The sequence below is a fragment of the Prionailurus viverrinus genome, chromosome B1, assembly GCF_022837055.1.
Source record: "Prionailurus viverrinus isolate Anna chromosome B1, UM_Priviv_1.0, whole genome shotgun sequence".
NCBI classification, from domain to species: domain Eukaryota; kingdom Metazoa; phylum Chordata; class Mammalia; order Carnivora; family Felidae; genus Prionailurus; species Prionailurus viverrinus.
In genome coordinates this window covers 672709-1826141 of record NC_062564.1, presented here as the reverse complement: position 1 = coordinate 1826141, position 1153433 = coordinate 672709, and the positions used below count along the sequence as shown (strand labels likewise).

At 52.0% G+C, this 1153433-nt stretch overlaps 6 protein-coding genes, 2 long non-coding RNA genes and 1 other non-coding gene across 31 annotated transcripts; 3 read left to right on the top strand and 6 right to left on the bottom strand.

Moving 5' to 3' along the window:
- Window positions 1-11836: 11836 nt before the first annotated feature.
- Window positions 11837-37837, bottom strand: KBTBD11 (kelch repeat and BTB domain containing 11). The gene is made up of 2 exons (XM_047856724.1): window positions 34312-37837; window positions 11837-18642 (listed from the first exon to the last, which is right to left on the bottom strand). The coding sequence occupies exon 2, from the start codon at window positions 17857-17859 to the stop codon at window positions 15805-15807; it is 2055 nt and encodes a 684-aa protein (XP_047712680.1). The 5' UTR covers window positions 17860-18642; window positions 34312-37837; the 3' UTR covers window positions 11837-15804.
- LOC125163767 (basic salivary proline-rich protein 3-like) lies at window positions 25021-38911 on the bottom strand. Its single transcript, XM_047855935.1, has 3 exons — window positions 38726-38911; window positions 37848-38669; window positions 25021-25350 (listed from the first exon to the last, which is right to left on the bottom strand). The coding sequence occupies exons 1-3, from the start codon at window positions 38909-38911 to the stop codon at window positions 25249-25251; spliced, it is 1110 nt and encodes a 369-aa protein (XP_047711891.1). The 3' UTR covers window positions 25021-25248.
- A 368-nt stretch (window positions 38912-39279) lies between these two features.
- Window positions 39280-45738, top strand: LOC125164179 (uncharacterized). Its single transcript, XR_007151666.1, has 3 exons — window positions 39280-39610; window positions 39840-40089; window positions 40225-45738. It is a non-coding gene; the product is annotated as an uncharacterized LOC125164179 (long non-coding RNA).
- An 8211-nt stretch (window positions 45739-53949) lies between these two features.
- Window positions 53950-162900, bottom strand: ARHGEF10 (Rho guanine nucleotide exchange factor 10). 6 transcript variants are annotated; one of them, XM_047856720.1, is made up of 30 exons: window positions 162833-162866; window positions 162420-162511; window positions 142272-142339; window positions 134435-134584; window positions 133572-133859; window positions 131272-131335; window positions 126439-126515; window positions 124336-124392; window positions 116672-116835; window positions 113976-114092; window positions 111276-111390; window positions 107954-108060; window positions 103896-103973; window positions 103488-103667; window positions 101702-101818; window positions 99706-99798; window positions 96416-96586; window positions 94658-94803; window positions 90075-90247; window positions 85185-85300; window positions 84672-84799; window positions 84410-84510; window positions 81847-81968; window positions 79477-79563; window positions 74477-74667; window positions 73817-73974; window positions 69102-69244; window positions 64832-65006; window positions 57932-58054; window positions 53950-55091 (listed from the first exon to the last, which is right to left on the bottom strand). In XM_047856720.1, the coding sequence occupies exons 3-30, from the start codon at window positions 142306-142308 to the stop codon at window positions 54580-54582; spliced, it is 3990 nt and encodes a 1329-aa protein (XP_047712676.1). In that variant the 5' UTR covers window positions 142309-142339; window positions 162420-162511; window positions 162833-162866; the 3' UTR covers window positions 53950-54579. The 6 variants fall into 6 exon arrangements, with proteins under 6 accessions (XP_047712676.1, XP_047712675.1, XP_047712678.1 ...); XM_047856719.1 differs by lacking the exon at window positions 162420-162511 and having other exon boundaries at window positions 162833-162900; XM_047856722.1 differs by lacking the exons at window positions 162420-162511; window positions 162833-162866 and adding an exon at window positions 150775-151146.
- On the bottom strand, window positions 158659-158742 carry TRNAQ-UUG (transfer RNA glutamine (anticodon UUG)). Its single transcript has one exon. It is a non-coding gene; the product is annotated as a tRNA-Gln (tRNA).
- Window positions 162901-193975: 31075 nt separating the features above from the next.
- CLN8 (CLN8 transmembrane ER and ERGIC protein) lies at window positions 193976-215779 on the bottom strand. Of its 5 annotated transcripts, none has more exons than XM_047856725.1 (3): window positions 215643-215779; window positions 202435-203105; window positions 193976-195863 (listed from the first exon to the last, which is right to left on the bottom strand). In XM_047856725.1, exons 2-3 carry the CDS (start codon window positions 202975-202977, stop codon window positions 195540-195542), a joined length of 867 nt encoding a protein of 288 aa, XP_047712681.1. In that variant the 5' UTR covers window positions 202978-203105; window positions 215643-215779; the 3' UTR covers window positions 193976-195539. The 5 variants fall into 5 exon arrangements, with proteins under 5 accessions (XP_047712681.1, XP_047712682.1, XP_047712685.1 ...); XM_047856726.1 differs by lacking the exon at window positions 215643-215779 and adding an exon at window positions 209878-209933; XM_047856729.1 differs by lacking the exon at window positions 215643-215779 and adding an exon at window positions 209687-209790.
- A 935-nt stretch (window positions 215780-216714) lies between these two features.
- On the top strand, window positions 216715-236307 carry LOC125164295 (uncharacterized). 6 transcript variants are annotated; one of them, XR_007151717.1, is made up of 6 exons: window positions 216715-219152; window positions 230126-230487; window positions 233440-233825; window positions 234795-235041; window positions 235162-235491; window positions 235610-236307. It is a non-coding gene; the product is annotated as an uncharacterized LOC125164295 (long non-coding RNA). The 6 variants fall into 6 exon arrangements; XR_007151718.1 differs by having other exon boundaries at window positions 230126-230207; window positions 235162-236307; XR_007151716.1 differs by having other exon boundaries at window positions 230126-230366; window positions 235162-236307.
- A 129-nt stretch (window positions 236308-236436) lies between these two features.
- DLGAP2 (DLG associated protein 2) lies at window positions 236437-854012 on the bottom strand. 5 transcript variants are annotated; one of them, XM_047856904.1, is made up of 15 exons: window positions 853885-854012; window positions 836514-836568; window positions 585219-585251; window positions 406846-406911; window positions 354456-355525; window positions 344424-344635; window positions 303701-303848; window positions 293401-293620; window positions 265845-266194; window positions 264817-264858; window positions 258740-258825; window positions 255851-256266; window positions 246172-246263; window positions 240247-240399; window positions 236437-236817 (listed from the first exon to the last, which is right to left on the bottom strand). In XM_047856904.1, the coding sequence occupies exons 1-15, from the start codon at window positions 853918-853920 to the stop codon at window positions 236599-236601; spliced, it is 3198 nt and encodes a 1065-aa protein (XP_047712860.1). In that variant the 5' UTR covers window positions 853921-854012; the 3' UTR covers window positions 236437-236598. The 5 variants fall into 5 exon arrangements, with proteins under 5 accessions (XP_047712860.1, XP_047712861.1, XP_047712862.1 ...); XM_047856905.1 differs by lacking the exons at window positions 836514-836568; window positions 853885-854012 and adding exons at window positions 659356-659481; window positions 678536-678582; XM_047856906.1 differs by lacking the exon at window positions 264817-264858.
- A 160060-nt stretch (window positions 854013-1014072) lies between these two features.
- ERICH1 (glutamate rich 1) lies at window positions 1014073-1087839 on the top strand. Of its 5 annotated transcripts, XR_007151609.1 has the most exons (8): window positions 1014073-1014078; window positions 1025554-1025615; window positions 1044611-1044757; window positions 1052370-1052522; window positions 1070278-1070844; window positions 1073052-1073246; window positions 1085814-1086072; window positions 1087572-1087839. XR_007151609.1 is itself a non-coding variant. In XM_047856393.1 (7 exons), the coding sequence occupies exons 2-7, from the start codon at window positions 1025594-1025596 to the stop codon at window positions 1085819-1085821; spliced, it is 1092 nt and encodes a 363-aa protein (XP_047712349.1). In that variant the 5' UTR covers window positions 1014073-1014078; window positions 1025554-1025593; the 3' UTR covers window positions 1085822-1086387. The 5 variants fall into 5 exon arrangements, 3 of the variants coding, with proteins under 3 accessions (XP_047712349.1, XP_047712347.1, XP_047712348.1); XR_007151608.1 differs by lacking the exons at window positions 1085814-1086072; window positions 1087572-1087839 and adding an exon at window positions 1074323-1075333 and having other exon boundaries at window positions 1073052-1074200; XM_047856393.1 differs by lacking the exon at window positions 1087572-1087839 and having other exon boundaries at window positions 1085814-1086387.
- The last annotated feature ends 65594 nt before the right edge of the window (window positions 1087840-1153433 follow it).

The following is a 1153433-nucleotide window of genomic DNA, read 5'->3' as shown; positions in this document are numbered from 1 at the left end:
CAGGGGACAAGCTCTGAGAGAGAGAGAGAGAGAGAGAGAGAGAGACAACTGTCTGCCGTGACTGCAGGGGACAAGCTCTGAGAGAGAGAGAGAGAGAGAGAGAGAGAGAGAGAGAGAGACAACTGTCTGCCGTGACTGCAGGGGACAAGCTCTGAGAGAGAGAGAGAGAGAGAGAGAGAGAGACAACTGTCTGCCGTGACTGCAGGGGACAAGCTCTGAGAGAGAGAGAGAGAGAGAGAGAGAGAGAGAGACAACTGTCTGCCGTGACTGCAGGGGACAAGCTTTGATATTTTTTTACTCTTCTACTTTGACTTGTACCTGTTAATTCCTTACAATTGTGTTAACAATGAAAGGGTTTTGCAGGAAGCCTCCCCGCTCGTCCATGCTGGGCCCGGGCCGTCCTCACCCCTGCGCCCTCCCCTCCGCAGCTCGTCCAGGACGCTGTCAGGCTCGGCATCTGTCGAAATGACATCTACTAATGCTTTTAATATCATCTCTTCCTTCCTCGAATCCAAATCTCTGATGCATTCAACCCAAACAGAGAGGCATTTGTATTGCACCAAATAAATGATTAGTGAGCAGGCAGAGAGAGACAGAGACAGAGACCCAGAGACAGAGACACAGAGAGAAACAGAGAGAGACCGAAACAGAAAGAGACAGAGACAGCCAGCAGAGACAGAGACACAGAGGGACAGAGACAGAGACACAGAGACACAAAGAGACAGAAACAGAAAGACAGAGACAAAGACAGAGAGAGAGAGAGAGAGAGAGACGCAGGAGCGGGTAGGGAGGCATCCATCCTTCAGGGCTGGGATCAAAGAACGACTTTCTGTCTCCACTTACCCATCACTCCTACCTTGACCTCTTTTGAAAAGAACGGAGGCAGCAACATCAAAGAAAACTCTGATTGTTAACAAAATGGTACAGAATTAACAAATAAATGTTCTTTTTCTCCACTGCAGTGACCTCCTTAAGCAGCAGAGGCCACTAAGAGTCTTCCCGTTTGTCCCTGGACCCCGTCCCGCCAGAAGGCGGAAACAGTGAGGAGATTCAGGCCAGGGCCCAGAAGAGAAAGGGCCTTTGTTCTCCCCGGAGCCGAATCGCGCTGGCTTTCACACACACACACACAGACACACAGACAACGGACACTTAGCCCTCTGTGTTTCTGGTTCTCAGTATTCACAGACGATGACCCAGGGCAAGCACGACGGAAGGGGAACAGCATCTTGTGTGCAGAACCCGCCCGGAATTCAGTGCCGTCATTTGTAAAAATCCTTCCAGGAAGAGGAAGTGAGGGCCCCAACGGCAGAAAGGCCCACGGGGGGAACAGGTGGAAACCGCCAAGGCAAACGTCCGTCCATGCAGCACCCGAGACGCGAGATTCTGTTCAGCCCCGTGCCGGCCGTGTGTGCGTGCCAGGCCGGTCCCCACCAGTGTTCACAACCCTGCCGTAGGAGGCACCTCCAGGACTCTGCCGTCCTGACCGAAGCTATGCAAACCGGCCTCACGATGGATCGGCCCCCGGTGAGGCACCCTCTCAGATTCTCGAGCAGACGGTGTGCCCCCTGCCCCGCGGGCTGTAAGTCAGACTGAGTCGCCTGTTGAATCCCAAAAACCACCCAACATTTTCAAGAGTAAACATTTCCTAAACAGCAACAGCTGTGGGGCAGCATTTAGCTGAAGCAGGACCCGGGTCCTGACCTCGCAGTTCCCAGGATCGCCGCCTGAAGGGGAACAGCATTGTTAGCCTAACAGACTTTACGTGGAGTTAGTCCTGCGTTATTCCAGACGCGGTTGTCTAAACCCGGGGGAACGTGGCAGCCTCTTGGGGCCTGTGCAATACTATTTAAATGGCTCTACGATGCTGATACCATGGTGGACACGATGTGCATTTTGATAAGCGCAATGGTATCATTACTGCTCAGAGTTTAGAGAGTTTCTGGATTATGCCACTGGAGCAGAAGGAAATGTCTGCGGAATGAACTACCAAGGTGAGCATCGGGTTTGCAGAGACACCAGAGGACCCAGGTCCGGATCTCACTGCTCAATGTGCCCGAGAACTGCAGAACTCCGGGCAGATGGGACTACCCAAACCCGGGCACTGGGACCTGGAGCCTGTGAGGCTGTGTCCTGGGGGAGCGCTGGACCCACCCGCGAGAGTCCCGTAAGAAGCCGGGAGCCTCCAGGAGAATTCACCATCCAGCCAGCGCATGACCCCGCTTAGAGCATTTACTGGAAAGGACTCGGAGCCCTGACTGCTGTCTCTGGGATGTGTACGCCCCTCCCACCCACAGGAGCATCTTGCCCAAGGACCTGAGAGCCGTTCCTTGGAAACGGAATCATCAGGAGGGACCTCCGTGTCCTGGTCCCTGCAGAGAGGGTGGGGTCCCAACTCAGGTCCCGGCCAGCAGGCAGGCACGCCCGTCTCCTCGCATTAACACTGTGCAGCCCTCTGCAGGTGGTCACTGTGCCCACTTCCCCGTCCTTCCTCCCTCAGTGCCCCTTGAAAACACCATCACCTCGCACAAATGCCACTCTGTGCCCTGGCTCCTTCTCTACTGTCTGGAGGGACAACAAAACCTGGTGTCACCACGGTGATGTCCAGCGGTGACGGCCTGACGTGCTTCGGAGGTCAGCAGTTCAGGCACCCACAGCTGCGCCTTTCCTGTGGCAGGTGACCAGGGGCCCCTGCCGTGTCTTCTGGGCTGCGCTGACAACCTGGCTTCACACCCACCCCCCTCACGACAGGGCATCAGCCTCTCTGACTGCTCCTTACGGCACACATCACATCCTTCGTCGTGTTTGTGCAGCTGACTTGAAGGTAGGTTAGACGCTGTATCAAGAGAACGTGTTTCAGTGTGGACTTTCTTAACACAGAATATGCTCGTGGTTCCTTTTATTAAAAGGAACTCGACAACACATTAGCATTTACACATCCTGTACCGCTGCTAACAAATATTAGACACGCCGTTTGTGAAACTGCTAAAGGCTCATCCCCAAATAAGAAACCATCAAGAAAAAAATTAATGGATTTAATTTTTCAAGTTAAAGATTAGTTACTACTCCGTAAAAGATCCCCACCCCCAAAAAAATGCTCACAGGTAGAATGTGAGAGAACACATTTAAAACCCCTAAAATAAGCCAAGGGGCAGTGCCTAAAATCTACGAGAGATTGTAACTCAACAAAGAAAAATGTACAGGGGCGCCTGGGTGGCTCGGTCGGTTAAGCGTCCGACTTCGGCTCAGGTCAGGATCTCACGGTCCGTCAGTTCGAGCCCCGCGTCGGGCTCTGTGCTGACGGCTCAGAGCCTGGAGCCTGCTTCGGATTCGGTGTCTCCCTCTCTTTCTGCCTCTCCCCCACCCTCTCTGTCTCCCTCTCTTTCTCAAAAATAAATAAACACTAAAGAAAAATGTAGAGAAGGTAAACAGGTCACAGGTCGCAGAGTGGGCAGGTGACAGGGACACAAAGGGCCCTCAATCCCGTAACCATCAGAGAAATGCAGATTAAAACAAGAGGGAGCCCTCTCCTGCCCGACGGTCAGACATGGGGAGGCCACACAAAGGCGAGTGCCGGTGAGGATGCAGGTGGGCGCTGGGCGCCCCGTGATGGCAAGACGCGAGCACAGCCATGCAGAAAGGCCCCTCGCTTGAGCAGTATGTTATCACCGTGCACGTGCCCGCAGAGCTGCTGCCTGGGGTGTGGACCGCTGACGAGCAGTCCTGTATCGCGGGGGCACCCGAGGGGCTCATCCCGGGAGGGCCGCTAGGTGAAGGACAGCACGTGCACAGGCTGGGTGGTGTGCCCGGCTCGGGAGGAGACGACGCGTAGAGAGGCACATCCCAGGAGGCGGAGACCAGGCGTGGACGGCAGCCTCGTGCATCCTCCTGGCACCGCGGCCGGGGCAGACCCTCGGGATCAGACAGCAGGCCCCGCGCCACCCGGTCACCAGCCGGCCTCGACGCGGCCTCCTCACTCACGCAGAATCCGTGGACGCACAGGTGCCGCCGGTGGCAGAGCCGGGCTGGCTGCAGGGCGAGGGGGCCACGCCATCCCCCCCCACCCCGACCACCGTGCCTCCCGGGAGGCAAGTCCCTTCACTGCTCCAAGCAGGAGGTGCCGCGGCCTCAGACGTGACAACGGCCACCGCACGCACCACGGAGACGGGCCAGCGGCCAACGGCGGCGGGACAGGTCGACACCAAGCAACTCACGCAGCTTTCTTTTTAAACACGAGAAGACAGACAAGACCCAGTCAGCGTCGGACACGTCTGTGTGTCTGCACACGACAAGGACACGCGTCTGCACGTCAGCGGGCGCTGAGGCCCGTTCACACTCCGAGACCAGCTCATCCCAGGCACAGCAGGACGTGGGACATGTGCCACCAGGACGGCGCATCGGATCCGCCGCTCAGGGCACCCACGCCCCGGGACAGCCACACGCACACACAGGCCGAGGGGCAAAGGGGGAAAGGAAAGGGCAGCCCAGGCAAACGGAAGCCGGGGGCACGTGGGTCTGACCTGATTCGGTTTGGGGGCAGACCCTCCTACAAAAGGACTGGGAGCCCGTCCGCCGAAACAACAAACTCTCGCTGCTCACGGCTTCTTCGGAATTGGCCTGGCGATCGCGCTCCTGGCTGGAAGTTAAGAAACAAAACAAACGTGGGGCGCCTGGGTGGCGCAGTCGGTTGGGCGTCCGACTTCAGCCAGGTCACGATCTCGCGGTCCGGGAGTTCGAGCCCCGCATCAGGCTCTGGGCTGATGGCTCAGAGCCTGGAGCCTGTTTCCGATTCTGTGTCTCCCTCTCTCTCTGCCCCTCCCCTATTCATGCTCTGTCTCTCTCTGTCCCAAAAATAAATAAACGTTGAAAAAAAAAATTTAAAAAAAAAAAAAAAAGAAACAAAACAAACGAGCAAAGGAAAGGGAAAAAGGAAAAAGGGAGAGCGAGGCGAACCCGGAAACAGACTCTTCACGGAGACCACAGACGGTTCCCAGGGGGAGGGGGGGATTCAGAGCGCAATTAGCATAAGGAAGAATAAAATAAAATGATTACAAGATAGAAGTTGCCCTGACACGAATGTTTCTAGAAAGATATAAACGGCCAGTTAAAGGCTGTGTCTCTGATGGCGCGGGGTCTGTGAGCTCCGTCGGGGGAGGGTACTGTGGGCCGCGGCTGTGCTCACGCCTGCCGGTGGGGGAAGGGGGACTCGTGAACGCACCTGCTCCTCGGTGGTCTCGGCAGCCGCACAAACGGGAGCCGGGTGCCCCCCACGGGCCAGGCGCTGGCCGAGGGTCCGGGGACACAGGGGAAGGGCAGCCCACATCTTCGCAGGGCTCGCTCCGGTGGGGACAGCAGACACACAGGTGCTCGGCTGAATAATAACAGTGAAGACGTGACATGCGGGGCATTAATACAGACCAGGCGTCATCCACGTTAGGAGTGAGGACGCGGTGCGAACGGATTAGGAACATGAGGGACGCTGACGGTGAAGTCACGCTTACAGGACAGGACACAGTGGATTATAGTGACACAGACGCCGTCTAACTAGACGCTGATGAAAACCACCCACGAAGGCAAGGCCTTCCCAGCGAAGAGGCAGTGGCCGAGGGGCCCCAGTGCCAGTGCCGCGGGGGGAACAGCGAGGCAGCCAGAACGCCTGGAAAAGAGGAGGGAAAGGCAGGGAGAGGGTGTGGGGGGGGGGGGGGGTAGCGGGATTCTCACACAGAGAGTCGTGACACAGAGGCTTTTTCTTTTCCAGAAGCAACTTTATTCGTGCCGGCCCCGCTCAGGTGGGTTCGTACCCGGAGAACTGAGCCCCGAACACCACGTGGTGTAGTATTTTACGCTTTTTCGATTTCTTTGTCTCCCATACATGGGAACACACAAACATGCAGTGAGTGGTCTCAGTTTACAAGTTCGTGAGGGATGTTGTCACGTAGGCACACAGCCAGGTTACCCTGAAGTTCTCTCCTTTTCTCTCTCCTTAGGGAGGGGACCCCACCACAGTGGGGGTGGACCGAGGAGCCCCTGGGCCGGGGCTGGAGTCTCTACTCCACGCTGAGGCGTCAGCATGCTCCCGGAGAGTCTGAGGGGACGGCGAGGGACGTCCCTCAGACAGACGCTGGGCGTGACAACAGCCGAGGGTGAGGTTCACGTCAGACCCTCTCCACTGATGTTTAAAATCCATGCGAGCCCAGCCTTTCCACTCAGCACCAGTTCGGGTCTGAAGGGGGCAGGAGATCTGGTCCTGGGAGTCGAGCAGGGGGTTCCGAGCCCTCACAAAGGCAGCCAGAGGCCGAGGCCTGAACGTCTAGGCCCAGTGTCCTCTGTGGAGTCGGGCCAGGTGGAGGCTTGGATGGCACCCCCAGAGAGGAGGTGCCTCCAGGCCACCAGAAAGGGGACGGGGGACAGAAGGGCCTCGGACAGGCCAGAGCAGGGAGCAAGAAGGGAATCCTCAGGGACGGGAGGACAAGGGGGTCCTGTGTGGAGCCAGGCCCGGCCCCTGTGTCCTGTCTGCCTCTGGGACCCACGGTTGGCGGGCACTTTGCTCTGTGTTAATGGACCGGCAGCCAGGGCAGCCCAGAGCTTAGGGCCGACCCTCAGAAGATACACAAGTGGTTGCTGAATGACTCACTGGTCGATGAGGCTCCAAAGAGCCCAACCAAAGCCTCACCCGCCCTCACAGCCCAGACAGGACAGCACGACCCTCCCCTCCGTGCTCCTGACTCTCACTGCTTCTGACACAAACAAAAACTCATCACAACCGCTCTTTAAATTTTAGCCTCGCGGTCTGTGAACAGAGTCTGAAACCCCAGCGGTGTCTGTGCACTGAGCCTCTGGCCCGTGGTTCTCGAACAATCCCTGCAGTGGGCCGCTCTGGGGGGCACGACTCCAGGCCACATCCACGTGAGGGGTGAATCACCCCCACCGTGAGGGGCGGGAGGCCGAGGGCACAGGGGGCTGGTGAACGTGCCCACGGCCAGAGGACGGTCGGGCAGCCCTCACGCGCTCTGGCCTCCGCCACACTTACTCAGCCTGTGAGTAATAACCACACGACGGGGAGTGGCGGGGGGGACACTTCCGGTTCACCTGCCGACCCTGCGCGGTGCTGACCGCAGAGAAGGCTTCATAACTGATGCCCGAGGGCATGAGCCCTTGACTGCAGGCGCGGCCGGTCGATGGCCGCTGGGTCACATCCTGGGAAGGAGAGCACGTCGCCCTGTCTGTCTTCAAGACATCGTCAAGGAGGGCTGTGGGGTGCTGGCGGGGTTCACGCTGTGTCCCCACACCTGGAACAGAACCTGGCCCTTACGAGGCGCTCACTCTTGTTGAGGGAGGGCACCGGTCGGTCGACACTTGGAGAAAGTTTCCGGGCACCGGGAAGGAGAGTCCAACCCCGGGGTCGCCTTGGAACCGGTGCACCTGCACGGGGCCCGCATATGAGTGTGGGTTCGCTCACACCTGGGTGGCAGTCCGGGCCACCCCAAGTCAGGACCCGAATCCGGGAGGGCTCTGCTATGCCGGTGGGCAGGCTGTCCTGAGCTCTGGAAAGACCTCGCCGTGCTGAGTGTCACCTTGGGGACCACAAGATACCTACCCCACAAATGTCTGTGAGGCGTGGAGGTGATAATGTGTGCAAAGTGCCCGATGTGGCCTCTGCCTGTGGATGATCCATCAGTGAAAACCGTTCACTTAAACAGTAAAGTATCTGATAGCTGGGTGCTCTTAAATGCTTTATAACTGGTGGTGACTTGCTTTGCAGAGATGGTTTGGTATAAAATGTAAGTGGCTGCTACGTGATCTGGGGAGCGAGGTCGCCCCAAGTTCATTTACAAGGTGGCTCGTGCCCCCTTTTGGCGCGGAATGATTGCGTGTGCCTTTACGGCTACCGAAAATACGACAAAAGGTCATGACTTCCGCCCAAGCCGACAGAGAGAAAGGACTGGGGGAGAAGGCAGGGTTACTGCCGACCGACCAGCAAAGAGCACCCATCTGACCGTGAATTTCACAGCACGCTGCACAAAGGGAAGTTACACGGCTGACAGCATGTGGGACCCAAAATCTGACAAACTGCCGGGTAGAATTTAGGTATTCGTGGCAGGACACAAGCATCCACGCTGTCATTTATCACGCAATTGACCAGAAATCTGGCTGGGAAAGTGCTGTCCTGCCCCCGAGACAGCCGTTATAATTAATCCAGTGTTCCCTACCATCACCCCTGCTGCCTACAGAGCTTCAAACACTGCATCTGTTTTGAGGAATAACCTTTCAAAAATAACTTGCGCAAAAAAAAAAAAAGATCGACACACACAACATCTAGATGGATCTCATAACATCGTGCTGAATGAGGGAAAAGGGACGACAGACAAAAGCAAATGCTCTATGTCTCCATTTCCATGAAACTGAAAAACAGGCAAACGGATCTATAGGGACAAGGGCAGGACAGTGACTGCCCGGAGCCAGGGCGCTGGGGTGTGGGAGCAAAGAGGCACGAGGGAAGCCACGGGTAAGGGACTATTCTGTGTTTTGCCTGTGCTCTAGATCCGTGGACACCTACGTGCATGTATGTATATGTTTTGTCAGAAGTCCTTGGACTGTGTACTGGAAAGGAGTGTATTTTGTGTATCTTTATCTTAATAAAGTTGATCTTGGAGCACCTGGGTGGCTCAGTCGGTTGGGCGACCGGCTTCGGCTCGGGTCATGATCTCGCGGTCCGTGAGTTCGAGCCCCGCATCAGGCTCCGTGCTGAGAGCTCAGAGCCTGGAGCCTGTTTCGGATTCTGTGTCTCCCTCCGTCTCTCTCTTACCCTCCCCTGTTCATGATTTGTCTCTCTCTGTGTCTAAAATGAATAAACGTTAAAAAAAAATTAATAAAAAAAAAAAAAATAAAGTTGATCTTGGGGCGCCTGGGTGGCTCAGTCAGTTAAGCATCCGACTTCGGCTCAGGTCGTGACCTCACGGCTCATGGGTTCGAGCCCCACATCAGGCTCTGTGCTGACAGCTCAGAGCCTAGAACCTGCTTCAGATTTGTGTCTCCTCTCTCTCTCTCTCTGCCCCTCCCCTGCTCGCTCACTGTCTCTCTCAAAAATAAATAAACGTTAAAAAAGAAAAAGCTTACACACACTTTATCCTAATTGCCAAAGCTTAGAGGCAACCAAGGTGTCCTTCAGCAGGCGGATAAATCAGTAAACTGAGGTACGTTCAGATAACGGAATATCGAACGCTAAAAAGAAGTGAGCTATCCAACCATGAAAGCATGCGGGAACCTTAATGCGCATCGCTCAGGGAAAGAAGCCGATCTGGAAAGACTACTTACTGTGTCACTCCAGCTCCAGGACGTCCTGGAAAAGGCAAAACTACGGACACAGTGAGAAGGTGAGAGGCTGACTGCCAGGGGTTGTGGGAGGAGGGAGGACGAACAGGTGGAGCACAGAGGGGCTTGGGGCAGTGAGACTAGGCTGTGTTATTCTATAATGATGGACACGTTTGTCCAGACCCACAGAATGAACACCAAGAGTGACCCCACGTAGACAGACTATGGACTCTGGGCGATGACGATGACGTGTCCGTGCAGGTTCATCAGCGTAACAAATGCACCATCTGGTGGGGGTGCCGGGGGAGCGGGAGGCTGTGCGTGCTGGGGGTGGGGGATTAGGGGCTCCTCGGTTCTGCCAGAGGCGGCACGTATCACACCCACCGGGAAGGTTCACTGGCGTCCCCAGATGCGGCACATTCCCTCTGGTTTCTCAGCCCAGTGTTACTGGACTTTGACATCGCAGGTCTTGGTAGCTGCTTGGGATTCCCTTACTGTGAGTTATAATAAAAAGCTCTTTCTTGGCTCCTTCCTTTACCCACATGTGGTTTGTGGCCAGCACAGGCTCGCACCCCAACGTAACACCACAGGTGGGGTCTGCCGTGGTCGTGAGTGACGAGGGGCAGGCCAGGGAGACGTGCTAGCAGAGAGGACAACCGGCCCGGCACAGCCCTGGGCTCCACGGGACCACCTCACCGTTCAGGCCCCACGTGTGCACACAGCCAGGAGCACCGGAGTTACCTGTGCTGTTTGTTAAAATGTGAATTCCTGGCCCCACCTCAGACATCTTGCCTGGGAATCTCTCATGCTGGGACCCAGGAACTCGTATTTTTAATTAGTTCCCAGAGGGGGGCGCCTGGGTGGCTCTGGCGGTTAAGCCTCTGACTTCGACTCAGGTCATGATCTCAGATTCGTGAGTTCGAGCCCCATGTCAGGTTCCGTGCTGATAGCCCGGAGCCTACTTGGGATTCTCTCTCTCCCTCTCCCTCTGCCCCTCCCCTGCTTGCCTCTCTCAAAATAAACTTACAAAAAAAAAAAATTCCCAGAGCGATACGCCCAGACTCTGGGATTTGAGAAGCCCTGCCCTGGTGGGGCCCTGTGGCAAGTTCTGCACACGCCTGAGCTCGTAAGCACTCGGGGTGGGGGGGGGGGGGGGAGTTACAATCCCGAGTGTGCAAACAAGGACATGTGACGGTTCGCGAAGCAGAGGAGTCTGTCCTGCATGTTCAGCAGGCGGGGGACAGCACTGCAGCTCCAAACGAACTGCAAAGGACCCCCTTTCTGCGTGCTTTTCCCGCCGAGTTGCAACCAGCAGAGAGGACAGCTTCAGGGAGTGAAAAGGCAACCTGCAGTGACCCCTCGCCAACCACGGGTGCCCACCCCCCGAAACACTCCCGTGGCGTGCCGCTAGGGGGAATTCCTTGGGTCATGGGCGAGGGCATCCAACTGCTGCCCTTTGGTTGCTGGAGTGCTTGCAGGCACCTCCCAGGAGCTACCAGACCATTCTAAAGGCAGCGCAGTGCCCAGATCACTGTCGTGTTAGCGCCAAAGGGCAGGAACACCACCACTGGCAAAATGGGTCCCCAAGGAAGGTCCTCAACGGGCCTTTGTGGTCTCTAAAGAGTTGAGTGCAATGGACTCTCCTTTGCAAAAACATTTAATTTGTCAGAAGTGGTTAAAAAAAAAAAACAAAACCACCACCGTCCCTTCTCACTGAGCGAGAATCTTAGACTAATGTGAACTTTTCCCACATCCTTCATCGGCCCCGACTTAGTTACAAGAGTCATCACCTCAGTCTGAAAAGCCCATGGGTGTTGTGGCATTCCGTCTAATTTAAAAGATGCGAAAGGCCAAGAAAATCATTCCAATCCATTATCAAAATCCCAAAACTCAGGGGGAAAAGTTGCAGCTGTGGAAAAGTTCAGATCTAATTCTATTTTTGCAGGGGGAAAAAAAATGCTATGAAGGAAATTACAGACGGCAAGGTCCGGGCGGGGAGCATCTTAGTGAACCCTTGCCTCAGGATGTGCTTGTAGCAACACCGCCCCCTTCCCGTGAAGAAATGTTTTTTAAGAGGAAAAGACATAATTTTTTAAAGAGCCCTTCCACATTAACAATAACACAGGTCCGTGCTCATGGGGAGCACAAACTAGAAAGAAACCTTTGGGTCTATAAACCACATTCCCAGGAGGCTACGGGAGCACGGTGACCCAGCGGTGTGGCTGGCATCTGGACCATGATGAGCCACCACCCGTGGCCAAGGGGACAGGGGAAGGGGAGGGGAGGTGTCTGCACACATCCTGTAAGTAGTAAGAGACCCCGGTACCTGAACCTTGGAGCTGCAAACTCCTCCTTCATGAGACCCCAGCCCCAAGCCTCACAGGCAGGGCTAGAATCTTCCCAGCCCAGGTGACCACGTTTCCCACGGGAGGGTGCCTCACCTGCTGCTCTGCTCTGAGGGGGGAAAAGACGGGCAACTCTATCACCTGCTGCTCTGCTCTGAGCGGGGAAAAGACGGGCAACTCTATCACAGACTTGAGGAGCTGGTTTATTTCATCTCGGCATACGCAGACACATACAAGGTTTTACAGCATTTGTGCCCAGGTGGTGAATACCAAAGCGTTAATAAATACATCAATTGCACGCAAGCATCAGCTGGCCTGAACTGGGCCACGAGCAGGGACGGTGGGTCTCTAATCAACGCCACACTGCAGTTGTTTGCGGCTTGGAAGAGTTTTGGAGGAGCCTCGGTATCACGTGAGAACACATCCAGCCTGCACTTCAGCTCATTGTAAGTGATTCACTGAGCACGCGGAGAGCGGCTGTGCCCGCAGGTGGGGCGTGAGGGCCGGTGGCCGCCGGGCATCTCCCCGTGTGCGGGTCGAGTGCCGACTGCTTACTGACGGGGAGGCGGGCGCCCCCGGACCGGGTGCTCATTGTGAGTGCCACCGTCTTCTTCGTTTCGTTAATGCCCAGATAAAACATTTTGTAAGCCAGGAAAGCATCTGAGATAAGACAACACAACACAGCACCTTTGCTTACACTTCACCCCCACAAGGTGTCACAGCCGGCTGCGTCCAGAAACTACCTTGACTTCAGGAAAAACGGCAAAGGGCCTCCAACACACCCCGTTTCCAAAGCTTGCCCAGGAAGTTACCCGAGAGACCCACAGACGAAGCGGCTGCTACCAGCATTACTAAGGCAACAGCGGACAGCAACAGAAATACAGCAGAGGGCTCCGCTTCTCAGGCGTCTGCGGCAGAACCCACGCTGTAAGATCTTTCACTGGAGCCAAAGCATGTCCACAGCTTCGGCTAGTTCTCTTAGAAAAAAAGAGAGAGGGGCCACCAGAGATGCAGAACTCCAATCAGCAGGTCCCGGACGCAGCTCCAGAAAGCTGCCGAGCCGTCCGCGCCGGTGCTGAGGCTGTTCCCGAGACCAAGAGAAAACCCAGGAAGTGAAGCCCGTGTCTCTGGCTTTCAAATGAACCTCGACGGACAGTACAAAACCATTACTGGTAACCAACCAAAGCATCAAGCTTTCATGTCCACCACAGTTTCCCCTGACGATGCCACCGCTCTCTCAAATCTGTAGAAATGTCAGCGTGCGGGGATGAATTGTATGAGAACTGTGGATGGCTGTCCTCCAGACACTGGCTTCACTTGCCGCTGACAGATCGGTCATCAGGAGCATGTCTGCACCTACGCGGGTAACGAGTAACACCAAGGCATTCCCGCACAGTGCTGGGTACAGACTCGGAACATCACGTGGTACGCGAATAGACCCCTCCTGGCGACAACAGCCCTCAGAGGCCAGTCCCCGCAGGGACTGCCCGCCGCCCCCTCCCCACGCAACCCTCCGCATCGGCGACCCCAGAGGGATGGCTTTTTGGCTCGTGTGACTAGTACAAACCCGTGCGGCTGCACCTGCAAATACCACCCGCCCCCCGAAAGCAAAATCAACTGGTCCTCCTGGCATTCCAGGTCCTGCAGTAATTTTTATGAGGTATTCCTATTTAGAAATAAGACACAGAAGATTCTACAGCCCTCACTCACCCTTAGGCCTCCCCAGATGTCCTCGGGCATTCCACCGGGACGAGCCCCCAGGGCTCCACGGCCAGTTCCCCCTGGAAGCGCCGCAAGGTCTAGGACCAGCACTTCTTTATTAAATCAAGTCACAAAACAAAATACAGAGCTGCAGGTGGGTGTGTGATTGCAAGCCTGTCTGCACCGGACACCCGACGCTCCCCAAGTCCCCCGGTACCCGTTGTGCGGGTGACTCTAGTTCGGAAGTCCCCTTCCGTGGCATTTTGTTTTCGAACAGTAAGCATCACAGGAATGGTTTCTCAAGCAAAATCACAGTGATCATATTTCATGAATTCGATATTTAAGGAAAGAAAATATTAGCCTGGTTCCATGTCATATAAAAGCTTTAGCATAAATATAAGAACGTTCTAGAGAAAAATGTGCTGCGATACATTTCTTTCAACGAACCTTGTGTCCTTTTGCTCTAAATTCTCTTTCTACTACCATTTCTGCATTCTGCTCCTATAAAAAACCGATAAAGTCAGGCAACAGGACGTCTGTCTGTCTTAAGATGCTTAACCAGGCTGCCAAGCAGTCCTCCTGGTTGGTGAGCAGAGTCACGAGCAAGCACACAGATCACCAGAAAGAATAAACTTGTAACCGAAACCATAAACTCCTTTCCTCTGGCACATGCATCAAGATGAAACCGGTCATTTCCAAACATACTTAACCGGTAACTTTCATAACCACAGACTCTAACCGGTTTCCCAATTACCCACTATTGCTACAGAGAGGTCAACCCCCAACACTGGATGAACAAGTAAGGAGCCATAAGGTGTGTATGATTCCATCTAATTACATGCCAGTGACTTTCAATGCAAACTCTTCCCGTCATAATCAAAGAGTGGATTGGGTTCGGAATCCAAATCACTTCGCCTCCATTTGTGAGCATGCATCGTACCCTTAAGTTCTTAGTAAGGAGTAAACTCAGTCTACACCGATCTGGAAAGTAAAATGTTATAACAAATGAGGATTGGCCGATTTGTTTTTAATGCTTGTGATCCCTCAAAGTACTGAGCTCCACGCTAAGTCTACTAGGGTATTTTAGAATTCAATTAGAACTCCCGTAATTACTTACTATTTATGCTTTAAGTAGATGTTATTTTCCCTATGCTAATACGCTTTTTGTCACTCTGCTATGTTTTCTTAGAGTCATGCTTAAAAAATTAATTTCCCTCATCAGAATTACATAACATATATTGGGAACACCGTAAATAACGGGCTCCAAATGTGCCTCCATGTTGGTCTTCGGAAGCATCAAAAGGAGTGGTTTTAACCTTCTTTCTCTGGGAGGGAGAGATAATCAATTCTTTGAGCCCATTATAATACACGAAGGTGGCTGAGAATATTCAGACACTGTCTATCAAAGGCTCCTCTTCCAACAGACAGGCGTCCTTGTCAGTCAGCTTTCCCTACTCACGATCTGCTCTTTGGGAAACACTCATTCACCAAAGATCTCAGATTCAAAAAAGAGCAAATCATTACTATTTCATCAAACATAATCATTAAGATCCTTTAACTTGAAAACATTTAACCGTCAGGGGATGCCTGGCTGGCTCAGTCGTAGAGCGTGTGACTCCTGATTTCTGGGTTGTGAGTTCCGGCCGGACCTTGGGGGTAGGTACCACTTAAAAATAAAATCTCAAAGTATTTAAGCATCCTAAACTGCTCTTGAGAGAGGGGTGCGAGACCCACCCTCTGTGGCATCTGCGGTAGACACGGGAAACGTCTCTGCTGGGTGCTGGACAAGAGACCCCACCTTCTTGCGAAACCTGGAACAAACCCAACCCACACTTGAGCTTATGATGACATGAGCTTTTTAAGTAATTAGAAAAGGTTTAAGAGTTCTACTTATCAGTTATAAGGGGCCCAACGGCAGGGTGGGCCTCTCTCGGTGGCTCACCGATACAGCTCACGGTGGCCGACTTCAGGGATCTCGCGGCAGCCTGGTGGCCCCCGAGCCAGCTACTGCGCAGGCTCACGTCCGGCCAGCTCTCCACTCCGCCCGGGAGCGCACGTGCCCCCGAGGACGCGGGCGCACCCCCGCCCACCCGGGCACGCTGTGTCCCGCCCACTGTACCCCAGGCCTAATCTTCCCAGCCCTTTTCCTTCTCCCTCAGGTATCCCGTGTCATCCTTGTAAGGCTCCCTATTTGCACACAGCTTACACCGTCGACCCCGTTAAGCAAAGCGACGCGAAAAGGAACGCGGAATGGGGCGGCAGACCTTAAGACAGCGCTGCGAAAAATCTTCAAGGCCGCGCGACAAGCTTCCAACTTATAAGCGTTTCAGTGGTCCCCGCGGACAGCGCCCACTCTCTCTCTCCCCGCCCCCCCTCCCCCTCTCCCCACTTGAATCTCGGCCCACGGGGGGCGTCCCTGAGGGAGATGCCCAGGTGGCCCCAGCCCGCCCTACGCGGCGCCCTCCTCGCCTCGGTCCGGCTTCTCGGGCAGGTTGAGCACGAACGGGAAGAGCGCGCCTCGGGCGTCCAAGGGGGCGCGGAGCGGCGCGGGCTCGAAGCTGCCGCCCTCGCCCGCGCCCACGTCCGCGCCGGGCTCGCTGTCCCGCGGGGGCACGAAGCGCCAGGTGCCCGCGCGGCTCACGCAGTAGATGGCGCCGTCCAGCGCGGCGCAGCGGAAGGGCTGCAGGCCGGACGGCGCGCCCGGGGGCCGCAGGTGCGCGGCGCAGCGGCTCCACTGCTTGGCCAGGCAGTGGTAGCGCAGCACGCTGACGCCCCCCGCCGGCGCGGCGGCCGCCTGCGAGTCGCCGCGGCCCCCGCCCAGGTCGAAGCGGTAGATGAAGCCGTCCAGGGCCACCATGGCGGCGGAGCGCTCCCTACTGCTGCTGCACGGGCACTCCTGCCACTCGTCGCGCCGCGGGTCGTACTTGAGCAGGCGGTAGAAGAGGGAGCCCCCGGACACGTAGATCTCGCCGTTGCAGGTGGCGGCCTCGTGCGCCACGGCGAAGGCGCCCCGGGGCAGCGGGGCCACGGCGGCCCAGCGGTCGGCGCGCGGGTCGTAGCGCTCCACGCTGAGCAGGCACTCGCCGCCCACGGCGTACAGGTGGCCGTCCAGGGCCAGCAGCTGCAGCTGCGAGCGCGCCTGGCGCAGAGGCCGCACGGTGCTCCAGCGGTCGGTGGCCGGGTTGTAGCAGAAGACCTGGTCCGAGGGGCGCGCGCGGCCGTCGGGCCCCGCGGGCCCCACGCCGCCCGCCACGAAGAGGTAGTTGTAGAGCACGCACAGCCCGCAGCCCCGCGCCGGCGCGCCCTCGGGCAGCCGCGTCAGCTCGCGCCACTCACCGGCCGCCTCGTGCAGGCAGTAGACGGCGGCGTCGCCGCGGGCCTCGGCGTCCCCCGACGGGCTCTGCGGGCGGCTGCCCGCGCGCTCCCCGGCCGGCCCGAGCGCGGCGGCCAGCAGGCGGGCGCGGCCGGCGCGCAGGCGGCGGCGCAGCAGCAGGTCGCGCTCGGAGCCCGACAGGCGCCCGAACACGGCGGGCTCGCGCAGCACGTCCAGGTAGTGGTCGCTCATGAAGCGGTAGGCCGCCTCGCGGAGCTCCACCAGCCGCTGCCGCTTGGCCGCGCTCAGCACCTCGTAGCAGTTGGCCAGGCTCAGCTGAGGAGCCACGGCGTCGGTGGCGCGCTGCACGGCGCACGGCAGCTGCAGGCGGCGCGCGCCGGCCACCACCTCGGCCACGTTGTCGGGTCGCACGCCCGCCATGCGGCCGCTGTACGCGTAGGCCAGCAGCAGGCGCAGCGCCGCCCAGCCCACGCCCTGCACCCGCAGCACGTCCCGCGACGCGCGCGCGCGGAAGTAGTCGCTGCGCGCCGCCAGCACCGCCTTGTGCGCCCGCAGCCGGCGGCCGGACACCTCGATGACCAGGTCGGGCTCCCCGTGCGCGGGCCCGACGCCGGGGGGCACCGGCGCGGGGTCCCCGGGCTCCTCCGGGGACGCGGGCTCTTCCGGGGTCGCCGGCTCCTCCAGGGACGCGGGCTCCTCCGGGGACGCGGGCTCCTCGGCGGACACGGGCTCCTCCAGGGACGCGGGCTCCTCCGGGGACGCGGGCTCCCCGGGCTCTTCCGGGGACGCGCGCTCCTCGGCGGACGCGGGCTCTTCCGGGGACGCGGAGTCCGCGGGGGACGCGGCGCCCGCGCTGCCGACCTCCCACTGCCTCTCCACCACCCGCTGGCCGCTGCGACGCGAGGGCGGGGGAGTCGCTGCGCCCTCCGCCGCGGAGGCGCGAGACTGCGGCGGGGAGTCGTCCCCGGAGCTGAAGCACAGCGACGCGCTCAGACTGCAGGGTGTCTGCGCGTCCGGTGGCTGCAGGCTGCCCTCTCCCGGAGCCGCGGCAGCGCCGCCCCGGTCCCCGGCCTGGCCGCACGCTCCCTGCGCAAAGGCGTCCCCGGCCTCGGCCCCGCGGCCCTGGTCCTCCCGGGGGTAGAGGGCGCAGGGGGGCACCGGGTTCTCCATGGGCCCGCCTGCGCTCGCCGCCGCCGCGGCCCGACCCCCGCTCAGCAGCCCACCATGACCGCGCCCTGACTCAAGGTCGGCGGTTCCTCTGGGGCTCTAGCTGCGCAGGCTTTTCCTGGCCCGCGATCAGATTTCACTTCTGCATCCACAGCCCCCGTGGCGCTCACACAGCGCTGCCCTCTCCCGCGTGCAGGAGGGGGTCGGCCCTAGATGCACTCTCAGCTGAGCTGCTGAACCGCAGGCACGCTACCGCTCGCTGGCCAGCCGGGCGTCGGGGTCTCCGTGGCTTGGTCCCCAGGCTGCAGCACTGATGCTTTGATGAGGGTCCCGCGCAGGCACCGGCCGGGTATCCGCGGCTCCGTCCCCAAAGCACTGGGCTACTGGGTACGGCTGACCCACCGGGGCATGCCCCCTCCTTCCGAGTCAGTGTTCATCACTCCGGGGTTCCTCACTGGGTCCGAGGACAAACACTACCCAGGCAGGCTGTCTCTAAACTTCAGAAGGGGGACTTGAACTCGGGCTTCGGTAGAGAGCCCCCCCACGGAGCTTTTATTTGTACGACTCCCATTTATATTAGTCTCGCCTCGCAGCATCAGCAGCAGTCCTGATGCGTCTGCGTGCGCACTGTTCACCCCCGGGGGGTGTCCATAATTCACTTGCCCAGGTGTTAGAAAAACACAATTACTGCCCTGAGAGCTGGCCTTCCTCACGGATCCGTCAGGAGCCTCTTCCTTTGTGGAACATCAGGTGTTTCCATATGTTGTCACCACACTCTTCTTGTTCCTGTTTATGGGAGAGAGAGAGAGAGAGATAGGGCGTTTGAATGTGGACTTTTCATTGGGGTTATTCTGTGTCAGTGGGGTCTACTGCGCTGCCCCTGACTTTCAGGTTAGGGGACTCACGTTTGGTGGGAAAGGGGTTTGTGACTTTGGGCTGCTGGAGAGTTTGATGGAGAAGATATACAGAATAATTTAGGGATTTTTGGAAGTGTTCTCTCCCCTGTTCCTGCCCTGACTGTACGGCCCCCGAAGGAGAACCCAATTCAGGCAGAGGGCTTTAAACACATAGGGTTGATCTGAACAAAACTGCTCATTTTGCGGCTAAAAAGCAGTCAAATATCAACAGCTTATTTTCAAAGTAATGAGATGTATATATAAAGAACGGTCAGTGAGAGAGCATAATTGACCTTATTAATTGTATTAATATGAGTTTTCCTACAGTCTTTTCCAGTTGATTCAAATTAAGTGGCGAAAGATACTGGGAGGAAGGACCTGCTCTGGAGCTGGCCTCAGAGGCCTAACTCCGAAATCGGTCTGCACTGCTCATTCTTGGAATCGTGTCTTTAAAACCTCAGGGAAGCAATTCCCCACAAACGGTCCATGCACAGCAAAAGAAAAGCCAAAGCAACAACAACAAAAAAAAAAAAAGAAGAAGAAGAGAAATTAAAAAGGAAGTATGTGGAAGGCAGATGTGAGCACGTGCAGGTGAACCGTAAAGTCATGAAATATCTTTCCCAAGTTGGCAAAGCCTTCTGAGACTCCCCAGCCTGGAAGGATCTTGGCAGTTTTACCACGAACGTAAAGGGACGGCCCGACCGTGTCCCAGCTTTCTGAAGAAGAGAACTTACAGGGAAGGAAACCACATGTAGGATGTGTTAGCCTCTCCACTGAGATCCATGACAATCACCTTCCCTCAACCTCTCCTGGTTTCTACCTCGCCTACCTGGTCCTCATAAACGTTCAGGGTTCAGCATTTACACTTGCCTGCCCTGTTCCTCCTGCTGCTATTACTAAAAAACTATTCCCGGGGCGCCTAGGGGACTCAGTTGATTAAGTGTCCGACTTCGGTTCAGATCATGGTCTCGTGGTTCGTGAGTTCAAGCGCCGTGTCGGGCTCTGTGCTGAAACAGCTCGCGGAGCCTGGAGCCTGCTTTGGATTCCGTGTCTCCCTCTCTCTGCCCCTCCCCTACTCGTTCTCTTTCTCTCTCCCTCAAAAATAAACAAACATTAAGAAAAAAAAACTTTCCCATTATGTTAGCAGTAAATGTCTTCAAGTTGAAAATTCAAGACATTCAATTCTCTCTCTCTCTCTCTCTCCCTCCCTTCCTCTGTCTCTCCTTTCCAGATATCTTTAACAGTAACTTTCAGGGCACGTCCGCTGTGTGCAAAGCAGAGTCCCGGGACACAGGGAAATGCAGAGTAAGCTGAAACCCTGGCCTGCCCCGGGGGCGCGGGTGGTGGAGGAGGCTCTCCTGTTTACTCAGCTGTGGCCCAGCCCCGCTGTGGTGCAGGCTCAGTGCTGTCCATCCCGGCCCGGCGGCCATGCCCCGGCGAGGTGGCCGTGACCGCTGGCCCACAGCGAGGCAGCGTGACAACGAACTGGAAACCTGTACGCACTGTGTAAGCAAAGCTCGTGGTGTCTCCCCAGGGACCCAGTGGTGCTTTCTCATCAGTGAGGTCACTGAAGGGAAGGTCTGAGGTGTACTGACAAATCGTACTCAAACTTCATAGATGCAGAGAACAGACTGGCGGCTGCCAGAGTCAGCGGTGGGGGAAACGGGTAAAAGTATCCACCTGTGAACCTTCACGTCGGGCAGAAAGTCAGAGGGACTGGCTGTGTTCTCTGGCTCGTTCTTCCACACTTCTGCACTCCCCCTAAGACCGTAGACCTCAGAGAACCAAGCTAGTATTTTATTTCTTTTTGTGGCTGAGAAAGGGCCCCAGAACTTCCTGGTTCTTTCTCTGGCTGGACTCGGTTCAAAGAAAACCCTAAGAGTTGTCTTCTTGTAAATCATCACAGACTGAAAGGAACGGCAGAGAACAGGACGCATTTTTAAAGCTTCCACTTGGGGCTCTGTGTTCTGAAAGCCCTACAGGATGAGTGTGAGGCCCAAGAGACTCGGGCTGGGAAGCGTGGGGTATGTTGTAGCTACAATGAAGCACGGGCTCTTGCTCCACGAAGGAACCAACACAATCCAGAGGAGCCTGTGGTGTGGCCCGCCGGGGCCGTCTGCCGGCCGGGGAGAGACAGAACTGGTTCCCGGCCCAGCCACCCAGAGAAAGATGAACAATCCTCTCGAAAATCCTGCCTCTAGAGTTCTAGTGACAATACCACTTCTCCTCGGCACACGTGAAAGTTGTGAAACTGTCCTTTTGAGGGATATTTGCAGCAGAGACGGTTTCATGCTGTTCTGCGGACGCTTGTGCCCGGGCTCCCCGGGCACCCGGCTGGGGTTAGAGCCGGTGGGCAGAGGCCCCCTTGCCTGGATATCAGTGATGCGGCCACGAGAGCCCCTCCCAGCTCAGCCACGTGCCCAGCTGTGCACCCCGGGACCAGGTCAGTCCCTGCTCACGTCCAGCCAGCCAAGGCGATGCCGCACACGGGTGTTACCGGCCGGGCCCCAAGACGGCCTGCCACTCGACGTCAGGCACGGTGATGCCGAGTTAGGAGCCGGGAGGCCAGCCCTCCCCACCCACCCCCCACCGGAAGCTCCTGGCCAGCGCTTCTGGAAGACGGTCCCCAAGCACCACTTCGGGCCTCTTCCGAGTCTCTCCCAAACCTTGAAGAATGGGCGGGTCAGAGTCCACAGGAGAAATGAGGACATTACGCAGAGGGACCACTTCCTTTCCCGAAAGGTGTTAAAGAAGCTCCACAGTAGTAGCTCTGTCTTCCCTCCTCCCTGAATGGCCCGTTGCTGTGATTTTGCCTGAAAATAGATGGGGAGTAGGGACGCTTGGGGGCTCAGTCGATTAAGCGTCTGACTCCTGATCTCGGCTAGGGTCATGATCTCATGGTTCTGGGATCGAGCCCCATGTCGGGCTCTGTGCTGACAGTGCAGAGCCTGCTTGGGGTTCTCTCCCTCTCTCTGCCCTCCCCTGCTTGTGTGCATGCACGCTCCCCCTCTCCCAAAATGAACTTAAAAAAAAACAAACAGATGGGGAAGAGTCAGCCCGTTTTGCATCTAACAGCCCTGAGGCCTCAGCAATCCTGCTGACGAGGTTATCGCCCAATTTCCATGGGCTGGGAGTCACAGTTTTCCCTCCATGTGCTGGTTGGTTCTAGAATCAGAATTCCAGTAAGGGAGTCCTGCAGGACTCTGGGCAGGGTGCCCGTCCTGGCCACATGAAGTAACCGAAACCCCGCACCCGGTCGTGGCATCAGGAAGGACTTCTTTCCCGAGTGATCGCCATCAGGTGTTGCCCTGAACACTGCTTCTGGGGGCTGCTGCGGCAGATGGTGAAAAGGGACGTGTCAGGGTGGATACGTAGGTGACAGTGACAGGCTCCCTTCTTGACTGTAGTCAGAAAGTGTTTCAAGAACAAGTCTTATTTAAATGTCATTTATGTAGCGTTTCCCCCTGAAGGAGTTTCTTCTTCACAGAAACCTAAACCAAAGTTTTACAGTTTCTTTCCATGAATTTCTTCACTATGAACAATGAATATTTTTTAATGATCGTACGATATCCTAATGGGAACATTATTTGTGTCTCTAACGTGGAAATTAGTTGATTTAAAATTAAATATGCTTCATTGTAATATAGGTTGCTAAAAAGAATCCTTTAAATAATTACAGTCAGCTTTTTAAAAAAAAAAAATGTATTTGTCGGGGCGCCTGGGTGGCTCAGCCAGTTGAACGTCCGACTTCGCCTCAGGTCATGATCTTGCAATCTGTGAGTTCGAGCCCCGTGTTGGGCTCTGTGCTGACAGCTCAGAGCCTGGAGCCTGCTTCGGATTCTGGGTCTCCCTCTCTCTCTGCCCCTCCCCCGCTCATGTTCTATTAAAAATAAGTAAACATTAAAAAAATTTAAAAAAAAACTGTATTTGCCAATCGACTTAGGAAGCTTATGTGAGTTTCCGTGACACGTACTGCTTGTAAGGAGCTCCTCCTGGGTGCTGTCCACGTCCTGCCCAGCCTGTTGCTCCATAGACGTCTCCATCCACACCCATCAGGTCCCAGAGGCCCTGGGGACAGCGCCCGTGCTGTCCCCACGTGTGCCTCCCTCAACACCAGAAAGACACCATCCTCCTGGTAAGCAGCCAGCACTCGATGTGAGGTTCATCAACAAAGAAAGCCATAAACAGAACTGTCACACAGTCTTACAAATTCATAGGAAGCTCCAGGAATTTTCCATTGGATTAAAGAATGTGTTGGTTTGCCTCGGCTGTTCACACCAATATTGCTTTTCAAGATGATGTCTTCTTTGGGCCTCAATTAAAACAGCTGGCAGTTTTGGAGGGGGCCTAGAGCTGGTGGGTCAGGAGGGAGCCCAGGCTGTAGATGAACCGATGTTCCGCGAGGCTCTGATCTTCACCCCAATGCCTGGTTGATGTTTCCTCTTCGTAGTACAGAGTGGAGTTTTAGGAGGGCCATCACACTATGTGTGCAGAATTACAAAGTCCAAAGCCAGGCGTGAAGAAGCATCTTGGGATAGATCCCAAGATATCCCAAGATATCTTGGGATAGTGGCTGTCTGGCTACCAAGAGCACGGTGCTGCATGGTGTCGGAAGACGGGAGAAGTGGTCCACACCCAGCGTGTCTGGGAGAGAGCTACGAGGTTTCAAGCATGGAGATACTCAGTGAATAAAAGAAAACTAAAACCAACTTAGGTAACATAGTCTGTGTAGTTTAGAAATGGACAGGGTAGGAGTGCCTGGAGCGGGGGGGGGGGGGGGGTGCGGGGCGCTCAGTCAGTTGAGCGACCGACTTCGGCTCAGGTCATGATCTCACAGTTCATGGGTTCAACCCCCACTTGGGGCTCTGTGCTGACAGCTCGGAGCCTGGAGCCTGCTTAGGATTCTGTCTCCCCCTGTCTCTGTGCCCTTCCATGCTCGCTCACTCTCTCTCTTTCTCTCTCTCAAAAATAAACATTAAAAAAAAAAAGAAAAGGAAACGGACAGGGTGGCTGGTGACATACTTTGGTGAATAATTTGATGAGTAAGTGGTGCCCTTCGGTAGGTCCAGTGACATTGGGGTTTATGTGACCACACTACAATGTATGATTTTTATTTTTTATGAAGGAGATTCCTAAAAGTGCAGATGAACTGTAACACAGGCTGAGCACACGCTAGTAGCGATAAAAACGATGGCTAACATCTCTTGTGCCAGGCGCGGTTCTCCTGTGATAAATCATGCAACCGTGCACAACCCTCACCACCGTCCTGTGAGGCCCTTGCTTTCACTAGCCCCATTTTACAGAAGAGGAAAGGAGATGTGAAGCAATCTCACCCACATCATACAACGAACCAACCACGCGGCTGGTAAGTGGCAGAGCCAGAGTGGAACCAGCACCCTGGCTCAAGTGCACCTGCCCCAGAAGCACCACGCCCAATGCTTCCGCACGCGCTACTGACCGCGCGCGAGGGGACTTCCGTCACAGCCGCGAGCTGGGCGGACTGAAGCCCACACCGTCTCCAAACGCTCTGTCCGTTGCCCAGGGCGTCCCGTCCCGGGTCCTAGTAACTCTGGGTGCCCCACCCAGCTCTGAGAATAAAGCAGTCAGCGGCGTGCGCGCACCTGCTCAGAGCGCTTTGGCGGGAGTCATTTAGGGCAGTTACGATCTTTGTAACTTTAGGGGGTGAATCTTTGGCAGGGCTCACTTGCACCAAGTAAAATTTCAGAGAATTTCCTGAATAACGGGTGTAGGTAACAGCTCTTCCTAAAGTCCCGAGGCCAAGGCTGGTGAAGGAGGCTCTGGCCTATTCCCAGGACGCCTGCGCCCTCGTGCAGGTCTGTATCTTAGATCCTGGGCTGACGGGTTCCTCCTGCCCCGAGCCAGCTTGGTCAGCATTTCAACTACGATCCCCCTCCTTCTTGAGCTCCCGCCCCGTGCACCCCATCCGGTAGAAACCGCTCGCCTCCCTTCCCTGTGAGGTGGTGTGGTCTGTGTTCCCAGAATGTCTTAATTTAGTTCCACCTAGTATCGCCCCCCATCTGCCTGTGCACCACCCTTTTCTAGAAGAACGTGAAATTCGGGACAGAAGATTTCATTAGTCATTCTGTCTTTAGCACAGGGATGGGTTCTCCAAGCACAACCAGTAAACGCTGGAGGGATGGATGGATGGATGGATGGATGGATGGATGGAAGAATGGATGGATGGCGCTAACTAGGTAAACAACAAAAAACAGACTCTGAAAACACATGGAAGTTCGGAAGCTGTACCAAGGATGACACACATTACAGTTTTATCAAGGAGCGAGGATACTGCTGACAAAAAGAGTTCTTGAAAGGGATTGGGGGTTGAAATAAAGATGGGCTTTCTAATCTCCTCCACAACTATGCCGGGTTCTCCATTTCCTAGATAAACGATACTGCTCTGTAATCCTAGAAGATGTGGGTGGGTTTTAATTACAGGGCTGCTCCGGGCCCGGCCCGCTCCTCGGTGCCGGGTTCAGCGGAGCACGGCCTCAAGCCAGGTCTTTTGCGGCAGTGACACATCAGCCTTCCAGTTGATGCAGGAGGAGAAAGGGCCTTGCCTCCGCGGGTCAGGGAGCTGAAATCAAAGGAAAGCTTGTTTTCAGTAGAAGAAAAGGAAGCCAACACACAGAGCAAAACCTAGGAGATGGAAAGAGAGGCCCCTGGACCGAGCCGTGCCCACAGCCAGCCGCACCCCGGGGCTTCTGACGTACGTGAGCTAATAAGTTCCATCTGTAACCTATGCTGACTTGGGTGGGATTCCCGTCCCTGGAAACCGCAGTCAGACTGGCTGAAGACAAGAACCGCCGTGCTGCATCGCCCAGGGGGTTAAGCGGGACGTTTAGAGAGAACCGGGCACAGCACAGCTCCTGCCGGGAAAGCATGCACAGCGAGGTTCCCGCCCCGACAGCAGCACGGAAAGCCTCGAGCGGGACGAAGGAACGCGAGCAGCCCCACCCGTGCACCCAGACGAGCCCCCTCGCGATCCATGCGTGAGGACAAGTGTCGCCACTGTCTTGATTCAGTAAAGGAGAAAATGCCTGAAGCCCAGACACTTCGAGTTCCTAGTCTCAGAAAACCAAAAAAATTAGCAACAGACCCAAACCACGGCCGCCTTCTCTTTTCCCATCTCTGGAGTGTTGACTGCGTAGCCTCAGGAAAATGTTCCCCGGGCTCATTCCATGTGTTCACCAGCGGAGCGGGCCACGGGAGCCACGGGGGCCATAGGGGTGAGCACCCCTGCCGGTCAGCCCGAGGCGTCCTGCTCCAGTGGCTGTGCTCCCGGCTCTGAGGGCAGCTCAACAGTGCTGCGCTAAAGGCCAAGGCATCGCGGGCCCTCTGGGCCCACGTCCTTGGCCGTGCTGGCAGCTCGGAGCCCAGAGCCCGCTTCGGATTCTGTGTCTCCCTCTCTCTCTGCCCCTCCCCTGCTCACGCTCTGTCTCTCTCTCTCAAAAATAAATAAACATCAAAAAACTTAATAAAAAAAAAGAATGCAAACTCAAAATCTGTTGAAATAGAAGCATCTCTCTTTCTTCGTGGGTCAAGATTCAAGAATCATGGATTTGGCCCAACATACAAGTGTGAGCACTAAGGTTAGAGAATCACTGACAGTCTGCAAATTGTAGCTACAAAATGCAGTTCTGAGCAGTATTTGGGTGAACCGGGCCCTTTCCGAGTAAATCTGTTCTGGGCATCCACTGAAATAAAGTGGAGTGTCCCACAGTGACAGAAAGCCGGAAAATAAGAGACTCCCCGTGCCAACTCCATCCCGGTTTTTCTCAGTTGTGCTGTTAACTTCCCATGGATCCCTCAGCACTGATAAATAACGAACAATGTGCATTCGTTGGCTCATTCCTCGTTGATCACGTTGCACACCCCCAATGTAGCAGGAAGTGTACGACGTACCAGGAAGCACCGAGGAACACAACAGGTGTGGCCCCAGGCCCCATGGCCCTCACGGGCTCGTGAGGAAGGTGAACCTAAAGCCGTCACATGAACTCTAATGGAAATACAAACCGTGGCGGGTGCCATGAAGGAAACACACACTTCTGAGAGTTGATGATGGTGGACGGGATTCCTACTCCGGGATGGGGAAAGAGTCCTCCGAGAGTATGGAAGGTAGGCTGACCTCTGAGAGGGGTAGCAGTTAGCAGGGAAGGCGGGAGAGAGCAGCCACGGGGAGGTCCTGGGGTGAAAACAAGCCTGACCGGTTCTAGAAACAGAAAGCGGCTGGCTGTACTGCGGAGGACCAGCCATGTCCACGGAGCCCCTCCGTCTTGGTTACAGTGGGGAGCCACTGATGGTTTGTGAGGAAGTGCAGGGAAGGTGACCTGGCAGCGACCGTGCTCAGTCCTGTGTTTTAGAGAGAATGCTTTGTGTCCTGCTGCACAAATGGAATTCACTAGACTGCTTTTAGACTACTCTCGTGTCTGCCAAAATCACTGTATACGTGAAAATGAGCTAATTTACATGACTGTGAATACATCTCAAAAACACAACTTCGAACTTTTGAGGGTTTGCAGTTGGTACAAAGATACCATGAAATACCGTCCACATCCTGCACATGAAGTAAAATCCTGTAGGTTGTTTACAGGATGTGAAAAGAAGAGGAAGGAATCTGGCATAGAGGTTACTTCCCAAGAAGGAAGGAAGGGGACGTGTTCCCAGCTTGGTATCATTTGGTTTTTCTGGAAATTTAAAGCATCCAAGGCAAAGGATAACTTGTCTATTTCCTTTTACACATCGTTTATGATGTTTGAGATATTTCACAACTTAAGATGTCAGATGTTCCTCTGTTTGTTTAAATGGCTATCAGTCCTTATCAACTCATGAATCTGGCTTCACTGAAAATTAATGGAAGCCATACGACCTTAATCATGAGCAAGCGGATTGAATCAACAGATAGTAACTTACTTCATTCCTAGTGCTGGAGTGCTTGATTAACTTATTCAGGATTCCTAAAATTGTACTGGAATTGAAATATGGTGACATTAAATAAAAACTCACATTTTGTCATTTTCAAAGTTTTAAGCTCTTGGATTTATAAAAGGGAGCCTTGTCCAAGATCAGACCGGATACCTACAGAGTGTAATTAAAACCTGTGCAGAGTCCTGGGAGGTGGGGGGCACCTGGGCGGCTCAGTTGGTTGAGTGTCTGACTTCGGCTCAGGCCGTGATCTCACGGTTAAGTTGGTGGGTTCAAGCCCCGTGTCGGGCTCTGTGCTGACAGAGTGGAGCTTGCTTGGGATTCTCTCTCTCCCTTTCTCTCTCTGCCCCTCCCCTGCTCAAGTTCTCTCCCTCAAAAATAAACATTAAAAAAAATTTTTTTAACCCAACTATGCAGAGTCCTAACCCAGTGCCCTAGCTATCAATGTCATTGTTTATCTACCGTTGTTGATACATATTGAAAATAAGGTAGAAACCGTCCTCTCCAACTTCTGCTCTGGTCTGATTAAGACATAATGCAGTCTTTCCTTCCCACTGCACCTGCATCACCAACACATCCAAAAACATCCTCAAAAAGAGGAGGTTATTTAGCTTGTACTTCCTCCTCGGGCATGGCTGTTCCCAAACAGTGAGTGTGGACTGCCGTGAGTCCAGGGAAAACGCCTGCGGTGTGCTTCAGGTTACGGACGGCCACGCAGAACAGGCTTTCTGCCCAGTGTCCAGGCGGACGTGAAGTGCTAATTGCTCTCACTGATATTTTAGCCGCTACCTTTGAAGCAGAAACCAAGACAAAAGGTCTGACAAGTGTGAGTTCACATGTGTGAGCAACCAGATAGACCAGTGGGCGGTCCAGACACAGCCAGGTGAGTGCAGATGCGGACGCTAAAGGTTCATAGTTCTGGCCTGAGATTGAATCTGAGGAGCCTTTGTGCTATTTGCTGTCTTTGCAAACGCTTTGAACATCGGACTGAATGTGGTTTCTAGATGAAAGTCGCCGTCTCGACATGTCTTCATTTTGTCCCTGGGAGCATGAAGCGAACGCGAAGTGAGTTCAGGGCGAGAGAGGAAACCAGTCTCACGAAGGTGATGATTGTAGAAAAAAACAAACAGTCCCACTTTGCAAATGCAAAATACAGTAAGACATCGGAGTGGAAAAAACCAAACAGTCCCACTTTGCAAATGCAAAATACAGTAAGACATCGGAGTGGCTCTGGGGAGGCTGCGACTTCGGTGTGTGACTGTGAGGCACCGGACAGCGTCCCCCGCAGTGTGTCCAGCGTTTGAAATTCCAGGAGGACGTGGACAGTCGCTGTGTGTCAGGCCTGGACAGAGGCGACGAAACCAGTGGCGATGAGCCTCCCCGTACAGAATCGCAGCACAGCTCGTGTCTCCTCGTGGGGAGGGTCAGCGCTTCCTCGGCAGGCAACCTCTCACAAGGAGCCAAGGCCACACACGGGGCGTTCCTTCCATGGACGCTCGGCCTCTTCTCCCGACACGTAGCCTGTGTTTGCAGCCACCCTTCTATTCGGGGGTCTCTGCAAGCCCCCCGGCCCCTCAGCCCAGCCCCCAGCGACAGGAGCTCCAGAAAAGGGCTTTTGGGTTTTAGAGACGTTTCTGTGGACTCTAGGACAGAGTGTGGACCCCTTCGGAGCAGGAGAACACAGTGCTTTGTCAAACTGCCTTAACCCAGAGTGCACGACCCGCTGAAAGCAGGCGGGGGCGGGGTGCGCCTGGGGGCCCTGGTGCTCACACAGGCTCCCTGTGCAAGGACGTGCTGCTCAGAGACCCGATCACCTCGGGAGACCTGCGCCTGGCATGTCCGAAGCACTCACAACACGGACGGAAGCCCCACTCTGGAAAACCAGAGCTCTGAGGACAAGGACTTCCCACAGCATTCCTATCGGCAAAGCCCTGGGATAACAGACCAGGAATTTTACCAACAAACTCCGTCGTGTTCATAGGCCCTTGTTAAAAGCTACGTTCTCGAAGTTTCCAAGCATTTGTGAAAACGCCTCGACCACAGTGACTCTAGAGACCAAGATCACAAGGCGGCACATGCCACTTACAGAGCAGTATGTGTGTGTGTGTGCACATGTGTACGTGTGTGTGTGTGCATGTGTGTGCACATGTGTATGTGGGTGGGTGCACATGTGTACATGTGTGTGCATACAGCTGTGTGTGTGCACATGTGTACATGTGTGCATGTGTGTGCATGTGTGTGCACGTGTGTGCACATGTGTATGTGTGGTGTGTGCACATGTGTATGTGGGTGGGTGCACATGTGTGCGTGGGTGCACATGTGTACATGTGTGTGCATACATGTGCACATGTGTGTGGTGTGTGCACATGTGTATGTGGGTGGGTGCACGTGTGTGCATGTGTGTGCGTGTGTGCACACGTGTATGTGTGTGCGTGTGTGCGCACATGTGTATGTGGGTGGGTGTGTGCACATGTGTACGTGTGTGTGCGTGTGCATATGTGTATGTGGGTGGGTGTGTGCGTGTGTGCACCCGTGCACATGCACACACAGGACAAACCACAGAAAAACATTGAGAAAAATACCAAAAAGTCTAAAAAGCTTGTTTGTGGCAAGATGATGTGTAACTCCTCTTTTCATAAATTTTGCTGCCCTCAAATTGTCTATCCTCAACAGGTACTACTTTGGGAATCAGAGACATTATTCTACATGCACACACCTCTATGCACAGATGTGCACATAGGCACGCCCGTGTGTGTGTGTGTGTGTGTGTGTGTGTGTGTGTCCGTGCACAAAATAAAACAACACTGACTCCGGAAGGGCCCCAAAAGGAAGGGCCCTCGGTGAAGAATTCAGTGAGATGGCCAGGCTTTCAGGCTTAGGGTCCTGAAAAGAAAACGTCACTTTCAAAAGTCAGATCCTGCTAAATCCGAGACCTCCTGTGGGCTGCAGGTTTGCAGGGAAAACACTCTCACACAGCCTGCTGGATGTCAAAATGTCCAGCTCCAGATCCCGTCCCCAAACCCAGGCCTCTGGGGACTCCGATGGCCTCAGTTCTTCAGGCGCCCTGCCTTTCACTTCAACAGGGGAAACTGAGACCAGACGGGTCAAGTGACTGCTCCAGGCTGACCCGGACTCACGACCCCAGTGTGCCCTGCTTCCTGTGTGGTGTTCTCTCAATTCCAGGAGGCCGGAAGTCTAGGATCCAGCCATTTGTACAGATTCCTACAAAGCCCACGACACCACAGAAGACAGGCCACGCGGCCAGCAGTGCATCACACTGACAGCTCCTAGAGGCTTCGGGGCCGAGGCTGGTGCCTCCAGGAACAGGTGGTAGCAGGACAGCATGAAAAGATGCTACCATGCCCCTGGGCCTCGTCCTGTCTGCCGCCGAATGCCACCTGCTGTAGCAGGGGGACCGGCGGGGGTGGGGGAGAGCTCCACGGGGGGTGGTGGGGGCAAGCGCCTCTCAGTTCACACCCCGTGTCAGCACACCCAAGGCACCCACAAACCACCAGCTAGAGCCACGCCTGAGCAGCATGAGATTTGGGACCACGGTCTCCCCGTGGCCTTGGGGCTGCTCGTGGAGACATACCCCAGGTGCCTGGAGTTCACTCAACATTCCCCCTCGTGGTTCACAACCTTTGGTTCATAAACTGGGCTTCTTTCTCCCATCCCAGTATTTCTCCTTAAAAAACCCAATGGGGTGCCTGGGGGGCTCAGTCGGTGAAGCGTCCGACTTCGGCTCAGGTCGTGATCTCGCGGTCTGTGAGTTCGAGCCCCGTGTCGGGCTCTGTGCTGACAGCTCAGAGCCTGGAGCCTGCCTCTGATTCTGTGTCTCCCTCTCTCTCTCTGCCCCTCCCCCGCTCATGCTCTGTCTCTCTCTTGACAATGAAAAAAACATTTAAAGAGTTAAAAAAAAAATCCAACCTTCACATAAGGTCTCCTTAATAAATAACAAAAGTGCATATAGCGAATCGTGCCGTCTGCCTGCCTTCAGGAAACGAAGAGAACTGTTCTTTACGTCTCGGCTCCGTGATCAAAATGACAACACACGTGGCTAAAATTACCGAACCCGATCTCCACGTTCGGCCAAAGCGGGGTTCCCGCCAGCTCCGGGGGCAGTGACCGTGCAGGTGAGCGCCCCATGCAAAGTGCCAGGACTGATGAATGAGAAGCTATGGCATGAACTAAGGCACAGACTTTGCTTGCCCCGGTCACCACGTTTCACAGCTGCTATCTTGTCCCGGGACAGATTCCACAGCCAGCATCCGTCCTTCCAGGGCAGAGGGCGGGGGAGACCGGCTCTCCCCTGCACCACGAACTCTCCGCCCGCCGAGAACACAATCCTTCTGGCAGAGACACAGCCCACGCACTGTCCAGGGCCCTGACAGGTGGGCTTCCTTCTCTCTAAGTCATGCATTCGTTCGCAAACGCACACTGACCGAAGCCCACGAAATGCCGGGCACAGATGACAGGTAACAGGCCACGAAGAATCCTGGCTCACAGGCTCCCGCTGCAGGGGGGACGCCCAGCCCTCATTCATCAGCCCCCCCAAGCCCACCGGGTGCCACCCCACACAGGGCGGGTACAGGACGGGTTTCCCGGGGCTTCTGGTCCAGGAGGCGAGACAGACCCCCCCCCGCCACCCGTCCCCAGTGACTGAGTGAATGATCACAGATGGGGGGAGCACAGGGACAGACCTCCCCGGCACGTCCAGGGATGCTTCCCAGAGGAAGCCAGGTGTACCTGGGGGCGAACAGGACGAGCGGGACTTGAGAGGAGGACAGGAGGCCTGAAGACGCGGTCCCCGCACACAAGCTGTAAGATGGGCACGGGGGGCACGGAGGGAGCCGCCGGCTGCCGTCAGGAGGAACGGGCCCAAGGAACACACGGCTGGCCCGCCGCCCCCCCCCGCGTCCAGCCCGTCCCATGCTGCCCTCCCCAGGGGATGCTGACCCCCTTAGCATCCTCTGGACCTGAGCGGCCACGGTGCAAACAGCAGCTGCTGGTTCTCGTCCTCGTGACACCCACGCCTGGATTCCCGTGCCCACACGGCGGGGGCGGGGGGGGGGGGTCACTGGAGGGCCCAGCCGGAGGGGCCACCAGAGACAGTGGCAGTGCTCGCCGGCAGGCGCCCCAGCCTGGGTTTTGGAAGGGCGTGTGCACCTGCAGAGGATCTGTTTGCATTTCCCTCAGCTGAGTGAGGCACAGAGGACCGTCCCTGCAGATCCCTGCAGAGTGTGACCAAAATAAACCCTGCTGTTTCGAGCGGGCCCTCTGGAATGACTGGTTGTGCACTCCCCCCCCCCCCCCCCCCCGCCACCCTGGGGCTCTCGGCCAGGCAGGGCGCTGGGTCGGAAGGACGTCCAGCAGCTGAGCAGACGCCTGGCAGCCAGCGGGCCCCCGGGGGCCAGGCCCCTGCCCCGAGCCCCCTGTGACGGGGTGGCAGAGGGGCTGAGGGCACGGCCAGCCTCGCCGAACCAACGGCCTCGGGGCGGTCTCCACGCAGGTCTCAGTGATGCTGCTGAGGTTTTCCTTGGTGGCGCGATGGAACGAGAGGAGACAAGGTCCGGGAAGGAAGCAGTCAGTTCTCAAGTGACGCTGGGACCAAGTAAATATCAAGGAACCGGGCCTTGCTGGGGGCTGGGGTCGAAAAGAAAACGGGCCCGTTTCCCAGCCTCTCCAAGAGCGTCAAACTAAGGAGCTTCAAGTAAGGGTCAAACCCAGATCCTTTGTGGAGGCCTCGTAAATGTCGGACGGGGCGCCTCGGCGTCTCTCAGACAGGAGTCCCCTGAGGCGCTCCTGCCTCGTGGACACTAAACTGCAGCTTTTGGGAATTTCAGGGACTTTTTTTCCGCGCAGCCCTGGCCCAGCGGAGGTCCAAGGTAGACCGAGGACTCACGCCAGCGACACTCGTGACCGCTGCTTCTGTCAAACGGCACGAGTCCCAACAGAGCCACAGGCGGCCCCCCGCGTCTGCAGCACAAACGGGAAGAGGCACGACCGGCCTGGACTCCGTGGGACAGAGACAGCACAAGACGGAAACAGGAAGCAGGCGGAGAAAAGCGTCAGCTGCACACACCAGGCATTTCTTCTGGACAAGAAAGGGTGACTTCCAAGGGAGCGCCACGAATCCAGAAGGCAAGGCCAAGAGCAATGGAAAAATCGTCCTCAGGAATTCGAATCGAGCCCTTTCCAGGAACTGCCAGCTTGGGCCGGACTGCAGCGCAGGACGCACGGGCCAGGCTCTGGGGGCCTCCCACATCCGCTCGGGAACAGGCGGGTGTGACGGGGACGTCCACGTGTCTGCGTGGCTGGGCCCCGGTACCCAGACGCTCCCTCAAGCACCCGTCTGCGTGGCTGGGCAGGCACCGTTTAGAGGGAATGATCGCTTAAGCTGGTGGACTTGGCTAAAGGCAGAACCCCCTCCCTGATGCAGGGGGGCCGCATCCAACAGTCGAAGGCTCGGAGCGGGGGAAGGGCTAAGGTCCCCCAGGAAGAGAGAAGCCTGTACCCGGACGGCCCTCAGGCTCCAGCGGCGGCCCCTTCCCTCCCCGGTCCCCTGCCCGGTGGCCGCCAGCCTCACCGGCCCCACGGCCACAGGAGCCCGTACCTCAGCAGAAACGAGTCTGTCTCTGTCCAAGTACGAACATCCTGCTGGTTCCAGCCCCAGGGCCCGCGGCATCTGTCCCACACACGTCTGCCACTGCATGTCCGGTGTGGGGCAGGTGGCTTGGGGCGTGGGTCCTCACGTGAAGAGCGTGTTCACGAAGCTGCACTCCTGACCAGCAGCCAGGACGGCTCACGCGCACCTGGGCCTGATTTCGGTGACGGGATGCTGGAGTCTGAGCCCGATGCCACGACAGGATGAGGTTGGGGGACCCGATGGGGGGGTCGTGACACTGCACGCGGGAGGAATAGGAAGTTAGTGGCCAGAGAGTGGGCTGAGGCACAGGGTATTTTCCAAAGATGGCCCCACGGACGTTTCCCGTCCAGCACGATCTTCTCACCACGCGAGAGGACACTCGCCACGGGAGGTGAGGTCCACGTTCCCTGCCTTTGAACCTGGGCAGGCCGGGAGCTCCCGTGAGGTGACACGGGGGACTTCCACGCCTAGTCTGGGAAAGGAGGCGCGGACTCCCCCCGGCTCTCCCTCCTCAGGACGCGGTCCTTGGGAACCGAGCCTCGACGTGGACGAGGTCCAGCACACTGAAGCGGCCAAGCTGGGAGAGCACCGGGAGGGGCCGCAGAGAGACAGAGAGGCTCCAGGGGCCCCGCCTGCCTGAACCAGCCCCACCCGGAGCCCAGACAACAGAGCTCAAGGCTGTGCGGGCTCTAAGCCACCACGTACCGCACCGCCCGCCGAGTGGTACCGCACCGCCCGCCGGTGGTCCTCACGCCGCAGATCTGTAAGCAGATTGTTCCCGTGTAAAGCCACCCTGAGTCTGCTGACGTTGCTATACAAAAACATCAGCGACAACAGATACTTATTTCTCACAGTTCTGGAGGCTGGCAAGTCCCAGATCAGGGAGCCAGCATGGCTGGGTGAGGGTCATCTGGGTGGCCGACTTCCCGCTGTCCTCACACGGTTGAGACAGACTCCTGTCTTCTCGCAAGGGCACGAACCCCATTCATGCGGGTTCCATCCTCCCGACCTGCGCACCCCGAGGCCCCACTTCCAAACACTATCGCAGTGGGGGTTAGGGTTTCGCATACAGCGGCGCATGCGGGCGTTTGTGGGACAACCAGAGCCACTGGGGTCTCAGCGCCCATGTGAAGAATTGTGGGGTGCAGCTTTGACAGTGGGAAGCCACTGACGCCCCAACACGGTAAGATCTGTGTTTGTAAATGACTGCTCTGACCACCATGTGACAAACTGACCAGAGGAGACAAGAGGAATGTGCAGAGCCCAGACGGGGGGCTCAGCCACAGTAAAAACGAGAGAAGGCAGTGACTCAAACGTAGCAGGTTCCTCATTCACACACTCGAGGGACCTCACAGCCTAAGACTTCGTAATACAATAGTAATAACAGCATTAACGCTGGCACTGTGCTTACCAGCTTATGAAACGTTTCGTCTACATCATCTTATTTGGTGATTTCCCTGTATGATTCAGTAGATCTCAGCTCTGCAAAATTAACCCATATCCTACTCCATCAAGCCCTAAAGTATGAAGCCCCATCAATTTGCATAAATGAAATATCACAATAACAAAATTATATGAAGTTACAAATTACGACTCTCTGCTCTGGCCTTCCTTCAGTTTTCCAGTGTGCCCTAGTCCTCACCACAGGGCCTTTGCACACGATTCCCCCGAGACCTCACTATACCATCCTCCTTTGCCACTTCTCACCCTTCAGATCTCAACTCAACACTTCCTTGTTATGTGCTTTCATGGTTTAATCCTTTCCTTCAGAATACTTGTCTTGATCTGTTACTACACAAGAATTCACACGGTCACGTTTACTGACTTTTATCTCGTTAGCGTCTAGGCTGCAAGGGATTGGGGGACTGGGTCTACTTCATTCATCACCGCCTCTAGAATTGTGCCTGACCCACGGAAGGTACTCAGTAAATATTTGTGAAAGGAGGAAATTAATTTTTAATTGGTCAAACATTGCATAAGACAGAGAATGGCTTCAATTTCCAAGGCACTGTTTATTTTAATATCGGTTCCAGCAGGAGCCAGGTTCTTGGCAAAAGATAAACTCCTAGAAGTTTTAATTTTATTACGAAAGTTATTGCTGCTCTTTGTGAACTATTTTGCAAATATGTGCTGGGTACCAACACTGTAATTTCAACATAATTACAATAACTGCAAGAGAAAAACTCCAATCAGGGCCACGGTGGAGACAATAATCCCTTGAACTCCAGAGAAGAGCAGATCTTATCCTGAGTCACCAGGGGAAGATGTGTGAAATGACACGGGGGCTTTCTGCCCTGCAAGCGGACGGCGTCGCAGGCGCCTCTGAAGCCCAATGAAGCCACAGTCCTCTCGGGTCACAAAGCTCAGATGTAGGGAGGCTCGGGGGCATTACAGCTGCCTAAGTGATTCCAGATTCTCTGCAAAGCTATTATTACTGAGCAATTTATGCTGTTGGCATTCAGAAAACAACAGAAATATGATTCCAGATGGAGGCGTTCAGAGCTTGGAGAACCTCTGTTTTTCCGGAACAGGAACAAAGACTCCAAAGGTGTATTTTAAGCTAAAAAGAGACCTTTTCCTTCCCACCGCCGTTTGTACCGGGACTTAAGGAGGTGGAAACGGAAGCAGTGGGGACTGTGTGCGAAGACATTCATTGATGAGGCCAGGGCCTCACCACTCTTCCAGATTCTTCTAGAGTCAAGGCTGGGCCTTCCCTGAAGGGATGCCCAGATAGCAAAAAGGCCAGAGGATCGTATACAAAATCTCCCTGCAAGCATGTAGTCTCGGGCAGACATCCGCACTATTTTTTTCTCCCTTCCCAAACCGAGATTGCCTTAAACACAAGCAACATCTTACAATTTTGCTCATTCTGTTCTAATTATATTACCAGCAATATCTGTGCAGTCGACACTAAAAGGTCAAGAGACTTCCTATCTCATTAAAATTTTTGCTTAGTTATCCCCAGAAGAGAGGCTCCCAACGCCAATTACCATAAATTTGCAGGCAAGGGCCATCCCGGGAGCAAATCTGGTGGCAGGGGAAGGCTGGCTTCTGTGGTTTTTGGGGTGTGGAGAGGAGAATTCTAATAATAGGACGCCATTAGCTCAGGATAAAAGGCTCAAGGGCAGCGCTGGCACCCATTAGGAGTTCCTAATTAGAGTCTGAGTAACTGCTATTTAATGAGATGGCGAGAGGTGCCCAGAGAACAGGCCGGGAACAGAGTGAACTCCCCACTCCCTCGGCACTTAAGGGGGAAGGGCAGGGAATTAAGAGCTGATGCTCACGCCTTCAGTGTTGTGCGTACAAATGCAGGTTATCATATTGTGTTTTCTTTTCCCTTAACATAAATGTGGGGGGTGGAGATAGAGAACACGGTTTCGTAGGAAACTAAGAGGTGCTGGAATGACTCAAAACCCTCCTTGTTTAAATGCTCTGGGAGCCTTGGCTCCCGAGCCAGCCCCTCCCCCAGACCTGCCCGGTCCCGCGCAGGGGGTCCCCAGCACCTGTGGGTGCGGACGGGCCGCGCGGCTGGCATTCAAACTCCCCTCCGGACGTCTTCCAGTCGGTGGCGCAGGCAGAGCTGGTTCCGCGCGCCGGGTATTTCGACGCCGCTCCTTGTCATGCCCCCACCCCATCGTGATGTCGGGCACGTTCGCACAGGCCACCGGCGCTGGCACGGGGCTGCCCGGCCCGGCCGGGGGCACAGGCTCCGCGAGAAGGGAGCGCAACCGCGGGCAGCGGCGGCTGAGGGCGACACCCTCGGGGCGGGAGGGCGACCCCGGGGGCGGGGGCCGCGGGGGCGGGGTCTCGAGGTCCCGACCTGCGGCCACAGGGCTCAGAGCGGCCGAGGGAGGAGAGACGGCGGGGCGCGTCCCTCCGCTCTCCCGGGTCCCCAGTCCGGGAGGGACCTCTCGCCTGCTTCCGGGGACCCGCGAGTAGGGCGCCGCGCACAGGCCCTGAGAAAGCGGGGATCCCCGGCCGCGCCGGCAGCAAACGTGGCCACAGCGCACTCCCCCCGCCCTCCACGAGCGCTCCGCGGGGGCGGCGGGCCTCCGGGGAGCCTCGGGCTGGGCCGAGCTGCGTGCGGACACGCGTTGGGCCGCGGCGCTCCCGGGCCTCCGGGGGCCGTCTCCTCGGCGGCAGTCACCGCGGGGACAGCGCGGGGCTCGTCGCCCCCGAGACCCAGCGCGGCCGCCGATTCCCAACCCACTCCCACCGCACGCCCTGCGGGGAGGCGGCCACCCGCTTCCCGGGGGAGTCCCCGCGGATCGGACACCCGCCTCCACGCGGGCGCCCGGGGGCGAGACGGAGGTGCGCCCAGCCCACTGCCCACACCCCCACCGCCAGCAGGGCCACCACGGCCACCTCCCCCCTCGCCCACCTCCCCCGCCTCGGCGGCCACCCCCTTCCCGCCCCTGCTACCCCAGTCCCGCGCCTCCGGGGGCGTCTGGCCACCGCCTTCCTTCGCGGGGCCCACCCCTACCTCGAAGCTCCGCGCCTCGCCCTCCACCCCGGGGCCCACCCGAGCCAGGACGCTGAGCCCCAGTCGGTGGTCTCCGGCGCGCATGCGCGCGGGCCTCTTCCCGCGCACCTGTGAGAGCGCCCGGGGGCGGGGCGGCCGCCTCCCGCGCACCTGTGCGAGCACCCCGCGGGGTCCCAAGCCTCTTCCCGCGCGCCCGGGAACGCCCGGGGGGTCTTCCGGCTCTTCCTGCGCGCCCGGGGGGGGGGGGGTCCTCCGCTCCTTCCCGCGCGCCCGCGAGCGCCCCGGGCCCCTCCGGCTGCTGCCCGCGAGCCCCGAGGCCCTCCGGCGCGGCCGGGCCCGGGCCGGCTAGCCCTCCATCCCCCCGCCCCCCGCCCCCGCCGCTGGTCCCCGGGGAAGCGCGCCCAAGCCCGGCCCCCGCGGGGCGGACAGCGGGGCCCGGCACTCACCCTCGTCCGCGGACGCTCAGCCGCTCCGGGGAGCGCGCCGAGGCTCGGAGCCGCGGGGGCGGGAGCGGCCACAGCCTGGGCCGGGCGCGCGTGCACACGGGCGCGCGGCCTCCGGGCGGGAGCGGGAGCCCGCGCCGCCGCGAGTCCCGGCTCCGGGGAGAGGGTTGCGGCTTGGCGCCGGGGCCTCCTCCGCGCGCCCCGCCCGCCCGCCGCCCGCTTAACCCTTTCCAGGACCCCGGGACTTCCTGCCGAGATGCGGGCTGCAGGCGTGGAGGGCGGCGCCACCTGTCCCCACGACGGCCCCACGGCCGAGGCTGGGGCCCAGCTGCGCCCCGGTGTGAGTGAATCCCCGCAGCCACCCCGCGAGAAGCGGAGAGCAGGTTCCCGCCGGCGCGCTCGGGGTTTCTGCCCCCGTCCACACTCTTTTGTGTCCTGCTTCCCCTCCCCCGCTCCTCCTCTACAAAACCGTGAGATAAAATGTAGTGTTTACATATGTTTGCAAAATTGGGGACGCTGCGTTGTTGGCATATTTAGTGGTTAAAAACCTATTGCCTACCTCCTTACAGATTCCAGGATAAAAGACAAAAACGTTGCGAACGCTCAGAGGAAACTGCTGAACTTTGTTCTTCTGTCTGGAAGTGTGGCCTCAACCATCTCTGGCTCCCTGCAGCTCGGACCTGGCGTAGGGCCACAGGGGGACCCTCTGGACCTCACCGAGAACTTCAAGTGTTAGCTCCACAAAGCCAGTGGACAAGGGAGACACTTCCTCTGACTTCAGCTGCTTTTTAGTCCTACATACAGCTGCTTCCTGCCCAGGTCAGTTCTAATTAAGACTGGACCCCTGATGGCAAATGCTATTTTTAAAAGTTTTGTGCAAAAATTATGATGATTACATTTCCATAGGCCCAGAGGGCCTCAGACTTGACTTTTTTCAAATTTTGCTTTTGACAGACTTTGCCGGTTTCATACACTGCGAGGCTTTTGGATTTCAGCGCCAGAGCTAACACCCTGAGAACATCCTTAAAAAACGTTTTCATTCTGCCAAGTGGAATACTTTACCTCGGGATTTGGATCAAAGGAAGCAGAAACCAAGCAAACTACTGGGATGTATATTTTTAAATTATCAGTTAACTATACCAGAAGCAGATCTTTGGGGGGCTGAACTCATTCCCATCATGCTCCATTTTTGTTTTGTTCTCTTTACTCCAAAAACATTCCAAAATCTACTGGGATCTCTTTTAGCAGATGTTCTGTTCACCTTCACATGGAGACTGTGTGTCACTAGCTCACCCAGCTCCATTGGCTTAAAGATGCCTGGAGTGGAGTTTTAAACTTATTTCCCAGCAATGCCTCCAGCCCTTACCCCCATTCTTTCGGGGGAAACTTTAGGCTGACCCACAGCTTTATAGCCTCACCCACGTCCCCCACCCACTTTTGTGGATTAGGATCCAGTGGCCCCTAAGTTTTCCCCAACCAAAGGTGGAGTACTGGCCTGTCTTCTCTACCGCTCTCCAAACTTCCAGAGATCAGGTACGTCGCATTTAACTTTTCTTCCCGCGGGATCTTACTATGCTTGCCATATACTATAGGTTCTTAGTAAATGTTTATTGAATGAGCGAAAAAGTAAATGAATTAACTTAAAATATTCATCCAACCCATGTGCCATCTGGTAGATAAGGTGTGTGGGGAACCCCATCCATTTTCAGACTTTACATGTTTTATTTTTAAAAACATACTGTGGTCCCAATATGGCCAATGGAAATTGCCAGGGAACGATCCATGCATTTAATTAGGAAGTCATTCAAACTACAGGGACATCCAGAGTCCCTGAAGTCAAACATGGGATCCAACAATACCCAGAAGAAGAAGGACTTGTCATAAACATTAAATAACGTCCATTCCAACAGTATTTCAAGAATATTATTATTTTACTGTTTTAAATTTTCCACTGCTCAGAAAGAGCCTAACCACGCATGGCACACTTGAAGAAGTGTATAAATGAGCCGTGCAGAGCTGTATGAGATATAAATGAAAACGTAAGTGAAACTCAGAATTGCCCTGGGTGAGATGTTGTCCAGCCCCCTAATAAATGCAGGGTCTCCCGGCCTGGGCACCAGGCTTAGGGGACTCTGACCCCCATCTGGAAACTGCATGGGGAGAGCAGAGAGCACAGCTTTGGAATTCAACAGATGGGATTTCAAACACCAATGTCACCATTTCTCCATCTTAAGAAATTTGCACAGAACCCCTGACCTCTCTGTGTTCTTCTGTCCTCTTCTGTCTGACCAAGGTGACACATGCAAGGCATTTAGTGCAGTGGGTCTTAACTCTAGCGGGAGAACAGCCCCACTCGTCACCTGTGACTTTGTCACTGCCCCTCTGGCTGAGTGTCAGCAAATACTTTCTGCGCTCCCAGTTCTGTGCTTCTGCGTGTCGTTTTCATCACACAACACCCAGTACTTACAGAAGATTCAGGCGACTGGGCAGTCCAACATTGGGCCCTGTTTGGGTGCTGGACACTGGTTTTCTACTCGTGCTGATGCCAGAGAGCAGATAGTTTCCCCAAAGCTTAATAGCCCCTAAGAGTTGATGCACTCCTGCCTTCCAATAAAAAGCAATTAAATTCCAGTAGCTGCCAGGAATCGATCCCGTTGCTACATAGTACTTTGAGTCTCTTGGCATGAAAAATTAACCAGAATATCTGTGTGTTGGTGTGGAAACATCAGTCCCTGCGGCCTTGAACAATTCTGCCCGTGTCGTACGAACACGAAGCCATCTCCTACACAGAGCTCCCCGAAATTCCCCTGGCCCCACCGTGACTACCCCCTTCGGCTCTGATGGCTCTGGGTCCGTTTGCCGTGTCGTGTAAGCCATTTCTTCAACATGGTGAATATTCTCCTCAGGCCTGAGTTTTCCCAAGCATCTAATTAGCCCGTGCCTGAGAATGTTACACCCGAAAAAGAGGAATGTAAGTGCCCTGAAATACTGTTGACGATTGGCCATTAACTGGTTGTGTACTGACCGTGTACTTGTGATGTCACTGCACACATTTTCTGTTATGGACAGTCCCGGGTTTAGGAGAATACCTGAGCGGTCCTGATCTGAATAGGACAGTGGAGACCTTTCTTTTTAGCCTCAAGCCCCAGGGCCAGCACTGTGAGCAGATCAAGCTGTGCTCAGTGCTGGTCCAGTCGGTGAGAGGAGGAAGCCTGATTGTGCTGAGTGTCTCCCTCCTGCCGTCCTTCATCACTGTGGGCAGCAGAAGGAGGGGGGTGGGGGGGGCTGGCAGGCCACCAGGAGGCCAACAGTTCCTGTCAAGTGAGTCAGGACTGCAATCCCTAAAGGCCGTGAAGTTTATTAGTGCTGATTCTGGTAAACCTTCTCTTGGAAAAGACATACCAACTGAACAGTTACTTTTAAATACTTTAAAGGCATGTGTTTATCCTGTTAGAGCAAGTTATTTACAATCAAATACGATCTCACATGAATCTTTGCGGTATACCTACACGTAAGCGTGCATGTAACTCCGCAAAATACCCAGGTGTAGATACACGCACTGCCAGAGGGCAGTTTCACAGTTGAGGGAACGAACTCTCTCTCAAAGAGTCCGATGTCACTCTCGTGTCACGTGCGGCCGAGCAGGGATGCTAGTCCTGCCCAACCCCGGGCCCTTCTTCACATTGACAGTGAAACACCTGTCTTTCCAAATGAACGAGTCCGATCTTCCGAGTACAGATCAAGGAGGAGGCACAAAACCATACTTTGTGTAACGGGAATCGATATGTTAAAAATAAAATCGGTTTCCTAGTACATCTCAGTGGCTTCATCCTGCCACACTGATTTCACCCCAAGCCCCAAACACTTTGTGCTGTGAGTGAAGGGTTCGCTTTTCCAGCCGAAGCTGCCCGGTGCGTGAGTCTCCCGAGGCCGGGGCGGGGAGGGAGGGTGTTGGCCTTGCAACCTGGGGGATGGGTCCTTCTCTGCCTTAAAAACCATTCTGCTCAACACTCCTACTTCGCACAGTGGGCCTGCAGGAACTTTCCGGAAGGGAGTCTCCTGCCGCTCGCCCACTGCTCTAGTAGGTTAGGGCCAGGACGGGAGTTCTCTCCTGGACAAGCGGCACTGGGGACGCCCAGTGGTGTGGGTGCAGCAGGAGGGCCCGGTGCCTTTACCGCCACGCCGGGAAGGCGGTCCCCAGAGAGGGGTGCCTGCTGTTCTCAGGTCAGTCTCTTCTACAGCACAGTTCTCTCACTACACAAGGAATGCTCGTGGGGCGTCTGGGTGGCTCGGTCAGTTAAGCAGCAAGGTCAGGATCTTGCGATTCGTGGGTTCGAGCCCCACGTCAGGCTCCTTGCTGATGGCCAGGACCCTGCTTGGGATTCTGTCTCGCTCCTGCTCTCTGCCCCTCCTCTGCTCTCTCTCTCTCAAGATAAATAACTTTAAAAAAAATCCAGTTAAAAAGAAAACAATGTCAGCAATGCCTTAGGTGAGGTGCAAGGTTAAATGAGACAAAAACCAAACTCAAAATGGAAGCACAGTGTTACTGTCTCCCACTGATAACACAGGGACTGCAAAAAAAGTTTTTTTTTCAAGTTTTCACACAGTAAAGGTCTAATTAGGAAATCTCAAAAGTATAAACTAAATAAGGACACCTTATCCAATTAACCCCAACTTAAAGGTTCTTATGGGTTAAGTTGTGTCCCCCCGACCCCCGATAAAGGCATGTTGGAGTCCCAGCCCCTCAGAGCGTGACCTTATTTGGAGATGGGGCAGCCAACTGAAATGAGCCGGTTAGGGCGGGCCCTAACGCAAGGTGAGCGGGTCCTTCCAGAAGGAGACTCCGTCACAGACGTGGATGGGCACAGAGGGAGGCTGAGTGAAGGCAGAGGCAGAGGCTGGAACGATACGGCCACAGCCGAGGACGCTGGCGAGCTCCGGCCCGCAGACGGGGAGGCCGTGACGCAGGGGTGCCAGCCTGGCCTACGGACCGTGGGAGGGCACGTGTCCCCTGCCCCGGCCTCCCGCGGCCCTTCCTTACGGCAGCTCTGGGAAAGCAGGACAGGGGTCTGGGGTCTTCGCCTCTCAGACGGTCTGCTGTGGGGGAGCACGTGGCTGTTTTCCTTGTTTTTAGCCCGCTGAGGACTGGCCTTCTCAAAATACGATACAAATGAATGGGTGGACAAAGGAGAGCTTGGCAAGGATACACAATACTTCCTTGGGAAGCATACAGCCACTTCCTCGGGATGCAGTTAAACGGGCACACGGCATTCTGTCAATATGTCACCCGCGTCTCTGCTCCGCACGCGGCCTGGGGACAGTCGGGGACCCGGCTCTGCTGGAGGATGTGGGTCTGAGGAGCAGCAGGCTGTCTGTCGGCTGGTCCTCGAGAAGCCCCGGGCCACGGCACCCAGGGCGGCACGGCTGGGCTCTCCCGCTCCGTCTGTCCGGACCTCGACTTCCCGTGGGGTTGGGCAATGGGCTCGAGGAAAAGTAGCCGTGGGGTGGGGGAGGGGTGGTCACAAAGGGGCTCTAAACTATTTCCAATAAACATACACAGAATCCGGGGCGCCCGGGGGGGCTCAGTCAGTCAAACACCCGACTCCTGATTTCGGTTCCAGTCAGGAGCTCACGATTGGTGAGCTCGAGCCCCACGTCGGGCTCTGGGCTGACAGCGCGGAGTCTGCCTGGCATTTTCTCTCTCCCTCCCTCTCTGCCCCTCCCCCACCAGCTCTCTCTCAGGATAAACGATTAAAAGTCTGTACGTGGACACGGAACCTGGCGGCCGGCCAGGCGGGCCTCCGCGTCTTCCAGCACACAGCCCCTTTCCCGCCGCTCCGGGGTTCGGCCGGGTGCCCGCCAGAAGAGCGCTCCTGAGGGACATCGAAGCCGGAGGGCCTGTGTGAACCCTGGCCTTTCGGGTGCGCGATGCTCTGGTTTTGTGGTTACAGAGATGCTGGACGCTGCTTCCTCGGCCCCGCTCCTGCGCTCAGCCCCCCAGAAGCAGGGGGCGGCCTCGGCCGGAGGAAGGGCCGCCTGGCGCAGCTGCAGGGGACGGGACCCCGCAGCTCACAGTCGTTCTGTGCCGCCGCAGGAGGCCCGGGGCCACCAAGCCTTCCCAGCTTCCTCTGCCTTCCTCCCGAGAGGCCTCTGCCTCCTGCTGTGTCTCCCCTCCTCGGGCATCTTTGGGGTCCCGCTCGGGAGGGAGCCTCCGTGGGAGGGGACCCCCGGGTAAGCAGATGACGGCACTGAGCTCCTGCGATCATCCGGACCCTTCCAGCAAGGCCGAGCCGGGCGCCTCCGGGAGCCGCCGGACGAGATGGGCGGAAATGTCCACGCAGGAAAGCGGTTGTGTTACGGGAGCCTCCCCGCCGCACCTGTGTCGCACCTGACACGGTGCGCGTCCGGGGGCTGCTCCCAGCTCTGCGTCCAGGCCCGCTCGGGGCCTCTCCGAAGCCTGCCTGCCACCTTTCCCCAGGCCAGGCCCAGACCCCGCTGCCCGGTGGGCGCGAGGTCCCAGAGCCACTGGCTGAGGGTCCGTCCCCGCCCTGCCCGCCAGGTGTCCTGGGCCGGGACCAGCCTGTCATCAGAGACATCCTCGCCTGACGACTTTGTTGTTCGTGCCTTGTATTTCCCCTTGAACGTCTACCGTTTTGCTCTTAGAAAGGAAGAGAAAACATAAATGCGATTACTTTGGACAAGTGTGTTTGGGGAATGAGTTCCACAGAGACTCTGCTGAACCTCCAGTCGCCCCACTGTCCCCTCAGCCCGTCCCCCCTCACGCCCCCTTCTTTCCCACACGTCACCTCTCTTCTGCCAAGCGAGGGGTCTCCCTGCCCGGCCACAAGGTTGGCCTGGGCCTCAGGCCTCCAAGGGGACGGGAGAGGGTTCGAGGAGGCTGCGTTCAGAAGGGACTGTGCCGGCTGCAGGGATTCACTGCCCTCGCCCTGTGGGGCCGTGAGAGTTCACGGGGTCCCCTGCAGAAAAGATGCCATGGGCAGAGCTCCGGGAAGGCCAGGGCACTCGGGAGACGGCTGTGGCCCCAAACCACACCTCAGCCGCCTTGGAGAACAGTAAGGTGTCATTTTCACACGGCCTGGGGCCGCAGGGCCTGCATCTGACTCCTGCCCTGAGTCCTTGGGCACTGGAGGCCCACCAGGCAGCAGGCGTGCTGTGGGAACACCCGGGGGGCTGCAGGTCTCAGAGACCCCGACCACCACCTGCTCCATCCAGGCAGAGCACAATGCAGAAAACAGGAAGTCGGGATGCGGTCCCCACACCTGGAGAGCCCGCTGCAAACCACGTTAAGCCCTGCTGGGTCAGGCGGCACCCGGTGACTCCTGAACAGAGCGCAGCGTGCGGCGGCCCAGGGGAGCTGCTGGGACACGGGGCTGATGGTCACTCCGCGGGTCGGTGCCCCTCCACCCGGCTGCAAGAAGACCTTTCAGACGATCCGCGGTCCGGTCCCACCTTGCCCTTCGCCCCGGAAGGTGTCCCGCAGAAGACGAGAAGCCTCCGCAGGATTCCTCCGGGCCGCCAGCGTGGCCGCCATCTGACGGCACCTCTGCGTGGCCCAGTCCTGCACGAATAAGAACTCAGGTTTTCAATCCACAGGACGGTGCGGGTTCCCTGTGGTCACTGTGACACGTTGCCATAAAATCGGTGGCTTCAGCTTCAAACAATACGCATTTCTTGCTTACGGTTCTGCAGGTGAGAAACCCAACCTGGGTCTCCCCGGGCTAAAGTCGGGATGGTGGCAGGGCCGGTTCCTTCTGGAAACGCCAGGGGAGGCCCCGTTTGCTCGCTTCTCCGGCGCGCACAAGCCCCTTCCTCGGCTTTGCCCCTGTGGCTCTCTCCCTCACCCGTTTCCTTCTCTGACCCGCCCGCCTCTCCCTTGCAAGGACCCTTGTGATGGTGCCCGGGCCCCCATGATCGAGTCTCGTCCCCTCATCCCAAGATCCTTAATTTAGTCACATCTGCTAGGTCCCTTTTGCTGTGTGAGGCAACAGGGGGTCTGGGCACTAGGATGTGGGCATCTGGGGGCCGTCGTTCGGCCCGGCACACGAACTTGCCGAGATGAGCGAGATCTGCTGAGGCGTCTGCACAGCACCGGAGCGGCGTGGCCCCGGGTGGGTGCCCCGGCCTTGGCCCTCCCAACCAGGGCCTGGCCCGCTGCAGGCAAGCAACACATCCTTGTGGAGAGAATGAACGTATCCAATAAGAAGTGAGAAAACCATGGGAAGATCAAAATAATCGTGGCCTGCAGGACGGCGTGGTGGAGACAGGGGTCCAGAGAGAAAGCGCTTTCTGGAGTGACGGCTGCCCGACCACAGGCCAGGCACTGAATCGAGACCTTCATCCCTTATTTTATGTAAATGTTACCAACCTCCTGCATTTTACAGGTGACAGAATTGAGGCTCAAAGAGGTAATTAGCCCGAAGCTGCATGGCCAGCAAACCTAAGTCGCGAAGCACCGTCTGAATGTCAAAGCTTGTGTTCTCAGCCCCCCCCCCCATCTGTATTTCCTGAAAGCTGAAAGAGGTTTCAGGATGCTGGCACAAACCAGGACAGTGGCTTCAAATAATCTTCTGGTCACTAACTTTGGCAGAATGAATGCTCCAGCTGCTCCCGGGGCGGGAAACACAGACACACACAGCAGCCGGCACACGGGTTGCGTATGCTTCCTGGCAATTCAGAGCCCCGATCGCCAACTGTGGCCCCTAGAGATCCACAAACCCCAGGTGGTGGATCCTCGTCTGGAGAAATCCTGTCCTCTGAGGAATTCTGTAGCGGAGTCAGTCGTGAATCTTTGTGCGGAGACCAAAATTACCATTTGTGTAAATCTGGACGTGCGCACATTGAACTTGCCCAGAATAGGGTGCCGAGAATAGCGCCAAAGCCAGGCGGACGCAGCGAGACGACGGGGACATCTGGGGACAGAGCAGGAATCCCGTATTTTCACACCAAAAAAAGAAATCGAGCAAGCGACCTTCCCTGGAGACGGAGAACGTGAAAAATTGGTGTGGCCTCAGCTCTGTCGGCCGGGGGCCGTCTGCGCAAGGGGCGTCCAGCGTCCTCCCTGGCCTCGGCCCGCCTGCCGCCCTGCCTGGATGAGAACCACTGAACTGGACACAGGACACGAGTCCCACACACTTGGCACCACAGGAAAAAGAAAAGCAATAATTTTTTGATGAGCAGAAAAACATAAGAATAACTCCACTACTTACCGACCTAGAGCAAGGCGCACAGGGCTCTCTCTCTGCGTGCGCGCCATGCACCAGCAGCCCTGCACCTCAGAACCTTCTAGAATTCGCCTGTCAGCGGCTGGGACACACTTTCCTGGGTCCCCCAGCTCTGCTCAGACGCTGTACGGGAGCAGACCTACCAGAGCAGGACCCTCGGGGACCCCGCGCCTCCCCCAACCTCAGCTCTGCCCTCCCCCTCGCTCCCCTCCCCCACATTCATCACCGCCTGGCCCTGGGCTCTGCCTCAGCCCTCAAACCGCATTCTAGAACACCGCACGCGGCCTATGTCTGGTCATCCTCCTAGAAGGCGGCTGACTCCGTGACGCTCAGCTGATGCGCTCCGTACCGGGTGGTCTGTGTGAACCAGAACTTCTAGAGACCCTGTGCATCGTAACCGGAGACAGCCTGGTGGGCACGTTCAGCCAGCAAGCCGCTCGTACGGGTGATCCGTGATCTCTGGCGTTGACAACCCAGCCGAGGGAAAAGCCCCTCAATCACGCGGGGCCTCGGGCCTCCGTGGGCACCACTGTGCGGGTACGCTGGCCGCCCTTCTGCCTGTCCGCTCCGTGGCCTGGCTGGGCTCCCGGCAGCCCACCCACACGATCCCGGCCAGCGGGGCCCCAGCCAAGGGTCTGCGCCTCCCCCTTTCTCCCCGCGGTTCCCAGCCTGTCGCCCCAGTGCCCGTAAATTCCGGTCCTGGCCGAAGGCCGACCCAGTCCTGCCGTCTGTCACCAGCGTCCGGCTTCCGCGGCTCTGTGCCCAGTCCCCTCTGGCGGGACGCCCGACCTCTCCCAGCCGCGGCGTCCTCAACCGCCCAACGGGGCACAGACCCCCCACCTCCCACGGCGACTGTCTTTCATAAAACCACAAAGCTGTGCCCACGTGGTGTCTGCCGACAGGAGGCGCGGAGAAACGCTGTTTCAAGAGTCAGACTCGAGAAAGTGTCCTGTACGGCAAGATGGCCTGTGACGCACGGACGGCTGCTCAGTACCCGCGCCAAGTAGGCAGGGGCCACAGCCCTCACGGCACAGGTGAGAAAAAGTCACCTGAGCTTCCCAGGCCGCCCGCTTCCTGCCCTGGCTGGGCACTCCCGCACTGGGGGCCCAGGGCTCGGCACCTTCTCAGGAGGGACAAGGGGTCGTGTCACCGGCTGCAGGTCCGGAGGGCGAGGGACACACCATGCGGACGCCCAGAAGGACCAACGCGGAACTCTCCCCCACCAAGAGGCGGCAGAAGGGTGCCTTCAACCCAACAAAAGCTGTCAGGCACCAAAGAATTCACCAACCTGCTTTTCAAGGGTTAATTCTTTCTGAGGCTCTTTGGAGAGAGCCAGCAGCAGGGAGCAAACTCAAGCCAGACCCAGGCCGAGAGGCTGCCTCTCTCTCTCTCTCCTCTTCCGCCCGAATAAACATTGTGCAGACAGGCTCTCGCAGGCGAGCACAGAGGCGAGTGTGCACGCTGAGTGTGTGTGCGTGCGCGTGCCCAGGGACTGCAGGCGAGGCGTGAAAGAGATGTGGTCTGGAAAGGGGGGAAGCGCTCTGCGCCCCGACGCAGAACCACCACGCTGGGTGTGGGAGGGGTGCTTTCCAACGGTCTCAGGCAGCCGGAAACGGTCCTGAAACTGTGCGGTCGGGGACCCTTCACGGATGGGTGGCTGGCCACCATCAGCAGCACACCTCTCTTCCCTCAATACACCTGCGCCCTGGCGTGGGACAGAACGCACTTCCCCGCACGTAAACCCGAAAGTCACCCGAAAACCATCTGCTCTCTAGGGCTTAAGCTGTGTCCGTTTTATAGGAGAGAAGACCGGCTAGAAACCACCCCACTTTCCTCAGGATCTAGGACACGCGTATCAGATTGAACCCATAAAACACTGACATACAGCAGCTTTGGGACACGATTTAGGAAATCAAATATGAGGACTCCATTTGCAAAATCCCATCTCTATGCAGCCTGTCAGAAATACCCCAGAAAGTGGGGCATCCGGGTGGCTCAGTCGGCTGAGCGTCTGACTTCGGCTCAGGTCATGATCTCACGGTTCGTGAGTTCGAGCCCCGCATCGGGCTCTGTGATGACAGCTCGGAGCCTGGAGCCTGCTTTGGATTCTGTGTCTCCCTCTCTCCCTGCTCCTCGCTTGCTCATGCTGTCTCTCTCACTCTCAAAAATAAACAAACGTTAAAATATTAAAAAAAAAAAAAAGAAAGAAAGAAAAGAAATACCCCAGAAAGTGAAGTGAGTCGCCCGTTCGTGACCAAGGAAACGCTGCTGGAGAGCAGGCCCCGAGCCGCCTGGAAAGCCAGCCAGCAGGCCCCGAGTTCACCACACCAGGAAAAAGTCACTGGAGTCTTGGAAGGAAGCCTATCGCCCAGCTCTTCCCCTGTGTGTCTGCTGGGTTGGTGGCCGGGGGTTCAGAGGGCGGCAGCAGGCCCTGGCCGAGACTGTTAGGACGTTTCCTCTCTCTCTGCTGGAAGGAGGGCCTCTCACGGGCCCGGGGTTTTTAGCACTTCTGCAGGGAACAGGGTTATCTCAGAAGCCAGGCGCCCCCAAAGGCTCAAACTGCGGAAAAGGCTGTGCTCCCAGCCAAAGAGGCAGACGCAGGAGGTGGTGCGGGTAGAGTCCAAATGGATGAGGTCAGAGCTGGGTCCCTGCAGGGGACTCTGGGACATCTGCATGTCAGCTCAGAGAGGGGGGCTGGGAGCCACCAGCCCTGCCCAGCTACCCGGGACGGGGGGTGGGGGTGCAGAGACAGGAGGTGGGGGCGTCCCCCACGGGGTGGGGGAAGGGAGACAGGAGGTGGGGGCAGGAGGAGATGGGGGTTGTCTCCAACCAGGATGGGGGGCAGGAGGTGCCTGTCCCAGCCCCTGTCACACCCCTGTGTCCGTCTCTTACCCTAAGTTTTCCTGGCACGCCATTATCTGCTGAGCTTGTGAGCCGGGCTGGGCCCGGGCTGGGCCAGCTCCTGGAGCTGAGTCCCTCATCAGGTCCAGTCCAGGCTTGGGGCACGGAGACCCCGGGGGCTCCCGGCTGTGCAGGTGGCCGAGTGCCAAGGAGCCTGAGGACAGGACCCCTGGCACCACTTAGATTTGCAGACGTACTTGCCCCCGCCTCCCAGAACACGGAGCCCCCATCCTGCCTTAACTGTTCACAAGAACCAGATGTCCTCACTTCTTGCCCGAAAGTGCACATCAATCCTGCAGGCACACCGGTCAGAGTCAACCCCACAGGACGAGTCCACACTTCCGGGTTGGCTCCTGGTCCCTTCGGGGGAATGACAGCACCCACCTAACACGGGGGCACCCTGGCCGTGATGGAGGGTCTCGCCCCCGCCCCGCCCCGCCCGCACTGACGTCCCTCCCCCTCGGCCAGCACCTCGGCAGGCTCGGTGGGGGGAGCCGGGCCCCATCCCCCACAGCACAGAGCACAAGGGGCCTCCTGGGTGAGCCCTGAGCTCCCGAGGCCCCTGGGCGGCGGGACGGCCGTGCAGGGGCAAGTCTCCGGGTGCCGGGTCGTGGCCCACAGGGGCCCAGCGTGGGGTCGGCTGTCTGGGGAAGGGCCCCCTCTGGAAACGGGGCCAGTACTTCGGCAGCACGTAAGGCTCCAGAGACAAGCACCACCCTGGGGCGGGGGGGGGGGGGGGATACGGGAGTGCCGGCGACTTGGGCTACACTTGACCCCTTGGGGCCGCAAGTCCAGAGCGGAGGCCGGGCAGGGCCGGTGTGCGATGGGGGCTCCCTGGCTCACAGATGGTGTCTTCTGGCTGTCCTCACAGTCCTCACCGGCAGAGGGGCTGGGAGCTCTCCGGGGACCCTCTCCCGTGTGCGTTGATCGCGGCACGGGGCGCCACCCTCGCCACCTCAGCATCGCCCTCCTCCTGACGTCACCACCTTGCGGGGTGAGATTCCAACCTAGGAGTTTGGGGGCACCCATCCACGGCACCGGCCCAAACGCACCCACACCTGGGTCTGACCCTGGCGGTCCCAGGGTGCTGCTGGGGGCCAGGCGCCAACCACACGCGGAGCCGCTGAGGCCGCCGGGCCAGGGGGTGCGAGGGGCCCGAGGGAACTGGGCCTCGCCCCGAGGCAGGGAGGCAGGGAGGCAGGGTGGGGAGCCCCGGTTGGAGGAGCCAGGGCCGTGCCAGGCTCCTCGCGAACCAGGCCCTAACTCTTGGAGCCCAGGAAGAGCTCAGGGGGCCGCAGGTGAATCGGGAGACAACTATGGCCCCAGAGAGAGGCCGCTTAGCGCCCAGAGCCCCTCACAGAGCGGGACCGCTACCACGGGAGCACCCTATGTGGCGTCACACGGGGTTTTTTCTAACGACGTCATCGATGTTACAACCTAAATGCAAACCTCCACCTGTGACCACCTCGTTCTCTCCTTATTTACGCCAGAAGAAAACCTACTGGTTTGGAGTTTTCCGTTCCCTCGGCCCGTGAAAAGACCGAGAACCTTCACGGCTTCTGCCGTACACACGTTACGGAGCTCGGTGGGCTGCAGACGCGGTCTTCGTGTTTTACACGAAATTCATTCAACCTGCGACGTCACTCAAAATGTAAAACAGCAAGTACGTGAGTCTCTTGGAAGTGTCTCAGCTCAGCACCCACCTCAAGTCACAGCGCTGTTTTCCTCTCATGCTGGGACTGTCTCTGGAACTCGTACTAAACTCCCAGGCCGGCAGGTGGCCATCCTGAACTTGAAAGGGCCCCTCAGAACCCCCCACCCCCCCCCGCCAACTGCCCCTTTGTGTTTTATGGGGGAAAAAGGCAATTCGAATACTGTATTTTTAAATAAAAAGACTTTATTTGTGACTTCAGGTAGCAGCTAACAGTTTAAGAAAGCTTGGGGAGAGATTACTTTCGCGTGGGGGTATATGTGCACCTTGGGAAATAATTGGCTAAGGCATAAAATTAGCATTTTTTAGTCATCTGTAAAGTGCTGAGAAGTTGATCTCCGGTGACGCCCGCATTAATGTTCTCAAACCGCTCAGTGAGTACGACACGGAGACGTAAACCCACGCTGCACGGGACGGGGCCCACTGCTCACCCGCACGCCTCGACCGCGCGGGGGCTTTGTGACCTCAGAATGCAAGCCTTCGTGCTTGCAGGAGGCACACTGAGGCAGTGTCCCCGGCCTGTGTCCCACCCCAGCAGGGACACACCCACACTCTCTAGCACCATGAGCAACCTCAGAAGGCATATTCGAAGCAGGCACCGAGGTCCAGGTCAGCAGGCGCGAGAAACACCCTGAAAGAGCTGAGGACACGCTCACTGTGCATCTCCTACGAGAGGGAAACGTGCATTTCTAATGTGGGTATTGATACTCCTTGCGAGGAGGAGGGAAGGATCTTCTGGTGTGGATGCTCGAGTCTAAATGTTGATAAGGTATTGAGCATTTTGGTTCAAAGCCGAACGTTATTTGTGAAACGTTACAGACGATATATTGACTAAAACATTAACTGTTAATCTTTAATAGAAAAAAAAGGCAGTACAAAAATACTACTTTGTTAAAATACACAACACGCACATTATGCCGCTTTGGAAAACCCACTTCACTTCAGAAAGCAAATACCACCACCTGGACGGGGGGGGGGGGGGGGGGGGGGGATGTTAGCTGGCTCTCTTCAGCGTTACGGACTCTGTGCTGGAATTTAAAGATATACAATATAAATAAAAGGAGAGACTCTGAATCGAGTGAGGTTACTCTAGGAATTGTTAATAAGTTTCTCTACGACGGAATAAGCTGTATTTCCCCATAAGTTCTGAGTCCGCGAACTCTCTAAGCAGCAGGGCCCGCGAGTGGGTGCGGAGCGTCTGTGTTTCCGCGTGGTCTGACGCGCTCGCGAAGCACGCGGTCGCCCCCGGACGCCAACACGGCTGCAACCTGGCCTGGTCCTCTGTCCCCTCACGGGCGTCTGTGCTGGCTTCCGCTCCGGAAAACACCACTGCGACGGTATTGCACATTTCTTCCCCCAAGACGTGATTTACCCTCAACCAGTGTAGACACGGCTACAGCCCTCGGGTCGCCCGGCTTGGCCTCAAGGACGCGGCCACCCAGATGGGCCGCGGACTCACGCGTTCAGGAGGGGGATCTGCCAGACCATGATGGAGGCGGCCAGCTCCTCGGGGCGCTGAGGCCGGGCCTTCCTGCTCACCCGCCGGTGGCCCTGGCCCCCACACACCACCAGCACCGAGCTGGCTTTTGCCCTCCTGACCCGCCGCCCTCTGCTCGGCAACATGCTGGGGAGCCGCAGGAGGTCATAGACGACGCTCTCCTCCGCTCTGGGCTCCAGGGAGCCCGAGCCCTGCGATGGGGTCAGGGACCCGGACGACGAGGAGAAATCGCTTCTGTGGGTCACGGAGCCCAGCGAGCCCCCCAGCCAGACGGCGTCTGGGCTGCTCTGACTCAGGCCGGGGCCCGGCCCCTCGCCTGGCAACACATCCTTCTGGTCTCCGTCCTGGGGGTCTGAGCCAGGTGGCGGGCTGCCCGAGGGCTTGTCCTTGTCTGTTTTGAGGGCGGCGGTGGCCATGACCAGGAACTTGACGGGCCCGTTGTGTGCGTGGTAGGAGACCATGCCTCTTCCTGGGGGACGGTGGGGGGGGGAGGGGTCATTCAGCAATCTTCAGCAATCATCGCGTGCGACAGCCCAGAGGGGGTCAACACGCATCTGCCCCCGTCCAAACCACAGAATCCCACACACGACTGGGACACCGACTGACCACTTAACATGAGAACAGCTTCTCGAAACCTCGTGGATTTTTAGTTAAGTCCACGAAATCTTCCAGAATGACGGGCTAGGATACAACCCTGGTTTTCGTCCACAGCAGCTCCGCCCCGACACCCACAGGGGACTTTTCACAGCAGCGAAACAGCTGTTTTCCTGTTCTCTGTATAAATGCCTTCTCACTTGCTCTATAGAAACATGTTTAATTTTTCTAAGTCTTGATTGAAAATTTAAATGCCACGGGGTGCCTGGGTGGCTTAGTCGTTTAACCATCCGACTTTGGCTCAGGTCACAATCTCGTAGTTTGTGGATTTGAGCCCTGTGTTGGGCTCTGTGCTGACAGCCCAGAGCCTGGAACCTCCTTCGGATTCTCTGTCTCCTCCTCTGTGTGCCCCTCCCCCACTCACACTCTGCGTCTTTCAGTAATAAACATTAAAAAAAAAAAATTAAAAAAAAAAAACGAAAATTTAAATGCCAGAAATGTGTCAGTTTTAAGAACAAGATGCCTAAGTAAACGGCCAGTAGCTTCCTGCCATTTTCTGTTACAAAAAGGTTCTAGGAATTACTTCTGTGGTTTTAATTACATTGGGGACTTTTTGATTTAAAAGTGACGTGAATTTAATTTTAAAACATCACCTAAGGGGCGCCTGGGTGGCGCAGTCGGTTAAGCGTCCGACTTCAGCCAGGTCACGATCTCGCGCTCCGTGAGTTCGAGCCCCGCGTCAGGCTCTGGGCTGATGGCTCGGAGCCTGGAGCCTGTTTCCGAGTCTGTGTCTCCCTCTCTCTCTGCCCCTCCCCCGTTCATGCTCTGTCTCTCTCTGTCCCAAAAATAAATAAACGTTGAAAAAAAAGAAAAAAAAAATCACATCACCTAATCCAAGAGCACGTGTCAGAAACTACCTATAGGTCTTTTTCGAAACAAAGTTTATTTCCCCCCTACGTTGTCAGGTAGGAACAGGGTGTCAGCACTTTTTAAGTGGTTCACAGGTGAGGGGACCAGGATGGGAAGCATGTGTCCCTTTGTCACCAGACGCTTTAAGGCTGACACGAGGCCCTAGCCCTCACCTTCACCCCTCCTTGGCCAAAGCAGATTAAATCACAGGATTCTTTAGCCGGTGTGAGTGGCAGTGGCCAACCAGTAGGTGCTGGAGGGAACCTAGAGGGGGCAGGAAGGCTTGACCCCAGCTGGGGAGGTGTGATCTAAAAGTTACAGAGGGACAGACACGTCATATGTTATGAGGCAATTATAGAAAATGGAAAAAAAAACAGCAAAATCACAAGTTTGGTTTTTTCAGGTACAAATTGGCAAAGCTATACAGAAAAATCAACAGAACGAGGGTGTACGACTCAGGAGAATAGTCAGGTATGTTGTGAGGGAGGGGCCCCTGTGCCAGGGGCAGGGGCAGGTGCAGCGTGACCGCTTCATCAGCACGGTCCAACCTGTACGTGTTGGTTACGTGCAATTTCGTGTACGTGCAATACAGAGCTCAGAATAAAAACTGAGATTAAGAAATGAATGACCGGGGCGCCTGGGTCGCTCAGTCAATTAAATGTCTGACTCTTGATTTCGGCTCAGGTCACGATCTCACAGTTTCGGGAGTTCAAGCCCCACATCAGGCTCTGCCCTGACGGCACAGAGCCTGCTTGGGATTCTCTCTCTCTCCCTCTGCCCCTCCCTGCTCGTGCTCTCTTTCAAATAAATAAATAAACTTAAAAAAAAATCAACAAAATTGGAATCCTTAGCACCAACAGGTGGCTCCTGAACTTAGGGAAAGATAAGTCTGTTAAAGCCCGTGGAGAAAAAAAGCTTTTTGTCTGATGTCACATGAAATACTCTAAAGTCGTCAGTAGGAAAAACCTATAGAAACAGAATCTTTATTGACACTTTGGTGAGTTTCCTACAAATCTTTTTCTTCTGAGAGTTTTTCCCACATCGCTGATGTTACATCATCAACGTAAAATTTGAGATCTTGGTTTTACTTATGGAATTGACGTTTTGTGTGTATCATTTAAAGCTCTCCACAAACACCATTTCTACTGGCTACATCATATACCAAAATGGCAGTGCAACCATTTTCTCAACTGTCTCTTTCCCCCTAATTTTAAGTTGTTTCCTATTCCGGGCTACTAAAAATTGAATGCTGTATCGAATATCTTTTTTGCATCTTGTTTTTGTTCACGGACTCGGCTGCTTACCAAGGCAGATTTCTGAACTGAAAAATCCTGAATCCAGACACACAAGCCTTTTCAGGCTTGTGATCTAAAATGCCAAATTGCTTCCTGAAAATCCTGTACCCATTTGAACTCCTAGCAACGTTGTGCAAAAAAGCACACCTCACGTTGTCCAGAGGCTGGGCTTCCTTCTTGGCCACATAAAATATAAAAAGCATCCACTCCCACTGAGCAAAACCACACAAAAACGACAGAAACTAACAGGTGGCAGTAAAGGTAACGTGAAAACGTGTTTGGGGGGAAAGGTTCTCCCTGGGCCACTAACAGAAGCAGCAGAAAAACAAAAGCAGGAATCGATCCCAATTAGCAGACAGTCCAGAGTATGCCAGAAAAGAAGGGAAAAAGGAACCCCAGATAATCTACACGGTTTAAGCAGGCCCTCCCCTCCGGCTGCAAAAGCACAAGGAGGCAGACGGGCTCAGCGAGCTGACGGGATGGGATGGTGCGTGCGTAGGGGTCCACTCACCGGTCACTTTGGGGATCCCCTGCAGACGAGGCACGGGCAGGGCCACCACGAAGCCCAGGCTGGTGCCGACCATGAGCAGGCCGTGGCAGACGAGCAGGCTGGTCACTGACAGGCGCTGGTGCCCTGCAGGGGACAGGGGACGGAGTCCGGTGTCTGCAGCAGGTGGGGGGCGGGGCAGGTGCTCACCCCCACCCCCCCGGAGTGCCCCCCGCCCAGCCAACCCCCTCCCCACCGGCAAGTGGCTCTCCAGCTACACACTGCACTCAGTCCCTGCCCATCCAGGAAGAGGAAGGCCGCGAGCCGAGCATCGTTTCGGCCCTCCCCACCCTGCCCCCTTGAAGGAGCGGCCTCGCCTCACAGGTGACACAGAACACGTGATCTGTGTTCTGTGTTCTACATCATGCGCCCAGCACGACTCCCCTACTAGTGCCCCTCGGCACAGCTCATCAGTGACAGCAGGTGACACGGAGCTAACACGCGATCTGTGCTCTATGTTCTACGTCATGCGCCCAACACGACTCCCCTACAAGCTCATTGGCACAGCTCATCAGTGACGGCAGGTGACACGGAGCTAACGCGCATTCTGTGTTCTATGTTCTACGTCATGCGCCCAGCACAACTCCCCTACAAGTGCCCCGCGGCACAGCTCATCAGTGACAGCAGGTGACACGGAGCTAACACGTGATCTGTGTTCTGTGTTCTACGTCATGTGCCCAGCACGACTCCCCTACAAGTGCTCGTCGGCACAGCTCATCAACGACAGCAGGCCACACCCCAGGCTTCTGTCGGGACGGGGAAGGACGTGGGACATGGTTTGGGAAATGTCATATGGAACGGTGGCACCAGGAAGGCCTTCACGGCATGGCCCTTGGATCAGTTTGGGTTACAGCCACGGCCCTGTGGCCCAGAAGTGCACGGGGCCGCCTGGCTGGTCTCCTGTGGGCCTCTGCCCTGAAGGGTGCCGGGGGTGTCTGCGTGATCACCACCACTCCGCGGGTGGCACCACTCTGAGCGAGACACACGGCGACCCCCGGCCTCTCTCTGCCAGCTCGAAAGCCGGCGCGTGGACCAGACGGCGTTCCTTGTGTGTGAGGCCACGGTGGCACCTCAGCTGACATGACCCCATCCTGCACAGACAAGGTTCCTTCCAACATCTCTGCATCGACCTCAAGTTCACCTCCCGTAAGAAACATGGCAACAAGTGGCCTGGTACCAAGGCCAAAGCTACATTAACACGACCGTTTTTACGAATTTCTTTGCAACGGCAAGAAACAAACAAGAAGGGGCGCCTGGGGGGCTCAGTCGGGTAAGATCTGATCCTTGGTTCCGCTCAGGTCATGATCTGGCGGTTTGAGAGTTCAAGCCCCGCGTCGGGCTGTGCGCCGACAGCACAGAGCCTGCTTGAGATTCTCTGTCTCCCTTTCTGCCCCTCCCCACTGGTGCACACTCTCTCTTCCACTCTCTCTGAAAATAAGTAAATAAGCTTAAAAACACATCTACAACGAACAAAGATTTGGTTTTGCTTCTCAACACAGACTTACATCCTGTTTTACAAGCTCATGATGGTTTACGTTCCCAGGACTTGCAAACGTCTGACTGAGGGACGTCGTTCTGGAGATGGGTGGGTGCTGCGTGAATTCTGTACACACCACAGAGCACAGGTGCACAGGCACCGTCAGACATGATAGGGCCAGCGGACGCGGCCGAGGGATGAGATCCTCAGCACCGTTCACAACTGCCATCAACGGGCGACAAGCTGGGGTGTGTCCACATGCTCGCGGTAGATACTCCAACAGACGCAGGGAGCGGGGGCAGCACAGAGCCTCTAAGAGTGGGACGCAACGCTTCAGCAGGGTCCCTCTCTCTGCACCGGCACCCAGAACATCCCACAGGCAGCGGACAGGGCCCAGCCACTGGCTAACCTGGGATTAGCTGCTGGCTAACCCGAGATTAGCTGCTGGCTAACCCGGGATTAGCTGCTGGCTAACCCGGGATTAGCTGCTGGTTAACCCGGGATTAGCTGCTGGTTAACCCGGGATTAGCTGCTGGCTAACCCAGGACCACTTAATCCACGATGGCAGCAGGAACCAGGATACCAAACCCCATCCTCAGTTTTGCTTCCTAATTCACAAATCATCTTCAGTCTGGTTTAATTTGCTGACTTCCCCTAGGATGTGGTCATTGAGTATTTCTTTTTAAATTATACTGATTTTACTTTTTTTCTAATCCTAATTTGGCCATCATACGTGGCCACGTCCCTCCTGGAAGGCAATGCGTTCGCTCCGTGGGGACACAGAAAGGCTGACTTCACGTGACCTCTCAGAACTTCTCTGTCAAAACAGTCTCCCTGGAATATTCTAGACAAAGCAGCAAAACGTGCCGCTTGCATCGTGGGGTAAGTAACTGAGTGGGAGCCCCAAGGAACAAGGCCCCGTTACACGCTTTCGCTGTAAATTCTACACCAGCAATCTGCTCTCCAAGGTGTGTGTGCTCATCCGGAGGCTGCGTTATCCCGTGTTCGACCGCGTGAGGGCCGATGTGCTGTACGTCACGGAGCCTGGGTGTGATGGTTTTCAGAACAGAGCTCTACCCAGAGGCAGCAGACGTGGCCCACTCAGCACAGCCATGTCCTCCAGGAAAAGCACGCTAGGGCCTCCAAGAATTATTCGGGTTCCATGAAGTTCTGTTAACTCCCAAGACAGGTGTGAATTACCAGTGTATCAATTTTGTGTTTCATTTTTGTTCTTTCTGGCTTGGGCAGTCTTCATCTCCAGAACCTACTGGAATTTCATCGTCCGGTAAGGGCACAAAAGGGTAACTTCACATATTTCTGCCACGTGTACACAGCGAAACCCATGTGGGCAACCCATGAACACGACTCTCGGACGGAGGCTCTGGGTACGGGCCAGCACTGGACGTGCAGGAGTGCGGGAAAGCCGCCGGCAGTCACAGGCACCAGTGTCCAGAGAACGACACAGCCCAGCGACCTCCAATCGGCGCACCTCCGTGCCTATAGCGTGAACACCGAGTCTCCCGAAGCCGAAGCCAACTAACGCTTGTCTCCAGGAAGCACCGGCCTGAGGGTAAGACCACCGGTAAAAGTTCAAGGGAAGACATGGGGCTTGGGCCTTCTCATTCTCTACATCACAAAATGCAACGAGAATCAGACCAATTTGGGGGCACCTGGGTGGCTCAGTCAGTTGATGTGGACTCCGGTCATGTCTCAGGGTCGCGAATTTGAGCCTTTGCATCAGGCTCTGTGCTGATAGCCTGGAGCCTGCCTGGGGTTCGCTCTCTCTCCGCCCCTCCCCTGCTTTAGTGCGCGCCTGCTTGCTCTCTCTCTCTCTCTCTCTCTCTCTCTCTCACTCTCTCTCTCAAAATAAAGAAATAAACTCAAAAATTTTTTTAAACATCAGACCAATTCTGGACCACGTCTTTCTGAGGACTGTACCCCACAGCCACTGAGGAGACGAGACAAAGACAACAACATTCCGAGCGTAGCGGACTTTGCTCTAACCACCCACCCCCCTCCAAGGCCGCTACACAATCTTCACGGAGAGTCTGAGACGCAGGTCAGGCGTAAGATGCCCCCAGACGTTGGTGAAATTCGGCAGAACACGCGTCACCCGAAGGCTCCCACCCCGATCTGGCCTGGAGGCTTGAGGTTCTCCACAGCCTGACAGCGACACGGGAATGAAGACCCACGACCGAGGGGACATGTGCTGTGACCACAAGGACAGAGCCGAGCCCCGTCGGACGTCGGCGTCCGGCCTGCGGAGGGTGAGCTTGGGGAAGCGTCTCACCGCACAGCCTCTCAGTCCCACCAGAGCCCAGGTGGGTCTGTGACAGCACAGGAGAGCCACGCAGAGGGAGGCAAGAGAGTCATTGACTGGTGGGTGAAACCAGTCACGAAAACGCTCGTGAGAAATGAAGGAAACACTCCATGTGTGGGTCTGTAAACGCAGCGTGGACGTGAGGCCAAGTGAGGACAGGGACAGAGCTCAGCCCTACGAGAAGGGGCCCAGCCCGTGGCACTCGTCGGCTAGCCTGTGGGGGGTCTGGAGCCGCCTCGACCTTGAGCAACAAGGGCAAGATGGCAGCAGGTCCGGGGCTCCCCTGGGGCTGCTTGGACAGTGAGGCCAGCAGGGCCGCGGGGTCAGGACTCTGGGGGCACAGAGGGCAGTCCCCCGGACGGGCCGGCCGCTCACGGGCACGATGACAGCCTGCCCGACACACCATCTGATATGACGGATCCAGACTGCACACACCTGCTCCACCAGCTGGTGTGCAAAAGAGAACACACCAGGTCCCCAGGGAAGTGCCCGTAAACCAGCGTTTTCTTATACGCAAGCTCATAAATTGTGTCAATCTGTGCTCCTCGCGAAACAAAAGGGCCCTATGTTACTTAAGAAACGATTTGTACACAGCTCGTCCTATGGATTAAATCTCCCGACCACCACACACGCGTGCACATGTGGAAACCATGAAGTGGAGAATGCATTAGCTTGGTTGTGGCGAGCCCTTCACGATGTGCACACGTGTGCAAGCAACGAGCCACACAGCCGGTGCGGTTTTACGTGCCAGTCACCCCAGTACAGACACGAAACACAACCAGGGAGCAGCTGTCCCTTGCTCGCCGAGCCCCAAACAAACGTGTCTTATCACCATCCCTGCTTCCCACTGTCCTCTCTGCCCCCAGCCGGCCCGCCTTCCAACTGCAGTGTACTTCCCCTGGTCAGAGGCCAGCCTTTCTGGAACCCGAACCCAGACTATTCATTTCTCAATACGTCAACGGTGACCGTTCCTCCAGTACCTTCTGCTCAAGCTACAGACATCTTCAACACTGTCACTGACCCATCTGCCACCAACCCACCAAGTAGCCACCAACCCACTGCCAACTCACCACCAAATCTGCCCTGAGTCTGGAAGATTCTGAGAACTTGTTTCACTACCGACATGAGCAGGGGACCCAGACAACTTCTAAGACCTTTTTTCCACGCATACATACTTGCAGAATTTAAACGTCACCCGACACGTAATCCCGATTAAGAGGCAACTTGATCGGGGTTCTCTAACCTGCTCAGCCTTTCGTGATGAACTTTTCCAAAGTGAATCCTAAATTCAGTGCCTTTACTATCCTGGTTCCCCCTGCTCTGAACACCAGCAGCACAGCTCCTCCTTCACACGTACACACACACATGCACAGGTGTGGTGCACACACAACACCCACACTCACCCACACCCACACTCACATGTGCAAGCACGCTCACGTACACACAACAGCGCTCCAGGTACACACACACTCTCACCGCCTGCGAGCACCCATGCACACAACACCCCCAGGTGCATACAATGCGTGCATACGCACGCACGCTGGCACTCGGGCTGTGCGCGTGGCCGTCCCCCGCCCGGTGCTCCTCTCCTGGCCGCTTGGATATGCACTGCAGGGCTCTCTGCGCTCCTGACGCCCCCTCTGACTCTGCACAACCCTCTCACCTCCTGACGGTGGTACCTGACTCTGTCTGCCCTGTCCCCCTGTCCCTCATCGCTCGCCGGGAGGGCAAAGTCCCACACAGGCCCCTTTCCCGACTCGTCGTCTGCATGCCAGCCCCTCCTTCCAATTTCCCACGGGGCTCCTTTGCTCAGCACCACACATGCTAGCTTCCTCCAAGCCGGCTCTGTGGGACCCAGTGTCGCTGATGACTTCACGTTCTTCCCGAAAACCCAGGCCCCAAATCTCAGGCTTTCTGGCCCTTCCTCTCCCCAGTCGGTCCCGCCGCAGGTGACTCTGCTCACTGCCGCTTGCCGGGGTGCGTCCCTCGGGACCACAGGACGGCCCGCCACCCTCTCGTCCTCTCAGCCCGCTGCCGGGAAGCCCCTTCCACACTCATGACCGCACAACCTTCCCGGCCTCCTCCTTCCCTCTGCCCCTCTGCCCTTGCACAGCAGCCACCTGCTTACACATGTCTGTCACACGCGGACGTGCCCCAGCTACAAGCCCAACACACCAGCGATGCGTTCCGCGTACGACCTACACGCATGCAGGCACCAGGTACGCGCTCACACACACTAGCTGCACGTTCATTTATACGTGACACAGACACACATTAATTACACGCGTATATGTACCAGATATGGGAATACACTCTAGCTCCATGGGTGTCTGTACCAGCTACATGAAATACAAACGTATACATATTGGCTAGAAACTTATACACACTGGCCACACACCGGCAACATGGTCCTCACATGTGCTAGGTGCCTGTTTGCACTTATTGGCTACACGCTTATGTACACACTTGCATGCGTGTTTATGCAGACGTGCATGTGCGTATGCACACTAGGTACGCGTTCACACGTGCCAGCCACGTGCACGCACATACCAGCCACGTGAATCTACCCACATGAGCTACATGCACATGCACACGTGAGCCACACATGTATACACACTCGCCACCCAGACACACACACACACACACAAGCTACTTGCCGCCCCACAGCCGCACCCCTGCACCTTTGCTGGTTTTGTCCCCCGTCCCACCCCACCCACCCCCGCTAGTGGCATCCTTCCTGCTCTGTGCCTGGTGGCCTCCCAGCTGAGAAGCTGCGTCTCTGGCTTCCCTTGGGAGCTGTCCCCGCCCCAGCAGATCTTTTCCTCCTCTCTGTTCTTCAGCTTGCTCCCAGGGTGGAGTCTTACCAGGCTTAACTGGCGCACACGGGCTATGATCAACGGCTCCTGACCTACAAAAGTGGTGCTTGAATACGGTTCCACGCCAGCGCACAGAGTCGCGGTACGCACAGCGCCCTCGCCCGGAAGAGCTGCGCCTGCGCACCACGTCCCCCGCCGTGTCCTCCCTCGGGGGACATCTCCCCGCCCCCCCTGCCCCCAGGTGCAGTTACCTGGCAGCATATGGTGCACAGGCGTGGCTATGTTGATGTCCTGCAGATGCTTGAGCGTCTCCGTGTGGAAGAGGCGGAGCGTGGACCCAGAGGTGAAGGCGATCCAGATCCCCACGCCAGCGACGACCATGTGAGAGACCACCATGCCTTCTTCCTGGTGGGCGTCCAGCTGATTCTGGAGAGATCAAGGAGAAGCGGTGGACGGGGCAGCGGGTGCGCCTGGAGCCCCGCCCACCGCGGAGGCAGACCCGGCAGTCCCCAGGTGGGGGGCGAGAGCAGGCAGGCGGGAGGGACAGAGGGACGGAGTGGGCAGAGGGACGGAAGGCCCGTGAACAGGGAGACACGATGGCCAAAGGAGGCCGGCCAGCGCCCCCGACTTTGGTGGGGAGTCAGCAGCCCTCCCCCAAATCTCGAGCAGGAACGGAGGTCCACACCCCGGCCTTGGGTGGCCCCGAGATGGCCCCGAGATGGCCCCGAGATGGCCTCCCAGCGCTCCCGGGCTGCCCATGGTGTCTGGCTTTGCAGTCGCCCCTGGCTTGCCCACAAAGGCCACCTGCTACTTCTCTGTGTGACCAGGTCCTTCCTCCCGGGCTTCTGGCCAAGCTCTGCCCCATCCACATCTCCATCTGGACAACCCTGCTCTATGGGGACCCACGGGGGCAGATTTTGTGACTTGGTCCCAGCGCGGATGGGCTAGCACTGGGCAGCTGGCGGTGTTGTCTGCTAGGTCTGGAGGAGGGGTGTGAGCCTGGAGACTCCGTGTGAAGACACGGGGTCCTCAGGGCAGACCAAACCCCACACGGTCCTCCAGATGGAAACACTGGAGGCTGAGCCACACGGGAAACAGGTGGGCTTACTTCTCTGACTCAAGGGCTGGTCCCAAAAGTCTAAGCACAGGGGGGGCTGTGTAGAGCCCGCTGAACTGCCCGCCTTCCCCGGCTGCTCCTCTTGGGCTCATGACATGGTGGTCACTACTCCCTGGGGGAGGAAGGCACATCCGGGGGGAGGGTCGTGCATGTTACAGAAGTTCGGGAATCAAGGAGCAAAGCCACGTTCTGTCCTTGCTGCGGACGCTCCAGGAAAGACAAGATAGCACAGGTTGCTGGCCCTCAATCCCGGTTTCTAATTCAGCAGGCTGAGGGGCCCAGAACTAGCATTTCCAGAATGTTCCGAGGGCCCACCGATGCTCCACACCCCCTTTTTTCCACTGCTTTTCGGCAAGTTACTTTATCCATTCACTGCAGTTTGTCCTCCTTTCTGTCCCGAGCCACGTCACATGCGGCCTTGACGTGCTCCCAAGATGCCGCGGGTACATCTCCGGTGCTGCTGGTGCACGCTGTCCGTGACTGCCCACTGACGTGTCTCCTGCACTTCGCGGCCGGTGGCCTGTCCTCCCAGAACCTGCTCGTCCTGCAGGCCTGTGGGTCCTGTGGGCCCCCCGCCCACGTGCGTGGTCTCCAGCAGCACCCCCTTCAGAGGGGCCGGCAAACCGGCCTTCAGAGAGCACGGACTTCCTGACATCGGTGGCTCACCATCCACCCAGCGTGGTGGTATCCCTGCCCCGGCCAGACGTGGCTGCTGTCGTGGGACACCTCCCGCCCAGGCGGCCGTCTGCGATGCTCACAGGGACCGAGGAATAGCCCTAAGCTCATCCGTAATGAACGTGAGGTCCCTTCCGACCCCACCTGTGCCGCCCTCTCTTCCCACCAGGCTCTCAGGCTCCCCCGACCTTTCTTGCACGTGACGGGCCTCCCTCCTCACAGGCTCTACGTCGTCTCCTTCCAGGAATTCTGCTCGGCTGGGACAGCCGGCGGCATAGGGCTCTCGGGCAGAAATAATCCAGCGTTTCTGTCCTGCCCTGTGTGTCCCTGGCATCAAAGCCACGATTCCGCTCTTTCCTGCCAGCTGCCTGGTGCGGCCAGAGCCACCGCTGGCTGACTTTCTGCCAGCTGCAGGAGGTGGGGTCTTGCAGGACGCTGGACTGGCACATCAAGGACAAGCCACAGAAAAGCTAGTTGCGGTCCAACGGAAAGTGCATCGACCTCGAGCCCGTCTGGGACCCAGCGCGTCCAGGTGTGGCACCTGGTGACTTCCCGAAGGCCTGCTGTCCTATGCCGCCCTCGGGGGTCTCGCGCAGTCTAACACCGTCCACCCAGGCCCGCACGGACTCGGTGTTACTCTGACCGCGGTCAGCCCACGCTCTGTGACGTGAAGGAGCTCCTACAACGGGCGGGAGGCTCACGGTCCACCTTCTGACATTACAGAATCTGCCACCAAGCGTGTCCATGAACAGGTTTCACGAACGTCTTGAAATGTGTCTCAATGAGTGCTGGCAAAATGTCTTCAAGCCCCTGTCCTGGCTGAACCGGTGACCCTTCCTAAGGAGAGTCTAGACAAATATTTTTGGAAGTCCATGATGACTAAAGTTGATCACGAGTTTGTGGAAATTGGCAACAGTCATTCCAAAATGCCCTCAGGGCCCTCACGGGGATGACGGGGACCCTCCCCTGAACAGATTCCTTTCTCTACCACCTTGGGTGTGATGCTCAGAGGAATTTTTATCTGTGACAGGATTTGTTTCATTGGCGGAAAAAAAAAACCAAAAAACCTTTGCTATCTGAGTTCATTTAGAGTAGAAGCGAGAAACGGTCACGCGTAGACAGAAAATAATTAGGTACGTGCAACTTTTAATAAAAAAAGAAATATATAAAATGGGCAAAAAATTCAAAGGTATAATAAGTAAAATTCTTTCTCTGTCTCATCCCTGCTACCCTGCTTAGGACGGCTTTTTGTGTGTCTCTGAAAGTACACACACGTGCACGTGTTAAGCAACTGCTAACAACAGGTAATACGTAAAGCGCTCTGCGGGCACCCTCTGTACGTGTATGTTCACACAACAACTCTCTGCAACCTGCCCCTCCCCCGCTTAACTGAACACCTGCCAGCGCTGCCCGCTCTTTCTCTCCTGCCACTGCCAGGTATGACGTTATTTACCTAGTTCCCCCACTGGTGCTCGTTGGGTATTTTCAATTATTCGTGGTATCACACAACGCGGCGATACGTGACCTCACCCACACACGCATGAGCTTATCTAAGGAGCAAACGTCTAGCGGTAGCATTGCCAGGAAAAGGATTGAGCCCTTTGAATGCCAGACGCCAACGCGGGACTGCCTTCCGGAGACGCTGCACAGCGGCCTCCCTCCACTGGCTGAGTCCCGGAGCCCTGGACTTGCCCGGGACCAGCCACCATGCGCCCACAGCTCGCCAACGCTGCAAAGTGAGAACGTTTCACCTTTTGCCCATTTGAAAAATGGCTCCTTGTCACAACAAGCGCTTTCTAGAGATGAGGCTAACGCACGTACGCCTGTACGTATGGGTAAACACGTGTGTGAGTACACTGGCCGGGTGTACGAACACATACCTGTGTGCTGCACGATTCTTAGTTTAGTGCTCTATTCATATTTTTCTCTGAGCTGCCTTATGTCCTCTGAACATTTTTTACTAGCTTGGCTTCTTTCTCTTAAAGTTAATAAGAATTCTCTTTAATAAGAACATTACCTCTCGGCCACAGATGTGGCATATATTTTCTTCATTTTCATTTACAGAAGTTTCTATACAAACACACACTTACTAAATGTGCACAGAAAATGTTCTAAAACCGCACCAAATTTATTTTCTTTATTATGGCAACTTCTAGGCATGTGTCATGCTTGGAAAATCTCTCCCGCTACAAAGTAATGAGAACATTGTACTGCTTTCTATCTAAGTTTATGATTTTGTTTATGTTTTTAAAATTACCTCCATCTGTAAAGTTTACAAGGGAAAAGGCTCGGGGCCAGAGGCACGGCTCCACATTTCCACATGGCCCGTTGTCTCCTGATCCTTTGTTGAATAACCCACGGATTGCACTGATTGGAAAAGGCCACTTCGATCAAATGTCGAGTCTGTCCATGTCCTTGAAGACTCTCTATTATGTTCGTACTGAGCACGTTTTTTAAAGTAACGTGTTTGTGGTCATTAGCAGATAAACAAGCGACAGTTCTTTCTTGGGCGCGTGGCTAGAGGACGGTTAGCTGAGTTATCTACTTAATCTGGTCTTTCCCAGATTTCCCTCCCAAATCTAGGAGGAAATTCTCTCCGTGCAGGGCCACATGCAAGAGGCTGCCAGCATCAGCTACAGGCCAGAGGCCCTCTGACCGCCAGCATCGGAGGCTAACCGGGGCCAGCTCTAAGATGCGTCTCTTCCGTGCCACGCACTCAAGGGGCTTACCTCTATTGTGTGGGTCTCGGCGCTGATCGTAAAAACTTGACCTCCCGAAGCTGCCCATAACGTGTCCTCCGTCATTACGAGACTTCTAACTGGTAGCACGCCTAGTTTTATCACTGTCTGAGGTTCGGGACTCCAGGATCCATCTTGAAAAACAAAAATTTTACTCTCAAATTCAGTTATGTGTACACAGGGAGTAGGGACAGGATCCCAGCTCATTTTAAGTAACAGGCAAAATATCATCGGTAACCGTGACGTTCACACTTGGTGCTGGGCGTCCAGAGTTCCACGAGCACCATTTCCACGAGGCAACTCAGCACGGTGGCAGAGCCCGGAGTGCGCACGACCCCAGCCCGGCCACCTGGCGCGTGTCCCGCACAAACGGCCCGCGAGGTGGCCGTTGACAGTGTGAGGCATGACGAGGTGATCGATCAGCTCAGCAAGGCGCCCGGCGCCCGGGTGTCTCATACGCCCTGTCATCTACAACGCCAATACACGAAATGACCCCGTCGTCAGGAGGAGGGTCCACACCCACACGGTGCGGGCCAACGTCCACACCTCCCGCTGCCTGCTCGCTCTTTTGAGCTTTCCCTTGATACGCATCCTGTATCATCAGGATGGACCGTATCTTCCCTGCATTAGAACAGTAAGTCAGAACTGGGAGGAGAGGCTTTCGCTCGCTCTGGTCCTGAAGCACAGGCCCTGATGAAATATGCCGCTTTGCAAATACTTTCAAGGATCTAAGGATAAGGTCTGTCATACTTCACGTGAAGTAGAGTCAACAAACAACTTGGAGAGCGGTAAAAAATATGTAAAGCAAGACTAGACACACGTCTTCAACGTGACTACATAATTGTCCTGTGAAAGTTTAAAATAAATTTTTCAATTTTCAAAGCAACCACTAATTAAGCCATCATGCCTAAAAACATCTTTAAAAAATTGTTTTTTACATTTATTTATTTTTGAGAGACAGAGAGAAACAGAGCACAGGAGGGGGAAGGGCAGAGAGAGAGGGAGACACAGAATCCCAAGCAGCTCCAGGCTCCGAGCTGTCAGCACAGAGCCCAACGCGGGGCTCGAAGAACCCACGAACCGTGAGATCGTGACCTGAGCTGAAGTCAGACGCTTAACTGACTGAGCCACCCAGGCGCCCCTATGCCTGAAAGCATTTAATGGTTCATCCACCAGTGCCTCTGACTTCCTAATCAAAACAGAGCTTTGCTCAGGGACGAGGGCACAGTCTTGGTTCCGAACCAAGTTCTGGCTTCTGTGTTCTAGATCTGAAGCACTGAACCTTTTAATCCAATCCCTCTTTATGAATAACTTTAGCTGAGGTTGTGCAGCCACCAGGAGGCAACCAGGCAGGCTCTGAATTCCATGGCACACTTTCAAGTTATAATTTGACTTAAATGGAGATGCTTTTATGCTACAATTAAGCCAAAAGATGTTGCAGGACAGTTACTGGTTCCAGTGGACAATGACCTGTAAAATCATTTGTCAAATCCGCACTGGACCCGGAGTATCATCGCGTGGTTACACATGCGTGCACACACAAGCACACGCTCACTAGCAGTCACACGTGCACATACATACACACAGAAGCACACAGGCCTTCTCACCCGGGACTCAGAGCCCTTTGAGACCCCGCAGTCTCCACTTTCGATGGGATCACAGAGGCTCCGAGCTGAGACGCGATTCTCCCCAACACTCGCACGGGACTGAGAGAGCAGGGCTGTGGATCCCTGCTGCCCCTGCCCCTGCCCCACGGGGCCTGCCCCCCCGATGTGGCCACGTCCTCCGAATCAAGACGCCTGCTGCTGTCAAGTTATTTTGGTTCGGGACTAACTTCTAACAATTGAACTTTGTTTTCCGACCACCTAAGTCACTCCTTCTACAGATCCCGTGCACAAGATCCTCTGAGGGCCATGGGGAGGGCACAATGTCGGTCCCTGGGATGCGGGCCTCAGCTCCAGCTGACACGCCACCTGTCTGGGGACAGCCTCTTTCTGCAGTCTTCCCTCCAGACCTGGGTCCTCAACCAGGCTGTCCAACCACAGCTGGGTGCAAACCCATGCCAATGACATTTTGAACCCACACTTAAAAATCTGGAAATTTCCTACAGAACATTCCAGATTTCGAACGCCCTGAAAAGTCAGATGCTTGCAGCAGTGCCCGGCTGAGAAGCAGCCTTTCCCCCTCCGGCTAGGCACATCGTCACCCCTCAGAGAACACGACGGTGGGGAAGAGACACCTCTCCAAAGAAGACATTCAGACGGCGGACAGGTACGTGAACTTGCGGTCAGCACCACGCATCATCAGAGAAATGGAGTGAAAGCACAATGGGCCATCGCTCCACACTTGTGAGAATGACATCATCAAAGACACAAGAAACAACAGGTGTTGGCGAGGATGCGGCGCAAGGGGGACCCTCGTGCACAGCTGGTGGGAATGCAAAATGCAGCCGCTCTGGACAACAGTGTGGAGGCTCCTCAGGAGAGTAGAAACAGAACTACTCTACGACCCAGCCGCCCCACTTCTGGGCTCTTACCCGAAGGACACGCGAACAGTAATTTGAAAAGGCCTGTTCGCCCCATGTTCACACGGCATTATTTACAATCGCCAAGACACGGAGAAGATCCAAGTGTCCCCCAACGTGTGAATGGACAGAGATGTGCTATACATACAACAGAATATCATTCGGCCATAGAAAATGAGCAAATCCTACTGCTTGTAACGTAGGAGACAGGTCAGACAAAGACAGACAAACCCACTAATGGCCCTCGGCCGCCCTCAGGAGGGGCACAGACCCCTGCTCCCCGCCCTTTCTAGCCTACACCCTTCCCGGGATCCCGCAGCGGCCTGGCCCCCTGGCCGAGCTCCACAGGACGGGCACCTCCAGGCTGGCTCCATGGCCTTCCCGCACACGACTCTGGCCCCAGTACCCCCCAGCGCTCTCTGGGTGCCCTGAGAGCTGAGGCTGCCCATCTGCAGCCGCTGGTGACCAGCTCAGGGTCCCCTGAACCAGCCAACACTCAGACTGTCCCTGAGATGGTGACTGACCCCAGTACGGAGCCGGGGGGAGGGGGGTTCCCGAGGTGGACCACAGGCGGGCAGGAGCCAGGGCGGGGGTGGGGGTGAGTTCCCGAGGTGGACCACAGGTGGGCAGGAGCCAGTGGGGGTTCCTGGGGTGGACCACAGGTGGGTAGGAGCTGGGGGGTATTCCCGGGGTGGACCACAGGCGGGCAGGAGCTGGGCGGGGGTGGGGTTCCTGGGGTAGACCACAGGTGGGCAGGAGCCGGTGGTGGGTTCCCAGGGTGGACCACAGGTGGGCAGGAGCCAGGGCGGGGGTGGGGGTGGGTTCCCGGGGTGGACCATAGGTGGGCAGGAGCCGGGGCAGGGGGGGTTCCCGGGGTGGACCACAGGCAGACAGGAGCTGGGCAGGGGTGGGGTTCCTGGGGTAGACCACAGGCGGGCAGGTGCCGGTGGGGGGGGCATTCCCAGGGTGGACCACAGGAGGGCAGGAGCCAGGGTGGGGGTTCCCGGGGTGGACCACAGGCAGGCAGGCAGGTATCAGGAACAGAAAGGAGCCGGGGGGGCCAGGCAGCCCCCATTCCTCAAGGGGCCTCAGCCCTTGGCTTCCCTCACTCAACCCTTCCGATAAATTTGCCATTTTACTTTTCCTCGTCGGGGACCCAACTGGACACGGGGCTGCCCAGTTGCCGTGGAAACCAGCCAGGATGTGCAAACCGCCCGGACTGGGCGGAGGAAGGGTAGGTAGGGCGCTGAGCGCTCACACGTACCGTGTCAGGTGGGGCCCCGTGACAGGATCAGTGCCCTTGCAAGAAGGGGACGCCCCAGAGCGCGTGCTCCGTCCGCCGCGTGAGGACCCTGTTCCGCGGTGGGGAGGCGCCCTCCACAGCAGAAAGCGACTCTCCCCAGGGACCCGCTGCCACACCCTGCTCAGGCCCCGCTCTGTGGCATCTGCTATGGCGCCCGAGCCAGCCAAGACACGACGTCTTAGCGCTGAGGCCCCGGGGCGGCAATCCCACATGTCCATGTAACCCCCGGACGAGAGGTGCAGGGAGGCCTGCCAGCCAGGAGTGGGGTGAGAAGGAGCCCCTGAGAGCAAGAGCCTCCGCAAAGGGGCGACAATCCGTCAGATCAGAACTGGCAGGAGCAGGTGTGGACACAAGGCCCCCTGCCTCTGCCTCTGAGAGCTGCAGCCCGGGGGGCCCCGGGGGCCCCGGGGAAGAGACGCCCACCGGCCCCTCTGCTGTCACCGGAAGCCACTGGAATGCTCAGCCAAGCCTGTGACAAGAGAAGGAGCCTGAGGAGGAGGGACGATGGCCGGGCTGGTGGGCTGGTGACAACCTCGCGTAGCCGCTCATCCGGGTGGCCTGCAGTGCCCCCCCGCCCCCGGGTAAGAGAGCCTTGCGGGGCCGGGGGACAGAATCGTGGCTGCGGGGAGACAGACGCACACAGAGGAAGGTACTTGGCGGCCTGCTAAGGGGTCACCAGGAGACCGTCCTCTGAAACAGCTTCCCGCCTGTGTGGCTGGGGTGCTCCTTTCGGGGCTGGGAAGTCACGTGCCCGGGACAGGTGGGGGTAGGCGCTGGCGGGGATGTGACCCAGAAGCACACAGCTCACTCCACAGCAAACCCCCGGACACGGCCACGAGACCGGCTGCGCAGACACACGCACAGCACAGACGCAATTACCTTCCGCCTTCTGGTAGACGGCCACGGCCCCGTTGACCAGGCCGGCATACAGGCTCTGGGCCGCGCAGGCAAGGCTCATGACCGTGGACTTGTCCGGGGTAAAGAAGTGCTGCAGACGCACCTTCTTGGAGCCTTGGCTGCTCTTGTAAATGGAGATGCTTCGAGAGAAGAACGCAAACCTTGTCAGCGCATTTGCTCGGGAAGGAAGGGCAGCCTCATCTCATCACAAAGTGCTCGTGACGCCCCAGCCCTTCCCGCCTCCTCCCGCCCTGGGCAGAAACGCTGCTGCCTCTCAGCCCCCTTCGCTTCATTTTAAAGGAGAAAGTTTGGGTTACACAGATTTTAAAAAATTACTTCTTTCAATCTATCTTAAAACTTCGTATCCGGAAAACCATGTTAACTTTCCTTTAAAAGGTGTCTGTGTTCAATATGTTTACAGCACAGACTCTGGCCGTGTTTTTTCCAAAACATGAAGAGAAAGGTACTTTTGAAATCAGGGATAAGAAGAAACACGTCAGGGGAAGCGCCAGGCAGCACGGGCGCACTTGCTGGTGGTGTCAAAGGTCAGCGACCCCAGCCACTCTCGCCACGCAGTGTCACCCAACAGGTGGAGCAGGTGACCGTCCGGCTCCTCGTCACGGAGCGGCACGCGGGGCTCACCTCCCCTCCTCAGTGCCCAGGCAGATGGTGGGCACGCCCGGCGCCCTCCCGGCCGCGGCCCCGGGCTCCGCAGGGATGAACACCATGCACAGCGTCCGAGACTCCACGTTGAAGCACTCGATGACTTTGGGGCTGGAGCTTTGAAAGGAGACGATGGCGATCTGGCCCATCTGACTGGTGCAGCTTCCAATCTGAGGCAGGGGTGGGGTGGGGGGTGGAGGGGAGAGAGGAGCAGCTAGGAGCTTCCACAGCAGCTTTGGATCTGAGGCAGGGGTGGGGGGTGAAGAGCCCTGGGAGATTCCAAGGCAGCTTCAGATCTGAGGCAGGGGTTGGGGGGGGAGGAGCACTGGGAGCTTCCACAGCAGCTTCGGATCTGAGGCAGGGGTGGGGGAGAGAGGAGTGGCTGGGAGCTTCCACAGTAGCTTCGGATCTGAGGCAGGGGTGGGGGGAGGAGCACTGGGAGCTTCCACAGCAGCTTCGGATCTGAGGTGGGGGGGGTGGTGAGGTGCACTGGGAGCTTCCACAGCAGCTTTGGATCTGAGGCAGGGGGGTGGGGGGAGGAGCACTGGGTGCTTCCACAGTAGCTTTAGATCTGAGGCAGGGGTGGGGGGGAGGAGCACTGGGAGCTTCCACAGCAGCTTCGGATCTGAGGCAGGGGTGGGGGGGAGGAGCACTGGGAGCTTCCACAGCAGCTTCGGATCTGAGGTGGCGGGGGGGGGGGGGTGAGGTGCACTGGGAGCTTCCACAGCAGCTTCGGATCTGAGGCAGGGGTGGGGGAGAGAGGAGTGGCTGGGAGCTTCCACAGTAGCTTTGGATCTGAGGCAGGGGTGGGGGGGAGGAGCACTGGGAGCTTCCACAGCAGCTTCGGATCTGAGGCAGGGGTGGGGGAGAGAGGAGCGGCTGGGAGCTTCCACAGTAGATTTGGATCTGAGGCAGGGGTGGGGGGGAGGAGCACTGGGAGCTTCCACAGCAGCTTCGGATCTGAGGCAGGGGTGGGGGAGAGAGGAGTGGCTGGGAGCTTCCACAGCAGCTTTGGATCTGAGGCAGGGGTGGGGGGGGGGGAGGAGCACTGGATGCTTCCACAGCAGCTTCGGATCTGAGGCAGGGGTGGGGGGGAGGAGCACTGGGAGCTTCCATAGCAGCTTCGGATCTGAGGCAGGGGTGGGGGAGAGAGGAGTGGCTGGGAGCTTCCACAGTAGCTTTGGATCTGAGGCAGGGGTGGGGGGGAGGAGCACTGGGCGCTTCCACAGTAGCTTCGGATCTGAGGCAGGGGTGGGGGGGAGGAGCACTGGGAGCTTCCACAGCAGCTTCGGATCTGAGGTGGGGGGGGGGGGGTGAGGTGCACTGGGAGCTTCCACAGCAGCTTTGGATCTGAGGCAGGGGTGGGGGGGGGGAGGAGCACTGGATGCTTCCACAGCAGCTTCGGATCTGAGGCAGGGGTGGGGGGGAGGAGCACTGGGAGCTTCCATAGCAGCTTCGGATCTGAGGCAGGGGTGGGGGAGAGAGGAGTGGCTGGGAGCTTCCACAGTAGCTTTGGATCTGAGGCAGGGGTGGGGGGGAGGAGCACTGGGCGCTTCCACAGTAGCTTCGGATCTGAGGCAGGGGTGGGGGGGAGGAGCACTGGGAGCTTCCATAGCAGCTTCGGATCTGAGGCAGGGGTGGGGGAGAGAGGAGTGGCTGGGAGCTTCCACAGTAGCTTTGGATCTGAGGCAGGGGTGGGGGGGAGGAGCACTGGGCGCTTCCACAGTAGCTTCGGATCTGAGGCAGGGGTGGGGGGGAGGAGCACTGGGAGCTTCCACAGCAGCTTCGGAGCTGAGGCGGGGGGGGGGGGGGCGGTGAGGTGCACCGAGAGCTTCCACAGCAGCTTCGGATCTGAGGCAGGGGTGGGGGAGAGAGGAGTGGCTGGGAGCTTCCACAGTAGCTTCGGATCTGAGGTGGGGGGGGTGGTGAGGTGCACTGGGAGCTTCCACAGCAGCTTTGGATCTGAGGTGGGGGGGGTGGTGAGGTGCACTGGGAGCTTCCACAGCAGCTTTGGATCTGAGGCAGGGGGGTGGGGGGAGGAGCACTGGGTGCTTCCACAGTAGCTTTAGATCTGAGGCAGGGGTGGGGGGGAGGAGCACTGGGAGCTTCCACAGCAGCTTCGGATCTGAGGCAGGGGTGGGGGGGAGGAGCACTGGGAGCTTCCACAGCAGCTTCGGATCTGAGGTGGCGGGGGGGGGGGGTGAGGTGCACTGGGAGCTTCCACAGCAGCTTCGGATCTGAGGCAGGGGTGGGGGGGAGGAGCACTGGGAGCTTCCACAGCAGCTTCGGATCTGAGGCAGGGGTGGGGGAGAGAGGAGTGGCTGGGAGCTTCCACAGTAGCTTTGGATCTGAGGCAGGGGTGGGGGGGAGGAGCACTGGGAGCTTCCACAGCAGCTTCGGATCTGAGGCAGGGGTGGGGGAGAGAGGAGCGGCTGGGAGCTTCCACAGTAGATTTGGATCTGAGGCAGGGGTGGGGGGGAGGAGCACTGGGAGCTTCCACAGCAGCTTCGGATCTGAGGCAGGGGTGGGGGAGAGAGGAGTGGCTGGGAGCTTCCACAGCAGCTTTGGATCTGAGGCAGGGGTGGAGGGGGGGGGGAGGAGCACTGGATGCTTCCACAGCAGCTTCGGATCTGAGGCAGGGGTGGGGGGGAGGAGCACTGGGAGCTTCCATAGCAGCTTCGGATCTGAGGCAGGGGTGGGGGAGAGAAGAGTGGCTGGGAGCTTCCACAGTAGCTTTGGATCTGAGGCAGGGGTGGGGGGGAGGAGCACTGGGAGCTTCCACAGCAGCTTCGGATCTGAGGCAGGGGTGGGGGAGAGAGGAGTGGCTGGGAGCTTCCACAGCAGCTTTGGATCTGAGGCAGGGGTGGGGGTGGGGGAGGAGCACTGGATGCTTCCACAGCAGCTTCGGATCTGAGGCAGGGGTGGGGGGGGAGGAGCACTGGGAGCTTCCATAGCAGCTTCGGATCTGAGGCAGGGGTGGGGGAGAGAGGAGTGGCTGGGAGCTTCCACAGTAGCTTTGGATCTGAGGCAGGGGTGGGGGGGAGGAGCACTGGGCGCTTCCACAGTAGCTTCGGATCTGAGGCAGGGGTGGGGGGGAGGAGCACTGGGAGCTTCCACAGCAGCTTCGGATCTGAGGCAGGGGGGGGGGGGGGGGGGCGGTGAGGTGCACCGAGAGCTTCCACAGCAGCTTTGGATCTGAGGCAGGGGTGGGGGGGAGGAGCACCGGGAGCTTCCACAGCAGCTTTGGATCTGAGGCAGGGGTGGGGGGGGAGGAGCACTAGGAGCTTCCACAGCACGCGGAGGCCTGACACTCCACGGCAACGAGAGAACCGACATGCCCACGAGGGCCGGCGCGATTAAGAGGGTCAAGGGCGCCTAAACAATCTGCCGTCAGAGCACATTTCTCTTCAACTCACGGGGCTACTCTTCCCGTTAATTCTCGTAACAGGAGGGGGGTTTCGGCTTTTTACAATTCGTGTTTCCGTCCCTGAAAACCAGCGTCCCCAGCACCACGCAGGTGACGGCCAGCTCAGGCACCACTTGAGTCCTAAGTACATGAATACCGAGTCTCAGCACTTTAACACTAACGCTCACCTAGAAAACCGTGCGCTTGAGACGAGGCAGCGTCAGAACGCCTCCCCAGCGTTTGCGTGCGAGGCCATGTGCGGGCGCCTGTGACACCTGTGTCACCGCGGGGAGGCCCGCGAACCTATCTGCCGGGTCACTGAACACGCTCGGCAAACTTCGTTTCCAATTTGAAGTTAAACTGTTGGTTTACTTATTATTTTTATTTTTGAGAGAGAGAGACGTGCACAGAGTGTGAGTGGGGGAGAGGCAGACAGAGAGGGAGACACCGAATCTGACACAGATTCCAGGCTCCCGATGCGGGGCTCGAACTCCTGAAGCACGAGATCATGACCCGAGCCAGTCGGACGCTGAACCGACTGAGCCACCCGGACGCCCCCAACTTAAATTGTTGTTTAAGCGGGAAAGAGTGGGATCTTGCTCTCGGAAGAACTGACCCCACAGAGCTCGCGAGGTCCTGGAGGGGAAAGTTGGCCGGGTAGGTGGTGTTTAGGCTTCACAGACCCTTTGTCCTTCGCGCCGGCTCTGCAAATGTTGCCACACTCCCCTGGCCCCTCCTGCGGTGTCTCCACGCTCACATAAGCGTCCTGCTCGGACAGCCTTCCAGGCGAACGGTGCCACCAGCTGGCCCTGCTCTGACCGGCAGGGGCGGGGTGCGACCAGGAGAGGGAGTGAGGTACCCATTCCACGTCGGACTGGTGGGAAAACTCTCTTAACGTTCAAAACCCTTAGGGAGATGAGCCCGTCCCACCCTCGGTGGCTGAGTGCACAGAACGAGGCGGCCCCTTCTGCGCACTCAGGGAGGCCACTGACCACACAGAGGCGCTGGCTGGGGGCAGGAGAGGTCGCCTGAGCGCTGGGCACCTCGGAGCTGTAAGACAGCAGGGCGCCCGTCGGGGAGGAGGCCGGGGGAGCGTAGGGAGCGGGGCACAGGAGACCTCAAAACACAGTGCATGGGGACGCACTTTGGGTGCAGGAACCAGAAACCCCGCTTCAACTGCAGCGTAGTCCAAATGCAACACTTCATTTGGAACAAATTAACTACTAAGTTTCCAGTGTAAAGAAGCCAGCAACGGCTTGGACAGGGAAAAAAGAAATCTCGTGCGATTTAACTGAAGAAATATTTAAATTCCTACATTCGTTAAGTTGGTTGAATCTACCCTGGTGAAGTTTTAGATGAGAAAGAAAAGCCAGGGACACTCGCACATCTTTCCCGAAAGTGTTCAGTCCCCTCTCCTGGTCCATGACTTCCGTGTTTATAAACATGGCCCAGGACACGCGGGCAGCGAGCACGCGTTCCAAGTCTGAACCTTTCAAACCTACGGCTTCTCGTCACGCGGCCCATGGACCCTGATTCTTCAGGGACCCGCATTAAAGCACGCAGCGCGTCTTACCCACAGGAAACCGTGCGCTGTGGACGACGAATCCGGCTGAACCTCATTATTCACGCAGGGCTCAGGATTGTAGGCGGCACATTCGATCTAGCGGGAATAAAATCAAATGCCCACATTTAACACAGGACCAGGAGGTGTCCAGACGCCACGGTACCTTGAGCGGATGACAGACTTCTGACACTGAGACACAAAAACCGCAGGTGATTACGTATTAGAGATTAGAATGGGAGGAAAAACAGACTAAAATCGGCTTTTTGGAGGCACCCCTCTAAGGAGCCACATGGGTCATGACTTGGTTATCTTCGGACCCCAGGATGCACCGCAAACGTCTTGGGGAGCACAGGCGGCTGCAGCGTCCCGGATGCTGGTGGCGTGGGCACGCGGACGCGCGGTCCTGCCCTCTGCCTGCCAGCCCGCCTCCCTGGGGAGCCGCAGGGGGCCCCAGGCTCCAGGCCCAGGTGTTGGCCTGAGACCAGGAAGCAGGAATGTCTTTACTTGTTTCTCACGGGAGGACACATCCACATGTCCCCGAAGACACCCGCTGTGGTGCCTCAATAGGCCGCACAGGACCACGAACAAAACAGCCCCTCGACCCAGACTAGCTTCAGCAGTGTGCGACCCTTCAGGCAAATACGAGGCCTCTGATTGTGACCCACTGTCGGAAGTGGATGCCACCCTCTGACTGTGACCCACTGATCGTGACCCACGGTGGGACCTGGAGGCTGCCCTCTGACTATGACCCACTGACAGTGACCCATTTGGGGAACTGGGTGCCACCCTCTGACTGTGACCCACTGACCGTGAACCACTGTGGGAACTGGAGGACGCCCTCTGACTGTGACCCATTTTGGGAACTGGATGCTGCCCTCTGATGGTAACCCACTGACGATGACCCACGGTGGGAATTGGATGCCGCCCTCTGACTGTGACCCACTGTGGGAACGGGAGGCCACCCTCTGTGACCCACTGACAGTGACCCACTGTGGGACCTGGAGGCCACCCTCTGACTGTGACCCACTGACCATGACCCCCTGTGGGAACTGGGTGCCGCCCTCTGACTGTGACCCACTGACCGTGACCCACTGTGGGAAATGGATCCTGCCCTCTGACTGTGACCCACTGTGGGAACTGGAGGCCGCCCTCTGACTGTAATCCACTGACCGTGACCCCCTGTGGGAACTGGGTGTCGCCCTCTGACTGTGACCCACTGACCGTGACCCACTGTGGGAACTGGGTGCCGCCCTCTGACTATGACCCACTGACCGTGACCCACGGCAGGAACTGGATGCCGCCCTCTGACTGTGACCCACTGACCGTGACCCCCTGTGGGAACTGGGTGCTGCCCTCTGACTGTGACCCACTGACCGTGACCCACTGTGGGAAACGGATGCTGCCCTCTGACTGTGACCCACTGTGGGAACTGGACGCCGCCCTCTGTGACCCACTGACCGTGACCCCCTGTGGGAACTGGGTGCCGCCCTCTGACTGTGACCCACTGACCATGACCCACTGTGGGAACTGGGTGCTGCCCTCTGACTGTGACCCACTGACCGTGACCCACGGCGGGAACTGGATGCCGCCCTCTGACTGTGACCCACTGTGAGAACTGGAGGCCTCCCTCTGACTGTGACCCACTGACCGTGACCCACTGTGGGAACTGGAGGCCTCCCTCTGACTATGACCCACTGACCGTGACCCACTGTGGGAACTGGGTGCCGCCCTCTGACTGTGACCCACTGTGGGAAATGGATGCTGCCCTCTGACTGTGACCCACTGTGGGAACTGGAGGCCGCCCTCTGACTGTGACCCACTGACCGTGACCCACTGTGGGAATTGGAGGCCGCCCTCTGACTGTGACCCACTGACCGTGACCCCCTGTGGGAACTGGAGACCATCCTCTGTGACCCACTGACCGTGACCCCCTGTGGGAACTGGGTGCCGCCCTCTGACTGTGACCCACTGACCGTGACTCACTGTGGGAAATGGATGCCGCCCTCTGACTGTGACCCACTGTGGGAACTGGAGGCCGCCCTCTGACTGTGACCCACTGACCGTGACCTACAGTGGGACCTGGATGCCGCCAAGCCAAGGGCAGTTGAGCCCACAGGTCTGAGACGTGTGCCCTGGGAGGACTAAGGGTGCCCTGAAGGCATCAGATGCGCGACAAAGCCCCAGCGCCAGGCCGACGGCTGAGCAGAAAGGCAGGTCTCGCCTTCGTGCTCTAATGATCCTAACTGGCTCCCCGCCACACAGCCACGGAGAAGGGGAAACCGTAGTTGACTTGGGGCGACAACATGGGGCGCTGTCCCCATCCAGACCGAGAGGGCACATAGACAGCGGGCCCTGTCTCCCGGTCCACCCTCCTGTCACCTTGAACTCCTGCTGCTTGGCCACCGTCACTGCCATGTGTCCCACGAGGAGGGGGTGTCTCTCCTTCTTAATCTGATTCCCGTCATCCTCCACGCAGAACCAGCCCATGTGGTTCTCCTCCTCTGTGGTCAGGTCAGAGAGAACGGGGAAGGACAGCTGAGCCATCGGCAGCTTCCTGGGGGCCCTGTGGAGCCCAGGCTCGGGCCACCCTTCCTCCTCAACTTGTGTGCGTGGACCCCAGGCTCGCCACCCCCCTGCCCTACGTGCATAACCCAGGCTCAGCACCCCCACCCCACCCTGCACATGCAGACCCCAGGCTCGGGCCTGCTATCCTGCGTGCAGACCCCAGACTCGGGCCCCCTGCCCTGTGCGCGTGGACCCCAGACTCGGGCCTCCTCTCTTGAGCACGGACTCCAGGCTTGGGCCCCCCTGCCCTGTGCGCATGCACTGCATGCTCAGCGCCCCCCTCCCCCGCACTGAGCGTGCGGACCCCAGGCTCAGGCCTCCTATCCTGAGTGCGGACCCCAGGCTTGGGGCCCCCCACCCTGCATGCACGCACCCCATGCTCAGCACCCCCCTACACACTGAGCGCGCAGACCCAAGGCTCAGGCCTCCTGTCTTGTGCACGCACCCCATGCTCAGCCCCCCACCCCCCGCCCTGCACGCACGCACCCCATGCTCAGCCCCCCCCTCCCCTGCGTGCACGCACCCCATGCTCAGCCCCCCCCCCCGCCCTGTGCGCACGCACCCTGTGCTCAGCCCCCCACCCCCCGCCCTGCGCGCACGCACCCCATGCTCAGCCCCCCCTCCCCTGCGCGCACGCACCCCATGCTCAGCGCCCCCCCCGCCCTGAGCACACGCACCCCATGCTCAGCACACCTCCCCGCCCTGTGCGCACGCACCCCATGCTCAGCCCCACCTCCCCTGCCCTGCGTGCATGCACCCCATGCTCAGCCCCCCCTCCCCTGCCCTGTGCGCACGCACCCCTATGCTCAGCCACCCCCTCCCCCCCCATTGAGCACGCAGATCCAGCCTCAGGCTCCTGCCCTGGGCGCATGGACCCCAGACTCGGGCCTCCTGCCCTGCAGGGGATAGCAGAACTAAACATTCATCTCTGGAAAACAGCACAATCTTTCCTCAAGGGAAAAGCAGTATGTTCGCTGCTTTATCTGAGAAAGCACGTCCGTCCCGCGTTCCGGTGTGCTCCCCGTGACTGCGCTGGCGCAAAGGGCTGAGAGACGTCACTTGTAAAGCACCTAAGGCTGGTTTTCTTGATCCCCTTCTTTTTTAAGCAACGGAAATGTCCAGATTCAAATACCACAGATACAGTGAGAGGGCTTTTGACAACGGGACAACGGTATGGGACCAAAAAAAAGTGGAAACGAGGACATATTTTGCTATAGAGCTAGTTGCCCATCTCAGCTCTGGGCTCTTAATGAAAGCTCTTAAAGACACAGAGAGCTCGTTTCCAGGTTCAGCTCACTCCTCAGGGAGCGGGCCGTTTCCTGGGTTGTGGACTTGCTGAGGAGCCTGGCCTGATGAAGCGTTAGATTATTCAGGAAGAAGGGGGGCTCACGTGGGACGAGGGCGCTTCACTCATCACAGCTCCGGGGGCGAGAGCACCACAAGGGCCCAGTTCCCTTCTGTGTCTAATTTTCATGTAACGACCACATCTCAAAGAGAACTGCACGCACATGTGCACACGCACGCAATATCCAGCGTGAGCTGAGCAACAGACCCGTGTGTATGAGTCACACACATCTCCCTACGCAGGTCCAGAGAGAGAGGTCTGCCCGATACGTGGATGGAAAGACAACAAGGCTTTGGACAAAGGAGGAGGAAAGTAACCATGAGGTCAACTTGTCTCGGATCAAACTACAGGACTTCCTTTTCCTGCTGCAGGATCGTTGAGTGACTACTCGGTGCCACCCTATACTTTCTCCCAGGTTGGGGAGGGGGAACCACGGCTAGACCCAGACCCGACTCCCGACTCCCGGGCCACAGACTCACGGGCCTTTATCTCGAGTGCTGGCAGTCTCAGCTGATGTCAATGTTTTGTTACAATAAAAGGGACGCCTTACTTTTTTCTAGGATCCCTAAATTATAACATAGAGGTCTTAAAAAATCACTCATCCTGGAGCCAATTTTTCCCGTTTAAAAACATTCTTTCAGGGACACCTGTGTGGCTCGGTCGGTTAAGCGCCTGACTTCAACTCAGGTCATGATCTCACGGTTCTGTTCGTGAGTTCGAGCCCCATGTCAGGCTCTGTGCTGACAGCTCAGAGCCTGGAACCCGGTTCAGATTCTGTGTCTCTCTCTCTGCCCCTCCGCCGCTCGTGCTCTGCCTCTCTCTTTCTCTCTCAAAAGTAGATAAACATTAAAAAAAATAAAAAATAAAAACATTCTTTCAGGTGAACGGATGAATCTATCGTCGAGGTCATTCTCGACCTGGTTTTATCCTCTTAGGCACATATTTCACCGTCACGGAGAAAACCAGGGGACCAGCAGACGCAGCCTGGTCGTGCGACCATCCCTCACTTAGCGCCCATCAGCCCAGTCTTACCCAGGGCGAGCTTGGCCATCTTCAAGTTGTTGGTCCAGGACTCTTTGATGGCAGGCGTGAACGTATTGAACACAGCCGTGAAGAACGTGGGCCGCCCGGACCTGCCAGGGACAGAGGAAAGGCATTCGTGTCCCGCAGTGTGCCCCATCCGGGACGCTGCACCCTGCCTGCCTGGCGCCATCACCAGACCACGAAGGCTGGCGTCACGGCAGAGCGGGCTCCCCGGCCGGCCAAGGAGGCCCCTGGCAGGGTCACTACTAACTTGTCCTGCTTCCCGGGAAGCTGTAACTGGAGTCTGCAGCAGTCCGCGGCCCTGATCTCCTCTTCTGTCTTCAAGATGAGCCTTTGTAAACCTGACGTCCAGTCGTGGGCTACTGACTGGTTTAGGTTCTGCCAACGAAACACGTACGCGCGCGTTTTACGTGTGTGAACAAGGTGGGGTCGGCACAAGGAGGACAGCAAGGCGGGACCGGGAAAGTTCAGAGGGGACAGTAACGCTCTGTTGGATTCCAAACACGAACCCGGGGCTCGGGCCGCGTGCCGGTCTGGCTCAGACATGTCTGAGAGGGAAGTGCTACTCGAGGCCACGCGCGGACGGAGGACGGCGACCCTGAAATAGTCCCGCCCCACCCGAAACGGGAGAAAACACGCGGTCGGACTGGTTCTTAAAACCACCGTAATCGTCACGTCTGGTGGGACCCGGAGGCACGGCCATGCTCTGACAAGGACTCACAAGTGACAAAAGAATTCTGAGTCACGCGGCTTCGACCGTTACCTGATAGTTCCCCTTGAGGTTACCGATCAGCTGAGAAATCTGACCGATGACGTTCAGGTCATGTAGGAGGTTCTGCAGATCCTGGTACAGCTGTCCCGGCCCCACGTACACCTGGTCTGCAAAACAAGCAAGCAGCACGCACCTGAAGCGCCGTCTGCACCTACGCTGGCGGGGGGAGAAAGCACTAAAATTAAGATTCCGGTCGACTTGGAATGTTTTTAAAAAGTAGGTACTTCCAAGCACTTGGTGGTTTTTCCTTTTCTAAGTTTTAACTGTGGAATGATTTCAGACGTAGAAGAAAGACGCACAGAGGTCCCCCGCGTACGCCCTTCGCCCTGCGTCCCGGGACGCCGCGATCTCACGGAGCCGCGCGGACACAGCACTGCTAAGTAATCTGCAGCCTCCCCACTCACGTCATCTCGGTGCGCGGTCCCACGCGCGCTTAGCTGCTGTGGTCTCCTTAACTCTCCTCCAGTCTAGGCCCGTTCCTTGGGCGTCTGTCTTTCATGACCTCAACTTTGTGACCCGAGCCAGTGAGCTGTTTCATGGAGCATTTCACGCTCTGGCTCTGACGGACGGTTTACCGCTCTGGGTGTTCTCTAAGCCTTGTAGATGTCATTGCGGTAAGCGGTGTCTACACATGGCACCAGACCCAAACCAAATTTCCTGTAACCAGGGTCATCCGACACCAGAGTGGGCTCCCCAGTGCGCGGTCTCTAATGTGAACAACAGGAACACAGGCAGGACTCTCGTGTGCGGGGGGAGGGCGGAGGGGGGCAGCGTCCCTCCAGGGCCCGCCCCCCCGCTGCCCTGGACTCAGGGCGGCCTGCAGGTCACAGGACGCAGTTCCAAGTATTCTGTCACTTCCCCCCACGGTCACACAGGCAGGATTCGCACACAGAACCACACTCACAGCCCACACTTCGAAGGACGTGCAGTGGTAGCCACACTTCTCTCCCACGTCCACGGAAATATACCGCCTTGCGTCCCCTCGACGGTAACCGCCAACAGGCGGAGCAGGAGCTCCGACCCAGGGACGAGGGGAGGCTCCGCCAGGTGAGCAAGAGGTGTCTCTCGGGGTTCATGTTTCCGCGGCACCAGCTTCGCGGCGTCAGCTTGGGAGCCAGTGGTCAGAGCTGCCCTCAGAGTTCAGCACGAGGCTGTGCCAGGTTGGGCATCGACACTCGGTAAATGAAATTGAGTACGTGTGTTGTTAGCCAAAATTATCTTAAATGACAAACGTACTGTTAGGGAAGAACAGGATGTAAAGTTGACCCATGTGACCACGGGGACGGTTTTTCAGGCGTGGCCCAAAAGAAACCAGGTCTCCTGGTTGGTTCCAGGCTCCACTGACCGTGACTCAGAATCCTTAAGAGTTGTGAACAAGGTGCCCTGTGTTTTCACGGTGCGTGTGGCCCGGCACATGGGGTGGTGGGGGGGACAGAGATCTGAGGCAGGTTCCGAGCTGTCCGTGCAGAGCCCGCCATGGGGCCCCACGAAAATCTGCCACACTCTGGGCAGGTGCCGGTCCCGCCCACCCTGTGTGCCCCCGAGGATGGACAAGTACAGCCATGCTGGTGACTTTCACACTCATCTTCAGGGACGGCGACAGGACGGAATCCTACACAGTCACACGCACTCCCCCACAACATGCTCAGCCTGCACCCATTTCTCCAGACGTCTGAAGACCTTCTCCTCGGGACGTGTTCAAAGAGGCGATGGTGGGTCTCCTCCAGTGAAGACCCCGTCCCCTCCCCGGCCCCCCTTAGCACAGTTCCCTGAAAACTGGGGGTGCCCCAGACGTGCCGGTGACGGACGGAGGCTGTAAGGACCCTGCATGAGGAAAACCCTGGGGCGCCTGGGGGCTGAGTCGGGTAACCTTCTGACTCCTGATCTCAGCTCAGCTCACGACCTCACGGTTCATGAGTTCGAGTCCCGCATCAGGCTCTGCGCTGACAGTGTGGAGCCTGCTCGGGATTCTCTCTCTCCCTCTCTGCCCCTCGCCTGCTGGCGCACGTGAGCTCTCTCTGTCTCTCTCAAAATAAATAAATGAATGTTAAAAAAGAAAGAGAAAACACCTTGTCTCTGGCGCCAGGTGAATTCATTCTCCCGTGAACGCACTCCCAGACAGGCTGTGGCCCCATGCACATAACCCCACCGCTGGGGCGGAGGCGGCAACGGGGGCTCTGAGGTCGCCAGCTCCGACTCACAGTGTCCGTGAAAACTTTTCAGTCACCCCGGAACAAAGCACGGAATTTTGCGAAATAACTTCAAGAGGCCTGTTTTCTGCAACGAAGCCGTGGGGTCGCAGAGGACCCGGCACGCACCCGGGGGCACCGGCCCCCAGCGCAGACGTTAGCGCCAATGAAACGTCACGGGTTGGGGAGGCGAACCCGGCAGCTCTTCTGGGGACGAGGCGTGTGTGCGGCTCCTGGGGCCCACGCGCGGCGGCCACGCCGGCAGCTCCCGACAGTGGTTGCTACGCAGTGACGCCCACACTCCGTCTCCAGCACTGAATAACACACCGAATTTTCCGGGCTGGCTTTCAGAGCACAGCCATCCCAACAGCAGGAGAGTCATGCGGCTATCCACAGAGCACAATCGTTCCTACTTCGCGGCTCGAAATAATCGAGGCATGACAAATCAAGAGAATCAGAAGGAACACAAGCAGTGTGGGTGCATCTGAAGCCGTTCTATAAAAACCCGGAGCCGCTGGGCACAGGCCTGCTGCACCGTGACTCGTGGATGGGCACGGTTCTATCTGCACGAAAACTAAGCCGCTTGCTGGCCGCAGGCCGGTGCGAAGGAGATCAATACTATGGATCGGCTACACAGACTGGGTCACTTTCTGGCCCCAACAGCAGACTGTCCCTCGTTCCTGATGAGTCTGGACCGGGTGGGATGACCCCTGCTGCAGAACTCGCCAGTGACCACGTTCCCAGCCGGCGCCTCTGGAGCACAGGAGCCCAGACCCCCTGCCCGGAAGCCTGAAATTGCCCCGGAGAAGCCCGACTTGAGTTCGGTCTTCTAACGCACACGGAATCCACACGTTTTAATTTGTTAAAAAAAATGATCTTTAACCTGGAAGGCATTTAAACCACCAAACACATTTACTCCACACTGGTCTTTTCAGAGCCCAGAGCTAAAACTGCAATCCACCCTGTGGACAGGGAAACCACGGGACTGATGGCCACACAGCAAAGCTGCACCCCTAAACCTGGAACCCAGCAAACAGATGCCCCACAGACGTCCGTGTGTGGGGACCTCCTGAACTGTAGTCTCGGTGCCCACCGGACCCCCAGCTCTGGGCAGTGTCTGTCCACCGGTCACCGCCAAGGTAACGCCCACTGTCCACGTAAGGTGGGTGAGCCGTACCGTAGGAACACCATGATAAAAACGTTAACGCTGAAACAAGTAACACGTCCAACACAGAACTGACACCGTTAAATGACTGTGTCAGGAAACCGGGACATCAGGGTGGGCAGTGACCCTGCCAAGTGCCCTTCCCAGGACTCCAGGGCCACGAACACTGCTTCCTGGAGCTTCCTTGAGGCCTTTCCATCTGGAAAGCTGCGTCCAGAAAATTCCCAATCAAACCCTTCCATGGCCACAGTCTATTAACGATGGGCGATTCCTCCATGGACGGACAAGCACGTTAACTCTTTCTCCTGGAGAAGCTGGTATCACCTGAACATCACCAGCCACCTTCATTCTGCTCTTTGTTGTTCTGAGAAACAGACAGTTTACCAAGTAACCAGCAGTGATTCAGTTTTCCTTCTCTGACCCAATGCTTCATTCTCCCGGCGTCTGACCGCACGTGTAACAGAAGCCACGAGAGCAAGAGGAACATAGGATGAAACATGGGACAAGGGCCCCTAGGCTCCAAAGCAGCATCTCAGGTCCCCAAGTCCACGCAGCTCCCTTAGAGCCCTTCCTTTCAGACGCGACAATCCCTAGGTTGCCTGGGTGGCTCAGTTGGTTGAGCGTCCGACTTCAGCTCAGGTCATGATCTCACAGTTCGTGGGTTCGAGACCCACGTTGGGCTCTGTGCTGACACCCAGGAGCCTGGAGACGGCTTCAGATTCTGTGTCTCCCTCTCTCTGCCCCTCCCCCGCTCATGTTCTCTCTTTCAAAATAAATACTTCAAAAGCATTAACGGTTAATATAAAGGCTCATTCCATGCATAAAAAGGCTTACTAGAAGTTCCCATTCATAACTCGGGCAGAGGCCAGCAAGTGAGTGAAACTCAGCCAGGTTTTATTTGGATTAAAAGAGAGAGAGGGAAGGAGAAAGTCATGAATACTATGCTATGTCCAAAATCCACAGTCCAAAGACCACAGTAATATTTAGTAATAAATATTACACAACTGTCGAAGCATTGCCAAAGTTATCAGGACACCCTTGGCTCATCTCACCCCGTCAGGCGCACAGCCCAGCACCCCCTCCACGAGGAGCCTGGGGAAGAGAGAAAGGGCTTCCCGGGCTGGTCCATGCAGAGCTGAACCTACAACCCAGATCCACACGCTCAAGGATGTCCTGTGTGGCAACTCAGTGCACACTCAGGAGACAGGAGCCAGAGCCCTAACTGCTTATATGGGAAATGCAGAACAGAACAGAAATCAAACCTGGGGAGACTGAATGCACCCATGTGATGGGGCTTCCCCATAAACCCACAGGATGCACACCAGTGGAGACAAGCTCAAAGATGAGGGTTCAGTCTACACTTGTCAGCCAACATAAAACACAGGCGCCAAAGATGACATCATCCAATGGCTTGACCATCTACCTGGGTCCTTGGATTCATGTTGAGGCCACGGAAACAGGGTCTATCAGGTCAGTGCAGATGCCAGCCCCACGACGCACAAGCACGTTAGTAAAAGTGTCACTTACTTGGCTTAGCGTTGGCAACGACCGCCAGGCTCTCAGGTGGGTACACCGGGGGACACCTGTTTTCTCCAGCACCTTCATTATTGCCGTACTCTATTACTTCTACGTGTCCGAGAGGAACACTCCACTTTAACAAATACCTTTGGCTGGTGGACATCGTGCTGCTGTCCGCGGTGCTGAAACATCGTTAGTTCATGGTTAATTAATTACGTGCGCAAGTCTTGACACTTTTTATATCCCTTAGTCAGGTGAGTAACATCCACCTATTGAAACATCCTGCTCATGACCTTCTTACTAACAGTTACCACTTGGTTCCATAATGAGGCCTCCCCTTAGATGAGAGGGTAGGAATTCTTCACTATCTAATCCAGGAAAACGGGAGAACACGAATACTGATCTCCCAGAAAGCTCTCAGTTTCCCACAAGAGCTTAGAGGGAATGAACTGGAAGACCCCTGATGACTCTTTGAGCAAAGATGCTCGTGGATTCTGGCAAATACTGTTAACAGGGAAACTCTCCTATGTGCACAGAGATATTCTCTGGTCATTTCATTTGAATGAACCTTAAAGTTCCTCGTACTGTCGCTTGTGGTATAAGCATTTTAATAAGATTCAATCAGGTCATCATACTCCATGTTTAAAATACTTATTGACTGTGGGGGCAGCTGGGTGGCTCAGTTAGTGGAGCATCCGACTCTGGCTCAGGTCATGATCTCGCGGTTCGTGGGTTCAAGCCCCGTATCGGACCCTGTGCTGACAGTTCAGAGCCTGGAGCCTGCTTCGGATTCTGTGTCTCCCCCTCTCTCTGCCCCTCCCCTACTTGTGCTCTGTGTGTCTCTTTCTCTCAAAAGTAAACAAATATTAAAAATATTTTTTACTTATTGACTATGTAGAAATTACACACAAAAAAAATCCCATGACCTACACAGACTATTTTCTTCTTTAATGATAAAATGAAGCACGCAGAGAAACATACCAAGCATACTGGTTCAGGTAGGTGGAAAATACCAGAGCAGACACCTGTGTGACCACCCCCCAGTCCAGGCTATAGGGCTGCCAGCACCCTGAGGCCCTCCACGTGACCAGGAAAACCCCACCCCTCTGAAGCAATCAATGTTCTTACTCCTACTGATAATCAGTTTGCTTTCTTTGAGATTTTTTTTTTCCAATCAAAATGTATTTGGGAATAACCAAAACGTCAGACAGCATGCTTTAAACTGAAATCCTTGACCTGATAGGAGTCAGCTGGGACCAAAGCTCCTGGACTCCTCTCTGCTATGAAAGGGTTTGCTTTTCAGCTTGTAGCCCACACGGGAAGGGGGAGAAGGCAGAGTTCAGACGCTGGTAGGAAATGAAAGACTGAGTTCTATGAATTAGATGTGCTTTAAATTTAAAAATGAAGAGGTTTGTGAACTTGACCTTAAATTTCTACCCATCCTATTTGAATCAAAAATCTTTGCTTCTGCAGAAGTTTGGGGTCTCGATGTTCTGAGGTTATCAGGGGGTCTCCTGGGGCTATTTTAACATCTCAGCCAGAGCAAAGTGGGTCCTCCCTTCACCACCTTCCAGGAGAGTCGCTGATAACACATCAGTGGGAACTGAACTGTTCCTCTTTACTCACTTTGTAAAAAGGTGTCAAAACTCGGGATCTATGCCACAGCCCAGGCATTATTTTAAAAAATAGACCTGGCAGCTAACACAGCTACATCCATTTTTAAGGATTCATTCGTTTCTTATTCGGCTTGAAATTTTTAAAATTACATACAAATTTCAAAAGAACCAAATGGACGTGGCTCCTTTGGTGGATCACGCACCTGGGCTGCCCACGAGACGCTGCATGATGCCACGTGCAGGGAGGGTGGCCCTCCCACTACATTCAGACAAGGGTTGCTTACGAACAGCAAGTAAGTTGGGCAAGACACACCCACATCTGCTCTGTGCTGAGCTGTCTACAAAGTCGTCTCACTGTGTGACCTCATCTTTCATGGCGGCACCTCCCGGGCAGGCAGGGGGCGTCTGGGGCAGCCTCGCCCAGAGCCAGTGTGGGGAAAAGGCACTGGCTTCACCTGGAAATGGGGGGTGGAGGCGCTTCCTGGGCAGTTAAGCCTGGGAGCCATGCTGCTAACCACGTGCCATTAACTTCCGTGTTGCAGGAAGCAGCACACGGGCTGGGAAGCCAAGAGCAGAAAGGTCTTGCTAGGGAGACACACCCCGCAAGCCTCCCCGGGCGTCCAGACTCGGCACACACCTCACAACACACGGATGCCACTGGCTGCTCCTTTCTACACGTGGACGAAGGCAGGGACCAGACCACGCCAAACGTGGCTGCTTCCAGAGGTCAAAGTGTGGCCACGGCAAATCGAACGATAAAGGCTGAGCCACTGACAGGGACCAAACAAACAGGATTCTTGGGTGGTCGTTTAAAATCGGCAGATTTCCCAGGGGCTCCCGGGCGGCTCGGTCAGTTAAGCCCCCGACTCTTGGTTTCGGCTCAGGTCACGATCTCACGGTTTCGTGAGTTCAAGCCCCACATCAGCTCTGTGCTGGCAGCACAGAGCCTGCTTGGGATTCTCTCTCTCTCTCTCTCTCTCTCTCTCTCTCTCTCTCTCTCTGCCCCTCCCCCACTCATACTGTCTCTCTCTCAAAATAAATAAATAAACTTTAAAAGAAATAATCGGGGCGCCTGGGTGGCGCAGTAGGTTAAGTGCCCGACTTCAGCCAGGTCACGATCTCGCGGTCCGTGAGTTCGAGCCCCGCGTCGGGCTCTGGGCTGATGGCTCAGAGCCTGGAGCCTGTTTCCGATTCTGTGTCTCCCTCTCTCTCTGCCCCTCCCCCGTTCATGCTCTGTCTCTCTCTGTCCCAAAAATAAATAAACGTTGAAAAAAAAAAATTAAAAAAAATTAAAAAAAAAAAAGAAATAATCAATATAAAATAAAATTGGTAGATTTTCCAGCCTTATCTCGTAGCTGCCTCAGATCAAGTGTGGCCGAGGAGGAGCCCTAACAGAGGTGATGGTTACTGGGCAGGACCGTGCCAGGCGCTGAGCTGAAAGTCTGACGATGGTCCTGGGCTGGACCCTCACAGAGGTCCCAGGGGTGGCTGGCTTCCTCACCATATGAGCACGGGTGTGAGGCTCAGCGAGATGGGGTGGTGCCCAATGTCCTGAGAAGGCCGGGCTGGGACCGGGCTGGGACCGGGCTGGAACCCAGGCTGTGCGGCGTAAGCCCATAGAGACTCTCCCACCCGGCTGCCCGCTGGGGCCCCACTCAGCCTGTGCTGGGGAGGGCCTAATGCCTGGCTTCCGCTGGGAGGGGAAGGCCTCACTGTCTCCCTGGCCAGTCTCCAGGCTGGAAACACACACGGTGGGCGATTTCAAGCAGGCAGTGGTTTGGAAACCGTCTCCCAAGCTCCTGAGCGTGAACAGCAATCCCTCTCAAGCCATGACGAGCTGACTCGGGATGTCAGCGTGTGTGACTTTATAAAGCACCCGGAGCATTCAATTCAGAACGTGCCATTTTACCTCAGTTCCCTTACAATCCACCTCTACGTGTAACTTCTCAGATTTCGTCAACCAGCTACAATATTCTAGGTGTTGGGGAGGTCTTTTTGTAGTCTTTATTTATTTTTCAGAGAAAGAGAGGGCGAGCGAGCGCAGGGGAGGGGCAGAGAGAGAGCGACACACACACAGAATCTGAAGCAGGCTCCAGGCTCTGAGCTGTCAGCAGAGCCCGACACAGGGCTCGAACTCTCAAGCGGTGAAATCGTGACCTGAGCCGAAGTTGGATACTTAACCGACTGAGCTCCCAGGCGCCCTGGGGAGCAGTTCTAATGATAAACAAATTGAAGCGTAGGAGATGCTGAAGCACTATACCCTCGTTTCTTCGGTTTCACAGTGAACATAAATGCCTCCAATATAATTATATAAGATGCACTCGTCAAAAATGTATTCACAGAGAGGCAGCTAAGGGGAAGAATCTGAGTGAGCAATGATAAAACAAGACTGCAGGATGATTTAGGAGGCAAATAAAAGAAACTCAGTGTAGCTTCTGGTTCCAACGTTGGCCTTACGCTCAAAGAGAAATAGACCAAACGTCCCTAATCTCCTCCAGCAGTGACCTGGCGACATAACAATGGACCCCTTTATTATTTTTTTAATTTTTCAAGTGTTTATTCATGCTTTTTAAGAGAGTGACAGAGTGTGAGCAGGGGAGGGGCAGAGAGAGAGAGAAGGAGACAGAATCCAAGGCAGGCTCCAGGCTGTGAGCTGTCAGCACAGAGCCCGACATGGGGCTTGAACCCATTGTCCCTGAGACCATAACCTGAGCTGACGTCGGACGCTTAACGAGCTGAGCCCCCCAGGTACCCCAACATTGCACCCATTTAGCCCTCAGCTTCTTGGAGACCTGACTCTCCGCAAACCCTCGGCTTGATTGGGACCTGGCCCCCCGCAATCCCAGGAGAGGGGACAAAGACGTGCACACAGACCAGCGCAGCACGGACGGGAGCGATCACGGAGTCACCCGCTCAGCCGGGACGTGCCCTGCACGCGAACGTGAAGATACCCCGGTGGCCGCGGCGGACGCTCACCGTGTGCTGACCGTGGCACACACCAACACATCACTCAGCATGAAGATCCGACGCTCCTTGGTTTTCATGATCTCCCCTCTGTCGTTGTACACGGTTTCGATCATATCGTCAGACCGCACGAGGTACCGATTCCCACTGCTGAGAAGCTGAACATTCAAGGTCACGCTCGACACGGTTCCCACAATCAAGTTCATCAAAAGAAGAAAACAGGTGAGCAAAAGTCTTGCAACATATAGGCATATAGAGTGTCAACGTTTACAGATTTTTCCTCACAGAGAGTCCATGTACTTTCAAGGCAAGCACGCTTCATATGTATGCTATTAAGAATTCAGAAAGTGGCTTTTTTTTTTTTTAAGCTAAATAGTTGTATGGCCAGCGTCTGCAGTTATCCTGAACAGCGAGAGGAGACTAACCCTGTCCTCGTAAACACAATGCCTCCGGCAAGGAGGGCTCATTCGTTTCCACCCGGCGCTCATATTCCCTTCTCCTTAGATGACGTGCCCGAGTGCCTGCTCCATTCCTCACACACCGCCGTCCACACCTGGCCACCACTCTGTTCTTTACAACACCGCACAGCCGAAGAGTACATGTGAGTGCAATGCTACTTGGTCTTACTCTTCCCAGGGTAACAATTATGGAAACATCTTTGCTTCTTGTGATTCCCCACATTTTATTTCATTGAGCCAAACACGACACCCTTGGTCTTCGGAGACATGCTTTGTATTAATTAGTAAACTGAAGTAAGTCACACAGAAGTCGGACTTCTTGCAACAATTCAGCCCAAAAGGACATCTGGAACCCTCAGCCCAGATGATCAGTAGCATGTCTGGATTGTAAATCTGCAGCGGCCGAGCTCACCGCCTACCTATTCTTGACGTGCTCACAGGGTAACGGGGCTGTGCGCACAGGTACGGAATCGGTAGTGAGCGACAAGGCTCTGCCTCCTCGTCCGCCTGGGCTCACTCTGTGCCGCACGGGTTTGCAAACGCTGTGACCACAAGCGGGCATGACTCTGAACCACGCAAACTGTCATTTAATGCAATTTTTGGCTCATAGAAATTCCCATACGAATCACTTAGAAAATCAGGAAAACCCGTTCCTTAAAACGTAATACAGTAAAGTTCTCGTAGTTAAGCTACTGTCACTTTGTGCTCAGAAATTACCCCTAATGACAAAAACGAAAGGTGACATTAGCAACGATACATGTGATAGATAACTATCTATCTAACTATCTATCTATTGACAGCTCCTGTCAATAACTTCTTCCGGGGGCCAGAGCCATGCACAGCTATGGAAAAGCCCACCTAAAACCAGCTTAGTGTCGCAGGAAAAGGACTTGTGAACGTAAAGAGGAAACAGAGCTCTGCCCAGGAGCTGCTTTCCTGCCATATTTTGGCCCATTTCCATGATGAACACAGCTTAGGACACAAACAGACGGGTGCAGGTGAGAACGTAAGCAACACTTCCTGATTTTATCGTGACCATCCAAAAGGAAATACTGCATTCTGGCAACAGATTCAGCTACGAGAGCTGATGGGAACCGCCATGGCGGTCCCGGACCCGTCTGCGGGCCTAATGACCGTGGAAGCCCCTTCCCCGAGAAAATGTGTCACGACCCGCCTGACGCTCCCCACCGGCTCTGGGTCACGGCGTCACTGCAAAGCGTCCACGAGATTAGTAGCAAGCAGGTGACATACGGGTGGCTCATTAGTACAAAGCAAACCGAACACCAGCCCAGACCGGGACGCCTCGGGCAACCTTGTTCAGGTATCGCTCATTTATGGCTTTGGCCACGTGCTTGATCTCACAGCGCTGGTCAGCGTCCCTCTTCCTCTCGTTGAGCTTCTCCGCCAACGTCTCCAGCTCCGTCAGCGCCATCTGAAGGGGCAGCCGGTCAGGGTGCCCTTTGGACGTGTTCTTCAGCATGTCCTTGGGGAGAAGAAACACGGTGAACAGGGGGCACGTGCTTGCTGGTGCGGAGGCGCACACGGCTGCACAGGCACGCGTCCGGCCAACACCCGCGTGGCGCACGAGCCGGCAGCGCTCGGGCTACTTGTGGGGAGGAATAGAATGAGCACGGCGGCCAGGATGGTAAGCTAGCTGACTCACGGTTTGGCTGAACACCAGAACGGCTCCTTGTGCAAAAACAAACTCACTCAGTGGCTTTGCTGATGGAGGAAGCCAGCGTTTTCCAATAACAGGCACCATAATCACAGGCACGCCACATCTCAGAAACGTCCCGTGCCCGGCAGCGGTGTTCAAGGTCACGCCTAGACCGTTTCCCTCTGGCGGAGCCGGACCAACGGAGCCCGGCCCCACGCACGGCTCCAGCTGCTGTGTTTCAACAGGTCCGCTCCCGAACGCCAAGTGGGCACGGCTGCTGGGGCGCCTCGGGCCGCAGCCCCAGCTTCCCCGCACACGGCAGGGCCTCGCCCCACCCCGGGCAACCCACCCCTGCCAGAAACCTCTGTCCACGCCTGCAGGGCCGCAAAGGGATGAGCAGGCTGCAGGAAGGATGTGCGGCAGGGAGTGACAACGTGGTCACCAACAGAATGACGTCACGTGGGTCAAACACAGGGGAGGCTCTCAAGAGTAACATCTAAGTGACAGTCCTGACGTCACCACCTCGATTCCACACAGGCCCTACCGCATTCCAGCTGCCACAGATGACGTGCTGACCTCTGCCGCGGGAGGCAGACGCGTGCGGACGCGCCTGGCCCTCCGCCCGGCCTCCCCCTGCTAACACCTGCTTAACCCGAGCTCGAACTCAACGGCACCCTCGTCTTCTAAACCTGCTTTTCGTTCTTTATCGGGAAAAAACAAAGCACCGCACAAATGATGAAATACTTCTGGTCTGAACGAACACTGTATGCTGAGCTGCGATACATCTGCGCCCCCGTGAGTCACATCAAATCCTGGCAAGGGAAGGTGACAGTCTCACGATGGGTTCTGGCTCCACCGTCACCTGCTGGCAGCATCTACCTGCTATCTGGGCGCCATCAGGACAAGTGGGACCCGCCAGATGCCGGGACAGAACCACGTGAGGGAAGAGGGGAGTCCGTCGTTCTCTCCGGACTGTTACTTATTTGGGGACAACGCAGGACAGGAGACAGGAGCGGGATACAGCGAGACGAATTCCAGGAGGACCACGTGTCGGAACCCGCAGGCCCAGGAGAGCCGGGGATCAGCACACAGACAAGGAGGGCAGGGTGCTGACGGCTCACAGGAGGGGAAGGAAGCACGCCAGTCCCCAGGCCGTCCCTCCCCGTGCACTGACAGTTCAGGAGGGAGGGAGGGCACTGTCCTCCAGCTCCTGGGAGCCGGGTCTCCGGGCGCCCCCACGCAGCCCTCTCAGGTGCACAAACTTCACCCCGTCCGACTCCTGCTGTGTGTCTTCCTAAGTAACCCGGACCCTCCCTGAGCCGCCCCCAGAGTGAACCCTGAGGGGCAGAGGGCGGGCCACCAGGGAGCCCACTCACGCATCTGGAGACATCTCGGGTGAGTCTCCCGGGTGCCCAGGTAGGACGGGGAGGGGTGGGGGAGGAACACCACAGCCCCAGGAAACAAGGGCAGGGGGGACAGCAACGTGCCGCCTTTTGGTAAGGGGACTGCTCTTAGACAAAAATCAGAGAAACGTCACCCAGGACCATGTCCTTGCTCTCAAGCAGTACGAGGCTCAGAGCTTGTCCTGAGATGCTTTTGTTCTGTTGCCCACGGCCTTCTCACCCTTCTGGAAAAACTGATTTTGGTAAAGCCCTGGGCCAAAGGTTTGCCGTCGTTTATTAACGGCTAACCAAAAGCCGGAAGGCCAGACTGCAGACTACGTCCGACTTTAATTAACTAAGGACGAAACGCTACTCACGAGCGAGGTGTGACGACCCGACGGTACCTCAGCGCACGCGGTAAACGCGGGCGACCGGCGATCACTTAGCAGCACGTCACTAAGCGCGGTCTGCCCAAGCACTCGAACATACACCACACGGGTTACAAGCGCTTCCGTCTTTGCTCTTGGCGCCTGGGTCGTGACCTACCGACCGCCAGCACCTGTGGCCCGGGAGGCTGGTCCCCGTCTAGCTAAACAAGGAGCTAGCTGGTTTCTGGATGTGACACCTTTCTTCCTCACCACCCTCTGCCACCCTCCACGGTGGACCGACGCAGGCCTGGAGCCTCACATTCGGAGAGCCTGGCAAATACTTGTCAACTGGAGGAATAAAACGCGTTTCCCGGATATTCTGATCTCAGGGGCAAATCATCAGGCTTTTGTTACTAACATCCTGACCCAGGCGTTTGGAAACCAGACACCTGATCTAACGCGTTCGTGTGACTGGACACGCACCGGGAAACACAAGTGGAAAAGGGAGAAAGACGAGAGTAACCACAGAAGCAGCCGATGTTCACGCTTCACGTCTGTACCTTTTTCTCCCTATTTTCGTGACTCCTCTGCGTAAAAGGAGTCGGTGAGCCGGGCAAAGCCGCCTGACGCCCTCGGGAGAGTGACCTGAGGGATCTAAGAGACCCAACGCCGCAGGGGCCAGCGGGACCGTCCTCAGAAATGCCATTTTCAGGCAGTTCCGGGAGGTGGGTGCAGAGCGCCCCCGGTCGCGGGGTCACGGGCTTTGGAGTGGACAAGGGGTACACACGGACAGCGCGGCACACGGGAGCGGGCCGGGCTTCCCGGGACGGTATTTCGTACCCCCGCTCGGAACCAGTCCTGTCGGAAACAACACGCGTACTAGTCTGAATAGCGTTAGTCTGAACAAACGCGGGGTCCGCTGGGAAACCTCTTTTCCGGGGAACCTCCCGCTCCCTGGACCGTCTGTGCACCAAGCTCACAGCCAGCACGGTCAGTCTGAGTCTCCACCCAGGGCACAGAGGATGGGACGTTTTTCCCGCAACCCTGGACCCGACCCTGACTTGGCAGAGGGAGCGCGTTCCTCTCCGCCCCGGGGAGTCCGGCCACCTCCACCCGCGCACAAGAGCGCGGGTGGGGCCTGGGGCCGTGTCCACGCTCGCTCGGGGTCCCTGCCCACGACCCCGCGTGCCCTCACCTGCAGCAGGAGGATGAACTGCGGGAACCTCTGTATGGGCTTCATCATCAGGCTGTAGAGTGTGATGCGGTCAGGGCTGCTTTCCTGGCACTGCTGTGAGGAGAGGCCTCGATGACCCGAGCTGCTCCCGACACGGGGGCCGCCCTCCCACCCGACACAGACGCCTCGGCAGGGCGCACGCCCCGACCTCACGACCCCCCGACGCCTCGCACGCCAGCACAGGCGAGCCCCTGTGCTTTAGGTCTGAGCCGGCCGGCGCTGGATTCCCGGCTGAAATCTCCCGTTTTGTCATCCGGTGTTTTCAGGGCCACCTCTGGGGGCGCCCGGGGGGCTCAGTCGGTTAAGCTCAGGTCATGATGTCACCGTTTTATGAGTTCGAGCCCTGCATCTTTGCTGAGCATACAGCCTGCTTGGGATCCTCTCTCTCTCTCTTCCTGCCCCTCCCCCTCCAAAATAAATAAACTTTAAAAGAATTAAAAAAAAAAAAAAAGAGCCACCTCTGATGCCAGGCAGCATTTATCCGTTTACCAATTCATTTAATCCTCTAAGTGCTGAGTTAGTTTCTGGGACCCTACAATCACCGGAAAAGTGCACTTACAAAAAAAGAAGAAAAGAAAACCACAGAGTCCCAAACGGGAGTCGTGAGGACCCTTAACGGTAGCCCACCACGGGCGCTGGAGCGAGATCTCCGTGGTGGCCACGGACCCCCTGCATTCGGGCCCAACCTCCAAACTCCCTACTTCAGGCTCCAGGTGTGAGAGTCTCAGGGGTGGGGGTGACCCTGGGTCTGTCCTGTCTGAGCTGCCCCAGCTGTGGGCCGCCTGGTCCCTCGACCCGCCTCTCAGCCTGGGACGGACACCCCACCGGGCTGGACCATTGGCAAACCGGGGTGGGGTATCCTGCTCTCTCCAGCTGAGGGAGTTGTGCGGTCTGATGGCAGAGGGAGGGCTCAGCCCCCTCCCCCAACACCGGTTCCCGGGCTTGACCAGGAGGTCATGGGACAGTGGGGGCTGTGGCCGGCTCCCCTGCTGACATCTCAGATACGGTCCCCAAGACAGTTCGGCCTCCTGCAAGGAAGGAACTGTCTGAATGGCCTGTATTTTCTTCCCTAGGAGAAGAAACGCCGTGGTATAGAAAGACCACCGGGCACCGAGGCCACCAAGGCTGGGGGCTGATTTAATCCCTCGGCAAGCCTTGACTGGAGGAGGAGGGGAATAACGCAGCCTTGATCACACTGTGGTCAGCGAAAATAGTTTCCTGTTCGCTCACTGCCAGACAGCCTGAGCTTCAAGAATATGGTTCAAGTAACAGGACCAAACTCTGGCTGGCTCCAGTGTTACAACGGGAACTGGAGCCTCGTGCAACTGAGGTCTGGGCTCGGTGGCTGGCCGCCGTGAGCGTCTACAGGGATCCCGTCAGTTCTATGCGCAGCAGCCCCCGTGGCCGTGAGCTAAATATCCCGGGTCAACGTCCCCCAGCAGGAACCCCATGACGTCCAAGTCAGACAAGCCTGGGGAGGGTAGCCCTCTCCACCTGACATCAGAGCCCCACTGGGGGCCACATCCTTGCGGGTCAGCTCACTGCTCTGACTTGAAGGGGGCCAGAGAGCTCTACCCAGATCCCAAATGTTTGGTCTGCTGCTCCTGATACTATGCTCAAGGACAGGAAGCCAATGGCAGATCCTTGGGGGCCCGACCCTCACATTCTGTCCATCCACGTCTACACACATCCGAGGACCCGATCCTCGCTTTCTGTCTATTCACGTCCACACAAGTCCAAGGATGTGCAAATCAAGGTTGTTTTCAAAGAGCCAAGCCACTGCTGAAAATTCATCTTTATTTCCAGCACTGACCCCACACCTTGGTGCCAAAATCTTTGTAGAGGACGTTACACGTTTAGAGGCAGGGTTTGGTAAAATCTCAGTGTCAAGTGTTTTCACATGGAACCTGTTATCAAAAGGTGTTAAAACCTAAACGAAAAAGCAGCAAGTTCTTACCTTTAGAAATTCAAGGAAAGCAGGTTTCGTGGCACACGTTTTCTTGAGGATTGCCACGGCTGTGCTGAAATTATTCACATACTCACTGTAGGCGTCCAGCACCATGGATTTGGAAAACTGAAAGACCAGAGAACATTGGGAAGCATCAATGATGCACAGAGCCCAGACCCTCCCCCTTCCAGGACGGGATAAAAGGTTTGAAACCTGCCCTAAAAGCCACCTCTCGGGCACCACGATGTCTGCGCAGGACGCACTTCATTATGCCTGGGTGTGATTCCTTTTCCGTCTTTAAACAAACTCGTCAGGAACTGTTTGGACAGCTGATCTTACTCTGCTCCCCCTGGTGCCCGTGCAGGCAACCCGGTTCACATCCCCGGCAAGCTGGCTCTCAGGGAATAAGAGTTCCTGACTACAGGCGTGTGGACATGATCATTTCCGACCCCCTTCTGTAAGCTGCGGCCGATCCTCACTGCGGATTTCCCCTGCGGGAAAGACTGGCACACAGGCCCCAATGTCCCAACGAGCCGGCACTGACTGTCCCCTGGAAACGCCCCCGGGGCAAGAAGAAAATCAATCCCCTCCAGCCCTTGTGGCTGAGGTCAGTGTCCTATCCATCTGTCTGTCCGCCTACTGTCCTGTTTTCCTAGAAACACCAGGAGGCACAACCACCACCCTCCCGCTGGTATTCTTCTAAGATCCGGCAAGTTCTCACGATAAATAGAAATATTCATAGCGGGTATCTGGTGTGACCATCACTTACGGCAAAATGCTTTCACCTAAATTTTATATATATCTTTTTTTTTTAAGTTTTTTTCGTTTTAAAAAAAAGTTTCCAAAGTAAATAAATATTTTAAGAAGAGGAATAGAGTAAACGTTTATGCTAAACCCAGAAAATAGCCAGAAAATGCAAGAACAAAGTAAATATCCACGGTTGCTTTGTTTTGTTTTTCGTAAAGGTCCCCGAAAGGGATCCTACAAATATCTCAGGAAGAGCTCTTGTTTCTGTGTTCAAGGCATCCTGTAATTTATATACATCATTAAGGACACACAGTCGTAGAGAAAAAAGGAAAACGTTTCTTTATCATTACTACAGCGTTCACGTAGCGTTCGAGCACTTGAACCTCCAGCTTTGATGGCATTCTTGTTTTCACGCAGCTAGGGAACCCGTTCTCCTGAGCTACAACCTCCCGCATCCAGAGAGACCGCTCCCTCACGCACGACACACGGTCACAAACGACCGAAGATAAAACCGCTGGGTGAGACCTGAGGCTGGGCTTCCCGGGCAGCGCACGGCTCCCCCTGCCAGGAAAGGCTCATCCTGTGTCAGCGGCCGCCCGGCCACCGCATCCGCACCCCACACCCGGGTCACAGAGGACAAGCTTCAGGGAAACGGGTCAGTATTTTCCCACAGGGCGTTTTCCGCCGCCCCCTGACAGGGACAGGGCTCAGGGCGAAACCCACCTGACGAGGGCGTGAGCGGGACGAGGCGACAACCCTGTCAACAGAGCCGTCGCGTTGGCCACAGGCCACAGAAAGCACGCTCAAATCGCCTGCTGGTGCACAGTCCGCCCAGACCTCCCCCGGTCCGCCCTTGGCCTTCGTGACCCTTCCCCCTCCTGTGCGCTGGGCAGAGCTCCCTGTCCTCACGGTGGCCTCGAGGGGCCCTGCAGGGCACCAGGGCTCCCCGCCGACACCGACACCCCGTGTGACGCAGCCGCGTTCACTGGGACGGGACGCGGCTCCGGAGCCCAGGACAGCGTGGGGCGGCTGGGCCGCCGAGAATTACCGAAGCCACGAAGACGTCCCCGATGGTCTCCACGGAGTCCCACTCGGCCACGCGGCTGGCCAGCGCGATCTGGAACATGCCGTGGCACTGCAGCAGCTCTTTGACCCGGTAGAACACCGTCTTCAGCTTCCTCTCACTCAGGATCTTCGGTTCCATCTCCGACAGTGGCTTCTCGTAGCGCTAAGAAACACACGGGGAGGCGGCGTGCGCCACACACGGGGGGAAAGCCACTCACGACAGCGTTCACCACAAATCGCCGGACTTCACGTCAACATGCAGACACGGCACTTAGGGTCTTCTGAGGGTTCTGCAAGTTTGATTATGTCATGGCTCATACACACGCACACACACGCATGCAAGAAAGGTGAGTAAAACCTGCGTGTACTGTGTGACACGGTGTTTCGGTACCTCCAGAATCCTCTTGAGAGCATCCACGTAGTTCTTCTCACTGTCCACAACTGAACCCAGGATGTATCTTCTTACCACCTGTTGGCAATTTGAAAATACGATGGTAACAGAGCAAGTTCACTTCTTGTTGATTAAAGGAATTGCTTGTTCTGTTTTCTGTCTTCAGAATAGTAGGTAAATGAAACCTTCAAAGGCCCCTGAAATACTTTAAATTGTGCAGTAACTAACGTCACAGGCACGAAACATACTTGCTCCGTGGCTATGATTTTGAAATGTTTTATTTTTTTAATTAAAAAAAAATTTTTTTAACCTATATTCATTTTAGAGAGAGACACACACAGAGAGCATGAGCGGGGGAGGGGCAGAGAGAGAGGGAGACACAGAATCCGAAGCAGGTCTAGGCTCTGAGCTGTCGGCACAGAGCCCGACGCGGGGCTCGAACCCACAACCATGAGATCATGACCTGAGCCGAAGTCGGATGCTTAACCGACTCAGCCCCCCCAGGTGCCCCCCATTATGAAATATTTTAAACCGCAAATTATAAACCGTAAGTACAGCAAGACAAGTGAAATTAGAGCGGTAACAACAAATGCATTCACTTATGCAACAATTGTAAGCTAAATTAATTGCACTTGACGTGTCCTAGGCTGACTTACGTGACACTTCACGTATAAATTGAGTATAAGAAAGCAGTTCTAGTCTTGACTCAAAGAATGCTATTAGCAACATTTATCTCATAAAATTATTATTCCGAAGTCGGAGAAGAAGAAGAAGCTTTTGAAAGATGGAAGAATAGATTTTTCTTTTTGGCCAAGAGGTTCTGACCAAAGACGCACCCACGAGGCGGAGTGCACAGTGGGTGAAGTAACCCTCCACAGTCTGGGACGAGCCACTTCAGACAAGGACGTCACTGTTCTCACTACGCAGGTACATACACGGACAAACGTCTGGCCGCACGATTCTTGGTAACGGCCAACGTTGATGCCTGGCCCTTGCATCAAGCCTACATGTATTCTGGCAAGTTATTTTCTCCAATAAACGGAAAACAGAGCACCAAATTTCAGGAAGGCTGCCTCTCGACCACACACACCCGGAACAGGGGGGGAGCCACCAGCAGGGAGTCAACACTCACCGCAGGAACCACACCGCCACCCAGTGGGTGGACACGGCACCTGCCACAGGGGAAAGCCCTCAGTCCAGAACATTCCAGGGCCACCAAGTCTTCCAAAACATGACTGACGCGGGAGCAATCCTCTGCTCCACAAGAAGGACCGTTCAATTCACAAAATTAAGACGCAGATCAGTGCTTCCAGAACACGTAGAGAACAGAGTGATTACTTCAAGAGCCCAGATGTGTCTGGGATTAAAGCCAGCTCCCACGAGGGCGCCCACCCGCCCAGCCTGGTTGCCCAAATTTCAGATTCCCACACACTTCAAGTCTCCCGAGGCAGAATATTCAGGGTCAAACCCAGGAATTACAAACATTTTTACAAGTCCTGAGAGGATCCTAATGTGTCAGGTCAAAGAATCGGGAGTCGGGCATAAGCTTGGAAATACAAAAATAGAATTAAAAATTCCAGCAGGTTTTGTGGCTCCTACAGGTTGGGTTGGCCCTTCTAGGAAGTTAAATCTAACGAAATGAACAGCGTGCCCCACGTGGACACGGGTGGTGAGGCTGCAGGGTCGTCGGGCTCGTCCTGAGGGCCCAGCACCGTGGCTGCGGACGGGGGAGATCCAGGCCCAAGTGGGCATCTTCACCACGGCCAGGTGGACAGATCAGGAGAAGTGCTGGCCAGGAGGGCGGACAGCACGAGGGCCCAGCTGCTGGGCCCAGGAGACACTCAGTCGGGGCGGGGGGGGCAGAGCCCCATCCCCAGGCAGGGCCCCAGCCCGCAGCATCGATGGCACTTTTCGAGAAACAGCAAGCAACCCATGAAATAAGAGAATTTCTTGTGTTTTTCTTCCCAAACAGGGCGTGAAGAGAATGCTGGATACGTAACATTTTAGTTACGTTACCTCGTTTCGATTTGGGGAGAAAACGATGTGATAAAGAACATGTGCGCCCCGGTCTGACATCTCTCGGGACAAGTCCCACGGAGAACACGCCCGGTCGCCAGAGGGGAAGGGGAGGGGTCCCCGTGAACCACGACCACAGGGAAAGCTGGGGGGACAGAGAGATCCTGAAGACAAACCCTTCCGTAGCCCCCGTCCCGGTGGCCTGTCCCCTGGTGCTGACCTCACTGTGTCCACGTGCACCATGCCCACGTCTGCGTCACTGTCCCAGGAAGAAACGCGCACAGACACGGCATCCCTGTCTCAGAGAGGAGAACGGGCCCGGGTGGAGAGGGGCGACCTCACAGGACTGCCCAGCGAATCCCAGTGCAGGGGCTGGGGCCAGGCCCACGGGACACCATCGTGGAGGCCCTTCCTCAGCACAGACCCCCCGTGGCCAGCACGCTCGTGGCCAGCACGCAGCCTCTACGAGCGCCTGAAACAGACTGGCGGGAGCGTGCATCTAAGACCCTCCCGGCTCAAAACACCTTTCCACTCCTGTCTCCTGACAGACGCTCACAACACCCAGCCTCCACCACCGAGTCCCGGCCTGGACAGTGACGCCCTGTGGCCAATTTCCCCCCCCCGCCCCCGCCCGTCCTCTGTCCTCTGCAGGGCCGTCCCCCTGTTCCATCACAATGTCCCATGCGTGACTGCCACGTTGTCTGGGAGTGCTCTGCGTCACACGTCCCCGACACCACAGCCTCGGACAGGAGGGTCCAAGGCCCAGTCGCCCCACGGCCCCCCAGGACTAGAGAGCACAGGAGCGGGGCAGGAGGCACCCAGGCACAGAGACCCCAGAGGAGCGTCAAGGCTGTTTTCCAACCATCAAGTCCCTTTCTCACACTTCTCTCAGTCTCGTGAGGCTGGAGAACGTGGGGCACGGGTACACGGGGCTACGGCAGAAAGGGCCCAGCCGCACCCCACGGGGTCACGGCCACATCCCCCCGGGAGCACCACACAGCAGAGGATTTACGGCTAATCTAACTGACTTAGATTGGAGGATTTTAGGTTTGGGGATCAGAGACGTGGCTGGAACGTCAGGCCCTTCCCGCCCGTGGCAGGGGCCGCCCCGGCCTCCTCGGAGCCACGGTGTCCTCCCACGGGACGCGTGCACTCACGGAGGGACGTGCGAGGCTTTCCTGACGTCCAGAGCGCTCGTGGGGGTGTCGCGGGGAGCAGACGCAGTGGTGGCTACAGGGCGTCTCTGTCACCTGGTCGAGCGCTCTTTCGCTCCCGACGTGCTCGCGGGCCAACCCCTCGGCCCCGACGCGTTTCCTCATCACCGCAGCCCCCGCTGCTTGGCTCCCCCTTCACCTCGAAGCTCGAAGTTTCCCAGTCTGGCCCGACGATGATGAACAGCCCCGGGCCTCCTCCCGGCTCGGCTCCCATTCCCCAGACTCTAACCTTACCACCCGCACCGGCCGCGTGGGCCCCTCCATCCCGGCCTCCGCTCTGCCCCCCGTACGTGTCCACCTGCCCGCGCCCACAACGTGAGTCACACTGCGCACGCACGCAGCGCCCCCCAGGAGCCCCTGCCCCACTCCCCAGTGTCCTGAGGCTCGTTTCCTCTCACCCAAAGATAACCGAGAGGACACCACCAAATCTCTCTTCCCTCTGCTGCCTACTTCCAGACATCGAGAGACTGCTTTATGCGCGATAGTGACGGTATCAGTTGTTGGAAATCCGTGTTTTCATCTCTGTCAGAGGCACAGTTGACACAAACGCTCGCGGTGTCTCTGTCAGTAAGAACGGGCGTAGACGGCGCCTGCACAGAGGGCAGCTCCACACCCTTCTCACGCTTACTCTGGGGTGGGGACTTGAAGTGCTCGAGGACCAGAGAGCCCGCGTCCAGGCCACAGCCGCCGACCGGGGCCGCCGAGACCCACTGCTGTGCCCGAGGACACGGAGGGGCCGGGAGCGCGCAGGGGGCAGTCACCGGCCGCGCACGCGTTCGGGCACGTCTCCAGCCAGCACGGCCGTGCCGGCCAACAGCCCCGGCCTACCTGCTGCTGAGACAGACCCTCAGGCATCGGCGTCAGGATGGCCTCCGGGTGCCTGCAGTCCACGTCGATAAACAGATTCTGCTCCTCTTCGAGACAAGATCTGTGATCTGAAAAAGGGATGCACTCGCTTGACACCGAGACGGCACGCCCGGAACACTGCAGCGCGGTGAAATAGGCCGTCGAACCGATGCGTCGGGCAGACACCTCCGTTTCCTGTGTTCTCTTCCCGCCTGGCAACGACTAGGTCAAAATTTTAACAAACCCAAGACGATATGCTCTCCACCAGAGGAATACCGTGTCCGTCAAAGTTTGAAAATTCCAATACCTTGGAAGTTTCATTTCAAAAGGCAGAGGGGCGTCATTTGAGTACCCAGTCGGTGAAGCGGAAATAAATACCTCAATTTCCTCGCCTATAAAATACGACACCCGGAGTCAGAGAAGGGCAGGTGAAAACAGCCAAGAACCCACAGTCAGTAATCGACGAAAGCTAAGTGGAGACTCCGTGTATTTCTTGACCTTCTGTGTGTCTTTCTCACTGGAAAAACACAGCTTCCGCCAGATCAAAACATTTAGACCAAATCTAAATTTATTTTTAAAAACTCAGCCGTAGCTAAATAAATGAAAGAATCTGGGGCGCCTGGGTGGTTCAGTCGGTCGGGCCTCTGACTTCAGCTCAGGTCATGATCTCACAGCTTGGGAGTTCGAGCCCCGAGTCGGGCCTGTTTCGGGTTTTGTGTTTCCCCCTCTTCTGCCCCTCCCCCCCGCCCACTCACAATCTGTCTCTCTCAAAAACAAATAAGCATTTAAAAAATTTTAAAAAATACATTAAGAAAAAAAGAAAAAAGAATCCACAAAACGGCTGGAAAACAGAAAAGCAAAGGAATTCTTAGGTAATAGGACCCCAGGGATTATCGAATTTAAATATCCCAAACGCTGGCTGCATAGAAAAATTCCTGAGGAGCTTTTAAAAACCCCCCAGTGTCCGCACACCTATGAGGAGAGGATGGCCAAAACCCAGAGCACCGACCATGCCAAGTGCGCCAAGTGCGCCAAGTGCTAGAGAAAACGTGGAGCAGCAGGGACTCGCGGCCGGTGGTCGTGCACACTGTGCGGCTAGTGTGGTGGTTTCTCTCAAAATGAAACCTGCTCTTTCCCCACAATCCAGCGACGACACTCCTCGACATTTACAAGGAGTTGAGAGCCCGCGTCCACGTATAAGCTGTGACAGACGTTTACGGCACTCTGTTCCCACCTGCCCAACCTTGGAGGCCACCACAGCGCCCTCCAGTAGGTGACGGATAACTGAACCGGTGCGTCCAGACAGCGCAAGATCATTCAGCGCTAAGAAGAAACGAGCCCTCAAGCCACGAACAGACACGGAGGTCTGTTCTTAAACACGTTACTAAGTGAAAGAAACCAGTCTGAAGAGTCTACACCATGGATGATTCCAACTCTGACCTTCTGGGGAAGGCAACACCATGGACACAGCAAGGCGAGAGGCCGCCGGGGCTGGGAGGGATGAACGGTGGGGCCCAGGGGGGTTGACGGCAGTGAAGCTCTTCTGTGTGACGATGGATCCCCGTGGTTGTACTTTTGTCCCAAGCCACGGAATGGGCCACATCAAGACGTGCACTGCGGACCCTGGGTGGTGACAACGTGCCCGGGTGGGTGCGTCAGCTGTCTGTGACAACGTGACAACGGGTGCAGGGGCAGATCTCCTGCTCAGTTTTGTTGTGAATCTAAAATCTATCTTAAATAATAAAGTCTTACAAAGAAATAGGAACAGAACCTTCTGGTGTCCAGACCCCTCCCTCGAGTGTCGCTGACTGGTCCCGGGGTGCTGGGCCCGGGCAAGTGCGTGCACATCCAGGCTGAGGAACCGCGAATTCAGCGTTATCTTCCCATATCACAGCTTAGGACACAAAGGTCGTTGGGCTCAGGGACGTGCCTGACGACCTGCTGTGCCCCCGGGGGACCCCCGTGGGCCTCCTCCCTGCCTAGCTTGGGGCTTCTGGCCCGCCCTGCGTGCTGGGTCACTGGCCTGCAGATCCTAGTTCAAGGCCTGGGGTGGGCCAGAGTCGGCGTTTCTGCCCAGTGTCTGGCATCCAGGGCCCCAAATCCCAGGCTCGGCCCCTCTCATACCCTGCCTCTGCTCTCCAGGGGCAGGTCCCCCACCGTGAAGGTGTTCCTTCTCGAGGTGCCCAGCATACTGCCAGCACCTCATCGGGGCCGTCCCCTTCCCAAGTAACCCACTGGGGCTCCGGACAACCTTTCCTCTGTCTTGTTTCAACGTGAAGATGTTGCTAGCACTAAAATGTATTTAAAAAATCTAGTTTTGACTCCAATGACTTCCCCTTCCAGAAGCGTGGCCTCACTGTCCTTTCCAGGCACCGGGATCAGCAAATGCTACACTCACACCGGCACTGGGTTTGCCTCTTAGAACGTCTGTGCAAACAACAAAGTCCCGTTTTTACAAGAACCGGTCAACGCCCCCTGGGAGCGTGTGCTCTCATCCACACTGCACATACTAGCCAGGCTGCAAGGACACGCCAGTGCATAGACATTTTCTCCGACGTCTGAGAATCCTTGGCCCACCGCCGGGCGTAAGCAGGAATACAGCAGACACAGCCCATCTTCCTGACAGACGGATGGACAGCACAGGCTACACCCCCCCTTGGTGAGAGTCTCAGAAAACCTGAAATTTCTGGAATCATCTCAGAGCTTCCCACGCCAGCAAGAGCGTTCCTAACATCTCTGCTTAGAGCGAGACCTTCTTATAGCTTCGTCCTGGTGGGAAGCACACGTCTGTATGAGGATACACCGCACGCGAGATCACCCGTTACCACGCCTTACTGAGAACAGACTTGCTGAGAATCATGCCTGACTTGAGGTCCCAGGCTACCCGAGGGGGTTTCAGGAGACACAGCAGAGAGTGAAGCCCCCCGGGGCAGTCGGGGGGGAGGGGGTTTCACTAAGGGCCCACGACGTGCTGGGAGGAAACAATAGACAGAGAAGTGATGTCTGCTACCTACGCGAATTCTCTTAACTTTCCGCTGCTTGTCGTGTCTGTGTGTGTGTGTGTGTGTGTGTGTGTGTCCCCGAGCTACTGCACAGGTCCGTGCAGGCCCTCAGCGGAGAGTGCACCCTCGCGCCCATTTGGGAGCTGACACCTAGGCGGCCCGCTGAGTCAAACACCAGCTGAGTCAAACACCACTGTGCTGAGGTTGTGTGTGACGTGCCCGTGGCCGCGCTCCCCACCCCAAAGTGCTGTGTCGGGGGGACCACAGGCTTGGAGCACCTGTCTGCAGGCCGGGCCACTGACCTGGAGCCATGAAGGACTTGGTCCTAATGAGAGAGCGGCCTCTCTTCACAGCAGCCTTGGTCTTCTCAAGCCCGTCTTTAGTGCCCTCCTTCGCAGCCTTCATGAGTTTCTGCATCTGTAAAAAAAAAAAAAAAAAAGGGAGAACCGTGAGAAGCGGACCGTCGGTAAAAATCCACTAGCTGCTTTTATTTTGTTTTAAAAGAATACTGTCAAGTAGCTTGGTCTTAAGACGTCGCCTGAAACTGGCTTTTTGATGTGGGAGCACTTGCTTGCTCGGTGTGTGTGTGTGTATGTAACTTGGGCCACATTTTGTTTGTTTAAAAGAAAAAACGAGGACGAAAAGCAAACTTGAAAGCCAGCCCTTCTTTGACCTGGTTTCCTGCTGCGTGTGAACGGCAGCCTCCACTTTTCTTACGATCACTTACAAACACAGAGCCTGGCGGACATCAGAGGGAGCAAGTTAAACACACGCACGCACACACACGCACACACACGCACGCACACACACACACACACGCACACACACACACACACACACACTCAGGCAGCCGGCCCCAGGTCACAAGGCAAACGCAGGAAACCAGGAAACACAGAGCCCCGGCTGCCTTCCTGAGCTCCCCGGGGGGCCAGGCCAGAGGCTCACAGGGGCCCCACTGCAGGTTAACAGACGAGGAGGCAGACTGGCGGGAGTCAGGAACACCACTCCGCACCGTCACGCCGTGTAGGGAACCTGGCTCACCCACCCCGGAGTCCTGTGGGCACTGCCGTGGGCCATCAGAGCCCAGAGCAGCACGGACCCGCTCTGGCACACCCCTTACGCTGGAAAATTCTAAGGTCTGAGGTGTGGGCTATTGGGCTCCAAGCGATTAGAGAAAACCCAAATGGCCTCCTACAGACAAAGCAGGATCCCGCCAAGGGGACGTCCACGCTGCCTGCTGCCCTGGCCCTCCTGTCCTGGATCCCGCCAAGGGGACGTGCACGCTGCCTGCTGCCCTGCTCCTCCTGCAGACTCCCTCTGGCACGCTCATCTGTCTCTACCTCCCTCCTCAGCCCGCCTTCCCTGCCAGCGTGCCTCAGGATGGGACCATCAGGGCTACCGCCGGCACCGTGCTGCCCGGTTACAGCGGGGGACGCGGCCGTCCACGCTGCACTGTGTCCCCGCGGAGCACACTGGTGTCAGACACGCACCGCGGCCCAGCTGTTTCTGTACGTCCTCTGTCTCCCGCCATCCAGCGGGTGACCCCGAACCACGTCCACGCCACCCAGACGGGGCCCCGCCCCAGCCCCCACGGGCCACGGCCACTGCAGTCTCCCGGGAGACACAGCCACTCCGGGATTCTCTTGCGTCCCTTCCTCCCCATCCCGGGGACGTGCCCTCCACCACACTCGCCACCTCCCCGGCCACGCCTGTGGCCTCCGCCCTGCCCCACGCGCCCAGTGCCTGTCTGCCTGCAAGGCGTCTCGGCTTTGTCTCCTGACCCACACGGCCCTTTCAGACCCCTCCCTTTCTTACCCCACGCCAGACCCCTAAGCCTCGGCGTCAGCCTGACCCCCGTCAGGGCCCCCATCCTCGAGCTGCGATAAAGACCCAGGTTCCGGGGAGCTGAGACGCCCATCCAGGTCACGCGGCAGCCAGGGAACAGCCGGGACTCCTGAACCTCCCTAACGTCTGCTTCTCGCTGGGTGAAGGGTGTCCGTCTGGCCCGGCCCTCACCCACTCACCCCATCTTACTGCTCGCTGCCCCCCAACGCACACTGTTCGCCCTGCCACGCCTTACTATCTGCACTTGATTCCAGACTCCTCCATGGAGCTGGCCTCCTTCACGCTTCCCCCACGGCCAATGACTGAGCTCGGGGCTCCCCAGAAGACCCCATCAGGCCCCAGACACTCCCGCATGGGAACCAGCCAGAGGCTCCATGGAAAGAAGTGACTGCCAGCATTTTGCTCCCACTTTGGGGAGCCCGGGGCCCAAGAACACTCTGGAATTGAGCAGGCGACCATAACGGGAGACACTTATTTCTAAGTGAACGTCTGCTTGCAGGTAGACGCCGTTCAACACACACAAACAAACAACAGAACGTCAGACGGACAGGTGTAACGGGAGTGACAATTACTCGACAGTGTCCTTGTAAAACACATCTCCGAGAACTGCCTGCCACCACATTCAAACCTCGCGGTTCTCCGACCTCCGGTCTCCGGAGCCCTTTGTACCCGGAAAGATGCCAAGGGCCCCAACGAGGTCCGTTTCTCTGGCTTTCACTCATCTACCCTTACTGGATGAAGAATGGAGATTGACAAAAAATATCGAACTTTTACGAATATTCATTTAAAAATACTACTAAGCCCGTGCCGTGTTATCTAAGTAATGCATTCGTGAAAAATTACCGTGTTTTCCCAAACCACAACATAGGCGGTGCTGTTCTGCACGGCTGGCCATCTCTCGCGGCCGGGGCAGCACACGCGCAGTGGAGCCGTGGGGAAACTCCCGTCCGTGCATACGAGGATGAGAGAGAGGAACGCAAACGGTGTCTCGGGATTAATCTGAGCTCGGTGACATCTGGGAGCCCAGGACCACACGCTGAGAACCAGTGTTCACCCAGAAAGGGCCAAACCTAGTTTCCTTGCGCTTCTGTTTAAAGTACGGTCTGTTTCTGAACAAGCATTTTCCACGCAGCTGGTTGAGAAGTGAGCCACACTACCTTCAGTTCATGTTTCTGCTTTAGTTGCTGAATCTCTGTGGCTGCCACCGTGCTTGCCATCAAAGCTCTCATCGTTCTCTCATAGTGCTCCTTGAGACGGGTTAGGTCATGGGAAAGCTACAGCATAAAGAGACACAATCTTCTCACAAAAACGCTCCCTCTGGTACTTTGAGACGATCGTACGTTGCAAGGCCCGGGGGGCGGCGTCTGGGGAAGCCCACGCACCACGGGGAGCCCCCAGCTCTGGCCCACCGACTCCTGAGAGAGAAAAATGGGGCGGCTTCTCAGGAGACGGACTGGAGACTTTTCTGTGCCAGCCCAGGACAAGAAAGTGAACGAAGGGCTGAGGGTTGTCATTCACGTCCACGTGGACAACGTCACAAGGATCAGACGTGTAAATACAATACGTAAAAACTATTCCTTATGTCAGCACCAAGGCACAGGACACCGGGGTTCACGACTGTACTACAGGGCATCAGAATTTGGAAATGGGCGGCACCGATTTTTAAGTCTCCAAACTGACGTGCCTCGGCTGACGGGGAAGGGGCAAAATCTCATAAGACGCTGTCCCCCGTGATCACGCACGCCTCAGACGTGGAAACCCAGCCCTCAAGGCTTCTCGAGACAGCGTCTCCCATGTCAACACAGGCAAAGACACTGTGTGCTGTGAGCAAATTCTGACTAGAGAATGGACCCTTCTTGAGTTGACCTCAACCACTTAGGGTGCTCAGTGGACCGTTCTAACACAAGACTTCAAGGAGACCGCTAGGTCCTTCCCCCCTCCCCCCGCCCTCCCTCATGCTGGCGGTGCTCCCAGCGCCCCCAGGGTGTGGCCAAGCTGGGGCCAAGGCGGTGGGAAGACCCCGCCTGATTATCCCGCACCTTGAGCCACGGTGTGGCACTTCACCTGCTGCCGAGCGGCCTCTCGTGTGGCACTTCAAGGGCCTGCCTGGTAACCCGGGTCCATTTGGAGAGCGAGGAAAGCACGGTTTGTTCAGTGAGCGTGCGAGCGGCTCGTCAGCGGGCACCTGACACCCTACCCGCCCACGGAAGGACACCGGCATGGCCTCGCCTGATACCCTACCCACCCACGGAAGGACACCCTACCCGCCCACGGGAAGGACACCGGCGTGGCATCACCTGATACCCTATCCGCCCACGGAAGGACACCCGCGTGGCCTCACCTGATACCCTATCCGCCCACGGAAGGACACCCGTGTGGCCTCACCTGATACCCTATCCGCCCACGGAAGGACACCCGCGTGGCCTCACTTGATACCCTACCCACCCACGGAAGGACACTCTACCCGCCCACGGAAGGATACCGGCGTGGCCTCACCTAATACCCTACCCACCCACGGGAAGGACACCAGCATGGCCTCACCTGACGCCCTACCCGCCCACAGAAGGACACCGGCGTGGCCTCACCTGATACCCTACCCACCCACGGAAGGACACCCTACCCGCCCACGGAAGGACACCGGCGTGGCCTTGCCTGATACCCTACCCACCCACGGAAGGACACTCTACCCGCCCACGGAAGGACACCGGCGTGGCCTCACCACTCTTCCCGGCACCCGTGCTCGACTCTGCAATCTCAAGCCCAGAGTGTCGGGTGCATAGAGTCAAGCATGACCACAGGATTAAGTGTCCGCTGTGCCAATGCCACTGGCAGAGGGGGTCTAAGGGACGGCTGTAGGACGGGAGGTGCTCGGGCCACCTTCCCAAAGCGGGAGGCTCGTCCTGAGCATCACAAAGCAAGCTCGTGGAGTGCGGGAACTAGGCCCCTGTAACCACCCGCCAGCCGGAGGTTCGTGGGGGCTTCAGCCAAGAACCCGCGCGTCCACGTACTGGGGGCCCACGGCATCTACCCACGCTGTCATGGTGGCGAGGCAGCAACTACAGCCCAGCCTGCACCAACACAGAGTCACGCGGGCCAGGCTCCGTGCGCCTGTGGCCTGATGCTCGGCCTCACACAGAAAGCACGTGACATCTGCAGACACGCGTGGGGATGTCGGTGCACAACAGCCCTTTCACCAGCAGCCGGAGCCCACGGCCAACAGCACGGGCACAGCCACTCGACACTGAAAACCAGAATCTCATTAAGATCATGTGCCTCAACAAAAGCGCTTGTAGGTCCCACGTCTGACAACCACCCAATTCTAGAATTCACACTCCCGATCTGTGAAGTTCCTCCTCCGACCTTCACTTCCGGAGACCCCTCCCCGCCACACACACACCTTCCACTCAGGACAGAGAACGTGGGGCAGCTTAGGAACCCCGGCCCTCAACATCATTTTGTACCATATTCTATCTTTAGACCTTCCTTTTTGTGTAGAAAACGCGGAAGTTCAAAACGCCCCTTAAAGGGAAGCAGGCTTGTGCCGCGTCTCAGAGAGACCTGATTCGGTCCAGTGAGCACAGAAAGCATGCTGTCTACACAACACAAAGAACGAGGGAACAGTCACATAGGACCCCCTGAGGGATTTCATTTATAAGAAGGTAACTTCCCATCCTGCTACGATTACACTTACAACGTGAAATAAAGGAGCCTCCCCTGCGGCCAGCGTCTCACACCCTCCCCACACCCGGTACCAACGTCTTTAAGGGCACTTCGGTATTACGGAACGAAAATTCTGCAGGCCGTGCCAGTGCTAACACGAGACGTGTGTCTCTCACGCGGGTTGAACACATACTTGCTTCCTGTGGTTGCTGCGCAGGAAGGACCTGGGGACCCCATTCTTGCACTCGGAGTCACTCTGCTCCTCGTAACTCTCAAATTCACTGGAGCTCCATCCGTATTCCAAAGAGCTGTTTCCACCTTCATCTCCATTCTCGACGTCGTCATAAATCATTTCATCTGAAGGCCAAAGGGCCAAAAGGAAATAAAAAGAACACAGAAGTCTCTGGTTATGTTTTACCGATCACCGAGAGCTGGGATCTGGAAGCGTGTCGGAAACCCGCAGGGGCAGCGTGGAGCCTCGGGGTCGGCTTCCTATACAGGTGGTGGGGAGCCCCTCCAGGGTGCGGGCAGAGACGTGCGGGGCCGACAGCGCTCCGGTGAACCCCCAGCCCCAGGTGCATCCCGAGGGCTGCTGGTCTAGAAGAATCCACCACGACAATACAAAAGAAGTTGCCGGCCATACAAAGATAAACCCACGGAATATGAACGAGTTATGCAAGTGGGTGATAGAGATGCTCAAATACGAACACACGTGATGCTCACGGGAAACAGTTCTAAGTTTTGCCTTTGTGCGAAAAACCGTCTCATAAATCTCATCTATTACTGTTTTTAAAATATTTTCATCACATGAGTCATGCAGAATTAGTGAAAAACACGTTTATGCCACCAAATACGATGACAGGGGCTCTTTATTTAAAAATTCTGCAGTCTTTAATTCCCGTCTTTTGTCTCACAATCTCTGTTCTGCAAAAGAGAATTCCTGGAGCAAAGCGGCCTTGTGGGCGCCCCCAGGGCAAGGCACACGTCTTACCAACTAGCCCGCTTCCTTTTTGACACACGCAAAGGCCTCAGGTCCCAAGAAAGTAGTTCTGTGAGACTCCCTGACAATTACAGAACAATACTCAGTGGAAGTAGAAAACACACATGGAGTTTTGTGCGCTGGGACTTTCCGAGAACAAAAACATCGTTCCACAAACTTCTGGAACATCAGTGTCTCTCTAAGTTCTCCTGCTTATTAAACACATGAGCATGAAGGGTTATTTCAGCTGGAGTTTCTCAGGTATAAATGATGTGCTAAGAGTGATTTCTGCTTAAACTATCACTGAAGGAGAATACCATGTGAGATAAAGACATTTCCACACCTGGGAATACATTTTTGTTTCTCAATTAAATTTATTCTCTGGGCACCTGGGTGGTCTAGTCAGCTAAGTGTCCTACTTTTATTTGGCTCAGGTCATGATCTCATGGTTCATGAGTTCAAACCCCACGCCAGGCTCTGTGCTGACAGCGTGGAGGCTGCTTGGGATTCCCTCTCTCCCTCTCTCCCTCCCTCTCTCTCTCCCTCTCTCCCTCTCTCCCTCTCCCTCTCTCTCTCTGCCCTTACCCTACTCATGCGTGCACACACGTGCACACTCTTTCTCTTTCGAAATGAACACTTAAAGAATTTATTCCATATGCATCTTCAGTCATCCTCTGTAATAAAACTTACCCTTAAAAATTTTTCAGTAATGAAACTTCGATTAATAGATTCTCTAGGGCCAAGAGCAAGCTTTGTAGGTATAGTGACATTTAGAGGCAAATATTTGCTTTCACTGGAAATGAAAAGTAGATACAAGGTTGTCACTGAGGATCTCAGATTACTTGGCCTCAAGTTCTCTCTCCACCGAATTCAGATTAATTTTGAATATAAAACAGAAATCCAAACTTCTGGTTAAAGGCTCTGAGAGTAAATGTCATCTGGGTAAGAACATGCAACATTTGAAAACGAGCTCATTTTCCAGAAGCCACAGGAGCGTGGGTCAGCCACAGGTCAGTGTATCTGCCCTAGATGACCACCAACTGGGCAACTGGGTCAACAGGGCAGGTGGATTCCAGGGATGTGGCCAGACCCTGACTCAGCTGCCACGCAGGTCAGGGCAGAGAGCCATCCTGATAAAGGCAGGTTGCCATGGGAAGGACCTGGTGACCTCCATGGCCTGGTCGGCAGGAGGCATGCAAATGCAGAAATGTGCCTGTGCACTGTCTCCCGGTGCGGCTCATGAATCCTGAAGCTGCCCGACTAGCACTCCCTCCTCCCTCCATGAACCCCTGTGGACATCAGGCTACTCTTTGTGCGGGAAACGAGTCCGGACGCATAGCCGGGCGGGTGTTGCCCACACCTGCAGAGGGACGTCCAGCCTGTGGGGGCAGAGGCGAGCTGCAGGTACACCCAGGTCAACTGGGCGGCTGGTCCTGGCTCCGGGGAAGACGGCCGAGGGTCCTGCTCTACTGTGAGCCCTGCTCTCAGGCGGGCTGGATGGCTTGTCCATCTTGGGGAGGCAGGAGCTACCAATGCCAGGCACCATGGACCACCTCTAACTCAGGTACATCTCCACTCAGCAGTCAGAACGTGGGAAAATAATGCTTCTCCAAGTTCTGGAAAAGGCAGTAGTATCTGGGCCTCACCCGCACACTGAAACTTTCAAGGACTCTGAAGAGCCTTGTTAAGGACAGATGACTGATGCTTTGTGAATTACAATGCCCTCCTGAGCTCCCAGATGCACAGACTGGTGCTTTCTGAGACCAGACCGAAAAGCAAGCACAGCCCCAGGGCCTGTGTTTCTCCCACAAGGCCAGCGAAGGGAGAACTGGTCTACGTGGCTGGATTTTACTTGGCAGCAACCTTGCTACCTGCCCCGGGCCAGGACGGACCTAAGAAGTGCCACTGCAGTGGCAGTGGCCACACAGTCCTGTGAGTGTGCTTAATGCCACTGAACTGTGCACTCTAAACTGGTTAAAATGCTCAATTTTATGCAGTGGGCACTTTACCACAATGAAAAAAAAAAAAAAACAAAAACAGAAAAAAGTAACCCTGGATGGTCATCATCGTATCTCATAAGAAATTCTTCAGTATCCTGCCAGTATCGTGACAGAACTTGACCCAAAACGACCATATTTTGCACAAAGCACACAGGCCTCCACTCTCCCTCAGACACCTCTGTCTCCCCAAGTTCACCAGCTGCACAGCTGAAGTCCTGAACAGCTGGAGGAACCTCAAAGACCTAGTGCCACCTACTTCACTAAAGAATATAGTTACTTATCAAATATGGAAATGCACCAAAAAGCATACAATAGCAGGCCTGTCTGTAGACCCCGCCCAAACCCTGCTTCAGTGCCCACTCCTGTAAAGGCAGCAGCACAAGGCAACATGCATACAGCCAGAGCTCTGGCCCCTCCGCCAGGCCAGCAAGAATCGTTCTTGGCTTGTGGCTGTCCACTTACCTCTGAGGTGTGGGTTTACCCGAAGGCCACATGCAGCCTACCTCTGTGTCTTGCTTTTTGCTCAACATTGCCTTTGGCTGTATACACACACACAAACACACCATTTATTCATTTTTAACTGCAATATAATGGTCTGTTGTATACATTCATTGCCATATGCTGATCCCTTCCCCGAGTGTGGGGCCACTATGTTCCCCTTCATCTTTGGCTCTTTACAAACGGTGCTGCAGATAAGCATCCCTGCACATGTCTCCCGGATAGTGGGCATGAATTTCTCCAGGAAACACACCTGCAAGGGAACCACTGGTTTGTATCACCATTTACACGTTAGCTAACTCTTACTAAAGTGTTTCTCAAAACAACTGCAGCACCAAGATGCTTAATGAGACAAAGAGCAAAGGGCCACAGAGGGAGCCAGAACCCTTTGTGATCCTAACCAGGGAGGGTCCTGGCTGACGTGGGACTGAAAGCAACTGTGGACGCCCATCAGGGTCAATATACCAAGGGAACTGCGTAAAAGAAACACATTAAGACATCTTTTATGGCCACAAGAGTTTTGAAAGTATTTGTGGGAACCTTGAGCAGACTCTTATGTATTTAACAAATAGAGTACGAGGGAGGTATTCTTTCAGCTGACAGTTCAGTGACTCTTGGCTGAGTCCACACACATCAGGGCCCTGCCGCGCGCTGTCCTTACAGGGACGTGGCTGGCTCTATGCAGAACAGCTGTCACCTTTAGTAGGTAAACTACTGGCAGACCTTTTGCCAGTGTTTTGGATTTAGAGGGGCCAGATCAACGTTCTGTGTTGGCAAAGGCCTACCTGGTAGCATAAATTACCCAAAAATAAAAATTTCAAGCTTGTTTTTACAGAAACCAGTCTTTAAGCCCCACTTTATTTGCAGCATGTATTTAAATAACTACCTAGGAGCACATTTATTGATAAGAACTTCCAGTTCTGTTTATAAAGGGACCCAAATGTCAAGTGTTTGTCTCCCTCAACGTAGGAATCTCAAGGGCAGGGGTGACTCTGTTAGCTGAAACTAAACCGGTGCTCGGTATGTAACAGCGTCCAAAAGCATTTTGGAATGAATAAACTGCCGTGTGCTTTTAACTCTTCATCAGTTAGTACGCTGGATGTGGATTATAAGAATGTATCCTTTTTAGGTCGAAAATGCTTCCTTCTATTATGAGTTTTTAACATTGAATGGCCACTGAACCTTGTCAAGTGCACTTTATGGAAATACTAAGATGAGCCTATGGTTTATGTCCAGAAGTCTGTTCCTGTGGAAAAGGTGGTAAAGGAACCTGCTCATGTTGAAGGGTCTGTCACCCCCTGAGACCAATCTGAAGGGTTCAGGTCGGCTTTTGCTGATTTGTCGGGATATTACCAGATTTGATTTCTTTACATTTTCATCAGGATGCTCAGCGTCACCCCTTTAAGCGAAGGGGGCTCTAAGTTTACACCAACACCCTAAGATGGGTTCCCTGCTCCTGGGTGGCTGGGGTCCGCTGGGACTACACGCAGAGCCGAGGAACTCTGTCCCCTGACGGTTTAGCAATTCTCAGACGAGGACACTGGTCCTAGTGGGCTGCCGGGCAGATGAAACAGTTCATTCTAGATTGTGAATCGTTAGACATTAGCGTGTTCTACTTCAGGTGCAGTCCACGTTTCAACTAGTTGATATCCAGGTGCTTCTAGAATCCCTTCCTGGCGTTTGTCTCTACCACACTTTCTTGTTCCTGATCCATCCTTCGGTTCCCTCTCCTCCCGACAAGATCTTTCCTTCCTAACACTCCCAGGGGCTCGTCTGTTTTTGTATTATTTTTGGAGAACTGCTCTTGGGTTCTGTTGATACTTTCTGTTGTTTCTTTGTCTTCTAACACTTTTGCTGTTATCATTTTTTTGTCCTTCTACTTTTGCTGAGTTTGCTCCGCTCTTCTCTTACGTCACGGAGCAGAGGCTCGGCTCACTGCTCCCCCACCGTCTTTTCTTTTTTCTTTTTTTTTTTTTTTCAACGTTTATTTATTTTTGGGACAGAGAGAGAGAGAGCATGAACGGGGAAGGGGCAGAGAGAGAGGGAGACACAGAATCGGAAGCAGGCTCCAGGCTCCGAGCCATCAGCCCAGAGCCTGACGCGGGGCTCGAACTCACAGACCGCGAGATCGTGACCTGGCTGAAGTCGGACGCTTAACCGACTGCGCCACCCAGGCGCCCCATCCCACCGTCTTTTCTTAACAGGCGCCATCGTGACTGCAACCCTTCATTATTTTAAATCTTCCCCATAATATTTTATGCCATATTTCCATTATTATTCAAGTCATAATATTTCTACTTTCCATTCTGTTTTCACCATTGTCTGTGAGCTAAGTACTAGTATTATTTTTAACTTTCAAGTGTTTCTTCCCATTGATTTTTTCAACTTAGGGAATGAGGCCTAAATGCCAATTGTTAGACATTTCTTAATATTTGCTTTGAGGAATACTATATGGTTTTTATAAATATTCCATGTGCTTGAAAAGAAATTTCAATCTTTAGGTTAATCATATATTATATTCTTCTGCAGTTTACTAATTTTGTATCCAGTATCCAAGACAGTGGAGGGAACGGTCTTAAAATCTCCCACTCTAATTATGTACTTAACTGTTGCTGATTATTTCTCAGTCATATTTTGCTTTCTGTATTTAGAGGCTGTCTTGTTAGGTACACACAAGTTTAGAACTGTTATAATTCTCTCCGGTGAAGGACTCTAAACCTAATGTTTTATGGCCTAAAATTCAATATGTTATAGTAATACTGGCTATATTTTGGTTGGAATGGGCCTTATATTTCTTTTTCCATCCATTTACCTATGAATGTTTTTTTTTTTTTTTTAATTTTTTTTTTCAACGTTTATTTATTTTTGGGACAGAGAGAGACAGAGCATGGACGGGGGAGGGGCAGAGAGAGAGGGAGACACAGAATCGGAAACAGGCTCCAGGCTCCGAGCCATCAGCCCAGAGCCTGACGCGGGGCTCGAACTCGCGGACCACGAGATCGTGACCTGGCTGAAGTCGGACGCTTAACCGACTGCGCCACCCAGGCGCCCCTACCTATGAATGTTTTATATCTTTATACAGCTGTCACAAAAATATGTGGCTAGCTTTGCTACTTCATCCAACCTGAGAATTTTTTTTTTTATGGGCCACTGGATTCAATTTATATTTACCATAAGTAGCAATATATTTGGACTAATTTTGCCATCTTTTTTCATACCATTTGCCATAGTTTCTTACTTTCCATTTTCTTGCTTTCTACCAGACTGAGGTTTTCTCTACTGGTTTGGGAGTTAAATAATCCATTTCTGTTCTTTTAGTGGTTACCCAGAAGATGCAGACCTGACCTATCACAGCCAAAAACACACATCATTATCTACGCTCTTCCTGGAAAACGCACAGACTTTAGATGTTCAGGGTCAGTCCACCCTCCAGCTGACAGTTACCACAGCCTGGGGCTTTGGTCCCACCCTGCAAATGAAACAACACTATTACTGCTATCCTGGTCAATACTCCTTTCGATTCATTCACAAAGTTATTATTTGCTCACTGTCGTGTCTGCTTCTCATTAGGTTCGGTAACCTTTTCCTTGAAATGCAACGTGACAGTTTTTAGAGTCTGAGTGGTAAATCTCCCCAATCTTTATCTAATACTGCCTTTGCTTCCCTCTTTTTAAACACCTGTGTTTTGGTATGAATGGACTGATTTGTGCCCAGCAGTTGTTAAGTGTATGTGCCTAGGTATGGATTCAGACTTAACCCTGCTTTGAACTTGTATTTCTACAATCTGAGAACTTAGATCCTTCCTGAATTCTAGAAAAGTATTGGTACTTCCTTCTTCTACCCTCTCATTCGTATCATTTATCAAATATGTGCTAGTACTTAGCCTCCATATTTCTTACCTTTCCACTTATACACTCCACATCTTTAATTCCCTCTGCTTTACGTGTATCAACTATCCTATTTACAGTTGTAACACAGGGGCGCCTGGGTGACTCAGTCGGTTAAGCATTCAACTTTGGCTCAAGTCATGACCTTCCTGAGATTGAGCCCCACATCGGGCTCTGTACTGACAGCTCAGAGCCTGGAGCCGGCTTCGGATTCTGTGTCTCCCTCTCTCTCTGCCCCTCCCCTGCTCATGCTCTGTCTCTGTGTCTCAAAAATGAATAAATGTTAAAAAAAATAAGGTTGTAATACAGCCACCCACATCTATGTGCTCAAATATTCTACCCCATGGTATCAATGAGGCACTATAAGACATAATAAAATCCATAGGAGCTGTGTACCTAGGGTCTGTGTGCACAGTGACTAGTCATTTTTTACACCCAGTGGGAAAGACTGATAAACTGAACCTTCTAAAACTCAATTGCAGACAATTCAAACCTGGTTCAGAGTCTGAATTTTCTCTTGGCACGTCGTCATAAATGGCTTCTTCTGGATCTGGAATAAAAAGTAGGAAAGTTTCAAAACCAAGTACAATGTCCACTGTTCAGGGCCACAGTCTCACACGACGCTATAATGATGCAGAAAGCTAGTTCCAAAGGGCAGACACATGCACCTTCCCAAAGCAGAAGTTTTCTGGGGACTGAAGGATGACGCTCTACGTGAGCCAGGTATGAGTGGGGAATTGTATGGCTTCTAGGCCACTTTAGTCCATTATTTTGTGTTCACCTGCACGTCTCTATGTGGCTCTTTATAAATATTTTTCAGTTTACGAAGTTAACGTGTTCCAATGTACAAACAATACAGAGGTGCCATACACGGTTTCAGAAACAACGGGACAGCCCAAGAGGTGCTATGGTAACAGGAAACCTAAAATAAGTCTATCATCTATAACATCTTGAACTACTGGATATAAAAACTGGGCACACACAAGGATGAGAATGTTCACCTGTTAGGATAAAGTCTCTCCGACTACACTATGTGGAACGTTCGTGTCCTCTGAGACTGTAACACGTTTTCTTAAGAAAAGGTCGGGATCCTTCCGGGCCAGACTACTGAGCGAATACGGTATGAGAAGGTCGTGTGCGAGAGCAGCAGTGAAGCTAGAAATGCATTTCGGTATTTGTAAGTTTGGGCCTTCGTGGAAATCAACCACGTTATGAGGTCGGTCTTACACACTGAAAACCGTGAAGGTCACCACGACTAAGCAACAACAAGAAGATGAAGTAAGTACTCCCAACTCTGCCTCTGCTCTCAAGCCAGTTACATTCTGGGGAGGGGGAAGGGGGAGGCAGCAAACTCGGGAAAGCCCCTCGTTCTCCTCCTGCCGTCAGGCCCCCGTGTGACAGACACCCCCTTCCTTGTAATAAGATTAACTGCAACCGTGATATGCATTTCCACTCCCGACAACGTGTGGGATGCTCGAATACGCACCCGTGAAAACCACGGCCGTGAAGCCCACGAGTCCGCTTACGTGCAGATCTGATTGTGACACCTGCACGAACCTGTTTGTGATACTTTATTGTAAGAATGCGGTACGTGACACATACACACAATATAATCGACGGTGTATGTGATTGGTAAAGCTTCCAGTCACCAGCAGGCACCGGTAGGAGTCAAAAGTTATACCCAGATTTTTTACTGTGGGGGTGTCAGCACCCCTAACCTGTGTGTTATCCTAATTAACTGCCACTTGTGCAATAAAACAAGTAATGGGAGAAAGTCACACAAATTTTACTCTGGAAATAAAATTGCTAGCGAACAGGAGGAAAATAATTTCATCCCTTAATGATCCCCATTTAGCGGCCCCCTAGCAGAATCCTCTACTTATGCTAGGTTCTTTGTTTGACAATGTCATAATTAAAACCAGAACACGACACATTCCAGGAGATAACTGAACAATCAGGAGACAGTTAAGATGGTTCTTCCTTGTAAGTCAATCATAGAAAATTACACAGAAATTAGCGAGCCAGTAGATAATAAAGGGATAATTGGAAAAGCCATCTTTACTTTTTTTAAAAAATTGAAAGTCAAATCTAGTTAAAAATAGCTCAGCTTTCTAAGCCACATGTGGAACAGAAGGTCTGGTATGCCATCTGGACAGTGGGCTGGCTTAACCAGCCATCCACCCCCTTTCCAAAATGGTAGCCTGAAAAAGCATCTCCGTGAGAATCACAAGAAAATGCCTGGTAACGTCTCCGTGGTAACTTGCTGAGTGTGGGCCCGTGTAAGAGCATCAGTTCCCCGAACACGGGACCATCGTGACAGGACCCAAGGACTGTACTGGGAAGAAACAATCAGGAGGAAACCCGTGTGGGACGGGGGGAGCAGAGATGTTCTGACTGGAAACAAAATAAGGGCTTCAGAGAGCCTGGGGACAGCAGCGACAGGCAGCTCTGGTTGGTCCTTCAGGGAAACGAATGCGGTTCTGAAGGGACGTGGGAATAACCAGCGGAACCCGGCAAACACACATCGACCCCTGGGGCGGCGTCCACGCGGGGCCTGGCGAGGATGAGGGCACGGCGGGAAGGTCAGTGTACTTACTCTCCATCCACGCGGTATTGGCCGGGTCCGCCGCCCACCGGGCGAGGGCACTGTCCTCCTTAGGCGCTCGCTCGTCACTGGGAGAAAACAAACCAGGAGACCACAAGGGTGAGCGTGCTTCCGGTCAGGACGCTGACGAATGTCCCCAAAGGGTACGTGAGCTCCAACGTGTGCACGCTGTCCCCAGATGTTACTCCGGGCGTCCTGTGCTGAGAACGTCTCCTGAGTCGCTGCCTATGCATTTTATGTATGACCCCGCCTCACACCCACAACGCGGACGTGTATGGAAGGATCCACGCCTGTGGTCCCACCACACCTTCCCACTTGGCTTTTTCGGGGCCCCTTTTACAATAAACACTTAGACTTAAGCCCTTGAAAAGTCAGTGACCTCCGCCCTAACCATCTCATTAGGAACCAGTGCCTGACCTCGCTCTGTATCTACGGGGACAGGGGACGCCCTCCCCTGGCCCCCTGCATGCACCCCATTTCTGGGATACGTGAGTAATACACCTGGGGCCTTCCCTTCCCTTGTGCATGGGGGCGGGTGTACCGAGGCCGTGCCTTCAATCCAAACGCCCCGGGGGCTTCACCCCCCAGTGGTCTCTGGGACGCTGAGGGGGCCACCGGCTGACACAGGCAGGGGCTTCCGCCCCCTCACCCAGCAGGTCAGAATCTGCATGTGCTCGTTTTATCAGACCAGCCGCGGCTTCTCAACACAGATGCCAGGTTCAAGCTTTAATTCCCAGCGGTTTGTATGTGCTTCCGAACGCCCGCCACGTGCCCGGCACAGGTGCTCGCACAACAGAAACAGGAGAAACGAGGTCTCTGCTCCAGGGGGCCTGAAGCGTCTTCCAGTTGTTCGCCAGAACTTCTTGCGGGCCTGTTGTGTGCCGCACACGGTACCGGCTGCAGAGACACGCCCGAGTGACAGAGGGGCCTTCTCGCCTCCGGGAAGGGACCTCACGCAGCCAGAAATAAAAAGTGCTCACGACTCAACTGGTGCTGTGCTCTAGTGCGATGGTCCCGGGGGCCAAGTCACAGGGTCACACACAGGGATAGGAATGCTGTCCCGCGGGCTGTGGCAAGCCTCTGGAATGCTTTATTCAGAAGAACGACAAGGTCGGCTTCATTCAACACAGCTGGGACAAGACCAACCTCAGGGGCCCACGGTCTAGGGGAGCTCTGCAAGGAAGAGCCGAGCGCAGTGTGGAGCACTTCACGGGAAGGGAAAGAGGCTGGAACTAGGGTGAGTGCTCAGAGACAACCATGGGGAGCTCGGAAAAACGCACACGGGCAAAGGAGAATCATTCATACGGAGTTAATGCCACACTTCACGGTAAGTGACAGAGATGGCGGGGGTCACTGCAGCGTGGTCTCTTCTATCATCATTTTTGTTAGTTTTCTGAAAGTTCTGATGGTTGAATACAAGATTTAAAGGCCAGGGAAGATGGCAAAGGTCTTAAAAATGTCCAGGTCACAGACACTTTAGCTACGCAAGCATGTGCGACACAATACGCTACACTGTGGATGCGTGTAAGAAAAGAAGCTGAGTCGGTCCCCACACTTAGTTGAGGAACGTGTCACATAAAAAAAAAGTATTCTTGGGGCGCCTGGGTGGCGCAGTCGGTTAAGCGTCCGACTTCAGCCAGGTCACGATCTCGCGGTCTGGGAGTTCGAGCCCCGCGTCGGGCTCTGGGCTGATGGCTCAGAGCCTGGAGCCTGTTTCCGATTCTGTGTCTCCCTCTCTCTCTCTGGCCCTCCCCCGTTCATGCTCTGTCTCTCTCTGTCCCAAAAATAAATAAACGTTGAAAAAAAAATTAAAAAAAAAAAAAGTATTCTCACATTTTCAAGTCTAAAATTACATCAAAGTGAAGTTAAGCAAAAAAACAGAAAATCTAAAGCAAACGTGGATGACATTTAAACTGCTCCTGAGTGTTTCCATAGGTTTAAAAAAGGTCGCTTTCCGTGGATTTAAAAAAGGTCGCGCTTTGGAAGAGAATCTGAGCTTGCCCTCTCACGCCACTTCACGTTCTTTTTGTTCTAAGAAACGATCCTTTCAGCAGACGTGTTTTCCACCGTACGTCTCAGATCACCAGCGATAATGTGCCACCCACTCGTGTCTCGTCACACGCACACTGTGATTCTACTGCGGGGTCTTGGTGGACCTGCTCTGCCACATGTAATGTAAACCAGGTGGAAAGAGCTTGCACATCCCTTTCTGCAAAGACACCAGTCTTTTAGGGACGAGTATGTCTTTCTACGTTCAGAGGCCAGCCTACCACCCCAAAGAAAAAGCCAGGTGAGCGTGAGAACAGCAGGCCAAGGACCCGACACCCGAGTCAGGAGTCCGTTCTCGCTCTCCGTCTCCTCTGCTGGTGCCTGCGCGGATGAAAGGAAACACCGCAAGCCACCATATGGGAGGGAGGGAAGTCCTCGCTGGCGTGCTGAGACCGGTTTACTTCCTCTCGGTCTCTGATGCCGATCACAGGCCAGGCACTCGGTAAAGGCTTGGCGAACTGAGACATAAAAACTAAAAGTGGGTAAACAAACAGAGCCAGCACGCACCAAACACAGGACCAGGCAAGGTGGTGGATATTCCAACGCTGGGTAAAGCCTGATCCTACAAAATGGCCTTTAACTCATAAAAGGTCACAGAAGGCAAAGACGGAGATCATATATTGAATAAAGGTCCAATAGAACAAGAAGATATAACCATTACAAACATACAACTAACAAAGAAGCCCCAAAATAGATGAAGTGAAAATACACGGTACTGAACACAGAAATGGACCATCTCACAGTGACAGCTGGACACGCCAATGTAGCACTGTCAACAGAAGAACTGCCAGGCAGAAGACGCTAAGAGCGCCACAAATCAACTAGACCTAAGAGACATGGCACAACGTGGCACCCACCCACCCTCACGAGTCAAACTACAAAACTCTTAGAAGAAAACAGTGAGAGAGCTTCACGACACTGGATGTGCCAACAACTGACTGGACAGGACACCGAAAGCACAGGCAATATAAAAGAAACAAAACACATAAACTGGATTTCATCAAAATTAAAAACTTTTGTGCAAAGGACACCATCAAGAGAGTGAAAGGACAATCCACAGCATGGGAAGAAATGTTCACAAATCACACATCTGATGAGAGATTAATATTCAGATTATATAAAGAACACCTACAACTCAACAACAACAAATAAGCCCAACTCAAACATGGGGAAGGAACGTGAATGACATTTCTCCAAAGAAGACATACAAATGGGCGATGGGACATGAGGAGGAGCTCAGCATCATTAGTCATCAAGGAAATGCAAATCAAAACCACCAGGAGGTACCATTTCACACTCCCTAGAATGACTACAATCTTTAAAAACTGGAAAATAAATTTGGTGACCGTATTGGAAGGAGTTCATTGCAGGTGGGAATGTGAAATGGCACTGTCTCTGTGGTAAAGAGATGGCTGGTCCTCAAAAAGGGAAATATAGACTCACCATAAGATCCAGTGCTCCGCTCACAGGTACAGAGCCAAAGGGATAGGGAGCAAGGACTTAGATCCTCATACACCTGTGTTCCCAGCAGTGCGATTCACGACAGCCAAGAGGTGGAAACAAAGCAAGTGTCCTTCGAGTGGTGAGTGAGTGAAAAGGTCATATGTGCTTACAAAGGAATATTATGCAGGCTTGAAAAGGAAGGAGATCCGGACGCATCCTACAACACGGGAGAACCTCGCAAACATGATGCAGAGTGAAACAAGCCAGACACAGAAGGACACGAATTACCTAGATCGGGCCAATCCACGGAGACAGGATGCAGAGTAGGGGTTGTTGGGGGCTGGGGGGGGGGGGGGGGCGGTAGATTACCACAGGAGAGTTAGAGCTCCTATCTCAGATGATGAAATATTCTGAAAGGGGAGAGTGGTGACACAGTATATGCACGCGATGCCACTATATGTTACACTGAAAAGGGCTCAAATGGCAAATTTTATGTTGTATATATTTTAACACAGTTTTAATACGGACAACGCAGTGTACCAAAAGCCACAGGACGGTCCATCTTGAACAGGTGTGGATAATGCGTCAGTATGGCTGTACAGCCGCCAAGCAACAAGCATGACGGCATGCTAAGCCTTGGTCAAACCTGCTCTCCCCCTTCACAGGATTCTCAGTCCAGCAGCAGAAAGGGACAGGGGAAGTCACAGTGAGGGTGCACTGTTTTAATCAGTTTTAAAGCCGGTGTGCCCACACAGCTCTGGACGGACACGAGGGAACTTTATAAAACGAGACACTAAGGCAGGGTTTTGAAATGCATGCAGGAGTTTGCCTGGAGGACGGGCTTTTCCTGGGCATCTCAAGGAGGAGAAATAGTGTTTTTGAAGGCAAGTGGCATGAAAGAAAGGTCTACAATCAAATCAGTTTGAAGTACTCTCGCTGAAAGCTGGGTCAGACACACTGAAAAATCCCCTCCGGCCCCACAGGGTTCTGAGACCCTTCCCAAGGCTGAAGTACACACAGAATCTCCAGGGTGGAGGCCGAGGGGGGGCCACCTCTCCGGGGCCTATCTGCATGTGCGTTTGTACGGTCTGTCCTTCTACACAGACAGTATGAACCTCTAGCCGAGTCCTCGTACTCTGACACCCGTCCTGGGAGCCCCTGGGCGAGAGAGCAGACGGATGCAGGACTGGGAGCGGAGGGTCTGGGGCGGGGAGCAGGCGTGCTTGGTCACCACCTCACAGCACTGAGGGCAGGCAGGACAGGTGTCCCACGCTCCACGTTACAGGGAACGGTCATGGACCCAGGGCACGTGTGTAAAATGAAAAAATTTACCTGTTTGCTGGATCCTCAGAACTTAAAGAATTAAATGGGCTGTCTTCTGCTACTTCCTGCGTCTCTGTGAGGAAAGAAACAAAAAGCATATGGTTTCATGCTTAGGGTAAAATTGTAGGAAACGGATTTTTACATTTAAAATGGTTCCCTATTTTCCATTCTTATGAATGATAGGCTTATCTTAGCATAAAAATGATTAACTGATAGATTTAAGGCTTTTTAGGTTAGATTCAAAATAAGATGTTTTCAAAACAGGATTACAGTAAAAAGTGATATCCAAAGGCTCCTGAAACAGCGGGAATTAAACCCAAAGAAAGTAGGCTACAGTAAGAAACAAATTTTCTCCTGTGTCTTAACTTTTTATATACTCACATGCACGTGCACACACGCACACACACACACAGTCTGTCACACATGTCCAGCTGACTGCTGTTCTCCCACCTCTGGGTTTGATTTACCAAGGGGTGATGAGCTCAGGCTTAGCCACGTGCTCAACCAACAACTGGTTAATTGCTACACTGGGAAACTGTCCATAAACACCGTTTTAGAAGGAATTTACTGTGTGCTAGGCAAACGTTCATGACCACTTTCAAAGCGCTCAGCAGTTAACTCAAGGTCCAGGAAGGCTGGGCTTAATGCAATAAGCTTGGAGATCTCACTCATAAAACTGGTCCCCTGATCCCGCTAAACAGTAACAAATACCCCTTACCCGGTGGTGGGATTTGCCTGGCGGTGCACCAGGAATTGTAGAGGCATGAACTCAACAAGTTCTCGAGGCCATGGAAAACCTCGCTGTCTGCCAAGGAGCACATGCCAGGTCAGAGGCAGGGCCATGATCTGAACTCAGACCTGCCCGTTCCAAAGACTTCCCACCACACCACACTCCCCCCAAAAATGGCCCACATGACTTCCTAAAAGACAAAGATACTCGACAAAGTCAACGAAGAAAGGATGTGTACTGGCAGCGAGCACACTTCACACAGTGACTACCTTCCCTGCGGCTGTGTCAGGGGCCCCTCTCACCACCCCTGAATGCACACCGCGTGTGCCTCAATGCACCCCCCCCAACACCTTCCTTCCCGGCGCTCCCCCTTCTGAGAAAGCAGATGCACCCGGAGGTGATGTCTGCTAAAACGAGAACTCTGATGACGGTATGGTGAGCACACTTGAGAGGAAGTTCTCCCGCTGGCCACACACACTGCTCATCTCTCACTGTTCTGGAAGGATCTGGAAGCCCGTGCCACGAGGCAGAGCACCATGAGTCTCTGGCCACTGGAGGACCACTAACGAATGAAAGTGGAGGCTCAGTGTTGGTTCTGGGCAGTGGGGAAGATGACAGGTTCCAGCTGTCCCCGACTCTGAGGCTCGGGTCCCAGGGGAGCCTCTATGTGAGTGAGGGAGCCTCAGCGAGGACGTGCATGCTGACCGAGCCCACAGAGCCAGGCCGCCCTGTGTCCACGAGGGAACCACACGGTGCAAATGGTCCCGTGTGCTCCGGGAAGCCGGCCAGGGCACCACAGGACGTATGTGCACATGCGTGTGCTCATGCAAGAGTGGGGGGAGGGGCAGAGAGAGAGAATCCCAGACAGGCTCTGCACTGTCAGCACCGAGCCTGACGTGGGGCTTGACCTCACGAGCCTCGAGAGCATGACCTAAGCCGACATCGAGAGTCGGATGCTCAACCGACTGAGCCCCCCGGGCGCCCCCCCTTCTCCTCTCAATTCCATAATCTACTTCCTTATTTTCACATTGTTCTTACTTGTCAGAGGCCACAAACCACGAATAGCATTGTTGACCATGGTTAATTTCCAAGATTCCTACCAACTACAAGAAAACATGTGAAAAACCTCAACCCTAAAAACCTGTGGTTTCCAAACAAATTCAAGAGCTTCTTTAACGAAGACTTTTTTTTCCCCTCAATGGTCACAACTGGGAAGGAGAGAATGTGTTTACTGAAATCTCGCACAAGCTCTGATTCCGTGTCCGAGCGGCCTCGCGTCCCTGGGACAGCGCCCGTGCTGCGTCCTCGGATAGGGAGCACACGCAGATCTCGGCGAGAGAACAAACGCTCGGCTGGGCTGCCCCACTGGCCGCACTCGGAACGGAACAGGCCGCCCTCTGCTCAGGGAGGGCCGCACTCGAACGTCCCGCTGCCCTCATGCACGCGGACCCACAGGCACCTGCCAGGGGAAGGTGACCCGGGTCGGCTCCGGCGGCTCTGCCAGAACACGGAGGACTGCGGGACTCACGGACAACAGGCGGTCAGGGCCCACAGTGCGCAGTGAGGAGGAGGACACTACCTTCCTCTTCCAGGGACGCGGCGCGGATGACGACGGGGCTGGAGTAGGCCGGCACGAGCAGCGGGAGGTTGCAGGGCACAGCGTAGCCGCAGGGCACGGGCACCGAGTACCCGCTGGGCACCGGCGGGCTGGCGCTCTCCTCCTCGGCATCCGGGTCGGCGGGCGGGGGCTGCTCCTCCTGGAAGGGCGTGATGTCGATGACGGAGTAGGGGTTCACCCGTGTCGGGACCTCAAGCGTCGGGCCTTCCACCGGGGCCTCCGCGTCCGTTCCCCTCCCGATTTCACCTCCTGGAGGCAAACACACAGTGTGGAGGAGGTGAGGACAAGTGGAGCCATGCCCCCCCAAAGGGCACGCAACACCAGGGCACCCAGGAGACGCCCAGATCTGGGAGTACAGGGCGGAGCATTGCTGGGGTCAGCGTGGGACACCCCAGGGCCTGGCAGCTCCCGGGGTGGCTTCTCTGCTGACAGGCATCAGGTAGAAGCTGCCGGACCAGGGGAGCCACTGACTGTGCGGGGAGCCCTCGCTGTGGACAAGAAACCAGCCCTTGTGGTCGGGACAAAAGCAGCCACCTCCAGGACCCAACACGGACTCCATGCATCTCAAAGAGCGTTAGTTTCAGAAACGTTTCCCACCACGCAGCGACACGGTGCTGAGATGTGGCCGATACCCACCCCCTCCGAGAGGCCGCCAGGGGCCGCCGAGCAGCCTGACGCCCGTGGGAAATGCCAGGGACCAAAGGAGCGCGGCCAAACAGCTCACGTCCCGCTCCAGGACACCGACTTCCCCCCACGTCACTCACCCGCGGTCGGGACGAGCTGGCTGCTGGGCCACGGGCGCTGGGGGCGGCCCGGGGACTCACCTGAGCCAGACGCGGCATCCGTGCCCCCCCCACCGGCCGGGGCGCCCGCGGCTGGCCGATCCGCTTCTGGAATCTCGTCTCCGCTGTCGAAATCGAACTGCTCCCCCTCGTCCTCTTCATTGTTGTTCCTGTCGTATTTCACCTCGTTTTCTAACGGTGAAAAGAACACAGACTCAGCCGCCGCAGGAGCAGAGACGCGCTAGCATTCAGTGCCAGGGACTGCGCGGGTGGCGGAAGCGACGGGCAGAGGATGAGGGAAAGGAAGCACCAGGAAACGAGGGAGGCCACAGACTTCAACGCTAGTGGATTCCGCTCAAGCCCCACGGGGCCCCAGGCCCCTTCGGTTCTGTCCACGCCGATCACCCACAACGTACACGCCACCCAAGGAAGGGGACCTCGCAACCCCTGCCCAGGCCAGGCCCACCCTGCGGTCCCCGTCCTGCACGCGTCCCCGCGTGTGGATGTGTACGGGGCAGGATGGAGGCCACTCAGACCCACAGATGCCGTCCACCATTCCGTGAAGAGGCCACAGCACCCTGGTGACCACGCCCAGGCTAGGGGGCTGGGGCAGGGGACAGCCCAGTGGGGAGGGAGCTTCTGCTGCTCCACGGCACCCCAACACTGGGGCCGGAAGTCAGAACACAGAAAACTCCCAAACCTGACGGCCTTCTCCGCTGGTACACAACTCACTCCTCTGTACCCAGACGGTCTGCGGGCATCTGGTGCTCACACAGATCACGGGAAGTTGGTCATGGGGACCCGTCTCCCAGGACGAGGACCCTGCACACCCACACGGGGACCCTCTCCCAGGATGGGGACCCTGCACCCTTGGGGTGTCCAGGGCGGTTCCCTCGCGAAGGAACCAGTAGGTGAGCACTATGGAGAGGGAGAAATGACACCGAGATGGAACCCAAACCGCTCACTCTGCAAGCAAACCGGGGTGCTGCAGGGTGGGCCAGGGCATCAGGCGTCCCCACGGAGAGAGAGCTCCGGTCCCACTGGGCTGCAGAGGGATCTGCTGAGAGAGGCGCCCAGGGCCCGGAGCGGGTTCCCTCCTCCCTTCCAGAGGGTTCCACCCAGCGGTCACACAGGCCTGAGCGTGGGAATGTGGGATCTGAACCAGTCATCTTAGAGCCAAAGACGCGTGAACACGGGCTGGGAAGCCGGCCACAGGGCGGTGGGGTGACAGAGCCAGCACCCCTGAGCCAGAGCCAGGTGGGTTCTAGGGATGGTGGGGACGGGGGGTGCAGAGAGGCTGGGGAGGAGTCACCTCCCCTGGGTCGGGGTGGGGGTGGGGTGAGTCGGGGCACGGACTGTCCCAGCATGATGGGGGGCGGGGAGGGGGCCTCGGCCCCTCCAGTTCCACTCCCAGCGCCTCTCGCTCCTGGTGCAGGGCCCCGGTCAGCATCGCCCCAGCAGACGCAGATGCTGTGCAGGGGGCGACGTGTGCTCTCCAGGAAGGAAATGTTCCACAGCCACCTGGCGGCTGGGGGGCGGGGCCGGGGTGGGGGAAGTGGAGCCGGGGGAGAGGGGACGGGGGACTGGGGGGTAGGACGTGAGACTCAGGCTTTCAGAGGTGGCCTGGTTTCTAGGGAGAGAAGGTGACAGAGCTGGGGCTACCTGAGCCAGTCTAGGACGGTCTTTCCAGCTGTGGCCTTGTGGGTCCAGATGAACCTTCGATGGTCCAGAAACAACGGTCTTAAATACCAGGTGCTCGTTTTTCCCTTCGGTCTTTGGAACCGGCAACACGTCCTAACAGGTGTTTTGAAGGAAACACCTTACCACAGAGGTCAGGTGGACAGGCTCTGTCGGGGCAGGAGGGAGGGGCCCCTCAGCGGGGACCTAGGGGGAGCGAGACTGCCGGGTCCACAAGCAGCATTCTAGGGCAATTTCTCCCCAGCTGACACGTGCTAAAAGCATAATAGGGGCAAACACCGAAATGGAATCCAGAAAAGGCTTCAGAAAACTGTTCTGGTGAGAGTACGCATTGGCGACTTTGTGGAAGAGAACTCGCCAGCACGTGCCAATGCCGGACAATTCTGTACATCCCTTGTCGCAGAAATCCTACTGCGAAACACTTATCTTAAGGAAATAATCAGAGACCGTCACGATACTCACCTGAATGTCCTTTAGTAGGAAAGAGACTTTACATATTACGCATTTATACAGCCAGACACTCACGAAGCCATGAAAGTTATCTGGTCGAAGCTTATTCGAGAATTTGGAAAGAGGTCTTGACGTATTAAGTTAATAGTCTTTCTAATCGGTCTTTCCACACCCATTTAACAGAAAATAACACACACGGATGAGGGTCTGGAGAAACTGGAACCCCCTGCAGCGCTGGCAGGACCAGAAAACAGAGCGGTCGCCGTGGCAACTGTAAGGCGGCCCCTCACGAAGGAAGCACAGAACCAGAACCACCGAACGACCCCAGGATCCTGCTTCCGAGCCTCACCTGGAGGAATTAAAGCAGGCACACAGATCCCAGCGTGCCCATACAGGTGTGCAACCACACGAGTGTGCCACTGTGTGAGTGTGCAACCATTCAAGCAGGATAATTCACAACAGCCAAGAGACGGAAACAAGGCAAGAGTCCACGGCCGGATGAATGGCCAGATGGACTGTGGTCGACGCACACAACGGGGAGCATTCAGTCCTAGAAAGGACAAATTCTGACACCTGTCACCACACGGACGGACCCTGGGGACATTCTGCGGAGTGAAGGGAGCCAATCACCACGGGACAGACACAGTGTGACAGCACCCGCGGAAGACAGGACGGCAGGTGCGGGGGGCCGGGCAGGGGATGGGGGTCAGTATCTCATGGGGACAGAGCTTCAGTCTGGGAAGATGGAAACTTCTGGAGGCAGAGGGCACTGCTGGTGGTTTTCGTGCTCCCGAGGGGCACTGAAGAATGGTAAATATTACGTATATTTTACCACAATAAAGGGAATCATCTAAAGACTGTTGGTTTTACTAATTTCATCCCCTTCACACACAGACCCAAATATTAACCGTGGCCTCTGCAAACGACTGGTACTTTCTCCACAGTGATTCCCTGCATTCGGCAAACTCCCTACAACACATACGTTTCCTGCCTGCCGTGAGGCTGTGTTCGGGTTCAGACCACATTTCCACTTGGGCTAAACTCCAGGAGCAGGCTAATCCCCTGAGGTCCGTACTTAATAAACACAGACGCACAGCTCACCGCCGCCACCGAGTGAGGACAGCGTCACAAGAAAAAGCAGCAGACACGGTCCGGACCTGGGGGTGGACGCAGCCTGTGTCCGCGGATCAGTCACGCGACGTGCGCTCTCCCACCAAGTCGGGTCTCGGGCCCAACGACAGGGAGGTCGGCGTGTGGGTTCTCAGCGTTACCGTTAGGGAGTCAGTCAGCTTACTCACAGGAGTAACCTGGGGAACACGTTCCAGGGCAATAAATCTCTTCAACAGAGAAAAACCAAAACGCACAGGATGCTTTCCAAATACAACCGTTCCCACGACTGGATTTGTGTCTGCCGGGTGAACATGACAGGGAAACAATACGAGTTAAACACCCAGCCGAAGGTGATGACGGGAGAGCTCGCGTTGTGACCGGGCGACGCGACACATGGAGATCCCGCCACCCACACGTTCCACTGGGCGCAGCAGGGACTCAGAACCACCTGCCTGCTCTCCCTCCATCAACCCTCCTCTCGGAAGTCACAGTTCATCACTGCCGGACTTTAAGAAGTAGATAAAATACACCTGAAAGTGATTTTACGAACATTGCTTCAAACAACAAAGCCTAGAGCGCCTGGGTGGTTCAGTCGGTTAAGCATCTGACTCTGGCTCAGGTCGTGATCTGGTGGTTTGTGGGTTCGAGCCCCACGTCAGGCTCTGTGCTGACAGCTCGGAGCCTGGAGCCTGCTTTGGATTCTGTGTCTTCCTCTGTCTCTGCCCCTCCCCTGTTCACACTCTGTCTCTCTCTCTCAAAACTAAATGAATATTTTTAAAAATTTAAATAACAAAGCCTGACAGGGTCTTCCCCTTAAAGGAAGAAGGTAATTCTTGTTCAGTGCCTTCAGCAAGGAAGATGGGCAGCACGGGGCCAGGCCCCCACGGACAGGCCCAGAGTCCACGGTTTCCGTCCAGTGATGCGCACCGCACGGGTGTGGACAAAGGCACCGTGATGTGTGGCCACCATCACAGCGTCACACACACCAGCCCAGAAACGTCCCCTGCACTCGGCCAGGTCACCTCCCCTGCCACCCCCGGAATGCCTGATGCCTCCCGACCAGCTAGTGATCTGGCTTCATGCGCTATTGGGTGCCTTGTCCCCAGAGCCAATGGCCGTGGTCCTTCCCCGCTGTCCCCTACGGTGACCTCACCGCCCCGTTTAACATGACCATCCTTTGGCATCAATGACACTACAGTCTCCCGGCTCCCTCCCACACACCCAGCTGCTTGTTTCAGTCCCTCTCGAGGACAGAGCCCTGTCCCCCTACACCCTAGGCTGAAGGTCTAACCCCAGGACCTCAGAACCCAGCTACGTGTGGAGACGGGGCCTCAAAGGTGATTCAGGTAGAATGAGGTCGCTAGGGAGGCCCCACTCCAGTACGACGGGTGTCCTCATCAGAAGAGGTCAGGACACACACGCACCGAGGCACGACCACGTGGGGACACGGGGAGGGACGGTGTCTGCACGCCAAGGAGAGAGGCCTCTGAAGGAGGCTGGGGTCCCGGATGTCTGCCTCCAGCCTGTGACAGGTGCAGGCCTGTGGCACCGCCCACCGCACTCAGAACAGCTCCCCAAGCTGACTCTGCTTCCCTCCACGGACCCCCTTGCTTCTGCCCCCAACAGAGAGTTCCAGCGCACCTGACACTCTCCCTACGGGGAGGCCGGGCCTGCTGGAGGCCCTGGTGTCCGTCTGCACAAAACCCCAAGTCTACACCAGACCCCCTGCTAGAGCCCCAGACCCCCATCCAAGGAGCTCTGCTGGGGTTTCCGTGAGGCCCTCCGACCCAGCCCTGCCCCCACCCCCCTGTGTCCCCGCCCACTCCCAACCTGCCCTGCCCCCGCCCCCCTGCGTCAGTCAGTCCCCACCCACTCCCAACTTGCCCTGCCTCCCATATCCCTCTCTGTCCCCGCCCACAAAGCCCTGTGGGTGCCCATCGCTAAGGGTCACAAGAGTCAACTGCCCACAAGGCTGTGCGGATCAGGATCTCGGTTCTTGAACTATGATGTTCTCTGTTGTCAAATAGCGGCCTTCAGTCCACACCAAAGCCAGAAGGCACACCCACAGGCTACCAGCCAGGAAGAAGCCATCCACCCACAGAAATGGGGACACTCTCCCCCCACCCCGTAAGGACGCTGGCCACACGCCCAGAGCTGCCCGGAGGAAATCTTCCAGGGGAACCGAGAACAGGGGTCCATGGGGGGATCCTTTCCACCTCCTGGCTGCCTGCCTCCCAGGGTCAGTTCCCAGCTCGCAGGGCCTGGGGCCTGGCCCACAGACGGCTTGACCGGACGGGCTGTGCCCCACAGTGACAGGCCTCGAGGTCAGCCTGCTTGTCACTCTGAACGTGGAGAACAGGGTGGGTGTGGGCTTGCAGGGAACGCGGGGTGGTTCTGCCCGACGCCCTCGGCAGCCCCCCACCATCCCTGCTCCTGCCTGGCCCTCTTTCACTCCTCCACTGAGACAGAAGTCACAAATAAAAATGTGCACGTTTCAGGAGCACACGGGAGGACTCTGAAATAACCACCCAAATGGGGCTGGTTACCATGCACCCCACGTTCAAGCACCACTTCTCTCCTGGGGAGCACACGTCCGAGCTGCCCCCTCAGCACACTCCCAGAAGACAGCCTTGCTGCCCCCCCTCCCCCCAGCCCCCGGTCACATCACTGCTCTCCACGTATCGGACGTGCTCCCGCCCACCGAAGCCTCGCAGAGCCTGCCCGCGGCCCCCCGATGCCCTGGGCTTCACAGGCCGTGACTCCCCTTCCCAGGTCCCCGGCCCGGCCCACTAGCACAGCCACCCACACCCCGGCCGTGTGGTCAGGGCCCCCCTCCCGTCCCAGACCAAGTGCAGAGGTGCATCTGGGGGTGAAGCCCGTGGGTGGACGGGCGTTCCTGCAGATCCACTCAGTATCACTGCCAAGGCTCCGTCACGCACGGGACCAGCCCCAGCCGGCTGCTGCCAGATGTTGGGACACACGGAACGAGAGAAGGACGGCTTCCGGTTCCTTTGAAAACAGCGGACAAAGCGTGGTGGGAAAAGGCACGCACCGCCATCAGATTTTCAAGTCACAAGTCCCACACACTCTTAACAACTGGTGCGGAAAGGGCTTCTGGGCCTTTTATTTTCTAGTTTTTCCCCAACAAGTGCGGTGAGCCCACCCTGGGAGCACCACTCTGCTCTGCCCTGACCACGCTCCAGACGCGGCCCGGCCCAGCCGCCCGGTGTGCACACCACGGGTATCCCGGGGAGAGCAGTCAGCATGGCCCATGCAGGCCACGGAAACCATTGACACAGGATACAGGGACCGTCCCACGGAAGGCAGCCCACAGGCTCCCTGAAGCTGGGTGTGCCAGCCCCGGGGACACGCCCGGCCATGTGTGTGTAGGCTACACCCAGCTGGTAGGGGAGGAAGCAGTGAGTGGTTCTGGGACCTTCCCAATTATGACAGTCGAGTATGATCCAGCCTGGAGGAGCCTCAGTGCCACCCCAACACACGGCGGACACCTGCACGGGGGCCATCCAGGACCCCCCCCCAACCAAAGCCCGCCGGCCGCAGCCCGAGGAGGGAGCCAGCCCCCCCCCCGGAAGGCGCCCCGCAGAAGGAGCAGGTGCACGGCCTGGCCCGCGGGATTCCTGGGGTGCCCTCCAGCGAGCCACCCTCACCCCGGGGCTCAGGAAACTCTCCAAGGTCGACAGTTGGCTCTTAGGTCACACCCGAGTGCAGACTCTGGCTGAAGGTGTGCAGGGGCCCCTCTGGCCACATAGCCCAGCATCACTGGCTCCTTCTGGACCAGCCTTCCCCACAGGGCTCTCCAGTCGAGCTGAGCCTTCCTGGGGGGCCCAGCGCCCAGCAGCCCAGGCACCCCTCGGCCCGAGCCCTGCTTCCCCACAGGAGCGGCTCCACCTGTGGGCTGCCTTCCTTCTGTTCCAACTGGGAGCCCGAGGCCCAGAGCCACCTGCAGCACAGAGCCGGGCGGGGGCACTTCCCAAGGGCCCACGCCTGCCGGGAGCGGGAGGGCACGGAAGAGCCACGGGCCCCGCGTGGGTTCCTCCCACACTCTCGCAGCTTCACATGCTGAGGGTTCTGCCCTTCAGGCCCTATAGTCTCCAGGTGTGCCAAGGACATGTGAGTCTGTCCACGGGGGCACGTCTGGGGAAGCCTCGGGAACGGGGAGCCCGGAAGGAGGCCCTGCCCCATGAGCGGGGAGTGACACCAAGCCCCCGACGCCCCACCGTGACGAGGGGACAGGACAGGGAAACGTTAACTTGCACCCCTCCCTCACGGTCCTCACAGTGGTGGAGGGAGGCAGATAAAGAACGTGCCCCAGAGCTGGATGGGACGTCTCCCTTCCTCATCATCCTCCAGGCCACCCTCCATGCCGGAGGGCACTGATGGGTCCCCACAGGTAGGGCTCACAGCAGGCTGTGCTGGCCCGTGCCCCGCGGGGGTGCCCAGGGCCGGGGAGGCGCTCAGCCAGGTTACCCCAAAGTGAGGATGGGCCCTGGTGGCCAGGGGATGGGGGGGGGGGGGGCGGCTGAGCTCCACCTCGTCAGTACCTGTGGTCACCCCTCCCCGTCCCCGAGGGGGAAAGGGCCCCCGAAGGACACCCCGTTACCTTCGGGCGCGGGGGCGGGTGGCTCTGGCTGGTCCATCGTGTAGCTGGGACGCTCACTCCTGGGAGCCCTGGGGAAGGAAAGACACCACGGTCACCACAGGCAGAGGCTGCCCTGGGCTGCAGGGGGCTCTCCAGGCCAGGCCAGTGGTCATCCACGGCGGCAGCTACGGGACCAGCCCCTCCCCCACAAGGCCTGCCAAGTGTCCTCTGAGACCACGCCCAGAGCACAGAGCACACAGTCCGGGTGGCCTCACTCCACCCCCCACCCCGGGTCCCCGCCGGGAGCTGCGTCCGTGCCCACGCTTCGGGGACGGCCCCTCCCGCCCTGCAAACGTCTCCCCCTCCCGTTCCCTCCGCTGCAGCCTCGAGTGAAGCCCTCGCCGCCCGGGACCGTGGGCCACGCTCACGATCTCCTCAGCCTTCAGTCTCTGAACCCTGGGTCTAGGCCACATTCCGCACACGTTTTCCTCTCTTTTTTGCAGATCCCGTTCCCCTACATGCGATCAGAGGAAACCCAAGTCTGAGAATGAGCGTGAAACCAGCCAAACGGTGAGGAGGTCAGTCCCTGGGCCGCGAGGCGGCCGTCCCGTAAGCCCCCGCCCTGTTTACGGGGGTTTAGGGTATCAAACACCTGCCCGGCTTCCACCAGAACGAGCCGGTGAAAATGTCCAGGCTCCGGTGCAGCAAGGACAGCAGCAAGGGACAGTGACGACGGTGACAGTGCCCTGGCCGCCATCCGCCCACAGCGCGGAACATGCTGGAGGAACCAGGATGCAGCCCGCTGTCAACCCATGTGGCAGAAGGGACTGCTCGTGTGGGCTCTGGCAGGGCACCACTGGCACTGCCCGCCCAGCCACGCGCTGAGCACACACAGGCCACACACCGGCCCCCACAGCAGCCACGACCTGGCCCCCGCACAGGTCCCACCTGGGCCACGCCCTAGCCACGCACAGGGCCCCACACCAGCCCCACATGGGCCACACACCGGCCCCCACAGCAGCCACGAACTGGCCCCCGCACAGGTCCCACCTGGGCCACACCCTAGCCACGCACAGGGCCCCACACCAGCCCCACACGGGCCACACACCGGCCCCCACAGCAGCCACGAACCGGCCCCCACACAAGTCCCACCTGGGCCACGCCCTAGCCACGCACAGGCCCCACACCAGCCCCGGACATCCCCACACCGGGCCCCACAGCAGCCACGAACCGGCCCCCGCACAGGTCCCACCTGGGCCACGCCCTAGCCACGCACAGGCCCCACACCAGCCCCGGACATCCCCACACCGGGCCCCACAGCAGCCACGAACCGGCCCCCGCACAGGTCCCACCTGGGCTACGCCCTAGCCACGCACAGGCCCCACACCAGCCCCGGACATCCCCACACCGGGCCCCACAGCAGCCACGAACTGGCCCCCGCACAGGTCCCACCTGGGCCACGCCCTAGCCACGCACAGGCCCCACACCAGCCCCGCACAGGCCACACACCGGCCCCCACAGCAGCCACGAACCGGCTCCCGCACAGGTCCCACCTGGGCCATGCCCTAGCCATGCACAGGCCCCACACCAGCCCCGCACGGGCCCCACACCGGCCCCCACAGCAGCCACGAACTGGCCCCCACACGGGTCCCACCTGGGCCATGCCCTAGCCACGCATAGGGCCCCACACTGGTCATGCACGGGCCATGCACCGGTCACACACCAGCCACACATCAGCCACACATCAGCCCTGCACAGGCCACACCCCAGCCCCCGAAGTGGCCCCCACACGGGCCCAAGTGGGCCACGCACCTGCCATGTGCTGGCCTCTCTCGCTTAGCATCTCCCTGCTGTGCACTTGGAAACACCACACCTCCGGAAAACAGGTTCCCTTTATTTTCAAAATGAGAAAACCAAGGCTTGGGGGTCCTGGAGAAACCCACCCACAGGGAGACCCAGGACAGACATGGACGCACACGCTGGGGCTGTGATCTCTGCTCCCTGCGGGCCACCAGGAGCCCCAGAGTGTCCGTTTCTCTGAGCCGAAGCCTCCACCTGGAACGGAGGGATGGTACGGGCCTCGGCGGCCGTGGGGATCAGAACAGGGCCCAGCACGCAGGGGACACTCGGTGAATGGCAGCAGGTGGTGGTCCAGCTACACTGCCATCTGTGCTCTGTGAGACCATGCCCACCCCAGGCCCTCTCCAGAGATCTGATACGACACACACTCAGTGGTGTCAACAGAGGCCACAGCAAAATTTGGCCACAAACCGGAGTTAGGTCTCCAAACAACTCAGACAGACGTGCACGGACCACAGCGAACCCTCGGGAAAATAACGCGGGAGGAAGCACGTCTGGCCAAGAAGCTGCGGCGACCTCAGGTGACCAGCTCCCCAGGGACGGGGACACAGGAACCCAGACGCTAACAGGAACACCACGCCTGCCACGTCAGCAAATGTCCCTGCCACGTCCACCATGGTCAAGGCACCGAAGTTGAGTCTGCAGGAGGTCACGGCCCAGGCGCACACACGCTCTGCTGGCCCAGCTGGCACGGACACCAGAGGGTCCACCTGCTCTGGGGCAGCGGTGCCAGGAGGGGCAGGGTACGTGACAGGCTGCAGGAATCACGCAGGCCTCCGCAGCACGAGGCGGGGGAGGGCCTTCACCCTCAAATGCAGACACATTCCAGAGGTGATCCTGCAAATCTCCCTGGAGTGCGCCAGCCGCGACCCGTCGTGACGTACACGAGGCCGTCGAGGGCGCGGGGGGCTCTCACCGGTGCTGCTCACACAGGGAAACGCCAGGCTGGTCCCAACACTGGACCCGGCCCCTCCCGGTGCACCAAGACCCCGCAGGCACCGGGGGGAACAGGAAAGAAGAGACATCCGCGGGAAGAGGGGCCAACGGATGCCACAGTCATGGGAGGAAGCGAGGAAAAGAAAGGAAACTGGTATTTTTGGCCATCTGAGAGGTGAGTGGACCAGGGCTTCCGGCTCCTAGGCATTCTGTCCACAGACCAGGGACGCACATCCTGCACTCTTAGCTGCAGAGGACGACATTCCCACGTGGCAGAGCCCACGGGAGCCAGAGGGGCTCTTGGGCTTTAGAGCAAAGCACAGCTTTCTACGCGGTATGATCTCTGCACACGCTCTCCTCCCGCGTGAGACGTGCTGGGGGCCGGCCATAAAAAGGTATCCTTCCCGGTGGGGACAGAGTGGTGGCGTGGCTGCTGGGGTCCCTCCTGGGGGAGCTCAGCCACATCGACCAGCCACACCCTCTTTGTCTTAACTCGATTCTCTTCTCTCCATCACACGCCCTACTTGGCTTCCAAACTCTTTAAACCTCGTGCACAAATCTCATTAACGAATCGTTTGTCCTTAAAATACATTAGAACAGAGTCCAGTTGGGCTTGTCCCCACGGGTAACCGCGGCACAACACGAGAACTGCCCGGACGCCCGGCCCGCCGACCAGCACGGCTCACGCCCACAGGGTACCTGCTGCACACAGGACCCGTTCCAAGCAAGCCCGGGGCTCGCTCACCGTGCGCCCGAGCTGGGGCTGGAGCCCGGGCCCCCCGTGATCTGTGCTCCGGTAGCCGGTGAGTGCCAGGCAGATCACAGAGTGCCCGGTGACGGTTTGCCTCCAAGATCAGCGTCCGCAGGAAGCCGTGCTCCTGAGAAGGAAATGTTCTAGGCAGCAAACGCACACGTCGGCTTCCGGAAGTCACAGAGGCACTGACCGTGCCTGCAGCCTGCCCGGGCACCGTGTCTGCACCCCCGGGCCCTCCAGGCCCCCCGCAGCCAAGCAGGTTCTGAAGCCACTTCTCTGCACCATCGGGTGCCTTGCAGTGGACACCCTCCCCGGGTGCCCTCTGGGCTGCCAGACGGCGTTCTGGGGGCTGAGCCGGGCTGCAGCCCACTCTGCCCGAGACCGACCCGGGGACACGGGACAAGAGTCACTTACACGATGCCGTCCTCCGACGGACAGAGCGTGAGATAATTCCAGTCCGGGCTGTGTTACTGCTGTCACTCTCCAATTTCGGCATCCTAATGAGAGATTGCATCGTGCACCCAGATTGCGGTTTTCGACCAAATGATGACGCATCCAGTCACGGCAGCGGCCAGAGGTCAAGCGCTGCAGGAGGATTTTGTGCCACGGGTCTGGAGACCACGTGGCTCCACGTCACAAGATGGTTTCCCAGGCCAGGGAACACCCCAGATCGCTTCCCTTGCCTTCTGCGACATCACGGAAATAGACTTGAACCTTTACTCCCGTGGCATTTTTGTGTGTGTGTCCTGCACGATCCGCGGAGACACGCAAGGTAGCATCTGGGGCCGGTGGGCAGCAGGATGCTGAGGCACAGGGGGCCGGTGCTTCCTGCGGCTCGTACCCTGTGACCGCAGCGACGCTGAGGTCTAGAATCTGAGGACTGCGGCACTCCCGCAACCTAGGCCCCTTCCCCCGAGAAGCAGGTGAATCAGCAGCAGAGGGCTGGGGGCCGGACTCTGCCGACACCCTGCCGTCCTGACCCCTCCCGGCTGGACCAGGCTCTGCTGTTTGCGCCTCGGTGTCCTCAGCTGCGCCGCCCGCCCGAGGGCCACTGGGGGTGAGACGACCCCGTGTCCGCGAGGCTGGGGCAGCGCCCCGGAGGGGACAGGCTCTCGGCACATCGGGCTCAGCTCTGCTAGCGCACGGCAACCCACGCACAGTGCGCTCCGGGCTCGGCTCCCCGACATCCACCCCACGGTCTCCCCACTCTCTGGGTGGGCCTCCACCCGAGCCCGCCGCCACCAATCGTGCCGGAATCAGAGCACCTGCCAGCGTCCCAGACTGAGGGGCTGGCTCGGAACGTCGGCGCAGAGCCCGGCTGGGGCAGGGAGCCCCAGGGCCCCGTCCCTCAGGCCTAGGGGGAGGCGGCCCCGAGGACAGAGCCTGGAGCTGAGGGGCCAGGGGGCTGGACGCTGAGCCATCGGCGTGAGCCAGGAAATCCCGGGGGCTCACAGCAGGTGCGCTCAGTTTGGTACTGGAACCAGGAGCCTCTGGGTCGGCGTCACGTCCGTAAGGCTGTCCCTCAACAGAGACCACGAGGGGAGAAGGGAGAGCACCCGAGAGCTCAGCGAGCACGTCCTGCTGGAATGGCAGGGTCTACATTTAACCAGATTCCACAGCAGACCAAACACGTCAGCCCCCCGTCCTCACGTTTCCAGACTTTTAAGTAGAGATAATGCTCACAAAAAAGGGGAGGGGTGGGGAGGAGAGGGTCTTCTCTGACACCTGGAGGGAACATCGCTGCCACCTGGCACTTCCGTCCCGTGATCGCCTGGATTTTACCGCCGGGGGGACAGCGAGGCATCATCTCGTCAAGGCTACGCGGGGGGCGGGTGTCTGTGCATTTCTGACCGTAAGAAATGTGCCCGTGTCACACTGTCGCCAGCCCTGAGATCTCTTCCCTCCTGCACCCACTGGCCCAAATAGAAGTAAAAGAGAAGCAAATGTACCGGGATCAATGGCTATCAGAGAACCTGAGGCACCAGCCGCTCACCGGCTCTTTCCCACTCGCCCCTGCTCCAGGGAAGGGATGTGAGGTCTCCCCGGAGGGCGTGCGCCCCTAGCCAGAGGCTGGGACCCTGCATCCCATCTGCCGTCCCCAGCTCACGCCAGCCATCTCCACGCAGGCCACCTCCATGCAGCCTCCCCCGGCACTCCCCCTGCAAACTCTGATCCCTCTCTCTGCCCTCCCTCCCACGGCTGCGCCCCTCCTGCGTGGCCTCAGCTCCCAGCCACAAGGAGAGGACACATCTTCTCCCGTGGAAAAAGACAACGCCCAGCCTCAGCATAACGAAGCATCACCACAAGGAAATCCTAATAGGAGCAGCCCACTTGGGGGCCCAAGGACACAGAATCCGGGGCGTCCTAGGAAGGAACGAAGGACAGGGTGGGGACCAGAGGCTGGAGAAGCAGGGCAGACAGCCCAGCCAGGACTGCACTTTGACTGAAAGTGTCCAGGAATGGAGCGCAGCCCACACCCGCGCTGCCCCTCTGCCTGCCCTCCAGGCCCTCCTGCCCTTCCCCCTGGCCCCTGCAGCTCACCAGTTTGTTCGCCTCCCAGGACCTCTGCACCCCTGCCTCCTTCCCCCTCCCAAGACCTCTGCACCCCTGCCTCCTTCCCCCTCCCAGGACCTCTGCACTCCTGCCTCCTTCCCCCTCCCAGAACCTCTGCACCCCTGCCTCCTCCCACCCACCCAGGACCTCTGCACCCCTGCCTCCTTCCCCCTCCCAGGACCTCTGCACCCCTGCCTCCTTCCCCCTCCCAGGACCTCTGCACCCCTGCCTCCTTCCCCCTCCCAGGACCTCTGCACCCCTGCCTCCTTCCCCTTCCCAGGACCTCTGCACCCCTGCCTCCTTCCCCTTCCCAGGACCTCTGCAGCCCTGCCTGCTTCCCCCACCCAAGACGTCTGCACCTCTGCCTCCTTCCCCCTCCCAGGACCTCTGCACTCCTGCCTCCTTCCCCCTCCCAGGACCTCTGCACCCCTGCCTCCTTCCCCTTCCCAGGACCTCTGCACCCCTGCCTCCTTCCCCCTCCCAGGACCTCTGCACCCCTGCCTCCTTCCCCCTCCCAGGACCTCTGCACCCCTGCCTCCTTCCCCCTCCCAGGACCTCTGCACCCCTGCCTCCTTCCCCCTCCCAGGACCTCTGCACCCCTGCCTCCTTCCCCCTCCCAGGACCTCTGCACCCCTGCCTCCTTCCCTTCCCAGGACCTCTGCACCCCTGCCTCCTTCCCCTTCCCAGGACCTCTGCAGCCCTGCCTGCTTCCCCCACCCAAGACGTCTGCACCTCTGCCTCCTTCCCCCTCCCAGGACCTCTGCACTCCTGCCTCCTTCCCCTTCCCAGGACCTCTGCACCCCTGCCTCCTTCCCCTTCCCAGGACCTCTGCACCCCTGCCTCCTTTCCCCTCCCAGGACCTCTGCACTCCTGCCTCCTTCCCCCTCCCAGGACCTCTGCACCCCTGCCTCCTCCCACCCACCCAGGACCTCTGCACCCCTGCCTCCTTCCACCCACCCAGAAACTCTGTACCCCGCCTCTTTCCCCCTCCCAGGACCTCTGCACCCCTGCCTCCTTCCCCCTCCCAAGACCTCTGCACCCCTGCCTCCTTCCCCCTCCCAGGACCTCTGCACCCCTGCCTGCTTCCCCACCCAAGACGTCTGCACCTCTGCCTCCTTCCCCCTCCCAGGACCTCTGCACTCCTGCCTCCTTCCCTCCTCCCAGGACCTCTGCACCCCTGCCTCCTTCCACCCACCCAGAAACTCTGTACCCCGCCTCTTTCCCCCTCCCAGGATCTCTGCACCCCTGCCTCCTTCCCCCTCCCAGGATCTCTGCACCCCTGCCTCCTTCCCCCTCCCAGGACCTCTGCACCCCTGCCTCCTTCCCCCACCCAGGACCTCTGCACCCCTGCCTCCTTCCCCCTCCCAGGACCTCTGCACCCCTGCCTCCTTCCACCCACCCAGAAACTCTGTACCCCGCCTCTTTCCCCCTCCCAGGACCTCTGCACCCCTGCCTCCTTCCCCCTCCCAGGATCTCTGCACCCCTGCCTCCTTCCCCCTCCCAGGATCTCTGCACCCCTGCCTCCTTCCCCTTCCCAGGACCTCTGCAGCCCTGCCTGCTTCCCCCACCCAAGACGTCTGCACCTCTGCCTCCTTCCCCCTCCCAGGATCTCTGCACCCCTGCCTCCTTCCCTCCTCCCAGGACCTCTGCACCCCTGCCTCCTTCCCCCACCCAGGACTTCTGCACCCCTGCCTCCCCCCACCCAAGGCCTCTGCCGTGGCTGAGATGAATTCATGTGCATGTCAACCTTCTTGTTGTTCTCTGAGCCCAGCTCAGGCCCCCAATCTGGAGTCCAGGAGGAAGCACCATCCCCCTCCCCTAGAGAGAGAGAGAGGAGGGAAGGAGCCTTGTCCAGCCCCACCCCACAGGGAGTGCGTGTGGCTCGGGGTGGGACACATCCAGGAGCCCGTCCAGGCAGGCTCCCTCTGGAAGGGCGCAGGCTGCTGAACGCTGGCTCAGAACAAGGAACACACGTAACCTTGGCTGATGCCCAGGCCGTAAGTGCACGTTTGTAGAGCTGGGAAAATACTTTCTTATTTAGGACCTGCTAGTAAGGAACAAACTCCAGAAAGGGGTTTTGTGAGGAGGGAGGAAGTGGAGGGGAAGGGACACAGGAGCTCCTGGTGGGTCACACTGTGGGCAGCTGGAGGCCCAGGTCGAGGGGAACCCCCTCCCCCGGGGGTGGGGTCCACACGGGCTCTGACCACGTCAGTGACATGGCTGTGCCCTCCTGTCCTCTGATGGTCAGTTTACCAAGAGGAGACTCACCACCCAACCGCACGTCCCCCGGAAAGCTCTGGAAGGCCCGTCTGCACTGAATGCACAGACTCGAGTCATCTGAGTCAGAGCAATCCAGACTTTTCTCTAAACCTCAACTTCACCTGCACAAAATCACAACTGCCTCACATGATCAAGACTTACCGAGGAGTAAGTGAGATCTGTCTTTATCAGGCCAAGTCTTTGAGAAATGCTTTCTTTAAATATCAAGCTCGGAAAACAAAATAGCAGAAAGTTGCTCATGGAAGCGAACGGTCTCTAGAGCTGCCTCTGCTCCCAGAGCCCACACCCTGTGCTCCCACCAGCCCTCCTCCCGGAGCCCACACCCTGTGCCCCATCAGCCCACCAGCGGGGGCGCCGCTCTCTCTGATTAATTCTGGGGCCGGGCGCCCTCCGCAGCCTCTCCAGGCCTCCCTGTTCTTTCCCACGCCACACTGTGCCCGACCCAAGGACAGGGCAGAGCATCCCAGGAAAGGGTCAGCTCACAACGTGACCCAGAGTAAAACCACAAGCCCCTCCACTAAGACCCACGTGCCCAGAAGTCTCTGCATAAAGTGAACTCCAACTGTAAGAATCATCCTCAGAGACCAGGACAGGCGGCCTCAGAACGGGGGTCACCTGGGACCCGGGCCAGAGTCTGAGCCCTGCACCCCCAGCAGGACAACCTCCGTGCCCAGGGTGCAGGGCCTCCAAGGGGTGGGGGCCGCCCAGGAAGAGAGTTACTTACGGGAAGCGTAATCGGATGCTCCCACAGAGAAATGTTATCACGTTGGTCAGACCCAGGATAAGAGGCATCCCCCCCAGGGCACAGCAAGCCTCCTTCCTCACACACGTGGGGAGGGGAGTCCGTGAACCTGCTCCGTACCCCGGGACACGGCCCCCAGGGTGCTGGGGTGCCCACACACCCAACACCAGCGGAGCCACACCGTGGACCCTGGGAAGAGGAAGGAGAGGGTGTCCAGAGGGCGCAATCACTGTGCCCACACAGCAGTCCTGGGCAGGGAGGCAGGAGAGCGGGCTAGGACTCTGCCAGCACGGCTGAGGCAGGGCTGCGAAGAGAGTGCTTCCCGGAGGAAGACAGAGGAGGGCAGCACGAGGGGAGGGAGGACCCCACCTGCAGGGGACCCCCCCCCCCCTCCAGGGCAGGGCCTTGTGCTTGGCTCCGAGGGGATCCACGGACGTGTTTGAGCAGGGAACTGATGTGGCCAGAGAGGCCTTTTTAGAAGGTTACTCAGGTATCGGGGTCCACAGGGCACCGGGGAGGAGGGCCAGGTGGATGGAGGGTATCGCCGAGACCACGGGGCAGGAGCAGAGGCTCATGACCATGAGACGATGCTAATTAGGCAAGTGAAGACTCCTTAGCCTGCAGCCCTCCAAAATGGTGGGCATTTCTTTTTTTTAATTTTTTTTAAATGTTTATTTATTTTTGAGAGAGAGAGAAAGATTCAGAGCACAAGCAGGAGAGGGACAGAGAGAGAGAGAGGGAGACACACAGGGAGGGAGACACACAGGGAGGGAGACAGCACAGAGCCCGACGCGGGGCTTGAACTCATGAACCGCGAGATCATGATCTGAACCGAAGTTGGACACCTAACCACTGAGCCAACAAGGCGCCCCCAAAGTGGTGGGCATTTCTCCTTGAACCCCACCAAGTCTTAAAGTACGTGTGACAGGTGGCCAGACAAAATCAAACAGGAAACCCCAGCCTCAAACGGCACATCAGACAAGACGGACTTCACATACAGAGCATTCGTTTCCAAAGCAGAATACACGCTCTTCTCAAGTGCATACAGCACATTCTCCAGGACCGATCACGTGTTAGGTGACAAATCAAATCTCGACAAACTTAACAAGACTGAAACCATATCAAACGTCTCTTGCGATCACACTGGAATGAAACTAGAAACCAATCACAGGAAAATGGGGAAAAACACAAATATGTGGAGACTGAACGACATCCTAGTGAACAACCAGTGAGTCAAACAAGAAACCCAAAGGAAATAAAAAAAAAAAAAAATACCTTGTTTCGTTTGAGACAAACGAAAATGGAAACACAACACTCCAAAATCTATGGAATGCGGCAAAGCTACTCTGAGAGAGAAATCTGTAGCCATAAATGTCTATGTTAAGAAACAAGAGGCTCCTGGGAGCTTGGTCGGTTGGGTGTCCGACCTTGGCCCAGGTCATGATCTCACGGTTCTTGAGTTCGAGCCCTGCATCAGACTCTGTGCTGACAGCTTGGAGCCTGGAGCCTGCTTCGGATTCTGTGTCTCCCTCTCTCTCTCTGCCCCTCCCCTCCCCTCCTTCTCTCTCTCTCTCTCTCTCTCTCTCTCTCTCAAAAATAAATAAACATTAAAAAAAAAAAAAGAAAACAAAGAAACAAGAATGGGGTGCCTGGGTGGTTCTGTCAGTTAAGCATGAAACTCTTGATTTCAGATCAGGTTGTGAGATTGAGTCCCCTGTCGGGCTCCATGCTGGGCATGAAGCTCAAGTAAGACTCTCTTTTTTTCATTTTTTTTTTTTCTTAATTTGAGAGAGAGAGGGAGCACACACACGAGTGGGGGAGAGGGGCAGATGGGGAAGGAGGGAGGGGGACAGAGAGAGAATCATAACCAGGCTGTCCGCTCAGTGTGGAGCCTGATGAGGGGCTCAATCCCACTCTCCCTCTCTTTCCGCCCCTCTCCCACTCATATATGCTGTCTCTCTGTACATAAAAAATAAAAAAGAAACAAGAAAAATCTCAAAGGAACCAGCCCACTCTACATCTCAAGGAAGAAAACAACAAAGATCAGAATGGAAATAAATCGGACAAAAAGCAATAGAAAAAAAATCAATGAAACTACGAGGTTCTGAAAAGATACAGCTGACAAACCTCTCACCAGACCTACTGGGGAAAAAAACCAGAGAGGACTCAAATAAAACCACACGTAGCAGACGAGCCATTTCATCAGACACCAAAGAAACACAAAGGATCATAAGAAACGTAGTACGAACAATTTTAAGCCAACAAACTGTACAACCTACAAGGAATGGAAAATTCCTACAAACACCTGACAAAGACTGAATCAGGAAGAAATAGAAAATCTGAACAGACCCGTTGCTAGTAAGGAGATAGAATCAATCACCAAAAATCTCCCAACAAACAAATATCCAGGGCCAGACAGCTTCACGGACCAGACCTAAAGTTAAAGGTTAGAGTTAAACATTAAAGTTAGAATTAATACCAATCCTTTGGGGCGCCTGGGTGGCGCAGTCGGTTAAGCGTCCGGCTTCAGCCAGGTCACGATCTCGCGGTCCGGGAGTTCGAGCCCCGCGTCGGGCTCTGGGCTGATGGCTCGGAGCCTGGAGCCTGTTTCCGATTCTGTGTCTCCCTCTCTCTCTGCCCCTCCCCCGTTCATGCTCTGTCTCTCTCTGTCCCAAAAATAAATAAACGTTGAAAAAAAAAATTTAAAAAAAAAAAAAAAAAAAAAAAAAAAAGAATTAATACCAATCCTTCCCCATCCTCTTCAAGAAAAACAGAGGAATGGGAAACACTTCCAACTGCATTTTAGGAGGCCAGCATTACCCTGATGCTAAAACAAGACAAAGACAACATAATTAAGGAAAATTACAGTCCCGATGAACAAAGACGTAAAAATCCTCAGTGACATGGTGCTGAACCATAATGAACGCCACACTGAAAGGATCGAACGCCGTGACCAAGTGCGGCTCACCCCAGGAATGCCAGGCTCAACATCGACAAGTCAACGAGAATCACCTACCGACAAAAAGAAAGACAGAGATCACAGGGTTATCACCATCAGTGCGGAAAAACCATTTGACAAAATTCGACATCTGTGTATCGCTTAAGAAAAAAAAACCCTCAACAAGTGGGTATAGAGACAACGTACTTTGACCTAACAAAGGCCCCACGGGGCAAGCCCACAGCTGACATCACACTCAGGGAGGAAAGCAGAAAGCGTCTCCTCTAAGATCAGGAACAAGACAGGGATGTCCTCTACCACCACCTTTCTTCATCATGGTGCTGCAAGTCCCAGCCTCAGCAATTAGGCAAGGAAAGAGACAAAAGGCATCCACACTGGGAAGGCAGAGGTAAAACTGATACTCTCTGCAGACAACATGACACTGCCCATAGAAAACCCCAGAGACTGCACCAAAAGACCGTTAGAAACAAATTCAGCAAAGCCGAAGGACACAAAATCAAAGTAGGCACAAATCGGCTATACTTCTACACAAAGTAACAAGTTACCAGAAACATTAAGAAAATGGGCGCCCGGGTGGCTCGGTCAGTTAAGTGTGCGACTTCGGCTCGGGTCAGGATCTCACGGTTCGTCGGTTCGAGCCCCACATCGGGCTCTGTGCGGACAGCTCGGAGCCTGGAACCTGCTTCGGATTCTGTGTCTCCCTCTCTCTCTGCCCCTCCCTCACTTGCACTTGGTCTCTCTCTCTCTCTCTCTCTCTCTCTCTCTCTCTCTCTCTCAAAAATAAATAAGCATTTAAAAAAAGTGAGGGAGAGGGGCGCCTGGGTGGCTCAGTTCGTTGAGCATCCAACTTCAGCTCAGGTTATATATCCTGGTTCATGAGTTCTAGCCCCACATCGGGCTCTGTGCCGACAGCTCGGAGCCTGGAGCCTGCTTTGGATTCTGTGTCTCCCTCTCTCTCTGCTCCTCCCCCACTTGTACCCTCTTTCTTAAAAATAAATGAATATACATTTTTTAAAAACCGGGCAGAGGATCTGAAAAGACATCTTTCCAAAGAAAACATACAGGTGGCACAAAGGCACATGGAAAGGTGCTCTCACCATCGGGGACCATCAGGGAAATGCAAATCAAAAGCACATTGAGAGATCGCCTCCCGCCTGTCAGGAGGGCTAAAATGGAAAAGACGAAAGGCAAGCAGCGCTGACAAGGATGTGGAGAAAGGGGCCCTGGAGAAGGCACACAGGTTCCTCGAAACATTAACCCTAGAACTCGCCCACGGTTCGGCAATCCCACTTCTGGACAGTCATCCTAAGACGCGTGTAAGCCACCGAAGTGTCCACGGAAGGAAGAACGGGAAGAAACTACGGTGTGATACACACGCCACGCAGAGTACTACCCTGCCGTGGGGACAGAGGTTCTGCTCTCCGCAGCGACACGGACCGGCTGGCCGCGTCACAGTGGCTGAAACAAACGGAGAGAGACAAGTATCAAGTGACCTCGTCTTACGTGGACTGAAAATGAGCTCATAAGCACAAAGAACGGATTGGTGGTTGCCGGACGCAGGGGTGGGGGTGGGAGAAGTGAGGGGAGGGTGTGAGAGATCCAAGATCCCGCCGACAAGATCAGTCGGTCCTGGAACGTTCCACAGGCAGGGACGCTAGCGCTAAGAGCACACTATGGCACGCGGGTCCCCCGCTGTCCGAAAGTACAGCGTTCCGATGAAATCCCTCAGAGCAGAGATAGAAGGAATTATCGTTCATTTCTATGGGAAAATCTGTGACCGTGAACAGACCCCAAAAACTATTCTCTCAGGCTTTTCTTGGGCCACAGGGACACATGCCGCTAACAGACGCCCGAAAGAAACGGAGAAGGCACTGACGGGGACAGGCGGCTGCACGCGGAGCATCCCTCGGACAGAGCCGGGCCGTGCCCCTCTGGCTGGAGGACACACGTCTATTTTCACGGATCGACTGTTTTCACAGAAGCGAAATTCTCCTCGGGCCCTTTGGGCAAGGGAAACCGGGTCCTCACGTGGGTCTTTCCAAGAAGCCAAGTGGCTTAGCGTGACCTTTCAGAAAGCGGGAGACGCTCGTATCTGAAAGTTGCTAAGGGGGTATGCAAAATGTTCTCCCAGAGACATCGCCGGCCCCAGCGGGAGGCACCTTGCTCAGCATATCGAATTGTGAGCACTCCCACCCCCAGAAACCTCCTTCTCGCCCTCGCTCAGGACAGAACTTCAACAGCTGGGAGTTACCCCGACCCCCCTTTCTCCTGTTCCCAGCATATAACCCATTGGGAATCGGGGCACTTCCGTCTTGAAATCATTACCGGAATACGACCAACCACTCCCTCCAAGGCCACCTGTCTGGCCCACACTGGCTCCTGTCTCTTGCCTGAGTTACTGGAAAAGCCTCACAAGTGATCTCCCTTCCCCATCCTCAATCCTCTGTAAACTGTTTTCAAGACTGCAGCCAGGATGGCCCAGTTAAACAGGGGTCACGTGTAGTCGCAGCCCTGCCATGGCTTTCTGTCACCCTCTGTCACTTCCCTGAGGCCAAGTCCTACCTCTGTCTTCCGCAGCCACGGGCCGAACTGCTGTTCCTGGACATGCCTGGTACGCTCCTGCCTCAGGACCTTTGCACGTGCGATTCCTTCTGCTTGGAAAGGTCTCGTGGCCTTATCACTCACCTTCTTTAGATCTTTACTCAAGTATCGCCCTCCTAGCGGTCCTACCTGCTCCCGTGTGAACCGCATCACCCTCTCCTCACCTTCACACCCCCAGCCCTGCCTCCACCTTTACTCTTCCAGAGCATTTATCGTAGTCTCTAGTCCATTTCAGCAGGCCTATCATGTCGGCTTAGTGGTTGAACCCATTCGATTCCTGGTGCGAAGCCCGGGGGGAAAAGGTGCCTGGGGCCCTTCCGCAGCCCAGAGCCAGAGAGCAGGCTCCCCGGCCAACTGCGCCCCCGAGCACCATCAGGAGAATGGGCCTTACTAGGAACACACCTGCGTGTGAAGCCACAGCCGCCTCGGTTACAGGTGAGCACGTGCACGTCCTGTCCCAGCCCGAACGCTGAGCAGGGACCCGTCCCAGGGTGCACGTCTCCCTCTGGCCAGGTCCTGCCTAACAGGGCCATCTCCTCGCTGCCGCGAACACCTGTGCCCGGTTCCCGAATACCCCTGCGGCCGGGCAGAATGGGACACCTGTCACTCCCTCCTGGTAAGTCGCGCAGTGCGCAGGAGGGACAGCAGACCGCCCGGGCTCTGCCTCACTCTCACACATCAGGCCCAGACCGAGGCCCTCACGGAACGCCACTGGCCCCCGCGGTCCTGGGAACCTGGCGGCGGGAGCGGGATCTCAGCTGCAAATGACAAGTGACCCCCTCCCTGCAGCACAGCAGTGGTGGACAGGACAGCCCGGCGTGGCCCCGTCAGAAACACTTGTGCCGCCAGACTCCCCGACACACCCACGACATTCCCGCAGCTCCCGGGAGGCAGGGGGCACGCGGGGCATGAGTAAGCCCAACCCCCCCCCCCGCCCCGCCCCGCGACTGGGCCGCTGCCCCCCGCCCCCCCTCCGCCGAGTCCAGGCTCCAGAGCGGTCTTATCACTGCTGCAGCACAGGGCCGGGGGGGCGGAGCCCAGTCCCTGTCCTTGGGGCGAGCCGAGCGACAGCCCACAGCCTCCCGGCCGCCCGATCCACCCGGCCCGCAGGCCCAGACCTGCTGGCACAAGTGACGAAGAGACACGCAGGATTCTTTCTGCCGGAGCTCAGCACCAGCCTCGGGAGCGCGATCCTCCTGCTCTCCGGGACTCCCCGGGCTGTGTCTACACTGGCCCGCGCAGGCCTCCCATCCAGAAGGCTCAGCAAATGCCCTCGGGGCTCAAGCCACTTCCCAGCCGCTGTTAAAAAGGCAGAGCAGCCAACAACCACAGCTGTGCTGGAAACTCGGACGACAGCCCTCCTGAACACAGCCCTTCCAAGCCCTGGCTTCAAACTTCGCCCGCTGGCCATGGAGGACCACGTCAGCATCAACACCTCTTCCAACACACTCGCCTCTTGGTCCTTAAAGCCAGGAACCAAGTGCAAGTCACTGCTCTCTTCTCCGCTCAGAGAAATGACAATAACAGAATGAAACCCTCAGTGTGCCCAGCACGCTTGTGTCAAGATGTAATGCCCGGGCCTTTCTCACACGGGCACCATTTCTTACTTCAACGTTTATTTATTTTTGAGAGAGAGACAGACAGAGCACAAGAGGGGGAGAGACAGAGAGAGAGGGAGACCCAGAATCCGAAGCAGGCTCCAGGCTCTGAGCTGTCAGCACAGAGCCCGACGTGGGGCTCGAACCCATGACCCTGAGATCAGGACCTGAGCCAAAGTCAGATGCTTAACCGACTGAGCCACCCAGGCACCCTAATGTTTTTGTTTTTATTTATTTTTGAGACAGAGACAGAGAGTGGGTGGGTAGGGGGCAGAGAAAGAGGGAGACACAGAATCCGAAGCAGGCTCCAGGCTTCAAGCTGTCAGCACAGAGCCTGACGCGGGGCTCGAACTCATGAACCATGAAATCACGCCCTGAGCCGAAGTTGGGGGCTTAACAGACTGAGTCACCCAGGCGCCCCGTCCCATGGGCAGCTCTTAATGACCCACACTAACAAGAGAAGCCAGAAGTTCAGAGCTCACGTATATATCTGACATCGTGGTTTTCCTTGTAACATCTGTATCTCAGAGTAAATGTCTACGTTGCCTTCTTAAAATAGTAACGATGATCATGGCACTGTCACGTAAGGGTCTGGAGCTCCACAGCCAAGCCATGTGGCCGTGGCCCGGATAAGAATGAAGACACACCCTCAGCCCACAAAGCAAAGCCCACATCCTCAGGGACCCCGACACGCCTCACACGGGAAGATCCCTTGCTTTGCGAGGTTGTCCGTGTACAGAATACCCAGGCACCCTCCCCCATTCCTTCTGCTTTCTTCATGAATTCTCCAGTTTGGGACTTGTGAGTGGTCACTGGGTCAAGCTTCCGGAGTCTAGGATGGGCCAGCAGGTAAGCAGACCCCTCGGAGCGCCCGCAGAGAGCTAAGAGCCGCTCGATTCCCTGCGGACGTGCAATGCACCACCGCCCCCCGGCTCCTACACAACGTACCCCCCTTCTCCGTGTCTCCCTGTCACAGAGGCCACCCCACACAGTTTTAGCTGAGGCTGTGTTTTACTGTAACCAATTTCTGATACTGGAAGGCGGTTCATGGGAGAGAAAAACATGAACACTACAAAAGATTCAATATTTCAAAACATCTTTTTCACGTGAAAATATGAAATAAAGACACACAGCCCCTCCCACCAGCAGGCATAGATCACTTCAGTGACTCAAAGAAAAGCAGGGGGAAAAGAGTACCAGTTGTTGGGACAACCATTCCTTTTCATGATCGGAGCTTTGACGATTCACGAACAAGCAGCGAAGAGAGTGAGCTGTGTGTGTCAGGGAGGCTGGGGGCGGAGAAGGTCCTGGGTCTGTCACCTGCTGTCAGCCAGGGCCGTCCCTGTCACAGGCGAGGCCCCGCCACAGCCTCCCACAGAGGCACTCAGCTCTCATCTGGGACCCCGGGTCAGACTCACCCAGACCTGGAGCTCCTGTGCCTACCGCACAGCTCCGGGATCTCCCCTGTCCTTCCAAAATTACACTTGCAGGAGGCTTGGGTGAGAAAGGTGTGACGCCACCTAACCGAAGCTTCACACCTACTCTCCCCTTCCGTCTTCTTTCTCTCCACTCCCCTCCTACCCGTGCAGACTAGGAGTAACGTATCAGCTGAACACCAACACGCTCTGAGCACGCTCTGAGACCTTTCTACCACACCCTGTGCAATACAGCAACATCCTACAACTCGGGTTTTTAAACTATTATTTACGGAACAATACAGCCAAAATCCCCCCATTTTCATTTCACTCTGCTGACCATTTTCTGTGTAAAAAGCCTTTCCATAGAAACTGTGTTCCTGCAACTTTGTAAGTGAGTAGACTTGAAACTCTGTGGCATGACCTGACTCACCCCGGGTCAGGTGAGCGCTTCCAGACCTCAACCCAGGGCTCCTGACATCAAGCCCCTTGCTGCAACCGGCCTGCCTCTATCCAGAATTCCCAAACACTTTCCTCTTACCTTCACTGCAAAGAAACTACATAGAAAACACAGCAGATCAAAATATCGAGATGATAAATTCAGTAAAAGTAGAAAGGTCAAAGGTAAAAAGTGGGGCGCCTGGGTGGCTCAGTCGCTTAAGCGTCCAACTTTAGCTCAGGTCATGATCTCACAGTTTGTGACTTTGAGCCCCGCATTGGGCTCTGTGCTGACAGCTCAGAGCCTGGAGCCTGCTTCAGATTCTGTCTCCTTCTCTCTCTGCCCTTTCCCTGCTCGTGCTCTCTGTCTCTCTCAAGAATAAACATAAAAAAAACAAACAAAAAAAATTTTTTTAAGGTAAAAAGCTATTTTAAATAACGCTCAATTTCCCTCTTCCCTGATTGTAACCCCTGGTGGAAGGTTAATCAGTTATGACACAGCACCTTAGACAAATGACAAGGAACCAGGAAATTCTGTATCTGACTACAAACGGACCCCCGTCCCTAACCGTAGACGTTAGCCACTCAGTCATATGCTAGGGCCAATCAAATAAACACTGTTAGTTGTGAAGCAAATTATATTTCAAAAATACAAACACCAAATCTTATCTTTCCTTTCTAATAAAAGTTATTTCCTACGAAACAGATATGCGAAATAGATTTAGTAAGCAGTAAGTGAACAGTGAAAACCTCACCCCTGCGATGTTCCACCCGGCGGGGCACTCAGGCACGCCTGCACCGAATCCGCAATACTGACTGTTTCTTAGGTTGTACTTTCCGGCTCAACCAGAGAGGAGAGAACAGCCCGCGAGGTTTGGAGTTAATGAGAAGTTTCACCTCTAGCAAAAGTGAGTCACTGACATGAATACTGCATTGCGCCAATCTGCTGCTTTCTCTGAACACGGATGCATTGTTTACCCAGATGTTGATGCTCAAAACTGAGGGTCTCACAGAGGCGAAGTGTCGCCAGCTGGGGGTGAGTAGGTGCCTCCTGAGTATGGCCTGCACCCCTGCTTCAGTTTCTGGAGCCGTGATACTCTGAGAGAACGGGGACACATACTTGCTTCCAAGATGTAATTACGTTCATCCTAAAGTAGACCAATGACTTTGTCTTTACAGGAAAAGGGAAATTACTGTCCCAGATAAACACCTCAGTTCCTCCCGTGACTGGAGTGGGGTCTGGTAGAGTCCAGCCTCCAGGCCCTGCCTGGAGGACCCTCCCACACAATCCTGACAGCCCATTACCACTATCCCGTGGGGGAGGACCCCAGGCACCCTGCCGAAGTTGGGGGGCTGCTCGTGGGCTTGCTCCCTCCACATCTGTGCACGGGGTAACAGGAGAAATTCCACCCAACTTGGCGGCCACTCGTGGTCTGTTACCTGTACCCAGGAGTGACAGGGAGCTGGGGGCTGCTCATGGACCCCCTTACACATGAGCTGTATTGTCTGTGCCAGGGGACAGGGGACACCCCACTGGGTGGGGTGCTGCTCACGGTCCATCACCTGCACTGTGGGTGCTCAAGGGTGCAGGGGACACCCCTCTAAAGTTGGGGGGGTTGCATATGAACCACTCCTTGATATCTGTGCTCAGAGGAGACAGAACACTCGTCTGAAGTTGGGTGGCTGCTCATGGGCCTGTTACCTGCACTGTGTGCTGGGCTGAGGGCACAGGGGCACCCCACTAAAGTTGGGAGGCTGCGTTCAGTCCTTTATGTCCACTGTCTGTGCTCAGGGGGAAGGGCATACCCCGAAGTTGTTCAGGGCAAGGGCGGGGGGGGGGGGGGGGGGGGGGGGGGGGAAGGGTGGGGGGAAGGGGTGCTCATGGGCTGGTTAGCTCCACAGTGGTGCTCGGGGTGCCAGGAAGCATCCCGCAGAAGCTGGGTGCTGCCCGTGGTCCATTACTTGCACTGTGTGCTGGGGTGAGGGCACAGCACGCACCCCACTGAAGCTGGGGGCTGCGTGCGGTCCGTTACCTGCACTGTTCCTGGGGAACAAGGCCCCCACCACCAGGGGTCTGCGCCTCCTGTAAGACTCCGGGTGGGCGGGCAGCCCAGAGTTCACGGATCTGTGGGATTTAGCGAGTTTAGGGGGCACTGGACGGAAGAGAGACTTTCAAAGGAAAAAGCAAACTCGTCCGAGACCCGCGATTAACTCGCTGGACGCGCCCTTCAAGGACCCCCGCCTCCCATTCCTGGGCCCGCGCCCTCCCCACCGGAACCCGCCTCTCCCCGCAGGACCCCCAGACTCCTTGCGACCGTCAGTCATCCCTGCCCCCCCCCCACAGACCCCCGGACCCTGCCCTTGGGCCTGCACCGTCCCCCAGGGATCCTCACGTCCCGGCCCGAACTCACCCCCCAAGGACTCTGGCCCTCTAGCTAGCACTCACCCAGGCGGGACCACCGCCAGCCGGCCCTCCGAGCGCCCCTCACCCTGCCCCGCTGCTGCCGCCCTGGGATGCGCCCCGGCCCCGCCCACAGGGAGGCAGCTCCACCCCCACAGTCTGATTGGGCGGCTTCGACGGTGCCGGGAGCCCATTGGATCCTACGCCTGCCCGTCCTCGGCCACGCTCCGCCCACACGCCCGCGCATTCCTGCGGGGCCACGTGGCCGCCCGCGGCCCCTCCTAGGCCCAAAGCCCCGCCTGGCTGCGCACGCGTGGGCGGGGGGCGGGGGCACGGTCCCCCAGACTCCTGGCCCTTCCTGAGGACGCTTAGGCTGTGCACATGTGGGCGGGGGGCATGGGGACGCCACCCCCCACCCAAACGCCAGCACTTGCCGAGGACCCTTAGACTGTGCACGCGTGGGCGGGGGGGAGGCATGGGGACGCCCCATCCAAACGTCAGCTCTTCCCGAGGACCCTTAGACTGTGCACGCGTGGGTGGGGGCAGGACCACCCCCCACTCCCACCCTGCCCCAGATACAGGCCTTTCCCCAAGCACCCATAGACTGTGCACACGTGGGCGGGGTCGTGGGTAGGACCCCCTCCCCCCACCCCCCGACGCCCGACGCCTCCCGAGGACTCTTGGGCTGTGCACGCGGGGGAAGGAATCCCCCTTCCGCCCACTCCCACCCCGCCCCAGACACTTGTCCTCCCCCAAGCACCCATAGACAGTGCACGCGTGGGTCGGGACGTGGGCAGGACCCCTCAAATCACCTGGCCCTTCACGAGGACCCTTGGGCTGTGCACGCGGGTGCGGGGGCAGGACCCCCCCACCCCCGCCCCCATACAGACACACCTGTCCTTTTTGAGGACCCTTGAGCTGTGCCTGGGCAGGGCCCCTGGGCCACAGACCACCCCCCAGAGCACCGCCCCTTCCTTCCAGTACTGGTCCAGCCTGCAGGGCCGTCCTGGCCCCTCAGGAGGTCAGCTGCTCTCAGACCCGCCAGGGCTTGGGCCTTAGGAAATGCAGCGAGTTCACACGTTTCCCAGCCAATTTTCAGAGGCAAGGAGTAGCGCTCTGAGAGACACAGTGCGCCTTCGGCTTCCGCCCCCCAATGCACAGCGCGTCCTAGGCTTTCCAGCCTTCGCAGACTTCGAGTCCATCTGTGGTGGAAAACGGGCGCACGCTGGGTTCCGCGGGGAAGCGTCCAGCCTGGACAGGAAGGTCGCCCCCGTGCTGTTGGGCTTGTTAACCAGCAGCGCCTGTCTCATCATTTACAAAGAAACGCACTATTGTTACCATGACCACCGAAGGGAGGAACCGGGGACCCGGGTGTCTTTAACCAGACTACGAAGAAACCGAACTCACGGCTGGAGGATGTTCCCTGGTACACGGGCCTCACAGGTAGCACGGGTGTTCTTGTTTTTCCAAGACGTGGGCCCCTCCCCTCTCCTGCCCAAATCTCTGAACCCCAGAAGCGATTTAAGGTCGGGATTTTACAGCTGCCAGACATCTCAGAGATCTCTGGCCCCACTCACTTGGCTTAGACAATAAAACCAAGCAGCTAATTGTCATAATTAATTGAAACATTAAGTGCCCCTACAGCTTGGCTGCTCTGTGTAAGTTCATTCGCTGACAGTTTTGACTAATGTAAATCATGGTCCTAACACACAGAGACTGTGGTGATTAGGAAGTAAACAATAGTAGGTCAGGCAATATTTTAGCAATATTTACTTTTTTAATGTTTCTTTATATTTGAGAGAGAGACAGGCTAGGGTGTGAGCGGGAGAGGGGCAGGGAGAGAGGGAGACACAGAATCCCAAGCAGGCTCCAGGCTCCCAGTTGTCAGCACAGAGCCTGACGTGGGGCTCGAACCCACGAACTGTGAGATCATGACCTGAGCTGAAGTCGGAAGCTTAACCGACTGAGCCACCCAGGCGCCCCTAGCAATATTTATTATTAGCATTTGCTGGTTTTGTAGAATAGGCTGAGCTATTTTTAAATCCTATTTCAGACCTATCTTACTGCACGCTCTGAAGATACTGGTGCCTGAATCAATGAAAAAACCTATTTCCTGTCAGTGAATTAATAACAGAAAAATATTATAATGTCTGTATTCCTAGGGTTCTTTCAGGACCTTACTCAAAGGTCTTCTACCCAGACAATTACCTTATTGGTCATGGTGAACAGACGTTAAAAGATGAACTAAATTAGTTCTAGTTTGCCACACAGCAAGAAAATCCTGATGCTTGTTACGTTTCCGGATCAAGAAGGCCAGCAGTAAGGGGGAAATAGTACCATGTATAGAATAAACAAAGGATTTGGAGTCCATTTGGGGGATGCTGTTCTGGTTTCTGACACTGAGAAAATCCTGTGACTTACACAGTCTCTAACCATATAAAAATGTGACTAATAATATCTACATCACAGCTCAGAAGCTTAAAGGGAGACCTTGGGGTGCCAGCGTGGCTCAGTCGGTGAAGTGTCTCTTGATTTCGGCTCGGGTCATGATCCCAGGTGGTGGGATGGAGCCCCGCATTGGGCTCTGTGCTGAGCATGGGGCCAACTTGGGATTCTCTCTCTCTCTCCCTCTGCTCCCCCCCGCCCCTTTCCTTCTCAAAATAAATAAACATTTAAAAGGGGGAACTCTACAAAAAGGCACTGGGATGTCTGGCAAGAGCAGGTGCTCAGTAAGTCATAATAATTGTTTGGGTCTATTTTTTTCCCCAGAAGAATGAAAACATATTGAATCAACATTTCTAATAGATGGCTCACAAGCTTACTTTCAAAAACTTAAGGACAATCACAAAGCTACAATTGTGTCATATTTCGCTCAGAAATTGTGTTCGGGGACCTATGAGGACAATGTAGTAGTCCCGTCGTAACTAGCAGTACGGATTGGAGTTTCCCATTTCCAAATGGTGGTGTTGACACCGTAGCTCGGGGCCGCCAGAAAGGGCATGTGGGGGGGACCACAGGGCAATGTGCCCGGCGGGGCTGGGTCAGGCGGAACTCTGATTTAAGGCTCCAATCCTTCTAGCTCATTCCAGTGTTCCTCACAGATGTATTGCCATTTTCTGTGAGCCCTGATATGGAAAAGGTTGCGAATTTCCACTGAGATTCCTTCTTTGACCTTTAGTATATTTAGAAAACTTCGGTTTAATTTTTAAACATTGAGAGACTTTTTGGTTTTCTTTTCATTATGACTAAGGCTTAACTCCCCTGTGGTCTAAGCATATAATCTATATAATTTCAGTGTTTTCAAGCTTGTAGACTTGCTTCATGGTTCAGCGTATATAGTCTATTTTGGTAAATGCTCTATGAGCACTTGAAAAGAATGTATTCTGCGTGTATTATGTAATGTTCTGTACGTGTCAGTTAGGTCATGTTTGTTACCAATTTCCGGTCTGCTTTTTCTATCAGATATTAAGAAAGGTGTATTGAAATCTTCAAACATGCTATTCTATTCAACATTATATTGGAGAATCTACCCAGTGTTATAAGGTAAGAAAAACAAAAAGTACGAAGAGAGGAAAAACTTGATTATTGACAGATAATATGATTGTTTCCATAGAAAATCCAAAGTAATGTGCAAATAAACTGTTAGAATTAAAAGCGGAATGTAGACATTTGAGTTGGATCATAGCCTTAAAGTATAAAGTTTCCGGGGAAAAATGTAGAAAATACCCATCTTAGGGTAGAACACAAAATGCACTTACCATTTAAAAGGATTCAATGGGACTTCATACAAATGTGACATTTATCTCATGATCATTTTTTTTAAATTTTTTTTCAACGTTTATTTATTTTTTGGGGGACAGAGAGAGAGACAGAGCATGAACGGGGGAGGGGCAGAGAGAGAGGGAGACACAGAATCGGAAACAGGCTCCAGGCTCCGAGCCATCAGCCCAGAGCCTGACGCGGGGCTCGAACTCCCGGACCGCGAGATCGTGACCTGGCTGAAGTCGGACGCTTAACCGACTGCACCACCCAGGTGCCCCTCATGATCATTAAGAAAATGGAAAGGCAATGGGGCGCCTGGGTGGCTCAGTCGGTTGGGCGTCCAGCTTCGTTTCAGGTCATGATGTCACGGTCTGTGAGTTCGAGCCCCGCGTCGGGCTCTGTGCTGACAGCTCAGAGCCTGGAGCCGGCTTCAGAATGTGTGTCTCCCTCCCTCTCTGCCCCTCTGCCACTTGTACTGTGTCTCTCCAAAAAATAAGTAAACAAATAAATATTAGGATCAATTTTAATAAAAAAGAAAATGGAAAGCCACAGCCTGGAAGTTAAGATGTGCAATATACATACTGAATTCCTACACATCAGCAATAAAAAGACAGTCTATTCAAAAATGAATATTTCACAGAAGATTTACTGATGGCCAAGAAGAACCAGAAAGGGTACTCAACATGTGTAACTTTCAGGAAAATCCAAATTAAAACCACAATGAGATACCATCACACCCATGCAAGGACAGCGAAAATCAGACTGACCATAGCAAGTGTCAGTGAGGACAGTGAGCAGTGGGGACAATCGTGTCTGCCGAGTTCTCCAGGGACAGAATAGACGGGAGACACATCTGCAGAGTCAGAGGCTGTCCTCAGGCCAGGGGGCCCCGACAGCTGCCTCACAGCCTGCCCTCGGGACTGCTGACTCCCGGCCATCCTGACACCCCGCCAGCCAAGTGCCTACAGCCAGTCTCTTCGTGTGTCCCCTAGTGCCTGTCCCTGCCCCTGCCTATGGACGGGGTTCCTGGGCATGTTCCTCAACTGAAGTTGGCGGCCACTGCTCTGGGCGGGAGGACAGAGCAGGCTTTGGAACCAGACCGCCCAGGCTCAATCTCTGCTACCTCCCAGCTGGGTGACCTTGACATGTTCTGGACTTCACTAAGCCTCAGTGTTCTCCGTGTACGCAGGCTTATTCTCAGTCCCCAGCGTGGGAGGCCCTTGGGAGTGAAGATTAACTGTGGCCGTGGGCACAGACCTGCCCACACTGCCCAGAGCTAGGAGTTCTAGTGTTTGCTAACGGTTATGTCAGTGGTCAGGGGACAACGTGGTGTGATGGGAGAGTAGTCAACCAGGGGGATCAGAGCCGGTGCCACCGGCAAGGACCTGGAGAAGCCTGGGGGTGGCCGATGTCGCTGCAGGGAGCTTGCTGGGGCAACGCCAGGGTCTGAAGTGGAACAGACGCAGAGGACACACTGCTGGTTTAAGGACAGCTCCCTCCGGCGCCCGGGCTGTGCTCAGCTAACTGAAGTCTTGGGCCACCAGTGCTCCTGTGTGTCTGCTTCTTCCCCTGCAGGCTCTGAGCCACGGGGGTGCTCCCGCTTCTTCTGGGCCTCCCAACACCAAATACAGGGCCAGACAGACGCCACTTGTTCAGTCAGCGTGCGTGCGACAGTATACCGATACCCTGTGTGTCTCACGTTCTGTCCACAGCCCCACCTCCTTCCATCCCCTCCAGCCACCCCTCCTCCCAGGCCGGCCCCTCCCAAGCTGTGTCCCAGGGACACTGCTCCCCACTGTGTTTGTGCCCAGTCCCCCACATGCACTCCGACCCTTGCTAGCCGTGCCTGGCACGTGGTGGGTACGCAGGACCCACTGGGGGACAGTCCGGCCCGTGTGGGCCACCAGAGGAGGCACCGGGCTGATAAGAAGGGGCTGCAGATGAACTTGGGGCAGCCACTCCTGGTGAAGCACATCCCGATCCCTGAGGACAGAGTCGAAGACACATAGTGAGGCGGACCGCTTTGCAAACCATGCACGGTTCCTTTCCAGTCAACTGATGGCTGTGTCTTTATAAAGTTCTGAAAGTTAAACGAAAACAAGCGACTAGGTTAAGACACAGACCCTTCAAGAATCGGCCAGGACTGGCTTCTGGGCGGTCCTAGTGGGGGAGGGAGGTTGTGCTCACTTTCCTGACTGTGGTGATGGTTTCACCAGTGCGCACAGACATCCAAACTCGCTAACTTGTAACTTTGATTACACACGGTTTATCGTACGTCAGCTATCCCTCGACAAAGCTGTTAGACACAGATCAGCGAGAGCCGGGAGCAGCCTGGCCTGAGACCCCTTGGCTTAGGTCTCACACACAGCAGGTGTGCCCTCTCTTGATTTTCCTGGCTGTACTCGTGGGGACTCCAGTTCCTGTGCCCACACGTTGGACGGAGTTGGGTTTTAGGGTCAGATGGTCATAAACGTTTTCCCACTGATGCGGTGGCCCAGAACACCGGGGGGCCGGCCGTGTGGGGTGTCCACAAGCCCTGCCTCAGGACTACACCATGATTGCACAGGTGGCAGGATGGCAGGCGTCCCTGGCCTCCACCTGCTGAACGCCCCACACTCACAACAGGACATTGCCCGCCTAGCTCCAAGGTTCTCTCTAGCGGCCGTTCTCTCCTTGAGTTGGTGTTGGGGAACTTTCTGCTGTTTTTGCTCCGGGAAGCTGCCTCAAGGGCATTTGGAGGTCACTGGTCTTTGCAAATTGGCATTGCATATGTCCATGGCCCACAGAATGTGTTTGCAAAACTTAATTGGAGGAGACAGTGAGGAGACAGAGCCAGATGCAAAAGATGGGCCAGTGGCTAGGTGGCAGGTCTCCCGACGAGGTCCCCAGTGAGGCTGGAGGGGAAAGGCCCGGCACCTGTTTCCCACAGGACAGGGTCTGCCCTCCTAGCTGCAGACCTAGAAGACCTAGAACAAATTCTTTTGCTCAAAACCGTCTGTCCTCCCGTGCACAGATGACCCACGGGGCGCGTGTGTGGACGGGCTAACTGGGCCCGGATCCCGTCAGCTGCGCCACCCATGCACGTTGGCCAGTGGAAGACGGCCGTCAGGAGAGCAGGAGAAGGGAGAGGGTCACGTGGACCCCCCAGCAGGGACATGGCCTTCTCTCCGCATGCCCTTCGCAGTGCTGGCCCGACACAGCGGCACTTCCCACCCCGCCCACCGGTGCCCCCTTGGATGGATGGGGAGCCAAGTGGATGACCTGTGGGGGGAGGGGAGGAGAAAAGGGACAAGAAGGCCAGCGGAGGGTGGAGGGGCCTGGCGAAGCTGGGGGTAACACTGCCCCTCTGTTTCAGATGGGTCGCTAGAATCTCGTGGGGAGAAGGAAGCATTGTTCCAGGCGGGGAACAGGAACGTTTTTGTTCCCAGAGAACTTGCAACAACGACTAAGCTGTTTTCTTGCTTTGCGCTACGTCCAGTGGAGGAGAGGCCGGGGGTGGGGGGTGGGGGGGGCTCTCAGGACAGCAGGCGGCTCCATGTCCAGACCCCTGCAGCACCGGGGAGGGGCCGGTCACATGCCACGCGTCCATCTAAACGCTCCAGGTGGCTCCTGGCTCCTGCGGGGCTGACGCTCGCAGTCCTGAAGCCCATCCGCAGGGCCATGCCCCTCCTCACGCAGTGCGCAGGGACCGCACAAGCTCTTTTCCTCCCTCACGCCCTTCCTCGGCCTCCCTCCCCCACCTCCAGACCAAGCCTCTGGCAGAACAGTTCCAAGCTGGAGGGGCTGGAGCTGGGAAGGAATGTTGAAGAAGGGACAGAAGAAGAAGACTCCTGTGGATGATCTAGAAGGTTCTTTTCTGTTCCGGGGCCATGGTTCTGCCCACAGCAAGCTGCGGTTCTCAGTGCTGCCGAGCGTAGGAGTCATCCGTGCCTAGCGAGACACACGGCCGGGACGGGCCTGCGCCCCAAAGCCGTCCCCTTGGCCTGAGGCCCTCCATTAGTGGGAAGCAGGGCATCTTGTGCCCCGACCATGCGCACTCATACTGATTCTGTGGTCACCCTGGTCCCCGCTGCCGTCTGAGGGCCGTCCGGAGAAGCACAGGGAGAGCGTGGTGCTGTGTGAGCCGGGGCAGAGGAGGCCAGGCCGTGGTGCCCGCCATGGGCTCCGGGAATTCGGTGCCAGGAGGCCGCTGAGCACAGATGAGAGACAGCCGTACCCACGGCAGAGGCTACGGGAAGCGTGGCTGGAGCGATCCCACGCCTCGCAAGAGTGTGCTCCCCGGGTCCCTCGGGTGCAAGCTGCACCACCCATGGATGCAGAGTTTCCTTCTGCCAGGTTCACGGACACTCCCTCCATGGTGACTCCTTCTTCCAGCAACCCCATGGGGCTGACCGGCACCTTCCCTCTCCTCCCATCTTACCCAGGAGTCCTGAGGCTGGGGGGTGACCTCGCTCTGCCCCTTCCTATCCACACGCAGGACATGTAGTCCTTGGCTCTGACCCGGGACAAGGTGCCCCTGCTCCTGCCCAACCCCATCTTGGCGACTCTGTTCCTCAGAGTTCAGCCTTGTAGTCTGGCTTTATTTCAACACACCAAACAGGCCAATCCTCCTGACCCCACTTACCCTCACTCAAACTTGCAGACGCACAGCGAGGGCGGGCGGGGCTGCAGCCCAGCTCCCCAGGGCCCTTCTGGAAGGCAGAACCCAACCTAGGATGTGTTCTCATTCCCAGCTGCCCTGTCTGCTCCCCCACCTTTTCCAACGTGGTTTTTGTTACACTTCTGCGATGTAATTTTTAAAAAGCGTTCATGGGGCGCCTGGGTGGCGCAGTCGGTTAAGCATCCGACTTCAGCCAGGTCACGATCTCGCGGTCCGTGAGTTCGAGCCCCGCGTCGGGCTCTGGGCTGATGGCTCAGAGCCTGGAGCCTGTTTCCGATTCTGTGTCTCCCTCTCTCTCTCTGCCCCTCCCCCGTTCATGCTCTGTCTCTCTCTGTCCCAAAAATAAATAAATGTTGAAAAAAAAATTAAAAAAAAAAAAAAAGCGTTCATGTATCTGCTCCCAATTCCTGACACAGAGCTCCAAAATTCCTTGCACTCTCCTGGGTGGTAGGAACACATTTGTTCCAATGAGGTGACCCGGCATAGCATCGGGGCAGGGGCTGGTCAGCAGCAACACGGGGCCACAATCTGGGCCCTCCAGCCCCACCCCCACATCCCGAGGAGGGGACAGGGGCCCGACACTGGGCTAACGACCATCAAGTCTATGTGAGGAAGCCCCCATAAAATAGTGTCTCCCACTAGTGGGGGGCTCAGGGAGTTTCCGGGTAGGTGTACGTGTTACGTGCTGAGAGGGTGATGCCCTCCCCACCCCCACCCCGGCCACGAGGACAGGAGCTCCCAGGGGCCCTCCCGGACCTCAGCCCACGTGCCTCTTCATCTGGCCATTGGTCAGCACCCTTTGCCATCCAGGTAAGTAGTATCTTTATGACAGAACAAACCAGTGCACACAAGGGGTTCCCTGAGTTCTCGAGCCACTGGGGCAAGTCACTGAAAGCTGAGGCAGGGGGGTGTGAGAACCACGCGGGTCAGAAGCACAGGACAGGATGGAGCCCTTTAGCCTGGGGATGTGACACTGAAAGCCAACAGGCTGTAGGACCCCGGGCTGATGCTGGGAGAACTGGCTGGTACAGGGACTCCACGCGTGTGGTGTCCAAGTTCTGGAGTAGAACGTTGTCCTTTGACATCCCTCTGCCGAAGCATCCCCCAGGGACACCTCGGGGTCCCACGCTCCCCCTCACGGCTTGTCTTCCTCTCTCTACTACAAAGCAATTCTCCCTCTGCCACGGCCACGGCCCTGCGCCCTCCTGAGTCAGGCTTCCCCAGACCTGCCCTCCCCTGCCGCGTGTCCCCCGACCTGGGCGGAGCCTCCGAGATCGCCAGCCCGGGGGTTCCAGGAGCGCCTTCCTTCTGAGCGCGCCCCAGTCCATCCGCACGCGGCCAGCCTTCATGCAGAGCATGCGTGATCTGACCCGACTCCCAGCTACCCACGGGGCTCCCCCTGCTTCCAGCACATTCAAGCCGGGTTCTGCCTCGTAGAGATGCGAGGTTACGGGATTAACAGAGGCTTAGGCAGGAGGGAGGTGGTCTGTTGCTGTTCCCATCTCCAGTTTTTATCCGCAGGCTGGAGACCAAGGGAGATTTGGCTGGGGTAACGCCTCACACTGCGTTTTAGGTATCGCCATTATTCAAAAGCTTGTCCCTAAGGGGCGCCTGGGTGGCGCAGTCGGTTAAGCATCCGACTTCAGCCAGGTCACGATCTCGCGGTCCGTGAGTTCGAGCCCCGCGTCGGGCTCTGGGCTGATGGCTCAGAGCCTGGAGCCTGTTTCCGATTCTGAGTCTCCCTCTCTCTCTGCCCCTCCCCCGTTCATGCTCTGTCTCTCTCTGTCCCCCAAAAAATAAATAAACGTTGAAAAAAAATTTTTAAAAAAAAGCTTGTCCCTAAAAGAGGTATTTCTCGCAGATTTCTGGGATGCGGGTCATTACAGGGCAGCAAGGCGGCGGTTGATGAGACTTTGATCAAACCGACCCAAGGGAGGTTGTGTTCGAGGTGGCCGAACAATCTCACCTGGGCCGATGGCTGCCCCCCATCCCACCTGCTCCAGAAGGTTCAGCTCCTGGGCCAACCCTCCAGCCTGCAGGTGGACAACCCCAACCCACCACCTTCCCAGGACGGCTTCCGCTCCCCCAGAGGGACCCCTGTGGCTGAGGAGTCATTTCCCCAATGACCAGAGGACTCCCTCATTCCCGTGCTCCTCTCTTCACTCTGCTTGTGACCCTCCGGCCCTATTCTAACTTAATTAAAACGAGGTGGGGGCTCCCGGCTGGCTCAGTCCATAGAGCATGCGACTCTTGACTTGTGAGTTCAAGCCCCACATTGGATGTAGAGATTACTTAAATAAATCTTTAAAAAAAAAAGAAATACAATGAGGTGCTCACGCTCCAGATTGAGAATGCGGTGAAGTCTCCAATACTAAGTGCCGACAAGTCCGTGGAGAAGGTAGGATGGTCACACGTGATTACAGGAGCCCAAACAGTCCGTTTAACCCGCAGCACTGGGTGCGGTCTGTCACACCTCACGCCTACACTCACCACCGACCCAGGACTGCCACTCTTGGTGCTTACCCCAGCTAAATAAAAATGTGTGTGCACAAAAGTCTTATAGAAGAATTAGCCTGGAAGCTTTCTTCCAGAGCCCCCGGGTAGAGACAACCCATCCATAGGTGAGCAGATAAACAGGTCTATCTGGTTATATTCAGACAACGGCACGATACTCAGTAATAAAAAAGAACAGTATTGATAAATCTCCAAACATTATGCCAGACGAAAGAGGTCAGACATGCGGGAATGTGTCTTCCCACTGACACGAAGCTCTAAACGGCTGACGTGGCCCGGGGGAGCCGGTGAGTTGTCTGGGGAGACATAAGAAAATCTGGGGTGAAGGCGGTGTTGTCTGTCGTGGTTGGGAGGGCGCATACATGGCATATGCGTTTTTCTCAACTCATCTGGCTGTTAAGTGAAAATGGGTATGTTAATTTTATAGCAGGTAAATTGTACCTCAAGATGGTTCATTTTTTTTTTAAATTTTTTTTAACGTTTATTTATTTTTGAGACAGAGAGAGACAGAGCATGAACGGGGGAGGGTCAGAGAGAGGGAGACACAGAATCCGAAACAGGCTCCAGGCTCTGAGCTGTCAGCACAGAGCCCGATGCGGGGCTTGAACTCATGGACCGCGAGATCATGACCTGAGCCGAAGTCGGCCGCTTAACCGACTGCGCCACCCAGGCACCCCAAGATGGTTCATTTTTAAGTTGAGTGGATGACACGGAAAAGAGGTACAGTTGGAAGAGTTTTACATAAACACTGAGTTTTAAATTGTCTTTCTTTTTCCTGCTTTCAGATTCTCCAAGCATGATCCTTTGTTCCTCTCTAGTTAAACCTACATCTTTTGGGGCATCAACATTTAATGTAAATTTTAAATAATTTTACAGTCAGTTCTATTATTTTCTATCACTTTTTAAAATATTTTTTTAAATGTTTATTTATTTTGAGAGAGAGAGAGAGAGGCAGAGAGGGAGAGGGAGAGAATCCCAAGCAGGCTCCTCCCTGTCAGCAAGGAGCCCAACTGGGGGCTCGAACTCACAAACTGCGAGATCATGACCTAAGCCGAAATCAAGAGGCGGGCGCTTAACCGACTGAGCCACCAACGTAAAAAGTGAGCCGATGCGTCACAAGCCACCTCCACAACAGGGCAGCCAGCGCCCTGGTGACTGCCCACGATCGCCATGCTGCCACCAGGACCATCAGCTTCCCTGCCTTGACCCCGAGTCAGACCTTTCAGTTAACTCTGATCACTTTGGGTTTTTTTTCAGTTTTCATCTAATTGTCCCCCAGATTATTTCTGGCTGTGTTGTTTAACAAGCGGACTACCGGGAAGCTTCTCTGAGACACAAACAGCCCCGCCCTTCCTGGCGCTGAGAGCTGGGCCCTGCAGGGTTAGGTCCGGCCAACATGTGGAGCATTTGTAGATATGACTCAGCGTATGGTCACGACATTGTTGTTTTAATCCCTTTTCTTCCTTCCTTCCCAAGTGATACTTAGACAAGACGGCTATGTTGGGGAAGATAAGCAACAATGACGTCTGAGGGGAAAATGGTACCGTTTTCTAAAATCTCCTAAGCAGTTCTTCTTCTGAAGACAGACAGTATTAATTGAAATAACAGGCCAATTAAACAGCATTCGTAAGAAGCAACATCCCGCGGTAATAAAACATGCATTTGGCTGCAAAGGTGTTCGCCTTTGTCTTAGCCATGCTTCAACTCGCTGGATGACTGTGTAAAACGTTTAACTCCCGGGGTCTGTGGGCTGGGTTACATTACCTCCAAGTCCCCACCCGTCTACAGTAATGGGCAGATCACAGGTTTGATTACACAGAATTCTGCTGTTTTGACCGTCTGCCATTCGTTCCACATTAGGCACCGCGTAGGTTTATTTCTACTAAGAAACAGAACAGATCAGTACCTCCTTTGGGACCCCTTCCCTCCCAGTGGTAACTGAAGTAACCTAATTTTGTATTTGTCATTCCTTTGCTTTAGTTTATTGCTTTTTTTTTAAAACTTTTTAAAATGTTTATTTACTTTTGAAGGTGGGGGGGGGGGAGGCAGAGAGAGAGGGAGACACAGAATCTGAAACAGGATCCAGGCTCCTAGCAGTCAGCACAGAGCCCGACACGGGGCTCAAACTCATGAGCCGTGAGATCATGACCCAAGCTGAAGTCAGACGCTTAACCCACTGAGCCACCCAGGTGCCCCTGAACTCTGTCATACAGTTTAAACACACTGAGATGTTTTCATCACATGGCCGGGCTCAGGATTGCGCAGTATCGTGCTTTTTACATCATTTAATATTGGAAAGAAAGGATAAAACGGTATCTTTCCCATCACAAAGTTGACTGACGCGTTGGTGCTGAGATTTCACAGGGATCAGAGCTGATCCCCAGTCTGGCCTCCCTCACCCCCCACGACTGGGTTTTCCTCGAAGCGCCATCAAGTTCTGATGAGAGGCAAATCACTTAGCCGACATCCTCAATGCGTCCACAACCACAGTATCTGTTATCTTATGAATTATCTGTCAGAAAACAGGGCCTGAGGAACCGAAATACTGGAGGAGAAAGGGAGATTGCCTTGAGCAGAACAGCTCAGTCCTCCAGGCGCTAAGCAGGCCCGCTTTCGGTATAAGGCCGGCAAGAAAGCAGTATGAAGGAGGCAGGCATTTTTTTTAATGTTTCTTTATTTTTGAGAGAGACAGAGACAGAGAGAGAGGGAGACCCAGAATCCGAAGCAGGCTCCAGGCTCTGAGCTGTCAGCACAGACCCTGACGTGGGGCCCGAACCCACGAACCGTGAGATCGTGACCCGAGCCAAAGTGGGCCACTTAACCAACTGAGCCCCCCAGGCGCCCCGTCTTTATTGTTTTAATTACCAGTCCTTCGGGCCCTCTCTCAATCTCTCATATACTGCTTAGATTTGCGTGTTCTAGGTATTGTACACAAACATGTATTTTCCTGAGACTTTCTTTGTTATCCTACACGCAGTTCACTCATTTTCACTACTTTGAAAAAATTAAGTTCTGAATACATCTTACGTGACCCCCAGGGGGTGGGCGTTCTGGACACGCTTCCGCGGACGTTCACGTGCGTGTCTGCCTTCCCTCCGAGGATGGACGCCCAGGACCGGAGATGCTGGCTCACAGGGCACACACGTCTTCAGTGTCACTAGGTGACCCAATTCCTTCGCAAACAGATGCACCAACAGAAACTCCCACCAGCTGTGCTTAGCCTCCTGGGGTAATTTTTTTTTTTTTTTTTCCTATTTCATACAAGTGTAAATGCCTTTTAGCAGATTAAGGAAGTTCACTTTCACCCCCACATGCCGGGCGTTTTTACTATTAATGGGGTTTGAATTTTACGAAGTGTCTTCCCTGTAGTTATTGAACGAGCATGCGGTTTTTCTAGTGGGGATTCAAAAGTAATAGATTTTCGGGGTGCCTGGGTGGCTCAGTCGGTTAAGCGTCTGACTCTTGATTTGGGGTCAGGTCGTGATCTCATGGTTCATGCGTTCCAGCCCCGCGTGGGGCTCCCTGCTGATGGCGCAGAGCCTGATTGGGATTCTCTCCCTCCCTTTCTCTGCCCCTCCCTTGCTCATGCACTCTCTCTCAAAAATAAATAAATAAACTTTAAAAAAAGTAATAGATTTTCTAAATTTTAACAATCTTGGCTTCCTAGGATAAAGGATTGCTAGATTCATTTGCCTGATTGTCTCAGGGATTTTTTTAAATCTAAGTTCATGAGATTGGAATTTCGTTTCTCACACGGTTCTTATCAAGTCTAACCTCATAAAATACATGGATTCTGTCCACTCTCTGGGACAGTTTAAAATTTGAATTCTCCCCAGGGCACCTGGGTGGCTCAGTGGGTTAAGCATCTGACTTCAGCTCAGGTCATGTGAGTTCAAGCCCTGCGTGGGGCTCTGTGCTGACAGCTCAGAGCCTGGAGCCTGCTTTGGATTCTGTGTCTCCCTCTCTCTCTGCTCCTCCTCTGCTTGTGCTCTGTCTCTCAAAAATAAATACATGTAAAAAAAAAAAATTGAATTCTCTCTTCCTTGAATATTTGGTAGAACCAGTCCACGAAACCGACTGGAGCTTCTATTTTCTTGCCGAAAATTTTTACTTACTCAACTTTTTAAATGCCATTTGGACTTTCAGGTCTTGTCAATTTCCTTCAGTCGGTATTGGCAAGTTAGATTTTTTTTTTTTTTGAGGAATGTATCCACTGATTCTAGGACTGTAGAGCTACTTATGATGTGGTCCTGTTATGGTTTTAATCTCTGCCACCTGCACAGGCTTAGCCCCGCTTGTCATGCCCGCGTTGGTCTTCTACTGCTCCTGTGATACAGGATCACACAGTGAGTCTGAAAACAACACAAATTTAGTGCCTTATACCTCTGTGGGTCAGAGTGCAATACAGCTCTCGCAGAGACACGATCAAGATGGTGGAGGGCTGTGTCCCTTCCCGGGGACTCCGGGGACAAGATCTCCCCCTCGCTGTGTACAGCTTTAGAGGTCATCTGCATTCCCCGGCCCGATGCCCTCCCTCCAGCCTCAGAGCCAACGGCAGTGAGCAGGGTCCCCATCACACCGCCTAACTCCAAACACTTCTCCTCCCTCGGCCAAGACTAAGGACGCTGGAGAATACTTTGGGCCAGGATAACATCTCCATCTCAAGGTCCTTGCCTTAATCACACCTGCAAAGTCCCTATTGCCGTGTGACGTCACGGAGTCCCTAGCTCTGGGGATTAGGACATGGACACTTCGGGAGACCCTAATTGTGCTACCACAATGTCTGAGATTATTTATTTATGCCTCCTCCCTGGCTCCCTGGCCCACCTCTCTCTCACTTTTCCTTTGATCAGTTTTGCTGGGGACTTTCATTTTTTTAGTCTCTTTGTGTTCCGTCTCTGTGGTGTTATTATTTTTCACTTTATTAATTTCCACCCTCTCATTTTTCTTTTCTCCCTTCTCTTTACTTTTGGGATGTTCTGTCATTCTATTTCTAATTAGCTAACGTTGTAGAGACAATAATCTTGCCCGCCCCCCTTTCTTTCTAGTTAAAGCACATAAAGGTACACACATCCCTGGAATTACTGCTTTAACTGCATTTCACGCTTTTTAAAACAACTTTTTTTCGATGTTTATTTTTGAGAGACAGAGACAGAGTGTGAATGGAAAAAGGGCACAGAGAGAGGGAGACACAAAATCCGAAGCAGGCTCCAGGCTCTGGGCTGTCAGCAGAGCCCAACACGGGGCTCAAACTCACGAACCACAAAATCATGACCTGAGCTGAAGTCAGACGCTGAGCCCACTGACCCACCGAGGAGGCCTTGTTTTGGTTTGTTTTTTAAGAGAGAGAGAGCGCTCAAGAAGGGGAGGGGCAGGGGTGCCTGGGTGGCTCAGTCGGTTAGGCGTCCAGCTTCAGCTCAGGTCATGATCTCACAGTTCGTGAGTTCGAGCCCTGCGTCAGGCTCTTTGCTGACAGCTCAGAGCCTGGAGCTTGTTTCAGATTCTGTGTCTCCCTCTCTCTCTGACCCTCCCCCATTCATGCTCTGTCTCTGTCTCAAAAATAAACGTTAAAAAAAAATTTTTTTTTTTAAAAGGGGAGGGGCAGAGGGAGAGAGACAGAATCCCAAGCAGGCTCCAAGCTGTCTGTGCAGAGCCCGACTCAGGGCTCGATCCCAGGAGCGGTGAGATCCTGACCTGCTGACATCAAGAGTCAGATGCTCAACCAACCAGCCCCCCAGGCCGCATGCAGGCAGGTGCATGTTCTCACACCATCTCCTCACCCTGCACATTGTTCTCTTGCACACACAGACCTCATGCCCGGTAGACAACACTCAAAAACAGCTCCTGCTCAAGTTGGGGGGCGGGGGCAGCCCCACCCGCAAACACACCCACAGAAGTCACAGCTCAGCCACATGTGGCTCCTGGTGAAGCCAGCACAGGGCGCACCCCTGCAGTACCTGGTCCTGAGGGCCAGGGGGCAGCACACTCCGCCTGCACAGGAGCTCTGCACAGGACTTCAGGCTTCCAGGCCAGAAGACAGCTAACTCCCTGCGGTACACAAAGAGTAGGACAAAATCTCAGAAACTCAGAACTAATCTACACGATAAAGAGTTCAGTTTCTGGAGCAGTGATACTCCGGGAGAAGGGGAAACACGTACGTTTTTAGGTAGTAATGATCTTCATCCTAAAGCAGATCAATTACTTCGTCTTTATAAGAAAGGAGAAATTATTGTTCCAAACACTTCAAAGCATCAATGGCACGTGGCTTGAGCGGGGTCTGGGTGACTCAGGCCTCCAGGCCCTCACCTGGAGGCCCCTCCTGCACAATCCTGACAACACTTACCACTGTCCCTGGGCACCCTGCTCAATTGGGCGGGGGGGGGGGGGGGGGTTGCTGCTCAGGGTCCTATACTTGCACTGTCTGTAGCCAGGGGACAGGGGCGGGATGGGGTGCTGGTCACGGTGCATCACCTGCACTGTGGGTGCCCAAGAGCGCAGGGGACACCCCTCCAATGTTGGGGGGCTGCCTGTGGTCCTTTTCCTGGGTTGTCTGTGCCAGGGGACACCAGCACTTCGCTCCAATGGGGGCCTGCGTGCGGTCCTCTAACTGCGCCGTTCCTGGGGAACAAGCGACACCTGGAGCTCTACACGCCCCGTCCCGCAAATCTTCCGGGGGGCGGGCCGCCCGGAGTTCACGGATCGGTGGGAGTTCTGGGGGCCCGCCCTTCAAGGACCCCGGCCTCCCACCCTGGCCTGCAGTCAGCATGCCGCCTCTCCCCTGGAGCCACAGCATCCCTCTCCCCAGGTACCCCGCCCGCTCCCCCAGCCCGCACTGGCCACCAAACTCGGACCCCGCCCCCTCCGCCTGGGGACCCCAGCCTCCCCACCCCGGGCCCGCATTCATGTCCCCGCCCCAGGACCCCCGCCCCAGTATCCCCCCTTTCCTGGCCCGGAGCCGCACTCACCTGGCAGGTGCCAGAACTTGCCTTCGGTCTGAGAGCCTCTCCCACTGCCCAGCCTCAGCGAGCTAATTGCGCGCCCCGGCCCCGCCCCCAGGGCGGGACCACCTCCACGCCGCGATTGGCCGGCCCAGCCGGGGCCGGGTACCCATTGGCTGACCGCTCTCGCCGCGCCCCGCCCCCGCCTCGGCACCGCCCAGTGGCGGCCTGCTCTGCCCGCGACTACCAGCCCAACGACCTGCCGGCTGCGCACGCGTGAGCGGGGGGACGCGCCGAGGCTCCCCCGAAACCACACCTGTCCTTCCTGAGGGTCCTTGTGCTGCGCAAGCCCAGGCGGGGGCCATGAACGGGACGCCACCCCCCCGGGACACTGGCCCTTCCTGAGGACCCTTGGGCTGTGCACGCGGCGGAAGGACCCCCCCCCTCTTCCTCACTCACCCTCACCCCGCCCTACACACCTGTCCTTCCCCAAGCACCCAAAGACAGTGCACGCGTGGGCCGGGTCGTGGGCAGGACCCCTCAAATCACCTGGCCCTTCACGAGGACCCTTGGGCTGTGCACGCAGGTGCGGGGGCAGGACCCCCCCCACCCCCGCCCCCATACAGACACACCTGTCCTTTTTGAGGACCCTTGAGCTGTGCCTGGGCAGGGCCCCTGGGCCACAGACCACCCCCCAGAGCACCGCCCCTTCCTTCCAGTACTGGTCCAGCCTGCAGGGCCGTCCTGGCCCCTCAGGAGGTCAGCTGCTCTCAGACCCGCCAGGGCTTGGGCCTTAGGAACTGCAGCGAGTTCACACGTTTCCCAGCCAATTTTCAGAGGCAAGGAGTAGCGCTCTGAGAGACACAGTGCGCCTTCGGCTTCCGCCCCCCAATGCACAGCGCGTCCTAGGCTTTCCAGCCTTCGCAGACTTCGAGTCCATCTGTGGTGGAAAACGGGCGCACGCTGGGTTCCGCGGGGAAGCGTCCAGCCTGGACAGGAAGGTCGCCCCCGCGCTGTTGGGCTTGTTAACCAGCGGCGCCTGTCTCATCATTTACAAAGAAACGCACTATTGTTACCATGACCACCGAAGGGAGGAACCGGGGACCCGGGTGTCTTTAACCAGACTACGAAGAAACCGAACTCACGGCTGGAGGATGTTCCCTGGTACACGGGCCTCACAGGTAGCACGGGTGTTCTTGTTTTTCCAAGACGTGGGCCCCTCCCCTCTCCTGCCCAAATCTCTGAACCCCAGAAGCGATTTAAGGTCGGGATTTTACAGCTGCCAGACATCTCAGAGATCTCTGGCCCCACTCACTTGGCTTAGACAATAAAACCAAGCAGCTAATTGTCATAATTAATTGAAACATTAAGTGCCCCTACAGCTTGGCTGCTCTGTGTAAGTTCATTCGCTGACAGTTTTGACTAACGTAAATCACGGTCCTAACACACAGAGACTGTGATGTAAATAATAGTTTGAGGTTATCTTTTAGCAAAGTTTGCTGTTAGCATTTGCTGGTGGAATTGGCTGATCTATTTTTAAATACTATTTCAGACCTTACAGCACACTGACTAGAGTCTGAATCAAAAAAGACAGTTCCTTCTAATGGTTTTAATACAGAAAAATATTGTGGGTGTATTCCTAGGGTTCTTCCAGGACCCTACTCAAAGGACTTCCACTGAGATAATTACCTTAATGGCCACCGTTTAAAAAAAAAAAAAAAAAAGCCGGCTGAATTAGTTCCAGTTTGCCACACCAGAAAATTCTGATCTTTGCTATGCTTCCGGATCAAGAAGACCAGAAATAAGATGGAAATAGTACCAAAGGATAGACTAAACAAGGGATTTGGAATCCATTTGGGGATGCTACTTTGGTTTCTGAGACTTTGAAATCCTGCGTGACTTACACAGTCTGAGCTCCGGTCTAAACATCTGGAAAACGGGACTACTAATATGCACATCACAGCTTAGGAGTTTACAAGGGAGAACTCTCCAAAGAGCCTGCGTGATGTCTGGCAAGAGCATGGGGAGCTTGGGCCCAGAGCAGCCATGCGGGAATATTCTAATATTGTCTGCAGTGGCTGATGCACGTGATGGAAGCCTGCGGTGAACGCTCTGGCCCTCCCAGCGGATACCCCGGGGAGCAAAGTGCAGGTGGCCGGCTCTCCCACACCTGTGGGCATCTGCCTCCAGCCCTAACGCTGTTTTGCGGGAACTGCCCCAGGACTTGCAAGTCGCTGGAAACACGTCTTAGTCCTGTGGAGTCCCCTACATGCTGCTAAAAGGACTAGTCTGCTCGGAACAGGACCCAGCAGGGCTGCTGGAGGTGAGTGCTCGAACCCCGTTCCTCCCTGGGCTGTGCAGCACGACGGAGCGGGGGAGTGGGTGGGGCAGCCCGATGAAGAATGAGATTCAACAGTGAATTGTCTTTCAGGCCTGGAATCAAATTTGTCTTTTAAGACTGTGATTTTTGTGGTTTTAAACTTGCCTGTTTCAGACACGTAAACATCATCAGTGCATAGAAACACTGGTCTCTGGGTACAACGGCCCGCTCAGGGGAAGGGAGGGGATCCACCTCATGAAAGGAAGCTAAATAACCAGAAGCCCCTGTCTAGACACGTCCAGGTACTGCATGATCCGGCACATGGTACTTTTAGGCTACTCAGAAACAGTAATCATAAAAGCTTCTCCTACTGGCCCCAAGATCTCTTGAAAAAATTTCCAAGGAAATCACACTGTACCTTTCCTGCCTCTTCTAGTTTTAAAAACTGACATAGTGTTGTGAAATAAAATATATAGAAAATGCACGAATCGTAAATCGAATGCAAATATAACCAGATAAGAAATTGGAACGTTGGTGGCAGGCAGCACAGACGCATCGGCTCCCACTCTGATCCCAACCTTCTCCCGACTGGGGCATTACTTTCATTTGCAAGCTAACTAACCACAGCCTTGCCTCATGTTCTGACAAAGTCCCAGAGCCAGAGAACACAGATCCGCTCAACTGATTTTATTCATTTATTTTTTTTTAAGTTTATTTTGAGAGAGGGAGAGAGTGTGGGGGAAGGGCAGAAAGAGAGAATCCCAAGCAGGCTCCACACTGTCAGCACGGAGCCCGACAGGGGGCTCCATCCCATGAACCGTGAGATCACATGACCTCAGTCCAAATCAAGAGTTGGACTCTTAACCGACTGAGCCGCCCAGGCGCCCCCCCAGAGGTGACTTTTAAAGCTCATTTGTGTGGTGTTTGGAAAGAAATGTAAAATTAAGTAAAAAGAAAGTGTCAGTTGCCTGACACTAAAAAATATAAAACAGGCAACAGTAAAGGTGAATTCAAGGTATTTCAGAAAAGTTTCCCAATGAATTCAAAGTCATCTTGCCAAGGCCAACCCACAGATGGGTACACCTGTTATATATATAATATTTCATATAATACATAAATAATATATCCATTCAGATTTGCATATGCAATAATGAAATGCGTTTTCTCTTTTTGCTCTATACGGACCTCCTCCGCAAGAGATGATGAAAGGTTAGAGCTGCACTTTTAGAATATAGTAAGAATGTCATGTTCTCTTTTTAAGTTTTTAAAAAATTTTCTTTATTTTGAGTCAGACAGAAAGCATGAGTGGGGGAGGGGCAGAGAGAGAGGGAGACACAGAACCTGAAGCAGGCTCCAGGTTTTGAGCTGTCAGCACAGAGCCCGACGCAGGGCTCGAACCGGCGGACTGTGAGAGCGTGACCTGAGCCAAAGTCGGACGCTTAACCGACTGAGCCCCCCGGGCGTCCTGTCTTATTATCTCATTAGAGTCAAAAGACAATCCCCATTTTAAAAGTAAATGCAAACAGCAAAGCCAGAAAGTTAGATGGAGGGGGTTGCCATTGTTTTCCGGCCTCCGGGGGGGGGAATCTCTCATGTAAGATTACTTTCTCCCGTGACTTTCTAATAGAATTCCATTAAACCCTCTGAAAACACGTTCGTGACTTTGGTTGTGTGGATTTTCAGGCCACTTCATTCCTGACATTCTGATTCTCTGAAGTGCTGGCTGTCACCTTAAACTAAGAGCTAATTTGGGGGAGGGGAGTGGACGTAAAACACTGTCCTCGAGGGCCACACTCCGACCTCGCACACTCATGGCGGGCAATCAGCGTGTCTGGGCTGATGTATTCCTGTAGCCAGTCTCATTTCTAGAACCTAGTTCTGAGTCAAACGGTGGCAGCACCTTCCTCTTGAATTCTGAACTGCCAGAAACTCTCCACGGGATGGGACGCGTCACCGCACGACGGGCCCCCGAATGCTCCATCCTCAGAAAGCCACTGGCAGGAAGGCCAGTCCAGCAGTGTGACCTGCGTCCTGACGCGCTGGGGCTTCCCAGGTGGTCCTCGAGCGCCGCCCAGAACTCAGAGGCAGCTCGGGCTGGCCATCCTCCTTCCTCCCCCTTCCTTCTGGTCCACAGCCCTTCCTGAGTGGGAGGAGGCCGTGGGCGCCCAGGGCACCAGACTAGGCCACTGGCACCGCATGTGGGGATCCAGACCTCTCCTTGGACGGCGAGGAGACAGTGGCCCAGACGGGGACCGTGCAGATACGGGCCAAGTGAGGAGCAGGGTGAAGCCCGCTGGTGCAGCAGAGCATACAGAGGGCAGTCCCAGGGGGCACAGTGAACCCACGACCTGCACCTGACATCACCTGGCCTGAGGGCCCCTCCCTGACACCTGCCACCCGCCCTTCGCTGAGCTTCCTCCTTTGTCTGTCTGTCCCTGCTGGACCACGCAGGTGTCCTAGGGGGCGTGCTCTCTGCTGGGTGCAGAGGGCAGAGGCCACAGAGTTTCTACACCACAGCCACAATGCTAAGGCCGCTGTTCCCTTTCCTGATTCAGATGCTGCTTACAAGAGAGTATCTGCTTTGTAAAAATTCACTATTAGGTCACAATTATTGTCCTTATCGTCCCTGTTTAATGAGAAAGGAAACCAGGGCTGGGGGAGGTTGAATAATTTGCCTGAGGGGGGAAAAAGAAAAAAAACGATGTCACTATTAGAATCATTGCTGTTTACACCTGAAGAGGAGAAGCCTCAGTAAGTCCACGGCCTGGGGCCATGCAGCCAGGAGGGGCCTGAGACCCACACCCAGGCCTCTGCTGAGGTCTGTGCACAACGCCTGACAGGCTCCTAATCTAGGAACAGAGGGTCACGTTCATCCCGGGCTTTCCATACTAAAGAGAGCGTTCGTGGGCTTGACTGGATGGTGAGCGTCTGAGACACGGGACTCCCTTTCCCTAATTGTACACTTTTGAAGAAAGCTGTGGACTTCATATTGAAATGCGTATGCCTGTGGTTTCTATTGTTTTCCAAGCTCTGAGAAAACGGGGCAGCCCTAACATCGGCATAATTGAGTCACCTGTGATGCCTGGCGATTGGGAAGGATGTGCAGACACTACAGAGGTGAGGCCCGATACTGAACGAGGACCCCGCCCTCCCCAGTCCTCGAGTGTGATGACATCTAAAGCTCACGGGACGCTATCCAGCACATGTTGTTTTCACATCCTGGGTAGTGCTGGGCACGGGCTGCCCCTGTGATTGGCGGGACGGGAAAGTAGAGCTTACACTGCAGTCTGGGCCACCACAGCACGGGGCCACACTGTTCTGAAAGGAGGAACAGCGGACAGCACCTGTGAGCACCAGCGCCAGCGTCCCTCGAGGTCGGAGCAGCTGGCTCCTGATTCATCTGCGGGCGGGCTGACGGCCTTACATGGGCCCCTGGTGTCCCCGGGGCCCTGGGAAGTCGGCAGGCAGGGCAAGCAACCGTCAGGCCAGAGGGCAGGCTGCAAACCTGAACGGGAAGGGCCGGCTCCCCGAGCGACCTGGCCCAGGGGAAGGCAATGTTGACAGGGCCTCTGCGAAGAAGCCCCCGGGGTGCAGAGGGCAACCTGGCCTGTGGCACAGGAGGACCCTCCACCAGGGCAGAGGTTTGTGGGGGGAGCAGGGCACGGGATACTGATGCCCAAGGCCGAGGAGGGTGCTGGCTGCGGCGTGGACTTGCTTTTTTTCTTTTCTTTTTTTTTTTTTTTAAGGTTTATGTATTTATTTTGAGAGAGCAAGAGCGGGGGAGGGGCAGAGAGAGAGGGAGAGAGCGAATCCCAGGCAGGTTCCACACTCAGCACAGAGCCCGATGTGGGGCTTGAATTCATGAACCGTGAGATCATGACCTGAGCCGAAACCAGGAGTTGGGCGCTTAATGGACCACGCCACCCAGGCGCCCCTACATTTTACATTTTAAGCATGATTTCATTTATCAGAACTCCTTGGCACACGGGCACCATGGGAGACAAGAAGGAAGATGGTCACCATGGGGTTATACGCACAGCCACAGTTACCCCCAAAGCCCTCTTAAAATTTGAACTCGAGTTTTCTCCTTTGAGTCACTTAAGAAACTTGCCGAGACCTCTATGCAAATGAAGTTGGAAGCTTAGATGAAATGAATACTTTTCTGGAAAAAAAATTTACCAAAATCAACCCCGAAAGAGCTACAAGACTTAAAGGGACCAATTCCATAGAAGAAACTCAGATATTCATCGGGGAGCTACCCCCCAAAAAAGCACCAAGATGGCTTCATGAGAGAGCTCTACCGAACGGTCAGAGGCCAGCTCACCTAACACCTCTCACGGTACAACAACATACATGCCCGTGGTTCTTCATTGACACATCATCTATCATTGCCAGCACACCGGAAACTATCTAAGGCCCGAGCATGGGTGATGACAGAACGGAGGATAATTAACATGTAGGTCTTGTGGAGAAGTGATGCAGGGCTTTCTGGATGTAACGCATCCAGGAAAAGAGTGTCTGTGCAGTAGAAAAGAAGGGACAATAAGAAAACATATGCATGTGCCTACCTCTGAAAAACACCTAAGTGGAGACATTCCTAGGTCATATGTAGAAACATTTCCAATTGTACAACATACTGAAAAGCTACAGTAACGAAGACACTGTGATATTGGTGCATGGGTAGATGTACAGATAAACAACATCCCGGGGACACAGGGTGCCTACTGATGAGTGCGGTCTCTTCTGGGTGATGACAGTGTTGTAAGTGGACTGTGGTGATGGCTTCACAGCCCTGTGAATACCAAAACCCACCAAACTGTACGCTTTAAGATTTTATTTGCTTACGTATTTATTTTGAGAGACAGTGTGTGCGTATGTGCAAATGGGGGAGGGATTGAGAGAGAGAGAATCCCAAACAGGCTCTGAGCTGTCACCACAGAGCCCGACGCAGGGCTCAAACCCATGAACCGTGAGATCATGACCTGAGCTAAAGTCGGACGCTTAACTGACCGAGCCCCCGAGGCGCCCCATCACATCTTGATTTCTAAGTACCAACCCCAGTGAAGAAAACCAGGGTCCTTGGAGAGATGGCTGAATCCAATACAGGGACGATACGAAGAAGGGACATCCTGTTGCAACAGAAAATAAGGACGCACTCAAAAGCAATGATGGGGCAAAGGAAAGGACCCTGGGACCAGTGCGAGGGGCTCCCCCTCACAATCTGGGGCGATCTGAGCATCAGAATGTACACGGAGAACAGTGCATTGTAAATTACTGTGAATAAACTCATAGCACAAAGAAGCCATGAGCCCATGTTGATCATGAACACGAGATGGGAAGAAGGTTAGTCTCTTCTTTGAGACGGATTTCTGGCAAACGACTACAGAAGGAACAATGGCGTCAGGACATTAACAGTCTGCAACCATCACGGTAAAAGTGGACTCGGGAGAGCAAGCATCGCATTGGCATCAGTGGACGGTAAAGCCAGAGCGAGAGGCGGTGCCGTGGAGATACAGGATACACGGCCCCGACCCATCCCCGCACGTCACCTGAGACAAGGAGGGCGAGATACGACGTGTGTGGCGCAGCCCAGACAACACCGTGACCGGGTGACCAAAGTTAACGCTACCAACAAGGGGCCGACCGGTGCCTCCGGACCCGATACGCCAGAAGGACAGCAACATGTAAGTGTTTTCCAGCCAGAAAGGTCTGGTCCAATCCTGACATCAGACCACCCGGCACGGAGGCGTGTCCTGTAACATAAATGCCTGCCGGTCCTCACAAATACCAATGTCGTTAAGGACGGGAGCAGGCCGAGCGGCCAGCAGAGCCGTGTCCCGGGCCGTGTCCCCAGCCAGGAGGGGTGGCGGGAGAGGGCATGTGGGGGCAGCTGGCAGGGCCAGGATGCGAACGGCAGATCCCTCAAATGCATTCACTGTGCTGAGCATCCTGGGGCCTCTACGGCGGTCACTTCAGACCAGACCCCTATTCTGAGGAATATTGCACCCTGCGGCGTGGGGCCGAGGGGTGTGTGGTGAGGCAGGGAGGAGGGACAGCACACAGTGTTTCCCCATCTTGTCTGCAAGTCTGAAATTCGTTCGAATTAGAAAGTTAAAAATAAACACGAACTGAGTAACACACGTGAAACAAAAAAGCTTCTTTCTGGGGCCGTGGCGTCGGGACGAGGGGCTCAGGCCCAGGGCGCCTGCCGTCTCTCCTCCTGTCAACAGGGATGATTTTGAGAAAGGTCTACGGTCTCACACTGGAAATGTCTTCCCGCGAGGGCTGATTACACCTGTTCGCTTGAGCCCCAGATGAAGTCCAGACACACGGGTATGGACACTCTGAAGGTTAACGCGTGAGCAGTGTCCCCTGGCTGACCCGCTCTATCGGGACGGCAGCTCTGGGGCTGACACAGCGTGTCTGTCTCACCTGACATGTGATCCGGACGCAGGTGGCCCGGGGCCGTACAGCAGCGAGAGGCCACAGGGCTGTCTGTCCTGCCGTCCCTGGCCCGCGTGCCTGTCCCCTCTGTGACAAGGGCAGGTGCACCTGTGGGATCATGACTGCACTTGAGGCCAGCAGGAGGCAGGAAAGGGGCGAAGGGCCTCTGCTCTTGGGGCTCGTGTTCACCCGGGAAGGAAATGCCCAGACTGAGGTTCACGGGGACGGAGACAACCCACAGTCTCCATGGCGGACTCTGAAATCAGAATGTAGAAAATCGCTTTTGATGAGTGAGGTATGTTTCTGAGCTTTATTTTTTTTAGGGGACTCCATGTTTTAGATCTGACATACTCAAGCAATCACCAGAAGACATAAAATGGGGGTCCTAGCGTGGTGGGCCTCCAAGTTTCTAACCTTGGCTGTCTACACACAAAGCGCCCCTGGCCCCAACGTTGTGCACTCTGGGTTTGCTCGGCATGGAAATAAAATCTCTGGGGTGGACCAAACGGGCTCAGGAATTTCTTGGGCAAGAACCGAGGGTTATCTTAATATAAACAAGTGAAACTGTGGCTGAAACGGGCCATCTGACGATGCTGGTTTTGCTTTTCATAGGTTTTTGCAAGTGGGCGAGGTAAATACTGAGAAAGTTACAAGGTGCTGTAAACGTTTTCCATGTTATGGGTCAGCAGGCAATTCTGAGATTGAAGGCGTTGACATGGAATAACTGAGGACTCTAACTCTGGCTTAATTTTTTACGTCTCTCGGCTGCTTCGGGGCTGCAGACACGAACCACTAATGTTGACGGGAGGCCCAAGCGTCTAGGTCAGGTCTGGCTGCTGTGACCGATCACTGGGGACCAGGAGGCTGCAGTCCAAGGTCACGGTGCTGGCAGACTCCGTGCCTGCTGGGACCACTGCCTGTCTTCCCCTGTACCCTCACCTGAGGAGAGCGGGGGAGGGTGTCGGAAGGTCTATGGAAAGACGTAACCACTGCCGGGTGACCTGTGAGCTGGGTGCTCGGAGGCTCCTCGCCCTCACCCTTGCCCTTGGATGTGGGTTCTGCTTCCCTCCTGCTCCAGGGACACAGCCTGAGAGAACGACGCGGTGTGGTAACAGCTGCATGGTAGGCATACGTGACCGGACCCACTCAAGGCCCCTCTCGATAGAAACTTAAGACCTGGCTGGAGGGAGCCCGAGTGGCCTGCCTCTGTCCTTGGTCTCTCTTGTGCTCCTCGTACGGGTGGCGGACTTGGGTGGCACCTGGGAGGGTCCCGAGGGAGGCTGGTCTCTTGACTCTTCAATAAGCGTCCTACTCCCATCACGGAGGCTCTGCCCCAGTCACCTCCAAATGCCATCGCATTGGGGGTTCGGGCTTCACGCAGACACGCTCCACAACACGAAGGCTTCCACGGCACGGAGTGAACACCACCCGGTACAAAGCAGCACAGTGCTAATGCGGAGAGCTACACAGTGAGCAGAGGCCTGCACTCCCCTGGCGGGGCTCCCAGGGCGGAGGTGAGGCTCCCACCTCGTCCGACGGTGTCTCCGCGAAGCCAGGCGCCTGTGTTTGGGGCTCCGCGCCGTCCTCAGAAGGAATGGAGTGGCGTCTTTCACCTCCACGCTGGCACTCGGGCAACGCAAAAGGAAGGCTACCAGACCCTGGAGACCTGGGAGTCGGTTCCAGAACATTCTGTGTTCTGAGTCAATAGGAGGAAGAAAACAGAGATTCCCCAATTCCTCCCATCGTTGTATTCTAGTCAAGCTGAAAAGACAGCACACATCACCGTGTGTTTTAGTTCCTGACAAAGGGGAGACTTATTTAAAAGGAGAAATACTGAACCAGCAAGCTTTCCCATTAGAGCAAGACAGATTGAGCAAAGACAGAGGTGAGGTGATTCACCAGAGTCTGGGGACCCTTAACGTGTACTCACTCTTAGGTGGGCGGCACCCTCACTGTTAGAAACCAGTCTGCGGGCGGCAGGCATCGGCCCGCATGTGCCCCCTCCGTGTGCACAGCCGCACCCCCCCCCTGCCAGCACAGGAGCTCCAGGAGTTCGGTGTGGCAGGGACAGAGTAGGGTGAGCGCGCAGTGGGCACCGGGTTCAGGAGCCCTGAGGACGGAGGTGTTCGGATCCCCGACACCAGGGGCGGCCCTCAGACTGGGGGCCGGCCCCACTCACCCCTGCAACCTCCTCCTGGGAGGCTGGGGGGTCACGTGCATCTGAAAGCAGTTCTAACAGGTGCCGCGACCCTGCCTCACTGGGAACGGGAGGCTACGGGGTCAGGAAGGGACCCAGAAGTCCCCAGGACACGTGACGGTGACCTGTAGGTCAGGGCCATCCTGACATCTGACCGCATGAAGGGAGGATGACACAGCTTTCTCCGTTTTGCTGTTGTCTGTTTGAGGGCTCAATGGAATAGGGAAGGTTTTTATCTGCTCGAGGGCTCACACGATGGAATAAGGGAAAGTTTTTCGCCTTGCAAAACACTTAGATTTAACACGATTTCAGTGTGCCGTGAAGCAAGCTGACACAGACGCACTGAAACCAACACCCACGAGGCAGAGAGAAGGCTCGGGGACCCTGACGGGTGCCGCCCCCAGGGCCTCCACGGGCTCCGGGAAGCAGGAGACCCTCTTGCAGCTGAGCCAGCTTTCATGACGGGTTCCCCACCAAGAATGTCCCCTATGGCCACCGGCCTTGCCAGGTACCTCCGAGCTACCTCCCAACCCTGCCTTTCCCACGAAGATCCGCCACGACCCGTCCCGCAAGCTGGTGAGCCCTTCTCATTCACATCGGGCTTTGTCCCCTCCCTGGCTCCCTGTGGCCGAGCGGCTGGCCCACGCCAGGCACCGCGGGAACGTGCAGTCAGCCGTGGACGGACACACACAAGGACAGCGTGAACACGGGACGGGGCTCCATCAGGGGCTGTCCTGTGCTCTGAGCGGACCGCACGTCGACGAGCCTCGGCTCTGACACCAGGGGAGTGAGCCCCAGTACGGGGAAGGCTGCGTCCCAGCCCGTCACCTACCAGCAAGAAGGCAGCCTCCGGGACTCAGGTGCCTGGCGTAAATAGGACCGCCGGCACGGGGTCGTTCGCGCAGGGACAGTGAGAAGCTGCAGGTGACTCGGCACAGCACCCAGCACAGGGCAATGGTTGCCGGCTGCGGGGAGACCCCGGGGTCGGAGGAGAGAGGAAGGGGGCGGGGGCTCGGCCTCCCGGCCTGCGGGGTCCTGGGAACACACACGAGCAGGGCCGGGGCCGTCTTCCTTCCACAGAGAAGACGCTCGCTGGCCCACTGTCCTTCCCTCCCACCACCCCTCGGCCAAGGCCGTTCTGAAGAACACGGCCTGTGCACAGAGAAGTGTGTCTATGCCAAAGCACGGAGTGCGGTGACAGGCGATGATCGATGGTACTTGACCTCCCCACGGCTGGCTCCTGCCTCCGACACCTGCGGCAGGTGAGTCCAGGCTGCTGCGGCCAGATCTTCCCCATTTCTCGAGATTCCAGGATTTCTTTTTTAAGGTTGTTATTTTTTTTATTAAAAAAATTTTTTTTAATGTTTATTCATTTTGAGAGAGAGAGAGAGAGAGACAGACAGAGCGTGAGCAGGGGAGGGGAAGAGAGAGAGGGAGACACAGAATCCGAAGCAAGCTCCGGGCTCTGAGATACCAACACAGAGCCTGATGCGGGGCCTAAACTCACAAACTGTGAATCATGACCTGGGTCCAAACTGGAATCACCCAGGCGCCCCAGTTTTTTATTATTTTTAAAGAATCTTTTACTTATTTTTGAGACACAGGGAGAGAGGGGATGGGGGGGGCACAGAGGGGGGGAGGACAGAGGGTCTGAAGCAGGCTCTGTGCTGACAGCAGAGAGCCCGACGTGGGGCTCGAGCTCACTGACCGTGAGATCGTGACCGGAGCTGAAGCCAGACAGTCAATCGACAGAGCCACCCAGGCGCCCTGAGATTCCAGAATTTCTGGCTGCTACGTGCACTCCCCCTGTCCAGCGCCCACCCGCCCTCTCTGCAGACAGCGTGGGAGTCACACGGGGCTCCCCCGCTGCACGTCCAGCTGCAGATGCCTGTGTCCTGGCAGCCTTGAGCCACGCCACAGCCGGTGCCAGGTGGCCTGGCCTGGCGCAGAGCCCGGAAAGCTCCCTACAACCCGGAAGGCCCTACCAGCCCCTGGGCAATAAAGGTGTGTGGGTCCTGGATCAACAGGGTTCAAAAAGCCTCTTCTACGCACACGCCTGCCTTGCTGCTCATTGTGGGAAGTCCCTGGTCAGAGGGAGCACGAAAGTGTGCACGGGCCAAGCTCTCGTGCTATCTGGTCCTTCCCTCTCCACACACGACTACTGCGTCGTTATAAAGACGTGGGGTGTAAGGGGGGAGCCCTGGGAAGGTCAAATCCTGATGTGGGTCACGTAAAAAGCTAAATATTTCATACGTTAACCTGAAGTGTGAACAGACATGGGTCATCACCCAGTGTCTCCAAGACAAATGACTCACACCGACCAAACAGTATGGAGAGACAAGAACGGACATCCTTTTGGGTCCATAAACATAAGTTACTTTATTAAGCTTCTGTGCCATCGGAAGACACCAGCTACGTCTGTTCCACAAGAAGGGCGGGGGCCGCAGGATCGTGAGTTAGTCGTCTTTGCGGGGACGCGGTTTGCGGGGTACCTTTGAGGCTTCAATCACTCCTTACGAGGAGATAAACGGGTGTTACGGATCTTGACCTAAGCATAAAGCTGAAGCAGCAGTAACCAAGATCGCCGCCGTGAGCGCCCTGTCACTTAAACACGAGTCGGACGTTTCCGTGACCAATAAACACGTGTTTTTTGCAAAGACGTCAAAGAGGCTTTCAAAAAAAAAATAAACCTAATTTTAATTGCACACCCCAGGCCAGAATCAAATGTCTGTACGTGTGTCCCCCACTGCCCACAGTAGGGCGGTCCCCTGAAACCTCTCGTGAGCTGGAATGACCCCCTTTGCAGCACTTTGCTGTTACACAACACCTACTGGGTGCCTGTTCTCGCGGACTAAAGGAAGTCGGGGCGGGGGGACCCTCACTTTCACAGGAGAGGCCGTTACTCGGCGGACACATCTCTGCTAACAGTGGAGGCACGCGCCTAAGTGAGCTTTGGAACCGGGGGGCCCCGGACCTCCCTGCACACGTGCTAGGCTGGTGCCCGCCTTCCCGAGGAGGGGGCAAGTGAAGGCGGCATGCCTGCCTCCCGCAGCTCGCAGGGCAGAGCGCCCGGTGCCCGGCCCTGAAACCCTCAGGAACGCCAGCCACGGAACGAGGGTCTGGTTGGGAAGCACACCGGCAACTCGGTCCGTTGAAAACGGCTCTAAAATCCAGACAGGTCTGATTACCGAACATCTACCTTATTTTACCAAGTGACCAAGAGAGTGTGAATACACGCTTCTGGTTTTACTGGAGATCCCCTGCCGCGCGACCCCACAGCCTGCACTGGAGCGCACGCACCCACAGGCTGGCTCCGTCCCCCAAGGGGGGGAGGGTCACTCCTGCAGGGGCCTGCCCGCGGCTTCGCCACCACATGGCGCGACCGCAGCCAGGCTGGCCTCTCCATCCACGGAGATTCTAACGAGGGGCCCAAACAGGACCCCTTCTGTCCGAGGACAGTGCCCTGCGGCTAAGAAGGTCACCACCGCCAGATAGGACACACAAACTGCTGACCGTGTGACCGGACAGACCGGACGCTGACGGCCACGGCGGCGGGGGAGGGAGGGCGGGGGAGGGTTGCTGATGCCAAGTCACGCCCGGCCCTGGGAGCGCTCCCTCCTCCTGGACAGGTGGCCCGGCCGCCACCGTGACGCCCTCCCTGATGGTCAACAGGGCCGCACACGGTTAGGCGCGCAGGAGCAAACCACAGCAGGCGACAGGGTCGCGACGGCAAAAATGTGTCCCCAGAGGCAAAGCCGGGCTTTGCACATCCTTTGTGGCCACCGGGCAATCAGCACAGTCAGTGTGACTCGGAAAGAGCGCCGGGGACGGCGCGGTCCCTGCCTCACTCCGCGGGAGTCTGCGGCGGAGCCCGTGGACAGCAGCCGCTGCGCCCCGGGGCCCTGGGCTCCGAGCGGCTACTGCCCCTTCTTCTGCGGCACCTGGCCATTGGCCCCCGCGGGCCGCCCGCCTCCGGGCTCCGGCTGCGCGAAGTTCCAGTCCACCGGGGTCAGGAGCTGCTGCGTCTTCTTATGGGTCCAGTAGGGGTTGAGGACGAGCGTGAGCAGACCCAGCCCCACGAGGAACAGCGCCAGGTGCGGAAGGTGCAGGCTGCTGCGCAGGCCGTCCCAGTGCCAGAAGCACACCCACCACATGTGGTAGGTGAGCACCATGCGGCAGTGGAACATGTGGATCATCAGCCACTGGTTCAGCTTCCAGAACAGGGAGTCGGAGCAGCCGGCCTGCGGGACAGAGCACACACGTCAGGACGCGGCCGCCCAGACGTCACGCCCACCACGAATTCACTACCTGGGTGCGCCCAGCCCCTGTGCCCGCAACAGCCGTGTGCCCCCCCCCCTCCCCTGCTCCCCCTCCCGGGGGCATCGCCCCGGAGCAAGGCCACCCGTCCGCGGCCCGTCCGCTCCCGGATTCGTGCTCCCAGGAGCCAAGGCCAGACCTGTTTCCAGTCTCACTTTAGTCTCCTTTCTAACCCTGAGTCACACACACTGGCCGCCAGCAAGCCCTGGGAGAAGGGCCTCTGGGGACAGGGAGGCTGAGGATGATATACACTTACCTCCTGGTTTGATCGTGGGTCCTTTACCCCCGGAGCCCACGGACGCAGGCACAAGTGGACTTTCGTTAAAATTACTCTAACTTTACACTAAAACCAGTTTCTAAGACTTGTAGCCAAAACCGAACAGAGAACTTGAAGATGGACCATCAGATCCTGGACGCGAAGGCGGGACCTGGCCAGCACCAGGCCACTCCGGTGCCAGGACGGTGGGCGCCCAGCCAGGTGACAGAGGACATCCAGCACCCCCGCATCCCTCAGACCTCCCACACACCAGCTTCTCCGACCTCGTCTCCGTTGACCCCAAGCTGCACAATTTCCCTCGGGAGCTCCGGGCCACAGGTGGCCCCTCCCCGGGTGGGGACACTGTGTTGCTTCTGCACAAGGAAAGTCAGCAGTTTGAGGCAGAGAGGCCCCGAGAGCAGGCAGCAGAAACGACCTCAGGAGAGGGATCAGGCTTTACTTGAGCCACGCCTGCCAAACCCTGAGGAGGATGCAAACCAAGTTCCAAGAGTGAGTCTGTTTTTAAAAAACAGGAAAGCAACCCTAACTCTGAGGTCATGAAAGTGTCATCACGGCTCGGACAAAGGAAAAGGAGACTCCCTGGAAGCGACGACTTAGGACAAAGAAAGTGAGAAAGACAAGAAATTTCCTTGCTGTCTGAAACACGGTGAGCTTGGCCCAAAACTAACGCCACAAGAAATGCAAATGGTCTCCTACTTTCAGATCGGACACACCCAGGCACGTTTTCTAGTGCTGCTGAGAGTTAAGTTAGGTGTAAACGGCGCCCAGAGGAACGTTCTATTTATTCCGGCAGAGTTTAAATTTCCTCTAGGTGTAGAGGAAAGCACCTACGGGAAGAGGAGGAGAGAAGAGAATCCGACAGACCGGGAGCCCCGTGGAGGCTCTAACAGACTGTCCGTCTGCAGGCACGCGGGTTCTTGAGGCCGGAGCCTCGGGCCTCCCGCAGACAGCCTCCCTGCCTCAGTCTCTAAGTGGTGAGTCCTCCCTCGCCACTAAAAGCGGTCTTCTTAAATCATGAATAGTCGTATCCCAAACACGAACTCTTCCCCATGGAATAACTAGGTTGTGTTTGGAAAGCTCGAAGCTGGCGGACCGAGCGTTCTTTGGCATTCCTCAGTGTCACGAGGTGACGGAGCTCCGAGAAAAGCCGGGGACAGGAACGACACACACAGAGAGGGCTTTGCGCGGCCCCGGCTCCCGGCGGTGAGCACCGCACAGGACACACGCTCAACAGCGACGGTTTCTACCTCGCCCGCTTTGCGTCATGGGCCGGTGTGTCCTCGATGAACCGTATCACCCAGTGTGCGAGTCCCGTGTGAGTCCAAACCACACTGCGGAATCCCAGCCGAGGGGGAGACGCTAAGAACGGGCCACTGCTTTTGAGATAGAAACCCGTCTTACACGACGGTGACGTTTTTGGTCTTGATTCCCACCCTTCAGTGTGTCATCAAATCAGACCTGGATGGTGGGCAGATTCTTGAACAGGACGCCCAACCGTGCGTGAATTTGGCGACTTTATTAAAAGCTAAAAGGATTTCCACACGTCAGGCGGCACATACATACAGCAGCGTGTGAACTGCAAGGAAACAGCTAGAGTTTCTGACCTAAGCTACCGCGTTTTAGGGCACGGTTCTGTCGCTGGGACCTGCTTGCTCCGTAGAGTCGACACAGTGAATGGTGTTGAGAAGCGACCACACCAAGACCCCCTTCTCCATCCTGCGTACACAGCGCCCGGCAAACCGCAGAGACCGCAGAAAACGGCCCAAACCAGGCCTGTCGCCCGCGCCCCCCCACGGCTGGAGTCTGCCTTCTTCGTGGGGATGCTGGGGACCGGAGGCCAGGCCTCCCGGCACACCTGAGGAGGGAGACACCTGGAACCCCCAGCAGCCCTGCTCCAGGTGGGGCACAAACAGGTCTGGAAAGACACCGTGAAGCCATTCGACACCGACCGCCCGAGCACAGGAAAGAGAAAGATTTCATTTCTTCTTTTTAAGAGCATCCTCCAAAAAATGACAAAAATTTGACGTAACTAATAATCTATCTTCTCGGAACACGCGAATCACAGCCCAAGCTCGCGCATCTTGTGGGTTGTGGTGCCGGTCACCACGGGGCACGGTGTCCCAGCGCACGGACGGACGCGGCTCCTTTTGGGGACGTCCCTTCCCGCCGCAGCCACGTCTGCTGTGAAGCCTGGTGTTCTCACGTGTGAGGGGGCAGAGAAGACAGGACGGCTGGGCCACTGCCTGTCTGACCCGCACACCCTCCGTCCACACCCGGCCACGACGCCACCGGTGCCGTGCTCACAGCCAGAGGGCACAGGGAAGCGTCCGCCCTGCCTTCCATCCTCAGGAGGCCCCGCTCCGTGGGGAGGACACCCACGAGGGCAGCGCCGAAAAGCCACGTGGCATGAGTGGGCGGGTCCCAAGTCACAGCACCTTACCTAAAATGACCCACACCCGGACCAGCGGCTTCCTTGACGGTTCAGAGCTCGGCTGAGTTGAAACGCTCCTTCACTCCATTAACGGTTTCCAGCCTCCCCCCAGATCACTCCTATCCGAGGACCTCACGCCATCCCCAAGCCCCCCATCCACGAGCAGCCGTCCAGGTGCTTAAACCGCCCGGCTGCTGTAGCGCCCCGCGCACCCACCCCGGTTCACCTGCCAGCCCGGCCCTCTGTCCCCCTGCATGGCACCTGCCCCTCTATTGCCACGTCCTCCTGTGGCACCGGGTGGGGCGGCCTTGGGGGACGACGGGACTGCTGGGCACGTGGCCAGGTACGTATGAAAGTCTGCACACTTACACTGCTAATTCACTTCCGGTGTGCGTACAGCATCGACCCCCAAGGACCCTGAAGGCAGTGTGGTGTTTCCTACTTCTCTGTTTTCTCCCAAAGCTTACCACAGTGTGCAGGAGTGACACAACCCATGTGTGCTGACTGCAGACGTTTACAAAACAAAAGCTATATCTCAAGTTTCACGTAAAACAGGCTGTGAACGTGTCATACGAGATGGCCAGAATCTGTGCTACGGTATAATTCTAAGAGTTTAACGTGAACATCTTGATCTCAGAATAAGAATCAAGATGTAGACAGACGACACACATCTTTTAAAAACACGCTTTTAAAAACATAAAAGGAAACAAATACACAGATAACAATTCCAGGTCCTAAACAACCTTATTCAGAAACAAAAACACGAGAAAACCATCCCGATGTGTGACAGCCGCCAGTGAGACGGCGGGCAGGAAGCCTGGATCCGCCCTCCCCACAGACACTGATTTAGCAACCGTTCACACACACAGTCCCTCCGTGAGAAATGCGACACTGATGGAGAGGCCCCTGTGCAGGAGAGCCCACGCTCGCCGCGGCCGGGAGGGGCACTCAGGGCACCCTCCCGCACCACACGATTGGGAAGAGACCCCAGAGGGGGAAGGAGCTGCGGCATGCGCCCAGCACCCCAACTTTTTCAAGGGGCTCCCAGAGGACTGGCCTTGAGCTCGCCGGTCCTGGAGTTCTGACAGTCCAGCAGAGCCCGGCTGCCCATGGGGAGCAGCGGCAATGGCTTGGCTGGTCGACCCCACAGCAGCCTGCTTTGCCCCAGAGCCTGGGGCCAGGCTGACCAGTGGGGTCGTGTCCCGTGTGAGGAGTGTGTGCAGACCTGGAGAGGTGCCCTCCTGGTCTAATGCACAGATAGCAATGGAGCCGGGAGCGGGACCAGGCAAGGGAGCTCTGAACCAAGGAACAAGGAGAACCCTCCAAAAGCACCCCCTGGTGAGACGGGACTGAAGGGTTTACGTGACAGAGAATTACACACAACTGTCACGAAGATGCTCACTGAAGTCACGAGAACAACATGCACGACCACAAGCGAGAATTTCAAGCCAGACAGAAGAATGTTTAAAAACAAGTACCAGACAGAAATCAAGGAGCTGAGAACACGGTGAAGAACAGAAAAGTTCACTAGAAAGTTGACCAAAGTGATCTACAGATGTAACGCCATCCCTACCAGAATCGCGATGCTTTTTTACAGAAACAGAGAAAACAATTCTCAAATTCACAGGAAACCACAAAAGACCGCAAATAGTCATGTCACTCTTGAGAAAGAAGAACAACGATGAAGGCATCACACTTCCTGATTTCAAACTCTATCTCACAGCTAATCAAAGTTGCCCGGCACTGACACGCAGTCCGATGGAACAGAACGCAGAGCCCAGAGAGAAATTCACCAGGTATGGTCAGTCCATTTCTGACAACGGGGCAAGGACAGTACCTTCGACAGGTGCTGCTGGGGAGACCGGACAGCCACGTGCAAAGGAACGAAATGGGACCATGTTCCCACACGAGACACAAAAGGCAAGTCAGAATGGACTCAAGTCTTAAAAATAAGACCCAAAGCTGAGACTCCTGGAAGAAAACATGGGGGAAAAACCTTCATGACGTTGGTCTTGGCAATGATTTCATGGATAGACACCAAGGGCAGGCAACAGATATAAAAACAAACAACTGGGGCTGCATGAAACGAATATCCTGCTTTAAGCAAAGGAAACGCTCACTGGGGTGAAAACACAACCTACAGAGTGGGAGAAAATATCCGTGAACCACATAACTGATAACAGATTAGTCTTCAACATACATAAAGAACCACAACTCGATCGTAAGAAACAAAAAAAATCAGATTCGAAAAATGGCCTAAGGACTTGAACCGTTTTCCAGAGAGGCCAACAGCTGTATGAAAAGATGCTCAGCATCACTCGGAACCTGGACCCAAAGGGAGGAGCCGCCTCGCACCCGTCAGGACGGCTGTCGTCAAGCACACGAGACGAGTGTTGGCAAGGGTGTGGAGAGACAGGGAGCCTGGCAGTGTGGGGAGAGTGAAGATGGGGCAGCCGCTGTGGAAAATGGTTCGGAGGTTTTACTTTCTAACACCGAGCTACCTTATGATCCAGCAAACCCACTGGTATGATCCAGCAAACCCAAACTACTCAGAGTTTTCCAAAATGACCGAAATCACGATCTCGAAGAGCTGTTAGCTCCTTCCCTGTGACGCACAACAGCGAAGACACGCAGACAACCGCACCCCCGCGGCAGGTGCACGGACATGGAAAGTGTGCTGTACACACAGAACGGAAAACTGTTCAGCCTGAAATAAGGAGATTCTTTGATATGCGACGTGGATGAGCCTTGAGGACATGATGCTCAGAGCGGCGAGCCCGTCACAGAGGGACAAACACACATGGTTCCACGATACGAGTTACCTACAATGGTCAAACTCACAGATCAGTATGGAATTCCGGGCGCCCGGGGCTGGAGGAGGGCGGCAGGGAGCTACTTATCACCAGACATGAAGTGTCGGCCACGCAACGGGAGACAAGCTCAAAAGAGCTGCAATAATACCGTTACCTAAAAACGGGTTAAAAGGGTAGATCTCAAGTGTTAACATAAGATGAGATAAACATTTCAGAAAAATGTGTGTGTTCATATATACACTTTTGGACCTTGTTTCAAAAACATTTGAAAGAAAGAAAAACAAAATCACCTTTTCTGGGGCTTACAGAATACGATCAGCTCAGATCCACTGTTTTGTTATGGAGCCAGAAGCTTAAAAAGTTTGTTTAAAATTAGCAGGGGCACCTGGTGACTCAGTTGGTTAAGCATCCGACTTCAGCTTAGGTCATGTCAGAGTTCATGGGTTCAAGCCCCACGTCGGGCTCTGTGCTGACAGCTCGGAGCCCGGAGCCTGCTTTGGATTCTGGATTCTGAGTCTCCCTCTCTCTCTGCCCCTCTCCCACTTGTGCTGTCTCTCTCTCCCTCTCTCAAAAATAAATGGCATTAAAAACATTTTTTTAATAAAATAAAATAAAATTAGTAACACGGAGGGGCGCCCGGTGGCTCAGTCGGTTAAGCGTCTGACTCTTGGTTTCTGCTCGGGTTGTGATCTCACGGTTCATCGGGCTCTGCTCTGACAGCATGGAGCCTGCTTGGGATTCTCTCTCCCTCTCTCTCAAAATAAATAAACGTTAAAAAAATTAGTAGCACGGAATTCAACAAAATGAGAGGTTACTGTGGACGCCATGACCTGGTCTGGCGGGGACCCCGAGCGTGGCGCACAGGGAAGCCGTGGCACGGACGCGAGACGGGAAGGGGGCCCTGCCCGGCTCCCCAGGTCATGCTGACGAGGGCAGAGAGGACAGGTGAGCCCCACGCCCGCGGAAACACTCACCTTCAGGAGCATCCAGGAAACGCAGGTGAAGGGGGTGCTGACCTCCAGGAGCAGCGTGATCATGGCCAGGTAGTGGCCGGCTCTGAGGTTGACCACCGAGCCGAGAAAGCCCAGGAAGGCAAAGAGGTGGTGGACGACCAGAAACCAGTCAAACGTCCGGAAGAGCACGTTGGACACGTGAACCGCGACGTTTTCAAAGAGAAAGAATCCCGTTGCCGTCGCCACGTGAAACCAGCACCAGTTCTGCTGGCCGCGCGCCTTATCGGCCTGGAGCACGGGGTCCGCCAGCAAGGCCCACAGGCCCGCGGCTGTGCTCTGAACGCCAAAGACCGCGCGGGTGGCCGCCAGGTTCCAGAAGACCTTCTCTCTGGCCACCAGGGAGCGGTAGGTGGCATTTAGGGAGGATGACAGCTGGTGGCAGACGACGAAGACGCCCACGTAGAAGACGAAGCCGGCGACCACGAGCGTTGAGCGGATCTTCCAGGACGTGTAGTCCAGGTCGAAAATGCTCCCTGCTGTTCCGCCATCGCTCACATGAGTCATCGTCCTAGGTGCGGAGGATTAAAGGCGTCCCAGGACCAATGCAGGGCTTGGGCGCCCACGCCGCGTCTCGTCCCACGAGGCACCGTCCGTGCAGGTGTGTCTGGGCTCGTCATGTATTCGTCTCCGACCTAAAGAAGGAAGACAGGCTCACATGTGTGGACGGGATGGGGGCCCCCCCACTTCTCTGCTCCTGCAGGACACACACAGTGCTGGGAGAGGGAGTGTCACAAGCCCTCTGTCCTCATGTGCTTGCAGACAGGCAGGCAGGCAGGCATGCGCATGTGCGCGCGCACACGCGCACGCACACACACACACACACACACACACACACACACACACACAGCAGGGAAGCGCCACCGGCAGCACCTGAGGAGGAAAGGAGAGGGCATGGGAGCCGGGAGGTGGGACGGCAGCAGTGGTGAGGCTGATGGCACACACCATCCGGGACTCTGCCGCGGGGACGCCCCGCTCACAGCCTGGGTCACACTCCACAGGGTGAGACACTTAGGCAACCACACCGGGATATGCTTTGTGAAAGCTTCTCACACCCCTGAGGGAGAGCCCTGCCCTGCCCTCTACAGGCTGCACACAGTACTGTGCAGGGTACACGCCCCGGCCGGGCTGCGTGCAGACTTCACACTGTCTGCGCTCGCTCTCCGCACGCAGAAATCACTGTCGGGAGCACAGGAGCAGGGGCGGCTGTGTAGACGGGCTGCAGTGATGTCTGGCACACAGAAGGTGTTTGCAGGACTCAGCACAAGGATTATCATCACCCGTCACGTCAGGGTCCTTATAAACCGGAGGAAAACCCAAGTCCCCAGTTCTAGTCTGTTAACCTGCCTACGGCGTGAAGCCCGTCCACACTTCCATCTGAAGCCGGTGCAGGGCCTGGATGGGAAAGGGACGAGGCCACCCGTGTGTGCCTATCCCCGCCCTGGACACCGGGAAGGACAGCGTGTCCCGCCCAGGCAGGGGGCTATGCCGAGTCCTTGCCGGAGGAAACCCACCTCCCGCCCTGGACCACATCAGCTCTCAAACGCAAGGTGGGAATTCTGATTCCAACCGTGAAAAACATCCCCTACGCTCAGTACGTAAAGACACAAAGGAGGGTGTGGGTATCGCTTACCACCGCCCCGTTTCCAAATCCTTTTCTCCTACACCAGCGGCTGCTACACGCAGAGAAGATATTACGAACATACTTACCCACTCAAACAGTAAGTGTAATTGAAATAACCCAATAATTTCTCCATAACGATGTAAAAACAAAACTTCATTCTTTGCCCAGAAATAAAAAACAAAAAAATATTTCTTCTTTTCACCACCGGCCCATTTGCTGTTGCTGACCTCAAGTCCGGCAGAGTTTGGAGACTAAGAGGAACTTCTGGCTGGATTTCCAATACATTTAAGGACCTTCCCGCCTCCACGTTAGAAGACGGCTGTCGTACGTTTTATACTAGTTAGCGCGACAGACTGCACTGTGGTGACCGCTAGAGGAAGGTCACCAAAACCCGTGCTCCTGCCCTTCACACGCGTCCCCGCAGAGTCTGAGCACCGTGCTCCCAGGACGGGGTCGGGTGGTGGCTCTTGACCTGCCCCCTGCCCCACCCGACGGCCCTCCTGCACAGGCAGCTGTTTGAAAGCCCGTGTCCCTCACCTCTGGGCTCCTGCTGGCGCTGGGTCCTCTAAGAGTCCTTTCCCCACCCGGCCCCACCTGTCAGCCCTTATCCTTCCGATCTCAGCATCAATGCCTTTTCCTCCAGAAGCCCCCTCTGGAAGCCCGGCCTCCACGAGACAAGCAGCTCTCTGTGGGCGGGGCCGGGCCACCTGCCCACCGCTGTGCCCCCACGGCCTGATACGGCGCCCGGCACAGAGGACATGCCCAGGAAACACTTGTTGAATATACGTTCCCATGGTCACATTTACGTAAGTTTGGTCGCGTTGTCTGTGAAACTGCCAAGGCCAGGTTCTTGAGTCCTCAGAACAGGAGGAAGGGACCTCTGAAGCGTTCTGTGTCGGCCTCGCAGCGCAGGACCCCAATGTGCAGGAGGGAACCCCAGGGTCAGGCGCTAGCAAAGTGGCCAGAGTCCCCCCTGGGTCCCCTCCTGCCCACACCCTCCACATCTCACAGCCCTGCAGGGGGCTCACCAGACAGGGCACCTCCTCAGGAGCAGAGGGCTCTCCCACCCACATCTGGGCAGCAAGGAGCAGGGCTGGGCAGGGGCCACGGTGCGTTCCAGCTGTCCATCCTTGCGGAGGTCACCATGTCTGGCTGAACTGTGGGCTGTGAGCCCAGAGCCACAGCTGTCCCTCTGTGACGAGTCGGCGAAAAGAGCTACTCTGCGCAAACAGTCACGGTGACCACTGTTGGGACGTAGGAAGTGCTAGCTCCTTTAACCCAAACCACAGAGGCACCTTGTCTAACTACTGAACTCGTGGATTCGATGACGGTCCTGTAATCAAAGGCAAAGATCATAGAAGCATTTGTCTTCCTACTTCTGAGTGAACCAAGCTCTGTGGCAGGCTGGCTCTTTGTGGGTATGAATCGATTCAGGGAGGAAAGACAAAAGCACACACGTACACACACGTCCCCCCGGGAGTCCCGAGTCTGTGCCATCGCCCGTGCCCATGCCCAGGAGTGCTCTGTATCGGACAGGACTGAAGGCGCTGAGGGGGCTACGCTGGCCGCTTCACAGACTTGTTCTCTGCTCCTGTGATTCACACGCCCCCAAACACACGTACAAGTGCACGTGCACACAGGTCAGTCTAATAGATGACAGGCTGACGAGAGCGCCTGGGCATCTGTGCGCTGGTGTGTCACGTTTATTCCCCCACACACCCCGACATCATAAAAACCTTCCTGGCTGGGCAGCCTGCCCCTCCCGGGTCAGCCCATTCTTGAGAGAGCAAAGCAGGGACCTAACCCATCAGAGCCCTGCCTCCCCATCCAGCCCCTGCACCTGGAGGCACTACTGCTCTGCCTTGACCGTCCCAGGGTCCACCAAAGCCCACCGAAATCGTTCAAGCGAGCCAGTCCTCGTGTTCACGCTGACCTGCTTGCCTTTCCCATGGAAACCCCAACAAAGGCTGCAGCCTAAACCTTGTCCTGTCTCCCGACCGGTACTTCCCCATGGGGCCCAGCATGGGGCAGGCAGGGGCTGTCTCCAGGGCCCACGAGTGTGATAACCCTGGTTCTCCTGAGCCTCTGCTCTGTGTCCGCTGGTGCCCACACCTGTCTCATAAAAGCACACAGAACAATCTGGTTCTGGAGAGTCACCTCCTGACCCCACAAGGGTGGGGGAGGCTGAAGTTTACAGGTGCAGGTCAACTTCCTGCAGAGATTTCCAGGGTTAGGTAGAAAGGAAGCCTCACCTCCAAGCCTCACCCCTGCACAAAACTGTAAACTCTGCTAAACTATGGACTCCCCCGAAGATTTCTTGTACTCTTCCACGAGCCAGTCACGAGGTCCGGGTGACAGTTCCCATTCTGCCACGATTGCGTGAATATGCTCTTAGCCAAGGCTCCCAGCTTCTGTGGCTCCTCTGCTCGGGCCTCTAAGCCTCAGGCTCGCCCACTGGTGAGCCAGGACAGGTGCTGTATCAGGAAGTTTGGGCTCAGGATGGAGGGACCCCAGGGTGACACGGCCAAAGGAATAAGAACGGTGGAATCCGACCGTGGTTCCACTATTTAGGGCCATGCTGGGCCCGTTTCTGACTGTGAGAATAAAAAATCTACATAAATGCGGGAGAGTGGGCAGTGGGTACTAACAGTAGGCACGTACCACATGCCAGGCATGTTCGACTAGGCCGTCTGCAGGAGAGCCCAGGCGTGGTCACCGATTCAGACTGCACTGGCATGTGACCAGACGGCCCTCAGAGCCCCGGCCCGTGGTGCACAACCGATCGCCTGCGGTGTCTCTTCCACACGCGTGGAAGATGCCTGTGTCTGGGCCCACCTCCAGATTCTGCCTTTACGGCCCCGGAGGGACGGCCACGCTTGGGCATTTCCTAAGCACGCGGGTGCCCCGAGGCAGGTGCGGAGCCACTGAACTGGCATGACCTCCGCTCCCCATCTGGTTGTGAAAACCCAGGAAATCTCAGCTGGGGTGGCCCAGTCTCTTCCTTCTTGCAAACAAGGTCAGCGGAACTCAAAGGCAGCACACAGCGGCAGTGGCTTTAAATGTGAGCCACACACAATCAAAGAAAAGCTGATTATCCTGCTGGAAAGAAACGCTCAAAGCAAGCCACTGTGAGTCTCTCTGTTCTACTGCCCCTCCCTTGACGCTCCTGCCCCCCACCAAGCAGCATAGGGACCAGGGGGTCCTGAGGGCCTGGGAGGGGACGGCCTCGGTGTGCCTCCAGGGTGGAGACGTGCACGGTCCCCGGTAAAGGGAACGGAAAAGCGGAGGTTCTGAGACAGGGATCCGCTCACCAAACTCACAGTCCTCTGGAGGATGCTAGAACACAGGCCCGTTCCTGGGTCCACATGTTTCAGAACCACATGCTTGAGTCGCTGACAGTAAGACCACGTGAGGCAAGGACGGAGGCACAGGGCTCCTGAGGAGGCCCAAGTAAGGCGGCCGGGGGCGGGCCAGCTCTTCACGTGGGTGATGGGAAACTGGCTGCCAGGGCTCAGAAATCCGAGAAAAAACACTGTCCTTTAAGGTACACCACGGAGGGGTGCCTGGGGGGGCTCAGTTGGCTAAGCATCGGACACTTGATTTCGGCTCAGGTCACGATCTCACGGTTCACAGGATCGAGCCCCGCGTCTGGCTCTGGGCCGACAGTGCAGAGCCTGCTTGGGATTCTCTCTCTTTGCCCCTCCTCCCCTCACTCTCTTTCTCTCAAAATAAATAAACTTAAAAATTATTTTAAAGTACACCATGGAAAACGTGAGGAGCCTTCTAGACCTTTTTGAGGACAGTATCATATATATACATATAAATATATATCAAAAAATAAAAGCAGCTCCAGACAGTAGAGTCAGACATTGAAACAAAACAGGAGAGCGGAGCTGAGACAGACGGGTGCCAGCAAGGCAGTGCAGACAGGGTGGGGCCGACCTCCAGTTCTCCTGTCTTTCCCTGGCCTGTCACCCTGATCATATCCCTCTGAGACGGCATCGAGGACACTAGGGTCACCACTGTCCCACTGCCACGTGCCCGCCTCCCAGACTGGAGGGCTCCTTTCTGGGGCCTGAAGTCTAGCGGGTGGTCACAGCTGGAAGTCCCTGTTCCCTCTCGGGGACAGCGGAGGCCCAACAGCTCACCTCAGGCTTTGTTTCCATCTGGAAGGCGTCCAAGTCCAGGTGGCTGAAGAGCTGTGGGGGTCGGGGGGGAGGCACTGGTTCCTAGAGAGGGGCCCAGGGTCCCCCACCCAACTCTCTGCAGCTGTTTTCTTTTGGAAAAAAAATCTATCTACAAACCTCGTCTTTCTAAGATTCGCTGGTTTCAATGGATGCATTGCGCTGAACCAGCCATTTTTAAAAAATTTAACAAGCATTAGTTTCAGGGCCACAGTGTGACGTGTCAGCCCTGTCTCCAGGGATGGGACTCCGTGGCCACCAGGACGCTGAGAACTCCATCTGACGCCTACTGAAGAGTTCACAGGGGGCTAAATTGCTAAACTGCCAAATACTAGCAGTTCTGCATTTGGCTACGATAATTGATCCAAAACTTGGAAATGAGGAAGGGTGTATGCTTTCTACATCATGCTGGATGACTGCTTAACAAACCTCGTGAGGATCACTTGACTTGGGAGGTAACTGTCACCCTTTTCTGGGGACGGGCCATTTCAGTCAGAGAAGTTAGAGGTTAAACCATGACACTGATAAGGGGCTATCCTCCCCTTTCGGCCCCAGGAAGAGATAGTGTGCGGTTGTGGTTTCAGTGGGCCGAGACACTCACCACTGCCCTGCCTCACCCGGCATGCCTCTCGGACCCTTTCATTCACTCGTTTTTGAACCGGCTTTTCATCCTGCTGGGTCCATAGTCAAGGAGACCAAAGTCACCTGACACGTGTTCACTGTCTGTGTGAGACCCATGTGTGTATCACTTTGAGAATGATGGTTTGGTCGTGTGTAAAAATGTTTCTTCCAAAATCAAAAGAAATTCAGACTCCAGGAACAGAACAAAATTCAGGAAATCTGACCAAGCATGTAAATACAAAAATAAAACCCTGTAATCCTCCAAGCAGCAAAAGGCCGCATTACTATTTTCGATTCAATCGATTCACTAAATATAAGCTCTTACTAATTTTTCCCCTAAAAAAGGACCGGGGATACATACTGCCTGGCGCCTGCTCCTTTCCCGTCCACAATTCTGCCTGCAAAGCTATGTCTCCCCGGCACGGAGACCACCCCGCAGGGTGCACCGGCCCATCCAGCGCCCCATCAGGCTCCCCGTTTCTCACAGCTCCCCACTGCCAGACAGTGCACGTGGTCCAGGCCACCCGGAGACCCCAGCACAGGCGCAGCTCCAGTGTTTAGGGACAGGAAGCGCTCGGCGATAACGCACAGCGAGCGGGCCCTGGGAGCTGCCTGAGGAATGCTCACAGCCGCGCCCTGCTGCTTCCCGAGCTCCGCGGCTCCCCGGCACAGGGCTCCCCTGCACAAACACAGGGCTGCCCCGCACACGGCTCCCCCGCACAAACACCGGGCTCCCCCGCACAGGGCTCCCCCGCACAAGGCTCCCCTGCACAAGCACAGGGCTCACCTGCAAGCCGGGCGGCCGGAGCCCTGTGCAGCGCATCCCCGCCCCCGTCCAAGCCGGGACCTCGCTCCCGGCCACGCCGTAGGGGAGCGCAGGCCCCGCCCCGACGGAGAGGACGCCCACCCCGTCCACGCGGCCCCCGCCCCTGCCCGTGCGCCCACCCGCCCACCGTCCTCCCTCATCCCGGCACTCACCGCACGGCCGCCGTCACGACCTCGCCGCAAACACGGCTGCGCATGCGCACGTCCGGTGGGCGGGGCCTATCGCGGGGCCGAACGGAACCACGGGCGCGGGGGCGGGGCCTGGCGCGGGACCGAACGGAACCAGGGGCGCGGGGCAGGGCCTAACGCAGACCTAACGGAACCGCGGAGGCGGGGCCACGGGGGCGCGGACCTGGTTCCGACTTGCGGCCCCTGCCCTGCCTGCCCTGTACTCTCGGTTGTGCGCAGACCCTCGCCGCCCTCGTCACGCCCCAGGCTGACCCCGGGAGAGCAGCGGCTGTCCGAGGAAAGGGGCCGTCTGACAGACCCCACCGTCGCGGGGGTGCTGGGTCCCCGCAACGTCTTTGTGCCCACCGCCCACGGTAGGGCCCCGGGGATCGCGCACTGCAGGGACAAGCCCGCGGAGCCCCCCCCCCCACACACACCGGGACCTCACGGAGACCCCACGGAGCCCCCCCCTGAGAATTCACGGAGACCCCACGGAGACCCCATGGAGCTCCCCCCAACCCCGGGGACCCACCGAGTCCCCTCGGACCCCCCACTGAGTCCCCGCGGAGCCACACACCCCCCGGGGACCCCACCGTGACCCCAAGGAGCCCCCCCCCCCGGGATTTCACGGAGACCCCACACAACCCCCACTGGGACCCCTCCCCCGGAGGCCCCCTCCCCTCCCCCGGAAGCCCAGGGATGCAGCTCACAGCTGGGCCGCAGCTGGAGGCCCCAGCTCCACGCCAGCCACACCGGGGTGACTCAGCAATCAGAGGCTTGGAAATGGGGAACATTCAGATAGTTTCACTTCCCAACCGTGGCCTTTGGCAAACAGGGACTTCTCTCGACCCTAGTTTCTGGTCTGCAAAGTCCGTAAGACTGCCCCACTGAGTGGCCTGTCCCGACTGTCACTCCTCCTCTGTGTGTGGTTTTGTGAACCCCTGGAGGCAAAGCTTGGGCACACGGTGTTAATGTCATCCCCTGGGAACTCCTTATCTTCCGGAGAAAGCAGTTGTTTTAGTCTCCCCAGGACCCTGGTTGCTTATGGTGGCTTGTGGTTTCCAGAGCCCCTCTGGGCATGTGATGGATATCCAGCAGGCCCCCTCTCCTGGCGGTGTGCCCCCCACATCACCTCATCACCTGGGCTCCTGGCCCTCAGAATCTGCTTCTGTGAAACGGAAACTAGGACAGCATCCACTCGGAATACTGCCCAGGGAATTAGATGTTATGATGGGAACAGTGGCTGGCATTATATTGGCATTCAGTGCCTGCTGCTTAGTCATACAAAGTCATTAACTGTAGGAACTGCCAACTGGGTGTCAAACTCCCCTGTCCTTATCTTCACCGTCCAGGTGAGGCAGCCTCCAGAACGAAGACTTCCATGGGAAAGGCAAAGCTTGCCGGCCTTGCCTGTGCCCCTAGTTTCTCCCATAGTTCAAGAACCAGCCCACAGAAGACAGAGCCCAGGGGCTTAGAATTGGGGGTTTGGTTTTTGAGTGAAGATGGCCAGGCAGCCTGCCCTTGCGTAAACCCCCTGGCTTTGGACCCAGACAGCCCTGGCCTCCGGGACCACCAGCTTCGAGAAGTTGGCGGGCAGCCTCTCAACCCCTGAGCTCTGTTGGGAAATGTGGGAACAGCACCTGGTAGGGGGCTCTGAGGTCTCCAGGGGCGCTGACTCATCCGGGCACAGCTCCAGGTCAGCATGCAGTAGGGCCCTTGCCCCTGAATATTCCCCTGAAGCCTTTTCTTCCTTAACCACAACTACCACCGCCGGACACTTTGTGTTTTTATGTGTTTGTTTCAATAATTTTTTGTTTTCTGTGTCTTTCAACTAAAATGTGCCCTGCATGAAGAGGGACTTGGCCCTGCTCCCTCTTTTTTTTTTTTTAAAAACCATTTATTTTGAGAGAGTGAGAGTGGGGGAGGGACAGAGAGAGGGAGAGAGAATCCCAAGCAAGCTTTGTGCTGTCAGCAGGAAGCCGGATGTGGGGCTCAGTCTCATGAACCCTGAGATCATGACCTGAGCCCAAATCAAGAGTCAGACGCTTAACCCACTGAGCCAGGCGCCAGGCGCCACCCCACCCCCCACTCCCTAGAACGTCCTCAGTGACCAGTGACTGTCTGCTGACTTGTGAAAAGCCATTTAACCCGCACCCACATGCCTGCACCCATCCAGCCTCCTACATGAGAGGCCCTCAAAAACTTTATTGAACTAAGAATATGACAGATCCTGAGTCACACGCTTTTGTTTTGTTTATTTTCCCTTCCCTGAGATGTGTTGAAGGTAACCACTGCCCATGGACATCTGGGGCCAATGTGGGGATAAAGTAAGGCGTTTTAACTGTGAATGTTCTTTGAAAGTAAGGTATCAGAAAATCAGTCTATACCTTCAGCACATCAGGAAGAAGGTTTCCATTCCCATTCAGGTTTTCAAGTTCAGTGTTTTTTTCTGGTGTGTGCCACCTTGCTTTGGGTGAAATCCTGGTCCTGAGTGTCACATAAAAATGTAGCTATAGGGGCACCTGGTGGCTCAGTGGGTTGAGCATCTGACTTTGGCTCAGGTCATGATCTCATGGTTCGTGTGGTCCAGCCCCGCATCGGGCCCTGTGCTGACAGCTCGGAGCCTGGAGCTGCTTCGCATTCTGTGTCTCCCTCGCTCTCTGCCCCTCCCCTGCCTGTGCTTTGTCTCTCTCTCCCTCAAAAATAAGTAAAGATTAAAAAACTTGTTTTAAATGTAGTTGTAGTGGTGACTGTGCGCTGGTGCGGTGTGCGGCCTCTCGGGGTGCCTCCCTTTCCTCGCCCTCAGTGCCACCTTATGAATGCGGAGCTGAGGCTCATAGAAACCAAGCGACAACTTGCTCAGTCAGTCTCATAGGCAGAAACCGCCTCAGCTAGAATTTAAATGTTCAAGGACTGTGCCTTTCCACTCTGCCCTCTTTGATGCATCGTGGTAAGATCAGTCATTTGGAAAACAATCCAGGGACAACCAGTAATAACCTGGTGCAACTCAGAAGACAGACGGCACTGCAGCCTTATTTCTGCTCACAGGGGACCCGCGGGACTGTCCTCCCCGTGAGGCCACAGGGATCCACGGACTGTCTTCCTACTGAGGCCCCTGTGGGTCCAAGCGGGTCACCGGCCCCTCCCTCCAGCAGATGCCACAACATATCTGCTGTGTGTGACACAGCCTGGCAGGTGCTTTCCGGAAATGGTTCATTCACAACCATTTGGCTGGCCTGGCACGTCCTGGGATGCACGTAGGCATATTCTCACACTTCCTAGGTGAGAAAGCCAGGGCTCCGGTGTGGTAAGGTCAAGGAACCTGTCCCCTCCCCTCAGCTGCTGAAAGATGAGGCTGACTTTTGAAATTTAAGGCCATGAGGTGTTTGGAGGCAATTGAAACTGATTTTTTAGAAGCGGTGGGTAGGACAGTTTTAATATTACCTTTCCTTTCTGATCGTGTAAGCAATAAGGCTCATTGCTTGCTTAAGAACAAGACAAATTTTTTAAAGACATTAATTAGCGGGGGTGGGGTGGGTGCAGTGAGATTTCTCCTCTTCTTTTTTCTTTCCTTTTTTAAATTTTTTATGCTCACTTCTTTTTGCAACAGAGTGCAAGTGGGGGAGGGGCAGAGAGAGAGGGAGACCCAGAAGCTGAAGATGGCTCCAGGCTCTGAGCTGTCAGCACAGAGCCCGACGAGGGGTTCGAACCCACAAACCGTGAGATCATGACCTGAACAGAAGTCGGACGCTTAACCTACTGAGCCACCCAGGTGCCCCTCTGGTTATTTCTCGGTAAGAACCAAGAAATAAGTGGACGGGCTGTCATGGGGGGAGGGGGAGCTTTCCCCTTTTAAATCCCTGTATTTGTTACCAGAGAACACAGTTAGCTGAGGAGGAGAGATATTCCAAACATTTTAGGGGTGCCTGGGTGGCTCAGATGGTTGAGTGTCCCACTTCGGCTCAGGTCATGATCTCACGGTTTGTGGGTTCGAGCCCCTCATCAGGCTCTGTGCTGACAGCTCGGAGCCTGCTTCAGATTCTGGGTCTCTGTCTTTCTCTGCCCCTCCCCTGCTCATAGTCTGTCTCTCTCTCTCTCTCTCTCAAAGCTAAATAAATATTAAAAAAATTTTTAATACATTGGACCCCAGTTCACGATCTGCAGACCACAGATCAGAAACGAACACGGGATTCTCTGGACGCCTGCACTGCCAATGAGGAGGTTCTTGGCCCCACTGTGATGGAGACGCTCCCTGACCTGCTCTCCTGGGGCTCCTCTTACCCTCAAGGCCCCGACCTTGGGTCTCTGCCCTTGCACGCTCCGTCCAGTTGTGGCAAAATCCCTACCCTTGACACATCTCCTCAGCCTGCTTTGGCAAGAATGCTGTTGGGCTGGTCTGGCAGGAATGCCCCGGTGTGAGGCTTCCACCCACCGGCACCCCAACATGCACCCGCCTAGGCTATAACCCACTTTTCCTTGTGGTGGACTTGCCCACTACCCCATCCCCTACGGCAAAGCCCACCGCGGGGACACTGCATCAATGGCGGTAGTTTCCTGAATAATGCCTGTGTCAGCACTCTTCAACAAGTGTCACGGGGAACATTTCTTCAACAATTATGGCAAAATGAAAGCTTCTTAGAAAGAAAAAAAAATGCCAGAGAAGAATGCATTCTTTTGGAATCATTCCTGCCTATATGAGTATTCACTGCATCTGACTCTTTTCTGAAAAGTATGTGTTTGAACCACAAACCATGGTTTTGATGGCTCACATCCAAGATTTTCAGAGGGCCCTGAACTGGGGTCCCTTTGCTTGGGCTGGTGTTGCGACCTGGGAAGGTGTGAGTGACCTTTCTGAGCCACAAACCTACAAGGCTGGAATTCATCTCAAGTGTCTGGGAACATCAAGGCTTCTGCTCCGTGAGTGTCAGCTGAGCCAGGGCGGGGCTCTCTCTGCAGGACAGGATGATCTGGAAGCCGAGGGCTGTGATTATCTTGGCCCAGAAAGAACCATGAGTCTCGGTTGGCCAAACACACAACCAAAACAACCAGCGTTTAAAAAAGTGCCTCGATAAGAGTGTGTTTGTTCAAGGACCAGGAAGCCAGGCTGTTCCAGAGCGGCCCTGCCCAAGCCGAGCCCGGGCTAGCTGACCCCTCCTGGGGGGCACAGGGGGTGCGTGGGACACTTGGGTCTTCGCAACCGGTGAGGGTGGGGCTGAGGCCCTTCCGGGGCGGAGGCTGCTGCACCCACAGACACAGAATAGTGCCCACAACGAAGGCAGGCAGTAATGCAGAGGCTCTGAAACCCTCACCAACTTCGAACTCACAGGAGCCCAGGCTGCGGTGTGCTAAGCGAGCCTTCCCCGCCCCCCCGCAGGTCTGTCCTGTTCCATCCCCTGGAAAGGGGAGGCAGAAGGGGCTCATCTACTGAAGGAAGAGGTGCGGCCTTGAGGAATGTTTAAGTCAGAGCCGCAGAGCCAGGATCCCTGTGATCCCTTGGGATTTTTTTGTTTTACCTCAGGTACTAGTTTGGGAACAGACTTACAGGCTCAAAAGTCACCCTCTCCCCCGCCCTACCCCCCCCCCCCCCACCCCCAGCACAAAGTATAATGCGACGCACAAATCAAATATCTAGGCGCAGAAAAGGAAATGAGAGGCAGTGTGTTTCGACGGTCAGGTCGAACGTGACACGGCAGGCAGATCCCCCCAGCAGGTGGGCCCTTCTCGAACCCGCCGCACAGTGAAGAACTTACCTGAGTGTTCTTTCTGCTCTACCTCCCGGCAGGTGCACATTTACAGGGAGAGGCAGGTGCCGCCAGAAGCCACCGGCAGGAATCAGGAAACACTCCCCCGGTTCTCGTCTCCCTGTAATAAGTCACAGCCCTCGTGAAGGAGCCAGACCCGGGCCTCAGGCTCGCCCCTTCACGTCTGTTTGCAGGCCTCCAGGAACCAGACGACCTTCCGTCTTCTCTGGTGCTGGCTGCTCAGTGGCCCGGCGCACGGCCTCCTCTGACGGTGACAATTACAGGTCTGAGTCACTGTGGGCGGAACATGATGTCTATAGGGCTCCCACTGGCTGGGGCTGTCCACCCTCACCCCTGAGGGAAGCTGGTGCGGGGACCTTGTGCTCACGCCCGAGCCTTCGGGCAAACCTGGCCATCAGGAGCCTACCAGCCAGACCGGCCGCACCAGGGTCTGACCTGAGCCAAAGCGGTGCTCGGCCATGACTCTGGAGTTGGGGGTCACATGTCTCCACCAGGAGTACGGCCGGACCTTCATTTCGGCACACCGGCCAAGAGGGCCGTTTGCTCTTTTCTGCCAATAAATATTACCCGTGGAATCACTTAGCTCTGACTCCCAGGCGTCCGGGAGCCAAATTCTTGCTATTACACAACCTACTGATAGGAGATAACAAAGCGGTACGTGCTGGAGTTTACAGATAGCAGGAAAACAGAGATTACTCTTGGGGCAGTTACTACCTGTAGAAAGCAATACTACCCACATATATAACGCTTTTGTTCATAATGCGTGCTTTATAAACATTATTTTACTGGAGTATGTGCTCAAAGAAGATTAAAGTAAATAAACAAACATGACTGTTTCTCTCCGTCTTGACACATTTCAAAAGGGGCAGAGGCATTGCTCTAAAATAGAATGTGTTTCCGGGGTGCCCAGGGGGGTTCAGTCGGTTAAGCATCTGACTGTTGATTTCCACTCAGGTCACAATGTCACAGTTTATGAGTTTGAGCCCCGTGTCGAGCTCTGTGCTGACAGTGTGGAGCCTGTTTGGGATTCTCTCTCTCTCTCTCTCTTTCTCTCTCTCTCTCTCTCTCTCTCGCTCAAAATAAACAAACAAACAAAAAAAACGTGTTCTCAACTGAGAAACTAAATCTCGGTTTAAATCGTATGTCTGTGTGGTTTGTGTATCAATCCTGTGTTTTCCTTTCTATGTTTAAGGAGGCTTTGATATGTGGGGGCACCCCTGACGTCACGGGGACTGCGTCCCCTACGGTGGTGATGACACCCCATCCACCCGCCTGCTTTCTCCGGCTCTCAGCCGTGGGGCTCTGACCCCCGGGGCAGCCCCTGTACCCAGAGGAACTGAAATTACTCAGACCTGCCAGTCCCCGGTATGGTCAGCTGTCCCCTTGCTGGCTCAGTCCCTCCTATGAAAACCACAGTAAGGCTTCCCCCCTCACTTCTTCTGCCCCTGACCGACCGCCGGGCCTCCAGGGGGGTGGCCCCATGGGACCTGCCCTGCCTCCTGTGTCCAGGAATCTGCGACCTTCAGCTGCTTCCTTCACGACGATCACTTCGTGCCTGCGTGTCTCACGAGGCCTGCGTCCAGCAGATCCCAGGCATACACCCTCCGCTCAGTTGCGTACCTCCATTTTCAGAAGAACCAACAGTTCTTTCAGCCCGGTTGAAAACTAACAAAAAACCAAAGACCAAAAGTCGCCTAAAAACAATGCAGCTGACAGCAGCAGGAACAAAACAGTGAGTTTACAAGGTGTCTGTGTTTAAAATCCTCGTGGGTAAGATGTTGGGAGACCGATGCTGCTTTCTCTACGTGGCGTCGGAGGCTCAGAGCTGAGGGCCCGATGGTTTACGGGGCCCACAGTCTGAGGTGGATAAGAACATCTGAAGTCAGCTCTCCAAGGACTTTGCTAAGAGACAGCAGCCCCCGGACAGGAAGGCATGTGGGCCCGTCCCTCGCCTGCCCTGCGCCCTCTTGGTGTTCCCCGACGTGAAGCCATTCGCTGGCCAACCGAGTCTCCGTCGGTGTAGATGGCACCAGAGGCATCTTTGAATTGCGGGGCCCCGCCCGCCTGCCAGAGAGTCGTCGATGCGGCCGGCCTCGGAGGTGGCCGGTGCCCCAGAGTCGGAAGGGACCCGGCGCGGGTCAGCCGGAAAGACCGCCGCAAGGCTGCCGGGCTCCCTTTCTCTGGCGCTCGGAGGCTGCGACAGACACCTGACCGCGCAGGCCGCCCTGTGACACTGCCCAGTCCTTCCCGCCAGCAATGCCAGACCTGAGGGTGGGCTCTTCCAGGCGGAAACGGGCAAGCTTTGTGTCCGGAACGAGCACTCTCGGGGCATTTAGGTTTGTCTTCTGTGCCGCCGGCCCTGTCCACAGGGACCTGGTCCACACGGGACCTCACTGTCAGCAGGGCCACTAACACTGGACTTTGTCGGCTGAGTGTCTTCCGCTCCACGTTTGCGACCGGCATTAAGGCGCGTGGGGTGCAGGCTGGAGGCTCTCTCCTGTGTCATGCGGTCGGTCACACTGTCACCTGTGAGGTGTCCCGGGCACCGAGGCCCTAGATCAACACCCTGTGTTACAAGAGACGCAGGCCCCAGAGGGACAGTCCCCGGGACACGTTGACCGGAGCCACAGAGAAGCGGCTGGGGCCAGTCGGGAACGTGGGACACTGGGCGGGACAAGCCAGCGAGCCGGGAGCGAGGAAAAGGGGTCCGGCGTCCGTGGAGGTCACAAGGGCCCAGCGTGCTGCGTGAACCCCGGCCTGCCGTGACCAACGCAGAGCGCCCGTCTTCCCGGGACTTCCGCTGATCTTCCTGGGCGGTAGGGGGCGTGGTGAGGTACAGGACCGGTCGCTGACGGGAGAAATGGGCGGAGTCGAGTCGAGAGTCCATAGCGCCTGCGCAAAGGCTCAGCGGCCTGGGCGGGGCGCGAGCGTGGGCACGAGCGTGGCCGCGAGGGCTGCTGGGTGACTAGCCGAGGTGACGACGGCCGGCGGTGTGGAACGTGGGTATTCATCTTCTCATTTAAAATCCTGTTCTGTGCACTTAGCCGCCCTCAGTCGGCGGGAAAACGTACTTGACCGCGAAACCGTTCTCGCAACGGCCGCTCGCAGGGTGCCCCTCGCGCTCCCGAAGACGAGCCAGAGCGGAGGTGACGGAGACTGCGCGGCTCCTCTGTGCGCAGGCTCCGGGCCGGCGCGGGACTTGTCTGCCTCGGTTCCTTTTCCTGGACACGGGGCCGGCGACCTTCCTGCCACTACGCTGCAACCAGGCGGCCCACGGTGCGGCCACTTTGGGTTGCTAAATATCTAGATACTTCCGGCCCGCGTTGCCAGGTCCACTAGGCGTCCCCACCGTCCGGTAATTACCGTCGCGCTGCCTGGCGGCCGAGTCTTCTGCGCGTGGCCCCCCCTCACCTCCCGGCCCCGCCGTGGGATCCGTCAAGCTAGTGCTTTCCACGAGCCAAGCCCTTGGGACGGCGCCTGCCACCGGATGAACACTCGGTAAGCGTTTGCGACTAGTCGTGAGTCTCTCATTTTTCCAGAAGATTCGATGCGCAGTCTCTGTTTGTTTTATGTTAAAAGAGTAGGCAGAAGGTCAATGTGGAAGTAATTAAGTTCTTAACTGAAGTGCGTAATTAAATATTAATTGAAAAGAAGAGTAGACAAGGTCTGTGAGACGTTCAGGTCTCCGTGCCCCGCGCTGACACGTTACTTGCAAATTCAGGGGGAGAAATAGAGTTCTTGGAAAGGGGAGCCTGTGTGCAAATGAGTGTGCAGGTTAATCAGGTGGGCCCGTTGCGGGCCACCTGGGGCTGTCACCGTCTGTTTCAAATCCAGGCACGTAGCTTCTTTTTTTATTTTTTTATTTTTAATTTTTTGCTTTTTTTTTTTAAATTTTTTTTTTCAACGTTTTTTATTTATTTTTGGGACAGAGAGAGACAGAGCATGAACGGGGGAGGGGCAGAGAGAGGGAGACACATAATCAGAAACAGGCTCCAGGCTCTGAGCCATCAGCCCAGAGCCCGACGCGGAGCTCGAACCCACGGACCGCGAGATCGTGACCTGGCTGAAGTCGGACGCTCAACCGACTGCGCCACCCAGGCGCCCCCAGGCACGTAGCTTCTTAATGAGGACTTTGGTGAGAGGCGTTAAATTTTCAGGGGCATTTGCAGGGACCCAGCAGGAGAGTTGTGGAGCCCAGGAGGCCTCCCTGGAGGTGGGGTGCAGCGGGAGAGGCGGCTGGGGGGCCTGGGTGGGGGGGGTCAGGGAAGGCAGGAGGGGCGCCGCGGGGCCCCAGGACAAGGGTCCTTCCTAGTTGAGGCTCATCACTGTGAACTCAGCCCTGTGAGGTAAGCACTGGGGAATTTAAACACTGGATTGTGAACTCTGGGAAGACGTCTTGAGGCCTGAGAACGGACATGGTGGCAGTGGGGGGGGGGGTCCCTAAGGCACCACGTCGCACTGGTGCCTGGGCCCACCTGTATCCATCTAACAGGCACCTCGTTAGGCCGACCCTGGGGTGGAAGTGTGGAATGACCTGGCGTCTCCTTAGCCGCCCGCCCCGCGACGGCTCCCAGTCCAGGAGCAAAAGAGAGGGGTCCCCTCCACCCGTGTTGTCCCAGGGAGGCTTCCAGGGACTGAATGTCTGCATCCTCCCCCAAGGTGACGGGACGGTGCCAGGGGGTGGGGCCCCGGCAGGTGATCAGGCCTGGAGGCGGGGGCCTCATGAGGGGATTAGCGTCCTTAGCTCTCTCCCCGCGTCTGCCGTGCCACGGCCCCGTGGGCACCGGGAGGAGACTTCTCCCCACCCACGGGCTCAGGTGGCACCCGGATGTCCACCTTCTGCCTCCAGAACTGTGAGGCATGCCTGCGGTCTAAGCCCCCGGCTGTGGTTTTCTCTGCTATGGACGCCCGGTCGGACTGAGAAACAGGCGTCCCGGTCACATATGTGCATCTGTTTCTGTAATGACACGGGCGCTGTGCGCGTGACGCATATTTACGGGAGCTCCGAGGAATGACGTGTACAGGCCGCTAGCAAGTGTCGGGGCTGGGCTCTGATGCACAACCTGTGCCTTCCCACGCCCTGGGTCTGGAGGACCTGGCCCCTCATAACTGGGACGCTTGGGACAACAGAAATGTGTTTTCTCGAATCCTGGAGGCTGGACGTCCGAGGTGGGGGTGAGGGCAGGGCCAGTTCCCTCTGGAGGTGCTGGAAGGGTCTGCTCCGGTCACTCTCCCCGGCTTCACGTGCCGGCTCCCCACGTGCGAGCCTGCCGGCTGCGCTGACTCCAGATTCCCCTTCGTACAAGGAGAGCTGGCATCCTCCCCTCGCAGCCACACTGATGGCCTCGTGTTACCTTGACTACCTCTGTGAAGACCCTGTTTCCATAGAAGGTCACATTCTGAGGTCCTGGGGGTCACGACTCCCAACGTACCTGGCTTGGGGGTTGGGCACCTGAAGGGATCCCCCCCTGAATCCACAACCCATCTCTTAATGGCTAATTCCACTAACTCGTCACTAGATGATGCTCGAGGGCAGGTTTCTTATCCAGGAGACTAGCTTTACCAGTGAATTTTCGTAGTTGTAGACATTTGGCAAGTTTTGGAAGCATCATTACTGGGTTTCAGTTGTATGAGTTCACCTCCGAGACGTTTAACTAACACCGTGTCCTTGGGATATACAGAATTTATACAAATTTAGGGAAGTTTCTTTTCTTGGGATTTGTATTTGATATAAAATACACTTTATAAATGCATTTTGATGCACATTGATACCGGTTGTCAGTACGTATCTGGGCAGTACGTGGTACGTGTCCACAGGGCCCCCCCCCCCCTCCATGCACGCTTACTCGGGAATATAGCAACAGCCCCAGGAGGGAGCCAGGCGGGAGGGCAGGGAGGGCCAGTGACTCACAGGTCACAAGGGGGGGTGGAGCAGAGGAGGAGGGGGGCTGAGCACGCCGTCCTCACAGTCACTGTGCCTGTATTTACTGTGGGGGGAGGGGAGGGACTGGCTGGTAATTCCTACAGATTCAGGCAGAAAGCTTTGTAATAAGTCAGAGAAAACGAGATGCATACCAACTTCAGGGAACACAATGAGGGGCTTGTCCTGTCCCCTGCCCCGCTCCCCCCCCCCCCCCAGTTCGCCTTGGCAGCCTGATTCTCTTCTTACTTCTCTTTGTTTGGGGGTGGGGGGGTGGGGAGCAAAAACAAGCAAGTGTAGAAACAGAACCTTCCTGAGAACTCAGGGCGCAGGAGGCAGGGGTCCTGGGGGTCCTTCCCCTCAGGACAGGGGAGGGAACCTCCAGATCCCACATGCTAGGGAGGCCCTGGGGAAACTCAGTGTGGCAAGGGCGCAGCTCGGCATCGGCCAGGCTCAAATTCCGGGGGGAGGCAGGACCCTCCGTCCTGCATAGGCATGCCTCATCCAGCCATCCGGCTCTGGTTGCTGTGACAAATCCCACAGACAGACAGGAAGTCCTTGTGGGGCTCTGCTTAGGACAGCAAGGCACCTGGCGTGGAGAGCAGGGGGTCATGCACGGGCAGAGAGGACACCCCGGAGTTTGGATGATGACAGGTAGGGTGGCCATGGTCACCCTTGCGAAACGTTGGGACCTGGGGAAATCGGGTATGGCTGGCTTTGTCTCCGTGCTGCAAAAGCATTCGGTCGGATGGAGTTGTTTGTAACGTTCTTGCACTGCAAAATGTGAACGATCTGAACCTTAAGATTTAAACATCCTTGGGCTTTCAAAATAAGGACCAGAAGCCACAGACGACACGTGGACTGTCACCTCAGCATTCTGTCGCCCAGCAAACCACCAGAAGTGAACAGACACCAGTTTGAGAACTCGGGGTCTCAGGGTAGAAACTTGCAGCTGTGAGATAAGTCAGCCCTCGGGAGGTGGGGGGCGGGGGCGGCTGAAATTGGGATTCCTCAAGATCCACATGGGAGTGAAAACACGGTATCTTTTTCTGCCTGACTTATATCACCCTCCAGTTCCATCCACGTTGTGGCAAAGGGCAGGATTTCATCTTTCTCGTTGCCAAATAGTATTCCCTGTTTATATAAACCACTCATCGGTGATGGACGTTTGAGAAACTCAACAGAAGACCATGGGGGAAGGGGGAAAAGTAGTTCAAACAGAGGGGGGGGCGGCTAACCATTTAAGAGAATATTGAATACTGAGAACAGACTGAGGGTCGATGGGTGGTGGGGGTGGGTGGGTGATGGGCACTGAGTAGGGCACCTGTGGGGACGAGCACTGGGTGTTGTATGGAAGCGATGAGTCCCGGGAATCTACTCCTGAAGCCAAGAGCACACTGTCTACACTCTGTGTTAGCTAACTTGATGATAAATTCTATGTATAAAAATAAAATAAAATGTAAAAATAAAGTGAAACCGGGGGACGTGAAAATGCATGTGCCCTCAAAAACACAGAACTTACGGATTGAGACGCTGTTTTCCCATAAATGCCTGCTTGACAGGAAACCGAGGTAATACTAGAATTTTCTCAAGTGACCCTAGTGGGGCTGGTGTCACCAGATAAGCTGAATTGAGCTTTTGTTTGTGTGACTGCGGTGGTTTTGTCGGCTGGGGGAGGTTTCTGGGCTGGTCTTCATTTGTTTAGATTTTAACACTCTGGGTGAACTCTCCCCTCTGGACACTCGCTGCCGCTCACGGCCCCAAGTCCCCGTGGCCTCGCCTGCGGCTGGTGTGCTCGTCCAGGTGGCAAGTCCCTGCTGTTCCCAAAGACACTCCTCCTTTTGACAGTTCCGCTCGGTTTGCGTCACTTTCAAGGTCAATTGAGTGTAGTTAGCAATAGTCTATGGTAGTCTTAACATTCACTAAGAGGGAAGACAGAATTTCCCGTCACATGTGACACTTTTGTAGTACCGAACTTACGGTGGCCATCCCGTCACAACTGGGCACGTAGCCAGTCCTTCCGCCTGATATACCCAACCTGCAACGTCACATGTCCACCTCAGCTCGATTAAGAAGAGGAATTCGGGAGACGGAAACTCATCCCTCCCGTTACTGTCTTCATGATGGCTCACCTCTGTGCTTGGATCTCTACCTGGGCAGCCTCGGATTTAAGTATCAGCATCAATGGTTCAACTTGTCTCCATCACTGCTGCCCATCTCAGGACGTGGGTCTTCACGGGGAAGAGAGTTTTCCATCCTGGAAAGAACCTGCGCGTTTCATTTTGTAGGTCACAGAGCCCTCCTGCAGTGTTTACCAAGCACCTTCTGTGTGCCAGGCTGGTGCCCAGTGACCCTGAGGGGCTCTTCCTGAGGATTTTCCTTCCTGGCCCATTAGGGGGACGTGTTCATGCTTGGGGCTTACTTCCCTGGGCAGGGGAAGAGCTGGGCCCCTGGGGGGGAAACCTGAGGCCCTGGGTGGGGGTGGGGAGCTGGGCCTCTGGGGGAGGAGATCTGAGTCCATGGGGAGGAGACCTGAGTCCCTGAGTGGGGAGCTGGGCCCCTGGGGAGGAGACCTGAGTCTCTGGGGGGGTAAGCTGGGCCCCTGGGGGGAGAGACCTGAGTCCCAGGGTGGGAGGAGCTGGGCCCCTGGGGAGGAGACTTGAGTCTCTGGGGGGGTAAGCTGGGCCCCTGGGGGGAGAGACCTGAGTCTCAGGGCAGGGGTGGGGGAAGCTGGGCCCCTGAGGAGGAGACCTGAGTCTCCTGGGAGGGGGAGACCTGAGTTCCTGGGCCCCTGGGGAGGAGACCTGAGTCACTTGGGGGGGGGGTGCTGGGCCCCTGGAGAGGAGACCTGAGTCCCTGTGGGGGGTGCTGGGCTCCTGGGGGGGAGACCTGAGTCCCAGGGTGGGAGGAGCTGGGCCCCTGGGGAGGAGACTTGAGTCTCTGGGGGGGGGGTAAGCTGGGCCCTTGGGGGGAGAGACCTGAGTTCCAGGGTGGGGATAGAGACCTGAGTCCCAGGGTGGGGGGAGCTTGGCCCCTGAGGGGGGGAAGTCCCTGAGTCCTTGAGTGGAGGAAGCCTGGCCCCTTGGGGGGATACCTGAGTCCCTGGGGTGGGAGGAGCTGGGCCCCTGGGGGGGAGACCTGAGTCCCTGAAGGGGAGGAGCTGGGCCTTGGGAGGGAGACCTGAGACCCTGGCGGGGGACAGCTGGGCTTGCCCTCACTCAGCTTTGGCAAGTTTACTTCGAGGTGCTATACGATTCCCTATGAGGTGTATTGTTCCCCTGTCATAAGAACAAAGCAACTGAATGAAACCTAGGATGCTTCATTGACCTCCTGCTTGAGTCCAAGCCCAAGGTGGGGGCCAGTGTGAACCAGATGATGTTTACCGTTTCCATCGTGTGCATGCAGGTAACCAGGTAACTGGCTTCTGCCTCCCTCCCGCGCTTCTCTCCCCCTTCCCTTTCTTTCTCTTGTGTGTAGCACGTTTAAAAGGTGTGAAACAGGAAAGTGGACTGGGAATAATGAAATTGTGGGTTGAAACAAGAATTAAATCTGTAATTATATAACCCACGAGAGCTACTATGGAAAACTCCCCACGCTCCCCATTGGTGCCTGATTGATTGATCCTCGTGGTCTACACCTCCCGACACAGAGCTTCCTGCCAGGGATGCTCGTCATGTCTTGTTGGGCTCATGGCCGTGGAGGAGCGTCCGTGCAGAGGACCCACGTACAGTGACACGCGTCTGTCCACCCCCCAGCGGCAGTTGGCAAGTATTTTGCAAACACAAAAATACCTGGCCGGAGACAGCAATTATTGGTTGACTTTAGGGATTAAAATAAAGAGTCATCACTTCCCGGTCCATTTGTGATGGCAATTTTCTTCCTGAGTCGTACCCTGTGGGTGAGTTCAAAGGAGGATTGCTAGTTACAGAACAGAATAATTGCTCTGTGTTCCCAGGGCCACTGTCATTTTTTGACGGCTTGTGTCAAACTGCTCACAGTTTCAAGTACAGTGTTGTCTGGCCGATTCCTTGAACAAAAATCGATGTGCCCAAACAGCATTGACTCTGTGTATTTGTTAACTTAAAAATCAGTGTTTAACGATGGTACTTATAGTTGTCACCGTCGTCGGCCATAGCCGAGTCTGCGAGGAACCAGCTCCCAAACGCCAACCTCTGTGCCAGGAGCTCAGGGCCCCAGCGGTCTCCACCGCGTGGATTCTGAGGAGTCCAGTTTCTTTTGCCTGAAGCCAAAATGTCCCCGGGCAACTCTAACAAAAGATGTTTTACTTTGGAAACACAGTTGTCGCTCAAGTCTGGCGGCCACCTGCGGCTCCTTGTTAATGCCTGAATCTGCACAACACATTTGCCGCGTGTCCATTACTTACTTCAAATGAAGGCTCCCTGTTCAATTTCTTTTATTCTCTTTTTTTTTTTTTATACTTTTTAAAAAATGTTTATTTTTGAGAGAGAGAGAGACAGAGCATGAGCAGGGGAGGGGCACAGAGAGGGGGAGACACAGAATCTGAAGCAGGCTCCAGGCTCTGAGCCGTCAGCCCAGAGCTCGTTGTGGGGCTCAAACTCACAGACCGCGAGATCATGACCTGGGCTGAAGTCGGCCGCTTAACGGACTGAGCCACCCAGGCGCCCCAATTTCTTCCTGGTTATCATGGTGAGAGCAGGCTGGCACTCTACAACCGGGTGTGTCCAGGGAATTGTTGGCCTCAAAAGCCCAATCTGTATGTCACGCTGGGCCCCTGGAGAGGAGACCTGAGTCTCAGGGCAGGGGTGGGGGAAGCTGGGCCCCTGAGGAGGAGACCTGAGTCTCCTGGGAGGGGGAGACCTGAGTTCCTGGGCCAGTCATGTTTTAAATGAAGAAGGAGTCTCTCAGGGACATTGCTCACTGAAGATCAAGGCAAAAAGCCTCTAGTATTTTGGTTTGTTTGCACTATGTCATGAAACCAACGTTTTCTTTGAATACAATTGAATACAATTGGCCATTTTGGGATATTTCATAAGTTTTTACCAAATTACAGCCAAATCTCATTCGTGAGTATAAGATCACTGGGAAAGGGCAGGGGAGGATTTAGCAGATGCCTGGGAAGATTCATTAGGATTAGATTCCAATGTTAATGAAGGAAAGTCAGCTTGGAGTCTGTCCCCATGGGGGCTCACCAGCTCTGGGCAGGCTGACCTGGGGTGCACCCAGCACCTGGGGTGCCTCCCTCCATGTGGCTGGGGTCACAGCGGCAGGGACAGACCCCGCGCTGGCAGCGAGTGCAGTGAGGAACCACGCAGAGCGCAGGGCTTCGAGGCAGAGACGGGCAGTGTGGAGAGAGGGTGATCTCTCACTGGGCGTGGGCACCTACGGTCTCTGCAGTTTCAGAACAAAATCTCGCAGCTGGCAGGGAAAGACATCCTCTGGGGACTCTTCCCCCTCTGCCCCTGTCTTTGCCAGGTGTGAGAGCCATTTCTCAGGCTGACGCTGGCTGTCGGCAACCCTGAGGAGCAGGTCAGGTCTCCCCCTGGACCAAGAGCAGGCGTCCTTCCTGCTGTCTGTACCGGGGGGCCCCCAAGTGCAGGGATCCCCAGCCGTGCTGCAAACACAGAGCGTGCACGGCCTCGGCCCCCACGGCAGCTCACGGGCCCCTGGGAAGTCGACGGTGTGAAGGTTTTCTGATCCCAGGTTCCTACCTTTGACCAGCATGAATGCAGCAGTAACAGGCCGGCTTGTCAGCTTATACGTAAAATAAGAACATCTATGACCCTTCACAGACCAACGACACTACTGTAGTTGAACATAAGTGTGAAATCACAACTCTCTCAACTGCGGTATCTCCAGCACAGTGCCCAGGACCTAAGTGGTGTTCTACAAATATGTAGTGAGTCAGTGAACGGCGGATAGGGACACAGAAGACTTAGGTCCCTTCGTTCACCCAGATGCTCACCGATAAGTGTGTGTAAGAATACTGTGAGCATGTGGTCACTGTCACATGCTTTTTTGGGAGCGGGAGCCAGAGATGGAGGATGTCAATATATTGCTTGTGTTCAGAAAGCTCACAGTCTGATCTCAGGCCAGTGAACAGGTGCATTCTGCTTATGTGGCATATGATGATGGATTAGATGCAAGGTTGAGCACCGTTTTGGGAAAAGAGAGAAGAAAGTGATCAGCTCACTTGGGAAGCATGAGGGTGGCTGTCCAAGGAGATGGCTGGGGTCACGTGAAAGCGTGGCAGGAGTCTGTTAAGTCCATGGAGGCGAGGTCCCAGGGCAGAGCTGTGACACTGAATGCTGCAAGAATTTGAAACTGCTGGTGATTGTCCCAGCGGGAGCCCTGGAGATGGGAAGGCATTCGATGATGGAGAGTCCCACCAACGTGAAGAGGAGTCTTGGATGTTTCAACCAGGAGCCGCCCTTGGGGGATCTGGATCATAGAGACAGCATTTCGGCAGGTGACAGGGAACAGTCCAGTGGGACACAACGGGAGCATGCGGAGAGGGGGTCCTGGAGGACTGTGTGACTGGTCTGACGAGAGCCAGAGGGAGGGATGCTGGCCACCAGCACTGCAGAGTGGTGCCCCCGGTGCTTCCGGACAGGGGTCTGTGTTGGGAGAGACGGGGAGGCTGGAAGAAGGGGCTGGGGGGCCGCAGGGTCCCGAGGGATCACTGGTGTTTTGCATCCCAGTGGGGTGTCTGTCACAGGGGCTGGGACAGGAAGACCTGCCCGTGGAAACACACACAGAGGTGCGTGTTTCGAGCGTGGCCTGCATGGTCACTGAATCTCGGCTTTGCAAAGTGTGTTGTTTGTGGAAAATTGAATTTTTCACACTCTACGTTGTCAAAGCCCATAGCGGTGTAACGAGATCACGTGCAAATGGACTTTCATCGGCACTGGACTCTGATTGTTCAGAGAAAATCCATCTAGTCCGTTTGAAACCACAGCAGTCCCATGGTGCGTCTCCCAGGAACTCTAGGTGGCGTCATTTGGCGGGATGCCAAAGTTTGAAGTCGTGTCTTCCGAAATCATCACTTCTTTCCTGGTACAACATCTGTGCGATGCTCTTTGCCATAATTGGGAGTCAAGTAACAATTCTCTGAACATACTAAGTGATGCTAACTTAAGAGCTCACGAAACAAAAATAAACAAAAATAAAGAGCAGAAATCTTTCCAATGTCCTGATTTTCAAAAGGCAACTTGTTTAAAATCTCACATAACAGAAAGCAAGTCGAAAACATCCAAATGGTTGCCTCTGACTTTTCCAATCGCCGCTTCTTGTTTTGAGGGGGGTGTTGTTTCTAGTCAGTGGGCCGTTTGGGGGGCGCGTTGCGGCTTCTAGGGAGGCCGAGGGGACCAGCCGAGTTCTCACCATCACCCCACCCGCTTCCCTTCCTTTGTATTGGGCTGACTTCTGGGAAAACAGCATCAAACCACTGTTTAACTGTTAAACGACTCGTGTGGATCGAAGTGCAGTTTTCAGTCTAATGCCAAGTAAGTGAAAACTTTCACCGAAGCATTTTGGGACTAAAACGCATATATATACAGGAAGCCTCCTTTTTGCTCTTGATAAGTGTTACAGAAACAGGGCAAGTGGACAACTGAAGTATTAGGTGTGTGCCTTTCTTTTAGAAATGGCTTCTCTGAACAGAAAACTGCTGTAAATGGTGGCGGTTGCCCAGTGAGTTCCGCGGGAAGGGCCCTGTGTGGAGTCGGCCCCATCTCACCCAGCTCCACGTGCTGCCGCAGGGTTCCTCCACTGATTGTCACACGCACGGGGTTGCGGGGTGGGGGGGGGGGAGGTTTGACTCAGCACCATCACCTCACCTACCAACCTCAGCGACAAGAGCAGGGAGAGGGAAGGAAACGGTGCTGAGCATGGTCCCCAGTGACCCCAGGGGCAGGGGTGCCAAGCTGTCCTTCCCCAGGACCTCCGCTGGTGCTTCCTTGGGGCTCGGAGGGGCAGACTCGAGAAGGAAGCCCAGGCACGTCTGACCACGCAGGTAGAGGGGAACTGGTGCCTGACCAGCGTGGGGGACGGCCCGCTCCACCCCAAGAGACAGAGCACACTGCATCTCTGGCACTGGCTGCTTGGTGGCGGCCAGGGTCTCCTCCTCCAGGCAGGCCTCCGCCATTCCAGGCGGGGCCCCCACTCTTCCGGGGTGGGGGGCTGAGTCACTGCAGACACAGCACCCGGCCTCTCTCATGGAAGCCTGGGTCTGAGACTCAGCATCATGACCTAACAACGTGTCTCCTCTTGTTGCAACTCAAGAGAGTCTAAAACAACCATTAACTAAATACCGTAGTATTTATTAATTTTAAACTCATTTCAATCTGTGCCATTTTTGCATACATATGAAATCTGTAGCCTTAATAAGTGTCCATTTCTTCTTAGTAGATAGAGAAATCGAGGCTAGTTCAACAATGAAATATATAATGGGGGAAGGGTGCCCTTGTCTGTGATAAAACTCTTTGGTCTGTATCATTTTTTTCTGAGTTTAAAGTAACACAAGAATTCAATAAAAAGTAAACATTGCTTTTCTCAAAAAATTTAATTGCAGAACTATTTACAAGAGGTGGACATCAGCAATACAGAGATCAAATGAGAGAGGCCTCATCAGAGGGGAGTCGATGGAGAAAACGGTGGGCACGTTTTCCTTATAATCGGCTGAGCGTGGGGAAAAAAAAGCCACGAACAAAGAGAACTCAAATAATGCAACCTGGTGGCGTCTGAAAGAAATGACCAACATTCTGATACGTTATTAACAAGAAGCAAGACGAGGCGGTGACGGACCGCGGGCCGTACGTTCCCGTCGGGTATTCTGCATGCTACTAAACAGAATTTGTCAAAAGAACCATAAACGCATGAGAGAGAGAAGTACATAAAGAGCTGGGTCCCAGTGAGGTGTAACTTTGCACAGAGGTGAATATTTGGCACTCTGCTCATCCTCGTTGATATGGTTTCATATGTATATATATTTATATATATATATATGTGTATATATATATATTTATATACTTCTTTTTAAAACTTGAACTAAACAGCTAGTTTCCTGGTTCTAACGTTCCTTGAACTTCTATAGGAGGTGTTGAATTTAGTCCTTAGGCCACCCCTGGGTATTTTGGCACGTAACATGGAGGTGGGTATGTGAACTGGTCTCTAGACAGGAAGGACCTGCACAAGAGGAAAGTGGCTTAGCGATCGGAAATCTGAGTTCAAAAGTAGCCTAGGATTGTTTACTACTTGTGGGGGAAACCTTTGAATTCAGCAAACCAGTTATAAGGTGGAGGGAGGGAGACACATGCTGAGCCCTTTTACCGTGATGTGGTCCTAACGCTGGGATGGCAGGGGCGGGGCGTGGGCGTGAGTTGGGGGAAAACCAAAGAATGGTGAGTGGCGTCCATAAAGGACCACAGACAGCCTCTGGGCTCCCTTCACGTGTGTTGGCCGAAGCACAGAGCACACCGTCTACTGGCAAGAGGGAGATTTGTACTTAAATTGGCACAAGAAACCGGGCCGACGTCGTTCGTCATGACCCCTCCCCCACTGAGTACGTGAAAGCTTGGACTCCCAAGCCTTTCAGGTTCGGAATAAGCACCCATGATGAAGAGTCACATAAAATCTAAGAAAGTAGGGCGGTAAGCCTCTGTTACCTTAGTTGGTGTATGTACAAAATCTCTTTAAAAAGTACTGGTGGAGTAGGTAACTAACGTTTCCTCTGCAAAGAAGTCATCTGTCACATGTTTACACTGAAACTTGAAATAATTTCTTCTCACGCTGGATAGAAATGCGAGGGTTAGGGTTAGCAATTCATAAAGTTACGGACACATCGCGATGTTGCAGGGATGAAAAGATGGGTGTTTCTTGGAGCGTTCCCGTGGACCACTTCCGCCTTCTCTGAAGCCTGAGCTAGAACAATCACAAAGAGTTGGAATCAGAGGGGCAGATGTCGCAAACCTTCAGCAGTTTCGGTCAGTCTGTCTGATTCCATTCTTGATGTGCTCCCAAATTGTGTTCCTTCACCCCTTGAACACTGGGCTTGATAGCCATCCATGCATCTAAGATGCCGCTGACCTTAAGTAACGGCGAAGACATTGCCTAATTCTGGGCGGCATCTGGTTCTCTGAGATATTTATGAACGGACCTGACTTTTGCCAGCGTCCCACACCTGGTGGGGAGGACTATTGGCCAGAGGGCCCTGGGCCTCATCTTGAGCGGTAATTCAGGCTTTTGCCACCAGTCCACAAGGAGCTTGGAGGACTTTGGAGCCCATATGACCTTGATTTTCATAATCTGTCTGCGAGTGAGACAAGAGACAGGAGGAAACAGACGTGAAATGAAGTCTGGCTGGTGTATGACTGGGAGCCAGGTTGTTTGATGGGTCAGCTAGTGATTTTCCAAAACATTGTGCGGCCACTCTGTGCTGACGGGCGTGTTGTCGGGCGTGTGGAAGGGCACCTCTCCTCCAACACTCGGTCACCTTCCCTGCCTTACTGCGACCGTCAGCACAGCACAGGGGCCCTGATATAACAGACACGGGAGGGGTTCGGAGTGAAGCAATACGCCCAATGCTCCAGCCAAGCGGTTGAACGTGTTCCCACTCAGCAGCGGACCACATCCCCGATCTCTTCTGCTTGTGGTTTTCTGATCTGTTTTCAAGTTTTGGCATCCTGTATTCAACCCAAACTTTCAAAGGGTAAACAGATACGCAAATGAAAACAAAAGAGAACCCTCGGGAAGTTCCAAGGGCATGTGGCTTGGAGACCACAGTCTGCAACTACCTGATTAGTGTGTTAAATTTGCAGTAGGAAAAAAAAAAAATCAGTGGTCTTGAGAAGAAAGGAGGCGTCTGGGAAAGCAGCAAGGAGTACACAGAAATGTGTCGAATTTGGCTTGAGGCGGGTTTCTGGGGGGACCAGACTCAACACTTGTTGACTTGTTGGCAGGACTGTTCTGGTTTTCAGCAGTGGGGGGTCAGACGCCGCACGCAGGTGCCCTCCCACGTGGGCACACTCAAGTGGGACATGCCACGTTCGTATGCTTCCTGCTGACACCACTGAGATGTCGGGGGGCCTCTCTCACGAACAGCAGCCCAGCCACTCTGTGCAGCCTGGGGACGCGCCAGCTCCCAAGCTGACTCTAAACAGCAGCACCCGACCTCCTGCCTAGTGAAGGTTCTGGTAACACGCTGGCTGCCCTTCCCAGCAAAAACCCAACTCGGTGTGGGCTGGTGGTCCTCTAAGAGGCTCCACGGGCCACACGAGGTCCGGTCTGGCTGTACCAGCCTTCTGGCAAAGACCATGACCCCTCTCACCCCTTCCTACTCGCCAGCAAGAGGTCTGGCCCAGAGCAGACAGCGGTTCCGACGGGCGAACACACAGTCACCACGGGAACCTTGGCCAACGGCTGCCGGGTGACGACTTTCCGGAAAGTCCGTCCTGGGTGGGGCTGGGGCAGGGTGTCTGGCAGGGCTGAAAGTACGCAGCCTGGGGTCTTTTGACTGGCGTGCGGGGACCGTGTTGAGAAAGGCAAACATCTAGAAGACACAACCCCAGAGCAACGATCGCGGCCCGTACGTCTGAGTACCCCCTTCGTTGCCTTCCCGCTCTAAGTCTGGCTTCTCCACGGGAGCCAGTGGGGGGGAGGGGAGTCCCCCCACTGGGGAGGTCACTGACTTCATGGCTATGTCTTTGTGTTTGCTTTTTTAAACAGGGAGCCTTAGATGTGATTATTTTCTCTAACGGTACACTTTTCTATTTAATGCTAGAAGTCTTTAGTATTGATCTTGAGGTGAACACATCAACGTTTCCTTTTAAACAAAAGTGTAAATTTTTGGTATCCTACAACAGTTCCATTCTTTATCCACTGTTCTAGGGCAGTCCTACACGTTTGCGGAGAGGAAGTGGTAACAACCGTTACCGGTGACAACGCAGACGGTGTATGCGACGACGACAAACGAGGATGGGGGAGAGGAGTTATGTGCAAAGTGCTCTTGTTCCCAAGCGACATTCACCTGCTCGGGCTTCGTGGAACTTACGGGTCCTGTTTATCATACTTGTGTTTTGATTTTGAGAGTTAAACTAAAGCCTTCAGTGTGGCGATGCTGCCGTGAGCAAAACGCTGTGTCAGCTCGTGTCTCAACAGTTACGCGGTGTCTTCGGGGAAGAACGCTGTCCGATCTGAGCGTCTCCAGCATACGCAAAATCTCTTACTGAAACTATCTCCATAACGTGGTGAGACGGCCACACTACAGGTCTGTGGTGCGTATCTGCCAGAAGTGCCAGAAATAAGTTGGTTTGATTGACTAACACAAGTATTATAAACAGTTTTATTTTTCGTTACATGTACAATATGTAAACATGGCTTATCTGCATTTCACGGTGGGATGTCGCCTGTGTGAGAAGTGAAAATATTGCACTGAGTCATGGTGGCAGGTGACACTGCCTGGGGGCCGGCGGCAGGCCCTGGCTGCGTGTCACACGACCTTCTTTGGGACTCGGTGGACCGGACAGGGGTTCGTACGCACCCCCCACTGCGAATCGGTGGCCACTGTCACGTTTAGCTACAGGTTAATCTGCTCACCTAGGGGTGGTTCAGGCCAAAACTTTTGGGGGATTTTAAGATAAAAATGAGTATACAAAACATAAAAAAAAAAATCCAAATTCAGTGAACACTTTCATTCAAGTCAGGGTCAGAGAAGCTGGGATCTAGAATAGTTGTTGTCTAATCTTAGAATTTGTCGTTAGACGTTTTGTACAGGCTGCAGGAAATGAGGTAAAATGCATCAGCGGCCAGTAGATTTATATGTGTCAGCAGGTCTGGGCGCATATGTGCATTTTACATTTCCTCTCCCTAAGGGGTCTACGCTGACTTTGCTTTTCTGTGGCTATTTCTAAAGAGCAGTTCATCTTAAATAATACATCATTTTTAAAGTCTAAAATGCCAATACTTGCAAATACATTTGTTTGTAACATAGTATAGTGAGTATAGGAAGAAGTGTCGTTACTGTATACTACTCAGGATTTAAATATTTATTTAGGTAGAAAAAATGCTTTGAATACTCTGGGGAAATAGGATTCATTTATAGAAGAATATTTCAGGGAATTTTTTTTTTTTGCATTTTTCAAGGATATACATTCGTACTGATTTTTGCTTCCAAATATATTTTAAGGCTGTTTGGTAAAATATACCAGATATGAGGCTCAATTTACAGGGTTTTGTTCTTACAGGGAATTCTTAACTACTCAGCTTTAAAAAAGTAAGACTTGGAAGGCCAACATGCTTTAGTATCAACTGTGCTCCAGTGAACCCCATGCTTGGTTGGATGGAGAGTATGAGGAAAAGAAAATACTGCAGGCTGAAGCAGCACCCCCGGGGGATGACCTCACTGGATGTCCTGCTGGTGTCACCAGGCTGCAGGGGGACCTGGGGGCATGACAGTGCCCGTCAAGCTGAGGAAACAAAGTGCCAGAGGAGGTAAGCCAGGGCCGCTCCGCCAGCCGAGTACACGGTACCTCTCCGGGCAGCAGGAAGGCCCGTGTTTGGGGAGGAAACACCTGTCCCCAGGTGCCATCCTGTTTTCACCTTGCGTTACAGTGGGGACTCTGAGTTTGGGATCCGAGGGAGAGATTTGATGGGCTCTTCCTCTGCAGACGCGTCTGGACAGGGACACAGGAAAGCGATGCTGGGATGACGGTCACTGCATCTAAGCATGATTGTACAAGTGGAAAGCCTTTTCATTCGAATCCTTCTTGCTTTGCTCTGGTGCCAGTCAGAATCCTGAAACCTAATTACTTTTCTCAGAGTCCACAGCTGGAAATCACCACATGTGACCTTTTTTTTTTGTCATGTCTAAAACAGGCAAGAAATATATTCTTGACTTTAGCGATACTGCATAGGACAAAAGAATTCTGGAAAAATACAAATGTAAGCTACATTTCTTCTTTACCATTTAAGCTGAGAGATACCACTCACATTCATATTTCTTAAACTTTTTACATCACAACTGTCATTTTAAACAAGCAAACTTTTTTTTTTTTTTAAGGATACCCTGGAAAGTCAACTGATAGAGCAGTTTGAGAATATATATACATCCATAAAAAAAAATCACAGGTACATAAATGGGGACACTTACAGACAAGACTGTGGTAGAAGTTATGAAGGAATAAAACATACGATGACTCTTTCATCGGAATAAGGGCGATTATTTTTCTCTTTACACGCCTGCTACAGGCCAGCCAGCCTTCTGTAAGACTCCAACCCTTTTCATGTGTCACTCCCTTGGGTGAATGAACACTCAGCTTATTTTGGGACTGTTAGATGCTGTGCCAGAGATTTCTATCGGGTTCAGACTTGTGAGCCACCCCTCCCTCCCCCCTCCGGGGGTTTCTGGAGAACCGCATGGCCGGGAGTCGGGTGGCTGGAGAGATGGCTTCTCATAAACTCTGCACAAGGACCCTGGCGACAGGGGCCGGCTAGACTTGGGGGGCAGGGGGAGGTGCCCCCAGGTGACAGGGGGTGGGGGTCTTTCTTGCCTGCACTTCGAGCTGAAGCAGTTTCCACTGGGGTGTCTGGTGAGTGGCAAGATGCACCCGTATCTAGTTATTTGTTAGTCTTGCCTCGAATTGTCACACGCTTTATAAAAATATAAATAACAAAAATGTGAGCTGGGCTCCATCTCGAGAGGTGTTTCCTGTGATCCTCTGAGAACAGAGCGGATCAGGGAGGTGTCCCCACGCCTAGCTGGCACAGCTGACCACGGGTCAGACCATTGGAGGGGAGGGGGAGGAGGAGGAGGAAGAGGAAGGGGAGGGGGAGGGGGAAGGAGGAAGAGGGGGGAAGGGGAAGTGGGGGAGGAGGGAGGAGGAGCTCTGGCCGGGGCTCGGCGCACGGCAGAAATGAACGCATTCCGGTGTGTCTATGGCACAGAGAACACAACAGGGTGTATTCGGTGGAGAAATGAGACTAAAATTAGCGGGTGGGTGAGAAACTGTACACGCATCTTGTTAAAAAGAAAAGAGGGCAAAGGTGCCCCTAGAGCCGCGTCTGGGCCTCCGGGATGTAGATCTCTATGCTGTCTGCGCGCTCCGAGGCCGAATTCTGGCGGAAGGAGGCGGCCCGCTTGGCAGCCATGAGCCGCCTCCGGGCTTCTTGACGCTGTCTGTCCGGCAGGTCCAGGGACTTTTCTCTCGTGACAGGAAATTTCCCTCTGGGGGGCTTCTTTGGTATTGGAGGGGGGACCTTTCTTTCTTCCTGAAAAGGATCACAGGTCAAAATTGGGGACATCAGAGGGGAACGGCGCCAGTCCATGGGCCTGGTCTCTGCGCAGGGTGACTGAAAACTGCCCGGGACACCACCCCAGTGCTTGACCGGCCCGGCCCCACGCCCCCAACAGTGGCCTTGCCGCCTGCCTGCTGGACACCGTGACTTCCCCCACACCCTCCAGGGCAGGGAGAGGGGCTAGGTGGCAGCCTTACACGTAAGGAACCAAGTCCCGCACGGTAACATGGAATGTGTCCTTGGTCTCAGGCTTATTTTCGTGCTGTTGCTAGATTTTTGCCATCTCTGAGCATTGGCAAATATTCACAATTTCAGTTCTTGAGTATCCCAGGTATTTTGGAAGGTGTCACTTGATATCCCTGTCATATGCTACAGACTTTTCAGCAGACTCCGGATTCTAAGGACCTTCATGGAAACCATCTTACATGGGGGAGCTGTTAGCCAAATTTGCTGTTATGGGCCTAAAACCCCTTGACATTGACTAGACAGATGATAGATTAGATAAATAGATACATACATACATACATACATAGATATGCTGGCTGGCTGGCTGGATAGATGGGTGGATGGATGGATAGATAGATGGATAGGCAGATAGATATGCTGGATGGATGGATGGACAGACTAACAGATTTGGTGGATGGATGCATAGGTAGATGATAGATAATAGATTAGATAGATGATAGATAATATAGATAGATATGATGGATGGATAGATACATAGATATGCTGGATGGATGGATGGATAGACAGATATGGATGGACGGACAGATAGATGGATAAGCAGATAGATATGCTGGATGGATAGATACATAGATATGATGGATGAATAGACAGACAGACATGGATAAACAGATATGGATGGACAGATATGGATGGATGGACACATTTGGTGGATGGATGGGTAGATGATAGATAGTAAATTAGATAGATAATAGATACATAGATATGGATGGATGGATAGATATGATAGATGAATAGATATGGATAGATGGACAGATATGATGGATGGACAGATAAATAGATCTGATGGATGAACAGACAGATATGGATGGATGGACGGACAGACAGATTTGGTGGATGGATAGATAGATGATAATAGATTAGATAGATGATAGATAATAGATATATAGATATGGATGGACAGTAGATAGTTAATAGATATGGATGGATGGGTGGACAGACTGACAGATTTGGTGGATGGATGGATAGGTAGATGATAGATAATAGATAGATGGTAGATAATAGATACATAGATATGATGGATGGACAGTAGATAATAGATATGATGGATGGATGGACGGACAGACAGATTTTTCACCTGCTTGGTAAAAACATGCAAGTAATTACTTCTGACCTTTAGCTCATATTCTTAAATAAGTCACAAAAGTAGGTGTAGGCCTTTTCCAGAAGGCTAAATCACATAGTTCTGCAGCAGATATGATATATAATGTTATATTGCGTCTTTACTGTTTTGGTGAAAGGTCTGTGTCCCCAGCCCTGCCGTGTTATTTAACGTGCATCCTAACTGACAAAGCTGGACCCAACATGGACTGCCCTTCCCAGTGGGTGATGACAGGGCCCTGCATAGCCGACTACCTCCTTCCCAGGGAAGGATGCCTGGCAGAAGGCGCTGGAACCTTTCCTTTCCTGGGCAGGGATCCAGTTGTTGGGGGGAAACCGCACCCCTGTGTCTCCCTTCAGCCTCTGCAAACATGCAAATGGGCCAAACGTGCTAGGACATTGTGGGGAAGGCACAGCTTGGGCAGACACGTGTGGCAGAACCCCACCCACTGGTTTTGGCAGGAAGGTTGTTTTGGTGTCTGACACTTTATTCCCATGGCTTATTTTTAAATGGCTTGGCCAGAAGCAACGACTTCTTACTCTTTGGCAGGCATCCACAACAGTAGGGTAATGGGTTTGTTAAAGATTTCATTCAGCTCTTTCAAAAGTTAGTTCCTAAGTTAAGCACATGACTGTATCTACCTCCCTATTATTTTCTCTTTAATTGGTAGCCCCTGAAGTGTGGGGCTATAAGAAATACACAGGGGCAATTCTTGTGGGAGTCTCCTGTTTAAAGGGACTCCTGGCCTCCAGGTGTCCTGTGGTAGGAGAGGGTTGACCAGGTGGTCTTGACGATCGACAGGGTAGAGTGGCTCCTAAGCACACTGCCTGGGGCCTCAGTGGTGTGAAAGAGCAGTTCATGTCTGCAGTGGGGTGTATACCCTCAGCAAGTGGATGGATAGATGGATGGATAGATAGTGTATACCCTCAGCAAAAGGCTGTCTTAATTTTGAGGACCATTCTCTCTGCATACCTTAGGTAGAAGGGGTTGTATTAGTTGTCAGTTACTGAAGAATGAAAAATAGGAGGGATCATCGCAGGTCTCTGGGATGGTTAAATGGGTTCTATTTTTAGTATTTTATTAGAATGGCATTTTCATTGGCGATCTTAGGATCTCCTTCACTACAAAACCAGACCATAGATAGAATTGGCTAATGTACCATTTATGGCTTACAGACAGCCTACACCTTCCCACTCCACTCTGCCCCATTGTCTAGTAAAGAGGGGGTGTGACAGTCACCTGCAGTGGCATCTATGACATCGAGCCCAGAACTCCACCGACACAGTCAGTGGCACCTTTGGAGGAAGATTGAGGATGGCAGTGATGGCTTTTGTTCTAAATATCTATGTAGACATCCTCTGCTATATAGTAACACCACTGCCCTAAAGTGTGTTGGATTAATTTCATCATTTTATTTGAATCGATAATGTCTACCTAGAAATTCAGATTATGATTACTTAGAGCGTCTTTCAAATGTGTTAGGAAATCAATGTATTTGTTGCTGATTCGGACCCACCTGTTAGCCCTACTATGGATGGTATCTGAAGGGGAGAAAGATCACAGGCTCAAATTTAATGGAACCTTTCAGCCTATTTAAGGGCGAAGGCTGAGAGATCTACAGGAAGTCTAAGTAGAGCCCACAGTGTCTTCATCTTCCACTGGAGATAAACCACCAGAAAGTTAATCTGAATCGGTAGTTACTGTAACCAGACCTCACGCCTTCCTTGTGGAGAATCATTTCTGTATAATCCAGACACAGGTTTGATGAAGGCACAGGGTAGGTCCCTGTAAGGAATGAGACTCTCGTCTCCATGTGATTTTCCGTTCGAGTCCCAGAGATACGGCAGAAGGACCTGTTACCTGTACCCCCCGCCGGCGGCGTTCGTCCCACATCAGCTTATCGCCGGCTCCGCGTGCAAGCATCTGCACACCTGATCGTGCGTTGCCGACTGGAGACCATGAGGCACGACACAAAGGAGCACCTGCCGCGTTAGGGTTAGGCCCCGGGGGCCTGCAGGGAGCAGCACGTGGGGGGCGCGCGGCCCGGGCAGGGTTACCTTTCTCTCCGGAGACTCTATTATCTTCCAGTCTTTGAGCTTCAGCTGGTGCAGCTCGTCAAACTTCATGCTGACGTCCTCGACGGAGAGCTGCAGCATGTCCCAGTAGCCCGCCAGGTCCTGGGACGTGGGTCTCGGCATGGCGCTGGGGTCCTGAGAACACACGGGCAGAACTCAGAGCCATGAACACCCCCAGCTGGCCCAGGGCTCGGGGGTGGGGGCCCCGCTCCTTCCTGCAGATGCTTTTCAAGGAACCAGATTGGGGGAAAGCCTGAAAAATTCATGCTCTGACAAAACATTCCAGGAAAGCCCACGAAGGGCCGCCGACAGTTAACGCAAGCATTTGCCGACGGTTAGAGAATGTGCAAAGGCTGCATGATGAGTGACTCCAACTCTGTGACAGTCTGGAAAAGACACTGTGGGGACAGTAAAAAGATCAGTGGTTGCCAGAGGTCCAGGCGGGGGGATGGATGGACAGAGCATAGGACTCTTAGGGCAGTGAAACCACCCTGCGGAATTCCATGATAGTGGCTACATGTCACTCACTATATGTGCGCCCAAACCCAGACCACGCACGACAGCAGAAGTGCCCTGATGTGGACTCTGGATGCTGGGTGATGTGTGTTGACGCGGGGTCACGGATCGTGTGAAATGCACCTGCTGTTGGGATGTTGATGGTGCGTGTGGTGCCACAGGGTGGGTGGGAACTCTGTACCTTCCCCTCAATTTTGCCACAAGCCTAAAACTCCGAAAACATACAGTCTGTTAAAGAAATATACTTGGTGCATTCACTCACTGTTTTGTTTTGAAGAGGCTTTCTTAGACCTTGAAAACGGTGGCAAATATTACAGTTTTCAAATGCTTGGCCATTCCTAAAAGCAATAGGGCTGCTCTGGTTTCCGTCTCCCTGTGGGCTGTTCTGCAGCCGGGTGCCTGGGACAGGGACAGGGAGGTGGCCATGAGGTTGGGCTTGGAGCCAGGTCTGTTTCTGTTCATTCCAATGCCATGTATTTTTATTTTTATTTTTATTTTTTTATGTTTATTTCTGAGAGAGAGAGTGAGCAGGGGAGGGGCAGAGAGAGAGGGAGACACAGAATCTGAAACAGGCTCCAGGCTCTGAGCTGTCAGCGCAGAGCCCGACCTGGGGATCCAACCCACGAACTGTGAGATCACGACCTGAGCCCAAGTCCGACGCTCAACTGACAGAGCCCCCCAGGCCCTCCCCCCCACCGTGCATTTACTTTGCTCCCATGTAGAGGGAGGACGACTTTTATGAAGTCAATTTTACGAAGGTACAGAAAGCTCGCCGACTGGTCCCTGAGCTTAGAAGAGCAGACAATGCCACGGAGCCACAAACTGGCAGTCCGTGAGCTGCGTGTGGCCCAGAGACCTGCTCTGCTCCACACACACGGTGCCCCGCACGCACACGGTTTCTGTGTGTTGCCTACGGTTAAAATCAGGTGACTTCCCAAGGTCTGAGGGCACCTGCCCAGCCCCTTCCCGCACCGCCTGTGGCTGGCGACGGACCGCAGCCCTGGGTCAGACTCTACCGGCCTGGGTCTGCATTCCTGGGGGTGAGCGAATGGGCTTTTCTACGTGTGGTTCCTTTGATGCAGTGTGAGGCCATCTCAGATTAAACAGAGACATTTCTGTGAATTCGCTTAAAATGTGCAGCTTTCAGCCCACTCCGTTGCTCACGTTAAGTGCAACGTGGACTTGTGTTTGGTTTGTTTCAACTCGCTTTAAACCGCGGCTTAGTCTGCCGGGGCTGCTAGATGAGCCCCAGGGACTGGGCGTTTGCTGCTGGCAGCTCTGGAGGCTGGCCTCGCGGCCACGTGCTGGTGGGGGCGCGTTCTGGGCGGCCACTCCTCCAGCTGGGGGGACTCTGGCTGTGTCCTCATGGGGAGGAAGCGGCTGGGGGCTCCCCTGGGTCTCTCTTACAGGGACCCTGACCCCATTTGCCAGGACTCGGCCAGAGGCACCACCTCCTAATGCCATCACGTTGGGGGGTGGGGGGACACACACATGCAGTGGTTTGACATCCACCTCAAAACGATCACTTTGGGGCCCAATCCCACCTGCCGCGTGCGACCAGCTGGTGGCCTGTGCTGAGTGAAGGCCAGAGGGAAGAGAGTCGCTGCCCCCAAAGGATCCGTGTCCATATCTATTCTGTTTCGGGGAGTGGCTCCATCTGGTCCACTAGGCCGTCGGATCCCGGGATACGTTCATGAAATTGTTTCTAAACGTCAGCGGTGAGCACCGCCCCCTCCCCCAGCAAAGTGACACAGTGACATCCCTGGTGAATCACTGCCACTGAGAGTTCACGAGACTTGCTGGCCCGGCCATTGGAGGTCCCCGTGACATGGGCACTGCTCGTCCCAGGCTCTGGGGCAGTGTACTGGGAGGGCTCCAAGGGCTGGGGAGCCCTGGGGGGGGGGCACGGGGGTGGTGGGACTGGCTCCGAGTAGGTGTGAGTGGCACTCAGACCTGGCGATGCGGTGCGGTGGGCCCAGGTGGCCCGTGTGCACCCTCAGGTTCACGGGCAGATCCTCCCATCGCTCTTTGCATCCTTGTTACCCCGTGAGGACCCATAGGTCCTTGCCTTGAGTTCAGTCCACCCGAAACATCTGGATAGGACCCAGCAGGTTCTCTAGGGTCTTCCCTTTGACTTTGAACTGGTTGGGCTGCATCTGAACCTCCCAGCAGCTGCCAAAGCTTCTCTGAGCTGCCAGCACACATACCTGCTTAATCCCAGCACCTCCCTCTGGTCTCAGACACCCCGGCCCCCACTCGCTCCAGCATCTCCCAGGGGCTCAGACACCCCCCCCCACACACACTTCAGCACCTCCCTCAAGTCTCAGACACCCCCCCCTCAATTCTCTCCAGCACCTCTCTCTGGTCTCAGACACACACCCCCACTCTTCACTCCAGCACCTCCCTCCAGTCTCAGACACCCCCCCTCTTCAGTCCAGCACCTCCCTCTGGGCTCATACACCCCACCCCCCTCATTCCAGCACCTCCCTCTGGTCTCAGACCCCCCCCCCCCCCCCCCAGTACTCTCCAGCACCTCTCTCTGGTCTCAGACACCCCCCCCCCCCACTCTTCACTCTAGCACCTCCCTCCAGTCTCAGACAACCCCCCTCTTCATTCCAGCACCTCCCTCTGGTCTTAGCACTCCTCCCCACTCTTCACTCCAGCACCTCCCTCCAGTCTCAGACACTCCCCCCCCTCCTCACTCCAGCACCTCCCTCCAGTCTCAGACCCCCCCCCCCAATTCTCTCCAGCACCTCCCTCTGGTTTCAGACACCCCCCCCCACTTCACTCCAGCACCTCGCTCTGGTCTCAGACACCCCCACACCCCACTGCATTCCAGCACCTCCCTTGGCTCTCAGACACCCTGCCCACCCCACTTCGCTCCAGCACCTCGCTCTGGTCTCAGACACCCCCACACCCCACTGCATTCCAGCACCTCCCTTGGCTCTCAGACACCCTGCCCACCCCACTTCGCTCCAGCACCTCCCTTCGGTCTCAGATACCCCCCCACACTCGCTCTAGCACCTCCCTCTGGTCTCAGACACCCCGCACCCCCAATTCTCTCCAGCACCTCGTCGTCTCAGACACCCCCCCCATTCACTCCAGCACCTCCCTCTGGTCTCAGACACCCCCAACCTACTTCTCTCCAGCACCTCCCTCTGGTCTCAGATACCCCCCTCCATCGCTCTAGCACCTCCCTCTGGTCTCAGACACTCCCCCACCTCTTCAGCACCTCCCTCTGGTCTCAGACAACCCCCCACCCCACTTTGCTCCAGTACCTCCCTCTGGGTCTCAGACCTGCCCCCCCAATTCTCTCCAGCACCTCCTTGTGGTCTCAGACACCCCCCCCCCCCCCCACTTCACTCCATCACCTCCCTCTGGTCTCAGACACTCCCCGCCAACTTCACTCTAGCATCTCCCTCTGGTCTCAGACACCCCGTTCCCCCCCCCCCCCCACTTTGCCTCAACACCTTCCTCTGGCTGGTCTCAGACTCCCCCGCCCCCCGTTCCCCACCCCCCCCTCCGCTGAAACAAAGCCTGCAGATGTTTGTTGTGCTTTTGTCCAGTTCTAGATAGATGCCAAAGAAAAGAAAGCAGCAACACCACATATTTCGAAAGGATTATTCTTACAGTTGGGATAAAGTGCAATCTGACACGTGTAAGAAGCATCAAAAATATTAGGATGGGTCGTTTAAAAATCCAACGTCAGGGGCTTCTGGGAGCGAGGACACAGGCATTGTATAAGCTTGAACAAAATCTGTACGTTTTTACTGCATGTGGCGGGTGCTTTAGATAAGGGGTTCCTAAAGATCGTGACCACCGGTGCTTAACCCGACTCAGTGTGACAGAGGGTAGGGAGCCCTGCAGCGGCCTACATCCACTCCTTCAGGGACAGTAGTCAAAGAGATATGACACAGGAGGCAGGAGCACGCTTGCTCAACATGGTAACTGAGCGTCTCACGGCTCTATGTTCCTTCCAAGCAGCCCTAAACCATTCTGTTCCATTTTTTAAATTAAAAAATGTTTACTTTTGAGAGACAGAGCACGAGCTGGGGAGGGGCAGAGAGAGAGAATGACGCAGGTGCCCCCTTCTGCCAACACAGAGCCCGACTCAGGACTCAAATTCACAAACCTGGAGATCATGACCCGAGCCGAAATCAAGAGTTGGACGCTCAACCAGCTGAGCCCCCAGGCGCCCCTATGTCCCCCTTTTTAAGTGATGGTTATAATTTCATGTCACAGGCGACATGGTGGTCACTTTACACATTTCGTGCTGAACTTCAATGGGGTTAACTGGAAAATATTAGAGAAAACGTACTTTTTAACGACCCTACTTAAAAGGGATGATTTGGCAGCTCTAGTGCTATGCTTCCTCTGATGTGTAAGAACATTCTGTAAATTCACATCTTGTTGCAATTAAAAAACAAAACAAAACAAAGTCAAATCACCAAGCACCATGGTTACCACGGGCCTAGGACCGACTTGCATTTTTTTAAGGTTTACTTATTTATTGTGTGTGTGTGTATGAGAGAAAGAGAGAGAGGGAGAGAGAGAGACAGACAGACAGACAGACAGACTGTAAGGGGGAAGGACAGATTGAGAATTGCAAGCAGGCTCCACACCGTTAGGGCAGAGCTCGACAGGGGACTCGAACTCATGAACCGTGAGATCACGACCTGAGCCGAAATCAAGAGTCAGACACTTAACCGCCTGAGCCACCCAGGTGCCCCCAGACCTACTTGTATTTTAAGGAACTGTTTGCTCTGAAAATGAATGCATGCATTTATAAAAGAGCCTATACAGTAATGTGAATACTCTTTAGTTATTTCTAGAAGTGATATTAAGCAGATGCTTCGTTCAGTCACAAAGGAAAGTGTGCATGTGTCTGTTTGCACAGAGATGCCGCAAATATGCACACCTAAGTATTTACAAACATATGCACAGGCTTTCTTTCTCTTTGATTCCCAGGAAGATCAGAGCCAAGTTTTAATGCCAACTGTGTTACCCGGTGCATTCATTTCGCTGCTACGGAACATGCAGCCCAATTACCCTACACTCCCTGCTGAATCTCTTTAACTGCAGCCGTTTCTGCCTGAGTCAAGCCGCCTCCCACCTCGGCCTGCATCGGTGACACCTGGGTGACACCTGCCGTCACACCTGCTCACCTCCCACCTGCCTCGTAAGCCTGGAGGGGGATGGCCCGGAGCTGCGCCGGTGTCCTACAGGTCGGGGCTATCTTTCCGCAACCCCCTCCCTGGCCCCCGCGCTGTGGCCCCCTCTCTGGGCTGCACCACAGTGACTCCCATTCACTCACTGGGCTGCAAACTCACAGAACGTGAGACGGCCACTGAGCATGCCCTGAGGAACCGGGTTACCTGGGGGTCTGCTCACCATGTTCTGTTGGCACAGCCAATAGAACTGCTGGAATTTCTGGGACATCAGAAGCTGTGCACTCCCCACGGCACTCCGGATCTTCCCGAGAACTGTGAACCAGAAGAAAACCAGCCTGAGACCCGGTCAGTTGAAAAACAGAAGCAGAAGCATTACACGAAGGGAGTAAACTCCAAAAGGTGGGGGCCGCTCCTCCTTTTCCGGAAGATTAAAACCTTGAATTTATTGTGCAGAATATGTCCACTGGTGGAAGTTCTTTTCCAATCTGTTCCGTTTCTTTTTTTTCCTTTTTAAAAAATGCTTATTTATTGGGGCACCTGGGTGGCTCAGTTGGTTAAGCACCTGACTCTTGCTTTCGGCTCAGGTCATGGTCTCACAGTTCATGAATTTGAGCCCCGTGTCAGGCTCTGTGCTGGTGTGGAGCCTGCCTAGGATTCTCTCTCCCTCTCTCTCTCTCTGTCCCTCCCCTGCTTGCTCTCTCACTTTGCACAATAAATAACTAGAGTGAGAGAGCAAGCAGGGGAGGGACAGATGGAGAGAGAGAATCCCAAGCAGGCTCTGTGCTGTCAGCACAGAGCCTGACACGGGGCTCGATCCCACAACCCTGGGATCATGACCTGGGGTGAAATCAAGAGTCTGACGCTCACCCGACTGAGCCACCCAGGCGCCCTGGCCTGTTCCTTTTCTGATTTTTGAGGGAAACTCAAGGAATACTACATAGTATCAACGATTAGGAGATGACTCTTCAGTGTTAGGAAGAACTAACTTTGGAAAGGCGGTCTATACTGCAGGAGGTTTTCCTGTTTGTGGCATCAGGACACTTTTATCATGATGCTCACATGAGCTAGAAGATGACGCAGAAGGATGAATACAAAGACATTAAGTACTTATTTTTTACGGATGCCTGAAGATGAAGGTGTTAATTCCCAATTTCTAGAAAATCACAGTGATATCAGTTATCGCATTCAAGTCCTGAGAACAGTGTTTCAGGACTGCTGGTGGCCCTGGGGTGGTGCTCTGAGAGCATCTCCCACAGGAACGCAGGGGACGTGACGGTCTCCCTGCCTCGTGCTCAGTCCACGGCTCCCGCCACCGGCCGCCACCTGTCACCACAACAGGCTCACATCACGGACGTCCGTGGTGATGATGTCCCTCCCACTCCTGCGCTCCCACCGTGATGTGGCCTGAAGTTGACAAATGATTTATAAGTTGTGGGACTTGAATTAATCAAATGGCACTTTGTAAAAAGGTAAGTGATGATGGTTTTGTCAACGGAAAGGACTCCTATTAGCAAAGGGCAGGAGCGACCACTTGGGACGACAGTCGGCAAACAAAAGACTTGGTGTGTGAAACGGGGGGGCCCTGCCGCAGTCCTGTAACCTCCAGGTGCCTTGCCGGCCCGCCCTCCGCTCTCACACCCAGTCCATGTAGGTGGCAGCACCATCAAGATTTTGGAGATAATAGCTGTGCTAGATCCCGACTCGCAGGCCTCTCAACAGCACTTAGGAGCCCGCTGGAACACGTTTCCCGCTGCTGGGCCTGGGCCCGGGGACCTCTACGTTTCGTTTGCCTGGGAGACGAAAGAGAAGTTATTCCCTCGGTTTACACGGATCCACCCGTCTGGGCCGGAGCAGATCGTTCCCTCCCTCTGGCTTTTGTCGTCTCTCTGGCTCTCTCGCAGACTCACAGGACACGGGCAGCGAGGGGCCGACCAAGGCATCTCCTCGGGCTTTGAAGGGGAAGACAGTGGTGGGAGCTTATATTCGCTGACAGCAGGTGGCAGGTGGCTAGGGAAGGGGGTGTTTCGCCTTAGCCAGAGATTTGCCCATCGGGGAAGAGGAGGAAAGAACCCCCCCCCCCCAACATGTGTTTATGCGGATTTATCTACATCAGGACATTTCTGTGCTGGAGGTTTATCTAAAGAGGGGACCAGCGCTCCAGCCCACAGTGTTGTCCCGACTCAGCTCCTCAGGGGCACCCGGGGTCCCTGGGGCACGCTCCACCATCGGGGCCTCGCAAGTGTCCACAGAGGCGGAAACTGAGGTCCGCGTTCCCACACAGTTTCCCAAACGGTAGTGATTGTAACAGGCGCTTCCAAACCAGCGGCTGTGAGACTCACTCAGTGCGTGCTAGAGACAGGCATCAAAGATTCTGACACCCCGACAGCCAGGCCGCACAGGTGCCGTGTCCCCTTCCCTCGGGCTTGCTCTGGAGGAGACAGTCACAGACCAGAGTTGGGAAGGGCCTCAGTGCCCATGTGACGAAATGCCGTGAGGCTGTGGACACAGATGTCTCACAAGTAAACCCACGGACATGCCCGGGACACGTTGCAGTGTGTGGGTCAGTCAGCTTCGGGGCAGTCGGCGAAGCACAGGGTCCATTTGAAGCACGAGGACCTGGGGTCCTGCACAGCGTGTTCCGACAGTGACTTTCTCCAGGGTAACACGACGAGCCGAAACACTAGTTAGATTTGTCTGACTTTCTCATCTGTGTACAAGGAACTCAGATTGCCGACTGCCGCTCCCCAGGGTTTTGTTGTTAACGATCTCACACATACAGATCTAAAGAAAAGCATCCGCATCACTTAGAGTCAGCGAGTAACAGTTTGTCACGTGCCTATGTTTGCTTTTCTGAGCCATCTGACAATAAGCCATAGCCCGCCTGTCACCTGCCATCGCCCTGGGCAACCACACTCTCCTTATCCTTCCTAAAGAGTAATTCCCTCACACAACTAATTCTGTACTGTTTCCAGAATTTTTTTCTTAAGCAGGCTCCACGTCCAGCATGGAGCCCAACAGGGGGCCTGAACTCAGGACCCCGAGATCAAGACCTGAGCTGAGATCAAGAGTCAGACGCCTAACTGGCTGAGCCACCCAGGTGCCCTTGCTTCTAGGATTTTAAAGGAGTTTAACACATGTGACTTCCCATAGAAGCGAATACATTGGATAACACTTTGGCCTCCCTTCAGACTTAAAAGTATCGTCATGCATCGTGCTACCTGGGCCCACCCGTCTTCTGCAAATCCATTTCCAAGAGGGGCTTGCCCCCTCCCACACCCACCTCCTTGACCTGATCTGCCGGGCAGCACGGGAGGAGGAAGCTGGCACCAGGGAGGGGAGGGTGCCCGGGTACAAGACTGAGTGCCCTGGGGACGGGGTGGGGGGGGGGTGGGCAGGTGTGGGACAAGGCAGGACACAGTGTCTCCCGGGAGGGGTGAGAGCATCCATTCACAGTTGGATCCCCCAAACTGAACACGTCTCTCTGGCTCTGGTCTCACCACCACCAAGTGGAGAAATGATCTTGAAATGTTGAAGTTCCACCTGTGAACCCCTATCACCTGCAGGACCGATGAGAACATTTAAAGAGACTTGTTTTGAGTGAGCTGTGGCCGCAAGAATAGAAAAAAGCGGTGGGTCCGTGTGGTTTCCTGCACTCACTGCTCCCTCGGCGGCTAATTACAAGTCAATCCGTTTCACACAATTTCAAGTTTTAATTCCCAGCTTTCACGGTCTTCTTAAAACGTGATTCAACAGAAGTATTAACATAAAGCACTTCACTGTAGAATCTTTAGCACATCGTGGAGAGATGGGGTCATACCTCGGTGCTGGTTTAGTGTAGTGAAGAGATATTATAAAGGGCGTACGTGGATTCTTGCTCGGGAGAGTTGGCGGACGTCAAAGAGCAGCTCGCGACGTGATTGCTAATGTGCTCATGGCAGGAGCGCCGGGCGCTTCAGTGGGCTGATGCTCTATCCAGTGCCTTTAATGCAAATAGCTTCCCATATGGCAATGAAATTGAAGTGAAAAATTCAATTTATTCTCTTCCTCTGTCCTTCCCTGATGTCCTAGTTTGGACACTTTCTTTCAAGAGCTACCGATAAGGGCTAATGCTCATCAGAATGCAAATTTACAAAGAACCTTGTATGACGATTGCCTCTGACGTGCATGGAAATGTGATGAACTCACTTGCTCCCGTTAAGTTACTTTTCACGTGTCTACTACAATTTCCAATTCTTGCAAATTTTGGTATGACATGCCAGCAGAACATTCACATGATCCTTTTCTTTCAAAATTTGAGGTGGGTTTTTGTAGAATTTGCAGGTAGTTTGAAATGATCATTTGAATATTCATCCCTGATCTCTGGGATCTTCCATGACTGAGGTTGTGGAGTGGGTGTCGGAAAATCACTGCCCCCACAGGTGTGTCCCCTGTAAGGTCTCCGCGTTACTGTGTTCATATTTATTGAGCACTCATTTCTGTTTGTTTTTTTTTTTGAAATCATATACTTAGTATTTAAAAGTTATTTAAAGAACAAATTGATGAATGGAAAAGTATAATCTCCAGATTAACGGTAGATCACAGTCAACTATGAAATCTAGCATCATTCTCTGTGGATTTGAAAACAAGATTTTTCTTTTTCTTTTTTTTAAAATATAATTTATTGTCGGGATGCCTGGGTGGCTCTGTTGGTTCAGTGTCTGACTTCGGCTCAGGTCATGATCTCACAGTTGGTGGGTTCGAGCCCCAGGTCGGGCTCTGTGCTGACAGCTCAGAGCCCAGAGCCTGCTTCAGGTTCTGTCTTTCCCTCTCTCTCTGCCCCTCCCCTGCTTGCAGTCTGCCCCTCTCTCTCTCTCTCTCTCTCAAAAATAAGAATTAAAAAATATATATACCTTATTGTCAAGTTAGCTAACATGCAGTGTATACAGTGTGTTCTTGGCTTCAGAGGTACATTCCCATGATTCATTGCTTTGGAGCGCACGTTTCGTGTCCATCCAGTTTCACGTGGCTGTGTGGCACCTGGGATGTGTGGGACCTCCCTGTAGGCACCTGCCCTTGGCAGCAAGGACCTGGACACCGGTCAGAAGGCCGGGAGCAGCGGCTGTCCACCGAGCTGTATGGTGGGTAGGTCCCCAAGGTGCGTGTGGCATCTGCCCCCCTCAGGGCCATCTCCCTTATAGCTGATACTTGTCTGTTCTCTTCTCTGTGGCTGTGCGGTATCCAGGCAAACTGCGGACTGCAGGGCCCATGTCCTCCTCAGCCCTGTGTCATGCTCTCGTAGGGTAGCTCTGAGCAATCTCTCTTCTTCCCTGTGCCCGCCACACAGTCTACGAGCCAGGCGTTGTCCCATCCAGGGATCACGGCCGGAGTCCTGGGGGTTACCCCCCGTCTTCTGGGGTGGAAAGCAGGTCCTCGAATGAGGAAATCGCTGAAGCCCCACCCGCAGCCCCGGGAGTCTGTGCCTCCACACATCTGACCCAGCGGTGTTTAGATTATCAGCTAATTGGGCAGAGTTGTTTTGGGCAAGAGAACCTGTCAACACCTGTCCGAAGACCCTACCATTGAGTCCCTCGTGTGGCCCATGTCTCTGTGGACCTACTGAATGAAACTTGGTAGCTTTGGAACAATCGCTTTTATTCAAGAAAAACACCTTATTTGCTTTGTTTCACTTTATGCCATTTACCCGTTGTGCTTAATGTAACGGATACAAAAGTCCAAAAACGCTAGCACAGGAATGGTTTACATTCCCTCTGGAACGTATCTTTGAATGATTTAACAACAGGAAGCCTGCCTGAACACGACTTAACTAAACAAGTATTTATTTGGGCTCATGATACTTTTTATTAATCATAGAGGGCTGAACGGATCTAACTTCGCTCAATCGGTTCAGTGAGCTGTGATTATAAAATTACAGTTTTGGGAAGAAATTATTTCGTGTGATGGAAATTTCAATATTTGGAGCTCAGAGTTCTGGCTTAATGAACCACTTAACCTAATCTTTACTTTTTAAAGGGCGCCATCAGCAATAACCCTATACTTGTTCTTAAAATCAGGGCAAGAACCACAGGTTATCTTTCCTGTTACAAATTATTAGGGAAATATCTAAACGTGATTAATAGGGTGCTAGTTTTAGGTGCAAAGTGTACAGAGGAGACACATAATAAATGTGTCCTCTTTGTCCACAAGAAGATCAAGGCGTCTGGGCAACTTCAGTAAAGAAATTAAGAAAACCACAAGAAGCAGATCCAGTGGATCTGTTCTCTGTTCTCTGCGTCCAAGTCCCGCAGCAGAGCAGTCATCTTAAGTCATTACAGAGTCCTGGGAAAACCGCACACAACCCACATTGGTAGACGGTATCTATAGAACCGGGAGCGCCCAGGGCACTCCCAGCCCCTAAGTGCCACCGAGGACCTGGGACTCTAGAGGATCCAGAACTCCAGAGCATTCTAGATGCCATGGTCTTACGAGGTGCGAGGGGGAGCGGGACTGTCCCTGTTTATGAAGACTGCTCCTCTCTTCCTCCGCTCCATCCCCTCTTTCTTCGTCTCCCCTGCAGAGCACATAGGGCTGGGCGCTGCTGGGGGATAATAAACGTATCAGGCATGATCACTGCAGCAGGGCGCCGAAGGCCTCCCATGACAGCAGATGGACAGAGCTTTGGGAAAACACAGGGACCGTCCTGTCCTCCAAGAAGAAACGCTCGTCCCAGGGTGTGGAGGTGACGGAGCAAAGGGGCTCCTTCCCGCAGGCAGGTGCACGGTCCGCGTCAAAGCAAAGGTCTTCTTACAGAGTCTTCGGACAGGGGCTCCTGTGCCACCGCCCTCCCTCTGCCCCCTCTGCTGCTCAGCCAAATCCAACTCCCCCTCGAGGCCCTGCACCATGCCACCTTCTCCACGAAGCATCTTGGAATCTCCCCCCTCGACAGCATCTTATACCTCTGAGTTTCTAACACACCTGCCTGCCTGTCTCCTACTACACGTGATGTTTCCCACTCGCGATAGTCTTGTCCTGGTCTCACTTCTCCATCCGAGGTAACTGCAGTCTGGGTCTACACTGTACCCTGGTCAGTCTCCACTAGCCTACATTCTGTGCGGTGGTGCCGGCTCACAGCACGTATCCGGTAAATATCCGTAGGATGTTTACGTTAACGGCACAGTCCAAGAAGAAGGCCCCAGAGGTTCAAAGCAGGCTTTAAAAAAGGTGTTTAGGAGACGCAATTGAAGGGCAGCAGAAAGTCACCTTCCGCCATAGTTTGCTGGAGAATGTGCTCTCCAACCGAAATTTAAATATTGTGTATCCTGAGATGATGTAATCTTACAGTTGATTCGGGTCATTGCAGGCCATCAAACTGACTTTCGTATATGGTGCCCTTATGGCACTCTTCCCAGAATTTTCTGGAATGTCTCCTAGGACAAGACAGTCATGACTTATTGCGATGCTGTTTCAGTGCTGAAGCCTTTAACTGTCGGATCTTTCGTGTTTAGTTTGAGAAAGAACTTGTGCCCTTTTTTCTTTGCTCTCTTAATCTCCAGTGGCTTATTAAGGATACCCCAGGTCTGTATTTTATCAGCTCAGGAGTTCTCTCTGAGGATAAATGGGTGTCCCGGCCAAAATGGACCAGAATGAAGCAAATGGCCAAGGATGGGACTCAGCACTTTGTAAGACACAGAAGAAGGTGATCCCCGAGAACACAGATGGGAAGGACGCAATGTAGGGAGGAAGTTTCCAGTAAAAGAATCTCGTGATTTAAGAAATTCAGACAGCACAGCCAGCCCTGAAACACAGCTCTTGACAGGAGATGCCCTGACTCTGACACCTCATTCCACCTCTTTACTCTGGGGGGCCTGGGGAAAGAGAGTGACCCCGAGCCTTGGTTTACTTTGATAATGGAGACGATGCCCTCTACCCACCACCCACGGTGAGCCCTTGACGAGGTACGTGAAGAACTTAGCGTAAGATTTGGCACAGGATACGTGCTCGTACGTGCTTGTACGCCTTCGTATGTGCTGGCTTAGAGATTTCTTCCTTTAAAAAATACCCGTTTTAAAGCTGATTCTTGGAAAATAATGACTGGGTTAAAAGGACACACGAAATATGGGAAATTCGGATAAGGGAGCTCTTGTGCTGGACCACCTTACAAACATCAGTGGCTGGCGACCCTGGTTGCTCTGCACACAGAGGGAAGCCAGAACTTCTAGGATGTGTCCTGAGGGTGCAGATTCGGAAGATGACAGGATGAAATTGGCGGACACTCTGTGGAGCTAAGACTGACAACTGTCACCGCTGCGTCTTCCTCCCGTCTCCTCCTCCGCGGTGCTCCGCTGTGGAGCCATGGGACGGTACGGGGGACGTGCGTCCTGACTGACCACCCGGCAGGTCTGTGCGCCCCAGGCCCTGCAAGAACTCACGCCGAGCACACACACACAGTGGGGACAGCAGCCCGGCCCCGATATCCCACCAACGCGCACAATTTTGTTTTCCTGTGTCTTTGGGAGAACGATTGTAAGTCCCTGTGACGAGAAAAACAATTTTGCCAAGCCGACGCACATACCGACGAGTGAGAACAACGTGCGGGAAGTAAGTGAGTTTTCAGCATCACAATTGTGAGCAAGCCCTCCACCGAATGTGCCCCAAGCAGACAACAGATTGGGACAACCGCATGGGGATGGTGCGAGACACCAGCGGCCAGAGCCGGCCAGGGAGCAGGTTCAGATGGCTCACCCTGGCAACGCTTCCTCCAAAATACTCAGGGTCTGATGGCGGCCCAGGGAAACAACATGTGGACTTGGATGACTCAGAGAGAAATGTGGGGGAAGGAATTAGTGATTTAAGGGCAATCTCTCTCTTTCCTCATAGGCTAGCACCATAAGTTCTAACAACTAGAGATCCATACACCAATTATTTTCTTGGCTTCTAGGATCCCAGGGCCATTTTACTCTGTACGTTATGTGAAGTCCATATAATTTCATCACTGCGTTTCCATTTCTAGATTACTGACGCATTCTATTACGGCAGCCATCTAGACATGTAATGCCAGGGCACAATTCCCAAGGATGTCAGCAATCTTTTTGAACTTGAGAATTTGTAGCGACCTAGCAAATGTACCAAGGAATTCATGGAAAGTGAACAACCACTTTAAAGACAGCATGATTTGTCGAGTCAAGACACTCAGAAATGCCTTTGAGAAACTGTACTGTGCTAAAGACCAGGGGTTAGTTCTAAGTACGTTGCAATTATTCTCATGGTAATCTTGTTCTAAAAACAAAGATGGCAGGTACTTGCTTGGAAGTCACATGCAGTGATTTGTAAAGGAGGCCGCTCTGACAATCCTCAAGATAGGGTTCTTCAGGGAAATGGGGAGGAGGTGGGCAAAAAGGGACGCTGTCCCTTCCTGCACAGAGAGGCAGAGACCCATCTGAGCCATTAAGGGTTGGAGCAGATCTGCTCTGCGGACCCTCATTCAGGAAGGTCAGATCTGCGCGCGGCACTGCGATGGGAACGCACCGTCATGGGGCCGGTTCAATCTCCTATTCGTCTCCAACTTCTCTTTGGCATAAAGCCAACTCTACTCCATGTAAACACGGGGCAGGAAGGACTCTAGAAAACACTCAGAGTGCTCCACGTGGAGAAAGCTAGCACGTGGAACACGAGATTAAGGATGCTAACGACACCACAATCAGCACCACCGGGCTCACGATCTAACAAAACCCAGGAGGAGCCCCTGGAACATGTTACCGGTTGCTTTTCTGTTCGTTCTCTTGTCTGTTCTCTTGGAATTGAGTGGGATGCAGTTTCAATTTGCCCAAGTATCAAAGGACATTCCCACATTAATACTGGCACCTGCCCGTTCATGCTACTGCCCAGGGACGGGGTTAAGAAGCCACTGGAGGCTGTGCTCTTACTTTCCTCCGAGAGGTCATTCTCCTCTGCCTCTCTCTCCATGTCCTTACACCAGCCTTCCATCCTCTTGGTCTCCGTGTGTAGCAGCTTCACAAACCACGAGCCGTCCCTGCGGCACGGAGACATCCTCCCGGTGTCTGCCGTCTCGACGCACGGCTCCAGCCAGGGCTCGGGAGGGGGCAGGGTGGCAGTGTCCACGGGCGCCCTGTAGTCCTCTCTGTAACTAAAGACCCCCTGGGTCCGGACAGTCCTGACCGCCCCGTACTGGGTGGGCGTGCTGGGCTCCGAGTGCCGCTGGAAGGCGGGACCAAACTGCAGGCCCTTGTCCTCCATGGTGACGCGTCCCGGGAAGCCCTCCAGCTCCAAGTCTGCTTGGACGGCGGCTGTCACGCTGTTCGAGCGCTTAAAACGTCCATGTCTGCGGAGGCGGGAAGGAAGAAAAACGAAAGGCTTTCTGAGATGACTTTCTGCGGCACACCTACGGCGAGCTCGCACACAGCACTCCTGCGAGGCAGCGAGCCAGCGGCTCAAGGGAAGGTGAGCGTTTTCACCTCTACTGCCGCTGCTCTGGGGTCCCAGCTATGAAAGCACATTGGGTTTCGCTCATAAGCAACCTCTGACATGCACCTACGTCTCAGTGCCTACATAATGCCCACTTAAGACGTAAGTGTACTGGAGGGCACTGTGAGGAGAGCGGCCCGTGAGACCCCCCCCCCCCCCTTGGAACAGTGACCTCCCTTTGCAAATCCGCCACAAGTTTACGAACTCCCGTGTGTGGCATGCAGGTAAAAGTAAGGCCGCGTTGCTTCTTTGATATAAATAACTTCTGTACCCTCTGACTTCTGGGGACACATTTCAGGACGTGAGTTTCTCCTCCTTTCTGAATATCTTAATATCGTCTCCATTAAGTCTTTTATGCAAAATAATGAATCTGAGCTCTGACTTTAGCAGGTGTTTGAAAAACATTTTCATCGTATGTATTTGGAGGCCACCCATGCCTGCACAGCCAATTACTGAAATGATGGGTAGGAAAGGGCTTGTAATTGGAGTCCAGACATTGCTGGGTGAGAACTCTGTGTGTGTGTGTGTGTGGGGGGGTACATCCACACTGTACCCTAACTAAACATTCTGGCTTCTCCCCATTTGAACCTACAGATGGCAATAGCTGTGAGAGCAGCTGGTTAATGAATGTGCCACTTACTTTCTTTGCTGGAGGCAAACAAGAGAGCAAGCCAGGGATGGGACAGAAGGCAGCAAGCCCAGATTCCCCAGTGCAGAAGCCGTCCAGCCTCTGAGAGGTCTATTGGGAGCCTGGGAAGCCATTAGTTTGTGGTCTGAATGTCTCCGCAATCAAAACCTTTATGGGTTGGGTCCTAAAACCCTCCAATGAGAATGTCACCCAGGACCTTACCAGCTAGATGTGAACAGAAGTTGCAGATGTAATGATGCTCTCATTAAAATTCATTTTTATGAAATTTATACGATATGTTATTTTAAATACAAAAGAATCATCCTGTTCTTGTTGCAAAATAACACTATCCTAATAGGCATCTCTTACTCTGTAGTTGAAGTCATGGTGGCTAAGGTCTTAAACATCTTTCCTTATCTCTCTTTCTTTTCCTTTTGACATTATTAGGTGAGAATGCATGCATCTGGTCGACCCTCAGGCTGATGCGCTCTTCCTTTGGGTGAAGAACTTGGCTTTCAGAGCCATCAGATTTCATAGGCAGTAAATTACTTTAGAAAGAATTATTCCCTTGCCTCTTGCAAAAACAAGACACAGGTGGATGCTAATTCATACTTGAACGACATATTGAAAAGTATAAATATATGACCCTATTTCCACGAGAGGCATGAATTATTGATGGTCAGCATGATCTAGGTGTTTGCAGTCAGGTTTCTAACAGATGGTTCCTGCTGGGGAACCTCATACCCCTAACAGATCCTTCCTGCTGGGAACCTCGTATCCCTAAAAGACCGTTCCTGCTGGGGACATCGTATCCCTAACAGATCGTTCCTGCTGGAGACCTCATATCCCTAACAGGTTGTTCCTGCTGGGGACCTCGCATCCCTAACAGATGGTCCCTGCTGGGGACCTCGCATCCCTAACAGATGGTTCCTGCTGGGGACCTCGCATCCCTAACAGATCATTCCTGCTGGGGACCTTGCAACACTAACAGATGGTTTCTGCTGGGGACCTCGTATCCCTAACAGATTGTTCCTGCTGGGGACCTCGTATTCCTAACAGATCACTCCTTCCTGCTGGAGAACCTCGTATCCCTAACAGGTCATTCCTGCTGGGGACCTTGCATCCGTAACAGATGGTTCCTGCTGGGAACCTTGCGTCCCTAACAGATGGTTCCTGCTGGGGACCTCACTTCCCTAACAGATGGTTCCTGCTGGGGACCTCACATCCCTGACAGATCGTTCCTGCTGGGGACCTCGTATTCCTAACAGATCACTGCTTCCTGCTGGGGAACCTCGTATCCCTAACAGATGGTTCCTGCTGGGAACCTCGCATCCCTAACAGATCGTTCCTGCTGGGGACCTTGCAACCCTAACAGATGGTTCCTGCTGGGGACCTCGTATTCCTAACAGATGACTCCTTCCTGCTGGAGAACCTCATATTCCTAACAGGTCGTTCCTGCTGGGGACCTTGCATCCGTAACAGATGGTTCCTGCTGGGAACCTCGCATCCCTAACAGATCGTTCCTGCTGGGGACCTTGCAACCCTAACAGATGGTTCCTGCTGGGGACCTTGTATCCCTAACAGATTGTTCCTGCTGGGGACCTCGTATTCCTAACAGATCACTCCTTCCTGCTGGGGAACCTCGTATCCCTAACAGGTCGTTCCTGCTGAGGACCTTGTATATTTCAAAGGGGCTGATTACCTCTTCTCATCTTCCACCTGGACGCCGACAGAGTGGTATTCCCGCAGGCCTCGGCTCTCCGTGTCCGAATCTGTGGCTGTTTCCACCTAGTATAACACAGAACATCTTATTTTAGAACCACGACAGGGGACCTGGGTGAGGGACTGTTTTTTGTGTGTGTTCATTTGCTGTAATTAATTGCACATATAATTAATACAGAGTTGCACTTGACCCAGTAAAAATCATAGAGAGAGGGAAATGCATTGTACTGGTGTAATTACATTGCTACTGCGTTTCATCAAAGTTTACATAACTCCTTGAACTCAGCGTTGTGCTCTGATCTCTTAAACCTATGCAAATACAACTGCTTAGCTCAGCTAAGGCAAGAAAGAGGCTTTGTTGAGTTGCATTATTATAGGGCTGAAAAGCTCCTATCACACCCTACAGTGGAGAAAGTAAGTACAGCACGAACCAGAGAGAGCTTGCAACAACATAAGCAATTTAATGGAAGTATACTGGTGGCGGTATCCACATACAAAAACACATGGCAAGGACTTTCAGTGTGTACCGGGGACACTGAGGCAACATCTCCGACTGTTCCCACCTGCAGGTGTCTCCTGTTTGCTACCAGGACTGTGTGCAGCAAGGCCATGTCAGAACACAGCAGAGACTGCATTTCCCATGGAGTCCTGATCGTGGTTCTCCTTGCCAAAATCTCTCCCAAACCCAGAAAGCATTTCAGGACCACGAGCAGGGACACACGAGGGAACTCTGAGACACTCCATTTTGTGGAAAACAACAACAACAACAACAACAACAACAACAACCTCTCGGTGCGAAAAGTCTGTGAAACCAAAGGTTAGTTTAATCATAAATATTATCCTGGCTACTCAAACATCCCTTTCCTTTTTCCCAGAAAAGATTACTTACTTTATCAGTAGGATTTTGACCCCAATCTAAAATGCCACAGCTAAGTTGTAAAACACATTTTTTTTCCTTAAAAGTATTAATGATTGCCACAAGGGTAAGATATAACCCATTAAACAAACAATTGTGACATTCTCTTCTGTGATGAGGAGAGACTGTCATTGTAATTTGTGGCTGTCCTATGGCTGAGCTCATACCATCGAGGGCCAACTAAATTTGTGGCAAAGAGAAATGATCTTGATAGCTGATATTTGTTTTAGGCTTACCCCGCACCAGGCACTGTGCTAAGAGCATAGGAAGCATTATTGCATGGAGTGCCCACGATACTCCTGCTGTTACTTCCTGCCACACTGGACAGCTGAGAATCAGAGAAGGTGAGAAACTTGCCCAGGGGTGCAGAGCTCACTAGGGCAGGAGGGTTTACACCTGAGTCTCTCTGACTGTAGCACCGGGCTCTTCCTAATTGTTTGCGGCCGGAATAAATCCGGCCGCGTGAAGACTCTGGCACCCCCAAGAATCACCGAGAACACCCCCTCTTACTGCTGGAGTCCCGAACACGTGCACACAGGTCGCACCTCCTTTGTGTCGCGTGGTTTGACATGGGGTGGCCCCTGGGGGAGGGACACTGTTGAATCAAAATCCTATCCCCGCTGCCGTCTCTCCTTCCCTCTCCAGTTTTAAGGGGGTCATGGCTTTGATGAAGTTCACCTTCCTGGTCGTGGAGACTGTTACCACTATTATCTTACACAAAGGATCACAATAAAAATTAAAGTATTTGGAACGTCGTCCCCGTCAGAGCAAACAGAGCTGCCTTGTGTCTTATCTGCTTGCTATTCCGTTTTATGAACACGACCTAATTTATCTGTAATCAGTCTTCGCTGGAGGGGTAATGTGCTTATTTCTAGTTTTCTGCCATTACTTATGCTGCTGCTGTAGATATGGGTGTGCACGCGTGTGTGTGCTTTTGTGACTATTTTCACAGCACAGGCGACTTCTGGGTCAAAGGTATTACTGTGCTTGACGATTTTGGTCGATGTCGTCGAATGTGATAGACTCATGATATGGGGGAGATCACTGCGTACATATGCTTTTAGAAAGACTTTTGTAATGGAAAGAGCACAGGGTTTTATCACCAAGATGTTCAGAATATTTGCTTCACTTCTACTTTAGGATTTTGGTCTACCAAATTACCTTACTCTGGCAAACGTGTGAGGCGTTCATCGTAGCGGTATGTAGAAGGTGAAACACAGCGGGTAGTCATGGAGGAGAACGGTGACATGGGGTCGGGTATGATTTGCTCAAGACACGGAACGCTATGCAGTTGTGACACGGAAGATGCTTATGGTCCAAGGCACACTAGCAAGTGGCGTGGACGGTGGAGTCGGGAGCTGTGTGCGTACACACGAAACACGCACATATTCACGGGCATGTGAACACGTTGCATAAGTGACTAACGCATACAAGCAGACAATAAGACATTTTCTCCCCTTGTCCCGTCTGCACATCCCCTCCGCTGGACCCCTCTTACGTTCCTAGCAAATGAGGAGAGTACAGCTTCTGGAGTCAGGTTCTGCTACTGCCTGGCCCTGTGACCCTCCGGTGAGTCTCTTAGATTTGGTTGAATCTCTTCTTCCTCGTCTCAAAGATGAGGGGACATCGGACACTTCATTTAATTGTAAAACGCCACAGGAAGCCAGAGTCACGTGTGTCTGTCCACAGCAAGTGTTAACGCTCTGTCTTTGCACCTCAACTGTTAACAGGTGTGTATGATATGGACATTAAATTTGAGGAATTTCACAGATTTACAGTGGTTGTCACGAGTAACTTTCTTGAGGGAAAAACGTAGTTATCCCTATTTTCAGAAGGTAAAGGCTGAGGGGGATGGTAAAATCATGTATCGCCTGGATGAGCTAAATATTTATCCATTTTGGAAATCCTGGGACCAGAGACCCTTGTATAGATGGAAAAAAAAGCAAATTTAGGACACAGGAAAGGAATTACTACTTTACACAGTGGGAAGGAAATGAAAGGAATGTCTTCCCAAGAGGAGACTCTGGCTAGAAGGGTCGAGCGATCTTAAAAGGTTTGAGAACTATAGACCGATGTTCATTTTCACAAGACCAGCCATGGACTAGGCTTCGAGAGGAAAGCTGTATTTTAAGCGAACCTTTTCTGAAGGGCTCCCTGATGCATGGGGACAGACGCCTCCCCAGTCACCGCAGTGGGTGGCGAGTGCCGTCACGGAAGACCGTCCTGGCTCTGCGCACCCCGCAGTGGCTCTCCCTGCGTAAGGCCAGAGCACTTGGAAGCGGAGCCGTGTGCTGTGGGGAGAGGCAGGGAGGGGGCCTTCTAAATACGGTCCATGCTGTTGCGTGCATGTGCATGTGTGACTGTGTCCGTGTGTGTGTGACTGCGCGAGTGTAGTGTGCACGTGCAAGCGTGCACGTGCAAGCGTGCACGTGCATGTGTCTGCGTGTGCATCCACATGCCTGGCTGCACACGGGAGCACACACGTGTACGTGTGACCGTGTGTGCTCCAGCAGGTGCACAGTGAGTCTATGTGAGCACACACGCACGAGCGTGCACACAGCACATGCACGAGCATGCTTGCACATGTGTGTGGGTATGAACACGTGTGAGTGTGCGTGTGTGAGGTGTGAGCCCACGGGTGCGTGCGTGTTGAGCGTGCATGTAGGTGTGTGCAGACACGTAAGCACAGGTGTACACAGGAGTGTGTGTGTGTGAGCGTCCAGGCACACACGTGTGAGCATGTGTATGTCGGGGGGTGAGCTGGACGGGAGGCGGCCCCCGTGCGCCCTGGCCCCCGTCTCCTGCATGTAGGGGTTTGTGGGAAGTCAGCTGACGAGCTGCTGTCTGAGCCTCGCTTCCCCAGGACCCAAGAGAAGGGTCCAGGCAGGCAGCCGGAACCGCCGTGGGCCGCCGCTCCAAAGGCGCGTCTTTGGCGGCTAAACGCAGATCGCTTCCACTCTGCCTTCAAGACCTGGCGCGCGGCTGGGCAGGCGCACGGTGGCTGTGTCTCCCTCGGGGACCTGTTCCACGTCCAAGAGAGAAACGTGATCTGCTGGCCTGCCTGCTGGGAGAGGCTCAGCGCAGCTCTGAGAGCAGGTGGCGGTGGTGGGGGGGGGGGCTTGCGGGGACGTGCGGCGGCTCAGGCTGGCGAGGGAGAAGTCCGCGCCAGCGGGCAGACCCACGCTCGCTCAGCCGGACGTTTGAGTGGAGTAACGAGGGGCCTGCATCGATGCCTCTGTCCAGTCCCACAACCCGGGGCTGCAACAGACCGTCACCGCTCGCGCGTCCGGCCGGGACAGCTGAGGCAGGGGGCCTGCGCGTGGAGCCGAGCCGTGGCGTCCGGGGACAGGAGACGCCTTGCGAGGACTCACAGACACAGACGCAGACGCACAAGCAAAGAAACCCCGTGGTGACGGACCGATCACAGACACGAACAGAAGGGGAACACGAAGGAGAGAGGCACGCGTCACCGTCGAGTGAGGGAAAGGGGGGCAGGGCGTCACGGTACCAACTCTCACGCGGCTAACGCTGAGGAAGGCCTGGGGTCCTTCCCCCAAACCCGCAGAAACAGCGGGAAGATGTCGTGCGGTGTGTGTGGTCTGGTGTCCTCGTGCAGACGAGAGCCCGCCGTGGTTGTGGGAGCGTGGTCGGCGGTCAGGCGGGCCTCCCCCCGGGAGCCGGGCCGAGCGTGTGCGACGCTAGCCACCTTCCTCTACAGGCGACGGGACAGACCGGGGCGGACTGTGCTCGTCCACGCGAGTCGCAGGAACCGAGCCCGGTCAGGCTCGCAGAGGGCACCGTGCGGCCCTTCCCTCGTTTCTCCCGCAAGCCCCCCTCCGTCCTTTGACACTCGCGGCCGTGTACCCGGAGGCAGGTCCCGTACCCCCGAGCCTCAGTCTCCCCGTCGGTAACTTGGATGTGGTAACAACAGCTCCTGGGGGTGTGAGGTGACAACGGGCACGTACTGGGGAGCCAGGGGCACGGCGGTGTCCCGAGCTGCGCCTTCACAGCGCGGCCAGCCGGCCGCTCCTCCGTGCCCTCGGGGGTCTTTGGGGTCTTGCCCTCCGCTTAAGTGGCCCCTCACCCCGTTTCCTCGTGCTTTCCTCTTTGAGTGAGCTGCCTGCACTCCCACCTGTCACTTCTTTGACTTATTTACGCTAAGACGGGTTTCTGTGACGACGTGTCCTCTTGGCTCCTCCGTTCTTTGGTCTGACAACTGCCAGGTTACAGGCTCACAGGATATTGTGCATTTTTTCTGCCACAAAACAGAGCTGAGTCCAGCACACGCGCGCACTCACACTGGTTCTCACGGACCACTCGGCCACCGTCACCCGCGCGCCACTTATCCGACATTTACCGAGCACTTGCTATGTGCCAGGCGCTGTGCTAGGCGCTGGGGTGTGAAGAGGGGGAGGGGCAGCCCTCCCAGACACGCGCTCCGGGGGCAGCTCCAGGAAAGGCTTCTGGGGAGGGGTTTACGCGGGAACCGCAGGAAGCAGTGAGTGGTGGCAGCGGGAGGAAGGACGTTCCCGTAGAGGAAAGGCGTGCTTGCAAGAAGCACAGAGGGCCACGGGGCAAGTAAAAGTGTGGGGGCTTCTGGGGGGGGGGGGTGAGGCGGAGGCAGGAGGGGGCACTGCCGAGCGGCCGGGTGACCGAACGTGACATGTGTTCCTGCTCTTAGCAGACAGTGTCAGAGGCCGACATGCCCCTCCTTGTCCACGGCTGGCGTGGGCAGCCAGTTGGAAGCCGGTGGCAGGGGAGAAGGCCAGAGGGTGCAGGGGCGCCCAGGGGTGTGGAGTCAGCCTCCTTAACTCGGGGACCGCACACGTCTTCCCTGGAGACGTGACTTCAGAGCCAGGACGGCCAGGGACCCCGGAGCCCCACGTCCCACTGCTGTGGCCCCGGCAAGCCCGTCGACTGTGGCGTTACCGGCCTGGTTTGAGCCTCATCTTTGCCCTCATCAAAGTGGCGTTAATTGCACATCACTGGGGAGGCGGTCAGTGGGGAGCACCTAGCATAGCGCCTGGCATATAGAATCAGGACAGAGAGAGGTGACAGAGCGTTTGTATGAATAATCCAAAACAGGGAGAGAAAATAAAAATTCATGCGTACTTGGCTTTGGAGTATATCTTGGTACTTACATCTGACCTTGGGTATGGCTGATGTTCTGGGAATTCAGAATCCTAAACAAAACAATGAAGCCACAGTGTGGAGACCTGGTTCAGACGACCTAGTCGAGCGGGCGGTCTCCCCAGCCTGCTCTCCCGTGTCCCCGGGATGCCCGACACGTCGTGCCCCCTCATGTCAGTGCCTGGCACGCGCGGCCCCCGGTCGGGGCTCTGTTCACCCTCTCCCTGGCGGCCAGGAAGTCCTGATTTTACAACTTCCGGCTGCACACAGGCTGAATGGAGGCGAACCGCGCTTGGAGAGCCTCGCCGTGCGGCAGAATCTTGTGGGGAGAGTCGCTGAGGCAAGACAGGGTCGGCGTGAGGGTGACCTGTGCCCCTGACTGAAAGGGGGCTCCTGGGTCCTCACCACGTGCCTCCCGCCCCCTGCCCGGAGACCGCGGCACCCTGTGCAGGCAGCGCGTCGGGATCTCGGGTGGGAATTGGGGCCTCGGGGTGCCGTGATCCCTCGGTGGTCTGAAACTACGGGCCTGGCTTTGCCTCCCCCTCTACAGGCCCAGAGCGCCCCACGGCCGGCGCACAAGCGCCTTCTGGGGGCCGTGACCTGAGCAGCTGTGGGCTCGCCTCAGTCTTTCTTCCTTTTACCGTTTTATTCCCAGTGCCCTTTCCCCCCACTTAAGTGTTTGGCCAAAAGACTGAAAGGCTTTCAAAATACCAGGGTCCACCAAAAATACCATCCTTCCGCAGCATCAAAATGAGCTGTCTGCACACTCTCTAAGCGGCCGGTGGCCCCTAGAAATTGTCCTGGGGGGTGGGGGGCCCAGGGTGGCAGGGGCGGGTGTGAGGCGGGGGCCCCAGCTGCCCCCCGGGGGGGGGGGGGCGCCTGGCTGCAGACTTGCAGGCTGCGGACAAGCTGGGCCCAGCTCTCGCGTCGGCGGCCCTCAGAGGCCGCGCTCCCCGCCAGGGCCCCAGGGCGGCCGGGCGCCATGTGTTAGCCTACACTATTCGCAGAGCCCGCTGAGCAGGCGGCAGAGAGAGTCTACCTGGATCCCGATGGAGGAGCGCCGGCTCTTGAGGAAGTCCTCCGCCTTGGACACCAGGACAGCCTTGTCGCTGGTCCGCGTGGAGCCGCTCTGGCCCTCGGCAGCGAGGCGCTGGGCCGCGGCCGTCTCCAGGGCGAGGCTCATGGCCTTGTTGCTGTCCAGACTGTCCGTGGAGTTGTAGAGGCCGCGGCCATCCTGGGGCCACGGGGACGCCCTCTGGGCGCGGCTGTCCTGGTAGGCGTCCTGGGTGGACTCCGTGCTACTCTGCGCCGTCACCGAGATCAGGGGCTTGGACGTGGTGCGCGGGGGCACGGGCGGCGGGGTCTTCTTGTAATTCGCGTACGACACGGCTGCGAGGGAAATCAGAGTCCCATCAGCAGAAGCACCTTCCCCTCCCCCGCCCGGAAACCGGGTCCCCTGTCCGCCCCCCTACGACCCGCCGGGCCTTTCGGAACCCGGGGCCTAAGAAGTAGCGCAAACCGTGGCGGGAACCGCGTGCTCACCGAGTCCGCACAGATACACTCGTAACAGAGGAAAAGGGTGAAGCCCCCCAAAATGCAACAATGGCGACCGGACTAAGGGAGTTCCGACTCAGCAGGACAGACGGCGAGCATCGTGGGCAATGCTCGTGTCTTCGCGCCCCGCTAAGAAGCACGACACGCTAAATTATGTCCAGATGAAGGAGGAATGTACTTCAAAGAAAACCTGTGTACGGAAAAAAGGTTAGAAGCACAGAAAACCTTCGCCAGGTCATCACCGAGGGAAAGCGTGGCTGACTGTTGTCTCCTCCGCTTCTGTGTTTGAGGAATGTTTGTGATGAGCAAGTTCTATTCTTCCAACGGGCACGAATGTGATCTGAGAAGCTTGCTCCCTGTAAGGACATGCTTACTGGGAGTAAGGATAGGCGTCGGTGGAGAAGGGACACCGGGATCCCAGATCAACCCCCGGCCCAAGCCTCGCTCGCGTGTGTGCCCCTCGCCAGCCGCCCGTCTCCCCCTGTCCTTCACATCGGGCTTCTCCATCCCCAGCCACAGTCAATCCACCGAAGAATACAGACGCATCTGGACGTGGAGTTAAATTAAATGTCTCTGAACTCATTAGACACCTTTGCCGGGCTCAGCGTGTTACTTATTTTTCAAGTGACGACAAACTAGTCCTTTTTCACATGAATGTGTTTTCCATTACAGCTGACGATTTCCCTTTTTTAATTAAAAAAGAAGCTTAATTTTTGAGAGACAGAGACAGAGTATGAGTAGGGGAGGGGCAGGGAGAGCTGGAGACACAGAATCTGAAGCAGGCTCCAGACTCTAAGCTGTCAGCACGGAGCCTGACGTGGGGCTCAAACTCACGGACCGTGAGACCATGACCTGAGCCGAAGTCGGACGCTCAACCGACTGAGCCACCCAGGCGCCCTGATGATTCTTCTTTATGTGGAAAGAAGAGCCCACAGAAGTGCTTCTGAAACAGACTCCTTCACCACGGTGCAGCGCAAAAATGCACACACGCGGTCCATAGGCAGGTGAGGGCTGCTGTGTGCCCGGCCGCATGTGCATGGGAGCATCTCCTGGGGAGCACTTGGCATCCCCCCCCAGCGGTGAGAAGACTGGGCAAGTTTCACCTACGATTTTCAGAAGCTGTCCCGAGTCACTGTCCTGCTGCGGCACTTGGGAGCACAGGATTTCCCCTGTTCTGTTCCTGAGGATTTCAATGCCCTTCCCTGTTCCCTATCCTCTCCCCCAATTACTGCTTAATCGGTGTTAATGGGTTTTCCTAATAAATAAAACCTCAGATGTCATTCCAAATAAAAGTCGGCAAATGACAAAATAAAGCGAGTTTGTCACGTCAGGATGAACTGAGTTTAAAGGCATCAAAACTGCACGTGAAAATTTATGAAACGGACACATTTTTAAACGAATGCATCAAAAGAGACTCTGGAAGGTAGGGAACAGATGGAGGGAGACAGTTTTTGGAAACACAGGCTTTGAACTCTGTCTACACAGAGGAGCATCTAAAATCACCTTTCTTATTTTAAAGATTTCCCCCCTAATGTGGATCAAGCTCTAAAGGAAGATTATTGAACACGGACCATACTCGAGGCGTTATTCTAGGAGATTCAGACACGCATGCAGTATGGTTCCTGAGCTCAAACACAAACTGCTTGACGTGTTGAATATAAGGGTGCGGGCCTCGGGGGTGGAGGCTGTTGGTGCCTCCTCTGTGCCGCTGGGCACCGTTCCCTGTCCCGGGACATCCCTCTCATCTCGTGTCCTGGGCTCACCTCTGCCGAACCCCTGCCTTCCCCGGAGGGCTTGGACATCCTCCTCCGGGAGTGTCCCGCCCTTGCTGTCAAAGTGGCTGAGGTGGCTAGGTTGGTGGCAGAGGGCTCGGTCTCCATCGGATCTCAGAGAATCACAAGGGCGCTCGCCCCTGCACCTACCCACTGACGTGTGGTGGGTCTGCTTGGGTCTCTGCCTGTGAGACGCTCACTGCAGCCGCCTGCCCTCTCCCGCCCTCCCTGTTCCTTCTCTCTTCCTCTCTGGCTCCCACAGCTTCCCTGTCACTAAACTTCAGAGGCCACCAAGCCCTTGCTCTGCTGGACTTTACCTCCTTCCCTGCTCACCAGCCGCCTCTCAGCCCCACGCTCCTGAACCCTGTGCGGCTCCCTCTCGGGTCTGTAGGGATCCACAGGAGGGTCTCTATGGGACTCACCGCAGGTCAGCGGGCAGGTATCTGCCGAGGGCACCGTGGGCCACGGTGGGGCTGCTGCCGGGGAAATCCACAGAAGTGGGCCCGCTGGCCCCACAGGCTGCGGTGTTCAACCTCAGAGCTGCTAGGAAGCCCCTTCCCTCCCCCCACCCCCGCCCCCAGCTCTGGCCCCGCTCTGCAGTCTCAGCGGAACCCTCTGTGTGCGGGTACCCCCGCCTTGGCTGGCCCTCCCCCCGCTTCCTGGCCACCCTCTTTAGAGGCTTCTGCAACAGGTGGTCGGCGACAGATGCCTGGGTTCGGACCCCAGTGCAGCCTGCTAGCGGTCGGTGGGACATTCGGCAACAGCAATTTCAACAAAATCTCGCGCATCTGCCAAGTGGGGATAAAGCAGCCCCCGTGCTAGGATTTGTTTCGAGGATAAAATATGTGAGCACACTGATGGCACCTGGACCGGCCTGCGCCCATGTGTGCGGTCCTTTGCTGTGTCCCGTCCCTCCTCTGTCCCACAGTGTCTGCCTCCTCCCGGAGCCAGCCTGTGCCCCGCCCTTCTCCGTCCTGACCTTCCGCGACCTAAACTTTTGTTCTTGATCCTTAAACGGCCTACTTGAAAGGGTCCATCTCCCCTTGGGAGATCACATCCAGCCTTTGTCTTTACCGTGTCCTCCTGTGTTGCTGCACCTCCCCGCCCCCTCACCTGCACCATCTCCAGCCCCCTCACCTGCACCTTCCCCACCCACCGCCCCCCTCACCTGTACCTTCCCCACCCCCCTCACTGCTTCAAGGGCCTCCAAGGACAGCATGCAAAGGCCCACTTTCAAGTCCCCAAGCCTGTGACTGTGTTGAGCCCCATTTCCCCTCTCCCATTTACTGTTGGATGACTTCATCCTATTTCTCCAACACGGCGACACATTCCCTTCCGGGCTTCAACTGTTGCCCCCGAGTGGCCCCAAAGTCACACCCTCCTGAGCTGCAGCTCCCATTATGGACGGGGACAGCTTCTGGTCTGCGGCCCAGTTCTCTCAGACTCAGCACTCAACTCTCCCTGTGGCTCATCTTGCGCAAGGGCACCCCTTGGGTTTGTCCTCCAGACGGGACAGTGATCCTCCCTGGCCCCAAGCCAGTCTCGTGCAAGCTTCCTCACTGACGTCTGTGAACGGACTCTGGTCTGCTCCCCTGGCTTCGCGCCCGCGCTCCTGAGTCCTGAGCGCCCCATCCTTCCTCCTCGTGGCTGTTGCTGGCCTCAGTGATCACCACCCTCTCCAGCCCATCGGTCCTCTGGACCACACACGTGGATGCTCCACAGACATCGCTGCGGGTGGCCCACGTGGCGCCTGTCTCTCTCAGGCTCTCGCCTCCTTCCTTTTATTTCCATCTTGTGTCTCATACGGGAGGCCTTCCCTGGGCCTCTCCTGACTCTCGGGCCCAGGAAATCTCCGTCTCGGCCATCCTGGCCCCAGGCCTACATCCATGGCAGCATTTCTTTGGGCGAATGGTAGATACCAGACCCTGAACTTGTTCGCTCCGGGGAGACGTGTGGTACCTGTGATGCCTGGGGCCATGCCTGGCACATAACTGGGCCTGGATGAGCTTATGGAAGAATCCCATAGCTTTAGGACATGGCCATGGTCGCTGGGGAGAAGACATGGCCGAGGCCCCGGGAACTGTGGGGTCCCTCCCCCGTCACCAGGGGCTGCGTGGTTTCAGAACAGGTGAACTGCAACAAGTGAAACGAAAGCTGCGGAAGACCCACCTTCTTCACGAAGCTTATTTTTGGCGATGGAAAAACGAGCTACGGACACGTTGGTGCTTCTCAAACATTAACACAGAGGAAAATAACTTCTGCCGTCGACAAACTTAATTTACACGTACCGTACAGGTGCACGGAGGGGAAACACCAGTGGGTTCTGAGAGGAGCAAGGCCCCAGGGCACAGAGAGGCTTGGCCGGAAATCACTTTGAACATCTGGAGGGAGTTAAGCTGTGAGATGCAGAATCCCCAAAGCTGTGTCGGGCCGGAAATCCCCGCTGACCCCGCTGACCCAGGAGGAGGCATGAGGGGGCCCGAGAGTCAGGGGCGTGAGGGAGGGAAGAGCAGGCAGGACTCCTCCCGCCCAAGGAGCACGGGGTATGAGGAGTGCCTGCGCTCACAGGGCAATCAGAGGGCAGCATTTGGGAGAAGGGCTCCAGGAAGCGGTCCTGGGGCAGGTTTTTAGCACAAGGGCAAAGGGCGGAGGTCTGAGTGGGCAGGAAAGGAAGACACTAGTGAATACACTGGCATTCGGGGCGGGACCCCAGGCCCGGGGGGAAACGGAGAGTCAGAGCAGCTGGACAGCACCCTCAGCAGACGTCTCCATGGGGCTGAGTCCATTTTCTACCTGATGCTGTTGGCGGACGCAGGGCTCAGAGGGGACCCGGTCAGATCTGCTAACGGCCAAGGCCCCTGCAGGGAGACCCTGGGGGAGCCCGGCCACCAGGCCTCGGCAGCTGACGCTTGCTCCGGTCTCTGACGGATCACAGCTCGCTCTGGAGGCCGGCGGCACCCGCTCTCCTCGGGAGAGCGTGCCGTCCTATGTCAGCGAGCCGCTCCACTCTGGCAGCCACAGGGCCCTGGACCAGGGGTACGGATGCATCAGCCCAGGGGAGGCTGGAGAGGGGCCAGGCTGTGCCTGTCTGTCCGTCTGCGCGGAACCGAGGTGCAGCGGAAATGCGCAGAGGCGGGCGCCTCGCCCCGTTCTCGGTTCCGTCCATCACCGTGCGTTCAGCCGCAGCCGCCTGGCAGTGCTCCGCACGGACCACAGGTGCGTGGTGAGCAAGGGCCGTGCCCTGAGGATTCAGATTTGGGGACTCTCAGGTCCCCATGTTAGACACTTCCGTGTGTTAGCCAGGGCGCTCCGCTGGGGCGGCCTGGCCTCCGCTCTCTGCCAGGGACGTGCTTGATGGTGTCACAACTGGGTGGGCACGGGAGGCCTGCTGGCATGTAGCAGGCAGAGGCCAGAAGAGCCCCCCCCCCCCCCCCCAGCTGGGAATGCCATGGTGCTGGGGCTGCAAGTCATCTCCTGCTTCCCAGCGGGTCTCGTGTGCTCGTCCGTGAGATGAAGGGACGCGCGTGTGGGTGGCTCATCAGGCGAGAGCTCGTCATTTCCTTCTACTTGGTTACCCGTGGTGGCAATCCCGCTTCCTCCCAACCTGGATGAGGATTCAGAGTGCACTCCTTGTCCTTGAGGAATCGAGGCGGCCCAGTTAAACATCGGTTTCTCACGAAGCGTCTCTTACTACTACTTCATAATGTTGACGTTTCAGGGTACTAAGTGCGGCATATACACACGAATAAGAGAACTGAGCGGGTGAGAGCGTGAGGAAGGCTCGCTGACGGACCATTTCGTGTGACAACACGGACACTGGGTCATTGCTTCCACGCTCACCTGCCCGGCATCGTCCACCTTCTGCAAGGAGAGTCTGTCTGTAATGCCCTGTCCCCAGACTGCACTGGGCCGGCAGAAGGTAAGCACGGCCCCCGGGGCTCTGCGTGACACTCAAAGCACACAGGTGGCTGTGCTGTGGCTCCCGGGTGCAAATGCTGACTGAAGAATTGTCCTGACCTGGCGGTAGCGGGGGTGACGATGAAGGACAACAGAGAGACACAGGACTGCGGTTAACAGGCGACGTCGGCTGTGACACGGGCACACTTGTCCTCGCCACGCTGGCAGGAGCTGGAAGGTGCTCAAGAAATCCCCAAACTGGCCACGTTCTGCTGCCGTGTCCATCTCGTGGCGTTCAGGGACCGTGACACCCCGGGGCCACGTTCTGATGCCGTGTCCATCTCGTGGAGCTCAAGGACCGTGACACCCCGGGGCCACGTTCTGCTGCCGTGTCCATCTCGTGGCACTCAAGGACTGTGACACCCTGGGGTCAGGCACAGCGGAAAGATCCACCCAGGACATGGGAGCACAGCCACTCCTGGAACCCACTTCCAGCCTGGCCGCTAAATGGTCACAGTCATCCTCAGACATGTCCCTAACCCTACCCCCAGATGACGAGTCTCCCAAACGTATTGAGTGCCATTTGGCAAACCAACTGGACCTCCCGTGTGGGTGGCCTGTAAATAAAAACGAAGTTCCGGAGTGTTTTAATGTATGTCCACGACCACAGGAAAACCTCACGTCGCACCTTCCCACCTCATGATGCTACAGGGGGTGATACGAATTCTCGAACGGGTTTCTGTGTAAAGGTGCGCAGGTGAGCAACACGCTCCGTTGAGACGCTGGCTAAGGCTGGGCAGTTCTTCCCAGCCTGCATAAGGACCGTGGGCTGCACGCAAGAGCGACTTTCTCTGGGTGGCCAGAGAGAGTTTACGCCGTCTTCACGCTGTGTCGTGTGCCCGCACGCGGTCTGAACGGCCGCTGCGGCGGGTGGTTCGGCGCCATCAGCGCGGTGTGTGTGGAGCAGCGGACCGCGGAGCCAGCTCGCTGGCCGCCGGAGAGGCTCTGGATCAGCTTCGGCGAGTCACATTCTGAGCGCGTCTGGGAGACTCACGTTCCTCCGCTCGTCAGCACAGCCGACTACCGGGGTGTTCGTTAGGGCTGCTCTCGTCTCCTAGTAAACACTGAAGGAAGTATGTCCAATCTGACGCTTTTCCTGTTGCTTAAAAAAAATCAACTGCTTCCAAGATAATCACGCATTTTCCCTGTCAGACCACCGAGTTAATTGTGTAACAACAGAGTCAGCTTGGGGTGTTCTATGGATGCTGGGCCCAAGGACACCCCGAAAGCTGGGCCGGGGCAGGGGGTGCAGAGACCTCGCGGCTCCTTCTGTGTGGGCACCGAAGTCACATGCATTCCAGGCATCGTTTGAGCGGCCGTACCGTCAGATTCAAGGTTCCAGTGAACACTGAGCTTGAGCCTAAGACTCTGGCACCTCCTTGCTCACCATCAAATTGAAGGGAACGGCAAAAAGACCACAGTCGGCACCAGAGCCTCTCGGAGGCCTGAGGACAGACTGGCCCCGGGGTGACAGGGAGGGCTTTCCGGAGGAGATGGGCTTGGGTGGGGTCTTGGCGGAAGGACAGAGCGGGCCACGTGGGAAAGGCACAGCAGGTGCGCCCCGAGGGTGCGCGTTCCCCTGCGTGGACTCTCAGTGCTCGATACCGGAAGCCGTGTGGAGTGGAATCAGAATCAGTGGGTCAGGAATTACCGATAACACTGCTCTCATTTAAAAGGTACTCTACGGGGGTGGGGTGGGGAAAATGGGTGATGGGCACCGAGGAGGGCACTTGTTGGGACGAGCACTGGGTGTTGTATGGAAGCGACGAGTCCCGGGAATCTACACTGTCTACGCTGTATGTTAGCCAACTTGACAATAAATTATACTAAAAAATAAATAGATAAATAAAAGGTACTCTACGGTTTACTGTGGCTCTCCCCAGTGGTCTGGAGGCTCTCACTCAGGGGACAAATTGACTAATTACATTAGTTTTCTAGGGATACTATCTTGTTCCTTTTTAAGTGTCAGAGTTTTCTTCGAATTATTTATTTCCAGGGGAAAATATCAAATGGCCATTCTACTGTTCTTGCTTCCCCCAAATGGAAAAAAAAAATGTGCTTTAACATTCACACACTTGCCTTGATGCACTTTAGTATTTTAGCATCTAGACGTAGTAATGCGGTCCTGGCCGGTGATGCTCATAGCTGGGTACCCTAAACTCACGGTGGCCGAGCAGTTACAGAATCTTGGGACTCATAGACGAGGACACACCGGCATCTCTCCCACCAAGATTTCTGCAAAGGGAAATTCCGTTTCTAGCTTCCGTTCCGGTCTACTAGAGCTGAACTAACTCTTCCTTGCTTCCGACATACAGTTGGGTAACCGTGTGATCTTGGACAAGTTAAATTCTCTCGGCCTCAGCCTGCTCATCTGTGAAAGGGACTACTCAGGATGTCTCCTTTTGTGCTGTTGTGGGGATGGAAACACACAGAAGGCACGTGCAGACGAAAGCGGCCAGCAAGGGCAGCCGTTGTTGCGTCCGTGCTCAGCGGACAGAAACAAGTGCTAACAGCCACCGTGAACTGGGTGCCATCCCTGCTTTCTCTGCAGATTGTTACCAAGTGTCCATACGGATATTCAGGAGATCTGACCGGGGGTGTGCGCCCGCGACCAGCCACAGCTGGGGGCTGCAGCAACACCACGCTGAGCACTTCACTTCTCATGCAGGCTTCCGGAAACCTCGCCAGGTAGGCGGCATTTGTATTCCCATCTCCCAGATGAGAACACAGAGGTAGGTTCCAATGGGTTGAATGACTTCCCCGAGGTGAGCCAGGAAGCCGGTGGCAGAACTGGGAGAGAAGCCCCCCTCCAGTTACTGGCGGTAATGAGCCTTTTTTCTTTCTCGGACCACGTACAGAGCTGTCTGATTTCTCACGGCTTGATCTGATTTTATTCCTCCACAGTGCACGGAAGCCCACTGGCACCCTTGCCCGTCGCAAAGGGGACTGGGAGAATCATTTATTGTTTCAGCGAGAATTTCCTCTTAGTCAGTTCTAAATTTTCGAGAAAAAAAAATCAAAATACGTTTGGCATTGGAAGACATTGTAGATTGTCTTCCCACTCTGTGATGCAGATTGTTTGGAGGGACTGTTAACTAATGGGATTAAGACCCAGACAGAGGAAATTAATTGTAATTATCTCTCAATTCTTCAAGTGATGGGAACCAGTGAAAACTATTTTTGGGAAGAAGGCCTCTTGTATTTCCTTCATCGCCTAATGAGAGATTTCCGTGGTTCACGGGAAGTTGGGAGGGGACGCCGAGAACGTTAGAGCATCCACATCACAGTAGCGTTGGGAGCACAGCCACGCAAAGTTCTTTCTGCCCTCCGGCCAGTCACCCTTCTGGCAGAGCACGAAGGTGTGGCCTCCTATTCAGAACTGAGCACGGGGGAGTTTCGCTCCCTGGTCTAGCTGAGTGACAGTGGTGTTTAATGACTGTCCCGTCTCAGCACCGACCGGCCATCTGGATAGAGGGAGACGATGCTGTCACTCTGCTGGCACGTGATTTGCGGTCACAGGGCTGGGACAGCAGGTGCCACTGCCGGCCCAGAGACCCAAGCCCAGCCAGCTCAGACCACAGCGTTCTTTGCTGCTTGAATGTGAATAGGAAAAAAAAAAAAATCCTTGAACGCATATGAAAAGATTTCTGTTTGTACAAAGTTTTTGTGGAAATAGCTCACATTTGATAAACTTTTACTAAGCCTACACAGTATTATTATTTTTGATGTGGATCACTGCGTTTAATCTTCCTGAAGTCCTAGGAAGTGGGAACGGGTTGGCAGCTCTCAGCCCCACAGATAGTCAGTGGATCCCCACGGCCTCGCTGCTGGAGTTTGTGAGCAGCCATAGCGAGGGGGGCGTCTGCCATCCTCTGGGACCTGCTCCGTGAAAGCGCCCATGGTGACTGCCCGCCAGAACATCACTTCCGTCAGGACATCTAGGATGGTTACCGGAGGGCCCGGGGAAGGTTCTGGGGGAATAATTCAGGATCTGAGGAACCCACACCCCCACGCAGAAGAGACACGTGCGCTGCTGGGACATTGTTAAGCCCCTGAGAATACTTATACTTGTCCACGTGATTCCTTTCTAAGGGCCCCATGAGAAACCCAACACAGACTTAATAGAAATAAATGGTACTTAATGTTTTGAGAATAACAAATACCGTATAAATTAATATCATATGAGGAAACAGATTTAGAAATACACATAAAAACTTGCAGGCATCCAGATATCAGACTTATTATCACGTTAGTACGGAAGTCAATGAGATTTGCATTTTAAGGCATAAGATAGGCCTTTCGTGTGCATTTTCAAAGTCCCTACAGCCTCTCCCAGTGGTTCTATACCCATATGCGTGTTCCCCCAGAGGGTCCTGAATGGGAAGTTTAGTATTCAGAACAATAAGTTGCTTTTATATTCCTGGTTAATTGAATGCTTTTTAATTTTAAAAGTTAAAAATTACCTATGAGTCGTGAGCTTTTGGTAAATAAAACTGCAGTACATACAATATGTTAGGTAAAGTAATACTGAGACAGAATTTTTTAAAAACGGAAGTAAATCAGTGTTTTCACTGCTACATCGATCTGCTCTAGTGACAAAGATTTGTTGGTACCTACGATCTTGTGGGCTAGAACCGTGTGTCCTAAATGGTGTGTCGCAGTGAGAATTAGAAGCTTGGAAATATCGTCGAAGATTTAAAATGATCATCGGATCATGTTACTTTACCGTCAAGAATTACAATAAATAATTAAAGAAACAATCTTAGCCACTCAAGAAAAACATTCAGTTATTCAGCTGGATAGTCTGGGGATAATAATTGACTCTGTTCCGTGTGTGGGAATACACAATTAGAATATACTCACCGGAGCTAATAATTATTAATTATGGGCATTGTTACCTATCATTTTCTATATGTATGTCAGGCAAACCTTAAATACAACTGAAAACTGAAAATTTAATTTAGCAATACAATTCTGCTGAATTCTCTGCCAACAGAGAAAGGTTTCCAAACAACCGCAGAAGATTTATTTAAATATAAGTGACCAAGTAAGAATTTTGAAATAAAAATGAAATGATTACTTAACTTTAGTATCTTAAGGTATCTGAAGACCTGACTACTCTATTCTTTTAAAAAATTGAGTTCAGGCATGATGTCCTTTTGTGTTTAAAAGCCTGTCATGGATTTCTTTCACCACGTGCATAACACTCTGAAAATCTGTGGTTGTTGTTCAAGTGGCTTCCTAAGTATAGGGAGAGAGGTCACTATATATGTTTTCTAATCCAATCACCCAGTTATTTGGGTTTTGCTCATGTCCCAGAGATCAGGTGAGTTGGTGAGAGTCACCCCCAGACGCAGGGGGCCGGGGAAGGAGGCTGCCCTGAAGTGCCTCCCCTCCCGAGTACACCGTGCCAACACAGGCCTCTGTGCCACGCGGAAGAGGCTAACCACCTGATTTAATATGGAAGGAGCCATGCACATAATTTCAGTAAAATTCCATTAAATGCAAGTAGTGAGGCCTGATGGAGATTGCCTCAGGTGGACTTGTTCTTCCTGCTTAGAGGTGAATAAACGAGGCGTGTAAAAATGTACTTTCCCAGATACATTTGGGGTTGAGTTAACCTCATTTGGAAACCCTTTCAAAAGGGACTTCCCAGAGCCCTGGGTGTAAACGGCGGTTAGCAGGGAGGAGAGGGCAGCGGCTGCGGTGCTGACCCTGGCAGGTGGGGGGGGGCGTGCCCACCACACCTGTGTCCACAGACTCCTTGCTTCCCTCTCTGGCGGCCACATGAGAAAGGCTGTGTGCCAGCCTGCTGCGTCCAACAGCACAGCCACTAGCCACTTTTAAGTGACCTAACTTCTTAGGGCGCCTGAGTGCCTCAGTCGGTTAAGCATCTGACTTCGGCTCAGGTCATGATCTCAAGGTGCCTGAGTTCAAGCCCCTTGTTGGGCTCTGTGCTGTCCGCTCGGTTACCGGACCCTGTCCCAGACAGCACAGCTTTGGGACATGTACACTGGGCTAGAAGATTTTTGCCCCGCAAAGTCACGTGAGTACGCGTGCAGCCATCTGTTCAACAGGTGACTTGAAGCAAACGAAATCAGTCATCAAGATGTGCCCTCAGGTCTTCAAAGTGTTGGCTTAGCAAATCTCTGGAAGGAGAATCTGGGGAAAACACCTTCCCGTTGAGGTCCGCTCACGAAGGAGATGCCCTACACTGTGGTGTGGCTGCTGAGTCATCTCAAATGTGGATACATCATGACTCCAAACACATGCCTACTGACCCACCCACACCTGGCGTCCCCCACACCATTTCCGAATGCAAGCCAGGCAGGCCATTTGCAAGCCAAAAAGGAAATTTAGAAATTAGCTTTCTATCGTGTAAAGCACAAATACGTAATCAAGATGAAGTATATCCCACACGGCAAGCAGCACCGGTCTGTCCGAACGTAATAGCCACACTTAAACTCACCGCCCTCCGTTAATTAGAGCTTCAAAGATAACAGCATAAAAAGAATCACAGCAATCAACTCCATGAATGTCTAAATGAGAGTCTGGATGTTGGAGAAATTAAACTTTGAAGGCAAAAGATTCAACATAAAAGATGAAAGCTATTTTGACACTTTAATTAACGTCAGTCTCCAAACATAAGTGTAAATCCAACAGGACGCAGAAGCCATATCCACACCCACAGACAGCGGTTTCCCTGAAGTTACCAAAATGATGTGGGCCGCCCAAGTTCTGGGGCAACGTTGATGGGCTGGCAGTGAAGACATCTACTTCAAAAGTGTTAATTGGCAAGAAATTATAGTCTAACCAGCACTTAACGTCTCGTAGACAGGAACATAGTGATGACAGCCGTGTCACTGTCCAAGGCACTTCCTGTGTTCGTTTTAAATATTTAAAATTCACATTACATAATGAGAACTTGGATTTTCCGCAGAAAATGTGTGTGTATTCATTTCCACTTGGGACATTTAATTGTGAAAGCCGTCTACATTAAAGTCGCACCGGCATGACATTTTTTCTGTCAAAATTTGGAGAGCAGGGAGAGATTCTCAGATGGTGTTTTGTTTGACGGTGAAATTGTGGGTTTTCTCACCTGCACGTGGAAACAATGGTGTGTGGCTGACGGCCTATCTCAGTTAATATACCCAGAGGCGCTGCTGTCTCTGTTCAAGGAAAAGAAAACGACCTTCCATGAAAAAGTTACTAAGCCGATAAGGCAAATGCCATCTGCAAGCGTAAAAATAATACCTGACTTGTGACTTGCTCACACTTGTGGGTGCTCAGTGAACACGTGCTAAATAAACACTGCCCGCTTCCCCCCAGAACGGTTCGGTAAGAAAGTCGGAAGGCCCCCACTGCATAGGTAGGGGTGACATACTCACAACCTCAAGGTGACTGTAAGGAAATACGGTCATCCATCCTGAAACACGGGCCAGGCATCGACAAGTGCCTTCTGTGCGCGTCTCATTGACAGTGAACGGTCAGATGGCCGATGTCGGCCGTGCCAATAAACCAGAGCTCCTTGGCCAGTGAGCTTCTTCGTGAGCTTCCCAGCTGCTGAAATCCATCAGCAGCATTGGTGTGAGCTAGCCGAGCACGCACGGCGCGTGCGGCCAGAGAGCTGGCGGGGCACAGGGCACTGAGGGGGATGGTGAGCTCTGTCACCTGAGCCGGACCTCTGTCCGGCGGCTCTGTTCTGGCACTGCCGTCAGGAGCCCAGGTGCTTCAGGGCGTCCCAGTCGCCCGACAGACTCATAGACCCGGTGCAAGGAACACGGACGGTGCAAACACTAGGTTGTGTGCAAGCCGGTCAATGAAATGCCTGCTCCAAATCGGCCCTGGTAACGGTGCCCTGGAGAGCACAACGGAGGTGCCTGGCACAGCCATCTGGCGTCTGCAGGACAGCGCGTCCTCCACGGCCCCTCGGCGAAGGCACATGGAGAGAAAGGCCGGCATGGAAACTGCCGGAGGAGTCGTCAGGGAGCACGACCTCCAGACGAGGGCACGGAAGGGAAGGTGTGCAGGGGCCCGAGTGGCGAGGTGCTGAGCTTTCCGGAAACTGCTCCCAACACTTCCTCCGTTTGCCGGCTGACTCCCGTCCCTGTGTCCCCCTCGTGTGTTATCCTTCACTAAGGAGAATAACCTGACCTTGCCTTCTGGAACTGGAGAAGCAGTGATGCGATTCTGGGGTGAACCCCAGAGACGTCCTCCAGGGGAACCCAGGCAGGGGGCTTCCGTCACGACTGTCCCTGACGTGGACGCGTCACCTGCAACACGCCAGCTGTCAGGACACTACAGAACAGACTGTGTCCCCCCGTCCCTGCTCTCCTGGTGGCTGTGCTCTCCCAGGGGCGGGGGTGATACGCCGAACCAAACCAACATTACAAATATACATTAGATTCTAAGGTCACAGACATGACGTCTCCAGACGGGCTCAAGTGCAACTTCATTAACATGTTGGAAAACACCACACTGTGTATAAAACCTGGCCTAGTTTTCTGCCTAAACTTAGCGTGCAGTTTAATAGTCCATTAGCAATTATTAAAAAAAAAAAATGAGAAGCACAAACGTCTCTAAATTCCACACCTGCCTGTTAATGAATGCAAGGCTAGAAACAAGACCACCTTAATTCTCGAAGGAGGAGGGGAGATGAGCGGGCTAATGGGGCCGGACAAAACACAGCCCCCTGGCCCCGGAGGAGGCCTTTTCGGGGAGACCAGGCTCCCCAAGCGGCCTGTCAACACTGTCTTGCACCAGGTGAGGGGCTGACTGAGCGTGAAACCCAAGCTCTCCCGCAGCCTGACAGCCCCCCAGAGAAGCAGACACGCCCCATACTCTTCCCCTGGGGGCCATGCAACTGTTCGCAGTGAAGAGGGACAGCAGGGCCAGGGCCCCGGGCTGGAGAGGGACAGCTGTGCAGACCACGTTCACGAGGAACTGTGTCCCGCCTGCCACGTGCTGTGGTTCCTGCTGCTTCCACCTTCTGGGCAAGCGTCCCAGCTGGGGCTTCCTGGTCTACACTGTCCCCAGGGCTCTGCCTCTCTGGGGAGGCACTGGAGTCCTGACTGCTGGCCTGGGGGAGCTGGGTTCCCTGACCCAGGGCTTGAGCCGGGCTGAAACTGCCGTTCACACGACACCGAGGGTTCTGGCTCCACTGATGTGGCCACACTCCTCTCTTTTGGACCAGGGGATGCCCATGAAGACGTGCCACACGAGGCTAACGGGCTCCAAGAGTCTCAGCCGCACGCTGGTGCCCTAGGCTCCCAGCCCTTCTGAGAGGGCAGAGGATGGGGATTCGAGTGTCTGCAGAGTCTGATGACCTTCGTAACCCAGAACGTGGACCTCGGGCTGTACACTGGAGATCGTGAATGCCTTTCCACGTTAGCACCGTTCCCCCAAACACCGGCCACGTGATCCCGAAGTCATGCGGAGTGCGGATTTTCCTGCTGGGCATGCGCGTCTGAAGCAGCAGTATCAGTCCCAACATCTGTACGTCCGCCTGCACCTCTGCAGACGGAGACTCCCTGAGGGTCTCTCGAAAGCACACAGTGTCTGCCCCTTTGCAGCCCCAAACGCCAAAGGACCTCATCTTTTTTAAGTGCCATTTGCCAGAAGGTAGGTCTTTTAGGAGTGCCCTTCCAGAGACAACCAAATCTGAGGGTGCAAGAAGTAACAGGAGGGAGCAGGTTCCTGTGTCCTCGCAGTTAGGGTCTAAGATCCAAGCTCGTGCTGCAAATCTTCAGAGAAGCATTCGACTCTTCCATGAATCGTAGAACCTTTTGAGATCACTTAATATTTATCACGAGCAAGGACCGAATGCTGTGCAGCCAGCGTTGGTGGCGAAGTTCTGAACATGATCATTATCCTTCCGTCTGCCCACGAGTCTGGAGTGTCTCGCTCTGCTTCACCTTCTGTCTCCTTGCACCGCACGGAGCGCCTCTCCGGTATGTTGCACAAGTTAGACATGAGGTAAATCCTCGTGGGTTTGATTCAGCTGCTGGTGTGACTGATCGGACGGAAGCCAGCGAATGGCCTCCTGGAACCGGTACGCTGGCCAAGAAAGCACCAGGTCTCCAGTATAGACGGAGACAGTTTCCAGACGACCTGAACACCGGAAATGGAACCCTCTGGGTCTTCTCCGCGTGTGGTTGCTGCTGGGGCCGTCAGCAGCCCTCTAGGTGCCCACGCCAGCCCGGGCCTTCCCCTTGATCCGCTGATGAGTCTTTTCCTTCTAGGTATCTTCCTTACACTCCTGAGAGCACCTGATCCGATCGATCACTTCAAACCTCCTATCTCTTTCCTCCGCAGCATCCAAAACACCACAGTGGAGCAACAGAGGCATAAATATTCCCCGGGATCAATCCTGGGCCTTTCCAGCCCTTCTGTTCATCACTGATGTTTAAGAAGCGCAGCCTGGTCCTAGATCCTCATGGCTGTGTCAGGAGGAAATACGGCAATGTGATGAAACATTGTAAAGGGGAATGCTTTACGCACGGGGGCGTGTTTCCTGTCTTCCGTTCGACGACTTCCTCACCACGTGTATCCACAGAGGCACAAATCTCACGATCCAAGTCCTTAGGCCTAAACCCAGTTCACCGTGTGTGTGTGTCTGTGTGTGTGCAGCACTCTACATTTTCAGCGTCTGAACAACAGTTCACAGAGTAAGCTCAAAAATAATCCACCTCATTCAACCTTTTCCTCCAAACTGGGGACCATTAAAAAGAGCAAACATACCCTCTGTGGCCTAATCCCACTGCTAGAAATAGGTGATAGGCAGCTAACACTTGCAGAGTTTTCAATGGCTCTGCAATCTTCCTGAAGGCAAAAAGAAGTTAGTGATGGAATTCTTTTCTTCACTTAGAAAAAATTTTTGACATATGTGTGTTTCCCTTTTGGCCGTCTGGAACTTTAGAGAAAGGTGGTTCCCTCAAATTCGGTTCACATGCCTGAGTAATTCTTACTGTGCAGGGTCACAGGCAGTGTTCTGTAGTTAGGGGGTCATGGAGGGCCCGTTCTCAGAGGCGTCAGATGTCGTCTGAGGAAGGAGTCACCAGCACGGCTGCCCATCCTGGAGAGGCCTCTGCTTAGGCCTGCTCTGCACAGTAATCTTTAGGGTATAACTTGCTTGTCTCTCTCCTACAGTCCTTCCCACCACAAACCAGCTCGGGGTTCCACTTCTTGGGGGTTTTGCTGGGGGAAGCCAGCTCCAGGGTAACCTTGGCCTGATTTCTGTGACAGCCTCGATTCAACAGGGAGAGTGCCTGGGGGTCTGGGTGGCGAGGCACGAGAGCAGAGGCTCGGAGGAGGGCAGTGGAAGCCGGGGAGAGGCCCCCGTGCGCCTCTGGGCAGCCGCAGTCCTGAAGAGGCCCCGTGAAACCCACGAGACTCGAGGGGCTCCCTCTGCAGGGACACGGGGATCTTGGTCAGCTGGCACCAGGCTCCCGAGGGCCTTGCTGCCTTGTGGGAGCCGTGCCATTGTTTCGGCCCCGGGCTCACCCCAAAATGACGGAGGCTGTGTTTCTTGGTGTGTCAGGTACGAGCGTGAGGCGCTCAGAACTGGGGTTGGATTTATTTAAGAAAATAAATGACCGTGTTACTCCTCGCACGTCTGTGTCGTAGATGGTCGAATCCTATGTCACACAGACCATCTAGAGGATGTGTGGGTGCCTGTCAACTGGGGCTGCCCACAGAAGCAGATCTAAAAGAAAAAGACCCATCTGGATGTTGGAGGTAATAGCCAAGTACATGGGGGGAGGGCTTAAATATTGAATTTAAAATATTAAGTGAGTGCAAACTGTTCGTGTAAATGGATTTAAATATTTTATAAGCTGTAGATTCTTAAGTCCATTATTTATGCATTCAGCAAATATCCATGGAGTCCTGTGCCGCATGGGGGTAGATGAGGAGATTGGGGGGCCCTAAATTCACCCGGACAGTCTCCCCAAGGGCCTCCAGCACAGGCGTGGCCTTCGGTCAGTCCTAGGAAGTACGTTAACTAAAGATAAATGATGGCCTGTAACTGAGTTTGTGACTGCTTCGGGCAGGATGTCCCAGCTCGTCAGTACCAGTGCTGTACTGGTAATAATAATGGGATTTGTGGTTGCCAGCTGGTGTCATTGGAGCTGCTGGGTTGAGCCGGAGACGCCTCTGTGACCAGCTCACCGTGACGCAGCCCCGCCACGAGCAAAGCGTGGGCTTCCCATGCCACGGTGCTTTGCTGCCACACTGGGGGTGATATGACACCTGGGACGAGGCATGTCCTGTGGGACCAGCAGTGTCGGGGGAAGAAACCCACCCCTGGGACTCCTTAGGGTCCATGTTGTTACCCTGGTGTTGGGTGTGACACAGCCGAGGGAAAAGCTATCCCGCGAGGATAACCTGTGTGAGTCCGACAAATCCCTCCAGCCATGGAACATGCAGGCTGATTCTCGTGTGATGCGTGCAAGCCCTTCTACGTGTGGACCCTGTTCTGGATGCTTCTGACAGCACGTCTGACCACTCCTAACAGGTGCCTGCTCTCATAGCCCCTACGTTTAAGTAGCGGAAGACAACACACAAACAAAAAGCTCTGATAGCAATTATCTACAAGAAAACCAACGACTACAAATATGGAAAACTGAGCACATCTGGCCTCGCTGCTGTGGGGAGAGACCCCCCACCGCGACGCCTGGCGGTCAGAGCGCGTCACACCCACTGTGACGCGTGGTGGCCAGAGCAGGGCGCCCGACCTTCCCGCGAGCTCTGACCCCTCAGCAGCGCAGTGCCCACTGACTCCTTCTCAAGATAATGTTTTAACCCCAGAACATAAAATGCAGAGGATTAAAAAGCTTACGCGGAAATACAGTCGTCAGAGTTACCGAACCTTTGCGGTAACGTGCGCACCGGTGCAGTAACGAGACTGGCGTCAGGACTAACAACTGCTGGGATTTCAAAGCCTGATGAACGCAAACGATGTGTTGAGACAGCGCCAAGAACTGAGGGTTGTCGCCGTCTGAGTCCCGTGCTGACCAAGTCACGGGGAGGTGGGTGTGTTGGTGCGTAACCGAGGGGACTCCTCCAGTCAGAGGTTAGTAAAGATAGAGACCGCTATTTAACCCACCTACGTTCACGCAGCCTCGAGTCTTGAATGTATTAGGGACGCTTTGGGCCCTGGCCTCCACGTGGGACATCAGCTCCGGAGCAAGTGGCCGCCGACAGAGCGACAGGGTGCGGCCGCCTTCCTCCTCCCAGTGTGGACGCATCCGGGAGAGCGCGACGGATGCTGCGTCCCTGGGACCACACGCCTTTAACCCCGCAGACCTCTGCAGCCCCGACCGCCCGCACCGGGCGAGCCCCACAAGCCGAGGCTGTGTGCCCTCTGAGCTTCAGGTCACTTCTGAAGCGTGACCTCTCTCTCTCTTCCCTGCGGGCTCATCCAGCACTCACCCCTGCTTCTCCTTTTTAAACTGGAGTTTCCTGTGCCTTCTGGCTCCCTCTGCTCCTGACAGGCCTGGCTGACTAGCTCCCTCTCGTGGCACACAGTCCTGGTGGCCGGGACCCGATCTCAGGCCCCGGTGTGCACAGCCAGGCGGGATTTCCTTGGCTGCTTGGTGCCCACGGCCGCGGGGAGAGTGTGGGCTCTGGAAGGTAGCAAACATTCGCGCCCCGTCCGAGCCTCGGCCAGACTTTCCCACGGGGAGCCCGTCGTCCTGGAGGCCAGCTCCCTGCAGCCGCGTAACACCTGTCACCTGGATATTTCTGAAATTAATGGGGTTTTTAACACTTTTGGATACCTGTTTATGTCACAAATGTAGCTTCTGGACATCCGTGACACCTTTCACTTTATTATTTTATTTTTTACAGTCTATTTATTTATTTCGACAGAGAGTGAGAGGGAGAGAGACAATCCCTGTGCTGTCAGCACAGAGCCCCACTCGGGGCTCGATCCCATGAACCAAGATCACGACCTGAGCCAATATCAAGGGTCGGACACTTAACTGACATAGCTACCCGGGCTCCCTGACACCTTTCATTTTAACGAACCCTCCCCTGTCCCCAGCCATGAGGACAACAGTTTCTGATTTAGCTTTTTAACATCTAAGTCGTGTGCCAGAGTGAAGGGCTGTTGGTGAAAACCCTCTGAGCTACTAGTCTGACCATTTTAACTAGGGAGCCACGGAAGTACGCTGGGAGCCCACTGTATGGGCTGGGGCTGTGTGAGAAGAAGAACCGCAAAGGGAGGTCCATGTACGTTCACCCAGAGATTTGGCGTAAGGAGCCGGCTCACGCAGTACGGGGGCTGACCAGACCCAGGGTGTGCAGGGAGAGTCAGCACGCTGGCGCCCCGGGAGAGTGGGTGCTGCACTGGCCCCAAGCCGGGGGGCCAGAGACCCAGCAACAGTCCACGTATCAGTTCAAGTTTCCAGGGAGCAAAAAGCTGATTCCCCAATTTGAGGACAGTCAGGCAGGAGGAATTCTCTCCTACTCATGGGTGGGTCAGCTTTTCATTCTAGACAGGCCTTCAACTGATTGGATGTGGCCCACCCGGAGGGCCCTCTGCTTTCTCTACAGATTCAAATGTTGACTCAGCAGAAAACAAAAAACGAAAAACAAAAAACACACCCTCACATAATCACCTAGACTAGTGTTTGACTAAATGTCTGGCTCAGTCAAGGTGACACAGAAGGTTAACCGTCAGGTGTCATACTTATAATTTTCCAACATTCCTCAGAACAACTACGCTTTCGTCCTCAACCACCAGCGCAGAGCAAAACTCCACCGGGTGTGCACGACACAGCGGGAGGGCCAGAGTGGCCAGGACGGGCTGGAAGCAAGAAGCCTGATTCTCTTCATACACGGATGATGCTTCAAAGGGTAATTTTTTGAACTACGTTTTATTTTCAACCTAATAGTTAATACAAAGTGCATGTCAAATTTGTAATAATTAGGGGTAAGAAACTTCCATTTAAATTCATTTTTACAAATGGGGCACCTGGGTGGCTCAGTCAGTTAAGCGGCCGACTTCGGCACAGGTCACGATCTCGCGGTCCATGAGTTCGAGCCCCGCGTCGGGCTCTGTGCTGACAGCTCAGAGCCTGGAGCCTGCTTCAGATTCTGTGTCTCCCTCTCTCTCTCTCTGCCCCTCCCCTGTTCTCTCTCTATCTCAAAAATAATTAAAAAAAAATAAAGTGAGCAGTTCTAACTAACGCTGACATCAGTATTGTGATTCAGTTCATCCTTTGCTTGGGTATTTTTTTTTCAAATTTTAATTTAAATTGCAGTTAGTTAACATATAGTTAACTAACCAAAGGATAATTTTTTTTAAAAAAGGCTCATTCTCCAGAATCTAGGAACTCCTAATCAGAAACCATACCATTTTTGAGTAAGTCCAAAATTGTCACATTAAGTTGTCTTAAGTGTCTCTTGGAACCCATAAGCAAAGAAAGGAATCTGAAGTTACAAAAGTAACAAATGAATCATAATTTTTAAAGTGCATTTTAAAGATAGCATATGTGAAATTATTATGTCTGGATAATCATAAACTCAAAGCTATACATAGGACTTTCTGATCAGATTCTTCTCATTTCTAACATTAATTTATATCCTACATCATCGCACAGAAGAAAACTAAATACTGACTTTTGGAGATGTGATTTAAAAGCATTGCATTTCTACAGTATTTTCTTTCCTGAGAGAGGAAAAGTATTTTCTTTTCAACCTTCTCAGGATGTTTTATGAATTTTACGAATTTTTATAACTTGTCTCAATATAATGCTTTTAAAACTAACATGTTATAAGGAATAAAAGCCATAATATCAATGTTTTTCAAATATATTTATGAGATGTTGTAAGTATATGAAATAGTGAATATAACCATAGCCTCAAGTTTTGGGCATCTAATATCTCTACATCTTTAAAAGGAAGTTCATTTGAAAAATAAATGAATGCTGGGATTTCTTGGTTTTAATAAATACTTTTTTGTTGGAACTTGTCTGATCAGGGAGTGGGGAGGAAGGAGTTTATGTGGCACCTAAACTGATTAGGAGAATGAATCACGGAAGGCCTCCTGGAAGCAAGGATTTCACAGTTGCATCTTAAGGCATAGCTAGGAATTACATCGAGAAAGCCAGGGGAGCGAGTTCTGGGCTGGGCAGAGCGTGTGCAAAGCTCGGCAGTGAGAGGGTCTCAGGTGAGTGGGTACCAGCCGAGGTGACGGGGGGCTGTGGGGCGAGCCTGGGTCAGGTCACCCAGGGTCAGACGGCCCCACAGGGGATGGCCCTTCACTCGCTGCTAACAGGAAGCCGAGAGAGAGGGTGCCAGGCGGGTATGTTTGCGTCGGGCTATGATTTATATTGTATTTAACTCCGTTCTATTAATTTGGGGGGGGCGTATTTTTAGAAAGAAGATCGTAGGAGTGTGGAGTGTGGGGTGGGCAGCGGATGGGAAGTCCAAGGGGGGGCAGTTAGAAGGCCATGCAGAGGCTCAGGGAGCACGCTACGGGCGTGCAGCACAGAGGGGTCACGCGGTGGAGCATGTGGCTATTCGCAGGGCACGCGAGGCAGCTTCCGTGGCCCCCACCGTGTGGTTGAATGACTCCCTGGCCCAGCTATCGGCTTACGCACGCAGGCACTTGCTTCCTTGTTCACCCCCGGGTACTCACTTTACGGGGTGTGGAGGGACCAGTTTGGCTGGCTTCCTTCCAAGAAGCTAAACAACTCTTAGAGTAACTAAGGTCGCCGTTGCTGTCGTGACGGCGGCACAGAATTTCCCGCGTGGATCTCTGACTGAACCGCCACCCACCTGTACCCTCCAACCACCCCCCTCCCCGTTTTAGGCAAGGGATGAAGTGAATTGCAGAGAGTCGTAAAGAAGAATCCTGGACCGTGAGTCTGGGGTCTGTGGGTCTAGTGTCAGTCCCACCACGACTCATCCCCTTGACAAGTTTGGACCACACGACGGGGTCGCTCACACTGCTCTCCTTTGTGGGTGAGCGGATGGGTGCATGTGTCTAAGAGGCGAGAAACACTCGAATCGCGGTGCTTTTGGAGGGAAGAGCACATTGCGTTCTTGGGACTTGCCCGCCACCAGCCAGGTAAACTGAGGGCCCCCTCCTCTGTGTCCAGGTGACTGTCTGCACAGTTTCGCTCACTGGTCCTGAGGGTGGAGGCTGTCTTTCGCTCATTGACCCGGAGGTTGTATAGTCCAAGGAATCACAGGCAATTAGAATCGCACAGACTATGTCCCAATGTTTCCGTATCCAGGCGGCGTATCCTGACTTCTGACGTGCAAGTCCACAGGCCAGGGGGAGCCGCCACGTAAGAGCTCTGCAGACACAACTGCTAACCTCCACGGATCTCAGCACCACGGCCAGACCCAGAAAGGATGCGAACGTCCCAGTCTTCATCCCTTGTCCCCGAACCTCAGACGCCACACGTGGCAATGAGGTCAGAGACGTAGCTGTGGCAGGATGTCTGCTTCCAGGAGAGCATGGAGGAGAGCCCTCCACGTCACCTTTCCACAGGTCAGGGGATTCGCGACCCTCCTGGCCGGGAGCCTCGACTGGATTTGGTTTCCCGTCAGCAGGAGGAGCTTGGATTTAGTACACGCCCAGCAGAGCAGTGGGCACCCCATGCATCTGTGTGACTGAGAGGAAGATCTCCTGGCGTGGTTCCAGAGAAGACCCCCTCCATCCATCTGTCCATCCGTCCATCCGTCCATCCGTTCACGCGTGCGCCCAGCCAATATTTACTATAATGATGTGGTAGTCCTGTTAGGGTGGTCTGGATGCCCACGCCCCCAGATGTCCACATCTAATCTCTGGGACCGTAACTACGTCACCTTACACGCCACCCTTGGGTCGTGTGGGGTCCGATGGCATCACAGGCCCTTACGTGAGGGAGGCAAGGGTGCCAGAGTCCGAGAAGGAGACGCGGTGGGTGACGGAAATGGGCCGTGTGGCTGGGGGCGTATTGGGAAGGCAGTCAGACCCTAGAAGCCAGGACATCTTGGAAGCAGATTCTTACATGCCCCCCTGAGGGACAGGTTATTATTGAAATATAAACAACAGGATAAAAATAAATTTATGGCTGTTTCCTCTGTTCATGCTTTGTATGGATTTTCCCTTTGTTTTAATGACTTCTAGAATCAGCTGTGACACTTGTTGAAAGAACTTTTGACCCAGAGAAAAATCATTATAATCTAATGTCATAGCATTTTCCTCCATAATATCAATGACACACTCTCCCTAGAAAAGTTGGGTGAAATGCATATTTAGACAAGTAAATCTTTCTGATAAATCATTTCACTGACGAGAAAGAAACCATGTGTGAAATGAAAGATGTTTTGAAAACCGCTCCGTTTAAGGACAGGACACTAATCGATAGGTGTATTCTTTATAATGAAAGACAGTGCAGGAGAAACGTGGTCCACGCCTATCGGGGGTCCCTGGACAGCACAGGAACGGACTCTGTTTCGGCTGAATCTCCACGTGCCTTTAAGGGCCGAGGGAGAAAACAGGTGACATCCAGTCACTCCTAGCCAGCCACCCATTCCTGGTGGCACCCACCTGTCAGTGTTTCAGATAGAATGTCTGACACATATTTTCACATTCTTAATAAACCTTTCATGCACATATTTGATACTTAATGGCTACTAGATGCATATTAAAATCACACGTTCATCCTTGTTCAAGGGGACACAGCCTCATGACAGCAGCTTCCACTTTTCAAGCCGCAAAAAGAAACATATTTAAATACATATTTAAATACATCTGAGACTTCCAAATAATCACTGTGAATGATTTTGAAAATAGCTTGTTTTGGAATTATTTTCAAGAGAGTTTTAGAACCATAAAAGAAAATCAATTTGTCAAAATAATCTGTCTCTCTCTCTCCACACACACACACACACACACACACACACACACACACACCTACCCATGTAACTATGAAATGTCAACGTTGCTCTACGATCTTCTAACTATTTTAATATAAAACGACTGAGATCACATTTTGCCTCGAAGATTCAGACACGAAGCTCTGAATCAGATCGGAAACTTAGCGGGCGTTTACATCCTGTGCTGTTGGATGGTTTTCCCCCAAACTTTTATATTTCTATGAAGTTGCAGGTAGGGATTTTTCATTCATCTTATTAACCAGACAACTGCTGCACACCCTCCCAATTCTATCTGGGAAGTGAGATTATCAATATACGCAGTGTGGGGCACCTGGGTGGCTCAGTTGGTTGAGTGACCAACTTTGGCTCAGGTTATGATCTCACGGTCTGTGAGTTCAAGCCCCGCGTCGGGCTCTGTGCTGACAGCCGGGAGCCTGGAGCCGGCTTCGGATTCTGTGTCTCCTTCTATCTCTCTGCCCCTCCCCTACTCATGCTCTGTCTCTCTCTGTCTCAGAAATAAATAAACATAAAAAAAATTTAAAAAAATATATGCAGTGCTTAGGGTAAAACTGGAAATGGTGGAATAATGACCCCTTTTCCGTGTCTGCAGAATGAGATTCCCAGCAGGTCACCTGTTTTTCAGACCCTTCCCCAAGTCTGCACCCTGTCCCCTCTGGCCTGGAGGAGATCTTGGCTCAATAACTAGGCCAAGGTCTGGTGGAAACTCTGGAGGGAAGTATGTCTTGGGGCTTATTTGGTGCGTACATTTTGGGAACTCAACAACATATTCGGGAAAATGACACAAATCAGAATTTTAGTGTGAGTTCTGCACGGGTTCTTGCGTGATCTCTATGAAAACTGTCTTATTTTTATTCTCCCATAACGACAAACACGATAAAGTCATTTTCTGCCAGGTAATTATCCTTTCAAAGCATTTCTGAAGACCGTGAAAGGGCCTGTCACTTGCTTATACGAGACATTCAACAAATATTGGCGAGTAGATCAGTAAAGATCTCCAAAAGTGTACTTTTTAAAAGGCAGTGCTTGTGAAGTTCATTACCTCCCTAAGTTCCTAATGTGGCCATTTCCCACAAAGGCCACAGTGTGGGGGGTGGTCCATGACCTCGCTGCAGGGTGTCACGGACTTCCTAAGATACAGGGCACCTAGGAGGAGGCCCGGAGGCTCAGCCCCACCACCCACAGGCCCCATCACAGTGGCACATCTGTGACAGATGTCACACAGGGCATGCCCACGGCACTGCCCTATCATCTCTACAGAGTTGTGCTTTGGGGACGCAGCACCCCACGGTCCTGTGCGCCTCTTCCGAACATCCCAAGGCTTCACGGTCAAGAAGTGTCACCAACCCTCCACTTGGGTGCCCCCGGCCACACAAGAAGATCACTGAGAACCCACACACACATGCCCTTTGATGAATTATTCACAGCTACTTCTGAAATCTGAGAGTCAGCAAGTCGACAAGCCTGAGGTGCTCGAGGGCCAGCATCCTGAAACAAGGCTGGCGTCCAGGCTGTCCTTTCCCGTCTGCTGCTAGCCAACCACGTGCCGTCCTCTCCCGAAGTGGCAGGACGGTGGGGATGCCCCTCCCTGAGCTGCCGCAGCCCTCCCTCCTCCTCACCCTGCTCCTCGTCACCACCACGCCCCCACAGCTCTCTTCTCAGACTGTCCCCTCCCTGCTCCGACAGTGTTCAGATGACCTCGCTCCCCAACTCTGCCCGTTTCTGACTTTCTCCGCTTGGCCTTTATGTGGGGCTCGGCGAACGTTTATTGCTTGCTGTGTTTTATGGTTTCTCCAGGCCATGTATATTCATTATGTTACAGAAACAGTAACAGCGCAGGGAAATACTGGGCCCTGATATTTCGTGTAGGTGGTAAATTTTCAAAGGGGTGGATATGGTTTTCCATAAGAATGGAAGCAAACTGTGACACTGAAGGGGATGATTAGTGAATTTCCATGAAGGAAGGATCTGCTCCAAGTGGTGAATCATATTTATGGATCTGCCCACCAGGCGGCACTCAGACGGGAGGAGAAGGTGAGGGAGCCCCGGAGTCACTGCACGTCTGCTCGAGTTTTACTGCAATCTATTAAACCTTGGTATTTAAAGCACAGTCACTTTCTAAATGTCAGCCCTTAAACTTTTTTTCCTGCAGAAAACTTTACAGAAGTTATACCTGATTATTTGCAAGAACTTTGATACCTAAGAGATTGCATTCTTAGGAAAAGAAAGGTTATCGACAAAAGAAGTGTTTCAAAAGACCGTTGCAAATAGGAAAATGGGACAAATGCAATTTGGGAAAGTTACCAAACGTTTGGAGAATGTATCGCGTGTGCGGCGAAGGTGCGCCTGCTCCTCTCGGATGGAGACCGCACCCCTGCATGGTTCTCACCAGGAAGGCGGAAAGGGCGGCTTTACCTGCTGTGGACCTGACAGTTGGGGTGGTGTTGGAGGGCGTCATCACGGGAATACATTCGTCGTCCTGGGAGTAACCAGCTTGGATGGCTCGGAGGTAACTGTGGCTGCGTGTCCGGAAGCATCCGGGAAGGTCCAGGGCGTCCATGGCCTGGGACTCGACTTCACTGAAGACAGATTCACACACCGACTCGAACTGCCCGTTCATCTCTGCCTCGCTCATCTGGAATAAGAATGCACAGGTGATGGCGAGATGTGGCCAGGTCATGGGAGAAAAAGAAAGAACAAAACTCACCCTGACCTTGAGGTACTGTCTCTTCAGCAGAGTTAATTGGAAATTGGCCTTGGGGCTCCATTAAGCTGAGGGAAGGGCTTTTACTGGGTTATTTCTCACAAACACTAAGAAAAATGTCACTTCTGAGATGTTACTGAAATTCTGAGGGCCCCTGAGGGTGGCTGAAAGGGTGGCCTGCTGGAAACGCCCAGGACAGAAGACAGGACGCAGGTGGAGCTCGGCACCTGGGCGGTCAGTGAGCACACGCCGCTGGTCCCCCCTCTGTCCCGACCCCGGCGCCTCTGTCAACATTCCAGGCTGTCCATGGCCCAGAAACTCTAGGAGCTGAGCCTGCCTCTGTGCATCGTCGTGGAAACCAAGCACACATCTGGCGGGAAGCTCATCTCCTTCTCCCCAGGGGAGCAGCAGGACCGCGGGTCCAGCAGAGAAAGACACGGCCAGCGGGCTGTCCATCGCTTCGTCACCAGCCTGTGCCATGTGCGTCCTGCCTGTGCTGCTGCTTGGCCTGGGATGTTAGGAGACTCACTTCCTTTGACAATGTAGCAGGTGAAGTAATAGTTTTCACGCCTGCGATTTAATTTCCAGGTATAGAGTCACCCTGGGAACCTAAAAGGTCCAAATGTGTTAAGAAAGCATCGAGGCTTTGGACAGGCGCGGGATTGCAGGTGCCGGGCACACAGGGGCACGCCCATCGGGTTGGCTAGAGGGACTTTGCGTGGGGTCAGTGAGCGCTAGCAGGGGACACACTTTTCCTGCCATTTCTGGGTAGTGATCCTTGTGCGTTTCCCGAGAGCCAAACCTACAGGCTTCATCTGGGTGCCCAGTGAAGGGAGGTGCGCAGGAGAGCCAGGGTGAAGAGAACGGGATGCAGAACAGGTGAGACGTTAGGAAAGACAAGCTTAACGGCTTAGCCACTCGTCGGTGAGGACGGGGGGCTCACGGGTCCGCGGGCAGGGCTCTCGGGGTGGGTCACGTGTCAGGCTGAAAGGGACGTTGATAAATGAGCCCTCCCCGGCTACTCCTGTGTTGGGTGCACCCCTCGGGGGAATCACGCGTGGGTTAGCACGTGTGCACAGGCGGGATGCTTGCTGGTGAAGTCCCCGTGCACCGGCCGGGGCTGGGAGGGGAGGCTCAGTGCACAGGGAGGCGGTGAGGGCTGAGGGGGCACCCCGTGGCCTCTGCTGTCCCTCCAGATCGGTCCCCGGCCCGTCCCTCCTGCCCTGGGTGTTGGGAGGGGCCCACGCCGCCCGGGACGTCTGCTCCGCTTCTCAGGTGGCTTCTCCACGCCCAGCACCCCTTGCTGTCATCGTCCTGCCTCTGTCCTGCACCTGCTGTGTCCGCCTCTCACACCCCAATGTCCCAGTGTGCTATCCCACTGCCGGGAAGGCCACCCACGACTTCCAGAACACCCTGCGTGATGCCCACAGATAAAGACACCAGCACAGTACCTGTGCTCTGCCTGTTTGCAGGGTGAAAGCGGGCGAGAGAAGCTGATCTCCCCTCCAACAGGAAGGAAAACCTTCCTTCTTCCAGAATCTCTAACTGCAGACCTGGACGTGGCCCTGCCTGGCACCACGTGGGGCTCCTGACATGCTGGGAAATGGCCCCCTTCACAGAGCGAGCATAACCCTCTCTCGTTCTGGAGATGGCGGAGGAAAGTGTGTGTGTGTGTGTGTGTGTGTGTGTGTGTGTGTGTGTGTGTGTGTGTGTGTCGGGGGGGGAGGAAGGCAGGCCGGCTGCCTGGCCCCCAGTGTGAGGAGGAGAATCTCTGGGTCGCATCGACAGAAAACACCAGAGGAAGGTTTCTGAAGCTGGAGAGGGGTACACAAATCAGGGTCAGGACAAAGCATGACACTCCCATCGTGACAGCCTCACGTTCCCAGTGACGAAGCTTGTGGGACACACACCTGCTGGGTTGAAACATGACATTTCCCGACTACACATTTCTTACACTCTGTTTTCCCTTATGGGGAATTATATCAAGAAGCCTCAGATCACTTCGTGCCATTTATGTCAAAGACCCACATCAGACAGCCTGAAAAGGCCAAACTCTGGGTGATGGCACCAGCGTCCCCAGCACCCTGGCCGCAGGGTTTCGCGGACCCCCTCCTGCAAACCCACCGCGGGCCAGGAGCTCTGTCCTTGAGGCAGGACACCATCACACCTGCTCGTGCATCTTAAAGGCTAAAATCTCAGCGAGGACCACTTGGCTAGTACTCACAGCTACAGAGACACATCCGTGAGGTTCTAGAAATGAAGGTGACTCATTTCTCCCAGACAAACAGAAGTAGTTGAGAAGGATCTCAAGACTTGGTCCAGAGAGGACCTGAAATGCTCTGTCCTCTGAGAGCTGATGTGTTCACCGAGCCTGAGGGGGACTGGGAAAAGTGGGTGTCGTTTTACGTTGGGACTCAAACCACGGCTTGGTCCCCGGGAATCCCAGGAGGGTGCCAAGCCAGTGGGGTAAAAGCTATGGAAAACAATCAGTGTGGCCTGAGGCTTCCTCTGTCTCCCTTCGTGAACCATGAACTCAGAACACAACCGGGCCTGCTTCTGGAAAATGTGGGCACGGAACAGCCAAAGCGGGGCAAGCTGGGGAAGTGGGGGTGACAGGGTGACTGTCCAGTCTGTGGCAGAGCCGGGGGTGGGCTCTGCAGAGGTCATGACAGATGGCGAGCAGACACGGCCCCGCACGTGGCCGCCGTGGAAAACAGAGTGGCGGTTCTTCCAGAGATTAAACGTAGAACCGCTGTGGTCTGGTGAGGCCACTTTGGGATATTTACCCACAGGAACTGAAAGCAGGGACTGGGGAGGACATATACTTGTAAACCCACGCCTGCATGGTGGACTGTTATTGTGATGTGGACGGACCGTGAGGGCACTTGCCGGGGGAAAGAAGCCAGTCATACAAGGAAAGACGCCGGGTGAGTCCGCTGGCTGGAGGTCCAGGGGACTCACGTCCACAGAGACACGGAGGTGGTGGCACCGGGGACACCGGCCAGTGTTTGGTAGGGACAGAGTCTGCATTCTGCCAGATGGAAGAGGTCTGGAGATGGACGGTGAGGGGCACTGAACGAGCATGTGACACCGCTGACCTGCACACTGAAACACGGTCAAGATGGAAAGTTCTGTCACGGATATTTTACCACAATTTTTAAGAATTTCCTTTAAGAAGGAAGCCATCACAGTGCCAGAGGTTTTTAAAGAGGAAGAGAGAAAAGGGGGCCACAAGACCGTAGCGTGGCTGGAAGATGTGGGGAAGGCAAGTGTGCTTCCTCAGCCAGGATGCAGAGGTCCCAGCGATCCCACCACACCGGACCCCAGCACCACCTGCAAGTTCTAGGACACATCGGACCCCCAGCACCACCTGCCAGCTCTCAGATATGCCAGACCCCCAACACCACCTGCCAGCTCCAGGACCCTTCCTCGGCCAGGATGCAGAGGTCCCAGCATCCCCGCCACGCCAGACCCCAGGACCACCTGCAAGTTCTAGGACACGCCGGACCCCCAGGACCACCTGCAAGTTCTAGGACATGCCGGACCCCCAGGACCACCTGCAGTTCTAGGGCACGCCGGACCCCAGCACCACCTGCAAGTTCTAGGACACGCCGGACCCCAGCACCACCTGCAAGTTCTAGGGCACGCCGGACCCCCAGGACCACCTGCAAGTTCTAGGACACGCCGGACCCCCAGGACCACCTGCAAGTTCTAGGACACGCCGGACCCCCAGCACCACCTACAAGTTCTAGGACACGCCGGACCCCCAGGACCACCTGCAAGTTCTAGGACACGCCGGACCCCCAGCACCACCTACAAGTTCTAGGACACGCCGGACCCCCAGGACCACCTGCAAGTTCTAGGACACGCCAGACCCCCAGGACCACCTGCAAGTTCTAGGACACGCCGGAGCCCCAGGACCACCTGCAAGTTCTAGGGCACGCCGGACCCCAGCACCACCTGCAAGTTCTAGGACACGCCGGACCCCAGCACCACCTACAAGTTCTAGGACACGCCGGACCCCCAGGACCACCTGCAAGTTCTAGGACACGCCGGACCCCCAGCACCACCTACAAGTTCTAGGACACGCCAGACCCCCAGCACCACCTGCAAGTTCTAGGACACGCCGGACCCCAGCACCACCTACAAGTTCTAGGACACGCCGGACCCCCAGGACCACCTGCAAGTTCTAGGACACGCCGGACCCCCAGCACCACCTACAAGTTCTAGGACACGTCGGACCCCCAGGACCACCTACAAGTTCTAGGACACGCCGGACCCCCAGGACCACCTGCAAGTTCTAGGGCACGCCGGACCCCAGCACCACCTGCAAGTTCTAGGGCACGCCGGACCCCCAGGACCACCTGCAAGTTCTAGGACATGCCGGAACCCAGCACCACCTACAAGTTCTAGGACACGCCGGACCCCAGCACCACCTACAAGTTCTAGGACATGCCGGACCCCCAGGACCACCTGCAAGTTCTAGGACACGCCGGACCCCCAGGACCACCTGCAAGTTCTCGGACACGCCGGACCCCCAGCACCACCTACAAGTTCTAGGACACGCCGGACCCCCAGCACCACCTACAAGTTCTAGGACACGCCGGACCCCCAGGACCACCTGCAAGTTCTAGGGCACGCCGGACCCCAGCACCACCTGCAAGTTCTAGGACACGCCGGACCCCAGCACCACCTGCAAGTTCTAGGGCACGCCGGACCCCCAGGACCACCTGCAAGTTCTAGGACATGCCGGAACCCAGCACCACCTGCAAGTTCTAGGACACGCCGGACCCCAGCACCACCTGCAAGTTCTAGGGCACGCCGGACCCCCAGGACCACCTGCAAGTTCTAGGACATGCCGGAACCCAGCACCACCTACAAGTTCTAGGACACGCCGGACCCCAGCACCACCTACAAGTTCTAGGACACGCCGGACCCCCAGGACCACCTGCAAGTTCTAGGGCACGCCGGACCCCCAGGACCACCTGCAAGTTCTAGGACACGCCGGACCCCCAGGACCACCTGCAAGTTCTAGGACATGCCGGAACCCAGCACCACCTACAAGTTCTAGGACACGCCGGACCCCAGCACCACCTACAAGTTCTAGGACACGCCGGACCCCCAGCACCACCTGCAAGTTCTAGGACACACCAGACCCCCAGCACCACCTGCAAGCTCTAGGACATGCCGGACCCCCAGCACCACCTGCAAGTTCTAGGACATGCCGGACCCCCAGGACCACCTGCAAGTTCTAGGACACGCCGGACCCCCAGGACCACCTGCAAGTTCTAGGACATGCCGGAACCCAGCACCACCTGCAAGTTCTAGGACATGCCGGACCCCCAGGACCACCTGCAAGTTCTAGGACATGCCGGACCCCCAGCACCACCTGCAAGTTCTAGGACACACCAGACCCCCAGTACCACCTGCAAGCTCTAGGACATGCCGGACCCCCAGCACCACCTGCAAGTTCTAGGACATGCCGGACCCCCAGGACCACCTGCAAGTTCTAGGACATGCCGGACCCCCAGGACCACCTGCAAGTTCTAGGACACCCCAGACCCCCAGCACCACCTGCAAGCTCTAGGACATGCCGAACCCCCAGCACCACCTGCAAGTTCTAGGACATGCCGGACCCCCAGGACCACCTGCAAGTTCTAGGACATGCCGGACCCCTAGCACCACCTGCCAGCTCCAGAACCCTTCCTCGGCCAGGATGCAGAGGTCCCAGCGTCCCTGCCACCCCAGACCCAAGGACCATCTGCCAGCTCTAGGACATGCCGGACCCCCAGCACCACCTGCAAGTTCTAGGACATGCCGGACCCCTAGCACCACCTGCCAGTTCCAAGAAAGAAAATTACCCTGATGGTGGACGCACTGAAACAAAGCAAATGTGCAGCCTGAGCAGTGATGAGCTCAGGAGGCTGGGAGGGCATCAGAGCCGCCCCGAAGGTGAGAACAGCCGGGGGTGGGGGGAGAGTGTGGCAGGTCCCCGCTGGCTGGAGGCTGTGATTTCACTCCCGCTCAGGTGCCCTTCCTGCACCACAGCTCGGCTGTGCCTCCCCACGTGTGCTTTCCATCTGCAGTGAGGGGCCAGGGGGAGGTCTGGGGACCCACTTCACAGCCTGAGGATGAGTAGGGATGTGTCCTTGCAGCTTGCTTGGAGGGGGCTGGGACTCATAAGGAGCGCCTGACCCCAGGAGTGCCAGCATGTGTGGGCAGCGGGCATCTGCATGGCTTTGTGACCCCTCCAGGTGGGACACATGCCTTCCACATGGGGTGTGGGAAGATGACAAGGTGACACAGGAAAGGAGGTTGCTCGGTGTGGTGGGGATAGAGGGGATGGGAGGGTGGCACAGAGCACGGGGCTGGGGTGCCGTCTGCTCGTCTCCATGGGTGGCCGTGGGACATGCCAGGTGTAGACACGAACTCCTGGTCTGCCCTGGCTGTCAGACAGGTGACTGCTGCGAGACCCAGGGCCTCCCTCGCTGCTGTGTGTCCCCAAGTCTCTGTGCAGCCGGGAAGCAGCTCAGTTCATGTGGCTGGGGACTGCGTCTGCCAGGAAACCACAAGGTCGTGCCCTGCTGGGTGGCCCTGGGTGACAGTCACTGGCAGAGCTCATCACACTGATGGGGACCACACCGCCAGCACACTATCATTTACCAGATGGTGGAGGACTAGGTGGTCTTCAAGCCTATCGCTCCCCGTGCGTTTCTGGGAAATGGAGAACGCGGTCATTCTTCCGGGTAAGGTCTAGACCCAGCCGGACAGACATTACATGTGGTGGGGGTACAACCAACAAGCCCACTGTGTTCTCTGAAACCACAGGGATGTCGTGCTGAGAATAAGAACAGCGCTGGGATCCTCTGTCCGATGGGCTGACAAACTGGTGAACCCCAGGGAGATAAGGAAAGGCCAGGGAAGGGTCGGCGCCGAAGCGACGCCCCAGACAGCTCAGGCACACAGTGCGTCTGCACCCAGGTGGCCTGTGTCATGCCGACGCCTCCCGAAACACAACATGTCAATGTGCGTTTCTAGCGTTTTCAGTGCGATTCCTCCAGGTAAGAACTCTCATGGTTAAAAACAAATTCCATCCCTCAAGCTGGTCACTGAGCAGGTGTAACCGCACGTGTACTATTACCGTCCTGGACGCTCACCGCCGGCAACCCCAGGGCATCATCCCAGACCGTCCACACGCCTACGCGGACTCTTCCCCGGTTTGTGAGCTCAGAGAAGCCGGACCTGAATTCAAAGACTCAAGCTCAACTCACAGCATGGCTCAGAGACAAGCAAGTCTCACAGGGGCTCAGTTAGACTTTTAATTTCATGTTTGCTGCTCGAGAGACATTGAGTATTAAAGACGATGGGTGCTTGGCAACCAAGCCAAGTGTCTCAGGGACACGAGGGGTTCACCAGAGGCAGCACCCCAAAGGCATCGTCCTCGGTTACTGGGAGCTGCCTCTTCCTCCCTGACGTGGAGGGCACTGGCCAGGGTCGGACACACAATGACTATAGATCGGTTCCCACGTGTGAAACGGCCCCACCCACCACCAGGGTGCCGGGAGTATCTTAGGGAACTATATGCTTTTTTCAGAATTAAACCTGGAGCGCAGTTTAAAGTCCTATCCTAGAACTCAGCAGTCGGAATCAAAGTCCTCAGAGTCTGTAAAACAACCAAGTGGTCTACTGTTGCTATTATTTACAACGACGAATCTTTTCAGATACAGAAAGGTGTGAGAGTGTGTTTTTTTTTTTTTTTTACTGATGTATTTTTGGAAATCCCAGCTTGGGTTCACCAAAAACACACATACTTGAGAGTAGTACATGGCTTATGTGTCTGGAAAATAATGATGAGGAGCCCCAGGGAAACTGTTTCATAGGAATGTCTGAAGAGGTATGGTGTGCGTTCAACTGGAATCTGTTTGTTGAGAGCAAGTGCAAACAGAGAGAAAGCGGAATCAGACCCATAAACAGGGAGAACAAACGTGGTTGCTGGGGGTGGGGGATGGGGGATGGGGAGGGGGGCTGGGCCAAATGGGTGAAGGGGGCGGCAGGTGCAGGCTTCTGATGGAGCAAATGAGTCACAGGAATAACAAGCATGGTGGGGGGGAGGTCATTACATTGTACCAGCAACGTAACAGGACAGATGGTGAGCTCTGCACAGTGTGTGAGAGTCAAATCACTATGTGTAGCCTGAATCTAAGGTAACATCCTGTTGACTGCACTCCAGAAAGAAAGAAAGGAAGCAAGGAAGGAAGGAAAGAAGGAAGTAAGGAAGGAAGGAGGAAAGAAGGAAGGAAGAAGGAAAGAAGGAAGGAAAGAGAAAGACAAAGCGTCTGCAGTGCAAACCTGGCCCTGCTGCAAAGCTCGTGGGTCGCGTGTGACTCTGAGGCCCTACTTTGGTGACGCCGCTGCTGGAGGCGGAAAGGCTGCTGGCCTGTCAGGACAGGTGTGCGGGCGTGGGGAAGGGTGCCTCAGGGCACAGCCGCTCTCTGTAGCTACCGCCTCCTGCCGTCACCTTGGGCTTTACTCTGAAACGGGGTGTGTCCCCGATCAGGTCGATAATTACAGTAGTCTAGTTGCTGTCCGTCTGCTGTCGTTACTGCTGTTTTCATTATTATTAGCAGGGGCATTTGAGTTGGGACCATGGCGTGACCCTCTGTCCCGGCTCGCCCAGGGTTGGGGTCCGGGGCTAAGGCCGGCACGGCCCCGGTGTGCAGACTCAGGAACGGTCCTTTCCTTGTCATGGGGGGACAAAGGGTCACTGGAATTCTCTCTGCGGCGGATGGAGACCTCATCCTGTGTTTGAGGAGGAATCGCGTCTGAGCTGATTAACGAGTAAGGTCTTTCTTCCTTCGGTTGCGGGACAGGAAAAACCCGGACAGGGTAGGAGAAGAGGTCCGGAGCACGGCTTTCTGACGAGACAACAAACGGCAAGATGAGCAGGCTCTTGCCTTACGAGGCAGCGACAGCCTGGGCAAGAGAGTCTTCGGCTCGCTCGAGCCCCCGGCGAGCTGCCGGAAGCCCGCGCGGCACGATCCGTGAGCAGGAGGGACCGCGTACTTACTGCCACTGCTACCATGACCCTGCGGTGGCACCGAGGGCGCCACTTACTGAGGACTCAGCACGCGCCCCTGTCTGCGCAGCGATGCCCAGCACCCTGCAGCCACCGCCCCGCGCGCTGTGCGAGCCGGACTGCCTCTCCCTACCACCCTGGGTGGCCGCCTTACTCTCCCTGCCGACGGGAGAGAAGTTCGCGATGGTTAAGGGGCTGCACGGGCTACGGGTGTCAGAGGCAGCGGGCCGCCCTCTCGGCGCCCACCCTGCAGTGAGCAGGAGGAGGCACGCGGCGGAGCCCTCAAAAACCGCGGCACCGCTTTGGACGGCAGCTGAAACCAGCAAGCAACCTGTTGAGTCAAAACTCAGAGATGCAATTCCTAGCGATTCTCCAGCACACGGCTCATCTTGCTCTGGCGCGTTCTTCGCACAGCTCAAAGCAGGGCGGGAACGCCTGTGGGGTCCCTGACTCGCCGGCGGCCACACCCGCCGTTCACCCGGGGCCACGGATCCCACGGGGGCCATGTGTGAAGCCGGGCATGGTCCTCTGAGCCCGACAGACAAGACTCTGGGGGCACCAAGCACCCCCCACCACTTTCACCTCTTCTTACTGGACCCCCAGCGTCCGCAGTGGAGGCCAGCACAGACAGCCTGACTGTCACGGCCCTGCCCCACCCGTGTCAGCGGGGAAGCCGCCTGGGGAGAGGACAGTCTGAGCTGAGGCGGCCGAGGCGCCACCCCTTACCCAGAGGAGGCCGGCGTAGGGGGCGTGGAGAACCAGGTCTCACAGGGTCCCCGCGTCTGCAGCCAGACGATGCCAGGCAGGAACGTCACCTGCGCTCGCTGCCTTCCTCTGACACGGGCGGGGCCGCCGTCCCCCGAGCAGGCGACTGCCGTGAGGACGTGGCCTCAGAGACCGGACCCGAGGGAGAGGGGACGGAGAGGGTTCCCAACCTGGCTCACACAGCTGGCCTGACTCAGGGTGCTGACGGCTCTCATGTAGCTCTGGTTCCGGGAGCGGAATTTCGGGGAGTTGTACTTGGCAGAGGGGTCCAGGCTGTGCGCAGCAGACACGTCCCTTGCGGCTTGCAGGTAGCTCTGGCTAAAAGAGAAAAAGAAATGAAGAGAAAGGCGTTCCGTGAGCATGCACCGAAGGGGGAGAGCAGGTGAGGGGCGTTCCAGCCACCGCCGAGCGGCTGTTAGAAAGTTTCCAGCCACGTGTTTGTCTTTTCACGGACAGCTTGGTCTTAGGCGAATACCCGCAGGTTCAGCTACAGAAGTAATGGCGGGGAGGGGGTGGTGCTATTTACAAAGCTTCTTGGAAAGCTGGCTTTTTATGGCCAGGTAGGGAAGTCCAGATCGTTCCACACAAACGAAACAGGGCGCTGGAAAGCACTGGAACCGTTCACACAGCACAACGGCGGACCTGGCTCCTGAATTTAAGCCCAAACCCCGAGAGTCTCATAAAAATCATGTTAGCTTCTGGCAACTTTACGCATTCGGAAAAATAAAGTTAAAAAAGAGGCCAGCCTTCCGTTTTCGCTCGTGCAACGTCGTCCAGGCTCTGGGATGGGAGGACAGAAAGAGCAGACTAAGAAGTCAACTGCGTCTCATTATCCTAACGGTCATCTTCCTCCAAATGCTCCTAAAAATCAATGTTCTCTGATCCCCTTTCTTGCTATTTTCTAAAATGTTAAAAGTAGGGGAAGACCGTGAGGGCATCTGGCAGATGGAAAGGTCGGCTTAGCTTAAACTCCTGGCCAGCTGAATTCCCTTTCTTTCAAGTTCTGTTGACAATCTTTCCATAATAAAAACTCAATTTATCTGAGCAAACACTGGAGTAGTAAGAAGGGAATTAGCCGTTCTTCTTTCCTGTGCTGGGTCACACCGGGACACTCGACAGGGCCAGCACACCTGTCTGCGTGTAAACATGTACCCAAATACTGGATTGCCAGAGTCTGGCTCCGTGGCCGGTTAAAGTAAGCGCCTTGCCGTTCAGAGCAAATTCCAGATGCAATTTGTTTTCTCTCTGATTTACTTCTTTCTTTGAAAATGGGACAGCAGACAAGGGCTTGGGCTCTGTGACACGTGCAGATTAAACAAAGCCCATTTATTACAGATTTGAAGTCGTTATTTCTGCTAAAATCAATAATGCTCATTTATATATAAATAGAATACAATTTATATTACGAATTATTATTATGGTGATGTTTGCTTTAAAACCAGGCGTGTAACATTCCAGCTCCCTTCGCTCAAAACAAAACAAAGACGGAGAAGGAAACTGGCATAAGGTAGGTCTGGTGTGGGCACATGACGGGGACAGCGGCTCCGCCTGGACGCCTCGTGTGACCCCCCTGCTTCAGCCTGGGGATCCACACCCACACCAGGGCGGGCGCCGGGCCTGACCACCAGGAAGACGGGTGAGCAAACCCCCACGTGTGGCCACCCGCTGTGGATGTGGCAGGGAAGTGGCCAGAGTCCGTGGGAGCGGCAAAAAGCCAACAGACGGCAGCCAGGACTGTGTGGGGGCGAGAGGGCCGGGCCCCCTCATCAGTGTTTGTGTGTGTGTGCTGGCCCGCGTCCTGTGTGCGCCTGTGGGCACAGCCTCTGCGCAAACCCCTGACTTAGGCTCCTGGCCTCACTTCTGACTCTGCAAAAACGCAAGCGTTCTGCATTTCTCCCTCCTTCTGTTTCCTTGACATGGCTCATTTCACACCTTGCATTTCTGCCGGTTGGTGCTGATTTCTCACTTTCTTCCTATAGACTAGCTCTCCCCTGTGACTGACACGACCACCTCGCGTGGTGACATCCTCGGGTCTCAGAGCCCCTAAAGAAGGATTGGTGTCTGTCTCTGAATCGGCGCTTTTAGCCCATGCCGGGCACCGTGAGTGAACACGTGTCCTCGGAATGAGAGCAGATGACCCTTTTGGTGGCTTTTGGATGGCACTCACACATGATTTGGTATATGTTGCGATTCTATGTTTCAAACACATTTTCTAACTCCCGTGACCTCTCTCTTCCCAAACCGGGCATGCCACTTAGAGAAAAGCTGTCACTGCAGAACGCTGAACACATTCTTTTTTTTCTTTTGAACAGTGACTCACAATAGTTACCACTGGCTGCATGCTCTTGTGCTGGGATCGTTCCACATTGTAAAAACGGGACACGGCGTGGCTGGGGTAGGCTCACACAGAGCGCATGGCCCAGCCAGACTCTGCGCATGCATCTGGCTCCAGAATTCATGCCTTCAGCCCCAAGATCACAGCTACGGAGTCATAGAAGCAGAGAGCCCCAAGAGCATGGTCCTCCATTACTGGAGGACCAACTTCAGCCTCATTAGGCTTAATAGAATATTTGTAATTTTTTTTAAATTTTTTTAACGTTTATTTATTTTTGAGACAGAGAGAGACAGAGCATGAACGGGGGAGGGTCAGAGAGAGAGGAAGACACAGAATCTGAAACAGGCTCCAGGCTCTGAACTGTCAGCACAGAGAACGATGCAGGGCTCGAACTCACAGACAGTGAGATCGTGACCTGAGCCAAAGTCGGATGCTTAACCAACTGAGCCACCCAGGCGCCCCAATAGAATATTTTTAATTTTTTTCATGTTTATTTATTTTTGACAGAGAGAGAGAGAGGGGGGGGGCAGAGACAGAGCGTGAGTGGGGGAGGGGCAGAGGGAGAGGGAAACACAGAATCCGAAGCAGGCTCCAGGCTCTGGGCTGTCGGCACAGAGCCTGACGTGGGGCTCAAACCCACGAACCGTGAGGTCATGACCCGAACTGAAGTCGGATGCTTATCTGACTGAGCCACCGAGGCGCCCCTTGAATTTTGTTTTTATTGTAATGGTTTAGCATTTTATGATACAGTGTCCCGAGGACCAGCTGTCTTTGTAGATCACAGACCTGGAGGCTGAAAAGCAGGAGTCAAGACGAAGAGGCACAGTTGGGGTTAGAAGCCAGCATCACGTGTCTTCTGCACAGGACATACCAAGATCCCCGGGAACCCTGACTCCAGGACGTTCCCGTTCCTCCCTAGAAACCATCCTCGGGAATCCTACAGCATTTTGAAACCCCCTCGAAGCCCCTTGGTTACTTCCTCAAACCGACGGTTTCCACCTTGGGATGCTCGTTGTCAGGGGTAGAGGTTATTTTCACGCATAGGTTGGCAGCAGCTGAGGAAATGTTGAAAGGAAACCATAAAAAGTTTTCCAGAATAACACGAAGGTATTTGTTCCGGTTCTTTCCCTTCCAAACTACACCCACACGGCACAGTCTTGTGTGCACAGGCACCAGGGAGGCCCGTGTTGGAAGGCTGCGAGAGGGACGGTGACCACACAGCGGGGAGGAGGCTTCTAGAATTCCCACGCCTCCCTTCCTGCCCGCGGCCATTCTGGGCCCATGGGCCGCATCCCAGGCTGACAGGCCTCTTCTGCGACCTCAGGTGCTTGAAACACAGGCTCGCAGAACGAAATACGTGCTAACCAGGCCTCTGCTTTCAGCTGCGTAGATCCATGTAAACAGACTCGAAAATGTAGCCAAAATAAGCCACCCCTTTATGTTGGTCTCCTTAGGAAAGTGGTGAAGACTGATTCAGATCGCATGAGGGAGAAATAGAAGGAAGCCATTTTATCCGTCCTGAACGTGTCCGCTCCACACGCAGAGGGCGTCGCTCCACGCTATGAAGAGCTGCGTGGCGCTTCTGTGGTCGTGGATTCGTTCTCCTGCTTGGGGCACAGTGTCCGCTGATTATTCGTCTGAGGGGCAGAAAGGTGGAATGGGCGTGAGCCCCAAGGCCGGAGGGTGACGCGGAGCAAGGTCACCGGTCACCACAGGGGGGCAGGGATGGAGAGGAAGGGCCACCTGGGCGTCAGGGAGCCGGCGAGGCTGAGGCGAGGGGACCAGGCTCTGGGGGCGGCTCTCGGCACAATCAGGGGTCACAGAGGCCACCGGGGAAACGACTTCGGTGGATTTGGGGCAGAAACTGACCGCAGCAAAGACAAGAAAGTGATAGCGTAAGTGACCATTTCAAACAATTTGTTGGATTTGTCCATACGGAGGACAGCGCCGGGGTCATCTGAGAAAAGTCGCGAGTTCTGGGGGGACGAGTCCATGTGTTTTTGGGAGGTGAGAAGATGCTGTGGGAAGGACACTCGGGCGGGGGGAGGCAAGGGAGGCCCCCGTGTGAACACAGCTCTGCCTGGGAGCTGGGCCCGGGGCGGGGGGCGGGGGTTGGGGGCGGAAGCTGGCCTGTGTTCCCTTTGCTCAACCCCTGCTCCCGCGTCGCCAGAGACGGGCTCCTGCGTCCCCTCAGACAGGCTCCCACATCCCCAGAGATGCTCCCACGTCCCCAAAGACGGGCTCCCAAGTCCCGGGAGACGGGCTCCCACGTCCCCTCAGACGGGCTTCCGTCCGAGTCCTGTCCCCAAGGAGGACAGGCCCCCGTGTCCCTGCGGACGGTCCCTGCTCAGGGAGCGTCTACAAGGTGAGGATCAGGACTTAACGCACAGCGTTCACTCAACAGTGAGGATGTTCTCCACGGTAGGCTGAGAGTGGGGCCCTCACCTGGCGAGCGCTTGGTTAACAGACGTCGCATTGAATCTGTCCCTCAGGAGGCCTCGACGTGGCCAGGGGGGCGCAGAGTGGCAGCTCTCCATTGTCTTCCAGGGAGTCTGGTGAGGGTGTCTCCTGGGGGCGGGGGCAGCTGATGGGGAGGGGCTGCCCGGATGGGACCCCATTTTTCCATGTGAGATTTTGCCTCAAGCAAACATTTCAACTGTTTGAACAGTTCCGACAAGAAGAAAAAGATTTTTTTCCCTCTAAAATGGAAATCGTAGAACAGAAGTAGAAATACCCACTACGTTTTTATTAGTGGAAGCAGAGTCGATACGCAGCAAGACGCACGGGTCTCAAATACAACCTGGGCAAGTTCCGCCTGCCCTCTGTAAGCCATACCCTCACTGGGATCTTGTGTCCTCACCCTTCCTCGTTTAAGCCCCTGTAGCGGCACTGAAGCGCTATCTCACCAAAGCTGTACTTCTCATTCCCACGGTGACCATTTGTGTATCTTCTCTTGCGACGGGACTTTTCAGCATTCCTATTTTAAAAATTGGGTTACTTGGTTCACGTTTTTGTTTTGTGGGGGCTCTTCCTACATCGGGCATTCAGCGCCCTTGTCAGATACGAACGCCAGGCGTTTTCCTTCACTCTGGGGCTGGCCGTGTCGTTTCTTACCGGTGTCTTCGGATGAGCACAGGTCTCACACGTGCCGGTGAGATCCACTCTCCGGCCACACCGATGTAATCTCTTTGGTTCTTAACCGAGGGAGTTTCCCCCTCCCGTGGGACAATGTCTGGGGAAAGTTTGCGTCGCCACCGCTCGGGGGAGGGGCACGTAATGGCAGCAGCCAGAGATGAGGCTGCACGTCCAGCAGGTGCACAGAAGGCTCCCGAGGAAAGAGTCGTCTGGCCCCAAATATCAGTAGTGCTGTGGCTGAGAAATCCTGTTCTACTCTTGCTCCAAATCACACTGTCTTCCAACCAACAACAGCCTCAGCTGCACGTCCCTCAAGTGCACACTGCACAGTCACCACAGTAGACTATACTTGGGGCCACGAAACAACATGAATTCATGCTTAGCCCAATGGAGACGCCAAAATAATTTCGGATGTGTGTGTGGTAGCCCTGCCTGCTAAAAGGGACCAGCAATGAGCCCAGGGAGCGCCTGCCTCTTGGCTTCCAAACCATTCCCTACAAGGGGAGGGGGTCCTTGAAGACGTGCTGTGTTCTGTGTCTGGACTGGGACAAAAAGCCAAGAACATGAGTTGCCCAGCTTTGTTCTTTGTCAACATTGTTTGGCTCTTCCAACCTTGTTTGCATTTTGATGTATATTTGAGAATTTTCCTGTCAGTTTGTCCAGGAGCAGTGTTTGTGGTTTCTTGGGTAGAGATTCGATGACGCTGTTGAGATATTTAAAACCCTTTTACAAATAACAAGTGTTGGCGAGGATGTAGAAAAAAGGAAGACCTTATACATTGCTGGTGGGGACATAAGCTGGTGTGGCTGCTCTGGAAAACAGCATGGAGGCTCTCAGAAAACCAAAATGCAACTACCATAAGATCCCATAATTCCACTACTGGGTATTTACCCAAAGAAACTGAAAACGCGAATTTCAGGAATACATGCTCCTCTGTGTTTACTGCAGTATTATTTACAATAGCCAAGACAAGGAAGCGACCTAAGTGTCCGTCAATAGATGACCAGATAAAGAAGATGCCTCTCTCTCTGCTCTCTCTCTCTCTCTCTCTCTCTCTCTCTCTCTCTCTCTCTCTCACACACACACACACACACACACACACACACACACACAGCCATGAAAAAGTATGAAATCTTGCCACTTAGACAACAGGACTAGGATATTACGTTAAATGAAATAAGGCAGATAGAGAAAGACAACTAGCACATGATTTCCTGCATATGTGGAATCTCAATAAAAAACAAATAAACAAACAAAAAACAGAAATAGACTCTTACACACAGAGAACAGCTGCTTGTTGCCAGAGAGGAGGGTGGCAGGTGAATGAGCAAAATAGGTGAAGAAGATTGCCAAGTACAAATTCTCCAAAACCCCACAAATTTTACATTTCCAATTGTTCATTGAGAAATACGGTTGATTTTTACATTATTTGGCTACTGACCTGGCCTTGGTAAATGCCAATATTTGTTGTAGTATTTGTTTTGTATTTTCCTTAGGTTTTTTGTGTGAATGGTCTTGTCATCTGAGAATAAACAGAATGAAGTTCTTTTTTAGTCTCGATTTTGTTTGTCTTGCTTGCCTTATTACTGGCTGTCCTCCGCTCTAATGTTAAGGACAAATGGTGAGGGTTGATGCCCTATCTTTTACCCAATCTTAGATCATTTTAATATGTATATTGGCTCTCTACCCAACTGGAGAAGTTTCCCTTTTATTCCGGAGTTGCTGAGATTTTTATTTTTTTCCTCATGTCTTGGTTTCTTCTTTATTTCTTCTTTAAAAGGCTTCTTCTTTATTTACTAATATGGTAGATCCCTTCATTGATTTTTAGAGAGAGATTAAGCTAACCATGCATTCCTGGAATAAACCCTATTTGGTCATGAAGAAACTGTACTTGGTTCTCTTTATATATTATTAAATTTGGAATGTTAATATTTTGTTATTTTATTTTTTTTTTATTTTTTTTAATTTTTTTTTCAACGTTTATTTATTTTTGGGACAGAGAGAGAGACAGAGCATGAACGGGGGAGGGGCAGAGAGAGAGGGAGACACAGAATCGGAAACAGGCTCCAGGCTCTGAGCCATCAGCCCAGAGCCTGACGCGGGGCTCGAACTCACGGACCGCGAGATCGTGATCTGGCTGAAGTCGGACGCTTAACCGACTGCGCCACCCAGGCGCCCCAATATTTTGTTATTTCAAAACAATACATTGCTCAGTAAGTGCTTTTTTTGGGTAACACTTTTGGTATCAGAGTTAAGCAGCCTCCATAAAATAAGTTGAGAAGTATCATATTCCTTCACTCTCCAGTTAGTAAGTTTTTACATGATTTGTGTTATTATTTCCTTTAGGATTTAATGGAAATTTACCAGTGAAACTATTGTGGCCAAAAATTTTCTTTGTGGGAATGTTTTTAATAGTGAATTACATCTTTGAAATACATCGTAGAACTATATGGATTTTCTATTTCTTCTTCCGTGGATTTTTCTATTTATATTTCTTTCTATGAAAAACTATGTTTTTGAAGGAATTAGTCCAATTCATATAAGCTGTAGAATTTATTGGCATAAATTTGTTCACAGTTTCCCCTTATTTCCTTTTTTTCTAATGTTTATTTATTTTGAGAGAGAGAGAGAGAGAGAGAGAGAGAGAGAGAGAGAGAGAGAGCATGAGCGAGGGAGGGGCAGAGAGAAAGAGAGGGAGACACAGAATTTGAAGCAGGCTCCAGGCTCTGAGCTGTCAGCACAGAGCTCAACGTGGGGCTTGAACCCACTAATCATGAGATCATGACCCGAGCCAAAGTCAGACGCTTAACCGACTTAGCCATCCAGGCACCTCTGCCCCTTATTTTCCTTTTCGTCTCTGTTGGATCTACAATAATTCCCTTTTATGTTCCTAATATTTATAATATGTGTTTTCTTCCTCTCCCCGTGCCCCCTTTTTTAGGTGGTCAGTCTTGCTAGGGGTTTATCAACTTTTCAAATTACCAAAACTTTTTCCTTCTGCATTCTCAATCTGCCCTTGAGCAGTGAACTTCTCACTCTTCTGTTCCTGAAATGTCAGTTGGTTCTTTCCACAATCTGTTCACTCATCAAGACCATCTTTTCCTTTAAGACCTAGAACCTTATAATAGCTGTGTTTATATTACATAGAAGACCTTATCATAGCTGCTTTAAAGTTCTTCTTGGCTAAGCCCAACATCTGGGTCATCTCAGGTGTTCATTTTTTTTCTTGTTAGCGAGTATCACTTTGCTACAACTTTGCATGTTTTTTTTTTCCTCTTCTTTTTTCTTAGGTATAATGGACACTGTTGACAGAGACTCTGGATCCTGTTATCTTCCTCTGAAGAGTATGGATTTTTGTTCTGGTGGATCCTCCTGAGCTGGTGGGTGTGTGGTTAGACACATTCACAGGATGCATCTGCAGAAAGCTCAAGTATTCGCTGAGTTCAGTGTTCACCGTGTTTAGGTCTCTTGCTATTTTTGAGACACCGTGATTTGCTGGGCTTCAGTCCCTAACTTTTAATCACCTTCAGTGCCAGCAGCTGAAAACTAAACTCAGTTTAGGGGTTACCAGTGTTTACGCAGATTTGGGGGTTCCCTCACTACGGCTCCTTTGCTTCTGTGTTGTCCCTTCACATCCCCCGACCTGTACCTCCTTCCACTCTGGAAGTTCCAAATCCTGTTCCTCAACATCCAAAGTCATGACTGAAGCCCTTTGCTTAAATCCTTACCACCTCATGCCATGAGGACTAGATTCATCTATGTGTGGACTTCACTGAGCGTGCTCCTTTGGGAGTGTTTGAATATTATCCACTTCCTGCCCGCTGTTGTTTGCTGTCCTGTCCTGTTGTTTTTAGTATACATGTTTATATATATTGCATATAAAACAGATAGGTACAGCTGATCCTTGAACAATGCAGGTTCAGGGAACCTAATTGAGAATCCATGTTTTGACCCACCCCAGCCTCTACTAATAACTTAATGTTGACCGGAAGAAAGACTTACTGATAACATAAACAGTTGATCAACACATATGTTATATATTAGATGTATTATATACCATATTCTTTTTTTTTTTTTTTTTTTTTTTTTAAATTTTTTTTTTCAACGTTTATTTATTTTTGGGACAGAGAGAGACAGAGCATGAATGGGGGAGGGGCAGAGAGAGAGGGAGACACAGAATCGGAAACAGGCTCCAGGCTCTGAGCCATCAGCCCAGAGCCTGACGCGGGGCTCGAACTCCCGGACCGAGAGATCGTGACCTGGCTGAAGTCGGACACTTAACTGACTGCGCCACCCAGGCGCCCCTATATACCATATTCTTACAATAAGATAAGCTGGAGAAGAGAAAATGCTGTTTTGAAATTCACAAAGAAGAGAAAATACATTTATAGTACTGTATTTACTTAAAAAAATCTGTGTATAGGGGTGCCTGGGTGGCTCAGTCAGTTAAAAGTGTCCGACTTCGGCTCAGATCATGATCTTGCTGTCCGTGAGTTCGAGCCCCGCGTTGGGCTCTGTGCTGACTGCTCGGAGCCTGGAGCCTGTTTCAGATTCTGTGTCTCCCTCTCTCTGATCCTCCCCCGTTCATGCTCTGTCTCTCTCTGTCCCAAAAATAAACAAACATTAAAAAAAATTTAAAAAAATCAAAAAATAAAAAAACCTGTGTATAGGGGCGCCTGGGTGGCTCAGTCAGTTAAGCGTCCGACTTCGGCTCAGGTCATGATCTCACGGTTCGTGAGTTCGAGCCCCATGTCGGGCTCTGTGCTGACAGCTGGGAATCTGGAGCCTGCTTCGGATTCTGTGTCTCCCACTGTCTGTGCCCCTCCCCTGCTCACACTCTGTCTCTCTCTCTCCCAAAAGTAAAATAAATTAAAAAAAAAAATCTGTGTATTAGGGGATCTGCATGGCTCAAACCCATGTTGTTTCAGGGTCAGCTGTATATATTTGTAGCAGATATGCAACATATTCCAGAATTTAGAACTGCTTTCTGTAGGAGAGCCAGTTCTTGAGAACTCTTACTCATTAAGTCTTATTTTTGAAAATTATGTGGTCATGGTGGCACTTGTCCTTCGTCTGGCTCACTAACATCCCAATTATTTCGTTGTTACTCGTTTAGGGAATTCATGACTGTGACAGGCAGTCTGGCTCCTGTCACGGGACCAAACAGACCCCCTCAGGCCGCGGTGTGGACACACGGCCCACGTTCCTTCAGTGAGATGCGTTTTCCAGAGGCTCGAGGTGACGGCTAGGGGGAGCCCATGCTGTTGATGGCGCACGAGTTTACCGAGCAGCTGTGGCAGCGGTTCACGTCACTGTCCTCGTCCCGCCCAGTGGTGTCAGCTGTGAGGTCTCGCACAAAGGGTTGGAAATGACCGTCTTCACGAAACTACTTGGTGAGGCTCATTCCCCTGGTGCAGAGCCTTGGAGCTGGGCCGCTTGCCCTCTGGAGATTTGCAGAGATGTCCCACACTCTTTTCTGAAACTTCCTTTCTGCTTAGAGCCCACTTTTGGCGTATGTAGGGGGTCCTGCGAGAGTGTGCACACGGTCCTACGAGCACCCCGTGCGACACTGGAGCCTTGCAGCCTGGGCGGTAAGTGCTCAGAGTGACCCCTGAGGCCACACCCACATTTATAGGGAGCGGTGTCTCTAAGGTCTTCTGGGTCTGCCACAAGTCTCCCTCAGGTTCATTTTTACTGAATGACGCTTTAAGTCTTTTTTTTTTTTTTAAATTTTTTAACGTTTATTTATTTTTGAGACAGAGAGAGACAGAGCATGAACAGGGGAGGGTCAGAGAGAGAGGGAGACACAGAATCTGAAAGAGGCTCCAGGCTCTGAGCTCTCAGCACAGAGCCCGACACGGGGCTCGAACTCACGGACCGTGAGATCATGACCTGAGCCGAAGTCGGACGCTCAACCGACGGAGCCACCCAGGCGCCCCCTTTTTGTTTTAATTTTTTGTAACGTTTATTTATTTTTGAGACAGAGTTTAAGTGTTTAAACTGGTCTTACTGCCAATGTTTGTAATAGAAATTGTGGAGTATAGCCAGAATAAAAGGTATCAACTTAATTCCTGGACATTTAACATTTCTGAGGTTATTTTTTAAATTCAATCTGCTGGCGTCCTTCCCTATAATTTACTTTTCTAAAGAGACACAAAATTGAGGCCAGTATTAGTGAACTTCTATAAAGAGTTGACATCAACAGAGAGGAACCCAGAGGCACGGAAGTCAACATCACGGAATGAAGTAAACCCTCTAAAAAGGTTTTCTCCGGCATTAAAATGCTTTCCCCAAATATGTTCATCCATCAAAATGAGTCATTCATCTAACAAACATTCACCGGGCGCCTGTCACAGAAACAAGGTGATTGAATCATTTCCCCCCTGTCCTCAAGGAGCCCAGATGCCACACACAAATTTTAATGGAGTTCGATTTTCTGAAGGATGTATTTAAAGAGACCCGGTGTCCTCCTGAAAATCTTGCCTTTCTCCTACTTAAATTGCTTCAGAGTTCAACTTCGGAAATGTATTTTTAAAAAATGTTTGTTTATTTTTGAGAGAGACAGAGCAGGGGAGGAGCAGAGAGAGAGGGAGACACAGAATCCAAAGCAGGCTCCAGGCTCAGAGCTGTCAGCACAGAGCCTGATGTGGGGCCCAAACTTGTGAACTGTGAGGTCACGACCTGAGCCGAAGTTGGACGCTTAACCGACTGAGCGACCGAGGCGCCCCGGAAATGTATTTTAAAGAAAAAGTGGCGATGTTGTGCAGAGAACTACAAATTAGGTTGCACTCTAAGAAAAGCAGAGAGGTCAAAGAATCAGAGAATGATCAGTCTGAAGGAAAAGCTCCATTAGTCACTTATCTCCCATGTTATGATTATCAATATATCAATATCGACAGATGTGAATGTGTCAAGATAAACGAAAAAAATCTGCTCTTATTACAAAATTATCTGTCTGTAAACTTTCAGAGATTAAAGTAATGAATATAAAAAAGAAAAGTTCTTAAATAAGGGCTCATTTTTACATAACTATGTGAATGATTTATAAGTCTAGTGTAATACGTAATGGGATACATTGAAACTTTGTATCCTGAAATACTGAATGAGATGCAGCCACTTTAAAAATGGTCTGGAAGTTCCTCAACAGGTAAATGCGATTCCACATGTTCCAGCAATTTTAGTTCCAGGCACGTGTCTAAAAGAAGTGAGAACGTGTCCACCCAAAAGCTTGTCCGAGGATTCATAGCAGAATCACTCATAACATCCCTGAGTGGAAGGGAAGCCGACCCAAACGTCCATGATCGACGGACGGGTGCTCACGGCGTGTCTGCACCACGGTCATCACTCAGCCATAAAAGGAGACGAGACACGGACAGACTCTACCTGTTCATATGCGTGAACCTTAAAAACATGATGCTCAGTGCAGGGAGCCAGACACGAAAGGCCACATATCACATGATCACATTTATAGGAAACTCCCAGGCCGGGCAAACCCAGAGGCAGAAAGCCGATGGGCAGTTGTTCGGGGCCGGGCGAGTGACTGCCAGCGGGTACGGGGTTTCCATTTGGTGTGAAGAAACGTTCTAGAATTGATCGGAAGACACACAACTCTGGATATACTGAAAGCTATTGAACTGTGTGCTTTGAACGGAGGAACTGTGAAGTGTATAAATTGTATCTTCATAAAGCTGCTAGAAATCAGATATGAAAAGTACTGTATTAAGTTTCACATAATTTGTAAATTGAAGTGAATCGTGTGTCCATCGTGAGGATGTGGAAGGAATTTGCAAAAACCAACTGAGATCCCACGGGGGCCTTTGGGTCGTAGGCTCTCAGCAGCGCTCAGAGGAGGCGCGGTGCAGTTAGCAGTAAAAAGGAACCTTCCACAAACGCTTCTGCTGTCCTTGATGCTGGATAGGACTCTCCGAGGAAGGTGTGACAACCCACCTTGTTTCATAAAGGCATCTCGATGGAGGGGTGACAGGCTGTCTACAGGTCGCAGAGCTGTGATTCAGCGAGATTCAGGGACAAAGAGCTCAACACCCCCCAAGTATACACATGTTACTTTGTATCATATATAAGCATTTCAAACAGTTGCAAAGGATTGTTACAACCACTTGATAAGTTAACAGCCGAGATGCACAAAAAAGCTGTGGGCGGTCTGTTTCCAGAACAGAGAGCTGCCTCTGTGGGGCTGTCACTGGCTTTGGGGCCTCGTGCACCATCTCCCCGTTAGAAATCAGAACATGAAGTCATCCGGGGCCCTGGGTTTGCAGGGGGAGGGGATGGCCGCTGATACGCGCAGGGCATAAAAGCCTTAAATTGCTAAATAAAAAGTCCTGTACCGAAGGGACATTTTAGGCAGGCAAAGATGGGGAGAGTTTGCAGAGCTAGTGTAAAAAGTATGGGCTGGTCTCAATAGATGGTCAAATTCGGGCATTCGGGAGAAATTCTCGCCGCCGTCCACTTTCGGTCGTGAACAAGGAAAACTCAGGGGAATGTGGCGACAGTCTCGCTTCTCAGGGATGTCCTAAATCCTACCCTCTGAAAGGAACAGTAGTTCACCATCCACGGGGGGGGGGGGGGGGGGGGGGGGGGACAGAAATGCAAATTAAGTGTTTCTACCAGCTTCCCCTTAAGTTATTCAGCTCCCTTAAAGAGGGAGGGGATAGATGTTGAGAAGAGCATATTTGAAGCCGCAAGACCTGGGTCTCAAGTCTGAATTCCATTTGTGTGCGTCCGTGCAGTGGGGGGCCGGGCAGGCCACGAGTGTCCTCCACATAGACTGTCTTCCTTTGGCAATGAGGCCAAGGGTTGCGCCTTACTTCAGGGGCTCGCTTCGAGGGTCCTGTGAATTCGGGCAGGGCAGGTGCCTTCCCCGGGGGAGAGCAGGGAGGCTCGCTGCTGTGTGACACTCTCCTGCCCAGTGCTGTTACTGGGGCTTCTGAAGACACATGTGGCCCCGCGATGCTCGTCCTAACCAGGTCACAAGGCCCCCACGGCAGTGCTGGGCGAATGCTGAGCTCAGGGCCTAAACAGACAACTACTCTGTGCCCAGGTCCTTTCATTGGTGTTCCTTCTTCTTGACCTTCTTCTATGTTTGGGCTTTTCTTTAAAAAAATTTTTTTTAAATGTTTTTATTTATTTTTGAGACAGAGAGAGACAGAGCATGAGCAGGGGAGGGGCAGAGAGAGGGGGAGACACAGAATCCGAAGCGGGCTCCAGGTTCTGAGCTGTTGGCACAGAGCCCGACGCGGGGCTCGAACTCATGACCCACGAGATCATGACTTGAGCCGAAGTCGGACGCTTAACTGACTGAGCCCCCCAGGCGCCCCATGAGATTCTCTTTTTAAACCAAGGAAGTAAGTTTTCTTTTTATAAAAATTTCCGACAGTTAACTGGTTGATATTTAAAGGCTGGTGTCAAGGCAACGAGAACCCATCCATTCAGTGGTTTTGCAAACGTTAACCTACACCAAAGTCCCCTGGGTGCTTGTGATAATGCACATTCCTAGATCACGTTCCCGGAGACGGGTTTAGAATGCCTAATAAACCAACTAGGTGGTTCTGTCGCAGGTGGTCTGTGGACCAGACCACAGTTGAGAAACACACATCTGCTTGGATAGAGAGATAGGGGACCCCACCGAAGCACCTTTTCAAGAATCTGGATTTTTATCCATTTCATCCACAGACAATAAACCCACTCATGAGGCATCTTTCCTGCGGTGTTAGGAGACAGGGTTCGTGTGTGCATCAAGAGCTATGATGCATTTGCAGCAGGTTATAGACCGTGTTTCCTAGAAAAGAAGCCTCCAGACGTAGGCACTGGCCACGGGAGAGTAGAGTCAACAGCGTCTGGAAAAGCACGACCCAAGCTTTAGTTACTCGTCCTCAGGCACGTGTTCCGTGCCCCCTTCGCTGCGGGCACTGAGAACCGGCCGCGCAGCTACGGGGTGGCCGACATCAGTCATGCCGGAGACGTGGATCGGGGGCCGCCCCCGGACGTCCCGAGTCGGGATGGAGAGGCAGGATCGGGAACACTTCTCTCCAGGGGGACCTGCCTCGAGTAATTTGCACTGGACCTCACCAAACATTAAACGGCCGCATACTGAGCAGCAGCATCCTGCCCGGAGAACACTGGGACCCTACAGAGGCTGGCTCAGAAGTGCCCTAAGCCTCCCGCAGGCCGGGTCCCTCCGACAAACAGCCACCAAGACCGGAAACACCGATGCTGGGCTCTGCACCGGGCACGGCGCCCCATCCGAGCGTGGGCACCACTCCCCCCCCCCCCCCCCCGACGTCACTGGGCGCCCCAGGCAGACCTCACTCCGCACAGGCCGGGATGTCAGGGCGAGCCACTCAGAGAGGCCCCTCCCACTCGGGTACTGAATGGGCCGTGCTTTCCAGACACGAGATTTCTGAGTCCCCGCAAGATAACGCAAACGTTCGGAAGGAGCCTGACGGGGAGGACGAAAGGAACAGTGCTGGCCAGGCCGACCGGCTGATGTGGCTTATAAGCAATAATGGCTACACTAGTGATTCACTACAGGAAAACACATCAGTTAATACATTTAATGGATGCATCACCATCAGTTAGCTCGTTGCCCATTTATTTAACTACTACTTACAGAGCAACTACAGTATTGCGTGTCAGTGACCCAGGCACCTGGGAGACAGAGGACGCAGGGCCGGCGCGCGTGGGGCTCACACTCCTGCGGTCAAAGTCAGCTGACCAACAACAAAAGCTAACTGGTTCGGATGTGATGACCACAGAAAAGTTAGAGCCTCAGGCAGGCAGGCCTCCATGATGCAGTGGACAGAAGGCAGTAGGATAGGGCCACCCGGAGGATAACGGAAAATCGGAAGCTCCCTGGTGACGAAAGCACAGCGGCCCGCGGCCTGGGAACCCGGGTCCTTCAGGTTCAGGGTCCCTCTCCGGACACTGGGTTCTGGAATACACAGGGCGGCTCCGGAGAGAGAGCATGGTCACCAGGGCCACGGAGGCCAACGGGCCAGGTGAAGGGAACACATCAGGCCCTGCCGGGACTCAGCTCAGGTTCACGAGCAGGAGCCCCGGGTCCCTAAAAGGTCCCTGGCGTGCCTGGCCAGTCCACAGTCCCTCCTTCCCCGGCCTGTGTCCTCAACCCTCATCTCAGCCTCTCCCTGCTCCGCGTGCCCCGGGCATTTCCCACCGCCCGACCTGAGCTCCCACCCTCCCAGTGAGACCCTGGGTCCTCATCGGGCCAATCCATGAGCAGCTGAGCCCACACCTGCCCCCTGGGAGACGTGGGGACTGGATGCTCTCCTGGGTCTCCCCGCCCACCGCTCCCGCCACCAGGCTCCCCTCTCCATCGGAATCCCCCCTCCTCTCCACCCGCCACCACCCGCTCCCCAGTCTCCTTCCACCAATCACCTCCCGCCCAGTCTCCACTCCCACCTTCCCCGTGGCTGTAAATGACCACTTTTTCTCTTGTCTTGAGAGTTCAGCCCGACCCTCCCTCACAGCAGCACCTACCGCCCGGTCCTCACACCTCCTCTGACGGCCCTTAGCAAAGGCTTCCTCACCATGTGACACGCATCCCAAGTAATTATCCCTCAAACGCTGTTAAAATGGACCCAGATTATGATGCTCTTCTGCTCAAAGCTTTGGGCCTCCCCTGTCCCTGTAAGTCATACGCACTAGAGTTACAACGATGTGACTTTGGGGCTCGCCCTGCTCTCCTTCCCCAGTCTCCTTACCTCCCGTATCCCCACCTCCCCCTCTGGCTGCTGCTTCTCCTGATTCTGAGGTTTGTTGCTGCCCCAGGCCATTGGTTCCCTTTCCCTCTGCCAGGACCTCCCTCCCCCGCAATAGGCATGGCTGGCTCCCTTGTCAGACGCCGCCGCACCCCCCCCACACACGCCCCACGCCGCTCGAGGGCCTGCCTGACCCCCACCTCAGCTCGTGCTTGCCCCACGGCCCACGGCAACTTCTAATGCACCACCCATCCCCCTCTCTCATCGCTGGTTTGCTGTCAAGCCTGCCGCCTGTCTGCCTGGGCTAGAGCCAGAACCAGCAGGGCCGGGGCTCCTGCCCGTTGTGTTCGTGACATTGGAAAGGTGGCTGACACATAACGGGAGTGCACGAGTCATCTGCTCACTGAATGTACGAATCCACACGTTGCTGCCATCAATGGAGAAACGATGTCTCTCTCTACCGCGGTCGCCAAGCTGGACGGCGTCAGCCTGGACTGGCTGGGTGCCGTCCCGCCACGGCCCGGGGACAGTCTGAACGAAGCAACACCGAGCACAGCAGAGAGGACACGCTGAGCTGACAGTGACATTGTCTGAACCTCCGTGGACTCGGGCTTGCCTCCACACCCAGCCCCGGACCTCTGGTCTCACCCACCAGTCAATTCCCTACGTTCCTTGAGGCCTTCGCATTGAAAACCAAGGATTCTGGATAACGTATGACCTCTAAGCGGTGGTTTGCAAACGGATGGCCGAAGTTTTGCAGAAGAGCCCAATTTCAGTGACTTGTGTCAGCCACGCTGTGTCACTAATCCTAAGTGTCAACACGATCTGATGCTTTTTCTAACAAACGGCATTTTGCTCCTTACGCTGCAAAGGGTCACTCGACAGGCACTTACTGAGCGTCTAATGCACGTTAGGAACGGCGCTGGGCATTCAAATTGTGTCTATTCACCGACTCACTTCCTGGTTTATTCACCAAGTATTTATCAAACGCGTCTATGTGGCCCGCATTGTCCCGGGACTGAGGGAAGTGGCAGGACGACCCAGAAGGGCTGGTCAGGGACAGACAGACCATCATCAAACGAGAAAGTAGCCAACAGTGCTAATGACCGAAAAGGCAAGTAAGGTTTCATGCAAAGTGATGGATTTGGGGACGAGGAAAAGTCTCACCAGATACGTGCCAGTAAGCGGATAGCTCAGCACAAATCAGCTACACGGACAGGAGAGGAGCCGTTTCAGCGAAGGACACAGCAGGCAGCAGGTCCACCCACTCTACCTGGGCGTAAGGGTTGCACGTTTGAAGGAATTAGGGACCAGAGTGGCCAGTAGGCAGGGCTTGATAATATGCACATTCGGGTCAAGTCAAAGGCTCTATTTCACCCCGAATGTGGTGAGCCTGGGTTACAGGGCTTTCGGCAGAGCGGTGGTGTGGTCTGACGTGTGTTTAAAAAGACCACTCGCGGCGGTGTGGAGACGGGCTGCAGCTGGTCAAGGTCGGAAGCAGGGAGGCCAGGCAGCTGAGAGGTGCTGCCACGGTCCAGCTCAAAAGCGGGGCTGGGGGAGTGCGCTCTCGGGGGCGGGGAGCGGGCGCTCAGGACCTAGCCCTGGCTGGACGCAGCGGGCAGGGACAGAGCAGCGTCCAGAAGCACTCGGAGGGCCATTCCAAGACTTAAACTGTATTCGTTGCTATACCGGGGGCATTTATTCTTTAGTTTTATTACACTGCAGTCAGAGAATGTGACCCGTATGTTTCTATTTCTTGCAAATGGTTGAGCTAAAAGATAAAAATGTAAGTTTTCTAACTCCTTATTTTGCAACAGTTTAGACCACAAAAAAGCACCACAAATATTGCAGTGTTACCTTATACTCCTTACCAGCTTTCCTTAATGTTAGCATCTTAAGTAATCGTAGTACAATGAGACATGCAGACCGGACTAAAGTTGGCGCAACACGCTTAGCTACACAGCAGACTTGTCAGAACTTTAGATTTTCCCACGGATCTTTCTCTGGTCCAGGGTCCGGTGCAGGATTCCGTGTTGCATTTGGTTGTCCTGGCCTCTTACCACCTCCCACCTGTGACAACTCCCCCGGATTTCATCACCCGGATGCTCTGGAAAAGTACTCGTCACTTATTTTCTAAAATGCCCCTTTGCCGGGCTGTGTGCTGTCTCCCGTGGCCACCTGGAGGTAATGCCTTTTGGGCAAGGATTCCACACGGTGATGTTCGGCTTTCTCACATACGCGGGGTCCACGGCATCACCGAGTCTTAGAGGTTGGATGGGAACCTGCCTAGGTCCAGCAGGGGCCGCCGGGGTTCTCCCCAGTCTACTGCTCCCTTTGCGATGAGCACGCACACAGGATACAGACGCTCTGAGACTATGCGAGCACGCTACTTTTCAGCTCGCTGCGGCTCGTGTGTTGGGAGCTCGCGCTGCGTTAGTTAAACGCACGGTGCGGGCCTAGTGGTGATTTTCGGTCCCCGTTCCTTCTGCCCTAAGTATTGTGCTTCCAGGAAGAAACGCCCAGCTTCCCCAATTGATTAGTCAATAATTTATTAATGTCAGCATGGACTCAATGAGCTGTGGATCACAACTCAGTATCATTAATCCTTGTCTTGCTGCTTAAATTGCCCCGGGCGTGGCCACTGGTGGCTCCCTCCTTTTGACCTGCCCCCACCCTGCATTGAGTGCTCCTTCACTCTCTGAATCCACTTGATAGCCCACCCGACTTCGCATCTTCTCTGTCCAGGACCGGGGTCAAACGTTTCTCCAAAGAACACAGGTTCCTGTTCCTGGAGACTGGTTGTTAGACATCAGGACCTGGGTGCTGGGTGCTGGGTACTCCCCTCTCCAGGCACGTGGCTGCTTCCAGACCCTCAGCTGATGGAACACGGACGGGGAGGGTGTGCACTGAGCCACGGGCAGACACACATGAGCACATACTTCCGTATCTCCCTGGCTGTGTACGTGCAGGAACTAAAAAGTTCATACCACTGTCTCTGATTCCAGTGAAACGCCCCACGCCCGTTTCAAATATTCACCTTTGCTCATTTGTAACCTGGTTCTCTGGCAACGACACACGTACATCTCATCATCCGTCACGTGCTTAGTCATCTGTTCGACCCTAGCACTCACCCACCGTGGCCGGAACCTCTAACCCACGTGCCTGTGGGGAACAAAGGCTCTAAGTGGGTCCGGAATCCGTAGGCTCCTCTGTCTCTAGCCTCACAGCAGGCAGTGAGTCTCTGGCTGGTTCCTGCGTCTCCCCCCCGAGCCATCGGCTTTGTCACTCTTCCACTTCTCATAACCTCATCTGCTTCTGTTTGCATTCCATTCTGGGTCCTTGTTGATTTCGGCGAAGTGTTTATTGCTTGGGCTACGTGAGTCATCAGCACGGCTCTACAAGTCGGGGCTACTGACAGGTGTGGCCCTGGAGGAGTGGGGGTCCCCCATCATCCCCACTGCCCGTTTCCGTTCCTCCTTCTCTCCACTACCTCCGGGGGAGGGGGGTAATCGTTATCCCGGGAGCAGGGTGGATCACTGTGTCCTGTGCTATGATAGGGCACCGTGAACATGGCAGAGTGGGGATAAGGGCAGGGAACCCAGGGTTATTTTAGGGCCAAGCGGAATTGAGATGCTTATCCGGCATCCCCATGGAACCATCCCCAGGCAATTTCATTTCGAGTCTGGAATCCAGATAGAAGCGGGAGGCCATTAGGAGAATGTGGGAGAAGCAGCCCCAGACGGAAACCGCGGCCATGCGCGTGCACACGGTCACGCAGAAGACTACAGACAGACATGGGAGCGAGGGGCGCTGACGGAGCCCCCGGGCGCTCGGTACTTACGGGTCCAGCAAGACAGACGGGTGGAAAGCAGATCAACATCATTCAAGCCGGAGGCTTCATTTGTGCAGAAGAGGGGCGGTTACGTAACACCGAGCCGTGGGAGAAATCCTCCAGTTCAGGCAGGGGGACAGAAGTAGAGGCACACGGAGACCCGCAGGGGCCGTGGGCAGCCGCCTGTGCGGGGAGGGGCCGGGGAGCAGGACCCCCAGAGGAGGAGCCCCCGGGGGGAGCCAGCGGAGCCCAAGCGGCTCGGCACCCCGGCTTGTGCGCTGCGAGCGACGGGGGGAGTGAGGCTGCTCTCTTCACGTGGGAAGAAACGCACCCATGTCAACACGTGTCCTGTCTCCACTTCCCTGCCCCTGCCACCCGACAGACGCGTCCCTTCCGTGGGCGTCCGGACGGGCTGACCGCACTCCAGCCTCTCCTGTCTGCCGTCCCCACGGCCACGCCGGCCGCCTCCTGCTGGCTCCGCGCTCCTCCCAGCCTCGTGGGTGACTCCTTCCCGAAAAGCCCATCCTGGCCCAGTCTGCCCCTGGTCCTTCTCCGTGCTGCCTCAGCACCGTCCAGCACGCTCCCCCGGGGACCTTCTCCTCCTGCGGCTGCAGGGGCCCTGTGGCTCCCGGCTCCGGGGCGCTCTCCGCACGCCTCAGCCCCGGGCTCCTCTTCCATGTCTCCGGACAGCCCCTGGCAGGCGGTGTTCTCGCTGCCTCCCGCCTCTGCTCCTCATGTTCCTGCTGGGCCCGTGCACCACCCACGTGAATTCATCCCGTAGCTCTTTTCGTGATTTCCCGGTGCACATCTCTGGCCACGTCTACCGGGACAGGCGACGTGATGTTGCAGCAACCGCTCCAAATAAAAACGGCTTATTCTCACTCACTCCCACATGCCCACGGCAAGCCATCTGGGGACTCTGCTCTATGCCGTCCTTTCTGTGGGACGCAGGCTCGTGGAATTGCCACTACCCAGAAATTGCCGGTCACCTGGCAGAGGGAAAGATGGTTCTGGGTGTGGGGGGCTGTCAGGTTCATCGAGACGTGACTTGCATCACTTCCACTCAGACTCGTTGGCCGTAACTCGATCACACGGCCCTTTAGCCGGAAGGGCAAACGGAGCGCGTCCTCCCCCGCCCGGACCCAGAGGGTGGCAGGTGTTCAGTCGGCAGCGCTGGGCCTGGTGGGTCTGGGCCAGGACGACCCATCTGCGACCTCTCTCCTCCCTGGTCAGCAGGACCGTGGACGCCGCTCGTCTCGGGCGGTTCATTTTCATTCACTTATTTTTAGTTTTTGAAACTACTCTTACTAACTTATGTTTTGAGAGAGAGGGAGCAAGCTGGAGAGGGGCAGAGAGGGAGAGAGAACCCCAGGCAGGCTCCGTGCAGCCCGCGCAGAGCCCGACTCGGCTCCCGAACCCACGAACCGTGAGATCGTGACCTGAGCCGAAACCAAGAGTCAGATGCTCGCCCGACTGAGCCCCCAGGTGCCCCTCAGCCACTTGAAACTCGATGTGCCCGAAGCAGGACGCTGTCCCTCCCGTCCCACCCACTGGGGGCACCTCCGGTCCTGCCCAGGTCACAGTCCTCGGGGCCTCCTTTGCTGGCTCCTTTGGGGGACTGTGCACTCACCATGTCTTGGCCGGTCCCACCCCCCAAATGTCTGCCGCATCCCACCCGTGGCCTCTATCTCTACTGCTGCGGCTGCCACAGCCCCCTTTCGTGACTGACGCTTCCTCGTACCCATGAAGTCAAAGAGCTCTTTGCAGAATAGAACTCTCCTGGTCTACTTGAGAGTTTTCAGGGGCTCTGTATGACCTTCAGGGAAAAAAAGAATTAAGAAAATTATCACTCTAACACACAAGAGTTCTGCAACACAAAGTTATGGGAAACACAGCACTCTACCAAGTGCTCCCCGGTACTAACAGCAATAACCCCACGTGACCGGCCCCAGGTAAGATTCCCTTAGAGGCAATTCAGGCCCTCAGATATCATATGAAGCACTACTCTGTGTCAGGACTACTAAGACCCCTTCTCTGCCCTCGAGGGTGAAGTCTGCTGAGCGAGGCAAGCGGACGGCCAGGCGGTTCCCCGCGATGCTCCCTGTGGCGGATCACGTCCCGTCCTTTCGGCAACAGCCACTCGCCTCGGGGTTCACCGGGTACCCCTGAGATTCCACAGTGCTTCAGCAGAGAAACTGTGTTTCTGCGCTTTCCCCTCCATCTTATTTTTTGACTGTTGGTTTTATAGGCTGAATACCTGATTACCTACCACTCTATAAAGAGGCATATGCTACCTAACTGCGAGATGTGAGTCCGTCCGAAATGAGAGTAACTGCGTAACAGTTACGAGAGTGTAACTGTGCCCTGTAAGGTATGACAGGTGCTGTGGCGGGCGGTTACGGGGGACAGCACAAAGCAAGGAGAGCACAACGCCCTCCCGCTTGGGGAGGGGGTTGTAATTTAATCAGGAAGCAGACAAGAGCACAAATGAAAGTGAGAACCCCGGGGCGTCTGGGGGCTCCGTCGGCTGAGCGTCTGACTCCTGATCTCGGCTCGGGCTGGTGGGTTCAAGCCCCGTGTCGGGCTCTGCACTGACACTGGGAAGCCTGCTTGGGATTCTCTCCGTCCCCCTCCTCTGCCCCTCCCCCATGTGTGCGCACGCGCGTGGTCTCTCTCTCTCTCTTTCAAAACAAATAAATAAACTTAATAAAAGAATCCCAACATTAAATGTGCAGGAAGATGGCCTGTGGACAACCCTTACTGTGGGGACTTTCCAGTCCTTAGAAGTCACCCCACGATGGAATGGTGCCGGGGGGCATCTGTGGTAGAAAAGCCGGCTTTCCACAGCTCCCCTGGCGGACACCCAGACGGGACCCTGAGACCCGGGGGCAGGTCTGTATGAGGCGCAGCAGTGTGAGCAAAATCCTAGAGCAGCGAGGACTTCCTTGAGCAGAGAGACGGGGGGAGATCGGAGGACGCGGTGTGTTCCAGGGAAGCAAGTGCATTTCAGGCCGTCACTGACACACGAAGATTCGAAAAGGTGGTGGGGAGCAGCACCGGAAGATTATTCAGGGTCTTCGTGATCCGGGTGGAGATTACTGAACGCAGGGCAGCGGGAAGCAGCAGAGAGGTCTGGCCCGGAAGCAGCTGCCAGCATGCCCCTGACCCTGCAGCCACCGCAGCTGGGCGCCCGCCACATCTGGGCCCGGGCAAGAGCTGGGGCTCAGAAGAAGGGTCCCAAGCGAACCAGGGTTTGCTTTGTAAATATTTGCAGTGTTCACAGTAAAACCGGGTGTCCGGTGGGAGAAAGCTGGAGAACGGTCCAGGAGGAGACGTGCTGGACTTCCCGGCCTATTCAAACACTGCCTCCCATCCTCCCACCACCCGGCTAGCTGGTGGGGCTGGGGGGTGGGGGTCACCACGAGAGCCTGTCGCTTTTGACCGTGTCCTTTTTTGGATATGTTTGCCTCATGTTGCAACCTTCTAGTCTGCATCAGAATTATTTATGTAGAGGCAAAAAGCATGAACTCCAGAATCGCAACAAGTATTCACACAGTCAGATAAATGGTCCCCCCTCTGCTGGGACTGGGGAGTGTCCCTCCTCTTCCTGAGGAGCCAGGATGCTTCGGGGGCATGATGCGGGGCCAGAGAGGGGTGGCGGCTGGAGCACGGGTCTGCACCCCCGCTTTGGTACAGTGATCACATGCAGGTCAAGCGGGCACTCAGGGTGTCTGGCTCTGAGCCATTTTATCCTTACTGTCCCCCCACGGGGCAGGATCTGAGGACGCTGCGGGAGGCGGTGCTGGGCAGGAAGAGGGGAAAGCGGGTCGTGTCTCCCATGCTGGACGAGGAAGGAAGGAGCGGACGGGCTCGGGGTCCTCCAAGGAGTGACGGGTGCACCAGCCAGCAGGCCAGCTGTAAGGGAAGTGACAACCAGCAGATGGGGTCCTTCCGTCTTGATGGGGCAGGTAAGGGACCTCTCCCCCTTCCTCCTTCCTTCCACCCCAGGGCCAGGGGGCCAGTGTTGGAGGAGCCAAGTGGGGGGCAGCGTGTGCAGGGAGGCCCCCATGCTCTCTGCCCTGTCCCTGCGGGCTCCTAGCCTGCCCACGGTGAGGGGAAGAAAAGAGCCCCAAACCGGAGAATAGGTGGAAATTTCAAAAGAAGCAAGACCGCTGGTGTCCAACGCCCGTGTGTTTAGGGACCACGCTCAGGCAGCCTCAGCCTGCCGGCTGCTGGGAATAGGGGGCAGGGTGGGCCCCACGCACAGCGGGGCCAGAAGCTAGGAAACATCCCACGATCACAGCCCAGTGTTCTGAGGACCCTTTGACGCCCCCCCCAAGACTAGAGTCATGTCTCTTTTGCTTGAGGAGTGGTGGAAAGGGACAGGTCCTGGAGCCCCGAGTGGTGCGAGCGGAGGGGGGGCTCAGGGACGTGCAGGGCAGAGCGAGTCACTGAGGCGGGACGGAGAAGGACCAGGGTCCGTCAGCAGGACGCTCACTACATGGGTGGGATCTCAGCGGAGCCAAGGGGCAGAGGAGAATTTGGGCAGCTGGTCTCTTCAAGAAGGATGATAAAGTCAGTTAAATATCGAACTCACTTCTGTGCGCCATGTGAATTTCTCCTTGTTTTAGCCGCAGTTACTGTGTTCGAAACGAGTCACAGCCAAGGCCTGCGGAAGTTGATTTACACACAAATCGCCGAGGGAGAGCGAGGAGACCCAGCTGAGCGGTTCGGACCTCGGTGCTGGAAGGCACAATCGCAGCGCTCACCCGGAGAGAGAAAAACCGCTCCGTGTTTGGCCAAAGACGCCAGCATGGAAAAGTAACGGCGACGGAAGTAACTTTCAGAAACAGCGTGTGGCGGTCTCCAATCCGGTCAGCGCTATTTTACGCGTATTTCCTCATCTTGGCTACGTGAGGGTGGCCTCTGTCACGAGTGCGACCGCGTCCCCCCCCCAGAGATGGACTGAAGTCCATACCCCCCGTCCCGCAGGGCACGCGACCACATTTGAAAATAGGGTCATCCTGGATGCAGTCAGCGAGGACGGGATCGTGGGGCGGACCCCCCTCCAGTATGAACGGTGTCCTTTAAGAAGAGGAGAGACCACGCAAGAGGGAGGCGGCGGCTGGAGTGATGTGGCCCCAAGCCAAGCAGCATCTGGGCCACCGGGAGCAGACGCGGGAGACGCAAACCCTAGATGCTCGGGGCGGGGGGGGGCGGCCCCGGCGGCCCCGGCGGCCCCGCCCACACCTTGAGTTGGGCCTTCCAGCCTTGGGATCCGCGAGAGGATGAAGCTCTCCTGCGTTAAGCCGCTCAGGGTGTGGTGCTGTGTGAAGGCAGTGTCTCCGTTAGGGCGGCTCCAACCCCCCCCCCCCCCCCCCCACACACACACACAGGCCGGGGGCTTTTCAACAACTGGACAACTCACACTGGTTTCTGACCGTTTGGAGAATGAGAAGTCTGAGGTCAAGTCCAAGTCCGAACGTGCAGACCTGGCGTCTGGCGAGGGACCGGCTCATACGTGACCGTCTTGCCGTGCCCCCACGTGGAAGGGGCGAGGGGCCTCGGCAGCGTTCCTTGAGAAGGACGCTAACCCATTCCAGAGGGCTCGATCCTCGTGACCTCGTCACCTCCTCGATGCCCCACCTCCTGACACCATCACCTTGGGGTTAGGATTCAACCTATGGACTTGGGGCACACAGACACGCAGTCCGTTGCAGATAGCCCCTCGAGAAGTAAAACAGAGGGGGTGCACCCCACCTGTAAACAACGAGGCTGGAATCAGCAGGGATTTTCGAGAGCCTCGGTTTAGAAATGCTTGAAGTGCAGCTCGCTGGTGTCCCTCCATCAGAGACAGAGGGGCCCCGGCGACACCGACCAACCCCAACCACTCCCAACGGCCAGCGCATCACAGGCATTCTTGTTCCCGAAGCCTCTTAAAACTGCAGACACGCAACGTGTGGGAATACCGCTGGGAATAATCTCATTTCTGTGGCTTCAACACACGCACAGTTACATTTCCACTCATAGCTGAATGTCTAATAAAGCTGTTGAGCATAGATTTATTACTATGGTAACTTTACAACACAAGTATAATTTGCTTTCAAATGCAGTATTATTATGGGAAAAACAACACTGAGAGATTATGAGGGCCTTAAACACAATGAAATAGTTTTCAGGATCTTTTCTTATGTCAACACTAACATATACTTTTGCAAATCATTTAAAAAGTATTTAAATGAAAATAAAATTCAGCCACAAAACCACCACCCAGGGATGATCATTACTAATATTTTGGTGGCTTTCTGTAATCGATTTCTATTGCTTGCCTGTGATGGTTACTTGGCTAGGCTGTGGTGCCCGGATATTTGGTGAAATAGTAGTCGGGGCACCTGGGTGGCTCAGGTCATGATCTCACGGTCTGTGAGCTCAAGCCCTGCGTCGGGCTCTGTGCCGACAGCTCAGAGCCTGGAGCCTGTTTCAGATTCTGCGTCTCCCTCTCTCTCTGTGACCCTCCCCTGTTCACGTTCTGTCTCTCTCTTCTTCAAAAAAATAAATAAACGTTAAAAAAAATAAATAAATAAAAAGAAATACTGGTCTACGGGGTGAAGTGAAGGCATTTTTTAGATGTGATTAACATTTAAGTCAGTAGACTTTGAGTAAAGCGGATTGCTCTCCATAATGGGGGTGGGCCTCAGCCAATCAGCTGAAGGTCTTAGGAGAAAAGACTGACCTCCTCAAGGAAGAGAGATTCTGCCTCTGCACTGTCTTCTCAGTTGGGCTGAAGTACCAGCTCTTCCCTCGACCTCCAGCCTGCCAGTTTGCTCTGCAGAATTCAGACTTGCTCACCTCCCAATTCAGGTGAGCTAATTCCATAAAATCGGTCTCTCTCTCTCTCTCTCTCACTACACATGCACACGCACACGCCCTGTTGGTTCTGTTTCTCTGGACGATCCTGGCTAATAACCGCATAACACGTTCTCACAAACTTAGCGGCTTCAGGCAACCCTCACGTGTTAGCTCACGTTACAATTGTAGGTCGAGTCTGGCACACGCGACGCGTGCTCCGCTCACGGTATCACAGTCTGGCATCAAGGAGCCAGACACCCTGAGCTCTCATCCGGACGCTCTGGAAAGAACCCAGGTCCACGCTTACTCAGGTTGTTGGCAGAAGGCTGCTCCTTGTGGTTGCAGGAAGGGGGTCCGCTCTCTTTTCTGGCTGTTGGCCAAAGACTGTCCTCTCCGAGAGGCCGCCTCGGGTTCTTTCCGGGCGGACCCCTCTGAGCCACGAATGGCCTGTCCACCCTTTCTCCTGTATCAGATCTCTGGCTTCCCTTCCTGCCACCGGCCAGAGAAAACTGCTATGAGGTCCAGCCTCGGGGATCAGGTCCGTTTGCCACATAAAGTCACGTGGCCGAGGGAGGGCTACGTCACGGTACGCACTGGCCACCCACACTCACAGGGAAAGGACGATACACAGAAGAGGGTCAGCTTGGACTTTTGCACACCACATAATCTTTGCTGAATTTGCTATGACTTTTCCAATGTTGGAGTCTCAGAAATTTTATAAACATAATACCAAAACCATTTTGTTATACAATGAAAAATTCTTTGTCAACACTTATAATTGGTGACAGATAAGTATCATTTTGCACGTTAATGGATATTTACTGTTTCTAATTAATTCTTCACTACAAATAATAGCAAACAATTGGAATTTCTTCTAGGATTTCCTTTTGTTTTGATTAAACCTTTTATGGAAATTTGACTATTTCTTTAGGGTTCCATTAAGTGGAATTGATATAAATGTTTTTGATATACGTTGCCAAATTTCTCAGCTTCAAACATTTTTATTCTAATGTAAAGTTATTTCAAAAGCAATTTAGTTCCTCAAAATCTCACTTTCTCAGCTCTGTGAAAATTATGTCTGCAATTATTAATTATTTAGTTTCAGGTGCCTCATTAATGTCCTGGTGATACATCTATTTATTCATTTCCTTGATAATTATCATATTTATATACTCAGTCTTCAGCACATGCCAATTTATTATATGAATAAATGAACGAATTCATATGTTATGTATCATGCACCAAACAAGGCAACGAATTCCAAAGAAGAAATTCTCTTTACCACATTGGGGCAGTTATACAGAGTGAGACTTCCTGCGGCTTCAAGTTTAGTATTGGGTTTCATGTTGTTTAATGTTGCCCCCACACCTTGCAGATTTGCCTCTGCTCTTTTCTCCTCATTCAGCATGTTCTCTGGAAACAGCCCTTCCGCAGCTGATCGATTCTGAGTTATGAACAGAAATGCTCTCTGACTTGTCACAGGAGCACGACGGATGCTTCTGTGCTGCTAGACATTTTGAAGTCTACAAAAGTGAAGAGAGTTACTCGCGTTCAGAGAACAATGCTTTCGACACCCTTCGCCGATCGAAGAGGAACAATTCTCTGTCCATTATGCTGTCAGAGCTCTGTCACAAGCCGAGAGATGAACTGAGAGAATGTTTGAGTTCCTGAGCAGGAAGGCACACACGAAAGCTAGACGAACAGCAGAAAAGTGCACAAAAATAGCTCATGAGTAGACCGGAGAGTGCATAAGTGCATTTTGCAGCTTTGAGAGTTAGTGGGAATGACTTGACTTTTTGGCAAGTTGAGAGCTCATATAATGAGAAATGGGAAAAATGGCGGAAAAAGGAACAACGATAACATTTTATCTCTATCTCTAAATCTGGTTTCCTGCCAAAAGGGCTAAGAAGGAAAAGTGACTACAATTAAAGAACATCCTAAATTATAAAAGTTTGAAAAAGCAATTAAAAGGAAGAAAAAGACTTAGTAGTGGCTCTCTTTATCTAGTAAGTGTATCTTTCTTTCAGTTAATTCACTCGGTCCTGATCAAAGTGGGGATCAGAACAAAGCTGCAGAATATCTATAAAGTAGTGAAAATGAAAGAGTCACCTATCAAGGTATAGGAGATGCAGCAAAAGACACACTGTTAGGAATATTCGTAGTCTTATTAAACACTTATTACTAAATAGGCATTCAGCTGAAAAATGAGAGAAATAATGAAATGGATCTAAGGAGACAAAAAGGAAAAAGATCAACAGAAGCATAAATTAATGAATCAGAAAACAGGAGAGCTACAGAAAATTGATAAACCAAAGCAAGAGCTGATTGGACAACCCCGGCCCTTACAACATTCTCCAGCTGCATCCCAGATGCCCACCCTCTGTTCTCAAGATGACCCCTAATATTGACATTGCAGCCTAAATTGTTTTCCCAATAAGCCAATCCATAAGAATACTCTAAGACCCTTATTTCCTGATGTTTCTAGAGATGCATGGATTGGCAATGGACTTCCACAAAGGCGCCAGTATTTGACATAAGGCGACGGTCTAAATTGGGAGATTCTCAAGGTATTCTTCAGAAGTCTGATCTTTTAATGTGCTGTTGAATTCTCTTTGTTAGCATTTTGTTGAGGATTTTACATTAACATTCATCAGCGATTTCGGCCTGTAGTTTTTTTGTTTTGTTTTTAGTTTCTTTGTCTGGCTTTGGTATCAGGGTAGTGTTGCCCACAGAGAATGAGCTTATAAGTATCTCTCAGTATTCTGGTGTTTGGATTGGTATTTCAGGTGTTTCTGAGACAGCGTCCTGATGCGGTTTTAGAGAAACGCAATAGGGCAGCGTCAGCACAATGACTACCCCTCAGGACTGTACAGACGTAGATATTTAAACTATTCATAGACTAGGGGCACCAGTAAATGTAAAAGCTAATTTGGAGTTACTGCCATTCTAGTCAGATTCTCCGTAGCCATACTGTGAGGATGCAGGTTCAGAGGCACACAGGTCCCAGGGGATCCCCCCGTGGTGCCATCCCGGCAGCAAGCAGGTGACACCCTCACTCACAGTTACCTTTTGTCTGCACACTACATGCAGGAATGAAAACCCAGAGGCAGTTCCCTGCCTCTTATATGTATTATATGTATACATTATATGTGCATATATACATTTACGTGCACACAAGAATGTCCGGACAGGGTGTGATTGTCAGAAATGGCTACTCCCCAAGGCACGGGAATGTGAGAGAGAGAATGACGTTCTACTTCATATAATTCTGTCTTGGGGTAGCTTGTTACAAGGAGTACAAAGAATTTTGCAATTCCAAAAATCAATTTAGTAACTTAATTAATGGATTGACGGTGTATTCTGAGGCTGGCCCCCGGACCACACAGACACCACTCTCGTCTGGGTCGTGAAGCTTCAGTGTCCCCGGCTTCTCGAGACACAGGCCACTATGAGGGTTTCTCACTGCAGAGGACCACCCAGACCTGCCTTCCTTGTCTGCATCTGCAGCGGCGTAAGCAAAATTTGGTTAGGCAGAATTCTGTGTTCTGTAGATTATGGATTTAAATGTGTGGTTCCCCATAAAAGGGCTGGACAAGCCCTGTGCTGCAGCCCACTGGGCTGATGGTCCTCACGGGTTTTCACGAGCAAAAGGAGGCGGGGTCGCAGGAACAGTACTAGTTGGTGTAGGCTGCAAACCAGCTCTCAGAGTCCAACACTAGAAATACGGGAGGAGTAGACGGAATAAACAGAACATGACATTTTAAGGAGGAACTTTTCACTTCCTTTCCTTTTGCTTAGTTCTTGATTTGACTTTAAAAACATCAAAACAACAGGAAGAGAATCAGAATGAGACCAGAGTCAGCGTGTGTGCTGAAAACCTAAGAGACGAAACCAGGTAAAGCTGGGAACGTACTAGACAAACATAAAATAGGTGAGGATGTGTGAGGCCGGGTCCTTGTTCTGCACGTGAAATGGAGAACTAGAAACGAGCAGTGAAGCTGAGTGCGCCCCCTTCCCCCCCCCCCCCACAGTGGGGTCACTCCCCTCCTGGGAGGGGACCTGGGGGGCATGGCGCCCCCTGGCGAGAGAGGCTGTAGGCTGCCTGGGAGCCAGGAGGCGGGACTCAGGAGAGCAGCGCCCCAGAGACGCAGAGCTCCCGGGTTCCTCCAGCTGAAGGAAAGAAACGGAGCCACCAGCCCCTAGGTGGCAGTGGAAACCACGACAGAGGGTGCTTTCTCCGCGGGAGCACATGGTGTCCCGTTAACGGAAGAAGCGCAGCTTTAAGGTGTGCGATATTCTCCAGGAGGCTAGCATCTGGTCCCTTCCTGGACCAATGGAAGAGTGTAAGGATCTGGGTGGGTGTGAATCAGTTTTGCACACATCTTGCCAACTGAGGATCTTCAGTTTTAGAATCTGGACAAACGATCCCTTTGACAGTGCCCTGAGAGCCGCTCTGTGATTAAGCTGATGAGCGAGGACTCCTCAGAAGTGGCTCCTGAGGCATTGGCTTAGCTCACTCACTCTGTGCACGGAGCAAGGGCAATGAGACCTAACGCTTCTCTTGCCCTCACGAGCACACGAGTGACGGGGGCAGCAAGCAAGCGTGCGGCAGTGGTAAGCACGGGGCGCCAAGGCAGCACCCTGCAGGGGCACCTAACCCGGGGAGACTCCCCAGAGGAGGTGATCCTGAGCTGGGCTCTGAAGCATGAGCAAGAGCCCAGGACTGCTGGGGCCCATGGTGCATTCGGGAACTCTGAGTGGTTCCGGAGGGCCGGAATGTAGACCCGGGACTTCGGGCCCAGTGGGAAGTGAGGCCTCACAGGCTGTCCCGGGGCTGGACCATGAAGCATCTGCCACGGGACTCGGCTACGTTAACCGGGTGCACGCAGCATCCGAGCTAGAAAGCGGAGGGGGAGGACGGCATGGGGAATGGGAAGCGGGCTTCCGGGCTGCTGTTTGAGACGTGCCAGGAGCTGAGCGGTCTGAAGGAGACTTTGAGCCCAAATCCAAAACGGGGTCCTAGGATCAGGAAACAGAAAACGCCAAGACTCACGGTGCTGGTGGGAATGAGGGAAGCGGTTTGAGAGACCCCCAGTCACTCTCTCTAGATGGGTTCTGAATATTCCGAACACCCCGTGACTTCTTTTTTTTTCAATTTTTTTTAACGTTTTATTTATTTGTGAGACAGAGAGAGACAGAGCATGAACGGGGGAGGGTCAGAGAGAGAGAGGGAGACACAGAATCCGAAGCAGGCTCCAGGCTCCGAGCCGTCAGCCCAGAGCCGGACGCGGGGCTCGAACTCACGGACCACGAGATCACGACCTGAGCCAAAGTTGGATGGATGCCCAACTGACTGAGCCACCCAGGCGCCCCTCGTGACTTCTTTCAAAGGTTTCTCGGGTGGGCTCTGCTGTGTCTCAGAAGGGGGCCTGACCCCTCCCCCGTAGCCCAGTGATATCACCGTTTGTCACGGGCCAGTGGATTCTGGGAACCTCACAGAGCAATTAGCCAGCTGAGCCACATGACCAGGTTACTGTATGCTTGGGAAAAGGTATCTTTTCCCAGGCTGATGAGCCGGAAAGGACACCCGAGCCCATCTTCTGAGGCAGGCCACCCGGCAGGCAGGTTCTCTCCCGCTCCTCCCCCAGGTCTCCTCACCCCACCATCAGCCGAGGAGGCGTGAGCAGGTGCTGGGCTCATCTCACATCTCAAGTTGCCTGGACACGAACACCTCAGAAAAAGGCAGTGAGGCTGACGTCCATTCGTCCTCTTCCCGTCCCCGAAGAAAGTCCGTTTGTCACCCCAGAGGAACTGCTTGCACGGACTCCATGTTGGTTCTCCCACTTCTGGTTCAGTCGCCGGATCTGCGGGTGCCTCCGTTTCATGTGCAGCTCTGTGCGTTTTGGCAGATGGTGGAGTCACGACGGAGACACGGAGCTCTTCCTTTCTCTGGAGGGTTGCAAGTGGCTGCCATTGTCGTATGACTTCATACGCCCGCTCAACGACCTTCCCTCAACATTTCCTGTGCTACTTGTCTGTTGGCAACGATTTTCCAGCTTTGGTTCTTATAACATAGCCCTTACTTCACTTCCACTCATGAAAGCCATTGTCCTTTTCTTTTTCTCCTTATTTTGAGAGAGAGAGAGAGAGAGGGAGAGAGAGAATCCCAAGCAGGCTCTGCGCCATCAGGACAGAGCCCGATGTGAGGCTTGAACTCCCGAAACCGTGAGATCGTGACCCGAGCCGAAATCAAGAGTCAGACACTTGGCTGACTGAACCAGCTGGGTGCCCCATGAAAGACATTTCTCAGTCTAGAATTCTGGCTGACGGTGTTTTTGTTTGTTTGTTTTGTTTTGTTTTGTTTTTTTTCCCTGTGCTTTGAAGATGTCACTTCCTTGTTTCCCGGCTCCAGTAACTTATGGTGAAAAGTCTGCCCCAAGTTTTTTTCCTCTGTATGTAGCGGCTTTTATTTTTCTGCAGCTTCCCTCAAGCTTTTCTCTGTCTCCTTGGTTTCTGCTAGTTTGAGTACGATGTCTGTATACATGTGTGGAGTTTGGTTTCTTGTATTTCTCTTTCTCGAGATTTTCTGAGATTCTCCAATCTGGGATTTGTGTCACTATTTGTGGGCACTCTTGGGACGTGCTCGCCTTCCTCGGTTGCTCCCGGGGTTCCGATCCTGCGTGTGCGAGAGTGTCAGGTATTTTCCCGCAGGCTCCGGAATGTTCTTTTCTGCTTTTTCACCCACTCTTTTCCCCTCTGAGCTTCTGTTCGGTAAATTCTGGGGACCTATCTTCAAACTCACGGATTGTTTGACTCACCATAAGTTACGTTATGTCCACTGATGAGTTCATCGGCAAGACGCCTTCTTTCTGACGCGATTTTTATTTGCAGTATTTGTCTGCCTCTTCCTAGCACTTTTCATCCCTCACCCTCTTCCCCTGGGTCTTTTGTTATGTTAACCAAGCATTTTGAGGTGCTGATAGCTTCACTGTCTCTAAATTCTCTGGCTGGCTCTGCGTCTTGAGAGTGGGTTTTGTTGTACTATGTCTAAATTCTGGGGGATGCTGGCCACCATGTGCACAATGGCAGAAACAGAGGTAAGTAGGGTTTGTGTTTGGGAGCGGACGTACCTCGTATTCTGCCAGGTGAGATCCGGCCACCACTGCCTTTGTCTCAGGGTGAGGGCTGGATGTCCCCACCGCCACGTGCCTGGGCCACTGACAGGGCTTCTACCCAACTGTCCTCCCTCCCACTGTTTGCTATCCTGTGATGATGGCAGGGGGACGTTCACTGTGTGGAACAGGCGGCCACTAGAAGCCCTGCGTGTCTAACGCAGGGAGGGGGAGTGCTTTCCAGGGCCCCCGCCACCCCTGCAGCAGCTGCACCCTGCCCCGGTCTTGTCTGGGGAGCCTTTCCTGGCCCTCCTGGTGGAAGGACAGCTATTCTGCTCTTGGATGAGGATGTGAGCCAGGACTGTGGGTGGAGGGTTTTTCCGCTATCTTTCCCCTGCGTGTTTGCCCACACCCCCTCTGGCAGCTTACGGCCCTGTGCCACAGGAAGCTGCGGTCCAGCCAGGGACCCCAGGGTTCTACATGTTCCCCGAAGGTGGGGAACCGCACAGCTGCTCCAGCGGGTGGGGTGAGGGGCTCTCCCATCTCCAGCCCTGTTCCCAACGGCGGAGGGCTGTTGAGAAGAGTGGGGGACTGTGCACTCCCCGTGGGCCGGGGGTCCCCATGGATCCACACTAGCAGCTGTGAGCAGCTGCTGACACTCAGGCCGACCCTGCCTCACGAGACACAGCTTGCCAATCCAGTCCCTGCTGGAGGGGTCTGAACCTCCCCAGCTCTGTGGATGGTGGTCTTGCAGGGGTCCCGGCTTTCCTCTAGATGTCAGGGTGGCACGGATGGGCTTTCCCTCGGGCCTACATCCGAGGCAGGACTGGGACTCCGTTCACCTGCTACCTCCCCACGCTGCTTTTCCCAATGAGGGATTAAATGGACATCCTTCTATGCGAATTTGTAGAGACACCTCGCTGTACTGACTGGCTGGCTACCTGGTATCCTGCCATAAGGATGAGACAGTTCAGTTCACCTTCTCCTTTTATTTGAGATGCATCTCATACACTGTTGAGTAGAGCGCACACTTGCATGAGTGATGGTGTTAACGCCAAGCAGGGAAGATGGACACCAGGCTGTTCTCCTGCCCCCGTGGCGTCTACTTCCTTCCCTCCGTCCTTAGACATAAACTGTTTTCATTAGTTTCTTATGTATTCTTTCATTGTTTCCTTACGTAATATAAACCTGTAGGAATTTCATTCTTATTTCCCCGTCTTTATTATACAGGAAGTGCGTGTTTTATAACGTGCTACACTTTGCTTTCTAAAATTTTTTTTTTTTAATTTTTTTTTTCAACGTTTATTTATTTTTGGGACAGAGAGAGACAGAGCATGAACAGGGGAGGGGCAGAGAGAGAGGGAGACACAGAATCGGAAACTGGCTCCAGGCTCCGAGCCATCAGCCCAGAGCCTGACGCGGGGCTCGAACTCCCGGACCGCGAGATCGTGACCTGGCTGAAGTCGGACGCTTAACCGACTGCGCCACCCAGGCGCCCCTGCTTTCTAAAATTTATACAACCTGTATCTTGCCACATCAGTACGTGCAAGTCTGACTCATGTTTATGGCTGCATAATGTTCTAGTATATTCTATAAACGGCATTCTAGTGTTGGTATATCTATTACTCAGTCAGTCTGATAGCAGTGGACTGTGGGTTAAACTTTTATGCCCTAACAGCGTTATAAGGAATAGTTTTGCACACATCACTCCTTACAGGAGCGGGTGAGTCAGGGGACAAGTTCTCCAAAGTGGGACCCAATCCCTACTGATGGGTGTTTAGGTGATTTATAGTTTCTTACAACGACCTACGATGAAACAGTGAACATCACTGTATTTTTGTACATCTTTGTGTGCTTTTCAGGAATTTCTTTAGAATGTGTCTTTAGATTTCTAGTTTCAAATGGTATGCTAAAATACGCCCTGGAAAGTTTTAGTGATTTCTAAGGTATGTGAATAATCTTTTCCTGGCTTTAGCCATATTTACATCATGGTGTTTATTTTTTCTCATTAATTTGTAAGGCGTCTCTATATATTAAGAACACAAGTGTGACACTTAAATGGCAAAACATTTCCCCAGGTTTTAATTATTGTTTCACCTTCATGATGATACTTTTAACTTGTCGGTAGGTTTGTTCACTTTGACTATGAGTCCGTTGTTAATAGTATGAATTCAAATCTGTCATTTTCTTGTGGTTTCTCACTGTGGAATAATGTTTGGATATGTCTTCTCCATCTGAAAGTCATAAAACATTCACGCACACACACACACACGCATACGTGTGTAAGTGTGCACACACGATACCCACCCACACACACTGATAAGATTCTTCTGCTTATACCTCATATGCACCTGCGCTTATCTTTATGTATAAAGTAGTTCTTGAAATAAGTCCTTTCTCCATAAATTTAAAATGCTACCCTCCTGAGAGAGGACTCAGAGATGTTCAAAATTATAAGAGCTTTGACTTCTCAATTCAACTAACCAGAAAAGAAAAAAGAAACAACTTAAATACAACTCAAGAACTATCAATGTTGCTTCACAGTCTGGGTGTAGAATAGACCAGAATAGGGACGCTCTATTTGTGGTAAGGGACCGCATATCAGATTAAGTGGACGCAAATGATCCTCGCAGGACCGGGGGCGTCCCCAGTGCTCAGGGCAGGTCCCCAGGAACCACAGGCAGTGGGCACAGGGGTGAGGTGAGGGGCAGGTTAATGTTCTCCAGGACGCGGGTCCGCTAATCTGGGGGTCCCCGGCCACCGCTGCTCTTAGGATTCCACACGTTCCTTTGTCCACTTTCCCGTGACACCCGCTGGTCTCTGGGCGCGTGATCCTGCCATCCACAGGCAAACACTCTCTGGGTGTGGGGTTAAAGCCACTACTTTCATTTTAAACCTGTGGGGGCACTTCAGTGACATTCGTCACCTCACTTGTCTGAGTCGGGGGTTCTGAGTAAATAGTTGAGCTTTTGTGACGCCGCTTAAAATGGCAAGAAATGAAATCACGCTAAAATCTATAAAATTCTAAACAAATGCAACATGGGCGGAGATGCTGCTAGGCAGTAACAGCAATCACTTAATGGATGTGCGTCCCAGTAACAGAACTTCTACAGACGACGGACTCACGGGGCCTCCACGGACGTGGCAAATCCACAGAGGGCTCCTATCGGGCACGGTACCCTGGGGTCACCTCGCCACACCGCCCTCCTTGTCTTGTTTGCTCCAGGGCCGTGCCAGATGAGGGGAGAGAATCATCCGCACGCTTATGCGCGGAACTCAGCTCGGTGCCCCAGCGCTTACTGGAAGCCTGGATGGGGGGACGGAGTGTGGGGAAGCGCAGCCCAACCGCCAGGTTATCTCTGTGGCAGTGTGGGTGGCGCCGTGGGGGCCGAGGGTGGAGGTCGGGCTAAGTCTGGAAGAGGGTCAGCGGCTAGGCACCACTGATGACTCATTCCCCCAACTCCTACCGGGGCGGACGTGGCTCAGGCACTCAGGAACCAGCCGTGTGCACACGCCCAGCCTGACTTCCACCTGTGGACGGTCCACACCTGGATTGTGACGTCAGGCGGCCTCGGCCCCTTCATGGCTCTTGGGTTTTGGAGGGAATTTTGACTGTTTTGGGTCATGGTGCGGGTTTTACAAATGTAAACTCCTAACGCTGTCTGGTGGGCACCCAGTACCAGACCCCGGGCGGTCTCCACCCGCGGGAGAATGAGGTGGTCTCAGGTCCCGAGGACAAATCCAGGGTGGACACGCAGAAGGTCGGGGGAGGGCTAGTCCCTGGGGGCCGGCAGGGCAAAGGGGAGGAAAGTCATTAACACGAAAATAAAGTTCGTAATTCTGAACACGACCTGATCCCCGCCTACCATTAAAACACAGCCTGCCTTTCTTTTTCTTTCCTGTGGTTTGCTTTAAATGTATGCAATCGTGGTATGAATCACAAACTTTCCAAATGCCAGCCCACGCCAGTGGCCACGTGCCCAGTGGTTCAGAGCCCCCAGACCATGCGTGACTGTCCCCAGCTTGAGCCCCCAGACCTGCTCAGCACAGCGGTTGCCTGTGTGAGTCCTGATGCTTCACGATCGTCAAACGTGACCCGAAGTAGCCCAGGGAAACAGCTGGTCGGCTCCCTGCCCTGCTGCGGTGGCCGGCCAGGTTTGCGCCTGGCTCCACGGCGTCTTAAGTCCTGAGGACAGCTTTCCAGTAATGGCGCTGCCCGACTGTGTCTTTGCTTATGCACGCCTCCCTTCCCCGGCGTCCCTCCAGCACATCAGTGCTCGCCCCAAGCTTGTCCCCGACAAACCCGACAGTCTTCTCTGTGTGAGGCAGAGCGGAGACCCGTGTGGAGTGAGACAGGCCGCGGTGTCTGCCTCCACCCCACTTCCCGTCCGGCATTCCCAACACGGTCACTGACTTAAACTGAACCAGGTCGCAAAGACGTGGTTTGCGTGGTGAAGTGTGAGATGTGGCTGCAGCTTACAGTTTGATCGTGCATCCTGCACGCTAACATTAGTGATGAGCTGCAGGGGCTGGGAGGAGTCACAATGCTGTTTTGCTGGTCACCGCATGCACCAGGCACGGGCAGGGACGACACAGAGATCACACCTCAGTCTGGGGCTTCGTCCCCATGCTCACGGGTTATGGTGATCGACTCTGCGACACCAGCAAGACACAAAGAAGCGGGTCCCTGGGTGCCGAACCTTCACGTGGGAAACCTACAGCTTGCAGGGGGAGGAGCCAGACAGCTGAGCCTTGAGTAGCACGGGTCTGAACTGCGTGGGTCCCCTTCTGCGTGGATTTTTTCCAATAGATACAGTGCAGCACAGTAAATGTATTTTCTCTTGCTTAGGGTTTTCTTTTTTTAAATGTGTTAATTTTTTTTAACATTTACTTATTTTTGAGAAAGAGACAGAATGCAAGCGGGGGTGAGGCAGAGAGACAGGGAGACACAGAATCCGAAGCGGGCTCCAGGCTCCGAGCTGTCAGCACAGAGCCCGACGCGGGGCTCGAACCCACCAACTGTGAGATCATGACCTGAGCTGAAGTCGGACGCTCAACCTACTGAGCCACCCAGGTGCCCCGCTTAGGATTTTCTTAATAACATTTTCCTCTAGCTTATTTTATTATAGGAACACGGTATATTGTACATACATCATATAAACTATGTGTTAATTGACTACTTATGTTATTGGTGAGGCTTCCAGCCAATAGTAGGCTACTAGTAGTTAAGCTTTTGGGGGAGCCAAAAGTCGTACGCAGACTTTCAACTGCCAAGGGGTCAGCGAATCCAGAAGCCCGTGTTGCCCAAGGGTCAAATGTGCATCCAAACTTAGCTGCTGGGACTGGACAGACAGAGCAAGGCGAGTGGTAAGGGCCATGTTTTGCACAGTTCATATGAACACCTCTTTCCCACATAGTTTCCCCTGCTTATATTTTGAAAATCCGTTAAATTTATCAGCCATCTATGTTTGGACAGTATCATAAAGCATATGCTATTGTACTTGTGAAAGTCATACGGGTTCTGTCCCCTCCCCCGCAAACAGAAAGGTTGCCTACAAACGCACTTACAACGTTTCAGCCGACAGCACAGCCCCTGTCGTGATTTTCACACACAGACACACACGTGTGCACACAAATACGCTCCTGGAAAACCAACCCGCCATCACCTGAGAACACAGGATGGATCACACTGGCTATGACAGTGGCTTTAGGATTAACTGACATAGAAACCACCCAAGTCAATGCCCAAACGTATGGCTTTTAAAAGAACTAAACAAAACATTTTTTGAAGGTCTTGAAACTGGTGGCCATCCGTCTAGTATTCGCAGCTCAGAAATGTGAAGGTGGCCACGACGGGCCTACGGCCGGACAGGGAAGCGGGGGAGGAGGGCTTACGTTTGGAGATCCGCCAGTGGCCTCGGTCCGATGGGCTTGAGCAGGGGCTCCGGCCGCATGGCCGCCGTGGGTGACGTCTTGGGGCTGGAGTCGGACTCCGCACTCTCCTCGTCGCCCATGGCTTTGATGTAGCTCCCACTCCTCATTCTCCGGCAGGGGATCTCCTCGTCCTTGCCGCCCGTGGGGCACCCCCCCCACTCGTCCTGAGGCACCTAGGGGAGAAGAGACACACGCGTGCGTCAGGGGCTCTTCGCGGGGGACAGATGCTCTGTGAATTCTGGAAGACACGCCTCGTATGGCCGCTTGTCACTGAGAGCGGGGCGCGTGAAGACACGTGCTTCCTGGAGCTGAGCCCTAAGGACATTAATGGACAATTGTTGCCTTTCCCCATTAAAAGGCTGATACACAGACACGGAAAAAGCGAGGGCACATGAGGAACGGCGGAGGAGAGGAAACCACTTGGAATCTCAGCACCCAGAAAACAACACTGCTCACATTTCAGATTTACTTCCTTTTGGCACAAAAGGAAATCGAAATCGTGTTGAGCAGGCTGGGGGGCACAGAGGTCTCCGGGATATGGAGGACAAGGAAGACTAGAGGGCGGGACAGGGCGACGTTCCTGGGGTTCGCCCTGGGTGCGGGTACAGGAGCCGGTGAGGCTGGAGGCCGAGGGGCGTCGGCGTGTGGGATCCTCGCGCTCGCTCACAGACCCGACAGGCCCCACATGCACCGCCAGCTCCAGGCTCTGGGCCCGGCCCTGAGATGGGAGAGCAGGCGGGCACCTTGGGACCCACCTGCCACACCTGGGACCCGAGCACCTCCCTCCGCAAGCGGCGAAGTCCCAGCACCACGGGCGTATCTGCTCCGTGTCGCCAGGGTCGGGCGCTCCTCACCGTTCACCCCGCTTGGTCAAGCACCCTGCCGGCTCCCGCGCACCAGCTCGGAACAGCAGCACGTTCGGGGAAAAGCGCCTTATTCAGTTCCTTCAAACGCCTGACCGTGGCATCGCTCCGGCACATGACGTCTGGCACAGATAGCCCAGGACAGGACAGTGGCCAGGACCACAGCTCCCCCACGGTCCCTGTAAACTCTGCAGGCGCGGGCATCTGGACAGCCCCGGGGGCGATGGCACACATGGGTCCCGTCTGCACGTTTGTTTTTCTAAAACAGCACGTTCCCGAACTCGCTCAGGTACATGGGAAGCTTGTGGAACCGCGGCAGGAGCACGCAGCGGAGCAGACCCAGTCGCTGTGATGAGGGGCGGCTCCAGCAGAAACTTCCAGGTCGTCAGGTCCTCACTCAGCTCTGACCGCACGGCGCTCTGTGGCTGGGGGACTCACACGGGCCAGTCCCTGTGGCTGCAGAACAGCAGTTGGCCGGGTGGCCTCAACAGCCTTTCCAGGGAGCGTCACTAAGCTCCTGTGTGCAGGTCCCCACACGGTGCAGACGGGCATGAGACCATGTCCACAGACCAAGACAGCCGAAGATCTCGGCCTGTTCATGCTCTCTGGCCCGGCAAGTGGCTTCTGTGGAGGTGTCCGCAGACTGTCAGATTCGGTGCCAGGGGTTGGTGAATTAGCCACTATGGGAAAGGAGGAAACACGGAAGCATCCCATAGGAAGCAGCTTCGGTACGTACCACAATCATATAATGCCTACTTCAGCCCCCAAAGTAACTGCAGAGGAACATGTATTCAGCCATGGAAAGAGGTTCACGGGGGAGAAAGAAAGCAGGTTTTAAAATACAGTCTGCACTCAATTTTTTTTATACTTTAAAAATAGATACGCCTGCATTATGCATGGAGACCTAGCTGGCAGAATGTGGAGTGGGGGTCATCCCTGGGAGAGTGATTATGGGCTCCTCAGTTCTCTTCATTCTGGTATTTTCCAGATTGACCACTTGGAACATATACTGCAGTTACAACAGAAAATAAAGTTATTTTTAATTTAAGAAAAAAATCGGTCCTCACGGCCCCTGGGTGGCTCAGTCGTGAAGTGTCCAACTTCAGCTCAGGTCATGATCTTGCGGTTTGTGAGTTCAAGCCCCACGTCGGGGTCACTGCTGACAGCTCGGAGCCTAGAGCCTACTTCGGATTCTGTGTCTCCCTCTCTCTGCCTCTCCCCCGCTTACATTCTCCCTCTCTCTCTCTCTCAAAAAACATATACAAAAATCTTTCCGGTGTGTTACAGCATCAAACACCTGCAGCAGGTGCACACGAGTGGCCAAATGTCCAGCCACAAACATCACACACTCTGTGGTTTCTAGCGAGTGAATACACAGATGGCTGTCTCCTGACAACAGCCACCAGCCTCTGCTAGTGACCATCATCCACCCGCATATGATGAGGAGCAAGGTTGATCATTTCTGAGTAGGTGTTTTCCTGTGGCTGACCTTAGGAGCCTCCTGTTTTTGCTGCAAGGATACTTCAGCTCCGCGTATTAAAATACATCCTCCCTTCCTTCCAAGCAGTAAGACACAGGTGAAAGGGCCCAGGGCTCTGAACAATGTTCCCTTTCAGGTGTTGAAATCAAGGAAGAAAAATAGCATCGAATGCTGTGTGTCCTGCAGGGAAATGTCTTCTTCATTCAGTCAACAAGTTTTTTGTTTTAAATGTGTACCAAGTACTTTGGCCAATGGGGATATCGTTGAGAGCAAGACAGTTGGGCTTCCGAACCCCGGATTTCCACTGTACAGGACTACAGCTCTACGTGGGGGTGGCCTCCAGGGGCCATCATGGAAACATGGGACAGTTGTGACAGTCACACACTTGGAGAGCATCACAGCATCCCAGGGCCAGAGATGCTAGTTTTGGGGAAGCACGAAGCAATCTCACCCAGTGAAGACCCGGCTCACGTCCTGTATGACTCTGAATGTCTCTTCCCATCTAGTTACTTAAGCCTTGAATCTAACCCTGTGTGGTATATAAATCAAGGGGTTTTGTGCGTGTGTGTGTGTGTGTGTGTGTGTTGCAATTTTAATGAACAATGAATTCTTCAGGACTGCAAGTAACCAGGTAAATCAAGGGAAGGGAGAGCTTTGGTTTGATGTTTCACCAAGAATTTTTTACCATTTCCAAAAACCCCACCAGGTGGGCGAATCCGGTGTCTTTATAAGTGCCCCCACCGGTCTGACCGGTAGCCCTAAATTCCGGGGAATCCGCAGCCAGGAAGGAACACGCTTCCCAGCACTCCAGTCTGAACAGCGCTTGCCATTAGAACTCACGCTTTCTGTTGAAAGTGATCCTCCCTTTATTTCTGTCACGTTAGCGTTTGGGCACTTAAAGACATGCGTGTCTCAAGTAGTGTGTGTAGATCACAGTGTGTAAGTTCAGTTTACAACAGTCGAGGGGACATTATGAAACTTGTTATAAACGGGACACTTGTTTTGCTGAGTTCATGAGCCATCGTTACGGACAGGAAAGCTGTTTGAACGATTACACGGATGCGTCATCAGTGCAGAGTGTGCAGAGAAGGTGGGGAGGTCATCACGATGGGGACGGGGACACAGGGCGCAGGGAGTGGTGCATGCGGACCCCCTGCATGGTCACCAGCCCAGGGGAGAGAGCGGGCAGCTGAGCATCCCAGGTCCCTCTGCCTCGTGTCATCTGGTCACACGGATGCTTCTCAGCTGCAGGTCCCTCTGGGACATTCGGCAACATCTGGAGACAGGTTTCTGTCTCCAAAATGGCGGCACTGCTGGCGGCCAGTGGGCAGAGGCCAGGGATGCTGCTCAACGTCCAGGTGCACGGGCCACCCCCACAAGAGAGACAGCTGTCCAGCCCGGCATCGGCCCACCGTCAGCCGCGGAGAAAATCTGGAGGCCAGGGTGCCGCCTGCGCTGGGCCACGTGCACCCTGCCAGGCGAGGCAGGGGCGAGGCAGCCCGGATCAGCCCCGGGACCCAGGTCTCCTTAGCGTGGCTGGGGACTGCCCTTTCGTTGGCTCACTCCTGTATGGCCATTTACCCCGTGCGCCACCGTTCAGTTGCTGAGTTCGTTTTCTTCAGGCCACCGCGGTTTCCGTTTCCTTTGCCACGACCAGGACAGACGACGGACAGAAGCCAGACACGGCCGGGAGTCCTGGGCCACTGGCCAGACTCCGGCCTGCCTGTAATCATGCTGCCCCGAGGGCTGGGCTCAGCACCCCCTCGCTCACTCGGTGAATTCCCTGCTGCTGCCTGCAGGCCACCCATCCGGACGCCCTCTCCCGGGAAACACGCGGGCCGGGCCGGGCCGGGGGAGGTCCGTGCCCGCGGGTAGGGAAGCAGAACAGAGAGGGACCTCACCGCACGGAGGTGCCCGATGGCACCGCACGAACAGTCTCGCCTCTGAACCCAAGGAGCCTGAGACCCCTGGGCCCTCCCACTCAGGCATGACTGCTCTTTGACTTCCTGCTGGAAACGCCACAGTGGCCACGTGTCACGTGGGTGACGTCACTCCTAGCCGTAAACCTGGATGAAACAGAATGTTCGCTCAGGCCGCGGTGTAGGCTAACGACCCACGATCTTCAAGGGGCTCGTGCTTTACTGTCGAATCTAACCGCAAACTCTGACCAACACAAAATCAGCCTCAGGGCCGGCAAACACTTGAAACCCCAACTTCCTCCCACGAAGAATTCATCTCAACAGACATGTCCTGAAAGCCTGTCGCTGTGGGATGGGACAATTCCAGGTACGAAGGCTGATGTCCTGCCATGGGACCCAGTGCTGGTGGCCGTTCTGTGGGTCTGTTACTCATTATTCCTGCCCCGAGGGTGGCTGGGAGATGTGCTGCTTGGCTCTTTCCGGCTTGGGCTCTGTGGTCCTCAGGACTCTGCCTCCTAGGGGTCCCGCCTCCAGGTTCCGTCTCCCCAGACCTGCCCGGGGTGGGGTCTCCTGTCATGCAGCAGGCAGCACCCCCACAGCCCCGTGAAGAAGCCCTCCAGGTGAACCCTTCGCAGGGGATGCTGTTGCTCCCAGACTCACCAGCCTGGTCATGGGGACACTGCACGGGACGGGAGTGACAGGCTGCCTAGAAACTGCCACATGCATGAGGAGATGCGACCTCTTGGGGGAGTGGGCCAGGAAGCACACAGAAACCCTGTAAGAGGCAGGGGATGGGGAGGGGCTGGGAGAAGGACCAGCCGTTTCCACCAGGACAAGGGGGCAACAGATACGAGCACAGGGCGCACGTCACCAGGGACACAGCAGCTCAGCAGTTGCAAAAGTGGCCAGAACAACCGAAATTCCTGTGTGGCTGCAATGCCAAGCCGTTTCCTGTGGTGACGGGTCGCTGGGGACAGCCTTGGGGGCGGACCGGTTATAGGGGCAGTCACGTGACCCCAGCGGCCCTACAGTCCCCGAAGCTCCTGTGGACGGTCCCAGGCAGATCACGTGCTGCCCGTGTGTGGACAACACCCAGGAGCCACTCTAAGTGAGCCCACCGATGGGGGGCCGCAGGTAGATCCCGAACCGAAAGGCATGACCTCTCTGGCCCTTTCAAGACTGTGCGTTTGTGTCCAAAGTGGCTTCGGACACGCCTCCCGGCCTGGTATTTCATTCCGGCCTTGGCAATGAGACGGCTGCCTGGGAGTGACCATGACCTAAGGTCTTGAGCAGGTCCCTGGCCAGGTTCCCAGACTGGAACCTGCCTCCGGCACCGTGGTGTGCACGCACTGAGGGCAGAGTAGCTGAGCGCGGGCTCCTCCCGCCGGCCACACCAGCTGTGCTCCTACTAGAACCGAAGGGCCTTCCGTGAAGCCTGTGGGAATAGCCGCTTTCATGAGGAGGCAGGAGTCCAGCGAGAACATGGGGTCGGGGGCTCGCCCACCCTCCGGTGCTGGGATCAGCCTCCTCTTGCTCAGGGGACACCGGGCAGCTTCCTTTCATGGTTTCCAAGTGTCCTCCGCGACGTCACGGGACAGGTGCACCTCTTGCCCAGGCACGAGGTCTCTGTGCCGCATCAGGGCCCGGCCGCAGGGGGAGGGCGGTCTGCCGACTCCAAGCCTACAGCCTGTTGGGCCCCCGCGTCACAGACAGCCAAGCAGATGAGCACAGACCGAGGGGCAGACCGGCACGGGGTGTGGGAGTCAGGCAGGAAGGAGACGCACACACGGTCGGCAGCCGCTGGGGAAGGGGGTCCGGGGCGGGCAAGTCCTGAAGGAGCGTGCATGGCCCCTGGCCCTGAGTTACAACAGACCCTTCGCGTCCGATCGCGTGGAAGCCGGTGGCTGGTACTGAGACTCCTTTCAGATGCTCGATGAAGAAACAATAAACAGGCTCTCTTTGAAAAAGACGGGTGGTTTCTCTAGACCCCGAAACAGGACCCGGAAACAAATGCAATTGGGAAATGTGGCATTAAAAATTTTTTTAATGTTTATTTATTTTTGAGAGACAGAGAGAGACAGAGTGTGAGCAGGGAAGGGGCAGAGAGAGAGGGAGACACAGAATCGGAAGCAGGCTCCAGGCTCCGAGCTGTCAGCACAGAGCCCGTATCCATGAACTGCGAGATCACGACCTGAGCCAAAGTCAGACGTTCAACCGACTGAGCCACCCAGGCGCCCCATGGGAAACGTAGCATTTTTAAGAAGCACTTTTGTGTGCATGCTTGATCTTCCCGCTGAACTTTTGCTTGGAGGCCAGACCCCCAGAGCCTGGGGAAGGGAGTCTGAGGTGCTCCCCAGCCGTGTGCAGACGACTGCACTTCATTCTGCTGCTACTTTTCTCTGATTGCTTCCCAACACGTCAATATGGAAGTGCTTCCTGTGTAGACGCCAGACACCGTGGCCACCAGATCTCCGAGGCCACCGATTCACCAGGAGGGACCCACAGGCCGGGTGAAGACACCCAAGAGGGGAGACAGGCGGCGGGAGGGGGAGCCTGGGAGGGGAGGGGCAGTGGGGACGCTGCAGCCATGGGTCAGGGGCCACGGAGCCACGGAGCCACGGGCAGGCCAGGCCCACATTCCTGCCGGGGAAGGCAGGTGCACCTGCCGTGACTGCCCTCCCGCAGGCACCTCCCGCTTCGCGCATGGAGAACTCCCTGAGCTCAGGGCTGCTGTCAGCCCCCAGTCAGCGTGACATTCATTAAAAGTTTGACCCTAGGTGCTTTGTCTGCAGAGGTAGAAAAGAGGAAAACATCTGTTTCAGAGCATAAAATGCCTCCTAATTTTCTTTCAATCCTGTCTATTGTCTGCTTCGACCGACTTAGAAACGCAAAGAGCCTTCCTCTGGCATGAACTCGGCGTCCGTACGGACCGAAGGTGGAGGAAAACGCAGCTCCCTCTCTTAGCTCCACGTCTGCCTAGTTTTCGGGGGAACGAATGTGAGCAGAACTTATAAGCTCTTGTTCCTTCCTTCTTGTCTCCTAAGTTTTATTCTGTAGGGTCTGCAGACACATTCCTCCTCTTCCCCAGCCGTGGCTGGGAACGAAACCTGGGCTCACAAGGGTCCGCAGATTCACATGTCCACAGGAAAGGTAGTACAGTCGGCAGGGGGAGACCTGTGTGAGGGCTGGACGTGGGTCCGTGACGTCCCGGGACAGCAGGACAGACAGCCTGGGGAGACAGGGGCATCGCTTGTGAGGTCACCGCCATATTCGCCAGAGCGACCCACAGTGACGGAGCAGATGATGGCGGGGCGAGAAGGAAGTGCTGAGCTGCGTCCTCCAGAGGGCACTGTCCCCGCCCTGGGCTCACCTCTGCTGTAGCACAGGTGTGGGTCTGTGCACTGAGACACAACTTCTTGAGGTCCTGGTCCTCCTCACCCCCCGCCACACATCTGTGTCAGGACCGCGTATCCCAGGGGTCTAGAACTTGGCCAGGGCAGCTCCCTCTCACCTTCACCCCTGAGGCAGCGGCTGCACTGGGGAAGCTCTGGGAGGGAAGGGGGAGGACGGCTGAGGAGTGGGTTGCATGAGCACATGAGCAGAGGGACCACAGGAGCCCGAAGGGGGGACAGACGGGCACCCGCGCCGACACCGTGAAGCTGGCGCAGACGGGACCAGATCGAGGGACGCCGCTCCTCCAGAGCTGGTTGCTCAACAACATGCACGCACACACACGCACACACACACGCACACACACACCCACATACACACGCACGTACATACATGCACTTTAAGGAAAGAGAGAGAAAATGCAGAAGGAAATAATGGGCTTTAAAGAGACAGATGAACCGGTTTCCACGTAGCCCCTTATCTGGATCCAGATCCAAACCGTTAAAAAGAAATCGGGAGCAATGGGGACAGTTGAGTACTGAGCGCATGTGTGAAGCTAGCACACGATCGTTATTTCCTGATGTCTGAGGACGGTATTGCAGTTATGCTTCTAAAGACACAGCCCGTATCTTCTGGTGTGGGTCCTTTACAGGTGAGTGCAGGAACGGGTCCTTGGGATGCGGGCATTTCCTTCCATCCGCGTGGGCGGGCGAGGGGTGTGGACGGGACAAGACCCTCTGGGAACCCACCTCCCTGAAGGGAGATAGTGAGCATACAGGGGTCACTCTATTACACTCCTGCCTTTACAGGGGCTTCGTATTTTCCATAATGAAAACAAATTAAAACCAGCAGCTGGCGGACAGAGAAAGGATGTTTGGTCAAGGGCAGGAAGAGCCCAGGGTGTGAGGCACCACAGAGGACGTGTGGCAGGAGACGTGTCCTGGAAAGGGGCAGTTTTCGGAGGCAGACACCCGGGGGCCCACACACCGGAGACACAGCTTCACGGTGAAGTGTCCAGGAAGCCGCAGAGAGAAGAGCGGGAGACTTTGCATTTCCAGCAGGGGCCGGCACGAACCCTGAGTCTGTTTGTCACGTTCCTTTAGACGGGCAGGTAAGACTCGTACGTCATACAGGACTGGGGCTTGCTAACCACAAGCAAAGCTGAAGCCTCTCCCACGGCCCTACCAACAACATCTCACCCCGCTACCAACTCGTGTCTTCGAGTCGATCTGCCTGTGAAAGTGACTTGTTAGCATTTCCTTTCAAAACAGAACCGCTGGCTTTTAGACAGTGTGCCAGGGTGGCATCTTTGCAGCCACCTGCATCCTGGAAAGACCCACAGTCGTCCACCTGCCCCGTGAGTCCACTGCCCGGTGACTCAGCTAGTGTCCACCAGCGCCCCTCATTCTAGGGGTCGGGTCTCTCCAGGCGCACAAGGGACTGGGAGGGGAACACCGTCCCGTCCCTACCCAAGACAACTCTCCCCGTTCTGAGCTCTGCTAAGGGCACCGACAGCCGGTAAGAGGGATTGGGAGGCATCTGTAGAGGAAGCAGGCGCCTCCTAATTGTAAGGGTGCTCAGGGATGGTGTCAGGAGGAGGCAGACACTCAGGGACGTCACAGAAGCATCCCGCCGTGAGCGGCTCTCGCCCTTTGCCCCGTTCACTTGTGTGTGTGTCTTTGCCCGCCCCGGACAAAGGCCCAGAGGCCACACCGGAGGAGCAGATACGTGTTCCAGGCACGCCCAGTGGTGCTTTAAGGCTCAGACACACTCCAGTCGGGAGAGGTCGGGGGGCCCTGCTGGCTGCAGGTCACCTTCCAAGGAGGGAACAGACCAGGGGCTGATGTGCTTTGTCGTTGGGGCCACATCCTCCAGCCCTGAGGCACCAAAGGAGTGGCCCACCACGCTCGGGGCCAAGGACTGATGGGGGGGGGGCATTGGGAGGGCCTCAGAGGCCAGCCCACCGCGCTTGGGGCCAAGGACTGACGGGGGTGAGGGGGGGCATTGGGAGGGCCTCAGAGGCCAGCCCACCGCGCTTGGGGCTGAGGACTGACGGGGGATGGCATTGAGAGGGCCCCAGAGGCCAGGCCACCACGTTTGGGGCCAAGGACTGACGGGGGGGGAGGAGTGGGTGGCATGGGGAGGGCCTCAGAGGCCAGCCCACCACGTTTGGGGCCGAGGACTGATGGGGGGGGCATTGGGAGGCCCTCAGAGGCCATCCCACCGCACTTGGGGCTGAGGACTGATGGGGGAGGCGCATTGGGAGGCCCTCAGAGGCCAGCCCACCACCCGTGACTGCCTGTCAGCGAGACCCTGCCGGGAGGTGGCCCGGACCCCTTACCTGCAGGTAGTGGCACGGCCTCAGGGCGGGCTTGGTGTCCTGGGGGAGCAGAGGCTTGTCCAGGTTCAGCGAGCTCTTGCGGTAGGCCTCCTTGGCCTGGCTCACGGTGAGCGTGGACCAGGAGCTCCGCTTCATGTACTTGGTGTCGGGCGTCATGGTCAGGCCCTCGCAGGCCGAGCACTTGACGTCGCTGTTGCTCTTGGACGTCTTCAGGGACAGGTCCCCGAAGGGGCCCGGGAGCACCTCGGGGTAGCAGTGGGAGACGTGGTCCACGTGGTGCCTGTTGACCACGCTGGACGTGCGGCAGGTGCTGTCACTGTCCAGGTTGTCGTCGGAGCTCCACCAGCTGCTGGCGCCCGACCGGGGCTTGCCGTCGGGCTTCCGCTCCTTGCTTTTACTCCTCTTGCCGTGCTTGGGGTGGTGGGTGTGGTGGTGGTCCTCCGCCCGGCCGTCGCCCTTGGTCCCGTTGACGTGGCCCTTGGAGGGGCCCTCGAGCGAGTGCGACTTGGTGAAGAGTTTCTGCACGGAGTGCACGAGGTGCCGTATCCTGCCCGGGCTCTCGCCGCGCTGCCCCGCGGCCGCGGACGTCCTCTGGTACTGCAGCGTGTGGAACCCGTCCCTGTGCAGAGGCCCCTGCTTCTCGAACTGGTCCAGGAGGTTGGCGGGGATGCGGTTGGCCCTGGCGCCGGCGTGCGACACAGCGCAGTCGTCTCTCGTGTCGTAGTGGGAGCTGTAGTGCATCCTGGGGAAGGTGCTGCTGGACACGTGGTCGCCCAGCACCACGGGCATCATCACGCACTCCGAGTGCACGGAGCTGCCGGGGGAGCAGCGGTGGTGGTCCAGGGGGCAGCCGTCCACCGGGCTGAGCAGGTAGGGCTGCCTGGCCTCCTGCACATGGTGCAGGTGGTCGTGCGCACGCTCGCAGTCCTCGGGGCCTGCGAGGCCGCAGGTGTGGGCGGAGCACAGCGGGGCTGGGGCCCGGCCCCCCGGCAGCCCCTTCATGTTCCTGGGAGCCGGCGAGTACCTTCCCTCATTGAAGTGCTGCGTCGGGGACCATGAGTACTGCTGGTCTGTTGAGAGAACACACAGAGCCGTTTCAGCCGCCACCCTCATTGACATGCTGGAAGAGTCAATTATTGCACACCCCACGCGGGCACTGTTTTATCCGGTCCTCAGAGGTCAGTTTTGGGCACTGGAGAGGGGAATCATTTTTCCCTATACGCTGACTGCTCCAAAGTAGGAGACTATTAAGGAGCATGAACTCTCAGGGCGCCCAGTGGCTCAGTCGGTTAAGCATCCAACTTTGGCTCAGGTCATGATCTCGTGGTTCGTGGGTTCAAGCCCCGTATCGGACCCTGTGCTGACAGCTCAGAGCCTGGAGCCTGCTTCGGATTCTGTGTTTCCCTCTCTCTCTGCCCCTCCCCTGCTCGCACTCTGTCTCTCTCTCTCTCAAAAATAAATGAACATTTAAAAAAAAAGAAGCATAAACTCTGGTTATCCCTAAATATAGTTCTACAACCACAAGTATGTATTGTCTGCGAGATTCATCGGGTCTCTGGACAGCAAGACTTTGTGCTATTAAACAAATCAACAATTTGGGGGCAAAATGAGTTACATTTCAATTAGATTTGAGTATTGTGGTTCAGTTTCAGAAGTTTAAAAAGTAACATTTGCTATTTAATTAGCAATATTGCTCAGTAAGCTCATGTGATATGCACTCATGCATTAATCCTGAAGGGTCTAAAGCCACGTCCTTGTGGCTCAGGGGGAGAAGAGGTGGCTTTCTCGAGGCCACCTGTCTGTGTCAAAGCAGGACTAACACAGGATGTCCTAACTTTCATTTCAGATACTTGCCTTTCAACTGTAAGATTCTACCCAGGACAGAAAAACATGGTTTGCTTATGTGAGATGCAATATTGTGCACAGATAAGTCCTAAGGAGTCGTCCCTCAGAGGGGGCTGGCTTTGTTTTCAGGCAGGTGGCTACGTGCTGTGGACACGAGTCCGGACACTGAACCGTTCAGGTTCAGGCCCCAGCTCTGCCACCACGTGGTGTGTGACTCCACGGGCCGGTCAGGCGGGCCAGCCACACTCCCTGTGCTTCTGTTTGCTCCGTGTGACGGGAGACAAGACATTGGCCGAGCAACAGGCAGGGCCTCAGGAGGAGGGCACTCTCCGGTGCCATCCGTTGTTGGTGTTGTAATTATCGTCCTCTTACACGCTCTTGGGTCAGCATCTACAAAGTTCTGGGTTTATTAAATCTAAGTGATTGGATTCCAGGATTCCTCAGAGAAGCCTCTCCTTCACCCCTGCTTCCTACTGACTCAGTGTTTCTGCTTCAGACTCAGTTCAGAGCTTGCTTCCAGAGGTCTCCAAACAGATGCAACAATAGACTCTGTTACAGTATATGACATACATATATGCATATCTGGTATACAATATGCATGTTATAGATGGGAGATAAAGACTATTATAGTAATATCCATACATTATGTATAGTTCATGTATACATATATAACATGCATATGTGGTATAAATATGCATATAACCTAAGAATGAAATACAAACTCTATTACAATATATAATATGCATATATAGTATGCATATACAATGAACCTATCTATACATAATATACGTATATAATGTAGATATATCACACATACAAGAAATATAGACTCTATTACAATATACAATATGCATATACAGTATGAATATATAATGCATATATCCACATATAATATATACATATTGCATGTAACATCCATATGCAGGAAAGAGAGTCTAGTATATTATATGCATATATGGTATGCATATATAATACATATATCTATATGATATGCACATGTACTAATATGCATATAATATATGCACGAAAACAGACTAGCATATAATATGCATATACAGTATGTATAATGTCCATATATATGTATATAAATGTATACGTAATATATGGAGGAAATACACTGTTATAGGATATAATAGCGTATATGTCAAGTATCTCTAATACATATATCCATATATGATATATAGCATATAATATTCATACCATATATGCAGGAAATAGTCTAGTATATCACATGCATATATGGTATGCATATATAATACATATATCTATATGTGGCATATACAAATAATATTTAATACGCATATGATTTATGCAGGAAATAGATCCTACTATAAAATATGCACATACAGTGTACATAACGTATCCATCCATTTATATGTATATAACGTGTACGTAAGACATGCAGGAAACACAGACTATCACAGTGCATGATGTGCATATATAGTATGTACACGTAAAACATGTATCCACATGCGCACATACGCTACATAATATGCATATAATAGAAGCAGGAGACACAGATGGAAGCTGTCTGTCACGGGAACAGGTGGGAAGGGCGTGAGAATGAGCACCGAGGAGAGAGACACTATGGGATAAGCCCAGACAGGATCTGAGGGCCCCGGCCTCCTCGTCCCACTGGGGGTGCCCAGACAGCTCTCTGTCCTGGGAAAACGGAGACCAGCTGGCTCCCTGGATGGGCCTGGGCTGTGTCCCTCTCCACAGCCCCTGCCACCTTCCCCACAAGGACATCAGGGTGCAGGGACCGCTCAGGCTGCCGTGTCATGACACTCGACCCCGGGGTGGCCGGGCGCCTTCTGCTGGCTGTCCCGGAAAGGCTGTCAGGGGCTGGGAAGCCCCGGAGGCAGACCTGCTGGCTCTCTCCCGGCCGTGCCCTCCAGGGCTGGCACTTGCTCCCGCATCCTCCTGCCCTGGCTCAGACCCTGAGTGCCCGTCGCCAGCCAGGGCCACAGCAGCGGCCTCCTGCCTGCCTCCCCTCCCCTTGTCCTCATTCCCTCCCTCGCTTGCCCGTGCACATGCCAGCCTGCTCCTCCCTGCTCAGCGGCTCCCGGCTTACTGCTGAGTCCTCACTCGTCAGCCTGTATCCAAGCGGCCCCGGGGACAGCCTGCTCGGGGGATGGCCGTGTGCCAGTCCGGAGTGCATGCCGGAGGCCATTGCTGACCGGGTGGGCTGGCCAGGCCCTCCCTCCCGCCCCTCGTTGTCGGTGAGGCATGCTGCTTTAACCAAATGCAACAACCCCTATTTCTGGCCATTGTTCTGTGGGCTCCTTCCCAGGCAGCATGCACTCTGCAAGAGCCCCCGCAGTCCAGGCAACCCCGGGGGAGGCGGTCCCGCTGTGCGTCGTCCTGGAGGCAGGACAAGACTCGGGCTTCCGGGAGGCACCTGCGCCCCGCTTCCTCAGGGAGGAAGCTGTCTGCTGTCCCCTTGCTCCCGCGCTGGCCCAGCCCCCTCCCCGGGCTGCTCCAGCCTCAGGCCAGACCAGTCAGCCCGCCCCTCCCACCCGTCCCTTCCTGTCCCTGTCCTTGTCCTGGCAGCTCCTCCCCTGGGAGGTGCCACCTGCAGCCTGGGGTCAGGGACACCCGACAGCAGACGCCAAACAGACATTCGGGGCAATTGTGGGAAATAGGAAAGAACCCTAAGAGATGCCAGTCGTCTCCTACATCATTTCTGACCAACTCTTCTGGTGACTGACGTAAGGAAGCATCATCCCCTGCGGACATCTGCCAAGCGCCTGGTCCCAGACATGGATTCAAAATGTCCCCTCTGCAGGCTCTGGACCGCCACCTGTCCAGGCCAGCTAGACGCGGACATATCCTACAAGGCAGAGGCACAATCTCGCAGATCCTGAAGGAGTCGGGGCACGACTTACCCTACTGGGAGCGACGGACAGCGGCCGGGACCGGACGCTGAGCAGGGGTGGGGCTGTCTCCTAGGAAGGGCAGCACAGGGGCCTCTCCTGCACGTCCTCCGGAGCAGGGGCCCCTTGTCTCCGAAGAGAACCCGACCTCACTGGTGTGAGGGGCGCCACCGCCTCATGGGAGTGTCTGCCCTGGAAGAGCTCCTGGGCGCCTGCCTTTCTCAACAGCCAAATTATAACCAGAGCACTTTAATATATTAGGAGAGGATAGTGTAGATTATATTATGTTTTAATATAATTAAAAGCAAGTTTTCAAAGGAAATTCAATATCCAGCTGATAAATAGCAAAACTATGTGCTGTAATCTAGACTTTACAGCAGCATAAAGTTGTCATCCTATTATCTTTTGCTTTATTTTTCCATTAACATGTAATTTAATACAATTCTAATCTTCCTCTATATTAAAAAGCACAACCATTATGGCTCCACTCACGTATCCTATTTCTGCCTCACGTTCGGCCCAGAAGCTACATTGTGAGTGCGGCCACATGAAAGAACAGTACAAAAGATAAAAGTTTAGCCGTAATGAATTGAATTTGATTATGTAACACATTGAAACACATTCTCATCTCTGCTCTTCGGGACCCAGTGCCTCGACGTAGGCATGGAAACTGACGCACTGCCGGGTAAAAATAATATCACTCCCAACGACAAACAACAAAACAATGTTCTGTAAACAATGGCGATTCTAAAACGTGCATTAGAGACCTGTATTACAGGTTGTTGTTGTCTTAAGTCTCTGGAACACGGAATAGACACTCGGGGGCTGGCAGTCTCTCTGTGTTAAGTGAGGTAACAGACACAGAATGTGGGGGCACCTTAGCTCCCTCATTGCCCGCTACTCACCACACCATATTTCGTTCTGAGGCAAGAGAAAACGGCGGTCTAATCCTCCTTATCCATTAGCTGTCTCCCCAAATTCAAACTACAGGGTAAAGGCACATTCTACTGTGGGATTTCACGAGACTGTTGGTGTTCGAATCTGAAAAAGTATGTTTTGAGTGTAGGGATAAGAACTTTAAAAAGTACGCACGCTGTGTCTGGGTGCGGGCACCATGTGCAGGGAGCCAGCGCTTTTCCCAGGCAGCTGAGGAAGCCCAGGCTGGAAGGACAGGTGGGGAAGGTCACTGAGGTCGTACAGGCACGCAGACCTGCACGTACACGCAGCGTGCGCACAGCTCCAGGTGGCCTGCTGCCAGCACCAGCTGCCACCAGGTGGGGGAAGGCACTGGGTGAGGGCCCCATGGGCCCTTTCTCATTAAGCCGGCTGCTGGTTGCACGCCAAGCCCAGGCGTGAGCCAGCCAGGCTGGGCACACGTTGCGGCGATGGGCTCAGGCCCGAGTCTTGGAGAACGCGTGGAGCCGCCCCTGCACCCCAGCCCTGGAGGCAGGCACCCCTCCCCGAGGTCCCGCCGCACTGAGGACACCAGCTGTGTCTCCCGGGGGCCTGAAGCTCACCGAGTCAGGTGAGGTGCCTGCCTGCCTTTCGTCTGATTTTATTCCATGTGCCCACCGGCCAGACGTGTGTCCCCGTCATCGTCACTGCACTTGCCGTGCACCCTAAAAGGAACATCCTCACTAAAGGTAGAAGCTAAGAGTAAAGAGCAGCCCGCACAAGATGACACCAAACAATACGGACTTGGTGAGCGGGCTGTGGAGCCGCTTGCCGAAAAGCGAAATATTCTGCTATCGTGTATTTTTCCCACACCAGTTCCACTTACCATCGTGTCTTCTGCCCCCGTGCAGAGCTGTGAGGTGCCCCCACTCCGTCCCTGGGGTTGCCCTGGCTCCCTTTTCTTCTCTGCTGCCTTCACCCTTTACACACCCACCCATCCTTCCTGCTGAGGCACCTGCCTCAGCCTCCTTCTCTCGTAAGTCTTCAGGCCCACGGTCCCATCTGCGTCCGTCGGGACCTCACAACATACGCATGAGCTGGGGGGTGTGATAAGAAACAGCCATGTGAACCTACTCCTGTATCTACCACATGAAGGTAGGAAAGATGTCTCCCGCCATATGTTAAGAGGACCCTACGTGAACCTCCATCAACAAAGAGTTTCCTCAAAAATTTAACAAGTACAAGGTGAGTATGTGGACCACCACAAAACATGGCAGGAGGAGTCTGTGATGCTCTGGACCAATGGACAGGTGTCCCTTATTCATGGACTGACTTAGCACGGTGAAGGTGGAGACACTTCCCGAACTGATGTGCAGACTCCACACAACCCCTATCAAAATCACAGTTGGCTTCTTTATAGAAATTCAAAAGCCGACCTTAAAATTCATACAGATGGAAAAAGAAAACTAAGTGTGAAGCTAGAGGTAGGAGGGAGATTGTAAAGCTTAGAGCAGAGATAAATGAAATGATGGAGGGAATCAACGAAACCAGGAGTTGGTTCTTTGAAGAGACTGATAAATTGACAAGCCTTTGGCTGGAATGGAAGAGAGACAGCTCGAATGACTAAAATCAGAAATGTAACTGGGGAGTTACCTCTGATGACATAAATAAAAAGGATTATGATACTATGACAACTTACACTAAAAAATAGACAACCTAGATGAAATGGGTGAATTCATGGAAATACACAAATTATTTCCAGAAGAAACAGAAAATCCGATCAGACCAATAACAATAAGGAGACTCAACCAGGAATCAAAACCTCCCAACAAAGAAAAAGCCCAGGACCGGATGGCTTCACTGGTGAATTCTGCCAAACACTTAAAGAAAAATTAATGCCAATTCTTCCCAAACTCTTCCAAAAAGTTGAAGAAGTGGGAACACTTTCTAGCTCATTCTATGAGGCCAGCATAACCTGATATGGAAGCCAGATCAACGCATCACGAGGACAGAAAATTACAGACCAATATCTTTTATAAACACAGATGCAAGCATCCTCAACAAAATACTAGCAAACCTACCCAGCAGTGTATTCCAAGTATCATACACCATGACCAAATGGGATTTATCCTGGGAATGCAAAAGAGGTTCAACATAGAAAAATCAACATATTACAAGAGAGTAATAGGACCAAAGCAAAAACACGTGACCAACTCAACTCAAATGCAGAAAAGGCATTTGGGAAAATCAAACAACCTCTCATGGTAAGAACACTCAGAAAACTAGGAACATAAGGGAATTTACTCAATGTGATAAAAGCATTTATGAAAAACTCAGTTAACATACTCAGTGGTGTAAGACTGAAAGCTTTTGCCCTAAGATCAGCACAAGACAAGGGCTTCTGCTCTTGGTGTTGCTATTCAACCCTGAACAGGAAGTTCTAACCAGGGCAATTAGATAAGAAAAAGAAATAAGAGACATCCTAATAAGAAAAGGAGATGTATCTATCTCTATTTGCAGATGACATATTCCTAGAGAGAGAAAATCCCAGAGAATCCGTAAGAAAGCTATTTGAGCTAATAAACAAATTCACCAAAGTTGCAGGTTACATGATCAAAACGTGCAAGTCAGTTATGTGTCTACATCTCAGCCACGAACAAACCAACAATGAAATTAGTTGAGCAATTCCATTGACAGTAATGTCTTCGAGAATCAAATGGTCAGGACTACATTTAACCGAGGAGGTGAGACATTTGTATCTCGAAAACTAGAAAACATCTCTGAAAGAAATTAAAGATTTAGATAAATGGTGGGGCACCCGGGTGGCTCAGTCGGTTGAGCGTCCGACTTCGGCTCAGGTCATGATCTCGCGGTCTGTGAGTTTGAGCCCCGCGCCGGGCTCTGTGCTGACAGCTCGGAACCTGGAGCCTGCTTCCGATTCTGTGTCTCCCTCTCTCCCTGCCCCTCCCCCACTCATGCTCTGTCTCTCTCTCTCTCTCTCTCTCTCTCACAAATAAACATTAAAAAAAAAAGACTTAGATAAATGGAAAGACATCCTGTGTTCATGGATTAGATGACTTTCAATACTACCCAAAGTCACCTACAGACTCAACAGGATGCCTATCAAAATTCCTGCTGGCTTTTTTGCAGAAGTGGAAAAAAATCAGTCCTCAAATTCATGTGGAGACGCAGTGGGTCTCAAACATCCAAAACAATTTGCAAAGCAAGAAGGAAGTCGGAGGGCTCAAAGGTCCTGTTCCAAAACTTACTACAAAGCTATGGTAACGAAAACAGTGTGGCACTGTCCCAGGGATATACATATAGGCCCATGGGATAGCGTTGAGCATCCAGACATGAAACCACACATCCGTGGCCAGTTCAGTTCTGATAAGAGTGCTAACACTGTTAAAAGAATAGCCTCTTCTATAAATGGTTCTGGGATAACCCAGTGGCCACGTGCAAAAGAGCAAAGCTGCACCCCTTATACTATATGCAAAAATGAACTCAGAATGGATCAGAGAACTAAAAGTAAGGAATAAAAGCGTACAACTCTTTAAAGAGAAAATGCACATCTCTCCTTGGTCATGTGAATTAGAAGAGGTTTGCAGACATGCCATCCAAAGTCCAGGAAACAAAGAAAAAGACAAAATGGATTTCCTAAAATTAAAAGCTTCTTGATTTAAAGCAAACTACCAGGAGAGTGAAGAGACAACCTACAGAATGGGGAAGATTCTTGCAAATATGCATCTGATAAGGAAATTATATGTAGAGTATATAGAGAACACTTACATCTCAGTTATAAAGAAGGCAAATAATATCCAAATAAAAATGGGCAAAGTTGCTGAACAGATATTTCCTTGAAGAAGATACATAAATGGGGAGCTCATTTGGTTAAGCAACCAACTTTGGCTCAGGTCATGATTTCATGATTCGTGCGGTTGAGCCCCGCATTGGGCTCTGTGCTGATAGCTCGGGGTCTGGAGCTGCTTCAGATCCTGTGTCTCCTTTCCTCTCAGTTCATCCCCCTGCTTGTGCTTTGTCTCTCTCTCAAAAATAAAGAAGATGCCTAAGTGGCCAATAAGTATGTGAAAAGATGCTCAACGTCATTAACCATCAGGGAAACGGAGCTGAAACCAGTGAGATACCCTTCACACACACCAGGATGTCTGGAACAGATGGATGGGAACAAGGGTTTCGAAGCACACAGGGAGGTAAAACCTGACACACCGCTGGAGAGGGGAGAACGTGAAATGGTGCAGCTGCTGTGGAAAAGTCTGGCAGTTCCTTACATGACCCAGGGATCCAACCTGCAGGCACACGCCCAACAGGGATGTAAGCCTGTGTCCCCAAAGCTTGTGGACTTCTGTTCTCAGCAGCACCGTCCACAACACAGCCCCAAAGTGGAAAGAACCCCACTGTCTATCACCTGATGAATACACAAAGGGCCGTATCCATTCAGTGGAATGTTAGGAGGCAACAGAAACCAAGGACTGAAACATGATCCCACTTCTGTGCAGCGTCCAGGACAGGCAGGTCCTCAGGGACAGACAGCAGCTTGTTGCTGGTCAGGGGCTGGGGCAGGGAGGATGGGGAGTCACTGCTGAGGGTATGGGCACTAAAAATGCTCTCAGTCGATGGCACTGTTGGTTGCATACGTCTGTAAGTACGCCGAAAACCGCACGTGGATGGGCAAAGTGTACAATGTGTGTACTTCCCCACAAAGCACGTCATGAATAAACACCTATAATGGGAGGAGACATAAACAAAAACATGAAGTTGAACACATTCAAACTTTAATTTACAAAATTTTCCCCATGTGTGTTAGAACCCAGCAAAAAAAAACCTGCTTAGTAAAATTTAGGGAAGCAGTAAGCTTGTTGGTTGGCTCCTTAATGGCTTCTGTCTAGGGCACAACACGTGTGGTCGGAGCCGTCAGGCTCAGAGGCAAACTTGGGGCTCAGTGCAAAGGTCCTGAGCATGTTCACACGCATCCTCCTTTGTCCCCCGTCTTTGCCTTCCTGGATCACGTGTCGTGATCAGATTTCTGTTCCGTCAGGATATTTTACGTGGTTTGGTTATTCACTGTTCTGCCTTCTTACAAAATCAGACAAATCTGATGACGATGGTTCAAGTTGTGCAGTGAATGGTAGCTTTTTGGTGCATCGGGAGCCCCCTGCTTGGGGACTGTAGGGGGCACATCGGGGCAGCCTGTCTGGGGACCGTGGGGGGCGCATTGGGGCCCCCTGCCTGGGGACCGTGGGGGGAGGCGCATCGGGGCAGCCTGGCCGGGACTCCGTAGGCTTGAGTCTCCTGCGGGGACAGCAGCCAGCACCTGTCCTGGGACACTCACATTCCTCACATAGCGAGGCTCTGCCTTTATCCACCCAAGATTCAAAGGTCTGGAGACCAAGGCTTCACACCAGAGTCACTTGGGAAGCATTTCGAGGGCAAATTCCCAGGCGCGGTCTCAGGCGTGGTGAGACTTCATCTCAGGATGTGGGTCATCAACCTGCAAATACCTCCGTGGCCCTCGGGTTCGTGCCCCTCAGTGCTGATTTGTCATGTGCAGCATCATGTTGCCCAGCTGGCCTCCCGTCTCTCCAAGTCGCTCCCCGTAGTTAGTAGAGTCCCTTTGGCCACCGTGGTGCATCCTCCTTGGTGTCTGGCCAGCCGGTGACTGTAGAAGTGAGCGACACTTGACCACACGCTGTGAGCACTCGTGTCCTCCCAGGGGTGGGGGCCGCTTGCGCATCTCTCCGGATGCCAGGCACACTCGTGTCCTCCCGCACGTTCCCAGCCTGCCGTCGCTCAGGAGAACTCCTCATCTTCAAGCGCTCTGAGCCCCTTTGAAGGAAAGGTTCTGCAGGCAAGGCCTTGCTGTGTCCTGACTGAGGCCCCGGGCTGAGTTCAGTGGAAAGCATCCGGCTGAAGCACTTCTCTTCACTTCCTGTGCTTTCCTTCTTTAGATGTCCTTTTAAAAAGATCCTAGTGTTGTAACATCAGGGCTCCTGGTGGAAGAAACCCTCCACGTTTGTGCGGTTACACACCATTTTCAAAAGCATGAGTGTGTTACCCACAAACGGTTCCAGCGTGGCGGTATCTCTCAGTTCCACAAGCGAGCACAGAGGGAGGCCCTGGGAGAAGGTGCGTGGCCATAGCGTGTGGCCGCCGCCTGACCGGGCTCTGCAGCTTCTGACACGAGGCCGCCCAAGCGCGTAGAGTCAGTCAGAGGCTGTTCTTGCCACCGCACGGCGTGGCCTGCCGGATCGCCATGGGGTCCCCACCACCCCCTCTGCAGTTGAGAGGCTCGGGGACAGCACCCAGTCAGTGTGTGCAGAGGCCGCTGAAGGGTTTGCACACCCCACCTCGTTCTCGCACTGCTGGTGAGGTTCTGCCCGTCGGCACATGGCGCGAAGCACCTGCTGGGAAGCACGTGCTGTGGTGTGGTGGACAAGACCGTGGGGACAAGAGAACAGGCCCCATGCGCCTCGGTGGTGACAGGTACTGGGAAAGTCAGGTGGGCTTGCTGGGAGGCCCCGTGGGGCAGAGCCTGGGTGAGGCGTGTGCAGGCCGGCCAGCGTGGGGTTCCCTGGGGACTTGCTCCACTTCCGATAGATCGGGAGGTCTCGGGAGCAGGAAGTGGCAGGAGAGCCGTAGGTTGAAGGGATCTCTGTACTGTGAGCGTGGACAGGGCATCTGGGGCCAAGGCAGGGAATCAGGAGGGGACTTCACAGGGATTCCGGCAGTGGTGCCAGTGGCTTTCACCACGTCTCCCCGACGGGATGGTGACAAGCAGTGCCGTGCACTGAGTGTCCCCCAGACTCACAGGGCAGGGCCCCAGCCCCCGTGGGACTGTGTGGACACAGGGCCTGGAGGAGGAGACGGAGGCTGAGTGCAGCCCTAGGCGGGCGCGCTCACAGGAAGGGACCCAGCGCGGGCTCTCCGCCCGTGAGGACACAGCCAGACGAGGATGCGAGTCTGCCGGCACCTGGACCGTGGACGTCCAGCCTCCAGTGTGAGGGATGAGCCTGTGGTTTGAGCCGGTGTGTGTGGTGTCCGAGGGACAGAGACGAGCAGTAAGTATGGACATGAGTGCAGCGCGTCCTGTGTGGACAATGCTTCTTCCACGACACAGTCTGACCCGCAGAGCAGCCCTCATGTGGTAGCCGTCAGCACCAGCTCTTCCAAACAAGGAAAAGGGGGTCAGGGGGCAAATGGCTTGCCCAAGGTCAAACAGCCCCAAAGCAGGACCCCAGCAGGACTCAAAAGACTGCCGTGTCCCCTCTGAGCTTTGCTTGGGTTCTAGGTACAACCACATTATGACCCCTGGGGCTCTAGGTATAACTATGTTATGATCACTGTGATTCTAGGTACTACTACATTGTGGCCCTTGGGGTTCTAGATATGACTATACTGCAGCCCCCTGGGGTTCTAGGTATGATGACATTGTGGCCCCTGGGGTTCTAGGTATAACTACATTGTGGCCCCTGGGGTTCTAGATATGACTATACAGCAGCCCACTGGGGTTCTCGGTATGACTACATTGTGGCCCCTGGGGTTCTAGGTATGACTACATGGTGGCCCCTGGGGTTCTAGGTATGACTATACTGCAGCCCCCTGGGGTTCTAGGCATGATGACATTGTGGCCCCTGGGGTTCTAGATATGTCCACACTGCAGCCCCCTGGGGTTCTCGGTATGACTACATTGTGGCCCCTGGGGTTCTAGGTATAACTACATTGTGGCCCCTGGGGTTCTAGATATGACTATACTGCAGCCCCCTGGGGTTCTCGGTATGACTACACTGTGGCCCCTGGGGTTCTAGGTACGACTACATGGTGGCCCCTGGGGTTCTAGATATGACTATACTGCAGCCCCCTGGGGTTCTAGGTATGATGACATTGTGGCCCCTGGGGTTCTAGGTATAACTACATTGTGGCCCCTGGGGTTCTAGATATGACTATACAGCAGCCCCCTGGGGTTCTCGGTATGACTACATTGTGGCCCCTGGGGTTCTAGGTATGACTACATTGTGGCCCCTGGGGTTCTAGATATGACTATACTGCAGCCCCCTGGGGTTCTCGGTATGACTACATTGTGGCCCCTGGGGTTCTAGGTATGACTACATTGTGGCCCCTGGGGTTCTAGATATGACTATACTGCAGCCCCCTGGGGTTCTCGGTATGACTACATTGTGGCCCCTGGGGTTCTAGATATGACTATACTGCAGTCCCCTGGGGTTCTCGGTATGACTACATTGTGGCCCCTGGGGTTCTAGATATGACTATACTGCAGCCCCCTGGGGTTCTAGGTATGATGACATTGTGGCCCCTGGGGTTCTAGATATGTCTACACTGCAGCCCCCTGGGGTTCTCGGTATGATGACATTGTGGCCCCTGGGGTTCTAGGTACGACTGCATTGTGGCCCCTGTCGATGGGATGGTTCTCAGTCCACAAACTGTGCGGTCTGCGATCCGAGGAACGCCCCCTGTCTCAAGTGTGCGGTCCCTCCAGTCACCACATGGTCGGGTCTCCTTCTCTCACCAGCCCCTCCCTAGACAGCTTGAACGATCATCTGCAGGGCTGTGACAGGCTCAGAGGCCCACTCCCACCCCCTTTACATGGAGTTCACCAAGGGCCCCGGAGAAGGTCACTGTTTTAAGTTCCAGAGGGTCTCTTTGGACACATGCTGCTTGTCGCTGAACAAACACACAGTGAGGGTCAGCTCCTATCCTGGGGCTGAAAGATGAGCGACCCCTTCCACAACAGGGGCTGCACAGTGGGGAGGCTGTCGTGCTGCACACCAAAGCGGCCACCGGAGCCTGAAGCTTCGTCCCTCTGACAGCTAGCTGTAGGTGACTGTCATCCTCGTTCCCCGGGGGACACATCCAGGGCCTTCCTCTCACCGGGAAGTAGGCTAAATTATGACGGCAAACCCCATTCCTAGAAAAGCAGGTCACAGAGCTCAGAAAGATAAGCCGTGGGGCCCCCTGGCCCCCAAGGAGGAAGAAGGGAGACCACACCACCTCCCCAGCTCAGGACGCGCACCTGCACAGCACGAGTGTGTCAGCCTTCGGCTCCTCTCGGATGTTTTATCTTATCACACAGCCACCCGGCCGAGGGGCCGAGTCTCACAGAAACCAGCCCAGGGACCTAAAAGGAACTTAACATGCTTTTCTTTCCCCTGCACTCAACTCTGGTCGGGTTTCAGGGACTTCCGTGTTTGTGAGATGTGTTTGGAGGTTAGATCGGGCCGAGTGTTGCTGAGGCGTGACGGGGGGATACACCGATCGCAGCAAGGAGTTTGGGGTGCGTCGCAGAGATGTGAGTTGGTTAGGGTGCATATTGGGGTGGATCTTGAAGGAGATAAAAGCAAGAGAGACTTGAGGGTGAACAGCAGGCAGACGGGCAGGAAAGGAAGAAGGGACGAGAGAGGGGAGCGGCCACTGGAGGCGGCCAAGTGCGTTGCTGGCAATAGGAATGCTCCTGGCTCCCTGGGAGCGGCCGCAGGCCTGGCGTCCCACCGCCCAACCTCCACCCCTCTGAGCTGCAGCTGTTGAGACCACGGTGCCTGAGTCCCAGCCGCAGCGAACCCCTCTCTTTCCTCCACTGCCCCTGTGCCCACTGTGCGGTTTCTCAGAGCTTAGCCGCCTGGCCTGCCAAGACCCTACCCTCTACAAGGTCCTCTGCTCCCCCAACCCCCGGGTGCCCTGAACTCTCCCACAAAAACTCAGTCTGTGCCTTCTCCACACAGGAAAGAATGCTCTAGCTGTGCCTTTCTACCCACTCACTTGTGCCCCACCCACCGGTCCTCACACGCACACACCGTGCATTCAGTGTCTGCAGTGCACCATGCTGGCGTCAGGGGTCAGGTGTCGGGAAGGAAGAAGATGAGACGGTCCCTGTTCTGAAGAGGCAAGGTCTGAAACTCATGGTCTAGTGGGAGAAACAAGCATGGGGACCAATCACTGGGGCAGAGTGCGTTCTGTGCACAGAGAGGCATGTGCGGTACAGGCAAGCGTCAGGGGCAAGAGGGCTGGGGGGCGGGCTGGGAGGTGATGCTGGGGTGAGGGAGATGGGGGCGGGCTGGGAGGTAATGCTGGAGCGGGAGGGCCAGGGGGCGGGCTGGGAGGTGATGCTGGGGGAGGGAGATGGGGGTGGGCCGGGAGGTGATTCTGGGGTGAGGGAGATGGGGGCGGGCCGGGAGGTGATGCTGGGGTGAGGGAGACAGGGGCAGGCTGGGAGGTGATGCTGGGGCGGGAGGGCCGGGGTGCGGGCCGGGAGGTGATGCTGGGGTGAGGGAGATGGGGGAGGGCTGGGAGGTGATGCTGGGGTGAGGGAGACGGGGACAGGCCGGGAGGTGATGTTGGGGTGAGGGAGACGGGGGTGGGCTAGGAAGTGATGCTGGGGTGGGAGGGTGGGGAGGCAGGCCGGGAGGTGATGCTGGGGCGAGGGAGATGGAGACGGGCCGGGAGGTGATTCTGGGGTGAGGGAGATGGGGGCGGGCCGGGAGGTGATGCTGGGGCAAGGGAGATGGGGGAGGGCCGGGAGGTAATGCTGGGGCGGGAGGGCCAGGGGGTGGGCCGGGAGGTGATGCTGGGGCGAAGGGGACGGGGGTGGGCTAGGAAGTGATGCTGGGGCGGGAGGGTCGGGAGGCGGGCCGGGAGGTGATGCTGGGGTGAGGGAGATGGGGACGGGCTGGGAGGTGATGCTGGGGCGGGAGGGCCGGGGGGCGGGCCGGGAGGTGATGCTGGGGTGAGGGAGATGGGGGCAGGCTGGGAGGTGATGCTGGGGTGAGGGAGACAGGGACAGGCCGGGAGGTGATGTTGGGGTGAGGGAGATGGGGGCGGGCTAGGAAGTGATTCTGGGGTGGGAGGGTGGGGAGGCAGGCCGGGAGGTGATGCTGGGGTGAGGGAGGTGGGGACGGGCCGGGAGGTGATGCTGGGGTGAGGGAGACGGGGGCGGGCTGGGAGGTGATGCTGGGGCGGGAGGGCCGGGGTGCGGGCCGGGAGGTGATGCTGGGGCGAGGGAGACGGGGGCGGGCCAGGAGGTGATGCTGGGGCGAGGGAGACGGGGGCGGGCCGGGAGGTGATGCTGGGGTGGGAGGGCCGGGGTGCGGGCCGGGAGGTGATGCTGGGGCGAGGGAGACGGGGGCGGGCCGGGAGGTGATGCTGGGGCGGGAGGGCCGGGGTGCGGGCCGGGAGGTGATGCTGGGGCGAGGGAGACGGGGGCGGGCCGGGAGGTGATGCTGGGGCGAGGGAGACGGGGGCGGGCCGGGAGGTGATGCTGGGGCGGGAGGGCCGGGGTGCGGGCCGGGAGGTGATGCTGGGGTGAGGGAGACGGGGGCGGGCTGGGAGGTGATGCTGGGGTGAGGGAGACGGGGGCGGGCTGGGAGGTGATGCTGGGGCGGGAGGGCCGGGGGGCCGGCCGGGAGGTGATGTTGGGGTGAGGGAGACAGGGGGCGGGCCGGGAGGTGATGCTGGGGCGGGAGGGCCGGGGGGCGGGCCAGGAGGTGATGCTGGGGTGAGGGAGACGGGGACAGGCCGGGTGGTGATGTTGGGGTGAGGGAGACGGGGGCGGGCTGGGAGGTGATGCTGGGGCGGGAGGGCCGGGGTGCAGGCCGGGAGGTGATGCTGGGGTGAGGGAGATGGGGGCGGGCCAGGAGGTGATGCTGGGGCGAGGGAGACGGGGGCGGGCCGGGAGGTGATGCTGGGGTGAGGGGGACAGGGGCGGGCCGGGAGGTGATGTTGGGGTGAGGGAGATGGGGGCGGGCTAGGAAGTGATTCTGGGGTGGGAGGGTGGGGAGGCAGGCCGGGAGGTGATGCTGGGGTGAGGGAGGTGGGGACGGGCCGGGAGGTGATGCTGGTGTGAGGGAGACGGGGGCGGGCTGGGAGGTGATGCTGGGGCGGGAGGGCCGGGGTGCGGGCCGGGAGGTGATGCTGGGGTGAGGGAGACGGGGGCGGGCTGGGAGGTGATGCTGGGGCGGGAGGGCCGGGGTGCGGGCCGGGAGGTGATGCTGGGGTGAGGGAGATGGGGGCGGGCCGGGAGGTGATGCTGGGGTGAGGGAGACGGGGGCGGGCCAGGAGGTGATGCTGGGGCGAGGGAGACGGGGGCAGGCCGGGAGGTGATGCTGGGGTGAGGGGGACAGGGGCGGGCCGGGAGGTGATGCTGGGGCGGGAGGGATGGGGGCAGGACGGGAGGGAGGTGATGCTGGGCAGGAGGGATAGGGGCAGCTGGGAGGTGATGCTCGGGCGGGAGGGACAGGATCCTCGCCTGTAGCCCTCGCAGTCCTGTCCTGCCTGCCCACCTCCTGGGTGAATCCGTCATTTCCCAGTCAAGTGCCAACAGTGGTCTGACTTGGAACCCCATGGGAACACGGACAGGCTCAGCCACCTGCCACCTCGGTGTGTGGAGTGGAGGCGATGAGCATTTTCAGGACTCAGCTCCTCTCCAACACTGTGACTGTCTTGTTGAGGTGATAAAACAAGGGTTTTGTACAATCGCATCAAGGAACAGCGTTGGACGCATACCTTAAAAATAACCCCAAATTTGCTAAAGTAAAATCGAATCTCTGGCGTATTCTCCGTATCACACATATTTGGACGAGAGCTTGAGACAACGTGTGTGTCCAGCAGGCATGCCTACCTGACCCTGGTGACCTATGCACATGCCATTATCCTGCACCACAAACCCTGTATCCCGGTGGTCCTTCAGAGGAGGGGGGTTAAGGGTGGCTCCTGGTCCATCACGGGACCATGTGCATTGGCGACGGAGGGAGAAAGTGCATCCTCTTCCTTGGGGAACTTGAAATCCAGACACTCAGGGACAGTGGTGCAGGAACAGCAGAGAGGGGAACGCCTCAGCTGTCCCGTGGGACGACCAGGGCCCAGGGCACGATGACCAGAGTCACAGGGGCCCCACCTGCAGCTGGTTGTGGAGGCTCCCACTCTGCCTGAATGTTCTGGTCACAAGCAGCAGTCAGGCTGATGCTGGCAGGTCGCCATGCACCTGTCCACCAAACCGCCCCTGCAGGCGGCCCACGGCACCTGTCCCCTGCAACCAGAGAGGGCTGAGAGCAGGACCACGTGGGGACAGAAGCGCACACTTCACCGGATGGAGCCACGTGGCCAATTTGGAAATGGAATTGATGGAAGGAGGACTGAATCCACTCAAACCACAGTCTCACTGTTGACCCTTGTCACTGGTTCCACAGCATAGCACGCACACTGTTGAGTACACACAAAAACAAACCAGACGCTAGGGATTTAACTTGGCTCCTTGACCAGCAGTAACAGTGGCATGATCAATACTCCGTAAGACGCACAAGTAGCTTTTTCGTTGTTGTTCTGACTCCCACTGATTCCACGCAGCGTATGTAGGTTCTAGTTTAAAAGGAAGGCTGCACACAGATGCCTCCGATGTGTCATGTGGATGTGAGCTCTGGGATCCAGGCTCAGTGCTCCCGTCTTTAGCTCTTTCACAGACTTTCATCATATTTTCGATGAAGCATTTACGGTGAAGACATTTGCAGCTTGATTGCACTTAATTACCAAGTGACTTCTTATTTATGGGCCAAATAAATAGCTTTTAAACCCATCTTGAGTCTATCATTCACAAACAACGGCTTCTAAAGCACCGAAGAAGATCTCTATTAGTTGTAAACCTAATCCCGTTATTCAAGGAGCCAAGTCATTTCTGGCACTTTCTGTCCTACAACATCTGCCTTGTGAAATACATGGTTAGCCTCACAAAGCAGTTATAATTTTTTCCCAAATCTCTTTCTTCTAAATTTCCTTTGGTACAAATCAGAGAGACTCCTTGATAAATAAATCTTTCTTACCTTCTCTATAGGTGATTATCTCATAGGTTTGCTTTGACAGAAATTTATAACCTGTCACAAGCGTCTGTTGCCAATTCCCAAACGCAAACCTCAGAGTCTTTAGAAGAATGATTGTTCTATGATTTTTGACAATCGTTTCATGAACAAACATAATTTTCAAATAGGAACTCACAGTAATTTTTAAAGTAGTATCAATGACGACTTTCTCATTTTATAAACTTGAAGTTTAATGAAAGTTAATTTTAATATTTTAGGTGATGGAAACTCATATTTCATCATTTTATAAACATTTTAATCTATATATTTTTTATATATTTATTTTTTATTTATATATATATTTATATATTTATTTAAGGGGGAGAGAGAGACAGAGAGAGAGAATAAGTAGGGGAGAGAGACAGAGAGAGAGCAAGTAGGGGAGAGAGACAGAGAGAGAGCAAGTAGGGGAGAGAGACAGAGAGAGAGAATCCCAAGCAGGCCCCATGCTCCGCGTGGAGCCTGACGCGGGGCTCGATCCCATGAACCATGAGATCATGACCTGAGCCAGAGTTGGATGCTCAACTAACTGAGCCACCCAGGCGCCCCAACATTTTAATTTAAAATCCATGCTACCTGGGCACCTGGGTGGCTCAGTCGGTTGAGCATCCGACTTCGGCTCAGGTCATGATCTCACGGTTCGTGAGTTCGACCTCCGTGTCGGGCACTGTGCTGACACTTAGAGCCTGGAGCTGCTTCGGATTCTGTGTCGCCCTCTCTCTCTGCCCCTCCCCTGCTTGCTCTCTGTCTCTCTGTCTCAAAAAGAAATTAAAAAAAAGCAAACTTAAAGTCAACATGTTTCTGCACATTTCTTTGAATCAAACAGGTCTGTCAAGAATCAACATAAGCTGTTATAGTTAAGACGAGGTGGGGCGCCTGGGTGGCGCCGTCGGTTAAGCGTCCGATTTCAGCTCAGGTCACGATCTCGCGGTCCGGGAGTTCACGATCTCGCGAGATCTCGAGTGATCTCGCGTGAGTTCGAGCCCCGCGTCCGGCTCTGGGCTGACGGCTCAGAGCCTGGAGCCTGTTTCCGATTCTGTGTCTCCCTCTCTCTCTGCCCCTCCCCCGTTCATGCTCTGTCTCTCTCGGTCCCAAAAATAAATAAACGTTAAAAAAAAAAAAAAAAAAGACGAGGTAACACGTGAATCCCTTACTATTTGAGGGCGCTTACAAATGAGCATGGCCTCCTGAGAAATAAGTGAGCCAAGTCTCAGAAGGCACAGAAGTCTTTATCCCCGTAGCCAGGTACTTAGAGTTTCGGTGTTCAATGTACAGAACAGTCTGGAATGCAGAAGCCGCTTTTGCGTGAGGATGTCTCTGGTAGTATTAGAAAACCAATCTCTTCTTTGTTTGTTTATTTATATGCTGACGTGTTCCAATAAGGACTTGGCTTGATTTATAAATACAAATGAGAAAGTAAGGTAAATACAAATTAAATATAAAGCGTAGGGACAAAGCGCAGACTGCCCCCAAGATGGGCCACTTTGGCACGATCGTGATGGTGAGTTAAAGGCGATGAAACCCCAGCACGTTCAGGAAAAGCTCTTCCCCTCGGAGTCCACCGCCTAGACTTACACTAGAAAGCCTGCCCCCGGAGGAGAGCTATTCATAACAGACTCCTCTTTACCCAAGAAACCTCTCTGCACAACAGGGCCACCTTCGTTCTCCAAACCCCTCCTCTTACCTTCCTGCTCATGGCCTCCCTCCCCTTTGTAGCCCCACAGGATGTCACAGAAGCGTCACGTTGTCTGAGGAATTTGGAATTTTGGCTGTCTTTGGAATGTCCATGTCTGCGTGGATTCCCCACCCGTGGCTCTCACACCTGATTTTCTCCTGTTCGTCTGTGTCATGTCCACATGACTCTTGGTCAGCTGGAAGGACCCAGGTAGGGACAGGACATTTTTGCTTCATGACAGAAGCGAGAGAAAGAGGCGTGGAATGGTATGAAGCCGGAAGGGAGGCTCATGACTCCCGTGAATTAGCTCCAGGCGGTTCTCACACCCACGCAAGGGGAGGGACAAACCTGAAGCGTCCATAGGCTGAAGATGCATTGGTCACAAAAGTGCAATTTCAAAATCAAAAGAGAATTTCCCTCTCTGTGTCTCCTGAGAGAATATTTTCTAGCTGTATTGAGAAACAACTGACATATCACCTTGCGTAAGTTTAGGGTATCCCACACGATCTGGTAAAATGAAAACAATTTCATAGACACAAAAATGCAAATCACTAACAAAAGGTTTTAACCTCACAAGCAACTTTAACCACCAAACTATATGAATAAAATAGATCCAGGAACAAAACAAATGAGCCAAGGAAAAAAAGAGAGCGTGGCAAACCACTAAACAGACTCCTAACTCCAGAGAACACGCTGGTGGTCACCAGAGGGGAGGTGGGTGGGGGACGGGGGTTATTACCCAGCACGCTAACTAACTGAAATGTAAATAAAAACCTAACTAAAAAAGGAAGCACAGATGTTTCACCAAGAAATTTACCCAAAAAGGAGGACGGGCTCTTCTCAACATCACCAGGTCAAGAGTATGAGAACATATGCACACACACCTGCACACGCGGGCACACACACCCACACCCTACCCACACACTCCCATACCATAGACCACACACACACACACACACACACACACACACACACACACACTCTCTCTCTCTCTCTCTCTCTCTCTCTCTCTCTCTCTCTCTCAAAAACAAAAACAATAATTGGAATAAACTTCCAAGTGAAATGTGTCGGAAAACAAATGCTGGTCCCTAACCAGCTATACTGGAATGCAACGACGTCCTTCCGAGTGGGCACGTTTCTACCTCCCGGATGGCAGGCCCTGCGGGTGTGCGGTGAGGAAAGGCCCCCCGCCCTGAATGCTCACCGCTGCCGTCCGGGGAGGGACACCTGTGCTCGCAGGACACCATCGTTAACAAGTGCCACAGCGGTTTTTACACTGGCCAGGCAATTCTTGGACATGCTTCCTGTCTGCTCAAGGCCCAAGTATTTGCGGCTTTTCCATGCAAGCTCGTCTGGATGCATTTAAATGCTCAGCAAGCCCGTGCGGCTGGAATGTGCCTGGCCCCCCACCTTACTTGTGAGAACGCTTGGGGACTCGCATAGCACATTCTGGGTAAGAAATGTTGGATTTAGTACTTCTTGTCAATGCAAATTTATCTGGGCATTAGATGAACACCTTGGGCTCTACCCTGTCATGTTTCTTCCAAAGCCTGGGGTCCATTTCATTGCCCACCACTGAGAAAGCCGACAGAGTGGAGGACATAACAGAAATGATTTTCTGCCATCAAACTTTTATGAAAGCCGGAAAAGTTAAGTCGCATCAACACTGGAGGGCATGGTGGGATCGAGAGTGTGTGAAGACTCTTTATGAGCCTGGAAGTGACCTAAGAAAGTCAAGCTTCTGTTTGTCTGCTTTTTTTAAACATTTATTATTTTTGAGAGACAAAGAGACAGAGCATGAGTGGGGGAGGGGCAGGGAGAGAGGGAGGCACAGAATGTGAAGCAGGCTCCAGGCTCTGAGCTGTCGGCACAGAGCCCGACGCGGGACTCGAACCCACACACCGTGAGATCATGACCTGAGCTGAAGTCAGACACTTACCTGACTGAGCCACCCAGGCACCCCAGTCTACTTTCTTAAATGGAGACCACATCCTGCCCTCTTCCAGGAGACCACAGGCCACTCCCCTCCTGGTTTTCTGCCCCTCTTCTCTGCCTCCTCTTCCATCTGACGGGAAGCCTTGCTTGTATCCCTTGCTCTCAGACCCTGTGGGGCTCCCTGCTGCCCAGAGGACGAAGGAGCACCTGCCCCACAACGGAATCTGTGCATGCTCCCCCATCTTCTGGAAGATTCTTTCCTGCCCTCCTGGCTCAGTTGGCTCCCACTGCCCTTTCCATCTCTGATGGCTGCCTCCCGGCTGGCCTCTGCTGAGCTGCACAACTCACCCTCCTCAGAAAGCCTGCGGGTCTCTACATGCCTCCCACTCTGGTGGCTTAGAGCAGATTTCTCTCACTGCAGACTTCTGAGAGAGAAGCAAAGCATCAAGGATGCACGTGCCCCATCTAGGACCACTTGGCCATTGCAATTTTGCTTTGATGGAGGTAGTGATTCAGTTCATACTGGTCACTCCTGTTAGACTATGAGCCCCATCAGGACGAGGGTACCTGTGACAAATTCTCTCCTTTCCAGACCCCGCCAGGGCAGCCCGCACCTCTGCCTATGAGGCATTGCCCCCCCCCCCCGACTGTAAAGATGTGAACAAGCAGGGACAGAGGCTCCAATAGCCCAAGGCCACACCCCTAAGGGACCCCAGCACCCAAAGTGCCTGCCTGAGAAAGTCCAGCTTCAAAAAACTGCCCACGTGTCCAGTAGCACCTGGGGATGCCCATTTCCTAGCCTTGGTGGCAGGAGCCTGATTGCTAGGAGCCCCATCAGCAAACCCACCAGGGAGCCCCTACACCTGCCCTCCTTGAACCCAGCCTCCCTGTACCCGCCTACCAACACCTGTCCTCAGGCACTGCCCTCCCTGCACCTGCCCTCTGGCACTGCCCTCCCTGCACCTGCCCTCTGGCACTGCCCTCCCTGCACCTGCCCTCTGGCACTGCCCTCCCTGCACCTGCCCTCTGGCACTGCCCTCCCTGCACCTGCCCTCTGGCACTGCCCTCCCTGCACCTGCCCTCTGGCACCTGCCCTCCCTGCACCTGCCCTCTGGCACTGCCCTCCCTGCACCTGTCCTCAGGCACTGCCCTCCCTGCACCTGCCCTCTGGCACTGCCCTCCCTGCACCTGCCCTCTGGCACTGCCCTCCCTGCACCTGCCCTCTGGCACTGCCCTCCCTGCACCTGCCCTCTGGCACTGCCCTCCCTGCACCTGCCCTCTGGCACTGCCCTCCCTGCACCTGCCCTCTGGCACTGCCCTCCCTGCACCTGCCCTCTGGCACTGCCCTCCCTGCACCTGCCCTCTGGCACTGCCCTCCCTGCACCTGTCCTCAGGCACTGCCCTCCCTGCACCTGCCCTCTGGCACTGCCCTCCCTGCACCTGCCCTCTGGCACTGCCCTCCCTGCACCTGCCCTCTGGCACTGCCCTCCCTGCACCTGCCCTCTGGCACTGCCCTCCCTGCACCTGCCCTCTGGCACCTGCCCTCTGGCACCTGCCCTCTGGCACTGCCCTCCCTGCACCTGCCCTCTGGCACTGCCCTCCCTGCACCTGCCCTCTGGCACTGCCCTCCCTGCACCTGCCCTCTGGCACCTGCCCTCTGGCACCTGCCCTCTGGCACCTGCCCTCCCTGCACCTGCCCTCTGGCACTGCCCTCCCTGCACCTGCCCTCTGGCACTGCCCTCCCTGCACCTGCCCTCTGGCACTGCCCTCCCTGCACCTGCCCTCTGGCACTGCCCTCCCTGCACCTGCCCTCTGGCACTGCCCTCCCTGCACCTGTCCTCAGGCACTGCCCTCCCTGCACCTGCCCTCTGGCACTGCCCTCCCTGCACCTGCCCTCTGGCACTGCCCTCCCTGCACCTGCCCTCTGGCACCTGCCCTCTGGCACCTGCCCTCTGGCACCTGCCCTCCCTGCACCTGTCCTCTGGCACTGCCCTCCCTGCACCTGCCCTCTGGCACTGCCCTCCCTGCACCTGCCCTCTGGCACTGCCCTCCCTGCACCTGCCCTCTGGCACTGCCCTCCCTGCACCTGCCCTCTGGCACTGCCCTCCCTGCACCTGCCCTCTGGCACTGCCCTCCCTGCACCTGCCCTCTGGCACCTGCCCTCTGGCACCTGCCCTCTGGCACCTGCCCTTTCCCTGCTCTGTCTGCATCCCCAACTACCATTCCTGAATGCCTTCAGGAAGGAGACGGTGCTCCGTCATCTGCCCACAGGCTCTTTGGTGACAGAAGTTTTCACTTAAAAAATTGGCTGTTGGGTTGAGTAGTGTTGTGAAAGTGCAGCAGAGAGGAAGGTATTACAGAGAAGGAGTGGCGCTAGGTCACGGCCGCGGCTCAGGCAGGGTCAGGTTTCTCGTTCCCTGGGGAGGGCATGGGCAGGGACTAAGCACAGAGGGGGTCCAGGGAGGGGATGCTCTGAGGCCACAGCCCTGAGTGGGCCTGCTGAAGGAGCCTCATGGAGGGGGGGATGTGTGCCAAAGAACACAGGGTTCTCTTCCAGCTCCCTCAGTACAGACCCAACTGTGTCCCCCAGTCCGCATACAGGAACCCTGATTTCTAGCATGTCCCAATGTGGCTGTATCTGGAGACAAGGCCTCCACACAGGGGATTACGTTCAGATGAGGCGGCTGGGGTGACACTATTCCCTTAGGAGTGGTGTCCTCATAAGAGATTAGGACACAGACACACACAGCAGGGCCACCACATGAGGATACGGGGAGAGACATGTCTACAGGGCAAGGAGAGAGGACTTGGGAGAACTGGCCCTGCCCTCACCTGGATCTCAGACTTCCCGCCTCCAGGACTGGGAGGAAATAAGCTGCTGGTCCCTGGTCTGGTTCCGGTGGTTCGGGCAGGAGCCATTCTCCGGCAGGTGGCAGGCGTGCAGGTGTGGGGAGGGCAGGTGCCAGAGGACAGGTGCAGGGAAGGCGGGTGACGGGAGTGCAGGTGCGGGAAGGGCAGGTGCGGGGAGGGCAGGTGCGGGGAGGGCAGGTGCGGGGAGGGCAGGTGCGGGGAGGGCAGGTGCCATTCAGTTCTTGAACTATCATAGGCATCTGACGACACTCGGAACCACTTTCTCGCCCTTGTACCCGTGGCGTGAACCCAGCGGTGCCTGATGCCTCCACTGCCCGGTGAAGAGTCTGCCGGCAAGAAGCCACTGTGGGTCACCCACCTCATGCCAGGCTCAGACAGGCCTGGGCTGCGAGGCTGAGAACAACCCTATCCTTCAGCGGTTTCCCCGTTACCACTCACTCTGACTCTTCTGCATGGGTTCTGGGATCCAGAACACAGATGCCACCACACCCTGAAACTGACAAGTCGTTCCTACAGATAAGAAACAACTTCCGGAAGCACACACTGTGGGACATGGTTGTTCCATCCTGAGTGTTTGCGGGCTCTCAGACCACAGCGTCCCCGGGGATGGAGGCCGGCTCTCAGCCTCGAGCGTGTGTTCATTCTCCGACTGCGCCACGGTGTGGACTCTCGTGAGCCCTGATCTAGGGGCCATTCGCCCTGATTCACAAGCGAAATTCAGGTCAGTTCCTGATTTCAGTCAGTGCCCTCCCCAGATTTGTCTCACATCCCGATTACGTGTAAGAACTGCTGGGAGGTGGGGGTGGGCCCCCGGGGGGCTTATCTTTCCAGCGCAGATGTGGGCAGGGGGAGGGGGCGTGCGGGAACACTCTGATCCAAGGGTGTCAGGCCAAATCCAATAAAAAAGACCGAGGGCCCACCGGAACTCAGACCACCCGGGTCCTGCCCTGCACACCCGCACGCCTCCGGGGTTTGGAGCAGAGTCTGAACAAAATCGAGGCTTCTGCCTCAGGCTTGCGCGGATGGGCTGGCACTGAGGAGTCCTCCCCATTTTCTGACGGCGGCTGTCTGCCGTGCAATTTGCGGGACGGCCCCCAGACCGCCTGGGACTGTGGGGGCGCATACGCCCCCATCTGTGTTGTGAGGCAAGGAAAGGACGTGGAGGCAGGTGGAGGGTGGAAAGCGGCTACGGGCCGGTGACGGCCACGAGTGGGGCACCTGCGGTCCATCCCTGCACGGGCTCCCGGCATGGTCCCCTGGCAGCACCACAGACTCTGGGCACCGACCAGGGACAGGCGACCTCGGACGCACAGCCCCTCCCCCAACTTATTTTACAGAAGGAAGCTCCAAGGTCTGGGAAGGTCGTCTTCAAGGCCATCCTGCCGGAGTCTGGCCTGGCCGGACTGGACACCAACGCTGGCCACTCTTTGGCCAGAGGTCTTTGCACCGCCCCCCGTCTGGAGTCTGGTGGTCGCGGTGAATACTGGATGCAAGAAGGCGAAGGCGTCCCCTCTCTCGTGCACACGACTATCCCCTAGTCTTTGCCCCAGGATTTGGGACATCGCATTTTCTCACACAAGACGATCAGGAAGAAGAAAAGGGCACTGTTGGCTAGCCAACCTCATTTATCTGCTCGGGAAGCACTTGGTGCCATAGAATTTGAAAGTGTTTTGAGTTATAGTCCAAAAAAGTAATTTCCAACTCCTACTTTTGCTCACTCACTTTTTTTTTTCCTTTCTGCTAAAACAGCAGCTTCTGCGTTAAGCCTCTGTGTTTCATTGGCTACAAACCAAACACTACCTGTAATCTTAATGGTAGCCATGCTGGGAAGGCACTGGTGTCCCCACTGCCCTGATGACAAAGCTAGGGGATAAAAGGGATAGATAAGAGACTCACTGATGGCCGCATGGCCATAAAGTCACAGGCACAAATCTTAACTCAAGATCCGTGACCACGGTTTTGATAGGGGTTCTTAGCAGCCGGCACGAGACCCACAAATATTTTCCAGCTGAACAAATGGTAGGTCCCCAAGCCATAACTGCTGTGATACCCGATCTGCTCCCCACCTGCCTCCGAGCCCACCAACCCAATGTGGTCAGCTGTCCCGTGTGTGCAGGGGATCCAGCTCACTCTGGGGGGAACTGGGCACACTGAGGAGGAGGGTAGAACACAGTCTCCTGGAAGAGGAGACCGGCCCATCCCTGGAGATCCCGTGCCATGGAAGCACGGTGAGTGCACGGCAGATGGCGTGCAGCCCGGCCAGCATTAGCATCCCACGGCTGTGAGCGGCGCTCTGTGAAATGCTCTATGTTCACCCCGCTTGGTAAATTCCACCTGAGCTATCACCATGCAACTTAGAGCATATCGATGGTTCCGGGAGTCTTGTGATGTCCCTGTAGTGTGTCTGCACTGTCCCATTGTCCTGCCTCTGCTGTGGACCTCCTGCAGCCCCTGCTGGGGTCCCCACTGCCAGCGGCCACCGCGCCCCGGCCATGGTGGGCATCACGGCCGGCGTCCTCTCCCCAAAGCACAGCTCCGATATTACCATTCCTTCAAAGGAGGGACAAACCAACTCCAAGGTCTATGAATTGTTTCAGTGTAAAACCCAGACTCTCCGGGCAGACAAAGCCCTTTGGAATCTGTCCTTGAGGACTTTCTTCCACATTTCTGGGGCTTCCTTCAGTTCAACCTTCCCCCTGCTCCTCCTCAGGCAGGGCCCTGGAGTCCTGACCACTGGCGGTGCTTTCTCTCTTCCTTGTGTTCCAGAGCCTTCTCTATGCCTAGTCCCCACCGCCCCCATGTCTGAATGTCCGAGTCCTTCTGTCGGTCTCCTGTGGACACTGGGGCAAATTATGGCAGACGCAGGTGCTTACTAAAACAGCATTAGACTTCTGGTTCCTGGCCCGGCCGGCGAGAGCCTGGAGGTACACACTCCACCTTCACAACAAGCAACCAGCTGAGCGAACTCAAAGTCCACAGCTCCCCAGATGCAGCAGAGGACCAGGGGCACAGGGAAAACCACGGCTCCCCAAACTGCAGATGCACACAGGAGGAGACAGAGAATCAGCCTCACTGGGCAGAAACCAGTGCCCAATGGGAGATCCTAACCTGTCGGTGGGAAATTACTGGCGGCTCAGTGGGAAGGAGTCTGAGAATTAAGAACTCTGGAGGAGCCACTGTCAGGGCCCCACACACTTCGGTGGGCTACACCTGTAGGAGCCCCACCAGGCTCTCACGGCGAAGCCTAGAGGAAGGTCCCGTGTGATTCCAGAGGGGGGAGAGGACAGATGGCCATTCCGAAATATTCCAGAGCACTCTTCCTCGTAACAAGGCCTCCCTCAGGGGAAACTAGTGAACTAGAGCTAACTTACTTCGGTTTTATCAGAGCCTAACTGACCTAGGAGAAGGGAAACACCGACCCCAGCCCCTGCTGGCAGTTTTGTCCCACCCGAGTGTGGAAACAGAAGCAGTGTGAGGTCACAGCTAGGGGCACAGGCTCACTGGAAGCCTGAGACCTATTCACAGGCCCACAGAATGCCTCCCCTCCCCACACCAAGGGGCTCCTGCACATCAGGGACAAAACCAGTCACCAGAGGACACTATAATCTCTGACGCCCACAGCTTCAGCAAACAGTAAACACAGCCCAGCTGCCGGTGAAAAAAATACGAAAACTCACACTGAAGACTTTTACTAAGTACATCATGTCCAGCTTCCAGGGAAAAACTGCAAGGCATCCTTAGAGACAACACAGTCTGAAAAGACTCAGAACATCAGGACCAGGGTCAGACATGGCAGGGAGGTTGGGATGATCATACTGGGAATTTAAACAACTAGATTAATATGCTAAGGGCTCCGATGGACGGAGTGGACAGTATGCGAGAGCAGATGGGTAATATCAGCAGGGGACAGAAGCTTTCAGACAGAATCTAAAAGAAGCACCAGAAAAAAAAAACCCAAAAACGCTGTAACAGAAAGTAGGAATGCCTTTGATCGGCTCGTCAAGTAACTAGATGCAGCTGAAGACAGAATCAGTACACTTGAAGAAGTGTCGATAGAAACTTCCAAAATTGAAATGTAGAAATGAAAAAAAAAAATTTAAGAGGCAGAGCAGAATACCCAAGAACAGAGAGACAATTACAAAAGGTGTAAAATGCTCATCACGGGAATACCAGAGAAGGAGAAAGAAAGGAACTGAAGAAATATTTGAAGCAATAACGGCTGAGAATTTCCCCAAATTAATGATGTACAGCCAGAACAAGGAGGATAAATGCCAAAAATCTACTCATAGACACATCGTATTCCAACACTGGAAATCAAAGAGTGTGAATATTTTAAATAAGCAGTAGGGAAAAACCCTTCCATAGAGAAGCAAGGGTAAGAATTGCATTGGACTATTCTTGAGAAATCACGTGTGCAACTAGAGAGTGGAGTGAGATATTTAAAGGGTTAGAAGAAAAACAAAGAACCCCATTCACATACAATTCTATGATCAGTAAAATGAGAAGTAAGATAAGGGCTTTCTCAGACAAAAATTGAGGGGACTGGTTGCCAATAGACCTGTGTTGCAGGAAATGTTAAAAGAAATCCTTCAGAAAGAAGGAAAACGACATGGATGAGAAACTCATTCTAACAAAGGAAACGTCATTTGAAGATGAGTAAATAAAGGCATAATAAAATCAGTTTTGAATTCATAAGTGATCTAGCAGACAACAGTTTGCTCGGAATAATAACAGCAACAAAGTACTCAGTGCTCACAGCTTACGAGTATGTGAAAGGCAGGACATGAGGGTAAGACAGGCACTGGGAACACTCTTGTGAGGCATGTGTCTTGCATGTGAAGCAGCACGGTGCTCCCTGAAAGGAGACTTGGATTTCTTGTAAATGGATATTGCGCACTTTTTAACAAAATAAGAAAGGAAGCACAGTTGATATGCTAAAGAAGGAGAGAAAATGGAATCATAAAATATTGAGTTAAAACCAGAAAAGGCAGAAAAACAGGGGAAGACCAAAAGAAAGAAAAAAGGCAAAATAGATAACAGTAACAAATATAGTAGAGAGCAATCCAACTATGCCAGTAATCACTGTAAATATCAATGGTACATGTGGCACTGGGTGGCTCAGTCGGTTAAGCATTCTACTTTTAATTTTGTTTCAGGTTATGATCTCTCTAGCTCTCGCTCTCAAAAACAAACAAACAAATAAATAAATGGTATAAATACGCTAATTAAAAGACAGAGATTGTCAGAATGGATAGAAAACAAACCCCAACTGGTATATTGTCTACAAAAACTCACTTTATATTAAACGTAAATATAAACAGGTTAGAAATACAGGGATGGAGAAAGAAATACCATGCTAATACTGATAAGAAAGAAAGCTGTCTTAGGGGCACCTGGGTAGTTCAGCCAGTTGAGCATCTGACTCTTGATTTCGGCTCAGGTCATGATCTCATGGTCCATGGGATGGAATCCTGAATGGAGCTCTGCACTGACAGTGTACAGCCTGCTTGGGATTCTCTCTTTCCCCCTCTCTCTGCCCCTCCCCTGCTCGTACCTGTGCTCTCTCTCTCTCTCTCTCTCTCTCTCTCTCTCTCTCTCTCAAAATAAATAAATAAACTTTGAAAAAAAGAGAGAGCTGTATTAACTGTGTTAATTTCAGACAAAGTAAATTTTCAGAGATAATGAGGGCCATCACATAATAAAAAAGGAGTCAATCCTCCAAGAAGACATAACAATTCTTTACATGTATGCGCTTAACAACAGAACATTCAAAATACACAAGACAGAAATAGATAAATTCACTATTACAGTTGGAGACTGCAACACCTCTCTGTCAGAAATGAACAGATCTAACAGGCAAAAAATCATAAGGGCATGGTTGAATTGAACAACTCTCTCACTCAGTCTGCTGGATCTAATAAGCATCTGTAGGCTAATTCATTTAACAACAGCAGAATACATACTCTTCTCTAGCTCAAAGAGAACATTCATCAAGACAGATCATATTCTGAGCCATAAACTAAACTTAATAGAAATCATACAAAATATAATCTGAAACAATGGGATCTAACTAGAAATCAATCAGTCAACTGATCAGTAATTACTTACCTGGAGATTATACAACATACTTCTAAATAACACAGATCAAAAAAAACCCCTCAAAACAATTTTATAAGTATTTTGAAATAAATGAAAATACAAATCAACATTTACAGACCATAGCAAAAACAGTGCTCAGAGGAATGGTCATAGCATTGCATATATTAGAAAAGATATGAGATCTAAAGTCAGTAATCCAAGCTTCCACTTTTGGCAACTGGATAAAGAAAGGAAATTTAAGTATAATGTAAGATCAAAGAAATTATAAAAATTAGAGCAGAGAAATGAAAGGGAAAGTGGGAAATAAGATAAAATCAATGAAACCAAAAGGTGACTCTTTGAAAAATCCATAAAATCAATAAACTTCTAGTCTTTTTAACTAAGAAAAAAAGAAAACACAATGTGATACCATCAGAAGTGAAAATGGGGCCATCATTACCATGGATATTGAAAATATAGAAAAAGAAAATTACAACCTTAAACCCACAATTCAATAACCTGGATAAAAGTGGACTAATTCCTTGAAACATATAGTCTACTAAAACTCACACAAAGAGAAATAGATAATCTCAATAAACCTTTATTTATTAAAGAAATTGAATCAATAATTAATAACCTTTTAAACAGAAAGCACCAAGCTCAGGTGAGTTCACTGCAGAATCCTACCAAACGTGTGAGGAACAAATTATACCAATTCTGTACAATCTCCTCCAAATCAATATAATCAGTGAATATACTCCCTTAAACCTTCTATGAGGTTAGTGTTACGTAATATCAAAACCAAAGACATTACGAAAAAAGGAAAACTACAGATCAATATCTCTCATGAATCTAGATCAACAAAATATTAGCAACTTGCACCCAATAATGTATAAAAAGGTTTGTACACCATGACCAAGTGGCATTGATTCCAAATAAGCAAAATGGATTCAAAATTTTAAAATCAATGAATGTACTCTATCACATGAAAAGGCTAATGAAGAAAAGTCATATGATCATATCAACAGATGCAGAAAAAGCGTTTGACAGAATCCAACATCCATTTATGGAAAAAGGAAACTTCCACTTCGTGGTAGAAAGCACTGGCTGATCACCTGCAGCTGTCATCATACTTACTGGTGGAGAACAAGTTGTTTCCCAGCTAAGATCAGAAACAAGGCAAGGGTGTTCCCTCTCAGCACCCCTGCTTACCACTGCACCTGACGTCCTGGCTAATGCAATAAGACAAGAAAAGGAAGTAGAACGTATACAGACTTGGAGGAAAGAAACAAAATTCTTATCGTTTACAGATGGCATGACTATTTATATGGGAAATCCAAAAGAATCAATAAAAGATTCTTGGAACTAATAATTAATCGTAGCAACATTGCAGAGTTCAAGGTCAACATACAAAAGTTAACTGCTCTATTACTTTTTTAAACATTTTTTTAAAGTTTATTTATTTATTTTGAGAGAGAGAGAGAAAGTGCATGAAAGCACACACATGAGCGGGAGAGGGGCAGAGAGAGAGGAAGAGAGAGAATCCCAAGCAGGCTCTGCACTGTCAGCATGGAGCCTGATGCAGGACTCAAACTCATGAACTGTGAGACCATGACCTGAACCAAAATCGAGAGTTGGATGCTTAACCAACTGAACCACCCAGGTGCCCCTTAACTGCCTTCTCATTGGCCAGCAGTGAGTGATTAAATTTGAAATTAAAAACACAAAGCAATTTACATTGGTGCCAAAACCTGAAAGAAGTATATATCTGACAGAATCTGTGCAAGTTCTGTATCAGCAGAACTATAAAATTCTGATGAAAAAAGTCAAAGAAGATGTGAAAAATGAAGAGATATTCCATGTATATGGATTTGAAGACTCAATATGGTCAAGACATCAGTCTCTCCCAACTTGATCTATAGATTCAAAGCAATCCTAATTATACTCCTGGCAGGTTATTTCATGGATATTGACAAACGGATTCTAAAGTTCATATGGAGAGACAAAAGACTGGTACAGCCAATACAGTACTAAAGAAAGGCAATGGAGAGTGACATCACATGCCATCACACCCCACTACAAAGCCACAGTCATCAGGACGCTGAGGTCTAGCACTCCAGCTGCTCTGAAGGGTTAACTTGCTTCAAGTGAACACACTCCTCCCTCGCAGTAACAACTCATTTACTCTCTGTGAGGTTATCAGACCAGTGGCCTTGAGGCAGAGAAGGACCAGAATGTTCCCAGGCTGCAGAAGCCAGCAGGCCTGTTTGAAGCCGCCTCCGCCTGATGAGCCCAGCAAGTTTTTAGCAAAATGTTTTTCTTTTTGTAGGTCACACAAATGACTTTACTAACCTCTCTTTGTTCATCTGTAGACGTGGCCCTCCTTTGCAGAGAGAACAGAGTCCTCCTGTCCATCATGAACCAGGAACCACACCCCCTCACACAACCCTCTCGCACCCAGAAAACGTTTGCAGCTGGCAACCGTGGAATCTGCATGCAATGGAGGAAAGTTGTAGACCCCTGCATTCCCTTTGCTGATTAACTGCCCTAAACCCCTTTACAAACCCCTGGGCCAGGCAGAGACCTCGGGGTTGGCTTTTGGACAAGAGTCTGTCTTCTCCCCAGGTGGCCGGCCTCCTGAAGAAAGCTCCTATTCCTTTCCAACCCAAACTCGCCTCTTGAGTATTGGCGTTTTGAGTGACGGGCAGTTGAACTGGGGTTCGGTGACAGTATTGATGAAAGAAGAGAAAAATAGACCAATGGAACAGAATAGAGAGCCCAGAAATAAACCCAAATAAACAGTCGTTTAACCTTGACAAAGAAGAACAGGCAATTCAATGGAGAAAGGACTTTTTTTTTTTTTTGTTTTCTGTTTTTGTTTTTGAAATGGTGTCAGAATAACCAGATATCCATATGTTAAAAAAAAAAAAAAAAAGGTGAATCTGGATATAGACCTTCCATGTTTCACCAAAATTAACTGAAACTAGATTAGATCACAGACCTAAATGTAAAGCATCAAACTGTAAAGTCCTTAGATGATAACAGAAGACAAGGTAGGTGAGCCTGTGTTTGACAATGAGTGTTCAGACGCAACACCAAAAAGCATGATCCATGAAAGAAGAAAAAATGGATTGGGTAGATTTAATTAATGTTAAAACCTTATTCGTTATTCTTAAAACTTGGAGGCAACCAAGGTGAATGGATCAACATCTGGGCAGTGGAATATTATCATTGAGTGACAAAAGACACGCGCCCTGGAGCCACACAAGGACACAAGGACAGGCGGGAACATCAGATGCATATTACTAAGTTAAAGAAGCCAGTATAATAAGGCTGTGCAACAGGATTGCAATTACATGACATTCCAGAAAAAGGCAAAACTATAGCAACGGCCCCACGATTGGGGTTGCCAGGCTTGGTGGGGGAGGGAGGACTTCCAGGGCAGTGAGAACGCGCATGCGATGGTGGGCAGATGACGCCAGACGTCTGCCGAGATGCACAGAATACACATCACCAAGAGTGGGCATGAGCTCAAACCATGGGCTTCAGCCAAGGATACATACAGGGTCCACACCGGCTCATCAACTGTAACACGTTCCACACTAATGCAAGATGGAGTGATGGGGGAAACTGCGGTGGGGGACTCTATACTTTGTCTGACTTTTAAATCCACCTAAAATTGCTCAACATGATAAAACTTACTAACTGAAAACAAGCCCCTCTCCCCAAAACCAACACACACATTCATCTCAGCAGTGGGGCCCAGAAGTCTGACAGATTTCGGGGGTAAAACAAGATGTCGGCAGCACTGGGCTCCTTGGGGACAATGGTTTTCCGGCATCAAAGGCTAGCTGCATTCCGGGCTCCCAGACACAACTCCGTCTTCAAGGCTGGCAGTGGCTGGCTATGTTCCTCATATCACTTCTCTCTATTTGGACCCTTCTGTCCCCCAGGGACCTTTATGACCACACTGGGCCCACCTCATGGTCCAGGACAATCGCCTAACTTTAAAGTCTGCTGATGAGCAACCTTAAAACCCCTATCCGCGTAACCTGACGTGTTTGCAGGTTCTGGGGACAGGACAGGGATGTCTCTGCAGCTGTCATGCTGCTGGCCATGTCACTGTCACATCATCGTCTCCACTTATTTGCAAACACTTTCTATGTCCCTCTATCCCTGCATGACCTCTCTTGCCACAATTCTTCATTGACACGTTTATGTCCCTCCCTCCACCCTGAGCCTCAAGGGCAGGGTCTGGCCCTTGTTTGGCCACAGTATATGACTAATCAGCACATGATGAATTGCCAACGCATTCGGACGTGGCCAAAGGGTTTCCCTGCATAAATCCCATACATGTTCAGAAGATTTGCAGCGTCTTGCTGCGTGTCCGAGAAAATCCAGGACAGAAGACACCAGATCGTTTCCCTGTATATTTGCCTGGTGTTCAGGTGTCACAGAGGCACAGCATGATGGGGATGGTCCAAACCCAACCCAAAGCACTGGACTCGAGTCTGGGATCTTGGTGCCAGCCCAGCTCAGCCCCCACCCCCGATCTGCGTAAGAACGACCTGTCATGCCGGCCAAGGGAGTAAGCAGGCATCCTGGCAGCTCCCAGGACCTGCTCCTCCAGCCTGAGAGGCAGGCACGGCATCCCACAAGCCACTTGCAGAGCATCTTGACAGTGAGTCTGCTCGAGGTAAGGCTGGCATATGAAACACGGGGAGTGAGGCAGGGACTCAGCAAAGGCAGAGTGAGGACCCAGTGGCATCCCTGGCACAGAGGACTCAGGGCGGACCTCTCTGGCCACAGACTCCACTTAAACATGAAATTAAAATATCGAGCCAGAAAGAGACTTCAGCAACCTTTCCAACTTCAAAACTCAGCATCCCTGAATCCGGAGCCTGCCTCACCCACTCCAGAAATTGGGTTAATGAACCTCGTCACGTACAACACCAGAATTGAGCCACCGAGTCCACCTGGAGCCATTGTTCGGCTGGCCAAGCGTAGGTCTTGAGATTTGAAACAAAGATTTCCATATAGACAAGGATTCTGTTTTTGACAGTTTGGTTTTTGGGCGTAGGATGGAAACAAGCAGCCGAAAGCTAAGTTAACTTCCGCGTTCTTTAGTTTACTGGAAATCCCGTCCGCTGTCCACACGTCACAGGGGACGTGCTCTGAACCTGGGACAGCTGATAGACGGATCTTACCATTTAAACGTCCACATCTCTTCCCCAGACGGTGGACCTCGTCACAGCAGGAACACATGCTGTTTGTCTTGGCTGCTGTCGCCCGAGTGCCTGGCAGCTGGTACAGAACTGAATGGCTTTCAGACGCAGGTGACCTTCCAGCCACGGTTGGTCTTGTTTGAGTGATTCTAAGTACGTGGTGATCGCCCAGCACCGGAAGTGTGTACGTGCACACACACACACGTGCACACACACATACATACAATAACTAAAAATTATCTTTTGTAGTCAAAAGAGGTGACTAGAATAAATATGGCTCACTTTGGCCTAATTTGGTCCTCAGGGCTGCTGCAGAATTCACATGTGATTGTGACAATATTTGGAAATTAAGAAAAGGAAGGCTCAGAGATTCAGTAACTTACTTAAATCCATGATAAACAGCAGGGAGGGATCAAATGTCTATTATCTGACCCCAGATCCACTGGAAACCCTAATGCTTCCAAGAGCCCTGGGTCCACACCATGGCTCGGTCATTTATTAGCTGATCCGTTCGTTGACAATTCACTTGACTGTCTGAGACTCAGTTTCTGTGTTAGAAAACGGAATACTACCCACAGCTGTCATGAGTCTCCAGGGTAGTGACAGAGCCTGTCAGCTCTATTCCACGTACCTTGTGTATGTATAGCACCAAAACGCGCATCGCGTGATAATCTGCACTTTCCTTTTACAACACGTACTTTTTAAGCACATACTTGTCTGCCACACCAAAGAACACACAATCTGAAGACAAAAGCAAACCCCAACCCCCCCAGAGCTAATATTCTCTATCCCAGTAAATACGAATGAAGCAGACAGATCTCATTATGAGCAGAACGCGATATGGGACAGTGGCCCATCCTGCTCAGGCCGAGCGTCAGCAAACTTGATTTCCTGCCCCAAAGGAAGACTAAGGGCTGAGGACAAGTCACATGAGGACGTAACGCTCAACATTCCAGACACGTCCACGGGACCGCCCCGCGTCAGCACTGCCTGAGATACAGCAGCCTCTAATCTGGCAGCCGCTATCGGCAGTCATCACTTCTAAATTTCTCCACAGATGTCATTTCGACAAAACAGTCCACAAATCCGCCTGGAGTGAAATTCAGTTAGTGTGTTGTTACCAATGACAGGCATTCATTCTGGCAATTTCCACGCCACGGCACGGTCATTTCATGTAGTGCTCCCCGAGTCCACGTCTGGGCTCCACCCCTGCCTCAGGGACACATCGGAAGGCCAAGGCTTATTTTTGAAAACGAAACACATACGCGCATCTGTGGCTCCCAGAGCAACAGGTGGACAGGCCCAGACTGCTTGCCGCGTCTGCGCTCCTGACGACGCTCGTGTGAGCGCATTGGCTGCAGGTTGGCACGGCCCCGCCCCGGGACCCACAGCTCCCACCCCGGGCCGGGTCGCTTCAGCAGGTGCATGTGCTCATGAGGACAGGGATAAGATCTCGGTGTCTCTGCAAGAGCAGCCGGGATTTCACCTTACATTTGGTTGAGAGGGCACAGGCCAGGCGGGAGGGGCTCCCTGCCCCGGGTGGGGGGGCAGCCTGTGTGCTCTGGGGAGGGGCTCCCTGCCTGGGGGGTGGGCAGCTTGTGTGTTCCCGGGAAAGCCTCCTTGCCCGGGGGTGGGGGGGGCAGCTTGTGTGCTCCAGGGAGGGGCTCCCTGCCTGGAGGGGGCAGCTTGTGTGCTCCAGGGAGGGGTTCCCTGCCTTGGGGTAGCTTGTGTGACCTAGGGGAGGGGCTCCCTGCCCAGGGGTGGGCAGCTTGTGTGCTCTGGGGAGGGGCTCCCTGCCCGGGGGAGGGCAGCTTGTGTGCTCCAGGGAGGGGCTCCCTGCCTGGGGGGGGCAGCTTGTGTGCTCCAGGGAGGGGCTCCCTGCCCAGGGGTGGGCAGCTTGTGTGCTCCGGGGAGGGGTTCCCTGCCTGGGGGGGGGGCAGCTTGTATGGTCCAGGGAGGGACTCCCTCGCCCATCGCTGCAGCCGTGGCTCCACTCTGGGTGTCCTCCCTGGCTTTCTGCCCTCACGGCCAAGGTCGGGACCTCCTAACACGCCGTCCTGTTCTCTTTCCTAACCTCCAACCCCCACAGAGCCTTCTCCCTGGCCGCCTACCGCTACAGACTGGGTGTGTGTCCCGAGTCACATGTTAAATCCTCACCCCAGTGAGAGTGCTGACCTCGGGCGGTGTCTACCTGGAGAGGAATGTGGTCTGTCCCTGCCCCTCACAAGAAACCACCCGCGCCGCGTGCTCTCAGCAGGGTCTCTCTCGCAGTAAATGGAGGGAAGGCACCATGCAGCACCGACTTCTGTGCCTCTGCTGAGTCATTAGTCACCCACACAGGCACATGACCCAGGCCCTCTCCAAGGCTTTCAGCGTTGACCTCTCCCCTGCTGGATCCACGTGAGGCGTCACCTTCCCCACCTTTGAAACCCCGGCTGACAGAGGGCTGCGGAGAAGACAAGCCACACGCTCCCAACAGGGCCTGGAATGCAGATGTGCCCGGGAAGTGGGCACACAGATTCCGTGCACACTCCCACCCGAACCACGTTTTCAGCAGTCACTTAAATCTCAACGCTTCGTACGCTGTCCTGTGAGACTCTTCCGTACAGCACAAGCTACTTCCCCTGTCCTCTTGGTCTGGTTACAACCCAACTACATTTTCCATAATTTCATGGAGTCTTAAAAATGGAGTTTCAGCTGCATTTGCAGATTCTTTACCAGGAGTAAGAGAAGGCGGAAAGCTCATAAATGCTATTTAAAAATACCTAGGCTGCTCAGAATTCACTTCATTCTGTAGGCTGGAGGTGGCCTCCTGGGAAGACTGGCGAGCGAAGAAAACATACGAGGGATGAATGTAAAATCCGGGGAGGAGAGGACATTTTATGCTGCACGGAGCATCTCATCTGAGACTCGCGGCGGGCACTGTATCCCTTCCAATGCCTCCCACTTCCCTGCTGGCTGCCTCATTAGGTGCTGGGTCTCATGCCTCCCTGACGCCGTGCACACGGCAGCGTGTGCTCTCAGCAGATGCCCGCCCTGCTCGGCTCTGCTCTGCACGGAGGCGCTCCGATGCCTGTTAGTTAAGGCAAACCTACATGCTCTGCATGGCCTAAAACAACCATTCTGAAAGGAGTGGAAAGAATACACAGAGTTCTTTGCATCTTTTGGCTCAAAATCTACATAGCGTTTTGTGGAGGCGCCTGGGTGGCTCAGTCAGTTAAGCGGCCAACTTCAGCTCAGGTCGTGATCTTGGGGTTCATGGGTGAGCCCCGCATCGGGCTCTGTGCTGACGGCTCAGAGCCTGGAGCCTGCTTTGGACTCTGTGTCTCCCTCTCTCTCTGCCCCTCCCCCACTCAGACTCTGTCTGTCTCTCTCTCAAAAATAAAAAAACATTAAAAAAATTGTGTTTTGTGCATAGCAGGGCTTTAATAAATACTTGAATGAGCAAATGCATGGCTGGGTGGCTGGGTGGCTGGATGAATGAACGAACGAAGGAACGAATGAGTGAACAATGGATCCTTGAGCCTTCCGGTCACGTTTGTAGCGTGAGACATCCTGCCGGGTTTATTTCCATGTCGTCTTGGGAGTGGGATCCTTTCTACGACTTCCTATGGATCTGTGATGGTTTATTCATAACTGAGGAGCGGGGTATACTTGGGGATCTCTATGTGAGGAGGGCTGTAGCACCTGGGAGGGGGAGGGGTGGCTCCCACGGCTCCCTGGAGGCTCGCATGTGCCAGGGGCTAGGGTGCACACAGACGGCCCCTGTGACAACACTCCCTCCTACACTGCTATAGTCCGGGAACACACAGGCGTGCATTTCCACCGTGACTCTACACAGGCCGGGCCCGGCCCACAGGGACCCCTGAGACGCCCCACATTCTCAGCAAGGAGGGCGTGGCCACACGCCAGGTCCCAGGCCAGAATCCCCAGCACCGGAAGCACCGGAGACATGTGGATGTCACTTTTCTCCGGAATGTGGGCGATGTTCACACGGTTTGTCCGACTGGACTTCAGATCAGTGCGGAAGAGGTGTGAGGGCTGGGGACCTGTGCCGGGCGGGTGCTCCCAGGCGTCTGTCATCGGCGGGTTTCCAGAACCCTCTCCCAGGAGGACTGCTCCACTGGACACACAGCCCTGTGCTCTGTTGTTCGTTGTTCCTGGCCTGCAGTGTGGACGTTTTGTGACCATCTTTGCTTCGCTGCCAGATGTTGCCTACGCTCAAGAGTATGTCCTGGGCTTCGGGACTCTGATTTCCTCATACCAGACATGAAAGCATCAAGGCGCCAAGGCTTAAGAGAGAATCACCACACACTCATGGCTGAAGCAGAGACGCTTGCACCTCCATCCCTAATACCTCTCGTAATTTATATCACAATTTGTGGGAACAGCGACGTTTAATTTCATTGGTGACATCCTGCTTAGGAAATGATGTCAAATAAATAGCTTTGATTACATTGTCGGGGTGAGTATAATACGATTCCTGGGTTACTTTTGAGTTTGGAGGGTGTTATTTTGTTAAGACATTCTGTGTATAAGCACGTAGTCCTCTCCTATAATGTAACCATGTGTTTGGCGTCTGTTTGCGAGCAGCTGGCCGTCCGCTACACGTGTAACGAGTTTTTCTGCGGTGTCTGGACCCAGTGCTCTTCCCACTGGGAGCCTGGGGACCACCGGGTGCGTGCGTGAGTCTGGGGCCTCTGCCCTGCCTGCGTGGGCTGGCACCAAACAGGTCTGAGGGGCCCTGATGCAAGGGAGCTGCCTACAATGTCATTAGCTAAACATTAACGCGAATTATAGCCAGTACTCGTTTTATATCAAATTCATGATTTGAAACATGCATGTTTTTTATCCTACCCCAATAAGACTTGGGCCACATCGCTTCTGTTTTTATTACTAAACCAATTTCGAGGTCCTGTTCTGCCCGTGGACACACTGCCGTGACCACGTGGCCATCCTCCCCATGGAAGGTCTGTGTCCACATGGCCATGTATGTTTCAGTTCCACATCGCAGAGAAGAGGGCACACTTGTACGTGAGGAAGGCTGGGCCCTGAATTAACTGGTGGCCTGAGTAACAGGTGCAGAGAGGACGAATAAGTATGGAGGAGGCTTCTACAGATTAAAGGGGAGAACTCCTCTTGCTGACATCAGAAAGGCGTGCAGGTCTCCAGAGAAGACGTCCAGATGGCCAACGCACAGATGAAAAGATGTTTAACATCACTCACCATCAGGGAAATGCAAATCAAAACCACAATGAGACATCACCTCACACATGTCAGAACGGCTAAAATCAACAACACAACTGGTGAGGATGTGGAGAAAGGGGAACCCTCTTACACCGTTGGTGGGAATGCAGACTGGTGCAGCCACTCTGGAAACAGTGTGGAGGTTCCTCAAAAAGTTAAAGATAGAGCTAACCTATGACCCAGCAATTGCACTACTAGGCATTTATCCAAAGACTACAAAATACTGATTCAAAGGCATACATGCACCCTGATGTTTACAGCAGCATTATCTACAGTAGCCAATGGAAAGAACCCAAGTGTCCACTGACGGATGAATGGCTAAAGAAAATGTGGTGCACATACAACGGAATACTACTCAGCCATCCAAAAGAATGAAGTCTTGCCATTTGCAAGGACATGGTTGGATCTAGAGAGTATCATGCTAAGTGAAGTAAGTCAGAAAAGACAAATACCACAGGATTTCACTCACATGAGAAATTTAAGAAAAAACCAGCAAAGGGGAGAAAAGAGAAGAGAGGCAAACCAAGAAACAGACTCTTAGCTACAGAGAACACACTGATGTTGTATCACCAGAGGGAGGTTGGTGGGGGGGGGATGGGGGATACAGGTGATGGGGATTAAGGAGTGCAGTTGAGGGGAGCCCGGTGGCTCAGGAGGCTGAGCGTCCGACTTCGGCTCAGGTCATGATCTCACGGTTCGTGGGTTCGAGCCCTGCGTCGGGCTCTGTGCCGACAGCTCGGAGCCTGGAGCCTGCTTCGGATCCTGTGTCTCCCTCTCTCTCTGCCCCTCCCCTGCTCATGCTCTGTCTCTCTCAAAAATAAATAAACATTAAAAAAATAGGAGTGCACTTGCTCTGATGAGCACTGGCTGATCTACGGAAGGGACAAATCACTGCATGTACACCTGACTCAAATACAATACCGTAGTGGCATTAACATAAAAATGTAATAAAACGGAGTGCAGGCCAGTTAAGCAAATGGACATATGCTCACGTGCATGCTAGCCTGTGCTTATTCGAAGTGCAATTTGTTACTATTTACCTAACACTTAATTCCATCTCAGGTGTCAAATGCACGGTATGCCTTGTGTTCGAGCATTCGGTATACGGGGCCAGACGTGAGGTCTGTGACACATGGGGTCCTCCTCAGGGAAGCGGGACCCAAGCTGCGAGACGACCTCACCAGGCTCGGCTCTGTTCGGACAGAGTGGCTGCTCCTCACCTGCACAGAGACTGGCAATCAGGCAGCTTGGCCAGGAGACCGACCCTGTCGCCCGAGGGGCGGGGAGCGTGGGCAGCAGGTGCTTGGAGACAGTCCCTTCCCGTCCCACGTCTCCCGCACTTCTCTGTCCTCTGACCTGCCAAGCGGCTGGCACCCCCTCACTCTTGAAGCCACCACCACAACCATCCGGAGTTGGTAAAATGCCCCGAACCTCGTGCATCCTCTACTTCTCCTCTTTCTCACACTGCCAGGTTCCCCCGCTGCCTAACATTTGGTCAGGTGACCCCCGACAGCGGACCTTTCATACACTGGGTCCCGGAAGCCGTGCTTCACCACCGCAGGCTAACCTCCACGGGAACCAGGGAGATTCCGCCGTTCTCCAGACCAGCCCGCCCCACTGCCACCGGGTTCTCCCACCCAAGGACTCACACCTCCTGGAAGCTCCTTCCCTTCAGTCCCAAGCACGTTTCCAGCACGCAAGCACTCCTAGGCGTCACGTGCACTCGAAGAGGCAAACCCTTCCACCCGAAAAAAGCCTTCAGAATCTGAAAACAATCCCAGAAGTCCACGTCTCTGTTACTGAAACTTGCAAATGAATTTAGTACTCGTGGAAATCCTGTTCTGAAATGGCAGGAAGGAAAGCCCGGGGCCTGCCCGGAGCGTCTCGCCCGTCCTCCCTGTGTGTGATCCCTGCATCCCCCCGGATTCCCCAAACTCATTCTTTAATACCCGGGGTTGGTTTCAGAGCAATGAACATTGCAATAATAAGAATTATGGTAGAAGCTAATATTCATCGGACACTTACTGTGATAAATCTTGCTAAGGTCATCAGATTGAATCTTTACCATCTTTTAATCTGTTATGAGGTAGGAAACAGTCTTACTAGCTGCCCCTTTTCTTTAAAAAATAAAGGGATCAAAGTCACAGGGAAATGAGGCGAACTGCCTGGGCACTGGGGTCGGCCCTCAGAGCCTGCCTCGGTATCCCCGCCCCACACGGCCCCTCGCTCCCAAACACTGCATGCGGCACAAACGTAACTTGCTCCCTTTCTACCACCCTGGTTTTAGGCAAGACAGTCTTTCGGTGGCTGAACTTTTTGTAGAAAAAGTTTTGTAAAAACAAGATGCTTTATACCGGAACCTAATGCACACACACACACACACACACACACACACACACACACACACACACACGGTTTCCGTAAGTGACAGTTGCCCTTATTGTGTGTGATGTGCGTTGATTCTGTTCATTCTACACGTTCCATACATTCCTGTTCCTTTTTCTTTTTCAGTTAAAAATTACCGACGAGGGGCGCCTGGGGGGCTTAGTCGGTTGAGCGTGCGACTTCGGCTCAGGTCACGATCTCACTGTCCGTGAGTTTGAGCCCCGCGTCGGGTTCTCTGATGACAGCTCGGAGCCTGGAGCCTGCTTCGGATTCTGTGTCTCCCTCTCTCTCTGTCCCATCCCCACTCATGCTCTGTCTCTCAAAAATAAATAAACACTAAAAAAAATTTAAAAATTGCCAGTACACTTGAATTCATGGCCTATCAGCGCATTGCAAGCCACCGTTTAAAAACCAGTGTCCTGTCAATATAGATGAGGAAACACAGGAAATGGAGCGAAAATCTCTCACTGAATTAGGAAAAGGTCAGACGAGCCACACCTTCCTTCATTAAACACCACGTCTGCCACCTTATCTCTGCCCTCCTGATCTATTTCCACCCACGACCACTTCACTTGGTGCGAGGCCATCACAGATGGATTTTAGACGTTGCTGGCCCGAGGTGCTATTATGGAGAAAGTGGTATCTCGGAAGGCACAGCTCTGAAAGGTGAGCTGAAGGCTTCTGCGTGTTGTTGCTTCCATTCGCAAGCGTGTGCACACGTGTGAGCATGTGTGTGCGTGTGCAAATACACGTATGCAAGTAGCTCGCTTCCTTACGGATTCTCTGCGGGAGGGACCTGCTGGGCAGGCTGTGGCAGAGCCTCAGGGAGGGAGGTGGGGGGCTGGCCCCCCATGAGTCTGGAGGTCCAGACGGGGGTGGAGGGGACCCACACGAGTCCAGCCGGGTGTCCAGAAGCGAGGTCCCTGTGGGGGGCGTAGGCGGGGCTGCTGTCCACCCTGGCTGTCTCTGCACCTCCGGCTGGGCGCCAGCCCCCTCTCCTCCCTCACATCCTCGGTCCCTGGTGCCCACCACACGTGCTTCTGGGGGTCATGAGGCCAGAGCCCAACACGATTCTGCTTTTGCCATTAGCCTCATGTTCGGATGCTTATTTTATTTAGGAGTTCATCTAGCTACTTTTTGATTAGTACTTTGTGGGATTTTTTTTTAAATGACTTCAAAGCTAAAATAGAATCTTGTGAGTGAAGTGCGTTCTTGTTTTCTAATAGAAACCCCCGGTTTCAGTGCAGTGCAGGGGCAGGACAGCGGTTCCCAGGGAGGGAGGCTGGGCCCCCAGGCGGCATCTGGCGATGGCTGCAGAGAGCATCTTGGATGGCCACACATGGGCCTGGGCGTGTGTGGGGCGTCTCATGTGCAGGGATGCAGATGCTGGGACACAGCGGCCTCCCCGTGGGGGACAGCGTCTTCCTGGTCTGGGTGACATCGTCTCAACGGCCATGGGCACGTTGCGACCCTCAGGCCCTCTGAGGCCGTAAGGTTGGGGACAGCGTCTTCCTGGTGTGTGTGAGCACTTACACACCGTGCGCCCTGCTGAGTGCAGTGCATCTCTGCGGGATGGACACTCGACCTCACAGCTGTGCTTCACTGACTCTCGCCTTCCAGAAGGAGCCCCACCCGCACAGGCCGGCGCTGGGATCCTAATCAGGGCACACTTTTTCTACACGGGTTCTTTAACTACCCGTTCACACACTGATGTGTTTTATGCCCCAAGGGCAGCTGTCGGATTTCCAAGTCAGGGTCGAGAGCGGGCTCATGCTTTGCTCCCAGATCAGGAGGGCTGAGTGGCAGGTGCACGTGCGGCCTGTCCTCCGGTGGCCCCGCCCCACACGGCTGCTGAGCTCAGGCCTGGCTGCGTGGCTTCTCTCTCACCTTCTTCACCCTCCTGTCTGGTTCTTTGCTCTGCACTAGTTTGACACCTGTTGCATTTTTAGGGAACGTTGTCAATGCCTCTCTAGCTGTACTGAACTCACTTTCTTTAGCCTATACACCACCCTGGTTTGTTTTTTTCTAACTCCTCCACCGGGTGGAACTAAGTCAGGGAGCTTGGTGGTCGTCTGCGTGGACGTGGGAGCACCCTATGGAGCAGAAAACACTGAACTTTGTCACTTGAATGGATGAATGAATGAATGAATGAATGAATGAAGGCTGCTACAGTCTGAATGTCTGCATCCCCCAAAATGTATACATTGATGGCATTGGGAGGGGGGTCCTTGAGGCGGTGGTTAGCTCATGAGAGATTAATGCCCTTATAAAAGAGACCCCAGAAAGCCCCCTCACCCCCCCGGGGTGGGGACTCACAGGAAGACGGAGTCTATGAGCCAGGAAGGACCCTCACCAGACCCCAAATCCCCAGCACCTTGATCTGGGACTTCAGCCTCCAGAGCAGGGAGATATAAATGCTGCTGTTTACAAGCCACACAGTCCGCGGTCATTTGTTACCGTGGCCTGAACAAGCTAGGACAAAGGCATGTGTGCATGGAAGCATGAATGAGTCAATAAAGATTTACTGCTTGAGGAAGGGGGCCGGCCCGGGGAAAAGATACTGTAATTCACTTGGTAACAACCAGGCTCGGAAATTGTGCAAGTTAAAAATTGGTATTTAGGGGAAAAGCTAGGGAATGCAGTTCAGAAATTTAGATGTAAATTCCTAACATCCTAATTTCCACAAATAATAAATATTAGCAATTTTAAAACTAATTTTGATTTCTTTGTATAGAAATAAAGTTTTAACATGAAATGGTTATACAGTCTTTTGGAATGCTCTCTTGACTGATGTTTAACCTTTCCCCCTGTCCTGCCGCGTGTGATGGTAACTGTGGATGTCACACCCTGGGGAGGATTCTTGCCCCTGTGGCCTCTGGGCTCCCACGGGTACTGGTGCGTGGGGGTGAAGGACAAGGGGAGGACAGGGAAGGATGGAGAGAGGGCTTCACGGCGCTTAGGGTGCAGCAAATGAACACACTGTCACTGCACAGAAACATGGCACCATTTCCACTATTTCTAGAAACTTCTAGGAACTTCCCTTAAGGAAATAAGTGTGGATGTCCATCCAGTTACAAAGCTACATGTCTACAAGATGACCAGGGGTGTTTATAAAAGGACACAAAATATGAATCTCTAAAAAGGGAGTTTTTTTTTTAAAAAAAAAACATTTTCCTTTAGAAAGAAAGAGCAAGCATGTAAGTGGGGGAGGGGCAGAGAGCGAGAGAGGGAGAGAGAGAATCCCTAGCAGTCTCTGTGATGTCACTGTAGAGCCCGACCCGGGGCTCCCTCCCATGACCCTGACATCATGACCGGAGCCAAAATCCAGAGCAGGACGCTCAACAAACTGAGCCGCCTGGGCGCCCCATCTAAAAAGGGAGTTCCTTGAAAATAAGTTTTGTATAATTAAATACTGTGTGACGTGCATGTGGTTAAATGGTGTGCAGACCAGAAATGATAACGGGGGGGTGGCACTAGACAAGAATATATCCCCACATATGCACCTGCCCCACAGAAGGCTGTGCCGGTAATTATTGCTTCGACATTCAAGTACTTTTTTAAACTGCACAGTCCACCCCTTTTCCTTGTGTCATGTCTCATATAATACGTAGCTACTCTTCTTTGATCATTTAATGTCGCCTTTTAAAAAAAATTTTCACTTTGCAGCTGACTTACCAGCGTAAAATCTAGGCCAATATTGCAGTCCTCATAAATGCTTATAAACTGGCAACTCTCTACAACTGATTTAAATATAACGTTCAGGAGAACGGTGTCACGAAAATGACCGGCAGAGAGAGCAATCTGATCTCAGTGTGTCTGAAGGTCTTCCCTCAAACCCTTTCCCTGGGACAAGTGGGCTCTTCTCTTGTAGTCATTGAGAAGGTGCTAAATCAAGTCACTTTTACCGCTGACTTCAGATTAATTCTAAAGCAACCTGCTTTATCTTCCTACTTCCATACGCTGCATTATGTGAGCTCTGCAGCACGCATGCACCCTTAATGGGGCTCAGGAGGAGCCGGAGCCGATTCTCCTATTTCTTTACCAAATTGCCTGTCACGAAGGACAATTTTGGGATTTGCAGTGAGTACTGCTCACCCCTCCTGTAACCTCACCGCTGTACGGATGTAGCCCGAGCTGCCCTGAGGAGCGGCCACACGTTTCAGCAACGATACGTCCTCCTTCCACAGCCACGGCCGTTAACGTGGATGTGAGGCAGGAGAATGGGAGAGCCGTGCGTTCAAGACAGAAGACCTGTAAAGACCCATCCGCTTCAGGGGCTACAGGCCGGGGGGATTTGAAAAAAAGAAAAAGTCTACGAGTTGGCATTTGTTCCTGATCAGCGACTCTAGCAGCAGTGGGAACGTGACTCAGCCCTTCCCCCCTCCCTCCCGCTGAGCCGCCCTAGCTGCCCTCCTTGCTGTCGAGTAGAGTATCGTTTGTGCCCTTGACACCAGCGTTCCCTGCCCCGGGCCACACTCGAGTCACGCAGGGAACCCTCAGAGGCAACCACGCATCGGAACGTCCCGGCGCGGGACCGGGTCTCCATATTTCTAAATACTCCCCAGGTGGCTCCAGCTAGTGAGAACCACGGTGGACACCCAGCGTTTCCGTGAACGGGCTGAGAAGGATGGCCGGACCCACTGGTGCATGTCCCCGACCGGGGCCACCTCCGTGTGGGTCCAAGTCACGACATGCCTGCTCGTTCAGCACCACGCGTGGGAAAACTGGATGTGTGTCTGCGAGCTCCTTGCGGCCGACGCTCCCCAGATCCTCATCTTTCTTTCCGCCTCTAAAATCCAACTGTCTTGACATGCTTGTAATCGTCATCCCCTCACGGCCAGACCGCACAAGCAGCTCACCAAACACTTTCTGTCCCTAAACAGTACGGAGGTTCCTCAGAACAAACTTAGGATCCAGCAATTCTAAAAGACAAAGGCAAGGTCCTGAAGAGAGTCTGTGCGTCTGACAGCATTACGCATCGTGGCCTAGAGGTGGAGGTAACACACGTGTCCATTAAGGGATGAAGGGGCAGACTGGATGTGGCCGATTCATACGACGGAGTATTACGCAGCCTTAACAAGGAGGGAAGTTCCGTCACGTGCTACGATATGGCCGAATCCTGAGGGCATTCTACAGAGTGAAAGAAGTCAGTCACAGAGCAACAGATACTGCATGACCCCGCTCCGACCGGGAATCTAAAATAGTCAAACTCACAGAAGCAGAGAGGAGGATGGGGTGGGGGGGCGGGAAGTACCTGCTCCTGGGTGCGGAGTTGGGTTTGGGAAGATGGGAAGAGATCTGGGGACGGGTGACAATCACCCTGTTGGGTGACTGTGAATGTATTCCACGTCCCCGAACACACACATTGAAAAGGGGTCAAAATGATGAATTTTACGCTGTGCATATTTTACCAACACGACAAAATACCTTGTGTCTGTACAATGCAGCCCATGTCATGCTGCCAGTGAGACGCTCTGACCCCTTCAATCCCTGTACTTACCTCTCCACACTCCGTTCGCGTGACCAGGAACATATTTAAACTCCCCGTCTGGGACTCGGCAGTAAGAACACGGTGGGACCTGTGCTTCCAATGTGATCCCCACAAGCTTTTGGCTTTGTGCCGCTGCTTGGTCACCTACGCCCCTCCGGGACGCCGTCCCGTGTTACACAAGGCCCAGTGTGCCGTGATTTAGCCGAGAAAAGGCGTCTCCCCCAAGGTGGACCAGCTCTCAGGGATGCGCCCCGGCTCTCCCCTGAGTTCCTCCTGGCTGCTGACTGTCGGCACCAAATCCCTGCCGGCCACAAAATGTGGCTTAAAGACGCACACCCCTCCTCTGTTCTGGCCCATGTCCCCTGTTCTGAGGCGGTCACAGAAAGGAACCGGCACCACAGGCACATGGTGATCTAAAGACGTCCAGACACAGCACGAGTGCAGGTGAACCGCCAAAGTCCCAGTGACACAAAAGTTGACGGAATCGTACATTCACCGGACGCCTCTTTAGACCTGCTTCCTGGTGATTGCTCGGGGTGACGGAGAGCGCCACCGAGTGGAACAAAAAATAACGCACGCCCATCCACACGAGCCAGTTCGCTCTCTAGTAAGAAGTAAAGATAACCTGGTTTGCATATTTCTGAGTAAAGAAAGGCTTGTTTAGAACGGCAAGTTAGAACTAAATTTTGAACTTGATCACAGTGGAAAATAGTTACTCTTCTACAACTAAATCTGTATTTATAATCTCATTGAAAAGAAAATTTTTTTTGCTTCTGATTTTCTTTAAAATTTTCTTTTACTACTTATTTATTATTGAGAGAGAGGGACAGAGTGTGACCAGGGAAGGGGCACAGAGAGAGGGAGACACAGAATCGGGAGCAGGCTCCAGGCTCTGAGCTGTCGGCACAGAGCCCGACGCAGGGCTCGAACGCACAAACCACGAGACCGTGACTTGAGCCAAAGTCGGACACTTAACCAACTGAGCCACCCAGGTGCCCCTAATTTTCTTTAAAAGAAATCACAGCTTTATACAAATGGCCTCTTTGACTTTCCAATATTATTCTTTAAGCCAATCAAATGGGCAATAGATTCACTGGCTAAAGGTCTGAAATAAATTAGGAAAAATTCAAATTCAAGCATAAACCATCCTTATGTTCCATAATTCAGCCCCGAGGGCTGTGACAGCCCAGGACCATCGGTGACCTGGGAGAACAGCTTGGCATCTTTTAGGCCATCGCACAGCATGGGGCAGACAGCATGGAGCCACGGGTAGGGCGTATTTTCTCAGTTGCTGTTGGATGTTGAATTTATTCAACACTCCACGTGTCTTACAGAAACACTGGCCCCTTTTCATGTAAGCATGATCCACGTCAAGTGACGATGGCCAAAAAGAGCACTGGTGCGATTGTGTCTGTGATGTGGCGTAAAAAGAAAATCTCCACAGGAAATACGCTGTGACGGTAATTTGGAGCTTACGGGCAAGAGGGCACGTGCCACACTCAGCATCCACACCCCGGTGGGCACTGGGCTGGCCCGCAGTAATCTGCTGTCTCAAGTCGGGTGAAAGAGCTCGTAAGAACCATAAATGAGGAGCTCTTCCCTTCCTCAGATCCACTGAGAGCAAGTTTTAGTCACAAGGGAGCAAAGGCGAGAGGTGCCATCTCACACACGTATCAAAGATGCCAACAGCTTGATGATTATTAATAATAGTTAACTGCCTCAGCGATTCATCTGTGGTGATTTGGAGCAAACGTGTTCTCACCTACAGCTTCTATAATGTTTACAAACTATTTAAAATGTTCACCACATCTTACTCCGTTCTTGAAATTAGGACGCGCAAAGTCACACGCTTGCTTAACCCGTTTTTGCGGTGGGGATCCCGTCTGTGAGGTGCAGAGCGCCGCCACCCGGCCCGGGGCGTGCCCGCCGTGTCTGATCTGTGCAGTCACCGGGGCCGAGCTGCACAGTGCTCCCCGTAAAACGGGGAGTTTTACCTAGATCCTCCTCTGCCGGCCCCGGAAAGCTGATGCCCGGCTGGACCAGGTCCCCGCCCTCTTCCTCTGCAAGAGAGAGAGAGAGTCACTCTTTAATACATTTCAGGAGTGGATGGCAGTTAGCTCAGCACATCCCCAACACGCCGCACCCCCAATGCCCAAACACGAGAGATTCGCGCCTCTTTGCTCCAAGGGCACTGCTCAGAGGTCCCTGCCAAGCTGTAACCTTGGCACGGGCGCCCCCTCTATGAACACAGCACTGGAACGTGGTGCATGGCTGTCCCGTGCAGGTGTCCACCCGGGCAGGGCGTCCGTGAGTCTCCGCTATACCTTGGGTTTAATAAATAACAGATAATAAATCTGAGCTCTTCTGCAGATTTATTAGACTTCGTCTGCAGAGTCGGCCACACTCTGCTTCCATCCCCCCCCACCCCCGCCCCGCCACCTCCAGCCCCTTGAATCCTGGGTGAGCGTTGCACTGCCCAGGATGACACTACCTCTCTTGTCCATAAAGTTCTACACCGAGGCTCCTTCAGCAATATTCAAAGCCTGCAGTTACCGTGTTCACGCCTAACGTTAGTTAATCTTAAGGTCGACATCCCAAACATGAAATCTGTCTCCTTCTGTTGGGAGAACACGTCAGGTCACTGGCACTGATGTTCAGTTGCTCAGTGGCATATACTGCAAAAGCAGACAGCATGTGCCTGCGGTGACATCATCATGTGGGGGTAAAAGGTCTTGGGGGTCATCTAGCACTGCCCTTCCTGCCCAGATGGGATGGCAGGGCCAGGGAGATGCAGGGACCTGGGTTCTTTACCCAGCTGGCCCCTGGGGCACCGGATTAGAGCAGTCTGCTGCCCTAGCCTCCACCTGGGTTGCCCTAGCCTCCACCCGGACCCCCACACCCAGTCAGAGGTCAGAGGCATAGCTGGCTAATCTCCATAAGGAGACAGGCAGCTTCAGGCAAGGGCTCTTCTGGCAATAGATTACGTATGTACTAAATACATACTTTGGCATATATCCCATAAGTACAATTTTCCACGTGCACTCATGCAGGCTTCCGGTGTTCATGAGTAAGTTTTAAGGCAAATAAATATTCCACGCTTAGATCCCACTAGTAATATTAAATATGGTTAACCATGCTGTCGCCTGCGGATTCATTCTAGAACATTGTGATCAAACCCACATGGGCTGTCACCATCTTCGGTTCAGCAAATCAGCATTTTCCGTACGCTTACAGGACGTTAAGAAAGGCAGATGCAAGGCTGGCAATGAGAGATGGTCCCGAGGCGACGGGCACTTCTCACGCAAACCTGCAGTGGAATTTCATGTTATGGGATCTTCCGGCTGTTGCTTTAAAAGTGACATGTGTTATACTCTTGTATATGAGTAGTGTGTGAACTGGGTCAATCAAGTATTTACAAGGCAGCTCATTAAAGTCATTTAACGTGATTTGACCACGCCCCATTTTCCCACAGCAGCAGCCACTTCGTGCACTTTGGAGCTGTGTCTTCCTGCTCGTGACTGGTCTGCTCCAGAGCTGGCCCGTCAGATGAGCACGTTAGGTATAACATTAGACCAGACACGGCTGTGCTTTCGTCTCTTTAGAACTAGAATGCCACAGAATGCACACTTCTAATTAAATACAGTTGCCATGGCGACCGTGGTCACGCAGCCCGGGCGGCCAACTTGGAAGCAGTCTGCATTAGTTGGGGAAGAATGGAATTAGGAGAATAAACCAAAACAGCCAGCCTCCGCCTGCAGACCTCGTTCGCCTTAGCTCAGACACACACGTACACAGCAGAAAGCAACAAAGGGCAAGCTTCCGCAGAACGGACTGGAAGGGTGAGCGGACGCTGAGCCGGCTGTGGAAATCAAACGCACGAGAGGCCGGCCTGCAAACACACCAAGCACACGCAGGCCGCCAACAGGAAGCTCACATGGCACTCACAAAGCTTTAGCCGCAGCTGAACACGGGCCTGTCGCATTATTTCGAGAACATTCCCCGGATGACGGTGAGTGGGTTTGAAGGTCGGTCCTGACTTTTTTTTTTTTTAATATTTATTTATTTTTAAGGGAGTGAGAGCATGAGCAGGGGAGGAACAGAGAGAGAGGGAGACACAGAATCTGAAGCAGGCTCCAGGCTCTGAGCTGTCGGCACAGAGCCCGACGCGGGGCTCGAACTCACAGACCCCGAGATCACGACCTGAGCTGAAGTTGGATGCTCAACCGACTGAGCCACCCAGCGCCCCAGTCGGTCCTGACTTTTAAAGGTGGGAATGATTAACTGCCGATTTTGCCTCTGCTCTCGTCCTTTATCAGACCGAAATTGAACAAGGCCTAGAAGCAGGTTAACCAGGCAAACCCTTCACAGTTAGAAAACTAGGCTATGGGTTGGGGGTAAAAGCATTCACGCTTTCTGGCTCTGGTTTGCCTCCTAGCTGATAAGGCTTCGCTTCAAGTGGGTGTGGGCACAAGCAGTGGCTCCCGTCCTGCCTCACCCAACCAGGCCTTGTCTTTCAGCTTAAATGTGTTTTCACCGTATCTGCACCATCTCCCAGCCGGAACCTGACCCAGACGGCAGTGCCACGGAGATGCACGGGCAGCGCCTGTGTGCCCGCCGCCCTGCCGTCCCCAGCATCTACCCTGGGCGCCATCGGACGTGCGACGGACGAGCTAAGGGGGGCGGGCCACACCGTCCTGCTCGGACACCCGCTTTCACAGGCCTTGGCTTCGATCCCTGGGCCCGCTCCAGGGACACCTGCATGCACATCCTCTCGGGGATCTTTCTTCTGGCCCCGTCCGTGCTCGGGAAGGGAACCCTCTGCCTCACCAATGTCACTAAGGCAAATGTCACCTGAGAAAGAAGCGTGGGCAGCGTGTTGGGCCAGCGTCTCTGCTTGCTCGGCACCGACCTTCTGAACCTGGTGGCCGTGGGCCGCCTTGGCCCAGCGTCCTGGCTTTGGGCCTTCCACGGCCAGGAGGGGCCGGAGCGGCACAGGCTGCGAGAGTGACAGTGGTACTCAGTGCTAGAAACGAAATGCCCATCTGACATCAAGTGAAAACGTCCGTCGCGGTTTCTTAGCAAAAACAGAAATGTGCCACAGACTGAAAAGTTTTAGAAGCCCTCCACCGACATATTACACGCACGTAATGAAGTCGGTCTTCACGGCCATGACCCCTGAAGGGACACCCCTAACTTGGGGCTGTGAACCTACAACCTCTCTGACTAGACTCACCTCACGACTCATTTTTCTGTCATCCTGAAAATGACACCCAGATCAGTGCCATCTGACACGGGACCCAGTTTCTGCTGCCCACCTTGGGGCGAATCGTAATCAGGCCTTTGTGTGACCCTGTGTCAGTCATTCTTCTCCAGAGCCAACACTTAATTCCGCGTGCACGAGGCGTGTGTCTAAGATGAGCACCCCACACACTTGGGTGCGGCCACTGACGCAACGCGACACGGGCAAGTTCCCTCACGTCTCTGGAATCACCTGCGGACAAGGGAGGGGTCTGAGATCATTGGGGGCGACACTCAGTAAAACACAGGGCATCGTGGCCATTCCATCAGGCATCATGGCTTCTACCCCCTCAGTCACCGCAGGAGTGGTGTCAGCACCGTAAGACTCGCTGGAAGGGAAACTGAGGCAGCACAGCATCTGCCCACAGCCAGTCCTCACAAGCAAGGTCAACTGGGCGCAGCATGGACATTTTCCAAGGAGGAACATGAGGCCCAGAGAGGCTGAGTACATGACCTGAGGACACACAGCCCCCGGCATCTCCGACTGGTTCTGCTCCCTCTGTCACGTCTCTGGGTCCCTTCATGCCTCCACCATGACCTGTGTCTGATTCAGAGGGGCTTCTGCGCTGACCTTCCTCAAGAGGAAGCCCACTGTCTTGAACTGGTATTGGAATGAGGTAACCCCCCTGAACAAAGGGGCTGAAGACGTGAGAGAGATGATTCTGGGCGGGTGAGGGACACTTAGGCTCAAGGGTGCCCAGGCAGACAAACTTCAAGAAGTCCAACATTCACGGAAGTCGGTGGACACCTGCTCATTTCTGCTATGATGGATGCAGAAATCGGGGTCTGGGGAGGGTGGGTGATGTCCCTGAAGAGTCCTGTCGAGCCCAGCCTCTGGCTCTGCAGTTCAGGGATCTCTCAGGCCGCGGCGTGGGGGCAGCTGGTTGGAGGCGTGAGCCATGAGTGACCCTTCATTTCATAAAGACCTGACCTGTGAATTCTTACTGCGAGGCTCAGAAAAGACACATGCGTTCAACCTCTGGGTTTCAAACCCTTGTAAGCACAGGTACAAATTACACCTTTGGGGAAGGGAACAGTTGTCTCTGAATCATGCTAACTCGGAATCTACAATAAGGAACAGGAAAGGCTTCCAAACAGTAGGTAGTAGGGAAAACAATGTTTGTATATGAAAAGGGAAATTGCTCATAAGAAAATATTGGATTTCTCCGCATAAAGGAATCCAATGCTGCATTACCTCATAAACAACAAGGAAACAAAATGCCACGTTTTTATCCACTGTGCTTGGCACTCTGCCCCATCTCCCACTCCGTGCAGTGTGTGTGCGTGTGTGTGTGTGTGTGTGTGTGCGTGTGCGTGTGCGTGTGTGAGCCCTGCAGCTCCCCAGTGGCGGCGGGAGGGCAGACGTGTGTCCTGACCAAGCTGACAAAGGCCCAGAGCAGCGAAGCAACCCTCCTGTCCTCACCAGAACCGTGACTCCATGCTGCATGTTGGAGCACAGCCCTTTGGTGGGACAGCCCCGTTCCCAAGTGTGACTCGTGCAGAACCCCAAACTACAGAGCAGCACTGGGGTGGGAAGCACGTGAGGAGGGCTGTCCGCTTCTGAGCCCTCTGCGCTGACGCCACGAGGCTCCTCTGCACAACCACAGGGCTGAAGGGCACATGTGGCAGCCCAAGAGCAGCCAGACATTGGAAGCTGACTTCGTCTAAGTGTCTGAAGAAGACATTCACTTTCTTTTATCGCAGGGACAGGAGGCTTTGCTCTGATGGGAGTGGAATTGGAAGATGTGCTGTTATGTCTAGGTCTCAAACTCTGGCTCACGTCCCCAAAGGCCATGCATTGCCCCCACACTGTGCTCAGCTGACCCCAGGTCTTCCCTTGGGGTCAGCCCCACTACAGGGCTGTTCTGTTCCTCCTGCAGCCCAGGGGCCCATCCCAGCTCACAGAGGCCTTGTCCAAGTCATGGGGCGCCTTGCCCTCGGGTACTGCTGCCTCTGTCCATCCAGAGCCTGCAAACTTGTGCTCTCTCACTGTCTGCCACCCCCCCCCCCCCGCCTTCTCCACCCCACCAGTGTCAGCCTCCCTCCGGAACGCCACCCGCGCATTGATTAAGGGATGGGGCCAGGCGAGGAGGCTGGCGGTCAAGTCAATGAGTCTCCCTGTGAAGCGGAGTTTCCTGGCCATGTGGCTGCGGTCAGGAAACTCCTCATAGACAGAAAGGGCACAGCACAGGGCCTCGCAGAGTCACTGGTGTTACTGGCACGGGCGCAGTGACACCCCAGAGTGCGAGGCGGTCCCAGGCTTCAGGCATGACAATTGGCAGCTGCTTCTAGGACCCTGTGAGCTCCACTGAGAAAGTGAAGTAACCACAAAGTTCAGCAATCCAACAGTCCGCCCAGTTTCTAGAGTCTTCCAGTCTTTAAAAGTTTACTTTAAAAAAAGCATACTCAAGCCTACATTTTAGCCGTTTCCCTAATGACAGGATTTGAAGGCTGCTTAAATTAAGAATTCATTTCTGCTCTGTTAGGACAAAGACACTGATTAGCCTGAATGCTCGCTTCCCCTTCTTCCATTCACAGCTGTGCCATCAGCCGCTACCATAGTGATTACTAATGGCTTTTCTTTGAAAGCCATAGAAATGCTCACGATTTTATTTTGGACCAAGGATCAAGTCTCAGCAGAAGCTGCCCCTAAAGTCTGCAGAATTTTCACTAATAGTTACATGTCACCTAAGTCAGGCTAAGAGAACAACTCAAAGTCACTAACAAGGCAACCCCAACTCTGCCCAGGATAATAAAGGCTCTCAAAGCAGGAGGCAGCTGAGCAGACCTTGCGTGGGTATTAGCATTCACAGCCCTGGCTTTCAGGCCTAGAGGCTTATCAAGTTAAGTTCACCACAACCCCACCACCGTGCACTCACATAAATCACAAGACCATCTTCCAAGGAGTTCAGTTACGACCAACTACAACATCCACTTAACGTTTGCATTTCTCTGGACTTGTGGGGAAAGATTTAAAAATGCTGAAGTGAAAAGCAGACTGTTTCTTATTTAAATATCTGAAGGCTTTGAGATGAAACTATACCTGTCTGCTGTGAAAGTTGAACATTACTCACTTCAAAAGTGACGTTAATTATGTTTTATATAATATGTTTGAAGTCTACATTCCAAATGCATGCGGAGTTAAATCTTTTGCACCACCTTCTGTATTTAATAAGGTTTTATGCCAAAGTTTGCATGAAGATTTGTCCATCATGTTTAAACTGGAAATATTGTTTTACAGACAGGGTGAGGGGCATTTTTATAAAGCCTAGAAAAACCTTGCCTTCCTCCCTCAGGTGGTTACTGCCCATACCTACATTACATGAAAGTCTCAGAGACCAGCATGAACACTGTGGGGACCAAAACTTGTTCTTTGTCTCTGACGGGCAGCTCATTCTGACGCTGGCTCATGAGGAGTCCCTAGCCAGGGCCGCCGCGTAATATACAGGACCCCCCGTTACATTTGAATTTCAGATAACAAAGAGTAATGTTTTTGGTGTTCTGTCCCATGCAGTATCTGTTGTTTATCTGACACTCAACTTTACCAGGGCACTCCGTGCTTGCATCTGCTAAATCTTGGCTTGGTTCCCCCGAGGGGCTTGTAGGAGATACTCAGCTAATTCCTATACTTGTAACTATTGAGACGGTCAGCCTCTTTATCCAACCAGTAGCCCTGGCTGTGGGACTCACAGCTAACCTACCGAGGGCCACTTATTAACCCACTGAGCCGGCGGGGCCACCCTAGCTCCGATGAACATCAGTACCGCCGTCGCCCTCATTATCTTCGCCACCTCGTTTTGCCAACAACGCTGGCATTTGCTGTGGCCTGAATTCCAACCTATGTCCTCACCCTGTTAGTAGGTCCACACTACATAACAGCACGTAAGGACCCACCAAACCCACGCACGCCACAGAGTTAACCCAAGCCCATGACCACTCACAGGAGCCCTTTCAGCTGCTCTAATGACTTCAGGACTGGCAGGAGGATTCCACCTCAACTCAACGTCACCATTGAGTCTGGGATTAACAACCAATCTATTAACCCTAAATCAACGATGATGAGATACCATCTGAGAAAGTACATTCCGAGGCCCGGGCGGGTTCATTTCGTGGCACCAGGGGCCAGTCTGGTGGGCAGGCAGGGTTGAGAACCACTAACTTAGTGGAATGAACAAAAGTAATCCATCCAAGGCCCTGATCCCACCCTTTCCTTCTCCAACTAAAGCCAACAGAGTTGGCATCCAACCCCCCACGGGTCAGCTGTGGCCAGCGTTCCTGGGCTGCAGGGACACCCAGCCCAGCCCCACAGTGTGCAGGTGCTCCCGGAATTATTGGCTTCGTGTGAAGCTGGGGAAGGGGATCCTCTGCCTGTTACCACCTCCTCTCCCTCTCTGTTACACCACCAGCTGTCGGGAGAGGAGTTTTCTAGGCATTTTAACATTAAAAGAAGCCATGATATTGACTTTCAAATACTCTTAGATTGTGTATTTGGCATGTTGTCTTAATCTTCGATACCGGGTGACTATCTGGTGTCTCGCTTTGCCTGTTCACCCCCCGTAGGATGACTTCCACGCCAGCTGGAATATGCTGTGATGTGCAGGAGGGGTGAGCAAGGGGTCTTTGCCCTGGGGTTTGCACGAGGGACCGCAGGGAAGCAGTGGTGCTCGTTTCTTCTCTAAAAACCTCGGCAGCCTTGGCTTTTGGGTATCCGATTGCAGCAGAACGGTTCACTATGGCACAAAGTGTAGACCGTTAGAGACCTTGCAAGTAATTGAGAGATTCCTGATCTAACGCATGCGGGAGAAGCATTGCGCAAACCCTGTGTCCTTCGAGGTCCCCCGCTTTGCTCAGAGGGCAGACTGGAGGCAATTTACCATGATGCTGATTGGGACCGTCGCTGACTGGAGGGATGACAATAGCGACATTTTGTCCTCTAAACCTGGGCTTTCCAGATCTGGTCCACCAGCCCGCAGTCTTTTATACATACGAAAGAAATGATAAAGATAGTTGCTGTTCCACAGTCTCTGGTAAAGCCTACGTCTGAATTTCTCCTTGTTCACTGGAACGAGATGGTCTGGACTGAAGACGGCAGGGCAACAATACACAGCTTCTGTCCTCCTCCGTCAAACACCGGCGTCTACTCAGTGCCGGCCTTCGTGCGTACGGTGGGAGAATCAGTGCTCAGGAAGACGCCCACAGAGAGCGAGCCACTGGTCCGCTCGGCTGGCCGGTCTGTCTCTGAGCGTCTGCCACGTGTGGCCGTGAAGCTGGCAGCTCGTGTGGCTCCTGTCGCCACAGCCCTCTGAGGTGCCGGCCCACGGTTCGGCACAGAAAACTGCTTTCCAGATATTTACAGTCTGTAGGTAACGTGAAAAAGGAGTAGTTTTGTGTGTTTTCTTACCTTCTGTCTGCAACACACAACACACACGGAGGGCATCCTGGCATCTAAAGCGGCAGCTTTTGAGCATAACTCTGAGAATGGGTGCGCCCGGGTTCCCTGCAGACCCTGAACACGGTGCGGGGGGTGGGGCGGGGGGCAGAGACGCCTCACACCGCACATTGGCTCAGCCTGTGGCACCTGCCCCTCGAGCTCCTTTCCAAGGAAGGGGTGAGGTGGTAGCTGCACGGATGGCATGCCCGTGGTCCCTCACCCACCCCAGACTGGAAACCCAGGCCCCCAGCCCCTGGCGCCCCTTTCGGCCGTTATCTCAGACAGTCAGCCTGCTGTCTCTGCCTGCAGTTACCTCGCCTTGGAGGAGGGTGCTTGTTACCTGAACACGGAAATGAGGAGGGTGATCTTCCGGGGTTTTCGGTAACTAACCTAAAACCCTGTAAGGCACGGCTGACATTTAACATTGTATTAGCTTCAGACCCACAATGTAGCGAGTCAATATTTGCACGCGTGGCCACGCAGTGGCCACGGTAAGCCCCGTTAGCAGTCATCACCGCACGCCGTTGCCGAAGTCCTTTCGTGAGATGAGCACTCGTACGAGGTGCTCTCTTAGCGACTTTCAGACACGCGACACGCTGTGACTGCCCACGGTCACAGTGCCGTGCCCGCGATACCTCAGCTAGAACAATCTCACGACCACTCTGTGTGGGTGCGGAGACCAGACAGGCCCCACCTTTCTCTCTGGCTCTGAGTCCCCCCTCCCTGTGCTGCATGCCAGCATCAGCCACCTGTCTGTCAGCCTGAAGCCGTGCAGACACTCGGGAAAATACTGGGGAGACAAGTGGGTACTGGCACTACCTCTCCCTGGCTTCTGTGCTGTTCTTAGGCGTTCATGCGCCCACAGTCTTCAGTATCATCCTTAGGAAATTCCTTTCCGGAATTGAAATCCGGGCTCAGAAAAGAGCTATGCCCAACTCATTCATACTAACATGCAAATGGATGCCAGGAAGCCTTCCCTGAATGCTTGCTCTGCATCCAGTTCTGCCTGTGAGTAGCACCAGGAATTGTGTCCTGCCCCAGAGCCACCGGGCGTCGAGTGCAGCCTGTGATGCAGTGGCCTCGAGTCTTCAGCCACTTCCACCCCACCCCACCCTGCACAACAGCCACGTGAGGCCTGGGCCCGTCGGGAAGTCCTCACCCTGCCTGAGGACCAAATACCTCTAACCGCATCATGTGCTAGTCCTACATTCTTAAAATTCCCCCAAAGCATCATTGAAGAGATGATATTTTCATGCGTACTATTTCACTGAACCGAGTATTTTCCATCAGCATTGCTGCCTCCTTGTTATGTACGAACACAACACCTGTGGACCTTCGGGGCTGGAGATTCCCACCCAGCAGACACCTGCTGACTGACACTGAGAGCTCGGGGCCATGGTCTGGAGGAAACTCACACAAAAGCATGACTTCCCTACAGTGAAGGGAGTTCAGAACCCGCTGATGCACCGCGCGCGTCCTTCACGTGGGTACGGGACGGTCGGACTTCACCGGGAGAATCACCGTAAAAAATGCATTGTCAACTCCAGTAACGGTTCATGATTTATTACGTTTCGTTGTTACAAAGACTTGAGTAAACCCATAATTGCATGTAAAATTTATTATATAAATCTATACATTAAAATATTTCATGGCCAAAATGTCATATTTATTTTTATTTTCTGAAAGAAAGCAATTTCAAAGGTTTGATTTGTGGGTGGTTGTTTCGGACCCCGAATCTTTGTAAATACCCGCTTTCAGGACTACTTAGCCATAAAACTGAACTTTGATCTACAGCCCCAGGCCTAGCCGTTGTTCACTATTCCTCTGGGTATTAATAAAAGTGAACACCGTTTGTGAAAACATGAAGATGAGACTGGTCACCTATTACTCGCTGACAAACCGTGCCGAGGGCATTGTTCCTCCTGTCCGAATACATCCCGCGTCACGGGGACTAGCAGGCGGCCTCTACAGCACCACCGAGGTGGCAATTTGTTGTCAAAGCCTCGGCTTCCGGATCGGTTCCGGTTTAGCAAACTCTGTGGCCCCTGACCTGGGACTAGGCACAGAAGGACGGGATCACGCTGTGGCGGCCTGGTCACCCAGTGTCATTCAATCACCCAAAGGGCCGGTCCTATGGGCTCCCCGGCGACACCAGGCAAGTGGGGCAGCGCCGACAGCCGCCGGGTCCGTCTGTCCCCTGGTAGCGCATCCCAGATCAGCTGCCACAAATGCGCGTGTTCTGACACCGTGCCGTGGAGGGACGGTGCTCACACAGCGGGCTCACGGGCAGTGTGTCTGCCTCAGCAGTTTGTGTCCTCTAATGGGAATCCGGAACATGACAGGCTTCCTCCCCCGAGGCACGGAAACCTCAGGAGCTCAAAGGCTGAGCAGCCACCAGACCTGAGGTTTCTCTCTCCCACCTCGGGGACTTGAAGCTCCACCTGCCTGGGTCCAGGTGTGCAGTCCGCACTCCCACCTGGGGGCACGGCTTCCCGGCCCCTGTGGGGTGAGCGCAAACCTGCCCAATCAGGAGGGAGCACATCCCAGCCTCCATGACTGGGGTGAGTAAGCTGAGCCTCGGTCCCCCATCTGTAAGATGGAGGCAACATGAATGTCAAAGGGGTGTGTGATTTTTATTTTTTTTTTTTAAGTTTATTTATTTTAGAAAGAGAGAGAGGCAGAGTATGAGCCGGGGGGCGGGGGCGCAGAGAGAGAGGGGGACATAGAATCGGAAGCAGGCCCCAGGCTCCGCCGAGCTGTCAGCACAGAGCCGATGCGGGGCTTGAACCCACGAACCGTGAGATCATGACCTGAGCCGAAGTCGGGCGCTTAATAACGGCGGACTGAGGCACCTCAAAGAGATGAAGTAAGAAAAACCTACGTAACATCCCCGAGCAGACTATGCGACACTAACACACCCTCAACGTCCTGCCTTCTCCTTGAAAATCCAAACAGCTCCCGGGAGAGGCTACGCCCGCGTCCCTTCCCTTCCAGCATGACAGCTGAGCCACCGAGGGAGGTCTCGGGCCACAGCACGGGGTCTGGGTAGTGAGGACCAGGGGACACTGGAGGAGCAAACAGGGAGCGGAGATCCTGAAGATAAAGACTGTGTATTTGCTGATTTTCTACAAGACACTCGAGCCTTTAAAGGCTCACTCTGTCCCTTCATCTGCGAAATGGGCCAGTGTTTCAGACCATACCCGTCCATCAGGAGTTGAACGTGGGTGCTTTCAAGAAGGACCAGGGAAGTCCCAGCCCCTCTGCCCTTGGGACACGGGGCCGCTGCCAGGTTTCATTAGCTGTCTCCCCCAAAAAAGCGTTTACTCATAATAACCTCCCACTCAGCTACATGCTGCCCTTCTCTTCTCCTCTGAAGTGGCGTGGTCCTTGTATCTCTCCACCGCTCTCCCGCAAACTCTCGAGAGGTGTGACCGCTCTGCGACACGGGCTCTGCACTTGAGGAACAGCCGCGTCCTGCCTGTGCTTGAAGGTGCAAGACCTCAGGAAAAGTCTGTGATTCATTAGCTGTGTTTATACTGCAGAGCAGGTCTGGCCAATCAACCTAATCTAAATTATACTAAAAAGGCTTATGGTTAACTGCCCAGATGAGAGAAACGGAGGAGGAAAATAAGTTTTTACTTATTTTACAAAAATAAGGATAACGGGGCCACTGCATTATAATCATCCCAATTTCAAGCTCCTTTCTAAAGCCTCCTGTCAAGGCATAGTCTTCAGTGTCCACATAACCCCTATGGCTCCAGACACGAGACTGTGGGAGTGTCTGGGGTTAATGTACAATGTCTGCCCCAACTTACTCTGTGCCACCAACACTCGGCATACCATTTCCTTAAGGACACGGCAGCCGTGGCGGCAAAATACAGTTGCGACGGGGCAGACGTCACCCAGGGTGCACAGTGAATCGTGAAGGGGACACACCTGCTTTCTGGTGCAGGGAGAGTCTGGGTGCAGTCTGCAGACCTGGCGTGAGTGCCAGAGTCTCGGAAACCACACCACCCTCTGTTACTGCCCCACTCCTCAGATGTATGGCTAGGTGGGGCTGGGCTCACTTGCCATCCATCTCCTGGGAGAGATTACGAACCAACACCATGAATGTTTTTGCATCAAACCGATGGTCCCTTGAGAAAGAAGTCCCATCAGCACACAGCTCATGTCCGCATCTGTGATACCAGCTGGGGTGTGCACGAGGACCCAAAGACCCCCAAACACCTCACATGTGCATGGAGGGCTCCATGACCCCCAATCATTTCACGTCTGCACGGAAGGCCCTATGGCCCCCAAGCACCTTGTATCTGCACAGAGGGCCCCATGACCCCTGATCACCTCACGTCTGCACAGAGGGCCCGACAACCCCCAAACACCTCACGTCTGCACGGAGGGCCCCATCACCCCCAAATACCTCATATGTGCATGGAGGGCCCCATGACCCCAACCACTGAAAGTCCTCTGAGTTTCTGGACTGGGCTCTCCACTACCACCAAATGGTCTGCCCTCAGATAAGAAATTCGTGTTCCACGAAATACGGCCAAAGTCCTCTGGCTTAGGGACACAGCCTACCGTGTGTAGGGCTAAGCCACCAGACTTTGAGTTTCTTCCAAGCGTCTCTGGGCAGTGAAGATCTACACAACTCGTTTTGGAGCCCTCCAGTAATCCCACTGGACTTTCCGTTTCAGACCTGCGAGTGCTGAATTCGGGAGCTCGTGAGGGCTGGCTGGGCCGGGCCAGGGCGAGGCTGCAGGTGTAATGCTGGGGCACGGAGACACTGTAAGAGCTGTAACGGTGGTAAACGTTGCCAGGCAGCTGGTTCCGAGGCCCACGGTGTCCGTCAGGGGCCCCTGTGCCTGCTCTCCGTGCGGCCTCCACGCTGCCTAGGCCCAGACACTCCAGGGACTGGGCCTCCCCCTCCTCCTCTCCTTCCGGTGCCCTCCTCACCACGCCAGCCGCCGGACTGGGCACAGCCTCTGCTCCCCACGTGGCGCCAGCTCCGTACGCGAGCATGTGGACGCCGACCTTTCCTTTAAAGGAAGGATCTTAGTTCTGATCGCTGTTAACAATTGCTACTTTTGAATCTAACAGGCACTAGTCAGTGAACGATCTTGAGCAAATGATGTTTTCTAGACCCACAGACACGTCCTGCTCCGTGACAGTGCGTGGGAACTCTCTGGCCTCTCTGTGTCCGTCCTCTGGAGAAGCCCCTGCACGCCCGCCCCCCAACCTCCCGGAGGAAAGGGGGGCGCCCGGTGCACACGGCCTCCCCACGGGCGTGCGGAACTCTGAAAATGTGCAGGCGGCCCATCCACGTGTGGCTGGAGTTCTGCCCGTGGTGGCCCCTCTCCCACTCGGGTGGCGCAGGTCCAATGTGATTCGTTTTCAAGTTCTGGTGTGTCATTTCCTCCTGAAAACCCTCTGAGATTCCCACAAATGTGCAAATCCCCAGGTCATCACACATGAAGCTTGACCCCTACTGATGCCTTGGAAACGCCCCAGGCAAGGAGCCACCCTCCTCGCTGGTCCCTGTGCCCCAGGCTCTGCAGGCTGGATGGGAGGCTGGCTGTCCCTGCAGGTGCCGGGGGCCCACTGGAGCCAGAGCCAGGAGGGAGGGGGGTGTGGATGCAGGAACCCAGGCCAGCTGCTGGGGGACAGATGGTCCCAAAGGTGCCTCACTCCTCTGCTGGGTGACCATCCCCGGTTTCGTCCATACACTGGAGGGTGTGTGGCCGTGTGGTGGCTTCCAGGAGCCATGGGGCTGGGAGGAAGCCCGAACAAGGCAGGCAGACCCCAGGTGACTTGGCCGTCGGAGTTAAGTACGGAAGCGTTAATCTCGTGGAGCCTTCCTTATTAACTACAAGATACTTTATGGGGCTACTGTGAGCTATTGTGAGAATCATAAAAAATGATATAAATCGCTTAATAGAGCAGACATTCCATAGATTCTACCATTATATCTATAAATTCTTTAAACAGTAACGCAATGAGTTTCAGCACGTGCCAAACTACGTTTTAGATATAAAAACTTCATAAATGAAGCACCAAAACCAGGGTTGAGAACCACAAACATCATGCAGGTTCCTAACAGATACTAATAATTGACGGTAACGAGTCTCAGTTCGGGCGTGTCTAGTATCAGCAGGCAGATCGCACGGCTCTTCACGTTTCTCTAAGAGGAAAACTATGATCTGGAAAACCAAGTGCTCTGGATTTAAAAGTGTCTTTAAAACCCACGTATTCTCAGGCACATACCTTGTAATACAACTAGCTTCCCCCAAACTGTCAAGGTGGCAAGGGGACAGATACAACACAGCCACAGGGACCTCTCTGTTTTATTTTTATTTCTTAATATTTTAAAGTTTATTTGTTTTGAGAGCACGAGTGGGGTAGGGGCAGAGAGAGAGGGAGAGAGAGAATCCCAAGCAGGCTCCGTACCGTCAGCACAGAGCCTGATGTGGGGCTCGAACCCACGAACCCTGAGATCATGACCTGAGTTGAGATCAAGAGGTGGACGCTTAACCGACAGAGCCACCCAGGTGCCCCACTGTCTCTGTTTTCTGAAGGCTGGGTTACTTGGAGTCCCGTCTCGAAGACGTCAGCAGCTTCCTCCTGAGAAGACAGACCTGATCCCAGCAGGTGTGCGGACGCTGTGGGAGGGGGCAGAGCTTCAGGACCAGCCCCAGGCATCTCCTCCTGGCCATTCTCCACACTGCTGGTGACATTCTACAGCCAGGCGATGGAGACAGAGCAGCCCGGGGTGACAGGTGGTGATGTCCCATCGCCAGGGGACAGGGACAGAGCAGCCCAGGGTGATGGGTGGTGACATCCCGCGGCCAGGGGACGGGGACAGAGCAGCCCAGGGTGACGGGCGGTGACGTCCCGCGGCCAGGGGACGGGGACAGAGCAGCCCAGGGTGACGGGTAGTGACGTTCCATGGCCGGGGGATGGGGATAGAGCAGTCCAGGGAGAGGGGAAGCTGGAGCCCAGCTGATGCTCGGCACACGGAGGCGCCCTAAGATGAGTATAATCCTCTGGGCCAGCTGAAGAGGTGAAGCCTTTAAAATTCATCTTCTAAGAGTTTAGTGCCTTACAAATAAAATCCTGTAAAACGTAATCTAGTTTTGACTTTTCTTCCTAAGATTTTTCTGGAAGAAGTCTTTGCCAGTGGACAGAAAAGGATATTTCCCGTCAGGCCTGATGCGGGAAGGGCCTCGCCACCCAGTCACCCAGCTGCTCATGTGCTCGCGCGCCTGTGCACGGACGGTGTGGGAACGCAAGGACACTAGACCCCGGGCAGGTTGGAACACACTGCTCAGCTTTTTAACAACAACTCTCTTATTTGGCAAACTGTTTACAAATGATGCTACGGGCAGCCACAGCACCAGCTGACCTGGGTATTCACTTCAACAACTATCTTCTCTCCTGGTTTAAGTCGTTTCAGAGCAAGGGGTAAGAATGCATTTGCCCCGTCCCTGTTTGTGCATAGTTACCGCTCCGTAGTAACATATAGCTGAACACAACAGAGGGATAACATCCGTCTCCTGGTCTCTGTCCAGGAAGCACGGGGCAAATTCATGTAAGTCACGTGCCGGCTCGAGAGCCAGAAAGCCCTACATTTTGAAGACTTGGAAACCCCCGCCCCACCTCACGGGGCTTCTCCCATGATCGAACGGTCAGCAGGGAGACGCGGGCTTAGCACAGTTTTGCTAAATGTGCAAGTTAAGTGTCTGCTCACCGCAGAGCGTCCTTGGGAAATTACCGTCCCCACACCAGCACAACCCAGTTTAGACAGGCACCTGAGATACTTCCACGATAAATCCCAAGCAAATAATTACAGCTTCCAAGCCTTCCTTCCAACCAAAGTTCTGCTGTCTGCACCACTTGACTGCAAAGCACCACGGAGTGCAGACACCCATCAGCGTGGGCCGTAGGAGCTGTGGATGAGGTCCCAGGAAGAGCCTCTCGCAGAACCAGTGACTGTCTCCATCTCAGGGCTGGCCAACCCAGCGCATGATTGGAAGGATGAGGGGGACAGAAATCAATGATTTACCAAAACGATGATACTGTTCATTGCTTTCAAGAATCAATACGCAGTGGAAGGCACAGCTTTCACTTTTGCTTCATGAAGCACGTCCCCATGGAGTCAACTCTGTCCCCACCCCTTTAACGATGGGTCTGCTTTTCAGTCACCCGTTTACAGTTCCTTAATGGCTCGCGGTGCCTCAGACTTCTTGCATGCGGGTGGCAAATCCTATCAGCTACTCAGGGCAAAGCTTCCTCCTGCAAAAATGTGTTTTCGTCCAGAAAACAGCTGGGGCACAGGTGATCTGAGCAGGGGCTAATTATCACTAGGATCAGCTTCTTATTACATGTGCCCCTTACAACTCCCATTTGTGGTTTTTGGTGACTGAGCAAAGCTTAGGAAGTCCCTTCGGTCTGTGAAACGGAACGTTTTAGACTCATTGACTCTGATACCCGCGGTCACCCAGGTCACCGGGAAGAACCCTCCTGCTTACAGGCGCCCACCTCACCGGGAGCATCACTAGTCTGGCCGGCCCTTGGGTTCTTGGAGCCATGACTTGGTACTACAGGTCCTGGGAGGTCATGGAATTTATCGTCCCAGTGTCACTTGTGGATGTGGATCAGTACGTATTGTCTGGAGGGTCTGCTCTGTGAGTCCTATTTGGGCTACAGTGCGTCTGATGCGTCTGACGCTCGATTTCGCACCGTGCCAAAGCTGTCCTTCCTTCATCTGTACCTGGCTAGCAACTCATCTGTGCTGAGGAAGATGGAGGGAGGAGGGATCTGGCCTTCCTGGTCAGCCACGTAACCGAGCAGGACGCACGTACACGGACAGAGAAACAGAGTGAGCAGTCTTGAGGCGGAAGAGTGGCCAGGGATGGTGGGCAGCTGAGGGCTCACCCAGGCAAGCTAGGAGTCAAAGCCGTGGTCTCAATGTCTTGAAGAATCTTTGAAAATCTTCTAGAAACCACTCGCTGAGAAAACAGGCTCCGCCTGCACACGTCACATCTCACATGAGCTGAGGAGGGTCTCACAGCTTGCTAACTCCTGCTTGTATCCTCCGGGATGCAAATCCCCAGGGGAGGGAGGCCTGGAAACCGCTCCCAGGATGCCACCTGGAGCCCCCGGCAGAACAGGAAATACACACTGTCGGCCCTGAGTCTGTGAACCCATCATAATCCACATACGTAAACGTGAGAAAGGAAACGTCAGGGTCGGAAACGAGCCAGCTGTTTGGGGTCCACGGCCCCCTGTGCACATCGGTACACGGGTAAAGTGTGAGACACCGGATACCAGGTCAGATGGATGCTTGGGACAGACTGCTGTGGCCCCTGGCGCTCCAGCTTTCAAGCCGTGTGTCTGAGCCAGAACTTCAACACAAGAGCCCCACTCCTCAGTTTAAGAGTAAGTGGAGTGGGGGATCTCACAGGGGATGTTTACAGACGGGGGCGGGGTTAGAACAGTGTGTGTGGGTGCACGTGCAGCAGGAATGTGGGGGGCAGCCAGGGTCCCCCAGGATACCCGCCATCCCCACATTTACCACAAAGTGGTCAGGGGAGCGGCATTTCTGCTACATCTGTCTGGTATTTTATGTTGTGTTTGTACCTGTCGCTCGGTCCAAATACCCAATCTAAGCAGATAGGCTGGGTCTCCGGTCATGCCTCCTGTGGGCAGATATGCATGCGTCCTGCCCCTCAGGCATGAAGATCTGGGAACCCCTTTCTCCACCCCATACCTCCTCCAAGGAACCCGCCCAGTGGAACGAACCAAATCCTCCTAGAGGCAAAAGGCTATCAGTCTGGCACAAGCAGGAGGAAAAAGGCAAACTCTGCATACAGTAGGTGCTCTATTCTGCATGAATTACCTAAGACTAAGCCAGTGTTTATGTATACTGGCTTCCTGAGCACCACCAGAAGCAAGCACATTATGGTGCATAGTGTCACTTAGCAAACACGGGCAAATAAGTTGGGTGAGAACACACAGCCTTACGAATAGGGTCCTCCTCAAGGGCACGTCAGTGGGAGGCAGACTGACGTCTCTGGAGTGTCACTTGGAGAGGAACGAGACCAAATCTGCACCAGGGGAGGGATCAGGAGGAAGCGTGTGATCAAAACACCAAGGCTGGTCTCCGTGGAAATTAGCTGGACTCAGCCAAACACACGTGCTGGCTCAGCTAAACTATACAAAATTAAGGAGGCCATAAGGGAGTGGATCAGGGGACATTCTGAAAGCACAGAGGACAGAAGGCCAATTATTCACATTATAAGAGGAGATTTGTCTCTCAATATGGGGTTTATTTCTATTTCAATTTTTTTTAACATTTGTTTATTTTTGAGAGAGAAAGAGACAGAGCATGAAAAGGGGAGGGGCAGAGAGAGAGAGGGAGAGAGAGACAGAGCATGAGTGGGGGAGAGTCAGAGAGAGAGAGGGAGACACAGAATCTGAAGCAGGTTCCAGGCTCCAAGCTGTCAGCACAGAGCCCCACACGGGGCTCGATCCCACGAACCGCGAGATCGTGACCTGAGCCGAAGTCGGACGCTCAGCCAACTGAGCCACCCAGGCGCCCCTCTCGATACGGGTTTAAATGTGTAAGGGGATATTATTAGCATTGCACTGTTTTTCTCACATGGGTGTGTTTGTAAGTAAGGCTTCAGGATGATTTTTAACAAGCACCTGAATGTCTCCTCAAAACCTCACTATAACGAACCAGAAGCATCTTATCCCAAGACACAAAGGCACAGCGTGCATTCACGGGAGCGTCTCCCGTCGCGAAGGTCGTGAGAATGGCTGTGGCACAGAATGGATGATGCTGCAGTGTGTTCTTTAGATGCTGCTCACGCTGCCCCCGCCCGTCGCAGCTGGAACCGAGCGGCGACACCCCCTTTTGAAGAATGCTTTGGGCCCCTAGTGCTTCCATTATTCCAAAGGAAGATCGACCAGCTCTGTTGACTGCGAGATCAGACTTTGGAAGAGTAACTACAGACAATATTTTTCTTTTTAATGAAGAAAAGGGACTGCTGAGATTTTCTGCAGAAAAACAAAAGGAACCTGCAAATTGAATCTTTCCACTTGGTTAGCAAAAGTAAAAGTTCTATAAATCACACTCTAGAAATATCATCAAATAGTGGGTGAAAGTAATTCATTTTGGGAAACATTTCCTTGACTTCCCGGTGCCAGCGGAAGGCCACCCCCGTTCTTCCATCGGACAAGAGGGTGCTCTGGACGTACCCCTGCCTGGCTTGCTGGGGTGGATCGGAGATGGCCGGGAGCCCGGCAGAGACTCGGGACAGGCAGAGACTGTGCAGGACTCGGGCGTGGGGGTCCCCCAGCGGAGCGGATGGGAACTAACCCCTGCCCTCTGTCGATCCACCTAGAATATCCAGCAATCCATCGGTGGTGCCCCTTTCAAACAGAAGGCGGGGGCAACAAGGACTCCCGTCACTGTGACTCACCCCCGATATGCTCTACTTTGCACAGACAGGATATTTACTTGTCGGGAATAAAGCAGCATCAGGCTAACCTATATGATTTCTCGGAGATGCCACTGAGTTCGCTGAAACCGACTTTCTGAGTTAAATGCATTCGGCCACAGGAAGCCACTGTTTATTGACAACTAAGGGGGGTGCGTGTAGTAGACAGACAGACCAATTTGTACTCAGTGAGTTTACACTCTGGTATCAGGATGAGGCCAGGACGGCGGCACCCGACACAGAGCTTCACTGTGTTACCAGGGCACAGATACGGTGTGATGACACACGTCTTCAAGTAAGTAAGTATGACGGGCTTCGTGCTGCTGAGGGAATTTCTGAGTCACAAAAAAGATTATTCAGACTTTGTGTGGATCTGGGTAAGTGGAGAGCAGGCGCCCCAGGGCCCCTCTCCGAGGGCTCACTCGCAGCCTCGGTCCTGAAATGCTCTCTAATGGGCTGTTTTTAAAACTGCGGCCAGTGACCCCCTAGTGCACATTCAATTCTATGGCCCTGTGGCCAGAACTGTGTTTAGTAGCAGAGCACAGAGCAGGGCAGGAAGGAACAGAAGGCCCCTCGTGTAGTGAAGGCGACTGTTGTTTGCGGAACTATTCTCCTCTGTTCTGGGGACACAGGTGTCCTGTGAGCTGGCCCCTGCTGCTGTTCTGGGTCCTCGGGGAACAGGCATCTCTTAGCATGCGCTGCAGACCAAAAAGCTTAAAGGCTGGGGCAGCTCCGAGAACACGGGTTAGGTGCCCATCACGCAGGGTGGCCTCCAGCCTGGTTCGGGGGTCCCTGAGGTGCACGTGCAGACGCTGCACCCAGTTCTGCACCCAGAATAAAAGCGGCTCCTATTTCAAAGACATCCGTGAATCAAGTCCATTATACTCAACACGTGGCTGTGACCCCACTTAACACGGGAAGAAACCTGCAGTCTGGAGAGTGCGGTGATGCAGACAATTGTCAGGGGCAACCTGGCCCCAAGTGTGGCCCTCCTCCTGCACCACAGGCCGAACCCTGAGCAGTCTCTGCCCGTTCCCGGGGCCTCTGTTGGCTTCTCTGGGCCCCGACCATGAGGCGAACCACTTCTCTGCTTCCCTGGCCAAGAATACAGTGCGTATGCGTTCCCTTATTTTTGAGGAAATTATCGGGAGGAATAACACGGTTTCTTGAGCATAAGATCGTCAAGGCGTAATCCACACAGAGAGCAATGCATGCAGCAAAGTCACCGAAAGCACTGTGATCGGGACAGGGTGCCCTCGATCACCCCAAGAAGTCCCTGGGCCCCCGCACCGACCTGCAGCCCCCGGCCAGCACGGATCTGGTTTCACCTTTTAAAGATTGCAACATAGATGGGACTGCATGGCGTGCGCCTTTGAGTCTGGCTTCTTCTACCACATGCGTGAGGCCATGGCCACGCGTGTGAGGCTCATGCTGCTGTTGTGTGTGTCCCACGCTCCCTCCTCTCTGTGGCCGCGCAGGATTCTGCCGTGTGGACAGACCCCAGCTTGTTAGCCACTTGCCCAGTGAGGGACACATGGGTGTTTCCAGATTTTAGCTGTTACGAATAAAGCTGTTATAAGTTTGTGTATCACGGATGTCACATGGACCCAGTTTTCACTGGGTCAGGGAGGCACCCAGGAGAGAAAATGCTGGGCCGTGTGCAACATGTGTGCTTGGCTTTTACCGGACCGACTCCAGACGTGGCTGCCGCACGATGTGCTCCACGAACGGTCAAGCTGCCCCCACTTGGTGGCGACGCATCCTAACAGGCTGGGACGAGCGTTCCTTTTCAAGGAGAATCTTAAACCGTTGGGCGCCTTTCAGATGGCTTTCAAGACGTGGTCACTAGTCCCACATTTGCCTGATGCCATGGGAGCCCCTGGCTTGTGTCTGGAACGGCCTTACAGACGCGCATGAAGCTGAGAACCCATGAGCCGGCCTGACCCAAACCTGGGGGTGGCCGGGCGCTAACACCGCTGTGAAGGACGCGGCTCGAGGGAGCAGCAGAGTATTCGTGCTTCCCCTCTCGTCAAATCCGCACTGCGTGCTGTGTGCTTCTCAGGTGTGTGCGTATCAGGTATATGAGTCAGGTGCTGCTCTGCCCTCAAGGATGAAAAGCAGTGAGCACAGACACGGTCTCCGTACTGCTGGTGGCCTCTGCCGTGGCTGGTGGTCCCAGCGTGAGAAAGCAGGGTGGCTCCTGGGGGTGGCCTCCAGCCACATGCTGGCTGTCCTGCTCTACCTTCTGTTCCATTGTTCTTGGAAGCAGGGGCAGCCTGGCCGGGGCCCTGGGGAAGCTGAGAGCCTGTGTGTGGCTTTCTGCAGAGTCTTCAGCTGGACCCTGACCCATCTCTGCCCCCTGCAGACAACACGTGTTGGGCCTCACAACTCCGACACCTCGCGTGACAGAGACAACTGTTTCAATTATGCGTCCTGCCATTCTGCGTGATGGGATCACTTCTTAGCCCTCTAGGACGCCATCCCCAAGACGGCGTCCTTTCTGCCTCAGCAGCTGGGTCTGACCTTATTCTCCCTATTTTTGCCGCATCTGCTCTAAAAAATAAAGTTGGAGAGGTTCTAATAACGTGTAAGTCAGGCGACGCCGTTCCTTGCTGAAGACAAATACCAGATATCCCAAGTGATCGTGGGGCTGACCTCCCCCATCTGCACCTGCTACCCCCTCCCACCTCACCCCCTAACCCACCACCAGGCTGGCGCCCTCTCGGGGCACAGCTCCGCCCCAGGTCCCCACGCGGCTGCTTGTGGGGTCTTCTGCCCACCAGCTGCCCGTGGCTGGGTCACCCGCCTACAATCGCGCTCAGCTCTGTGCTTCTGTGGTCCTCTCCGTGCACCCCACTGCACAGACCGGCTGTGGGTTTGCTCCTCCCGTCCCTCGTATGGCTCCTGCCCTAAACTATAACTTGCCATGAGAGCAGGGAGTTTTTAAAGTCTTTTGTTCCCTGTGTTACGTTCGGGTTCTGGCACAGAGCGGCTTGCAAGTACCTGCTTGTGAAATGAAGTTTTAATGAAGGAGTTCACGATATGGAGCTGGACACAAATGTGGGTAAAGTGGCAAATCTCCAGAGAAGCTCATTCAACCGTCACAACCGGCGAGGCAGAGGAAGAAGGGGAGGCCTGGACAGTTGGATTAGCCCACATTCACTGAGCTGTAAACCACAGAGGCTGAATTTGGACCCGGAGGTGACAGGCACACGGGAGTCACCTGAAGCCCCCGGCTTTCCCCTGAGCATGTCACCTGTCACATCTTGCCGCTCTGAATGAATCCCTTCCTGTCCAGAGGAAGAGGCTTCTTGGTCTTCGTAGAAGGGACGGGGAGGACTTAAGGCTGGGGTGGGGCTGCGGGCTCACCTCGTCATGGGGGCAGGGGTCGGCCGCGGTGTCCGTACGGGGGGGAATGCAGCCTCCAGCGAGGTCTTCTGACCAGGCGCTCTACGCCCTCTGGGGACACGTGCTGGGGACACGGGTCAGGGAGCGGCAGAGGCCTCGCAGAAGGAGGGGATGGCCGCCAGCTGCTTTTGTCACAGGACACGAGGACACCAGAGTGGAGCTGAAGCTAGTGAAAATGGCAGATGGTGCTGGAAGGTTAGTCACTTCTGCTTTGATTCTGCCAAGCTTTTTATTCCACCTCTGGAGGATTTGTCAAGGCATCAAATATTTAAGAGAAAGCAGAAGAAGCTACCGACCGATACATGCGCCTCCGTTCGCTACCAATCCACTGCTTTGGTCACCTCTGAGCTACTCTTCAGAGATAGGAAGGAGGGGACACACGACAAAATATTACGTTTCAGCAGAGGTGATATTAAAAGTATTTGTCAAGTGTTATGTCACAGCCTCGGCCGCTTAGAACGAACGCCAAGTCCCGCGGGGGTGGATGTGGGTGGGACGAACCAATGAGGTCACCTTGGGGAAGTGCGGGGGACGGAGTGGACTTGGGACAACATCGCCGCAGAGAGACCCAGCCCACCGCAGGAGCTGAACAGCACACGCAGCCATGAGCTCTGCCTTTCAGTAACCGGCTACGACGCAGTTTCTTAGGATTCCTTACTGGGGCGATGCCTAGGGAAATAATCGCGGGCCGTCCCTTACGGAGCAGGGTCACAGATGATGTCTCTGGCTTGTTCCTCATGCACAGCAGACATGCTTCGATGAGGCCTATTGTGGGTTAGTCTTATTCAGGGCAACAAATCTTAAGTGTAGTTCAGTCCAGAACTCCCGAGTAGTTGCCTCGGACCCCGAGCCCAGCCCGGGGGATGGAGCGGAGCCTGAGAGCATGCCATCCTGTAGCGAGGGAACCTAGCTGCGGACCCTGCAGTGACAGAAGTCAGAGGTCTTCTGAGGGCGGTCAAGCTGGACGACAAAAAGATGAGGCGAAAGCCCCAGTAGCAGGCATGAGCCCCGGGTGCTGTCCATTAGTCCTGAATAGAAACGGTTTGCTGTATGTGGGCGGCCATGCTCCTGTCTCCTGACGGGGGAGGCGGGCTCTGCAGCCATGCTGGTGGGAACCCCGTGATGCAGCCTTCGTTCGTGGACGGTTTTCCCGTCCGGGCACCGGGCTGTGTGTCTGGAGCCGGCGAAGCTGTCGGGGGCACGGCTCTCCTGTCCTGTGCAGGGCTGCTCACGAGGGCAGGGCTGTGCGCCTCGTGCTCACATCCCGGAGCCTGACGTGCAGGACGTGCTCTCTCCCTCGGAGGATGTCACAGAGGCCGCCGTGCCCCCCGGGACCCTCACGTCTGACCTCGGTCTTTGCAGATGCGGTGAAGTTCAGATAAGGGAGAGGCCCCAAGTGCAGTGACTGGTGTCCTGACACGGAGAGAGATTAGCACAGAGACACAGGGAAAGGCCGCGTGAGCAGCAGGGGGGACCAGGGGACCGGAGGACACGTCTATGAGCCAAGTGACGCCGAGGACCCTGTAGCCACCAAGAGCCGGATTCTCCCCAGAGACATCAGAGGGGGCCGGCTCTGCTAACACCCAAGTTTGCGGCTTGTAGCTTCTGGAGTGTGGGAGAACAAAGTCCCTGTTCAGGGCACCTCTTCAATCACTTGTCACGACGGCCCCAGGAAGCAGATCCCGCCATGAGGGCGCTGGTCCTGGAACACCGGTCTTCCTGGGGTCCCTTTGCAGGACCGAGACCACACTAGGGTCCTGAGCTGTTGGGATGAGGCATCTAAGGCTCATCTAAGGTTCAAAAGATCCACATCGTTTGAACGGATGTGGTGATTCTCAGAACCTACCGAGAGTCCTAGAGAAACACGGGACCAGCCCGCATTTACCTGCCATTCTGACCCTGGGTTGACTCCTTGGGCCAATTATCTCTGAAGGCCACTCTGCAAGGGGCCGAGCGGTGAGCCAAAGCAGCCACCACTCAGCACCTCAAAGAAGCATGTGGGCAGTACGTTCTCTCTTGGGGGGGGTGCGCAGGTGCCGGAAAGATTAGCATTTCTCCAGCTGGGTAATGATTTCCAATAATTTTTAACAGCAGGATTCTGATTGTGGTGGCTCTGAGGCCTCAGCACCACATTAGGTCTACACTACCGAACGGAACCCTGGGGCTCCACGGAACACACTTTGAGAACCATGGCAGTCTCCCCTCTCTGCCTCTTGATGGTGAGCTACACAGAGCAGCCCCTCCACCCCCCGTGCCCATTCTGTCAGGAATTCAGAGAACGTCAGGGCATGTGCATATGCAGGCCACATGTGGCGCTGGGCCTAGGACCGAATCCCTGGGCCCGGGCTTGTCTGTGAGCGGGAGCGATGGTGAACAGGTGAACAGAAGGCCAGCACCCACGCCTGTCTGGGGCTCCAGAAGCATCCCGAGCAGGATGCGGTGACACGGGTGGCTGGGGCGGGGAGGGGGGGAGGTGAGGAGCGTGGACAATGGCAGGTGGGGCCACAGAAAGGAGGTGTGGGGTCTCAGGAGCAGGTGCGTGGGTTGGGGGTCGGCTTGCGGAGCTGGGTGGAGCTTCGGCTGTGCAGATCAGGCTGCAGAGGGGCCTGGGGTCTGTTAAGTGGGGGAAGCGCTGAGGTCACACCTGGCTGAGGAGGCCAAGTTCAAGGAAAGGAGAAATCCAGGAACCCATTACAAGGTCCCCACACAGCCCTCCTCCTCAGCCGGACGGTATCTCTGCTCTTCCCTTTGGACCCAGAGCCCATCTCTCACTTGTTGCTGCAGAGTGTTAGACCAGCCCAGGGTACCCCCAGTTTATGTAAGCTTCAAAACGTCTAGACTTCTCGTCACCCTTTAGAAATCAGTGGGAACGTGAGCAGGTGCAGCCGCTACGGAAAGCAGCACGGAGCTTCCTCAGAGATCCGAAAGCAGGAGGACCGTGTGACCCAGGACCCCACTTCTGAGTATTCGGCCGAAGGAAACAAAATCAGTATTCAGGAGAGACATCTGCCCCCCACGTCCACAGCATGTTAGTCACGAGAGCCGAGACACCAGGCCCACCTAGGCGTCCGTCGACAGAGGGACTGGAATGGAACGGGATGGGACTCGGCCATAAGAAGAAGGAAATCCCGCTGTTCCAACAACATGGATGGACCTTCGGGGCGTGAAGCTGAGTGAAGTAAGGCAGACAAACACAAGTTCTTTGTGACCTTACTAATACGTGGGATCTAAATTAGCAGAATTCAGGGCGCCTGGGGGCTCAGTCAGTTAAGTATCTGACTCTTGATTTTGGCTCCGGTCATGATCTCACAGTTCATCGACTCAAGATACATACACACACACACGTATGTTTCTGATTGGTTTTCCATAGAACTCAAAAAGTGTGCTCCAGCTTAAATCGAAACGTGATAAAACACGGGTGGCTGATTACCAGAAAAGCAACTTAAGCCAGATGGTGTAAGGAAACTCTACCTTTTCTTCTTTTCTTTTCTTTTCTTTTTTTTTCTCTTTTCTTTTTTCTCTTCCCTTCCCTTTTCTTTCTCTCTCTCTCTCTCTTTCTTTCTTTCTTTCTCTCTCTCTCTTTCTTTCTTTCTTGTAAAGCATCCTCTAACATCTTCCCCTGAAATTCTTGCTTAAAAGCCATCAATTATTTTATACTATAATTGTCATCTCTCTGCTATTTCTGCCACTAGGCTTGGATGTCTCCCTTAAAGGCCTAGAAAGTACGAGCTCTGGTAGCATGCTGTTTGCAGGTTCCAAAGCTTGAGTCGTGGTGTGCACGTGTTTGGAGTGAAGAAAACAGGGGTGCTGGGAATGTTCCAGGAAGCCCACTAGCCCCTTCCTGGAACCCCCTCCCCCACCGGCCCCAGCCCCTTCCTCAGTCTCTGGGGACAGGGACACCACAGAATTATTCAATTGTTAAATAAATGCTCAATTACTGTTCTGAGAAGGTGGCTCTCACTGACACTCAGCAGCCTCTATACTGACTCACCGTTTTCCTGTATGACACTGGGGTGTCTCTAATTATCACACAGCCTGAAAGATTTTTTACTATTTCCTCACAACAGCCACCAGAAGTACCCCTATGTCCCTGGGATGCTAACAGCCCCTCTGGAATTCCGAGGTCACAAAATGGAAAGAAAAAAATCGCAAGAACTTGGTGAAACAGCTCCAATCGTGGCATCAGACCCATCACTGAGGACGTGTCTCTTGCTTCTGCCTGCTTTCCCCTCCTGGTCCTGGGTGTTCCAGACGTCCCCGTGAGGGGCTGTCTCAGCGGGGTAGGTGCTCACACCAGGCTGGCTGCTGCCACACTCACTGGAATGCCAGCAACACTTGCTGGGAAACACAAGCAGACTTGGGCATCCGATGTGACATGACGCCTCGCGGGTCCAGGTCCTGGACTGGGGCTAAGACTCCTGCACCCACCCAGGTGATGCCCAGACCGCCCCCCCCAGATGGTCACTGGGGGCAGGAGCATCAGCAGGGCTGGCCGGGACCTGTGTGACCCGGCACGGGACGGAGGAGCAGCATGGTGGGCTCCCAGAGGGTCCCGGGGACCACAGCCATCTTTTGGATGTGAAAGAATGACGCTGGCACTTGTCTTCACGCGTGGCTTTTACAGAGCACACAACATAGCAGTTGCTACTGCGTGTCGCCGTTAACGAATAAAACCAAGTGGGGCCTCACATTGAGTCTGTGGTCCTCTGGACTGTTACTGTCGCTTAGAATTTCTCGTGTGACGGGATGAGGCGCAACACTGGTTTGAGTCATTGGCCGGGAAGTACCATTTTCTTCCTGGATCAGTCCTTTGAGAATAAAATGGATCTTATAAATCCTATGCCGCTGGGCCCGTGGGGCAGGGGGCCTGGCGTGTGTCACGGAGATAAGGTTTCTCCGGAAAGTGGCCCAGCCTCTCGCCCGCCGGCCATCGCTCAGTCCTGCTGCCTCCAGCTCCCTGGGCACCTGTTGCCAAGCAACCCATCCTGCTGGAGCCAGTCCTAGGGGCTGGACCACGGCAGAGGAGGAATTAAGTTAATTTATATCTGCCTGATACAACAACAGCAGGTGAAAACTGTTTTCTTTCCAACATGGACTCGGCCGGCTCCCTCCTCCTTCACCAAGTTCACCCAGCGGGTCACTATTCTAGTTCATGGAGACAGAAAGCAAGAGCGGGTTTCCAATTTCGATTCTTTCCCAAATATTACCTTGCCTTTTATGTGCTACAGAGCGTGTTTTCTGTGTCCCTGCGAGCTCGAAGACTCGTGTGGAAAGTCTAGTGAATGAGAAAACACACTGGCTGTCCAGTTCCCGGGGAGGGGGCTCGCTGCAGCCCCCGCCAGAAAGCGGATTCTCCGGTTTAAAAAAACTGATGCTTTACTCTTCACTGCACCTCACATTCGCCAGGAGACGCTACCACACAAGGGTTTCATCGCTTTACAGTTGGGAAAAGGCCGCCCTAACCCAACGTGTTAAAGGAGGGAGAGGAATTATCTGCAGACTCTAGAGAAAGGAGTAAGCCTGATCATTCCCCTAAGTTAAGAACCCAACATTGAGTCCCCTCTTGTACAGTGCAGGGCCGGGGCGGGGCGGGGGGAGGGGTGCTCCAAACTTCGGGACGCTGCTCGCCTTGTCGGCGAAACTCTATCATCTCAATCCTTAGGGGCTGCTGTGAGGAGAATGGAAAACAAGACAGAGCCCTCACAAGGGTGCAGGTCAATATTTGTTTCAATCCTTTTTTTCAATTGAAAAATTAAAAAGCCCATTCATATCTGTTTAAAAAATCAGAACTAGAAGTGTGGTTTCTTCGCAGCTAATGCAAACAATCAGTTATGAGACACGAATTCAGTTAGAAGCCACCTGGCTACTGGGAGATAGGTGTGGTGTGTTTGGGTAAGCATCCTCAAATAGAGAGTAACTGTAAATGGATGGACTCTGTTCTTTCACGCATGGCACCGGGTTTCCAGGGAGCAACGACAGGGAAAGACGCCCAGACCGTGGGAACCGCCTCAGGTTGGGGTTAGAAGGTTCTGGAGGGTCTGCACCACTCCTGCCACCCCCTGGTCGCCTGGGACCCGCACCACTCCCCCACCGTCTGGTTCCCTATCAGACCCCCGCCCCCCCCGCACCCGCGAAGAACCAGGGGGTGACAGTGCTTACTGACTTCAGGCCACGAACGCAAGCAAGTGTTGAGATACTGAACCTCTCTCGGCACTTTCTGCCCCCCCCCCCCCATTAAGGAAACAAAAGAATTTAAAATGTCAACAGAGAGGCACTAACTGAAGCAGGCAGATTCTGTCAGGGCGATAGGCTTGTCTAGATGCGATTAATCAACTTTACAAATAATACACGCTTGGTATTAACAGCTAATTGCTAATGGGAGGCAGAAATGAGCCCAAGTCCAATGAGGCTCTCCTGACAATGACAAACAAGTGTTCTCGGAACAGAACATCTTTCAGGGATACCTGGGTTGCAATATTAACCACGGATAACGAAGATCATGCCTTCAAAAGAGGAACGAGATCTGGTGACAAGCGACAGTCTCTCAACACTTACAACGTGGAGTTGTTATAAGAGCACGGTGACCTGGCCCACGTGTGCCTGAGGCAGTGGGGTCTCTCTGGTGCACAGTCTGCTGGGAGGGGGCCGGCCCGTGTCACAGGGCCCGGGCGCACTGCAGACCTGAAGACGGCTCTCTCCCTCCCCTCTGCCTGGGAGTCCCTTCCAAGCGCCCCTCTCCCCTCCCTCTTCGTGCCTGGGGCTCAAGAAGCCAGCCAGGTGCCCGTGCTAGCCTGCACACCAGCATCATGTCTGTGGGGCTGAGTGAAAACCCTGCCTTCCCATGAAACACACCCGTGACCTTGAGCCCTGACACGCGGCGTCCGGGCCCGTCCGGGTATGTTGCGCGGGAGAGTCTGAGCTTGCTTAGAGACTGACGGGAAGTCACAGGCCGGCACACCACTTTGCAGAAAGGGCTCCATCGGTGCCCAGATGCCCAACCGCTGTCTGCACTGCCACCTGACAGACCTCGTCGGAACGTTCTGGGTTGAGCCACGGGACGCGGCTGCTGCAGAAGGTGAGAAACAGCGGGATATCGGCTACCTCATCCGGCTCAACACAATGAAAATAAAGTATAATACACATGGGAGTGACTCTCCCCTAAAGCCACAGAACAGATTTTCCAAACTCTGGGAAAGTACTCTGTCACTTAGGACAGTAAGCTAACCTGAATGACAAGGTTACTAAAAACTCAAAAATTCTCTACCTTTCAAAGCCATTCTAGGAAGAGAGCCCAGGACTTATTAAGACCGGAGAACAGAGCAAGTGTCCAGGACTGCCCAGCTGTGCCACTGAGTTTAGAGCCATTGCCTGAGCGAGAGAATCGCGCGTGCGCTCGAGAACGGGACTCAGGAAGCAGTGGCAGACGGGGAGGCCGGCCAGGCTGCAGGGGTCGGCCGTGTATCGCCGCCACCGGGACAGACGGAGGAAGAGTGAGACGGAGACATGGGGTGCTGAGGGACTGCGAAGTCGGCTGCTCGCGAAGGCAGCTAAACTTCACGTTAGCAGCGAAGGCAAAACGGGCAAGTAAGCTCGGACTGGAGCACCTGTACGGAAGATGCCATTTTTAGTAAATATCAGATATCAGTTTACTGCAAAGCGAGGCTGCTCGAAGCTCTGTTTGCAGGGGACCATCTGTCCTGTCAGAACGGAGGCTTTGAGTTGCTGCCATTGGCTTTGCCTATTAGTATTCAGAATGGTTCTCGGAGCTACTAATTAAGGATCCAAACCTATGTTTCTAGGAGACAGGGCACACGGAATCACGGGCGGGGCCACATCTCTCGTTCCGTTTTCTCTCTTCGTGGCAGAGGCAGCCCGCACAAGACGCAGAGTACCACTTCAGAACCAGAACCGGGAGCTCGAAGCTCTGGTTTTCTCGCTGAAACTATTCTCAGGGCTCCCGGCCCGTGACCGTTTTTATGGGCTGGAACTATAACTTGAGGGCAAGCTTTTGGATTTAGATTAAAAAAAAAAAAAGTAAATAAACAAAACGAATAAAACGGGGCATAAAAGAACGCAGGAAAGTGCCTGATGGAACATATTTAACCTGCTTGTACACAGGACACCCCTAAGAATCTTGCAACTCCACCGACATGAGAATTTCTACATGTTCCCGGGGCTCAAGAAACAAAGACCACAGTTTACATAGAGCTGGGGATCCAAGGCCTCTGAGCAGAAGGAAGTGGGGGCTGAGCGTAGACACCTGTCAACATACCCTGCCCGGCATCCGGACTCCTCCAGCCTAACCCACAAATTCCTGACGTTCACGTTCAGACACACCCGTATTGGGCAACTTTCAGGCCCATACGCACTCTGGATCATCGCATGATCTGTCTCATTTTTATTTTGAAACAATGTGATTTATGTTTCTTTAATGGCACTATTTTTTTTTAATTAAAAAGCATACTTTGCTGCAAAACAGTGATGCTTCTGGCAATAATTTTGAAAGTAGTTTTGACCATTAAATCGGCCATTTCCAAGAGTATATTGTAACAATCCCAATCAAGAGACCCTTATTTACAAGCAACAAAGTAGACACTGAAGTCAGCCCGAACAGTTACATGACCCCGGAAGACACTTTGCTGTACCACCGGCCAGACGCTTTTCCTTTAGAAAGACTGACAGAACTTCAGTCACGTAGAAAAGGGCAAAATGAGCATCAGCCGCTCGGCAGCTGGGAGGAAGCCTGCATGTGGAAATGTTTCTCTCTAACCTGCAACACTGTCTCCGATAAAAAGACACACCCTTCCGGGTAGCGGAGTGGCTGCTGGCACGTGGTGTTTCTACCAGATGAGAAAGCTTCCTATTTGCAAAACACTGCGGAGTCTACAGCTTTCTTGGGAAGGGCCTGTTCCAAAAGCCATCAGGTTGTTTCCAAATGAAATGCAAGCTTCATCCCTGGAAAACTGCTAGGAAAAACTGCTTCGGTCAACAGCAGCCTCCTCACAATAAAGCCAAAGAGTTCCAGTCAATACAGAGCATTGTTCCTGTTTTACAGTCGGGGACCAGTAACAGATCTGAAGGCCTCTGGTCTCTGAGGGAGCCTTCGAGCTGGCACCCAGGGGGCGCCGTGAACCAGACAGACCTGCCACCTGCCTTCCTGGCACTGACTGTTCACCTGGGACACTCAGACCCAACAGGAAGTAGTGAGGGGGCGCCCGGCGGGCTCAGTCCGTAGAACACTCGACTCTTGGTGTCAGGGTCCTGAGTTCAAGACCTGCCCACTGGGCGTGGAGCCTATTTCAAATAAAAGATACTAAGGTGGGTTTTACTAGGAGGATATTTTGCACACTCACTCAGCAACTCTCCAGGTGAGTCTGCTTAGGCTAGGGGTGCAGAAATGCTTCCTTGGGGAAGTGACATTTAATGAGACAAGAAATGGGTTCTGTACCTGTGGGGGGGAGGGATGGCCCAGGGAGCACACAGGTCAGGGGGAGTGGGACACAAGGACTCAATGCGTCCCAAGACTGCCGGTGAGAAGGGAGACAGGTTGCAGGGAGGGGTCTCTCTTGGGAGGAAGACGTGAGTGGTCATATTCTAGCATCTAACTCCTCTGTGCACCTGTAATCAGGCCTCAGTATGACTGTCCATAGACTCACATCTTGTTTTTAGCTCTTTTCCCCAAATCTGGGATCACAGCAGGCAAAGAGGGGTCTGGGTGTGGGGTTACCTTGGCTCTTTGCCCGCCACCCTCCCCTGTCACTTGTGGGGTTGGACACGCACGGGCTGTGGAAACCGGCTCTCCGCACGCCGAGCCTCCACAGGCAGCCCTGCCCCTGCCAGTGTCCTCACCCCTGTGCCCTCCGCCTCTCACCACTGCCCACTGTCCTGACCAGGCTGGCAGCCAGGAGCTGAGCACGGCACAGTGCCTGGGGGCTCACCCTGCGGCAGTGTCCCTCCTGCATCCGAGGACCCGAGCTTCTGCACATACACACCTTCAGGCTGCACCTACAGACACGTCTCTGCGTCCAGTTCAGAACCCTCCTTCCCCAGACTCGGACTATGCGAGAGTAGTCACTGAGGACTGTGCTTGCTTTTTCCTTTAAGTTTGTTTGCTTATTTTGAGAGAGAGAGAGAGAGAGAGAGAGAGAGAGAGAGAGAGAGAATCCCCAGCAGGCTCCGCACTGTCAGCACAGAACCCAACAAGGGGTTCAATCCCAGGAACTGTGAGATCGTGATCTGAGCTGAGATCAAGAGTCGGAGGCTCACCCAACTGAGCCCCCCATGCACCCCGCGATGGCTGTGCTTTCTGAACACCTAGCGGCTCCAGAGAGGGGCAGCCCCCGGCGGTCCTGGTGCAGCTTCTGTGACCAGGAACACCCAGTGTCCCCGGGACCGGGGGACCAGGGCCAGGACGGGTCCGCAGTGGACCGCTGGCTTCTGACCGTGCTCCGCTCACTCTTCTCACTGTGTTCCCGTGACCGCGGGCTTGCTCCTTGCTGCGCGTCCCAGAACGGGGCCAGCCTGCCAAACCCACGGCAAACACCGTGGAGGCAAGGTGCAGTGAAAGCCGCCCGCCCGCCCGCGTTTGGACAGGATTCACCTGCTGGAGCCCAGAAACGTGTAGGCGCTTCATCTGAGAAAGATCCGGTGTCCGTGAAGTGGATGCTCCCCCGGGCACATCCCCACGCCCCCGGCGCAAAGCCAGCAACGCTCTGCCACTGCGTCTGACGCTCCTGGTGCTGGTTTGGGTTCACTTCACGACTGGTACCGAAAGCCAGCAGGACCGTCCCCGGGTGCGAACAGCCAGCCTCCGTCCTCCTGAGACGAAGGAAGTGATGTTTTGAAGGCAAAGAAAATCTTTGCCTCCAGCGCACTTAGGAAAAGGAGGTTTTGTTCTAGTCTAAAAAGAAACGAAGGCAGCAAATCCCCTCTGAAGACCACCCTGTCTTCCATTACGCGGCTCAGGACACGGGCCCCAGGTCCTCGTGGCGGAGATGCTGCTGATGACCCTGAACAAGGTGTCCTGCTTGCGCCTCTTTGGCGATGTGTTTTTCACACACACACACACACGTTTGCAATGCGCGCACACGCATGCACACACACGCACGTGTCAACACTTGGTTTATAAAGAAGACTCCAATCCTCTCCCCAGCCGGGAATGTCAGACCCGCCCGTTTTCAGGAAGTTTCCACGCTTTTGTCACTCTGCAGGTTCAACTCTGAATCTGCCACTCAACAGTGGAAACTTCTGCTTCTGTTTCTCACACGCGTCTCACTGCCCAGCGTGACACGTCTCCAGACCATGTCTCAGACACTGGATGAGGCATCTGGCTTTTTGTTTCCACACATGCCCAAATTCCAAGACATATAAACACTCCCAAAGACAAAAATATCTTAACGCATCTGAATATCCCGTCTCTATGGAGACTGGAATCAAAGTAAGCTGTCTAATGAGAGGGTTTTTTTGGTTTGTTTTTGTTTTTTTTTAATAATTTGAGCCTGGTGCTTTACAGTTTTGGAGCGGGCTGAAATGTCTGCAAGCCGCTTATGGTTACGAACACGTACTGCTAATATGGAATTGCATATTGTAATGAGAGTGGCTGCTGACAGCTAATCTCCATTGCCGTGCCCTCACTGACCCTCCCAGATGCTCTGATTACATAGTCAGGTGGTGGTTTCAAACCTGTGCGCTCTGAGAAAGTTTCGTTCCTTCTCAGGCCTGGACATGATGCTAAGGTAGGTCAGGTGGGGGCCACAGACACAGATGAGATTACGCTTGCTCCTTCCCAGGGGGACCCAAGAGAGGTTCTATGAAGTGTCACTAAGTTCAGGCTGCAAATGGTGGCCCTCTGGAATAATCCACCTAATTTCTGGGTCTTTCATTCAGAATACATAGCCATTTTCAAAGCAATCACACACGCAGGCTGGTGTACATTCAATTTTGTCACTCATGTTACAGGCAATTAGACTGACCTGATGAGAACCCAGTTAGGAGAGTGGGTTTCATTAGGGCCCGTGCTCTCTCGGGGCTGAGTGGGGGGGGGGGGGGCACGCAGGGAGGGCCGTCTTCACGGTGGAAGGTACCACAGTCTCTGTCACACACGGACGGTACTCACACAACGCCTGCATGTGTTTGTCTCCGGGTGTCCGGTCTCGCGGACCTGGAGCCGCCCCGCGCGATCCCACGTCTAAGCTCAGCCACAGACGACTCACGACTGCCCTCAGTTCCCCGAGTTAGCGGGGCGCTGCCCATCCATGCCCTGGAATGGCCTCGCTGCAGACGCCTGCACACATCGGTCCGTCCTCAGCGGCTCAGCCCCAGGCTCATCCCAGACAGGACCTCCGACTTGTGGCTGGCCTGCCTCCGTCTGGCGGCTTCCAACACTGTACGACGTGCGACTGTGTCTTTTCTCCGAACGGCGGACGCCCATGCCTCCCTCACCTTCGAAAGCCGTGCCCAAGCACGCTGCCTGGCAGGTTTGGAATCTCTACAATCTGTGGCACACAGAGACATGGGCACCCACTGAAAATACATCCAGCCACCCCCTCCTTGTACCAAAACTGGTTCTCAAACCTGAATGGGTCCCCTCATCAGGGAGTCTGACTCAGAGGGTTGGGAGATGGCCCGTGAACCTGTATTTCCAAGACGCTCACAGGTGATACTACAGTTGCTGGTCTAATGGTCTAAGGGCAACACCTTGAGAACCACTGACTCTAAACCAGGGCTCAGACCTGCTTCCGTGACCGCAGCTCGGCCTCCAGCTCAGGATCGGCAGCTTAGAATCAGCAGTGCCTTTGCTGGGACTGTCCCTTGTCTCCTGCCTTCTGGTTTGTCTCAACACGCCAGATGCAGGGGCCACTGGGGCAAAACTAGTTCCAGATTCTGCATGCTGCTGGGTGAGTCATAATGGGATGGTATAAACCCAGCTCCCCCTACAGAGGCCTCATGTGACTCCCTGTGCAGAGGGCTTGTCCGACCCGCATGCCGTGCGGAACCGGCCTCCCTCCTCCAGCTCAGCCATTGTGGGGGTGCTGGGGGACAGATGTGGACACGGAGGTGCAGGTGCGGGATTGAGCTCCCGTATTCCCTGGCCCTGGTGGAGGCTGCCTCGGGTTTGGTCGGGGGAGCCCACGTGGTAAGACTTTCAGACCCGAGGGGCTCCCCGCCGACAGGGGCGCGCGAGCACGCCTGTGGCTCCTTCCGTCAGGAGGCCGGAGCCTTTGCAGAAAACAGGACACGGTGAGCGCGTTCTCGGGTGTTTCGTCACCACTAGGGTCAGCCTGCAGCGAGCGGGTTTCGGCGGTCTGTCATGCTTGTTTACACCGCCAAGAAATACATAATCCTGGACGGCAGACGGTGTGGGCTGGAGCCCCTCCGCGTCCCCAAACCAGGGCTCTCAGGCCAGGGTAGTGGGGATGATAAATTCAGGGAGGCCTGGGCTGCTGTCACAGAGTGGCCCCGAGGTAGGTGACGGGTCCCCGTGGTCAGGTGTCCCTGGAGGTCAGTCATGGACTTGGCAGGCGGGAGGGGCAGTTCTGGAGCTGATGTCAGACTCTGGATGTTCTCCACGACGGGGATTAAGGAAGCATCAGTATTATTGACGCAGAAAATCTAATCTCGAAAGGGCTCCAACTTGTATATAAAATCATGTTTCAATAACTTCACCTCAGATGATAAGGATCCAGGACTCAAAACAACAAACGGATTACTTCGCAGACACTGCGCTAATAAGCACATACTGTTTATCCCACTTGATCCTCAAGGCGACCATGAGTGCGCTTCTGTTCTTGTTCTGGTTTTGTTGAATTTAGGACTAAAAAGATTATGAAACGTCGGTCCCTTCCCCCAGGTGGAAAGTGACGGAGGGGGACACCCTGAGGCCCTCCCGGATGCACTGTGACACGCAGGGGGGCGGGGAGCAGCACGTGTTCGGAGCCAGCCCTCCCGGGTGTGGCTCGGGGTGGGGGGGGCACGCAGGCGGTCAGCGCCCCCATGCTGAGTCCAGGCAGGACCAACCTTGCTCAGTTACGCCTGAGGTCAGGTGAAGAAAAGGCAAACGGTGATCTGCTTGTTCTTGCGGCCTTCAGATGAATAATTTCGATTCTGAGGTTAAGTCCTTCTTACTTACGGGAAGGATTCAAAAGGAGTCGAACAACACAGTCTAAGGAGAACAGGCACATCTACCGGCTGTGTTTATCTAAACCCGAGTAAACAACGCTCTCGGAGTGACAAGCTTCCCTTCCTCTGGGTCAGCGCATGTTCTCTAACCTCCACGGGGATTCAGCAAATCTCACGAGAAAGAGCCCCAGGGCCTCTCTTTCGCTCCACGTGATGTGTGGGGCGCCGTGAGGCTGGGGTGGTGAGGTTGACGGCAACCTGGAGACGCTGGTCCGTACCTTCCTCGTACTGTGACTGCCCCTCGGCTGCGTGGGACAGAAGAGCCTGCCAGCGGGCAGCGTGCCCCTCGCCATAAAGCCCACCAGCCACGGGAAAAATGTACGACAGAAGGGGAACCAGTGTCTGTGGGCCGGTCTCACCTGGATGACCTTACAAGTGCGAGGAGGAAAGAAGTGATGTGAGGTCAGCTCCGCAGGAGCTCCACAGGAAGAATGGCCTATGAACTCAGAAACAACAGCTCCTCAGACATCTCAACAACCAGGCCTGCTCAGTCTTTCTGTCGGCCAATTCCCAGCACACACAACTGAGGGCAGCGTCCGAGGACCAAACAGCGGGTGGAGTAGAGACAGCCCGGAAAGCGCAGTGATTAAGGGCTTTGAGTCAGATGCGACTTGAAAGGATAGCTCCTCCGTTCATCAGCCACCTAAACTTGCAGCTCTGTCTCTGAGCTCTACCTTCGCTGGATGTAGAATATTGACCATCACTAAACTTACTTTGATGGGTGATCAAAAAAATTAAAAGAAATAATGCACATAAAGTACTATGTATGTTAAATGAGTGTTGGGTATTAAGATCATCAGTGATTTAGAAAGGTTATCTTTTAAAAAAAAATTTTAACCTTTATTTATTTCTTTGAGACAGAGAGAGACAGAGCATGAATGGGGGAGGGTCAGAGAGAGAGAGAGACACACACACAGAATCCGAAGCAGGCTCCAGGCTCCGAGCTGTCGGCACAGAGCCTGACGCGGGGCTCGAACTCACAGACCGTGAGATCATGACCGGAGCCGAAGTCGGACGCTCAACCGACTGAGCCACCCAGGAGCCCCAGAAAGGTTATCTTTTATAACCAATGTCCACTTCCTGGCATAAATGACAACCAGCGCAAAGCTTTTATATATATGAATATACAAAGGCTAAGATAAAGATTTAGCAAAATATTAACAGTGGTTTTCTCTGGGATGTGGGAATTTGAGCAAACTTTTTGCTTTTTTTTTTTCAAATTAAAAAAAAAATCCACAGAGACAATGGGAAGTAGTCTGTAATTCACAGACACTGGATCTTTCACATCAAGTTCCCAACGTGAAGGTATGATGAGCTTTCAAATAGAGAAGGAAATTACACAAACATAAATCAGCACTTTAGCTTAAAAATCATGAGAACATGTTTTACTAAGCAATTTTTAAAGGACTGGTTATTACAGTGTTTCTTTTAAAATAAAAATTATTTTTTTACTTTACTAGTTCCAACACTCTTTCTTCTATTTTCTTAAATAGCATTTTTTTTTCTGTCTCTCAAGCTTTTGAACATGTGAGCATAAAGACACAAACATCAGAGGAGGGAAAATTTTTCTTTGCTGTTCAGCTGCAGTGACAGCTGGCATCCTCATACAGCTTCATTTTGTAGCATTTTCCTCATCCCAGAAACTTGGTACATCCATTATTTAGAACTGCACTGTCAGATAATTTTAGCGAGGGAGAACCATCAGTAGGAAGGACAAAGTGTGGAAGGGAAAACAGGCACCAAGATATGGATGGACATGAGGAAGTGCTCCCTAATGACTCTGAGGAAGATGGACATGAGGAGGTGCTCCCGAATGGCCCTGATGAGGACGGGAATGAGGAAGTGCTCCCGAATGACCCTATGAGGATGGGCATGAGGAAGTGCTCCCTGTGGCCCCGATGGAGGTGGAGATGAGGAAGTGCTCCTAGATGACCCTATGAGGATGGACATGATGAAGAGGTCCTGGAAGTCCCCGTCTGGATGGACATGAGGAGATGCTCCCGAATGGCCCTGATGAGGAGGGGCATGAGGAAGTGCTCCCTAATGACTCTATTAGGATGGGCATGAGGAAGTGCTCCTGAATGACCCGATGAAGATGGGCATGAGGAAATGCTCCCTAATGACTCTGAGGAAGATGGACATGAGGAGATGCTCCCGAATGACCCTATGAAGATGGGCATGAGGAAGTGCTCCCTGATGGCCCTGATGAGGATGGACATGAGGAGGCGCTCCCTAATGACCCTATGAGGATGGACATGAGGAGGTGCTTCCTAATGACCCCATGAGGGTGGGCATGAGGAATTGCTCCCAGATAGCCTCTGTTAACCCAAAGGGCGAGTACAACAGCCTCAACCACCCCTACTTTGGTGGGTCTTTCCAGCCCAGCATGCCTGCATCGTGCCATTAGATTTTCATGACGACTTTGTAGATGAGGTGTTATGTCTGAGCAGCTTTCACATGAGAGCTGGCTGGGCTCGGGGCTTCTCACAGTAGGAGCTTTCACAGTGAGGCCCGAGCAGGGTTGCTGAGCGCGTATCCGTATCCGTGCGAGTGTTCCTGTTTCCACCATAGGCTGAAAACCTTTCCCTTTCAAAGTGTTGTTCCAGGACCTCACAAGCACTGCCTGGGGGCTTGTTACAAATGCAGAGTGTGACTCAGCCCCAAGGGCTCAGGGCCCAGACTCTGCCTCGACAAGAGCGAAACACAAGGAGCGCTGCTACAAGCGTGGGGCCCGCCCCAGATCCGTGCACGGGCCGTGCTTTTCCTTTGCCGCCTTTCCTGGTCAGTCTTCCTGAAATGCTGAACTCCACACGGGCTTTGTCGGTTTCAGTCACCCTGGAAGCCTGGCCTGCGTCTGTTCTGTGAAACCCTCTTTGATCGTTCAGGCTGAGCCATCCGACCCACCTCAGTGCCTGACGCACCTCGCACATGGCACCGCTCCTCACACTGCTCATTATACTGGCTCGCAGCCCTGGCTGCACCTGAGAACCATCTGGGAGCTTCGAACACCGTCTGGGCCTGACCCCATCTCAGACCTATCCGCTGGAATCTGGGCTGAGGGCAGACACCCATCCGTGTGAAAACCTCCCGGTGCTTCTCAGGCTCAGCCTGGGCTCTGAGCATCCCGCTCCACTTCAGGGCTGGGATGACTCATTTACTTTCCCTGTAGGGTAGTCGGGAGAGGGGAGGGGCAGGGATGATTACCACCCCAGGACAAAGGCAGAGCCAGACCACCCCGGGAGTGGGGGCCCTGTCTGTGCTGAGACCCACAAGATCTCTGCTCCATTTTCAGTCCACATATCAGCTTGTGAACAGGAGTGGGCGCTCTCTGAGGGCACACACCCTGTTCTGTTCCCACCTTTGATGCCCAGCACCTACCACGATGTTTGAGGTTAGTGGACACTCCAAAGATATCTGAGCGGTTTACACAAGGCAGCACACTTGTAAGTCAGGTGCACAGAACCCCGGCTTGCCCTGTGCCCCTCCCCCCATCTTTCCATTACTATCTCAGGGTCATCAACGCAATGCACTCAGCCTGAAAGCTAGTGATTGGGAACAGTAACGGAGAAAGTTGCATCTCTAAAAACAGATTTAAAAAGAACAGCAAAGAAATGTCCAGGTTTTCAAGACCGTTGCTCAGAAGTTTATTATTTAAATGTACTTCCTTTGAGCCACAGTGTTTATTTGAGCTTGTGAGTATTAGCGGTCTGGAGGGTGACCGTGAGGGGAGTCCACAGGGCATGGGGTAAACACACAGGAAAGGAGACTGTCATTCAAATCACGGTGTCAAGGGGCGCTGGGTGGCGCAGTCGGTTAAGCGTCCGACTTCAGCCAGGTCACGATCTCGCAGTCCGTGAGTTCGAGCCCCGCATCGGGCTCTGGGCTGATGGCTCAGAGCCTGGAGCCTGTTTCCGATTCTGTGTCTCCCTCTCTCTCTGTCCCTCCCTGTTCATGCTCTGTCTCTCTCTGTCCCAAAAATAAATAAACGTTAAAACAAATCACGGTGTCATGGGCCTGAAACGTGAGAAGGAACACCCACGTAAGGGTGACGGCAGAGACAGGACGGAGGGCTTCTCAACACGCTGATGACGGGGCTCTTTGAACTCAAGAGGGAAGGCGCAGTGCCAACATAGAAATGATGCCAGATGAAGGATGTCAAGCAAAACACGACGAGGGAAGGCATTAAATAGGGAAACGGTTGAGACACCGATCTCCGAAGATAGGAAACCCCACAATTTCCCTTTTAATAACGTAAGAATTTAATAGTGTTGTGGCTCACGGCTGAACCCTCGAATACGGCCTGAGCGTCCACTGACACGGGCCTGGCTGAGCCTGCTGTGTCCCGGCCCCACTGCCGGAGAGGATGGGGATCCCGCAGATGACACGGGGTGGGGGGGGTGCGAGGGGCCGTGCCCTCCCCAGCCCCCCACACGCTGCGTGGGCACAACCATCACAGGCACGGGGAAAGTCACAGGACTGTCAGAAGTCCGTCAGCCATGCAACTGGCCCACACCTCCATTTGATTGAACATGATCGAGATAGGCTTTTGCATTGAATTAGTGCCACTCCTCCCTGATCTGACCTCAACACTGTGTTGCAGAAAGAGATGCAGTGATATGAAAAGAAACTCGTAACACAGTGAGCAGTTACAGTAGGAGCAGAGAAGAATGTTGGATGCTTACGTATGTGTGTGGGAGGGAGTGGGGGCGGGAAGAAGGACACCCAGTGTCCACCACAGTCATCTCTCGGAGGCGGCATTATGTTTTAGTATCTTGCCTATAATGACCGTGAACTGCTGTTGTGACATGAGAAAAGCTCTAAGTTACTTTGTAAAGTTTAGAGCTACCCGTGTATCTGTAGTATTAAGATGATAATATCATTCATGGTTGTCTAGCAGAGAGAAATGCACTAAGTATTAAACAAATGGTCAAGAGGTTAATTGAAATCACAGAAGAGTAACTTCCACCAATGCAAGTGTTGCTTTTCAAACACTACCCGCCCCCCCGCCTTCATTTTAATGGAAAGAGCCTTAAGCATATCTGTCTGATAAAAATAACCAGATGCAGGATGGTCTGGGTTAGTGGTATCATAACAATCACTGAACCAATCAATAGCACACAGACCAATGTATTGATAAATCACCTCTTTGAGGAAGCTGAGAAAAAGCCGCATGTCCATCCACAGCCCCGGTAACAAAGTTCCCACGTGTGGACAGCTCCCCACAGAAACCGGCCAGTTAGTGAAAGCCCACTTTCGCCATACGTTATAAACTTGGGAAGCAAACTTCAGCTACGACAGTGACCGCGGATGGGAGTTTCACTTTGCACGAGGTCTTAAGTAAATCAGGGTCTGAAAGAGCAGACACGTGATGGGAACGGAGGCACGAGGACATTTATATTATTTAATCAGCGCAGATGTTCAGAAAGGTGGTAATTCTATGCAATTTTATAATACAATGGTAAATAGCATATCCATAATTAAATCTCTAGAACTTATGAACATTCAGAATGCATTTTAATGAAGAGATTAGCACTAAATAAATACTACACATCAATTATATTAATGCATCTTTTCATCCAAGCTTTACTTCCTCAAAACTTTGTTTTTTGGAGCTTGATTTTTATTCTCAGATTACATTCTAATATAGAATTTTCTGTTCTTTTCACATGCTTAAACTGTAACCATGGAATATTTCATTTTTCTGCATAAGCCCCAACCATTTGGCTACAAAATCACAGTGCTGGGAAGCTTGTAGTGTAGACTTAGTGCTTTTACATTCGGTTTCTTTTATATGAAGTATTTCAGAAGGTACTCCCCCAACCCGGCACAACCATAGCCATTCATTTATTTATTTAAAAATATTTTTTTAATGTTTACTTATGTCTGAGAGAGAAAGAGAGAGAGAAAGAGACAGAGACAGAGAGACAGAGAGAGACAGCATGAGTGGAGGAGGGCAGAGAGAGAGGAAGACACAGAATCTGAGGCAGGCTCCAGGCTCTGAGCTGTCAGCACAGAGCCCAACACAGGTCTCAAACTCACAAACCGCAAGATCATGACTTGAGCCAAAGTCAACACTTAACCTACTGAGCCACCCAGGCGTCCCTGTAGCCATTTAAAACGTCTAGTTATGTGAACGGTTATCAACATCTGTGCTGTAAAAGAGTACTAAGCACTTCGATGAATTCTTCAGTTAGAAGCATATTGAAAGAACTACCCATCACTATAAATCGATGACTGCCTAAAACCAAATCTACAGAAATGGGTTTGTCGGTTGTACAAACGAGACGAGATCTCGCACAACCGTGGGAAGTGTCCAGCCCCCCCAGGACCACAGAGGGAGCAGCCCCTCTCCCCGGTCTAGTCCATGTCGACGGGTTCAGCCACCTGTTTGTTAGGAATGGCTCATGAGCCTCTCCGTTTCTGCTGTTTCCCCCACTTTGGTCCTACATTATTCTCGTGGGAAATTCACGCAGTGTCACGTTGGTATAGCTACCAAGTTTCTTCCCCCCTGTTCTCCTTTCCTTCCTGCTGAGGGGCTTCTAGTACTTTCTGCATGGAGGCCAGCCCCACACACAGTTAAGCAAGGCTGTGCGCCATGTAGCTGGTTTCTACGCATACTTTGGAAAAGCTGAATGCAAATTCAGGGCAGAGTATATTTATAGAGAGAGTATATTTGGTCGGGTAAGCCCCCCTTACCCTCAATCAGTTAAGCCCCCCAATCTAAAGTTAGATTAAATGGGCCTCAAGCACAGAATTTAAAAGTGTGCTAAAAGGGAAACTCAACTCAAAATAGGAACCCACTTTATACCACAATTTGGGATGCTGTTTTTAATCTATATGGTGGCGGTAGTTGTCCTAGGGTTTTTCCCCCTTACTCTAACAGACTTTTCCTTCTTCACTTGAAGAGACGGAAAATCCAATTTGCCACTTCCGAGAACAATGATGGGAGAGGCAGCTTTGCTCAGCGGTCGAGAACCAGCTCTGAGCCACGTGCTGGCCTCCATCACAGCCCCACCGACCAGGTGTTCCGTCCACAGTCGCGTGACCAACCTCAGTTTCCCCACCTGTTCCAAACAAGAAGTCTGTGCAGCTTACGCTTTCTTTAAAAAACTGTTTCAGGGGCACTTGGGTGGCTCAGTCGGTTAACCATCCGACTTTGGCTCAGGTCATGATCTCGTAGTTTGTGGATTTGGGCCCTGTGTTGGGCTCTGTGCTGACGGCTCAGAGCCTGGAGCCTGCTTTGGATTCTGTGTCTCCCTCTCTCCCTGCTCCTCCCTTGCTCATGCTCTGTCTCTGTCTCTGTCTCTCTCTCAAAAATAAATAAACATTAGAAACAGGCACAAGGAGGGGCGCCTGGGTGGCTCATTCTGTTACACGTCCAACTCTCGGTTTCAGCTCTGGTCACGATCACATGGTTCGTGACTTTGAGCGCCAAGTCAGACTCTGCACTGACAGCGAGGAGCCTCCTTCAGATTCTCTCTCTCTCTCTCTCTCTCTCTCTCTCTCTCTGCCTCTCCCCTGCTCATGCTGTCTCTCTCTTTCTCTCAAAATAAATAATAAAAATAAAACAAAGAAAATTAAAAAAGTAAAAAACTGTTTTAGTACCTCAACCTGGCCCACATGTCAATAAATTATCGGAGATGATGTTGTAAAGTTTCCCGACTGGCTCAGGTAACCATTACCCACTCAACCCTCTTGCTGTCTCCACCTAAACCGGCCCTTCCTATAGAACCAGGGATGATTAAAAAAATTTTTTTAACGTTTATTTATTACTGAGAGACAGAGCATGAGCATGGGAGGGGCAGACAGAGGAGGAGACACAGAATCTGAAGCAGGTTCCAGGCTCTGAGCTGTCAGCACAGAGCGCAACACGGGGTTTGAACCCATGAACCGTGAGACCATGACCTGAGCCAAAGTCTGACGCTTAACTGACTGAGATACCCAGGGGCCCCTAACCAGTGGTGGCTTTTAAGTGGCTGACTGTGCTGGAACAAAGCGTCCCTATTTTCATGTTTGTATTTAACAATTGTGAAAATGATGCTGTTTCTGAAAAGGAAAATTAATATTAGGGTATCAGTATCAGACCCCGCTCAAATCCTGGCTAGACTGGGCTCGTGAAACACTCGTGAGCCATGGTTCCCATGGCAACAAGCAACATATTTTTAGCGAAAGTGGCTCCTTCCCATTCTCTGAAAGAATCTCCGGACAGCGTTGCCCCGTTAACGCTCATCCACACAGAACGCTTCTCATTTCCTCCTTCGTTGCTAGTTTCACTAAAATATTTTCTACATAATTAGTTCTTTTTAAAAGGACAAATTATTTGGCTGAAAGTGAGTGGTGAGTCACCACCTACATGTATGCATAGTGAGTTTGCTTCACAAACCGCCGCTCGATGGGCCTTGAAACCGACGGTTAGGGTAGGATGGCGATGTTATGTTTTCAGGAGAGCTCTCTCGGCGGTCCATGAAAACGGCCTCCCGACTACAGCAGGGGATCCAGGAGGGTGACACAAAAATGCCAGCTGTAACTGGTCTTACGGTTTTAATTCTCAGAGACAGAAAGACTAACATTCTTCCTTGTGCTAACGAAAGGGCTGGGCCGCAGAGCTCAAGCTGCCGGGACGGGGGGGGACAGAGAGAAACATGCATGAAGATACGTATCAACCCCGTCAGCCAGGGCTTCTCCCCCTGCACACGGGGCTCAGACGGGCCCCTTCCTCCCGGGGCCTGGTGGGAGGGGCATAGTGGTGTCCAAGGACAAAACAAGTATTTTCAGAGGGGAAACACTTAGCTCATAGTTTGGCAGATACTCTGCACGAAAAAAGTATTTTAACCCAAGCTTCTTTCCCCACATCCAGCAAAAATGCCCCTTTTCCATGTACGAGTGGGGTGCACACGCACCAGAGGAGCTGACACGTACCCGGCGCTGCGTACCCTCCCCCCCCATCTATTCCTGGCAAGCGGGCAGCCCCCACCCACTGTGGGCTCGAGCCCCACCTCTCAGGAACTCGATGAGCTCACACAGCGAATGGGCAGAACCTGGGGCCTGGACTCAAGTGTCCTGACCCTGCGTCACGCCTGTTTCTAGATAAGAGACTTGAAGGGCAGTGGGTGGCTAAGTCAGAAACGGCCTGAACGCCTCGTAACGGGCAGGAAGATGGGGGCGGACGTGGTCCTTCCATGTTGGCAGCGCTGACGTCTCAGAGGAAGAGGAAAGGCTACTTCCTGCCTGTGTGTCTGGACACAGCACATCAGGACGCCCCTGGTGGCGGCTGAAGTGGGCATGGGCGGCCCCTCTCCCCGCCGCTGGAGCCTCTTGGTGATGGGGATGCCCGTGGGACGATCCATGATCCACACAACTCACGTTTATAGAACATTTTCTGTTTGTCATATGCCTTCCCTTGAATTACCGAGCAGTGTTTTCTGCGGCCCCGGGACGGACGTGGGCCAGAGCCCTGAGCCCTCTGCCGCGCACGGAGATGGACGCTGGAGTAGGTTCCGAGCTCCCGCCTGACGTGGAGCCCTCCCCACATCTAGTCTAGTTTCTCTGACCACCCATCCTGGCAACTCTCTGGAGACTGATAATTTTCTAGGGAAGCTAAATGCACTGTGCTCAGAGACACCCTAGAATGTTCCATGTTCACCAAGAGAAAACATGCCCAAAGAGCAGTACCAGTGAGCTGCTGAGGTCTGACTAATCCCCCAGAGCCAGCAGAGATGGGCACATCCCACGCTCCCCGCGGGGTGGCCCCTCCCCCAGAGCAGACTCCCCACAGGCGCTGGCTCTCCAACGGTCTGCAAAAAATGTTTATTAGGGGGGAATGGATGGGCCCCATTTCCTTTTCTTCTCTCAGATAATATTTACATGAAGGATCTTGGTTTGTGGTTTTCAGAGAGGTATTATTCTGTTTTTGAGTACTTTAAGTCCCCTGGGGATGGAAGGAACATTTGTTAAACCAGATTCCATATGCGTGGAGAAGTTACAACAAATAAACAGACATTTACGTAGTTTAACAAAACCCGGATTCCTACAAATCCGACCTTCTACCATGCAGGACCCCAGCATTCCGGTGCCTGTGTTCCCGGATCTAAGAAGCCGGGTTTCATGCATCTATGTCTTTACTGTAGTGTCTAGGACCTAACGGGGATCAGTGGGTTGCCGAAAGCATGTTTGTGGACACAGGAAAATTGCCAGATCAGATGGTCTGCTGGTCTCGCTGCCCAGCGTTCAGTAATTTTGCCATATTGGTTATGACTGAGTTTCAAACATGCCATCTAACGGATACTCCTGGGCTGGCTCACCAAACGGTGCAATTCGTCCACTCCAACCAACAAGCCAGCAAGAGCCAAAGCAACCCTACAAGCTCAGCGACAAGTCCCTTTGCAAAGGTTTATTTCCAAAACATGTTGTTATTCAAGCACTCAGCCGTCTGTGCGTAAGGAGGTCACCAATTGTTCGTGCCCTGCCACGGATCACGTGCATTCTGCGACCCACCGTGTTTCACCCCAAGTGGTGGCTGGGCTAGTCTGGGAGCAGATCATTTGGAGAGGACTCCCAGATGGGCTCTGTCACCAAAATCACAGGAGGTGTCTTCAGTGATTTGTTTTCAAGGCAAACTCCCTGGAGAGCTCATGGAATGCAGCAAGCCCAGCAAATTTTCCAGAGGAGATGTGAGCTCGCTATTACAGCCCTCCTTTATCTGCTGGGTTCCGACACATCGCAAGTGGAACACGTGGTCAGTCAAGGTAGTCCCAAGGCGTGCTGTCAGTCATCCTCCCACTGCCCCTTGACTGAACGCAGAACAGAGAAAGGGCCGTCGGGGTCCCAGATGTGGGAGTCCAGAGGTCTGGCTTGGTGCCGCCTCCTATGGGGCCACGATCCCTCTAGGTGGAAATGCTGGGACTGAGGCCGTGGCCCTCCGGATCTTCCACGAGGTTCTGCACCTGCGCTCACCGTTCCCACGAACACACGTCTGCCTTCACCTGTCTTCCCTACACTCCCGGCCTCAGCCTGAGCAGGGGGTCTAAGTTTCGGGACCTGATGGCTCAGGGTCCCAACACGGAACGGGACCAGTCAGCTCCCTCTGAACCCAGCTTAACCAAAACACACTTGGAGGGGAATTACGTGGGCTCCCTGGGCTGACAGCCCAGGTGTTTATTTCCAGAAGTTCATAGCATGCAAGTACAACAGACGTAGAAATGAACAGCCTTGTATGAGTGCTTCCAATGTGAACTTTTCAAATGCATTTTTACTATTAATAAAAAAAAATCCTGACTTCCTAGAAACAAAAATAAAGAGATAGTTCCCTAAATTCAATACCCAACGCACTTTAGACCATACCCCATCTTGTCGCCCTACCCCCTACCCCCGGCAACAATTTTGGTGGCCGTTGGATGAGAATATGCCCCATGAACCTTTACGGGACAATTATAAATAAACATTTAGACAAAACTGCACTTTCTTTGGCTGGACCAATGTCCTGACTCTTCACCCCTCTGACTTAAGTTGGTGCCTCCTCGTCTCTACCTCTTTGTTAAGGCACGCAGCATTTCTGGAACGCAAACACAGTCTCTCAGATTAAATTTGGCAGCTGCTTTTGCAGAGAAAGGGAAGCGAATCAATGCAGAATTTTAAATGCTATGATCTTGATCTTGGCAACTGGCCTTCGCAAATTGTCGACTCCAGTGGAATATGGAGGGGGAAAAAAAAGCAGAAACACCTGTTCCCATAATGAGTATGTGGTGAAACAGCACCAGATGGTCCAAACGTCGTGTCCCAGCCCCCATGATGACTGTGCTGGTGACTAGCCAGCGCGAGGCCGCTGCCACTGGCCGCCGACTCAGGGCTGGATGCTGCCTCAACGCAGCCTTCGGAAGACGTTATCTGCATTCGCACGAGCTCCAAGGAAGGCAGATTAGGCGAGCACCTGATGTCCCCAGGAATGTGGACAGGGACCAGAAACCCACCATGCGCCAGGCAGGAGTCAGACCCAGCTGCCAGCCCCGTCCCGTGAGTGGCGTGGTGGCCCAGAGGTACCTTCCAGGGGGGGAGCCTGACCAGCTCTGCCTTCAGAGGGACAGCCTGTATGTGATGGGCTGGAAACACCTTTCTTCTGCCTCTGTTTCCACCCCTCTTCATACTAATGTTACCATGGGCTCACGGGCGGAGCCGCTTGCCTGGCAGATGGGGCTCACACCCAGCAGGGGGGGTCCCACCTATGAGGCATGCAGTCAAGGAATAACGAAATCAAACTCTTACTCTACTCATTACTAAAAAGTTAAATTTAGTGATTGTTCAGCCTTTAAAAAATGTTTAAAAATGTTTTAGAGCTTAAACACCATGATTCTAATCCTGTGTGAGACTGACACGAGACGTATTTTTATTCCCGGCCTGTAACACCTCCAGGGCAGCTCCCTTCAGTGATCTACACACTGAGAGCAAGCATTTCCTGGAGCTTTGGGAACAGAGACCTTTGCGTGGCATTCTGTGGTTTACAGATTCACCTCTAGATTTGTCTAGAATATCTCCCTTGCCCCTCGTGGTGAGCGGCGCGGCCACACTGGCTTCAGGCTACAGAGGCAACAGCTGGGGTGAGCGGCCAACACAGGCTTGCGAGCCCCAAGGGTGGCAATCCGCGGAGGCAGGATGGGAAGCTGACACTTGTCAGAATCATCCATTAATCCTCAGCCCGAATATGTAAGAAGTTGCTGTTCCTTTCTTGGCTGACTGTTGTCTTTTATTTTAAAAACTAATAGCTTTTTTTTAATGTTATTTTTTGTAATTCTTTATTTTTATTTCGGAGGGAGGGAGGGAAGGAGGGAGAGAGAGAGAGAGAGGGAGGGAGGGAGGGAGAGAGAGAGAGAGAGAGAGGGAGGGAGAGAGAGAGAGAGAGAGAGACAGAGAGAACGAGAACAAGCAGAGGAGGGGCAGGGAGAGAGGGAGACACACACTCTGAAGCAGGCTTCAGGCTCTGAGCTGTCAGCACAGAGCACGACACGGGGCTCGAACTCACGAACCCTGAGATCACGACCTGAGCTGAAGTCGGACGCTTAACTGACTGAGCCACCCAGGTGCCCCTAAACAGCTTTTTAATAACCATTAAGTTTTTTTTTTTTTGATACGACAGTTTAAAGCTGTTTCTGAGTAGAAACAAATCATGATAAGAAAAATACATCAAATGATTAACTTTAGTTTTTCTTCAGCACATTATGGGAGGCAGGCTGCCCTCTTTTCTTGATCTTATAGATGATCGTGTACTGAGAGTCACAGTCCAATGCTCACATTAAGCACTGACGTTCTGAGGCCGGGAGGTGCTCTGGGCTGGTGGGAGGCACCAGCCACGAAACATGTGGGACACCAGCAGCCCCAGGCTCCTTCCACCAGGAGACTTCCCACTTCCCACAAAAGGGAGCCTGGGTGGCTCAGTGGGTTGAGTGTCAGACTTCGGCTCAGGTCATGATCTCATGGTCTGTGACTTCGAGCCCCGTGTTGGGCTGTGTGCTGACAGTTCAGAGCCTGGAGCCTGCTTCGGATTCTGTGTCTCCCTCTGTCTCTGCCCCACCCCCGCTCATGCTCTGTCTCTCTCTCTCTCTCTCTCTCTCTCTCTCCCAGAAATTAAAAACAAAACAAAACAAAACAAAAAACGAGTTCAGAGTCCTCTGCCTCTTATGGTTCCACCCAAACTAGCCGCACAAGAAATGTCGGCCTGGGCTCCTTGTGTTCGAGAAAGCACACGTATGTTCACATACATGGCATAAACATGCTATATTCCTCCAGTAAAAGTAATGAAGGCTCTTAATATTTCAAATGTATTGTGATTTTATTAGTTGTAGCAAGAATGATTTCTAATGCTTATTTCCAATCCAATTAAAATCTAAGCAAAGGAATCTCAGGCCACTGATGACACAGAGGGATTAAAATCTCTTTGCAGAGAACGCCCTCTTCAAAGTGTGCACTGGAACCTGTTAAGGAGTCATGAGATGATCCCACCAGGCAGGTCCTACCGCCATCGCTCAGTCTGCCTTACTGTAACGTGATCGTGCTCGCTAAGTATGGGTTGTATCTTCCCACGTACGTTGTCCGTCCACCCATTTGTTCTCATTCCACAGTGCAGTGTGCCGCACAGCTGAGAATCATCTAGGAGGGCGTAAAGAATACATCTGAAATGTGTTCTGATGCAGTGAGCAGGAAGCGGTGCACAGTACGGAGACGTAGACAGCACTCCGTCATCACAGTCATGCTTGCCGACAGACCAGAGCTTAGTGATTCTAGCCACTGAAAAGAGGATAATTATGTAATGCGATAGAGGTGCTAATTATCGCCACAATGTCCATCGCCACGATTAACAAGGGCACCAAATTAACATGTCCGATACCGCAAATGTGCACAATGTTCCATGTCAAACGTATCTCAGTAAAAATAAACAAACAGATAAAATGGACTCTGAGTATATACTTTTGACTCCATAAGTAATGGGTGGGAGGGGGGGTCACTGAGGCTGAGTTATGGGAGTATTGCTTGAATCTTTTTTTTTTTTTTTTTTTTTTTTTTTTTTTTAGTGAACATGAAAACGCTGCTGTTCTGCCTTAGAGGGAGTGTCCCAGGGAGGAGGCATTGCCTACTTTCCCTTTATGGAGGGAACACATGACAGACTGAACCGGTTGGGAGAAAACTCAGGAGGAGGACTCCGCTCTGCGTTGACGCCTGCTGTGTGCAGCTGCACACCCGTGTGACCTGTGCCAACGGCCTGGTTTTAACCACATCCATCTACTACACACTGGGGCATTTTTCTCTAGTCATCTCTGTGGCTGTAGACGATTGCCTTCAGGAAGTATTTTCTAGTAAGCTGTTATTGTAGGAGCATTTCACAAAAGGGCAGTGTTCAGCATCACGGACTCATCTGCTTGCACGTTATCAATAAATCAATGCAGCCCTTCATTCTATCCACACTCCCCATACACTCAGTACCTCACTTCCCCAGTATCTTGCCAAGTCCTGAAATCACAGAAACGAATAAGACTCCATCCAGGACCCCGTGAGTACACGGTGGGGACCATCAGGGTCGTGCCTGGGTCTCAGTTAAACAAGAGGAGGGTCAGGCTGGGCAGGTGCTGCCCCTGGGGAGGGAGTGACAACCCCCAGGGAGCTTCTGGATGGCAGCCCTCAGCGCCTGGCATTGGGGCAGGTAACACACCTGTAGCACAGGCACCCACTCGTCTCCTGTTTATAAACCTTTGCTCTGATGCATTTTCTGTGCCCATCCATCTTTCCCTTCCTGAGATAACCCCCCTGCGGTCAAGAGTGATCACCATGAGAAAACTAAGACTACTCCTATGTATTGCATAGACACCCTTATTTTATCCTACACCACAGTTTTCTAACATCTGGCTATTTCCCATCTGTGATCACAGATAAAACGAATTGGTAATCTTCTTCCCTTGTATTGGCCTTGGCTTGTTTTGGTGCCAAGAAAATACTACTCATAACATTGACTAGCTTTTCCTTTTTTTAGTATTTTCTAAAATATTTGCCTTCAGCTTTCCTTCCTTTTCTATTTATATTTTTCGCCTCCCTCCCCACCTTTCTCTGCCCCCCTTAGTCTGTCTAAGAAGATGGGAGTTGGGGGTGCCTGGGAGGCTCAGTCAGTTGTGCGTCCAACTTTGGCTCAGGTCATGATCTCATGGTTCATGGGTTTGAGTCCCGCTTCAGGCTCTGTGATGACAGCTCGGAGCCTGGAACCTGCTTTGGATTCTGTGTCTCCCTCTCTCTCTGCTCCTCTCCTGCTCGCACTCTGTCTGTCTGTCTCTCTCTCAAAAATAAATAAACATTAAAAAAAAAAAAGAAGTGGGAGATGCAATTGTTAAATGATGGATCCACTTACAGATACCTGGTTTATTTGGTTTCTCAATTTATTCTTGAGCCAGTTTTATTTTTTTAATTGTCCTTTTTATCTAGATTTTAAAATTTATTATCATGAAATTACTCGTGTTATATTAGGATTTTTAAAAAAACTGGATTTTTAAATTTTCCTGATTTATCCTGATCAATTCTGATAGAGATTTTTCTATTTTCAAGCAACCAGCCGTTTCTGCTTTCCATTTTGATTTCGTTTTTCTTTTATCTTGATCATTTTCTATTTAGTGCAGCACTGTGAACCTTTTCCTAGCTCATTTCACTCTTTATATAACTCATTTACTTTTCATTATCCTTGTCATTTTTCAATAAATGCATCTATGGAGTTTTAAAATTACAATCTAAGTACCATTTTTAGTTCTGTCCCCACAAATGCTGATATTAGTGTGTGTGATGTTATTTACTCCAAGTATTTCATAATATTCATTGTGGTGTCATCAAGTCATGAATTACAGAGATATTTCCTTCTGGCATCTGATTGTTCCTAAATGTACAGATGTTTGTTCGTGTTATGGTTTCTAATTTAATCGCATTATATTTAAAGCAAGTAGCTTCATCATATTCATTCTTTAAAATGTTTGTGGTTGACTTCTGTAAATGCTGCACGTGTGCTTGAAAATGTTTATTCTCTATCTGTTGAGACACAGTTACATTACCTCTGTCACTGCGTTCTTCAGATAATTTATATCCTCATTACTTTTATTTTGGTCAGCTGGAGCTACTTGTTTCTAGAAAATATATTAAAATCTATGAATGTAGACTTGTCAATTTCTTTTTTCTTGATTTTTTCTTGATTTTTTTGTGATATTTCAAGTATAATGAAAGGTTGAGTTTTTGTATAGCTGACACTATTATTATTTCACAATAAGGGATTTTCTACGTAGACATGAAAGTTTAGATGGGGGGTGCCTGGCTGGCTCAGTCAGATGAGCGTCCGACTCTTGGTTTTGGCTCAGGTCACAATCTTACGGTTTGTGAGTTTGAGCCCCACATCGGGCTCTGTGCTGACAGCATGGGAGCCTACTTGGGATTCTCAATCTCTCTCTGCCCCGCCCCCCAAAAAACAAATAAACTTTAAAAAAAGGGAAGTTTCGATGGGAAGTAATTTCTCTTCAATACTGGGAGCTCTGACCGCAACCATTCTTGCAGGACTCCATCGTGGGTCTGAGCCTTGTGCCTGGGGAGACTGAATTTCCAGCTGATGGTAAGAGTTGCTCTTGGTGTTGGACAGCCTTGAGCTTAACTACAGGCTGTGCAGGTTGGCATTCTGGTCCTTGCTGGTCGTAGCTGCAGGTTCCATCTAGTGACAGAGGATGTCTCCTGGTTAGTTCCCGGCCACCACTCTCTGGCCACTGCTTCCTTGTCATTTCCAGGAATCTTTTCTTCTGGGATTCCTGCTCTACATACGGATGAGTCTCTAAATGTCTCCTCCTTATTTCTTGGTCTCTGTCCATGCTTTCCACTATATTCTGGTCAACAACTCAGAATTTCCTCCCCACACAGATCGAGGGTCCAGAGTTTACCCTGCCTAGTGCATTATTTTTAAGTTTCAGTGACTATATTTTAAAAGTATTTGCTTCCTCATTTTTCATGAACATCTGCTCTCAATTCCTATCTTTTCCCTTGTCATTTGGATGGATAGGTATCTTTCTTTTCTTTTCTTTGTTTTACTTCCATGTGGCTTTTGGCCGGATGTATTCTAAAACCATCCTGTGATTGTCCTGTGACTTAAGGGCACCTGCAGGGCATTTCTCTTCCGTTGGTGAGTCTGCCCGCTCACCACCCCCCCCCCCCCACCTCCCTGTCCTATGGCCCCACGGTGCTTCCTCCTGGGACCTTCATCTGACAGGCTGCCCCTCGCCAAGGTGGCCTCAAGCTGTTGGAATGAGGCCATCGACGCCTGGCGTTCAGCTCAGAGGCCAGGCATTTGCTGATCCTGTCTGGAGGAACCTGCCTTAGCTGTGTCTGCTGTGTTCCATTTCTCGGTCTGTGTTCTCTCCAGGTTTTGGACACGGGTCTAGGTTGGCGCCTTGGCTCGTATCCATGTTCCTTCCCACGCCCTGAACTTCTGGCTAAGTTCCTGTGCCTTGGGTCTGCACTGCAGGAGTCCCCTGGCCTTGTCCCCTGCAGTTAGCGCACTAGGGGGTTATCTTCCATGTGTTCATGGAGACTCTTATCCCCATTCAATAGTCCACAAAGGCCACTTTCCAACACGGGGCAGGAACCCCGGCTTGCCATCTACACAGCCCCTTGTGTTCAGGTGATGCTTCAGGTGTAGAGACATCCCCCTCGGGTGCCCCCAGGGTCTGCCAACATCTCATGGTAACACTGCACATCTACAGCTTCCTGGGTCCTGGCAGGGGCGCGCCCACTGACCAGTGTCACCACACTCAGGAAAGAGCCATGCGTGCTGTCCCCAGCAGATGTTTCTCCCTCCCTCAATTTGCCAGCCAGGCTCACTGGTTCCGATACTGCCTAAAAACCCAGGTAACGTTCTGACACTTATGAAGTTTCCAGGGGATGACAGCCAGACAGTTAATGCAAGGCCACATTCCCACCTACCAGAGAACAGGGATTTGCTCGTCCTCTATGGACAGGGGGCACGGCTGAGCCATCACATTCTTTAATACACACACATGTACAAGCTTTCACTGACATCGGTTCAAAGGCTGAATTCACAACGTCGTCACATCCAAAGCTACGCGGTTATGTATAATTTATATTACCTTGTTCAGTGCCAAAATACAATTAAAAAATTAAGTACCTTATTTTTCAAAGTGCTGTAAAGACTGTGGAAAACAGTAGGGACATTCCTCAAATTATTAAACAGAACCGCCATGGGATCCAGCAATCCCACTTCTGGGCATACGTTCGAAGGAAATGGAAACATGAACCCCTGTGCTGATGGCAGTGTATTCACAGCAGTTGGTATGGGGACACAGCCTCCATGTCTGCCGATGGATGCATGCACAGATAAGAGGACACTTACATGTGGGCTATTACGCAGGTTTAAAGAAGGACTCTATCTGTGACAACATGGATGGACCTTGATGGCCTTATGCTGAGTGAAGGAAGACAGACAGACAAAGACTGCACAGCCTCACTTATATGGGGAATCTACGAAGGTCAACCTGATACAAACAGGGAGTAACGTGGTTGCCAGGGGCTGGGGAAGGGGACTGGGCAGGTGTTGACCGCTACGAGCTCGCAGCTGGAGATAAGTGAGTCCTGAGAATGAGCGCACAGCTTGATTACGGTCAACAACACTGTATGATGAACGTCATCGTTGCCAAGGGACTGGGTCTCCATTGTTCCCAGCACAAGAGAGAACTGATGATTATAGGATGTGATGGAGGTGTTAGCTAACTCCGTGTTGGTGATCATACCGTAACATAAACTTGCCAAATCAGCACGCTGGACACCTTAAACTGACATAATGTTATATGTCAATGCATCTCATTAAAAATAAACAAATAAGTGCTTTAGTTTGCAAAGTGCTACACAAGTTTACTAAGAACTGAACCTTTAAATATTATTTTAAAGTTTACTTATTTTTGAGACAGAGAGAGAGACAGCGTGAGCAGAGGAGGGCCAGAGGGAGGGAGACACAGAATCTGAAGCAGGCCCCAGGCTCCGAGCTGTCAGCAGGCCCTGATGGGCTCAAACTCACAAACGCTGAGATCACGACCTGAGCCGAAGTCGGACGCTTAGCCGACTGAGCCTTTAAATGTGGTAAACTACGCGTCACATTCCAGTTACCACCTCGCCCATTTTTAAGCGTCCAGTTCAGCGGCATTAAGTCAGAGTCATGCTGTGAGACCATCACCACCGTCTGCCTCTGGGACCTTCCCATCTTCCCAAACTGAAGCGCTGTCCCCACTGGACACTCCCCCACCCCTACGCCTAGCCCAGTGCCCACTGTCCCCGTCCTGTCTCCGTGGATGTGGCTGCTCCAGGGACCACCCGTAAGTAGAAACACACAGTGCTTGTCTCTGTGTGTCTGGCTTCTTTTCCTCAGCATTGAGCTGTCAGGTCCATCCCTGCTGTAGTAGGTGTTAGAATTTCCTTCCTTTTTGAGGCTGGCTAACATTCTCCCGTGTGGATATAAAGAACTGACCATTTTAATTTTCATTATTTCCCTTGGGAATCACAAGCACCCTCTATCTCACAGTGTCAGTATGTTCTGGCTGAAGGAAAACGATGTAGGGGTCTAATACGGCCCCAAGCACTAAAAGGTACTCGGTACATACGTGTTAGCAAAATTTACAGTCTCCTTTAACTTAGGAATTAGAACACAGAGAAAAGAAAAGGCCTCCCTAGGCTTTAACGTACCTCTTACCCGTGTCAGACAATCAGCCTAAGAATAGCTAAATGCCCCCAATTCTCTACATTTGGTCAAAGAGAGAAATACTTAAAAGCTACACTACATCTCCTCTCCAGGGGCTTCTGGGCACCTGTCACCCTCCTGGACATGCACATGGGGTGGTTGCCGCCATAAAGTAGATCGTTAAACAGGAAAAGCTCTGTCCAGTTGGCTACTTAATGTGTTTCTTAATTGTCTGGCTATTATTTTTGTTGAACTCATTGAAATCACGGTGTTTACAGTAAGAGCATGTCTATTTTCCAATACTTCTTGGTCATTTCAGGTGAGTTTGGGTGCATTAGATTCTTGTCTTCCTAACCCTCACTCTGGGGAGCATCACATACATGCAGGTCTAACTTTTGCAGAGATTAATTTAGGATCAACGATAATCGCTCAACAACCAGAAATAGCTCAAATGGCGTGGCTCCTTGCTCCTGCCGCCAGCTCTGCCCATCCTCCCTGCCCCCACTCCGTCCTCCAGAGCATCTCGCACACTCAGTGCCTGTGAATGCTGTCTACAAGAGACCAACGGGGAGAAGCAGGTGCCACCCACCTCCACTACGTGAACTCATGGTCAGTCGGCTCGGGGTTAGCACTCCGAGACTGTTTTGGAGCCGAGACGTGGACGCTGACATGTCCCAGGGCAGGGAAGCCGATAAAGGAAGGAAGGAGCGGTCAGCCGTCAGCGCCATGGTTATCAGTCGTGTATGGGCACAGGGGTGGCCAAAAAAGCAGGTCCCATCCCTCACCCACCCCGAGGTGGGGGTCCCCAGGGATGGGCACCCCCAGGAGCTCCATCTCATGTACAGACACCCTGGGGAAAGGAAGTGACAGAATGCACCTGTTTACATGAAAACATTAAATCTCTGTCGATCAAACTCAAAAATACATGTTAAACCACCAACTTGCCACCTTGGCATTAGCTGTTGACATTTATGGATTCGTTCACTGTCCCAAAAACAGATCTCCCTCTCCCCCAAAAGATACAATGAATCTATGCTGTTAGGGTCGTCCGTCCCAAACATTTCATCTTTTTTTGTGTCTCAAACTCTTGCCAGGAGGGTCACTGGTTTCGGTGTGCTATGATGTTGCTGTAGTTATCCACACGCTTAGGCAATTTCCAGCTCTCCCTAGAGATGGCCATCTGCTCATCCTTCACCCACAGGGGGCACGGCGTAGCCATCCACATTCTCTAACACATACACATGTACAAGCTTTCACTGACATCTGTTCAAGGACCGCGTGCCCTCTGGGGTTCTCTGTAACTGTACCACTCATATTACAACAAGCTCTCTCAATTTCTTGTCTTATAAAATATATAATAGTACTTTCAGCTGGCATTATCTGGAAATGAGATCTTCCTCAAAAGGGACCTTACCACATGAATAAAGCAAATACTATAAATCAAGGAATCAAAAATTCAGAATTCAAAATCTTTGTATCTACAAAAAAAGGAAAGGTTCTTCTTAACAGTCAAGAAGCTAGCTAATAAATCTAGAGGAAATGGCCCAAGTAGAACAATCACCATTTTCCAAAACAAGTGTAATAACCGAATCAGGCAAGGACCTACATGGAAATGCACATGGAGGTAAACCATCACCCCATGCGTTATTTACTGACTGAAGATGGGGAGATACCCCTTTGTGATGGAGAGATCAGTCACTCACACTCTGATGAGAAAGTTTATCATCACCTGTAGTGAAACCATGTGCCACATGTGCCTCGAAATGGGATGTGATATGAGGGACGCTGTATCCCCCAAAGAAGACTTCTTGCCAAGTGGCCTAACGTGAATCTACCCCAGACATACTCTCTCCATTCATGGGCCTCTCTCGTTCCTTTTCCTTCCCATCGGCCTTCCCGTCCAAGGGTGATAGCGGTTTCGATGCAGATCCCTCAGATGCTGTGGCCTCACCCGGTCCTCCCCGGCCTCCATGTGGCCCTGGTGGCCCGGCAGGTCTACACTGTGCTCCAGGACCTCTCCGGCTCTCTAGCAGCCCCATGTCTCTGTCCCCATGGCAGTCACCACTAACCTCCATCATGCTCCTCAGCGGTGGGCTGTGCCCCGATCCGCCGCAGGTGACCTTGCCCCACAAACTTACAAGTTATCTCCTCCAGGAGTTCCCAGCTTCACAAGATCTGGGGGCCCGGCCCTGTCCATGGTCCTGAGCTCTGTGTACGTCCACGGCCAGGGCTGGTTCCCTTCAGGGCGCAGCAGAGTCCCTGCCTGGCGCCTGGAGGGTCATCAGTCCATGTGTTCCGGGAGCGAGGGGAGCCGGCTGCCCCACCTCCTGCAATGTCATTCCCGTTCCTGGAAGGGTGTGCTGTCATGGACGGAACAGCCCCAGCGCAGCATTTCACAAACCTAGTTGGGCTCACTCCGCCTTCCAGCCGCTCACTGCATCACATGCCTGCTGACTCGACACTGTCACTCACCTGACTCCCAGACAGCGGAGTGTGTGTGTAATCCCTTGGCATTTCTCATGTTTGAGCACATTTCTGGGCTGAACTGTTTCTTCAGCTTTCCCCCAATTGATGATGGAACACGTGCCCCCACAGTTCTGGCCGTTTGCACATTTCCTGAGTTCCCTGGAAACTTAACGAGCACTTACTGTATACTCCACAACGTGGGGCAGTGAGCACACACCAGCCCACACCCTTCCAGCCACAGGTGATTCAGGCCCTCAAAGCCCCCCTAATACCTGGGGACCCCTTCCACCACCCGCCCCTCTCCTCCCAGAGGAAGTCTTTTTCAAACACTTCTCTGTCTTCGTGGAATCAAGACACAGATTTGTGTCATGTCTGTAAAGACAGAATTGGAGTTTCTCTGAAATTATTTGATCCATACTCAATCACAGACATCACTGTTTTTCTTTCTAAACACTCACCACCTGTGTCCTTGAAAGTCTGGTTGTAGAATTCTGCCTGCAATAAACAAGGGTTGCACCAGAACATAACGGATTGTTGGAATCCCTTTCTTTCCTACGTTGAAAACCAGAATTAGGTCTTGTGGCATCTTTTCTATTTTCCAAAACTTCTCAAGAATTACTGCCAGCGTGTTAGCGATCATATATGCAAGTGCCTTCGCTTCCCTGAGACGGAGTTCATCTGGGACTGCAAATTTAAACTAATTTAGTGCAATTACGTTCTCACCCATCGCAGACTTCATTTCTCTCCTCAAATATGCGTGCTACCCTTTTTGTCGGAAGATCACTCTTCTTGACAGAGAAACTGGATTTAAATAGATTTGAATAGATGTGCTTTCTCTTTGCCATGCCTCAGCAAGAGCAGCAGACCCAAACGTCTCTGTCCCCTTGTGTTAGATTTCCAGAAGTCAGCAGAGGGACACAAAGCCTCATCTTTGTGCACCGCTCTGATTCCAGCCTCTCTGGTCTCAATGTCAGGTGTGCGGGTCGGTCTGCCCAAAGTTCATCTCCAGGAAAGTCCCAGCTGCTGTCATGGTGCTGATGTCGAGCACTGAGCAGGTGGTCTCTGATGGAGCCTGTGTGTGGGGTGGGCAGTGGACTGAAAGGAGAGCGTGGCCGCAGGACTGTGGGTATCAGTGAAACCACCCCTCAGCTATAGCCACCCACAATTCTGCCCTTGAATCCTGGGAAAGAAAGGGCACAGGAAAAGCAAAAAGAGCCACATTCCAACACTTGGTGGGGAAAGGTACTGGGACATGCCAGGAAAGCGCCACGTGGCTCAGTGCACGGGGCCTCCACTGGGCCCCCCTGAGGGTAGGGGAGCAGCCCCCACCACAGCCTCAGCAGACGCTGTGCTGGTGGCTTTGGAGAACCCTGTAGTTTGTTGTTGGAGCCACAGGAAGCCCGCTTCCTATAGATGGGAAGTCTCTCCTTCCAAGTGGCCTTGCAACCTCCGGAAACTCCATCAAACCTCAGCTCTGCCACCTGAAAACCGCAGGGGGCAGGGGGGTTCCTACTTACCCTATCGGGGTGTTCTGAGGATTACACGGAATAATGAACGCAACCTTACCGTCAGCTCCTGGTGCATATTAGGGGTTCGGTAAATGTCAGCCATCATAACTGCTGATATTTTTATATGCCACGTTTACTGAATGTACTAAATCTATATGCTTGCCTCTTGGTCACCATTAATCTCTATTCTGCCTTTTTAGTGAACTCGGTCTACGGAAATACAATTTTCATAATATTCGCAGCTCTAACAGGTCAAGTTTTACCCACCTTCAGTGGAGTACTGTGACATCATAGTAAGACTGAGAGTATAGCATGAAACTGATCCTCTCTTTCAAGCCTTGTTGGCCTCTGCATTAATGCTGTGTAGACTGCTCAGGTGTTCTTATTCTGGGAGTCGTAAGATTTGATGTTGATTGATGAACTATAGTCAAAACTATATTCTAAACACAGCTGCCAGATGCTAATACGTGCACGACATAGACACGTATTTTTCTGTTTAAAAAGCACTGGATAAAAGCTCCAAGATGAGTGAATGGCAGGCCGTGTCCCCAGATTATCACAGGACGTATCATACGGCACGAGCTAGCTCTCTCCCAGGGAGAAGGAGCCAGGTTCCTTGCTCAGGAGCCACGGCGTTCAGACGTCTGAAATGCACGCTTTGTTATTTTGCCATTTTTGTGTTGCCACTTTTTGGAGGGGCTTCCGTTTTCTCTCGGGTACTCTCCTGAGCTGGACAGGGTATGAGACAGCACACATCCTTCTCAGGGGGGTGATCGCCCATAAGAAAAGAATCTTTCCCTTTGGAAGCTGACATCCAGGCTGGCCTTAAGGCAGCCACTCAACTCACTAAAACCAAGCTGGCAAAGTTCTCTGCTGGTGACAAAGACAGCACACAGCATGGAGCTGTGGGAACAGTACCGGCAGCTCTAGACCCAGATGTGTGGGAGGCTTCAATCAAGGTAGACGCGGGGAGGGCCCTGTTAACCAGATTAACAAAGAACCAGAGCAAGCAAGTGATATTTGGGAGACAGCAAGCGGTATAATTTGGTTAGAATAAAGGGTGTTTTGGTAGAAAGGAATGCAGTTGGAAGGACAGACTGAACCCAGAAAGTTTTGGGTTCAAGGCGAAGGTACCTAGCTAAATATAGAACTTAATAATTTTTATATATTCAGGATATACTACTGATAACTTACATGGCTCTGAATCGGGAAGTGATGTGCATGAAATTGTAGTTCAGGATATTTTACATAGAATGAATTGGGATGGAAAGAAATTCAAAATGTTGAGATGGATTGGGATGCTTACACATGATGGGGGGCGGAAATGATCTTAAAAAGGTTAACAGAAATAGATTTATTTTTTTCAAGTTCATTTACTTAAAACACTGTGAAAGAAGACTTAACTCACGGGATTTGGAGCTTGACAGGAAGAGGGAAGTCAACAGGACCATCCATCAAGCTACGTGACTGGAAAAATAATTACTTTTCCAAAAAATCGTAGAATAAAATCCATTCACTGTATTTCTAAAAATGACTCAAGAATGTTCTAGAACTTAATAGTTTTCAGGTGTCACACCATTTAAAGGGAGTTTATATAACTTTTTAACACCACATAACCTAACAAATGACTTAGCTAATACCTACTGGATAGCCATTTCTTCAATATCCAGCAGTGGAGACCTTTACACAATAATTGGCCAACCAAGATCACAATTTCTGAAGATGGATTTCAGGCAGAATATGGTGCACATGGCTGCATGACCAGAGAGGCTTCAATTACCGGTGGAGCAGACTTTGGATTGTCCCTGCTAATGAGGTCACAGTATTCTTGGGGGCATCTGATGCTGCACTGCCCACACCTGGACCCAACTGAACACATTCTCCCCACCCCCTGAACACACGATGATCTCAGACACTGTATTCTTCACTTCACGACAGATGAGTGTGAGTGGTAGCTACGCTTGAAAATGTAATATTTGGTGAGAACACAGGCTCCTGGTGTTCAAACTTATGGGCTGCGAACCTCTGAATTCTTGCCAGGAAGGATGAGGCAGTAATTGAATCCTTCAAATGCATTAGCTGCACGTGGGTGGACCTTGATCGATTTCTCTGAAACTGTTCCAGGACGCCCAGGGGTCTGTTCAAAGGCCTCCTTGGGTTCCTCTGCACAGACCCTTGCCAAGTGCATGTGGTGGGCGGCTGCCCCACCGAGCAAGGGGAGGTGGGCCGCCAAGCCAACATCATTTCTGCTCTGTTTCCTCCACCCTACATTTCTTTCCTCTTCTTCTGCTGTCTCCCTTTTTCCGCTTTCCCTCCTCCCTTCTGATTATGTCCATGCATTTACACCTACAGTTTATCTACCGCACTGACCCTGGCCAAGGGACCGTGTTCTAAGCCTTCACGGCAGAAGGACAGAAGGACGTGAAGCCAGAGACAAGTTTTGCTCAACTACCTGCACCCCAGATTTCTGTACCAGCACTAAGGCAGCGATAATAATGCTTGATGCAGGGTTTTGTAGGAATGAAGGGAGGAAAGGTGTGCAGAGCATTTGCACCGAGCAGATGACAGGTATGAAGTGCATGTGTCTCTCCCCTGCTCCCCCCCGGGGTTCCTTGGTTGAGCTAGCATCATGGACATGAGAGGGGGATGGGGACGCGATCTTCTGTGGCATAAACTGCATGGAGCCCTCCAATGGCAGCCCCAACAATGGCAGTCCCTGGAGTCCTGCGGCATCAGAGCCGGGCAGCTCTCTAACCAAGCAAACCTATTACTTGGAACAAAAGCACATGCTTTATAACTCCACGAGCATTTGCACTAACAGGCTTTGTGCAGGGATGGATTCATGTTCACACTTCGGAATAAATACCTGAAGAGAGACAGGATGTGCAGAAAGCGAGCCTAGGGCTGCCTGTTTGCAGAACAAAACCCAGCCGCTAGAAATGTTCGTTGTATGCACACGTCTGACCGGGACGCTGCCAAGTTTTTAATTCCTCTTTCACTTATTAAGCTGCCTGACAGGTGCTTGACTTAACTGCAGTGCTGTTTGTCTCTCTGTCCACATTTTCACAGAACGGGGCGGGTGGGGGGATGGAGAGGATCTTCTTGACCTGGGGGGCGCATTCAGTGTTGCTGGAGCTCTGTCTCCTCATCCACAGGACACCAGTGACAGAACCCGACTCTGTGACCTCATGGGAGGATCACAGGTAGCAGAGAGTGCACTACACCACACAAGCGTGGTATCCGGTACGGTGTCGCTGCCCTCAAGACGCCTGAGACCACATGGGCACAGAGAAGAAGGCATTAAGCACAAACTCATCAGTTTCCATGGAGGTCATGATGAGAACCTAGGAAATGCCATGCCTGGCCAAGTGCGTAACCATCGTGCATCTGGCATGGGCATGGGAGGGTCATTTGCGTACAATACGGCTGATGTTCAAAGGGAGCATTTGAAATAATTTGAAAAGAACCAATAGTCCATCTGGCTTCCATTATGCAATGTCCATGCTATATCTACCACGTAAAAAACATCTCAAACTCCTTTGAAGTTATTTTTACTTTGAACATTTACCACATTTGTGGGACATCATTTTAATCCCGCTGAAAGATCACACAGCACCCCATCCACACTACTTCCCCTTTTTGCTCAGCCCATCTTCCCAATGTAAGCCCATTCCTCTTAGCTGCTTCTCAACAGACAACTCCTTCCAACACTGAATATTTTGGTTTTCTTTCTCTGACTGGCGTTAACTGGCTTTACAGAACCTTGCAAGAACATCTGTTCCCAACAGAGGATATGACAATGTTTTCAGATACGTCACCAAGTTTTCTTCATGGTGCCCATATTTGGTGGAGCCTTTTGATTATCTGCTCTAAATCATAGCATCCTATCGGTTGGTGCCTTCGGGGAATGGCTAATTGTGATTTAAGGTTCTTTTTGGAAAAAAGTGACAAACACAAACTTGTCGTTAGTAACTATGTAGTTGCTATTACATACCTGCAGGCGTGTCCTGCCCCAGCCTTCCCGAGTCCTCTGGACGCACTCACACAGCCTCATGAGAACCTCATGTGATCTACCTGTACTGTCTCCATGGCACCAGACAAGAACTCCAGCGTTGGAGACTTTGTGGTGCCTTCCTAATTCAAGATGATTTATAAAAGATAGTGAATCCAGTCACTGATTACTGGGGATTTGAGTCCCCCTTTTATCATTTCTCCATCCAGAGAAGGGCCTTGAAACATTTCATAGTTCCTGACTTCAAGACAATATTTTCGTGTGATAAACATTTTTTTTCATTTCCACTATAACTGTACTTGACAGATTTAGTGGGAAATAGTCAACAGCTCCTTTGAGAATCTAAATAAAATATGCATAATGATTTTTGTTGGCCCTTAAATTTACCTGAGTCATCTTGGAAAAATCTTATTTCCATGTTATTTCCCTCCTTCTGATAGGTTAACCTCATTTATATTACAATGAACAGGCATTCCTACCTACGTCTTTCTCCTTTACACCCATCCATTTATTCATTCTTTTTATGGTTCTTCTCTTATTTGCTTTATTTATTTCAAAATGCTATTCACAAGTAGGCAACAGCAGAGGTACTGAACACAGCAAAGGGCGGCAAAGATAAAGAAGACTTGCCATTAATTTGAAGAAGCCACAGTCTAGGGAAGAAGACAGATGGGTGAATGGGACCCAATGTCATAGACGCTCCATCGAGATTTGCAAGGAGACCGATGGGGGGCCAAGCACAGGACCAAGCAACCACACAGGAAGGGCAAGGACTTTCCCGGAAGCGCAGCTTTGAGGTAGCTGTTGGAATTACCCCAGTTGGGGAGAGGGAATTCATAGGATGGAAACAGCATGAAGTCCTGTGCATTTGAGACACATGGGTCGTATAGGGGGTGTTGGGACGTGGGAAGGGAGTATTAGAGCCTGAAACTTAGAGTTTTCTCCTATGTGCCCAAGAATTGTACCAAGGATTCAGTAGTTACCTGTGTGAACTCATTTGGTCTTCACCAGGAACCCTGAGGAAGGATCACTTATCAGCATTTCCCAGATTAGGACACTGAGGCAGAGAGAGGTGGGGGGACTTCACCCGGAAACTCACAGCTGGTCAGAGATTGCCCCGGGATGTGCAAAACCAACCGAGGAAATGTCTTGTCCACTTGACAGGTCAAGAGCAGCACACCAGCACAACAGAGAGCTGAGATGTAGGCGAGGTTCCCAGAACCCTCCAGAACCTCCAGGTCTACCGAAGATGGACAGGAAGAGCTGACGATGGAGGGAGGGTTAAAAGAGACGGTGGTGGATGGGGCCAGGGAGGATGTGGCCTAACGGGGAGTTCACAGCAGAGTCTAGGCCGGCTCCCTGGGAAGCAGGGCAGGACACAGGCGAGATCGGGGGCGGGGAGCACGGCCTCCCCGAGGATGTGTGCGGGAACACAGCAGGTGGCTTCACAGAGAGGGCAAGGTCTCGCCAGGACACAGGCCCCGGATGTACCGCAGGCAAGCCCGGCCCCCGCACGTGGCCTGCGAGAACGTGGACATGACAAGAAGCAGGTAGCACTGAGGTGGCCACGCACACAGCACACTTCGGTGCCTGAGGATATGGTCTGGCAGGACACAAACACATCTCACGGGTTAGGAGGGCAGAGCCCGTCGCGTAGGGCTTAGCTTGTAGCATTCTGTGAAATTCAAGTTCCAGAAAGTTGATGAAAATAATTCTGGAAGCTGCTTAAACGGAAGCAGATGCAGCCCCCTAAGGTGTGCTACGGGCACCGTTGGAGGTGTAGCGCATGGTTCAGAGCAGGAAGGAGGTCAGGGGCGTGGTGTACCGGCCAAGGTGAGGGCCTTGCCAGCCTTCCAGAGCCCTGGGGTCTGGTACTGGTCACCTTGTGTGACCCTCCAAGGCTGGTGGAGGGGAAATAACTAGGCCAAAGTTCCAGAGTCATTAAGTGCTGGCTCCAGGGGCCAGCCCATTGTCACCTGGCCTCCGGTCACCTTAAGGGTCACTGTTTTCTTTTTCTGTTGTTTCAAGTAGAAAGCCTGTATTCATGAACACTAAAATTCACTGCCTTTGAAACCATGTAAACGCTCTGATTTTTAGATTATACCTGTTTTCTGAAAGCTATAATAGTATATACTTTGGCTATTGTGCACGGTTATTGTACGTGGTTGAAACACATGATGGGCACTGATTTTTCAATCAAATGCTGGAAATTGGCTGAGATGCTTCTCATGGACCGGCACTGGGTGGCAGGCCTTCAGTACATGTTTCTCACGGCTCGGGTCACGCTTGGCACACGTCTGCCATGCTGAAGGTCAGCAAACAAGAGCTTCGTGTAGCTGCTGAACCAGATTAATTCATAATAGCATAGAATTATAACAAGATAATTATTAAAACACCTTAAAATAATTATTTTTACGTCTCTGCTAGCACTGACTGTTCCTTCCAGGAAAACACTGCTTAGGACAAGAAATAAAGAAACCGGCTGGGGAACGCATGCCCGGAGGCATGGGAGGAGTGGGGGCATCTTGGCAAAGCCCTGAATAAAATACAGGTGGGCTGCAAATGAGCAGCTCTTGGTCTGTGTTCCTGCGGGCAGGTGGTCAATGCTGATGCTATGTGTACCGCGGGGTGTGACCTCTTCTTGTTTACGAGATATGCTGGGCGTTTACAAAGGCGACTTGGCGAAATTCATCCCAGCGAGAGAGCTGACTCAACACCTGACTTACAGCACGTCCGGAGGCGACCGGCTCGGAAAATGCGGCATTCTGCGGAGACGCGCCCCCAGGAAGGCATCCTTCAGCCATCTCGTAAACTGCAGGACGTTAAAGTAAGTCATTTCCACAGAGATAGTTGGCGGGGGCGGGGAGAAAATAAAGAGGATGCCCCTGTTCTGTGTCTCCCTCTCTCTCTGCCCTCCCCTGCTCACGCTGTCTCTGTCTCTCAAGAATAATAAAACGTTAAAAAATTTACAAAAAGGAGATGCACCTAAATAAATAGTATAAAGGGATAAAAGTTGAGCAACCCCTGAAACACACTGTCTTTGCTTCGCCATGACCTCTTTCACCAAGAGGCTGGCCGGACCACAACACAGTGCTCTTGCGGTTTGTTTTCTGTGTCCCTCCTATTGGTACCCTCATGGCCACCTCCCTCCGTGTGCAAGGACTCGGTGCCGCCCTGATGCAAGCAAGATTCTGACAAACCCCCAAGGACAGGCACTGGGGGAGGCTCCTGGTCTCCACCGGACGGCGTGTCCTCTGTGTGTCGCAGTCTGAGTCATCCGGACCGAGCGATGTCTGGCTCACAGAAAAGACAGATTTCTTAGCTGGCCACGGTCTGCACGCTGGGTGACAGGCACACAGAAAGAGGTCCCTGTACACCTGACTTGTGCCTCTCCCTTCTGCAGCGAGCACCGCCGAGTTTCTGAAATGGGTCTTTATTCGGGATCTCAAGCTATCCCAGACAAACAGGTGCGCGTGATAATGACTCTTCATATGGGAAAAATGCTCCCCGTGGTAGGGAGGTGCTGGATAGCATTCCAGGGGTGGACTGAATTCTGAAAATGAGACCATGTGGCTCCCTTTCTCACACGTGGATTTAGTTTTCAGACAACTGGCTGATGCTTTGCCAATAGACACAAATAAAATGTCTACCTTCGCACACCAGTGACCCCGAGAGACCAGGAGGCCGTCAGAGTCAGCACTGGGACCCATGACTGCCACTCACTGCACTCAGAGCCTTTACAATCTTAGCATGAAGACGGCCAATCTGGCCGTCTAGTTAACACAGCAAAGTGGCCACAGCGCACAGATGAATGGCTGCTCCATGTTAGCACTCCCGGGATAGGCTGACCAGCATTTCCTGGCTTTGATTTCACTGGAAAGTGAAATCACATGGATGTTTACAACCTAATGATGGAAGGTCGTCACATGTCTGAGATGCACTTGCAAACTCGTAAATGAAAAATGTCAGCTCTTCTAGGCAACAGGTTTAAGACTTTAAGATGCTGAAAGGTCAAAAGTGTTCATGTCTCTGCCTGAAAACACTGACATCACAATGGAAAGCAGCAGCCTTGTCACCAGGACCCTACGACTAGAGGAGAAGCCACCAATGCCCTGCATTATATCATACCCGGTGCCAGAATAGTGGGGAGGACAGATGGGGAGATCACAGTCCTGGAGACCGGAGAGAAGCCTAGAGTGTGGGACAGGCTTATCAGCCAAAGAGATCGTGGATATGTTCCCAAGGGCAAGTGGAAGCCATCAGGAGCTCTTAAGAGGGAAGGAACCTATCCTGGTTACCAGGAGGGAGAGTTGACTTTGAAAATGGCATTAAGGAAAACTGCATCTGGGCTGGATGGTGAGGCAGATTCTGTATGAGCACAAGGGTTCCTGGATGAAAACTTTATCTGTCGGCTCAGGAAAGAAAGGGTGAATTGGAGAATTGTCTGGATTGTAATAAAGAGCAGCCATTCTACGGGGGCATGACTTGCTCCCCCGGGGACATCTGGCTGTACTGGAGACAGTCTGGACTGTCATTTAGTGGGTGGGGTCCAGGCCCTCTGTCAAACAGCCAACACACCAGGCAGGACGGCCCTTCCCTCACCAACACAGAACTATCCAGTCCAAATGTTAGTGAAGCCACTGTTAAGAAGCCCTGAAATAGACCACTCAGTACCCAGCAAGCCCGCTGCCAATCATTTCGAATGACAACAGTAATAGTACCAGGAGATTCTGACAAGCCCAAATGCCTTACTCTTCCATATTTGCAACAAGACCGGTCTGTCTGCATTTTGGAGAAATTATTGTGCAAAAAGGGGCTTATTTAACGAATATGCAAGCCCCATTCAGAGGCACACATGTGTCCACTTTGACCACGTCACATCAGGGACACCCAGTGGCACCAACCGCATTCGTCCACAGTGCAGAGCAGGATGCACGCGGCTCGCTTCTGTGCAATTACAGGGCCCGAGTGCAGCCTATCTCCTCAAATGGAAAGTGCTGACCAAGTCACTTGCTGAGTCCCCAGAGCCGCAGAGAAAACCTACCAGTTCATTAGCCGGGCTGTGTGACTCTCAACTCTCAATGCCACATAAGATGACAATTAAAATGCAAAGATATTATGAAAATAATCAGTCGATTTTAGGCAATCTGGGACAAGGACTATTTGCTTTCACTGCATTGCCCCCTTACATGTGGCCACAAAGCACAGGGGGATAACGCTGCTGAAGAGAAGGGCCAGACGCGGTCGGGTCAGCAGGGGGAGTCTGGATTCCCGCTACCCAACAGCAGATGGGAGCCAGCGGGGGCTCCTAGTGCCCTGAGCTGTCGCCTCCTGAGAACACAGAGGAAAAGCAGAGCCCGCAGACCCATGTCTCTACAAATCCAGTCCCAGATCTGACCGATGATGGCGCGATTTGTCTCCTTGCCCCCCCCCCTCAAAGGCCACGGGGTCAGCGAGCCAGGTGTCCCACCGGTGGGTGCAGACAGCCTGGCCTGGGGTCAGGAGCCTGCCTTCCAGACCCTTCCACACTTCTGGTTTAGTGTCTGTCCTGTGGAGACGCAGAGGCCTCAATAAGACTACAAGCATCACTCTTCATGCTCCCAGACCCACTGTCCGTGTTTTCCCAAAGACCTCAGTGTTGGTGCAATCTGTGAGCCATTTTCCTCACAAATACCCAGGGCTGCACTGGCCCCTCACGGCCCTCCGAGGTGGACGTGTGACGGGCGTGGAAGAGTGGGTAATGTGGCCACTGCATCTGCTGGTAGAAAGGTTACTTCCAAACTAGACCAGCTGGCTTGAGAAGGGTCTTCAGGTCAATCCAGGAAAAGAAATTCCTCTACTACGTGAACTCCCTAAATAACGCAGTGAAAGAAAGAGCAGAAAACATGCCAGCAGAACCACCCCCAGATGCCATTTCTGACTTCATCACCTTCCCTCCTATGGGGCGTGGCATCTGGACCTGTGGACGGCAGCGGCTCCGCGAGACTGGGCGCAGACCGTGTGCAGGGCAAGTTCTGACCACCGGCAACGCGGGCACTGCTCTCGTGCGGGGTCAGGACCCGCACTACCACTGTCCTTGGTGCCCTTCCTTCTCCGTGCCTCTGTGACTTGTTACTCATGGTGCCTGCACTTGTATTCCACCCTGGAATCCCGGATGAAATACACATCCCTGCTCACAGAGAAACTGGCCGCCTACGTCTACACTCGCACTACCTCCAACCCTTTGTGCATTTGATGCCATGCCTAAACGTCTCTCATTCCCTCTGCTCCAAACCTTTAATATGGTCCCACTGCCCAACCTTGAAACTCAGAGCAGACAGCCTTGGGTTCATAGTCCCAGACAACCGGTCCCCTGGACACCTCGGAGTTCGGTCCCGGACAACCGGGTCCCCCGGACACCTCAGGAGTTCGGTCCCGGACAACCAGGCCCCCCAGACATCTCTGATTTTCTCTCTCCCAGTTTCCCAGCGTGAACATTCCAATCTAGTCGGTGGAAATTCTCATTGTCCCCAGACGTTCCTGCCCTAAACGTTCTTCCTGCTCTTGGAAGGTGTTCCCTTTTATCCTGATTATGCCTAATGCAGCTGTTTTTCAAGGTCTAGTGTAAGTTGATCTGTGGGTGCTGCTCCACATACTCCCAGGTGCAGCAACCGGGGCCCTTTGGTATCCTCTTAAACATTTGCTGCCAGTCCACCCACCACAAAGCTCCTACTATCTGCCACCTGCCTTCCTAGTTGTGTTTAAATCTGTCCCCTAGGTCCTGGCTACCTTGGCCATTTATGAGGACAGGGATGTTGTCGTAGATTTCTATCTCTCTTACATAGAACAGTATGTTTACATTCACTATGGGCTCAGTCTGTTGCTGATAGCTTTGGATAATAGGTTTGTAAAAGGGGTTAGGGTTTAACCCTGCCTCTTGACTTCCAAGGCAGACCCTCGGCCAAGTGTCAACATCCCTGATCACCACATCCAGACGAGAGCCCCCGGACGTGGAGGCTGGTCACGGAGAGGAGGTGAAAAGGTGGGCAAGAATGCAATTAGAGGGCAGAAACCCAGTTCCCTCGGCCAGCGAGGGGCGGAGTGAGTCCGATGCCCGCGCAGAGGAAGGAGCACAGTTCAGACAAATCATAATCTCGTAATTGCAGTGCAGAACGCAGAGGTCCCAGGACGAACAGCAGGGTCTGAGGTGGGCTCGCAAATAACAGTTAAAGTTCATGGCCAGCTGCTTCGTGGTAAGCCTCCACACAAATACATTTATTTTGTCCGGTGGATAGGATCAGAACAAATAAAACCACAATTATTCTAATAGATAAAAGGAGATTACGTGTAGGGTTTGATAAAGGAAGTGAGACGCCATCACAGCACGCAGGTGATGGCACGTCATCTGCACCTGCTGCAGGAGTTGGGGGGGGTGCGGGGGGGATGCCTGTGTCTGGTTTGTCACCCATGTGACTACTTGTAGCACACAGTGTTCCAGATTAAATTGGCTTACATCTCTGTAGTCCACTTACTGATTCTGGAATAGCTTTTCCTTTAAACTACATACTCCACAAAGGGTATCCTGAGCCCCGACGCAAGTGGCTGCTTGTTCGTTCCTGCTTTGAAACATTTTTAGGCAAAGTCAGTCTGGGTTTGCTCTGTGCTTAGTCTCAAATGCTGTGGCTTTGTTGCCAATGCCTTAGGGCTGTCCCTGCCTTCCATGACTTAGTGCCCAATTCTGTGTGCTCCCTCACTCTCTACCTGAGTGCAAAGTGGGTTAGTGTCTTTCGGCAATTATGATCAAGGTTCCTGATTTCCAGAAAATGATGCCACCCAGAGGGCATAGCTGCTTTTAACCCCCAGGGGACCTCCACTCTGCTCTTGGCCTGCCCGGTAAGCGCAGACCCCCTGCTATCCTGCTGTTAACTAAAGGCAGGCTTGGAAAGCTGTCATCCACGGAGAGTGTTCTGGCAGAGAACATGTCCTTGTCTCTCTGCTGTGCCCACTCTCCACACTCTTAGGCCTCAAGGCCACACTCTGCAGTCACTTGAGGTTTCCTCTCCCAGTGGATGAGGCCAGCTCGGATAAAAGCTAATGGACCACACAGACCAGAGTCACTAGCAGTCTGAGCCTCTGAGCCCTCACCGTCCTTCATGCAGTCTCCCTGTCCATCTGTGTCCCTGCGTCCACACTGCCTCACACACACTGAGACTCCAAGTGATGACCTCTTCCTTCTTTTTTCCTTTTTTTTTTTTAATGATTTATTTATTTTTGAGAGACAGAGACAGAGACAGAGTTTGAGCAGGGGACGGGCAGAGAGAGAAGGAGACACAGAATCTGAGCGGGCTCCAGGCTCTGAGCTGTCAGCACAGAACCCGACGTGGGGCTGAACTCATGAACCATGAGATCATAAACTGAGCTGAAGTCGGATGCGTAAGCGACTGAGCCCCCCAGGCACCCTATGATGGCCTCTTCCTTCTTGAGTCTTCCTTCTGTGGATCCTTCCCATGCATCACCCACCAGTGCCCCTCTTCCGCTGCGTCCTGTCTGAGAGGAGGTCACCTTCCAACCACTGTTCTCCCCCGCCGCCCCGGGTCCGGCTTTCCAATAAAAATGTTCACACTCTAATCCACCATGAGAAAAGCATCTCCTCCCATCATCCCTCCCTCGTGTTCCAGTGAGAGTTCTTGCCCACCGCGCACCCTGACTTCTCATAACCCAGCACCCTGGAAACCACAGACGCCCAGACCCTCTCCCCGAGGGTGCCTGCCTGGCCTCCTGAGCTCCACCATCATCTCTGGGCTGGCGGACTCCCTCTACGTTTCTGCTCAGCTGGACTCCTGACCTGGCTGGGCCCCAGAGCTCACGTGCAAAGCAGCCTGCTGCGCGATATGTATGGATCTCCTTGAATGTGCCCTCAGTGGCTCCTTACAAAGCTTGCTCCCTCCCCGGGTTCTTACCGCAGCGAAAGGTCAGACCCTCTGCCCAGGTGCCCAATGAAAAACTGGCACTCTTCCCCACCCCCACTCCCGTGCCATTTCAGGCCAGCCACCAAGCAACTCCAGCTGAAACCCACTGACTTTTGCCCTTTCTTCCTTCCTTCCGACATTCAATCAGATAGCCCGTCTTTAAAAAACAATTCTGGTAAAAGCTACCACTTGACCACTGAGCACACAGCGCAGTGGTATCAAGTACATTTGTGATGTTGCGCAACTACCACCACCGATTCTGGAACTTTCCCATCTCCCCAAACTGAAATCCTGCACCCGTTAAATCAGATATCCAGTACTGATTTTTCTAATACGTTTCTTGCAGATATTTTAAAAAATTTTAATTTTTATTTACTTTTGAGAGAGTGAGAGAGCATGAGCGGAGAGGGGCAGAAGGAGGGAGACACAGAATCCGAAGCAGGGATCTTCGGATCCAGGATCCCAGCTGTAAGCACAGAGCCCGATGCCGGGCTTGAACCCACAAACCATGAGATTATTTACTTTTGAGAGAGTGAGAGAGCATGAACAGGGGAGGGACAGAGAGAGGGGGAGACACAGAATCCGAAACAGGCTCCAGGCTCTGAGCTGTCAGCACAGAGCCTGACGCCAGGCTCGAACCCACAAACCACGAGATCATGACCTGAGCCCAAATTGGGACACTCAGCTGACTGAGCCCCCAGGAGCCCCCCAGATATTTCAAACCCACCCCTTTCACTCTATTCCCAGTCCTACTTGCCAAGGTCTAGGTGTTCCCACTGTCTTCAAATTTATTTCAATTTTTTCTAATAAAGACTCCATCTTTATAATATCTTGATGTGTAAAGTTTTATGGAAACCAAATACCAAAAGTCTTATTAAAAAATTTGCAACCCTGGGCCCTGCCCCTATTCTCGTTGTGAACACTCTGCCCAAAAGCAGCTACTGTCAACTCTCCCAGCTGTTTTCCTTAATATTATCCTCTTTATTTATAGCGACCATGATTAGACCACTATTTTGGTATAATTAAATTTTAGCCTTTGAGCTACATCTGTAATACCTACTATATCTACTTTCCTCTTCTCCATTTTTCCAATATCCTAACATTTGTTAAAATCAATTTAAAAAATTTTTCATGTTTAATCATTTTTGAGAGAGGGAGAGGGACAGAGTATGAGCTGGGAGGGGGAGACATAGAATTTGAAGCAGGCTCCAGGCTCTGAGCTGTCAGCACAGAGCCCGACTTGGGGCTCGAACCCACAAATGATGAGATCGTGACCTGAGCCAGAGTCAGGTGCTTCACTGAGCCACCCAGGTGCCCCCAAATCAATATTTAGTATAAACATTATTTCTAGGTAAACGCTGTTCACAGATAACTTGTATAATAAGTTAATATTACATTTCCTTTGTTAAGAAACTTTTTGCTTTCCCTGGAGTTATTAATTACTTTTCAATGTGTGGAATTTCTAGGTTCCTCTTATTAACACAGTCCCAAATTCTCAACATAATCATAATTTCCTCTCCATGAATATGGTCAAACCAATCTAAACACCCACCAGATGTTTCTCTTTATCTCTTTAGATCCCACCTTCTTGCTTTCTCTGCATCAGATGCTGTGTGAACTTTCCTCCACTATCCTGAGCATCACCTTTGCCCTTGCCCATGTGGAATCTTGTCTCTAGGGTTCCCAGACTTGCCTGTTCATTGCTTTCCTGTCCCATTTTTGGATCATCACATGTTCTGACTCTTCTTCAGAGCCTGTACAACAGAAAAGACACTTTGGAAGTTTTGCATGGCTGAGTGTTTTATTCTGCTCTTACACCGGGCAGGTAGTTGTTCTGGGTATAGAATTCTGGACTTGATCTCCTTCTCCTCAGAACATGGAAAGCAATTGTGCATATTCTTCCAGCTGCCAGTGTCACCCTTGAGGAGCATGTTGTCATTTTGTGTATTCACCTGTCTTTTTTTGCCAAAACCACGTGGGCCCCTCTGTTTATGCCCAGTGCACAGAAATCTCTTGGTTGGCATAGGTCTGTATTTCTTTCATTGTTCAGGAAAGCTGATATGCCATTTAAATCTGGAAACACATATATTTTGGGTCTGGTCATTTTTCTAGAATTTTTTGTTGGGGGGGTGGGTATAAGTTCCTGCTCTGTTTTCTCCATAGTCCCTTAAGAACTTTCTGGTCATATATTGGAGTTGCTGGAAAGATACTGTACGCATGTTGTCTTTTTATTCTTCAATTATTTTGTCTTATCCTACTTTTCAGGAATTTATATTCCAATTTTATCTTCCAAATCTTATGTAGATTAAACCGTATTTTTTGCAATCATATATTTAATTCATAGGAGTTCTTGCACATTCATGAATATTCCTTTTTCATAGCATCCTGTTCATGTTTGAGGATTTTTCCATCATTCTGAGATGTGGTGTTTGTTAGTGTTGCTCTGCAATTTTCAGTTACTCTTAATTGTTTCAGTTTCTGTTTCAGGCTCACTCAGTTCATTAGAGGCTTTTCTAAAATGTGTGGTGGGAGCTACAAGCTGACTGCAGTAAGCACTGGAGCCACAGGCACCGAGCAGTTTCCACCAGGTCTGCAGCCGGTCAGTCAGGAGTCCCTGGAACCTCAACTGAGGATGGGAAGGTGCTGGCCTGCTTGTGAGCCAGGAGAAGGGGGCTGGGCGAGGCTGGCTCACAGCACAGCTCTTCTCCTGATTCCTTTTGTTACCATGGAATGCTCTGCTCCTCCTGCCCCAACCCTGCTCGTCTGCAGAACCTGGCTCTCGGGCAGATTATTCAGCCGCTGCAGGCCGGGCAGGGCCTCGCTCCTGAGCGAGCTGGGATGTGGGGTCCAGCTGCTGTTTGCCGACATCCCCATCCTCCTGGCTGCCTGCTATCTTCCATTCTGGAGTCTTCCAAGGGAGAACGTCCCCCAGGTTTGAATCCCTGGCTTCTTGTCCATTTCCCTCTGCTGGCTTAGCATTGATCCTGCCACCCACATCTGCTAATTCCCACTGACCTGCTTCCCTCCTTCCAAACTGCTGTCATCCCCACGGATGGAGTAGGGATCCACGTGTGTACGAAAGGCACACATTTGGCCCCCTTGCACACCTGAGCTACATCACTTGCAGCCAAACTCATTTTCTCATGGGTCGGTTTAAAATGCAAATCAAGGATCTTCTCATTTTCAGGTCAGAATCCTCTAAAAATGCCCCATGTGTTCAGGATACACCTGAACCTTCCTCGCATCAGCCCCCGTGCCCTGCTCCGCACACCCTCACCCTGCCTGAAACTCCCTCCTCTCCTCTCTCACCCCTGGGTGGGGACAACGGTCTCCCACTTCCCTCCCTGAGCAGCATGAATGTCTTCTCCTGGGAACCCTTCCCCGACCTCCGTCCAGCTTGGAAATCCCTCTGGGCCCCATAGCGGAGACCCTTCCTTCTATTTCCCAGGGCCCTCAGGAGACTACAGCTCTCGGACAAGCAGGCCGGGGAGCATTTATTGTCTGGTACTTTCAGTTTCCACCATAACGTCAGATGTACAGGAAGCCTCACTAGAGTGTTTTGAATGAATAGATGAAGTTTTTAGTTGCTGTTGGCTTTGCTCCTTCTTTAGTCCCACTGACGTGGCCTCCTGCAAAGATGGCTTTTGAGGACTTGCATTTGGACATCCTACTCTTGCTGGGAATCGAGGGCAGGGGCTGTAAGAACCTTCCCCCAAACCAGCTGCAGTGTTTATTCTAAGAACAGGCAGAGGGGGTTTCTGATAACATGGTGCTGTTTCTCTCACATGAATTCTGTGTAGGAAATTTCCTTATGCCTCAGAGTCAAGAAAACCTTTGTTTCCGTTGAAAAACCGCCATGCTTTTTATGAGAAGGGGCCGTAAACAGTTTGTGATTGAGGGTCGGGCCGCCCCTCTCCTGCGCCCTCAGACTGAACAGCTGTCATATCCGGTTAAACCCTCCTGCCCTGTCCACATACCCACTTCCTCTCTCCCAACTCTATCCTTTGTAGTGTATCAGTCCCATGACCAGTGAGAATGTTCTTCCTCTACGCTGCCTCAAGTGGTCTGTGTGATGAGGTAGACAGGAGGCGTTGCAAATGCTGAGGCAGGCCTCCCTCCAGGGCCTCCAAAGCCAAGTCTGGTGGGACCCCGGCCTCTGTTAAGGGTTGGGGTCTCACGTGATGACACACGATGTGGATTCCTGTTGGGGTCTGATGCTTCTGAACTTGAATGTGAAATAGCAAAACAAAAGCAAGGTTGCAAACCTCACCCCTTCCCAAGGACAGGGCTGTGGGCACTGGTTCTCACGGCTCCAGTGTGGAGAGCGGGCCCCTGCACGCAGTCCTCGTGGGGGACAGGGGCAGATGAGGACCCAAGCCCCAGCCCTGCCATCCGCACTCACACAGCCGGGCTTGTAGCCACGAACCCTACTCTTCCCCAAACAACGAGACCCAGGAAAGGCCACTTCATCTGACGTTCACGGGTCCATAGGTGGTGGTAGTCACGGTCATGTGTCCCTTTTCACAAATACAGACTCGGAACACTAGTTTAAGGATTCTGATCTAGTCCTTTTATTAATTAACACCTGGATCAGAGTATTTTCTTTCCCAACATCTGAAAGCGCCAGCGAATGGCAAAGACCCTTTACCCTCTGTTCACACATCTCCTCACCACGTGCAGATGCTGGGTCTCAACACAGACCGGGCCCCTCTTGTGTTATGAACATGTTACATCAGAACCACCTCCTGTCCATCAGAATCTGTCGCCAGAGGCAGCAGCCGCTAATGGGCTCTGTCATCCGTGAAGAATAAATAGATTTATTAGTTCACTCGGCTGGAAAATGCTTGCCGGGAACTGCCAATGGCCATCTGACCACGAATTTAACTCCTACTTCCTGCCGCCACGAAGCCAATATGGGTTCAGAGACTGAGTAGCACCCAGCACAAAGGAGGGGTGGGAGAGAGCACTATTTTTTTTTTTAAAGGAAAACATTTGGTAATTACTGTAATATAATTTGATATAAAGCTATTTAATTTCCTCTGGAAAATCAAACCTCCCAGACATCAACCTGAGGAAGGCTACCAGAGCCTGGGGACCAAGGTAGACAGTGGGGACCCAGGTCCAGGGGGAAAGGCCCGCGGGCCCCACGTGGAGCAGACCCACACCCGTGTGACACCCGCACCTTCATGACGGAGGGGCGGGGCGGGGCGAGGCCCATCCCATTGTCTAGAGCAGCACTATTGTTTGAATACTTTTTCCACATTTGAGAGTTTTAAGTACTTTATTCCCTAAACCACTCAGTAAGAACTTATTTTTTCAAAATAAAAATAGTCTATTTTTATGGCTACAAAATCCATGAGTATACATGATAAAATAACTAAGTTTGCTAAAATACCAAAAACATGTCACAATCTTACAAACTAAATATGGCATGGCTCATGCTGCGATTAACACTCTTCTGTTTTATGTACATATAGATGTTTAGATTCATGTTTTACATAAACAACACCACATATGCTTTTCTATCAGATTAACATAATATCATGAGTGTAATTTCTTATCGATTAGAGTCTCCCTCGTCTCTCCACACAAACACACGTGTGAACACACACATCCCACATACATATGTCCCTCCATAATTTCAACTGCCCACAAAGCAGCTTTACTTTTTTGGAAAAAATGAAGTTTATTTAGTTAATCCTCTTTGATGGGACATCCACAATGCCATCTAATTTTTTGCTATTATAAAAATAAGCTTGGGGTGCCTGGGTGGCTCAGTTGGTTGAGCGTCCAACTTCGGCTCAAGTCATGATCTCACAGTTCGTGAGTTCCAGCCCTGTGTGGAGCTCTGTGCTGACAGCTCAGAGTCTGGAGCCTGCTTCGGATTCTGTGTCTCCCTCTCTCTCTGCCCCTCCCCCACTCATTCTCTCTCTCTCTCTCTCTCTCTCTCTCTCTCTCTCTCTGAAAAATAAATGTTAAAAAATAAAAAATAAACTCGGGGCGCTCAGTCGGTTGGGCAGCTCACTACAGTTCAGGTCATGATCTCACGGTCTATGAGTTCGAGCCCCACGTTGGGCTCTGTCCTCAGAGCTCAGAGCCTGGAGCCTACTTCCGATTCTGTGTCTCCCTCTCTCTCTGCCCCTTCCCTGCTTGCTCTCTGTCTCTGTCTCTGTCTGTCTCAAAAATAATAAAGAATAAAAAAGTTAAAAAAACCCTCTCCCTATTTCTGTACATGCATCTATGTATATTTGTTTTTTCCAGATTCCATAAATATATATGTGATGCTTCTTTGTATTTTACTATTCTAAGAGTTGGACTGCAGAGGCGAACAAGAAATTTATATTTTGCATTTCCTCATCATACATTTTTTAATGTTTATCTATTTACTTTGATATATATAGACACAGTGTGAGAGCAGGGGAGGGACACAGAGAGAGGGAGGGACAAGCAGGCTCCACACTGTCAGCACAGAGCCCGACGCAGGGCTCCCTGCCCCATCTAAACCTGGTCACCTCTCACAGTCCCCCTCCAGGACCATCACACTGGGGGTTACAGGCATGTTCAGGGCACACACGTTCAGTATATCACAAATAAGATCACTACATATGGACAAAAATCACATCTTGGTAAGGTGGATGTGGGCACATGTGTCTCCAAAGGGAACACAAACTTGCCGCAGACACCCAGGCTGCACATGATCCCCGACGGGGTCTCCGGACGAGGCCCTGAGACAATGGATGCTGTCTGCTGGGCTGCAGGCTGGGATCTGAGAGCCACAGGCGCCCCGAGCCCCCCACCCTGCAGCCAGCGGACGCGTCGGTGCATGGACCTCTCCAGGAGCGGGTAAGCTCCCCAGCCCCCACTGTGCCCCACCTTCATTACCGCAAGCTTGCTCTGTGGGATGTACTCAGACTGCGTGATTGCTAAATCAAATGGAAGTCACTGCTGACACTCAGACGGGCACAGCAAACTGTCTCCTTAAAGGGTGTCTGTGTGCAGACCACGTCCCCTGATGTGTCACGGGAAGCCCTCCCATAGCATAGAGGAAAATCTCCAGGAAAACCACAAGGACAAACACAAATCTGGTCCTAAAATACAATTAAAATCTGCACCCCACTATTACCGTGCATGCATTACCATTTCAGTTCACGGGTAACTGCGTGTTTCTTCCACAGAAACGTTTAATAGCCTACTCAGAATAGCCGGGAAGAACGTTTCCATTAGGCTCCTATGGTTCCACACCAAAGAAGAAAACACACATCAAGGAATTCCTGTGCTGGAACAGATTCTGACTTGGTCATCTCGACCTCCATGTTCACTTGGGACAAAGTACGGTCTCTACTGCGATGCAATAAATACGAACTGCATCACAAAAATATAAGAAATACTGTCCTCTACCTCCTCCCACCTGCCCCATCCGTCGTCCGCGAAAGCGTTCAGACACTTAGAAGGTAAAGACATCTGGCTTCAACACTAGCCCTCCACTAACAGCTCTGGGACTTGAAACCTACAGAACTTCTCTCTCTTTCTCTCTTTCTCTCTCTTTTTTTTTTTTTACAAAGTGCTTCTGGGATGTCACGGGCAGAAGCCAGGGAGGCTCCTGGACATGCTCCAGGGCGTGAACAGCCGCCACACGGAGTTCTCGCCACCCCGTGTCAGAGCACAGAGCTGACAGCCTGTTCCAGAGCGTCCGTCCCCCCACCGCCAGGAGAGGGACGTGCGCGGGGCAGGGGTGCGTTGGCTTTGCTCACCTGCAGAGACAGCACCAAACCGATGCGTATAGAATGGCCAGGGCTCCCCCACTGGTCCTCCTGTCCAGACTTTGTCTCTGGAAAACCTATCTTCAACAGGGAAAACGGACTGTTTCAAGTGCAAAACGAACCCCATCACTCTGTTACTTAACCCTCGGTGCTCACTGCCAGGAGTGCTGTTTGCAAAGTGGGGTCCCCGGACCAGCAGCACCAGCATCAGCGGGGAACGAGCTGGGCACTGAGGCCCCTCCCCTGAAGCACAGGGTCTGAAGACAAGGGCAGGGCCAGCCGTGTGTCACATCACACCCTTCCAGTGATTCTGATGCTCACGGAAGTCTGAGAGCCTCTCACTGGAGGCAAGGGCTAGACCCCGATGTCTGTCTCCTCCCTGCCACCGTGTGGTTCCCGCCACGTGTTCTAACGTCAAGGGCCCACGTAGCACGATGCCTTTCTGCCCTGCGTGTGCTGTGCTCTCTGCCTGAAATAATCCTGCTTTTTTCCTTCTTAGGGAATCCCACCTTTCTTTAAAGAGTCACCCCAAAAAACGATTGCTCTTTCTCCTAATTTCCTGTATTTTGCTTTGCTCTAACATGCTAAAGTGAAGGCACAAAGGAAAACCACCTAGGGTCAAAATTACTTTTGTAAGTCCTCTGCCCTGGCACCCGACACATAGGCTCCCAATGTAATTCAGGCAGTCAGATGACAGACACGCATCTACAGGTACATATTTAGATTTAGAGGCGGATACACAGACATGACAGGTACGGACACACACGTGGTGCTCTCCGTGAGTCTGCCTCTCTGGGAAGGACAGACACAGGAAAGGATGAAGGGAAGGACAGATGGAGACTTCCATAAGTATCAAATTTAATCGGGCGGCTTTTCCTATTTAGCAGCTATATCTAGTCACGATCTATTGTGCACAAAAAATATTAAAAAGAACCACTCACCTGAAGTATTTAGGAAACGCACAGCAAAGGAGCCCTAGCAGGTGGTTATTATAATTTTTAGTTGGAAGAAGGGACGGTGGAGGCTGCTGGCGGGGGGCCAGGCCCTGGAGCTCCCGCAGCTGTGGCCAGGTCACCCAGCAGCTCCCCTCCTCACCAGGGGTCACACTGCCTCACTTGCAGGGTCAAGAGGCTGCACCAGCGAGCTTACTTGTAGGTTACACGCCAAGTCTATGTTTGGAAGAAACTCTTCCCTTCCCTGCTGTCACCTGCTTCCTTTTCAGAGCTAAGTGGCACTTTCGAGGCAATTCTGTGCTCTGTCACCAAGCTGTGCGATTCTCTGGGGCTCGGTTTTCTCAAACAGAAATGCAGAATGTCTTATGAGTTGGTGTGACGATGGCACGATCCACAATAAAGCGTTCAGAGTATTGGAAACAAAGTCTAGAGAGTAAGAACAAACACCCGCTTCCCTTTTCCTAACCTGGCGGTGACCCATCAGCTGCCGACTCCACATGCAGTTGCATTCTTCCCGCGCGGAGCCCTGAGACCGCCTGTTAGCAATGATTTATTCACCTCAAATTTCAACATCCGATCTTATTACCATCAAATTTAAGAAAACACACAAGATCTTTAAACGCCTCCTTTTCCGAGCAAGCCACACGGAGTGGAAGAAGAATGGAGTTCGGCTGAAGAGACTTCCAATTAGGAAACCAAACTCCCGCTGAATCTTAACCCTGTGGTGGCCGGGCAGCGGACGTTTGGGCGGAACATCAGCCTGAACCATCTCGCCCGGGCTTTCCGGGTTTCTGCTGTGAGTCCAGGAAATGCACAGCGGGACCCGGCCAGCATTTCAGGCCGGGGACAGGAGGTCAATGAGCAGTCCCCAGGGGCTGCTGCAAAAGCAAGAATTAAGTCAGTTCCGCTTGGTGCCTAAAGGTCACCTGGTAGATGTTGCACCGCTCTGGGCACAGGACAGACAGAGAGAAAAGTACGCCTTCGCTCTCCCTCGGGAGCTGACGCGCACAGTAGGGAGACAGGAAATGCACGTACAACTAGAAATAAGGTAAGTCAGTGCGTAAGCCAACTTTGCTTCAGATGACAATTGTGGCAATAATAAAGTGAGAGACGGGGCTGATGTGCGGTGCTCGCCCCTGGCAGCGTGCATGAGCACTTAGACTAATTCGCTTAATCTCAGAACAATCCCATGTCCTGGGTCACTCGCCTTAGCCCCATTGTGAAGCCGGGGAAACCGAGGAAAGGAGCACTTCCGTAGCTCGCAAAGGCCAAGCAGCTGCTGGAGGGCAGAGCCTGGGTGCCAGCTCTGTGCGCCTAGCTTACGAATGTGCGGCAAAGTCAGACACAAGAACGGACGGAGACAGAGGTATTCTGCGGGAACGACCCAGGGACAGATGCGCTCCGGACGGCGTCCACGCCTCGCTCCACGCGCCTGCTGTCTGCGTCCCTTCTGCCACAGCCACCAGCGATGGCCCGAGGTCGCTTGTCCTCTTTTTAATCTTTACCGTTCATATTTTTAGCCAAGCAAAGAGGAATAAACATGTGGCTTATTCCTTGAGTAAAGACATTTACTGTTACTAGAAAGGGAAGAGAATTCCTCAGCACCGCAAGTTTGTGACCGTATGAAGGGGAAGGTCCCTGGGGAGGGGGTTCTGCAAGGCCCAGCTGGTGGCAAGCCCCGGGGAGCCCACCCACCCATAGCGTCGGGGTGACCCGTGTGCGCTGACTCGGGAGGGCCTGTCAGGGCCGGCTCGCCTAGAGGCCTCACCTGCTTTCTGGTAAGGGACCGAGCTCGCTGGCTATGCTCTGGACAGCAGTACTGAGAATGGGAGGGAGAATTCAGGGCAAGTTTGGGGTCAGCTCCAGGCAAAGCTTTCCACTCGGACAGCCCGGACAGGGGCTGCTCCAGGACTGTGCTCATCACCCTGGAAACGGCCAACAGGCCCGGACCCGGATTTGGAAAGGATGTTGCCCAACTGGCAAACCCAAGGGGAACACTGGGCGCAGAGAGCTCTACGGCCCCTCCACCCTGAGGGCCAGGGTCTCATTCTCCACGTCTGGTCCTTCGCTCCCCCTCCCATTACCATCTTTGGTCTATGATGTGTGTGCACCTTTCTCCCTGTTCTGTTCTGCCTTATGATTTCACTTTTGTCCTGTTTGTTTCTCTCGTGCTTCTTCACTTTGGGAAGTCAGGTCTTACACCTTCCTCCGGGCACAGAGTCCCCGAGCGTGGATCACGTGCCCTGTGAGAGCGCATCACTCAGTAAATGGGGTTAAAGGGACGCGGCGGGTCGAGTGTCAAGTTCCCTCCGCAGACCTGTGGTCGGCTGTGTGCTGGGTCTGAGCCTCGGGACCTGGTCTCCCCTCTGGCTCATGTCTTGACCTCGTCCAACCGCCCGTTGTGGACACCTAAATGTCCGGACGACCAAGGCACTTTCCTCCGTCACTGCCTGATCCGTGCAGATGCCGGCGTTAGAGGGGCTCAGAGCATGCCGGACTTTGTGTGGCCGGGGAGAGGCTGGGAAAGGCGTTATGACATAACGGCGCAGAGACAGGAGCGGGCTTGCGGGAGGGCAGGGGTCAGATAAGGGAACAGGTGCTGCACACAGTCAGCCCAAGAAGAACACGCCAGCGCGATGCGGCTCCATGCGGTGTCGGCACTCCTGCAGGGAAGCCCGATGCCAGACAGAACAGACAGGGGAGAAAAGACACCACAGCCTTAACCAGCTGCCACGGACTGAACCGAGTCCCCACCATCCACAAGTCAGGGCCCCAACCCCCAGGACCTCAGAATGTGACTATATTTGGCTTTTAAAGAGGTGATTCAGGAAAAATGAGGTCACTAGAGTGGTCCTAATCCATTAGGACTGGTGTCCTCATCCAAGAGATGGTGAAGAAACAGACATGCCCAGGAAGACTACTGTGTAAGGAGACGAGGAGTGAGGGCGTCTACATGGCAAGGAGGGAGGACTCGGGAGAAGCTGGCCCCGCCCACACCTGGGTCCCAGACTTCCCGCCTCTAAGACGTGAGAGATGAGGGCCTCTGGTAGGTCCTGCACAGCCAGCCCCTCAGGCAAAGTAATACACCACCTAGAACACTTGGATGAGAATCCATGTTACTTTATGGGTGTTGGAGGTGGGACTCTGGATCGTCAACGAGCCTTCCTAGCAATCAGCCAGTTTCCACTGTCCATGCAGGCAGGGGCTCCGTGTGTAGGACCCACCTCAGTACCTATCACAGGTTCCCTGTGCTGGGTTCTCTGTGCACGTGGCTCCGTGTTCAGATGCCTCTAGGATGTCTCAGGGGCCAGTGCCCAGGGAATGAGTGGGTAAAGCACCTGTAGAAGCCACATGAAAGGGAAGGGTAGCTGGAGCCTTTGCAGGAAATAAGAAAGAAGACACAGAAGGAGCAGATGCGTCCTGGCCAAGGGAAGTTTATCCAAACGCTGAAAAGGAGCCTCGGGCCCCAGGGCCGGACACACCAGCACGGGCTGCCAGGGGCGTTGATTTGGTCTCCCTAAATAATATGGAGTCACGCCATAGCTTCTCACGTGGTTTATGCGACATTAAAAAGAAAGGTACGTGTGAGCTCACAGGAAAGATGAATAGGTTAATGAACATTGCATTCATCTTGAAAGATTTACCTGTTTTCAATCATTAACTGTCCCCCAAACAGGCCCATGCCTACTACAGGGAGGGCTAGAGTGGATGCCATGTGTCACATCCTCCTTGGCCATTCACAAAGGACACCGCGGGAGAGATGGCGGGATTCAGGTGCGAGCACGTGGACGCTGGTCTGCAGTCCCGCCCCAAACCTGCCCGACCAGAACTGCAGTTGGACCGGAGCCTGAGGTGAGGTCTGCAACACGGAAACGGCAGGGAAATAACTGGTAACACAGAACACTGCCACCCCCCCCCCCCCCCCGACGGCCCCCACCCTGGGCTCCAGGCTGCTCACGCTCCTGGTGGAAGAAACCAGAGAGCTTCGGGATGGACACATCTCCTTCCTGCACCTGGCTTCTCTGCCTCCTCCCTCTCCTCTGAGCACTTTATAAATAATTTACGTACAGACGTGGGCCCAGTAACTTGGCATTTCTGATGGAAACTTGACATTTAATCTCGATATGCTGTAAACACTTACACAAGTGAGCGGTCATCTGAATCACAGTGAAGAATGCATAAATCACGGCCCATGTTTTTTCTTTTTTTTTAAATTGGTGTTGAATGAGATATTCATTAAACCCTCTTTGCTACAGGACTAAGGTTTAGCAGAGTTTCCAAGCACAGCAACAAAAAAACCTACCTTCCAAAATGCTTTTTATTAGCAATGTGTGAGTTACCTACACCTTTCTGGACTGTTTCCTAAAAAATGCTTATTTATTCATTTGAGAGAGAGAGAAAGCAGGAGAAAGGCAGAGAGAGGGGCAGAGAGAGAATCCCAAACAGGCTCAACATGGTCAGCACGGAGCCCAGCATGGGGCTCGATCCCACAACCGTGAGATGGTGACCTGAGCCGAAATCAAGAGTCACCCAGGCGCCCGGCCTTTCTGGACATTTTAAGACTGCAAGATCAGCTGGGGGAGGGTAAGAGTGGCAGTGATCCCACCTTCCCGGGTCACTCCCTGCCTGCAGGTGGGCCTGGATGTTGGGGACCCAGGCTGTGGCCCAGGCTGGCCGGGGCTCTGAGCCTGACGTGAGGTTCAGTGAGTCTCGAAGCCCCAGAACAGGCATGCTGATTTTTTGGTTACTGGTTGATCTGCGAATTTTCCCAGGCAGTAACATGTTTTCAACAGATTCTTAAAGAAGCGTGGGATCCAGTAGAGAATCCAAGAGAATAGTCTATAGACTTCAGCTCCTGGAGGGAACATCTGAGCTCACGCACTCTGTGTGGCACTGGTGACAGAGTCTCACACACGAGGACCCCACAGCGGCCGCATCCTCACACATCGGCTGCACAGCCACCCCCTCGTTCCTTAGGAAACCGTTTATCAAAGTGTGGCTCACAGTTAATCAATCCCACTGGTAACTAGGTTCCACGGTCCAGTGAGCATGTGGGGGATTAAGTTACATAAATTTCAGTGATTTACTATCGAATCTCGTCCATCTCGAAGACTCAACCCAAACCTGATTATTTTGTTCCTATTCACAGGTGTGTGCTACAGGAACCTGGGAGGAAGTGGGAGCCTCGGGTGAACGTCGGTCTGCCCTCCAGGCTGTCGGGAACCCAGGGCCCTTCCCTCCTAACTTCTTGCCTCCCTGGTCTTCAGTCCCGTTTTGGCTGAATCCAGTGGTCCCCAACTCCCTGTACATGCCACTGGGTCATTGCTCTTGCCCCGTCCTGTGCCTGGAGCGTCTCTATGCCCACACACACCTCACCGGCCCATTCTCTTCACCTCCTCCAGGCAGCCTTCCCTGATTTCTCCTCCTGCAGCCTGGGTTCTGTCTACCTGCAGAACACCGTGGGCATTTTTCCACCACGACAGGCCCTCGCCAATGCCTACTGACCAGTCGCCGGGCACACAGCCCCCTCGGGAGTGTGAGTCCCTGAGGACAGGACACGCGGCTCACATCTCTATCCCGTGGCACTGACCCTGCTACACATTAGGTGGCAAATATTTTATGAAGAAATAAACATGTGAATATTGACAATTCAGGAAATGACTTTTTTAATAAAGAAAAGAAAACAGGAAACTTCTAAACAGTGTGCGAGCTTCATGAATTCCCGGAGCGGGATGCCCTGGTCAGGCCAGCCCTCAGGCGGACTCGAGTTCACGGGCCGCTCTCACGCGGACGCAGGCACACACCTGCTGCACAATGTCTCGGCCTCGTCCCACACGAAGCTCTCGTCCCGCATCGGGCGCGTGGGGCTCCTGCAGCCCATTCCTCCTCCTGGACAAACATCTATCCTGGGCAGTGAGGGGAAGGGGCCCACATTTCCATCCGAGCCCCTGCCCCGCGTGCTGTCTCCTGGGCATTCTGGCGGAGTGTGCACCTGTCCCCGTGTGCCCGACCGTGGCTCTTCCTCCCGTGGCTCTTCCTCCCGTGGCCTCCTGCAGTCTGTGCTAATTCAGGAACACTGGTGGCGGTGGCTCTGGCTGCGGGGACTGGAGGGTGATTCTGCTGGTGTGGCTGGGGGTGTGTGCACGCTCAGTGTTCAGGTCAGCGCTGTTCATCGACAGAACGCTCAGGTGGCGGGCTAGGATTGGCCACGGTTGTTTCAGCAGGGGCGGGCCTCCTGCACACGCACGGGCGCCTGTTCGGTGGTGTGCACTTTCTCCCCAAAGACGAGGAATGCATGCGGCCCACCCCTTCCTGGTCCCCAGGGCCCCCCACCAGTGCCTGGATGAAGGGGCAGGACTTCTGTCTGTGCAGGGAAGGGTCTCATCTATCAGACCCCAGGCTATGGACCAGAAGGAGCTATCCAAGCCAGCGGTCATCTCCCCTCAGCTTGACCAACCTCTAGACAGGCATCTTCCTGACACTGGCTCCCGACTCCCAGTTCTCAGAACCTTCACTTTACACACTTGTCATTGGCCACCTCTCCCCTGTGACATGGGACGGCCATCCCTCAGAAAGGCGCCCCTCGCAGAGATGGGGGCGGCAAGCAGCCCAGTCTCGGCCGACACCTGCCATCCTGCAGGGACCAGAAAGCCCACTTCCCTCGGCTACAGTCAGCGGTGGGGGCAGGAGGCACCTGTGTCCCTGTGTGGCCCACTCCCTCCCAGCCTGTGGCACAGCCTCGCCCAGTCTGCCTCTGACAGCTCCTGCCGGCCTCATGCAGCTGCCTGCACGACTCTAGGGGGCAGTGCAGTGGCCGTGACGCAGAGAGGGAAGTTCCCTGGCAGGCGCCTGAGCTCCGTGGCCGCGGCCTTCCTGCCAATCCCAGCCTGCGGAGCCTCTCAGGGTGATGTGCTCAGTGCCACAATCCCACGTGCTCAGTGCCACAATCCCACGGTGAAACCCACCCACGTCTCCTGCTAAGATTTGTTCCCGTGAAAAGAGGCATCACTGGGGAAAATATCTGGGAGGGCAAGACAGCACTCGGTCCCCTTTCCCACCCTTTCCCGCAGGTCCAGAGAGGGCAGCTGTGAGGGACAGAGGGAGGCCCGCTGTCCGAGGATGGTGAGGCTGTTGCCCGGGGCCCAGGCCCCCTGCCCTGTCACCTAGCCTGCGGGGAAGGCTGGAAACCGGTGGGCTGGCAGCGAGCCGCACCTGCTGATGGGATGTGTTCAGCTCACACAGCATTTCTTCTAATGAAATTCTTGCCAACATCTAAAAATGAGAAGATTTCAGACAGAAACCAGATTTCTGGCTTCTCCAATGCTTACAGGATCTGGCAGCGTGGAGCCTGAATCTGGGTGGGGCCCGGGCCATCCCTCTGGGTGCCGGCCCATCTGCCGGGCCTCTGCGGTCCCCCCTCCCCAGATGCGAGAAGGTGGCACCATAAAGAGAGTTTGGAGATGAGAAGAAAAGGGAGATTCCTTATGTATACTTTCAAATTTCACACTGAATTATTAGAAATTTAGAAACTCATGGGATCATGTTTCCAAGACTAAAATGAATACTATTGAAAGAGCTCATTGCTTTGCTCAAGACGAAGGTTTTAGCTTCCGGACTGGAGAAACAAACCGGCAGAGGACAGACTTGAATTATTTCAGCGTTGGGTGGCACCGTGAGGAAGCAGGTTCCCAGAAAGCCAAGGCCGCACCTGTGCTAGGCTGACGTTAGACCCGCCATCAAGGGACGCACCCACCGTAAGGGCGCACCGGCCAGACCGGCTGCCACCCATCTGCGGGGATTCTGACACGGAACGGGGATGACCAGGAGCCCAGCGCGCTGATGGGGCAGCTCCCGAGGTCCGCGCTATCCCCACCATGCGGTCTTCCCACGGAACTCCAGACCCTGCAATGCCACAGTGTCTGCACTCACACTCTGACAAAGCTGAGCTCAGAGACATTGGGAGCTTTGCCTCAGGTCGTGGGGCACAGCTGGAGCGTCCAAACCCAGGTCACCTGCTTTGAGGGCAGGACACCGCCTTCTCTGTGCAGCCTGGCCCGCGGATGCACACGCAGCCACGGTCTGCAGCCTCGGGCCGGCCTCACGCCTGTCACCGTGCACGGTCTGGTGGTGGGTCTTCTTCCTAATTCTTCCAAACTTCAGCTGGGACGCTGAACTTGGCCACAGAAGCCAAGAACAGCCCACCCACCCGCTTCCTACCTGCGCCTCCCTACGGAGCACGAAGGAGGCAGGAAGAACAAGAAACCTCCAAAAAGGCGAAGGAGGAGTTGCCTGCCTTCACACTCACGTGTCAAGAAATTACTCCTTGGAAAAACAGTGCACTTTTAAGAATTTTATTTGAAGAGGCAAATTCTGGCAGAATACTCCGTCTTGCATTAGATTTTTTGATACGAGTTCAGTCACAAACTAAGTTGGCTCCCACCCGTGCCTTCCACAGAGAAGATGCTTAACGCATATTGATTAACCCGAGAAATCTGAGAAGCGGATGCAGGCAGCCTCTAGACTGATTTCCAGTTCTGTGTATTGAGTCAAGAATACGAAGCCAAGGAACAAAGTTCGTTGGATACCATTTACCTGAAACAATGGTGACCACACAGAAGCTGCAGGATGTTTGCGTGTCACAGCACAGGGCGGGCGTCAACGGAGCTGTGCACTAAACAAATCTTGACGATCACAGCAGAAGAAACATCGGGAGAAATACAAGCAATCTTCAAAGACAACGCATAGGTTTCTTATTGTTTCACCTTTAGAAACTGAAGAAAATCTGTGTCCTTTCATGTAATCTGAAGTAAAGGCACGGACAGGTCTTGGCACTCAGAAGCCTTGCCTGGGGACAGTGGGATCCACCAACGTCAGCCCAGAAAGTCGGCCACCTGTCCTTCAGACGCCGCCCCCTCAGAACAGCCACTCCCGGGCAGTTGGCGGGTCGACGTGTCTGAGTGCACGTGTGGCGCTGGCAGGACCTGTCATCAATCTTGCTTAGCGTGTCCCCGGAGGACTTTTCTGCCCCATTACTAATATGAACCCGGGTTCCGGCCCGAGACACAGGGGACCACACATGCTGACTGACGGAGGGGCAGACGGACGGCCTCCTGCCTGTTCTCAGGGTGAGGTTTTCAATCTGCCCGTTTCTTTTTTTTTTTTTTTTAATATTTTTTAACGTTTTATTTATTTTTGAGACAGAGAGAGAGCATGAACGGGGGAGGGTCAGAGAGAGGGAGACACAGAATCTGAAACAGGCTCCAGTCTGCGAGCTGTCAGCACAGAGCCCGACGCAGGGCTCGAACTCACAGACTGTGAGATCATGAGCGGAGCCGAAGTCGGACGCTTAACCGACCAAGCCACCCAGGCGCCCCTCAATCTGCCCGTTTCTGGTTGCTGCACGTGCCCGCCGCCCTTCGAGGCACAGCTTGTGCGTGTGCAGCACGTGTGATTGGTGGGAGACACGAGGACACCCTCCCGTCGGCTGGGGCCAGCCCGCGCCGCGCCAGACTCGCACAGGAGTATGGGCTGTGGGGCTGAGAGCGGTGCCAAAGCCGTCCCCTCTGCCAGTCACCGGCCGCGTGTCACGGGCCTGCATGCACGGTTCCACACTGACAGCACGTCTCTGCCCGGCCCCCACACAGGAGAGAAACTAGTCAGCTACGGTCCAGGGACTGTCTAAGCGGGAGAAGGTCATCTGGGTCCCCTTCCTGACACACACACCTGCACACCTGGCAGTCCTTGCCATCGGCAGTGGTGGGAGTTGCAGGGATGGCCTGGAGCCCGGCTGGGTCCTCAGCCCTGCCCTCCACGGCCTCTGCCACACCAGACCCCCCGGGAAGCCGCCAGCTTCGCCCCCCAGCCACGCCCTTGAACGGCACGCCCCCCCACCACGCCCTTGAACGGCACGCCCCCCACCACGCCCTTGAACGGCACGCCCCCCACCCACCATGCCCTTGAAAGGCACGCCCCCCCACCCCCGCCATGCCCTTGAATGGCACGCCCCCCCACCACGCCCTTGAACGGCACGCCCCCCACCCACCATGCCCTTGAACGGCACACCCCCCCCTCCCTGCCATGCCCTTGAACGGCACGCCCCCCACCACACCCTTGAACGGCACGCCCCCCCACCACGCCCTTGAACGGCACGCCCCCCACCCACCATGACCTTGAATGGCACGCCCCCCCCCGCCATGCCCTTGAATGGCACGCCCCCCCACCACGCCCTTGAACGGCACGCCCCCCCCCACCATGCCCTTGAATGGCAGGCCCCCCCCCACCATGCCCTTGAATGGCACGCCCCCCCTCCCTGCCATGCCCTTGAATGGCACGCCCCCCACCACGCCCTTGAACGGCACGCCCCCCCACCATGCCCTTGAATGGCATGCCCCCCCTCCCTGCCATGCTCTTGAACGGCACGCCCCCCACCACGCCCTTGAACGGCACGCCCCCCCCCCATGCCCTTGAAAGGCACGCCCCCCGCCCCCCCATGTCCTGAACGGCACGCCCCCCACCCACCATGCCCTTGAAAGGCACGCCCCCCGCCCCCCCCCATGTCCTGAACGGCACGCCCCCCCACCCAGGGATCTCCAGAACCTCCCCTCCCACCCTCTGCCTATGCTTCCTGCCTCCCGGTGGGGAACCTCTCAGCAAGGGTGACTAACAGCAATGTGTATGCTGGATGGAAGTGGATGGGAGGGGGATGGGGAGACAGGAGGATGGGCAGGACGGACAGGCTGGGGGAGGACAGGAGGGCAAGGAGGGAGGGCCAGCGGGCTCCCTCACACTGAGCAGTGCACAGTATTAGGAAGCCACTGAAGTCACTGATAAAAACGGGATCAAGTCATTTAAATCACGATCACAGAGGCAAAGCCCAAAGGCATTTTCAGTAACAAACTGGGGGGGGGGGGCACTTTATCTTCATGCATCACTCCCCGGACTTTTGCTAGGAATGCAGATTCCTGGCCCGCCCCAGACCCACCGAGGGGAAGTTCTGCGGGGCCCTGCATGCAATGCCGCAGCACCAGGAAAGCCAGGGTCCCGCTGGCCCGGCTCTGCCCTCTCATGTGCACTGAGGAGGAACCCCGTCTCCGCTTGAATCTGGTGCCTGCGTGGGACCCCCCCCCCCCAACCGCTGGCCCGCCAGCCCCCCCAGGCGGCCTCATCACTCAGGTGCGTGGCCATGAGCACACGGGCCTGACGGGAGTCTGCACGTGGACCCCCAGCCCTGCACGGTGAGGGGAGCATGAGCCTTTCCTGGGGACACACTGCCCGTCACCACTTCCTGCACAGCTACGACCTTCGGGTTGGACCTCTAGCCCCCACCGCAGAGACACCTAAGTGCTTTTCTGGCTCCGGCGCCACATCAGACATACTCCCAACAGAGGCTGCTTCTGGGGAAGGAGGAGCCGGACGGATTTAATGAAAGCGCGAGATCTTCGTGGAATTCTGAACAAACCCTCCGAAGCATTCCTTCACACTCCATTTTACGGCACTTGTCTCTGTCCTCCTATCTTGTATTTGAAAAGCGACTTAAAAAACAGGTCAGTGTGTGTGTTGTACATGTAAGTTATGTGTGTGCAGTCATGTGCGCGTTTATGTGCACACGTGTGCACTTGTGCGTAGCCGTGTGCACACGTGTGTGTGCATGTGTCTTCCCTCTCTTATTTGGGCTGTGGTCTCCACCACGTTTGAGTGACCCCCCTCCCCAGAGGGTCAGCAGCCCGGGCCCGCACACACTGCCCGTCTTCTCCCTCCCCCACTGACTGGCTGTGCCCTAGGGTTTTAACCACGGAGCAGAACCACACGGCTGACACGAGTCGCCCCGAAGCCGCGACCCGGTTTGCACCCAGGTCCCGTGTGCAGGGGCGTGCGCTCCCTTCGGAGAGGCACCTGAGTGTCTCCTGGTGCTTCTGAGTCCAAGAACCTGAACTGCAAAGTTCCCACGCGCCGTGCTGGGCAAACAGCTGCCACAGGCGGCTGCGAGCACGGCGTGTGGGCGCCAGGCCGGTGCTAGGAAGCTGTCCTCGAACAGACAGAGGTCGGGGCCAGGAAGCGTCGGGCTCCACCGCTCGGGAGCTGGGGCGGGAGCTGAGGACTGGCTCACATCTTCTCCGTGAGACCTACAGACAGTCAAAGACCAGAGTTGGTCTTTTCTTGCAGCTATGTGAGAGTTTATCAGGTGTGCTCTCAGGGGGGACATAGGACGCTTTCTCCACTCACTCGACAGCAAGGCCGCTGAGAGGTGGAGCCTCTGCTGTGACTGATACTTGGCTATTATCACTCTTGCCAGTAGCTGGAACAGTGAAGGTGACCAGGCCGTGAAGGACTAATGACAATCACTGTGACCGCTGTGACAGCAGCAAGCTCAGAAGGTCTGACCCCAGCAGATCCCCCAGGAAGGGGCTGCGTGATTCCGTGGGTGCACGGTGGGCACGGCCACGACCCTCCGGTCCACGAGCCCGACTGCTCTCACCCCAGGAGAATGTCTGCCAAAGCTCGCTCCTTCTCAGAGGACCACTCACACCCCACACCCCACGCCCCAGAGAACATGCGAGGCCACGCCCAGACTGGTGGGCCCAGGGGCTCCAATGGGGACAATGCGTCTGCTTGTCCCCCAGGCCACCGGTCGGGGCGCATCTCATTCCCCTCAGACCACATTCCCCTATACGCTTGTTTGGATTGCCCATTTTTGTTAATGCCACGAATCAAACTCAGGTTGTACAGAAGCTCTCACTGTGAGACGTCAAAAGGAATGACTATGTCCTTCATCAGATCTGGGCTCAGGACCCTGTCGCCCCACCGGCTCCCAGCCCCGGCACATCCCACCAGCGTTCGCCCCGTGCGTGTCTGCCGAGCGAGGCACAGAGGCCGGGGAGGGTTACAGGCGGCACCCCTGTCTGGACGTCCCTTACTGTTACCCGTTCTCTGCCGTTCCAGTCCGCCTCGCACCTTCTGTTTCCAGCACTGGCCGTGTTCACGGGGCTGACGCCTGGGCCCTCCACGCCCCGCCCGGCCTGCCTGGTGCCGTGTGCCCTGTGCGGGGCCGTGAGGACTGACGCCCCGCTGCAGGTTTCGGGCCCCTCGTGAGGCCCCGGCAGGAGCCGGAGGCATAGATGCAGCTGGAACCCGGAGCCCTGGGGAGACGGTCCCTGCTGACTGCTCAGCCACGATCCCCCTGAAGCCTTCTCCCTCAGTTTCAGACGCCTTTTTTTCTCTTTTTATATTGATATTTTGAGCTTAATAAGGTTTCAAAATCTAGAAAAAGAGACTTTGTTTCACTGCCTGTGAACATCCAGTCTCTGAGGCAAGCAGATGAGCATGCCTGTGTCACCAAAAATAATTTTGTTTTCGTCTTAAACTACACAAATGGGCTTGGACGGACAGACAGATCACCTCCTCCAACCTCCCCGGGGACAACCTCTGTGAGGGCTGGTGCTGCGTTACAACATGGGTTCTCTCCGCATAAGCCACACGTGGTTTCACACAAATGCGATCACACGGTCATAATTCTTTCTACTAAAAACTTCAATGTACATGTTTCCACCCTATTCCGCGTCCGTCTACAACACCATCATGGTGGCTGTGCTGGATTTCATAATGTTTTCTTTTACTTTGCGTGCTGAGAGAACTTCCTTTTATGGAAGATTTCTAGAACTAGAATTTGGGAGTCAAGTCAAATGAACATTTTTAGGGCTTCTGATACATAATTTTCCTCCAGAAGGCAGCATCAATATTTATCCTCCATAAAAACTGATGGCCGTTGTCATGCAAAAACCTAACAGTATGATAAGTAGCAACAAAGACTTTTTTTCTAATTTTTTTTTCAATTTCTACTTATTTTGTTGCTAAGAATACTGACATTTTTTTCATGAGCTTATTAAAGCTGTACTTTGTGAAATAATTGTTCATTCCTTTGTTGATAATATTACCTCGTGTTTCCCAAACTGAACTGGGATATTGTTTCCTAAAGTTTTTATGAAAATACGTTGCAAATATTTTTCCCATTGTGTTTCTGACTTTTAATCTTGTTTATGATTTTTTGACCTATAGAAATTCGATTCTCATGTTAAGTCAATTATTTGTATTCATTAAAACCCCAGTGTTCAGTTTCATGTTCATAAGAGCTAACCCCAAGAGTTGCCTCAAATTTATCATAATGCATCTGTGTGCGCGTGCCTAACGGAAACCTCTCCGCGTGCCAAAGGTAGGCGATAACTACGGAAGCCAGATTGTGCGTGAAGCTCACAGACACACTGGGGACACATGTCCTCTTTGTCCCTGACAGGAGGGCGCTGGGCAGCACCACACACTTCCCAAGGCAGCTCACACCACAATGGGACAACGGCAGAGGCCAGGAGGCTCCCTGTCCACAGGGCAATTCCCACACCCTGCTCCAGGTCAGAGCTCTCCACCACGCGGGGTCTCCCAGCCCTGCTGGGGGTTGGGCAGGATGCGGGACAGCGTTCCTGCCATGCAGCTGAGATCCCATCCCCGGGATATCCTAGCCCTCCACGTCCTCCTCTCCCCGAGACCCTGTCCACCTCTCCGCGGAACTGGTTCCTAAGGTAGCAGACAGTAACATGTCAGGGCCAGGGTGTGGCAGGTAGGGACGTGCGGGGGAACTTGCGTCCAGGGTCCAGCGAGGGGACCACAGACTGGGCAGAGGACTCGTACAGGAAGGACCTGCAGAGAAGGTCGCTGGACCAGGGTCAGGGTTTGGATCCTTATCCCAGCCACAGAACAGAGAGCAGTGGAAACTTCTATCTTCCTGGAGCGACAGAATTGCTAGTGAATTGTTATAACATGCGTGAGTCCGAATGATACTCCGACAAACATTTAAGAACATTAACATCTCAGTGGAGGTACCAGGATCCAGCTGGGTGGAGAACCTTCAGGAAGAAAGGGAAACAGGGCGCCGGGAGCACAGTCCCCCTGCGGAGAGACCGTCCTAGGCTGGGAAGCCGTTTGCACCAGGTACGGGGATCACAGGCGCGTACTTGGAGAATTTCCCGTCTGTTCCCTCACTCGCAGCTCTGCTGTGAACGTGTGTGCTCGAAGGAAAGCCACTTCCCTGGGACGTCACACCAGCTGCTCTGATGGCAGATGCATGTCCAGTAAACCCGGACAGATGGTGGGGAAGGTGGAGACGGGGTGGCGAGATGGGACAAGAATAACCACCCTGCCCTCCAGCCCTCACCACGCCTCCTTTACTAACAGACAAGTGGCCCAGAAAGAGCTTACAGTTTCAGTGAGAACCTGAGTCAAGCTGTGTGGCCAGGGGTGAGGGTGGGGGCTGCGTCGGGAGGGCCAGGGAACCACAGAGCAGAGCAGAAAGGGCCAGGCACAGGGCACCCTCCAGAGAGGAGCCGCGGCAGAAAGCACAGCCTCCAGGAGCCGAGTCCTGGTCCTTGACCGCACATCACAAGAGCACAAGGAGGCTGTGCGTGCCCTTGATTTCTCCCTGCGTTTTAAGAATCAGCTGGGTTTACACATTCAAAGCAACGTTGCCATTTTACAAAGGAACCGTTTTCGATACGAAAGCCACAGTTTTCCCATTTATATTCACTTTAAGATACTATGTGTTTCGGTTGCTGGCAAAAAAAAAAATACAACATCTACAGGCAATTGTGTTTGGAATAGTATACGACAACTATGTAAAGAATTACAATTTAATGGGTCTATGGAATTTATAATAGAGCGATACAAAGTTTTGAAATGGTCAAGGTGTGTCCTGAGTTTATGCTCCTGTCTACGGCATCTGTTGAGCCACGGCCCAGGGTACTCCGCGTGAATGCAGACGTGGGCAAGAGGCTGAGCACGCGGTCCCTACAGCAGCCCTATTTCCTTAACTTCTAGTTCACAAGCCCCAACTATCTTAGGGTTGAGGTTTAATATTTAAAGGCACAGCATACAGTGTCGTCACATTCTGCGGATGCCACATCTGTGTGAGGTGACTGGACGGAAGAGGGCACCACTGGACCCGTCAGCCCTTAAAAATGGTAACTCTAGGGGTGCCTGGGGGCTCAGTCGATTGAGCGTCCGGCTTCGGCCCAGGTCATCATCTCACACTTCGTGGGCTCGAGCTCCACGTCAGGCTCTGTTGCAGACAGCTCAGAGCCTGGAGCCTGCTTCCGATTCTGTGTCTCCCTCTCTCAGCCCCTCCCTCATTCATGCTCCGTCTCTCTCTCTTTCAAAAATAAATACGCATTAAAATTTTTTTTAATAAATAAAATAAAAACGGCTACTCTGGTCAGAGTGGTGCTTCCTTCAGGTGGCCTCACGGGAGTGAAGCATCACATAACTGCTTTCCGTTACATCTCATTACAGGTTCCAGAAAGAGTAAGTGAACACCGATGACATGTCTCCTATTTCCACCTATTCCTAAGCCAGGTGACAGACCTTGGCAGTCATTTTCCAGGGCAGTTCAGGGTAAATGCAGAGGCTCACCCAGAGATGGCTCCACAGATCCCGGAAGCAGGGGCAGGGGGCCAGGGGGCACCAGCAGAGAGGCGGTGTAGGGAGAAGTTGGCACGTGCCCGCGGGACAGAAACCAGCAGCGCCCATGGGCTGTGCTCAGAGTCTCTCAGGTCCTCCTGCAGCCACTGTGTGTGCATGGCGGCCGAGACCGCGGACCTGGCCCGTCTGCAGGACGTGCGACGGGAGCAAGGACGGCCCAGGCTGGAAGCTGCCCCCAGAGGCGGCCCACGTGTGCACGCGGTCGGGAGCACGTGCCCTCTCCACACCCAGCTTCCTTCCTGGAGGGCTGTAACTGCCACGATGCCAAGTGCACTGTGAACATGCTCTCTTAATTTCACTGCAGCTCTGGGGTAGGGATTACAGCATCATTATACCAGCAATAACCAAGAGGCTCAGGAAAGTCAAATACTTTTCATTTGAGGCATCTGTCTGGTTCCAAGGCCTATGGCCCTAACCATCACGCTGTCTGCCTCTTTATGAAATGGAAATTATCATCTGTCCATTCTACTTCCCAGGATTATCGTGCACAGATCAAATGAGCTAATGCACATGGAGAGCTATGAAAGCCACAAATTACATAAAGGCAAAGTGCTATGTTTTAGCTACAATTCTACCACGAAGGGAAAATATGCATTTATTATGTTTTTATAATGTTTATCTATTTTGAGAAGAGTGAGCGGGCACGTGAGTCAGGGAGGGGCAGAGAGAGAGAGGAGAGAGAGAGAGAATCCCATGACCTGGGGATCAAGAGTCAGATGCTCAACTGACTGAGCCATCCAGGTGCCCTGGAAAATACACACCGAAAAATAATCAGGTTAAAAATGCATAATCTATTTTCTTGAAATAGTTGAGAGAGCTTATCATGTCAAAATGTATAAAACAGGAGACTTCATATAAAAAGATGGAAGTACTGACAGAAACTATTTTCAAGGAAGGGAGAGATACTTTGATCTGGGTGAAATGTTTTTTATAATTTTGAGCTAAATGTAACCTCTTTAGATTCTAGCAGCCCAAAGCAGGGGAAACTATATAATGTAGTTTTCTGTGGCTGATGAAAGGAGTCTAACAAGCGTGTCTGTAGAAGAAAACCAAAAGCTGACAGTCGGCTCGGGAGGAATCGTACCTGCACGCCCAAGGAAGGGGCGCCAAGCATTCCCCCAAATTCCACTTCATATAAAGCACACTGAACCCCAGTGAGTTCCCTTGGTGTTAACATGGCATCAAAACTCAATCACTCGGGGCGCCTGGGGCTCAGTCGGTTGAACGTCCGACTTCGGCTCAGGTCATGATCTAGTGGTTGGTTTCTGAGTTCGAGCCCCACGTCGAGCTCTGTGCCGACAGCTCAGAGCCTGGAGCCCGCTTTGGATTCTGTGTCTCCCTCTCTCTCTGCCCCTGCCCCGCTCATGCTCTGTCTCTGTCTCTCTCTCTCTCTCTCAACATGAGAAAACAATATAAAAAAACTTAACGGCTCATTTTCAGGGGCAGCTAAGCTAAGTTCTCCACAGCGAGGATCTCTTCAAAGAGCTAGGTAAAATGTGCCTCTAAATTGTTCTCTGCAAATCAAATCGGGAAGCCGCTAAATGTGATTACTTAGAGGTGAGCCCTCTTAGGATGTCTGATGTGCTGAGTCATCTGAACCAAGAACACATCCTCGACAACAACATGTATCCCAACAGAGAGCCCAGCCTTCATTCTTTGGTCTCTTCTTTATTCATTCAACAAATGTTTGCCCTGCACCTGCTTTGAACCAGATGGCAAGCTGTGCAGAGATGCACACGGACCCAGGAGCCCTCAAGATGGATGGCTGTGACAGCCCAGCCAAGGTCACGGTGTGGAGGGAAGAAGAGTCGCTAACGGGTACCAAGCAGACACTCGGTCTCTGGCACGCGCTGCCTCATTGCATCCTCAGGACAACCTCATGAAGGAAGCGTGAGTGTTCCCATCCTACAAATGAGGAAACTGAGGCACAGCATGGTTTGGTAAGTTGCTCAAGGTCCAGCAGGCCAGTAATGTGCTCAGGGTCCAGCCACTAGTGGGTCCTGAAAGTCTGAGTGCAGAATGCAGACTTTGAGCTGCACTGGAGCCCGATAGAGAGGGCGGGCTCAGCTCTGTCTCTGTGGTGACAGGAAGAGCTTCCCAGAGAGGATGTCAGCTGTCCCTGAAGGACAGATAGCTGCGCCCCAGGCATTCACACAACGTGAGGGGAATGTGGGCTGGCACATGGGGAGAGTAGATATCAGAACGGAGCACAAGGTGTGAAGGGCTGAAAATGTCAGGAGCTCCCATGGTGAGGGGGAGGTGGCTGGGCCACGCTGAGGCCAGATTTGTGCATTTCAGGAGCAGCCCATCAAAGTCCCCTAAGTAACGGGAGCCAACGTAGGGTTATCAATGCCTTATTTTGTTAAGGAATAAAATAAAAACAAAACCACCATTTTTATATTAATATTATAAAATCATATAAAAATGTGGAAAGGAAATAATCTCAAAATAAAGACCAATCCTTTAACATGAATGCATTGAGCATTTTGTTTTTTAAATCTTACCACACGATTGCATCAAAGAGAACGAAATACTTGTGAATAAGTTTTACCAAGGAGGTGGAAGGCTTGTATTCTGAAAACTGTAAGACTTTGAAATAAATTGAAGACAACACAAATAAATGGAAAGATATTCCATGCTCATGGTCTGGAAGAATTAATATTGTGGAAGTGTCAATACTACCCGAGACAGTCTACAGATTCAATGTAATTACTTTGAAAATATCAAGTAGTTTTCACTGAATTAAAACAAAGAATCCTAAAATTTGTATGGAACCATAAAAGACCGATCCCGAAGAGCCAAAACAATCTTGAGAATTAAAAACAAAACTGGAGGCGTCACAATTCCGGACTTCAAGCTGTGTGACAAAGCTGCAGTGATCAAAACAGTATAGAACTGGCACAAAAACAGATACCTAGATCAATGGGACAGAATACAGGGCCCAGAAAGAAACCCATATTTATATGGTCAATTAATCTGACAAAGGAGCAAAGAATATCCAGTGGGAAAGAGTCTCTTCAATGACCGGTGTTGGGAGAACTGGACAGCAATGTGCCAGAGAATGACCCTGGAGCAGTCAAGGTCCACCACCCACAAGAACAAACTTGAAGTGGATTAAAGACATGAATGTAAGACCCGAAACTATTAAAGTCCTAGAAGAAAACACAGGCAATAAGCTCTGTGACTTCAGTTTCAGCAACATGCTTCTGGACCAGTCTCCTCAGGCAGAGGCAAGTGAATCTCAAATCAACAAGTGGGACCTCTCCAAACTCAAAGCTTCTGCCCAGCAGGGGAACCATCAACAAAGGGAAAATAATGAGAGAAGATAATTGCAAAACATACATCCAAATAAAGATAAATAATCAAAATATGTAAAGAACTTAGAACACTTACTAGACAAAAATCAGTCCAATTTAAAAATGGGCAGAGGACATGAACAGACGCTTTTCCAAAGAAGACATCCAGATGCAACAGACCCATGACAAGATACTCAACATCACTCATCATCAAGGAAACACAAATCAAAACCACACTGAGATACCACCTCACACCTGTCAGAGTGGCTACAATTAACAACTCAGGAAACAACAGATGCTAGCGAGGGAGTGGAGAAAGGGGAACCCTCTTGCACTGTTGGTGGGAAAGCAAACTGGTGTGGCCGCTCTGGAGAACAGCATGGAGGTTTCTCAAAAAGTTAAAAATAGAGCTACCAGTATGACCCAGTAATTCTACTTCTGGGTATTTATTTGGAGAAAATGAAAGCACCAATTTGAAAAGGAACATGCACCCTTATGTATAGTACAGCAGTATCTACAATATTAAAGCTGTGGAAGCAGCCTGAGTGCCCACCAGCAGATGAATGGGTAAAGGAGATGTGGTGTGTGTGCAGTGGAATCTTGTCCAGTCATAAGGAAGAGACCAATCCTGCCATTGTGACAACACGGATGGACCTAGTGGGTATGGTGCTCAGAGAAACACAAAGACCATCTGTTGCCATCTGCATACGGAATCCAAAAAAACACAAAGGAACAAACAAAAAGTAACGCAAACACAGGGAGCAAACTGGTGGTTCCCAGAGGGGAGGTGGGCGCAGAGGGGGTGAAATCAGTGACGGGGATGAAGAGCTACAAAGTTCCAGCTACGACATAAGCAAATCATGGGGGAGGAAAGTGCAGCACAGGGAACACGGTCAGCAATACTGTAATCACCTCGTGTGGTGACAAGACAGTGACGGAACTTTCTCTGGGCATAATTTCATAAAGTACATGAGTACTGAACCACTGTGATGTGCACCTGAAACTACCAGGATATCCTACATCCATTACATGTCCGTAAAAAACCAATCACTCAGTCTCCCCACAGCGCCCTGGTTTCTGCATCTGCTACAGGCCGGTGAAAGCTTTGTTACAGGTGGCCCAGGTCCTGACCGGGGCCGGACGCTGCTGCTGGAAGCAATGTGCCGTGCAGGGGAGTGAGGGGCTCATCAAAACTGGATTGCTGTCGTGGGCCGGACCGTGGCCCCTGAACTCATGTGTGGAAGCTCTCACCGCAGGACCTCGGAACAAGACTATTTGCAGATGGAGCCTTGACAGAGGTGACTTAGGTCAGAGGAGGCTGTTCACGTGGCCCCAGTCCAACTGCTGTCCTTCTATGAAGAGGAGGAGGCTCAGCACACTGAGAGACCAAGGACACACGAGGACAAAGGAAAGACCAAGTGAGGACACAGGGCAGGAGGTGTCCACTCGCCCAGGAGAGAGGCCCCAGGAGGACTCAAGCCCGCCCACGCCAGGATCCCCAACTTCCTGCCATGGGAGTAAATGTCTGTTGTCTAAACCACCCAGTCCATCGTCTTAGCCCATTCGGGTGGCCAGACACACACCACAAACCGGGGGGCTCATAAACAGGGGCATCACAGGGCTGGAGGCTGGGAATCCCACGTCAGGTGCTGGCACGTTCCCTGTCTGCTGAGACTTGCTTTCCGGGTCATAGACAGGGTCTCCTCCTTGTCTTCAAGTGGGGTGGGGGGTGGGGGGGCTGAGGGAGCTCCGTGGGGGCTCTTACAAAAGCACTAAACCCACCATGAGGGCTCCACCCTCATGATGTTATCATGTCCCAGAGGCTCAAGCTCCTTTGACCATCACATTGGGGTTAGATTCCAACATACAAATGGGGGCCACGGGGTCAGTTCACGGCATGTGGCACTTCATCATGGCAGCCTGGAAACTAACGTGGCCAACCCACGTAACGTAAGTAACTGCAGCTGTGACAAGAGGAGAGCACATGTGGTCCCAACGAGCTCCCTTGTTCCTTGTTCCTATGGTCACCACCGCCAGACACAGGAGCCGGCACCTCTAACGCCCCACGACTAGCGCTTCCTCATTCACGTGCAGGAACCGAGTGGCATAAAAATGGACATGTGCTGAAACATGCGGGAAACGTTTCTAAATACAAGGTTTCTTGTCCCTACTGTGTTGCCCTCACTCCGGCCACGGCCTGCAGGGAGCTACGGACGCTGACCGGCTGGGAAACGGTACTTGTGCCAAGCAGGGTGAGGCATGTGAACACACGTGGAGCTGGAACCCAGTCCCTTGGCCATGAGCTTGAGGACGAAGCACACGATTTTGTGCCCGGTGCACAGAGAGACCTCAAACAGCAGTTCCCCTCTCCCCCACAGCATCCAACACCCCTCTTCGGGCACAGCTGCTCATAAAACATAGATGTGCCGAAATCCTTGCCTTGGGATAAGCCAGGCATGTGGTGGGTGTTCAGTAAGGGGTTAACTGGGCAGGTCCGGGAGCTCCAACCCCACATGCTCCAGAGAAAGGGGTGGCCCTTTACGGCTCCTGGGAGTCAGCCTCTGAGCCCTTGAAACGTCCTGCCCGGTCAGAGCGTCTGTGTTTATCTGGGACTGGGCTGCGCTAGATCCTTGATGCTGACAGGGTGATTTATGGTGAATGCCTATTTTTGTTTGCCTGGGCCCCGGGCCACGCGGTGCCTGTTTGACCTCTGGGGCTGGAGGTGGGGTATCTGGGTCAGTCACATGAGTGCCCCACACCTTCGTGACCGGCCCCCCAGCAAAGCCCCGCACACGAGCCGGGTGAGCCCCCATGGGCAGTACGCTGTACGTGTCCCTCAGGGCTGGTGCTGGACAGTTAGGTGCCGTGGCTGCACGGGCCCCCCGTGTCATCTGGACTCTGCCCTGTGCTGATAAAACGTAACTATGCACCTAACAGTTTTTCTGGGTCCTTCTAGAGAATCATTGAACCTGAGGGTGGTCCTAGGACACGTGAATAATAAATACGCTATCATCGACCAAGAACTGGTCAAGGTCTATGTCTCAGTTCAAGGAACATGAGGAAAAAGTAGAAAAGCGAATGTGGTAAGAACAGATTTCTCAATACTCTGTGAGCTCCTCAGTGTGAATGCGTGCCAAAACCTGACATTTAAAGGAAAAGAAGAGGCAGCTGGGCCCTCAGCACCTGTTTTCCCATCTCAATTTCAGAGCCAAGGCGGCACTTAGGAAGTCGCTCAGGATAAATGCGTACAGGAGGAAAGAGTCGCGAACGGTATTTACACTATTGCTGTCCCTTCATCCACGGAGGAGAAATGCCACATACAGAGTGGATGACACTAGCTGGCATTTCAACAAATATGGTGTGTTTTACAGGCTGGCTAATTTCCACCGTGAAGCTCCATTTGGTCACTTCGGCTAATGAGAGGACAGGGAAATAAAGCTAGAGAGGAGCGACCTCGTCTCAAAGTTCAGCGTTCCTCAGTGATGAGGCGCTGGCTGAAATTCTAGCACAGCCTGGAATCCACCTTTCTGTACTTGTACATATCAGGAAGCCAACCTCATGCTGAAGCTCCAAACATGCCAGCCTGTCTGAAAAAAAAAAAAAAAAAAAAAAAAAAAGCAACACAAAACCACAATAGAAAAAACAAAAATCCCCTGAAAACTCAATTTCATTTCACTCATCAACGCCTGAAAATCACATACCAGGTAGTGTGGTCCTCAGTCACAGTCCCAACTTCCGAGCAGGATTATCTTTTATCTTTTTTTTTTTAATGTTTATTTATTTTTGAGACAGAGAGAGACAGAGCATGAACGGGGGAGGGGCAGAGAGAGAGGGAGACACAGAATCGGAAACAGGCTCCAGGCTCTGAGCCATCAGCCCAGAGCCCGACGCGGGGCTCGAACTCACGGACCGTGAGATCGTGACCTGGCTGAAGTCGGACGCTTAACCGACTGAGCCACCTGGGCGCCCCTCTTTTATTTTTTTTAAGTGAGAATTGTGAATATGTAGAGTGTACAACACGACGTTCTGAGGGCCGCACACAGAGGAATGATTCCCGCGGCCAAACGAATTCATGGCTCCTGTCCTCACGGTCAACCGCGTGCGTCCTGAGAGCACCTGAGGCCTGCTCTCCCACTAAGTTCCAGTATTCAATACGGTATCGTTCACCATGGTCACCGTGCCCTGCAGGAGGTCCGGGACTGACTCCTCCCCCACGGCTTTGTCCCCTTTGGCCAGCGCCTCCCCCCCGGTCATCACTGTTCTATGCTCTGTCTCCATGTATCCGACGCTTTCAGAATCCACATATCAGTGAGATCCTGCAGCTTTTTTTCCTTCTCTGAGTGACGTATCTCACTCAGCATAAGGTCCTCCGGGTTCATCCGTATTGTTGCAAACGGCTAGATTTCTTTTTTATGGCTGGGTAATATTCCATTTTATATAACAGTTTCTTGTCTTTGACCACTTGCTTTTCTCCATTCAGGCAGGAACGTGTTTTCTTCTGTCGATGCCCAGTCTGTGAAAGCAGGGACCACCTTGGCGGACACTTAGTGAGTTGTGGGATCCATCCGCCCCACCTCGTGTTGCCATCTTGAGTCCGTAAAGGAGCCCGATGGCTGCACGACGGGCCCACAGGACCGTCCACCAAATACTCACTGAGCACCGACAACATGCCGGGTGCGTGCTGGGCTGTAGGGAAATGGGAAAAGACCCTCGTCCTCCCCCCGCCCATCCCAAGCTTGCGTCCTGTCTGAAAGAAATTGGGACGCTGATGGGGAACCAGGTATCTAGGTGGGCGAGTGCTGATTTTTAAAATTTATATTGGGAGAGCTAGAGATCCTCGTAGGTGGAGCTGAGCCATGTCTGCTCTTGACCCCATGCTTCCGCTGCCCAAAATCAACCCGTGAAGGTGAGGTCTGGCCTTCAGCTCCTGCTCTGGCTGCCCTCCTGGAGCGCCTCACTCACAATGGCTGCACTTTCTGCCGATGCTTCTCCTTTGTGGTCTCAGCTCCCTTTCACAGGCAGTGAGGTCACTGAGTAGGACCAAACAATTTTACGAAAGTTAATTAATTGCAAGGATCAGTTTGGTTAAGAGAAAATGCTCCCAAAACTGTGTAACTTATCATTATTTCGTTGTCGCTACTCCCAGCGCTCGCCATGCAAACGGCCACGCATTTCCAGCCCAGCTCCCAGCACGTCCGAGTCCTTCCTGCATGACGCTGGCCTTGCCACTGCCTCAGTCCACACCCGCAGCGTGCAGTATTATTCCAGGACCACCTCAGTGAACAACCCCAAGGGATGATAGCCACAGCATGTTAGTAAATGGCCCCTGGTTAGCACACCTTGTTCATGTACCCTGAAGCGGTTACAAGATGAGCCACTGAGGGCCACCCTGATTCCCCTTTGCTTCTCTGGGAGTACTCCTGGTCAAGCCTGGGCTATCGGATGGCCCATGTGTCCATATTTACCTGCAAGCTTCCGGGAATGAGCACATGGCACAAATTCTTTTACAAGGTCAGCGATACTCATTCTCCCTGTCTGTGGCTTTCTGAGATACACTTTAACTCATACAGCAAGCCTATCCTGTTTGCAGAGCTGCTGACAGCAGAATCCTGTTTAATACACCTATGTGTATCACAGAGAAGAGTGATTCAGGAAGACAGTGTTCAATTACAATTTGGCTACAAAGTATTTTTGCGTAAGAACAATCTAACAAAATTCAACGTACTGTAAAACGAAAATGTGCCAAAAGAATTAAACAGAGCTCTCCTGGAAAATGCTGGTGGATGCAAAAGGCACTTAATTTTTTACACAAAAAGGAGAATATTAAAAACTTACTTTGTAAACACCTCTGGATGTTATCGTGTCTGCACCTCAGGAGTCAGGGTGCTTTTCCATCGTTACTTTAAACCAGCTAACGTGACATTGCTTATGCGGCTTCCTGCAAATACATAATCTGTCACTGAATCATGGGATCCCAGAAGACAAAAAATAGGTTCTACTTTTTATCGATTATCACAACCTCTTCTACAGACTTCCTTCCACCAGTGCTGAGAGATTAAGTTCCATATTTTCCAAAGCACTGAGCCAAAGAGGCACATGCTTGTGGTGAAGAGCACTCTGAGCTCAGGCTCACTGTATATTCACAGCGTCCCCATCACCTATGGATGGCCTTGTCACTTAACCCCCTGGGACTCAGGATTCTCATACAACATGGGAAGGTGACAGTGTCTTCCTCCTAAGGTCATGAGAAGCAATAGATGAGATAATGCGTGTGAAGCTCCTCTTAGGGGTTCTGTATCAGTAAAACAGACAAAATTGTGTGTGCTGAGCCCTGAAGAGTACACGTGTCTTCATGAAGCCTGGCTCGTGGCAGGGGCCTCCACACAGAGCTGACATTCTAGAGCTGATCCCTGAAAGACTCCTTTCACCAAAGTCTCCAGGTCCCTTGAGGCCGGTCTCCAGAGCACCTTCTTGTCCTGTTTCCGATGCGGATGGAATGGCTGCCTCGTCCTGATATCTCGGTGCTCCCCTTATCATGTCCTCGTGGGACGGACCCTGTATTGTGGTCTATTGAGGTGTCCAGGCCCCCTGGCTGGACTGGATGCTCTGCATGCTGCACGGATGTCAGATTTTACTCCGTTTGCTTGGCCTTTGGTCTCTTTGTTTAGATTTCTTGAATTGGGATACAATGAACATGTTACAAGGTGTGCTCCTTCAGGGTGTGCGATTCAGCAGTTTTAGTATATTCCCGAAGCTGTGCTAACGACCACTGTGTGGATCGAGCATGTCTGCATTGACCCTAAGGTAGCTCTGCACCTGTTACTCATTACCCCTCACCCCAGCCTGCCCCAGACCCTGAGGGGTTTGTCGGTCTCATCTAAATGGAATCACACAGTTTGTAGACTCTCAGGCCTGGCTTCTTGCTCTCAGCAAAAGATTTTCAGTGTTCGTCCACGGTGTCATGTGAGTAAGAACCTCGGTCCTTCCTTGGCTGAACGGCATTTCGTTGTGTGGATATGCCTCATCTGTTCATCTGTTCGCCAGTCCATGGTGTTTGAGTGTTCCCACTTTGTGGCTACTACAAAAAACTACAAATACCGCGTTCGTGCACAGACATGTTTTCAATTCTGTTGCGTGTGTACCTAGAATTGGAGTTGCCCAGTGATAGTAACTCCATGTCTGACTTTCCGAGGAATCGCCACACTGCTCTTCAAGGTGCCCGCATCACCCTGCATTCTGGTCAGAATGTGGGCGAGGGCTCCGGTTCCTCCCCATCACTGTTTGTTGTTGTGTTTGCAATCACAGCCACGCTAGGTGAGCGTGAAACCGTGCCTCGCGGTTCTGACTTGGATCTCTCCGATGATCGATCACGCTGACCTTGTTTGCATGTGCCCACTGGTCATTTGTGTATCTTCTTTTCGAGAAATGTTTATTTCAATTCTCTGTCCACTTCTAAATTGGGCGGTCTTTCTTGTTGGGTGTATAGCTCTTTATATATCCTAGATAAAGGGTCTCACACCATATACCGTTTGCAAATATTTCTTACATTCCGTGGGTTATCTTTTCATGTTCCTGATGGATGATATGTCCTTTGAAGCACAGATTTTAATTCTGAATCTTTGGTTTTTGTGTGTCTGTGTCATTTGTCATATTTAAGAAATCATGGCCTATCCAAGGTCACAAAAGTTTACAGCTACTTTTTCTCACAAGAGTTTTCTAGTTTCCTCTCTTAGATTTAGATCTCTGATCCATTTTGAGTTAATTCTGGCATACAGTGTGAGGTAGGCCCCGTCTGCCCCCATACACCTGACAATACTTCATACAGGGCCAGCACACCGGAGTTTCTCATTCTTGTTTGTTGAATAAACGTGCATGCGTGAAAACATAAAGACGCACAGAGTCAGTTTTTATGAGATCTGTGATGTGTTTTAAATAGCTTAACTGACTTAGGTTTTTGAGAGTTTAGAACAGAAAGCACACGTATCCAAATTTACTGTTGATGCATAATTGCGTTTCCTCCCGGTAAGCCGGTCCATAAGTGAACCGACACTGATGAGACGCTTGCTTAGCACCGGACAGAAGAAGCTTCCTCTGATGATTCAGCCTCACAGACGCCCTTGAGGGAGGTGATGTCACTCCCATTTTCTGAGTGGCGGTGAAGGGAAGTTGGAGTACTTCCTCCGTGCCTTAAAAGTCGAACACATACCCAGGCATCTCTGGCAACAAGGGCAGGAACAAAAGGCTGCTCTTTGACTAAGCCCTTGTCATCTCCTCAAATCCCTCCGTCTTAAAGCTGAGGGCGAGTGTTCGCAACCTCATGCCAGGAATCAGGGAAACCCGGGTTCACCACGGGCACGTGACTGAACGGCCTTGAACACACGGACGGCAGGAAAAAGGAGTCTGAAAGGCGATCAGCCTAAACGCCAGCGATGCTTGGGATGGTGGCCTGCGCCAGGCAGGGGGCTGTCCCCTCCTGTGGGCACCGGTCACAGCACCGTCATCTGTGAGCGCAGCTCCCCCCAGGGGTGTGCACTGGGCACGTGGCAGCCCCAGGGCCCGAGACACACGGAGTGACCCCAGTGCTCGTTCTAGGGGGCGGGGTCACGGGGGAGGGTCTGGGCACACAGCAGCTGGAAGTGGAAGTGTCAAAATCAAGTGGCCCGAAGGCATTTTTATCCTGGAAGGAATTCGCATTGAGAACCCTTCGCATCTCTGCTGCTTTCGGTCTACACGGTTTCAGTTTAATGGTGTATCGTCTCCCGGAGAACAAGCCAAAGGCGCCTTTCAGTTGGTTGTGAGGTAGGAGGAGGCCTGTGAGACGGGAGGTGACCTGAGAGGTAGGAGGTGACCTGAGAGACAGGAGGTGACCTGTGAGAAGGGAAGTGACCTGTGGGGTAGGAGGTGACCTGTGAGGTAGGAGGTGACCTGTGAGGTAGGAGGTGACCTGAGAGACAGGAGGTGACCTGTGAGACAGGAGGTGACCTGAGAGACAGGAGGTGACCTGTGAGACAGGAGGTGACCTGAGAGACAGGAGGTGACCTGAGAGGTAGGAGGTGACCTGTGAGACAGGAGGTGACCTGAGAGACGGGAAGTGACCTGTGGGGTAGGAGGTGACCTGTGAGGTAGGAGGTGACCTGTGAGATGGGAGGTGACCTGTGAGATGGGAGGTAACCTGTGAGACAGGAGGTGACCTGAGAGGTAGGAGGTGACCTGAGAGACGGGAGGTGACCTGTGAGACAGGAGGTGACCTGAGAGGTAGGAGGTGACCTGTGAGATGGGAGGTAACCTCTGAGGTAGGAGGACCTGTGAGATGGTAGGTGACCTGTGAGACAGGAGGTGACCTGAGAGGTAGGAGGTGACCTGTGAGACGGGAGGTGACCTGTGAGATGGGAGGTGACCTGTGAGACAGGAGGTGACCTGAGAGGTAGGAGGTGACTTGTGAGATGGGAGGTGACCTGTGAGACGGGAGGTGACCTGTGAGACGGGAGGTGACCTGTGAGATGGGAGGTGACCTGTGAGACAGGAGGTGACCTGAGAGACAGGAGGTGACCTGTGAGATGGGAGGTGACCTGTGAGATGGGAGGTGACCTGTGAGACAGGAGGTGACCTGAGAGGTAGGAGGTAACCTGTCAGATGGGAGGTGACCTGTGAGATGGGAGGTGACCTGTGAGACGGGAGGTGACCTGAGAGGTAGGAGGTGACCTGTGAGACAGGAGGTGACCTGAGAGACGGGAGGTGACCTGAGAGGTAGGAGGTGACCTGAGAGACAGGAGGTGACCTGTGAGACAGGAGGTGACCTGAGAGGTAGGAGGTGACCTGAGAGACGGGAGGTGACCTGTGAGACAGGAGGTGACCTGAGAGACGGGAGGTGACCTGTGGGGCAGGAGGTGACCTGTCAGATGGGAGGTGACCTGTGAGGTAGGCGGTGACCTATGAGACGGGAGGTGACCTGAGAGGTAGGAGGTGACCTGTGAGACAGGAGGTGACCTGAGAGGTAGGAGGTGACCTGAGAGACAGGAGGTGACCTGTGAGACAGGAGGTGACCTGTGAGACGGGAGGTGACCTGTGAGATGGGAGGTGACCTGTGAGACAGGAGGTGACCTGAGAGGTAGGAGGTGACCTGAGAGACGGGAGGTGACCTGTGAGGTAGGAGGTGACCTGAGAGGTAGGAGGTGACCTGTGAGACAGGAGGTGACCTGAGAGGTAGGAGGTGACCTGAGAGACAGGAGGTGACCTGTGAGACAGGAGGTGACCTGTGAGACGGGAGGTGACCTGTGAGATGGGAGGTGACCTGTGAGACAGGAGGTGACCTGAGAGGTAGGAGGTGACCTGAGAGACGGGAGGTGACCTGTGAGGTAGGAGGTGACCTGAGAGGTAGGAGGTGACCTGTGAGATGGGAGGTGACCTTTGAGGTAGGAGGTGACCTGAGAGACGGGAGGTGACCTATGAGACGGGAGGTGACCTGAGAGGTAGGAGGTGACCTGAGAGACAGGAGGTGACCTGTGAGGTAGGAGGTGACCTGAGAGACAGGAGGTGACCTGTGAGGTAGGAGGTGACCTGAGAGGTAGGACGTGACCTGTGAGACGGGAGGTGACCTGGGGTTTCCTCCTGGTGCAGTTCCCTCCAGAAAGGGGGTGAGACGGCGTAGCCCAGCGAGCTCCTGTCGCAGCAGGGTGAGGACGGCAGGGGACGGCAGGGGACGGCAGGGGACGGGAGGGGCAGGGAGCCTCTCCAGCTCCACCCAGGCCTACCTCCCCTGCCCACCTGCTCGTACTCACCACCCTGGCCCCGCATTTTGCCTTCAGCTCTTCTCTGCAACTTCTGTCTCCACTCACACGGGTGGAGACCGGACCCGCCTCTCAAGCCACAGCGGCCGCCCAGACGGGACCCGCAGCCCGCCCGGCCGCCCGGACCGCTGGTGCGGAACCCGGAGGCCCGCCGTTACGTACGATGACGAGGATCCCTTCAAATCAGAGGAACCCGTCCCCCTTGTCTGGGGTTCACGCCCTGGTTGTTATCCCCGGGACTCCCTCGTTGGCCGCGAAGAGCTCCCTCTGAGCGACAGACGAGTCACCTGCTGCGGTTTCACCTACGACTCACCAAGGAGCCAGCACACGCCTGGGCGCGTCACCCGAGAATGCCGGGGGCTACTGGAAATGATGCCTCTCCCTGCACCCACGCCGGCCGGGTGCCGTGGCTCTGCTGACCGCCACCGGGGCTGCAGGCTTTGCGGGTCTCTGACCCTGTCGTGGAGCGGGCCCAGCCATGCTCCCAGGGCGTCGCGCCAAAACTACTGACACCAAAAACACTTTTTTTCATGACGAACCAATGAGTGAATAGACGGGGAACTCAACGTGCCTCCTGGGTCAGACTGACTCCCGTTTCTTCCGCAGTGAGGTGTCACGACAGCAACAGACCACGCCCTCCCCTTCCTGCCGCGGCGACTGTCAGGACCAGGTAGGTCTCTGGTTTCCCACAAGGCTGCTGGCCTTTGTCATAAAGCCCCCCCCCCCTCCATGTTACGTTGGGCGCACGATGGAAACGTGGTGGTTTCTGAAAATCGTTGTTCTCTAGGAGAGCTTTCAACATTTAAGTGCAAATAATATTTAAAAGAAAGGGAGAGCAAAATTTGCATTCCCATTCGGGACAGGCCGTGCTATTTTCCCCATTTCCGCTATGTTTCTGGAACTGAGGCAAGGCAAAGACAAGGAAAACAGAAATAAAAAGAAAACAAAGCAAACCGAAGAAAGCAGCGGTGAGGCGCATTACCGGCCAGGTGGCCGTGGCTTTGTCACTCCCGGGGCCTGTTAAAAAGGGGACCGCAGGCCCCAAGCAGTGCTACGTACCCCGAGTTTCCAAACCAGGGGGGGATGCTCCATTCCTGTTCTACGTGCAGCTTCAGCCCCTCCCCAACCCCTTGCCCAAGCACAGTCTTCCCGGGTCGGTCGGGACCCTTACTCGGCCCACTGAGTCTGCCCGTGGGTCCCCACCGTCCTCCAAAGCTTGGTGAGGTCACCACAGGGCAAGACCCCTTGCTCCTCCCCCGAGGGGCAGCATCCGAGCTCGGAACATTTTCTCTTGCTAATGACTTTCCTGCACCCCCCGCCACTGCCCCGGCCCCGTAAAAGCCTTCCACTTGGTAGTCCCGGAGCCCCTCACATGTTGGCCGGGGGCTGCCAATTCATGAACCACGTACAAAGCCGGCTCTGTTTGTGAGGTTTTTTGTAATTTAATGACTGGAGGGTGAAGGGCACTCCTGACATGGCTGCGGACAGGAGTCAAAGCTTCTTCACCCCCCGGGCATGTCCCTGAATTTTCTAGCAATTGCACATTACTTGCATTTTACACACTTGAGAGAAGAGCTCGGAGTGCTGGTGGGCCCCAAACCTAGGTCCCCACACTTCTTCCCAAGGGCCGGGTGCAAGAAAGCACTTAGTGCGCAGCGTCGGGAACACTGTGGCCCCGCCCGCCAACCCTCCCCTGGGGCTCAGGAAGCACGGCCACCACCACTGTCACCATCTCCCTCCTCTGCCGCCAGCCCTTGACCCCAGCAGCCACTGGCTACCACGCCCTGACCCCCGAGGACTGGCCGGGACCCCCACGAACGGCTCGTTCTCAGCACAGCCCCATCGGTGCTGGGCGGTCAGTGACCCCTCCATGTCGGGATGGCCGCACGAGGCTCTGGAAAGCTTCAGTGGGTTGCTCAGGGTCATTTTTTTTTTTTTTTTTAGTTAAAACCATGTTTTTCTGACTGTAGAATCTACACTTCTTAATGACACTACACATTTTGACCCTGCAAGAAGATAAGAGAGACAGTATCCCTACGAAGCGAGCGGATGCCAGCACCTAGTGGCGCATAAAGAAGACTGAGAGCCCGTCACCCTCCACATCAGCTTTGAGGCCACCGTGGCCATCACCTCCTTCAGGGGCTGGCTCAGAGGTCTCCGTGTCATGCCTGCAGGTCCCGGGCTGCTCCCGACCCTGAGAGGTGCAGAGGCGGGGGGCGGGGGGCGGTGGTGGGGTAGCTGCTGGGTGCACAGGGCCCCGTGGGGACTGTCAGCCAGTGACAGGATGGGCTGGACCGAGTGCAATCTCCCCTCCCTGGGCATACTTGGCCTGGAGAAGCGTCCAGAATAAAGGCATCCAACAGGAAGCTGTCCACACAGCAGACATCTGCCTGACTCTGCACCTGTCGCTGGAAACTATGTGTTCCCACTGTCTTCCTTCTCCCACCTCCCTCTCCCCAGAGGGACGAGCACCTCAGAGCTCAGCTGATTCTCTGTTCCCACACCAACACTGAGCCGGTGTCTTCAAAAGGAGTCTGGATAATAAGAACAGCAGTGACATGCTTGGAGTCCGTCCTTTGATGCTGGGAACACATCCTCCAAGAGGAGCGGGAGTCATCCCGACTTTATCCCCCAGGCACGGAGGCAGAAGGGCTCAGCTCCCTCAGGATCTGGGATCTGGCTTCTGGAATCGTCCCGGAGCACGGGGGCAGAAGAGCCGGATCGCAGGACAGGAGACCGGCAGCATCGCTCGGGGTTCAGGGGTCACTTTATCAGGTGACGTTTCTTCCCCAGAGGCTTGTTCATCCGGAGCTCGTGTGGGACTCTCCCGGCAGCTACACTCCTGCTCCCGACGATGTTCTGTGTGCATCAGTCACTTGAGGTTCCCTCCTTCTGGGAGCCTGAGTAAGAAATCATGTTCTGTGGGTCACCTTTGACTTTCAGGAGTACTGGGTTTTCCTTCTTTCTCTAGTCTACTTTCTGCCGAGCACTTACCCTAATTTCTTTAACACCGGCACGGTCTTCTCCAGGACCCTGGGCCCCATCGGCAGCAAGCACACAGAGTTCGTCTCCCCGTGTACGTGTTTACGTGTGCTCGGTCCACTCTGGGCTCTCCCTCAGGGGCCCGGGGTGACGCTGCAGGAAAAAGACCAAGCCTCGTCCTCAGAGGAGCGTGACCCACGGCCTGGCTCCCTCCTATTTCCTTTCTTTTCTTTCCGCTGCTCCCGTTTTCTGATCTGAAACTGGTTTTATTTCACGCTAAGAAATCCTTTCTGGAACAAGACAGGATGAAAACAAACGGGGCAACAGAGCACACAAGGAACCCCGGGGCTCGCGAGCATGGCGCGTGCCCTCCAGCGGGCCCTGCGTCTCCCTCCTGGTTGCTCGGCAACTGCTCCTTCCACTCCGTCTACCAGGTTCCTGCTCGTCCACCGAGACACGCCGTGAGCGTCTCGCTCTGCCACGCCTTCTGTCCCCGGAGGTCAGGTCTCGCCTTCTGGGTTCTTATGGCCCCGGGCACACCTCTCTGTGACAGCACATCTTAGGCGGCATCATGACGGTTCACTGCCCACCTGTGTCTCCAGGTGAAGCACGACACCCTCTCCGCTCTGGCCCTCCGGGTGTCCCGTTAAGGTGGGTCAGAGGGGCCACACGCCACACTACAACTGCTTGTCCGTGCCCGAGAAATCCACAAGTCCTCTGGGCGAGGGGCTCCCACGCACAGACACGTCATTCTGTGGTCCCGAGGACTGGCTGTTCCTTCAGATCTGCCCCACGTGGGAGACACCTCAGCACTAGCCAGAATCTACCCGGAAGCTCAGAAAGATTTCTGCCTTTTCAAAGTTTAGTGAAGCATCTGCGAAGTCTGGGTCCTGGGACTCCATCTGATGGGGGCGTGGGGGTGGGAGGGGCAGGCCAATGCCCTACAGCAAAGCGGGGAGAAGGCTGAGGGCACAGGAGACACAAGGAGGCACAGGACAGGAAGGGACATGGGACAGGAGGGGACACAGGGAGGCAACAAGAGTAGACAAGATGGGACAGAGAATCAAGGAGGAGAAGGCAGAGAAGCAAGAAGGGGACGCAGTTCACGAGGCATCTTTAGCGCCCTTTTTCTCTGCAACCTGTGAACACACGGTCCGTTTCAGACCACTGCTCCCCGGCAGTGAGGGCATCGGCTCTGGTCCGGAGGCAGAACAGGCAGGAAGCAAGGGCGCTGGGAAGCCACGAATTTCAGACTGCACACGACGTGGACGAGTCTGTAGGAAGCAGCACAGGGGACTCGGCGCAATGTCTCACACACACGAGTCCGCACGCTTTCTCACCGGAAAGCCACTTCCTGGCCGTACTTTTAAAGACTGAGCACAGCAATCAAGTAAAAATGGCGAACTCACGGCAGGCCTGTATGCCATGTCCTCAGAGAAAATGTGATTTTATCCCCGGAAAGTCTCCACATTTGGATGCAGAGTTTGCAGATGGGGTCGAGGGGGCGAGAGGTGAAGGAAGGGTGCCTGGTGAGTCCTGAGTCCTGCCGGTGTGAGCGGCTCGGCAGCTCCGCGGCTTTCTTAGCAGAAACAACGTGGGTTTGCAGCTGGAAAGCTGCCGGCTTTTCTCATGGGCAAACTCTTCCTTTGGTTCAGCTTGGTGGCTTGTAAGGCAGCCCGTGGGAATTTGCAGAGCAACACCACGGAGCCCCGTGCCTCTGACCCTGGCACCATGCTCAGCGAAGTCGCCTCCCGCAGGTGCGGCTCCCTAGGCGGGCACGGGCCACAGGTGCCCGGGGCCGGCGTGGTGCACAGGACACCCATGCCGAAGGTGCCTCGGGACGCGGCCTCAACCCACGGGCCCCCGGGCCCCCTTCACAGAAGGAACCTTTCCGGCGGTCGTGCTGACCGCTCACTGACAGCACGCCAGCCTCTGCAGCTTCCACAGCCCCGGGGAGCCAAGTTCTCGGACGGGAGGCAGGAGGACTGGGTCCTGTGTCGCCCGCGTGGCTATGGAGTCTGGGCTGGGAGGTCCTCACTCTGGTCTCCCCTGCTCTCAAAGGGAGTCCAGGCTGACCTCGGCTGGGGCAGGAGGGGCACCCGAGACTGGATTTATGCCGAGGGCCACAGACGCGGGTCACATTCCCCCGCAGTGCCGCGAACACACCCGCTCTCCAGCCTGACAGCCTCACCTCCTGCCTGTTCCACCTCACGACGTCACGATGTCCACTCCGTGGCGGGTCCCCGACGGGGCTGATGACACATCTGGACGGCAGGTAGGCCGTGGGGGCATCACGTAGGGAGGAAGAGAGGCCCCACCCGTGGCTGGAAGACGAGGCAGGCGGGAAAACCCAGGTGCACAGACGATGCCCTGCGCGCTCCGGGACCCCAGTGCACACGCCTGGCTCCCTTCTGACACCCGGGCCAGGCGGTGAAGCCACAGCTGGCCGTGCTGTATCGTGGGAGGTCAGCCTGGCTGTGCTTTCCTGGTCCAAGCAGAGACATGTGAGCACGCGCGTTCATGTGTGGACGTGCTCGTGCCCTGACGCACGCACACGCTCCTACGTGTGCATCTAAGTAGCGCCATGCCCGCCGGTCATGTTTCCACATGCTGCGCCAGCGTGCCCACGAAAGAGTCTCTCCTGGTGAATGAGTACTGAAGCCACGATGTTTTATCTGCTGGGAAGCCTTCCTGTGGCTTTTACAGCAATTCTTTCCGTATGGCGGCACGTGCCCAGGGCTCACCGCCCTTTCTCTGTCCCCGTAAAAACCTGAGCGCCCTGTCCTGACTCCCACCCTGTCTTCCCTGACGCAATGCCTTCCTCTTTCTGAGGCCGCCAGGAAAAATACACAAAAAGGCTTTCTTTGTTGGGTGGCTCCGGGGTCCTGGGCAGAGGGAGGGAGCTTCTAGCACCTTCCTGCCCCCATGAAAGTTCTCCGTAACAGTGCACTGACTGACTGAGGGTCTTCTCCACCCACGCTCACTGGTTCTGCAAGGGCTGAATACTGTGTGTGGACAGCACCACCAGGATGCCGGGTCTGCTGGGATTCGGGAGGCCAGGCCCCCCGCGATTCCAGGGCTCTGTGTCCTGGGTCTGCACAGTCCGCATCTTAAACACACACCTTTGTCCCGTGAGGTTAGCCAGAGTTTTGTTCCAACACAAATGCGACTGCATGACCCTTCCCCCACCTCCCGCTGGGTGCCCCCCTTGGCTGTGTGTGTCCCCGCCCTTCCCACCTGGGCCGCAGGGCATGCTCCCGGCAGCCCCTACTAGTCAGGCTAGCTGTCCCCTCACGTGGCTGTGACTTTCCTAGAACACACGCTCTATGCAGGAATTTGGATGAAGGCCCGCCGCTCTCTCAGGCAGGAGCCTCCACGGGCAGGGACCACGGCTCCTGTGCATCCCGTGTCCTCGGGACCTCCCGGGATGCATCTGCTCAAGAGCAGGATGGGAACACTCACTACAGCACGAGCTCGGCGCACGTGACCTGCCGGCACTGCCGTGAGCCATGGCCTTCAGGAGCCCCGGCCGGGGACCTGCTTCGTGAATCCGTGGCAGTGGACACCCCTTATTTATATAAAGTGGCCATGCGTGGAGCGATGGTGGGGAGCACAGCCGTGCTTAGATTGTGTGGGAAGTGCCCACTGCCTGGACCCTCATCACGGACTCACTCTGAGTGGCTCCCTTTACCACCTCTCGCCTTCTCCCCAGAGACCTCACCGCTCTGTGCAGCCAAAATGGACATTTCCCCCCAGATTCAGCCCTGAGTCTGCACACCCTTCTCATCTGCAACAGTTGAGGATTTGTCCAAAGACTGCGGCACTGCCGTGACTTTGCCCAATACCCTATGGGAGCCCCTGCCGGTCCCCAGAGTCTGGCCGCACCCCTAGCGGGTCCACACCTGCGCCTCAGGCCAGCCTCAGAGGCCCCTGGGGCCCACACACAAAGGCTGGGTTCTTGGAATTGATTTTGACTCTTTGTTTCTTATTTCCAAGCAATTTCATCAACTTCAACAGATTTAACCCAAAATTAATACCTCAACTTTTTAAATTACTTTTTAAACATTTATTTAGTTTCGACAGGGAGAGAAACAGAGCATGAGCAGGGGAGGGGCACAGAGAGGGAGACACAGAATCCAAAGCAGGCATGGGGCTCAAACTCATGAATCTGTGATCATGACCTGAGCCGAAGTCAGATACTTAACCACCCAGGTGCCCCAATACCTCAACTTATTCACAAAATTGATTTTAATATTCCACGTTCCTTTCCATTGCAACCCAGATTACTGCATTCTGCTTTTTAAAAATAGCTCATCGGGGTGTGGCTGATCTATGCAAGACTGTGCATATTTAATACACCCACTGTGATGAGTTTGGTCACAGGTGTCTGCCCGTGAAGGCATCGCAGCGACTGAGGGAACAGACACCCCCCCATCACCTCCTCAAGTCTCCTCATGTCCCTGTGCTTCGCAAGAGTGTGTGCGCATGCGTGTGCACACGCCTGTGTGCAGTAAGAGATGCTCACATGACACCCGCCCTCCTAACGAGAGTTAAGTGCCCAACACGACACTGTTGCCCACAGGCTCCACGCTGTGCGGCCAGCCCGGAGCCCCTTCGTCCTGCGTGACTAACGTCCAGCTCACTAGCTTTTCGTGCATCGCCCCCCGCCCCTGTGACATCCAAACTTGGTCTCTTGTTCAGACCCAGTCATATGTGGCTCGGAGCCAGGGCTGCCGATGGTGATTGTGGGGAGGGCAGGGCCTGTGGGGACAGGCATCTGGGGCACAGACACACACAGGTCCCCTCCCGCTCAAGGAGGCAGGGGAGAGCCCGGGATGTGCGCAAGGAGGGCTCGGGATGAGGCTAAATAAAAGCTACCAGGAAACACTGGCGGCTCTCAGGCCCTGCGTGGTCCGACCCCCTCTCCCAGAGGACACTGCGGTGGCCCAGGAACACAGCTGCAGATCCCTGCACCTGCCAGGATGTGATCTGGAAGGTTCCAGGATATTCTGTGACTTCTTTCACGTTAGTTCTGCGTATGGAGACCTGTCTGCTTAAGAGGAGCAGACACCCACTCCTTGAAGGGGTCTCTGTCTACACAGGAGGCACGCTGGGGAATGACCTCAGAGGTGCCTTTGCACCGTGTAAGATGTGACACAACAGCCCCCACGTTCCTGCAGCTGCACTTGACTCAAAGGGCAGTGGGTGTTGCTGCTGGGTGACGGGTGCTTTGGGAAGGAAGGCACTGCTGGGGGTCCTTGTAGGAAAACAGCAACAAGGCTGCCTGATCTCGCCCACGTCTGGCAATTTTCTCCAACCCCAGCTGCTGGCTGCACCAGGCACGGAGCTGGCGTCTTTCTGCAGCCACGGATTCACGCCTGGCCACGAACAGCCCTGGGCTGTGGCGAGCCCTGAGACTGGTCCGTGCTGCTCAGGGTGTGACAGTGAACAGACTGTCTTACCGAGCGCCGCCGGTGCTGTGACAGCAAGGACTTTAAATGCAAGCAGGGTTCACGAACGTGGCAGGACCACGGACATCCCCGGCCACCAGAAAAGGCTCCAGGGGGAAAGACGAATTGAGAGTTCACTGAGAACGTCGAGGGACGAAGGCAAACTCAACATGGGAAGAGGAGGAGCAAATACACTGCGGGCTGCAAGCTTACAGAAAGCACCGCTGTGCCTGTCACTGGGTTATGAACAAGTGTGTGATTATCCACCAAGTGGTGAGTCAGCCACGGTGAAGACCAGCTATTCCAGCAGGGGCTCCTTGCAAACGGGCTCCCATCCTGATTCCCAAGTCCCAGGGGTCAGTGTTGTGCACTGGTGCCCGCTGGCTGCCCAAGCACGACCGTGTCCCTAACTAGTCAGAGACGCATCTCCCCCTGGAGACACATCACTTCACAAGCCAACTGTGGCCACAAATGGCCACAAGGACCTCCAGACATGGCGTGGTATAAAGTCACTTCAGGGGAGCCTGTTCTGGCCACGGGAGAACCAGTTGGACACCAGATGGATTAGACCAAGAGGGGAGGTGGCCATGTTCTAGAGCAAGACCACCTCCTTTCTCAAACTCACAAGAAAACGGTCCTTGGGGAGAATACATTCACTCGGCAGAAGCCTTTGTAATCTGGGGGAAAATAATGATGAGACAACACACCCACGTTCTCCAGGCACTGGTGGGTACCCCCTAAGTTCCAGACATCGTTTCGGGTGCTGAGAACACGGCAGCGGAAAAAGTAACACCTGTCCTTTCGTGAAACTACCATTCCAATAAGGAATTTAGAAAATTAGCTATGCACCTGCTTGATGTGTGTGTGTGTGTGTGTGTGTGTGTACACACGCCTGTGTGTACAGGTGACCCCGGAATAACCAACCGCCCCCACCGTGCACTCAAAAATCCACGTACAACTTGCGACTCCCCCCAGACTCAACCACTAATAGCCTGCTGTTGACTGGAAGCCTTACCAGTCGATAACAAAGTTGATTAACACAAATGTTGTGTGTCGCATGTATCAGATATCGTACTCTCACAATAAAGTAAGAGAAACAGAGGAAAATGTTACTAAGACAACCCTATTAAGGAAGAGAAAATGCATTCATAGTACTGAACTGCATTTATCAAAAAAAAAACCTGGATGTAACCGGACCCGCATACTTCAAACCCGTGTTGTTCAAGGGTGAATTGATCCCATTGGCAAGATGGGATCGTTTCCACAAAGGCAAATAAGGCAGAGTGGCTTCACTGCCCTAAAAATCGCCAACGCTCTGCCAGTTCCTCCTTTCCCCCCACACCAGGGGCATCACTGATGTTCTCACTGCCTCCATAGTTTTATTTTCTCCAGGATGTCATGGGGTTGCAATCATACAGTATGTGGCCTTCTCAGAGTGGCTTTTTTCACTCAATGATACACGTTTAAGTTTCCTTCGTGTCTTTTCATGGCTTGATGGCGCGCTTCCTTTTAGCTCTGAATGATGTTCTACCATCTGGACAAAACAGTTTATTTACCACTCACTTACTGAAGGGCATCCTGGTTGCTTCCAAATTTTGGAGTTCTGGATAAAGCTGCAGGTTTTGTTTGGACATGGGTTTCGGCTCCTTTGGGTAAACACCAAGGCACATGCTCCTGAGTCACTGGTAAGACTATTTTAGCTTTGTGAGAAACTACCCAGTGCCTTCTCAAGTGGCCGCGCCGTTCTGCAACCCCGCCAGCGGTGGGAGTCCCTGTTGCCCCACATCCCGGCCAGCACTTCATGGGTTCCGGATACTGTTTGCTTTGACGCGTGCGAGCTCTGAGAGGCATGCTGACATCAAGCAAAGACCTGGGGTAGACTGCAGGATGTATGTGCTTGGGGCTCGAGGGGACATTTAAGAATCAGTTAAAGAATCATCAACGTATACCCTTCATTTAAGACTACGAGAAGGATGGGGTGGCCTGGAAAATAAGTGCAAATCCAGGAAAGGTCCAAGGATGCAGCTCTGGGCACCAACACATTTAGAAGCTGCAAAGACAAAGAGGCCCTGGGAAGGAAACTACAAATATGCAGCCGGGGATGTGAGAAGGGAAGAGACCACCATGCAGGCGGTGGTCCCACTGCGGTCTGGCTGTGACCACCGAGCGACTGCTTGCGGGGAGGCGAGGGGCCGGTCAGTGGCAGTGGGGAGGGAGGCCCCGAGAGCCGCATCACTGCAGAGAGAGGGCCAGTGCACCAGGCGCTAATCTCTGCACGGAGAGGGCGGGCCTACAACATCGGCCACATGCTGTGGCCACTGAGGCAGGTCCCAGCCTCGAGGGGCTGGGGCTTTGTGTTGTTATCTGCTTTAAGAGGGGCTGTGATATTCGGAGGGACTCTGCCATCTTCCAGGCCTCCTTGGTAGGAGACACACGGGAGAAAAGACAGCCTCAAGTTAACAGGGCTCACAGGGGTGCTAACTCGGGTTCCAGGAGGTGCCAGCAGCCGCTTGGCTGGTGCAGGATCTACACTCTGCCCACGACCCCCAAATCCTCTCTGTTGCTCAAATGTGACCCCCTCTCCTTACTCCCCTGATGTCCCCAAGACCTGGCACAGAACTGGCCTAGAGGAGACATTCAGTGAACACCTGCTCAACTGGCATTCCCTGGAGCCCCAGAGTAGACCCTGCTAGGTCTTCGATACACACGCACGTACGTACACTTTTAGGAAGGACAGAAATGTAAGGTTTCATAATCATTATACGTTGGTCTAAAATGAACTTTCAAAAATAGAGCTGGCTTAATCCAACTGATTTATAAGACATTAAAAAGAGAGTATTGATTCTAAAATGAAATACCATTTAATCTCAATTGGCAAGGATTTTTGGAGACTGGGGCATTCTGGCATACTTCCGTGACTAGTTAAGAGCTAACTTCTTAAGGGAATTCCAGAAATTAAAAGTATCTTTAAAGACTGACTAGAAGAACCTTCTTCATTTTCTTTTCTTCCATAATCTGCAAAGGTTTCTCTATCCCTTGAGCCCTTGGGGCTGATCTGGGCTCACTCTGGGCTGGAGACTGGCAATCCAACTTCATCACATCACTAGAGTCCCACTTCTTCACCCTTCTCGGGACTTTTCCCTCTGGCCTTCTTGCTTGCGTATTTAGGCACGTCACCACAGACGTGGGTTTTCTAGCTGTCCCGCTGTGCTGCCTCCAAGCCTGAGAGGCCACCTTTCATGCAAAATCTGCAGCAAACCTACGAAGCTACTCCAAGTATTAATGTTTAGATAACCAGACACTTCATCCTTTATTGTATCTAATTTCCCAAAAGCCTCCAGGAGGCTTCTCAGCCAAATCACTCAAGTGTTCACGGCAAATATCTATGTTTCCAAGAAATGTCTCGAGAACACGAAAATCCAAATATTCAACTAGTATTCTGACATTTCCATTGTGTTTTCCATTATCATGGGACATTTATTTTATTTTGTTGTTGTTCTGTCTCTTCTAATAGTTTTTAAGAAGACGGAACGATAATGATCATTCAAGTTACAAAGGAAATATGCTAATTATAAAAGATTATCATAGCAAAAGAGTCTCCTGTTCACCCATAAAAGTCTAAAGGGTCTGCTATATCCTACGCAGACCTCAGGTTCCTAACCAGAAATCCCTGTATTTATGTATAGTCTAGGTAAGGACACCCACAATTAAGAAAAATCTGCAGAATGGATGTTTGCAATTTTAACAACCAAATAGCATCTTAAAAATCTTGCATTCATGCAAACAGGCATGAATATAAGGTGTGATCACACTAAAAAAATACATAAAAAAATTATCTTGTACAGAATGCACCATTCTTACCAGGCCATAATTTGCAGGGCTAAGAGCAGAATGAAAACGGAGGTCCCCTTGTTCAAACAGCACGAGTGCAGCCTTAAACCAAGCACAGAGCCCTCCTGAGTGTGAGGCCCTTTGCACCGATGGAATGCCAATGACTGTGGGCCAGTGTCCTGGGGATTGGGGCATGTCCTAAAGGAAGATGCCGCCTCCAGCAGAAGACACCCCACCAAAGAGATAAACTTCACCTCCTGCAGGTAGTCTGATTCAAAACGATCAAGCCGGAAGTCTTAGGCTGGTCGGCAGCAAATTTGTTATTATTCTACTAACTAAAGTCATAAAAATTTATTGCTAGTTCCTACCTATGCTCAAAGACAATGGATATATGACTTTCAAATAAGGTTCAAGATAATTTCTACTGGAATTCAGTGATTTTTCTGTTGCTAACAACGGTCCCACGGTGAGGGGAATGTTCCCTTTTACTTCAAACATGAGCATGGCCATCTCTCCGCATCCAGATTATTTTTATGTATGCATAAGAGCAGTTTATACTGAAATATCTCATTTCCTATAATCATGTATTATAGCTACTTTGTAAACACATTCATTCAAATTTGTTGTATTTTTTCTTTTTATTTTCTCGGGTTTTTTTAAACTGATGAATTTGCTTTGCCTAAAGCTTTTATATCAAATTAATTCAATTTTATGATATATTTCGTTTGCTTTTTAGTTACCAGAATTTACTGAAAAACACTTTCAGATTTTGCTTACCTAGTACTGCTATTATGTTAGAGGGTGTCATGTACCATTGTATTTCTTGTCTTTGTGGCCAATATTTCCCGGTTGGTATACGCTGAATGTTTGCGTCTCCCTGCAAATTCATACGTTGAAACCGAACCCCCAAGGTGATAGGCGATTTGGGAAGAGATGAGGTCATGAGGGTGGAGTCCCATGATGGATTTGTGCCCTTGTCAGAGACCCCAGAGAGCTCCCAGCCCCTCCCAGAGGACACACCAGAGGTCCTCACCGGACCCTGGATCCCCTGAGCCTTGATCTCAGACATCCAGCCCCCAGAACCAGGAGAAGTAAATGTCTGTGGGATACAAGCCATGCAGTGTGTGATATTCTGTTATGGCAGCTCACATGGATTGAAACCAGTGTTTCGGGATTTTTATTTTTTTCTCTGTGTGAATAGACAATTAGGGTCTTAAGTCTAGGTGGTCCTCCTGAACTTCAGCTACCTCAAACAACACGAAAGTGAGGAAAGCACGTCTATCCACAACACGTCTCGAGACCCGCTTCCAGTATGGGTGAGGGAAATGATCCTCTCCAGACAGGGATGTGTCTGAGGTGGCACCCAGAGGCTGTGCCGTCGCTACGGAAACCAGCAGGCCCCCCCCCCTCCCCCCGCCGGGCGCCAGCCAGCCTCCAACAGGCTCAAGTTGCTGAGCATCCTATGGATGCAAACCTTTCCAGGGGACTTAGCGACAGTCCGTTCGATGTTCTCATGTTTTCCTCCGCTTCATTTATTTACCCACCCCTGCAAATATTTAAATTTTTCAAGAAGGTCAAGTTCAGTTGCTCTGATCGATTTTTCACAAACTATAAGCTGGTGATGAGCAAGTGAGTTGGTGCTATTCAGCCAGTAAGACAAGAGAATAAATGGTGACTTTTGCATAAATAGGGATTTTGCACTGGAGGCAGCATCGCACCACGTAAAGTTAAAGACACCGAGTCGGTTTGGGGCAACGTTTCCACTGTTCTGGCAGAAAGAAAACACACAGGCGTATATTGTAAAATTTCAGTCATTCTGCACTGAAGTTAAATGCTCTCTTATTTCCATGTAAAACTGTGATGTACAGCGCAAAGAAGGGTTGGTAAAATTCATGCTGATGGTTACAATTTACATTTTTCTTTACTCGGGATGACATTACAGAGCAAATAAACAAAACCACGACTGAGGAGACGGGGAGGAAATGAAAGCCTTCATATTTTAATAGCACTTCTTCCTGATTATTGAACGAGGGCCCGTATTTTTGTTCTGCACCAGGCCCTGCAGATTAGGTCTCTGACCCAAGGAGCAGCTGAGATTCTCATGGGCCTACAGCTCCCTGGGAAGACGGGGAGCTGCCTGTCATTTGTACTGGTAGGTGTTACGAAATGGCAGGATTGGGCTTTTGTGGCGGAATATGTCTGGGCAGCTGAGTCTACAGGGAATCTTTGGGGAAAACTGCAGGAGCCCGGGATAACCCCAGCACGGTAATTTCACACTTCACCTTTGTCAAGGGAACAGATCTGAGTTTGGCCATGTTTCGAGGGCAAGGCGGACCTCCCTAGACTGCTACCCACTTTGCAGATGCCACTGCCCACAAGCACAATGAGCAGCAGGTGCAAACCCTTGGTGGAGGGGCTCTGTGTAGGTTCCCTTTCTGTCTTTTTAACCCATGTGGGGAGAGGCCCCTTTTTTATCCCAAATTTGAAAGAAATGTTAATAAGATTTAACTTATGCTGGGCTACCAACTTATATATGAAGTCTGTAAAATACAATAAATTCATCAAGCATCCCACATCTTGAAACCGCAGAAGATCATGAAAGCTCATGTAAATAACAGCTCCCGCATTTCCCGCAGCAGCCTGGCTGCGGTGTGGCGGGGCCCACACCAAGGACCAGTACCGCTGGAGGCTGGAGAATGCCCAGCGTGAGGCAGAAGGCCGCATAAAGGGTGGTCCCCTCTGTAAGTGCCTGGGCCCTGCCCTGGGAAGGAAGTCAGCTCCTCACTGTGCTGGGCTGTTGGGCAAGGTTTTGTTTTAGGTACTGAAGTGCCTTCTTCCCTCTTCATTGGTATCTTTGGGAGAAAGACAGGGAAAGAGCAGTGTGCCTGCCCCAGCATCTGGTCCCTGTCGGCTCTCAATGAGTAAAGGGCCAACACTTGACTAAGACTCATGCAGCACAAAGAAGGAGGAATTAACCTCCAAAAAGGAAGTTTTGATTGGGTGACACTTTTTGTTCCCCTTATCAGACGATTTGGGGAAAAAAGCTTTTATGGAAAATGTACATAACACGGTGCCTCAGAAAACTGTACATTTGGAGAGATATGTTAATGACCTAAGATCATCTCAGAAGAGCCTGCTCGCTTGTGGACACTGAATTATGCAAATGTGAGTTGTGGAATAATTGCCGACAGTGATGGAGACATAAAATCATATTCAGCTTGAAAAGGGCAAATGTACCAGCAATCCAGTTTGCCTCCGATTTTGTAAAGTCGGAGCAGGGCTGGGTTTATAAGCCATACAAACAACACGGGACAGAACCCACGTGTGCTCTTGGGGATAAGCGGTCGGTGGATGCACCGAAACTCTGCTGTTACTGACTTACAAACATCGACTGGGTGTTATTGAGCCCAGATAGTGGCTTGTTCTGATTTAGAAAACAATAAATAATGCTCAAAAGCAGTTCAAGAGCAAAGGATACATATTCAAAGTACAGAGACCACAGTCATGTCTTGCCTCCCTCAATTAACACTTCTCATTTGATGAACCCAAGAACCCCGCAGATTAGACATCATTTCCAATCTCTCCTGTTGGATATTATGGCAAATATGTACTTTACTTGATAAATAAAACTGAATCCATCCACCTTAAGGAAACATCAAGTCCTTACTCTACTGAAACCACCCTACAGTGCTTTCTAGAAAGATGCACAGCAGAAATAATAAAATAATTATGAAAATCATCATCATCATCATCATCATCATCATCATGAAAAGCTGTCTGCTCAAGATAGGTGTGATTAGGAAATGAACCAGGACGTGAAACCTCTTTCTCCCTGAGGAGCTCTAAGGCATCCGAGATGTCAGACAGCAGCCTGATCATCACAGCAGACGTGGTGTGCTGGGTTTCATGGACAACTTTGTGATTGCTCTAGGAAGCGAATGAAGATGAAAATATGATAGTCCAAACCCTTTGGGATGCAGCAAAGGCAGTCCTAAGAGGAAAATACATTGCAATCGAAGCCCATCTCAAGAAACAAGAAAAATTCCAAATAAAAAATCTAACAGCACACCTAAAGGAACTAGAAGCACAACGGCAAAGAAACACCAAAGCCAGCAGAAGAAGAGAATATTAGAGCAGAAATAAACAGCATAGAATAAAAAAAAAAACCAGTAGAACAGATCAATGAATCTAAGAGCTGGTTTTATGAAAAAAATAAAATTGATAACCCCCTAGCCAGACTTCTCAAAAAGAAAAACCCAAAGAGATAAAATCACAAATGAAAGAAGAGAAACCAACATCACAGAAACATGAACAATTATTAGAGAATACTATGAAAAATTATATGCCAGCAATCTGGACCACCTGGAAGAAATGGACAAATTCCTAGACACCCACAGACTACCAAAACTCAAACAGGAAGAAATAGAAAATTTGAACAGACCCATAACCAGCGAAGAAACTGAATCAGTTACAAAAATCTCCCAACAAATAAAGAGTCCTGGGCCAGATACCTTCCCGGGGGAATTCTACCAAACATTTAAAGCAGAGTTAATACCTATCCTTCTCAAGCGTTTCCAAAAAAAGAGAAACAGAAGGAAAGCTTCCAGACTCATTCTATGAAGCCAGAATTACCTTGATTCCAAAACCAGACAGAGACCCCACTAAAAAGGAGAACTACAGGCCAACATCCCTGATGAACATGGATGCAAAAATTCTCAACAAGACACAAGCAAATCGAATTCAACAGTATATCAAAAGAATTATTCACCATGATCAAATGGGATTCACTCCTGGGCTACAGGGCTGGTTCAATATTTGCAAATCAAACAATGTGACACATCACATTAATAAAAGAGAGGATAAGAACCATATGATCCGGTCAATAGATGCAGAAAAAGCATTTGACAAAATTCAGCATCCTTTCTTAATAAAAACCCTCAAGAAAGTCGGGATAGAAGGAACATACTTACACATCATAAAAGCCATTTATGAAAAGCCCACAGCTAATATCATCCTCAATGGGGAAAACTGAGAGCTTTCCCCCTGAGATCAGGAACACGACAGGGATGTCCACTCTCACTGCTGCTGTTTAACATAGTGCTGGAAGTTCTAGCATCAGCAATCAGACAACAAAAGGAAATAAAACACATCCAAATTGGCAAATAAGAAGTGAAACTTTCAGTTTTCACAGACGACACAATACTCTACATGGAAAACCCGAAAGACTCCACCAAAAGGTTGCTAGAACCGATACGTGAATTCAGCAAACTCTCCGGGTACAAAATCAACGTACAGAAATCAGTTGCATTTCTATACACCAATAATGAAGCAACAGAAAGAGAAATCAAGAAATTGATTCCATTTACAATTGTACCAAAAACCGTAAAATATCTAGGAATAAACCTAACCAAAGATGTAAAAGATCTGTATGCTGAAAACTACATAAAACTTATGAGAGAAATTAAAGAAGACAGGAAGAAATGGAAAAACATTACATGCTCATAGATTGGAAGAACAAATATTGTTAAAATGTCAATACTACCCGAAACAATCCACCATTCAATGCAATCCCAATCAAAATTGCACTGGCATTCTTCTCAAAGCTAGAACAAACAATCCTAAAGTTTGAATGGAACCACAAATAAAGACCCCGAATGGCCAAAGTTATGTTGAGAAAGAAAACCAAAGCAGGAGGCATCACATTCCCAGACCTACTACAAAGTTGTAATCATCAAGACAGTATGGTATCGGCACAAAAACAGACATACAGACCAATGGGATAGAATGAACTGGACCCACAAATGTATGGCCAATTAATCTTTGACAAGGCAGGAAAGAGTATCTGATGGAAAATTGAGAGTCTCTTTAGCAAATGGCACTGAGAGAACTGGACAGCCACATGCAGAAGAATGAAACTAGACCACTTTCTTACACCATTCACAAAAATAAACCCCAAATGGATGAAGGACCTGAATGTGAGACAGGAAACCATCAAAACCCTAGAGGAAAATACAGGCAACAACCTCTTTGACCTCAGCCACAGCAATTTCTTGCTCAACATGTCTCTGAAGGCAAGGGAAATAAAAGCAAAAATGAACTACTGGGGCTCCGTCAAGATAAAAAGCTTCTGTACTGCAAAGGAAATAATCAACAAAACTAAAAGGCAACAGACAGAATGGGAGAAGATATTTTTAAATAATGTTATCAGATAAAGGGTTAGTATCCAAAATCTATAAAGAACTTACCAAACTCAACACCCAAAAATCAAATAATCCAGTGAAGAAAAGGGCAGAAGACAGGAATAGACACTTTTCCAAAGAAGACATCCAGATGGCTAACAGACACATGAAAAGATGCTCAACGTCACTCCTCATCAGGGAAATACAAATCAAAACCACACTGAGATACCACCTCACACCGGTCAGAGTGGCTAAAATTAATAACTCAGGAAACAACAGATGTTGGCAAGCATGGGGAGATATGGGAACCCTCTCGCATTGTTGGTTGGAATGCAAACTGGTGCAGCCACTCTGGAAAACAGTGTGGAGGTTCCTCAGAAAATTAAAACTAGAACTTCCCTGTGACCCAGCAATAGCATTGCTAGGTATTTATCCAAGGGATACAGGAGTGCTGATTCATAGGGGCACTTGTACCCCAATGTTAATAGCAGCACTCTCAACAATAGCCAAATTATGGAAAGAGCCTAAATGTCCATCAACCGAGGAATGGATAAAGTAGATGTGGTTTATATACACAATGGAATACTACTTGGCAGTGAGAAAGAATGAAATCCTGCCATTTGCAGCAATGTGGATGGAACAGGAGGGTATTATGCTGAATGAAATAAGTCAGTCAGAGAAGGACAGGTACCATATGTTTTCACTCATACGTATAACAGAAGACCAGGGGAAGGGGGGAAAACAGTTACAAACAGAGAGGGAGGGAGGCAAACCATAAAAGACTCTTAAATACAGAGAACACACTGAGGGCTGATGCCGGGAGGCGGGTAGGGGAAGGGCTAAATGGATGATGGGCACTGAGGAGGGCACTTGCTGGGATGAGCACTGAGTGTTGTATGTAAGTGATGAATCATGGGAATCTACTCCCAAAGCCAAGAGCATACTGTCTACACTGTGCGTTAGCTACCTTGATGACAATAAATTTCACACAAAAAAGAAAGACAATGGCACCCAGAAGACAGTTTCAGGAAAAGAACATCAGGGTGGCATGATAGCACCCCTACCCCCAGCCCACACTGCATCTGTGTCCTCGGCATAACCGATGCGGTACTGAGGCTCACCTGCCCCATGCAGATGGGCCAGGACAGTCAAAAGGGGCACAGAGCACAGGTGTATGGGTCTCACCCCCTGAGGGATGAAGCTGTGTTCAAGAGTCTAAAAGGGGGGTCCTGGGTGGCTCAAAGCATCCAACTTCGGCTCAGGTCATGATCCCACGGTTTGTGAGTGTGAGTCCCACATTGGGCTCTTTGCCGACGGCTCAGAGCCTGGAGTCTAAAATGTTTTTAGTTTAACACAAGCAATATTTAACAAGTACCTATTGTGTGCAGCATGGAGGGGACAATGTTTTTTCCATATTGTTTTTTTTTAAGAATGCTACATTGCAACATTCAAGGAATTCCCAGTCTCCAGGGAGCTCTCCCCGCGAGGCCCCACGTGGCTGCTTTTCCGGCACGAAAAGCCGATCCTCCCTCCAGATCACATGTTACTGGCTTTCCAGTTGCCTGGGTCTCCAGTTCTCATGTTTGTACAGACAATTAAACTGGAGTAAACTGGGGCGCTTGGGTGGCTCAGTCGGTTGAGAGTCTGACTTTGGCTCAGGTCATGATCTCACGGTCGTGAGTTCGAGCCCCGTATCGGGCTCTGTGCTGACAGCTCAGAGCCTGGAGCCTGCTTCGGATTCTGTGTCTCCCTCTCTCCCTGCCCCTCTCCTGCTTGTGCGCACATGCTCTCTCTCTCTCTCTCTCTCTCTGTCTCTCTCTCTCTCAAAAATAAATAAACATTAAAAAAAATAAATAAAATGGACTAAAGTTACATTTAAGGCAAGCCATTTGGTTTTCCTTTAAAAAGTGATAAATGTTGACATTAATTGCTAGATGGAGTCGGCCTTGCAGGCTCAGGCTGCATTTTGGTGACAGGAGAGCCACTTCCCGCAGCAGAGGCTCCGGAAGAACGAGGTCATGGGCAGCTCTCACGCACTGGATGAGTATGGCGGGTGACAGGACTGGAGAATCAGCCAAGTGCCGTTGACAGCAAACCCAGAAAAGTGAGAGAGTGAGAGCAAAGTGATAACCCCATGTTCCTGGTCCGTCTAAACCCCAAACCGCTGTCAGGTTGTTGCTCTGGTTTCCAGAAATCAAAGACTGACAGGAGACTGACCACGAGTTACCAGAAAACAAAGAGTAGAAAGGATGGGCACTTCCAGCCTCCTGTGTGGAGGCCCCAGTTTTAAAGGGGTGGCTTTCTCTGGTGCTGGCGGTGACCCCGGCTAGTTCCCGACCTGCTTCAGGGAGTTCTGCTCATCTCCAAACGTTACCCACCACAGGTGCTGCGTTTCCGACACACAGCTCACAGGATTTGGAAAATGGCCCGGGGAAGCCATATTCCACAGCAGTGCAGGAACGCATCGCTGCTGCCTGCAGCTGCCCCGGGAAGCCCGCCTCCCACGTGGCGTGCCTCGTCCTTGGCAGGATCCACAGGAGACAAGAAAGTAACAGTCTTTTTCTTCAACAGGCTTGGAATTTACCTGGAGAAGTCCAGGGGACACTTGGAAGTTGGCGGCAAGTTCAGCCATCACCGGAACCACGATGTTTTTCCCCAGAAATCCAGGGCATGGTGGTCGGAGTCAGGGGCAGAGGCAGGCTGGACCCTGACCGCCGAGCGTCGGCTGCTCTCCTGAGCTGTGCTAGGTGCCTGAGGGATGCTGTTCACTCCCTCAACACAGAGGAAAGTCAGGAGGTGGTCTTGGAGGATTCAAGCCAGAAAAGGGAAATTATGAGAAGACAGTAAAGCAGCCGAGATCTCCCCGAATGTGCAAAAAGATGTGATTTTTTAAGGAGAATCCATCAAATTATCAGACAATGGAAGGATCTACAGCGTCCTGATTTTGACAGATTAAAAAAATGTATGACTCGTGAGTTTCTACCACTCCAAAATGTAACACTTGAAGACAAAAAGCTGCATGATAAGGTCACTTCAAGGCTGAAAAATGAACTTGGCCTTCAGTGTGAGGAGAAGGTCTCTACTTCCTAAGGGTTATTTCAGCAAACATATCGCACATGGTTAACTTACTAAGAATTACATTACAATAGGTGATCAAAAAGCTTGTGTTGCTACAAATTCTAAAGCAAATAAATATGTTTCTTACATTACATTTTCTTGGTTATTATTTAATTTTTAAAGTCTATAAACAAATAGCTAAGTTTTACCATCTGATGTGGGAAAGCTACATTTCGGCAGTTTCAGGAAATGAGGTGGATTAGGAGCCCTTCTCTGATGTAACTAATGAACCGGAGGGAACAAATCATTATTTGAGCTTAAACTTCAGCGCCGACTGACCCCCGGGCTTTGCCCTCTGTGTTCCCATCCTCTGATCGGAAAATACTTTGCCTCTTGGGGGACTGGCCAGTCAGGCCAAGCCGCCACACTGCGGGAGGGACCAGGTGCACCCGTGGCCCCTTCCTTAGGGCCTGTCTGCCCAGGTTCCCCCCCGCCTCCCCACTGTAACCCGATGGCTTTACTCAATTCCATCTTCCTTCAATTCTAGTAATGTTTTGCTTTATATGTGTTAAGACTGTTTGGTGCACGTATTTTTTAAATTATTATAATTTCCTGGTGAATTGACACTTTCATCAATATATAAATACCCTTTCTCCCTCATTTCCTCCATTACTGTGTTTTGTGTTTGATTTTTTTTGTAGTGAATCATTTTGATTTCTCTTTAATTTTCTTTTGTGTATATATTTTTAGATATTTTCTTTGTGGATATATGTAGGGTGTTAGGGCTACATTTACCATCTTAAATGTATAACAGTCCAGGTCAAATTGATACAAAATTGACTTCAATGGCATGCCAGAAAGTTCTCGTCTCCTTCTTGTTGGTTTTCACAAATTAGACCTTCAATAACATCGATTTGTAATTAGCTTTCATGTAATTGTCTTTAATCACTGTAGGAGACAAAAAATGGAGTTACGAGCCATCCGTATGATCAGGTCAGCTTTCATATTTACTCGTGTATTGACATTCCCTGGTGATCTGTTTCTTCGTATGCTTTGAGTTACGGTCCCCACCCTTATCTCTACTCGATCTCCCGCAGTTTTTCTCGTAGGACGGGTCTTGTGGTATCAAACTCTCTCATTTGTTGCTTGTGTGCAACTGCTTCATTTTGTCCTCCTTTTGGAGGGCAGGTTTAGTGGGTACAGACCTTCCATGTGACACTCTTCTCCCAGCACTTTACATATCATCCCCTGCCCTTCTGCCACACAGTCTCTGATTAGAAGGTGGGTGATAAGCTCTTACAAGTCCTTTGCAGGCGATGAGTCGCTCCTCTTCTGTTTTCAGCATTTTATTTTATTTTTTTGTCTTTCAGTGGTTTAATTGTAGTGTGTGTCTGCGTGGGTCTCTTTGTGTTTAACCTACTTGGAGTTCATTAATCTTAGGTTCGTAGATTTTTTTTCCCTCCAGAATTTATTATAATTTCTATCCATTAATATTCTCGCTGTGTTCATATACTGTCTTGCCAATTGCCTTTAGCTCTTTGAGAATTTTTAAGACAATTGTTTTAAAAATCTTTGTCAGTAACTCCAACGTCGGGGCTTTCTAAGGATCTTTTCTTTCCATTTACTCTGGGGCTTTGAATGGGTAATATGTTTCTGCTTCTTTGTAGGCGTGTTGATTTTTTGTTGAAAACTGGACATTTGAAGGTTATGATGTAACTGTGAAAAGCTTTCTCCAGGGTTGGCTGCTTTTTCTTTCTTTTGAAGGCTACAGTAGTCTAGTTGGTAACTTTAACGACTTTTATAAAGACTGTCTTCTTTGTGGTGTGTGGTCACTAGAGTCTCTGCTTCAGCTTTGTGTTCAGCTAGTATTTGACAGACACTTCCTGGAGTGACAGGAGCTAACAAACAAAAAACCAAAATGCTAACAAACAAAAGCACTTTCCCCAGCCTTTGCAGGTGTTCTGTGTGCTAGGGCACCCCTCATCACTTGGACAGGGTTGCCACGAGCCTGAAGTGAACATTTATAGTCTCCGTAGGTCTTTCATGAACATATGTATTGATCTGAGTACACATGGGGCTTTCTAAATTCTCCATTAAAGATGGGTGCTGTGTGCGCGCGCGCGCGTGTGTGTGTGTGTGTGTGGTGGTAAAATACACATAGTGTAAGGTTTGGTGAGCGCGTGGGGTGAGGACAAATAACACTTCCACAAATATTTTTTAAATTAAATTAAATTAGTAATAATTATTTTTAAATTAATTGAATTAAATTTTTTCCATTTTAAAGGTTTAATTAATTAAATTAAGTTTTTTACCGTTTTAAAGTTGCCCTCTGCTTGATTAAGCTTGCCCGATAAGCACTAAGCTTGCTGTAAAATTCTGACTATTTTGTAAGGTTCCATTTACTTTGCTGTTTCCACAGGTAGGCGGGCACTAGGAGCTGTCACCAGTTCCCGTCACCAGTGTGCATCTTAAACTTCCCTTCAGAGAAACTATATCAGCCATGGGGGGAAGTATCTCAGGCCTTCAGCCTGGTGCCTTAGAAATATTTAGATCTTTGCCAATTGGATGGGGGGTAAAGCACCTCATAAAAACTTTTCTTTCATCATTAAAAAGCCGGAGTATCTCTTCATATGTAGAAATCGTGGCTACAAATCAATACAGTGAGATATGCACCATTCAGCAATCTAGCTAAGCGCAGGGAATGTACAAAGACAATCACGGAGCCTGGGGCAGGGTGTGCTGTCGCACCTGCCTCATACACCGGCGACTCTAACGTGGGCAGGGGGTGTGGGCGCAGGAGGGAGAGCCAGGGGCAGGAAAGGGCTCTCGCGGGCACTGGGCACAGCCTACAAAGAACGGGAGAAGTCCCCCTGAGGCAGGGACACGTGAGGAGCCAGGTGAGTATTATTTAGACTCACGGCTCGTTCTTTCAGCCCTGTTTCATCTGACTTCTACTGACTTCTTTCACTAGAAATTTTAAAGGGTGGATTAGGGCCGAGTCACTCTCTGTGGCAACTGCCTCCCACTCCAGCTGAGAACCAGTGTGCAGAGTCATAACATGAGGTAAGGGGGTGTCCTTACCGCAGAGGCTACTTTCTCCGAGATACAGAAAGGAAGGTCTCAGTGTCTCTTGAGACAGCAGGGGACGCACCCGCAGGACACGGTCCCCTATGTCCTCTGGCAAACTGGACTTCCAGTGTCTGAGGTCAAACCAGTGACCTCTTCAGGCCCGTTGTTGCAGCCTCGAGTGTGCACGCCGTCGCCCTCATGAAGGGTCTGAGCTGCCACCTGAGTGCTTTAAAACTGCAATTATCCGGGGCGCCTGGGTGGCGCAGTCGGTTAAGCGTCCGACTTCAGCCAGGTCACCATCTCGCGCTCCGTGAGTTCGAGCCCCGCGTCAGGCTCTGGGCTGATGGCTCGGAGCCTGGAGGCTGCTTCCGATTCTGTGTCTCCCTCTCTCTCTGCCCCTCCCCCGTTCATGGTCTCTCTCTCTCTCTCTCTCTCTGTCCCAAAAATAAATAAAAGTTTAAAAAAAAATTTTTTAAACTGCAATTATCCTTGGAAGTAACTTGTAAACGCTCATAACATGACTCACCAGCAAACAGTTTGATCTAATGACTGTGCCCCAGTGACACGGCAGCTATTGGCCATAGAAGCGAGAAAACACAGAGAACGATCTCTGAGCCAGTGAAGAACACCAAATTCCGGGATAATTTGCTAACTTCCTGGTCATGATCAAGAAAACTGAATTTAGAAGTTAAAAACTCTATTAAATAGCAGTTTTGAACACCACTTAATTGCGCGCTGCTTCGCCAGGATCTGGGAAGAGTACTGAGGAAAACAACACACTCTCTTTAGAGGAACACAAGCAGAGTTTGCGACGTGCTCACAGAGAACCCCACGTGACAGCGCTGCCCACAGCCAGTTACTCGGGCCACGGTACGAGCCAGACACACGGACGTTCTTTCATGCAAATCTTGTACGGTACCCATTTCCGGAGAGGAAGCTGAGGCCTAGGGAGGTGAAGGGCCAGCAGAACTTGTCAAGGGCACAGACGGAATCTTGGCCGGTTCTTGCTGAGGCCCCTGCCGCCGTTTCAAACAAAGTTATACGGTTATATTATAGGCTTACCCACCAGGAAAATCTTGAGGGCCCACTATTTTAAGTAAAGCGTGAAATAAACATACGATTTGCATGAACTCACAGGGCAACGCTGCAAGGCTGAGCCTCACGACATCAGAGAAGCAACGGCTACTGTGTCCTGAGACCGCCGAAGCCTGGGCCCCTCACACTTCCTCAGATACACACATTCTGTTTTCATTTTTTTTTTAATTTTTTTAAGGTTTATTCATTTTTCAGAGACAGAGAGTGAGCACGGTAGGGGCAGAGAGAGAGGGAGGCACAGAGTCTGAAACAGGCTCCAGGCTCTGAGCTGTCCGCACAGAGCCCGATGTGGGGCTCGAACCCATGAACGGTGAGATCAAGACCGGAGCTGAAGTCGGACGCTTCACCGACTGAGCCACCCGGGCTCCCCTGTTGTCATTTTTTTTTTTAATTTTTTTTTTAACGTTTATTTATTTTTGAGACAGAGAGAGACACAGCATGAACGGGGGAGGGGCAGAGAGAGAGGGAGACACAGAATCGGAAGCAGGCTCCAGGCTCCGAGCCATCAGCCCAGAGCCCGACGCGTGGCTTGAACTCGTGGACCGCGAGATCGTGACCTGAGCTGAAGTCGGACGCTTAACCGACTGAGCCACCCGGGCGCCCCCTCTGTTGTCATTTTTAAGGAATGACACTAAGCGCAGGGTCGTTAGATCCCTTGCCTCGGCTACCTCGCCGACTGGGAAGCCGCAGGGCAAGCTTAAACCCCAGGCTGTCCGGCTCCAGAGTCCAGGCACTTCCACCTGGTGGGTGCCCCATGGTGTCAGCCTGGCTGGGACCGGAAAGGACACGGTGTACCCTTGGGCTCACGCCTACGGCAGAGCGCCTGCCACGTTCTACCCTCTGTCTCACCGCTGAAATGGAGGAAACCGCTGAGGACCCCCCACACATGTGTTCTGTCATAACTGCCCGGCTCACACGTGTCTTCCTTCAGGTGGGTCTGTGTGTGACTGTCACCTCGCGCCCATCTCTGTGTGAACGTCATACGACTGCATCAAATGTGATTCCAGGGCTGTGCCTTTCCAGCGTGTGCTTGTGGTGCTGGGGGTGCTCCATGTCTGTTGGTTAGTACCGACGTGATCCACAGAATACTGGTGCACACGTATAGGCCCCAGCGTTACGTGGCTTTCAGTAGCTCATTCCCCTTGAATTGACGTAACATCTCTCTTCCTTATCTCTCCTGAAGCTCTGTTGCTCTGTTAGAATTATTTAAAGACTTAAAAAAATTTAAAGTATAGTCATACGAAGTTAAATTACTTTATTGAATTAAGAAAAGAACATGTGTCACTGGTCCCTTCCCTTGCTCTATTTTATTCTTCCTTTTTTTTCTTTAACATTTTTTAAGTTTATTTATTCATTTTGAGAGAAAAAGCACGTGCAGGGGGTTGGAGGGAGAGAGAGGGAGAGACAGAGAATCCCAAGCGGGCTCTGTGCCGTCAGCACAGAGCCCAACGTGGGGCTCGATCCCACAAACTGTGAGATCATGACCTGAGCCGAGTCAAGAGTCAGACATTTCACCGACTGAGCCCCCCAGGCGGCCCCTTTCCTTCTTCTTTAAAGCAAAAGCGGGTCATTAACGTTCTCGGTTGTTAGTGAACTACCACTGTGCTCATCTTCCTCAGATGTTCTACTTCGGCCACGAGCGCTTCGTTGTTTGGTTTCGGTGCAGGTGTGTTGTCGTTATTTTAAAAACCTCATTTACTACCTTCTCTGTGAGGAAAAGCCCAGGAACCTCAAATCTCTCCCCTGTTGCATCACGAACAAAGGTCTGCCTACGGGAGTGGCCCTCATCCCTGCCCAGTCCTGACACGCACCTGCCACGGTGGGTGGGGCCCGCGGGAGCCAGCGCTGTGTGATCCGCCAGCCCGAGGCCCCGCTGACCCCTCTGGCAGGGCCCAGTGGCCGACCCTGCGCAGACACGTCCTCCTTCCTGTCTCGGATACACTGACGCCACGGAGGTGGCCTTTCTCTGGGCTTCAGCTACAACTTCAGGAACGTGAAAACGGCCTCTGCACTGGAAAACACACGCGAAAACTTCTCTCGATTCCACCTGCTGAACCTTGATAAGTTGCTGTGCAGTCTGAGCGGTGAAGGCATCCGCTGGGAGTCGTCTCTCTCCTCACAAAGGGCTAATGGCCACTTTCTTTCAGAGTGCGTTAGCTCTGGTCTCTATTTAGTGGGCTCACAGACATGCCTTGGGATCCCATCCCCTCAACTTCTATGTGGTTCTAGTGAAGGAAAGAGGCCACTGGGGAGGGTCAGCAGACGTGCCTTACGGGACAGTCGGGGCAGACCGTGAGCGCCGGAGATAGGGCTTAAGGAGCCCATGGAAGAAACAATCCCAAACCCCGGAGACTGGGCAGGGGAGCAGAGTGGCCTGGCCCTGGGGGTCTCCCTTCTCCTGGGGTTCCTGCGTGTGCTGGGAGTCACCACTACATGCTGTCTGTGGCCGTCTGTGTTTAAAAGCAGAGAGAAGCACTTTACTCACTCCCCGCTAAGAAAAAGTTGGACCTTGTAAAGGGAAAAATAAATCCCTAAAGCTAATGAATCCTACGAGGGACTAAACACCAAGCTTAAAGATCTAGACACTTAGCCTTTGAACATACTTTGTTGTTCAGGTCACGGGTCCTTCCCCTTCACGTGAAATCCTGACCTTCCTTTTCATTCCACGGGCTGCCCCCTCTTCCAGGGACGTGTGCTCCCCGCTGAAGGTAGAGCCAACTGGCCATCATTTAGTTATAAGAGGAACATTCTCTAGCCCAGCACAGAGACAGCAATGACAGAATTCAAAGGACACGGATACCTTATGTTGAGTTTACTAAAAGCACGGCAGAAATGAACTAACTATAGTCAGAAGGTCTGGGGACAGATGATAAGGAGTATAGTCTATGAAGGTGGGTCGATGTCAGTGGGGTTTCCTGGGGTGTGCGGCCCTGGGGATGGTTGGGAAGAGCACAGGCTTTGTAGTGACACCTGCCCGGGGCCCCGGGACCCACAGCCACTGGTGCCTTTGGAACGGGACGGCGTCACTGTGTACTTTTGTAGGACTATGATGAGCAGAGGAGGAGCTCACTCATGGAAAATGTTTAATCCAGGCTCTGGCAAGCGCCCCACCGGGAGAGCTGTGCCCCCTGCTCTCTCCCCTGCGTGCACACACACACGTCTGTGTAAGTTGTGGGAGACAGTGTTGAGGAAAGACTACCTAGCCGTTACTTAACAAAAGGAATTGTTTAGCTTTGGTGAGGTGTAACTGAAACACACAACACTGTACGTGCGAAACGTGGGCATTCCGATGAGTGTGGGTACGTATGTCTACACCCCTCCAGAAATGTCCTTGTGTTTTTGTAAGTTTGTGTTTGTCTTGGTGACAGCACATAAGGAGATCTCTCCCGCTAATATATTTTATTGACAGTGCGCGGGACAGTGTTGTCAGCTGCAGGTGCTCTGCTGCTCAGCTGGCCCCTCAAGGACCCACCCATCTCGCCAACAGAGCTTTGGACCATGGAGCTGCCCCTTCCCCTCCACCAGCCCCCAGCAGCCACCCTAGTTGTCATTAATTCCTTGTAAACTATGGTTTAACGATTACCTAACTGTTTAGACCAACGTGGGAGGCTTTGCTAAAACACCCTTTCCGTTCCTTCCCAGCCCTCCCCGGGGCAGCGCCGTAGCCATTCAGCAGACGGGTGTCTGAGCAAGACTGGCTTCCGTGGGGCCAGACGCACCGATCCAGGAAGGACACAGCTCTGGCTCTCTGCTGATGTGGGAAGGGACCAGGCGAAACGGGAACACACACAGTGCGATATCCCAATCAGACGGCTCTTTCTGCCTCCTCTGTAGTCTGTGGCATTCGTTTGTGATAAGGGGGCATCTTCCAGGTCCTGGCTTACACTCCACATGCTCCCCGGCATAGGCAGAGGTGCGTGGACCAGGATGGAAGGCAGATCGCTGTGACAGCGACACAAACAGAAAGCCAGCACCGCTGTCAAGCATGGGACTCCCCTGGTGGCTCTGCAGACATCTGGACTGTCACTTTCAGTGAAGGCTTTGATGAGAAAGAAAGGTGGAAAGAAAGAAAGATTGCAAAGCTTGCTCATCTGCATAAGAGCACAGCCTGGAGAAGAGAGCAGGGTCTACTGGGAAAAAATGCAGAGGCTTTCCAGCCTGAGAGAGCAGTGGGGAGGTGGGGACCCCCGTGGGAGGGGGTGCGGAGCTGCATTCAGTGGGGAGGCAGCATGGCCGGGGGCTGTGGGCCCCCTCCTGGAACTGGAGCACATCAGGGGCAGGACCAAGCCCAGGAAAGCCACTGAGCTGGGTCCACGTCGCAAGTACACCTGTCCCGTCTCCCCTAACACCTCAATGGGGATGAAATCACGTGGGAAACAAAACCACACCAGAACTTACTGCTGGAGATGTAGGGCCTCCTCCCCCTGTCACCTCCTGTTTCCCCAAATTTGAGGCCTGTGCTGTCCATGGTGTGACCCCAGGACAGAGCAGACTCTCCTGGTCAGCGCTCAGTAAATATCTGTTGTATAAATGAGTGGTGGTCACCTTTCTTGTACCCTGGGCCAGTGCCGGCAGCTAGGGTTCTGGACGCCAGGCAGAACCGCCCAGAGACAGCTCCCTTTTCTTACAAAAATTTCCCCTGCTCCCCACTCTTACATTTAGTGAGCAAGTATGTGTTGTGTGCTGACAACGTGACAGACTGAACAGGACGGAGGTGCCTCCACCTGTCAGTCAGTCTCTGGTGCAGCTGGAACAGGGCTCTGTGTTTTCCAGACATTTGGTGGTGGCAAGGCACGGTGAAGACGCTGTGAGTCACGTGGCAGGTGCGGAGCCCTGTCTCAGCAAATGCCAGTGGAGGGGGAGCACTCTCAGTGGCAGGAGTCCAGCACAAGGTCCTGACTACCTTCAGAGGCCCAGATATGGCCCACGCAGGGGCCAGCTCGTGTACAGGTTATGGAGGTATCGCTATTGAAGGTTGCAAGGGACTCTTCATATACTGATGACTAACCTCAGTGTAACCGATGTGGAGACGGGGGTTTTGAGGGGTAATTGGGGTTAAGGGAAGCCAGGAGCGTGGGGTCCTAATCAGATTAGCACTGGTGCCCCATAGGAAGAGGCACAAACCACCCATCTCTCTCTGTCTCCGCCTGGTGAGGACACAGACAAGGTTCCCTCTGCAAACCAGGAAGAGTCCCCACCAGGAACCGAGTCAGCCGACTCCGGGATCGCTGGCTCCGGGATCTCTGGTTCCGGGATGGCCGGCTCCGGGATCTCGGACGCCCAGCCCCTGAGCTGTGAGGAATATGGGTCCCTCTCTGGCGTTGTGTTAGGGCAGCTGAGCGAAGACCAAAGTCATCTGAACAGCCAGGACATTTTTACTTACACGAGAAGGTCTCTCTAGACCAATTCTTGACCTACTTTCACAGCACAGCCCAGCGGGAAATGCAGATCATTGCAATTATGATGTCATTCTGGTTCCATAAGGACTTTTCTTCTGAGGGGCTCACATTATTTAAAAAAATATTAGGTAGGAAATAGCGTTATTACTCCTAATTCACAACCAGCATCGGAAGACAGGCTTTCAAGTAAACATCCCAGTAGGAACAAAGCTGTTGGTCGCTGAGGGAAAGGTAAAACCTAATCCTTAGAACGGCGGTTTTGTTATTATGGAGTACTTCCCCATATGCTTTTTTTTTTTAAACTTTTTTTTTTTTCAACGTTTATTTATTTTTGGGACAGAGAGAGACAGAGCATGAACGGGGGAGGGGCAGAGAGAGAGGGAGACACAGAATCGGAAACAGGCTCCAGGCTCTGAGCCCTCAGCCCAGAGCCCGACGCGGGGCTCGAACTCACGGACCACGAGATCGTGACCTGGCTGAAGTCGGACGCTTAACCGACTGCGCCACCCAGGCGCCCCCCCATATGCTTTTTTAGGCTAAACTGGGGTAGTTTTGTGTTCCGCCAGTGGGGTCAGACGCAGGCTAAGCATGTCTGAGCCCCAACACCCTGTGGGGCCCATGGTGGCACACAGCCTCCTACTCTGCACTTTGCAGTCACCAGGCCATCTACCCCACACAACAGGAGGGATCACGGGACGCATCCTTTGGATGAATCCAAAGGGTGCTGATTCATCAGGTGCTTTCTTTTTAAAGCAGGAGTGAAAAGGCTGTTCTTTGTTCATAGGACTTGTCGGAGTTAAGCATTCAGTAAGACTTCACACAGACTGTGAGACCAGTCTGCATGCTGCTCCCGGCATATGTTTACTTATGTAGAATCTCAAAAAGAATTGAGTAAAATGCACGCTTGGCAAGAGAGGCCATGGCAAAGATTAGCAGACGTTCAGATGTGCACATAGATAGAGGCTGAGAAACGTCCGATGAGGACGCCTGCCTCTGACCTTGACCATCACTAAGGAAATGTTCCTGGAAGGTACAGAGTGCGTGCAATCAGAATTCCACAGGAGGTTGCAGGTGCCTAGGAAATCTCTCCCAAGCACACGCTGGGACGCATTCGTATTTGTCACGCTGCAGCTGAGGCTCTTGGAAAGGACTCAAGGTAGCCCAAGACCGCAAAGCTAACGTGCATTCAGGAGAAGCATCGGACGTCACGGACGTTTTCCCTCAGGCTCTCGCTCATTGAGGGTCCCAGCCCACCTGCAGTGTAGGACAGAAGCCACAGGTCCACGGCCAGCTTGTGTTGGCCAGAACCCCATGCCCCAGGCGTATCCTTGGGGAAACTGATACTTACAGGAAAGGTGTAAAACCCTTGTGCTGACAGCAGACGAAAAAAAACCCAAAAACCAAAAAATCCCACAAAAGGCAGATACGTTTCCAAGGATTTCGTTAAGTCATGGGGTAACCTTCAAAAGCTTGGGCCCACTCCTCTGCAGGGCTCTGCCTACCAGCCAAATTGGGATATTTCTCAGCTAGCCCACAGGCACATTGTGATGCGTCCTTAATTAAAGCTCCTAAAATGGTTTTAAATTCCCAGGTGGGTACGTGGAAAAGGTGTGTAACTGATGGATTTTGCTTTAAGCAAAACGGCACACCTCTCTTCTCGTCCTTGGAATAAAGGCGTCAGCACACGGAGGTGCCAGGACAGCCCTTCTGCAGAGTCACCTGCCATCAGATCGATGCCTGCGCCAGAATAAAGGCGGTGCGCCGTGACAAGGCTTTTTCCCCACTATTTTCAACAGACTTAACTGCCTTTTGCAAAAACATTTCAGTCCTTGGGAGATGTGTATGTGTGCGTGTATTAAATATGTGCATGTACACATATATATGAATATCGATCTTTGTCATACACACACACAGATGTGTACAGAGGTCACTTTTAAACACAGTAAACAGGCAAAGCAAAACACATGTGGTCTGCACCATAACGCTCCAGAAAGCACCCACAGGGTAATAAACTCTTCACCTCGGGTGTTTGGTTAAATGCAGTAATAACGGCCCCCACAGTTTCTAGAACGGGAAGGAAAACAGGTGTTCAAGAGCTCACCCGTATAAACGACTCACACACCAAAATATCTTCTGCAAAATCAGCTAGTCCAGGGAAAGTGCCTCGGAGACTCACAGACCATGGGCGGAAGCTGATGCAGCTTGGAGGTGGCGGGTCAGCCCCTGGGGGCAGAGTGTCTGTGTGCAAGGACCATAGGAAGGTGGCACACCGCCTCCCCTTCAGGGCCACCCTGGACTGCCATCGCCCCATTCCCTCTAGTCCCCTGGGGCCAAACCACCGGTGTTTACCAGTGCTTGGGGCACAGTGATGCGTGCCACTCCCTGGCCGAGGTGGCCAGGACCCAGCGTGACTTTACTCCCGGGCAGAATGGTTGCCGGAGGAGAAGACCTCCAAGGCCACGCGGCGGATGGCAAGGCCCCCGTGTGCCCGGCTTGGGGGCTACGTGCTCCGAGGCCCAGCAGGACCCGGGCTCTGTCATCTTCTGCACGTGGCTTCTGAGGTCATCGTGTGTGCCTCCATCTTGTCAACAGGCGGGAACCACACAGAGGGTTTGTGGGAGGTCACGCGCCGGCTTGGTGGTGCCGTGTCACTGCCAGGGCTGGCTGCGGGGAGGCTGGGGACAGGGAGGACGAGAAGGGAGTCCGGCGGCCAGCTGGCCGGCCTCTGCCCGCTGTCTGACCCTCCAAATCTCTGGTTTGAGGTCCGCCTTTCCCAACCATTCCTTTCGCTTGTGTGTACTAACATCTCCCTCCAACGGCTTCAGTTGTCGGGTTCTTCCCTCTCACATGGATTAAGTTAACTGTCTCCCGGTAAAGTCTCCATGTATGTCCTACTCAATGTATAAATTACATATTGCTGCATAAACTACTCCAAAGCTTAGTGACTGAAAATAAAATGAAACTTCTATTATCTCGCACACACACATACGCACACAAGTACTTCAGTAGGGTGGCTTTGTATTTTAAAAATTTGGTGACAGATAGTAAACAGCTTCTCTACTCTCTTAGTTTTAAAAATTCAAGTCGACATTGACCCAGTGGCTTCTGTGTTCTGGGCATCACGCGGGCGGAGGGGACGCAGAACCGCGGGTGAAATGCACATCCCTCCCAGCTACACTTAACAGCCAGTACGCAACAAGTGAAAATGTCTTCGGCACAAGGTCCCGTTTACTCATCGGAAAAATGGGGAAACAGCTCCCAGAAGGAGACGCCATAGCAACATCACGGCGGTTGTGGACGACGAAGGAGGATGGGAGACACAGCTGAAGTGAAGAGGGCGTTTCCTGCCACCAGGAGACACAGCTCACTAACCCGAGTGTGCGGTGGGCGGCCTGTGGGCCCTGCCGTGCGCGTGGCAGGAGGGGATGGGTGCTGACCCGAGGGGTGTCCGGCTCCTCCGTGTTGCTCCGTGTGGACCCCGGGGAGCGGGACGAGGTAGGGAATTCGCCTCCTCCCCCCGGCAGGGTGGCCCTGGGGTAGCAGGCATGGGAAATTCCTCTTGTCTGAGCCGGCGTTAGCAGCCACGGAGGTGACGACAAAAAAATTCAGCACAGGATAAAACGGATAAATACGTACATTATTTCAGGAAAGATTCCAGACCCGATGGGAGATAATGGGGAAAGTCCCTGCACCATCAATGCTGCTGAGATAAAAAGCACATAATGCAAGAGAAGGCAGGAAGCGAGGAAGGAAAACCAGGGAGAGGTCTGTCCTGGGGAGAGAGGTCTGTCTGTCCTATGTGGGGGGGGGGGTCTGTATGTCCCGGGGGGGGGGGCATCTGTCCATCCCAGGGGAGAGAGAAGTCTGTTTGTCCCGGGGAAGAGAGAGGTCTGTTTGTCCGGGGGGAAAGAGAGAGGGGTCTGTCTGTCCCGGGGTCAATACGAGCCTGGAGGACAAGCCAGGAGGACGGGTGGTTCTCTCTGTGGCAAAGGGGCGCCCTGAATAAGTTAATGCCACTGAACTGCACACTGACAGTCAAAATGGTAAATTTCATGTCTTGTGTATTTTGTCACAATAAAAGAAACTGATGCCATTTCTCTTTGCCTGCAACTTTTTGTGTGCTGATAACAAGCCATTCAGGCCGGAGCATGAGCTCGAAATCTGGTGAGTCCACACTATAAACCTTAATCTCAGGAAACACAGGAAAGCAGACAGGAGAGAATGACCTCCGACCCCAGAGCTCTCCAGCCTTCCCGTCTCCCACCTGCGCCCCCCTTCGTCCCTCATCAGCCCCTGCCGGTGAATGCTGGCTGCATGTGACTTTTCCCCTCCCTTAACAACTAACTGTGACCCATTATAAAGGGTTTAGAGCCTCGCATGGTTACCATATTCAGAGAGAGATGAAAAACTTTTGAAGAGAAGGAAAGTCTGGGAAGTAGTTTCGTGGGATGGAGGGAGCGGAGATTAACTGGTCAGACAGTCCTAATTCAACCCGTTATCAGTAGTGACAAAAGGCGTGTGCTTGGCAAAATGTTAACTGCTTCTGAGTCTCGCTCTCCTCATGGGGACAATAATATTCAACTAGCGGTGTGTTTTAGGTGGCAATTAAAGAATTCAAAAGCAAAAAACTGAAGACAGTACTAGATGTGGTAGACGTGAGCTCTACTGTGTGAGTAATAACGCAGAACACCAGTGGTCCAAATGTACAAAGTAAAAGACAGAGGTTGTCTGAGTGGATCACGAAACAAGACCTGATCATATGCTGCCCACAAGAAACCCATTTTAAATGTAAAGACACAGATAGACTCAAAGTCAACAGACGGAGAAAAACACACCATGGTAACAAAACGCAAAGAAAGCAGCCAGTCGGAGGGACTTCAGAGCAGGAAGGTCATGAAGGAAGAAGGGCATTCCAGAATTCTCCAAGAAGACACGGCGTTCCCTCACGCACACATCTAACAACAGGACTCTGTCGCTCTCTCGGAGGCAGAAAGCGATGCAGTTGCCAAGAAAAGTAGACCGGCCCCCGATTCTAGTGGGACGCTTCAACACCCCACTGTCAGAGACGCGCCACAGGCAGAAAATCAGCAAGGACACAGTCGACTCCGCAACACCCTCCATCGAGGGGATCTCACTGGCATCTCTGGGCCACTTCACCCAAGACAGTGGGGTACACCTTCTCCCCCCCATCACACTGACCACGACAACCCCCGTTCCGAGCCGTAAGACACATCCTGACAGGCTGAGGTGAGAAATGGAGCTGAGCACCTGCAGAAGCCCACCCACAGCCTTCCTTCCAAGGCTTTCCGCAGCTTTCTTGTCTCCGTGGCTTCTTTTCACTAGATCCGCCTAGTTAAATCTGCTCTGGGGAGGTATGTGGCCGCTCAGATTAAACAGTCGTTGTCTCCTGTTTCCCCCAGTTTCTGTATCTCAGGTAGGAGTGAATTCCCAACACGAACCATGTCAGTGAACTATTATGACTGGGACCCTAAAATCTGGCCATAGAACACTTCCCCCGCTCCCACCCCATCTGGCTCGGTCCCTGTATCAGGTATTATTATGTCACATCTTCTCTCCCCCAGAATCTATCATGTCATCTTTCTTGGGTATCACAGATGGTCAAGAAATATGTAACTGAATAAAACCACTGTAAAACCATCTCACCTCTCTTAGGAGAGAGGCTCCCAAGTTACACTTGCTACTGAAACTGGAATACGGATTCGGAGCTCTTCCCTCGGGTCCTCGGTCAGCACACGGCACAGGTGTGATGTCCTGACACCACCAGGGTGGGCACACTCTGCTGGGGTCTCCTGATCTCGTGAAATTTTAGCTCAGGCAGGTACTTTTGTAAGAACGCTGCATGAGGGGGACTTGGAAGTCTGTCCTGAGGCATCAGGAGGCGGGGTGTATGAATAGAAATCCGGGCAAACCCCACACGAGCAGGTGCTCCCAGGGTGTACCGGGAATGGGGTGACGTGACAAAGACTGGCCGTGGACACACACTCTGACTTTAAGTCCACAGGCACCATTTTTAAATGGTGAAGTATGACCTTACGGCTCTCAAAATAAATAACTACATAAATAAATAGTTTATATTCGATGCCGTCCCACATGCACAGGGGCCTCCAGGGTGTACAGAGGGTAACCTTGTGAAAGAAAGAGGCAGGCTCAGCCGCTTGCAGCCGTAACAGCAGAGTTAAAATGGCAACTCCAAGTCTCAAACCCAAATCGCCATTTGTCAGAAATATGACTTTTACATGTCATAATATGTTAACGACTTTTATTTCTTCCAACTCGTTAAAAAAGGAGATGTTTCCATCTTTAACAATTCTACGGCAAACGTACTGCTCTCTTCATCTCGTCCAGTCTTCCCCTGCTTTCCAACAAATCTTAGCTCCTGACACCAGTTACTAAGACACACACACACACACACACACACTCGGATCCGGAAACGAGCTCCATTCAGGCCAGGAATGGTCAGGATCTCACCTCCAGGAGCCTGCCGAAGGGCGTTTGCATCACTTGTACCAGAGCAGAGCAAGAGCGGCTCTAGGTCAATGTCAAAGAAAGAATGATTCAAAAGGAATTTTGCTTTCCTTGGAGGCTTTTTTTTTTTAATTCAGCAACTCTAATGCATAGATGGCTAGAATTTTCTAAGTCCAGATCTTCATGTTGAAAATCTTATATGATTTTCCAAAAAAGAACCCAACAAGCAGCAAAATTCATCTGAATGTTAAAGAACAGTGAACATCCTACAAGCTACCCCTCCCTACACTAAGAGAGCTGTATGTGCACACACACATGCACACGCATGCATGCACACGCACACACGCACACGTGCGTGCACATGCACATGCACACACACGCACGTACACGCACTCACATGCACACAAGTGCACGCACACATATGCACATGCAGGAATGCACTTGTGTGCACGTGCACATTCACACACACACGTGTACACACACTCACACAAATGCACACACAAATGCACACACATGCAGTCACACACGCATACATACACATGCACACCCACACACGTGCACACTCACAAATGCACTTGTGTATGCGTGCACACTCGCACGTGCACACGTACACATTCATGTGCACACATGCACACTCACACATGTGCGTGCACACACATGTGCATACTGAACCCAAACACAGGCAAACAATGTGTCAGGCTATTAGTCCACATTTTATGACCAACGTTTCTAAGTAATTTGCTGAGGTTACTAACTGTCTCAATCAGTCACCAAGGGTTAATGGAAACACAGGCCCCCATTGTGAGCATTCGATAGTCGTGTCGGAGTGGAGAACGAATGGTTTCCCCCCAGAACGTGTTTGTGTGAACCAGGGCACCTTCATCATATTGCCTACGGCCCCTGGAGTCCACCGGAAAGGGGACAAGCCGGGAGACTCGGGGAGGTGTCACGGCGCACAGAGGATGCGCCCTGTGAGGGACGGACGTCAGGCTTCTGAGACACGGTCACGTTCGCGCAGGACTGCACGCGGCCCCTCACCCGCGAATGCAGCCCAGGACCGGTGGGCCTTCACCGGCGAGGGGATGGAAACAGAAGGCCGGCGACCCTTACTGAACACCTGCAACCACGGCCCCCCACCCACGCGGCTGCTTTCCTCCAGCTCAGAGAAGAGGAGACAGACTGGGAGCCCAGCTCTCACAGCCGATGCCGCTGGGCAGACGTTTGAGCCCTGAGCCTCTCCCTAAACCTTTCTGACTCTGACTCCTACCTACGGTTTGCTGACACATAAAAATAACATGAGCGGACAAGTAAAAATCGGGAATGTCTAGGGCACATTCATCTCATCTCACTTCTTTAAAAAAGTTCCTGTTTACAAGTTTATTCTTCTCTGTTTTAAAAAAGCAACGAATCAGAGAATTGTGTCCTCGGAAAGGTATGTCTTGTTGATGTCACGGGACACTTGGCTGTGGTTCACCAGCAGTACTGAGGCACCAGATATTTACGTCGTAAAGTCAAAGCCAGGCTCCTATCGTCTCTAGGAGAATTTCTACTTACAAGCGTGTTCCAGTATCTTGTTTTAAAGTTTATTTATTCATTTTGACAGAGAGTGTACAGGTGTGTGTACAAGTAGGAAAGGGGCAGAGAGACAGAATCCCAAGCATACTCCTTGGGCACAGAGCCCAACGCAGGGCTCGAACTCATGAACTGTGAGATCATGACCTGAACTGAAACAGAGAGACAACCCACTGTGCCACCCAGGCGCCCCTCGAGTATCTTCTTTAAAAAAAAATTGATGTTTATTTTTGAGACAGAGAGAGAGAGCATGAGCAGGGGAGAGGAAGAGAGAGAGAGGGAGACACAGAATTGGAAGCAGGCTCCAGGCTCTGAGCTGTCAGCCCAGAGCCCACCATGGGCTTGAACCTACAAACCACAAGATCATGGGCTTGAACCTACAAACCACAAGATCATGACCTGAGCCGAAGCTGGACTCTCAGCTGAGCCACCAAGGCGTCCCATCCCTCAAATATCTTCTTAAAGTGACTCTAAATGCACAATGTTACATTCATCTGTTAGTGTCGTTTTGAAATATGATTGAACTTACTGAGAAAAATGAATCACGAAACATTGTTTAAAAATAAACATATCAGCTGCTTTCCAACTATGAATACCGAGACAAACCATTCAGATGGTAGACGTCAAGAAGTTTCACCTGACAATACTTTTTTCATCTATTTCTATTCTTATCCCTCTATGGAAACTATTGAAAATGTGATCGATGAAACAGAACACAGACATCTACTTTGAAAACATAAGTTCTCATGACAAAATTTCAGGTGGAAACTGCCTTATCTGGTAGAACCTGTGCCATACATAACTGTAGCAAAATTTTGGCAAAACACCAAAAGCAAGATAAAGCAATCCGTAGGTCATTAAGTCCTGGGACTCTGGGCAGAGAGATGCACAGGCAGAGATTAATAGAAGCGTGGAAGGTCAGGAAGAAAAGGACAGAGTTTTCTTGAGGAAAGGAGAGACTTTCTTGAGAGAAGGAGAGGAACGAGCAGACACAAAGAGGGGTGAGTTGATATTCCTTCAGTGGCATCAGGACATTATTTCATCTTGGAGCAAATCCCTTCTTCGTACTGAGGCAGAGAACGGTACCAGGATGGGTTCGGTGAGCCTCATTGTACCGAGAGGATCATTTTAATGGGCTTCTTTGAAGCAATTTAGAAAATCTCCCCTCGAGTGCCAGCCTACAATGGGCTGCTCATGTGACCACTAGCAGCCACGACACCATTTGTCCTGGGGACAGGGCATTTCCCGGCTTAACTGAAGAAGCCTCGTATTCAGAATGCGTGCGGTATCGCCTGCTGGTCTGAGGTCTAGGCAACAGCAGACTTTAAATGGTATTTCCTGTGACCAGAAGGGCCACAAACCAGTTACAGAAAGTTTAGGCTATATGAAGGAGGAGGAGGAAAGCACAGGAATGCAGAGCTCTACTTTATGTTCGCATCTATGTACCTTCTCTATGGGATGGCTTTGTGGTGCTCGCAAACAGGTGCTCACTGCAGCTCTCCCCAGTTTTCAAAACGTAACGCATTACATCACAAGGCTGCGGAGGATTTCGTCACGTGGGAGATACGTGGTTCAATAGCATCCCCTTACTGTCAGACTTAAGGCCGTTTCCAAGTGTTTGCTTGTATAAAGTAAGTTGCAAAACAAGCCGGTATGGGAGCTTTTGCTAATTTTTTACTTATTTTCACAGAGGGAGTCTCAGGATTAGAATTATAAGACCACAGTGTACAGGCATTTTCAAGATGATGGTTAGGTAATAAGAGAATTTGTTACTAAAAAAAAAAAAAGTTGAATATTCAATAAAAGTTTTATCAGTATCATCACTATTCCTTTTTGGAATTAAAAAAAAGAAAAAAGAAAAAAACAAAACAAAACACAACCCTTGGGGCACCTGGGTGGCTCAGTCACGAAGTTGGTGTCCAACTTCGGCTCAGGTCATGATCTTGCAGTTCATGAATTCAGGCCTCGCATCGAGCTTTGTGCTGACAGCTGTGAGCCTGGAGCCTGCTTCGGATTCTGTGTACCTCTCTCTCTTCCCCGCCCCCGCTTATACTCTCTTTTTCTCTTTCAAAAGTAAATAAACATTTTAAAAAATTTTTAAAAAACACCTAACACAAAACTAGAAATCAGAACAAAGCAAAACAGCATCTGGGCTGAAATAAACTGCCTTGTGCGGCCACCAAATAATTCATGTTTTTAGTGGAAAGGAAGAAACGCTAATATTTTATTTTAAAATAACTTGTATTCTGTAAATAAAATCAAACCTGTTTTACTCAAAGAAAGGTCTGGGGCTCTGGGAAGGGAAGCAGACCAGATGATAGATCCAGGGCGACAGGTGCGGAACCCCGTGTCTGTCTGGAACCTTGCAGCCCTGGTGCGCTCACCAATGATCACCTTTAGGGACGCTCTTGTCCTTCTCAGGTTTCTCCAAGAGAAGGGCAAAGCAAAGAGTGACAGAAACAGAACCTCTTCTATGCCTCCACTACCATTTCACCCCGCGGACTCCTGGGACAGCCTGGGGAGGGGGCTTCTCCCAGGTCGGTCTTCCTTGTGGTCTCATCTGTAGGTGGACACAAGGGGTGCTCACAACTGCTCAGCCCTGGGATGTACCTCTGTTCTTGGATGCCGGCTCAGCCCTGTGGCCCACCTTGTGTGGGGGCTGATGGGTGACAGTCTGCAGCCGGGACGGGAGGGCTGGGAGGGGGTGCAGGGGGGACTGAGCATCAAGCCGGGAGCTGTCTGGGAGCCTAAAGGATGAGGAACCATTCAAGATCACGATGACGGGAAAAGCCAATGTGTATACTGCCTTTGCCATAAACTAGGGACAGACGCAGTTGGCTCAAAACCCAAATCCAAGACTTGGCAAGTGTGTGCTTTCTGGGGGTTGCTAAGTCAGCACTGCTTAGCCATTATAGTATGCAGACTAACTGGGGAAAAAAATTTATTTTTTATATTTATATATATTTGGACTATTACTCTGTGTCGGGCATTATGATAAGGACTTTACCCACATGATCTCATTTAACGCTGACAACACTTGGAGCTGGGGACTGTTACTGTCCCAAGTTTACAGGGAAAAGTCAGCAAGGCCAGGCCTTGCCCAAGGTCACAGAGCTATCCGTAGGCCTCCCTTCCGTGTCCCAAGGAGGCTCCCCAGGCCTCCCTGCCACGTCCCACAGGCTCCAAACCTAAACTCCCCTGACAGCTTCGAAACATAAATGGATCTGTTCCTGAGACAACCACACACAAAACTATGAACGTGATTATAGGGTAGACTTCACTTCAAGACACCCCGAGGATGTCCTCGACCGTTCACTTAAGGATCTTCAGACTACCACTGACAGCTGCAGACATGAAGGTGGCACGAAGACCTGACCCCAAGCCGCCCTCTGGCCCTGTCGCCCAAACGCCCCTACGTCCAGCCAAGGACCAACCCGGGTGCTCCTTTCTCCTCGGTGTCTGTGACTCGTGGTTGACTCCGCGGTTTCTACCCCTTCTCCACTGAACAAGATCCTCATCGCTCACCACAGGCATCAAGTGTCACTTCTGCCAGGAAGTTCGTTGTTTAATCTTTCAGCTACAATCAACCCTCCTTCCTTTATATGCCTCCTAAATATCACCTTCTCTTATTAAATCCCTTCCAGTCTAAACATGTAGAATGGGTGTTTTGTTTTTTGTGCTGTTGGTTTTTTTGGTTCAGGGAAAATCAACCTATTAACTAAATGGGTATAAATAAATAAATGTTGTGACACAGGCAGGTGTCTTGATTCTTCCCAGTTAAATACTAACGGGTCACTCTTGACCACAAGCAAAGAGATGGGAAGGGGACAGGAGCGTAGACAGTCTGCAAGCTCAGAGCACTGCGGCTTTCAAGTCAGTAGCCGCAGACCTCACTGAGATTTGATCCAGAAAACTGGCCGACAGAGGGGAACCCCTGGAGGGGTCTAAACTGGCTGTGAGCAACTACCAGAGGTAGTCATGCACACTGTGGAATCAGAAAGAAGACTCACGTACAGAGGAGTCAGAAACTGCTGAGCCCTGCGTGCCTGTCAAGGTCACTAAACCATAAGCTTCTCAAAGCAGAGAAGTTCTGTTCAGGCCGTTTCTTGACCCTGGCACGGTGGACAGAATCTAGGTGGCGCTGGGTGTCTCCACATTCTGGGGGTCATGCCTCTGTGGGACTCCCTCCTCTTGCATGCAGGCAGGACGTGGCCCTAAGCAGGGCCACGGTGTCACTCTTGTGACCGGGTCCATTAGGAGGACCGTCAGAGGCTCTAGGCTCTCTGGCCCCACTGTGGGCTTCGAGGAACACCACGCCCCCAGGAATCCTGCCACCAAGCTCAGTGACCCTGGGAGCGGGCGCCCACTAACACAAGCTAACGAGTGAGAACACTGCCCTGGCCAACACCTTTCCTGAGGTCTGGTGGAGATCCAGCTAAGCTATGCCCAGACTCCTGACTCACAGAAATTGTGACATACTAAATGTGTGTCCTTTTAAGGCATGTGTCTGCAGTAATTTTTCATGCAGCCCAAAGCTAATATTCCTAGAATTCCAATTTGCCTCCAAAAGCATGCTCTTTATATACTCATTAGGACCCTGCTTCTCTCTTGACTCAAGATTCTCAACATGTCTAACTTTTCCTATGTTTTGATCAGTTCAGTTAGGACGGGCCTCACGTTTGTATGTCTACACGTTCACACAGACAAAAAGCGCAGAGTAGATCTTCACCGACAGCAGGTATAAAATTTTATAAACTGAAATTGAGTTGAAGAACATTCTAGAGCACAGAATCAGTGAGTTGGCCAATCATAGTATCCAAATAATCAAAGGACTTCCAAGTTGTTTTCACAAATCGCTTTTGAGATAGGGAATTTCTAATTAAAAATTGCCACAGTCTGGCTGTCAAACCACAGAGATGTCACACATCTCTTACTGCAATTACACGCAAGTCCCAATTAGGAAAGTATCTGCTTTTCCAGGCTTATTGAGATCTAATTGACAGGTAAGCTGTGCAGACGGTGATTTGACACACGTAGGTACTGCGGCATCACCACAGCCAACATTCACCACCTCACGGTTGCCTTTTTTCCTCTTTGTGACCAGGTCTACTCTCTTAGCAACTTTCAAGTAGGTAATGCCGTATTTTAAGGTGCACTCATCAGGCTGAACACTTGAGCCCCGGGACTCGCTTGTATTATAACTGCAACATTTCCCAGCCCCTCCCCTGCAACCACCATCTACTGTTGATGAGTTAGGCTTTCTTAGATTCCAAATGTAAGTGGGATCGTACAGTACTTAGCGTTCTCTGACTTACATCACTTAGTATAATGTCCTCAGGGTCAATCCATGTTGCCAAAATGGCAGGACTCCCTTCTTTTCTGTGACTGAATAATATATATAATGCATACATATAAAACAGCATCTTTATCCATTCATCTAACAGTGGACACTTAGGTTGTTTTGCTATCTTCCCTCTTGTGAATAAGGCCACAGTGATCATGGGGATGCAGGTGTCTTTTTAAGTTAGTGTTTTCATTTCCTTAGATAAATACCCAGAAGTGAATTTGCTGGATCCTATGCTAGTTCTGTTTTTGTTTTTCTGAGGAACCTCCACACTGCTCAGAGCGGCCGCACGAGTTTGCCTCCCCACCAACAAGGCAAGAGGGTTCCCCTTTGTCCACATCCTCGCCAACACCCGTTGTTTCTGGTGTTTTTGATGCTAGCCATTCTGACAGGTGTGAGGCAGAATCTCATTGTGGTTCTGATCAGTATCTCCCTGATGATCAGTGATGCTGAACATCTTTCCATGTGTCTGTTGTCCAACTGGACGTTTTCTTTGGAAAAAATGTCTGTTTAGGTCCTCTGCTCATTTTTCATTTCAACTGTTGATTTTTTTTGGCCATTGAGTTATAGAAACTCTTTACATATGCTGGATATTAGCCCCTTATCAGATATGTGGTTTGCACATACCCCCTCCTACTCTGCAGCTTGCTTCATCATTGTGCTGATGGTTTCCTTTCCTCTACAGAAGCTTTTTAGTTTGATGTGGTCCCACTCGTTGATTTTTGCTTCTGTTGCTTGTTTTGCAAATTTATGTAGTTAAAATTGATTCCCTGTGGTGAACAAAGTTTACTTCTTCACAACTGTTGTTAATTTTCTAGATGCTCTTTCTCCCGGTGTGAACAGGAAGAAATCACGTCTGCACAGCGGGCACAGGTTCATCGATGTGAAGGGCACTTCTGCGTTAATAGACCTCCTCCAAGAAGACTGGAAAGTGCCCGTCTTTTACTCAAATGAATGACTGAGGCATTTTCATGGCTTTATGCCTCTCATTATCCAAGGGCTCTTCATCACATGACTTATATATCCCATGTTATAACCACGTGTACATAAAATATAAACATAAAATTGACTGTACCAGTGATTAGGGAGAGAGTAAGATGAAGCTTTTTCCCTTATATACAATCAGCTACACGGGGATCTCTTTTCTTCCATAAACCCATGGTTTGACTAGAGAAATACATCATCTTTATTAAAATCTGAATTTTAAAGATTCATCAAGTCACTGACAGCACTAGTAAGCAAATAAAATGGCATGAGGATCTCTCTCTTTTTTTTAAGTTAGCGTAAGGATTTAATTGCATTGGAATTCATTTATTCTTCCTGGCATTTATTCCTTCTGCCAACAGCACAGAAAGTAATTGAGTATTGACCACATTCAGGATCATGTAGGTGACCTGAAGAGCAGAGTCTCAGGAGTTCAGCGCATCGCGGTCAAGGATCACACCTCTCACCTCTGCTCTCTCAGTCACACAACTATAAGGCTCCAAGGGGTCATGCTGCTGTTTAATTTCTGTACATAAATAAATTGAGAGCCCTGAGGATTAAGTGTCTTGTGCAAGGTCATCCTGCCCTTTGGTGGCAGAGAAAGAACTAGAACACAGCACCTGCTCTGCTTGAGTGTGGCTCCTGTGAGAGACCTGGTGTGGGTATCTTCCAGAATGACCATGTCTGCTGCATTCTGGAATTGAAAAAGGCCATTAAAAATGACTGTTGACTAAGACAAATTATGAATCGTCATTGGTTTGTTCTGCAAGCAGTTTGATGAGTTCCCAACCCTGTCAACCTCCCAACACCCAGTTCAGAACCACATTAAATTAACTGAGATTCAAGAGAATTTTTCCCGCACAATTTTTATAACCCACCAGACATCTCTATTTGACTTTCTTTCTGTATTATTGGCCCTGGCAGCTTGGGGAGATGCTCACCTTAAATGAATTTGAGGCAGGGGACAAGGGTTGGGAGCAAACTGACCCTGACCACTGATTTGATGTGACCCCAGTGAGTTAGCTCTGCTGGTTCCTGTCCCTGAGTATTACAATGGTACACCCTGCCTGGAAGGCCCCCACATTTGGATACCTTTCACTACTGAGTTGAAGATTCACCTCTCTTATAATCATTTTTTATGATTCACCTGCTTCCTGATAAAGCTGGCCATTCCCTTTGGACACTAAAAATCTATAATGGTATATACTTATTTTATATATTTCTTGATATATGGATTTTTTCCTACAAAATCTCCCTACTCCATTACTTTCTGTATCCCTAGTGCTTAGTATAAAGTCTAGTGAAAACAGGTTGTCTGGATACCTGCAAAATAATAATAACACAAATTAAAGTTCCCAAACATTTGGTGAGGTGATCATATTTGCACAGATAGGTCTTCCCCTTCAGGATGGAAAGGAAACATATGATATGAATCACTCCTGTGTTCCAAAGATTCATTAAGAAAGCAACCACACTTTGAATTAACAATTATATTTCTATGACGTCTAGAATTTACCCCAAGGAAATAATCATGAATGAGCATACAGATAAAGCTATGAATATATTCATGAAGGTATAATTTATATTCATAAAAAGATTAGAAACAGCTTAAATTTTCATTAAAAGGGAATTAATCCAATAAATCACAGTGGACCAAGACAACGGAATAATACATAACCACTAAAAATGATATTTAGAAGCATATTTAATGTTATGGAATAGAGTTCACAATTCATAGCCAAGCAAAAATGCAGATAATAAGGAAAGATGTGTGGTATGATTCAGTAAACAAATACATCCATTCCTTGCCTAGGACATTCCTGAAAACCCTGCCACAAAGTGAAAAGCCATAAAAAGAAAACTTAATTTTATTCATTTTAATGAGCTAAAATTTTATCTTCTTCCAATCCAAGGTATACAAATAATTTTCACCTATAGAAAAACGTATCAATTAAAGGATCCAAACAAGTTTATGTTTGTCATAAATACTACAAAGTAAACCAACAAAATTGTGCCATAAAATGTAAGTGACACAGCTTGCTACATTCAACAATGTGGCCTTGCTCTGAGGGTGTGAGGGCATGCTTCTGTGGAAGGCGAGAGAATGTCAGAGAACCAAGCATCTGATATGCACCGTTTGGGCTCCCAGGTCTCCAGCACCTAAGATACACTTAAATTACAGCAAGAGAAACATGTTCAGGGCAAAATGAAGGACCAACATGTGTCAACAACACGGTCACACAGCAAGGGGAAGGGTCACAGCAAAGTGACCTCGGCACCCCTCCCTCCTCAGGATGCCCCAGCAAAGCTGTGCAGGCTCGCCGAGACGTGGCATGTGGGTCAGATCTGATCCACAAGCCACTGACCGTTACCGCTCCAAGTGAACCGACGTGTTAGTCCAAACTCTGATGTTGAAATATCACTTCTCTTAGTGTTTTGGGGGTGAAAAAGCAGTTGCGTGATTTTTTTTTAGAAGCTGTCAGAAAGAGATGCCACATTGCAAGAGCCACGGTGGTGGATGGTTGTTAATCAGAGCGTCGAAGTAAGAAGTCTGTGAATGCACACAGAGGAGAAGCCTGCACGTACCGGGTCCCGGGGGCAGTCAGATGATGGATGGTTTCTGTTTTCATTTCCCCTAGTTATATTTTATTGTTCTCTTTTGTAATAAGGCCAAAATAAAATGATGAGAAAAATAAAAAAACAGCATTTATATACGACAGATCTAAATTGATGGATGCTTCTAAAGAGTCATACTGATTTTTTACAAAAAGCATCTTGTATTTTAGTCCTTCTACAGTTCTCTAAAAATCTTTATTCTATATGGAATTTCCTTTGCTCTTCTCTTTTTGGATTGGGGGTAAAGCCCCAGAATGGCAGTCATCCACTCTGACCCTTTCCTTAGGAACTTATCATCAGCAGAGGCTTTGCATGACCTTTCTGGCCTCATGTCTCCATAAATATCTGACAAGGAAACATAATTTCATCCACATGAAAATGATGCTCTGATGACTTTCACGGCGCACGGAATTTAGAGTCTCACAGAGAAGCGAATCAGCGCTACTGTCCAGGCATCTCGGTGAGCGTGATGTCCACACTCTCCCTGCGGCATCTGGGGCACAGACCTATCACGGTGTTGCTTTTCTTGTTCCACATTTTCTGCCACAAGCTACAAAGTGTGCTTGCTTCTACCTGCTCCATGAGCTAGCACTCTGACTTGCAGCTGGCACTTTGCCTTTCGGAACCCATTTACTTACTGAAAACTGAGGGGTTTGGACCACGTGATCTTTAAGGTCCCCCCTCTCCCCCATCCTTAATACCATGACCAAATTATGTGTGTATGTATCACACCGCAGCTGCTTCTGTGTGATTCAGGAACATATCAGAGCCTGGTGTTGTAGTCAGAGGCCTCCAGATTCAGGTCTGATCTCTCACAGGTCCTGTAAGACTGAGCTGGCAACTTTACTGATGTATTTATGATGGCAAATAAGAAGTAAGCAGAGAGGAGCAAATCAAATAGATGGGCATTCTGACCACAATACAGCAGACAGCACCCAGTCGTGGCTGCTACAATTATCATTGCTGTAGAAGGAAGGAGTCATGGAAAATATTTAATAGAAGTTTTCTAAGGAAGAAATTAAAGAAATACAGAGAATTTTTAAGTTAGAAAATTAAGAGCAAGGGAGTTACTTCTCTGCTCTTGTCAGGAGACTGAATATTTGGTGTAAATTCTTAGTTTTAATTGAGCTGAATCACTGTTTTAAAAAATAAAAGTGGGCGCCTAGGTGGCTCAGTTGGGTCCGCCTCCGACATCAGCTTAGGTCATGATCTCATGGCCTGTGGGTTCGAGCCCCGCGTCGGGCTCTGTGCTGACAGCTCAGGGACTGGAGCCTGCTTCAGATTGTGTGTCTCCCTCTCTCTCTGCCCCTCCCCTGCTTTCTCTCTCTCTCTCTCTCTGTCAAAAATAAACAAACATCATAAATAAATAAATAAATAAATAAATAAATAAATAAATAAATAAATGTAAAAACAACTACCTCAGAAAATAAATCCAAAGACACTTATCCTATGTTTTATGTGTTTACAGATGTTGCGCTATTCCTGTTTACATGAGCATGTGTGTTTGTGTGTGTGTGTGTGTGTGTGTGTGTGTGTGTGTGTGTGCATGTTCAGCACGCTGACATTTGGGGAAAGAACAGTTCACTTTTAATCTACTCTCTTACATAAATTAAAACATAATTCAGAAATGCACTCTCCATAAATGTAAAAACACACGTAACTCATGTGGAGTGGGAAGTGACAAGCAGGGCTATCATGCTGGGGCACCACAGCCTAGTACATGACTTTGTCTCTCATACTTGAGAGCTGGCTGCTGACTGACGGGTTCCCAGCTGATTTCCAAACCAGAAGTTGTACTTATAAGTTGCTGCCCTAAACAGGAAGTTGTACTGATAAGCGTGCGCCCCACGCGGGAAGTTGTACTGATGAGTAGCCGCCTGAACCGGAAGTTGTACTGATGAGTATCTGCCCGGAACTGGACGTTGTACTGACTGGTGAGTACCTGCCCCAAACCAGAAGCTGTACTGATGAGTATCTGCCCCAAGCCGGAAGTTGTACTGATGAGTGCCTGCCCCGAACCGGAAGTTGCGCTGATTAGTATCTGGCCCACAGCCCAAGGTCAGAGCAGCCTCTCAGTCTCACACAAGGTATTAACAATTCATGGCAAGTTTCCCACTTGGAATCACATCCATGTCTCTCCAGCCTCATCTTTGAACAGAATCCTTTCTCCCTCACTGGGGATTCTACAGAACATCTATCTTAATTTCACATGCGGTATACATCCCAGCTCAGTACAAACAGCTTCTGAGTGGACACCTTCACACTGGCTGGAGAACCTGGATTAAATTCACATGAAGACCGATGCCTTTGTGCAGCGGACTCCAGCGTCCACGCAAAGCTAGGGTGCCTCCGGAAAGGATGGCGGAGCCATGGTGAGGCTGCGAGGCCAGCACGTCACCGCTCTCCCGCGCCACCTGCCCGCTTCCGTCTAAGCTTGCATCCACCCGTGGTGGCTGGATGGGCCGGTCCTCCACCTCAGGTGTAAACCTAGGTAAGTGGCACCAAGTATACTTAAAGCCAGAAGACCAGTCGAGCAAGATCAAGATGGGAGACCGTCCAGGACCCTGTGTGTCGCCACAAGCTGCGGCGCAGTGTGTGACACGGGAGCCCCTGATCAGTGCCTCACGCTCCCCAAGCAAGCACTGGGCAGGTTGGTGACTGCACAATCCAGGGAGCTTCCTGTTGCTGCCTGTTAGTCCTTGCCCGATTCCTCGGAACCGGAGTTAATCAGGATTTGGTGTTAGGGTGAAGTCCTGTCTCTAAACTCACCCAACTGTACCATCCAGCCTGGCAAGTCCCTTCCACGCATGCGCTGCCCCCCTCCCCCCCGCCCCCGCAGCTCTCCGGAGCTGTCATCTACTCATTTTTATCATAAGGGCTGGCCCTGAGTAGGAATCCAGAAGCAGAACCAAGGTCACTTCCCAGGGGCCAGGTGGATTTTGTCAGAGACAAAACCTGTAGCACTGAAACGTTGATAAACTGTGATTGTTCCTTCCACGTTTCCCTGGAAAGAGCAAGAGAGCTGTTCTTTTACCTTTTCATGGTCCTAAATCTCCATGAGAAATTGACAAAAATGGTGTATCCTTTTGTCCCTAAGGAATTTACAGACACTTCCAAAAGTTCTGCATATAGTTGTGGGCTTGTGACAGGCCTATGGCTCCTGGTCTGTCTTTAAGAGATGCAGGAAAAAAAATCTGCAGGGTGACATGGAAAGTCGCCCCCCCCCCAAACCTGAGTCCCACAGACCCCTCAAACCACAACACCATGCTTCCCAAGCCTTGTCTTCTTCTGGGGTCCAGCTCATCATTTATTTCAGACACTCTTCCCACATCCAGTGCTCATCATTTGATGACTCCTTCCCACAGTGACATTATTTACTTCTTCTCCGACACTACTATAACACAAAGTTTAAAATGTTATGGGATTTATACGATGCGCATGCCTTTCTTTCTCCACTAGACGTCATTGGTCTGAAGCCCTCGTCACCTGGCTCACCTCCCTCACACATCAGACACTCTCCATATATTGATCTACGTGAACTTAGCGCTTCAATGGCAAAACCTGGGAGGAAATGCTAATTGCACACATATGATACATCTTACATTGTATCTTAAACTGGGGTGTTTCAGTAGCATCTGTCATCACATTAACTTTCCCTTTTTCGCCTTGCAATACCTAAGTAACTATTTTAGAATTTGGGAAAATGGAGAATACCAACATCAGTATAATTTCATTGTTCAAGAGCAGTAAGAAGCGTGTCTGTTGGAAGAGCCATCTTAGGTCAGCTTTCTGTATATAAACCACTCAAATTTGTCAGCAGCAACGTGGAATCCATGTCAACGCTCTGGAACATTCCTCAATGTTGGTTTAGTTTGTCCCTCTAAGGACTGCTCTTAATTATATTCCCAAGAATTCCCACCGAATCATCCCCACAAAGACTCAAAATAAAATTTACATTTTGCTCAGGAGTCCTGAGCAATTTCTCAAGGCAAATCGTGACCCTGTTCTCTCTTCCTTCCAGTCGCCTCCCACCGTATACCTCTCCCAGTTCAAGCGCTCATGACGACAATGCTGAAGGGCTGGTACAAGGTCCACCCGTATGTGAAGATTCTCTACTTCTCTCTCCAGGCTTTAACAGAATCAGGATAATGCACCTGGGAAGTACCTACTCTGTACAATTCCCTGTGCTTTGCTCAGCGAGTCAATGGTGTGTTAGCCTGACCGCGAGTTCACAAATCTCCTCTGTGCTCCTACTAGGCACTAATGCAGACACTGCAGGTACAGTGACGTACCTATCGGCTGTGGGCTCTTAGTTTCCAACTGGGATGAGAAACTGTCATTGCAGACAGACAAGAAAGGTTTCTACAGCTATGTCTCACAAGACTCCTAAAATGTGAAAGACAAAAAAAGAGCCCTCCCTCTCTCTTCTGTTATCTCCTTACCCCAAAGTCCCTCTTTACCTTCTGAGCCAAAGAAGCCTGGCTAGAAATCATTCATATGCAAAGTCTGACTGCATGTGAGAACCACTTTTCGCAAGACCACATTGATTATCATTATCGCTACAATGCCACTACTGGTGTGCTTGTAACTATTACGACTATCGTTTTAATTCTTACGTTTTCTTTAGATGCATAGCCGGGCACGTCCCCAACACCTAGGATAATAATGCCTGGCAGACACCAATGCAAACCACAGAAATGGAATCAACAACTGAACAAAGAAGTAAGCAGCAAAATACAGCACACACCTCCCTGAGTCCCCACTCTGCACCAGGCACTATGCTCAACACTGTCATTTTCAGAACGGCCTTGCGATGAGGGTACCGTCTTACCCACTCTATACATGAGGACTTCAGACTCTGTGACGTTACATGATTTGTTCAAGGTCTGCAGGTTCTAAGGGGAGACAGCAAGATTTGCACAAAAATCTGTTTAGTTCTAGTTCTGTCTTCTTAACGTATGGTCTTTTTTAACCTCTTCACACATTTTCATTTGTACATTTCTCACTCGTTCATTTAATTGATAACTTTTTACTCCGGTAGCAGGTAATCTGCCAAAATTAACCATCGCGGACTTTGCAAAGATGTGGGGGAGGAACGTGAGTGGGCATAACAGGACGTGGCTCATCCCTCAACACAATTTTGAAAGACTGGTTCCCATCTGCCTTGTTCGCGTCACGTCTAATAATAAAACACAGAGTTTCGCTAAACAGCAGGTCAGTGATGCACAGCGTCATGGAAACCAACTTGTGCGTATGCAGAGCACCCAGAAAATAGCAGCCAGCCTCTGAAGGCAGACTTCACTGGGCAGGCATACACACATGTGCAGACACACAACTGTAAGACGCGGAGCGTTTCCGGGTGAGAACTCGTGCCCACGGGGTTGAGTGCTACTGAAAGCCCACACTCCGAATTAACAACAAATGCTGGGACAGGGGCTCCTGGTTCCTGCCGACTCCCTTTCTACCAGACTCAGAGCCTCGATCTCTCCCCAGAAACTCAGTAACCTTAGATAGAAGGCAGGAGTCCACATAGTAGACATGTATTTCAAAACTATGTTTTAGAGCAAAAGCAGTGATTTTGTATCTTACTCGTCGATAAAGTCTTGACAATGAATAACATATGCACTGAGGTGCCACACTGTGTGTCCACCTTTCCATACATTTCTAGCCTGACAGACGTGTTCTGACAAGTGTGACTTCTCCCGACCAAAGTCACCTTGCACGTACATCCAAGTAGCTGGTTCCCAGTGCTGTGCATCCGGCATCCCGGCCCACACACCACCGCCCATGTTGGGGAGTCGAGGCCCGCATAATTTATAAACTGTAAAACCACCCTTGCTCCCCAGGGGAAGGCTTTGTATGAGGGTCCTCTGTGAGCTGAGCTCAGAGGGGACGATGGCCTGTCTAAGGGAGAAACGGGGAAAGTCCATCATCTGTGGCATGTTTACAGGTGAGGCCGTTCCTGAAAACTCTCCCCAACCCAGGAACACATGGATTTTAAGATCTGCAAGTCCTTCCACACATGTCATTTCACGTGAGCCCCTCAAAAACCCCACCAAGAAGAACTGCGGCTCATTTCTTTTCAGAAAAAGGAGTCCTAGACCCAGCTTGCTTTTGTGCTTCCCAGACCACTGCCGGCCTTGCCACGGTGACCTCATCCTGGGCAAGCACCCTGCCCATGTCTGTGGGCCCTCAAAGCACGGGGCTGACGTCCAGACCCACAGCGAGCCGTGGGCCATCGGATGGGAGGCTGAGTTGGGCGGGGGGGGGGGGGGGGGACGCACACTAACTGCATGTCGGACGTTCCCCTCCGAGGCTGGCACACGGAGGCCGATGCTGCAAAATCCCCAGGCATTTATGATTCATGCGTAGCTAATGAGATGCAACAATCAGAGAGGAAAGCGAAATTAGGAATACATATCACTAATCATAACAAGGGCTTTCGGAGAAAATGGCTTCTCCTTTCTGTCAGCCACTTAAAAAGATGCGTGCTATCTAAAACCCAGTCACGTGTATGAGCTAGAACACGGGTGTGTGCAAGAGAGGTCGCCGGCCTGACCTCGGGCTCACGTCCCCTCCTTTGGAGACGCTGCGGACAGACAGGCTGGGTGACAGCCTGCCCAGCAGGAAGTGAGTCGGAGGCCCCAGAAGTTGAGGCCTGCTTGTATCAAGGGTCAGGACCCCTCTCAGGCCGACAGCAGGGCCGCACTGCAGAAGGGCGCATCTACACGGGCTGTTGGCCCACGAAGCTCTCCCAGCCCGCAGGCGCAAGGCACACAGATGCTTGTCCGTGGGCCGTGGTGGTACCCGCCAACCCAGAACGAGCCTCCCCACGGCATCCCCACCATGTTTGCCAGGGGCTAGCCTAAAGCACGTGGTTAGCCACTAGGGGAAAACGAGTAATATGCGGAGATAATATAACCTCTGTGTGGACACGTCGTTATCGGGACCAGGAGCCACTCAGCCTCTCATTCCTGGAGCTCCAGGAGCCGCAAGGGCTCTCTTAGGGACACGGGGCTAGAGGCAGACCAACCCAAGACACCGCGTGGGGGGTATTTCATGCCCACATCATGAGAGCATGGACGAGACTCCAACTTGACAACAAACTCTTCCTTTCCAACAGGCAACATCCCAACGTGGAAGATGAACGGCGGACCCTGTCCTCATGTGAAACTTCTCTCATTAGACCTTCTCCGGAACTGAAGACGACCTATTTTCAATTCCAGGGGGCTCCAGTCGGCTCGTCCTCTACGTCGGACTGCACATATTCCATCTGTACTTTCTCTTCCGAATATGCTTCAAAATGCAGCCAATAGTCATGAGTTTATCAACAAGAAAATAGACAGTACTTTACCTAAACATACTAAATCTGCAACCTGATATTTAAATTGGTCGGTGACCAGAAAGATAGAGCATTTACTTATTCCTTGAGCACATTAATGAGGTAAAATTGCTTCAGCGCCAGCTGAATGCCTGAATCTCAGATATTGAATAATCTAAAAAAAATAGAAATGTGCAAATTAGGGTTCATTTGTGCATTTTATATCATTCTGCATAAATGCATAATTGTGACCGAGTCTCAGACACCAGATGGTCTATGTAACTCATCCCCACGTTCACTCTATTTTATCATATTTAGTAGCTGTGGCTTCACCTCTGATTCTAAGCGCGGCTGACAAAACTGCCTCCGTGGGTAATGAGACCAGATATCGGAGTGGTCAGCTTTATGCATTTGGCTCAGAAACACACAACTGTGAAGTGCGCCCCCGGCTGTGGAGATGAGAACGACACGGCCCCTCTGCTCGTGGTGCCCCGTCACGGGCCCGAGGCACGTCAGGCTCCGACAGGCATCCGTGGAGAAGGACCTTGTATGGAGCATAAGACGAGGCACAACAGAGGGTGTCTGATGGGAAGGACGCGGGGCCTATCGCAGATGGTGCTGGGGCTGACCTTCAAGTCTGCTCCTGGACTTCTCTGTCTTTAATGAAAAGTATCACGTGCCCCTCTCCCCCCATCCACGCAAACCCTAACCTCTGCTAAGATAACAAACGTAGGCCACTCCTCGTGTCTTTCTCCATGTTCGCCTCACACATGCTCACGCACACACATATACACACACACACAGACACACTCACACGCACATGTGCATGCTCCTCGCACACTGCTCTCCTTCCTCTGCCCACTGCTCTGCAGAAACTCCTTCCACGTCCAGAATGAACTCACGGAGCCCTAAGTCCCCAGGTAGGGACCCAAAAACGGGTATGTGTTACCTGCCACAAACATGGGTGGAAAGGCACATTGTGGCATGTTTGAAAGACTCTGCACGTGGAGTGCACGCAGCGCACGATGAGGGATTCTGACAGCATCTGAAGCAGGAGACAATACAGTCTGACACGGGCTTTGGGAGCAGATGTTCACAGCTGGCTATAAACGCTGAGAGGGGAGTCTGGGTTCTCTGAGCGCTTGGAGACCCAGTGAGGGGACAGCAGAGACGCTGCTCCCTCCTTCACACCGTCCGCACCAAGAGAACGTGCTCCAAGTGAATCTGTGTCCATCTAGAAACCAAAAGGATCCTACATTTCTGCAAATACTTCCAATAAAAGCATGGTTGGTTGCATAGACACCTGCGGAAACAGTCACGAGTGTAGAACTGTGGCTGAACAAGAGTAAACTTCCTGAACGTGGCAGGAACCCCTTGGCAGACAGTAGGCAGCGTTCCCAATCAGGGTGCCTGGGCCACAGGACCCCCTCTGAGTGCTCGTCTGCTCTCACCTGGGTGATCAGCCCCCCAGCACGACCCTGTGCACGGAGACAAGGGCTCTACGACTGGGGTTTGGGTTTGTCACCTTCTCCTGGCGATCCCCAATTTATTTCATTGTTTTGCTTTACATATTTTGAATCTATTCTAAAGCAGATGATTGAGCTTCTTGGAGTATCTTTTTTTTTTAATTTTTTTTAACTGTTCATTCATTTTTGAGAGAAAGGGACAGAGTGTGAGCAGGGGAGGGGCAAGAGAGAGAGGGAGATACAATCTGAAGCTGGCTCCAGGCTCTGAGCTGTCAGCACACAGCCCGATGCGGGGCTCGAACTCACAAACCGCGAGATCACGACCTGAGCCGAAGTTGGACACTTAACTGACTGAGCCACCCAGGTGCCCTGGAGTGCGTATCCTTTTATCAGTAAGTAGTGACTTTATTTAAATCCTGGGTCATTTCCATCTTGTGTTTTGTGATATCAGAGCCTTTTTCCTTCTGTCTCTCCTCTCCTCTTATATTCCACTTTATACTGAGCATGTGGTGTTTTTCTGACCCCCGTTTATTTTCTCAGCAACTTTCAGGTGTTATCCAAAGCCATCCGGCATCCGTGTTGATGAGGAGAAGCCCCCTGGGAGTCTCTGCAGTGTAAGTCCTATAAGTCATCTATACATTCTCTTTGGGGACATTTAAGATTATTTGTCTCTTATACTCCAAAGTTTCACTTCATTGGATGTGCATGTGTTTCTATTTGCCTGGTTTAGCATTGGAAGTCTTCAGATCACAAAGGCGCAACGAATTTCTTCAGTCCTAAAAAAAAAGTCTCAGCCTTTACTTAAGAACAATGCCTGTCCTGTCGTCTTCATTCTCTTTAATTTCTCATTTAACTGCAGACACGTGTTTGGTTTCTCAGGCATCTTCAATCTTGTTTCATATCACCCTTTATGTTTTTATGTGACGTTCTGGGTAATACCTTTACCTCTGTTTTCTGGTTTGCTCATTCTCTGTTCAGCTCTGTCTAATCTGCTTTACAATAGATAGACACAGCAGTGAATTTAAATGACATTTCTTGTCTTTAGATATGCTGTTTGTTCTCTCCTCATTTTGTTGTACTAGGTGGTTATTTTATCAGGACTTCTGTTCCTTTTCAAAACCTGGTTAGTAATTGAAACACAGCCAGTATCTGTACAAGCCCACCCTTCTATCCTGTGTTCTCATCCCCTTAAGCTTTCTTTATGTGGGTTAAAATCGTTTTTTGTATGCTTGTTTATCTAAAGTGGTTTTTCTTGTTTGTTTTTAGGAAAGGGGGAGTCCCATGTTGTCAACGATTCCGTAGATAATTTGTGATTTTGATCCCACCGCGGCTCCCAGGTTCGGACAGAACCGTAACTGATTTGGGAACGATTTTCACATCTATTTCACCAAGTGGCCTTCTGTGGCACACAGGCGCGGGGGCTCGGATCTCACGTCCACGCCTGGAGTGTGCATTCCTTGCTGGTAACTTTATACTCTTCCCATGACCCTGGAACCGTGCTGGGCTTCCTCTATGCCTTCTAGGTCAGGGTTCTCTAGTCTTCTCTCACACGGGGAAACCTGTTGAGATTCTGCAGTTTCACTCTGGGGCAGGGTCCCAGCACCTGCACCCCACACCTGCCAGGCTGTTCTGCCTCCACCCATCCCAGCACCCCCTTTGGGTTTTATTTCTCGGGGGCTACTGCGGCTTGAGTCTTGCCTCTCCTCTGGTTTAAAAGTGTTTCTTATCTGGGGGCCCAGAGCTTTGTCTGCCTCCACTCAAGCTCAGGCGCACACCCAAAGCAGCTCTGACCTGCTGCACAGTTGGGTGTGTTTACGACACGACGAGAAGAGCTCCTGCCACCCTCCATCCTAACCTGGCGAGACCAACAGTTTTCCTTCTTGTATCCTCAACAGTATGTTCTGATTTGTACTAAAACACTAACCATTCGAAGGTCCCAGAACACAGATCGGCTGGAATGGAATTCTGTTTTCTCTCAAAAACCAGTTGAATTCTTCGGTTCCTAAGCAACGCTAATTTTTTCTCCAGTGCCTGGCACGTGTTCAGAACTTACTAAATGCTGGTTATCTTCCACAAACCTCCAAGAATAGCAATCAGAAAAGACCATTTTTACCCAAAGCATACAATTAAAGAGGTCTGATCTGCACACAAGACAGGGCAGCAGCTACAGGTGAGGCGCTGACACACTTGGCTTCCGTGAGTGCAGAGGTGGGGCCAAAACATTTCTTTTCAAACCTACGATGCCCCGGCCTTGAAAAGCAGCCTTCCTATTTTTCTCCAATTGTTGAGAGATCCCAAAATCTTAGGAAGATATCTACTCAATTACGGCGCAAAAACAGAATGGAAGTTTTACGGTGTTTGGAGTCATTTGGGAGACAAATCTTCAACACTTATATTAAAAAATCAAGAACAGGGGCGCCTGGGTGGCCCAGTTGGTTGAGCGTCCGACTTCAGCTCAGGTCATGATCTCACAGCTCATGAGTTCGAGCCCCACATCGGGCTCTGTGCTGACAGCTCAAAGCCTGGAGCCTGCATCGGATTCTGTGTCTCCCTCTCTCTCTGCCCCTAACCCACTCGCATTCTGTCTGTCTCTCTCAAAAATAAAATAAACATTTAAGAATAAATAAACAAATAAAAAATCAAGAACAGAATGCTAGTAAATCCAGGAAACATTTTCTACTTTTTCTTTGTCATGAGTGAGGAAGAGAAGAGGTAGCTTGTGTTCTGATGAGGGAGCCTGTGGTGGGCTGAGGAGAAAGTACAAGCTAGCCCCACCACCCCCACAGGTGGGATATGTGTGACATTCCTCAGGCTCTCCTGGCTGCCCAAGGACAAAAGAGAGGAAAGAAAACAAAGGATTAACCGATAGAGATCACAGTCATGCAGGACATGGGTCTCCATAGTTTACAAATATCTTAGTAAATTACAAGAAAAAGGCAATCTTATCAATAACCTAATCTCCAGAAACCTACAGACTCAGTTTCCTGGAGCCCCAACATCACCCTCCATAGTGATGTGGAAACAAAGGCAGAAGGAAATGGCAGATAAAACTAAATGTCCTTATAACCTGCAGCCCATTGATAGATACTTGGGGCCGGCAGAGCAAAATGTTTCTCCAGGAACTTAGCATGTCTTAATGCTAATCTCTGCTGGAGGGAAAACAACCTTAGCTTGACAATAACTAGGCATCTGGGATCCTGGGAGTCTTCTGTAATGTGTGAAAATCTCATTGCAAACTTCCCCTGGACTTTATTTCCATTAGTATATAACCAGCCTCTCTTCAGCGTCCCAGGGCAGCTCTTCCTGCCCACAGGTCCTGCCCCTGTGCTTTAATAAAATCATCTTTTTGCATCACAAATGTCTTCAAGAATTCTTTCTCTGGACCCCATCACCCCACCATCACCCCCAAACCTCATCAGGTTCCTTCTATTCGTAGTGAAATATAGTAGTCTGTATGTCTGTCCAAAATTCTAAAAGCAGTATGCAATTTGTGTCCTGAAATGATCAAAGTAGAAAACAAAACAGATTTTAAAAGAAAGTCTCTTATTTTGTGGGGTTTTTTTTTAATTTGAATTTTGCTCTGGGACCAGAATTTTTATAAACAACATTTTCCAAATAATCTACTATATATCGATGCCTCCATAAATGGTCTACTTTGGCTCTTAGGGCAAGTATCGCTAAAAGTCTTTCAGGCTAAAACCCATCCAAACGTTTTTGTAGCATTATTCCTTTGCACCAAATTTATATTAAGTAGCTCAATTTATTCCTTAGTTTTAATTGGGTTAAGTAATGTAGATGGAAGGCACTGTTATTCCATTGCAGGGGTCTCTAATCAGTCTTCCTAAACCCTTGTAGGCACCATTATCTGTCTTCCCATATCAGAAAATCCATTTGCTAGGAGAGCAAATTGAAGCATAAAAAAGTAAACAAACAGGCGTGTCCAGGAATTGACGTCTGTGGTTCTAGGCAACGTTCCCTGTGGTCTGGTTAAAAAGCAAGTGTTATCATGTGTCCGTCAATACAGTCTGAAAGGATCATATACTCTCCAAGTATTTTCCTGCATCAAACTGATGGGTTATATCACACGAAGCCCTCTGTCATGCTTGCAGCATCAACACAGACTGACCGCGTGATCTTGCCAGTTAAAGTGCAGTCACTCCCGTGTCTAAAGACAGCAGGAACCACTCAGAACATGATACAAATCGGGACAGTCTTACTACTCAAGGACTATCGCTAACTATTATAACAAGAATGCCCTTAGCAGATTCTAAACGTTGTTGGTTTTTTAAATTGGTCTCTAGTGTGGCAAAACACTATGGTCACCGTCTCCCCGCCCATGGCACGGTGAGTCTGGCTGAGTAAGGAGCCCCTGCACCTTCTTGCAGCCCCTCCTCGCAGCTTTCAGACTTGAACTGTCTGTATATTCTTGCTAGGAAGAAAGATACCCACAAGTAACAAGAAATTCCATTGAACATTTTCCTGTTGAGAACACAGTCATCCAAATTTCAGAAACCTCGCAAGGTAGAAAGTATAAGCAAATTTGCATACTGAAATTGTGGTCTACATTTCATGTACAATTACAAATGTATGTTCTCTGAGAAACAGGGATCCCCAGTTGTGGCATCCTCAGGTCTCCAGGACCCCGTCAACTTTGTTCCTAGTCTGGCAGCCTGACAGATATTATCATCTGAGACAATGCTAATTATTCAATCTGAACCCAAAGAACTAGCTTCCTCCAAGAGAACTAATCATTAAAATGCAAATAGGTGTTTCCCACTTCACTGGTTTAGCAGAGAAAGACCGTTAACAGCCTTCTGACAAGAAAGAGAGAAGCTTAATGAGTTGATGCCTTAACCTTGTGGATGGAATGAGCACCGTGCACCCGGATCTGACTGCGTTCTGCACCAGCCTCCGGCTCTGCTCCTTTCTGTGCAACAGCCTTTATGAGTTAACTCATAGAAGCTGCAAGAAATTACGGAACAAAAAAACTGATTTCTGATTCCACTCACTGCACTCAGGCAGCTCTCACTTAGACTAATTACTTAAACGACTTAAAAATGTATGAATATGCATGATAGTGCCTTTCAAAAAGTAAAGCCCAGCTGAGACCATGCCATCAAATCTTCCCTCCCTTTCTCTGATCTACGGATACCGTGCTTGCCTATCTGAGACGCTGATGGGCTGCAGAGACTGGGCTCGCAGAGGAGAAGGGGACAGGCGGCAGCCTGTCCCATGGCCCCACAGGCTCGGCCTCAGTCTCCCTGCCCCTCAGTCTCCTGGGGTTGGACAACTGGGATTGTTCTTTGAGTAAAGCAGGTCTTGTTTCACATCTACAGCTGGAGCTGCCCCCAGACTAAGGGCATATCTCTTCCCTCTTCTCCTGACATCGTGACACCTTGGGTGTGCATGGACAATGTCTGTAATGTGAACGTGAGGCAACAGCAGGCTGTGGGGGCACAGGGGCGACTGTCCAGGACGGGCAGACACAGGGCTGATGTCGGACAGGGTGGGGCTGGGACGCTCCAGGTGAAGGACCCCACCCCAGCCCGCAGTGCCGAAGGCCCCTGCGTGGAGGTCAGCCCCGGGGTCCCACGACCCGAGTGTCCACAGAAACACACAGACACCTTTCCCTGAGCGAGGACTCCCACCTTGATTCAACCGCACCCTTGGTTCAACACCACCTGGATTCAACCGCACCCTCCCACGTGAGCTCTACCGATTTGTGGCAACCGAAATCTGCTCTTTCAGGACAGCGTGAAGCAGCAAAGAGCTGAAGACCACAGGACGCACACAGACCGCAGACGACAGACACTGTGAACAGGGCCAAGCAGACGAGAAAGCATGACGCGGCGTGGACAAGCCACGAGGTATATCTCAGGGTTTCTCCAGAGCACGGAGCACACGGAAAACGTTCAGCAAAAAGCCGTATGTTGGGAGTGGGCAAAGGGAGTGCACAGGGAGCAGTCGCGCGACGCGCACGTTCCCGGCGTGGGAAAGACAACAGAAATTGTACGAGGAGAAGGAATAGAATCTCCGAATGCCGGAAGGACACAGACACGCTGGAGAACGTTGTCAGCACCCACCATGCCCTCAGCGCCTGGGAGAGGGGTCCTGGGAGAGCAGTCAGGAGGCAGCCGCTCTCATCAGGAATCTGCCCCGGAGGGCCCTCTGCGACCCCCGACTCTGACACCCGACTCTTCTGTGACCCTGGAAACACCAGGGGTCCAAAGTCGCGTGTTTTCTGTAACAGTGACACTTAAGACTTTACACTTTAACTTTGTCACGGCCGTATCTGTGCGTAATAAATTCCATAAACAACACAGCAAGAACTCTGAAAACTTAGCCATATCTCAACCACAAAACTGAAGAAACAAGAGTGTTTGATGGAATTTCCAAGTTAACCCAATATTCACTTTTTTTTTTCAGCTTGTGGGTAAAAATCTTCCCAGTGAATATGACTATGCTTACATAGCTCCGTGCACTTATCACAGTCACTTTGGGGTCGTGGACATACTTCAGAGGCCATCGTGAGGCTTCTGCAGTGCGCCAAGCGAGAAGTTACTGCTCTGACCCCGGAAATCAACCCCCCCCCCCATTAGCGGAGGTCCTGTGCTGACTACATTTTATTTTTTATTATGACACTGAAAAATGTGACAGATTTTGGCCTTAACAATTTTGGAAGATAGTTAAATCATATAACCAGGAGCTCTACTTGGAAAAGTATTGTAGACACATAAAATTCAAATTATCGTTCATTGTTTAATATTGCTGATCACCAGCAAAGTTCATGCTGTGTCTCTCAGATTTAGTCACTAATACTAAGGAATGGTTTTCCGAGGTCCTATTTCATAGGAGGCTCATCAGGACTTTTGCTAATATATTGAAAGCCAAGAAATACGTATTTCTAATGCTGGCATTTATTACCCGGAGAAACCGGATGAAAATCTCTAAATCCAAAACAAAAAGGAAAAATGCTGTAATTTGGTCGTGATTCCACTTTCCTAGGGAAATTACCTCCTCCCTACCCTCCTCCCATACACCACACAGATGATTTTATCCATTTTCCATCAAACACCTTGAAGAATGCTTCCAATTTGTAACACGCGCTTGGGCGCGCCTCACCGCCGTCTGTCACCGTCCAACACAACATATGAGCCACCGTGGAGCCCCCGCCATGCCCACGGGAGGCAGGGGTGGTACGGACGAGTACACTCACCTTCCGGCTCCCCGCAGAGGGTGCACTGGGATTCTGCAAACAGAAGAGAGAGAGAGAGAGAGAGAGGCCGTTACTGAGGGGTCTCCAGCTGGCGCCACAGGTTAAACGACAGAGCAATGACAGACCGCCCGCTGGAGAGACGGGTGCCGTCCAGCTGCGTCCACCTGCCTCACAGACATCGGTGGCCATCTCCACGCCCACAGCCAGCACGGCTCCCGCACCTGAGCAAACTCCGTTTTAGAGAAACTACCTTAGCAAATACTTCATATATTACATTTTAGCAGAATACTGATCTTTGTCATGTGCACATGCACACATTAAACATGTTTTCATGACTGTGTGTGACTCAACACAAATCACTTAGCTGAAATAAATGTTATGTTGTATCACCTAATTTAACATCTAAACCTTTACTATGATTACAACTCTTGTATCTGCTTCCAGGCACACACAATTATGAGCGAAAGGATGATACTATATCTCAGTAAAAACACGAAGCCTACAAGCACTGAGTGTCCTCACTGAGCAGGACCATGCCTCTGCGTCAGGCCCTGCAAAACACACCAAGACACTTGGGGGTTGTGGCATTCACGTAGGGAAATGACCATAACAAACACAATACAGTAAATGCAGGTGCAAATGGCTATAAGGTATTTGTCTTTTGGAGGAAGAGGTCAGACTTCGGCTCCAGGTCACTGTCCACCTTCCTGAGTAACTCTGGGCAGGTGACTCACCCCCGTGGCTCCAGAATGGGGACACTGGTATCCTCCACGCAGGGACGGGAGGGCTGAGTGACAAATGCGTTCATTCAGCCCATCAGGCACCGGGCACTCGGGGGAATGTGGCCTCCTTCCACTCCAACCCCAAGGAGCAGCAAAGGGCTCGTGGAAGAGACCGTCTGGGCTGAGTCGTGAAGGACACGTAGGATTTTCAGTAGAGAGGAATATAGCACAAGAGCATCCAAGTCAGAGGACAGGCTTGGGAGAAGGCAGACGGCCAGTGACGAGTGACAAGTCTGGCTGCAGGACAGGACAGGGCTGGCGGGCATCAGCATCAGATAAGTGGGGAGGAGACAGTTTGGGAAGGGAACTGAAAGTCATAAAAGGAGCGGAGAGGTTTTTTTTTTTCTTTTAATGTAAAATCAGGAGCCTGGAATGGTTTCTGAAGTGGGGAGTGTGGTGTGTGGTGTGTTCGTCAGTCTGTGGTAGGACCACCTTGGTGGCCAGGACAGGCTGGGCGGGGACAAGTGAGGGAGTCCAGAAAACGGGGGAGCCAGAGTGTTCAACGGAGAGGCCACAACTAGGTGCAGGGGCCTCGCTCCCTCGGACACCACGCCAAGGTCTAGAAGCACACAGACGTGGGCTCAGGACACAGGGCAGCTGGCACAGCACTGAGGCCACATCCCTGCAGCCACAGGAGCGGACGCCAGTGATCGATGCAGAGATAAGCAAAGAATTCACAGCACCACTGACCGGGGATCCACAGGAAACAGGGACCTCTCGCCCAGTGCCCAGTGACACCCCAGGAGCATCACTCAAATCTCAAAAGCCAGGCCCCCCTTGCACAGCGCTATCTGCCTTCTCCGTGGCGCACCATGGCTACGATGCCAAGCACACCCCAGATGATGCTGGAGACCCCCTGTTGCCTCCCCTGTGGGTGAGCTGCCTAAACTAAGGGACCTTTTCCTGGCCACACGATGACACAGGAGTCTGATGTCCCCCGGCTCCAGCTCTCCTCATGGTGACAGGATAGACAGAAATGGAACTTCTCCTGGGGCCTCTGGGAGGCATGTGTGTCTATGGGGGAGAAAGAGGTGATGGCTCAGGTCTCCCTAGTAGACCAAGGAGCTGGGGAAGGGGACCAGGGAGGCGGGCAGCCTGGGGCCAAGGGCGGCCGTGAGTTCAGAGTCACTCACATGGGACAGCCGGGTTCACCTCTCAGCCCAGCCTCAGCCAGGACCTCCGTCCACCCTTCCTTCCCCTACAAGAGACCGGAACTCGACACCAGGCTGCTCAAGTAGGACGTAGTTCAGACACTGGCATCCCCACTCATCCCGAAGTGCTAACCTGACCCAGGAATATAGGATTTCTCAGTACATCTAATCCCCATCACAGGTCAGGTGTCAGGATTATCCACCAAGTTCAAGGCACAGTGATCACACAATAATGATCAGAGCATAGTAACTGACGGTGAATTCAATTCTGTGAATCAAAGATCACCAGGCGCCTGGGGAAGCATGTCAGTTTGACCACGGGCAACATTAACTTCTCCAGAGTCCAAGGCTTAAGCAAATGCCATTTTGGATGGAGTTCATTATTAATGCACCTAGGCCTTATCCTTAAAAAAATTATTTCCAGCAAGATCACAGGTAAGAAACCATCATCCTCTGTGTTCTAAGCCCAGGCAGGACACAACGTGACTAACTCATCACTCTTTGGTATAGTCCAACTATTTCCTGTAAAGCTCCGTCGTGGGCCTTCTGCCGTGAGCTGCAGGGACTGTTAGCAGGGTGGTGAGGCCTTCCATTTGTCTGTGACAAATGCATCCCTGGGGGACCCACTGCCACACTGATGAGAACGACCCCAGGGAGCACCGGAAATTCCATATGCCCCGAGTCTCAAGCACAGGTTTTCATGTGAGGGAACCAGCCAGCCTGTGTGTGGAAGGCAGCTGGGGCCAAGTGCTGTTCCCCACTTTACATGGATCATAGACATCATCATCCTCACAATCAGGAAGATATTCCAAGATGACAATTTAAGCTGAGACCAGTGACCCCTGTCAATGGTGGCCTGTTGACCTCATTATAATGACATTTCCTCCTAAGTCCCTGACCGTCAGGGCACCAGACTCTCCCCTCCCTAAGTGCCCTGGGAGCTGACTGTCTGGAAACCCAAGGACAGCAGGCCTGCCCAGCACTGGGGACTCTACCTGAACTCACGCAAAGCACAGTGAACATACACGTTACAGCCATTTTTTCTGCCGGAAATGCGCTGGGGAAGTTTCACAGAAAGGTGAGCTGCTTGATGAGCTTAAGTATTTACCCAACGTGGGCGGGAGGGAGGAGCATGTGATCTACGCCAACCTGTCTTCCCTCAGGAACACCCATTAAAAAAAGAGACACAACGTAGAAGGGAATTAAACTGGATACACTGTGAATTCATCATCATTAGTACAGAGTCTCATTTAAATTAGGAGAAGACTACACTAATTTATGCTAATTGACATAAGATAGAGAAATCTGCCTGATGATCTTATGTGCCCATAATCTATACCTGAACCAGACGCAGCCCTGGAAGGATCGGCGTATTCCCCAAACTACAAAACACCAACCGTGAAAGCCTAACCCGCTCTTGCTTTAGCATAATCTTCCCAAAGTGAGGGACGGCTACGTCTCCCGTGTGAATCCGTAAGGCATTTTACATGTGGAGGTTACTCTAAATTGCTACACGTGTTTTCGGAGCGGTGGCTTTCAGTGTAAGTGCGAAGTATGCACACATGTAGGGTCTCTCCCGCTGGCCGTGGGCTGGGCGGTGTGGGTGGTGCTGGCCGTGGGCTGGGTGGGTGGACAGCACTGGCCCTGGGCTGGATGGTGTAGGTGGTGTTGGCTGTGGGCTAGACAGTGTGGGTGGTGCTGGCTGTGGGCTGGGCGGTGTGGGTGTTGCTGGCCGTGGGCTGGGCGGTGTGGGTGTTGCTGGCCGTGGGCTGGGCGGTGTGGGTGTTGCTGGCCGTGGGCTGGGCGGTGTGGGTGGGGCTGGCCGTGGGCTGGGCGGTGTGGCTGGACAGGGGACAGCAGACCCAGGTTGGCAGCAGGAAGGCAGGCAGGGGCGGTAGAGGGCCTGGCGTTGGGCTGCTGTGCCAACTGTATTTTTTTTTTAAATGTTTGTTTATTTTTCAGAGAGAGAGACAGAGTGTGAGTGAGGGAGGGGCAGAGAGAGAGGGAGACACAGAATCCGAAGCAGGTTCCAGGCTCTGAGCCGTCAGCACAGAACCTGATGCGGGGCTCGAACTCACAGACTGCGAGATCATGACCTGAGCCGAAGTTGGACGCTCAACCGACTGAGCCACCCAGGCGCCCCTGTGCCAACTGTATTAATTTGCCGCTCCTCACATACTCCCCTGCCTTCCTCCAGCTGGGGCCGTGACTAACAGGGGCCAAGACCTCGCAGCTTATGTCTGTCCTCCCGAGTCTCAAAGCTGCAGGAGACCCCATGGCTCTCATCCCAGGGAAATGCTGCAGCACAGGGGCCACCAGAGGTGGAGTGCGAAGCCATCCTCTGGATGGGGGGTGGGGAGCGAGTCAGACCTGCGGGCACCATGCGGGCAGAGCAGCACTGTCACCACTAGTGCCCCCCAAACATGCACACAGTGTGAACACCCTCCGTAAAGATCACATGAACAGGATCACCCGTCCACACGCTTAATGGGACCGGGACATGGAACTCTATGATTTCACGGCTATGTGATAATATGATGGCGCAACAGCTCAAGTAACCTGTTCATCAGCCAAGGAACAGCCTAACTGGGTCATGACCATTGACACCAGGGGTCTTAGGAGCTAAAATGGGAATATCTCAAACATTCAAAAGTAAAAAGAGGAAAGCATAGAATAACATATCTCATTTCCATTTTTGAAAGCGTGTTAATATTTCTCAACATGTAGAGAGCCTACTGTGTGCCAGGGCTGCTGATACGCACTGAAAATACTGTTACGATACACTGGGTGCTGTACACGGATAAATGCAGAGCAAAGCCGAGAATGACAAACAGTGGATTTATATCCGATGATTTCTAGGGATATGTGGCAACAGGAGTGAAAGTACGGGTTACGGACAAGGAGTATAACCTGAAGCTCTCAGCAAACTTAGGCTAACTTTTCATTTGAAAAGCATTTTAAAAATGCAAACAGGTTAAGTATAAAGGAAAAAAATTTCCTGGCACAAATCTAGTCCCTAAATATTAGGGGCTAGTATGACAATCATCTGAGTTTGCCCTCGTTCCAATTTCAAAATAAACAGGACGCGATTACACTATCTAGGAGAGTAATAGATTCTACTCCAAGGGTGTTCCAAAAGTAAATGGGATAATCATTAAGATGCCTTATCCCCAAACCTAGCACACGGTGATCAGTCACCAAATGTTAGCAGTTCAGGAAGAATGTTCACTGATCATTTTTCTACAAAGATAAGAATCACCTCACGTGGGCAGACACTGACGATAGGAGCCAGTTACAATACTGTAAGAGCTGTGCCTGAGGGAGGAGAAATATAGCAACGCACATGTAGCCCCGAAAGATGGGAGCACTGGCAGGGACAGCAAGAGGGACCGGGGCTTTGAAGGATCAGTAGGAGTTCTCTAGGTGAGGTGTGGCCCTCTTGGGAAAGGAGTCTGCATAAGCGTCTGGGGAAGGAAATTATGCAAGTTCTATTTCTAACCATTTTCAAAGTGTTCCACTAAGCAGAGTATTGTTCCATGCTATCTCTTTCTCATCTCTTAATGTGCACCCCCATTAAATCTTCAATACTTGAGAAACACGAGAAGAAATCCCACGAGAAGCCATGTAGCTGGGCCACAAGCTGGCTGCACGTATGCCCTGCTGTTAAGTGGTGACTGGAGGGTAGGACCATTCACTCAATCAAATAATTGAATGTCAATAGAATTCCAATGAGATTTTATTATACAAAATTTAAAAATGTGAAGGCAAACCCAGAAATCAGTAGCTTTAATAAAGCAATAGGCCATAAGGAACAAAATATAAAGTCCACAGACAGATGTCTGGAAGCCCCTGTTTGCTGGTCATCGACCTCTCTCCACTCTGGATCCGTCATAACACATACGATCACAACTTCAGGATCAGCGCTAACCTGGGACGCTCACATATCTCCAAGGACGCCTCCCTCCGTCCTTCCCCTCTCCCTGAGGACACAGTTGTGACCAGAACAGCAAACGGCCGTGTGGAGCACTGGACCGTCCACAACTGTGGGAGCGGCAGGCACTCAGCAGGCACTCGGCAGGGCCGGGAGGCCCTCCAGCTGCCTCTGACCTGAGTCACCTGTGAGTGCCTGCTTCTGCCCCTCCCGTTTCCAGCTGTCATGTCCCTAAATGTCATCTTTGACTCCGGAATGCTTCTGGGGAGCTGATTCACCTTCAGAGTAAGTTTGACTTAGGAAAGTTAAATAATCGACTGGGATCTCTGAGCAAAACCAGGGTCCCGACATCACTTGCTGGGATGCACGCTGACTGCCGGCAGAGAGAGGTACGCCGGGGTGAAGACTGAGCTGCAGAGTAAATGGCTTGTCCACAAATAATCCAAGGGTCACTCCATTCTGTGCCAATTTTATCTACAAAATTTCAAGCTCCTCATGACTCCAATCTTATTAACTCCTGTGACAACTATATGTAAATACCAGCATTATTTCCTTCATTCAGTCAGGAAAAGAGAAGTCTAAAGAAATGAAGTCACGGGCCAGCCATGCAGGCAAGTTAATAGCCAGGACCAGCAATTTATTTCAATTTATTTGTGTGAAATTGCTCCTGAAATACATCCATGGCACCCACGAATGCTGAACATGATGTGCTCTTGGCATTTCCGTTCTCGCCAACAAAACATGCACAAGCCGATCTCCCCGTCAAATCAGCCGCTGTCCCTGCAACCGCATGAAGGAAGCTTGTGTCGAACCTGATTTCTGGTTCCCAAGGATGTACCCCAGTACAGTGACCGTGACATCACAGCCAATACAATGGACGGCTCTCCTAAAAGCTAATGCCCCCAGGGTCCTGCTCTCGGTCCACTGGTGCCTCATCTTCCGTGGCCTCCTTGGGGGAGCTCCCCAAATTCATGGCTCAACTGCCACTCCCTTATGCCAACAGCCTTCCCCGAGCCCAGATCTGCAGACCCCAGGCCCAGCAGCGGCCGCTGAGATCCACCGTTCGGGCAGAGACGCCCCCCGCCCCTCAGTCTGGGCCTGAGCAACCTGGCGTTTGCCTTTCCCCCGTATTCAACCATACCCACCACATACAGCGCCATGTCCCCAGCGTCCGAGTTCTCACTCTTGCCCAGCACACCACGGCCTCCCAACGGGCTGTTCCTGTGGATCTCCAGGGGTTCTCGCAGTGCACAGAGGGTCTGTGCTCCCTCACTTCATATGCTAAGATCCTAGCCCCCAAGCTCAGCTTACTGAGCACAATGTCTTCAAAACTCGTCCACGTGTAGCCTGTGGGTGAATTTCCTTCCTGTTTAAGGCTGACTAATGTTCTACTGCAGGGACAAGCCACTATTTGTCTATCCACTTGCCCATCCTTGGACCTCTGAATCACTTCCACCTTCTGGCTACTGTCAGTAATGCTGCCGCGAACACAGTGTACCAGGGTCTGGGTCCTTGCTTTCATTTGTTCTGTCCATATACTCAAAAGTGGGGTTGCTGGGTCATGTGTGCAATGGACTGATTGTCTATGTCTCCACCCCTGCCGCCCCCTAAGTTTATAAGCTGAAATCTTACCTGCAAGGTGATGGTATTAGGAGGCCAGCCCTTTGGAAGGTGATGAGGTCATGAGGGTGGAGCCCCCACGATGGGATCAGTGCTCTTATCAAAGAGACTCCAGGGCTCCCCTCCCTCTTCCAAGTGAGGACACCCCGGAAGAGGTCCTCACCAGGAGCTGACCTCACTGGCACCTGGTCCCAGACTCCCAGCCTCTGAAACTATGGGAAAACACATTTCTGATGCTGATAAGCCCCCCAGTGTGCCGTACTTTGTTATAGCATCCCGAACGAAGAGAGTCCTTCATATCGCCACTAAAGTGAGCCATCAAAAGTGCAGATGATTCTACCACAGATAATATGACCCATGAGTGACCTCCCCTGCATGATGACGCCAAGCTGATCCTGCCTGTTGCACAAGCCCAAACTGTAAGAACCACGTAAATCCTACCAATTAAATCTGCAACATGTGAAGACAGATGGACTGGTTGTTTGGCCTTGTTTTATTTTGTATAGATTTTACTTTTTAGAGCCTGTTTTAGTTTCACAGCCAAACTGAATGAAAGGTGCAGAGACTTCCCTTAAATCCCTGCCTCCCCCGCCGACACAGCCTCCCCCTCCACCAGCATCCCCGCCAGACAGTGCATTTGTTACAGCTGATGAGCCCACATGGACACGGCATCACCCAGATTCTGCAATTTACATCAGGGTCCCTCTTGGTGTCGTACATTCTACGGGTTTGGACAAATGTACCATGTCTTGTATCTGCCGTTACAGGATCCTACACAGTAGATTCACTGCCCTAAAAACCTTCTGGATGCACAGGTTTCCACTCAACCTGGAGAGTATGTTTGGGTCCCTAGTGGTCAGTATCTCAAGACTTCACTATCTCATCATGATCCACATAGTTAATCGAGGCTAAAATATAGGTATAGTTTTTGATGATTTCCTTTCCCTCCTACATCCAATTAATCATTAGTTCTCTCAAATTGTAACTCCAAAATTCACCATGAACCCACTCCCTGCCTCCATCCGAACTGCCAAGACCATGTACCAGAGCTACCCAACATGCCCTCCACCGGGGGGAGCCTCCTGGGTGCTCCTAGGTCCAGCCTGGTGTCCAGCATGGCAACTCCACAGCGTAAGTCAGACCATGCTGCACCCTCTGAGAACCCTCTGCTGGGTCCCCCTCACACTTAAGAAAACAGCTAAAGTTCTCCCAATGCCTGAGAGGTTCTGACCCCTGTTCCTTCTGACGTCGGCACTGGCTACAAGGCGCTGTCCTCAACATACTGGTGGCCAGGAGGACTTGTATCTGCTGTTCTCTCTAAGGAATGTTCTTCCTTCAGACCTTACCACAGGGCTGCCCCCTCTGCTCTGAGAAATTCATCCTTAACAAACTCCTCTGCTGTTGTCTCTATCCAGTGCCCTATCTCATGTTCATCCTCAAACTCATTACTGATTTATTTGTTCATCTGGTTAAAGACTTGACATTCATCTCTTTCCCACCCAACAGAATACAAACACAATGAGAGCATGATTCTTGTTTACTGTGTTCCTCTATCACCAGATCTAAAATAGTTCCTGTCACACAACAGATACTCGATGACTGTGTGTTAAATAAATCACAACACTCACGATTCTTATCACCATGAGGAGTTTCATCACCAAAATGCACAAAATGTACATAATAATATGTACCAGGATCCATTAGCCAGCAGCAAAGGTGGTACCCTTTGCAGTGTCTCAGGCAGGACACCAAGTACCTGTTATGCCCCACATTAGAAGATGTGCCAGGTATGGGTACGAGGTAAAACATGAGGGTGGGAGCCATTGGAACAAACATGGCGATGGACCAGCTGCCACGTGTGATAAGAGACAGAACTGGGTGAGGCAGCACCCACTGAGAGGCCACTCGGTCTGGCCAACATGTGACATCCCAGAACCAATATATGCCACACTGACTGCTCGGCATCTCTGCTGGGAACTCTGCCCCCTACCCCGAGGATCAGCCTCATGGAACGCAGCCCTGGCTGGCAGTTGCCACCAGTGCACCAGGCAGAACTAGTTTCTGTTTCTTCCTTTTGGATCATGAAGTTCTTTACATGTGAATATGTGGCTGAAGTGGTGTCTCTCCCCTCTAGACTGGGGGTGTCCAGAGGCCAAGGCTGGGTCTCCCTAGAACTTGTACCCAGATAGGTTTCAGCATCAGAGCAGTCTTTGAACACAAAGACTCAATTCACCCTCTGAAAAGGAAGTGTCCCTAAGATTTACATTGTACTATAAATAATTCCAACTATAAATAATGTCAACATTATCTTGTCAACATCTCTTACACATTTTGTGCCATACCGACTACATTCACATGAATGTATAGTCATTTGCCTACTATTTCCATAGGGATCTCATTATAAATATACAAATACCTGTATAGATATAGATATATAAATATTCAACCACAAATGTAAATACATAAAAACATACATAAGCATATGCATGCTTCTATTTATATGCCTCACACACACATCAGCACAAATATAAGACTCATACGCAGAAGTATGTGTGTGCAGTGTGTATCCTTCCAATGTGTCATGGCATGTCCACAGGTGCTCATGTTTTTAAAAATAAGCATCATATTCCATATATATTTCTGATAATCATACACAGAGAAAAAGTATTAGCCTCAGAAGACTTGACCTAATTTATTATCGCCAAGTTCACATAAATCCATACAAAATGACAAAAATACCACACAGTCTGCAATACTGGGATGACATAAGTAAACCCAGGACAAGAGCCTTATTAAAGCCCCATGGGTAATGGAAGGTCCAAGATTGCTTCAGGGCTAACTTTCACTTCCACAAGCCATAAATATTTCCACTAGAGCCTTTTGTACCAAATATCCTTTCCCTGGCATCAGTGTGTCCTTGGTTTGTTCAAAAAGTGTCAGCAGAATATCACTTATTTTTAAGCCTCTTTCTTTGTTCGTGGCAAGGTATTCATTTATCATAGCAGGATTCACAAGAGTTGATACGCACGGCGTTATTTAGTACCATGGACAGCGGCTGTTATTTATTTGACGTGTCTGGGATCATTACACTGCTGTACAGAAAGAACTCCACCGTAAAATTTAAAACAATATTCGCTAGGTAGTGGCTGTCATACTTTAATTTTACTTGAATTTGTATTTTCTATTTTTTGACCCATCATAACCTATTTCTTTTCGATTTATGTCACCTGTAGGCAGTGGATGAAGTGGAAAGGCAGTTACACCTACCTGACAAAGTATAGGGTCTTTACAAATGTTTTTGAATTTATCTTGAACTTATTTTTCAAAGACAGTAAGTCCTTGTGATGGTTCAGGCTATATGAAGTATTACCTTGAGTTGGAGCCAAACACAGCTACAGTGGAAGCTTTGTCTCCAAGTCCGAAAGTGATTTAAAATATGGACTCCTAAACTCATACTTCATGATGAAATCCTGTGTAGAACAGCAGCAGTGACCCCCGAATTCAGAGGGTCAGCTGAGGTGAAATGTGGCTAAGAGATTCATCAAGATTTTGGCAGCCGTGGACAAGTTGTATTTGTAGAAAGGCATGGAGAGTATTGAGGGATGAAAACCTGAAAAGCAGTAATGTAGCCGAAAGCACCAACTCAGTTTCTCGTGGTCCGAGTGGAACTGTTATAGGTGGGAAACTCGTTTATACAGTTCCAGATTTGGCTGACACCTTCTAGAACTCTTCCAGATTTAGGATAATTTCTCTCCTTAATTTATCAATTTTGGGATGCCTGGGTGGCTCAATTGGTTAAGCCTCCTACTTGGTTTCAGCTCAGGTCATGATCTCATGATTTCATGAGTTTGAACCCTGCACTGGGCTCTGTGCTGACAGTGCAGAGTCTGCTTGGGATTCTCTCTCTCCCTCTTTCTGGCCTTCCTCTGCTCACACTGTCTCTCTGAAAATAAATAAACTTAAAAATATTTTTAAATTATTGATTTTATTTGGGCGAATTATACACATCCTGAACATTAAAGTGACCAAATTTAACAGGGTGACTACAAAGTGTTTAGAAGACACAGACAGGGACCCTATCCATAACACATTTACTATATTTATGGAGACAAATGTGCTCATTTGAGTTGAAAGGCAGTCATTGATAGTACACAAATAACAGGAACAAAATTCAACACAAAATTTTAATGCGAAAGTTAAAAGTGTCATTACTCCTCTGCTCTGACCTGTCAGGAGATCGATTTCCTAAATTATAACAGCCTTCACTTCTCAGCGAGAAATAGAAGGAATCCTATATGCTTGTAATATGTGACCAACTTCACTTAGCAAGATGTTTTCTGCTATATAGCATGTGTCATACTTCCTTTTGATCATTAAATAATATTCCAATGTATGGATATTCATCATTTATTTACCCATTTCTTGGTTGTTGGATACTTGGGTTGTTTGCACTTTTTGACTCTTATGAATAATGCCCCTCTAAATATTCGTGTTCAAGTTTTTGAGTGCACATATGTTTCACTTCTCTTGGATATACACCAAGGAATGGAATTTCTGGTCATATGGTAACTCTACGTTCAGCATTTTGAGGAAACACCAAACTGTTTTCACAAGTGGCTACACCATTTTACATTCCCAAACAACAGTAGAGTGTGAGGGTTCCAATTTCTCCATTGTCTGGCCAACACTTGTTACTAGCTATCTCTGATGAAAGCCATCCTAATAGGTGTGAAATAGTATCCCAATGTGGCTTTGATTTGCATTTCTCTGACATAGAGTAATGTTGTACCCCTTTCCTTGTACTTATTGGCTGTCTGTATGCCTTCTTCGGAGAAACATCTACTCAAAGTCCTTTGTTCATTCTTTTATTGGCTTATTTGTCTTTTTATTATTGAGCTGTATATATTATATGATTTGCAAACATTTTCCCTATTCTGTGGGTTTTCTTTTCACTTTCTTGATGGTGACCTCTGAAACATTTTTAATTTTAATGAAGTTCAATTAGTCGTTTTGTTGCTTGTGCTTTTGGTTCCCTAAGAAACCATTACTTTATCTTCTTAAAAATTTTATTTATTTATTTATTTATTTTTAGAACGAGCATGCACACACACACAAGTGGGGGAGGAGCAGGGAGACAGGGAGAGTCTTTAGCAGGCTGCATGCTCAGCACAGAGCCTGATGTGAGGCTTGATCAAGAGATTAAGAGTCAGATGCTCAATCATTACTTAATCTAAAAGCTCAAAGATTTGTGCTCATTTTATAATTTTGGCTCTTACATTGAAATCTTTGCTGCATTTTACTTTAATTTTTACATATGATGTGAGGTAAGGGCCCAACCTTATTCTTTTGTGTGAGGATATTCAGCACCATTTGCTGAAGTTCTATTCATTCTTTAAGATGCATTGTAAATGTCAATCCTTTCAGGAAGTTAGCTGTAGGGCTCCATAATGAATTAAATGGCTCCTCTGTGCTTCTGCAGCAACTTTTGTAATACTTGAGTCTCATTAGAATCATCTCTCTCCCTCAGGAGATTTATATATATATACACACACACACACACACACACACACACACACACACACACACACAAATTGTATACATATGTATAAGTATATATAATTGTATAATGAATATATATGATTATATATGTGTGTGTGTATACATATATGTATACACACACACATATATATACATGCGTACGCACAGCCTTTAGTGCACATCTACAATCCACGTTATGCAATATTAAGTGAAAATGGCCTATGATGCATCATTTGTACAATGATTATTTGAGCACCTGGCTACAGTGTCCAACACGGGCTGCGAACTGGAGTACAGAGTTAGTTGTGCAGAAGACGCATATGTGCACGAATAAATCCACCCTGTACCTGCATCATGTCCTCTGAAACAAGAAGGAACCTCCAGCATATAGGCAAGCCTAAAGATGGCTGGGCATATCTGAAGCAGAGCTTGAACCAGGAAGGGCAGGCAGGGTCACATTCTAGGGGTCTAATCAGCTTGCTTAATTTGCTTAATAAAAGAATAAGTCCCAGGGGTGGGGCTCCACCCTCTGGGACAATGAAGCTACTCAGGGGTTTTAAGCAAGGCTGCTACATCAACAAACTTGTGTTTCAGAAAGACTTCTGTGGTAGCAGGTGGACGAGCATCTGAGAGAAGGTGCAGAGGTAAGACAGTGCCTGCTGAGGGCTCCTGGAAGACAGCAGGAAAGCAGCGGTTGTGGGACGGAAGGCCCCACACAAGTAGGCTGTGGAATACGAGGAAATAATGCCCAATTGGTTTGTTTTCAATCCCACTTAGGAAAGTAACAGGGCCACACAGGGAAAATCCAACGAGCGATGCAGTTACCCAACTTCTCAAATTAATGTGAGGAAAGTGGAAAGTAACTGATTTCATGACTTATCATGAGAGGGAACCAGAAACCTGAGATGGGAATGAGCAGCTCTCAACAACAGAATCACCATCAGAGAAAACAACTGCAGGGAAGAACAGAAAAAAAACAGGAGGAGCGCGGTCAGTTCCTGGTCCAGCAAACGCTGGGCGTGTGCACAGGCCTCCTCCCAGATGGGGCGTTGGGGGCTCCCTCTGAGAAACATGGGTACCTCTGGGTCCTTCTTCCCAGGGTGGTTGCTGCCAGCCCCCACCCCCGCCCCCCACCTCTCTGACCACCTGTGTTCCTCTTCTCAAGGTCCAAGACTTGAAAGTCCCCAAGTCACGTGGCCAGCCAGTGCCCAGTCTGCTTTGCCCCAAAGCCAATGCTCCCAGCTGGGGCTCTTTGTCCTCCACAATCCAGTCCCCATATCTCATGACTCAATGTAGAGTCCTGGGCAGCTCAGCAGTGGAAACGGCCATAGTCTGCAAGGATGTGGGTTTATGGGTATTTGTGGAAAGGGACGTAGTGCAGCTTTAGTAAAATATACAGGTGCCAAGGCCTGGCAGAATCCCATTTCCTCCCCACAAAAGCTCTGCCGGCCAGTGGGTTCCCACTTTGTGAAACTCAGCACAGAGTGTATTTGTGTTAGGGTTTGGAGGCTCCCACCTGCTCCCCGCTCATTGGTCGCCCCCTCTTCATTTAGTGCGAAGATTGTGAGAGCCCACCGTGAGGCAGGCCCCATGCTGAGTCGCTGAGTGCGAGTCTCCACTGTCTGTGGAGGAGGGAACATGTACGCGCAATAAAATACAGTAATGGAAAGTGGAAAATAGGGTTAAGAATGCTGGAGTTTGCCTGGGGACAGGTCAGGAACACGTCTTCAGAGAGCAGAATGCTTGAGATGATATTGAACCAGCCGGGGAGATTTTCCTTCCTTCCTTCCTTCCTTCCTTCCTTCCTTCCTTCCTTCCTTCCTTCCTTCTCTCATTCATTCACTCATTCATCCATTCATTGCAGGTTTCTCTCCCCCACACCCCGGGCTTACCTTCAAGTAAGGGAGGCATGTATTAATCAGGGAGTCCCAAGGACAAATGTAACATGCCACCTGTGGTCAGTGCGCCCAAGGAAAGGTGCACAACACCGGAAAGCTAGGATCTACCTCTCTAAGTGAGGGCACTGTCTTTGAGGAAATGACCTTGAGCAATGTTTAGAAGGAAACAGAATGAGGAGGCATTCCAGAGAGAGGAATGTTCTCTAGTCTACAAGTGATGTCGGCCACACAGGCCCGTCCCCACCGTGTGGATGGGAGACAGACAGGTGATACAGGGAGCTGACGTTCCGGCTACAAGGTCAGGGCCATGCCCCTAGCTGGCGACCTCATCTGGGCACCAGTGCCTCCTCCAATCTGTGGACAGTAGGCTTCACAGCCCCTCTCCTAGCCCGCCAAGCCTCCCCTCTGCCCCTTTCCTCCACCCACCTCCTAACACAGAGCCTCTTCTCCTCAGTACCTCAGTGCCCAGAGCTCTGCCAGCAAATTGGATAAACTAATTAGTGCTTCCATGTTAATTAATTTTCTGTTGTTTATATAAGCTATGAGATTTCTGTTCTTGTATTGGTCCCTTTAGGTAAGTTTATCTACAAATAAATTAAATCCCATTACACCAAATTACACTGAAATGCCAATCATCAAAGCAAGTCTTAAATGCACATCTTTCCCCATAGAACTCTCAGAGATAATCTCGTATCATAAAGAAACATTTAAAACAGAGGTAATGCTCATAATTGATGTATACTGTCATATTAAAACTTCAAAAACATTTATTAGAAAAGTCACTTGAACAGTGTGACAGCTGTATTTTTCTCTGTATTTCTAGGTTGTGAAAATTGAATCACCAGATTTAACAGTGTAGGTAGCACTGAACTATAAAATTAAATAAGGACAATCTGAATGTTTCCAGGATTGATTACTTTTTTTTTTACCACCTACATATTTTTTGCTGACCTGAAATCTAAATCACATTCATGCTCTGAGAAATTAAAATTATGCAGTTAGTACAAGTCATTTCCGTTAGTTAAGATGAAGCCCATTACAAATGACTAAGCCCAATGCAGAGCTAAAGATTTTAGGAGCTGACTGTTCCCCACCCAGGATGGAAGTGCATCAGAGGACCCCCAGATGAACCAGATTCTACTTCCTGCAGTGTTCACGTAGGTGGGCATCGGCAGGGACCACCTGTAATGACTCCAAGGAAGAAATGAGGGGTCTCCTAAACCCAGTATTATATTAACAGAACATTAAAAAGTGTCCACACTGCACCTGCTATAGACATTGTGCCCTTACTGACTCGAGAACATACACAGAGCCCCAGCCCAAAGATCTCTTCATTCTGGGTTAATTCTCACCATCTCACACTTTATGTCAAAGTTAAGTAAAAAACCAAATTCATTAGCAGTCCCAAAATCAAATTCAGATCGAGGGATATAATTTTAAGCCTTGTTTTCAAACCATTCTCTGACATGGGATTTTAGAATTGGAATCAAGATTGAACTATGGCCTTCAAAGCTCACATGTTGAAACCCTAACTTCCCCACCCCCTCCCTGCCACACCTCAGACCAGGACCTTATTTGGAAATAGGGTCACTGCAGATGGAATTAGTGAAGTTACAGCGAGGTCATTCCAGGGTCCCTACTCCAGTATGACTGGTGTCCTTATACAGAGGGGATACGTGGACACAGAGGTACAGACAGGAGAATGCCGTGTGAAGATCTGCTCAAGCCAGGGGACCGCCAGGGCGAGGAAGGCCTGTGATGGACCCTCCTGTGGCTCAGCAGGAGCCGCTGCTGACCCCTGGGTTAGACTTCTGGGCTTAGAATGTGACACAACAGGTCTCTGCAGTCTGAGCCCCCAGGTCCATGGTACTTTGGTACAGCAGCCCCAGGGAACCAATACTCCACCTATGACCAGGCCCATGTAGTACCTTGCCCTTGGAAGGAGGGGAGAGCCCCTTTTCACTGAGTTTTTCTCAACCATTTTAGGCTCTATAGTAATGAAGAATTTCTCTCTGACGTTTTGTCTTTGAAAACATCTAGATGTTCATTTGGGAGTTTCAACAGTGTCATCAGCGCGCATCAACTGACCAATCACATTAGAATCACCCCAGTGGAGGCCCTTGGGGCATATTGAGTCCCTCGTTTCACAGGGATGATTTTTATAGTTCACATGCATCCGTAGGACACCGTCTTATCTAGGACACAGAGCCCATAGCTTATGCTGCAGTCCTGTGGGTTAACACAGCACTTTTCACGTCTCCAGTACGTAACATGCTTTGTCAAGTAGGAAGTGAGATCCTTAAGGCGACCTTATGTTCTCCCTATTTTCCTTTAGTTGCTTAGAAAGCCACTGGACAGGTACTCAGTAAGCTCTTGTTGACAAGATCATCCGTTAATAACCATAAACTGGAGCAAAATTAGAGTAGAGCCTTCAGACATGGGCTTCAGAAGTTCCGAGGCTGAGTCCTGCCTCAATGACTTCCTAACCTCAGGTTCTCTTAAACGCAACCCAGATGCTTTGTGACCCTGCTGCTACCCACCCTGCACTGTTTTACACTGAGCTCAGTCACACAGCCCCCCCACCCAGGATCTCCTGGAGATCCTGATGTTACACAGGACATTCCAGTAATTAATGACACAGTCACAGGGCCTGTTTTCATGGGACCACAGCTTACCCCACTATTAAATGGAGGACTCCTTCAAGCAGAGGCAAGACCAGATCTACTTTTGTAAATACACCACGTGGCACGGGGTGAGCCAAACATGCAACAAAAGTTAATGGAACACATACAAAACTCACACAGCAGTATTCACAGCATGTGGCTCACCAGGGCCAAAAAGAAGACACAGCTCAAATGCCCATTACTCGATAGATGGACAAACACAATTGAGAATATCCATACAGTGAAATCGCATTCAGGCATGAAAAGAATGAAGTTCTGATACATGTTACAGCATGCATGGACCTGGGAAGCACTGTGCTGGGTGAAGGGTGCACAAAATGTTGACCACTGGTCCTGTAGCATTCACTTTATCTGAAACGTCCAGAGCAGACAAATTTGTGGACAGAGCACAACAGTGGTTGTCCAGGGCCAGTGAACGGTGGGCATGGAATAGGAAGTGATGCTTAATGGGCCTATGCCCCCAAGATTTCTTCTGTGGGGGACAAAAACGTGCTAAAACTAAGTAGGGGTGGTGATGGTTTCACAACCCTATAAATACACTAAAAAACTCATTAAAATGTATGCTTTCAAAGGGTAAATTATATGGTTTGCTAATTACATCTCAATAAAGCCGTTCAAAAATGTTAGTGGAAAAAAGAACAGATGAGTGAGTGGCCTCAGGTAAGTTCCTGAACATGCTGCATAAATTCTTTCTCGAAGAGCGATCATCTCCACTTTACAGGAGTTTTGAGAGAGGAAAATGAAATGGTATATATGGCAGCACCTTGTAAATGAAACACTCAATAGACACAAATTTCCGTAATCAATTGTAAAGGAACGAATTTTGCCTGAACATCACAGTCCCCACCTTATTACACCTCATACCGGCCCACTAACAATCCAGCCTCGGACATGCAATTCAAGGGACAAGACCAGTTGGGGCAAGGTCAGGTGACCCAGAGAAGACCACGCTTTCCTCTTCGCCACCCACAGGTCAATGTGGCAGTCACGACCATGAGAGGGTTGCAGAAAAGCCCAGAAATTGAGAGCCCGAGAGAAGGGGGCAGAGGAGTGTTCACAGCTGGCAGAGAAAGTCAGGTTCCAGGGGCAGGGCTCCTCAGAGTCCTTAAGGAGAGGAAGGACATCCCAACATAAAGGCCGAGCCACCAAGCTCCGGCCTGGAATGCCCATTCCTGATGCTAGCTCCTCACTTCGGTGGACCGGCTCCCACAGCCTGGCAGCCCCTGGAGGTCAAAATGGGACGCCTTATCTAGTTGACTGGTCAGCCACCACCACCTGTAAAAGTGACGATGCTGCGTTGTAAATGTCCTAAATAAGCATTCTGGACTCTCCTTCAAACCGAAGAAAAAGTAATTCAAAATTCCGATTCCTTGCTTCTGTAGATACTTTCCAATTCCTATAGCAGTCCTTTTGTATATAACGTAATGCAGACTAGGAACAGAATGAGGGTTTGGATTAAAGACTGGACTTCATGTCCCTCTGTAGCTACCCCGACAGCTTTAGGCTCATAAACAAGCTGTTACAACACACTGGGTCTCAGAGCCCTTGTCTTTAAAATAAAGGTAGTGGTCAGAGTGCTTAAAATTAACAGCTCCGGAAACAACAGATGCTGGTGAGGATGTGGAGATACGGGAACCCTCTTACACTGTTGGTGGGAATGCAAACTGGTGCAGCTTCTCTGGAAAACAGTATGGAGGGTCCTCAAAAAATTAAAAATAGAACTATCCTATGACCCAGCAATAGCACTACTATGGATTTATCCAAAGGATATAGGAGTACTGATTCACAGGGGCGCATGTATCCCAATATTTATAGCAGTAGTTTCAACAATAGCCTAATTATGGAAAAAGCCTGAATGTCCATCAGCTGGTGAATGGATAAAGAAGATGTGGTTTACATATACAATAGAATACTACTTGGCAATGAGAAAGAATGAAATCCTGCCATTGGCAGCAACGTGGATGGAACTGGAGGGTATTCTGCTAAGTGAAATAAGTCAGTCAGTCAGAGAAAGACAGATATCAAATGTTTTCACTCATATGTGGAATGTGAGAAACTTAACAGAAGACCATGGGGGAGAGGAAGAAGAAAAAAATAGTTACAAACAGAGAGGGAGGGAGGCAAACCATCAGAGACTCTTAAATGCAGAGAACACACTGAAGGTGGATGGGGGGTGGGGGAGACGGGAAAGTGGGTGATGGGCACTGAGGAGGGCACCTGTGGGGACGAGCACTGGGTGTTGTATGTAAGTGATAAACCAAGGGAATCTACCCCAAAACCAAGAGCACACTTTACACACTTGACAATATTAGCCACCTTGACAAAAAATAAATAAAATAAAATAAAATAAAATAAAATAAAATAATATAAAGGTAATGGTGATTACATGTCACAAAGTCGGCTTTCTGGGGGATTACGGGGGATAGCTGTACTGAGATATAACCACATATCACACAGTTTACTCAATTTAAAGTGTACAACTTGAGGGTTCTGGGTATATTCACAGATACATGCAACTGTGACCACCATCAATTTTAGGACATTTTCATCACATCCCAAAGAAACCCCATGCCTTTTAGCAGTCACCCCTCCCAACTTCCTTATCCCCTCAACTGTGGGCAACCTCTCATCTACTTTCTATGAACATTTGCCTATTCTGGGCATTTTATAGGAACAGAATCCTATAACATGTGGTTTCTGTGTCTGGCTTCTTTCAATGAATGTAAAGTTTTCGAGGTTCATCCACATTGTAGTGTGTGTTCAAATCCCATTCCTTGTTATTGCTGAAAACTATTCCATAGTAGGAACAGTGCAATGTATTAATCCATTCACCCATCAGCTAGTTGATGGCCATCGGGGCTGTTTCCACACTTTGGCTATTATTAGTAACACTGCTTTGAATATTTGCATGTAAGTCTTGTGTGGGCATTTATCTTGGGTACATACCTATGAGGGGAAGGATGAGCCACATACTAACCCTGCGTTCGGTCACCTGAGGAACCGCCAGACTGTTTTCCACAGTGGCTGCACCATTTTGCATTCCCCTCAGCAGTTTACAAGCGCCTGATTTCTCCATGTCTTTGCCAACACTCGGTGTTGTCCGTCTGCCTTTAGTATGGACACCGCGGAGGGTGTGAAGTGGCGCCTCATGGCTGTGCTAGTCTGTGTGTTCCTGACGATGAATGGCGGCGAGCACCTTTCCATGCACTTCTTGGCAACTGTGTATCTTCTTCAGAGCGAGAACTTTTAAAAACTGAATTGGAGGAGGTCTGTACATACTCTAGATAAACCCTTGTTAGATGATGTGCAAATATTTCCTACCACTCTGCAGGTTGTCCTTTCCTTTCTTGATGGTGCCCTTTGAAACACAAGGTTTTAAGAATATTTGGTGAATTCCAATTTTTCTTCTTTTCTCGTTGCCAATTGAGCTTTTGGTGTAACATCAAAGAGAGCATCGCCTATTTCAAGGTTGTGAAGATTTGCCGCTGTTTTATTAATAGTTTCAGTTATTAATCTTTAAAATTTGATTCCTTTTGAGTTACTAATTTTTGCATATGGTGTAAAGGAGAGATTTTGCATGGGGATGTCCAGTTGTCCCAGCACTATTTGTTGGAAACGTTATCCTTTCTCCACTGAATTGTCTTGGTGCCCTTGTTGAAAAGCAACAGATCATAATTGTGAGGGTTTATTTCTGGGCTGTCGATTCTGTTCCAATGATTTATATGTCAATCCTTCTGCCAGAACTATACTATCTTGATTACTATAGATCTGCAGTAAGTTTTGAAATCAGAAAGTGTGAGAACTTACAAATTCTTTTTTTCAAGGCCATTTTGGCTGCTCTGAATCACCAAGTGAATTTTAGGATCAGTGCATCAATTTCTGGGGAAGAAAATCAGCCGGGATCTTAATAAGGATTTGTTAAACTTGTAGACCAATTTGGGAAATACTGCCAGCTTAACAACATCAAGTGTATTGATCTGGTCCATGAACTTAGCATGCCTTTCCATTAATTTAATCTTTAATTTCCTTCCACGATAGTTTATAGTTGTCACAGTATAAATTCTGTACTAATTTCATTACGTTTTGCTCATTGTTGGCTTGTTCATGGGAAGTCTACGTAAATGAAATTAATTTTTGTAAATTGATTTTGTTTCCTGTAACCCTGCTGAACTCAGTCATTATTTCTAATATTTTTTAGGGGATTATTAATGTAATCTCCCTCTTTCTTATAGGTCTATTCAGATTTTCTATTTCTTACTGAGTCAGTTTTGGTAGTATGTGTCTAGGAATTCATCTCTTTCTGCTAACTGATATTTACTGGCTTCCAATTGTTTATAGTACTGTCTTAAAATTCTTGAGTTTCCTTTTTTTTAAATTGAGGTGAAATTCACGTAACATAAAGCTAACCGGAACAATCCAGTGGCATTTAGCACGTTCACAAGGCTGTGTAGCACCACCTCTGTTTGGCTCCAAACATTTCGATCGTTTCTGTCAGAATAGCCTCACATATTCTGGATGCTACCTTGTAATTTTTTTCTTTCTGGAGGTTGGTTGTAATGTCTCTTTATTCACTCTGGATTTTAATAATTTGAATCGTCTCTCTTTTCTTTCTTCAACAGTTAGCTAAAAGCTTAACAGTTTTGTTGATCTTTTCAAAGAACAAAGTTTTGCTTTCATAGACTTTCTCTATTGTTTTTCTCTTCTGTATTTCATTAGTTTTCTGCTCTATTATTACACGGGGTTTTTGGGAGGGTGAAGTGAAACCCTAGATGTAAAGAGGCCTTAAAAAATGAACTTGTGGGGTGCCTGGGTGGGTCAGTTGGTTGGGTGTCCGACTTCAGCTCAGGTCATGACCTCACAACTCGTGAGTTCGAGCCCCGCGTCAGGCTCTGTGCTGATAGCTCAGAGTCTGGAGCCTGCTTGGGATTCTGTGTCTCCCTCTCTCTCTGCCCCTCCCCCCTCATGCTCTGCCCCTCTCTGTCAAAAATAAATAAATGTTAAAAAATTTTTTTTAAATAATAAAAAAATGAACTTGTGTATAAATATTTATTAATTCATTAACTTCTTATTGGACACTTTGTATCTGCCAGGCAGGCTGTGTCTTAGGTACTCAGGATATGGCAGAGAAAATTCACTCCAGACTGCAGTACTCACAGCAATACTCAGATGTACTGCTTATGTGGAAGAACTCTGCCTTATCCATCTATACACGCTTTCTCCCTGGCCCCTGGGAAATGCTCCATGAATGCCGGGGAAATGCCAACAGGAAAGTAAGATAAGGTATTGGAGAGTAGAAACCCTATTTTAATTATCCTTGTAATTTAAACTCTGCCCACCATCATGCCTCAAACATAGCACCCTAAAACAACCATTTTGATTGGTTAATTTGGATCTGCCCTCATATTAATTAACAGTAAGGAGACATAAAACAAGAAGAAATCAAAGCTGACAAAGTCATATAGTTAAGGTTTAAAAAATATTGTGAGTGTTTAAAAAATTTTTTTTAACGTTTATTTATTTTTGAGAGAGACAGAGCATGAGCAGGGGAGGGAAAGAGAGAGAGGGAGACACAGAATCTGAAACAGGATCCAGGCTCTGAGCTGTCAGCACAGAGCCCCACACGGGGCTCAAACCCATGAACCATGAGATCATGACCTGAGCTTCCTGAAGTCGGAAGCTTAACCGACTGAGCCGCCCTACCCCCTGCCCCGTGCCCCCTGAGTGTTTTTAATGACAAGGACTATGCAACTTCTTTCCTATCTCACATGTTGCTCACCAGAAATGAGCATACAGTTGGTGCTCAATCAGCATCTGCCTATTGTTCAACTGATTTTGTTCTTAGAATTCCAGCAGGTAACTGTCCTGCCCCAGTTAGGGAAAATTAAACCATCATCTCAAAACCCTCCATAATGACAGCAGGGGATAACTTAACCATGGGGGGGGGGGGGGGGTCCCTTTGCAAAACAATGTCCTTCCATTTGGAAAGGCTTACTGTGGGAACCAGATAAACCAGTGTCACTGACTCTATGCAGGCATCTCTGGTGTTTGAGCCACACTGAATTTTAATAAATCATATTTTAAAATGGTATCAGCCTGTCAAGAAGCAGTTAATAAACATTATTTTAACTTGGATTTCTCTCCTGCTTACAATAAGAAAGGGGAAGCAAGGATCAGCAATTCTGGTCATACTATTTTTTTCAAGCAGCCCTTATTATGCAATGATTTTTTTTTCTCCAATGCTTTAAACTTTCACTAGTAGTCTGGTAACGGAAAGAGAAATGTCATCCACCCACTAATTGGTTCAAACTCATCCTTTTCCTTCCCACCCTCTAGTCACTGCTTAAAAAATGCAGAGGTATTATCCTGTTATGTCTCACTGTAAAGTGACAAACAGCACCTTTGGTTGAAAAAAACGTATCCTCTTTACGTTGATTTTTCATTACCTTCCATCAACCAAGACAGAACAGAATTTATCCTCTAATCATGTTACCACTGCTTACATCATACTGTTTACTTTATATCCAATTCAGGGAAAATATGAGCTTTTTGGTGGGGAAGACAGGATGATCTATGCACGATGGCAAGACAGAAGATGGTAGCTGGTAATGTGAAATTACACACTGCAGTTTAAGGAGAGAATTAAATTTAAAAAATGTTATCGGTGGTTCCAGAACAATTAGGACAGAAGCCTAATTCACTCAAGGGGTGATGTACCTTTCCAGAATGCCAAGGCTTCCAGGATGAGGCAAAAACATGGCTGCTTATAATTATCACTCGTCCTTTGGGGTAATTGAGACTTTTTTCATGCAATACCTGAAAACTCCAATCTGACAAGGCTAGGCGCCCTTTCTCGATCCCCATGGACGGATGTAAGTCCGAGACGCACACACCCATCTACTCATGCTCCTTAAGACCAGCAAAAAACAGTGAAGAAACTCCCTTCACAAATGAGAAGGAAATCACCCTCTGCGAAGGAGCAGCACCAGGGACATATGATACAGGCTCCTTCCAGGACACCATCCTTGGCGTGTGTGTTCCCACACACATCAACCTACTCACGTACACATATTCATCGTGTGGGGTCCCATCCAGGGAGGGCAACCTGTCAAGAGGACAGCATGACATTAACTCGAATTTCTGCTCTCCTCTCACGAATTCTTTGTCTTAATTCCCACTTAGGTGTCGTGATCCTGTTCTTCTCACTAAAACTGAGATACTCTGTTCTTAATTTCCTTCCACTCTGCCTCTTTGCCCCACGTTTTTATTAATGGTACCCACTGTTTCCTACACCGGCGTGGCCCTCTGGGTTTCGCCTACGTCCACGGAGCACAGCAGGCAGCAGAATGTGGGGGCAAGGCTTCCACGTGTGGATTGCACCGCGACTCTAAGTGTGAGCTCTAGTGGGTTGTAGTCAGAGGAGATGTGCGTGTGCCCCAGTTAAGTTCAGATATGGCCACGCACATGGAAACAACAACAGCACCAGATGGTTCTTGATTCATTAGAGAATATTGTGTATAATTCAAGGCTAATTAGAGGGTCTCGATAGTGGCAAGAATAGCAAATATTTATGCACGTATCCACTGCAGAGATGTCTCGAAAGCCTCCCGGACGTGTGCTAAGGACCAGGTCTGCAGCCCTGAGTGAAGACGCCGTGCCCCTCGCTGACGTGGGGCGTGAGACCTGGCTGCAGGTGCAGACATAAGGAGGACCCCACAGACCTACGAGTATCTGGAAGCTAAGGAAAAGGTGAGGAATGAGTGAAGAGGGGGCCGTGTAAGAGGATAGTGGAGCCCCCAGGATCAGATTCCCAGGTGGCTCTCTGCCTCACTTCTCTGCAGAGCAGACATGGCAGAGTAATAGGGCAGGTGGCAATGGAGCCCACGTGACGTCCCAGCATGTCCTCCACAGCGCCGGTCCACATGACGCTCCTGGTTCGCCTAGTACAGCCACCATTCCCTCTCAGGATGGCCCAGCTGGGGGGACAGAGGATGCCACCACCACCCCCAGATGCTGGCTCATGGTAGGATGCACCCCGACCCCGAGATGCTGGCTCATGGTAGGCACTGGATACACAGTGTTTATTGCCACTACTTTCATTCAGATTGGTCAGGAAAAGCTTCAGGACATTTAAAATAAACATTGAGAACTAAAAAGGAGCCAGCTGGGTGAGGTGGGGCTGGGGAAAGTGGTGGTGAGGAGGGCAGGCAGGGGCAGGGAGGAAGGGGGTCTGGAGAAAGCACAGCAGGACCAAGGGGTCCCTGACAGCCTGTGTGGAAGCTGTGTGCCTTCCAGCTGCGGCCACAGCAGGGCTCCCAGGTGGCAGGGGGCTCGTGAGGGCAGCAGGAGATAGGGTAGACAGGAGACCATGACCGATGCTCGCGGGGCGGGGCGGGGGGACGCCATCTCCCAGGGAACACAGATGGGCCAGTGGGACAGGTGAGGCACGCATACAGTCTGGAGATTGAGCGTTTGCTCTGTGCTCATTCTCCCCACGAGCAAGGATCCCAGAGCTGACTCAGGGACAGGCAGGGGCTCAGCCAACCCAGGGCTGTGGGAATGACTGGCCTCAGAGTCCAAGGTCACCGCATGAAAGCTGACAGTCACAGGCACACTTACGGTACTGCTCTCAGGGGTGAGGGGAGACATCATTCCCGTACGATTTAAAGTGCACAACACAGGGGAATTCGCCTAGGACACTGGCTCACCACTGCTACCAAAACCTGAGGACCGCATCATGAGAAACTTACATACCAATCTTACTCACAGATACAAATTCCTAAGTAGGATAGAAGCAACAGAAATTTACTGATACATAAAATTAATAATGCCACTAACACAATGGTGATTTACTCTGGGGAACTCAGAAAGCAATATTAGGGAAATGACGAATGTCATTATTTTCATAAGTTAATAGCAGGATATGGCAGATTATCACTGCAATGCAGAGCAAAAAGATATTTGACAAGGTTTAACTTGCAAAATTGATCAAAACTTTTATGAAAACCAAACAGATATAAGTTCCTTAAATGAGCTTCAAAATCTATTATAAAGTAATGATCACGAAGCCTGCTGATTATATGTAGATACGAATCCATTTATGTAACAAACCAGTAAACGCTACGTCAGCTGGATGGTTAATATCATTCAGTAAACAAAAAGGATGCAAAACCATTACTCAGATGAAACGATTTTCTTTCTAGAAAAATCAAGAGATCTCAGAAAAAAATGAACAGTTTATTAAGGTGCTGAGTACACACTGCTGGGTGGCTTCCCAAATTCTTACCATGAAACAAAGGAGAAAATTTAAAGGCAAATATTCTAGCACAAGAGCAACAATACATTATAAACAGGAGTAAGCTTCCAGTGCTTTCAGATGAAAAGTTGAGCAAACTGAGAGACACAAGGTATGGGGGGGAAGAGTACAGGCTGTATGCGGGGTCCTTCTCAAGGGTTAGGAATTGAGAACTTTAATCAAAATGCCAACTACAGGAAAAGGATAGGTCTGGACAAAATGACACTGGAAAAGTAGAGACCTCAGAAAATGTCTTCAAAGAAATGCAATCAGGTGTGGCATTCCATGCTGGCACTTGTCCTTTACAGCCCGGCTCTCGGTGACTTCTCCAGGCAGCCCTCCATGATCGCACCCTGCCTCTGCCTCTAAACCATATGGGAGACACACGGGCACGGAGACTCTGCCCATCTCATGTCGTCAGAGCCAGCACCCTGTGGCTCAAACATGTCCGGTACAAGCTGACCAGACACTGAACCAATCTTCATCAAGTGAATGAATGAGGTGAAAATGTGAAGGATGGTATTGTTTGCCACACAGTCTGAGATGCCTGTCTTCATGCTCCCTGGGTGTCAACCAGAGAGAAAGGGGGCTTCCTTATTCTGCCTCTGCGGAGGAAGCAACGTTCCCCAGCGGCACGTTCTACTGGCACTGAAATCTGCTGCAGATCCCTTCCCTCCCTGAGGTGGTGGCAGGGACCCAGACGCCCCAGAAATGACTTCCAGCTTCTAAAAGACGGTCATCGAGACACAGTTCCTGTGAATTTTGAGCATACGTCATTGAGCTCATTCCACTGCCTTCGTATTTTCGCACCGTCTCTCAGTCATCATACCCCTAAGTCCCAACTCTTTATTTATGCAGAAAATAACTACCGCCCGCCCTGCGCTTTGCTCCAGGGCTGTGAGTCAGGTGCACAACGGAGCAAACCAGGCTTCCTCTGAGCAGCCTATGGGGCCGGGTCTACTGCGAGAGATGAACACTGATGAACTGAAGGGGTAACTTACGAGCACATCACCCAAGCTGTGTACGTATCCCGAAAACAGCAATTTGGATAGGAGAGTAATTTACATCGCGGTTACAGAATTTTTTATGAGTTTTTGATCTGCTTCCAACCCCAACAGCTCTAGGTTATAAAGTCAAGTCCTTTTTTTTTGCGATGCAAAGATCCTTTATACTGTTGTTCTCTCTTTTCAGCTTTATTGAGGTATAATTGAGGGTAGAATTTTTCTATTCAGCTATTGTATAGAAAACCAAAAGAGCCCAATGGGGGTGTTTATCACCACTGGAAAACCCCTTCTCCTGTCCCACTGACCAGATTTTTCACTTTCTAGATTGTTGTCTGCACTGGTGCCCCTCGGGGCCCTGAAGGGGAGAAGCCAGTGGATGTGGGCCCAGCCGTGCAGGAGCGGGGGTTCACTGAGAATGCGTGCAAAGTGTGCAAACACTCCGGTGTAAGGCCCAGCTTCTCATAACCCCACTCCCACCCAGGACATAGAGGAATCATCAGTGTATATTCTACTCTCTTCTGTTCACTTTTATAATCTCAGCACTTCCGTGTCCTCACTGATCTCAAATAACCCACCTGCCCACTGTCTTCCTATTCCTGTTTTAGGAGCCGGCCAAGGGTCTCAGTTCTAAGACATGCCCGTGCTGGGTCCTGTACGGTTTTAAGGTCTGGTGCCGGCGGGTGGCCGAGGCTCCGCGAACAGTCTTCTGGATTCCCAGGCTGGTTCTGGGGGTCAGGCAGCCACGTGCGGTCCTGTCATGACTGTGACACACGGCCCTCCCTCCCTCCCTCCCCAACAATTTATTCTATTTTTCAATCTCCTGAGGTGACCACCCATCTGGGGAGAAGGGGGCTCCCTTTTCTTCCTGTTTTCCCCCCACAAAACACGATGCCACATTCAGCTCACCCGTGTGCGTGTGCGGGCAGAGTGAGCCTTCAGGGAAGGGAGAGAGGCTCCAGGGGGAAGCGGAACATTCACACCAGTGAGCGTGGCCCCAGGCCCTGGAATGAGACGCGCCCCTGCCCATGGAGGGTCTCGCTTGGTGGTAAAGGAGCCAGCCGCGCACACAGAGCATCCCCGCACGACCCAGCGCGTGCTGCGCCCACCCACACGCGACACTGCGGGTCCCACTGAGTCTCTCGAGATTAAGCCTCAGCTAGACATTGAAGGATGGGGACAATTAGCTCCCCGAACAATACAAGACGTTTTCCAGGCATGAAAGATAAACCCGACTAAAGCGCAGACATGTGAAGATAGCGTGGTGCGTGTGGGGCAAGATGGGCAGTTGCGTGGGGGTTGCAAAACGGGCACAGGAAAGGATAAACCAGAGAAGTAGCTCGGGACGCGCTTTATACTGTGCTCAAAGCTGGGACCTCGGCCTACATACTTAACATTGCTTTCTCTGGCACGCTTGAGGGGGTTTAGGAGGACACCTCCTGTGCCGCCCGTGTCCCCGCCAGGAGTGGGGACGCGCAGAGGGGCTGGGAGGTGGCTGACGTGGCGCTTGGGGCGACGCAGACGGACCTCGCCGGTCTGCGCGTCCCTGGGGAGGCAGCTCTATCCTCCCCAGGAACCTGCCTGAAGTCACCGACCCAGGATCTGCGGCACTGGCAGCGACCGCACAGAACTCTTCGTTGTAACACGTACACTCGATTTGAAGTTGGTCTCCGTGTGAACCTGGGAGTTCCTCCTGCACTGTTTCTGTCACAGACTTTTATACTTCCCTTGAATAAACTCCACGTGCGATTAAATCCACCCCCCTCTCTCCAATGAAGGTTGGTCAGAAAATCTGTCTTGAGGGGCGCCCAGGTGGCTCAGTCGGTTCAGCGTCCGACTTCCGCTCAGGTCATGATCTCGCGGTTCGTGGGTTCGAACCCCGCGTGGGGCTCTGTGCCGACGGCTCGGAGCCTGGAGCCTGCTTCGGATTCTGTGTCTCCCTCTCTCTCTCTGCCTGTCCCTGCTTGTGCTCTCTCTTCCAAAATAACTAAACATTAAAACAAATTTTTTTTTAAAGAATGTTGTAAACCCTTATGCGTTAAAGTGCATATATGTTTAACACAACGCCAAAGTCAGAAAGTAGGTAAAATATACATGGTACAGTCATAGTGGAACCTGAAAAAATGAGTACCTCGAGGATGGTTATAAACGATTATTGTTGTTTAATGTTTTTTCCTTATTGGTGATTTTTAAAATTTTTCTCTGCAATGAACTTTGTATGAAAACAAGTAGAGCTGAGTGTCCCGGACACTGATGCCCCTGAAGGGAGATAAGCTGGCCCTAAGTCCACAGGGAGAGGGTGTGTCTGAAGCTCTTTCAGGACCCGCCCCGACCTCACCCTGCACGGGTCCTTTGCAACAATCTAACCATGACTTTCAGTGAATTATCAAATCCAAGGGTCACGGCAGCCTCCATATCTGCAGCCAGCCAGGGGCAAGCTCAGGGGACTGGGAGCCTGGAGTGTGGCAGCCTCATGGGGACCACGCCCTTCCGCCCGCGGAGTGAGCCATGTGTCTGCCAGGTCGGTGCTGAAACCAGACCGTGGCGCGTGCAGCCGGGCTGGGGTGCAGACACAGCGAGAGCTTCGTGGAAAGTCCAAGGAGCGTGTGGCCAGCCGTGTGGGCTCACAAGGTGGAGGAGGAACAGGTCCTTAGAGACAGGAAGGTGAGCCCCGATGGCCACTGGCCGGGAGTTCAGGGCGCACCCCTTCAGCATGAAGTAGGCAGATTCAGGAAGTAAGTAGGCCCAGTTAAGCGTGAATTTCAGATAAACCACAAACGAGTTTGTAGTGGGAATCTTTCCCATGCAAACTTGGGACCTGACACTGAAATGTCACTCGTTTACCTGCAATTCAAAGCACACCAGCATCCTGCGTGGAACGGGATGGCCTCCACGGCGGGCTCGCCCTCGCCCCGCAGCATCCGCTCCCCACCATTCTGCTCCCAGGTGGACACAGGGCAACGTGGCGCCCCCACCTCAGAGGGGCTGCTGGTCCCTCCCGGAGCGTCCTAACCAGTGCCTGCGGTTCCCCAGCTTCGCAGGACCGCTCACAGGCCTGACCTCTCAGGAGGACAGCCACGTCAGTTGTAAAAGAAAGACACCTGTAAAAAGCTGCTTCCCTGAGCCCTGCCCGCACCCCCAGGCCTGTGCAGCCCCCGGCTGCCTCCTTGGCGCAGCCCCAGCTCTGCGGATGGCACCCCCAAGCCTGTCCAGTGCCTGTCACGCCCTCATGGTCATACATACTCAATGGTCACCAGTCGTCTTTCCTGCGCTTGTGATTTTAAAATGCTTCTGTCCAGGATACGGTGAGGTCAGCATCTACCGTGGGCCACCACACGCCACAGGCCACGTGCAAGGCTCCACCAGGCACTGATGGGCACAGCCGCCACGTGGGCTGGGTCCCGGCAACTCATTTCCACGGCAGAGGAGGCCCGAGCTCAAGAAGCACGCGCAGCCTGTCCACACGGAGCCCGGAGCCCGAGCAAGCCTGCGTCCGAGGTCAGAGCCGGGGCCTCGAGGGGACGCCGCCTCCTGCTCCCAACTCTGCCAGCAAAACCCAGGAAAGTGCTCGGTGAGTGTCTCCCTTCCTTTCTAAGTTTATTTACTTATTTATTTAGAGACAGAGAGAGGGCGGGGGAGGGGCAGAGAGAATCCCAAACAGGCTCCACACTCAGCACGGAACCCCATGTGGGCTTGATCCCACGAGCTGTGACATCATGACCTGAGCCTGAAAAGACGCACAACAAATACGCTGTGACCGTGACAACAAATACAAACAACAACGCCGTATTACAATTGTGGATGCAAACAGATAAACACCACAGACGGACACTCCCATGGGTTGGGGTGGGAGGGATCCTCGCTAATTACTTCTCTCTCTTTAGTTTAAAATTGTGAATTATTGCTACGATGCTGGCTTCACTTGGATGATCACGTGGGGAGAATGGAAGCATTTCAGGGAGGGGATCTACTCTCCCGAGGGAGGAAGCCCCGGACACCCACCTGCAGGGGAGGGTCACCAACGAGCTGCCATCTGCCTCCCCCAAGATGTTCCCAGGGAGGGACACCACCCCCTCTCGGGACCCGCGGTGGATGGGGGCACAGACCTTGCTCTTTGTGAGAAACACACAGTTGACAGAAATGTGACCCGAGGGTCAGCCCTTAACCTAACCTTCTAGGACCGGCGACCCAGTCAGTGAGCACCCCCACCCTCACGACGCACAATCCCTAGGATTTCAGTCATTGGTCTGTGCACACTGAGTGTCATTGTGTGTGTATGGTGGGGGTGGGGGGGTGGGGGGCGTATTTTACTCAGGATGGAAAATCCGGCCCCCTTCTCCGGGTGGCACTTACTCCCCTCTCTAGACCTGCGTCCCATAGCTGGGCTGTGGCCTGAGCAAGTGGAAAGACTCGGGCTTTGGTGGAGGCAGCCCGTGCCTGTCTCTGCTTGCTACCGCACACAGCCTGCTCGTCCTGGACGAGGGAGCCCAGCAGCACGTCCAGCACAGCTCCCTGGGAGGCTACGACGTCAGGCTCTTGAGACAACACTCCTCCGTGGACGCCGTCCCCACCTCTTCCACGCATGGGGCCGTGAAGCCCTGGGAGCACGGCAGCCTGAGTGTCCCAGGGCCACAGCCCCAGATGAGTCCACAAGGAGCTGGGAGCCATTTCTGCGGAAGGAACTACGTGCGGTCGTAGCCAGAGTGGCTCCCGTGAACCAAAATGTGAGCGTTCGGACTATGTGCAGCTGCCGGTGAGCGGCCGCCTTCCCTCCCCTCCCGTGACAGCAGCGCCCAAGGGCAGAGGGCAAGTGACAAGAGGGAGGACTTCCCTGAGCAAGCCCCACACGGCGACCCTGGTGTCTGGACTCGGACAGCGGAGCATGCTGGGCACCAGGCACGCGGCTCAGTGCAGGGCCCTAGGGGACGGCTGGCCCCAGGACCAGGGGCAGATCCACGGAGCCTAAAACCCGTCACCTCCCACCCCTAGAACCGCCTCCAGAACCACAAGACACGCGTTCATAAGACGAGGACACAGGACTGACTGCTGTCATGACACCACACTGGACTTTTGGGCAGCACTTCACAGTTTACAAAGGCCTTTAGACCGAAACAGTAAACAGAACAGCACCAGGCAGGGGGAGGCCTCATTGTCAAAACTTTGCATTTACTAGGACAGAAATTGATTATTAGTTCACTGGATTTAATCAGAGTTTCGGAAGCTGACCCGAGAAATACTAATTGGACCCCTGCATATACTGTGCGCCCACACACAGCAGGGCACTGCATCCACCGGGATACTGACGCACCCACTCCCGCCTTCCTCAAGTTTAACATCTAGGGAGGAAGCAGCCGAGAAACCATGAACCACCCCTGAGTGAGTTTGGGGCATGGCAGCCCCGGCAGAGGGAAGGCCCAGGGTGCAGTGGTCCAGACAAGGACGAAGGAGCAGGTGTGTCACGAAGGGAGGCCCTGTCCTGGGGAAGGGACGAGCACGTGTAAGAAGCCCCAGGCAGGAAAAGGCGTGCCGTGCTGGGGGTCCAGAGCGAGGCCAGGGAGCAGGAGCCTCAAGGAGAAGCGGAGACCTGGAGCAGAGCAGACGGGCAGGCGGGGGGCCTGGTGGCCAGCCCTCCAGGCGTCGCCAGAGAGGGAACCAGGTGATCACCCCCACCCGGGACCCTGAGCGCTGCCCAGGGATGGTCAACCACAAACCGTGGCCCCTACGCACCTGTGCGTCTGCCCCTCGCTCACGGGCAGCCGCCCCCTTCCCCGCCACCCCCCGGAATCATCAGAAGCTCAGTCAACACAGCTCTGTCCCCACTGCGCTTACAGGATTTCCGGCTCTCCTGTGCACCCCGGCTGAGACAGCAGACGGATTTCTAGCTCCCACGTGCCAACAAGTCCCCAAGGCCACCCCTCCTGTTGGAAGGGAAAAGGACTGATTTTGTCGGTCCTCCTGAGGTGAGCCCAAGCTCTCCATGGCCGCCCAGAGTCGAGTCACAGCACAGCCAGGCTCCCCCTCCCCAGTCCAAAGGACTCGATTTGAAACCAGAGACTCTGAAAACCTGTTCACAGCCTGATGCCTCTGTCAGCTGCTCGCGGCCTGGCCTCCGGAGGACCTGGCGGGATCCCACATGTGGCTCACCACCGGAAGCGTGGCTTCTCCACGAGGACCCCACCTGGCCTGTGGGAGGGGTCTGGTGGCCGCAGAGGGTCTTCCTGATCTCCAAGTCTCCCACCCCAACTGCCGAGTGCACGATACCCACGGTGTTCGGGTCTGTTTTGGCAGATTCTGCACTTCGGGATCCATCCTTTCCTCCAGCAGCCGAGGCCATCACAACTGTCAGCCCCACAGGAATGTCAACCCCACTCTGCCCCGGTAGGGATGCACCTCGACGCTAGCTGCCACAGGGATGCCTGCCGTGGCAAGTCTTTGGGCACGGCTTCACGCCCACAAGTCACAGAAAGAATAAAAGCACTCCCCTTAGGCGTGAACAGTGGGATGTGTCAGGGTGTTTCCCCGGGACCAGGGTGTCAGCCAGTGACGTGCTGGTGGGCCCGTGGCTCGGTGGCCGGGAAGCACACAAAGTCCAGCGACATCCTGACGTGGACTGCACACGGCAGACCCTGCAGGCTGCAGTCACGGGCCTGTCTCACCCACGAGTGACAGGAGCTGCCAGACGGCCCACTTCGTCCTGCTGGAGGACCACCTCAATCTGTTGCTCCCTGTTGTGGGCAACATGGCCCTCGTCGGCTCGGAGACGAGGTCCAGTCTCTCGGAGGGCTGGTGCCCAAGGCCATGTACAATGTAGTTCAGTCTTGTAAACCCAAACTTCTCTTTCTCTTCTGTGCCCACAGAACCTCTCATCCTGCCTCGTCTCCCCCCGGCTGTCTCCCCACCTCATGTGCTCACAGCCCCCTCTTTTGCCGGGCGAAGTCAGGTCTTGCCCAAGGGCTGGGGAGTGTCTTGTACAGAGTTTATGGGACCAGCCACACTGTGTGCTGGCAGCCCGCACATCGTTCAGGACCCAGAACCACAAACAGATATGAGGTACAGAATATAACGTTACATAAACGTGTATATATCTATATATATCTATATATATAGATATATATAGATATATATATATATGCACGTGTATATATAGTATACACACACACACACACATACACACACACACACACACACACAGGAAGCTACCTCTACCGCATCTGTGCATACACATGATGCACGTATACAGTAAGCTAACTGTACCGCATTTGTGCATACCCACAGGATGTATATCACATGCTGGATGGTGTGTATATATACAATATATACACATATAATACATATATGCACATACACATATACCTTTTATGTACATATCTTTGTTCTGTTTTCCCACAGGTAAAAACTAAAGTCAACTACATAAAGTAACTTGCTCAGTGTTGTTGAAATAACCCATGAAATTTCACTTTATTCCAAGGTCCACAGCATTGTTGTTCCTTCTTTATTCCCAAACACTGCATTGCTCCCGCACACCGGCTCCACAGTTGTCCCTCCCGTGTAGTTCTGGTCCAGACTCTGTATTACAGTATTTTTAATCTCTCGTTATATCTGATAGTGAAGAACACACAGCGGAAGCTAATCAAAATATGTTGAGATATTCTCTAATAAATGTTATTGGCTTCCTTGCTATCCAGTGCTGATCCCCAGATCAGCAGCACTGCCATCAACTAGGGAACGTTCTAGAAATTCAGAATCTGCATTGCACTGGAAACACAGTAGGTCCTACCTCAGACCTACTAAGTCAGAATCTGCATTTTAACGAAATCCCTAGGTGATTCATAAGCAAGTAGAAGTTTGAGAAGCAGTGATCTAACTTATGTTTTTAGTTAAAACAAAACCTTTTTCAAAGGCGACCAATTTTTTGAAAATGTTTATTTTGATAGAGAGAGAGAGAAAGAGAAATATGCACACCGACAGGGAAGGGCCAGAGAGAGGAACCCAAGCAGGCTCCAGCTCAGCACAGAGCCCCCCTGCAGGACTCGATCTGGAGAACCACGAGATCGTGACCTGAGCCAAAATCAGGAGTCGGACGCTTAACTGACTGAGCCACCCAGGCACCCCAAGTTGACCAGTTGTTTGACCCTTCCTGGCAGGCCTGCGGGCAAGTGAGGACATCAGTGAGGTAAACATATCCACTCCTGGCACAAGTGAGTGGCAGGTCCGGTCTCTGTTCAGCCGGCTCCCTGCACGGGGAAGGTGGGGGGACAAGGAGCTAACTGTTGGGTGAAGCTGGTGATGTGAGGATTAGAGTGATGTTTCCTTACTGTGAAGAGAACAGCAGTCATCTGCAGATAGGAAAGGGACACAAAATAAAGGGATTTCTGTAATCTTAACTCTTGGCTCGGTTCTCCACTCCTCCTTTGATGTAAATACAACTCCACGTGAAGGTAGGGGCGTGTTCCAAGGACACAGTGCAGGGAGGAGTGGGGGAAACACCGGTAGAAGACACCCTGTAGACACGTCTCTGCAGGGGCCGCTGGGAAGGGCGTCCCCACTCAGGACGCGAGAAACACGGAACGGGTAGTTCAGAAAGGCCTTTCTTCCTTGAAATCTCAAAACCTCAGGATTAGACATCTCACGGGTTCCAAAACAGAGGTACGGACAGTTGCATCACTGAATGACGCACACGGATACGTGTAAATATATTCGAAGTGTAAGGCACGCGTGTGCTCCAAGGGCCCGCTGACCAGTACTCCTCCCGACCACAGTACCTGACACCGAGTCAGTTACCCAGAGGGGACAGCTGAGGCTCCAGGAAAGTCATGGACTGACCCCACACCACAAGCCCCTCACCTCACATCTGCAGCGTCACCTGGTTGCTGAGTGCGTCCTTTACTGCCCCCCTAGGGAAGGCTTTGGGAAAGGATTTCCACCTTTGCCTGGAATCTCCCCCAAGAACGAATAAATCCAAGAAAGCAAAGGCCACCCTTGCTGACAGGATCCGGGAAGTCCCCAGCCTTCCCGACCTTACAGATCTGGTAGAAAGATGGGGATTCTCCCAGCTCTGGGTGGGGGCTGTGTCCGCTGGAAAGGGGTCACACACAGCCCCACTGCGGTCCATAAAGGCCCTGAGACCAGGAGAAGCAGCATCTGGCTCCTGGTGGATCCTGATCGCCTCCTGAAGGGACAGCAGGCCCAGTGGGAGGTGTGGGAGCAGAGGGGACAGGCCGTGTGGGCACAGTGAGGGCAGCAGGCGGACTGGGGCAGGAAAGGAGGCCACCAGCATGGTTCTGGGGCCACTGGAGACCACCCCTCGTGTGGGCCTGGTGGGGCACGTGGGCAGTGGTGTCGGTGGACACGGGTGCACGTGGAAGCAGCAGTGGGCAGTGCACACTGGCCACTCACAGGTTCTCCACGAGGCACGGGAGCTGTTGTCCTAGGACCGCAGCCCATTGGGCTCATGCAGGGGCTTGGCTGCCCGGACACACGTGCAGGACACGGTGGGAGGGACCAGCGATGCTCTCCCATCCAGGGCATCGTTGTGCGTGCCTTGGCCCTGAGAGCTGTGGGCATGAGCCTCGGACCCTCACCTCCTACAGCCTGTCACCACCTCCAGTCCGGCTACTTCCCGGGGAATCTGCACATTTCCCAGCGCCGGGAATCCCTATGCATTCAATCAGTAGGTTTGGAATACATTTCCTGAAAAGTAAATTTGGTGTGTCTGACATTTCCCTCTCCCTCTGAAGGAAACATCACAACTTCCCACGATCAGTAAACCCCAATTCAAGATGTTAGGTTGAATCTTGCCCGACAGGTCCCAGCTTCCAGCCCTTTACTAACACCGCTCTCCATGTCTTCCTGCTTTCCCCCAGACACTGAATTCAGGTTTCCTCCCCCGTGATTATGTGGTACCTACGCCGGCCAACACCATCACTGCTGCCTTCCACGGGCTGTCAATCACCATGTGGGGCTGCATATGCGTCCCCACCTGGGCCCTGGGGTCCGCAGGACCAGGTGCCTCTGGAGCTTCCACAACCATGAGCCTCTGAGCACACCCAGGATACGGTGTGTGAGGGACCAGAGAATAAGGGGGAAACCTTCCGGTAACATTAGTGGACAAGCATGAGGCCCATGATGGCAGGGATGCAGGGAGGTGCCCTTCCTCCCACTCATGGAGCCCTGTAGAAATGTGCTCCCTCCTATGGGCCAGAAGGCACGTGAGCGCATACCCAGAGACGGGCCCGATGCCCATAACCAACCAGCCAGGAGATGCTGACTTCTTTCCTTTCAGGGATGTGGCTCCTAGAGTCAACACCGCACACAACACTGAGTACTGGCGAGGGTGTGCAGCCACAGGGACCCCACTCCCTGCTGGTGGGAATGCAAGATGGTGTGAACGCTCTGGAAGACAGGCTGGTGCTTTCTTGCAAAACTAAACATACAACCCTGGTATTTACCCAAAAGGCTAGAAAACTTATGTCCACACAAAATCTGGCACACGAATGTTTACATAGTTGCCAAAACTTGGATGCAACCAAGGTGCCCTTCAGTAGTTGATGGATAAATAACTTGTGGTCCATACAGACAAAGCAATATTATTCAGCCCTAAAAAGAAAAGAGCCTTCAAGCCATGAACAACCGTGGAAGAACCTTACATGAGTCTTACCAAGTGAAAGAAGGCAGACTGAAAAGGTTACTCACTGTATGGTTCTAACTCTATGACCTTCTGGAAAGAATAAAGCTACACAGAGTAAAAAGAGAAGTGGTTTCCAGGGGCGGAGGGTGGGGAGTGCAAACCCATAGAATGTACGACACCAAGAGGGCCCTGATGTAGACTGTGGACTCTGGGCGATGACAACATCATCAGTTGTAACAAATGCACCGTCTGGTGGGGGTGCTGGTGGAGGGGGAGGCTGTGCGTGCCCGGGGGTGGGGGAGGATATGAGAAATCTCTGTACCTTCTTCTCACTTTTGCTATGAATCTAAAACCGCCTGAAAAAAATTTTTAAAAAATGCACTGACTGTACAAGAGAAGAATAAACACAAGAAGTCCCCTCATCACACCCTCCCTTGGGCGGATGGACAGTGAGACAGAGCAGGAGGGAACAGGCCTGCCAAGGCCCTCGGGGCAGAGCTGGGGTCACCGCCAGCATCCCGGCCCTGCCAGGGCCCTGCACTCACAAGCACTCTGATGACAGAGCTCCTGGTTGCACCTGCCGCAAGGTCTTCAAGGTGAACTGAACATGGGAGGCAGTTGGTGCACCTGCCTCTCCTGACACGGAATCGGTCCCATGCACGTAGGAAATTTTAAGACCACCTAAAGGTCCTCGTGCTGCGGCCAGGTCAGCTGAAGCCTTTGGCGTCTACCATTTACTCCCCACAGCAGGAAGCCAGGCTTTACTTCCATTATTTAAAAGGAAAAATGTTTTATGACATTCGAGGGGTGCCTAAAAGTTATCGGACTCCGGGTTTTTGTGTCTCCACCGGCACCATGAAGACCCATTGGTTCTGTGCTGAACACCAGGTGAGTGTGACGGACACCAGGCCAGTGCACAGGTGTACCCACTAGAGAGGAGACGGGCATCCTGGGCGTCCCGAGACGGCGTCTGTAGACAGCTGACCCCCAGGGCAGCCGGATAGCTCCCAGGGTTGCAGAGCACCCCCAGAGGGGGAAGGCAGAACCACCCAGGCAGGTGTGAAGTCAGGAAATTTAAGAGGCTGGATGATGAACCACTAAATCCCACGGCCCTCGGGAAGGAGGACGGTGAAAGTAAGCCGTCTGGAGAGCAGGAAGCAATGAGCGGGGGCTCAGCGTGAGCGCGGAGGCGGTCAGGCTGACTTGACCTCTCCCTCTGGGATGGGGTCTTCGGGGCCCGCCTCCCCGGAGCTCATCTGCCTCCCTGCATGACGCCAGCCATCAGCCTGCAGGCAGACACGAGGGGGTGATGGCTGGGATGATTAATTGTGCTTCTTCTGGCTCAGTTAAGGGTAAAGGCCACAGAATCATCATAACCAGACCTACGAAGGTGCAGGACCAAAGAGGAAAACCAGTGCCCAGATCTGGCTGCGGTAAGTCCACGGTCTTCCAGGGAACTCTTCCGGGGAATGGGGCCATGTGTGGGGACCCAGGGGACACAGAGCAGCACTTGGTCACTCCTGTGTGTCAGCATTCAGAAAACCCTGGTGGCACAGGAAAGTGGATTCAGTAATACTGAACGACCACTTGGAGTGTTTGCACAAGTAGGTACCACAGAGGGTCTCGACACACAGGAAGAGCTTGTGTGAGAAGGGGCTTCACTGGGGCTAAAGAGAACACAATTCACATGCCTGCAGGGTACCCAGGTGCACGGCCATGGCAAAGGGGGATGGTCACAGGCTCCCCTAACGAGTGGTTCTCAGGGAAACAGACCAAATGAAACGGTTTCCTATGAATCCCCTCTAAATCCCTGCCAGAGACCCAGCAGTTAGGGCTGGCTGACTGTTGTTTTCTGTTTTTCTGGTATTTTATCAGGGTGAACCTCACAATGTCTCTTGGGATTACCAGGGGGCCTAGAGCAGCATCTTAAGCTATAACAAAAAGATAGGAGTTACTCCTTTCTTTGCCATTTCAACTGTAAAAATACATTTAAGCCAAACATCATGGATCTGGTTAATCCTTCCTTCCCATGTGTCCTGGGGATGCCTTAGTCTGCCCTTCAGAGTGGAGCGTCCAGCTCTGACTTCTCAGTGGGGATCCCACGGGGCTCTGAGAGCAGCGGGTCAGACAATCTGGCCCCGACTGTGGATGGATACAACATACGTCCCTTATTAGCAGCAGGGGGTGGTGAGTTCATGATTATGAGGCCGTAATGAGCTTACAAAACATCCTTAAATGTAGCGCATCTTAAAACTCAGTCCTAATTTAGGATTAGAGATTGAATTATGCCTTTAAGAATGGAAATGGCAGTGTCTACTTAACAACAGACACGTTTCCAGGCCGGTGCCATTCAAGCCAAAACCACCACCCGGGTGCAGCTCACGTCAGACGCGCTGAGCACAGCCTCAGAACACCTAGAGGCGGCCCAGGACACAGCCATGGGGAGACAGCAGCTGCCACAGGTGGGCATCCAGGACCTCACACAGGACAGGTGCCTGCGTGGGTCCTGAGGGCCCCAAGTGTCCTGGGATATTTACTCCAGACAAAGGCCCAGCTCAGCAAGGGGGTGGGAGGGGCTGACCGTGGCTCAGGGCGGGTGGGCCGAGCCGCCTCTGCTCTGGGTCTGGTCCTAACCCGGAGGTGGGATTCGGCAGTGGGGGTGGGTGGTGCAGGGGAAAGGGGAAGCTGAGGGCAGGCGCTGCAGGGCTCTGCAGGAAAGGCGAACCCTGGCAGGGACGGGGACCAGGATGGAACAGACGGGGGTCCACACTCCCCCTGGACCTGGCTGCCTTTCTGATGGCTCAGCCCCAGACCCTGGACCAAGGTCATCACTGGCATTTGCTCTCAGCTGGTTCTCACTTGTATGTAATGTTAAAGGAGGAGGAGAGCCCCCAGTGGGATTTGTTCAAACCCTCTACCCACACGAAGCCGGCTGTGGGTTCCAGCTGTGGCTACAGCCATTCTATTGGTCTCTTTCTGGTTCCACGGCTATGGCAACAAATGCTCCAAAAAATAATTTGGGTCACAGGATTTGTGGCTATTTCTCCCACAGCTTCACACCTCCTCTGACCAGGACCCCACCCCGGGGCATCTAGGGCAGTCGTTTGCAAGCACAGAAAGCAGCCCGTCTACCCTGATGAACCTGTCCTGTGCCTATGAACACCATCCATCCACCACCACCTGCTGACGGTGAACTCAAGAGCCGTCTGTTCCTTGGCGTGTCCTGCCTCCTGGTGGGATCTCCCAGCAGCAGAAGGACAAGCACAGGGCGTGGCTCGCATGGACCTCGTCAGAAAGCCAGCTCCCATCAACGTGACATGTGACTCCGGCGGTCCATGGAAGTGGCACTTGGAGAGCAGGCCCGGGAGGCCGCCAGACTGTGTGAAGGTGTGCAGGGGAGCGGAGTGGGGAGGCAGGGGCGTGGGTCCACTGTGACCTTCCATGTGTTTCCGCATCAGCCTCCACATTCTCTTCTGCACCGTGAGCGTGGATCTTCTTTGTCCCCCACTCGCTCCCCCGCCCTCTGTGACTTGGGCCCGGGGTCACCCCACGCTCGTCAGCAGTCCACCGACCTGGTGGCAGGAGGCTACAGGCTGGAGGCTGGGAGTGACCTCCCTGTGCTGCAGGACAGCTGTGCCTGAGTCTCCCTACAATGAGAACTTCGTTGGGGGCCGGGGTGACAGCTAATTGTAATTGTCAACATAACTGAGCCATGGGGTGCCCAGCCATTTGGTCAAACATTTTGGATGTGTCTGTGAATGTGTTTTGGGGTTAACATTTAAATCAGTGGGCTGTGCATGAAGCCAACCACCATCCCCAGGATAGGTGGGCCCTGTCCAACCAGTTGAAGGCCTGAAGAGAACCAAAGAATTCCATCTGACCGCCTTTGAAGAGGGGCTCAGCTCCTCCAGCATCTACGGCAGCCTGCCAGCCTTCAGAGTCGAACTGGGACATCGGCTCTGCTGGACCTGGACTTGCCAGCCTCCGTAACCATGTGAGCCTGCTCCTGTACATAGATTCCTGAGGTCTCTCGCCATGGGCTCCCAACACTGCTCCTTTCCCCATGCCTCCCATGATCCCGCTGCTGCTGGCCTCTGGGTGCCTGAGCATCCCGCTGGCCCCACATCCTCCTCCAAGCGGTCGCTTCCCTGAGGTTGGGTCCCTTACTGGGACAGGACCCTGGCAGGTAAACATCACGCCCCTGCCATGCCCGTGCCATTAGTGCCGCGCCACGGAGCTCCACATGCGGCTACTGGGCGGACCCGAGCCGCACCATCGCTCGGAGCCGAGGGCTGGCACAAAGGTGTACTCGGCAAAGATGTGCACGGACGGAAAACAACGCTGAGGGCACTGTTCTCTCTGAGTCCTCCCGAGGCTCTGGTCCCGCACAGGCAGGAAGAGTTACAACAACAAAAGCACTGCACTCTGAGCCCAGGCTCCCTGATCTCCTGCATCTCTAGATAAACCCAGGTTGTGAAGGTCAAGTGTGCAGGCTTCCCCGAGGGGCCAGCACGACATCTGCATCCACGGCCTCACTGAAGGGGATGCCGTGGAGGCCCCTGCACGTGGCACAGCCCCCCAGGTCTGAGAGGGCGAGTGGCCCGAACATGTCCGCCCGGCAGACCCGAGGACGAACACATTACTCCAGCAACACTGTCCCCGAGGAGCGAGAGTCCAGATGGATAGTTTTATGATGAATGAGCATCCTGGTAGGAATGGAAGCACAGTGAATCATTTGAACATCCACTGGCTACTGTCCTTGAGGACAGGAAATGAAAAGCATCGTTTTAACAAGCACCAAAGATAAACTAGGAGGGAGGCATGGGCCACGCTCAACGATAAAAGGACAAGCAGGAGCAAGAGACCAGAAACGTGTGAAAAACACTCAATGCAAATGGAAGGAAAGACACCAGGGGAACACGAGGAAGGCAGAGCTGCAGCCAGTGTAGATGGCTAGCTGCACAGCCTGCCGGGTTCCTCGGCCTTCCTGGCACAGAGCGCTGCTCACCGGACTCCTCCAGACGGTCCCAACTTCCCCGACCGCTTCCGGGAACTGACCGCATATGAACCAAAGAACATTTAGTGCCACTAAAGACAAAGTGCCACGGAGGAAGGAGGAGACTGGGCCCTGCTGGCCTCGATACCACGAGTTTTCCAGGACTTCCTGTTTCCTCTTCACCAACTCTCCACCACACCCACCTTCCTCACACAGAGCGCTTGGCGCTTCCGTGTCTTGGCTACAAAGAGCCATTGCCACATGCGGAAGGTTCCCCACCAGAACGCACTGCTGTTCACTGCAAAAGATGGGATCGCCTTCCGGCACTAATCTGACCGAGGTCAGTCTGGGTCATGAAGACGCTTCTCCCGAGACCTCAGGACCTTTCCAAGCCAACCGTGAGTCTTCAGACATGGCGGCCTGACAAACAGCTGACCATCTGAAGACCACTCCCGCATCTTTCCATACCTTGACTCTGCCATATGCGTACCTTTTCTGCGTTCCTGTACCTCGGCTTTTATCCAAAATTTTAATACAATGTCTACTCGTTTATAACATGTACTCACTTTTATTTTTCTTGTAAGAGAAAAAGAAATCGCTACACAAATAAATGGCCAAAATATATTACAAAGGAAGAGCGTAACCTGCTCAAATATTGCTATATGCTTATTTATTCATTAAAGCAGGTTCCTAAATGGTATCCGTTCAGCCGTGCTTTTAATTATTCCTACTCAGAGTGAAGACATTAAAATTTTATTTCTAGAAAATTACTCAATAGTCCAGAATGCTTTCCAGTAATTCAGACTATTGTGTGTATAAGTATTTAAAGTTTTCTATAACTGCTTTAGAAAAGAGTCTTACTATTTCCGGTGGCTTTGCAGTGCTCCTCATGACTGGAACATCATCTTTATTCTGTCCCCTGACATGCTGTGAAAAGTTGCAGGAGCAGATCTGCAACAGCTCCAACGATTAGCCCGTTTCAGGCACAGGTTTACAAGGACCCTGCGTATGTGGAGAGCTGAGTCCAAATATGTGTTTCTACTTGCTGAGCTGCTGGGCACCACCAGCGTACCCACTTCTTTTCTGTACCTCACCTTCCAGAGAAAGGACACGGGGTGAACAGGTACTGAGTGCTGGGCGAGGCAGACGTGCCCACCACCACCCATGATGTCACAGCAGGAGCCCTGATGTCAGAGCAAGAGATGTGATGTCACAGCAGGAGCTGTGATGTCAGAGCAGGAGATGTGATGTCAGAGCGAGCCCAGCGATATCACGTGCACTGCGGTGGCCGCCACGTGGAACCCGGGCCCGATCTGCTCTGAGCATCAGCTATAGATCCAAACGCGCTCTGGCCACTGACAGCCCCATGCAGTCAGTAAGCCGCCTTTGTCCTGTGGGCCTCGCCTTTCTCAGGGGAAAACAGGGATCGCGGTGTCTACCAGGCAGCACTGGAGTGAGGATTAAAGGAGAAACCACACAAAGGGCTTCATGCCGCGTCCAGGCCCGGAGATCGTCCGTGGTGGCAGCAACGAATGCTCCAAGGGGAAAACTACGGCCATTAGCAGGATTTGTAGATTTCAAGCAACAAAATAAAAATACAGCAACAGCAAAACCGTCTGAAACATGGTTGAAGCAGACAACATTTTCTGCAACTATTTCCATCGTATTCTTTGGCAACACTGGTGTGCTAAGGGGTGACCCTGAGGCCTCGGCAGACACTGCCTCCACGCTCCATGTTCCTGCGCCCTGGGTCCCCATCATTCCCTTAGCTGGGCTCACACTGCCTGCAAATAACTGAACCAAAGGTCCCCGTTGAGCCCCAGTGGCCAGCAGAGTAATTTTTATCCATACTTAAGCCAATCAATTGTCCATAAATGGATTCATCAGATAGAAAAGGCAGACCTCCAGTGAAATCACTTTGCAACACTCAACGGTAACCAGGCTGTGCTTTTCCCACATGACTGTGTGTCCAGGAGGCTCGGCCTTGAAAGCACAGCCTAGAAGTACAGCAATGGGTCTGAGAGCCCCCGTAGGGACCTGGAAGGGCTGTGGGGGAGGGGAAGGGCAGGCAGGGGCAGCTGTGAAGCCATCTTCCTCCCTCCCGACACACCTTCACCTCTGCTCTGTCCAGTCCCTTAGACGCTACTCTTTCTGGTCCCTTGCAGGGATGAGCAGCCCAGTTTTATATGATGCACTTTGCACCTCAATCTCATGTCCTTCTCACTGGCAAGGTCACGGCCTCGTGGTTTTGGAGAGGACCAGGGTGCACCTTCCCACTGTGACTTGTCCTCTCTTGTGCATCTCTGCCATGCACCATGGGTCTGTGTCCCCAAAACTCTTAGGTTGAACCCTCATCCCCAGTGTAATGGTACTGAAAGTGGTGGACCCTTGAGGGTGATGTGGTCATGAGGGTGGGGACCCCACAGGATCCCTGCCCCTCCTCCACAGGAGGACACAGCGAGAAGATGCCCTCGTGAACCAGGAAGAGATCTCACGAGACACCACGCGGCTGGCGCCTTGAACCCGGGCGCCTGGCCTCCAGAAGCGCAGGATTCATCCCTGCTGTAGATGGGCTGCCGAGCCTACGGCACTGGGTGTGCACGGCCGGCCATCTGTTCTCGCCCGAGGGGCATGGGCGGCAGGGGGGGTGCTGCCTCACTCGCTCCTGGGGAGCTCCCCGACTGCCGCTTGCTGGCTGGGGCTGCGGCCACCCTGTGCACCTGCACCTCTCCCATCTCCACTCATGGCTGGCGGGAGTCCCGTCCTCGCCTGGAGCCAGTCGGTGGGAGACGGTGTGTCACTGCCTCTGTGCGGGAGTGTGTGCTACCCGCCCCCAGCCGGCTTCTTGCCCCGTCCCCCTCTCCCACATATCTCTTCTCCCAACAGCTCTGGCCCAAACCGAGCCTGAGCAGAGAACAGGTGCCACCCCTACCACAGAGTCCGAGTCCTGAGTCTCCCTTCCCCCAGCTCCCCATCCTGCCAGGACAACACCTGCCGCTGTCTCCTCCTGAACAAGGCATAGGGGCTGGGATGAGTGGAGGGGAGAGGAGGGGAGGGGAGGGGGCCTCAGTGGCTCAGCTGCTGCTCCCACCTCCCCCGGGGTCTCTGTTATCAGAGCAAACCTTCCCATCTGCTCTGGGCTACCCAGCGAACCGGGCTTCGTGCCCACGGGCTGTGACCTTGGCCGCAAGGTGTGACTTTGCAGATCCTGGGGCAGAGCTGAGGGCTGGGGGCAGTGCACGCAGAGCTTGACCCCTCCAGCCTCTGTTCCCGCTGGCCGGCTGTGCCCCTCGTGAGTGTCCCAGGCCAGGTCAGGGCACCACCCTCCGGAGTGTGGTGGCACAAGGTCCCTAGAGCCCCGGCACTGAGGCTGCAGGCATCGCTTCAAAACAACAGGAAGTGTCCCCAGGCTGGTTTTAAGTCAGACCACAAACTGGACGCTTATAAAAAAGCCTTTTCCCTTTCAGGGTGATGGGCAGTTCACAGGGTTGGATGGGGGACGTGCTCACTAAAATAAGTCAACCCGTCCAGATGCGCCATGTGAAGGTACACGAGTTTGTGCGTGTGCGGCCTATGTGAGCGTGTACACGCACACACGCGCACAGACAGCCAGGCATGCGCGTTCCCAAAGCTGACATCCGTGTCTTCGTGAAGGTTCTGGGGACACGTTTCCGCCCTGGCAGCTCATCCAGACCAGCCGCTGAGCAACATACTAAGCAGAGTCCGGGGTCCGGCCACCTCACCTCTGGGACCCCGCCTGGACAGAGGATGGCAGGTGGGCACTCTGCTCTCAGACACTCCCGTCAGGGGTCCCTGTGCTCCCAGAAGCCCCCGGGCTCACTCCAGCGCCCGCGTGGTCCTGGCCATCTGTCCGTCCATCCTGACCATCAGCACCACCAGGTCCACTCTCAGACACAACACATCGGGCTTGGGGTACAGGAGCTGCTTCTCCCACGGCTGGGAGGCTTGTGGTTTTGTTTGTGTGTTCCCACCCTTCAGCTGTTCCAGAATTCCGGAAATTCCAGCCATCCCCTGGACGAGCGCGTCTCAGACTGTGGACCAGTGTCACCAGGAGCCTGCTGGGCGCCTGTTCCTGGGACCCCCCCCCCCCACACTCCTGGGCCTCCCCCTGGAAGGAGGTGGCGCTGCTGGTCAAAGACACCCGGAGGAGAAACTTCTGGAGTTTCCGGGTCGGACTGTGCGTTACAAGGATTCGTAGGTTAAATCCCTGCCAGCCGCCTACTGAGCCAAGCTGCACCGAGAGCAGGTGCTCTCTGCCCCGGGTCAGAGGAAGAACAATCAAACCAGCAGAGCAGCAAACGAGTGCAGTCGCCCCATGGAACCCAGTCCACTGACTCGTGCTAAGCAGCTCTGGGGCTCAGGACACGCACGACGGTGAGAGGCGCCTGACCCGCATGCCTGCCTCTCCAGCCCCAGCGACTCTCACACACAAACACAAGGGGGGCTCTGGAGCTCTTCCCACGCCGCCTGTTGTCCGTGAGGGGATGGGCAGGGCCCCACCCAGAAGTGGGTTCTAGATGGTTCTGTCATCCCTGCAGCTGCCCCCCAGTGGGGCCTTCCGAGGGATGAGGGCTCATCAAGGAGGTGCCTGCAATCAAGAACAAATCAACTCCCCAAACTCGTCTTTTGGCAAGACGTCTCATGATTTAGAAATCAGCCCTGGAGTTAAATCCAGCGCCGCGAGATCCAAGCACAATGAGCCTCAAAAGCCTGGCGGTGGTTCTAAATTCCATCTCCACACCCAGTGCAGACTGTGGAGTCATGGTGGTGAGCCGCAGCCCAGGCTCGGTCTCCAGGGAGGCCACACCGGAGGGAGGTGAGATTCTGCCCTACAGGGCAGCCTCCCAGGGTCCCCAGGTCACCCTGGTTGTCAGGACTGCTCCCCAGAGCTGCCCCTGCTGGGAACCTCAGGAATGTGAGGTTGCTGTATGCTGACGCGCCTGAAATTCCCCCAAGGGGGTGGCAGGGGGACAGGGCACAGATGGTGGGAGACACATGACCTCTGCCAGACCCCAGGCTCCTTCCTCAGGAGACCTTAGACCTCCTGGGTGGAGCAGAGGAGCCCAGGAAGGCTTGGAGGCATGAGGCTTTCATGGGCAAAGAGGTTGGAGCAGAGGCCCGGGGCTCGCGGGCATCGGCGGGGGGGAGGGCAGGGGGGGGGGGTCTCCAGAGCGTGGCCTGCACAAGTCAGCCCCGGGGAAGGGCATGCCGCGTTCGGCCATCCTGTCACCAGGACACATTGGCCACCTGTTTCCCATAAGCTCACGTTTACCCAGAATGTGACATAAGGGCGCGTGGCTGCATGTGTTTCCATCAGCACCCCCGCTCTGGGGACTCTCCAGCATGACCTCAGGGGGGTACCTCCTCCCCAGGGCATAGATGCGCATCCCCTCTGTGCCTCCCTGTCTACTGCCCTCCAGCACTATCATCCGCATATCCGCCCACCCCGTGACGGTGCCTGTGTCGGCCAAACAGCAAACTCAGCACTATCAGGTGAGCAGCCTGCCCACCCCTTGGGCGCCACGGAGGGATGTCACCATCCACCCGGATGGAGGGTCCATCATCCACCTGGACCACCATGCAGGGACGTCACCGTCCACCTGGACCACCACGCAGGGACGTCACCGTCCACCTGGACCACCACGCAGGGATGTCACCATCCGCCTGGACCGTCACACAGGGGCATCACCGTCCACTGGGACCACCACGCAGGGATGTCACTGGCCACATGGGCTGTTGCACAGCCCCTCAGTACCTCCTGCATTCAAGGGTCGCCCAATCTGATTCTACACACACAAGGACATACACAGATTCTCCATCTGTGTCAAGCTCCGTGATGCAGAAGACACGGTCCAGGCCGGAGGGGGGAGTACAACACAGCACGAGGCGTTCGGGGTCTACTTTCGCAGCTGAGGAACCACAGGGGAAAGGGCCAGCCTCACAGAAGTCGGGAGGCAGAGCCGTGTCCCTCAAATTCCTACATTGGAGCCCTAAACCTAGCACCTCCCCAAGTGACTAGATGGAAGGAAGGCTTTTAAACGGGGTTAAGGTAAAAGGGGGCCGTTGGAAGGCCCCAACCCGACTGTGCTGTCCCCCCAGGAGGAGGTGAGGACACAGAAAGGCAGAGGGACAACCACGCGAGGACACACGACACACCATGTCTGCAGGGCACCAAGAGGCCTCGGGAGGAACCGGCTGGCCCCCACCGGGATCTCAGGCTTCCCACTGCCAGGACGTGACAGGTGCAGGTCTGGGATTTAAGCCACCCATGTGGGGTCTCTGCTACGGTGGCCGAGCCGACAGAGATGCGCATCATAGGAGAGGAAGACGCTCCCTTTCTCCCCTGGCCTGCTCTTCCCTGCTCTCCTTTCTTCCTCTGCTCACGTCACCGACACCCTTACGTTTCATGTTTTATATTCTCCTAATATTCACTTTCCTCGTCACATTGTGACTCCATGAAAACAGTTGCTTTTGGGGAGTGGAGCCACAGCCCTCGGCCTGGAGCAGCTCGTGGCCCGCTTGTAAGAGCTAACACAGCCCCGTGAACAAGTCAATGAGAACGGGACACTTTTCCGTCTAGGAAACACCTTCACCCCGCGACACTCAGAGCACCAGGTGACTGAAAGCCGGGTCCGTGCTTGCTGCTGTGTCTGGAAGCCAACCACCACACTCGGGCTGCCACTCTGCCCTTCGGCCCACAGCCCTAGGAGATGAGGTTTTGCTGGCGGGACGCACTCACAGCAACCCTCTGCGACCTCCAGAACACGAGACTGCTTTCCCTTTCCAAAACCTGCCTCTGCCATTCAAATCAAAGTCTGCACAGAGGGCTGTGCTCCAAAGGTCCACCCATTCTGGCACCAGAGACAAGCCCTGGAAATCCACTCCACTGTAAGCAGATGTTTCTGCCTGTCTGGGCGAAAAGCCTGCGCTGAGGGACCACCACGAGGGGAGTGTCATGCCGCCGGGAAAAGAGCTACCGCTGCAAATGTGTGTGTGCGTGTGCACACGCTGTCGATGCATTGCACGCACGTGCACACACACTCAAGGAAACTGAGCCCGTTGCGAAAGAATTTGAGATGATTTACAAAACCAACAATGCAATGCTGAGACCCACTATCCAAAAGGTGACCGACAGCACAGAACGGTTACGAAGAGGAAGAAGTGACAGGGCCCCTACTCAGCAGCGACGCCTCAGTCATGATGAGACGGCGAGGGCGGGGCCTCACCTTCAAACTTTCTCCTATTGTGAGAGCTTCTTCACACCAGGTTAGCTGATGCTCCCACAGATGCCTGGTGGAAAAGTCCAGAAATGGAAGCAAACATTAATCAGGCTGGAATGAAACATTCTTGTGCTTTATGGGAGAATCAGAAATGCTAAAAGCTTCCCTGAGCCTATTGGACTCATTTGGAAGCATTTGCACTGAATGACACGTGTCCCTTCAAACCTGACGTGGCGGTCCTCGGGACAGCAGGAAGGGTCAGACGTGGGCACCTCCCATAATTAAAATGTAAGCAAAACACACCCGCTTCTAACATCCGACAAGATGCCTGTCGAAAAGTAGAATCGAATCCTTTGGAAGAGATTTTACAAATGTTTTTCTAGAAATGCCTTAAGAAGAGTTATTTCTTTTGAGATTGCTGTCAATTATAAAATAAGCCAAGTCCTAGGGATGTAAGGTGGCTCTATTGATCCCACCATACTGCACAGTTGAAAGTGGTGAAGAGAGTCAATCTCAAAAGTTCTCATCACAAGAAAACAACGTGCGACTACGTGTGGTGATGGATGTGAACCAGGTTTACTGTGGACACCGTTTTGTAACACATACAAACAGCGAATCATTCTGTGGCATGCCTGAAATTAGTATAATTCTATATATCAATTGTACCTCAATAAGAAAAATAATTATTTCTTAAGAAGGTACTGTATGACTCAGATATGTAGAAAGCATTTTTCTTAGTGCGATACTTAAAAAAAAAAAAAAAAAAGCTTTCTGTCCTTATATGCCAGGCAGCCCTAGGATTTATTAAGGCTTCCCTTTAAAAAACACTTCACAATGTTTTTATTAATGATATAAATCCGCATATATCTATATAATAAATAAATAAATCCATACGCTCTGACGCTATACCTCAACCCTAGGTGATCGCATACATTTTACCGCCGTCCCACTTGGTAGAAACACCGTATCTGAGGTGCACTCTTGCTGCTTTGTGCAAGCTCACTTGGACGGGTGCCTCACAGGCAGAGGCAAAGGGAGAACCATGGGCTGTGGACCCATCGCTAAAGCCCAGGCTGAGTGAGGGATGTTCTCCCTGGGAACGCTTCTCTTCAGCCCTCACCATTCCGGTGCATGTGCTACGGCTGACGCTTCCGTGGGCACCTGCCAAAGGTACCAGCAAGGTGCACGCGTCTGGCTGCGGTTTGCTGGTTCACGACACAGTGGCGCTCCCCACCGTGGCTCCAATAGGAGAGGGAGGGATGCGGAATTCCACAGATAAAGACCTCTGGAACTTTCCCCACGTAAGGACACAAGAAGGCCCCCCATACACGGAGAAGGGACAGCCTTGTGCGGCACGTGGGGCAGCGCAGGACCAGAAGCCACGGACGCCCTAACGTCTGGGCGGGTGACAACCCCACAGCAACAAGAACAGAAAATAACCACCAAGTGCAAGGTGAGCACGTGCACAGAATGAGTGAATTCGGGACAGTCACCCTTCACAGTGGTGGCCCGGAGCCAGAAAGGGCAAACATAATTATAAAGGAGGATTCTTTGAGAAGCAGAGGATTCTAAATTCTAGGTCTAAGTCATTCTATTTTGTTTCTAGCAGGATAAAACAGCACCTACTGGGGCAAGACCCTGCACCTGCCTCTAGGAGTTTGTGGCCCACAGGGCAGACCAGACAGAGCCCCCGTGAGCTCTGGGATGTGTCCTTCTCAACACAGCCACACCAGCGGCCAGCAGCAGGGCACTGTGACACACGTGGTCTCCTGCACAGAGGAAGGAGGCCCGGGGCAGGATCTGGAGGACCTTCTGGAAAATTCTAGCCCCGGCCCCACTCTGCCCATCTCCCTGCCTCCGCACATGCTCCCCTGCCTTCTGGTTAGCCACTCACCATTCAAAGCCCAGGCAGATGGCCCTGACCTTGCACCTACAGCCTCCATCTGTCCCCTGCCCTTGGGCTGCATGACATTCTGGCTCGTCTCCTTATTTGTCTGTCTCCCTGTTGGACACGGGTCCCGAAAGGGGTTGTCGCTTGGTCACAATGGTCCCCTCACCTCATCAAGTCAGACCGGAAAAGAGCTTGTGGGATTTTTAAGTTGCCTCTAGATTATCAAAAGTGTAAATCCTGAACTCTAAAATGTTAGTTCTATGCCAAGGACCAACAAATAGCATTGCCTACATCATCTGAAGCAACTGCTCAGACTCCAGACTCCGTTTCAGGATCCCAATCCTCTCGCCTTGAAAAAAGCAGCTGGCAGGGTGGGACAGATGACAACCCCTCCCTGCGATTATTTCCAGTCTCTCTCGTCTGCGGTTTTTGCCACCCACAGTCCCTTGCTCTGTGGCCGCTGCTCCTATCCACCTGAGGGGAAGCATCCAGGAAGAGTCAAGATGCTCCATCCCACTCGTAAGGGAGGACGTTTATCACACAAGTTGTGGGCACTGAGCCAGGCCCTGTGCATCTCGCCCAGTTCCCATTTTCACTCCTTAGACCCCATCACACAGTGATACTGCTGTCAGCCACCGTCCCGTCTCACAGACAAAGATGCTCCGGCTCCAGGATGGGCGGGCAGGCGGCCTGGCCAGCACCCCTAAGCACAGGCACGCGATGACACCCCGCAGGGGGGAGTCCGGCCGCTCTGCATCCCGGAAGCATCCGGGCAGCTGTGTCGCAGACACCTGCCTGACACAGCACGCGGGAGCATCCTTGTACGGCAGTGAAGTTGGCCGCGGCCACAAACCGTGGAGGGAGGTCTGTCCCGTCGTTTGCATGCCCAGACTGCCAGGCACGGCGCCGTCACACGGCATCACCACGCGTGCCTGAAGGACCACAACCACCGTTTCTTCATCACTGGAGGTAAAAGCTTCCGCTGGTCTTTTTCTAACGGCTGCAGATTGCAGCGAATGAGCGCAAATGAGCGGGACGTGACGTCGTCTGTGTGCGGAACGAGGTCAGAAACCGTGAGGTGCCCCCTGGGGCTCTGGGACGAATCGTCCCCTTCCCCCCATCTCTGATGCGCTGACCGTCCTGGGTAAACGTTCCCATCTTAACTCCTAGCTACGGGCCTGTCTTACCTGTGCTCACCTCGGGAGCTCCAGTCCCCACCACAGGCTGTTGGGTGTCCAAATGCTTGTGCGTGCCATCCTCACTTAACGCTGGCAGAAACTTCTGCTCAGGTTTGAATTCTGTGTGAAATGAATTCACACAGTTGAGAATACCTTGACACGTGACCCACAGGAGACTATCTGTGCGACTGAGCGTATTTGGTGCCATCTATCCTTGGAGGTCTGTTATTTCGTTAACCGTTTGGAGTGACAAGTTAGTGGTTCCGAAGGAGGTCCCATCCTGACGACGCGGCAGGGGACACCGCCAGGCCTTTCTTCACTGCACGACACGGAAATGTCCTTCCCGACGCTGACGGCTCAGACACCGTACCGACAAATTACGGCCCAACTGCTTGCCAAACAGGGAAGCAACGTATACTTAACTCCCTCGGGCTTGCTGGTAGGGTGAGTCACTGGGCCTGTTGGGAGGTGATGCTGTTATTATCGTCCCTGTTTTACATGCAGTCGCCACGTGGCCTGTGCTATTCTGGTGACACGATGGCATCTTCGAAGTTACTAAAGAGCTACCCCTGCGGCTGCGTCTTGACAGAGCTGCTGAGAATAACTGCCTTGCGCACCGAGACCACGACCCCCCAACACCCACTCCTGTTTCCTTGACTGTGGCCTGAGCTTGTTCTGTTTGATTTGGGAACAGGGTGAGAACGAAAGGAAGGCACCCAACGTCTCTCGAGTACCACGTGGTATCTGGGGCAAACTTCTAAGATGCTGGGCTGCGGGCCGCGGGGTGGGTGCTGCAGGCGGGCATGGAGGCTGGAGGAGGAGTCACGTCCAACATCACAGGAAGACTGGGATCAAGTGCAGTCCGGGGACCCTGCGGCTTGCTCCTCAGAGAACCTCCAAGACGACATCGACCCCTTAGGGCCAGGGCAGGGGACGACTTTCAAAACTGCCCTGCAGACACGCTCACAGCAATTCCCCCGGGACTTTCCTTCTCCCTCAGGGTTACTGTGAAGCTCCAACAGCTAAGTCTGTGGGCGCTGCTCTAAGGCCCACATACCGGTTACAGTGCGTGTGGCCGAGAGCATGACCGCGTGCACAGAAAGGTGATGGAGAAGCACCCCAAAACTCCTTGACGCGGTCACACTTCTGCCACTGCAGATTGTGATAATAACAAGGAGCTACGTTTGCTATTCCAAGAGCCCCCATATTTTCCAGATGCTCTGACATCATGGAACCCGTGTGAATAATCACCACGCCACGTGCTCCGTGGCCAGGCACTGCCCTCAGTGCCTCGGACATACCAATCCATTTTAATCTTGACACCAGCCCTGCCAACGTGCCCTCACCAAACCTTCCATCTGACAGATGCAGACACTGAGTCACGGAGGGCAGTGGTCCGGGAGGTCACCCAGCTGAGAGGTGGCCACCGCAGGACTTGACCCCAGAAGGTGGTCTCCAGGGTCCCAGCGCTCAGCCGCCAGACCCTCGTCAGCACAGGGAAATGGGAAAGGAAGTGCTGGGGTGGGGACCCGCATCTGGGGGACATGGTTGAGGGCAGGTCCAGATGGAGCCAGGACTCCGTGCTGTCCGGTTCCGGAGCACTGTCCATGGCTGGCTTGAGCCTGTCTGTGACTATTTAAACTATGCACTGGGTCTCATGGCATTTCCTCATGAGCTAGTTGCTGATTTTTCTCCCATGAATCTTGTATTCTACTGCTTTTCCCTGTGGTTTGGTGTTTTGTTTCCACCATCCTATTCTAGTGAAATAGGGATCCAGTAAGTGACCGACAGACATCGGGATGTTCCCCTCACGATCAAACAACCTCTATATCAAAAGACTCTCACAGCCACTCAAGTGTCCTGTCTGCTCGCGTTTAATGGAAATGTTTGATCTTACGTTCGTGGCACCGCTGGGAGTCACCCGTGTCTGCGGGAGACCTAGTGTTGCTGGAAATGCCGTGGCACCGAGAACGACTCAGGATGACGGCACCGAGAGAAACTCAGCGTCTCACAAGGCAGCGCACTCACTGACCCGCACCCCGTGGTCTGGCAGACAGAGCCTCAGAGGCCCCTGTGAACTGAACCACATCACAGGAAGCCACCTCTCGCAGGTTTGTGTAAGGACACGTGAAGTAAGAGGACAGCAGACAGAGTGTGGCTCACAGGAGGCGCTCGGCAAACTGCAGCCACCACTGTGACGATGGACGGCAGCGCCCTGGTGTTTTCCTGGGAACCAAGTCGCTTCAGGACCCGCTGGGCCAAGCCCTTCGCTCTGCTCTGGCTCCAGACAGACGTTTACCTCCTTTCCACAGTGTACAGGGCTCTTGGGGATGCGAGGGGGACACGCGTAACTCCTGCGGGGGATTCTGGCGCACAGGGAAAGGCCCAGTGCGTTTGGATTCAGAGGGAAGAGCCTGGGTCTGTGTGTGCCTCTTCCACGCTCGGCTCTAGGATTTGGGGCCAAGCAGGCAACTTCCGCAATGGCACGAGCACGTGTCTAAACGGAGCAGGGCCTGGAGCTCGGCCAGCACTCACCACCGCGGGGTGTCTGTGGCGTCACGAGGCCCTGCCTCTCTCCCAGACTTCGCTCATGCCATCTCTGCTCCTGCACCGAGCTGTCTGTCCCTTCTACGCCATGTCCGCTCAGCCCCTCTCACTGCCTCCAAGGACCGTGCAGCCCACCCCCAGCCTAGGGCCCAGCTGCAAAGTCCTCACTTACTCTCCAAGACTCAGTCAACCCTGCTCTAGAAAATGCTCATGCACGACATCCCCCCCACCAACTGCCCAGAAGGAGGGGGACGCTTCTCCCCATGTGTCCCGCGGGCTCCAGTGGGCAGTGGTCTCGGCCACACCATCTGGTCCTGCGTCCCACACAGCAGCCTCCGCTCAGACAGCCCTGGGCGGTAAGGGAGAGAGAGCCCAGCTGAGACGTGACAGCACGACGTCCCATGAGCTCTCACACTCGGGCTCACGTTCATCGTGCCGTCCACCTCTGCCAGCCATGCCCATTTCACGGGGTCTCCCATCTTGAACGAAGGAACCTCAAATGCCTCGTATCTTTTTTTTTTTTAATTTTTTTTTCAACGTTTTTTATTTATTTTTGGGACAGAGAGAGACAGAGCATGAACGGGGGAGGGGCAGAGAGAGAGGGAGACACAGAATCGGAAACAGGCTCCAGGTTCCGAGCCATCAGCCCAGAGCCCGACGCGGGGCTCGAACTCACGGACCGCGAGATCGTGACCTGGCTGAAGTCGGACGCTTAACCGACTGTGCCACCCAGGCGCCCCTAAATGCCTCGTATCTTAATACATGATGTCATCACTAGTTTATCTTGAGATTTAAATTTTCAAGTACACGTTCTAGTATAGTTTTAGGTTGAGGAGTGAGTGATACACGCCTCACAGGCTCCTGGACAGCATGGCGAGGTGGCGCAGCTTCAAACGAAACACAAACACACTCCATTTCAGTTCGATGCCCGCCACATAACAGTGACGTGAAAAATACCAAAGTGACATGAATTAGATGCTCTTATTTCTACTTTATGAGTAAATAAGTAAAGGCCCGGAGACGTGAAATAAATTCGCCCAAGGTCACACAGCTAATAAATGGCAGGGCCAGGACTCCTGTCTCCTGGAAGGCTCGCAAACGTTCCCTGTTCCGTGCGTCTGTTAATAACGATGCCATAGTGTGAACAGGGACTGAGTGCAATTTGCTCTTCCTACCTCACAGGGGGCCCAGGGCCTCGCTGCAAACCCTCCCTCGGCGTGCCCCCCCCCCCCCCCGCCTCCCTGCGTGTTGTTCACTGTTTCGTGTACAACAGGAAGGTACCAACGGCCTCTGCCTCCATAGGCTGCTGCCATCACTAAATCAGAAGTGTATTTTTAGCACTTGGAATCCGTTCTGGTGCATAAACATTGACAACTGTTTTCAGCAGTGTGCCGTGTAGACCAGTGGAGTCCACTAATTAGATCAAATGTTCCTATCAGGAAACACACTTGAACACACACACCAAACACCAACCAATCTGCGATCTAAAAATAAATCATTGGGCAGATTACAAATTGGCCATCTTGGCCATTATAATTATTTTCTTTGATCTGTGAATTAAGACGGCTCTGGAGTCCCTGCTCTGCTGAAACCCCACATCTTGTGTGGCTTTCGCACTGGGGAGCCCTCCGTCCTAAGCCCCACAGCCACTGCCCTACCAGGTGCTCCTTGCTGGGTCCCCAGACCACAGCCACTCAGCCAGCGCTCTTCCGCGTCCACCACAGACGTTGTGTCTGCCCCCATCTCCACTGGCCTCTTCAAGGACATCAAGCCTGAACGCTCCCTGTAGCATCACTGCCCTTGCCCCGGGCGGAGCCCAGGCTCCTTGCACTGACACCTGACCATGGCCACCGTGAGCTCCGTTTCTCTCCAGTTGCACCCTGGCAGGTGCACCAGAGAAGTCCTGCACCCGTGCGCTCACTGATCCCGAACGTTCCTGAGCCATGACCTTTCCTACTTTGCTAATGCTGTTCCCACCAGTCTGTGAAACCCACTCTCCCCTTCCACCCTGCCCAGGGTCACTGCTCTTGGGACTGAAATTGTCTGTGTCTCTGTCTCTGGCACACACTGAAAGCACATCACATGCTCCGTGGCTGGGGTCACTGATTTCCATCTTACTTGGCTTCTAATATTATACACGTTACTTTTCCCAACCAGACTGTAAGACCCATGAAGATAGGAACTTGACCCTGAAACATTTCTTTAAATTTCTTTAAAAACAAAATACCGTCTCATATATACAAAGTGTCCCCAAAATGTCTTTTTCCCCAAAATAATAAGACAGATGACCTGAGAACATCTACAGGAGGCCTGCAGGTTGGTTACCTGGGACGAGCTGGGTCAGGAGCTCGGGGAACTAGCGTGGGTTTGGACAATGATCAGCTGTATCCTAAGGACTGTGATGGTCTGTGGTCACATCACATGACACAGCCACATTTATACGTGTGGGGATGTCATGTGGCTAAATACTAAAGCACCATGGTGTTTCTGGATTCCAACTCAGCACACTTCAATCTGGGGCTACGCCAATGTGCACCCTGTATTAGTAACGCTGTGAGACATTTCTAGAACCAAACCAGAAACCTGAACTTCTCTTCCTTCATGCCTAGCCCATCCACTAAACCTCCTCAGCAATCATCACCTGGGCAGAGCATCTGGAGACTGGGCATATAAGACCTGTTTATCTTTGGGGTCCAGCTTGTCCATAGGACAAGGTCTCCAGTCTTCCCTCCTGATGGTTAACTGAGTTGTCAACTCAACTGAGGCACGGGGAACCCAGACATGTGGTAAAACACCCAGTGGGTGTGTCTGTGATGGTGTTTTTACATTAACATTGGATAGGTAGACTGCACAAAGCAGACTGTCCTTCCTAACATGGGTGGGCCTCGTCCAATCAGAAGAAGGCCTGAAAAGCACAAAAAGGCTGAGCCTCTCTCCAGTAAGAGAGAATTTGCCCTGCCCACCAGCCTTCAGACTGACGCTGCACCATCGGCTGTCCCGGGGCTCCAGCCTGGTGACTCACCTTGCAGATCTTGGAGCTGCCTCCCTCCATAATCGTGTGAGCCGAGCCCTTATAATAAGCCTCCTTCTAAATATATACACTTGCATGCCCTATGGCTCTGTTTCTCTGGAGAACTCAGACTCGCATGCTACTCTACGGCTCAGAGAACCCAGCAGACACGTCCATTCTCATAAACAGTCGGCTCCACAGTAATGACTTGTCCGCTGCCATCTTCCTGCACACCAGCTCTCAGATCCGGGTCAAAGCCTTGTTTTCCTCTCTCAGCACCCATGCAGAGCCAGCATCCGACACACACGGTTGTGCAAAGGGCAGCTGCCTAAGCAACCAGAAGCCTGTGAGAGCAAGGACTGTGTCCTATAGACAACAGTCCTCTCACATTGTTCTAGCTGGCCCTCAAATACCTGCTTCCCCAGCTGCTCTCCCCCAGCATCACCGGTGAGCTGGTTCAGGAAGGCCAGCCCGTGAGCCGGGAGCCGATGCCACGCGCTCTAAGTGCCCGCCTCCCAGCCCGGCCCCTCCCCCACAGTGTTACTCCCTTCCCGCCGGGCAGAAGGCCAGCCTGGCTGGAGGCGGCTGGCGTGGTGTCGTGACCTGCACCGCACCGCTCCGCTCCCCCTTGAGCTCTGCCTTGTGTGGCAGCAAGACCCCAGTGGCCTGTAGGGAGGGGGAAATGCCCACCCTGCCAAGCAACAGCCATGAAGTGAGGGCAATGGCAGCCTCCTGAACAAGTCAGCGTCCAGGAGCTCAGCGGTCTAACTGATGCTGTGTGTGTGAGGAGGACGCTCCGTTCCATTTGCCACAATCAATCAGGGGACCTCGAGGGACTAATGTCAGGTGCCCTTCTTGCACATTTGTATCCAGAACAGGGGGATTCGCACACGCTCACACGGTACCTGGAACAGGACCGTGGGAGGCCACCTACGTGAGCAAGGCACTAAGGGCACACATAACCTAGCACTGCACGTGCAGAGTGCCACACAGAAATGCTTCTGAAGATCAGCTCCTCGCCCAGCACAACCCAGCAGGGGGATGACTCTCCCCTCCCCCACCCCTGGCCCCCAGGATGCATTCAGGAACTTGCAGCCATGAAACTCCTTCCTGTCCTTCAGCCACATTATTCCACAGTATCTACGTTCACCTAAAACAGGAACTTCTATCAACTCATCGCAAACGAGGAGCAGGAGAAGTACGCTCTGGGTTGCACGGGAAGTGCCAGAGTCATGGGCCACCGCGCAGCCAGGAGGAGGCAGAACCGAGTGGCCACAGTCCCTCCACATCAGCCCGTGGCGCTCCGGCCACGACCCATCGGCGGCTTCCTGCTGAGGACGCGCTTTCCAGAGCTGCGGCCCATCTTCACGGAAGCAACGGGCTCTCTCCCTTCAACATGGGTGTGTTCGCACCGTGCATCCTCGGGACCGGGTAATGTGATGTAGCTTTCATTCACCTCACTGCAGACCACGAAAACAGTAGTAGGACGCCTCCCGCATGCACCTGCGCTAAGTGCAGGCTCGCCTGGGGAAATCACAGCCGGCTCATCCATGGTGACCAGAAGGCCCACGCGGGGGTTTCTGGAGTGTAGACAAGCTTGGCACCATGACTAGTGTGTGTGTTGTGGGCACAAGCACGGCCAGTATCTGAGCACGTTGCTGGATGTAAACTACATACCACTAAACAGAGCACATTTGGCTTTACAAGAGAAACGAATCTTAATTTCTGTCCTCATTAGTTTGGAAACAATGAAGGACATTTATGTCACTGGGAAGGCATATCTGTTTTGATTTGATTATTCAACTTATGGAACTGATAGGAATATAATCTCAATACTCAATAACCCTTTGTGAGTATTTCTCCATTCAAATCAAAACAAACGACGTGATTCTTCACTTTTATTTTGACAGAGTGCATGAGTGCAGGATGGACAGAGAGGTAAAAGGGAGACAGAGAATCCCAAGTGGGCTCGGCACCGTCAGCACAGAGTCCGACACGGAGCTCAATGTCACAAACCATGATGACATCATGACCGGAGTCGAGTCGGGCACTTAACCGACTGAGCTACTAGGCGCTCCGCGATGTTTTCACTTTTTTTTTTCTTAATGTTTATTATTTATTTTTGAGAGAGAGAGACAGAGCACGAGCAGGGGAGGGGCAGAGAGAGAGGGAGACACAGAATCTGAAGCAGGTTCCAGCCTCCCAGCTGTCAGCACAGAGCCCGACGCGGGGCTCGAACTCACGAACCGCGAGATCATGACAGAAGCCGAAGTCGGGCGCTCAACCGACTGAGCCACCCAGGTGCCCCTGTTTTCGCTTTAATTGGCTAGTAACAAACACCAAATATTGTAGTTGCATTTCCTCAAACAAGAATCCGATCTGTATTTCTAAGGGGATGCTTCAATTTTCCATCCACCAGTCACTGTTTTCACATACTGATGTGTGCGCAACAGCCAGAATTGCACGTGGAGGGATCCTTAGCCTATTTATTCTTGGCGATCGCAGGGTGCACATTTAAGGGCATGCTACAGACCCAAAAATACTTTTTGCATTCAGCTGAGAAAATTTCATACGCACACTTACATTGTATAAAACTATTACAACTGCCTAAGTGTATGCTAACGTAGTAATTGGCATTCTGGTATCATTTCATGTATTTTAGTAAAGCAAACTCTGACTGCAAGAGACACAGGAAAGCAAAATTATTGAAGACGATCCTGCATAAGCACCTTGGAGAGTTAATTACACAATACTGTATTTATTTCACCTTCCTGAATTAAGGAGAAAATATATTTTTAATATTAATAATACCAAATGAATATTGATAGGATAGTAAAGGTACAGAACTCATTCTGTCAGGGGACTCCTATGCAGGACCGAGACTTGCAGAATCTTGTTTAGTATCAGGGGAAGGTGTGAAGAATGAGCTGTGGAGTCCTTGGAAACAACAGGCCATGTCTTCTCACCAGAGCTACCAACTGACGTATTCCCTCAGGTGTTGCGTGCTCCACGAGGCCTGGCAGGAGAGGATCTCTCTGGAAAGCTGGGTTCCCATCCTGACGCTGGGTGTACCTTCTCTGAAATATTAAGTGATCACGGCAACAAGGATATGCATTGCCTTTTGCTTTCTTTGGTCATTCAGGGGATTAAGAGAAATTAAGTATAATAAAACACTCTAGGCTCTTTGGCACAATACCAAGGTATAGAAAAGTCACCTCATATTTCTTTTTACTACCAGTTTAAGCATGTGTGTATTAAACTTAACTCCTGACATAAACTGGCAGTTTTATTCAGAGGCTCAGAATAAATCTATAAGGACACCCGGCAGGTGAAACGGAGACATAAGAGCAGGCAGGCGTGTCTGCAGGAGCAGAGGCTGGCTCGGGCAGTGCAGACCACCCCTCCTAATATAAGGAGCAGTGCCAGGGGACTCTGGAGGGCTGGGCAAGCGGGGAACTTCCTGTTTCTCTTGTAGCTAAGGACCAAGTGCTGACAAGGGTACACCGTGACCCAGGGTCTTTCCTAGAATTAACAAAGCAGGGTCACAATAGGATTCTTGGTCACAGTGGAGAAAACTCACAAGCCTGAAGTTGCAAAGTGTCCCATGTTGTACCTTTCCCCAAAACGATTTGAGGAAGTTGGATGGCAACTTAATTCGTGTTTAGAATCAGGGCAAATGACGTGGTCCTTAAAACTCTACCTGGAGAAGAACGAAGGCAATGCCCAAGCCTACATAAGTGTTTGTCTCTCCCTAAATGCCACACGAAACCCCACGCTGTTCTGGTCTAACCCCATCACTAACTGGTCTGCACGTCTGGCTACGTCAGGAAGGGTTTCCACACCAAAGCAATGGCACAAAGGCAAACTGAATGGGCATCTGCCTGTGAATCCACTCGACCTGATGGAGGCTCACCCTCTGCAGGCCACCAGCTGCTCTAGGGACGGGCAGGGTTGTCCTAATGGGAAAAGGATGATCACAGTCCTTGACGGCAAATGCCAGGAAGTAGCAACTCTGTGAATTACCTCTGAGAAATCACCTGGGCGTGCACTCCTGGGCAAACCACCTCCCCAAAATTCACCTTTTGTCGCCTCCGAGCAGCCCTCTGGGGTTCACGATCCTCTCCAGTGAGGCCCTGGATCCCTACGTCGGTAAGCACCCCCGATGCTGATATTCGCTGGTCCCTTCGCTGGCATTTGTCCCACGTGCCCTGGGATGAGATGCCCGGGCCCCAAACCATAACCACAGCCCCTCACGTACAGACATTTCCCTTCAAGATGCAAATCACCGAAGCATCAGGTAAGCCTCTAAGGGCTTTATCCGTTTTCTCTGTTTGAGACTTAAATGTAATGGAAATAAGCGTTGGCCAGGAGGAAAGGCACAAAGAAACAAAGCCAATATTTGCCAATAAACTGCCAATATTTGACATCACCATCCTGCGTCCAGAAGTGCGTGGCCACGGGCACGGACTTCAGTTTGCATGGGTATCGGGGGAGAGTGAGGCTGCCTCCTGGCGACAGATGGTACAGCTTGGCCAGGAGACCACGTATTTCTCTATCTGGACCTGATAAAACACTGAGGTTTGCCGATGTAATTCCTCCCCGGAGCAAAAAATACTCCAGTAACATACGGAGAACAGATAAATAAATATGTGGCTTTGGCAAAGGATCCGAACTAAAGTGCATTCGTGGGACACAAGGCATCCAAACAGCTGAGCTAGGGGAGAAGATCTAAATGCACCCATTCAAAATCTTAACTCACTGAGCAAAGATCATTCACAGGACCGGGGCGTTTAGACAAAATAGATATACATATAGTTACCAGATGATAAAGGACATTTTCAATGCTCCAATGTTTGTGGGCCCTGCTCCTGGGCTCCCACGGAAGCCAAACTCCAACATTTACCAAGGTCAACATGACTCGGCAAAACGTCCAGGCACGGTCTCCATTGGTGCCCTGAGCACATACTGTGCATCCGCTTCGTTAAAGAAAATAACCAAAATGGAGCGTTCTGAACACAAAAGATAAGAAAAAGGAAGACATTTCCCAGGGTCCGTAAGATACAGTCCTGCAAATACTAGAAATGGAAGGACTGCAACTTTCCCAGACATCCTTTGTGTAATGATTTTTAACCTTTTGTGGAAAAAACTGTATCACCCTACACCAATTATTCCCTTTCTGAAGCACTCTCCTCCTTGTGACAGTTGTCTTCTGGGCAGCTGTCCTGATGGGCTCAGAAGGAAGTCCCTTCTGTCCTTTTAGAAATTCTAAAAGGTTTGTTTTTCATCCACACAGATGTAATTACTTATATGTAATCATATGTGATTATGTATTGGACTATTATATAGATTATATGTGATCTAAACCCACATGTAATTACATACTATTTACATACAACTAGGTCATCAGACTAGGTTGACTATATTGCTATACGCCTAGGAAAGTAAAATTATAAAACCGTTAATACAAGGTCAGCATAGCCTCCAGGGCTGACTCCTCCTGGTTTCTACAGTCTGCCCACCATGTGTGTGAACCTGACCTGCGAGGAGGTCCAAGAACCCGCCAGGTGCCGCTTCTGGTCAGCTTTGGAGATGCTTGGCCGCATGTGGTTCTGAGCCGCGTCTGGTCTTCCTGCCCCTGGTATCTCATAAGGATGTGGGTGAACGTGGCCACCATATCCATCCCAGCTCAGAGAGCCCGAACGGGACTGGGGTGACTGTCACACACCCCACTTTCTGTCCTGCTCTGCACGTAGGCACCACAGACACGTCCGGGCCATGTGTCCTTACTACTCTCAGCTTCCAGCCCCTCGAAACAGCCCCAGAGGAACCAGAAGGGACACAGAGTTTTATGGGGTCTGAGCTCTGATTATGTCACTAAACCGGTTACCTTCACGAGGACCCTGGGAGGACAGCATCTCGGAGAACCATCCCTTCCAGCTAGAATGGTTTATCGCTTCATCCGTCCATCTGCGCCTTAAATACTCGGAGCAGATGTGCAGAGTGTGACCTCACAGCTCGCAGTCCGGAAGACGCAATGAAACCAGCTCCCCTGGGGTGATGTGTCCTGGTGGGCTCTCCCACACGGCCCCACTCACAGCCGTGCCGGCGGGAGCCCGCCACACGCCCATGTCCACACGATAGCCCGCGTGGATGCCGTGTTTGCAGGGATAAAGGCTGGAAACATGGTCTGAGGCTAAGCTTGTCTACACCCGAAGTCCACGTGCCTCACAGGGCACCACACGCTCAATGACTGTAATTCCCGGCTCCCGTCAGCACAAAATCCGGGGAGAACGGCACACACCATTCAGCACTACCTCAAGGTGGACCCAGTGCCAGGTTCTCAAAAGTGCCCAGCTTTAGCCACACACACGGTCTCCGAGAGCTTGACAGAACGAAGTCACGGCAAAACACGGGGATGGATGTACTACCAGCATCGTCTAGATCTCTCAGTCCCCCCTCACCCCTGCACTGAGGGACTCACAACCAGACTATCTTTACGGGAGCCTAAGTGACACGTGACATGCCACTGTTATTGCCACGAGTACATCAGGTGATCAAATTAAGTTTGATAATAGACTTTTCTTCTGTAAGTGAAGCCCGTTTTCGCCCCCAAATACAACGCTAATGCGATTTTTACAGCTGTTGCTGTTCACCCAGGTCTCTGGGGAGACATGCCACAGAGACTCGCAGAAGCCACGCCCCACACGCACACGCACGCCTGGGTCTGTCTTGGCACGCCAGGGCTGAGCCTCACTCTGCTTCTGCAGTTTAAAAAAGTCAAGGACACGAAAACATTTCCATGCTCATCCTAGGTTGCCAGTAAGTAATTTATGGCCCATGGCCTAAGTGTCATTACAGAAATTTCCATAGTCAACAAAACAGATTCTCTGAGACCTACAGGCAGGAGGTGTTGAGCAGGTTATATGGGGGGGCGAGGGGGGGCCTTGATTGAGTTCATGAATTTATTTTTGTGCTTTAATCTGAACTGTCTACTGTTATCTGGCTACTCTGTGGAGAAAACAATGCAATTTCTGTTCCCAGGGAAAAGAGAGACATTGATGTACTTGTCCCCACAACAAGGGTGGGTGGGCAGCAGGGCTCTGAGCGCCACCTCCTGTGAGCGGCCACAGCCTAGTGTCCCGCCCCTCACCCACGAGGGCCCCCCGCCGGCTGCGCACCTAGAGGAAAGGGGACAGCGCGCCGGGTCTCCCTGATGTGTGGAGAGTCCGCACCCCCCCCCCACCCCACCGCCGCCCCGAGAATGCACTTCTTCCTCACATTGTCCCGTCCCCCTAGATTTCTGGAAAACCTGGTTCCCAATCAGCCTTCCACATAGCTCAGGGTCCACTGGGTCTCCCTGACCCGGGGCCACTGTGGTATTCCGACTGCAACTCTGACCCCACACGGCCGAGGAATGTCTCCTGCACCAGCGTGTCCCTCGAGACGGGTGCCCCGTAACCGGCCCACCGCAGACACATACTCCATACCCGACCTGGCGCCCCAGCCCCGCATGGCAGACGGCGGAGGTCTGTCAGGAGAATGGACAGAAGCCTGGGAGCCAGCAGCTGCAGACGTCCCTGGACCAGGAATTCAGTCACTTTGCACAGCAAGTGCCCTGAAGAATGCCACCACCATACTTACAAGGTAAGCTTAAATCATGTCCCATGTACTTTTAGGTTATCAACTCAGTGTGGGTCATTTAGAATCATCTAAGTCCAAGGAAACAAGGTCGAGCTTCACGTTGAGGACGCCCGGGGGCTGCACTGTGCTCGAACACCAGTCACGCAGCCCAGCTGGCTGAGAGCCGGGCCTGTGCCCTCTGCTGCCCGGCTGGGGCCGTCTTGCTCTGCCGCTCCCCACCATGGCACGGCAATGGCATGTGTGCGTCTCCGTCCGCGGCCAACACTGCGGTGGCCAGAATGACTGGAGGAAAATGGATGTGAGCAATCGCTTTGAAGTGCCTGTGTGTGTCTGACTCCAGCAACCCACATGTGTTTTCCAGCTCCTGAGATCTCTGGCTTATGATCAGTCTCCTGGAACCAAAACCTTGGAGTGATAGCTTCCTGCATAATCGACGTACATCAGGAGGCTTTCACAAACGCTTCTTTTCTTCAAAACTCAGAAGCTGCTTAAATACCATCATCCTTTCATGGAAAGTGAGGAAACTATCCTGATCATGACTGGAGACGTTTTGTTTTTGACCTGAAAGATTGCACTGCCATATGATGTCCTGGAACCTAGTGTTCCCAGAAAATATAAAATAATGAAACCAGACACCAGCAAACGGGAGAAATGTTTCTTGTGAGTGTTCTCGCTGTCTATGAGAATGCCAAGGCAAGCCATAGCGTGAGGTGGTTCCCCCCGCCAGACGAGACACTCCTGTGAAGTCTTCCCCCCACTGCACATTCAGAGATGGGAAAACCCAACAGTCAGAGGGTGAACCACATGGTGAACTCCAAAATCAAACTGGCCCTGGGCACAGGGCCGGGTTCGGGCCGAAGAGCAGGCCTACAGGCAGGTGCACTATGAGGGGCAAAAGCTGGTGACCTCGCCTCCAGCCCGGCCCCCTGTGGGGAAGAAGGTGGGGATACAGGCCGTGCTTTAATCCAAACAAGTCCTGGGAAGGGTGGCAGGGACCCCGGGCAGCTGCCTGGCCATGGGTGCCTGACCAACAAAACTGCGGGGTCCCCTCCTCACATGAACCCCAGACAACAGGGGGTTCATTAATTACCTGGGGAAATCCCCTAGGAACGTCTCCTCCTGGACTGGCCAGAAGGAGAAAACCCACAAGGACAAACCCCAGGACAACAGTCACAGGCTTGCCCGATACAGTAGGTTGCCATCTACAAAGTAGCAGAAGTGTTAAACTTTCCTGCAAAAAATTCACTTTCTAAAATGTAACAGAGGGAGATACGGCATTTTAGAACTGAAAACCACACAAGAAAAATCAAAGTAATAAGAGCTAGAAGTTGTGAAAATCTGTCTTTTCTAAATAAAAAATATTCACGATATTGTTTGTAAAATTTGCGTAGGAAATAACTTCGCTAGAAACATAATTTTGACAAATAAAAGTGAGAACTTTAAATGAATGAAAGTCCTGGGGCGCCTGGGTGGCTCAGTCGGTTGAACATCCGACTTCAGCTCAGGTCATGATCTCACAGTTTGTGGCTTCGAGCCCCACGTCAGGCTCCATGCTGACAGCTCAGAGTCTGGAGCCTGCTTTGGATTCTGTGTCTCCCTCTCCCTCTGACCCTACCCGGCTCACGCTCTGTCTCTCAAAAATAAATAAACATTAAAAAAGATAAAAATGAAAGTACTACTGAGCGCCAACGTACAGCATCTAAGTGATCCCATTAGGGCAGGGCTCACGTCCTATTTCCTGCGCCGAGACAGTACCCGGTGACAAGGATGCACTTGAATAAACACCTGATGAATGAATTAGTGAGTTAATTTAATTAGCACAATGTAGTTCAGGCCAATAACAAGTGAACAGACGGACTCTATGAGAGTTCACAGTGGCTGTGCTCTAAGTCCTGAGCCCACAGCACACCCGGTCAGAAGGTTCTGGGTCCCACTGGCTGCGCCGAAGGAGGAGGCCCCCACATAAGGAGCTGGGGCGTGGAGAAGAGTGGAAATCAGCCTGTCCAGACTGCTATTTGTGCACCTTCGTGCGAACCCTGCAGGCCCAAGGGTTTGTCAGGCTGAGGATTTGCAGCTTTGTCCTTCCAGAAGCCAGGGATGGGTTAAAGCAGGGGGCAGGCTGGTTCTGCCCGGGGTGGGGAGGTCCCACTTCTCCCCACCTCCACCGCACCTGCACTGTATTCTGGCCACCAGGAGTCAGAATGAAAACCTTTGCAAGATACGTGGTGGAGATGCGCAGACTTGGGACCTAGCTTTCAGGTCGTGTTGTGGGCAGACATGCGTGGGTCATTTCCTTCCCTTCCCCTCCCTTCATCCTAACGTCCAAGTCCCTCTGTCACTCAGGCCCTAAAAGATGCCCCACGGACACTTCGGCAGGACCCACGGCCCCCTGTCACCTGGGCTGGCTCTGTCCGTGGAGACCCCTCCCACGGGGCTGTGCCCAGGTCGTGCACACATACAGGAGAAGCTTGGGTGGTTGGAGTTCTGGGCTCCCACAGAGGACGTGGCTCCAGGGGCCAGTGGGGATGGAGTTCCTGGGGGAAGCATCTTGTGAAAGGACAGCACAGAGTAGTAGCTGATGAAGTGAGGGCGGGACGGCGCTGAGGTCCGTTCGGGGCGTGCAGCACAGACAGCACCAGTGCGGAGCAGATCCGAAGCCTTCCTGGCTGTCGTCCGTCTGAGCCTCGTCTGCAGGAGCACTGATCCCCTACTCACCCGGCCACTGAGGGACAGAAGGTGGAGTAACCCTGCACCTGGGGAGGCCACGTCACTTTCACAGATGGCATGAGATGTGCATGGTCTGTTCTGTGTCCCCCGCCAGGCCCTCCTGCTGCCCGCTCCTGGCACTCCCTGCTCACAGAGCCCCCTCCACCGGGACCACTGCACACATCGGGGTCACCCTGCATCCCGAGTACGTAACTCCCGCTCACATCTGGAGCTCGCCCCCACGGGGCAAGGTGCCCAGGCGGCTGTACAGAGACCCGGCCCTGGGAAGTATTATGGGACTGGCCCTGGGGAGGGCGAAGAGGCTGTCACACTTACAGGCGGCAACGTCACTTGAGATTCTCCGGTTCCAAAAGTTTAATATCTGACACTTTGATCCCACTGGTAAGAGATCAGACCACCAATACCACGAAATCTGCCATCAGCACTTTCCAGAGGCCGCCACAGGTCCATGTCAGCACCCAAGTGAGAAATTCTGGCTCGTGGGCTCCACTTTGGCAGATACTGTGCATAATTCAGCCGTACAAACCACACTCAGACCGTCATGTCAGAATCAGGTGCTTCTGCACAGATGTTCGCTTCCTAGGCTACACTATGGCTCTAATGTCACAAAATAGAAAAGAAGTAACACACTAGAAAGTCACTGTAAGCTTCGTGAGCCCTAACACGGGGCTGAAATGTGTGTACCCTCATATTTCAGATTTATACTAAATACCGCATATGATCGCGAGATTATTGTATGGTTTCTATTCTGAAACTTTTAAAACTCACTTAATCTTTCCTGTATTGGGGGTTTCCTTTCCTAATAATACAGGTGAGTGAGTCACGTATTTTTCTTCAGTAAAGAGGAAAGTGATCGCTGTAATTGATTGGTTTTCCATCGATGAAAACACAGCTCCTCTCCCTGATGTTAAGGCATCTCCACCATGGTTGTGGGCGTTTCGGCCATGGCTGGATTTACAGCCGTGGGAAATGACGCCCGCCCTTGACAGACTAGCTGCTGTGCAGATGCTCTTCCCCCAGAGCGGACGACCCGCAGCCTCCTCTCCGCTCTGCGCCTGTCACCCGTGCCACCCCCGACACGCGGAAACTGTAGCGTTAGCTCAGGCACCGCAAATGCTGCCTCCCGCCTTGCCCTGGGGCGCGGGTTCAGCACCTGCAGGGCAGGCCAGCCCCATCACGGTCTCGCGTACCTGCCTGCGTGTCTGCCCACAGGCTGGCACCCCAGAAGCATCGACGTTCGGCTCCCTGCAGAACAGTTTGCCAGTGGGCAGCACCATGTTGGCACAGGGGTGGCTGGTGGGTTTTTCAATGTGGATTTGAAAGTGTTTCCACAAGGGGGTTGGTCCTTCCGTGTGTCCAGACCCTGACCCTCCCAACCTCACGCTGAGGCCACCTGCACCGTCTCTAGCAGTTTTGTGGGTGTTCCCGCTTCTGGATCCTATTACAGACCATCTCTGATTGTTAAGCTGAGAGGCTCGGCAGAACTGACAGCCATGACCCCACCAGCCACCCACGCCCCAGCAGCACCTAGTGCGTGCCGGCTGCATCTCAGGCCCCGGGCATGTGACGTCACTTCGTACATCTGTGTATCAGCTACTGGTCCCTCCACGAGCCCATCTCTGCACAGCGGGGGACACAGGTGTGCTGACAAATGGCCATCGTGCCGACCATGTGTCGAGCTAAGACCTGATTTATTATTACTGACAATTTATAACCACCACCATAAAACTAACCCTGTCCTCCCCAGCCAAGTAGAACCCCGATCACTTCCTTGAATGCCATCGGTAAGACACTGGGTAGAGATAAACCCACCATATATTCTACAGTTATAGAACATTTGACACCCCGAGTGAGAATCCTAATACCGTTGTCTATTTTTGTGATAACGCTGGGGAAAAAAAAAATAACGTGTCAAGTGAAAAACCTGGGGTGCTATTCAACTTACCTGGTTGGTAGAATGAAATTCAAAAACAAATGTGACCAAAATGGAAACAAAATCAAGTCTGGTCCTCAAGACTGTGGAGAAAGTCAAGCCTCCGTGCTTCCCAGAGAGGTTTTGTCATGAGAAGCCCCAGGGCTGTGTGTGGCTTTGTGCTTTGAAATCTGTGCCACGCTGACTTCGAGCCCCTCACAGCCCCGTGGCGGGCCTTCTTCAGCACAGACTGAGGCAAAAACTCACGATGCCAGGTGGAGAGCCACCGTGGCTTCTGGAATCTCTCTGTGTAAGAACTAAGTTGCTGCCTCAAAACTCATAAGCTGATGAGCGTAAGATCCAAAGCAAAACACATACGTACTGTATCCTTCTCGGTTTATAATACAAAACAATCACAAAAGATTCTCCGATGGAAAAGAAATCTCCAAGGCCGGAGAAGATCTCTCATGTACACTTCCCAGAAAACCTGGAGGCACGGCCCAGCTCCTCCTTGGCCTGGACCCCGGAGGGTGGCTGCCCCCTGGTCATGCACAGAACGGGGGCTTGGTGAATCTGGTGAGGGGAATGGCCATCATCGGACTCCCCAGAGCACGGGGGAGCCACTCTGGTGTGTCAGGAAGGGTTCCCACCAAGGTGACACACGTCTGAGTGAGTGCTTGGTACAACCGCCACCCCCCAAGTGACAGCCTCCATCTATGCTGCCACATGGTGCTCGATGGCAGGAGAGGGCGCAGGGCTCCCAGGGGCTGGCTGCACTGGGTCCGGCCGCAGGAGGTGGAGGCTGTCTTGTGGTCAGGCCCACGGGGAGCCCTGCCTCTGTTATCATCACAACAGACACAACGTGAGAGGCGCGCCATTCACTTTTACACACTTCCACACTCACACAATGCGCTTGAAGACTTTCCAAGTACAGAGGCCCCATCTGGGGCCAATGGCCCCTGACGCCTTCACAAGGGAAGGGTGGCGCCCTCAGTCCCACTAGTCCCACTGTGAAGTGACACGGGGCATCTCAGGTCCAGTGACCCACAGAGTGGCCCGCAGAAACTACCAGAGCCGGGATACTGCTCACTCCTGTCTGAGGTCATCCAGACAGAGGGAAAGGCTTCACTCGTTTGCTGAATGCTTCACTAGAATTTCCAATTCATGACTGAAATCGTGTAAGCACAGCTCGGTACAGCTGTACTGACCACGTGTACGATGACAATGTATTTCAAGTGGACAAAGGATATTCCCAGTCCCATCTTGGGGGACTATGGATGCTCGTGAGTAAGCTGTTTCCTTCACTCAACCCTAGATGGGACACTGACCATGCAGGAGCTTGCTGGTATGAGTGGTTTAATTATCACCTACAACTTACTAAAAACTCGGATAAGGGGAAACACTGAGTCACATAAGCTCTGCACACACTAAATTCTTGATAACTTTGCGCTGATTGGTTTGCTGGTAAGTGATACATCCCAGGAACCGAGACACGTTCTCCTTCTCACAGAACAAACCAATTTTGGAAATAAACAATCTCCTTAAAAACTACTTCATTTGGGGTGCCTGGGTGGCTCAGTCAGTCAAGCATCTGACTTCGGTCAGCTCAGGTCATGATCTCGTGGTCCGTGGGTTCGAGCCCCATGTCGGGCTCTGTGCTGACAGCTCAGAGCCCGAAGCCTGCTTCAGATTCTGTGTCTCCCTCTCCCTCTGCCCGCCCCCCCCCCCAGCTCATGTTCAGTCTCTCTCTCTCTCACATACACACAAAAATAAACGTTAAAAAATTTTGTTTTTAATGGTATCTTTTGTTTTAATTCTCATTTCTCTGGCTGCTCAACATTTCAAGGTATTAAAACTCACTCTCAGGGTGCGTGGGTGGCTCAGTCGATTGAGCGTCCGACTTCGGCTCAGGTCATGATCTCACAGACTGTGAGTTCAAGCCCTGCGTCGGGCTCTGTGCTGACAGCTTGGAGCCTGGAGCCTGCCTCGCACTCTGTGTCTCCCTCTCTCTCTGCCCCTCCCCTGCTTGCTCTCTCTCTCAAAAATGAATAACTATTAAAAAAAACCCAACACCTTCATTATTCCTGATACCTTTTCTTCACAAAGTTGACCTGTGACATTTTCTTTAAAGGGCAAAAGAATAAGAGACATTCGAGAAACATAAAGTGACCATTTCATTTCACAGATGGAATAAAAACCAAGAACAATAAAAAAGTCCAATTGACGAGAGTTTCACAAGTAAATTTAGGGAACCCCGACATGTTCTGTACTCTTGATATTGGATACCTTTTTAAAAGTCACACACGTCCCTTGAAGGTGTAAATGACAGGTCTACACCCTTCCCCTGGAGGGTCCCGGCACTGGCTGCCTCTCCCGGAACAGACCGCTCGTACCAGCGCCAACACCTGCCCGCTCCCTCACGCGCACAGACACACAGACAGGAACACGGCCTCCGTGGAGAGTCCCGTACCTTTAAACAGGGTCAGTCCGCGCAGGTTGCCCTTGATTTTAGTTAGCTTCAGCTCCATGGGGCAGGCCAGACCTTCCGCTCATGTCCTCTGTTAAATGGGAAGGAAACGTTCCACTACAGTGACCCCTAAAGTGATTGATACACAAGAAAATAAACTTTACAGTTGTCAGCGTGGACCACATCATGACACACTTTCAGGGGCTGGTGTGATTCTGAGCCACTGGCCTCCACGCGGCTGCTCGCGCGTGCAGGGGCACAGGGCAGTGCCACCGCCCTCCGTGGCATCGGCCAGTACCAGGCACCAGGGACGGGCTGTGGCTTTAAGCAACTTGGCAAAGAAATGGAGTGACTTCTATAGAAAGCCAATCGTCAAATTGTTGTTGTCCAAAGTCACGAAAAGAGCAATTTCTACGTGTGAAAATGTATTTCTCGAGTAGCTCATACCTATCCCCTGAAATGTATAATCACATATTAAAGCAACCAATTACCCAAAGCAACCAGGGTGTGGCGGTGTCACTTGTAAATCAAGTATCAATTAAAAGTTGGCATTCTCAAGCACAAATAAAACATTCGACACACGTGTTATCAGGGTCACAACGGGTTACACACACAAACGCATCACGCACACACGCGTACGCGTGCATACACGCACACGATGTCATGGGGCACCTGCTTTCTGCTCAGTGTCATGCAGCCTGGCACGGCCAGTTTCGTGCAGCGCCTCATGTTTTAAATTCCAAAATGTTGGCGGCAGCCACAAAATAATCATATGGCTTACGACCGGGGACTCAGACTGACCAAGCATGGCGTCAGCGGCTCGGTGCCAACAGCGCGCTGGGACGCAGCAGCAGCACAGCCCGTTAGGAGGAAAAGGACACAGACTGAGTCGGAGTGAGCGTTTGAGCCACGGTCCCGCGGCTCCATCCTGGGTGAGCTTGGATGGCAATTTAATTTCTTTAGCGTCCAGCGTCCTCACCTGTAGAAGGGGAACCTATCTCCCCTGAAGACCGAAAAATGTGGAGGATAACGTTTCACCCCCCCGAAAACCTAATGAGACTGAACTTAAAGGCACCTAACAGAGGCCCGGGACCCTCCACTCGCTAATAAATAGGAGGCCCCGCGTCCCTTCTTTGATAGAAATGTGGTTTTACGGGACGTGCTTCAGTTACGAAAGGCCACGCGTGTGCTGGCAGCTGGTACTCTCTGCGATGCCGTTGTGTCACCTTTACTAAGAACCGGTCATTTAGCACCTTTGCCAAAGAGAACCGGCCTCTGGGAACGGCCGACACAGATGTGGTGAGCGCACGTCAGCCCCGCCCCAAGGGCCAAGGTTCACAGCAGAGCCGGCAACCTCTCTGCGACCCCCACAAGAGTTACTCTGAAGCGAAGATTGGTCCGTGGGGCCTGGGAGCAAGTGGAAGCAAACTGTAGACCTAAGGGGTTGACAGCGCACAAAGTTGGGATGCCTGGTTTCCGATCATGACCCCAAAAGTGACACTGAATCTCTCTAGACACACCGCGTCCTCGAGGGTGGGGCCCACGGCCATCTCAGAGATTTCTCTAGGAGCTGGCGGGTGTCAGCGGAACCACCAACCGACCTCACAACCGCACTACGTTGTTGGACGCGGGCGGTTCATGGTGTGGATGCACCGAGTGTGAACGTTCACTGGGCACGCAGTGCCGGCTGGTTCTCCTGCCCCCGTGTGTGTGGCCTGGGCCCGTCACAGACCCAGGAAGACCTTATTTTTTGCTACACTCAGTAAATCCAAAAGCCCCGGAAAGACTGAAGGATAAGCAAAGTGTGTCAACATGTACTTGAGTAACTGAATGCCACCAAGGTCTTCCGCAAAGCCTCACAGACAGGCCAGAGCAGCATCCAGGTGCGGCCACAGCCGGGCCTGGACAGGGTCCAGGAGGTGAGAACCTGGGAAAAGGCTGTCAAGTTGGCTGACGATGACAGAACAACTGGCCCACTCAGGACTTGGAGTGAACACTGTGACCTTCCTGAGACTCAGCATCTCCGTGCTGAGGATGGCAAGCAGGAGGCCTGGTCTACCAGCACCATGTGGCTTCACGTCTACACCACGTGGCTCTCAAGGAGGCGCCGCGGTGAGATGGTCCCGGCCTCTATCAGCAGCACTAAAGCTGGAGTGCAAGGACCAGATCTCAGGACTTGGGGGCAACGTTTTCTCTGAAGAACATGGGATAAATGAGCTCTACCGCGGTGCCATGGGGAAAAGAAACGTGCTTTGGAAGTTGGTACGCCTGCCCTCTGCTCCTGGCTCTGCTGGTCACTGTCTATGCAACTGGAAAAGTTACTGCTTTTCACCAGTTACAACATGGAGACGAGCCCACGCAAGCCATGGAGCCAATGTCAGGATAGAGGACATTAAGGCGTAGCGTGCAGGCCAGTGATTGACTCAGGGTGGGGACTGGTCCAGAACACATGGAGGCATATGTGGATGCCACCTGTGCCCTCCTGGGAGGAACCCCACGCAAGGAGCATCCTCCATGGCCACTCTGGTCTTCTCAGTTAGGCAGGGCCGAGTGGGGAAGGGGAACAGACACGGAGCCCCTAGAACTCGCGGGAACCTGGTGAGGTCAGCTCCCAGGGCCCTGCACAGCAGGGCTCCCCTGGCGCAAAGTAGGATCACAGGATGGAGATGACAAGGAGGGCGCTGTGCCCCGGCGTCCGCCTGGATGCTCCTTCTGGTGGAGGCTCCAAAGACAGCCCTTCACACCCGCACGGCCGCCCCCGTCAGAGAGGGCTCGGCTATTTTAGGAGTGTGACTCACTGAATGGAAGACGAGTAGTCAGGGCTACAGACGGCGAAGAACCGCAGCTGGGGAAACAGCCCCGGGCCATGCGAGCTTCCGGAACCAGGGCGTGGGAAGGCCACAGACTGCGGCTTCCCCAAGTTTCTCCCCATCGGGATGTGGCCAAGGGGACAGCCCCAGCAAAGGACTCAGGGGCCTGTGTCGGCTTCCAGGACGTGATCCTTCACGGCCACACCCTTGGCCACCACCTCTGTGTCCTCTAGTCCCTGCCATGTCTCTCACGTGCCCCAGCCACCTGGCCCAAATGTAGAAAGGAGAGGACTGAATGCAGGAGACAGAAGGGGGAGGAGGAGACAGAGAAAGCAGGAGGAAGCAGGGGAGGTGGGAGGGAAGGGACAAGGTACGTGCAAGGGGGCCATGGTAACCCAGCACGGAGACCCCCAAAAGGGGCCATGCGCGTGAGATCGTGACTAGGACAGGAGGCACAGAGACGTCAAGAGGTGTCTTATGGAGCCAGAACTGACCCCATGGCCCTCTGCAGAGCCGGTGACCTCTGAATGGACTTTGTTGGATGGCTGGGTGGCTAATTCTGTGAACACAGGGGTCTTCAAGGGAAGCCTGGCAATGTGGCCGTGTGTGGGCCATGCGGGCCATGTGCACACGAGTCCACGTGCAGGAGGGACCAGGGTGAACAGGGTGCCGGCCAACTTCACTACATCTTATTGTTAGCAATGGAGACGGCCACAGACCTAACGTGACCCTCAAAATGCACGTTGACACCTGACTCCCCCGTGTGCTGGCGCTGGGAGAGGGGCCTCTGGGAGAGGATGAGGGTGGGGCCCCTGTGACAGGACCCCACAGCCCCCGGCCCCGCCTCCACGTGAGGACACAGTGAGAAGACGCGGTGTGTGAACCAGACACGGAATCTGCCGGTGCCTCCGTGTCAGGCGTCCAGCCCCCAGACCACGGAGAAGCACACGTTGTTGAAGCCACCCATCTGGGCTGTTATAAGACTGGGCTCGAGGGCCGAGCCTCGGACATGCTGGTGGGCACGCGGTGCGCATGGGAGAACGGTGAGTGACAGCACCTGTCGAAGGCAGCCTAGCACGTGGACGGAGGCAGACGGTGTGGATGGCGGGGTGAGAGGAGAAGACAGCGGGCAGGCCGGCGGGTCTGGAGCTGAAGCAGCTCCAAATCCGGGCGGAGGTGCTGGCTTTGTCCTCGGGCTGTGACAGGGGCCACGGCCAGGCACCGAGGTTGGAGGCACGTCTCATCCGTGCCTACGAGGAGCTAATAACGGAGCCGCGACAGTAGGAGAGCAGGCGAGCTCACCCGGGAGCAAATGCCACCCTGGAGCAAAAGCAGGGGCTGAGAACATATCGCCAGGGAGCAGCTCTGCGCAGGGGACAGAGGCGGAGAGAAATACGGGAGAGCACAAGCCGTGCAGGGTCACAAATACTGCACCCTGACAAGGAGGGATGGTCCGTGGAGACCCAAAGGGGTGGACGCCGGGAGAGTCTCCAGATTGGCCAGAACCTCCCAGATGACCAAACGGAGGCAGCTCTCACAAGCAAGACAGAGCACCAGGTCAGGGTCAGACAGGAAGGTGAGGCAGAGAGCTCACTTGGGGACCAGCTTAGGGACAGCCAGCCTCCTGCCGTCCCACCTTCGTCCTGAGCCCTGATGGCCCTGCCACAGAGCCAACTCCGCCTCGGCTGTGGGGAGATGCTCCCAGGTGCACAGGGCCCCCACACGCGACGAAGCCTCGACGGGAGTGTTTTAGCAACAGAGCCCCTCTGAGCGGCCTGGAAGACGGACCGTCACATCCCAGGGAATCGTAGGAGCCGGCGTTACACGGCCATTCTTAAAACTGGATTCCGCGAACTCGCAACCAAATACACTACATTTAAACAGAGGTAACAAACCCTCACACTCACACCCCCCCGTTACTCTGCATTTTACTGCTGGCCGCACCCCGCGGCTGTGTACCCCAGTGTGCCCATCTGTGCCCGAGCCGGTGCTCAGGGAGGCCGTGCTGTTGGCCGGAAAGCGGCAAGGGCGGGAGCGTTTACACCACAGAAACGGGCAGAGTCGGGGCTTTCCCCATCATGGAGACACTTGCTCCGGGCACAGGGACCAGAGGCCCGTGCAGCTCTGTGGCCAGCAGGGAGCTCACGGGACGCTAGGAGACACAGCCGAGTTTAAATACCGCTTGTCACACAGGGATTTTACAGCCTGAAAAGCAAGGCCTCCTAGCGGGGTGTCTAACCGCCTGCCACGCAGAGGCCCCACCGGGTCCCAGGGATGCCTGGCCAGGCCCAGGGACTCGGCGCTGCTTCCTTCCTTCTCTGCTGATTTCAGCCGCGCTTGGAGGTGGTTGCCTAGCAACCTGCCTACACCGCAGTGCAAATCCAGTGCCTTAAATAAACTCCTGCAATACGTGCTTTTTTGGAAAGTTCCGCTGGACGTTTTTAGAATGATTTGCCTACGGTTTCTGAATGACATCACGGGTGCTGTAGGAAGTACAGGTAATGGTACCCGCTCTGTCTCTGGTCTGAAAAAGCCTGGAAGGCCACCCCATCACTTGTCCTCACCGGCCTCACCTGGCAAAAGCCCGGTGACCTCCTGGGGAGACAATGTCCCAGGGAGGCTGCAGCAGGGCCAGGGGAAGAGTCAGGGGGGCCTGAGGACAATCTGCTGGTGCACGCGTTCACTCCCATGTTCTCAGGATGTGTGCTGGAAGCCAGGACACTGACCCGGGGCCGGCAGAGCACACACTTGGGGTGTACGTGGCCGGTGCATCTCCCGAATGTGCAGCCAAGGGGGTTCCCCAGGGGCAGGCCTGGGGCAGAGCCCGGGGGTGTCAGGAAGGGCACCCAGGCCACAGGACACGGGGTACCCATGGGCAGAGTCGCGAGGGCTGGACTCTGCTAGAGCGTAACAGGCTGTTGAAGGGCCGTGGTGGCCGCCGCGTACAGAGACCCGTTGTGAGAAAGCCCAGTGGGCTTGCTTTCTCCCAGTGTGTCAAACTAGCCATCTGGGGCCTTGGTAGGTCAGCAAGCTTCCCCAGAACCTGATGAAAACACCTCCCTCCTCTGCCCTCCCGTGGATGTTGAGACCTAATAAGAACGAGCACTCTGCGACCTTGAGAGAAGGAAAGCCAGTCCTCCAGGGCAAACGACGTGGGCTCTGTTTCCACACGTGATGGGAGGACATCCTAACGTCCCTCAGAGACGTTGAGGACAAAGAATATACACCCTTAGTGTCACCATTACAAGGTTCTGGCAGCACCGGAGGAAGGCGCTATGGGGCAGCGTTCCCCAGAGCTAGATGCCCCGGTGAGAAGTTCCCAGGAGGCCAGTGCTGGGCAGGGGCCCTGGGGAGCAGAGCCCTTGCCTGCCCACAGGCAAGGGCACCTCCTGGAGGGGCTGCACGGGTGCCATGGCAAAAGATACTCTGTCACTGACTCTCTGTCCACCTGCATGGACCCAGCTGTCTGAGCGTCGGGAACGCGGTCTCCTCCCCATGCAGGGCCCCTCGACGGGGCTGGGGGCCCCGTGTGGAGCTCCCGAGTGGGATCGGCACCTCGGGTGAGGGCCAGAAGTGCTCCACTGAGGGGGGACAGCCTGGGCTGTGGCACCCACCACGCACCCACACAACCCAAAGCCAAAGCTGGCAGGACCTGGTAACCACCCATCATGACGTCAAGGGATAGGGGAGTCCTGGCCTGTCCTACCTACAAAACTGCATGGAAGGGAGGCCGCTGTTCCAGAGATAAGACACGGAGGTGGGGGGGAGGGGGCGACAGGCAAGGAAAATCTCGAGTCTGCCTTCAGACACATCAAATCCCACGTACGGCACCCGGAGGAGAGGTACCAACAGCAAGGGCACAATCGCACTTCACTCCTCAAGCCACGTGCCGGGGACAGAGCGGCAGGAATCCCAGAGCAGACCCTGAGGAGCGGACTCTGCTCACAGAAGCTGAGAGACCAGATGGGGGCCAGGAATCTGCCTCATCGCCCCATGTGCTGTGCCCTCCTGCTTGGCCACATAGCCCCCGTGCGGAGACAAGCTCTTGTCTTGCAGAAGAAAAATGACATTTCCAGGTGCCCGAGCCGCAGAGGGCAGCTGTGCGACCAGGTTCTAGGCAGTGGGGAGTAAATACAGCAGTGTGTGGAATGTTCCAGAAGTGATCAGAGGCAAGGATGTGCCATCGGGGACATGGATGCAGTGACCACAGCTTGGCCACATCCTGGCCCACTGGGGCCACATGGATGAGGGCCACTCCCTCAGGCAGCAGCACAATCAGTGTCCACGAACAACTAACGCGCCCAGCCTGGGGCGTGTGAGTGTAAAACTCGATGCCTTCGCTACTGTTAAAATGAGTCTTCCCTCACAGCCAGCTAGTAAGGGCAGCCGGTTTGACATGCGTACCTAGATTCTACGTGTACGGATGAAAGCCCCTTAGTGATAAAGTGCGTACCTAGATTCACCACGTACAAGTGAAAGCACTTTGGCTTAGTACTTCTGACATCACAGCATCCGACAACCAAGAATGAGTTACAGAAACAGTGATTATTTCTATCTCTGAGAAACAGAGAACTGACATCAAACCTGCGAGGTACTGCCACATACGCTCTGAAAACGTCTTCCAGTCAGGGAACAAATACCAGGGTCCTAGTCATCCACCCAGGGAACTCTGGGCCTCTGAATCTCAGGAGACACTTTCCTGGAAGATTTGTGTAACGCAGTGATACAAATCAGAGCAGTCCAAGGTATATGTGTGCGTGTGAACGCACATGTGCACGTGTGTGAAAGCATGAACGAGCATGTGCATGTGTGTGGGTGTGCGCTGTGTGCACTAAGTGCATGCAAGAGTGTATGTGAGTGTGGGTGCACACGTGCGTGAGTGTGCAGGTGTGTGTGCATGCAGGCAGGCATGCATGTGAGTGCGTACATGTGATAGCGTGCATACATATGTGCACGTGAGTGCGCATGTGTGAGTATGCATTATGTGTGTGCATGTGTGTGAGTATCAGTGTGTGAGTGTGTGTGTGTATGACTGGAGCGCTCACCCTATTGCGTGGTCATCTAGGGGCCGGCGTGGCCCCGGGCAGTCCTGGCCTCAGCGCCTACACCCATTCTGTGCGGGAATGGAGAGTAGCCAACCCCCCACTCCTTGTAGCTCATGTGGGGCCGCATTGCTGGGCTTGGAAAGAGGCAGGTTTGACAAATGATGGAAATCACCATGAGGAATCGCCTGACAATTTTGGAGAGGCAAGATTCATGTCTCCAAAACAAACTAAATTCAGTTGAAAAATGCTCCGTTTGTACAAGAATGTCAGAAGAGACTGGAAGACCCCAGGCGGCACTCAGGAAACACCTGGAAACCCGCTGAAGATGCAAGCCGAGCTCTCAGGACGGCACAAGCACCCTGCACGCAGCACTCCTCACGTGCCAGGGGCCACAAGTACCCACGTGATTCTTCGCGGAAAAGACGAAAGGCTGTGACTTTCCATGACAACATTCATTCAGACCTCCAGACCTCCTCCTGTGGTCAGAAACTTCTGAATCCCAGCGGGCTTGCTGGACGTAATAGAAACGGTCATGGAACTGTCCTTCCATGGAGGCAGAGAACCCCCCACGGGTGGAAATGCGTCTGCGTACCTGGGGCTGCCTTACACACTCACCCCACCTTGACGTGATTCAACTCTATCAAAGGTGGCCAACCCTGACCCGAAGGGGAAGCATTCACACTAGGGGCGATCCAAACCCAGGTGGCATATTGGCGCCCTTTGAACAAATCCATTCTTAAGTGTCATAAACGAGAGTAATTGGGCCCATGTAAAGGTAGGGCATGCCCAAGTACAGCTTTGATGACCTCTGTTTACGCGTCGAAGGCAGAGGGAGAGCAGGACCAGCTTCTCTTTGGACAGAAGTCTACTGACCCGGCTTACCTTCAGCAAAAGCTGAATATTCTAAATATCTACATGATCCTAAATATGTCCTCATATTAGACAGGACCAGCTCTAATGTCACTTATTGGCCTTTCTGCGGGAGTGTGTTCAGCTTTATGCACCAACAGGGGGAAATTCTGATTTCATCTGCCTTCTTTACCTACAATCTCCATGCCATTCATGTGTTCTCACCGCCACCCAAGCATCTGTCGCTGAACCAGTGCCTATCTTCCTCCTGGCACTGCAACCATCCTGTTCCCGTCACTGGCATTTTCTGCACGCATCACATCAGAGGGAACCAGGCAAAACTGCTCGAGCAGAATTTCACATGCTGATGTTCCTGGCCTTCCTGAGGGGGACACATGCCGCTCTGGGGGCACCCACCTTTAAGAAGCGTCATGAAATATGGCAAAGTGCAAGAAAGCTGACAGGAAGCGAGGAAAGACTGCATCTGGAAGAGCGATCAAGTGTACACTTTGGAACAGCAAGCTGCAGTCAGGCAGACCCAGCAAGTGAAGCAAACCACTGCTCATGTCCACGGAGGACCCGCTGGTGTCACAACGAAATAGAGGAGAATGGCAGCTGTGATTCAAGACCCGCAAGTGTAACACAAAGGCTAATGAAATGTGGCTTTACTGCAGACATCTCTCGAGAGCCAGGACTGAAGACTGGCCACCAGCCACCAGTGCCTCCTCGGCTGTAATGCCAGGCAGTGATCATGTCCCCGAGCCCCAGAGGGCAGAGGTCCCTGTTGCCCCCTGATGCCGCTACATTCTGCTCTGTCACACCTGCTGGGATCAACATCCCTTTGCCCTATGGTCCAAGTCCGTCTGACTCCTGCTGATCTTCTTACACACAACAGCAGGGGCTCAAAACTTAAATATCAAAGAAGCAGAAGCATTAGGATTTCAGAGAAGGCTTTGCTTTAAACTGGATATTTCCAAATCATAGCAACAATTGATAAAAGTGAACTACTCTGGATCCCCCCACTCTGAAGGATGAGGTCTTATTATGCATTGAAAAAGGAAAGAAAATTGCAGTCACAGAAGAGAGAAACAGATTCGCCATCTATGAGAATCCAGCAGCCACATGCATTTATAAGGTTCAAGGTGTCTTCCAGTGAGGAGTACCCCACAAACCTCTACGATATCAAACCAGATGGCTGCGTCTGGACACTTTAAGCATTGAATGCATCAAAGCAATGTGCAGGGTAATTACCAAGTCATTCGATCAGCATAGAAAATGCACAACAACAAAGCAAATGAGAGCAATCCTGGGTTTAAAGACACAATTCTCACTGTGGACCTGATTTATCAACTTCCCTATTTTCTCTTGACCAACACCTGCCTAAGACATCTGGACATATTTGCCCCCAAACACATCTATCAGAACATTATCTTTTTGCACGTTCCTCTGTTCTGATCAAAACAGCAGGTGTGACTCACCTGTTCGATGAGTTATCTCCACATGACGAACTTCTCTGATTCCAAGACAAGGCAAAGAAAACTAATCAGAAGAAAATGGACTAAAATACTCAGTTAAGCACATTTGAACTTTCTGGTTTCCTTTTTCTGCTTCTTGCTTATTTCTTCCCCTTCTTTTCTTTCTTTCTCTCTTTTCAAAGGGTATTTTTTTAAAGAAAACAGAAGAAGAAAAGCACAAGAAGACAGGATGGCTGGTAACATGGAGCTGGCCATGTGCAGGGAGAAGACAGAGAAATGTATGCAGTCTCTCACCAGTTGGACATAATTTCATACCACTGACATCTTTAAACCTTGTGTTTATCAAGATTTCACTCTGGAGTTTTATCATTGAAATGGATCTGAAGAACATTACTCTGTTTTTTAATAATTACGACTGTAAATGTGTGCTATTAAGCAGAGCTAATGATGTTAAAATAATGGTAATGGTCTGGCAAACAAGAAAAGCCTAATTTTGATGGATTCGTTCTCATTAGAGTCAATTCCAAAATGCCTGTGAAAAGTTAAGATCAAGGATCTCAGTTTGCGACCTTCACTTACTATTGTTTGATACTTTCACTCATGAGCAAAAAGAAAAGAAAATGAAATGCAGGCTAAGGAATTCTGCAGGAACCAGACATATCAACTTTTCTAGAATGACTCTGTGGATTCGGTTAGTCGCGGAAGAGGGTTTGGTGATCATCACACAACTGACGGGCTTTCCGCTCCACACACGGAGAGAGTAAACTAATATGCTCTTTGCTAATTAAATCAATGGCCATAAAGGAGACAGACAGCGTGTTGTCCAGAAGCCTGGCCTGACCGTCTTCAAAGGCCCGAGGTACACAAGTTCTGCTGTAGACACTGCCAAATCAGAGGCTTGATTTTTCCTTCTGAAGAAGATGGTGATCATCTGAACGCATTCTACATTAGGACCAATGTCTGTCTGCTGAGACAGCGAGGCACCAGCTAGTCTGGCTAATGTCCCCGTGACCCCGGAGCCTGAGCAAGAGGGGCCCCTGCCCCTCAGGCACAGAGGGGACAAGAGGAAGACAGCCTCAGAGCAGAAAAAGGAAGCATTTTGTCCAACACAATACTCTTGAAATCAAATCTTCTAAAAAGAAGTTTGAGAATGAGAGTCAAGGAGGTAAATTTCATTTTTAACTTTCTTTAGAAGACATGAGTTTTTGGTGAGTGCCAAGTATATTATCAAGGAAAAATGTTTGAGTGGGCACGCATCCATACTTTAAAGACATGCCAATTCACTTACGTTGTCATCTCAGAAGCAAAGGAGAGTGAGAAGGACGGCCATCCCACGCAGGCACACAGGCCCTAAGAGACAAGCAGTGATGGAGGCTGGCTGCCGGGTTTTGGATGGAGCCACTCATGTCCTCACCAGGGAGAAAGTTGGCGCTGTGTGAGCATTCAGTTTACAAAGACATAGAGAGATGGGTGACGGATCTCTTTGCCTCTCAGCTTCAGATCTGCCTGTCCTCCTGGTCACATCCTCCTGCAAACTCTTCCTGGATGGAAGATGTCCAACATCCATCAAACGCTTCTTGTGCTCAACCATGGCCTTGCTCACTGCTGTGTATTTCACATGTCATTCAAAGAATGGTGTCAAGGGCAAGTAGCAGAAGATGCCACCCCAAAATAGGACTGTAGGGGTTTGGGACACAGCACCCCAAAAGTTGCCACTTGGGTCTACTGATTATTTTGAGCTGAAGATGCTGGAGAACCAGCAGGTGCCTGGAGGGGCTTTCTCTGAACAACTCCCATCTGCTTGCACACAGACTGCCTCCCCCAAGGAAGCACTTGGAACCAATCACGTCCCTGGAGTCTAACCAGCTGGGAGGATGGACACTTGTCACGGGACCCACCCCAGACTTTGTCACATGACTCATGGTCTGTCCTGTGTGCCTACGAAATGTGCATGTTAATAAACGTCTGTGTTTCTCTCCTTTGTCAGTCTTTTATTACAGGGATCTCGGCCAAGAACTCAGAAGGGGAGAGATAAAATTATTTTCTTCCCCGCAAGGGAAAAAAACGGAAGACACGGTTTCCTGTTTCACCAGAACCATGTAATAGAATACAATAGAAATCATTCTTATTCAGCTTCTGAGACTCTATTTTATTCCATTTGAACATTTATTGTTTCTTTGAGGCGAGATGATTCATTTACTTTTGCATTCTTAGTGCTCAGGAAATAAATGGTGCATTCCAGGGGATAGGTTAGGAATATATCACCATTCATATATGTTAAAAATAATATTTACATAATAAAAAGTCACAAGGGCAACTGAAACATGTTTTGAACAATAGAAAATATTAATATCAACATTTTACAAAGAACTGTTAGAAAACAGTAAAAAAACAAAAAAAACCCACTAACACTCTGATGGCAAAACAGTTAAACGTTTGCAAATAAAATTTACAAAGGAAATATAAATAGCCAGTAAATATTTGCACACGCATGTGCCTCTCTAGGAAACAAAGGGATGCAAATTAAAACAAGATACAATTCTCACATTTTAATTTGGGAAAGTTTAAAAATGAACTACAATTTAAAGCTAGTGAGATTGCAGTAGAAAAAGTCTCAAAAATTTCTCAGGAGCATCATGTGTTCAAATAATCAGAAAAGTAATTTGTCTTTATAGATCATGAGCCTTAAAAATGTTTGTGACATTTGACCCCGTAATTTTACTCCTAATAGGGCATTCTTTTAATAAAATTTTTAATGTTTATTTGAGACAGAGAGAGAGCAAGCAGAGGAGGGGCAGAGAGAGACAGAGGAAGAGACAGACAGAGAGTGAGTGGGGGAGTGTCAGAGAGAGTGGGAGACATAGAATCGGAAGCAGGTGCTGGGCTCTGAGTTGTCAGCACAGAGCCCAACGTGGGGCTCGAACTCACAAACGGTGAGATCATGACCTGAGCTGAAGTCAGGCACTTAACCAACTGAGCCACCCAGACGTCCCTATTAGTTTCTGATAATTTAAAGATGACTCTGGCAACTCTCGGGAACGCCACCAAAGGTGCAGCCGTGGGACGTGCCAATTACAAGTCAAGAGAGGAAAAAGATGCCACAATAAAACCAAATCTCGATTAGCAGAAAAAAGGAGGGGAAACAACATAAAATGGGTAGTGCAGAGTATGAATCCCCAGATGGCAGATTTAAATCTGAGCATACCAGGACCTGGATTTAAAGTAAATGGTCAGGCCAGGTGAAGATAAAAACCAGCATGTGTGCAGAGAGAACGACTTAAATATGAGAACAGATGGAAATGATGGAAGGAGATACCCTCTGCCAATACTGACCCCAAGAAAGCGGACACATACTAACATCAAAGTAGACTTTAAAGCCAAAATCACTGGCAGAGATAAGAAGGGTATCTTGTAATGATAAAAGGGCGAATCCACAAGAAGATAAAGCAGTCAGAACTTGTATGTCTCACTACAGGACTTCAAAATATAAGAAGCACAAGCTGGTAGAAGAGAGAAAAAGAAATACGTCTTGGTAAATTTGACAGGTTAAGTTCACAGATTAAATGAAAAACACCATAAGGATTCAACCGACACATCGGAACAAGGGGATTAATAATCTGGAGCTGCTGACAGCGGCGGAGCCCTGAATCCAAGGATTAAATAACTCCACTTGTAAGGGACCGTGCAGAACAATTGCCAGAACTGTCTGTACGTGCTGAACCTGAAGTCAAACCCCAGCAAACCTCCGCGACTGAGCACTCAGAAGACGCTCTCCAACTACGGAGCAGCTGAATGTGAACTTGGTTATAAAAGAGCTAACAGTAAACGGACAATGAGGCAGAAGGAGGTAGTACGCTTCTAAAACTTCCTAGCTAAAGAAAGAGTCAAGTGGAAATTAGAAAACATTTTGAGTAGAAGGCTGGGGAAGTCTACACATCGAAACCCAGGGGACACAGCGAGACTGAGCACCAGAAGCGTCCATGCCTCCAGGGCGAGCTGCACCAGAGACAGAAGGCCAGGCACCAATGGTTTCTCGCAACACCACAGGACGTTAGCCTAGCAGATGGAAACCAAAAGGGAAGTAATAGAGATAAGGGCAGAAGTTAAACAGAGAAAAACAGTGTCACGAAAATTCAACCAAGTCAAAGAATCGTTATTCTTTAAAGGCTAACGCAATTCATAAAGCTCTGTTAGGTTTAATCTGGAATGAAACAAAAGAGGGCTTTTTCAACGATGATACCAGAAAAGGAGAAGAAAATCCGCCCCAGACTGCGCAGGCATTAAACAGTTCTAGGCCAATGTGAGCAACTGTATGTCCCAATTTGTAAATTAACTGAATTGGAAAAATTCCTTGGAAAACACAACTTATAGTAACTGCCATAAGAAGAAATAAAAAATTTCAACAACTCTGTGTCCAGTAAAAAAATTAGATCTGGAATTAAAATCCTTCACCTAAAAGGATCACCTGGAGCAGATGGCTTCTCCAGAAATATTTCCAATGTTTTAGAGAATAAATAGTCCTGAGAGATTGTGTTTGGAGGTCAGACTAACATTCATTCCAAACAAGGGGGTTAAAAAACGAAACCAGGCAGTTGTGTTATGAACAGACAAATGCGTGGTAAACTTTAGCACGCAAAAGTAGTAAACAAAATGTTACCAATTATTATGCGGTATTTCAAAGGATATAAAAACATCACAAAATATTGTATTTATTTCAGGAATGCAAATTTCACTTATCATTCAAAAATCAATCAATTTAATACCATATTAAAGAATAAATTGGGGTGTCTTGGGGCTCAGTTAGTTAAGCATCTGACTCTTGTCTTCAGCTCAGGTCATGATCTCACAGTTCGTGAGTCTGAGACCCACACTGAGCCTGCTTGGCTCTATGCAAGCTCTATGCAAGGCTCTGCTTACTCTAGCTCTCTGCCCCTCCCTGTTTGTGTTTTCTTTCTCTCTCTCTCTCTCTCTCTCTCTCTCTCTCTCTCTCTCTCCCTCCCTCCCTCCCTCCCTCCCTCCCTCCTTCTCTCTCTCTCTCAAAAATAAAACAAAACAAAACAAAAAACCCAGAACAAAAAATAAAAATGATATAATCTTCATGATAAATAAAAGTAATAGATAAAATTAGATTTATGATACCGACTTTAAACACACCAGAACTAGAAAGAAGTTTTCTTCACCTGACAAAAGGTATATACACACCCTACAGAGAACATCATGTTTAATAAAGAAATACTAGAAGTTCTCCACCCCTAACTGAATTTAGGAATACGACTTGGATGCCCAATGTCACCACATCTATTTAACATGACCCTGGAGGTCCCACTGGCACAATAAAGCTAAAAAAAAATGAATTAAACACCTGGAAAAAAATAAAACTGGCATCTGCAACCAACTTACTTTGGATGTACAAGGTCTAAAATATCTCCAGAGAAAATAAATTAGAATAAATTAGTAAGTGAATATAGCAATGTTACTAGAAACAAGGTTAATGAAAATTTTATTGTTCTGTAACAGCAATAAACAATTAGAAAATTCCGTTTAATCTGTATCTTTGAGAAACTGCCAATCCAGTCCCCGTGAATTATTCTCTGTAAACTAAATCTCACGTGGAAATGCAGAGCGGCGAACGGAAAGGCGTCCGCATAATGGGCTGCACTCGCTCTGGCTCTCCCACAATTTGCCCCCCTGGACACTCAAAGCCCTTTTCTTTTGTCTGGTCACCTCTGTACAAATTCAGTGTTACTTGCTCAGAGCCAGCTTGAGCCGGGTTCTAGCCACTCCTCGGAGTTTTCTCTGCGCCCGTGTGTGCGTGGGTGACACACATGGTGACTGACTCCTGTTTGCGCCGCTCTTCCTGATCTGTCTTCCGTCCGTGCGGTGCTGTAGGGCCCCAGCCGGAGAGCCTGATACGGGCAGAGAAAATATACTTCCCTCCCTGACACGGATCGTTTGGACATCCTTCTGGAAAAGGAACAAATCTAGACCCTGACCTCACTCCCGTGTGCACACACACACAAGAGCCCCAGGTATATCACAAATCTAGATATAAAGGTAAACGGTAAGTTTCTAGAACACAACAGTAATGCGCTGGGGCTACATTGCACTGAAGAACCCAGACCATCAAAGATGCTGTTAGAACAAACCCCACAGAGTAGGAGAAGATACGCGAAAAACGTGTCCTTTAAAAGGTCTCCTTTCTAGACTAGTTTAGAAAAAATCAGAGAACCTATAATAAAAATGGTAGGAGGGGGCTCAGTTGGTTGAGCATCTGACTTTGGATTTCAGCTCAGGTCATGATCCCAAGGTCATGGGATCAAGCCCTTGCATCAGGCTCTGCACTGAGTATTGAGCCTGTTTGGGATGTATTTTCTCTCTCTCTCTCTCTCAAATTAAAAAAAAAAAAATGGCAGGAGACTTGCAGGCATTTCCTAAAAGAGGCTGTCCTGATGGCCAATAACGACAGAAAGAGGAACCCGATGTGACTGATCGTCAGGGAATCCCATCTTGCAGGCACAGGGAGGTGCCATTTGAGGCCACCTGGAGCGGCCTGAACGGCAAGGCTAACATCAGGCACTGGTGAAGGAGCGGGCAGGGACTCCACCCTCTGTGTGCAGGAGTGCACACTGGCCCCGTGAGTGTGAAGCCTGCCGGTGGGACGCCTCGGAGCTGGATGGGAGGACGCTGCAGCCCCACCCCCACCCACCGCAGAACGCATGGGACTCACTGGGAACGTGCAGGTGATAGGCCCAGCAGTGCTGTTTGCCAGAGTCCCAAGCCAGGAAGGCAGGCAGAGGATAAGGAGGAGGTATGAGGAGAGGAGGAAAGGAAAAGGCATCCAGTGACCTCACAGTGGTGACAGGGACCAGTGCAGCCACACGCCTACAAGGACACGAACAAGCTGTGCAGCATCTCGGCACAAGGAGGCTCACGCGGCAAACAGCAGAAGCAAACAGCTGCGCCCAAGTCTGTGCTTGAGGTCCCCCGAGGCTGGGAACACTACACTGACAGGAGACGAACTGCAAGCGGCTACTCTTGGGGACAGTGACCGGGGGGTGCTGATAAAGTTCTATCTTATGGTTCACACTGTGCATACACGGCTGTGTCCACTTTATCAAAATTCCTACGTCCATAATCTGGATGTTTGAATTCTTCTGTCAGCCCTTTTACTAGAACACTTACTTGAGAGTAGAGACAAATAGAAATGTAAGGTAGAAAAAGAGAAAAAGCTACATTTGTTCAAAACAGACCACCTGTGAGCTGTCACAGAAATGCTTTCCTAACACAGTCTGCAGACATCTGAGCCGGAACGCCCCACCCCTCTCCGGGACAGCGACGGAAATGCTGGGAAATCACATGAACGGCGTGTCCAGGAGAGACACGGTACGGAATTTCAAGTCATTCCTTGACAACAAAAGACCTTCAGATGACGTCTGTATTTACAACAGAAAGGAAAGAAAAATGGGAGCCGTGGAAATAAAACTATTTGGACCTAATTTTACTGTATCTGTGTGGGAAAGAGACACTCATAGGAAAAGGGTCTATTATTCTATAACGTCTGAAGCCGGCCACAGGGATAAAGACAGGGCAAAGACCCTGTACTGTGATGGATGTGAAATACAACATCTGGTCCAAGGAACACACAGACTCGGAAGAAGCGCTTGGAAGTGGAGAAAAAAATGTCTCGTGAAGGTTCACTGTAATCTTTATCGATCTTTATAGCCTTAATAGCGTCTGCGTTTCCCTACAGCGTCCTCTGAACACAATTCCACCAGACCTCACCGCAGAGCCTCTCTGGCCCCATACACAGTCATTTTGCCTCCTGATTTGTTTTTCTCTTTAATCATCCACTCGAATGCTCCACTGCACTTTCTATCTGTTTTCGGAGGGTGTAAGTTTATATTCATTACCTTCATAAACGCCTTCCCGGCACATGGCCACAAAAATGCGCCCCGCTGGAAATCATCTCCCCTTTTCTCTTTTTGCCTCATCTTTACTCTTCCGTGACCTCCTTCGTTAATTTGCTTGATATAATTGCTCCTGTTCTGGGTGTCTAGGAAAAAGCGTGAATGCTGGCGATGCTAATAACGGCTCCACAAAATGCCTGCACGAGAATACTGCCCCAACGCTAAGTCCTCGGGAATTCTGCCTGATACCCTTGTGTCTCCTCATCTGCTCGGGTCTCCGTACGGCACTGGAGTGGGCCCTCCGAGGTAGACCACTTCGGCGTAAGGACCGTTTCGAGCTGAAGGGAGACGGGAAGTACCAGGAAGGACAGAAGTCAATCACGGGGGACGCCACAGACCCTTCTCGGCCGGAGAGGAAGTGGCACCAACAGAATCCACGTAACGCACTCTGCTGAGCGTGGCCCTCATCCCCCACCACGTCTGTGTGTACTTGCCTTCCCGCCATTTGTGACCCCGGACGCCCAAGGTCCTCTTTCTGTGCGCCGTCACTTCTGTACAAAACACTGGTGTTTGTTCAGATGCGGCTTGAGCCGGATCCCCACCCGCCCTGTGCATCCTCAAGCTCGCATGATCCCGCGTGTGAGCAACGCGCGTGTTAATAAACGCCTCTGTGTTTTTCTCACCAATCTGTCCTTTGTCCACCTAATTTGCCCCTCTCAGACAGAGGGTAGGAGAAAGAAGGACGTTTTCCTGCCCTTTGCAGGCCCTAGTCGCCGAGGCGGGAACTGGAACAAAGCTGGATGTGCACACAGCTCCGCCACGGCGCTCTCGCTGGCGGGTCCAGAGAGGCCACACGGGAGTGCCGGGGGCTGCGGGATGGTGAGAGGCAGGGCTGCAGACAGTGTGCCTGAAGAGACACAGGCACGCAGTGTGCCCATGAGGCCACACCAGGGCACAGTGGTGGGAAGGCGCTGGTGAGGGAAAGCAAGCGCCCAGAGTTCCCGTCCTGCTGCAGGCGCTATGATCTGAGACCCCAGGGACTCTCAGCACCACTCACATGTCACCAGGACTTTCGCTGAAATCGACTGCATACTTACTTCTTTTTCTAATCCCGTAATCACAGACGCCACACACTGGATGTCTGTGTCCCCCAAAATTCATATGTTAAGCCTCCACCCAAGTGATGGTGCCAGGGCGGAGGCTTTGGAGTGATGAGGTCATAACAGTGGAGCCCCCACAATGGGATTAGTGTCCTTACAGAAGAGCCCCCAGCCCCTCCTCCACATAAGGATGCAGGGAGAAGACACCGTCTGCAAACCAGGAGGAGCCCCTCACCAGACCCCAGATCACTGGCACCTGGATCCTGGGCTCCTAGCCTCCAGAACTGTGAGAAACAGAGATCAGTGGTTTATACGCCGCCCCAGCATGTGGTGCCCTGGCTGTGGTCCCCCAACGCATGGTCTCCCAGCTCATGGTCCCCCCAGCCCGTGGTTCCCCCAGCGCGTGGTTCCCCAGCCCGTGGTCCTCCTAGCCCGTGGTTCCCCAGTGCATGGTCCCCCCAGCCCGTGGTTCCCCCAGCGTGTGGTTCCCCCAGCCCGTGGTCCCCCAGCCCGTGGTTCTCCTAGCCCGTGGGACCCCAGTGCATGATCCCCCCAGCCCGTGGCCCCCCCAGTGCATGGTCCCCCCAGCCCGTGGCCCCCCCAGTGCGTGGTCCCCCCAGCCCGTGGTCCCCCCAGCCCGTGGCCCCCCCAGTGCGTGGTCCCCCCAGCCCGTGGTCCCCCAGTGCGTGGTCCCCCCCAGCCCGTGGTCCCCCAGTGCGTGGTCCCCCCCAGCCCGTGGTCCCCCAGTGCGTGGTCCCCCCAGCCCGTGGTCCCCCAGTGCGTGGTCCCCCCAGCCCGTGGTCCCCCAGTGCGTGGTCCCCCCAGCCCGTGGTCCCCCAGTGCGTGGTCCCCCCCAGCCCGTGGTCCCCCAGTGCGTGGTCCCCCCAGCCCGTGGTCCCCCCAGTGTGTGGTCCCCCCAGCCCGTGGTCCCCCAGTGCGTGGTGCTCGGTTATGGCAGCAGTGCTCTGACAACTAGGTACACATCCCCTACAGCTTTAGGGAGACAAATCTTGAAGCAAAAACACAGTAGTTTGGTGATGATATGAAGTGAAAGAATCACAGTGCTGAAGCCATGGATTAAAAACAGGAACTCAGGAGGTTTGGAGACATGGTCAGTCCGGCCCACCCCCGAGAAACACCCACCGAGGGCACTGTGCTCCACCACGGGGGTCAGAGCCGCTTACAGAAACTTCCTAGCCTTTCCGGTGCCTGTGTCTGTGCTTTCACTCTCATAACAACGTGTGCAGGGAACAGTGGCGGAGAACAGGTGGGGTAATTTTCCCTGATTTACTAAGGAGGAAGGCACTGGCTTAGAAGGTGGGGAGAGCAGGTGTCTCAGGGGAACACAGGGCTCCGGTGGCCTGTGCTGGGCCCCGCACTCCAGCCGTCATCCCCAGTGGCTCAGGGAAACAGGCCCTTGCTTCTAGCGGATCTCCACATTTCTGAGGAAAAGCTTCCAGTGGGAAGGGAAGGACCATGTGGAGGGGAGCCTGGCCTGCACATCCCCAGCCTCTCGCCTGCCAGCCTGTTTCTAGAGGAAAGTGCGGCTGTCCACACGTCATGGCATCGGGGCTCCGAATCCCCAGTGCACCTGCCGCAGGCCCAGCAGCCGCCTGACCCCCGCGGGACAGGCACACAAGCGTCTAAGCTCCCCAGTGTCCGGCTCAGGCCATTTGAGGGCCTGCAGAGGGCCCCGGCCCCTCACCCAAAAGTCCCTCTGCGCCTGGAGATAAAGGCGCTTTCCGCCATCTGCCCCGCGGCTCCAGCTCCGAGAGTGGCCGGCGGCATCTCCTTACAGCCCTTTGGCAAGAGGCGCCCTCCCAGACTCGCCCTGAACAGCGCAGGACCCCCCACCAAAGTCAGCAGAGAGGACTATGTGTCTGGGCACCTGGGCACCTGCTCTGCCCCCGCTCTCTAGGCGGGGACTTGCTGAGCAAGCCTACTGCTGTGGTGGTTATTACATTTTAAATTATCAGGCATGGACGGCTCACAACCCATGGCTTATTTATTGTACTTTTTTTCATAAAAGAAAGAAAAACTTGTATAACCTTTCAACTTACCGGTGAACTGCCTTATAATTCTTACTTTTATTATTCAGTTGATATAAATCTCTATGGCAACCCCCCTGAACTTCAAAGATCTTCAGAGCCTTAAATTTAAAAAAATAATAATAAAGCTATTACTCCAAGGTTTTGAAAAGCTTCCTTGTGTAGGATTATTGTCTGAATTGGGAGACCACAGCAAACGAATTACACGCAGAGGCAGAAAGTGGAAATGTGTGTATCTCCTTGGCAACGTCGAATTACTTTGTGATGCACTTTTTTGAATCTTTTTTTAAATGAAAAAAAGCTAATTAGAAATTCTTCTATACAAAATGTTTATAGGATGCTTACCAATTGTAAGGTTAGTATCCCTTCATTTTGAAAACCATGGAGAACATTCTTAGAAGTAAAAAGAAACAATTTAAAATGCAAAACAAGTATCAGTCTTTTGTAGTCTTCTTTATATTCAGCCTTGAATCTTGTATTTTTCAGTTAACCTTATGCCCTAACCATTTTACTCATACTATTAAATATTATTCAAAAAATAATCTTAGCTGCCAACCTCTGGCACATAAATTCATCTTACGTTCCTCTATTTTAAAATTTTAAGGTTGTTTCCAAAGTTTGGCTGACATAAATATCCATCCGTGTCTTTGATTATATCCACAGAAAAAATACTCTGGAAAGGTATATCTCTTACAAAGGTTACAGCTCACTGGATTCCCACTGATCCCGTAAGAAAGATCCCATCAGACCTCATCACCAGTACTTTGCAGGACTTTTCCTTTTTCCATTCACGTTTGTTTCCTCTAAATACCAGCACGTCCTGTACCTTCCAGTGTGGACCTGTGTGCCTCAGGGGCAATCTCCTGGTGGATCTGAACTCCCAGGTGTCTCCCATTATGTTTCTAACCCGCTTGAACCATTGCCAGAACTTCTAGCTTCTTTTCTACATTCCAGAAGCCCAGAGTAGCCTCCTGAGCTTGGGATACACCCAGGTTGGATGGGGAGGCCATGCTGCCAGCTTGTGGGCTACTGGGCACCTGCAAGGTGTGTCTGCCAACGGTGGTGGGCAAGCCTCCCAGCGCCACTCACACGGGGAGGGAGGCTCGGTGTGGCCAGCCCCTCCCCCCCCCCCAGCCCGGACCCTCTTCCCCTCAGGCCCAGCCTGACACTCACTTCTCGGGCCTTGGGCTCTCCTGGGAGCCCAGGGGAGCAGACCCTCAGTGTGGGGGCCCAAAGGGACACCAGTGTCACCGTGGCTCCCTCCCAGGTGACAGGGGACTCTCGGCAGGCCACAGAAAGCCCCCCGGAAGATACACTTGCCAAAGCAGGGTAAGAGTGAGCTGGGAGTACCAGAGGGAACCAGACACATGACATCAAATCCTAAACCCATTTTCAAGAACACTCGTGAAATCTGAGTGATGGAAACTGTCCTCTCCAGCATCTGACACAAGGGTTGTAAACCTCACTCCAAGAATACAGCCTTGGTAGTTCTCATTTTCTAATGGAAAATGCTTCCACTTGGGCAGTTCACACAGTAGAAAGAGCACTTGTGGAAATCTGAGGCCGGTGTTCTCAGTTCAGATGGCTCATGTTCTCAAAAGTTAGGTTATCAAGAACCCTAAATGCCACGAAGCATTTAAACAACATGACATTAGGAACGCAGTTTTATTAAATCAAATACCACGTTGAAAATTACCCATTGTGCTAATTTAGAAGGTTTTGCTCTCAGGTACCACGTACTACAATACAAACCTCTAAATTATCTATTAAATTTTTAAAACAGATTTTACTTGACCCAATATCTCCAAAATATTATCATTTCAACCTGTAATCAATATAAAAATTGTGGGCTGGGTGGCTCTGGATGATGCCTGGAGGTCACGGGATTCCTACAGTGACAGGATAGTGAGGAAGGCCGGTAGCCTCACCAGTAACAGGATTCTCGGGATCTTGGTCAGGCCTATGGTTTGGTGGGTGCTATGGACTGAAATATGTCCCCAAATTCTTTTCTTTTCGTAGTGTTTATTTACTAACAGAGAGAGAGAGAGAGAGAGAGAGAGAGAGAGAGAGAGAGAGAGAGCGCGCACCAGCACTAGCGGGGGACGGACAGAGGGAGAGGAGAGAGAATCCTAAGCAGGATCTGCACTGTCAGCACAGAGCCCAATGTGGGTCTCAAACTGATGAACTATGAGATCATGACCTGCACTGAAACCAAGAGTCGGACACTTAGTCGACTGAGCCATACGCCCCATGTGTCCCCCAAATCTAAGCCACAATCACAGCGTGAATGTGTTTGGAGATGGGACTTTTAGGGAGGCACTACGGTTAAATGAGGTCTTCAAGGTGAGGCCCTGGTGTGATAGGACCAGTGTCCCTATAGGAAGAGACACCTGGGGTCACCAGGGTCCATGTGCACAGAGGAATGACATGTGCAGCCATGGCAGGAAGGCAGCCGTTAGCCACACAAGGAGAGAGGCTTCTGGAGAAATCATCCCTGTGACACCTTGACCTTGGACCTACAGCCTCCAGAGTGTGAGAGACGAATGTGTGTTGTCCCAGCAGAACACTGGGCGACCTCCATTTCAAAGAAGAGTCACAGTCATCCAAATACTCATTTCTGTTCTGATCATTAGTATCATCAATCTACGTAGAGAAGGCCAGGCGTGTGCATCAGGGCAGGAACCATACCACCGCGTCGGGCCTCAGATTTCACAGGTGTCACGTGCTAGCCTCAGGGATTTCTCAAGTTCCTCTGCAGAGAGCTGGTGAGATCCCTCTTCTGTTTGCAGAACATGGAGAAAGTAGCTTTTGTTGGTGGTAAGTTCGGTTTTGTTCATAGCTGTGGACCTTCTCTGTGCCGGAGATGGGGTTGGGCGCTCCACACGTCCTCCGCATAACCACGCGGGGCATGTCGATTCCGCACACCAGCATGAGCAGGGAGGACATCCGTGCTGTTCGTCTGCACATCTGGTGTCCTGGCACGGCCCTCAACTGGCCTAGGTACCTGCCAAGGCTGAAATCTCCCACCACAGCTGGAGACAGGCTTATAGGAGACTGAAGTCTGACAGCTCCAGAAACGGAGGCCAGGCCTCTGAGGTCTACAGCCGGGCCAGAGCCGAACAGGTCCCTCCACTTCCACATGATGCCGTCCTGCTCGGAAACACCCCTGGAGGAGGGCAGTGGGGGGTCCTCACACTACTCCAGGGGGCTTTGTGAACAGGTGGGAAAGGTTGGTTTCAGGTTCAGAAAGGAGATGAGACTTGAATCAGCTGGGATTCTTGGGGAGAACAGCTCATTGGTCCGACGTGTGTGGCAAATTCTAACTCAATTTCTTGGAACACTGGCCTGTGTATAAAGGGACCGACCTTTGTCTCTCTCGAACCAGCTGGGCTTGCCCGTTTCATCATGAACACATCCTTCTGTGGTTTTCTATGAGAAATTAGGACTGTTTCTAACCACGACTGGAAACGAAAGTGGGAGCCTACACATTCATGGTGAGGTCCAGCTTTTTTAAACCAAAAGCTTGGGGTCTAACAAGCCATTCGTGAAAACAGTTCCCAAGCCCCGTCCCAGGGTCGTGAAACATCCGCAGCATGCCGCTCGCTCACCGTTACTTTTGGGAAGTCGCATTTTTGAAGCATCCTCACACTCTAAGCATCTAAGACCTAAGACCCTAAGCATCTCCCACTGCTTAGGAAATGGGCCACAAGGAAAACACTCCCTTCCGTCATTCAAGGTGAGGAATTTGGAAGTGATTATCTCTACGTGGTTCATAAAAGCCACTTCAAACTCTATCAGCCCACTGAAAGGCCTGTCACTTGAGACAAGATGTTCGTTCGCAGCTGTTAAGACTGCTCAAGGCACGGTCTCCTCTGCCCAGCTGGCTTCTGTAGCTGCCTTTTCATTCTTGTAATTGGCTTTGGAGCTAAAGGTTTTGCTCAGGTGCTCCCAGAAAACAATGACTTACATCTATTCATTCAAATGCAAAACAAAACAAAACCCCACTCCTTTGCCTAGGAGAAGCTCCCGCATTAAGGTTTGGTTCCAGCTTTGTTGAGCTGTATTTGAAAAAAAATCGTGCATATTTAAAGTGTACGGCACGATTTAATATGCATGCACACTGTGAAGTGATCGCCAGGACCAGGTTAACTACACACCCATCACCCTACACGGTTACCTTCCTGCTGTGGTCTCCTCGTAATGTCTACTCCCTTAGCAACGTGCAGCTAAACAAGGCAGCACTGGGGTTTCAACAGTCCCCAAGCTGAGCGTACATCCCCACATCTCATCCCGTAGCCTCTGGCCAACACCTCCTGACCCTCTCCCCGCTCCAGCCCCTGGAAACTCCCATCCCCTCTCTGATTGTATGAATCCAGCTTTTTAGATTCCACATGTAAGTGAGATCATACAATTTGTCTTTCTCAGACATATCTCACTTAACGTAACACTCTAGCTCCATCCATGTTGTCACAGACGGCACGATTTTTGTCTTTCTTATGGCTGAGTCATATGTCACTGTGTGTTTACACCACAGGCCTACAAGACCAAGAGCAGGAATAAAACTTTTGTAAAAAAGAAATGCAAGAAAGCTATATATGTAAAGGTGCTAAAATCGCTGGGGAAGGAAATCTTTTGATGCTGGATTAGGAAAAACAATGGATGGTCAAATCAAATCAAATCAAATTAAAATGAGGGATTACAGGATAATTTTATGAGGAAGTTCTTTAGTCCGAAAAGTCATAATCAAAGTTTAATCAAACAGAGTTCTTTCCTTTCATTTGATTTAAAATTCTATCTTACAATACTCTAAACTTTCTTCACAGCAATATGGTTAATATAATTGCTGACATTTGTGATGCTGGAATAAAATCTGGGTAACAGACCAACTACATACAAACCACATGACTTTGTCATCAGCATGACTGGGTCCAGGCCCTTCTTAATCCCAAATCAGCTTTATTTTTTAATGTTTATTTACTTACTTTGAGAGAGAAAGCACAAGCAGGGGAAGGGCAGAGAGAGAGGGAAAGAGAGAATCCCAAGCAGGCTCTGTACTGTCAGCGCAGAGCCCAACGTGGGGCTCAATCTCACAAACTGTGAGATCATGACCTCAGCCGAAATCAAGAGTCCAACATTTAATTAACCAACTGAGTCCCCTAGATGCCCCTCGAATCAGCTTTACAATTTGGGAGGGGCAGTCACAATCCCAGAGATCTATTTTTTATTAAGTTGGACTTAATTTTTCCAGAAAGTAAATATTTATTAGGTGTCAGCCTAAATGCCTTTTATAAGAAAAAATAAAACATTTTTTTGTTTATATATGAACACATATTTCTCAGGATGATTTCTCCCATCAATAACACACAGAATGTTACAATCATCCTAGTTCAGCTTCCTTTTACAGAGAGATGACTTTTTTTTTAATTTTTTAAATGGTTTTGTTTATTTGTGAGACAGAGAGAGACAGAGCATGAACAGGGGAGGGGCAGAGAGAGAGGGAGACACAGAATCCAAAGCAGGCTCCAGGCTCTGAGCTGTCAGCACAGAGCCCAACGTGGGGCCCAAACTCACAGAGTGTGCGATCATGACCTGAGCTGAAGTCAGACACTCAACCGACTGAGCCACCCAGGCACCCTGCGAGATGACTTTTTTAGTAATCTTCTAAGTATGCTCTAATACGGAGAGCTACACACATATAAATTACGTGTATAAACGTGTTGCCAAGAAACCCACCAAATCGGTATTGATTGCTGAAACCTGGAGGTGTTTGGATGCCTATTAGCCTTTTACTCATCTTTGAACCACCAGGAATGTCCAGGAACTTACTGTACTGTCAGGACCTGACAGTAGGACTAGCTCCACCTGTCCACCAGAGGCTCCACGCCGTGATGCAGGAGGTCCAGGATTGGGCACAGGCTACAAAGTCAGCTGATTATACGAGATCCTGCAGTAAATACTACCAACAAGAAAATAAAGATCCTACGAAATTTACAAGTCAGTTGTCAAAAGCACCACTTTCTATTTCTACAACTTATGTCTTTTAGATACCACAGTAGCTTTCTACTCTAAGGCAAATTGCTTGTTGCAATAAACACATAATCAAAAGCTGTCCTTCACTGTGAGAGATCACTGTACTACCCTTCTCACATCATCTGGGAACAGCTATTCAATCCTTGTTTTCGTCTATGTTGACAGTTAAATGCAACCAATATTCTTTAATTGTTGGCCAAGCTTAGATACAACTGATACTCTCAAATCCACAACAATCTGGCTTCTGAACAAACATGGAAACATTCTACATAAAATATTCGTCAATCAAAACCAGTAGGCTATTAAAAGAGCATCATAACCAAGTAGGGTATGTCCCAGAGGCAGAAGAATGATATGGCATTAAAAACAAAACAGCATAATTGATCAATCAAGGGGGAAAACATGCTTCTTATAATAGATGGTCCCCGAGAAGCATAAAATTCAAAACATATTCTTGATTTTAAAAAAAAAACAGAAACCTCTTCGCAAGCTGGAAATCAGAAGAAACGTCTGCAACAGAAGGGTGACCTACCAGAACGCCAACAAGCGCTACGTTTAACGTGAAATGCTGGGAGCAATCCTCATGAAAGCTGCCAACTTTCCTAGGAGCACACACACGCACGAACACACACACACGTGCGCACGCCCATGCGCACACTCGTGCACATGCACACGCTACCCCTTACTCAGTAGAGGCTGCTGAGGGAATCTCTGAGATCCAAGGGAAGCGGTTGAAAGGTTCGAATTTTCCCTTCCAAGATTGGATTCTTGCTTTTATTCCTTTACAGGATAAATGTATTTTATATTTCTTACATAATGAAAATACATAAATTGCCTCAAAATTAAGGAAATCAGTGTGCACGTCTTCTTCGGGAATCATGAGCCGGTGCAAACATGTGGTGCGAAGGTCTTGGGAGCCCTGTGAAGGTCACGTCGCAGGGCGGCAGAGGCACGGCAGGAAGTCCACCCACCCAGAGCCTGTTGGCAGCGCTCTGCAGGAGCCTCTCCGAGGGATGCGCGCGGCCGGCCAGAGCCACGGGGGTCCATCTCCAGTCTCCTCCGGGTCAGGAGGTGCTGCTCCTGCCCGGCTTCTCCCCAGAGTGGCCGCAGGGATGTCACCAGCCTATCCCGGGCCACCGACTCAGAGAAGATTCTGGGCCCCTGGCTGCCATGGTTACAGCCACGCTGATGTGGGTCTTGGCCCTGCAGCACTTTACAGCTCCCAGGGAAAACCCGGCGGGGATGGTCCCTGCTGGCCTTGCAGCCAGGCGTGGCTGCTCTCCAGGGAGTTACTGGCGTCCGCTTTTACATAAAGGACACAAGGAACCACAGAACTGACCCTGTCTCCCTACCCCGTCCGGGCTGGATTCATCTCAAACCAGCGCAGCGTTCTGTCTTGTTAGGTCAGTTCTGTCCATCTTACACACTGTTTCCCTTTGAATGTGAACCCTTATCTCTGGGCTGTCCTTTATTACTTTTTGAATAAGGGATAATTAAAAAACAAGTAATGTGGTATAGCCATACACATACAGAAACGGTGTAACATTAAAGCTCCCGTCATTTGAAAATCTACTTCTGCAAGTGATTCTTTTTAAAGCAAGGGAGAGAAGGGTACACTCGCCAACTAAAAATATTAATCATAGGTAATTCACTGGTTTCGCTCTGTGCCAGGGAGACCGCTCCCTGTAAATCTCGCCGGACTCACATGAAGTACTCCAGACGCAGGAAGCACAGAACACAGGTTGGCTATGGTTTCAATTAGCAACGCCGCGCGATGGATATTCTCCCCTTGTTTTACAAATGTGGGGTTCTGAGGCTCAGGGAGTTGACGGCCTGTTGACCTCAGGGTCAGCATGGAAACCTAGACCGCCCTGACACGTGCGTCTGTCCGTCGCAAGGGAGGTTTCTCTCCTATCAATCAGGCAGGACAGCCGTCCTCATGTAAAAACACGTACACACGAAATTGGGAAACACAAAACATGCCAAAGCCCAAATCTGCCCGTGCTCCCAGTTACAGACACAACTGTTTGGTTGCTCTGGGAAAACAGAGTACAATGAAGTCAATGGCACATGTGTTTACCCACCCAGGCGCACTGACGATGTCTGCACACGGTACAACAGGACCACTCAGGCAGCGACCCTCGGCAGTGAGAATATTAACAAGACGTTTCCCTGCAGTAATTCAAGAAATTTCATTAGAATTATAGGTGAAAATGTTAGTGATGGTCCCTGAGTTCTAAAAAAGCACAAAATTGCCTTTAATTTTTAATCACTTTTACCTTCTAAGAGTAACCAAAAGAAACACTTGACTTGAATTTTCACATCTGCGCACAGAGAAGACGGGTCAGGAGGTGGACTTGTGAGTTCACTCGGATCTGCTGATTCTAGAAACACGCCTCTGATGCTTGCCCAAACCTTGCAGCATCACGGGGGGCATCGGCATCACTTACCTGCACATAGCCTGGCCAGACTCATGGTATTTCCAGTATTTCTGCCCAAGAGCAACCTACACCTGTTTTCAATAATGACTGAGCAGAAACTATGAAAGCCTCGGTCCCCCACTCTTTAATACAGTTAACTCTTAACGCTCTCTTTTTTTAGACAACCTCAGGAGTGTTGAGTATTCAGGACTCTGGAAAAGGTCACTAAATTCTAGTGTCCCAAGGTCTCTGACACACACCCTTAAGTGTACAAAAGAGCAAGCAGCTAAACATGAAGACGGGGCCGCTCCTTTCTAAAGGGAAAGCTATCAAAACAAAGAAGCCGGTTGTTCAAACAAAAGAATGATGATATTCTGAAATGTTTTGTATGGTTTATTCATTATTGAAAGAGTCAAGGGGTGCCTGGGTGGCTCAGTGGGCTGAGCATCCAACTTTGGCTCGGGTCATGATCTCGCAGTCCATGGGTTCGAGCCCCACGTCGGGCTCTGTGCTGGCAGCTCAGAGCCAGGAACCTGCTTCGGATTCTGTGTCTCCCTCTCTCTCTGCCTCTCTCCCATGCTCTATCTCAGTCTCTCTCAAAAACAGATATGCATTATTAAAATAGAGTCAAAAAAAGAATTCATATCTTTTGACTCAGCTTAGACTCTATGGAGCCTCAAATGAGGAACCCACCGCCCCACTTCCTACCTGGGTGGCCCCCCGGTCACAGACAGGAATGGTCTGCCCAGCTGTCCCTGTCTCAAGTCTCACTAGGTCTGTTCCACACTGCCAGCCTCCCCACGCCAGACCCCTGCAGACAAGCTGCCTTGGACTGTGTGGCCCCCAGCCTTCCCCCAGCTTCCAGAAGCTCCCGGCCAAGGTCTCCATGCGGGGAGACCATCTGCAGTCCACCGTGTGCGGGCTTTGCTTCCCGTGATAGGCAGGATCCTGCACGCGGCACGCATCCATCAGTGGCGTTTCTCATTGATGACTAGCTCTCCCTCTGTCCTGGGGGTGCCGTGAGAGCCAGCGGTGGCCAGCTCTGCACACAGCTGTTGTCCAGCAAAGTGCTTACAACACGGAGCTGCTTAAAGAGTTTATGGCCAAACTGGAGATGAACTCCACCACCATGGAGACAGGACTGACAGACACCCGGGAATTCCATCTGCCCAGGGACTGAATGCTTTTCAACAACATGCAATAGAGCCTCTGTACACATTTGTTAGGAGAAGGAAGGGAGAAAGGAGGTTGGATGGATGGGAGGAAGGAAGGGAGGGAGGGAGGAAGGAAGGAAGGAGGAAGGGGGAGAGAGGGAAGGAAAGGAAAGGAGGGAGGGAGGGAGGAAGGGAGGAGGAAGGGAGGGAGGGAGGGAGGGAGGGAGGGAGGGAGGGAGGGAAGGAAGGAAGGAAGGAGGAAGGAAGGGAGATGTCCACAGAGAACCTGGTTTGAAAACATGGGTCCTGATTCTTCAGGACACCTGTGAACATGTACACTACACGTAGGGACTGGGTGGGCTACTTTTGCTTTTTGTTTTATTTTCCTAATCCAGCATCGGGTGTCAGACCAGAGCCCTCATGATACAAGTTACAACTGCATATAACAAAGTCCAGAGGCGGGAGGTGGGATCAGTAAACAGGACCACGTCACCAGGCATCCCCTTGTGCTGGTGCACATGGAAGCTGCTGTCACATGTCCTGCACGTATGTGTCACTCAGTGGCTATCCATAAAGAGACGTCATATGTGGAGAACCTCAGAAGACCTCCATATTTTAAAGATCAGCATCTTTTTGAGAATGAAGAAACCATGTGGTGAAAATTCATGGGCCTCCCATAGCCACGCATGTCCGAGTGGGCAGTTCTTCCAGCTAAACACGGAACCCATGGCACCACTTGTGCCAAGAATTTGTCAACTTGTATCAAACATCCACACGACAGTCAATTTTCTTTTCTTGTTCATCCTCAGACGTGTAAAATAAAACCACGGACCTGTAGAGCTGGAAGGATCCGTGAACTGAGAGCAGTATCTGGAGAAGGGTGCAGTGGGCGGGGGGATGCCGTCCTAGCTCACCCGTCCCACCCCTGCCTGCCCATCCATCCAGGCCTTGCAGCCCGCACACAGGGCTGTCTCACTCCCTGCACTGCTCTGCCTGCAGATCTCCAGAGACTCACAGGTGAGGCAAAAAAGGGGATGTCTTGCAAGTTTAAAATGTGTAAATGGATCAAAGTACATTCCAAATACAATAGCCGCTGTTTTATGATCTTTATCTGATAACACGTAAAAACATAAACTACTTTGTTTTTATACTAGATTTGAATGAGACAGGACAACAAGAGGAAACGGTTTTTTCCAGAGCTGAGCTGGCTTCATTTGCATATGATTTGGAGCAAGGGGTTCTGCTGAACCCCAAGACAATCTAGGGCTTGTGATTACTGTGCCGTATGCAGTGCCTAACACTGGCTGGAAAAGAAATGTAATTCTATTATAGGAAATCCACTTCAAGTAATGGAAGAGACTCATTTTTCCATAAGAAAACGTTTGATCAAGAGCTGAGTATTCATCAGGGATGCAGTTGAATTTCAATTCCAAAGCTGCCACCGTAACATTCCGGAGCCTTGCAGCCCCAAGTGGACACGTACATTTATAGATCTTGCGGGGGATTTTGCAAACCACAATGGCAGTAATGGACGACACTCACGGGAAGTCATAAAGGAGCTCAGTGTGGTCACGGCCCAGGTGGGATGTAGTACCACGGAAACGCTAATGCCCATCTTGGGAAAGTGGACCCCATGTGCCAGCAGGGCAGCCGGTGACGGGAATCCAGGCCAGCAACCGGGACACGCGGACAGGAGACGGTGAGAAATGGCCCTTTAGCAGGCGGGCCTGAGGACGGGGACCCGGCAGCATCACCGGGAACGTGTCTGGGGACCAGGGCTCCCGCTTACTCTAAGGGGCTGTGCCCACGTCACAAATGACACAACATGGCCAGAGGAATACAACATGCGGGACACGCGGGTGTTTCAAGTGACACAGATGGAACCCATGAGACGTACACGATGTGTCAATGATGAAACCCGCACACTTGCTCACGGTAACAGCACAGATCGGCAGTGCAGGCTCTGCTGATGGGGGGACACCGCAAGATGACAGGGTCAGACGATCCAGCTCACAGCTACACACGGTGATGACTGAAAGCTGGGGGGATGTACTAGTAATCGCTCAGTGGGCACAGCTCACGTTATAGGCCCACCTCTCAAACACCTATGGGGGGCATCCTGTCTCCGGCCCGCTGGGAAGCCCCTGGGAGACTGATGATGTCCCGGCCACCCGTGAGGCACAGTGGGGGCGGACGGATGGATGGACACCCAAGGGTCTCCCCACGTAGACACCTGGAGCCCCGCATCCTCAGGCCTGGCACCCCCTTTGTCTCGGCACAGGATGACAACCCGGGCACCTGCGTCCTCACGTGTGTGGGGGTCAGATGAGCTGTGGCATGTGCTTTACAAGTGTCAATGCTCAGACTCCAAAGGCAGAGAGGCCTGGAGACCCCATTACCAGTTATTAAGCAGCCAGGGGAAATCAGTGCTGATGCCGTTAAGCGTCATTGCCTCTCTCCAAAAAACAAGACGAGAGAAACCGTACCTTCCCTCGCTCTACCTGGGAACATATTTCCTCATTATATGGTCTTCATTTCAGAGGAAGAAAGTTCCTTATAAAAGAATAATTTTACACAAAAGAGAGAGAATAGAACCAGTGTTCTGAGGAAAAGGTGATGTTAATGCTTAACACTGTTATTAGCGGGGGAAAAAAATTACTATTATTAGTGACTGTTAACACATTTTTTTTTTAATTTTTTTTTCAACGTTTATTTATTTTTGGGACAGAGAGAGACAGAGCATGAACGGGGGAGGGGCAGAGAGAGAGGGAGACACAGAATCTGAAGCAGGCTCCAGGCTCTGAGCCATCAGCCCAGAGCCCGACGCGGGGCTCGAACTCACAGACCGCGAGATGGTGACCTGGCTGAAGTCGGGACGCTTAACCGACTGCGCCACCCAGGCGCCCCAACACATTTACAAAGTATCCAAAAGAAACTCTTTTAGGCTGTATTCCAAAAGACGTGGAGAGAGACACAGGGACCCAGAGAGAGACAGAGACACAGGGAGACAGAGGGCAGCAGAGGAGAGAAAGAGAACAAATACAGAACTACTCCTACTATTGTTTTTTCTTTAGGGAATGAATAAAAGGTAATTTGCAAAGTACTTGAAAGGCTCACTCAAGTTTATGATGATTGTTCTCGCAGGCTTCAGTGCAAATATATGACACATACTATCTTCAGCTCGGAGTCGTGGGGGATCGCAGGCGGCCGCCTGGCCCACGCTCTGGAAGACCATGGAGCATGTGCACCTCGCAGGGGAAGTGCCCGGGCTGTGCCTGTCACCCACCCCACGGGGACAGAAATCAAACAGAAGAGAACCACCGGATGAGATTTACGGTAACAGAAATCACTGCTCGCTAACTTTTAAGTTAGGCTCTGGAATACAAAACACAGTTCTGATTGAAATTGGTATAAAAGCAGATTAACGGGGATGCCTTTTGGTCCCCGGTTCACAGAACCATCAAAAGCACTCGTTCAAAGATTTCAGGTCAATACCTCTTTCCTGGCGGCCAGTTTGGACAGAAAAGATTCAAATCCACCTGGAATCTCTGGCCCCACCCAGTCTGCGCGACAGAGCGGAGGGCACAGGTGCATCGGGCTCCCGCGTCTGTCCCTGAACCACGAAAACTCCCCGGTGTACTGAGTCCTCCAGAGTGGCTGTCACTCTTGTCCCCGGGCTCCCCCCAGTTCAATTCAGAGCCTGACAGATGTTTGCAATCACATGTGAGGGGACGGCTGGTCAGGGAAATAGAGAAATTCTGTTTTCAAGATTGAATTAAACTTAAAAAGAAAGTTTCTCAAAAAGGCGGGGGGGGGGGGGGTCCCACCATCTTTTACCCAATAAACACCTGTCACAGAGGATTAGTAGCTTTGGTGAGAGGCAGAAGCCAGCCAGGCGTGTTTTTGAGAGACGAGGGGACCACGTAAAGCACGGAAACACACGCGAACACACGCACCAGGAGCAAATGTTTCCTATGACAAAACTGTCAGAAAGGGAGAAAAAATATTTTTCTTAACTGTAACTCAAATACGCAATTCACTGTGGGGCAGGGAGCCTGTTCTTTGTGTAGGATCCATCCCTGGCAGGTGGCTGTACAAACAGGTTCCCAACGTGCCACCTTCACTCTCTTTCAAACGACCCACCAGTGAGGACCGGCCGCTCAGGAAAACAATCCAGAATCTGCTATGTCGCCTGCCACCCGAAGGCTTTTGCTACCCTGACCAAGGTATCCGATCCCTGACCTGGAGGGAGAGACCAGGATGTGTCATCTTTGTTTCAGAATTTCGCATTCCTTCTCTTTCTGGAAAAGCACGAACATGCGTTGTTTTCTGTACACACGTGCGTGGAAAGAGCAGGCACGTGGGCTTCAGAATGCCCGGGGAGGCCAGTGCCACCGTGGCGCGGACCCCTGTCCTCACCCCACCGAGCAGAGGAGCCAGGCTGCCACGGTTTACAGGAAGAGCCGGCACTTCATCACCACTGGACGCTCTCACGCAATGCAATGGAAGGGGCGACATGGGCTCGTCCGCTGTCCCACTGGGTTCCTCCCTCAATCCAACGACCCCTACGGCCGGAGCACCGTGCACATCCGGCCTGTGACAACAGCAATGGCGGGGGGGGGGGGGGGGGCAGAAGGTGCGACTGGAACAGCTCTGTGTCTCGCTCAAAGCTGAGCCCCGGGGAGCCAGCCGCTGGCCCTGTGTGGGGAGCCTTGCTGGAAACGGAGCGTTCGGCCCCTAGGCGGTCAGGCCTGCTTTGCCGCCCGATTCCGGGCCACCCACCAACGCCCGATGGCCATCAACAGGTTCCGAAGGGAGGCCTATCACGTCCTCCTTGGCCGTGGTGGCCGCCAGGAAGGGAAGACGGCCACCGCGTGGGGTCCGGACGGCCCACGTCCCTGCCGGCCAGAGAGGCCTGCGGAGTTGCCTGACCCCGCAGAGGGTGCGTGGGCCGGTCCCCCCCCCCCGTCCCCCTCCCCCCCCACCACCTCCCCCTCCCCGGGGGCTGTGTCAGCGCCGAGCGGGCAGCAGAGACCAGGCGGGCTGAGAGTCGGCAGGTACGTTCCCCTTAGGGCCACTATGCCAGCAGGGCTCCGAGGACATGGGCCCGCACTTCTCGCCCCCGGGAGGGGACAGCGGCACCCCGGGGGGGAAGGAGCCAACGGCAGCATCCAGCTCTCCCCGCACGGAGCCCCAGCCGCGGCCGCAGCCGTCGCGGGTCGTGTCGCCTCGCGGGCGCAGCTCCCCCTCACTCACGTCCAGCACGGGCCCCCGTGGACTGCGCTCACCACACACGAGCCTCCGCGAGGACACCGAGAAGCCGGCGGCACCTGGGGGACAGAGAGCCCGGTGGCGTCGGGGAAGCCCCCCCCCCCCCCCACCCCGCGTACATGGCGCTTTCGACTCGGGAGCCCCCAGGAGACAGCAGATGGCGGCGCGCGGAGACCGCGGCCGTGCCTGTGCCGGGGGACATCACGCCACGGGCACGTCGCCGGGCCCTCCCTCGCTTCCCACCCGACGCACCCACGACGCGCAGGACGGTGGGACGGGGCCAGGCTCACTGCCGACTCGGGGAGCGAGGAGCGCAGACGCCCAGCAAGGCCGCCACGGCACGGACCAAGACGGGCACGTGCTCCGCGCACCGGCGTGGCCCGGCATCGTCCCCGCGAGGCGCGGGTGAGCAGTCGCACGGCTGAGACATCCGCACGTGACCTGGGACCCGACCGTGGCTCCCGCATGCCATCTACGCACAACCGGAACTCCGTGCAAAGAATCGCAACATGGGTAATGGGACCGATGGCAAGGGGTCAGAACCGCCGACTGGACCGCTGTCCCTCACACTTTGTCTGTTACGTGGGGTCAGCCGGCCAGGCACGTGCACAGTCGCTTACACGGCCTTCGCGAACGGTTATTTAACACCCGACCAATTCACCTCAGTAAATGTGAATCGACTGATTCCTCACGAAACAAAACTCACTGGAGGTGTCAGTGTCGCTTCAAAGCAGATCTGGCCACCGCGGAAGGCAGCGCCGTGACGAGCTCCCCCAAGGACTGGCTCCCGCCATCTCGTCCAGGTGAGGATCAGAGAGGGTCTCGGTCCCCAGGCCGCGCACAGCTCCTCACATCCGACAGCCCCAGGGCGGAGCGTGGCTGCGGTGAAGGAGGCTGGGGATCCATGGACTCGGTCGGGCCCGGGGAGCTGCTCTCCTGTGGCTCCCGTGGGCTTGTGCTCGGGGCTTGCAATCCCGCCCTCCTGAGGAAGGAGCTGGAAGAGGTTCCGCCCTCCTGAGGAAGGAGCAGGAAGAGGCCCCGCCCCCCTGGGGAAGGAGCAGGAAGAGGCCCCGCCCTCCTGAGGAAGGAGGAGGAAGAGGCCCCGCCCTCCTGAGGAAGGAAAGGAGGCAGCCCCATTCTCCTAAGGAAGGAGCTAGAAAAAGTCCCGCCCTCCTGAGGAAGGAACAGGAAACATCCCATCCTCCTGAAGGACCAAGAGGTGGTCCCGCCCTCCTGAGGAAGGAGCAGGAAGAGGTCCCGCCCTCTTGAGGAAAGACCAGGAGGCGGCCCCATTCTCCTAAGGAAGGAGCTGGAAGAGGTCCCGCCCCCCTGAGGAAGGAGCAGGAAGAGGCCCCGCCCCCCTGAGGAAGGAGTAGGAAGAGGTCCCGCCCTCTTGAGGAAAGACCAGGAGGCGGCCCCATTCTCCTAAGGAAGGAGCTGGAAGAGGTCCTGCCCCCCTGAGGAAGGAGCAGGAAGAGGCCCCGCCCTCCTGAGGAAGGAGCTGGAAGAGGCCCCGCCCTCCTGAGGAAGGAGTAGGAAGAGGCCCCGCCCTCCTGAGGAAGGAGCTGGAAGAGGCCCCGCCCTCCTGAGGAAGGAGCTGGAAGAGGTCCCGCCCCCCTGAGGAAGGAGCTGGAAGAGGTCCCGCCCTCCTGAGGAAGGAGCTGGAAGAGGTCCCGCCCCCCGAGGAAGGCGCAGGAAGAGGCCCCGCCCTCCTGAGGAAGGAGCAGGAAGAGGTCCCGCCCTCCTGAGGAAGGAGCAGGAAGAGGCCCCGCCCCCCTGAGGAAGGAGTAGGAAGAGGTCCTGCCCCCCTGAGGAAAGACCAGGAGGCGGCCCCATTCTCCTAAGGAAGGAGCTGGAAGAAGTCCCGCCCCCCTGAGGAAAGAGCAAGAAGAGGCCCCGCCCCCCTGAGGAAGGAGTAGGAAGAGGTCCTGCCCCCGAGGAAAGACCAGGAGGCGGCCCCATTCTCCTAAGGAAGGAGCTGGAAGAAGTCCCGCCCCCCTGAGGAAGGATCAGGAAGAGGTCCCACCCCCCTGAGGAAGGAGCAGGAAGAGGCCCCGCCCTCCTGAGGAAGGAAAGGAGGCGGCCCCATTCTCCTAAGGAAGGAGCTGGAAGAGGTCCCGCCCCCCTGAGGAAGGAGCAGGAAGAGGTCCCGCCCCCCTGAGGAAGGAGCAGGAAGAGGTCCCGCCCCCCTGAGGAAGGAGCTGGAAGAGGTCCCGCCCCCCTGAGGAAAGAGCAAGAAGAGGCCCCGCCCTCCTGAGGAAGGAGTAGGAAGAGGTCCTGCCCCCCTGAGGAAAGACCAGGAGGCGGCCCCATTCTCCTAAGGAAGGAGCTGGAAGAGGTCCCACCCCCCTGAGGAAGGATCAGGAAGAGGTCCCGCCCCCCTGAGGAAGGAGCAGGAAGAAGTCCCGCCCCCCTGAGGAAAGAGCAAGAAGAGGCCCCGCCCCCCGAGGAAGGAGTAGGAAGAGGTCCCGCCCCCCTGAGGAAAGAAAAGGAGGCGGCCCCATTCTCCTGAGGAAGGAGCTGGAAGAGGCCCCGCCCCCCTGAGGAAGGAGCAGGAAGAGGCCCCGCCCTCCTGAGGAAGGAGCAGGAAGAGGCCCCGCCCTCCTGAGGAAGGAGCTGGAAGAGGCCCCGCCCTCCTGAGGGAGGAGGTGGAAGAGGTCCCGCCCCCCGAGGAAGGAGCAGGAAGAGGCCCCGCCCTCCTGAGGAAGGAGCAGGAAGAGGCCCCGCCCTCCTGGGGAAGGAGTAGGAAGAGGTCCCGTCCTCCTGGGGAAGGACCAGGAAGCACTGGCTCCGTTTGCTTCCATCTGCACAATTTTATGTTTTCCTGACACTGCTTTTGGATTATAATGAAGCCATTTGTCCCAGGCAGGAGTTTTGCCCTGAAATGAATTATGCTTTTTTTGACAGCTGAATGAGCACCGTGAGCCAGCAGAGCCCCCCTCACTGCACCCAGACGGCCGTGGAGGAGCCTGAACAGAGAAGAATAAAGCAGACCCCCCGAGGCCTGCACCCCACCCAGCCCAAGACCCCCCCAGGGGACCCTTGCCTGCACTGCTCCCAGTCCACTTACGTGGAGCCGCTCCTCAGAATCCACAGCCCTCACACATGTGTCAGGGATGCATCTTAGGGAGCAATGCAAGGTCCACCGAATTGTGGCTGGGGTCCTCGCTCCAAGCCCCCTACTCGGCCAGCTGAGCCTTAATGCTGAGGGCTGAGAGATAGCACGAAAATCAAAGCCACTGAAGATCAAATTAACCCATTATCCTTTTCAACATATATCAAGATTAGGGAATTTGCTTTATAATTTCATTGGGTCTATTCCATCTGGAAAAGGGTATGTACTCATTAACCTTGATTTTAAAATGTTTTTTCCATGTTTGCATTCTTGATGTTTATGTCTGCCTTTCTAAAAAACAACTTCAAAATTGAACTGAACAAACGCTACCCACGACGGTGGCCTGGGATGTCACGCGCTGAAATGGGTGCTGAGGGGCTCAGGTAATGACCGTGCGCACCTGCCCTCGCGCAAGTCATCTGCCTGGAGTCGCCGTGTGCACAACGTGCCCCTGGCTCTGCTCAACGCCCTGCCCTCACCCTGGCAACCTCACCAGGAGGAATGACAAAGCCCCGGAACCCAAGCCCACCCCACACGGACTCCGTCCAGAACGCCGGTTCCTGATTTTACTCTTACCTACTTGGCTCATGCGTTTATTGCTAGTTCCTGCCACCTTGTGCGTGTGTGCCCACCTTCATTCTCTCTGGGTCTGACACTTATAATCCACGTTTTATTACATGTTTCCAACCTTGAACTTCGGAGCTCTTGGCGGAGAGAAGCCTGTGAATCCTAACGTTTCAGTAGAGGCATCCCCACATTGCAGGACATTGTCACGTATCTGCTCAAGAGCACGTGGATGGCTTCTGCCCTGGGAACATTCCTGGTGCATGGAACATTCCATGCTGGTGCCGGGCTGTGCTCACAGGGCTGCTTCAAGAAAACAGGTCAAAGAGATGATGTCAGGTTTTCTGAAATCTCTTCTTGATGATGGGCATCAAGAAGGTAAAATGGTCGTGCTGAATTTTCAAACCCCGTAAAACCTTTTAGATCCTGTGGGAAAGCTCCGGGTTTATTTGAGGACTATACAGCAGGTTTATATTTCAGCTTTCCTTTGGCAAAAGAAATCCTGGCATTTCCCTTTTGCATAATAAGCCAAAAGCTACTGGCTGCTGATGGGGTTTGCTTTGGTTTCTGTGTCTTCCCATCAGCCATATTTAGATTCAACTAATTTTTATTCAGTTCCTAGCATGTCCCAGATATTTATTGAATATTTTCAAATACACTATCTGCCCCATTCTCACTGTGGAAAGGGAACTAAAAAATAAGGCAGTATTCAGAGCCTCCTGTCTGGTGCACGGCCCCCAGATTGTAAAATTTAACTCAAACCCAGGCTTTCTGACTCCCAAGTTTGCCTCATCCCCAATCCACCAGACGCCCATTAGAATGACATTGTCGACTCACAGAAGCAAGACAGTCAGTGGGACACGTTGTGAAGCTGCAAGGGGAGAGAGGAGCAATCACCCTGCAAAACGGCGGCAGGCGCCCCTGCGCACCACACATCACACACTCTGCGTGCAGGCCCATGATGCTTCTGTGCGGGGCTGGGGACCGCGGAAAACTGTGTGTGGTCGGGGACCGCAGAAAACAGTGTGGGGCTGGGGACTGCGGAAAACTGTGTGTGGTTGGGGACGACGGAAGACCGTGAGGGGCCGGGGACTGTGCGGGTTCGGGACCATGGCAAACCATGCAGGGTCAGGGACTGTGGAAAACCCGGCCATCTGCTGACAGGCTCAGATGACCTGAAGGTTCCCCCATCCTCTTCAGTTGAGGCCGAGGCTGGCGTCCATCAGTGGACATGTGTCCCATCCGGCATTTAATGGACTCCCCTACTCAAAGCTGTGCTCTCGGGCACCACAAAGCCCAAGCAGGACTCAGGCCTCCAGCACTTCCAAGAGCACTGCACAGTCCTGCCGCCTGCCCGTCTGGGGAGGCTGATGATTCCTTCGGTGCTGTCCACACAGTGGTTCCCTGGCACTGAGTCCACAGGTGACACTCCCCAGGGGGCTCTTCTGGGATGTCTGACCCATCGTGCCCCACTCTGAGAAACGGAAATGTTGAGCATACCGAGGACATCCTGCGTAGATGACGGGGCCACAGATGTGACCAGAAAAGGACCCAGGTCAGATCCCTCTGAACAGAATGGTAACGGCATAGTTTTTGTCATAAAATCTCAAAACCACCAGGTTGGCCACTGGCTTGAATTCCTATACAAGGAGCACCAGCCCCGATGAAACGTAGCCAGTGGTCTCTCTCCTGGGAGTCTCTGGGCAGCACGTGTATCTCAGAGTGGCTCCTGCATTTCCTTAATTATTTGGATTCTATCACTGCCCCCAAGCAGGATTCCTAAGACCTCCCCTGTACTTGCAGCATTTTACAGAGTTTCGAATCGCTCCTGCAGGCTTAGGTGCTGCTGCAAGCTCTCTGCACACACGCACTGCCTTAACCCTCACCACCACCTGGAAGGGCAGGACTCTAGTCCATCGGGCCACGGGCCAGGTGGCTCACAAACAAAAGAAATTTGTTTCTCGCAGTTCTTGGGACTGGAGGTCATGGGGTGAGACCCTCTTATAGGCGGCAGACTCTGCCTTTGTCCTCACATGGAGGAGGGCCTGGGGCTCTGCCGAGGTCTCTTCTCTAAGGACACTGATCCCATCACGAGAGCCCCACCCTCATGACCTCATCTTCCCCCCAAATCACCCCCTCCTGACACCATCACATGGGGGGCCCCACCCTCACGACCTCATCTCCCCCCAAAGCCCCACTCCTGACGTCATATGGGGATTTCAGATTTTTTATGAATTTTGTGGAGGCATAAACATTCAGTCTATTACAGGTTACTATTATTATCCCAATTATCAGAAAAATCAGAGTCTCCCAGAGGTTGAGAAACTTGCTCAAGGTCACATGGCAAGGAAATGGTGGCAGGACTTGAACCCAGGTAGCCTGGCCCCAGGATCCATGCCCTTCCCTCTCTCCTATGCTATTCCTCCTCAGAACTGAGGGAAATTCTTTCCAATATTGTTCTGGGGAAGCAAATGGGCACTGAGACAGACACTGTGCCAAATCCTTCCACGTTTTCTTTATGCTTAAACCATTTTGCACAATTCAGTCACCTCTGTGTTCACAGTGCCTGCCATGGACGGGTGCGGGGACCTGTGAGGCGCAGCAAGACAGAAAAGCTGTGGGCACTCATTCTGAATGAGCTGAGCCTATTCAAGGGGCTCCCCCTCCAGAAGGGGGAGCCCTGCGGTGTTGAGACACACGCACCAGGACCGTGATCCAGAACCTGTCTCGCTGGCGGTGGGACAAGTGTGCTCAGCGAGGTCCTTCTCAGCCGGTGGACCCAGCATGGCCGTGCCAGCACGTGAGCCAGTCACCCGGCCAGCTGCACAGCCACCAAGCCTCATGCACCAGGGAGACCAGGGGCGGGGTTGTGCCCGTGCCCGTCCCAGGCTCAGACAGCAAGGCGTGAACTCGTGGGTCGTCACACCTCTTGGCAGTCACCAGGAGAGGAAAATTGAAAGCTACAATGAATAAGCCAAGTGCCCAAGGAGGTTCCTGCAGAACCTCAGTGGAATTCAGCTGAGAGTCTTCCTGAACACTGAAAGCAGGTATTTGCCATTGTCTGTACTTGTCACTGTTTTCCCCTAATTCGATGGACACCACAGCTGTCAGCCTCCTCGTGTATCAGATGAAGACTGTTTTCAGACACGTGCTCACTCACAAAATCACCTCACGCTGTCACCGTCAATTACAAAACTCTGTCGTAACAAACTAGTGGAAAAGACTACTCAAAGGGTAGTTATAATACGGAAATGCTTAACTTTTGGGAAAACTCACTTTACTTTCTTCTTCCCGTTTCCCCATCAGCTAGCAAAAAGGCAGAAAACCTCACCATGTCCTTGAGTTTGGGGACCACCTAGCGGAAAGTGTCCAGACATAGATGCAATGATTAGACTGAGTATTTCAGCAAAGTCACCCCCCGAAATTTCTTCAGTCCCTTCTTCCTGCCTGAAATCCTGACTCTGCATGGTGTCCACAGCTGTCTTACAGACCCATTTCCCATCTTCTATTGTGATAAAATACATATAACATAACAGCTACCACTGTAGCTGTTTTTTTGGCCGTGGACGGCTCGGTGGCAGCCATTTCATCAGACTGTGGACAGCTGCCACTGTCCATCCACAGAGCTCATCTTGCAGGACCAGCACTCTGTCCCCAGTGAACCCCCAGCCCACCTCCTCCCCAGCCCTGGCGCCCCCTGCCACCCTCTCTCCATCTCTGCAGATGTGCCTCCACCAGGGGTCGCCCGTGGGTGGAACCACACGGTGTCTATCCGCCTGTATCTGTCCATTTCCCTTGGTGCAACGTCTTCGAGGTTCAGCCCTGTTGCAGTGGGTGCCAGGATTTCCTTCCTTTTCGGGGCTGAATACCAGTCCACTAGGCATACACACACATTGTGTTTATCTATCCACCCTGGGGAACACAGGCGGCTTCCACACCTTAGCTCCTGCGCACCACGTGGTTGTGAGCGTGGGTGCAATGGGCACCCTTCACACAAGTGCAAAGGATGGCCTGACATTAGGACTGTTTCTTCAAAACACAGCAATAAACGGGCAAGAAAATCAAGCTGGGCTTTATGGCCATCTTCAGAAAACTCTCGAGAAGCCACGATGCACTCAAAGTTCACCCCGTAAGGGGGTCACCTCCGGAAGAAGAGCAGAGCTGAGCACTGGTTCTGTGGGCGACAGCCCAGGTGCTGAGCTTTACAGAAACCACAGCAGGTCGCCCTGCAGGTGGACATATGGCTCTGGCCCCCTCAGGAACGTGGGGTCTGGGTCGGAAAGCTTCTCTCCAAACCTGGTGAGGGGACAAAGCCATACCAGAGGAGTGGAGGGGAAGCAGGGTTCTTGGCACAACTAAAGCAAAAAATTGCAAATAATACACATGACCAACGAAAACAGCCACCCCAGGAAAGAGTCAAGGGAGAGAAGCCTGCATCAGAGACCATGTCCTGCAGAAAGCTCACTCAACAGCAGACTCAGCAGTCGGCGGCCTTGGCAATCCCACCTCACATCGCCTCTTGAAACCAGGGGACCATGAGAGTTTCCACACCATGGACGCACTGACGGTCGCTGCACAGGGCTGCGGCTTTGCCAAACCCCAGCTCAGACGTGATCCACACGGGATGACAAGCCTATGCCTCCGGGCTCCTGGCGGCCTTGCTGAGTTCCGCGCAAGGGGGCACTTGTGCCAGGCTGCCCCATCTGATGGGGTCTCAGCAATAGCAAGGACGCCTGTCACAGCACCTGGATGCCCACAGGGCACATGTCCCCAAGCTCTGACCCTCCTCTTGGCCTTTAGTGAAAGGGGCCATTGGCCCAGGGTCAGCTCTGTGCCAGGCACAGTGACGGGCACCCTCACCAATGACCCTCCTGTCATAGATTGTCTCCATTTCACAGATGACAAAACAGAGCCAAAGCCACAGAATGGTCAAGCTGCTCCTGGTCACCATGCTTTAACAATACCGCAAACTTTTATTTTTGAGGCACGTGTGATAATTCCCCAAGCTGAACACTTTATTGGGAAGGAAAATCCATTTGGGGGCACATTTAGCTCTGTGTTCTGGATGCAGTGAACAGATCTGGTCTGATCGACGGTCTGCCCTCATTCTGCCCAGAGGCTAAGACCCGTCCCAGAAGAAAAGATGTCTGAGATGTTGAAGAACATGTGCTTCAGGAGCCTCCCTATCGTATTCACCGTGGAGTCCCCATGGCTGTGTTCTCATTTTAAAGCTTCCCCCTGAACGCGGCCCCGACAAATGACAATGGACAGATGCTGCAGTGATGCCCTCCAGGACAGGTACGTTCTAACCCCGCGTGTCCCCCCACCCGCCACATCCAGCTCCTGCCTCTGCAGTTCCCTCCAGTGTCCCTGAAGTTTGCTAGACAAACCACAAAACATGAGTGTGGCAGTGTACAAGATGACCTTCTGCACACAAACTACTTGGAGACTCAAGAGCGAGAGGGAGGGCACCATGGACGTGTCTGTCCCACGGCCTCTGTGGTCGCCCTGGAGGATGCCTGCAGGGCACTGGCATCTGTAACTGCCAATTCATTGATGAACTAGAAATGCTGTGAGCATTTTTATATTAGCTACTTTGACCTCAGAGAATGATCTGACTTTCTAGGTTATTTACAATTAAATCTTATTCTCTGTCTAGAGAATAAAGAAAAAAAAAAAAAAACCCTCTCAATCTCATTAAGAGTTAAGAGAGTTATCTATCTTCTGGAACCGGGTAGGATGGAGTGGCCCTCATGCGGCAGGGTGCAGCGACAGCCCCCTCCCTGCTCAGGAGCTGGGGAACCGCCTGGCGTCACAGATGATGGCACAGAGCCGGGGACCACAGAACGTGCCCAGGTCCTCCAGGCGTCTTCAATGCAGATCATTACTGGATGGCTCCCAGGCTGGGGAATTCAGGGTGGTCCTGAGGCACAGTCCACGGGCAGGGCGAGGACACTCAGGCCCGGGTGTCTGGGTTCCAGTGCAGACGTGGTGGGAGCCTCTAGAGGAACCCCCGGTGCCTGGACAGCGGTGGGGAGGACGGGAGCCCCCCGCCTAGGAGCCCTGCAGAAGCATCGTTATATGGAGTGTGTGCTCATGTGAAACATTCACACAATTGCACTCGGCCTTGTGTGTACAGAAGGTCAGCGTGAAGCGTCCCTACAGGCACTTGGTGAATAAACAATTCTGTTCGTTTCACTATGTGTGTGCCTGCCAGCAGCCCCCCATGCAGGCAGTGTTCCCTCTCTGCTGTTCTCCCTTGGCCACAAAGTGCCCAGAACCAGCTTCCCTGGGCTTTACAGCACAGGAAAATGACAGCGGTGCCTTCCTCAGGCTCAGGACTTCTCAGCTCCACGTCATAACGGGCAATATCATTCCCACGGGGAAGGGCTCCCTTGTGCAGTGTGGCTGACGTGGGTGAGCACAGGGCCGTCCGTCCATCTCAGGGTGAAATGCGGGCACGGCCAAGCGTGGTGGCCCTCCAGCACGCCCGCAGCCACGCCACTGTAGCCTCGGCCGCACCCGTGACCTCTTCTCCCTCCCTCCCAGGTGAGCCAGCAGCGGGGACTCTCGCTCCGCCAAGGAGGGAGCCCTCACTGGTCTTCAGAGACCCTGCAGACGGAGGAGGCACTAGATGTCTCTCTCACTCTCTCTCCAGCAAGGGATGCAACCTAATTAAGGGTAATTAATCCAGCAGCAGACACGGCTGGTCCCTGAGGCCACGTCCCCGGCAAGCCTGGCCTGCACGGTAACAAGACGTGGAAGGAGATGGCACTATGCGCTTCGGGATCGGTGTCTCCTGAACCCCATGCCCTCAGTGCGGCCCATCAGCCCTGGGCCTTTGTGAGGCACAGAGCTCTGTCAAGTGGCCACGTGTGATGCCCTCCTAGAGGGGTCTGGACTGCTTCCCGACCGGGCACGCAGAGGCTCGGGAGGCCAGAGCACGCGGTCCAGATACCGACGTGCTCAGGGTCAACTAAGTGATGGTTCAGGTCCCTCTGACGGTGCTCCTGCTTCCACATGCACCACGAGCCTCCGTGGCTACAGAGACTGTGTGACTCAGCCTACCCTGGTTCCGGACGGGACCCACCACCAGCCACTCTGTTCTACTTTCAGGGCAAAAACCTCCCCTTTCATCCAACAAATAGGCCTGATGGTGTAACAGCGGCTGCAAGTTTTTGTGACCTCTGGGCAGGGAGGTGCCGGGGGCCAGGGGACTGCCCGCCTTACCTGGCTCTGAGGGCCTCCTCTCAACAGCTTTAGAAAGGAGGCTCCGGGATTTGAAGGTTTCAGATTCCGCAGACAAGTTGTAACACGAAATGGCATCGCTCAGAGCACGTGATACTGGATTTCCTGATAATTTTATCAGGACCTCACAGAAGGAACACGTTCCTGTGCCTACCCTTCAGGAGAACTTAGGTCTACAAGATGTCAATAGCAACAAAACTTCCGAACAATAATACGGTATTAAGAGAAATGATTCACCATCTCTGAAATTATACTTATGGCTCATGTTGTCATTCGAGAGACTCCATTTCCCTTCCCTGATTTCACAGCTGACACACCAATCACACTGATGTAAGACAGATACGTATCTGTTTCTATATGTATATGTTTACCAAATATGTGATTTTATAATAGATATGACTTTATAACATATAATTTTAGAACATGATTTTATATAGGGATATACATTGTGTTTTTTTTTTTTACCTTTTTTCTCAATTTTTTTGACAATTCAATTATTTCTCTGTCATGTGATACACGCTGGCTATTTTTGTTTGTTTAGTTTTGCTCCTGAACATTTTGTGTGTGTGTGGTAAAATATACACAAAATGTACCATGTGAAGCCATGTTTAAGGGTACAGTTTAGCGGCATTACGTACATTCACACAGTCGCGAGACCATCCCCACCATCCATCCACCTCCACAACTTTTCCATCTTCCCGAACTGAAGCTCTGTCCCCCCAGACATGGGCCCCACCCCCATGCCAGCCCTAGTGCCACCATCCCCGTCCTGGTCTCTGGGGACGTGCCTGCTCCAGGGACCGTCCGTGAGTGGAACCAGATAGACTTGTCCTTCCCTGGCCCGTCTGTCCCTGTCCGGTTTATCTCACCAATCACAACATCCTCAAGGCCCATCCGTGTCACAGCAGGTGTCAGAATCCCCTTCCTCTGCAAGGCGGAGCAATGTCCCGTTTGTCAAGACTGGCTTTTAATGCCCATCCCATAGACACGGACATGCCATTTTCTTACCCAATAAAAGAGAAACCACCTTTGAAAAGCACTAACATTAAATGTTTAATAAAAACCCTTCACGGGAGTTTTAAGAGGAAGCAAAGTGTCAGTGCTGGCCCTCGGGATTTCCCGACAACGGAAGAACTGCGCGTTCGCTCATTCAGCACTCACAGGTGGGCAACCCGCCCCAGACAATACAACTCCGCCGGTCCCTGGCCTGGGACCTTCCGTGCCCCCTGCCGGTGTGCCCAGCAGCCCCGCAGCCAGCCCCTCGCACACGTCAGCTCACTCGGCGGGAGCATCATGCCGTGGCAAACCAGGGCAGACCCCGGCCCTGGGGTCCGAGTGACAGCCACGTCTGTGCTCCCGCCCTCAGGAGGCGGATGCGCTGGCGGACACCCGGGAATCCTAGAGATGCCCATGGGCAGAGCCAGCACAGAAAACCGCCCCCACAGCAGCGGCCACCACAGACGGTACAGGGAAGAGAAAACGTTTTGTGTTGTTCAGTTTTAAAACAAAGTTCACACCGACAGCTGTGAAGCAATGGAAACATTTTGGTTAATATGGGCTGCTTTAAGAAATTGATTTTTATATGCTATTGCCTGTAAGAAATTTGAATCGTTTTTCAAATTTAGTCTGTCTCTGCAGAGCATGTAATTCCTCAAATGCACATCTTTGTGGCCTCTCTCCTGCTTAGTCATGTACGAACAGAGGACAAGGTCATGGGAGCCAAACTACTGCGCTTACCTCCACAGGTTTCTACGCCTGTCAACCGTGATGTCTAAGCACTACCCTCCAGAACACGCCCTCTGACTTCCTGCTGCACCTTTGTTTTCTTGTATCAGTCTTGTGACAGAGCATAAGCGATATATTTTTATTGAAATAAGGGCCTTGAATGCAAGTCGATGCATATTAGAAAGACATTATCTAAGTTTAAGTGAATTATCTTCAGAATGCCAAAGACCGGGTAATGATACAAGACCTGCACTATTGCTAAATACCCCACGCGCTAATCATCACTGTCTAAATGTCAGGCTACCTTTGCTCAGTGAACCGACTGATGTAAAACAAGCTCTCTGCTCAGTTCCTATGGGAAGCCCAGTGGCAGGCTGGCAGATAATGCTCTGCACCCCTGGAGCCTGCCACCACGTCTCACATGGAAGCACTTCATCAACCTATTCCTTCGTGTCCTTCTGGAGTTCTCTGGGGAAGGGACAGGGTCCCTCCCATCAGGAGGAAGTGCCACTGTGAGCACATAGCAGCCTAGACCGTAAGCTTTACCACTGGTAAACCAACATCATCTCCAGTGTAACCCTCGGCATACAGCAGGAGCTCAAAAGTAGACACGGCTTCAGAAGTGACCAAACACCCCGCTCTGCACGACGCACCAATCACTCCTTGTTTGCTTTTTATCGTTGTGAAGCTTTTCACGCTGCGAACAGAAAATATTAATTCCCAGAAGCACTCGGGGAGAATTTTGTAGCAGCTACTACAAGGTCTAAAAGAAAGAACAAATCGAATGAAAATTTCAAGGCACATAAGAGCTTGAGAAAGCTAGGTACCAGGAATGTCAGCAGTGCTAAGAACTTATTTTCTTAAGTTTTTGGCTTCAAAGAATCTCTTTAAAATATCATACTTATAGTATTTTCTACAATGCGCATTAGCCCCAGAGGAAATGGTCATGAAGTGTCCCCCTCTCTCAAACGGACAGCTGTTAAAATGCACGCCCTCCCACCTACACACTAATCCACTAAAATCACATTGGTGATTTCTACAATGTCCGGAGCAAGACAAGAACAAAAAGGTGCATGTGTATAGACTGGAGGCAGGTCACGGCAGGTGCAGAGGCTGTCTCAGTGTGCTGAGACACTTCTCCCCAAGGGCCCGCACGACCCTGGCGCCCTTCCACACTTTCTGTGCCTTGGCAAATATTCTCAAATCTGTCTACGAGGGTGTGAAAGTGCCTCCCTGCGTGAGATGCCCTTTCAACAAGGAAGGGTAAGCCAGAGGCACACCCCTGATACCCCTGCATGTTCTAGAAGTCCAGTCTAGAGCCGGAGCCGAAGATTGTGCTGGCGTCTTGTCTTATTTACCGTTTCACATCTGAAATGACTTATTCCAATTTAGTTTTCTGAATCTCAGAGTGTTTCTGTAAACAAATTGGTGTGGGTAAGTTTCCCTGAGGCAAGCGCAGAACAGCTCTGGCATTGGGCTGGTCTCCAGGGCCTATGTGCTCCCGGGGAGGGAGGGGCTCCTAGAATGTTCCAGATGGTGTCGGTTTAAAAGAGAGCCAGATCTCTGTTCCAACGTGAGTGTAAGTCATTGAGGGGTCTTCAGGCAAAAACCAGTGAGAGCAGCAAAACAGGAGGCAGGAAGGTGGGAGGCCAACTGACTGCGTTACTACCAAGAGCTCAGCCTCTGGCCAACCGGAGAAAGAGCGTGGCAGCAGGTCTGTGCGTTTCATGCAGGCTCCATTCTGTGCATGACGCGGGCTTGGCTGCACCAGGAGGAAGCTCTCCAACACACAGCGGGTGGGCGTTTCTGCTTCACCTCTTGTGCCGCGTAACACGGGGACTCCCCGAGCTCCTGATGACACACGTGACCCGGAACACACGGGACACATGGGCTCTGTGGAGTCACAACCCAAGTGTCCGGGGAAGAAGTCTGAGTTGATAATCTTTTAATCTTGTAATAAGCGTCCCAGGTGTTTCTTATGATACGAGTTTGGGAAATAATCAGTCTACTCGTTTGGCAGCAGCCAAGGAAAGTTGGCCAGGATGCAGAGTGGACAAAGCGCCCCCCAGCACCCCAAACCCAGCGCCCCCCATGCCCTCTGTGTATTAGGGAGAAGAGTCAGGGTGACATCATTTCCAAACAAACCTGTTTTTAAAGAAAAATGTGTCAGGGTGTCTGGGTGGCTCAGTCGGTTGAACGTCCAGCTCTTGACTTTGGCTCAGGTCATGATCTCACAGTTTGTGAGTCCAAGCCCCACGTCGGGCTCTGTGCTGACAGCTTGGAGCCTGCAGCCTGCTCCAGATTCTGTGTGTGTCTCTGTGTGTCCCCTACTCCCAGTGTCTCTCTCTCTCTCTCTCTCTCTCTCTCAAAAATAAAAAAATAAACATTTATTTTTGTTTCACGAAGCATTTTCTTCATTTAACATCCAGATCTTGATGACTGAAAAATAAACTTTTCTTTTTCAAAATATGCAAAGTTCTCTGAAGTTGTCACACATTCTTGGTGTCAGATTCACCTGGAGCACACTCCCCGGGAAAGGCAAGCAAATATTTGTTCTACAGACACTGCTTAGACGTCTCATGCTTAACATCCATACAGAAGAATGAATTAACTCTTACTAACGTATGTGATTGCTTTCTTACCCTTTTACTCTGGATTCCAGGATTAGAACTTTGTTTTTAATACTGAAAGAGGAGAGAACATTGAAGAATGTAGGCCCGTGAGTTTCCTTCCTCAGCGTGGGACGATTTTGCCCGGACACCTGATAAAGGTGAGGATGGCAATACTAATCCCAGCTTGCTGTGTGCGGTCACATGGGGTGTCCTCCAGAGCTATCTTCAAAGGTGGGCACCCACACCCAGTCCTAAGGTCTAAGTACGTGAGACTCCCAGGAAGAAGTGGCCAGGAAACAAGTTCCAAATTGTTTTCTCTTCAGGAACCCCTGTGACATCAGCCCCAGAGCCCTGGCAGAGGACCCAGCAGATCCCCGACCACGGGAGGCAAGTGTGAGCAGTGAGTGGGGGCGGGGGGAGTCTGACATTAGACACAGGTCAGGTGTCAGTGAGTCCAGACAGAGGGGCAGGGCGGAAGGACACGTGTGTCCTCCCCTCCATACAGGGACTCCGATAAGACTGTTCCGTTCTTCCTAAAATTGGTCCAAAGCCACCATGGCTTCTGTTCCCGTACTTGTGTGCCCGTTGTCTATAAAACACCAAGAAAAGGAGGACCAGGAGCCCATCTCTCTCCTGAATCAATGCCAAGGTTACTGCTCTAGACGGCACGCCTCTGCCCCCAAATCCGTGTGTTGGACCCTAATCCCCAGTGTGATGGTATCAGGAGGGGGGCCCCAGGGAGAAGATGAGGTTATAAGGGTGGAGCCCCTAAGAACGGGGTCAGTGTCCTTGTAAAACGGCCTCCCCTAGGAGGGTCTCACCAGAAGAACCCACCCACGCAGGCACCTGAATTTCTACCTCCAGCCCCCAGAGCTGTGAGAAGAAAATGTCCATGTGGATAAGCCTCTGGCCCGTGGGGTCCTGCCAGTCTCCCCAGGGGACTACAACAGCAGTCTGCAGATACGTCCTCACAAGGTGGCCGCAGATGGGGGCTGACCGGCCCACGAAGTCCCTGCTACGTCCCAGGGGACCCGCAATTCTTTCTTCCTGCCCCTTGTGGGTCAGCTCCTCCCACGTAAGACAGAACACTCTCGGGAGCACAACAAGCAGAAACACTGGAGGGGCCAGGAAACGTGGTGAGACGGGGCTGTGGGGGCTTATCTGTCACGTTCTCTGTCCTAAGATGAGCACCTGCCTGTGGAGGGGGGCACGGCGGCCCCACTCAGGGGGTGCGCCTGCAGACGGGGCGCTGGCCACCCGTGCGCTCACCCAGCGCTCCAGAAACGCACGCGGCGGGGATTTCTGATGCTCTGGACAGAGCCCACAAGGAGCCTCTGCTGTCATGGGCCAGAGCGCCAGGCCAAGGCGCACGGCCATCGCCATGGAAACCAGACTTGTCGGAGGAAGGGATGTCGTCAAAGGACTAAAAAATTTAAGCCTCAGCAGAAAACAGAGAAAAGCGCTTGAAAGATTTTTTTTTTTTTTTTTTTTTTTTACCCAGAAAAACAAAATTAATTATTCATTCTCTGTCCTGGAAGCGTCTGGTTTCACCGTAACCGATTTGTCGTGGACCCACCTTACAGCTTCCAGATGCTGCTAGAGGGCTGCAAAGAAATCCACATAATTCCAGTAAGGACTCCCGACGTGATTCAGCCTTCAGCTGTACAAGGTCTCGCCCTTGCTGCCACCCCGGAGTCTCTCTGGAGCACAGATCTGCCAGTCGGGACCACCTCCCCGTGGGGACCATGTCGGTGGGGCCTCAGACACCACTCAGCCTCAAGCCTCATTTCAGGCATGAATGCTCCAAACCACAGAGCAAGTACTGCCCACGATGGTTATGTCCACGTGTCTGCGTGGCTGGGCCCCGGTACCCAGACGCTCCCTCAAGCACCCGTCTGCGTGGCTGGGCAGGCACCGTTTAGAGGGAATGATCGCTTAAGCTGGTGGACTTGGCTAAGGCAGAACCCCCTCCCTGATGCAGGGGGCGGGGGGGGGGGCGCATCCAGTCTGCGTGGGACAGAGCTGGCACAGGGACCCGGCCACAGACCCCTCCTTCTGCAGGGACCCCCTCACCAGAGCCACCTTCAGCTCCTGGGACTCCTAGGTCTCCCCCTCAACAAGACCACGGCTGAACAGAGAGCAGTGAAGCCTGGTCATCTGCCGGGCAGGCTGGCTGCAGGCACTGACAGGCCTCAGGGTGCCAGGCCAGCCCACAGCCCATGCAGGGACCCTAAACACCACATCTGCCAGACTGGTACGGGATGTGTGAGACCCAGGAGAGAGGAAAATGCGTGGGCTCCTTGTGGGAAAATTGCTGGGACGTGTGATAGCAGAGCCCCAAGCCAGGCACAGGTGGCGAGCGAGGCAGGATCAGCACCACAGGACAGGTGCCCACAGGCAGAGGGGGCCCCTCCACGTGGCTCGTGTGATGAGGCTGGCCATGCATGTCTCTAAGGAAAGAGGACACGGAGGCTCGACCACTGGTGCGGGATGCACTCGCTGCTCTCCGAAGCCACATGTCCTGTCATCACAGCCGAACAACCAGCAAACAGACCACGGCGGGGAAACCACGGTGAGGAAGCCACGGTGGGGAAGCAGGCATAGAACAAAACGTCCAGGAGCATCCAGCGTGAGGCCCGTGGTCTCGGGCAGTTGAGGAGGGAAAGAGAAGGGGCAGGTGGGGAAACAGTGGGAGGCTGGGAGCATGGCACCGGAGGGGAGGGGGCTCTGGCACGAGACGCAGAACTAACACAGCAGCTCTTCCACGAGAGACTCCCACGGAGCCGCGAGTTCACATCCAGTGAGAATGGTGGAGCCAACAATCCACAATTCCCCTGTGGTCTCGACGTTCTGATGCACATGTCACGTAACACAGAGGGGGATGAGGTGGGAAAGAAAATAAAACCCTATAACACAGTTCGGCAAATTTTCAAAACTTTTGTTAAAAAGCAAGCACGGAGGGGCACCTGGGTGGCTCAGTCGGTTGAGTGCGTCTGACTTAGGCTCAGGTCATGATCCCACGGTTCATGAGTTCGAGCCCCATGTCAGGCTCTATGCTGACAGCTCAGAGCCTGGAGCCTGCTTCGGATTCTGTGTCCGCCCCCCCCACCCCGCCCCACCCCTGCTTGCACTCTGTCTCTCTTTCAAAAATGAATAAGCATAATTTTTTTTTTTAAAGCAAGCATGAGCACATTCATGCACACATGTGAAGACATCCAAGCATTAGCAGTCTGGGCAGCAAACACGGATGACCTTTCTCGTTTTTTTCCTTCCCACTTCCTTTATCTGTTATGGTTTATAACAACTGGCTGTGTCTCTAACCAGGAACAGACAGGAAGCTACAGCACCAATAAGCCCGTCCCACGCCTCCACCCGTCCCACACCTCGCTGATCCCAAATTCAGCACTGCATTTGAGAATCTCTGTAGATTCTTATTATAGACGGTTGTGTGCACAGGTTGAACCCTTACAATTACCCCTTCCGAACCTATTCTCTGGGCTTCCAGTGATCCATGTGGCCCCAGTATTTCCAGAGGTGATGTTTATGACACTGGAACAAAGGCGCTGGCTCGCAAAGACAGCCCACGTGAGCTCCAGCCTCCCTGTTCACCATCCGTCAGGACGGTCCGGCTCCCAACGCTGCCCAGGAGCCCCAGCCCTGTAAGTCACAGGCCGAGGGGGAGACCCCAAGGGAACCCTGGCCAATGTCCAGTCCTTGAGGCTACAATCAAGTGACGTCTCGGCAAAGGGAGCTTGGAATTCCAGAACAGGAAAACATCCTTCAGAGGCAGATGGTTGACATTAGTGCCCTGGTCACCAGAATGTCTAATTTTGAACCGATTTCAATAGGAGTATGAATGGACCCTCACACAAAATCTCCATTAACAAGAGCCCTCAATAAAGACAGAATTATTTCCCCCACCTTCAGATTTAGTACAAAACTAGAAACATAGATCAAGAGAACGAAAACAAAAAGCCAGCTCCACGGTGCCCTGGAGTCAACACACATTGTGCTGAAGAAGCTCCCCTCCTCCTGCCTCTACAGCTGCCTCCCGGCGCCTGCGGGAGCTCCGGCAAAACCCCCGCGCGGGCCTGCCGCCTTCACACCCTCCCGCCCAGGCCCAAACTCCCAACCCGCTGCTGGGCCTCCGCTTGGGGGCCGCCATACACTGGCCGTGCAACTGGAACAGAGGCCAAGGGTGCACACCCTGGCGGAGGGACAGGCCTGAGGGCAAAGAGGCCGCCGGCGAGTGCCCTGGGCCCAGACTGGCCCTCGCCCTCTCCCTCTTCCCTCCCTTTACCACCAGAATCACCCCAGGCAAGTGTCCAACGCCTCTGGGACCCAGCACAGTGTCAGTGGGGCTTCTGCTCCTGAAGGGAGAGCCTGCCTCACGCCGTTATGGGCTCCAGGGCCGGGTGGAGAGTCAGGGCTCCACACAAGGCAGTAAATCAGGGCACAGGACTCAGTGAGCAGCCTGGCACATGGGGACGTTCTCCACACTGTGCCAGAGAGAAATGCTCCATTATACACACCAACTCTTTCAGCTAGCCATGACACATGACAGGTCCTAAACACAGCACGGCTCCTTTCTTCTGGGCCCTCTCTCTGCTTCCTTGTTCTGCTAATTCAGTATTAACAGGAACAGCACTTGTGGGCCTGGAATCCACACAAACGCCAAACCTGGGTGAGCAGGAGGTGCCAGGGAAGGTGGGTGAGGCCCCAACAGCAGAGGAAAGGTGCCGAAGCTAGCTGGGCCATGGTTACCGCGGAGGGCAAATCCCTCCAGGCATTAGCGGGTGTCACAGGAGACAGAGAGACATTTGTTTCAATAATGAAATGCTCCCCTGCCTGGCAAACCTGGCAGGGCCTCAGACCCTCGTCCAGAGGAGGCCGGTGACTGGTCTCAGGGGCTTTGGGCTTTATTTTCTTACTGCCCAGGGTGGCCATGGCCGCTGCACGGGCACATCCGTGGAAGAGGGCTGGGCAGAGTGAGTGGGTGACATGGCTTGTTAGCCCCAGAGGAGGCCGGACTAAATCCTCACAATCTTCAAGGATGCACTCACGCCCGGGACCTCACCACTCCATCAGGTGTAGAAAACAGACTCAACACCCAGCTGCTGTCACACTGTCCAACAGTATCACTGGTCAACTGCTGTGAAACTGGAAATAAGCCAACGTCGCACAGAGGAGAAGGAAATGAGATTTCACATCTGGGTTAGAAGCTGGCCCCATGTGCCATCCCAAACCTCCCCACCAGACAGAAAGATGGGTGGATGCAGAACATCCAGGGCCAGCCTGGAGCAAGACCACAGCCACCTACCTGTCATCTCTGTGCCTCCCGCTGGTGACATGGAACCAGAGAAGCCTCGCAGCAGGTCCTGGGGGATAACATCCTCAGTTCTAGAGCAGCATGGGGAGGACTGGGCTGGGAGGGGCCGGGAGGCCATCAGCGGACAAGAGGCTCTGTCCAGCCCACGTCAAGGTCACAGGCAGCACAGAGAGAGGTGACCGAGGAGCACAGACAAGAGACCAACCACAGGGACAGGGCTGGGGAGAAGCAGGGTTTTGAGCTTCAGTGTCTGAACATGGTGGGGCCTCAAAGAGAAGACTAGACCAGGGGTTAGAAGACAGGATGTGACAGATCGTACTGCACTGACAGGTCCCCAAAGTGACATCGTCCAGATTCCAGAGCAAAGCTCTGGCCATCTGGAGACATGTCAAGGCTGCCACTGACCTTTGGGGTCCAGCTTGTTGAGGTGACAGCAGGAGAAATGAGATGAGAAGGAAGAGCCAAAGCAGAGAAGACAGAAGGGGAAGAGCAGCCAGAGAGAACACGGAGAGGAACCTACACTTTGAACGCAGAGAGAAAGAGAGGCTGTGCAAATAGCTGACCAAGCCATCGTCAATCCCGCCAGCTGCTACAGGAATCAACGAGAGTCGAGCTGTGCCCACCTCTCTGAGCGGGCATCTGTGGTCCAAGAGGGAAGCTCGCTGAGGAGGAGAAGTGTGCAGAGTCTACACAGAACAGTGGGGGAGGAAAGGAAGATAGCCGATCAGGGGAAAGAATCAGGATCTCATGTTCGTGAGAGCAGAGGGCTCTGTCGCGGTGGAGACGGTAGAGAGTTAAGAGCTAAAAATGCAAACATGGCATAACTTAAGGTCACAATCCCAGGTGGCGCAGGGGAGAATGACCATCCAGAAGAAAACTTTGGGCACTAGCTGGGAAGAGCATGAGCACCATCTCCACTACTTTCATGCTCATGACATGATCAGGAAGACCTTCATGGAACATGCCGGCAACCATAGATGCTTAAATATATACCTAAGGTCTTACTTATACCAGGAAGACTTCCGTGAAGTAGAAATGCTGCTTTATTTTACAACTAAATATGATGCTTTCACCATTTACTAAAATCAGACCCATAAGATTGAGAAGAGACCTCAGAGTGTTAGGATTTTGCATTTGCCGGGAGCACACTCCTTTATTAGCCACCGAGATACATGAGTCACTTTCTATATTAGGAAAAAACTCATTGTGGCACAAAAGAAGACGTTCCTTTTCTCTTGAAGGTACATTCATAGTTCTGATTTCTAACTTTAAGAACTCGGTGTAATTGGTAAGTCATGTGCTGATGCTTGCACATGAAATTAATGCTCTTAAATTTTCTCTTTAATGATCTACTTTAGAAATGCGTGCCCTAACAAAAGACTAATAAACACCACACAAATTGTCCCAGCTCAGTCAACCAATGAAATCTGATTCTCAGTGAATCGTGATGTCAGCCTAATTATGAGGGAAGTAGCCATTTCTAAATTCATACATAAGACATTTATAAGACATTAACAGATGTATACTTTTCGGAGCAAATGAGCTAAATTCAAAATATTCAGAGTATGAATTTGGGTAATGAAGTCAACACAAACTGAAACTTCATACAAGAGCTAAAAGGACTTCAAAATCCCCTATAATATCTGGTAGTTCCTGAAATGGAGCAAAGAATCGAAAATAAAGAAGATGGCTGCTCTCCCCTCCACGGGCTCTACACAAGGGCAGGGTTTCTGTGGGCCACAGAGAATCCTTACTGACGGAGGAGCCACGTGTCCACGGTCGGCTGTCACCGAGGGTCTACAAGGCACAGGGGTGAGAGAACGGCCTGTGCCCTTGCGGAGAACCGATGTCTGTGTCCCCAAAAGCCCTCCATATAACACCCTACGTGGACCAGTTCATTTAAAATTTAGCATACTCCCCTCCAAAAGTGACTTCTTTTGAGGAAGAGAGAATTACATAATTGACTACATTTCTACTAGTAAACATACAGTCAAATCTCACAACTAAGTAGTTGTGCTTGAGATAGATCTTTTTTAATGAATGCTGATATATATTTTATCACTTCAATATGATGTAGCATAGGCCCATAACAAACCCTTTTAAAAAGAACTTTTATTAAAAAAAAAGGTTTAAATGAACCAGACTAGGAAATAACACTGGAATTCTACCCTGCCCTCATTTTAAATGGTTTCAGGGATAGCCTAGTTTGAATTCTGCTTTTCCCAAATCAAATTCGTCACCACTGATTATCTCCCCAATGTGGCATTTTGTTCCTACCACGGTTTTTAGTCTAGGTAAAATCCTACAAAAAGGAAGGAAAGTATGTACACTGCTCTTGCATGATGAATGCCTCTGGTTACCCAGCAGTCCTTAAATAAGCCATTTTAATCTTTTCTAGGAGACAACCCATGGATGGAAACAGATTGACACAGCTTGGAGCCAGCGTTGTGCCGAGCCTCACGTGTGCCAAGTGCTGATTCTTTGGCAAGCGTGTTTCAGGGGCATGTGCCTCTCCTTTTGGGTGTAATTGTCCATGAGCATGTGATTAGCCTGCCCCGGAGAGCCACAGTGTCCCTCAGAGTAGACAGAATATTTTCTCCACTAGTATCCCAGATTGATGTTCCCACCCCAACCAGATCCACAGAAACTATTACCACCCCCGCCCCTGTAAAGGACATTTTTTTTTAAATAAAGAGAATGTAGAAGTGTGAAAACCAAAGTCAAAGAACAGAAAGAAAAAAAGTAAGTTTACAAATATTTTTTCTTATTTTTGCAAAATGTCCACAAAATTGGTTTTGAATTACGCACAGAACACACATAAGTATAGTTTTGAACTTACTACTTACTTGAATTCTATCTCCAAAGGGTTAAAATAAAAAGCAACAGGATGTTTATGCAAACTGTACAAGCACCCGATGTGGAGGGCTCTCGGCACAGAGCTCCACCCTGCACACTGCCCCTTTCGCAAGAAGGGAAGAAGGTCCCCTTGTCTTCTTCTCTATGCAGTTCGTCTTCTGACACAACATGGAAGTGAGTGAGCATTCACTCTCCTGTCATCCTGATCGAGGCTGGAAAGCCCAGCAATAGCTGTGGAATCCACTCACTGCTGTGGAGACCAGAGTATCTTTGCTCACAATTCTTTTTCTCTTTGATACTATGGATGAGACTAACTTCAGATGTGGTGGTATTTTCAACTTTACAAATTCCTAGTGCAGTGGGCAGCCTGCACACGGGAAAGGTTCAACTAACCATGAATGAATAAAATGAAACCAGTAATGACAGAAACATACTAGCAGTGAGTTTTTTCTTAAAATATGTACTTATCCTATAATGAATCAGAAATTTCGTAACAAATAACAATGGCTAATAATGATCACTGAGTTTTCAGTATGTGAGGGAGCCTATGATTTTTCCATCTTCAAAACCATTCTAGATCTAGGTATTCAGAATTCCAGTCAATACATTACTCCCTGAAAGCAATACTTAACACAATATATTTCCACTACAGTAAAATAAACTGGACAATTCCTCAGAGCACTGTATAAACGGATGTGGCCTAATATAAATTCACCACTTAGGAGTTATGTCATTTAACCTTGATAATATTAACATCTGTGATTCATAACTGGAACTGAGGAAAGTGGACCCCAGATGCAGCATGAGCTGAACAAGCACCCACTTCCAGGAGCCTTTACCAGGCAATTAGTGCACGTTCAGCACCATGGACAGACCTCCATGGGCATGACCTTTCTCTTGAGACTCCATGTTTCATAGGACACCAGTTGTTACCTCCTTAATATTTATCTCACTGTGGACACGCTGCTCCACGGCTGATGGCGATTTTCCAAACATGACTAGTCTACCTTCCTAAACACATCCTTCATAAGAGCCCCGCATGGAAAGTGGACCTATGAGCTTTACAGGGCACTTGAGGAAGGGGATCGGCCCCAGGGGAAGGGCAGCTCTGCCTCGCTCAGATCAAGCATTTGCCTCACCTCTTTGAGAGACTCTATGCCTGCCTCATGGCAAGCTCAGCATGTTGTGGAGAGCAAAGCTGTAAAAAACTCTATTGTGGACGTCCACACCTACGACATGGAAGTGCCAGCCTGCCATAGGAAGTATTCAAGGCCACGTGGTAATAAGGTGCAGAAGTTGGTTCATGCACTCAAAACCTGTGTTCTTAACAAGTCTCTCTCTCCCTTAGGCCCCCATCTCTCCATCAGTAAAATGAGAATAATAATATGACAGTATTGACAATAATAACAATAATGCCAGCCCACACTAACACGAGGGGAGAGATGATGCATGTGCAAGCCTTTGTTAAACTGTCATTTAGCCACCTCCTGGTCCTTCACAACCCCAAGCAGTAGTGAACACCTTCCCCCAGTGTCTTTCAGCTTGAAATGACTTCTTTCAATTCTGGTATAAAAATGCCAGCTGTACTTCTAAGTCCAATTGAAAGCTGTTCCCTGTGTGAAACTGTCACTGATCCTTCAGACCTAATTTAAACTGACTTCAGAGCCCATGTTCTTGTTGCATTTATACCTTTGTTTTGAACACTTTCTTGCTTGCTGTGTTTTGCTATTTACGTCTATGACTATCTTCCCAATTGGATTACAACCTTGTTCAACATATGAATCATATTTTAATTGTCTCTGTATCTCCATCACCTAGGAGAATTCCAATTCATGGCTCATAGTCAGTGAATGTTCAAGAAATAAATGCATGACTATTAGAGCTTATACCCTTGTTGGGGGTCCCAGCTATAAGAATAAAATCACAAATAACAGAAGACAGTAGCTTATAAAAGCCAAATGAGTGCTTAACACACCATCTGTTACTCAGTAGGTGATTGATAACTTCTGCTAACCTGATTTTAGATCTTTTGAAACAGTTTCAATAATCTGGAAAAAACTAAGGCATTATTACTTCTTATAAATACACACTCACACACACACACACAGTACTGAAGAGAATGAAAACAAGTCACAAAATCAGAAAAATAAAATGTTTGCAAAACATGTTAAAGGACTGGTATCCAAGGAATTCTTAAAACTCAACAAGAACACAAACAAGCCAATTCAGAAATGTGCAAAAGACCTGAACAAACACCTCACCAAAGAATGCACACTGATGGTAAATACATACTATGAAAAGATGCCAACATCATATACAGAGCTACTTTGGAAGACAGCCCGGTAGTTTTCTTGCAAAGCTAAGCATACTCTTACCATAGGATCCAGCAATTACACTCCTTGGTATTTGCCTAAATAAGCTAAAAACTTATGTCCACACAAAAACCTGCACACATATGTTTTCAGGAGCTTTATTTATAATTGAAAAAACCTGGAAACAACCAAATGGATAGGTGATGGATAGGTGATGGGAGGGACACAAGGTAATGGATAGGTGATGGATAAATAAACTTCAATAGGTGATGGATAAATAAACTGTGCTGCATCCAGACAATGGCTATTACTCAACACTAAACAGAAATGAGTTATCAAGCCATAAAAAGACATGGAGGAAATGTAAATGCATCTCATTAAATGAAAGAAGCCAGTCTGAGAAGGCTACACACTGTATGATTCCAACTCTATGACATTCTGAAAAAGGCAAACTATGGAGACAGGAAAAGGATCGATCAGTGGTTGTCAGGGTTGGGGGAAGGGAGGGATGAACAGGTAGAGCCCACAGGGTTTTAGGGCAGTGAGACTACTCTGCATGATACTTTAATGGTGGATACGGGTCTTCATACATTTGTCCAAACCCATGGAATGAACACCAAGAGTGACCCTAATGTAAACTATGGGCTTTAGACAATAATATTGTATCAGTGCTGGTTCATCACTTGTAACAAGATGCACACCAATGCAGGATGTTCAAATAAAGAAAACTTGTGGCACCTGAGTGGCACAGTCGGTTAAGCATCTTTTTATTCTGGCTCAGGTCATGATCTCACAGTTTGTGGGACTGAGCCCTGCGTTGGGCTCTGTGCTGAAAGAGTGGAGCCTGCTTGGGATTCTCTCTCCCTCTCTCTCTGTCCCTCCCCACCCTGTGTTGTGTGTGTGTGTGTGTGTGTGTGTGTGTGTGTGTGTGTGTGTGTGTGTCTCTCTCTCTCAAAATAAATCAATAAACAAACATGAAACAAAAATAAGAAGAAGTGGATGTTGGGGGGATAGGTAGAAACTGCACTTTCCGCTCAATCTTTCCATAAATCTAAAACTGCTCTTGAGAAGAGTCTATTAATTTTAAAAACCAGTGCCAGCTGTTCTTACTATCATTATTAATATTATTCAGGATGAACAGATGTTCTGAAGTAGGAGAAAATCCCTGATGAGCCAGCATGTGGACAGGGCTGGCAAGGTGAAAACCTAGACTCATCCCCATTTCAAAGTTCAGGAAAAGGTGGACAGAGGGTCACCTGCCCAAGGACCCAGTGGGATTCAAATTGATCTTGGCTTGACCTTCAAGTGCAAATTCACCCCCTGAGTGGGTAGCGGCCAACAAGAGTGCTGTGTGACAACAGCCTCTGGGTTTGTGAATGAGTCTGCTGTGTGAGGAGATGGGGAAATGGTCATGAGCCCACGTTTACCATGTGGGAAGAACCACCCAAGCAGATGTGTGTGGCACTCGCCTTTTGTGGAGGAGGCAGTTCTGAGACATCGAATCATCCAAGATAGCAAAGCAGCCGCTATGTGAGGCCAACCTCTCCACAGAGACAGCTGAGCAAAAATCTGAAAGATTCACGAGACCATTTTTAGGACACAGCTCAAATGTGAAATTCCAGCATGTTTCCCAATAAAGTTGGCACAACAATGGTCAGCTCTCACGTGAGCACGCGAGTCAATGCTGCCATCATGATTACGCTGGGATGAGTGGAAGGGGCCCAAGAGGGACAGTGTTTATCCAGAGCCTCAAGCCTGGGAAACAGAGGAGCCAAGGGCTGAACCTGGATCGAATGACCTTCTACTAAAAGTGTAATATCGCAATGACACTCACAACCCAGATCGTGAGTGGCTGTCACAGCAGAGGCCCTACCACCACCGCTGCCACCACCGTCACCTGGCTCCCAAAAGCCATGGCAGCCACAGCACAGCCACATCCTAAGACCAGTTCTTACTGAGTGTGATGGCAGAGCTGTGCCCCCAGTTTATGTGCTGAAGCCCTAATCGCAGCCCCCTAGAATGGGACCTGACATGGGAACAGGTCTTTGCAGATGTAACTGGTTAAGATGAGTGTCCATCCATTAACTTGTGTCTGCATAAAGTGAGGACTGTGGAGGCAGTCGCACAGGGAGCGCACTGGGTAAAGATGTAGGGATGATGCCCCCACACACCAAGGACACCAGCAAACCCTGGAAGCTGGGAGGGAGCTCGCTCCACCGACACCTTGATGGTGGCCTTTGAGCCTCCAGAATGTGTGTCGTTCAAGCCTGCTGTCTGTGGTGCTGTTGTGGCCACCCCAGGAAGTTAGCGCACCAAGGGGGAATGGCCTCTAATGGCAAGGAGGGGCTGCCATTTATTTCCCCAAATCTACCAACTGCTCAGGAGGAGAAGGAGACAACAAAGCTTCCACAACGCATCCCAAGTAAAAGCTGGAGGCTGGGGGAGGGGGGGCACACACAATTCCGCACCCCTCACCGACAGGGAGGGCTTGTGGGCAGCCAGCTCTCTGCACAGGGGCCAGCAGGTGCGGGATGTTCAGTCCACCTGCAGGTTTTCAAGAGAGCACTTCTGTTAAAGCCTCCTCCTACCTTTTGCTCTTTGTAGGAAACACTTCTCCTCTTCAAGAGGTGCACTTCAGATCAGTCCTCAAGCCACTCTCTGGAGGAGCCCCACAAGGCTGCAAATAAGGACTTGGCCCAGACCCTCCTCTTGGGTAGTTTATAAAGGTGTAAGTGCCAGACGCGGAGTGCTGGGGGGTCAGGGACCAGCCTCTGCCTCCAAAAAGCACTTACTTACAAAGTAAGACTGAAGGTCCCCAGAGCTCATTTACCTCTAACGCGCCCCTCTGACTCCACTGGTGTGCAGAGCTCCTGCTGTTTACACAAACTTCTGTCCCCTCCCCCACAGGAGACGAGATGGAACAGTAGGGGGACGGGCAAAGGACAACGTGTGGCTGGGTCACACGTGCCACAAAACCCACAGGAACATGTGCTCCGCCGGGCAGGAGGGGACCGCCTGGAAACCGCTCCCAGCCTCCAGAGCGTCAGGGGCAGGCCCCCCCAGGCCACCTGCGGCACCACACGCGCCGGCCGGGGCAGCTCCCGTGCAATAGCCCGCTCCAGTGCCCCTTCCCACGAACACTTCAGCAAGGTGACCCGACTGATAAACTAGGCCAGAAAGTCCCCCGAAGTTTGCACGGCCCTCCCATCTGAAAAAGACTCCTCTCTTTGCCATGCCCACCAGGGTGCATGGCCTTTTCTTGCTAAACCCTGGGTCTTTTCCTAAAGGGAGGATGTCTTTCGGGTCTGAGGGCATCAGTGGAGAGCAGCAGAGGAGCGACAGGTGTCCAACGACACAGCCACAAGGATATGCTTGGCCTCTGAGGCCCCCAGTCACCCAGCCACAGGGTAAGGGCTACGGCGGGGGGGGGGGGGGGGGGACGCCATGTGCTTCTCACATGCAATGGACCAGAGCATGGCTTTGGCATTCTGAGTCCACGCAGGATCCCAGTGACAACCCATCGGTCACTGGAGGCGGAGGTCCCTTTGCTAGAGAGAGTTGAACCTTCTCAGGTGGAAATGGACCAAGACAATTTAATCCCCAAGAATGAACCAGATGACATCTCAAAAATCACCCCACGCCTTACTCATCTGATTACCACAAGGACAAGTGCGAGAAACCTCTCCTTCCTTTCCCAAAAGCCTCCTGCTGCCCATCCCCCGTGGAGTCAGCAGCAGATCCAACAGGACAGCTCTTTCCAGCAAAGGGGGTCCCGGGAGCCGACACTTGGCCTGGTTTCCTCGTGGTGAGGGCGTCAAGGCACAGGGACATGGGGCCAGGAGCCACGGGCTGGCCCTGAAGTGGAGGGGGGCTCTCACCCACCCCACTACCACGCCACATTTCTGACGTTCAGCAGGCAAATTGCGGGCAAATGGTGAACAATGCAGGCCAGAAAAATGCCCCCTTTCCTGCCTCCTGTGACAGCCAATCCCGACTATGGATCCGGGTGCGTTCGTGTTCACCCTGAAGGGTGACTGTGTGGGTGGCAACTAGAGCTCGATGTGGCAGACGATGAAACCTTTCCGCATGCACAGAAGGTAACGGGTCTAGGTAAACCTGGTGCTCTCAGGATTAGTAACTACGTGTGTGGAGTCCACGCAGGCACAAGGCTTGTGGGAGCCGTCTGTCCGAGGAACAGTTCCAGCTACTCCACAAACTGGCCTGCAGGTACCACACACGGGCCCACGTCCCACCGCCTCCTCCAAGGAAAGAAGACACTGCAGCTGTCTGCAGTGAGGGCACAACAAACAAAAGATCTTTAGGAAAGTGAGACGTAACACATGCACGGTCCCCAATTCTGAGCTCAGGGGCCAGTGTTCACCTGTTTCTGAGCCACTTACTCCCATCTACAGATCCTAGCACTGGTATAAAAATGTTTTTATTATAGAAATTTCTATAAACAAAGGTCTCATAATCTCCGTGGTCATTAGAAGGAAATACACTGTAAAGTGATGATTTCTTGATTGCATTAGCTACAAAACTGTACGATTCCACACAATTCAATAAAGCAGATGATGTGGCTATTTTTTTTAATATCCGTTATGGCTTTCAGAATTTTTGATATTCACGGTAACATTTAGAAGGGAATGTGAACTGACACAGCTCAAAGGCAGGAGAGAAAAGTGACCTGGGATGTTTTTCTAGAGTTTCTACTCAAGAATTGTTTTGGAAGGCTGAAAACCCACCTTGAAAGTGGGTATTGCCTTAACTCAAAATAACGGCTTTGTTATTGGCCTCAACTGTGGACTTCTCCCTCCTTAGGTAACGTAAGCGTCTTTCTGTGATGATCCTGATGATATGAGCTCAGAGGTTCGAGTGGAGAGTGATAATTAATGGAACAGGATTAAAAGTCATAATGTGTCACACAGAAACTCCCTAATTGAATTAATACTGCAACAGCACATTCCCTGAGAAATCACTGCCACTCAGCCAGCAGAGAACACCTTCCAGACAGCTTGCTGGTGCTTCCACGGCTGTTTTCCTTCATCTCCAGCACATGCCTAACACACGCCGTCGGTCACCTTACACGTGTGACATCAGAAGCCAAGGTTCCCTGCACTGGCCGGAGCCTGCTGGTGCAGACCGTGTGTGTGTTCTGATGCACTGTTAGTGACAATCCCTCTTCTCCAAGACGGCACAAGGGCTAGGACGTTTGTTGGCTCTGATATGTTGCCCGAAGGAAGGCAAGGAGAAGTCACATCAGCGCACCTGCTCAGACACACTGGGCGCCCAGCTGGTGGAGGCTGGGGCCCGTCCTGGAGCGATCCCTGGGGAAGCCTGAATATTAACGAGGACTCTGGAGTTCAGCTCTGAAAAACACTCCTACGTTTGAGGACACAAACGTTGATTTCAGTACATCGGGTGGGCACTGGGCGAAAGCGTGTGGGACACTCACGGCAACGAAGGCTTAATAGTGATGTGGACGGAGACTATTACAGCAGGCTGTTTCCTCTCAAAACTGACACATACCACACAGGTCATACAGGAAATGGAGAGGAGGAGGAGGGAGCAAGAACAGGCACCTGGGACTGTCTCCTCTGGACATCTCTGTTCTCCAGTCCGAGCACCTGCGCCACCTGCCTGGGCCGCAGCAACGGCACAACCTGAACGGTAGCACGGCACCTCGAGGATCCCACCCCCCCGCCCGTGTGGCTCCCAGCAGCCATTCCTGCCCTCAGCACCCATGCAAGCGCAGACGGACGGGTGTCCTGCACCCCAGCAGGAATCAACACCTCCCTGCCGGGTCCACACCTAGCTCCCTGTGCCCACATGCCTGCCACCTCATTTGGCTTCTGGAACAACATCAGAAGAGCACCCTGCTTCTTTGAAGAATCCCTTCCTTGGTTAAATACGTGGGTGATTCACTGAAGTCTGCATGTATATGGAAGATGAATAAGGAAAACATATCTAAAGTACACACACACGCACACACCTGGAGCCTGTATGCCACACACTGTCCTAGAAGGCTGGGAAATATTCATAGTTATTTAAAGAGGGATGAATTTTAAAATTGGAATAGGTGCAAAAGGAGGTGGAATAAGAGGAACGGAAAACGAGACGCAGTGAGGAGGGAACAGGACGCTTGTGGCTCTATTTGTGGAAAGCGCCTAACGGGGAAGAGAATCTGAGGGGCTCTTGCCTTGCGCACATCCAGGAGCAAATGTTCTGCTGAATCGGATCCTGGACGACTCATGCTTGGCCCACGTGATGCCCTGCGGCCTCCAGAAGCAGCCGCAGGTGGGTCAGAGAAGGCAGGGCGGAGCCTCCCACGCCCACCCACAGAAAGGGGTGTCACTGGGAAAGTCAAGGGCAGTGGAGCTTGAGCAGAGCACTTATTTGTGTTAGATTTCTTCAGGCTTCAAGCAAAGGAGTGGCTGCTTCTCTTCCCCGCCAGGAGAAGGTGATGGGTGGGTTCAGTTAGTGCTGGGTTGCTCCAGAAGATGACAGCTGTATCATCACACAAAAGCTGAGCTGGAGACCACTGCTCATCACCCCCTCCACCTCTGCTGTGCAGCTGGGCCACGGGCAGTGGAAAATGGAGGCCATGCACGGCCAGCCCACGGTGCCCGTGAGAAGGCACTGTGCCTCGCATGCAGACCCACCAGGATGCTCGTCGCGTGAATGACATCCTGACCTTGACTTCCCCTGCAACACACTGTCTGCTAGAGTGTCTGTGATGATTTTAGAGGCGTCCCTCTGAATATCAGCTGAATTGCAAAGGGGTGCCCACGGTCCTTGGTGCCGGGACAGCACACTTCAACACTGAGCGGCGAGTCCTGGCTCCTGGGAGTGATGGCACACGGTTCCGCCCGGCCTGGCCCGTCACGAGCTGCAGAACCGTTCCCCTCACAGGAAAGGTCAAAGCCATCCTTCCTGGGATCACGTCTGTTCACTCACCCTGTCTTCAGCTGGGGGGACCCAGGGGGAAGACAGTTACAGGCTAACTTCCCCCAGCCCCCATTTCCTTTTCTGTGAATGAAGGGAAATTGAAACAAGAGAAGAGCCTTGTGCCTTTTCCTCCAGACTTTTGTTCAGACTGTGAGGAACCAGAGCCAGAGTACAGAGCACAGCCTCAGCCTGCCCTCCGGCCATCTCCACGGCTCACCAGGGACACGAGCCTAAAGGCCACGTCTTCACCGCAGACTTGCAGGGTTCCTGCCAGCAGTGGGTGGCAGGGGAGGGATCGCCCCCCATGCTGGCGGAGAATCCACACGGCTTCGTCCACAGCACAGCACGCTCTGCCCCGTGGCTGGGCTCGTTCCCCCGCCGCTGGGACTTCTCAGCCCCATGTTTGCAGTGTTGTGTCTCCTCCCTGGAATCTACCACCAGTTAAGGAGGAAGGGGAGGCTCTCCCCAGGAGCCCTAAAACCACCTCCAGTAAGTCACCTCCTCCCCCAAAGCAAGGACACAATCCAGCAGGAAGGCCAAGGGAAGGACTGTGTGGTTTACCAATCTGTCTGGGTGCAGAGGCGAGACATGAACCAGCTCATGACATGAAGTGATTTCAGGAAGAAGCTTCTGGATTTGCAAAGAGTACCGGAACACGCACAGGGTCAGAAAGACACGTTACCAAGTACAAGAAGAAAACCTCTGCAAAACTAAATGTGTGTTTATTGTACTTTGACTTGAAAACCCTTGCTTCCTTCCCACGGCTACAACTGCGTGTGTGTGCATGTGAATATGTGTGTGTACATGTGAGGTATGCATGCATGTGTGTGTGGATATGAGGTGCGTGCATGTGTATGTGTGTGTGCGTGTGTGAGGCATGTGTGTACGTGTGCATGTCAGATGTGTGCATGTTTGGGTACAGGTGAGGTGTGTGTGTGCATGTGAGGTGTGTGTATGTGGGTGTGCATGTGTGTGCGTGCGCATGTGAGATATGTTCATCCGCGTGTGTGTGAATGTGCACGTGAGGTGTGTGTATATGCATGTGTGTGTGCATGTGTGTGTGTGTGCATATGAGGTGGGAGGTCAGTCTGGCAAAGAGGCCGCCCAGCCAAGGTCACGTCTTCCCTGAATGCTGGTGGGCTCCCGCTCAATCCTACGTAAATACCGAAAGCGCCACATCACACGCCGTGCCCTCGGGCAGCACTTGGCACTAACCAAGCAGCAGTGAGTGGAGAGCTGGTCGTTCCCGTATTGACCATATTTACGGTACATAGTAGCCTATTAAATGTAAGGCTCAAAATAGGACACATTGCTATGCACGAACGGTGGTGTTTTTAACGAAAGACAGGGCCATGGCGAAAGAACAGTAAACCTGCAGGGAGGAGAGAATGAGGCTCGGTGTCTCTCCGACACTTTGATCCCATCATTGTCTCTCTAACGAAACTCCAAGTCCACAGTCACTTAGCCTCACCTTCCCCGGTCCCTCCAGCTCCAACAGGTCGCTCCAGCTCCGTCCTTTGTGGACCCTCGTCTGGACAGACAAGCCTGGGGGCTGGGAAGGGGGTGTGCACAGTGTCTGGGAGGCCGGCGCGTGCTGGGAGGGGGGCTTCCCGCCCTCCCGGCGAGGGCAGGGTCCCCATGCGCCCTGCTTTCTGTGTCCTCTGCTCACCTGCGTGCCCACACCAGCCTCCCCCCATCCCCACGTCACCACCCTCCATCAGCAGGGACAAACCAGCACAGCGTCCGGAGACGGAACTACTGCTGCCCAGTGATAAAACATTAGGCCGATCGAAGGGGCCTCGGTTTTCTTGTCTGCAAAATGGGCACGGGCACAGGGGTGGGCAGGACTCGTGGGTTAGCAGCCGGGTGACAGCGCAGCACGACTTTGCCATCTCGGGATGGTCCTCCCACAGCCACGCATGGCCCCACTGCCCTGTCCACGAGACGCAGTGCCCCGGAGGATGGACCCCACACACGTCACCTCCCCTGACGAAGGCGCTAGCTGGCCTGTGACAACTGAGGAACCCTGATTCACCAGAAATCCCACACTGACGGGGCTGAGCTGGCTGCTGTGACCTGACTCTCAGCGGGCATCCCGTCCTGAACCCTCACTTCTGCATCATGGAGAACACTGAGGGGAGCGTCTCGGCCGTCTGGATTGACACCTCTGGCAGGACACGGAGACGGTGTGTGGTCCAGCACACCCAGAAGGTCAACAGAGAGAGGCCCCGTCAGAGCCATCCACCCGCTGTGGACAGGACAGAACGGTAAGGGGCGAGACGTGACGAGCCCAACGTAACCGCCACGCAAAGGCCGGCGTGGGGCGTGGGGCGTGATGCAGAAGCGACGGAACCACGGAGCTACTGCCGAGAGAGGCTGGTCGGTCGAAGCAAAAGAAGTTTGCACGTTTCACGGGTTACAGAGCGGATGGCGCGTGTGGGGGCAGAGCTCACCACGGCCCGATCGGGACCGGCCAGGGACAGTCCCCTCCGTCCCCCTGCAGCCGCTGCAGACAGCAGCTACCCCGAACCAGCTGACCTGCAGCCTTCCCAGCGGCGGGGACACAGCACGCCACACGTGCGGCCTGAAGGCGAGGTGGGGTGTGTGTCCTTCCCCACTCCATCCTGACGGGGAGCCAATGCACAGAGCCGGGCCCCCGGGCAACCCCAACTGCAACCGCGGGGAACACCGCCTGCACACAACACCCAAGGGAGCCTTTGAGGCGGATGCGACACCCCAGCCGAGCCCGCCCGCCTGCCCCTCTGGGTTCTCAGGAAGGAACCCCACAGGGTGCCACCCTGTACTCAGACCAGGAGGATGGCTGACAGTCTGCAAAAGCGCAGAACTCTGGGTTCCCTGGGGAACCCTGTAAAAGCACTTGGGGGCTCGTATAACAAAGACTCTGCAGGAACAATCAGGTCCTTAAGAGGAGAGCCAGGATGGAGACAGAGGGTGGTCGGTCTGAATCTGGAAAGTGTCTGTGAGTGTCTGTGGGGCAATCAGATAAAGACAAGGCAGACTCGGAATCCTTCCCATGATCCCCCGTGCACGTCGTAATTAATGAGAGGAGCGTTCGTAAGGCACGGGACTGCAACCCCCAGAAGCCCTCCTCCCCTGCCACCAGCTTTAGAAGCGAAATGGTTCATGGAGTTCGATAAATGACAGAAACAGAAGACTCCGGCCAAAATACGTCGCCCTCCCTGGATGCAGCACGTTTTCAACAAACCTACGTGGACAAGAAGGCCATTTCACAATTAGTTTTCTCTAAATAGAAATGTTGACTTTTTTCCTGAGGCGAGTCAGATGAAGATTGCTAATTTTACTACCAGTGATTATCCCGAAATAATCACGAATAAGATAATGACCCCACGGTCAAATTTCTGGCAACTGCTGTATCTTTGAAAACAACTTCCTGAGTCAGAGTTTCAGACACAAGCCTTGCTGAGCACTGGCTATGTGCACAGATGCCAGGAATGAGTAACTTTGCGTTTTAAATGCAGGGGGTGCAGAAAGGAAGCCCCGGGTAGCATGTGGACGTGTGTTTATTCAGAAATACCCTGTACGTGTTGTGCACGCTGTGTGGAGGTGTCTACTTTCGACTCAAGGCCCACACGCACCACGGAGACGGTGAATCCATAGCACGCTTTAGAACTTCCTTCCGCACCTCCTGGGGCGCGTGCAGGGCTGTCCCGGGCGCTCACCCCTACTGCCCCATAGCTGGGGTCTCTAAACGAGGTGCGTGGACGTGTGTGCAGGTGCGTGCGTGGTCATTTTATTCCCCCTAACAGGCATTTGTGCCACTGCAGCACACGGAGGCTGAAAGGAGAGAGGAGATGTTCTCCGAGAACCGTCCATGCGGCTGGCGTCGCAGCAACCACATCCCGGCTGCACTGACTCTGTATTTTCTGGAGAATGTCAGTCTAATCCACTAATGCAAAGACTCACTCACTTAAGAAAGCTACCAGATTAAACAGTATTGAAATACAAGTGACACTGCTTTGGAAAACAGAAAGGGCTTTGAGGTTATTGATGCCGGTTTAATAAAATCAGAGTGGAGAACTAAAGCTTCTCTGCCAAAGCACACTACCCACAAACGGCACTCAAGTTGGGGAAGATCTGATGCGCTCACCTTTAGGGAACTGGGCGTCCATCTCGCAGTGACGTGTTTCCAATCTGAACACGGCTACATCGCTTATTTTTAGGTTATTCGCTTTTGCTTTAGCCGTAAATAAACTGAAGCAAGTTGTTTAGAAATGCGGTATTCGATGCTTGCAAAAACTTACTGGATTAGTGCCAAGGACGGGCCGGGGTCAGGCTGGGCAATCTCCTCAGCCCCGGGCAGCCGTCTGCGCTCCCTGACTGAGACCTTCCCCCGGGTGCAGCCACTGCCAGTGAGAGCCCCGCTTCCTTGCTGTGTCCGGGGGAAGCGTTCCACCCTGCGTGCAAAGCCCCCGTGCGGTGATGAGTGGTCCTGGGCAACTACCTGTTGCTAAGTACAGTGTGAGTCACAAAGCCAGGGAAGTCCCACTGACGGGTTCTCTTGTCTGAACAAATGAAAGGGCACGAAGTCTTCCACATAACACGAAGTCTGAGCTTTGGGGGCAGAATTATGAATGAAGAAGTCAACACTCACCTACATGTGGGCAAACCAATAACATCTGAGTGGACATGCTCAGTTCTGTAGGGAGTATAACACCCACAGAGTAGGCGTCGTGGTCATTTATGAGAGGAACTTTCAAAACCAGCTACTGCCTAATGCCCGAGTTAATAACATACCCTTTATGGACGCTCTCTTTCACTAGGAAGGAGCCGGCCCCTACCATTTAGAGGTGTGCGCGTTTCTGCACAAGGTAAAGAAAGCACATAGAAAAATGCTAGCAAAGCAGGACAAGAAACAGAAGCAGCAGCAGCCCCCTCAGGGGACAGCTCGAGCCGCCCGCTCAACGTGCTCGAGGCACGTAGTCCCCTGGCTACAAAGTTCCCTCTGGCGAAGCCTCCTCGGGGGTCAGGGCGGGAGGCCCAGGGGCCCGCAGGGACCCCGGTCAGAGCGCGTGCCCGGGGGCCTCCTCGAAAACCTCAGCAATTCCCACCACGGTCCAACGCCGTCACCTCTGAGGGGACGCGGGACCGCTACCTGCTCGGCACTAAACGCCGGAGTCTCCTGCCTTTGAAGAGGTTTCGGTTTTCATGGCATGCAGGGCAGCTGCCTAGCACCTCCCGGAAAGCTCTCTCCTTCTCTTCCAGCCCATTGAATGCAGCTGGTAAGCGGCACAGACCCTCGCTGCGCTAGGCATCACAAAGGAAGCTGTCTTCACAGGCTTCCTTCTCCCCCTCGCTTGCACACGAACGCACGGGTGTTAACAACCACAGGTCCCTGGATTCGCTCATTCCCAAAGGGGCGCTGAACCAGCGGCGAGACCCATGCGTCCTTGCTGTCATAAACGGGGGCGACCAGAGTAGTTCCTGCATTACAAAGTGCTCTGGGGCTCGGCCACGACGGGAATAATGGGTAACTGGAGACTGAACTCGCGCTCTAGGATTACAGCGGTGTAGTTGTGGACTGCTGGGCGAGACCTCTCCCCCACACCCTCCGTGCCAATTAAGACGCTCCCGGGATGGCAGCGACTGTGTCCCCAGCTGCTGCCGGCACGGCAGCCGAGAGACAGGAGCATTTTACTTATAAAGGCGGGTGCAGCCCGGGGCCCGGAGGGAGGGCAGTGAAAAGCCGTGGTGCAAAGTACGGAGAGGCGAGCCGCTCCCGGAGGTGAGCCACCACATCCGTGCAAGCACACAGCCAGGCAGGAAAAGTAAGAAATGAGTCATCCTGGACTTACCGAGGCAGGGTTCCCGCTGCTCTGCTGGCCGCATCCAAATGCAAACAGCAGGCGGCTTCTCAGCAAACGGGGAGACGTGCGCTCGGAGAAAAGGTCCGAAATCACCGCCACGGGAGAAGGCCAGAGGCGACGGAGTGTGTGTCCGGGGACCTGGCCAGTCACAGCCGGGGCTGGCCGGCCACAGGGCTCTGCCAGACAAGTGCACTGCAGCACGGTGGCCTAGGGTTGCAATGCATGTCCCATATATTCAGGCATAACAGAAAACACGGATCTGGAGTGCTCTGCATGTGGATGTGGGGGCCGCCTGGCACACAGCAGCAGAGGGAGGCTCTCTGCTCCTAACGGAATTAGCCACGGAGACGGACGCCTTAATTCCATGCAGTGCTATCCCCCAGGATATCAATTACAGAAAGCAGGTGCCTCTATCTCCTGTTTTTTCAGATAAATGTCTATAATCTCATTTCACAAATGATCCCTATTTAGACAGGAGCCACCTATTGTGATGATATCATTTGCTCTAGTAGCCATAAATGGACAACTTCCTAGGGAGCGTCACTGCTCTGGCGACACGGGTCTTTATAAACGTGAGCGTGCGTGGCGTTCGGAGGCCCGTCCGCCAGGCAGCTTCTACTCCTGACGCGGAATGCTCCCCATCTCCAAAGTTACAGCAGGAGAGGAGAGCCTCCCCTCAAATGGCTCGTGTGCCTCTGGACACCTCCTCCCGGGGGACAGTGCCAGTTCTGGCAGGGAGGGGAGGGGTGGGCCTGGGAGGGGGCATACCGGCACCTGTCTGCCACACGACCCCTCCACCCACCTCCACGACAGCCCCCGACAGAGAGGAACGGGGCATTTTCCGCTGCAGCAAAGGTCTGGGCCCCGTGGCCGGTGCCCTTTAAGGCACCGGGACCGTGTCCTGCTTGGACACACCTCACCCTCCGAAACTCCAGGCAGAGGTGGGATCAAAACCCGGAGAGGTAGTGTCCAGGGAGGCTGAGATCCCTCCAGGATCCATGCACGGAGACGATGTCACTAAAGCCGGGTTCCCACCCCGCCAAGCGGCTGTCGGGGAGCGTGTGGAATCGCCCCTGAGAGACTATTTATAAACACCTTCGGCTTCGTCATCACGTGTGCCCACAAAGAGAGGATGGCAAGAATCCAGTGCAAAGGAAGATGCCCGAAGTGAGTGGCCACGTGGAGATAGTAAGGGAGGCATTCAGGCAGATTTCATCATACAATCTCCCGAGATTTCCCCTGCTCTGCTCTGGAGACAGGGACAGGGCAGCGGGAGAAGACAGGGTTTGCACCACACTGTTCGCCGTTAATAAGACTGATCAGCGAATGAAGACCTCAGGTTTACTAAATTACACCAGCATATCACTGCGAAACGTCCCACGGGCCAGCGTGGGTGCTCTGGGGTGCCAGGGGTTTCTGTCAGCACGAGTCCTGACCAATTCCCAACCCAAGTCTCCAGGGATGGAGACAGAGTGAGCCTGCGGTGGGCCTGCCTGTGCCCCCGGGAGGCAGCGCTGAGGGTCCCACAACACAGGGGTGTTCATGACGCCGAGCAGGATTACAGGATTACCCAAGTGGATCGGGACTCTGAGCCTCCTTCCCAAACGAGTGAACCCCCAGTAAGCGAACCCCACCAGAGTCGGCTCCAGCAACGTGCCAGGATGCCTCAAGGAGCAGCAGCGTGGGGCCTGACCTCGGCGCGTTTCTGGAGCCTGCGTCCAGAGCCGGGAGAGCCCTGCAGACAGAGGGCAGCCTCCACGGCTTACTGACGTGTCGAGTGAATCACCCTGCGGGGACATCACCTGTACCACTGGGAGGGGTGGACAGTGTCCCCCAAATCTACGTCCACCTGGCCCTCAGAATGTGGCCTTATTTGGAAGTAGGGTCTCTACAAATGTAATTAAGGATCTTGAGATCCAGTCGCTGTGAATTAAAATCCACTGTGCACTACATGCCATGGCAAGCAGGTGGGCATCCTTCCTAGGGAAGAGAGGACACAGAGAGGAAGGGACAAGCCAGGGGAAGGGAGAGCCTGGTCCTCCCCTGGGGCCTCAGCAGGAAGCAGAGCCACCCACACCGGGACCCCTGCCTTCAAATGCACCCATAGGAAACATCTGCGGCTCTCAGCCCCAAGTCCCAGCCTTGTTAGGGCAGCCCCAGGAAATGAAGGCAGCCGCGTATGTCCCGAAAACACTCCAGTGTTTACCCTGAAGCCGGTTCCTGACCCAGAGCCTTGATCGCTGATGTCCTGGGGGGACTCTGCAAGCCCAGGCCCGGGACCCCACAATGGAAGCTGCCCCCTGGGTCACCAGAGGTCCCAGCAGCTCTGCCGGCCGTCCAGCCATCTTCCCCGCCATCTTGCTGGCCCCCCAAAACCTGTAAGCACCTTTGAAAACTCCCACTTTGCATACAAGCGATTTATGCTGCTAATGCCAACAGAATCATCGTGACCCGTGGTCCCTGTACCTGTGTCCGCCAACCCCTATGTCCCCACCGGTTACAGAGGCAAGTCCACAGCTCCTGCACCAGCACAGGGAAGCACGTGGCACTCAGGGGAGGGTCTGCAGCCCAGTCCCGATGACACACACAGAGGGCACATCACATGCTGGGACAGTGGTGCAGATGAGGAAGCAGACAAATGCTGTGGCTCTGTGGACAGCACGGCCTGAGCTGCGCAGCCACTCACCCGCAAAGTTTCTACTCTGTGAATGTGTCTTCTCTTCCACGTGATTTTCTTAATCACATTTCCTTTTCTCTAGCTCACTTTATCGTAAGAAAACAGAGCATATGATACATACAGCACACAAAATATGTGTTCATCGGCTGTTATTATCAAGGGTTCTGGTCAATAGTGAAATGTTAGTAGTTACATTTTGGAGGAGTCAAAGCTGTATGTGGGTTTTCAAATGCACAGGGGCTGGTACCCCAGCCTGCACACTGATCAAGGGTCAGCAGACGTCTGCCCACAGGCTGAAGTGGGAGGGACAGGTCAGCTGGCAGGGCAGCCTTTGGGGCCAACGCTGGGACCACAGGAGATAGGGTGGAGGGAACATCACAGGGTGACAGATCGCCCCCAGAAGCAGATGGAGATAGGGGTCGAGGACGGGAGGGGAGTGTCCCAGGTATCTCGGGGCTGGTCAGGGCCCAGCCCGGGGCACAGGGAGCCCTGTGGCAGCCCCTCCACAGGACAGGAGCTCCGTGTGTGTCCTCAGAAGGAGAGGCTGTCTTGAGTGAGGCCGTCGACTGCCAAACGAAGGTTCGCCGCAATGGATTTGTAGTTTCCAACTTTATTAGCGCTTTTGGGGTAGACGCAGGTGGGATCGTTACCACGGGAAACGGGCGTCCAGCTGTTGTTAGGTCACCTGCATGCGGCACAGCCAAGTCTGAGGAGGGGGTCCTTAACTGCCACGTCTAAGGCCGTACGATCTTACATATTGTCCGAACACCGAGCTTTGTCACAAGGGACTAAGGCACTGTCATTAAGACCCACGTCAAGGACAGGTCGAACCCCCGCACATGAGGACTAGGAAAGTCCATGTTACCGTGCCCTCTCCGTCAGCGTGGACTCACCTTGATGGAGCACACATGGCCACCAGGTTGTGCCAATGCCACCCGAGACGTGAGAACGGCCGTCCAGACGGACATGCGGAGAACGGTGCCCACGGACCCAACTGGATTTCACAACCTAATGTGGGCCACAATGCCAGTCTGTGGCGTGTGGCTAGGCTGGGGCCTGTGTTGGCCAGCACCCTCCAGAGACACAGAGCTGGCAGAGAGAGACAGAGATGTGGGGACAAGAAGAACAGATTTGTTACAGGAAGGGCTCACGTGGTTATGGACCCTTGGAAGTCCCACTGACCACATCTGCAGACGGAGAAGTCAGCCCGAGTCTGACGGCCTGGGAGCCATGGGGGGCGGGGGGGGGGGGCAGGACAAGGTGGATGCTGTCCCTTCCTCTGTGTTTCAGTCCTATACAGGCCCCCAGCAGGTGGGAGGCCAGGGAGGCTTCCTCCGCACAGACCACCGATTCCGGCACTCTGTCTCACAGACACTGCACAGCAAGCCCAGAAACACGGTCTCACCAGCAAGCCCGGTCCCAGGCAAGGTGACCCATGAATCGAGCTTCACGGGTCCATTCGGGAAGTCAGGCCTATTCCCTAGCTAGGAGGAAACAGCAACCACCTTGGACAGCACCAGCTACATTCCAAAAGGAGGGATTTAACAAAACACCAGAATGACACCCATAGCCAGTCAGTTAAGCCAATGCCCCAGGACAACTCGGGCCAGAGTCACTCCCTGGCCCCATGGGACCCTGACCGTGGACACAGAGAAGCTATGTGTGCAGCTCTGTCCTCTCAAAACTGCCATGATTACCCAGAGCACGCCCTCCCTGGACTTCCCTCCACAACCACACACTCTGGGGCTTTACGCCCGAGTCCTCACGAGGAGCCAAGGACCCAGAACTGGGAGAGCAACGAGACTGGCTGCCTGTACCTCTTCTGCTTCTCCAGCCTCCAGCAGCAAAGCGTCACAAGTACTGCGTTTCACCCCATTAAATGAGAGGTTATCTTTCCTTCTGTTTCCTGTGTAGTGCATGTTAACCCCTGGTGTTAGTATCAACCGCATGGTCACAATTCTCGAAGATGAAAGGACACCAGCCGTCTGCAAACCAATCTCACTCAGAGCCAATCAGACGCAGAGGCTGTGCTGTGCGTGGCCCCAGCCACCACCCCCAGGGCTCTGCGGGTATTCAGAACAGAGATGCCTCATCTTCTTTCAGAGAGAGACACAGGCCGGCTAGCAAGTTATGGAGACAACAGAGACACTGTGGAGTTTTGAGGCACGTCACTTATGTCCACAGAAGGGAAGACTGGGCCATCAATGATTACACTCTTGTCTACACAACGGTCATGACGGACGACAGTTCAGCCAAACTGAAAACAAAGGCAGAGCCGGGACCTCTGGGTTAACGCGAACCTCCACCCAGATCACCTCGTGAGGGTTCGAACGGTAACTCATTCCTGTTGTCCAGTCAGCTCTGCCAGCGCAAACCGCTGACTTTGATCTGTCTTCCCGCACGTACGCCCACGGGGGACTCTGCAGCTCCCGGGTGAAGACCTGCACAGGCCTGAAGGTGAAAGTCTGCAGTGATAATGTCACAACTCCAAGGCACTGTCCCGGTGCAGACGCGGCTCCGGCAGCGACTTATCACACGGGATCTTGGATGATGCTCCCAGGCTCACGAGTTCTCAGCTTCAACAATCACATCATTCGCTTCTTCAAGGGGATTTGTCCTCATGACATTTTACCTCCACGCTCTGGTCGTCTTCAGTAGAAAACGGAGGCACAAAGGATTAGTCAGGGATTACAGTTCACCTCCTAGGTACCGTCGGGCGTCACGGCACAGCCAACATCGGCACAGGGATTTCTGAGCTACGGGGGCTGGGCCCCGTCAGAGCTCAGTACTTCTGGAGGGCCTGTCCGCCACGCTCCGGTGGACTCCAAATTCAGTGTTAACTCCAGCACAACGCTCGCAAGACTCCCACCGTCAAAGCCAGGGTGGCGGCGGGGCGGGGGGAGCGGCAAGGGTGCTCAGCGACCTGGAGGCCGCTGCGTCATGCACGTGGGGGTCCTGCTCACTGGGAGAAACGCTTTTCCCCAGCTTGGAAACAAGATCTATTTTGAAATGGTAACATAAGTAGGAAGTGATCATCTTAATGGCATCTAGAAAACACGTTTTCTTTATCTGGGGGGGGGGAAAAAACAATAGCCTTCACAACACGGTTATTTCTCGGGTGTTAAATCTCCAGCACCAATTTAACTCTGCTAGCACTATAGCAAATGGAGAACAAAGAATAACTCCTTGAAGTACATATCAAGACACAAGAAGATCCTAAAATTAAAACAAGAAAAATAAATACACACACACACACACACACACACACACACACACACAAAAGAGGATGGGGCACCTGGGTGGCTCAGTCGGTGAAGCGTCCAACTTCAGCTCAGGTCATGATCTCACAGTCCGTGAGTTCGAGCCCCGCGTCGGGCTCTGGGGTGATGGCTCAGAGCCTGGAGCCTGCTTCCGATTCTGTGTCTCCCTCTCTCTCTGCCCCTCCCCTGCTCATGCTCTGCCTCTCTGTGTTTCAAAAATAAATAAAAACATTAAAAAATTAAAAAAAAAAAAAAGAAAGAAGAAAGACACCAGTCCTAGGGAATCGACCTTAGTTACATTTCTAAAGGCTCCACCTGGGGCGCCTGGGTGGCTCAGTCGGTTGAGCGTCCGACTTCGGCTCAGGTCATGATCTCACAGTCCGTGAGTTCGAGCCCCGCGTCGGGCTCTGTGCTGACAGCTCAGAGCCTGGAGCCTGCTTCCGATTCTGTCTCCCTCTCTCTCTGCCCCTCCCCTACTCACACTCTCTCTCTCTCTCTCAAAAATAAATAAACATTTAAAAAAATTTTTTTAAGCCAGAGGAAAGGATAATGAGAGGCAGCTGTAGTGGGCAGAAGAAGGAAGGACAGGCGGAGGCCCCAGAGCCCCGTCCCCTCCTTAGGCACGGGGGTAGTTGAGTTAAGTAAAACTCAAATGTACAGACTCACAGGAGTGACCCACAGGGCCTCTTGTAAAATGACTCCACATAACACATTTGACTGAAGCCACTTAATCAAAAAATTGTAACGCAAAACAGTATGGGCAGATTTTCTTAAAACACGAATTCGAGTTTTTTTAAAACCTCTAATGTTCTAACGAGCTGCCTGAGGAAGCGACTGCATTGTGAGGAACACTCCCTCCTGGCCGGAGCAGAGCCCATGTGCCCCCAGGGCCCCGATGCCAGCTATCGGCTCACCAGGATCGCACCAACCGGCACCCTTGCCCCCGACCTTGAAATATGAAGGAGCTTAGGTCCACGGAGAGTAAGTATTTCACCTCAACCCAGGATGTGAGAATCCGGGCTCAAACCCGATTGTGTGAGACTCTGGTGCCATCCCCCCCCCCAGGACCCCCTCAGTGGAGCACTGGGACGGTGGCCAGCCAAAGGCGAGAACCAAAAAGGGGGTTTCTAAGGGTTGTAGGAGAATATTTGGCGTAGGGAAGAGTTTTGACAGGAATGTCTGCCAACAGGACTATTAAATAATGCACTACGGAATCTTAGCAGTGAGTACAAAGTGGAAAAGTATATTATGTGACTCGAAAACTAAACCAGATAACGCCCTAACATATCACGGGTGCAAGAGCTGGGCCGTGTCACATTCTACGTGGGGAAGAGGAGACTCTGAAAGAACGGACGACTCTAAATCACCACACTTACGGCTGAAAATGAAAGAGAGACACTGGTTTGCCAGGGCAGCAAGCTGAAGTCCTCGATAGCTCACCGTCCTCTGCCTGCCCTGAAACCCCCGTCAGTCCCTGACGCCAGGAGAGCCGCCCTGTGCTCACAGACCGCCAGAGCCCCATCAGGTGGCGGGCCTGGTCCGCGAGCCCCTCAGCGAGCCCCATCAGTGCCCCTCCACATGTTCTGCAAACCGGATTCTTGGTAAAACGTTTTCGGAAGCGGATCCTTACAAACGGCTCAAGCGCACGTGCGTCTTGTACACGTGTGACTGTGTCTCCCAGCGCGTGACGCCTGGGCGCCCGGCTGTGGGAGCTCACCGCTCAGGCCCATGCATGCAGTTAACACTTAGTGAAGGCAAGTTGGGGTGTCACGGGCTAAGGATACTGGTATGATTTTGTTCCGGTGATTTTGCGACACAAAACACATTACTCAAAATATCTGATAATGAAAAATCTTTCTAGGTCAGATGGGTTTTCCTCACCATTTGATTACTTGGGAGGAGTTTACTCTCTGTTCCCAAAAGAGTTTTAAAATCTTGACCCTAAATATAATAGTACAAAACATAGTGCAAAACCATAAACCCAAATGTTCTACATAGTTTTAGCGTCTGAGGAGAAAATATTTGAATTAATAAATTAAATAAAATTTAAATTTTATTTCAATTAAGCAGTCATCATGATCTGATCGTTCCTAGGCAGGCAGCCCAAGAGGGGAAGGCCAAATTACTGTGTGTGTTTTATTATTCGTTCAGGAACTCCTTGGAAAAATACAACCATGTGCAGAAGCACATCTTCTAACACGGTGACTTAGACTACCAGAGTGATAGCACTGATCCGAAACTCTATGCTTATGAGACGGTAAAACAAGACCCAAAGGCCTTACGATGCAGCCAGCCACACGCCTCACACTCTTGTTAAGAACGGAAGTCGGTCATTTAACACAGACAGGAAAACAGCAACACGGTCTGTCTGCCCTCCACGGGAACGTGCTCACAGGTGGGGGTGGGGGGGGGTCTATGCTCTGGTTTTTCTGTGTCTCTCTGGGCGCTTGTGTAGGTGTTCAAACCGGGAAAAGAGAAAAATTAATCAGTACAGAAACCTTCCAAGAAACAACTTTGCAGCAAACTATCAGCTCCCGATGTTGGCACTTTTGATGATGAACAGGTCCCAGGAGTCAAATGTTAAACCTGAAACCAGGAAAACATGGAAGTCTAACACCAAATTTGTTGTAGCACCAACCACAGACTTCTTTACTCACAAAATCCCAAATAAAAGTTAAATCCCTCAAAAGGACTCTCTTCATCTTTTGGAAAATACAACCCCAACAGCACTCGGCTCTGAAAGCCTCGCGGAACAAGTTTCTACAAATAGAACAAGAGCCTATTCTGTCAAAAAGGGTAAACTACGGCAACAGTAACGAAAATAAATTATTAAAGTTTTGTTTCTTAAATAGTTTCTTAAATATCGTAATGATTTTTTTTTGCTGCTTGCCAGCCTGCTATGGTTATCCCTTGGTTGCTATGGCGACATCCCGCTAGTTCCCAATATGTTCGCAGAAAGGCTGTGTGCCCTTTACAATTGCACCCAGGGGCTGCCCTGTCTCCCGGTGCATGTGCATTAACCAGCCTGCCCTCGGTCAGCGGGGCCCCGCGTACTGCTCCTCGGAGACAGTGTGCATCCGCGATGGGCCTTCGGGACAGAGTTTAACGTTTGCGCTCACCCTCCAGACTCCCTCTGGGCAGGTCAGACTTGCACAGCTGCTGATGATCACGCTTGTTTGGAGGATGTCGGAAGCATTTATGTCACCTTGACCCTCACCAGAGTTGTAGGATGAAGGTATTTTGTAGATGAGGAACCTGAGGTCTCAAGATACTAAGTAATTTGCCCAAAGGGACTGGCTGGTCAACAGGAGAGAGAAGATCCCACGTCAGATGTGATGTGGTTCCGTATCATCCATGTTTCTGTTTTTAGTTTTCCGAACAACCCAAACTCACAAAACAAAACATAAAGCATCACTGTGCTGTTGCAAAAATGCAAACAGCAACATACATTATGTATGTTCCCTCGTGTCTGTAAACATACACACGTAGAAAGCTGAGGCTTGATCAAATAACAAGTCTACAATGAAAAGAAACACAAGCAAATTTATTGATTATGTCAATTTACATTTCTCTTAATAGGTTCACGTATTTGCTTAACCCAGGCACTCCTTGCTTTGCTGCACAGACAGGCATGTGGGGAAAGGCACAGTTTGAATACAGAAATTGGATGAACTTCAGCATTTCCAGTTTCCTGCTGGACCTGTCATCACTCAGGATTTCACAGGACGTCTCCCAGAAATGCTAATAGCCTTTTGGAAACTGGCATTGCACATTTCCAAGTCCATTACATGTCCCTGAGGCCACCAGGGCGCCCCTCCCTGTAAGTAACCAGGAGAAGCGCCCATGTTGCCCGTCAGTCAGAAAAGGCAAACCTCCCAAACAAGCCAATTAAACACCCAAGGGGTGGTTCCCGGGCCAGCATCTAGTCCCCTCTGCCACCCTTCAGGCTCTTCCCTATGACCTCCGACCCTACTTCCAGGGTAAATCTCCTCCAGGAGGTGCCCCCGCCCGAGTTAGTCCTTCCGCACAACACCGGGGCTGGGGTCACCGCCAGCGCCGTCCTCTCTTCCTCTCTGTTCCCTCCTCGAGACCCTCCTGCAAACTTTCCATAACGGTACACCCTCCACTGCTGGGCATCCTGGTCGCCTGAAAAGTGATTTCCCTCTCCTGTTTTCTTTGAGGTCAGGGGATGTCCCCCAGCATTGGGCATGCCCCTCATGCAACCTAAGTCCTTGGGTATGTGGAAAGGAGACGGAGGAGAGGCGGAAGAGAAGGGAACAAAAGCAAAGGACAGAATTCCTCGGCAGTCAGGGGGGCCCGTCAGACACCCTGGACAAACTCTCTCCTATAGACTCATGGGGGTAGGGGTGGAGAGCCAGCCACACAGGTGCAATGGGTGGGGGGGACCAGCGCTCCCTCTGCCCTCACTAGGATGTCCCGGGAGCTCCGTGCCCCACACAAGTACTCCAAGCTGAGTCACCAGGCTCCAGGGACTGGGGCCCGGCCCTTATTTGCAGAATGTATGCGTTGGGGGTGGGGGGTGGGCTGGTTTCTCCCTTTGCCTCCTCGGGGGGTAGGGAGGGGCGCCTACCTTGGGTAGGAGGTGAACAGTGAGCATCCCACGTGCACAAATAACATAACAAATATATTTGTGAACCACCTGCTTAAGCGCACTTGCTTTCATGAAAACAAAGCTTGTCAGAATTAAAACACAAAAAACCCGGGGCTCCTGGGTGGCTTAGTTGGTTAAGCATCCAACTTCAGCTCAGGTCATGATCTCACAGTCTGTGAGTTTGAGCCCCGCATAGGGCTCTGTGCTGATAGCTCAGAGCCTGGAGCTTGTTTCGGATTCCGTGTCTCCCTCTCTCTCTCTGCCCCTCCCCAGCTTGCACTCTGTCTCTCTGTCTGTCTGTCTCTCTCTCTCTCAAAAAAATAAATAAACATTAAAAAAAAAATTTTTTTTAAAGAAGCAAGCATCACCTGGGGCACCGGGCGGGTGGGGGTGGGGGGCTCAGTAGGTTACGCGTTCGACTTCACAAAACTCGGGTCATGATCTCATGACCCATGGGTTTGAGCCCCACGTCGGGCTCTGTGCTGACAGCTGGGAGCCTGGAGCCTGCTTCCGATTCTGTGTCTCCCTCTCTCTCTGCCCCTCCCCGGCTCGTGTTTTCTCTCTCTCAATCTCTCTCTCTCTCAAAAATACATGAACACTAAAAAAAATTAAAAATAAAAACAAAACAAACTTTAACAGCCTTCAGGCTGAGTCTTCCCTGTTCAGAAGTAAGTCAAGGCCCAGCGAGCTGCAGGCTTGCTCAGAGGTCCTGCTAGTGCCTGAGCAGAGGTGGCCCCAAAACCCCTTCTGTGTGTGTGTGACAACAGCCTAAAATTCTCTGTTGTCCTCTTAAACATTCTTATTACGCTATCTTAGACTGAACCGTATTAAAATAAAACCTGCACCTACGCTTTGAAAACCACACGGATTCCTCTGCATGTGCCTGTGGTACGTGCCCACCTTAACCCCGAGTATAAAGAATCTCGTATCAAGAGGGGAGGAGGCCGCATCCAAAACAACACAGGCAAGTGCTTCTTTCGGCTGAGTGCCACTTGAAAGTGCTGTCTCTACATTACCAGAGCAGCCGGACTCTCTGGGAGGAAGAGAGTTGTAAGAACAGCAGGTGCCCTGTGTGCGCAGTGCGCAGCCCTGACATCCTCCGGGGGCCGTGGCTGCCATGCTGCCCACGCGCGCCCCGGGACACCTCTTCCTCTGAAGCAGGGGTGTCACTGTCACCTCTCAGGCTGCAGCACAGTGTGTCAGAAGCACATAAAAATGGAAGCCTCTATCCATCCCCTCTGCGGACCTGCTGAGAAGTCCCCAGGAACCTGCACTTTAAAGGAATTTCTGAGAAAGGAGTGAGGCATTTCAACACAAGTATGTTCTTATATGTTGTTACTCAGAACAGCGAAAAACCGAAAGCAATTTAAATATCAAGAACAGGGACTGGGGTGAAAAAAAATATCACCTGTACATGAAATACAAAGTAGCTACTAAGAACACATAAAATATCTGCAGGTATACACTTACATGATTCAGTGTAAAAGTTGGTTAATATGACATGCATTCCAGAAACTCAAGCTTGCTTTCTGAAAGCGTCGGAAACGCCCGTTCGTGTCCCTGTGTCCACGCACATCTGTGTCTGTGGCTGTGTGCGCAGCGGCAACGAACGCAGCAAAGTATCGGCAGTGCTGTGTTTCAGAGAGGTCGGAGAGGGAAGGCCAGATTCATTGCTGTTTCTAAATATCCCGTATCTCCCAAAGGAAACACTATTTACGTAACCTGAGAGACAAACGCAGTTAATTTAATTTGAACAAATAAAAGAAGAAAGTTAAGTTCCACCCTCTTGTGGCATGGGGTGAGGTGATGAGACAGAGATGGGCGAACGTCTTTGCTGATGGCGTCCTGACCGGGGACGCTGCGGAGAAGCTGTGGCAAAGAACGTCCAACTGGGAAGACACGAAATGACAGCGGAGAACATGCCTTCACATTCAACATTTACCTTTGTTTAATGTTAGTTTGCTTGTTTTGCAGGGGGTGAAGGGGGGAGAAGGGCACAGAGAGAGAGAGAGAGAGAGAGAGAGAGAGAGAATCAATCCCAAGCAGGCTCTGTGCTGCCAGCACACAGCCCAATGTGGGGCTCAAACCCACAAACCGTGAGATCACGACCTGAGCCGAAGTCAGACGCTTAAACTGACTGAGCCACCCAGGCGCCCCTCAACATGTAAATTTTCAACATTACTCACAATGTCACTACGGATTTTTCCCGGTAATTTAAGAGACAATGAATATAAAATCCTTACAATATAAAAATTCAGAGACACTTGATAGTCCTTGAACGAATCACTGATGATATCCTGCTCAAAATCGTCCCCCGAGGATACATTTGTGAGAATTCACCCTGAAACAGGAGGGACTTCATGATGACAGACACAGAACTATGTCAATCTCTTATCAATCTCATTCAGAATATTCTACGGTTTAAGGTGCTTCCTCAAAAACTGAGTTCCAATTGTGACTCAGGCAGTAACACCGTTGCTATTTTTGTACCTTTCAGTCTGTTCGTGTCATTTCAATACAGTCGTGAAAATCACTTACTCGTATTCACGGGCACATTGAATCTTAAAGTCAGAGAGAACCTAGGGGAATACGTAGCCCAAGCTTCTCATCTTATAGAGCAAAAGCGAAGGCAGGCAGGACCGAGCACCGAGGCAGGGCCCCTGCCGCTGTGACAGCGTCTCAGAGTGCTCCCCCCATGGACGTGGCCCAGCACGTCCGTCACCGTCCTCCACTGGCTAAAGTCACGTCTGGCAGAGACGGTGGGACACCGCCCTGCCTCAGAGGGAGAATCATGGCTTTCCCTTCTTCCTTCACGCTCAGGGGGTAACTAAGCAGACAAGGCTCACGAGCGTGAGGTCTCAAAGTCAGCGGTCACTGTAACAAGAGGCCCAGGGCAAAACAGAGGGAACAGTGTGGAAGTAGACTCAGATTCTGCCTGCTTGGCTTCCCGCGTGATCCAGGACAACGATTTAACTTCTGTGAGCTTTGTGTCCTGCTTCATAAGGCAGAGATGATGACCTCACGTGAAGAATCAAGTAACACGCAGTAGGCACATTCTGAGCAATTTGCACACACGACATACAACTCCTCACTTAACATCATGCCTACTCTTTTAAGTGCATTTTACTTTGTAGATGAAGAACTTGACCCTTAGGGAGCAGGACAACCAGACCTACAGTTTCTAGTGGAAACATCACCCAGGCCGGTGGGCCCCTGACCCTGAACTGCACACAGTAGAGCCCACCCCACATGCCTAAAGGGTCTGTGATGTTCAAGCACAAAGGTGAGGTTTCATCTCCTTACACAGGATGGATGTGTAGATCAATGGAATAAAACTAAGCCTGAAAATAAACCCCTATAAGTGGTTTTTAACCAGGATGCCAAGACAGTTTTCAGGGGAAAGACGAGTCTTTTCAACAAATGGTGCTCAGACAACTAGAAATGCATGTGCAGAAAAATGAAGCTAGATCCCTACCTCACACCACATGTAAAATTAATTCAAGGTGGATCACAGGCCTAGCATAAACTCTCAGAATACAGTGTGGGAGCGGTCTTCATGACCATGGAGTCGGCAAGGTTTTCTTAGGTATGAAACGAAAAGCACAACTTATAAAAGAGAGAAATAGGTCAGCTGGGCTTTGTCAAAATTCACAAGTCCTGTGCTGCAAACATACCACCAAGAACGTGAAAGTCAATCCACAAAATGGGAGCAAATATTCACCAATAACAAACTGGCAAGAAACGTATCCAGACTATATCGTTCTTACAACCCAATAACAAAAAGACAAATCACCCAACATGTTAAATGGGCAAAGAATCCGAATAGACAGATCTGAACGAACACGACATTCAAATGTCCAGTAGGCATGTGAAAGGATGCTCAATGTGAGAGAAATGCAAATCCAAGCCACAAAAAGACACCTGTTTGCAGCCATCGGATAAAAGGACACAGATGATAGAAGCGTTGGCAAAGATGTGGAGAAATCAGAACACGGTCACGTTGCTGGCAGAACAGAGAATGATAGTACTCTGGGGATTCCACAACACAAGAGGGATTCTATGACACAGCCATCACACCCCCCGCTCACACCCAAGAGAACGGAAATCGTATGTGCACATACATGCTGTCCAGAGTAGTGTTATCTAAAAACACAACGTCCATCAGTTGATAAATGGATAAATAAAGCATGGTATAGCTATACAATGCAATTTTATTTGACAAGAAAGAAGTACTCACGTATCCTAAAACACACATGGGCTTTGAAGCCTTACAAAGTGAAAGAAGCCAGACCCAAGACCACGTATTGAACGATTCCTTTTGTACCAAATGCCCAAAACAGGATACGTTGTGGAGATAGTATGCGGGTTAGCGGTTGCTGGGGGCTGGGGAGGGGATAGCTACTACTGGCCCCCAGACTTGTTCTGCAGGTGATGAAAATGTTCTGGAATTAGACACTGGTGATGGTTGCCAAGTCTGTGGATACGCCAAAATCCAGTGAACTGTGGATCGGAAATGAGTGAATTTTACAGCATGTGAATTATGCCTTAGTACAGCTGTTGTCAGAAAATTATATATGGCTTTAATAAAGCAGACAAGCAGATGCAGAACAGGTCTTTCCAATCTCGCGCACAGCACTGCACGCTTGCTCTGGACGAGGCGCTGACACCGATGCTCGGGCGGGCCCCCGGTGGGGGCTTCACGTGGGTTCCACACCCGGCACGTCCCACGTTCCACAAGCCTCTCTGTTCGTCGGGAGCCGCGGGGAGGTGACGCCGCTTTCACATCCGCAAACTGGCTTCAGGCAAGGTACTAATGTGAGGTGGAGAGGTGGTGGCTCGCACGCCTGTGGGCTCACCCGACACACACTGACGCGCTGGTTACTGCGGTGGAGAGAGACTGTGCACGGCAGGCACCAAAGCGTCGGAAGCCTGCGCTCAAGCGTGGCATGACTTGGGACCTCTGCAACGTTTGTTACTTTCTTTAGCGTTTTAGCAGAGGGCGTTTCAGTGGGCCGGCGCCGTTTCCGGAAGCCCCACGGAATCTCACCTGCACAGCAGCTGGGGGACTGGGTGGGGCGCTGGGGTCACAAACCCAAACCAAAAAAGAAACGACTTCCCGCCTCGCCACGAAACAGAGCGTGCACCATGGTCAGACACAAAGTTTGACATTTTTATGGAAAACAGCAGAGCAAATGTTTTTATAATGCACAGATTCCGTTCCGCAGAATTAGAGATTGCATTAAAGGCAAAGCAGAAATGAAAGCGGTAAGGAAATTAAGGTAATTAAACTCACATTGTGCTTCAAAAATAATGTTTCTGTTAATAAATGCCTGGTTTTATTCTATTTGCTACTAATTTACTAGTAACTGGACAGCTTTTATACTGCTGGGTTGCTTTTCATTATTTTTAATAGAAAAACCTTCAATAAAATCGAATAGCATATTATTGCATCCTCTCATCTACTCCATCCTTACCAGTTAAAACCAACGAGGGTTTACCTCTCGCACCCCTCCACCCTGACATGTCCGGAACCCAGCACCAAGAAGCCTGGGTCACACACTCGGTCAGGCCTGACGGCGACTGTGCGGCTCTCTGCGGCTCTCTGCAGGATCCTGGGCCGGTGAGCTCTCCCCGAGGGCCCCAGGGTGCCTCGCACGCCTTCTTCCAACAAGTATCTGTTGGGCATTTATCATGCACCTCTCTGCTGGGTGCTGCACGGAGAAGGGGGCCAAACAGAAAAGGCCTGTCCGGTGGAGCGGACAGCCATTTGAAGGAGCGACGAACAAAACCAATCCACTCACTTCCTCATGGGCAAGAGACAAGATACTGACACCCGCTAGGATGAGTCAAACAGCGATAAGAGCATCGGAAAGGAAAAGTGATTGGCATGCAGACCGGGGCTGCCCGTGGTGTAGACCAGAACACCTGTGGGGCCGGGCCAGGCGTGCACACAGGAACACCAGGGCCAGGGACCAGCCAAGCACACCAGGCTGGAGAAACACTATGGAAGCCGGGTGCCTGCAGCCCAGTGAGAAGGGAGAGGGCACCCAGGTGAGGGTGCGAGCCGGGTGCGACCGTATCAGCCTGGAGGACACTGGCTGCTAGTTTCTCCAGGCTTCTTCACGGGAAGCCGCTTGGGTTTTATTCAGAGGAGTGTTAACCCATCACACCGTTGAAGGATCCCAGGGCTGAGAAGCCAGGGCATCAAGGATCTGGACCGTGGGAGGAGCCAAGTGGCAGGTGGACAGCTCGAAACGAGGTCAGATGGGATTTCCTGATGGGCGGGGTGGAAGGCATCAGACTCCCAGGCTGTCCTTGCGTAGTTAACCCTGGTTAGTTAACCTGGGTCAACCTTAGTCAACCTTAGTTAACCTTAAACTTGGTTAGTTAACCTGGGTTAACCTTAGCGAGTCAATCTTATTTAACCTTGGTTAGTTAACCTCAGTTAACCATTTAGCCTTGCTTACTTAATCATAGTTGATCATAGCTAACTTTATTTAGCCATGGCTAGTTAGCCATAGTTGGCTAACTTTGGTTAGCCGTGATTTGCTAACATTAGTTAACCACAGTTAGGTGGTCAAGTCAGAGACATGCCGTTTTGGGGAGCCCCAAGCCAGTCTCCGCCTGGGGCATCTGCATCGTGCTGAGAGAAGTGTGTTGAGGAGAGTCCGAAGAGTCAACTCTGACTAGAGTTAATGCCACACGGCCGGGCCCATGTCAACGGGGGAGAGCCAGTGAGAGCGGGTAGGAAGGGGCGAGGGGAGGGCCAAGCGCTGAGGCCGCGGCAGAGCCCAGAGAGAAGGGAGCGACAGGGGCGAGGGGCAGCAGGACCCCACACGGTGTCAGATGGGAGCCAGTGGGGATCACGTAGGATTTAACAAGAGGGAGACCTCGGTGACCCTCAGGGCAGGTGGTGGAGTGGAGGGACAGGAGCCCAAGAAGCAGAGAGGAGGCAGCAGGAGTGAGGGCCGGCTGGTCCAGAGAGGTCCTTCCAGACTGACCACACGTTGGCGGGGTGGAACAGTACAGGAGGCAGACCTGAAGCTTCACAGGCGGGGGCTTGGACGTCTGGGAATCTGCGGTGGGGGGCGTGCAAGCCAATGTTCCTGAGAAGCACGGGAGCCGGTCAGCTGCTGTGAGGCTGCATTTAAGGCTGGAGGCCACATGCACAGATCTGGGCCCGTCCCAGCCTCAGGCAGCTGTGGGGGGGCAGGGGCCGAAGAGGGGCTCGGCTCACAGGACTGGGTTTTGCCACACGAATATGACAAATCCAGAGGCGGGGAGCCTTGCCAGAAGGGTGTGCAATCTTGGACACCCCTGAGCTTTCACAGTCGTAGGGACTCCGTTCTCTTGGGATCACACCAAGCTACATAATTTAAGGGCTTTCTGCATGTCAGGTTCTAGGACCAGCAGTCTGTCCGACAAACTTACGTTGAGCCTCTACTCTGGGCAGAGTGCTGGTGGGAAAGGGACACGTGATGAGGCAGAGTCTGACCCTCCTGAACTAGAACAACACGGACAGAGGCCCCCGAGGTATACAACGTGACTGCGTAATGCAACGGCCACTGCCCACAGGACATCCACGGCCAGCTCTGTCCTCGTGGCTTCAAGGAGAAGGGGAACAAACAGCCCGGCAAAGCCACGGTGGTGAGTGGTGGAGCCTCTCCCCTGACATTCTCGCAGCCCCGCTCCAGACACGTGCCTTCCGTGCATGGGCTTGTTCTCGGGCGACTGCACTGGCCCGTCATGTTGTAGGGATAGGAGCATCACGGGCGCAGAAGACGCCCGGTGCCACTGAGCACCCGAAACGCGGGCATGGGCACATCTCACGCCTGCTCCCGCGACAGGCTTCCGCTCTGGCCGCGCACACCTGCACCCGCCAAGCCCTCCCTGCAAAGGAACCCGCAGCTGCCCCCTCACGTCCCTGCCCCCCGAGCAGCACCACTGGCCACCACCTGCTGAGGCTCCACTGGCCCGAGACACTTTCCCCTGGGGCCCCGGCAGCCCCGGGGGCCCTCTCCCGCCTCCGACGCGGGGCTCCCGTCATCCGTCTGTCCGCTCCACCTCCTCTCCCCTCAGTCGGGAAGCGCTCACGCGTCTTTCAAGATCCTGGGACAATGTCCCGTCTGTGGTCTCCTCGGACTGCGCTGGCAGCACCCCGGTCTCTTCCCCGCATCGAGCAGCGTGCTCTAACACCCCATTCACTGGCGTGAGAAGGGCCCGCGGTCGCCACCTGCGCGTCCGCCCCGTCCACACCTCCTGGGGCTCACTGAGAAGCACTCCCTCGTGCCGTCTGGGCCTCACCCGACGGCACCCCAGGGTTTTCCCCTCGGCCATCCTCCACACGCACCGCACGCAGAACACCCCTTGGAGGGCTCGCTTTTACCAGAGAAGAGGTGACCTGACAGGGATTCAAGGTCGGAAGTGAAGCCCTGCGCAGGCCGTGAGACAGGAACCCGGGATCCAGCACAGACCTGGCTCTCGCGGAATCACGCTACTGGTCTGCCACCACACGGATCACGACCTTGGGGACGTGGTGATGCGCACGGTGGGCACTGCATTCCCCATCGGCCCTGACGTCCGGAGCCCCTGCCAGGTGGGCTGTCGGTCCCAGGTGGCGGATAGGGACAGACTTCGCCCACGTGGGGAGGTCCACACCTGGGAGGCACCGGATTCCCCACAGCAAGTGACTGCAGACCCCCGCCGGTCAGTGTCCGCCCAGAGTCTGCAGTGTGCGGGCACCCAGGCCACTGAGACCCTGCGTGACATATCTGGGTCCCCACACTTCACAAGGCAGGGGGACGGCTCCATCTAGGGGACACGTAGACACTTTAGCAGCTAACTCTCAGAGGATCAGCTTTCCATCCCTGAACTCCCACAGACGGTGCTCACTCTGGGGCCGGGCGCTGACATCATGGAGATTCTGCCTTACTTGCGAGGGCCCAGCTGCACCCACAGCAAGCTCCCCTGGGGAGCAACCAAGGGGCAGCAGAAGACGCGCTCGCCCTCCAGCAAGGGAGGAAGCGCGTCCCCCCACAAGGCCCCGCCTGCCAGCCAGCACTTCCCAGCTCTGCCCACTGGCTGCTTCAGGGAACCTCAGATGGGCACCTGCCACCGAGGCCTCTGCTCCCAGCTCAAAGGCCAGGGCTGTGGGGGAGGCACATCTCTGCTCAGCCACGGTCGTAATGGGTGTCACTGGGGTGTCACGCTCAGCATCACTGCCTGCTTGTGTCACCCACGGCCAACACCCACAGCAGACAGATTAGTTCTGCTCCATTCCCAGATACAGGGAAAATTCTGCTCTCTCAGTGTGTCCCGAGTGCAGAGTAACTCAAGTAGAGGCTCCCGTGTCCTGACCGTTTACTGTTGGAGGCGTCACACCCCTTCGCACATGAGACGCACACGAGTCACGAGCAGGCGGTTGGCAGAAGGCAATTCAGCCGGGACAGAAAAGGCTGGTCCTGGAGTCAGGAGGAAGGGCGGGAAGCGGGGCTCCTCGCGGGGCTCACGTCCTTCCTGTCCGAGGGTGACCCCCCGGCACACAGCACCTCCAAGCCCTGCCGGTCGCCGATTCCACGCGTGTTAGTCACACGGGTTTCAATCCAAGGCAAGCGCTGTGTTGAGTGCGCTACACGGGCGTGATTATTTCTCTTCATGGATGAGGAAACCGACTGAAGCACATTTCTGGAAGACCCCAAGTGCTGCACCCTAAGACCCCTGCCAGCCTAGGTCCTCAGGGGCACAGGGCTGGACGCAGCCCACACAGACGTGCACGTCCCGTGCAAACGCGGCGGTGTGCCGAGACCCTGCCTTCACGGCAGCCGCAGGACGCGGCAGCTTGCCACGTTCACATGCAACGGCATGATTTCCTGGCCGAGAAGCTGCTGATGGGTGAACGAACACGTCTGGGGTCGTGTCCACACACACAGTCCTTCTTCCACCTGCATGGACGCCGGCCCTCACCTGCTTCTGGCCTTTGTTGGAATCGCAAGATTCCTTCCACGCACTCCTCAGAACAAAAACCAGAGGGACGGCAGCAGTGAGGTTAAACCACTAACCGCCTCATCCCAATTAGCACACTCAGAATAGGGTTACTTTTTGGAATCATAGCCAACTTAGTATTTATGGCCCATAAAATGCTGCTTAAGAATTCTCTCGCTCTCCTGCTTCAGATTTTGTGTCTCCCTCTCTCTCTGCCACCGCCCGCCCCACTCGCACGTTCTAAGACGAATATTTAAAAAAAATTTTTTTAATAATTATCTCACTCTGCCTCTTGATTTCTGATTTGGTGTCTAACAGAGGCCCCAGGGGAGGCGAAAATCATAATGCCACTGGAGCCTACGGCATTTTTCTGGTTTCTTTTCCTCAAGTCCAGGGAGCGGTCACAGTGGCACTGCTTCCCGTCACGGCGAATCCCACCCAGCTATCCAAGGTCACGCTTGAACAGAACACCCCAGAATTGAGCCCAACAGCATGGAGAGGAGACACCATCCGGCACAATCATCTACCCAGTGACCCGCCCACAACAAGACAAGAGCCTCAAGCGTCTGATGAAGTGACCTTGGACACACGCCGGGGGCCAGCCCTGCACTCAAAGAGGCAGAGCACTCCCTGCATGTACATGAACTCACTCACCACGCTGGACACAACACGCACACAGCTCATGACGATAATAGAGTCAAGCTGCCTATTCAAGCCCCACACTGGGCTTCCCTCGCCTCTGAGTCAACTTGCCTGATTACTACGTACACTGGAAACAGGCCACCATGCTGTCTGCAAAGCCTGGGCTCACACCCGTGGCTGTCAGTCGTGGCCACTGGCAACGTCAGCGTCACCTGGGGACTCCTTGGAAATACAATCAATCACCTCCCCGCCAAGGCCCCCACCCCGCGCCTGGTGAATCAGAAACCCGGGCGGAGGCGGTGATCCGACTTAAGAGAACATCTCCCAGTGTTCGTCACGGGAGCAGAAAGCCTTCAGCTTGATTATTTTAATGGCCTGAAGTGGCTACAAAGGGGCCACGTCTGCACGTTCCCCTCTGGCCAAACTCAGGGATAACACGTCTTCGAGGGAAGAGATACTCCCCACTGCTCACTGTGCGCAGCTTCCAGAATTGTGGGCCTTGAAAACACCGTATTTTGTGGGGTGCAAAAGTGCACCAAATAACGGACGCTTGGAGAACAGGGCTCCCCCGACCCCCAGGCCCGGGTGCGGACCCTGACGTCACTGGCACCACTTCACCCACCAGCAACACAAGGACATGGACGCTGACTGCCCGTGACACCTGCATAAGGTGAGCACACATTCTGATGTCCAACAAATGGAAACTGTTTTTCCACAGACAATTAAGAATACGTGATCTTCTACTATTTTGAGGGTGCTAAAACTTTACACAAATTACTGCGTTACCCTGTTCACACCTTCCTTAGCGACCTGGCTACCGTCCCGGCTCCCACCACATGCCCCTCCAACCCGCTGTCTCCTCTCGGCCAGGTTGGTCATTCTGCAACACAAGCCCACTGCCCCCTCCCCTGTAAACTGAGCGTCCGATGGCTCCGTGAGCACCAAGTACAGTGGCCTCTATGAGCGTGCCAGGCCCAGGCCCACAGCCCTCCTCAGGTGCCCCGGGAACAGCCGTTCCAGACACACCTGCCAGTCCCCAGGCGGAAAACCCTCGTGCTCATTCACATGCCTTAGAATATCATCCACCCTCCGCCATCACCCCAACTCCACATTTAAGGGGGAGCCTGTCCTCCCTGGGGGCCCCAGCAGGTGCAGGGTCCTGGGCACTGGGCACACTGTGGCGCTCTGTTGGTCCACCCGGGGTGGGAGGGTGGCATTTTCACCTCCCCAGCTTCCGTCGTGGTGTTCGTTGACCCCCAGAACTGATGCATGAATGTGTGGGTTTGTACCAGGAGTGCAGAGTCTGAGTGACGGGCTCTGTCTGGCCCCAACTTCAGAGCTTCGTAGTCGTGTGGCCTTGGCCAGGCCTTCCTCCTCCCCTGCTGACCCGAGTTTGCTGTGGAAGCAGGTTGACAGGAGACCTTCTAAGCCACAGGAATGCACACTCGCCATCCCTTTAACCGGCTGCTCCTCACACCTGGGGCTCACCAACACATCCACCCCCGTGAGTGTGTGGGACGTACCCCTCAAACGCACCCAACGGACACAAGAGCACCTGCCACAGCTGTCAGAACACAACACACGGCAGCAGATGGAGGCATGACTGCGTTTTAATTGCCTTAAACATCACCAGCTTCAAGCACAGCCCCGTGAACAATGCCTCTCTACTGTCTGACGCCTGTGTGGTGACTTGGTGTGATAGTGGGGACCCTGGTGCTTTGGGGACAACGGGGTGCTTCCCAGAGAGGTGCCCTCCACTAAGGCAATGTCCACGTTCAGTGGCGATTCGAGAGCACAAACAAAGCCAGAGGGGTTCACGGTGGAGAGTGAGCGGCTCAGGCACACGTGGGCTGTCCACTCCAACACCTCACCTCTTGGGCACGGTGACATCTTTCAGCACAGGCCTAAAAGAAATAGACCAGGAAGCGCTTACATCCACAGAATAAAATCGTGCGGTGAGTCTGCGTGCCGTCAGCCCTCTGGTGTGAGCTGAACGGGTGAGGACGTGAGGGTCACTGTTACCTCGTCTGGCTCGGAATGACTCAGAGGTGCCCAGATGCTGGTCTGGGCCTTTGTTCAACAAGGAGGGAGTCTACCTTCCAGGAAAACTGGCCCGTGTGAGTCCTAGGATTTGCTGTTGGGCACTCGGGCTGCGTCCTGCATGCAGGCGCCTGCTGTCCCTGCACAGCCATCAGGGATGTCCCCACGCCACAGGCACGCCCTTCACCGTTCCAGTGAATGAGCTAAACCTGACGCCTGGTCTGTGCTGAGTCAGGGGGCAGCCCCCCTGCAGCTGGCCAAGCCCCCAGGACATGACATGACCACCCTCAGCACAGACCTCTGGCGATGGGTCACGGACTCGAAGCTGACGGCAAACTTGCTTCCTTGGGGTTAAAGACTTGGATTTGGGAAACAGCCACACGGTCTAACGAACTTCGGCGATTAGGAAACTCGTTTCTAATCGTGATGGACTGTTTTAGGAGGGCTGGTTTCAAATGTAGTGGAGAAGTCTATGAGCCGTGACGTTTTTTGTTTTGGTAAAATTACTCTTAATAATAACATCTTCATCGAAATAATTCCAATCTAATCGAACCACCTTGCACAGTATGGGATGTCAGCATGCCCGACTCCAGGGTTCTCAGGCGGCTGCTGGGACGGGTCGGACAGCAGGCCCGGCCACCACCAGCTGGCACCCTTAGGAAGAGAAGCCACGGCAGCCTCTGCTCAGAAAACAACACCGGCTTCTCCACCAGTGCCAGGAGGGCCCTGAAAAATCAGGAGGCTGAGGACCGTGGCCACAAGGGAGAACCACCTTTTGTAAATACTACTGTTTTTTCAAACAACAAAACAACTTACACACAGCGGGATGCCATGGGGGTCCGACAGCAGACATGCTGGGACCACCGGCCCTTTCTTGGACTTGTCTTCAGGGCCTCTAGCGCCCGAGGCCTGAACTTTGTTCTGTTTTGACTGTTTTCCTCCAGGAGAGACTGAAGATGCCTCATGTGGCCGCACTGCCGCCGTGGGCAACTTTAGTGGACATTAGGCGAACAAACAAAACCTTAACAACGTAACCTCTCTAGATGCCGCCTTGCTTTCCGCCACGTGGATGGTGCCACGGCAGCTGCTTTCACACATTAAAACAGCAAAGAAACCAAAACAAAATACAGAATAAGTGTCCTGAGCTAGTCTAGGGACACTCTCAACAGCACGTAAATTAAGTCACTGGAAGCACACAGTCCTGCAGATGAAAAATTAAGAAGTGTTTTTGAAAGAACATTTGAGGGTAGAAGTTTTAAAAATAGAACGAGTCCACATTCTACAGACTGAAAGAATACATAGTATGGCGTAGCCAAGACTAAGAAAGCCTGAGAACCCAGCGAGGGGACATCTATTTCAGCTGCCCACATGTTACAATCTCACTGCCTGCAGCCAGCACCAAATTTTAAAAGTGTTGGTATATTTTGATCAATGTATTTACTCCTGAATGGCATCCCATGTGAAAATGTCTATATAAACACTTTCATAACACGTCAGGAAGAAATACAAGAGAACTACAGAGTTTGGGGACTGAAGTGTGGAACACACAACTGTTCCGTTACTTCTGGAAGGGGCCACCATGAGCGGGGACCCGCATGTCAATAGGCCATAAAGGGGGGGGCACGGGCGGGAAAGCAGGTGCAGGGCCTGAGAGGCTGGGGTGTGTATAACAGACTGTATGGAGAAGGAACATGAGCCATGAAGACGATTATTCCACGTGGTCAAAGTATCTCTTTCAGGAAAAAGAAATGCCTGAGTGGATTTTTTGGATTTCTGAAGTTGAATAAAAATGACGGGCTAGCCCCCCACATCACGACGACGGCCCGCCCTCAGCCTTCCCACGGCATCGTATCAGAGCATCCGCCAGCCTCCGCTCTGGCACTCCATCATGGTCCTCACGCTGGATTCCACCGGAACTCAAACAAGCTCCCACTCGTCCAATTCGGAAACACACCCCTCCTCCCCAGCCCCCCACCCCCACCCCTGCCCCGAGAGCCCCCCCGCACCTTCGAGGACAGCGCAGTTTGTGCAGCGTGGGCACAAGGGCGACCCTCGGGTGCCAGCCCTCCCTGCCCTTGAGTCGACTCTCAGTGGCGTCAGCGAAACTGCCGTCACCAGGGTCTCCTGCCACCTCACCTGGTCCCGCAACATCGTCCGGCCACAAAGGAGGAAGGGACCCCCCGGCAGTGGGACGAGATAGCCACAGCATCCCTCCAGCAGCTTCCCTGACACCCCGCTCCCCTCTCACACCGATTCCTTCCCAGCATCCCTCCCTCCACGTCTCCCTGCCTTCAACGATGGTCTCCATGGAGTTTGGCTCTGGGCCTCTCCTTTTCTCACCAGAGGACTTTCCCAGAAAACCCCAGCCCCCCTCCCACCCAAATTAACATCCAGATGTGAATCTGGACTCACCAGGACGCACCTTCCCAAAGCAGCCCCAGCCCAGACCCTGTCTACGCCCCACAGCCCCACCTGTGTCCTGGATGCAGATGACCCATAAGCACCACATCGGCACCAGAACCAAGAGGTCATACGTGCACCTGCCCCCGGCCTCGTGGCTTGTGTCCTGCTAGCACGACCCTCCCAATGGCTCAAGCAGGACCCAGCAGCCAGCCTGGGTCCCTCCCTCTCCCGACCCACGCCCGCTTGGCCGTGAGGCACCGCTGACTGTTCCCCGCTGGACCCACCTTCCCAGGACTCCCTGTCTCTGCTCCTCTCCACGCCAGCCACCACCCGGGTCACAGGGGTCTCACAAGCCTCCCCTCCCTTGCCCTCCACTCACACCTATCACGCACCCCCTGCAGAAGCAGCCCTAGGGAGCCGCCACAGTGCAGGTCTCTGCAGGGGACTCCCAGCTAATGACCTGCCACCAGGGCCTTCCTGCGGCCTTCCACTGCCCGAACCCTCCTTGTGCCCCGGCGCACCCCCAGTGTGGGGGCACATTGTGCCGTCCCACGCCACGTCCACTGCCTAAAACCACTGCACCAAGCACCGTGCCTGGACCCTAATGGGTGGGCCCTCCACCAGTCTTGGAGTTAATGCGTATTCACAACCTGCTGGTTCGTGGTCATCCCCTTGTATGAGTCACGTAACGGTGACATGGGCAAAGTCTCCGTGTCCTCCTGCCTTACTACCCTTGCCCATAAGTAGCTCACACTGAACAACCGTAACTGAATTCTGCAGCTAAAGAGGAGGCCTGTCCACCACAGACACACACATCACCTGCCACAAAACAGTGTGGGTAATAATCACCTCCAGCTTCTCAAAATAGGATCCTTACTGGGTAATGTTAAAGCCCAAAACGTGGATGATTCTTAATAGTTTATACAGAGAGCATACATAAAAGACAGACGATATTCCCAACGTTCAGTGATAATCTTTGAATTTCAAAAATAAAGAGAAATGAGAATGTATTTGTTATGGGAGGACTGGTTACAACATACTTTAAAACCTGTCAATAATCTTGTGGGTGTGTTCATAAATAGATAAAATACCTAAAAATAAATACACATGACTAGATACACACTGTATGCTAATTTATACGTAAATATAAAGACTTATAGGTAAATGTGATGCTTTGCTTGGACAAGAAATCTGAGCCATTATGAAACCAGTGTAAGTGCCCATCAGTAGATGAATAAAGAGAGAGTGGATGTGTAAATACATATTTACACACACACACTCACACACACCCCAGCATGTTGTCACTCAACCCCAAGAAAGAAGGAAATCCCGCCATTTGCAGCCCCCTGGATGGACCTTTGGGGGCCTTACGCTAAGTGAGGTGACAAGAGAAAGACAAATCCCTCAGTATCAGGTGTATGCGGAATCTAAGAATCTACGACCGAGCAGCACAGGTCAGCGTCCCAGACACAGAGCCCTGGGGCGGGAAGAGGGCACAGGTCGGTAGAAAGCCGCAAACCTTCAGCCGTAAGGTGAACGACGCCGCGCATCTAATGTCAACACGGTGGTCACGTCAGTGACACGAGTGTGTGATGCAATCTGCTACGGGAACAGACCTTAACCGCCCTCACCGCAGCTCTGTGACCTGACGATGGTAACCGACCAGATGGTGGGGACCCTTTCACGACACATGTGCACATTGTGCCACCGCGACACACACTCAAATATCTGACAACTTTACGTCAATTATCCCTTAATAAAGCTAACGTTAAAAACAAATCCCAGTCGCACCAAATGTTTCATATATGTTTAATTTCAGTTTTAACATTTTGATACAAAATGACAGAATAACTAAACAGCGACAGAATTTCCTGAGTCCTTCTGCCATTGTTGTGAACTGTTTTCAGTTTGCAGATACAGAGCTGCGTGTGGTGACAAACCGTCTTCTGCAAGCGACCTGTGAAGAAAGGGAGACTGTTAGGAAAGTCTGCGCAACAGCAGTGGTTTAGGACACGGGCAGGGTGGCCAAGAGCGCACTCACCGCCGGGGCCCAGGGCGACCGCCCTGCGTGTGTCACGGGGGACGGCACCACCATCCACGCACCCAGGGAGACGTCAGCCAGGCATGGCTCCGGTGGGGGCGGGGGGGATGCTCCATCCTCGCTGGTGCAAGTGCCCGTGGTGGAGGACTCCACGGATGCGCGTGCCAGTCACTTTAAACCAGAGACTCCCTCCCGAAACCATCCGGACAGCTGTCTCCATCCTGGACCCATTCCTGTCACATGAACATTATTGTCTAGATAGCCCTCTTCCAACTAGAAAATGAGCTCCTTTGGAAAGGACCGTATGCTATGAATCTCTGCCATCCCAGTGCCTGGCACACGGCGGGTTTAGAGTGAAGATTTGCTAAACAGACAGGAATCCAAGAGAAAAGCATCAAAAAACAGCCTGTAGACGCGGGTCTGTCTGCCGCCATAACTGCGCAAGAAAACACAGAGATGGGGCCAGGAACGGAGGTGAGGACAGGAGCTGGAGGATTGCTGGTTAGAAAGCGGCATGGCCATGCCTGGAGAATGTTCTAGAAGAACCCAACAAGGGCAGACATTCTGATGAAAATGGGTTCTCCCAGGGACACAGAGCCCACAAAATCAGGATGCCACCTCAGGCCCTTTCCAGTGTCTGGGGATTGTAATTATGGCTGCACGTACGCACACAGACGTGGGACTACATGCACACGTATGTGCATAAATGCACACACACGTATAGTAACTGCATCTCTGTCCACACGCGTGTGTATGCACGCGCGCGTGTGTGTATGCGTCCACAGAGAAGGAACCGCTGTACATCTGGAAAGAAGCAGGACCTGATAAATTGTGGCCAGCTACATCAGCTGCGTTCCGAATCCCACTGATCTGCCCAGACATCCAAGCACATTCCGGAACTCTGCTCTGGCTTCTCCCTAACTTCAGGGAGCCACGCCCCAGGTCGGGAAGCAGGGTCAGTCTTTCACCTCGACCATGGGGGCTTCGGGGATCATCTGGCCTAATCCCCCGAGACACGGATACTTGCAAGGCTCATCTTCTTGCACAGGCCAGCTGGGCTTCTGAAACACTGCATGCCCTCCCCCCACCCCTTCAGCGTGAAGCATCTGTGGTCTCATGAGCACAGAGAACACACCCACACCGCCGCCCCCCTCCCATCAAGGGGCAAGAGCATGGGTCACCCGTTTTCACTTCGGCTCTGCCCCAGCAGGAGAAAGGGATTCTGGTCAAGGCAACCGGGACCGCTGAGGTGCCCACGTCACGGCCGCGTGAAGGGAGAAGCCCCTGGTCCAGAGCTGTGTCGCCAAGGGGAGACCTGGTGATGTGGGGAGGAGCTCAAGCATCTCCCACGGGCGCTCCTTGTCAACCGGAGCCCCAGCCACGAGGACCTCGTCCCGTCCAGGTGGGACGTACACTGTCCCTGCCACGTCACGTGGCACCTGGGTGGAGGCAAATCAGACTGGCAGCCGCAGACACAGACGCAGGAGGTGGAGGTGAGGAGAATCGGAACAGAAAGCAGGCAGCCAGGGGCGCAGAGCTTTTGGGCAGCACACTCTTTACCAAAGCTGTGAGGTTGAGCACTCGTGGGTGGAAGGAGGGAGCACCAGCTGGAATCAGGAATGCGGACATGGCTGCCACGGGAAGTGGCATCTCGCTGCAGTCACGAGAAAGTGGAGAACAGGCCCCGAACAGAAGAGACGGGGCGGGCGCGGGATCTGGCTACAACAGAACCAACAGGCCCCCGAGCGGAAGGACTAGAACCCGCCACACGCACACGTGCAGTCACACACAGACCTGCCACACACACACACACACACACACACACACACACACGTACTCCAGAGCCTGGGCCGTATTTCCAACGGGTCACTCTGTCGAGTATGGACCAGCCTCAGGTCCATTACTGCAGACAGGAAAGTGTGTCCCACGGGATGTGCCCAGCCAGCTACAACCACAGAGCCCGGGCAGCTGGGAAGGAACACCTTCTACCAAACATAACCAATAGGACCCTGCTTTCTGTCTTAAAACATGCTGACCTTGGAGGTGAATCAGGACAACCTTTTGGAAAGAATCATCCAGAACTTCAAAGAACTCTTTATCTGTAAAGGCTGAAGCTGCACCTCGGAAACGTCCCATCTCTGGCGCTCTGCTAACAACCTCATCGGCGGTCCCTTCGTCTCCGGGCATCTACACAGATGGTACCACTGTTAGCGGGGCTGTATCCTTGCAGAACCCGACACCTGAGAAGGAGCTGCCGGTGCCCTGGTCACAGTGACGGTGTGGACACCGCATGGGTTCCTGGGACTTCACCGGGTGCGAGGTTCCTGCTCTCAACCTAAGCACATCCAGCACAGACCAGAAGGTCGCTACAAGTCTGCCACGGTGACAGCCTCTGATCCCCTCCACAGTGGGACGGGCACACTTCTGGTCGACCTTTCCTGCCTGTAGGGAAGGGGCATCTATTTCCTCATCTGATTCTCTGCCCTGGAGGGTGAGGGGGACGGGTGGGGGACAGCACTCAGCACCTCGTGCATTGTTCTGGATTTGCCCCTGCACATCTCGCTCAGGTTGACTCCCTGGGATCTGGATGGCTCCCTCCTATACCCGCAACCCGGCCACACCAGCTGGGACGTGAGGAAGGAGGTGTGTCCAGAGGCTGCCTGGAGGGAGTGCTGACCTGGCAGGAAGTCGGAGAGTGACAGGTCCACACCACCCGTCACAAACAGAGGACACCCCATGATGCCCGGGCATGTGACAGATAGATGGTCAGGAGACACAGCAGGAGAGGACCCTGGATCCCCGGCCTCTCCCTGGGAAATAAACTCTGGGTAAAATCATTTGAATTTAAGTCTTGTGTAGTCTGCAGCTGAGTTCTCACCAATTTAGGGAATTACTTTGTCTCCTTCACTCTTCTTATCATATGAATAGACAGTCTGTCCAGGCCTCTGACTGCCTGAGATCAGGACGGCCAAGACAGGTTTCTGCCTGCCCGCAATTTGTGGTTCTATAATTAGGGGGAAATCAGTCTGGTAACTGGCCCAGAGATGTTAGCCGCACTCAGCACAGCTAATCCACCCCTACAAGCAACAACGTCTTTGCTGGAATCCAGACAAGAGGACGCCACAGGCTCCCCAGCCCCGTCCTGTATCTCAAAGACCACTCCATCACCAGGACATTAGATGGGTTCAGTGTTCTTCTCTGGGCAAATATGAGATACAAAATATATGGCATTTTATGCCTGGTTGCTTAATGATGCCTCTCATGCCTGAGAAAAATCAGCAATTCCACACGTCTGGATCTCCTTACGAAGCTTCTAGTGGGAAGGGCAAGCTCATCTTCTCAGGACCTCAGGTGCTTCACCTTGGCTGGTACTGTCTGTTCCCAAGAACACAGTGAAGGTGACACGGATTACTCTAAACACATGTGGCCATCACAGCGGCACATGGATTTCCACCCTCAACCTGACACTCGCTGATGAGCTGACTTTTGGTAAATCATTTCCACCTGCCTTTCAGGGTCTCCATCTACGATCTGTGGACAAGAACCGAGCCCTCCTGCAGCGGGATATTGGATACCATTCCGCCTGCTCCCAAGGACCGTGACCGGCAAGCACGTGGATGCAGAGTGAGGAGGGTGGACGCTGGTCTCCACTGAGCCGGACAGACTCGCTCTGCCAGGAATCCCGAGTCTGCAGACTGACCATGTTCAGCCTCTCAAGTACGGACCCTCAGTGAGGCAAACCCAGAGCTGGACGACAGTGCCGTCCGCCGTGCTCTGGGTTCGGGAAGGTCTCTCCCAACGGCTGGAGAACCAACCTCATTTTGGCCTGGGACACTCTGATTAGGTTTCGGCTCCTTTGAAACCCAAGGGGTCCTAAGCTCAGGGGGCCACACGTCCCGTATCATCCGTACAATCCCAGTTGGTGCCCACCGTCCTGGTAACTCTGGTTAACACGTTGCTCTCACTCTCAAACACACGCTGATTCAGCTAACCAATCACGTGGTCACAACTCCAAAGACCTCGACGTGTTCCGAGTATAAAACGAGGTGAGGTGGTTGGTACGTGTGCAGACCTCGGAACGCCGTAGCACTGTTGCGTGCAAACCCTCGCTCCTCAGAGAAGGCTCCGGAGCACTACACGCAGAGAAAGAAACCGGCAAACACTTGTCGACTGAGAGAAGCCAAAACACACGTTCTTTCGGGCCTCTAACCTGACTCCTCGGTTCACGTCAAAACTAGAGCTCAGCATTCTTTTAGGAACAGGATGGCCCCCTTGTACTTTGAAAGCAAATAAACAAACAGGTCGCCTAATTGCAAGACCATTGACCAAGGCTGCTCTGTGACACAAATACGCGAACGACTGTATAATTTATCCGTCCCTGGAAAACGATGCATCGACTTACAGAGACAGGCTTACAGCCATCACGCCTGAACATCCACGTCTGCTTCCTCGCGTGCGTCTGACTTGCTGGCGACCGAAATACTGAACCAAAGCTCACAGAATAACTTTACTGCGCTCCCAGAGAAGCGGCTCCCGTGCCTTGCTCCCTCCCCGATTCCTGCACACAGGCTGTGCTGGAAGGGGCCCAGCAGTCCACGCTGCCCCTGTAAGGCATCCATGCTCACACCCCAAGGCCGGGCGTCACTCAGTTTACCCTATCCCGGGCCAAAGGCTGGATCACCAACCCCACATGCATCCCTGACAGATGCCAGCAGCTAAGAGAATATGGCCAAAACAGATCCCACCCATAATCACAACAAAGCAAATTCTAGAATAGTCCAAATCGGAAGCAAAAGAAGCCACATTCCCTGCAAACATAGGATTACTAAATGCTGTGGGAACAACTCACCTTCAAACCCAGACACGGCCTCCACCACCAGAGGACGCTCATCTTGAACCCTGTCCACAGAGGGCAGATGTTACACTCAGGACACAGAGAGAATTCTCTCCTATAGGAGATTCTGGGTGAAAATCTTACTTTGTGGAGTTGTCCTGGGTGGTGACTCTGCAGCGGAGGCCCGCTGGTCCGGGTACTGTCACTTGGTACAAGCATCTTGGTACAGGAGGGGGACGGGTTCCTGAGCTCCAGCAGCGAGCGGCGAGCTGTGCACGAGCCACCTGTCGTCCGCGGTGTGTTTCTCGGGTGTGAAGAGTGCTTCGTGCTCACTAGGAGAGAACAGCGCGTGCGTGAAAACAGCTCTAACTCGGATGGTGGCACATCGCACACAACAAAGGACTCCTCCAAACAGGACAGGCCAAGAGCACTTTGACAGCACTGACCTTCTCAGCTGCTTCCTCCCGTGCCTCGAGGGTATCAGACTGTGGACGGTGGCCGTCACCCGCAGAGACGCATCTGTCTCTGCTCCGGGAGCGCAGGACTGCCTTCCGACCGTCCTTCCCAACAGCCGCGTCAGCTTGTCATTGTTATTGGATTTCAGGGTTTGGAAAGGAAATCACATGCAACGCGGCACCAAATGTTCTTTAACGGACAAGAAGATGAAATCTCAAACAGTGATGTTTTAGTTGAAGTGACAGTTGAAATGTGTCTCCTTGGAATTAACAAAATACTTCCAAGAATAGGGTCTAGAATTAATGTAAAAATTATGAACTTTGGTTAAATATGACGAGTTAGGAGTCTTCAACACGATCGTGAGGGTGAACGGATTTTAATTTCTGCCAAGAGGAACATGTGCGGGGCAGGGCAGGGCGAGAACCAGGGTCTCCAGGCGCTAGGGCTGCTGGGGCTGCTGATCAACCTTGGCGCGAGCACATATACCTGCAGGGCAGCCGAGAGCCGCTAACTAGCAAGACAGTAAAGGTGATGTCTTCACAGAGAACGTCCTGACTTCATGCAGAGTCACAGGAAGATGCCCTGTGGTCACATTAACTACTCCTGCTTCTTCTTCAAAGCCCAGTTTATTTATGCTACCCACCACCCTAAATCAGTGACAAAGCCCTGACCCTGTGTCTGGACCACGCCTCCGCCCGCCCACAGCAAAGCACGGTAAGGGTACAGGGACAGTGAGGGAGGGACCATTCTCCACAAAGGCAAGGTAGAAAATACAGTAGCATTTGAGGAGGACACGTTCTCTGCCACAACTGTCACCGCAGCAGGACAGCAGCCCGGGGAGGACGGAGCAACGCGGGGGGAGGGAGCTGTGTGCTGATAAAGCTTTATTTATAACAACACGTAGTGGGACACAGACTGTGGTTCACTGGCCTGAACTGGAGCCATGCAGGGTCAGGACGGGATGAATGTGCGGGACGTCCCCTGCACACCAGAGACCCTGTGGAGAGTCAGGTCAGGACTGCAGGGCTCCAGGGTCAAGCTGGAGACCCTGTGCTGAGTGAGGTCAGGACCCTGATGCTCTGGGGTCACCCTGGAGACCCCGTGCAGAGTTGGGTCACAACCCCGGTGCTCCGGGGTCACCCTGGAGACTCCATGCGGAGCCAGGTCACGACCCCAGGGCTCCAGGGTCATGCCGGAGACCCCTTCGAGACCCAGGTCCAGCGCCAGCCCCAGGGCACACATGGTGAGTTCTCCATCCGGAAGTCTGCAAGATCGCAGCCAGCACACAAGCCTCTACTCTCTTCCCCTGTTCTTTCATCTGCATTTACGCTTCTTCCTCATCAGTTTACAGGAGGCTAAAAGGCCCTACTCTATCCTGCATGCGGGACGGTACACAGCAGGCACTTAACAAACACTTGTTAACTTTTTCACACCAACGATTTAGTTCAACAGTTCAAAATGTATACAAAGAGCTCCTGACTCCTCACAAACAGGAAGAGAATTAGTAGCAGGGGTCTGTCAACAACCTGGGATGAACCCTGGCGTTGCAGAGACAACACGAGAGTGCGGGGGGCCAGCAGGACCCAGGAGCATTGCGACTCGGCATTTATTACCCCCACGAAGATGGAAAGTGTCTTCTGAGCCCAGGCTTCTTCCTGTGTAAAGTTGGAACGACACTGGCAGGGGCCCCCCATGGGGCCTGGGGGTTAAATAAGACACACGTTTAAAGCATCAGGCATCTGGGGCGCCTGGGGGGCTCAGTTGGTTAAGTGTCCGGCTTCGGGTCAGGTTATGAACTTGCACAGAGCCACGTCGGGCTCTGTGCTGACAGCTCGGAGCCTGGATCCTGCTTCAGATTCTGTGTCTCCCTCTCTCTGCTCGCCCCTCCCCAGCTCACGTGCTGTCTCTCTCTCTCTCAAAAATAAAGATTAAAATAAATAAATCAGTCGTCAGGCATTTAAGAAGCACTTGGGTGTTAGCCTGAACTGCACCGTGAGGACGTGGCGGAGAGAAGCTGTGGTCAGAGGAAGCTGGGGGACACACAGCGCCCACCCAGCCCGGACACAGCTTCCCAAGAACACAGACACAGAGCTCCCGGGAGAACCAGCCTCGGGAGCCAGGATGCATGTGTTTTTATCCCAAAGATAGTTATCAGTTTTGAGAAAAGGCTTCATCCCATCAGCGTTTTCTTTAATTCCAGGAACAAAGACAACTATGTGGAGAATACGGGCAGGCGTTCAGGCTCGTCAGGGACCAAAGGTAAATGTCAGAGGAGCAGGTCACAGGATGGCAGCCGAAGACACCAGGTGTTCAGGACACCACAGAGCTCAGCTCGGAGGTGGATCTGAGGGGCCTGGCAGAGGGTGCGAGGTAGACAGGCTTGCAGGGGCTTGCTAAGCGCCTGGCCCTCGTTTGCAGAGCCTATGAAAAGGTCCCCAGGCCACTTCTCCTATCAGAGTCATGCTTTCTGGTCTGAGCCACCCCAGGAACCAGTCTGGAGCTTAGAACGTGTTTCTGTGTCCACCTACACATGACCAGCAAAGGACAGAACGAGAGAATTCCCGTGACAAAATACAGAAACCCCTAAGCAAAACCGTCTGTCCCCGGCTCCTGATTCCTTGGTCAGTGAGGGACCCAACCCTGAGGATCACTTGTCCAGGCTCATTCTCTTGGGTCCTGCCTGTACATACACCTTGAGGGAAATCACAGCAAAACAATGAACAGTGTAGATTCCTAAGATGTGATCCAAGTGTAACTGCAGGGGGTTAAAACAGTCTCCAAGACCCTCAGGAATTCATCTTCAAAGGAAAAAACCCAGTAAGTATGGCAGGAAATTGGGAAGACAATTTTCTCGGGTCCCTCAAATCACACCCCTGAGGTGGCCACCTACTAGCTAAGCTGCTCCCAGTGGCTCAGATTTTTTTTTAAAGCTCATTACGCTCCACTGAACGTCTTTAACAGAACAGGAGTTGCAGACTGCCTGTAAGTCAGGGGCACCACTGACTTTTCGGACCGCATGTACACATGTGTGTCTGTGTTTAAATCTGCGCATGTGTGTGCGTGTGTGTGCGTACATTGTGTGACATGTGTTTTCATGTATGTTTGTGCCGTGTGTTTGCATGTGTGTGTGCGCATGCATGTGTCTGCACGGGCATATGCATGTGTGCGTGTGTGTGCGAATATTGTGTGTCGTGTGTTTGCATGTTTGTGTGCATGTACGTGCGTACATTGTGTGCCGTGTGTTTGCATGTTATGCATGCATGTGTGTATGTATTTTGGGTGTGTGCATGTATGTGCATGTGTGTGTGTGTGCACGTCCGTGCACGCTTGTGGGTGCACACATGTGTGTGTTTATACCTAAACAGCTGGTGACTAACCAATTAAAACATATTCTTAAAACAACAGTCTGTTGACTCTAAATAATTCTTTCGGTCTCTGAGAATAACCACAAGAACAGCAATGAAGCCTTAATGCTCATTTTTACTTTATTAAAGCAGTACGCAGAAACCTGTTTTGAAAGACAAATTACACTAGTGTTCTTCAGTTGCATGAGCTCCAGTGTGCAAAAACGCAAGCACCCCAGAGGCTTGTTAGTGGCAAGCCAGGTCTGGTACAGTGTCTCACAGTGCTGCTATTGACAAGACGGATGGGCCTTTGCTACCGATTATTCTCTAATTTAGATAATAATCTCTCAAGTCAGTCCCACCTGGCTTTGCAAAGCGCCAGGGTTACGTAAGCAAGCACTACACACCTCAAGACAAAGGAGACGTGGCCCATTTTGCACACAGGGCGGGTTGACATGATCAGGGGCATCTCTGGTTCTTGACAATGCAAATTCGTAGCAGAATAAAACACCCGAGCCCTGTCAGGGTCACGGACTCCGCTTCCTGCTGACACAGGGTGTGAATACCCTACTCCACCCCCTCCCCAGGCTGGGCACTCAACCTGGGAGAAAGCCCACCAGGGAAAGCTCACAGCCCCACTCACATTTAGACATCCCACTTCACCCTCCACACTTACGAAGAAACACATCAGCACATCCGTGAAGGTCTGTTCCAGGTATTAACTCTGGATGACAGCCCAATTCTCAACAGTTAGATCCTCCTTCAAAAACTCGGTGTGCTCCTTGGGTGAAATAAGCCATTATAAAGACAGCCACTTCTGCTCGTTACACAGTGAGCTCACACAAGGTCCATGAAATGTCTAATAAAATGGAAACTGGGTATCTTCCTGCTATGCGTGTGGACTGGGCCTTAATGAACAGAAGTTGAATCTACTTCATGAAGGCCAGGAGGATGAGCATTAGGGAAAACAGGGCTGTGCGGGCAGTGAAGTCAAGTCGGCACCCGAGGGCTCTTGAAGAGGCGGCACGTTTTATAATGAGGACGGCCGTCTGACCAAAGTGAAGAACAGGATCCTGGATGTGGGCCATTCAAGACCAAGCCTGCAGCAGGGCCCCAGCGTCCAGAGGACACGTACCCCCTAAGGTCTCAGGTAAACAAGGCATGACATCACAGGGTGTCTGGGAGGTTTGCCGGCAGAAGCCGCAAGGACGGTCTGGGGACAGAATGCAGTGGGGGACTCTGCACCCTGCCCTCCCCTGCTCCTCGCCGGGGCTCCGGCCAGGGGTGGACTGGAGGTTGTGTGGCTAGTGGTGTCACCCACCTGGTCACCGGCATCCCTGCACGGACGGATGGGAGGGACAGGGCTCCCCCAGAAACAGGCAGGGAGCAGACCCACTATGCCGACATGTCACAGGTGGCCGGGCGCCCAGCGAGCTGATGGTCAGGAGCACGCGGTCCATCACTAAGAGTAGCTAGTGGCTCCCTCGCTCAAGATGCAGGACGCACGACCAAGGGGACAGCAGAGCTGCTCCAGTAACCACGGCCACATTAAGCATCTGGTAGGATTTCAAGTCATGTTTCTATGCGTTAAACTTTACCTCATGTGGGAACAGTCACCCATCTAAGTTACTGTGAATCAGTAAGAAAGTATGATTTTATGTACAAATATTCACTGTTCCCTTTTCAAGAACATAATTCCTTTTAAAAATTGTTACAAATTAGAATATGATCACAATCATGTTAAAATCACACAATATGATTAGTATCACTTCTCGTTATGTCATGGCCTTGTATATACTATTTGAAGTATAAATTTCCAAGCAACCTTTTTAAATTTTTGCAATACTTCTAAGTGGCAACTGACATTTATTTCCTGATCAAAATCTTGACCCAGAATTTAAAATTTGTCCATTTAATGTTTATTCATTTTTGAAAGAGAGACACAGTGTGTAAGCAGGGAAGGGGCAGAGAGAGGGAGACACGGAATCGGAAGCAGGCTCCAGGCTCCGAGCTGTCAGCACAGAGCCCCACACGGGGCTGGAAGTCACAAACCGTGAGATCATGACCTGAGCCGAAGCCGGACGCTTAACCGACTGAGCCACCCGGGTGCCCCTTGACCCAGAATTTTAAAAATACTTTCTAATTTCAGAATAAATATGTCTGATGGTGAGATAGATCAGGATCTGGCTTTTCTAATCAATTTTGGTGAAAAATAGGAAATACTTAAAAACTTATTCTAGCCTGGAGAATATGTCATTTTCGACTACATGAAAGCATATATCCGCAGCTTCCGTAACCCGTCAGATTAGAGAGGACACATGTGCTCCCATGCACAGTGCGTTTTATTGTCAGGGACACAATGCTTCTTCAGAAACCGAGCACCAGAGAATGGGTATAACCCTCTCCCCCATTATGGCACATTTTCTCTTTTAAAATACGTTTGCTATAAATCTGAGAAACACAAATTCTCCTATTTCTGAGCTCAAAATAAGCCAAAACCCCTGTTCCTAAAATCACAACTTCAGTTAAGACACAAAACAGATTTTACCAAATGAAAGCCATAACCAAATCATCTGCCTGCCTATTTGGGGCTCCTATGACACTGCCAGGTACTGCTCCCGCTTAAGCCCAAATAGACGGCGTTGGAGCCGGCCAGTCCGTTAAGTGTATTTTGCCCCAAAATACCGCTAGCATCCCAGAACACCACTAGCATCTTTACAGGAAACACCCTAGACATAAGGCAGCCACACTGACCGCACGGATTCAAGGCAGATCGGGGGGCTCTGTGTCCTTAGGCACAGCATCTGCCTAGCGGGACGTTTTCCCTTCTGACATGTAAACAAGTCACCTGACTCTGTCCACGACTAAGATGTCTAGTGAAACCGATCCTGAGCTATACCGACATTACAAGACAGCATAGCATCAACCTGTCGAATCCCTACGTTTACACCTGAAACAACGGTAACGTTGTGCATCAGATGTACTAAAATTTAAAAGGCTAAAAAAAGAATTGCCCCTAAGAAATAGGGAAATAAAACGCAGCATGAAATGCCAGTTCTGTCCCTTCACCCCTCCTCGGTAAGCTTGCAGCCAGAGGCATGCGAGCAGGACAGGGTCCTCAGGACAGCCAGCGATCGCATCCCCCCGTAGTGCACCTCCAGAAATCACACAGCACTGGAGACAATGAAGTGAGAGCCGAGCATGCCCCTCACCCCTGGCCCCGGGACGGGCTGACCCAGGGCCTCACACATTCTGACACACAGCTCGCCAACGTTACCCTGCTGCCTGTGATCTCCACGAAACCCGGGTTCTCACTGTGCTGGCCAGAGACGTCTGGAGCACACTCCCAGAAAACACCATCTGGGACCACAGTCCCAGAGAGGAGCTGCGTAAGTATGTGACGAGAGAAATCTTCGAAGCTGTAGGGAAGGAAATTCCTGCCACACGGGCACCGTTTCAACATCAGGATGTGTAGCCAGCACGGTACAGGCATCAAATATTTGAAGGGCTGCCTTACAAAGGAGGAGGCTGACTTTTCCATGGCATCCTTTGAAGAGAGAACTTTCTGGGTGGGAGTCACAGGATGACAGCTTCACTCCAAGAAAATCAAGGTCAGCAACTGTCCCCTCAAGACCTCGAGCAAACACCCTGTGAGGGAGTCGGCAGAAAGGATTCCTACCTGCGCGTGACGTCAGCGATTTTCAACCATGTGCTATGAACTCCTCACAGAGCTGCCAATAAGACTGTTCTTATTTTTAAATAACTACAGATGCACTTGAAGATACGGGAGAAGTACAGAATGGCCCTGCGTACGCCTCCCCCCGTGTGGACACCTTATTCAGCTGTAGGACAACACCACACAACACGTGCAGGAGATTGGCGTGGGCACACTGTGTGGACAGTTCTACCACCATATTTTCAGGCACACACACATGTTTGTAACCATCACTACAGTCAAAACACAGGATCACTCCCCAGGGCGGTGAATTTTGTGCACTATGTGATATTTATGTTCTCACGCAGTTGGAGGATATAAAACACGACAGCATGACAATTCATGCACAATATCATGTCAAGTGGATCTTACAAAGTAGGGGACAGAACAACGTGGAAAAGGGTTCAATTTGCTGGTATACCGTCTAACTGGCACCAAACAAAACTTCTGCATTTACTGGAACATGGTCATAAACCCATCTGATAGTGAAATTAGGTTGATAATTAGTTCTCGCCATAACTGGCCCGCAGGGTCAGCGGGATGACTGTGGACAGACTCTGACTCCTTCAGGCATGCTGCCCTCTCCAACACACACGTGTCACGGGGCTAGAAGGGTGGAAGCACGCATCCGGATTCCAGAATAGTGCTTACAATACATGCCCTCCAGTTCTGTATGAGCTAGCCCTAAACCGCAGGTGCAAGCCAAGTCAACACCAAAACTGCACGCATGTTCGGTCAGCCAGAGCCCCCCGACTTACGTCACAAGTAACCATAATCTCAAAATGCGACTCAAAGGAATAGTGACCCGCTCCTTTAGCTTAGCCAGTTTATTTAGACAGGAGACGAAACGAAAACAAGCCAATGCTGGGGAAGCCGCTACAAAGGGCTTGCTGGGGCTCGCCCGTGGAGACAAATCTGTGCCGCCCCAAGGGGAAGCAGTGAGACACGCATCAAGAGTCACAAACACGCGATACCTGCAGCCAGCACCTCCATTTCCAGGGACGGTCCTAGGGAGATTTTCGTTAGCACAGGTCAATTAGAAATGACGGTTTTAATATTCTAGAAGCCAAAAAATTAAAAACAACTTATATGTCAGTTCTGTTCTCACAGGCGCTGGGTGCTTGCTTCGTGTCAAGCATCTCCACGGGAATAAAACCCGGGGACAAAAGACTTAAAATATGTTCCTGGTACTTGACAAACTTACAACGGCGGGGATGGGCACCAAATAAAAAGATAGTTTCAATACAACATGACGGTAAAAACACACCTGAGAAAATCTTGAGTGGTCTGGGCATCGCCCCTGATGGCTGTGCAGTCACTCAGCAGTCCCACGCGGAGCCCGGCTGCACCAGATGGCGCTCCCTGGAGGAGCCAAGGGGTCAGGGCAACAGCCCTAAGAGAGGGGGGGCTGCCAGCCCCGTGAGCGAGCACCTGGGCCATCCCAGCCTCCACAGAGTCCGGCGACCACAGGCCCGTCACACGGCAGGGCCAGGCACCAGCCCACGGAGCCCAGCTCTCCCTCAGCCTCTGGAAACGATAAATGTCGGCTGAAGTGGTTTGCTACACAGCCATCCGTCAGCACCAGAGATGACTCCATTCGAAAGTGATGTGGCCAGAGAAATGCTCCATCCACCCGCAGACACGTCAGAGCGGTCACCCTAGCAGCCGCCGACTGTGACATCTGTAACGGGATTCACGGGCCCCGGGCTCATCAACAACGTAACCTGTGAAGTGTTGGCACGGTCTTTTTCCAGGCTCCCATCAAAACTAGCATCCGGGAGGCAATGCCAGCCAAAGGGGAGGCCGCGGTGAGGCCTAAGTACGAGGAGAAGGTAACGAGGGCAGCGGGACCTTGGGCGCACGGCTCCTTCGTGTGCACCTGCTGCCTGCTCCCACAGCCGTGGCCACACAGAGCAGCTGCTGGGAGACAGAGCCCGCCCTCCAGGGAGTCTTTGGAGGCCTTGGAGGCCTTTGGAGGGCTGAAGCGGGGGTGGATGCGCTGGCTCAGGACCGGGTCTGCCTACCCGCATGGCCAAGTCCCTCCAGCACGTCCCTTGGGAGCACACAAGAAGGCTGACTTCAAACTGGGATTCCCGGTCACGATAAAAGCCCGTGTGCCATAGTGGGAGCACAGGACATACCGTGCTGAACAGCGAATTAGCTCCATTTACCAGTCGTGGCTGTGTAGACAGGTGGGGGAGGGGGAGTGGCACTCACAGGAGCCACAGCAAACACACCCTCCCCTGTCACCTGCTGGGTGCTCCTCAAGGCCATGCCTCCCTCTCAGCCACTGGGCACTTCCCTGTGTCATTTAGGACCCATCTTGTTTTTCTTTGTCCCTTTTAAAAGTGGTGATGGGGGGCGCCTGGGTGGCTCAGTGGGTTGAGCGTCCGACTTCGGGTCAGGTCATGATCTCACGGTTCATGAGTTCAAGCCTCGCATCAGGCTCTGTGCTGACAGCTCAGAGCCTGGAGCCTGCTTCAGATTCTGTGTCTCCCTCTCTCTGCCCCTCCTCTGCTCATGCTCTCTCTCTGTCTCTCAAAAAAAAAATAAATGTTAAAAAATTTTTTTAAAAATGGTGATGGACTCAGGAATCAGGGGACACTGCTGGGAACAAGTGCACTCAGTCTCTAAGCCCCACATCACAGCCCCCCACAGGGCACCCAAACCCCATGGGACACACAGCCCCCCCCACAGAGCACCCAAACCCCATGGGATACAGAGCCCCCCCTCACAGGGCACCCAACCCCCATGGGACATATAGCCCCCCCCCACAGGGCACCCAACCCCCATGGGACACACAGCCCCCCCCACAGGGCACCCAAACCCCATGGGATACAGAGCCCCCCCTCACAGGGCACCCAACCCCCATGGGACACATAGGCCCCCCCACAGGGCACCCAAACCCCATGGGATACAGAGCCCCCCCTCACAGGGCACCCAACCCCCATGGGACACATAGGCCCCCCCCACAGGGCACCCAACCCCCATGGGACACACAGCCCCCCCCACAGGGCACCCAAACCCCATGGGATACAGAGCCCCCCCTCACAGGGCACCCAACCCCCATGGGACATATAGCCCCCCCCACAGGGAACCCAACCTCCATGGGACACACAGCCCCCCCCACAGGGCACTCAACATCCATGGGACATAGAGCCCCCCCCCCCCACAGGACACCCAACCCCCGTGGGACACACAGCCCCCCCCCCCCCACAGGGTACCCAGGCCCCCCCACAAGGGCACACAGCCCCCCCCCCCCACAGGACACCAGCCCCCCACAGGAACACACAGGGACCCCACAAGGCACCCAGGCACCCCACAGGGCACCAAGGCCCCCCCAGGACACAAGGCCCCCCCTGGATACCAGGCCCCCAACACAGGGCACCAGGCCCCTCCACAGGGGCACACAGCCCCCCCCCCCCGGACACCAGGCCCCCCCCACAGGAACACACAGGGACCCCACAAGGCACCCAGGCACCCCACAGGGCACCAAGGCCCCCTCAGGACACCAGGCCCCCCCACAGGGCACCAGGCCCCCTCCCAGGATACCAGGCCTCCCCCACAGGGCACTCAGGACCCCCCCCAGGACACCAGCACCCCCCCCCAAAGTATATGTATGCCCCCTTCCCTGCAGGCACCTGACCCATCCCCCACCTCGAGGGGCCTGGCCAGGGACACTGCTGACCACACCCCTCCCACGCTCAGAAAGGGAAAGCAGACAGGTTCCCCTGTTACCTTGCTGACCTTCATGATGCCGCCCCTCAATGCCAAGGACTGTTCCTAAGTGCCGCTGAATACGTGTGCTACTAAACTCTGGCCTTTCAAAGCTTGGCTCTTTTGAGTGCAAACCACTCATTTCTTGTCGACAATTTCCTCAGCATGGGTTTAGTTAAACACGTTCGCTGTGACCATCTCACTAAGACCTCTTTCCCCTTAATTCCAACAGGTCACAGGACCGTAAGGAAAGGTGGAGAAGGTTTGAAAACCAGCTAGAAACACTGTGTTTGTGTAGTAGTGCCTTTTTTTTTTTCATGTGGTGACAAAGAGCCCTGGGGCCTGACGGCCAAGGTACAGAGCCTGTCATCGCGCCTCGTTAGCTGTGCAGCCTCCGCAGGGAGCGTGCTCAGCACCTCAAACTCTCCATCTGTAAAACGGGGTGATGACAGCAGCTGAGGCAGGTGCACAGAAGTGCTTAGCGAGGTCCCCAGGATGAAGGGGAAGGGGAAGGGCCACTACGGTTTACCACACAGGGCAGTGAGCACCTGCCACCATGGAGCCAACTCACTGGGTTCTTGGGGCCGTGTTTTAAGCTCAGACAAGCTCTTACACAGATCACCTTCCCAGCCAAGCCTACTGTCAAGCCCAAGAGCATCAGCCGATTGTCCGGCCTTCAGATCTGCTTCGGTGAAGTTCCAAATCAGAGACTTTTTCTCGCTTCTTGGTGTTGAAAGAGCGCCAGAAATTTGGAGGGAGTTACCCCTTGCATATACTCTAGAGGAATCGGGAAGAGACGGCTTGCTTCCGCCATGCTCATGAACCCAGGTAATGCTCAGAGCTTCAGCATTATTTTGAAAGCTAAAGCCAAACAGTGATGCTTAAATCAATTCTAAAGTATTACTTGTGTTTTACCCTTAAGAAAAGTTCAGCTTTCCTCCCCTTTGTCTCTAGAACTTACTTGAGAAATTTCAACAAACTTAATATTTTTTAACAGAGTACCTTCTAAACATAAGCACTTTCATAAGTAATTGTGTGTCATAAAAGCAGTTTTATACAGAGGAAATATCTGAAAAACTATAATTATTATTTAAATATTTTGTGGCCAAAGATTGGGCTAAAAATAATAAACATTAAAAACAAACCCATGGAAATAACATGAAATTATGTTTTTGTCCAAAAGTCGCTCAGCAAGCTTCCGGCTGGACCACCATCAAGTGATGTGGCCTCTGGACCCGGACGGAGGAGAGGCGCTTTCTGGCACCGTCCCCTCTGGATCTTAATGACGTGAGAAGAGACGAGACAGAGGCAATCGTTCCCTTGTAAAAAAGTCAGAGGAGGGAATTAAACCAGCATCACGGAACCAAGAAGTCAGTCGGGACGAGCAAGTAGGCAGAGATACAGGCAGAAACCACGTTCCTGCCATGGGAGAGTCAAGGTGAACACAGAGAAATCAGAGAGGAAATGAGATCAGACGACCATACACAGGCCGATGCGGGTAAGCGGCTCGGCTGGAGAGGAAGCGCCACACACCCTCACGGCAAAGCAGAAACACCCCCGAGACCGTCGGAGGAGGGGCCTCTGCCGTGAAGGAAGCACCGCAAACTCCAACAGAAAAGGACTGACGACACTCTACGCCATCCGTACACAGTACAAGAAAATGCATAGCTAAGATTTACGTCTAAAATTTTAAAAAAACATCAACCGTGCAGATGTGATACGACACTAGACTCTGGCAGTTCTGTGGGAAAGTGCGGCCCGAGGACGCTGGAGGCAGAAAGGCTGTCGTCGGCTCTCTCCACCACCAACAACTCAGGGAACACGGCCTTGTGCACCTTGGTGGCGAGCACGTCAGCCGCGTCACAAAATCTGGCCATGGAAAGGAAAGGGGAAAGGGCCAGGTGGAGGAGGACGGAATGTCCAGGGCAAGACGACGAGGGAATAGCGTCTGGTGAGCTCCCAGAAGTCGTACAACCCAGGAAGGTGAGATGAGCCGAGTGTTCCCTGGAGAACGAGAGCAGGAGACAGACGTTCTCATCCAGGAGGAAAAAGCCGCAACCCCCCACAGCCGGTGCTAAGAAGAACCCCTTCAGCCAACCAGGAATCAGAACAGACCTGGCCAGACAGAAAGGCCATGGTGAAAGGGGTGGTGGGGAGCACCGAGCCCGTGCAGAACGGAGAGGAAGTCTCCGCGGGGCTGGTTCCATGGCACAGACACGTGCGTGTGCACAGGTGCACGTTCCAAGTCTTGGGACAAAGGAGAGAATATAAAAATACTACCCATTCTCTCAAAGCTTCCCAATATTGTTCAATTTTTTTTCTTTTTTTTTTTTTTTATTCTTAGAAGGCCTTTTAAGGGATTAAATCTGTTGGGACGAAGAGATATTTGTGTCAAGAATAGCAACGACTTCAGCATCACATCAACATCATTCTGTTAAGAATGAATAGTTACATTTCATATTTTTGTAAAATGGACCCAACAGAATACAATCTCATTTGCTCAAAGTATTCCTAGAGTTTGCACTATTTGGACTTGGTGTTTAATGGTGGTTATTCCCCAGAGGCAGGAGTTCTCACGAACACCTTCTAGTTTCCTGTAGTGGTTCAATGCCTTAGAGCATATATATATTACTTTGCCTTTTTTTAGTAAGATAAACTGAAAAGGAAAACCATCAAGTAAAAATATCCAGATTTTCCAGATATTTAAACAGTATTTTGAGATTTGTAAGATTTGCTTTGTAATTTTCATGAACTAATTTCTGTATTTGAGTTCATCTTCCACGTGAACGGATGGGGACCAATCCCTCAATCTGAAAAACCAAGTCGTACAGCATGACGCCTCGAAGTACACGTTCCTCAGAAACAGCTGAAACAGTAGCCAAAGTCACGAGACAGTTTCACAAAATGAGGATCATACGATCCGGACTCTTGATTATGCTGGGGTGACTTGCACACAGTGAACAGAACAGTCCATCGCAAGGGTTCTGCAGGCCACCTAACCACTTACTTCTGCTGAAGAACGCGGCAATCAATACCTCCGAACGTAAACTCCACCCAGGTCAAATGATACTCCCTCTGGATAGATTCCAGGCCCACGAAGGGTCCCAGAGAGAAATTCTGGAAAGGGTATAAAGCGGTGCGATTCCCAGGGAGGCGACCCCTTTTTATGTCCAAGTTCCAGGATGCTTGTTTCGAGGGAAACCGGGCACAGTACTGTTTACATACACCCCTGGGAGGTGTGCTTGACCTGCCCTTGGGATTTTCTTCCTCTCCCTGGAAACTACACAGGCTGGAGGAGTGGGTATCACAGTGCGTGGCACTCTGGTACGAGTATGATCAGCTCATGCAGATCAATGTCAGGCAGGTTCTTTCCAGAACACCCCTGAACCCATACACCTTCTGCGAAGACCCACCTCCACGTAATGGCTGGTAACAAAGCTCATCTTTCCAGTGTTCTGAGGAGGGGCAGGCTCGCTCACAGGAGGCACTTTGCTAACGTGGTGAACCGTACGTCCCGACACTCCGGTCCCCGCGGAGGGTGCCTTCAGCACCCAAACCACTCTCCACGCTGCTGCCCAAGGCCCCACGCTGAGGACACAGGACCCCAAAGCCTCAGCCAGATCTCACTCCTCCGTTCCCATCATGACCCCAGACCACCCAGGAAGAGCTCTGTGTTCTCGGAACCCCCTAAGCAGCTGGGCACTCTGGGGGAGACTCCAGCCAGCACCGGGCGAGAGGAGCGGGAGGTCGTGGGGCAGGGGCCAGGGAACCTCCACGAACAGACTGTTTCCTGGCATGAAGCCTGTGTGCACCTGCCAACAGGCAGAGGCGGGAGGAGACTGTGGGTGCTGGAAGGGGCCTCCTGGGTGTCAGGTCTTCAGCGTCCACACGGGGGGTGACAGCTGGCTCTCCAGGGAGACACACGCCTGTCTGCCATCTCTCCAAGGATGGCAGTGCTACTGACACCTCCCTGAGAAACAAGGACTTGAAGATTCTCCTCACTGCATCGTCACAGCTGAGCCTCATTTGCAACACATCACTCAGACTTTTCATCAGTGATTCGAGTTATTTCAGTATTTTCCTGAAAGCATCGACTTTGGCTCAGGTCACGATCTCGAGGTTCTTTAGTTCGAGCCCCGCAACAGGCCCTGGGGCCGACAGCTCAGAGCCTGGAGCCTGCTTCCGATGCTGTGTCCCCCTCTCTCCGCCCCTCCCTTGCTCACATTCTGTCTCTGTCTCTCAAGAATGAATAAACGTTAAAAATTTTTTTTAATAAAAATAAAAAATCGAGCGTGCACAGAAACACCAACGCTTCATAAATGAGTACAATCTCCTCCCCAATCCCACCCTGACCCCCCACCAAACTGTTCTCTTACATACTTAAATATGGTTTTCTACATTAACCACATAAAAGTGTGTCTAAGGCAATAAAAGCGCTTTATTTTGGGGGCAGCTGGGTGGCTCATTCTAAGCATCTGACTTCGGCTCAGGTCATGATCTCACAGTCTGTGAGTTCAAGCCCCGCGTCGGGCTCTGCGCGGACAGCTCAGAGCCCGGAGCCTGCTTCAGATTCTGTGTCTCCCTCTCTGTCTCTCTGCCCCTCCCCTGTTCATGCTCTGTCTCTCTCTCTCTCAAAAATAAATAAATGTTAAAAAGAATTTTTTTAAGTGCTTTATTTTAATTGCATGTAATACTCTTCATTTTTTCAATCATTTCCAGGCATGTTTATGGACTTTGAGATTATTGCACGGAACAAAGCATCACTGGACTTGTTCTCAGCACCTCGACAGAGGAGTTAACAGGTGTCTACTTCAGGTATAAATACAACATGAGCCATGTGAGAACAGCCACCCCATCGTCTCATTGGCTTTCGACATTCTGTTTCCTAAGTCGCTACAGCAAAATGCACTCACATGTAGCATAAACTGGCCGTGCATACAGTGAAACGGGATGGCTTTTGAGGTCTGGTGCCACCTGTAACAAATATACATTTGGCCTGGCTTCAGCATGCCGTGATTGCCTCTGAGCTGTGACTATCCTGGGCTCCCCAGTCCTCCAACCATCCCTGAACACCAATGGAGATACAGTGTCTGCCCCGTGTGTAAATGCAGCTTGCGAGGCAACCGTAGGGCTGTCCAAAATTCACACACATCCACTCGGACTCACGATGACAGAGGCATCAGAACTAGACAAGTAACGTGGGATCCTGTCCTTCAGGAACTCAGAGTCTTTTAGGAAACTTCCCAAAGCACATTAAGGAGGTTTAGCTGGGGGAGATGGGGTGGGAGGAATGGAGGAGGGATGGGGCAGTGGATGGGGGGGACGGAGTAGGGGGCAGAGGGGGGCAGAGGGGGGACAGAGGTGGTTATGGAGGGGGGACAGAGGGGGGGACGAAGAGGGGGTGGACAGTGACGGAGGGGGGGACATAGCGGGGCAGGGGGGATGGAGGGAGGGACGGGGGGACAGTGATGGAGGGGGGAAGGAGGGGGGATGGAAGGGGACAGAAGAGGAAATGGGGTGACAGAGGGGGTGATGGGCAGATGGCAGGGGGGATGGAGGGGGTGATGGGGAGGGGGTGATGGGGGAGCAGGCGACAGGGGACGGGGGGAGATGGAGAGAGGGATGGAGAGGGGGCAGGGGGGATGGGGGGATGGAGGGGGGATGGAAGCGGGATGGGGGGGCGGCAGGCATAGGTGGGAGGGGATGGGGGCAGAAGGGCGGCTGTGGAGAGGAGATGCATAACTGTTTGGGACGTAAAAGTTGCAGTGCTGGTGGGCTGTGGGGTCCGAGGACAGACAAGTGGGGACAGCGGGGTCCTTGGCACAGTTGGGAATGAGGCAGAAGACCAGGACTCGTGCACTGCGCAAGCCCAGGTTCAGGCCGGGGCACAGGGGAGCAGGGCTGACACATGACCCCTGATGCCAGAGGGGGCACATCAAGCTGGAGGGTCAGAGTCCAGGCACGACGGTATCTGAAGGTCAAGAGGAAGCCAGGCAGACAGTGTCCAGGAGAGAAGGGGGCGCACGTGGCCCAGGGGACACCAGCTTCTGGAAGGACTTTGAGGCCACAAACTGTAGAGGGGTCAAGCCAGGTCAGGACAAGAGAAAGAGATGTACAAGGAATCTGTAGATGATCTCCTGTGTTGCCAAAGACGTTTTAAGTTGAGACCAAGAAATCACATTTCTAGTCCTTCACGCGGAATGAACAGCTAAGAAATGAAGTTAGGCAGTAAAATACTCTTAGGCTGAGCGTTAACCAAAGCTTCGGAGCAAAGAATGAACATCACACTTTGCCAAGAGACTTGGAGGGCCTCAGTCTGTGGACACTGATATTTCCGGGTTTCACGGTGACCCTGAAGCTAAAATCTACATTCTCATTAAACACACACATTCATAAAATCCCAGTACACGTTTGCAGGTGATCTGGTGCCTACTTTTTGGTCTGAATACTAAGGGCATCAAGCAGGTAAGAATACTTAGGGCAAGAGAACATACTCCAACTGAAGTACCAACACGTGACACCGTGAGGCCACAACGCACGGGTCATGGCAGAGTCTGCGAGAGCCAAACGGGTCCGGGACCATTCTGGAGGGGTTCTTCCTACAGCTGTGGGCTAGCTTCCGCACGAAGCCGTATCGAGGGCCAGAAGTCCTTCTGAGGAAGCTCGCTGCAGCCACAGACAACATCAACTCCTTACCATAACATACACTACGTGTGCTGTTACAACACCATACAGGTGCACCGGGGATTAGCAGATAAACATTAGGAGAACCCGTCTATCATCTGTTCATCCACACTGGAAGGAAGCCAGCCTCAAAGCACAGCCGAGCTCCACGGACATAGCAGCAGCGTTTGCAAGTGGAAATGAAGCTCATTGTCTACTGGGACCGATTCCCAGCCCCAGCAGGAAAGGTGAGGACAGCCTCACGGGGAAGACAGCAAAATTCCCAAGGTCCACAGTAAGACCAGGGAGCAGAACATCTGGGCAAACATGGAGTTTGCCCTGGTTGTCTGCTGGCAGGGTTTCCGGGGCAACCACAAAAGCCCACAGTTAGACACTAGATGCTGGGAAGTGGCGGGGGTGGGGTGGGGTGGGGAGGAGGAGGGAGTGCAGGGGTCCCCAGGGTCTTCAAGGTGGCTGTGGGGAGGGAGGGGAGCATAGGGGTCCCGCGGTTTTCAAGGTTGAAGGTGGCTGCGGTGGGGGGAGTGCAGGGGTCCCTCAGGTTTTCAGGCAGTGGGCTTTGCTTCTTGCCTGTGTGGTCACTGGAGATGTGACCTGCATGGAGCAAGCGGGGAGGGAGGTGCAGATGTGGAAATGTCCCCTGGTAAGACCCCTGCAGGTTTGCAGAGCAGGACCTCCCTTGTCTTTCCGTCACTCAGGAAAGACACCGGACACAGGGATGCCTTCCTGTATCGTGATGCCCTCAGAGCCAAGTGCCAGGGGCATGTGCCACCCGGGTCACAGCCAACCCCCAGGAGCAGCTGCCCAGCAGGGAGAGCAGCTGAGAAGATCTGGAACAATGGGAAATGTCCAAGGCGCGTGCGGTAAGAAGACCTGGAGGGCTGAGGCAGGACGAGAAATAGGGGTTTGATCCCGATTTCCCCCACGTACTTGCTCGTGATTGTACACTCCCTCCTAGGGTGTCGAGACGTTAAGCCACACAGTGCGGGACAGGCCGCAGGGCCTGATGGATACAGGGCCCTTCTTCTTTCCTCCAAATCAGGTCACCTAACGGCTGTTCGCTGCTGTGGGGACAGAGCCCCTTCGTCTCCCGACATTTGGGGGAGTTTGGCTGTAAATCGTCCTTGGAGAAGGAAATCCTCGCCAATGCTGCCCAGGAGACCAGGCAGTCATAGGAAAGTCACATGGGCTGTCAACACATGGACCATGGATGAGGTCAGCTCCTGTTAGCGTCAACCCAAAGGAAATCTGCCTGGCAGGCGTGTGGTGGAAAGGGCCGTGCAGACTCCTCCCGCCAGCCCTGGCCAACTCCACGTCCTGGGAGGACAGCACCAGGGCAGGGTTTGATCAAGGTGCTAAAACACTTGGGGACTCATGTCAGGGCACCCATGGACTTAGCTCCAGGACCCTGACCCACACGGCTCCTGCCCGTCATGAACACGCTTCCCTCAGTCCCACATCTGGGGACGGACAGGAACCATAAGGCAGGACAGAGCCATCTCAAACCATCTTCCCTTGACGGATTATAGATTTTCAGGGAATTTAACCAAATTCTGCCATTCAGAATGCTTGTTCTCAGATACGCTGTAAGCTTTATTAGGGTTTCATTTTATGAAACATCATAAAAAATCCTATATAAATTCGATTGGTCTACTCTCCTTTGAAACATTTCTCTCTGCAAAATTTTCTCCATGTGAATCACCTTGACTCACTCCGTACCTGGGGAACAGACAGGGAAACTGATGTTTCAGAGATGACCCGTGTGCTAACCACATGCATTACTTCGTTCAATCCTGACAACGCTGTTCTCCACCTATGTAAATTAAGGTTCTAAGGGATTACATAAGCGGTCTACACAGCATTCCATCTGAGGCCCGAGCCTGACTCTGAAGCTCATGTACCTGCCCCACCCATAACCAACACGCAGCACTAAAACGTAATGAAGGGACAGTCAGGCCAGGCAGGCCTCCTGAGCCGGTTCCAGAATGCCCGTCTCCCGGATCAGAACGAGAGCCCAAACGGCGCCATATTCCGCCAGCGTTGGCAAAAGCCCAGACCAGCCTCAGCGCCGCCATGGCTGTGGCGGAGATACGTGAAACGTCACACAGAGTACGAACTCTGTAAATACTTGCTTTGCTTCCCTCTTACTTGGAAGCATGTCTGGGACACTTGGCGGCTGTTCTGTTTCAACTCAAAGTTTAGACACACGCATGCAGTCAGCATCACGGTGCCATGCAGTCTAGCAGCCTGCCCGGGGTCAGACGCGGCACATTCAGGCTGTCACTGTTGTAACGGCCAATGAAGAACACGGACACTTGTCTTCACGGCTTTCGTTTACTTCTCACGTCGGTCACTCACACCACACGCGGCGACCCAAACTAAATAACAACGACGATGAAAACTGACCCAACGGTGGCAGCCTGTTTCCGAGCACCCCCGTGCTCGAGTGAGTCTGCACGCTGGCTGGGTCCTGGGGTGCTGACGCTCGAGCTGCGCGCTGTCCGCACTGGCTCTCTGGGTCAGGCCCTTCCTCTGGATGGTGCACGCGGGCAGTCCCAGGTCGGCGGCTTGGGCTTGGCTGTGGTCTGGAGCAGGGCGAGCCGAATCTGCACCCACACCCTCAGAAATAAGGGGGAGGGCGCTTCCCGACGGGGTGGGGGGCGCTTCTGGTCTCCAGCTGCCAGCTGGGGTGTTTCTGCTGTGGATGGTGGACACGGGGTCGGCACAAACTGACACCTGACAGAGGCAGAGAACGTCGGCATCGGAAGGCACCAAGCCCCCGTCCACCCACCCGCCTCTATGTGCGAGGACACGCAGGCCGGCGGTGCCCTGGGCCGGGACCGAGGCCGCCAAGTCTGAGCCCAGGGCTCTCTCCACTGTGACTGTCAAGGACATGCTTCCGACAAAACCCAGGAACGACTTCTACCCCCAGGTGGTAACTGGCGCCCCGAAGCCACCTGTGGGACACGGGGTGAAACGGGCGCGCCCGGCACCGGACGGCCTGTTGCCGCCACTTCCTTCCATCCAGCACAGGCTTCTGTACGGAGGAGACGCCCTCGTACGGCTGCGCACCTACCGCACCCTCAGAGCCTCGTGAACAGAGGAGGAAGCTGAGGCTCAGAGACGTGCAGGCGGGTCCAGGCAGCGCGGTGAAGTGTCTGCTTCCACGCCCGGGTCTCCGCATCAGCAAGCTCCAGGTCCATCGGCAGCTGGGTGTTGAGGGGATGTGCTGACCGTCTACCGCGTGCACCCAAACCAGCCAGACCCCAAGGCCCACCCTCTGCGCTCCGAGCCACAGTATCAGTGAGCCTCAGCTCTTGTTTTCCAAACAACTCACTGCCTTAAAGGAAAGGTGTAGACAGAAACAGGAGACTAGAGCAAATGTATCCACCTGACAAGTCCGTCTTAAGACCGTTCTCGGTGTGAAGCCGGGGGAGGGTCAGAGCCGCCTGTAAGGGTCCCACAGTCACGAATGGACGTGAGTGAGTACTCGGCTCCCAGACCAGGCGGCCGGCTCTGACGCTGAGTACAAGGCCACACAGAAGAAGGATGAGGGTGCCCCGGGTGCCTGGCAGAGTCCCATGTGGTTATAAGTGTTAGCAGGTCTTCAGTACTCACAGGGGTGAGGTGCTGAGACTCAGAAATCCTCAAATGTGCAAACACGCCCGTGGCATTTATTTCTCAAGATAATTCTACATTCTAGCAAAGAATCCTCGTTTTCTTAAACCTCCTGGCCTTCACTTCCGTCGAGAGCACCGCTGGTTTTCTTTATAGGGCTATATATTTTTTTCCCTACAAAGAGACGATCTGTATCACTTCATAAAAATCCTTTATAAACCCTCCATGGAAAAAGCCCCTTGCAGTACAAGCACGAAGCAGTAATTCACATCCTCGGCTGACTGCTGAAAACTCTTCGCACCTGGGGTAAAAGAACTCAGGAGACATGATCAATGCTTCCTCCAGTCCGACTGAATATAAAAAACACCTAGGTAAAAACGGCAGCAACTATCGAGTGCTTGCTGCATACCGGGTGGAGCTCTGCGTGCTGGTGTGCAGCACACCAGTAACTTGCACATGCCCCCCCCCCCATTAGGCGCCACCACGCCCACTCCACCAACTCTGCGGCTGAGGCAGAGGCAGTGCCCATGGGAGCCAGCCAGGAGGTGGGGGTCCGCTCTCAAATGCTCTGCGCACTCTCCGTGCCGAGGGGAAGCGGTCAGACAGGACGAGGCAAGCTGAGAAGGGGGTAGCTAACTTCTAAGCAGCAGCAAGGGACACGCCTGGACAAGAGAAAGAAGGCTTTCTGAAGAAGAAACACTGGCGTCTGATTGGGCTGAATATGGCAAGAAATAGATAAGAAATTTGGGATATCAAGACTTACTATATTTCTAGTCAATAATAAAATCCAGCCTCCTCATGAAAGACAGTCCACGGAACGGGAGAAAATATTCTCAAATCATCCGACTGACTGAGGAGGGATTAATATCCATAATATACAAAGAACTCCTACAAGTCAACAAAAACAAAGCAATTCAAAAATTGTCAAAGGACTTGAAGAGACATGTCTCCACAGAAGACCTACAGGTGGCCAGTGAATACACGGGAAGCCGCTCACCACTACCTGCCTAGAGAACACTAAGTCAAAGCCACCGTGGGACCGCCTCACATCCACTTGTTCAAAAGAACAAGTAACAAGTGATGTGGACAACTGGAAGCTGTGTGCACAGCTAGTGGGAACATAAAACGCTGCAGCCACAGTGGACAATTTCACCGTTCCTTAAAAAGTCACACACGGGATCAACCTATGATCTGGTGTAGAGAGCCAAGGGGGTGAGAGCAGGGCCTCAGGCATACCGGGGCCAAGAGGTGGAAACTCCCCAAACATCCACTAGAGAAATGAACAAGATGCAGGGCACACATACACAGAAACGTTATTCTGCTGGAGAAGTGAATAAGGTTCTGACTCCCGCCACAACGTGGATAAACCCTGCAAACGTCATGGCACGTGAGATGTGTGGACACAGAAGGGCGAACACCATATGACTCACTCAGCTCAAGTAATGATAATGTGCCTGGAATGGGCAAACTCATACAGAAGAACATAGAGTGGGGGCTAGGGCGGCAGTGTAGGGTCTCTGGGACTATGAACAAGATGAAAATGATGTTCGCACAACTCTGTGAATGGACTTCATGCTGCCGAGCTGTAGACTGAAGAATGGTGAAGAGGTACATTTATGCACACTTTCCACAATAAAACCCTGACACTTCCACGGATGCACGCTTTCCACAGTAAAACCCTGACACTTCCACGGATGCACACTTTCCACAATAAAACCCTGAAACTCTTCAACAGAGAATTCAGTGCCTTCTGGATCTTAAGCACCTGCCCGTGGGGCCTTCCGGCCATGAAGGTCCCTTCCTCCAGCTGACCCACACTCGCACCCGCCCTCTGTGCAACGCAGTTCCCTCCACCCACTGACTCCAGACCTGCCTTCTCCACGGCGTCTCCTGGCTGCTGGCGGTCTCCTCCCTGGGCCTGGCCGAGGGGTGCCCGAGGGACCCTCAGAGCTCTGTGCTTCAGACTCTACCCACCGCCAGCAGCTGCAGGGCCAAAGCTCCGCCAGAGTCCCCTGTGTGTCGAGTTCACCCAGGGGCAGGCACACGGTGCATGTGCCATAACCCCAGACTGCACGACTCACAGGGAGACAGTGAAAGTGTTAGCATCACAGTCCCCAGACTGTGCTCCAGGGCACCTGGGGGACAAGGCCACCAGATCATGTAAACTTTCAAGGAAAAGAGACCAGTCCTCAATATCTGTTGGGCCACCTAAACCATCACCTTAAGAGAGTTCAGTTTCTTCATTAAATTGTACTATGTTCCTTCCAATGGGTCATATCATTGTGAGGCTGGGTCTCTGGTCGGCCCTTCATTCAAGGCCCAAGGAAAAACTCAGTATGGGAACAGGAAATAGCAAGTCGGGGAAGCCGTGAGAGCCCACGGGGATACACGTTCCATTAGTAAGTGCACACAGCTGTTTGACAATGAGATGTGAGTATCTTTGTTTCCATTTACGTGCATTCTCATTGAGGTACAACTGACATATAACAGTTTCGTGTGTACAACCTAACAGTTAGATAGTTGTATATATTGCAAATGGTCTCCACAATAATTGTAGTTAACTTCTGTCACCACACGTAGTCACTAATTTTTTTTCTTGTGATGAAAACGTTAAAGATTGAGTCTCTTAGCTACCTGCAAATATACGACACGGTGTCATGAACAACAGTCACCGTGCTCTATCTTCCACCCTCAGGACTTACTTATAACCGGAAGTTTGTGCAGTTTTTAAATAACTACTACTACGTTAGCACTGAAATACTCAGCAAATTGTTCAAACCTAACAACCTGATAAAATGAACAAGTAGGCACTTCTTCTGGCCAGGGGCACTTCGAAAACCCTACTGAGACACTAAGGTGGATTTCTGGCTTAAAGAAAATTTCGAGGAGGGTTGGCCTTACCAACCAGGCGGACGGCTTACTGTTCCTGATCACAGAGATGGACCGAAAAATCAATATACAGACTTGAACCGATGCTGTCCGTCAATCAAGGTGGGTAAGGCCAAAGCCCCTTCCTTTTTCTGTGAAACAATCTTCTGACTCGATGTTGGAGTCATTATGCTGGTTTTCACTGTGCATTTGTCGAGGGCATTCGACGGAGCAGATGCGTGGAAGTGCACAGTAAAGACACACTGAGGCAGAGCCCGCTGCACACGTGGAGCCCACGCGGAGCCCACACGCAGTCCCCTCCGCATGCCAACTGTCACGGACTGTGGGAGTCCAACCAGAATACCTGCATCAACAGAGCATCTGAAAGAACAAAACATACCAAGGAAGTGGTACACGGATGTCAGGCGACGACCGTGAGGTAAACGTCAGAATATACTCCTCACGCAAACCAGCATTTCTTAACCCTACGGTCTGATGGTGACCCTAACGCACTCATACGCATTCTCTCAAGATCCCGAATACGCTATGCAGACTTTATATAAATAAGTGTAAATTATTACCACAAGCATATATAGGTATAAAGTAATTTTATTCTGAAACAAATAGACAAAAACATTATGTAAGATTTTTCTGAAAATAAAAGCATTTGATTTTTGATCATTTTTACGGGTCCTTTTTTTGAAGTTTGAGACGTGGGGCCTCAGGCCTGGCCTGTGCCAGGCGCTCCGGTCACCCGACACCTTCACCTTCAGGAGGAACGGGCTCACCTCGGGGGCAACGCCATTTCTGCCTCAGACGCCATAAAGCAAGTCAAGTGAATTTTTGGTGTCCCGGTGCACATAAACACGTTTACACTACCCCATCTCACGTGTGCAATACCATCACGTCTGTCATAATGCACACACTCGAATTCAAAATACTTCATTGCTAAAAAATGCTAACCATCACCGGAGCTTTTCAGCGAGCTGTAACCCCAAACACAGATCACCATAACACATGTAACAGTAATAAAAAATCTGAAGTATGGGGAGAACTGCCAAATGTGACAGAGACACGAAGTGAGCTCACGCCGTTGGGAAAACAGAACCTCCACGGGTAAAGCACAAAACCCGCCAAGCACGATCAAGCAAGGGCACCTGGCCTCAAGTCCCTGCACCTGGCCTGAAGACACCTGGTCTTCAGATCAAGTGTCAGCAGAGCCTGGTCCTTCCCGATGCCGACGGGGCAAACACAGGTGACGTGACAACAGAAGACCGCCATCACCAGGCGCAAGCATAAGCCGCTACCGTAAAAACCAGGAGCACTTCCTGCTCAAATGTCAAAGCACAACACCTCCCCTCCCCGGCCGCAAGTCAGGTGCATGCTACTAAGAAAAGCGTGACGCAATCACCTGGTGACAGCACGTTTTTGGGAAAGAACGCACACACAGATCCCCTACGCCTGCTTCCGTGAGGCTCAAATACCATTTCTTTCCTCGTGGGGGATATTCGGTGGGGTTCTTGCTGGTCTTAGCTGTTCTCCCAACTATTTGGAGATCAGTATGTTTAATGCTCTCATCTCCATTTGCTTAATGCTTTTATTATTTTGTCATTATAATCCCATTAGAGGAGACTCTTGTTGCCATTAGGATCCTTTGTGGAGTTGTCCTGACTGCTTTTTGAAGGATTTTAATAATACCGGCCCCATCCAGATGCTGGAATGGCGATCACCACACCCAGATTTAAATTTTTTCTGCCTCAAGAAGTCACGTCTGCTGACTCCCCCTCAGACGCCAGGGAGTGCAGGAACTGGTCCCTCACTCATCACGCTGCCCTGGGGAACACCACTGATTCTATGTGAACCACAGGCTCACTGGCGGGGGGCGCCAGCTGCAAAGTTATTTTTGTAATAAGACGTCTTGTACGCTTTTTGTTATTAACGTTTCAGAGCTGCGTTATTCTCATTTTGGAACGTTTAAAGAAACCTCGTTCAATAAAACACACAGAAGTTAAGCTGCCTTGCACAAAGCCTTTTAAACGTTAGGAAAAGCAAATACAGCTTTGAAATGCCCTGCCAGACAAAGATCCATGTTGAATTACGACCAAGCCAAGATGAGAACCCGGCTGTTCCCTCTCTTCCGGACCACCCTCCCCATGGCCTCGAGACCCAATAAACAGTCTACAAAAATGAGAAAATGTTCTCTATATCCTGTAAAGAATAAAGACAGTTTTACAGATTTTGCCAGATACGAATGAAAATATGTACCCCCTTCCCCAACAACTCAAAATAACCCAGCAAAGGCAGGAGCTCAACAGTGAACATGTAAAACCAACTGGCAATAACCTGGAGCAGCAGCTTGAAGTGCGCCCCGTCGGGGAGAGAGGTTTCGCTCCATCAGAACATGTCACATCGTGGTGCCAGACACCCACAGTGTTGACTGTGTCACCCTGACGTGAGCCATTTGCAAGACCACCCCCCCACCCACCCGCACACAGACTCGGCGTCCTGCAGTCAAGAAGCAGGTGTGGACGTAGGCTGTCACCAGAAACACTAAAGGTAGGAGGTATTCTTCAGGACAAATCTCCGGGGGTAGAATGATTTCGTTTTCTCAGCACCCAGAAGTGGAGTAGAAGATGGAGGAAGCCAGTAGGCCTCTACCCACTCTGGTCCACGAGGAATGTTTACAAACCACCGGCAGAAGAGGAGACGAGACAGGAACGCGCAAAACTGCCTCGTTGTCATGGAGAGGGTCTGGCTTTTCGGCATACAAGTCATAGATCCCGGCCACCTATCCAAGTCATAAGTCATGAGTTTTTAACAGGTTTATTAAGAAATAACACACTGACGTAAAAAACCACTCACTCAAAGTGCACACTGGTTTTTAGCACATTTATAGACAAGGGCAACCACCACTGCAATAATTATAGAACACTGACATCACTTCGAAAGGAAACCCCACACCCAGGGACGGCCATCCCCGTGCCCCTCCACCCTGGACACCACGTGACCTCCTGCCTCAGTGGGTCTGCCTGCTCCGGACGTTCCCCATACACACACACACACAATACGTGACGTCCTGCGTCTGGCGTTGTCGGAGCACCGTGCCTTCGTGGTCCATCCACGCCACGGAGTGTGTTAGATCCCTTCTTATCCCTAATTCCCCATCGCACTGGAGTGCCACGTCTTACTCCTCCGTTCACCTCCTGACGGACACCTGGGTTGTTCACACTCTTTGGCTGCTGAGAACGATGCGTGTGAGGACATTCCAGTACAAGTTTTGCATGGGTGTGAGCTTTCCTCTCTCCTTGCTGGGCGTGCACCTCGAGAGGAACCGCGGGGCGGTACAGTAATTCACCTACTGAGCGACCGCGAGCCGCCTTCCACCACGACTGAGCCTTCACACTCCCACCAGCAACACACAAGGGTCTCAATCTCTCCACACCCTCACCAGCATGTGCTATTTCCCATGGTTCTTCCTGATCCCTATAGGCACCCTGGTGGATGTGGGGTGGCACCGGACCATGGCTGGCACTCAGTTGCATTTCTCCAGTGGCCAAAGTGTGGGGCATCTTTCCACATGCTTGTTTGACATCTGAGTATCTTTGGAAATCTGTTTATTCAGAATCTTTGTCCATTTTTAGAGCATTTTTAGGCTCACAGAAACACTGAGCAGAAAGTACAGAGACCCCCATGTCCCCGCTGACGCCCCCTATGCCCCACCCCAGCATCCCCATGGTCAACATGTGCACCACTGGGGTGTGTCTGTGAAAACTAACAAACAGCACTGGCACGCCCTTATTAAGCCAAGGGCACCCCTGACTTCAGGGCTCACTCAGTTGCTCTGTTGCACGAGCTCTGGTAAACACATAACGTCACGTGTAGACTATCACACGTACGCCAGCCTTTTGTAACTACCCCATGGGGCTTGGCCGGCCTGTTCCTTTATTTTTCATTCTCTCTGCCCTTGATTTCCAGTTGGGTAAGTTTCCATGGAAGACTCCTCCAGACCACAGATTCTTCCCTTGGCTGTGTCCAGTCTTCACCCATTACGGAATTTTGATTTCTGGCATTTCCTTTTATTCTTTTGCTGACTTTCCATCTCTCTGCTGACACCACCCTGTGCAGTTCACTTTTTCCACCAGAGCCCTCAGCCCACCCCATCTGATACTCCACAACCAGCTGAACCCAAGTCTGCTTCCGACGCACGTCTCTTCGGACTGTGCCTCCTGCCTCTCAGCATGAAGGCCAGAGCCCCGGACAGGCTGCACCAGGTAAGGGCTTTGACGGGACGGCTGACGCTCACCTGCATAGGAGTTGGGCTGTTCTGTGTCTGCTGTGCCTTCAGGCCAGGACGCTAACACTTCCTCTGGTGTTCTTGTCTCTCCTGCTATTTCTGGGCTTCCCTCAAGACTCCTCCTCAAGTAGGGCCTGGCAGAGGCAGAGGCAGGCCTGTCACCCTGCAGAACCCCACTGCTGTGCCGGGAAGGCGTGTGGTCGGGGAAGCCTCTAGGTGCCGTGGCTCCGTCTCCCTCTTGCTCTGAGCCTGCGTTCCTGGGCTGCGGCTTCTCTGCCATGCTCCCCATACGTGGCAAAGGGAGAGGAGACATGCCAGGGCTGGGTATCCCCTCAACCGCATCATATGTGATTTGCAAATATTTTCTCCTACTCTTTGGGTATCTTTTCAATTCCATGATGTTGTCCTTGGGAGCTCAGAATTTTCAGTCTGGATAAAGTCCAATTATATACAGAAGTCCTGAGTCTTGACTGACACTGCCTGGTTCTGAGATAATCATTTAAGACCAAGGCAAGATCCTGACATAGAAGGAAAGACACATCAAGAGCGTGTACAATTTGAAGTTTATGGTTAAACATGCTGAACGTAGGCAAAAAGAAAAGAACTTGCTTATACCTTAAAAGAATTTTGCACTAGAATTTTATATTTGCTTATGAGATTTTAATTGTATTAAAGTCAGGGCACTCTGGAGTCTGAGATCTATCATAGAAAATGCACTGAAAATCTCAGGTGTGTTAGTGAGCCTGGAATCAAGGCCACAGAACATACTAGGAACTCAGAACAGCTCAGGTCTAGAATACCACTGATTTAATTGAATAATTAAAGCATTTTCATATACTAAATTTTGAGAGCATTTTATTAAAGTAATTATATGTTTTCAAGGACATAAAAATCACGTATTCCCATTTCTTAGTCACAAGGAGAAAGCTCTTCTTGGTTCGAAAAAACAATGACATACTTTTCCTTGCAAAGCTTTTCTGATAAACATCCTTTTAAGTCTAATCCAATCGCACCTATTTACTCCAGTCCAAACAACAGTCCTGTTCTCTTCTATCACAGAGAAACACAACTAAGGTCAAACAGATGGGTGTCTAGGTCCCCAAGCTGTGGGTGCCAGTTAGTGTTTAACAGCTGCTTCTAGGGGGTGTGGGGGGAGGCTGTGTGACCAACAACCATCACCACATAAGACCACAGAGAAATGTTTGGTTGCAGCCTGATTCGCCAAAGAGCTCCAGTGTCACCGACAAATGAGTGCGGCTCCAACGTGAACGTTGGTGGGTATTTTTGCTTGTGTTAGCGAGCAAGACAAAAGAGGATACAATGAAGACGTGTCAGAATCTCCCTCGTCTGTCAGTGATGTGAGCAGCTTCCTTGCTGAACCACGTAATGGTGTCTGAACATTTAAAGAGCATTTCCTCCGTGTTTGCGCTGTTTACAACACACTGGTGAGACCCAACACGCTTTCAAGTTTAATCCACACTGGTAACAGTTGTCGGCTCACACAGTTGATGAAACAGTCGATCAGGCCCTGATGGGACGCGGTCAGTTCCCAGGGCAGGGACCCCCCCCCCCAACCGACACTCTGATCACACACCACTGAGAGGGCATCACTGACCAGAAGCCCATGTGCAGGACCCCCTCCAGGTGCCACAGACACAGCTTCCAGAGCCCAGGTGACAGTAGATGGGACATGTGTTCTGCACGGTACCTGTGTGATAGTGTTCATGGTTCTGAGTTCACATCATCCATACCTTTCAGCCCAGTTTGTACTCTAGGGCAGTGTCAGGTTCACGGCAAATCTGAGAAGGCACAGAGACGGCCTGTACCCCTCTGGCCCCCCCAGGTGCACAATCACCACGATCAGCGTCTCCACCGGAGGGACATTCGCTACCACTGATGAACTTGCACGGACACATTGTCATCACCCAGAGCCCACAGTTTACGCCAGGGTCCCTCTTGGTGTTGGGCATCCTGTGGGTGTGGGCAAATGTATAGTGACATGTATCCACCATTACAGTATCACACAGAGTAGTTTCACTGCCCCCAAATCCTCTGTGCCCCACCTGTTCGTCCTTCCCTCTCCCCGACCTCTGTATCATTTGATGTGTAAACTGACACGCAAAACGCCTGCAGAGGCGGCACCTGCCTCGCGAAGGCGGTAGGAATCCACTCCTGCGCACGGTGGCCCTGCTCCACTCCAGCCCTGCCTGCGGCCCGGCCCAAGACCTCCACCAGTTACCGCAAGCGTTTTCCCCTGGACTGCAAAGGGAAGGTGGGAAGGCAGGGCTGCTCCCCGCCACCAGGCTCCCTGGTGGGGGCTCCGGTGCCCAGGCCTCTCCCGGGGGAGACCCTCAAGCAGGCGCCTCAAGGGAGCAAGCAGAGCTGTGCACTGGGTGGGGGCGGGCTCCAGAGGCCCCCATGTGGGCCTGCTGTGAGCTCGTCCACCTCTCACCGAGTACTTCAGGGGCTCTGCCTGTGCTGCGCTCCTGCTCCATCACACATGTTCAATTATTCCACCAACTGTACATTTCCTATGGAATTAAGTGAGTCAGCACAGCACAGCCATTGGTAAAGAGCCTGGGAGGAGGTAAGCACTCAATAACCACCGCTGACACCATTATTCCATTATTTTTACTGCTTATGTGGGGGTTGTATTCAGTAAAAAGCCTGCTTTTCCAAGTTACAATATAAACGAAAGTTGCAATTCAGATGCTGTCTGAAGTCACCGAATTAAGATTAAATACTCAAGGATTATCGAAAGAAAACGTGAGTAAAACAAATGAATTTCGGGGTGTGTGTGTGTGTGTGTGTACATGTCTGTGTGTATGCAGATGTGTGCAGATGTGGGTGCACATGTGAGTGCAGGTATGTGTGCATGCAGGTGTGGGTAGGTATGTGCATCAGGTGTGGGCAGGTATGTGGATACAGGTGTGTGTGTGTGCAGGTGTGGGCAGGTATGTGGGCAGATGTGAGTGAAGGTATGTGAAGGTGTGAGTGCAGATATATGTGTATACAGGTGTGGGGGCAGGTGTGTATGAATGCAGGTATGTGTGCACCGGTGTGTGTGTGTATGCAGGTGTGAGCAGGTGTGGGTGCATGTGTATGGGTATGTGTGCAGATGTGAGCACAGGTAAGTGTGTGTGCAGGTGTGTGTGAGCTCAGAGGTGAGTGTGCCCCCATGCATATGTCAGCAAAGAGACTAAATCACACTCAATCACACTAAATTGGAATAAGGAAGCCTAAACAGAAAACATATATGTCCTACTCATCATGAAAAACCACCTCCATGTTGAATATACCTTTTTGGATTCCTCAGGATCTTACAAGCTAACAAAACAAACTTCCTTCGGGGTGCCTGGGTGGCGCAGTCGGTTAAGCGCCCGACTTCAGCCAGGTCACGATCTCGCGGTCCGTGAGTTCGAGCCCCGCGTCAGGCTCTGGGCTGATGGCTCGGAGCCTGGAGCCTGTTTCCGATTCTGTGTCTCCCTCTCTCTCTGCCCCTCCCCCGTTCATGCTCTGTCTCTCTCTGTCCCAAAAATAAATAAAAACGTTGAAGAAAAAAAAATTAAAAAAAAAAAAAAAAAAACTTCCTTCAGTGATTCTGTGAAGCAGATCCATACAGATATTTGTGCCTCTCCTCAGAAGTACATCCCATCCAAGAAAAAAATCCAGCCTGAGACAACTGTGCAGTTAAATTCTAAAGCACCTCTGCCAAACTTTGAATCTTTCCTTGTTTCACACTGAATTACAGGCTATCCCACCCTAATCTTTCCATACAACTATTACTCACATAGAAACCCGGAATACGCGAAGGTATCCAGAGAGTTAAAGACATTCTCTAAGCTTCAGCAACCAGTGACTCTTTCTCAGATGAAATGCATAAGAATAACCCACTTACTCTCAAAACCACAAAGACTGAGAACACGGTTGGCACAAATTTCTCAAGGCTGTGTGGTATCTGAACCATTTTAAAAGTGAAACAGACCCTGATCCAGGCACACCCCTACTTGCTCAAGGGTAGGATGCACTTTAAGAAACACTAAGCTTGTGAAGAGCCTGACTGCCATCAACTCAGGGTGGTAGGTAGACCATGCACCATCAGAACATGGAGCAGGCAGTGAAATCAAGGGTGTCACCTGGTCCAGCCACCTCTCCCAGAACCCACCCGCGAAGGCACCTGCATGACAGGGAGAGACGAACATCCCGAGAAGTTTATTTCAGCATCACTAAAGAGGAGATTGCCTAAGTGTCCACGATAAAATGTATCATGATGCATCACAAAACACGTGCTCCTCACCTCTGGAAAGTTAATTTTCTTTGTAATCATATTGCCTTCTGAAATTACAGCCTGGAGCCTGTTTCCGATTCTGTGTCTCCCTCTCTCTCTGCCCCTCCCCCGTTCATGCTCTGTCTCTCTCTGTCCCAAAAAATAAATAAACGTTGAAAAAAAATTTAAAAAAAAAAAGATTCTGTTTTTAGGGGCGCCTGGGTGGCTCAGTTGGTTAAGCGTCCAATTTCAGCTCAGGTCATGATCTCACAGCCTGTGAGTTTGAGCCCCGCATCGGGTTCTCTGCTGACAGCTCAGAGCCTGGAGCCTGCTTCGGATTCTATGTCTCCCTCTCTCTGACCCTCCCCTGTTCATGCTCTGTCTCTCTCTGTCTCAAAAATAAATAAAAACATTAAAAAAAAAATAAGATTCTGTTTCTAGGCTCACAAGACCAGTCGCTGACAGCGGGTAAATGCCCTTTACCAGATGGTGTGGGGTCCAGCATGTCCACGACTGTGCAACTCAGGACAACCATGGGTCCAGCCTATGACATCACGATGGGTCACATCTCCACAGAGGATTCTGCTCTCCTCCACCTGACATTGCCACTGACTGTGACACCTGAACGGAGCCACCTGCTTTGTCATACTTCCTCTCTCCTCACCTCTGCCATGCACAGCAGGCGGCCTTTCAAAAGAAGGGATGGGAAAGCTCCCCATAATGGCTGCAGCAGGAACGTGACCCGTGGGCAAGGGCTCTGCACCCACAGACAGGCTCACAGTCACCTGGATGCTTTACAGCACAGGCAGATGACCCCCAAAACCTGACTGCCGACCAAAGTCAGGGTGAGAAAAAGTATGAGGCCAGGTAGAACCATGAGGGTCCTTCAATTTTAGGTAACGTTCTATGTTCTTTTTTCTTCTAAAACCACTTTATCGGGGCATGATAGACATGTAAGAAGCTGCATGTATTTAACATGTACAAATCCATGAGTTTGGGGAAAATACAGCCATGAAACCATCACGACCACCAAGGCCAGTTTGCTCCCAAAATGTCCTGCTGGCCCCCATTACAATGACGAGCAGTGTGCATGGTTAAGAACGTCTAACGCCGATCTACTTTCTTTGTGGATCTCAAGCACACAGGATGGTGTTGTCAGCTGCAGGCAGCTGGATCCCATAGCAGATCCCCAGAACCTACTCATCCTTCATGACCTGGACTCCTTGCCCTGTGACCATGACTTCTGCATCCTCCTCCCCTGGCAACACGGGTCTGCTCGCCACTTCTCCCAGGCTGTTTGAGATTTCCCATGCAAGCGAGACGATGCTGTTTCTGTGTCTGGCCCATCCCAGTCAGCATGACCGTCCACAGATGTCATTCAGCATAACCATCCACGGATCCCACTCAGCATGACTGCCCACAGTCTGCTGGTCAGGAAAGGGAGACTGTTTCCTCACTGCTCCGCCTGTCCCCATCCTCTAACTGTAACTCTGCTAACTGGAATGCAACACTCTCACTGGTATCTTGTTCAACAAATCCCTCACAATTTAGTAAAAATATCCTACACCAAAAACTCTCAGCACAAATTACAAAATAATGAGCCATCAGGGGAACCTTAACTATGGCAAGGACTAGAATAATCAGAAGGAGTGCACTCACAAGTTTCAACCTCAGAAAGCTCATCAGTGCCCACATTTAAGTTTCAGTCATTCAAACTACCCTGTGTCTGCGGACAACACGGTCTCCAGTGACAGCAGCCTATTGGCCCAGGTGAGGATGTGGAGAAGTGGCCACACACGGGAACTGGCCTTGCGTGCACACCCATCCTTCACACTGATCAAATGGCACAGTTTCTTTACCGAGTCTCATCAGTTTCCATGATGATACAGTTATCTTCGTAGTTTCAATAGGAATCTGCCCTTCCGCCTCCCAGGATAAACAGAAGCATTTGGATAAAAACGTATTTGTAATGTTACCAATGTTGGAATCTGGAGATCAATTTCTTCCTCCAAATGTTCCATCACCGTGAGGTAGTTGCAAGTGAAAATGTGAAAGGGCAGGGAAATACTGAGCTCACACACCGGCGGGCAGCACCGTGGACAGCTCCCGGCACAGCTTGGTCCCTCAGGGGGTATCTACTGGATTACTGAACACGTTAGTATAAATCGGGACAAATTCATGAATACAATGAAACCACGCAAACTACAAGTCTGCTTACCCTTCGAGTCAGAAATGCACTACTTACCCATCAGTCTACCAGGGCATCCTGAGGACACAGGAGATGCACAAAGACATTACTTGTGGTACTTTTTCTTAGGTAGGAAAGGATCAGAAATAAGGTAGAAATCCTACAATTGTTGAATAATCCTTTAGGCACATGACGGAATATTATAAATAATACATTAGAAAAGAGAACCACAGGAAAATATTTACAGTACAACGTTAAGGAAAAGAATTACGGAACAGTATGCATAGTCTTCTGTTTATATAATTGACGTACAGAACACATGAATAAAATGAGAATCCAAATAATAACAGTGATTCTGTCTGGGAAGAAGATGTAGACGAGTGTTTCCTTTGGCTTAACTTAATCTCTTAATATTTCCACGTGGCACATGTAGAGTTTTGGTCAAACGTACAGATCTGGTTTGGATTTACTTTTTCCTCTGCAATTTAATAGCCCTGTTCTATGTCTCCTCAAACGTGTTTTCTCAACTATATAACACAGAAAAGGCCCCTATCACAAAACGTGCTGTGAAAATACAGGAGATGATCGAAATGAAGTGCTCAATGAATAGTGTTATCTTTATGTGTTAGTTGTATAATTTAAAAGTTGATTTTTAAAAGGTTATTAAACATTTTCCTCCGGAAAGCGCCCCACTGTAAGTCTGTGTCCCTGTCAAATTCTATCACGTTAGAGAATAAAACAAAATTGGCCATGTCGTATTCCTTCATTTTTGATAACATGGCATCAAAGAGCCCCATCTTCAGATCACAAATCACGTCAGCTGGGCATGAAACTGGAAATCCAGCAGGGGATCACCATCCGGGGCCAGATCGCTGACAGAATGATCTTCCGTGCAGCCACACGGACGCTCGAGGGCATGGAGGCCCTCGTGGAAAGCTGGGGTCCTCTGGAGAAACCATGAGGGAAGACACTGCAAAGACGTGTCCGTCTGCCTTGGTTACAAGATGCTATAAACGCGGCTGTGCCAGGAGAAGTATCTTCCACGGCTCTGTTTTCCATTAGCAGAAAAGCAACAGTTCCTAGTACTCTGCACCCATGGGGCCGACCAGGTGGTCTGCAGGTCCGGACACCAGAGAGTCGTCACCCGTACTGTGTGCCAGTGTGCTCTGCTGAGCCCAGCCCTTCCTGACCGAGAGCCCCCTCCTCCTTCAGTCCACTCTGCACCTGTGGTGTGGCGTGGACCATCTGCCCACAGCCCTGAGGTGACCCAAAGATGGTCCCAGACATGAGACACTGCTCCCTGGGGATGGGCAGAGGTCTCAGGAGGACAGTGGGGCAGAGAGAGAACCTGCCAGAAAGAACACAGCTAAAGGAGGCTGAGCTCTGGGATGGGAAACGCAGAACCAGATGCGTTCCGTGAGTGTGAGTGCACACCTGCACGTATGTGCCTGTGGTGTGCACAGCTGAGTGACCTTCTCCCGCCTGGCCCGGCACTAGGCCTCCTTTGCCCCCCTCGGCCTCCTTTGCCGGATTTCCTCCATCCTCCTGAATTTTTTGGCCCCAGGGCTCATCTCTCAGGCCTGTCTCTGCTCCTCTCTACCCACGCTTGCCCACTGAGGCCACCCAACCCCTCCTCTCTACTGGGGCCCCACTGGGGCCACCCAACCCCTGGCTGCAGACACCGCCTACATGCCGACAGCCCCCAGGCCCATCTCTGAGCCCCCAGGCCCAGACTCACACCGGTGGTGTGCCCTGCTCTTATGCCTGAGCCTCTAACAGGCCACTGAGTGCAGCGAGGGCCAACACTGAATTCCGGATTCCCACCACCCCTGCTCCTCCTCAGGAAATCGTGAGTCTGTGTTTATGACAGCAGGTCACCATGAAGGTCCTGGGGAGTCCGGGGAACCTCCCCACGGGCCTTAAGGGAGGGCTCCAGGGTGCAGATCCTAGAAGCCTGATCTGTGGGGAACCTCCTCTCCAGGCTCCTCCCCTCCCTCCTCCACCTCCCACACATGCCACCGCCACCAGCAGCAGGTCCTTCCCTCAGAACATGCCCCCCCAAACCCTCACACCTGCAATTAATTACACACTCACCTTGCGGACCCTTCCGTGATCATCAAGGTCACAACACGAGCTCACGCCCTTCCTGGGCCTGCGGCTCTCACGGGCTCACCTGTGCCTGAGTCTGAGGCCACGGACAACATCCGCCCTCCCCCAACCCAGGCTCCCTGTCTGGCTTTCACAGACCCGGCTCCTTCTCCACCCGTCAAGGCTCAGTTTAAATGGTATCTCACAGAAGACCACACCTGCTCCAAGGGTGACCCTCCATGTGATTAAAGCCAGGAGAGCATTAACACTGAAGTCCACCTAGACACCAGCATCACCAGGGCCCCGCTGACCAGGAGCTGGCCCTTCAGGGAGTGCTGACTCCACCAGAGTGTGGATGCCATATGCTGGACACCTGTCCTTCCTCCTGTACTGACCACACAGAGCCTGTGTGCACACTTTATCTCCTTCTTCCTCAGTGTCCATCCTGTTTTCCCAGGTCCACAGCATCCACAGGAGAGCAAGGACTGAGTACCGGTCCTGGTGTGGCCCAGGTGTAGAATGCATGATGGACAGCGTCAGTGCTGGTAAAGTGGCCTAGGCTGGGTTCTGGGAGTCACGGAAGCCAAGGTGAGGGGTGACCTTTAACCCGCAGATCAGGACTCCGCAAACTGCATTGGTCACCTGCTTTTATATAGTTTTATCAGAGTGCACTCACACTTATTTACACGTTGTCCTTGGCTACAGGGGCAGAACCGAGGGGGCTGAGGCAGGCCCGGTGGCATCATGGGTGGATGAGGACACATGGCCCCTTCTCCCAAAATTAAGAATCTCGAGGTGGCGACAGCAAAGCCTACAGCCTGCATCCCGTGTGACAAGGGGGAAAACGCCCGTGTCTGGTATCAGGGACGGGGCCCCGGCGTCTCCCAGCAGAACACCTGTGGCAGGGCTCCGTCCTAACCCTACCGGGGTTTTCTCCTTCCTATCGGGTGTCTGCTCGCCAGCCACAGGCCCTCGCTGTCTTCCAGACACGTGCAGGAGCTCATCTTGGTGAGGAAAGCACCCTAGAGCAGGGGGCCCCTCGGGAGCACAGGAGCGGGGCTGGGAGCTGAAGATCTCCTGCCTGGGCACCTGCTCCTGTCCCTCCCGCCACCCGGCCTCCTATGCCCACCAGGTGGCGCTGCCGTGCAGACCTTGCAGAGGGGTCCTGCCTTACTAGGGCTCAGGTCCCAGCCTGCAGGCCAAGAGGGGTTCCTGCCTCTTCCCTGCATTTCGGGGAACCGAGGGACCAAGCCTCAAGACGAAGGGTCCATTCCTGCCTGGGAAGGGCAGTCACTCAGAAAACCTGCTCGATGTGGCGCTGACTCTTCCCGCGAGGCTACGATTTCTCAAACCAGACACAACTCAGCTCAGACAGAGGAGGTGTTCACCCTGCAGGGAAACCACGGCTGTCTGCTCGGCTTTTGCGTGCGTTTACTTTAGGTCCAGGAGGCCCCCGGTGTCACCGCAAGAGTAAACCAGGCTAGTGATGGGAAACTTACAGATGCCACCAGCGTTTTCAGATTCACCAGTAGAACTTCAGCAAATCCCTGCACACTTAACCCCGGCCACAGAAGCTCCTGTCTCTTGGCATCACTGTCTCCGTATCCCTTCTCCTTCCCTGAGGCTCTGACTCCCGCTTAGCGGCTCTCAGTCGGGGCTGATGCCTGCTGCCCACGTGGGGACAGCGGCAGTGGTTGGAGGCTTCCCTGCTGGGTGACTGGGAAGGTGCCAATTGACCGCCCGTCACACACGGGACGGCCACAACCACAGTTATCCCCAAATGCCAACAAGGCATGGCTCGCAAACCTTGCTCCAGAATCTCCAATTCCCCATTCTTTCTTATTTTCTGGAGGGTTAAATTAAATTAACATGTGCAAACCATTTAGGAAATTGCATGCAACCCAGAAAATTTTCAAAACATCGCAGTTATCAATGGGGATATAACATCTAACACTGTGTTTGCATTTCTCCCCATGTGCAATTGAGGTTGTGAGATCGTCAACAGGAATTGGCTCTGGGTCTGCGGAGTTAACACCCAATTCTCGAAGACCATTAAGGAGGTCACATCTACGGACGCTCGGGATGCTCACACAGCTTATGAAGCTGTAACCACTTCAACCACCTGTCTTTCTAATATTACCATTTCAAAAATTCATTTAAACTAGGAATCACAGCAGAAAGAAATCCTGCCTTGTCATTCATTGCCTTGAGCACTGTGTGAGCACTTAAAAAAATACCGTTTTTCTCAGAGAAGGCTTTCGTCATTCAGGCAGAGCCCGACCAGAGCTTCAGGGCATCGGACACACTGTCATCCAGAGGACGGCATTCTGCAGGCCTCTCCCGACCCCCAGGCCACGAAGGTCACACACAAGAGAGCACCTGCACCAGCTCAGAACCTGAAGCCACGGCAGCCACAGACCCGGCTGCATGGTGGCAAGACCTGCGTGTTCATGTTCAGTTTGGCCACCCAGTGTCCCGGGGCCCCGGCACATGTGGGAGGACCCCCAAGGAGGCCAACAGAGGCCTACTTCCCATGACGGGGACGAGACGGTGCAGAGACGAGAGTGCACGGGGGAAGGTTACTGACTGACCTCCCGTGTTGTCCCCCGACACACGGGAGTGTCAACACTGATGTCACAGACCAGACGCCACGGGAGTGGACGTGCCTCAGTGGCCCTTAATGGAGAATGTGGAAAACAGCATCCGTGAAGTTCCCATCAAAGACGCCGCTAGAGAAAGGCCTCGGAATGGCCCCTCCTTAAACACAGGACCCGCAACGTCACTACAAGTCTTCTTGGAAAAACGAATCCTTCACAGAACTGAATGCACTTTACACACGATGCTGTTCACTCCTCAGGGGAACAGGGAGCAGGACAAGGGGGACGTGGTAGGCAGCCACGGCCCCGTGCAGCAGACACCCCACTGTCCCGACTCCTGTGTCTCACGCCGCAGGGAAATGAGGAAACTTCAGGGTGTCACAATAATCACCCCATGGCACGACCCACGCTACTCAACGTCAAATATGCCACTTTCAAACAGGGTCTGGAAACATACTCTCTCCGCAGGGTTTTGACCGGAAACAGAGGAATGCTTCCCGAAAGGGAGGCAGAGGACGCAGCCCCAGGCCAAGGGCAGGAGCGAGGCGACCCTGGAGGGAGGATGGTTTGCGAAGGAAAGCATGTCAGTGCTTGGTGACGCGGCTCTGAAATATGGCTCAGACTTCACATAAATTAGCCGGATAAAGGAGGTCACGCTCCTAACAGGGCATTCTGTGTGCAAAATCCTATTTTTTTAGGGTTCTGCCGAGGAACCCTGGAGGACCTGGATGAGATGAGAAACTGGACAATTCTGCCCCCAAATGAGTCACCTGCAGGTACAGGGGGTGTCAGGTTGGCTCCTGCCCCCACACCAGCCCCAGGGTCCCTGCTTATCAGTAAGCAATCCTGTTACCTTCCCAATTAGGGCAAATTATGCAACAGAGTTCAACACCGTATGGTATCTGCGCCCAAATAAACCTGTGAGGACAGAGTTGCATCTATGTCTGGAATCCCAAGATTAGTCCTTTGCACGCAGGTATCACTGTTTTCACCTGGGGATTCAACACAGAGAATCAGACACAGAGGCTGATGTCCTGGAGGTCAAGGTGCGAAACATAATAAGCACAGAGAGTTCAAATATTTTCACTCAGCGTTGACCACTTAATCTGATCCATAATTTCTCACCACACGATATCCTAATTTATGACGTGCCACCAGCTCTCCCACGCTCTCTGACGTGAGGAGACGCTCCCCATCCATGAGCCCGTGCATGCACACAGTACACCCGCTAGGCTGCTGCTGACTGCCGGCGTGGCTGGTCCAAACGAGGCGCCCCACAGGTGGAAATGCACGCCCGATTCCACACACAGCACGCACACAAAGCGTAAAGGTCTCCTTAAACATTTTTCTATCGGTCACGTGCTGTGCAGGAAGGCGTGAGCCCAGCATGTTGAGGCCGCTGTCTTCAGAAAGGCCTGATGCAGAGATGACCCTTGCTGGCATCTCGGAGAATGACTGGGAAACAGTTCTCTCCCCCTTGCACTGATGGAAACTTCCCTAAATGGAAGAGTCGCTGGCTATGCCCATCCACCTCTACAAGCATTGTGTCTGCCGAACACCTTCTTTCCTTCCGGGAGTCCGGGATCTGAGTGCCTGTGGTCAGTCACATGGGCACAATGTGGCCAGCCCCCGGTCAACACTCAGACTCCTGGCTCAGGCGAGCACTTTTTTTTAAATTTTTAATGTTTATTTATTTCTGAGAGAGACAGAGCATGAGTGGGGGCAGAGAGAGAGGGAGACACAGAATCTAAAGCAGGATCCAGGCTCCAGGCTCCGAGCTGTCAGCACAGAGCCCGACGTGGGGCTCGAACCCATGAACTGTGAGATCTTGACCTGAGCTGAAGTCAGATGCGCAACCAACCGAGCCCCCCAGGCACCCCTCAGGCAAGCACTTCCGACAGACAACACTCACCATTTCAGGGATTAAATGTGTCCCAGCTTCACTGGGAGAAGATTCTGAAACCCAGCCCTGGTTTCTCCCAGACTTTGCCCCCACACACCCTCCTCTTTGCAGACCTTATGTACTGTTTCCCTGCACCAAACTGCCTCTGGAAGACCACATACGGTGATATCACGACCTGGGCTGAAGTTGGATGCTTAACTGACTGAGCCCCCAAGGTGCCCCGGGCACAAGCTTGTTTTAAAGGGACAAAGGAACGGAAGGGCCAAACCTCAGATGTCTGGGAGGCTCCTGAGTCACTGCGGGCAGTAAACAGCACCTCAGCTGTCATCCCAAAGGCCAAAGTCACCGATGCAATTCAACAGTAACAGGTCCAGACCCAGGAGAGCGTGCACTGGGTGCCTGGAATGTTCTCGGCTGCACTGGCTGATGCAGGCAGGACAGCACAGTCCCGGTGATGCCTCTGGGTTTTGTGCTCTCCTCCAGTGGGGGAGAAAGACCTCACACATCCCTCAGGTGAGCCTGGAGGTGCCGCAGGTGTGAGGCCCGTGTTATGCTCTTTGTCAAGTGGTAAGAATGAAGATTAAATCAGGTCCCAGAAATGGATCCAAGGCTTAGAAAAAAACAGGGAAACAGGAGAGAAAACACACCCACTGTTGCTGTGGCCTCCCCCTCCTTCCCGGCCAGGACCCCCTGGCAGTGCTGCCCCTGTAGACGCTGCCTTCCAAGCCACAGATCTGAGGAAACTCTCGAAGAGCATTCTGACTATTAGGAACATAACAAATCTGCACCACTGATGACAGCTGCCCTAATCTTGTCCGTTGGAGCCCACGGAAAACGGAGATGGGAGAAGAGAGAATCTGCAGTTGGGGACACACTTTTGGAGTTTTGACAAGTGGTTTTTAGCTTGCTAACAAGCTCTCTTAAGTCAGAGGTCTCCCTTAGAGCCTGATGTGCATACTCCTCGGTGGTGATTGAGGTCCTAAGCTGGGCAAGACAAAAGGGCCTGGGAAAGGGCTATTGCCACTCCGGCCTGGGACACAGCCACCCGGCCACCTCAGCTTTGTGGCTTCCTGAGAAAAGCCACTTTGTTTGTTTGGTTGTTTGTTTGTTTGTTTGAAGTAAATCCTGGAGTCACAGATTCTGGTTTTAAGACCTCAAACTAAGCTAAAACCTGAGGGTCTGCTGTGAGCTGTTTCGTTCTCAGAACTCACGGTATTGGGCTAACACCCAGCAAAATCACTGCTTATACACACGACTCAGACTCAGGGACAGCGGGTGGAAGACGGAGTCTGCAGGGGCCTGAAAACCCGGAGGCTGGGTACAGGGCCAGTGTCCCCTCCCTGACCATAGGAAAGGGCTTGCTCTCCGGGGGGCGTCCGGCCTGCTCCACATTTACCACACGGAGACCGGCTGCGACCCCTAAGTGTGATTCCTGCAAAACCTGACTGGGGCCTTCTGCGCACTCCTGACACGTGGTCCCCAAGTCCCTGGGACCTGTGTTGGGTCTGAATCTCCCTCCCTTGCCTCCCACTGGTGCAACCCCACCCGGGCAGCCAAATGATTAAAAGGCAGGGGTCTTTCCTAGGATGCTTACTCAATCAGCGTAACAAGAGGGGTCAGAGTGTGCAAAGCTATTTTAGACTTCCATAAAAGATCAGGAAGTTGCCCTGACCAACTCCTGAAGGGGATGTCCTTTCTGGTTACGTTGTGTAAGACACACTGTGTCAACATGCATCTGTCCCCTCTTGCTCCCGACTCACCCTCACAGAAGGTCTGCACGAGAATAACAAATGACACACAAAATGCGCAGAGTCAGGATTACGAAATGGGCCACGCTGATCCTGTGATAATGGGGAGAAGCCCAAGCCCGGCACCTGGAGACACACGGGGAGCAAGGAAGTCCTTTCCAAGCCGCTCCCTGGTGCCCTGGGTTCACCAGGCATGCCCAATGCACCAGCAGCACTGCCCACATACAACACACACGTCCAGCCCACCTTCCACGAACACCACCTCTGATGTTGCCTATACTCGTGAACTCAGGTGCCACGGTCAAGGAACACGGGAGCCGACCTCAGGCAGCCTCGGAATCCAAGCACCAGGCTTACAGGTGAGGACCGGACAGGGTGGGGTCTGGGGGAGACCATGCAGGGCTGCTACCCTGACCCCAGGCATCAACTGCATGGTGAGAGTGTGCCTTCCTGCTGGGACTCAGGGATTGGGGCACATGTGAGCAGAGGGCAGGAAATGCTGGCTCCCAGGCTCCCTGGTGGATGCTCCACTGTGTGGCTGCAGTCACGTGCAGCCTTTGTGACCCCGGGGACAGCTGGGGAAGCCTGGCTTCCTCGGGCTTCGCTGATTATGCCCTGTGTCCTTTGCTGTGATAAATCACTGCCATGAGCACGACTTGCGTCAAGCCCTGGGAATCCCAGTGCCTGGTCAAGCCTGGGGGTCCACCTGAAGACCCCAACACACATTCAGAAATGACGTTTTTGGGTACACGAGGATAGGTAAAGCGTATTATCAGAGTTGGGTCTCACCCTGCACCCCTCTGGCATGACCACTAGCTGGCTAAAAGTTACACGTAGCTCACACGAGGTGTGCACCTAGGCTCTGTGCACGTGGGTCCCGCCCTCCTGCCCACCACCTGGCAGGGTGCCTGATGCTCCCGCAGTGTCTCCGTGCCCCGCACACTTCCTGTCTACACGGCGGGGGGAGATGAGGGCTCTCTCCTAGGAACACTAAGGGTTAAACGTACTTATGCACACACGGCTGGTTGAACAGCACCCAACATGCAGGAAGCCTAAATAAATGTAGTCGTTGTTAGCACTCCTGTGTATTTAACCGAAAAAATAAGCGCCACAACATTGACCACTTCTCACGGCCAAAAGTAGGATCTGAACCCAGGTTTGATTCCAAAGTCGTTTCTTAAAAGGCACAGCCAGGGGCGCCTGGGTGGCTGAGTCGGTTGAGCGTCCGACTTCAGCTCAGGTCACGATCTCGCGGTCCGTGAATTCGAGCCCCGCGTCGGGCTCTGTGCTGACAGCTCAGAGCCTGGAGCCTGCTTCGGATTCTGTGTCTCCCTCTCTCTCTGCCCCTCCCCCGTTCGTGCTCTGTCTCTCTCTGTCTCAAAAATAAATAAATGTTAAAAAAAAATTTAAAAAAAAAAAAGGCACAGCCAGAGACTTAACTTTTTTCATTAGTATTTCTTTCTCCATTAGCGCATCACCAACTCCTGTGGAAAATGGGAGCCACTCCACAGTGATCTTCTGAAAATTATTTTTCAAACAAGCATGCGCCCCGTTTCATCAAAAGCTCATGGTTCTCTTCCTAAACGGTGTTATCCCGGCAAATATCCATTTGACTGGAGAATTGATGCTGATATTATCTGATGGTGTGAAAACTTGTTTCTACCATTATTAGGGATCTACTGACAAACACGATGTGCTGCCACACGCATATACGCGCCCGGTGTGTATTCGCACTACACCCCTCACGGTGCTTATATACCACGTAGCGGATATATGTATCGTATATAAGTGCATACGTGTGCATATCCCACTCAACGTATACGTGTGCACAGCGCTCACGTGTGCTTGTCCCACACGGCACACGTACACACATGTAATTCCCTGCGTGCACGTGTGCAGAGTGCATCTATGTGCCCGGACTGCACAGGTCATACCCGTGTGCACTGCGCACACACACCTCCACTGCACGGTGTATGCACGCAGGGTTCACGTGTGTGAACGTACTGCATACACCCCATAGATGAGGGAGTAACAGAGCCCGCGGGGCACCTCAGGGTCATCAGTGAGCTGCTCACCTAGAGCAAACCTGGCTAGGGCCCGGGTCTGAGCCGCTGTGTTCCATCCCGGTCCCGGATCCCCAGACCCACTGAGCCACCGTGAGGCACACCTATGGCACAGGAAGCGTCTTATCTGCACTCCCTGTTCACGTCACTCAACCACTTTCGCTGCTGCTGCTGTGCTGTTGTACCAATTTTAAAGGTGAGATGGACAATCCGAGAATTTAAGTAAATGTCAGAAGAGTCATAAAGTGAGCGGTGAAACTCAAACAGGAAGCCCCATCTTTAGCCCCAGGCCCACAGCCTTTCCACGGCTCTCGTGGCCTTCGTTTAAATTCCAAGCATGCTGCTGCTCTAATACCAGCCAGAGGCACTCTTAATCTTCAGGATGAAGACCAAGATTGCTTCGCTGGTGGTTGCAGGGCCTGGCCAGCGTGTGCTACCGGTGAATCAGCGTGCGTGTCAGCGGCCCGGCACGATCTCCGCCGTCGCCACCACCCGGGACCCCTGTGTGGGCCACGCACGCTGCTCAGCAGCAGGGTCTGGGAGGGGTCTCCGCAGCCCCGAGGCCGGGGCTCTGTGGCTCCTTCAGAGAGGCACTTGGGGGGTTTCTGGGCACAATGGGTGCAGGTGGGCAGGACAAATGTCACCCCCTCTGCGCCTTGTTCCTCATTGAGCTCCCGCCACGTTTGCTCACATCTTCCAAATCCGCTCCGTGGCCTCTGCTGTGTCCCGTGCTCATTCACCCTGGGTGCCCGTGGGGGCCTCCTCCTCTGAGAACCCCATGGGCCTGAGGCCAAACGGAGGAAGAGTGGGACAGACCCCTGGCCACGGCTCTGGGGTGGCCTCACGGCCGGCTTACAGCTTCTGACCAGAATGGCCACACAAGCCACATAAGCTCCTTCCCTGCAGCGTGCCGAAGAGGTGGAGGCTTCCTCGCACAGCACTAAGGGCCCTCCTGGACCCCGTCCCGGCCCACCGACCCTGCCCGACCACACAACCCCAACCTCCCTCCCTCCACAGCTCGCTTCCCTCCAGAGAACGTCTGCCGTCCTCAGTCCTCAACACCTGCTGGACCCCCTGGGAGAAGGTCTGTGAGTGCTCCAAACACGAGTAATTCCAGGGTCCTCTGCTCTGCCACAGCCACCCCCCATGCCCTGTGCTTGAGGGAACTGCTTCTATTCCGTCTCCCCAATGGGCCCTGCGTTCCTGGAGGACAGAAGCTGCCCTGTCTGCTTCTGCTTCCCCAGACCCTGGGACAGCACAAGACACGTAATTAAAACTCGGCCTAAACTCATAAACACGAACTGAGCTCCCCGCAAGAACATACAAATCTCGCCCTGGCGGGTCTGCATCTCAACATGGTCCGAACTACATTGGGCTTTGCATTTTCTCGTAGAATAAACTGAGTCTAATGAGTCAATTTCACAATAATCTCTGGGAGGAAATGCAGAGAAACGCTCCCCAGGGCCCCTGCCTCCTGGGCTCTGTCCCCCGCACGACCACAGGGTCCTACGGGGAATCCGCACACCTGGTGCTCTCGGCGGTGTGACATTTATGACCTTCAGGAAAACCTTATTAGTGAGCGTCTCTTCAAAGCAGCTTTCCTTAGGTAGCCATGGAGAAGACAGTTTTTTGAAGAAAACAAATTAACAACTAGACCAGATTTTTGAATAATGAAAATAATTAAAGACTTAAAACATCGCTTCTGTTTTGACCTTAATAAGGCTTTGGTTACAGAAGCGCATGTTTCTGAATCAGTAATAAAGACAAAGCACACGACCGTACCGTCACCTAGAGGCAAGGTACGGACTGTCCACCGGCCAGTGACGTGCCCTGCGCGCCCTGCTAGGCACAGGGGCACAGCGGGCAGGAAAGCAGCTTAAGTACTTCCTTGCCTCCCTGTGAGTCGCTGCCCCATAAACCAGAGAACCGTTGTAAGGATTAGCATGTTTTGCAAAACCAAAACAAACAGGAGCATCACCCTGAGGTCATTAAAGGCTTGAAGAACATGCCTAGGGGGTCTCGAGAGAACAGCACAAAGGGCTGCACCAACTGCCGTGAGTGACTGACGTTCAGGGATATTCGGGGAGAATGTCAGCACGTCAGGGGCTGCACCATGGTCTAGGAAGCCTGACTGGTGCTCGGGGGCCGCAGGAAATTTAAAAATGAGTTCAGACATTTAGAAAGGGCAGTATTGATGGGCTGGCATCACGTGAACACTTAAATGGCCCGAGCTGGCGGGAGTACTGACGAGAGTCCTCCCAGACACAGCCGGGGGGAGCCCCTCCTGCCGGGACTTTATTCTGTGGGAAAGTTGGTGGAAAAGCTGACAGGGCGTCCTCTCTGCCCGTCCCTGACTGACTGGGCGTCCTCTCTGCCCGTCCCTGACTGACTGGGCGTCCTCTCTGCCCGTCCCTGACTGACTGGGCGTCCTCTCTGCCCGTCCCTGACTGACTGGGCGTCCTCTCTGCCCGTCCCTGACTGACTGGGCGTCCTCTCTGCCCGTCCCTGACTGACTGGGCGTCCTCTCTGCCCGTCCCTGACTGACTGGGCGTCCTCTCTGCCCGTCCCTGACTGACTGGGCGTCCTCTCTGCCCGTCCCTGACTGACTGGGCGTCCTCTCTGCCCGTCCCTGACTGACTGGGCGTCCTCTCTGCCCGTCCCTGACTGACTGGGCGTCCTCTCTGCCCGTCCCTGACTGACTGGGCGTCCTCTCTGCCCGTCCCTGACTGACTGGGCGTCCTCTCTGCCCGTCCCTGACTGACTGGGCGTCCTCTCTGCCCGTCCCTGACTGACTGGGCGTCCTCTCTGCCCGTCCCTGACTGACTGGGCGTCCTCTCTGCCCGTCCCTGACTGACTGGGCGTCCTCTCTGCCCGTCCCTGACTGACTGGGCGTCCTCTCTGCCCGTCCCTGACTGACTGGGCGTCCTCTCTGCCCGTCCCTGACTGACTGGGCGTCCTCTCTGCCCGTCCCTGACTGACTGGGCGTCCTCTCTGCCCGTCCCTGACTGACTGGGCGTCCTCTCTGCCCGTCCCTGACTGACTGGGCGTCCTCTCTGCCCGTCCCTGACTGACTGGGCGTCCTCTCTGCCCGTCCCTGACTGACTGGGCGTCCTCTCTGCCCGTCCCTGACTGACTGGGCGTCCTCTCTGCCCGTCCCTGACTGACTGGGCGTCCTCTCTGCCCGTCCCTGACTGACTGGGCGTCCTCTCTGCCCGTCCCTGACTGACTGGGCGTCCTCTCTGCCCGTCCCTGACTGACTGGGCGTCCTCTCTGCCCGTCCCTGACTGACTGGGCGTCCTCTCTGCCCGTCCCTGACTGACTGGGCGTCCTCTCTGCCCGTCCCTGACTGACTGGGCGTCCTCTCTGCCCGTCCCTGACTGACTGGGCGTCCTCTCTGCCCGTCCCTGACTGACTGGGCGTCCTCTCTGCCCGTCCCTGACTGGGCGTCCTCTCTGCCCGTCCCTGACTGACTGGGCGTCCTCTCTGCCCGTCCCTGACTGGGCGTCCTCTCTGCCCGTCCCTGACAGGGCGTCCTCTCTGCCCGTCCCTGACTGACTGGGCGTCCTCTCTGCCCGTCCCTGACTGGGCGTCCTCTCTGCCCGTCCCTGACAGGGCGTCCTCTCTGCCCGTCCCTGACTGACTGGGCGTCCTCTCTGCCCGTCCCTGACTGACTGGGCGTCCTCTCTGCCCGTCCCTGACTGGGCGTCCTCTCTGCCCGTCCCTGACTGACTGGGCGTCCTCTCTGCCCGTCCCTGACTGGGCGTCCTCTCTGCCCGTCCCTGACTGGGCGTCCTCTCTGCCCGTCCCTGACTGGGCGTCCTCTCTGCCCGTCCCTGACAGGGCGTCCTCTCTGCCCGTCCCTGACTGACTGGGCGTCCTCTCTGCCCGTCCCTGACTGACTGGGCGTCCTCTCTGCCCGTCCCTGACTGGGCGTCCTCTCTGCCCGTCCCTGACTGGGCGTCCTCTCTGCCCGTCCCTGACTGACTGGGCGTCCTCTCTGCCCGTCCCTGACTGACTGGGCGTCCTCTCTGCCCGTCCCTGACTGACTGGGCGTCCTCTCTGCCCGTCCCTGACTGACTGGGCGTCCTCTCTGCCCGTCCCTGACTGGGCGTCCTCTCTGCCCGTCCCTGACTGGGCGTCCTCTCTGCCCGTCCCTGACTGACTGGGCGTCCTCTCTGCCCGTCCCTGACTGACTGGGCGTCCTCTCTGCCCGTCCCCAGGCACCAGCAGACTCTGCACTGATGCCTCCACCACATGCAGACAAGTTCGACAAGTCTTCTGTAACGACCTCCAATGACCTCCAACCCCTGCACCTGCAGCCCAGTGACTCTGGGAACACACGGGGGTGGGCGCGCCTCCCTCCCCAGCTGTGGTCCTCGGGAAGTAAGAGCATGCCCGCCCAGCAAGTTTGCTTCTGGGTTGCCCCTGGGTCCGTCAGCCCTTCCCTGGGAAACACGGGCACCTGTGCAGAAGCCAGGGCTCAAAGCAGGAGAGGGAGGGAGGAGGGGGAGGGGAAGGAAGTGGGCACATGCCAGTGCGGCTCCCCTGTGCTCCGCTAGGCGCCAACCACCCAGGACTGAGATGGCATATGGGGACCGTGTGAGTGTCAGTTCAGAGGCCAGGGGCGCAGGGAGAAGTGTGGCACCAACAGACCCACCCCTGGATCACAGCCCAACCAGTCCTCGTGTGCAGCGAGGTACGTACGAACCACCCGCGAGCCAACGCTTTGCAGAGCAAAGGGACGCACCCCCACCAAGCGGCTCCCGCAAGAATTAAGTGGAGACAGTCTTGTGGACGCCCTCAGAGGCCGACACAGAACGATGCAGTGAAAATACCAATTCCTCCCCACATCCTCCATGAGAGGGGAAAACGCCCTCGCCGTGGCAGTCCCAGTGTCCTGCACCTTTGCCCGAAACGGTCCCGGGTCAGGCAGAAGGATCAGAAAACAAGGCCGGGTGGGTGACGAACACTGATGGCATTTCTTCCATCCTAGCAGTTACCCTCATTGTCTTCATCCTCTTACTTTTTAACTTTTAGTTTTGCAATGATTTCAGACATACAGAAAAGCTGCAAACAGAGGGTCTCCAGATTGCCCACACATTACGTTTTATTACGTCTGCTGTTCTTTTTTTTTTTTTCAACGTTTATTTATTTTTGAGACAGAGAGAGACAGAGCATGAACGGGGGAGGGGCAGAGAGAGAGAGAGAGGGAGACACAGAATCCGAAACAGGCTCCAGGCTCTGAGCCGTCAGCACAGAGCCCGACGCGGGGCTCGAACTCACGGACCGCGAGATCATGACCTGAGCCGAAGTCGGCCGCTTAACCGACTGAGCCACCCAGGCGCCCCTGTTCTTAATCCATCTTTCCCGTATGTTTTTTTCTGAACCACTTAAGACTAGGTTGCAGACAGAACAGCCCTTGGTGATCCGGCATGTTTCCTAAAACCAGGGACACCTCTGTGATCACCACAGGACAGCCGTTAAAATCAGGACACGAAACTGGCAGGCCTCAAATTTGTCACTCACCTCCTCCTGTGCATCACAGGAAAAATCCCCGGTCCGAGACCACACGTCTCGTGCACCTGTCACATCTCTGGTTTTAACCTGGAAACATTTCTCAGCTTTCCTCTACAGCCTGAGAAATTTCCCCCTTAGAAATTCTAAGAGGAACATCACGTCTCCACACCGCTCCCGTGAGTGTGAGATCCCAAGCTGACCCTCGCAGGCCCCTGCCATCCCGGACGGCGTGCAGCGGTCTGGGTCAGGCACTGAACTCATCCGTTCACCCAAAAGTGACCGAGAAGCCACAGGTGGGTGGGTCCGCCGACAGAGAAAAATCAGGAAAACCTGCTTGCCTCACGCAGAGATCTCGGGATGTGTGTTTTCCTTCAAGTATTTCCTAGGAGGCATTTCTGGGAAGAGAAGGCTCCCAGACAAAAGACAAATCACAGAATACGTGCAAGGTGTATAATCCCGTAACTGCTTCCCACCCACAGGGACCAAACGGAGCTCCTCAATCTTTCTCTCTGACCAGACCGTCCACAAGGATTCCGGTGAATGGAGTCGCAGCCTTAACAAGTGCCCGTGGCTGGAGGAGAGAGGCCACGTTTAGGCTTTTACATACACCTCACCGACCAAGATGCCTAAAAAGTGGACATGAGCGGTGTAACGGGATTATAAAGGTCGTTAAAGGAAAGCAATGCCAAGCAAGGCCAGTTCTCCTGGATGCACACAGCGTGGTGCTTGGGGGACCTGGGGCGGCTGCACGGCCAGGGTGAGGACAGGCCCCACGCTCAGTCCCAAGTGCAGCTGGCGGCAGGGAGAAGAGGGGAGGCGGCACGAACACCAAAGGGAACCCGGGTGTGGGCCGATGGCTGAGCCGGGTGTCGAGTTCTAACCGCAGGATGAACGTTCTCAGGAGCCGCGGGATGTGGAGCTCCTTAGGGAGCCATCAGGAGCCCCGGCACCTCCGGGCAGACTGGGAGTTCAAAGAGTGACGAGGTGGCATCGTGCTGCCCGTGCCGGTGACTCTTCCCGGAGCTGGGAGGCAGGAGAGGGGCCGCGTCCCGACAGACCCCAGGTGGCTGGTGTAACCATCACGGGAATACGCCTGCCTGGTGTCAGGGGCACACGCCGCCCTCCAGCCCTCACACACGGAGTCGGCTTGTCCCCAGGACCCAGGTCCAGGAAGCTCGAGGCCCTCGCCCCACCGCCAGCGGGCACCTGCTCACACAGTTCCTGTCCGTGCACACACGGTTCTGTGCTTTTGTCCCTGCCCGCTCCCCGGGAGGCCTTCCACAGGGAGAACTCTGTGACCCTGCGGCCTTTCCGGGGATGGCAGGAGGGTCCCTCTTCCATCCCCCCACCACGGGCAGAGTAAGCCCCCTCCTTCCATCACATGCACCAGACACACGTCTGAACTCCTCGTCTTCACAGGTTCTGCTCATCCACGAACGCCTCCCCGTCACGGCCACGGCTGCGCACGTCCCTACCTCTCTCGACCCCACGAGGCTGCCATCCACACCGACTCAGACGCCTGCTCCGGACATCTCTTCCCCCTCTGCACCCCACGTGAATGTGCGACAGTGGAGCCCCGAGTGAACGACTGCTCTGAGTGTCTGAGCCCACGGGGCTCCTCCAGGACCCGGAACGTCCTGGCGGACATGGCTAAGCTCCTCCTCACGTAAAACGCCGCTTCAAAGCGTCCTCCGCCACCTCCCGTGTGGCACACTTTCGCAGCCTGGCTCCTGACGGGCATCAGCACATCCCCGCTGCGGGCCCAGAGCATGAGGGCTCATCGCGGGCACAGGAGCATGTGCTCCCCAGCCACCCGCCAGAGCACCGGGACTTCCCCAAAGCAGAGACGAGGTCCCACAGCAACCGGCCGCGTCCACAGAGCGCCGCGCCGGCTCAGGAGCCACGTGAAGATCTACGGGACGCGCTGCACCGTTGTCTCCATTTCCTTCAGGAAGGGAAGGGGCTGTGCGGCTTCAGTTTGTGCAGCCACCTCCGTAAATGCTACAGAGAGGAGACGCCAGGATTGGCCTGTGTGCCTCAGAACCTTTGGCCTTCAACCCCAAGCAGATGCATCCGGTGGCCTGTCTCAGGTGGAAACACGCAGGAAAATCATGCTGCAGAGGCACACGGACCCACTTCTTGGAACACGACGCGGAAAATCAGAATTGCAACAGAAGGAAAGATTAATCTCCAGGGGAAGACAACACCAGGCAGACCAAACTAATTGGCTCAATGCATCGCACTCACGTGGGGCACAGACGCGTCCTTTCACGGCAACCCACTCGAGAGTGGAAACAACTCGCCGCAGAAACCGCGGCGGCCCCCGGCGACGTCTCCCTGCAGGTGTAAGTAGACTCAGGCCTCAGAGTCACCGGACGGCCGCGGTGAGTCAGGGCGAATGCCGGAAGGGTATTCACGGGTTTCCACTCAGGGCGTCAAGTCTGAGGACCGGGCTGAGGGCAGATGGCACCCGCGGCTGCCGCCCCCACGTGTGCGCAGGGAGCTGTCCGTGAAACCAGGCTTTGAGACAGATCCCGTTCAAGGCCCTTCCACGGCTGGCGCCCTGTGGCTTCGGGTTTGGCCTGCGCTGAGGCGAGCGACTCATCTAACCCTAGGCCCACGCGTGGAGACTCTCGCGCTGGGTGCGAAAGGGGGCGCAAGGAGCTCTTCGAGCCTCATCACCAACCGACGCCTCCGCGTGTCTGCGCAGGTTGTTTCGCCGGCTCCAGGTGAGCGTCACGCTGTGATGTGAGTGTGTCCCACGCCGCCCAGATGCCCTGGCCACAGGCATACGGCACCAAGTCAGGCCAGTGAGCATCTGCTGAGCACCAACACACCTGCCCTCTGCTCCTCCTCCACGAAGGAGGACTCCACGCCTGCTCGGGGTCGAGGCCACGCCACGGACCTGTAGATCCGTCCCCATAACGCCCTGCCGCGTTCCCCCGACCTCCTGACCTCCTGACCTTAGCAGTGCGAGAGCTTGCCCCAGACGTGTCACGTGGTCAAGCAGACCCAACCTCTGGCTTGGGGGCCGCGCACGTGGTGCGGTCCCAGTGGATGACCAGGATTCCCCGACAGACCCCAACACCAGTTCCCTCACTCGGCCACCAGGACGCGAAGGCGCTGTCCTAACCACAGACCCCAACGCGCCCAGCTAGACCGCACCTAACGGCGACCCGGGGAGACGGCCAGGACTCAGGAGCAGCAGCACACAGCCCCGCAGGCACCCGGGCCTCCCCTCCAGGGCCACCCCGCCCTCCCCACCAGCGGGCACAGTCACAGAGGGTCCCACGGCCAACGGCCACCCCTTCTCACTGACTTGCTACGCCCTGAGTTACACTGAGCCCTGGGCTCTGAACAACAGTCTGGAGGGTGTGGTCCACTTACAGAGACTGCTGTTCACTAAATACAGCAGTTCCCCCCCCCCCCCCCCCCCCCCCGTTAGGGTTTTCCTCAGGACATTCTCTTTCCTCTGGCTCCCTTCACTGTGAGAATATGGTACGTAATAGACGAAACCCACGAAATCTGTTATATTACTGGTGAGGCTTCTGGTCAAACGCAGGCTGTTAGTAGCTAAGTTTTGGGGGAGTCAGAAGCTATACGTGGATTTTCGACTGCACGGGGTGTGGGGCGTCTCTAACCCCACGCAGGTCCAGGGCCCGTGGATCCACACGCACGACAGATGCGGCTGAACCTGCCCCCTGACACACACGTGCTCCAGTCCCGTAACTGTGCAGACTGTCTTCCTTCCCTCAACTCCACCTCCATTTCTCGCGCATTTCTCAGAACGGCAAACCCTGACCCCGTGCTCCAGTGTGCGACAGGACCGTGACCCTGCATGGGTACAGCAACCACACGCTGCAGCCTGCCCTTCCTCTTCACAGTGGTGGGGCCCACAACTGCCTGAGAAGGACACAGAAGGGATACTGTTGTTCCACTGATGACAAGGATGTCCGGGCCGCAGGACAGCTTTCACTCGGTCCCTGTCAATCAAGTGACCAGTGGGTTCTGAGGTACCCAATGTCCTGCCCAGACTTCTGGGCCAGGACTCAGCCTGGCCGGCCTCCTGATCTCTCTGCTCCCCCTCGCCCAGCCCAGCACTCAGGGCTCTCACTCCTTGGGGACACAGAGGACTCCCCCCTGGGGCACACCCCATGCTCCCTTATCTGACTTCAGAGTTTCTTGAGGGGCAAGCCTGAGGCCCTCCTGGAGGAGGGGGCCTCTTCTGATGCCCTGCCCCCTATACCAGGACCCTCATGCTTAATTTCAGCTCTTGGCAGGGCCCTGGCCCCACTCTGGCCCCACAGCCAGCACCCGCTTGCCTGACTGCCCCCAGCCCACCTGGGACTACTTCTTGCCCCACTGGCCCGCCCACCCCCACAGCACCTGCTCTTGGAGGAGAAGCAGAGCCCACACACCTGGCACTGGGAGAGTGTGGGGCCCAGATTCCGCTTGTGTCCAATACGCCCAGGATTGGTTTTCACCAGGTGTGACACACACGCAGACACAGAAATGAACCATCCTGAGGACAACGTTTATACCCACACATTCCTGGACACAGGGGCATAAGGGCCACATGCAGAAGCATAGGGTCCGTCTGCAGGCAGAGGGAGAGGAGAACATGGGCAAGAGCCTTCACTGTGGTTTCCTGGGAAGGAACAGACGGGGCTGGGGAGGGGGCAGCCTTGGGAAGGGCCAGCGGCTCTGATCTCAGGGCCTGCGCTGAGCAGGGCAGGTGCTCAGTGGTCCAGACACAGGAGCCCGTGGAGGAAGGGGTCAGGGTGTGGGCTCTGGGTCTGCGGGCCTAGGAACTGGTGCCCCAGGAGGCACGGGCCCTGCAGAGCACACAAGGTCCCAGATGTCACAGCCTCAGAAACAGAAAAGACACAACTAATACCTGTCCCTCCCTCAGAGCTGAGCCCAAGTGGCTCCATGGGGTGAAGGCTGTGACTTCAGAGGGGAGGAGACTGCTTCCTTGGCGCATCCTGCTTCTCTGACCTCCAGGGTCTCTGCGGGGCAAGGCTCCCCATGAGGAAGCTGCCAGCAGAAGCAGGGAGCCCGAGGTAGGTGAGCCCCTCCATGCTCCAACCTCCATCCCCGCGCAGCCAGGCTTCTGACCTCACCCAAGACCACCCTCCACCATATAGGGAAGCAAACAGTAATCTACAGTTTACATTGGCAAAAAATTAACCACAAGGTGCGTTCTTTCAAACACAAAGCAGGACTAGCTGAGCTGGGCCTTCGGTGCTCAGTAAATTTCTCCTGGACACTGCCCTGTGCCAGGCAAGCCCATGGGTACTGGAGACCCGTCAGGGAACCAAAGAAACAACCTCCCAACGCACAGAGTTCAGATCCCACGTATGTTCCTTTTGGTTTTGTGGACAGAGCCCAAACTCCAGACCGAAAGGGGCTGGTCTCAAACGCAGTCTTCATTGCTTGTGCGTTTGTTGCAAGCCGTGCGCGTGAAACCAGACCCGCCTCCCAGGCTCCACGAAGAGACCAGACGACCTGTGAGTCACAGGCTCACAGGTGCACACTTGGCAGTCAGCAAGCGAGGAAGACAGGTCTGTTTCCTGTCACTCACCTGTTCTACCGGTGAGCCCAGCTGCAGATGTACAGGAGGAAGAGGCCCGAATTTGGTCCAAGACGGCAAACTCGGTCTGCCCCCAGCACTTGAACAGGTGCCAGGGTCTTCCGGTCTCCTCTCCAGGCGGTGCCCGGGCAGGTGGAGCTTCCACCACTTGGCTGGTGTTGGGGGCGTGGAACGCGTGGCCTCGGCAGACCGTGAGCGGACGCCTTCTCGGCCCCAAGAGCCTGCGTCACCGCCGAGCCCCGGGGCTGGTGCTGCCCATGGGCCGCCCCCCTGGCTCCTGCCTCAGCCCAGATGTCTGGGCTCCCAGCGGGCCCAGGAGAGCTTGCTCTGGGCTTCCACTGAAGGTGTGTCCTGTGATGGTGGATTTTCTGGGTCAATGTGACTGTGCCACTGGGTGGCCTGACAGCCGGTAAAGCATTGGTCTGGGTGAGTCTGGGAGGGCACTTACAGATGAGAGTAACATCTGACTCGGTGCCTGAGAAAACAGACTGCTCTCCTCAGTGCGGGTGGGCCTCATCCAATCACTTGAGGGCTGGACCAGAAGACAGAGAGGGGGACTGCACCTAACTCCACACTGGGACCCCGACTCCCCCTCTGGGACTTGAACTGAAACATAAGCTCTTCCTGGCTTTCTGGCCCACCAGCCTTCAGACGTACGATGTCATCCAGTCTCCCAGGGCCCCAGCATGCTGGCTCTCCCTGCAGATACTGAGACCTGAATGCTTGCGTTACCGCACAAGCACATGCCTTGTACCCCAGCACTCATGCTCCCTCTGCTGTGTGAATGTGTCAATGTGTGTGTGTTTACATGCATGTGTGTGCATGTTTGTGTGTATCTGTGTACATATGTATGAACGTTCACATGCAGGGCGCATGCATGTATCTGCATGTTTGTACATGTGTGTACATGTGCGTGTGCACGTGGGTTCATGTGTGCGCGCACATGTGTATGTGTGTGGACATGTGTATGCATATCCATGTAAGCACATGTGTGTGCACGTATGGGTCTATACATGGGTGTGTATATCTCTGTGTTTGTGTGCACATAAGGAAGCATGTGCTCACATGTACACAAGTGTGTCCGTGTGCGTGTATGTGCACATGCATGTGTTCACGTGTATGTGTGTGTATATCAACATCCTGCTGGTTCTGTTTCTCTGGAGAACTCTTATACAGCTTCAGACAGAGGCCACAGAACTGCTCCGTGCACCACATTTACAACCTAGGAATACTAACCGAGCTCTCTGCCCATCTGCGATGCTGCCCGTAACTGACTCCTGGGCCACCGCAAAGCCTTCCCAGCGCCGCACAAAGCACAGCGTCCTTCCCTCGACTCGTGTGACCCACCTCCATCCAGAGAGACGAGGCAAGCTTATCCCATAAATAAAATACAAGTAAGTACATCCACAGCATTCCAAGTGGCCATCTACATCACGCTCCTCTGTGACCGTCATTGTCAAGACAAGTATAAATTCACCTGCTGAGGTCTTTAGAGAGCCAGAATTTCACAAATCACTAGGGACAGTTCAGAAGGAACAGGCAGTGACCACATCTGGAGGTCTCTGAAACGCACCCGCATGACCGCCCATCCACACCTGTCCAGGCTGGCTCACCTCCCGACAGTGACCGCAAGCCAGCCCCTCCTCAAACCACCCGGACGGCCGCCACCACCGAGTTCCGACCCAGGCTCCCGGCCCCTCTGCAGGCCCCCTTCCCCAGCTCGTGGGCAGTGATGACCCACCTGGGAAAACAGAACCCCCACAGACAGGAGACCCCATTTTTGTGCTCTCACTGCCAGCACAGCACTGCCCGCAGATGGGACGGAATCAGTGTCCCGCTTCAGAACACACGCGACCACTGGACAGCTCGGGACAGATCGCTAACACTGTCCCCAACGAACACTCCACGTGTCACCACACACTGCAAAGTGCAGCAACACTGTGCGAGCCCCTCTCTCCAAACCCGCGTCCCGGTGCTTACACCCTCCCGTCTGCACTGTAACCCCTTGTGCGCTGGCACCCCCGACTGAAGCAGCATCACCAGCACCGCTCACTTACCGTAGGGCACTTAACTGTTGGTCTCTTCAGAAGAGAACGTTTGCTGGAACGAACCTGATGTCACCCACAGGCCGTTGCTGCCTGCCGTGCAACTTGTACACTACTTGGGCACGCAGCTAATGAACTTGAGACCTTTGGCAGTCTCTGACTGTTTAATTATTTTAAACGCCACTCTCTAAGACATTTCCCTTTAATTAGTTATGCTTTCCTCCTCTGTCACTTCCCCTGTAACAGGGCAGCAGCCGTCTGATAAAAGCAAACGTTAAGTTCGATTTAAAACTTGCTTTTACCGACCGTCCTCTGTGTAGCCTGCGTGAGAGGGGCACCCAGATCGGTCAGGAGTGCTCCTGACCCAGGGGAAGCCCACCCACCCCCCAGGGGGGCATCACAAATCCATCCTGGCCCTCGTCCAGCAGAGAGGCTTTCTGCACATCAGCCCAGAACGATGCTGCCATGGGACCCGGCCCCAAAACTCGGGTGCCACCGTGACGTAGAGCCAATTTCTCACTCACGGACCAAGCCATTCTGACGTGTAAAGGACGTCTGGCTTCCTGCAGAGCACAGGGCGCACCAGCAGCCAGCTCTGGTCACCGCACGTGGCCCTGGTGTGCGGCCCAGGTCCCTGGCTTCGTTTCCCCAAAGAGGCACTGTCTTCCCTTTCTTTCATCATCTGTGTGCCGGTTCCTAATATCCCCACACATTAGCCGCCTCACACCCGAGACAATGACTGCTATAAATCAAGTCGCCCAGCATGATTTATGTCCCACCTGAACAGCTGTTTAGCAATGAAATTGCACTGCTAAATAAGCAAGCCCTTGTTGGAAAACTCAGTCACTGTCCTTATCGGAGGTGTTCATTCCACTTTAAGACAAGAATATTAAAATACACACTAAAGCTATTTCTATTATATATGGCTGTGGGTGCAGATAATAAAAAAGGTTCTCAGACATAGAGCACACAAAAAAAAATCAGCCAGAACCTTCTATTTGGGCAGTGCTTAACACTTTATTTTTAAAACTGTGTAGGGGCGCCTGGGTGGCTCAGTCGGTGAAGCATCCGACTTCGGCTCAGGTCCTGGTCTCGCGGTTCATGGATTCGAGCCCCGCGTCGGGCTCTGTGCTGACAGCTCAGAGCCTGGAGCCTGCCTCGGATTCTGTGTCTCCCCCTCTCTCTGCTCCTGCCCGGCTCACTCACTCACTCTCTCACTCTCAAAAATAAACATTAAAAAAAACTTTTCAAGAAAAGAACTTAAACCAAATAACCACGTGGGTTAACACAATGGTCTTCCTGAAAACAAATCTATAGCAACGGCCAGTTTATCCGCCAGGTGTTATGACCAAAGTACTTGCTTCAGAGAACAGGAAGGCCCACCAGGTGCTGGTGCCCACCACAAAGCCAAGCGCACCGTCCTTTCCAAGAACCCTCACCCCACCCAACCCCCACGAGGACGCTGGCACGCGCTAAGAGCGGGCTGTCCTTCGAGCTCATCCACCGGCACCGGACGACCAGACGACTCTGTAAACCCTACTTTCCACTAAGGTGATGAAAAACTAGCAATCCTCTAAATTACAAGGAACCCTAACCAGCCACACTCAAATGGCAGAGGCACATCTTAAAACAGGAAACTAAATCAAAATTGTTGACTTCATACATCTCACGCACAGGCACACACAATACCAGCACCACTCAGAGACGGAGACGTAAAAATCTGGAAAGACCAGAAACCTTGAGAAAATTCACTCGGATTTTAAGCCCGAGACTCCCAAACGGCAGCACCAAATATCTCAGCTCCACATCACCTGCAGCTTTAGATCCAAAAGTGACCTGAGGACTCGTCCTGCACACGAGGAATCAACAGTGACAGGTCCCAAAGTCAGGACAGTCACACGGTCATTCTGTACGGACTCATTTTGATCAGGGTTTCTTCACAAAGAGCATACCTTGGAGGTGTCCCACGACAGAGATAAGACAAAGGACTGCGGTGGGAGTAAGGTTTCCTGGGGAAGCACGTTTTCCTGACACGGGAACTGGCTCCCGGTCAGGTCCTCACAAGGAGGGTACCGTGCTTGGCGCACAAGGGACTCCAGTGAGTGGCGATGGCCCCTTCTTCCTGAGGACGGCAGTGGCCACTACTGATGCCCCACATGAACCGATGCATCACAAACTCAAGGCTGCTTACTAGTTTGCCAGTACCTGTGCAAGGGCACTGGGGTCCTGCCCGGGCCCCACCCAGCAGTGGGAAGATCCCAGATGGTTTCACACAGGCACCCGGCAGGCACAGCCTTTCTCCCCGTGATCGCTCACCCTCTGGAAGGCTACCCCAGGCTTCTAAAAATGGCCACGTCCAGAGGCCACGCTCAGAATTAGGACAGTATCATTTCCACCGGGTTCTATAGGTCAAAGCCAGCCGCAGAGCCAAGGCTAGTCTGGACTTGAGGGGTTGGGAAACAGACCCTCCTCATCACGGGGAGGGTCAAAGGTCGTTGGTCAGCCGGCCTCGCTCCACAAGAGAGCTTCTCTCACTGGCGGGTTTCCTCCATTGGCAAAGACCAATAACCCCACCAACCTTCCGGCACCTTAAAGATGAGAATTAACGGTTTCGAGGGGAAGAGCACATTTGGTTAAGTGTGCAGGAGCTCCGAGCAGGATTGCTACAGACCAGTAGTCTGTGCCCCCAGGACACTCTTCTATTGGAGCCCACCCCTCAATGTCGCGGTGTCAGGAGGGGGTCTTTGGGAGGGGACTTGGTCATGAGGGCGGGGCCCCCCGCTGGGGTCAGTGACCTTAGCAAAGAGGCACAAGATCACGTCCCTGCTCCGTGCAGGCGAGGGCACAGCAAGAGGGCAGTGCCCGCGGGGCCTTGCCCGTGGACGCCCAGCCTCCAGAAGGGCAAGAAGCCCTCGACTAAGCCCCGAATGACTAACACAAGGGGAGCTAGTGTTCCGGCGGAGAAAGGGTGCCACGATCGCATCAGGAATGCGGGCGCACCTGCACCGGGCACCCTCCCTCCACCCCCCGCTCCCTCCTCGGACCTACGTGTGGGCAGCAGCATCCTGGGAAAGAATGTGCCCGTCCAAACCTGAGTGTTCCTGGCGGGGCAACAGACAAAACCTCTTCCGGATCTCACTCTCAAAATGCCTGCGTACGCGGCTCACTACGAGGCACTCGGAAGAACGGTGGGCGAAGGAAAAGCTGGCCACCCCGCAACCCTCCAGCCATCCTCTGCCCGGCAAGAGACGAACCGGAGGGGACTCTGCAGGCCAGAGGAGGGCCTAGGGCACCACCCGGTTCTCACAGGGATGGCGAGCCTGGGGGGAGGGTCCAGACCCTCGCATCCCCCTCAGCATCAACCCTGACCTTGATCCAGTTCTTCAGGACCTTAATTCCTGGCTTCCGGAACCAGATTCCCACAGCAAGAAGCAAAGACCCTGGGGCCAGGTCACCTGTCTTGGTGCCACACCAAGTCAGCACTTACAACAGCAACTCGAGGGAGGCTTCAGGCCTCTCCTCCTTCCGTTCCGGTGGCTGAAAGGGGTTAGGTTGGATTTAACGATCAGTTTTCTTTCTGTACGAATGCACGTGCGTGCGTCTCACGCCGGAAAGAACTGAAAGTCGCTTACGAATGACCTGCCTTGCATTTGCTTTGGTGGCAGCAACACAAAATAACAAGAGGGCAGGGAGGACGCGGTAAAGCAGAGGTGCAGGTGGACAGGACACATGGGGGCGGGGGGGGGGGGGGCGGGTGCGTACCGCGGGTAGATGGACACACAGACAGGGCGCTGGACAGACAGCAGCTCGACACATACCTTCGTACACGTCCTCAGTCAGGAGCCCCGGAGCCCCTGGGGAGCAGGTGGGCGGTTCACACTCCAGGAACAAGCACCAGGCCTGCTCAGTGGACACGGGGACGTGGGGCAGCTGTGCACTCACAGTCACACAGTGCACACACAGGGCTCTCGAGACGCAGGGGCAGACGTCGGGGCCACTCTCCTCCCCGCGGGGCTTTGGACACACAGCTCACGGCATGAGCAAGGTCACACCACTCGGCACCCGGAGCCCTCTGTGCTCCCGTGAAGTGCAGTCCCAGGGTTAGTGGGCAGACGAGCCCAGAGCCGTGAAGATGCTCCCAACACGCCCAGGGCACGAACCCGCTCACAGGGCTGAGCATTCCCCGTGAGCAGTCATTTCAGGTCCCCTCGCCCTCTCAGATCAGTACACACAGGGCGGTCCCAGTAAGTTTTCGGGGGATCTTGAGGCCCCCGGTGGAGACACGTCCAGACCACGTTCAACCCTGAGCCACAGAGCTGGTGTCTCCACATTAAACTGCCACTAAACATAAAACTCAGTCAGTAAATACGTCCACCTGCTCTGCACAGAAGCGCCTGCTCCCGGGGTGAGCAGAGCAGGAACCCTGCTTCCGTTCATTTCCACCTCGCTTTCCCCAAGGGGTGACATTTTTCTGCTTGGTGCAAAGATGACAGCTAGGCTAGAAGCAGGCCCTCAGGGTTAGGAATAAGCCACGTGGAAAAAAAAACAGTTCTGGCCTTAAAACTATTGATCCATAACCTTTCATTCTGTCAGCAATTAAATAGCATGGCTTGGATTCTAATAAAGTAATTTTCAGTTTATGAAATAAAGCCCTTTTTGGCAGATGAGGATTTTTGTTTTTTGTCTTCAGTTGGTGGACAGGGAAGGAAACGTGTCACTAGGCCACGGAGACACAGGCTGGGGCGTCACCAGGCCACAGAGACACAGGCTGGGGGGTCACCGGGCCACAGAGACACAGGCTGGGGGGTCACCGGGCCACAAGACACGGGCTGGGGAGTCCCTGGGCCACAGAGACACAGTCTAAGGTATCACTGGACCCTGAAGATGTGGGCTGGGGTGCTACCAGGCCATGGAGATGTGGGCTGGGGCATCACCAGACCGTGCAGATGCGGGCTGGGGAGTCACCGGGCCATGGAGATGTGGACTAAGGAGTCACCAGCCACAGAGACACAGGTTGGGGTGTCACCAGGCCGTGGAGACACAGGCTGAGCACAGAAGGCTCTTCCTGGCTTCTCCTCTGTCGTTCCCGCCGTGCGAGCCACACAGCAAGGCACCCCATTTGCACACCTCAGGTTGTGTAAATAATTTCAGTATCTGGGTAAGAGAAACTTATGAAATATTTGGTCTTTGAAAGAAGTGACATTTTACCCTTAACCTGGTCTTCCAATGCCATTCACCTGACATTTTGAAAATGGTTAAGCATCCTGCGGAGGTAAGTTTCCCACTTAACTGGACATCTTTTTGGCAACAAAGCCATCTGGAGCACTTACCACATCATCCTGAAGCTCCACAGGCCAAGCTCATCTCCCTCCACTGGCACCCTGGTCCATACTGCTTGCCTGGAACCGTATTTGGTAGGGAAGTCTACACACAGGGTCACTGTGGTGTCGTGTGCTGACTTAGAGGGAAAACAGATATCTGCGTCCCAGCAAAGTAGTTAGCAGCTGTGTGACAACACGTGAAGTCACAAGTGCCTGTGGATCACCCGCAAAATGGCGCCACATTCCCTATCTCCCAAGAACGTGGAAGGGCTCCCCAAAAGTTACTGTGATCTGAGAGACTTTTAAACCGAGACACCTTAGGAACACAAGGTGCGACGCCCACGGTTACCGCAAAGCTTAAGTTTAACACTGGTGACATGGCTGCATGCAGAGCTTTGGGGAATCACGCCCGTTGGGTGTGAAAATCACAAACTAGAGTTTCACTCCCACTCGCAGACCATGAGCCTTCTTCTGCCATCAGTTACTGGGAACCCTTTACTCTTGAGACAGGTCTGTGGCAAACACAGCAAACTCACTCACTGATTTTCCTGTATGTGTCCATCGCGAAAATAAAAGCTTTTTAAGGGGCACCAGGGTGGCTCAGTTCGTTGAGTGTCCGAGTTCAGCTCGGGTCACGATCTCACAGTTCGTGGGTTCGAGCCCCACACAGGGCTCTGTGCTGACAGCTCAGAGCCTGGAGCCTGCTTCCAATTCTGTGTCTCCCTCTCTCTCTCTGCCCCTCCCCCACTCACACTCTGTCTCTCTCAAAAATGAAACGTTTCTCTAATTCCACATGTGAGTGAAAACATAGGACATCTGTCCTTCTCTGACTGACTTATTTCACTCAGCATAAGACTCTCCAGTTCCATCCATGTTGTTGCAAATGGCAGGATTTCATTCTTTCTCATTGAGAAACTTAACAGAAGACCTTGGGGGAAGCAAAATAACAAAAAAATAGTTACAGAGAGGGAGGGAGGCAAACCATAAGAGACTCTTAAATACAGAGACCAGGGGCGCCTGTGTGGTTCAGTCGGTTAAGCGGCCAACTTGGGCTCAGGTCATGATCTCCCGGTCCGTGAGTTCGAGCCCCGCGTCGGGCTCTGTGCTGACAGCTCAGAGCCTGGAGCCTGCTTCGGATTCTGTGTCTCCCTCTCTCTCTGACCCTCCCCCGTTCATGCTTTGTCTCTCTCTGTCTCAAAAATAAATAAAAACGTTAAAAAAAAAAAATACAGAGACCAAACTAAGAATTGATGGGGGTGGGAGTCAGGGGGAGGGAAAAATGGGTGACGGGCACTGAGGAGGGCACTTGTTGGGACCGGCATTGGGTGTCGTGTGTAAGCAATGAATCACAGGAACCCCCAAACCAAGAGCACACTGTATACGCTATATGCTAGCCACCTTGACAAGAAATTATATTTTAAAAAAAATAATAAAATAAAATAAAACATTAAAAACAATTTTAAGCTTTTTAAACCCTTGGCTCTGAAGACACCGGGGATTTAGATGGAGCAAACGCAAACGCTCCGGCCATTTCGACAACTATGTTCCCTCTGCCATTTGAGCTCAGTATGCAAACGACCCCAGCGGGTGTCCATATTCCAATAGCCTTACTCACTGAAGAGTTCAATAATGTGTAATTAAGTCCACCGCCCCATAGGCTTCTAAAACCTTATGCAATAGTGCATTTAGACTCCACATCCAAGTATACAGGATAAAGATATTTGTCAACCTATGTAGGTTTGGTAAACTAAATGCCCTCTCACAAACATGAAGCTCAATCCAAGATTCTATTTAGCCAATACACAACTGAACACATGGACCCCTGGCCCCTGGATAAGACACCTCGGGAAGGACGCATGGGCACAAAGGCAGGAACCGGTGGGACAGCAGAGCTAGCTTGTAGCAGCTGGGGAGGGCAAGCAGCTGAGAAGTCCTCGCGGACCCACACTCACCCACAAGAGGGGTGGAGCACGTCCAGCACAGACACCTGGGCCTCCTGGCCCCTCTCTCACTGTCAAACACTGACCAGCATCTCACTGGCAGGGACCCAACAACAACCAGAGTCAGTAACCCTTATGGCCTCAGTGAATGACACAGTACGTATTTGCAAACACAAGAATCGGTTCCACAAAATAACAGAAATACTTAACATCTTTCCACCCCGATTTTTATATACAGATTATTTCACATTTTCCATTCCATCGAACAGGGCATGACGCAGCCCCCTCGCTTGAGGCTTCGTGACGTAGGTGTTACTACCAAACTTGGTGTGGGTGCAGCCACTGCTTCACTGCAAACCCAATTCATTCCAGAAAGTTCTCATTAGTCTTAGCAGTGGAATGGGCTGTCTCCTGACCACACAGGATAAATGCTGCGGGACAGTGGCGCTCGGAATACCAATCCCTGCCTGCTGTGTAGCCTGAACAAAGGAGAATCTGCCAAGCTCACGACTCCCCAAGTGGCGTGGCACTTCTGAAGCAACCACAATGATCAAGATAAGGAAGCCCAACTGTCCAAGAACTAAACGTCTCCCAACCTCCTCGCTGCTCAAATCCTCACTGTTGGGGAAACCTGGATTCCTAATCCACATCTCTTTCATGGAAGGTTGCCCCCGATGTGTTAGCCAACAATGGTTATGGGTAAACCGTACCCTCGTGTGATGAGACATGAGATACTGTCAGAGAGGTAACGGGCAGCTTGGGCTGTGAGTCACATACCGCAAGGAACGAACGTGCCGACGTCCGCCAATCTCACAGCGGAAACTGCCTATCACAAAGTAAAGACGGGTTAACTTTAGTGCGGAAAATAGCCACTCATAATAAAATGATGTTTGTGAAGAAGTCGCTGCTCAAATAAGATTCCAACCACACAGGATTGAGCACCACCTTGGACTACCTTAACTGCACAGTGTCCAGGGGTCCCACCAAAGACCAGCCATCTGGGGTTCAGACACAAGGGTTCCACGCTGAAGGGAAGCAGACCATAGGACACCTGCCCTCGTTCCACGTGCGGGTCAGAGGCAGCTCCCCATACCGGTGCTGAGAGACGGAGGGGCCCACGACACTTGGCGGCCACTCCAGGAGAGGCCGGTAAGCGAGCTGAGTACCAGATGCCGCTGCTGTGCCAGCCGTCCACCTGAGTGGTCCGCCGGGCATCGGCCACTCCTCCCCAAGCCGGTCCCGTCCCCCCGCGGGTGCTGGATCCGCACACACGCTCCACAGAGGGAGCACACCGAAGGCAGACGAAGGGTCAAACAGGGGCCCCAAAACAAGAAAAGAGAGAGTGGCTAGAAGCAAAGCTGACGCGCCAAAACACGAAAAGGCCTACGGGGCGCATTTGGTTGTGCAGGCGCGTCCCCATCACGACGTGACACACGCTGCCTGCCTGACGCTCTATTGAGAGCAACACGGAAAATAAGGCAGTTTGCGGAGCTGGTCAAGAGAATTCACTCAGCTCTGCATATCATCGGCCAAAACTATCCCAAGGAGTCGAAACACAAAGGGAAGATGACGTCTGTCTTTCCTGTTTAACCCAGAGAAGGGCGAAGTGTACCATCCGGTGTTACTCCTCGTGCTTTTCACACCCAGTTCTGTTAAGGACATCAGCTCCATGACAATGGCAAACACCTGAAAATACGTGCATCTTCTCCCGGGTACGCAGCTACAGAATTTCTAAAATAACTAAAAAGCAAAAAGCAAACAACATGACAGCCATGGCTCATCCCAGAGCTGTCCAATTTTTTAACTGTGGCAAAACACACATAAAATGTACCATCTTAACCATTTTTAAGTGCAGAGCTCAGTGGCACTGGGTACATTCATGGTGCCACACAGCCAACAACACCGTCCAGAACATTTTCATCTTCCCAAAATGAAACGCTTTCCCCATTTCAACACTGACTTTAATCAAAAATGTGGAAACGCTTCTATACAACTACTAACACTACAAAAATACCCATTCAAGTTCATAAGGAACCTGTATGTCATTAAAATGCAAAGCCAATAAACCATTCCATCTGAGTCTGAAGAAATTTCCAAACAACATCTCCTAAATAATTAAGCAGCTTCAGACATATTGGATCACATTACATGGTAAAAACCAGAATTCACACATCTTTCAGCTCTGAATGAGCTGACACTTTGAAAGAGTTATAATTTCAGCCGACTTTTCTTTCCTCTCATTCGATACAATTCCTTTCGTTTTCTGCACCTAATGTCATAGCCTCGGGTCTTCAAGAACTGACTTCTATAATGTAAAAATCTTCAAAAGAAAATCCCCTAACAAACGTTCTCAGTATTCAGGTCTTACTGAAGGGGATGCTTTCTGGGTTCTAAAGGCTAGTTCCTTGGATTCTTACAGAAAGCAAATAAAACATCTCAATTTGGCAGAATTTCACATATTAACTTGAAACTTCTTATGTAACAAATGCTCTAAAAATACAGAAAGCTCATTTCAACACTTAAAATCCAGTTAGATTCCCAGAGAATGGTACTTAGCCTTTAGCGAATTTTATCATTATTTTTTGACGTGGCTCAGAATCAGAGACTCGCCTGGAAGACATAAACTAATGTGCAAGAATTAATCACTCCTTCTTTAACTTGTGTGCCACTCACTATTGTTGACGGACACAGTTTGCAAAAATCTTTGTTCCTTCACGTGGGACCTGTTCGTATATTTTTGTTACTAACCAAGACTTCTGAAATATAAAAAGAAGCTCAAAAAATACGTAGCCACATTCCGGACAAACTCCCCTGTAAGTAAGTGTGCTCTAAGTCACAACCAGGGTATATCCAAATGGGTGATAACAAAACAGGGACCACTCTATGGACTGTTTTTGAAAAATAATACAGGTGGTGATACAGTCTGTCCATGATCATAAGTAAAAAAATAAATAAAGATCCTATTTTCCCCAAATACTTGGTGTTTTACACTGGAATGCATAATATAAAACGGTAACTCATTGATCACTTAAGAATGAGACTCCAAAACCATACTAGCTGGTTAATATGCTGTTAGAGTATATCCCAACACGTTAAATTCTTCTGACTCTCAGAGAGTCCGTTATGGCTCATTTTGTTAAAGCTGTAAACCCTAAAGGGACGGCAGCGTGCCTCCATTCCGTACCCAGCACCAGCACCCTGGGAGGCAGACATATCTGACAGGACACAGCTTATCCCAGGAAGGAGCAAATTCTCACAGAACTAGCCCTGGGAGGAAAGACAGAGCATTCTGTATCTTGTCCTCAGGTCCTGCAATTTCTTTTGAAATGCTCTAAATTAGAAACCCCACCGGGGAGACTAATTAAGACAAAGACCCATAGGACAACACACTCCGTCACGTGATCTTCATGTTTGTTCCTGAACTTTAAAACCATTAATAAAGTTCCAAAGGTTTCTTTTCAGGATATCCCCCCCCCCCCCGCCCCATCATGTTTCCTAAGAGTAATACAAACCACCTCATTTACAACCTCCAGACGCCAAATCTGTGAGAAATCACACAACACACAACCTCCCACGGCAAGACACCCAAACTCTGTTTTCTCATTGAGACCCTCAAGGCTTTAAGAACAGAACACCTGGCCAGTTCCTACCCTGGCTGCAGTAACGCCCGGACAGCAGACTGACCACAAACACGTTCTGTGCCTGCCAGTCCTGGCGTTCTTTCTTAGTAAGTACAACCAACATAATAAACCACTTTGAAACTCAGATATTCAACTTTAAAAGACAACCAGTTTCCCTTAAAAGCCTAAGACAACAATCATCTAAATATATTTACTTTGTCAAAGAGAAACAGATCTCCGAGCTCAGGCTGTAACTCACCGCAAAACTGAACAATCCAGTTTTTCGCTTGTTTCAGTCAGTATACAATCTTGCACTAAACAACAGCTAAAAACACAAGGTGTCTAAATTATGCAATCATATTTCTCAAATTTTCCACCGAGAGAAAACCCGTCAGCTCACATCAGAAGAACAAAATATATTTACCTGTATTCCTGTCTGGTAAGATACAGCAATGCTTCTGCAGAATGCCAGGCAAAACCTGTTTCAAAACATACAAATAAGATACATCTGGTTATCACTCAGGTGAAGAAAGGTGTCTCATTAACTGTAGCAGTGTTTCTCTAATAAGGTCGCTCCGTGTCGCACAGGGTCATCACGCCCAGAACGATCTGACAAATTAAACAATTCAGAAAAATTTTGATGACACACATTTTTCATCAAAAAGGTTAATCAGGTAGGTGTGCTGATTATATATGCTGTTCCAGAATGGTAATGCAGTTCTATTTCATGGATGCCCCTAATGGGTCCTGAGAGGATCTTGAAAGCTGCACTCAAGGGACTCCTACAATAAGGCAAATGGGCCCACCAATTTTTGTGATGGCTTTTAAAATATTAGACGCAATTAGAGCCTGAAAGTGGAGAACCATACAGCGGCAGTATATGGAGCCTGTCTTGTGGGATGCAGGCACAGATGCTTTCATCTAGGATGAGTCACAAAGAGCAATGTGGGAGAAAAGGCTCTATTTACATTCACGGTTTGGTCGTAAATGATGAAGGAAATATCTTATTTGATAAGTGAAGGGAAGGTGAAAATAACAGAAAATAGCTTTCTCCCCAGAAAACAGCAGTGTAAGGCGACGGCAAAGCACAGGCTGAAAGAAGCTGCACTGAAGAGACCATGTGGGGATTTACGATTCTGTGTTCTAACTCAATCACAGTAAAAGCTGGACTTCCATCCAGAGTTTTCCACCGATGAAGCTGCAACCATTCCTCAACCCTCTGTGATTACACCCATCCAAGACTCTCAGCCCAGAAGCAGGCATTACTTATCTCGGAGCAATTACTTAGTGAAGAGAGAGGGAGAGACAGGGAGGGGGGAGAGGGAGGGAGGGAGAAGCAGGGCGGGGCGGGGGGGGGGGGAGTTAGGCAGAGAGGGATGGGGGAGAGGCAGGGAGAGGGAGGGGGGAGAGGCAGGGCAGGTGGGGGGGAGAGTTAGGCGGGGGGGGGGAGAGTTAGGCAGAGAGGGAGGGGGAGAGTTAGGCAGAGAGGGAGGGGGAGAGGCAGGGAGAGGGAGGGGGGGAGGGGGAAAGGCAGGGAGGGAGGAGAGGCAGGGAGAGGGAGAGGCAGGGATGGGGGGAGAGGCAGGGAGAGGGGGGAGAGGGAGGGTGAGGGGGGAGAGGCAGGGAGAGAGGGAAGAGGGGAGAGGCAGGGAGAGGGAGGGGGAGAAGGGGGGAAGGCAGGGAGGGAGGAGAGGCAGGGAGAGGGAGAGGAAGATGGGAGAGGCAGGGGGAGGCAGGGGGCACCGAGCCCAGGGTCTGCCCTTGATCGCCTTGCGATCCAGTCAAGCGCACAGCCTGTTGTAATAGGTGGAACTAACAGTCACGGAAGCTTCGCTCTGAAAGAGCATCGGCCTTCTCTTCCATGCTGCCTGCCATCCCTCCACACCAGGGAAGGAATAATTCACGCCCAAGTATCATCAGCTGCAGACAAAATGGTATTCCCAATTTCCAAGTCTAAACAAACCTAAGAGACACCACAAGTCTGTGGTTCTAGGCAGTGCAGGAACCAGTGGGAAAGACCGCAGTGGTGACAAGGGCTTCCTCAGACTCCGTGATTCCCGCCTGGGGTGGGGTTGGGGGGCTGCACGCTCCACAGGGACTGTCCACAGATAGGAAGACCCCCTTCCAGGCCCCGATACGCCAGGGCAATCACACCCCACTGGGGTCCATCCTGTGGCATCTGTGTCAGGGAAGAAAGACCTCGAGAGCCACACAGATGTCCACAAACACACGTCAGCTTATTAGACGAGTGATTCTAAAAGCAAGCCACAGGAACTCCCATGCATAGCACCCACACACACAACTAAGCCTCAACAGGCCTCTGCACCCGACCCCGCAATTCTCCCCATCCCAGCCCCCACCCTAGACGCTGCCCCACGCGGCCACCAACGGGCATGGCCACTTGCTCATTCCAGGGTCCCACCGAGGCAGCGCTCAGCCCACCCTGGCCACCGCAGTCTCTGTGAACAAGCCGCGTGGCTCTTCTCACGTGACCCCAAGGCAAGAGAACACATGGGTCCAGAGAAATCACAAGCAGCCATAGAATCCACTTGTGACTTTCCTGAGGGCAGACCATGTGAGTTCAAAACTAGCACCCATCCCTAATCTCGACAAGCTCCTCCTCGCTATGGCCACAGGTGACACACAGGTGCTCGATCCCGGCAGGTGCCACAGCCTCACGTCTCTTCCTCGCCACCAGCTCGGGCTGGGCCGGGGACCCCACAGGACCCTCGCTCCCTCCCTGAAGCCTCCGCAGAAAACAGCAGAAGGGAATGAGGGCAGAGAGGGAGGGGGAGAGGCAGGGAGAGGGAGGGGGGGACCTTTACAAGTGCCTGCCCAATGGCACTTGTAAAGGTTCAATGCCACTAACCTGCCTGTTGCAGGAGAGCATTTACTGCGGAGAATACCTGGGGGACACCGTGCTCTGCACCCCACAGAACACATCCACGGGCACCTGCCCACGTAATCACAAGCATGACACCCACAGCACGTGCTCTCGGAAACCGCTGCTGCCTACGTCCTCTGCGTCCTGTGTCCAGAGTCTTCCAACTGACAATCCATTCCCCGAGTGTCAAGTTCAAGCTTCACTCCTCCCTGCATCCTGACTCCTGGTGGGGCCAACCCTAGCAGGGTTTACCTAAGACGTCAGGTCAAGAGAGCCAGAGCCTCAGATCCAGTGCTGCTGACCCAATACGGCGCTGACTGGCCACACGGGCGAAGTTAAGTGAAAATAAGTGAAGTCAATTAAAATTCGAAATTCTGGTCCTCGGTCGCACTGTCCACATTTCAAGTGCAAGTGTGGCTGTGGCCGCCGTATTGAATGGTGCAGACCTCAAATATGTGCATCATCTTTCAGAAGAAAACAAGGTCTGGAGGCAACATCCTGTGTCAACCACATTCATATTTAAAAATAAAATTTCTCAGGGGTGCTGTTTCGTCCTCGCCCCTTCTCCCTCCATCCAGGCAGAAGCCTCTCCATCCCCGTGTGGTCACGAGAAGCTGGATGTGGACTCAACGAGCCACGTGAGCTGGAGGCCCTCACAGCCTTACTTCCTACGGCCCAGGTAACGAGCTAGTGCCCTTTACATCTGCAAAATAACACCGTGCAGCGCAACGCGCTCCACGGGGCACGTGAGCCTCAGACACGTTCTGCAGCGCAGGGAGCACGGGGTACACCAAGCTGCTCAGGCCCCTCTTCCCGGCCGATAACTGTTAGCCAAGAGCTGCAGGCAGGTCCCGACAAGAAGCCGTGTCCGTGGCTCTCACGAAATGAGACAGTCAGGCTTCCGCGTCACAGCCAGGACCACGGATTTGCACATGGATTTGCACGTGGCCCCCACTTCCCAGCCAGGACCACGGATCTGCACACAGATCTGCACACGGCCCCCGCGTCACAGCCAGGACCACAGATTTGCACACGGATTTACATGTGGCCCCCACTTCACAGCCAGGACCACGGATCTGCACATGTCTGACAGGCTTTCTCTCCTATGCCTCCCTCCCAAGGGGAGCTGAGCAGCAGTGACCAGCTTAGGCACCTGCTGCAGGGCACACGGCCACACAGAGGCTGGCCCCCGGCCCCACACTTGCCCTGGGGCCCGGCCCACCTCCCGTGTGCTCAGTCGAGCCCCGTGCCCGTGGCGGCCCCTCGCAGCAGCTGGCCGGGGAGGCGGCTGCCGCACACGCACCATGCCCGTCAGCTCGCATCTCCAAAGAAAACACGTTCAGGGCGGCTGTGGGGATGAAGGGAGTTTGCACCCACTCCCACACTGGAGGGTGGACTGGAACAGGGGCGTTCACAGACGGAGACGTCCCTATTCCTAGTGATACAGGCCACTGTTACACCCTCAGGGCACACGCACGGGCACAGGGCAAGCCTCAGCCACCAGCAGCCTCGATGGTCACATGTGAGTGGGGCAGGGGTGCGTCATCACACTCTGCCTGCATCAGCGCGATGCAGGGGGCTGTAAGCACAGCCCCCCCCCCCCCCGCCCCACCAGCTCCAGCTCTGCACTCACCCATGTTTCTGGGCGGGAGAAGGAGCTCGGGAGGCCTGTGCACACGCAGCACCCGCCATCCGCGATGCTATGCCAAGCTCCTGGAATGTGTGCAGGCAGATGGTATGTAGGGGGTGCCCACCACACCACGAGGAGGGGTGAGGGCACTTCGGGAGGCGATGGCCACGTTCACGGCCTTGACTGTGGGGATGGTGTGTGTCCACATCCCAACTCCTCAAACTGTAGTTTCTGTGTGTCAATTATACCACAACAAAGCTCTGGAAAAAGATTTTGTTCCCAATCTTCAATAAATCTCTCCTATGCCTTTAAACACACAGGTGCACAGACACACCCAGAATCTACACTTCTACTGAGCTCCCAAGCGGCACTGATGCTCCCTGGACAGGAAACACACTCGGCGAACTGAACCAGCCCAGCATGCAGCTTATGCTGTGTAAACACAACAACACATTCAATTAACCCGTCCCTTCGACACACACAGACATGACTTTAAGTCGGCAGAGCGGCTGAGATAAAAACTCACACACAAGAACCAAGTGTCTGAGCACGTACGGAAAGGATTTCAACAGGTGCCTGACAGATAAGGAGCAGAAAGGGGCATCCTGGGGTGGGGGGGCTCAGCCGGTTAAGCATCTGACTCGTGATCTCAGCTCATATCAAGATCTCACAGTTTGTGGGTTCGAGCCCTGCACTGGGCTCCATGCTGACAGCTCAGATTCTTGGGATTCTCTCTCCCTCTCTCTCAAAATTAACAAATAAACTTAAAAAAAAAAAAGATAAGGAGCAGAAAGAGGAGAGCCATAAATCTAGGCTCTGACTGTCCAAGATTTCTCGGCAAGGACTCAGCACCAGAAGTTTGGGGCTCAGAAGCACACGGTGTCTCCAGGGAGGGCACAAGCAGCCACACCGGAGTGTGTCGTGCCCAGGCCCCCCTCCCACACCCAGAGACATGAACCAGAGGAAGCAAAAGCACACGGGTGCTGGGGAGTGATCCCGGGGCTGCACAGAAGCGAGACACAAAGCCGGCACGCCCAAAGGTTCTGCCTCCCACCTGCTTCACCTTCTTCCAGAAGGAGAACCCTGGCCTGTCACCTGCCCCACCCCCGTCCTCCCCAAGCAGGAGACCAGAATATTCTCCTCTGAAAAATGAAAAAAGCCAAGAGAAAATACCTCCTATTAACGTAGGCTTTCCAATTAAAACTGGCTTGCCACAAGATCTGTGTGGAAAATTCCACCAGCCAATAAGCCCCATTTACTCACCAAAAACCAACGCCACATAAATGTTTGATGTCTTGCACTTAATGAAAACTCACAGCTGAGGATTATCATGCATTTAAAGAAACCCCCCACTCTGACAGTGACTAAGAAAAACAAAATCAGAGGAAACAGAAGCATTACCAAAACAAGAGAACATTTTAAGATAATGATAATTAACATTGCAGAAAGACGGAGGAGAGATTTTGTCCGTGACCCAAGAACAGGATGCTATTCTTATAAAAGGGAAATCTACAGAACAAGAAACAGCTTTTGGAAATTTAAAAAGAAACCAAAAATGAATATAAAATTTTAAAAAATAGTTGAAAAAACAAATTCAAGGAAGTCTCCCAGAAGGTTTAGAGAAAAATTATATAAAGAGGGGAAAAAAGGAGAGAACAGAGGTTATGTGGCCATCCCGGGGGCACACCATTCTGGCCAGTGGGAGGTCCAGAATGAAAGGCCACGAAACAACACACAGCATCACACAGACGGTCATGATCCACAGGTCTGAACGACGTAATTTCGGACTCAACAGGCCCACTGAGCTCCTGGCACAGCCAGCACAACGTGACGAGCCTAAGATTCACCATCATGAAAACCCAGAACAAACAGTCCCAAACTCAACCAAAATACTAAATACTGGAAGCTAGAATATGCAGAAACGGTGTTTTAGAAATTCCAAGGGAGAAACAGAAGACACCATGAGACAAGCAAGGCATAAAATGGGTCACTTTCTAAAATGACCCCACAAGACCTGTGGCAGGAGCAGACAGAGAGCCCGAGAGGCCACCCCCCCACCCCCCCCCCACCCCCGGGGAGGCGAGGGCCACACTCAGGTGGAGGGTCCCCACGTGACACCCGGCCATGGCCCCAGGGAAGGAGGGAGTGCCGAGGACAGATGCAGGCTGAACACACAGGAAAGAAGGATAAAAATGTTAAGACAGTAAAGAATAAGGCAATTAACAAACAATAAAAGACGTTACCAAAAAAAGAGGTGTGATCCTATAAACTGAATGTGATCGAAGTACTGACCATCGATTTACCCAAAAATCAGGACATAAGGGACACTGAGCACAGGGGGAGGGGCCGGAGAGGCCCCGTCTTCCACACACGCCAGCGGGGCACTGGGAGGGGACAGGGGTCTCCAGGCAGCAGGACAGGGCGGGGCCGCTCTTCACACACCTCCTAAAACCACTTCACTTTTTATAGTGTGTACATGTAGGATTCACATGATAATTAAAATTAACTCACATAAAATAATGTACGGCCAGTCTGCACAATGATTTTTACAATTATAGGAAAGCAGTATTAAATTGTCCTGAAGGGTGTTTATTCGTTTAATGTTTATTTATTTTGAGAGAGAGAGAGAGAGAGAATAAGTGGGGGAGGGGCAGAGAGAGGGAGAGAGAGAATCCTAAGCAGGCTCCACACTGTCAGCACAGAGCCCAAACTGGGGCTCAAACTCACAAACCGTAAGATCATGCATGACCTGAGCCGAAATCAAGAGTTGGGCGCTCAACCAACTGAGCCACCCAAGCGCCTGCCCCTGCCCTTAAGGGCATTACAAAATGACAAATATGAGCAAAACACCTATTTGGAATTAAAGTGCTTCCACACATTTTTATAGCTTTCTCATTATAAGTCAGACACACCTGAACTCAGTCGTTACCTCATACAAAACCCACATCCGGCAAACCCGGATAAGGCAAACGCTAGGAGCAAGAACAAAACATGAGCACAGTCTGGCCCAATCCAGAGTCACTTCAGGATAAAATGTTTACGAAGGGCTGTAAGAAAAGGACTCAGGTCAAGTGCTTCTATTTAAACACCAGTCATCAAGGCAGCACGGTATCAGCCAAAGAACAGACAGACCAGTGGAACATAAGCACAGACAGCTCTTCTCTGGCAAAGGGACCCCGGCAACACAGCGGAGCAGACGGATGGTCTTCACAACAAAGGCGTCCACGCGCAAAATGATGAATCCAGACACAGAACTTGCAGCCTTCACAAAAAACAGCGCGAAGTAGATCACAGGTTAAACGTAAAGGACAAAACTATGAATCCCCTAGTGCACAGCACAGAAGAAAACCCTAGACGCACGTCCTCAGGGAGGCGCCCTTGTGGGTACAACACCCCGGGCACGAGCCATGAAAGAAAGAATTAGTAAGCTGCACCTGATGAAAATTAAAATCTTCTGCTCTGTGAAAGGCACTGGCTAGAGAAGACACAAGTCACAGGCTGGGAGAAAATACCCGCATAAGACACACCTCATAAAAGGACTACTATCCAAAATGCGCACAGAACACCCAACGAGAAAACAGACAACTCAAGCCGTGGGCCAAAGACCTTGACTGACAGCAAAGGGGCACGTGAGAAGACACGCCACATCCCGTGGCATCAGGGAAACGCAAATTCAGACAAGGAGACGCCACCCACACCTGTGAGGACAGCCCAAACCCAGAGCACTGAGCACGCCAAGTGCTGATGAACGAGGACATGAGCAACGGAAGCTGTCCCTCTCCCTCTGCAGGGGACGCAGGATGGCTGTTTCTAGGGGACAGGGGGTGGCTGTTTCTACAGGATGCGGGATGACTGTTTCTAAGGGACCCAGGGTGGCTGTTTCTACAGGACGCAGATGGCTGTTTCTAGGGGACAGGGGGTGGCTGTTTCTACAGGATGCGGGATGACTGTTTCTAAGGGACCCAGGGTGGCTGTTTCTACAGGACGCAGGATGGCTGTTTCTAGGGGACCCAGGGTGGCTGTTTCTAGGGGACCCAGGGTGGCTGTTTCTAGGGGACCCAGGGTAGCTGTTTCTACAGGACGCAGGATGGCTGTTTCTAGGGGACAGGGGGTGGCTGTTTCTACAGGATGCGGGATGACTGTTTCTACAGGACGTGGGATGGCTGTTTCTAGGGGACCCAGGGTGGCTGTTTCTACAGGACACAGGATGGCTGTTTCTAGGGGATGCAGGGTGGCTGTTTCTTACAGAACTAACCATACTCTTGACGTACAATTCAGAAATCCTGCTCCTTGATATTTCCCAAAGCAGTTGAAAACTCACGTCCACGCAAATGCCTGTACGCAGAAGTTTACAGCAGCTTTATCATAATTGCCCAAACTTGGAAGCCCCTCAGCAGATGGATGGATAAAGTGGTCCATCCATCCAAACAATACAATATCGTTCAGCATGAAAAAGAGGTGAGCTATCCAACCATGAAAGCACGCGGGAACCTTAATGCGCATCGCTCAGGGAAAGAAGCCGATCTGGAAAGACTACTTACTGTGTCACTCCAGCTCCAGGACGTCCTGGAAAAGGCAAAACTACGGACACACTGAGAAGGTGAGAGGCTGGCTGCCAGGGGTTGTGGGAGGAGGGAGGACGAACAGGTGGAGCACGGAGGGGCGTGGGGCAGTGAGACTAGGCTGGGTGACACCGGAAGGACGGACACAAGTTATCGCACGTTTCCGCAAACCCACAGGATGCAAGACACCAAGAGGGACCCCGGTGTAGACTGTGGACTCCGGGTGACGGCGACATCACTAGGTGTGACAAATGCACCGTCTGGTGAGGGTGCTGGGGGAGGGGAGGGTGAGAGAATGCTCATCGATGCTGGAAACTGGAAACTGGCTTGTATTTCACACAAAATGCAAGCACGTCCGGGGGACCGGAGGGACTTCACCACACAGTGAACATGAGCCTCCTGCAGGTGCCCCACCTGCCCGCTGAGGGCGTGGGGAGGGCAGGCTCTCTGGCTCTGTGCCCACGGCTGGGCCTCCTTGGACCCTCCCTCCCTCCACCAAGGGACTGTTCTGTCGGCAGAACGGCTGTCATCTGTCACACACAGGAGACCCGGGGTGACCGCGTGCCCCTCCTGGGAGGCGGGTGCATCTCTGCTGGTAGAAGCATTACCACAGAGCACGGGCCGCACAGACAACAGCCCCCAGAGACACTGCACGTGCAGGGTTCGTGCGTGCACATCATGCTGTGTGCTGGAAAGATGGATGTCAACACAAGGATTAAAACTCAACCCGCCAGACGGCGTTAATAGCCCCTCTTCACTGCTGTGGTGTTCCAAACAACAAAACCGCACTGAACGTTCCTTACAAACCACAAAGCATCACCTCCGTGGCAACAGACACACAGCTCAGGGCGTCCGTACAAAGTGAGGTCAACGGTCCCCTCCTCTCAGTCGGGTGGCTGGAGCGACAGCTGAGAAACACACGTGGGGGCTGCCCCTGCCGGCCCACAGCAGCCCTCAAACCCTGTCCTGGGAGCTCGTCCAGATGGGCCCTGGCCGGAAGGAGCCCGTCACGGTTCTGATGTGAATAAGCAAACCCCGTGACACCACTGGACATGACCAGGCGATGAGAACGTCAAAATAAAAAGCCGTTCTCAACGCTGTGGTACAAGCATCTCGCTGAAGCCGAACAAGGTTCTGCCTGCAATTTCAGGGGGAAAGAGGGAAAACCCCAAAGTCACCTAGCTGCAGGGACCTCTCGCTGAAATGGCACTGGATGGGCAGAGGCCACACGACCAGAACCACTGGCGGGTCAAGTTCCACACGGCTGTCCTCATCGGTGATCCGCCCGATGTCGCCACACTGGCACCCAACACCCTGGAGATGGAGAGGCCACGACTCCAAGCCCAACGTCACACCCAAGTGAGGCAATGGGGGAACCACACACTGCAGCCGGTGAGCTCCCCGCCGCCGCCAGCTCAGGGGGCCTGCGGGGCACCCAGCACATCCACAAACTGAGGGGCGATGTTCGAGGCCGAGAACCACGTACTGAGCGAGCTGTGAGGAGTGTTTCCAACGATAACAACCGCTTCTGAGTGCACGACGTAGGTCACTGCCCAGCCTTACAAGAGCTGTTCTTTGAGACAGGCCAGCAGGGAGCCAGCCTCTGCACCCTCAGCAAACGGCCGGCTGAGAGGCACACGTCAGCACACCCCCCACGTTCGAAACCGAGAGCGGGTAGAGCAACAGGCTTACAGGACGGCTGTGGTCAGAAACGCCGTCTTTGCTCCTCGACGCCCTCAAACCCCTTCCTCGGGGTGATCACGGCCGTCAGACTGCACGCACGGCCCACCGTGTGCCCCCCGGCTGGAGATGCCCACCCCGCTGGCTCCGTGCCGGCCACGGTTAACTTCGTGCGTCCCGAGGCGTCCTTGACCGGCCTCAGGGTGCCGAGACGAAACCCCGTTTCTGGGCGCGTCTGAGGGTTTCCAGAGCACAGACCACCTGCACCAGCAGACCCGGCACCAGACCGGCAGCGTGGCGTTATAGTTCGGTCCCCTCGGGGCCTGAGCAGGACCAAAGGGGAGGAGGAAGGAGCTGCCCCCGCTTCTCCGCCTCAGGGCGGGAGCCGGCACCACAGTGTGCCTGCTGCCCTCACCCTGGGAGATGAGCCGGCAGCTGCCCGGTTCTCGGAGCCCCTCGTCGCAGCCTCCAGCCTGCAGACGCAGCCTCCGTGATGCGCGAGCCACTTCCTCACGACAAAGGTCCTGCCATAGAGACAGAGAGGGGAACAGACGGACACACCCATGAGCCCTGCAGCTCTGTGGCCCTGGAGCACCCTGGCTGAAGCCAGAGACCAGCACCAGCCTCCTCGGCATCTGGAAGCCCAGAGCAGAGGTCCTCGGCCACGAAGCCTGGCGCAAACCTCCCACGGGGCAGCCCGCGGAGACAGGAGATCGTAGGGCCCTGGAGTGGGCCCAGCCCCTGCGTGCCGTCAACACCAGCAGGTGACCACGGGAGCACCGGGGTGAGGGACCGCCCCGGCGCTTCTCGGAGAGGTTTTCCTCAACCAAAGATCTCGTGCTGCACCCCCGTGTCTGCACGGCCCAGCCCGGCTCGCAGCGCAGTGGGGCTGCGCGCAGGGGGCCCTGGCGACTGCCCGGGACCACCCTGTGAGGACATCCTCTCGGGCTCTCCCTGTGACGGAGGGGGACACAGGGGAGGGGCCAAGCCACCACGACAGGGGTGTGTGCTCTTGAGCACGTGTGGCTTCCGAATTGTTCCCCAATTCTCACTGGGCGACACTGAGCATCTGCCAGAGCAATGCCAGCTCCTGAGTCCTCGTTACTGTGGGGCGGGGCCCCCCCTGGGGAGAAGGACGGGGTCCCAGTTACTGTGGGGCGGAGTCCCCCCTGGAGGGAAGGACGGGGTCCCAGTTACTATGGGGTGGGGGCCCCTGGGAAGGACGAGGGGTGAAGGCCACCTGGGGAGGACGGGGTCCCAGTTACTGTGGGCTGGGGACCCCCCAGGGGGAAGGATGGGGTCCTAGTTACTGTGGGGCGGGGCCCCCCCGGAAGGAAGGACGGGGTCCTAGTTACTATGGGCTGGGGGCTCCTGGGAAGGACGAGGGGTGGGGGCCGCCTGGGAAGGACGGGGTCCTAGTTACTGTGGGCTGGGGGCCCCCGGAGGGAAGGACGGGGTCCCAGTTACTATGGGGCGGGGTCCCACCCGGAGGGAAGAATGGGGTCCTAGTTACTGTGGTCTGGGGGCCCCCCGGAGGGAAGGATGGGGTCCTAGTTACTGTGGTCGGGGGGCCCCCCAGAGGAAAGGACGGGGTCCTAGTTACTGTGGGCTGGGGGCCCCCAGGGTGAAGGATAGGGTCCTAGTTACTATGGGGTGTGGGCCCCTGGGAAGGACGAGGGGTGAGGGCCGCCTGGTAAAGATGGGGTCCTAGTTACTGTGGGGCGGGGTCCCCCCCCGGAGGGAAGGATGGGGTCCTAGTTACTGTGGGCTGGGGGCCCCCCAGGGCAAAGGATAGGGTCCTAGTTACTATGGGGAGGGAGCCCCTGGGAAGGACGAGGGGTGAGGGCTGCCTGGGGAGGACGGGGTCCTAGTTACTGTGGGGCGGGGTCCTCCCCCCGGAGGGAAGGACAGGGTCCTAGTTACTGTGGGCTGGGGGCCCCCCGGAGGGAAGGACGGGGTCCTAGTTACTGTAGGGTGGGGCCCCCCAGGGGGAAGGACAGGGTCCCAGTTACTATGGGGTGGGGGCCCCTGGGAAGGATGAGGGGTCGTGACCGCCCAGGGAGGATGGGGTGGGTCCTCATTACTGTGGGGCAGGGTCCCCCCCCCCAGAGGGAAGGACGGGGTCCTAGTTACTGTCGGTGGGGTCCCCCAGGGGGAAGGACGGGGTACCACTTACTGTGGGGTGGGGACCCCCTGGGAAGGATGGGGTCCCACTTACTGTGGGGGTGGGGACCCCCCCAGGAAGGACCGGGTGCAGGGGAGAGGCCCTGTTACGGGAACAGGCAGGCAGGGCAGCCATGTGGAGGGTAGAAGCAGTGAGACAGGGTGTCAGGGTCAAGCCCTAAAGCCAGGGAAGCCAATGGACTTACATTCTGCTCAACAAGAAAGTCGGGGCAGGGGGGGGACTGGAGGGCTGGCCCCACACTGGGAGAGACCCTCACCAACCACCCCGGCCCTGCTCTCCCTCAGGCATGCACTCCACTCAAACTTCCAGAAGCTTCCCTCAGTGCTGCTGTCAGGAGAGGCCGACCTCGGGATGGGGGTGCCTCCTCATACCGTCCCCTGAGACCATCCTTGGTCTGCAGTGAGGACCTCGAGCCCCTCATGCTGCCCCCACCCCAACGGCTGGCACAGAACAAATGCCTGTGATCTGGGAAGGTGACCCCACGCTCACGGGGTGTTCACAGGGTCCTGAGGATTTAGAAAACTAAACCCCCTCAGGACAGCCTGCCTTTCGGGTCTCGTGAAGGAGTCAAACACCTCATTTCTGAAAGTCAAACGATATACTTGTATCTCGTAGACGGGGTGGGGTGGGGGGGCACGCCTGGAACCAAGAAGTGCCAGCACACACACTGCACAAATTGTACCCGTTACAGACAGAAAAGGACCAAGAAAAGTTGCAGATATTTCCATTCTTATAGAAGAGACCATTAGCTTAATTTTACAGAACAGTTATCTGAGTTTAAAAATAGAAATTGGCATGTAATGAGTTTAGACTGGCTGTTTCACGATGCTGGCCCACACACTTGTTAGTCTAAGTTTCAGGAACTATTGATTGACAAAGTTAAGAACTCAGGAACTAATTAGGAGCTTACAGTCCTATGAACAGCTTTGGAAAGGCGTAACAACTTAAATTACGAGAACAAACATCATTTCTCACTTTTTGTAAACAAATCATCGGAAAAGCAAAGAGCGACTTAAATCACGGGTCAGCCTCACCACCAATGGGCGGTCCCTCCTGACTGCAGGGTGAGGGGTCTCGGAGACTTCAGTCCACAGAGGTGAAGGGACGTGGGGGCCAGTGACGACCCACAAACACTGGCGCTTTAAAGAGCTCTGTTATTCGCACAGAAACGCTGGTAATTGTGTCAATTATGTTCTCTGAAAGTTCAAGAACGGTCAACGCCTAACGCTATAAAATAAGCACCTTACCCAACACCCCACTCCTGCCACGTGCGCCCCCAGGAGATGTGAGTGGAGCACTGAGGGTCCACGCCAGGACCCCACAGAAACGCTTGGTTCCACGTCACCTGTGAACCTTCTCCTTAACCGAGCCTCCCTCTGAACTCATGCCCTCTGACAGCACAGGAGGGCCCCGCCTTGGCTTCCGGCTCCTTCCCAGTCTCCTGTGCCGAATCCTCGCCTCACCTCTCAGCTCTGGGTGCCGAGGACACGGTTTTTCTCCATCACCACCCGGGCCCTGGTCCAGAATCCCCCAGCCCTGCACACTCCCCTCCCTGGATCTCAGGCCCACACGTACAACTGCCCACTTGTTGTTACCACTCACACATCCAGTGGGATCTCAAAATTAACGTGTCCCCCTAACAAACAACCTCCCCGTCCACGCATGACCACATCTCTGCAAATGGTGCCAGCACACTGTCCCCGGCGGGGGCCTCAGACCTCACTTGGAAGCCTGCAACAGACTCAGGCAGGGTCTCACGCCCCCCACTCCTGCCCCGGCCGTGCTACCACCGGCCCGATGAGTCCAGCATCCTCCTGACTGGCCTGCCTGCTTCCGCTCTTGTGGCCCCAAAACTGGTCTTCACACACAAACCAGTCTGACCTTCTAAGCCAGTCTGGATGTCATCGTTGGCCCAGAACACTGACGCATCCTCAGAACACTTGGTCCCTAAATGCCCCAAAGCCCCCAGAGCTCTGTGTCAAGAGCTACTGATCTCAGCCCCCTCAAGGGCTCCGGCCGCTCGGGCCCTTTGCTGCTCTTCCACCTGCCAAGCATCCCCCAGGGCCTTTGCCCGTGCTGCCCTCTGCTGGCAAGCTCCCTTCCAGGACGTCCTCACCGATGGCTCCCTCCAGATTCCCTGCGAGGTCCCTCCAGCCTTCTCAAGGTCATTTCTCCGCACCCGCTCCTCTGCTCTCCGCACACTGTGCTCCCTCGTAGTTTACACGGCCTGGTGCTACCTCCTGCTTCTGTGCGCTCTCCCCCTGCCCCGCTAGAGCAGGAGCTCTGTGCAGGCAGGACGGTCTGTCAGGGGGCCGTGCTGTGGCCCCAGGGCCCAGAGTCAGTGTCTGTTGAGGTACTCGGTACAGTGACACACGCGGGAGCGGTCATCAGCCTCAGACCACTGACCCTAACAAACAGCAGGTGCAGGGGTCTGCGTCTGAGTTGTGGGGTCCCAGGACACCAAGGGCTCCTTTCCCGCTGCTCCCAGTGGGGCCCACGAGGCGGGACTGCCCCCCAGATGAATACAGGGCGTGGCGGCTGCAAGCAAACCCGTGGATATCAGGATGCACAAATCCAACAGCACTCACTGTCCGGGCCTCGGGCCACATGCTCGCCTGTCGCGCTCTGATTCCATATCTGTGGCGATCTCAGGAAACCTGCCATGATTCCCCCACTTTAGAGTAAACTGAGGAATGGAGATGTCATGGGACTGCTGGCCGTTTCACAGCTCAGATGGACCCTTTCCGGCTTCAGAAACAGAACTTCCACCACTGTGGTGTGAGCTGACCTGGCGACTGCCTGTCAAATGCCCACTCACAACCGTGGCTTCAGAACCCTGCACAGAACATGCAAATGCCCTGGTTGTGCCGTAGCGGCAAACGGTCCCCCGGTGCCTGGGTGGCAGACACACAGATGAAGCTCACTGACTGAGTCCATTTCAGGGGGGGGGGACACACGGAGACCACTGTCCGGAGCCTACGGCCACGGGGTGGGGGCAAGCAGTCACCCACTGGCTCCTCAGGGTCACCACAAGGAACCCAGCGCCTCCGCTGGCATCTCTTAGGTACAAAGTGCAGTCCCACGGCCACCCCTGTGATGAGAAGCACATGTGGGCAGGAGGCAAGAATCACTTAGCACCGCAACCATGCCATCCACCACGCCACTGACCACACCATCTCTCGTGCCACCCACCACGCCATTGACCACACCATCCATCATGCCACTCACCATGCCATTGACCACACCATCCACCACACCACCCACCACGTCATTGACCACGCCACCCACACCACTGACCACACCATCCATCACACCACCCGCCACGCCATCCACCATGCCATCCACCACGTCACCTACCACGCCACTGACCACATTGTCCACCACACCACCCACCACGCCACTGACCACACCATCCATCACACCACCACCATGCCATCCACCACACCACCCACCACGCCATTGACCACACCATCCATCACACCACCACCATGCCATCCACCACACGACCCACCATGCCATTGACCATGCCACCTACCACGCCACTGACCACACCGTCCCTCATGCCACCCACCATACCACTGACCACACCATCCAACACGCCACCCACCACGCCATCCACCACGTCACCTACCACGCCACTGACCACATCGTCCACCACACCACCCACCACGCCATTGACCACACCATCCATCACACCACCACGCCATCCACCACACGACCCACGCCATTGACCATGCCACCTACCATGCCACTGACCACACCATCCCTCATGCCACCCACCATGCCATTGACCACGCCACCCACCACACCATTGACCACACCATCCATCACGCCACCCACCATGCCATTGACTACACCATCCACCACACCACCCACCACACCACCCACCACGCCACCCACCACGCCATCCACCATGCCATCAACTGACAGCCAAATCTCCAGCACAGCAGTCAAGGAAGCTTCAGGGCAGCATTATACACGCAGGTGGGATCCTTTATGACTTAGTACACGATGAGGGGAACCCCACCTTCCAGGAGCGGTCGACCCCCGGGCAGGTGAGGAGGCGGGCCACAACCTGGCCCCTGCTGAGGCCTCTGGGCAGGGACACAGGGGACATGGCGCTGTGTCACTCACAAGCTGTCCCCGAACTGGAGCACCTCGCACAGAGGGGACTCGATACACATTCTCCCCAAAGACAGAAATGAGCGCGGAGACAGACACACAGACAGGCGGGCAGGTGCTCGGCCACGACCACAGCGTCCCCCCTTTGAGGGCTGAATCCACCCAGGAGACTACTGCCGCAGCTCCCCGGGGCCCTGAGGCCACGTCAGCCCGTCTTCGCCCAAGACCGTGGGGCCGTGGCCTCCAGCAGCCCTCTCCTCTCACATTCCTCCTGCTTCTCTGCTGTAGACAAGGGCGCATACTGGTTCCATCCATTTAATTAAATTTAATTAAATTTATTTGCAGCGTAAGAATATTTGAGTGCACTGAGCACATGTAACTAAGATAAATCACAAATGCACGTTCATTTAATCGATCATCTCGGCATGGTTGAGACGCATGAAACAATTCTTCTTCAGGATTATTCCAGTTTTTCTTCCTGTCTACTGAACGGAAAACGACGTTGTCGTAGTTGGGAGTCTCTGGAGAAACGCTGCACCTACATAACAGGACACACACGTACACACGTGCACGCGTGTGAACACACGTGCGGACACATTTCAGCCCCTCTCTGCACAGGAACACACCTGCTGGCTGCCGTGAGCACAGCCGTACAGGACCCAAGTCCCTGCTTCCGCCAGGAGGCGTGTACACTTAGTGAAATTCTGGCCCCCGTGGTGGCGCTTTTCTTACCTCTCTGGACCTCCACATGGCTGCGGGACTTTGCATTCCCACCAGCAGGACACAAGGTGCCCCTTTTCCGTGTGCCCTTGCCCGCGTCTGCTGTTCTCTCGGTTCTGACAGCAGCCAGCCTGGCGGCCGTTGAGACCGCCGGCGGCAGGGCTCGTGAACAAGTGCGCATGCGCTACCACGTGCGTGCGCGGCGCTCCCCAGACCACCAGGGGCCCGGGCTCTGCTCTCCATCCCGGGCGGGCGCGATGCTCCCCAGACCTTCTGGCGGCCAGGCTCTCCGGAATGTGCCCTCCCCATACCCACCCCGTGCTGCACCCTCCCCCACGTTTCCGCGGGCCTTCCCGGCTCCTCGTGGATGGCAGCCCCGTAGCACCTGGCGTATCATGTGCGGTGGACGCTCCCAGGCTCACAGCAACCGCCACGTGCGCCCTGAATGGTCTTCTTCCAAGGTCAACCCTATGTCTGCTTGCACAAGGACTCACATGCACAGAGAGGCCCAGTGTGCACCCTGCGCAGGCCTCCCACGCCTGCGTCTGGCATAACAGCAAAGGGCTGCCCTGTGGAAGCTTTCCACCCACGGCCACCCAGGAGCACAGTCATGGGCGAGCGGGGCCGGGCCTGTGGATGCTCTGTCCTGCCCGGGAGCATGGCCACGGGTGAGCAGAGGGCGCCCGTGGGTTCTCTGTCCCGCCCGGGAACACGGTCACAGGTGAGCAGAGGGCGCCCGTGGGTTCTCTGTCATGCCCAGGAGCACAGTCACCAGGAAGCAGGGAGCACCCATGGGTTCTCTGTCCCGCCCAGGAGCACAGTCACCAGAAGCAGAGAGCACCCGTGGGTTCTCTGTCCCGCCCGGGAGCACAGTTATGGGTGAGCAGGGGGCGCCCGTGGGTTCTCTGTCCCGCCCAGGAGCACGGTCACCAGGAAGCAGGGAGCACCCATGGGTTCTCTGTCCCGCCCGGGAGCACGGTCACAGGTGAGCAGCAGGTGCCCGTGGGTTCTCTGTCCCGCCCAGGAGCACAGTCACCAGAAGCAGAGAGCACCCGTGGGTTCTCTGTCCCGCCGGGAGCACGGTCACCAGGAAGCAGGGAGCACGTGTGGGTTCTCTGTCCTGCCCGGGAACACGGTCTTGGGCGAGCAGGGGGCACCTGTGAGTTCTCTGTCCTGCAGGCACCAACCAAAGGCAGCAATGGGTATAACCCTGTGCAGCCTGACCTTTTGGACATTCAGTTCCTCAGCCCTACCCAGTGACCTTTCTTCACTTTCCTATTGAAATACTGTTCCAAATTAAGTTTGAATAGAACACCCTCCTTGACTCCTTCATGCCACAAACGCCCCGTTCACCTTCAACTTTCAAAGGCTGTCACCTGCCAGCAGTGCCTCACACCATGCCTGGTGACAGGTGCAGCCCCCGCGGACGGGGTCATGTCCTTCTCACAAATGTGCCCCAGAGCATCTGATGGGAGGAATAAGGCAGACACTCCCATGCCTGCCCCCAGAAGTGCACCACGGGGCCGGTGGGCTGCAGACCCACAGAACCCCAGGTACAACAGTGGGAGAGGGGCAGATGCCAGCAGAGAAGCGTCGGCTTCGAGGGCTCTGCAGAGCTGAACGAACAGCGGGTTTTTAGGCACAAAGTCTGAGGGGACAGGCCGAGCGGTAGGGGCTCCAGAGTCCATGGCAAGGCCGGGGCAGACCTGGTGGAGCAGGCAGGAAAGAGCGGTCATGTGCTCACAAGCAGGGGACAGGGTGAGGGGAAGCCCCGAAAACCCGAGACCACAACCACATGTGACCTGGGAACAGGCACCTAGGGAGACAGGGGGTGTGGGCAGGGCGGGAGCGCAGGGAACCACATGTGACCTGGGAACAAGGACCTGGGGAGAGGGCGGGAGCGCAGGGAACCACATGTGGCCTGGGAACAAGGACCTGGGGAGAGGGTGGGAGCACAGAGAACCACATGTGATATGGGAACAAGGACCTGGGGAGACAGGGGTGTGGGCAGGGCGGGAGCACAGAGAACCACATGTGATATGGGAACAAGGACCTGGGGAGACAGGGTGTGTGGGCAGGGCGGGAGTGCAGAGAACCACACGTGGCCTGGGAACAAGGACCTGGGGAGAGGGCGGGAGTGCAGGGAACCACATGTGGCCTGGGAACAAGGACCTGGGGAGAGGGCGGGAGCGCAGGGAACCACACGTGACCTGGGAACAAGGACCTGGGGAGACAGGGGTGTGGGCAGGGCGGGAGCGCAGGGAACCACATGTGGCCTGGGAACAAGGACCTGGGGAGAGGGTGGGAGCACAGGGAACCACATGTGATCTGGGAACAAGGACCTGGGGAGACAGGGGGTGTGGGCAGGGCGGGAGTGCAGAGAACCACATGTGGCCTGGGAACAAGGACCTGGGGAGAGGGCGGGAGCGCAGGGAACCACATGTGACCTGGGAACAAGGACCTGGGGAGAGGGCGGGAGCGCAGGGAACCACATGTGGCCTGGGAACAAGGACCTGGGGAGAGGGTGGGAGCACAGGGAACCACATGTGATATGGGAACAAGGACCTGGGGAGAGAGGGGGTGTGGGCAGGGCGGGAGTGCAGGGAACCACACGTGACCTGGGAACAAGGACCTGGGGAGAGAGGGGGTGTGGGCAGGGCGGGAGTGCAGGGAACCACACATGACCTGGGAACAAGGACCTGGGGAGAGAGGGGGTGTGGGCAGGGCGGGAGCGCAAGGAACCACATGTGATCTGGGAACAAGGACCTGGGGAGAGGGCGGGAGTGCAGGGAACCACATGTGACCTGGGAACAAGGACCAGGGAGATAGGGGGTATGGGCAGGGTGGGAAGGTCCCGCCCGGTCACATCGCTCTGTGCTCTCGGTGTGGAACACACGCCGTGGGCTGAGTGAGGCAGCAAGGTAGGGACAGAGCACAGGACACAGGAACACACATGATCTTAAACAGGGCTGAGTACAGAAATAAGACAGGAAGCGTATTTACCCGAAGAAAAGATAAACACTAATCTGAGGAGATACATGACCCCCTGTTCCCTGCATCATTATTTACAGTAGCCAAGGCGGCTATCCATCCATACGGAGCGTGTCCATCCGTCCAGGGTCCATCCATAGTGTCCACCCGTACACAGTGTCCATCTGTCCGTAGTATCCATCTGTCCATAGTGTCCATCCATAAATAAGATGTGGTAAAATATATATGCAACGGAATATTAGCCATAAAACAGAATGAAGTCTTGCCATTTGCAATGACATGGATGGAGCCAGAGGGTATAATGTTAAGCAAAATAAGTCGGCCAGAGAAAGACAAATACCCCATGATTTCACTCCTAATATGGAATTTAAGAAACAAAACAAGTAAGCAAAGGGGGGGAAAAGGGGGAGACAGAGAGAGAGAGAGAGAGACAAGCTGGTAAACAGACTCTTAAGTCCAGAGAACACAGTGCTGGTCACCAGAGGGGACGTGGGTTGGGGAGGGGAAGACAGGTGATGCGGACAAAGCATGCACCTGTCGTGATGAGCACTGGGTGTGATGAATCACTATTATCTACCTGAAAGTAACAGCAACAGTGTTGGTTAATTATGCTGAAATAAAAACAAAAAAACCCCACAGTTAAGATTTTGAGGTGACTCCTATTTCTAATCTTCAATTAGGCTTGAACTCTGTTTTCCAAATACTATTTCCATGGGGAAAAAGAGAGTTTCAAGGTCAAAGAAGATGAGGGAACACTAAATATCAATCACACACTCATCTTGGTGACTGACGACAATTAGCATATTAAGGACTCTAAAAAGTCCTGCACAAAAAAGGTCGACCCTGATGTGGGATGTGTGTGAGGTACATGCTTTTTTGTTTTTTTAATTTTTTTTAACTTTTATTTATTATTGAGAGACAGAGACACAGAGCGTGAGCAGGGGAGGGGTAGAGAGAGAAGGCGACACAGAATCTGAAGCAGGCTCCAGGATCCAAGCTGTCAGCACAGAGCCTGATGCGGGGCTCAAACTCACAAACTGTGAGATCATGACCTGAGCCAAAGTCAGTCACCCAACCGAGCCGCCCAGGTGCCCCGGTACATACTTTGTTATTGGTTAAACTTAGGTAAATTTCCTTAAATGTTTCTATCAGAAACTGTCTCAGGATCACTGGTCTCAATTCCTGCACAGCCGAGTGGTGGACATGGGGTGATGGTCACGGTGGCCCAGGCCAGGCCAGCCCCGCCTGGCTCCAGCTCCTGCAGACAGACACGACACCCGACAACGGGTTTGTGAGAGGCAAGCAAGCAGCCCAGGGCGGCTGCAAGGGCACAGCCTTCGGGCCAGGGGAGGGCAATGCCATCAAGGCTTGCCCGACGGTGGGAACAGGGTCCTGCTCAGACCACAGTCTGGAAAGCTAATTCTTCTACAAAGAGGAACAGAATGAAGCCACCCTATCAGCACGGTCTACACCGCTCACAAAATCAGCTAGTAACACGGCAACACACACGAGACGGGGGTTAAAGAGAGCCGTGCGACACAGCCATACAGTGGCTGACAAGAAGGAGGGACAGACCCCGGCACCACCATCTACAAAACTCGACTCAAAGCATCACTTCTGAGCAGCTTTTCTTCTACAGACTGAGGCAGAGGCGCTGACAGAAGTCACAGCTGCGAGCCAGGGCGGGGTCACTGAGGAGGGTGGCCGTCGGTAACCAGCGAACCGAAGGAAATCAGTCCTACCGAGTCTCAGCCCATCTGCCGCGGGCAGTGATACTTGGGTTAACTGAAAGTCTAAGTCCACATAAGTGCATATATGCATACGGGTGTTCAGGTAGGTGTTTCTCACTCAAAATTCCTTTGACTGCCTTCACTAGTTTCTCCATTAAAGAACGATCTCAACCATTCCAGAGAGATGTCTAGACTGCAGGATATTACTTGACTAATGATACCAAGATTTCAGTGCCCAAAATGGGCAAAAAACAGGTCAGTACTTCTCTTAAGTAGTACTTACACCACGAGGAGTTTGCATATGGGACGAACTCAAACATTTCTGCTGAATAAACTCAGTCAGGGAAGGGAGGAGGGGGGATGCATAACCCGGGAAATGGGGAACAGAAGAGAAACCAGATACTCTGGTGAAGTATCCTACAACCAGCCAAATTATAGGGGACAAACGTCTCATATAAAACTGAGGGACAAATGAGACTCATGGTCACTTTAAGCCCATGTAGACCTATTACCACTGGAGAGAATTTTATAGCTCAAATAAAGATTGTCTATTAATTTTCTGAAAAAGTTAAAATCCCCATTCTAGGTTGTATAACTTTGCTGAATTGTTTTAAAAAGGACTATTCTACTTTAAAACATGTAGGATTAAATTTATGACCGAAGTCACACTGCATGTAATTTCTGCAAGTTCTTTAGAGCTTTAAAGAGCACCCTGCGAGAGCGTGCCGTGGCACAGGTCCTGCAGACAAAAGCTGGCCATCCAATTAGAGAGGACATGGTGTGCCGGCCACAAATTAACACCATGCATGCTGTTCTGGAGCAGCGTTCAGAGCATCACGGCCACGCTTGAAGAGCCACATACCCCGGTGTAGGAGGGAGGGGCTTCTCCAAGGAAGCTGGGCCTGTGCACCAGAGAAGGTGTCCAGATGAGGGAACACTACCCTCAGCAGAGGCCCCTACGTGCAAAGTCACCAGCAGGACCGACCATGTCACCAAGACTGTGGAGTGGTCACACGTGACAGTCACCACGGACGGAACCCTCTGCCTGAGTCTGAATGCTATCCTGGGCATGGCTGACAGAGTCTCACGCAAAACACAGGCAGGTCTGTACCTGCGGAGCACAAATCCGGCAGTAGATCGCAGGAGGAGCTTAGGTAGGAAGGACACTAGAAGCGCGGAAATGGGCCAAGAGGACATGGTAAAATCCCGTCAGAAGGAATGAAAAGAGGGAACAGACCTGATGCAGGAGAGGAGCCAAGAACACAGTGAATAGAAAACCCCCTGGCAGGAAGGACACATCCCCCCCCCCACCCTCCCAGAGTGAGAGCACAGGAGGAAAACAGAAGAGCAGCCTGGGGACAAGGCACGAAAAGTGTTTCCTTTGACCTCTGTGTTCTTTGTGTGAAATGGAGCATGTTGCTTGCGGAGAGTAAATGAGTAAGGAAGTAGGTGGGGGAGCCTGAGGAGGGCTGAGATGCGGAGTCCCACCACAGGGAGAGACGGGGTGGGAGAACAGAGGGGCGTCTGGACAGGGCAGAGATGAGAAAGTGCTGGTAACAACATGGGCGTGAAGTGGAGACCGTTGTGGTTGGGGTGGGGGGGGGCGGTGCTGAATTTTAATCAGCAGCATCAGCACAGATATACGGTTTCCTTAGCAGAAATCCTCTCGGGTACTGAGTGGACAAGTTCAGTCATGAAATTAACCCACACTTGGAATCTTGCCAAGGAGAACAATGACAGACCAGGAAGAGAGAGGGTTGAGGAGGGGCAGCCAAAGCCACAGAACAACAGATCCGCAAGGGCCTGTGTCCCTAGGAATGGCCCTGAAGATAAGAGGGGACCGATGGAGGGAGAAACCACAGGTGCCCAAGGACTGGGTTCTGTGTCAACAGAGAGCATCTCCCAACCAAGTCACAGCTGCTCCTGGGGCAGGAGGAGGGCTGCACAGGACAAACTGAAAGTGGAGGACAGAGCACCTGTGTGGGGCAGGCAAGGGCTGACAGGGAAAATCCCAGGCTCCCTGAGGGCACCTCTGGGCACTTGGGTGTCCATCCTGGAGCACAGCCTGACGCCCTGTGAACATTCCAACGACACAACGGCCACCTCCTCAAAGGCTGACGATCATGTAACCAGACTCTGCAAATGACTTCTGGGAGAGTGAGGAGTTCTGCAGCCAAGGGGGAAACAACTTAGGCTCCCCCGGACGTGTTCCTGTCCCTCAGCGAATCAACTCATCAAGCCCACACTGAAACTGACCTACATTCCCTGTGGATCCCACATAAAATGTATTTAGATGGTATCTATGTCACTGTAAAATATTTTAAATTAAATTTTTACACATTCAAGTTCTTTTTAACATATAACCTTGCCAGATTTGGTCAGTAAAGACACAGGAAGCCCCTCAACCTATTTTTTTTTAGCTCTATTGAGGAAAACTGACAAAACTGTATATATTTAAGGGGTACAACGTGAGGATTTCTTATACACCTATACTTGTGAAATGATCACCACAATCCAGTTAATGAACTTATCTATCATGTGGCTTAGTTAACTCACATGTGAGCATACGGTGAGAATGTGTAAGATCTACTCTCAGCAAAGCACCCAGTACAAACATGCTCACAGATAATGGAAAACCATGATTGAAGAAATAAAAGGAAGTATGATGTCAACGCTAGAACAGAGAACAAGAATAAAGAGAAAGAAATTTTTTTAGTATATGTGCTGCTGAAGCAAGCATGAGAAAGAAAATTTTTTAATAGAAATTCTGGTGCTAAAAAGTAAAATGACTAAAATAAAAACTTACTCGAAAAGCACAACAGCAGCCCCGAACTGAGAGAAGAAGGAATGAACAAACCTGAAGATCCATCAGTAGAGATGACACAAGCTGAGGAACACCGCACAGCCTCAGAAAGGTGAGACGCCGCCCAGCTTTCAAACACATGCAAAACAGGATGAGAAAGAGAGGAGAGGAACGGAAAAGATACTCAAAGAAACAATCACTGAAAACTTCCCAAACTTCTTGAAAAACAACAACCTACATATCGGGGAAGAACTCAAAGAGATCCACAAACAGGCATAGCAGAGTTAAAACTCTGAAAGTGAAAAGACAAGGAGAAAATCATGAAAGCCCCAAGAGAAAGGACTCCTTACTAACAGAACCCCGTAAGATTAACACCTGGCTTCTCAGCAGAAACAAGAGGGGCCAGAAGTCAGTAGGATGACATATTGAAAGTGCTCAAGAAAAACACAATCAAGAATCCTATGTGCAGCCAGTAAGTCTTCAAAAGTGAAGGCAAACGAGGATCTTCCCAGGAAACCAAAAAACTGAACGAACTTATTGCTAGCAGGCCGACTTCACAAGAAATACCAAAAGTTCTTCAGGTTGAAAACAAGTGACCTCAGGTAGTAATTCAAATGCATATGAACAAAATGAAGAGTGTGGGTAGTAGTGGTAATTATGTAATTATAAAAAACCCAGTAGAGATGCACGTTTTCTCCTTTCTTCTCTTAACAGAATGACATATATTTTGTATAAAACATATATTTTATATACATATACTATATATAAAGTATTCGTGGGCCTGTAACATAGAGTAACATATGTGTTAAGATATTTGCCAATAACAGCACAAAGAGGGTGGGTGGGAGCAGAGCTGCAATGTGCTAAAGAAATAAATAATTATAACAATGTGCCATGGAGTTTGTAAGGGGGAGATGTAATAGAGCTACAAAGGAGTAGTGTTTCTATATATGACCAGAACTTAATTGGCATAAATCTAAAGCTGATTCTAACAGGGTACTGTGCACAAGGCAAGCCCCAAAACAACCACAAAAGAAATAAAGCAGTAAGGAGGAAGAACAGAATGTAAAAGACTCAAGACAACTGAAAACAAAAACTGGAAGGGCAGATGGAACCCAACCATGTCAATAACATTAAATGTGAACGGACTAAACCACCCGGTCAAAAGCAGAGTGTGTCAGAGGGGATTTAGCAGAAACAAACCACGATCCAACTTAACACTGCCAGAGGAGACACACCATAGATTCAAAGATACAATAGATTCAAAGTGAAAGGATGGAGACTATATCAAGCAGACAGCAACCGCAAGAAAGCTAAAAGTGGTTACATCGATCTTAGACAAAGCAGATTAAGACACCAAAGTGTTACTAGAGATAAGGGGACATTTTATAACCAAAGAAGGATCAATCCACCAGAAACATGTAACAACTATAAACACATATGCAACTTAACAACAGAGCACCAAAATCCCTAAAGCAAAAACAAACAAAAATGAAGGAAGACATTTGACAACAACAGTTGGAGCCTTCAACACTTCACCTTCAATAATAGGCAGAACATGTGGACAGAAGATCAATAATGAAACAGAAGACAAGAACAACGCTAGAAATGAACTAGCCCAACAGACATCTGTACAACATTCCACCCAGCAATGGCAACAGAACAAATGATGTTCTCAAGTGTACATGAAACATTCCCTGAAGACAACACATGCTAAGCCATAAACAAATCTCAAAAATGTGAAAGGAGAGAAATTATGTAAATTATGTTATTCAATCACAATGGAACAGAATTAAAAATCAGTACTAGGAAAAAAACTGGGAAACTCACAAATATGTGGAAATTAAACAATGCATTCCCAAATAACCAAAGGAACAAAGAACAAATCAAAAAGGAAACCAGAAAATATTTTGAGATTAATGAAGACACACATACCAAAACTAAATGGCTGCAGCTACAACACTGCTTAGAAACGTAGAGCAGTTAGTGCCTTTATGAAGAAAAAAGATAAGCTACTCTTCCAACATAAGATGCTGGAAAAAGAAGAGCAAACTACCCCTAAGGCAAGGAGAAGGAAGGAGAATAACAAAGATTAAAGCAGAAATTTATGGCACAGAGAATACAGAAACAAAAGAGAAAAACAAAACCAAAAGCTAGCTCTTGAAAAGATCAACAAAACTGACAAATTGAAAATAAGAGAAGATCAAATTACTAGAACCAGAAGTGAAACTTGGGACAGTGCTACAGACCTTGCTACAGACATTACAGAAATAAAAAGATTTATAAAGGAATGCAATAAACAAGTGTATGCCAAAAAATTACATAGCTTAGAAAAAACAGATAAATTCCTAGAAAGACACAAACTGCCAAATCAGACTCAAGAAGAAAAAGACAACATGAACGGACCTATAACAAGTGAAGACAGTGCATTAGTCATCAAAAAGTATCCACAGACTCCGAAGGCTTCTCTGCTGATTTCTGCCGGAACCTTACAAATTAGTGCCAACTCTTGACATATGGTGCATCTGAACCCCTCTGATCTCACTGCAGTGCACTTCTGGGTGTCCTTTTCTCCTGTAAAATCTGTGGACCAAGGCTGGGATTTTGTGGAGAATATCTGTGCAGCTGCCATGGATTGCCCTCCATCCTGCCCACCCCCCAACTGTAGTGACACGGAGTACACTCTGTGTCAAATATACCGAGTGGCCTGCTTCAGTTTCCAGGCTCAAAGTACCTTCTCAGTTTGGGAGGTACTTTACTGTCCCTCCTCCACCTCCTAACATGTGATCCTGTATATAAAATAGTCTAAGAAATCCACCAAAAGCAATTAGAATAAATTAGTCCAGCAAAGTCAAAGGATACAAAATCAATATTAAAAAATCAATGGTAATTCTATATACTTGAGATGAACAATCTATAAATAAAACCAAGGAAACAATTCCAATCACAACTGTATCACATAGAATAATATACTTTGGAATAAATTTAACAAACACAGTGAAAAACCTACACTCTGAAAACTACAAAACATTGTCGAAAGAAGTTAAAGACCTAAAAAAATGAGAAGACATTCCATGTTCATGAGACAGAAGACGTCAAATGTTAAGGTGGCAATGCTCCTGAAACTAATCCACAGATTGAATGCAATGCCTCTCAGAACCCTACCTAACTTCTTTGTGGAATCAGCAAGGTGATTCCAAAATTCACAGGGAATTGCAAGGGACCCAAAATAGTCAAAACAATCCTGAAAACAACAACAGAGTAGAGGACTCACGTCTGGACTTCTAAACTTGTGACAAAGCAGCAGTAACCAAGACTGTGGTACCTACACAAGGACACATCAGTGTAATAGAACTGAGAATCCAGACGCAAACTCATATACTTTGTGGTCAACTGATTTCCAATGAGAATGCCAAGACCATCGAACGCAGAAAGGAGACTTCTCAACACACACGCTGCAACGACCAGAGGGCCACACGCCGGTGCATGAAGATAGACTCTCTGATCTCGGGCCAGACACAAAGACCACCTCAATATGGAGGAGAGACCCACGTGTGAGAACCAAGCCGGCACAGCCCTTAGAAGGAAAGGCAGCGGTGAAACTTCCTGACTTCGGTGTGGCATGAACAGAGGACAAAACACGTCCACAAAGGGACAGAGGGGACGGCTGCACGATAAGGTGAATGTACTTCATGCCGCTGAGCTGCACACTTAGGAACGGTTAAAATGGCCAAATTCCAAATCTTTAAGGCTGGAACAAAAACCAGTTACAATGGCAGATTGTATGCTATACATATTTTGCCACGATAAGAATATTTTTTAAGTTTTTTAAAATTAAAAGAAATAGGAATTTTTAAAAGGAATGGCGTTCTGACACATGCTACTTGACGAATTCAACCTTGGATACATTTTTCCAAAGTGACAAAATCCAGTCACCAAGGACCACATGTCTTAAGACCCCACCCGCAGGATAAGCCCGGGGCCCAGGTGGGTGAAGGGGCGCCTCAAGCAGAGGCAGGGGTAGGAGCTTGGGGGTGATGGCAGAGGTGACAGGATATTCTAAAATTGGCCATGATGATGGCTGCATACAGTAAAAGCCACTGGGTCATAAACTTAGTGAGTGAATTGTGTGCCGTGTGAATTATATCTCAATAAAACTGTTTTTATTTTAATGAGAGGAAACACTCCTTGGGTAGAAAGACAGTTTAGTCGTGGTTACACGTGTGAGTATAATGTTGTTTCTGCGTCTTTCCTAACAGTAATGGTTTTGAAACTGAATAATCAAGAAACACGGATGTCAACATATCATTTAAAATATAATTTAAAAGCAATAGAATAAATCCCTTTAAATTCCTGAGGAAGAACGAGAAGAAAGCACATAAAACACACAAAGTATATAAAATATTTTTGAGTTTTTAAACAATAAAGGCAATTAAATAAAAATAAACAAGAATAGCACGAAACACATGCTACATTAAATAGGATAAAATCACCTAGAAAGAGAAAGACTCAGATTGTGTCAAAAAATAAAATCTGACTCTCAGGTCTCCAAAATAAACAGACAACAACAAGAGTTGAGATGTTAATGCAGAACAGTGTTGAGTCTGGGGCGAAACTGTCAAAAACAGGAAGGAGATTTCATCACCGGTAAACAGTCAGAGTCAACATCTGTCACGAATCCACACGCGTCAAAATGGCTGAAGCAAAAAGTGGAGAAAACCAAGGAGACAGCGGGGCCCGGCAGTGGGAAAGAACATCCACGTCCCATCGTGGGTCCCACCGCGGAGGCGGAACAGGGAGGGCGGGAAGACTGTGGACACAGTAGTGTTAACAGAGCACCACACGCACGTTCAAGGGGATGAAGACGTGCACACCGCCACGGGCAGGTCAACACCCAGGAAGCACCAATTCTTGCCAACTTTGTCTGCAAATCCAACGCAAGCCTGGTCAAAATCCCAAACATAAATGCTCTTTGGAAACTGGAAACACGATTTTAAGGTTGATCTGGATGGACAAATGTGTCAAGAAGAGGGGATCACGCCGTCAGATATTACAAAACAGTCCTATAACAGTAAGCTGTTGCCACAGTGATGGAAGAAAAGAAAGATCCAGGAATAAACCAAAGTAAGCATGGAAATTCAGTGCATGCTAACGGCTCTGTGTAAAGCTTGACTGAAAAGTGCACAAAAGACAGATTAACTGGTTAGTTTAGGTGTGAGCCAAGTGGGGAGCCACTGGAAGAAAACCACAGTGGGTCCTGCTGCTGGCCTGTGGCCTGAGTAGAGGTGGAGACCTGAGGAATCCTGTTTCCGTGGGGAAGGGATACTGATAACCGGAGAAGTTCCTCAAATTATCCCAGACACTTAAAATCCAGCCTCGGTTGAAGAAGGGGCATGAGGTGACTCCATATTCTCTGCCGCAGACCATCCCGGAGAAAGTAAGTGGGGATGTTTGGCCGCTTCTGTTTACTCCGAAGGACGTGAGGAAAGATGAGGGGCTCCGGTGGTGTGTCTGCACAGTTGGGGAAGCAGCCCAGGTGGGTCCAGGGACCTGCTGGGCCCTCCAGGTAGCAGGCTGGCCTGGCCACAGGGCACTGACCTGCAGCCCCCGGCCCGGACCCCCCCCGGGTCCCTCCCCTTCCGGTCCTTGCGATGAGTACTCAAGGCACAGAGGCAAGGCCATAGACAGAGACCCCGCCAGAGGCAGGCGGGGGTGCCAGAAAGCTGAGGGCGGTTCTGGAAATCTTCCGCCAAGAAGCAGTCGGCCAAAAGGCCAGATGTGGGCCCAGACTGGGGCAATGACCACGGCAAAGCAGAAGAACAAGGCGTGAAGACAGGACCCCTGGACGGGCTGGGCAGAGGGTGCAGGAGGGGAGAGCAGGGACACAACGAGAGTCTGCCAGGGCTTGCGTCTGCTGTCACGGAGCCAGGGTGGCCGCGTTTTCCGGGTAGAGGGACAGAGGGGCAGAGGAAGAGCGCGGTGGTAAAGGTGCAGGGCAGCTCCGGGAGCCTGCCCACGTGGGAGAAACACGGTTATAAACTCTGAAAGACGTGCATTTGGCGGGGGGGGGGAACTAACAAAGAAACAGCCACGGAACCAGGAAAACCAGGGTCGTGTCCTCCCAAAGCCAGAGAATGTTTCCATCACGCCTAGAGTGAAGACCCAAAACCAGGCCCAGAATTTCACTTTCCACGTCAAATCTGTCTTGTGAAATGGTAACAGTGTCTTCCTCGCTGGTGCCCAAACCCTCTGCTCTGCTGAGGAAGCCGCCACCCACCCCACACTCTGTCATCAGCCCCTTCTCTGGAGTGGCCCTGCTGTGGGGACACGTCTGGCCCACCGGGTGCCACCCCGCCCTGCACTCTGTCAGCAGCCCCTTCCCTGGAGCGGCCCTGCTGTGGGGACACCTTGGGCCCACTAGGCGCCACTGGGGGCCACTCGGCGAGCAGAGGCCCGCGTCCAGACAGGGTGACCCAGACTCCTGAATGGCCGTCCACACCACCACTGCAGATTCGCCGCCCAGACCTTGGTCCCTTCATGTTCCAGCAGGACTGAAAAGGACATGTGCATATTCATTTCAAAGACAAAGGAGCTTTTCGTTTTCTTATTATGTTTATTAAGTCCAACTTTATCCCACCACCGGCCTGGGAAGAGACACGGCGGTCTTAGCATAATTAAAAAGCTGGTGCTGGAGACGTGCTTTTCCTCCTAGTGATTAACGGTGACTGGCTATCCCTTTCCAGAGCAAAATCAGGAAGTGTCTATTTTAATCACTGACTTTCAAGCTCTCAGAGCACAGACAGAAAGGGCATTTTGTTTCTCTAAAGAAGGAGATGTGCAGCATTGGCCTCAGTGAGAGAAAGAGGGCCCTGAACAAATGAGCTGGGGGGCAGGGACCGGGTAGGGAGGGCACCACTTCTCCGTGAGAAAGCAGGGGGGTGCGCTGGGGGGGGGGGGGGGGGGGTGCACCGCAATCCAGTTCAGTGCTGTGGCCGCTCTGAGGGCACCAGAGGAACAACCATCAACAATAAAAGAAAGGGTCAGACAGTAACTCCCAAGCTCACAGGAGCTCGTTGGGTGGCTCATTGCAAACCAAAGGGAAAATAATAAGCTGGTCCAGGATTATCTGAAGCTGCACACGTACATCAGGCAAGAGGAGGCACAGGAGGGCCCCTAAGGCAGAGGAGATGCCACCGGCCGTGGGACCCGGAGGGCAGGCGCACGGCCAGGGACCGGTGTTCACCCCGTACTCAGCCGGCCGACGGGGACGTCTGCAGAGGGGCCGGGCACCTTCTCCTGCTTATCAAATTCAGACCAAATGGTAATCAAAACTTCCCTAAGGGGGAAATTCCTTCAGATTCTTCTGTGCCACCTTGATCACGGGGACCCAAAGTACCAGGAGGCATAGTGGCAGAAACTATGTGAAAGCCCCCTGGAACACCATTTCCAGACTGACTGGTCTAGTCCCCAGTTATCTACTCCTCAGGGCTTCCAGACTTGGGATGGCGTTAGACAGACACGTCTCCCGTCCAGAAGGGGGACAAGGTGTTCACGAGGCATACGATTGAAGATGGTAAGCTGAACGTGTATCAGACATACGGAAACCTACACATGCTTCCCTCGGAGCTCGTGTCCTCGGGGAACAGGCTGACAGTCGTTATCGTGTTTCTAGAGCCCTTCTTTATAATCAACTTCAGAAACTACAGCACATTTTTCAGATTATCCGCCATGGGGACCAATCTTGATTCTCTCCAGCAGCTTTGATCTCCAGATAACTGGGAGCGTCGTGGGGGTTCCAGAGCCATGAAATCAGGTACCTGTTTCAAGTGGCCGTGCTTTGTAAGGGTTTCAGAAAATGAGTCAGATGGTTTGTTTTTCTGTAGGTAAGTGTCTTATGGATTCACAGTTACTAGACTTCCTGAATCAAACATTACAACAGGAATATGCAGTCTTCCAAGTACAAGGGCACAACACATGAACCCATGAGCACCCCCACTAACGAGGGCAACTACAAGACAAAACACCTACACCTAATGGGGAAGTCCCGTGGATATGCAATCACGCATGTGACGACGCCTCACACAGACAAAAATAACGGCCTTCGGGCTAAACAAGAACCATTTTCTTTCTCTTATATGCCTTTCCCATCGTATTCTTATCCCCAAATATAAAGAAAAAATATATAAAAATGTTTTTAAATTAGCTGGAAATAAATCACATAACCATCTTGAAAACTGACACCTTTAAATAATTTATACATATTTGCATTTGAAGCAATGGATGTCTGACCGATGTAAGTGATAAGAAATTTTAAAAACAAACTTGAAAACTTAAAACTATCTTGCCAGGTGCTAAGTTTTTTCAAGTGAGTATAAAATTAATACAAATGTCACAAGAGAGTAAATATGTTCATAATAAATATGAGCGGACACAAAACGTACCATTTACTTAAAAAATGCTGGGCTCACATTCTAGAATTTGACTCAAAGCAGTATTACCCAAAGCTTCATCCCCCCGCCACACACACACCATGAGAAACAAGTGTGAACAGAGATACGTGGTGGAAAATCTGAGGCAGCCACCCCGACATAAAGCACAGATGACAGGGCAAAACAGAATCTCACACGAACAACACTAAAAGACAGCCAGCATCAGTGTGATTTATTCATACTCATTAAAGCCCAAATCTAAAACTCTGCAGATTCGTGTATATCACTGAAGATTATGATCACCGGGTCCAGTGTGAATATGAAACAGAACAATCCATGTGACGTAACTGTGATCACACTGTACTTCTTCTGTCCTATAGTTTGGATATCAAAATGAAGTAACACTTCCACGAGACTCAGCACCTGTTAGAGCTTGTGTGGGACCTCAGACCTTCCCCCTGCAACTGCTCCTTCTCCTTCCCACCAAACAGGAAAATCAGAGCTTAGAAGCTAACGTTTGCTAATGAAAACTAGCAGGTGCATGAAGTTTTGATAATTAAACGTACGTAAATTCCACACATTCCAACAACGGCAACAAAAAACTATGAAAAAAAAAGATGCTTTGTAGATGGGAAACACACAAAGAAAACACAGTGTTTCTTTCCCATGGAACACAAGCCCAGCCCCGGTAGACAAAGATACAATTTAATCTGCAATTCTGCCTTTGAACCCAGAAGCCAACTGTGACTTTATCAGTGATGACGGAGGGTAAACAGCGTATAAACTGGAGTCACACGGAGTTAACAATCCACAGGTGAACACAGGACAGAACATCAGAATTTCTTCACTCCTACTTCACATCGGTCTGACCTGTAAGGAGAACGGCCTTCATGCTGCGCAAGGAACCAAAACAAACCATAAACAAGCAATCACAGCACCAGGTCACTGAGACCATGGAAACTATGAAGACGTGCTTGGCCTTCGGACCCAGGGCCGTCCCCTTAGTGCTCTGGAGCAAGAGGGGAAAATCGTCCCTGAGCGAGTTCTTCCAAACACTCACACGGGATAAGGTTACGATCCAGAACACAAGGAATAGCAAAGTCTAGACTAATTCATAGGAGGAAAGGGCACATCCTAGAAATGAACGGGATTTATTAATTCGATGTTCATACTTAACAACGCCGGGGAAACATACTTAGAATCCATGGTCGCGATCACCAGGAGCTACACCAGGCTCTCTATGAACAAGTCACAGCTAAACGCACCTGTTCGGACAGGCTGTGTTAGTAAAACTCCATTTTCTTGGGCACACAGAAGACCCTCTATCAGCGCTGTGGTCTGGTGCAGACAAGCCCCATCGGGGCTGACGGAGCAGGTCTCAGAGAAGCGGGTTTGTCAGAAGACGAGAGTTGGGCAACCAACTTATGTGGTTGGGAACGCAAAACGCAAGCACTAAACCAGCAGACAAGACGGACGGATGCGCTGTCCTGGAACTTCTGCAGGACCCTTCCCAGGCCTTGTGCCCCTACTGCTGTGCCCCCCACCCGGAGCGCACACACAGCCGGCGCTCCAGGCACCTCCTGGGTGTGTGTGGCACCGGTGCAAACGCCGTGAGCAGCAGTAGCAGCAGGCAGCACGAGCACCCCAGGTTAGAGCGGGAGCGGTGAGATCCTGGAGCCACACTGAACGACTCTGGACAGCACGGGAGAAGCCTCGCCAGACACTCATGTCCAATTGGGAACAAGGATAAAGGGAGGAAAAGAGTAACCGACCACCCTCCCTCTGCCAGGAACGCCAACCCTGCTGCAGACTGGGCGAGCTCTGCAATTAAGTAAACACTCTAGGCCCCAAAATACGGTCCTAAGGTCATATTTTTTATTCTACATAAAAATCAAGAAGAAACCGCGAGAATACGTGCACTAGAAGATTCTACCCTCCTAGGCACTTCCTCAACCTATCGTCAATGGAGACCCAACAGGGAAGGCCAGAAATTTTAAAGCTGCTCTTGTCTTAGGGATCAAATTCGACTGTGTGCACACAGACCCCACCGCTCCCCGAGAGAACACACATAGAACCGGGAGCTGCAGAGAACAGCTGAGTTCAGGAAACACCAGTGGAAGCCCCTCCCACCGGGACAAAGGCCTAGAGACCCACGGAGGGGCACTGGCAGCAAGCTTTGCAGAAAGAGCAGAGCGTTGTTAAGGCAAGCAAGCTGTTCCCATGAATATAAAGCCCTATTTAACCAGGACTTCCTCCCTCCCCACGAATAAATACCACATTACAAATGTATACCGGTGAGCGAATGCACACAGTTACAGATGGAGAGTCAGGCGGGGCATCGGGGACTGGAGTGCTCACGTGGTGGTGTCCACACTGAACCCGGCCCGAGGCACATGACACAATCAGATCAATACAGAAAAGTGTGACGCTTACAAGGAAGTCTGGATACAGAACTGATGGTGCAAATCGAGACGAGTCCCAGAAAGTCTAACTTTAAAGTACAATCTTAAAATCAACCTTAACGGCCGGAAGCTAATATAAAAGCATTAGGCTGGGAGCATGAGCTCAGCATTTGGAAGCAGTAATAACTCCCCAGTGGCCTTCTGTATTATCCGGACTCCAACAGGGACGGCCGGAAGATCCGCGGAGGGAAATTTCCATACAGCAATCGAGCTGCAGCAAAGCGACTGCAGACAGCACACGAACTGAGGGCGAAAGCTCACGCCGCCGTGCCTTCAAGGGGCTCCGCTGGCTGCCCAGAGGTCAGCAGAGTGAGAGCGAGGGATCGGGGCCTCCCCTGTTGCAGGAATACTGAAAACTGCCGTTTCCAGATTGGAGAATGGATGCCAGGCAACTGTATCTAGAAGAGATTCAGCTTTTCAACAAGTTTATATTTGAGATTTCTAAATCTACTTTCCAATTTTCCTATGTCTGGGAATACATACAACTTAAAAATTCAAAAAAGGAAAGAGGTGTTAAAAGATATGGCTGTTGAATTGGTTGTATCATCCTAAATGACAAGAACACTGCCTAATATAAATTTTTATTTTAAAGTGCTTTCCATAGGCCTTCACTTTATTGCTGGACTGCACTTCCCAGATGTTGCTTTTTTAGCCAATGGGAGGTTCGTGGCAACTCTGTGTTGAGCAGGTCTGTCGGTGCCCCCTTTCCAACAGTATTTGCTCACTTCATGTCCCTGTGTCACATTTCGGTAGCAGGTGCAATATTTCAAACTTTTTCATTACGGTCACATTCGTTATGGTGATCTGTGGTCAGCGATTTGTTCTACCGTAATAAGTTTGGGCACCACAAAGAGCGTCCATATGACGATCAATTTAATCAATACATGTTATGTACGTTCTGCCTTCTCCACCCTCAGGCCTCCCTATACCCCCAGACACAACAATATTGATATCAGGCCAATTAATTACCCTACACCGGCCTCCTAAGTGTTCAAGGTCTGTCACGTTAAATCAAGAGCTAGAAGTGAATGAGCTTCGTGAGAAAGGCACGCTGAAAGCAGAGACAGGCCGAAAGCTAGGTGTCTTGTGCCAAAAGGTCAGCCGAGCTGTGAATGCAAAGGAAGAGTCCTTGAAGGAAATTAAAAGTGCAAGTCCAGTGGACACACGGGTGATAAGAATGTGAGGTGAGGGGAGCCTGGGTGGCTCAGTCGGTGAAGCGTCCGACTTCGGCTCAGGTCACGGTCTCACGGTTCACGGGATCCGGCCCCGTGTCGGGCTCTGTGCCGACAGCTCAGAGTCTGGAGCCTGCTTAGGATTTTGTGTGTGTGTCTCTCTCTCTGCCCCTCCTCTGCTCGTGCTCTGTCTCTATCTCAAAAATAAATACACATTAAAGAAAAGGAAGTGAACTGAAACAGACCTATTGTAGATATGGAGAAGGTTTGTGTGGTCTGTATAGAAGGTCACCATTCCCTTAAGCCAAAGCCCAATCCAGAGCAAGGCCCTGACTCTCTTCAGTTAATTCTCTGAAGGATGAGGGAGGTGAAGAAACTTCAGAAAAACATCTGATGCGAGCAGAGGATGGTTGGTGGGAGTAAGGAAAAGCAGTCGTCTCCATAACATAAAACTGCAAGGTGAGGCAGCGAGTGCTGATACAGAAGCTGCAGCCAGTTATCCAGAGGATCTGGCTGAGACAATTCATGCTGGGGGCTGCACCGACCAACAGCTTTTAAGTTGGAAAATCTACTGGAAGCCTTCTGTCGGAAGAAGATGCCATCCAGGACTTCCATAGCCAGAGAGAAGTCAGTGGCTGGCTTCAAAGCTGCAAAGGACAGACTGACTCTCTTGTTAGGAGCTAAGGCGGCTGGTGACTAAGTTGAAGCCAACGCCCATGTACCATCCTGAAAATCCTGGGGCCCTTAAGAATTATACTAAATCTACTCTGGCTGAGCTCCATCAACAGAAAACAAAGGCCGGATGATAGCGCATCTCTTTACAATGTGGTTTGCTGAGTATTTTAAGCCCACTGTTGAGACCTACTGCTCAGAAAAAATAACCTTTTCAAAATATCACTGCTCATTGACAATGCACCTGGTCACCCAAGAGCTCTGATGGAAATGGACACGAAGATTGCTGTAGTTTTCATGCCTGCTAACACGACATCCATTCTGCAGCTCATGGATCAAAGAGTAATTTCAACTTTTAAGACCTACAATTTAAGAAATTCATGTCATGAGCCTCCAGCTGCCGTAGATGGTGATTCCTCTGATGGACCTGGGCAAAGTAAATGGAAAACCTCTGGAAAGGATTCACCATTCTAGATGCCATTAAGAACATCCGTGACTCAGGGGAAGAGGTCAAAATATGAGCATAAATAGGAGTTTGGAACAAGTGGACTCCAAGCCTCATGGATGACGCTGAGGGAGTCAAGGCTTCATGGGGAAGTAGAGGCAGACGTGGTGGAAGGAGCCAGAGAACGAGAGTCACAGGTGGACGAGGGGCCGCGTCTCACGATCAAACTTGAACAGATGAGGAGACGCTTCATGGGGACAAGCAAAGAAAGGGGTTTCCTGAGATGGAATCTAGTCCTGGGGCAGATGCTGTGATGGTCACTGAAATGACGACAAAGGACTGAGAACACGACATAAACCGAGTTGAGAAAGCCGCGGCAGGGTTTGAGACGGTGGCTCCAAAGCCGGAAGAAGTCCCACTGCGGGCAAAATGCTATCAAACTGCCCCGCGTGCTGTGGAGAAATCGTTCATGGAAGGAAGAGCCGACCAATGTAGCAAACTTCCTCGTCGTCTTATTTTAAGAAACTGTCGCGGCCACCCAGCCTTCGGCAACCCCCGTCCTGGTCCATCAGCATCGAGGCAGACCCTCCACCAGCAAGAAGATTACAACTCACTGAAAGCTCAGATAACGATTAGCATTTTGGGGCAATAAAGTATTATTTAATTAAGGTATGTATATTTTTGAGATACAATGCTAATGCACACTTAATAGGCTACAGTATAGTGCAAAGATAGCTTTTTTTAACGGAAAACCAAAAATTCATTCCACTCACTTTATTGTGATATTTGCTTCACTGCAGTGGTTTGGAAGCAAACCACAACATCTCCGAGGTATTTTATTTTAAATGATCCTTTTTTAGAAATAAACTATCAGTGTTAGTGCAGGCTTTGGCCATTTGTCACTAAGTGCCATGAGCTCCCAAAACACAGATAACACTCACCATTTTATGACCATAAAATATTTACTGAAAAGAATATTGTTTGACTACCATCGCTGAATGCAACATTTTATCGTCCTGAACTCCCAGGGGGTAGAAAGACATTAATTTAATCGAAAGTAAGTTAGAATTGTGTATCAACGCATCCTAACAAATGATCAGAGTTTCTCCCGCAACCACTACATCAACCCTCATCTGTTTTTCTAGCCAGAACCCTGAGGCATTATTTCCAAGACACATGGACACTGGCTGAACGCTAGAACATAGCACGGCACAGGATCATCTACACTGAAAAGAGGGTTAAGAAATTACTCCTCATAGAGAGCCGAAGGGCATCAAATCTTAAACACTGGGGATTTAACCATTATTTGTTGTTCACACCAATCAAGCAGTCAGTGACACGGGCAGAGCACCCAAGCCAGAGAGAAAGTGATGACACTGGCATCACTACATCCCTGGGTGGCCCCAGTCGCCACCGAGGGAGGCAGAGTGGGACCACTCCTACCTTCACTCCAAATCCCAACACCCACCTGACAAGTGAACTACACTGTCACTTCACGGTTCTGGGAGCAAGGGGAACCACGCCAAAGAAGCCCCACGGGAGCTGCCGCTCAAGTATCACAGCACATAAATAAGCAACTCATAAACAACCACGCCCAGCAGGACTGGGAATGCACACCTGAACGGTTGCCTTGTTCATATCTAAACATGCGACAGGACACACACTGGCTCGGACTCTCGGACGACAATGGAAAGTACGCGGATTAACTGCCCCAATTTTATCAGTTATACATGATAACAAGTAAAATGCAACGTCAAGTGACCACTCACAGTCTTGTATCAGTGAGTGCGCCGACACCAGACTCCTGGAAACATGAAAAAACTGAGGCTTCAAATTCAATGTGGATTCAGAAGCAACCCTGGACTGATCCATTCTAAGTCACTTACTCACAGATGAAGAAACCGAGGGAAAGGTAGAATCGTGTGAATTCCCAGGGCAACACAGCTACTTCCAGAACTAAAAATTGGAGTCCGACACTCCTGATGTCCAGTGTTCCCTCCAGATGCCCAAGAGAAGGGCCAGCAGCCATAGGAGGCAGAGCCTCCTGCCCAGAATACTACCAGAGGCGATGGCCCAGGCTTGGGTGCACCCTGGGTGTAGAGTCTTCTCCTGCCCACCGCATAGTCCTCTGTCCTCAGCCGTTTGCTCTGATTATAAACAGAGACGAGCTAGTCAATGTCTCAGCACGTCCGCCTCTCAGCACCCATGTATCACACACCCCCACGGTTCAGGCGGTACTCAAAGGACAGGTTCTCATTTATTTCAAATTCGATTATATCTGGATCCACAATCATGATAGGTTCAGAAAGCTGTGAAATTATTGTTTCTACATATATTTCAGAAGAATTATAGAAAACTGTGTTGAAAACATTGATGCAGGAGGCTGGAATTTCTTTCAAAAGTCTGCTAATTTAAACAGTTGGTGGGATGAGAATTTATACATAACTGCCTTTTGAAATAATTTCCTAATGATTTGAAAGAAGACAATTTGCATTTATTTACACTGAGCCAAACAGTATTATCTGAGGAATAAAATGGCATGTGAATTATCAGCAGAGAATAATCTCCCAGCAAAACAGCAAAGCATCCAGCAGCAAACACGTCTCCACTTGGAGGGTAGACATACCCTCCTGTTCCAGTGACACAGATGCAGACCCGATGCCACTCCGTCCTGAGCCAGCACGGAACACTTATCAGGCTGGCCAGGTCAATATTTTTAACGAATGGTTGCTATGGTTAAGACTGTCAAATACATTTCTCGTAATTTTCCGAATAATTCCCCAGCTTGTTTGGAATTCTATACTTAGCTTCACATGAAACGGTGCCAGGTTTGCAAAATTCCTACTTATAATAAAAGGTGACCAGCTATCTTGGAACTTACTTATCATTCTTTCATTCAACAACACCTATTGTGTAGCAGTGAGGATTGCTGCAACTAGAGATACAGGAAATATTTGCTCCTTAAAAGAAATGTCCAAAGCAGGTTTGGAGTTAAGGCTTCAAACTTCTTACACGAGTATTTAGAAATTCCACTGCCAAGTGTGAAGTCCACGCTGTGATTATAAGAGCATGAGTGAGAGTAACAGAATTAAGTACCCATCCCCAAGTTTTCCTTCATTTTCAGTTCTGAGCACAAAGATTACTTTGGTCATAAAAGCTGCCTCCAGAAGAGCAAGGTAACTATACCACGTAAGTCGTGCCCACGTAAGAACAAAAGAGCAGATGGCCAATTTCTTCCTCCCAAGTATCTATGTACTAACTGAAAGTGAAAAAGCAAACCTTCTGTACAGCAAAAACATTAACAGACTAGAATTGATACAAAAATATGAGGACAAAGAGATAAAATTTATTTTGCAGATAACGAGCCACATAGAAGATCCAAGAGAATCGACTACCAAACTACAATAGTTGCCAATATTGCTTGGGCAGTAAATCAGTAATAAAAACCGGGTAGAGTACATAACATGAGGAATAACCAACTAGAAAAGGCAAGAGTATTCTTTTAATCTCTTTTAGGAGCTAAAACTCTAAGATGATTTTCTGAGTGTAAGTGTAACCTAACCAAAGATGCCCAAAATTGAAATGGAAAAGATAATATTCTTTAGAACATAAAAGAAATCCTGAATATATGGACACATATACTGTGCTTGTAACATAGAAGACTAAATATTGTAAAGCTACCACTTCTCCATTAGTTAATCCATAAATTCAAAACGATTTGAATCAATCGTGTTTTGGAAAATTTAATAAGCAGTTTTCATGTAAACAAATAAATGGCCTAGAATAATTAAAATAATTTCTGAAAGAAAACTGGAAAGATTTACTCTACACCAAGTATTTTGTTTTGAAGACGTAATAATTAAGAACATGAATCATTACCAAAAGTTTTAATAAACAGATCAAGGAAACAAAATAGAAAGCCCTGGAAGAGACACATACCCCATGAAACACTGCCATGTAACAGTGATATATTTCAGAGTGATGAGGAATTTATTTACCCAGGAAAACAGATTATTCATATTGGAAAATAAAATCAGATCTCTATCTCATCCCATACCCAAAAACCTAATTCTGGGCAAATTAAGCATGTAATGGTGAAATGCAAACTTTAAAAATCTTTAGAAGAAAATAATTAGCACCCTTTATATCAAGGTGCGGAAGTAATTCTAAAGCAAAAATAAAAAATAAAAACTGTGAAACAGAAAGAAGTAGGTTTTAAATTTTAACTAAAATTAATGTTTTTAACACGACGGGTGACAAGAGACACTATAAAACAGGTTACAAAAGAAGTCATAGATGACAAGGATTAGTATCTCAAATATATAAAGAACATCTATAGATTAATTGGAAAAAAAGACAAATAGACCAATAGAAAAATGAGCCAAGGATATGAAGAGGCAATTAACATGAAAGGAAATAAGAAGAATCAATAACCCTTAGAAAAATATGTGCAATGTCATTAGTAATCAAGAATTTAGAAACAAACAGAAATGATGAGGGAATACCACATTTTACATCAAACTGAAACTAAAGTCAAGTTGAAGATTCTCTTACCCTACAACTCATAAATTCTACTTCAAGATATACCCTAGAGCAGATTCTCAAACTTTAGCTTAGATCAGACTCACTTGGGGTGCTTGTTAAAACCCGGGTGTCTGGGCCTCAAAGGCAAAGTTTCTGATTCAGGAGGTCTGGGGCAGGGCTCAAGAATTTGTATTTCTACCAAGTTCTCAGGTGATGCTGATGGTGCTGGACCTGGGACCCCACTTTGAGAACTGCTGCCTAAGAGGAACACTGTCTAAGCAGAAATGGGAGCTATTCATTGCAGCTCAGCTCCACAATACTGAAAACCCTGGAAAAAACCTAAGTGCCTTAAATCAAGCTGAAGAAAGATAAACAGAGTCATTTTCAAGAATCCAAGAGCCATGCAGCAGCTTAACATTTAAGCTAAACACAGCCATACAAATGGACCTCCACCTGCAAATACCTGCAGATTATCTGTGGACGCACAAAGATGTCATCTACAATACCAAAGACCTGGGAACATACAAACCAGAGACGCGACAGAGACCAGCTCTGGGATGCGAATGCAGTGATGGGATTGAGGAAAGTAAAAAGATTCCTTAAGGAATCACATCCTTAAGTGCTTTCTTAGAAAAAGTAAAATATGAAACAGACTTGGCATGACATTAATATTTAATAAACATGAATGGTACAGCGGTGAGCATTATATTTTTCTCTATTCATAGGTGTGCATTTGAAAGAGTTTATAATAAAATGAAGAACACAGTACCTCAATATTAGCTGTTTAGGAATTAACTGTGCGTAAGTAGATGAATGCTTTAAAGAAGCATTTTATTCAGATAAAACCCTATGTCAAAACACCAACACTTGGACTTGGCAGCTAACGAAGACTTTCTCCACCAGTGACTCCCTCGTTGGTCAGCAGCTAGACCTTTGTTGTCCGTGATGCACCCCGGGCCCTGGCCCTCCAGGAACTCCGGTGTGTCCTTAGCCAGGTGCGCCGGGTGCTCTGGGAGGCGGAAGCTTGGGGAAGAACTGGGGCACACTTACAAGGACGAGCTTTTAGTTGAACTTGAACAAAGAGGAGAGATTGTTGTCAGGTCAAAGGGGAGAACGGTGACCACCCGCAGAAGAGACACGCTGTGCACAACGGTCACGGAAGGGGGAGCTGTGCACCTGGAATCCAGATTCTGATCCAGGAACCACTGGGATAGACAACGGCAGGTGACACAGCAAATTAACAAAGACCATTGGCAAGTCGCACCATTTGCCCAGCTGTCAGGCCACAAGCCCCAGGGTCACCCACGACTTCCCTCTTTCCGTCACGCCCACATCCCATTAATCCATCATTCGATTCTGCGAGCTCTACCGCCAAGACGCCTCCTCCAGCCACACCTGCTGTAAACCATCACCTCGCCTCTGGATTGGCCAAGGCCGCTGTCCGGCCCCTGGGCTCAGCCCACTACCGCCTCTGCTCTGCAGAAAGCAGCTGAGTGATGCTGCCCAATGTGAATCAGACCGTGAGCCCAAAGCGAGCCAACAGCTGCCCATCAAAAGGAAAACAAGACTCAGCGTCTTTCCTGTGGCCTGGAAAGCCCTGGGCCACTTGCCCCCTCCCCCTACTCGCTCTACTCCAACTGTTGTCCGGACACATCAGACGCGATGCCGCCTCAGGGCCTTTGCACCTGTGGCTCCCTCAGTCTGGAATATTCATCCACCATGAGAGACGTGCAGGTTGCCACCCAGGACTCTGCTCAATGTCACTTCTGCTCAGTGGAAGAGGTCTTTTTATCTACAATAATACCGCCCCCCCCCCCATCACTCTCTTTACTCCTTCTCCTGTGTTAGTTTTTCTTCCTGAAAAGTACCGTTTTGTATAGTATTATCTCATTGTGTGTTTACTTATTTTTTGTCTCAACAGCTAGACTTTACACAGGGATTTTTACCTGCTGGGTCTCCATGAAGCATGCCTGGGACATACGTGAGACAAATATTTGTGGAATGAACAAACGAGTGAATGAATATTCATCGTGTTTACATTTTTGCGAAGAAACGAGGGCGAAAAATGACTTAGACACAGGGTAAGGGGTTAAGGACTGAGCGAAGAAGGAAGAACACGCATTTACCCTAACTCAGTCACAGAGTGAGTGCTTGGCAAAAGGCTTCAGTGGCTCCCTGAGAAATACAGATCTTTTCCAGGTTCACCACAAGCCTCACAAAGCTATTTGCTCCTTGACAAGCAGTATTTATCCCATTCGGATGGAAAAGCCGAGGTGATAAACAGATGGAGAGTCTTGGAGAAGTCTGTCAAGTACAGGACTCTCTTTATTTTTAAGTCACAGCCAATCAGTCAAGAAGACTGGCTCTTTGACGGCATCAGCGGAGTTCGCGGCAGCAATGAGTTGTTGGTAATTAAAGTGATTTTTCTGCAAAACCTGGGAAGTCGTCCCAGAACCCCATTCTAATTTCTAGGCAGAGGCTTTGAAAATTTACCTAACAAAGGTCACACTGGAACTGTGGTTAGGGCGACTTCGGGAACAGTGGAAAACTCCTGCAAGTCATTATAGAATCTGCATCAAAAGGGCAAAAAAGAGAAGAAAAAAAAAAATCAAGGAATATTTACCCTTCCTGGTTTCTTTCTTTAATTGGGAAACAATAATCTAAAACAGAAACAAAATCATCTTGGCTAACGATAACTTGAATCTATTTTTATCACCATTAACACTAAAAAGATGAAAAGGCAAAAACCTCAACATTGGGAAGTCTCTGAGAAGCGCCTTTCAACCCCCCTCCCTGCGTTTACATGTGTGACACGACCATCTTGACTCCATCTGAGCCACGCGCCCTTTCTGCCCCGGCATCTACCGCCACTGGAGGCTAGGAATGAGCCCTCAGTCCTGCTGCTGAGCTCCCAGGACCCGCTGGACCACAGGCCGGCCGAGCAAACAGAGTAAGTCTGAAATCTCAACATCACCGCGGTCTTGTTATTAATGCAGTTCGTCACTTGGGCGGTCACGTGCCCTGATGCCAAGACCTCATCACAAGAGCCACACGTCCAGGAAAGTAACGCACGGGCAATATGCTTACACACGCGGTCACTGGCTAACAGACTCCCGTGCTGCAGAAGGCGTGCCGAGCCCTGAGGTCAGGCCACCTTTGCTCAAACCTCAAGTTCTGCCATTAACCAGTTCTACTTTTTTAGTAACCAATTTTTTTAAGAGATAATTTTTAGAGTAGTTTTAGGGTTATAAAAAATTTTGAGGAGAAAACACAGAGTTCCCATATAACCCTTCCTCAACCTCTTCTAGTTCCCCTTTCATTAACATCTTGCACTGCTGTGGAACATTGGTTATGTCTGCTGAGCCAATATAGATACATTATTATTGACTAAAGTCCCTAGTTTACATTAGGGTCACTCCTGGTGTTGTACATCTTATGGGTTTGGATAAATGATGACATAGTATGACACAGAGTTTGATATACAGTGTCATAAAATATCATAGAGAGTATGATACTATCAAAATCACATAGAGTAGTTTCACTCCCCTAAAAAACCTGTGCTCCCCCTATTCATCCCTCCCTCCCCTCAACACTGGCAACCACTTATCTCTATTGTCTGTGTACTTTTGCCTTTTCCAGAGGCAAATACAGGATATAGCCTTTTCAGTCTACTTTCACTCAGTCATATGCATGTGAGTTTCCCCCATGTCTGTCCATGGCTTGATGGCTCCTTGATCTTTAGTGTTGAATAATACCCACTGTCTGGGTGGACCAAGGTTTCTTTATCTATCCACCTACTGAGGGACATCTCAGTTGCTTCCAAGCTTGGGCAATTATGAATAAAACTTCTATAAAAATCTGGGTGCAAATTTTTGTGAGAACACAGGTTTTCAACTCTTTTGGGTAAATACTTTAGGAGCAGGTTTATCGAATCAGATGATAGAATATGTTCAGTTCTTTCAGAAACTGATAAACTGTCTCCAAAGTGGATGCCCCATTTTGCATTCCCACCAGCAGTGAGTGAGAGTCCCCAGTGCTCCACGTCTCCACCAGCACACCGTGTGGTCAGTGCTCTGGATGTTGGCCATTTTCACTGGAGTGTGGTAGCATCTCATTGTCTTAACTTGTGTTTCCCTAAAGACATATGATGAACTTGCTTTCCTATGTGTTTCTACCATCCATATACAGATGTTTGTTCAATTTTTGCCCATGTATTTCTCCTTTAACTTAGTATCTGTTAAATCTTTTGCTCATACTCATTTTTAAATTTATTGTTGAGTTTGAAGAATTTTTTGTATATTTCAAATACTAATTCTTATCAGCTGTGTCTTTGGCAAATATGATCTCCCAGTCTGTGGACTGTCTTTTCGTTCACCTGACACTACCTTTCACAGAGCAGAAGTTTATTTTAATAAAGTCCAGTCTATCAATGACTTCTTTCATGGATCATGCCTGGGGTGTTATGTCTAAAAAATCATCAACATAGCCAAAGTCATCCGGAGTTTCTGTTATCTCCCAGGTGTTTTTTTTAGTTTTACATTTTACACTTAGGTTTGTGGTCCATTTTGAGATAATTTTTGTAAAGGATGTAAGTATGTGTCGAAATTCATTGTTTTTTGCATGTGGACATCCAACTGTCCAGCACGGCTCATTAAAAACACAATCTTTGCTCCGTTGTAGTGTTTTTGCTACTTTGTCAAAAGCAGCTGAATATATTTATCCAGGTCTGTTGTGGGCTCTCTATCCTGTTCTACTGATCTATTTGTCTGTCCTCACACCAATACCACACCCTCCTGATTACCTTACCTGTATTTTTAATAAGTCTTGAAGTCTGGCAGAGTAAGCCCTGCAACCTTGTTCTTCTCCTTAATTCTTGCACCGGCCATTCCAGGTCTTGGGCCTTTCCGTATAAATGCCAGAAACAGTTGTTGATATCCACAAAGTAACTTGCTGGTATTTTAACTGAGGTTGCAATGAATCTACAGATTAAGTTGTGAAAAAATACCATCTTAACAACGTTGAGTCTTCTTATCCACGGACATGATGGAACGTCTCTCGTTTATTTAGTTCTTCTTTTATTTATTTCATAAGGGTTTTGTAGTCATTTCTATATAGATCTTACATATATTTTGTTATATTTCTATGTATTCCATTATTTGGGGCTAAATTAAATACTTTGTTTTTAATTTCAAATTCTGATTGTTCATTGCTGGTATGTAAGAAAGCAGTTCACTTTTTTTCTATTATCCTTGTATCCTGCAACCTTGATATAATCACTTATTAGTTCTGAGAGGGGTTTTTTGTTGTTGTTGATTTTTTGTGATTTTCTACATCAACAATCATGCCATGTCAAAAACCATCTTGCTTTATCCTTCCCAATCTATATACCTCTTTTTCCCTTTTCTTGTCTTATTGCATTGTCCAAGAATTCTAGTATGAAGTTGAAAAGGAGTGCAGCAAGGGGGCATCCTTCCCTTGTTCTTGATCTTAGAGGAAAAGACTCTCCTTTATCACTATTACATATGACATCAGTTGTAGGGTTTTTGTAGATTTTCTTTAGTGAGGAAGCTACCCTGTATTCCCAGTGTGCTCAGAGTTTTTACTTATCAGATGTTAGATTTTGTCAAATGCTTTTTTCACAACTACTCATAAGATAAGACTTTTCTCCTTTGGTGTGCTAATGTGATCGATTCCATTAATTGATTTTCAAATGCTGAACCAGTCTCCCATACTTGAGATAAATCTTCAATTTGTTACATATGCCTCAAAAATTAGTAACTAACATCCTTCCTTCTGCCATTCCACTTCTATCCCCAATCAAAACAAACCTGACTTTCCTTCCAGGCACCTGAAACTTAGCTAGGACCTTTACAGTACCAATTTCACAGACACTCTTCATTATCCTCCTCTTGCTAAGTCTATCACAGGAGGCATTAGTATGCATCTCTGTCTTCTTCAACTTGTCTCTGGGCTTCCTCAATACGCCAACTTCCTGTTCTCCTTACACCTGTCTGGTCACTCCTTTTTCACCCATTTATTCATTCAACCACCATTTCTGGAGTTCATACTAGATTTCAGCCCATGTCAAGTGTTAGGTATATAGTTCTGCCCCAAACATACACACTTTGCTAGCAGAGTACTCAAGTTAGTGGAAAACAGAGGCATTATAGAGAGAATGATCATAACATGGCTCTATGGGTAATGTGCCCCCCCCCCAATACCAAAGTATACTAAAGTCCTAACCTCTGATACTTCAGAATCGATGTGATATTATTCAGAATGTGATGTTATTTGGACACAGGGTCTTTACAGAGATAGTCAAGTTGAGATGAGCATGAACCCTAATCCAGTATGACTGGAGTCTTAAAAAAGGGAATGGACATTTGAACAGAGACAGACATGCAGAGGGAATAAGAGGTGAGGAGACAGTGAAGATGGCTGTCTACAAGCAAAGGAGAGATCCTCTCTCACAGTCCTTAGAGGAACCACCGCTGATGACTCCTTGATCTTGGATTTCCAGCCTCCAGGACTGTGAGACACAACATTTCTGTTGTTTACACCACTGGCTGCGAGGTGTTTCATCACAGCAGCCCCAGCAACCCGGAGCACACGGAGAAAGGCACTGGGGCAGAGTGATAAGAAAGTGCAAAGCCCTGAGGCCACAACAGGCTTGTCACTGCCATCACACACAAGTGCTGGTCTCAGGGACAGAGGATGAAGCCCCGTGTCACAAGACAGCACGCTAGGCGTTTTAGGTCCTGGTGGTACAGCCTTTTGCTGAAATCAATCTTAGCTGTTGAGTTCAACCGTATGCCAAGTGCTCCCACTGAATCACTGAACCCGGGGGCTCTTGGGGAACCCCCCCACAGCTGAAGCGTTCCACTCCAGCCCCCCACTAAGCTGTCACGAAAGCTCTGAGCACTGAATTTCCTCTCTGTAGCAAGGACTTACCCATAACAGTGAATGTGTCATCACCACGACCTCTCTCTGGATTCTTAAACCACATGCCATCTACATCTGGCGACCTGCTGCCCAGCACTAAGTCTGTACACAGCAGACACATGACAAGGCTCACCAATGTTTGCCGTGGAGATACTTGAATCAACCAGCAGACTCGTGGATGAAAAGAGCACACAGGGCAAGGAAGCCTTCGGTAAAAAGCAGCAGGTGCATGTGAGGAGGCAGTTTCACTCATGGTAAACTCGCGGCCCTTGGGTTTCCAAGGAAAAGCTCACCAGCAAGCCCACGAAGGCACAGGGCTCTGGAGGGTACGTTACCCTTTACAAAACTGCTGCAGTGTCAGAGAGGCTGACGTGACAGCAGGTAATATGATCAGCACAAACCCTGCTCGCTGGGAACATAATTCTGTTGGCAATTTATATCAAAGCCCAAGAAGCCGACGGATTTTGATTTGCTTATTCATTGTAGGCAGACAATCAATTAAGCTGGCGGGAGAAAGATGAAAATGACCCACAGAATCTTAAGTAGAATGAGGCTGATAATCCATTACAATTTACGGCCAATAAACAGATAAAGGGGAAAGTATCATGACAGTTTGATTGGATTTGCCATTAGTCTTATCTTCTTGCAAGAGGGCTAAGGACTGAGTGAGAAAACCCGATCCGAGGTTTCTGACGGGAGGTCATGGTGACTTCATTACACGCAGGACGGAGGCAAAGGAAGCAAGTGACAAAGCCCAGGACCGTCCACAGTGCCTTCTGTTCAAACTCGGAGACCCAGGTGCACAGAACAGAAAGGAGTGTGGTCAGTGGGACAGAGCCGGCTGGGGGAGAAAGGCGGCTTTATCACCCCATCAGTCGAGTCAAACCCCAAAACCGTAAACTGCCGAGATTGGCTTTAGGCGCAGAGACTCGCTGCACCCGCTGCTAAGAGGTCCCACCTCCACCCCATGCAAATCACCGTGGTCTGAAGGGGGTAAGTTGTACGTGTGCAGGCGTCATCAGCAGTCAGCGTGGTTGTGAGGGGCTCAGGCTTGGAGCCAGGCCCACCTGCCCTAAATCGCGGCTCTCCACACAGACAGAGTGGCCTGGAGAAAGTCAGGGGAGCCTCCTAAGACTCAGTGTCCTTGCTAGCAACAGAGGGGCGGCAGGAAAAGCCCCTCCAGGCATGCACACAGGCTCAGCAGCCCACCCACCACCAGCAGACACCCAGCCTGCACTGGACGCTCGCAAACCACGGCCCCGCAGAGCCCGGCATCTGGTGCTGTGTGACAAACAGCGTGTGCTCCACAAGCTTTGTTCAGTGAACGGGGAGATCCACACATCCTCCTGTCCACTGCCACCGACGGTAAATAAACCTCTGCTACAGTGAACAAATCAGGAGACTACAGATGCCGGCGAGGATGTGGAAAAACAGGAACCCTCTTGCACTGCTGGTGGGAATGCAAACTGGTGCAGCCTCTTCGGGAAACAGTGTGGAGGTTCCTCAAAAAGTTAAAAATAGATCTACCCTATGACCCAGCAATAGCACTGCTAGGAATTTCCCCAAGGGATCCAGGAGTGCTGATGAATAGGGGCACTTGTACCCCAATGTTTATAGCAGCACTGTCAACAATAGCCAAGCTGTGGAAAGAGCCTAAATGTCCATCAACCGACGAATGGATAAAGAAGATGTGGTTTATATATACAATGGACTACTACTTGGCAGTGAGAAAGAATGAAATCCTGCCATTTGCAGCAAAGTGGATGGAACTGGAGGGTATTATGCTTAGGGAAATAAGTCAGAGAAAGACAGGTACCATATGTTTTCACTCTTATATGGATCCTAAGAAACTTAACAGAAGACCATGGGGGAGGGGAAGGGGGAAAAGAGTTATAGAGAGGGAAGGAGGCAAACCATCAGAGACTCTTAAATCCAGAGAACACACTCAGGGTTGATGGGAGGGGGAGAGTGGGGAAAGTGGGTGATGGGCATTGAGGAGGGCGCCTGTGGGGACGAGCACTGGGTGTTGTATGGAAACCAATTTGTCAATAAGTTATATTTAAAAAATAAATAAATAGGGCGCCTGGGTGGCTCAGTCGGTTAAGCGTCCGACTTCGGCTCAGGTCGTGATCTCGCGGTCTGTGAGTTCGAGCCCCATGTCGGGCTCTGTGCTGACAGCTCGGAGCCTGGAGCCTGCTTCCGATTCTGTGTCTCCCTCTCTGACCCTCCCCCCATTCATGCTCTGTCTCTCTCTGTCTCAAAAATAAATAAACGTTAAAAAAAATTTTTTTTAATAAATAAATAAATAAATAAATAAATAAATAAAAGTAAACCTCCGTGAACCTCCTGGGAGCACATCTGAGTATTTCAGCAGGTGTATGAGTTCATGCCACAGAGTGCTGGGCTGACTGGTCGCGCGAACCCACACACCTTCAGAACGGTGTTTGTAAATGCATGTGACACAACACACACAGAACGGTTATACTGAAACCATCAAATACGTTCAGTCATGAGGTAGTAACGCAGGAGGCTTGTTACCACATCACGTGTGTGATCCACTGACACTAACTTCAAAGCACGGATGAGCTCGCTCACTCACGCTAAGGCAGCAACACCGACCTGATATGAGCAGCTCCCTCCTGTCCCTACTGGTGAGAGGCCACAGTGCTGTCACCTACGCTGGGGTGTGCTGCCTACACTGATACTTACAGGAAACGTAAATGCCCATCAGAAGCAACTGAAACAGGCTTCCTATTCGAGCCTACGGGGCCATGCGAGCCCTTACCTGCCAGCCCGTGAGGGTCCACACACCCCGTTAAGAACCTCTGCTCCAATTACAGTATGACGTCTTCATGCTCCCAGAAACGTTTCACAGGATGTGAACATGCAGCTTTGTGTCCCATCTTCCTTCAGGTTTTTCACAAACGTTACCACAAAATCGTAGGTATCCGCCAGGGTCCTGGGAGCTGCACGGAAAGGTGGGGGCAGCAAGAAGAAAGGGGCACCAGCCTCGGACCCGGGCGGACAGCTATGCACTCTCAGATTCCATACCTGCAAACGCAGGGATCAAAACAGGTGGTGTCCGTGGGGGGCACTGCGGGGTGCTCCTCAGAGGGCGTCTGTGACACGTGGCAAGGTCTTCAACGACCCCTCACGCCTCACTCTGTGTTTTAGAAAAAGAGCCGAATTATGTGGATGACAGACAGATGCAACACACCACACAGGACGTCAGGGCAAGTTTCCGGCAACACGCCCGCCTCACAAAACCCACAAAAGGGGAGGCTCCAGACGCGGATTCCTAGAAAGGGTTTCTATGTTAAAGCTACCAAAGTATCGGCCACCACGCTCAATCACTAGTGGCTCACCCAACGAAACAGCATTTCTTAGAAGTCTCTACGCAGCCAAGGCCTTTGAGATTTACGTCAACATTAGGAACGGACATCCCTTTGGAAAACTACTGTCTATCCTACCAAGCGTCTTGATGGTTTTTACTGACGGACATTTAGCGAAACCAGCAGCTCCTCTGAGTGTCGCTGTAAACAAAAATAACACGGCAGCCAGTACGTTACAAACAAACCTCTTACGATATGTGCTCTGAAAAGAACTTTTCAAAGGATTTCCAAATCTGCTGAAGGCCCTGGAGGAAGCGAACGTACAAAGATGCAGGGCGTGTGCAGAAAGACGACGTTTACCACGGGAGGGCTGCAAACTCCACTTCCCAAGGGTGATCATGAACTACAAATACATGAACTTAAAGGGGGAGCGGTGGGGGCGTGGCTCCATCAGTTAAGCATCCGCCTCTTGGTTTGGGCTCAGGTCATGACCTCTCGGTTTGTGGGTTCAAGCCCCACATCATGCTGTCAGCACAGAGCCTGCTTGGGATTCTCTCTCTCTCCTTCTCTCTCTGCTCCTCCCTGCTTGGGCTCGCTCGCTCTCAAAAATAAATAAATAAACTCAAAAAAAAGAGTAATCAGAAAACTAACCAAAGCAGGAAGACTCTCTCGTCACTGAGCCGGCACCAGATATCCTGGGCTGCTGCAAAATACAGTAAATAAATGCATCCAGCCCAACTAATCACTTCAGGGAGTGGAAGAAAGGGCACAGGAGTCAGTGATTGACTCCCTCCAGCTTTGAAATTAAAACCTTGGCTGGGTCACCAAGATTAGTTTTAATATATGCATTTACACTTGCCTACAGCGGAAAGCCACTGTCCTGTGACAATTTCCACCCTATTGGGTTTTTTTTTTTATTATTATTAAGGCAAGGAGAAAGTTGGAAAAAAAATTAATAATAAGAGTAAGTTCCAGAAATGTGTCCTGAGAACCAAGTGGGGCATAAACTTATAAACCTTTTTGTGAAGAAAAAAAAAAAAAAAAAGCCCTTTGGGCTCAAACACAATAGGGGGACTTTAAAAGCTTTTTCATTAGGCTTCCCTCAAATGCAAACATCTGCTGCAGAGAGATACAAAGAAGTCAATATTTTTAAAAATGTTGTTTTGATAAAGAAATGCTTCTGGAGTCTGGAAAGTGTATCGCCTATCATTTGCTCTTATCTCCCAAAATTTAATAACATGACTCTGTAAATTCTCTCTTCACAAAGAAATGTGCTAATGGTATAAACCTTGGTTATTTCAAGGATGAAAAGATAGCAAAAGATGACACTGCATGAGAAAAAAAACTGTTACCAAGTTTTGTTCACTTATCTCTGAACTCCTTAAAGAGAACAAAAATGATGTTTAACGATCGCTTTAGCATCACCAAGACAGGTTTTGTTCATCGCTAAGCCACACCACCCTACAGCACTACAGCACTGGGGGAATATGTCAGTATTACGGTAACAGTGGTCAGTGCCACGGTATTTAAAATTTCATGCTGCTGTAAGATCATTTTCAAAATACATAAAGCCTGGGGCGCCTGGGTGGCTCAGTAGGTTGAGCGTCCAACTCTGGCTCAGGTCATGATCTTGCGGTTTGTGGGTTCGAGCCCCGCATCAGGCTCTGTGCTGACAGCTCAGAGCCTGGAGGTGCTTCAGATTCTGTGTCTCCCTCTCTCTCTGCTCCTCCCTGGCTTTCTCTCTCTCTCTCTCTCTCTCCCTCGCTCTCTCAAAAATAAACATTAAAGTAACCTTTAAAAAAAAAAGATAAAGCCCAATAATGCACATGTTGGTTTCCGCTGGGAGTCTAATCTCGTTGCTTACATATAATAAGAATGCCAGCATCTACCTGGGTTATAAAACAACAAACATATTTCTACATGTGCACACACCCACTCATATATGTATATATGCAAATATCAAAATGTTCAAATATTAGCTGCCCTATTCTAAAATATCCTTACATATTTATCTTAAGCTTTCCCTGAAACAGTAAAAACAATGTAACTTAAAAAATTAAATTAAATTAATTAATGGTAGAATGAGTCTTTCAGGATGGCAACAGCAACATTTTACTTCTACAAGCAACAGGTTAAAAGTTTAAAACAACTGCTGACCCAAATTCTTCATCACCTCCTTTCAGGAAATCAACCCCATCTGGAGAAGTAAGACAGTTTGGCCGAGACAATATCCCACTGACAGAGGATAGCAGCCACTTTAAAGAGTGACAGACAAGAGTGACTGCCCCACGTTCCTGCTGCACATTGCACCAGTTCCCTGGGACTTTTCCTGGGCTCCTGTCAGAAACCACTGGCACTGTTCTGGTAAACACAGACGGAGGGCTTGCAGCAGACGAAACCACACAGCAGACACAAGTCAGGTGCAGAAAAGGGCAGGTCAGTGAAGACATGACCAAGCTTACAATCTCCCTTGTCGACTCACTCTTAACTGAGAGCATCCGGCAGCCACCTGTACCCTGTGGTGCTCAGGTTGGATTGTCTACTGACAGTGTGCCCACTTCCTGAGACAAGAAAACATCAGAACACACGGGAAACATACTGTTGTTACCAGAATGCAAGAGTAACCTCAAAGGTGTTGGGCACTGTGCTAAAATCACAAAGAGCCAACATGAGGTAGGGAGGGGGGGTTTCAGTGAGCCATCAGGAGATCAAAAATTAATAGGGGTGCCTGGATGGCTTAGTTGGTTGAACGTCCCACTTTGGCCTAGGTCATGATCTCCTGGCTCATGGGCTTGAGCCCCGCGTCGGGCCCTGTGCTGACAGCTCAGAGCCTGGAGCCTGCTTCCGATTCTGTGTCTCCTTCTCTCTTTCTGCCATTCCCCAACTCACACTGTCTCTCTCAAAAATAAATAAATATCCTTTAAAAATTAATAATAATGACGATGTAAGTAGAAAAAGGGAAGTCTATATAAAAGCCTGATTTGATAATGAAATCCAGGCAGGAAGAATGAATAGTGTTTTAAGAATACAGTTGAAAGACCACTGTGAATGTATGAGTGTATCAAAATACCCACCTGTTGATTAACACAAAGAAACAACTAGGTGTGTGATGATACCGTGTTTCTTCTGGTAAGCATTAGTCTGTTCCTACTGTCTAATTTCTACTAGTCTTGATTCTATCTTTGACAGCAGAAATCCAGTAACAGTGTAAGGCAAGCCGACCCTGCCAAAGCAAGGGCCACAAAAGAACAGAAAGGATCAGCCAGCAGGGATCATATAATTCACCAGAAAGGCTATGATGATTTAACGGGGACGAGCTGTCACAAAAGGAGGTTTATTCCAAAACAATAAATTAGTCAAATCTCCTAAGGGAAGAGCTAAGTGCACAGACCCAGCCCATCTCCTAACGAAACCTCCAGTCGTCCCACTCAGAATCAAAGTTTTTAAACGAACATACAGTTTTAGCAATAATAAGTAACCAGGTCAGTAGGTCATAAGAGATACAAAATTCCAAACCTTTAAAAAAAAAAAAAAAAAAAAAAAACCTCTCTTCCTGGAAGTGAAACCAAATCTCCAAAAATCTACCATGAAAAATAGAGGCATTCACGTCGACTGACACAAAAGATAATCTCTTGATTTTGTAGAAGGGACTCACTGGGTTAGACATCAATGGTTGTGCCTGAATGGCTCTCATCAACGGAAGTGGTCCCCACACACCCAAATCCAATATCCCAATATCTGCCATGGTGGCTCACGGGAGACAAGATGCCTTCCTCCGGGGCCAGGAAAGAGTGTGAACACTGTAAAGGTTGTAGGGGCATAAGTTCCAAAATTATAGTAAGTAGTGAACCTAGAATATATAGAAGAAGAAGGATTTTCTTAAAATGTTTAATTGAAAGCATGACGTTTTACAGTAACTTAAAATATAAGGGTTAACAGTTTTATAATCACCGTGGTATTTTTGTCTGTGTTCATTAATAAGTTCAGTTAGGAAAACGGAGAATGAACTTAAATGTTCATAAACAGTTAGACACTTTTTAAATTGGCATTTAAATGTTCAGAAACTTTTCTTTGTTAAACCCATAGTGCAGTAATTAACTATGCATATCATCTCCAAGTATGTAAGGAAAGGTTGACTATTCAATGCTAAAGTAAAAGTTATTTAATAAATGCCCAAAATCAGTTAAGCATTAAACCAAATAAAAACTGAGTGAAAACAGTTCTCCCTCAAAGCTCCCTGAAACATGAAAGAATCCATGAAGAACTCGGGAAGCTTCTCTTTGAAGAGTAAGGGCAGCCAGATGCTGTGACTACATCCGTGCTGGAAACACGCGTTCAGGGTACAATAACTGTGCACGTGTTTGGAAATGCACTGATGGGCTGAAACTATTTTTTAAGATTGAAAAAGCTAGTGATTGACAATGCACAACACAAGCCTCGACAAATCTGACAACTTCCTCAATGACAATCAAAAGTAGCCAAAAATAGTTGAGAGAGTTAAATGTAAAATTTTAAACTATAAAACTTTTTTTAATGTTCGTTTATTTTTTTTTTTTTAATTTTTTTTTCAACGTTTATTTTTTATTTTTGGGACAGAGAGAGACAGAGCATGAACGGGGGAGGGGCAGAGAGAGAGGGAGACACAGAATTGGAAACAGGCTCCAGGCTCCAGGCTCCGAGCCATCAGCCCAGAGCCTGACGCGGGGCTCGAACTCACGGACCACGAGATCGTGGCCTGGCTGAAGTCGGACGCTTAACCGACTGCGCCACCCAGGCGCCCCTGTTCGTTTATTTTTAAGATAGAAAGAGAGACAGAGTGCGAGCAGGGGAGGGGCAGAGAGAGAGGGAGACACAGAATGTGAAGCAGGCTCCAGGCTCTGAGCCGTCAGCACAGAGCCCGACACCGGGCTCGAACTCATGAACCATGAGATCATGACCTGAACCAAAGTCACACACTTAACCGACTGAGCCCCCCAGGCACCCTGAAACTGTAAAAGACTCTTTGCAGAATCACAGGACAAAGTATTTATGGCCTTGGGGAAGGCGCAGTTCTTAGAACAACCCTAAAAGCATAATCCATGCAAGAGAAAAATGATAAACTTCACATGATTGAAATTAAAATAGTCTGTTGTCCAAAAGACACTTTAGAGCGGCGCCTGGGTGGCGCAGTCGGTTAAGCATCCGACTTCAGCCAGGTCACGATCTCGCGGTCCGGGAGTTCGAGCCACGCGTCGGGCTCTGGGCTGATGGCTCGGAGCCTGGAGCCTGCTTCCGATTCTGTGTCTCCCTCTCTCTCTGCCCCTCCCCCGTTCATGCTGTCTCTCTCTGTCTTAAAAATAAATAAACGTTGAAAAAAAAATTTAATAAAAAAAAGAAAAGAAAGAAAGAAACTCAAACCTGAAAGAACAGATCTGCAAACCACAAGTCTGAGAGAAGACTCTCACCCAGGATACATTCGGAGATCACAAAACTAAACAGTAACATACGAAGAGCCCGGCTGTTTAAGTGGATGAAATATTCAGAGGCACCTCATCAGAGAATTAAGGATGGAAAGTAAACATACGAAAAGGGGCTCCGTGTCATTAGTTATTGGGGAAGTCTGGTAAAACCCTGAGATAAGCCAGGAGAAATACAACCCCATTTACGACACCCATCAGCCCACCCAAGCGCAGTGGGCAGACGCCGGGCCACAGGCATCTGCACGCACTGCGAGGAAGGCCGAGGTGCAGGCGGGAAGAGAGCCTGGCCGTCGTTAGCACACCGGGTGCATCCTGCATGTGAAATGAAGACCTGCTTTCACATAAAAACCTGCACATGACGTTTCCAGCAGCTTCCTTCATCATTGCCAGAAGCTGGGAACAGCTCACATATCTGTCCACACGGAACCGATTGGGACAGGAGTGTATTGACACGATGGAACATCACCCAGCAAGTGTTCCTACGTGGACTGTGGGTGCGCACGGCAGCGTGGGCGAGTCTCGGAGCCTAAGTGAACGAAGCCAGGATCAGCAGGGAACACACTGCGGAATACACAGCATTCTGGAGAAAGCAAACATGCAGGACAGAAAAGAGGCCAGCAGGTGCATGACACAAGGGGACACAATCCTCAGAACAGAAGAGGGTTACTGCAGTACAACTGAAATAACGTCTTCACGGAAGTTTCCATCCCTTGAAAGCTCACATTAGTGAAAGCAGCATAAATCAACAGGCCGGGCACCCAACCTAAAATGCTACAAAGAAAGAAAAACGCAGAAGAGAAAGGAACAGAAATCAAATAGAAAAAAAAAGGGGGGGCACAACAGGGATGATCCAACAGCAAAAAGACTGGTTAGTTGAGAAATTATGGCCAGTTACAGAGAATAAAAGAAAGAGTCTACGAATTATATCTCTTTTCAAAATTACACTACAGCTCAAACTGGAATTACAATTGTTTTTAATTTTAACTATTAAAAATAAAAGGCACTAAGAGCCAGTATCAGTGCAGAACACAACTGAAAACAACACAAAGATCGAACAGCTCATGAGACACCGGAAGTCTGTCAGCAAATTGAAAAACTAACATGATATGGATAAGTTTAGATATACAAAGTTTCCCAGAAGTGTGTCAAGAAGCAACAGAAAACCTGAATATTCCTAAAATTATTACGGTTATGGAGTTAGTGATTTTAAACCTACCCACAAGGAAAACTCTAGGTCCACATGGTTTCAATGAAAAGTTTTACCAAATATCTAAGGTAAAAGACTTCCAAGTACACAGAAACTATTCCAAAGTAAATAAAAATCAGCAACTTACGACTCATTTTATGAGGCTGGCACAAATGTAACAGTAAATCCCAGCGAGGAACATGGGAGAACCAATTACAAGACGGTGTCCCCCAGGGGGCATGGACAAAATAACCCTGAACAAATAAAAGCCTATGAAAAGGTCAAGAAAACTGGTACAAATTGAGCCACATCCAAAAAATGCAAATGTGAGATTAGAAAACGCGTGAATATCCACCAGAGTAACAGACTAAAGGAGAAACGGCACAGCTGACCCATGAATGATGCAGACGCAAGCTGCATGGTCCACCCGTACATGGAGTTTCTGATAAACAAGGTAACCATGCTGTACATGTATTTTCTCTATTTTATGGTTTTCTCAATAATATTTTCTTTTCTCTAGGTTACTTTAAGTGCATGAGGGGCTCAGTCAGTTAAGCGTCCGACTTCAGCTCAGGTCATGATCTCACGGTTCGTGAGTTCGAGCCCCGCGTCGGGCTCTGGGCTGACGGCTCGGAGCCTGGAGCCTGGAGCCTGCTTCAGATTCTGTGTCTCCCTCTCTCTCTGTCCTTCCCTGACTTGTGCTCTGTCTCTCTGTCTCTGACTCTCTCTCTCTCTCAAAACAAATAAACATTACAAAAAATTTTTTAAAAGAATAGAGTGCATGATACACACAAAATACAAAACACGTGTTAATCCACTGTGTTATCAGTAAGACTTCTGGTCAACAACTCACTGTCAGCAGTTAAGTTTTGGGGGAGTCAGAAGTTATATGTGGATATTTGACTGCGTGGAGGGTTGGCAAGGGCCAACACACTGTACTACAATTCCAACAGACAAATAAAAAGCATTTGTAAAAATTTAACATGCATTCAGGATTTTTTAAAGTACTTAGCAAATTAGGACCAGAAAGGAACTTTCAAAACAGTATTTTATGGTGACAAGAAACCACACAAATGTGCCCACGGACACCACTTCTTTTCACTAAAATAAGAAAATGAAAAAAAAAAAAAAGCTTAAGAAATAGATTCCAGGTGCTTAAAATCAGGTAAAAGGTATAACAGGGTACAGCTTCAGAAGATAACATGACAGAACATGCGGCTGTTCTGTGTGCATGGTGCACACACACCCCCACCTGAGCCACCCGCCCGGAGCTGAACTCTGGGGACTCCACCCAGGACCCCCTTCCCTCTCCTTCCAGCAATGTGTCCATTTGACCAAGATCAAATGCAGGGAGGCAGTGGGGTTGGGGTTTCACGACCCTGTGCCCTCCCCGTGGACAGTGGGAAGGCAATGTTCAGGTTCCAAACAAATTTTGAGTTGTTCAAAATGGTACCAACCACCATGACTGCCACCTACAGCTCCCTTCTGATGCACGCACCTCTCTCCCTCCAGCCGGAGCAAGCAGTGGTTTCCTGGAAGCCTGCCACAAAGTGCTCCCGTGGCCCCCTTCACCGGACCCCTCAGTCACCCCACACAGGGTGCCGTCTGTCTCCCAGGCAACATTCACGGGCATAACCACTCACCAAGAAGAACGAGACCAACGGATGGACGTGAGCAAACAGGAACGTCTGCTCATTAAAATGAACTGTAGAGAATGTGGAATGACAGACCCAAACTGGGAAAATAAATTTGTATCACATGTAAGGGACACAAGGTTTGAGTCCAAAGTATTAAGAACTCCTTTTTTCTTTATTTACTTATTTATTTTGAGGGAGAGAGAGAGAGAGAGAAGAGAGGATGTGCAACAGAAAGAGGGAGAGAGAGAGAATCCCAAGCAGGCTCCAGGCTCTGAGCTGTCAGCACAGAGTCCGATGTGGGGTTTGAACTCACGAACCGTGAGATCATGACCTGAGCCAAAACCAAGAGTCAGACGCTTAACCAACTGAGCCATCCAGGCGCCCCGAAAGCATTAAGAATTCCTAAAAAATCAGCAATATAAAGATAACCAAAAAAAGAAATTGACAAAACTCTTCAAGAAGTACTTACCTCAACAGGAAATACATATGGTCAACAAACATAAAAAACATCCAATCTCATTAGAAATCAGAAAAACAAAAGTTGAATGAGAGATCACTTCACAGCCAAAAGACTGGCAAAAATATTTCAATCTGACCATGTCACCTACTGCCGAGGACTGAGGAAACCAGCCCCTGACACAGGGCCAGCGGGACTGAGCCAACCAGTTAGCATCAGCTCACGATGCTGCAAACAGTCTTCCGCAGGATGGGGGCCACAGACGCGCACGCTCAGGGACCCGAGGACTCTACCTGCAGAATGCCTGTTGGAGTAACAGACCTGCAAACAGTGCACATGTTCACGCAGAGGAGGAGGGAGAAACAAATCGGGCCACATTCACATATTCACGAAACCGCGATCCCTAACAAACAAAGCACCACCAAACTACTAATGAAAGAGAGGGAAAGACGACAGTCCTGTGAATACAAACTTCAAATACTTATAAAACTAAGCAGTGTTTCCTCTGCGGAATAGGAACATTGTTAGTGAAATTATTTTTTAAGGTGTCTTTTTAAAGGCAACAGATTACCTCTATGAGGCTCAAAGAACCAAGCCCCAGAGAGAACTTCAAATGAAATCATGAAGGGTTTTCATCACAGTTATTTTTCGTAAACAATTTTAAATGACAAAGAATGCTACTGCCACTGCAAAAAACGTCTTAACCAAAAGCCTGGCATCAGTCCCTACATGAGAACCTAACACCAGTTAGAGGGGAGCACAGGTTTCCACCATTCTGATTTCTTTCATGATTTATCACCAGCAGGAAGCATTGTTAACATCCGAACAGGTGATGCTGCAAGTTCTGCCCCTGTTCACAGCGCGATGCTAACTAGCTTTCCAGGCACCACTCAGGGAGATCAGCCGAGGCAAACGGAACTCAGGCACAGGAAGAGAAACCAGAGTGGAAAGGGGTGGGCCGCATGGCACGGTTCCTCCAGGGTTCTGAAAAACACCCACGGCCAGCGGCTGCATCCTGGCCCGTCTGGGGACGGTCCCCTCGTGAGGTGGGCACTTAACACGTGCAAGATCAGTGCCTCGCGACCAGGTCCTCAGTGGAGACGGAAAAATCTGTTTGCGGCGACTGGGGTCTTTACCGGAATTTAAAGAGCAGGACCAGAGACGTCAGGTTTCCAGTAACGCCCAGGACATTCCTGCACAACACAGGACGCTCCTGCCTCACACCCCACTTTGAAATGTTCTGCCAGCCACTCATGAAAGTCAGTCAACCAAATGCACAATTAGCTGAGCTAGAACTTGGCTCTGCCATTAAAGAAGAAAAAAAAAATACTTGTTATGATGCAGGCTCACAGACATACAAGTAGGACTGCAGTTCTGTTTGAAGATTTAAGCATCGTTTTTTGTTGTTGTTGTTTTTACTATTTTGGAAAACCATTTCATGGTGGATAAAACGTTAACTTGGTATTAGAGCTGCCAAAACAGCTATATTTATAGGGATTCTCCAGACATACGAGCTACCCCCATGTAGCCCTTCCCTTTAAATGTCAACTATAAATGTGCCATTAACATTTACTTGAATATAAAACAAATGCATCCATTTTCAGCATACACAAGCACCTGCTGTTTTCATTAAGTCATTGACTGTGGTCATACCTAAGCATATACTTATTAAAATACGTATTATTTTTTTATTATAAAGTATTTTCCTTTGTTTCACCTTCATATCAGAAGTGGGCATTACACCAGTATTTAATCATGTGTATAGGAAAGTTACATTAGCTACAGGTTCCTTTCCAGCATTACAAAAAGAATGCAGCGAAATGCTTATTTGGCAGCAAAAGGGAAAGCATTGAATTACTACCGACCGGTTGGAGACCATCCTCCATCTCGTGTGGCCACGCTGCTCCTCTCTACTAACAGCTAGACTTGCCTGGATTATTAATTGTCACCAGCATGCTTACAGACACAGCTTAGTATATGTGCTGCCGAAGCGAGCACAACAGACACATCCTAAATACATTCCTAACAGGTTGCATACACAAAAAATATTGTATTATTCAGCTTGGTGTAGTAGAAATACGACTCATAGAATCAGGAACCTGTGCTGCGAGCGGGAGTCCAGCACAGGCATGGACGGACCCAAGAAGGCAAGGCACGGCACTCGCGGCTCTCCCTCTGGGCCATTTCTCAGCACCATGGCTGCACCAGAGCCATCTGGAGGGCTGATACTTCCCTCCAGGACCAAGGATAGATGTTCTGCTGCTTGAACTAAAAGTGGGGGTTCCCCAAGCTCTGTCCCCCGGGTGACACCTGAACCCAGCGGGTACGCAGCAGTCACACACACGGTACTTCAGATGTAAGTAATGAAGTCATCGCTCTGAGCCAGTAGCACCTGCCTTCTGCCAGCATCTGTGACACGCTAACAGACAACTCTTATCAGCGTGTGAGAAAGTACAAATGCCAGAGCCAACCATGAGGTCCAAGCAATTTGCTTACTCTTCACAATTTCCCAATCCATAAAACGGGGAACATGCTACATAAATCACACATGTAGTGTGCCTACCACAGTGTCGTGACAGAATATGAAGCCACAATCACCAAAGCGTTCCCTGCTACTTAAATTAATGCTTCTGGGGCGCCCGGGCAGCTCAGTCAGTTAAGCATCCGGCTTTGGTTCAGATCACGATCTCACAGTTCGTGGGTTCAAGCCCTGCGTCGGGCTCTGTGCGGACAGCTCAGAGTCCGGCACCTGCTTCAGATTCTGTGTTTCCCTCACTCCCTGCCCCTCCCCCACTCATGCTCTCTGTCTCTCAAAAATACATAAACATTAAAAAAATAATGCTTCTAATTTGGAAGGACTTTTCAGAGTAAATTCACACATCACTTGTCAGATCAACTCTAGAATGAGAGCAAATACAAATGAGGAAAGTGAAAAAAAAAAAAGGTTAGAAGACAACCTAGGAGGTCATCTTAGGACCTTGGAGTACAAAAACACTTATTAAACAGCATAAAAAATAATGCTAGCTTACCAAAAAAGATAATTTAATTGTATTAAAATTGCAAATGACTTATTATTCAGAAAGTGAAAATCACAGTGGCAAAAAATTGGAATCAAAGATAGATTTATAGAATATATAAACTATTACTACATAATTTTTCTAAAAACCTAAAGACAACTCATTAGAAAAATGGGTAGAACATTTGAATAAGCATCTTGAAAACGAGTCAAACAGCCAAAAAACATATATAAAGGTGCTAAACTTCATTAGTCATCAAAGAATGCAAATTAAAACTATAATAACGTACCATAAGCTCCCCAGGAAGCCTGAAATGAAAAGCACAGAAAATACTGAGTTGGCTAAAATAAGAAGCAGGAATTACCAAATCCTGCTGACGGAAGTATTAGCTGGTAAAACCACCTTGGAAAACTGGAAATTTCTATTCAACCTGAACACAGGCAAACCTAGGAACTGGCCCATTCCAGGAATGCACCAAAGAAATGCAAACATATGTTCACCCGTCGACAAACAAAACAATGCTCAAAGCAGCACTACCCATAACAGACAAAACCTGTAAGCCAACCAGTATCCACCAACAAGAGAATGAGGAAATAAGTTGTGAAAAGGTCACACGATAGAATACTATACAGCAATGAGGGTAAGCAGTCTAGAATTAATACAACACAGCTAAATGTTAAGTGGGGAAAAGCAAATAAAACAGAAAATATTCTAGATTTATCATAGGAATGAAAACTTGGTTTAATATCCAGAATTAAATACTGTAACACACCATATCAAGAGAATAAAGGACCAAAACACATGATCATCTCAATGGACAGATGACAAAATTCAACATTCTTCATGTTAAAAACACTGAACTGGGGCTCCTGGGGGGCTCAGTTGGTTAAGTGTCTGACTTAGCTCAGGTCATAATGTCACAGTTCGTGAGTTTAAGCCCCACGTTGGGCTCTGTGCTGACAGCTCAGAGCCTGGAGCCTGCTTCAGATTCTGAGTCTCCCTTTCTCTCTCTGCCCCTCCTCTGTTTGCACGCTGTCTCTCTCTCTCAAAAATAAATAAGCATTCAAAAAATTAAAAAAAAAAAAACAGTGAACTAGACATAGAAGGTAATTCCCTCAACCTGATAAAGGGAAGTTACGAAAACTCAAAAGACTGACTGCTTTCCACCTTAGATCAAGAACAAGGTAAGTCTGTTCTCACCACTTCCATTCAACCAGGACAATTAACTAAGCAAAAGATACAACAAATATACACATTGGAAAGGAAGAAGTGAAATTATCTGTCAGTGGGTGACATAATTTCTACAAAAAGAAAAGCCTAAGAAATCCATTTTTTAAAATGTTAGGATGGGGCACCTGGGTAACTCAGTCGGTTAAGCCTCGGACTTTAGCTCAGGTCATGATCTCACAGTTCGTGAGTTCAAGCCCTGCATCAGGCTCTGTGCGACAGCTCAGACCCTGGAGCCTGCTTTGGATTCTGTGTGTCCCTCTCTCTCTGTCCCTCCTCCGTTCATGCTGTCTCTCAAAACAAAATAAACTTTTTTTTTTAACTTAGAATGAGTTTAGTACATTACAGGATATAAGATAAATCAACAAAAATCAATTGTATTTCTGTATACTTGTAACAAACAGTTAAATAAAATCAAGAAAACTCTATAATGGCATCTAAAAGAATAAAACACTTTGGAATAAAGTTAATAAAAGAGGTGCAAAACTTACAGTGAAAACTGTATGACATTGTTGAAAAAAAAAGAAGAATCTAAATCGATAGAAAGGCATCTCATGTTCACAGATCAGAAAACCTAATATTTACAATATGGAAATGAATCTACATTTTGAATGGCATCACTGTCAAAATCTCATATGACATGACTCTGAACAGCCAATCTTGGGACTGAACAAAGCTAAAAGACTCACATATCTAATTTTAAAACTTACTACAAAGCCCTATGAAGTACCCAAAACCGTGTGAAGCTGCCATAAGAGAGACTTATAGATCAATAGAATAAAATTGAGAATCCAGAAACAAAGCCATATATTCAGGGTCAACTGATTCTCAACAAAGGTTCTAAGACGATTCAGTGAGGAAAAATAGTCTTTTCAACAAATGGGGACACATGGATCTCCACACGTCAAAGAATAAGGTTACCCTTGTACAACATACAAAAATTAACTCAAAATGGATCTAAGACCTAAAGGCAGAAGTAAACAAAATATAAACCTCCTACAAGAAAACACAGTACAAATCTTCATGGCCTCAACTAGGCAACGTTTTCTTAAATACGACACCAAAAGCACAAGTAATGAAAGAAAACAGATAAACTGGGCATCATCAAAATAAGAACTCCTGTGGTTCAAAGAGCATATCAAGAAAGTGAAAAAGATAATTCACAGAACAAGGTAAAAATGTGCAAACCATGAATCTGATAAGGAACTTGTTTCCAAAATATATAAAGAGCTCCTTCACCTCAAAAAGAAACAACCTAGTTTAAAAACAGGCAAAGGATGTAAATATTTTACCAAACAAGACACACAAACAACCACCAAGCACATGGAAAGATGCTCGACCTCGTTAGCCATCAGAAAACCACAGATGTGGGGCGTCTGGGGGGCTCAGTCAAATAAGCATCTGAACTTCGGCTCAGGCCATGATCTAGAGGTGAGTTCGAGCCCCGCATCAGGCTCTGTGCTGACAGCTGGAGCCTGCTTCAGATTCTGTGTCTCCCTCCCCCACTCACTCGCTCTCTCTCTTAAAAATAAATATTAAAAAAAATTTTTTTAAGAAAAAAAAAACACAGATGGGAACAACAAGGAGATAAGTGTGACAGGGATGTAGTGGAATGGGAACCCGCACACCCAATGGCCGGAATGTAAAATGGTGCTGCACTTTGGAAACGAGTCTGGAAGCCCCTCAGCGTGTGTAGTTCCCCACGATCCAGCAAATCCACGGTTAGGTGCACACCCAAGAGAGTAACGATGCACATCCACACAAAAACTCTCCACACAAACGTCGGCAGAATTACTCAGAATAGCCAAAAGGTGTATACCCGCCTAAAGCTTAGCGACTCGTGCCTGGATAAATGAAACGTGGTCAGCCGTACAACTGAACGCCACCCCGTCATGAACACAAAGGAAACTCACGCTGCCAAGTGGGTAAACCCCGACAGCACTGTGCTAAGTGGAAGGCGGACACAAAGACCGCGTCTCCTAGAATTACCTTCGTATCAAAAGTCCAGAAGGCGCATCAGTGAGCGGGAGGACGGGAGGGGGGCGGGAGGGGGACGGCGAAGGGGCGTGCCGTTTCTTCTCTGGGTAATGGACGGGTTCTGAAGTTGACTGTGGTGACGTGCCACATCTCCATGAACATACTAAAAGCCAGTGACCTGTGGCCTTTAAGGAGGCTCGTTGTGTGGGATGCGAAATCGATCTGAACCGAGTTGAACTGAATCACTCGTGATTCCGGGCACATGAAGGTCACACAGAAACAACACTCTTGCATGCTGTTGGCAGTCAGCCCAATGGTGGCCGTCGGTGGCAGAGGAAGAGTGTAACGTCAGCACCGAGGAAGGGGCTCGAGGGAGCCTCGTGCGCTCTGGGAATATTCCACTTGCCGAGGCAGTTGCTGATCAGAAGGGCTCATTCCCTTCACGAAAATTCAGGGACCTGTAAACTTAAGAATGTACAATTTTCTGAAGATACACTGTACTTCCATCAAAGGTTCCTTTTTAGAAAGGTAAGCAGACTCAGACAAGGGCCAGCCCTGTCACTTCTACGGAGTTCCTCTTCCCGACCTCTGGACGCACCTCCTTCTAATTCACCGATCTCCGTGGACAAGCCAAAGATGTGTGAGCATCCAAGCTAAGCCACAAAGTGACAAAAAACTTTAAACAAATGAGAAATATGGATGAATACTCAGCATCAAATACCTACATCAACTGGAACCCGTAACTGTCAAACCCTCCTTAAAGTCATTTGGATCTGACGCACCGAAACCTATTACCAAAGTTTTAAGACATTTCCTCCACCAAATAATCCACTAAAATAGGTCTAAAACAATCCAGTTGAAAATCAATGTTTAAATATATTTTTAAAGTAAAGTTCCAGATATTGAAAGGTCTTATTTCGTTTTAAAAGAACACAGATGAAAGACATACAGACATTATACCGCAAGGACATAGGGGACTGGAAATATCACAAGGCTATTGGGTTTTAAAGCTTCCACATGAAAATGCGTTAATGCCCTGTTACAAACAGATGTGTAGGAAACACAGCAGCATACTTTTCACCAGGCCCCAAATCCCCACACCAAAAGATACAAAGTAACAAGTTAGCCAACAGGCACTCATGAACACCATTTGCAAGGAAACTGCGTGAGGAGGCAGCCCCAAGAAGCACAAAACTCAAATAGGGAAAAGCACCCATGCTGAGAGGAGCCACATGGCACCAGGGACGCGGGGACAGGAAGCCAAGCCAGTGGGCACTCCCTGCACACGTAGGGGGCCAGCCCAGGCACAGGGGCACCCCCTGCAAACGTGGCAGGTCAATCTGGGCACAGGGGCACTCCCTACAAATGTGGGGGGCCAGCTGGGCACAGGGAAGCTCCCTGCTGATATGGGGGGCCAACCCAGGCACAGGGACACTCCCTGCTAACGTGGGGATCCAGCCCAGGCACAGGGGCACCCCCTGCAAACGTGGCAGGTCAATCTGGGCACAGGGGCACTCCCTACAAATGTGGGGGGCCAGCTGGGCACAGGGACGCTCCCTGCTGATATGGGGGGCCAACCCAGGCACAGGGACACTCCCTGCTAATGTGGGGATCCAGCCCAGGCACAGGGGCACCCCCTGCTAACGTGGGGATCCAGCCCAGGCACAGGGGCACCCCCTGCTAACGTGGGGATCCAGCCCAGGCACAGGGGCACTCCCTGCTAACGTGGGGGTCCAGCCCAGGCACAGGGGCACTCCCTGCTAATGTGGGGGGCCAGCCCTAACACACAGCCACTGCAACAGAAAGGATTCACCCAACCCCAACAGCCAGGGAGCAGGGGGTCTCAGGGCACAGCCCCTACACTCCAGAGACTGGTCCGCAGAACCTCCCCTCCGGGACAGGGCCCCACAGTCAACACTGAGCAGGATGGGGAAACTGAGGCTAAGGGAAGAGAAGGTACAGATCAAATTGGGGAACGGAAACAGAGCCAAGAAACCTCAGAAATCACGCTGTTGTATTTTTAACTCCACATGCAAACAACAGCAGGCAGAGCTCATGTGGTGAGAAAAGCCTCCTTCAAACGCTCAGCAAAAGCCAGGTGACAAAAATGAGCAGTGGAAAAGCATCAAGGTCAGGCCCGACAATGTTACTGTAAGAGGCAAAGGAGCAGTATCTCAATAAAACTGAAAAAATAATTGGTTTTTTAAAAAAGGAACAGAATGACACCCCCACACAATGACAGCACCAGAAACGCAGGCCCACAAAGTAATTCAAACCCACCACCCACTATGCTAAACACGTTATAACCCATTAAGAAAGTGATATGACACATAAAAGAGCAGGCAAATCAAAATTAGAAGAACTCAGGAATGAGGAGACAGAAATACATGATAGTTCATTTCAGAAAACCATGAATCTAGAAACAAGAATAAATAAACATAATAAATGATGCATTGAGAGAGGTGGGAAGAAAAGGAAACTTTAAAACAAAAAGGGAGTTCCAAATATTAAAGGCAGGCAAAGAAAATGCAAAAAAAAAAGGGACAATGGAAGTCTGCAAAAATGAAAATTAAAGCCATGGAACAGACATAATTCATGAAAATTTTACTGAATTTAACCAAAAAACGGGTTTGGCTACATATTGAAAGAACCAGAGAAACCGACTCAGAACAGCTAATGCCATGATATATAATTCCATCATGGAACACTGAGAACACTAAAGCCCTCTGGCATCTGGACAGAAAGATAAGAGACTTGGAAAGGAAAGAAGATTCTGGGCCAGCGGCCTCCACAACAGCACCACCAGTGGAGGAAAGTGGAATAACACTGTAACACCTCCGGGGGGGGGGGGGAAGTAAACAGGTGCCCACTTTTATCTCCAGCAAAACTGCCCTCCAGGTATAAAGGACTCAGGAAAACTGGTAGCGACACGGACTAGCTCGAGGATTGTAGTTTCCGTGAGCTTCCTGCTGGACAACGTGCTGCAGGAAATCACGACCGGAGAGAGTGAGGCAAAGATAGGCAGCCAGAAGTGGCACATGACACGGAGAACAAAGACGGAAGGAGGGTGGGAAGAATACACTGTTTAATGGACAGGTGTGCCGACAATACTCGTCATCGAAAATGGAGAAAAGTGAGAGCTTATGAAAAAGACTTTCAGTGGTGTTTGGCAGTCATGATGGTGGTGGTATTCACCTTGTTGTTTTAATACTGCTGTATGTACGGCATGAGGTAGAGTAGATACTGGATTATAGGTTATTCTAACTGTCATCTCCTGTGCTCTTGGAAATCAGGACTCTTGGCATGGAAGAAAACAGATACATGTGCAATACAGAGGAGGCGTAGTAAAAATTCCAGAGTCCTGAACTTGAATTTTAAGTCTCAGTATGAATACACAGGGAGTCTATCATTACAACTTAACACATTCGTCCTAGCTTTGCCCCTACAAACCTGAAATGACTAACCTGTAGCAACAGGCATCCTGAGAAGACAGTATTCTCGAAATGCCACTTTCCCTAAAAAAAAAAAAGGCTCCTTAGACACTGGCTAATTCCAAGTCTGGAACAGAAAAGGGACAGCATGAACATCTGTCAAAGACTACAAAATTAGGTATTTACCCAAAGAATGCAAGGACACTAATTCCAAGGGGCACATGCACCCCTGTGTATACAGCAGCACTTTCAACAACAGCCAAACTCTGGAGAGAATCCAAATGCCCATCGACTGATGAGTGGATAAAGACGATGTGCTGTATATACCATGTATGTATACACAACGGAATATTACTCAGCCATCAAAAAGAATGAAATCCTGCCATTTGCCAGGACACGGATGGATCCAGAAACTATAAGGCTAAGCAAAATAAGTCAAAAAAAAGACAAATACCATCTGATTTCACTCCTATGTGGAAATTAAGAAACAAAACAAATGAGCAAAGGGAAAATAGAGAGAGAGGCAAATCTAGAAACAGACTCTTCACTGTACAGAACACAGCGATGGTCACCAGACAGGAGGTTGATGGGGGAGGATAGATGATGGAGGTGAAGGGTGCCCCTGTGAGGAGCACCGGGTATGGTGTGGACAGGCAGAATCACTACATCGCACACCTAATATTACACTGTTAACTGGAATTTAAATAAAATTTAATTTTATTAAATTAAATAAAAATTAAATTAAACTAATATTACACTGTTAACTGGAATTTAAATACAAACTTAAAGATACAGACTCTGGAGTCGTGTCAAAGGGCTCACAGCCCAACCTGAAGAGGTCCCACTCACCCCAGCCAAAGACGGGGGAGTCCAAGCATCTCTAAACCACCACAACAACTGAAACACATGACATGTATTTAATCCGTGACTTTATAACATTTCTTAAATACAAGTTAGTTAACATACAGTGTAGACCTGGTTTCAGGAGCAGAACCCGGTGTTTCATCATTACATACGACCCCCGGTGCCCATCCCCACAAGTGCCCTCTCCGTGCCCATCCATCACCCAGCTAGCCCGGCATGGGATCCAGGCTGCAGGACAGAGTCTGGGTTGAAGGGCCCCAGAAGAGACGTGTAAGAGAGACACAGAGACTTCTCGAGGGGGAACAGGCCAGGGCTCCACTGCAGAGTGCAGGATGCACAAGTGGAGGCTGACCTGAGGGACAAAGGAGACAAGCTTACAAGTCAGGACAGTGGTCACTGTGGGCAGAAGGCATGTCACGGAACAAGGAACACAGCAGAGGCCAGAACATCCTGGTAATTGTCTCCATGGGGTAATTCTTCAAACCATATTTCTGCATGTTTATCTTCTGTAGCCTTCACTTTGCCTCTGTCGTTCTGTTCACAGTGTGGTTCCGACAACTTCCTGATCGTTAGGCCATCGGTGGACCTCAAAGCTTTATTGACATACAATCACATGCACTTCCTATCATACCATCGAGGAGGACAAAGTCTGCACAAGGCCAGTGAAGGGAATGCGAGCTTTCCCAGTGACCCCAGGGCTGCGTATATCATGGCTGGGCATTTCTCAGTGGCCGACGAGACAACGAACCCCAGCTACTGCACGGCCTAACAGCAGCACCAGCCAGCGGCCCGCTCCTGCTCAGGAAACTCAGCAGCCACGACCACGGCCCCTCCAGCAGTGGCCCCCATCTCTGCTGTGCAGACAAGACCCCTGCTCCCTCTTGCTGACAGTGTTTCATGGCTGTTCTTCCAGGTTGTAAGTGGTCCCTCAGTGCTCACCCCAACTGTGACAGCTAAATACAATGGGTCAACAGATATATATTTTCTTCTTTTACCTTAAGCTTATCAAACACTGTATATTACAAATTAAATGAAATTCCCAAAGATCTCTATTTCATTCGTGTGCGGTGGGTTCACAACCCTCTTTTTTTTCAAGTTCATTTATTCATTTTGAGAGAGAGACAGAGAGCGAGCATGAGAAGGGAAAAGGCAGAGAGAGGGAGAGACAGAATCCCAAGCAGGTCTGAGCTATCAGCACAGAGCCCGACGCAGGGCTCAAACCTACAAACCACAAGATCCTGACCTGAGCTGAGATCAAGAGTTGGACGCTCAACCAACTGGGCCACCCAGGCGCCCCCTGCTCTAGAATTTTCAAGGAGGTATCAGACATGTGGATGCCGGGGCCCCACCCCACGACAGGTGAACCAGAATCTGAGTTATCCTGCCCTCACCACGGGACTTCTGAACACGGTTAGGGTTGAGCATCACCAACGCAGATTCAGGACCACTTTTCCTATTAAAAAATCAGCAACTACTATAAAGTAAGAGCCATAATTAACATCAGGCTTTAGCTGGACGTCAGGGCATCTGCGCGTTAGTTTGGGGGAGACACAGGAAGAAGTGCAGAAGGACAAGGAGACGTGACCGTGAGTGTAGCTAGACTCTACCGAGTATGTCTGGGATCCCTCCAGGGGCCTGCGTGCATCACCCGCCACAACACCATCTCTACGTGAGGGAAGCTCTCCTAACACATGTGCAACACATACACACACACACACACACACACACACACACACTGAATTCCCACGGTGTATGTGGCTCTTCTCCGGCAGGGGAAGGAAGGCACACCAGGGGGACGTGGCTCAACCTCAAGCCAACGAAGCAAGTAAAACTCGGTTGCACAGCGCCATGTTCTCAGGGGGAGTGATGATAAACACGCGGCATGCATCTTGCAGGAAGGACCCTCAGAGATGCAGATGTTTAAATATTACATCCTCCAGTGTTTTCACGGAGTTTGAGTTTGTAGTCTTGGTCGAAACTGGTGTTTAATAAATTCAATGAGAAGATTTATGGCGTGTCAGGCGCCAGGGAGAGTGCCAAGGATACAAACACAATCAAGTCCAACTGTTGTCTTCGATGAGCCCGTCCTCTCATTCTGCGGGGATCCTGGTTCCAAGAGAGCGACAGAGCGACCCCAGGACAAGCTGGTAGGGCTTCAAGGGAAGGTGTCAAAACGTGGAAGCAGCAGCTGGTTCCACAGCGCTCGACAGCATTACAGGAGCCCTATAAACGCTGTAGGCTCACGGCCTCCACTCCCCTGACAGCACCCCCATCTCACAGCCACAAACACACGGCAGACAGGGAGCTGGGGGTTCCTGGAGCTCACACGTACACGTTCGCTCTCGGGTTAACTGAGCCCCACACAGGCCCGATTCCTCCCCCATGACTCAGAGGAGTCCCTCGGGCACCTGCTGCCTCAGGCCCACGGCCCGGGCACGGCTGGTGAAGGCCCCTCACAGGGACTCCCCCAGGGTCCCCTCCCCACACACTGCAGATGAACCTCCCAGCAAGAGGCCTGGAAACACAGCCCACGTGTCCGCGCGTCTGTCTGCACGTCTGCCGTCTGCACTGAGCTCCAGGCAGGACATTAATCAAAGTATATTCAGGGCAAAGGCCTAATCCAAAGTCTCTTTAGTGATGCCACCCACCATCTACACTCCAGCAAACACATTTACCAGTCCAAACAGCGACCTACAGTGACTGACCGGAGGCCAGACCCCTCCCTCACAAGTGCAAACTTCGCAACTGTTACCATTCCCAGCGACGTGACAGGTCACAAGACCCATCTCAGGATGCCGATGGCTCTGCTGTGGGCAGCAGGACCGAGGGACGGGCATGCCGCACACTGGCCACCCCACAGGAAAGACAGGCGAGGCAGAGGCCGTCCGTCTGCCTCGAGGACTGTGGGTTCCAGGAGCATGAGCACCATGGCATCTAGCTGTGAACGCGAGCCACGTCAAATGACCACAGGGCCCGGCTCCTGCCGTGTGTTCCACTTCCTCCCAGTTAGTGTCTGTGGGGTAACTGTGTCTAAATTTAAGACCAGGGAGAAAAGTTCTTAAGAACAACACAGCTGTTGTGTTACTGGTCTGTTCTGTTGTTACAGATGGTTCTTTAAATCTAGGTGTTTATTTTCTTATGTAAGTACAGACGTATCCGTCCTGCTGGAGACAGAGTCGTCAGAGGAAGGAAACGTGTCCCGAACAAAACGAGAGCAGGTCTGCGGCTAATACACTCATGCGGGAAGTGCATAAACATCGCATGTGAGCACCGTGCACCACAACGAGTCTGGGGCGTCCTGTGCAGAAGCCGGCCTGTCACAGGGACCGGCTGGCACAGGGAGGAGTGTGTGCAAGCCACAACCACAAACGTGCCGATTATCTTATCGTTCTCTAAGCATCTGAAGAATCTGGAGACTCGACCAAGCATGGAGACAGGAGCTCTCAGTCCAAGCTCGCACACGGCAAACCCAAAGTTCCTGGGAAGAACCGGCACCGACCACATCCGGAAATCATACCAAATGACTCCCCGGGAGGAGCCATGGCTTTCTTAGCCGTGCGGGCCAGAAAATGCCCTCTGCCTGCTGCAGGGTCTCGGGGAAGCAGATGTGAGCACGCGGCTCTACGTCACTCATGTGACACACACAGGGAGAAGGCAGTGGGGAGGGGACGCAGTGGCCGGGCGAGGGCGTGGCCAGGGTCCTTTAACATCACCTCGATTTTTCATCTATTTCTCCAGAATGTGTCTGGAGAATGACATTTCAAACCTCACACACTGCTTACTAGACTCGAGAAGTAAGCAATATGCAACAGAAGTAGGGAACACTTTAAGGATTTAAAGAAAAATTGAAATGCTTACGATACTAGCTAATATTTTAAATACATTCCTCATGTCACATGACTACTCACTTGTGTGGACGAAGTTCATCGTATACTAACGGCCCTGATCAGAGATCTCGCGCCTGTCCTCATGGCGCACACGCATGTATACACACACACACACACACACAGATACACACCTGCTCACACAAATAGACACACAGCTGTTCACACAAATGTTGACATTCATACACAAGGATACATACCTTCTCACACAAATACACAAACACACACAACACTGAATGTGACAGCCATGCCTGAGTTAATGAAGTCTCAATCTTTAAGTTCTTTAAATCTTTTTTTTTTTTTAATTGAGAGAGAGGAAGACAGAGAGCAGGGATTGGGGGGGGGGGGGGAGAGAGAGAGAGAGAGAGAGAGAGAGAGAGAGAGAGAGAGAATCCCAACCAGGCTTCATGCTAAGTGTGGAGCCCGATGTGGGGCTCGATCCCACAATCCTGGGATCATGACCTGAGCTGAAATCAAGAGTGGGAAACTCAACTGAGTCACCCAGGCACCCCAGTTCTTTAAATATCTTTAGAAAAATAAAGGAGAGCACATTTGGGAAGAACCAACAAATAAAACCATCAGGATGATAGTGTTCTAACCCACACAGGCAGGAGAGCTCGGGCAACAAGGATATGATCCCAAAGCTGTATTTCTGAAAGCTTTTCTTTCTTTACAGCAATTTGGTAGAGGAGGACAGATCTTTTTTTAAGGCAAAAAGACCCAACTCCTCCAAGGAAACACAAGCTAAAATGCAGATACGCGGCACACAGCAAGGAAATTTACAACCATATTTTTAAACTAAAAATAGTTCGTTCGTTCCAACAACAATGTCCTGAATAACATGTTCGTGGCGTTAGAAAACAAGAAAAGCGCCCCTCAGCCTATATCTGCCCAGAACCACTCACAGGCTTCCTAAAACGAGACTGGTTTGTTCCTCCCGTCTGTCTTTTTTCTCCACTGCTCATCTGCTTGCACTTGAAGCGCCCCACATGTGCCTGCAGCTCTGTCAAACCCAAGAGGCAGGCACCAGCCCAGAACGTTCCTTCAGTGCCTAACACGCTGTTCGATAAACATGTTCCTGTCCTGACTCCTCAGCCTGTGCTCCTGCGGTCGATCCAAGACTGTTTTGAGGGGCAAGTGACAAAATCACTAAATATAACTCCATCCGGAGATGGATCTTCATGGGCTCACCAACCTTGATGGATCGGGGGCAAGTAATTCACACCGGAATTCTCTTTAACATTAATGAATTAATGTTCATTAAAAACATTAATGAATCCTATCCTTCAGTTATTTCATTCTTAATCAGGGCAACATCTTAATTATGTCTATACATGTCATAGAAAAAGGTAAGCCCATCACACTGATAATAAAATTACAAATCCAGGTCCTACTGAAGGATCATCAGCCTCAATAAACAATTTTTTCTACTACTTTAAAAATGCTAAAAGGGCACCTGGGTGGCTCAGTTGGTTAAGCATCCAACTTTGGCTCAGGTCATGATCTCACAGTTTGTGAGTCGGAGCCCCGCATCAGGCTCTGTGCTGACAGCTCAGAGCCTGGAGCTGCTTCGGAATCTGTGTCTCCCTCTCTCTCTGTTCCTCCCCCGCTTACACTCTGTCTCTCTCTCTCTCAAAACAGAATAAACACTAAAAAAACTTTTTTAATGGTAAAGAAGGTAACCTTGTTACATCCTGAAAATAGATAAATACAGATAAAAGATAAAAAACTTACACTTTGCAACTATTTTTCCAGGAAATGTAGCAATTTTATTCAAGGTCAAGGTAAAAAATAAAATCTCCAGAGAGGAAAGTGAAGCACAAATTTAAATTACACATAAATATCATGGCAACACAATGATGGCCCCAAAGACGCCCACAGGCTCATCCCAGAACTTGCCAACATGGTACCTCGAATACAAAAGGGACTTTGCATGTGGGATTCGGGGTCTTAAGGTGAGGACATAATCCCAAGATAATCACAGGCATCCATGAGAGCAGAAACCGTTTCCTAGCTCAGAGGACCAGAGAGAGGGACGTGTGAGAGGCGTGAGGCTGCAGCCAGCAGGCAAGAACCAGGGAGTGCATGTGGGTGCCTCTAGAAGCTGGAAAGTGTAAGGAATAGATTCCCCACTGGAACCTCCATAAGGAGCCCGCCCTGTGGACATCTTGCTTTCAGCCCAGCGAGACTGTGCCAGATGCCTGACCTACAGAACTCCGAGACAACAGATTTATGTGTTTTAAGCCAACAAGTTTGTGGTAATCTGTTACATAAAAAGACCCAAATCCTCTCTGGATAAAGGCAATAAAATGCTTACTCTAGTGCTATGCCTACCCAAAAATCCTATGAGTAATTTGGCCATATCACCGCTACAGAACACTGTCAGGTATCTGCGTTGATTACACATGTAGCATTAGAAAAAGAAATATGGTAAGAAGTACTCCCACATGGACCTGTCTAATCCCCATCTTGCCTGCTGCAACTACAGGGTGGCCATCGAAGATGCCTGTTGGGTCTGTTACTGTGTCTACATCAACCTGAGAGTCAGGTGAACACCCTCACGTACAACAATGGAGCGAGCAGGTGCCCTGTAGACGTCACTCATCACAAAGAACTGACTTCAGGAAGAAAGAGAAGCCCGTCTCCAATGGACTGTCCTGGCCAGTTCCTCCAAACAACATGATCACACGGTGTTGTCACAGTTAGGATTTTCCCAGAAGCCAAACACCATCTTTCAGGGATCATCGTTACAGCATGCGCACACACACACACACACACACACACACACACACACACACACACACACACACACAGTTGTTGTGAACTCAACAGGCACTTTGCAAACAAATAAAAAGCTTTAACATAAATGCTTATCCACAGAGGTCAATGGAAAGGGGATAGTGATAGAAGAGTCTACCTCAATTAGCATTTTCCCCAAATATAAAGATAATCCGGTATGAGAAAACGCAACAGCATCATTTCTCAGGAAATTATATTCCAATGTCTGGTTAGCCACTTAGTGGCAGACGTACAGCCTTCACTTTATACAGAAACCAAAATAAATCCAGAAGAATTAAAGAACGTAAAAGCCGAAATAAAATGTGAAAGTGAAATATGGCTAAATGTTTATGCAAATTTTGGCAAAGAGAGGCTTTTTAAGTGTTCCCCAAAGACAGAAATCATGAGGGAATACATTCAAAGACATGACTGCATGACAACTTACTCTTATATATATATAAAAAATATATATCATAAGAGTTGAAGGTGAAATGGCAATGTGAGAAGCAAAAAACTATTTGGGGTGCACCTGGGTGGTTCAGTTGGTTGAGCCCCAACTTCAGCTCAGATCATGATCTTCCGACTCATGGGTTCCAGCCCTGCATCGGGCTCTGTGCTGACAGCTTAGAGCCCACTTCAGATCCTCTGTCCCCCTCTCTCTCTGCCCCTCCCCTGCTCATGCACATACACGCTCGCTCGCTCACTCTCTCTCTCTCTCAAAAATAAATAAAATTTTTAAAAAGTTTAAACAATATTTGGATCATAAATACATGAAAACAGTTAATATCTCATGGTTTGGATTTCAAAATAGACATCCTAATAATACTGGCATGAGGAAAAGACCCTATGCCGTGCCATTTACACACCAACCAAAATGGAAAGTAGGAAAAAAAATATGTGCAACAGAGCCGCTAACCTAAGTAAACAAAGTGCCAAATGCAGATCACCTGTCAAGCCCGTAATTATAAAGAAAATGTAAAAAGCAAACGTTGTTGAGTGTGTGCTCTTGGGAGAGGACATACAGGTGTGTTTTTGTAAATACCACATTTGAAAGGTATGCTGAAAATCTTTAAAATCTTCCCACCTTTGGAAACCTTTTAAGTTCACAAATTTATTCTAAGAGAATAATTAGGGGAGGCACAGTAATTTGTGCCGACCTTATTTACATGACCAGAGAACTGAACACGTCTGCCGACCTGAGAGGCTGCCTGTACCATGGCATGCTTCAACACCATTAAAATATTTTTAAATATTGTTATAGACAAGGAGAGTTGCCAATAATATACTGCATTAATTTGTTAAGACATCTGCTATTGAAATAATTCGTACAATCATTTTATTAAAACAAATTGTGGTTACATACATATAAGGAAAAGGAAAATATGAAAAGTAAACCAACATGTCAACAATGACCATCTCTGAATTTTTGTTTTACTTATGCTAATTTTATTTATGCCAATTTTTCCATGGTAAGATATATTGCTGGCATCGTTTTTAAAAAGGAAGAGACAGGGGCACCTGGGTGGCTCAGCTGGTTGAGTGTCCAACTCTTTTTTTTAATTTTTATAAATGTTTCTTTTACATTTATTTGAGAGACAGAGAGAGACAGAACATGAGCAGGGGAGGGGCAGAGAGAAAGGGAGACACAGGATCCGAAACAGGTTCCAGGCTCTGAGCTGTCCGCACAGAGCCGGACGAGGGGCTCGAACTCACAGACCGTGAGATCGTAACCTGAGCCAAAGTCAGACGCTCAACCGACTGAGCCACACAGGCGCCCCTTGAGTGTCCAACTCTTGATTTTGGCTCTGGTCATGATCCCAGGGTCGTGGGGATCAAGCCCCGTGTCGGGCTCCGTGCTGAGCATAGAGCCTGCTTGACACTCCCTCTCCCTCTACCCCTCTCCTGCTTGTGTGTGCACATGCTCTCTCTCTCACACACACACATTTTTTAAATTAATATATAAATAAAAAGGAAGAGACAAATACCTTAAAACAATTTACAATTATGGCATTCATAATTTCTACAGGTAAATCTCTGAATCAGCTAGATAGAAGGTACTCCCACAAATAATCTGTATAATTTAGGTTTAACACAAATATACTTGCTGAACTAAGAAGGTAAAACTAATAACAAAAGTGCTAGATACTCATCATCCATGTGTGAAATCCTGGCAGGTGTGTGATCTGACCGTGAGAACTGAGGACTCTAGCCCCCCCCCCCCCCCCGTTACAGGAATGATGAAGGGGGACACACACAGGAAGGGAGTCTGCCACAGACAAGGAAGAGTTATGGACGAATCTGAACGAGAACCTGGGTTTCCCACTGCCAAGCAAACACTGGTCACCTGTCCACACCCCGCCTCCATTCACACTTACACCAGAACTGGATTCTCCACCAACAGGACAGGGGATACGAGTGCCCTCCTGGCTTTCTTGCTAATAAGGGAGGAAGGAAAGAACAAACCAGTAGGTTTAGCCCAGTAAACAGTTAAACCAAACTGAATCCATATGCTTAATAAAGAAAAACATTGGTTAACCAAAACCCTAGCTAAAAACCGATGACTCTACCCAAAGAAAACGAATAATGCTTTAACAGAGGGCTGTTTTGTGAAGCATGAGTGTACTGCATATACACATTTAGGACCATTTTGTTTCCCTTCCTATAAATCTTTGTCTCAGAGCAACATAGATCTATTCATAGTTACCTTGAGAAGAGTGAGTTTTCTTTTGCAAAATAAACTAGATTCCTACATTCAGAATTACTGTGGCTTGATTCAGCAGCAAAGCTAAGAACCCTTTCTATAATTTTTCCCTTACTTTAAATGAGACAAATATCAAACCACAGCCTGCTCTTGTCCTTGTCGGAGAACAACATAAATGTAAATACTGTTCCAAATCCTGCGTGAGGGTTGCAATAGTTACCAATGTCAGGGTTACCGATGCGATTACGCGATTACATGATGAGAAGATAAGCGTGTTAATAATTCCAATAGGTTATGGGGCGCCTGGGTGGCTCAGTCCGTTAGGCGTCCGACTTCGGCTCAGGTCATGATCTCGCGGTCCGTGAGTTCGAGCCCCGCATCGGGCTCTGTGCTGACCGCTCGGAGCCTGGAGCCTGTTTCGGATTCTGTGTCTCCCTCTCTCTCTCTGACCCTCCCCCATTCATACTCTGTCTCTCTCTGTCTCAAAAATAAATAAACATTAAAAAAAATTAAAAAAAAAATAATTCCAATAGGTTGTTTCAAAAAAAATTTTGTTATCCCAAAAAGTCCGAATGTACATTTTAAATATAATGTATCTACATGAATCTGCATGCAAACCGATCAAAGTCCTGAGAGCTCCTGAGCAAATCCTCCCCCTGAAGAAAAGCGGTTCTCCACAAGACCACATTATTCGTCTCCTTTAACATTCAACCTCTCAAAGACACCTAAGTAGGACAGGTTAGATCATAAAAGTAAAGTGAGGTTCCTGAACCTTGTCTCTTACGACGTTTGGACCAAAGCAGTCCTCATGATGCACTGAGGGATGATTATAGCATCGTGGCTTTGACCCACCAGATGCCAGCAGCACCCTCCCCGTGTTGTGAACACCAGAAATCTCTCTGGACACTGCTAATGCCCATGGCCATGGGGGCAGAACTGCCCTACCTGAGAATGATCGATAAAAAGGGAGGCAGAGGCCTCCCCGTGGAATTTGGAACGGCCACCTGGGAGGGGACAAAGTCTCTGCACTGGCAGAACAGAGCAGCTGAAAAAGACGGGACCCAGGTGGGGAGGAGGAGCCCCCATTTGGTTCCCTCTCCTTCTGCAAATCCATAGAAAGGCCAGGGGTGGGTAAAAGGGAATAGATCCCAAACACAGCTGGAAAACAAGAACATTCTACCTACACAGCAAAATCATTAAGGAAATTCTAAGAACACAGATGGGAGCCACATGGCCGAGTGAAACCCAAGGCCCAGAGAGTGGACAGTGGGCAGCTCATCTAGGCCAGGGCCAGGCCAGTCCCACGGAGGGGGCAGGGGAGAAAGGGCTTCTGACAGCTCACCCCGCAAAACCCGAAGCGCCATATTCTTTCCGTGTGATTCACCACCTCTCAAGAACATTTATAGAAACACAGTCTTCGGCACCCAACAAGGTAACATTCTCAGGGAAATTCACAACACTAAACGTCTATCAGGGAGGGAGGAGTCTCAAATCACTCACCGCATCTGCAATCTTTAAAAAAGAAAAAAAAAAGTGAATCAATCAAAGCAAACTGAAACCAAAGGAAGTGGAAGAAAGGAAAGAATCACAACCAGAAGGCTTATGGGAGAAACAGAACATATAAAAATAACGCTGAAGATCAATGACGTAAAATCTGGTTCATTGAGATCATTAAAATTGGCAACACTGATTGGGGAGGACAGAAGCAGAGAACATTCAAACTCACGGCATCCCTAACAGGAGCAACACACAGTCACAGGTGCTCAGATACTGAAAGCAAGATGAGGGAAGGTTATGAACAACCTGACTCCAGCAAACCCGAAAACCTCGGTGCTTCTCCATGGGGTGGGAGGGGAGGGCCGCCCCTCAAGGCCACTCGGCAATGTCTGGAGACAGTTCTGTGTTCACGGCTGGAGGGAGAGTGCGGCTGGAGGTCTGGGATGCTGAACATCCCACCACACCGCAGGACCGCCCCAACCACGAGAATTACCCGGTTCAAAATGCAGAACTGCCCCTTAAACATCATCACTGCACCTGTACAGGCTCCCAAGGTTAGAGCTCTGCTCTCTGAAGCAGAACCCACGAAAACTACCTCATCTAGCAACGAGGTGTCTCGGCTGAAGGCACGTGAGCCACAAGCCAGTGTGGGTGCTGGTCTGATGGCTTAGGTGGCAGCAGCAAAGGGGAGTCCCAGGGAGGGAGGAGCCCTGGCAGCTCCCTCACCTCCAGTCCCGTTTGGGGATGAAGGCTAGTGTTCTCACCTCACATGGGAGAAGCGCACCCTTAAGGCAAGCCGCTGTTCCTTGTAGAACAGGGGGTGGAGGAAGGTGGGGTGGGCAGGCAGCCAAGTGGCTCCAAACCCACGTCTCAGCAGCTGCCCTGCACCTCCGAGAAGCCCACGCTGTGAGTGACCCCTCCCCGGGAGCAATGCCAAGACACAACCACCGACGTCAGAACTGGTTTTCAAGCTTCCTGGCGCCCACGTTGTGCCCACGCGGCCCTCCCCCACTTGGGGAGCGCGCGTTCTGGGGGAGGTCTCCTTGTCACGAGGGGTCCCAGCGGTGGGGCTGACAGCCTTTATCCAGCCCCATGGAAAGGTCTGTGATGGCCTAATATCCTTTGTAACAAACTCCTTTTCTGCTCAAACAGACCAGAATGAATTCTGTTCTTCAACCAAGAACCCCAGCTAGCCCACAGAGGAAGGGGGCACCGCCTGTTTTGAGCTTCGAGGACTCTAACAAGTTAAGAGCCCTGAAGAGGCATCATGGATGGTCCCTGCGGGAGCAGAGGGACAAGTAGATTTTAAGGGGAAAGCTTGCGGCACCTGGCTGGCTCAGTCTAAAGAGCGTGCAACTCTTGACCTCGGGGTTGGGAGTTTGAGCCCCATGTCAAGTGGAGAGATTACTTAAACCAATAAATAACCTGTACAAAAAATAATAAAAATAAAAATAAAAATAAAAGGACAGGTTCGCCTCATGTGTCCCCAAAGGCTCTTACACAAAACTGAAGTCCCACCGCAGGGCAACCCGTGCTCCTGGCTGTGAAGACTGACGCCCAAAGGCAGCACGGTTTTCTGAGAAAACCACATAAGCAGAAGAAGATACTAGCAAAGGGAGATGTGAACATGATAGGGGCACTGAGTGACACACGAGGGGACAAAGGAGCGTCATGGGAAGTGCCAGCCACACTTCCATGAGCCACGTTCATCCAGGCTCACATCTTGCGGACAGAGAGACGAGACACACTGCATGCACCCTCTGTTCCCAGATCAGACGGAAGGCCCTACTAGGGGGGCTGCAGCTGACGGTGTGGTCTACCCGCTGGCCCTGGCAGGGGAGGGGGGGCTCCAGCTGATGGTGTGGTCTACCTGCTGGCCCTGGGGAGGGAAGGCCACAGCCCTGCCCTCACGTGTCTCCAGCCGTGTCTGCAGGCAGGTACGTGGTGGGTGTGGCCGTTGGGGAGTCCTGGAACACCGTGAACCGGGGATTTGGGGATGTGAGGCAGTCCACATGCTGTGGTTCGGACCTGTGTGTACCTGCTCACTGTCACCTGCTCTGTGGACCTGCTCCCGGGTCCCTCCACACACACACACAAACGCAGAACCACCACCACCGATGCCACATGAAGGCGTCCACCAGGAACCACTGCGAAGGAACCAGAGCCCTGCCGGGGAAGCTCCATTCCAGAGGAGCTGGCTTCCTCCACGGCTACCACTTGCTCATGCGGGACACAGATGCGCTGCTCTGAGGCCACACTTCCAACAGGCCTGACCTCATCAGAGCGCTCACCGCGTCCCCAGGTACGACAGAGCAGCCACCCATGTGCCTGGAGCGTGTCCTCCCTCCCGCCGCCCGCCCAGAGGACAGAAGGAAAGCAGGAACATTACCTGAGCGGTCCCCATGGCGGCCGGGCTGGGTGCAGGCCGAGCGTCCCAGGGCAGCTGTGCTGAAACCGGGCCGGGCTTACGGCCGCGCCTCAGGTGCAGGGAAGGCCTAAGATGAGGAACGGATAGAAATGGGGAAAATATGATAAAAAAAAAAAAGATAAGCAACCTCCCCCCTGGAAAAGAAAATACATGGGAAGTGCCTGGAAAACAAACCACTGAGCAAAACTTCTATCACCTGAGAACAGCACTTTGGCAGAGAAGCTACATAGGAAAAATGACACAGGATCCCAAAATGACACGTCGTGTAAGTGCACATGTAGGCTTTCATGACGAAAAGTATTTCATTTCTCAGTCGGGGCCCGAAACTGCGATACGTCAGCTTTCCCCACTTGAAAATACGCAACCAGAAATAACGCAACGTACTCCGAATCAGAGGTATGATGTCTCCAATAACCCAATGGCAGAAGCAGCATTTGCAACCTTGGGCTAGCTCCGCAAGGAACCAGGCAGATTCCAAGAAACAAGAGCAGTACCAGGAATATTAACAATTGCTCATCCTCTTTCCAGGAAAAAGAAAATAGCACTATACCCCGATAAATATGAGGGCAGCATTTAAAAATGCTAGAACATACATTTTGATAATTCTAAAATTCTCTGCTTTTTTTCATTGCACATGGACACATGAAATGACTATTGCCCCCAACCATCACCACCAAGTGAATCAGACGAAACAGGAAAAGGAACCTCCAGAGGAGACTTGTTTATACCATCACGCCAGAAAAACACACTCGCTTTTTCTCTTAGTAAGCTACTATGACCACAAAATACTTATCTATGTATACTTGACGTGGCCCTCAAAAACCCTGATCAGGTTCTATAAATTTCCATGAAGGCCAGAGGTCCTGCTTAGATGCACCCCATCTTCCAAAACTTATTCTGTCACCAAACTCTGGCCAAATGGTCACGTTACAAAATGCTGTACTTACTTTCAAATGTACGAGTCCAAGGAGGTAAGAAAATCAGCTGCTTTTTTACGTTAGCAAGGACAGTCTTCAAATACAGATAATAACACACAAACTGAAAATTAACCCCTGGTTTCCGGGAATCACTTAGTAGATGTCTGCTGTGACTGTCACCTAAACTGTGTATTTATTTCCAGGCATTTCCTGTTGAAATTCTGCCTTTCCAGAACTGACACACTGCTGTTCACTCGCTTGCTTCCTGCACCAGGATCTCCCCGTATTTTCCTGCCTGAACACTCACACTGACCCCACAAACCCCTTACTTTTGGGCATCTGGGTTGTTTCCAATTTTCCCCATTTGCTGAGAATTGTGCACACATTTTCATATGCTTCTCGGTGCGTTTGTGCAGAACAGATTTCCAGGAGTGGAGTCCCCGGGTCACGGGACTTGCACGTTTTTAGTCCACGACACTGCCACGCGTATGCCAGTGCTCACATCACACGTCGCCAGGTTTTCTGCATGCCTCTGGGGGAAGAAAAGTTTCCCGCTGTTTCCGTGGATTTGGAAGAACTTTTGTTGTGATTATTGATCAAACTTCTTTCCATGCAAACTGCCTGTTCTATAGATTTGTCCACTTCTTTTGGGGGAAATTCCTAATTACCATGTAGTATCCCTTTACATATTCCAGACCATCTGTCTGCTCTATAGGCTGCAACAGTTTTCCTTCTTTCTCACGCGTTAACTCCCTCGGTGGTGTCCTTCCAACAACCTAGGTGCATTTGATAGAATTTATGTCCAAATCTACCAATCCCTTCTCTAAGGGCTTCTGTCATTACCCAGATCTTCCCAACTCCACAATTTAAAAAAACACATTCGACTAAATTTTGTTTTAGCATTTCTACAACTATTTCTAACAATTAGATCATCGATGTGTTTGGAACTTTTTTGAGTTGCCAAGTAGAATTGTTACTTTCTCTCCAACGGCTAACCAATGATCCCAACAAATTTGCCTAATAATCCATATTTTATCCACCAACTTGAAAATGCCACTCACGCAGAAAAGACTGTCATACAGATCAATTTATCTCCCGCAGCATTTGTACATGTGTTTCTCTCTAGCAGACCAGAACTCCCACTATACAGATCTTCTTTAAAACTTTACTGGACACCTTGTGTATTCATTCTCCTGTATTAACTTTATCATCCCTTAATCAAATCCCACTCCCCACCTCCACTGCCCCCCCCCGAAACAGGTTTTGATTGAAGTTCTCTCTCTCTCTCTCTCTCTCTCTCTCTCTCTCACACACACACACACACACACCCCTGAAGTGAAGTGATAGGTTTTAATACTAAATTTGCCATTAAAGTGTACTTCCCTACCAAGCACTAGGTAATGTTTTACATCCTTTCCACGTATTTCAAAGTCTGGTTTTTCCCCCCTATAGACCTCAAACATTCCTGTTTTCTCCCAAGGTGTTTTGTAGGGTTTATTGTTTCTGATACTGGACCTATTTTGCCATTACTTTATCACATACAGTACAGTTCATGATTTTTATTTTACTGATCTTGTATTTGTTCTACATAATCCATGTTCCTACTTATCTAATAGATTTTGTATGGTCTCTTCCTTTTTCCACTGAGCATTTCTAATATTTTGTCTCTTTTACTTTCCCATATAACCTTAACTGGAGACCCCAGAATAAGAGGGACTAATGGTGAGAATTCCACACTTTAGAATTTCCCAATAACTGTCCTGCTTGCTTCAGGGTTTCTGATTACATTTTGAACCCTATTAAGGAACTGTCCTGCCATTACTCCCTCTCAGAATTTTATCCTAAGTGACTGCCATATTGTTTCAAGGTCCTTCAGTGTTTATGATACATCCGTGGTTTTTTTCTTTTAACATGCTCATCCTTCAGATTACTAACATAGAGATCCTATTATTGAAAGAATCCTGCTTTTCCAGACTAAGCCATTTGGTCATATTAAATGTACAATTAGATGCAATTTGCCAATATTTCACTTAGGAAATTTATATTTATATTCTTAAGTAAAATTAGCCTTTTTCTACTATATTATCAAGTTTGGTAATTACTCATTAAAAGAGAGTGATGGTGGGCGCCCAAGTGGCTCAGTCAGTAAAGAATCCAACTCTTGATGTCAGCTCAGGTCATGATCTCACAGTTCATGGGATCAAGCCCCACATCAGGCTCTGTGCTGATAGCATGGAGCCTGCCTGGGATTCTCTCTCCCTCTCCCTCTCTTCCTGCCCCTACCGTTCCTTCTCTTTCTCTCTCTGTCTCAAAAAAAAAAAAAAAAAAAAAAAACCTCAAAAAAAGAGAGTAATGGTTATAACTCTGAACTAGTTTAGATAACAGAATTATCAATTTGTAGATATTTGTATAGAGTTCACCTATAAAACTGATCCAGCATCTTTCACAAAAGTACATCTAAGGAAAATTTTAATTTTCCCATGGTTACTAGTCCATTCACATTTTCTAGCTTTGTCAGATCAACTTATTTCACTTATATTCACCAAGAAAACCAAACATTTCATCTTGATTTTCAAATTTCAGCAAAAAATTTCTGCTGATAATATGGTCCTTTTAACTGTGATTCTATCACATTCTTTATCCTTAACTCTTCACACTGTTAAATTTTCTTTTTTTTAAATTAATCTTGCACAAGCTTATTCGCAAGACATTTTTTGCATCTTCTTCTTTGTTGTTGAATATTGAATTAATGATTTTTTGTATTTTTAATTGAAATATAACAACATGTTATGTTAAAGACCCACAGGATTCTGCATTGTATTCAATCTGATCTGACCGTTTTTGTTTGTAATGTCTAAGTTTCACCCTCCCATGTTTATTGTGATTACTGATAAACTGGGATTATATTGTCCTGATAGTTCGTGTTTAATTTGTTTTTCTTTGTACTTTATTCTTCACTGCCTTACAACAGGACTTTTCACTACTTTCTCAGTGCCTATACGTCCTATTTCTCCCTTAACAGTTTTAACATAGGCAATTAAACATGTATTTTTCTAGCAAAGCCGCTGATGAAAACAGTATCTCCAATATCCTCTTGAATAAAAGAACTTTAGGGTGCTCACACTTCCCCCAAAGTTCAGAATGCCCTCCCCATACTGCAGCTGCTCTGATATTACTACTGTGTGGATACCAAATACGATTGCTCATTAAACAAAAGAAAATAAATTACTTATTCTGAAATCAATACTTGTAAATTAATGTGCCCTTGATCTCTTTGCTACCATCCTTCTGGGTTCATTTTTCCTCATGCTCAAAAATATCTTCTTGTTTTTCTTTCAACATGGTCTCTGTGTGGCAAACTTTCCAGGTCCTTATAGGTCTGAAAATGTCTTTATTTTGCCCTCAGGATTGAATGACAGTTACATAAGTATGGAATTCAAGAAATCCAACAGATAGCTTCAGGCATCTGTTGTTACCTTTAAGAAATTTCTCATCCATCTATAAGCAATTTCTGTTCTCTTAACTAATAAGTCTTTCAGGATTCCGTCTTTACCCTGGGTACCGCTGTGTTTTACAAGGATGGCTCAAGATGTGTGTCTTGTTGGGGCGCCTGGGTGGCGCAGTCGGTTAAGCGTCCGACTTCAGCCAGGTCACGATCTCGCGGTCCGTGAGTTCGAGCCCCGCGTCGGGCTCTGGGCAGATGGCTCGGAGCCTGGAGCCTGTTTCCGATTCTGTGTCTCCCTCTCTCTGTGCCCCTCGCCCGTTCATGCTCTGTCTCTCTCTGTCCCAAAAATAAATAAACGTTGAAAAAAAAAAAAAAAAAAAGATGTGTGTCTTGTTGGCCTATTCTGTCCTAGAAGGTGGTACAAGTTTTCTGTACCCATTTTTTCACTTTAATTCCAATTTTAATTTTTTATTTAAATTCCAATTAGTTAACGTACAGTATAATAGTGGTTTCAGGTGTACAAATAGGGATTCAACACTTCCATACAAAAACCGGTGTCCATCACGACAGGTGCGTCCTTAATCCCCATCACCTGTTTCCCCCATCCCCCACCGACCTCCCCTCTGGTGACCGTTGGTATGTTCTCCGGAGTTGAGTCTGTTTCTTGGTTTGTTGTCTCTCTCTCTCTCTCTTTTGCCCTTTGCTCATTTGTTTTGTTTCTTAAATTCTACATACAATTGAAACCCTGTGGTATTTGTCAGGCGGTACAAATTTTCAATCTGAAAACAGTTTTCCTCAATTTGGGAAGATTATTGGCCATTTTATCACAAATACAAACTCACCCCTACTATTTATTTCTTTAGCTTCTATCAGATGCATGTGTTGCCTTTTACATCTATTCACTAACTGTGGTTTCTCATCTGCTCTCTTTTTATGCTTAATACTAGGAAATTTCTTCAGCTTCATCTTCTAGTTCACTACTTTTTTTTCAGCTATGTCTGATCTGTGAATATTTACTGAGTTTTATTTTCAAGGGCCATAATTTCTATAATATTTCTAACTGGTTCTTTCACATCATCTCCTACTCTTTCTGTACAGCTGTCCCACATAGCACACGGGCTAAAAACAGGGATCTGAGCACAACCGAATCCGGGATCCAGTCTTCATTAGGAACACTTCCTCAGATCGTCAGTTACATAAGCACTTTGTGCTGTTTCCTAATGTGTAAAATGGAGCTAACAACAGGACCGACGACATACGGTAGTTGTGCGGCTTGAGGGAGTCCTTCCTGTGGAGTCCTCAGAACACTGATGGGAACATCTTAAGACTCAACACATGTTGCAAACATGGTCTCTGGGAAGAAAGTGCTCATCTACAGAGTTTACACCCGGTGCACCTGTGGGCCTGTTACTTCGGTCACTCACACTGATCCAAGTGTGCACGATGTCTATTCTAATCTCCACTGCTTCTAACTTGAAGGAAAAAGAAAACAAAATCTTGTTCTACAATTCTCCCCTTTTCATGGCCTCCCACTCCTAGTGTACAGATGAGCCTTGGCATCTTTTTCTGAATCTTCTTCCCGTTTATCCTTTAAATTTACTTCACCAGGAGGCTGCCCTCTGTACTTCAGTGTGTCCTGTCTTCCAAGCGATGACTGCATTTCGATGGCCTATTTTTCCTCACCTGTTCATCCTCCTCTCTCACACTCTAAGCAGCCAGGAGTCGTTCTTCTGGGGCTCCAGAAAGCCGAGAAGCAGGGTGACAAGCATCTCCTTCTTGATTCACTGGGAAAATGTGGACTCTCCATCAGCGAGGAAAGCAGGGACCTCAGACTTTTAGGCTCTTCTGAGGATGTAGAGCTGGGGTGGCGGAAAGGCCTGTGCTCCCCCAGCTCCCGAGGGAGAACATTCAGGGGGCAGGCCCCTGGGTGAGGGTCCAATCAGCAGCACCTCTGAGCTTTTTAGGCCCTCAACCTCCTTTAGGACCACACTGTGTAACTGTAATATGCATTTAACTTTCCATTTTTATTCTTCAGTGTTGAAAAGAACAGGTTTTAAGAAATCACATATACACACACACAGGCTTCAAGGATGCAAAGCAGAGCAAGGTCCCTGTTTACATTTTACATGGGTATTTTCCCAAATAAAAAAAATTTTTTTAAAAAGACAAAATTATAGGAATCTACTTTCAAAATCACAAAACGTTTTCCTGATTACAGCATACATATATGCATGTAAATATTACACTGAATATTACCTAATTTCTCATATCTACAACTATTTTAATTGACCATCCCAAAATATCTCGGGTACTTTTTATCTTTCAAAAAGGAACATGAACCACCATGCTATATCCTTGTGATAACAGGAACTGAGCTCACCATATGTTTGCTGTACTGCTCCCTTAGTATTACGAGACATTTCAAATTCTATTTAGTTGGCTGGAAGGTAATCAAGTCAATAGCATAAAAATGTCTTCTATTATAGTTAAGAAGTGCTTATGGCAAAGCATAACCGAGTAATGCAAACTAATTCCACACGCAATTCTACTGATCTCATTTTGCCACTTAAATGACACACAGAGATCAATCATTCCCTCACCGGACCCCGCCAGCCAAAGCAATCATCATCCCTATTTTCCAGCAAACATGAATTAACCACTTTCCACATTTCCACACACATGGAGAAAAAGTAGAATGTGTCCATAAAGATGTGTACAGACCTTCATCTTGATGTGATTCTTCTACTAAGTATCACCAATTGAGGCTCAGGTCCAAAAGTATGAACAGAATGATGAACAACTTGAAAATAATTCATTCAACATTATCAATTCAGGTAAGTATTATGATAGCATTGTTTTTCCTCTAGCCATTAAATTAGAGGTGCCCACGTAATAGCAAGCTTCTATGTTTACAGAATGAGATTGTCTAATAAAATTTTTATATACAAAAGTATCTACTCAAAAGGACTATTAAATTCCATCAATATGTTGTAAATTCGAATTTCACTGTACGCATGTTAGCATAATCACTGTTGTTCCTTAAATTCAACTTTTCCCGTACTCCAGAGTTACATGTCTTAATTTCAATCTGATTTCTCCACTCAGATTAGAAACTTAGTTCATATATTCATTTGTCTTCTAAATATTTAAGTTTATTTTTTTAGTCATCTCTACACCCAACGTGGGGCTCGAACTCACGACCCCGAGATCTAGAGGTGGATGCTCCACGACTGAGCCAGCCGTGTCTTCTAACTGGTAGTCTGTCATCACCACCTTCATCAATGTCTGCTGAAATTTCCTCAGCACCAAAACCAATGGCACACGGTTGATTTAATCCCATCTGATTCCTCTATAACATATTACTCTAGGACTACAGACTTTTTAATATTTATTGGGCGGTGGAGGGAGGGGTGGGGGCCGAGAAAGAGAGAAAATCCCAAGCAGGCTCCATTCTGTCAGTGCAGAGCCCAATATGGGAAGGGGCTCAAACTCACAAACCACAAGATCATGACCTGAGCTGAAATCAAGAGTTGAACGCCTAAGTGACTGAGCCACTCAGGCGCCTCTAGGATTACAGATTTAACTGAAATGTCATAGGCATCTCATTATTAAAAAGAAATCAAGGCTAAACTGCCTTCTCTAATACGTGACATCTCCGACACAAACTGATCTTTCCTTCGTCTGAGCACCTGCATCCTATCACCTGAGCTGCCCCGTCTTCCACGTCAGACTCCTCTGCAGGAAGAGAGTAGAGCGGTCACTGTGAGCCCAGGGCAGCAGGCGGCCAGAACACAGAACATTCCTACCCACCGTCCCACAGCTGCACGCAGTGCACATGACACACGGCGGGACAGGGACACATACCATCATTTGGAACAAAGTCACGTGCACGGGCTGAGGCTTGGGCTCAGATGGCCTTCAGGCTCAGGCCGCAGCAACCTGTGCCTGGTCTCCGGCCTGGCAGGCTGCCTGCGGATTTCAGACGTCCAGTCTCTGCAGTCATGTGAGCCCACTTCCTGCATCAATCAGTCTCTCTCTAGATAGAGAGAGACACAGGTAGAGATACACATCCTATCAGCTCTGTCTTAGTAGCAATCACATTGTGTCTGGCGGCAGGTAATAGAAAAATGAAGTCAGGGCGCCTGGGTGGCTCAGTCGGTTGAATTGGCTCTTGATTTCGGCTCAGGTCATGATCCCAGGGTTGTGGGCTGAAGCCCTGCGTCAGGCTGTGCACTGAGTATGGAGCCTGCTTGAGATTGTCTCTCCTTCCCTCTCTTTCCACCCACCTCTGCCCCTTGCCCCTGCTTGTGCTCACTCTGAAAAGAAAGAGAAAAAGAGAAGAAAGAGAGGAAAGAAGGAAAGGGAAAGGGAAGAGGAAAGAAGGCAAGGGAAAGGGAAAGGAGGAAGAACTCTAACTCACTTAACAATAAAGGCGATTTATAGGCTCACAAGGCTGCACAGTCCAGAGCTCAGAACTGGCCTGACTGCCTGGCACCATGACCCCAAGCGCTCGGAAACCCTCTCTTCCCCTGGTATCTTGTGGTCACAGCTTCAGCCGAAAGCTGAGGACACCTCACAGTGGCAGGAGGGCTGCTCAGAGCTCCCGGAGATGTCTTTGCTCACTTCCAGGGAGTGTGAGTTCCAGAAGAGGAAGCTTCTCTTTCTCAGAAACCGCTTTTCCAATTTCAAAGGCTTGGGTCAGGTAACATGCCCACGTGATGGACCCAGCTTTCTCCACGGCTCCTGGGCTGCCGCGGGACACTGAGAAGAGCGGTGGTCACGCAGAGGACATCGCAACAGACATGAGCGTCCTCATCGGGACAGCAGAGGTAAAGGTGTGGGCAGTTCCTGCTCACTGTGCACGCTCACACTTCGAGTCCTCCTCCCCATCAGCCCCTCACTCCCCACCGGTGTTCCAGCAGGAGCCCAAGCCCGCAGCTACCTACGTGCCATCTTAACGGAAGGTCCTCTAATCACGTTTGCTATTCCACTTAGACATGTGTCCCTAAGTGTAACAACTGCAATTCTAAACGCCGGACCCCTTTCCGGCGGGGACTGAGTGAGTGCCGCACAGGTCGGCACCGCGAGAAAACCCACGCGCGGCAAGACTAAGACACGGGTTCCCGGGTCACTGTCAACCACCTTCCTTCTGCCTTCGGTTTAAAAAAATCTTCAATAAACAAACTGGATAAGGAAACTCAGACCTTTTTAGATTCTTGTGTTGAAAACGGTGTTCAATTTGTTTAGTAAACAAAGGTTCTGGAAAACTGTGATGTGGCACATGTCATAGATTAAGAACTCCACAACGGTTTACGGTGGAGTGGCGTTCATTTGTAGAATGTACTTCGAGAACAGTAGGTGGCAAAGGGCTTTGTGTGAAATCCAATCATCAGAGCATCAGGCGTTTACATCTTCTTATCTGCAATTGTTTTATAATTGCTGTGTTGCCATTAGCGTACGATGGGTAATGGTGTGTACCAGACGAGCAACTCTGTATTTTGCTTAATATTTTAACTAATGACCAAAGAGGAGAATTTCATTATAAAATGCATTTTGAATAATATTGAATGATCACGTGTTGCAAGAACCAGAAGAACTGGAGGAACTAAAAGAGGTCAGAGGTGGAGACGGTAAGCTGTGTTCGGTTCGCGGTGAAGTCCAGACCCTGCACACAGACAAGGCAGACCTGGGCTCAGAGACGCCTCCCCGATCACGAGTAGACTAGTGAAAGGGTCTCAGAGTGCATCACGGTAAACCCCAATTTTACTGAAGGACCCATACCTACTGAGGAAAAGGGTTTTATCCCACACATCACCACCCACAGAGACTCACAGCGGAGGTCTCCTCCAGGGCATCACAGACCAAAGGCCAGCACCATTTTCCTGGCAAGTCAGAAGGACAACCAGCCACTACTTCCCATGACAGAGTCCATTCCAGAGAACAAAACAGGACAGTAAGAGGAATCTTGACAAGCCCTCCGCATGCTTGAGGAATGACAGGCCTTCTGTTCTCTGGTGGTGCCCTCAGTGACATCCAGGGTGAGACCACCAACGAACACACCTACCTCATATTAACAGATTTACTCACAGGAAAAATACCTCCATTTTTTACTGAGGTCAAGTTCACTCGCAGCAGTAGACGCGTTCTAACTCGTAATAACAGGAAGCCCTCCTATCCATAGTCCCGTTTTTCCCAACGGTCTGCTCTGAAGCACCCCCTTCAAACCAGGCAGGACTGTGCTGGGTGGGAGAGAAGCTGGAAATGGCTGGGACACCTGGGGGGTGCGTGAAATAAGCCGCCAGCACACTGTGTGAGAGGGCACGTGTGTGCCCACGCTCAGAAATGGACTTCCTAAGCAGGAGAAGTTTAGATCACATCACAGGGCCATGAAGAAGTGAGAAGATCCCCGGACAAACTCTCAGATGGTGAGAGAGAACCTCACACGGGGACTTACAACCCTTTCCAGGCACGCTCTGATTCAAGTAGTCTCAGCACACCCGCAGAGGCGGCCCCACATGAGGACACCACAGACACATATAAAATGGGAAGAAGATAGTCTAATTTGAAAGGCGCCATTTTGAAAGGTACTGAGTGTTAAGTATGAATGTTAGGATGGGGTAAATCAGGTATTTATTTATCTAGGGTAGGGTAATATCCACTACAAACTTATGGTAGCCTGTGTACCTCTGGTGTGGAGAAATCACACTGCCTCTTACCTACCCGTGCACCTGTGTGGACAGAAGGCCGCTCCGCTGGGGCACTCACTGACACACCTGAGATCGCACCTGGGGACCACTCAGGGGTTAGCTCTCCCGCCCACTCCCCATCCCCCCGAAGGCACAGGTCCCAATCAGCAGCTCTCTCCTATTCTCCTCAGGGAAGGGGTGAAGCGGCCTCCCAGGGGCCCATTCCCTCCCACAGGAGAGAGGAAACCTCCCTGGGGCTCAGCAGACCCAGGAACACATTCTGATGACCAGGAAAGAGGAATAGACCTCATACATCTCTGCCTCTGGGCCCTTCCTCCCTCAGTGACATTCACCATCACGCACAGGCCCTTCCTTTAAGATCCACGCGCACAATCCCAACCCTTCCCGCACCCAACACCTACACACAGGAGGACGTCACCAACAGATAATGCTCAACCAGCGCAACTCCCATCTGTCAACCCTGGTGACACGCAGCCTGAGGACCCCTGTGTCACTTTGTAACACATGGAGCACGTCATCTTCTTAGGGCTCCACACCAGCCACTGGACAGGCAACCTTGAGATGGATCAGCACAAAACAACACACTTTATAGGAGCCACAGCCAGGACTCCGTTTCCGATCTGACTTCAAGTCAGTCATGTGTTCCAAAGGACCTACTAAGTCACCATCCACACTCTGCTTCATTTTACAACAGAGCCCAGGTCCTACCTTCCCTCCTGAGGCTCCCTGAGGCTCCCCCCGCCCCCGCCCGGGGCTGTCTGTACCGCCCCCATCCTCTGCGGCTTATTCCCTGCCCTTTCCCCTTCCTTCATTTCCTCTTAACCACTGTCCTCTGCATTGCAAAAGGAGCTTTATGTTCAAGGGGAAAGAGGTAACAGGAAAGATGGCTAAGAAACTGCCTTTTGGACATGGGGGGAAAGAGATCAGATTGTACAGAAAACAGACCTACCTTAATGGTAATCTCTCTCCTCGGGCTTTTGTCCAGCATAATACGAGAGAGCAAGAGCTTAGTGTTTAGGGAGGAAGCACGGATGCTTTGTGCTCCCAGCCCAGAGGGAAACCTGAGGTAACCAAAAGCCATCACAGAGGAAGCCAAACTCCAAAAACAAGACATTTATGAGAAATAGGACATCTGAAGGTCCTGAAACTCTCGGAGTCGAGAATTATCTGAGGTCCTCCGCCCGAGCCCGGAGATGCACACATTACAACGAGGTGCCTCCACGCTGGGGCAGCATGGGGATCACACATCCCCAATCCTACCACTGCGTCGCGAAGTGTCCCTGCTTCTCGTTCCTGCCAGTCAGTCTGGCCCTTCAGCATCCTGGCCATGATGTAAGGGGAATAATCTAGCATCCGTCCTTTGACATGGTGCTAATTTATAAAACCTCTTCAGAAAGAGCGATGTGACGCTGACAGGTGCAGCTGAGTAGGACCACCCACTGCCTCACTGACTGAAGGCTACAGACACAAAGATGCTTCATCACCCGTGATTTCTCTGAATTGCACAAGAAATGGCTGACAGAGTAAATGGAGCTCCGGCTTCCAAGTCAAGCATCTAAAACTCTAGCATGTACCACAGTGGACAAGAAGTTAAAAACAACCCACACATTTATTTGTCTTTGCCTGTGGGGCACCTATCCCTCATCCCCTGGCTCTGCCTTGATCCTCCTTGGGACTAGCCCCCACCCCCACCAACCCACAAGGGAACCTGCCCTCCTGCAGGGCTGGGCCCACGATGCAGACCCGGTCAGGCCGTGCAGTCTGCCCCCCACACACGCAAGGTGTCCAGAGCTGCGCACGCTAGTCATGGACCAGAGGACGGTCGCTACTATGGGCTTTGGTGGAATGACTGGGCACGACTTCCAAGATAATGTGAGGCTGCAGGTGCCACAGGCTACCAGGTGGAGAAGGCCACCCGAGAGAAACCACAAGGGCCTCAGGCAGGGGACAGAGAATCCACACCCTAACGCCATCATCTCAGCCCTTAGATCCAGCCTCCCCTTACACGACCCTGTATACAGGTCTCATACACACCCTGAGTGTTTGTAGACCATAATGAGCTGAGAATCTGTCACGTGTAATGAAATAAACCCTACCTGATTGAGGAAGCTACACGTCTATCATAGTAAAATGTTGCCTCACATCTTCTGGTTCTAAGATCTTACCTTATGCCCAATTTTCCATGGGGTTTCCAAATGGTCTTGGCAAAGTAAATTAGCAAAATATAGCATCCTGTCTTTTTTGTCTTCAAGATGGAAGGGCTAGAAGGGGAAACCCAGCAAGAACTAACAGTCCAGGTTGAAATCTGAATGTAGTTTCCCACAGAAATGTAATTATAAGTGTTGGTTAGGTTCCCAGCTCTGTTCGTGTCCAAACAAATGAGAAAAGATGAACTCAGAGTGGTATATAGGACATGGGGAACTATAGCTTAAAAAAATCATACTGCAGATCCTTCTGGAACCCTAGAAACTGCAGGTGGTTTTGGAGTTCAAGACAAATAACACTAAGAACATACCAAAACACGGCCCTCCTGAAGCTGGGAACGACCAGCTCCAAATGCACTCCCCCAGCAAAGACCCACACAGCTTTGGGGGCAATCACAGAAATGGCTTCCCAGACCTGGGAAAGTACCCTGATGAGATGAGACAGACCTGGGAAGGACCACAGGGAGCAGTGAGGGGGCGAAGGTTGGAGCTGCCATTTCTAAAGCTCCACTCCCGCTACAATCCCACCAAGATGTTTATTCTTGGCATTTAAAAGGGGGGAAAATGGCACCTCGGTGTCTCAGTTGGTTAAGCATCCAACTCTTTTTTTACTACTATTAAATATACTTTATTGTCAAATTGGTTTCCATACAACACCCAGTGTTCATCCCAACAGGTGCCCTCCTCAATGCCCATCACCCACTTTCCCCTTTCCCTCACCGCCCCCACCCCCATCCACCCTCAGTTTGTTCTCAGTATCTAAGAGTCTCTTATGGTTTGCCTCCCTCCCTCTCTGTAACTTTTTTTTCCCCTTCCCTTCCCCCTGGTCTTCTGTTAAGTTTCTTAGGATCCACATATGAGTGAAAACATATTAGGCATCCAACTCTTGATTTTGGCTCAGGTCATGGTCTCACGGTTCATGAGTTTGAGCCCCGAGTGACGGCACGGAGCCTGCTTGGGACTCTCTCTTTCTCTGTCCCTCCCCTGCTCATACTCCTAAAATAAGTAAATAAACTTAAAAAAATAAAAAGGAAAAAGGTAACTTTTGACAACTGCAGTTCACTTAGCAAATCCCACCCACTGCAAATTACAGGAGTGTCTGAAGGTTTAGGAAAAGGGAGACGAGTTTATAGAAATTAGGACACGCAGGGCCCTTTTGGGGCAACTTAAGCTGAATTACAGTGAAAACATTCGAAGAAAGTGTCCAGTATCCTGAGCGATAAGGAAGGAAATAATTAACTTCACACCCTCAAACACATTCATGTCAGACTTTTCCTGGAAACCTTACAGGCTGCTGAGGCAGCGTTCATTCCTGCAGCTGACCATAAACTGGGAACTGTAGAGCACAGGACCAACGAGGACACACGCTGCCCCCCGCCCCTTGCCACCACACTCCTGGGATTTACTCCGAAATGGAAAGACATGTGTGTGTCAGGAGTGGCTTCCTAAGACCCACAGAGAACGTGATCTCACTGCAGAACAAGCCGGAGGGACAGAACATCTTCGGAAATTTAGCAAAAACACAGATTCCATTACTGTTCACCTTCCCTTGAATGTACGCAAGAGTCTGAAACCAGAGGCACACCTAAGACAAAGAAGAACGTGGTTTCCTTAAAAATCCCAGAGTCCTGGCACTAAAGCAGACTGCAAGGAGTCCTCTAGAACAGCTCTGCCTTTAATTCAATAACCCACTGTTAAATATGTGACTGTCTCCTGTTTCTAGAGATTTCTACACAGGCAAGTCCACGTGTATGCTGTGTGTGGAGGGCTCTGGCATTCAATCACCTACAATGTCGAGACGATGATTTCTTATTCTGAACCAACAGCCCCCCTGCTGCCTCTTAAATTCACCACAGACACCCCTCCTAACCTACTAAGAAGGCCACTTAACACTCACATTAGAGCTGGCAGTCGGATGTATTCAAGGATAAGCCTTTTTATCCAGACTTTAACTTCAAATTTAACTTGAAGGCCGTGGAGTTATATTTTCTTCCCAGTGTTTGAAAAACACTATTTCCAATCGATAGCACAGTACAAATACAACATGGCGCACTTCTCTGGCTGAAACAGGACAAGTCCCTGTGGCCCAAGTATTTCTATTTTCCAGGAAAGCCTAATCTATTGAAATGGCCTCTGGACACTATAGTGGGATTTGAGTTTTATAAAAGGCAGAATTGACAACTAACGAAAAGCAAAGTTCTGGATGTGCACATCGCATGGCCCTTCTCCACCAGCCCTGCTGGGCTTCCACAGTCCCATCCTCACGAGACAGTGAACCACATGCCTCAAAGGTCCCTTTCACCTTCAATCTGAAAGATGCATGTGCAGGAGTTACAAAAGCAGATCAGATGCTGATTATTTTTAGACAGTCTACACTCTGTGTAGCAAGGAATAAACCATGAGCAAAAAACCCCACTACAGCAGCAGGAATACACTCTGATTCTAGGAACAGAGAAAGGGATCAGTGGAAAGTGAGTCCTAGGTTGGGAGACACAATTCTGCGCTGGAGAAATATGGAAAGTTCCGTATGGAGGATGGGACATTTGGGCCAAACCCACTGAGACCTGAACAGGCAGGTCCAGGGACAGGGGCCAAGGTGGAGCCCTGACAGGGTGAGTGTGCAGGGAACAGCCAGTGTCCCCTGCAACAGTGAACAGGAAAACCGAGGAGGAGAGTGGATTTGCGAGGGTCGCGAGGACGCTTGAGCCAGGAAATACGGACTTGTTCCAGGACCAGAAGGGACGCAGTGATGACTAAGTCCAACAGTGAGGACGGGGCCAGCGCGGAGGCAAGAACAGCACAGAAGTCAGGCTCAGTGCAGGGCCAGGGCCAGCACAAGGGGTCAGCACAAAAGTCAGGTTCAGCATGGGGGCGGGGACAGCGCAGGGGGTCAGCACAGAGATCGGGGTCAGCGTGAGGGTTGGGGCCAGCACAGGGGTTGGCATCAGGCGTCCGAGTTACAAGGCAGATTTGGGAGGCAGGAAGCAAAGCACCAGCCACGGCTGTGGCTGGAGTGGAAGGCGCAGTACAAAGCAGACAGCCTGTGGCACCCGCCTCATCCCTTCCTGGGGGACAGGCAGTGAGGAGGCATCTGGGCTCAGCCACACACAGAGCTGGGCTGGCTAATGGCTCCAGAACGGCACTGGTTCTTCCAGGTCCACGGTCACACTACACTGGGCCGTGCCCTCCAGCACACTGTCCCCAAGCCCCGGAGAATGACCCAAGGCCAGCACAGAGCTGGGGCCGCAAGAGCTGGGGCACAGGTTCTCACGGGACCACCTTCTGAGGAGCCTCCTGTAGGCCGTCCCCTAACTCCCACGGTGTCTCCCGCCTCTCTCACCTCCTCACACCCTGCAGAGTACTTAGCGCCCTGCCGTAGCCCTACCTTTTCTTTGACGCCTTCCCTACCTCTTCCGATCCCACGCATTTCTCCTCGCTCTGAACTGTCCATGTTGGAAATGACAACAGCGGGCCTGGCCTCCGCTCGCGGTTGCCAGCGTCTTAGTCTCCAGCCTCCGCCTCTTAGGGGACAGCGTCAGCCCTTCGGGGTCAGCGCTGCTCCCACCCAGATATTACAGCGGTTGGAGAGCCTCAGACACCAATCTGCAGTCACAGGTTCACAGAGAGGCTTTTGTGAGCCGTGAGTTCGCATAACAGCTAACGTCATCCTCGCCTGGACCCCAGAGCTCGGCACAGAGCTGGGCACGTGTGAGGGCTGGAAAAAACACGTGGACAGGTCAACCCCCACGCAGTCAGCACCTCACAACCAACGCAGAGAAGGAGGTGAAGAAAACACGGCCCCAGAGTGGCCATCCCCCAGACGCTGTCCCAGAGCGAGAAGGAATCACGGACACTGTCCTGCCGCGATCAGGTCACTGGCTAACCGCAGCTTCCGCCAAGGGACCCTGATTCAGAACAGAGGCAGACACCCCTCCCCTAAACCCATTTACACAACGCTGTGCTCAGCAAGGCCCGTCGTCCACGGCAGCTCCTCTGAAATCATCCGTCACTGACATGACGTGCGAGGTCAGTGCGTCCTTCAGCATTTCGCAAACGCTACCACTCACGTCCTTAATTTAACGTGTGCATATTCTCCAGTGTTTACACCCCTTCCTAATTCAGGGCAGAGATGCATCCTGCAGGGATGAGACCCCAATATGCCTCAGTTTCTCTTCACAAAGGAGATAACATACATCTAGAAATCAAGATTGTAAGATCCACCCTTAAATTCCTCCAACTGCTTCCTCTTAGAGATGCTTTCTGCTACATTATTTTCCCAAACAGCTTCGTTAATTCAATAAAGATATGTTAATAATAATTGCTGTTTAATGGCTGCTTCCTGAGGGTCAGAACTATGCATAGTCACAACCAAGCATGTGCCCAGAGTTGTGGGAAGGGAGGAAGAAATGCCCAGGAGAGGTGGTGGCAATGTCACATCAGTAACAGTTTATTTAGGTAAAGTCAAGGGTCTGTGGGGGGAAGAGCTGGCAGGGAAAGGCTTCAGGAGAGTCACAGTCGTGACCCAGCTTCTCAGGGACATCATGGTTCAGGCAGGTGACACGAAGACAAGAGGTCACCCAGGAAGAGAGACAGGAGGAGCAAGGCAGGGAAGGGGAGGCAGCAGACAGGAGGAGTGGGCAAGGGTCTGCACCACGTGGCAGAAGAAAGAAACAGGCCTGCCTAGGAGAGGCAGGACCCCTCACTTCCAACTTCTTGACAAAGATCATCTGCCCCAAGGCACAACCCACTGCGAGAAAACACACGTGCTTTCACGCACGCCTAGAGGAGTGCACACAGATGTGCATACCCAGACTTCGCATATGCACACACACACATATGCACACCTACATGCATACATACCCACATGTGTGCATGCACATGTCTGCGTGGATGCACAAACATGCACACATCCACACAAGTGTGTACACATCTCTGTGCAAGCACACCCACACACATGACCATGAACATGCATATGCACACTCATGTGCCCACATGCATGCATTCGTATACATGTGCAGACTTGTGTTGGCACACATATACACATGTGCACACATGCCCATGCACACCTGCATACGTGCGTGCACCCACCTGCGGCCGTGCGCACACACACACAGTTTCTCTACTGTGGACACCGAGCATCTTGTCATGTCAATTTCAAACAGCAGGACGGTGTTCCTCCCCCTGGCCGGGAAGGTAAGGTCCGCTCCCAGCAGATGCTGCTGCTGTCCATGTGAGCATCTATGTGGGTCCTTCGTGGCAGCTTCATGGTTGTGTACAGCTGTGGGACCTCTGCGAGCAGTTCCCAGGTCCAGCTGATTCCCCTTCCAGAGTCAGCAATGAGCTGATATCAGAGGGTTGCCTAAGTGTCTCCAACACGCCACCTTATCGTCTTTAAAGAAAGGTGTCCTGAACACCTTTCACACACACTTCAACAACTCAGGCACTTTTTAAACGCAACACAACACTCCTCACGGGTCTGGGGCCTCTGCAGCGTCTCCTGTCTGAGAGTAACGTAATGAGATCCTCAGAAGGTCAAGCTGGCCGCGCTGGGGCAGGAGATTAGTGCAGGCAGACACAAAGAACAGGCTGAGGTGGTTTCCCTTAAGAGTGGACCTGCTTTAGGGGCGCCTGGGTGGCGCAGTCGGTTAAGCGTCCGGCTTCAGCCAGGTCACGATCTCGCGGTCTGTGAGTTCGAGCCCCGTGTCGGGCTCTGGGCTGATGGCTCAGAGCCTGGAGCCTGTTTCCGATTCTGTGTCTCCCTCTCTCTCTGACCCTCCCCCGTTCATGCTCTGTCTCTCTCTGTCCCAAAAATAAATAAACGTTGAAAAAAAAATTTAAAAAAAAAAAAAAAAAGAGTGGACCTGCTTTAAGAGCTTCAGAAACATCACCCAGAAGTGTGATTTTCCCAATGTGCTTCTTCTGTGTAACCACAGTGCTAATTAAGGCAAGCAGAAATGCTTACCCAATTACTGTAATTACAACATTAATTCACAATGCTTAAGTGCTTTTAATAATCCAAAGTGAGTTCACAGTTAATATCAACTATTTGGTATGCATCATTAGCAAAATGCATTTTTGCAAAATATGCCTTGTCACCACGTTGGCTGTGTCAGGTACACAGAGCCAGCCCCAAACATAATGGGAAGTAAGCTGAATTTGAGAATTTCCTACCTATCTTCCAGCTCTCACCTCGGCCAATGGCAGATTTCCTCTATTCTGGAGCTTCTAGTCCCAAACGCCCAGGACCTTCCTGCTACTCATGAACTATTTAAACACTCCCACTACCACATGAGCCTTCTCTCCGGCGCTACCCCCCCCACCCGCCCTGCCCCAGACATCCACCTGACCCTTCTCCACACCCTTCTCCGGCACCCCCTGGACCTCCAGCACGGTGCGGCCACACCCCCTGAGCCCAGAGTGAAAGCAACAGGTGCATCTCCGGAGAATGGACCTGAGAAATGGGTCCAGGATGAAGGGGACACTGAGAGAAGGTGTTGGTGTCAGCTCCCCAGAGAAACCGTTTTCAACGGCAGGACCAGCTCGCCTGAAGGAAGGCGATACACAGTGCTGGGCTGTGGACGGGTGCCTCTCCCTGTAGGGCTCCTCCAGGAATCCCAATCCCAGCACACTCACCTGGAATCTGAGGTCAGAGCACACCACCAACCCAAGATTCTTAGCAAAGCGTCCAGGGGGAAGCCAATCAGGAACATGCACCTTCATCATCGATGGAAACCAGTACCTGCCATTTGTTCAGCGTGGGGCACACACTACCAGGAGCCCTGAGTATGGTGTGGGGACAGCACTGAGAGACCCCGTCTGGAAAGTTTCAGAACTAGCAGACAAGATTCTGACTGAAATAACCACATGGAGGCAGAACAGGGCCCCCGGGAGAATCCCAAAGGCAAGCACCACAAATGTGGGTGGGCATCTAGAGACCTAGAGTCTCGGACACAGCTGGCGGGGACACAGACACAGGAGACCACCATGCAGGACACTGGCAAACTTCCTGAAGAGTCACACCTACATCTGTGGTCCGGGAACCACCCGAGAGAAATGAAAACACATGTCCACCAAAACACGCCTTACCCACGAGAGCCAAACACTGTTCATGACCCAGGAGTCCTTCCACAGAAGAACGAACAGACAGAAGTGTGGGATGTGCATATTTGTACAAGGGAACACCAACCCAGCAATCGTGGGAAACAAAGTACTTATATGTGCAACAACAGGAATAAACCTCAGACGTTCAGACACAATGGAAGGCACCAAGCGCAGGAAACTACAGAAGACTGGACTCCAGTTTGTTTCCAAGAACACATGCAACTATTCCACGAGAGAGAGGTCAGGAGTTGCCTCTGGGGTGGGTAGGGGACTTCCCAGAAACAGCACAAAGGTTTCTGGGATCCTTTGTCCTCTGTGGGGTGATGGGGACACCATTACCTGCACCTGTTGAAACTCACTGACTGTGACAGTTAATGCCTGTCCATTTTATTGTATGTAAGTTATTGTTATTCCTCCATACAAACGTACATAAAAAAAGAGGAATACTGGATGCCCAGACGGAAGCAAATTTAAGTTCAAGACAGCATCTGCAGACAGAGTTCCTGGCAGTTAGGAAGGCTTCACAGGCAAAGGGATCCCTGACCTGTGCTGTGAAATGGTAAGTAGGTATTTGCCATCAAAAACACTGTGGTCAGGAGGGAATATTTCATATCAGGCGGCTTCGGGGGAAAGGAGGCTGGAGGGAGACGAGGGGTCCACAGAGAATAGGCATCCGAGAGGCTGGAAGGGGGCTGAGCACGGGCAGGGGGCAGGCCAAGGAGTCTGTGCTGTCCTACTGGAGGCTGGGAGCCTCCCGGTGAAGGATTTTAAATAGGAGACGTCACAATGGGACCTGTACTGTGAGGCAGTAACGAGAGGTCAGGCCAGCTCAGAGGACAGGAGAACAGTCCTCTTAGACTGGAACAGCCACCAGGGAAAACCAGTCAGAGTCTGACGTCAGGCAGCAGCTCTGGGCATGAAGAATCCAAGGAAGAGACTGCTCCTCCCACATTTTGTCCTCCCCAGGCCCCAGACATCATGTTAAAGATTTCTTCAAGAACACCAGAAGCCAAGACGGAGTCCCATCAGTTGTACAGAAATCTTAAGGATTTCCTGAAAATCAGAGGTCAACAGGGACAGAGGGGAGGCCACGGTAAAATCACTCCCAGGAGTGGCCAAGGCGGCCGCAAAGACCCTGGGACGCGAACCAGGAAACACGGAGTCCAGAGACCAGGAGGGTGCCAGGCAACCACAGCCCATCCTCATTGTCGGGGTCCGTGTGCATGCATTCACCTACTTGCCATGGCTCATCCATACCCCACAAGTCAATACACACATCGGGGCTGTTTGCAGAGTGACAAAAAACTTGGTCCTCAACGCACTCGATTGCAGCTCAGGTCAAAGAAGACCCGCACTGCCTCTGTTCCAACTCCTGGGCTGTAAACACATCTGTTCGTGGCATTTTTTCCATGTATCTCTACTGGTGGTCTCACTGTTCAGAATGCCCCCAGGCCAAGTGCCAGACTGCTGCCCAGTGCTCCTAAGGTCAAGAAGGCTGCAAAGTGCCTCACAGAGATAACGTGTGTTAGGGAAGCTCTGTTCAGGTGTGAGTTCCATGGAAACGAATCAGTCACGTGCAGTAAATGACAGGTCTTTAAACACACACACACACACACACACAGGAGGAGGCTGTGTACTGACTGGTTGATGAACATGTTGTAGCCAAAGGCTCACAGGCACCTGACGCGGTGCTTCTCCGGGAGCTGTGGTTCAACGTTCACAGACGCTGAGGTCCAGGGGCCTTACAGAGCCCAGAACCATGAATGACGAGAACCAACTGCAGTGAGACGTTTAAACGAGAAAATGCACTGGGGGTTTCTAAAGCGTGGCTGTTCCCCTCCCACGGGTGCTATGCTAGGTCACAGGTGGTGCCAGAGAACCTGAGACAGGAGGCAGTGGAGTGGCCCCACTAGCCAATGCCACCCAAGGCGGGGGAAAGAGCCACACCACACCACAAGTCACCGGCACAACATGTACCCTCTCTCAAATCACTACGAATGAATTCTCGTGATTAGAAGCAACTGCGCCTGCCATCAGGCCAGCTGGACTTCGGAAACAAGGACAGGCAGATAACTAGAATCGTCCCGCTGGGGAAGAAGGGCACCCAACTCAACCAACAGAAAAAGTCACAGAGAAGCAGCCTGCACACAGAAGCATGGTCGTGAGAAGTACCGGGAAACGCTGGCCTGGAAAAGAACTGCGTGGAGATGCACACTAACTGTCATGAAACAGAACGGGCTGAGCATGCGCGTGATCACGGAGGAGCAAGTCAGTGGCTGTAAGACCCCGTGGAGGATTCTACTAGAAAACTGCACAACATGCAAGGACGGGACAAAGGTTAAAAGACATCAAGAACTATTCCGGGGGGCTCAAGTGTTTCCAGTGCGACCTTCGGAAGAAAAACCAGAGAGAACGCGGAGGAAAAAAGAAAGAATAAAAATTCCCCAAAATAAAGGAAAAGCAGCAGCTTGGGCTGGGTGGAGCCCACTGAGCACCCAGCGGCAAGAACAGGAAAGCAGCCACAGCAGGCGGGAAAGCTCACGGGGGCACCCATGTGCGGAACCGGGTGGGGGCGGGGAGGAAACCTGACCTACGAGTCAGGCCTGCGGTCAACAGGACTCCGCTGGTGACGCCACGTACGTGTCAGTGGTTTCCAAGGAGAGTGGTTACAGATTTTGATTCCAATGCTCAGTAAAATTAGATTTTATGTGGGAATAAACATATTTTTAGCCACCAAGGACTCTAAAAGATTTCCCACTCACAGATGTGAACAAAGAGACTGTTTAGAAGAGACAACAGCAAAGGGGAAAATGAATAAAAGCTGAGGAGGAGACGTGGCAGAGGAGCCCGTGTGGCAACAGGGGACACGCAGCCAACGGACCCACCACGTACAGCCGGGACACATCTGCATGGCCGATGCGGCGGGGGCGGGGAGGAGGGGTGGCCTGGGGGGATCAACCGCGTCCCAGATCCTCGACTGGGACTCTGACAGAAAGGTGCGTGTCACACGTGTTCGATGTGAAGGTACTCTGCCTTGTGCAGGGAAACGCAAAGATCTCAATAAAATATTAGCACACTGAACCCCGCAGCATGTCACAAGACGACACTGGGAAATGGATGAATGGTTCAGTATGAGAATAGTTACTACCTCGTTCCAAACGTATTGAAGACGAGACCTCTTCATACAGATGCTGGCTAAGCGCTTGATCAACGTCAACACCATCCCTCATTTCTTACATAATGTGAACATTAAGATTAGAGGGGAATTTCTTTCTTTTGTAAAAGATTGTTTACCTTGGGGCGCCTGGGTGGCGCAGTCGGTTAAGCGTCCGACTTCAGCCAGGTCACGATCTCGCGGTCCGTGAGTTCGAGCCCCGCGTCGGGCTCTGGGCTGATGGCTCGGAGCCTGGAGCCTGTTTCCGATTCTGTGTCTCCCTCTCTCTCTGCCCCTCCCCCATTCATGCTCTGTCCCTCTCTGTCCCAAAAATAAATAAAAAACGTTGAAAAAAAATTAAAAAAAAAAAAAAAGATTGTTTACCTTAAGTCCACTAGTGATTATCTTGGTAATTAACACCATGCTACCTGTCCTAAACCATGCAATAAGACAAAAAAAAAAGGGGGGTGGTATATGGAAAGGAAAAATAAAATTTTTATTTATTACAATTACAATTTATCCACTTAGAAGACCCAGGTTGACACCAAATTAGCAACCCTTCAATAAGGAAACAATACAACAGCACAATTTAAAAACTTGGAAAAGAATATGAAAATGTGACTTATTTATTAAATGATACCAACGCATCCTACAAATAAAAACTTCCTATATGCAACCTCCCTAGTCGTCTTGGAAATTTAATGACAATGATGGTACAATGACTCCATCAGAGTGCTAAAATCTGAGTTGGTAAATATGATGTCTGTCAAAGTCATACATGAACACTCACTGACTCAGCAATTCCACATGATGAGCAATTGCGCATATTCAAAAAGACGCATATGCAACAAAGATTATTACAGCAATGCCTGCTCTAGGAAAAAAACCACCTAACCTGTGTGCGCAACAACAGGGGAACGGTTACCCAGACGACGACATATCCACTGTGAAGCACGGGACACACGCAATACAGTGAACTAAGCAACTGAGCAACACGGTAACTATGCAATTCCTGACCCCAAACTGGAGTCTCTGCAAAAGGGAGACGCGACATAAAACACATTACTGGGTCAACAGACAATATAGGGAGTATGGAAGGTACAAGAGATAAACACATTGCATCGGTGTTAGGTTTACGGGTGATGATGCACTGGGACTAGGGAATGAACACCCACGTTCATAGGAATACGCACAGCAGAACACAGAGGTGAAGAGCACAGGCCCATGCAAGGTGCTCCGTGTGGGTCATGGGAACGTACCGTGTGCACATGTGTGCAAAGGGGGAGGGAGTGCAAGTGTGAGCTCAGGTGATAAAACAAACAGGGTGAAACAGCAACGATGGGTGAATATACACACGACTATTCTTTTCTTGAAACTTGCCTAAAGTCTGAAGTTATTCCCAAAAAGGTGGTTTTTAAAAGAAATGCAGATTTTTATACACATATATTAAAATACAAAGATCTATTTGGCTCATTCAGTGAAAAAACTAGCTGCAGAACTCTTTGTAGCCTGATCTCAATTATGTTAGAAATGTACACAGGGGCACTTGAGTATATATTCACGATAAACACATTTATCCATATAAATGCACAGAAACACCAAAGTCTCACACACAGGTATAGCCAGGGAGGATAAGAATTTTGAGGGTTAAAATTCTGCATTCAACTATGAATTATCTGCAACATTCTAAATCTTTTAAAAACACGTTTCTTGTTTACATTGTTTTTACTTGGGTATACCAGCAGGAAGGGAGGAGAGGCCAACATTTCCAGGGAAAGTCATCAATCTCGAATTCTCCGAGCTTCTCAGTATGGGGAATCAGCAGGCAGTCCCACAAATCACGGGAAGCATCCGTCACTCAGAAAACATGACAAAATACCAGCAGTGGTTACATGTGGGTGGTGGGGTTACAACCCATCACTACTTTGTTTTGCTTTTCAGTACTCCTCAAGCTTTCTACAGTGTGCTTGTTATTATCCTCAAACTTGGGGAAATTATACAAATAATGTTTACTTGACAAATTTTAAAATCCAGTGTTAACAATAACATGGAATGGCTGGAGAATGTGTGTCCAATGACAGTGAAGAAGTGGAGAAAGTCACTGTTTTGTTTCCCAGACAGAAACAGAGACATGGGGAAAGAAACAGCTTCCTGCCAGCACTGACCAAATGTATTTCCTTGCAACAGAAAGGCCCTTCTGAGTTTGGTGTGGGGATGATCCGTGCACAGCTACTCAGTGGAAAACTAGGGGTAGTTCTACGTGACTCTGTCTGCAAACCCTGATCTGCGACCACGCTGGACCACTCACCTGGAACACCCTCATTCTAGAGAGACCCACGACCACATCCGTGGGCCACATCTGAAGCCACTGGACCACTCACCTGGGACACGCTCATTCTAGAGAGACCCACAACAACATTCACGGGCCACATCTGCAGCCACATGACCACCCACATCCAGGCAGGGTCTGAGTCCAGTTCACCTTTCATGCAACAGAACAGCTTACTCCCAAAAGGCTGGAATGCAGCAGTGACAATGTGTATCTGATCAATGACGTGGTCTGTCCCACTCTGGGGGACATCTAAAACACCACCAGTGTGTTCCTGAAAACACAATGAGAACTACCCTCTTGAAGATGTAGCCTTCTGCCACCGAAAGCCAGCTTCTGCGTGAGAGACTGTTCAGAGAATAAAAGGCAAACTACAGATGGGGACTCTCTGCAGTTACGTATCTGACAAGGTTTTATGTGTCCAGGACATATAAAGAACTCCGGAAGCTCACCAGGAAGAAAGCAAACCTCCCACGCTTGAAATGTGGGGAAAAACTAGAACAGTCGCTTCACCCAGGAAGATAAACGGGAGCAGAAGGTCCGTGTGCACCTGCTCTGAGTTAACAGACCAGGGCCCTGTGTCACTAGTCCACAGACACAGGACTGACCGTGCTCATTCCCTGAGGCTCACAAGCGTTTCACAACGAAGCCACACTGAAAACAGGAAAACTAGGGGAGGGGCACCTGGGGGGCTGAGGCGGTGGATGGACCAACTTTGGCTCAGGTCGTGACCTCACAGTTCACGAGCTCGAGCCCCACAGCGGGCTCTGTGCTGACAGTGCAGAGCCTAGTTGGGATCCTCTCTCTCTCTCTCTCTCTCTCTCTCTCAAAAAAAATAAACTTTAAAAGAAAAAAATGAAGGGGTGTCTGGGTGGCTCAGTCAGTTGAGCATCTGACTTTGGCTCAGGTTACGATCTCACAGTTCACGGGTTCAAGTCCCGCGTCGGGCTCTGTGCTGACAGCTCAGAGCCTGGAGCCTGCTTCGGATTCTGTGTCTCCCTCTCTCTGTCCCTCCCCTGCTCACGCTCTGTTTCTCTCAAAATAAATAAACATTAAAAAAATTTTAAAGGCTTCTTATTGAAATACTGCCAGGAGTAAAGGAAGGATGCCTGATTCGAGGATAATATAGCTTCTGCTCCCTGGTGGCACCTTCAGGTCTTGCTGTCCGCCCATGCACTCCGTGCCGTCGGAGCCTTGTCCTCGGCTGAGATACTTCACCTGGTAACATCGGGTTTATCAAAGGTGTAGGTGACATGTACACAACTTGAATCTCCTCCGTAAGACACAAGTGTGCCCGTGAGTCCCCACACAACACTATCGGGAACAGTGTGGGACCAGCAAACCGGACCCAAGGGGCTGGGACACCACTCACCTGAACACTGGCCCCCAACACCCCAGAAACAGCCATTTCTCTACAGGACAACAACAAAAGCTGCCATGAGAAAGATGTAGAGTTGGATTCAAGAACTGGGGCGGCAGGGGGACACAAAACCCTCAGATCTGCCAGAGTACAAGTACAATGCACTTCATCACCAGTGACCGCGCTTCTAACCAGACGTCACCCTACTGATATAGAGAGATGTAGTCACTGTGAAACATGGCTTGATGGCTAATACGATCCATTTATACAGCGGGGCAGGCAGACCCTGACATCATCTCCTCGAATGAACATGTCACTCCGTACACACCATCCAAAATTCTGAACCAGCACACTTCTGGGTTTCGAGGTGATGATCTCTGGTTTCACCAGAGCTGAGTGGCTATGGCACCCAATCAGGCTGATTTCGGTCAGTAAGACTCAAAGCAGACAGCCCCCGCTCACCTCACGAGGCCCCCTAGCTTCACAAGCTGCCCGGGATGCCCAGGGAGCCCTGCAAACCCAGGCTTCGCGTGCAGACCCCACCCTGGCACGTTGGCCCCGAGGATGTTCTTGTGAAAACCCGCTCCTGTGGCAGAAATTCTCATGCAGGCTGTCAGCCCCATCTTGGTCGGCCTGGGCTCCTATGACCGATTTCTCACTGCTCTGGGGCTGGGGCCCAAGATCCCAGTGCTGGGGAAGGCCTCTTCCTGGAGTGCCGATGGCTGCCTGCTGGCTGTACCCGCCTCTTCCTACAAAAGCACTGATCCCATTGTGGGGCCCAAACCTCATGACCTGACCTGACCTTAATTATGTCCCAATGGCACCACCTCCAAATTCTATCTAGCTGGGGTTAGGGTTAGAATTTTGTAGGAAAACAAACATTTGATCCATAGTGAGTCCCCTGATAAAATCATCTACAATATTAGGACAGAGCCATCTGGCAAGACAGGGCCTAGGGCACAGAGCAGCCAGGTGGGGCCGACCCACGGAGGAACACAGGCCGATCGGACCCCACACTGCGCCGGCTCCCAGCTCCTGCAAACCAGCCCCTGGTGCCAGGTTCACCCAAATGAGGGGATGCGAAGCAGGTGGAGCAGTGTCTGTGAGCAATTCCCGCCCTGAATCCGAGCCGGTTCCAGCTGAACGGCCACTTAACGACCCGCCCCACTCTGCCTTCGAATAAGCACAAACCTGAAGAAAGGGTTTTGGGTTTTTTGTTTTTTTTTTTTTCAATTTTTTTTTAATGTTTATTTCTGAGACAGAGAGAGACAGAGCATGAGGGAGGGAGGGACAGAGAGAGAGGGAGACACATAATCAGAAGCAGGCTCCAGGCTCTGAGCTGTCAGCACAGAGCCCAATGCAGGGCTCGAACTCATGGACCACAAGATCATGACCTGAGCCGAAGTCGGATACTCAACCGACTAAGCCACCCAGGCGCCCCGACGGGGTGTTATCTTTGAAAGAGAGAGAAGAAAAAGAATTTGTCTTTCTTTCTTAAAAACTACAAGTGTGTTGTCTTACAGCTCTGAAGGTCCCAAGTGGAAAATCAGTCCCACCGGACTACAGTGCCTGTGGGGCTGGCTCCTCCCGGAGGCTACAAGGAGAAATATTTTCAGGACTCTTCCTCAGCTTGACGTGGGCACGGCTCATTAGTGGTTGGTGACGGGCACTTGCACGGGGTTCCTACCAGTCTCAGAACGTAACTACCGCCACGGCACAGAAGGAAAGAAGACACACGCACCCATCAGGACTCCGGTGTGCTCGCGGATCCTACAGAGATCTGAACACAGCCAATGCAGGAGACAGTTTATCTAAAATCTTCAAAGGAAGAACCCACTTGTACAGACGGGGTAAAAACTCTATCAGGCGGGAACAGAAAGCAGCAAGTGAGATGTGATTTGTGAAAAAAAAAAAAAAGTGAGCCAATGAGATCAAAGAACCTGTTTATCTAAAATAATATCCAAGTTCTATAGCTCCTTTGATAACAAGAAAAAAGGAACAGAAAGAAAGGAAAGGAAAAAACTAAAGAGAAAGGCACTATTTATGCTTATGATCTGACAAGGAGATCCCCGAAACATGCTGTCCACCCTCTGCTGCAGGCAGCTCCGGGGCAGAGGCAGGGGGACAGGGCTGCATGCACACCTTCCAGTCACTGGCTCTCCCTGATGAAGCCATTTCTCACTGGCCTCACAGAGACGGTGTTAAGAAAATTAAGATGAGTTTTATGATTTTTTTCAACATCAATTTTTTAAGAGCATAAGCTAAGCAATCATCCACTTGAAATGAGCTGATCCCACGGAAATGCTCTTTCTCAGGCATTTCTGATGCCTCGATGTCAACCCACAGCTGCTCCTCAGAACCTCTCACACGGTCTGTGCAGTAACACCCCCGTTTTCTGAGAATTGGTGGTTTGTGTGTGTCTACCTTTCATGAATGGCACACACATCAGGGATCACATCCACCTCGCAGGGCCTTCGAGTCGGGTCAATGTGCCCGGAAAGCGCCCCACGTGTGCAGGTGCCGGAAGGTACATCCACATCTGGGCTGGAAGACAGAGCTTTGGACCCTGTCACAGTTTCCAAATCCTATGCTAACCCTTCTATAGTTCTTTCAAGAATCACAGCGTGGGGTTCAGCCCAGGAAAATACACCCACGAGCAATGGCACGCTGGTGACTCAGCTCGGAAGGTGGGGGGCTTGATCCACGGCACCTAACGCAGTCCACACTCCACCCAGCCAGACGACTGTGCGCAGCCAACGTGAAATCATGGCACGTGAGATCTTGGAACCTGAAATCATGGACTGTGAGATCCTGGAACGTGAAATCCTGGAACGTGAAATCACGGAACACACAAGCAGAAGACCAGCCTGGCTGCCTCCCTGGAGCTCGGGGGAAGAGACCCCACGCCACTCAGCCCACCTGACAGCACAGTGAAGGCGACAGGGTGCAATAAGCGAGACAGAGATCTACTAGAGAAACAACACCCCGCCACCGAGCGAGGGAGAGCCACGCGTCTCTCACGCAGGTGTGGCCGAAGCTGGGGAAGGAGGGAGGCAGCGAGCTCACCGCACGGCCGGCGGTGCAGGCGCACTTTGCAGACAAGCATGGCGCTGCCTGCAAAAGCTCCGGCTCCAAGCCGCATCATTCCTCGGTTGGGTCAGTCTTCGCTGAGCCAGGAAAGGCAGCGAAGCCCATGCAGAAGGGGGAACGTAGCAGGAAAAGACCCGAGGTGATGCAGGAGGGGTCTGGGCAGCGGGACAACGGGGGAGGGCCCACCTGGCACAGAAAGAGAGCGCATCTGCCTTTCAGCTGAGGAAAACCGAGACCACGCAGGGCCCCAAAGACGGCACACAGGACCCACACTGAACAAACACACTCGGCCTCCCTTCGTCTCCTTGGTACGTCACGTTCCCCAGACAAAGTACGTTGTACGCGGTCAGCTGTACCCTCCCCACGCCGGGTGTCACAGTGCCGTCATCAGAGACGCAAGGTGGACAGACGGCTCCGGCCCCCAGAGATATTCATCCACTGGTCTCCCATAGGGCTCAAGATGGCCGTCGCACGTACGTGTACTCGTACGCGCGGCGGGACCACCATCACACGTACACGTGGCAGGACGACCGTCACACGTGCATGTACACGCGGCGGGACAATGACCACACACACGTACATGCAGCGGAACGGCCATCACACGTACACGTGCAAGACGACCATCACACACGTATACATAGGCGCGGCGGGACAACCATCACACACATACACGTACGCACGCGGGACGACCATCACACACGTACACGGATGCACGGCGCGACGACCATCAATCACACATACATGTAAGCACGGCAGGACAACCATCACACGTATGCGTGGCGGAATGATGCACCTACCCGTGGCAGGACTATTATACGTACACCCATGTGCAGTAAGGCGACCATTATATACGTACACCCATGTGCAGTGACGCCTAGAATCCTTGTCTATAAGTCTAGTGGCACATGACATAATATCTTGTATAATTTACATGGAAATTCTGAGATAAAACTTTTACATCATCCCCTCTCACATGTATCACCAGGAATATAAATGCCACACCAATTGTACGCCAACCATCATCCATCATCCACCGGAAAACACATGAACAAGTTCATCTTAAAGGCTTAAAATGGTACATTTTGCATTTTTGTCCTTAAATTCTTATTTCCATTCTACCTTCCCCCACAGAATTGTATCCTACTGTAAAGCATGTTTAGGTTTAAAAGACTTCTCTCTTGGGGCACCCGGGCAGCTCCATCAGTTAAGCATCCAACTCTGGATTTTGGCTCAGGTCATGATCTCATGGTTCATGGGTTCAAGCCCCTCATTGGGCTCTGCGCTGACAGCTCAGAGCCTGCTTGGGATTCTCTCCCTCCCTCTCCCTCTGCCCCTCCCTCATGCTCTCTAGCTCTCTCACAATAGATAAATAAAGCTTTTAAAAATAAATAAATACAAGATTTCTTTCTTGGGTGCCTGGGTGGCTCAGTTGGTTAAGCATCGAACTCTTGCTCTCAGCTCAGGTTATGATCTCAAGGTAGTGAGTTCAAGTCATGCTGGGCTCTGTGCTAGGTGTAAAGGGTGCTTAAAAAAAAAAGACTTCTGTGTGTACACACACACACATTCATGTGCTTATATACTTGTATGTACGTAAAATCATAAATGTAATTTTTAATTTTCTGTGGTAAAGATTCTAAATGATTAAAAATTCTATTTGACCAAATTATCATTACCCTTAGAGGTACATAACGGAGCTTAAAATATAAATACACTAAAATTTTTGTTAAGTATTAAATATTAAAATTCAATTGGAAATACATCTTTTAGTGAGATGGATAGAGATTTTTCACAATCCTTAATGTGTCCATGGGTTAATATTACTTGCTAGTGAAGAAGACAGCTGAGTGCCAATGACCTTTTACTGCTATAAGCACTGAGAAACTTAGATTACATTTTAAGTGGATGATGAAGTAGCATCTTGTTATGGCAACAACTCTCAACTGTTGTACCTCCTTCAGAAAGCAGTATCTGTCACCAAAAAGTATTATTAATTGTCTTATTTCAGTTGTGTTGAAAGCAAGAAATTGGCAACCAAAAATTTTAGCTATTCATTACAGCCATCAACTTCCTCAACAGCAAGTCCCACACAAGTACTGCCCTTTTCTCTTCGAGCCGCTTCTCACCTGTGCAATGTGCCTCGGGAAGACTCACGATGGGGCCGCATATGCACACATGGCATTTTATAAAGTGGAGGAAGGGGGGCAGGAGAATAGAGGGGAAAGATGTAAAAACACAACTCAGACACTTTCTCGGAATAATATGTCTCAGGTGGGGCACTCAGTAGGTTAAGTGTCCAACTTCAGTTCAGGTCATGATCTCACAGTCTGTCAGTTCAAGCCCTATGTTGGGCTCTGTGCCCACAGCTCACAGCCTGGAGCCTGCTTCGGATTCTGTGTCTCCTTCTCTCTCTGCCCCTCCCCTGCTCACACTATCTCTCAAAAATAAAATAAAAAAATTAAAAAGAAAAGAATAATATGCCTTAGGAAAAAGCACACGTGAAACCTAAGATCAGGGAATTAATCTCCTAAAAACTATCTTGTATCACATACTCCAGAAATGGTCTTGATGCTCTAGAAGAGTAAGCACTGTGCTTTGAAGATTCATATTTAGATAAAGCAATAAAACAGAGTCCCTGTCATATTCAAGATATCAAGAAACTGTATCTCTTTTGTACCCAGCTTTTTAAACTCAGAAAATGATCATATTCTCCCATGTCCACAAGACCGTGACATTACTTTCAAAATTTGAAAACAAAGACTGAACCAAGATAGAGAAAGGAAACATCAACACACATTTTAATTCCTTTACCAGTGTTCTCTCTGAAACAAGGGCTCAAGGGCATAGTGTGGAGACAAACCATATTCTACACTGCCTCTGAACAACTCAAAGTGCTGGATTATAACAATCCTCACGGCCGCTGCAGAAGCACATTGATTAATAGTTGGGGTATTTCAGGAGGAAGTTATAGAAAACATTTGCAAGCAAGCAGTGTTAGGACCTGCCTCCATCAAAGGATTCTGTCACTGTTAAATTATGTCCTAGAAAAAGCGGACTCTGTAGTCCACAGTCACTCCAGTGAACTGTGTGCAGCTTTACTTAATCATGGAAAACCGGAGAACCTCCCCGATTGTTACAGGCATCACGCTGTGCTTGTGCTGCTCTCTGGAATAAGGTAGCGGAGCCCATCACAATCTCTGTCGCTGAAGCGTGCACTGGGATGTTTGGGGCGTGCACCTCGTCTCTGGTCATCTGAGAGCTGACCTCACAGTGAAAGCTAGAGAGGCTCCAGAGTGTCCTTGAGGAGGACTATATCCAAGACATATTCCTAAAAGAGTCAAGGGAAGCATGTGACTGGCAGACAATAAATCCTCATGAGTTAATACACTGTAAGCAGCACAAATAAGTCAGAAGCCATAGGCTAAGAAAAACAGTTGAGAAAATTAGCGCCCTGGAGAAGCTCAATCACCTGGGGATAGAAGCCACAACTTCAGGGGCTCCTGGATGGCTCAGGTGGTTAACTTTCTGACTCTTGATACTGGCTCGGGTCATGATCTCAAGGTTGTGTGAATAAGCCCCGCATCAGAATCCCTACTTGCGATTCTCCCTCCTCTTTCTCTGATCCTCCCCCACTCGTGTGTGTGTGTGTGTGTGTGTGTGTGTGTGTGTGTGTGTGTGCGTGCACGCACGCACACTAGCTCTCTCTCTCTCAAAATAAATAAACATTAAAAAAAGGAACCACAACTTCAGTGTGCTGACATGTATTGAAGTTTCCATAATAATTTAACCCAAATTTCTCAATTCTATCAAGAATTAAACTGTTTCATTGGGCATTAAAATTAAGTGGTGCAAGGAGATTAAGAACTAAGGATGCTTAGCTTTCAAATATTAATTCACATGAAATAACACAAAGTATCTTAAATTACAGTATTTAGGTATCCACACATAATTGAAAGTCTGATGAGACAGAATATTTATGATTTGTCATCAGTTCCAGAGACAGTGTGGGACTTGCACAGTTTCAAAGGAAAATGTAAGCTAAGTCTATCCACGTATCAGCACTTATTACAAGTTATTTGTGGTATTCCACAGAAATGAGCAGAAACCAGTGTATCCCATCTTTTGAATGACAGTGACATTATCTCCTAAATGCATTCAACTTTTTAACAAAAGAAACAAAAATTACAGCACAAAATTTGGGTTAAGTAATTGTTGCTGCAGAGAACCCTAACACATCAAGAAGAGAGGTCTAGTTCCCATAGCAACAATCACACAAGTCTTTAGACCAATTCCGTACCTACCATTCTGTGGCTCTAGAAAGGAATTTAATTCCTTACCATGTCATTGAAGTGTTCAGCCAAAACACTGTGTCCCATTGAATTCCTTTTTCCCTTTTGTGCTAACGATCTTAGAACCCATTAGCACCTTCATTTTCTGTCATTCATAGTATCAATGTGGTACTTTGGCAACACTCCATTTTTAAGAGGGCTGTAAACACTAAAAATATTAATTACAGAACTTAATCATTGTTGTAGTGAGTCTCAAATGTTTTCATATCTTCACTCATTGTTTGCATTCTTAAGCTATTTCACACACACACACACACACACACACACACACACACACACACACAAAATCCCTGAGGTAATATTAATTATTTTCTTGGATGTTCTTTACTCTCCTGTGAGTATCATTCAAACCGGTTTATTACCTAGACCCAAGAAATAATTACAAAATATGTTAACAGCATTTAAACAATGGAGAAAATATAAGCAAAAATTCTGAACACGGAATTTTAATATCTAGTTAATTTAATGCATTTATAAATTTGACACTATTAGGTGTACTGTGCCCAGCAATATACTACTTATTAATAATAAAGTATTACTACAAAAAAAAGACTAGTGGAAATCCTTAACAGATACATGATTTACTTTTATTTAAATAAGGACTGCACAATAAAAGTTAAAAAAATTGTGCATGCATTCATTCTTATGGGCTGAAACAAGGCTAAAAAATGTTTTAAAAATCACGAGTCACTACACAGCTGCATGGAGAGAACTCTAATTTCTCCCCAAAGGCGAGTTTCCTCACACAAAGTTTAATACTAGTGAACTGACCTTGGTATACGCTGGGGGTCTCCTCTGCTACAGGAGCGACGCCTTCTGGGTCTGAGAACAAGGTGTGATATTGAGACAGAATAAGAAATACTTGCTTCCCAGCACCAGAGCTCCCAGATCCTTTGGGATTCCTGACTGATGGGGCGAGAGGGGCATCTGTTGTTATGCCTACAAACCCCTTGCAAGCGCACCAGAGTTTATGCTAAGGAGGTGACCAGTTGCAGGAAGGCTCAGGCTGCCAGCGAAACCTACCAGGGAACTAGAGACTGGGAACATTCAGCTCCACCCCCACTTCAGAGGATGAGAGGGGGAGGTGGGGATCCAGCCCACAACCAATGGCTACTGATTTAATCACAACATAAACCCTCCAGAAAAACCCTAACAGAACCTACGGGAAAACTGTCACCTAAGGGGTTTGGAGAGCTTTGTGGCTGGTACACACACACTGCTAGGCGAAGGTGCGCCCACTGGGAGAGGGTGTGGCAGCTCTCCCTCCACCCTCCTTGCCCCTGCATCCCCCTCCACCTGGGGGCTCCTGAGCTGTAGCCTTTATAATAAACCACAAAGGTAAGTGCCTTCTTGATTTCAGTGAGCCATTGCAGCAAACTGTGGAGGGTCCTGGGAACCCAAATTTGTAGCGGGTCACTCAGGAGTACAGGGGACAATGTGGGGGGGGGGGAGGGGAGGACCCTATGGGCTGAGCCCTCAACCTGAGGGCCTGCGCTAACCCCAGCAGCTGGTGTCGGAACTGGACTGAACTGGAGGACATCCACTGCGTGTCCAGAAATTTGGGAGAAGTGCCTGGTGCTGGAAACCCCTGCATATTTGGTGTCAGAAATGCTGTCGGGGGCAAACAAGGGATCAGAGGTACAAAAATGAAAGCAAAGAGGAACAGAAGGCTGTGCAAGACACAGAGGAGGAAAAGTAACCCCGGTGGAAACATCTCTGGCTGCTAGTGAAGGTTTGCAGACGGTTGTATGGCCCAGGATGGCAGAGATAAGATTCTGGAAACCAACGACCACAATCACAACCGGCTTGTTAAAGCAGCAGATCTATCAAAATACATAATGTGTATTCACCTTCACCCATTATATCCGGAGATATTCATGGCTGTGCTGCTGCAACACCAACGAACCAGAAACTCCCTGAACAGTGTGTGTTAACAGCCAAAGAAAGCAGTGCCTTGCACGGTCTGGACTCTAGTACTGTGCAGCCACTAAAAGGAGAAAGAAGATCCACATGTACATACGTAGAAACCCCGGCCACATATATGGAAAAGTGAGCGAAGTTACTCGCAGGACACGTAATCTCATCTACGTTGCAAAAGCCATTTGTGGGTAAGGAACCAGGTCCAGAACTGCTTCCCAGTACGGTCCCCAGTAGCCCCGTGCTTCCTGAGCCGCTGGGGTGAGCTTAGTCCGAATGAGACGGGATGCAATGGAAATCATGTCGGATTTTACAGCCTCAGGAGAAAAGAACATGTAAGATACTTTAATAATTTTATAAGAATTCTAAAATATTTTAAATATACTGTCTTAAACAGGCTGTTCAACATAATTTCACCTGTTTATTTTTACTTGTTTCAATGTGAGTACTGGTGAATTTAAAATCAAGTATGGGGGCGCCTGGGTGGCTTGGTCGGTTGAGCGTCCGACTTCGGCTCAGGTCATGATCTCACAGTCTGTGAGTTCGAGCCCCGCGTCGGGCTCTGTGCTGACAGCTCAGAGCCTGCAGCCTGTTTCAGATCCTGCGTCTCCCTCTTTCTCTGACCCTCCCCTGTTCATGCTCTGTCTCTGTCTCAAAAATAAATAAATGTTGAAAAAAAAATTTTTTTAATAAAAAATAAATAAATAAATAAAATCAAGTATGTGCCTCCCCTCCTATTTCTGTGGGACACTGCTAGATAAAGGAAACTACCCCTGGATTGGACGGGACCGACTTGGCTGCACTAGGTGGGGGGATTCTCATTTTTTATTTACCTGTGTACAGGAAATGTAAACCACTTCCCTAACTTTTAAACAACATGACTTTTAAAAGAAAAAAAGGCTTTTGAAGATAAGTCTGTTTCCGCCAATGCTAGGACAGGTCCACGGAGGCAGCCAAAGCTGTGCCAAGGTCGGCAGTGGGGGCAGGTGATGCTGGTGTTACCATCACCACCACCTAAACTACACCGATTAGAGTAGTACTGAACACCTCTGAATTCAGGACTGGGAGAGACCCCTATCATCCACATGTCTGCATAGGAAGCAATTAAGTGGCAAACACCCAGTGACAACCAGCAAAACCATTTTAAACTCTCCTACTATGGGCACCAGGCCTTGAGACAAACTGTGAGGGTTTCCCAAAGTGTTCTCTGCTCAAAAGGGAGACCAGCATAATCGTCCTAGGAAAGTGATTTTGATCCAGGTATTAGCAGAGACTCTCCGTTCCTTTTATGAGAAGCATTTGCCAAACACGTACATTACAGAGTTACACCTTCGAGTTTTGAGTATTTGCACGACAGTCTTTGGAGGCATTGTCAAGGAAATATGGCCAGAAAAGGAGAAATACACACATGACGAAGTCTTTAGATTATTTGGAAACTTAAGGGATTTTGCCATAGCTAATCAATGCTGCCACGGATGCAGGAGGAGGGAATGACCAGCCCCTCCATCGAAAATGAATGAAGAGCTGGAACAGGACAAGACCAGGGCAGAGGGCAAACCCTGGTGCTCACAACTACACTTGTATAATCTCCTGTGCTGGGTTCACATCATAATGCTTCCCTGATAATATCTATCGACTTTGTTCAAAGCCCCAAAGCAAACAGACCATCTGTAGGTAAGATGTTTTAACAGTCCTCACTTAGGAATGCCACACAAAATACTGACTCAACTTCCATTTGGGCATGAGCGAGCCCTTGTATAATTATTCATATAAATTGTTATGCTTTCTTACAGAGAATCGTTTCCAAATCACATTAGGCTAGTGAGTCAAATGTTATGTTCCACCATGGGCAAGAGAAATTAAGCCCTTATCAAACCACATGACAGCTGAGCCCAGTAACCACAAGCTGCCCCACCCATTAACTGCTCTGATGGCGCGTATGTTCACAAAGCACACACAATTCGGCGAACTTGTCAAAAATGTCAGCGTTCGCCAACTTGGCCAGTGAAAGGACTTCCACATGGAAAAGGTCCTCACAGTCAAAATGCAGACAGACGTAGAGGCCCAGAACGTTTTCAGAGTCCATGGAAATTGCTAAGGAAGCATGCAGGGCGCTACAAAATCAGCCGAGGAGAGCACAGGGTGTTAGTCTGGTGCGGCACCACGAAATCGGAGAACACAGGCCTTCCCGTGGTCTCAACGTGCAGCTTCCATAATGAGAAAAGCCTTTTGGTCACCAGTCAGAAAACCTGCAGTTGTGGACAAATTGCCACTGTATGGGCTGTAATTAAATAAATCAGATGTGTGACCTACTTCAGGTGAGGAGGCAAAGGTCACTGTGCAGGAGCAGCTGTTCAACAGCCAACTGTATCTTTCCTGTCCGTGTGCTGGGATTCACCGTTTCCACGTGAGTGCTAGACAGCTCAGCATTAACTCCCTGACTCTAGACAAATCGTGAACAACCCTGTGCTGGGGAAATTAATTTGGAATAAATTGGAATAAAGCATGTTTCTTGTTTGCAATTACGCACAAAATAGGGAAGATCTCAAAGGTACCAGCAGGAAAAGGATACACAAATATCATTCACACCTGCAAATGTTTGCCTTGGTGGTTTGCTAGTGTAGACGCGGAGGACACTCTCAGCGTGTGGAGCTGCGTTCATGACTCAGCGTCGCACGCACACCTGCTGCTGTGGAAGCCCCCTTGACTTCAGCCACATTCCATTAGTGAGGCTTCCCCATGTCCACTGTGTTTTGTGTAACAGCCACGAGGCTGCCAGTGTTACCTGTGTGGACGCACAGAGCGTGGCTCCTGCTGCCATTGAGCTGCCCTATCTGATGGGACGAACTCCACTGAGTATGACAGGCTCTTGTCCCTACAAGGATATGGAATGGGAACACCAGTCTTTTCGCTGTCCCCAATCTGGATGATCCCGCAGTTCATGGTGGCTGCCCAAACACACTCTGTAGAACCCAAGGTTTAAGCTTCATCTAAATCATTCAAATTCTGGGGGCGCCTGGGTAGTTCAGTCGGTTAAGTGCCCAACTCTTGGTTTCAGCTCAGTCATGATCTCATGGCTTTGTGGGTTCAAGCCCCACGTCGGGCTCTGTGCTGACAGCACGGGGCCTGCGTGGGATTCTGACTCTCCCTCTCTGCCCCTCTCCCACTCATACAGTCTCTGTCTCTCAAAATAAAAAAATAAAAAATAAATCATTCAAATTCTAATAGTTTCACTCTAGATATCTGTAACTCATCAAGATTCTGGATGAATGTCAGCTGAAATTTACTCCTCTGCTCCTTTCCAAACTTCATGAAGAGCTACTCATAAATTAAAACACAAGACCAATATCAAAACACGGAGGCTTATGAAGAGTATCTACTGCGTCATTTCACTAAACAAAGTAGGTCACGGTCTTCCTGCATTTGAGGTCCAGGGATACACTTCCTATGTCAGCCAGTTTTCTCCCTGTAGGACTGACACCTACCAATGGCCTATAAACAAGTTCTTTTCAACATTCTCTGCTGGGTATCTGCATGGAAGTCCCAGAAGCCAATACTTCTTGCTTCTGAGATCCAACACCACAAATACTCCATAAATCTTCATCTTGTAGAAGCTTAACTTCAAATTACTACAAATTACTCTTTGATATTTTGCTGTTTATCATTATTCATTAACCTTAAGAGATTTTTATGCCGATTTCCTTTCTCTGGAGGGTCTAGGTGATAGCACTTGCCATTCCTGATACGGATGGACTGCCTGCTAGGTGTCAGGGTCCACACCTAGCCATCCACGCACCATCTCCTCAATATTCAATGCTATTCCTTTGGTGTCACCCTCAGTTTATAGATGGGGAGGCCTCATCAGAGAGGGAAGGAGGGACAGTCCCCATGACAAGTTCAGCAGATGCCTGGGTTCGGACTCCATCTCACCTGAGGCCAGCATCCTACAGGCCCCACAGACCACCTTCCTCCCGCTCCAGACACAACCCAGGACATAAGTAACAACACAAGATGATTCATGAATCTTCTTTTTTAAAAACATCTTAATTTTAAATCTAAAGTTTTCAAATCCACGTAGGTCTTAAGTGGTGCTAGGTTTACAATGTTGAGGTGGCTTAGTAAGAGGTTATACCAACGTTACCGATGCATGTCATTTCTGGCTTCAGGGCTAAGTCACTATAAACCGATAAAAAATTGTAGAAACATAAAGTAAATTAACCCAAATAGCAGTGATTTTCCTGTGTTATCGTAATCGTAAACGGGGATGATGCTACCATAACACAGTGGTTCAGAAGTGAAGCCCACAGAAGATGCGGGCCTGCAGACAAGCTCCCACAGGGCTCGGCGACTGTGACCGTGACCCCCTCTGAGAGGTGCACGTGGCAGACCACCTCCCATAGCTGCACCCAGTGCTTTTATGGAACAAACGTCCACTCCACCTTCCCTAAATCAGGTGACAAGAAGGGGACCTCCAGAGGACTGAAACACGCCCACAGTGATAGGCACTGCAGCTTTACTCCTGATTGCATCCCCAGAGCAGGAAGGAAACTAGAAACAGAGAGAATGAGCATCCCCAAGTCCAGGTGGCACAGCATAAGTACAAGTCAGGCAAGCAGCGCGTTTCCAAAGGTATCAGTGTTGGATCGTTTCTTCCATTGTAAAACACACTTTAAATATCCATCCTGTTTATTTTATTACCACGGGGCACCAGGAAACGTTCTGCTACCAGAAATGGCTCCCAGATGATTGAGTTTACAGAATTTGATAAAATCTTTATAGGGACACCTGGGTGGCTCAGTCAGTTAAGCATCTGACCTTCCCCTGCTCGTACTCTCTCTCAAAAATAAACAAACATTAAAAAACATTTTTAAACTCATAATCAGTTGCTACTATGAAAACTGTTCATCAGTAGCACCCATCCCAAAGCTCTGTTTCCATTACAGAAAATGTCCTGTGTTTCCTGTGTTCTCAACGTCTACTTTAAAGATGCTTTGCAATGTCTCTCGTTACTCTTACAACTGGTGTGTAAGCTCCTCACAGGTACAAGAACTGACGGACTAGCCAATTGTATCTGTGCATTCCAGCCTCCTTGATGCCTGGCCTTACTCCAAGGACAAGGTTTGAACATGCTGCGTGTCCTTGTCTCCTTGCTGGGAATGAATCAAAGTTTGTCGAGACAACACGCACAGTCAGTTCCAGGAGGAGAGTGGGGGAAGGTGTCCTGGCAAGGGTTAAGTGTCCTTTGGGAAACACAATTCACAAACAGAAAAAAGAAGAAACACAGCCAACAGAAGGGGCCTGACCAAGCTCCTTGAACTTAATGTCTCTTTGGTGGAAGCTCAAGTGCCCAGGAAACTTCATCGTCCACAACCTCGCAGCCCCGATGCCGGTTCTCATCGGCCTGCACACGAGTCGTGGCTCCAAGACGAGGAAGGACTTCTCCCGAATCACTGGCCTCTTGTGTTCCTTTGCTACAGTCTCCCCCGCCGTTCACCCCTCACAGTCTGGGCCATTTAATTTACTGATAAAACGGTACATAAGTAAGAAGCTCTCGAACGCTTTCCAGTGAGCCCGCAGGAAGAAAGCGTCCATTCCCAACTGCGTCTGCGAACGGTCAGAAAGCAATCAGCGAGTTTCGGGATCACATAGTTCTCTGGAGCCTGAGTCTGGGAGGGCAGAATTCGGTTGGTTAATTAACGAATCTCATCCTCCGCAGAACCGCAAGGTCTCCACCATCACCTGAAATGACCACTCCAGAATATCATGCCTGGTTCTCCTTACCCAGGAGGAAACGTGCACCTGAAAACCTCAGTCCACACACACAGCATATGCAGACACAAGACTAACATACAAGATGGTCATCAATCCACGATCAGCAGATATTTGCTGTGCAGATTCAGGTCATACAACGGTCCAATTCTGGAGGTCATCAGAGTCATCTATTTGACCTCAAGGAGTGCTATGGTCACCTGGAAAAGGATGTCCAACATGACCGTGACTTTACTGCGCATGAGTGTTTACACGGCAGTCAGCCCACCTGATCAGCTAACTGGGAAAGGACTGTGTTCTAGATCCCATGCCCTGGGCGCGTACATGCATGTGCAGGTGTAGGCGTGTGCAGGTATGCAAGCTTGCAGGCCTGTGAATGCGTGTGCATGTGTTTACACGCATATGTACACATGCACTGGTGTTCGTGCAAGTGTGAGCATACAGGCACGTGCCAGAAGTGAGGACGAACAGAAGGAATTTCTCCCCTAAAGTTACCCCTCCTACTTCCTCAGCCTCCTCAGCCTTCACAAATATAGTACAAATCCACCACCCCTTAATGCAAAAGTCCAAACTTCAAAAGGTTCTGAAAATCACAAGTGTGTTGGCATCTCATCTGGCAACAAAGCCTCACTTTTCTGCCCTTCCCAGAAAGGCAACGACTCATGGGCACTAGTGCGAAGGAACGCATCTTTCTTCGCCTTGCTTGGCGCGAACATCCAGGCTCCAGCGCAGAAATGTTAACGTGGGGGACAACAGGATACTGCCCCAGTCCCCGTGCAGCATGGGCGTGACACACTAGAAAGGTAAGTCCCCTCCGAGGGGATAACTGAAGGGTACCTGGACCGTTTCTCCTGAAAGAGGAGCCCCTACGCTCTCGTGATACTATGTTCCTGACGTCCTTTTGTGCACAGCGTCTCTACCACCCGGCCCGTTTACCTACGCACTCTGTTTCCTTACACTCCTGCCAAGTGGAAGCTCCCCGTGGGCAGGAACTAGGTTTGGCTCACGCTGTGCTCCCAGAGTTTGGTGCATGGCAAACACGGCAACCTCATCAACAGCTACTGACTACGCTTCATTTAATCCAGAGATTTAAAACTACACAATTTTTAAACTGGCTTACAGTATATACTCCCTAAAGAAGAAAACATGGAATACAGGAGTAGAATGTTCCCACGTGCAGAAGGGTTCTGAATGAGAAGAACTTCTCCTGGGTCCTGCTTCTACCAAATTTCACCGTTGAGTACTTGAAAATGTCACATGACTAACGTGGGCCTTAGTTTAAATAAGTATATTTATTTAAACATCACACAGATAGGAAAGGACATTTCAAGCCTTAAAGCAGTACAGAAATACTACTCTAGTCATTTGTGTGATAGAGTTGGAGAGGAACATCAGTTTTTTGAAGCCCCAGGTGCTTAATTTCAATATTTGCTACACGTGGCTTATTTAAGCCCCTAGTCTATGACAATTTGTTAATGCAGCACAAACTGACGAAGACAGAGCAAGCCAAGAAGGCCAGATGCAACTGTAGCTGCCCGCATCTGGCCCATAAAGCAGGCACATCATGCAGAGGCGATCAGGCCACCCCACTCCCAGCTCTGGAGCTACAATTCACGGATTTTGCCCCGAGGGAGAGGCAGTCCATAAGAACAGAAAACCCAACGCTCTCCCCAAAGGGAGTGGCTTTATTTGAAACAGTACGAGCAGTTTAAGCCCAAGAAGACTCTCAGACAATGGATATTTAGGAGAAGACCAATTAAGAGGAGAATGGTGGCTCTAGGAAAGCACTAAGTTAAACTCAAGGCAAACAAGTACCAGGAAGAAGCAGAGAAACACACAGCTAAGAAGAGCCCTTCCGAGGGCAGACAAAATCCCAAAGGCTGGCCCCAAAAACGATGATGAAAATGGGGTCCAAACAAAATTGGATCAGACTATTGCGCAGTTTGTACCCCTGGGCATTACACAAAACAACAGAGCAGTTAGCTGACAATTAGTGGAGCCCAACAGCTCTGTGTGATACCAAACGAGGCAGAAAAAGAGACAAAGCAAAGAGCACTGAAACCACTCTTATCCAAGTGACCGTGTGCGAGGCTGTCCACTCTAAAGAGCAACTTAAAAAGCTTCACACAAGAGGGGTGTAGACTTCATGAAAATGAAGTTTTCAAAAAATTAAACAAGCAAAGAAAAAAACAGAAGCAACCCCCAGAGAGAAGATGAATATTCAGGGTTGGCACAACACATTATCTGAAATATCCAGGTTTTAATATAAAACTATGAGACATGCAAACAAGAAAATGCAATGTATACACAGAGGGGACAAAAACAGACAAGAGAAACTACCTGTAAGAGACCTAAACGTTAGATTTAACAAAGACACCAAGGCATGCCTTAAAAATTATGTTCAAAATATTTCTAAAGGAAATCACGCTTAGGGACTAACAATGCCTCATCAAATGCAGAATATCAAAAAAGGCGCAGAAAATGTAAAAAAAAAAAAAATTTAAAAAAAAGAACAAAGTGGAAATTCTTGACTTGAAAAGCACAGTAAGTGAAAACTTCAACTTCAGTGTCTCAATGGATTTGAGCTGGCGGAAGAATAAGCAACTTTGAGACAGGTCAAAGGTGATAATGCAATCTGATGAGCAGATAAAAAAGGGAAAATGAAGTAAATGTAAAATGAAGAGAGCCTCAAAGAGATGTGGCGCATCACTAAGTAAATCAACAGACGTGTTATGGGAGTGCCACAAAGAGAAGGCAGAAACAGAAAAAATACTTGAAGAAATAATGGCTGGAAACAAATTTCCAAATATTGATGAAAAACTACTTACACAATCAAAAAGCTCAACAAAATTCAAGTAACATAAATGCAGAGATCCATATCCAGATACATCATAATGCTAAAAGCCACATACCAAGAGAAAAATGATTTCAGATACAAGGAACACCAAAAAGAGGAGCAGCTGAAATCACATCAGAAACAATGAGTTCATGAGGAAGTGAAATGCCATTTTCAAAGTACGGAAAGAAAAAACTGTCAACCGAGAATCTTCCATTCAGGAAAAACACTTTTATTTCAAGTTTATTTATTTCGAGAGAGAGAGAGTGTGGAAGGGAGGGGCAGAGAGAGAGGGAGACAGAGAATTCCCAAGCAGGCTCTGCACAGTCAGCACAGAGCCCAGTGAAGGGCTCAATCCCATGAACTGTAAGATCATGACCTGAGCCGAACTCAAGAGTCAATCGCTTAACCAACTGAGCCACCCAGGCACCCCCAGCAAAACTACTTTTCAAAAATTAAAGTAAAAGAAAGAATTCCCAAATGAATAAAAGCAGAGAATTGATTGCTAGCAGAACTGCCTTAGAAGAAACACTCACTTTTCCATCTAAAAGCACATGACCCATGCCAGTAATACAAATATATGAAAAACAAAGCAAAACTACCAGTAGTATGGTAGGCAAAATTACAGTTCCACCACACACACACACTCAAGTCTCCACATCATAACATCCAGAACCTGGGAATATGTTAGCCTATATGGCAAAGAGGAATTCAGGTTGCAGATCAAATTAAGGTTGGTCAGCTGACCTTCAGATGAAAAGATTATCCCAGATTTTCTGAGTGAGCCTAATATAATCACAAAAGTGTCTAAGTGGAAGAGGGAATCAGAAGATAGAGAACTGGAGAGATAGTACTGTGAGAGACCTGGCCAACACTGCTGGCTCTGAAGGTGAAGACTGGAGCCATGAGCCATGCGCCTTCTAGAAGCTGCAGAGAGCAGAGAAATGGATTCTACTCCAGCATCTCCAGAAAGAACAGTCTTGATTTTATTGATTTTATCCCAGTGAGACCCCTTTCAGCCTTCTGACTACAGAAATGTAAGATAATGAATTTGTGTGTAAGCCACTAAATTTGTGGTAATCTACTACAAAAGCAATAGAAAACCAAACCATCTAAAGAAGATAACTATGTAATTATAAAATACAGTATGAATACATTTTTCCTTTGATTTTAAAAGGAACTGCACAAAACATATGTATATAAATATATATATAAATATTTACGCATACAGTTGTGCACACACACAGGGTATACACACACAACTTATCTGCTTTTTCTTTGGCTGTGCTTCTGGTGTCATATGTAAGAAATCAATGAGTAATCAAGAGCCACAAATATTTATGCCTAAATTTTATTCCAAGAGTTTTGTAATTTTAGTTCTTGTATTTAGGTCTTTGATTTATTTTGAGTTAATTTTTATATACGCTGTGGGAGAGGAGTCCAACATTGTCTGCTTACATGTGCTGCATGTCCAGTGGTTCCAGCACTTTGTGTTAAAAGACTGTTCTTTCTTCATGTAACTATCTTTGCACCCTTGTCCAAAACACACACACACACACACACACACACACACCCCTTGTAATTTTGGCATACAGACACACAAACAGACCAGTGGAACAGAAGAGAGCCCAAATAGAAACCACATCCAATGATCTGTGACAAGAAGCTGAGACTACACAACTGAGACAGTTTCTTCAACAAAAAGTGTTGATAAAACTGGAAATCATCATGCAAAAGAATGAAGCTGGACCCTTACCTTACACTATCTACAAAAATTAACCCAGAATGTCTGGGTAGCTCAGATGGTTGAGTGTACAACTCTTAATTTTGGTTCAAGTCATGATTCCAGGGTCATGGGATCGAGCTCTGTGTGAGGCTCCATGCTGAGTGTGGACTCTGCTTGAGATTCTCTCTCTCTCTCTCTCTCTCTCTCTCTCTCTCTCTCTCTCTCTCTCTGCCCCTCCCCTGCTCCCTCAAATAAATAAAATAAAAAATAAAAAAATTCGTTCAAAATAATTAAAAACCTATATGTAAGACCTAAAACCATAAAACTCCTAGAGTAAAAAATAGGTGTGAAACTTCATGACACTGGGTTTGACATGATTTCTTGGATAGGACACCAAAAGCATACGAAACAAAAGCAAATACATACAAATGAGAATATGTGAAACTTGGAAACAACCAAGATGTCATTCAGTAGTGACCCATCCAGACAATGGATTATTCTTCAGTGATAAAAAGAAATGAGCTATCAAGTCATAAAAAGGCATTGAGGAAACTTAAATGTATATTACTAAGACAAAGCCAATGTGAAAAGGCTGCATACTGGATGATCCCAACTATACAACATTCCAGAAAAAGCTGATCTATGGACAGAGTAAAACTACCAGTGGTTGCCCAGGATTAGTGATGGTGAGGGGTGAATAGGCAAAGCACAGAAAGTTTTTAGGACAATGAAAGGACCTTGTGTGATACTATAATGGTGAATACATGGACTTTGGGTGATAAAGATGTGTCAACATAAATTCATTAATTGTAACAAATGTAACACTCTAATAAGGATGTTGATAATTGGGGAGGCTATGCATGTGTTGGGGCAGTGCATATATGGGAAATCTCTGTAGTTTCCCCTTAATTTTCTTGTGAATGTTAAATTACTCTTAGAAAATTTTCTTAATTTCGTAAAAAACTCTCTATTTTGATTTTCTTAAAAAATGTTGAAGCTAATAAATGCATTCAATAAAGTTCCAGAATACAAAATCAAAGCATAAAAATCAGCTGCATGAGCAATCCGAAAAATTAAGAAAACAATTCCATTTACATTAGCATCAGAAAGAATAAAATAGTTAGAAATAAATTTCATCAAAAAGGCAGAAGACTAGTATACTGAAAAAAAGAAAACACTGCTGAAAGAAATTAAAAGAGATTTAAATAAATGGAAAGTTATCCCATGTTCATGGAGTGGAAGACTAAATATTGTTAAAATGACCTTACCCATCCCCAAAGTGGTCTACAGATTCAATGCAAGCCCTATCAAAATTCCAATGGTGGGTCTTTTTGCAGAAAGAGATAAAATCAGCCTATAATTTCTATGGAATCTCAGAGATCCTGAATAGCCAAAATGATCTTGAAAATGAAGAATGAAGCTGAATGACACACACTTCCTGATTTCAAAACTTACTACAAAGCTGCAGTAATGAAACACTGTGGTATTGGCAGAAAACATACAAACGAAACAGAAAAGAGTCCAAAAGTCATCCCTCACATATATCATCAACTGATTTTCAACAAGGGTATCATGACCATTCAATCCAGAAAGGCTAGTCTTTTCAACATAAAATCCTGGAAAACTGAATATTCTTATGCAAAATAATGAAATTGGACCCTCACTTTATACCACATTCAAAAACTAATAACCAGGATGGACAAAAATCTAGAGTTCAAAATGTAAAACTCTTAGAAGAAAGCATAGGGTCAAAGTATAAAACTCACGTATCAATATACAATATCAAAGGTGTGAAAAAAAATCCACACAATGGGAGAAAATACTTGCAAATCATATATCTCATAAGGGATTAATATCCAGAATATATAAAGAACCCCTAAACTAAACAGAAAGACCAAAAAACACACACAAAAATGGTCTAAGAACTTAAATACCTATTTCTCCAAAGATGATATCAGATGGCCAAAAAGAGCATGAAAATATAGTCGACATCATTAGTCACTAGGAAAACGTAAATCAAAACACGATGAGATACCACCGCACATCTACCAGGATGGCTATTTTCACTCCTGGTTACACACACATTATCATCACTTCCAGGTACATACACATTAAGAACGGAAATCAGGGACTCAGAGAGATGCTTGCTCACCCATATCCACAGCAACATTTTTACCGATAGCCAGAAGGTGGAAACCCAAGTGTCCAACAACAGAAGAATGGATTAAGAAAAGCAGTAGCGGGCGCCTGGGTGGCGCAGTCGGTTAAGCGTCTGACTTCAGCCAGGTCACGATCTCGCGGTCCGTGAGTTTGAGCCCCGCGTCGGGCTCTGGGCTGATGGCTCAGAGCCTGGAGCCTGTTTCCGATTCTGTGTCTCCCTCTCTCTCTGCCCCTCCCCCATTCATGCTCTGTCTCTCTCTGTCCCAAAAATAAATAAACGTTGAAAAAAAATTTAAAAAAAAAAAAAAAAAAAAAAGAAAAGCAGTAGCGGGGCGCCTGGTTGGCTCAGCTGGTTGAATGTCCTACTTCAGCTCGGGTCGTGATCTCGCGGTTTGTGAGTTCGAGCCCCATGTGGGGCTCTGTGCTGACAGCTCGGAGCCTGGAGCTGCTTCAGATTCTGCATCTTCCTCTCTCTCTCTGCCCCTCCCCTGCTCGCAGTCTGTCACTCTCTCAAAAATAAATACACATTAAAAAAAATTTTTAAATAAAAAAAAGCAGTAGCTACACAAAACAGAATATTCAGTGTTAAAAAGGAACGCAATTCTCAGACATGCTACAACATGGATGAATCCCCCAAACATGCTAAGTGAGATAAAGCAGACCAAAAAAACACAAATATCAAATGATCCCATTTATATGATATAACTAGATTAGGTAAATTCAAAGAGTCAGAATGTAGATTAACAGTTATCAGGGGCTGGGGGAGGAGGAAATAAGGAGGTAGTGTTTAATCGGATACAGTTTCTGTTTGGAATCACTTTTTTAAACTTCTGAAAATGGATAACGGTGAAGGCTGCGTACTGAACTGTACACGTAGAAATGGTGAAAATGGTGAGGTACGTGGGTGGCTCAGTCAGTTAAGCATCTGACTTCAGCTCCGGTCACGATCTCACGGTTCATGAGTTCGAGCCCTACATCGGGTTCTGTGCTGACAGCTTGGAGCCTGGAGCCTGCTTCAGATTCTGTGTCTCCCTCTCTCTCTGCCCCTCCCCTGCTCTCTCTCTCTCTCTCTCAAAATAAACATTGAAAGAATTTGTTTTTAAAAACGGTGAAAATGGTAAGTAATATGTCATGTATATTTTACCACAAGTTTTAAAAAAGGACTAAGGTCTGATCCATTGTACAACATGGATGCTAATTGAAAGGAACCTATCACCAAAGACCAAATATCATATGATTCTATTCCCATGAAATGTCCAGAGTGGATAAACCCATAGAGACAAAAAGTACGTTCGTGTTTTCCAGTAGATACTGGGGATGGAGTGACTGCTAATGGGTATGTAGTTTCTTTGGGGGGTGATGAAAATGTTCCAAAATTTACAGTGGCGATGTCTGCATAATTCTGTGAATATACGCGCAAGCATGGAGTTGTACACTTTATTTTTTAAGTTTATTTATTTTGAGAGAGAGCGCACGCATGCATGAATGGGGGAAAGGCAGACAGAGCGAATCCCAAGCAGGCTCCACTCTGTCAGTGCAAACCGCATGTGCAGCTCGAACTTACAAACCGTGAGATCATGAGCTGAGCCGAAATCAAAAGTCAGACGCCTACCCGACTGAGCCACCAAGGTGCCCTGGGATTTCCACACTTTAAATGAATTGGATGGCATGTGAATCATATCTCAATAAAGCTGTTATTTCTTTAAAAAACGAAAAGATATGCCCAATCTATCCTGAGTGTTTGCATATTCCCAGGACAGCGTTGTGCACATGGTTTTTGCACACCAGCTGAGAAGCACAGAATTCTATAATTAATAACAGCTGGTGTTAAGGCATGGCATCAATCATATGCTCCTTGTAAAGCTGATATTTATATGGCCCTGTTTCACCTGATGTTAAAATACGATCACAGGGAAAACAGTGGCTAATCAATTCTTGGTCTATTAGTTGTAGGTATATAAAGACCTTTTATGTTCAGAAGGAGACTTTATAAGGTGCCTGCATTACCTCGTGAAACCAGCCAGAATTACGTGCTTGGTCCCAGGTGGGAATAAGCAGTTTAAAGATCCGTGATTAAAATTCCCAGCCTATTTCACTGAAGTCCATGGTACAGATAACAGCTTTTTTTTAAAAAATAAATGAAGAACAGGATTTCAAAAACAAAACAAAACCCCAGAAGACCACCTGGTCTCCAACACTGAACTCTTGTACCTAACTGGAGGCTCGCTCATATTAAAAAATGAGCCAGCTGCATGCACACCTGATTTAGGCACAGCCTCCTGCAACCTAAAAACGTCATTTTTATTTGAAATTCTTTCCTGTGCATATTGCACAAGGCCACCTGTGTTCCAATTATACTCAGCAACTCTATCTTTCCACCACACTGAGACTCTATCGCCACCACTGAGTTCTCATGTTTCTACTTTACACTGGAAGTGTGTGTCCTGGCAATTTCATACATTGAAACCATAACCCCCAGTGTAATGGTATTGGGATGCGGATCCTTTAAGAGGTGATTAGGTCATGGGGGTGGTGATGGGATTAGAGCCCTTGTGAGAAGAGACGCCGCCTGCCGGAGAGTTCCCTCACCCCCTCCACCAAGTGAGGACATAGACTGAAGAGGGCCTCATCGTATACAGAATCTCCTACTGCCTGATCTTGAACTCCAGATCCATATCTATGCCTAACCTATGGCATTATAAAAGCCTGAAAAGACTAAGCCACCTCGTCAGGGCAGAACTAGCCTAAAACCTTTCTAGCCAAAACCTTTCTCTGATCTATAACACACAGTGTCAATATTTGTTGAAAAACCGTAAGAGACTCTTGAATACAGAGAACAAACTGAGGGTTGATGCAGGGAGTTGGGTGAGGGATGGGCTAGATGAGTGATGGGCATTAAGGAGGGCACTGGCGGGGATGGGCACTGGGTGTCGTATGTAAGAGATGAATCCCTGGGTTCTACTCTGGAAGCCAAGACTACACTGTATGTTAACTAACAAGAAAGAAAAGAAAGAAGAGAAAGAAAAGGAAGGAAGGAAGGAAGGAAGGAAGGAAGAGATGAAAGGAAGGAAGGAAGAGAGGGAGGAAGAGAGGGAGGAAGAGAGAGAGAGAGAGAGAGAGAGAGAGAGAGAGAGAAAGAAAGAAAGAAAGAAAGAAAGAAAGAAAGAAAGAAAGAAATTCTTTAACTCTATTTCAAGATGAGAAATCCCACTATGGATGCCAGGATCTAACAATCTACTTTCAATGCGGCTCCAAGACCCACACAAAACACAACTAATTTTTAGCTTGACCCTTCCAAAGGACCGAGGCTGAAGCTGTAGGCATCCGCCCACCACATCTGGAATCCTGCCAGCTGGGCCAGTGACACCCCAGTGTGTCCTAGGCAAGTGGAAACCAGGAAGTTCTGCTTTGACAGTCCTATCCAATCAATGCTCAGAGGACCCTAAGAGACTTCTCTTCTACAATAGCTGAGGCTTCCTCAATAGGTTTCCTGTGGTGCAGGCTTTGGGCTGCCCTGGGTGTTTCATTTCTCAGGTCCTCGCTGCCTGCCTCTCTAATGAACACACTGGCTCCTGAATTCCCCCAGAGAGAAGACCTTCATTTGAATACTCCTCTCTTGACTGAGGTCCAAAAACTGGTTTCCCTGGGTTTCCCCGAGACTTGCCCACTTCCAGATATACTCAGCAGTGTGGCTGCCTGATTTCTCAGGGGAGCCCCTGCCCCCTGATAACTTCCACACTGACGGCAACCAGCTGCTCTCTAGGACACGTCCAGGCTCAGGCAGCACCAAAGCTTTGCCTGGATGCCCACAGGATGTCCACAGGACCCCTTTCCTCACCAGGAGTCGTTCTGGTCATCTTCCCCTGGAACCGACTCTGAAGAGGTAACAGGAACTTCTCTCAAGTCCTTCCTTCCGGGGAGTCAGCTGTGGGCTTTCACTGGCCTCAAATCCTCTACCCTCCAGAGATTCTGGGCCGAGTCACGAGAACCTGCCTCCCCTCCCACACGTAACGGGATCCTACAGTCAGTGGCTGTCTTCCCCCCACCCGTCCCTACAGGATGCAGGGTCCCTACCTCCCCCATCCTGCTTCCTCCTGCTTCACCTAGATTCCCGGTGAGACCACTCACACATGCTGCTCAGCATCTTCTGTACAGGAAACTTGGCTGAGGGGCAGCCCTTTATCCTCCAAGCCTCTAAGTTACAGGCTCTGAATGAGAGCACAGATTAGCACTGGAGTAAATCAAAAGCTAAGACAAAGAGAGGAAATCCATAAGTAGAGAAACAGAAATTTCACCGTAAACCACCGTCAGGTGTTGAATTTTGAGAACCCACAGTTTACCCAATTAGACCCCAGAAGCCTTCGCTCTGAACCAGAGTTATAACGACTTCACGGAGGGGAGGGGTTGGCAAGGAGGAGGGAGAGAATCAAGGGCAGAAGAGATGTGGCCATGCACCCCGTCGTGGGACCTGATGGCAGGCAGGTGCCCGAGAGAGGCGCCGCCCAGAAAAGGAGAACAGGGCTCACGAGCGGGCTTCGTCTGCCGAGCCACCAAGTGTCCTACCACCGCAGGCGCAGCCACTAGTGAATGTGCAGAATTTTTAGATTTGTTCTCCAATCAATTTTTAATGTAAACCTACTGAGACTTGGGTAGTACTGAGATATCACTTTGAATTCATGAATCTATTTTTATCAAGCTTTGAATAAATAAGCATCCACTGCTTAATGCCTCATAACAGGGATGCACTGTTGTTTTGCAGAAGAGTGAGGCCTCCCACCTCTCGGCGGTATCTGCCCTTTGAGCTGTGTTCTAGGAACACCGTAAACTACCCACGGCCGTCTGCATCCTCTTACCTGGTCTCCGTGGAAACCAACAGCTTGTAGAAGCTTGTCTCGTTTGTCACAAATTCTGCAACGCGCCTCTCCTTGATACCCAGGCAGAGGTGCAAACAGAACGATCCGTACAGAACAGGACTAGAGGTGCCATATTGTGAAAGACAGATGCATAATAGATAAAAAGAATTCACTTGAATTACGGTATTTCTGATGCTAATTTTAAGGTACTAAAATTGGGTCTTCTATCAACACATAACGGTACCTCCCTTAGGTGAGCTTGGACAAGAGGCAACCTCTCTAAGCACTGGTTCCTCTTTCATAAAGAGGGGGAGACAGACGGACACCAAACAGAGCGACTCATCAGGTACCTGCCATGTTAGTGAACAGTCTAAACACAGTAGCCCTCTGCTTGGTTGTCCTTGAAGATACTGAGTAACATCCAAGGCTAGAGACACAGTCTACGGTTTTGAAATATCTTCTCACAGAAATGAGCTAGCCTCTCTGGCATCTCACCTCCCAACCTTTTTAATCATGTGCATGATGCTTACGACAGCTCAGCTAACTCAGCCAGACAACACCTGTAAATTGAAAAAACTTAAAAATAAAGGCACCGCTGCTTGTGAACTTTGCTATGTGTGCATGTGCTATTATTTTATAAATACTTCTGCTGAAACACAAGATTCAGCAAAGTGGACCATGACGAACATACTTGTTTATCCACAGTTGAACTGAGTAACAATTTAAGTTGCAAAAAGATTTACGTGGATGTGGTAAACAGCAGTATGGCCTGAACTGTGTCCCCGCAATCCATACAGTGAAGCCCTAATGCCAGTATGACAGTATTTGAAATGGGGCCTTTAAGGAGATAATTAAGGTCAAATGAGGTCACTACAGTGGGGCCCTAATCTGATGGGACTGGTGTCTTTATAGGAAGAAGAACAGACAGCAGGAGCAAGAGTGTGCAGAGGAAAGGCTGCGTGAGGACTCAGTGAGAAGGCAGCCGTCTGCCATCCAGGAGGAGGCCTCCCCAGCCACCAACCCTGCTGGCACTCTGCCCTCAGACTCACAGCCTCCAGAACTGTGAGGAACAAATGCGTGTGGTGTAAGCCCCCAGGCTGCTATCTTGTTACGGCACCCCAAGCTAAGACAGCCAGATAAAAGATACACAAATACACACCCCCTTATGTAACCTCCCTCTGCAGGGAACTCTGACACACCCTGCTTCGAACAATTATGTACTAAGAACAAGTGAAATCTGGAAGGACAAAGTGAAATTGTTATTCGAAAAAAATATTAATTTTATTATCATGTTCTCAATTACTAGTTTTTTCTCAAATTCTGTGCCCAAATCACCATAAGGCAAATAGATTGAGGATCACTTGAAAAGAAACCTCACACCTTAGGCCAATAAATGCAGTTTTTCATTAAGAATTAAAAATATTTTGGGGGCACTGGGTGGCTCAGTTGGTCGAACTTTCGATTTCAGCTCAGATATGATCTCGCTGCTTGCGGGTTCAAGCCCCGCATCAGGCTCTGTCCTGACAGTTTGCAGCCTGGAGACTGCTTCAGATTCTGTGTCTCCCTCTCTCTCTGCCCCTCCCTTGCTCGCTCATTCTCTCTCAAATATAAATTTTTTTTAATTAAAATTTTTTATTAAAAATAATTAACAATATTTTTTATATAAGCTTTTATAGGTTTCAGCATATAGATCTTTTACCTCTTTGGTAAAGAAAGAAAATGAAGAAAACACAAAGAAATGGAAAAACATCCCATGCTCATGAATTGGAAGAACAAATATTGTTAAAATGTTGACACTATCCAAAGCAATCTACACATCCAATACAATCCCAATCAAAATAACATCAGCACCTTCACAGAGCTAGAACAAACAATCCTAAAATGTGTATGGAACCACAAAAGACCCCAAATAGCCAAAGTAATGTTGAAAAAGAAAACCAAAGCAGGAGGCATCACAATCCCAGACTTCAAGCTGTATGACAAAGCTGTAATCATCAAGACAGTATGGTACTGGCACAAAAACAGACACTCAGATCAATGGACCAGAATAGAGAACACAGTGACGGACCCACAACTATATGGTCAACTGATCTTTGACAAAGCAGGAAAGAATATCCAGTGGAATAAAGAGTCTCTTCAGTAAGTGGTGCTGGGAACACTGGACAGCGACATGCAGAAGAATGAATCTGGACCACTTTCTTACATCATATACAAAAATAAACTCAAAATGGATGAAAGACCTAAATGTAAGACAGAAAGCCGTCAAAATCCTAGAGGAGAAAACAACCAACAGCCTCTTGACCTCAGCCACAGCAATTTCTTATTCGACACATCTCCAGAGGCAAGGGAAACAAAAGCAGAAATGAACTATTGGGACTTCATCAAGATAAAAACCTTCTGCACGTCAGAGAAAACTATCAGCAAAACTAAAATGGCTGATTCTCCCACAGAATGGGAGAAGACATTTGCAAATGACATCAGATACAGGATTAGTACCCACAATCTATAAAGGACCTATCAAACTCAATACTCGAAAAATGAAATAATCCAGTGAAGAAATGGGCAGAAGACGTGAATAGACATTTTTCCAAAGAAGACATCCAGATGGCCAACAGACACATGAAAAAATGTTCAACATCACTCCTCATCAGGGAAATACAAATCAAAACCACACTGAGATACCACCTCACACCTGTCAGAATGGCTAAAATTAACAACTCAGGAAACAAGATGCTGGAGGGGATGTAGAGAAAGGGGGACACTTTTGCACAATGAAAACTGGTTCAGCTGCTCTAAAGAACAGAATGGAGGTTCCTCAAAAAGTTATTAACTACTCCGGGGTACCTGGGTGGTTCAGTCAGTTAAGCATCTGACTCTTGGTTTCAGCTCAGGTCATGATCTCAGCTTCATGGGTTCGAGCACAGAGCCTGCTCGGGATTCTCTCTCTCCTCTCTCTCTGCCCCTCTCCCACTTGTGCTGTCTTAAACAAACTCAAAAAAAAAACAAACAAACAAACAAACAGAACTATCCTACAACCCAGAAAATGCACTACTAGAAATTTATCCAAAGGATACAAAAATGCTGATTCGAAGGAGCACATCCACCCCAATGTTTATGGCAATGATATCAACAATAGCCAATTTATGGAAAAAAGCCCAAATGTCCATCAACTGATGAATGGATAAAGAAGATGTGGTATCTATCTATATATCTATCTATCTATCTATCTATATTCATATATATATGCATATGCACACAGACACACACACACATACATACATACATGTATATACATACACACAATGGAATACTACTCAGTGATTAAAAAGAATGATATCTTGCCATTTGCAATAACGTGGAAGGAACTAGAGTGTATTATGCTAACTGAAATAAGTCAGAAAAAGACAAATATCATATGATTTCACTCAAATGTGGAATTTAAGAAAGAAAACAAATGAACATAGGGGAAAGGAAGGAAAAATACAAAAAACAGAGAGGGAGACAAACCATGAGAGACTCTTAAACACAGAGAACAAACTGAGGGTTGCTGGAAGAGAGGTGGGTGGGGGTCGGGATAAATGGGTGATGGGCATTAAGGAGGGCACTTGTTGGGATGAGCACTGGGCGTTGTATGTAAGCGATGAATTTTCGGGTTCTACTCCTGAAACCAATGCTACACTGTATGTTAACTAACTTGAATTTAAATAAATACATTTTTTTAAAAAGTTATTTTTTACACTCAGATAAAAAATGACAAGGCCCATTGCTAAGTGCTGATCTTAGTGTTGAGGCCTTTCCCTGCACTGGTGGGACCTAGGGGAACTTGCTTTTAGGCAGTAGAGGGCACCAAGATGTCCCTGGTCACCTGCTGGAGCTCAGACATCCCTGCTCCTGATTACACAGCACTCTCACCAAGATCACAGGTGGTCCAGCTGCACTCAAGGGCAGCTTGACCCACAATAACGACAATGCAGTCCAGTAGGTAAGAGTTGTCATTTATCAGGATTTCCAAGGTTGTCACAAAGCATCACTCAGTAAGTACCAAACTTGAAAAGAGATAACTTGCAAATAATGAGTTAGTGTATGTTAAAAATGAAAAGGTGGAATTGGTATTTCTGAAATGTGGCTTAATCCAAATAGAGTGACGGACGCCACTCGTTTTCAATTGTATGGTGGCAAGAACACTTACCACGGGATCTCTCTCTTCACAAATTGGTAGGTGCGACACAGCATGGCCGACTATGGGCACAATGCGGTACAGAGCTCTCCAGAGTGTACTCACCTCAACTGGAACTCACGTCCACCAACCAATAAGTCATCGTTGCCTCATTTCCCGCCCCAACAGCCACCATCCCACTGTCAGATTCCATGGGCCTGACAGTTTAGGTAGCCCGTACACGGGGGGCCATGCAGTGTCTGTCCTGAGACGTGAGCACAATGCCACCTTAGATGCCCCCTGTCTCCAGGCTTCCTTTCCTCGGGGGGCTAACGGGGGCCTGATGGTGAACAATCGGCCCCAGCAGGGCCCAGAAGAGACGTCCCCTGTGGTGTCCATAGTGAGGGTGTCGCCTGCACCAAAGCCAACCCTTCCTATAACTGGGGCAACGGGGGAAGAAACAGGGACACGCTCCACCCACCCCTGCTTATTAGTCAGTGTAGCTTGTGGACACGTTGCTCCCACCGGAGGTGAGAGGTGCACTGAAGACGAGCTGGGGGGGGGGGGGGGCACTGGTGGCTCCTGACCCAGGCAGCACGCGGGCAGGGGCTTCTCCGGGTCACCTGGAGGAGGGGGTAGGGTCAGGGTCACCCTGCTGTGTATGGTTTGATCACATTACCTCCTGGTCTGACCTGATGTTGGTAATAATTTAGAGTTTAGAAAGTCAGTTCTTAAGTGGAATGAATAGTGTTTCATGATGTTAACACCCTATGTCTAGGAAAGATAATTTGCATATGACACTTACGTATTCACGTTCTACATTATGTCCCATTTCTGATATAATTTAAATCTAAGAAGTTTCAATTATGATGAAACAAAGTTGAGCACCTTGTCAGCACATATGCCGTTGTGTTCTTGAGGGTGAAAGATGACACGTTGTTTGAGGAAGGTCTGAATGTACCTCATTTCCGGGCGGCTCGTTCTCCCTCCAGAACGCACTTCTGACAATCTGTCTTCCCCAGCATCACAGCAGACACTGTCGTGGAGGCCATGCCTGGGACGCTTCTGGCCCCTGCTACGACGCGCACTGACCATGGAGGGTTTAGCGAGAGCGTACCAAGGTGTCAATGATGAAAGCTGTGCACCATCTCGCACACGATCCAGAAACAAAGAGCTGATTTCTAGCTTCTCTTCGAAAATAAACAAGCAGGGCACCTGGATGGCTCAGGCTTAAGCATCTGATTTCAGCTCAGGTCATGATCTCACAGTTCCTGAGTTCAAGCCCCACGTTGGGTGAGCATGAGCCGTGCTTTTCTCTCTCTTTCTCTCTTTCTCTCTTTCTCTCTCTCTCTCTCTCTCTCTCTCTCTCTCTGACCCTCATGGGATCCTCTCCTCTCCTCTCCTCTCTCTCTCTGCCCCTCACTCACGTGTGCCCTCTCTCTCTCTCTCTCTCTCAAAAAGAAAATAATAACAATAAAAAGCCAACCAGACAAACGTAACAGAACATGGCAAATGAGTGTTGTGGCCTCAACACAGCGATGCCGTGAGCTGGAGAAGGGAGAGATGGAAGGAAAAATGAGGGGCCCGTTTCGGAGCCCATGGGGAGGACCGAACACCCAGTTCTTTCCATCTCTCGCTATAGCCTGTGAAGTGAGCAGGATTAGGGTCCTTTGCAAGCAGGGAAACCAATGTTTAAATTAAGTGACTTGGGGCCCCTGGGTGGCGCCGTCGGCTAAGCGTCCGACTTCAGCCAGGTCACGATCTCGCGGTCCGTGAGTTCGAGCCCCGTGTCGGGCTCTGGGCTGATGGCTCGGAGCCTGGAGCTTGTTTCCGATTCTGTGTCTCCCTCTCTCTCTGCCCCTCGCCCGTTCATGCTCTGTCTCTCTCTGTCCCAAAAATAAATAAACGTTGAAAAAAAAATAATAATAATTAATTAATTAATTAATTAAGTGACTTATGCCGGGCTCTTAAGGCAGTAATCTGTAAATCTGAACTTAGTAAATCTGAATTAAATCTAAATTCAGCAAATCTGAATCCGATTTACATGGTTTATGCCCATGTTCACCACTCTTCTTCCCAAGAGCTTATACCGCACGAGGAGGACACGGTGTGTCACTGACCAAAACAGGTCTACAGAGGGTCCCCGGCCCACAGGCTCTGACCGCTGAATGGGGTTAGAAGTGGTGGGACAAGAGACTGTCCGGGAAGGGGAGGGGAGAGTCTCCAGGGAAGGCGTCTGCAAACAGAAACCAAGATGCTGGGGGATGCTCGTTCTCCACTTGAGGGCACAGACAGATCCTTTTCCACTTTATTTTTAAACGTAACAGGAAGAGTCTATGTGGCAAGAGTTGCCTGCCTTCATACTCAGTTTATATTCTGCGCTGCGGTGGACGAGCTGGGACTACTGTTCCCCTCGGCCTGCAGCACACAGCATCCACATTATTTCTGGATCTCCAGGCAAGAAGGACCCACAAACCCATCTGTGAGAACACACATTCAATGTGATGCTGTGTGATGTACCGTGTGTGAAAAAGTACTTAGAGACTAAAAAGCATACATTTTTTAAAATTATTTTCATAATGAAATGCGGAAGGTCCCTAAAATGGACGTATGTCACTAAGCTGCAAGATCACGTGAAGAAAACTTATTTGAGGAGTTCCAATATACCAACAATTATGTATTTTAATCCTTTAAAACCTAAGACATAATAGGAAACATTAAGTGTCCCACTCACATAGCCTCTTCAAAAATCTCCACCTGTCATCAAAAAATTGCTACAGTTATTATAAATGACAGGTGCAAAGTACTATCTTCAAGAAAGAGAAAGCATTACTATGTTGGCTTTTCTGGTATCAGTTTAAAAAGAAAGTCTATTATTCAGGAAACCATACACTCAACATCTATCTACACGCTTTGTATTGTGGTAAAACAGACATAACATAGTGGTGCCTGGGTGGCTCCGTGGGTTGGGTGTCCGACTTTGGCTCAGGTCATGATCTCACGGTTCGTGAGTTCATGCCCCACGTTAGGCTCTGTGCTGACAGCTCAGAGCCTGAAGCCTGCTTCGAATTCTGTGTCTCCCTCTCTCTACCCCTTGCCTGCTTGCACACGCAGGCTCTCTCTCTCTCAAAAGTAAATAAAAATTCAAAAAAAAATTTTAAACATATATAACATAAAATTACCATCTTAACCTTTTATATATGTATATGTATGTATGTGCGTATATATATATATGTGTGTGTGTGTGTGTGTATATATATACACACACACATATATATATATATACACATATACACACACACACACACACACACACACACAATTTTATCTCCATTTTTTTTAAGTGGGCTCCACACCCAACATGAGGTCTGATTGAGAGTCATGGGCCCTACCAACTGAGCAGCTGCCTGCACCCCATCTTAACCCTGTTAAGTCTACCATTCAGTGGCACTAAGGACATTCACAGTATTGTACAACCTTCTCCACTACTTACGTACTTTTTAAGGTATTAGTGGCAAAGAGGTTCGGCACACACAGGAATAAGAACACATCAGGTACAATCCTAAGCACCTCCATTTCTGTTAAGATCACAGGGACTGCACCCAGTGTGGCTTCAGAAAGCCCCATCGGGACCCCAGACCATGTCCAGCCTGCATGTGACCTGTGTGCATGAACATCCCCCCCACCCTGCACGAGCTGACCTGTCACAGGGGCTCAGTGTGCAGCACCTCAGTGCAAGCCTAGCCTCTCACGGTAGCTCGAACCAGAGCTGCAAAACAGGTAGCACTGAGCCTGCTCAAAACAGCCAGGCCCTTCGTGCCAGCTCCGTGACCCCGCCTGCTGCCCACCGCTCCCCCACACTGCTTTGCTTTACTCTGGTTTCTACGTCGTGTCTCTGCTCGTCTACAGGCCCCATGGCTGCGACGAAAACGTGTGAAGACCGAGTCCCTACCTCACCCAAGTTCTCCACGTCTCCTGGTCTGACCAGGACATACCGCTGTACCCAGGCCACATTCTCAACGGCCTTAGAAACATGTTTTCCTCCTACAACCCACTGTATGTACTGATGAGCATCAATGCATTCCCAACGACACAGAAAGGTACCACCTGGCAGTTACACACCTGTGGCAAAGCAGCGCTAGGACACCAGCGTCCTTAAGGGTCTCACGTCCCACGCGACTGGAGGCCACAGACCAGCAAGCTCTGGTTTTCTTCTAAACACATCCTCCTCTCCCAGCTTTACTGAGATATACCGGACCTAGCACACTGTGCAAATTTGTGCACAGTGTGATCATTCAGTATGCGTGTACCCTGTGAACTCTGCCACAATAAGGTGAGCTAGCACAGCCTTCGATGCCGTTCAAGCACACGACACGTGTTAGGCCAACCATATTAGTACTGCCGACCGTGGTCACCATGCTGGACTCATTCACCTGTAACCTCGTGTCGGTTCCCTCAGCCCAGCACCTCCCCAGCCCCCCAGCCCCGGTGCCTACAATCCTCTTGAGTTCACAGCTTTCGCGTCCACATACAAGCGAGACCATCCTCTGCCTGCCTTACCTCACGTAGCATAGTGCGCCAGGGCCCATCCTCCTGGGTGCACTGTCAGAAATGGCAGGGGTCCTTCCTTCTAGCGGCTGCTCACTATTCTGTTGTGTGCACGCCCTTCTTAATCATCGGTCCGTCGGTAGACACGCTGTCGTGTCCATGTCTTGGCCGCTGTAAATAATGCTGCAGTGACCAGGGGAGTGTGAATACCTCCATGGGACAGTGATTTTATCTCCTTTGCGTATGTACCTTGTATCTTTTTTTATTCTTTAAAAAAATGTGTATGATGCAAATATGCAAAAAAAAAAAAAAACACACACACACACATTTAAAAATATTGCCAAACAGGAAATTTGGGGGTTTTTTGTTTTTTTTTTTAATTGTTTTTCTTTTAACGTTTATTTATTTTTGAGACAGAGAGAGACAGAGCATGAACGGGGGAGGGTCAGAAAGAGAGGGAGACACAGAATCTGAAACAGGCTCCAGGCTCTGAGCTGTCAGCACAGAGCCCGACGCAGGGCTCGAACTCACGGACCGCGAGATCATGACCTGAGCCGAAGTCGGCTGCTCAACCGACTGAGCCACCCAGGCGCCCCGACATTTGGGTTTTTAAAGAACGAATAGTAAAAGCATAGCTATTATCATCCAAGGCTCTAAACTTTCTAACATTGTCATTGTATGCTGCTATTCAAAAAGAACTGACACACCTAAATAAATACTAATATAAATAAATATTTATTTATTTAGTATTTCAGTATTATTCAGAAATATTTAGTATTTCATCTAAATAAATACTCATAGGGCAGACGTTATCAGAAGACTGCTGAGTGGCCATGGGGGGATAGGAATTTGTGGAGGCACGGACACTTGTCCCCTAGCACCCACTCTCTTTTTGTCCTTAGTAACACAACCCGAGTTTAACTTCTTCATCGTGCTGGTGGCAAAATGTAGGTAACATAAAATTTGCCATTTTCACCATTTTAATGATTTTTAGGTAAAATCATTACATTCACAGTACCGTGCGGCCACCAGCACGAAATCCAAAATTTTCCAACACCCCCAACAGAAACTCTGTACCTAATATGAAGTGAGTCCCCATGCCCTTCCCCATCTCCTGACAGTCCCAGTTATACTGTCTCTATGTATTTTCCTGTTTAGGCATTTCACGTAACTGGAATTGTACTGGAAATACTTGTATTTCACTGACTTATTTCACTTAGCATAATGCTTCCTTTTTTAAAAAATGTATTTATTTTTGAGAGAGAGAGAGCATGAGTGGGGGAGGCGCAGAGAGAGGGAGACACAGAATCCAAAGCAAGCTCCAGGCTCCGAGCCGTCAGCACAGAGCCTGACGTACGGCTCAAACCCACAAACCATGAGATCATGACCTGAGCTGAAATCGGCGCTTAGCGGACGGAGCCACCAGGAGCCCCACATAATGCTTTCGAGGTTCATCATGTTGTGCAAAATGTGCCAGAACTTCACTCTTTTTCAAGACTGAATAATATTCCACTGTGTGGGTAGACCACACTGTATTTATCCGCTCTTGCATGGCTGGACACTGGGGTGTTTCTACCTTCTGACTACTGTGAATAAGCATCTGTTAACATTTGCATACAGATATCTGTTTGAGTTGCTATTTTTAAATCTTTTGGGCATATACTTAGGAGTAGAATTGCAGGGTCATAGGGTACTTCCACTAACTTTTAGAAGAACTTCCAAACCTTTTTGCCATAAAAGGTGAACCATTTTAAGATTCTCACCAGCAATGTACAAGGGTTCCAATTTCTCTTTTTAATTTTTTTTTTTCAACATTTATTTATTTTTTGGGACAGAGAGAGACAGAGCACGAACGGGGGAGGGGCAGAGAGAGAGGGAGACACAGAATCGGAAACAGGCTCCAGGCTCTGAGCCATCAGCCCAGAGCCCCACGCGGGGCTCGAACTCACGGACCGCAAGATCGTGACCTGGCTGAAGTCGGACGCTTAACCGACTGCGCCACCCAGGCGCCCCAAGGGTTCCAATTTCTCTTAACCAAAACTTGTTACCTTCCTTTGCTGTTGTTTTGGGGGCTTTTTTTTTGTTTGCTTGTTTTTGACATCTTGATAGGTGTGAAGTGATATTTCATTATGGTCTTGATTTGCATTTCCCTAAGGACTAACAATATTGAGCATCTCTTCATGTGTGTGCTCACCATTTGTGTATCACTTTTAGAGAAGTATCTGTTAATGTCTTTTGCCCATTTTTAATTGTGTTGTTTACCTTTTGTGGTTGGTTGTAGGATTTATACATTCTGAATATTAAACCCATACCAGATATGTGATTTGGAAATATTTTCTCTTATTCATGGACTTTTTATCTCAATAGTACCCTTTGTGCAGGAAACAAAGCCCAATTTATCTTTTATTTTGTTGCCTGTGCTTTTGGTGTCAACATGAAGAAACCACTGTTGTCAAATTCAAGGTCGTAAAGATCTGCCCTTATGTTTTCTTCTAAGAGTTTTCAGCTCTTACAATGGTACTGATCCATACTGAGATAATGTTTGTATATGGCGTGAGGTAGGGGTCCAAATTCATTCCTTTGCATGAGGACATGCAGTCTATCAGCAACACTTTTTGAAGGTCCAATTCTTCCCCCATTGAATAAACTTGGCACCCTTGTCAAAAATTAATTGGCAGTAAACATCAGGGTTTATTTCTGAACTTGCAGTTCTATCCCATTGATGTACATGTCTATCCATATACCACCACCATGTTGCTTTCATAACAGTTTTATAGCAAGTTTTGAAACAGTATAGTCCTCCAACTTTGTTCTCTTTTAAGGCATGTATCTTAGATATGTGGGCATCACTGAAATTCTATATGAATTTTAAGATAGATTTTTCTATTTCCGCAAAAAGGCTGCTGAAATTTTAGTAGGTATTTCACTGAATCTGTAGATTGCTTTGCATAGTGTTGTTGTTATAATAATATTAAGTCTTCCAACCCACGGACACAGGATATCTTTCCATCTACTTGTGCCTTTATCTGTTTTAGCCATGTCTTGTAGTTTTGAATGAACAAGTCTTTTGTTTAGTTAACTTAATTCCTAAATACTTCATTTTCTTTGATGTTACGTAAATACAATTGTTTTAATTTCCTTTTTAGATTTTTCATTGTTAGTGCACAGAAAATACAACTGACCTTTGTATGTTAATTTTACACACTGAAACTCTGCTAAGTTTATTTCCCTAGGTTTATCAGCTCCAGCAGTTTTCGGTGTGTAGGTTCTTTAGATTTCTTCTTTAAAATTTTTTTAACATTTATTTCCTTTTGAGAGACACAGAGAAACACAGCACAAGCAGGGGAGGGGCAGAGAAAGAGGGAGACATAGAATCTGAAGCAGGCTTCAGGCTCTGAGCTGTCAGTACAAAGCCTGAGTCAGGGCTCGAACCCACAAACTGTGAGATCATGACCTAAGCCAAAGTCGGAAGCTTAACCGACTGAGCCACCCAGGTTCCCTTTAGATTTCTACATGCAGCATCACGTCATCTAGAAATAGATTTATTCCTTTCTGATTTGAACACTCAACAGAAATGATGGAAGCAGGTACTCTTGATTTGCCCCTGGTCTTAGGGGAAATTTTCAGTCTTCTGCCACCAACTTGTTAGCTACAACTTTTCATATGTGACTTTTATCATGTTCGGGAAGCTCCATTCTATTCTTAGCTTAATGAGTGCTTTTATCATGAAAGAGTATTGGATTATTTAAATGCTTTTTCTGCATCAAGATGATCATTGGGCTTTTTCTTCATTCTATTAATGTGGAGTATTACATTGATGAATTTTCACACCTTGAACCACACTTGCATTCCTGGGATAAATCTCATCCGGTCATGGTGTACAATTCTCTTACTGTGCCAAGGAATTCTGGTTTGCTAGTATTCTGTGGAGTATATTTGCATAGATATTCTCCAGGAATAGTTACATATAGTTTTCCTGAAGTATTCTTGTCTGACTGTAGTGTCAGGTTAATGTTGACCACATAGAATGAGACAGAAGTGTTCTCTCCTCTTCAATTTTTTGGAAAAATTTGATGTTAACTCTTCTTTAAATTTTTGGTGGAATTTACCAGTGAAGCCATCTGTTCCTATGCTTTTGTTGTTGTTGTTGGAAGGTTTTACTGATTCCATCTCCTTACTTCTTACAGGTCTATTTAGGTTTCCTACCTCTTTACATTCAGTCTTGAGAGGTTACGTATTTCTAGAAATTGATATATCTGGGTTATCCAATTTTTTGGCATACAGATAGTTCCTGATTCATGATGGTTCAACTTATAACTTTTTGACTTTATGAAAAATAGTGAGAAACTAATATCCATTCAGTTGAAACCAAATGAACGTCAAGTTATATTTCAAACTTACAAGGGGTTTGTTGGGATAGAATTCCACCTTAAGTCAAGGAAGACGGGACAGTTGCTCATAGTATGTTATCTTACAATTCTTTTTACTTCTGTTAAGCCACTAACATTCAATTTCTGATTCTAGTAACTTGAGTCTGTGTTTTTCTTAGTCAAGCCAACTAAAAGTTTATCCATTTCGTTTGTATTTTCAAAGAACCAGCTTTTTATTTCATTGATTTTCTCTATTGATTTTCTATTCTCCACGTGTTTATCTGTACTCTAATTGTCATTATCTCCTTCCTTCTGCCTACTACAGGTTTAGTTTGCTCTTCTCTTTCTTGTTTCTTAACACGCACAGTGAGAGTTATCAGGGAGATGCAAATCGGAGATCACCTGATACCTGCCAGAATGGCTAGAATAAAAAGGACAAGAAATCACAAGTGTTGGCGAGGATGTGGAGAATCCACATTGGATTGGTGGATTGGTGAATTGGTGCAGCCACCATGGAGAATAGCATGGAAGCTCATCAAGTATTTAAAATACGATTACCATGTGATCCAGTAATTCCACCACTGGGTATTTACCCAAAGAAAACAAAAACACTACTTTGAAAGATATATGTGCCCCTGTGTTTACTGAAGTATTACTGGCAACATCAAGCTATGGAGGCAGCCCAAGTGTCCATCCATAGATGATGGATAAAGAAGGAGTGATACATATACACAATGGAATACTACTCACCATAAAAAAGGGATGACATCTTGCCGTTTGAGACAACATGGATGGACCTAGAGGATATAATATTAAGTGAAATGACTAGAATAAAAAAAACAAAAAGCAAAATCAGACCTATAAATACAAAGAACTGACAGTCGCCGGGTGGGGGAGGGGGGGTGCAGAATGGGTGAAGGGAAGCAAGAGGTCCAGGCTTCCAGTTAAGCCATGAAGAAGCCACAGGATGAAGGGAACAGCAGGGAACAGTCAGTGGGGCTGTAATGGCCCTGTGTGGTGACAGACAGCAGCTACACTCATGGTGACTTGATCACTATGCTGTACGCCTGAAACTAATGTAACATCGTGTGTCAATGGACAACTAGGTGACCGATTTGAGATCATTTTCATTGTGAAATGTAGGCATTTGAAGCAGTAAGTTCCTCTCTGAGGGCTACTTCCCCTGCATCCGATGAGTCTGGGCATACTGTGGTTTTCTATTCATTTGTCTCTTGGCTTCTGACTTCCCTTGCAATTTCTTCTTTGACTCATTCGTTATTTAGGAGTCTGTTGCTTAATTTCCACACTGTGGTCTTTCCTTTATTTCCCTTCCATTACTGATCTCTAGTTTCATTCCTCTGTGGCCAGAAGTTACTCATGTTATTTCAACATGTTGAAATTTACTGAGGCTCGTGCTGTGGCCCTACATTTGGTGCATCTGGAGAGAGTCACATATACACCTGAAGAGGCTGCGGTTGCTACCGGATGGCGGCTCTGCACACGTCTGTCAGGCCTCCTGGTGTTCAGTGTCACTCAGGGCCCTGGCCCCGTACCGCCCTCCTGCATGTTTGCTGTGCGGAAAAAGGGTCAGTGACGTCTCCAAGTATTGTGGTAAAACTGCTTATTTCTCCACAACAGAATATACGTTTAATTCTGTCACGTAGTCTTCATATATTTTGGGGATCTGTTGTTAGTTGCCTGTATGTTTATAATTATTACCCTTTTTGAAGGACTGAACCTTTTATCAATATGTCATGTCCTCCTTCGTCTCTAGACCCGCTGGGTTTCAACGGGATTCATGGCGCTCTAGAACAAGAGCCCAACAAACTCTGACCAGCAGGACAATTGCTACAGCCTGTTTTCATAGGACTCTCAAGCCGAAAACGTTTATGTTGTTAAATGCTTGAAAAAAAAACATTAAAAATAATAATATGACATGACATGTGGAAATCATACAGAATTCAAATTTCAGCGTCCATCATGTTTTACTGAAATATGGCAACGCTCAGTTACATGCTGTCTGGGACTGCTTTCACGTGAAAATGGCAGGCATGAGTGCTGAAGAGGCCATGTGGCCTGCAAAGCATAAAATATTTATCATCTGACCTCGTACAGAAACCCCGAGTGTGCCCCTGCTCTAGGATAAAAACTACCTCTCCCAGTTACCTGGAAGACAGGAAGAGCCCCCGGACTAAGTTCTGAACAGTAAGATGTCAGCAGAAACGTTGTGTGCGACTCCTGAGATATGTGCTCAGCGATAGGGGGCGTGCACATCTTAGTTCCCTCTGACTTTGCTTAGAAAGCAGGTAAGGTGGCTGGAGCTCCAGCGTCCAACCCAGCCCATGAGATAAAAACACAAGTTCAGGATAGCAGAGCAAGAACACATAAGCCCATATACTTGATGATGAGGGAATTCTTACAGAGCCCAGCATAGCCCAAATGTGGCCCTTGCTTACATTATGGAAAAATTAATCACTCTCTAAGTCACTATTATATTTTTTGGATATGTTAGAACCTCATCTAGATGAATATTCACCTGCTTCTAACTGCTGGTTTCTTTCCTTTTTTTTTTTATGTTTTTATTTATTTATTTTGAGAGAGAGATGAAGAACAAGCAGGGGAGGGCTGGGGGCGGGCAGACAGAGGAGCCAAAGCAGGCTTTGTGCTGACAGCAGAGAGCCCCGTGTAAGGCCAAAGTCCGAGGCTTAACCAGCTGAGCCACCAGGCACGCCCCTGCTAGTTTATTGCAAGGTCAATGGCATGGCAATTCACCCAATGTCATGTATTTTGGCAAATAATTATTTGTTCCTAGCACAAAAATTAACAGACACTACCTCTACCAATGATGGGACCCACACTATTGGAATCACTTGGTGAGGGATTTCTTTCCTTTTTCCATCCACTCTGTAACAGATCTAAGAATATTCTCAATGATCTATATACATACAAAAGGAAAACAAGGTCTTTACCAAAAATAGTACTTGAAATTTATCTATTATCGTATCATCTTAGTCCTAGAAGGATGCTTGAAAATCATACTGTTCATGTTACCACTTGTTTTGTGCCGCTGAATTATATTTTAAATAAACTAGTACACAACCCACCCCACCCCCCGTCATAGAAAATACAGATAAAAGCAGAGACATTCACAGTGAAATCTAGGTAAGGAGGCTGGAGCACCTACCCACTGTGGCTCCCCCCTGATTCCTAAGTCCCGTGTGCAATGCTCAAACACTCCCATGACACCTGCTCACCACCCCTAGTCACTAGTGCATTAGTAACAGCCACAAACTTTACTTCATCTACTCTGGTTACTGAGAAGTATTTTTTCCCTTCTAAAGCTTCACTCTTCTCTGAATAGGTTAAATCACCAAATATCTAGACCTATAGGTGGATTTTAATACTATTTCTTTTCAAGTTCTGTGTTTTGTACTGGTGACAGAGGAACTGCTCACTGTCTGGGTCATGCTCCTATCTCCGAGGGGATCTGTGATGTGTACTCACCAGACTCACCTGCTGAGCAGACAGCACTGGTCACTGACCTACGGTTACCAACAGGCTGTGTGTCAGGGCCCTATACTATGGACAGGGCCCTATACTATGTGGGACAGGTCACCCTGTGTGGAACTGGAAAAGTAACCGGCCAACAGCATGTGGCTGAGCATTACTGCCTAACAATAAAAACAGAAAAAGCTGAACTCAGGTAGCGACCGACACCAGGCCTCGACAGCACCGGGCAGCCCAGAGGCTCCAGCAGTCACTTCCTAGTCATTCTTCTGTCAGGGGACATGCTAATATTTTTAGAAAAAAACTCACAGTTCTTTCTTTAAACACCAGCATGGCAAAAGTATATGGTACATGTTTACGGACCTTTGATGTCATATCTTTTCCCAGATGGACTAACTCATAGGAAGTAAAAAAAAATATTAAGGATTCAAAAGGCATTGTGATTAGAAGTAATTCTCTAAACAGAAGCTAAAATAAAAATCTTGCACCACTCACTTGCTCATTTTTCTGCAGAGAGAACCCTTTCAACACTGTAACCTTAATCCACACCTCTGACTCGTCTTTGTCAAGATGAAGCGAATGGATGGCGACTGCCTGCAGAGAACAATGAGCCCTAGAACTCTATTTAGACACCATGTCAGGATTTCTGGAAGAAGGGATCATGACTCAGTATCTTGCCAATATATTTAAACCATAAGAACTAAATCTGTTTATAGATTAGGAAGCTGTAAGACATCAATGTCCTATTGGAATGAACTCCCAGGCTGTCAAAGGTGAAGCTTTCCACTTAAAAGCTGGAAGCACGGCCAAATAAGGTATAAATCCTAACATTCCAAACCCACTTCGTTTACTTTATGAGACTGTCATTTTTGTTTAATTCTCAATGTTGTTTTACATAAGGAAATTATCAGTTAAAGTTCAAAACTTCAATTAGAAAGAATTTTTTTATTTCAGTGTCCCTGATTCTTCTTACTCTCTTTAAATCCAGCTAATGAGTCTTGAGTTGTGTCTTACATGCGCGCAAGGCAGCATGGTCAGCATGGATTTTCCCCTGCAAGAGCACATCTGTCTCTCTTTGAAAGCATATACCAAACAGTCTGCTAAGTAAGCACCTGTTCTTAACCAGCATCCTGTCTTTGGATTGCTACTGACCAGCCACCATCGGCTCATGTGCCTAAATCATCTCTGACATTCACCATGGATTCATATCATTATAAATTTTTTTAACGTTTATTTATTATTGAGAGACAGACACAGAGTGTGAGCATGGGAGGGGTAGAGGGGGGGGGACACAGAATCTGAAGTAGGCTCCAGGCTCTGAGCTGTCAGCACAGAACCCAACGTGGGGCTCGAACTCACGAACTGTATGATCATGACCTGAGCCGAAGTCAGTCGCCTAACCGACTGAGCCACCCAGGCATCCCGATTTGTATCATTATAAATAGTCACTCCTTAACTCTTATTCTCCATAGATCCATTTAGGCAAATTCTACTAGGAATGGTCTGTAATGTGGGAATCACACCATAAAACTCCATTTCAAGATGCCATTTATATGCCATTCCTTTCCAATGTTCCCTTCTGAACAATCCCTAATAGGACAGTAGTGTACTCCAGAGGGTCGAGTACAGCCCTTCAGATTCAGGCGATTTCTCCAACGACACCTGAGCAGAGAACACTTATCTTGATAACAAAACTATTACTTAAGAGGGTAATACTGTACTCTGCTTAAATGAGATACCACTCCTTAAAACTTAAGTTTCTCAAGTAAGTATCATAAGAGCACGCAAAGACAAGTACGTGTTAAGCCTGGGCCTGGGGTGGGGAGGCCATCACCCTCGCTGCACCACTGACTCTCCACCCTTGTCCCCAGGCATGACCAGCCTGAGCTGGATTTCCTGGTGTTCCCTTGCATCCTCATCCTCAGATTCCTGAAACTGCCGGATTTCCTGATTCCACATTCCCTAAACTAGCGGTTCTTTCACATTTGTTTCCCCACTCAAGGGGCCCTTTGAAGAATTTTGAATAACTACCAAAGCATTGCAAATGATTGAATTCCTGGAATATTGTAACAACTGCCATTTTAAACTAAACCATTAGCCTGTTCTCTTAAGTGTACCCGGTGGCCTGGAGATGGCCATGTCCACGGGAGGCCCCCACCCTCAAGGCCGAGGAGATTGGACAGTGCCCCGGGGCTGCTGGTGAGGTAGCAACTAAGAATCAACTCTCCTTAAATGGTGAACCAAGCAGTTAGAAATCGTACGTTGTTACTTTTATTCCTCGACTCTTAATTCCGCTCCATTGACCCCGGAGAATTTCATCAACTAATATATTTTACCCATGAAAGTTTTTACTGACTACTGTTTCATCTGTCCCTATAGCAAAGATTCTATGTGAGCGAATTAAAGTGTACGTTTTAAGACATCCCGTGCCCATGGGGTCCAGGTGTTTACACAGATTTGGGGTTTTTGAAGTAAGCATGAGAAACTATTTTCGCAGAGACAGCGGTTTGTTATAGTAATGTCACCCCAGCCATGGATTCCCATGATGTCACATGCCAAAGCTGACAGCGATCTCTCACCTGTTCTCAGTGATCCACCAAATGGCAATATGATTAGGTTCTCCCTCAGTTTTGTTGAAAACAAAGAATTCAGAACAACCTGATACACAGCAAGACCTTACCTGGTCCTTAGAACCATGGACTCTGTCACTTCTCACATCAGTGTTCTGAGTTCCCCACAGATGTGCCCACCAGGGGCAGGTGGGGACGTGTGACAAGAACACTGTGACGATGGACTCCTCCACCCAAGGCTCCTTCTCAAGCATTACTGCTAAGGCTCAGAGAGAACATGGGAATGGGGAATGTCGTGCATCTTGCTGAGCTCTGTTCTGTGATGCAGGACCCTCACCAACGTGTAACACGGGCTCATATACACAGAAGGAAGTCTCCGCCCCCCGGGCTTGCGAAAACGCCTGCTTTCAAATATGACACGGAAACGTTCCCCACGGCAGACACACACACAGGACTTACTGCTTCTCTAGCTCAAAGCCATCAACACTGATTTTTCAAGTATGTCCGTGTCTACTTGTGAAATACTAAGATCCACAGATTTTTGTAAACAATGCCCTGCAGAAATAAAAACAAAAAAAAATGACGATCTTACAGAATTTGGGCACAGACCTCCCAGAGCGATGGAGGAAGGCCAGCATTTAAGGAACCCACGTGAACAGTTCACAGCACGCCTGGAACACAGCGAGCACTGGGTGCCAGGCAAAGCTTAAAGCATCACTAGGGACCTCATATCCCTCCACATAAAATGCCTATCAGCCTAGCAACCAAACTCACAAAACAGGGCCATTCTTTTTCAAAAATAAAATTAATTTACTCTAAATGAAGACCTGAATTCTAGAATTTAGGGGTTCTCCAGCAACATGGCCCACTTCTGCCCATCACCCTCAGGAGAAGGCCTGGGTGATGAATTCTGTTTGCAAACTGAAAGCTAGAGCCAAAATGAACAGAATGAGCAGCCCAGGGCAAAGGAGGAAGTTTAGAGGATAAAGTAGCTATCTGAACGCCTACCCCCCAAAAAGAAGGCAAATTAGTCTCCGCGAAGAAACCTGAGATGGGCGCCTGGGTGTCTCAATTGGTTGAGCATCCCACTTCAGCTCAGGTCATGATCTCACGGTTCACAGGTTTGAGCTCCACGTCGGGCTCATTGCTGTTGGCCTAGAACCCGCTTCAGATCCTCTCTCCCTCTCTCTGTGCCCCTCCCCAACTTGCACAAACATGCTCTGTGTCTCTCAAAAAATAAATAAAACATTTTATAAAACAGTAACCTGAGTAGATAGATCTTGGGTCATTCAAAAAATGTTTCTGTAAAAACAGAAATAGAGATGTTTTGGAAAATAAAAATAAATTGTAAAGATTAAAATTTGATTAGAAATGTTAGAAGACAATGTTGAGAAAATCTGCCAGAAAGTAGAACAAAAAAATATAAAAGAGACCTAAAAACATGTAACAAAACACACAAATCAGAAAGAATAGATCTAGGATGAGTTCCATATCCAAATAACAAGAATTTGGAGGGAAAAAACAAACAAACCAGCAGGAGAAAAAAAAGCAGATGGGAAGAGATTATCAAACAAACACTACATGAGAGCTTACAAAAGCCAAAGGCACATAACTTTTAACCAGAAGAGTCCACACAGGCATCTTGACTGAGAGGGGGAAAAAAACCTACACCTGTGTACATCTTCATGATTTTTTTAGAACACAAAGATAAAGAGAAAAATCTATTTGCAGAGAGAAGAAATCACTTAAACAACAAACGAACAAGAATCAGACTTGCCAGCAACAACACTGAATTAAAACAAAGGAAAAATGCCTTCAAAAGTCATACGCAAAATTATTTAGAGTGTAGAATTCTATACCCAGCCAAACTTTCACACATATGAGGGCAGACAGGCAAGATCAAAAAATTTACCTTGTACTTTTATTTTCTTAGGAAATTACTCGAAGATGCACATTAACAAAGTGAGGGTGAAAATAGAGACAGAAAAAGGCAAGAAATTTACCGAGCAACAGGTCTAGCCAGGAGAGAAATGAAAGAGACGTAAAGGGTGAGGCTCACCCTCATGGCTGGAAGGCAATGAGTTCTGAGTGAGCAGAGCTTCAGGAAGTAGCCCTTATAGATGGGGGAAATGAGGTGGTTTCAGGAGAAAAATGGACACTACCCCGTGAGCATTTGGAACAACTGTAAAGGCAATAAAGAAAGAAAATGCAAGAAAAGTGAACACCATCAGAAACTTCAGGCAGAACAAGCAACCACCTGAGAAAGAAAATAATCGACGTGCACCAGGCAGCCCTGCCCTGAATAATATCTCCGTTCAGATAACAACACACACTCCTGTATTTTCAACCTACTGAAAAGCACGTAACCATGATCACTTAACAGAATTTAATGGTGTCAGTGACGGACACGTGTCGGCTAAGTGAAACGGGAAAGGAAGGAAGTATCTCCTCGTTACAAACCAGGCTGTCGATCTGGCAACCTAGAGTTGACAGGGTAAGAAGTAAAAGTGGAAGCTGTTAATTAAGCAAATGAGCGAGCTAAGAGAAGAATCTAAAAGGAGTAACTTCCTTAAGCTGAGAGAAGGGGCAGATGTGGTGCGTGGTGAGTAACGTCTAAAGTGGATTAGTCAGGACCCAAGGAAATCACCCTGCAAAGCCCTGAAAACACAGCAACAGCTAAAAGCGAGTCACACGGTGAAAATACTCTGGGGGACACCACAATGGTGGATATGCGCCCACCCCATTCACCAGACCCAGAGAACACACCACACCAGGAGTGACCCCAAGGTCCACTGTGGACTCTGGGTGATAAGGATGTATCAGTGCAGATTACCTAGGGGTAACTACGGTCAACAGAGGTTGATACTGACAATGGGGGGAGGCGGCCATGGGGTCCATGAGAAATCTCAGCATCTTCCTGTCTACTTTGCCACGAACCTAAAACTGCACCAAAAAACAAAGTCTATTCAACAACTCTGAGTTACTCGTGATTCTGCCGGGCCTGGTTACAGGGAGAAGCGGAGCAAGATGCTATTGTTTTCACAGTCATTCCTTCCGTGCTGAGTTTTTTTTTAATTATGTGCAAATGTTACTTCAAAATATATGCAAAGATATACGTTAACATTAAAGTTTTCATATCGAACAAAAGAAACAAGTGTTAAGGTTTTTCCTGACCTAAAGAAAGGCCTTCATTATTATTTCAAGGTTTATGCAGAAAGTACCAAGACACAGATGATTTTTATGAAGGAAACACTTGGCAGGCCTTCAGTACAGCCAACCTCAGTACGGCATCCTGCCTCCCCATCCCTCCCAGCTCCCACATCCTCAGAGCAGGGCAGACCCCATCCACCCAATCTGCTTTGAACCTTTGGGCAGTGATAGTCTGTGGCTCTGGTTCCCTCATGGTTGAACCAGACTGATCACAGAGATACAGCCTGTGGCTCTCTTTTCCTGTGGGATCTCGTCTGGCTTTGGTGTAAGGGTGATGTTAGCCTCATAAAATGAGTTTGGAAGTGTTCTCTCTGCCTCCGCTTTTTGGAAGAGTTTAAGAAGAACTGGTATTAATTCTTCTTTGAATATGTGGTAGAACTCAGATGTGAAGCCATCTGGTCCCAGGCTTTTCTTTGTTGGGAGACTTTGATTGCTATTTCAATCTCCTTGTAATTGGTCTGTTCTGGCTTTCTCCTTCTTGACTCAGGCGTGATAGGCTGTATGTCCAGGAATTTATCCATTTCCTCCAGGCTACCCAAAGTGCCGGCATGTCATCACATATGATACTCCCACATGACCCTCTTATTTCTGGACTTCCAGGATAAGGTGTTCTCTTTCATCTCTGATTTACTTGAGTCCTTCTCTCTGTTAGTCTAGCTAAGGGTTTGTCAACAGCAGGACAGCTCTCACAACGACATCATGGAACTCAGCGAGCTGCTGTCTACACAGCATCTAGCACCATGCCTGGTGCACTTGCTCAGGAAATGGTAGCTTAACCTCTACTATCTTTAATGGTCAGGGTAAGGTGGCCCTTTAAAACCACAGTGATTGGGGCACCAGTCCCCCTGTGCAGTCTAAAATTCACATATAGGGAAGCCTGGGTGGATCAGTTGGTTAGGCGTCCAACTTCAGCTCAGGTCATGATCTCACAATCCATGGGTTCAAGTCCCACGTTGGGCTCTGTGCTGACAGCTCGGAACCTGGAGCGTGTCTCAGATTCTGTGTCTCCCTCTCTCTCTGCCCCTCCCCTGCTTGTATTCTGTCTCTCAAAAGTAAATTAAATGTTTACAAAAATAAAAATTAGGGGCGCCTGGGTGGCTCAGTCAGTTGGACGTCCCACTTTGGCTCAGGTCACGATCTCACAGTTTGTGAGTTCGAGCCCCGCGTCGAGCTCTGTGCTGACAGCTCAGAGTCTGGAGCCTGTTTCGGATTCTGTGTCTCCCTCTCTCTCTGCCCGTCCCCTACTTTCTCTCTCTCTCCTCTCTCTCTCTCTCGCTGAAAAATGAGTATTAAAAAAATTTAATAAATAATAAATAAAATTCGCATGTAACTTCTGCCTCCCCAGAAACACAGCTACTAATAGCTTACTTTTGACCAAAAGGAAGTCTTACCAATAACACAGTCCATTAACATATTCTGCATGCTGTATGTATAATATACTGTATTCCTAAAATAAGGTCAGCTAGAAAAAAATGCTATGAAAATCAAAGAAAAATATATTTACAGTATTGTAAAAAAAAAAAATAACATGTTAGCAGACCATGCAGTTCAAATCTATGTTGTGCAAGGGTCAAATCTATAAGTAAACCAAATAAAATCCTGAACAATTAAACCCAAATAAATACAGAAGTAGAGAAATTGATGTTCAGAACTGAACTGTAGAAATTATCTAATCCAGATCCACATACTTAGAAATGGGGACTGCAGAGCCAAGGCTGATGTGCACATAATCATGGCTGTTTGGCCAAAGAGGCAACAGCAAAAGGAATGGGGATTTAGTGCTAAAGTCAGCGACCAGTAAAGTCATCAATGAATGCATTCTAGGAGAATGACCTGTGGGCATAAAAGAGGCATGACTATCAGGTGGACAAGTTGAGTGACTCAGTTCTCAGGGGACACCCAGCAGGACTTCGCTATGACTCAGAGAGACTGTCAGGAAAACAATGTGGACTGTCTGCACAGTGGCACATGGCCGAGAGGGGCCGACCTGTGATCAGGTGTAGCTGGGGACTTACCTGGAAAAGACCGCGTGACAACAAAGCTGAAGGAACCAGACAGACGTGACATGAGGTTAGCGTGGACAAGCCGAGGCAGCCCCCCCGCTTGCTCCATCTCTCTGCACACGGATGAAGTTTATACCAGACACACACACAGCATCTGGGGCGACCAATCTAAGGCAGTATGAGTAATTTGTGGTTAATCCACCTTCCTGGCCTGTGTGCAAACGGAGCTGGCCAGGATGCTACATGAGGAGGGACACAGAAGGTTTCAGTCAGGTGCAAAGACGCAGGGAGGGATGTCGGTCCAGGCTGCACTGAACCTCTGGCTGGTCATCCAGGCTCCTCGGACCTCGGGACCCTCAGTTTCGCTCTGCTCTCCATGCACGTGCACAGAAAGGATGAAGCCATCCTCACCCCCATTCCACGGAGAAGATGACTGAAGCTCAGAGACACCGTGATGGGGGCCAAGTGCGCTCAGCCAGGAGGCCAGGAAGCATCAGAGCCACTGCCGACCTCACCCACTCCCCACCATGCCCCGTGGTCACCCCACACTCATGAACGTAATAGAGCTGCGGCCACCCGCTCCTGAGAGCACCTGGTATAGATGGTCTGACGGCTTTGAAATCCACAAAGAGAACAGACTCGGCCTCTGATTACATAGTGAATTTCACAGAGTTTCCGGGGAAAGGCACACAGCTTCCCACCACGTTCAGCACTATCTGCGCTCTGCTGAAATACGACTCTAAAATGGGAAAATCAAAGACATCTGATCTTAGATACAGTAGTGTGGGGCCCACGACTCCACCGGGGCCCATGGACCACACAGCCTGGGAATCAGCACCATTTCCCAATTGACAAGAACAGCACAGGATGCTGAAGGAGACACTCCCAGGCCCAGATTAGCCACGACCTCATTCTGAGGAGGGTGCTGGAACATCCTGTCAGCCAGGAAAACACAGCTATAACTCACATCCCTTAAAACCTGGTGTGAAATAAATCTCATGTCACTGCACCATTGACAATACATAATGGAAACAACTTATTTAAAGCAAGCTCGTTGTGGGGTATCACCCTGTATAATTTTACAAATCTAGCTAGCCGTTATATGATGCCTGGTTTGCAGATTAAGGTATCTTGCATAGGACATCTTCTGCAGGTTATAAGCTGAATAAATAATTGCCAAAGGGAACCACAGAGGACAGGAAAGACTGAAGGTGGAGGAGGGAAGCATAGGAGTTCCAGGATAAAAAGGGTCTCAGAGTCAGATAGCAAAGAGAAATGGACACAGATCAAGGGAGAAATGTAACACAAGAAACAGGCTGATACAGAATTTTCCAGGTGGGTGATATGGCATGTGCAAAGACCCAGTGGCAAGCAACAGTAAAACATGAACAGGAATCCCACAGGAGCAGTACCCTGTGCAAACGCTCCATAAAGCCTCATGTAGAATACTGTAGGAAAGAGGCTCTGAGAGCCAGAAGGGAGAAATCTGGATTTGACAAAAGGCAACAGAAAACAGCATGCAGAGAAGTGACATGATAAAAATGGCCTTAGAAAGATGATCCCAGCAGCTGTGTGTAGGATGGTTTCAAGCCGAGGGAGACTGGAGGCGGAGACCTGCTAAGAGAACGTTCTACTAATTCAAGCACAGTGGGGGGAGGGTGTGGTCAGGGTGCAGAGCCTGGCGGAGGGAAAGAGCACTCCTATGGAAAGGCCATCCTCAGTTTCTCCATCTGTAAAATAGGAGGCCAGACGTTTCATCTAGAGCACTTTGAGATCCAATACGTTCTAGACGATCCAAAAGGTAAGATCTGCAAGTGGGCTGGATAGGAACAGGGATCAGGGGGAAGAAAGAAAAGCAAACCCCGAGCCACAGCTAAACAATGAGACCAGTTTGGCAAACTGAGTTCTCGCATTTAGTACTCTCCTAAGAGCCTAACTATACGACTGCATCCCACTACCTCAGAGCAGATGAGGGAACGTTTGCAAGTAGGGGGTTAATGGTTCCAACCTTACCAGACCCTCGACATGGCCCAGGATGGCACCATCTTCCACTGGCTCAGGCAGAAGCCACAGAGAGTCCTTGATGCTCCCTGCACATCCTTTCCTTGGGCCAGAAGACAACTACCTTTGCCACCCTAACAGTGCTCCTAATTCCTACTTGGTCTTCAGAACCCGCCTGAAATGCCGCTTCTGCCCCCAGGCTCCAGGCCACCAAACATCAACCAATGCTTCTCCTTCAGGGCAGTCCCCAGGGTAGACTTGCAACTGTAATTGCAGATACACTCCTAGGAATTGTTATATATTTATTTAACATTCACCTCTCTCCACAGACCTTTACTCCAGCAAGAGCTGTCCTGTTGACTAAAATACACGTAATGCTGAGCACGGCGCTTGGCCCATTGGGAGTTCAGAAATCACCACATCAAATGAATGCATAGACTGTAATGTTCCCTCTTGTACCCACCAGACATGCACCAGAAAGTACCTTCCAAAGGACCACATAATCACCAAATGTCTAGAAATTCAGCCTAAGTTCTCCAGATTATTACAAACTGCTAGGAAGATTTACCAGACGGAATAAAAATACATATCCTGCTGGCAAAGACATGTGTCCACTCTGTGGCTGCAGACATCGAATTGCTGAGTATTCCCTTCTCTGGGAACAGAGACTGCGAATATTGCAGCCCTGGTTTCTAACCTCTGTTCACTCGACCCTCCATGAAAGGCTTCCACACACACACACAAAGAGAGCTGAGACACGCAGAAATCCACACTGAAAGTTTCTTTGGTGTGCAATGGCCATCCTCCTGAACGTGTGATTCTCTGCTACTTAAGGGGATATCTTTCCCTTTAAGATACAGTGAAAGGTGCCAAAGTCCAGTGGAGCTGCGACTTGGGGAAACTCCACAAGTGTTTGCAGGTGGGGCTGGCAGCTCGCTACGGTAGACATCCATCGGGGCCCCAGGAGAGCTTGGACGTATCATTCAGACACTGCCGCCGAGAGCTGGCTCGGAAATTCCTGTGGGACCAGCCCACCTGCTCCTGACGCACTCGTGCCATAGCTCAGGACCATCTCCTCCCAGCACCAGGGATTGAGGGCAGCAGCTCACTGGGGCACTGAGCCCGCCCCTCAGGAAGAGGGCTGGAAACAATGAAGGCTGTTACTGGGGCATCACTTTAAACAGGGAATCAAAGTCTATACTGTACTGTCTCCATAGCTCTGGCTCTCAGGAGCCCTGAAATGCCCACCCCCCTCACAGTCACACGGACAGGGCCACTGTCCCTCATTTGCAGCAGACCCTACAACTTGCCATGCTTTCTCCATCATTCATCTATAGATACCTCAAGGAAAATAACGATTATTTATCTCATTTTATTATCTTGGATCATCTTAGAGGTCACACAACCATGTTTAAAAACTGGTAAATCTCCATCTGGTGCATTGATAAATTCTTTATGCCTACAATATTTGAACAGATGAACAAAGATCTCAAAGAAGCTTTTGGGCTCATATGCTGACTGCACCAAGTACTAATCTCCTCTATTCTCTCTCCGTGACTCCCTTCAATTTTGTGAGCACCTTCCACCCTCCCTATTCCTCTGGGGTTGCCTCACCTAGAACTTCTCACTCCTCACAGACCTGCCCATAATTTCTGAAGACCTTCAGTGACACCTGCTATCTCACAGATATTCTTGACTCTTCTTTCCTACAAGGAAATGTTTACTGAACATACTGACGATTTAAATAACTTTTTTCTTCCCAGGCATTGAATGCCCCCATTTTCCTACAGAGAAAGCTTCCATATAAATAAATTGGGCCATATTCGCCCAGAAGTAACACTAAAGAACACCGAGACTTGAATCCAATAATACACGTAAAGGGTCATTCACCACAATCCAGTAAGATTATTCTAGGGTTGCAAGAATGGTTCAATATCCTCAAATCAAGCAGTGTGATACAACACATTAATAAAATAAAGGATAAAAGAAACACATGACCACCTCATGGGATGCAGAAAAAAAATTGACAAAATTCAACATCTGTTCATGATTTAAAAAAAAAAAAAACCTCTCAACAAAGTTGGTTTAGAGAAAACACACCTGAATGTTATAAAGGCCATCTATGACGAACCCAGAGCCAATATCACACTCAATGGCGAAAAACTGGAAGCTTTTCCTCTAAAATCAGGAACAAGACAAGGATTCCCATTCTCACCACTTTTATTCAACACAGTACTGGAAGTTCTAGCCACAGCAACCAGACAACAAAAAGGCATAAAAGGCATTCAAATTGGTAAGGAAAAGTTAAACTTCCGCTATTTGCAGATGACTTACATAGCAAACCCTAAGGACTCCACCAAAAACTATGGAATTAAAGAATTCAACAAAGTTGCAGGACACAAAGTTAACATACAGAAATCTGTTGAGTTTCTATACTCTAATAATGAAGTAGCAGAAATAGAAATAAAACAATCTCACGGACAATTGCACCCCCCAAAAAATAAAATTCCTAGGAACAAACTTAACCAAAGAGGTGAAAGACCTACACTTTGAAAGTTATAAAACACTGACGAAGAAACATGGTGACAAGAATGGAAAGACATCCAATGCTCATGGACTGGAAGAACTAATACTGGTAAAAAGTCCATAACACCCAATGCAATCTACAGAATCAACACAATCCCTATCAGAAGATGAAAGCATTTTTCACAAACCAGAACAAATAATACTAAAATTGGTATGGAACCACAAAATACCACAAAAGGCTCAAAGCAATGCTGAGAAAGAAAAACAAACCTGAAAAAAAAAAAAAAAACAAGAAGAAAACAATGACAGACTTCAAGAAATACTGCAAAGCTGTAGTGATCAAAACACTATGTCACTGGTAGAGAAACAGTCACATAAATCAATGGAATAGAACAGAGAGCCAGGAAATAATCCCACACTTCCATGGTCTATTAGTCTTTGACAAAGCAGTAAAGATTATCCAATGGGAAAAGACTGTCTCTTCAACGTGTGATGTTAGGAAAAGAAGACAGCAACATGTAGGAAAATGAAACTGGACCACTTTCTTACATGATACACAAACTCAAAATGGATTTAAAGACCTAAATGTGAGACCCAAAGTCATAACACTTCTAAAGAGAGCAGAGGCAATAATTTCTCTGACATCAACTGTAGCAACATTTTTCTAGATATGTCTCCTTTGGCAAGGGAAACAAAAGCAAAATTCGACTATTGTGACTACACCAAAATAAAAACTTTATGCACAGCAAAGGAAACCAACAATGAAAAAGTAACCAACTGGATAGGAGAAGATATCTGCAAATGATACATCCAATAAGTGGTTGATATTTAAAATATATAAAGAACTCATCCATCTCAATACCCCAAAATAATAATCCAATTAACAAATGGACAGAGGACATGAATAGACACTTTTCCAAAGAAGACAAACAGATGGACAACAGACACATGAAAAGACGCTCAACATCACTCATCATCAGGGAAACGCAAATCAAAACCACAATGAGACACCACCTCACACCTGTCAGAATGACTAAAATCAACAACGCAAGAAGCAACAGGTGTTGATGAGACTGTGGAGAAAGGGGAACCCTCGTGCACTGTTGGTGGGAATGCAAACTGGTGCAGCCGCTCTGGAGAATAGTATGGAGATTCCTCAGAATTAAAAACACAAATGCCCCATGATCCAGCAATTCCACTACTTGGTATCTGCCCAAAGAAAACAAAAACGGTAATTCAAAAAGATACACAACCCCTATGTTTATAGCAGCATGATTTACAATAGCCAAGATATGGAAGCAGCCCAACCATCCATCACTAGATGAATGGATAAACGTATGATATACGTACACACACACAATGGAATATGTCTCAGCCATAAAAAAGGATGATGTCTTGGCATCTGCAACAACATGGATGGACCTGGAGTGTATTCTGCTCACTGAGATAAGTCTAAGGAACACAAATATACAATTTTACACATATGTGGAATCTTAAAAAAAAAAAAAAGGAACTAACAATCAAAAAGCAGAATCGGCCTACAAATACAGAGAACAAACTGATGGTTGCCAGAGGGCAGGTGGTTGAGGGGATGAACAAAATGGACGAAGAAGAATGGGCGGTACAGGCTTCCAGTTCTGGAATGAGTAAGTTAGGGAGGGGGGGCGGAAAGGCACAGCACGGGGAACACAGTCAGTGACGCTGGAACATCTATGCTGACAGACTCAGCTGCACTTGAGGTGGGCACAGCGTGACATATAGCTGTCCGATAACTATGCTGTACATCAGAAGCTAATTAACATTGCGTGTCAACTATACTCAAATTAAAAAAAGGAAAAAACACCGAGCCTAATATGCCCTGCTGTCACTCACTGTTCCTCCCGAGAGGCATGTGTCAAGTCCCTACTCTGACCCATGGGGGAACGATGCAGCACATAGGGAAACCTCTCCCCACTGCAGTCACAGGTCCTCGGCTACACCCCTGCTCCCGGACTAAGTTTTCTGGTTTGTGTCCCACACTGTAAAGGACTCCAACTTTCCGAAGACACTGTTTGCATGTTTGCAAGAGAGGCACGATAACACTTGACCCAGATAAGTCAAGTTAAACACGCGCTCTCAGCTTGCAGTCTGTGCTCTTCTAAGGTGGGGGTTCAGGAGAAGACAATCAGAGTGGAGTGACTGTGGCTTTTGCCTATATTTCTAAAAATAACCTTGAGAAACAAGGTAAGCAGGAGTCTCCTTGAACAAAGAAATGCAAAATTCGAGAGGAAGACTGTCCTGAGAAGCCCAAGAGGCAGGCCGCATGCAGGGAGGCCAACAGTGGGGCGACTCTGGGCTGTGGGACGAGGGGACCCAGCCAGCCAGCATCCCACTCCAGAGGCTTAGTCCTGAGGTACCTGCCACCCGTCAAACTCCACATCTGCCTGACGCTTCAGGGTCCGCTGCCAGAGGCTGGGTGGGTCTTTATGGATCCCACGCTTGCTGGCCACCACTGCAGCCCCCCACTCATACACTTCAAAAGGAGATCCAGACCCCCTTACAGTGGCATCCGCTGTGTTTCTTGCTGAATGAACGGGCCCAGAGCGTGAAAGCAGGAAGACTGGCAGGAGGCACAGCTCTGGGCACACACCTGCAGCCTCAGCCCACGTTCCCGCGCGACCACACCAGACGCATCCCAGACAGATGCTCAGCAGGCCCCAAGCGCACCTGACCCCCTGGGGTCCCTGCACCAGCTGTCTGCATCAGATGCCATTGCTGAGTGCCATTCCGTTTCCATGGCTCCCACCAGACTGGGAGCCTCTGGAAGGCAAGGACCGGGCCTCACGATCCTCTCTGACTGCAGCACATGACTCGACACAACGCGTTTCACAAAGGACGGCCAGTGAGTGAAGTGCATCGGGAGGAAATAAGAAGCTCGAGAATGTCAGATGAAGCAGAATTTTAAACTTGCCCTAAAGATCAGGAGTGAGTTAGGAAATCCAGAAAAGAGCTGGTGTGTTTTAAACCTTGCGGTTCCTTTTTAAAAGTCTTCACAAGAGAAAGCAGCAAGGACGAGTAGGGAGGACGCTGAGCTGGCAAGTTAAAGAATGGGGCAGAAGAGAGACCCCTGAACAGGAACCAGAAAGTCAGGAGCTTGTATCCCACCAGACATTTGTGTCACAAACTATGGGAAGGGACAAGACTGCACAGCACACGGATCCTTCCAGGGCGCGGTGGCCGGGACACCATCAGCATCGCTAACAGCACCTGTCTGCTGGCTGAGGTTCCGGGAGGACCGAACTTCCAGGCTCCAGCACCTTCGCCGGCTCACCTTGTCCATCAAGACAGTGCAGCCCGTCCGACAGTTCAGAGAAGGTCTATTTTGGGGCTGGACATTTTTCAGACACTAAATTTAGCCAGCTTGAATTCTTCTTAAAAAAATGCTATCCCATTCAGCCTTTTGAAACAGGAAATCTACATTTCATTATAAAGTCGGAACACAGTGTTCTCTGATCAGCTGTGGCACGCAGGGGAAAGCGAGCGTTAGGGACGGCACACTTGGCAGATAAAAATGCCCCGCGGGGGTATTTTGGGAACGTCGAAGGCATACAAACTAATGGGCTCATGCTCAGATGCCTGATAATCAAATATTGAAAATGTGTGGCCATTGTTTTTAAAATAATAACCTATTTTGCAAGTTTAAAAGAGTGATTTTGAATTTACCTTTTTGTGACCTTTTATTAGCGAGTTTGACCATTCTTGAATGCTTATTGACACCATGAACTCCTTTATCAACTCCTGCTAATCCTCGCCCATTTTTATGCACCATGAAAATAATCTTTATATATAAAGGATATTAGCCCATTAAGGATGAGATCAACGTGCTACCAAGCTCAGCATGGTGAGCACCGAGCTTTTCTGATGTTCTTCCCTTGGCTCTCAGGGCTCTTAAACTTGCACGGCCCTGTCCTGAGCCACAGTCAGCACATGCTTGCCCCCTTTTCCCAGAATGTGCTGAGCACTCAGGCCCATGCTGGTGGGGGTACTCGGCTCTGCAGGGAGGGGGCTCCACTGGCTGGAAACTGGTAGCCTGCCCTCACTTAGAAGCACATCTCTGAGGGTGTGATTACACTGGGGACCCTAAGATGAGGCAACACTCCTGGGTCATCTGGGTGGGTTCCAGATCCGATGACAAGAGTCCCTCAAAGAGAGAGACTGGAGAGAGACAGGAGTCACAGACAAGAAGCCACATGAAGACAGAGGCAGAGACCAGAGTGAGGGGGTCTGTGCAGGGCGCACAGCTCGGGGATGCCTCCATCTCGGACTTCAGGTCCCCAGAAATGCAACAGGACACACGTCTATTTTAAACCACTAGCTTGTGGTAATCTGTCACAGCAGCCCGAATCAACTACATACACCCTTTAATCCAGTCATTCATTTTCTGGGAATTTACTAGAGGAAAATTACCTAGATTTCCGAAAAAGATCAGAAAAGCTATTAACTGCAACATAATGGCCAAAAATTTTGGGAAGCCACTTTAACAACAGGAGAATATCTGAATAATACTGCACACTGGATTACTACACTTCAAATAAAATCAACTCAAAAAATGTTTTGAAAATATGGGCACAGTCTCAGAAAAGAGTATGAAGTGAAAAACATGCTATAGCTCCCAATTTTGATTTTAAAAACAGCAAGATAGGGGCACCTGGGTGGCCCAGTGGGTTAAGCGTCTAACTCTTAATCTTGGCTCAGATCATGATCTCACCATTCATGAGTTTGAGCCCCACATCAAGACTCTGTGCTGACAGCGCAGAGCCTGCCTGGGATTCTCTCTCATTCTCTCTCTGCCCCTCCCCCACTGTCTCTTCTACCCCTCCCTCTCTCTCTCTCTCAAAATAAATACATAAACTTGGAAAAAAATAAAGTTAAAAAATAATAAGATGGGAAGGAAGCATGTAAGACAAAAACAATGATTGTTTCTAGGTCATGGAATTATTGGTAACTTTTAAGTCATTAATATGTGCTTCTCTAAAATTTCTAAATGTTTATCCTAAATTATCCAGTGACTGGAAAAAGAAAAGAGAATGTATGAATGTCACCCAGCTAGCCTCCAATTTCTCCACCAGCTAAGGGAGAGGAGAGCCTACATCACAGTAGAGGTTTCAAAAAGTGGTAGAAATGTAAGAGATAACAGCATCCGGCAGCCAAGCAAACACGTTACTGAGGTTGATGATAAGACACTGGCCCCTGGGTTCTGCCTGTTCTTGCTCCCCGAGAAAACCCTACATACTTTACAAAGAACAGCCTACATCTAAAATAGAGGGAAACTCTGGGGCCCCTGGGTGGCTCAGTTGGCTAAGTGTCCGACTTCAGCTCAGGGCATGATTTCGTGGTTCATGTGTTGGAGCCCCGGGTCAGGCTCTGTGCTGACAGCTCAGAGCCTGGAACCTGCTTCGGATTCTGTGTGTGTGTGTGTGTCTCTCTCTCTCTGCCTCTCCCCCACTCGCACTCTGTCTCTGTCTCTCAAAAATGAATAAACATTAAAAAAATACATAAAATAAAATAAAATAAAGGGAAATTCTAAAGTGCTGGAACGAAAGCTCACAGGCAGAGCCAAAGGAAGAGACTGTGCACTGCTGACAGTAATCCAAGGCGTCCTTAGTGACACTGCTCACGTGGTCACACTGTGGACCCTCATTCGACCCAAGGTACCTATGTAGCTATGTGTTGTAAGCGGTACAAGATCTTAGGGGTCTCACCTTCTCCGCAGTTTGGACTCTGGTGATTTATGGGCAAAGGCCAGGTCTTCTCCTTGGCGCAAAGAATAGGACAAGATGCACTTGTCTGGCCGGCATTCCGCATGGTCCGCGGCCACCCCAATCCAGGGGCCTGCATGTGCCCCGGGGTAGCTGCACGGAAGCTCCATCCTGACAACTAGGCTGTGATGGGGTCCCACAGATCCTGCTAGTGAGCGGCCAAGGCTCCTGTCTTCCTGAAGCCTGATTCTCAGCTTTTCTTAGGTCTGTAAACGGGTCCAGGTCCTTCCAGTGGATTCTCTCCTGCTTAAATTAGCAGGGGTTTATTTCCGGTACTTGAGAGCAGAGAACTCTAACTGGTAAATCCACTGTTGAATGAACATATGATCGCTGACCAATGACGGGCTAGGTCCTGTGGCGTTAGTGGCTTTTCACAGGGGTCCTATCGTTCCCTACTTGCAATCTTTTACTGGACAGACGCATCGAGAATTCCTCTAAGACACTATTCTACTATGCAAGTGTTATGTGGAGAAGCTATCGAGTCAGAAGAGCGGTGTATTTGAGGCTGTGCATAGAACACGGAACAGCCACCCGCCTTCCTGGTTTCTGGGGGAAACCAGCTTCCTCCCCCAACCTCCCCCATGTAGCCTCATAGCAGCCAGGTGCAGCCCACCCCACGATGGGTAGGGTTGATGTTAATCCAAGTGATGGCCCTGTCATTCTCTCCAGTAACTAGTCCAGAGGGGCTGGGAGAAGAGGTCAAATCTTCTGGAAACCCTCCAGGCAAGATCTCTTCAGTCAGAAAAATGAAGCAAGGAAGGGGTCTCAGAAGTGGTCAGCTGATCAGAAAAACTTCCTCCTCTTTCTGGACCCGCAGGTCTCTGCACCCACCACCAACCTTGCAAGCGACCTGGCAGGCGACAGAGGCCAAGGGGAAAGAGAGGCGGCAGGTGGTCTGAGGCCCTGCCCCCCAGCTGTGCCCCACAAGGTCCTCCGGGTGCCTCGCTCTCCTGGTTACATGAGCACAGAGACCCTGGAAGCCTCGAGTGAGGACAGCAGAGCCACAGAGAGAACCTGGGTCCAGAACCCCCGGTCTGGGGAAAGAACTCACTGATCCAGAACCCTGTTCTGACCTGACCTGAGCTAGAAGCCAAGCTCTGCCACAGAGCTAACGAACACTGTCACTTTGTGACAGCGGTTGGCGGGGTCCCCAACGGGGGGGCCAGTCCTCTCCTCCCACCAGCTGTGGTCACACCTGGGAGTGACGGCCACCTTCACCATTCAGGCTCAGACCTACACAGTGAAGACCCCAAACAGGACAGGCACAAAGCACGATCCCTGGTGACATGCTGCCCGCCACCCCTTGTGACAAGAGAGACACACGTCCTGTTTCAGTCATTCTGTGTGGGACTTTCACCCGAGGCCAAACGCATTCTGATACAATCAGAAAAAGAGAAACCAAGAGATCATCAACCCAGGCGGCATCACAGACGACAGTCAGAGCTCTGATCAGTATTCACCTGTCAACGAACACGGAAGGAGCAGCAGGGGACAGGGCATGTTAGGGGCTCGGGACACCGCAGTGACCAAAATTCACAGGACCCTGTCCCCTCCAATCCTGTCCCCTCACACACTCCCGTCCCCTCACACTGCGACCCCGTCCCCTCACACACCCCCGTCACTTCACACACCCCCGTCCCCTCACACTGTGACCCTCTCCCCTCACACACCCCCTACCTTTGCAGAGCTGATATTCCAGCACAGGCACGCGGGAAGCGTCCAGCTCCCCGGCTCTGCCACACCACACGTGTGACCCTCAGCACGTCGCCTGCCCTCCCTGCCCGGTCTCCTCATGCACCACGTGCGGGCGCCGACCTCCCAGGACCAGAGCAGGGAAGACGGGTCCGCGTGTCATGCGCTCCGCACGGACTCGGCAATGCTGGTTGTCACAGGCCGGGGACAAACGCCCCAAAATAAAGAACTCACAGCGCGTCGGACGGGAACTAGGGAGCACTCCCTGACAGGGCACCGCGCGGGGAGGGGTGACCGCCAGGTCCGGGAGCACGGGGGCAGGGGCCGAGCTGAGGCCCCGACGGCGGGACACAGCCCAGCCTGGAACCGGGCAGAGGGGTCCGGCGTGAGCTGAGCAGAGCAACGCGGGGCGAGGACAGCGACCCGGAGGGCTCACCGAGTCGGGCGGGTCTGCGGTGTAGATCGTAGATCGCAGTGGGCAGCCGCCCCTCTCAGGACACCAGAGCTGAGAAGGGGTGAGGCGGGGCCCCCCACCGGGGCCGCTGCACGTCCTTCCCATCCTTTTTCTCTGCTCAGGCCAGGGACGCTTCGGGGACACGGGGCGACGGTGTCCCCACTCCTCCTAATCCGCCTTCTTCACTTGACGTGCCACGGATGCCTTTCTGTGGTCCCAAGTACTCACTTTCGTCTTAACGGGTGTTGACTTTTCTGTCCCGCGACGGTAACATCGCGAATCTAATGTCTTAGTATTCCTGTTTTCCAACATTTGACTATGAAACGAAGCTGGAGTGAACATCGCTTAGCTGATTTCCTATAAATCCATGACTGTTTTCTTAGGATATGTTCCCAGAGGTGAAATTGCTGGCACTAGTTACACACAAAAGAAGTTTTTGTTTTCAATGAGGGCCGTGACTGTTAATAAAATATCATCAGAGAAACAAGTGGATAAATTGAACACTAAAAAATACCGTTCGGTGGCTCGAAATACCTATACAACCCGTCTTTCGCAACAAAAACAAAATTTTTGAATCTAATGACAGCGACGACCTAGAACGTTAGATCACACAGCCAGGAATGTTACGCTAAAATAGCCACAATGGAAGTTTTGAAGAGGCAATATTCAACTGTTTATGAAAATCTCTAAGTTATCACACTATATATATTCCACACTTAAGAGTCAGCAAACAGATGCTCAAAAGTTTTGTTCAGAAACTGCCAACTACAAAGAATGTCAGAAAAATGGAAATTATTTTCGAAGAGCCAAAAGTTTCACTATTTTGTCAAATGAAAAAGATAAACCAATCCACTGATGTGTTTGTAAATTCCCCAGCTTGGTCAGCCTCATACCCTCTGAGAAAGAGGATGGAGCCTCTCCTGCAGGGCACCAAGGAGGTAACTGCTTGTGGATTCACTTGCTCAAACATCTATTGAGCGATAGGACCTAAAACGCTCTGTAAACCGTCGGGGGGGGGGGGGGGGGAGAGGGGGTCCAGATCCCCCCCGTGCACTGCTTCTCCTCCACACCATGGACAGAGCTGGGCAGCTGGCACATGGAAGCATGAGGAGCACAAAGCATGGTCTTCCATGAAATAATCCCTAAGAGAGGCACCAAGAACCACAGGGATAACTTGCTTCCAGCATCGAAAGAACCCGTCAACGGGGAAGCTGCAGTTCAAGGAGACCTGAAAGGATAAATCGAGGACAGCACACAAAAGAAACAATGGCTAAGTGTGGGCAGAAGCCTGGAGTCATTCTGCTCATGGCCAAGTCAGGAAAGAGGAAACCAAGCAGTGACGGGATCTGACAACAGAGCCTCAAAACCCATGGGAGGAGCCATGGGGACGAAGGAAGAGAAAGAGACATAAGGTCAGATCTGGGACACCCGTTGTGCCAGGCTGGGTCCCCCATTGCGCTTTCAGGCACCGTCACAGATAGCTAGATAGATGGGGAGGCAAGGACGCATGAGACCAGCATCCTCCTTCAAAAGCTGTCATTCTGAAAGGGAAGTAAAGGGTTAATCACAGTGCAATGTGAGGTTTACTATAATAGTAGATGCACAGGGAGAGTTACCTAGCCGATGTCACAGGGTCAGGAAAGTTACTACAATGGCTTCTAAGCTCTTACATGGAGACTGAGTACCACTCCCCAAAATGTGGGGGGAGGACAGAGACAGGAAGTGGCCTTGGGGTTGGAGACCATACCCACAATGACCCCATTCACCTGGGGTCACATTTGGACAACACAGTCCCTCATCTTTGACTAAGACATGTTCACTGGGCACGTCTATGCAAGTATGAAGATACGGAAGAGCTAAGAAACCTGAGATGTCCACAGGATATTCAACCCACAAACACTAAACTACAGCAGGTTAGGGCATGAGGCAAAGTCAGGCAGACATGACTCCTGAACCCACACCTCTCTTCTGGTCATGGAGACAACATGGAAATACTGGAGGAGGTCACTGTGGCCTCCTGTAGGTCAGGTCTGTACATTCTGCTTTCCATGTCTTTCACGGTCTACTGAAAGACGTACTCATGAAAACACTTCTATATCTGTACAACTCTTACATCTGGCACAACCTCGAACCCTTGCTGTAAAGTCTACCAGGAGAACATCGTGATTTAGCGCTAAGGACAATACTTTCTTCACTGAAAAACAAGTATGCCAAGTCCAGCCCATAAGGTGATCATGTGAGGTCCTGTATTTTCTGGTTTTCGTTGACTTGGTAAAAAGGAAACTCTGTCAAATTGTATGCCCAAAGAATCATGCGAACCTTCGTAGTTGCCACACTTGTTTGCTCTAATTGTCTATCAGTATTTTTAGCCTTGTCTTTTGTGGTTAACTCAGGTGAAAACATTTTGGAAATAAGTAGCAAAACAGATACACAAGTAAGAGTAGAAATAATAAATATCTAGGTTATGGGAACTCAGAGAGTCGCTTGATTGCACCCAACAGAGGATGGTGCGAACTGGGCTCCACTGGGACTTCATGACGCAAACAGTCAACACTCACCGAGCACTGACGGCACACCGTTCTACGTGCTAGACGGCCATCAATTCCTTCAAATGTCAGGACAGTCCCACAGAGTTACTTGCATCTGTCCCTCTCAGGGACAAAAGACTGCCGTAGACTGAAGTCAAATCAACTGGCCCTGGGCTGCCCAGCAGGTGGGACTCCAGAGCCCGCACTCTTCACCACCATGTACACTGCCAACATGGACCCTGTCAGTCGGTGCCAAGCTAAATCAGTAGGACCCACGTTCCTTAAGCATGAGAGGATGAGCTTATTTGCCCGGCTTATGTTCTCTATGGACCCCAAAGGGATCATTGCAGCATGGCTGTTTTTGTGCAGAGTATGTACATCATCATAAAGATTATGACCAATTACATTGACAAAGTTACTTTTTAAAATATTTGCTGCAATTTTATGGATGGGATGACTGAAAAGGCTTACTCCTCTTTGGCAAAGATTTTCTTTTTTCTTTTTTTCCCTGTGGATACACATGAAAGGGTCTATCAGACAAAAATATCACCTCAAGACGGACCAATCTTACACCACAAGGAAAGCTTTAACGTAGACATTTTGGAGAAACTAAAAAATCCTCACATCTCATCTTGTAGTCAGGGACAGAAAACCCAATTCAAATTGGGGTAGATTTCCTGGTTCATATAACCGAATATCAAGCAGTAATGACGCCTCATGCACAATACGCTCTTGAGACCAAGTGGTCTCCACCCACAGCCAGAGCCCTGCTGTCCCTCACAGACTGGTATTCCCTGCAAGGTGGCTTCCTTTTCAGAGAGCCCACCCCTCCAGGTTGTGAGTTTATGGCAAGGACTCCAGGGCCCACATGTTTTTAGCTTGGCTTCCTAAAGTTTCCCACTCCTCACAATGCATATGCCAGTTCTGGGCTCAAAGGAAAGATCAAGTTCCACAGGGATGCTCTTTCTCCTGAGGCAGGGCTGGGGCTGTGACTTCCTTTAGGCCACGGGGAGCCCACCTCTAAACAGAGGGCAGACCACCCCAGCCAAGCCCTCAAAGTGGGCACAGGGGACCCTCCAAAGGAAATAGATGGCCTCACGGGAGGGTGAATTCACACCACATGGCAAGTACAACAGAGGCTGGTCTAGAGAGTTTATCTCCAAGATGCACCCAGAAAGACAGAGAGCTCAAGGTCCAATGTGACGGTTTAGATATCCGCTGACAAACACTCGAGGGGAGACACGTTCTCTGAAGCGCTTGGTGGGAACTGTCGGAACAGCCAGAGAAACGGGCAGGCACCGCTCCAGGGCTGAAAGTCAGGAGACGCCAAGGGGCCCACAGGAGGCTCACCGCCAGCACCTTTTTCGGAAGCCGGTGAAGCCAGCACACACGGGAATGGCACTCACAGAGAAGAACGGGGTTTCACTCACCATGTCCACTTGCCTAGCCAAGGAGACAGATGCTGACGACATCTGTGACCTGGCCCAGCCAGCACGCCCAGGGAGGGAGAGGGGGCTGCAAACGTACGGGCTCTTCCACGGGCAGATGCAGGAGGCAAGCGGGAGGCAGTACACCCTGCAACCCCACCCTCTTCACCCAGAGCACACGGGCCGGCTCCCTACACACAACGGCTCTGGTCACGAGTGAACACGGAGCACCGGGCCCATTCGCTGTTGTCACAAGCACCCGCCAAACGAGCACACACACGTGAGAAGCTGGTGTTCAGCTAGGTCCACGGTGAGAGGACACAACACACCCATAAAACTGTGGTGGACGAAGAAGGACTTTTAAGTTCCCGAAGTGTTTGGCCCACTAGCTTCCTGTATGGGAGCCTATAGTTCTCTTATAACCAACATACTGGCAATGCTCTAAAGAGACTCCCATCTGTCCAAAACGATGAATCACAGTTCTTTTTATTGTATCCACTGAATGACCCTGGCATATCCATTCCAAGGGCCAATAAGTAATACTTTAAATTATTTTGCCTTCAAAATCTATACTCCAAGTATTCATCACTCAGCTTCTTCAGTAATCATGAAGACTTCCTCACGTAGGCACAAGATGTAAGATAATCTGCTAAAAACAGACACAAGAAAACCTCTAATGATATCAAACATATGAGAACACTTTTGTTTCAGACCTGGTGTGGTTCTGGACATCTGGGATCCAACGAGACCCAAATGCTGCAAAGCATGTTTTTGCTCTTAATATTTAATTTGGAATTTCCCCCAATTTCAAAAACAAAGTAGACAAAAATAAGAGATTGCCATAGAAGGACATATTTCTGTCCCTGGGGAGATATAATGCAAAGTGTCCTGAATGCTATAAAAATAAACGCTTTTTAATTCATCTAAATCATCAGGACATCAGCCATGCCAAACCAGTGGTGAATGAAGACATGTTTCCTTCTGTCTCGGGCAGAACTACTTTGGACAACTCTAGCGTAAGTACCAAGTTTCTTGGAAGGAAAGGGAATACATGATTAACAGAATGAAAAGTTGGCTTAGACAGCTTTTCTGAGCAAACATCTCTGTGGTGAGAAAACACTCATTTGAATCCATGGTCACCTTGGATTACCATTTGGGGCAGTATCTGGCTCGCTCAGCGTACCCTGTAACTGACAGTGATCCTGCAGATGTGACATCACTAGAGGAAGTCACTCAAGGCTTATTGACTTCTTCACCAGGAACAGAGGGTTTCAGGAGGAGAGTTCATGAAGGGGCAGAGAGGCTCACAGACACAGAGTGGGTCTCCCCTGACAGGTGATTGGTGACAGTAAACCACGCTTTACAGACCTTCTCAAGCTGGACAAGACATCCGCAGTGCTCTAGAAACAGGCAGTGTGCTTTAGGACAGGACTTCCTCCCCTACCTTCGTTCATTAGGTCCGTACTTTGCCCAGATGTGCCCGAGCAGACCGTATTCCCCAGTGCCGGCTAGTCGTGTTCCCTGATGTGAGGCATAAAATATTCCAATTTGTTCTCCTCCAAGCAATGAAAAAGTCACATCATCTAAAAGGACGTGGTACACGCTCCACAATTATGCTGGAGCCAAGTCTGTGAGTCACCCAGTGCCTGCACAAGACAATTTGGCTACTGGAAAACCCTGATTAATGGCATTTTTTGAACGCAAGAATAACAACATGACCTGCCAACAATCACCAGTTTTTCATCGATTCACCATTTTCTGCCTCAGTTATTACCTATTACCTTACCCTGAGACTATTTAGGAAGCAAAATGAAAATGGCATTGTAAGGCATATGAACCTCACATGTAAATGTGGCTCCTTCCAAAGTGGGGAGAGGGGGTGTGTGTGACGTCAGCCTTGTGACTGGAGGAAGAGAGTCCCCGCTGGAGGAGGTGCATGGACTCCCCTAGGCTGCGCTGGGAGCCTGGGGATTCTCTAGTCACTAATACAACTAATTTAATTCACCATCGGCAAATAAGTACCAGGTCCCCGAGTTCCAACCACACGCCATGCTCCCCAAGGACACACTGCCAGCAAAAGCCCAAGACCCCAGGGATGAGGCCCCCAGAAAAGTCCTTGTCTGAAGTCCTCTGAGCTCCCCTGCCTTGGCTTCCAAGGGGACAAAGCACTGAGTTTACATTCCGAGCTCCAAAACCACACCAGCCCTCGCCCGCAGCCTTAACACCACCAACGAAGAATTCATTCGCTACCCATCGCCTGATTTGTAATCAATACAAGACAGCCCAGGCTGAGAAGTCACGAATTCCTGATTCCAAGCCCCGGCCGGGATCGCCATTCGGCCGGGATCGCCATTCGTTAGGCAGAAGAGACCACAGGCGGCTGGAATCACGGCAGCTGACAAGTGTGGAAGAGCGGCTGCTTGGAGTTTCCCATGCAGATCTCCAGCCGCCCACAGGCTCTCTCCCCTCTCCACCTGCGCCCCCTCCCATCTCCACGCGCGCCCTCTCCACCTGCAAGCCCCTCCCCTCTCCACCTGTGCCCTCGCCCCTCTCCACCCACAGACCTCTGCTCTCTCCACCTGCAGACATCTCCTGCCTCCACTTGGGCCCAATTCTCTCTCCGCCTGCACCCTCTCCCCTTTGCACGTGGCCCTCTCCATCTACAGACCTCCTTGACCTCTGAGACACTCTGCCCGGTGGCCCCCTCCCGACCTCTCCGAACTCTTTCTCCTAACCTTCCCCCCGCCCCCGGCCCCCCGTCCAGCTGGCTCCAAGCCTCTGGGCGCAGCACGCGCAAGAAGGGCTGCCAGGTGGGCTGGGGCACCCTCCCCAGCCCGGCCCCACCTGCCCGCGCACGCAGAGCCCGTGCCTGCCGCCCCCACCCCTGGCAGCGCAGGATGCAATAATTACATCCTCATTATTTCTCTGCGATCGTTAGCGAGCGAGCCGAGAACAGCAACAGCCGCTGCCGGGGGAGGCTTGGTTACAAAACCCTGCGCCGGGAGCTCCGCGCTTAGCAACCGCCCCGAAAAAAGCCCGGTGCTCGCGCTCCCACTTGAAGAGCGGGGCGGCGGCCACCCCCTCCCCGCGCTGCAGCCGCTGCGACCCGGCAGAAGTGGCCCCTCCGCCCAGCCCGGCCCGCGCCCCTTGCAGGCGCAGCCCGGGCTCCCGGCCTCCCCCACCTCCGACCCTCCCTAATCCCGACCAGCGACCCCCTGCGCCCCGGTGCCCTGGCCGCTGCCCCGCGGGAGCCGGACGCCGCCCCCTCCTCGGGCTCCCGCAGCTTGCCGGCCGAGCGCAGCCCGTCCCGCCTCCGCGGTGCCCGCACCGCACCCACACCCCGAGAGGGTCCGGGGACCCCCGGCCACCGCCGGCGACGCGCCCAGCCCAAGCGAGGGACGAGGCCGCCCGCGCAGCTCGGGACCCCGTGCCCAGGCTGCCCTGGGGTCCCTGCCCGCGCCCCACGCAGCCCAGACCCGCCGGTTCGCACCTTCCTCAGCGCAGACATCCTCGGGCGCTCAGAGTTCAGTAGGTCCGGGGCGACATGGCGCGTGGCCCGTCCGTCCGTCCGCGGAGCCGCTGCCGCCGCCGCCGCCGCCGCGCGCTCCGACCGCGCTCGAGCCCGGCGCACGGTCGGAGCTCACCGCCGGCGCCTGCGCACTGGGCGCCCGGGGAGGCCGGGCGCGCTGGGGGGCGGCCGGCGCGCGGCGGCATCTGGGGAGGGGCCAGGCCCGCGCCCGGGGGAGCCCAGGCCCGCGCGCCGCGCCCCCGGCCGCCCCGCCCCGCCCGCCGGCGCGCAGGCCACGCCCCGGACGCCACCTGTTGCGCCGGGCGCCCGCGAGGGCTGTGGACGCGAGGAGCTCAGCCGGCGGTCCCGAGGTTCTGGCGCCGCCCGCGGGAGAGTGCCCGAGCGCCGCGAAGTTAGCGCGCGGATCCCACACGTGCCTCGGCCCCCGGCGAGCAGCACCACGCGCTCCGGGTCCCGAGGAGGAACGCGCGCCCAGGTGAAGTCGGCTCCGGACCCAGATGCTCCCTAGCCTGGGAGGACTCGAGAGAACATGCGTGCTCCAGCTGCTGGCAAGGGTGTGTCGCCGTTGTGTCCGTCCTGCGGCTGGGGGTGCCCCGAAGCCGAGCCTCCTCCTCCCTCCGTGGGCGCACTGTCCTGTGCAGTAACTGTGCGTGGTGTCCGCAGGGAAGACGGGGTGCACCATGGCGGCCCCAGGAACAGCCTTCTCTGTAGTAGGAAACCTGGGCGCAGAGCGGCGAGCATCATCCGTGGGGTCTGGCCGCCTCCGTGCGTTTGCTCTCAGCAACACCGAGAAGACAGCGGCCAAGGGAGGAGGAAGGATTAATTCAGCACAAGTTGCATCGACAACCTGAGCGATCTGGACAACTGAGCGACATTGGCCGTATTTCGATAAACCTTCATTAAATACGCGGGAATGCCTTTCCAAGACCAGATGACCGGCAGACAAGGAGGGTCACCCGCCAAAGACCTCTCTGCTCCGCTGGGAACCGAGGCCACGTGTTCTTACTCCCCTTTGCGCCCTTGTGGTAATGTGCCTGGAGCAGGTCAGGGGGGGCCCTTGTAACGCTTCTGAAAGAACACACCCCTCCACATCTCCCCCTGGGTTGTCGGCAAGTCTGAGCTGCCAGAACAGTGGGGCCGGCAAGATGAAAGTTCATAGGAAAATGGACAGGGACCAGAATAGGAAGCAGGTGATCAAAAATGTTTGGAGAGGGATGAACCAGCCTTTTCCAGAAATTCCAGGACCTTTAAACAAAAGCCCTGTCTCCATAAGAGTTCTTCATAGAACTGATCACTCCTGTTAATCCATTGCATTTTATTTGACAGCAAAGTTCCAAGTGCCAAGGGTTGTGGATACAAGATGAATCAGAGAAACCTGTTCACAGTCGCATTTCTCTGCAGTGTTTCTAGCATCTTCCAATTTCTCTCTGCAGTCAAAACCCATGAATCATGTGTGCCAATCTCTACCAGAAGTCTAGATTCTACATCAATTTTTTAACAAAAAAAATTTCCTTCCCTCCTCTCCATATTTGTCCCCAACAGTTCCTCTTTTCGAGATTCATGTATTCATTCATTCATGCTACAGCAACGACAAAAATAACGACAATGTGCTGAGTGTCTGTCATGTCTCCGTACGTGAGCCAAACACAGAAACAGCCACTGGTCCTTGGAGCTTGCGGTCCAGGGAGGGCGTCAGTTTTTAAGATTGAACGGTAATATCATTACAAATTACAACTTCTCAGAAGGACAGATGTGGGGTGTTGGTGGAGAAGGTAAAGAGGGCAGCTCCTACAGGGTGGGGTGTCAGGGAAGAACTCTTTGAGGAGGCCACAGTCGGGTTCAAGTGTTACTTTGCCCCAGGTTCACCCGCAAGCAGGTCCTGAGACATGGATCCGGGTGCAGGTAGTTTATTTGGGAGGTTGGTCCAGGAAGCTGGAAGAGAGCACGTCAGGGAGGAAGGGAAAGTGTACAGGATACGATATCTAGCCGGCCATCCCTGTAGATGTCTGGGGCTCAGTCTGGCTGGGGTCCCTGGGGGAACTCTCTGGAGTGCACCTCAGAACTGCTCGACCATGGCTTGGAGTGCTGGACGTGTGTTCATCTGATTTCCATCCCCCAGACTCAGAACTGCTTGACCATGGCTTGGAGGGCTGGACATGTGCTCATCTGCTTTCCATCCCCCAGTCCTACAGTTCCATCCCCACTGGCCTAGTGCGGGTTCCTCTGGCCGAGCAACTCCTATACCTTCTAGAAAGACCGAGCAGTGGGTTTGGGCTGCCAGCAGGTGAGTGCTGGGGACTGTGCAGCAGAACCACAATCCAGAGGACTGCTTGTGCCAGAGCCTGGGACAAGAGCAGGGAAGGGGCTCTAGGAAGGAGGAAGAGCAGGGAGGTGGAGGGAAGGGCAGGTGGGTCGGTGCTCTGACCGGTCAGAGTGAGGGGGACAAAGTGAGCAGAGGAAGAGTGGTGTGAAAGTGGGAGGGGGATGAGTCCGGGGTTTAGAAAACCTCTTAAGGTCTCTGAATTTTATCCTGTATCCCTGCTCACATTTGAGCGGGGAAAGATACTCTCCACCGACAGTCATGACATTTGTGGGTGAAGCAGTTTTATCTCTGCCTTCCCAATCTGTATACCTTTTATTTCCTTTTCTTCCTGCATGAGCCAGGACTCCGCCCCGTGCCATGTGAGAGAGAGTGTTGGGAGGGACACCTTTAACCATAGGGTTAACATGACCTTAGCCGCAGGGTTTCCATGGATGCTCTTTATGAAGTTGAAGAAGTTCCCCTTAGTTGCTTGTCTGATGAGAGTTTATATCATGACCGAATGTTGGATTTTGTCAAGTGTCCTTTCTGCATCTATTGATAGGATCATGCAATTTCGTACTTTAGTTTGTAAAAGTGATGGATTACCTTCACTGGTTTTCAGTGGCAGACATTTTCGCTGGGCTGAGAAGAGACGGACGGAGGTGAGAGTGAGGAAGAACGCATGGAATTGGGGAGCTCGGTCTAAATACCCGGGGGGGTTCCAGTGAGAGATGGTGCAGACATGAAGGCAGGGAAGGCCAGAAATGCTGCAGGGAGAACATCCTTGGCTGGTTTTCCTGGGCACGTTATAGGGGGGGAGAAAGAGAGGAGAAGAGGCTCAGTGATGATCCCACGCTGGGCTCTGCATGGGAGCCGATGGCACTTCAGGGAGATCACCGAGTGGTCAGCCTGCATGGGCAAATGGGTGACCTGGGGTCCTGTGACATAGGAACAGGTGCAGCGAGGGTGGTGGCAGAAGACACGCTGCATGTGGCAAAGTGGAGGCTGATGTCGTCATCAATTCTTTCAAGTCTGGGTGTGAAAGACATTATCACCTTAGGACAGGAAGAAACTCCGGTTTCTGGGGAGATTTTGTTGTAAAGCCACCATGTCCAGAGTGGGCTTGAACTCCGGTGGGGATGTTGCCAAAGAGAAGGAAAAGTTCAGGATGCAGCCTCATTGAGGACATGATTCCCGCACACATCCCCTCCTCCTGCACCAACATGTTTTATTTCTTGGAGCAGTTTCCGGTTTACAGCAAAATTGAGGGGAAGGTGCAGAGACTTCCTACGTACTGCCTGCCCCCCCCACAGCCCCCCACTGTCCACACCCCCACCAGATGGTGCCTCTGTCAAAACAATGAGCCCACATTGACCATCGTCACCCAGAGTCATAGTGAGCCCCATCAGGGTTCACTCCTGGTGCTGGACACCGTGTGGGTTTGGACAAGACTCACCATCTCCTGAACTCGAAAGTCCTATTCAGCTGTTTAACTGATGCCTACATTTCTGTGTCTCGTGAGCGTCGAACCTCATGTGTCCCACCCCACAGGCCCCACCCGAGGGTGCTCCTCTTGGATGTTTCCCATCTCCTCAGTGCAGCTGCAGCCTTCCAGTTTCCCGAACAAAATTGTGTAGATGTGTCACTCTCCTCTTCAGAGCCCACACTGGTCAACACAAAAATCTCTTGCTCTGTCGTCGAATAGATCAGAAATCCGAGGACTTCTTCCTGCGAGCCCGGATGCTGCTGCCCTGATTCTGGCCACCAAGGTCCCTCTAAGTGCAATGGCTCACACTGGTCTCCCTGCTTCCTCAAGGCCCCTCTGTGAGATGTATGTCAGATATCACACCTCTGCTCTCCCGGGCTGATGGTTTTCCTCCCTCGCTGGAGAACGCAAAGTAGTATGATCCCCCCTGGGTCTTGTCCCAACACTGAGGCCTTTTTCCTGACAGATGGCATCAGTCCTTCTGCCCCCTCAAGAATCTCAAGGGACATTGCTGCCCTTGTGCTGAGTGATCTTTGCCCAGCTACCACCGAGTCCTGCTCCCAGCCTGACTCACACGACCTTCCTGACCATCCGCTCCCCCACACTCGTGTCTGTGTGACATATGACATGCTGTGTGTCTCACTTCATCCTCTCCCGTCTGCTGTCATCAGGCCATTCACGACATGTTCTGAGCATCTTGAACAGTGTCCTGCATTGACAGACTCTGGGGAATAAATTCAAGAAGAGGAGAACACAATAAATCCAGGCCGCAGAGAGGGTGCAGTGGGGTTGGACAGGGTGCCCAGGGAAGAAACCCACCTGGGGGAAGTGGACCGGTGGGGAAGAGGACCGCAGAGGGCAGGGGTCTTCCCCACAGCAGTCTGCGGGCTCTCTTCCTCCCCTTGGCCTTCACACCCCTAGTGCTGGAGTACCTGTGGACACCTGGGTGCAGGGTGGGTGCTAAGTGGACCCCTGCACTTCCCCCACCCCTGCAGCACTGGCACCCCTGATTTGGGGCCACAGAACCCCAGGTGACACCTTAAGTGGTCAGAGCCACAGGACCAAGGGGCCCCTCCCATTGAGTCTCCTCTCCCCTTGACCCCCTCCTGCTGACCCTTCCTGCTATCTTCCTATGACCCTATGAACTCCTTCCCATGACCCCCTTTCCGTAGCCCCTTCCCCCTAAACCCCTACTCATAATACCTCCTTAAACTTACAGTGTTGTATTTCAATTATATTTTAATAAAACTGGGAAAAAATAAAAACTTCCATTTTTTCATTTGAATATTGATAGTTAAACGGTAATAAGGAGAGGATATAGTTTAATAGGCTTTATATGAGACTGGAGTTCCCTGCATCTTCTGACTTTCTTCTAAGGCACCAAAACCGGGAAGCCGGCTCACCCAGTAGTCAGTCACTTCCCTCTGAGCATGCTCCAAGCACTAGCGCCCTTGGTCACGCCCACGGCACCCGCAAAAACCAATCCACAGCCGGGACTCCGCTGATTGGCATCCAGCGGGAAAGACCCTGGATCCCGATTGGGCACGCCTATTGTTGTGGGTGGGCATAGAGGGTCGGAATCCGGAAGCGTCGCAGCGCTACTTTGGCCCTGAAGCTGTTGGCGCCGGGATAGAGCTGGGGGTCGCAGCATCGCCATGGCAGCGCTGAGACGGCACGGTATGTTGGGTAGGGAGGGGTCTGGGGGCGCGGGCGGGGGGCGCAGGTGGGTAGTGGGGAAGGGGACGCGGCCCTCCCAGTTCCTGCTCTCGGACCCAGACCCCGCACACCCGGCCCACCCACCGCCGGGAACCCAGAGCACGGGCCACCTCCTTCCGGGACCCCCAGCCCACTCTCCGCCCGGGCTCCATAGCCCTCCCTGTCCACCTCTCTCCCGAACCCCCGGCCTACCCCCGCCCGGACCCCAGAGCCCTGGCCACCTCCCTCCCGGACCCCAGAGCCCTGGCCACCGCCCTCCCGAACCTCAGAGCCCTGGCCACCTCCTTCGGAGACCCCCGGCCCACTCCCGGCCGTACCCCAGAGCCTTGTCCATTTCCTTCCTGGTTTGGGACCACCCACCACACAGACCCTAGAGCCCTGTTCACCTCCCACCCAGACCTGGGACCCCAGCCTACCTCTAGCTCCATCCCTGGCCCACCTCCTACCTGGTCCCCAGACCCTGACAGGTGTTGGGGAGGGTGGGGGTGGAGAACGGGGATCACTGAGGGCCAGAAAGATCACCAGGAGCCAGGAGGACCCCCACCCCCACCCCCTTTGGGTCCCCGGTGTCTCTGGGATCCTCATCGCAGCCCTGGGTGTCCAGGGGCACTGGGCAGAGGCAAGGAGGCCTGTGGGACCCCAAAGGAGCGAGGAAGGAGCACATTTCCATGAGTGACTGTGGGATTGCAGGGTGGAGATGGGGCGGTGGACACTTCCCAAAGCCGATTCAGGGACCTGCGGCTCATACTGAGCAGTCTGCTTGATAACTGGAATTCCTCCCTGGGAACAGGTCAGAAGCCTTTTTGAGCCTCATTTTCTTCACCTGTAAAATGGACATAATACTCTACCTTGTACCCAGCCTTTGTTAACTGATAATATTTTCAACCAGCACTCAAGGGGCGGAATACAAATGTATTGGTTAAACATTTTGTAGTCTTAGAAACTGTATCTTCTCATTACCACTTAAACCTCAGCATTCAAATGACAAAAGGGAAGGTTTTGTTTATCCCCAGTTTTATTGAGATAGGCTCGCCATTCAACCCCGTACCTGTTCCACGTGGGCAGCACAGTGATGTAACGTGTGTGGACACTGCCAATGGTCCCTGTAAGTTAGCACCTCACGCAGTCTCCTTGTGATGAGAACTCGTAGGATTTCCTCTCTTAGCAACTTTCAGCTCTACCACAGAGCATTGTAAACTCTGGTCGCCGTGCCGTACGTGACTTTCTGGGAGTTACTAGTCCTACAGGACTAGAACTGGAAGATCGTACCTTCTGACCGGCTTCTCCCAATCCCAGTAACCACCACCAGCCTGTTCTCTGCACCCGGGAGTCTAGGGTTTTTTTAGACGCAGCAGATAAGTGAGATCATGTGGTATTTGTCATTGTTTGACTTATTTCGTTTAGGGCAAGGCTCTGAGGGTCAACCTATGCGGTTGCAAATGGCAAGATTTCCTTCTTTCTTAATGGCTGAATATACCACTGCGTGTATACACCACATCATCTTGATTCATCCATCCTGGAGGGACTCTTAGGCTGTTCCATGCCTTGGCTCTTGTAAATAGCACTGAAATGAACGTGGGGATGCAGATATCTCTTCGAGCTCCAGATTTCATTTCCTCTGAATAAATACTTGAAAGTGGAATTGCTGGATCATAGGGTAGTTCTGTTTTTAATATTTTGGGGAATCTGCCTTCTGTAGTGGCTGCACCAGCTTACATTCCCGCCAACAGTGCACAGGGTTCCCTGTCCTCCACGTCCTACTATTTGTTATTTTTTGCCTTTTTGATCACTGCTGTTCTAACAGGTCTCTCACTGGTTTGGATTAGCACTTGGTAAACATTGGTATTGAACATCTTTTCATGTGTCCTTTGACTTTCTTTATGTTTTCTATAGAAAAATTTCTATTCAGATCCTCTACCCACTTTCTAATTAGGGGGTTCGCACTTGTTGATTTTGGCTTTTGTCGCATGCGCATCAGGTGTCATTTCAAAAAAATCACCAGGACCGTCACTGAGAAGTTCTTTCCCTGTGTTTTCCTCTAGAAGTTTTATGGCTTCAGGTAAAAGTGAAGGTTTTTGAGACATTTCTTATGTTGCTTGGACTGGTTCAGGCTGTGGTTATTTTTTTCTTCTTTTCTAAGTTTAGAATGGATGATTGTGGTTTTGCCCTTTGAAATGAAAAGTCAAGTGTCCATTATAGTTAATAAGTGCTTGCTTAAAGAAAGCAAAGGAAACTAATTTCTCAAAAAGGCAGAATATGGAGAGTACTAGAGTTCCCTTCTCTGTGGCTTCCTTTATGGGAAAACACCATGCTGGTGCCTCCCTACTGCACCGCATCCTGCTGAGTTTTGACTTCCCCCTAGTGAGCTCTAAAAACAGATCATCATAGGTTAAGATGACTTAATTTCTAACCAGTCAGATGTTAGGCTCCAAAAGGAATATTAAAACATCTTAATGAGTACTCAAAGCACTGTTTTTACACACACACACACACACACACACACACACACACACACACACACCATAAGTAGGACTAGAGAATCTGCAGGTTAAATTGAGGTTCTTGGGAGCAGTCCCAACCCAGGTGGCCATTGTGGTTCTTCGTGGTTGGCTGATAAGCCTTGAGGGTTTCTTCTCCCTCACACAGGAGTCCTTCCTCTTCTACTATGCGCCCACCCCTTCTCTTCATACCTTCTCACCCCGTGTGTGTTTGTGACCCTTCCAAGCCTCACATTGAATGCTCTTCCCTCTGCAAGAAATCATGGTCCTCTCCTGTGCCTAGTCAATTGTAAAGGCCTTTCTCAGCTCACTGAAGAAACCTTTCACTGTTTTCCGCAGTCAGGAGTCTTCTCTGAAAAGACCTCCTTTTCCCATTGGATCGGTGATAAAATTGTCAAACAAAGTTAGGTTGTTTAAGACATTGCGGTTGGAAGGGTGGATTAGTATGTATTAAATGTAAGTGGGAAACAAAATATTAGCTTTCTGAGTCTTTTTAACGAGATCACTGAAGAGCATGTCTCTGGGATAACACTCCCTCTTCCAGAAACACTTACGGGAGATTATAGTTGGAAAAACGTCTAAGCACTTGTAAATTCTGGAAGCATACGGTTTGGGAAGTGTGTGGTGCTTGGAGAAGGCCGGGGCCGGTGCAGACTTGCGCTGGCATCCCTGCTCTCTCGCCGTCCCGCTGCCCTTCAGAGACACTGCTTCCCACGGTGGCTGCATCAAGTCAACTTCACGCAGAACTCTTAACGCTGGCTCGCACGGCAAATGCGTATTGAGTCTGCTGAGTGTGTGTGGCATCTCGTTCAGGCACTGGGGACACAGCAGGGAAGCAAGTGCTTTGCTTCTAGGGAGGGTACAAGCTGTTCCCTGGGCTAGGGTCACGGTTGCTGATGAGGACGCATCCCAGGAGAAAGGTACTCAGCTCTGGCACGTGACACGGGCGGGCTGGCAGTCTGTCTGAAGCGGTGGTCCTAGGGTTTTTCCCTGAAAGGTTGCTCCCACTGGGCTGTGTATCCCCCTGATGCCCTAATTTCCCCGCAGACAGCGTGTCGCAGAACTCTGCGGCATTCGTGGGGACGATGCTTTGCCTTTGCAACAATGCTACTTGGGTAATTTTTTTTTTTACTTAATATGCTCTACTTTATGTGGGAAAGTGTGTGAGCAATACGAGCAGACACCTCCAGGGCCAGACTCCGCACGCCTCTGTGAGTGAGCAGACAGACGTGAAATGCACAGCCCTCCGTGACTGACGTGAACCGCACGGAGGCCCGCACATCCTATGTAGTGGCTGGAGTGGCTTCCTTCCTGCTTGGGGAGGGCGGGCGCATATCCAGCAGGGAACAAAGTGCTAAGTCAGGTGGGGTGGCCGTGCTCACGGGAGCCGGTGTTGGAGGAAGCCGGAGGCAGCAGGACAGCACTTGGAAGCCGGGAGGGTCCCCAGCGGATCAGGGATCAGGTAGTAGCTGCCCTGAGGGCCGGCTTCCCCGGGGAAGAGGTGTGCGGCGGGCGAGCCAGGTCCCCATGTCACACAGCGCCGGCCCTCAGCAGCTGCACGGTTAACCCTTCAGATGAGGGAGCAGGGTGGGTGTTCCCGCCACCTGCCTGACAGGCGCCCGTTCGTACCTTTCCGGACAGCTTCTTGTAGCAGGTGCGCAGCATCTCAGGAGGCGCCTCGTCCATCTGTAGAGGACCTCACTGCTGCACTCGCCCGGGTACGGCTTTGCTGCTTGGAGTGTGGACGGTGAGGATGGCGGCTCCTCAGATGGCGCCTCCCGAGAGCCTAGAGCGCCCCGTCCTCACCCCTCCCAGCTCATACTGCGTGAGGCTGTGCGGGCTTTGGCCCGCGTCTTACGGGAGGTGAGCTCCCCTGGCCCCCAGGACAGGGGGTGCTTACATGCTGGGGCAGGGCAGCCTGGTGAGAGTGCGCTGTCCATTTTGGACCGGGAGGAACACACTCAGCTCCTGTCCCTCACTCCCTGCCACTCACGACCGCACCGTGGACGCCCCTGTCCCTCCCTGCTCCTGTACTCACAAGATGAGTTGTAGGTGGAGAGGCTTAAAGGAATGGATGCAAGTCAAGACCGTGGCAGAGTGCCTGTCCCCCAGCAGCGCACCTGTCTCTCATCCAGCACCCCCACCCTTCGGTTAATTTTTGTTAATCCTAAGATGTCTCATCAAGATGAAACGGTCATCTCAGCCTCTCATGTTATCAGGATTAAGTGAGTGAGTGCCCGTGGCCCTGGCTTCCCACCTGCACGCGCTTGAATGTTGGTTGGGATCCTGAACCTGGCCCTGACCTGTCTCTGCCTGCACCTGCCTCCTGTGTTCGTGAGGCCGACTGCCAGGTTGGGGAGTGCGTGTGTGATGCAGATGGTCCGTTGCTTTTTTTTTTTTTTTAACATTTGAGAGACAGAGCACCAGCCAAGGAGGAACAGAGAGAGAGGGAGACACAGAATCCAAAGCAGACTCCGGGCTCTGAGTCGTCAGCAGAGAGCTTGACACGGGGCTCCAAGTCATGAACCACAAGATCACAACCTGAGCCAAAGTTGGGTGTTTAACCGACTGAACCACCTGGGCGGCCCTCCAGTTGCTTCTTAATAAGAATTTGTTCCCGCCATGACTGGTCTTCCCAGGGCGTACCTCGCCCAGGAGCCGGGAGTGCGAGCCACAAGATCCTTGTCCTCCAAGGACTCTCCTTGGATGAGATCTGAACTGTGGTGGCCTCAGTTCCAGATGACCAAGCTCTTGTCCTCATCCCTGTATCCATGACTCTGTGGGAGGGCTCTGTGGTCAGCATAACCTACCCCTCACCGTGGTGCTCTCTGTGGCCTGGGTGCTGAGGATACCATTCCTAGACCAGCAGGACTGGGATGAGGCGTCTATGTGTGCATGTCTGTGTGTGCACATGTGAGTCTGTGCGCATGTGTGTCTGTGCTCGTGCATGTACATGTGTGTGTCTACCTGTGTGCATGTGTGTATCTCTGCATGTATGTACACACGAGTCTCTGTGTGCATATGTGTGTCTGTGTGTGTATCTCTTTGCACATGTGTGTCTGTGTGCATGTGTTTCCGCATGTGTGTGCACATGTGTGTCTGTGTATCTCCGCGTGTGTGTCTGTGTGTGCATGTGTGGATCTCTGCATGTGTGCGCACATGTGTGTACACATGTATCTGTGTGTGAACATGTGTCCATGTATGTGTGCCCCTGTGTGCACGTGTGTCTGTGCATGCGTGTGTGCATGTGTATCTCCACTGTGCACACACGTGTGCCTTCTGTACGTGCGTATCCACGTGTGTGCGCACATGTCTCTTTGTGTTAGTGTGTGTGCACACGTGTATCTGCGTGTACATGTGTGTATCTCTGCGTGTGTGCACATGTGTATCTGTGTGTGTGTGTTCATACACCTGTGTGCACGTGTCTCTCCAGTCATACCTTCAGCCTTCTCAGTGCCGAGATGCCTCTATCATCTTAGAACCTCAGGCTCTGGTTGGGTTGCACCTCGGTGGGAAGGAGCCCCCCGTTTCTTTGGGCAGCTGCGTGCTCGGTGCCAGCTGGCACAGGGTGACTGCTGGGGCACAGCTTCATCCTTATGCCTGTGATGCTTCTACAGGAGACACGGTCTGGCTTTACTGATCACAGAAATTGCCCAGGCCGGAGCCAGCAAGGCTGGATTAGCACCTCCACCCCATGGCGCCAGCTCCCCTGATGGCGTGCTCCCTCCATCACACACGGCTGCCTTCTGCATCGTCACCGCCGGATTCCTGTCTGAATCCTTCCACCAGGCAGGCTTCCTGTGCTCAGTAAGCATTTCCTGAAGGAATGAATGAATGAATAAGTGTGCTCAGTAAGCACTTTCTGAATGAATGAATGAATGAATGAATGAGCTCAGTAAGTACTTCCTGAACACATGAATGAATGAGTGTGCTCAGTAAGCACTTCCTGAACAAATGAGTGAATGAGTGAGCTCAGTAAGTATTTCCTAAGCAAATGATGAATGAACTCAGTAAGCACTTCCTGAATGAATGAATGAATGAATGAATGAACTTAGTAAGCACTTCCTGAACAAAGGAATAAATGAATGAATGAGCTCTGTAAGCACTTCCTCAACAAATGAATGAATGGATGGGCTGTTAGTACTTCCTGAATGAATGAATGAATGAATGAATAAATGAGCTCAGTAAGCACTTCTGAAATGAATGGCCCAGCGACCAAATGCACAAATGGCTCCATGTAAACCAAGGGGGTTGGGTGAATGCTGGGTCCTGGCCGCCCAGGGCACCTGTGCTGGGGGTAGGGACCCTGAGCTGCAGGTTTTAGGCACCACAGGGATAGTCATTTGCTTCCATTAAAGACCCACCCGAGACTGGACAGCATAACGGTGGGAAGGGGCAGTTACAGTGGCAGGAAGGCCAGCTAGCATGTTGTTGGGGGTTCGTGGGTATGTGGAGACAACGGGGAGTAAGGCAGCAGCTGCGGGGGACAGAAGCTTCCCAAACACCCTGGATGTGGGGACTGACCTTGTAGGTTGGCAGTTACAGGCTACGTTCTTCGGGATCAGACACAGGTCCGGTTGGGGTGTGTGGTGTGTGGCCAGCAGGTTCCATCCCCCAGGGTGGGACGCTGCTGTTCAGAGGGTGGCGGACCCCTGTGATGGCACTCCCTGTAATCCTCAGTTGTCCCCTCCATCCGTGGGGGCCGTCTGGGGTTATTGCGTGACACGGCCAGTCAGGTGCAGCCACAAGAGGACCCGGAGCAGAGGCTCAGGAAAACCAGGGTTTTTACACTCCTGGGTCCTAGAGACAGGGGCACGACACGGGGATGCCCCAGGAAGGCCAGGAGGCAGGGAAGGATTCACACCGTGAATGGGCTTTGTTGGGCTTGGCTGGGACAGGCCGGCAGGGCACGGTAAACAATTTAGGACTGGCTAGTTTGAACAATTTTGGTGAGTTTTGAGCAATAAAGGTGGCCCTTCTTGCCTTGCACCAGGGCCCAGGATGATCAACGCTGAGGGTTGCTGCCCCTGGGTGTAGGATCTGACGGGGGAGGCAGGTGGAGGGGTCCTGCTCCTGGGTGCAGGGACAGATGGGGGAGGCAGGGCGGAGGGGTCCTGCCCCTGGGTGCAGGATCAGACAGGGGAGGCAGGGCTGAGGGGTCCTGCCCCTGGGTGCAGGATCAGACAGGGGAGGCAGGGCGGAGGGGTCCTGCCCCTGGGGACAGGGACAGATGGGGGAGGCAGGGCAGAGGGGTGCTGCTCCTAGGGGCAGGATCAGACGGGGGAGGCAGGACGGAGGGGTCCTGATCCTGGGGGCAGGGACAGATGGGGGAGGCAGGGAGGGGGGTCCTGCTCCTGGGGGCAGGGGGCAGGGGGACAGATGGGGAGGGAGAGTGGAGGGGTCCTGCTCCCGGGTACAGGACAGATGGGGGAGGCAGGGTGGAGAGGTGCTGCTCCTAGGGGCAGGGGGCAGGGGGACAGATGGGGAGGGAGAGCAGAGGAGTGCTGCTCCTGGGGGCAGGGGGACAGATGGGGGAGGCAGAGCGGAGGGGTCCTGCTCCTGGGGGCAGGATCAGACAGGGGAGGCAGGGTGGTGGGGTCCTGCTCCTAGGCGCAGGGACAGATGGGGGAGGCTGGGTGGAGGGGTGCTGCTCCTAGGGGCAGGGGGCAGGGGGACAGATGGGGAGGGAGAGCAGAGGAGTGCTGCTCCTGGGGGCAGGGGGACAGATGGGGGAGGCAGAGCGGAGGGGTGCTGCTCCTGGGTGCACGATCAGATGGGGGAGGTAGGACAGAGGGGTGCTGCTCCTGGGGGCAGGGGGACAGATGGGAAGGGAGAGTGGAGGGGTCCTGCTCCCGGGTACAGGACAGATGGGGGAGGCAGAGCGGAGGGGTGCTGCTCCTAGGCGCAGGGACAGATGGAGGAGGCAGGGTGGAGAGGTGCTGCTCCTAGGGGCAGGGGGCAGGGGGACAGATGGGGAGGGAGAGCAGAGGAGTGCTGCCCTGGGGGCAGAGGGACAGATGGCGGAGGCAGAGCGGAGGGGTGCTGCTCCTGGGGGCAGGGCAGATGGGGGAGGCAGAGCGGAGGGGTCCTGCTCCTGGGGGCAGGATCAGACAGGGGAGGCAGGGTGGTGGGGTCCTGCTCCTAGGCGCAGGGACAGATGGGGGAGGCTGGGTGGAGGGGTGCTGCTCCTAGGGGCAGGGGGCAGGGTGACAGATGGGGAGGGAGAGCAGAGGAGTGCTGCCCTGGGGGCAGAGGGACAGATGGGGGAGGCAGAGCGGAGGGGTGCTGCTCCTGGGGGCAGGGCAGATGAGGGAGGCAGAGCGGAGGGGTCCTGCTCCTGGGGGCAGGATCAGACAGGGGAGGCAGGGTGGTGGGGTCCTGCTCCTAGGCGCAGGGACAGAAGGGGGAGGCTGGGTGGAGGGGTGCTGCTCCTAGGGGCAGGGGGACAGATGGGGAGGGAGAGCAGAGGGGTGCTGCCCTGGGGGCAGAGGGACAGATGGGGGAGGCAGAGCGGAGGGGTGCTGCTCCTGGGGGCAGGGCAGATGGGGGAGGCAGAGCGGAGGGGTCCTGCTCCTGGGGGCAGGATCAGACAGGGGAGGCAGGGTGGTGGGGTCCTGCTCCTAGGCGCAGGGACAGATGGGGGAGGCTGGGTGGAGGGGTGCTGCTCCTAGGGGCAGGGGGAGAGATGGGGAGGGAGAGCAGAGGGGTGCTGCCCTGGGGGCAGAGGGACAGATGGGGGAGGCAGAGCGGAGGGGTGCTGCTCCTGGGGGCGGGGCTGATGGGGGAGGCAGAGCGGAGGGGTCCTGCTCCTGGGGGCAGGATCAGACAGGGGAGGCAGGGTGGTGGGGTCCTGCTCCTAGGCGCAGGGACAGATGGGGGAGGCTGGGTGGAGGGGTGCTGCTCCTAGGGGCAGGGGGCAGGGGGAGAGATGGGGAGGGAGAGCAGAGGGGTGCTCCTCCTGGGGGCAGGACAGATAGGGAGGCAGGGCTCTGGATGGAGCAGTTTGCACATGGACGTGACTGCCCTGCTTTGCTGTCTCTTAAGAATGGGCTGCCCTGGGAGGGGTGTTCTCCCCAGCCAGAAAGTTTTAAGATGTCAGAACGTCATCACCTAGCTCATCCTGGAACAAAACGGGTTTGAACTGCATGCGTCCACTTGTACATGGGTGTTTTCCAGTCAGAACCGTGCAGTGTGATGAGTGTGTTGTCCCTTCCGAGCAACTTTCCTAATGACCTCTTCTCTCTGGTTTCCTTTGTTGTGAGAACGCACGACAGGATACATGTAGTGTACGAGGCAAGTGTTCATCGACTGCTATTGGCCAGACTTCTGGTCAAGGTTAGGGAGACTCACAAGTTCTCCTGACGGGGAATTTCAAGGACACAAAGGTCCATGCCCAAACCCCACATCGTTCAAGGGGCAGCTGTACCCTGAAGGTGAACTGCGCGCAGCGTGTGGTGACACTGGCCTTATCCTAAGGGCTCTGCCGGAAGGCACACGTGAAGTGCGTGGTCCGCAGCCACAGCCCGGCTGACGGTGACACAGAGCAGCACCGACAGCCAGCATGGGAGGGCATTGTTTGGGGGGAGTCCCACGCGTGCCTGGCTCGGGGGCTGGAGAGGAGGCGCCTGGAGGAGGCCCAGTCCCCCAGTGGAGGTGGCTTTAGGGACACCCGTGGGTAACGTCGGGCAGTGGAGGGAGCAGGCACTCCCCAGTCTGCTTTTGCGCAAAGCAAGCGGTTAACCTCCCTACTCGTGCCAGTGACCCGCGGCCAGTCTCACCTTGTGCGCTTTGGGCAGAATTCGAGATCTGAGCGACGAAGAGCCACTCTTCGTCGAACTGGGAGTGATAAAAGCTCTGGAGTAAACGTGACGGGTTATCCTGGGTCCCCAGGATGTTGAAGCAAGTTTCTCAAGGCCCTTGCTGGGCCGCGCCCTGGTCCGCGGCGTGTCCTTCGGGGTCCCGCGTGGGGCAGGGCTCCGCCATGCCCACTGGTGGCTGATCCAGTCAGTGATGTTGACACTCTGCAAGAATTAGAGACAAACTTTGGACTTTTCTTTAATGTGAAAGTTTGGGAGAAAATGAGTATTCGGTGTACATCAATCCTTACACGGGAGAGCACGTGTCAGTCATGGTGTACGTTCTAAGTACGTCCTGTTTGAGAGCAGTCTCTGGTTTTATTTTGAGTACTGTTTCCCTTTTAATGCGTATTTCAGAAAGCTTGCCAACTCTTGCTTAAATCTTAGCTAATCATTCTTACATTTATGATTCTATTATGAAACTCATTAAGAAAGTATCATTTATTAAATTAACATATTATACTGAACTTTTCTATCTTGTGAAGTGATATAGTGCTATTATCAATTTATTCTTTTATTCCTTGATTACGGACAGTGGTTAAATACCTTGCTTCATTATTGGGATAAAATGGAAAAATAAAACATTGAACATTGTTGAGAAAGCTATGGATAGGCTGGCGGGTACCAGGCAGGCATTTGAAAGCAGTCTTTACGGCAAAGATAAAATTCAGAACATGAGATCCCAAGAAATACAGTAACCGTGAGAAATTTAAAGCATCTGTTAAAACAAGATACTCAGAAGTCATCCATTTCAGGATGGAAAGGGGGGATGGCTTGACCTGGCATCTGCTGAGATGGGAGATTTCTCCCTTCTCGCTGGAGCCATGACTGGTGCGTGTGTGTCTGTCACTGGTGCACTCTGGACGGTTTTCCTGGCATCAGGCCAAGGTGAGGACAGGGCACGGTCTCTCAGCCACGGCCACCGAGCTTCTGTTTTCAGTAGCAGTGTTTCTTGAGTGTGATTTCAGGAAGCCTGGCAACCGTCAAGTTCTGGATGATCACTTTTCCACATGTAAGTGTGTTCACCAGAAACCTAGAGAGTGTCGTAAACCTATTCTATGTTTTCCTCTCAAGCATTTTAAAGTTATGTGGATATTTGGAGTCCCTTCCATTTTTGTGTAGTTCCAGTGAGCATGTAGTCTCGTTGGCCGTGCTCCTTCCCAGTAATGTCCACCCTTTAAAAGACTGCTTTTGAACTAATTGCCTTCCTCATGTCCCAGACTAGCCCCACACACGTTTTGCTTGTCCCCTCAGAGTCCCGCTTTTCCAGGAGACCGTGGTTTCCAGGGATGAGAACATAGGTTCTGACAAATTTGCCTGTAGAATCACAAAGGAGTAAACACTTCTCATCCGCACCAGACAGCTCTCCAGATGTATGGCGTATACTTAGGAGGACTAAATGCACAGCCGCTCCCCCACTTTAAATAAAGTAGACTGTGAACACAAATATTGAGGGGAACCTGTATTACTTGGTGATCCAAGTGAACGTTTTTAAGAGAAAGAAAAACATTCCTGGTATTGATGGGGGGGGGGGGTAACTTCCTCAGTGGTGTCAAAGGTCATGGGGTGCTTTTTCTGTGCCACCTTTTATAATTCTCTTTTGCTTTTTTCAGAATGGAATATTCTAAAAGAAAATGTTCCTATTTCCTTTCCTTTTTTCATAAGAGCTTTTTCAAATGGAGCACACAGCCATTTTCCCCTACCGTGAGACTGCCTGGCTAGGAAGTGCTGCAGAGTGCAGCCAGCTGTCCTGCAGGAGCTCACCTGGGGGCGAGGGGGGACTCACCTGCGGGGGCTCACCTGGGGGGCCTCACCCGGAGGAGCTCACCTGCAGGGACTCACCTGCGGGAGCTCACCTGGGGGGCTCACCGGGGGACTTACCTGTGAAGGCTCACTTGTGGGAGCTCACCTGCGTGAGCTCACCTGGGGGCGAGGGGGGACTCACCTGCGGGGACTCATCTGTGAGGGCTCACCTGGAGGAGCTCACCTGCAGGGACTCACCTGCGGGAGCTCACCCGGGGGGCTCACCTGCATTGGCTCACCCAGGGGACTCACCTGCAGGGGCCCACCTGTGGGAGCTCACCTGGGGGAGCTCACCTTCGAGGGCTCACCTAGGAGAACTCACCTGCAGGAGCTCACCTGGGGGACTCACCTGGGAGACTTACCTGTGGGGGCTCACTTGTGGGAGCTCACCTGTGGGAGCTCACCTGCGAGAGCTCACCTGGGGGGCTCACCTGCAGGGGCTCATCTGGAGGACTCACCTGGGGGGGCTCACCTGCAGGGGCTCACCTGGGGGACTCACCTGTGGGAGTTCACCTGGGGGGCTCACCTGCAGGGGCTCACCTAGGAGACTCATCTTCGGGGGCTCACCTGGGGGAACTCACCTGGGAGGGCTTACCTGCTTGCCCTCCAGAAGCTTGCTGCACACCGCACACATGGCATTCTCAGGCTTCTGCTCTAACATCATGTCAAATGGGAAAGCAACTCCTTGAAGTGCTGCCGTTAACGCCTTTGTTAAAAATGGAATATACTCTTCCCTTTGTATGCCCGAATGTGAGATTTAAACCCAGTAATTGCATTGAAGAAGAGTTAACATTTGTAGTGAGTAAACACACACACACACAAGGTCAAAAGGTGCATTTCAGCAAACCAGAGATGAAAGGCTTTTTAAAAATGATGCTTTGCTATGTACCAGCATCCTGAAAGACATAATGATATGGTAAAACCTTGGTTTGCGAGCAAAAATCATTCTGGAAACATGCTTGTAATCCAAAGCACGTCTACATGAAAGTGAATTTCTCCAAAGAAATAATGGAAACTCAGATGATTCGTTCCACACAAAAATATTCATATAAAAATGATTACAATACTGTAATATAATACAAAATAATAAAAATAAACCAACTGACCTGCACTTATCTTTGAAAACCTTCATGGCCAGCATGAGGAAGACCGGAGAGAGGAGGGTTACTATGTAGGATGACTTTCACTGTCACTGACGGAATGACTGCCATCTGTTGGCTCAACGGAATCTTTTTCTTTTGGTGCAGCTTTAACAAGGAACCTATCCAATGACACTTGCCTTTGCCTCCTTTTGAGGATTTCATGGAAACGTGACATTGCATTGACGATCATGCACAATCCTGCAGCAAGAGCGAGAGAGAGAAGAACCACCGGCTCAGTTGTGATCATGTGACGTTTGTTGTCACATACGGCTTGTATTGTAAGACCTCACTCATTTATCAAGTTAAAATTTATTGGAAATGTTTTCTCGCCTCGCGGAACACTCACAGAACAAGTCACTCGCAATCCAGGGTTTTGCTGTACTTTCTTTCCTGCTCTGCTTTTAACATGACTCACTAAGTAGATTTGGCCAGTTGGAAGACATGCTTTGTTTACAGAATTAAGTCCATATTTGCAGGAAACCATCAAGCGGTTCGTCGAGTACATGTTTCATTCATAACTCTGTAGGCTCTGAGTAGCAGTGAGAGTTTAAGTGGCTGTACAACATGTTGTTAGGCCTGAAATAGCTGGCTACTTCTGTTTAAATAAACTACGAACTCTTTTAGCGACAGGAGAGTCCATGTGACTGCTTCCATGCACCGTGGCCACATTGTCCCCTAGAACTGCAGTGTTGCTGTGTGCATGTGGTGGACCGAGGGCTTGTTTGTCTCAGCGCAGCTGTGCGGACCTGAAGGTCAGGCACCCCACAGAGTCTCATTCCCGACTTTATTGTGTAGTCTCAACACTGAGATAGAGTGAGGCACGTGACTGAATCTTCCAGCAATATTAGTTGCCAGAAAGTAATTGTTATTTTGTTATACATTGCTCTTTAAAGCTGATTTTTTTTTAATTAAAGTGATATTTTTATAAAGACGTTATGCTTTAAGTTCTGGCAATTGAAAGCATCAGATGTGCATTTATTAGCAAAATGATTTCATTCTGAGATACCTGGATAGTTAGATTGGGTTCAGATTTATTAGTTAAAATTCTCATTGAAGACAAAACTCCCCCTTGACATTGAGAAACCCATCATGACATCTCTTAGATCATCTGTTCTTGTGCCTATTGATGGTGCACTTTGTAAGTAACTCATGGATCACGGACAGTAGGACATAAAGCCAGCATTTCCAGTGTTCAGTATCCTCGTCAATCCCAACGACTGTCAAGAATTGTGTACCAAGTACTCATTCTCCTGTGACAGTGCTGTACCAAGGAGCGGGGGTAGGAAGGAGTCTCTCGAGCACCTCCAGCTTCTGGAGAGCCAGCGTGCCACGGTGCAGTAGCCAGATGCCAGCCTTGTCCTGAGAAGCACCTAGTCCCGCGGGAAAGGACGTTTTTGCTTATGAGGTTTTAACACCTGCTAGCGTAGGAGAGAAATCACGTTCGCCACTTGGGTTTACGAGATTCTTAACCCAGCTTAGCGTAGGGTGCTGAAAGTTTTTCTTTCTGTTCTGGCTGTTGGACCACTGGGTTGAATTTGTTTGTTTGTTTTTAGTGTTTATTTTTTGAGACAGAGAGAGACAGAACATGAGTGTGGGAGGGGCAGAGACAGAGGGAGACACAGAATCAGAAGCAGGCCTCAGTCTCTGAGCTGTTAGCACAGAGCCCGACACGGGGCTCAAACCCATGAACCGTGAGATCATGACCTGAGCTGAAGTTGGACCCCTAACCGACTGAGCCAACCAGGTGCCCCACTGGGCCCAGTTTTAAAGGCAAAGTTAGGGGAACTGTGTCTGTCATTTGCTAAAATGTAAACTGAACAGACCTTCTCGACCTTTGTGAATCGGCACACATCTGAATCTGCACTGTTCTCCCTCCACCTCCACATGGTCACATGGGATTTAAAGCTGAAGTGCAGAACTTTTATATTTAAGTTGTGTTTGTGTTTACATTTGTCTTCAAGCCTTGAGTACGCGGCCTCTTTTCCTGCGATCTGAGGTTGTCTGGAGGCTTGTTCACAGCGGCTCAGGTCACTGATGATCACCCCAGGTTTCCAGCCACCGGCATCCTAGACAGACGAGGCGCACTGCATGTGCCCCTGTTCCTCACAGGCACGCCCAGGCCCTCCTTCTGACACCGGCTGCTTGTACACGATGAGGCTGGAGCCGCTCGTGGTGTCGGGAAGCGGCCCTGGGCATAAAACATGGGGTGGGAAAGGCGAGTTCAGTTCTGCGTCATTGAAATATCAAGTGCTGTGTGTAAACACCAGCGTGGGTGTGGAGGTTCGCCCTTTAGTGGCTGGTGGGAAGTGTGTGAGGGGGAGAGGCACCCCGGAGAGCCCTACTCGTGGGTGAGGTGGGAGGGCCACATGTGGTAGGTGCAACCACATCTGTCACACAGCCATGCCTGTCTCAGTGCTGCCATGTCGGGGGCGTTTCTGCCCATCTTGTGATGGGAAGTGCTGGGGCTCAGCTAGCCTTAACCCGGGGTCCTACCTAACAGGGGCAGAACAGAACATTCCTCTCTGTCCTTTAAGGAATCACACGGCGATGGAATTTCTAACTGATATCATTGAGTACCACGGAACATTTTTTTTTTAACGTGCAAAACAAGCTGCTTCTCCCCACAATCCAGTTTGGGTGCTGCTCCGAGACACCCTGCCTGTGAACGTGTTCTGCAGAAGGCTCTGGGAACACTTCCCCTCAGCAGATTGTACTGGAAACACGCTTTGTGCCAGGTCCTATGCCAGTGAAGATTTTGTAGAACATTCAACAAAAGTGCATGGGGAATCTTTTACTGCTAGGACCTGTGGCCTTAGATGGTTGTGTCACTAGCACGGACGGTTTTCCTTCCTCCCTGGGAGCCACCAGGCCGCACAGGCTCCCAGTGCCGGCCCGGTTTTAGTAGATTATCTGAGGAGCCATCAGAGTGGAGGGCACCCTTTCGTATTTTTAAACCCTAATTGTGTTTTTATAACTCGGCCAGGTCAGTGGGAGTCATTTCTAGTAGGGACACTGCCTGAGAGTGTGATGAGATTGGGAGGGTCTGTGACTTCAGGGTCCTGTCCCTGCCGAGGGCCACCCACTTCCAGTCCCCATGCGCCCAGCGATGGAGGGATCTGGAAGCTGGCCTGCCTGCCCCGAGCGCACTGACTCTGCCTCTGACTGCTGGCCGCCCCAGAGCAGCTCTCTCCTTCATGCACCCGTTTCTACATTTACCAAGGTTAAAACAAACTTACTTTATTACGCTTTCCCTCACCTCTTCCAAGATGCCGTTTTGAGATTCAAGCCCGTTCTTTATCCACATTATATCCGGACAGAAATGCTTATTCATTATGACAGCTTTCTCCCCGGTTAAAGCAGAATGTCAACTAAAATAAACAAAGTGGAAAATCTCCCTGTACTTGCTGGAACCAGGCTTGTCTTCCTAAGCGCGGCGGGGAGTGTGTGTGGATGCACTTCCCCGGGGGAGTGTCCTGTGCTGTGGGCCCCCCCGGGCCCTGCTCTGTCTGCCTGGCTCCACCCCTCGCCCCGAGCTATTCTGTGATCCTGTCTAGGGGGACACTTTGCATCCAGGACCTGGACCCCAAATTCGGAGACTGGTTCAGTCTGTACTTTACACAATTTCAAAGAGAGAGAACATTGCAGGGAAGAAAGACTACTTGTAAACCCAGTCATAAACACCTGAGTTCCTATGCTCCACTCTCCAGGCCTGCTGCCCTCTCTTCCCAGCCTGGCTCCTGTCCCCACACCTGTGGACATCCAGGCTGCTGGTCCTGTAGGGAGTGGGTCCTCTGATGGACCAAGCTGGGGGGTCCCCTGATGGAGAGTGCTAGGGGCCCTTGGAAGATGGTGCTGGAGTGTCCTCTGATGGACGGTCCCAGGGGTTCCTCTGATGGACAGTCCAGGGGGGGTCCTCTGATGGACGGTCCTGGGGGGGGTCCTCTGATGGACGGTCCTGGGGGGGGTCCTCTGATGGACGGTCCTGGCGGGGTCCTCTGGTGGACGGTCCTGGGGGGATCCTCTGATGGACGGTCCTGGGGGTGTCCTCTGATGGACAGTGCAGGGGTTTCCTCTGATGGACAGTTCTGGGGGTCCTCTGATGGACAGTGCAGGGGGGTCCTCTGCTGGATGTTCCTGGGGGGTCCTCTGATGCATGGTCCTGGGGGGATCCTCTGATGGATGGTTCTGGGGGTTCCTCTGATGGACAGTCCAGGGGGGTCCTCTGATGGACGGTCCTGGGGGGGGTCCTCTGATGGACGGTCCTGGCGGGGTCCTCTGGTGGACGGTCCTGGGGGTGTCCTCTGATGGACAGTGCAGGGGTTTCCTCTGATGGACAGTTCTGGGGGTCCTCTGATGGATAGTGCAGGGGGGTCCTCTGCTGGATGTTCCTGGGGGGTCCTCTGATGCATGGTCCTGGGGGGATCCTCTGATGGACGGTTCTGGGGGTCCTCTGCTGGATGGTCCTGGGGGGTCCTCTGGTGCATGGTCCTGGGGGGGTCCTCTGATGGATAGTACAGGGGGGTCCTCTGCTGGATGGTCCTGGGGGGTCCTCTGATGCATTGTCCTGGGGGGATCCTCTGATGGACTGTTCTGGGGGTCCTCTGATGGATGGTCCTGGGGGTCCTCTGATGACCTCTAATGACAGTGCAGGGGAGTCCTCTCATGGGCAGTCTGGGGGGGTCCTCTGATGGACAGTCCTGGGGGGGAGTTGTCTGATGGACAGTACAGGGGTTCTTCTGCTGGACAGTCCTGGGATTCTCTGATGGACATTCCTGAAGGCCCTCTGATGGATGGTCCTGGGGGTCCTCTAATGACATCTAATGACAGTGCAGGGAGGTCCTCTGATGGACAGTCTTGGGTACCCTCTGATGGACGGTCCTGGGGAGTCATCTGATGGACAGTGCAGGGGGTTCCTCTGATGGACGGTTCTGGGGGTCCTCTGACGGACAGTTCAGGGAAGTCCTCTGATGGATGGTCCTGGGGGGTCCTCTGATGCATCGTCCTGGGGGGATCCTCTGATGGACGATCCTGGGTGGCCTCTGATGGACGGTCCTGGGGGAGTCATCTGATGAACAGTGCAGGGGGTTCCTCTGATAGACGGTCCTAGGGGCATCCTCTGATGGATGGTTCTGGGGGTCCTCTGATGGACAGTCCTGGGGGGGTCTCCTGATGGATGTTCCTGAAGGTCCTCTGATGGGCGGTCTTGGGGGGGGATCGTCTGATGGACAGTATAGGGGTTTCCCCTGATGGACAGTCCTGGGGGATCCTCTGATGGATGGTCCTGGTGATCGTCTGATGGATGGTCCTGGGGGAGTCGTCTGATGGACAGTGCAGGGGTTTCCTCTGTTGGACAGTCCTGGGGGGTCCTCTGATGGATGGTCCTGGGGATCCTCTGATGGACGGTCCCGGGGATCCTCGGGGAACAATGCTGGGGGATCCTCTAGGGGATAGTACTGGGGGTCCTTGAGGGGACAGTGCTGGCAAGGCTTCAGGGGATGGTGCTGGGGGTCCTCGGGGGACAGTGCTAGGTTGTCCTCACGCACATTCCCTTTCCTCTCTGGTGGTAATGTCAGGCTTTGTCTTTATTTTAGGTAAAATCCATTTGCAATTTAAATGAATCCCCGTGAATAATTCTTTCTTCTCTTTTTCACTTGTAGTGTTCGTGGAGAAAGTTCTGAGGAGGCTTTTCCCTAGTGTTCCCTGTGCCCAAGAAAAGAGGGTACCCGTGGCTCCAGCTTCTGGAAACCCAGCCGAGAGGGTGGCCACTACGGACCTCAGGGGCAGGAGTGCCCCCACCTTGACAGGTGAGGGGCTTATGGGGGGAGGGGAAGGGGGGGTCAGTGACCTGGCAGTTGTCATGTTTTGCCCTGGAGCAGGCTGCTCTGGCCTGGCTGTCAGGGGTGGTGACCCTGCACGTCCTGTATCTGGCAGTGCAAGGTCACTGTGCCCACACTGTGGACTTCAGCGTGCTCAGTGCGGAGAGAAGCCGGTGCTGGCACCTCCGTTAAAGACCAGCTTGAGTTCACTGTGCTGGGCAGAGACTGTCCTCGTCCCGGTGCAGGTGCGGAAGCAGTGTGAAGAGCTGTGGCCGGGGCACGGGGAGGACCGCTTGTGAGAGCCAGGGAGCACGGGGCAGTGGCTGGGGCGCGGGGAGGACCCCTGGCCATTTCCATGTCGTTGTCCACACCCAGGAGAAGTGAAAACACATGTTGCACAAACATTTTCACGTGGGTGTTCGCAGCAGCAACGTGTCCTTACCGTTGTCCGTGCCACCGTCCACACTGTTGTCCTCGCCATCGTCCACGCCCTTTTCCACGCCATTGCCCACACCACTGCCTGCACCGTTGTCCACACTGCTGTCCACGACACTATCCAGCTCCTGCGCCAAGCAAGTGCCCAGGGTCCTGCAGGCTTACTTTGCTCAGCTGCTGGTCCCCCGTTTGCAAAAGGAGGACCTACCAGGCATAGACACCACCACGGTGTGCCCACCAAAGGGACAGTTGGGAATACCGGTCTCACAGAAAGAAAGCGAATTATTCTAAGGACACGCAACACATCTCTTTCCAAGTCACGTATTTGACATTCCTTTGCTTTCAGCAAAATTGAAGGAAATAGTTGAGTTATCAGCCGATCGTTAGAAATAGCTTTGTGAAGGGATGCCTGGGTGGCTCAGTTGGTTAAGTGGCTGACTTCAGCTCAGGTCACGATCTCATGGTTCGTGAGTTCAAGCCTCGCATCAGGCCCTGTGCTGACAGCTTGGAGCCTGGAGCCTGCTTTGGATTCTGTGTCTCCCTCTCTCTCTGTTCCTCCCCCACTCACACTTGGTCTCTCTCTCAAAAATAAATAAAGATTAAAAAAAATAGCTTTGTGAAGGGGCATCTGGGTGGCTCAGTTAAGCATCCAACTCTTAGTTTCGGCTCAGGGCATGATCTCACAGTTTGTGGGTTCAAGTCTGCTTGGCATTCTCTCTCTCTCTCTCTCTCTCTCTCTCTCTCTCTGCCCCTCCCCTGCTCACGCACTCTCTCTCTCTCTCTCAAAATAAATAAGCTTTAAAAATCTTTAATAAAAAGTAATAATTTTGTTTGATGATGGATTTCTCTGTGATTTTTGGTATACTATTTACAAAGAATTCAATGAATCAAGTAATATTGCTATTTTTAAAAAGCCACATGCCGTCTTCTACCTATTTTTGTGTTCAGAGTTTCTGAGCAGTTACCTCTGTAAATGAAAATGGGTAGTGTTCCCGTAGGACCCTGTCTCGTAGCAGTGATACATGTGCTTCCACACTCCTTCCCTCCCAGCAGAGAATCTCGGCCCAAGGGACTTGCTCTGTAGTGGGTAATGATTAAAAGCAGTAATTGTTACTTTGATCACTTGCCTTTTACTGATTCTAATAGTGTAGAAAAAATTACGTTTACCATCATAGACATTTTTTAAAGAAGACGGCTTGTTTGAGAAGCATGATGCGATAAAGTTATTATATTAGGGCAAACCTGTGGGGGAGTGGGAGTTCCAGGGGACAGAAGGGTGAATGAGCCAAGAGCTTGATCACGTATCTTATTTAAGTGGCTGTGGTGCGTTGGATCCCCCTTAGACACAGCACAAGTAAGTCTTCCATATGGCGGCTCTCAAGCTCTATAACTTGTATGTACGGAGGCACCAGTTTTAAAACTTGTTTTTAGGGAATATGTGTGCCAGAGCAATGCCCACCTCCATGCTGACAGGCGGGCTAGCAGGTGGCTGGGCGTCGGTCAGGTAGGTTCGTGCTGTTGAATCTGGGCTTTTTATGGGTCCGTGAAAATCAGTATGTGGAGACACATCTATGAATGCCTGGAGATGTCATGAAAACAGACAAAGCTCTTTGGTAAAAACTGCAGTTTTCCATTAAGATGTGAATATTTTCTTATAAAATCTTGATGATACGACAGCTGTCTCGGAACCCCTTCTACCCAGGTCTTTTACTTCTTAACCTCTGCCACTTTCCTGAAAGCCTGCTGTTGTATAAAAAAAATGTAACAAATGGAGCTCAAGGGCCTTATACCCAGTGAGTAAGTCAGGCAGAGAAAGACAGGCGCAGCATGATCTCACGTTTCCATGGACGCTGAAAACCTCAAACTGAGAGAGAATGGACAGAGGTTGCTGGGGGCTGGGCTGGGGGACGGGGAGATTATGGTCACGGGAACCGACCTAAAGTTATAAGGGGGATAAGTTCTGGGGGCTAATGTACAGCGTGAGGACTACAGTTAGCGATTCTGTACTGTGTACCCAACAGTTCCTGAGAATAGATGTCGTACTTATGTGAGGGGAGTGGCCATCACCTTGCAGTGTTTAAGTTGTCACATCAGTACACGGTACACCCTGAGGTTTCACAGCGTAAGTGAAGTCTTCGAACACCCTCCAGCCACGTCTCCCTCTCGTCTCCCCAGAATTTGGAAGCCCCGGTTCCCATGTAGTTTCATGCTTGCTGATACAGTGTGTATACTTTAGTATATATGTGTGATTCCTAGGGGGCTTGTGAAACTTTATATTGATGATGGCGATTGCTGTCTATGTAGCCGCTGTCCTGTGCTGTTGTGTGACTGTATCGGGATGTACCCCCCCACCTCTGGTGTCTAGCAATCTGAGTTTTCGGAGCCTCGTGTGGTTTCCTCCACAGCTCTCCTTCGAGTTTCTGAGCTTCTTGGGTCTCTGGGGTTGTGATTTTCATCACGTGGGGAATGTTCCCTGTTTCTTGGAGGGCTTCAAGTTTATATACGAGGCCACCTGACATTGCCCCACAGCCTACAGATGCCCTGTTGGTCCCATGCCTTGTCCTTTTCTGTGGGTTTTGTTGGACTTCCATGGGGCTAAGATGTTCTTACATCTCAGCCGGCTGGGTGCGCGTGGCCAGGCGGCAAGGCAGAAGTCCACGTGGCCACGGAAGCTGCCGTCTGTCATCCAGTGGTGCCCCATGGAGGTCGGAAGGGGCCACCTCCCCTGTGCTCCTGCCCACCCTCCCAGCTCTGTCTGGCCCTTCCCTGAGGTTGCTCTGCCCAGTGCCAGGCTGTGAGCCCCAGCCCCCGCCTGGCAGCTCCTCACAGGGGCACCCGCATCACGCTCAGCAGAACACGCGAGGGTCTCCCCCTAGAGCCCTGGGCTCGCTCAATGCAGCCCGCTTCTCCCGAGGACGCTGCCCGTGGCCTGCAGGCGTCGGGCCTCCCTGGAACCCAGCTGCCAGGCCCCACCCCCAATCCTCGAGCTCACTCCGCCCCAGGCCAGCATGGCCACAGTCTCATGGCTGGTTCCCTTCCTCAGAGATCAGCATCTGGAACTTGTTTCATCAGGTTGGCCTGTCTTTGTGGTTGTTCTGGGCAGGATGGTGCACGCTTCCCACCACCCCGTCTTGACTAGAGAAGCACATCGTACGTTCTTCTGGCTTTTCTAGAAGTAAGGATACGCTGGGTCACCATCGACCTCTCCTTTACACACGGGCGTTTCCCAAGCATGTGTCCCCAGAGAAGTAGCTTCAGGTTTATTGTTCATTTTGCCAACTTGCCTGTCAGACATGCACCACTCAAGTGACCTGCTGGTTCCTGTTTCCCCAGGTCCTACTCAACAGTTATTCCTGTTGACTCAAGCTGACCCTTGAACGAGCCAGGGGTCGGGATGCCACCCTCCGGGCAGTTGGGACTCCCAGAAATTTACCTACTGTTGACCAGAAGTCTTACCAATAACACAGTCAACTAACACATGTCTGTATATGTATTATATACTGTATTCTGACTACAGAGTCAGCTAGAGACAAGGAAACATCATTAAGAAAATTATAAGGAAGAGAAAATCTATTCATGTTATGTACTGTACGTATCAAAATAAATCTCCATATCAGTGGACCCCAGCAGCTCAAACCCATGTTGTTCACGTGGAGGGAGCCTGCACCTCATTCTACTGATGGTTAGTGAGGTAAAGAGCTCGGCGACTTGCGCATGTGCGTAAACCATACTGTTTGCCCGTGTTCCTCTTGGGTTTTTTTTGGAGTTTATCTTACAGATTTCATTTCTTTTTGTATTCCAAATCCCAATTCTTGGCCAACTGTACACCTTCTCTCCATGGATTATCTTAATTTTTGAAAACAACAATGTGTTCTATTGTTTAGAAGTTCATAGAATGTGGTTTCTCAGTCTTTAAGTCTGCGGTTTGTGCTGTTTGTGTCTGGCTTAAGAAGTCTTCCTTGTGGCGCCTGGGTGGCTCAGTCGGTCAAGCGTCCAACTCTTGATTTCAGCTCAGGTCACGATCCCAGGGTCGTGAGATGAGGCCCTATGTCGGGCTCCGTGCTGGGCGTGGACCCTGCTTGGGACTCTCTCTCCCTCTCGTATGCTCATACAGCATTATGTCCGTGGCAGACACCGCCCCGTCCCTCCCCGTCCCTATAAATGTCGAAGCCCAGAGCTCGTCTCCCTTCTCCGCTCTGTGTAGGTACCAGCCGTCAGCCCATCCCGAATCTGACCCCTTCCCAAAGGAAATCATTTGCTTGACTGATGTACTTCTCTTACCTCTTAGGAGGAAAGCCTGCCTGAGTTGCGTGGGCACAAGGATTGGTGGCCCCGAGACTTCCAGAGAGGGTAAAAGAACTCTATTTGAGGTGCAGGAGGAGGGGCCAGTGATACCAAGATGGCAAAGATTGTGCAGAAAATGACCTGACCCCTCACCCAGCCTCAAAACTCCATTAAAATAGCTCACCTATTGTCCACATGAAACCTGCAACGGATGTTTACAGCAGCTTTGTTCGTAATTCCCAAAATGTGGAAGCAACCACGACTCCCTGCAGTGGGTAACGGGTACACTGAGGTCAGTTCAGACCCTGCAGCGGGTGGCAGGTTTGCTGAGGTCCGTTCACACCCTGGAATGTTTCATGGCCTTCAAGCCGTGAAAAGACACAGAGGAGCCTTAAATGCAGATCTAAGCGAAAGAAGGCTGTCTGAGAAATCTACAAACTGCATGATTCCAACTACATGACATTCCGGAAAAGGCAAACCAGGTAGACAGGGAAAACGTGAGTGGTTGCCAGAGGCTGGGGGCGGGGGATGGCCAGGCGGAGCACAGAGGGTTTTTAGGGCAGTGATGTGAGTACAGGGAATCCTGCATTGTCCAGACCCACAGAATGCACAACACCAGGAGTGACCCTCACGTGGACTGTGGACCCTGGGTGATGACAGTGTGTCCGTGTCGGATCTCTGACTGTAACAGATGTGCCCTCTGATGGGGGTGGGGGGTGCCCATACTGTTGGGGGGGCAGTGTGTGTGTGCAGAGGGGTATAAGGGAAGTCTCTGTACCTTTCTCAATTTTGCTCTGAACCTAAAACCTCTAAAAATGTAAAGTCTTGAGTATTTTCTTAATTACTCAGCTCTCGAGGTGCTTGGGGGTGAGTGGACAATTTGTAGAAAAGGAGGATGCTGAATTTTGCGTCTGGAGTGACAGGGACAAAGGACAGGTAGGAGCCGGGCCCAGGACCGGGGCCAGAGCAGGGAAGACAAGGTGTCCCCTCCAGGACTCGTGGGGGCTCTAGGAGGGCTCTGGGCCGACCGTACCGTGTGGTCGGGGGTCAGAGCCAAGTTTCGATCATTCTACCGGAGACAGGAAGGCGGAGCTTACAGCCTGTTACTTGTGTGGGGGCTGAAAGTCTGAAGTCTGAACACCTAATGGCCACACCTGCTGTGTGTGTAATGGAAGGAAGGAACGAAACCAGTTTTTGATGGTGGCACGTGGTGTGAGGACACTGTGACAAACGTCTCTCCTTCGGTCAGTGACGGCATTTACTTGAACGTTTCAAAGCCTGGCTGTGCTGCCGGCTCTGTTCTGAGATGCTGGGTCGGACACCCGGAACCGGCTCGCACGACCGTGACCACCATTAGGAAATACAGGGGTCAAGTGTGCAAGCTTCTGAAAGCGCGTCTCCGTCACGGACAGGCCGAGGGGCCAGGGGACCCTGTAGGGACGCCTGTACATCTGAGCTCCTGTCCCGAACACGTCTTCCTCCTCACGAAGTCTGTGCTGCTCCTCAGGCACAAGACAGAGTCATGGCCCCGGGCCTCTCCTCCGGCCGGCTGCCCCTGTGTCCTGTGCTCGCTTCCCTCGTGGCTCTCTGTGTGGCCATGAGCACCGTGTTTCTGGCTCCCTCCCGGGCAGAGATGGGGCTGCCGTGTATCACAGTGTCCAGTGCCCCGCGGGAGGCGCTCAGTGACCTCAGTGTGAGCCACTCCAGGTCCAAGTAAGGAGCTAAAAGGACAGGACGACCAGGCACGTGTTGGCGACCACCCCAGAATGGGCTCCACTTGAGTCACGCGGGTCCCCGGAACTGCCCCCAACTGCACCACTGCCCCCACACTCTCTCTGCTCACACTCCGAGTTTATTCAGAGTTTGTTCCTGTGCGTGGTCCAGTGACAGAAATGACAGGGCAGCACGGGGACCAGGGTCCGTAGTGTCATACTGCCGTGTGCTGACAGATGGTGACCGTGCCTCTCACAGGAGCAGGGCACTGTGCGTACAGTGGGCGAGTCCGTATGTGGTACGCGTGAACGGATACAACACGCTCTGCCAGCTGTACGCGAATCAACCGTGGCCAATGCCACCCGATGTCGGAAAGAGAATGGGAGGAGGCGGGGTGGTGGGGATGCCGTTCTGGACCACGTGTATCAAGAGCCAGCAAAAAAGGTGCTCATCCTTCGGACCAGCAGTTCATCTCCAGGACTTCGTCTGAAGGAACTCCGTGGTCAAGTGTGCAAAGTTTGTGCAACAAGGACGGTCGTAGAAGCTGTCTGTGATAGTGAAAATTTAGAGTCAATCTCCATGTGCGAAATCTAGGACAGTGGTTGAATTATAATTAAATTATGATTTGCCAAAACGCGGCATATTATGTAGCCGTTAAAAGATCGTGTAGATGTAAATATATCTTAAAATATTTCCTCATCATGTTCTATTAACTTCTGAATGATATGATACACGTAACATACAAATGTGTGATTATCAAATGCATGTGGCAAGATCCCATTAAGGTGTGTGTGTACACAGCATATGTGGGTTGTTCGCACGCCTGGAGAAATCCCAGATTGTGCACCAAAACGTCAAGAGATTCATGTTGTAACAGTGGAAGGTATGCTCTGTAGAATATTGTTTTTTCTGCTTAGTTATACTTTTACATCATTGTAAACCACAGAGGTTAGTTAATCACGGATCCTTCCTTTCTTCTGGCTGGATCTTGGGCTGTCCTGCTGCTCTGGCCAAGTGCTTGGTGTCCTGAGATCAGTGCTGACAGCAGTGGCTGGGCTTTGTGACCTGTTGGGTTTCGTGTCTCCAGTGGATGTGGTTGGGGAAGGGCCAGGGCCAGTGAGGGTCTCATCACAGTATGCCATGTTCACAGCCCTCTTGTCTCCTGCAGGTGGAGACTCCAAGGTCCCTCCTCGAAGGCGGCTCTACACGGCGAGTTTGCCTCCTGAGGGGTACGTCCCAGCCCCCCCAGAGCCGCAGGCCAGCCCGGCCTCCGAGGACAGCTCAGGCAGCGATGACGCGGGAAAAGGATGCCCCCTCTCAGGTGAGGCGTGATTCTGCAGCTTAACTTCACCCAAATTTACCACGACAGGGCCGGGGGAGCAGGTCACTGGACGGATACCCAGTGGGCTCGTTTGTGTCCTGCAATCATGAAAAGTGATGTCACAAAATTCATAGCGACAGGAAAACAGACTTGAGGCAGGAGGAGATTTAGCTGGGACCCGACCGTGGCCGTAATCACTCGTGCTGCTATTAAATGCGTCACACGTTAATGGTAGTTGTTGTGGTTTAAGTAGAACTTTTTTCTTGATTTTCCATTTTATTCAGCATTTCTGAGATTGTATATCAATTTTGTAATGATGGAAATAACTTGCTTTGCCTCACTTTTGTGAAAGAATTGAATGTCTGTCTTGCTTTTGTGGTTGAAGGTCGCATGAACAAAAGACACACCTGCTTTGGTGGATGTGCCAATGTTACGTTAAATCCGCAAATAGAGGTTTCACCCAGACGAGTTTCAACAAGTATAAACTCAGAAACTCTATCCTACAAATGTCAAGAGAATGTGGTTTCCTTGTACATTGATCTTTCCAAGTCTCTAATTAAAGGACCAGAAACCATAAACCCAAAAATGGGGTAGGTGAGGAATAATCTATTCATCTTTTCAAACCCTGTTGAAAATCTTTGGAATGTGATTAGTAGATAAAGGGATTATTTCATTAGGAAATTTAACCGTGTTCTTATGAGGATGAATTACTTTGGGGAGCACACTTCACCGTGTGCTCAGTCTATTCAGTAAAAACCATGTGTCCCGTGCCGCTGTGCTCAGTCAGTTCTGGTTCACCCACAGCTGCACACAGTCGGCCCTGCCGAGGAGGCCAGCACGGGCTGGGCCACGTGAGGGACCCCAGTGCCAGAGGCTTGAGTCTGTCCTGTGACCGGTAGGCTCCGAGCTGTAGGGATACCCTCCTAGGAAGTCGAGGTGTTTGTACGAGGTGGACGGATGCCCTGCGGGAAGCCAGCCAGCTGGCCCTGTGGTGCCGCCCTGACAGCTGTGCACTGACGAGAGCAAAAGAGAAAAGACCAGGGAAACTGAGGACCTGGGATGCATTCCTTTTAAGCTCCATGGTCACCTCATAGTTCAACGCAAATTGTATACCGTTGACTGAAGCGTTATCACAGGGCATGTCTCTATGAGGTGTTTGTCAGGAAAATTTGTTAGTTTGTCTCTTCCTCTGTTACCTGTTGTGGGCGTGGCCATTGTGGAGAGAACCTTCCGTGGGTCTTCCTTTCCCCGGGAAGGGAGTGATGATGTGGGGGATGGTACTTGGCCCATCACCCACCAAGGAGAGAGTGGACAGGTCTGTACCCGAGATCAGTTCTGTCCACGTTGCTCTGTCCACTGAGACTCGCCCTCACCTTCCGTCTGGGCTCCCATTGACTTAGGCCCTGATGCTGTGTGGCCGGCCGTCTGCCACTCGGGTCTGCAGTTCCTCACTGGCTCCACCCACCTCCATGGGGACCACGGCTTGGCTTTAAGAGGCGGCTCTTTCTAGAGGCCCTGTGAGTCCAGGGTCCTATGTCCACTTTTCCAGAAGAGCTTTGAATACAGATCCAGGCCTGGGAAGTCCTTATCTTTCACTTTTGAACACTTGTAACTGACGTCTAAATGTTTCCAACTACTTTGTTTACTCCCTGTTCCTTGTCAGCCCAGGAAGCAGGGTGTTGGAGGTGATACAGTTGGAGAAGGCCTCCCACCAGTGGTCTCTGAAATGAAAGGCCGTGCTGTGCTGTGCAGTGGGCGTGTGGGCTGGGGTCTCGCCGAGGCCTGGGGCCCACGCTGCTGCACAGCCACACCTAGCTCCCTGTGGGGCCAGAGGACGCGCCAAGCAGAGGTGTGCAAACCTGGAAGCTGGGAGGAATCCTGAATCTTTTCATTTGCGATTTTAAGCAAAGAGAACATGAGAACTGAGATTGGAAAAAGAAGAAAAAGTCAAATCGTTACTGTTTTTCAAGGAACCACTTTAGACTTCCATTGTGAATACCCAGGACCAGTAAGTCAATTACATAGTGACTTAGAGAACACTTAAGGAGAAAAGGGGTGACCCTGTCTTGCCTTTGTGCCCACTTGTGGCCGCTGGGCCTGCTGCTGCCTGCATGCTCTGGGCACCCTCACCAGGACTCCTGCAGGACAGAGCTTCGGCCCAGAGCACACGGGAACCGAGGCACGTCTAGGTGTGGTAGCAGAGCCAGAGTCCCCAGGCCGCCTGGGGAGCTGGCGGGAAGCCCTGGTCCTGGTCGCCCCACACCGCCCTTGGGAGCACTCGTCAGGGTCGCCCCGCACCACCCCGGGGAGCCCTGGTCCTGGTCGCCCCACACCGCCCTTGGGAGCACTCGTCAGGGTCGCCCCGCACCACCCCGGGGAGCCCTGGTCCTGGTCGCCCCACACCGCCCTTGGGAGCACTCGTCAGGGTCGCCCCGCACTGGCTCCATTGCAGGTGTCCCCTGGCCCTGGGGTAAATCTGCACTCGGGGCTTGTAAAGTGTTGTCATTAGATCTGTTCCAGGCACACGGGTTTGCTGTAGAGACAAGAATGTGCTCTTGTCAACCCAAGTATCAACTGTGTGCTCCTTGCTCTCTGTGCGGCCTTTTTCTGTCCTGTAGGTAGTGTCTGAGTGTAACAAATACAGACTTCAGATTCTTTTAGGCTTAATATTGGTTAGGAATGGGTGGGTGGGTGGGAGCTGTCGGGAGAGGAAGTAGTGTAATCAGACTAAATGCGTACCGTCGGCCTGTAGGACCCCCTTGCATGTGAGTCACTTCAGTACCTTCTACAGCTTTAGATAAAGAGAAATCCGTGCTCCCTGTGCTCCTTACTGCCTTAGACACCCCAGCTCTTCCCATCTTGCTCACACAGTGTTGCATGTTGTTCTCAAGAAGCTAGTAAATGTGTCCATTACCCCTGGAGCGGCCCGCCGTGTCCAGTACCTGTGGAGGGGCCCGCTGTCCTGTTCTTGGTTGTTTGTGTCGCTGTCCCAATGCTGAGGACACCTTCCCCAGCCTCAGGACAGCTGGGGCCTCAGGGGAAAGGGCCCCAGGTCTGCAGCACCACGTCCTGTGCGAGGGATCCTTCTGTCCTCTGGACTCACTTACCTCACCTGCCTCATGGCGGTAACAGCCCGGACTTGTGTGCCAGTTAAAGTGGGTTTACTGCAAAATTGTGCCAACGTAAGCACAGCCAGCTTTTGTTCCCTGAGACACCGGAGCCTGGACTTGAGTCTTTAGTCAACGTTGGGAAGTGAGGGCAGTAATTACTTACGGAAACAGCCCGTGAGGAAAGTCTGCTCTCCGAGTTCATAATCACCAGTGGTTTCGGCCATATGGACGTGGTTTTGTTCAGATGAATCTGCAAAGTCGTTAACATTAAGTCTTGCGATCATTATTCTAATAACATACACGAAAGGAAATACTGACCTCGTGGCTTTTGGAAGCAGGAGCTAACTGCACGGTTCCCTGCAGACTCACTGTGAGCCAGGCATCTGTCCCTTCCGTGTATTGGCAGGTGGCTTCAGACTTGTCGCCTGTGTCTGGGCTGAGGGAAGCCCCACCCCTGGCTTCCTTGAGGCCTCCGAGGGCATCACTGTAGCACGTAGCCCAGTGCCCCACCTCGTTTGACTACCAAGTGCAGTTTTTACCAAATGCAGATGGAGGCAAGGGGGAGGCCTAGGAAGGCACTTGGCCAAAACCTGCTGACCAGGGGCCACGTCCCACCTGCTTGAGGGTGCGTCAGGTGGCTGGCAGGGTCAGTGGAGGTGGGGTCGATCTGCTGACGACCTGAGCACCCTCACCAGACGTGAGGCGGAACAAGCTGCCAGGCCCTGGAAGGCTTTCGTGCATCCTTGGGCCCCTGACAGGCCGGAGCTCTTGTGTGCGCTCACGTTGTGTTCCTCTGGTGTCTGACCAATGCACCTGATGCTCTGGGTCCCTCCTCAGTGAAGTGAGCCAGCACAAACCTGATGAATGTTTGGTCATGGGCCCCGTGGCACAAGGTGTCAGAGTATAATTTTGAAATCATGTGCTGATGCACTCAGGTCACCTCTTCAGCCACGTTTGTTCTGTTTGCCCTTAATTTTCTTAAAGTAGAGCCACTGACTTTCCAGCCATCGTTGGCATATACTCATAAGAAATTTGGATTAGAGAAATATGTAGATTTCTACTTTAGCTTCAAGTGAATGCATCGCAGTAATAGAATGAATTGTAAATTCTTTTATTAGATATTGATTAATAGTTATTCAACTAATAAACGTTATAGAAGGAGACCCTGAGAAAAGACGGTAGGACATTATTTCAGACAAGGACGTCTGTTGTCGCACCACATGTACTCAGCGCAGCATGGGAAGTCCTGGCCAGATCAGTCGGGCAAGAGGAAGGAATAGAAGGCATCCAGATCGGCAAGGAAGAAGCGAAACTCACTGTTTGCAGATGACGTGATATTGCATAGAAGAAATCCTAAAGGCTCCACAAAAAAAATTGTTGGAACTGATAAATTCAGTAAGGATGTAGGATACATAGTCAGTATACAGAAGTAAGTTTCGTTTCTGTACATTGACGACAAACTGTTAGAAGTAGTCAGGGAAACAGTCCCATGTACACCGGCATCAAACAGAATAAAATATCTGGGAATAAACTTAACCAAGGAAGTGAAAGGCCTGATAAAACACTGATGAAAGAAACTGAAGCCAAATGGAGAAACCTTCACGCTCATGGGCTGGAAGATTAATATTGTTAAAGTGTCCGTACTGCCCAAAGCAGTCCACAGAGTCGGTGTCAACCCTATCAAATTACCAATGGCATTTTTCAAAGAAATAGGACAAACGATCCTAAAATCCATATGCAACACAAAACACCTTGAAGAGGCAAAGCAATGCTGAGAAAGAAGAACAAAGCTGGAAGCAACACAATCGCAAGTTTCAAGTTCTATTACAAAGCTGTGATAGTCGAGTCAGTGTGGTACTGCCACAAAACAGACACGTAGATCAGTGGAACGGAACAAAGAGCCCAGAAATCAACCAGCTATATGGTCAGTGAATCTGCAACAAGACAGGCAAGAATACACAAATGGGGAAAGACAATCTCTTCAACAGATGGTGTTGGGAAAACTGGACCCCTTTCTTACACCATATGCAAAAATAAATTCATTATGGATTAAAGACCTAAATATGAGATCTGAAACCATGAAAATGCTAGAAGAGAACATGGGGGAAAGCTCTTTGACATAGTTCTTGTCAGTGATTTTTTGGATTTGACACCAAAAGCAGAGTCAATAAAAGCAAAACATAAACTATCTATCTGGACTATACCAAGATGAGAACCTTCTGCACAGTTAAGGAAACCACTAACAAAACAAAAAGGCAGCCGAGGGAATGGGAAAAATATTTGCAAAGCCTATGTCCAATAAGGGGTTAATATCCCAAATATATAAAGAATTTATACAACAGTAGCCCAGAAACGAAAAATCTAATTAAAAAATGGGCAGAAGACATGAATAGACATTTAGACACTTTTCCAAAGAAGGCCTCCAGATGCAACGGACCCATGACAAGATGCTCAGCATCACTCCTCATCAGGAAAACACAAATCAAAGCCACAAGGAGATCCCACCTCACACCTGTCAGAGTGGCTACAGTTAACAACTCAGGGAACAACAGAGGTCGGCCAGGGTGCGGAGAAAGGGGAGGCTTCTTGCTGATGGTGGGAATGCAAACTGGTGCGGCCGCTCTGGAGAGCAGTGTGGAGGCTCCTCACCCAATTCGAAGAGCCACGTACGACCCAGCAATTCCACTTGTGGGCACAGAACCTCAGGGAGTGGAAACAAGATCACCGAGAGAAACCTGTCCCCGTGTTCACTGCGGGTGGTTCGCAAAAGCAACACGTGGAAACAGCCCCTCGTGTCTGTGGAAGGCTGGGTGGATGAAGTCGCCATCGTGTGAACGTACACTAGATGTTGATCAGCAGGAGAAAGAAGGAAATCCTGCCATTTGTGACCACACGCATGGACGTGGAGGCAAGTGAGCCACGTCTGAGGGAGAACGTGAAATCCCGCATGGCATCCCTTATGTGTGGAACCTAAACAAACAAAAGGCCAAGTCCTAGAAAGAGAGCACCGGGGAGGGGTTGGGAGAAATGGGACAGGCGGGTAATGGGCACAGATTGCAGCTCTGACAGGAGAGGAGTCCGGGCTGTTTGAGAAGAGGACGGTCACACCCTATGCGGCAGGCAAGGACAGACACAGGGCGTGCAGTGACGGTGAGCAGGACCACGTGAGTCCCATCAGAAGCCCAAGCACCAGCCCCACCGGTGCATGCCGCCAGTGCGGGAGATGCCAGGAAGAGGGACGTGTGGGGGTCTGAGGCCCGAGTTCTCCAGCCCTCTCGGCCACCTGACCGGCCTTCTGACCGTGGGGGTCACGCTTCTCTCGTCTGTGTGATGAGGGGTTTGAACTAGACAGTTCTCTGAAGACTGTGCCACTTTGAAACGTTAGTGCACTTGTATTTCCTTGAATTGACTGTCCCGTAAAGTAATAACAGATAAAGAGTAGCCATGGAAATACTTTTAACTCTGCAGCAGCGTCTTGGAGCCACCAGTGAGGGGGTGTGCCAGCATAACACGCGATACCGGTGGACGGGGGGCAAACTGTTCAGCAGACAGTGTATTCTGGGGAGACCAGCATCAGCCAGACGGACAGCATGACGTCGGAGAGCAGGGAGCGAGGGAAACACGAGGCGGCACCGGGCTGAGCCCCGTGGGGCCACCCTGCACTCAGCACGCGGTCCCTGTAGACTGACAGCTGGTCCCCCGCCCGGCTGTTGTGGACGGCAGGGTCCCCACCCCACTGCCTAGCCTGTCGGCGCACTGCAGATGGTGCTGAGCACTGTCGAGAGGTTTCCTGAGGCTTCAGGGAAGGGAGGTGCAGACAGACCACGTTCTCCCGGGTGGCGGCCTGTGACCTTCCTGTAGCACCGGCCGCCAGGTCACTGCACTCTCCCGTGTCTACACGGACACAAATTTGGTTTCACGTGGGACTTCACAAACCCTTCCTAAGAGCAGTTGACACCTTCTAAGTTATTCAGGAGATAGGGAATGAACAGTAAACGGGGACAAGTTGTGTGGTTATTGCAGACTTCAGCCGAGGTCATAATCTCGCAGGCCGTGAGTTCAAGCCCCATGTCAGGCTCACTGCTGTCGGCACAGAGCCTGCTTCAGACCCTCTGCCCCTCTCTCTCTCTGCCCCTCCTCCGCTTACACTTTCTCAGAAATAAAGAAAAGGTTAAAGAAAAGTGGTCTTTTGGAATTAAGGATTTCCATAGCTCTGCCGTGCCCTGAAACAACGAGGCAGCACGAGAACCCCGTGAATTCTGAACGGAGGTCCCATTATATTCCCACGCCTGTCACTCTCAATCTCAGCGTCCTCGGACCCTCAGGAAACACGAGTTTGCCCCAAACGGGGGCTTGTGAAGGAGCAGGTGGCCGCAGAGGAGCCAGTGATGGCTCCCCCCCACCCCAGCTGCGTGGAGGACAGTGTGGAGGCGCCCCCCCCCCCTTCCCCCGGGGTGCTCTCGTCCGTCTTTGGGTGGCGTCTCTGAGAGTGTCCCAGCCATCTGGACCCTGAGATGCACTAGCTGGTAACCCAAGGAACCCCATTAGTAAGCAGTTAAGGAGACCCAGATCTCCTCCCAAATCCACCCTGATCACTCTGATGGAGAGAGAGAAACCCTGGACAAGAGAGCACCTTCCTGGTGTGGGATCAAAGTGGACCGCAGGCCACGATACTTCGGGCTCCAAAAGACAGTGGATTCATAAGAGAAATCACGGCTTTGGCTTCTGACTTTGAGGGCGCAAGGAGATCTGGCCTCCCCAGTCTCCTTGCTTCCTCCTCGAGGCAGGATCTGAAACGCGAACTGTTTGCTGAGAACCTAGAACATCAGACACAGAGAGACAAGCACGGCCGAAACACAACCCTCTCGCGTGTAGGGCCCTCGGCCTAGTAAGTGGAGTAGAGCCTGTGACGAGTTTTAGCCTCACTTGCCGATGTCGTTAGTGGGAGGGGAGCCCTGGGGTCACAGGTTTGAGCCTGGACTCAGCAGTAAGAGAAGGCTGGCTCCTAAGTGGGAAATAAGTTAGTTTTGAGCACAGGGAATGAAGAGCCATGAAAAGGCCTGGTATGTTGATGTGAAAAGTGTTGTAAAGGGTCGAATTTATCATTTCACCATTTTTTTCATTGTACTTTACTCAGAGCTCTGCACAGAATGCAGCCAGCAGCTACATTCTGTCCTTCTCGGAAAAACGATGACGTTCATTTACGTGTAGTCATTGCCCAGTGGACACAGGCCACAGGTTATTCTGGAAATGCTGACACCTAAAACGATGCTTATATCGCTTATGTTGCCTGCATATCAGATCTAATTACTAACGTGCATGACTCTTTCTCAAGAGAAGTGAACCGTGTCTGGGTCGTATGAAATTTGCGAGCTAAGTTGCATCAAGACGTTACCCTTAGGAAGCAAACAGGATATGTTTCCTTGGGCGAAACCTTCCCTGAGCCCGGCAGCCGTGCTGGGTGTAAGCGGTCAGCTGACAACATGGTGTGGGCTAGTTCAGTCTCCCCGCAGGGACCGCTGTCTGTCATCTGTAAAATGAGCACAAGACGCGACACAAGACCCGGCCTCCACGGGCTGCCAGGGCAGAGAGTCCTGTTGGCTTCAGGGAACGAGGCGGGAGAAGGATGCGTGTCCTGGGAGCAAAGTCCTCACGCTTGGTACCTCATGACCAGTCGGCCCCCTGGAAGCTTCTGTCTTCAGAGAACAGGTTCACACGAGAGCTGAGACCAGGCACTGAGCGGGTCTGCGGACGTGTGTTCAGAAGCCGCCGGTGCGGAGTCTGCTGGACAAGGATGGACGGTGACCCCATCCACCGTCGGGTGGATGTGTGAGGGGCTGAGTCGGGAGAGGGTTGGTGTGTCCACACGGGCCCTTCCACACCCAGTGCCCTGTGTGGACGCACGCAGGCTGTCAGTGCACACCCGGGCTTTGGCCTGGAGCCCGCTGGCCCTGGAGCCCCGGCTGAGTGTCCTGGGGGTGGAAGGCAGGTGCCCAGTGAGCCCACAGCTTGCAGCCCGGCGGAACCTGTGGCAGGGACCACGTGCCCGGCACACGCCTGCCTGCTCGGCCTGTGACTCCCCCCCCCCCCCCCGCCCCCCGTTCTGTTCTTGGAGAATATATTCAGTCCATGCAAACCTTTTATCACTTTGTATTTATTGAAAATTGAGGTGTCTTTTCCTTATTTGTGTTTTCATCACTTTCCTGACTTCCCATTCTTTAAAAATCCCCCTTCACCTAATTGTAACTTCAGTGAATCCTGTTGGTTTTAACCTTTTATTTAAGGGATGTAGTATTTTGTTGCCGTGTATTAAACCATTTATTTTTTTACTTTGAAATTTTCACCATTTTATTGTTCATTTTATTGAAAGTTATCATAGGGAACTAATGTGAATTGTTTAGAGAAGAATGTATCCGAATCTTTTTGTGGGTGAGGCCGTCCGTCCAGTAAGCACCTGTTCCTCAGTTTTCAAGACCCAATAAATGGACATGAAAAGTAGTTTCATTTTCTGAAAACATAGAATTTAAGCCTCTTGGAAACTAACCCAGAAAATTTGGAGATCTTCTCAGTGTCAAAACCTGATTCAGGAAAGAACACAGGAAGTAATGAGGCTGAAGATTATTAAATGTGTATATTGACCACGTGTTTGTTACGTTCTTGCAAAGTCGATACTTATATAGTGGCAACAGATGAGAACATCGTTGCTTATCAGAGCAAAGTTCAACAGCTGGCCATAGGCATACAGACTTACAGTCATGAAATATTTATTATCTGGACTGGTGTTTTAGCCAGCCGCCCTTTCTGTGACATGCAGGTCTCGTGCGTTCTTTCAATTTTATTTGGAATTAAAGGCTAAATTATACATTGGGACCCAATGGAAGCTCAGGCAGAACTCTGCCCTTTTCCTGCTGTCACGGCTGCTTCCCCCACCACCGCCCCCGCCCCTTTGGAAGTTTCTGCTCTAGATACCCAGAACCAATACAACAGAGAGAGAGAATCCGTTTTTAAAGTTACAGGGAACTCTTACAGTCCCCTTTGCCCAAGATGCCTGCTGGGCTGTGAACCCGTGCCTCCCTGGCTCTCCCAGCATTCCCCTCCCACACCCCCCTTTCTCGCCTGGCTGGGCGTGTGCAACCGGCACAGATTACTACCCAATACTGTCCTGAGTTTTAGGCACCCAGACTATGAAAGCGACCAGAAGCTGCTCATACCTCTATATGTTCACAATGACTTTGATGTAAACGGGGTCGTTGAGCACTAACTATAAGCTCACTGCTTTGCACTTAGCGCTTAGGGACATTGATCGCTGAAGGGTAATTATCACAAGTGTTTCTGGCCTTAGCTTTGAGTCTAGAATAAAACTCACATTTCCTTTACGATATTTAGCCCTTTACAAGCATTTAGCCCGATGCAACATGATACGCTGTGAGAATTGGAATAATCTGGAGACTATGGCTATTTTTAGTATCTAACTATTTCTATTACAGCAGTTCATCAGGATGTTGGTACCAAATAGTAGCTGCAAGAATTCGGACAAATTGTGATTATTTTTAAAATTAGCATGTCTGAAAGGTATGTTTTGGGGATGGCAGCTTTTCAAAATTAGTGTGCTTCTCAGAGTATAAATAGTCAAGCCACTGGTTCCCTAATGTAAATGTTCCTATAGCCTTTATTGTGGGTGAGGGTTTGAAGAAGGCAAGATGGTAGGCATGTAGTGGGCCCATGAAGATGGAACGTTCTAGAATCCATGGAGCAGCACGTTTGGAGAAAGTCACTTCAAAGAGCTGCACCTCAGATTGTCTTGTGAAACACAAGGTCAAGGTGGGCGAAGTAGGTAGAAGATGAGCATTAATGTACTTTCCATTGTAAAAGAACCTTGTTTTGATTTGAGGGCAGGGACCTTTAAAGAATGGAAAAGCGTGATACGCTGCAGAGTCGAGAGTCTTCTCGCTGGGTCCTTGTTGTGACCTCCCTCAGCTGAGCCCTGCGTGGGGCGTTCCTCCACCAGCCTGAGCCCCGGGGGACACTCACACCAGGAGTCTGTGACGGACTATCCCCAGTGTGACGACTGGAGCCTGTCGGCCAGACTGGGGGGCGGTGGCCTTGTTCTTGAGGGCCTGGATGGACCCTTGGACCGTGCTGGCCAGCTAGGAGGCGGGAAGAGGGGCCAGCCCTGCATCACAGGGCAGGGTGGCCACAGGGCTGATGGTGGCCCTGTGCGCAGCTCAGAAGGCCCTGCAGACCAGGGGGCAGACCTCGGTCCTCCCGCCTCCGTCCACACCGCTCCTGGGTCCCCAGGGCGGGCCACGTGGGGGTCACACCCGTCCTCCGGGGGTGATGGCAGCAGAGGTCCTAACCTTTATGCTCCTCGTGCTCGGCATTCATCTGCCTCGATGTCCGGTTGGGACAGCGTACTCCTGATCGCCTCCTGCCAGGGGCCAGTGCTGGTGTTATGCCTGCGAGAGAAGCGACACGTGGCGGGATTTGGGGCCCGCGGTGAACACGCAGGCGCTCGGGCGACTGGTGGGACGCGCTAGAGCGCAGGCTGGGCGAGAATGTGGGGCCGGTGTGCCCAGGGCCCTGCGCTGGGACAGGCCTGCCATGTGCGGTGTGGGCGCATCGAATCGGGCCGCGGCGTGCCTTCCGTGACGCGATTTTTGTGTGTCGGTTGCGCCTCAACAAACCGGGAAAGGAATAAAAATAAAACAGGAGCTTGGGGCTATCAGGCCTCTTTTCTTTCTGCCCCTTCCCTTCACCTCCATCCATCATCCTTGGAAGCCTGGGAGGTCGCCGTGCATGGGAGCCGCTTACAGGTGTAACATGGGAGCCCGCGTTGTGCAGTTGTCACGTTCGGGGCAGTGCAAGGGTCCTGAGACAGAGACACAGGGGCACAGAGACAGGCACAGAGGCAGAGACACAGGGACACAGATATAGAGACAGAGAGAGACAAAGATAGAGAGACACAGAGACATAGAAATAGACAGACACAGAGACGGAGACACAGAGAGATAGAGACAGAGACAGAGACAGTCTCTTACTTGACACGGCAACGGCCGCAGAGCCCTCACCTTGGCCGGCGTCCAGCGCCAGGGTTTCAGGGTGAACAGGCCCAGTGTGGCCTCCACGAGTACATTACGTGTCACTGAAGTAAAATAAAAAATCCGGTCACGCTGGCCGTTCACCGAGTGCCCAGCCTGCAGTACAGTGGACATTCCCCTCGGCAGGATGCTGTGGGGACCGCAGCACCCAGGGGCCTGTGACGTCCAGTGAGGGCACACAAGAGCCCTGTCTGGTCCACAGGGTCGGGGAGGCCGCCTGAGGAAGGGCCTGTGTAGGGCCGAGGGGCGCTCGGCCGCGGACACCCCCCAACACAGCGGGCAGGTGGGGCCAGGCCACGGGCCCCGGTGCCCCAAGGCACGAGCACTTCAGGTGACGGAGCTGTGACAGCCTGAGGACAGGGGTCGAGAGATCAAGAGGTCAAGCTCGAGGTGCGGGGTGGGGTGGCCCTAACGCATCACAGAGTGAGTGGCCACCATGAGCAAAAGCGGCTTCCTTCCATCAGCTGCCCTGGCCGGCGTCCCCCGGGAGCTCGCGTCCCCGCCCGGCCGTGGCCTGTCCTGCCTGCACCCCCTCCTCTGTGTGCCCTCTCTCTGCCCCTCCCCCACTCACTCGTGCTCTCTCTCCCAATAATAAACTTTAAAATGCATATATATTTAAATCCCAAGCCAGAGGCTGTCAGGATTCTACATGCAATTTATGTCAGTTCTTGTTTCGGGAAACTCATCGTTTAGAGGAGAAGGCAGCTACCACAGACTAATTTAAAATTTAACTGCCACAGCCTTCGGTGTCTTAGTGCCAAATAGTCTTACTGTCCACTGTTCTCTGCTGACGCTGAGGACATCACGGTCAGCCCAGCAAAGGGGCTCTGATGAAACCATGAGGTGTGTAAGCCGTGTGTTAGGTGTCTTTCCGCCAAGATGGAAATGCAGCTTTGTCTAGGAGATGCTTTCTGCCCTGGCAGGAAGCCAGGCAGGGTGGTAAAGACAGGCTGCGTCTGTCCCGTGCCCCTGGCAGGGCGCACTGAGAAAGCCTCTCTGTAGGTTACACTGGAGACATGACTCCGAGGCCGTATCTGATTTCCTTCATCTGAGTCATGACTGCCCCTGCGTGTCCAGGAGTTTGCATTTCGCTGGTGGTGTTTATTTTTTTTTAATTTATCTGCTTTGAGAAAGAGAGAGAGAACAAATGGGGGAGGAACAGAGAGAGAGGGAGAGAGAGAGAATCCGAAGCAGGCTCTGAGCTGTCAGCACAGAGCCCAGGGCAGGGCTGGAACCCACGAACCGAGAGATCATGACCTGAGCCGAAATCAAGAGTCCGACGCTCAGCTGACTGAGCCACCCAGGCGCCCCTGCTGATGGTGTTTTTTAACTCCAACCCCCAAGGAAGTTTTCCTTCATCTCCTACCTGAAAGTTACCACAAACGTCTTTTCTGCTCAGTCGCCAAATATGTGTGCCTGGGTGTGGTAGCTCTCACAACCTGTGTAGCTGTACAGGTTGTTGTTTGTTTTGCTTTTCAATGTTTATGTTTAAGCGAGAGGGAGAGAGAGAGAGAGAGAGAGAACGCGTGGAGGAGGGGCAGAGAGAAGGAGAAAGAGAACCCCAAGCAGGTTCTGCACCGTCAGTGCAGAGCCAAACTCGGGACTTGACCCCACGAACCGTGAGATCACGACCTGAGCCGAGATCAAGGGTTGGACGCTCAAAGGACTGAGCTCCCCAGGCGCCCCCCGCCCCCCCCCCCCGTCTAGGTTTTAAATACGGCATTAAAAAAATTTTTTTTTAATGTTTTTATTTATTTTTGAGACAGAGAGGGACAGCAGGGGAGGGCCAGAGAGAGAGGGAGACACAGAATCGGAAGCAGGCTCCAGGCTCTGAGCTGTCAGCACAGAGCCCGCTGCGGGGCTCAAACCCACAGACTGTGAGATCATGACCTGAGCCGAAGTCGGGCGCTTAACCGATGAGCCACCCAGGCGCCCCTAAATACGGCATTTAAATAAGCTGTGTTGTTTTCCTGTATCAGCTCCTACAGAAGGTGCCCTGCCCCACACTTCACCTTCCAGAAGGTTAGGAACTCTTTGCCGCCTGGTGGCGTTACGATCTGGGAGCGTGAAGAAGCGTGTGTGCACAGACGCGGGCGGGGCTGCCTGAGCATCACCCCTGCAGTTGCCATCTGCACCCCGCGCGGGCGCCCCTCCTCCACCTGGGTGCTTCACCGTCTTCCGCAGGGAGAGCAGGGAACGGCGTACGGGGGGAGGCCCGGCGTGGCCGTCCTGCCCCAGCTCCATACCGTCGTGAGACCGCGGTCTCCGTGCCCTAGCTCGCCGTCACCGTTGTGTGCTGTTTGCTTCCCTGGTGCGCAGGGATCCGCCCCCGCCCAGTGGAGCTGTGTGCTCGCGTGCGCAGGGCGGCCCATCTGCGCGGTCCCACGGGTGTTCTGTGTTTGCACAACCGCCGTCTGTCGGGGCGTGTGCCACTTCTGTTACGCCTTCCCTCCCAGCTCCAGCACGCAGTTCCTCGCCTCACCGCCCCACCAGCATCTCCAGCAGGCGGCGTCCCACACCCTTCCCGACCTCAGAAAGGGCGTCTAGGACGCCACCCCACGCACTGGGCTCACTGTGGCTTTTCCGTAGCTGTCCTGTGTCAGATTCAGAATGTTCCAGTACCGTTTCTGCTTTGCTACAAGTTTTTATCGTGTTTCCCTGGAATCTGTTTAGTAATGCTTCGTGTAGGGTCATGGGAGGGGCTTCCCGCGGCTGGCCCCTCTCTGAAGGTCCCCATCAGGGTCTGGAGTGAGGACAGATCTCACTGTCTGTTCTCTGGAAACGTCTATATGTAAGTTGGGTGTCGTTTTCTCCTTATGTGCTGAATAGAAATAACAGGTGAATCCACATAGACCTGAAGTGCTTCCGCAGGATTATTTTTAACTAAAGGTTCCATTTTTTAAATAGAGACAGAAAATTCTCTGTTTCTTCATGTGTCCATTTTGGTAAATTATGCTTTTCTCAGGATCCTGCATGTCATAAAATTAATTAGTTGCATAGACTTGTTCAATGTCTTTTTATTCACTTAACGGTGCAGGTGCACCGTCACCTACACCTGTCACGCCCTGGCTGGTGACTCATCTGCCTTCCCTCGTCAGCCAGACTTGCCAGCTGTTTGAACTTGTTGACGTCTCTCTACCGCATTATTTTCTTTCTTTATTTTCTGCTCTTATGTATGTTTCTTCTACATTCATTGTGTTTAATTTGCTGTTGTTTTTCTAGCTTCTTCTGGTGAGTGTTTACATCATCGGTTTATAGCTTCCTTCTTTCCTGATACATTTAAGAGTATAAATTCCCACTTAAGTAGAATTTACTGGCATCCCATATGTTTTGAAATGTTATAATTTCATCAAATTTAAAATGAGTTATTTTCTTATGGCAGAAACAGTATCTACTCATTGCCCTAAAGTTGGAAATCAGGAAAGTACAGCAGGAAAAGCCAACCTATGCTCGCACCTTCCAGGTTAACACCGTTAACGTGCCGGGTGTGGACTCACGCTATCATAACGTGCGTCGTTTTCCTTTTTAAAGATACGCACACAACGCATACACGCCTGTGTGTGTGGAAGAGTGTCGTGTGCTGATCGCTTCACGGCCTCTTCTTTCCTGTTACTATTTCATACTCTTAACACGGAGAACCGTTAGCGTGCTTGCACTAAGCACCCAGATTAGGAAATAAGCCACCAGGTACACGTGTGGCTTCGCCAAGACCCAAGGGAATCAGTGACCAGCTCTGGGCGCAGCGCGGCTGACAGCGAGGACGCCCCTGGTCACCTGCCTTGTGGCCCCCCAGGGAGCTCTCCTTTGAGATGATAAGATGATAATAAAACACAGTATGGATCACTTTTCTCCAGATTAACGAAGGCGAGCACATAGATTTTGAATAGACAACAGTGAGGAGAAATTTATGTATTTAGTTAGTTAGTTTAACCGGACCTGGGAAATCAAAAATGAAAACAAAGACAAAAAACAAGGACTTCCATAAGCAGCGGTCACCTCTCAAACATTGACATTTTGTAAGACCAGCTTTGGTCTGTCAGCCATACCTCGCAGGTCCCCTGCCAAGGCATGCTACATCAAATAGAATAGAAAAATACCGTGTTCAGTTACTCCCTGGTGATTGAGGGGAGAAAACACACTGCTCGTGGGACTGGACAGCCGTCTATGTCATGATTTCCTGGGGAGTGACTTTGGCCCCATGCCAAGTTCAAGGTATGGCCATCATGTGTATCACGAGAAAGAGCTGTCATTCAGAAATCAGCAGTGACTTTTTTCTCCCGTTTCCAGGACACGGAGTCTAATTCGGCAAGGGCACAAAGCTGGCAGGGTGGGGGCATCTGTGTCGCCTGAGAGAGATGGGGACTCAGGCCCATCTGGACAGACGCTTCCAGCGAGCGGTGTGGTGTGGCCGCCCAGCCGGGGACGCGGGGTGCAGGTTGCGCAGTGGACGCGGGGTGCCCGGAGCGCCGGAGGGAGTGACCTGTACCGTTGAGGCGCCCACAGTGCCATCACCTGCCGGTTCGTGTCTCTGACGCCGTCAAAGGGCTCGTAGGAAAGCCACCCGACGGACCACCCCATGGAGCACAAGGTAGACATCTTGTGCCCAAGTTCAGAGGTCAGGGTGGACGCCCTTGAGTAGAAAGTAGAGGGAAAGAGATTTTTATTCAGCCTACTAATCGTGTTGATTACAGCAAATTTCAGCTCAGTAAAGTTGGCTCTTGTGCCGTGTGTCACCAACTTCACACACAGTGTCACTTCCCACCCGTAATCCGTCACAGGCAGTAGAATGCTGCTCAGACAAATCTAACGAGAACTGGCTGAACAGGAGACTTTCTGGCAAGTGTTGGGGTCCCAGGTCTGCTCAGGCAAGGCCTGCAGGGTGCTTAGCTGGCCATGATGCACTGTGGCCATGACATGGTGCGTATGCACTTGTGGGCTCTGTGTTTGCAGGATTTCCAGGGTCACGGTTTCTGCTCGGTGGCCGTGTCCACCATCAGGGCGCTTCCAGCCAGAGACCCAGTTGTTAGCACTGTCTGCCCACCACCGACCCATTTATGCAGACCAAGAGCCCAAACAGAATACCTCTTGCTGATTCCCACGGGCAAGGTGCCACTATTTATTGTTTATTCTCACATCCAGTGAACTCTTACAAGGCACCAAAGTAAAATTAAAAAAATAAATAAACAAGAATTAATGTTTTTTCCCCCAAGGCCACAGTACTGAAAATTTACTCCCAGTAAAATTGCAACAACTCTTACATCCTTGAAACCTCACCATTTATCCTAATTATAGCAACAGTCAATGTGTGTGTGTCTGTATCTACACAGGACCTTCTAGAAGAACACGTCAGCTATTCATTTAACGGTAAGTCCCAGGTTCCTTGATCACATAATTAGTTGAGATAAAGTTGAGAATCACTGAAGTAAATGTTTTAAATTCCTTTTCTACCGAATTTGCAAGATTCCAAGCAAAAACTTTTTTAGCTTCATCTGTTTGTTACAGTTCCATCCACAGAAAGTGGTTGTATTTGAATTTTTGTTTTTATAGATCAGGATTTTCACGATCAACCAAAGAGAAGAAGAGCTAGAAAGCATAAATCAAAGAAAAATTTTAAAGATCCCAATAATATTCATGGAGAACAAGAAGAATTAGAGAAACAGCAGAGTCTTTTGCAAGAAAAATTGCAGCCCCAGTGCACAGATGGCCCCACCATCAGCAGAAATAAAAAAAGGAAACTGAAAAAGAAACAGCAAATTAAAAGGAAAAAAGCAGCCGGCGTGATCACCAAAGCTTCTGGCGTCAACTTCCTGTACCAGCCTGAGCAGAGCGACAGCGAACGCGACGTCGAGCAGCAAAGTGATGGCGAGGATGGCGCAGACGCCCGCGAGGGGGATGGCGCAGACGCCCGCGAGGGGGATGGCGCAGACGCCCGCGAGGGGGATGGCGCAGACGCCCGCGAGGGGGATGGCGCAGACGCCCGCGGGCACTGCAGTACAGACACCGGTGAGGAAAACCATAAAGACAGCAACGAGGAAGGCGTTAAAAGTATCAATGAAAAGGCGGCTGGTATCCTGAATTTTCTAAAGTCAACACAAGAAATTTATTTTTATGACGGTATGTTTTTTCTGTTCTTTTGAGTAGCAGCATCCACTTATTTGGAAAAGTAAACAAAGAGGGTAAAATATTTGTTTAAAATACAAAACATTAAGATATTCAATAGTCAAAATAAATCACTAGTTTCGAGGCAAAAATGAGAACATTTAAGTTCCCTCCCCCACAGCTGGGGAGTGGCCTCGTCCTCGCGAGGCAAACGACAGAAATGGCAGAGTCCTGGCAGGGCTGTGGCCCAACCATAATTGGCCTCGTCGTCCCGATTCCTCTAGAGCCCGATCGCAGAGCAGGGTGGCATTCTCGGCTGTATTTCCCAAGCAAAGGCAAGTCCAGACTGCAGTCCGACGAGCTCACGTTCCCTCCATCAGCTCAGAGGGAGGGCGGGAGGCACGGCCGGCTCCTCTAGGACACACTTCGTGTCACCCCCCACATGTGACTTGCTGATTTGAGATCCTTGGTGAGCGGCTCTCTGTGTTGACCGGGGAGACGAAGGACAAGAGCCGATATATTCTCACGGACGGTGACTCCTCCCACTAGTGTTGGGGTTACCGACAGCCGACTTCCGGACCAGGAAGGGACGGGTGCACACGCAGAGCCCCGCGTTCACACCAGGGACAAAGCGCTCACAATGAACCGTTGCCTGAGTCAGGGCCAGGGTGGTTAGTGCTCCCCGTTCCCGCGAGAATCTGCCAGTGCCGTATGCGCGAGGTGCAGACAGACCGGCTGTGTGATGACCTGGGAGGCCAGGGACTGATTTAAGCAAGGATGTGGAAGGACCACTGTCAACAGAGCAGCGGAACCATGTCCCCCCGTTAGCACGTGTGTCAGTACTTTGTACGAACAGGTTGAAAACATACTTAGCAACCGTCCAAATGACGCTAATAGGAAGACCGTGAATGCAGTGCAGAACGGGAGGCTGGAAAGCTCTCCGTCCAGGATCTGTTCCGTGTGTGGGACAGTGTGTGTGGCAGGCAGCCTGTCCTGCCGGGGAGCTGGGACAGCCAGGTTAGGTGCACAGGGCATCCGCGAGGTTCTGGGGAAAAGCGCCTCAGGGGACAGATCCTAGAGGACATGGCAGCACGTGAGGGTCGAGCCAGCATTCCACAGCCACCCTTTCCTCCAGGCAGTCTGCCAGGTCTGCACATGGGTCCGAGTCTGCTGAGAAAGGGGAGCGGGAGGACCACGCGCTCTGTTGGTCTCTCTCAGAATCTGCCAGACTGCACGCCAAGGGATGCGAGGTGGCCAGGAGCACAGACGTCTTGGCAGTTTTGAGGTGCAGACGAGGGTGACCAAGGTTGACCCCTGGGGCACCACAGATGGCCACGGGTAGGGCAGAGGACAGGAGCGTGTGGCCAAAACCACGAGAGAGGAGAGCAGGGGTGCGTCCGCAGGTGCGGAGGGCACGGATGTGACCAGACAAGGAATGCAGAGGCCTTGATTAAGGAGCTCACAAAAATAGGGGGAAATGGAGAAAAACAGTGAAGAATTAGAGAATTTCACCAGATAATTTTGGTCTGCTAGGATAATCGCACGGAAATTCTGAGAAACAGAATCACTGAAATGACGAACTCCATGCCGGGTGTAAACAGCCCTTGGGTTCAGCACAAGAGAGAAGTAGCAGCTGGAAGCAGACCGGAGCGGTGTCCATCAGGGAGGGTGGGAACAGCAGACAGGAGCGCACTGGGTGCCAGGACCCAGGAGAAGGGGTGACACTTGTGGTTGGCGTCCAGGCCGGGGTGCAGGGGCCGTGTCCACACGACAGTCGGGAGCTCTTCAAAGTGGGTAAAGGCCATCAAGTCATAGACTCAAACAGCTGTGTGAACTCCAAGCAGGATTGAGGCAGAAAACACCACCCCCAGGGGGCAGTGGGGTCTGACTGTTTGCCGCTCAGCACAAACGGGGGGGCCTTTGCTCCCGGGCACCTCGGCCACCTTCAGAGCTCGGCCGTGTCCCTGCGGCCCAGCTGTGTGTCTGGAAGGTGTTGCGTGAGACCCATGCACAGGGACGCCGGCCCCCACCGTCCTTCAGCAAGTGGCGTGTTGTGTGCGGGTCAGTGCTCTGCTCTGATGATGGCTCCTACATCCCAGACGGCTCGTTCCAAGTGGAAGTGGGTTACACTTGAAGCTTTCCTTAGGAGACGAAAGCTTACCTTCGGTTTAAAGCAGAAACATAAAAATGTGTTTCTAAGTGCTCCTCCTGGCTTCGTTTAGGTATCTGCCAGGATCCAGGCTCCGCCGTCCTCCTGGAAACCACTCAGGAGCTATTTAAGCATCTTGACAGTCACGGCCTGTCCCCCTCAGATGTGCTCCTGCTGGATCACATGAAAAGCCTGTTACTTCTGCAAGATACCCAAGGGCTGAAACGAGCCCTCGAAATGTTCCCGGAATGCTGCACACTGCCGGCAGGTATGTATTGACCGCTTAGTCCTTATGCTGCTGCAGATGCTTGTGTCCGTGTTGGTCCCGAAAACTTACACTCCACCAGGGCGGTCAGGAATCAGAAAACGTGAGGACGCACGTACGGCTTGGAAGAATGGAGGAGTGTGGTCCTCGTGTCCCTGCTTGCTGTAAAAGCAATTCACAAGTCAGGGGCGCCTGGGGGGCTCAGTCGGCTAAGCGTTGTGATCTCACGGTTCCTGAGTTCGAGCTCCGCATAGGGCTCTGTGCTGACGGTGCAGAGCCTGCTTGGGATTCTCTGTCTCTGCCCTTCCCTCGCTCATGCTGTGTCTCTCAAAAATAAATAAATAAGCTTAATAATAATAATAATTTGCATGATAGGTGCAGAAATGCCTGTGCAACCTGATTTTCCAGACTTGTGAGCTATGAACTAATAGTTTATTGGGGCCAAATATTGTCAGAGAAAATTTCTCATCTCTTTCTTCCTTCTCCACCACTGCATTGCTAGAAGGTAAATTTTTTCTATCCTCTGAACACCTTGAAGAAGGGTGAATTGTAGGGTTTTCCCTGGTTACTCGCTCAGCCTCGATTGCTGATTCCACACCAGCTGTTGGGTGCAGGAGCCACCTGTGTGCAAGTGTTCCCGACACCATGGTCGTGACTTCTCGTTAGTAGCTTGAAATGGGCTGAGGTGGGGACGCTAGGCCACATGAACGTGCAGATAGCAAACCCCAGAAAATCGGGGTCTCTCGAGGGCCCCTCCCGTGCACACCCCAAACAGGCACTGGACATGTGTTCAGACGCATGAACGAAAAGGGGCCTGCCGATTTCTTTGCGGGAATGCCAATGTAGCCGTGATGGCAGTCCCACCAGAAAGCTCGAAAGCTCAGGCTGCACCCCAGAGCCCAGACATCCCATCAGGAGAAAGGACAGGCGAGTGCAGGGAGGCGCCTCCGAGGTCAGGTGAGTGATGGGACCGCGAGCCTTCATTCTCACGTTGAGGGGCTCGGTCACCAAGCCCCGGTCCTGGCGGAGCTGGCTGCTGGAGCCCCTCCCTGCCCCTCTCTGCTCCTCTCTGCTCTCAGCTGCCACAGCCTCAGAGACCTGGGCAGGTGAAAGCCCGCCCTTGGGCACGGTGTCCCGGCGCGGAGACGAAGACGGGATGAGGAGGTGAAACACGTCATGTATGCACTGGGGCCGCAGCCGGCAGAGAAAGAAATCCGCAGGAGGGGACATTCTTGCAGCCGAGGACAAATGCGCAGGGATGGAGTGCGTCGGGCGCCATGTGGTGGGAGCAGGTGGTGGCTATGGACAGGCAGGAGAGAGGCCTTCCTGGCTGTGGTGTCGGCCCCAGTGCAAAGTCGAGCCAAGGCACGAGCAAGACCCCAGCTGTCGGGTTGAGACCAGAGTGAAGTGTCCGGAGTGGGAGGCCGGGGGCTTTGATTGTGCTCTGGCTGAAAGAGGCCGTCCGGAGGTGTGGTAGGTTCAGGTCGGCTGTGCAGGTGGAACCCACAGCATCGCTGGCTGACCAGGCGTGGGGCCTGCACCCCCGGAAGAGCCTGGTGGCCGGTCATGAGCTGTGACACTCGGGGTGAGACAGGGACCCATGGGAGCCAGGGTCACATGCTGACTGGACACCCAGCTGGGGGACTTAGGATGAGGTCCTTCACGGAACAGAGAGGATGGAGGCTGGAGACCCCGCCCAGGGCCACTGCAGGGGGAGGCCAGGGGGAGCCTGAAGGGAGGGGTTTCAAGATGGCAGCATCGCAGCGGAGGAGAGGCTGACAGACCCCAGGGCCCTTCTGCTGAGGAGCCAGGCTCGCTGGGCACGGGGCAGCCATAGCTTCCTCGGAGAGCTCAATCCAGGGTCCGCATTCATTGTTGGTTGTCCTATACTGAGCATTTAACTAATTTAAATTTCCAGAAGTTGTTTCTCAAATTGTGAAAAGCCAGTTTTATTAAATTTAATATGAAGTTTTTGTGAGATAAACATAAGTCACTTAAAAATTTTTTAATTTTGGGGGGCACCTGGGTGGTTCAGTCGGTTGAGTATCTGACTCTTGATTTCAGCTCAGGTCATGATCCCAGGGTCATGGGATCAAGCCCCAAGTCAGGTTCCATGCTGAACGTGGAGCCTGCTTGGGATTCTCTCTCCTCTCTCTCTCTCTCTCTCTCTCTCTCTCTCTCCCTCTCTCTCCCTCTCTCTCCCTCTCTCTCCCTCTCTCTCCCTCCCCCTCCCTCTGCCCTTCCCCCACTCCCATTTATACTCTTTCTCCAAAATAAAAAAGAAGATAAACTACATTTAAAATGTTTTTGTTACTTTTTTGTGTGTTTCTCTCACAGAGGCCTTTCTTATGCATTGCTCTGAAACGTGTCAGAAGAGTTTTCGGTAGTAATTGGGGATTTAGCAGAAATGTTTCTCTCGGTTTCTTATACTGAAACCATCAGACGTGTTTTGTCTACAAGTGCACTTACTTTAAGTGATTGGCAGAACTAAAACTTACATATGAAGCACTTTTCTTAAAAATGGATTCCCTTTTGTGTATGTAGGATATACATTTAAATTTTTTCTTTTTTTTTAAGTTTTTAATTTATTATTAATTTTTTTTGAGAAGGAGAGAGTGTGAGCAGGGGAGGGGCAGACAGAGGGGGAGAGAGAGTCCCAAGCAGGCTCCACACTGTCAGCACAGAGCCTGATGCAGGGCTGGAACTCACAAACCGTGAGATCTTGACCTGAGCCAAAGTCGGACGCTTAACTGACTGAGCCCCCAGGCACCCCTGCATTTAAAATGTTTCTATTTCAAGCAATTTTATTAAAATTAAGAATAAAAAGAAGTGGGGTGCCTGGGTGGCTCAGTCGGTTGAGCGTCCGACTTTGGCTCAGGTCATGATCTCATGGTCTGTGAGTTCAAGCCCCGCATCGGGCTCTGTGCTAATGGCTCAGAGCCTGGAGCCTGCTTCCGATTCTGTGTCTCCCTCTCTCTCTGCCCCTCCCCTGCTCGTGCTCTGTCTCTCTCTGTCTCAAAAATAAATAAAAACATAAAAAGAAAAATTTTAAAAAAGAGAAGTTGTAAATGGTGAAGCTTTGTTTTCAAACACGGCATGTCTGTCCCCGACTTTTCCCTGGAAGTAGCGTGGGGAGCGTGGGGAGCGGGTGCGTGGTCTGTGGGCTGGGCGCGGGTGGCGGTGTCCTGGAAGCCGGCGCAGGGTCCTCCCCCGCCAGCTCAGTCATTACTGTTCCTGACGCTGGGATGTCTCATGTGGCCGGGCCCTGGACAGTCTCCTCGCAAGCTCAGTGCGTGTATTTAGTGTGCGGACAAAGCACATCTCACCATATACGCGTGCACACATGTTACCACCAATATCAGCTGCCACTACTGTGTGTCTGTCACGCACGCTGCTTTATGCCTCGCAAGGGACTGAGGGGCCAGCATTGTCACCGAGGAGACGAGGCTGCAGGGGTCAGGCCGCCGTCCCAGGCAGAAGGGCGCCTTCAGAATGGCCTTGGCCGTGTGCCTCTCTTTGCTCGAAGCAGCACCTCCCGGCAGCCCTGGCTGCGTCCGACTTGACCTGCGGGGGGGATGCTCCCTAGGACAGCGCCTGCTTGGAGAGGGTCAGCGGGCCGCTGTGCGTGGCGGCCTGCGACGTGTCAGAGCGCCTAGGAGGCCCGGCACTTGTGAAGAACCTGCACTGGAAGACGGACCAGCCCTGAGGCGGGGGACGGGCCAGTGGAGCCAGAGGCAGGCTGGGCGCCAAGGTGTATGGGCCGGCTCCCGCGTCTCAGCACCTGTGTCCCCGCGTCCTCACTTAGGATCCTGCTTCCGACCTGCCAGCAGCCCCTCACCTGTGACACACGGCTGTCTACACTGGGTTCCAGTCTGCCTTGTGGTCTTCCTGGAGCCCGGGTGGTCAACATGATATCATACCCGGATGTTCTGAAGGTGCGACAGCTTGTAGACCAGCGGGGCTCTCACCCACGTGAAGTTCGGACGTCCAGATGTGCCGTGTCCTGTAGGACTCACGTGCGGCATGTTCCTGCCAGCACTGTTTTCGTGCCAGAGTTGTGCTGTTTTAGGCCCATCGCAGGTTTTATGCCTGCAAAACGATAAATCACCATTTTTATTCGGGGGCTTTCTTGTTTGGTTTTATTTTTGGTTTTGTTTTGTGTTTGCTTTGCAGACCATGCCAGAGTGCTCGTGGCCTTCTTTAATTACTGGATCACACACGTCCTTCCTGAGAAACAGTGAATAGAATCGGTGCATCTATTTGAGAAGAGCTAACATTTGGCCAGAAAATGTAAAAGGCAAACATGAAATCGACAGAGACATGATTCCTGCGTACAAAAAGACGGAATCCCCTAAGTTTTCTTCACAGCCCAAATGGAACGTAGCCCAATGGGAACGTTGAAGACCTCACCGCCATGTTATTTATTCATGTGTTGTGCACAGCGGGCAAGATGCGATCTGAGACTTTAAGTGAGAAATTGGGATAAAATGGAAATTTCTCACTTATCTGAAATTGCTTGTCTCAGATTACTACACAGTGATCCTGTTTTTCTGATTCTGCTAAAAATTGAAAACGGATTTTCTGTTAAATAAACTACAGTTTGAAGTTGTTATTTATTTTTATAAAGCTTAAATTGCTTTGTATTTGCAAGTCTGTGTTCTAAGAACACCTTGTAGACATTAAATGCTCTGGTTTCAGTAGCTTGGCTCTAGTTGAGTTTGTTATTTTCTTCCTTGTTTCCTCTTCTCTACTTTGAGAAAATCCCCAACATCATCCTGCTGTTGGATCTTTCCTATTGTTCTGGTGACAGTCACCTATGTTTAGGATTACTGGGTTTTTTAAACATCTGTCAACTGACACACTTTTTAAAAAAATTTTTTTTAATGTTTATTTATTTTTTGCGAGACAAAGTGTGAGAGGGGAAGGGGCAGAGGGAGAGGGAGACACAGAATCCGAAGCAGGCTCCAGGCTCTGAGCCGTCAGCACAGAGCCCAACGCGCGGCTCGAACCCACAAACTGCGAGATCGTGACCTGGGCCGAAGTCGGACGCTCAACCGACTGAGCCACCCAGGCACCCCATCAACTGACACACATATTAGGAAATCATTGGCTCTGTCTATGAAAAACTATTTTTTGTGGTAAAATAGACACAAAGTCACCATATTAGCCATTTTTAAGGGTAGGATACTCAGCCACTATTTTAAGGCTGGATAACGCTCCACTGCATGGATACACCGCATTCTGCTGGTCTGTCATCTGTTGATGGACATTTGGGATGTTTCCCGTTCCTGTTGTGAATGATGCCGCCCTGAACATCACACACACAACCATGCGGACACTTGTCTTCCCGCCTCCCGGGGGTAGAAGTGCCTGGTCTGACGGTCACTCCGTGCATGACTTTTCAAGGAACTACCAGTCTGCCGCCCACAAGGCTGCACCGTGCCACATCCACTAGCCCCTCGCCGAGGCACCATGGTCTCCACATCCTCACCGACACCGTTACTTCCTGTTTCCTTGATAGTGGCCATCTGGACAGCTGCAAAGTGTCTCGCGGTGGTTTGGGTTCACATTTCCCTAATGTTGAATGCTCTTCATGCCCTTGTTGGCCATTCTCTTTTTTGGAGAAATACAGTTGATATCATTGTCCGTTAGTGAATGGGATTATTTGTCTCTTTGTCATTGGATTATAAGAGTCCTTTCGTATTCTGGATATTAATCCCTTATCAGAGAAATGATCTCGTAGTGTTTCTTTCCCATTCTGTGACTTCTTTTCTCTCTCTCTTACTACTGTTCTTTGATGCACAAATTGTTTACATTTTGATGGAGTCTAACTTAATTATGTTTTCTTTTGCTGCTGGTGTGCCTGGTGTTGTATCCAGGAAATAACTGCCAGACGAGTATCATTTTTCCCTCATGTTTTCTCCCAAGAGTTTTGTAGTTCTTTATAACTCTTACATTTAAGTCTTTGATCTGTTTTGAGTTAATTTCTATACATGGTGTGAGGTAAGAGTCTAATTTCATTCTTTTGTGTGTGGATGTTCAGTTTTCCCAGGATCATATATTGAAGGGATTGTCCTTTCCCCATCAAATGGTCTTGCACCCGCGTTGAAAATCATTTGACTGTGTATGTGAGAGTTTATTCTGGGCTCTCTGTTTGACTCCATTGGTCTGTGTGTGTCCTTATGCCAGGGCCACACTGTTTTCATTACTGTGGCTTCGTAGAAGGTATGAGATTAAGACGTGTAAATCCTCCAACTTTGTTCTTTTTCGAGATTGTTTGGGCTATTTGGGGCCCCTTGAGATTCCATGTGAATTTTCGGCTGGGTTTTCTATCTCTAGAAAAAACACCTTTGGTATTTTTATAGGGATTTCATGGGATCTGGAGATCACTTGGGGTTACCGGTATGATCATCTGAACACTGTTATTTAAGTCTTCTATTCCATGAACATGGGACATCTTTCCATTTATTTCTCTACCTAAATTCCCTTTACTGATGTTTTGTAGTATTCGGTGGACTAGTCTTTCTCTCCATTAAGCTTATTGCTAAGTTGTTTTCTTTCTGATGCGATTGTAAATGCAATTGTTTTCTTAATTCCCTTTCAGATTGTTCGTCACTAGTACAGACTTGCAGCTGGTTTTTGTATATTGGTTTTATATCCTGCGGAATCCATACATTAGCTCTAATCACGGTGTGTGCACACATTCTTCAAAGTTTTCTGCGCATGGGATCATCTCATCTGTGAAGGAGATCATTCTTTCTGTTCCTTCCCTTCCAGTTTGGATGCCCCCATTCTCCAGAGGTCCCCTCCCCTCACATTCCTGATGTCCTTCAGAGACACCTGTTCCACTAAGTAGAACCTTCTGGAGGCAGACTGGGACAGCCAGGATTTGCTGCCAGTTCCATCGGCTTGCAGGTAGCTGCTGTTAAGCTCCCGAGCTTAACAAATGTCAGTGAGCAGAGCCACCGACCAGGCCGGGACACCTGCATGGGCCCCCACACCCTCGGTCAGGAGTGTCACCTGTGTGGGCATCCCCCCCAGCCCCCCACACCCTGGGACAGGAGTGTCACCTGCTTGGGTGTCCCCCACCCCACCAGGGTCACTGGTGTGGACCCCCCACACCCTAGGATAGGAGTGTCACCTGTGTAGGCATCCCTCCCCTCCCCTCCCACCCTCCGTCACCAGCATGGGTGTCCCGCCCACCCACTGCATCCTCTCCCCCTGACACCCAGGAGCCAGGCCCCTTCCTGCAGGGACAAGGGACCTCTCAGCAGGTGGGTGTCGGCTGCTCGCCTTCAGGGACCTCGTGGCCAGCCTCAGGAAGCCTGACTTTCTGGTGTGCCATGTTGTAACCCTCTCCACAGGCCTGCAAGTTAGTAACTGTGTCTGCCAATATGAAAATACGGACAAATTCATAATTTTCCTATTAATTCTCAACATCCAATTTGTGTCCTTTAATAATGAACAATTTACATTTAACATACTACTGATGGAGAGGAAAACCCTCCAACTGGCAGACAGGGCCCTTTACTTGGTTTCCTTCTCCACACACAATCCCTGTAAACTGTCCCCCACCTCCTGCCACACCTCGCTGGGTCTCACGTTCTGTGTGCTCCTGACCACACTCGGAAATGCAGAGAAGCAGGGACAGAATCTGACAGGTGGGATGGTCAGGGTCAGCCAGCTCCGTCTCATTCTAATTCCAAACGGAAGAATGCCTCTTCCAGAAAACAACAGCAAATAAATCCTGTCTCTAATGTGTCAGCATAAATACCATAATCTGTTTATCCCCATGGGGCTGAAGTTGGTTAGTAATTAGATCCATTTATCTTTTATGATAGTGCACAGTATTCGTGGAGTCCATGTAATTTATTTTCTGTGAACCATACCCATCATGGCAAAGAGAAGGAAGCTCCCGGGAAATGGGAGGAATATTTATTAGCTCGTTAATATTGAGACAGTGGTGCCTGGGAGAAAAGCCCACCCATGCTTTCCCGCAGTCCTGAAGCCCGAGAGCCTAGAGGAGGCCACGACGTGTGCGTGTGAGCACTTCTTGCCCCCCACGACCCCGGTGCTGCAGTGTTTTCAGAGAAAAGCTGTCCTGAGCTCACCTGCACCCACCTAGCTGATTCTGGATTTTTCTTCTGTGGCCAGCACTTACTCCAGGGAACGGGTCTCCTCATGTGGGCCACTCACTCTTCAGAGAGTCTGATGAAAGCATCAGACCGTCTCCAAAATATGGAGTATACACATTTCCACCCTACCCACCCCCACACACAAATATCGTGTGCAACTTTAAAGAGGCATATTCTCCAGTGTGTTAATGTTCTACTTCTGCACAACAAACTACCACAAACCAGTGGCTTAAGACAGCATCCATTTATTCCCTCCCAGTGTCTGCGGGTCAGACGCCCGGGCTGCCTGGGTCATGTGCTCCAGGTCTCACTGGACCCGGACTGTTGGCAGAGCTCTGTTCCTGTGGTTTAGGACCAAGGTCCTGGTTTCCTTGCTGGCTGTTGGCCAGGACATCTCTCAGCTCCTTGGGGACCCCCAGGTCCCAGCCAAAGAGCCCTCTGAGTCCCTCTCAACCTAGCAGTGTCCCCTTCAACCCTGGCAGAAGAATCTAGGAAGAGCTGAGCTTTCTCCAAAGGGCTTCCCCTGACGGATGTAGCCCACCCCCACCGGCCCCAGGATGCTCTCCCTTTTGACCAATTTAAAACTGATGATTGGGGACCTTCAGGACACTGCAATAAATGCGGGCAAGGCTTTATCGTACTGACGACTGCCCATGGGGCACCCTGCCGCTTCTCAGTGACCGCCACACAAGATGCCTGGGTCGTGCACACATAAGTCACAGAACACATGGGTGTCCTGTGTATACACACACATGAGTCAGCACACACGGGTGTCTGGTGGGTACACGCATGAGTTGGCACATGCAGGTGTCAAGGACTGTTGTAAAAATTGTGTGATTAACCCAAGGGAGGCTCCTGTCACGGAACCTGCTGCAGAGCGGAGGTGGAAAAGAGTATTTACTGACCTAGTCCCGGGAAGTTGAGATCAGGGAGTCGGCCTGGGCAGGTGGTGTCTCTTATTTGGGGAAAACACAACAGCACTCCAGTTCCCTCAGCCCAGATTTTTAAAACCCCCCACAAATGAATGTCTTTCTTACACTCCTGATTTTATCTTCCTTTTGGCTGTGTAAATACAAATTTCCAGAAAATAATGTTATCATCAGCACGGACTCCAAATATTAAACCCTCTTCTTCCCCTTAGTGGGTTTTTCAGGGAATACATTCCTAGAGGACAAACACCCTGTGCAAAAGCCCCCTTGGCCCCACCATGGCGATGCCACCCTCCGGGAAGGGTCCCTGTCACCGTTACCGCCCTTCCTGCGCGGCTGGCTCGCTGGGTTTCCTTCCCTCCAGCCCCCGGGCCTCGACCTTTGCCCTCCAACACTGGGGACAGCCGTGGGTCCACAGTGACTGTTCATGTCTGGCACGGAAGGGGTCCGGTGCAGAACACGCCGCCCCAAACACGGCTCTGGCATGTCAGCCGCTGGGGGCCGAAGGCGCTAGAGAGGCAGCAGACGGAAGGACGCGCTCCCTACCTCCGCCTTCCCCCGGGAGGCAGGCGGTGACATTTCCTGAAGGAAGCCACCCTCCCTGCACCAGGGAGAGCGGAGGCTTCCTGTCACCAGAGACCGGCTGACACCCAAGTGCATGTGGACAGACACCCCAGCAGCCCGGTCGTCCCCCCGTGTCTCCCCGTCTCTGCTGCCTGCTCACCGCACCGCCCCCCCCCCCGCCGTCTTCATTTTCCCGCTGCAGACTCCACGCATGCGTACAAGTAAATACTAACACGTGCGTCAGTCTAAGTCCTGGGCAGTGTGACCGTCCACAACCAGCCAGAGCAGAGACGGAGGCCGCAGGAGGTCAGAGCAGCCACGAGGAACGTAAAGGGTCGTGCAACACACGTTCATCGGGGCCGCTCTCAGTGTTCTAGCACCTTCTGGACCAGGAGGATGATGTCTGTGCTGCTGGGTAACAGAAAGTCCATTTTAGGCAAACTGTGAGTGGCATCAGCCATACGGGACAGTGGGTGCCACACAGAGGGTGAAACAGCGGGGACGAGGTCTGAGGAGGGGTCGCCAGGCCTCACCCGGGTGGCCAGCAGGCCGAGGCCGCTGAGGAAATGCTGTAAGCAGTCCCCATAAGATGCCTGGAAAGGACGGTCATCTGTCAGCCGTTGCGACGGTCGGCTTTACAGAATAAATAGCCCACGTCAGTTCTTGTGACATAAGAGCTGCTTTTAATGGTCTTGTTATTTGGCTGCCGTACGCTGGGCAAACTGACAAAAGACAAATGGGACTTTCCGGCATGTTCTATCCATTAATAAAATGTGGCTTGTGTCTCATGGTTCCACTGAACTTGACTCAGTGTGGGTGCGCGGGCGCGTGGCGAGGGAGAGGACGCCCAGGCTGGAGTGAGGAGGCCCGTGGGGTGCAGGAGCAGAGCGGAGGGGCCTGCGGAGGAGGCCAGCAGCTAAGGAAAAGGCGAAGGAAGAGGGCCCCACGGGGAAGGGCTCTCAGCCTCTTGCTGTCCCGGCCAAGACACCATGGCCGGGAGGCCGGAACAGGTGTCTGTTCCTCACAGCCCTGGCAGCCGAGGTGCGACTGGTGTGCGGTGAGCCCTCGTCCAGGCCTGAGTTCAGGGACAGGGGCTCTGTCGTCCCTCCTCTGCGCACAAGGACACCAGCCCAGGGGCCCCGGCCCCACCCTGTGACCTCACTCTCTGGCTCCTCAAAGACCCCACCTGCAAATACAGTCACACTTGGGACGGGCCTTCAGCGTGGGCTTTGGGGGACAGGGGGCAGCCCGTAGCGGGCGGAGAACAATTGGAGAAGAAAGAGGGCTGGTCCGAGGTGCCGAATGCCCAGAGACCCAGGAGAAAGCTCAGCAGGGGCCGCAGGCGCCTCCCAGCAGAGGGGACGAGGGGCAGCCGCCACGTCTCTGGCCTGTGAAGTATGGAGCCCCCGCCCTTGGTGCGTGGCTGAGGGTGGCACGTGGAGCTGGCAAGGCTCACCTCCCAGGGGCCACGTCGTGGAGCTGTCGCAGTGAGGAGGTGCCTGCGGTGTTCAGACCCTGCTAGGGACACCGATCCTTGGGTCAAGACCAGGGCGACCTCGTGCCCGCGAGATGGGTGGAGCAGTGGCCCAGCTGGGCGGGGCCTGGGTGCGGTCCCAGGTGCGGGGGGCCATCCGGCTCTTCCCACTGCATGCAGTGTGCTGGGTACCTGCACGCACGGCGGGGGGGGGGGGGGGGGTCTCCTGACCCCCACGGGACCCTAGCGCCCCGCCCACTCACGTGCTGTCACCTGTACAGGGCAGGCTGCACTGAGTAAGCTCCTACTGTGTGCTCGCCCATTGGAGGTGCTGAGACCCTGAGGGTTGGAGGCAGGATGCCCGTGGCCATGCGTGACCATGGGCTTTGGTTTTCCATCTTCCTTCCACTGAGGATTGTCAGGTGGGACAAATTAACCCAAGCACAGAAACGCTTTGGGTCGGACTTTAAACCTTTACAATTTCATGTCTTGTTTTCTTCAATGGAGAAAATAAAATGTAGCAAGAGGCTCAGAGACCCATGGGAGGTCTAAAATGGACACAGGGGATGCTTGACTGTCCACGCAAATGTGCCCCTGAGAGCAGGACTTTGTGCAAACATTCGTGCGCTGGGGGCAGGTGGTGCAGGCGGCCTGGCAACGGGCTGGCCTCTGTTTCCTGTTTTTGTGCTGACTGGGAGTCCTTCCACAGAAGGTCACCTGAATGTCTTCAGTGCAGGTGGAAAGGAAACTATGAAAAATATAATTGTACCAGTTTTTCTGTTGGTTGTCGGGGAGGGAAAAATACACAGAAGGAGCAGTTTGCTCGAACCTGATTGCAACTTCACAGACCAGACTGGAAAGAAATCAAAGAGCTTCACAAAAACAAAGCTTTGATGACGAGCCTTTGGAATCACACAGCACGGCCCCCAAGATAATCCAGAAATACCCAGCAAACAGCCCCGCGTTTACTATCTGGCCTGGCCTCTACTCTTCCAGGAGTTCATCCTGAATTTACACCTCCAACAATCGTTTTAGCTACATCTCCACACACACGTACATGTTATGGACTGTGATACATAATTACGTGTGATAATGTGTAATATGCGATGCACACGGACAGCGTCTGTTGCTAGTGATAAACTTCACATTTTCACCTGGAAGCTTGAATTTTGGAAAACCTGTATCCATCATTGTTATTGACATGGTTTCCTATTCCGCTTTGCAACTGACTTGTAAGAATCTGCAACTTACCGGGTTTTGCTGTTGCCTAAAATTATCCATAATTATTCAGAAAGGCTACTAACATACGCCTCACTTTTCCCGCTCTATAGTAAATTTGCCAAAGAGCTTGCTTTTGAAAATGAAAGTTACTTGTCATTAAAATGTGTTATTTGTGTTACCATATGACGGGTTTGTTATTCTTTTAAGTTAACTAACATATACTTTGTATCTCCGTTGCAATTTCTAGCGTGGTGAGTACTGACGGCGTCCACACATGCACACAGCACAGCCCACCGTGTTCCTCACGAACTCTCAGGCCTACGTTCAGGAGCCACTGCCGTCTACACATCTGCGCCAACTCCCCCAGACTCCTTGGAGAAGGGCTGATTCCAGGCCCCGAGCAGAGGTACCCGGGGGGTCGGAGTTTCTTGTTCCAGGAAGCACATAAGGGCTCAGACATTGCAAAGGACTCATCAGAGTGACACAGAAGCCAAACTGGGAATCAGGTAAGCACCCAAGACAGCAATGACCTTAGTGGATCAAACAGTCGGAGTTTGGGGAAGAGGGGGGTCACGTGGCCCCTGGCAGGCCACCCCCAGTCCCACAGTAACCGCCAGTGGGGAGGCGGGAGGCCGGCCCCCTGCTGGGCAGGGCGGACCCTTCCCCAGATGGACTGCAGCCAGTCGCTGGGGGCTCCCACGAGGGGGCGTGGTTGGGGGGAAGGAGTGGGCCCCACGCGAGGTCCCAGCGAGTCTGCGAAACCTTCCCCAGGGACGGCGGGGGTGTCCTCGCTCTCGGGCAGTGTCTAGTTTTCCATATGGCTCGGGAAGAGGGAAGGCATGTGCAGTGTGGGAGTCTAGGTGAGAGGCTCGGGTCTGTTCTTGCAGCTTCTCTGCGGGAGGGAGCGTGTTCGGATCCGCGGGAGGGGGAGCGTGTTCAGACCAGAAGCTGGGAGGGAAAGGGGTTCACTTACCGAGGGCCACATGGAAACCGCTCGCCACACACACAGCTTGTCGTCTGAAACAAGCTGGGCCTCACCGGCTGGTTGCCCTGCTGGGAAGGGCGGGTTCAGCGCCCCCCCACCCCCACCCCGCACGGGCGGCGAGAGGGGCTCCCCAGGCCCCTCCCCTCAGTCGGAACCTCCCTCGTCAGCTGCCTTCCTGCCAGCCCTGGGGCGCTCCTGCCTTCCTTAAGGGCAGTGGGTGGTGGCCCTCTAGGTTCTGGTGGGGGAGACGCTCCCTGGCACTCCGATCCCAGGGTGGGGGCGGCCCCGGGGAGGGGAGGAGCCCCAGGGTGGGGGGCGCACCGCGGCCTACCTCGAGCCTCAAGAGGTTCCTGTCACCTGGCATTCCGGGTCAGCAGCCCTTGCAGTGCTGTACACACAGAGACCAGCCTCCACCTTCGCGTGTCTCCCTGACCCTCCTGCTCGGGAATCGCCACCAAGGCCCTTGGGCTCAGTGACTGCCCCGTAAGGGGGCTTCTTTAGAGGCATAAACTCACAACTCACGATGATGAGGAGAAGGGAGAGGAAGCAAAGCCCTTGGGCAGATCTGGAAAATCAAATCCTAGTCTATTGGTACGAAAGACAATGAGCGAGAGAAAAGGTCACATGGGAAAGAGGGAGCAGCGTGATTAATTCAGCAACTGGAGTCCAGGAAACAAAAGAACGGCACCCAACCGTCCAGCCAACCACACACGAACCAACCAACCGAACAAGCACACAACCAACCGAACCACAAAAGAGCAAGCTACCCACCGTGGTGGGCGTGTGATTTACAAGCGCACTCACAGTTTGAGACGCGAAGTCTGCTTTTCTGAGACTTGGAAGTCTCTGAGAGAAGGCAAAAGAAAACTAATGAAATGCGTATCAGACTTTTTAAATGTCAGCAACTCCGAGAGAACCCTGGACGTGCTAACACACACACACAAAGCTCTGCACAGGCCTAGTGACTATTTGCTGTGTCTGCCTCACCGACAGCCTGTTGCTCTCGCTGTCTGCACACAGGGTAGAGGAGACTTCGGGAAGGCACGCCGTCTGCGGACGACAGCAGGTGCCAGACCTAGACGAGGGACGCAGCCCAGCACCACCGCTCTTCCCAAGACGCCCACACCTGTGCCTCGGACTGGGGCGGCCGCTGAGCCCCGCTGCGGACCCAGGCTCTGCGGAGACACTTCCGAGGACACGGCGAGAGCGTGGCTCCTGGTTTCCACCCGTTGACGAGGCTTCCGTTGGGAGTGTGGCCAGTAGGCGTTTCTAACTGAAGAGAAGGTGCCCAAGTTGGTGGAGCTGGAAAATCGTTTACTTTTGTACTAAAAAGCTCCTTCAGACACTCACTCATGATGTTACCATTGTATCCTCTCTCTTCCCCATAGTAGGATGCATTTATCTACGCACGTGCCATTTTCCATTAGGAAAAATGCAACATTTATGCATAAAATTATTAACCGACATTGAGAAAGGGGTTCAGGGAGGCACAGAAGGAGAGGGGAGACAGGGGACGTTCCCGAGGATCCCCCACTAGGCAGACCCTCTGCAGCCGAGCCGCGGGGCGGGGCGGGCGGGATTACTTCCCCCCACGCCAAGCTTGCTGATGTTGGCCTGTGTGTCTCAAGCTCCCCCACGCCTTACTCTGTCAGTCTCCTGATAGCAGGTGCCCAGGAAGGGCCTCACGGGGGGCGTCACGGAGAGACCACGGCCCAGCCGCGGGGGGACATGGCTTGTGAGCCAGGCTGCGCAGGGCGGGCCGTCTGCGGGCTGAGCGGCCGCACCGGTGCCGTGAGCACAGTCGGAGCCTGGACTGGGCTGAGGCTCCTGTGGGACAGACTCGGTATCACCTGCTCACACTTCCCAACACCCCACAGGAACACCCTTAGGATGCCCGTGTGGAGGGTGGAGCAAGGGGAAAAAGCTTCTCCCCCACCCCGGGTTCCAGGGGGGGCCCTGAAGTTCACCTGCGGCCACACCGCGGCATGTGCGTCTCCCCCCACCACCAGGTTCTCTTCCCTCCCCTCCGGGTTCTCTCCCCGCCTCCCCCCGGGGTTCCAGGCGGGGCCCTGCAGGTGCACATGCGCCCACACTGAGGCACGTGGAAACCCCGGAGTCTGCTAGCCGGTGGAGGGCCCCCCATCGCAGGAGAGGCTCCTGGGATTGGGACCGGACTCACCAGCACCTCGAAGAACAGAACATTGGCAGCGGGGTGGTGACCCAGAGGGAGGGACTTGGGCTTTCAGGGCAGCAAACCTGGAGGGTAGAGGTTGGGGAACCAAGGAGGTCACGGTGCCCACAAGGGCGGGCAAGGGTCTAGCACGACCCCTCATCTTCCTGGCCCGGGAGAGGGGAACCTTTACCCATGGCATTTCTGTCCTTGTTCTAGGCCCACGGGTGGAGCACGGAGCAGCTGTGTCTCGTGTGTCTTCTCAGCCAAGTGGCCTGTGCTGGGGTGGGTGTTGTGGCTTCCGGCTCCTTCCAGGGCCGACCAGCTGTGGTTCAGGGTGCCAGTGGCCTGGCAGGACACTCGGGAAGAGCGGGCCAGGGCTTGAGGGAGGAAACACGGCGGAGCGGGTGGTGAGTGGAGACCCTCGGAGGACTGTGGGCAAAAGACAGAAACATTCTGTCTCCTGGGAAGGTCACAGCCGAGGGCAGCCTCCTGGAGGAGAGGCGTCCTCCTTGGCCAAGGCGTCGCTGTCGTTTCCTCATCTTAGCTGGTTAACAACCAGAAGCACCGACTGCGTTCCTTGTCCTGGAAGCGCGGGCAGAAGGGGCGGCCGCAGGGTCAAGTCCCTTTCTGGAGCAAAGCCCGCATCTGCGTGCCTCCCCCGCGAGAAGTAGCCATTCAAGTCCTTCCCGCATTTGTTTGTTGACCACACGTTCTTATGAATCAGTTCTGTTTCATCCGAGCCTCGTGGCCCTGGTCGGGCGAGGCTGCTTGAATTCCCCAGACCCAGGCGCCCTCGGGGAATAAACACCACGCCCTCATTTATCCCTAAGAGAATTAACAGTAATCCCCTGATCTCCAAATGACTGCATAAACCGCCTGCCACGCTCTGGCCTTGTGGGACAGCAGGCAGGCAGCAGGCCACCGCGGTCACCCCCACCCCTGCTCCATCCACAACGCGCGCCTTGGCCTCCCAGAGGCGCCGTGCCCCAGGACCTTCCCTCGGCATCTGCTCTGGAGAGACGGGTCAGTTCTTCCCAGGGTGGCCTGCGTCCTCCGCCAGGCCGCTGTTTGCTCCCTTCTGACCCTGTACTCCCTGGGGCTTCTGTCTCTGCGGTCAGCAGGTAAATTGGGTGACACTGCTCACCTGCGGTCATTCTGTTCCCTAAGCCTCCCTGAATTGCTCACATTGTCTGTGACGCTTTCCTGAACCAGCTGTGAGAAAGGCCTTTCCCGTCACCCTCAGATGACCACGGCTCCCCTACGAAGGCAGGGGAGAGTTCCATGTATCCCCTACCCGGTAGGAGCCAGCTTCCGGGTGGAGACTCCACGGGGACAGCTAGGTGTGTGTGTGTCCGTCTCTCTAGCCAGTTAGGGACTCGCAGATTTTCCTGGGGCCAGCGGGAGCCCCCCGAAGCTGCCCCTGTGTCCTCCCACTGTGCTGTGTTTTCGAGTTACCATTGCTGTCTGAAAGCAGCAGATGGGGGGTGGGGGGGGGGGGGGGAGAGCCTCACACTTCCTGTGCCCAGAGCAGGGATCAGCCGTTTCTCCAGGGATGGGTTCAGAATCAGAATCAGTATTTTTCAGAATCCTTCTTCCTCACAGACTCCCCCTGCCGCCACCGCCTGTGTGGTTCATAATATCAGGTAGGTTTGGGGTACCTTCACCCCTATAAAACCTGGCACATTTCCTGGTACATAGAAGGTGCTGAATAAAAAAGAAAAAATAGAATGTCAGTTTTCTTCCTGCCCCTAGACTGACAACCTGCACTGAACCAGATCATGAATTTAAGCCCAAAATAACCCACATTGACTTGCGGTGTCTCGCTCAACGTAATTGTCAGTCTCAGGGGCGCCTGGTGGCTCAGTTGGTTCAGCGTCCGACTCTTGGTTTTGGCTCAGGTCCTGATCTCGTGGTTTGTGAGTCTGAGCCCATCATGGGGCTCTGTGCTGGCAGTGTGGGGCCTGCTTGGGGTTCTCTCTCTCCCTCTCTTTCCGCCTCTCCCCCACGCACAATATCTCTCTCTCATAAACTTTTATTTTATTTTTAATGTTTATGTATTCTTGGGACAGAGACAGAGCATGAACAGGGGAGGGGCAGAGAGAGGGAGACACAGGATCCGAAGCAGGCTCCAGGCTCCCAGCCGTCAGCACAGAGCCCGACGTGGGGCTCGAACCCACGAACCATGAGATCATGACCTGAGCCGAAGTCGGACGCTCAACCGACTGAGCCACCCAGGCGCCCCTCTCTCATAAAACTTTAAAAAGTACATCGGTTTCGTATTGAATCTAGCCATTGAAAAGAAAACGTGGTAAGCGGCTCCCAAGTCGTGTGTTTTCCGGAGATCACCGATCTTCCTGTGAGCGCGCACGCCCGGGACCGCACTCAGCCTCCGTCTCCTCCTCCAGGCCCTGTGTCCACACAGTCCCACGGAGGCTGGGGCCCTGCCCTGTGAGTCTGGGGGACACTCAGTGCACGGCACTGCTTGTCACCATCCCGTTGGGGAGACGTGGTGGAAGCCACTGGCACCAGTGCCGGAATCCCCGTGAAGTCCCCTCCTGATTCCCCGCCTTGGCCCCAGACGTCCCAACGACACAGCCGGAATGCCCGCCTGCACCTACTTGTCCGCGGACTCTGCCCACCCACACCTGCTTGTCCGCAGACTCACAACCCGCACAACTGTGCTCTGCGTGCTCCCTGCAGACAAGAATGTGCCCTCTGTGCTGTCAGAGTCTGCCTGGGCGCCAGTACCCGCACTGCTCTGAACAAGGCTGTCAGGACAGGCGGATGTCCCCCAGGCCCACCGCCCATGCCACACGCTCCCGTGAGCGTGTGGCCAAGTCTCACCTCCTCTTCGGACCTCGCCCTGACCCCTGGGGCACCTGGAGAGACCCCAGCGTGTCGCGTCAGCTCTCAATCCCCGTGTGTCTGCTGTTAGCTGGGCCTTGTACACACCCTGCACCCCCAGAAGGGCCCCTTGCAGCCCAGGGTTGGCCAGTCCACACGCTCCGGGTGGGCGATGCCCCAGGCCCGTCTCCCAGGCCGGGAGCTGGCGGGTCTGAGTCCGCCTTCCTGTGGAAGGACTGTCTGGCGATCCGGAGCTGGCTCCCGGTGCCACAAATGGGCTGACCTGAGCTTCTCGGGTGCGTGGCTGCCACGGGGCTCAGCTCTCGCCCGGGGGACTGAGAACGTTCCACAGACAGGCAGGGCGCCCCTGTGGGCGCTCTCTGTGCTCGGCCTCGAGGGGGCAGAGCACAGACGGGAGGAGCTTGTTCCCAGCCAAGAAGGCGGCTTCCTCACCGAACACGAAAGCCACTTTGAGGTGTGCTATTTTCTCTGTGAGCTCCGCGCACTGTGCACGTTGTGGTAGCAAAGCACCTCGGTGCCCGAAGGAAGCTCCGTCTTCCGATCTCCCCAAACCTTGGGAGACAGCAGCAAAGCGCTCTGGAGAGTTCAAACCCCCTTTGTCCTCACTCATGGGGTCAGTCACGTGCGGCCAGTGCTTGTGCACGTGTGCGGAGACTCGGGCCAGCGCTTTCCAAGTGATGCGCTTAGCGCGGAATTGCAGGGGTCCCTAAATCTTTCTGCTGAGCTTTACATCACGTGCAGCCGTGTGCAGATTTCCAGAACAGACTCACCGGAGCAGGTCCACTGGGACGCGGCAGACCTCGCAGGCATCGGGCACGGGGGGGCCAGGCTGTTCCTGCTCGCTCTGCTCCGTTCCACGTGAACCCAGACCAAGGGCCACGGCCACCCGGTGCCGGGTCAGCCCAGGGGGGACAGGGAGACCCAGCGGGCGGCGGTCACCCCTCTGCGCCCTCAGCTGCGGGGAGGACGTGTCCCGCTCCGCCCCGGGCAGGGCCCCGCTGCGCGTACCTGAGCGTGCACACTCGGTAAACGTGCGGTGGTGTATGCATACAGGGGGCTGGTCCTCGGCCGAGGGACGCTGTCACATGGGGAGACCGTGGTGGCGTGCTCGTTTCTGTTCACGCCCTGTTTCTAAGACTGAGACGTCTCGCTTTTTTGCGCATCTAACCGTGGATTGCAGCCGCCGTCCGGTATTCCACAGTCTGAGCTGACGGCCCATTCCGTGGGCCCCACGCCCCCATCTCCCTTCCCCGGTCAGTAACGGGTTTGCTCTGACCTGCTGGGCCAGCTGCATAGCTGTCTTCTGATGGCGAGGCTCCTGGGGGCATCACGAAAAGACCTCGGGCCTCACAAAAAGACCACGGTCGCCACATTCCGTGCCTCCCTGGAGCAACCTGACGTGGCCACACACACCACCCTCAACCTGCAGAGGCTGGGTCAGGTGGTGGCAGGATGGATGGAACGGAAAGAAGGAGGAGGTCTCACCAACCCTGGGGCCCGGCCACGTCTCCCTGGAAGGTGGGCTTGAGGAAGCAGGCGGCCATGCCCATCCTCACCAGCCCACTCCCCACGTGGGCTCGCCCGACACAGCAGAGCACACCCAAGGTGCGTGAGGCCACGTGCAGGTGCATCTGGGTCTGTACAGAGCAGGGCCACCCCATCCCCACCACCCTCTGCCTCACTGGCTCCAGGACGCCCACCCCATGGGCGCCCCCACCTGGCACACACGCTCCTTGCCGGCTCCCCCTTCGGATGGGTGTCTCATCCCCTCTGTGACTCGAGCAAGTATCCTCGCACGCTTCCTTGGGGACCGCCCCTGCGGGATCAGCCCGTCCCTCCGTTTCCTAGGGTTCTGTAGGGATTCCGTTGTCCTCGAAGCCTGGTGGGAATTCGCTGAACGCTCTGGATGCATATCCCTCCTCTGTGAGGACATCGTAAGACCCCTCCGGCATCTCAGATGTCCGTTGGCTGTGCTCGGTGCATCCTTACTGAACTGCCCAGTCTCCCCCAATTTCCGACCCATAAAAAATCCTGAGTGGTGCCATGGTCTTCGTTTGTTGTTCGCCAGCAGTTACTGGAACACGTGGCTGATTTATGGGTAGATTTTCCTTGTTCGTGAACCCTTGCGCTGACCCTCACTTGTTCACGGTGCCCAGTCTCCTTGTGGTCACGGATTCGGTTAGTCAAATCTTCACATTCACAAGCGAGGTGGACCATACTTCCTTGCTGTCTTCACACCGTGGCCACCCTGCCTGGGCTGCTCCCCTGACAGCCTAGCGTGACAGGAGACCTCTCCCCACCCTGCGGTGCCGTCTCCTGTTCTTCCTGCCCTTCCTCCTCCTCAGTCTCCAGTCGTGGCTGTTAGACCTACACGATCTGAAGCTCCCTCTGCTCACCCCCTGTTCTTTCGCCCCGGGTTAGGGTTGAGTTGTGCTGAAGTCCTGATGTCCAGGCCTCAGAAGGTGACATTTGGAAACAGGGTCATTGCATATGTGATCTGTTAAGCTGCGGTGAGGCTGTACTAGAGGAAGGTGGGTCCCCAGCCCAGTGTGACTGTGCCCTTATAAGAAGGGAAAATACGGACGCCGACGTGCACATGGGGAGAAAACCACGTGAGACAGAGGCAGACGATGGGGGGATGCATCTACAAAGCCACGCAAAGATTCCTAGCCACTGGAAGAGAAGTCGAACATTCTTCCTCACAGCTCCCAAAGGAGCCACGCCCCCTGGCACCTTGATCCTGGACTCCCAGCCTCCAGAACTCTGAGACAGATCATGCTTTCTATTGTGTGGGCCTCCGGTTCATGGCATTTCGTCACAGCGGCCTGAGCAAACTAACACACTCTCCATCCGTCACACACGCCTCTGGTCCCTTCCTGGCGTCCGCTTTCTGAGGACCTGTGCAGACGCACCGGGACTCCACGTGACAGTGGAGTGGAGGACACTCGCAGGGTGGCCCAGCGAACATCCACACAGAAGTATAAACAGGTCGGCAGGTAATGTCTGGTGACCTTCATGAGTCCTGCTAGTCTAGTGCTCTGACAGGGAACAGTGTGAGGGGCTGCAATTTTCTTTGTACCACTCACCCAAAGAAAATCTAAGTTGAGGATTCATGTAATCAGAGTAACTTAAGTTGGGTTCTTACTTGATAAAACTGTGGTATATTCAACCTGACTGCCTGCATTATGGTTCCCCAGAGAAACAGAACGATAAGAGATATATAAAAAAATATTTAGCATAAGGAAGTGGCTCACGTGGTTGGCCCAGCAAGTCCAAAGTCTGAGGGTAGGTGGGCAGATTAGAGACCCAGGACAGCCTGTGTTCCAGTCCAAGTCTGAATGCCACACCCTGGAGAACTGTCTTTTGCTCAGGCAGAGGATGGCCTTTTTGTTCTAGCCAAGCCTTCAACTGATTGGATGAGGCCCACCACAGTAGGGGGGGGCACTCTGCTTTCTGGAAGTCCACTGATTTAAATGTTAATGTCATCCAAAAACCACCTCACAGAAACTGCCAGAATAACGTCTGATTAAATATCTAAGCACTGTGGTCTGGTCACATGCACACATAAAACTAGCCAACACACTGCATTTCCAAGGAATCAGAGAGGATTCCGTTTCCATGCGGTAAGGACAGTGGCAAACAGCACACAAAACTGTGTTTTAGGTGTTGTCAGTTCAGAGATGGAGACGGGAGTGTGGGGAGGGTGGGGAGGAAGCAGACGCTCTCCGAGGTGAGGACACAGGACGCCGGGGTGCATGACTCCCGGCCATCGGTGCCACCCTGACAGGTCAGTTTTGTTCATTGTTGGTTGTTCGCCTCGGCAATGCCAGCCTCTCCCCTTGAGGGGAGGTTGAAATGCTCGTGTGGCTGTTGGGGGTCAATGTCATTCGTGTACCCGGTGAGAACCAGTGTGGACAACCCATGCCTGCATAACTACTGACAAATGGAAGTCAGCTTTTAGGGGCTCCCGTGGTTTAGCTGCACAGCACTTACCTGAGTTCAAGCTGGAATCGGGCCCAATGTCACGCTGTCTGTGATGAGCCTGACACAGAGGAAAAACCCAGCTGGCCTTTTGGGGCCCTGATTTCCACCCTAAACTGAAAACCTTACTGGCGGTGCTAATTCCTGAGGTTTGCTTTGTGGGTTGGCACGGCCCAGACACGCCCAAAGTGCTGGCGGGTGGGCAGTGCTCAGTGCTCAGTCTCTCCCGGGCTGGCGGCTGGGCAGTGCTCAGTGCTCAGTCTCTCCCGGGCCGGCGGCTGGGCAGTGCTCAGTGCTCAGTCTCTCCCGGGCCGGCGGCTGGGCAGTGCTCAGTGCTCAGTCTCTCTCGGGCCAGCGGGTGGGCAGTTCTCAGTGCTCAGTCTCTCCCAAACTGGTTGGGCAGACACAGGGGCCGCTGCCCTGGCCACGTCCCAGCTGGCTGAGCCTCGTTCTTTCTTATCTCCATCCGCCTCTTTGACCTCATCACGAAGCAGCTCCCCAGGGCTGTGTGTCCGCATCTATCCAGGTTGTGCCACGGGAGCTCACCCTGTGTTTTCACGGGCAGTGGCCGGCTGCGTCCCTGAGGCCGCAGCAAAGATGACACATTCACCCCCGAAAGGAACAGAGGAGGAACACCACCCTCTGTCAGAAGACGTCGCAGAGAACACGGTGTCATGTGACTGGCAACGTAAATTATTGTTGACAACCCGAAAAGCGTTTATAACAGCCCATCGGAGCTTTTTAAAATCCTCGTAAAACACTGGAAACTGACGAGGGAATACGCGTGACCTGTGTGACCCCTCCCGAGTGTCCTGTGGTGACCGATGTGTGGAGACACCCAGGCTGCGGTTAGGGACCCACAGCAAGGAAAACGCCTCTTTCAGCTAATTGTTAAGGTGTTTAATGTTCCAGGGAAAGTGTTAAAGTTCTCAGGGTTCGATAAACGATGATGGCATTTTTCGCACTGAAAATGCTGGAGCAAATCCTGTTTATGCTCTCTTTTCAGGAGGCGGGTCGAAGGCTTTCTCAACAGTGGGCCGGTGGTTTCGGGGAGACGAGGGTCGGCTAACGGCACAGGCGTGCTTTCTGCCGGTTGCGAGATGTGAGGTCGTGATGTAATGGCCACTCGTTTATGTCCACGAGGGTCCTCGGTGAGACGCACGTTGTTCCGCTTGGTCTTCTGCCGGATCAGCCTGAACGGTTTCCCCGGTCCTCCTGCAGGTGCTCTGTGTCCAAACCTGGCATGGGCTCAAGGTCAGGGCACGTGAGCCGGAGCCCTGGGCGCCCACGGGACTGGGCTTCCCTGCGACTGTGGAGCTCAGCCCTCAGGCGGTGGCAGCCCATCCAGTGGCCTGTGCGTCACCGCTAGGGGCTGTCCGGCATCATCAAGGCCCTTCTTAGCTGGAACATGTGTGACCCAGAAGAGCTAGGGCAGTCCCCACCCCCGCGTGGTCAGCTGGGGAACAGACACCCCCCGAGACCAGCAGCAAGTGGCCGGTGTGCCAGCGGGGCTGCTGGGGTGTTGTGCCTCCGGTTCCTCGCCCAGGACCAGGTGACAGCGGCAGGACTAAGGGAGACAAGCGCCTTGTGTCCTCAGGAAGCCAGACCGCACCTCCGGGAGCCCTCACGCGGCCAGCGAGTAGGAGGCAGAGGCCGGATTAACTCCCTGCCCACGTTGCTGCCGGTAAGTAGCCTGAGGCACCGAGCTCTCCTTCCTCACTGTTTCTCTCCCAGGCAGGCGGCGTGGACGTTGTGACAGGGAGGCCCGGGGCCCCGTGTTTCCTGGCGGAGTGGCCCCTCGAGGAAGAGTGGGGTCACGGCAGTGGGGGGATGGGGCTCAGGGACAGAGCCAGCGGTGGGAAATGTACCTACTGGGACCAGACATCCTTGGAACAGAAAGCACTATGCAAAACCAAGCTGGGTTCCGTGTTTCATTAAATGTCAATTTAAATTTTTTTTTTTAACGTTGATTCATTTTTGAGACAGAGAGAGACAGAGCATGAATGGGGGAGGGTCAGAGAGAGAGGGAGACACAGAATCTGAAACAGGCTCCAGGCTCTGAGCTGTCAGCACAGAGCCCGACGCGGGGGTCAAACTCACGGACCGCGAGATCGTGACCTGAGCCGAAGTCGGACGCTTAACCGACTGAGCCACCCTGGCACCCCTCATTAAATGTCAATTTAGGCAAATTTCCCAATTTTAGTCTTCGTGAGACCTGAAGATTTTGCTGGCACTTTCTCGTCACTCCTGATGATCTTTTTCAACCTGTGGAGGATTGCTCTGAATATATAAGGTTGCTGTGATAGGGAAAAAATTCTAATTTTTCTCCTTTTAATTACAGCTTTGAATGCAATATCGATTTTGCTCAAAGTCCTTCTAGCCTGTAATTTAGTAAAACTAATTCAAGTGAACACAGACTTCTCCCCGTTAGGTCTCATAATGGTTCGTGAAAGTCTTAATTAAACATCTGCTAAAAGGTAAATGAGTTACGAAAGTGAGCATGGCTGTCACTCTGGACTAGCTACTACCAAACATTTGAGAAAGAGCTAGACTAACTCCTCCTTTAATTAAATGATGAACATCTCTCCATTAGACTCTGTATGGGAGTCACCTCGTGTAGGAGGCAGTGGGGACACTTGAAAACGAGGACGGCCCTGTGCCCAGTCACCGGCGTGCAGTCTGGCGTCCAGAGGCACGGTCCACAGGTCACGTACAATTCAAAGCAGCACAAGGCGACACTTCCCCAGGGTAAACCAAGCTTGACTTGAGTCATAATTGGAGGCAGAGCTACAGTAAGAGACACCACGAGCCAGTGTTTGAAATATTCCGATTTTCCACTGCTTCCTGCGTCCACATGCCCGAGCACCCACGTGCCACCGAGGTCACGCAGCGGACGACGCAGGGAATCAGGGACGAGAAAATGCCCCGAGATCCTGGGAGGCCTTCGGTGCAGGCACCGGCAGGGAGCAGTCTGCTGCGGGAAGAGGCGCAGCTCAGGGAGCACACGGGTCCCGCGAAGGAGGTGCTGACCCGGACTTCTCCCGAGGCCAGCGCCTACCTCTCCACGGGCAAGCGGGGGCCGTCTGTCTGTCTGCTGTTTGCCCCCAGTCTTTGCACCTAGTCGGGCCTCTGGCACAAGAGGGGTGGTGGTGGAGCCAGCCGGCGGGAAGGGGGCAGGTGGGGCCTCGCGGTAACACGGGCCACTGCCCTGTCTCAGAGGAAGCCAGTGCCACGTGTGGTGTCACGGCTCCCGGCACGTGTGTGGGTCCTGTGCAGAATACTGGGAAGGGGACACGGGGCTGAGTCCAGGAAGTGTAACATGAAGGTGGCCGATCGCTTTCGGGGGAAAGCAAGCCGTGCCAAAATTCGCGCACATGTACGCAGAGACCTGTCTGGGAGCCCGGGACACCTGCTTGGGGAGGACGGGAATGTTGGGACACATCGGTGACACGTGCACCACGGAACACGTCGGACCAGATGTTTTCTTCCCAAGAACAACAGCAGCGAGAATGCAGCCTGTGCCCGGACCCTGGGAAGGCATGGGCCCTGCTATTATGCTATCGTGCCTGCCTGGGGACCCCAGTGACAGACTGAATATGCAACAGCTGGACCGTGTGCAATAGAACTCTGACCCAGCCCTACAGCCACCAGCCAGAAACCAGCCTTTCTTCCAAAGTCACCAGCCCTGGGGCCCAGCCCATCCTCAGAGGTCACCAGCTCTGGGGGCCCACCCATCCTCAGAGGTCACCAGCCCTGGGGGCCCAGCCCTGTCCACCGAGGTCACCAGCCCTGGGGGCCCACCCATCCTCAGAGGTCACCAGCCCTGGGGGCCCAGCCTGTCCTCAGAGGTCACCAGCCCTGGGGGCCCAGCCCTGTCCACTGAGGTCACCAGCCCTGGGGACCCAGCCCTGTCCTCAGATGTCACCAGCCCTGGGGGCCCAGCCTGTCCTCAGAGGTCACCAGCCATGGGGGCCCAGCTCATCCTCAGAGGTCACTAACCCTAGGGGCCCATACCTATCCTCAGAGGTCACCAGCCCTGGGGGCCTAGCCCTGTCCTCAGAGGTCACCAGCCCTGGGGGCCTGGCCCATCCTCAGAGGTCACCAGCCTTGGGGGCCCAGCCCATCCTCTGAGGTCACCAGCCCTGGGGGCCCAGCCTGTCCTCAGAGGTCACCAGCCCTGGGGGCCCAGCCCTGTCCTCAGAGGTAACAGCCCAGAGGCCCAGCCCATCTTTCAAGGTCACCAGCCTGGGGGCCCAGCCCTGTCCTTGCACCAGCCCTAAGGGCCCAGCCTGTCCTCAGAGGTCACCAGTCCTGGGGGCCCAGCCCTGTCCTCGGAGGTCACCAGCTGTGGGGGCCCAGCCCTGTCCTCAGATGTCACCAGCCCTGGGGGCCCAGCCTGTCCTCCGAGATCACCAGCCCTGGGGGCACAGCCCTGTCCTCAGAGGTCACCAGTCCTGGGGGCCCAGCCCTGTCCTCAGAGGTCACCAGCCCTGGGGCCCAGCCCATCCTCAGAGGTCACCAGCCCTGAGGGCCCAGCCTGTCCTCCGAGGTCACCAGCCCTAGGGGCACAGTCCTGTCCTCAGAGGTCACCAGCCCTGGGGGCCCAGCCCATCCTCAGAGGTCACTAACCCTAGGGGCCCATACCTATCCTCAGAGGTCACCAGCCCTGGGGGCCTAGCCCTGTCCTCAGAGGTCACCAGCCCTGGGGGCCCGGCCCATCCTCAGAGGTCACCAGCCTTGGGGGCCCAGCCCATCCTCTGAGGTCACCAGCCCTGGGGGCCCAGCGTGTCCTCAGAGGTCACCAGCCCTGGGGGCCCAGTCCTGTCTTCAGAGGTCACAGCCCAGAGGCCCAGCCTATCTTTCAAGGTCACCATCCTGGGGGCCCAGCCCTGTCCTTGCACCAGCCCTAAGGGCCCAGCCTGTCCTCAGAGGTCACCAGCCCTGGGAGCCCAGCCCGTCCTCAGCGGTCACCAGCCCTGAGGGCCCAGCCCTGTCCTCCGAGGTCACCAGCCCTGGGGGCCCAGCCCATCCTCAGAGGTCACCAGCCCTGGGGACCCAGCCCGTCCTCAGATGTCACCAGCCCTGGGGGCCCAGCCCTGTCCTCAGAGGTCCCCAGCCCTGCGGGCCCAGCCTGCTGAAGCCAGACGTGTCTCTAGGAAGTCAGACCTCTGTCTCTAGCAACCCATCCAGGAAGCCCAACAATCATGCTGGGACAGCGGTCCCCACAGCCAGAACTTGATCAATAACTGACAGCTTCCCCGATTTTGTCCCCACTTCCCTCTTAGGACCAACCACAGAAAGCCAAACACGTTCCCCAAACCAGTTCTGAGGACGACGCTCCAGGCCTGCCCAGGCCCGACTTCACGGCGCCCACAGCCTCCGTCAGGACAGGGACCTTCCTCCCCCTCCCCCCGGCGGAGGCCCCGCTCCTGTGCCTGCCCGTGACCTTCTGCCAGAGGCCGGTGAGCCGGCTGACGGCCCTGGGACAGCAGGCTCTGAGTCAGCAGCCCCTGCCGCGGTGCGTCCTGGCTGTTTCCACACCAGCAAAGAGCAGGACCTCCCGTGTTGGCGAGGCCGCCAAGCCCAGGGTGTGTGCGTGCGCTGGAGGAAGCCCATGCCCCCCACATCGTTCCAGGAGCCCCTGCCCTCTGCTGAGGATCCCTCGACCGCCTGACCTGGGTCTGGGCACCGGGGGTGAAGAGGGCGGTGACTTCCTGGAGCTCACAGGTGTCCGCAGGCTCCTCAGGCCCCTGGCCCTGCTCCCCACATCCCCCCCCCCCCCCCCCCCCCCAGCGCCTGTGCGGGCCTCCCCTCTCTCACAGCTCAGACTCTGCTCTTCAGGAACGTGGCCCAGATGCTGAATTCTCTCAGGCTATTGTACAGCACACAAACATCCCTGAACCGAACAGCTTTGACGGTTCAGGATCCACAGAGGTTATCCAGAGTACAACCTCGGACCAGATGCACCTTTTTGGAATTCCCTTCCAGAAGGTCCCCAGAAGGCCGGAACGGGGGTGCCTGCAGGTAACCGTATGGTGTGTGGGCAAACTTGGGAGCAAGGCTGGAAATGAGAAGGGTCAGCCCTGGCCCCCCTTCATCAGCCCTTTGGAACCGGTGCTGGGGAGTCGGCTGGAGCTCCTGAAAAGCTGTGTTTCTCACCACCAGGTCAGCCTGCTGCAGCCCAACCCCCAGACGTGTGCAAGGTGGAGCCCCAGACAGGAGCTCCCGGCCCGGCCCTCCGCAGAGGAGGTCAGGAGCACGTGTGTCCCAGGCTCTGGCCCCCTGCCTGTGCCCTTCTGCCCCGGCTGCGTCTTGGGCCGGCAGTGCCTCCCTCGTGCTCAGCCTGGGTGGGCTGGTTGGAGAGGAACTCTGTTGACCGCCTCCAGGGCTGCAGGATGAAATGAAACAATGTGTCCTCTGGGAGCTCCCTGCCGCTGAGTTCTGGGTCCCAGTGCTGACTTGGGTTGGGGCTCCCAAGGGAAGGGGGGCTGGACGGTGGCTGCAGCCGCTGCAGCAGCTGAGAGGAAGCCAGCGGCCCTGGGGTCGTGCCCATAGGCATCCGGAGCCTCCCCGGTTGTCATGACCCTCCTGTCTCCCCCTCCTCGTTCCCCAGATTTGCCCCATCCTGCAGGCGCTGGGAACGGATGGCGGACGGTGAGGCACCCCCGCAGTTCTGTTCTATTGAAGGGGTGCAGAGGCCCCACACAAACACGCGCTCGGGCACATTGCCTACTTTGAGCCGAAGTCACCGGAGAGGCAGAGCAGGTGGGCTGTCTGACTTTATGTAAAAAGGTGGATGAGGTTGGGGACTGGTGAAGTTTTAGGGTGATGGGAGTTCACGGGGTCCAGAGCCGATGGCCAAGAAAGAATTGTTGAAGACGTCTTTGGTGCAAAAAGGTGATTTTATTAAAGCAGGGGACAGGACCCATGGGCAGGAAGAGCGGAGCTGGGGTTGTGAACAGTGTCTGGTTTTATACTTTGGAGCTGGGGGGTCAAGTCAAAAGGGTCAAGTCACAGCCCCCAGAGGGACTGTGAGATGCCAGAGGCCCGGCTGTTGAGGAGTTCGGGTTGTTTTCCCTCCAGGAGGCATTAACATCAGGACGGTGGCGTCCTGGAGAGATCTTCTGCTCTGTATTCGCCACAAGTCTGGTCGATGGGCTGCAGGTTATGAGGGCATTTAATGTCACCTGCCACTTCCTTCTTGCTTTGTTCCCACATCACTATGGAGGGTGATGTTGGGGCTCCAGGAAGCTGAGTCTATAGGCTTCTGGAGATGAGGCTATTGATAATAGTGCCTTTTCTTGTAATTTACTAAGATACTTATAAAGCGATGGAGACGGGTCTTACAGGATTGTGATCTCTATCAGGTAGCCATGTGTTTTTCCTTTTCTTTGTCCTCGGGCAGCCTTGAGTGCCTGAGGAATGTCACACGTATCCCACCTGGGGGGTGGGGGGGGGTGTTAGCTTGTGTTTTGCCCTCGGCTTGCCCCAGGCCCTCTCATCAGGGACGCAGGGGTTTCTGGGGCCTCCCTTTCCCCCTGCAGACGCCACACTCAGTTCTCAGGCAGCCTGTGCCCAGAGGGCAGGGGGAAGCTGGTTTCCTGGTTCCCTGTTTGGTGCTGATCCTCACACCATTGCTTCTCCTGTAAGGAAACAGATGGGAACCATGGGAACCACGGACCGTCACCCAGAATTTTCAGCAGCGGTGGAGGCAGGCGCCCAGCAGCACAACAGGTGCAGGCGTGGACAGGGCGCCCCCCTGTGCAGGTGTGGAAGAGGCCCACAGGGGCTGTTTAACCAGCTGACGTGGGTTTTTTTCCACTCACAAGGGTGACTCAGCAGAATTGCCCGATTCTTGTGTCTGGGGGCTTCCTCACCTCTAACCACGCGGGAGAACCACCTCTGGTCTGGCTCCACGGCGGGAACTGTTCCTGTTAACTGGGTGGGGCTGCTGCACGCGGCCCCAGAGAGCAACAGCCGCTTCGCTCCACCACCTAACACCCGACCCCGCGGACGGGGACACGTGAACTCGCTCGAGCTGACCGCCTCTGAGTGGGACTCAGACATCAGTGGGTGAGTGATCTCAGACCTAATTACAGCGCAGTCACAGGAACTAATGACTCGGACACAGGCAGCTGTGGTTTCTGTAGCTAAACCAATCACTTGCAGACCTTGATCGTTTTAGGGAACTCTTATTAGCACGCCCTCCACCAAGGTGAATTAAGGGAAGGGCACACGCATGTGGACCGGGTCACAGCGTACGTATTTGGCTGCACGTGCCGAGCTCCAGAATCTTACCTGCCGGTGTGATGTTCCCCTCCCAAGACAGGCTGTGCGGAAAATACTCAAGTAACGTGGCAGATGCCTAAGTGGTGATTTTTGAAAACACACACACACACACACCCCTTCCTCGTACGCAGGCTCGAGTGAAATCGTCTGCGTGAGCTTTCTCTGCTTCAGAAGGTATGTCCCTCCTCACAGAATTACGGGCTCACACACGACACCCTTCTCCCTGCACAATTAATCTGAAAATATTATTACACTATCATGTGAATGATCTTTGAAAAAAGGTCTTGCAGATGTGGAGCGAGAGGGACCTTTCGGAAGACGCCTTGGGGTACAAGCTATTAACCTTTACCAGGCTAATTAGAGCCATCCAGAGTTGTAATTGTATGTAATGTAACTTTGCCTTACATCAGCTTCCTCCCCCAGGGTTTTAGGGGGTCTTGGGGATCTTTCTTTTTTAATTTTTAATTTTGCAAAGGATGCCCTGCCCATACCATTTAGTGTAGACACTCAGGGACTTGCTAAACAGGATGATTGTTGTAAAGGATTTTTTCAAGGGTTATTTAATCCTTTCAGCATTATGAAGTACGGGGTTTATACCATCCTGAAGACGTTTCCTACACAAGAACTCGTTTAAGGAAATTTGAAACAGGGCAGGTTTCAAACTTGGGCAGGTTCTGACCCAAACCGCCCCATCAGTTTCCACAGGTCCGTGTGTTTACCTGTACAAGTACTGACTGGACTGACTTTGGGGCCCCTGCCCCCACTCGTCCAGGGGGAGAGAGGGAACGCCGGCCACGTCCACACATAAGGGGCCAGAGGGGCTCTCCAGCGAGGCGGAAAAAGCAAGTGTTTTGTGGAATTTCACATCTCCCTCAAAACTCACTGACCCATGTAAGCAGCACCTCCTTGGGGCTGAGGTGGGCGTGCCCTGTCACACTCAGGAGGACAGGGCCAGTGACGCGTGCCCTGGATCTGGTAGTTTTTCAGAATCACAAGCGAGATGACTCTACAAACGGGGGGAGCCCCGCTCACGCCCAGGGTGTTTGCGTACATTGCTTCTCGGGAGGCGAGCTGGAAGAGAGTCGTCGTGGCCACAGAGGCGTGCTGGCCTGGGCCTGGGTGCAGCCCTCGGCGGTCACCCCTCAGCAGCTCCAGACAGGAACTAGAAGGTGAAAAGTTCCCCAGAATACTAAGATTTCATAATTTTGTTACAAAAACAGGGCACTGCTGCCATTTCACGAGCACCCACCCTGCGGGCTCTTTAAGGGAAGTTTTTTCCTTTTAATGTGTATTTATTTGGGCGGGGGGGGGGGGGTGGGGAGAGCAGAGAGAGAGAGGGAGACACAGAAGCTGTCAGCACAGAGCCCGCCCCAGGGCTCCATCTCACGAAGCCGTGAACCGAGAGATCACCTGGCCACGCGGGTGCCTGATCTAGGACGTCCGGCCCCCGAACGGTGAGAAGGGATGGTGTGGTTTACAGTCCCAGGCCACGGTGCTGTTAGCAGTCGCCCCAGAGGGTGAGGACTTGGCCTTCTGGCCCCTTCCGTGAGCTGATGGGCAGCTGGGAGAAGCCATCCGTTCTCTGCTGTTCCGTCACCTTGCGCCCCAGAGGCCAGGGCCCTCCCGCCCTGCTGCCATCTCGGTCTTCCCCCTGAAACGGTGCTGTCGAAAAAATCCACCAGACGCCGAATAGAAGCGAGGCAGGATTTTATTCACGGCCGGGCCAAACCTGATCTCCTGATCTTAAGGAGAAGAGTGCAGAGAACGGCCCCGAACAAAGGCAGCAGTGAGCTTCTATGGATTTTAGCAAGTCAGAATACGTCATTATTTGGTTAACCAATTGCAGTTTACAGCATTTCATGGTAGCCATATTGTGACACACAGACGTTAGTGTTGGCGGGAACCTATCAACTTAAAGTTCTTTGTCCTAAGAGGGTTTAAAATGACCAGTCGTAGTTAGACACCTAACTGTCTAACAGTTGGGGCAGCGAGTTGGTGACTTTTTACGTGTTGGTCTTGCCTAGGCCAGATCTTGGTGGAAGGGGTGGGGGAGCGTTTTGCCACCTAAGTTATCTATTTAGCAAGCAGGCGAAGTTACAGAAGCGAGATAGGGCGGTTAGTAATTTCCGATAACCCTAATAGGGAACTACATAAGCTTTTATCTCAATTATTCATGAAAGGTGAGTTTAAGCCGAACTTATATACAATAAGCTTTCTGATATAAGCTGACCTATTACACACCCACCTGGCTGGCCCCAGCTGGTGCTTCCGGCAGCTGTTGGAAGATTGCAATTCCACTTGCCCATGAAATACTGTAACTCTTTTTGTTCTTGCTTGGGTGGGGGGGGGGGGGCGGAAGTTTTTCTTTTCAGCTTTGTTGAGATACAACATATGTGCTGATGTGATACACAAACACATTGTGAAATGACCACTACCGGGTAAGCTAACATGTCCATCACGTCACAGAATTGCTATTTCTGTGTGTGGTGAGAACACATAAGGTCACTCCCTCCCCACCTTCCCGGTGCACGTGCAGCACAGTCCTGTTCCCTGTAGCCGCCGTGCCGCCCGCTAGGTCCCCGGGACTCATTCACACCCAAGCTGACGAGTTGTGCCACTTGACCAACGTTTTCCCGTCCCCTCACCCCGGCCCTGGCCAACCCCGCAAACGCTCCTCTGTGAGCTCAGCTCTTTTAGATTCCACACGTCGGTGAGGACACACAGCTCTTGTCCCTCCCTCAGGCTCCATCCACGTTGCTACAAATGGCAAGATTTCCTTTTTTTACACAAAACGATAGGACTTTTTTTTTTTTTTTTTTTTTTGCTACTGCGTTGTAGTAACTCCTTAAACATTTTCGAAGTTACCTCTTTACCAGATCCTCTGTGCAAGTTCTGTTGACGGTCTCCTCTGCTGTGCGGAGGAATTTTAATTCCGTGTGGTCTCACTTGTTTGTTTTTCTCTGTTGTGTGCTTTTGCTGTCCTCTCCAAAAAGTGACTGCCAGGACCCGTGTCAAGGAGGCTTTTCCCTATTTTCTTCTGGTGGTTTTATAGTTTAACATCTTACATTTAGTTCAAGTCAAATTAACTTTTTTGTGAATGGTGTAAGATAGGGAATCCGTTTCATATTTCTGCTAGTGACTGCCCAGTTTTCCCCGCACCCTTTATTGAAGAGACGGTCATCCCCCCACTGTTCGCTTCCGACTCCTTCGTTGTAAATTAAGTGACCATACGTGTGCGGGGTTATTCCTGGGCTCCCTGTTCTGCCCACTGAGCGAGGTGTCTCTTTTGTGCCAGTACCACACGGTTCATATAACCCCACCTTTGCCGTAAAGCGTGATGCCTGCACTTTGTTCTTTCCCAAGACTGATTCTGCATGAACCTCGGGATCGTTTTCCACCTCGATGAAAAATGCCACTGGAGTGTTGAGAAGGATCGCATTGCGTCTAGGGATGACTGTGGGAAGTGTGGACACGGTAACAACGTTAACTCTTCCAGTTGACTAGCACGAGAGATCTTTCCACCGACTTGTGTCTGCTTCAGTTTCTTTCATCAGTGTCTTGCCGATCTGCTACCGCCTTGGCTAAATTTCTTCCGAAGCTTTTGTTACTTTTGATACTATTGTAAATAAGGTTGGTTTTTTTCTCCCAATTTTTTTAAAGCAGGATTCATGCCCAGTGCAGAACCCGATGCGTGACTTGAGACAGACCCAAACTGAGATCTAGAGTCAGACATTTGGCCGACTGAGCCCCCCAGATGCCCCTGAGGTTGTTTATATTTCTTTATCAGATACTTTGTTCTTAGTAAACAGAAATGCAATTGATATTTGCATGTGATTTTGTATCCTGCCACTTTGCTAAATTGATTTATTTTAAGAGTTTTTTGTGTGTAAACTTTATTCCAAATATAAGCTCATCTGCAAATAGGGATAATGTTTTAAATCTCTTCCTCTGTGACTTGCATGCTGTTTATTCCTTTCCTCGCCCGACAGCTGTGGCCAGGACGTCCGGTACCGTGGTGAATAGTGGTGGTGAGGCCCCTGTCTTGTTCCTGACCTGAAAGGAGCAGACTTCCACCGCTCACTGAGCGTGATGTTGGCGCAGGCCTTTATTATGCTGAGGTGGTTTTCTTGTATACTCAATTTATTGTGTCTTTATCAGGAAAAGATGTTGGATTTTGTCACATGCTTTTTCTGCACCTATTGAGATGATCACATGACTTTTACGTCTCGTCGTATTCCTGTGGGGCATCGATCCCGTGTACTGATTTGTGGGTGTGGAGCCATTCTTGCATCCCAGAGACGGATCCCTCTTGCCCATGGTGTATGATCCTTTTAACGTGCTGCTGAGTCAGTCTGCTAGTATTGTATTGAGGGTTTTTGCATCTGTGTTGGTCAGGAACGCCGGCCCGTAGCTTTCTTACAGTGTCCTTATGTGGCTTTCGTGTCTGAGAAATGCTGGCCTCGCACAATGAGTTTGGAAGCGTTCCCTTCTCTTCCGTTGTTTGGAAGAGGTTGGGGAGGACCGGCCCTCAGGGGCCAGCCTGTAGATTGGGTCTGGGAGGCCGGTGCGGCGCTGGGGTGGGCCAGGGGCCGAGGTCTGGGGAGTTCAAAGCCTGGGTTCATGGTAGTTGGCCTGTTGCCGGACCCAGCGGGCCTGGGTTTCGGGGGAGCCCAGAAGGAGCCTGGGGCTGCGGGACCCAGCCAGTGCCGGGAGCCTGCGTTTGCTGGAGTCCACGGGGGCCTGGTGCCACAGGAGCCCCCGTGGGCCAAAGGAGCCAGTGGCATCGTGGTGGGGGGGAGGCCTGGGTTCATGGAAGCCCACTGGGCCACAGGAGTCGGCCTGGCGCTGGGTCCCCGCTGAGATCGAGCACCCACTCCCGTAATCGTAAAACTCAGTACCCGCACAGTGGCTGGTGTGGGAGGAGGTCCCCACGGGTCCACAGGAATGCACGGGGTCTGTTCCCAGGGAGCCCCTGCTTAAGCCAAAGCTGCAGGTGGGCTTGCCGAGAGGGCCTGAGAGACCCCTAAGTGCTTGAGAGAGAGAGAGAGAGAGCGGGCCCCTCTGTCAACACAGCGGTGCTTGGCGGTAAACCAGGGCTTAATCTAAAAAGGACCGGTCATGTCTACGTAATGAAATTTGACTGCTAAGGAAATAAGCAGTAAGCAGCAAGAAGGCAAACGTGAGGGATTTCTGTCCTGTGTGTTCTTAGATTATGGTCTGGTGGTCAGACACGCACATTTAGAGCGCATCCAGCCTGCAAGCCTGCAACCGTCCTGCCTCTGAGTCGTCCACAGGTGGAGAATTTCTTCTAAAGCACTAATGTTGGATGGGGGGGGAGGGGGGCGGCGATGCTTGAATCTCATGGAAAACAGTTTCCCCAAAAGGAAGCACATCTTGGACTTAGAGAACTCATGTCCTTACGGGAATCACTTAAAACAAATCACTTTCAGGCACCTGGGTGGCTCAGTTGGTTAAGCATCCAACTCTTGATTTGGGCTCAGGTCATGATTTCACGGTTCATGGGCTCGAGCCCCACCACACTGGGCTCTGTGCTGACAGCTCAGAGCCTGCTTGGGACTCTCTCTCTCTCTCTCTCTCTCTCTCTCTATCCCTCCCTCTCCCTCTCTTCCCCTCCCTCTCTTCCCCTCCCCTGCTCATGCTCTGTCTCTCTGGTTTATTCTGCAAGGGGGTGAGTTAGATTCTACCCACGGGACTCACAGATGAAAGAGAGACTGTCAGAGGGGAAGAACTGTTACCCAAGTGACAGTGTCAGGGCCACTGCTGGGGTCGGCAGTCCGGGGCTGCTGGTGACCCCCTGGTCCAGCAGCAGATCGCATGAGGAGGTGGAACAGCCTGGTGCCTTTGGGAGCGACCTGAGGGACGCTGATGGGTATTTCCTGGAGCGAAGGAGTCAGAATCTACTGCTGGAGGCACAGCATCCCCGGGAGCTGGTCCCAGAACACTCAGTCACGTGTCTGTTCCAGAGGCCAGCTAGGGCATTGTCCATTTGTTTGTTTATTTAATAAACACATATAAGGCCCCTACCTGGTGGCAGGCCCTGGAGACAGAGGCGAGCCTGACCCGCACCACCTCCAGGCTGACGGGGGAGGGCAGACAAGAGTCAGAACTTACAGCACACACCATGGTGCATGCACAGCTCCCTTGAGAAGGACACGTGGTGAAGGCACATGGAGTAGGTGGGGAAGAGTAAGAGTCACTCACGGGGCAGCCTCTGGAGAGGGATCAGTCTTCGGGAGAGCAAGGAGCCCCCTGGTGTCAGGGCAGAACTGCTGGGAAGCCGAGTCTGTTCAGCAGGGCTGGGCAGTGCTAAGGCTGGCAGCTGGAAGAGGGACATCGTGGGGCGGGAGGACTAAATATTCAAGTGACAGGAAAGCAACTGCATAGGGCAGCCAGAAAATCACGCAGAAATGTGTCTGATAGCAAAGTCATAGAAGCCCCAACCACACGGGACTGTTTTGGTCTCACCAAGAAGTTGATGAGTAGGTGACCTCTTATGCTGGTTTAGTTCCTCAGCAATGCCACTGGGGGACCCAAACCCTTCATGGATTTCTCTTCCTCTATCTTTAGTATGTTGGCTCTTGCTTAATGCTTCATGGTCACAGGGTGGTTGCTGTACTTCCTGCCATCACATCTGCATCCCAGACAAGAAAAATGAGGAAGAATGGTTGACCCAGGCACACCCACCCTCTTTTATCAGGAACACCTACATCCAACTGGTCTTTTGGTTCTGTTAGGGAAAAATCTGTTCTATGACAGCGACAGGACTGATAAGGGAATTGCAGTCCCTGCCTAAAGGCTTCCCTTCTGCGTTCCAGTTCCCACCCTGCTTGCCTCAGGCACTAAATTACTCCTAATGAGAAATGCGGAAGTAACAGACTATAAATTGTCCCCTCTGTAGATGCCCTGGGCTCAGATCTCTGGAGAATGATCTCCTCTGGGCCCACCCGTGTAAATAAACCTCCTTCCTTCCAAGATCTCCGAGTGCCGCTTGGTTCTTCTGCCGGGTGATCCAGACCAGTTTCTGTAACAGTTCCACTGGCCATACCTGGGTCACATGGCCACCCTTAGATGCAAAAGGGATCAGAATGTGCCACACTACAATATGTCACTTTGATATAGGAATTATTAGAAGCTGAAGACAGTGGCAAAAAAGCAGACGCAGGAAGAGCTCTCTGTCCTCTCCCTGTCTCCCTAAGAGCAGAGCATACACTTCCTTTGTCCAAGCGTCCCCCTCTTCGATACCAGAGAGAGGAAAACAGCCCTAATCATTGGAGGTGGTACCAAGACGAGTCGCATAAAGAAACTCTCCTAAACTCTCCTTAACGACCATTAGTTTCCCGCATGTTTTTGTTAGCCATCTTCCCATAATTTATCAGCCCGAGAAGTGCAAGCCTCCTTTCCACTGTCTGGTCACTTCTCCACAATGTATTGGCCTTTGTTAAGATGGTGCTTAAGTCCCTGAGTCTAACCGATTCTTTGGGGTTTTCCCTTCTTTGCTGTGGAGCCCCCAGGCATATAAAAATATTAACATTAACAAAAATTGTATGCCTCTTCTGCTGTTAATCTGTCTTTTGTCGGTTTAATTTGCAGGCCTCAGGTACGTTACTAAGAGCGTAGAGGAAAAGCTTTTCTTTCCCCTGCAGCTGCAAGGGAAGCTGGGAACATTGAGAACAGGTCACTGTGACTTTCTTAGACCATTTACTATCTGCTAGTTAGGTCTGGGCACAGTGCTGCTCCCATTTCTAACAAAAAGGGGGTGTTGTTTCAAGAAAGAGAGGCAGCCGAGGTGCTTGGCAGCTCAGCCCATTGGGCGGCTGACTTCAGTTCAGGTCATGATCTCACAGCTCATGAGTTCGAGCCCCTCCGCAGGCTGTGTGCTGACAGCTCAGAGCATGGAGCCTGCTTTGGATTCGGTGTCTCCCTCTCTCTGCCCCTTCCCTGCTCGTGCTCTGTCTCTCAATAATAAATAAACTTAAGAAAAAAAAAATTTTTTTAAAGAGGGGAAGTACGGGTATCAGGAAGGCACTGAGGACCATTTGCCTGCTATGACGTCATGCCAGGAAAATCCTATGCAGCCTCGCCGTTTTATAGAAATCTAGGAAGAACAGAGACCTAGCTCACAATTCACAAACGTTAAGCCTGCTCGTCTCTCAACTACACTTGGCTCGGCATGCAGGGCCCTTGCCCGGGCAGAGGTTTGCGCGCCAGGCTGCGCGTCCGCGTCGGGACCCACAGACTCATCGCGCAGCTCCGAGAACCCCGCCCTCAGGCAGCGGCTCCTTGCTGTTTCACCTGCAAGGATCCGGGAGTTCCCTGCTTCACTCCACTGGCCCCATATTGTGCGAGAGCCACCCACCAGACGGATAAGTGGCGTCCCCTCTGGAAGGACGAAGCTGCAAGTGACCAGACCCTCACATCCAGACGCTGAGCCGGATCACAATAAGCTGAGGCGGTAACGAGGCCTCTCGGGGAGCGAGCGTGCGCTTACAGGTGTGCATGTGACTTGCATCAAGCTGGTTAGGATCGGTGCTGCCCACTACGATTACCATTAAGTTCGCCGTTGCTACTGACTCAGTTGCCGGAGCCTGGATTCCCGGGTTCCTCTCCAGCCGCCCGGGTGTCCGTGTGCACCCCGCCCCCTCTCCAGCCTCCCGGCTGCCCGTGCGCACGTCGCCCCCTCTCCAGCCGCGGTCCTGCCTGTGCGCACGCCGGCCCCTCTCCAGCCTCCCGGGTGCCCGTGTGCATGCCGCCCCCTCTCCAGCTGTGGTCCTGCCGGTGCGCATGCCGCCCCCTCTCCAGCCTCCCGGTTGCCAGGGCGCACGCCGCCCCCCTCTCCAGCTGTGGTCATGCCGGTGCGCACGTCGCCCCCTCTCCAGCAGTGGTCCTGCCCGTGAGCACCCCGCCCCCTCTGCAGCCTCCCGGGTGCCCGTGCGCACGCCGCCCCCTCTCCAGCCTCCCCCGTGCGCACGTCGCCCCCTCTCCAGCAGTGGTCCTGCCCGTGCTCACGCCGCCCCCTCTGAAGCCTCCCGGGTGCCCGTGCGCACGCCGCCCCCTCTCCAGCCTTCCCCGTGGGCACGTCGCCCCCTCTCCAGCCGTGGTTGTGCGGGTGCGCACGCCGCCCCCTCTCCAGCCTCCCGGGTGTCCGTGTGCACCCCGCCCCCTCTCCAGCCTCCCGGCTGCCCGTGCGCACGTCGCCCCCTCTCCAGCCGCGGTCCTGCCCGTGCGCACGCCATCCCCTCTCCAGCTGTCACCTCCTCTCCTTGAAGGTGAGTGCATTGAGGAAGACGTCGCCCACACACCGTGAAACCCGAAGACGGGAAAGTGGGGAAGAACATCTCGGTGTGATGGTGGGCACTCCGCCTGCCTCCCTCCCTCTGCTCGGCGCCAACTCTGACAGGCGAGCCAGGGCGGCTCAGGGCCCGGGTCCCACGCCGGCACACCGTTCGGGCAGTCACATGTCTGTGCTGCATCAGGGAAACCTGAAGCAGCGGAGGGGCGTGCTTCCCAAACTGGGGCAGCTCCGTGGGAGCCCACCCTGCATCTCCGACCCCTGCTGCCTTCTTCCCTCCCACTGCCGTCTGGCCCCCGATTCGTATGAGCCCCGCGACCCTGAACAGAGCAGGTGTCCCCAGAACTGAGTTTCCTGCTTGCATCTTGAGCCGAGATGTGAATTTTTTCCTGCTCGTTTGGGACTGTCAGAGCGGGATGTCACCTCAAATGCTTGCAGGGGAGAGAGCCTGAGACAGATGCACAGACACCCACTCTTGTAGAAATGCTCCTTTTTAGACAGGTTGCTCTGGCAATCCACATGTCAACTTCTGGGAGCTTCTGAAGCCTTAGGCCGTGCTGAGCCCAAACCCCAAATGCACTTGGAAGCAGTGAGAAGCAGGTGGCTGTGGGACAAAGCCCCGAGGGCTGCTTTCTTCCTTCTCCCCACTTCCTTCCCCAGAGGAACCCCAAAACCACATGTGGCCTTGGGGCCAGGGTGGTTCCCGAGGACCCTGGTGGGACCCATTCTGTCACCCAATTCCTCCTGGGTGCAGGCCACGGAGCTGCTGAAACCTGAGAGAAAGAGCCTTTGTCCTCCATTGCCTCCCCCGCTCTGCGGCTGGTTAGTGGGACGGCGCATGCGGAGGGCTCTAAGGGCACGGGCTCTTTCCTCTCTTTCCTCGCGGGGAGAACTGCTCATTGCACCTGTGGCCTGCCGGCGGCCAGCCAGGATCTCGCTGCGGCCAGCCCCGTGTCCGTCCCCATGCTGATTTCACTGCTGGGAGCGCAGGTTCCTCCTCAAGCCCTGCGTCCTCCCTCCCGCACACAGTGAGCACCTGTGGCCTGCCTGGCACCTTGCTGGGCACTGTCGGCGAGTCAAAAACAAATGTGCTTCAGAAGCTGCCAGCCCAGCACGCCTCCACTTGGTACACGTGGCGTGTACGTAATTAATATCACAGAGAGTAGAAGACGAGCTGTCTCACTCCCCCTGGGCAGCCCCCACAGGACACCGTAGACCGGGGCTTCTCACGGTTCTGGAGGCCGGACGTGCAAGATGGAGGTGCTGGCAGGTCCAAGGTTGCGAGGTCGTGCGAGGCCTCCTCCTGCTTGGTAGACGGTCTTCTCCCTGTGTCCTCGCTGTGAGGAGCGGCCATCCCAGTGGGTGTTAGGTGAGCATCTTCCATGTGCTAATTGTGTCTTCTTTGGAGAGAGGTCTGTTCAAGTTCTTTGCCCATTTTTGATCAGGTTGGTTGTTTTTTTTGTTGAGTTTTAGGAGTTCCCTATAGATTCTGAGTATTAATCCCTTATAAGATACACATTTGCAAATATTTTCTCCCATTCTATGGGTTGCCTTCTTATTCTGTTGATAGTGTCTTTTGATACACAAAATTGTTCAACGTGCATGAAGTCAGTGTGTCTGTTTTTTGTTGTTCCCTGTAACTTTGGTGCCCTATCCAAGAATAAATGTCAAATCTGGTGTCATGAAGTTTTTGCCCTATGTTCCCTTCTAAGAGTTTTATAGTTTTGGCTCTTACAGTTAGGTCGTAGATCTGTTTGGCGTTAATTTTTGTCTGTGGTGTCAGGTGAGGGGCTAACCTCATTCTTTTGCATGTGGACACCCAGCATTCCCCACGCCATTTGTTGACAAGACTGTCCTTTCCCCTTTGAATGTCCCCAACACCCGTGTCAAAAGGCAGTTGACTGTATATGTGAGGGTTTATTTCTGGGCTCTCTCTTCCGTTCCATTGACTTAGAGGTCAGTTTCACACTGTTTCAGTCACTGTAGTTTTGTGGTAGGTTTTGAAATCAGGGGCTCTCATTCCACGAGCTCTTTTATTTTCAGGATTGTTTGGCCACTTGGGTTCCTTGATTTCCTGTATGGATTTTAGGATGCATTGTTCTATTTCTGCAAAAAGTATCATTGGGATTTTGATAAAATTTTATTTTTTATTTTTATTTTCTTTAATGTTTATTTTTGAGAGAGAAAGACACACACACAGAGTGTGAGTGGGGTGGGGGCAGAGAGAGAAACAGACACAAAATCCCAAGCAGGCTCCATGGTCAGAACTGTCAGCACAGAACCTGATGTGGGGCTTGAACTCATGAACTGAGAGATCGTGACCTGAGCCTGAGGTCAGACGATTGACCGACTGAGCTACCCAAGTGCCCCTTGATAAAATTTTAGATAACATTGTTCTTAGGGTTGTAAAATGCCCTATAAATGTCCTTTTTTTTTGGCAGATGTTAGCACTCTGATCGTGGGATTCATCCATGTTGATACGTGCGTCCTACTTTGCTCACTCGGATGCAATACAAAGTTACACGAATGCATCCTCCTTCTCCCACTGATGGATGTGCCAGTTTTCATTTCTCAGACAGCACTGCATGAGCATTTTTAACCATGTCTCCTGGTGCCAGAGTGAGTTTTTCTAAAGCATAAACCCCAGTGCAATTGCAAGGTCATAGGGTGTGCACATCGTCACCTTTACGAGACAGTATCAGTCGGCACCTGTTCACAGTCCCACCAGCAAGTCCGATATCCACATTGATCTCCATCGCCTCCTGTGTGTCTCAGGATTTCTTATCTCAACACTGTTAACATTTTCAATGGGCTAATTTCTTGGGGGGCGTCGCGGGCCTCCACCCACTAGATGTCAGTTGCACCTCCCACTCATGACAGTCAAAACTGACTCCAGACATCGCTGAATGTCCCCTGAGGGGCAATGCCACCCCACTTGAGAACAACCAAAGATCTTAACTTTTGTCAACTTCGTGTTGATGATGTCACTCACCTCCCTTTTCCTCTCTCCAGGCGCCAGTGAGATGGAGTGCCGCCATGGCCTTTGGCCACCATGTTTCCTCTTCTGTGAATTTTCTGTTCATAACTTTTGCCCATTTTTCTACTGGGTTTTTCGGTTTATTCTTACCAATTTATATATCTTTAAGTATTTTGGATGCTTGTTTTTTTGCTACTTATTCTAATGGTCTTTCTGTAGCAAAAACAATGTTCATAAATTTATCCTTACAAAGATGGGAAATATAAAAACATATTGAGTTGATAAAGCATTGTCTAGTTTTAAAAAGAGGAGCTTTAAGAATCTTTGGTCAATTTCATTGCTCACTTTCTTTTAGTCTTAAGTAGGAAGAGACGGTTTTTTTCAGAATTTCTTTCTGGTTTGGCATTTACTTTTCACTCGAGTTGTGCTGCTAATTAGGAATCAATTTGGCCAAAATCAGTCATAGTTTGAGAAAAATTATCTCACAGATGTTTTTCTCTGCTAGCTAGTGAAATTTATTAATTAACTCAAAGTGTTACACATTTTTCTGTAAGGATTTTGGTGGGGTTTTTTAACTGAATTTCTTTTATTCCTTTCAACAGAGATTTACTGAGGAATGGGATCTGTTCCAGGGAGGATGCCATAGACGCGATCAAGTTGAACAAAAAACAGTCTCCACTTGAGCAGTTAATAACTCGTTGGAATTAACGAGTTAATTGGGGCTGGGACAAAAAACTATAGCATCAGGATTGAACAGCTTGTTAAAGAAACACCACCCCCCTTGCAGCCAGACGCCAATGTTTACGCAGTGAACCATGTCTCTCGCAAGGATGGAGTTCTGTCTATGCCTCTCGGGAAGTCCCTGCCCCATGGAGGGAATCACGGTGTGTGTCCTCCGGATGCAGAGATGCATCCTCTCTTTGTAAAGCTGTGGGAAGTGTCCAGAAGCAGGGAGCCACCGCCCCGGCCCTTAAAGAAGAGGTGGGTGTCCCGGGAAGAGGGAGGGTGGGCATTTGGGGGCTCCCCACAGATTGTGGGTGTTTGCTCACAGAAGCAGTCACGGCACTGACCCGGGGGAAGGCCCATGTGGAAGCCACACTGGGAATCACCGCCTGGGCCCGTCCCTCCTGAAGTGTCCCGGCAGCCTGTCCCCGAGGGCCCCATAAGGTCAGCCGGTATGGCACGTATGAAAATAGCAAGTCTCGTGTGGTTTTTAGGAGAACTGCGAAGAAATGTGTTTCTCTTACTCACCCACAAATTAAAACCCAAGGAGCCAATTTGTTATCTGATGAAGAAAGAGCTACAGCTGCTGGGTGTTGGAGGGTCCCTTTAGAGGAAGCCTGATCTGGACATGCTCTGTCTCTCCGTGTGTCTGTCTCTCTGTCTCTGTCTCTCTATCTCTGCATCTGTGTCTCTCTCTCTCTGTCTCTCCATGTGTGTGTCTGTCTCTCCGTGTGTCTTTCTGTGCCGTATCTCTCCTACCCTCCTTTCCTCCCTCCCTCAGGGTCCTGGGTGCTGGCATGGAGTTTACTCTGCCCTGGACGTTGGGAGTAGCTGAGTGAGGTGTCTCTCCAGTGAATTCCAGGGGGCAGGAGCAGGTGTCCGAGCGGCCACACAGGGGGGCCAGATTGGCAGGCACCGAGCCTGGAAGGGCCAGACGCAGCCCCCAGTGCAAGACCCCCCCACCCCCACCCCTGGCGGCCGGACCCCAGCCCCCGCTCCCCAGCCGCACACGGTCTCGCAGCTGATTCAGAAACAGGATAAGCAAGGAGCGAACACTGAAGGGAATCTGGCGAGGTTTTACAGGGGAAGGGGCTGTGAAACTAGTATTTTGGTTTTGTTTTCCTTTTCAAGGAAAGCTCCCCAGTGGGCGCTGGGTTTGGTCTTGACTCCTATGAAAGACGCAGGTGAACGCCTCCTCCCCTCACCCCTTCCCGCGTCCGCAGTGAATCTGCCACCAGCATAATGGTGGGGGGACGTGCTGGGCTCTGCCCACGCAGGCTGGTCACAGTGAATGTGCGGCTTTGGGACCAGCGGCCTCTGGGCACCATGAGTCCCCTGGGGGCCTGGGCAGCCAGCATCTGTGGCCGGAGCAGTGGACGAACAAATGTGGTCGGTCCATACAGCCGTCAGGAAGGCCGTCCTGACAGGCCGCGGCCTGGACGAACAGGCCGCGGGCGATGCCTGGAGGGTGCGATCCGCGGAGGACGGGGTGGGCGTGCGGGTGCAGAGGTGGGAGGCGTCCAGTGTGGACAGAGCTTCAGTTAGGGATGACGGAAGGTTCTGGAGGTGATGATGGTGAAGGTCGCACAACATCATGAATGTGCTTCATGCCGCCGTACCGCACCCTCAGAAATGGCTCAATGTTAGTAGTTTAGCAGAACGCATGTGGGAGGCCGTTGCAGGATTAGGACCAGGAGCATAAATCCGGCCTCGTTGGCTTCCCGCCCAGTGTCCCTGACTGGAAGCCACGTCTCCCAGAGACCAGCCTGGAAGCTGAAAAGTCCGGGTGCTTCCCCGAAGTTCCTGCCTGACTCGTCCCCAGAGACCCAGAGCAGTGGGGACAAGGTAGGTGCCCTCGTAGCCTGTGTCACACCCGGGGGGATAGTCTGCAGGGCAGATGGGCAGATGGGACCAGAGAGCCATGTCCCCTACTCATCTGCAGAGACCCACACTCCAGGGAGGCAACTGAGCCCAGGTCCGGATGGCCGGGAGCTGAACCGAGCAGGAGGTCCCCACACAGACAGTGGTGGCCCGTCGCCTGCACCCCCTGAGTGTGCCCATGACCCGTGTAGCCCTGCCTGTCACCTGCCCCCTGAGGGGCACAGGACCCGTGTAGCCCTGAGTGTTGCTGAGAAGACCTCAGCCCCCAGGTGGGGATCCATGAGCATTGGGCCAGGACGTGGGGCTCTGGCTATGGCAGCTCACGGGAAGGGAAGGGGCCTTGCCAGGACCCCATCAGGGACCTCAGCCTGCACCATGGGGCCCTGGAGCCGTTGTCCGCCCTACACTGCCTGCTGCCCCCTAGAACAGAGGATCTCGGCTCCCGGTCAGGGGGTCGCCCCAAAGGGCAGTTCCAGGCCAGCAACTGCCTGACAGTGAGCTTGGCCTCCTTCAGGGCCCACCTCCCCGCCTCACCTGCTGGCTTTTGGGAGGTGATGTGGGGCTAGAGAACCCGAGTCTGTGGAGGGCGGGACGCTGCCTGGAACGTGTGCTCCCCAGGTGCCCACACCCTCAGCTGCTCTGCCTCCTGGGCTCTTTGCTCAACCCTGCACGGAGGGGGGGGTGACTCTCTTTCCCCTGGGACCCCAGGGCACTCTGCCAAGGACAGAGCTGAGGAGGGAGTGTCAGGTCAGGGAGTGGCCAGTGAGATGGCCTCCAGGGGCTTTTCCAGAGCTCATTAGAGACGTTTGAGAAAGACAGGCGAGACTCCGCACTGCATCCTGCCCTCCTCCCTCTGCACCTGCTGCAGCCCTGGGCACCTGCTTGTTCTCTGCAGGGCCTGGCCTATGGGGGCGGGGGGAGGCGTCACTGCCTCTGCCCACCTGCTGGGAGGCCCCGGGGGTGACCAGAGCCACAGCTCCCCGGCCACACGCTGTCTCATAGCCGTGGCCACACGAAGGGACACCTGATGACGTGCTCTGCAGAGGGCGGGGGCCTGGCTTCCCCGGGCCTCGCCGTCTGGTTCCCACTGCCCCGGGCCAAGGCAAATGTGGTGGGGCAGGGCATGGTTTGCCGTGAAAGTCTTCTTGTTCGATAGCAGTTTGGTTTTAAGCAAATTAGTGAACTTTTCTAAAACTGACATTCTCTGTGTGAAGAAAGCGGGGCTCCTATACCCTGCCTCAGAGGGTGTGATGGAAATAAATGAAATCAGTGCGAAGGCCAGGCCCGTGGAAGGGAGGAGGGGAGCAGGAATGACCACTTACCCTCACATGCTGTGGACGAGGCCCTCACGTTGTTCTCCTAGATGAGTCTCCTTCTTCCTCGTATTGTCTCCAATCTTTCTGAGAAATCCGAGGCTCAGAGAGGTCGAGTGAATTGCCTAAGGGCACGCAGCAAGGAGTGAGCAAATGTGGATGCAGGCCTGGGCCTGTGTTGTCTGTTCTGGTCTGCCTGGTACCACGACCTTGACTGGCCCCTGGTGTCCAACAATGCGTGTGTCCCTGTCCAGCGGGAGCCCCATAACATACGAGTGTGGTCCCCCAAGGAGACCAGGTGTCTCCAGGCTGAGTGCTTAGGAACTACTGAGCTGGATTCCTCTTACCTCCTCTGGAGCGGATCTGAGCCTCGTTTTGGCCTGTCCCGGAGGATCATGTATCGCCCTTGGGAAGGACCACAGGAGCCGAATGCCGCTACGTCTGCTCCGGACGATCTCCCAGCAAGACCGGGACCGCCGTGTGAACGAAGGTTTGTCTTTGCCTCAGATGTTGACTCCTCGGCTCAGAGGCTGGGAGTCTGGGATGACGGCGCCGGCGGGCTCCGCTCCTGGTAAGGACCCCGTCCTGGCTTGGGAACGGCACCTTCCCTCCGAGTCCTCGTGTGGCAGGCAGAGAAGCGTCTCCCCTGGTCTTGCGAGGGCCCTGCTCCCATTGCAGCCCGACCCTCACACCCTCACCTGACCCCAGTCACCCTGAAGCCCGCTCCCAACAGCACCCTCTTGGGGTTAGGGCTCCATCGTGTGTCCAGGGGGCGCACACGTCAGTCCCTAACAGCTGGCCAATGTAGAAAGCGGGACGGAACAGAACACCTTCCAGGACTTAAAGCTGAGTCCGACGCCACCCCTCGAGGTGGGCCCGGCCTGGAGGGTCCCCAGGCAGGGCAGCCGACCCCTCAAGGCCACGACTCGGCTGTGCCCACCGAGTGTCATGTCTGACCCTGTGACGCTGCTCAGAGCGGCACCTTCTCAGCCCCCAACAGGTCGTACAGTGACAGTTTCATCCTTGTGTCTGAGCAGAAGTTCCGTGTACTTCCTTGTGCACACGCCGTCCAGTGGCGTTCAGAAGCGCCCACGCCCTGCCCCGCGCACGCAGCCGGGGACCCGGAGTTGCCCGGAAGGAGGACACGAGGTCTCCGGAGGAGCGACTGAGGTCCTTCTCTAAACTGTGCTGAAGTCCTGGACGCCTGGCTGTCGGAAGATGGGCTTTTCTAAGACGTCACAGTTTCTCACCAGACGCAGACGGAATTACAGGCAGTTCGTGCGGCGAACTTGAGCCGCGCGTCTGCTCAGATTCCCTGAGACGACGTCAAACCCAGACCAGCCTGCTTTCCCCGGGAAATCTCTCCGGGAAGGCCGAGGTGGGTGGGGGGGCTGTGGAGGTGGTTTGCACGCCTGCAAGATCTGTGTGCAGGGGCGGGGGGGCGGCGTGGAAGTCTGGTTGGCGCCAAACCTCCACCCCCGATGGGCCGAGCACAGACGTTTCTAAACAACGTGACTGATGGCTATGGCATGGGAAAGTCTGCGTCAGTTTTCTTGTTCAAGGGCATTTTTGGCCCCAGGTGACATCCATGTGGCCTGACCGGAAACACAGGGAGAAATAGCCTGTCCCGGGGTGAAGAGAAGACCTAAGTCAGTGAGTCTGGAAACTTGAGGAAGGGGCCTAAGGTGATGCACGGCTCAGAGGCGGGTTTTACACACATCTGTCCCCCCGAGTATCCCCTGGGCTAAGGGAGACGTGTGAGCGCCATGATCTGTTCTGCAGCGCGTGTTGGCTCATTGGCTCAAAGTTCGCACCTCGAAGGCTCCCCTGGAACCACCGTGTTGTGCAAACACTGCCTGACGGGGTTGAAAACGCTTGTTGCCCCCAGAGAAAGCCCATGGCTCCGAGACTTTAGCACCGGCCGCGCTGTCTGCTCACAGCCCCTGGCAGCCTCTGCTCTACCTGTGGGTCTGCGGACGCTCCCCGGGAGTGGGCCCCCTGTGGTCCTCCGGCCCCGGCGCGCACCTGCGTAACATGTTCAAGTTTCCGGTGGTCGGCCCCTCATCCCTTCCCAGGCCGAGTGACGCTCCAGCGCGCACACCGCAACCTCAGATGAGGGACGCGGGCAGGCCGCCACTTGGGGCCGTTAGGAGTGATGCTGCTGGAGCGTGCATGCTCTGCTGTGTGGACACCGCCGTCGCTTCTCCCGCCGCGCCTACACCGGGAGGGACGTGCACACCCATGGGTCACGGGGCCATTTTATGTTCAACTATTTGGGGAACTGCTAGGCTACTCCCCCAAGCGGCAGCACCATCCTATTGTTTTTTAAAATTTCTTATTATAAATTTAAAAACACTTTTTTTTTTAACATTTATTTATTTTTGAGAGAGAGAGTGCAAGCAGGGGAGGGGCGGAGAGGGAGGCAGACACAGAATCGGAAGCAGGCTCCAGGCTCTGGGCCGTCAGCCCAGAGCCCGACACGGGGCTCCAACTCACGGACCGTGAGATCATGACCTGAGCCGAAGTCGGACGCTTAACCGACTGAGCCACCCAGGCGCCCCTACATTTTTTTTTTAATTTTTTTTTAACGTTTATTTATTTTTGAGACAGAGACAGAGCATGAACGGGGGAGGGGTAGAGAGAGAGGGAGACACAGAATCTGAAACAGGCTCCAGGCTCCGAGCGGTCAGCACAGAGCCCGACGCGGGGCTCAAACTCACAGACCGTGAGATCATGACCTGAGCCGAAGTCGGACGCTTAACCGACCGAGCCACCCAGGCGCCCCACATTTATTTATTTTTGAGAGAGAGAGTGCGAGCAGGGGGAGGGGCAGAGAGGGAGGGAGACACAGAATCCGAAGCAGGCTCCAGGCTCCAGGCTCCGAGCTGTCTGCACAGAGCCCCACGCGGGGCTCGGACTCACAGACTGGGAGATCGTGACCTGAGCTGAAGTCAGATGCTCAACCAACTGAGCACCCCTCCACCCCCCTCCCCCGCGCCCCGTGGCAGCACCATTTTACGTTCTCGTCAGCAATGTGTGCAGCTTGTTTTTCCGTCTCAAGGGCTCCAACCTCCACGCGTGTCTGACACTCTGTGTGGTCTGAGTCCTCGGTTACAGCCGTTCTAGCACCTTGGAGGGACATCTCAGTGTGATTCTGCTTCGCATTTACCTGGCGGCTACTGAACTTGAACATCTTTTCGTGTCTTATTGGCCATTTGTATGTCTTCTTTGAGGACATGTTTATTCAAATCCTTTGCTAATTTATGATAGGGTTTTGTGGGGTTTTTTGCCTTTTTATTATCAGGTTAAAAGAGTTCTTTATGTACCTTGGAGGCGAGTTCTACCTTAGATCTTGCAAATGATTTGCAGTATTTTCACCCACTTGCAAATATTTTCTCCCATTCTTCTTGGGTTGTCTTACTTTGTTGACACCACTTGCAACAAAAAGTTTTAATTTCAGTGTGGTCTAATTTATCTATTTTTTCTTTTGCCGCTGGGCTTTTGATGTTGAATCTAAGAAACCATCACTGACCAAAGGTCATGAAGACTTACACCTGTTTTCTCCTGAGAATTTTACACTTAGGTGCATGGTTCACATTTAGTTTTGTGGGTAGTGTAAGGAACAGGCCCCAACGCGGTTGTTCCTTACGGGAATATCGCACTGTCCCAGCACCACTGGTGTGAAAGACTGCCCTTTGCCCGTGGACTTGTCCTGGGACCCTTGTCAAAAATCACCTCACCAGACATAAGAGTCAGGCTGCGGAAGTTTCCTCGTACTGTAGTCTGGCGAGCCTTTTTGTAATGGTGGAAGGGTGATGGGTTTTGTCGGGATTATTTTCTGCATCCATTGAGATGCCCGTGTGGGTTTTGTCCTTTATTCTATTCATCACACGGTGGATTCCATTGATTGCTGTTAAGCCAAATGTACGCGGCTGGGTAAATCCTGTTTATGCATGTTGTGTCGTCTGCCTCCGTGCGGCTTTCCTCTGTGCTGGTGAGCAGATGGAGATTCCGTGTCTGTGTTCCTAGGGGACATCAGGCTGCACTTTTCTCCTCCCCAGGGGTCCGTGCCTGGCTTTGGTGTCAGGGTGGTGAAGAGCTGGGAAGCATCCACACCTCTGACTCGTTGGTAGAATTTGGGAGGTGTTGACGCCAATACCTCTTAGATGTTCTTGGGAAGTCACAGTGCAGCTCTGTGGCCTAGATGCTCATAGAAAGTTTGCATTATTAATATTTCTACTTGTTTTATATCTTTTCAGAGTTCCTCTTTCCTCTTGAGTCTGTTTCAGTGTTTGTGTTTTCCTAGGGTTTATCCACTTCAGTGAACTTTGCTGATCACACTCAATTCTAATCTTCTATTATATTTATAAGGTCATTATTTTTATAAGACATCCCCCCTTGTTCCCGATTTGCTAATTTAATCGTTTTCTTTTTTCCTTAGACTCGTGAGAGGATTGTCATTTTATCTATTTTTTCAAAGAAATATTTTGGATTTGTTGGTTTCTCTATTCTCTTCTCTGATTCATTTTTCTGCTTTAATCTGAATTATTTCCTTCCTTCTGGATTTGGGCGTTCTCTTCTTTTTCTAGTTTCTCAGGGTGAGAAGTTACTGATTTGAGGTCTTTTTTCAATATAGGCATTTGTAGCTATGATTTTCCCTCTGAGTGCTGCTTTAACCACATACCGTAAATGTTAGCATGCTCGCTAATCTCAAGGGTTTCTAATTTCCCTTGGGATATACTCTTTGACCCAGGATGTGTTGTTTAATGTACATATTTGTGAATTTCACAAATTTCCTTCCATTATTTATTTCATATTTAGTTCCACTGTATGCAGACTGCATACTCTGTATCGTTTCCAGCCTTCTAAATGTACTGGAGTGTGTTTCATGGCGCCTGACACAGCACCAGAGAACGTCTCGGTGTACTTGCCCACGTCTTCTGCTGTTGGGTGGAGCATTCCCTGGACATCAGTTAGGTCTAGTGGGTTTGAAGTAGGGTTCCCTTGTGCTTGCTTCGGCAGCACATATACTAAAATTGAAGTAGGGTTCCCTGATGATCTCTGGCCTGGCCTTCCCATTAATTATTGACATTGGGTATTGAAGTCTGTAACAGCTGTTGTTAAATTGTCTATTTCCCCTTCGATTCTGTCAGTTTCATGCACTTGGGGTCCCACTCTTCAGTGCATATAAATTTAAAATTGTTATGTCTTCTTTATGAATTCATCCTTTTATTATTATAAAATCCCATTTTATCTCTAATAACATTTCATGATTTATTTATTTATTTACTTATGTATTTATTTTTGTATTAGAACAGAGTAATTTTTCTTTTCTTTATTGAGGTATAATTGACACAAAATATCAGTTAACAACATGGTGATTTAATATTTGTGTACATCACAAAATGATGATTAGCACAGTGAGTCTACCTCTTGTCTCCACCATACAAAATGATTACAATATTATAGACTACATTCCCCATGCTATACATTACATCCCCATGACTTATTTATTTTATATTAGAATTTGGTATGACTTGATCTCTTTCACTCATTTAACTGCCCCCAACCACTCTCTGACAACCACCAATCTGTTTTGTCCCTAATAGTATGGGTTTGGTTTTGTTTCTTTGTTTCGTTCTGTAGATCACACCTGTAAGTGAACCCATGCGATCTTTGTCTTTCTCTGTCTGACTTATTCTACTTAGCAAAATAGGCTCATGCGTGTTGTTGCAGACAGCAGATTTCATTATTTTTTAGGACTAATATTCCATTGAATACTAAACCACATCTTTTTTATCCATTCGTCTATCAAGGGAAACAGTTTACTTCTAAATCTTTACTATTGTAAATAAAGTGGCAATAAACATAGGGGTGCATATATTTTTTCCAAATTAGTGTTTTCATTTTCTTTGGATAGATAACCAGTAAAGGAATTGCTGAATCATATGATAGTTCTATTTTTAATTTTTTGAGGAACTTTCCTACTATTTTCCATAGTGGCTGTACCAATATACATTCCCACTAACAGTATGCAAAGTGTTCCTTTTTTTCCATATCCTAGCCAATACTTGTTATTTCTTGTCTTTTTGATAATAGACATTCTGACAGGTGTAGGGTGATACCTCACTGCAATTTTGATTTGTGTTTCCCTAGTGCAAATGACTAGTGATGTTGAGCATCTTTTCATGTGCATGTTGACCATCTGTATGTATTCTTATGAAAAATGCCTATTTAGATTCTTTGCCCATATTTTTAAAATTTTCAGTTCAAGTTTATTGTTTTATTTTATTATGTATTTTTAAATTTGCATCCCAGTTAGTCAGTACATGGTGCAACAATGATTTCAGGAGGAGATTCCTTAATGCCCCTTACCCATTTAGCCCATCCCCCCTCCCACAATCCCTCCAGTAACCCTCTGTTTGTTCTCCATATTTAAGAGTCTTACGTTTTGTCCCTGTCCCTGTTTTTATATGATTTTTGCTTCCCTTCCCTTATGTTTTTCTGTTCTGTGTCTTAAATTCCTCATATGAGTGAAGTCATATGATATTTGTCTTTCTCTGACTGACTAATTTCACTTAGCATAATACTCTCTAGTTCCATCCACATAGTTACAAATGGCAAGATTTCTTTCTTTTTGTTTGCTGAGCAACACTCCATTGTATATATATACCACATCTTCTTTATCCATTCATCCATCAATGGACATTTGGGCTCTTTCATTCTTTGGCTGTTGTTGATAGTGCTGCTATAAACATTAGGGTGAACGTGCTCTTTCAAAACAGCACTCCTGTGTCCCTTGGGCGAATACCTAGTAGTGCAATTACTGGGTCATAGGGTAGTTCTATTTTTAATTTTTTGAGGAGCCTCCATACTGTTTTCCAGAGTGGCTGCACCAGTTGGCATTCCCACCAGCAGTGCAAAAGAGATCCTCTCTCTCCGCCTCCTCGCCCATATCTGTTGTGCCTGAGTTGTTAATGTTAGCCATTCTGACAGGTGTGAGGTGGTATCTCATTGTGGTTTTGATTTTTATTTCCCTGATGATGAGTGATGTTGAGCATTTTTTCATGTGTCGGTTGGCCCTCTGGATGTCTTCTTTGGAGAAGTGTCTATTCATGTCTTTTGCCCATTTCTTCACTGGATTATTTGGCTTTTGGGTGTTGAGTTTGATAAGTCCTTTATAGATTTTGGATACTAACCCTTTATGTGATATGTCATTTGCAAATATCTTCTCCCATTCCGTCAGTTGCCTTTTAGTTTTGCTGATTGTTTCCTTCACTGAGCAGAAATTTTTATTTTGATGAGGTTCCAATAGTTCATTTTTGCTTTTGTTTCTCTTGACTCCAGAGATGTATTGAGTAAGAAGTTGCTGCAGCCAAGGTAAAAGAGGTTGTTGCCTGCTTTCTCCTCTAGGATTTTGATGGTTTCCTGTCTTATGTTTAGGTCTTTCATCCATTTTGAGTTTATTTTTGTGTATGGTGTAAGGAAGTGGTCCAGGTTCATTTTTCTGCATGCCTCTATCTAGATTTCCCAGCACCATTTGCTGAAGAGACTGTCTTTAGTCCATTGGATATTCTTTCCTGCTTTGTCAAAAATTAGTTGGCCATATGTTTGTGGGTCCATTTCTGGGTTCTCTATTCTGATCCACTGACCTGAGTGTCTGTTTTTGTGCCAGTACCATACTGTCTTGATGATACAGCCTTGTAATACATCTTGAAGTCCAGGACTGTGATTTCTCCAGCTTCAATTTTCTTTTTCAGGATTGCTTTGGCTATTTGGGGTCTTTTCTGGTTCCATACAAATTTTAGGATTGTTCTAGCTCTGTGAAGAATGCTGGTGTTATTTTGATAGGGATTGCATTGAATATGTAGATTGCTTTGGGTAGTATTGACATTTAACAAGATTTGTTCTTCCTATCCAGGAGAATGGAATATTTTTCCATTTTTTTTGTGTCTTCTTCAGTTTCTTTCATAAGCTTTCTATAGTTTTCAGTGTATAGATTTTAAACCTCTTTGGTGTATAGGTTTATTCCTAGATACTTTATGGGTTTTGTTGTAATTGCAAATGGGATTGATTCCTTGATTTTTGTTTCTGTTGCTTCATTATTGGTCTATAGGAATATAACCGATTTCTGTGCATTGATTTTATATCCTGTGACTTTGCTGAATTCATGGATCAGTTCTAGAAGTTTTTGGGTGGAATCTTTTGGATTTTCCATATAGTATGTCATCTGCAAAGAGTGAAAGTTTGACTTCCTCCTTGCTGATTTGGATGGCTTTCATTCCTTTGTGTTGTCTGATTGCTGAGGCTAAGACTTCCAATATTATGTTGAATAACAGTGGTGAGAGTGGACATCCCTGTTGTGTTCCTGACCTTAGGGGGAAAGTGCTCAGTTTTTCCCCATTAAGGATGATATAAGCGGTGGGTCTTTTCATATATGACTTTTATGATCTCAAGGTATGATCCTTCTATCCCTACTTTGTTGAGGGTTTTTATCAAGAAAGGATGCTTTGTCAAATGCTTTCTCTGCATCTATTGAGAGGATCATATGGTTCTTGTCCTTTCTTTTATTGATCTGATGAATCACATTGATTGTTTTGCAGATATTGAACCAGCCCTGCGTCCCAGGTATAAATCCCACTTGGTCATGGTGAATGTACGGTTGGATCCAGTTGGTTAGTATCTTGTTGAGGATTTTTGCATCCATGTTCATCATGGAAATTGGTCTATAGTTCTCCTTTTTAGTGGGGTCTCTGTCTAGTTTTGGAATCAAGGTAATGCTGGCTTCATAGAAAGAGTTTGGAAGTGTTCCTTCCGTTTCTATTTTTTGGAACACCTTCAAGAGAATAGGTGTTAACTCTTCCTTAAATATTTGGTAGAATTCCCCTGGAAAGCCATCTGGCCCTGGACTCTTGTTTTTTTGGCAGATTTTTGATTACTAATTTGATTTCCTTACTGGTTATGGGTCTGTTCAAATGTTCTGTTTTCCTGTTTCCGTTTTGGTAGTGTATATGTTTCTAGGAATTTGTCCATTTCTTCCAGATTGCCCATTTTATTGGCATATAATTGCTCATAACATTCTCTTATTATTGTTTGTATTTGTGCTGGGTTAATTTTGATCTCTCCTCTTTTATTCTTAATTTTATGTGTTTAGGTCCTTTCATTTTTCTTTTTGATCAAACTGGCTAGGGGTTTATCAATTTTGTACTTCTTTCAAAGAACCAGCTTCTCGTTTCATTGATATGTTCTACTGTTTTTTGGTTTCAATATCATTGATTTCTGTTATAATCTTTATTATTTTCTATTTTCTTCTGGTTTTTTATTGATTTGCTGTTCTTTCCCAGCTCTTTAAGGTGTAAGGTTAGGTTGTGTATCTGAGTCCTTTCTTCCTTCTTTAGGGAGGCCTAGATTGCTATATACTTCCCTCTAATGATCACCTTTGCTGCATCCCAGAGCTTTTCATTGGCTTCCATGCACTTTTTAATTTCTTCTTTAACTTCTTGGTTAGCCCATTCATTCTTTAGTAGGATGGTATTAAGTCTCCAAGTATTATTTTTCCAAATTTTTTCTTGTGGTTGATTTCAAGTTTCATTGTGTTGTGATCTGAAAATATGCACGGTATGATCTCAATCTTTTTGTACTTGTTGAGGGCTGATTTGTGTCATAGTATATGATCTATTCTGGAGAATGTTCCATGTGCACTGGAGAAGAATGTGTATTATGCTGCTTTAGGATGAAATGTTCTGAATATATTTGTTAAGTGCATCCAGTCCAGTGTGTGATTCAAAGCCATTGTTTCCTTGTTGATTTTCTGTTTAGATGATCTGTGCATTGTTGTAAGTGGAGTCTTGAAGTCCTCTACTATCAAGATATTATTATCAATGAGTTTCTTCATGTTTGTGATTAATTGATTTGTATATTTGGGAAATACACATTTGGAGCATGAATATTTACAATTGTTAGATCTTCTTGGTGGATACGCCCCTTAATTATGTTATAGTGCCCTTCTTCATCTCTTGTTACAGTCTTTATTTTAAAATCTAGACTGTCTGGTATAAGTATGGTTACTCCAGCTTTCTTTTGTTGACCATTACCATGATAGATGGTTCTCCATCCCCTTCCTTTCAATCTGAAGGTGTCTTTAGGTCTAAAATGGGTCTCTTGTAAACAGCGTATAGATGAGTCTTGTTTTCTTATGCATTGTTACCCTATTTCTTTTGATTAGAGCACTTAATCCATTGACATTTAGAGTGAGTAATGAAAGATATGAATTTATTGCCATTATGTTGCCTGTACAGTTGGAGTTTCTGGTAGTCTTCTCTGGTCCTTTCTAGCCTTTTTTGCTTTTGATCTTTTGGGGGGTTTTTGTTGTTGTTGTTGTTGTTGTTGTTGTTGTTTTGTCTTTTCTCCCCTCAGAGAGACCCCTTAAGATTTCTTGCAAAGCTGGTTTAGTGGTCACAAACTCCTTTAATTTTTGTTTGTCTGGGAAACTTTTTATTTCTCTTTCTATTTTGAATGACAACCTTGCTGGATAAAGAATCCTTGGCTGCATATTTTTCTGATTCAGCCCATTGGATATATCCTGCCACTCCTTTCTGGCCTGCCAAGTTTCTGTGGATAGGTCTGCCATGAACCTGATCTGTCTTCCTTGTAGGTTAAGGACTTTTTTTCCCTTACTGATTTTATAATTCTTTCCTTGTCTGTGTATTTTGTGAATTTTGCCATGATATGCCTTGTTGATGTTCAGTTTTTGTTGAATCTAATGGGAGTTTTCTGTGTTTCCTGGATTTTGATGTCTGTGTCTTTCCCCAGCATAGGAAAATTTTTCTCTAGTATTTGTTAACATAAACCTTCTACCCATTTTTCTCTCTCTTCATCTTCTGGGACCCCTATGATTCTGATGTTGTTACTTTTTAATTAGTCACTGAGTTCTCGAATTCTTAAATCATGCTGTTTTGCCTTAGTCTCCCTTTTTTTTTCTACTTCATTGTACTCCATAAGTTTGTCCTCTATATCACTGATTCACTGCTCTGTTTCATCCATCCTTACCACCATGGCATCCATTTGAGATTGCAGCTCAGTTATGGTATTTTTTATTTCATCCAGTCTAGCTTTTACTTTTTTATCGCCACAGAAAGGGATTCTAATCTATACTTTCAACCCCTGCTACTATTCTTATTATCATGATTTTAAATTCTGGTTCAGACATCTTGCTTGTATCTGTGTTGGTTAAGCCCCTGGCTGTCATTTCTTCTTGTTCTTTCTTTTGGGGTGAATTCTTTCATTTAGTCATATTGAAGAGAGAAAAGGAATTAATAAAGTAAAAACAATAAAAATTTAAGAAAAAAAGGAAAAAAAGAAAAAAGAAAAAGGACATTTGAAAATTTGAAAAAATGAATACAATAAAATAGAATGAAATGAAATGATGAAAGTGGAATAGAATTTTAAAAATTTATGAAAAGGTAAAAAAATAGAAAAATTAAAGAAAAATCTTTTTAATAAAAATGGAAAATAAAAATTTTTTTTCTCTTTCTGTATTCAAGAAAAACAAAAGAAAAAGAAAAAAATTGAATAGACAGACCAGTGAACAGAATGAAGTATGATTGAAATTATATCCAGTTTCTCCTAAAAATTGAACTATCAAGCACTTTTTTTTTATTTTTTTTTTTAAATTTTTTTTTCAACGTTTATTTATTTTTGGGACAGAGAGAGACAGAGCATGAACAGGGGAGGGGCAGAGAGAGAGAGCGAGACACAGAATCGGAAACAGGCTCCAGGCTCTGAGCCATCAGCCCAGAGCCTGATGCGGGGCTCGAACTCACGGACCGCGAGATCGTGACCCGGCTGAAGTCGGACGCTTAACCGACTGCGCCACCCAGGCGCCCCAACTATCAAGCACTTTATAGTCCATAAACTAAGCAGGCAGAGATACTTGTGGTGTTCCTGAAGAGCAAGGTTGGCCCAGTTGGGCGGGGTTTATTTAGCGTAACATCTCCGTTCTCCACTAGATGGTGCTGCTTAGCTTACTGGGGTGGACCGTTCTGCCAAGTGTAGGTATGTATGTGCATGCACGTGAGGGTTGAAAATGACATCACCCAACTACCCAGTCTCTAGTATCAGAACTCTGTGCTCTCCCCCACCAGCAATCAAGCACTCCTCCTTTGTGTCCAGCTTCTGTCCACTCACTGCTTCTACACTATCCCTGACCAAGCCATCAGGCTGCCAGGCAGCACCTCCCTCCTGAGTTTTATCTCAGATGTGGCTGTGTTTCCCAGCCCCTCACTTCTGAAGGACTGTGTCTTTGACCCGTTCTGACCCTCTGGGGGAGGGTCTGGCTGAGCAATGGCTGGGTGCCGGCCTGCCCCCAGGAACATTCGCGAGTCTGTGCCACTGCTGACGCCCAGACACTAGCCGGGTGCCGGCCTGCCCCAGAAGAAGTTCACACGATTGTGTAGCAGCAGCATTTCAGGGATTGCGGGAAATCACAACATTCATCTGGAGCCAGGCTTCCCCTCAATGTCCTTGTTCCAGCACCAGCAAATGTGTTGTTCTCCAGGGTCTGCTGGGACCTTTGCCTGTGGGATGGCCACACAGCCTCTACCAACGGTCCTCCCAGCAGGGGAACTGCCTCTCCCCATGTGGCCTGAGGATCCGTGGACCTCACTCTACTCCTGGGGATTTGCCTTTGCCACCAGAGCACCGCCAGGTATCAAGGTGCAGAGTTTCAGACTCTGTTCTCCTCCTGTGTGTAGAGTCTTAATGGAATTTAAATCCTCTCCTTTCTCCTTTCTCCCTTTTTAGTTCAGTCTCCATGGCTGTTTCCACTCTCCCCTTTCTCTCTGGCTGTTTTTCGGGAGTGGCGGGTGCTTTTCCTGTACCCTCCCCCCATTTCTCTGTCCTCTCTCCACAGAAACACTGCCTACCCTCTGCAACCTCTCTCTCCCCCAGTTCACCTCTCTGTGCCATGTACCTGCCGAGTTCTGTGGTTCAGGTTGTGCAGAGTGTTGTGTTAATCTTCCACTCAGTTTTTGAGGTGTGCAGGATGGTTTACTGTTGATCTGGCTGCATTTCAGGGACAAGAAATGCAAAAAAACTTCCATGCTGTTCCGCCATCTTGGCCCCTCAACTTGTTCTGTTTTAAAGTCTATTTTTTCCTGATGTTAGTTTGGTCCTCATACTAGAGGATGTCCTCATCTCTCTCATGGCTGTGGTTCACATGGCCATCTTTTCCTGCTCCACACTGGCCTCCTGTGGACAGTGTGTATGTGTGGATGTGCGTATGTAGACCCAGCGTGTGCGGTATAGATGCACGTCTATGTGTATATGCTTCCCTTTGCCCAGTCTGATCACCTCTGAGTCCTGAGGAGCCATTCCAGTGATTCACAGACAGTGTCACGGTTGGTGTAATTGGATCCACATTTGCCATTACGCTCTGTTCTCCCTGTATCCCGCTCCTCTGTCCATCCTGCACCACCTTCCATGCTCAGTGGCTCTTTCCTGGTACGAACTTTTCCATTCCTTTCAGACTTTTGTACCGTACTATTGAGTTGTTTTCTTAGTGGTTGTCCTGGGGCCTACAGGATACATGTTAATGCCAGGATCTACTTCAGATGTGTACTGAGTACCCATGAAATACAGAAATGTCACCCTGCACAGCAGCTCTTGTGACTGCATTTTCATGCTGTCACTGTTGTCTTCGCCAGTCTGTGTTTCAAATACAGTAACACATTGTCATAATTATCATTTTATATAATCTTAACTTCTTAAAGAAGCTGAGGGAAGAGAGAGCAGGTATGTATTTACAAAGTTTGCTAAATTCAAGTTCTCATTCGCCATCTGACCCTTCGCCCCTTCCTGTGGGCGGGGGCACCTCTGTCACCCCGTTTCTCCACTGCCTGCCTCCTCGGTGCTGTTTTCAAATGTATTACATTTCTCTATGATACAACCAAATAATACAATTGTACACATATTGTCTTATGCAATTATTCTTAAATCAGTTAAGAGAAGAAAGGGGGAGAAACAAGCCTGGACCATCTTTAAAAAAAAAATTTTAACATTTATTTATTTTTGAGAGAGAGACAGAGTGCTAGCGGGAGAGGGGCAGAGAGGGAGACACAGAATCCAAAGCAGGCTCCAGCCTCTGAGTTGTCGCCACGGAGCCTGGCGTGGGGCTCGAACTCACAAACTGCGAGATCGTGACCTGAGCCGAAGTTGGACACTTTAACCGACTGAGTCACCCAGGTGCCCCAAGCTGGTACCATTTTTTCTAATTATAGATGCAGTAGCCTCTGTTTTACCACATGACCTTGAATTACTCTCTGGAGCCGCTTCCTTCCAGCCCGAAGAGCCTCCTAGTGTATCTCGTAAAGCGATTCTGCCAGCGACAGGATCTGTTTATCTTCATTCGCGGCATTTCTGAAAGACCGTTTTGCTGGATGTGAGATCCCTGACTGACGGCTTTACCTTCAGCACGTGGGGTGTGTACTTCCATGGCCTTCTGGGCTCCTTTGTCCGCTAACCCAGCTCTTAGCCCTGTTGGGGTGTGTCGGCGGCCTCGGGAGGGGAACGGGACGGCTTCCGAGTCCAGATCAAGTGCAGCCTGGTGCTTGGGGCTGCTTCCCGCCAAACAGAGACAGAGGAAACACGGACACAGTCTGAGGAAGACGAGGAGGTGACGAACCCTCTAGCATGTCCCAGCCCGTGGCAGGGTTACCCTGGCCTCACAGGCTCAGAGGAGGCTGAGGGCTGGCGTTGGTGCCCAGGGAATTTTGGCCGCTTGACCTCAGCCGGAAGGCAGAAGTCCTGCAGTGGTGGTGCTGTCCCCAGAGGCAGGTGCCTTCATTAAAGGCCCCGCAGGAAGTGGGGACCCGCCAGCACTGGGGAAGGTCCCTGAACGGGAGAGCCCGGAGTGTCTCCCGACAGGCCTCTTAGCCTCAGTTCCTAAAATAGATGCTCATCCTACCCTTCCTCAGGCCTAGGCCTCATCCTCCCAAAGACGAAAATCAGGCGCTACCCGGATCTGTGCCTCCAGACACAGTTGGATGTAGAGAAACCGTCGTTAATCATCATGTCCTTAGTGTAGCTACACTCGGCTAGTTATTTCCTTCATTGGTACCCTTACGTGTGACATTTAGGACGTATGAATGTACCCACGCAGAGAAAAAATTACCAGAAACACGACGTGCACGTCGTGGACTTCCTTCCCGTGCACGTTCCTGGACGTGATGTAGAACTAATACCAGCAGAGCCGCTCGCAGGTCCCTGGTAACTCCTGAGCATTTACATCTTTGAGAAAACAACATTCTACAGTCATCTGGACCATCTGAACTTGGTCATTGAAGAGGATAATTTTCTTAGCTTCTCTTTATTGCATGGGACTGCAGCATCCTCGTGGAAGAGGAAGACTAAGGATTGACAGAAAACAGGAGTTGGAAATCTGTAACAAGATGAAACGTAATTTTCTGTCTCCTGCAAGCTGTTACCACACAGATAACAATGGGCGCCTGCCTGTCGTTTCTCTTAATTCACACCCGAGTCGACCCCAAAGAAGCAGAAAATATGTTCTCATGCTGTGTGGACCGCAACACTGACACAGCATTCCCAGGACACACGCGTCTGGCTGGCTGCGTTACCATGGAAATCATGGGGACCACTTTTTGAGCACAGCCTTTTGCAGGAATGGCATCATCCTACCCAATGCTCGTAGAGGTTAAGAGCCGCCCCGGATGCTGTTGGAGTACTTGGTCCTGTCATCATCCTCACCTTGTGGTGGAGGAAATGAAGTTTAGCAGGACTGACCTTAGGGTCCCTTCCGCCCCCGTGGTCAGCACCTGTCTGTGGATCAGTAAATGTGGAATTAAAGCCGAGACAGTTCATATTCCCTAACCAGCTATTTCTGGGAGTCCCAGGCAGATCTAACACCGACACAGTAGGATGATGACGGACAAAGGTAGCAGCGAATTGACTTACAGAGCTGACCTCGGCTGTTTCAGGTCAAAATCGACACTGTCTTCCTTTTACTGAAATTATTCTGTGTAATGAGTAACTTTCTTAGGAAAGACCCAGGAGCCCAACACTCAGCGATGCAGGGACTTACGGACAGCTGAAATCTGCCGTCCTTCTGCCCAAAGTGGCGTGAATGCAGGTGCGGCTGTAGTCCTTCTGACTGGAAGAAAGCCCACAGCTCAGACCTGTCCCTTGTCCATCTCCCGATACGTGTGATCCACGGACGATCTCATGCAGGCGAGGCACTCTACTGGCTGCGTGGGCTTCCTCCACCCGACTTCCACCCAACCTGAAGGATGCCCTTTTCAGATTAACCAATCTCAACGTCTAAACACCCCTTCCTACTTTTTATTTAGCCCCATATGAAACCCAAAAGGAAAATAAATTCCAGCCCTTACCGGAAAGCACTTGGAATATGGAAGGGGACACACGCGGCCATCAGTGGTGTCGGCAGGTTACCGCCAGCAACGTGACAGATCTGGTAAGACGCTGCCTGAGCAGCCTTGCATCATCCACACTAATGCAAAGGGGGCTTTGGCAAAACTGGAGCCACGTGACCAAGCGCGCGAATGTTAACACGATCCCAGGCCGGAGGAAGTTAAGTGTCTGCGGGCATACGAAGCCTGACCAGATGGCCCCCTTCGGCTTTAAGACAAGGGGGTGAGTGCTGCTCTTTATTTCTGAAAGGTGTGGTCCCAAATCTCAAAGCAAGTGAGTTTCCAAAGGATCTGGCCGTTCTGCACACCCATCCCCCAGCCAGCTGAGAAGCCACGTGCGGGACGCGGGTGAAGACAGGCCCACTGCACTGTGGCGGCAAAAGGGCAGCTGGAGCCGGTGGAGACGGCGGAAGGCGAGGCCTGGAGTCGCCCCAGAGAAACGTACGACCGTCCACAGGTTCTCAACAGCAGGCAGCCTGTGGTTTGCAGGTGATCCGGGGACAGAGAGGCGCCGGTGTTCAGACGCCGACTGAGCGGCCTAGAAAGGTGTGCACCGACATTGGCTCGGCTGCCTCTGTTGCCTTCCTGCCTTCTGTCTGTGCTGTGGGGACACTGTTCCTTCTGGGCACACTGCTGGAGAGAGCCGGGCCTGTCCTCTCCCCCAGGGACACACGCCTGACAGCCACCACCGCCCCCACTCGCCTGCACTGCTTCAAGAACTTGACGAATATTTAAGGAATAAATGACCAGTCGGGGTGCCCGAGTGGCTCGGTCGGTTAAGTGTCTGACTTCGGCTCAGGTCATGATCTCTCGGTTTGTGAGCTCGAGCCCTGCTTAGGGCTCTGTGCTGACAGCTCGAAGCCTGGAGCCTCCTTCGGGTTCTGTGTCTCCCTCTCTCTGCCCCTCCCCCACTTGCTCTCTCTTGCTCTCTCTCTCTCAAAAATAAACAAACATTTTTTTCAAAATTTAAAGAATAAATGACCAATAAACCAACTCAGCATAGATTTAAAAATTTTCTAGCCAATTTGGGACTTAGATCACATGTCAGAGAACAAAGGCAGAGAGAAACGAAGGAGGCCCTTGCTGATCTCCTCAGTCAGATCAGCTTTGACCAGGATTTCATCACTCACTTCAGTCTCCTGTTCCTTAGATCAAGTCTCGTGAATTTTTCATTTCTCCTTAAAAACACGTGGTTGTGTCTGCATATGTGAAATTCAACCAAGCAGACTTAAATTTTCTCACACAAGATGACCGATGCAATTCAAATACACTTGGGCGCAGTATTTCGGCCGTGTGTGCGCCCATGCTTTTGGGCCACACGCTCCATTTACGGTCATGTCGTTTTAAGTAAGTATCGGCAATTACATGAAAATAAGTCTTTTTACTTAGGAGAGTGATCGTTAGTGGAAGATGTAACAGATCTGCAAAATTTTAGTCGTCCTGGGAAGCAGGCCCCGAATGGCTGAGCCGCGTCTTGCAAACGCTGTCATTTTGCCTTCTGTCAGTGCTCACCCTCCATCTTCAAAGTCAGCATTAAATTGTGCCACGTGTGTGTCATCAGTTCTGTTCTCAGTCGCCTTTGAGGGTCTCTGCTTAGAATAGGAAGCTCGTACTTGACATTGACTGGAAAGACCCAGTCTGGCTTCTCTGATCGACCAACACTGATCTCGATGCCTCTGCTCCTGCCTCTACTGATGGTAAGAAATGGAGTTCAGAGAGAAAATAATGATAAAACATAAGCTTTTCTTCCCTGTTTTTTAAGAGTGAATTTCTGTGTGCTGCAGAGAAATTACCCATTTTGTACATCTGCTGGGATTGGTGATTGAAATGGATCGGGGAAGTTTCATTCCTGTGAATTCAGTCATTTGGTGGAAGTTCATGGCTGTAGACTGGCCTGACCTCGGATCATGGCTGCAGGGAGCTGGAATCCTTCACACCCTGGATGGCAAGCATCACCCAGGTTGCTTTGAGGAGCTTGGAGGGAAGCTCAAGCTTGGAGGGCTCTTGAGTGCCCACCTGTCCTCCAGGACGCAGCCCCTGGGGTCCTGTGGGCTGTGTGTTGTGTACAAAGATTCCTGGGGGCCTTATACGCGACAGAGACTGAGCCCCCACAGTTCTGGAGGCTGGAAGACTAGCATCAGGGCACGCTGGCCGGTCCGGTGTCTGGTGAGGACAGCGTCCTCACTCGTCTTCCTGGGAGTCTTCTCGCTGCCTCCCCACGCGGTGTGGGTGGGGGATGGCCAACCCTCATGACCCCATCTCTCCCCCACATGACTCAGGGAGTTACTTTGTGGGGACACAGACATTGGGTCCATAGCAGCCTTGAACAAGTCAGTGCGCTCTACTTTCCATAACTGTGACATGGGGACGGGACCAGAGGGTCTCTAGGAGAGTCCCTTCTGTGTCATTCCTGCCAGGACTCTGTTTCTTCAGGGATAGCAGATGCCAGGAATCCCACCAGGTCTATTGCTTCCAGAAGTGACAGGACATCGTCAGTTAAAACGTAATGACATTAATAAAACCAGCTGTGTGTAGACATCTTCATGACAAGACCGTTGTCTAACACGTGTGCCGGTCTTCACCCCTGTCACCTGTGGTCACCTTTGGAAAAGCCCTAAGGCCCTGTGACCGGAATTTTCCATGTTTTGCCTATGGGAACATTGAGCAGCTGATTTGAACATCTGTGTTTCCTTCCTTTGGATGGACTGACGGAGCACATGGTGGAATGTGAAACCTAGAAGCAGAGCCCCCAGTGCCCCGGTCTCTCTTCTGGGTCTCAGGCCCCGAGCTCCGACCTCCCCTGTAGGGAGGTGCTGACGTGGGCCTCACTTGCGGTGACTTTCCTGTGGGGCTGTCTGTGCTGAGAAGGCTGTGTCCTGGGAATAACATGTCTGGGAGAGCCCACGTTCCCCCCAGGGGGTGTTTGGCGCCTGAGATGTGAACGGTAATTACCCACCCTGGTCTTGGTGGCAGAACCCACGGCGGCTGCATGTCAGGTGCGGTTCGCGCCACGGGTCTTGTCTCCAAAACGGACTGGTGTCTAGCGCTCACACGCCTGAGTCCTAGAAGAAAAAATTCACGTGAAATAAACAGCCATTAACACGTGGTTTCACTAGGCCCACAGAAAACAAACAAATTGTTTGTCTCCCAAGCTAATGTGGGTCTACGGATGTCACTCTGTCAGACCTCCGTCTTCTCAAAAGTCACTTTGGGACACCTTCTTTATGTCTCCGATCTGAGATTAATTTTTCTCATGTCTTTTTGAACCAAACAAAATGTCTGTTGGAACAGTGGTAGCAATGTCTACGATCTTGCAATTAGGCAAATGCTCGCTGAAATGTCTCCAAATCAGAAGAGAGGGTGCCAGTGGCTCTTCCAATTAGGGCACCCAAAAGGATGTAAAAACTGTCTGGAACCTGAATGTGGACACAATGACACTGACTGTTCCAAGGTGAAGTAGCCCATTAACCTCCTTTACAAACATTCATTTGAAGACGAAATAGATGAAATTGGCCTCACGGAAGCCAGCGCCCACAGTCTGAGTTCCGGACCACAAGCAGGAACAGCCAAATGTGTTCGTAACTGCAGGCCCTTTATTTAGGAAGTGACAGCCACACTTAGCACTTATCCTGTTGCCCAGAAAAGAGATGTTACAGTATTTTGGTAACGGGGTAATTTTTGGAGAAAAGTTTTATATTATTTTTAAAGCATTTTTCAAACAGATGCTAGTTCTAGAAAAAACACAAATCAAGTAGAAATGAGACAGTTTCTGTTTTGTTGACAAGGCACTGACCTATTAATTTGCCGTCTGTAGACAAATGTGATGCCAATCATTTATTACAGTCCATTAGAAACCAAGTCATTAGTTACACTGAATAAGCACAGGGCACCTGGTGGCTCAGTCGGTCAAGCATCAGCTCTTGATCTTGGCTTAGGTCATGATCTCCAAGTTCGTGGGATCGAGTCCCAGATGGGGCTCTGTGCTGACCGTACAGAGCGTGCTTGGGATTCGCTCTTTCAACTTCCTCCCTGCCCCTCCCTCACTTACTACACGCACTCTCTCTTTCTCTTTCAAAATAAATAAGCAAACATTTAAAAAATTTAAACTGATCAAGCACAGATGAATGTCACTAAGATTATCTCCTCGATGTGCTCACATTCACCTGCTAATGGTTTATGTGTCCTGGAGAACTTGCAGCTCTACAGCCAAGGGGCTCATAAAATAGAACTCGAAAGGCACCCCTCCTCCCCCATGACCTCCGGCCACTACTGTCACTGACAAGTGTTACATAAAATGAGGGCACTGTGCTGGTTTCTTTGCTCCATCCAAGGGGCTGCAATGAACCTTCACGAGCCTGTGAAGAAAGCCGCGTTGTCCCCACTGGCAGTTAAGTCTCAGTGACCCTGATGGCAAGGTGCTGGTGAGTCATGGAGGAGAGGGGCCAGTCAGGTCTTCTGATGCATGCGGGGCTCCTGCCAACCCCATCAGCCACTGAAATCTGCCCATCGGGGGTCTCTCATCAAGTCCCTCCCCTGAGATTTTCCTAGACCGTTAGTTTCCACATCTTTAGGGACAGATGAAGACCATCCTCCACACAAGCCATTCAGACACCTTCTTCATGTGCCTTTATGCTGTTGTATTTTCCCGCAGAAAGTCAGACACCTTCTTCATGTGCCATTATGCTATAGGATTTTTCCCCAGGAAGTTGAATGAGGTTAGTATTTTACTGATTTTAAAAAGAATTGGCTTTCCTTGCATACCGTTTGACTTAAACAAGAAACGGAAGTAAGCTCTGACTGTTACAAACAAAAAAGGGACTTAGTGAAAAGATACTGGGAGCCTGAACCAGAACCACAGCCCAGGGAAGCCAACAGAGTTACTGGGAGGTACCCCATGGCCCCCTATGAGACCAGGGGCGACCACTCTCTGGTCCCCAGAGGGGCGGCAGATTCAGAGTCCCAGCAGGGCTAGGTCACTTGCAGCTCTGTGCACCACCCCTATCACTGGACTGTAGTGTGGGAACTGCCCGATGGAGGCAGAAGGATGGGGGGTGCACGTGCAGAAACTCCCAAAGAATAATTCAAAAAACCCCCCAAAACAAAAACTCCTGCAACTAATAAATGATTACAGTAAGACTGCAGGATGCAAAGTTTATGTACAAAAGTTAATTGCTTTCTTATATACCAGCCACAAACCAGTAGGATTTGAAAGTAAAAACACAGTGCCATTCATTCATATTTTCACTCTCCAAATTAAATATTTAGGTATGAATTTAATGAAATGTGTGCCAGATCTATGTGAGGAAAACTATAAAATTCTGATGACATCAAAGAAAAATACGTGGAGAGGCAATTCATGTACATGGTCGGAAGGACTCCATATTGTAAAATGTCACTTCTTCACAACTAGATCTGAAGAGTCAATGCAATCCCAGTCAAATCCTGTTATTTTGTGGGTATCAATGAACTAATTTTAAACCTTGCATGGACAGGCAAAGGAGCCGGAATAGCCAACACAGTGTCGAGGAGGAAAACGCACTTAAGTAAGTGACACTGCCAGACTGGAGTACTTCCCAGAGCAGTAGAGTAACCACGACCACGTGGCATCAACAGAAGAGTAGACACGCGTATTCGTGGAGCAGAATAAGGGTCCAGGAACGGACCTACGCAAATACAGTCCACTGATCTTTGACAAAGAAGCAAATGCAATCCCATAAAGGATGGCCGTTTCAGCAAACGGTGCTGGAAGAAGTGGACATTCACGTGCACGCCAATCACTCTGGACAAGAACCTTACACCCTTTACGAACGTTAGCTCAGATCCGAGACCTAAGTGGAAAATGCAAAACTACAAAACTCCCAGAAGAGAACATAGGAGAACCAAGCTGCCTTTGGGTTTGACAGTCCTTTCTTAGATATGACACTGAAAGCATGATCCATGAAAGGAAAATGGACAAGTTCATTAAGATGAAAAACTGTGCTCTGTGAGAGCTAGTGTTAAGAGAATGAAAAGACAAGCTACAGACTGGGATCAAATCTTCGCAAAACACCTCTCTGATAAAGGACTTGTATCCAAAATATACAAAGAACTCTCAAAACTCAACAATAAGAAACCAAACAGCCAAGTTAAAACTGGACAAAAGATCTGAACGGACACCTCACCATAGAAACTAGACAGCAGATAAGCATATGAAAAGATGTTCCGCTCGTATGTCACTAAGAAATTGCAGACTGAAAGCATGAGCTACCACCGTGCACCTATTAGAACGGCTAACATACAAAACGTTGACAACATTGAATGTTGATGAGGATGTAGAGTAACAGGATATACACAACAGAACACTACTTGGCTTCGAGAAAGAATGAAATCCTGCCGTTTGCAGCAACGTGGACGGAACAGGAGGGTGTTATGCTGAGTGAAATAAGTCAGTCAGAGAAGGACAGACACCATATGTTTTCACTCATATGTGGATCTTGAGAAACTTAGCAGAAGACCATGGGGGAAGGGTAAAAAATAGTTACAAACAGAGAGGGAGGGAGGCAAACCCTCAGAGACGCTTAAATGCAGAGAACAGACTGAAGGTGGATGGGGGGTGGGGGAGACGGGAAAGTGGGTGATGGGCACTGAGGAGGGCACCTGTGGGGACGAGCACTGGGTGTTGTATGAAAGTGATGAACCACGGGAATCTACCCCAAAACCAAGAGCACACTTCACACACTGTATGTTTGCCAATTTGACAGTAAATCGTATTAAAAGTAAATAAAAAAGAAACGTGCCATTAAGTCATGAAAGGACATGGAGGAAGCTTGCATGCATATAAACTAAGTGAATCTGAAAGGGCTACACGTGGTATAATGCCACCTATATGACCTTCTGGAAAAGGAGAAACTCCGGAAACCGGTTGACCAGAGTTTGGAGGAAGGGGGGTGAGTAGGTGGAGCACCAGGGACTTTTAGGGCAGTGCCACTACTCTGCATGACGCCATAATCATGGATATGTGTCATTATACATTTCCCCGAAGCCACAGAATGCACAGCACCAAGAAGGGAACCTGGACTACTGTCAATAATAATGCGTTAGTGCTGGTTCATCCACTGTAACAAGTCCCCACACTAACAAAACGTGTACGTAATAGGGAAACTGAGAAGGGAGAAGTATGTGGGAACTTTCTGACCAAGTTTTCTGAAAACCTAAAACTACTCAAAAAAAAAGTACTGTTTCTAAATGCAATAAACGAAACTACTGCATACATAGAATATGATCCAAATGGTATGTTTAAACATGGAAAAATATGCTACAGTGTTCATTACGGTTGCTGATAAATGGTGTTTATGGGTTGTTTTGCTTTTCTTCTTTATATTTTATGCATTTTCTTATTTTTAGGCAATGAGAATATGATTTTTTAGTAATTAAAGAACAATAAAAGTAGCTCATTTTGTTTTGTTTAAATAGGATACGTGTAACTAAAATCTAAATTTAAGAAAAGGGGGAAAGATAAATAAATAAGTAGGATCCACAGTCCCCCAAGTGTAACTATACCTTGGGGACAGTGGCAAAGAATGTTTGAAACTGTTACTGTCCCAGAAAGTCCAGGGACAGTGCTTCCTGTTATTACACGGACCACTCACATCCATCGTTAAGGAACTGACACTAGCGTGAGAACACATGTTGGACAAACCTGTGTGTCTCTAGCTAGTTCGAGGAGGTCAAAGGAATCCAGGTCGTTGAGAAAAGGATCGGCAGCAAATTCTGACTCCACTAAACCCCTAGCTCGTGACCTTGAATAAATCCCTTCTCCTCGTGGAGCCTCGAGTAAAACGAGGGGTTTGGATTGGCTGAGTGGTTTTCAAACTGTTTTCTGGCCATACGACCCTATGTTTAAGTGGAGTTTAATTACACAGAAAACCAACCTGGAAAACAGATAAAAGAGGTGTGCTGTTCCTGGCACCTTGCAGCCCCGAATAGGGCACACGAAGAACAAAATCGAGTACGCTTCTGTCCTACGAAGTCTAAATCTACTTTAATCCGTAACACGACACATGGAAGAACATCTCTGCCCTAGGTCGGTCCGTTGGCTTCGGCACCTGGCCAACCACATACGGTTTTGAAAAGTTAAACTCTCTTCCTACTTACTAGGTATCAAGAGTCACAGCTGGAACAGGATATAAAACGATAACTAGGATCAAAGCAGAGGGACTGGGTCCTAGCCAACCACCGCTGCGGTGTTCCGATATTGGACAAAGGGCTCCGGCAGTCGCTCTGTGATGAGGACGTGATACCCCAGCTGCTAACCCACCAGTCAGATGACGGGGAGGGAGCAGAATCTGTGAATGGTACTGGGTGCGTTCAGCAATGATGCTGGGTACATCAGAGGGAAGTGAAGAAGTCCTTCAAGTATGGTGTCAGGTCTGATGTGGCCATCATAACGTCTGGATAGATGTACTGGCTTTATTTATAACCCGAAACGCACCGTGCAAGACACTTCACCCGTGAGTTTAAACTGAAGCCTTATGGATCGTGGAAGAGAACCATCATGGAAAGCTGCTTCCTGCAAAGGATTCTATCTGAGATCAAGACTGTCTGGCACAAAAGCCGAAAATAAAATATTTACCGTTCCTGAAAGGTAATGTCCTTTATGACATATTTGTGAAAGTCCCTCCACTGAAAGGGAGACAGCTCTGATTTCTTTCCTTTCCGCGGAAATGACCGACTAAGGAGACGCCTGGGTGGCTCAGTCGGGTAAGCGTCCAACTTTGGCTCGGGTCACGATCTCGCAGTTTGTGAGTTCGAGCCCCACGTCAGGCTCTGTGCTGTCAGCGCAGAGCCTGCTTTGGGTCCTCTGTCCCCTCTCTTTCTGCCCCTCCCCTGCTTCTGCTCTCTCTCAAAAAAAATAAGTAAATAAAAACACTGAACAATAAAGAAATGCCCGACTAGGACTTGTCCTTGTGGGAAGGTGCAGTAGCTGTACTTCTCTCCGTTCTTCCCACAAGTGCCAGGAAACCCCACACTGTGTGTCAAGGAAACAAGTGAAGACTCTGAAAGACTGGCTAGGGCCATGACAAGGGTCTTCCTGTTGTCTCGGGGACCTCGGCCTTGGAGCTGAGGAAGCCAGAAGCCTGGACACACCAAGAATTCGGCAACAGGAGCCCCAACAGAGCTGCTCTCTTGACCCAAGGACCAGGGAGGGGGAGCCCAGAAAGACAGAGCTTGAGGCAGAAGCTGCCAGTCACCTACGGAAAGGGCCGCGGCCACAACCCTGCCGCCCGCCCAGCCAAGGACGGGGAAGGACACCTGCAGGTGACAGAATCCACGGACCTCCACCAAGACTGACAGAGAAACAGAGAAGACCCAAGTGGTGGATACCAGGATGGAAGGGGGGGTTCCATCCTGCACACATCCAGATGACAGGTAGCAGGAGAACACTGTGAGCACCTCTAGACACAGACATTCGGCAGCTTCGAGAAACGGACCAATTCTTCAAAACACAGAATACCACACCTCAGCCAGTATGATAGAAGCATTTGAGTAGCCCTATCCGCCATTAAGGTAAATTGAATTCATAATTTAAAATCTCCCCCAAAAGAAGTCTCCAGGCTCAGATGGTTTCACTGGATAATTCTACAAAACGTTTATAGAAGAATTAACACCAATCCCACGCAATGTTTCAGAAAATAGAAGAGGGAATTCTTCCTAATTCATTATATGAAGATAGTATTATCCTGGTGCAAAAATCAGACAAACAGTGCATAAAAAGAAAACTACACACCTACAGCCATGGATATAGGTGAAAATGTTTAAAATGATTACTAGTTTAGTTTATTTAAATTCCATTTAGTTACCATACAGTGTAATATTAGTTTCAGATATACAGTATGTAACTCAACACTTCCATACAACGTGCCCATCACAACAGGAGCATCCTTCACCCCCATCACCTCCCCCCAACCTCCCCTCTGGTGACCATCAGTGTGTTCTGTATAGTTGAGAGTCTGTTTCTTGGTTTGTCTCTCCTTTTGTCCCTTTGTTTTGTTTTGTTTCTTAAGTTCCACATATGAGTGAAATCATATGGTATTTGTCTTTCTCTGACTGACTTCACTTAGCATAATTCTCTCTAGCTCCATCCACATTGTTGCAAATATCAAGATTTCATTCTTTTTATGGCTGAGTAATATTCCATTGCATATATCTACACACATTGTCTTTATCCATTCATCAGTCTATGGACATTTGGGCTCTTTCCATAATTTGGCTATTGTTGATAACATTGCTATAAACACAGGGGTGCATATGTCCTTTTGAATTAGTGTTTTGTATTCATTGGGTAAATACCTAGTAGTGCAATTGCTGGGTCATAGATTTCTACTTTTTTTTTAAGTTTATGTATTTTTGAAAGAGAGAGGATGCACAAGAGGTGGGGGGGTGGTGCAGAGAGAAGGAGAGAGAATCCCAAGCAGGCTCTGTGCCATCAGTGCAAAGCCCGTTGCAGGGCTGAAACTCACCAACTGTGAGAGCATGACCTGGGCCAAGATTAAGAGTCGGATGCTTAACCAACTACACCACCCAGGTGCCCCTAGGGTAGTTCTATTTTTAACTTTTTGAGGAACTTCCATATTGTTCTCCAGAGTAGCTATATCAGTTTGCATTCCCACCAGCAGGGGGTTCTCCTATCTCTACATCCTCGCCTTGATTTTAGTCATTCTGACAAGTGTGAGATGGTATCTCATTGTGGTTTTGATTTGCATTTCCCTGATGAGGGATGTTGAGCATCTTTTCATGTGTCTGTTAGCCATCTGGATGTCTTCTTTGGGAAAATGACTGTTCATGTCTAATGCCCATTTTTAACTGGATTATTTGTTTTTGGGGTGTTGAATTTGATAAGTTCTTTAGATTTTGGATACTAACCCTTTATCAGAGATGTCATTTGCAAATATTGTCTCCCATTCCATAGGCTGCCTTTTAGTTTTGTTAATTGTTTCCTTTGCTGTGCAGAAGCTTTTTATCTTGATGAGGGCCCAGTGTTCATTTTTGCTTTTGTTTCCTTTGTCTCAGGAGACATATCTGGTAAGAAGTTGCTACCACTGATGTTAAAGAGGTTACTGCCTGCTTTTTCCTGCAGGATTTTGATGGCTTCCTGTCTGACATTGAGGTCTTTCATCCATTTTGAGTTTATTTTTGTGTATGGTGTAAGAAAGTGGTCCAGGTTCATTCTTCTGCATGTCGCTATCCAGTTTTCCCAGCACCACTTGCTGAAGAGACCGTCTTTATTCCATTGGATATTCTTTCCTGCTTTGTCAAAGATTAGTTGGCCATACATTTGTGGGTCCATTTCTGGGTTCTCTATTCTGTTCCACTGATCTCAGTGTCTGTTTTTGTGCCAGTCCCATACTGTCTTGATGATGACAACTTTGTAATACAGCTTGAAGTCCAGGATTGTGATGTCTCCTGCTTTGGTTTTCTTTTTCAGGATTATTTGGCTATTCGGGGTCTTTCCTGGTTCCATACACATTTTAGGATTGTTTGTTCTAGCTCTGTGAAGAATGCTGTTAGAATTTTGATAGGGATTACATTAATTCTGTAGATTGCTTTGGTTAGTGTAGGCATCTTAAAAATATTTGTTCTTTCAATCCATGAGCATGGGATATCTTCCCATTTCTTCATGTCATTTTTTAAATTTCTTTAATTGATTTTTTAATTTTTTTATTTTTTAGTGAGAGAGCAAAAGAGCATGCACATATGGGGGAGGGGCAAAGGGAGAGAGAGGGAGGGAGGGAGGGAGAAGGAGAGAGAGAGAGAATCTTAAGCAGGCCCCATGCTCACCATGGAGCTCGATCCCACGAACCTGGGATCATGACCCAAGCCAAAATCAAGAGTTGGATGCTCAACCAACTGAGCCACCCAGGTGCCCCCTTTCATCATTGTTTTATGGTTTTCAGAGTATAGGTCTTGCACCTCTTTGGTTGGGTTTATTCCTAGATATTTTGTTATTTATGGTACAATTGTAAATGGGGTTGTTTTCTTCATTTCTCTTTCTGCTGTTTCATTATTGGTATATAGAAATGCAATAGATTTCTATATGTTGATTTTAAATCTTGTGACTTTGCTGAATTCATTTACCAGGAATAAATTGTGTATGTTTGTATGCATGTATGTATATTTGTATGTATTTTTTAAAGAGGGAGAGCAGGGGAGGGGCAGAGAGAGGTGGAGGGAGAGAGGATCCCTAGCAGGCTCCATGCTATCAGTGCGGAGCCCAACACGGGGCTCAAACTCATGAACCCTGAGATCATGACTTGAGCCAAGATCAGGAGTCAGAGGCCTAACTGACTAAGCCACCCAGCTGCCCCAGACTTCATCAGAATTTTTAAACTTTTTCTACGTGAACGGTCTTGCTAAGAAGATGGGAAAACAAGCTACAACGTGGAAGAAAATATTCCCAAATCATGTTTCCAACAGAAGACTGGTGTCCAGAATATAGACAGGAAGCTGGCAGTTCAACAGGACAAATGAGTAGAACGGAAGAGAACTTCAGCAGAGGATCTACAGATGTGCCCCCTCGTTAGCCGCGAGGGAACACAAATTACAACCACAGTGAGAGGTTCCCTGTCGGAATAGCTAAGATAAACACCAGTGACAACCCCAGGGGCTGGGAGGATCGGGAGTCATCCTTCTTCAACTGGCGGGAACGTGAGGGGGTGCAGACTCTGGAGAAACCAAACGTGCGGCTCCCCTGCGCTCCAGCACCTGCCCGCCTGCGCATTCTTCCCAGAAAAACGACGACTCCTGTGCTCGCACAAACCCGCATGCGAATACTTACAGCGGCTTTATGCACAGATCCCATCCTGGGAACTGCGCTGGAATCCTGAAGAAGGTAAAGGGCCAAACAAACACAAACATTCCTCGGAATCCCGCTCGTGGGACGGGGATTGAACACGATCCAGGCCACAACCCAGATGAGTCTCCGGGCAATCGTGCTGAGTGAGTCACATTAGTCCCCAGAGGTTACAGAAAATGTGATTCTATTTATATAACATTCTTGAAATGATGAAACTGCGGAAGGGGAAGCCAGATGAGTCATCGTCAGGGCTGAGAAGGGTGTGGGGATACGAGGGCCACATGGAGGACACTTTGGTGGCAGACGTTCTGTGTCTGGGCCGTGGGCGTGTTCACGACCTTGTCAAGGCTGGACCACGCTCAATGAAGCACACACTGGACCATCTGTGTTACTTCTTTTTTTATTATTCTTAAATTTAAAAATTTTTTATTTGAGAGAGAGAGTGTGTGCACACGCACACACGAGTGAGGGAGGGGCAGAAAGAGAGGGGGAGAGAGAATCCCAAGCAGGGTCCGGGCTGTCAGCACGGAGCCCAACGTGGGGCTGAAACTCATGAGCCATGAGATCACTGCCTGAGCCAAAATCAAGAGTCGGATACTTAACCAACTGAGCCACCCAGGCGCCCCTGTATTATTTCTAACCACTGCATGTGAATCTACAATCACCTCCAAAATTAAAACTTTAATTAAGACGCTAAATGGCCAAATCTCTATTTATGAAAACGTGTCTCACCTAATTCTGAAAGCAAGTAGATCTACTGGAAACATCACCTACGCTTCCTCTCTAGAATGTTATGTATATTTCCTTACTCTGAAGACCTTAAGGTGCTTTAGGGGTCATCACTGGGAACATCAGTTCTGATACCATTTTTAAAATAATAAGTAATAATGACCATATTCCTGAGCTTCGTGCTACGTTGGAACTCACGTCAACAAGGCAGCCGTACCCCCGGTGCCACGGAAGCTAGAAGATCCAGCAATCCATTTCTCCGTGGGCTCATGTTTGTCACGGTGAACTGTAATGGATGGATGCATCTTTAAAACCCACACGCCATCCTCACCTGGAATGTGCCGGAAGGCAAAGCCATCTCAGAGGAGAGACACTGTCCCCAAGTGCACAAAGGGCCATCACAGAAAAGAACCACCTTCTTCCTGCAAATGGGGGGGGGGGGTGCGGTGGGGAGAGGCAGGGGGCGGGGTTCACAGGAATGGAGATGTTTTCTTCTCCAAACAAGAAAGCTTGGCACAGCTAGAGCAGCAGCGGCGGACATGAGCTCACAGCGAGGGAGGCCAGGGCGATGGCGCTCTCACAGCCCCGCTGTCCCCACTCCCCGGCCTACGCCTGTGCTTCTGGAAACCTCAGCAGCCAGAGCACTACTGTCCATGGCCATGCTGAGAGCCCCAAGGGCAAGATCCGTGTCTGTCTGCGGGTCCGCCTCAGGCTCCTACACTGGGTGTGTAACTGGGCAAATGTTATTTCTGCCCCGAGAGTCCAATGCAACACCCAAGTCATGGCCTCATGAGCACAGCTCTCCCCACCTGCTGGCCGGCTCCTCTCCCCTTTTCCCCGAAAGAGGCAGGCATTGTCCACGGGAGCATCTCTGAGCTGGTCTCGGGGGTCTGTCCCCCACCCTTAGTTCTCCGCCACCCTCCCCAAGCGGCGCTCAGAGACACGCGCCTTCCATCCAGCAAATACTGTCTCGCTGTTAGGGTGCACCCATGATGCCGTGTGGCAGTCAGGATGGCGAGGTCCGAGGGGCTGGTACACCAGGCCCCCAGTGCGGAGAGGTGGACGGTGCCCCGTGTGGCCCTGCAAGGAGACAGAGGGTGCGACCCCAGTGTTCTCTGGCGTGTGCGGGTTCTGCTTGTCACGGGCAGATAACGCCCCACGTTCCTCATAGGATCAGGGGACGCGTCCAACGAGCTGACGCAGGTAAGGGTGTTTGGGACGAGACCCAGAGGGCAGGTGGGTTGTTGCGGTGCAGCCGGAGGACTCCACACGCACAGACCCTCGCCCGTGGGCTCTCGAGGTGACACAGTACAGAGGTAGCCACAGGCCACGCCGGAGGCCTCGTGCTGTGGTCAGAGAAAGCACCTGGCAGGACGGGGCACTGGGCGGCGATGCAGACAAGGGCCGAGCAGGGGCTGGACGTGTCGCTGGCGTCTTTCCGCTGTGCCAGGGCGGCGATCTCGTTACGAACGCTGGTGTCCGTTGCCTTTCCGAGGAGAGGCTTCCAGAAGGCTCGTGTTACCGTGCTGGTAGACGATCGATTCAGGGCTGGACTTCATCCAGCTCTCCGTTCGCACCCCATCAGGCTTTGGTCAGAGCCCCCATCAGGCACCTTGAGTGGAAACCAGCCAAAGTCAGAGCCGGGCTGTTCAGACTGTGGGTCTTGCCTGGTGTTTCTGAAATACTAGACCGAGCAGATGATACGAAAGTACAAGCACAGCTTGTGGTAGTTACACCGGGTCTTGACGTGAAATGGTTTTCGTGGCGTGCTTCGCAGCCAAGAGGGTTTGAAGCCACTGCTCCAGGCTCTGAGTGTTTATTTAGAGCGGTGTCTCTGCGGCTGGTGTTGGGAAACTGCCCGCCCGAGGGCCCATCCAGAGCTCCCGACGCCCTTGGCGCTGCGACAGAGATCAGGGTCACGGGGCTCCCCACCACTGAGGTGTCGAGCGGGTTCCCCGTCAGGGTCCCCGACCTTCCCAGTCCTCCTGTCCCTGCTCTCCTGGGTCCCGGGGGACAGCCCTCCTTCCATCCACAGGTGATGGAGAGGCTGTGGGGCTTTGAGGGACACGTCTCAGTAGAAACCTCGTGCCTCATGATGCAGCCTGGGGGGGGGGGGCGGCGAGGACAAAGTGCTTGTGGGGTGAAGTGGTCTGGATGCTCAACAAAAACCTGTCCTGTCGGTCTCTGCAGCTACAGCTTAAGTAAATGTCACCGCTTGCTCACCTGTGCACGGAGGGCTCCATCTAAGCCCTCCCCCTTCCTGCCCTCCCACACCGCCTCCTGCCGAGCCCTGCCTCTGTCTCTTTGTCTCTGTGTGTCTTGCTGGGACCCCCTCAGAGCCCGGGGCAGGCACTTCACCTCCATAAGTGTCCCTGTGAGCCTGCCACATGGCCCCTCCTGATGCCTCTGTGAACCTGCAGGGAGGGGGCCACGGAGCACGTCCTCTCCTGCCTCATTCCCTCTGGGGGCACTGGGGGCGCTGTGTCTGCTTCCCTCAGAGCCAAGGTCGCAAGGCAGGAGCCTCGCCAACTCGCAAGCCCCCCAGACAGCCTGGCCCTGCCCTCCCACAGGATGCGCTCTGCTGCTTTTTCTTCTTTACTTCATCTGCTCACTCAGTCATTCAACAGACGCTCACCAGTCCACGCTGTGACACGCGTCCCACTCTGGAGGACGCCACACACTGGGGGAGTGGGCGCTCCTACATGGATTCCAGTGGGATGTGGTGGTTGGGGAGGTGGGTGCAGACTCGGTCCCACAGGAGTGACTCCGGAAGACCCCAACCCCAGGCAGATGCTGGCAACCGTCAGGATGCAGTCTCCTCAATTCCCAGCCTCTTGAGCAGGGCTCACGGTGACACCGATGGTCCCCAAGCCCCCTCACTTTGCTAGGAATATGTGGCCCCTCTGGCTTTCCTGGACCCTCTCAGGGTCCCTGGCTGGGTCAGAAAGTTCAATGACAAAACCAGATCAACGGGAGAGAAGCACCCAAATCTTATTCAGTTTGGACGTGTGCATGAGGACGGTCGGGGTGGGGGGGGACACGGCCCCGTAGGAGAGGCCTTCAGACAAACACACACTAAATCCGGGAACAAGTTATGAGCGGGGTTGGGGCTCAGCCTGGTCAGTGGTCAGTGGCCAGCTAGGAGGATGAGAGCCAGGTCAGCAAGTTGAGGCTCAGAGGTTTCTGGCCCCCATTTCCCCGTCTCCCTCCTCCTGGTCCAGGCTGGCACTTCCCCGGGGGTCATGACCAGTTTCCAGGTGGTGAGAGGCACTTCCCGCCTCTGTTCCCTCAAACTCCTCCAGCTTCTGACACTCAGTGCCCCAGGCGCCACGTCCTGAGCCCCTCAACCTCTCTGCCCCCTTTGCCA

Coding starts and splice junctions, on each gene's coding strand:
- KBTBD11 (XM_047856724.1), bottom strand. CDS start 17,859: ATGGAGAACCCGGTGCCCCCCTGCGCCCTCTACCCCCGGGAGGACCAG.
- LOC125163767 (XM_047855935.1), bottom strand. CDS start 38,911: ATGCGCGCCGGAGACCACCGACTGGGGCTCAGCGTCCTGGCTCGGGTG. Junction 38,670..38,725: donor TGGCCGCCGAGGCGGGGGAG/GTGGGCGAGGGG, acceptor GGGTGTGGGCAG/TGGGCTGGGCGCACCTCCGT. Junction 25,351..37,847: donor CGGCCCGTCCGCACCCACAG/GTGCTGGGGACC, acceptor CTTTGATTTCAG/CTCCCTGACCCGCGGAGGCA.
- ARHGEF10 (XM_047856719.1), bottom strand. CDS start 142,308: ATGGACCAGCCAGAGCCACCCGCCCCCGCGCCCGAAG. Junction 126,516..131,271: donor TCTGAGGATCCAGCAAACAG/GTAAATTTTTTC, acceptor GTTTTCTCCCAG/TGACGAGCGAGCGCCTAAGG. Junction 99,799..101,701: donor CTTTCCTTGAATTTCTAAAG/GTAAGAACTTGC, acceptor CTCTCCTCACAG/CAGTGCCAGGAAAGCAGCCC.
- CLN8 (XM_047856725.1), bottom strand. CDS start 202,977: ATGACTCATGTGAGCGATGGCGGAACAGCAGGGAGCATTTTCGACCTG. Junction 195,864..202,434: donor TTTCCTGGATGCTCCTGAAG/GTGAGTGTTTCC, acceptor TCTGTCCCGCAG/GCCGGCTGCTCCGACTCCCT.
- DLGAP2 (XM_047856904.1), bottom strand. CDS start 853,920: ATGCAAAGTCCCGCAGCCATGTGGAGGTCCAGAGAG. Junction 836,569..853,884: donor CCATGTGGAGGTCCAGAGAG/GTAAGAAAAGCG, acceptor GTTTTGAAACAG/GTTTTGCCTGGCATTCTGCA. Junction 266,195..293,400: donor AACTGTCAGGTCCACAGCAG/GTAAAGCCGCCC, acceptor TTTCCCTCGCAG/CCGTGTCGTACGCGAATTAC.
- ERICH1 (XM_047856391.1), top strand. CDS start 1,025,594: ATGGCAGCGCTGAGACGGCACG. Junction 1,025,616..1,044,610: donor GGCAGCGCTGAGACGGCACG/GTATGTTGGGTA, acceptor TTTCACTTGTAG/TGTTCGTGGAGAAAGTTCTG. Junction 1,073,247..1,077,416: donor ATGCTGCACACTGCCGGCAG/GTATGTATTGAC, acceptor TTTGCTTTGCAG/ACCATGCCAGAGTGCTCGTG.